Source organism: Chlorocebus sabaeus, chromosome 15 (genome assembly GCF_047675955.1).
Source record: "Chlorocebus sabaeus isolate Y175 chromosome 15, mChlSab1.0.hap1, whole genome shotgun sequence".
NCBI lineage: Eukaryota > Metazoa > Chordata > Mammalia > Primates > Cercopithecidae > Chlorocebus > Chlorocebus sabaeus.
In genome coordinates this window covers 50382426-51535858 of record NC_132918.1, presented here as the reverse complement: position 1 = coordinate 51535858, position 1153433 = coordinate 50382426, and the positions used below count along the sequence as shown (strand labels likewise).

General features: G+C 42.3%; 3 protein-coding genes, 1 long non-coding RNA gene and 1 pseudogene across 11 annotated transcripts; 3 read left to right on the top strand and 2 right to left on the bottom strand.

Moving 5' to 3' along the window:
• The first annotated feature begins 133 nt into the window (after nt 1–133).
• LOC103241584 (actin, cytoplasmic 2-like) lies at nt 134–1259 on the top strand (annotated as a pseudogene).
• Nucleotides 1260–27598: 26339 nt separating this feature from the next.
• On the bottom strand, nt 27599–49790 carry RBP1 (retinol binding protein 1). The gene is given in 5 exon segments (XM_008008923.3): nt 27599–27849; nt 28594–28695; nt 48839–49017; nt 49515–49641; nt 49644–49790. Coding segments are annotated over 5 exon segments (594 nt in total). The 5' UTR covers nt 49776–49790; the 3' UTR covers nt 27599–27795.
• A 23475-nt stretch (nt 49791–73265) lies between these two features.
• Nucleotides 73266–189374, bottom strand: NMNAT3 (nicotinamide nucleotide adenylyltransferase 3). 8 transcript variants are annotated; one of them, XM_008008920.3, is made up of 5 exons: nt 189089–189374; nt 138582–138730; nt 86000–86183; nt 80476–80558; nt 73266–74463 (listed from the first exon to the last, which is right to left on the bottom strand). In XM_008008920.3, exons 2-5 carry the CDS (start codon nt 138688–138690, stop codon nt 74081–74083), a joined length of 759 nt encoding a protein of 252 aa, XP_008007111.2. In that variant the 5' UTR covers nt 138691–138730; nt 189089–189374; the 3' UTR covers nt 73266–74080. The 8 variants fall into 8 exon arrangements, with proteins under 8 accessions (XP_008007111.2, XP_008007112.2, XP_072879658.1 ...); XM_008008921.3 differs by having other exon boundaries at nt 138582–138727; XM_073023557.1 differs by lacking the exon at nt 189089–189374 and adding an exon at nt 148933–149192.
• On the top strand, nt 74471–85993 carry LOC140713482 (uncharacterized). The gene is made up of 3 exons (XR_012095575.1): nt 74471–74825; nt 84895–84953; nt 85860–85993. It is a non-coding gene; the product is annotated as an uncharacterized lncRNA (long non-coding RNA).
• A 263207-nt stretch (nt 189375–452581) lies between the features above and the next one.
• Nucleotides 452582–1099040, top strand: CLSTN2 (calsyntenin 2). The gene is made up of 17 exons (XM_008008915.3): nt 452582–452919; nt 688491–688613; nt 943542–943737; nt 944473–944681; nt 960701–960850; nt 985952–986137; nt 997014–997262; nt 1004122–1004243; nt 1065540–1065702; nt 1078960–1079126; nt 1087583–1087731; nt 1089696–1089913; nt 1093213–1093383; nt 1093880–1094025; nt 1094152–1094275; nt 1095026–1095210; nt 1097131–1099040. The coding sequence occupies exons 1-17, from the start codon at nt 452811–452813 to the stop codon at nt 1097329–1097331; spliced, it is 2868 nt and encodes a 955-aa protein (XP_008007106.3). The 5' UTR covers nt 452582–452810; the 3' UTR covers nt 1097332–1099040.
• The last annotated feature ends 54393 nt before the right edge of the window (nt 1099041–1153433 follow it).

The window sequence follows — 1153433 nt, the reverse complement described above, 5'->3', positions numbered from 1 at the left end:
ACTAATACAATTAAGGAAATTCATCTTATTGTATAACTGTTAGAAATATTTCCGTCAGGGTCTCAGTCACAGCCGCCAGCCCACACACTCTGCTCTCCCACCACTCCACCACCCGCCTCCTCTGCCAGTCACAATGGAAGAAGAAATTGCCGTGCTCTTCATTGACAATGGCTCTGACATGTGCAAAACTGGCTTTCCTGGGGCGATGCTTCCTGAGCCATGTTCCCCTCCATTGTTGGGTGCCCCTGGCACCATGGTGTGATGGTGGGCATGGGCCAGAAGGATTCCTATGTGGGTGATAAGGCCCAGACTAAGCATGGCATCCTGACCCGAAGTACCCCATCAAACTTGACATCGTCACCAATGGGGTGGGACAACATGGAGAAGATCTGGCACCACACCTTCTACAACAAGTTGCATGTGGCCCCGGAGGAGTACCTGGTGCTGCTGACCAAGGCACCCCCAAACCCCAAGGCCAACTGAGAGAAGATGACTAAGATCACATTTGAGATCTGCAGCACCCTGGCCATGTACATGGCCATCCAGGCTGTGCTGTCCCTTTACACCTCTGGGCGCACCAATGGCATTGCCATGGACTCTGGAAATGGGGTCACCCACATGGTACCCATCTATGAGGGCTACGCCCTCCCCCACACCATCCTGCATCTGGACCTGGCTGGCTGGGACCTGACTGATTACCTCATGAAGATCCTCACCAAGTGCACCTACAGTTTCACTACCATGACTGAGCAGGAGATCATGCGTGACATCAAGAAGAAGCAGTGCAATGTCTCCCTGGACTTTGAGCACAAGATGGCCACTGGCGCATCCTCCTCCTCCCTGGAGAAGAACTATGAGGTGCCTGATGGCCAAGTCATCACCATTGGCAACGAGTGGTTCTCGTATCCAGAGGTGCTGTTTCAGCTTTCCTGGGCATGGAATCTTGCGGCATCCACGAGACCACCTTCAACTCCATCATGAAATATGACGTGGACATCCGCAAAGACCTGTATGCCAAAACGGTGCGGTCCAGTGGCACCACTACATATCTGGGCATTGCCACCAGGATGCAGAAGGAGATCACTGCCCTGTCACCCAGGACTATGAAGATCAAGATCATCACGCCCCCAGAGTGCAAGTACTTAGTGTGGATCAGTAGCTCCATCCTGGCCTTACTGTCCACCTTCCAGCAGATGTGGATTAGCAAGCAGGAGTATGATGAGTTGGACCCCTCCATCGTCCACCACAAATGCTTCTAAATGGACTGCAAGTAGATGTGTAGCATTTGCTGCATGGGTTAATTCAGAAGTATAAATTTGCCCTTGGTAAATGCATACACCTCATGCTAGCCTCACAAAACTGGAATAGCCTTCGCAAAGAAATTGTCCTTGAAACTTGTATCTGATATCAGCACTGGATTGTAGAACTTGCTGATTTTTTTTGACCTTGTATTCAAGTTAACTGTTCCCCTTGGTATTTGTTTAATACTCTGTACATCTCTTTCATTTCAACTCTTAGTATATACATGTGGTTTGGTCACTTCATGGCTGAGATAAGAATGTGCTTGTGGAAGACAAATCTGTAGCTTGGTGAGTCTGCACGGCCAGCAGTCTCCAATCTGTGCAGGGTATTAATGTGTCAGGGCTGAGTGTTTTCAGATTTCTCTAGAGGCTCGCATGGGCTCCTGAACCAATTGTTTCTGTCCTGCTGGTCTGTCAGGGTTGGAAAAGTCTAAACCATAGGACGCAGTTTCCTTCTTAGCTGATGTTTTCCTGCCAGAACACCATGGACTGTTACTTGCCTTGAGTTGGAAGTAGTTTGCATTTACACCTGTAAATGTATTTATCCTTTTAATTTATGTAAGGTTTTTTTTTTTTTTTTTTTTTTTTTTTTTGGTATGCAATTCTGGATTCTTTAAAGAGATGACAACAAATTTTGGTTTTCTACTGTTATGTGAGAACATCAGGCCCCAGCAACACGTCATTGTGTAAGTAGAAATAAAAGTGCTGCTGTTAAAAAAAAAGGAAAAAAGAAAAAAAATGAAATATTTCCCTCAGTTTCCTGTTTGCTTTTTAGCTTTCTGTATTATACTTTAAAAATATTTTTATTTTCCTCCAAACAATGCATACAGTTATTAGAAAAGTCAAAGTATATAAGGCTTATAATAAAGTAGAAGTCCTTCATTGCACTTCTACTCACTGAGTTCATGCTTTCCAGAAACAACTGTTTTCGCTTCTCTTAGCTGTTTCTCTGGCATTTATCTCCAACTTCTAAATAGTATGCTTATATTACTTTTCTTTATTATATCAATTTTAGATATTTTCTATTGACTTCTGTCAATGGATGTTGAAGATTTATCTCTTTTATAGTAGTTCCTCCTTCCTCTCACATATATATACTTATGCCTTCTATTGGCTCTCTATATGTATTATTTAATTTTTGGGTTGGTCAACATTCAGTGTTTATATTATTTTGACTATTTAAATGTTATTTGTAGTTGAGCTGAATAATTTACTGTGATTAGATTTCCATTCCTGTCAACTCTTTGTTTTTCCTGGAGTTAACAATAGCCTCAGGTTTTTGTTTGCTTGAAACTGGTAGATTGGTAGTTTTAGTAGGCCCAAAATAGTTGAATATTTTCAATTTTATGTGTTTCAACTTAATACACCTCTTTGACTAGAATCAAGCACATTGAATAAGACTTTTTTTTTTCTTTTGAAGATATCATCCTGGAGCCCTTCATCCTCTTACACTAGTCCTTCTATTTAGGTTGCATCTCAACTCAAGGAGGCTGTGCTATGCTTGGTGTCTTAGACTGTAGAAGTCCACTGGAATAATTTCCTAGAAAGTAAATCTGTAGTTTTGATAGAGTTAAGCAGGCCTAGTCAATTTTTTTGATGGGACAGAGGTAAAAATCTGGAATTTTATTTTATTTATTTATCTATTTATTTATTTATTTATTTATTTATTTAAGACAGAGTCTTGCTCTGTACTTAGGCTGGAGTGCCGTGGCACAATCTCAGCTCACTGCAACCTCTGCCTCCCAGATTCAAGCGAATTTTGTGTCTCAGCCTCCTGAGTAGCTGGGATTACAGGCATGCACTACTGTGCCTGGCTAATTTTTACTTTTTTAGTAGATGTGGGGTTTTGCCATGTTTGCCAGGCTGGGCTTGAACTCCTGGTCTCAAGCAGTCCACCTGCCTTGGCTTCCCAACGTGCTGGGATTTACAGGTGAATACTGTGCTTGGCCTTTGTTTCTTTTATAAATATTTTATTCACTCTCCTGCTTTTAGTTTTAATCCCTGCCTTCTGGGGCATTTGGTGCTTCTAACTTCTGGGCCCCTCAGGGGTTCTGTGAGGAAACTGAATTGCTTCTCATTGCCATAATCCTTTCTGACACTTGCATTTCCATTTACTTACTCTACTCAGTCAGTTACTACTCATCCAACCACTTTTCCAAGTTTTCCCATCACTTATTTTCTGTTTCTTCTTTTTTACTTTATTTCATTTTGTGGATTTATGCCATCTGTATTATTTTGTGAATAGCTCTGAAACATTTTTCAGTGGGTAAAAAAAATATTAGTGAGTGTTCTGTCTAGCTCATTCATTCAGGTTCTCTCTGCCTCTGGCTGTCTTTGAGTAAGCTATTCCCCAACTCTGCTTGTGGAACGGAGCATAATGTACATATTTTCAGTCTGTAGGTATTTTATTTAAATCCTGACCACAATGCAAAGAAATTTTCTCCAGTAGGGAATGTAAATCTCTTCAAGTCAAATTCTCATTTGAATCAGTTGTAACATCTTACTGGTCCCCTCATTAATTAATGAGTTAATTAAAAACATTTGCCAAGTATTCATTTTATATTTATATGAGAGTTATGACTGTACCTTTGGAAAAAAATTTCTTTTAACAATTTTGAAGTTCCTGCTGAGATGCACAATAAGTTCTCCTGATCAGCGCCAAGTTTTCCTATCACTTATCTGCTGCTTCTTGTTTTTTTTTTTTTTTTCCACTTTCTTTGCTTTTGTGGATTTATACTATCTTTATTTTTGTGCCCACAGAAGTATACTTTATGAACAGCCTATGTCAAGACACAATTTTTCTTGGCTCCTTAAGGTGAATCCCAAGTAACAATAGAACTTTAACTTTGCCAGCTCTATATTCTCAGGAATTTTTTTTCCTATCAGTTAATTTTGTTTTCATTTTTGTTTTTGTTTCTTTTATAGCCAGTAGGTTATACTTCATTGGTGACAGCAATGACTGGGAGTTTGGCCTTATGATCTGGCTATTTGGTGATCTGTGTAGATAGACAATAGATACCTATTCTTTGTTGGGTAAGAGATGACAGAGAATCTGGTTTGTTAGTCTTTTTAATTTGTTTTCTGTTTGTTTAAATGTTTGTCTATTTTGAAACAAATCAATTAGAAATTGCATGGCCACTAGAAAAGAGAATATGTCTTCGATATCTGGATTGGTGATGGTTTTTAAATTTGCTTTTTGTTTTTAAATTTCTGTGTCTCTTATGTTACTTGACCTGTGGCTAAAATTGTAGAATTGAAGCTATGAGCTCTCTGTCTGTAATTTGGAAAGGCATTTACCTCTCAATGTGTGTATATATTTTCCTGTTTCTGGAGGGTGTAAATAAATAAGATTACAAAGTCTTTTAAATTAAAGGATATTTGTTCTGATTGGTTAATAGAATAAATAAATGCCTATATAAAATCCCTAAAATATAAGCAATTAGCTTTCTAATACTTCAATGTGCTATAAAAATGCACTACAATTGGTTCTTCCTGAAGCTAACTCAGAAACTTTTTAAGAATCTGAATTTACATAATTAAGCAAATATTTGGCAAATGATTAGTTTACCAATGTGAGTTTAATAAAAACAGCTTTGTCTTTTCTGATGTATCACTATTAAGTATAATATAAACAAACAGCTTATTTTACCTGGGTATGTTTTTCTTAATATTTTTTAACTGATCAAATAAGCTAACATTACTTTTATGTAATATTTAAAATTGTGAAAAATGTAAGTTTATGTCCAAGTGAAGTGAATCCTTATTCTGATACACTTTTTATTTCAACAGTAATATGTCATGTTGAAGATAATTTCTAAGATCTCTAGGTAACTTAAGCCTTAAATTGATATTAAATAAGTTAATATGTAATCAATAGATATCTAATTACTTTCTAAGTAGGATAGAATACTGACACATATATTATTAAGAATAGTTTTACTTATTTGTGTATATTACAGAAGCTATAACAATGAGTCATGTTAATAAATATGCTCACTTTTGCCACACAGGGATGCATGTAACTACAAAAAACTGTATTATGAATTTTGTTAATCTGTTTAAATGCTTTGAGATGACAGAAAGATGTTAATTATCTACTTTCTTGTCTTTTCTGTGACATAGAAGTTAATTACTTCAGTTAAAAGTTATAATTAATATGAGTGGTTACAATTGCACTGGGAACAATAGTGACAGAAAAATGCCACTGAGAATATGCTTTTGTTTTTTCATAAGCAGAAATTCTTGGAATTTTTGTTCTTCAGATTACTTCACACTTATTGAGGACTTCAGAGAGCTTTTGTATATGTGATTACAACTATTTGTATTTACTATATTAAAAATCAAAACTGAGAAATATTTAAAATATCTATTTATTCATTTATTTAAAGATGGCAATGATGAATGTATAGCATGTAATCATAAATAAGAGCTTCATACTATGATAAAATTAGTTTTAAAATTGTAGACCCCCTGATATCTGCATTAGAATAAAAGTGTCACCAGAGTATGAAAGAGCATCATAAAGGCTAAAACTTCAAAGTGAAAGCTTAATATTTAAGCTACTAAATGTGTTAAAACTTAGACAAAATTCGCTCTGTCTTGATGGGCTTGGTTGCTTGATTTACCGATTGTCTTTACCTACAATGTGAATGGTTATTCTTTCTATGGTAACCAACCTTCCTGATTTGCCTGGAACCATAGGGTTTCCTGGATGTGAAATTTTCGGCACTAAAACCAACACAGTCCTAGAGAAACCAGGATAGTTGGTTGCCCTGTTTACTTTCTGTGTCATCTACCTAGAAAGCAAAGATTCTGTGACTCACCGGAATAACTGTACATTCTGTATGTTAACTTTATGCTCTTATCTATGAAAAAGCAGAAAAAGGGGAAGAAGAAGAAGAAAAAAAAGAGGAGGGGGAGGCCGAGGAGTGGGGGTGTGCAGGGGAGAAGAAGGAGGAAGAGGAAGAGGAAGAGGAAAAAATTAAGAAAAAAATGTTCCTTATTTATGAAAGTAAGGTTTTTCTTTCATGTGGGGTTCTTTACAACCATGTTACCTTGTATATTCATTTTTAAATGTCTTATCGTCACTTTAATTTAATAAGAAACCAAGTACTATTTCTCAGGCACTCATGAACCTATCTTAATCAAGTGTCCAAATCTTTGACAGCTCTTTTGATTTTTGCCTTCCAAAAATCAGATCTAAAATATAGAAGAAAATAAAATAAAACTTGCAGGACATCTTTTATACCTAAAACAGTTTTTGAGATTTCCCAGAGGATTCCTAGAAAATCAAAAAGATTTGTTCTTTTACCTTATAAAAAGAGATACTGGCAATGATTCGCTTTCGTGGGTTGCATGGGTTGTCACATCAGAAGATCCGTCCTGTGTTCCCTAGATTAAATTTGCATAGGTCAGATGCTATTAATATAAATATTTTAGAAACTTTATGCCTTATGAGGTATTCATCAATGCCTTGCTTTCTGTATATGTTTCAATTTTAAGGAAAACACCGATCAAAAGTCTTATAAAGTAGTTCTGTTGAATTTTCCTATATCTGAGTCTTAGTAGTGTTTTACCTGGTAATATTGAGCAATAGTGTATTTCGATTGTTATTTAAAGCGTTAGTTGGCCACAGCCTTTTTTCATTTTTAAAAAAGCTTGAATCAAATAATTTTAGGCCAGTGATTCTCAATGCACAGATATACTCTCAAAGTTTTATAGAAATAGAGAAGTCTAAGCCGTACTCCAGGCTTACTGAATCTCTTTTCTTGATATTCTTGGTATGCTATTTACCTGCTAAATCTAAGGATTATTATATGTTGTAGCTCAAGAATTTTTCCTCTATAAAATATACTCATCTAATTTTATAAAGTGGATATGACATTCACTAATTTCTTAAAAAGTAGACTTAATTATTACCCTAGGAGATATTCATTTACATTTTTTCAAGTGAATGGCTTTATTATCTTTGTTTTGTAGGCCACCAACCAAACAACCAACTTTCCTTGTCAGTTGCATTATTCTTGCATTATTTTTATTATACATTCTCATCAGTCTTTTTACACTTGAAAATTAATCAAATAACTCTAGCTCTGTCATTCATGAGTGGTTTTTGTTACTCTAATGCTTGTTGAAGTTTGTCCTATTAGCTACAGGCTGGGGTTGGTGTCCTCAACAAAGAAGGACAGGCTCAGAGTCTTATGGAAAAAGTTACTTCAAATACTTACCCTTCAAAGCATTGATTCATAGGCAGAGGTATCTGAGTTGGAAACACTTAAGCAACTTTCAGATCATATCAGTATATTGAGTGAGGATTTCCAGAACTCTTTTTAGTTGAGGAACAGATGGCCTCATGAGACTACTATCTATGTATGCATTTGCATCATCTATAGATATTGATAGTTTTTTCTTCTTATTTCCAGTTTTTATACTTTTATTGTTTTTGATTGTCTAAATACAATGGCTAAACCTTCCAAAAAAAGTAGTTAATAATACTGATGATAGTGGACATTTTTGTTTGCTTCTTCTTTTTTTTTTGAGATGGAATCTTGCTCTGTCACCCAGACTGGTGTGCATTGGCGCCGTCTTGGCTCACTGCAAACTCCACCTCCCGAGTTCAAGCAATTCTTCTGCCTCAGCCCCACAAGTAGCTGGAATTATAGTTGTGAGCCACCATGCCTGACTAAATTTTGTATTTTTAGTAGAGATAGGGTTTCGCCATATTGTCCAGGCTGGTCTCGAACTGCTGACCTCAGGTGATCTGCCTACCTCGGCTTCCCAAAGTGCTGGGATTACAGGTGTGAGCCACTGCGCCTAGCCAGTTTTTCCTTCATTTTAGTGGAAATACTTTTAATAGTGTTTTTATGATAAGACTGATTTGCTAGTTTTTAGTCTAATGTATCTTGTTAAGAAGTCAGCCATCCATATCTATTTTACTCAGCATTCATTTTTAAGTTAGTATCAATAATAGATGTTCAGCATTATGTGATTTTTCTCCTTTAACATATTAATATAATAAATCATATTGAATCTTCTTTACATTCTAGGAATTAACACCGTTGTTTATGGCATATTTTTTAATGTGCTTCCTGATTATATTTGGTTATATTTATTTAGAATATTTATATGTATATTTACAAATAAGGCTAATATATCATTTAATATATCTGTTTAGGGTATGAATACTGTACTGGTTTGTAAAATAAATTTGGAAGCTTTTCTTTTTCCTCTCTCTGTCTTAGATTCTTTTACATAAGAGGTGGTTAGGGTTGGAAGTGAATACTTAAAACTGTCATTATTTGAGGTGGTATAATCATTTACCTAGGAAAAGTCGCAATCAACACCCAATCTATTAGAACTGATAAGATAATTCCGAAAGTTTGCCAGATATAAGAGCAATCTACCAAAATCAATAGCATTGCCCTATGCAAGCCGTAACTTACTAGAAAAAAAAAATAAAAGAGGAAGAAATTATTCACAAGGGCAAGAAACCTACAAAGAGTCTAGGAATTAATAGAAGCAAAAACACACAAGATCTCTAAGGAGAAATCTTACAACTGCCCATTAAAAGACACAGAAGATGATTGAATAAAAGGAGAGGCAGTCTATACCTTTGGATTGGATAACTTAACATTGCAAAGATTTATATTGCCCACAGATTCATCTATAAACTCAATGTACTCCCAAATGAAATTCCATGTAGATGTTTTTGGGAATACGATAAATTCACTCTAAAATTTATACGGAAGAATAAAAGTCCAGGTATAGCTAAGTCTTTATAAAGAACAATGAAGGATGGGGATTTATCTTACCAAATATTAAGATATACTACAAAGCCAAAGTAATAAATACACAATGATATTGACACAAGTTCAGATAAACAGACCAGTGGCACAGAATAGAGAGCTCAGAGACAGACCACTGTGTATGTGGGGAGTTAGTGTACAGTGAAAGTGCCACTACGATTCAGTGGGAGAGCGACAGAGAGTGAGCAAACTGGTTCATTATACAGAGAGAAATAAGACCAGATATCTTGCCAACACTGCATACAAAGGTGCATTCTATGTGAATTAAAGACCTAACTGTGAATGGTAAAACTACAACATTTTAAGAAGATGTAGGAGACTATTTCTGTACCTAAGAAGGAAAGACTTCTTAAACAAAACTTCAGAAGCACAAACTATCAAGCAAAAAATTATATTTATTATATATAAATTAAGGGTTTCTGGGAAAAAAAAGAAAAATTTCTAACATTCCAACAATAATAGTAAAGAAATGTCTAACATTCTAAAAGAAAATTAAGGATTTCTGTTCAACAAAGGATACTACTGACAAGGCTGATTTAAAACAGAATGAGAGAAAACAGTTGCAATATCCAAACAAACAAATGAATAATAATATCTAGTACAAGCACAGAAGGTAAAACTCAAAATTCTAACAAATATGTGAAAGGGTATGCAAACTGATTAGGAGTCAGGGAAATGTGAATTAGACAATAATGAAGTATCACTTTATAGTTGTTAAACCAGCCAAAGGTAGAAGGTGGATAATTCCAAGTGTGGTGGAGATACACAGGACAGAGGGATATGGGAGCTTGAGGATGCGTAGATGGTACAGCCACCTCAAACATAGTCTGGCACTATTCAGTCAAACACATTGTCTATGCATTCCCTAGACCCTTCCACTTCCGGAGTACATGTCTCGAGGCAATTCTTACATAGATCAATGAGTGGCCTGTATAGGGACATTGTAGGAGCTTGCGTATCCCTTACTGGAATGGTGAAGAGGTAAAATGTGGTAGATGTACATCATGAAATATTATATAACTATTAGAAGCAATTAATTAAATGTGTACAGAGCAACATGAATGAACCTCCCTCCCAAATGAATGGAGCAAAAAAAATGTAGGAAACACAATAAGATATATAACGCAATCTCATTTACATAAGTTAAAAATATAGTACCACAGAACAATGCACATCTTGTAAAAATATGCTAACACTAAAGTGGAGAGAATGACAGAACAAAGACAAAAAGGGACAAAGTTATTCACACACACACACACACACACACACACACACACGAAACCTTGAAAGAAAAAATGCAGTAGTATCATTTGCCCCTTGAAGATTTAATTAAAAATTGCCTATGAAACCATCTGGGCATGGTGCTTCTGTGAGAAAGGATACATCCTTGATAACTTTCTTGATTTCATCTAAGGCAATTGGTCTCTTTAGATTTTCTGCCTATTCTAAGACCAGCTTTGGTGTTTCTTATTTTACTTGAAAATTTTCCATTTCTTGAGGAAATAATTGTATTTACTTTTATTTCCTCTGTATCAGTGGCTATTTCCCCATTCCATTTTTAGTTTTATGTATTTATGATTTCTTTTTTTTCTTAGTTTGGTTATTAGGTAGTAGTGTCTTTATTTCTAAATATCCAGCTCTTAGATTTGTTTTATTTTTGTTTTCAATGTCATTAATTTCTGCTTGTTGCTTTAGCAATTTATTTCTCCTATTGTCCTTATGCTTATTTTCTTATTCTTTTTCTAATTTTTAAATTCTTTCTTTCTTTCTTTTTTTTTTTTTGAGACAGAGTCTCACTCTGTCACCCAGCCTGGGGTGCAGTAGTACTATCTCGGCTCATATGCAACCTCTGCCTCACAGGCCTGAGCAATCCTCCTATCTCAGTCTCCGTGTAGCTGGGACAACAAGTGCACGCCACCATGCTCAGCTAACTTCTGTATTTTCTTGTAGAGATGGGGTTCTGCCATGTTGCCCACACTGGTCTGGAACTCTCAAGTTCAAGTAATCGGCCTGCCTCCACCTCCCAAAGTGTTGAGGTTACAGGCATGAGTCACTGTGTCCGGCCTCTAATTTTTAAATTCTTATATCAATTATTTATATACTTTCTTTGTTGAGTAGTATTGAGTATTTAAGGGTATAAATATTTCCTTCAGCCCCTGTTTTAACCATACCCCTTCGGACTTTATATGCAGCATAATTTTAACAAACCTTTTATTTAAAAATAATTTTAGACTCACAAGAAGTTGTGAAAATAGTTCAGAGAAGTCCCTGTATGCACCAGCTAGCTTCCCTGAATGGTAACATCTTATATAGATATAGAGCATGATCAAAACCAGAAAATTGATTGGTGTAATTAATACCATTAACTAGATTACAGATCTTACTCCTAGTTTGCCAGTTTTTTTTTGCATGGCTTCATTTTTGTATGTCTTTCAGTACAATTTTATGATACTTAGTCTCATGTATAGATTCGTATAACCACCACCATAATCATGATACAGAAATGTTCTGTCCCCACAGAAGAATGCTCTTGTGCTGTCCCTTTACTGCCCCTTATAGTCATACCCTTCCTTCCCTTCCCTAGCCCCTGGCAACCACTGATGTATCCTTCATCTTTATAATTTTATAATGTCATCTAGATAATGTCATGGAAATGGAATCATATAGTATGTAACTTTTGAGATTGGCTTTTTTCACTTTTCCATTATGCCCTAAGATCTATCCAAATTGTTGTTAAGAATCAATAGTTTGCTCCTTTTTTATCACTAATATTCCACTGATGGATGTAACACAGTTTTTTTTTTTTTTTTAACCTTTCACTTATTGGAGGATATTTGGATTGTCTTTAGTTTTTGGCTGTCACAAGTAAAATGGCTGTCAACATTCATGCACAGGTTTTTGTGTGAACATAACATTTTATTTCTCTGGGAAAAATATCCAGGCGTGTGATTGCTGGATTGCATGGTAAGTGTATGTTTAATTTTTAGGTAACTGATGACTCATTTCTAGAGTTGTGCTTCTATTTTATATTTTCACCAGCAATGTATGAGTGATCCATTACCTCTGCATTTTTGCTAGCATTTAGTGTTTTTTAAAAAACTTCACTAAAATAATTATTTTCTTATTTGTAACTTTATCCACATGATCATATTTTCTACAGTGAAAATGTATGTTTTATTTTCATTTTCCATGGTTTTGCATTTATTGATTTATTTAAATGTTAGTTTTGGGGGTACATGTGCAGGTTTGTTACATGGGTATAAAATGTGATGCTGAGTTTGGGCCTCTATTGATTCCATTATTCAAATAGTGAACATAGTACTGAGAGGAGTTTTTCAACACTTGTCTCTCTCACTTTCTCCCCACTTCTGGAGTCCCCAGTGTTTATTGTTGCCATCTTTGTGTCCATGTGTACCCAATACTTATAAGTGAGAACATGCAATATTTGGTGTTTTGTTTCTGCATTAATTAACTTGGGCTAATGGCCTCTAGCTGTATCCATGCTGCTGCAAAGGACATTACTTCATTCCTTTTTATTGGCTGCATAGTATTTCATGGTGTATATGTATCACATTTCCTGTAACCCCAATCCACCACTGATGGGCATCTCGGTTGATTCCACTCCTTTGCTATCGTGAGTAGTACTACAATAAACATACAAGTGCTGGTGTCTTTTTAGCAGAATGATTTATTTTCTTTTGGGTATATACCCAGTAATGGGATTGCTGGGTCAGATAGTAATTCCAATTTTAGTTCTTGGAGACGTCTCTAAACTGCTTTCCATAGGGACTAAATTGGTTTACATTCCCACGAACAGTGTATCAGTGTTCTCTTTTCTCCACAACCTTACCAACATCTGTTATTTTTTGACTTTTTAATAGTGACTATTATGACTGGTGTGAGATGATATCTCATTGTTATTTTAGCTTGCATCTCTAGGATGATTAGTGTAGTTAAGCATTTTTTCATATGTTTGTTGACTACTTGTATGTCTTCTTTTGAGAAGTATCTGATCATGTCCTTTGCCTACTTTTTAATGGGATTATTTGACTTTTTTCTTGTTGATTTCTTCAAGTTTTCTATAGATTCTTTGTCAGATGCACAGTTTGCAAATATTTTTTCCCATTCTGTAGGTTGTGTTTTCTCGGTTGATTGTTTTGGTTTGTTTTGCTGTGCAGAAGCTCTTTAGTTTAATTAGGTCCCAATTGTCAGTTTTTGTTTTTGTTGCATTTGCTTTTGAAAATTCAGTCATAAATTATTTGCCTGGACCAATGTCCAGAAGTGTATTTCTATGTTTTATTCTCAGATTTTTATAGTTTGGAGTCTTACATTTAAATCTTTAATCCATCTTGTGTTAATTTTTGTATATGATTAGAGATACGGATACAGTTTCATTCTTCTGCATATGGTTAGCCAGTTTTCACAGCACCATTTATTAAATAGCGTGTCCTTTCCCCATTGTTTATTTTTGTTGACTTTGTCAAAGATCAGTGGGTTGTAGGTGTGCAGCTTTATTTCAGGGTTCTGTATTCTGTTCCATTGGTTTATGTATCTATTTTTGCACTAGTACCAGCTAGCATTTAGTATTACCAGTATTTAAAATTTTTGCCATTCTAACAAGTATTTAGTGGTATGTCACTGTGGTTTTAATGTGGATTTTCTTAATGTCTAATGGTGTTAAACATCTTTTAATGTGTTTGTTTACTATCTTTGTTTCTTCACTGGTAGAATGTCCACTCAAGTCTTTTGCCCATTTTCTTACTGGAGTTTTTTTTTTTTATTTAACTGGTGAGTTTAGAGAGTTCCATATTGTTTTAGATATGAGTCCTTTGTCAAATATGTAATTTGCAAATATTTTTCCCATGTAGTTTTAATATTATCACCAATTTCTAACCATTTTGCTATTTAAGTTTTGATTTACAGTTTAATTCAAAGGTTTTTAAGGGAGTAAGTAGAACACAAAAAGAATAAAATTTATTAATGATATAATGTTAGCCAGCAGTGGTTATCTAGGGCAAAGGGAAAGGCATCTTGCTTAGGTAGGATTTTAGCTGAGTCTTGAAGAATAGGTAGGGCTTGGGGGGGAAAAATCTGTAGTTGATTACAACAACCTTGAGGGTTTATTAATCAGGGGTTATAAAATGATGAGAGTCCCAAAGTGCAAAAGAGCAGAGATTTTCTGAAGACATATTCAAGCATTATCTTCATACCCCAGATTAGGTGACGCAATGCCCACCTCATCTGAAGAACAGCACCCTCTCAGAGGTGGCCTCTTTTGTGGGCCAAAGGTCCCCGCCTATGGCTGCGTGGCAGGAAGATTTCTTAACACGGTCTGGAGGTCTTCATAGAAGGGCCATAAATGTAAGCATGGTCAAGGTTGGGCTGATAAACACAGTGTGTGAAGTTCAGGCTATTAATTAACTTATTGAACAGTTTTGTACCCAGTAACTGAGAGAACTCAGGGATGGGCAGAGAGGGAGAGGTGAACAGCATGAGACTAGGTCCTGCCTGGCTAGAGAAAGTCTAATGGAAGCCCTGTGGTCATCAAATGGGTCAGTAAGAAAGAGTTCCTCGATATGCAACCTGACTTGGCCCCTATCTGCCAAGATTTCAGCAGAACCAAACCAACTGAAATGGAGTAAACTTAGTTAGAAAAGAGTGACTCAAGAAGGGCTTCTTGGAGGAAGCACTTTTTGAGCAAGTTCATAAGAATTGTTAGAAAGGGAAGGATCAGGCATTTTTCAGGAGAAAATGGGAAGGAAAATAATGTTGTGCAGGAGACATCACATTCACTTCAGGAGACAAGCCTAGCTCAAACAGAAAGAGAGCGTTCAGATGTTCAGAAAAGGGACTTCAGGGGGCTTTAAACACCAAAATGAGCAGATGCTACATGACAGGAATTAAGGTGCTACTGTGGGCACTGCAAGTTCCCTGAGACTCTCTCCCCTGCCACTTGTCACAGTGTCTGAGACATCACAGAAGGTCTAAGAGCACTTTTTTGGATTAAGGCCTTGCTCCCTTCAGGTTCTTCTTTTAGAAGCAGAACTCTCTGGTAATGGTCCCATAAAATGCACCAGCCTACAGTACTACACCTGGGGTTGCGTATCTGTGCTTCCTAGAAATATCCCCTCTTAGCTTTGGAAGTATTTAGCCCATTTGCAGGGAGTCTTTCTAGATTCCTGCATCTCACACTGCCCTATAGATGCCAGCAAGCTCCTGGAGCACTGGCCCTCTGGAGTACTCATTCAGTCCCTTGTCCTGATGTGACATTTCCTGAGTGAATGGCCAGTCATGGTTTCAGCACTGAGCCAGTGGTCAACACACATTTACCGAGGAATAAAAGACTTCAGGGAGATACCTCAATCCCCCAAGGCCATTTTGAAATTGTTATCTGATATTGAATTGGAAAAAACTACTTTAAAGTTCATATGGAACCAAAAAAGAGCCTGCATTGCCAAGTCAATCCTAAGCCAAAAGAACAAAGCTGGAGGCATCATGCTACCTGACTTCAAACTATACTACAAGGCTACAGTAACCAAAACAGCATGGTACTGGTACCAAAACAGAGATATAGACCAATGGAACAGAACAGAGCCCTCAGAAATAATACCACACATCTACAACCATCTGATCTTTGACAAACATGACAAAAACAAGAAATGGGGAAAGGATTCCCTATTCAATAAATGGTGCTGGGAAAACTGGCTAGCCATATGTAGAAAGCTGAAACTGGATCCCTTCCTTACACCTTATACAAAAATTAATTCAAGATGGGTTGAAGACTTAAATGCTAGACCTAAAACCATAAAAACCCTAGGAGAAAACCTAGGCAATAGCATTCAGAACATAGGCATGGGCAAGGACTTCATGACTAAAACACCAAAAGCAATGGCAACAAAAGCCAAAATTGACAAATGGGATCTAATTAAACTAAAGAGCTTCTGCATAGCAAAAGAAACTACCATCAGAGTGAACAGGCACCCTACAGAATGGGAAAACATTTTTGCAATCTACTCATCTGACAAAGGACTCATATCCAGAATCTACAAAGAACTCAAACAAATTTACAAGAAAAAAAACAAACAACCCCATCAAAAAGTGGGCAAAGGATATGAACAGACAGTTCTCAAAAGAAGACATTTATGTAGCCAACAGACACATGAAAAAATGCTCATCATCACTGGCCATCAGAAAAATGCAAATCAAAACCACAATGAGATACCATCTCACACCAGTTAGAATGGTGATCATTAAAAAGTCAGGAAACAACAGATGCTGGAGAGGATGTGGAGAAATAGGAACACTTTTACACTGTTGGTGAGACTGTAAACTAGTTCAACCATTGTGGAAGACAGTGTGGCGATTTCTCAAGGATCTAGAACTAGAAATACCATTTGGCCCAGCCATCCCATTACTGGGTATATACCCAAACGATTATAAATCATGCTGCTATAAAGACACACGCACACATATGTTTATTGCGGCACTATTCACAATAGCAAAGACTTGGAACCAACCCAAATGATCAAGAATAGACTGGATTAAGAAAATGTGGCACATATACACCATGGAATACTATGCAGTCATAAAAATGGATGAGTTCATATCCTTTGTAGGGACATAGATGAAGCTGGAAACCATCATTCTTAGCAAACTATCACAAGGACAAAAAACCAAACACTGCATGTTCTCACTCATAGGTGGGAATTGAACAATGAGAACACTTGTATACAGGAAGGGGAACATCATACTCCGGGGCCTGTTGTGGGGTGGGGGGAGGGGGGAGGGATAGCATTAGGAGATATACCTAATGTAAATGACAAGTTAATGGGTGCAGCACACCAACGTGGGACATGTATACATATGTAACAAACCTGCATGTTGTGCACATGTACCCTAGAACTTAAAGTACAATTAAAAAAAAAAGAAATTGTTATTTGATATTGCTCCCATTTATTTATTTTATTTCATTGGGTTTATTGCTATTGTTGTAGTTGTTCTTGTTCTTGTTTGTCTTGACATTTTTGTTTCGTGGCTTATAACAACAGAAATTTATTCTCTCAGTTCAGGAGGCCAGAAGTAAAAAAAAAAAATCCAGATGTTGGCAGGGTTGGTTCCTTCTGCAGGTTCTAAGGGGAGAATCTGTTCAGTGCCCCCTCCTGTCTTCTAGTGGTTGCCAGCAATCCTTGACATTCTTTGTCTTGTAAATACATCACTCCAGTTTTTGCCTCCATATTCAAATTGCCTCCTTCTCTGTGTGTGTCTCTATCTCTTATAAAGAGAGTCTCATTGGATTTAGGGCCCACCATAATCCAGTATGATCTCATCTCAGTCTCTACCTTAATCACATTTCCACTGAGTTAGTTAAGTAATTAAGTTGATAAGAGAACTGGCATCTTATTCTATCCTTTAGTTTTGGACTCCTTAGGATTCAGAACAAGTTGAGGTTTGTTAGCTCTTTCCCCCACCTGCTACAGGGTCCCCTTTTTATAGCTTCTTGGCACCCAGACTGGGCAATCTGGCCTCATGAGAAGGGAAGAGTCTTTGGCATCACAAAGACCCAGGTGTCAATCCCAGTGCTGCCTCTTAGTTCTGCCTATAAAACCTTGCAGAGTGGAAAGAAAGTCTTGCTGTGAACTGGTATGCCAGACACATGGGGTTCAGAAGACAGGGCACAGCAGTCTTTCCTGGTTCCAGAAACCAACCTGATTGTGTATTTGAGAGTTTCTTTCTCAGTTATTGATTGCTTTGTAACAAATTACCCCAAGACTTAGTAGTTTGAAATAACACAAACATTTATTATTTCACAGTCCTCTGGGTTCAGAATTTAAGAGTAGCTTAGCTGGGCTGGAGAATCTTCTCTTAATGGTGGCTCACAGGCTGTGGGTGAGAAGTCTCACTTGCTCTCCTTTCCACAGGGCTGCTCGAATGTTCTCATGACCTAGTGGCTGGCTTCCTTCAGAGCAAGTGGTCCAGAAGAGAGAGCAAGGTGAAAGCTGTATCTTTTGTGACCTAGCCTTGCAAGTCACGCACCATTACTTCTGCTGCCAACCCACATTTGAGTGGAAGGAAATTAGTCTGCACCATTTGAAGTAGTTGTGTCGAAGAATTTGCCAAAATATTTTAAAACCACCTCAGCTCCTTTCTCCACTAGGTCTCCATCCTCCTTCTCCACTGTCTTTATCTACTTAGTCTTATTACCACTCTGCTCCCCTCACCTCCTAGCTCCCACCCCCAGGGTCTAGGATCTGTTAGAATGGTGTGTTTGTGGTAGTGGGATGGTGGGTGCCAGATTAGATCTTAGAAGTCCTAGGCAGCACTGGAGGGGCTTTAGGTCCTTCTTGTTTTAAAACTTAAGTACATTTAAGTTTTAAAACTTAAGGGTGTGGTGACTCATGCCTGTAATCCCAGCACTTTGGGAGGCCAAGGTGGGTGGATCACCCAAGGTCAGGAGTTTGAGACCAGCCTGACCAACATAGTGAAACCCCATCTCTACCAAAAATACAAGTGTGGTGGTGCGGGCCTATAATCTCAGCTACTTGGGAGGCTGAGGCAGGAGAATTGCTTGAACCAGAGAGACAGAGGTTGCAGTAAACTGAGATCGTGCCATTGCACTCCAGCCTGGGCAACAAGAATGAAACTCTGTATCAAAAACAAACAAACTTAAATGTCTACAGGAAAACTCTCTGGTTAACATTGAGACTGCCTCCTGTTGTATAACCTCAATACTCACTAAAATCTCTTATTCTGTAGTTCAAACAAAAGATGAATGAGGAAAGAAAAAAAATGGGTTAGGAAGAAAGAATACCTTATTTTGACATATATATGTGTATACTTTTAACCAATTTTATTAACTTCCCAGAGATTCAATTTATTTATGAAGAAGATGGGGATAATAATATTTGTCTCACAAGACTGTTATGTTAGGACTACTTTAGTTGCAAATAATAGAACCTCAACTTATACTAGTTAAGGGTCGGGGTTGCTTATTGACTTATAAGTAAAAAGTACAGGGTTAGGAATGACTTCAGGAAGGACTGGCTCCTGCTGCTTAAATAAGGAAGCACCTCTTCATCTCTGGGGCCCTGCTGTCCTCCATATTGGCTTCAGGAATAGAGGTGAAACAAGCAAATTGGCAGTGGTCCACTACACTCATGGTGAAGACCAAAGGATATAAAGGAAATAAACTGCCCTGCACTTTTGATGGGAATTTTTGTTTTCTGGATTCTTCTGCTTTCCCATCTCTCTCTCTCTCTCTCTGATCATTTAATAAGTCCTTTGGATTCTCCCTTAGCATTGCTGCTTGAAAACACCCCTCCTCTCCATTCCACTGCCTTGATGTGGCCTCCTACTGCCACTCCTGGACTACTGGGGCACCTGAACCTGAATCTGGCTCCAGATGATCCGTCATTCCCACACACCTCTGAACGGCCCCTTGGCCACAGAGGTCTATGTGGATGGTTTATGCCAGAGAAAGCTGGCTGCAGATGAGTGGTAGAGCAAGCTAGCTGAGATGGAGTGGAGATGCAAGGTAGCCATGGTGTTGGCACCACGTTTCCCAGTGCAGCCCTAGAAACCAGAGCATCTGTGAGCTGAGGGAGACCAGATGGCCAGAGTGCACTGCAGCTTCTCAGCTTCCATTCACAAGCAGCTTCACCCTCCATCTTCCCTCCCAGGAGAAGTGACTGCTTTCTGTGCTTTGATCTACAGTGGAAAGTGCCTGGCTAACCCTGCCAACCAGCTCTGCAAGGGGATTCACAGTGAAGCCAGATGGAGTTTGATTTTGTTCAGGCTTATTTATTTTAAATTTTATTTATTTTAATTTGCTTTTAAAAAAGTTTTTAATCATGAAATATTTCAAACATCTCTAGAAGCAGCCAAGATAGTTGAATGAATTCCATATACCCATCACGCAGCTTCAAAATTTATCCACTAGTGGCAAGTCTCGTTTCAACTCCATTCCTGCTATTATTCTTCTCCTCAGTTATCTTGAAACAAATCCCAGACATTATGCCCTTTTACCCATAAATATTTTAGCATATATTTCTAAAAGATAAGAACTTTTAACATACATGACCTTAATGCCATTGTCACACCTAAAAATTTAGCAGTACAGTATTTTTGGTAATATCAAATATCCAATCAGTTTACAAATTTTCCTAATTATCTTTATAATATTTGTTTTGTTTTGTTGTTTTTTTTTTTTTACAGTTTATTTGTTCAAATTAACCTTCACATACAGGCCATATAGTACAATGGATTGATATGTCTCCTGAGTATCTTGTAGTCTGTGGGTTCCTTCTCCATTTCTTTTTTGTTCCCTGCAATTTATTTTGAGAAGAAACCAAACTATTTCTTCTGCAGAATTTCTCTTAGTCTACATTTTACTGATTGCATCCCTATAATGTCCTTTAACTTGTCCCTCTATCCCTGCATTTTCTGTAAAGTCGTATCTAGATCCAAAGACTTGATCAGGTTCAGAGTTGACCTCTTGGCAGACCACGTCATAGGTGCTGTTTTGTAGGAGGCACAAGCACCTCCTGGTTGCCTATTTTATGACATCACTGCCTTGATTCATTTATTCATTAGGAGCTATTAACTTTTCTTAATTATAAAGAGAATATATTCTCATTTTAAAATGACTTAAATCATATAACGTGATATAAAATGAAAAGTAAAAGTCAAGTGTCATGCTTTTCCTCCTGGCCCTCTAAGTTCCACACTTTAGAGCTAACCATGTTTACAAGTGATCATGTATTCGCAGTAATTTAAAAACTTGGGTCGGGCTCGGTTGTTCACTTCTGTAATCCCAGCACTTTGGGAGGCTGAGGTGGGCAGGTCACTATGCCAGGAGTTCAAGACCAGCCTGGCCAATATGGTAAAACCCTGTCTCTACTAAAAATACAAAAATTAGCCAGGTGTGGTTGTAGGCACCTCTAGTTCTAGCTACTTCAGAGCCTGAGGCACCAGAATCACTTGAACCTGGGAGGCGGAGATTGCAGTGAGCCAAGATAGCACCATTGCACTCCAGCCTGGGTGACAGAGCGAGACTCTATCTCAAAAAAAAAAAATTAAAAAATTAATATAATCACTTCGAGAAGGTGAGAGGGTATATATGGCAGAGATATGCTAAGTGTAGCCTCTCCACCCCACAAACTCACATAATTATGTATAAAACAAAGCTATTATATGCATAAGACTCATACAATAAAAAGTATAAGTGTATATTATATAATATTATATTCATATAAACATTATAGAAAAAAATTGCAATACAAGACAACCATCTTGGGAAATCTCAAGAGGTATGTGATAATTACCAAATGAGTGGCTATTTTAGAAAATATTTTTGTAGTTGAAAGTAACAAAATTCCACTGGCTTAAGCCTGAAAGAGAATTGTGATATGAAGCTACAGGAATAAATCTTAAGGTCTTCCAGTGGGAAGTGTCACTTGGCCTGACAAAAGATTATTGTGTTCACAATCTAAAAAGCCACCAGGAACATGGAAAGTGCCATCCCAGGCTTCTCTCTGCATATTTGCTTTATTTTTCTCTCTGCAGACCAGCCTTCTCTGCCTTGGTATACAGGTCAACAGAACACTCCTTTCCCCTCCTACCCCACCAAAACTCAGGCTCTGGATCCTCAATTTGAGCAACAACAGAGGCTCACCAGCATCTCTGAGTCCTGATTCCAGATTTCCAGGGGAGATCTGTTTGGCTGCCATGAGTCAGGTGTCTACTAACCTGGTCCAATCAGCTATGGCTGTGGGCCAGGTTGGAAAGAACAGACATGACAGCAGCTTCCTCTCCTGCCTGGCACCATGGGTATGAGGGGCTGGTCTCAGGAAAGACGAGAGGGCTATGAGATAAGCAGATACCCATCAAAAGGTGTGGCAGTCAGTGTGCTTTATTGCAAACAGAACCCACTCTAGCTCAAGTGGAAAAGGAATTACCGAATTTTAGGTTTCCCACAAATCTCTAGGATCAAGCCTAAAGGCTATGCATCAGGGAGCCATATACAATCTACACTGCAGTACTACTCCGTGTCCACCGCCAGCATAGATAATGCCCATGACACTGGACAGCAGGAACCAGAAGCTCCACCACTGGTGCCATCCCAAAGCCATTCCTCTGCTGCCACCATTTCCAAAGGATCAAATCCACATAATCCACCTTCCTCGCATGGCTCCCTTTCCAAACCTTGTCACTGGGGTGCATCTAATTAGGGGAACCTCGGCCTTATGCCTGAAGCGTGGTTGCAAGATCAGCTGAAAAAGTGAGTTCAGCCTGCTGTTAATACCTAGGAGAGATGGAATTCCTAACTGGATGGAAGGAAATTCCCCAAACATGGGAGAGAGTTGTTCACAAGGTGGCGGGCAGCCACAAACAGGACCGATGACTACTGGAGGTGTCTAAGATGGTAAGACTGAGTTAAACATTAGGAGCTCAAACAGGGCCTCCAATGGGGAACACAGTGTTGAAGGCAGGGACTATTTGGCCCAGACATCACATTCATCAAAGACTTTGCAACCTTTGATATTATCTCCAAATGAAATTACACACAAAGGTTGAAGAGAGACAGCGATGGGACAGAATGAAGTTGTTCTTCGCCTGTAAACTGTGCACCATGATTGGACCAGACTGCCCCAGATACACTATGAATTCATAAATTTTTAAAGTCCCATACTTATCTTGGAACTAGCACCACCTAATTATGTTACATTGTATTTGATTTGTTATATGTAATCACTTAAAATAATCTGCAACTTTTGTCATTCTGATCTAGTATTTCTTTATTGGGGGCACCTGTTTCAGAAAGTAGACGTGGCCAGGATCACCTTTGAGAGGCTCAGAGCTCAAACAAGGGGGATCTTGTGGGCTGTTGGTGGTTGGAGGGAGGAGGATCCCTAACTTGTCTCTGAAGGACTGGTAGGGTTTATTTTGATAATTGGAGGGGGGATAGGAAATGTCATTGTTAAGTGTCCCTCTCAGAGTGAATCAAATATATATATGTATATTTAAACAAAGGAACAACCATCCCTATCTTTGTCCCAAATTCCTTGGAGAGGGAGGTCTATTCCTGTGAAGTGGATGATTAGCAAGTCCCTGCTACCTAAGTTGACTCAGTCCTGTAGGTCCTCAGCTCAGAGTGGGATGTGGGGCCAGGCTGAGGAAGAGGAGAAGCCCCTGGGGACTCAGGGTTGAGAGAGATGCAGATCTGCAGGTGGGGGTGAGGTGGCATGGGAAATTGCTCCTGGCAGTGTTGGCATGGATAGGTAACATCTAGGAGAGTTACACAGGTGTAATTGCAGTGCTGAGCTGTTTAATTTGCTCCTGAAAGGAACAATAGTCGTGCCCTAGTTAATTGAGACAGAGGTCATACATTAGGGCTTCCAGAGAGGCCCTTGGGGTTCAATTTGTCATGTTTTTCTTGTGGGAAGATTTTGGGGGTTGCCCAGGGAATATTTTAGGAGACTTGGGAGTTTAGGGTCCGAAGTCTGTCCTCCCACCCGCTCTGTGATTTCGGGTCATGGTATCTGGGCATCAGAAGCTCCAGTGTCCGGACTAGTATCTTGTGTGTGTGTGTGTGTATAGAGGGGTGGCAGAGAACCTGCAGTTGGGTTTGCATCCCCAGGAGGTAAAAAAAGGCCCTGTCCTAGCCCCTCTCCTTGCTACTGAGATAGTGTCTGGGGGCTTCCTGCCCTAGCCAGGCTACCCGCTGATCTCCCTCCTCAATTTCTGTTAAATGCTTCCCTGGCTCTCCCTGGGTTTCAGTTTCTATCCATGCCCTGTGGGCAAAAGTCATGTGGATTCCACCCCTGAGATGCCTCTCAGGCCCATTAAAAAAACAAAACAAAACAAAACAAAACAAAACAAAACAAAACAAAACAAACAAACAAAAAAACCCACATGTAAATTGGCTTGTTATGTGCCAGACACTGTTCAAATCTCTTTGCAAATAAAATATATCTACTCTAAGTTGCTTACATGTATTAGCTTCATTTAATCCTCAAAACATCTATGAGGAGTAGTTAGCCTCAATTTACAGATGAATAAACTGAGGCACAGAGAGTTTGCACGACTTGCCTTAACTTTACAGAACTAGGAAGCGGCAGAGCTGGGATTTTAACCCAGGCTCTGTGCCTCTGGAGCTTGGACACTCAACCACTTCATGCTCTGCCTTTCCTAATTGAGGGCCTGCTATTGCACTGGGCTCAGCTTCAGTGCATTCTGCCGGAGTTACTTCACATGACAGTCCTATTTTTTAAAAACTTGAAGTTATATAACGTACATATATTAACAAAGATTCAGAGGCCGGGCGCGGTGGCTTCTGCCTGTAATCCCCGCACTTTGGGAGGCCGAGGCAGGCGGATCACTTCACGCCAGGAATCTGAGACCAGCCTGGTCAACACAGCAAAACCCCGTCTCTACAAAAAATACAAAAATTAGCTGCGCATGGTGGCACACGCCTGTAATCCCAGCTACTCGGGAGGCTGAGGCAGGAAAATCGCTTGAACCTGGGAGGCGGGGGTTGCAGTGAGCCAAGATCACCGCTGCACTCCAGGCTGGGCGTCACAGCGAGACTCTGTCTCAAAATAAATAAATAAATAAATAAATACTCAGAGTATGTTTTGAAATATGGTAACTTTCAGTTCAAAAGTGTCAAAAATCCTGTACTTTTCAGGGTGGCAGGCCCAGGGAATTGTCAGATATGGTTAACTCTACTTCCACAGCCTAGAGGTACCAGGTAAGCTGATAAATACACAACCTCCATCCTTTGTCAGTCCTTGTGGGCATCACAGCCATGCTTTGGAAATTCACAGAGTGATTTTTTTATTAATGCCCGGTTATGTTATCAGGTGCTGTTAGAATTGAAAATCTTTTTTTATACCCTATAACAATGGCATCCAAGTGCTGGTTAAACGGTGGAACTTGCAGTAGTGTTCCAAAACTGAAGCGAATACCAGTAGATTTGGACCAGAGGTGAGAGGTGCTAATACGCCACCAAGAAGCCTGAACAACCCCCGTGATGCAGGCTGCTGCCAACTTAGGAGCAAGCCCTCTGCAAATTTTGGATAGTGCTGAGAAAATGAAAAGCAGTATTAAAGCCAAAAGCCTGTTTCTGTGGTTATAGATTTATGTAAAATAGGAAACAATCCTCTCACTTTATGTGTATTTCTTTGGGAAGATTAATCTCATATGAAGTGAATTTTGAATTAAATGTGACTGTCCTGTGTTAACTGGTATTCCTCACTCTTTTTTTTTTCTTACTACTGAGAGAATGGCTGCCAGATTAATTCTGCTCAGAGGATGATCATGTCACTCTCCTGCTCAAAAACCTCCTGTGGCTCCCCACTGTCCACTAAGATCAGCCCCAGTATTCAAGCTGTTCAATCGGAGTGGGATGGAATCTTCCCATGGGACCAGAGGTTCCTGAGGGTGGGGCCACAACTCCTACATTCCGTGCGCACTTACGCTAACAAGGCCATACTTTTGAGTCCTCCATCAGAACTTAACTGTTGGGTGAGGTTTTTATGCACTGGGGGTGGAGGTGTGATGGAAGTTGCAATACCTGGGATGGGATGGGAACTTGTGGTGTTTCAAACATTTCTGCCTGCCCAAGAAGATCAGTGCTTGGCACACAATAGATCTTCATTAAATATGTGTGTGATGAATGAATGGTCTTTATAAGACTCTTTACCTTTGAGTTTTCCAACCTCAGGGACAGAGACCAGGGCCACAACGGTGCAGGGGTCTACAGAATATTATGCAATTTTGGATTTTCATTTCCTTGTCTAGGCTAGAGAAATGATCCTTATAATAAAAAAAAAGCATTTCTTACATTTGTGTGAGGCAGGGTTTCTCAACATCATGACATTTTGGGTGGGATAATTATTTGTTGTGAGAACTTTCCTGTGCATAGTAGGATGTTTAGCAGTGTCCTTAGCCACTAACCAATAGATGCTAATAGTGCCCTGCACCCAAGTTGTGAGATAAAATATGTCTCCAGATATCACTAAATATCTCTAGAGCTGGGGGTGGAATGAGCACAGAATGACCCCCCAGTTGAGAACCCTGAAACTGGTCTAGGGCACCAGTTTTCAACTCCAGTTGCATATTAAAATCACCTGGGGGAGCCTTAAAAACATAAGTAATGGCCGGTGCAAAGGCTTCATGTCTATAATCCCAGTATCCTGGAAGGCTGAGGCAGGAGGATTGCTTGAGCCCAGGAGTTCAAGACTAGCCTGGCCAACATGGTGAAACCCCATCTATACAAAAAAATACAAAAATTAGCCGGGCATTGTGGCACACACCTGTAGTCCCAGCTACTTGGGAGGCTGAGGCAGGAAGATTGCTTGAGCCTGGGGGGTGGAAGTTGCAGCGAGTCAAGATCGTGCCACTGCGTTCCAGCCTGGGCAGTGGAACAAGACACTGTCTCAAAAAACAAGTGAACATAGTAATGCCTGGTATTTTGAAACGTTTAGATGTAATTGATTGTAGGGAGTGGCCTGTGCATATGGAATTTTGAAAACTCTCCAAGTGGTTCTAACCTTTAGCCAGGTCTGAGAACTACTGGTCCAGTGCTTTGCGGGTTACAAGTTTCACAACCCATCTGTGCAGGAGGTGAGGCAGGTTCTTTTTGTGGTTTTCTGACTGGAGAAGTGAAGTCCAGAGGAGTGTGCTGTTGCCCTGTGAGTGCTGAAGTTGGGATTTTTACTCAGCTGGTCTGACTCCTAACTCTTGTCAAGGAGTAGGGCACAGTCTGGGTGGATTGTCAGATTCTCTAAAGGGGTGTTCCATGTGTCTTCCCTTTTCCAGTTGTTTTCCCTATTCACGATCTTGCACATCCTCACTCCTTCTGTTTCTTTGTTTTTCTTCATGAAAAGGTGCAGCTAGCATTCCTCTACACTTTAGTGGGAACATGAGGCTGCTCTCTCTCTTTCAGGGGAATTGTAAGTTCTGCTTTATCTACAACAGTGAAAAGAAAGGGCTTATACCAGCCCAGCCCATAGATGGGGTGGATGGTCTGGGGGTGGTGACATCTCATGACATCTCTGAAATTAAATCCAATAGGTAATTACTTATGTTTAAGTAATTTTATGCTTTGGACTTAAAATTATGTCCAGTTCCATTTTGTTCACAAATAATGATGAAGCATCTCCCTGGTGTATAGACATTCTCTGTTGGTTGGATCTTTAGGGTGGAAGATATCTTCTCCTGCTTTTGTGGCACTCACTATACTTTGGCCTCAATTAGATACATAATGTACTTGATACACAAATGATTGAATATCAGACCACCCTCCCACCTCCCATTCTAGACCCAAGCCTGTGCCTCTGGAGAGAAACAAAGGTGAAACTTTGGGACTAAATATGAAGACATGTGGCCGAATTTATCCACTCTGCCCATGGGTGGCACCAGGAGAAGCTGGCCTCGGAAGCCCTGGAGGAAAATTGAGCACATTGGGCAGTGAAACTTTTCCCCCAAACAGACGTTTTGAACACAGATCACTTTATTGGCATGGCTTTGTTTTAAGAAAAGGAAAAGAGACAAAGCCAAGAGACAGACTCTGCTAACAGATGCCTGGGGGTGGCTGGACATTTTTGCCTCATGCTGTGCAAAGAGGGGGATCCTGGCCCACACATCCACACCGCTCATTCCTTGGGACAAGGTTGTCTGCCTGGGCCTCACTGCACCTTCTTGAATACTTGCTTGCAGACCACACCTTCCACTCTCATCTCCTGAAACAAAAGCAGATGTTGGTCATTGGCCAGAGCAGAGTCACACTTACGGCAGGAACTCTAAAAATACTCATTGGCTTTTATTTTTCCCCAAGAGTTGGTTTAAGTAACCAATTGTTTGGAAAGACAGTTAAACTGTATGGTGGAGTGCTCTGCAGCACCCTACAGACAGAGCTGGCTGAGAGGAAGAGTTGTGGCTCAGAGCTGACCAACAGGACCCCTTGACGCTTCCCCTCCCTAATCACCTCCCGCTGACCCAGACTGAGATCATATCTTAGAGAAGCTTAGAGAATCCTTCTTGGCTTTGGCCTATACAATTTGGCATGGTGAATCTATACATCATTTGAGAGCAAATGTTGGTTCTGTCACTTTCTAGATGTGCAATTTGGACATGTAATCTAATCTTTCAGAGTCCCCATGTCCTCATCTCTAAAATAAGGGCCATATTCCTATTCTGAGAGAAGAGAAAGAGCTAGAGAATGCAAAAGGGCTTAGCTCATTGCTGATGCTGCAGGGATATAACTCCTCACCTCTTCCCTCTGATTAGACGATTGGGTCAGCCTAGACCTTGAAAATATATTGCTTGGTTTTTAAAGTCACTCAGGCATCTTTTCCAGGCCCTTGGAAGAGAAGCTTCAGAACAGAACCAAGGCCCAGCCATGGTGCCTTCTTCCAAGGTCCATCTGGCCCTCAACAATGACCAGGGCCTCTGGGGACCCAGCCTGACCCAGCCCAGGAACCTACCAGGTGCAGCTCGTCACCCTCGATCCACTGGGTCCAGCCACGCCCCTCCTTCTCGCCCTTCTGCACACACTGGAGCTTGTCTCCGTCCCAGCTCACTGTTGTCTGCCAAGCAAGTGACACATTTGTCAATCCCGGGCAAGCTGGGAGCTCCTGGGGGCTGGGGGAGGGGCAGCTCCCAAACTTGATAATCCAGGATGTGCTCATGTCAATTTCATTGTAGAAAATTTGCAGCCTCATACTCCCTGTCCACCACATGCTGTTATTAAAGTGTGTAAATCAGTTTTAAAATTTATGACAACCTCCATAAATTTTATTTAAAAGGGTAATTAGGAGGGAAAAAGTCATTGGAGTGGTGCTGTCATTGCAAGCACTGAGAATGGGGCTAAGGTGGGGAGGAGGGCCTGAGGGCTGAGCACAGCCAGGTGTGGGGGCTGAAGGATATTTTCCAGAATCTTATGGTGAAGGGCAGACTTCTCAGAGTACCCTGACCATCCCCAGACACTTCATTCACCCATTCATTGTTTCAACCTATGCTAAGTCCTGGGACACCAAATAGACCCCACCCCTGCCTTCAAAGTGCTCTTCATCTTACAGGGAGAATGACCTTAGATATCAATAACCCAGTGAAGGTACAAATGGCAGCTGATAGCTGCCTGCCTGCTCTGCCAGGCAGTCTCTGTGCTGTCTCTGAAGCCTCATGCCTGTCCACGTGAGCATGGATTAGCATCTCCTTTTCACAGATCAGGTTCACGGACTTGCCAAGTTCACCCATGTTGTTCAGTGGAAGAGCCAGGTCTGAACACAGATCTGTGGGGCTCTGAAGGCCCCCACCCCAATGGACTAAATTGTTTCTTGAAGGGTTACCGACCAGAGGCTGTGGGAGCCCAGGTGAGAGTCCAGGAAGTGGGATTCCCTAGGGCTGGGCCCTAAGGGGAGAAGAATGGAGCTGAAGGAGAGGAAAGGAGGCACTGTGGAGAAAAGTTCCCAGTGGCCCATCACGGGGTGAAGGCCCGAGGTGGGACAGCAGGGAGTACGCTCGGGAGCTCATCAGGAGGGCACCAGGGAACTGAGGCGGAAGGGGAGGAAGATCCCACAGCCCAGCCTGGGCTTGGCAGAGCACAGATGAGCACTGTGACACCCTCTACACCCCACATTTGGGCCCCCACATCTTCCCTGAGCACTGCGAGCCTTGCCATGTGCTGGGCATGCTGAAGGGAAGACAGGCAGGAGGAGGAGGCCCAGCCTGTGTCCTGGGGAGATTTCAGTCTTAGTAGAGCAGGAAACATCCACCCAGCAACACGGGGCTGAAAAAAGTGTAGGAGTTCAGAGGCAAGGTGATCCTGTCACCCCAGCATAGCCATGAGTGTGCCCTAGACTGAGACACATGTCACAGACATGGGCACAGAGAAAGCGCACTGGGCATCGCTCATATTTGGGGCTGCCCACCTTCTTTTGAATAGCCATCCCATATGGGGCAGTTCTGTTATGAGCCCGGCCTCCCCACAGTCGTGCTCAGCACTCTGTTTGCCCCTCGCTCACTGTGTGGCTCTCAGCAAATCCATCCCTTCTCAGCACCCCTGTGCTCGCATCTGTCACACGGGGACATTAACTCAGGCCTTGGATGTAGAGAGCTAAGGTTCTAGGATCCTTGTGTTCCCTGCCGTGCTCAGCTGAGTCAGGACAGTCAGTAACAGCCTGATAAAGGATTTGGGAGAGGAGACTTATGGGAGATGGGTGTGGCAGTAGTGGGGCCACTCCCTGCAGGAGGACCTCCCCATCCCAGGCCTCCGTCCTGGGCCTGCTGATCACTACTGCCCCCTGCTGTTGGGATGAAGCCTGCAATGCGACACATGCACGAGGGAGGCAGGTGGAGCCACATGTGCTCCCCCAGCTTTGCATAGGAATAAGTCTGGCCTCTGCTCCAGAGAGAAATGGGGCATAAAAGGACTTGGGGGGCAGATCCTCTCCTGATCCAGAAATTCACTCAGGGCACAGTCTAGTCCCAGGCCAGAGAGAAGGCAAAACATAGTGTGGTTAACGTGGAGTGAGACATGTCATGGGTAAGGACTACTCACGACCTCATGCCATAAATAAGACAGGACGCCCATTCACTTATCTGTGCTCCTTCCATGCCAGGCCTGTAGAGGGAAGTGGGGACCCAGAAATCAGTCCTCAGCTTCAAGAAGCTCATAAGAACACTTGGTTTCCTCATCAACTGATCTTCTCTTTGTGTGTTGAATCCAGGAGGCTACTGTGCATAAGAAGGGCTCCAGATTCACTCAGAGGCACAAGAGACAATTGCTTGTTTTCAGCTATGACATACATTTTTGTCTCTTCTGGAAATATTAGTCAGGAAATATAGTCATAGTCTTTGTATTGGAAAATTAAAAAAACGCCAAAGAAGAAAATAGTAATAAAAATGATACATGTAGTTTTGTTTATTTAGAGATGATTGTTCTAGGCCAGGCGTGGTGGCTCATACCTGTAATCCTAGCACTTTGGGAGGCCAAGGCGTGTGGATCACCTGAGGTCAGGAGTTCGAGACCAGCCTGACCAACAGGGTAAAACCCCATCTCTACTTCTCTACTGGAAATACAAAATTAGCTGGGCATGGTGATGCATGCCTGTAATTCCAGCTACTTGGGAAGCTAAGGCAGGAGAATTGCTTGAACCCGGGAGGTGGAGGTTGCAGTGAGCCAAGATCATGTCATTGCACTCCAGCCTGGGCAATAAGAGCAAAGTTCTGTCTTAAAAAAAAAGACAATTGCTCTAACATTGTGTATATTACAATATATGGTAAATTTCCATCCACTCTTTTTTTTTCTATCTATCTACATGTTTCTGTTTTATACAAAATTAGAATTGCATCATTTATGGTTTCGTATCCTCATTTCTTCATTTAATTGAAGCAATTTCCTATCTCAACAAATATTCTCCATAAGCATTATTTTAATTGCTACATAATATTCTAGGAAGTAGCTACACAGTGTGTGTGTGGCCCACCACAAAATGAAAATGAGGGGTCATTTGCTCAAAATCATTAAGAATTTTAAGCTGGTGACAGCAGAGCATTAAACCAAGTGAGGGGCCTTCTGAGCCCAGGCCCGATGGACTGACTGCCTTGGTCACAGGCCCATGAAACAGTCCCTGATGTATTTGATTATGCATACATACTGTTACTTAGCCAATTACCTATTTTGGACATTTAAGTTATTTATTTATAATTCTGTGCTACTATAACTAAGACTTCTTTGTATACACAGTTTTGAACACATTGTTCCCTTGGAAGAAATTTCCAGAGGAGGAATTGTTGCATCAAAGAGTGTGCATATTTGAAAAGCTTTTGATGAGTATTGCCAGCTTTATCTCCAGAAAGCTCACACCTATTTACCTTCCAACACCAGGGACAGAGAATGACCATGAGAGAGATGTTTATTAATGGTAAAGCCGGCTTTTGCTCCTGGGGCTACTGTGTCACCATTTCCAGATCGCTGGCATCTTTTAACAGGGGCCATCTGGATATAAACAATAACAATACCTTAGCCCAAAAGAATGACAGATGGCAGAATTTCAGGCAGCTTGACAGCTTGAGGGATAGAGAGAATAGAAGCCTGTTGGGGTGCAGAGGAGCCTTTCTGAGAGCCCTACAAACCAGGCCTCTTAAAGGGAAGGATCCCTATCACATGCATGCTACATCAGTCTCCAAGGAAGCCTTTCTTAACCCCAAACTTCTGTTGACTCTGACACTGGGTGAGTTGGACAAAGCAGAGATTATTCTTGTTTGTATTGGATGTAGAGGGGTGGCTGAGCTCAGAGAGGTTCCATGACTTTCTCTGGCCACCTAGTAAATGAGAGAAAGAATCTGGCCTGGAACATGGGCTTTGCATGACTTGGTGCCCACTTGTTTCCCAGTCTAGGACAGGGCACCTGCCAGGTGCCCAGGAGATGGTGGCTAAAATCGTTGGGGGCTGCAGAAAAACACAAGGACATTGTGCTAAGACTCTGAGCAGTCTCCTGGAGGAACACCGTTAAGTTCATTCCAGCCATTGTGGGGGTATGGGTGCTGGGAGTCAGAAAGAGGTCTTAAAGGTTTCTGCCTATAAAGAGGTCCCCACAGAGAAGTGCCCAGGCTGTCATGGCCTCAAAGGAGTTTCTAGAAATGGGAGGGGCATTCTAGGCAGAGTGAATAAGGATGCAAGGGTAGGAGATGATGAGGGAGAAATGACAACAGTCGGTGCTGTAGATGACTATCCTGGAGTTAAGGAGAGGAGGAACTAGGTTGTTGGGGGCGGTGGGGAGATGGGGTCAGAATATCAGACTGAAAAACCCAGACTGTGGCCTGGAGCATGTGTTCAGTGCCTGTCTTTGCTGCCTGTACTGTTGGTTAAACCATCCAGGAGGGCACGTGGGCCAGGGAATTGGTCAGGCTGTCCTCTGGGTTAAAGAATCCTCGAAGCTCACTTCCCATTTATACTTGGCTCCTGGTCCCTGCCCACCTCCTACTATACCACCTCAACCTACATCAGCTTGACCTAGTACCGGCAGCAAAGAACAGGGTATCAGATAGAGCTGGGTCCTCTGTTCCTGACTATGTTGGATGACATTGGGCAACTGGATTAACCTTTCTGAGTCTCAGTGCCCTCAATTGCAAAAGGCTAAATGATACCTACTGTGGTAGATTCTTCCACTGGTGACTCCCGAGTCACATGATATTCAAACCCCTGTGAAGTCTCCTACATCACCTTGGTTTGGCCACGTGACTTGCTCTGGCTAGTGGGACATGAACAAGTATGATGGAAACAGTGCCTTTATAAACACTTGCATGCTGGGGGCTTGTCCTCTTGGAACCCTCCCCTCTTGAAACCCAGCTGCTATATTTTAAGGCAGTCCAGGCTACTCTGCCAAAGACGAAGGCCATAAGGGGAAGCCCTGGAGGATGGGAGAGAAGCCACTTGGAGAAGAGTTGAGGTGCTCCAACTGAGCTTTCAGCTGAACAAAGCCACAGGCAGCTGAACTGTGCAATTAACCAACAGAATCATGAGAATTATATGGTTGTTGTTTTAAACTATTAAGTTTTGGGGTGGTTTGCTACATGGTATTAGATAAACAAAGCACCTACTTTACCAGGTTGTTCTGAGGATTTGAGAAAATATACAGAAAATGCATAGGGCTGGCATGTAGGAGGCACTAGGTAATGGTAACCATGAAGCCCAGAGCTTAGATAAAGATGCGTTTGCTTGTCAATGTTGAACAACAATGAAAGCCTTTTTTTTTTTTTTTTTTTTTTTTTTTAATAGTTGGAGATTTGTGAAGCAGTGATTGACATGCTATTCATCATGGCCAAAGTTTTGGAAGCTCCTTCTCTTTCCAGGATACTCAGATCCATGAGGAGACCTGCAGAGGCTGCCTGCTGAGCACCAGGATGCCTGCTTCCTTTATATGTTAACTGGTCTTTGTTTAAGCAGAAGATCTGTTTGAAGACTCCCCACTGATAGCTGGGATGGCTCAGCAATGTGATTTAATTCTCCCCTCTCCCCATGTTCACTTTTGGTGGGACTGGATTTTTCATTTTAAGCTTTTTATCTTGTGGGAATAAACTAGTTATTTCAAAGAGAATCTGATTTGTCATAAGAACAGAAAAAGGAGGTGTGGAGCCAAGGAGGGGGACTATCACTTAAAAACCAATGACAGGGAAAAGGAAATAAGTAATGTTGGAAGATGAAAGCCTAACAAACCATGAGAATTCATTTTCTTGTGACACAAAGTGGAACTTATGAAAACAACTTTCCCAGGACACAATAACTTATTCCACGACCTCCCTCTGAAGTCAGCAGCCAGCCATCTTTACCAGATCAGGAGCAGTGAACGTTTGGGGACAAGGATTCAGCCAGATCTGAAAGGGTCATTAAATGGTCATTTAATCTGGTTTCCTAGACTAATCCAATTACTCAGGGTCTAATGGAAGAATTTCAGGTAGGAAGATATTCCTGATGCTTTTCAAGTTCCACAGAAAAGGCAGGTGGCTGTGGGGATGGGGTGAACATGGGTATAAACCAAGGGAGCTAGACAATGCTGCTTCTCCCAACCCCCATATGGGCTTTGGGACCACCTCAGAAATGAAGCCCAGATAATCCAAGAGCAAGGAGGAGGGATGGCCATCTTCAGCTCACCTCCTCACCAGAAATTTTCATCCTATACATCACCCAAAAGTCTGCAAATGGGCTGGAACCAGGGACGCCGGTTGGAAAGTGAAGTCAATCTAACTTTTCTATTAAAAACTAATGATAACCCCCATCACCTTGGCCTTGCCAGCAGTTTACCCAGAGAGACATGTGCCAACCAATGAATGAAGACAGCTTTGTACCACTATGACAAGGGACTTTTACTTCAGAAGCCATTTTCCAGCTCCTCTGACCACTTAGAAACCCCAGCTGTCACTGCTGCATGGGACAGTGACACAAAAAGCCCAGCTCCCACAGGCAGCCTGAGTGGGTGTCACCCAGGGATGTTTCAAGGCCCACTTGCCCCACTCAGGTGACTTACACTGGGAGTGCCAGACAATTCCCGCTAAATGGAACCATCTCTTGGCAGTGACCTGGTATGACCTGCAAATGGTGGGAACTCTATTTGGTATCAAGAAACTTGTGACATTCATTAACACTCCCATGCCAGAACACCACTCTCAAGAGCAGGGGATGATGGATCACTCACAGCCCTCCACCCGGCCCTAGTAGTCCCTCTGTTTACGGATCCTCCTCTGGAGGGCTGGGACTGAATTCTGTTGTCTCTGTGGTTCCAGAGCCAGGTTATAAGAGGTGAAGCTTTGCCCGTGATGATACTGCCTGCAAAGGCCAGAGCCAGGACTGACGCAGGTCTGACTCCAAAACCCATGCTCTTTAGATTTGGGGTAAAATTTCAAAACCAGATAGTGAATAGATACTTTCTCTGCATAACGTAAATTGATAAAAGATGCAAATCCTGGAGTTTGATTTGAAAGTGTGCTTCACCTTTTGAGGCTATGTGTGTTCCTGGGACAATTAGAGGGTTTTCAGGATCTAGTGCTTGTGTTAAATAAGTGATCAGGAGGGAAAAGTAGGGGAGACAACAGAGAACCTGCCAGGTGCCAGGTACTGTGCTGGGAGCTTTCCACAATGTTTCACTAAATCTTCAACCTTTACAGCTGATAAAAATTAGGCTTCTATAAGTAACCAGCCCATCACCAAGGGATTAGGGCTTGAGCCATAACTTGAACCCAGTTCTCTCTGGCTAAAAAGTCCATGAGCTGCCCCTGAGGCCAGGCTGGTGAACGGGTGGGTAGTGGCTCCTCTTCTCTGGTCCATTCCTGGGGGCTGGAATAATCTAAACTCAGCACATTCAAGAGGAAAAGCCAGTTTCACTCTAAAAGCAGACTAAAACTAAATTAATAAGGCCTTAAAATGTGAACAAGTAATTAGAGACATAATAGATGTTCAAAGCAACCACTATAAATAGTATAGCCACAAGGCTTTTGTGAGCATGAAAGAATGCAATTCTAATACCATGAAAAAGCTAACAGCAAATAATACAATTCTTAAGACAAACAAAATGATAAAATGTTAAGACTAATAATCTTGACATGTTATAGTTATTTTTCTTTAAACAATTCAGAAAGTTCCTAGAGTCAATATAAACCACTGGAGTGCTCAAGGCCAAGGTTCTGGATAAGGAGGTGGGAACAGGACTGGAGAAGGTCACAGGACCCTGTGGAACTATACTCATTCATCCCAGGGACCTAGCACTTAGGGTGGCCCTAAGGCTGGGATGGACAGAAGCTCTGCCATGGGGTAGCTCAGCCTGGAGAGAAGGCAACGACACCGCTGTGCTATACGCTGGGATGGGTGATGGCCCCCGACCCAGCCTGGGGGGTCAGGGAAGGCTCCCTGGTGGGAGTCATAGCATTGCTGTCATTATCAGTCACCATCATCAACATCATAACAACATGTGTTGAGTGCTCATTATGTGCTGGGCAGGGTACTAGGCAAAGTATGTGTCATATCAGTTGACTCCTGACAACCTCCTACAACAGGTATACTACTCATCATTTTACAAATGTGGAGGCTGAGGCCTGAATTTCACCCAACCATGAAGTGGGGAGATGAGATTCGACTCTGGAGCTCATGCTCTTGATGACTGTGCTCTGTAGTTCCCTGATTTAAACTGACCCTTGACTGAGCCATAGAAATTCGCCATGTGGTTCTGTGCAAGGGAACAACATTCAGCAATCATGAGTTTCATGCCTCCAATGCACCTGCTGTGGGTGCTGGAGAGAGGGAAGTAAGGTGAATGGCCTGCTCTTGAGGGCTCACAGATTATCTGAGAAGAAGGTAGGAAGACAGAGAGAATTCCAGCAGAATGGTAAGTGCTGGTAGACAAGTGCTGGAGGTTATGGAAGTCAGAAGGCACCTCGAAAGCCTCTAAAAGGTAGAGACAGAGGCCCATCAGAGAAGGCTTCCTGGAAGAGGTAAGGCTAGAAGTAATGCTGGAAGTGATGCTAGAAAACACCACGGAAGTTAGCAAAGAGTGGAAAGAGGAGCCAGGCGCAGTGGCTCACATCTGTAATCCCAGCACTTTGGGAGGCTGAGGTGGATGGATCACCTGAGGTCAGGAGTTTGAGACCAGCCAGACCAACATGGTGAAACCCTGTCTCTACCAAAAATACAAAATTAGCTGGGCGTGGTGGCACGTCCCTGTAATCCCAGCTACTTGGGATGCTGAGGCAGGAGAATTGCTTGAACCTGGGAGGCAGAGGTTGCAGTGAGCTGAGATCACGCAATTGCACTCCAGCCTGGAAAACAAGAGTGAAACTCTGTCTCACAAAAAAAAAAAAAAAAAAAAAAAAAAGAAGAGTGGAAAGAGGAAGAAGAGGAACAAGGGAGTCCCAGGCAAAGGGAACAAGCACAGGCAGTTGCAGGAAAATCAGGGACAGCAGGGGCTGCATGAGGGAAGCTTCTACATAGGTTTTGCCCAGCGTAACTTGTGGGTGACCCTCTCTATGAAGGCTGACCCTGTACCTCCAACCCAGAATTTACTGGGAAGATTGCTCACAGCCTCTCTTCTTCCTCACAGTATGTCTTCATGCTCCAGCTGGCCAAACCTGGTGCCATGGAAAATCCAGCGCAGCCACTGCTGGATCTGCTACCTGGGGCCAGTACAAGGAATTGGTGTGTTATCAGTTCCATCAGCACAGGCAGGGGGGTGGAAATGGGGAGTAGGGTGGGAGAATAAGAATTAGAGAGGGGACATCCTGTCAGAGAGTGCTTAGGAGGGGCACTGAAGGCCTCATCCCTTCCATGGGAATCTCTGGCCTTTATTTTATATATATATATATATTTCAAGGCAAATAGAAATAAATGGCTCCCAGAAGATAAGAGGTGCTAGATCAGTAACCAGGTAACCAGGGAAGACTGAGCATGTCAGGATCTCTTGACAAAGAACTCCTTGGGGTCTGGGATCCTCTTATTCACTGCAGGACACCAGCCCCCATGTTAGAATCCGTGGCAGAGAAAATGTGCATTCCCATTTGTTGAATGAATGAATAGCAGAAAACATTCTGGTGGCACTCTTGCATTGAATACCACGCTTTCTCCAGGCAATGTGGCTGTTTCTTCCTCACAGGTAAGCCTTATAGAAGGGGCTAGCCATCCGAGTGATTTGACCCTGAGTCTCTAGGGCTCAGAGTGCTTAGGCTCTATACTCAAAGGCGCGCAACTAGGAATAGTATAAGACGTGGTTTAAATCCCCTCTGCCCAGCTCTGAGCCCATGGTCTGCCTACTGTTCCCATGTGAACATTTTGCTGGCATGAATATTATGGTCATTGAATATCACTTGGTAGGCTGCGGGCCTGGTCTGGCCCAGCCATGGGACAGCTGCCTACCTTGCCAAGCTGGGCATTCAGGAGGGACCCAGTGATAGCCTTGGGTAGAGGAAGACCTGAACTGCAGGTTCCCACCTCTTTCTTGCTGGGTGACCAAAGCAATTTACTCCACCTCTCTGAGCCTTCACTTCCTCATCTGCAAAATGGGGCTAGTGAGCCCAGCCACAGGGCAGAGCCATCTGGATGAAATGAAACAAGGGGTTTCAAGGACCTATTTCAGTGCAGCACACACAAAACGCTCAGTAAGCAATAATTCCTCTCCACTCTTGGCCTAGTCCAGTTTGTTCCCTATTCTCTGTGGGCGTGGAGAGGCAGGTGCCTTTTTAGGCCAGCCTCCACTCTCATAATCCTGCTAGCTCTTCTCTGGTTTGCCAGGTATCCCTTCATACATGTGACCACCCCCAGAATTGGTCTTCTGGAGGTCACAGATCAGTGTGAGAGGATGAATAATAACAGCTCATACTGATGGGGCAGTGGCACGATGGGTTTTCTCACACACTGTTCACCTAATCCTCACCACAAAGCAGGTATCCCCTATTTCATAATTATCCCCACTTCACAGACAAGTAAAGGCCCAGAGAAGTGAAGTAACTTGCATAAGGCCACCCACTTTGTAAGGGGCAGAAACGAGATCCCAAAGATGACTGTCTGGGCTGGTCCAGCTGGTCTAGCTCTGGAGTCGAACCAGTTACAGCTCTGTCAGACTGAGTCATTTCCTTCATGTATAATATAGGAAGAATTTTGGCATCTTTATCATAGAATTATTGTGAGGATTAAAAGAATTAATGCATGGAAAATGCTTAGAAGAATTTTTGGCACATGGAATACCTAACAAACATTAGTTATTATTAAATGGCAATTGCATCTTGCAATGATACGGTCAATGACTACATTTAGATTTCTGAAGTTCTGCTATTTTCACTTAACATTCATTTAATGAACACATTGGAGCCCACTGAGCCCATGACGGTGTGGCTGCTGCTGTGTAGAATCTCAGACACATTAACTAGCATCACAGGTGCCCTAAAAGCAGCACCTGAAGAGAGAGGCTGCAAGGCAAAGGAAGGGCACGGTAGTGGGATGGGGAATCAGGATGGGATGAACAGAGCAGATAAGCCTGGGCTGGGTCTTGACCAGTGGGTAATTCTCCTCCCAGAGGAAGAGGCAAAGAAATACCTCAGGGAAGTGAGTAGAGGGATGCAAAGAGGATGGCAAGTGAAGGCTCCGACAAATGGCGGAATGGGGCCAAGCATAAGGAGTGAGGGAGGGAATAGGGCTGGAGAGACAGGCAGGGCCATGATCTGAAGAGCCTGAGTGCCATCTGGCTTTTACCCGTCAGCACTGGGAAGCCCTTGGGAATTTTGAGCTGGGGAGCAGCATGATCAGATTCCCTTTTTAAAAAGGGAGGGATGGGCTGAAGTGTTGAGCATGGTAAAATGGAGATCAACGTGAAGATACTGCAGTAATTAAATGAAATAATCCATGGAAAGTGCTGAGCCTGGCACATAGTAAGCATGAGAGATGTTAATTGTTATTATTATTACTGGCATGAGATATTCAGAGCAGTGGGAATGAAGACAAACAGGAAGAGACGTTAAGAAGCAGAATCTATGAAACTTGGTGACTGAATGCCTATAAAGACTTTTCATTTATCTTCATAGTGACCATTTACATGGCTACATAGTGGTCTATGGAATTAAAAAGCCACAGTCTTTCTAGCCACCTATAGGTATTTGATATTTAGGTATACCAGCAGGAGATAGCCTGTTCTATAAACCACACAAAGTAGGGAATCAGAGACATCTGAAGTCAGATCACAGGTCTGGGGTTAACCAGTAATGTGAATCTGGGCAGGACCTTTGGCTCCATGTCTGTAAAATGGGAGAGTAGCACCTCCTATCCAGGATTGTTAGGAGATTAAATAAACATAAAGGGACAGGACAGGGCCTACTGCATAGTAGGCCCTGAGATAGTGGTTATGCTTATGTGGGTTGTTGAGAATTACTATCACAGAGTGACTAACAGATACTTTTGTACAAATAGAATGATTTTCCTGGAACATAATCCCATAAGTGGGATCCCTGAGTCAAAGAGTAAGATGATTTTCTGATTTATTGCACATTATGAGAAGATTACTATTATTATTATTTTCATTTTCTGAGTGCAGGGCCAGTTCCACTGTAAGGCTGGCAAAGGTAGGTTTTGGAGCCTGGGTTCCATGCCATCCCCACCTTCACACCCATCTTGTTTATACCATTCTTTCCCAGAGTACTCCTATGCTATCCTTGGACCCTCAGTTGAGGAATGACAGAGAGAAGAAAGAGGGAAAGGGTGGCAAGAGGAAGGAAGAAAGGAAGAACTCGTTAATCCCTGTATTAAAGGTTGCTGGCACCCTATGGTGCTTGCGTTCTTGGAAACTACCTGCCACGTTGTGAGGAAACCCAGGCAGCCAGCAGAGAGTGAGTGTGGGCTAGCCATCTGTAAAGTGGATCCTCCACCTCCCCACTGGCACGGCAGGCAGCAGGGACAAGGCATCCCCACTGAGCCCTGCCCAAACTGCAGATTTGTGAGCAAAATAAATATTGTTGCGTTAGGGCACTAAGTTTCAGAGTGGTTTGTTACACAGCAACAGGAAATGGAAATAATTCATTACCACATTTAATTATCATGTAACTCCATTAGGTGGGTATTACCCTTAGCTCCTTTTACAAATGAGCACATTGAAGCTCAGAGGGATAAAGTACGCTTGCCAAGGAAACAGCTGGACGGCGGAACCAGGATTCAAATCCAGGTCCATCTCAAAGTCAAAGCTCCTAATTGCTCTGTTGCACCTCACACGTGTCCAGCTGCAAACACTATTGGTATCACTTACTTGGACCCTCAGTTGCAAACCACTGTCCCCAGGCAGTCTTCATCCCCCACTACCCTGATCCTGGAACGGAGCTACACCTGCCTATTCTCATTCATCCCCTAGAACTAGGCACCTTTTACCCCAGCACAGGTTTATTACATTGAATCATGATGAGAAAAATCACAGGAAACTAGGCACAGGCCAGCCGGCTTCCTTGTTTTTCTTCATTAGTAGTTACCAAAAGCATGGTCCTTGAACCAACAGCATCAGCATCATCTGGGAACCTGTTAGAAAAACAAGTTCTCAAGCCTCAACCCAGACTTTCAGAATGAGAAACTCTAGGGGTAAGGCATGCTCAAATTTGAGAACTACTACTCTAACATGTGGGCCTTAATGCTTGATCTCTGGAGTTTGAATGTCTTAGGATGTTTGCAGATGCAAGTGACAGGAAACCAATTCACATAGCTTAAGGGGTAAGAAAAAAATGTATTGGTTAAAGTACATGGAAAATCTAGGAATGGTGTGTCAGGAACTCTAGTAACCCTCTAATGTTGCATTCTCTCTGTCTCTATTGGCCTTATAGTTTATTTTCCTTCAATTGGATTTTTCCATGCAGCCAAAGAAGGTGGGGTAAGGGGACTGGCCTCAGAGAACTCGAGCTTACATCGTAACAGCTCATCAACCTTTAAGGGAATAGAACTCACCTGTCTCTCAGGGTTCCTAAATTAACTCCCAGGAAATGGTGACTGGCCCAGCTTGGGTCACATACACAAGTATGTGACAGGCCATGGGACACTGTGATCACTCTGGCAGAAAGTGCTCGTCCCAGAAGAGACAGTGTACTATGATTTACAGTCCCACCAGGACCCAAAAGGTTGAGAAGGAGTAATTCCCACCATAAAGAAAACGGTGCTTCTCTTGGGTGGAAGGTGGAGAAGCAATGTTGGTCAGAAAAACAAACAGCTGTAATTCATTCAGTAAACACCTGGCCATCATAAGTGATTATGCCATGCCCCTCCGTCTCGGGTATCACAGGCCCTGGACCTGTTCTGCACATAGTATTGTGGCTTCCTAAGCCCCTGTGCCCAGTACTATCCCTATGGTCCTCAGCTTTGCTTTGTGAGACACGCTGAGCAGCGATTATGATGCCCATTTTGCAGATATGAAAACAAAGGCAGTGTGTCTAATCATTTAAGGTTGCATATGAAAACAAAGGCAGTGTGTCTAATCATTTAAGGTCGCTGTCAGATAATTGAGAAGAATTCAAATAGATATTCTGATTCTAATACCAGTGCTCCTTTCACTCATTCTAGGCCTCGTCAAAACTGCCCGGGTTTACCTTCAGACTGTGAGAAGGCTCAAAATAAGGAACTGAGGTGCTGGCCTTCAGCAAAGCTCTGTGGGAGACCTTGGGGTAGAGAGCTTTATAAACAGACTAATTAGAATTTTTCCTCTGCCACCAGCTAGCCCAAGGGTGACCTTGGGCTAAAAAGGCACTTCACTTCTTTGAGTCTCAGATTCGCATCTGTGAAATGAGTATAATGGTACTTACTGAACAGCATTTGTTGTGGGGACCAAAGGAGAAAAAGTACAAAAAGCAATTGGGGCAGGCATGGCACTTAGTAAAGATTTGGTACATGTTATTTTCCTTTGTTCCTGCCTAACAAAACCCAAAACCCAAAAAAGCAGTGTGATTTTTGAAAGCTACTTTGTGAATTTTATTTGGGTTGCTTTAATTCTTCTTTTTGTAATCCTCAAAAGCACGCTGCTGACACCGATTTCAAAGGTCGGAGAACTTTAGCTAAGACATGAAAGAGATCCTGTGTTTCTAGCCTGGAAAGGGCCCAGCTGAATGCCAGGTGCCTGATCTGGGCAGGGGCAGCTCTCAGAGGCTCCCAAATCCAATGGCATTCTCTGTGCTGCAGCCCAGGGAGTGAATTTAGCCAGTGGCAGTGTGTGTGTGTGTGTGTGTGTGTGTGTGTGTTTTCCTTTTAACAAATCAAAAAATATCTTTAATGGGTCAAGAATAGGATCAGAAAGCAGGCAAGAGTTTAAACCAAAGTGTCAACAGTGCTTTGGAGGGTTTCATGTATTACCATATATAATTAGATGGACGGATGGATGGAGAAATAGAAGGATGTAAGTAAGGAAGTCCAGGGAGGGAAGGGAAGGAAACATAGCTGGTTAAAAAAGAACTTAGAAAATCTGTAAGTGCTGATATGGAAAAATGCGTAAGAAATATCATTGAGTTAAAAAAATATGTAGAGAAGTGGATTCCTTTTTTCTCTTCCTTTCTTTCTTTTGGTTTTAGATAGACACATTGACCAACTGCCCAATCAATAGATAGATCCCTTATAAGTCTGAGGAAGATTTCCGGACAGATCTACCAAGTGGGAATCAGGCTAAGCGGGGGAAGGGGCCCTTTTCAACCCATACTTTCTTGTGCTATTTGAATATTTTCCTTTTATAATAGAAACAAAGAAAGCGACAGAGGGGCGGAGGGCTGGGAGCAGAAGGCAGGCCCTGTGGAGGGGTCATCCTAAGTTCAACGCTGGATATGAAGTTAAGGCTTCAGCCATGGGGGGAGGCGCCAGTTCCCGGAGTGAACAAAGCCATCTCCTCCAGCAAAAACCTGACCTGGACACGGGGATGACACATGGCCCCTCTGCCATCCCCGCAGAGCCAGGCTCACGGCTGTGATTCCTGGCTGGGGCTCAGTCTTCTCCCACAAAACCTGCTCAGGCTGGGGGGACTTCGAGACAAAGAACCAAATCATTCTGAGGGACTCCCTTGCTCAGGAGTGGGAAAACGCTATCTGAAGTCAGAGCACCTTTCCTTTCTCAAGAGCTCCCACCCTGCCAAAGCACATATGTGCTATATTCAACAGACGCTGCTGGTTCCTCGCTGGGCCTGATCGCACATTTTTATGGACAAAGGCATGCAAGGAAGCAATGGAGAAAAGCCCTGTGTCTGCTCAGCTGAGCCCAGACTTTATATATCTCTACCAAAATAGCGCCTGCTGTTTGTGGTCCCATAACATCTGATTAGATCAGACTGGAAATGTGAGCCTAGTGAGGCAGAGCCGCCCAGAACTGAGTCCCTCCACCCTCCACCTGGGGAGACAGCACAGAGCTATTTCAGGTGGTTCTGGGCATGGACTGCAATGTCCATAGGACTCGGGTGATGGGCCAAACTGGCCCTCTACATGCCCATGACCCTCTACACCTAATTTTACAGTTTTTCCATTTTTTTTTTTATAGAGATACAGGAACACAGTGTGTTTCTTTACTCCAGAGCAGTGATTCTTAAGCTTTAGTTGCATCAGAACCACCTGGAAGGCTTATTGAAACACAGATAGCTGGCCCCACTCCCGGAGTGTCTGATTCAGTAGGCCAGGGGTGTGGCCAGAGAATTTGTATTTCTAAGAGGTTCCCTATGATGCTGCTGCTGCTGCTGTCTCTGCTTTGGGACCCACAGCTCTAAAGGAACCCACAGTGCAAACAGGGACAAATGGCCATTTGATCCTTGACTTCAGGTAACAGGACGGGCTGAAGACTGGGGTAAACTAGGAAATGTAACATCTAGAGGGAGCAGCTGCAGCATATTCCAGGGATCCACGCAGTGCAGGAATAAACGGGTGCCCAGTGTTTCCAGGGCCCTTCCTTTTCTTGTTGTTTTTGTTAAGAACAGCCAGAAAAATGGATTTTTCTGTGAAATCTTATAATCTTTGGCAGTTATTGGCAACCGACTCTGAAGTTTTTCAAACATTGTACAGGCCAAACAAAACACATCTGCAGGCTGGGTTTCACCCTCTGGCTGCAGTTCTAGAATACAGATAAGGTTCCCATGGAAAAGAGGCAGGATCAGAGATCTCTGAGCCAGTGAGAGCCTCTGCTCTTTGGGGAGGGATGTCAGCCTGGTCACACCTCTCCCAGCAAGGACTCACAGACGCCTGTCAGGGTCACATCAAGTCTCCCTGCCGGGTTCTCCTGGCTCTCTTCTCTCCCAGCCGCATCTCACACTCCAGCCATGCTGAAGTCTTTGAGGACAGCCCCTCTCTCACCTCAGAAACTCCCTCCCAGCCAGGCTTTTCTGACCCTGGGCCTTTGTACATGTGGCTCCTGTTTACCGAAAAGCTCTTATCCTTTTCTCCACATCTGCCCTAATTAGTCCTTTAAGGCCCCTCTCAGCTGTCACCTCCTCTGGGACTTTCCCTGACCACTGCTTTCCTACTCCCAGCTGTGTGCTCCCCAGCCCACCATGCTCCCATCATGCATTGGGCTGTAATGGCCTGAAGATGTGCCTGTCTCCTCCACTGGCCTGGGTGTCCAGAAGGGCTTGTTGCCTCTGCGACCCCAGGGCCAAGCCCAGGGTCTGGTGTGGGACAGCTCTTGGCCTTGGCCTTTCTTTCAACCCCTTTCTGTTTGCCTGGCTACTTCCTGTCTATCCTTTAAGCCACAGTTCAGACTCCACTTCCTGTGGGAACCTTCCCTGACCTCTCAGACCAAGCAGGGAGTGCTTCTCTGCCTGTATCAGCACAGTGTCCACTACATCGTGATTGGCTGCTTCAAGTCGCCTCCCCCTTACACTGAACTCCATGAAGGCAGGAATCGTGTGTGATTTGACTCATTGACACAGGGGTTGCAAAGATAGTGGAAGCACCATGAGATGCTTGTGGCGTCCAGAGAGGAATGGAAAAAAGAGATGAATGACCGATCCCAAGTGAGAATGGAACTCCTCTAATATGCTGGGAACAAACTCCTGTGGGCCACTGCTCCTGGCTTGTGGGTACCCAGTGTGTGAGGCAGAGGGGGGTAGCAGTGAAAGTTATCTTTGGCAACCACCTTGTCTAGGACCCCTGGCAGCCCTCAGAGAGCTCAGCTGGTGGCCTCTGGGCACCCAGCTCCCCTCCATTAACAAGTCTCAGGCCTGACAGCCGCTCTAATTCTATCATCCTACCCCCATCCAGCCATGTCCTTCCGGCAGTCCAAAGCAGCACACCACCCAGCAGGCAGCCCAGAGAGAAGGGCTTTTCTGCACTGCATGGGACTAGAGGAAGGCTTGAGCAGAGCAGAGGGGCTGTTCCATCTCCCAACAGGCTACAACAGGTGAGTGAATGGCTGTCTACTTGAGAGTGGGCATCCCTGAGTCCTGAGGCAGTGACAGTAACCATGCATCCCAGACCAGTTTCACTGGATTCATCCAGTGGCTGAATCTCCACAGTCTGCTCAACTACTGCTTGATGCTTGATGGACGCTGATGCCGTATTGAGAAGAAAAGGTGGCCCTTGTCCTTTCCTTTGTATCCAAAACCCTTCCTTCCACCTCCCTGCTTTATTTAAAATGAAGCACAGAAGTCACGTCTTCCAGAAATCCTTCTGGGATCCGCTTCTCTGGGTAGTCCCAATCCCCTCACTCCCACCCTGTGCTTTTCTTTGCCACACTGTGTTGAGTGTTGATGTGCCTGCCTCCACTGCAAAGACTGCGTTCCTGGACATCAGGGCCTGTGACATGCTCTGTTGTCCTGTGCCTGCCATGGTGACCAGCCTGTGAGGGAAGCAGTATGTTCAGTGCAGTGGTTAACTCAAATCCTCCCTCTGCACTTCCCCAAGGTCACATAGCAAGAAATCCTGCCGTGGTTTTCTTATCTGTAAAATGAGACTGGAAAGGGTGTTGTGAAGATTAAGTCAGCTAATGTAATGTTTGAATAGCATCTGGCACGACAGTAAGCACTTGATGAGTACTATATTTGCTAGTATTACTAGGTGATCAATAAATGTTTCATGCGTTAAAGGATGAGGAAAGGAAGGAAAGAGCGAAGATAATTAGTACAAGCCAGCACATGCCAGATTTGTGGTGACCCAAAATAAAGGTTCGATGTGATCTGTGAGTCCCACAATAGTGAGTGGGGTAAGGATTATTCTTAAGCAGCAAAGTTCTATGAGGTGTGCCAGGGAGCAGGTCTTGGGCAGTCATGAGAAAGGCAGATCCCATCTGAAGGTCTCCTTTCCTGTTGTGAGTCTTTCCTTTCTCAAGAGTCCTTGAGATTTTTAAAGGCACAACCTGACATTTCCCTACAACAATGGTGCTTTCTCCCATTAGTGGTCCTTCCAAGGCCACTCCCTGCTGACTACCCCCTCTTTCCTATCATTCCAAACAGCAGACTCAGATACCAGTCCTGACTGCCTTCAGATGAATAGACAAGCTGGGGGAATGAGTCATCCAGGCTCCAGACGCCTATTCCCAGACATGGGCATCCCTTCAACTACAATCCTAACAGACCTCAGCTATCTTGTTTCTGCACAGACTACCAGCAGAGAAGCTGGCCGAAAGCAGGAGTGTGGGCTTCAACATCAGAAGGCCCAGGGCTCAAGTCTCATCTCTTACAAGTCTCTTCCTCTCTCTGAACCTCAGTCACTGCATAACATGGGGTTACTTATCCCTCCCTCACTGTGCTGTGCTGTAAGATGACTAGCACAGTGCTGGACACACAGCAGACCAGCGGTAAAGACCCTTGAAAATGGTGGGAGGGGATGGGTGAAGACCCCATCAATAAGCAAGGCAGCTCCTGGGATGAACATAAGCCAGTTCTGAACCCAAGACTATAAAAAGGAGAACAAGAGTACCTTGACCTCCCAGCAACCAGATAATGCTGATGGAGGCCTGGGGCTGGCTTTCCAGAGTCTGCTGTGGCAGTACTAATTGTGATGTCCTGGGTCAGAAGCTTCTCACCCTTGTGGGAGGGAGGTCTTGGCCCTCCCCCTTCCCCCACTGCTGTTTCCTCTGGCCTGGGCTGGAGGGGCACTGACTTACTGACTAAGTGTCAGCTGTAAAGTTCAAAGAATGGTCAGCAGGCATTGGATGACAGGGTGGGGAAGGGGATGGCCAGGAGCCAAATTCCAGCTCTGGGGCAAGGATGGGCAGATCAGAGGGCTTCCAGCAGAGATCAAGGTGCCCCCAGCTTCCTGGAGTGACTTCACACTAGGTCATATTGAAAGTTTATACTTCAAAGGGGTTACTTGTGTTTCTTTTTTCTTCCCTCCTTTCTTTCCTTTTACCCTTCACCAGCCCATAGCCAGCCAGAGAACAGCATCAACAGACCTGCTTTGAACTCCAGCCCCTCCCTAGCTGTGCTACTCTGGACATGTTACTTCATCTCTTTGAGACTGTTTCTTCATCTAGAAAACGGGCATATTCATATCTCCCTCAAAGGCTGTGTGAGGCTTAGGTGAAGTCATGTGCATAAAGCACCGGGCAGAGTGCCTGAACGCAGTGGAGACACAGCACATGGCAGCCTTCATAACCATTACCTTCCAGTGTAGATAGAGCAGGATGCTTCATGAGTTGGTGCTGCCCCCCATGGGGGCTGAGAGGGGGAAGTGTTTTCAGTCCCTCAGGCCCTTGTCCCCTCTCGGATGAGCTAGCCCAGCCCTTGGTCAGGCCCCCTGGGCAGGAGACACTGGGTGCACGCGAATCCTCACCATGCACTTGCGGTCATCTATGCCCGTCAGATCCTCCTCAAACTCCTTCCCAACCTGGAAGTCCATGATGTAGTTCCTAAAAGTGCTCAGCGTGCGGATGATCATATGGTCACCGTCCTGCACGATCTCTTTGTCTGGCTTCAGCAAGTTGGCGATTTTGCGCAAGGCCACATTGACGTCTGCGGGTGGGGAGCGGGGAGAGCGAGCGGCAGAGAGTTGGCAGGAAAACTCAAGAGAACCGTTCCCAAGGTAGCGGGGCCCCAGGAGCCCTCTCCGCCCGCAAACACTGCTAGGGTTCCCGCTGGCTTTGCGCTGTCTCTGCGCACAGCCTGCCTGTGCCTCCCTGCGCCGCCCCCAACAAAGTTTTCTGCTCTTATGTCAGCCGTTTAAAAACAAAAACTAGCAAAGCAAGCCACAGATTTACTAATGAAATTACCCACGTCCAGGGCCAAAGAGCAGACATTTGCCACCGGTTAACCTAACAACCCCAAATTCTCCAATCCGCAGCCTGGGGGCCGCCATGGGAGCAGTGGCCGAAGACGCCCTTTATAGCGTCCGGGGGTACCGGACCGCGGCTCGCCGGGGCGGAGGCAGGCAGGCGGCGGCTCCGTAGGGCTCTAGGGAGCGGCCCGGAGCTGCTCGGCGGGGCACCCAGGGCGCAGCGGGCAGCGCTTACCCAGCGCGCGCAGGTACTCCTCGAAATTCTCGTTGGCTAACATCTTCCAGTACCCAGTGAAGTCGACGGGCATTTCGCGGAGTGACTGGAGCCAGTTGGCCACGAGCGGGCGGGACGGCTGGAGACTCTGCCGGGACAGCGGCTGCCGGTGCTACGCGGGTGGTGGGCGGCCCGGAAATGAGCGCCCTTCGGGGACAGGGGGCTCTGCGGGGCGGCGACAGCTGGATTCCGAGCGCGCACAAAGCCTGCGGGAGGATCCATTGTAGCGGTCGCCCCTCCCCGCTTAGCGAGGGCGGGCGCAGGGGCGGGGGATGTAGAAGGGTCAGGTTTGTCCAGGCCGCGCCACTTTCGTTTCTGACGTTCAGTTCGTTTCCCCTGCAAAGAAAGAGGAGAGGATGGGAGACGGGACGTTTGCTTTGCTGGCCGAACTTTTCGGCTCCTGGGGATTTCCTTCAAACGCCATGAACTTCTCACACTCAGCAGCCACTCGAGGGTTGGGAAACAGTCTCCTGGGGTTTGTACTGGCGTGATTAGGGAAGGAGGCCACTTACAGGCCTTTGTCTAAAGCCTCGCACCGGTGGTGGCTGGGGTCAGGAAAGCTGCGCGGTTCAACTATGGGCGAGAAAAGTGGGGCACTTTCTACGTCTTTCCCGAAAATAAAAGAAAGGATGCTGGGCGCCATGGCTCACGCCTGTAATCCCAGCACTTTGGGAGGCCGAGGCGGGCGGATCACTTGAGGTCAGGAATTCGACACCAGCCTGGGCAACATGACAAAACCTCGTCTCTACTAAAAATACAAAAAATTAGCCGGGCGTGGTGGCGGGCGCCTGTAGTCCCAGCTACTCGGGAGGCTGAGGCAGGAAAATAGCTTGAACCTGGGAGGCGGAGGTTGTAGTGAGCCGAGATCGTGTCACTGCACTCCAGCCTGGGTGACAGAGTGAGACTCTGGCTCAATACATACATACATACATACACACACACATACATACATACATAAAATGGTTGATGTTATTTGAAGTGCATGTGGCTAAAAAAGCCTTCTGGGTGATTCTGATGCACAATCAACCTTGAGATCTACTGCTGCTTTATGCAAATGTAAGCAATATACTGTTTATTAATGTTTCCTCCCATTTCACCTAATGGCAGCACTGTACTCCACGGTGTTCTGGACTTTGCTTTATTCACTTAACATATTCTGGAGACCTTTCCATAATTGTACATAGAAAGTATTCCCATTATTTTGCGGAGTATTCCATTGCTTATCCAGCTTGTCCCCTCATGGACAAACTATATTGTTTCTGATCTTTCACTATTAAAAGCAGTACTGCAATGAAAATCTTTGATCACATCCCTTTGTCACCTGTGTGGGTATGTCATAGTGGTTTAACATGGCTGTATTTGCCACCAAGGAGATGACATAATCACATGGGCTGACTTTTTGACCCTTTTTCACTACCTTTTAAATTGCTTTTTGCACAAATCACAGCCTAAGTGACAGCAGATAACATTTTCTTCCCCTCTAGCAACACCTTCCCCAGGCTGCCTCCCTGGGGCTCACATGTATTCTCACAGTGCAGGCTGAATTAGGAGAAGACGTCTCTTCCTCGGGGTAGAGGCAGCTTCCTCCCAGGCAGCGACTTGGATTTCAGCCTTTCTCACCCTGTTTCCCTAGACTAGGGTTTGTTTCTTAACCTCTGTGCTACTGGCATTCTGGGTCACATAAGTCTTTGTTGTGGGGGGCTGTCCTATGTATTGTAGGATGTTTACTGGCATCCCTGGCTTCTACCCACTAGATCCCAGTGGTACCCAGACACAAAGATGTTGCTAGATACTGTCAAAGGCCCTGGGATGTGGGTGCTGGGTAAACCAGCCCTGGTTGAGAGCCATTGCTCCAGGCCCCTGTTTCTTGCTGCTTCTTTGTCTGGCTCTGGGAATGTCAGGTCATCAGTTGTTCACACGAGCACTGGCTCTGTGTCCCTCCCTAGCCAGCCCAGGGCTCATCTTGGCTGGGCACTCAGGGCAAGCTGTCCCAGTCCTTCCAATCTGAAGGTGCAATAAGACACCTCTGCAAGGATGGATGGGGTCTGACCTGGGTTCTGCAAGGCATCTCACCAGGGCCAGCCATGCTTTGGGCTTCCTTGTCCTGACTTACCAGAATGGAGCATTGGTCAAAGGCTTAAGCAATGAACTGGCCATTCCTTGGTCACTTCCAACTAGTCTGAAGTCTTCTCCCTGCTCTCTGATGCCATCCAGCCCAAATAACTGGATTTCTCATCCCCCCTAAACTTCTCCCTTTATGCTGAATCTCTTGAGATGGTTTATGCCAAATGCCCAGCACAGTGCCTGGCACACGGCACAGGCCAGTCTGTTCTGGCTCCCTGCCATGCTTGGAATGGCCCCTTCATGTTCGAGGCAGAGGCCTGCCCACCTCTCCAGTCCTTCTTGTCCATCCCAAAGAACCACAAGCCTGCCACTCCTCCCTCCTCTGACCACTCTGGATAACTCCTGCTCACCTGACCTCACTTTTCTGACCTGGTCAGCTGAGCATCTAGCACTTAATTCAGCTGGTTTCACTCAGTTTCTGTCTGCCTCTTTGTCTAGTCTTCCAACTGGGTCAGTACGCTCCTGCCCTTCTGGGTCTGCTCCCAGGAGTGCTCTCTCAGTCACAGCCCCTGGTGGCTGTGCTATTTCTTGCAGCAAGGGGTAGGCTGCATGTGTAGGCTTTAGAGGCAGAATGCCTGTTCCACTGCTGGCTGGGTCACTGTCTACCAGAGTGATTTGGGGTAAGATACTTGGTCTCTTTGTGCCTCAGTTACCACATCTGTGAAATGGGGACACTCTGACTACCTCTCAGGGTGCTGAGAAGCAAAGGATGAGGAATCTACAGGGCGTGGCCCTGAGTACTGTTCCGGATCCACTGCTGTTTGAGCCAGAGGAGCCCTAGAAGGGAGGGAAAGGCAAGGGAGAGAGAAGGGTGCTGGTTTGTGCTCCTCCTCTGGGGCTTTAAGATCAGTCTAATGAACTGAAATGGGAAATGCTCTTCAGAAGCATCAGGTACCATCAAAGTTATCCTTCCTCAGCCCATGCTGTTATGCTTGATTTAATCCATTTGGTTTTCGATTTAGAAATGAAAAGTATTTTTTGGAGCTCCTTTCTGTCTGGGCTAATCTTACTTGGGATGTGTGAAGCAAAGAAAGAGCAACTGAACACAATATGTAAAGAAGAAGGAGAGTGTCTGTGTGGGCTTTCAATCAGTGAGGGCTCCCTGGACAGGGTGAGGCTCTAGCTGGAGCTTGAGGACAGCCAGGATCAGAGAGATGAGGAGGAGGAAGGATAGTCCAGGGGACCAAGGAGATAGGTGAGCAATGGAGTGCCAGAGTGCCAAAGCAGCGGCCGACTTGTAAATGACTGAGAGAAAGAGATGTCAGTATACTCAGGCACCTCTAACGGGGGTCGCTTTATTCACTAGCTTTAAAGAAGAGCAGCAGAGATCTACATCAATTCTTTGAGGCTCAAATAGCTCCCAAGGCCACAAAGAGGAGCCAGGCCAGAAAAACCACCCTGGCCTGTGTATAGAGTGAGTTAGACAGGCACAAAAGACAATTTTGTGTTGGGGAGGAGAGGAGAGAGCCAAGGATCTCCAGCATGAGCTCCTGAGTGAGGGAAGCTCAGGGATACTGCAGGCCCTCCCTGTGAGGATAGGAAAGAAATGTACCTTTTCATTTTTTAACTGATCAGTCAATTCCACAGGAATAAGCCAGAGCTCAGAAAAATATGTCCATGTGCCCGGCATGGTGGCTTACCCCTGTAATCCCAGCACTTTGGGAGGCTGAGGTGGGCAGATCACTTGAGGTCAGGAGTTTGAGACCAGCCTGGTCAATATGGTGAAACCCTATCTCTACTAAAAGTACAAAAATTAGGCAGGTGTGGTGGTGCGCACCTGTAGTCCCAGCTACTCGGGAGGCTGAGACAGGAGAATTGCTTGAACCCAGGAAGCTGAGGTTGCAGTGAGCTGAGATTGTGCCATTGCACTCCAACCTGGGTATCACAGTGAGACTCCGTCTCAAAAAAGAAAAAGAAAAAAGAAAAATATGTCCATGAAATGATGCCTCAATCGTCTGCCTTGTGAGGTGGGCAGTACTATGCCTATATCACTACAGATCAAGCAGCTTGCCAGGGTCCCCAGTTGTTGGGGTGGCAGAGCTTCCCAAAGGCAATGGGGTTGGAGCAGAGTGCCCTGAAACAGACCCTGAGGTTCTGTCTCCAACCCCCAGAATATATTTCTCTCAAGATCCTGGGGTAGGGGGTGACTTGCAGTCTCCTCCTACCCTCTCGCCAGGTCTGCCCCACGCCAAGAGATTCACTCCTAGCAGGGGAAAGGTGGCCTGGTACTTCTCCCTCATCTTATAAGAAAATATTTCTCATCTGGCTTCCGTGGTTCTGAGCCCATGTCCCTGCTTTTCTTCTCAAGGGCTCATTGTTATCTTGGAGACTTCTAAAATCTTCCTTTTTCCCATGTTCAAATATGTCTCCGGAGTTATGCGACGGAGAATGACCCTGCTCCAATCTCCGATCCGTCACCATGCCATCAGTGAGGTTAATGTCTGAAAGGATGAGAGTGGTCCAACAAAGCTGCCTTCCTGTGTAGGGGAGGGAGAGAGCTTGTCAAGAGGCCACAGAGGCTGAGGGGTATTGAGGTCTACTGAGGACATGCCTCTTTGATGAGTTCATGAATATTCAAACATGCAAATGACATACCATGTCTACAGGCCCCAGAATCTTCAACCCACTTTCGAAGGTGGCCCATGGATTTATTTCTGCATAGAAAATGGTTCTGCAGAATCGGTTAGCTACTATCTATCTGACCCTCTTCATTCAATCACATATTTGTTTCTCAGATTATGACCTACAGTACAAGAGATGGGTTTCTTTCTCTCCTTGTTGTTTTCTCTCTCTTAAGTATTTTGTTACAGAAAAATTTGAACCTATGTAAACTTAAAGAGAACAGTATATAGAGCCACCACGGATTCATTCCCTGGCTTCACCAATTATTACCCCATAGCCAATCTCGTTTCATCTATATCACCACCTACTCCCCAATTTTCAGAATTATTTTGAGGCAAATACCAGATATCATATCATCTGGGGACATTTCAGAAAGTATCTCTCAAAGATGAGAACTCATTTTTTAAAAGCTTAAAACAACATGAACTTTTACAGTTCTGAAGGTCAGAAGTCTGAAATGGGTCTCATGGACTGAAATCAAGGTGTTGGCAGAATTGCATTCCCTCTGGAGGCTCTCGGGGAATAATCTCTTCCTTGCCTTTTCCAGCTTCTAGATGCTGCCTGCATTTCCTGGCTCATGGTCACTTCATTCTGACTGTTGCTTCCTACATTTTCTTCTCTGACTCCCTTGCCTTTTGTATAGGTACCCATGTGATTGCATTATGCCCACCCAGATAATCCAGGATAACCTCTCCATCTTAGATCTTTAATCACATCTCCAGAGTCCCTTTTGCCATTAAAAAGGTAGCCTATTTGAGATTAAGATATGGACACTTTGGGAGAGCCATTATTCTGCCTACCATATCAAGGAACAAAAAAAATCTCATTCCAGTAATAAAACTGTCAGTTAATATAATAAGCAAGACCTTAATGTGATCTCAACATTCTTTCTGTCCCAATTTATGACTTTGGACTAGAAAGCTATAGGAAATTATTTTTCTGCATTTTGCTTCTCCTATGTTACCCAGATAGCTGGGCTTTTTAAATTTAAGTTTTTATTTTTTATTCCTCATGTACTGAACAAGGAAAGGGAGTAGTGATATTGAACTGGGAAGTTCTTACTTCTACTGTAATGATCTGCTTCTGTCTGTCTGGGTTGGTGGGTATTCAAAGGTAGTTCCTTCTGAAGGCACACTTTTGTGGGTCCCTGTGAGATTATCTTGCTGAGAACACATAATTGCACAGCAGTGCATGGGCAATGCAACTTCTTTGGATGACTGCTTCTAAGGAGGAGTCATTTTTTAGAAATATAACCACAACACCATCACAACTAGAAAAAAATATTAATTCCTAATGTCATCAAATATTCAGGAGGTATTCAATTATCTCATCTTTTTTTCAGTGTATTTGTTTGAATTGGGATCCAAAAAAGTTTTATACAATACCATTGGTTATCTATTTTATTTTATGGTTTATTCTTTCATTTTAAGATAAAAATTTAAATATATATCTACAGCTCTGCTTTTTTGGATAAATGGTAGCATAACATATACTTTTCTTTAGTAAAACATCGAGCTTACTCCTCTTTTTTTTTTTTTTTGAGATGGAGTCTGGCTCTGTCGCCCAGGCTGGAGGGCAGTGGTGCGATCTCGGCTCACTGCTAGCTCCGCCTCCCAGGTTCACACCATTCTCCTGCCTCAGCCTCCCAAGTAGCTGGGACCACAGGCGACTGCCACCATGGCTGGCTAATTTTTTTTTGTATTTTCAGTAGAGATGGGGTTTCATCGTGTTAGCCAAGATGGTCTCGATCTCCTGACCTCGTGATCCACCTGCCTCGGCCTCCCAAAGTGCTGGGATTACAGGTGGTGTGAGCCACCGCGCCTGGCCTCTTCCTTCTCTTTTACAGCTGCATGGCGCTCCTTTATGTGGATGTACTATAGGTTCTGGAACCAGTATCCTACTCATGGATACATAGGTAGTTTCCAGTCTTTTCCTGTAAAAAACAGTGCTGCAGTGAGTGGGTTAAATCTTTTTATATTTTTGCCAGTGTATTTTTGGAATAGATTCCTGGAAATGGAATTGCTATGTCAAGGGGCAAATACCTAATGCACTTTTGCTAGATATTGCTGAATTTCCTTCCATAGGATTGTATTATTTTGCCTTTCCACCAGAAATGTATGAAAACATCTGTTTCCTCACAGCCTTCCCATCAGATGATGATTTCAAACTCTTGGATTTTTGCAAGTGAAAAAGGGTATCTTGGGGTAATTTGCATTTGCACTGGGGAAGGCTTTTGATACCAAGAAGTGAGTAGTCATTTTCTTATTTAGCCAGCATTATAAAAGCCTCAATTAATCCCCTCTGTACATGTGAATAATTATCAGAGTGGGATGCAACTTCTGAACACAAATATGACTTCTGGGTTTATTTATTAAATTGTATTTATAAATTCTACTTGCAGTTCTTATTCCTGGATTTTATGTCATGTGAATGGTTGCTCAGTGTAACATGCTACCAGAAACGCCATACGTATCAGGCTCTGAGTGGAGCAGGGTTTCCAAGGATCTGGGAAGATGGGAGCTGGCCCCATGAGCAGCTATATGTATCCACCATCTTTGTAGGCTCCCCACTAACTCATGTCAGGGTCCAGTTTTAGGGAAGGAGGGTCATCTTTCACATGCCTTCTGGTTATTCAACCACAGGCTCATGTGGTAGACTCTTCTGTGTTGCCACTAGGTGGCTAGGGCACTTTGGAAAGGGTGGTTTAGCAGGTGGAACTTGGCAAGGATCCTGCCTACAGTGATGACAACATGGTTCAGTGGGCAGATCCAGGCACTCAGTGAGGCAACTGTTATTAATTGTGACAGTTTTGTGAAAAACAGAGCACCTTCTACTTTTTCTATCCCAGCCTACTCGCCCAGCCTAACATTCCTCTGCAAATATACCTGGGTCTCCACCCTCCAGTCCTGCAGCCCTGTAGACGTTGATCCATTTGCAAGGGAAGTGCCTCCTGGAGGATGAAGCATGGGTCCTGTGGAATCCTGTGGTTTCAGTGGGGCAAGCATAGATGTGGCCTGGGGATAGGGGTTACCTATCGGCTCGTAGAAGCCCACCCATGAATTCCAAGGTTGTGCCAGGGAGAACTTGCCTTGGGTCCTGACAGCCCTATCTTGGGGGTGAAGACCTTATGCGTCTCAAAGGCCCATCTACCCAGATAGTGGGACTACGGGGACTTTGGTGGAGTTATGGATGCCTAACAGGATGGTTGCTCACGTCTTGGATCAGCTGAGAAACAGCATCTCAGGTGGTGGCAGAGCTGATAGGAAATCAGAAACAGTCAGTCTTTGAATTTCAGCTTGATTTTAGTCTTTAAGTGGCCATTTCAACCTATGAGAGACATGGTAGATGAAATGACTGAGAATGTCATGATTCTGTCCCTTATGATGCCATGACAGTGATCTAGGAATGTTTTTTAGTCAGAAGCAATTACTAAAGGAATTTTCAAGTGAGATGTCAATGACAATTTGGTTATATTAGAGTCACTGAAAGTTGGGGCAAGGGTCAATATAATTTATCTGCCTACTGGTGGCCAGTCAGCCTCTCTACCCCATGACATGCCCATAAAAGGACTGAAGTGGGAGGTAGAGCAGGCTATTTGAGAAGCTTGGCAACTAGGAGTGGCCATTGCAAAGTTAGTTTTAGACAGAAGAGAGGTGTAAGCAGATTATTCATCCACATAGGTGCTTGTTTTGCTTTCCATAGGGCCATTGAGCCAGTGGTGAGGTGTGGGGGAGGTTTTGTTTTTTTTTTTTTAATCTCTTACCTTGACCAGGTTTTTTCAAGTACTTGGTGTACTTGGGCTTTGAGGGCTGAAGACTTATCAGAAAATTTATTCAATTTGGTGTTTTCTTTTTGGTTTAACTCTTAAATTAAAAGTATTTTTGGCCAGTAGTAAATTTGAAAAAGATATGAATTATATACATTTACAGCCTTCCCCACCTCTTGCCTTTTAAGGAAGATCATAGTTTTGTGTATTTCACCCTGCACCCTCTTACTGAGCTAACTGGGGCAATGGGTGATGGTGAGAATTGCAGGTGGTCCTATAAGGTGAATAGAGGAAAAGCATGTAGCTAGCCTTGGAAGAAAAGGGGAGATGGGAAAGGGTGAGGGATGGGAGGATAAGATGAGATGGGAGTTCTTGCATGGAGTTAGACTTGGCAAAAATAATTGTTATGACTATTTATGGATTTTGTGCTGGTTATAGAATCCTGGGTAAGATAAAATTCCATTGGGTCTTCATTGTCAGAAGACATGAGGTTTAGAGAGGTTTTATAACTTGCTCAAGGACACATGGGTAGAGTGGCAGGGCTGGGGACTCAGTTTGTGTCTGGCTCTGTCTGATCCTAAAGCCCAAGGTCTTAACTACCTATTGTTTCTGGAATGAAGCAGAGATCCATGGGATCCTGGCCTGCTGGACCTGATAAATGAGCCTGCAGAAGGAAATCCCAGAGAGAAAATAAGTCTCCCAAGTCATCATCAATATGGGAGTAGAACTTGAATCCCCAAGTGAAATGAAAGCACAGGGCATACATTCTAAACAGAAAAATCTATTAACAGTTAAAGATTAATGCACCTTAGTGAGGCTCTGGCCAGATTTAAAAAGAACAAATCTTGCCATAGCAATGTTTTTACGTTCTTGGGGCAGAATTATACAAAGAAGAGATGAAAGGGGAGCAGCTGGTCAAACATGCATTGATTTCCAGGAAGCATGGGACCGAGTCCTCTAAGGCCTTCCCTGTGAGTGAATCCAGATCAGGGCTCATGCTGACCCATGACTAAGGGTGGTGGCCTCGAGCAGTGTGCCAAGGTCACCTCTTCAGGGTTAGCCTCAAGGCCTCAGTATCTGTCCTGTCTCCTCAGAAGCAGCAGAGGATAAACACGATGTTTAGGCAGCTTGTGGAGAGTCTATCCTTCCAAAAAGATAAGAAATAGGCCAGGAGCACATTGATTCAAGAACAGAGAACACATTCCCAGTAGCATTATAATAATATTTATGAAGCCCCAGTGCCTCTGGAGAGATAGAGTCCAGTGCAATGAACAGAGCTGGGTTTTAGAGTCAGCCTGGTGTTGAGTCCCAGGCCCACCATTCTCTAGTTGTGTGGTCTGGGATCAGTCAGTCACCTAATGTCTCTGAGCCATCACCCTCACAGGGTCGTTTTGAGGAGTCAGTTTCCTTCTCTTCCTTGTCCCTGGAGGTCCTCCACTGTCCAGCCCCAACATCTTTTCCCAGCCCTATGCCCACTTCCCTTTTCTTTTCATTACCATCTTGTGCTGGTGGCTTTGTCTTCTGTGTCCTCTCAGTCCAGTCTTAGATCCCTTCCTGTAGATCCCCTGGCCCAAATATTCTCTATCCTCTCTTTATCCTCCACTCACCAAGTCCTTGTGCTCCAACTCCACCATGATCTTCACTCTGAATCCAGAGAGCCCTGGGCTCTCCCAGTGGTGCTGCTTATACTGCATTGGGTGGACAGAGATTTTTCTCAGGCGTGAGTGCTTGTCCACACCTGCTTCAGCTCCTTCACCCAGACTGTCAATGCTTTGTGGCTAGTTACTGTCTTAAATTCCTTCTGTATTCTTTGAAGCACCTGGTCAAGAGCTGGACACACAGTAACATGAGCTGAAAATGGACACTTATTGAGAGAACTAGAGGAAGGTGCTAAAGCTGCAGGCTTATGAATCCTTTCAGCAAACACTTCTGGGCACCTTCTGGGTGCCTGGAACTGGGCTAGATGCTGAGGGCAGTGCCATGAGTGAGACATAATCCTGAGGAAGTCAAAGTCCAGTGGAAGACAGAGATGTAACAAGTAGAGGATTGTAAAATGTGCTTCAAGGTTAAGATGATGGTTGATGGCATAAGAAAGCTGGAATCTTCAGGGAAAGTGAAATAACCAAATGTGACTCAGCATGGCAAATGGTGAACAGTGGGAGGCAGGAGGGATGAGATGGTCCAACACACTGGGAGAAAATGTTGGAGAGACAGGCGGGGCCAGGCCATGGAGAGCTTTACAAGTGGTATCAAGCTACTTGGGTTCCATCCTATAGAAAATAGGGAGCCCCAGAAGAAAAGAGAGAAGAATCAAATCGACGCAATTAAAAATGATAAAGGGGATATCACCACCGACCCCACAGAAATACAAACTACCATCAGAGAATACTATAAACACCTCTACGCAAATAAACTGGAAAATCTAGAAGAAATGGATAATTTCCTGGACACTTACACTCTTCCAAGACTAAACCAGGAAGAAGTTGAATCCCTGAATAGACCAATAGTAGGCTCTGAAATTGAGGCAATAATTAATAGCCTACCAACCAAAAAAAGTCCAGGACCAGATGGATTCACAGCTGAATTCTACCAGAGGTACAAGGAGGAGCTGGTACCATTCCTTCTGAAACTATTCCAATCAATAGAAAAAGAGGGAATCCTCCCTAACTCATTTTATGAGGCCAACATCATCCTGATACCAAAGCCTGGCAGAGACACAACAAAAAAAGAGAATTTTAGACCAATATCCCTGATGAACATCGATGCAAAAATCCTCAATAAAATACTGGCAAACCGGATTCAGCAACACATCAAAAAGCTTATCCACCATGATCAAGTGGGCTTCATCCCTGGGATGCAAGGCTGGTTCAACATTCGCAAATCAATAAACATAATCCAGCATATAAACAGAACCAAAGACAAGAACCACATCATTATCTCAATAGATGCAGAAAAGGCTTTTGACAAAATTCAACAGCCCTTCATGCTAAAAACGCTCAATAAATTCGGTATTGATGGAACGTACCTCAAAATAATAAGAGCTATTTATGACAAACCCACAGCCAATATCATACTGAATGGGCAAAAACTGGAAAAATTCCCTTTGAAAACTGGCACAAGACAGGGATGCCCTCTCTCACCACTCCTATTCAACATAGTGTTGGAAGTTCTGGCTAGGGCAATCAGGCAAGAGAAAGAAATCAAGGGGATTCAGTTAGGAAAAGAAGAAGTCAAATTGTCCCTGTTTGCAGACGACATGATTGTATATTTAGAAAACCCCATTGTCTCAGCCCAAAATCTCCTTAAGCTGATCAGCAACTTCAGCAAAGTCTCAGGATACAAAATTAATGTGCAAAAATCACAAGCATTCTTATACACCAGTGACAGTCAAACAGAGAGCCAAATCAGGAATGAACTTCCATTCACAATTGCTTCAAAGAGAATAAAATACCTAGGAATCCAACTTACAAGGGATGTAAAGGACCTCTTCAAGGAGAACTACAAACCACTGCTCAGTGAAATCAAAGAGGACACAAACAAATGGAAGAACATACCATGCTCATGGATAGGAAGAATCAATATCGTGAAAATGGCCATACTGCCCAAGGTAATTTATAGATTCAATGCCATCCCCATCAAGCTACCAATGAGCTTCTTCACAGAATTGGAAAAAACTGCTTTAAAGTTCATATGGAACCAAAAAAGAGCCCGCATCTCCAAGACAATCCTAAGTCAAAAGAACAAAGCTGGAGGCATCACGCTACCTGACTTCAAACTATACTACAAGGCTACAGTAACCAAAACAGCATGGTACTGGTACCAAAACAGAGATATAGACCAATGGAACAGAACAGAGTCCTCAGAAATAATACCACACATCTACAGCCATCTGATCTTTGACAAACCTGAGAGAAACAAGAAATGGGGAAAGGATTCCCTATTTAATAAATGGTGCTGGGAAAACTGGCTAGCCATAAGTAGAAAGCTGAAACTGGATCCTTTCCTTACTCCTTATACGAAAATTAATTCAAGATGGATTAGAGACTTAAATGTTAGACCTAATACCATAAAAATCCTAGAGGAAAACCTAGGTAGTACCATTCAGGACATAGGCATGGGCAAAGACTTCATGTCTAAAACACCAAAAGCAACGGCAACAAAAGCCAAAATTGACAAATGGGATCTCATCAAACTAAAGAGCTTCTGCACAGCAAAAGAAACTACCATCAGAGTGAGCAGGCAACCTACAGAATGGGAGAAAATTTTTGCAATCTACTCATCTGACAAAGGGCTAATATCCAGAACCTACAAAGAACTCAAACAAATTTACAAGAAAAAAACAAACAACCCCATCCAAAAGTGGGCAAAGGATATGAACAGACATTTCTCAAAAGAAGACATTCATACAGCCAACAGACACATGAAAAAATGCTCGTCATCACTGGCCATCAGAGAAATGCAAATCAAAACCACAATGAGATACCATCTCACACCAGTTAGAATGGCGATCATTCAAAAGTCAGGAAACAACAGGTGCTGGAGAGGATGTGGAGAAATAGGAACACTTTTACACTGTTGGTGGGATTGTAAACTAGTTCAACCATTATGGAAGACAGTATGGCGATTCCTCAAGGATCTAGAACTAGATGTACCATATGACCCAGCCATCCCATTACTGGGTATATACCCAAAGGATTATAAATTATGCTGCTATAAGGACACATGCACACGTATGTTTATTGCAGCACTATTCACAATAGCAAAGACTTGGAATCAACCCAAATGTCCATCAGTGACAGATTGGATTAAGAAAATGTGGCACATATACACCATGGAATACTATGCAGCCATAAAAAAGGATGAGTTTGTGTCCTTTGTAGGGACATGGATGCAGCTGGAAACCATCATTCTTAGCAAACTATCACAAGAACAGAAAACCAAACACCGCATGTTCTCACTCGTAGGTGGGAACTGAACAATGAGATCACTTGGACTCGGGAAGGGGAACATCACACACCGGGGCCTATCATGGGGAGGGGGGAGGGGGGAGGGATTGCATTGGGAGTTATACCTGATGTAAATGACGAGTTGATGGGTGCAGCACACCAACATGGCACAAGTATACATATGTAGCAAACCTGCACGTTGTGCACATGTACCCTACAACTTGAAGTTTAATAATAATAAATAAATTAAAAAAAAAAAAAAAAAAAGGAAAATAGGGAGCCCCTGAAAAGGTTTAAGCACAGGAGTGTCACTACAAGGGAAAGGAGAAGAGGAGAGAAATATGGTTACAGAAACAAAGTTATGTAAGTGAGCTTCTGTGGCAAGCCAGCCAGCACAGCAGGAATGGAGCATACCATGGGGGTGCAGTGGGTGGGGAGGGGAGGGTTCTGCCTGCCAGGAAACAGCCAGGACTAATACAATGATAGGCACAGCTGTCTTCTTCTTGTGTCACCATGCTCCAGGGCTACAGGGATGAGAGTGGGGTGTGAAGATTACCTTCCCACCCAGCCACAAATTCACCATCTATCACAACCTCCTATTATCTACCCACATAATACACCTCCACAGAAATTGTCCCACCGCCTACCCATTCACCTATCTACACACTCATTCCTTCATATAGAGCATTGCACATATAACTCTCCTTCTGTCCTTCCTTCCAACCGTCCATCCATCTTTATTTTAAAACAGAGATTTTCACTCCAGTGCATGATTAAGAATCATAAGGGATGCAGAGAAATGCTCGAGGCCTGCGTAGATTACAGAAGTGGCCACAAATCACAATGCTTTGCAGCTCCTCTCATCAAGAGATGGGGTATATTTTCCCACCCCTTGAATTTGGGCTGGCCTCATGACTTGCTTTGACCAGTAGAATTTGTGGTGGAAGCAATTAGTTGTATCGGTTCTGGGCATAGCCTCCAGAGGCCTTGCAGCTTCTGTTCTCAGACACTTGGGACACTATTACCTGCTTCCAGGTGAACACATCTGGCTGGTCTGATGGGTGATAGACACATGGCCTAGCCACCTACATTATCCCAGACAACCACTGGTCACCACTGTACATGTAAGTGAGCCTAGGCAAGATCAGCCGATCTTGGCCCAGAGGTACCAGCTAACTGTTAGACTCATGAAAAATAATAAATGGTCCTGATTTTAGATCACTTAATTTTGGAGTGGTTCATTATACAGCAAAAGCTAACTGACTCAAGGGAGTAGCATATTCAAAATCCTGCCTATCTTAAAAGAATTATATCTGCACATAGGCTCCCAGGGTCCTTGCCAAAGTACTTGCCTTTATTTTCCTTGGCAGACCAGATAGTGGATGTGGAGGGGCCCTAGGCAAGACACAGGAGCACTGGGATAGATTGTGATGAGCGTAAAAGAAAGGTTCAGAAGTTTTTTTCATAAAGCCTGATGAAGACCATGACGAGGATGATCCCAGTCACTGTTTGAGTGGTCACCATGTAGCAAATATGTTGCATATGTTATCTAATTTAATCCTTGAACCACAGCATGGGATAGGTGTTCTTATCACTCTTTAGCAGATGTAAATAATGAAATTTGGAGAGAGTAAGTAATTGGCTGAAGGCCACATACATAGTTCCAAGTCAAAAAATCTTAATTCTAACCCAGTTCTGTGTGATTCCAAAGCCCACACTCTTTTCTGTTATTGCCACACTGTGGAGTCATTTATTTGGGTTGCCTTCTCGGAGGTGTGGGATAGGGTGTGATCTTTGCTGAATTCACACCTTTCAGTTGGTTATTTCTCAGTCTAGGGTCCACCCAAGGAACTAAGAAAACCATTTTGTTTGGGCCTCTGTATGCCTGGGCAAGCACAGTGCACCTGAGGGTGGGAGGAGCACAGAAAGGGCTCAGGGAGGACTGGGGTGATGAAGCAAGAACACAGTTGGTCAACTTAGAGCTTAGGGTTGGGTCGGGATGCCTGGTGTGCTACTGAGAATTGATGCAGTGGTCTGGAGACCTGAGAGTCCAAGTCAGGCTTGCTCCGGAAATCTCCCTGGACCCCATTTCATTCCAATCTTTCCAGGTCAGGCAGTGTAAATGGATTTCTCCTCATGGATTCTCTGACATACCCTGATTCAGAGGCGGAGAACCCCCATGTCAGCCTCAGTTGTCTAATGCAGAGTGAAACCAACATGAGCTGCGAGGTCAGAGGAGGGGGATCAGGGTTGGGAGGGGGAGCTTTCTGGAAGACACGAGGCTCAGGGGGGTCCCAAGGACTGAACAGTACTAAGAGAGGATAAGAGGAGAGGGGAGTGCATTCCAGATCACCGAAATGGTATGGGCAAAAATTGCGAGGTGGGAAACCAGTGATTTATTACAGTGACAGAGAAGACCTCAAGATGTTCAGGGGAGAGGGTTCATGGATAAACAACTAGAGAACAGACAGGAGCAAAAGGAGGTGATGAGATTCAGAGGCTCAAAGGTCGATCAAGAAACCAGGCGTTTTTCTCGAGGTGATGAGAAGCTATTGAATGCTTTTGACACCAGAGTGACAGCAGCACAATTTGAAGATATTTTGGGAGGAATTATCTTGGGAGGGGGTGAAGGGCAGATGCGCTCCATCCCCTAGGAGCTCTGCAGAGGTTCATCAGAGGTCAAGCTGTCTGCTGCCGCCAGGGAATGCCTACCTGCATTTCTTCCTTCTCTCAATTCTCAGTGTCTCCTAAAGAGAAACCATTTGCCTCAGAGTGGAGTGTTGTTAAAGCCCAGATTCCTGGGCCTACTCCAGGTTACTGAATCACAGTCTGGATGGGCGCAGCAGATGGCATCTTTACTAAGCTCTGTAGGTGAGTCTTATGCTCTCTGCATGCTGGGAACCGGAGCCCAGATATCTTTATAGCTCAGTTGCTCTGGCCACTTCCCTGTGCTCTGACCCTGGCAATCTGGGGCAATCTGAGGCCCAGGGCCTTGGCCTTCCTGTCTCTTATTAGCAGGAGCTCAGTAGATGTCCACTAGTCATAACGTAGATGGCAGAGGACACCATGGGCCTGATAACATTTGTGAAGGTTGGGGAGAATTTTCTGAAATCATCTTCATGGCTGGCCCAGTGCGGCTGGCCCAGTGCTGACATAGATGTGAATGTCTGGGCTTGGTATGGCTGTTCCAGCAAGACAGTATTGCTCACCACAGCAACCATCACCATTGTCCACTTCTGGCCGGCTGATGGCAGGCTTTCCAGCCAAGCTGTGGTCTTATCTCACCCATTCACTCACTCAGGGTTTGAGTTAGTTTCCCTCCTTCCCTCTTTCCCTCCCTCCTTCCCTCCCTCCCTTCCTTTCTTCCTTCATACCCCTACCCTTCTTCCTATTTAAGACACAAGGAACAGAAACAGATGCTGGAGAATTTAAGAAATAAGAAAATTTATTAGATGGATTAGCAAGCACTAAACAACATTTTTGGGAGGGAAATAAGAAAAACAAGTGTGACCTCATGCTGGGTTCTGGTTAGAACACAGCCACAAGAACAAACTCCAGCCCTTTTCAGTCTGTTGCTGTACTTCAGATTTAAAATCTGGAAATGAGCATGCAGCAATGCTCCACCAGATGAGGAAGAACAGCTCTTAAAAGGAACTCAGGATATTGTTAGGAAGGGGGAGTGGATGCCAGGCCTTCACCAGACTATCCAGAAGCCATTCCATGGGGTATTTGGCCTGTATACTGTGAGACACTGAGCTGGTTCCAACACAGCCCCTGCCCTCAACAGGTGCACAGTCAGGCCAAGGAGACAGCCACAGAAGCAGGACAACCAGGATGAGTGAGGATGTGACTGGGGATGTACAGAGGCACAGGAGCACAGAGGAGAGGCTCTCCTCCAGGTTCGATGAGAATGAGGTGCATGGTACTCGTTAGGAAAGACAGGTAGGTCTCTGGAAGAGATGACACCTTGAGATGAGATGAAAATCCATACAATCGTCACAAGCATCCATTTGTACAAATTTGCCATCTTTTTTTCCAAGAAGCCATTTGAATTTTGGAGACAAGGTTCTGGGGCTGCTGCAGAGGATTGGGCCCTCATGCCTGGCTCAGTGCTCCCAGTTCTGAGCTCAGTGTGCCTCTTGGGCAGGAGTTTCCTGGCTCCTCTGCAGAATTGGGCTGAAGGTGGTGTCTCACAGCCAGCTTCAGTTCCTTTCCTCTGCCCTCCCCTGTGGAAGGCAGGCTCATCCAGGACCAGCTTCTGCCCAATCGGCCAGGCTCAGGTCCTGGATGCCCACAGTGGAAGGAGAACAGTGAATAGTGACTGACATGCAGGTGCCATCCCTGCCAGCTTTCCTTTCTCCCTCCAATGTGTGGCTTGGCCACTAGCATGCCATCCTAGTCCACTGCCTCTAGCAAAACAGGAGTAAGGGGATATATGCACAAAATGTCAGGTTACTTGGGTTACTTTGTGATTTAAGGGGCACTTACTCAAGTGTTTGGGATGCCTATCATTTCCATTCTTCCTACTTACTCTTCCCCCTTAAAGAAATGTCATTGCCACAGTTTGAAGAAGAAACATATGGCCCCGACCTGCCAGTCATGGCCATGTGGGCAAGGATCAACAAGTCCTTTCAGGGACAGTGCATATCTCTGGGAATTTGGAATCATGACACTGAGATGAGGGGCGAAGGGGGAGGGTCATCTGGGCACAGGTGTTAAGGCTGCTGGATAGGGAGAGAGAAGGAGAGAGAAGAGAAAGAGAGAAGATGGGAAAGAGAGAAAAGGAGGGAGACAGAGAGGGAGAGAAAAGGAGAGAGAAAGAAGAGAGAGGAGGAAGGAGAGAGAGAGAGGAAGAAAGAGATGGACAGAGGGAAGAAGAGGGAGAAAGAGGGGAAGAGGAGGGAGAGAGGGAAGGACAGGCAGAGAGAAGGGAGAGAGAAAGGAAGAGGAGGAGGGAGACAGGGAAGGACAGGCAGAGAGAAGGGAGAGAGAAAGGAATAGGAGGAGGAGGGAGAGAGAGAGGGGAGAGAGGAGGGAACTTCAATTTCTTCTTCTTTTTTCCAGTTTTCCTGAAACCTATTATATGTCCTGTCATTGGGTCCTTCCATTCTTGACAGTCTTATGACACCTCCTTTATTTAGGCAGTTTGAAGAGATCCTTTTGGCCAATAATTAAAAATAATCCTTGACTTAGGAACCCAGCAAATGCTAGGAACAATATTTGCCCATGAATTGCTGTCTCTCTGTGGCAAATGAATTCCTGAAATTCTTCTTCATAGATTATCTGTCGAAATAAAGAAATGGATTTTGCTTAGGCTTGTATCAAAGATAATGAAGGAAAGGAATAAGGAAATGAGAATTTTAGCAGCTCTATGGGATTCTGCTTTTTATTTTATTTTTAAAAAAATCAACTTACTTAAAATCTACTGTCTACAATCTGGTAACATCTATTAGAATAAAATGTACACATACCATTTAACATAGCAATAAGAACTGCTGGGAATCTATCCCACAAAAGCACTGGCTTTTAAGGGTTTATGCGTAAGAGTGTTTATTGCAGCATTGTTTGTAGCAGGAAAAAAAACTAGAAAAAACCTTTGGACAATAACTTCCTAAACTGTTCTTCTAAACATCGTGTTGCACATACCATCAAGTATATGTGTATAAAAAGGGGTTCTTCGCAGGAGGCAGAGGTTGCAGTGAGCCAAGATCGTGCCACTGCACGCCAACCTGGGTGACAGAGTGAGACTCCATTTAAAAAAACAAAAAACAAAAAAAGCTGGGGGTTCTTTGTGAAAACATGCCTCAAAAACACTGGTTTACACAAAGTTAAACAGGTTTGTTTATCATGGGCTTCTCAGAACTATTCAAATGATTATTCAGACATTATTTTATAAAATATTGAGCACCCACTTTGAGCCAGAAGCTGTACTTAGGAGAAGAGTCAATAGTTTCAGGAGTGACGAGTGTCCTCAAGGAGAAGGACAGGGAGCTAGCAGTGCAGTGGGCAGAGCCAGAGAGGCTTCCTGAGAAATGTGACTTGAGGTAGAGAGTTGAAGAAGACTCTGAGTTACCCCAAGGAAGTGGAGAAGTGAGAAGGCGTGCCAGGCAGAGGGAACAGCACCTGCTGGAGCACTCATGGGAAAGAGGGTGGGATGAGAAGCTGGAGAAAGCCCCATGGGTGAAGCAGAGAGAGAAAGAACTGCAGCGGGGAGGCGGCCACCCCATGAGGAGCTGGGCTTTCACCTCAAATGCAAGCAGGAGAAACTCAGGGGGATTTTTCTTTTAAACACCTTAATTAAGGTATCATTTAAATAACACAATATCTACCCATTTTACGTGCACAGTGTGATGAGCCCTAGTAAATGTACACAGTTGTGCAACTATCTTCACAATCTAGTTTTAGAAGACTTTTATCACCCCCAAAATTTCCTTGTACCCACTTGCTGTCAATCCCATTTCCAGGCTCTGACCTGCTTTTGCTTCTTTAGTTTTGCCTTTTCTAGAAATTTCATGTGAATGGAATCATTTAATATGTATCTTCTGTGTCTGGTTTCTTTCGCTTAGCTCATTTTGAGGTTCATCCACGTTGTTGCAGGCATCACCAGTCCTTTGTAAAATTGCTGAACAGTGTCCTATTGCATGGATATAACACATTTGTTTACACATTTGTCAGTTGAGGGACACCTGAATTGTTTCCTGTGTTTACTATAGTGAATTATGCTGCTGCAGATGTTTGCCTACAAGTCTGAGTGGACATATGTTTTTATCTCCTTTTAATAGACATCTAAGAGTGGATTGCTAGATGGATTTGAACTATTTTAGTGGGCATAAAATGGTATCTCATGGTGGTTCTGGTTTGTATTTCTCTAATGACTAATGGTGTTGAGCACCTTTTCATGTGCTTATTATATTCATCTATGTATCTTCTTTGGTGAAATATCTTGTTTGGGGACTTGCTTGAAGGACTCACAGACCTCAGAGGCAGTTGCATCCACACAACGGTTATCATAGTGAAACACCACGCAACAGGAGGAAAGGCACATAAGGTAGAGTCTGGAGGTGTCCAGGTGCAGGCTTTTAAAGTTCTCTCTTCAGGGGTGGGGTTTCCACTGAACATGCTTCTCTCCCCAGTGGTGAAATGCAGCAACAGTGCATGTTGTTTCTGCCTGGGGGCCTTGCTTGAGACTCGACATCCAGAGTTTTTTGTGGGCTAGTGATGTAGGCACTCTTCTGCCACACGACCAAGGGTGATTACTGAAATTCCAAACTCCTAGAAGAAAAGCACGTGTGCACCATAAATCATACTGTTTGTACAAACAGTTTAGGCAAGCTGGTACTGTAGGATTCAGTGCCCTGGGAAGACAAAACAGCCTTATCAGTTAGAAACAGAGGTGACATTCCAAAAGCCAGGTTCTCAGATGCCAGGCAAGGGCCAGCTGCACAGGCAGACCCTTCTACAGAGCAACATCAGGCCTCCTGTGTTCTCCTCTCCCACACATGTCTAGTCAAATCTTTTGGTCATTTTTCAGTTGGGTTGTTAGTCTTCTTGTCATCAGAATTCTTTATATATCCTGAGTTTAAACTGTTTATTAGATATCCATTTTGCAATTTTCCCCCCCAGTCTGTGGCTTATCTTTTCATTTTCTTAATGTCCCTTGGAAGGAGTTTGGGAAGGGAAGTAATATGACCAGATTTGCACACACATACAGCTGCCCTACCTGCTATGTGGAGAATGGACTGCAGGGGTCAGGACTGGATTGGGGCATCCTGTTAGGAGGCTGTTGCGTGATCCAAGTGAGAAATGATGGTGTTTTGGATGGGGAGGTGACAGAAGGGATGGATAAAAGCAGCTCCATACAGGGGGTGTATAGAAGGTAGGACTGAGATGGCATGCATTCCACACATTATAGATTTTCAACAGGGGAACAGAAAGGAGGCCTCCCCAAACTCATCCACAGAACACATTATTATTATTCTTTCTAGTAGTGAAACTCCATTCATTTGTGGGATTTACATATTTGATAATTTGGAAATGTGGGACAAGATGAATTTGAAGGTTCCCTCTAGTCCTCACAGTCTGTGGTGCCATGAACAATCCTTTATGAGGTTATTTTAACAATACTAAAATATTCTGAGGCGTGTGCCTAGGTGCATGATTACAGATTGTTTATTAGTCACGCATGTATATATATAATGCCAATTTTTGATCCAAGAAAACAACTTCATGACTGAAATTGAACACAATCTATGCATGAAGATCCTTGCGGAAACAGAGGGCAGAAACATTGTTAGCATAGAAAGTGTGAGGATGGGGATAAGGAAATTCATATTCATGTATTAACCCAATTACCAAATGTACCTTGCAAATCTGGAGCGCTGTTGGTTTAACATGGGATTTCACATCATTCTGTCCCAAGTGACATAGACAGTATTATAAATGAAAAATCCTTTCCTCAGGCTAGGATACAGAGCTCCTCTCACTTGGGCAGTACATGCGATCACAGGAGAACCTTTATTTAAGGCTGGAAATTCTATTTACTCAGGAGCCCAAACCACTGTTTTTCTGTTCTTGCAAAATAAACAAAACACCCTGGCATAGTAGATGCAGAAAAGACCTGAGGGAATGGAAAGGAATGTGGAATCAGGTATGCAGGTCAGTGTCAACACAATAAATCAGGAGCACAGCAGTGATACATATATTTCTCTTCTGATGCTAAAAAAAGGCTACATGAATCAATGAGATAACGTGAGAGTACAGAAATTAAGATATATAATGTTTTATTTATAGATGTATTTAATGAAGTAGGTTTTGTGGTTCTGTTGTTTTATTTTAGAAAGAGGCAACATAAAGGCTCAGAAGTGGATGTTATGCCTGGTAGGAGCTGCATGATGCACACATGGATCAGGGAGATGATGACATCACCTCCAAACCTGGCTGGACCTGGTGCCCTGAGCCTATGGAGAGGCTGGACAGGGGGAAGGGGGCTTCAGACACCTGCTGTCAGGTGCATGATGCAATAAGGTACCCCTTCTCCAGGAAGTGATGATGAATCCAGCTCAGCATGCTGCACATTTTGGCCTCTTCTGCCTCAAGGCCTTTGCATGTGATGTTCCCTTTTCCTGAAAGCCAGCTGCCTCCACCTATCCCCAGATCTTGTGAACTCCCCCTTCAGGTCTCAAATACATTGTCACTTCCCTTCTGTCTACACTGTCATCAGGGCAAATGGCGAACACATTTTAGAGAGTCAAAACCTTGTACAGTTTTGAAGGCCCTTTTCCAGAAATAAGAATAAAAATTATTGATTTGAAATTAGAGATCCATATAATTAGGGCCCTTTCTAGGACCCTGGACACAAAGATCCTCTGTCCCTGGGGAGCTTCCAGTCTGGCTAGATGTGTACTGGATCCAAAGAAGGCTGGGTAGGCTGAGGTCAGAAGCACTCAGAGTCTTAGAAAACCAGAACTAGAAGATACTTTGGAGGTGTCTGATTAAATCTCCCATTTTAGAGGCAGGGAAACGGAGGCTCACAGTGGGGGAAGGGAGTTAGTCAAAGTCACACAGCTTGCTGTGGCAGATTTTGGACTAGGCTGTCTGATTCTCAGGGTCCTTAGGGACCTCTTGGAGTGCAGAGTTCATTTAGGGTGAGGAATGGCTGGCAGCTTCAGTGGTTCCAGGGATCAAAATCTGCTCCCCACCCTGACCTTGCTGGATCCAGAAAATCCTGATTTCCTACTTCACTTCATGACACATATGCGAACACTGAGATGTTTTGCGGGAGGGGGGAGAAAATAGATTCTTCCTAACAGGCTCTTTGTTTTTCTGCATGACTAAACCTGTAGCAAGGATGAACCAGAGTAAAACTATGGAGATGTAAATTCTGAATGCATTCAGTCATGTGGTCAGCAAGTATAATGAGTAAACCCAAACAGAATTAGGCCAATCAAAACCTTTCCCTAATTTGGAGCAGAATGACAAATCCTACATGCACATAAGGCCCCTATTCTAATATTTCAGAGACCTACCTGAAAAGAGCTATCGGCCCAGTGCTTTCTTTTAGAAGGCCATTTGTGTGGCACCAAAAAGCAATTGCTTCCTCCATTCCTACTACCTGGAAACACAAACTTTTAAATTCATGCCAGTTCGATCGCAACAGTAGCAAATTTCATGGAGCAGCTAAAAAGAAGAGCAACAGCTGGTACATCAGGCATTAATAATATAACAAAGGAAGAAAAAAGAGAAACTTTTCATTAGTACTTTTTGATGTCAATTTATTATTTATCCCTTTGCCAGTATTGAAACAGACAGGTAGTCATAAAACATTAAAAAAAGATCCTTTAAAACAGTCAGGCATCTGTTTTACCTCAGTTCCTTTTTAGAAACCTGGAAACCAGGAGCCCCGGCTTTTATACTATAGCAAGTTTGACACTTGCTATATCAAAAATACTGCTTGAGGATCACTACGTAGAAAGAGTTTTGTTTAAATTTTATGAAAGGCTGGTGAGGCAGGCAGACAATGGTTTGTAAGGCAAGATCCAATGTAAATCAGCAATGTGTGGTTTCCAACTGTTTGACTCCTCAGTTCATATTCTGAAACCAGGGCGTTGACAAAAACCCACTGTTCAGTAATTAGCATCCTGTCAAATCTTTCCAATCAAGACTAGCATGCTGCACCTGGTCCTAGTTAAAAAACGCACTGTGGGCAATTCTGATCTGACCCTCAGGGGCCCCTGCCACGCTCAGAACTGCAGTGTGCACGCCATAATTACCATCCACACAAAATAAGTAGGCCTCCTTGTCCAGCAGCTCTGAGAGATTCTGCCTAATCCTAATGGCCTGCCACACCATTTTAACTTCTTTGATAAATGTCTATCCTTGTGATTTAGACCTTTCCTCTCCTGCAAAGAAGGTATCTCTTTCTGGGACAGAAGACTCCTCGGAAGTAGAAACATTGTAGAAATAAAGCAAATGAAAAATGGAGAAGCAAAAACCAAAGTAAAACAGAAACCTTAACAGCCCTATCCTCAGCAGGAGCTTGCTGGAGGGGGTGTGGGTCGAGTCCCCCCTCCCTAGCTTGTCTTGCCCTCAGCGCTCTGGGTGCTTTTGCCTTTCCAGGCACTGTCCTTGGTGTAGAGGCCATGGTCCTTGATGTAGGTGATGACAGCATCGGGGATCAGGTACTTTACACTCTGCCCTTGGCCCAAAGCTCGCCTGATGTACGTGGCACTGATCTCATTCTGCACGGGCTCCTTGGCCAGGTGAATGTTGTGCTGGTGCATCCGTAGGATGGAAGATTCTGAGATGTACCCTTTTGGGTCGTGACCTGCCCGGCCCACACACACCAAGCCAAACTTCTCCACTATTTCCTGGATGTGCGCATCCTTCCAGAGGTTGGGGGTCTGGAAGGTCTTCAAGACGTCTGCCCCGCAGAGAAGCTTCAGCTCAGGCACAGCTGCAAAAACAAGGATGGACCCAGTAAAGTTACAGAAGGGTCACTGCCAGGAAAGACAACATCATATTCTGTTGGAGAGTCTCACAAAATGCTTTTCTTGGAATGTATCGAGAACTCTGTCTCCATGTTCATGACTTGAAAAGAAAAAGCATGTAAATGAATCTGCAGCTATTTCAGGGAATACAGTTGTAAGTAATGATTTAATCAATACACCTTTTGTTTAATATTGGAAAAGTGCCAACTAATACCAATTTTTTTTTTTCCAGTGTTCTAACAGAAGTCTGTCTGTGGTTGCTTTGGACCAAGGCAGAGTGCTCTAAAGGTGGCTGTGTTGTACCCAGTACTGTGTCTTCTGATGGAAGGTAAGGTTCTGAAAGCCCTGAGACCAACAAGCTGTGGGCCTTGGACAAGTCACTGCCCTATTTGAAATCCATTTCAGCCCTTGTGTCACTAGGAACTAGTACCTGGCACTTTAATATAAAAATCTCACTATAAAGATGAATTATAAAGGCTCTTTGGATAACCAAAAGGTCTCTAAGACTCCAGCTGGTGGCCTTTTCATTGCAGTTTCCAATAAAACAAAGCTCTAGAACAATGCTTAATGTGGATAATCCTTTGGAATGTGTTCTAACAGAATGCTAATTGTGATAATAAAATAATACATAACATTTATTGGGAGATTACTATGGGCACTACTACTAAGCTGTTTATGTGGATAATACCATATGCACCCCAGAACAATTTATGAGGTGAGTATTGTTGTGCCCATTTTATGGAGGGGGCAACTGAGGCAGAGACAGATAAGTGACTTGCTTGAGGTCACTCAGCTAGGCAGAGAAGTCAGGAGTCAAACCCAGGCAGCCATCCTCCAGGTGGGCAACTGCTGGGTTCTGCTGCTGCCTGCTGGTGGGAATCTGTACTTGCATTATACTGGAGAAGTCCTTCCTAGAGACCCAGACTGATTTTCCTGGCACTATCTATGTCCCTCTTGGTGAGCTAATCAGCAAAGGAAATCCACGTCTGTGCTAGAAACAAGCTGCAGGGTCTCTGATTCTTCCAGAAGCTGATCCCAGCTTCAGCAGATGGCAAAGACTGGGGTCCCAGAGCACTAGCACCTGTCAGTCACACAAAGTCTCAGTAAGTAGAGGCTCCAGGGCTACCATACTGGGGAAAAACTTGGTGTAAATGTTCAGTTTGGGATCCTCTAAGGTGGAACCTTTGAAGGAATCCAAATGTGGACCAGAGAGATGAGTTCACACAAAAGCACTGGAGTGACTGTGGATTGGAAAGGGAGAGACTGGAGGTGTCATGGAGAGGTCTGAGTCCTGGCCTCAATTGGGCACAGGCTGCTGTGCGGCCAGAGCCAAGCCCTTTCTTCCTCTGGGTCTCAGTTTCCATGAGATGATGAGCTCTGGACTCATTTAAAGCAACATATGCAATCACAGAAACACACTTTTCAGATGCTCTAGTGGCATAATACTGGTCTAGTAAGTGATATTCAAACATTCCTTCATTCACGCATGTAGGAACTCTTAGTGGTTACAAACTAAGACTCTAGATCCAGACACCTTAGATCCAAATTCTGGTTCTGCCATTCAATACCCCTCATGCGATCTCAACTTTAAAATCAGGATATTACGCTTCATTTATTCATTCACTTATCCATTTACTCATTTATCTACCACTCTATTCATAGAAACACCCACTCAACATTTATGAATTATCTCCCATTGTCTGGCCTTTTTAAACCAATAAAATTGCATTTAACAATTATTTGGTAACACACTTTTCACTAATTTGGGCTGGTCCCATTGCTCACAACATAATGTGTATTTGAACTGCTCTGCATCTGTGAAGTTTTACTCCAATTTCTTATCTATCCAACCAGTATAGTACAAAGAACTATGTTTGGTCTTTCAAACAATTAGGTAGTTTTATGTGATCTTCCTATGGGGAAGGTACTATGATGTGCATTTCATTCCAAGTTCTGCTGGGGCCTGGGACACATCCCCTCTCTTCCTACAGGTCAGAGAACAGAGAAGATACCACCTTCTTTTTGCAATAGATTTTTTTTTGTGGGGAAAATTTCTGCATGTCAGGTTCAAGATTTGGTACTGTTTGATTCATTAACAATGACAGTAAGGAATACTATTCACTTTGAGCCTTGCCTAGAAGGAACAAGTGCCCACACCTCCCCTGCCCCCCAAATCAAAGGCGGATCTGTGAGGCTGGCGGTGCCTGTTATTCCACGATGACAATGCCATGTGATAGATCACTTCTCAGGCAACATGGGCCGCAGACCTCCAACTCCTGGCAGTCCTGTCTTCAGGGCTCACAAAGGCATTCACACATCTCTTCTAAATCCATTTATAACAAGGTTACAAAAGTTTTAGACTGAGTGATTCTATCCAAGTCCAAAGTATGTAACTCCAGGGTGTAGTATAAAGAAAATCAATATGATTTCTCCTAACAGTGATACAGATACATAAACAAACAGGATGTCTGTGGGCATTTTGGGGGCAGTGTGCTCTACCTTTGAGTAGCTAAGGGCTTTGAAAGGCAGATAAAGCTGAAATTTACATAGACTGTGAGGGAAGTGCCACTAGGATCTTTGAAAGTTTGGTTGTCCTAAGTCTGTGAGATCAAAGAACACCAATCTTGAGGTCAGTCAGCTCTGGGTTCAAGTTTAAATCTGCTGGTACCCTCAGGAAAATTACTTAGCCTATGTGCCTATTTCTTCAGCCATAAAATGGGGATAGTAAAGCTTTCTTTGGAAGTTATGGGAATTGAGCGATGGAGAGAATGCAATGTAAATTTCCTGTCTGGCGCAGCATGTGAACACTGCCACCAACAGCGATGTCTGTCATGGTACCTCACAGACACACTCAGAAATGTGGGACTTCTGGGTCTAAACAGGACAAGAGAGATGAAGCATCTGACAGGCAGCACCTAAATTTACCATACAAGGCCACCTTGGAACATTCAGTATAAAACGGAAACAGATAAAGGGCCTGCTCTGTTGGGAGAGGGAATCCTCTGAATGTGGCTGAGCTGTGCTCAGTTCCATCAGCCATGGGCGGGGGCCACCTTCACAAAAGACAGACAGAGTCAGCTGTGAAAGAACTGGAGGCATCATCCATCCCAAAGTGTCACACCCAAGCAGCCCAGAATGTAGCAATCCATATGACTCTGGGTGAGCCCAAGGAGGCCTGCAAATCACAGGAGTGATGGGCAAAGCAAGGCTCTGGCAGCCAGAAATTGCTGAGCTCATCATGTAATTTGCAACCCCAGAGTATAACAGCACACCAATAGAATACGCAACACACAAAATGGTCCTTTAGAAATATGTCACTAGTAACACACATGCCATCTCATCAAAAGCCAAACTTATGCTGAGAAAAATTCCACCTTCCTGTTTTTAATTGCTCTACATTTTACCCCAATTACAAACATCAAACTGTGTTCATTATGGAACATATGGAAAATATGTAAGTACTTAAAGCAGAAATAATAACAACAATAATTCTGCTTTCAATAAAACACCATCAGTTTTTAGTGTATTTCCTTAGTCTTTTCTAGTTAGACATGCAAACAGATGTGAAAGTATACTCATATTTTTATATACTTGAGATTATATGCAGTATTGTATCCTGATTTTTTCCACTTCCTTCATAAGCGTTTCTCCACACCATCAAAACCTTTTATGTAGTTTCTTTATCCTAGGTATACAGTAAAACTTACGTATACTTTACATTTAAACATTGAGATTGCTTTCACTTCTTGCCATTGTAAAAACTGTTGTGATAAACATCTTTCTGCATAAATAATTGTCCCAATCTCTAATTATTTCCTTAGCCAGATTCCTAGAATGGGAATTTATCAAGCAGAGTGCAAAGATTTTTAAACAGTTTTCACTTCATGTAAACTTCCTTTTTAAAAAAATAGTTACTTTAGAATAGAACAAGATGAGTGGGATTTATGGTCTGAAAAGAGAGAAAGAGGCCCTCAACAATATAGGGCCAAGCAGAGTAAGTTGGTAGCCCCTAGAAAACTGAATCTGGAAAGAACCTGGAGTGGGCTTTGGCAGAGGGAGAGAGCTCATATTAATGAGAGCAGCGAGGGCTGGTTCCACAGGGAAGGTGAATTCTGAACTGGGCCTCACAGACAGGTTTTCAATAGGGCAACAAAGAATTAAGAGGAAGGAGGGACAGGCCAGGCAAAAAGCTGAGACAGGGATTCTGGAAGCATACGCAGAGAAGCGAAGTGTGAGAGGATGGGATCCTCAGTGTGTTGTCCCTCCTGAGTCACTCTGGCTGCCCCTGCCTCTCACTGGAGGCTCTAGTCTGCCCCAGTGGCATGGAGTGCCTCACACTTACACCATCTCCCACCCTTGTGCTTTCCTTAGCCTGCCCCTTGGCCCAGAAATGTCTCCAACCTCAATAATCCAGCCATCCTGCAAGTCTCAGTGCAGGTGCCCCCTCTTCCAAGCAGCCTTCCTAATTCACGCCTGGACTCACCTCCATTCATACCCTGCCTCCAGCTTGGGATGGGGGCTGGGGCTGGCTGTCTCTGTTCTCAGCCTGAGCCCAGACTCTCTTCCAGTGAGGTGCTCAGAAAGTGTCTGTAGAATCCTTTAAAGAATGCCCACTGAGTCAGAGATGATGCAGAAAGAGGGAGAGGCTGATAATGAATACTGGGCACTGTGCTTATGGGGGATGGGTGGGAAGGAGCCCATGCAGGTAACGGAGAGGACAGGCAGACAGAGAGACCAGAGGAATGCAATAAACATTATATGAGACGATTATATAGGAGGTACTGTAACTCCTTCTTAGATTCTTACTCTCATGCACAGTCCCCCAGACTGGCTGTAAAGCAAATCCTCAGAGTGCTTATTAAATATCCAGATTCCTGGGCCCTACTCCCACTCAGACGGTCTGGGAAGACACCTGGGAATTAGTGCTTTTAACAAGCTGTGCAGGGGATACTGCTGTGAGTGATCCTTTGGCCAGAATTTGGGGACTGTTGCATGGCACCTTTAGGGCCTGGTGGCATTTCCAAGTCTTTTTAGAAGAGTGTTTCCCAATCTTGCTCTAGGAAGTGCTAGTTCTGAAAAATACTAACAGATATTGAACAAAGAGTTCCATACTTAAAAAAGTGGTAAGAATGACTGCAAGGTATTTCTCTTTCTTGTAGAATCACAATGCCCATGGACATAGTAAAGGCTCTAAAAAGTCCTGCAGTAAAGAAACCATATTAGGTGTGCTAAACCTTGGCATTCCTAAACTCTTCTAATCTGGAGGCAGTGTTCCACCAACCAAAGTCTGGAGACCCTGCCATAGGAAATTCTGCAGATGACCTGCTGGAATCTGCACGCCCACCGCTGCATGGTGCTCCTGCTTATCTGCATGAAAGCGTTACGCATTTTGCCCCTGACACCAGGGCAACTCACACGGTGAAATCACAGCCAACAAGGTTTTATCAAACACCAGGAAATGACAACACTTCCTGGCTTACACATCTAGGCTTACAAATTAAGAGGATAATCCAAACCAACTTTAAATTCCCTTAAAAATAGGTTTCCTCTTTTGAGTGAACCATTGAGTAATTCTGCTATAAATAAAGTCTTAGTCTCTTTGTTCAAGTTTTATAATGGCATATTTTACATTCAAAAAGGCTAAGGCTTTTAAAAGAAACCCAGCAGCACTCATCAGTTTATCCCTGTGTGACCCTGACTATAATCCATGTCATTAGAACAAGTCACAAGGGTAGGTAAACTTCTTTGGGGCAAAAAATCCCAAATTAGCAGAGCAATTTACAGGGGGTGGTGGCAGATTGTCTAATCTGAACTTCAACCTCGGAAGTGTCATCCCAACCAGGCAGGCCTTCAATTCCTTATCTGTGCCCAGAGGGTTGGACTCAAGTTCTCTGCAGCTGTGACCACCCCTATCCGCTTCAGTTCTCACAGAATCCCTGACATCTCATTCTCCTACAGACAAGAGGGTTGGCACCCACCTGCAGGGGTTGGGGAGAGTGTTTTGCCATGGTCTGGGCCTTCCATCTGGGGTGGAGATCTGAGCAGTTCGCTGTGATGATGCCTGCGTTGTAAACACATGGGCTCAGGGTATGTCTGTCCTCCAGCCCTCAAAACCACCCAGGGATTTTCAGATTTTGTCTCAACCTGCTTTTATATACTTTAGTTCACTCATTCCACAAATAACTGTCGAGGGCCTACTCTGTGGCAGGCATTGCCAGGTGCTGGGACAGAAAGCCATGTGGGTCTTCACGGAGAGTCCTGTCCAAGACAGTCCACTACTTTCCATGTGACATGGGTGAAGGCAGGGAAATTAGTACATTTCTACTCTTTTAACATTTTCTTCAATATTTCTCAAAAAAAAAAAAAAAAAGGAGTCACTGTTGAGTAGGGGTTAAGGACATGGCTATTAGAATCAGACAGACTTGAATTCAAGACACATTTTCATTTGAGAAGCAGGGATAACAACACCTGCTTTTAGGCTCTTGTGAAGGTGAAGGAGACACACACATTTTGAAGCACTGGCACAGTGCATGGCCCACAGCTAGCTCCCAGAAAAGCTGCCTGCTCTCATTAGGAACTAGTACTTTAGAAGGCAATAGGGTGACGGCCAAGAGCCAGGGCTTGCAGCCAGATGGCCTGGGTTGAATCTCAGCTCCTCCACCAGCTGGCTGTGTGACCCTGGGTGGGTGATTTCAAGTCTCTACGTGGATGGTGCTGCATCTGCCAGTGAGGAATTATGACAGTGCCCACCTCTGATGGGTGGTTATGAAGATTAAAGGGGTTAATGCACACGAAGTGTACTGGGCATTTCAAATATGATTAGACTTTCACAAATTTGGCATGCCTGCCTTCTTTAGCAATCAATCTTCTGCAAATCATGAGATACCTATATATGCTTTTGTCAAACACAGGCAATCATTATACACCCCTTCTTGCATCAATTTGATCTGCCAACTTCCACTTCCTGTATTATGCATTTACTAGAGCTGTATTTAGGGGGCAGTAGTGCCTGGTGAGAAAAGCATATGCTTTTCAGCCAAAGTGGGTGGGTTTAAGTTCAGGCTTTTTTGCTTGAATGACCCTGACACCCTGTAGTGTTGATACTCTCAGAGCCACGTGGACCTCATCTGTAAACTGGTCATGAAAGTTAATGCTGGCCTTATCTACACTGAGTATCACAAGATCATGAATGAAAAAGTGCTTCTACCTTGCCAAACACTGGGGAAGTGGCCTGTAGCTGAATATCATTGGGAGGGGGCACAGTGTTAAGTTCTAGAATTAGACTGGGTTGGAATTCTGGCTCTAACTAGTAGCTCTGGAGTTTCAATGTCTCTAGTTTCTTTATCTAGAGAATGAGGGATAATGACAGAACCTACCCCAGAGAGCTTTTGTGAGGATTAATTGAAATGCTTAGCACGAGCCCATACAGAAAAAGAGCCCAATAAATGTTAACTGTTATTATCATTACTCTTAGTCTATCTTCCCACCAGATTGTGAACAGGGACACCACTGATTCATCTTTATATTCCTAGCACCCATGAAAATGCTCCTTAGGTCTGCTGAATTCAGGAATGATGGAAGGAGTGGACGAATGAATACATTTAACCTGATTCAAAGCCCTTCCAGATAATCTCAGCAGAGTCTTCTTAGAGCCTGGCGGGACTCAGTGTTTTTATTATTGTTTTACTGCTTTGATTTTGGTAAACTTTATTTCTGAGGATTCACCCTTGGATTGGTATGGGCTCTCACATCAGATTGAAGTAGATCGAGTCTCACCTCCACTTTCTAACTGTAGGACTTGAAGTATTTTACAACCCTTTCTGAATCTCCATGTCCTCATGTATAAAATAGGGCTAAACCCACCTACCTCTTGGAGTTGCCGAGCTTATTAGATATACATGAAAGAGCCTGGCACACACAGAGGGTGATCAGTAAAAGGTGGTGGTGTTTCTCATTTTACTTACCTTGAAGGTGCTAGTTCAGGTTGACCCTACTTTGAATATTAGCTGGATCTCTGAACTTTGTTGTGGAAATAATTACTTTCAATACAACATGCATTTGCCAGGGACTTCCACTGTGCCTCCATGGGGCATGACCATTACTGCTTCTTGCTGCCTGCCTGAGTGGTACCTTGGGCCTGTGGACTGACCCTGGGGGCATGTTCTTGGTGTCCTCAGCAGCCCCACTGGTCTTCAGGAAAGATTGGAGGGTAGCTGTGGCAGGTGTGAAGCCAGCCACATCATGCTCCCAGCCTGTAGATCCCTGTTTTTGAAGATGGCCATAAACATGACTTCAGAGCTCCACAGATGGGAGCTCCACGTCCTGTTTATTTGAGTGTGACTGTGATTAACGTAGCCTCTCTGAGCCTCAGTTTCTTTATCTGTAAAATGAGGACAACACAAGATCACGTTTGCAAAGGGATGCATGAAAGGGTGATGACGATGATGGATTACATCAAGTGGCATGTGACTAAGGCCTTGCCCACATCACAAGGAAAAGGTGAGTGACATATGTTATCAAGTGTCCTAAAGGCATGGAAGTTGACCTAGATTTAAAAAATTAGAATAAAAAGAAACAATCTTATAGGGAAAGAAGGAATCCTTAATACGCTCCACAGTGAATTTCCATTAGAGCGATGTTTGTTACTGTGCCACTATGATGTAGATTCACTACGGACATTATCAAGAGGAAACTAAATGGAGCAAAGGATGGGGTGGATTTCTACCATGCTTCTAAAACCACCTGACTTTACAATTATAACTGGATTTTCAGTCTTACAAATCCTCAATTTTGAAACTTTTCAGAAATGCAGTTGGTACATTTTGGAGATGAAACTCACTCCAAATAATAATTTTAAAAATCTTAATCAGCATTTTATAAAACTGTGTTGACTGTAACAGTGATTCTCAATTTTGGTTGCATAAAATACATATGGGAACTTTTATGAAAATAGCAATGTTTAGAGCCCATCCCTGACAAATCAAAATCTTTGGGGTGGGTGGGAGGAGGTGAGCATTTGGAAAAGCTTATTAAGTGATTCCTGCAGCCAGAGTTGAGACCACTGGTTTGGATGCATCTTGGTACTGATCATCAACTTAATTCATATGCTTGGTAGCTGAAGCTGTTGGCTAGCCATATATTAGAACAACCCCATAGCTTTTAAAAATCCTGATGCCCCAACCCAGACCAAAGACATGCTAGTCTCTGGGGTAAGACCCAGACATGGGTACTTTTAAAAGCTGCCTGGGTGATTCCAGTATGCAGGCCAACACCAAGAAACACAGGAATAAAGGAGATATAAAACAAAAAAAATTAAAAACAGGCCGGGTGTGGTGGCTCATGCCTGTAATCCCAGCACTTTGGGAGGCTGAGGTGGGTGGATCGCCTGAGGTTGGAGTTGGAGACCAACCTGGCCAACATGGTGAACCCCCACCTCTACTAAAAATACAAAAAATTAGCTGGGCGTGGTGGTGTGTGCCTGTAATCCCAGCTACTTGGGAGGCTGAGGCGGGAGAATTGCTAGAACCCGGGAGGCGGAGGTTGCAGTGAGCCGAGATCGTGCCACTACACTCCAGCCTGAGCAACAGAGCTTAATTCATAAACTTGGCAGCTGAAGTGGTGGGCTAGCCTGTATTGGAATCACCATGGAGCTTTTTTTTGAGACCCTATCTCAAAAAAAAAAAAAAAAAAATTAAAAAGAAAACGAATGCGTTCAGTACAATCTTAGCTCACTCCTGTATTTTGCAGCCAAAGCACAAGTAATCATAAATAGTACTATGGTCAACTCCTATTTATCCATGAATGGCTTCTCTGTTTTGAGGACAAATTATGGGCCAGCATTAGGGATTCAGGGAAGGTAGCTAACATTATTAAGTACCTACCATAAACCAGGTGTTTTGCCTACATCATCTCATTTAATTCACACAGAATCCTAGTGAAGTGGGTGATGTCATTTCCATTTTATTAGGTGAGAAACAGAATCCTAGTGAAGTGGGTGATGTCATTTCCATTTTATTAGGTGAGAAATTGAGACTCAGGGAGGCTAAATCACGTAAGTCATTCAGCTAGTAAATTTGGCTCTAAAACCTGTGTCCTAGGCTACAGTGCTTCTCACTGGGTGGAGGAGAAAGCGTCTGTTTCTGCCTACATATTCAAGCTAAATTACTTGTTGGATGATCTATCTATTCTCTTGCTTCTATTCCCCCTCTCTTAGCCTAGATAAATGAGAAGTGACTGCATGACTCATTCTAAAAGGATGATCTAGGTGTCAATTTATTCCTTATATAATTTGCAATATATGGGTCTTTGTTTATACTAATGGGTAGTTTAAAAAAATAAAGAAGAGCACGTGTCATAACAATTATTTTATAATGGCTCTCCTTTTAATTTGGCAACAGGTTCTGAAGCAACACTGTAACTGCTGAATGCTTCCGGCTGCTTCTTTCCCCAGTAAAAGGTAAGTAATAAGAACCAGGATATAAAAACTAAATGATGACCTCTACTAAAAAGGTAAACCTTTTTCTCCCAAGTGATTTTGAAGACAAGTAAAAAGTGAAAACTAAAACACATTATGAACAGGCCTGTCAATCATTCCACCTTGTCCCTCGTGCCTCCCATTTCCTGCCGATCCTAGTGGTTCTAAATAGACAAAAGACACAGCAATTTGCAATCCCTTCCAGCAGAGCTGGTTGCCATTAGTGATGAGGCAGACCATCCTCACAATCCCAACAGCCAGGAGAGGTGGGACTTCCTGCTTCTCTGGCAATTCCCCTTAAAGTTTGCAGACACAAACTAGTGACCCACTGCCCTAACATTCAGGGCTGGCTTGGGGTTTTAAACAGTTTGATTACTTATGCTGAATACAAATAGAAATTCCAGAAGAAAAAATAATCCAGAGTAACTGTTTCTAGATTTATAGTCTTTTTTTCTATTTCACATAAAAGTCTGGGTTTACATAACCCAGGAATTGTACAATTAAAAAGACAATTTTTAATTTTAATGAAAATTAAAAATCTTTATTCTAAAGATGTAGTTTTCAGCCTAGACTATGATAAAAATAACAAAAGTCCCACCTACTGAATATTATTATGTAGTTCTGGGTCAGGAAAGTTATTTACATTTAAAAAATCTTCATTAGGTTTTGCTGTCTCCATTTTGCAAGTGAGAAATACATCTCAGAGACGTCAAATCACTTGCTCAAAGTCACACAGCTACTAAGTGGTGGCGCTAGACCCCAGTGCTACAGTCATCTGACATAAGGTTGGGTGTTTCTACAAAGTGCTTTTGAAAGGATAGTGTTTTGTAATTTTTCTGCTCAGGGACCCCTCTGAGAATGTGAATCTGTTGGTCTCTCTCCTGCTAGGTAGAAACTGCTTCTTGGATATTTGCTGAGAAGGCCTGGCAGAAACCCAGCCCCACAATCTGCCCTACCTTTCACCCCGCAGGCTCTGCAGACATCTCCCGTGACCCCTGGTCATCACACAGGAGAGTGACTACCATTACCTCAGCACCTTCACTGTCTCCATCCACTGTGTCTGCTCACTCTCCCAGGGGTCCACCCGGATCCAGTCGGATGTCTGCAGGGCCAGCCGGGCCATTGCCACTCGGTGATGAGAAGCTGCGAGGTCTTTCTTCCCATAGTTGTCGTTGACAGGAGAGATGATACCCTGGATGACCTGGTACATTCCTAGGTGAGAGAGAGAGCAGTGGTGTTGCACATACAGACAGACGCTCGCCACCTGGCAGCCTGAATTCAGGCAGGTGCTAAATATCTCCAGTGCCTCATCCTGAGTGGGAGGGAGTAGACTCTGGCATTCTCTCATGGGGGAGAAAGGGTAGCTCCTTTAGGCAAGGGTAAAGGCACTACCTTAGTGAACATGTGCTTCTCCTCTAGAGTCTTCTACAACCCAGGGAGCACTGAGAGAAAGGTTTCTCTGCTGAGACAAAGGCTGTGAGGGTGGAGCTCAGGCAAGGGTCCCATACAGCAGTGTGGACAGTTAGGGTCAGGATATAGCTGAGGAACAGCATGACTTCCCCTCCTCTAGGAATGAACAGGGGCACTATTTTTGCCCTCTATGTGAGGATGAAAATTATATGTAGTTTCTTAGCCCAAATGGGGATTTTGAGGATAAAGGACAAAAGGATGAGATTTTAGCGTGAACCAGAGTTGGTGGGTATTGGCTGTCGATGGACTACACAGGCCATCACTGACCTGGGAGGAATGTGCTCTTTCTCCCAGGAATGGGAGAGTGTACTTTGAAATAGACATGGACTGTGCTCACTATGATAACTGCCCTGTAGATCTTCTAAACCCACATGGGATTCATTTGGTGAGAGATATATTTTCATGTGTTAAGCTCCTAAAACTAGAGGATTTATTATTGCAGCTAGCCTAGCCTATCTTGACAAATATGTTGTTATGAGACATTTCCTGTTATTCCTAGTTTAAGAGTGCCTGCCATAAATGAATGTTGAATTTTATTAAATGTTTTTTCTGCAACTCTTGATTGTGCGATGTTTTTTCTCCTTCACTCAGTTAATATAGTAAATTGCATTGATGAATTTTCTAATCCTAAACTAACACTGCATTCCTGAGATAAGCCCTATTTGGCCAAGATATATTACCTTTCTTGTGTATTGGTGGGTTCACTTTGCTAATTTGTTTTTTAGGTAGTAAGACAGGTCTATAATTTTCCTTTCTCTCACTGTCCTAATCAGGTGTTGGTATCAAGGTTATGCTAGCCTCATAAAAAGTGTTGGAGAGTTCTTTTTCAATCCTGTAACAGATCTTGTGTTAGGATTGAAATAACTTTATTTTTGAGACAGAGTCTTGCTCTGTCACCCAGGCTGGAGTGCAGTGGTGCGATCTCAGCTCACTGCAACCTCCGCCTCCTGGGTTCAAGCAATTCTCCTGCCTCAGCCTCCCGAGTAGCTGTGACTACAGGCATGTGCTACCATGCCCAACCAATTTTTTAATTTTTAGTAGAGACAGGGTTTTGCCATGGTGGCCAGGCTGGTCTCCAACCCCTGACCTCAAGTGACCCACCCATCTCGGCCTCCCAAAGTGCTGGGATTACAGGCATGAGCCATTGTGCCCAGCCTGAAACAACATTTTTTTTTTTTCTTTTGCTGAGTGTTTTGTAGAACTCGCCAGTGAAGTTTTGTGAGGCCAGAGTTTAATTTGTGCTGTCACTGACAGGAGAGATGATACCCTGGACGACCTGGTACATTCCTAGATAAGAGAGAGCAGTGGTGTTGCACATACAGACAGACGCTCACCACCTGGCAGCCTGGATTCAGGCAGGTGCTAAATATCTCCAGTGCCTCATCCTGAGTGCGAGCAGACTCAGTAGTCAAATTTTTGACTACTAATTTAATTTCTTTAACGATTATAATTCAGATTTTCACTTCTTCATTATGATTTTGGCCACTTACATTTTCCAGGATTCTGCTTATCATATCTAAAATTTGAAATTTACAGGCATAAAGTTCTTTATGATATTCTTTTATCTGTTTAATGTCTTTTATCTGAACCATCTGCAGTGATGCCCATTTTCGTTCCTAATGTTCGTTGTGACTTCTTTCTTTATCCTTGGGCAATATTGCTAGAGGCTTGTCATTTTATTAGTTGGTTCTTTGCAAAGAACCAACTTCTGGCATATTGGTTTCCTCTACTGAAGGTCTGCTTTCTGTTTCACTAATTTCTGGTCTTATTTTAAATAATTCTATCCTTCTACTCTACTGGTGTTATTTTGCTATTCTTTTTCTAACTTCGTGTGGTGTACGCCTAAACTTAATTTGCAGTCTGCTTATTTCCTTGAGAACTTGTTTGAAGGTTCTAACACAGGAGTGCAGCTACTCGTATACCCTTGACTGAAGGTCCTCCTCTATCGGGGATAGTCATCCTCTTCAACCCAGCGCGCAGCTTCGGGAGGGACACACATGGAGCGGTGAGGGAGGAAGGGGAACCTGCCTAGCCAGCCAGATCAACCGAATCAACTCTGGCGATCAGTGTGGTGACAGATGTCACAGCCAGATCGCCCTCACATCCTTATTTCCTACTATATACAGTTCAGGCTATAAAATTGCCCTCTAAGTAATCCCACAAATTTTGATATGTAGTGTTTTCATGATCATTCAGTTCAAAGCATTTTCTAATTTCCATTATTACCCGTCTGTTTTTATCTATGAATTATTTAGAAGTATTTTTCTTAATTACCAAACTGTGATTTTTGGTTATCTTTTTGTTATTGATTTCTAGCTTAGTTACACCACAGTCAGAGAATATACTCCATATTGATTCAATCTTGTGAAACGTGTTGATATTTGATTTATGTCCTAGTATGCGGTGAGTTTTGGTAAATGTCCTACATGTGCTTAAAAAGAATGCATATTCTATGGTTGTCAAATGTAATGTTCTGTCCATTCAGTCAAGATTACTAATTGTTTTGCTTAAATCTAAGTTCTGATTTTTTTTGTAAACAGAGGCATGTTAAAATCTCTCACTATGACTGTGGATTTTCTGTTTTTCTTTTTAGTACTTTCATCTTTCGTTTCATACATTTTCAGGATTGTTTTATGGTTCAGAATATGACCTATCTTAGTGAATATTCCATAGGTGCTTAAAAATATATATTCTGCTGTTGCTGGATGGAGAGTTCTATTACACGTCAATTTGATGCTGTTGTTGAGTGTCTTTAGTTCTATATCCTTGCTGATTTTCTGTCCAGTAGTTCTGTCCAGCAGCAGTAATTGGCAATTGTGGGATGTTGAAGTCTCTACCTATAATTGCGAATTTGTATATTTTGCCTTTCAGCTCTATCAGTTTCCGCTCCATGTATTTTGGGATCCTGTTTTTGGTGTGCACACATTTAATGGGCTTTCAATAAAATTTTGTTTATTTTGGTCATAATTTCTATAAATTCTGATGAGTTTTTCATCAAATCTGGTAAGTGACTTTCTATAGTCTTTTTTCTTTAGATATAAATGCTACTTTTAAAATCTGTATCATACAATGCCAATTTCAAAGTCTGTACAGGTTATTTCTGTTGTCTGTTTTTTCTGATAGTTCTTAGTTATATTGTTTTCTTTTGTGCCTAGTTATTTTTGAATGTTTTCTGGTGAATGCCCCTGAGCAGTTATTTGTGAAGGATCTCCAGATCTAAGATAGATATTCCAGAGACACTTCATATTTGCTTTTGTCAGGCACCTAGAGTTATTAAAGCTCATGAATAACCTGAAATCAAATTCCTGGCTTGAGTTTTTTTGGCTAATCCAGGATGGGAGTTTCAAATCTGAGGAAGGACTCATGTGTGGCTACTTCTTCCTAGGGATATTTTATCCTTTCACTTTTCTTCTTTTGCTTGTCTCAGCACTAAGGCACTAAGGCTTCTCAGAAGTTCTCTAGGATTAGGGAGAAAAGGTGAATTAAGATCTAGTTCACCTTACCCCTGAGGGTATAGCTCCCTGTGGGAAGTCAACTCTGAGGCCTCTCAGCTTGGAAGGGATTCAGTCTCTGAATTCTATTCTTCCCCACTTGCACGGCTGCTGATTCAAAGCTTAAGTGAGCAGTTCTGGCAAGTGCTCACAGGGCACCAGTGGCTCTGGTGCTCCCATAGCCTGCTAACCTCTATGGTTACAGGTGTTTAACTCTCAGTTTTTTAGTTTTAAAAGTGAAGTTTGCTAAAGAGAAGGAGAACAGAAAACCAATACTGCATGTTCTCACTTACAAGTGGAAGCTAATGATGAGAACTCATGATCACAAAGAAGCGACCAACACATACTGGGGTCTACTTGAGGGTGGATGGTGAAGAGTGAGAGGAGCGGAGAAAACAACTAATGGGCACTAAACTTAATACCTGGGTGAGGAAATAATCTGTGCAAGAAACCCCCTGTGACATGAGTTTATCTACGATACAAACCTTCACATGTACCCTCGAACCCAACATAAAAGTTAAAAAAAGGTGAGGTGTGGAAAACGTTCTACCCACCACTTTTTGTTGTTTTAATGGGAAAGTTGATCCTAAGAGTGTGGCCTGCCCCTCTGGAAACTGGAAGCATTTTCCATGCATGGTAATCCTGGCAGGCCCAGGCTCTCCTTCCTGAGGGCTGAGGTACTCCCTCCTTCAAGGGGATGGCAGAACCCAGCTGAGAGCAAGGAGGTCATATTCAGTTTTTGACTCCCACAACTGGCTCTTGAAACTCATTTCAGAGGTAATGCTTGTGAAGGTTAAAGCTTTCATTTAAAAGAGCCAGGCTATATTGAGAGAGAAAAGGTTTATTTAAGTTCCAAAAGTTACTCTTAAAATAATCAAGAACCAGAAAACCCAGGGAATCAGAACGCACAGTTTCACTAAAGCTCACAGAGCAGTAAAAAGAAAAGAATGTGAAAATGAAAACAAAAGGCCCTTCTTGACCTGAGGATGAGGTGAGGTGGAAGGATGGGCAGAAGGGCAGAGAAGAACCTGATAGACAATGTCTGTGGTGAGTTTAGACAGGCATTAGGCCTGCTCCCTATATTCTCATAACCTGCAGAGATAAACCTAATTTGTATTGGGGTTTGGGAGGGCATAGTTAAGAGGCCCAGTTAAATCTGGCAATGGTAGAGCAGTGGAGTTTATATTTTGCTTCCCACCTGGAATTCTGGAAGACCACCTTGCATTGCTCTGTGCCAATATGGAACGGCACTGACAGGGTAGAAATGGCATGTGGCATATATAGCAGAGAGGGCTTCAGAACACTCTCCTTCAGCTTTGGCAGGGCATGGCACAGATCCGCAGCAATTCTAAGTCTCCTTAAGAGGAATAGTGAAGGAGGCTGAGAATTAGCAGTCAGCAGGTACTCGGGCTACTAGCGGGTAGATACAGGGTATAGGGAGTTCAGTCCAAGGCCAGGGACTATGGCATTGGCAGTACCAGGGGGCGCCTAGGCACAGATCCAGACAGCAGGGATATAATGCCTGAGACAAGAAAAGCTGAGGAGGCTTCAATAGTGGAGTGACAGTGGATAGATGCCAGTGCCTAAGATTAAGGACAGATCCCTTGGCTAGAAAGTAGTGAGGGCAGCTGCCCTGTTTTGGAAGCCAGGATGCTAAGCCATCCAGGATGCTTAATGCACTCTTGGGGAGGTAGGCAGGAAAAAATGCACTCGATTAATAACTAACCTGTAAAAGACTAAGCTGAACATTAAAAAGTTCACAACTTCAAGAACCCCTTGAAGTGGCACATTTTTTCACAATTCATGGAATGGTGGCTTAAGATCAAGCTGAATGTTACAGAAAGCAAAGTTAGTGATCTTTCTGTATATCTGAGCTCCATGTTATACATGGGACATACATGCTACTTCTTTTTCTCTTCCTGTTTAAAAGAAATGGGGGCTAGGAGGACTAACTCCTGTTGGGTGCTGATTTTCTTGAGCAATTTCCATTTAGCCTTCACATTAATTTCTGTTTTATAGAAGAAAATGGTGGAAGGACAGGGCTCTCCCCAGGCAGCTCTGCTGGGCATGTTGGATACCCAGGTGTCACCTGTGATGCTTTAGCTCATCTTGATAGGGCAGGCCCTGCCTTGAGAAATCAATGCTTTTTATAGCACCCAGGAGAGAAGAGTCAATAAAAATAACAATTTGATCTAAAACTCCTTCTTGCCCTCCAAATGGTCATAAGTCTGAGCCCTTTCCCTTCCCCACTGCTCTTGGCCACAATCCCAGTGACCCTCCCAGACCCTCCCCCACTAGATGCAGATACTTCTCCTGTGACCCTCTGCTGCTCAGACACATCTCCATTACAGCACCTGTATGAACATGATTCATCTGCCTGTGCCTTTCCCATGACACTGAGCGCTCCTTAAGGACATGAACTTGTCTTTTTGTTCTGGATAACACGACGAGCACATCAGTTAGAACAAAGATATACCATCCTCACAGATAGAATTCCTTGTTTATCTCCACCCTCTCTGAAAACTAATAAAATGATAAAGGAATAAACAAAGTATGAAATCACAAGAGCAAAGAGAGTGCAAAAGGAGACAATAGTTGGGAAAATGCAAAACATTTTGGACACTGGAGAGCTGATAAAAACAATAACAAACCAAGCAAAGTCTTCTGCATGCAGGGAAGGCATAAGAGGCAAGCTGCGCAGTAGCAGAGGCCCAGAGTGGCTGAGGAACCAGAGGAGCCAAGAACCTCTCCAGGTGGGGGTGCCAGAGGGCCTGAAAACAGGAGGGCCAGTTGAGAGTTTGTCTGAAGAGTCCTTAGATCCACCCCAGCCTCCAATCGCCTACCTTATCCTCCCATTGTGGCAGAAGGGCAGATATCTGCTTTCTGCCTGGGTTGGACCAGAGAGAACCTTCATTCTCAAATATAGGCACAGTTGAGTGGGGGGAAGTAACATCTTTAAGACAGAAAGATTAAGTATATTTCCCAGAATGTCTCTCTGGGGAACAGACCTACCTAGGAGAAGACACCAACATCTATAGACATTTGGGGGTCTTGAACCTAGGACCTGACCATATAACCGTGAGGTCTACCAGCTTTACACTCACATCAAGAACTTCTAGCCTGCATCTGGGGCCTGATCTGCAAACATAAGTGGACAGTCTAGGAAGAGACAAATTTTGGAAAGGTGCTTACCATGAAAGACAGAGACTAAAACAGCTACCAGGAGCAAAGGAACTTGGAGGATACAAAGGCAATGCAGAAATTGTATGCAGGATTTTCAGAAATTGTATGCAGGAATTATATACTACAAAGAAGAAAAGACTAGAGGTTTTATCTATGAGGTACACATGGAACTAATAGAAATTTCTGAAAGAGAACAGGAGAACAGAAGAAATCATCAAATAAATAAGACATTCTACTTTCCCAGACTAGAAGGACATACATTTTCAGAATTAATGGTCCTCTGAGAATCAGCATTTGGCATAAAAGATTCACACAATGTCAAAACCTTATAAAATTTTAGACCAGTAGGTTTAAACAGAAGGTCCCAAAAGTTTCAAAAGTTTCAAAAGAGATACTAGAGGTTTAATATACAGAACTTGGAAAGCAGGATAGCATTGGATTTCTCAACAGCAAGTCTTGAATCCAGGAGACAGTGGAGGGAAGTCTTCAAAATGTTAAAGGAAAATAATTTCCAACCTTAATTCTACATTTGGCCAAGCTACCAATCAATTGGAACAGGCGTCAGCAGGCTTTTTCTATTACGGGACAGACAGTAAATAGTTTAGGCTTTGCAGGCCACATACAGTTTTTATGGACTACATACAAACTTTGTTGCATAATTTTTGAAGCCATTTAAAAAATGTAAGCAAACCATTCGTAGCTCACAACATAAATGAAAATAGGATATGGGTCAGATTTGGCTTGTGGGCTGTAGTTTATTGCCCTTTGAAGTATGGCATGAAGTTGTGTTCATACATGCTAGGTTTCAGAAAATTTACCTCCTCTACTTACTCTTTTTTCACAAAGATGCTGGAGGACGCATTCCACCACCCAAATAAGAGAGTAAACCCAAAAGCAGAAGAGAAGACATGGGATCCAAGAAACAAGGGTTTTGAATCAGGAAACAGGCAAAGAGAATCCCCAGGGAGACAGTGAAAGGCAATCCCAGGATGACAGTATAGTGGGTACACAGAGCTGGATGTCCAGATAGGACCTGGAGGGCTTTAGGAGGGATATGGGCAGACAAAAAAGGAACAGATAGATCATCTGATTAATTTGTCTGTACTAAGAAGAGTTTTAGAGATCTTTTGGTAAAATTGAGACTGAATTAATGATAGGCATAAGGAACTAAGGCAACAAATAAATGAACAATTATTAACTCTAGGAAAAAACCCAAAGTTTATATGAGAGGCAATGGAATCATAGTGCACTGCATGGTTTTGCTGACACTATTTACATAGACATAAATATGAACAGTAATATGAATTGAACCCAAAGTTATGAGCTAATCAATTTGGGAGCATGTGGTGGAGGCGAGGTGTGAATGGGAGGGTGAAGGTGTGAGAGAGTGAAATCTTCATTTTTCCTGAAGGAAGCCAAGATATATTATCTAAATCTGAAAAAAACAAGATATAACAGTATAAGCTTATTATTTAGAAATGGGGAGTCAAGTACCAGAGAAAACATCTGAAAGAGGCATAAGTGATTGTTCTGGGAACCAGGAATTAGAAATGAGGATGGAACAAATAACACTATAAGCCTTAGAGTAACAACTTTTATTATCTAATAAATTTATAAATATGATATATAAAATAAGCTTAAAAATTAATGCACACTGTAGAAATATTACAGTCTACTGAAAAGTGTGAAGGATAAAAAGTAAAACATATCTAAGAGGTTAATATGGTTTATATTACCGGTCGAGCTGAGCTTTCGCTTGCTGTCCACCACTGCTGTTTGCTGCTGTTGCAGATCCGTTGCTGACTTCCATCCCTCCAGATCCGGCAGAGTGTCTGCTGTGCTCCTGATCCAGTGAGGCGCCCACTGTGGCTCTTGATTGGGCTAAAGGCTTGCCATTGTTTCCGCATGGCTAAGTGCCCGGGTTTGTCCTAATTGAGCTGAACACTAATCGAGCTGAGTCACTGGGTTCCATGGTTCTCTTCTGTGACCCATGGCTTCTAATAGAGCTATAACACTCACTGCATGGCCCAAGATTCCATTCCTTGGAATCTGTGAGGCCAAGAACCCCAGGTCAGAGACCACAAGGCTTGCAACAATCTTGGAAGTGGCCCGCTGCCATTTTGGAAGCGGCCCGCCACCATCTTGGGAGCTCGGGGAGCAAGGACCCCCTGGTAACATTTTGGCAACCCAGATGGGACCTCCAAAGCGGTGAGTAATATGGGACCACTTTTGCTTGCTATTCTGTCCTATCCTTCCTCAGAATTGGAGGAAAATACCGGGCATCTGTCGGCCAGTTAAAAACGATTTGCGTGGCTGCAGGACTTAAGACTCAGGTGTGAGGCTATCTGGGGAAGGGCTTTCTAACAACCCTCAACCCTTCTGGGCTGGGGACGTTGGTCTGCCTGGCGCCAGCTTCCACTTTCAATTTTCTTGGGGAAGCTGAGGGCCGACAAGAGGCAGAAAGCTGTTGTCCCGAACTCCTGGCAGTAGCTGGTAGAGATCATGGTGCAGCCAGAAGTCTCTACTCAACAGTCACCCGTGCATGCACCCCTACCTTTCCTTCTGACCCATACCTCCTGGGTCCTGACTGTGACTTTCTAGCCCCAAAATTCTCCTTACCTCTGAATCTGCTTCCTCTGATCCCTGCCTCCTAGGTACTAAAGGTTCAGACTTTCATTTCCTCTAGCAAGTTGTATCTCCAAAGGGATCTAAGGAAGCTCTACGCTGAGTCATTAGGCATCTAGGCTATAAACCCAGGGAGTCTTGTCCCTGATGTCCCTCCCAATTTAGACACACAACTCTCGACATGGGCAGTTATGTGGGACCCATTCCCCACCACCCTTGCCAGGGCCCTAAGTTTGTGGCTAAGAGGAGGAGAGAGAGAGAGACATGGAAGAGAGAGACAGAGAGAGAGAGAGAGAGAGAGAGAGACATGGAAGAGAGAGACACAGAGGAAAGAGAGAGAGAGATGGAGGGGAGAGAGAGAGAGAGAGGAGAGGCAGAGAGAGATGGAGGAGAGGGACAGAGGAGAGAGAGAGAGACGGAGGAGACAGAGGGAGTCAAAGAGTAAAAGAAAGAGAAAGATAAAAATAGTAAAAAAAACAAAAAACAAAAAAACAAAAACACAAAAAAACCCGTGTGCCCTATTCCTCTAAAAGCAAGGGTAAATTTAAAACCTATAATTGATAATTGAAGGTCTTCTCCATGATCCTATAATACTCCAATACTACCTTGTTGTCACCGTAAACAAGGGCATAGCCCGAAAACACTGAGACCACTGACAACCCATAGCTTTCCTATCAAAAATCCTTAACCCAGTAGCCCATTCAATCTGTAGCAGCATTCAATCTGTAGCGGCAACTGCTTTGCTAACAGAAGAAAGTAGAAAAGTAACTTTTGGAGAAAACCTCATTGTTAGCACACCTCACCAGTTCAGAATTATTCTAAGTCAAAAAAGCAAAAAGGTAGCTTACTAACTCAAAAATCTTAAAATATGGGGCTATTCTGTTAAAAAAAAAAGATAATTTAACACCAACCACTGGTAATTCCCTTAACCCAACAGATTTCCTAACAGGGGATTTAAATCTTAATTACCATATCAGGGTCCGACCAGACCTAAGAGGAACTCCCTTCAGGACAGGAGATAGATGGTTCCTCCCAGGTGATTGAGGAAAAAAACCACAATGGGTATTCAGTAATCGATATAGACTTTTGTGGAAGCAGACTTAGAAAAATTGCCTGATGATTGATCTCCTCAAACGTGCGAGCCGTTTGCACTCAACCAAGCCTTAATGTACTTACAGAATCAAAAGACTATCTCAATCCTGACTCAAAAGGTTACCTACACCCTCTCTGAAATGAATTTGCATAAGAACTGCTTTTATGGGAATGCATCTTGATGCGGCAGCTGGGTTGTTATGAAATACTCAGGAACCCAGCCCAGCTCTAGGACTCACCCCTGAGCACAAAGGCAATATTGGGAACACTGGTAGAGGACCACTAGAATCCAGCAGTCTGGACCCCTTTCTTTGTGGTCAAGAAAGGCGGGAAAACAGGTGCAGGACTGCTACATCGGTGAGCGTAACTAACCTGATAAGCAAGCAGAGGTCCATGGGTGGTTATGCACCCTCGAAAAGAACTCACTTCTGAGCACAAAGGCAATGTTGGGCACTCTGGTAAAGGACCACAAGAACCCAGCAGCCCAGGCCCCTTTCTTTGTGGTCAAGAAAAGGCGGGAAAAGGGGTGCAGGACTGCTACATCGGTGAGAGTAACTAATCCAATAAGCAGAGGTCCATGGGTGGTTACACACCCTGGAAAGGAATAAGCATTAGGACCATAGAGGATGCTCTAGGACTAATGCTCATTGGAAAATGACTAGGGGTGCTGGCATCCCTGTGTTCTTTTTTCAGATGGGAAATTTCCCCCCAAGGCAAAAACACCCTTAAGATGTATTCTGGAGAACTGGGACCAATTTGACCCTCAGACGCTAAGAAAAAAATGACTTATATTCTTCTGCAGTATCACCTGGCCGTGATATCCTCTTCAAGGGGGAGAAACCTGGCCTTCTGAGGGAAGTATAAATTATAACACCATCTTGCAACTAGACCTCCTTTGTAGAAAAGAAGGCAAATGGAGTGAAGTGGCATATGTACAAACTTTCTTTTCATTAAGAAACAACTCGCAATTACGTAAAAAGTGTGATTTATGCCCTACAGGAAGCCCTCAGAGTCTACCTCCCTACCCCAGCATCCCACCGACTCCTTCCCCAACTAATAAGGACCCCCCTTCAACCCAAATGGTCCAAAAGGAGAGAGACAAAGGGGTAAACAATGAACCAAAGAGTGCCAATATTCCCCGATTATGCCCCCTCCAAGCAGTGAGAGGAGGAGAATTCGGCCCAGCTAGAGTGCATGTACCTTTTTCCCCCTCAGACTTCAAGCAAATTAAAATAGACCTAGGTAAATTCTCAGATAACCCTGACGGCTATATTGATGTTTTACAAGGGTTAGGACAATCCTTTGATCTGACATGGAGAGATATAATGTTACTGCTAGATGAGACACTAACCCCAAATGAGAGAAGTGCTACCAAAACTGCAGCCCAAGAGTTTGGCGATCTCTGGTAGCTGTCAGGTCAATGATAGGATGACAACAGAGGAAAGAGAAAGATTCCCCACAGGCCAGCAGGCAGTGTAGACCCTCACTGGGACACAGAATCAGAACATGGAGATTGGTGCCACAGACACTTGCTAACCTGCGTGCTAGAGGACTAAGGAAAACTAAGAAGAAGCCTATGAATTATTCAATGATGTCCACTATAACACAGGGAAAGGAAGAAAATCCTACTGCCTTTTTAGAGAGACTTAGGGAGGCACTGAGGTAGCATACCTCCCTGTCACCTGACTCTATTGAAGGCCAACTAATCTTAAAGGATAAGTTTATCACTCAGTCAGCTGCAGACATTAGGAAAAAACTTCAAGAGTCCACCTTAGGCCCAGAGCAAAACTTAGAAACCCTATTGAACTTGGCAGTCTCAGTTTTTTATAATAGAGATCAGGAGGAGCGGGCGGAACGGGACAAACAGGATTAAAAAAAGGCCACCGCTTTAGTCATGGCCCTCAGCCAAGCAGAATTTGGAGGCTCTGGAAAAGGGAAAAGCTGGGCAAATCAAATGCCTAATAGGCCTTGCTTCCAGTGTGGTCTACAAGGACACTCTAAAAAGATTGTCCAAGTAGAAGTAAGCCACCCCCTGTCCTTGCCCCTTATGTCAAGGGAATCACTGGAAGGCCCACTGCCCCAGGGGACGAAGGTCCTCTGAGTCAGAAGCCACTATCCAGATAATCCAGCAGCAGGACTGAGGGTGCCCAGGGCAAGCGCCAGCCCATGCCATCACCCTCACAGAGCCCTGGGTATGCTTGACCATTGAAGGCCAGGAAGTTAACTGTCTCCTGGACACTGGCGTGGCCTTCTGAGTCTTACTCTCCTGTCCCGGACAACTGTCCTCCAGATCTGTCACTATCCAAGGGGTCCTAGGACAGCCAGTCACTAGATACTTCTCCCAGTCACTAAGCTGTGACTGGGGAACTTTACTCTTTTCACATGCTTTTCTAATTATGCCTGAAAGCCCCACTCCCTTGTTAGGGAGAGACATTCCAGCAAAAGCAGGGGCCACTGTACACCTGAACATAGGGGAAGGAACACCCGTTTGTTGTCCCCTGCTTGAGGAAGGAATTAATCCTGAAGTCTGGGCAACAGAAGGACAATATGGACGAGCAAAGAATGCCCGTCCTGTTCAAGTTAAACTAAAGGTTTCTGCCTCCTTTCCCTACCAAAGGCAGTACTCCCTTAGGCCCAACAAGGACTCCAAAAGAGTGTTAAGGACCTAAAAGCCCAAGACCTAGTAAAACCATGCAATAGCCCCTGCAATACTCCAATTTTAGGAGTACAGAAACCTGACAGACAGTGGAGGTTAGTGCAAGATCTCAGGATTATCAGTGAGGCCGTTGTCCCTCTATACCCAGTTGTACCTAACCCTTATACTCTGCTTTCCCAAATACCAGAGGAAGCAGAGTGGTTTACAGTCCTGGACCTTAAGGATGCCTTTTTCTACATCCCTCTATATCCTGACTCTCAATTCTTGTTTGCCTTTGAAGATCCTTCAAACCCAACATCTCAACTCACCTGGATTGTTTTATCCCAAGGGTTCAGGGATAGCCCCCATCTATTTGGCCAGGCATTAGCCCAAGTATGAGACTCAAGCCAATTCTCATACCTGGACACTCTTGTCCTTTGGTACGTGGATGATTTACTTTTAGCCACCCGTTCAGAAACCTTGTGCCATCAAGCCATCCAAGTGCTCTTAAATTTCCTCGCTACCTATGGCTACAAGGTTTCCAAACCGAAGGCTCAGCTCTGCTCACAGCAGGTTAAACATTTAGGGCTAAAATTATCCAAAGGCACCAGGGCCCTCAGTGAGGAACGTATCCAGCCTATACTGGTTTATCCTCATCGCCAAACCCTGAAGCAACTAAGAGCGTTCCTTAGCATAACAGGCTTCTGCCGAATATGGATTTCCACGTACAGCGAAATAGTCAGACCATTATATACACTAATTAAGGAAACTCAGAAAGCCAATACCCATTTACTAAGATGGACACCTGAAGCAGAAGCGGCTTTCCAGGCCCTAAAGAAGGCCCTAACTCAAGCCCCAGTGTTAAACTTGCCAACGGGGCAAGACTTTTCTTTATATGTCACAGAAAAAACAAGAATAGCTCTAGGAGTCCTTATACAGGTCCGAGGGATGAGCTTGCAACCCGTGGCATACCTGAGTAAGTAAACTGATGTAGTGGCAAAGGGTTGGCCTCATTGTTTACAGGTAGTAGTGGCAGTAGCAGTCTTGGTATCTGAAGCAGCTAAAATAATACAAGGAAGAGATCTTACTGTGTGGACATCTCATGATGTGAATGGCATACTCACTGCTAAAGGAGACCTGTGGCTGTCAGACAACCATTTACTTAAATATCAGGCTGTATTACTTGAAGGGCCAGTGCTGCGACTGTGCACTTGTGCAACTCTTAACCCAGCCACATTTCTTCCAGACAATGAAGAAAAGACAGAACGTAACTGTCAACAAGTCATTGCTCAAACCTACGCCACTCGAGGGGACCTTCTAGAGGTTCCCTTGACTGATCCCGACCTCAACTTGTATACTGATGGAAGTTCCTTTGTAGAAAAACGACTTCAAAAAGTGGGGTATGCAATGGTCAGTGATAATGGAAAACTTGAAAGTAATCCCATCACTCCAGGACCTAGTGCTCAGCTGGCAGAACTAACAGCCCTCACCTGGACACTAGAATTAGGAGAAGGAAAAAGGGTAAATATATATGGACTCTAAGTCTGCTTACCTAGTCCTCCATGCCCACGCAGCAATATGGAGAGAAAGGGAATTCCTAACTTCCGAGGGAACACCTATCAAACATGAGGAAGCCATTAGGAGATTATTATTGGCTGTACAGAAACCTAAAGAGGTGACAGTCTTCCACTGCTGGGGTCATCAAAAAGAAAAAAAAAAAGAAAAATAAAAGAGAACCGTGAAGTGAATATTAAAGCCAAAAGAGCCGCAAGGTGGGACCCTCCATTAGAAATGCTTATAGAAGGACCCCCAGTATGGGGTAATCCCCTCCAGGAAACCAAGCCCCAGTACTCAACAGAAAAAGTAGAATGGAAAACCTCACAAGGACATAGTTTCCTCTCCTCAGGATGGCTAACCACTGAAAAAGGGAAAATACTTTTGCCTACAGCTAACCAATGGAAATTACTTAAAACCCTTCACCAAACCTTTCACTTATGCACTGATAGCACCCATCAGACGGCCAAGTCATTATTTACAGGACCAGGCCTTTTCAAAACTATCAAGCAGATAGTCAGGGCCTGTGAAGTATGCCAAAGAAATAATCCCCTGCACTGCAGGCCATACCTTTCAATCCCTGTATCTTTAACCTCCTTGTTAAGTTTGTCTCTTCCAGAATCGAAGCTATAAAACTACAAATGCTTCTCCAAATGGAGCCCCAAATGCAGTCCATGACTAAGATCTACTGCAGACCCCTGGACTGGCCTGCTAACCCATGCTCCCAAGTTAATGACATCGAAGGCACCCCTCCTGAGGAAGTCTCAACTGCACAACCCCTACTACGCCCCAATTCAGCAGGAAGCAGTTAGAGCGGTCATTGGCCAACCTCCCCAACAGCACTTAGGTTTTCCTGTTGAGAGGGGGCACTGAGAGACAGGACTAGCTGGATTTCCTAGGCTGTCTAAGAATCTGTAAGCCTAGCTGGGAAGGTGACTGCATCCACCTTTAAACATGGGGCTTGCAACTTAGCTCACACACGACCAAACAGAGAGCTCACTAAAATGCTAATTAGGCAAAAACAGGAGGTAAAGAAATAGCCAATCATCTATCTCCTGAGAGCACAGCAGGAGGGACAATGATCGGGATATAAACCCAGGCATTTGAGCCAGCAACAGCAACTCCCTTTGGGTCCCCTCCCTTTGGATGGGAGCTCTGTTTTCACTCTATTAAATCTTGCAACTGAAACAAAACAAAACAAAACAAAACAAAAACCCATCACTTTTAATAGGTACATAATGATACAGACTAAAAATATATTTTAAAAATTTGCGTTAGAATCCAAATATGACTATCTTTGTAGATCTCGGTTCCAGGTCTTGGATACTTTTTAAAGATAAATTATCAGAAAGAAAATTATTGACTTGAAAATTTTGGGGGTGTTTTGCTATATCTTGCTAAACTGCTTTTCAGAAATTCTGAACAAGAAGAGAAAGTCACCAGCAGGTATGAAAGATGCCATCTCATTGCATCAGGCCATACTGGGACTGTTCATTTAAAAACACCTTTGCCAGTCTGTAGGAATATTTTGTGGTTTACGATTTGCATTTAAAATTACTGACATGATTTTAAATTTCTTATTAGACATTTCTATTTCTCTTTTTATGAACTGCCTGCTCACATTCATTGATCATCTATCTATTGACACATATGAACTATTTTAATAAGTATAGTCATCCCTTGGTATCCATGGGGGATTAGTTCTAGGATCTCCCATGGATACCAAAATTCACAGATGCTTAATGCCTTTATATAAAATGGTGTAATATTTGCATATAACCTATACACATCCTTCTGTATACTTCATCTCTAGATTACTTATAATATCTTTAATACAATGTAAATGCTATGTGAATAGTTGTTATACTGTATTGTTTAGAGAATAATGACAGTATTTTTCCCCCTCATTTTCTTTTATCTGTGGTTGGCTGAATCTGGGGATGCAGAACCCATGAATATGGAGGGTTGACTATATATTAAATATTTGCCTGTTGGGTCTTTTGGCAATCATATAGAGAGGACTCTTCCAAATCATGATTTCCCTTTCACTCAACTCAAGTCTGGCTGCTGGGAATTAGGCCCTGGTCTTAGAATGACTATGTTTCCCCACTCCCTGTGAAGTAAGGCCTCAGGTCTTCAACTCAGGGATCATTTCTTCTGTCATTTTCTGGGTTGTTATTGCACCTCTGCTCTATTGTCTCGCATCAATTCTGTATGTCTCATCTCATAATTATCATCCTTTATCTTTTTCTTGAGTTCTGGGACTGGTGTTCTAATTTTCTATTTAGTGCCAGAAATAGCCTTCCTGATGCCCTCCCTGAGCACTCATTGGGCAATGGGGTTTTCATTCCCGAAGCATTTCATTGTCCACAGACTACACCTTTTTCGTGACAGGCTGTTCTTTTGCATTATCACATTTTTCTGTTGAGTCTCATAGAGAACCAGAAATTTAAACATTTTATATTCTTAAATGGACAGCCACTTGCCCTGAATCTGCCGCCTGGTCCCTACTTTAGAACTGCAGTCCCTTCTCATATGACCTATGGTTTTTCTCTGATGCGTCGGCCTTTTCCAGAAAGGTCTATCTGTCCCTGATGGGCTGCTGGGTGGCCCTGTCAGAGCCTAGGTAGGTCCTGTTTAATTATTTTGCTCACAGTAAAAGGATAAAGGCAACATTTAGGCCTACCGTAATTTTTTTCTCTGCCCCCGGAAATATACTGCCTGTGTAGTTCCAGGAGGTAGCTGCAGGTCAAAGGAAACAGCCATTGACAGGGAATTCTCCACATTTAGGTTTTATGTTTAGTATTTCACTGAGTGAAATATATGCGGTAGGAAATCAAACTGCCTTTTTTTTCCCTTCCAAGTACTTAATTGTTTTCTGTTACTAAATAATCTCCCCCTGACTCCCACTTATTTTTTGTTTTTACCTTATGTTACCTTTTTATATAGAGTCATGTTCCATTATGCTGTCTGGAGTCAGTATCACACTCATTTAATCACTTTCAAAAACAATTACCTTTTGATATCTCTGAAAGCTTTCTGAGCACTTGCTTAGTTTTCTGGGAGAACCTCTGGATACTTTCTCAGGTTAACAAATAAAGAAAAATATCCACCTATTGCCATTTTCACCGGAAAGCCAATCAATAAATGGCTGTTTTCGTGAGGAGCTGGCCATGTTTCCATTTAGACCAGCCTCAGAGCAGGCCGAGCTGCTGCCTGCTGCCCTTGGTGCCCTTCATGTATGTGGTTCAGGTTAGTCCTGGTGACAAATGTCCTTGGCTTTTCATCTTGTGAATGGGATCTTTGTTCCATTATATTTTTGTCATGTATATAGATATATATTTTCATTACATTGCATTACAACCATTATATAGGAAATTCCCATACTTTGATTGGTTTATTTTGAATCTGGGCTATCTTACTGAACTTTTTAGTTCTAACAGTTTTTCAAATGCTTCTCCTGGACTTTCTAAGGACACAGTAACACCACCTGCAAATAATGAAAACTGAATCTCCTTTCTACAACTATATTTCTTAGTTTTGATACCATTGGAAAATAATGGTGGTGAGTAGGCATTCTTTTCTATTTCCTTGTTTCTGTGGGGATGCTTTTGAAGTGTTATGCCATTATGCATCATGCCAGGGAAGGATCCTTACAGTTCTAATTTACTAAGAGCATTAAAAAAATCCCCAAGTAGGTGTTGGATTTTATTGAATGACTTAAGTGTGCATTGAGATGATGATTTAAGTTTCATAAAAATATATTGTCTTAGTAATGTGGTATATTAATAGATATCTTTATGGTATATTGTCCTTGAATACCTAGGATAAATGCTACCTGGTCTTGTTGAATTATTCTTTTATTAGCAATTTGATAACCCTACTACTTTATATGGGTATTTTGCACCTAAGATTATATTGTTAAACACTAGCTGTAATGCCACAATATCCTTATCCAATTTTCTTTGTGCTGGAAAATGGCTATGGTAGATTGAATTATTGCTCCCAATTCCTCACTCTGCCATTATAGTATTATACACCCACATTTCTGCCACAGCCTCACAAAGGCCAGAATGTATTTCCCTGCCCCTTGACTTTGGAATTGGCTATGAGACTTGCTTTGACCAATGGGATAGTAGCAGATGGGACATAAATAGAAACTTAAAACTTGCTTGCTTGGTGGGGCTTGCAATCCTTTGCCTGTGCCATCTACATGAGAAGAATATATAAGGCAGCCACTGCCCCTCCTAACTCTCCTAAACCTCAGAATAGGAGAGGAGGAACACATCTGTTTCAGCTGACTCAAGATCTGTGGTCAATAAATAAACTGCTTATTCTTGTATGCCATTGATAATTTATAGTTTTTATGCAGCGGAAGCTGACCAATATAATGTCTTATCTGAAAACAAACAAAAAAGTGTGTGGATACTATTTTAAGACTTAAATAGAGTTAGATAACAGACAAACAGCTCATGGCACTTAGCTTGTGACTGGCAATCATCACTCCCTCCATTCTCTGGTCTGTTAGGCTCGCTAGAGGAGAGAATTGTGACAGACAGTCTTTTCAAAACATGGCCACAGGAACATCTCCTGGTTTATATGCTCTTCTAGAACCTGGCCACGCTTCCATTGAGAGGTGAAGTCTGTGTCCCTCCTGGGGGACTGGGGTAGGCGTTTGTGACTGCTTTACTCAGTGGCAGAAGTGATACTGTGTGACTTCTAAGGCTAGGTCATCAAAATGCCATGCACTTACATCTTATGGTCTTGGGACACTTGGTTTTAGAACCCAGCTGCCATGAATGGGTTCTAAAAAACGCCCAAACTATCCTACTCAGAAAGACCCCACAGAGTGGTCACATGCATGTGTTGTGGTCAATGTCCAACACCCAGCACCAACTGCCAGACACATGAGTGAAGAGTCCCTGATGACTGTAGTCTCCAGCATCCACTCAGTCACAGTCTTCAAGTCTTCTCAGCTGAGACCCCAGGTATCATGGAGCAGGGACAAGCCACCCAATTGTGCTCTGGTCAAATTCCTGACCCACTGAATCTATGAGCATAACAGAATGGTCAGTTTACACCAGTAAGTTTGGGGTGGTTTGTTATATTTGATAACTGGAACAGGAATGGAGATTCAAAAAGGTTATATGATTTTTCCCACGGTTATACTACCTGAAAATGGTAGGATTGAGATTCAAACCCAGGTTTGCCCGTATTTTTTTTTCTGTTGCACTGTACTGATGATGGACAGTGAATCATCAGTTGCAGAGGCAGTGGCTAAGCCAGGCAGGGCTAAGAAGGGTACCACTAATTAGCTCCACCTCCATCTATGTGTAGCCCCAAACCAGGTCACTCTGAGTGTGATGGAAAAACTGCCCCCTCTAGAGCTGACCATCCCCCTCAGCAAGACTGGGCCTCAGTAAAATGTTATTGCTGCTTAAAATGCTAGCAGCCTCACAAAGCGTGAAGCAAAGACTTAATAGCATTCCAAACTGTAAAGACTTCATTATTTCCACAGAGAACGGCTTCGCACATTTATCAGCATTTTATTAAGAATTACCATACATATTTAAAACAAAACTACATGTGTCAAAACAATTGAGAAAAGCATTAGGTAATGCTCAGCCGTGGCTGCCCGGTGGCACAGACTGGTTACTAATTTGCCTTTCCCTTTTGCAGACTTCAGCTCTGGGGCTTTTGCTGGGAGAAGCTTGGTGTTTCTATGGGCACAAGCACAGTCTGGCCCCTACCACCTCATGCACACTTTTCCCCATTTTCTTCTTCCCTTGGTTGTGTTGGCTGAAGTGCACCCTGGGAAGCAAAAGCCTTGAAAGACAAAAATCTAAGAGATCAGGAGCAACTGTCCCAAGTAGTGTTAAGAATCAAGTAACAAAGAGCTGAGGGTAATTTAGCGTGTTAAGAAAACACATAAAAAAGAAAAGAATCTCAACTAAAAGGTTATGCATGCTTTTACAAACAGACTACTATGATTAAACCTCACCTCTAAGTGAAGCTTGGAAAATATGATCTGTGGCCACTGAAACTTTGAGGCCATTTTAGCACCATTTTCTTTATTTTCCTCATCAGTCTTCAAGTTTATGTAATGTTTCGCATCTTTTTTGTTTCTCCAGAGAGCTCTTCACCCGTGTGATCCAAATGAATTTGAGACCACCTATTTACTGCTCCACCCTGTGTCCTGCTGGCCAGAAGTGCCCATCAATTTCAAAGGCCTCTGTGTGGCTGGATTGAGGAAGCCAGGAGCAGGGACAAGAATAGATCGAGGTCTTCCCATTACTCCAAAATGGAGCCTGGCCCTCTAGCACCACAGTCAGCCAGCTGGGACCATGGTGGCCATTACTGGAAGAGTGATCATCCGCCATGGTGGCCATTACTGGAAGAGTGATCATCCGCCGTCCCTCCTCAGTGGCCTTGGAGTATACGCTCTTCTGTCTGCTTTCAACTTCTCTTACTTCTTTCTGTGAGCAGAGTCTTCCTTTCAATCAGCAAACTCTTCCTGCACACTATAAAGCCCACTTTGGTCTTCAGAATCTTTCAGTGCCTGAGCTTGTCAGTATGAGGTTTCTCTTTCTTTATTTCCAAATGTCCTGCTTTCTTTGTGTGCAACTTCTTAAGAATTTGGCAAAGTAAACAACAAAGCAGCAATATTTCATAGGGTTTAAACTTCCCTTTGGTGCTGGATAGAAAGGATTTTTTTTTTTTTTTTTTTTTTTTTTGAGGCAGAGTTTCACCCTTGTAGCCCAGGCTAGAGTGTAATGGCGTGATCTCGGCTCACTGCAACCTCTGCCTCCCGGGTTCAAGCAATTCTCCTGCCTCGGCCTCCCAAGTAGCTGGGATTACAGGCACCTGCCACCACGCCGGCTAATTTTTTTGTATTTTTTAGGAGAGATGGAGTTTCACCATGTTGGTCAGGCTGGTCTTGAACTCCTGACCTTAGGTGATCCACCTGTCTTGGGTGGATCACAGGCCTGCCTTGGATTACAGGCCTGCCACCTGGATCTATTCTTCTCCCTGCTTTTGTCTTCCTCAATCCTGTCACACAGAGGCCTTTGAAACTGATGCCTGCCACAGCACCTGGCAGAAAGGATGTTTTTGTTTCTTCTTTCTCCTGCTCCTTTCTCTGCAATTATCTCTCTAAGTCTCAGACATGTGGCACTGGTTGGCTGGCAGCACATTCTGTGCGTCTGAGCCCTTACACAGTTTCCAGAGGAGGGGGTGCTCCGCTGGGGTCCTGCCTGCTTTTGGGGTATTAGAATCTCTTTTTTTGCATGCCTCTGTCTCTGATCGTTTAACACCCAGCTGTGTCTTTCTGCCCACTGACCAGAATCTTTTCACAGCAGGTGGGTTTTAAAAAGCACTTACCGGAACTCCCAAATGCTAGGGTCTCAGAGCCCCTCAAAACCATATTACCTTCTCTTTGGGGTCCTCAGACCTGGCAGGAACCTCATATAGGAAGAAAGGCAGCCAGAGAGCAGGCAGTGAGGACAGGTCGTAATCAGGCAGTTCTGGCTGGGCATAAAGTCCGCTCCTGCTGAAGGGAAGCTGCTCAACACTGCACTGGACATCCTCCACATGTGGAATCTAGGCAAAGCAGCTCTATTCTCTATTAACAAATAACTGAGCCTGGGCAATCTGTCACTTCAACTCTCCTCTCAAGCCAGGCTTTGCAGTAGCAGGAATCTGAGGTCCAGCATGCAGAGACAGACCTAAGTGGGAGCCTCTGCTGCTTATGAGCTGGGTGACCTGGGGCAAATTACTTAACCTCTCTATACCCTATTCCCTTCACCTGTGCAATGAGAATAACTAATACCACACACTTCGGAGGCATGGCATAAGACTCAAATGACTAATATAGGGATAGTTCAGGGGCAGACATGGTTGGAGAGCATACTAGAAATATCAGTAGAATCTGAATTTTCCCCTACCTGCCTCCTTGTTTTCACTACAAATAGCATTTCCTTTCCTGCTTTTTAAGGCAAGAGGGGAACACATTGATTCTTTAGCAGACAGTTTAGCATGCACTTCAAACCAGAGAGTGTACCAGCACTGTGGATTCACAAGTAAATATGATGGGAGCCCTGCCCTCACAGGATGGGGTTGGGGATGGGGGATAAAGTCCCAAGGGAGATGGACAGTCACCACATGGGTAGTCACTGCTGGGCAGAGACACATGAGGGAAGCTTGGGGAGCTGAAAGAAGCTCTGAACAGGTTGGAGCACGTTTTCTGGAGGATGGGACATTGAAACTGAATCACCTACAAAGTTGAAGGCAGATGGTAACCTAAGAAAGGTAAAGTCTTGTTAATCAAATCAGTTCTTTTCACTTTAACTGTATTGAAAAGATACTTTAAAAAATCTTCATAACAACTGAAGCTCGATGACGCCTTGATTCTACACTAATATCCTTGCCCATTTCTTGATACATTTTCAATTTGCCTTCATGGTAATTTACACTCAAGGAAACTGTCCAAGATATGCAGGGGATTCAATAAAATAGGTCATGGAGTTAAATGCTGTGGTGAAACACAGGGCTTAGTTTTATGGATAAAATTTAAACTGCTTAGCTGCCTTTTTTGCATTATTCGTGTTAAGACTAATGATTACTCACTAAATGGGAAGGAATCACTGTAGAAATGAGGAAGCCATTTTCTTAATTCTTTAAGCACAACTGGTGGGGTTGTGGACTCTGCCCTTGAGGTTAACAGGCTTTGTATTAGGGAAGAGACCTGCTTGGCCTACCAGTCAACCTCTCTTGCCTGGGCTGCTCCTGAAACTGCTGCAGGAGCAGGAAACTTGAAATGAGACTTTTTCCTAAGATTGACATTGGGTAGAATGAGCAGGATAGAAGACAATAGATTAATGTCAGTTCCTTCTGGTATTTTTCAAAGTGAGGTCTGCACTGATGTCATAGACAAAAATGCAAATTCCAGATTGTAACCAAATCTGCTTACTGGCAGTGAGGTTTAGGCACTTCAATTTTTCACAAGCATCCCAGGCGATTCTCATGTGCTACTGGAGAACCACAGACTGGCACTGACTATAGAGAGACCACTTCCTTTCGGTCACCCAAGGTTATTTTATTTTATTTTATTTTATTTATTTATTTATTTATTTATTTATTATTATTAAACTTCAAGTTGTAGGGTACATGTGCACAACGTGCAGGTTTGCTACATATGTATACTTGTGCCATGTTGGTGTGCTGCACCCATCAACTCGTCATTTACATCAGGTATAACTCCCAATGCAATCCCTCCCCCTTCCCCCCTCCCCATGATAGGCCCCGGTGTGTGATGTTCCCCTTCCTGAGTCCAAGTGATCTCATTGTTCAGTTCCCACCTACGAGTGAGAACATGCGGTGTTTGGTTTTCTGTTCTTGTGATAGTTTGCTAAGAATGATGGTTTCCAGCTGCATCCATGTCCCTACAAAGGACACAAACTCATCCTTTTTTATGGCTGCATAGTATTCCATGGTGTATATGTGCCACATTTTCTTAATCCAATCTGTCACTGATGGACATTTGGGTTGATTCCAAGTCTTTGCTATTGTGAATAGTGCTGCAATAAACATACATGTGCATGTGTCCCTATAGCAGCATAATTTATAATCCTTTGGGTATATACCCAGTAATGGGATGGCTGGGTCATATGGTACATCTAGTTCTAGATCCTTGAGGAATCGCCATACTGTTTTCCATAATGGTTGAACTAGTTTACAATCCCACCAACAGTGTAAGAGTGTTCCTATTTCTCCACATCCTCTCCAGCACCTGTTGTTTCCTGACTTTTGAATGATCGCCATTCTAACTGGTGTGAGATGGTATCTCATTGTGGTTTTGATTTGCATTTCTCTGATGGCCAGTGATGATGAGCATTTTTTCATGTGTCTGTTGGCTGTATGAATGTCCTCTTTTGAGAAATGTCTGTTCATATCCTTTGCCCACTTTTGGATGGGGTTGTTTGTTTTTTTCTTGTAAATTTGTTTGAGTTCTTTGTAGGTTCTGGATATTAGCCCTTTGTCAGATGAGTAGATTGCAAAAATTTTCTCCCATTCTGTAGGTTGCCTGCTCACTCTGATGGTAGTTTCTTTTGCTGTGCAGAAGCTCTTTAGTTTGATGAGATCCCATTTGTCAATTTTGGCTTTTGCTGCCGTTGCTTTTGGTGTTTTAGACATGAAGTCTTTGCCCATGCCTATGTCCTGAATGGTACTACCTAGGTTTTCCTCTAGGATTTTTATGGTATTAGGTCTAACATTTAAGTCTCTAATCCATCTTGAATTAATTTTCGTATAAGGAGTAAGGAAAGGATCCAGTTTCAGCTTTCTACTTATGGCTAGCCAGTTTTCCCAGCACCATTTATTAAATAGGGAATCCTTTCCCCATTTCTTGTTTCTCTCAGGTTTGTCAAAGATCAGATGGCTGTAGATGTGTGGTATTATTTCTGAGGACTCTGTTCTGTTCCATTGGTCTATATCTCTGTTTTGGTACCAGTACCATGCTGTTTTGGTTACTGTAGCCTTGTAGTATAGTTTGAAGTCAGGTAGCGTGATGCCTCCAGCTTTGTTCTTTTGACTTAGGATTGTCTTGGAGATGCGGGCTCTTTTTTGGTTCCATATGAACTTTAAAGCAGTTTTTTCCAATTCTGTGAAGAAGCTCATTGGTAGCTTGATGGGGATGGCATTGAATCTATAAATTACCTTGGGCAGTATGGCCATTTTCACGATATTGATTCTTCCTATCCATGAGCATGGTATGTTCTTCCATTTGTTTGTGTCCTCTTTGATTTCACTGAGCAGTGGTTTGTAGTTCTCCTTGAAGAGGTCCTTTACATCCCTTGTAAGTTGGATTCCTAGGTATTTTATTCTCTTTGAAGCAATTGTGAATGGAAGTTCATTCCTGATTTGGCTCTCTGTTTGACTGTCACTGGTGTATAAGAATGCTTGTGATTTTTGCACATTAATTTTGTATCCTGAGACTTTGCTGAAGTTGCTGATCAGCTTAAGGAGATTTTGGGCTGAGACAATGGGGTTTTCTAAATATACAATCATGTCGTCTGCAAACAGGGACAATTTGACTTCTTCTTTTCCTAACTGAATCCCCTTGATTTCTTTCTCTTGCCTGATTACCCTAGCCAGAACTTCCAACACTATGTTGAATAGGAGTGGTGAGAGAGGGCATCCCTGTCTTGTGCCAGTTTTCAAAGGGAATTTTTCCAGTTTTTGCCCATTCAGTATGATATTGGCTGTGGGTTTGTCATAAATAGCTCTTATGATTTTGAGGTACGTTCCCTCAATACCGAATTTATTGAGCGTTTTTAGCATGAAGGGCTGTTGAATTTTGTCAAAAGCCTTTTCTGCATCTATTGAGATAATGATGTGGTTCTTGTCTTTGGTTCTGTTTATATGCTGGATTACGTTTATTGATTTGCGAATGTTGAACCAGCCTTGCATCCCAGGGATGAAGCCCACTTGATCATGGTGGATAAGCTTTTTGATGTGCTGCTGAATCCGATTTGCCAGTATTTTATTGAGGATTTTTGCATCGATGTTCATCAGGGATATTGGTCTAAAATTCTCTTTTTTTGTTGTGTCTCTGCCAGGCTTTGGTATCAGGATGATGTTGGCCTCATAAAATGAGTTAGGGAGGATTCCCTCTTTTTCTATTGATTGGAATAGTTTCAGAAGGAATGGTACCAGCTCCTCCTTGTACCTCTGGTAGAATTCAGCTGTGAATCCATCTGGTCCTGGACTTTTTTTGGTTGGTAGGCTATTAATTATTGCCTCAATTTCAGAGCCAACTATTGGTCTATTCAGGGATTCAACTTCTTCCTGGTTTAGTCTTGGAAGAGTGTAAGTGTCCAGGAAATTATCCATTTCTTCTAGATTTTCCAGTTTATTTGCATAGAGGTGTTTATAGTATTCTCTGATGGTAGTTTGTATTTCTGTGGGGTCGGTGGTGATATCCCCTTTATCATTTTTAATTGCGTCGATTTGATTCTTCTCTCTTTTCTTCTTTATTAGTCTTGCTAGTGGTCTGTCAATTTTGTTGATCTTTTCAAAAAACCAACTCCTGGATTCATTGATTTTTTGGAGGGTTTTTTGTGTCTCTATCTCCTTCAGTTCTGCTCTGATCTTAGTTATTTCTTGCCTTCTGCTAGCTTTCGAATGTGTTTGCTCTTGCTTCTCTAGTTCTTTTAATTGCGATGTTAGAGTGTCAATTTTAGATCTTTCCTGCTTTCTCTTGTGGGCATTTAGTGCTATAAATTTCCCTCTACACACTGCTTTAAATGTGTCCCAGAGATTCTGGTATGTTGTATCTTTGTTCTCATTGGTTTCAAAGAACATCTTTATTTCTGCCTTCATTTCGTTATGTACCCAGTAGTCATTCAGGAGCAGGTTGTTCAGTTTCCATGTAGTTGAGCGGTTTTGATTGAGTTTCTTAGTCCTGAGTTCTAATTTGATTGCACTGTGGTCTGAGAGACAGTTTGTTATAATTTCTGTTCTTGTACATTTGCTGAGGAGTGCTTTACTTCCAATTACGTTGTCAATTTTGGAGTAAGTACGATGTGGTGCTGAGAAGAATGTATATTCTGTTGATTTGGGGTGGAGAGTTCTATAGATGTCTATTAGGTCTGCTTGCTGCAGAGATGAGTTCAATTCCTGGATATCCTTGTTAACTTTCTGTCTCGTTGATCTGTCTAATGTTGACAGTGGAGTGTTGAAGTCTCCCATTATTATTGTATGGGAGTCTAAGTCTCTTTGTAAGTCTCTAAGGACTTGCTTTATGAATCTGGGTGCTCCTGTATTGGGTGCATATATATTTAGGATAGTTAGCTCTTCCTGTTGAATTGATCCCTTTACCATTATGTAATGGCCTTCTTTGTCTCTTTTGATCTTTGATGGTTTAAAGTCTGTTTTATCAGAGACTAGTATTGCAACCCCCGCTTTTTTGTGTTCTCCATTTGCTTGGTAAATCTTCCTCCATCCCTTTATTTTGAGCCTATGTATGTCTCTGCGTGTGAGATGGGTCTCCTGAATACAGCAGACTGATGGGTCTTGACTCTTTATCAGTTTGCCAGTCTGTGTCTTTTAATTGGAGCATTTAGTCCATTTACATTTAAGGTTAAGATTGTTATGTGTGAACTTGATCCTGCCATTATGATATTAACTGGTTATTTTGCTCGTTAGTTGATGCAGTTTCTTCCTAGCCTTGATGGTCTTTACATTTTGGCATGTTTTTGCAATGGCTGGTACCGGTTGTTCCTTTCCATGTTTAGTGCTTCCTTCAGGGTCTCTTGTAAGGCAGGCCTAGTGGTGACAAAATCTCTAAGCATTTGCTTATCTGTAAAGGATTTTATTTCTCCTTCACTTATGAAACTTAGTTTGGCTGGATATAAAATTCTGGGTTTAAAATTCTTTTCTTTAAGAATGTTGAATATTGGCCCCCACTCTCTTCTGGCTTGGAGAGTTTCTGCCGAGAGATCTGCTGTTAGTCTGATGGGCTTCCCTTTGTGGGTAACCCGACCTTTCTCTCTGGCTGCCCTTAAGATTTTTTCCTTCATTTCAACTTTGGTGAATCTGGCAATTATGTGTCTTGGAGTTGCTCTTCTCGAGGAGTATCTTTGTGGCGTTCTCTGTATTTCCTGGATTTGAATGTTGGCCTGCCCTACTAGGTTGGGGAAGTTCTCCTGGATGATATCCTGAAGAGTGTTTTCCAACTTGGTTCCATTTTCCCCCTCACTTTCAGGCACCCCAATCAGACGTAGATTTGGTCTTTTTACATAATCCCATACTTCTTGCAGGCTTTGTTCATTTCTTTTTCTTCTTTTTTCTTTTGGTTTCTCTTCTCGCTTCATTTCATTCATTTGATCCTCCATCGCTGACATTCTTTCTTCCAGTTGATCGAGACGGTTACTGAAGCTTGTGCATTTGTCACGTATTTCTCGTGCCATGGTTTTCATCTCTTTCATTTCGTTTGTGAGCTTCTCTGCATTAATTACTCTAGCCATCAATTCTTCCACTTTTTTTTCAAGATTTTTAGTTTCTTTGCGCTGGGTACGTAATTCCTCCTTTAGCTCTGAGAAATTTGATGGACTGAAGCCTTCTTCTCTCATCTCGTCGAAGTCATTCTCCGTCCAGCTTTGATCCGTTGCTGGCGATGAGCTGCGCTCCTTTGCCGGGGGAGATGCGCTCTTATTTTTTGAATTTCCAGCTTTTCTGCCCTGCTTTTTCCCCATCTTTGTGGTTTTATCTGCCTCTGGTCTTTGATGATGGTGATGTACTGATGGGGTTTTGGTGTAGGTGTCCTTCCTGTTTGATAGCTTTCCTTCTAACAGTCAGGATCCTCAGCTGTAGGTTGTAGCTGTAGGAGATTGCTTGAGGTCCACTCCAGACCCTGTTTGCCTGGGTATCAGCAGCAGAGGCTCAGTTGAAAATGCAGAAATCGCCGGTCTTCTGTGTCGCTCGCGCTGGGAGTTGGAGACTGGAGCTGTTCCTATTCGGCCATCTTGCTCCGCCCCGGTTATTTTATTAACCTAGCACTGGACTCCAATGTAAACAAGGGCCACTTTTCTATACTGATCAAATTACTAATTTTATAAGTATAGAATAAAAGGATATGGGTTTCTTAGATTATAAATGTTTTATGTAGTTAATGCAATTTCATTTTTGAGGTTTGTTTCTAATAATACTCTTAATTTACATGTCTAATGAATTCCTTGTACACAATTCTGATTATGTAAATTTAAGATGATCTTTTCCACTTTGCAATACAAGACATTTAAAATAACCTAAAGTTGCCCATTCTCACTAAGCACCTGAAAATTAGTCCCTGTGGGGAAACTTTTTAAAAGTTTTTTTTTTTTTTTTTTATTTCAAGTGTTGTTTATATTGTTTCTCTAACTGTTCTGCGTAATGGTTGATAGGCATCTACCTTCCCCAAAGAAAAAGGGTTAAGTGATCAAATATGTTTGGGAAACATGAGGGCAGACAAAGTGAAACAGACTTTTACTTCAGTTTGCAGATCCTTTGAGAGCCCTTAATGTGCACAGTAATTCTCCAAGAAGGGGACAGAAGTCCCTGGGCTTCCCATGCCTGTTTAGTTTTTATGGATCCCTCTGCTAGATGAGTGTTCATAGGACCATGCTTTGTGAAATACTCAGTCAGCTCTATCAGCAAATTATATCAGGGGGATTGGGTTGCCTTCATTTGGATGCATTGCCCATGTTACCCAGACCTAGGAAGATATTTTACAATTTGGGGTGTATATGAGATATCTGGGTGTGTTTCCTCCAATATCAACTTCCTACTTCTGAAATTCAGATTGAAACACTGACCTAAATTACGGAAATCACAATCTACTTCCCATCACCAACAGTGCCACCATCATCAAATCATGATCAGCATCAACCGACACGATGATTCCCACTACCACTATCACATTAATAGCACGACTACCATCCTACCATGCCCAGCAAGACAACTGCCATCACGGTCACTATGACCAACACCATATTACCACCACTGCCACTAATATGCCCCATTGCTATGCCAATAACCACTAACACCATTACCACCACAGTCCAACTAACCAATGCTGCTGCCATCATCACTGCCATCTGTACTACCACCACTGCCACTAGTGCAAACATCACCACTACTGCTGTTAAAGCAGCCACCACCACTGCACCCACTGTCGCCACTGTCCTTTCCACATCCAGATAAAGAAAGAAGAGGAGACAGAAAGCATAGTTTCATTGTTCTAGGTTGTACTCAAAGGTTGGTCACTAGATATAATTGCACATATGTTCCCCTAGTTACTGTGGCATCCCAATAGTCATCAAGTGGAACCAGACATGGTATCACAGCAGAATCCTGGGGTCTAAGGTCTAGTTTAAACAAGACGTCTGATCCAAGGCAGGGGTCCCTTAATTACCTCTATGACAGGAGGCAAAGATGTCACACAGGGCTTCATGTCAGCTAAACTCATTGGAAGGTTCACTTCTGCCTTCAGAAATGTGGATGCTGGGCTTCAGTTAGTTGTAAGGGAGCAGCCACTGGTGCGAGCCATGTGGCAACTAGAGGGGCTTTAAAATCAGCACAAAATTAAGTTTTATTGCTGCTTTGAGGAAGGTTCAAGGTTGCGGGGAGGGGATTACAGCAGACAACTGTTTAATTTACTCAGCTATATGCTCAGGTTTATGTAATTGAGCTATTTTAAAGTTATATTTTATGTATGCATTGCTGTACATATTGCACATACATAAATGTACAATAATAAAGAGTGGCATATATGAATCTCGGGAATTGTGCCAAAGGCTTTACATATACTCTCTTTAATCCTTTCAACTCCTGTATGAAAGGAGTGTGACTGTCATTTTCATTTTCCTAATGAACAAACTGTGGCACGAAGAGGTTAAATAACTAGCCTAACGTTACAAAGCTAATTAATTGTAAGACTAAGATCTAAACCCAGGTAGTCTGGTTCCAGGGCCCACGATCTTAACCAACACTCTACATTGTTAACACACTGTCTACACATTGTCTACACACAGATGCAGTGTGTATACATCAGTTGTATATACATCATCTTGCATGAGGTGATTTAAGGGATGTTCAAGGATATTGTTGATTATATGCAATTTATCTCATGTGCTGATTTTTAAGCCTAGTCCCAGAGGAAATGCAAGTTCACTGAAATCTAAGGAGGAAAAAAGAGACATGAAAAACCAAGTGCAAAGTAATGTGGTGCAAAATGTGGTGGCAGAGCAACAACCACTCTCAGCAGAATCCTCATTAATTCATGCCAGTAGGCATGCAATGAGGACCCGCAGTATGCAGGACACTGGGTGGGGTGTGCCAGCCCTCCTGAGCCTTATCCCATAACTTATCAGGTGTGTTCAAGTTCTTAGTGCATCTCAAGAAAAAGTATCTCAGGTTCGAATTGCTGCAAAGTTTTTCAAGCACATCCACAGATAGCAAGAGCCACTGGAGGTAGGTCAGGGATGAGTCTGAGGGCAGTGCGGAGGGTGCTACCAGGTGATCACCAATCCTTCCTGCTCATCTGTATTCATTCCTTAGACATCTTGATATTAGAAATTATTGGTTTGTGAATGCACCTATTGTTAACTCTTTCAATATACAAATACATGCAAACATATGTATATTCTACATATATGGACAGGCACAGATATTTTTAAGTTGGGCTCCTTCAAACAGAATTAATCTGTGAGGGTATAAACCCACCGCACAACGCCCACAGTGTGGCCAAAACCACTTGTGAGGTGATCAACTCTATGCTGGGAGCACGGGAGTTCTGGGCTGAACTCAAAGATGCTTCTCAGCCCTAGAGTACCATCATCATCTTCACCATCATCTTCCTTTCCTTTTCTCTTAAGTGCCCAGAATGTGCCAGGCTTTGTGCTGTTTACAGGGTTTATATTCTCACAAAAATCTCAAAAGCCAGTTGCCAGAATTTCTGTAAAGTTTCTTAATTGGTTTGGCCAAGGTTGCACAGGCTGGAAATGGTAGTGCTTTGATTTGAAAGCAGGCTCATTTGCCTGGATTTGAAGGTTTTTTTTTGTTTATATCTTTGGTGCTTGTTTTTACCATACTATGGACCTCTTAAATTCTTCATCCCTAAAATGGTGGAGGGGGGCAGTAATGCCAACCTCATGGGATTGTTTTGGCAATTAAAAAACAGTATAAAATTCTTTTTGTAAAATTTAAAGAGTCATGCACATACACCATTACTATTATTTTGGTTTCACGTGTTTTTTTTTTTGTTTGTTTTTTGTTTTTTTTACTGTAACAAATTTACTTAAATATCTAGATAATGACTTCAACATAATTGCCTTCCTTTGTAATTATACATATTTTATTTTTTAAATAATTTTAGACTTACGAATGTTGCAAAGACAGTACAAAGAGTTCCCATATATCCTTTATTCAGCTTCTACTAATGTTAATAACTTAAATAACCATGGTACAGTGATCTGAAGCAGGAAACTAACATTAATTCAACACTGATCTAGAGACATCATTTCTATTTCCCTATTGTTCCAGAGTTCAACCTAGGATCTCACATTGCACATAGTTGTCCTGTATCTACAGTCTCTGTTAATTAAGGACAGCTCCTCAGTCTTCAGCACCTGGACTCTTACAAAGAGCACTGGCCAGTATGGTTGGTGTTTTCTCATCATTAGATTAAGCTTATTCACCTTAGGCAAGAATACCTCAGAACTGATGCTCTGATCTTCTCAATACCTCTTACGTCAGACGGTACATGATGTTGATTTGTCTTGATTTTGGTCATATTAACTTTGATACTTGGTTGAGTGGTATATTCTGATTTCTCCACATAAGTTACTATATCCCCCTGCGTATCTGTAAATAATATGTGTCCTGTAAGAAAACACTTTGTTGAGAATATGTAAATATCCTGATTCCCATCATACTTTGCCTACTAATTTTAGCATGCATTGATGATTCTGGTCTGTAACAATTATTACTGTTATATTAGTTTGTAAAATAGTGATTTTCTATTTCTGACATTCTTTCTACAATATTAATTAGTATTCTACTGTAAGGAAGGACTGACCTTTCTCCTGCATTTCTATATTCATCTAATCATTTATTTTTGTCAATATGGACTCATGGGTACTTATTTTATTCTGTGGGGTGTAATCCATTATCATTATTTATTTTGTTCCTCAAATTATCCCAGATTTGCCCAATGGAAGCTCCTTTAGGTTGACTCCTGTGGCTTTCTGACATTCTCCCATCATTTAAGCATTTCCTCACTTTCAGAACTGCAAGATGTTCAGGCTTATCTTGTAAGCTCCCTGCCCCAGCCCTGGAATCAACCGTTTCTCCAAGGAGCCCTCGTTTCTTTTATTGAAGAATGGCATTTAGAAACCAAGGGGACTAGCTGTACTCACTGCTACTAGGGTTTCATGGTTTCTAGGCCCTCTTAGAGGGCAAAGCTAGAAAATTTTATATAATTATATTAATTATATCTGCAACTATCTGTATCTGTCTATCCTCAAATGTGTACACATACCACTCTGCATTTATTTCTAAAACTATCTATCTGTATATATATTGAAAACTGTTCATACTGAAACCTCCAATACCAATACAACACCAAAGAGTTTATTGCAGCCTCCTCTCCTTTATTCATAATTCCTTTCTTCAATGTTAAGAAACCTGGCTCGATCATCTACAATCATTTACTCATTTGCTCAATCCTAGTACTTACGTAAAATAGTTTTAAAATTGCTCATCCACACCCCTGTGGAAAACAAATTACTAACTAGTGAACAGGACTTATGTACATCTTTTCTTGTCCTTAGCCTTGCAGTATCCAATCACAATGCTGCTTTCCATATTACTGAGGTTATTTTCTTTCCTACTGCCCTCAGTGTGGCTATGCATTCATTTGTAATAGAACCAGCTCACTTGTTACTGTTTGTATTTCATCTTGGGTTCCCCTTGCATCCTGATTGACTTTCATTATATATTTAGTTTTTCTGGCATGTGATCCCATTGTTCTAATAGTAAGAGCTATATAAAGAGGAACACTATGAGAAGGGTCTCTCTGCCCTCATCGTATCTTCTACCCCTTTGCCATTTCCCCATTCTTTATATTCTGTTCCCATCTATCCCTTGTAAGCCACCAATTTCCTTAGTTTACAAAATCTATTCTTATTTTGTCCTTTTGTGATTTATTTTCCCTATAATTATCAGTAACTCATAAATTTCCCCAACGCCTAACTTTGTCTTGACAACCTCATCTTTAGGAATATTTATACAGACACATCTATTCAATTCATTTTAATTAATGTCTTTGTGCTGTTGGGAATTTTACTTCACTCTGTTTTATCTGATGCCATCCTGGGTTTTCTGAATGCTCTTTGCCTGGTTTCTCTTTATGGTCTGTTTAGCAAAGAAGCTGGTGCTCCACTCTGAATGATCTTCGCTTCCCATTTGGAAGACGAAGATGGTTACTGGCCTTGGCATATTAATCCTGGAGCTGCCTCCTCAGGAAGTGAAGAGTTGGGCTTGGCTGGCTGGCATAGCAATAGTGACAGCAACAGAGACAGCATGGCCTGCTCAGAAGGGGTGCCCCAGGTGCCAAGGACAAGGGCACTGGCTTTGCATTCTTTGAGACTGGGGCTTTACCTAACACTTGCAAAACTTATTACCCCTTCAGTCCTCAAGTTTCCTTGTACCTATAGAATAGGAATGTTAAAACTTACTTCACAGGACTGTTTTGAGGATGAAGTGGCTATTTGAAAACTCAGGCATGGAAGAGGTCCAGTGAAGGACAGTGTCACTTCTTCACTTTACCCTTTCATGCTTGATTAACATTTAATTAATATGTTGTTTCTATTTTTTTTTTGTATTTTTTTAAACGGTTTGAGATAAATGTAGATTTACATGTAGTTGCGAAATAATACAGAATGATCCCGTGTACCCCTTACCTAGCTACCCCCAATGGTAACATCTTGCAATATTATACCACAATGTCACAACCAGGATATTCAGATAGCTCTCATCCACTGATCTTACTCAAAATTCACTCATTTTCCATATACTCCTTTGATTGTGTGGTAGTTCTGTGAAATTTCGTCCCATCTGTAGTTTTCATGTAGCCATCGCCACAGTCAAGGCACAAAACGCTTCACTTCCATCACCACAAGGAACCCTTGGGTTGCCTTTTATAACCACACCCACTTCTCTCCTGTCTCCCAAACTCCATCCCTAATCCCTGGCTACCACTAATATGTTCCTTACTTATATAATTTTGTCATTACAAGAAAGTTAGAGATGTTGAATCACATGGTATGTAAACTTTTAGGATTGGTGTTTTTCACTCAGCATTATTCCCTGGAGATCATCCAAGTTGTTGCATGAATAATTTGTTTCTTTTATTGCTGAGGAGTGGTCTATGGTATGGATGTATCACAGTTTAGTTATTCACCTCTTGAAAGACATTTGGTTGGTTTCTAGTTTCTGGCTATTATAAATGAAATTGTGATGAACATTTGTGTACAGGTTTCTATGTGAACATAAGTTTTCATTTCTCTAGGATAAATGCCCGTGAGTGCAACTGCTGGGTCATATGGCAACTGCATGTTTAGTTTTACAAGAAACTGCCAAACTGCTTTCCAGAGTGGCTGTGCCATTTTAAATTCCCTCCAGCAATTATAAGTGGTGTAGTTTCTCGACATTCTTTCCAGAATTCGATGGTGTTGCTATTTTTTATCTTAGCCATTTTGGCAGGTGTGTAGTAATATCTTATTGTGGGTTTAAAGTTGCATTTCCCTAATGGTTAATGTTGTTAAATATTTTATCATGTGCTTATCTGCTGTCTGTGTATCCTCTTCGTGAAATGGTTCTTCATGTATTTTGCTCATTTTCTGATTGTGTTTTAATTGTTAAATTTTGAAAGTTCTTTAGATATTCTTGACATTAGTCCCTTTTCGGTCGGATATGTGGTTTGCAACTCATTTTTTTTTTTTAAGAGACAAAGTCTTGCTATGTTGCCCAGGCTGAAGTGCAGTGGCTATTCGCAAGTGCTATCCCACTATTAATCAGCCCAGGAGCTTTCACCTGCTCTTTTTCTGACCAGGACCTGTTCGCCCCTCCTTAGGCAACCTGGTGGTCCCCTACTCCCAGGAGGTCGATATACTGATGCAGAATTTAGTGGGTCAGCATAGCGCACTACAGCCCAGAACTCCTGGGCTCAAGTGATCCTCCTGCCTTAACCTCCTGAGTAGCTGAGACTATAGGTGCGCACATTAAGGGATAAGACAGTAAAACTAAATAAGCAAAAAATAAAACAAATACATGTATTTGGTTTAGTTTTTTACTTGGTTGGGGGAAAAGAGAAGAGGATGGGAAAAGAGGGGAAGAGGTGAGAGGTATAATTTGCAAAGATATGAGTAATGGTTCCCCATTTTTCATAGCATTGTGTATATTGGCAGTAGTGAGGCAGTGAATTCAAGAATACAGGGATCTCATGAAGTGTCTGAGGGCCTCAAAATAAAGCACACTCATCTGCGAAGTGCTATTTATCCCCTGACCTGGTGCAGTCAAGTCTGGTGCTAGAGCACATGCCATGGAAATTTCCTTCTCTGAGACCCTTTCAAGATCTGTTTCATTTAAACCACATCTCAAGAATCTCAAGATAGACATATTAAAAAGAAGGAAAATGGTGATTTGTTATTAAATCAGGAAAGCATTTAATTTAAAAAAAATTTGGAATCTAACATGTGTAGCCTCAAATCCTTGAAGCCTCATATGATATGAAAAAAATTATCTTGGTTCAAAACAATTGTTGGAATAATTAAATATTCTTAAATCTATCTTCTTCAGAAAAATCTTTTAAGTTAGAAATGTGAAAATGAACAGTTTTTCAGACCAGGCTAGAGAACTGTCTGTGAATATATATTAAAATCACTATATTTGATTAATACACATCTGTGTGAGCCCAAGAGTAAAGCAACATGCTGAGCTTATATAATATTTACTCATGCTCTTGTGTTATCTCCTAAAGCCCAGAAGACCCAGAACTGGGGCTGTCACTGCCTTCAATAGAATTATCATAGCTTAATTTCCCCCTTATCTCAGATTGTTCTGAACCACCTTATCATATGCATTTAATTCTCTCCATATTCACTGTGTAATAGAGAATTCAAATTAAAATCACCAAGGTAGCAAAAGTGATATACATCACATTAGACACTGATCAGACATTTTTCTTTAACACAGAAAATTGCTGGTGTAAATGATATTACAATAAATATACTTCAATTTAAAATGCAAGTCACTGAGAGGAAAAACTGGGAGCCATAAAATACCTTTCCTCTCCTCAAGGTTGTCCAAAGTTGGTGAGGATGGAGGGTGGGAGGGGGGTGGTGTTAAGAAAAGGACAAGGCTTTGGACTGGGTTGTTATCTTTATGATGCAATTTAATCTGGGATGCCACAAGCACATGGAGCAGGATCGTTAGGAAATAACATCATAAAGAATCAAGAAAGGTCTAAAAGAAAACAGGAGAAACTGTCTTCAGGCTTTCTCTCTTCCATGCATACTTATGAGAGTATTATGTTAACCTGTCTGGTCATGGCCACAGGAATAGGAGACGCTTTAAGGAAGTGTTGAGTTGGGGTCCACTCAGGATGCAAGAAAAGAGACCAAACATATATTGGATATATTGCATGGGCTAGATAGTTTATGTATATGATCATATTTAATCCTTAAATAACACTGTATGATGAGGAGATATTATTCCTAATTCACAACTGAGGAAACACAAGCTAGAGAGATGGGGTAAATTGTTCAAACTCATGCAGCAAGTGAGTTTGACACCAAAATTTGACTCCAAAGCTAGTGATCTCTTTCTGTGACACCATGGTCACAAGGAGGGGAGCATGCCCCCTCCGAAGTCCACTAAAATTCTGCAGTTCTTTTGTGGGTTGTGGCATCTAAGGGAAAGCAGAAATAGAGAAGAGAATCCCAAGACCCAGGACAACCAAGTGAGAACTAAGCTTAGCTGGGCAGTGAGCCAGGCAGGGCTGGGTGGGGTCTTTGTGTTGGTGGGCTGCCAGGCATGGCCTCCTGCATCCCGCCCATGACAGGACAGAGATTTGGCTGATAGCACATCTGTGCCCATTTCTGCTCCACAAGTACTCTTCTTTCTAGGGGTATCTGTTGAGTATCGATCATAGAAAAACAATAGAGGAGGGCTGGGTGTGGTGGCTCATGCCTATAATCCAGCACTTTGGGATGCTGAGGCTGGCGGATCACCTGAGATCAGGAGTTCGAGACCAGCCTGACCAACATGGAGAAACCCAGTCTCTACTAAAAATACAAAATTAGCTGGGCGTGGTGGTGCATGCTTGTAATCCCATCTACTTGGGAGGCTGAGGTAGGAGGATTGCTTGAACCCAGGAGGCAGAGGTTGCAGTGAGCTGAGACTGTGCCATTACACTACAGCCTGGGCAACAAGAGCAAAACTCCATCTCAAAAAAAAAAAAAAAGCAAAGCATAGAGGATACACTCTGAACACCATAGTTTGGGACTCTGAACATGAACTAGAGCAAAATCAGGGAACCAAGTCTAAAAATGATAGTTTCTGATTGCTTTGAAAAAGTGAGGACTGCCCACAGCTAGCAAGAGTTCACTCAGAGTAAGTCATTTTCCTACTCGGTGGAGTTTCCAGATGAGCAGGCAAGCAACAGCCACAAATGCAGAACCTTATCTGGGCATTTGACAAGGTGTCACAAGATCACCTTGGCAATGAGGTGGGAAATGCATGCTGGACCAGGCTGCAGGCAGGTGGAGTTGTATTCTCCCTGTATTCTGCATGCATTCCAGTATAGATTTGGACCAGGTTGCAGGCAGGTGTTCCGAATGCATGCATCCCTCTTCTGGTGAAGTGGGCCTGAATGCTCAGAGTCAGCAAGTCCTAGCACTAGATGAGGATTTGGGCTGAGAATCAGGTTGCTGAGAGATTCTAGCAGTTGCTTTCCACAGGGTGTCTGAAGATTCCTTGCTGAGTCTCCTCCCATGGCCTAGTAGGCATGTGGTGGGGGAGTTGGTTAAAGACTTTCAATGGGTCCCTTTCACCTAAAGTCCCCATTCCTTATCAGGCATTTCAGACCCCACGATCAAGCCCTGACTGCTTCCCTACTTTCTGTTAGTCTACCAGACTCTCTGCTCTCACCAAATCTGTGTTTTGGACTTGCACATTGAGGAGGCCTCATAGAAACCTGCTGTTGCCTCTCGGAGCACAAGGCAGTAAGAGAAACACTGGCCTTGGGCCCAGAGACCTGGGTTCTCTTTAGCTTTCTTTCTTCTGAAATAACTCTTTAGTTTGTCTTTCGTGACACTGACGTTTCGTATAGGCCGATTATTTTGCAGAATGTCTCTCACTTTAGGCTTGTCTGATGTTTCCTCAGGAGAAGGTACAGGGTGTGCCCTTCTGGCAGAACCAGCACAGAAGTGGGGGTGGACCCTCCTCAGTGCATCATATCAGGACATGCATGAGGTCATTATGTCCCATATTGGTGGTATTAGCTTTGATCACTTGGTTAAGGTTGTGTCTGCTACATTTCTCAGCTATAAAGATATTTTTTCCTATGGAATTAATCAGCCTATTGTCAGGAGTTACTTTGTGACCACATACATATCTTGTTATTTCAACCCACTAGTATTAACATTCATTAGTGATTCTTGTGTAAATCAATTATTTGGATGGTTGCTAAATGGTGGTTTTCTGATTCCACTATTCCTCCTGCACTGGCATTCTACTGTAAGAAAGAGCCTTCCCCTTTCTTGCATTTGTTTGTTCATTTAATTAACCAATATATTTATTGGTTTTAAATCAGTTTAGACTCATAGACTATAAATGTATGAAATTAGTTATAATCCCTTATTTGTTTTTATGTTCAAGTTGTCCTCAGCTTTTATTGGTGGGAGACCTTACATTGGCTGTGCTGTCCCTTTGACATGTGCCATTCTTTGAACACTTCCTTACTTTTTGGTACCACAAAATGTTCCAAGTTTATCTTGTGTTTTCTATCCCCAGCCCCAGATTCAACCATTTTTCTAAGGAGCTCTTTTAGTACAAAATGGTGCTTAGAAGCCAAACTTAGGATGCTAGTTTATATTATGGCTACTGGGGTATAACTAGTTCTAGGCCCTCTCAGCAGACAGGGCTAAGATAGAGTTGTATGTGTATCTATATAAATATCCACTCTATCTATCTATCTATCTATCTATCTATCTATCTATCTATCTATCTATCTATCCATCCACCCACCTACCTACTTACCCACCCATCCATCCATTTATCCATCTATCCACCCATCCACCCACTGTATCTATCCTTTTTATCTTATCTATTCATGAGTTCACCCTGATACCTTTAATTCCAATCCCATATCACAGGACATTTGTAATTTCTCTCTGTCCGCATTTGTAGCTTCTTTCTCCAACAGTGAAATGCTTGACTTCCATTATCTATAAGATATTTACTTATTGCTCAATGCTAGTATACACAGAAAGTAGTTTCAGAATTGCTACCCTGTATATCAGGAAAAAGAAATCTACTTACTAGAGTAGAATATTTGTTTAGAGTTTAATATTTTGTTTTCCATATTTTGCAGTTGCAAGCAATGCAGCCATCAACAATCTCTCAAACATGAAAATTCCTATTTCTAGCTTCTTGTGAGGAATTAGAAGGTGTGGCTACTCTCCCCTTTGGACAGGGCATGTATGCTTCCCCAGGGCTGCTTGCCTCAAATGGCTCCCCTTGTCATTATGACAAATAATCTCTCCTTGTTCTTGTACATTTGACCTCACTTTACCTGGGTCCTTGCCATTCACAAGAGGACTGTTGCTACTAGCCACCTCTATCTCCTCTTCTCCTAGTCTCTCCTGAATGCATAGCCAATCCAGTTGTCAATACCACTGCTTCAACACAGCCATTCTCCCAGATATCACCAACAAAGCCATTCTCCCAGATATCACCAACAAAGCCATTCTCCCAGACATCACATTGCTGAACTGCACAGATGTGATTTTTCAGTCTTCATCTAACTCCAATACTAAACTCTTAATACTTAATGCTGGGGACCCTTCATCTTTCCTGTCTTCTGTGGCAGAAACTACTCTGGTTCCTCCTATTTCTTGGGTCTTCTTGAACTTCTGTGTAAGCTGATTCTCCTTTGTAAGGCTGTCAAAGCCTGGGGCTCCTCAGGGCTCATCTCTCCTTACAACTCTCTCTCACTGTCTCTGTGATCTCATTTACCCCATGGATACCTTCATTTATTACCTACAGGTCACTCGCAAATGTCTCTCTCCAGTCCTGTATTCTCATAGGTCTCTCAAACTCGGCATGTGTGAAGGTAAACTTGTCTATTCCCCAGGTCTGGTCCTCCTTCAGAACTCTCTCTTTCTAGTGGGTAGCACTCTCTCTTCCTCACATTCAATCCATTACCAGGTCAATTTTACCTTCTAATTACACCTTCCACTGTCAACATGTCTTTATTGCCATCGTCACCCTCGCATCAAAAATATTGCTTCAACTCCCTCTGAACTGGTTTTTCTTCACCCACTCTTCTCTCTCTGTGTGTGTATGTGTTGCAGGGTGGGCGCATATATTCTCATCTTTTCACAGCTCTAGGATTAAAAAGCACATTTTTCACAAATGGCCTGCAAGGCTCTCATGGTTTGCCTCTTTCTGTGTCTCTTGCTTCACCTACTGCAACATGTTCCTTTGCTCCCTGCCTGCTGGTCATTCCTCAGTGGCCACGTTCTCTTCCACTACAGAGTCTTTGCATATGCACTTTCTTAAGCCAAGAATATTCTTTTTCTGAATCCTCTGATGCCAGCGAACTTCATCTTTAACTTAAGAAATACCTCATCATTCTCCTCCAGCTCAGTCCTTAACATTCTCAGAGAAATCTTCTCTGGACCCTCTGTCTCCATTAGAATGTCATACTGTTCACACTGATGGCACTGGGAGCGTCCCCTGAGTGGTATATGTCACCTTGGTAATTTTTGTCTCTGTGGGATTCAATTAGTGTTTGTCTCTTCCAGAACCACAGGGGCTACTTCTGCTCCCATGTATCCTTGCATCGAGTACAACACCCAGCACAGATGGACACGCGATAAGAGATAAGGTGAATGAATGGAGGCTGCATGGCCTGGTGGTTATGAGCACGGACTCTGAGGCAAACTGGCTCTACCACTTCCTGGCTGTGTGATCTCAGGCAAGTTATTCAATGTCTCTGAGCCTTAGCCTCAGCTTCCTCATCTGTAAAATAGGGAGAATAGCAGTACCCACCTGGTAGGGCTGTTATGAAAATTAAATCAGTTCATGTAATGCACTTAGAGCATTACCTGGTAAACAGTAAGGATGACATAAGTGTTTGTTAAACACAGAAAATAAACAAGTGCTAAGTAGTTGTTAACTAAATATTAACTGACAAAGTTCAATTTAAAATAAACACAAGTGGATTATTGCTGAAATATAGGCCAATAATTAAATTATATTGATTAGAAGTAACAAACTAAAGTAAACAGAATGTAAGTGTAATTCAATCTCTATTAGTAAGTTTGTTGGGGAACAAACTTACATGTTGGGAAAACAAGCATTTACAACTGGGAATACATCCAACATCTTAAGAGAAATGTAGGCTCAAATTCTTTACATATTCAATGAATGCTTTAGGTATGTCCAAAGCTACTGACTAGTCATATGTTGTGCTGAATCATTTTCTGTCAAAAATAAGCAAAATAGGAATAAAAATTCCAAATGAACTTTTTAAAACCACCTACATCCACTACACAAATTCATCCATCAAGCCTTTGAGAATCTTCTCTGTGAGAACTTGCATAGCACGTGACACAAGCCAAAGATGTGCCCATTAAAGAACCACAGTATAAAGTACAGAAAATCCACAGATAACACACAATTGTACCAGCCCATATCTAATTCCCAAACGTTCTTTCAAGTAAAGGAGTGTGAGAAAAACAGCTGAGTTCAACATTTTATCTCTTGAGCACTGATGACTTTGGTAGTGTATTATTAACAATGATATCTACAGATGTAAGTTCCTTTTTATATAATGTACACTTTTTTCATCATAAAGGGGTCTGTTATCACAGGACTAAAGATGGTTAAAAGTTTCGATATATTATAGTGCCTCTGTCAGCTTTTAAGGTTATGTTTTTATTTCAGGAGGAAAAGGAAGACATCAACGAAGGGAGGACAATTGTAGTTTGAAGAAGGAATGTTTTGAAAGGGGGAAAGAGTGCAAGGCCAATAAGGAGTTAGTGCTACTGCAGCAAACCAGGAAGACACTATTAATTTCTATTTAAAGTTACTAAACAAATTGCTTCAGCGTGCTTAATTTGATTTATATGCATGTAATATTGAATGGAAATTGTGAATTGTTTTAGTGAAAATACACCCACAGCAGAGAGATTTAGTTTTCTTAATGAAGAAAAGAAAGCAAGCTTGGGACCAAATTTTCATTCAGCCTTAATCATGAGTTGATTCAGATGGAGAATAAAGGCACTGTTTAAATTATCTGTCCCTGGAAAGAAGATGGGTCGGGTTATGGCTCGGTGCACAGATCAGCTGGCTGTGGGTAGCAGTGGGTGATGTCTGGCTGTGCAGAGAAGGAAAATTCACTCCACATACTCTCATGGTGGCAAGGGGGTCCACTCTGCTTTATCAGCCTCATCTCTAGGCCTGAGTCCTCCCCATCTTGTCAGCCTTGTTTCTCCTATGCACTGGAACGTGATTCTCCTCCATTGCCGGCTTACCCATGCTGCTTTCTCTGTATATATGCTGCCTAAACTATGCCTGGCTAAACCTCCTCCCGGGCATTTTCCCCAACTGCAGGTGGAAGATGCCCTTCCTTTGCACCGAGTGCCACAATCACCTGCTACCGTGTGGTAGGTCTCTCACCACCTATGCTGTGCAATCCTTTTGGGTAGGAGGTGCAATTTAACCAACTCTATTTTCAGCAATAGAGACTGGAAGATGCAGTAAATATCTGTGGAATGTTGAAAGGTGGCAACCCAATGTATAACACCAACATAGGCAGAAGAGTCCATTCTGAACTTTCAAAAATGACCAAGTACTTTCCATGGAGGGAGGACTGAAAATAAAGGCAAGAGGGTGATTGAGGTCATATGTGACGAAAACCCCTCTACCTACTAATATTCCAAATGATAGAAATTATATATAATATAAACATATAATGTATCCAATGTGATCAATTATCTATGCATGCCATGGTTATCATGGCGTTTGGGGACCAGGAGTACCCTGTGAAACCTCACTGGGCCATGCTGAAGCTTCTCCTGAGGCTAAAGGAGAGCCTGCATGTGCATCAAGTGTTTTAATAACACTGTGTAGGTAGACCTGTCTGAGAGGCAGCATATTCTACAAAGTAGAGTACAAGCCCTGCTCTCTGGTAAATCTCACAACAAAGACAACACTTTGTGTAAATAGAAATAGAATGGCTGAATCATATAGTAATATAGTAAATGCATATTTAACTTCCTTTTTTTTTTTTTTTTTTTTTTTTTTTTTTTTTTTTTTTTTGAGACGGGATATCAGTCTGTCGTCCTGATATCACCGTCTTATACCTCCACATCTTGTCCCACTAGAAGGTCTGTAGGGGCAGAAATATGCATGAAGCTGTCATCTATGACACTGTGCAGTGGTGCAATCATAACTCACTGCAGTTCTGAACTCTTAGGCTTACATAATCCTCTTGCCTCAGCATCCTGAGTAGCTAGGACCACAGGCATGTACCACAAAGCTTGGCTATTTTTTTTTCAATTTTTGTAGAGATAGGATCTTTCTATGTTGCCCAGGTTGGCCTCAAAGCCATCCTCTCACCTCAGCCTCCCAAAGTGTTGAGATTACAGGCATGAGTCATGCAATTGGCCATATTTAACTTTTAAGAAACTGCAAAGTTATTTTCCACAGTCATTCCACTATTTGTATCCCCACCAACAGTGTATGAAAATTCCAATTGCTTCAGGTCCTCAGCCATACTTGGTATAATCAGTTTTTAATTTTAGTCATTCTAATAGGGGTGCAGTGGTATCTCACTGTGATCTTCATCTGTATTTCCCTAATGCTATGAGAAGTCATTTCCATATGTCGTCTTCGGTGAAGTATCTGTTCAAATATTTGGCCCAGTTTTTCATTGAGTTGTTATTTTGTTTCATTTTGTTTTTTGAGACAGGGCTTTGCTTTGTTGCCTGGACTGAAGTGCAGTGACATGATCTGGGCTCACTGCAAGCCTCCCAGGTTCAAGTGATTCTCATGCCTCTGCCTCCCGAGTAGCTGGGATTACAGGTGTGCACCACCATGTCCAGCTATTTTTTGTATTTTTAGTAGAGACAGGATTTTGCCATGTTGGCCAGGCTGGTCTTGAACTCCTGGCCTCAAATGATCCACCCACCTTGGCCTCCCAAAGTGCTGGGATTACAGGCATGAGTAATCACGCCTGGCCAGAATTTATTCCTTTTATCTTACTGCATGTTTGTACCTTTTAACCTAGTTCTCTTCATCCTTCCACTTCCTCCCCAATTCACCCTTCTCAGTCTCTGTTAACTATCTTTCCACTCTCTACCTCCAAGTGTTCAAATTTTTTAGCTCCCACATAGAAGTGAGAACATGTAATATTCATCTTTTTGTGTACGGCTTATTTCACTTAAGATAATGATCTCCAGTTCCATCTATGTTGCTGTAAATGACATGATTTCATTCTTTTTTATGGCAGAATAGTACTCCATTATGTATATATACACCACATTTTCATTATCTATTCATCCATTGATGGACACTTAGGTTGATTCCATATCTTTGCTATTGTGACTAGTGCTGCAATAAACATGTGATTGCTAGTATCCCTTTGATATATTGATTTCTTTTCCTTTGGGTAGATACCTTGTAGTGGGATTGCTGAATTAAATAGTAATTATAATTTTAGTTTTTTGAGATATCTCCATACTGTTTTTCATAATGGCTGTTCCAGTTTACGTTCTCACCAATAGTTTACAAGAGTTCCCTTTTCTCTGCATCATCACCAACATTGGTTATTTTTTGTTATTTTAATAATAGCCATTCTGAATGGGTAAGATGATATTTCATGTTGGTTTTGATTTGCATTTCTCTGACGTTAGTAATGTTTAGCAGTTTTTCATATACCTGATGGCTGTTTGTATATGTTGTTTTTTTTTTTGAGAAATGTTCTAAACATATCTAAACACAGAAAAGGTACAGTAAAAAACATGGTATAAAAGATAAACACGCCAGGCACGGTGACTCACGCCTGTAATCCCAGCACTTTGGGAGGCCGAGACAGGCTGACCACAAGGTCAGGAGTTCAAGACCAGCCTGACCAATATGATGAAACCCCGTCTCTACTAAAAATACAAAAAATCAGCCAGGCATGGTGGTGCATGCCTGTAGTCTCAGCTACTTGGGAGGCTGAGACAGGAGAATCGCTTGAACCCGGGAGGTGGAGGTTGCTGTAAGCTGAGGTCACGCCACTGCACTCCAGCCTGGGTGACAGAGCGAGACTCTGTCTCAAAATATGTATAAAAACACTATACTTTTATAGGACACTTACTATGAATGGAGCCTGCAGGACTGGAAGTTGTTCTAGGTAAGTCAAGGCGTGAGTCAATGTGAAAGACTACAATATTACTGTAGACTCCTATAACATTATTTAAACTACACTAAATTTTAAAAAATATTTTTCTTCAATAATAAATTAACTTTAGGTTACTATAACTTTTTTACTTTATAAACTTGTCAACTTTTTAAACTTTTGGATTCTTTTGTAATTATACTTAGCTTAAAACACAAACATATTGTACAGATATACAAAAATATTTGTCTTCATATCCTTATCCTATAAGTTTTATTTTTAAATTTTTACTCTGTAAATTTTGTTAAAAATTGAGATACAAACACACATATTAGCCTAGGTCTACACATGATCAGGATCATCAATATCACCATCTTCTACCTCCACATCTTGTCCCACTGGAGGGTCTGCAGGGGCAGAAACATGCACGGAGCTCTCATCTATGATAACAATCCCTTCTTCTGGAATTCTTCCTGAAGGAGCTGCCTGAGGCTCTTTTACAGTTAACTTTTTTTTTCTTTTTTCTTTTTGAGACGGAGTCTTGCTCAGTCGCCCAGGCTGGAGTGCGGTGGCGTGATCTCGGCTCACTGCAAGCTCCGCCTCCCGGGTTCACGCCATTCTCCTACCTCAGCCTTCCGAGTAGTTGGGACTACAGGCGCCCGCCACTACGCCTGGCTAGTTTTTTTGTATTTTTAGTAGAGATGGGGTTTCGCCGTGTTAGCGAGGATGGTCTTGATCTCCTGACCTTGTGATCCGCCCGTCTCGGCCTCCCAAAGTGCTGGGATTACAGGTGTGAGTTTTTTTTTTTTTTTTTTTAAACGAACAGAATAGACTCTAAGGATAAAAGTATAGTAAATACATAAATCAGTAACTTAGTCATTTATTACCATTATCAAGTATTATGTACTGTATATAATTGTATATGCTAGACTTATTGATTGATTGATTGATTGAGACAGAGTCTCGCTCTGTCACCCAAGCTGGAGTGCAGTGGCTCGATCTTGGCTCACTGCAACCTCCACCTCCCAGGTTCAAGCAATTCCCTGCCTCAGCCTCCTGAGTAGCTGGGATTACAGGCGTGTGCCACCAGGACTGGCTAATTTTTGTATTTTTAGTAGAGATGGGGTTTCACCATCTTGGCCAGGCTGGTCTTGATCTCTTGACCTCATGATCCACCCGCCTTGGCCTCCCAAAGTGCTGGGATTACAGGTGTGAGCCAACATGCCTGGCCTATGGTAGACTTTTTAGATTTTTATATGATTAGTCATGCAGTAGGTTTATTTACACTAGCATCACCACAAACACGAGTAATGCCTTGAGCCATGATGCTATAACGTCACTGGTCAATAGGAACTTTTCAACTCCATTACAGCCTTATGAGACCATTGTCGTACATATGGTCTGTTATTTGCTGAAATGTCATAGTGTGGCACATTATTGTATTTCCTTTCTTCTGCTTATTTTGTTTTTCATCTGTTCCTTTGTTTATTAAGGTGGAAGTTCAAATCATTGATTTGAGACCATTTTTTTCCTAATATAATATTTCGTGCTATAAAACTCTCCTTAAGTACTACTTCAGTGGCATCCTAAATTTTTTATATATTGTTTTCACTTTCATGGAGTTCAAAATGTTTTCTAATTTCCATTTTGATTTCTTCTGTGACCCATGAGTTTTTAGAAGTATGTTATTTTATTTCCATATTTGGAGATCTTCCAGCGATCTTTCTGTTATTGATTTCTAATGTAATTCCACTGTGGTCAGAGAATACACTTTGTATTACTTCAGTCCTTTTACATTTATTGAGACTTTTTTTTTAATTGAGATGGAGTCTCGTTCCATTCCCTAGGCTGGAGTGCAGTGGCATGATCTCGGCTCACTGCAAACTGTGCCTCTCAGGTTCAAGCCAATTCTCCTGCCTCAGCCTCCTGAGTAGCTGGGATTATAGGTGCGTGCCACCATACCTGGTTGATTTTTGTATTCTTAGTAGAGATGGGGTTTCACCATGTTGGCCAGGCTAGTCTCGAACTCCTGACCTCAGGTGATCCACCCACATTGGCCTCCCAAAGTGTTGGGATTACAGGCGTGAGCCACCGCACCAGGCCGAGACTTGTTTTATGGTTCAGAATATGGCTTATTTTGGTAAATGTTCTGTGTGCCCTTGGGAAGGATGTGTATTCTGTGATGTAGGATGCAGTGGTCTATAAATGTCAATTAGGTCAAATTGTTTAATAGTGTTGTTCAAGTCTTCTATTAATTTTCTGTGTGCTTATTCTATTAATTACTGAGAAGAGCATTAAAATAGCTGACTCTAAATGTGGGTTTGTCTATTTCTCCTTGCAATTCTATAAGTTTTGCTTCTTATATATTTAGAAGTTATATTACTAAGTGCAAAAAGCGTATTACTTCTGCTTAAAGCATTAACCCCTTTATGATTATTAAATGACCTTATTTATCCCTCGTAATATTCACTCCTCTGAAATCTACTTTCTCTGATACTACTATAGCCACTCCAGCTTTCTTTTAATTAGTGTTAGCATAGGACAGTTTTCTGTTCTCTTACTTTTAACCTATTTGGGTTTCTAATTAAAGTATGCTTCTTGTTTATAGTTGGGTCTTGCTTATTTTATTGAATCTGGCAGTCTGCCTTTTTGCAGAAGTCGTTAGGCTACTTATATTTAATGTGATTATTGATATAGTTAGGTTTAAATCTCTTATGTTGTTTTCTTTTTGTCTCATCTGTTTTTTGTTCCCTGTTTCTTCTTTTTCTTCTTTTGAATTAACTGAGTATATTCCAATTCTATTTTACTTCCTCTGTATGCTTATTAACCATAACTGCTTCATTTTAACAGTTGCATTAGAGTTTAAAACATATCTTTAACTTCTTACGGTCTATCTTTAAGTGATGTTATACCACTTTATGTATATTCCCTTTTACCCCCTCAGCCTTTATTCTACTGTTATCATATATTTTACTTCTACATAGGTTATAAATCCCACAGTGTATTGTTACTTTTGTTTAAACTGTTAATTACCTTTTAAAGAAAATTAATCAATAAGAAATATTACATAATTGCCCCATGTGGTTACCATTTCCAATGCTCTGTATTCCTCTGTGTTGGTCCATGCTTCTGTTTGGTATTGTTTTCCTTCTGCCTGAAGAATTTAGTATTTCTTGTAATGCAAGTTTGCTGGTGGTGAGTTCTTTCAGCTTTTGCGTATCTGAAAATGCCTTTACTTTGCTTTCATTTTTGAAAGATACTTTTGCTGGATATGGAATGGATATAGAATTCTAGGTCAACGGTATTTTCTTTCAGTTCTTTAACAATGTTATTACACTAAATTCTTTTTTGGTAAATTCAGTAACAAGATATCTGCTGTCATCTTTATTTTTGTTCTGTGGTTGCTTTTGACTATTACCAGTTTTGAGAAATTTGATTATTATATATTTCAGTGTTGTTTTCTTAATGTTTCTTGTGTTTGGAGTTTGTTCAGATAGTTGGATCTGTGGGTTTTCATAAAATTTGGAGAAATTTCAGTCATTATTTCTTCAAATATTTTTTCTAGTTCTTCCTTTGTTTTCTCCTTCTGGGATTCCAATTCCAAGTATATTAAGCTGCTTCAAGTTCTCCCATATCTCATTGTTATTCTTTCTTTTTTAAAATTTTTTCTTCCTGTATTTTTAGATAGTTCCTATTATTATATCTTCAAGTTCACTAACCTTTTCTTCTGTAATGTCTAATCTGTTTTTTATTGTTTACAGTGTATTTTTCATCTCACAGGTTGTAGTATTTAATTCTAGATGTTTGATTTGGGTCCTTTTATATTTTCCATATCTCTGCTTAACTTGAACATATAGCACGTAATTATAATAACTGTTTTCAAGTCTTTGTCTGCTAATTCTAACATCTGCATCAAATCTGATTTGGTTTCCATTGGTTCCTTTTTCTCTTCATTATGAGTATGGGTAGAGACTTTAAATCTTTTGTCACAGAACACCAAATTGTCCTCAAAATTTATCCTATTACTACCAGTACAGTCCTACTACTACCAGTGCTTCTTTATTCTGCCAGCACTGAATTTTGTCCATCTTTAATCTTTGCCAGTCTCATAGGCTAAAACTATTTACTCCTGCAACAGATATTTTTTGAGCACTAACTATAAGCCCAGTGGCAGATGGTGGCAATTCTGTGGTGTTCCAGCAGTCACAGCAGATGCCCTCATGGTGGTGCTTATCACTTTGTGTAGTTTATCACATTTTTATTTGCACTTTCTTTGATTATTAGTGATTTTAAGCATCTTTCCCTACATTTGTTGGCCATTTATACTTTCTCTTTGGTATACTGTCTAATAATGCCCACCAACTAGTTTTAATGAATTGTTTGAATATTTTTTATTCCTATTATTTACTAAGCTATTTATTTATCAAGGATAGACACTTGCACTTTTTAAATAAGAATATGTTTTTAAAATAAAGATATTCCCTTTAAAATAAACTAATACTTATGCATTATTTCTTTGAAGAAATGATTTCCACATTACTCAAATACTATTTGCTATATTAAAAGTAAATAGGAATTGATTCTGGTATAAAAACAATGTCCTTAAAGGCAAACTTTTACAAACAATATAGAAACACAAAATACATATATGAATACATAATACATTCATAAATATACAAGTAAATAATTTCATATATACTTGATAGCAACAGATACGTTACTTACATTCTTTAGAAACAATCATGCAGATTATAAATGTCACTTTACTCCTTTAATAATGAAATAGAAAGTCAAGGAGATGAAATATTCTCAGATTATATATTTTCAGCTGATTAAATATTTCTGTCAAAGTCATGCCATCTGTATTGGAAATGCCCTATATACAAGATTATTAATTTGTAATTATCTAAGATATATTCTTTAAAATGAGAAAATGTCAAAATGCCCGTTGTCAAGCATTTGCTTACCCTCTGAAGAGTATCAGGAGCTTTCTAAGGCACATGCTACCTATTCATCTGGCTGTGTAGGTAGATATTGGGAGTACCAGAAAGGATGCCCTGATTGTGGCACAGGTTCTATAGAGGGCCTGTTGTCATTCATTGCCAATGTGAGGTGGGCAGGGAGGGCAGACCTTGAGATGTGTTCAGCTCTATGGCAAGGGGTATGACTTGTATACATGTCACAAGACTATAAGCATCAACCCTTTGAATATGATGGAAAAAAAATGCCTCTAGTTATGCTGTGAATAAATAAACTGAGCTGTTTTAATAGTGATGTCAGCAGTCAGAAAAGCCCCATGAAGCCTAACCCACCAGTTCTTCTGTTGGACTCAGGGCCCCCTGACTGACCTGTTTGGTGTAGGTGATCTCTGGCCACCTCAAACAAGCGCAGGTGCATGTTGGTGATGGGGTTAAAGGAGCCACAGGCCAGGAGAACCACAGGGATTCGGCTCTTCATCTTGTCCGGCACATCCACACCCGTTGCAGTGGCCACCCTGCTTTTATGGGGACAAAAGCTCATGTCAGGGAGTTAGCACTGAGACAATTATCCAGATCAGTCTCTCTAAACCACACACAGACCATTACTTCTCAGCTTGTAAGATGACTGAGGAGGCCATTAAAACAACATTTAAGGAGGGTTTGCCATGGGCCATGAAGTACGCCAAGTGCTATGCCAAGGTATATCCTTCTCTTGCCAAGTCCTTTTTAACAACCCTGAGTGGTTACTCATAAAGCTCAGGGACCTTAGAAGCTACTGGGCCAGGAATGGAACCCCGGCAGCCTGATCCCAGAACCCATGTTCTGTTCTGAACTTCTATATCCTCCTTGGGCTCTGACAGATCACCCTGGGATCAGAAGGAGGGCTAGAAGATCCCCACAGTGTCATTTCTGGTAGTCCTAATAGATCTCACAAGGTCCTAGAGTAGATTAGCACTTTTAAAATACTTTTTACTTTTAAACAATTTTAGACTTATTGAAAAAAAGTTACAAAATTTATACAAAATTTTTTATACTCTTTATCCAGATTCCCCAGTGTTAACATTTTACCACACTTGCTTTATCATTCACTCTCTTTCCACACACGTACATACCTGTTTATAAATATTTTTCCTGAAATGTTTGAGAGTAAGTCATAGACATAAAATCTCTTTACCTCTAAATACTTCAGTATGTGTTTTCTCAGAATGAAGACACTTTGTTACATAACTGCAGAACAATGATTAAAATCAGGAAACCAACATTGTTACTGGACTATTATCTAATGTGCAGACTGTATTCTGATCTCACATATTGTCCTTTATCTGGGACCCAAGCATTTTGAGAAGGTGCAGCCTACCCTCTGACCTCACTCTGTTGAGGTTAAAGGTGAGAAGGAAACAGCCCAGGCTCCAGGACTGGCTGGCAGACACGGTTCTCTTGCCTCTGAGATGCTGCCTCCTCGAGGTGGGCCTTGGGTGACCCCTAGTTCTGCCTCTCACTGGCTGTGAGGCCTAGGGCAAACCACAGACCCTCTCTGAGCCTCAGTTTTCTAACCTGCAAGATGGGGATAAGTTACTTACTCTTACAAGGTTATAGTGAGGATAGTTACATATGGAAAATGCCTGATACAGAAGAAGCGTTTAATAAACAATCACTGTGGTTGTGATGATGACAACAATGGTGAGAAAGGTGCTGCTACTGCTGACCCTGGTGGAGCAGGAGGAGAAAGGAGATGGTGGTGTTTCTGTGGTAGGCAGTGTTTAAGATGGCTCCCAGTGATCCTTCTAGAATTCACTAGTAATCTCATCCCTTAAGTATAGGCTGAAACTTGCTTACAACAAACAGAATACAGCAGTAGTGGTTACCACTTCTGAACTAAGGTTACCAAAGGCCTCTGGCTTCCTTTTTGCTCACCTCTTTTGCTTTCTCACTTGCTCACCCTGCTGCAGCCAGGAGGCAGGCTGTGAGCTGCCCCATGGAGACGCTCATGGGCCCAGAGAGTGAGAGAGACCTCTGGCGGCCAACATCCAGTGAGGAACTGGATCTCCAACAACTATGTGCATGAGTGTGGGCATGATCTTTCCCCAGTCAAGTTTTCAGATGTGACTGCAATCCTGCGAACACTGACTGAAGCTTTATAAGACAGGTTTTATAAGTTAAATTATATCTGGATTCAAGACCCACAGAAACTGTGAGATAATAAATAAATGTGTTGTCTTAAGCTGCTACATTTTGGTGTAATTGGTTATGCAGTAATAGATAATACAGCAACCAACAGGAAGAATGCATTTACTGCCTTTATTGTTCATCTTGCTCTGATGGTCTTAGCTGTAATCCTGCAGTTCTGGGGGCAACATGTAGAGTGCTTAGTCATAGGAACCTGGGACCCTGCTTGTATCAAAGGAAACTGTTTCAATTTGGCCCATGTTATCTCCTTCTCCAGGCTTTCATCCAGCTTCCTACTTTATATTCTAGCAACAATGAACTACCTGTTAGGACTTCTTTGTGACATCTTCATGGCTTCCTGCTTCAACCTTCTGTACAGGCTATTTTGGTTTCCTCCAACCAGAAAACCCCCCAGCACATCCCAATATGTTAAGACCCAATTCATATGATCACATTATTTATTACTTCAATCACTATTTATCAATTACCTACTAGGTACCTATATCAGTTAGGGATATATTAGCTGCAAATACCAGAAGCCTAACCTCAGTGGTCTAAACAAAGAGAGGTTCATTTGTTTCTAACGTGACAAAAAGTCTGGAAGTAGGCACCTAACATTAGATCATGGGTTCAACAATGACCTGCAATTCTTTCAGTTTCTCTCTCATGGTCACAAGATTGCTGTTGCAGCTACAGCCATCATAACCTCAATAAAGGCAAGAAGGAGGAGCAAGAAGCTGTACCAGATTAGCTATTCCTCTTAATCAAGAACACAAGAGCTTTTTTAGAACCTCCTGTAGATTTTGCTTCTGTCTCATTGGCCAGAACTAGGTTACATGGCCACTCTAGCTGCAACAAAGGCTAGAAAGGCATCTATTTAGCTTGACAGCCTCTCAAGTGAGAACAGTAAGGGAAAGGGGATTGGAAACTGGATTAACTAATCCATCGTGGCTGCCACAGAGTTGGGGATACAAGTGTCTGGGTGCTGGGAGGGTAGAAGGCTGCTGAGACAGCTTCTTTGACATCTAGCTTAGGTTAACTCATCTCTGACTTACCTTTAATAAATCACATGCCACATTTTATTGAAAAAGCCTGCTTATATGTCTTTCCTATCCACTGGACAGTAAACCCTTTAGGAAGGGAAGTGGTGTTTTCTCCATCCTGGGATTTCAGCTCGAAGCACAGAGCCTGGCCCAGAGTAGGGATCAGTGAAGACTGAAACAGGGCACTGGCTGGCTGGAGGGTGTGTACTCTGAGCTACAGTGTGAAGATGAAAAACTCTCAGCCTAGGTGGGCCGTGGTGTCTTCATACTTCCTTTGAGGTAGCAGGAATCCCCCCTACTGTGTGGGAAGAAAGCAGTCAACAAGCTGCTGCTAGCTTTTTCCCAGGGAGTTTGGATGGTTTAATGAGATATTTGCAAAGTGTGCCAAGCTATTCACAAGAGCAGCCTCATGATGACTGTAACTGAAAAGGTGGCTGTTTTTTACAACTATTATGAAGTCTTTCAAAATTCTATTTCATTTTGACAAAATATACATTGTTAGAACCATTAAAACATGTAACTGTAGCATCTCAGGTAACCTGGGGCTCTCATCCATTTTTCCAAAAGTTCCCAGAAACTGTAAATTAGAACATTTGTTTGAATGGTGGCATCAACAGCAATGAAATGTGATGCTGAGACGGAGAATAAATGACCTTTATTAAGTGCCTCTCTTGCTTTTTCTTTTTTTGCTGTGGGCATACTGAGCCACACTGTTCTAATGGAGACTGTGCTCTGTCTGGGCCACATCGCAGGCTGAAGGACACAGTGAGTGTACATTCCCAGGATCAGTAACAGGGTCAGTGCACCTGTACCATTTGTACACTGCAATTTGCTTCAACTAAGTACCCTCTCAAGCCAAACCCAGAGAAATACAGTGATAGGGCTAAAATGGACTCACTCCAGAGACCCACCAGGACAATAAACTGGCTCTGATTTGAGTGCCAGTCTCATCAGACACAAGGCAAGATGCATGCCATAAAAGTGTCCCATCTGCCCTTATCATCTAATAATATCTAGTGAGACGGAGCAAGTGAGGGAGACTTTTGCTACTGGGAAAGGCTTCTCGTCAATAAGCATTTAATGGAGGCCACAGAGTAATAATTGCTGCTAAAGGATTTAACAAGTTGAGAATGTGGTGTACAGGCTTATTGGAATTTATCATTAAACTGGAGACAAGGCAAACAGGTTCTACCTTGGGCTCCCGCCCCCTCTCCAGCTTACTGCCTCCCACTCCATAGTCATCAGACAGCATCTCGTCCCACTCCTCAAGCACAACATGCTGCTTCTGCAAATGCAGTCATGACCACCTGAAATGCCATCCTCATCCTTGCCACCCTGGTAATCTGCCTTCAAGGTTTTGTCCCTGGAATATTTACCTTGTATCTCCCCCAATAGCCCCGCACTGTCATGCTAACTCTGTACTTGTTTTTCACATTTTATCACCTTTTTCTTTCTTCACCAGAGAATTGTCATTGCTTTTTATGCATGTTGCTCTTCTCCAAATGGAAGATAATCTCTTAGAGGTTTTTATTTTTTAATTTTTTTTTAAGAGACAGAGTCTCACTTTTTTTTCCAGTTTGGAGTGTAGTGGCATAATCACAGCTCACTGCAGCCTCAAACTCCTGGGCTCAAGTGATTAGAGAGTGGTTTTTAAATTCATCTTGGTCCTTTCAACTCCTAGCACTGTGCCTGGTACCAATAAGTACTCAGGAAATGTGTGTGGAATGAACAAGAGAGTCAGTGTCTATCTCTAACCGAGTATTTTTGTCAGATGGCTACCTCCTCTCTTTGGTTCTGTCCCAGTCAGTGGAATGAGTCTTCTAGAGATATAAAGTGAACTTTCTGGCTCCCTGAAGGTACACAAGATCTCTCCCCAAAGCCCCACTTCACCCAACTCTATCTGAAATTTAAAAAAGACATCCTTGCCTGTTGGGCCCTCTTTAACACCATGATCCTGTTAACAGGGATATGCTGGCCTCCTGCACATTGACACCGAGGTTATCCCTCTGCCCTAGAGAACTGGAGGTTGATGGCTGTCCATTTGCCAAGACGGTCCAGACAATTCCTTCCAGATTTTACTGCCTAGACATTGCTCATTGCCCTGTTTTTCAGAGTCTATCCAGTTTCTCCACAACAGCCAGGTCTCTGGCACTGCCCTGCCTGCCAACTACTCAGTGAACAACTGCTTATTAAGCATCTACTAGTGGCCAGGCCCTCGACTGGACAGTAGGATGCAATAGGAGGAAATGCAGATGTAGCCCTCACCCTCAAAGAGCTTCCAGTCATCTATGGGAAGGACAATTCAACAGACAATAACCCCAGGGAAAGGGCTCAGGGCTTAACACCTCACTGTGAGAGGGTGAATAACTGGCCCCTGAAAGTGACCGTGTCCTAATCCTTGGAACCTGTGAATATGTTATGTTACATGGTAAAAGGGATTTTACAGATGTGATTACATAAAGATGTTTGAAATGAGGAGGGTAGTCTGGATTACCCAGTTTTATCGTGAAGGCCCCCATAAAGAGGGCAGCAACGGGGCTACATAAACAGAGAAAGAGATGTATGAAAGAAGCAGTTGTCAGAGAAGAGAGAGGTGCTAGGAAGGGGCCATGAACCAAGCAATGCAAGCGGCTCCTAGCTGCTGGAGAAGGCAAGGAAATGACTGTCCCCAGGGTCTCTAGAAGGAATGCAGACCCCTTCATTTTAAACTTCTGACCTACAAATCTTGAAGGCAATACATTTGTGGGTTTTTTTTTTTTTTTTTTTTTTTTTGACAGTATTTTGCTCTTGTTGCCCAGGCTGGAGTGCAATGGCATGATCTCGGCTCACTGCAGCCTCCGCCTCCCAGGCTCAAGTGATTCTGTCTCCTAAGTAGCTGGGATTACAGGTGTGTCCCACCGTGTCCTGCTAATTTTGTATTTTTAGCAGAGATGGGGTTTCTCCATGTTGGTCAGGCTGGTCTTGAACTCCCAACCTCAGCTGATCTGCCTGCCTTGGCGTCCCAAAGTGCTGGGATTACAGGCATGAGCCACCGCGCCTGGCCAAATTTGTGTTGTTTTAAGCCACACATGAGTTTCCTATGGCTGCAGTGATTTGTTACAGCAGCCATAGGAAGTTAATACACTTTTTAGTGGCAGGCTGTCAGAAAGGACTTTCCAGCTACAGCAGGAATGGAGAGGGAATTGAGATGCTGGGGAAGACAGCGAACACTGTGTCAGGCACAAGGCATAGTGCTGCAAAGGCCTAGACACAGCAGCTGAAGGTGGGGGGTGAGCTGAAAGATGTTAGTATGGCTCACGTGTGGGCAGGAGCTGATGTGTGAGTGGCTCAAGATGAAGCTGCAGAGTGTGGAAGGATCACGAGGGACCCTGGGTGCCTATGGAGTTTAGATTTTATCCTATGGGCAAGGAGGAAGCCTCTGAAGGATTTTAAACAGCGATGTGACTTGCTCAGTCTGTGTTTCAGAAAGAGTACTCAAGTGCATCAGGAAGTTTCAGGGACAGTGGGTATATCAGAAAGTCTCAGGACGGTCCCAGCTGCCCTCAGGTCTTTCTGGCTGGAGAAGGCCAGGCAGCCTCCATCTCCTGGAATATGGTCTCTTCCACTGCTCACATCTCACCTGGCTCACCATGTAATGTGATGCTGGCCAATACTCCATGTGTACTAAGTTCTAACCTAGTGTGCACCCCTTAGCCCATTTGTCACAGGCCGTCACAGAGGCACAGTAAGGAAGGCGACCCGGGAAGGTTAAGTGCCGTCACTGCAGATGTAATGTGCTAATGCTCATGGTTTGGGAGGCAGTTAATTTACCTTTCCCTGCGGTGAGCATTTCTAACGGGCCAGGCCTGGGAAAGTGGCTGAAAACATCCCTGTTTATTATAGACATAAAGCAGATGGCTTCAGGCAGAATGGAAATGGATTCTACAAACATCTTTCATTACACAGACCTCTTGACCAGCCTCCTCATCTTAAAGAAAACACAAGTCATGGTTTGTACGTGGGGCTGACGACCACATTTTTCAGGACTCGGTGAAACCATTTCCATCTGTGTGTGTGTCGACTTCTCCAGGGCAATCAACCTTCATGCGAACTCCAGTACTTTTCCCTTTTAACTTTGTTGGATTCACCTGCTGTCGCTACGGGCACACAATGCTGCTAAAAACAAAAGCAAAGCATGCCTTCCTTGTCAGTGTGAGGATCCTCTGCCAGCCACCCCTTGGAGGACACAAACATGTCAATTAAGCATTCATCCTCATTATGAGACTCCCAGGAAAGCAGGCAGCCCACTCTTCAGTTTCGAGAAATTTCAAAAGATTTGAAGGAGCACAAGGAGTGGAATGAGATCTCTTGCAATGCCATACTCATGAGTTTGGAACTAGTTTCAATTGCTGCAATAAAGTACATCTGAGTAACTGCTACTGGGTTTATTGAGTAATAGGCTAGGCACTGTGCTAAAAACTTCACACACATCAATGCTAATTCTTTCAACATGCCTGGAAGGGAAGGGTTTGTGCTTGCTTTCTGGTAAAGAGTCCAATCAACCTCCCAAGGCTCAGTGAGCCACACAGAAAATGGAGATAATTATATCTACCTCTTAGAACTCTCATGAGGGTTACTGGAGGTGACCCAACTAGCACAGTGCCTGGCCCATAGAGGGTTCTCCAGAAATATTAGCTCCTTTGTCTTTCATTGTCTTTAAAACATAATTTGCCACTCCATATACCAGCTTCCAGGCGGTTCTTTACCTTGTTTGAAAAAGACCTCCCATTTTTCTAGTTACCCATGATCAAGACCTGCCAGCCCTTGGACATTCGGCACATTTGGCATCCTTCTACCCATTAGTCAGCTCACTCAGACCAGCTCAGCCTGGGAGATGTCACCACTGAAGGGTGCTGATGAGGAAGGTCAAGCCCAAGTACCAATGCTGTAGTCGTTTGTCTAGCTCCAATAAAACAATCCTCCTCTAAGTATCTCTTGTCTCTGGAATTTAGAGTCAATATTGAAAAACACAGGAACAGGCAGTCTAATATCATTCTGGTAGAAGTAACATTTTCTAATGATGAAAAATAAATATGCCTCAAATCATAGCTGACCTGTCAACTTGGACAAAGAAGGCAGAAAAGGGGGTTAGAAGGTGAGGAGTGTTTTGGGTCTGCTGTTAGGAATGCAAATAGCAGAAAATTAAAAACACAACCTACCAGCTACTGTGCTAGTGCCTTGGAGATAGAGGAGTAAATAAAATCTGTTCCTGTCCTCAAGAAGGTTATACTCTAGCAGGAAGAACAAGCATCAAGGACCTCTGGTAGGATAGAGTTTGCTGGTGACTCCTTAATATCCATTCTCCCATTCTCTTTAGTCACAGAATGCCTGCCTTCAGCTAGGCATATTGCTACTTTTCCCAATGTCTTTGGCAGTAGGCTGAGGCCACATGCCTCTGGCCAGTGATCTTAGGTCAGGCACTGTCCTTAAAAGGGAAAGGCATGCCTTTCTCCTCTTCTCTACTCTTGCTACCAGGAATGTGATAGCTGGAGTATGGCAGCTATCTTAGACCCTGAGGACAAGAACCAACTCCAGGTTTGACAAAGAATAGGTCAAGAGAAAACCAGGACTCGATGACCCTGAAGCTCTCATACCAGCCCCAGGCTGCCTACCTCCAGGTTTCTTTTACCTGGGGGAGAAACGATCTTCAAAGCCACCATTATTTTCCATTTTTCTATTATACACAGCTAAACCTAATTCTAACTGCTATGCCAATATTTAATGAATGTTTCTTGGGCTAGTATATAAAAATGGAAAAGTATGTAAACTTTTAGAACTTTCTGTTGCCCCCATTAAGTCAATTTTATACGCAGAAACTCAAATGGACATTGTTTGAAAGGGAAAAAATTCACCTAAGGAAAAAACAAAAACTACCATAACTTAATTTGCTACAGGAATTTTTCATGGGAGGAAAAATCCTTACTCAGGACTCTGGATGGCTGAAATGTACAGCAGTGAATCTTTTCTGTAGATCACAAAAACCAGACGCTGTCCCATCTACTTCTCCCCCAAAACAGATTCATTATGGCTCGTTGTTGCACTCTGCTTCTAGTGGGCATTTGCCATATGGCTTGGCAGTTTAATGGTTTTCTGATACTTGACAAAAATGAAGCACAATTATTTTGCAAGGAGCTTGCGTTCCTAGATGGGTCTTTTCCAAATAACAGCTGTGCCTCAAAATTGAGTTACTCAATTTGCAATTTGTGGACACAATACTCAAACATTTACAAGTGAGCAAAACCTCAAATCACTTGGGCTATTTCCAGACATCAGAGTTTATGAAGTTTTTAGCAATGTTATGAGTGTGCAGCTGTCAACAAACTCAAGCCAGCATCTCTGAACCACCAGACCCTGCAGGCAGCAGTGATGTCCTACTTATCAATAGGCCACGTGGAATTGACTACAAACCTGTGGGACAGAAAGAACATGAGGGCAAGAAGCCTCACCCCCAAAGCCCACAGACTACATCTCTATTACTTTCTTTCCATTTCCTTCCACGTTTGTGTAGGTGATGTCCAAATCTACAGCTCCAGACTTGACCCTGCTTATGGGCCCCTAAAGGTCCATGGGCATCTGCCTGACACTGGCTTGATGACAAGACAGACATGGAATCAAAGCCAACAAGTACTTCCTAACCGAGTTACCTTGACTAAGTGTATCAATCAGGAGAGGCCAGGTAAGCTGCACTAACAAGCAACACTTAATCTTAGTGGCTTAAAACAATAAAGGTTTATTTCATGTTCATAATATATACCCATTCCACACGGGTTGAAGGCTCTGCTCTGTGTCATCGACAAAATTGTCCCTCAATCCATGACTCAGGATGATAGACCAGACACTACATGGAATGCAGTTAGTCACAATAGTAGAGAAAAAGAAGGCTCTGGAAAGTCCCTCACCAGCAACTTTACGCTTGGCCCCAAATTGCCACATGTCACCTCTATAGATCCCATGCAACTACAGTGAGCTAGAAAGTACAATTGGTCTCTATGTGCTGAAGGTAGAAAGCCAGAAATATCTGGCAAATAGCCTTGTGCTTACTATATGACTTAATTGGTCAGTCTCAGCCTTAGTGACCCATATGGAAAATGGAGATTTTGGCCTCACTCTACCTCTCCTACTTGTCTCTCACCCACCTTCTCTACTCCTTACAAGTACTCCGTATCATCGGCAAGCTGGGATCACCTACCATTCTCTAACATGTCTTCTGCATGTTCCTGCTTCTTGGGCCATTTCTTAGTGCTAGAATGTTAACTCTCCTGTGGAGCTTCCTGCAAGGCCCACCTGGAAGTCAGAGCTCCCTCCTCTAACCTTGTAAAGGTGACATACTATATGTCTAGATACAGACAAATATTTTTAGTCTATATTTTTGAGCCCCTACTCTTTCCTTGCCTAGCACACTGTAAACCCCTGAGAGCAGGGCTCCCACTGGGTCTAACGCAGAGTGGAAGATGACTATAAGAGATATTTACCTTATTCATTGGGAGACAAGGTAAGAGTGAAAAGTGGATCAGAGTGGGAGCCAGGGAGCGGCAGCCCACTTCATGGCAGGATCTAGGCTGAAGCAGGTAGCTGTGGAAGAAATATTCCCCAAGTCAAAACAGCAGAGCCCCAGGTTTGTCCACCCTCCCATCCCCATTACTGCCTTCAGCATCTGGCACTTCTTTACCCAGTTTGCTTTCCCTTTTGAGAATTTCTGCCTCCTAATCTGGGGTGTCAGTTCCCTTCCAAACTTAAATTTTGTTTTAACCCCATAAACTTCTCTGCTGCCTTAGCTGAGTCCTATCCAAGGACCCTGATTCCTGATTCCCACCTTAGAGGTAATATTTGATTCCTCTATTCTCTCCCTGCCTCTGCCCATACCCAACCTGGGGTCCATCCCAAGGCCCCCACTGCAGTCTAACAGTGGGCAATATGCCACATTTAGTGTTGGGAAAGCATCCTGTGCCATCTACAGCCCTGGGGGCTTCCCTGTGTAGCAGCAAAATGCAGAAGCAATTATTCATAATGACATCAGGGGACGGCACCATGGCCCTTCTAGTGCTCAAATCACAAAACTGGCAGCCATGTGGCTCTTCTCCCTCCCTTGCCTTGATAGTTCCACCTCTGTAATATCTTTATTGCTCATCCCTCTCTCAAACTGCACAGTCCCTGCCTTAGATTGGGACTCATTATTTCTCAGTTGGATCTGAATGTACTCCTAGCCCATCTCTTTTTTCCAGTCTCACCTCTGATCCATCCTCTGCATAGCTGCCCAAGGGATCTTTCAACACAAACATTAACATGCTGATTCCCTGCTTAATCCCTTCCCCATCAGTTCCACTCTGGATAATGTTGAAATTCTTTAGGGTGTCATCCAGAGCCCCTTACCTGGTCATGACCTTTTCCCCCAAGGCTTGCTACTTACCCTCCAAACCCCTCCCTATGGCTGCTCTGTCAAACTGCCTTTCATCCTGTCCTGAGTGCTCACTCATTCTCAACCATCTGTGCCAGGCTAATGACTACATCACTTAGACTTTACCTCTTCTACAAAGCTCTCAATGCCTATTCCTTCTAAGCCAAGTTGGGTCTTCTCCTCTGCCTTCCACATCCCCTTAGACCTTTCTCTCTTACATCTCATCCCATCCTACTTTACTCTCTATTCATTGCCTATCTATCTTACTGGAGAGTGAGCTTCTTAAGGGCAAAGAATGTGTTTTATTTTTGTATCCCAAGCTCCAAGGATAGGGTCTTGCTCAGAGTAGGTGTAAAACGTGTGTGGAATAATCAAATTGAATGTATAGATGAGGTCAAGACAAAAACAATGTTGGGAGGCAATTCTCCATGGGTTGCTCATGTTTCTGCATGTCTTTCAAGTAAGGCATTGGCTGCTGATTGTTCTGGACTTTCTTTCATGGATATTTGAATAGCCAACAGCAGCCGTGGAAGACCGATATTGTCTCCTGCTGGGGCAAAGGCAGGCAGAGTTACTGTCTAGTATAATGAGATGATGTCCCTCTTTGGAGCAAAAGACAGACATGTTTATTGTCCCTGATAAAATAACTGGGTTTCCGAAGCCCAGGGATCTTCTCCCATTACACAATCCACTGCAAGTATGGGTATTGTGTGGCCATCGTCATGTCCTCCTGTGGGAACTGTAGCTCAGAAAATGGCACAAGAAAATGCTGACATTTGGCTACTGCTGTTGCCATGAGTAATAAAGTATTTTGTCTCTGAGGGAAGAGTCTTATGTCTTCTGCCAGCATCCATGAAACAGCGGCAGGTTAACTTGTTAGTTTGTAAGTACGGTAAAATTTCAGACCTTTTATGGTTCTTTACAGACAGCAGAGTCAATTCTGGACTTCCTCTAGTAAACCAGGAAATCCACAGATGGATGGACAATTGAGAAGAGAAAGATGTTGAGGAGATACTAGAGTTCATGAGGCCCTAACCACACTCCTTCCATACATAATACAATTTATTTCCATCAGAAAGAAACTCAGATAAAAGTGACTGTCTACACAGTCACAGTCCAGCTGTCTTCACATGGAAACAGAATCAGGAGAACCCCTTTCCCAGTGAGGACAGTGCACGGTGGGACTCTGTAGTCCCATGCACCAGCAGGACAGGTTTTCTCAGACTATGCATGCATAAGGGTCCTAGGAACATGCTAGTAGAAATCATCCCATGACCATCAGTATGGGTGGTGGATTCCAGTCAACAGAAGGAGGTCAGACAGAAGGGGCTAGTGTTCCTCCTGAGTGGGCAAAAAGCAGCCTGATCAGGGGAAAACTCAGATCATCCAGGTTGCTTTCTGGTTTTAAGAAATGAAGATTCTGATAAAGGAGAAAGAAAAATTGCTGAGGAATATAGGGTGACAGCTATCTCCCCTATGCTACTGTCAGCCTTGTCCCTAAGTTCTCATATCCTCTTAGGACCAGCCCTAAAATGTAATCTAAAAATCCTAACAAAAAAGGCCACTTTGTTTTAGCTTGTTTGTTCATTCATTTACTCAAAGAGAAAACAAGCTGCCACTACTACTGAGTTCCTTAAGCTAACAGGATAACAATAGGATCCTGAAATATCTGGGAAGGGTGGAAACTCAGCCAGGCTCTCCATGAAGGTTGAACAGGCCAGTGGAGGCTCCATGAATAACAGTGGGGAGGTGCAGGCAAGAGACATGGTGACCAAGGAGAGCTGTTCACCTGATACGTTCACTGGGTACAACATAACCAAGTCCAGAGCCATTCTCTCCAATCTCATGTAACATAATTTCCTCCTAGAAATTATATGCCAAGCAGCCCAGCTTCTCTTCTTCACTGAGCTATGCGTAGACTGCCATGGTGATAAGCAGATAACTGCAAATCTAGGCAGTGATCTGTGAAGTCAGAGCAGGCCTGAGTCAGATTTGAGGCTGTGATTAATTAAAAATTTTAACTGAGTTCATCCAACATATATTTAATGGTATGCATAATCGCTATTGTGTTGGCTAGAAATTAGGCCAGAATGGTGGGCAGTGCATAAGTAACAACTGTAGTCTCTATGATTCTTAAGCAGACAAACTTAATTTTGTTTCTTCCTGCAGTTATTGCTTCAGAATCCACAACTGCAACTGGCAGAACATGTCCTGTCCATGTTCCCACCAAAGCCTATGCATAGGTTAACAAGTGTCAAGAAGCTTGACACATTTGCCAGTAAGTTATACACAATCCTCCAGCTAACCCCATACCAGTCTCCCTCCCACGAGATGAGGACTTGTTGACTTCCCTTGCTGTGTATGAATTTAAAAATCAGCAAAAGCTTAATTTGCTTCTGTGATTTCCAAAGAACTAATGTATTGAACTGCTATGCTACATCTTAGCTGATGGCTCTTTTCCTAGGCCATTGTGATACATGTTGATCTATGAGTGTGCATGCCACAAGCACAGCATTTTCTATAGTTGGAACAGAGAGGCCGTCCAGAGGATAGGAAAGAAAGGGCCTGGCCCCAGGGGACCAGTCATATCCCTGGGCCTCAAGGTCAACAGGCAGAGCTAGGTTATACTTAGGCCAGAGGAACTAAAGAACACTCCACTCTTGGAGGTTGGGATAAAGCCCAGGGAAGACATATGAAGGTATCAGCACCAAAATTAAGACAGTGAAGCTTCAGCCCACAGACATCCAACTCATGAGAATTCACCTGTATGTGCTGGACTCGATAAATAAAATAACAATTTACATATAAAATAAAATGTAGGCTGACATGAAATGATTTACGCTGTCTTCCATGAGCAGATGTTCCAGAGTAAGTGTGATACAGCCCAGGAGAATCTGCTGGTCCTTCTTGCAGCACAACAATTCCCTTTTCTTCTGGCTGACAAACACCAATTTTGTTTTGCTTCAGGGATAAGGGGCGTAAGAACCACAGCACCACACCTACCATGGAAGTCTCATGCTCTTTGTTAGTGATTGGTTAGGCATGGGCATGTGACCTAGTTCTGGTCAATGAGATGCAAAAGAAAGTACCTGGAAACCAGGAAATATTCTCCTAGACGATAAAGAGCACTGATGAGAAATCCCCCTTTCTGTCTCTTCTTTTACCTGCCTCCCCTGGAACTGTGGCGTAGAGATATGATGCTTGGGGCTGCTACAGCCCTCCTATGACCACAAAGGGAAGGCCTAGAGAACTATATTAACCTTGTACAGTATTACCTTTCTCCAGACTTATTATTACATAAACACTAAAATACCTTTATTGGTAAAGCTCCTGCTGGTCAGGTGTTCGGTGGTGTGTGGCCCAAAGCATCCAAAGAGATACACCTCAAGAGGCCTCGGATCTTGCCTTTCTCTAATGGTGTGTACACTTCCATGGGCCAAATGTGATCCTAGTGTGCAAAGATAAGTATCTTCTGCATAATTTGGTCCCTAACATCAAGGGAGCAACTTCATGTGGGTTGCAGTTGAAGAGAGACTGCACCTGTGCCTGAGGAGGCCTTGGTGTATGGGGCCTAGGAAAGGATGGTATGTTGAGCCCCACAGTGGCGCTGCCCTGGGAACTTTTCAGAAACCATTTTGAATGAACATTACTTTTGGTTGGCACTGTGACTTACTTTGAATGAACATTATTTTTGGTTGGCACTGAGAACTAAACCTCAGGGAAAGCTGCCTCCAGAACCTCTTAACAGACCCCTCTGGACTACATCCAGTGTCCCATGGGCACTATGGGGACATTGATGAGGGCAGCCCTGCATCTGGTAGAATGATCTCCACATTCTTGATGGCTCCATAGGGTGGCTTCCTTCACTGCAGTGTCCTCACTCCCCCTCTTCACAGGGTGAGGCAGCCCTGCTTTTCCTGCCTTAGTGCTGGCTGCTTCCCTCCTGTAACTTATGATCTGACACAGCTTGGCGACTTGAAAAAACCTGAATGTACACTGCACTCTGACACCTCCATGCCTTTGATCTTGCTGGACCCTCTGCCTAGAATGTTCTTTCCATCCATCTCTCTCTGTTAAATTTTGCCCCCCAACACTCAGCACATATGAGGCTGTCCATAAAAGGTCTCCGTTACTCAACAACAAAAACAAACAACCCAATTAAAAAGTGGGCAAAGGACTTAAGTAGACATTTCTTTAAAGAAAATGTATGAATGGCCAACAAGCACATGAAAAAATTCTCGACATCCCTAATAGCTAGGGAAATAAAATCAAAACCACAATGTGAAACCACCTCCTATCTGTTAGAATGACTGTTAACTAAAAAATAGAAAATACCAAGTGTTGCAAGAATGTAGAGAAATGGGAACTCCCATGCATTGTTGGTGGGAATGTAAAATGGTGCAGCTGCTATAGACAACAGTATGGAGGTTCCTTAAAAGATTAAAAATAGAATTGCCATATGATCCAGGAATTCCACTTCTAAGTATATACTCAAAAGAGTTAAAAGCAGTGATACAAACAGATATTTGTATACTCTTATTCACAGCAGCATTATTCACAGTAGCCAGAAGGTGGAAGGAACCCAAGTGTCCATTAACAGAAGAATGGATCAACAAAATGAATGGAAAAACAAAATGCACGTTGCATGTATATAACAAAATATTATTCAGCATTAACAAGGAATGCAATTCTGACGTATGCTACCATATAGATGAATCTTAAGGACATCATGCTAAGTAAAAATAAGCCAGTCATAAAAGAATAACTATTGTATAATTCCACTTATATGAGGTACATACAACAGCTAAATTAATAAGATAAAGTAGAATGGTGGTGCCAGGGGGTGGGAGGACAGGGGGAAGGAACACTTATTGTTTAAAAGGTATAGACTTTTAGTTTTGTGAGGTAAGTTTTGAAGATTGCTTACACAACAATATCAATGCACTTAACACTACCAAATTATACACTTAAAAATGGCAAAGATGGTAAATTTTATATTATGTGTATTTTATCACAATCAAACATTTAAAATTAAAGGTCTCCTTGTTAAGCCTTCTCTGATGCCAGGCTTCGATACCATTGCATTGCTTGTCAACCTCTGCCTTGATTCCTTGTTTTCTGTTCTATCACGGTTGTCTTATGATTTACCCAGTTGCCTATACCAAGAGAATCAGAGAAATAGTACCAGATATCTGATAGAACTATTCCTAAAGTCAATCCCATCTCATCCCATCTAGGGCATTTCAATTATGTAAGCCAATAAATACCCTTTTTATCACGAAGTCGTTTAGTTGGTGTGACAGCTGCAACCAACATCAACCTAATTGATGACACATTTGGCCTGAAATAAAAGAACGCTAACAATAAGGAAAACAGCTCTGAGATTTCTAGGGAATAGGAAAAAATTCGCAAAAGAATGCAAATAAGACTGGCATGCACCTGACCTCTTATTTGCAATGCTGCATGCAAAAATACAATGAGCAATACCAGCATACTGAGAGAAAGCAACTTGAAACCTAGACCATCAATTAAGTACAGGAATAGAATAAATACAGTTTAAAATATGAAAGGACTCAAAGTTTACCTCTCAGTCACTCTAAGAAGTTCTTTGAGGATGTGTTCCAGCAAAACAAGGAAGAAAAACAACATAAGTAGAGGTAATTTAACTCTGGGGAAAGGTGAAGCTAGAATGAAAGTTGTATAGGCTGAGAAGTTAAGAGCTGAGGGCAGAGTGTGAAAATGTGGAGCTCTAAGAAAAAAGGTGAATGCTGGAGAGTTTTGGCAAACTGGGAATATAGTGAAAGCATCTCTCTCTCAACAATAACAACAAAAAATCCAAGTAAGACAAACAGCTATTTAAATAACATGGTCCAAATATAATGTAAATTAAAATGTGACATAATTTTAACTCCTTGATGGAATATGAGAAAAAAGTTCATTTGACTCCCATATTAGGAATTTCTCTTTGAGTGATCCAGGGACACTTGACCCAGGAGTGAACACCCATGTGGTCATAATAATCTAAATCCTATTTAATGGTGTTCAACTTTTAGAGTCATTCTAGTGAAAAGGCACAGGTGGCTTGTAATCACAGAATAGAAAGGTAATGTTACCATTATTGGCAATATAAGAATACAGCTCACGGCCAGGCGTGGTGGCTCACAGCTGTAATCCCAGCACTTTGGGAGGCCGAGGTGGGTGGATCATGAGGTCAGGAGTTCGAGACCAGCCTGAACAACATGGTGAGACCTCGTCTCTACTAAAAATACAAAAATTAGCTGGGCGTGGTGGCACGTGCCTGTAATCCTAGCTACTCAGGAGGTTGTGGCAGGAGAATCACTTGAACCTGGGAGGCGGAGGTTGCAGTGAGCTGAGATCATGCCACTGCACTTCAGCCCGGGCGACAGAGTGAGACTCCATCTCAAAAAAAATAAAAAATAATAATAAAAAAAATATAGCTACCAGAAGCAGTAGCTTGAGAATGATGGGAAGGAGGGCAAAAACACCAATAGTTTCCTCTCACCTCATGAGGAGTCTAGATACTGATTAAAGTTGATGAACGAGAGGCACAGATTTATTGTGAACAACAAACGTGGGGGAAAATAATGCCTTAGACAAAACAGGGCCTACACTTGTCTCCCATAAAATGAAGTTGAGGAAGATAGGCAGTTTAGGGTTAGGGCAGCAGCTCTGATGTCACTAATTTGCCAGGATCTACTCTAGATGTTTTTTCTCTGTTATTCTTAGAATATGACTTCCAGCTGCCCTCAAGATTATCTCATGGTCACATGAATGCTGTTGCAGCTCCAGCCATCATACCTGTGCTCCAGGTAAGAAGAAGAAAGACAGGAGAAGGGTAAAAGGAACCTACTTGCCGAGTCAGTCCCCTTTAGAAGGAGTTTTCCTGAAGCCCTACCCAACAATTTCTACTTACATCTCACTGGCCAGAACACTGTAACAAGGCAAACTATCACAAGGAAAACTGAGAAGTATAGTTTTTTTTTTTGATGGCACATTGTTGCTCTCAACAAAATTGGGTTTTAGTAAGGAAGAAGCGGGAAACAGATATTGGATAGGCAAACTGGCCATTTGTGACTCAAGCAATAGAAGTGTATTATTCAAGTAAAAATGTATCCAATTAAAGAATAAACATAATAGAATCATCAAAAGTGAGAGAAAGGAGGAAGGGTAGGGTGCAGAGAGTATAAATGAGTTAAATCTTTATTTTTCATAATGGGACTCAGTGGCATACAATTTAAAGTTGCTTTTAACTTCCAAAATAAAGACTCAAAAGGCTAAAGCAACTTGTCTTTGGGATGTAGGTGGGGTGGGGGACAGTAGGGACAGAGCTGCAACTTTTCATTAAAAACCCTTCTGTATTACTTGAGTTTTTAAAAAACCATGTGCAGATATGGTTGTGATTTAAAAGTATCGGTGTTTAGTATTATGTTGAGAAGCCAAGCACCACTATGTTTCCTTTACAGTCTGGTTCTTGGCAATCTGCTTCTGGAGTGGACATTGTGGCATGTTTTTAAACCCCCATCACTGGCTTAGAAAGTGACAAAACTTAGCCATAGTCTGGGCTTTCTTTTACTTCTTTCAATTGATTTGTTATCTTTTAAACTTTAGCTATTCACATTCAGTAGTTTTTTTATAAGAGTCTCTGTCAGATGCATTCCCCCTGTTTCAGGGTGGGGCAGTCCACGTAGGCCCCATCCTAAAATGAGGCAGCCAACATCTCCCTACAATCATTCCCCTGAGCTACTCCCATTTGCCGACAGACCTCTCTGCAGGGAAGTATGTTCTCTACCTGCCTGATCTGCACTCTCAAATCACTGTCCTAATGTCTCTATAATGTATTAACAGGCAATGGCCAAAGGGAGTTCTGCTGAAATAGGCAGCAGTTTGGGCCATTTTGGACTGAATCCTAGAGTGCACATGATAATGCTGAGCGATGCAGTTTAATTTATGAGCATGCAGGTCTGCTGTGAAATTGGGAAATGGAGGTATTAGACATTAGCATTCACATGGCAAGGGGAGGGCCAAGTCCAAAACTGTAATAGGCTTTTTACAGGGCAGACTGAAGAGTTTGAAGCAGCAGACATAATGCCAGTTAAATGTATACTCATGAAACTTATCCTTGTATTTGAATGCTGCTAAATGCCTAAGCGGTGTGCACTTCTGCTGGCCTTATGCCCTTAATATTGCCTAGCACCATCCATTGCTTTTAACAAGAGTAGAACACCTGTATGCACATCTAGGAAGGTTTAAAAAATTTGTGGCATGGATGTGGTTTGATCTGCAGGAAAGAAGGTATAATAGACAGCTTCTCAACTGCTTTCTAGCTAGGGCATATAAACTTTCATACAGCTAAATATTTCTAAACTGAAAAGTGAAGACAGGCACGTTTGTAATTTAACTCATTACAGTTGTGCATGCAATTCATGCCACACAGTCTCCAATTTAAGAAGCTTGTAAGCCAGAGATTTTCTGTCTGACCTTGACTCTGGCACTTCACCTTTCTAGCTCAGTTTTCAATGTACAGAGCAAAATAACATCTATTTCTGCCTCCCTTATGAATAAAAATACATTCTTCCAAATGGTTCAAAGGAAATCTCAAATGTGCCCCAGCAGTAAAATATATCGGAAAGGAGGTCAACAACTCCATCAAACTAGGTTGAATCATGTCCCCCAAAGATGTCAGGTCCTAATCCCTAGAACCTGTAAATGTTGCTTTACTTGGAAAAAGGGTTGCTGCAGATGTGATTAAGAATCTTGAGAAGGGGGAGTGCTAAATGCAATCACATGTATCCTTATAAAAGAACAGTGAAGGGAGTTTTGACACACAGAGAGGCCATTTGAAGATGGAAGAGGGAAATTTGAAGATGCTGGCCTTGAAGGTTGGAGGGGTGCAGTCACAAGACAAGGAATGCTGGCAGCCACCAGAAGCTGGAATCAGCAAGGAACAAATTTATCTCTCCAGCCTCTGAACTGAATGCAGCCCTGCTGATGCCTTGATTTTGGCTTAGGGATACTGATTTTGACCTTTTGGCCTCCAAAATTGTGAGAAAATAAATTTCCTTTGTTTTAAACCACCAAGTTTATGGTAATTTGTTACAGCAACCACAGAAAACTAATACACTCACAGACATGTTGGAGGGAAGAGTTTCAGTTTGTACAAAAGCTATCTCCCAAACTCTATGGGTCTTTGACGATATTTGGCTGGATTTAACTTCCTGCCTGCAGCAAGTGGAAAGGGAGAGGGTTGAATGCAAGTGTAGTGATATGGTTTGGCTATGGTCCCCACCCACATCTTATCTTGAAGTATAATCACCACGTGTCAAGGGAGGGATCTGGTGGGAGGTAAGTGGATCCTGGGGGAGTTTTCCCTGTGTTGCTCTTGTGATAGCGGGAGAGTTCTCACAAGATCTGATGGTTTAAAAGTGTCCGTTTCCTCTGTGTTCTCACCTGCTGCCACATAAGATGCGCCTTGCTTCTCCTTTGCCTTCTGCCATGATTATAAGTTTCCTGAGGCCTCCTCAGCTATGTGGAACTGTGAGTCAATTAAACCTCTTTTCTTTATAAATTACCCAGACTCAGGTATTCTTTATAGCAGTGTGAAAATGGACTGATACATGTAGGTTAAGAAAAGCAGGCAGCCAACTCCCAGTTTTGGGCAGCGTCCCCTCCTGAAGCAGAAGGCGGCTAAGGGAGTGAGAAAAAAAATGTTTAGTTCTTAAAGCGAACTTGGGAACAAATTAAGCATGAAGGGGCAGGTAATTGGGGGGAACCAAGGATTTAAGAAACTTTCTATAAATTAACCTCATACTTTGGATAGGGCTATGTAGGCATGTACATGTGTCGGGGAAGGATATCTTTAAACTAATAGTTTAATTATTAATAAACATGGCCAGATACCTGCAAACATATGTCATCAGACTGTCCTCTGAAGGTTTATCTGCAAGAGTGAAAAGTTAGAGACCCTACTGTCTACCAACAAGGGAATGGTTACATTCCATGTAATACTATGCAGCTGTTAAAAAGAGTGACACACTTCTACATATACTGATGTGGGAGATTATTAATGAGTAAATATTGATAAAACATGTAAGTTGCAGACAATATTATTTTCTCACTTTGTTTAAACAAAGCAATCTGTGCTATAATATATAGAAACTATATATATGTACACCTAGATGTGTTTGTGAATTTGTTGGATGAGTACACATCAAATAAGAAGTCATTACTTTCAAAGGAAGGAGTGGGGTTGTTGAGGGTGTGACAAGAAGAGTGGACAGACTTGGGCTTTATTAGTATTGCTTTATACTAATACACTTTTTCCCTAAGCATGTACTCTTTTTGTAACTTTAAGAATCAAAAAAGATGAAAATGCAATAAAGATACACCATGAGAACCTTGTTTTGAATGATGTCGGGCAAACAGTGAAGACCCTCAGTAATTGTGTGCTCAGTGAAGGGCTGTTCAGCAGATGGTCTTTAAAGATTGCCTGTGGCTTCTGGAGGTTTCCTGTAACCCAGCTAATGTTGCAGGATGGGAAGCAAAGAAAAAAAAAAAAAAAACCCAAACAACAACAACAACAAAAACCCCAGGCTTTTACACCAAACTCCCTGGTGGTCTTCCACGTTTTTATCTAAAAAAAAAAAAAAAAAGCCGGGCGCAGTGGCTCAAGCCTATAATCCCAGCACTTGGGAGGCTGAGACGGGTGGATCACGAGGTCAGGAGATCGAGACCATCCTGGCTAACACGGTGAAACCCCGTCTGTACTAAAAAATACAAAAAAAAAAAAACTAGCCGGGCGAGGTGGCGGACGCCTGTAGTCCCAGCTACTCGGGAGGCTGAGGCAGGAGAATGGCGTGAACCCGGGAGGCGGAGCTTGCAGTGAGCTGAGATCAGGCCACTGCACTCCAGCCTGGGCGACAGAGCGAGACTCCATCTCCAAAAAAAAAAAAAAAAAAAAAGACACACAGTAAGTAGCCAAAGTCTGAGGCAAGTGTGTCTTTTGTCTCTTCTACAAGAGTGGGGCAAAGTCACCATTCGTTAACTCAGTTTCACACAAAAGCCAAGGGAATCTGTCTTTTGAACACTTTCCTTCTGAAAAACTCTATATGACGATGTTTCCGAAGGCTGTTTTACCTCCTGGAAGGGCAGCTTCTCACCAGTGAGCAGTCAGTTCCTGCAGGGTTAGCTCTTGTACACAACCCTCCTAGTGTTTGTGAGCTGCACACCAGGGAGGGGGGCACTATACCTTTGAAAAGGACACCCCTAGCCTCACTCCTCTGAGTACACCCCAAAACACACCCAAACCATGCCTCATCACATACAAAAGGAGAGCTCTTGGATCAAAGAGTCCCACCTTACTTGCCAATCTGAAACACTGTTTTGGATGAATGCAGTCAGGCTGACAAACTACACACCCCAAAGGCATTAATACAGCTAGGAGAAATAAGCATTGACTTCACAACATTCAATTTAGGGGCACTGAAGAGATGAATGGGAGTGTGTCTCAAGACCCCAAAGCAAAGATGTGATTTCTGGACAACAAGAAACCAGGAGCGCAACTGCCTTTTGGACAAACAAAAGCAGAGGGATGGGTAACTTCTATCTCAAACACAGACTGCACAGGGGCAGTGCTTTAAGGGTGACAGGTCTCTACAATACTTCTTAAGCGATGGCTCTTACTGCAATTACTGCTTTTTGCTGAATGAAAGGAACCAATCCCTCTCTCTTCTCCATATAATATGAAATGTTTATTTTTTCAAGACATATTTCTCCAAGATTTGCCACAAATCATAAGAAGTCTTGACATTTGATGGCTCCTTATTACAAATTTCAGGAAAGATTTTCATCTTCTGTATTTTAAAGATACTGTTACAAAAATACACAGATTGGGAGGTGGATTTTTCCTTAGGCAGAGGGAATGCTGTATCTGGAAGGCTTATGCTTAACCAAAATATTTAACCCTGTTGGTTTTGTGCTCCTGTTTGCAGAATGTTAACATGTGGTCCAAACCCCCTGTGTTATAACTGAAGAAACTCACTAGTAGTTGAGTACAGGAGAGGTGATGTTGCTTATCCAAGGTTACACAGTAAGTTAATAGCAGAGCTAGAGTCAGAGCTCTGGGCTCAGGGCTGAGATTTCTATCACACTGTGACAGTGCTTTATAAACCAAGCTCTTTGGCTGTGGAGACTTTCAGGTTTTACCTGAGGAATGCATCCTGACATATAACCCTCATCACTAGGCCTAATGAGATCGACACTCTGGGACAAATGTGGAAGATGTGGGAGCTCCCTTCTGTAAACGTGATGAATTCAGAGAAATCTAAGGCTGAAAAGGACCTGGAGCGATTCTCTACTCCATTTCCCTTCCTCGAGGCAGAAGTTGCTGACATCATGCCAAGGGAGAAGTATTTGTTTTTCTAAAACTCTTCAGGGAAGGTTCATAACTTCACTTACAAAAAGGAATATCTGATTTTTTCTGAACAGCAGGATCCAAGAAGTAATCAAAGAAAACCACCACATTGTTTTTAAAATTAAAAAAAAAAAAATCTTCCTCACTTTGATACCTCAGAAGTGATTATTTAAAATAACTTCCTAATTTAATCCAATATGAACATTTCTATTGTAAAAGGAAAATATGTTGGAAAATAAGAAGAGCATGGAGTTGGCATGACACGTTAACTATAATTTTTGTAAGAATTGGTAAGAAGGCCTGTTTGTGTGAAGAACTTTGGTAGAAAGTATAATATATGAATACCTGCACAGCATAAAAACTCATGATTAGAGACTAAAGAATGGCTTCCATTATATAGTTTTCATTTTAAGTTTCCCAAGTCTCCATTTTTCTGCAAAGTAGTTTCTGTATTAGGCCTTAGCTCAAGAAGGTACATTTCTAACTAATCTGAATGGAAAACTAACAGACTAAAAACTCCACCAATGATTCCATATATATTCATGTCAAATGATTCAAAAGCTAGAGGTTACTCTGAGAGGAGAAGGCTGCCTAACATCTGTGATATTAAGAGAAGAGAAGCTATGCTTTATCTGCAGACAATACTGCTGACCCACTGCCAACGACTTTGAACTGCTTCTCCATCAGACATGATGAGATTCCAGACTCTTGAAAACCAAGGGGTGCATCTCAAAGGCAGCTGCTGGAATGAAGGTGGCCCACATCTGTGGTACAGCTCAGGCTGTGTGGAGAGCTGGCAGGTCTCAGGGCAGAAGGAATCCCTAGACTCTTGGCCTCAGGGTCCCAGGTTCTGGGCAATGGTGCAAAATGACCTCCTTACTTACTTCCCCTACCCTATCCCACCCCCTAATGGCCTATTAAAGCTTCTCCCAGCCATAACTCAGTGCTCCTGCTCCAGCAATTTCCTGCCTTCTCTGCTATTCCAAAGTCAGTGTTCCTCTGAATGCTCCACGCTCCCTGCCCTGGAGGAGGGAAACTGACAGCCTGGGGACCTAAGTCCTCCCGTCCCCGCTGAGCAGCATATCTGGAGCCCACTCCTTGATCTGTGTCCAGCCCTCACTGTTCCACCCAGCTTCAGGCCTGCCAGAGAAAATTCTAGGCCCTCGCCTAGAGGACCCCAAAGCCTAGGCTGGAGGTGATGCTGGGAGGAAGCCATGCCTGGGGAAGACCCTCGTGCCCTGAGGTCTACCCTCAGCCAGCCAGTGCCCAGGCCGGGCATGGCATTCCAGAAGACTCACAGCATCACTGCCCTGCAGCAGCCCAGGGCTGTAATGTCCCCGTACATTTTGTGGGTACCCAGATGATCAACCTCACTGCGTGTAAGAGGACTCAGAAGTGAGGCTAAATGGCTCTGGATGAACAATCCAAGGAAAGCTAAAGAACAAGCATTTGCACTGACTAATACTTCCAACCATTTAAGGGGCACATGTATTTCAATTAGATGTTATTACTCCACCTTTGCAGATGAGGAAACTGGGACTTAGAGAACTGAACTTGTTTGCCCAAGGTTGCATAGCAAGGAGGAGGGAGCTGAGATTCAACCCCTCCCTGCCAGGTGCTCCAGGTATCTCTGCTGAGCTGTGTGGTGTGGCCCCTCAGGACCTGGGTAGGAGCAAGAGCAGCCTATGGGGGGCAACAGCACTTCTCAGTGGGCCCAAGAGAGGCCCTTGCGAGGACTTCACTGCTTTGACGCCCCGGTTCCCAACAGCAATGTTTTTAAGTGAAATTGCAAAATTTTCAAAACCAAATTAAATCCACTTTAATTTTGAAAGCAAAAGCAAACAGATGTCCTGCAGCCTCTTCCCCTGGGAGAGGGTATTGAGATCCAATAAACCACGCATCTTCTCTTCCTCGAGAGAGACTGGGAATCACCACAGAACCAAATGCAGCTCTGCCTCTGTGAGAGCAAACAGTTTTGGCTGTACTTCTAGAAGTCCAGAAGCAAAAGCGACCAGAGAAAAGCTGGAACTCCATGTGCCTCACCAGTGAGAGGCACACTCACTTAAGAGGATTAAAAAGATTCAAAGTATAAAATGGGTTTCACGGTAAGTATTTTACTCTCATTTTATTGAAGTAATGGAGTTAAAATGTTAAAGGAAAGGATAGATTGGCGGCGGGGGCAGGGGGGTGGTGCCATAAGTTGCCATTTAAGGAGTCATTGCTTCATAAATGTCACTCTATTGGTGTTATTCTGTCATTTCCTGTGCCTACTCCATTTTATAAAAATACTTATGTTTGGATTAAATGGCTCCTAAGAGGTCATCCTGTAAATAACATGGGACTCAGAGGGGGGTGTGTGTGTGTGTGTGTGTGTGTGTTTTAATTCAAATGCAAAATATCTTACACCTCTCAATGTGTCATGGAATAATGCAAAAGGCGATATTGTTAAAACCCCCATAATTAAAAAAAAAACTGTTCTACTTAAAAATAATGGAAATCAGAAGTTATAAAATGCTTATGTGAGTTGAAGCCATTATTTGCTGAGCAAACAAATCATTTATCAGCAAAACCTACTCTTTCCTTTTATACTCATAGTTCATTAGTTTATATAACATTTAATAAAGTTATTTGACTATATTAGCAAATACAGCCAGCACTGACACTTTTGGAAACAAACAACTGACTGCTAAGTGTAGTAGCCACATGGTGGGGTCAGGAGGATGCCTGAGAAGGTTCAGTTTGTTGCCTTCAAGGTCTCTGCCTAGCTCCGTCCCACCTGGGGCATAAGCCAGGTTTAGGAAATGCTGGCTGAATGGATAAATGAGCTTCCCCACTGTCCAACCCTATTCCGGCCCCAGAAACTCCTCAAGCAAATCCTGGCTGCCTAGACATTCTTCCCCTACTTCCCTTCACTCACTGCTTGAGTCACAGCAACACATTGTAACTCAAACCTAGGGCGTGGCAGCATTTCAGAGCAAGGTGGAAGGGACCAGAGACATTTCCTAGTTTAGCCTCATCAATCCATAGGTCAGCAGGTTGGAGACAAGCTATGAGATCTGGTCAAGGGCAAGTAGTGCCCTCTGACCAGTGCTTCTGCTATTCCCTCTTGTCCCTCTGTCCAGGAGCTAGTAGAGTACAGGGCACACGCAGAGTCTTACACTGGGACAGCTCCCAAAACCATCATGCTCACTATGTCTTATGAATGAGATCCTTCAGGCAGGATTTGCACTTGGCTCCCCTTTACTACCCTGTGGATAGGAGCATGAGAGGTACCTGATTAGCTGAAAAGCTAAGCATTTGGCAATTAACCTGCAGATAAAAATAAAGTCAACTTCAAACCAGGGGACTGGTTTAAATGTAAACAGTGTGTCCCTACTGACCCATGAGGCTGGAACTGACTCAGAATAAGGATAGTGATGAAAAACGAAGCCACTGGCAGACATGCCCATTCACCAGCAGGCCTGTGGGCCCACCAGGGAGAGAGAGCCCGACGCTGGGTTACAGAGCAAAGGCAAAAGTGAGAAAACTTGCTTTCTGGGCTCACAATTGATTCATTAATAAAACTGACCTCCTTTAGATGCCGAAAGCATTTGTGTGCCCTTCAATACTTCTAACAATATCACAAAAATAAGATGCAAAGCAGCAAACACATTGCTGTCCTGATTATGGTACAGAGGCAAAACTATTATGTTTCTAGGGCCAATTTTGCCTTTGATGTGATAACTGGACAGGCCTAACTCATGATCCACCCTAAGTCTATCACAAAAATGAACACAGACACAGAGGACCCAACCAGCCCAATTGGCTGTGGAATGCATTATAGGATTTATGTTATCAATGACTCTATGTCATAACTGTGCTTTTCAAAGACAAACTTTAAAATGGTTTCAAAGTCCTTGACTGCCATTAATAATCCCTTCATTCAGCAAACATCAAACTGCAGCTACTATAAGTCAGGCAGTATGCCAGAACAAGGGAGACAGAAAGACACACCACAGTCATGCCTAGAGGCTCACCTGTCTGTGCTGGTGGGAGGTAGGAAGGCTAAGAATGGTCACAGCCCAGGGTGGTAAGAGCTGGCATGAATGGAAACAGAGGGAGCCCAGGTGGGCAGAGGCCCAGTCAGGTTAAGAGGGGAATGCTAGGAAGAAGTAACAGATGTTTTGAGTTTTGAAGGATGACTAGGAGTTAGGCAGGTTAATGAGTTTGGAAGAGAAAACAGCATTTGCAAAGGCCTGGGAATGTGAGAGGCTATGGAGCATGGTGAGGCAGTAGCAGGGTCAACAGAGTGGCTAAGGTGCATGGGAGGCCTGTGCCAGCTTGCCAAGGGCCTTATGCTCTATGTTGACAAGGTCAAACTTGATCCTGATGGTGGTGGCTGGTAAGCCTCTGCATGGTTTTATGCAGGAGAGTGATCAATCTATAAGTGATTACCTGAGGGTCCCCTGAACAAGCTGAGAAGCTCTCAGGGATGCTTTCCTTTATTCACTGCTCCTGAGGCAACAGCAACTTAAAAGCCTCATTAGCAGGCAGGTCTCCAACTAACAAGTAAGCCTGCCTTCCCTTCCCTAATGCCCTCTCTTTGAGGTCACAGCTATTTTCAATTGCATTCTAATTTCAAGAAGTGATAAACATATGCTCATGTTTCCATTTACAAGTTTTTGATTATCAGCCTGGCATTGTAGCTGCAAATTACCCATTTTCTATTATAATTATTTTTACTTCTCTAGATGAAGAAGAAGCAGCATTTCTAAATTACTAAAGTGCCCGAGCCACAGAGGGAGGGAAGTAGTAAGCACTGCTGCATCTTTTGCCAATGGCAATACAATAGCAAGAGTTTGAAAACTAAAATGTAAGCTTGTGGGATGTGTTAGACCAGGCCTTCCAGATGCGCACATTTGCTCAATGTGATTATTTACCTAAAACCTGGCTGGACTGCAGCAAACCAGAGGTGAGCTGAGCTGGTAGCAGAATTGCTGCTTTTGAGGGTTTTCCAAGAGTAGCTCCTTGAAAACTGGGTTGCTTTATGTGACTGGCCATCCCCTCACGTCCTTGGGCTCTAAATCTTGCTTTTTCTGCTTCTAGCAGGAATTTTAAAAGATTAGAATGTCACTAACTCAGATGCAGCCAAGCAACTACAATGTTTGGTAATATGATTGAAATCCAGCCATGCTAACTTGCATCACCACCTCTCCTAAACAAGACCCATGGCAGGGCCATGTCTGGCTGCCTTTCTGCCCTGCTCAGGGGTGACTGGGGATGGGGTTGAGGACAAACCTTGGTAATTAACGAGTAGGACGCAATGAATTCAGGTCACTGGCTGAAGTGAAAAGGATTCTATCATGCAGAGTTGCAGACCTATTGGCAGCTTAATGTCGCATTTAATTGGCATGTAACATTAATTGACAGAGTAGCATGTAAATGAGATCACCACCATGGTTTTGAAGGTCCTATTGGTGGCTTTGTTCTAAAGTGCAGCTCAAATGAGCTAAACAGTTTTGTTATTGTGATGACCATCCAAATTCCTAACATCTTCCATGTGTGACTGTGCTCAGTCTTGGGGAAAGAGGCATGGAGGATATACTCTCCGCTCTCACGGAACTCATTTTAGTGGGGCAGATATGGAAAAACAACAAACAGTTACTTAAATACTCAAAATGCCAGCACTTTGGGAGGCTGAGTCAGGCAGATCACTTGAGGTTAGGAGTTTGAGACCAGCCTGGGCAACATAGTAAGACCCCCATATCTACAAAATGTTTTTTAAAAAACAGCTGGATGTAGTGGTGCATGCTTGTAGTCCCAGCTAGTTGGGAGGCTGAAGTGGGAGGATCTCTTGAGCCCAGGAGGTTGAGGCTGCAGTGAGTCATGGTTGTGCCACTACACTCCAGCCTGGGTGACAAAGTGAGACCCTGTCTCTCAAACCAAACAAAGACCAAAATGCTATTTGTGGTAGAAAACCAACAGTCATAACATTGTAGCTATAGGAATCCCAAATCTTATTATTTTTACATTTTAAACCTTCATGGATGACAATAATAAATCAAGCATGACAAATCAATAATAACTAAACGTTAATATACTATTTACTAGGTGCTTCTTAGGTCTACTAACTCATATTTTGGCAATACCTATACTGTGCCTGTAACTACACTTTTATCTTTAATATTTGCAAACACTGCAGACATTTGCAGAGAAGTACTATCATCTTGTTTCTGATGGGGACGCAGAAGCTCCGGGCTCCATCCCAAGATGTGGTACTAAGAAATAACAGGCAAGTTCAAGCTCCTGTAGTGAAGGGCCAGCCAGGCCATTTCACTCCCCACTGCTTTTAGATGGGCAGAAACTAACAGGAGCCCTGACTGAGCCCAGTCGGTCCCTCCATCCAAGCCACAAGATCTTTGGTATTCAAGATGGGCTCATTCATTTTTGTAGGAAATAAATGTAATCAGCATATTAACTATCCTTTAGACATCAATGATAACTTCTTCCCTCAAGAATAAATTGTTCTCCTTCCTGGGTATCTCAAGATCTTTGCCCAAGCAAAGGAAGGAAAAACAGGTTAGTGCAGCAGGTGTCAGAAATTACTCTTTCTTCAGTAGCAAAGGCAATGGGGCCTCCACTCCAGGTTCAACAGGGGTGTGTCTTAGGAGGTGTGCAGTGGGGTGTGTGCTGTGGCTGTTGCCGGTGTGTGTTGCAGTGGTTGTCATACAGAAGCACACGCCGTGGTGGGGTGCTGTGGGGGCTTCTGTGGTGGGGAGTCTGCCATGGAGGGGTTGGATGGAGGACAGGCCTACAGGTGTCTCATGGGGAAGTGTGCCATGAAGGCGGGGTGAGGGTGGGTGACAGGACAGCCATGCTGCATGATGTGTTGTGGAAGTCATGTTGTGGGGGATAGATCATAGGGGTATTGTATGGAGGATATAGCATGGGAATGTGCCATGAGGGTACACTGTCGGGGGTTTTGCTGTGGGGGGGTATCACGGTGGGTGTGGTGTAGTGGTGCTGTGGGAGTGAGTGTGTCATGGGGTGCAATGGGCATGCTGTGGGATTGTGCTGTGGAGATATGTCATGAGTGTGCTGTGGGGCTCCCTAGAGAGCTCCCTCCTACCAGGCCTGAGAATGCCATTCTTGCCTACTGGACCTGCCCAATCCCCAAAATGGTAAGTGCATGCCCCAGGAACCCCACCCACACTCTACCCCCAGCCTTCACATTCTCTGGTCTCCAGGTAGCCAGTGGACATCAGGGGTGGCATGTTTTGGGGTTCTGCTGGTTGAAGGAGCTCGGGAAGCACCCCTCTCTGTGGTAAGGCTCAGGTAGTATTTGCAGGCCACATCTAACATAGCTTCTGCAGGGCTCCTTTCCCAGAGCTCACTGCCCAGCTGATCTACCCTGGGACTCCCCAAGATACAACATAAGTGAAAGGAAGGAAGTACCCTTGGCACTCTCCCCCTGCAGTGGGGCCCAGCACTGAGGAGTCTAGGCTCAGAGTCCTCTCTCCCAGTGCAGCAGCTTCTCTTAACGACCCTGCCCTCACACTCCCAGCTCATCGCTCCAAGCCTCTGGCCCATTTGACTTCTGCGAGGAGCCATCTCCTAGCAAGACCCTCTGGGGTGGCAAAAACTCAAGAACACAGACGTGCAGATGAAGTACTTGTTTGTTTTGAATGTATGCAATTTCCTCCCAAACTTTATTATGAAAGATTTTCAAACGTGCAGCAAAGTCAAAATAATTTAAAAGTGAACATCTGGATATCCACCACCTAGATTCTACCATTAATATTTTACTGTTTGTTTTATCATATATCTACCCCTCTATGTATTTGGCAATCCCGCTTATTGTTTTTGATGCCTTTCAAAGTAAGTCACAGAAAGCAGCATACTTATTTCTAAACACTTGGGCATACATGTTATTAACCAGAATTCAGTATTTGTTTAGCATTTTTTCCTTTCTTTGAACATACAATGAAATGCACAATCTTGAGGGCATCATTCAATAAATTTTAACAAATGCATGCACCATGTAACTCCAACCCCTCTCAACATACAGAACATCTCCCTCACCCTGAACGTCCCCTTGGGTCCCTTCTCATTCAATCCCCCTGTACCCCTCCCTCAAGCAGCCACTATTCTAAGTTTTTCCACCATAGACACATTTTTGCCTCTTTTAGATATAAATAGAATCACACTGTTTGGTCTTCTGTGTCTGTTTTACTCAGCACAATGTTTCTGAGGTTCACTCACGTTGTTCTGTGTGTCAGCAGCCTATTCCTTTTCATTGCTGAATGGTGTTTCATTATTTGGCTATACCACAGTTTATCTGTTCTCCTATTGATGAATTACCTTTTTTGTAATTAAAGATTATCACTGATTCGAGGCTATTCTGTAACACAGTTGCACTCACTAGCATTCGGACCCGTTTGTCTTGCTGAGGAGATCAGAGGTGCTCAAAGTTAGCACAGCCCTCTGGCCCACGAGAGTGTATAAAGAACATAAATAGTGCATTTTATCACCTTTGTGATAGAAGATCAGAAAGCACAGTTCTAGAGTAGAGACTCCCCAAGTGTGATGGAATGCAAGACAATTTCAGGTAAGAACTTAAAAATGTCAAATGATAATATATTTGTTTTTACAACTATGCCCCATTTATGGCCTGTGAAACTAGTTTTCCTACATGCAAGGGATACATGGTTTGCTTTTTAAATATATATGTTTACATAACAGAAAAGCTGATTTAAAGAAAAATATTAAACAAATATATGGGGGGAGCAAAGATAAGAAAAACCTCATGAGGCTTGCATGCAGGCATTTGAGGTGTGGCAAACATTCTTGAGCAATGGTTGTGAATCCTGGATGCACATTAGAACCAGCTGGGGAGCTTTAAACACCCCCCCACCGGCCTGGGTCGCACAACCCAAGCCTTTCATGTAATTGGTCAAGGTACATCCAGTCATCGATAGGCTTTAAAAGCTCCCCAGGTGATTCTAGTATGCAACGTAGGATGAGAAACGTTTTGGAAAGTAGTAATTTTCAAAGACCAGCAGTATCAGCATCACCTGGGCGCTTCTAGCAATGCACGTTTTTAGATCCCACTCCAGATCTTTGCAATCAGAAATCAGGTCTAGGGCCCAGCAACTTGGGTCTTAACAAGCCCTGTGGGTGGTTCTATTTCTTGAAGTTTGAGACCCCTTGCTTTAGAGGTGGATGGGACAAGTCCAAAACGCCACTGCTGCCTCCCAAGACTAAGGTCTCCACCACTGTGGTACTTCTCCAGCCAGTGTCAACTAGGTCTGCCTGGTCTAGCTTCTGGGAAGCGCCTCTCCTCCTGAGTACAGAGAGGATGGGCGTGCCAAGTGGTGAGCAGTTGCTGGCCAGCGACCATAAAGGATGACAACCTATGGTCCATCGGGAATTAACCTCAATCCACAAACCAGTTAATCAGCCCTCAGAAAATCGAGTGTCGACTACAATTTTATTTTCACTATGATTTTTGTTTATCAGTGACCTCCTTCCACTCCATTACCCTTGTTAATTGAGAATTGACTACACAGTTAAAACGAATGTTTCCTCCACTAACAGAGCTGTACCAGATTCATCTCAAAGTCCCTCACGACTCAAGAAAATGTGATGAGTCTGCAGATATATTGATCTTATACAATTCATTTCACCAAGAATTTATGAAATTACCACTAAGGTCACCTGTTATGTGTTCATATGTCCAAAGGCTTATAGGAAAGAAATGGAGTTTTATCTGAGGGATAACATTGTATTTAGAGAGCTAAACCAGAACTCGGGCAAAACCTGGCCTCCTGATTAGCAGCGATGTCTCTATTAAAAGGTACTCAATATAGTTCTTCAGATTTGGTAAAGTCTTTGGAAATACTGTTACCTCACAGTGAGAGAGAAGATAAGGTAACAACAAACACTCCAAGGGCTGCTCCTCTTCACCGGCTGGCTATTTTGATAAGAAAAAATACAAAGTAAGAGGAGGCTAAGGGGAGATCAAAAAATCTGATTATTCCAATGCTAAGTTTGAAAAATGAACTTTCAGGTAAAACCAAAAAGATTAGAATTTGCTAAAGAAAACGTGCTGGGAAATCTGAAGTGACATATGCAATGTCTATTAAATAGTATGTACCATGAGATATTTCACAAAACACCATGGTCCTTTTTTTGTATCATAATACAGTAAAGGAATACCACCACCATGAAGGAAAAACCCGCCCACCTGTTTGTGGAAGGACAGTCGCACACCATAAGGAATCTTTCAATGGTCAGGTAGCATTAAAGACTCAGCCAACTGTTTCTTATTTGCTTGATTGCAGATTGACTATAAAGAGCTCAACGAAAGCACCTGTGCAATGGGGCGAACTAAGAATCAAGTCTGGTGATAAAGCTTTCTTGAGCCTTTTCCCAAGATTTGCCCTACCATGGGCAAGGCACCTAGTGTAGGGCTGTGTCTACTTCAGCCTAAGACTAAGTACATCCTAGTACTCAGTGAATGACTTAAAAAAAAATTATTATGGAAAATTACAAACATATAGAAAAGTAGAGGGCTGGGTGTGGTGGCTCATACCTGTAATCCCAGCACTTTGGGAGGCTGAAGTGCAAGGATCACTTGTAGCCAGGAGTTTGAGATCAGTCTGTATAACACAGCAAGACCTATCTCTACAGGAAATTTTAAAAAACGTAGCCAGGTGTGTTGGTGTGTGCCTGTAGTTTTAGCTACTTGGAGATCTAGGTGGGAGGATCGGTTGATCCCAGGAGTTCAAGGTGATAGTGAGCTATGACTGTGTCACTGTATTCAGCTGGGCAATAGAGTGAGACCCTGTCTCTAAAAATAAAAAGAAAAATTGGAAACAATAATAGTATAATAAACTGCCATATAGAGGTCCCCCCCAAAATTGCTGACATACTTCTATATTTACTTCACCTTTTCCCCCCTTAAGTATATGAAGGCACATTACAAACACCATATTTTACCTTTCAATGCTTCAAAAATAAAGTGCACTTTCTAAAATAAGGCCACCGTCTTACTCTTCCACAATATGATCACAGCTGAAATTAACAATTAACAAAAATTCCTCAGTATCATCTAATCCAACATCAGTGTATTTTTTTTTTTTTTTTTTGGAAGAATAAAACACAGATACAGTTGTGGTGACTCAGAATGGTAGATGTGAATGTCCCCGCAAAGTCCCCAAGAAGCAATTGTGTACCATCTGAGGGCTCCATTATTCCCACAAGTGCACCAGGATAGGAGGGAGCACTTCCTCTAGTGGGGGCCTCCTCTTGGAGATATGCGGGCTCTCATTCTCACAGGTCCACGTACTCAGACACAACTCTCCCAGGCCGCCTTCCAGGAGCCAGTGAATGCCAGCTGTCTCTCTTCTCCTACCTGGTAACCAGCTTTGTCTAAGAGGCTGGATCTGGAGTCAGATGAACCTAATTTGTAATCCTGGCTCTGCCATGATGGGCTGTTTGACCTTGAGCAAGCTGCCTGACCTCTTAGAGCTTCTATCTGCTCATCTGTAATATGGGGGAGAAAGACCTGCCTCAGAGGGTTGTCATGAAGATATGACAGTGACATAGGCTATCCCAGAGTGCCTGGCCCATAGTAAGCTCATTAAAGTTCAGTTGCTAACACTGGGGGTAGCAGTAATAATCTTTAAGGCCATGAGAGTAGGCAATAGCATTAGGGTGATGGCCAGGCAGAAGCTCAGGGATCAAATAGAGGCCCACATCCTACCAAATCCTCAAGGTGGGCTCCTAGCTCCTGCTGCCTCTGATGTACAGTGGTGCTGCTGGAGATGGAAGTGCTGAAGAATTGGAGGAGGAAGGCCTTGCTGACTCTAGGAGCAGAGAGATTCTCCAAGGGTGCCTTTGGCCACCCATTGGGCCATCTGGTGTCTCCTATTGGCCTCTTAGTAGTCCTGTGCCTTACCACAGAGGCACAGGCTTTGGTTCTTCAGACACCCGCCCATCAGCTACTCTCCCTTTGCTCTCTTTTAATGACCCCCAATCAATATTACTATTTATGAAGCATCTACTATGTTCCAGGATCTTTACTGGGTAATTTTCAGACATGATTTTCCTGACTGTAAATGCCAGGCTTTTGAGGGAGGCACGGCTATGCCCCTTTACAGGTGTATTCATTTCCTATTGCTTTTGTAACTACCCCAAGCTTAGTGGCTTAAAACAACACACATTTAGTATAGTTCTGGAAGTCAGAAGTCCAAAAGGGACTAAAGTTAAGGTGTTGGCAGGGCTGTGTTCCTTTCTGCAGGCTCTGGGGGAGAATCTATTCTTGTCTTTCCCAGCTTCCAGAGGCTGCCACATTCTATGGCTCCTGCCTCCCTTCCATCTTCCAAGCCAGCAATGGGCAGTCCAGTTTTTCTCATGCTGCGTCTCTCTGACTCTCCTGCCTCCATCTTTCACTGACAAGGACATTTGTGATTAGATTGGGTCCACCTGGATGGTCCAGGATATTCTCCTTATTTTAGGGTCAGATAATTGGTAACCTTAACTTTATCTGCATCCTTAATGCCCCCATGCCACAGAACCTAACACACTCACAGATTCTGGGAATTAGGATGTAGACATTTCGAGGGCCATTATTCTGCCTATCTCACGGTGCTCAGAGAAGCAATGGTGCTTACTCAAAGTCACACAGCTATTAAGTAGTACTAGACTCCAAAGTTAGATTCCAGGATCTCAAACCTAGCTGTACTCCTGCTACTTCACTGTGTGAATCTGGGCCACTTAACTCCTCTGGCCTCAGCGTCCTTACCTGTAAAATAAAAAGGCAGTCGAAACACTCTCTAAGAGTCCCTCCAGCAGCTAGTTCATGACCCTCTGAGCATCTGGGCCTCCCTCAAACTATACACATGACCCGAAGTCAGGACCCTACTGAGCCCTCACCTGATCTGTCCACACTGACCCCAGCTCAAGTACTGCCCATGAAAGGAGGAGATGTAGACTTATGGTCACAGCAAAGACTTCCTTCTCTCCCTAGCTGGAATTTTCTGAGGCTTTTGTTCTGGGAAGCTTGGAAACATGGATTTAAGAGCACCTGACTGTCTTCACCCCAACACCCTCCAAGCATACCACACAAATCTAAAGTCAACTACTGTGTTTTTTCCCCTGAATTATCAGCTTAGAGGGAAGTAAGGATTAAGGTCTCTTTGTGCAATGAAAAGAAAAACAGAAGGTGAGAACATCAGACAGTAAACATATAGAAATGTGAAGACTTGTTTGTTGAGAGTTCCCAAACTAAGGCATTAAACATTTTTTAATGCAATTTTTAAAAGCACTTTATATTACAGAAAATACCAAACATAAATGAAAGTAGAGAGATTAACATAGGAACCCTTTCTTAACTCAGGTCTAGCATCCCCAAGTTAGATACTCTTTACAGTCTGAAATTCAAATTTTGAATCACCATCCATGGTAGGCAGCTCCATTGTGTGGTCCTGCAACACCTTCACTTTCAAAACTGCTAGACTATGATTCCTCATGAGTCTGAAAAGTCTGTCAATCAAGATGGCTAGAAAACTTCAACTTTCTGTGAAAAATGAGTGGTACAGGAGCCATGATTCCTGAAGAACAAATCAGTTCCTCTTTCAATAGTGATACTGGAAAAAAAGAGTGTCTCCTGAGATAAGGGGCTATAAACTCCATGTAAGCCTGGAACTGCTATCTTCCCTACCTTAAAGAATGAAGCCAACTCAGCGGTAACAAGAGCTGAAAGATGGAGAAGGTGAGATTCCCAGCACCATCATCTAGCTGATAACCTGGACCCAGCTGTGCCTGATTCCCCAAAATGCTTCTATTATGTTAGCCATACTCCTAATTTTGCTTAATCTAGCTTCAGTGAAGTTTCTCTTCCTTGCAATAGAAAGAATCTTGAGTATAAGCCACCCCAGAAAGCCTTCTTTAAAGCAGTGAGCACAACTGTCAATCTTTCTTGTGAAAATTAGAATTTTGACTCCTTAATTTAACAAAACAATTTATATTCCTTAAAGAATACATTTCCTAGCAAAAATAACAAAAGATTGAGATTTAAGAATACTTCCTTGACAAAGGAGAATTCTATTTTGCTGGATTTTTATCAGGACAGCAATTTTTCAATGATATCTTAGTACTACTAATGTGATGACCACCACCCGCACCCTCCTGCACAATAAACTCCTGCTGGTGCTATTTTTGAACAGGACAAGCTGTCAGGGAGTAGTTCTGGGCTGACCTGGGAGACTCTACAGAAACTAGGCTTCGGGCTGCAGTCTTCTGGGATACACCCTGTAAACGAAGCCAGGCCAAACAGGGTAGAACCAGATTCCAGTTTCAGTGAGATTGAGGAAGAAACCACACAGGCCTTAAGTGGTACCTGCCACTGAGAAATGCAGTTACAGGTGCAATAAAAGGAGGTGAAACACAGGCCTGGAGATACCTGTACTCATTCACTTCCCTCCCTCCTTCTTCCCTCCTTGGCACAGACCTCCTCAGCAAAGTGTGGACACAGAGCGCCCTATGCTAGGCAGTATGGAAGTAAACAGTAGCCACAGTCCATAATCTCTAGGAGCCATGGTCTGGTGAAAGGAGACATGGTAAGTGCCATGACAGAATGAGGTATAAGGCAGTGTGGGAAGAGGATGACCATGTTGGCTTGAGCTCTTGAGGAAGGCGTCCTAATTCTCTCCTATGAAAGATGGCATGTTATTCACTGCAGTGTTGTCTGTAACGGTAAAAAAATTGGAAACTGCTCAGTGCCTACCCACAGAAAACTAATTTAGTGATCTCAGGTAAAGCCCACAATAGAATACTATTCATTTGTAACAGGAGAGAGAGAGAGAGAGAGAGAGAGAGAGAGAGAGATCTTTTTGTACTGATAAGTCATCTCCAGAATTATTTTAAGTGGAAAAAAAAAAGCAAAATGTGGAACAGTGAGTATGAAATATTGTTTTGTATAAAAACAGTGAAATATCAAAACATCTATAAACTCTTAAATCATATAAAAATATAGCAGTGATTGTCTATGGGGAGGCAAATGTAGAAGCTATGAGATGAGAGGGAATATTTTCATTGAATATATTCATATTTATTTTTCTTAACTTTTGAATCATGTAAAAATGTTACCTATCAAAAAATTTAATAAATAAAATGGAAAGCTTCTGTGGCATTCCAGGTGGTTCTCAGAGGAGTAGTCAGACATGTTGGAGACCTGTGGCAGGATGTATTTTCCAACCCACGCACAACAGCATGTGCTGTCCATAAGCTCTTCTTACAATGGGACGGTGACATGCCTCCCACAGTCAGGAGGGTCTATTCTGTCTCCCTGAAGATAGGCAGGCCAGAAAATATGGCAAAAGTGATACTATGAGACTTTTGAGGGTAGACCGTAAGAGGTGACCCAGCTTCTACCTGGTCCTCCAGGGATACCTGTTCTTAGGACCCAGCTGCCATGCTGTGCAGAAATCTAGACCACCTGATGTGCCATTCCAGCATCCCAGTGGAGGCCCCAGCTGCCAGCCACCATCAGTTGTCAGTCACTGAATAAGAAAGCCTTTTAAACATTGTTTTGAGTTGTGTTAATACATAATAATTGTACATATTTATAGGGTAACGTGATATTTTGCTACATGCATACAATGTGTAATGATGAGGAAATCCATAACCTCAAACATTTATCATTTCTTTATGTTGAGAACATTCCAAATCTTCTCTTCCTGCAATTTAAAAATCTACAATAAATTACTGTTAACTATTGTCACCCTATTGTGCTATCAGACACTAGAACTTACTCCTTCTAACTGTACATTTGTACCCAATAACCCACCTCCCTTTACTGTACCCACCTCACCCCTCCCCAACACTTGCTACCCTCTGGTTACTATCAGTCTACTCTACCTTCATGAGATCAACTCTTTTGGCTCCCACATGATTGAGAACATGCAATAATTTTCTTTCTGTGCCTGGTTATTTCACTTAACATAATGTCCTCCAGTTCCATCCATGTTGCTGCAAATGACAGGATTTCATTCTTTTTATGGCCAAATAATGTATCATTATGCATATAACACCATGTTTTCTTTATTGATTGATAGAATGGTTGGCATCCTGATGGACATTTAGGTTGATTCCAAGTCTTGGCTATTATGAATAGTGCTACAATAAACATGGGAGTGCAGACATCTCCTCAATATGCTGATTTCCTTTCTTTTGGGTATATACCCAGCAGTGGGGTTGATCATTTGGTTGGTCTACTTTTAGTTTTCTGAGGAACTCCCATACTGCTCTTTATAATGGTTGTACTAAGTTATTTAATACATTCTCATTAATGATATAGTAGCATTCCTCTTTTTCTTCATCCTTGCTAGCATTTATTTTTTGTCTTTTTGATAATAGCCATTTTAAATAGGGTGAGATGACCTCTCATTGTGGTTTTGATTTGCATTTCCCTGATGTTAGTGATGTTGGGGATGTTTCATATGTCTGTTGGCCATTCATATGTCTTCTTTTGTGAAATCTCTTTTGGATCATTTGCACATTTTAAAACATCAAAATATTTGGGCTTTTTTTTTTGCTATTGAGTTGAGTTCTTTACATAGGCTTGTTATTAATTCCTTGTCAGATGGACAGCTTGCAAATATTTGCTCCCATTCTCTAGGTTTCTCTTGAATGAGGAAGCCTTTGGAGTGGGTCCAGCCTCAGACCCCCTCTAACTGCCTCTGAATGAGACCCAGAGTGAGAACTGCCTAGTTGAGCCCAGTCAACCCCTAGAATTGCAAGAGACAATAAAATTACAGTTTTAAGTTCCTAAATCTTAAGCCAGTTCTTGGTTTGTGCGCTTGTCTTACACTTGCTTTTCCAAGACAGAAGCTTTCTGACAAGCCCATAATGGTGTATGTATGACTTCAAGGAGGTAGCAGAAACAATCTGAGAGGAACAAGTATTTAGTCAGCCTTGTGCAAGAGGAAATAGTCTAGAACAAACAAAACACGCTGACTCTGGATGCCTACAGGAGCCACATGAGAAAGCATTCAACAGGTGGCTGGACACAGATGTCTGGATTATAGGGAGAGGATGTGATAGAGATAAGGATATGGCAGGTATCTATATAAAGGTGATGGTTAAAAACCAGGTGTGTGAATGAAATTATCCAGGTGTAGTGTATAGGCAAGAGGAACCCAAGGGAAGAATCTTGGGGATGCCCCACTAAAAATGCCAGCAGAGGAAAGGGAGCAGGTAGAGAAGTCAAAGAAGAAACAATGAGGGAAGAGAGAAGAAAGTCCAAGAAAGAACAGTTCAAAAGGTGGGGTACGGTCTGAGATATCACATGTTGCACTGAAAATACGGACAGAGAAAGCCTGTAAGATTTGGTAATGTGAAGGCCGCTGGTGACCTATAGCAGAGCAGTCTTCCTGAGGGTAGGAAAAGAAAATCAAAATCTCAATGCATTTCCATTAATACAAATGACTTCAAACAAACTTTATGAGAGAACAGCAAATAATTTGGGGCTTCCTGTTTTATCTTCTTAGCAACATTAGAGGAAATGAAGAAAGAAAATCAAAATGCACATGATAGAAGGAAAAAAGGAAGGGAGACAGTCAGTCATTGACAAATAGAATACCTACCATCTGTATAACAGAGAGGTGGCTCAAAAGGCACTAGGTGGTCAAACCAGCTGCCTCTTGAATTCATCTTTTAAAAAGTTTTTTTGGAAGGGAGACTATGAAAACTTCCTTTGTTGACCATTCCCAGAAATGGCAGGGACAAGTACAAAGGTATGTAAGAGCATGGAGAGTCCACAGACTTCATCTAGTGAAATAATTCTGATTAACTGTAGCAGCTGGCTGCACAGAGAACTTTATTGAGGAGAAATAAGGCTTGGGTATCAGTCAATGATGTCTGCCATCTACACAGGATATGGAAAAATACATAAACACCAGGTATTTGTCATCTCAGGCTTTATGGAATGCATCTTGGACTAAAACTTAAAGGGAAATGACTTCATTTATCTAAAACACTAAGATCTTGAATTCTTTCTACACAAACCTAAAATGCCCAGAACTCAAAGCACTAAACCCTATTGAACTTGCTACATAATTTACAATTTTAAATCATTTCTTGGAGTATGGCCTTCATTTGTAGTGACAAATATTCCAATGGACTTAATAAATAGAGAGTTTCTAGAATCTGCATTATGCCCCAAATTTCTGCTGCTAGTCCTCTTCTATGCATGACAAAGAAAAGCATATAAAATGGACTGGGGCACTGGGCACAGTGGTCCATGCCTATAATCCCAGCACTTTGGGAGGCCAAGGCAGGCAGATCACTTGAGCCTTGGAGTTCAAAACCAGCCTGAGCAAATGGTGAAACCCCATCTCTACAAGATACAAAAAAAATTAGCCAGGTGTGGTGGTGCATGCCTGTAGTCCCAGCTACTCATGAGGCTGAGATGAGAGGACTGCTTGAACCTGGGAGGCGGAGGTTGAAGTAAGTGCCAAGATCGTGCCATTGCACTCCAGCCGGGGCAACAGAGTGAGACCCTGTCTCAGAAGAAAAAAAAAAAAAGAATTGGGATCCACAAAACTGTAGAGTGAATTAAGTTGAAATGTCAGCACAACCATATAGTATGCCTTGTTTGTGAACAGATATTTTAATGAAGAGCTACTAAATCTTTAATTGGAGATGAAGTGTTTCTACATAAAAGCAATGACTACAGAATATTTATCATAGCACCTAAAGCCATAACTACATAAATTTTCTGCCATCCTCTTGTATTAGTGAGTACAGCGAGCAAATCCAATATTAATATTAAAACATGGCACTAGAGATATAATTATGGATTGATACAAATAAGGTTGAATATTTTCTCCCATTGAAGTTTTCTTTTAAAATCATCTCAATCTACTAGAAAAATAACAGGAGTCATCAAGCTACAAGAGAGGAGAAAACATTGCCACAACAGATAAACCTTACACACTCACGCCTTCCTTTAAAGTGTTGGGTCTTAAACTGTACAGCTGCAGAAAACTAGCATTCTGCCACTAAAATCAAAAGTTGGTAGTCTATTCTAATTTACTAGGAAGAAATATGGTTATGTTTTTTCTTATTTAAAGTTTTCCATCCATGATTTTTTTCTCAAACTTTTGGGGTTGGTTATACTTAAGCAGTCTTCAATGCAGTGTAACTGGGTCTGATTTAGCAGGGAATTGTGGACTTGGTTATCTTCAGTTTAGTACGCTGCTAATGTTCATGGTGGTAAAGGGAAGAACGGTACAGCAGATACTGTCAGTGCCATGCCCTGAGCCCCAGGCGTCTTCGTCTTAGAGCAAGCCAGCTTGACTTCCACTGACAGTATCTCCATCTCTTTGCCTGAGTGTTTCACCTGGTGACTGGAACCTGCCAGAAGAACCTGAGAATTAACTTCCCCTAAGGAACAAAGCTAAAGCAATGACTGACAGAAATGGCAATGTGTACATCCAGCCCCCCGCCCCATGACGGCATAACTCTAAGATGGTTCTACGCTGGCTCTGGAGATCTCCATCAGGATTAAAGCCCAGCTGCGCCTGCTGGTCATCTGCTTGATGGTACACTTCCCTAGCTCATTTCCCACCTTTTTGCTAGTGCTTCCTGGGGTCCACTCTCAAATGAACTACTCAGACTCAAGTCCTTGTCTTGTGTCATGATTTCCTAATACTTAGCCAATTGAATGAGTTTAATTTAGAACATACCATTGGCCATGCACTAGGCTTTGGCCAGGGTTAGGTAGCAAATAATACACAGATACAAGGCCGTCACAGTGAGAGTTGGCAGTACACACATAATATCCAGTTCCTGAGATACTAGAATACAATGCCTGCAAGACAAGAAGCCAGAATGAGACAGGGCTACCCTAGGCAATTGCTAACTGTGTGTGTTGGGTTGCGGGGAGAGTTTGCTGAAATGTCACCAATAAGGCCTCTGAAGGCTGCAATTCCAAATTCCTCCTTCCTCCCACACTACTGGAGACCAGGAGAGGCAGTGGCCTTCTGTAACTTAAAAACCCTGAGAATTCAAGTCTACAGGGCCAGGGTGAGCACATCTGCAGGCCGTTCAGCCAGGAACCCAGATTGTATACCTGGACTGGAAACCTGGAAACAGGGAGCCAAACCTGGCTTTAACATTCTTTTTGATTGGATGATTTAATTCAGGATAAGGCCACAAAGGTAGTGCCCTAAAATTACAAACTGAAGAAAGATCATTGTTTAATTTGGCTGATTTTAAGATTTTAAAATAGTTATAGGAATAATAAAACAATATAGAAAGCTTGATATAGGAAAAAGGTTATCCATAATTCCCCTGTTCGTATATAACTCTTGTCCCCTTAGAGGGTTCCCTTGAAGGCTGTTTTCCTAAATATATCTGTTATGTAATGGCATTCTGTTTCCAGAGCATGTTAAGGTTTCCCATGTGACTAATCTTCATATTTTTAAGTACTACATAATATTCCATCAGCCTGTCGTTCTGTAATTTGTTCTCCTCCTATACTGTATATTCAGATCACTTCTAAGTTTTCACCATTACAAATAATGATGCAGAGAGCATTTTTATACAGTGGCTCTTTCTACTTTTCAGATTATTTTCTTAAAGCAGAATCTCAGAAGCAGCCAAAAGGTAGCAGCATTTCAGTGACACCTGAAACAGGCAGCTCCTATACTTTTATCATTGATGGTCCTTTGATTATTTACAAAACACAGCATGAGTAACAGACAGTGGTATCCTTTCTCTCACACACAAAAAAATTAAGACAAGAATGATCAAGAGCATCATACAAGTTACATAGAAGAAGGCCAGATGGGAAATTAAAAGCAAAGCAGTCTTTGTTACTAAGTATAAGGTTTGTGCAATAAACCTATTACTGATCTTTAAAACGAAGATTTGAAAGTGAGTAATAATTCCAAGTTAGACTCCTACACACTAATTCATATAACAGGCATTCTGTCCTAATGATCACTGGCTCACAGAGAAGCTTCCAGCCTTCTAAAGGTTTCTCTTGACCTGACCTGGTGTGATTCCCTCACTCACACTGACACTCATTCACTCCCATCTGCCACTTATTGAGCCCAGATTCGGGTTGGTTTGCATCACATGTTTTCCTCATTCTTTTCCTTTATGATTGTAAACCTCTCAGCGAGAAGCCTGGCTGATAGCAGGGCCACTGATGACAGTGGTTAGGATGCAGTCAGGCTGAGCCATGCTTGTCAGCCTTGCTCCATACTCTCCTCTTTCCAGAACACTGTGACAAGTGGGAAGGAGCAGTCAAGGCTCTAACCCCTACACATCTGCCTTTAATATGTTAACTCTGCTTCTGCAAGGCAGTTACAACCTCCACCCTGGGCTGTGTACTGCCTTGACACTTCATTTTTATAAGAGAAAGCAAAGAAAGGGGGTGTGCTGATGGAAGGGGGAAGGCAGGAAGAAGATTGGCTCTAATTTAAAATCATCTTAGGAGCTCTAAAAAGTTCCAGGTTGACTGATGGACACATTTACTCCTCAAAACCCTTTTCATAAATATCCACCACTTAACATGTACTTTCAAGAGGCATAAATACTGTCAACGTGTCAGCCTTTATGAAAGGGAGATTTCCAGAACCACTTCTTTTCTCCATGGCTAAGAGCCACACGATTACAGTCCTATTATAGCTGTACCTTGAGAATACAGCCCTTCCCCACCAGTCTGGGCAAGGCAGGCAAACTCACCCCACTAAGAGTAGCATGGAGGCCTTTTCAATTTCTGTGCAGTGATGCATCCTTCCTTTGCGGCAGAGAAGATGGCAGCTCATCTCTGGTGATAAGGTCTACATCTGAGACTGGTAGGGATTGGAGATGTATTTTGTTAACAGCTCTGGCTAAAGTAACCCTCTAATAATATTCAAGTATGGACAGAGAATGTTTCCTGAGACTGGATCACATCTTATTTTGAAGAGGCCTTTAGTGTGATTTTCTCCCTGTTCTCAGTGGAAATGAATGGGTTTTGAAGGCAAGCATGGTGCCCCTCTGGAGAACTGCTGGTTCCTCACAAAGGACTGTGCTGGCATGGCATGGCTCTGCATGGGTAGGATCACTGCCAGCTCACCCTGCCACAGCTGTACACAGATGGGTGGGCCCACCTTTCTGGACAACAGTAGTCAGCAGTGCCCTTCTTTCCTCTCAGCAGACCACTAGCCACAACATGATCAAATCTATGCCGGAGCCTCAGCCTGGTGTGCCCAGGAGTATTAGAGAAGGAAGAAACAAATAGGCTCTCAGATGGACTCTGTCACTCAGAAGGGAAAAGGCTCCAGTGCCCATGCCACCAGATTTACCCTCAGATGAGCTGGATCCCTGTTTGCTGCTGCTACCCAAGATGAGATGTATGACACTGAGAACTGCAGTACCCCACCAGACAACACCTGAGGAGGAGCTCTGGAAACTATAAAGGGGTAAGTGAATTGGATCACAGCATTATTCTCCCATTTGGAAGCTGAAGCACAGTTGTTTTTAAAAGTACACATTCTCAGTAGGATGACCTTGGCAGCATACACCATTGCTTACCAGGATTTATAGAAAAATATCATCCAGTGGTCTTCAAGGGTGTATGAAAAAATGAACATAAGCCTCCATCCAACACTTTGGGCCCCTCTCTCTCTAGTGATACTGACTATATTTCTCTATCTTTCTCCCTTCCACATGTGGCCCTGACACACCAGGCTCCTCCTTCAGGAGAGTTAACCCAGTTTAAAATGTGTTGCTGTGTGTGTGTTTATGTGCTTAATCCTATTGTTAAATCTGTCTCATGATGTGTGCGGACTCCATGAGGGTCAGGACTACGTCATTTTGACTCACTGTTAGAATCCCCAGGACACTGCTTGAAGTATTTGTAGAAGAAAGAAAGGGAGGAAGGAATAAAGGGAGAGAGAGAGAAAGAGGGCAAAGTGCCAGGCATGCTGCTGAGTACAGGCAACACTTGGTCCAAAGCTGCGGAAGTGCTCACAGCCCAGCAGAGGAGGTAATTTAGCATAGCCAGAGAAGGGCAGGCCGACAGGCACCCACTGGTACTATGGGAAGGCTGAGGAGGGATTCAGGAAGGCTTCCCAGGCATTCTGGATTTAGGGGCAGCTCTGGCCAGAGGCAGGGACAGCAGAGAGGCACAGGGATGCAGACCAGGCCTTCCCCCGGCAGGAAGGCAGCCCAGACACAGCACTCCTGGGTGGAAAGAGCAGACGGTGCTGACTTCCAGATGCATGGTCACCCTCATTCCAGGCATTTCCACCCAAAACCTATTACAAAGAATCTTAGATTTCCCTGGAGCTGATTTCTCAGATTCTCTCTAGCAATAGAATGCCCTTCTATTCCTAATTCCTAGAGTAGCACAAGGGTCTACGTGTATGTGGGAGAAACAATGATGAAGGAATCATGAATCCACTGCGGTTTGCTAAATACCATCATGCAGAACTGCACAGCTAAACCAATGGGGCAGGAGCTGCCATCCTGAGGCCTGCCCCGCAAAGTGGGATCTGTCCATCTTTACTGGGGAACCATGAAAAACGAGCAAAGACAGATACTGGTGAGGACAAGCCACTTTATTTAAGAGCTTCGACAGCCCAAAGTGGTTTAACATAGACGCATGGAAGATTTATTGAGATGATAAAATACCTGAACTTGAAAGGCACATAAATTATAATTTTGCAGGTTTTTTTCTTTTTAAAATTTCATAGTCAAGTGCTTTAAGTAATGAATGAAATGCACATAAAGTTGATTTCATTTCACACAAGCTGTCTGGTTAGTGTCTGCAGAGTGCCTTTGCTTCCAGGTGGGACTGAGTTCAGAATCCATGCCACCCATCTGTGCCTACGGCCTTCAGTTTCCTTATCACAGTGGAGATCACTGGGAAGATGAATAAATATAATAATAAGGCAGCCATTATTGACAGGGCACTTATCATACTACACGTTGTACACTGAGGTCAGTGCCTCATATGCTTATCTTGCTTAATGCTCCTAACATCCCTATGAATTAGCTACAATGATTCTCATTTTACAGATGTAAAAACAGGTTTAGAGCACTTTGGTGATACATGGGAAAGTCACACAAGCAATTTTATCTTCTTACAAGACTATGGTGTTCACCACGAAGCTGCGACATACATGAAACTATTTGGCCCTCAGCAAATGCTTAAATACATTAGTTATCTTTCCTTACCTTCCAATTCCTTTTACACACACACACACACACACACGTGCACAGATACAGTGAAAAATCTGCCTCGGGTTTTTGTTCACTTTATTTGTTCATTACCGATTCATGCCTTTTTGGCCTGGTACTCTACTGGGTGCAAAGTTTGCAAAATTAGACTTCATAGCTCCCAGGTCAAAGAGCCAGACCAGTCTCAGGCAGTTACCATGCTCAAATGGATGGCAAGGGTCTGCAAGGAGCAGTGGCAGCCCCCTGCAGGAAACCCCCACTCAGCCATCGGTTAGAGACACATCATCAAAAAGACCATTTTAGACCTTTTTCAACCCTAGTTTTACCCAACTTTTGCTATGCTTTCTTTGGCCTGAGTCTAGGAAGACACTCAAACTTTGGGACTTCCTGACAGTGCAGCTGCCCAGGATGCCCTTTATCATGCAGAACACCCCTCTCTGCTGCCAGGCTCTTGCTTTATGGCAAAACCACTGCAACAGATAATCTAACTTCCAACTAATCACCCTGCACAGTTCCTCATACCGCCTCCACTCCTATCCATCTCCTGCCACTGCCCTGTTTTGTTTCAATTTTTGTCCAGCCTAAGGAACGATATCGATAGTTATAGTAGTAGTATCCGCCTACATGTCAGGCACTGCTCTATGTATTTTAGGTCCTCATTAAATCCCCATAATAACCTTCTGAGGTAGACACTACAACTATGCATATTTTAGTTCATTCAGGAGAAGTAAAGGGTGGGAGGTAATATTTCTTCAGGGCCAACTATATGCCAAGCACCTGTTAAGCCTGCACAATCCTCATGACTCACATGGTGAGTGAGCTGCCCAGGGTCAGTCACAGAGCTGGGAAGTGCCAGGTCTGTGACCACCAAGCCTGGAGCTTCCCTTCTTATGGGTTGGCACACTGCTGTGGTCTGAGAGGGGAAAAGAGAGGCTGCACAACGGCTGCCCTCTCTCCTCCTCCCTCCAACACCCTCTGTTAACATCTTACCTGTTCTTTTTTACCACTCTCCACAAATGGTGCCAGACTCCTGCCTCATCTGGGTGCCCCCACTCTCTGGGCCTCTCAGTTAGTTTTCATAGAGCACTTCCTTTGTCTACACCAATGGTGTGAACAGAGCCAAATAAGAAATTAGGATCATTTGAGCCAATAAAATACAGTGAGTAGCTGACAGGTGTCTCCTGAAACCTAAAATGCTTTCCCAAATCCGTGGGGTCTCAAGGTCTGACACGTCCTCAGCAAGGTACCAGCATAGTTGCTGCTTCTGGGAAGTCTTCTGTCCAGTTTTAGGGGTGACACCAAAAGCTGAGAACCACCAATGAAATTCAGGAAGTAACTGATGCTCAGTGGAGCTGTGTGAACCATACCTTCAGGGGCTCCTGGGTGGCTTTATGAGAAATGCGCACCTGGCCAAAAATAGAGACGCTTTCCCCTGCAAGGCCAGAGGGTCACACCCCTTCCTCTGGGTTCTGCCAGAGTGGAACAGTCACTTTATTTCACCTGGCCCACCGGACATGGGCTCCAGAAGGGCAGGGCCCCTGACTGATTTCTCTCTGAATCCTCAAAGCCAGGGTAAAGTGGGTGCCAGTTAAATGTTTCAAGAATGAACAACTAAACCAGTTATCCTTTTAGAGAACAGGCTGTTTGAGAGATTCTACTCAGAACTACTTATTTGATAGAGGAAGAAACAGGACTCAAGGAGAGGGGAAGTGACTTTGCTGAGAGGCAGGCACACTGTGTTCAGTCCAGAACAACATCCAGCCTTAGATATTTAGTGCTGAGTAACATCCAGCACCCATCATGCGGTGTTAAGTCATTTACGTTCACCATTTCCATCCTCAATGGGTAGAACAGTCCCATTTTACAGAGGAGGAAGTTAAGGTGAAGGAACTTGCTTTCTCCTCAGCTCTCTGCAGGCCAGCCCCACCGACCCTCCTTTCCTCAAGTCACATTCTCTCCCAGCAAAATGAGTGTGCTCTGTTGTTCCCCGCCCGGGAATTCTCTAAAGTTTTAGTTCCAGCAGCCTTTGTAACTGGGGACCCTGATAAAAGTTCTCCAGCACCCTAGACTTTCAGTCTTCATAGCTCTGACTACAGTATTAACGTTCACACTTGTTTGCATAGATATCCGGTTGCTGTCGGTCTCCCCCCACTGGACTGGGAGTTGCACGGGGAACGGCACCACGTTTGTGGACCTGCCACTGTAACCCTAGCACTTAGCTCAGCAGCGGGCACTGAGTGGCACACGTTATCTGTTAGACATCGTGCTTATATTTTTAACCTTTGAGTGCACGAGTGCTAAAGGTGGGATCCGAACCCACGTCTCCGGGGCTCTGGTCATAGCCAAAGGAGTGCTGGGGGTTAGGTTGATACGCTGCAGTGAGAACCAACGGCGCGCAGAGGCAGCGCGGAGCTGTGCCCCGGTTCGCGCGACCCCGGATGGCTCCGCACTCCGCCGCCACCTGTCGTCCCAGCGGGGACTCCCAGGACTCCGTTGGGGGCTGGGAGTCAAGAGGGTCCTGACGTTCAGCCGCGATCCAGGTCCTAGCGGGCTGACGAGGGGCCCGGGCTGCGCTTACCTGCTATTCGCAGGGCTCAGCAACGGCGCTCGGCGAGTCTCGGGGGACTGCGGGACACTGCGGGGGACTAGGGGACCTGCTGGGCCTAGCGGGGGCTGTCGGTCAGCGCGCGGCCCGGCGCCCGAGGTCCGGGAGGGAACAACGTTTGGTCTCGGTACTCAAGCCTGCCTCCGGCCCGGGTAGCCTCGGGTCTAGACCGCCTAGTACCCGAGCTGGAGGCGGAGCCTAAGGCTAACGTGACCTTGCGCTCCCTTGGCGGCCCAGGGCGGAAGGTGTCTGAGGCAAACAGATCTGCGCCCCGCCCCCTCGCTGGGACGGGCCCTAAGGAGACCCGGCCCCGGCCCTGCCCCGGGTCCCTAAGCCCCGCCCTCTCCCCGCCCCCGTCACCGCTCGTTGGCTCCCCACTGCCAAAGCCCTTTTGTGTCGCGTGCGTGTTTGCTTTTTATTTTCCTGTTTTGTATTCTGTTTTGTATTTTTATTTAATTTTCTTTTTAAAAAAATACACGAAAGTAACGCCCACTTACTTATTACGAAATAAAATTAGATTTGCTTATAATGAAAGCAACAGGCCACCTCTCCCTCCCATCATAGCTCTTTTTAACAATTCCTCTGTTAATTTCTTCTGGTAGTCACCCGCTTGTCGCAAAAAATAAATAAATAAAATAAAATAAAATAAAAGAAGCTTACATGGCGATTTTTTGATTTATCCATTGACTTTCTGCCATGTTATATGAGGATTTACTCTCTTACTGCGCGGCCCGTTTCCTTCTGACAAATTTACACCTCTGTTCTCAATCCCTGCCCTGGTAAACGCCAGACCTCAAATCAGGGAAGGATTTCTGGGGCCTGAAGCATACACAGTTGTGTGGGGAGAGGGGAAGAGAGGGCTGCTTAAGAAAGCGAAGACAGAATTAGGGCTTGCCAGTGGACATTTATTTAGAATGAGAAAATAAATCATAACAGAATCTTGGGGCCTTGGAGATTGGGGTCCCTATCCCCTGAGACCTTCTGAGGAAATTTACGTTCCAAATTTGCTTCCCTAATGCAGTCTGGCTTCCTCTGCCTACCCAGAACTCTCCATAAGCCCCCAGGGCTCATGGGAGCCTTGCAGGGAGAGGCCTTGAAGGACAAGATTCACTAGATTCTGCCAATATGGTTTTCTAATGGAGTGAATTGGAGTGTGCGAAAAAGAGAGCCATCAAGGATGATGTCAAGGTTTTTTGATTGCTGTACACTTAATTTCCAGCGTTTCCTAGACACAGGGACACGTCCTCATCTTAGTATGGAGAGTGTTTTATAAGCCTGTCCCCATCATCAGAGCCTCACAGTGCACCCATGAAGTTGGCTGGACGGGTGCACTGTCCACACTTTTAGGAAGCCCATAAACTTGTCCCTTGTGTATTAGCACAGGGGGCATGCAACTTGCACCCAATAAGTACCCAGGTAAAGAGTACTTTCCCACTCAGTCTGAAGACACAGTGTCCATGCCCTCTCGGATCCCTTTTCTCTTACCTGTGGTGTAAAATGTGGCTCCAGAAGGTGATCTTGGACAAGTCTCTTTACCTTCCCAAGCCTCAGTTTCCTTTCCTGTAATGGGAAGTAACAATCCCTACCACACTGAGTTTTGGGAAGGATTAAGTGGCTTAACATCTTTGGATATTCTCTAATTGACAAGTCGGCTTGTTTCCCAGCAGGGTGGGAGGCTCCTGAGAAAGCTTAGGGATTTCTAAGAATCTTGTGTAGCATGTAGTACCACAGGTTGATTAGAGGCCTTTGATTAAAATCATGGGCTGAAGAGTCATTCTGAGTTAGGGCCCTAGGCCAGGGAGGGAGAAGCTGCACACAGAGAGCAGAGAAGAGGCTGGGCAATGACTTGCTCATGCAAGGGAAGCTTTCTTTGCCTGAGGTAGTGAAGACTAAAGCTTGGTCTAGGAGGAAGCCTGGGTTTCCTAGGCAAGAAAAAAGGAATGAATTAATGGCATTCGCAGCAACTGGATGAGATTGGAGAGTATTATTCTAAGTGAAGTAACTCGGGAAAGGAAAACCAAACATCGTATATTTTCATAAGTGGGAGCTATCCTATGAGGATGCAAAGACATAAGAACGACACAGTGGACTTTGGGGACTCAGAGGGAAGAATGGAAAGGGGGTGAGGGATAAAAGACTACAAATTGGGTGCAGTGTATACTGCTCGGGTGATGGGTGCACCAAAATCTTACAAATCACCACTAAGGTACTTACTCATGTAACCAAATACCACCTGTTCCCCAATAACCTATGGAAATAAAAATATGTTTTAAAAAAAGTAGCATCCCCTTGTGCTGGAAGGTAAAACCTCATATAATAGCCAAGCTTTACCTAACCTAAGTGGGGAAGAAGATGCAGTGGCTGAGAAATCCATTTTGGAGAGGCAACTACCTCCTAATTTTTTAGAAGGAGGAATACGTAAATGCAAGTCATGTACTTGCTTAAGCTCACAAAAAGACTACTGGATTATGGGTATAATGGTAATAATATTTTCAGATCTCTCCTTTATTGGTAAGTTTCATTTTTCCTGGATCTTATCTGCCATTATGGCTCAAGGGAGGTGGCCACCTAATGCCACCTCAGGAAGGAGGAAGATTTTACGTAGAGGATGGTTCAGCTTGAGTGCCTCAGAACCAGATCCTGAGGTAAGAATTAATGCAAGTAGTTATTTGAGAGGCACATGGAACACCAGCAGAGTAGTGAAGAAGCAATACAGGGAAGAAAAGGGGAGCTCAATAAAATATTAAGCCAGCTACTATAATAGATGATTAGGGCTTAATCCTAGGGGAAAACCCTAGAAAACAGTGTGAAGAGAATGCCTTGGAATCATCCCACCCAAGGCTGCAGGAGACAGGTCTCTACAGGGAAAAAAGCTGGAACTGACCACTTAGCTCCTATTTTTGAACATTTAAAACATTATTTCTAGGCATAAAATATCATTACTAAACTGAGATCTGGCTATAATATAATACTCTTCTGCAGTTTCCTTCTATCACCTAACGGTGTGCTGATGAAGTTTCAGGAGGAACTCTTTGGGCAGTAAGCAGTGTGCAGATGGCTGAGAGTCACAGTCCTGGGCTGGACCTGAGGACATTCTGGAAAGCTTGCTTGTGGATGGATTGTGATGAGGCCGTAGACTGGGGCAGCCTCTGCTTTTGGATGAACCCATTCTAACCTTGACTTCTGACCTGTCGCTGAGGAAAAGCAAGCTTTGCGTGGGTAAAAATAAAATGTAAAAGGGAGACTGGTGGACTTTTCAAATGACCAAAGAGGGCCAACTTTTTAGTCACTGCCACGACTTCAGCAGATTGGCGTTTTCTTTTCTTTTCTGAGATGAAATTTCACTTTTGTCACCCATGCTGGAGTGCAGTGGCATGATCTTGGCTCACTGCAACCTCCGCCTCCCGGGTTCAAGTGATTTTCCCGCCTCAGCTTCCCAAGTAGCTGGGATTATAAGCGCTCGCCACGACGCCCAGCTAATTTTTGTATTTTTAGTAGAGACAAGGTTTCACCATGTTGACCAGGCTGGTGCTGACCTCAGGTGATCCACCCGCTTCAGCCTCCCAAAGTGCTGGGATTACAGGCAGGAGCGACCGTGCCAGGCCAGGTGTTTTCTTACAAACAGTGAACAGATAATGCTCATGCCAGATCTTCCTTATACAGGCATCAAAGCAGGTCCTCACTAGAAAACCTCCACTTTGTCAATTTGGCTTCATGGCTATACTTACTATTGAGCTAAAATTATGCTTTTAAAACGTGAATCAGTTTATAACACTCCTCTGCTCAAAAGTTTCCAGTGGCTTCTACCACAATTAGGGTAAAATCTCAAGTCCTCCCACTAGTGTGCAAGGCCTTCAAGGATCTGCCCTGACAAGTGCTCCAGCTGTCAGCTGTTCTCATCTCTGGTTTCCTTGACTCTGTTGCTGTTCCTTGTATACAGGGCCTATTTGGACCCAGAACAACTTGTTGTTGTCCTCATTGACCTAAATGGCACACTGCCCACTCTTAGGGTAACTTTCCCAATTCATTAGCTTTCTAATAGACTGCTCCACTTAATAAACAAAAACACTCCCATACAACCCCTTTTGTAGTACTTATTACCTATCATTGGAGGATATTTTACTCATTATCTGTCTCCCTCGCTGAAATGTAGGGCCCAAGAGGGACTGAATCTTTGTACATTTTGTTCTCTGATAGTCCTCACACCCACAACAGTGCCTAGCACCCGATATTCAATAAATATCTGTTCAATGAATGAATGCATTGAATTAAGCAAATGAAATATATATTCAGTACACATACAGATAAAAATATTCTAGAATGCAGACTTTCAACTAATCTAGGTTAGGTTCCTCTCAAACTGAAAAAAATTGTTGGAACACAGAGAAAAAAATAAAATGAAATGTCTGAGCCATATTACATAATCTGATTTATAATTACAGATTGAGTATTAGACTGAGAACTTTTGCTTTTTTATATTTGACCCAATGTCTACCTTAAACATTTAAGCAAAGGTTAGTTTGAAAGGCTACATACTCATTTAAAAGCAGTAAAAAGAAACAAGGTTCTCCTAGTCACTTTAATAATTCAGAATGGTATTCTGTGGCTTCTGTTGGCATTTGAGACCCCAAGGTGGTAATTGGTTACCTGAAAATAAAGGCCTTGATCAAATATTTAACATCTCACTTATTTTCATTTTCTGTATATTTTGTTTTCCTGATTCTCACTTTTTTTTACCCATTCTGCAGTCACACAATTCACACACTGAAGTTAATAGAAATGTTTCATGGATTATTAAATGCAGCTAAGTAATGAGTTTTTGCTAGAAAAAAGGCCAAACTGGGGCCACTTTGCTATTCTAACAAAGTAATTTTTCCTTGAGGGTACAGACTATGAATTTACAGAGGCCTCTACCCTTTATTCTGAAGTTTTGTAAGGCAAATACATTGCTGCAGGAGAGGCTTTAAAGTGGAAAACAGATTCCCCTTGAAAACATGTTTTATGGTGGCACAATTAAGAAGTCTTATAATGAAGAACAGTTGAAAGCACAGAATTATAAGTGGACCCTTATAATTATGGCAAGAAAGACACTAAATAGTGCCTGTTTGCTAATGAAAACATTGCATTCTGGTGCCAAAAGCAGTGGAGTGGGTTTTGGTTGGTGCTTACCTGGGTTAATTGTCCAAGGAGTGCTCCAGTAGCAGCATCCCAATGTTGTCAGCTGCCGTTCCTAATGGAGCTTTTATATTTTACCCCTATTGCTAAAACCCTAATCCAGGCTTTGATGTCCATTTGGGCCTACTTGGTACAAAGAGGGCCTTCTGGAGGTGGTCAAAGTCATAATGGAAAACACTTTAGGAATAGCCTATTCTTTTGTGATCAGGAGAGAGTACCCAGAGAGGTTAGGTGATTTTCTTAAGATCACACCTGACCAGTGGTGGGTTTGGAGTATCAGGACTTTTTTGTTAGAAGCAATTGAAACAGTCTCTGTGATCCAGTAGAAGGGAGTTTATTGGCAGGATTGGGCCTTCAGAACTTATAGTAAGTTTGGAGATCCAGGCTTAGAATGGGATAGAGACAGCAACTCTGAAAAGCTAGAAAGTGAAAACCCTGGGAATAATCTCTTAGTAGAAATGGTCTGGTCAGGAAGCTGCAGAGATAGATGATTAAACTCCAGACACTTCCTATGCCCTTGTTTCACTCATACACTAGTCAAAGTCTTGGGAGAGGCCCTCAGATTGGCCAAGATTAGTATACACTCTCCTGCTTGTCCTGGGAAAGGTGTTGGCAAACTCCTTCAACTGCAGATGTTGAAAGGAAAGCATCTGAATTTCCTCCCTACTAAGACTCTCATAGTGGAGAGGGACAATTTCCCAAAAGGAAACCCAAAGGATGCTGTTAGGAGGAAGGCAGGGATGCAGACAAGCCAGAGTACAATGAAGCCCCAATTCAGTTTAGAGTGGTAGACTTCTGTGCAGCTAGAGATGACCATGAGAAGCAAACAGAAGTCTACCTGGGATTAGCAGGAAGATTTTGCTTTGCAAGCACAGGAGCTTTCTGTCCCTCTCCTCCTGTTTCCTTTTGGCTTAGAATGTAGGTATAAGCCCAGAGGTCAAGGAGCCATTATGAGTCTCAGAAATGAACTACAAGCGTGAACTCCAAAGCCACCTACTAAGGATGACTGAGTGAGTGAATAGGAGTCTGACATATTAAATACATGTCAAATATACGTTAAATACATGTTAAATACATACATCTGGTATGTTAAATACATGTTAAATCGTGGAGCTGCTGTACCAGCTCTGAACTGCCTACTTCCAGGCTTCTTATTTTATAAGAAAATTTAAAAATGGACCAAGCCACTGTAGTTATCAGTAACATTCAGCCTAGCACAATCTGATAATACAAATTAGTCCTAGGATTCTGGTCTCTCAGTCTCATGCAGCACCATTCCTATTCTGCTTACAAAGATATGGTTCCTGCCTTCAAGGAGCTTATGGTTGAATTGAGGTTATATTAGTCAGGGTTCTTCAGGGAAACAGAATCAATAGGATGGATGGATGGATAGATAAATAGATAGATAGATAGATAGATAGATAGATAGATAGATAGACGAAGACATCTATTAAGGGAATTGACTCACATAATTATGGAGGCTAAGAAATCCCACATCTGCCATCTGCAAGCTGGAGAGCCAGGAAAGCCCATGGTGTAATTCAGTCTGAGTCCAAAGACCTGAAAACCAGGGCAGCTGATGGTGTAACTTCAGGTTTGAAGCTGAAGGCCTGAAAACTGGGGCAGGCAGGAGAGATGCTAGTGTAAGTTTCTAAAGGTCCAAGGATCAGAAACTCTGATGTCTGAGGGCAGGAGAAGATGGAAGTCCCAGCTCAAGAAGAGAGATAATTTGCCCTTCCTCTGGATTTTTGGTCAGTTCCAGCTCTCAATAGATGAGAGGATACTCATCCACATTCTTGAGGGTGACTTCTTTACTCGGTCTACTGATTCAAATGATAGTCTTTTCCAGAAACACCCTCATATATGCACCCAGAAATAATGTTTTACCAGCTATCTTGGCATCCCTTATCCCAGTCAAGTTGACACATAAAATTAATTGTCATAGAGATTAAAATCATATTCAAGCAACAAGAGAGCAAGAAAGTGTGAGGTATAATATATTCTGAACTGCAAGGAGCACACTACATCAAAGACAGAGTGCAAAGGAGGTCCTTGCCTGGGCCCTAATCCCTTCCTCTGGCCCCTGTGATTTGTCTGTTGTTGCCATTCTCTTCTGTATCTTTACTTTCTCCTCTTCTCTGCTCTCTTCTCTTAGCTTATACAGAAGGACACATCTCCCCTATCCTTAAAGACTCTTCCCTTTATCTAACGACGTCTCTAATAACAAATCTCTTGCCTTCTCTTCTTATTCAGATTTCTCAAAGGAATGGTCTGCCCACACCTTCCCTCGTCATTTAATCTTCAACCCAGAGCATCTAGTTTCTGTTTCTACCTCCACACTGAAACCACTTTTTCTGATTGCTAATTCCAATGGGTAAATATCTGTCCTCATTTTACTGGACCTGTTGGTTGCATTGGATGATATTGGCTATTGCCTTCATAGAAACCTCTCCTCCCTTATCTCTGTGACCTCACATTCTCCTGGTTCTCTTCTTACCTCTTCGAGTGTGCATACTTTCTTGTCAGGACTGTCAATCAAAACATCAGACCCTACCAAGCTAATGGGAGAACACTGTATCTCTCCTTAGAAATTGAGTCATGAACAAATAAACTATGACACTAAAAATGGTGGTATTCATCCATTTTCACAGTGGTGCCCTGGTAGAATTGTTGAAAAAGAGCTCCTGCCATACAGGGCCCCAGAGCTTCCAGGCTTCTCTCTGCTCCCCTGCCTGGTTCTTCAGCTCCCCAGTGGCCTTCCTGCAAATCTTCTCTTCTTTTACACTAGCCAGAGTCAGTTTCTGTTGCTGTGTCCAAAGAAGTCTTCGTGATACCTTGATGCATGCTCAGCTTTCTAAATACACATATACTGAGCAGGCTGTGAGCCCTGGTTTGTAACTGTGTCCCCTGGGAGCTTGCCCATCAAAGCTCACATCAAATATCACCTGCTCCTCCTTGCAGCCTTCCCTACTCCATGTTCCTGTGGCAAAACCATGTTGATCTTGACTGCCTCAGCAAGGCCCTGATCTGCAATGATCCTCTAGGGTCTCACTGGCCCTTTCATATTTGTCTCTAATGCTCACAGCCAGAATAGTGTGGTCACATTCAGCCTGCCCAGCTGGTCTAGTAGGGCCACAGGGCCATATCCTGATCTTTCCTACTAACCTAGTGTCTCCTAACTGGTGCTGTCCTGCCTCAGATGGTAACTTTACAAAGAGATGACAGGACTTCTTAGGCAAAGTTAGCTCCCGTAACTTTGATCTGTCTTTTGAGAAGGAGCTGGCAAGAAACATTACCCACTCTCGAACTTCAGAGCCTCTGGCATGACAGGAGCCCATTCCTTCTTTCCTCCTTTCCACTTCTACTGTGTTCTGTGCCTGTTTGATTCTTCAGGAAGGAGTTGCTGAGATGGAGTTAAAGGTGCAAAGGGTTTATAAGGACTAACACCTGTAAAAGAAAAAGGCCAGAAGCAGGATTGGACAGAAGAGATGTCAGACTCTGATGCAGAAGCATGAGAGAAGTTCTGTATTGAGCAGAAATGGCCAGGCTTCTGTGCCTTCACTTCGCTTAGTCACTGGCTGGCCAAAGAACAGAATAGCCTTGGCTTGAAAACTTGAGGCAGACCCTGGGGAAGCTAACAGCTGGAGACTGTCAGAAAACCGCACTCCTCCCACCCGGGAAGCAAGTCCTTTCTAAAGGCAGATTTGAGCAGTACATCTCCCTGTCAGCCACACCTTCTACCAACCAGTAGTTGTTGACAGGAGCCCATGGGGTGGCCTAGGTGCCCTGCACATGTCTCACAGTTCTGTGCCAAACTTTCTAACAAAGTGGGGAAGGTTAGCGTGATATCTGTAGTGAGGAACAGGTTTTGTCCATATTCCAGAACCTAAAATAATAGCCAGACATGAAGACTTCACCACTGAGTTCTTGTACCTAGTAACAGAGACTGAGCTGTGAACCCTGGCTCTGTCTCCTTCCTCCGCCCACCGGGCCCTGCCCTGTACACTTGCCTGCACTGTGTGTGCTACGATGTCTGGACCAGTGCTCTGCTTAGGGTACTCACTGGCTGGACGAGTGAGGGAATGGGTGAATTATAGAATGAGTGAAGGAAAGAATGAAATAATGCAAGAATCATGAGAAAAGAACAAATTGAATAAAGACACTTCAGCAACAGAGCTACCAGTTGAGTCATTTAGGGACTGGATGATCATGTCCACCCCCCAGGGATTCCTTGAAAAATCACTTGACAGCTTCATTCAGTGGCAAAAGCACTGCTTTCTTTTCTGCCTGTTCCTTAGCGATGACAGCTACTCTGTTAGTCTCAGCCTGAAGTTTTTTGGTTAAGTTGCCATTCTTCTCTTGAAGGCAGCTTTGGTAATGGCATGGAAAGCCCAGATTGTCTGCGAAGGCTGTGTGTCAATCTGGATCTCAGACCAAAAGGTGGTAATTGGCTGCATTCCCCCCAAGCATTCCTTCTGTCAGTCTTTGTTGCTTCGTGCTTTGCCCAGATGGCACCTGAGCCTCAAGCCTACAGTTGTGGCTGCGGTTGGTTAGAACTCAGTGGCCCTTGAGAGGAGGAGAGCAGGCTGAATGCTTCCTTCCATGTGGTCCTGTAATGGCTTCGATCCATGCATTAATTGGCCTGCCTTTCCTTGGGCAGTTTCAGAGCCCATGACTGGGACTGATTCTGACAGCCTGCCCCGTCAGAGAGCATGCTGCTGAAATACACCCTAGAGGGGGAGATAACTTTCCCAAGATCATTTTCAGAAAGGACAAGAGAAATTTCACATGAATGCTTGGTCAACACTTTCCTATTTTTTTTTTCTTCCAAGAAGAGGAAGTATGAAGTGTATTAGTAACTGCTTATACATTTGAATTTTTACATATATTGAGTCAGTCACCTTAGGTTAAGTTACACTGTGGTAACAAGCAACCTCCACATCTCAATGGCTTAGAATAATGAAGGTCTATATCTTGCCCAGGCCACATTTCTATCATGAGCCAACTGTGACTTTGCTCACTCCGTTTGATCTTCTTGGAGACATTGCCTTATGGCAGAGGGAAGAAAGGGACGTGGAAAACTGTAGCTTGCTCCTATCACTTTTGTGCAGAAGTGACAAGTCGTTTTCCTCTACGTTTTATAAGCAAGTCATACGCCACTTTTAGGTTCAATAGGCTAAGCATGTATAGTCCCCCTGCCAACACAGGTCACAGGGCCAAGTCTGATGTCAATGGGGTGAGAAAGTAGTATCCCTGCCCAGGGAAAGCTAATGTTTTGAGTCATAATGTACTGAAGCACTTACATTTACAATGAGGAGTCAGGCGAGGAAATTCAGATGATCTAGTGAGCTTTCAGATATGTGCACGGCTCTGCATCTGCAGATGCAGTAGAGGACGGGCATCTCCACAAGCAGCGTTATTTAATGGCTCAGGGTCTAAGGTCTAGTTTGATTTCCACCCCTGCTTGTGTAACCTTGAGTAAATGGCCTAATCTTTCTGAACCTCTAAACGGGCATATTAATATCTCCCTATTAGGGCTATTGTGAAGATTAAGTCAGAGATCTAGCAGGAGTATAATACATTGGAGATTTTATTATGATAAAGTAGTTCATGCTTGCTATGGACAATTTGGAAAATTCAGAAAAAGAGGAAGAAATAAATAACACTAAACAATTTCTTGCCACCCAAAGACAACCAGTGCTAAAACTTTGGCATATTTCCTTCAAAAGATAAAAGCATGCTATTTTTAAAGCTGCAGCTGTTTCTGCATTTGGGCAGAAGGACAAGGAAAACATTTGTTTGGGAAGACACCTTAATGGGCTTATTAGCTCCCCTCCCTTGCTCTCCTTGGCTAGTCTGGATGGGAAACTTTGAAACAAAAGTTTTCTAAATTGTCTGTATCAAATCACACAGAAGTTTTTTAGTGCTTTGTTGACAGCAGAGAAGAAGGAAGATTCCATTGTTGGGATCCTAGAAATTGGAAAAGAAAAGATGTGAACATGGTGGGAAGCCTAAGAGATTGTCTAAAATAGAGTTACATATACGGAGAAAGTGAGGGATATAGAGAGGGGGGGACTGGCAGAGAGAAAGACAGAGAGGGATGGAGAGGAAGGGACACAGAGAGGACACTCCAATGGCAGAGAGAACCAGGAATGTGCGTATGTGCTCATGTGCACGCATGCACACACACACAGACACACACATGCACACAACACACACACGTACAACACACACACACACGCACGGCAGAATAAGAAACTCTGAACACCAGACCTAACCTGCTTCCTCAGTAACGATGCGCTAGGCAAATCTTGCCTGGGCCCATCATGTCCAATCAACTTCAGAGACAGAAGCTGGATTTTTGGTTCCCAGTGTTTTCTTGCCACGTGCTGCAGTCTCCACTTTATTGTCCTCAACATTTTAGGACAAAGGCTGTTTCACAAAACAGCCTCATGTTGTTGCTGCCATGGGGAATGCAGGAGACGGTCCTTGTCCTGAGAGGGACTAAGTGGCTTAGAGAGAAGAGCAGGGCACAAAAGGTCGGTGCTGAGATCTCTTAAGGGGATTGACAGCTGAGCCAAGAGGAGGGGCTGGAATAAGAGGTGAGAGGCTGCCCCTGGAAAAAGGAAATCTCCTTTTCTCAGGGTGTCCTTTAAATATCAAGGAGATGCTTTGGATTTCTGCCTTTCTGTGAGGTTAGGGGTTGAGTGATTATATTGAGATATTAAAGACATCTGTTAATTGATATATATATATATGTAAAACATAAAACACCATAATATATGTGTGTGTATGTATGTACGTTTAACACAGGTGAAATCATACTGTCCACACATTGTATATCTTGCTTTTTCTTCTAAGTATTATATTTCAGACATTCTCCCATGTCATTAAAGACTCTCCATAAACATCAGTTTAGGGCTTTAATCTTTTAACAGCCCTTGAATTGCCCTCCCTCTGCCTCCGCATCCCCAGACCTCCCCGTTCCTGCCGCCCACCTGCATTGCTTTATAAATTTCTCTCGGCTGAGCTGAAGGAGGGGCCTCTGACAAAGTCTTCAGTGGGCTCAATTCTGGAAAACATGGACTGAGTCATGTGACAGTGATTGCTGTGTCCCTCCCGTCTGTTATGGCAGCCATCACGAAGACACGTCCAGAGTGCAGGCACAATTTAGTTATTTGCCATTGTAGTTAATGAAAAGATGAAATTGGAGCCTATGAGCACAACATGTAGGCAGTACCATAATTAGCCCTTTGGAAGGTGAAGGATCCACTTTAAAATAAAAGAAAATAGCTTTACTCCCACAATGAAATGGCAGCAATTTTTCAGCTAATGCAGAACCTGCAGTATTTCTGTAATTATGTCCCCTAGGTCTGTTATTCACTGTAATTTCCTCCTTTCTTTTTCTTTTTTCTCTTTCTTTTTCACTCCTAAGTACATTCCCTTTAGTACAAAGAAGGCTAAATAATATTATTTGCAAACAGATGGAAAAAACTCTTACCTACATGATGAATGCATTGTATTCTGGTGAAAAGTAAAAAATAAAAGGCCAAATAATTAAGTTATTTACCTAGTAGAGCCATGCTGTCTAAAATTCACCAAACTTGTACAGGTGAGACTTGGCCTTGCTTCCTGATGAAAGAGCAGGTTCTCCGAATAAGGAAGGGCTATTTTCTGGGAGGTGACTGACTGCTATGGAAAATCACCAGTGGGATGGGCAGCAAAGAATTTGGGACCAAACAACTGGGCTCTGCCCCAGACCAGACCTGAGACCATCACCTCACCTCTCTGTGCCTCAGTTCCTGACCTGCAAAATGCATAAAAATCCCAACTTTGTAGGCCAGTGTCAAGCACGTGAAGGTGCTTAGTGCAGTGCCTGAAATGTGGTCAGGGCTCAGCAACAGTAATTATTTCTTTTACCCTGTGACCTTTGAATGAACGAACATTTAACATAGGGAGAACCTGGGCCAACAATGACTCATTGGCTTCTAAAGACTGATGGCTCCAGAAATCTAGAAGACAGTCAACGTAAGAATATTTTGATTTTTTCGAGGCAGCATGTTGAGAGGCTTTGCAGCAAACAATCTTGCAAGACAGGTGCTGTTATCCCTGTTTTACACTTGAAGAAACAGAGGCTCAGCGGGTTGCCCAAGGCCACATATCTTCTAAGTGGCTGAGCCAAGACTTCTATTTCATTCTATCTCATTTCAGAGGCTACACTCATTTCTTTGCACCTTTGCTCAAATTCTGTCTTGAATTTACTGTATACTAATTTTTCATCTGTGAAATGGGCATATTGCTTGTCAGCCTGGTCAAATGCATGGCCTTTGTTAGCAGGTAGACCTGAATCTATGCTCCAGAACTTTCATCACACATCTCATGTGACTTTAGGCAAGGAACTTAACATACCATCTGTAAAATAAGAGAAACTATCTCTTAAATTCCGGGGACATAAAAGAGATAGCGTTTGTAAAGCAACTGTGTAAAGTACGTGGCATGTTATAAGCATTCACTAAAAAAAAAAAGCAAACAAAAAAACTTTTATGATATCACCTTCTGTGTGTCTGTTGTGAGGATTTATTGAGGTCACAAACAGGGAAGTCTTTATAACTTGAGAATTCCTAGGTCCATCTTGGTCCCCAACCAGATTTTGTATCACCAGCTTCCATGCCTTTCCTAGTAGTAGTGGCCATGAGGCCCCTGTAACCCGGTGTGGGCAAATTATCCCTACACCTCTTAACACTTTCAACTCTGAACTCTCCCCCGCACTGAGGGGACAGTTACTATATGAAAGTGTTTGCATGAGGCTTCAGCAGCCAGTGCAGAGGCTTAAGCAGCAATCCTCTCTTCCTGATTAGTTCCACTGCAGACCTTAGTCAAACAGAGTCTGTGTTCCCTCAGCACACAGCACCAAGACTTGCCAGGGACAAGGGGATGGGGAGTAGCTGATGTGTGATTAAAAATTCACTGCAGATCACCAGCCAACAAATCGTGCCCTTCGGGAAGACTAAAAATTGACTGCAGTGTCAATTTACTGCCCCAGCCTGGGAATCTGTGCCCTGATCTGGAGATAGAGAAGTCACTGTCTTTGTCAGATATAAGGGTCAGGTGGTGGTGGTTGGGGAAAGTCAGACTAGCTGGGATAGGAAGGGGAGTGTATCATGGTCCTTGGGGGTCAGATCTGCCCCTTTCTTTCCTCCTCCTCCCCCTCCCTAACTTCCTCTCTTTCTTTTCTCTTTTCATCCCTCCTTTATTTCATTTCTACAAATAGTTATTGAGTCCCTGTTGAGCTAGGTCCTAGTCTAGGCTCTGAGCTAGAGAATGAATCTCACCTAGCTTAGTCTCAAGGGGGTACAGAAAAGTAAAGGACGATGACACTCATTGATTATCCATGATAAAGGGAATCACAGGCAGTATGGCAGCTCAGCCTTGGGGGTGGTGGGGGGTGTCCAGGAAAGTGTTTTAGAAGAAATGACACCTCAGCTGAGCTTTGAGGAGTGTTGGCAGGGGGACTTAGAAGAGCCTCAGCAATGGCCCAGTGATACGTGGGGGATGCATGTCTTCGGCATGAGTGGAGGTGGGGTGGCAGTACAGAAGGAGAGCAAGCATGGGAAGGGTGTGGCTGGAGGGCAGCATTCTAGCCAGGCTGTAGGAGAAGAATGAGTCAGACAGGCCCATCACGTGTCTGGTGGCTTCAAATCCCAATCCTTCCATTTAACAGCTGGGTCACTGTGAGCAAGTTTCTCATGTGGAAAGACTCGGTTTCCTTATCTATGTGAAATGGTCATTCTAACACCCACCTCATAGGGTTTCATTACACCATCATGCTACCTAGAACGTAAGAAGGGGTACCTCTAAAGAGACAGAATATGCCCCAGCACATCTGGCCAAGCTTACCAACCATTTTCTCTGGGTAAAGATGGAAATAGGACATTTAGAGGGCAGTAGGCAGACTGGTTTCTACCATAACCTTCCCAGACCCCAAAATCTCCAAGACAGTGTCTGGCTCATTTGGGCACTCAGCAAATAGTACCTGATTCTCCCAGATGTGGGGACTGGAGAGCTGTGGGATAGTACACTAGGCAGGCTCATGACTAACTGGTAAGCCTTTCCTCTCTGGCAGAATTATCTATTGCCAAGCCCTTTGAAGTTCATAATGTAGCTGGAGCCATAGAACCCATAGTGTCCCTGGCCTCCAAGTTCTAACCTCTCTGTTGGTGCGTGAGGTTTAAGGAGAGCTCTCTGTGTTTGTGCAGCCTGAAGGTAGTCACTACCATCAGCCAATGTGGTGTGTGTGGCACATGGTTGAGGCCCTCGCCTCAGCCATGAGATGAGTAAGATTGCTTGAGTGTAGAAGTTCAAGACCAGTCTGGGCAACATGGCAAGACCCTGTCTCTCCAAAATTTTTTTTTAAAATTAGCAGGCGTGGTGCATGTACCTGTGTTCCCAGCTACTAGGAGGCTGAGGTGGGAGGACTGCGTGAGCTCAGGAGACTGAGGCTGTGGTGAGCTATGATTGTGCCACTATACTCCAGCCTGGGTGACGGAGGAAGACCCTATCTTAAAAAAAAGAAAAAAAAAAAAACCGAGAGAGAGATGGCAGAGAGATGGAAGGGGAAGTTACATCACATTTATTAAACTTTTCTAAATAACTCCTTAAAAAAATTCCCTCAGTAGCTGCCACTGTTTCTGCTTTCTGTACATCTTCCCTCCTCAGCCTTTCCAGGCATGCTTTTCTCTCCCATCCTAGGGTCACCATGTTGCACAACTCCAGGTAGTGCTATTCACATCACAGTCCATGTGTCTGGTGTCCCTTGTCCTCTGTGAAGCTACACTTGGTGACCCTGCTACACTTTCTTTAAAAACTTAACATTAACACAGTATCCCCAGCTGACCACCTATACCAGAACATGTTTGCTGCCCCAGACCTTCGCCTTCCATCATTCCAGCTCAAGCACTTTCTAATGGTGACCATTCAGTGTAGGCCTATGTGAACACAACCTTCCTGCAAGGGAGTGGAATGTCTCAAGCCAGTGCTTAATATCTCCATTTTACACATGGGCAAACTGAGGCTCTGAGAAGCAAGTTAAACTGCCAAGTTGACACAGTTGCCAAGAGGCACAGCTGGCAATCCCTCTGCCCCAAGCCCTTGCTCTTCACCATTGCATACTCCTTATCTTTCAATTTGGATTGTGGAAGGAAAGACTGTGCTCCGTCTTTACATTTCATTATTCCTTTAAGGTTTATCATAATGCCGTGTACACACTAGAGACTGAATGAGAGAATTTGTGGCAAATAAGGTCAAAACATTTTACATTATTGATGATTCAACAGCATGTTGCATTTTTACTCTATGCAAGAAAGTAGCATGGTGATTTAGTACATAGACTATGGCACCAGATAGCCTGTGTTCCAAATTCAGCTCTACCACTGACTGTGTAACTTTGAGCAAGGTACTTAACCTCTCTGTGCCTCAGCTTCCATATGTGTAATTTTGAGATAATTACTTTATAATATATAATTGTGAATAAATCAGTTAATACTTAGAATATACTTAGAACAAAGCCTATATTTTAGTAACTGCTATATAAGTTTCAGTTATTGTTATAGCTAAAACTATTGGATGTTAATTCTCCAGCTTGACTATTCTGAAGGATAATAAAGTCAAAAACAGCAGCTAGTTCCTATTCATTCAAGAGGTCTGGAGGCTTGGGCAGTGGCTTTGAGGGTATTTTAACAACTTTGCTGATTAGTGAAAAATAGAATTGATCAGCAGGCCAACCGCTCCAATCTTGGCCCAGGTGCAGATTCGATTATAACTGCAGCTTAAATCACACTCTCTAGCTGCCTCAGAAAGTACAGGCGATCCTCAGCCTCTGCCCCTTGGGCACATGCTTATTTGCATGTCTGCATTCAAGTCAACCAAATGAAACTAGTCAAAGCAATGATGATGGTAGAGAGAGTCAGGATTTTTTTTTTCTCTCCTGTGTCTAACAGAGGAGTAGAGTCCTTTAATGGAATACATGAATTTAGTCATTCATTGCTTTAGGACATCCACTAAATCAAAATAATAGATCCCACATCCCCAAGCAATGGAAATTCCACTGGCTAACTCAAGGTACAACAAGAAGGTGATCTAGACATCTAACTTTGTAGCTGGAATTTTGAAGTGTGTGGAAAATTTAATGAAACAATACACTAGCTGTCAAATCATATGCCCCAGCTTCTGTAAAAGACCAAAATAGATATTTCTCCTGTGACCTCAATACTCCCTCTTCTCCCATTCTGGAATACTACTATTTCATGGCTGGGCAGAGACCCAAGCAACCAGGCTTTCTGCTGGAGGGCCCTTCTCCTCCAGCCAGTACCTGGGATTCCCTGCCAAGGTCCACGCCAAGTCTTCCGTTTCTGATATAAAAATAGCCAAGATAATTGCAATGGATAAGAACAGCTTTGGAATAAGTTATTCCCCACTCCTTTTAGGGTCTGTGGTGCTCATATCACACCAACCCTGTTCAGCATCTAAGCTCGGGCACAGAGCTCATCCTTCCCAGGAGAGCACCCTGCAGGATGGTGTGCCCAGTTCATCACAAAATTATGCACTATTTGTGCTGTTTGGGGTGCTGCTCAAATCCATAAATCTAAACCCATAAAGGCAAGGTGAAAACTCTTCAGGAGGGAATAGGGGTTTTCCTTTTACTATGGAGAAGTCGAGACATATGCATTTGCTAATACCTGCTTCCCTTCAACACACCTCAGCCTGATTTCCAACTGGGTAGCTCCATGGTCTTAATAGACTGTAAGAGCATTCATTTTTGTTAATTTTGTAGCCTACAATTTCTTTGCTGGTTTAAGCGTTCTGCAGAGTGTGATTTGTTAGTTTTCATTAGAAAGGAAAAGGTGTAGTGTCGCACTCTCTGACTTTCATAAATCACATTTTCAGGTGGTTTTAGCATGCTGGAACATTTCTGAACCCAGGCCTGACATGAATAATCCCAAGGATGTGGATCTGTGTCAGGCAGCCAGCACTTGAAGCGCTTCTACGATCCTATCTGTGATTCACTGAACATTCATGCTGAGGCACAGACAAAGGTGAATTAGTTCCAGACAAAAATGCATCAATGCTCTATTGAATAGTCAATTATTAAACACATAATAGAATCTGTGGTTAGCAAGGCATGCTGAAGATGTGCCATGTTTGCACAATTTCTAACAGGAAACAAAGATTGGCTTACAATTTTTTTAAATGAAACAATTCAGTGGTATTTAAGGTAAACTTGGATACACACATCTTTTCTTATATGTGGGCATGAGATGTCTGTTCATTATTCAGATTCTCTTTCATTTCTTCCCTTAATTAGGCCTTGGGGCCATTAACTCTTAAAACGCAGTAGTCAGCAGTTATGGAAGGAATAAATCTAGGTGAATTGCCCAAAGTGGCAGACCATCCAACAATCTTTATATTTTTCATTTGTTTTGGCCTTTATTTAACTTATGTATACATATGCATGCATGTGTCCTGAAATCACAGGGCTCTAAGCAAAACAGTGCATCATGCAGCTTGTCTTCCTACCCTGTATTCTTGGTCTCAAAGTCTCAAATGTATGCAAACCACCAGCTAAGAGATAGTCTTCTTTTTAATACAGGCTTGCCTTCAGATTGCCTCAGACTATCTGGGAACAGAAAAAGCTGTTCAGTGGTTTGGATTTGAAGCACTACCCTTGCAGGCCCAGTGGGATGATTAAGGACAATGATAGGCACAGGTGCTTCCACTGACCCTGCAAAAGTCAATGGTTGTGAATTGCCCTAAGTTCTGCTACTAGCTATGTGTCTTTGGGTAAACTACCGCTACTCTGGTTATGCTAATCTATAAAATGGATGGTTGAATGAAAAATAAAATAATTATTTAAGAAAAATCTTTAGTGGCTCATAAACACATTGAAATCAGATGCCAAATTTTGGGTGCATATATGATTTATTGAATAGTCTTAAATCAGTTGGGATATAAGCATGAGATGATTTCATTTTCTCTAATCATGTCCTTTAACTATGTATGTTGTCTCTTTTCAATCTTTAGCAACATCTTGGGCAGAATCCATCACTTTTCTGTCACTTTCAGTTGTTAGAAATTGAGTCCAGTTCAAAGTTTCAATCTGAAGCTCAAGTTGAATCTCCTCCCCTCTCCTCCTCCAGTGAAGATTTTACCCATGACTCTAGGAACTTGTAGGTGGGAGGCAGGTATAATGTGTTCCTTTGCCTGGCACCACAGAGTTGGGGGTCTGGGATACGCCTTTCAGACACCTGCTCCCCTTTATCCCTTTGGTCTGGGTCCTTCAGGGTTGAGAGCAAGGAGAAGAAAAAGAGACAGCAGAAGTCTTTCCTCACACTTGAGAACTGGTCAGTGGGAGGGAGGCAGGGGCTACTGGCCTCCCTGAGGTTCAGGGCAGTCTTGACTCTGGCTGGTGGCTGATATGACAATCCTCACATCAATGGCGTACATGGGCTTTGGGGTCAGTGTTCAACTTTCCCTTAACTGGGGACTTACCCATAAAGAGACAGCCAAGACTCTTCATTCTATCCCATAGTCTACATTCATAACTCCTTTTTGGGGGCCATGAGATGGAAGAGGGTCCTTTCTTGCACATGTTAGTGTTAGTGGTGAGGGCTCTTTACACCATGTTTCTCATGACACTGCTGATATGGGCAGTTGCCAGTCTCCTATCTTCAGAAATTTCTGGGAGAGAAGCAGGCCTCAGCCTCCGTATAGACATACCCCAAACAGCAAGGAACACATATCAAACTTTCCCCAAAATGCATTACCAGCCTTCATCCATCCAGCATCCATATTAGAGGGCCTATGAGTGCTAAGTTTGCCAAACCACCAATGGGTATGTGATGCCAGCACTCTCCTCTTGTAGGCTCCCCCAGTCCCCGTACGTTCATCTGTTGGAGCCTCCTGCACCTGACTCTGGCAGGGGAGTGTGATCCTCTTCTCCACCAACATCCCTTCTCCTTGGGACAGTCCCCTTCACCCTTGTTAAACAGACTGGTAAAGGACCGTGTGGCCCATGGCTGGAGATGGCAGGCCTAGTTCTACCATTTCACTCAAGCCTTGGGGTGGGGTGTGAATGTCTGGCTCTCACTGCTTTGGGCTCACCATAGAATATGGGATACATGGTGACTCATTTCTTCCAAGGTTGGGGTTAATGATAGAAAAAAATCACATTTAATGTTTTGTTACAAGTGTGTATATTTGTGTTTTTCTGATTTCATTGGATCCTCACAGGGTTATGTGACTCAAAAAAGATTAAGATCTACTGAAATATGTGATGTCCAAGGGACTTCTGGTTTTCAAAGCTATGACTTTAGTCAGGACTGAGGGTCATTAGTGTTTCAACATAAATTAGGCAGGTTGGTAAGACAACGTAACCCTTTCTGCACCTGTCTCTGTGGCAGAAACTGAAGGCTGAGTGGCTGTGCAGTCTCCCAAAAAAAGCCTTGAAAGGAGGAACGATATGAAAGGGAGACCTCACACCTCTGGGCAGGGGCAGGGTCTTTTTGGTCAGGGAGGCCATGGCTAATGTTGGTTCCCCCTCCCCCGAGAAATGGAGGCAGAAAAATGCCTCCATGAAGATAGGTTCCATAGTAGGCCTGAGAGATGGCGCTGTGGGACCTGTCACAGGGGAGAGATCAGGAAACAGAAGATGGCACCCAGTGGCGGCACCCAGTGGCAGCCCCCTGAAGAAGTAATGTCCTGTGAGGTGAATGGCTTCTGATCTTGCCACTTCTTGTTTATTTACTCCAGAATTTTTAATGAAGCCTAATCTAGGGGGCCTGATATAGTTCGAGTATTTTTCCCCTTCAATTCTTATGTTGAAGTTTGATCTCCAGTGTCGAAGATAGGGCCTGGTAGCGGGTGTTTGGGTTGTGGGGACAGAATCCTCATGACCAACTTGGTGCTGTTCTCCTTGGTAATGTGTGAGTGCTAACTGTATTAGTTCCCACAAGATCTGATTGTTGAAAAGAGCCAGGCAGCTCTTCCCCACTTTCTTGTTTCCTCTCTTGCCATGTGACACACCTGGTCCCCTTCCCCTTCTGACATGAGTGAAAGTAGCTTTAGTCCATAGCCAGGAGCAGATGCTGGTGCCATACTTCTTGTGCAGTCTGCAGAACCATGAGTCAAATAAACCTCTTTTTAAACATGCATAAATTACCTAACCTCAGGTGTTCCTTTACAGAAACACAAACAGACTAAGACAGAGCTCTTTCTGGTTTCAGCTCCACCTCCAGGTATGAGGGAAGGGCCTTAGCATCCAAGTAGTCCTCTCCTTCCCTCATCACCATATACCTCACCCAGACACTGGTGTGTAGGCAGCAGCCCTTAGTTAGGGCAGGCTAGGCTATATTGTGGTAACAAAACAAGTCTTAAATCCCAGTAGCTTAGCTCAACAAGGGTTTTGTTTTCACTTAAATAAAGTCTGATATGGTTCAGCAAAGGCCTCTGCTGGTGGCTCAGGGACCCAGACTCCCTCCATTTTGAAATGCCAGTATCTTCATACATGTCCTCTGTGATCCCCATGGCAGAGGAAGAGAGGGATGGGGAAGATCTCTTCCTGAGTCAACCTTGGATGTCCTGGGCTTTAATTTCCTTAATGAATGTTACATTTCTTCATAGCCACTTCCAAGCATTTGTCATGTCCAGGGATATTTCTATCTCCACAATAGATTATTGTAATGTACTTGCCCAATAATGTTACAATGAGTTAGGGCTGGATTTGTCTGAGCTGCCCTAGGTCTGGTAATGACACTGTGCATTTATATAGCCCTTTTATTTTCCAAGAGCTTTCAGATTTATCATCTCATTTCACTCTTTCAAAATCTTTCTGAGGACAGATGGCCCACTTCCTCTCTGCATTGTCCAGTTAGAGAAGTGAGCACAGCAGGGCTCAGAGCCTCATTTTCACCCCCACAGGCAGAGGCCTGTGTGACCAATTTAATGATGTAGTAATAATGCAGTTGATTCCCATCGAATCCTTGTTGATTGAATCCTAAGTGGATTATCTGGGTTTCTGGTTTGATTGGGGAGGTGGGGGTTTGGAGATGGGAGGGACTTGAATGTATCCGTTCTTGAAATTCCCAGAAGAGAATTTTTAAGGCTCTGGAAAATGTGTTAGAACTGTCAAGAAAAAAATGGCATTCTAAATTGTTAAAATCTAATCACAGCTGTTTGGTATGAGACAGCATAAAATTGCATTTTTTTTTAAACAAAAGAAGAAATAAAAATAGAGACTTTGAGTTAAACAGGGTGATTTGCACACATGCATTTATTTCTACTCTCTCCTGATAGATCAATCAAATGGCAGAAAAAAACATAAAAATTGTGTAAATCTGCAAAGACAAAGAGAATAGGAGCAGAGATGACAGTGGGTAATAGATCCATACATTGGGGAAGGTAGGATGCAGGTTAAGGAGACAGCTGGAATGCATTATCTGAAGCAGGGGTATAGTGAGAACTTAATTGCTTCACACCCAGAGCCAAAATTCCAGGAGTAGGGAGGCAAGGGTAAGACTCAGACAGGCAGATAGAATGCAAGTCTGTACAAGGAGCAGGTAGACTCAAGACCTCCTCTTCTTTGGCTGGTCGTGGGAGATGACTCCAAAGAAACTCTATCAGTGAGGCCTGAACTGAGGATATTAACCCAGGATGGAGGGGGTTCTGGGGGATGGTGTTGAAGACACAGGGATCAACTCAAAGTCCACAATTGACTGGGGAGAGCCCAATGCCTCTCCTTTGCCCAGCCCCCACAAGAATGCTGACTACCTGGCTTATCACCCTCATGTAGAATCATTCCAGAACAGAGAATAAAAAAGCAGAAAAAAGACCAAAATGACAAAAAGGAAAGGAAGAAAATAAATTACAGATTGAATCTATGAGGTCTAAACTTAACTAATAGGAGCTTCAGAAAGAGAGAACAGAAGATTGGTGGGAGGAAATTATCAAAGAGATAATAAAAGTATATTTCCCAGAACTGAAGGACTTGAGTTTCAGATAGAAAGAGTCTGCCACATGCTTAGCACAGTGGATGAAAAATGACCCACACCAAGGCCAGAGCACCAGAGATAAAGCAAAGATCCAAAAAACTTTCAGAAGAGAGAGAAGAGGGAGAGAGAGAGAATTGATAAAAATTAGTGGGAATCAAGGCTTCTTAACAGCAACTCAGGATGCCTCTCTCATCTTGCTTCTGTCCCCAAGGTTCAGTCATGCAAGGCTCCCTGAAACAAAGAAAACTCACCTTAGCCCTAGCAGCCATCACAGCTATTGGGCCAGTGTCCCTGAGAAGTGGAAACTCTTTGTTTCAATTAGTACCTTGGATACCCAGTTTCAGATGGCAGAGCTCAGACCGGAACTTGTGGCCAATAATAGTGCTCTGGGAGAAGTTCTGTTCCATCAAAATTCATAGCCATCTGATGTTTCCTCACTGCCCTCTAACCTGAGTCCTGTTCCTTCTTTGTTCTCTCAAAGTCGTCTAAAAAGGCCATCATTCTGTCAGAATAGTTCAGTTGTTTTTCACTATTCAGAATGTTTCAACCACATTCAATAGACACGCATTGAACATTAACTGTCATGTGTGCACTGGGCGTTGTGCAAGGCTTTGTGCTTGAGGGACTCCAAAATGAGTATTGGAGGGTCCCCCAAATGAGAAACATCTGGCCCTACCCTTAAGGATTCCATGACCCAGGGCTCAGGCTTGCCCAGTTCAGCTCAGCCTTGGAGCTGCCCTCAACTTCCACTGTTGACTGGACCCTTTCTTTGTGCCAGACTCTTTTTTCAGAGTTGGAGATTTAAGCACAGATAGAAAAGACACACTTTCTGCCTTTTGGAATGTTACTGTCTTGCTAGGAGCTATGGAAGACAGAAGAGAAATCTAAGTTGTCTCTGCTTCTGAGAAAGTTACAGTCCATCTGTGAACTTAAGGCACACATCTTTAAATCTGGAGCTGGGTGGACTGGAATTCAGGGTAGGTGAAGGAAGTTATTACAATTGAGGAATTTCTTGTAGATAGAGGTTTGGACCTTTTTCTTTGCGTGAGATTTATTAAATTGAGAAACAAATAAAGGAAAAGTCAAGAGTATAGCTAGTCTCTTATTATAAATGCTGTGGATCAAAAAAACTTGAACTTAGAGTCACTGCAGTTTTTCTCCTTCCAGGGGTGTGTACATATGCTTTGTCTTGAGCCAAGGATTCTTAAATAACTTCCATTAAACTATTAAGGGCCAGCCTGGGGTCCCTCTTCCAGGAAGCCTTCTAGGACATCCAGGCTGGGTAAGGCCCTCCCTCTGTGCCCCAAACTCCCTTCATGTCCCTGTATCAAAGAATGTCACATGGGACAGAATCTGCCTATTTTCCCACTAGACCATGATTAACTAATGTTGTGGAATGATTTGCTGAATACCGTAGTGCCTGGTATAGAACCTGACACTTAGAGAAGTAGATGCTCGGAGGATGCTTCTTATAACGAATGAGGCACCTACTCTTACTTACATAGTTGAGCCTCGTCAGGCTGGCTGGGTTAGTGTATACACTGGGGGGTTGAGGGAACAAACAGGTGAGTGGATGGGAAACCAGGAGGAGGGCACAGAAGATCCCCCCAGGTATAAGTAATTCCCGAATCCATTGCCTCTAGGCCAGATGAGCCTCTGATTCCAGAGGTGGATGCTACTTTTCTTTGCACTCAGACTCTGAGTGCACTCCCACTCTGCTTGCAGAGTTGTAAGAAGGACAACCACCACTGATCGCCTTGCATGTCCAGTGTAGGCTTGTCTGGCAAGAACTCTGTTCAAGCTCTGTTCAAAACTCTGGTTTGAAAGATGGCATATCTAAACTTGTATTTCTAGCAGTTCATGTTTATACCTATGGCTGTCTGATGATCTGTTTTCTCCATCTAACTTGAGAGTAATGTGAAAAATGTGACACAATTTGAGCAGTGGAGCCAATAAACATTCTTAAATGAGTATTTTTAGATGTAAATGGTTTAAAATATCTATACATCCTAACTAACTGAAAGTCAATCTATTTCATAGACAAAGGGTTGAAATCCAAGCAGGTGAATAACACAATTTAAAAATGGGCAAAGAATCTGAATAGACAGCTTTCCCCTAAAAGATATACAAATGGCCAAAGGTACATGAAAAGATGCTCAATGTAATTAGCCATTAAGAAAATTAAAATCAAGCTTACAATGAGATACCATTTCACACCCCCTAGATGGTTGTAATCGAAAAGACAAATACATATTGGCAAGAATATGGAGACATTGGAGTCCTCATACACTGCTGGTGGGAATGTAAAATGGTACAGCCACGTTGGAAAATAGTCTGGCAGTTACTCAAAATGTTAAACATAGAGTTACATATGACCCAGAAATTCTACTTTTAGGTGTATACCCGAGAGAAATGAAAACATAGGATCACATAAAAACTTGCAATCACATTTTCATATCAGCATTATTCTTAGTAACCAAAAGGTGGCAACAACCCAAATGTTTATCAACTGATGAATGAGTAAATGAAATGTGATATACTCATGCAATGGGATAATATTTGGCCATGAAAAGAAATGAAGTACAGATGATGATGCAACATAAATGAACCTTGAAACATTGAGCCAAGTGAAAGGAACCAGTCACAAAGGATTGTATCATCATATTGTATGATTCTATTTGTGTGAAATGTTCAGTAGACAAAGTTGTAGAGACAGAGAGTAGATTAGTGGTTGCCTAGGGCTGAGGGAGGAAGAAGGAGGAATGACTGCTAATGGGTACAGTTTCCTTCTGAGATGATAAAAGTATTATAAAATGGATTGTGGTAATGGCTGCCTAACTCTGAGAGTATGCCTCCAAACCATTAAACTGTACACTATAAGTGGGTGAATTGTATGGTATATAAATTATATCTCAATAAAGATGTCATAAAAAATGTGAGCCGGAAATCTGCTAGTCTCTCCCACCCAAGTTGTGAGATCTTGAGGGTAAATATGACAACTTCTGCCTCTTTGATTCCCCCATGGAAGTAAGCACAGTGCTGAGTACAGGAAGTTTGCTTGTTGATTGGTTGAATAATGGATAAATATCTCTTAAAATGCAAAGGAGCAATAAAGAAACAATCCCCCTCACTACCTGCCATTATCAATAGGTGTGTGTGTTGTGGGGGAGTGAGAGGCAGAGAGTTTTGGTGGGGACAATTCATACCTCTCCAGTCCTTCTATTGCTGACAGGCAGGTGGGTGAGGTGGAAGAGGAGGGCAGTGAGGAATGGAGGGACTAGCACTTGAATGCCAGCTCAGCAGAGAGCTTGCCTGAAGCTTGGGTTCTGGGAATCAGCTGTCTGCCTATGAAAGAAGGGGCTAGAGGTTAAGTCTCAAAGGCACCTTGTTGACTGGACTCCACATGGTTGAGTCTAGGGGAAAGATCCTGATTGGAGTCTGTAATACTAGATCTCCCATGAGCTTGGAAGGATTTAAATCTCCTTTTGCCTCAGGGATATCATTTTCCTGCATGTACTAAGTTGGGTTGGGCTCTGGGGTGTCTCTGTTATCTTCCAGCTTTGTCTTGCAGATGGGAGCACACCCAGATTGGAATCTTGACCCTAGCTGTGCTGGTGGCCACATTGACTGGTATCAAGGATGTTCGGAGGTGGCTCCTTTCCCTTCTATTTCCAAGTCCCAGCTTGATTTTTCACTTTCTCTCTGGCCAAAAGAAGAAAACGCAGAGCAGTGCATTTAGAGCAGAAAGAGGAGAAAGAAGAGGATTATAGGAGAAGGAATAGAGGCAAATAAGGGAGAGTGAAGGCAGGGTGAAGGAGAAAGTTGGGAAAAGAGGGAGTATGGAGAGGAATCCTCAGTGGCCAGGATGAAGAAGGGTAAGGCAGGGGTTCCAGAATTGGCAGTAACCTCTGATGAAAGGTTTGAGGAGCGATGGGCCAGTGGCAGGCATACAGTTGTGAGCATCAGTTAGCTGCACTCGTAGCCACTCTGGGTGGGTGCCTTGACAGCAGCTACTTTGGGATTCTGGCTGGCAGCAGGTTCCTGTCTTCCTCTCTAGAATGAAGCATCTACCATCCTGCCTAAGGTAACCTTTGTGTGCAGACTTATCCTGACTCTACAGGGTATTTAGATGGTATAATAATAGTGATCATTCCCACATTTGCAATAGTAAGTATTGTAACTCCTTACCATATCCCTATAAAGCAATTATTGTTATCCTCACTTTACAGATGGGAACCCAGAGTGCACAGAGAGGAAGACACAAGCTCCACAGAGCCCAGGCATATCTACCTGTGAAGACCCAGATCCTTCCACCCCACAATGCTGCTCTTCAGTGACAGTCTGGCATTTCCCTCTCCACACAACCCCTCATTCCAGCTAAGCCCATCACTTATGTATGAAAGCACTCAGCCAATATTCACTGACATTTTAGGTTTGATCTTGACTTGATCTTGCAGAGACAAGGCTCTAAAAAAGACGCCTCCTGGGATATGTCCCTGAGAGGGGCTCATTTAATGCTCCCAACAGGGCAGTGAGGCATTGTGGGATGAACAACCCCTCAGTTGACTGATCCTACCTCACACGCCAGGGAATGAGTGTCAGCTGAAGGAAAGGAGACATTCAGAGCTTTAGCATCAAACCAATACCATATTCCAAAATGGTCATCTTGAGCCAGTGTCCCCACTGCCACTGGACATATCCCTCAGGAGAAGGCCACTGGCCATGTGTCTGGGGCCAGGTCAGATTTCACACATGCTGACTTCACAGCTACATTTCTCTGTATCCATAATGGAGTCTCTGTCAAAATGCTTGTTAAGACTATTTTTAAAAAGTCTTATTTAGCAGGGAATTGATGCCAGAAATGCAGTCTATAAAGAAAGACGACAAATGATCACTTCCTCTTCCAATTCTGTCCAAGGCCTGAAGCTGGAAGACTTACTGAGGAGTCTATTCTTGGACATTGAAGACAGAAGTTTTTTTAAAATATCATTTTAAAAAATGCCAATCAAAATGCAATGTTATCAGCACTCTTTGGGAGTCTATGTATAGTGTGTGAGCCAATGGGATAGAGTATTTCCAATAGAAGAATTGTCATTATGGAGATCAAGGCAGAGGGTTATGATGATACATATGTGTCTATATAGATGAAAGTCACTATTTTCTTGAATACCACCTTCCAGCAGTGTTTGTGGGGCAGCTCTAATGTGCTGGAAATGACCCGCAGGCATGATATACAAAGACCCCAGAAAATAATAGGAAACACTTCTGTAGCACCAACACTGTGCCGGACACATATTTATATCATTTAATTCTTGTAGTCACTCTAGTGGTCAGTACTATTATTATCTCCGTTTTACATGTTAGAAAACTGAGGCTCAGAGAGGTTAAGAAATTAACCCAAGGCCTCACAGCTAGTATGTGATAGAGCTGAGATTAAAAACTCAGGCAGCCGGGCCTCCAAATATGGACTCTTCAGCGCTGCACAGACTGCCTGCTCGAGGAGGCCATGCTGGCAGGGTCAGGGGAGGCTGCCTAGAGGTGGTGGAAAGAGGCTCCTACCCCTCCTCCGGCCATTCCCCGATGTGTGCCCCAATAGTGCCATGAATTCTCTCTTACTATTTTGATGACTACATCATGTTTCCAGTTCTTTTGCCTTTTCTCTCACCCTCACTAGCTCCATCAGAGCAGAAGCTCTGTCTTCATCATCTGACTCCCAACCCATGGTCTGGCCCAGAGAAGGAGGTCAGTAAACTTAGGGTGAATGAAGTTATTAATGAAAGGCAGGAAGGAATGGCAAGGGCATCTCAGGTTGGACAAACATAGGAACCAAAGTATGGCAGCGGGAACAAATGAGAGGTCTGCTGAGGTCCTGGCGGGTCCATGGGAAGTCCAGGTCAGAAAGGCAAAATTGTAAAGGACCTTGAATACAAGAGAGAAATAACATTCAAAAAAAGTAGAGTCACTCTCTGGCCAATAGGCTTTAGGTATGGACAGTTTTGGAAATTTAAATGGACTTTTAGACCACAGCGAGTGTAGGAGGTCTCTAAGCTCTGGGCCAACAAATGCAGACAAAAGTTTTGGGAAGATTTCTGATATCTGTGAGGGGAAGACTTAGAGGATGCAGACAGGAGGCTCACAGAAAAAAATCAGAGAATCAGCAAAATCAGAACAAACTAAATCAATTAAAAACAAAAACTGAGGGGAACTCACCACACTGTGAGACAGGTGGCAACTCCAAAGGGTGTTGGGGAATGCTTAGTCCTTCCTCCCTTCCCTAGGTTGCTCCCATGGAGAGATGTCCAGGGGTTCCATTCGAAGTCTCCAGCTGACAGTATCCTGTGGACGTGTTTCTCACTACAGTTACCATCTTTTACAACACCCAACACTAGGGCTGAACCTGGAAGCCTTCATTTTTCCCCCAAGACTGCAGTTTCAAACATATTATTCTCTCATTCAAGGAACCAAACTCTTTTATCCTGCCCCATCATGTTGGAGTAGGAAAAAGGAATTGCTCACCCTCAGCAAAATTGATGCAAATGCCAACTCTTATTTGGAAACAACCCTATCTTTGGGAAGCTGAGCTTCTTTCTTATAAGCTCCTTCTGAGTCCCCAAGGGAAGCAGAATCATCATTTATAGGAATTGTAAAATCATTTTATTGGTTTGACAGCATCTGCTTTCTAGCATGGTTGGCTATGAAGCAAGTGCTCGTACGTGGGGCTCTGTTTTGCTAACAGACACCTGTTACATGTGGCAAAATCACTGGGGTCTTTCAGCACTAGAAACCCACCGCACAATCCTAGCTAGTAGCTTACAGGCAGAAGCAGGGCAAGTCCGAAGTAGGGGCTCCGTGTGGACTTTACACACACTATTCTCTCATCTCTCTTTGCCAGAATGTTCTCACCCAACCAGAATGAACCCTCTCTTTCCTCAAATTCTCTTTCGTCTTCCAAGCTTTGATGGTTAATTTTATGTGCCAACTTGACTGGGCTAATGGATGCCCATATAGTTGATAAAGCATTATTTCTGGGTATGTCTGTGAGGATTTTTCTGAAAGAGACTAGCATTTGAATTGGTAGACTGAATAAAGAAAATCCACCCTCACTGTGGGTGGGTGTCATCCAACGTGTTGAGGGCTGGAATGGAACAAAAGGCAGAGGAAGGGCAAATTCTTTCCCTTCTTCTTGAGCTGGGACATCCATCTTCTCCTGCCCTTGGACATTGGAACACCTAGTTCTCAGGCCTTCAGGCTCTGGAACCTACCCCAGCAGCCCCTCTGGTTCTGGTTCTTAGGCAAACAGACTTGGATTAAATTACACCACTGACTTTCCTGGTTCTCTAGCTTGCAGATGGCAGACTGTGGGACTTCCCAGCCTCCATAATGACATAAGCCAATTTCCATAATCTCTTTCTATATATCTATATAAATATATATCTATATATATGTACATATACATATATATACACATACACGCACATACATATATATACACACACATATCCTATTGCTTCTGTTTCTCTGGAGAACCTTGATTAATATACAGGCCTAGAATAAGTGCCATCTATTTGGTGAGAATATCCCCAGATTTCTGTCTGCTGATGTTCTATATGAGCTACAGTCTGAACCACGTGAATTAGCCCTGGTGGAGTCTTCAATGCTGCCATTTGATTCAGATGTGTGTTTTCTTTCCTCCCACCCAGGTTGTGTCTGGGTATCCCAGGGCAGAAGAAGGCCATGCAGTGGGGTGTTAATAGCCAACTGGACTTGGCTCTACCATTTACTGCCTTATATAAGTCACTTACTCTCTCTGAGCCTTAGTTTCTATATCTGCAAATGGGAATTACAATGGCAACTTTATAGGGTTGCTCAGAGTATTAAAAAGCAACTTATATAAAGTCCTTGTCATAGTGTCTGTCACATACATAGCTCTCAATTAATGGCATAATGTGATCATCCTTTTCCTCCTCATTATCATCATTCTGTATATCCTCAAAGCGTCTAATGGTCTGGAGCATGTATCAGATGCTCAATACATGGCTGACTTAGCCACTAGGCCCAGTAGGCACCAAGCCTAGGGCCTATGATAATTTCAGGGGCCCATGAAATATCTTATTTTTTTAATCAGAAGAAAAACATGGATATAATAGTAAGTATATAATAATGAATCCAGCCTAGATTATTGTCATCTTTATACCAATGTGGTCACGAAAGATCATTTTTAACTTTTTTAATACAGGGAGTGGCCCATGAAGGCTGAAGTGCCTAAAGCTTGCCTGTGGATGTCATAATGAGATTCTGATTCAGTAGACTTTAGTTAGGATGCCCATCTTTGGGGTTGCTGGTAACAGAACAACTATCTCCAGGACAGAAACTTGCTAGAGCCTCACAGCCTAGTGCAGGGCTGGGCTTAGGAAATGTGGGCTACTCTTCAAAGACAGAGAAATCATTCTGTCTTCCCCAGAAATTGAAGGTTTGCCATGTGATGGAAAGTTTCCTAAAATCTTACCACCTCCAGAAACTTAAACTTCCATTAGAAATCTGGAAGAATAAAATCCAGCAAAAATGAAGAGTCACCACTTGGCAAATATGATTTAGGAAGAAAGAGTCTGGGAAGTTTAAAACATCGTTTCCTTGGGCAAGGGTGAATAGCTTTACTGCGGTCAGAGCTAGAATTTTCCAGAGCCTTTGGCACAGGGCTGCCTTACAAATACATGGCTGTTTAACTCCTGGAGTTCTTTCTGGCTATTTAATTTCATGAAGGGAGGCCACCTATCAACATTTCCCCTGAAATTGCCTTTCATTTCCACAGGGAGAGCATGGTGCAAGCTGTAGGGAGAAGATGTACGAACCTGTATCCATCCACTGAGCTCCTTCCCTGGTATGAAAACCCCAGAGATTCGGGAGTCCCGCCACTCTCATGGCTTCACAGAGGTGATGTCATGGATTTGGGGGTGGACTCACTGATGGGGCTATGCCTATGTTTTTTGGGAAGAATTTACCATCACACAAGGACTTTTTGGAAAGGGTTTTGATATGGAATCCTCTTTCCATTTGGAGATGCCTGGCTGGGATTTCCACCACCTCTGGCAATAATGTTAGTAACTAATATTTACAAAGTGCTTGCTATGTGATAAAGGCCTTCTGTACAGATTTAATCCTCATGAACACTTTGTGGGGATGCTATTTTTATCTGCAATAGAACTAAATGATCCACGTGATGGCCAATTAAAATACCCATGTCTGTTCTCATTGTCATGTCACTTTAGTTCTTTCAAAGTACACATTACTATAAAACACAGAATGGATATAGAAACAACCATGGCTAATGTTCACTGAGTGCCTACTACTCGTCAGGTGTTTTGCATGGATACTATGTAAGCTTCAAAAGATTCTTTGATGTAGGTACTGTTAACATTTCTGCTTTACAGCCGAGTAAACTGAAACCAAGTCCAGTGAAGTCACTTGCTCAAGGTCAGATCTATTAAGTGGTAGGGCCAGGATTAGAAAGAGGCCAAGCAGTTTGCTCCTAAGTCATGGCTGACTCTCTGGTTCTTTCGCTCAAGTGCCTTCCCTCCTTTGTTCTTTCCTCTCCTCTTCCTCTTTTAGCACCTCATCATTACCATCTATTTACACAGGGTCACTCTCTCCAGGTCTGTGTTTGTTTATTACTTATCTATTTATCCCCTCCCCATCTCTGATCACCATACCCGTTCCCCCACCCTTCATAGGCTCCTGCTCTAATGAGTTTTGTGTAAAAATTTAAATAGGTGTGCCTTCCTATAAAATTTGTGGAGTTGTTTTGTGCATGCTTGGGTTTTAATTTACATAAAAACCATTGTCCCATAAAATCTATTCTGGTTCTGACTTTTTCCATTTCAATCCATGCTTTTAAGTCTATCTTTGTTGAATTTATGTGTATCTAGTCCACAGCTTCTAACTGCTGCCTGGTGTTTTATTCTCCAGCATGTTTTGCTTAACTACCCCTCCAATGATGGACTCCCAAGCTTAACTTCCTGCTATTAAAACTTACAACACTGTTGATAAGCATCTCATACTGGTTCCCTTATTAGTCTGTGCAAAATCTCTGGGATGTAAATATGGGAGTGGAATTGCCAGATTATAGACACAAATTCCCATAGTTTTAACAAATCCTACTAAACTGCTTTCCAAGAAAGCTGTACTAACTTAAAATCTCAGCAAGCAATGCACAGTGTTTCCAAATCCTCACATCTTCACCTTAACTATAAATTACCCACTTTTCTAATTTCTGCTACCCAGATGGGTATAAAGCACTGTCTCATTTATAATTTAATTTGCATATATTGATTACTAGGGAGTAAGGATATTAACTCATTATTCATTTCACTTCCTATTTTTTGAGTTGCCTATTCATATTCCCACCACTTAAAAATATTGAGTTTCCCACCTTTTTCTTGATAATTTAAAGCTCCCAATAGAGTTTAGCATAGATATTAATCAACTATTAGTGTTACATATTGCAATATCTCCTTCCAGTCTGTCATGATTTGTTAACTTTGTCTTTGGTACACCTTGTTAAATCTCATGACTACCAAATTGTGATGTCTATCCATTTTCGTGTGTGTGTGTGTGTGTGTGTGTGTGTTTTTGCTTTATGATTTGTGCTTTTGAGTATTTGATTGTAGATAGTAAATTACATTTTCTTCTATTAGGTTTATAGTTTACTTTTCCTATTACACATTTATTCCATTTGGAATCTTTCAGCACAAAATAACTGTCCAGCTTATGGCAAGCCAATTTCCCCACACCACTCACTAAGCAATCTTCTTTCCCATTGCTCTGTGTACTACTCTGACTGCATGTAAGTACCCATATATAGATGGTACCATCGGTATATTGGGTGCCATCTGTCTATTTCATTCCTATGCCTGTCCTATACTGTTGTTATTACTACAGCTGAGTAGAAAGTTTTACAATCTTCTTGGACTTAGCTATTTATGACACTGTATTCTTCCTTTAAAATTTTGGAATGGGGTCTTAAAAAATTGAGCTGCATTTTGATTGGAATTGCATTGAGTTTTTTATATTTATTTGAAAGGATTAACATATGTACCATATTAAACTGTCACTGAACATGGTGTATCCCTCCAATTACTCGTATTTTATGTATATTTTCTTACAGAGAAAAAAAATATTCCATGCAGGTTTTGTTAAATTTGTTGATACTTTTTGTTTTTGTTTTTATTGTGTATGCTATCCGATTTTTGATTATGTTTTTAGGTGATTTTTGACAGTGTGATGAAATATTATTGATTTTTTGTGTAATTATCTTATTTATAACTGCCTATCCAAATTCTCTTAAAGTTGTAGTAGCTGGTTGTAAATCTTTTGTTACTTCTGTAAGGGGCACATTATGTTTTTTAAAATGATAGCTGTGTATTTTTTTATTTAGTTATTTTATCACCTTTTTTTTTTTTTTTTTTTTTTCTGGTCTTATAGCACAGACAAGGAACTTCTATGTCAGTTAAATGGTGCTGTAGACAGCAGAGCCTACATTCTTTGCCGCTGTGTAGTAAGTCTTAATGGCATTGACCTTCCTGCCTCTTTCAGAGTCTGCAGATGGAAGCTTACAGGACCACAAGTTGTTTCTTTCGCCCTTCATATTTATTTGTTTTTTTTTTTTTTCTTATGGAAGCTTACCATTTTCATTGGGAAAATGGATATCATTTAAATTTTATTTTTAAAACATTGACCTCTAAGCAGCACAGTATATTTGCCAAGAAGCCAAGAGGAGGAAAGTATGAAGGAGGTACAAGAAAGGGCAAAGGACAAGAGACAATTTTTTGTCTGTAGAGACCTATGTTTCCATATTCACTTGACCATAGACTTTGTCCAAGTTTCTGTTTTTTTCTTTTTAGGGGAAAGTGGAATTCTGAGATTAAAAATATCTTTGGGTGAATTTGAATGATTAAACATCATTCTTTCATTCAACATTTATGTATTGAGTGCTAAGTGGCCAACATTGTGCTAAGCAAGGGATTTGATTTATTTCAAGTTTTCATTACTCACTTGTTCCCATCAGAAAAATGGGCACCTACAACCTTGAAATCTTAAATGAGGCAAATATGGCTTTGTGAAAGTGAGCCGTGGGAAGCAGAAGAACTTTCAAAGAAGGCAGACCATACAGCAAATGTGCTGCCCAATGGCACCAATTTGATATGGGGTAGAAGTGATGAAAGTTTTTAATACTTTGGCTTTCTTTCTTCAGAGCTCACTCTAGTCGGGGTAGGGGAGACGCATAACAACACAGCATGGTCGATACCCAGCTAGAGAGATGAGCGAGACATGGTGGACACACAGAGGAGAAGAGGGTTAGCTCTGACAGAGAGAGGTAGGGATAGCCTTGCTGAGGAGTTGAGTCAAGTTAGGCTTTGAAGGGTGATAGGAGGCTTGGAGAACACTTGTGTGTATGGAATTATGGGATTACACTTTATCTTATTATTTTTGAGACAAGGTCTTACTCTGTCACCAAGTCTGGAGTGCAGCACTACGATCATGGCTCACTGCAGCCTCAACCTCCTGGGCTCAAGCAATCCTCCTGCCTCAGCCTCCAGAGCAGCTGGGATTACAGGCACATGCCACCATACTTGGCATATTTAAAATTTTTAAAAAATTTTTAAATTAAAACCTTTTTTTTTTTTTGTAGAGATGGAATCTCCCTGTGTCGCCCAGGCTGGTCTCAAACTTTTCAGTATATACCTATACACAAAAACACACACTCACACACCTACTCCCTCCCCACATATGCACATATGACATGTATACAGGCAATAGGGCCAACTTAGAGTTCAGATGGGTGACTTTGTGAACAAGTGACTGGAAGGTAGAGCTAGCACAACTTGTCAAGGTCCTAATTGTGTTTTGGAAAATGAAGGCTGGGAAACATGACCTTGGCACCAAAATCTCACATATCACCACAAAAGAACTTACTCGTATAACCAAATACTATCTGTTCCCCCAAAACCTATGGAAATGAAAAAATTAAAAAACAAACAAACAAACAAAACAGACTAGATGCTTGCCTCTTGACTCCCAACTTGAGGGTCGAGGAGCAGAGAGTGTGGTGGCGAGATTTGAGCTTAGGTCTTGTCCTACTTCTCACTTCTTCTGCTGTAGGAAGAATGACTGTCTTCTGGAGAAGTCGGGAGTCACTATAAGGTATCTGGGGGATTCTGAGAACTTCTGAGAAGCAGGAGCTGCCTTGTGGCAAAGGGAGCCCCTCCTGATGCAGACTGGCATTTCTGTGTCTGTTCAAGCAGTTCCAGAGAGATCCAGACATTGGTGGGTGCCTTGCTTGAAAAGAATTGCTTTCAGATGGGGTTGCTGACCTCCAGATTGCTATGAAACTTATCAGGATGCTGGTAGAAACTCCAAAGCGCCTCAGTCTCTGGTTCAAACCTAGCTTCAGAGGACCAATCTATATTAAGTATACGAGTATGCGTAGAGTCAGGCTTTGATCACAATGGTCTGAGTTTGAAGCCCAATTGTCCCACCTATAGATGGATGACCATGAGCAAATAACTTAACTTTTCTGAACCTCTTTTCTCATCTGTAAAAAGGGCTAAGAGTACCTATGTTGTAGAGCTGTCAAGAGGATCAAATGAAGCACCTTGCATATTTCCTGAAACATGGCAAATGCTTAATAAATGATGGCTAGCTGGATGTCAAAAGAAAAAGCTGCAGAGAAAAGGTGGTGCTTGAAAGATGAATAGATGTTTGCTAGGCAGCTATGCTGGCAGGGCTTCCGAGTGGGAGGGAGCAGTTGAACAAAGGCCCCGAGGCATGAAATAGCCTGACGTTTCAGGAAGCTATAAGTGGTTTGGTTTGGCTGGAGCATAATGTAGGGGAGAAGAGGGACATGCATTGTTTGTGGCATACACATAGATGGTTAATTATAGATAGACTTAAGTGGTTCTCTAATTGCCTCGCATATGTGTCTGGTCATCTGGAGAAGACAGCTATTTCTCTGTTGCTGGAGGTTCCTGTCTCATGGTCAGCTTGGTGGTTAGACCAGGCCGGGTGTCCTTGAGAAGGACTGTCTCTTCACATTCTGAGTTTAGCCATCAGCACAGTAAGCTGTGGCTGAAAGGAAGTTTAGTTTGGGGTATTCCACCTGTATGTCTGTTCCTGAGGCACTCCAGCCCACTCCCAGCCAGAGCCTTCTACTCCCTCTTTGCAAACTGGAGGCAGGTTGCAGTTTGGGGCATCGCTTGACCTCACTGCTTTTTCAGCCACTGCCCACCATCTAGTCCCAGGGCCAATATAACTAGTTTTGATTTTCTTTTGTAGCAACGTTCCAATGCTAGTACCACTTCTGTATTTGGGTTCAGTCAGATAGGTGGAGCCACTGTGCATGTCATGGGAAAAGGGATTTACTATAAGAATTAGACATTACACAATTGCGAAAAACATTTGGGAAGTGAAGATGCATGTTATGGACTGAATTGTGGTCCCTCCTCGAATTCATATGTTGAAGTCCTAACGCCAGTACCTCAGAATCTGACTGTATTTGGAGACGGGGTCTTTAAAGAGGTAATTAAGGTCAAATAAGTCACTAAGATGGGCCTTAATCTGACTGATGTCTTTATAAGAAGAAGATATCAGGACAGACACACGTAGAGGAGACTACAGCCACCTAGAACCAAGGTTAGAGGCCTCTGAAGAAACTAGTGCTACTGATACTTTGATCATGAACTTCTAGGCTCCAGATCATGAGAAAATCAATTTCTTCTGTTTATGCTAACCAATCTGTGGTACTTTGTGCTGTCAGCCCTAACAAACTAATGCAGTTTAAAGGGGAATTTGGAGAATCATAGAGTCACCATCCATCCTCCTCAAGCCCTGACAAGGATGGGCAAGTTGGAACTTGCAGAGAGAATTTGAGAAGTCAGGCAGGTCCAAATGTTGAAGTGGAAATGTGAGGTGGGATTCATGGAAAGGTATGTGGGAAGCTGTTGAATCTCTGCAGCTGCTATTTCTGTGGTAACCAGGCATCTGGTAGTGGGTGTGGAACCACTGTTGGTGATTAGAGCTAGAAAGGGGCTGAGAACAAGTTGAAACTCATCAGGCACCTCTCTGTCTTTCTGTTACATTTCCGACTTCAAAGACTTTTAGAGAGAAACAGTTACTGCTTCACTTCCACTTCCCAAGTCTTGTGAAAGTTCTACTTTTAGCCAACTTGAACTTGGAGCCGTAGAGAAAAGGAGATTCTGAGCTTTCAACTTGACCCAGTTGACAATAGAATGGTGAAGCTCATTAACCCTTTGCGATGCTCTGGAAAAGAGAGAGAGAGAGAGAGAGAGCGCCACTCTAACAGGTTGCATAAATACCCAAAACTATAATCCTCATCATTTACACATTAAAGGCTCTTAGAAATCTTGCTGAAAGAAGCCCATTTAATTTTGACCAAGCTTTTCCCAAACGTCTTTGACTACTCACCCTTCTTTCTCCTGAGCAGAGCAATATTAACAACCTGAAAGCTTCAGAATGGATGTTGGCGACTGCTCCATGATGGCAGCCCTGTCAATCAGTTATCCACTATGCTGTTCAACCCCCTTTATGTCCATGCCCCACCTCTTAGGTAGTAGTTCCTCCCTCAGAGGGATCTTCTACCCAAGAGTTCTCTTTTGCCTCCTCTTGCTAGCTAGCTTCTGTCCTACCTGAGGGCTGTACAGCCTCAACCCTAAACCTAAAGCCCACCCTATTCTCCCAGCAACCCACAGCATGTTGCATGAGACAGGGCAGAACAGTGATGGGCAGGTCAGGTGTGGTGGTATGTGTGGAGGTACTCTGGAAGAACATGGCCAGTGAGTTCCTGACTGCCTGCTCTTCAACACAATTTGTTTCTAAAAATTGTAATTTGTGTGATAGATTCACTTTCTGAACAAATTGGGTCAACTTTCTTGCTATCCCCATAATGGTGTCGTGCTTATCCCTTGCATGGAGAGATGGATGGTTCCTTGCAGTTTAGAGGGTTACGTAGAGTGGATACAGCCAGGGAATCTCGGATAGTTGGGAAAGGCCATTGGGAATGTGGCACACACGTGACTCTCATCCATCATGTGGGTCCAAATTTCATACAATATGAAACCTGATTGTTTTAGACAAATGATAGGGATTATTATTTGGATAACACTTTAAACAATAGGCCAGATGTTTCAAATCTGTTGTCTCAGGGTCCAGGCTATTGTGACGTTTACACTCTGTCCTACCAAGTCCTGCGGATCTGAACAAATACGTTCTCCACTACTGAAGATGCCAGAAATACTGCCTGTCAGCCCAGACAGCAAACGGAACAGAGGTGGGCTTTGCACTGTATATTGATGCTTATGTTTTCTTTGTCAATCCAAACATTTGTTGAGGAATTTAAAGCTAAATTTGACCCAAATCCAACCAGGTCTTGGAATTGTAAAGTAAAAACTAAAAGACAAACTATTTTTTTTGGGACAGAGTCTTGCTGTTGCTATTTCCCAGGCTGGAGTGCAGTGGTACAGCCTCAGCTCACTGTAACCTCCACCTCCTGTGTTCAAGCAATTCTCCCACCTCAACCTCCTGAGTAGTTTGGATGACAGACATGTGACACCATGCCTAGCTAATTTTTAGTAGGGATGGGGTTTCACCAGGTTGGCCAGGCTGGCCTCAATCTCCTGACCTCAAGTGATCTGCCCGCTTGGACTTCTCAAAGTGCTGGACTTATAGATGTGAGCCACCATGCTCAGCCAAAAGACAAACATATTTCTAACAAGATTGCAGCCATTGGTTAACTTGACAGGGCTTTAAATAGCTGTTATGGGGAAAGCACTGAGAAGTCTAAAAAGAGTGCATTCCGTTTCTTGCCTTCTGCACCCCCACTCCCAGGGGTCAGTGGGCAGAGGAGCTATAATTACACCTCAAGTGGTTTTAATGACATAGGAGAGAATTCTGACGCCTTAGGTTGGAATAAAAGCAGGCGCCTATCTTCAGTTGGGCATAGTTCACAAATCTCTCAGCTTTCTTCAGATAAAAACAGTCTTGAGAATTCCTGAGAGACAAGATTCCCTAGAGGGGGCCAAGAAACGGAAATAGATGCATTTATTTTAAGCAGCTCATAACTCTGGTCTTCAAGGCCACCTCTTCTCTACCATTTAACTCTGTGTAAATTAGGGCTTTGAAGAACCGGAGGTATTTTAGATCACTTTCCATAATCCTGGGGAAAACTGCTCTGTGGATGAACATTTTCAGTTTATTCCTGAGGAGCCAGTTTTCTCAGAAATGCTCTGTGTGTGTGTGTGTTTTCGCGGGGGAGGGTGTCTAAGTGGTCACCCTGGCTCAAAATCACACCTCCAGCTTTCTCATTTTCCTGGCTCTCCTGCTGTGGGGATGATCAGGAAAGTCAGTCACCTTAGGGACTCCAGTGAAGAGGTGGAAGAGGAGAACATTGTGAAGCTAGGTTTCCAGCCTCTGATTCCCTCCCTGAGGCCAGTTCCGTCTGGAGCACAAACACTGGCCAAGTGGATGCATTTTCCCAAGAACCAGCAGAGGGAGCTTGGAATGGAAGCCAAGAGCCTCCAAGGGCCTCAAATGGGAGCATAAGCAATTCTGATTTCCATCTGTTTCTCTCTGTTTATGACACCAAACAAATAACAAAGGACCCCTCCTTGAAGTTGTAGGTGGATTTATGCTCCTCAGTTGATCAGAGACACCTGTTCCCTGCTTTGGGCAGCCAGCTTCCTGCAGAGAACCACAGCCTTAATGAGGGGCAATCTGCTACCTTACCTCCTTGCTGTGAGACTCCCCTGTCCAGACCCCATGTGTAGAAAGCCTTGGGGGAGTGGGAGCAGCTGCTCCCACAGTGAGGACACCTAGTGTGCTGTCAAGACCAGACAACTGGGGAATAAGATGGCCTCTCAAGGAGTCTATTCTGGTAGAAATATTTTCCAGGACCAACTGAACAGGGCCAGGTGAGAAAGGCTCAGACCCTCATGGGAAGGGATGACAACTTAACTAACAGGATGGGCTTTCTGGCCTTTGAGAGTAGATCAACACACAGGGAGAAGTTCAGGAAAACTTTCGAGACAGAGCTTTATTGCTACTTATTTCATTTTTATATGAGGCGTAATGCATACCATAAAAGGTATACAATGAACAAATCTTGAGCTACAGCTTGATGACTATAGTCATGCGTCATTAATGACAGGAATATGTTCTGAGAAATGCATTGACAGGCAAATTTGTTGTTGCATGAACATCATACAGTGTTCTTATACAAACCTAGATGGTGGAGCCTACTATACACCTATGCTGTAAAATATAGCTTGTTGCTCCTAGGCTACAAACCTGTACAGCATGGTACTGTATTGAATACTGTAGGCAACTGTAACACAATGGTAAGTATCTGTGTATCTATGCATATCTAAACATAGAAAAGGTAATGTATTACACTATGACATTACAATGGTACTACATCAGTAGGTGATAGAAAATTATCAATTTCATTACAATCCTATGGGATCACTGTTGTATATGTGATCAGTTGTTGACCATAATGTAATTCTGTGATGTGTGTGTGTTTACCTATGTAAATACACATGTGACACCATACAGATCAAAATATTGGGCATTTCCAGCACTCTCGAAGTTTTCTTTGTGCCACTTCCCAGTGAGCACCAACTCTTCTAAGATAATCACCATTTTCACTTCTTTCACCATTGATAAGTTTTGCCAGTTGTTCAACTCGTATATTATGCTCATTTTTGTGCCTAATTTCTTTTACCCCAATATGATGTCTGTGTGGTTTTTCCATGTTGTGTTGGACACTAGTAGTTAATTCTGTCTTAATGGTGGGTAGTATTCTATTCCATGAATATACCACAATTTGTTTATCCATTCTCCTAATGACGGACATTTTGATTGTTAACAATTTTGGGCTATTATAAATGAAGCTCTATGAACATACATTCTTTTTTTTAAAAATTATACTTTACGTTCTGGGATACATGTGCAGAATGTGCAGGCTTGTTACATAGGTATATATGTGCCATGGTGATTCGCTGCATCCATCAACCTGTCATCTACATTAGGTACTTCTCTCAATGCTATTCCTCCCCCGCCCCCACCCCCTGAACATACATTCTTATACAAGTATTTGTGAGGACATATGCACTCATTTCTGTTGGGTATATATTGAGAAATGGAAATAGTGGTTACAGGGTACGTTTATGTTTAGCTTTAGTCAATACTGCCTAACAGTTTTGTAAAGTGTTGAGCCAATTTCCACTCCTGCCAGCAATGAGGGGAATCATACTGGAGAGCTTTTAAACCAAAATAGTTGCAGCCACACCTCTAGCCTGACGCCATACTGTTTTTCTGGTTCTTCTGTAGGATCCATTCGGGACAACACGCTGCTTTGGCTATGTCTAGAGTCATGAATAGGGGGCTATATGAGCAGGACTTAGAGTTTAGTCTGAGTTTAAGGCTGAGGTGAGTCCTTGGTCAGTGATAGGAATCCGTCTGTGGTTAAGGAAAGAACAAGACCACCTTCTGATCCTTTTTGCAATGGTTAGTGCTCTTCACTTGTGATGCTGATTATGATGGTGGCAGTGGATACCACTTACTGAGCTCTTAGCATGGGCCACTGTCTCCTTCAGTCCTCACAATAATCAGATGTGGTAGATAATATTATTATTATTTAGAAATGGAAAAAAACCAAGGCTCAGCAAGGTTAGATAGTACACTCCAGGCATGAAGCTGGAGGTGGAAGGGTTGAGATTCATATTCTCAGCTATAAAACTCTTACTTTTCTTTCCTTTAGTAATGTTACTTATTCTTTGAAAACAGATATTGGGCACAAATTCAAAAGGATACAAATAGGGAACACAAAGAAGAGCAAGTTATTCTTCCAGCTCCTCCTCTACCCATTTCTTCTTCCCAGAGTCAACCACCATTAACAGCCTCTTGTGTGTGCTTCCAGAGACGGTCTGTGCATTTACAAACATAGACAGAGATTTAGAATGGTATTTTTTCCCCGACTCACTGTCCTGAAACTTGCTGTCTTCCTTTAACAAAATATGTCAGATAGCTTTTCATTTTGATATACAAAATGACCTCTTTTTCACAGCTGCACTAATTTATTTAAGCGTTCCTCTTTTGATGAACATTTAGGTTGTTTCTGATTCTTTGTTATTGTGAACTTGCTGCCACAAGTATCTTTGTATGTATGCCACATTTCACATGTCAAGTATATTCGTTTGATAAGTATTTGGAAGTAGAATTGCTGAGGCAAAGAGTGTGTGTATCTCATCTTCTGTAAATATTGCCAACCTGCCCTCCAAATGGCAAAACCAGTGGATTAGGCTCAGAAAGTCCAGGAGATATCAGATCTCAGCGAATTTAAGTACTCATCATCACCCTGTTAAGAGGCTTGGCACCCATGTTTTCTGAATGTGTGAATGAAAGAACCCTTCCTCTCAGCAAACACTGCAGGCCTTCCTGCATGCTTCTCGCACCACCGCTATTCCTTAACTTCTCTCTGGTGGCTTTGCCCTTGTGATGTTTTCTCCCAGGTTAGACAGAATGATCTGAGGACAGGAACTTATTTTCCACCTTTGTCCATTACATTTCAGCTTGACAGTGTGAGGCTGAGGTTTCTAGGTGAGTGTGTGACTGTTATTGAATTATTACTATGTAAAAAGACAATTTTATCAGGCGTTTGGTGCTTTTTCTACTCACCACTCAAACTTCTTAAATTCTTCCAGACCAGGGGCAGGGTTAGTCTCAAAGGCAATGTTAGGAGTGAGCCCTGAGGGAGGAACCATCTGTGGATAAGAATAAATTGAGCCACTCATAGTAGGATTTCAGGCACTGTATTGAGTACATGTCAGAGGTACTTGGGGTGTGGGGGCTTCTCAAACCTCACCTGCAAATGGTTTTCTATATGTGTGGTTTCATTTCATCCCCTTTTCCATCATGAACCCCTAAATAAAGCAGGCTGCAGGTGGAAGAGATGCCTCCTTTTCCAGGACAAAAGGCTCCTGCCAACCGCAGTCCTCATTTACATTTTGTTGACTTATTAAAGTGAGATCCAAATGTTTCATTGCTCTCAATTACATTTATTAATGGAAGCTAAAAGCCTCTGAGGGTGAAGCTTATTGGAACATATGGCCAACCTTCCATCTCTGAGAGCCTGGGGCAGAAGAGCACAGGGAAGCAGTGCACTGGGATTTTAATAACCATTTGGTTTCCTCTCCCCCAAATAATTAAATAAAAAGAACTTTTCTTCTAACCTTATGAGGGAGAATTTGCCAGTAAATCCGAAAAAAAATCAAGGGAAATCTAGAAGATATATTCAAATCATAGTAAAAATGTCTGCAGACATAAACTTCAGAGATTTAACTTTGCTTTGTTCTCAAACTGTCTTCCTTCAACTTTGCTGTATTTCTCAGTAGTTTTGATAGTTGGTTAGCCAAGGGTTGTGGATATTGAGATCCATAAAAGGCCCCATCATTGCCTAGTTCACAGATGAGGAAACTGAGTGTAAGAAATGGAAGGAACATGCCCAGGGTCACTATGACAAGAAGGTAAAGTGAGAGTGAGGCTGATGGATTGGGGTAGCTAGGGCCTTTTTGGGAGGAGGTGAGTTTGGGCTTTGATTTGAAGATAGAATTTGGCTGTGTGAAGAGTAGGGGGAAGGTACTGAAGTAGGAGACACTGATGTAAAAAGGTTTGAAAAGATGTGAGCTTGTGTCGGGATATTTGTGTTGGGGATAGAAGAAAGAACATATAAGGATTTTGAATGAAGAAGCTAGAGGCCAAGAGAAATGATGGTATTCTGATGATGAGGTGGAGAAGAGCCAACATTCATTGACTCCTTCATAATAACCTCATGAGCAGAATTTCTCAACCTTGGCACTGTTGATGGTTGGGGCTGGATAATTCTTTGTTGTGGGAGTTGTCCTGTGCATGGTAGGATGTTAGCAGCATCCCCGGGCCTCTATCTGGTAGCCAATGCCATTATCTTCCTAATCTTGGCAACCAAAAATGTCTCCAGACAATGCCAAATGTCCCCAGCTGGGAACCATTACCCCATGAAGTAGGTGTATTACAATCCCCTCCCGACAAGTAAGGGAACTGAGTCTCAGGAACTTCCCCAGGGTCCCTCAGCTAAAAAATGTTGCAACTAGGTTTCGAACCAGAGCAGTCTGTAGAACCTACATTCTTCACCAGGGTGGGGCTGGATAAATAGGTAATAGAAAATTAATTACAGCTAGGAAGTGAGGAGTAAAGGCTGCTGAAGCCAGTTCCCCATCAGTGCTCATAGAATGGGCTGGGTAGCAGGACAGGCAGAGCCCAGCACAATAGGAAGTGGAAACTGGTTAACTACAATTCTCTGAGGCCAATGACTCTCTCAATATTAAAAAGTCAAAGATGGAAAACATTTATCTTGCCATAAAGCTAGGCTCCCAGGCTCCAGGGGATCAGTTATGGATATGTTGTGATATTTCAGAAGTGATTACCCAGCATGCTTTGGATTAAAATGCATTTTGTGGTTAAAAAGTTGATAGGCTAAAAAAAAAAAAAAAGAATTCTAAATCTAGAGATGGTGTTTGCTTCTCCTGAAATCTAATTCATGCCTCACACTGCCACCATAAAATCTATTGATCTGTCAGTTTGTCTCACATTGGAATAATGTAAAGTAAATTTATAAACTTGAACACCAGGTGAATCATCAGTTAAAAAACATGTTTCTTCCCAAGGCATCTTCCCTGCCTTTTCCATCTGGTTTCATGTTGCTGGTTACCATTCATTTATTTATTTAACAAATATGATCTTGTGAATTGAATGATATTAAATTTGGACCTGGGGATATATAGTTGAGATACAAACTCTGCCCTCTGAGAACTCAGTCTGCTAATCTGTCTAGGGTAAGCATAGACATCATAGGACACTCTCAAGAGGAGATGACAGGACTAGGGCATAGGAAGAGTGTGAGGCACTCTACATAGTGGACAGAGTATATGAAAAGGCCTGGAGGCATGGCAGCTTGGAGTTTTGGAGGAATTGCATGTCATTTAACATGGCTTCAAGGGAGAGTGTAGGTAAGGACACAGCTTGGATTGCAGCCAAGTTGCATCCCACAGGGCCCTCTTTTCTTTCCCTTCTGGCCTTTGTCTCTGTTTTGTGGATCCCCAGTTCACCACCTAGCACTTTGCCACTTTCAAGTGTCAATTTACCTCTCCAGAAAGCCTTTCTTAAGTACTGCCTGTTCCCTGCCCCCACTTTGACTTCTCATGACTCTCAGGGTTCATACCCTTATTTTGGTAGTCATCCATTTTTATCAATAGTTGAGGTGCTTTGAAGGCAGGAGTTGTGTCTTATAGTTCTCTGGTTTCCTAGCAGAACTTTAAGAAACGGCTGATACTCAACAAACATTTCATTGCTCATTTCTTTTGAAATATCAGATCATCACCTTGAAGACCTGGTGTCGTTCATTCTGGGCAAATTTGACTGAATTTCTACCTCTGCCTCTGCATGGCATCACTTACCACTCTTTCCTGGGTTTACTCCCACTTTGTTGGTTGGTGCTTCTTAGTATCTTGTGAGACTTTCTCTGCATCTGTAAGCTCTGGTGTTCCCTAGGTTCTGATTTGGTATCCGATATGTTTACAGTCTACACTGCCTGGCCAATGTTTTTGTTTAATGTTTTTAATTATCATAAACTTGCAGACAACTCTCAGTCTAGCCAAGAAATATTCCTGTATCCTAGACCTATTTCCACCAGGACTGCCCCTACTCTGGGGCTTCCAGTAGAATTCCTCATTCTTACTATCTCCTCTCTTAAGCCTACTCTTCCTCATTCTGTATTCTATGGCCTGGTGAATGGCACCAATGTTATTTCAGATGCCAATTCAGAAATCTAGGCAACGTTCAAGAGTTCTTTATTTCTGTCCAACCAGACATCAAGCCCAGTAGAGTCTCCCATTAAATTATTTCTAGAATCTGTGCCTTCTCCAACTGTCATTACTATTAGGTCAGAATTTAATTTATTTTTATTATTACTATTTTTGAGACCGAGTCTTCCTCTGTTGCCCAGGTTGGAGTGCAGTGGCATGATCTCGGGTCACTGCAACCTCCGCCTGCCAGGTTCCAGTGACTCTCTTGCCTCAGTCTCCTGATTAGCTGGGATTACAGGCATGCACTACCATGCCCGGCTAATTTTTGTATTTTTAGTAGAGATGGGGTTTCTTCATGTTGACGAGGCTAGTCTTGAACTCCTGATCTCAGGTGATCCACCCACCTTGGCCTCCCAAAGTATTGGGATTACCGGCGTGAGCCACTGCACCAGGCCAGAATTTATTATTTCTTGCTGAGGTTATCTGTCCTTAGCTGCTCTTCCTGTCTCAAAGAGAGTCCCATTACCTTTCTAAAAACCAAGATTGATCCTACCATTCGTTTATTTAAATTCTTTAGGCAAAATTTAGGGATAATATTTAAAATCCTCAGGTGAAATCTCAAGATGCTCCATAAACTCACTTCTACAACTTTTTCCAGAAAATTACTTTATGACAGAGACCATGGAATACAGGGACTCCACAGAGTTTGGTAAATGATTAAGTGTTTTGACTATCTGAATGTGGTGTGAGTGTGGTTTTAGTTTGGGATTGGATAACATGACCTCACACTCAATATAATCTCTGGGACCTGTTTTTCAGATTAACAGGGTCTGACCTGAGACCTCTCTGCATGTTCTGGCACCTCATTTTGTGGTCTAGAGAAGGTAAATTCCCTGTTCTGTCATTAGGCTCTTGCCAAATGTCCTGCCTTATCAATCAAGATATGCTAGAAATGAGCGTTCTTCAAAGGAGAGCTGGTATTTGTTTTACCGACAGGCTTTGCTAATTCCATAAAAAGAGGACTTCGAGCTCTAATCTAGTATATTTGTGAGGAAATCAGAACCTAAGATATTTTTATTTGGTAGGAGTAAATCTGTCCAATCTTTCTGCATTACTTGTTACTTTACTAGCAGTAACAATATCCTATGTATTAATGCTTTCCTGTTATAGACTGCTTTCTCGTGCAGTATCTCATTTTTATTTTTTGACCTGTACAAAGTTGGAGTGGCAGATATTGCTGTCTGAGAAGCAAAAGTGGGATTTGGACTAGAGTTCAGTGGACTCCCAGTTCAGTGCTCATTAGACAATGGCCACAGTGTTGTCTTTGGAAAACAACCCATCTTTGAAACACTGTCGTTTCCAAAGTGGTCTCATGTATTTTTTCTAGTTTATTTTATTTAAGGAAAATGTTTCCCATTCTGTTTTTATCTCTGATTTCTGTCTTACTTTCGACACTGGTGAGATAATTGCAGAAGATAGTAGTAAGATTTTCTCTCTGTTTTAGCATTTCCCGAGGACCAACCAGAGAAACTGCTACTCTGGGCACTGGTATTTTATTACCTTGGATAGTACCCTAATCCAAGGTACACCACTTGGGACTCAACTCTTTGTCTTTGAATTCTTAGCTGGGTTTCAGTCACACAAAATGAAAAGGTTTTAGAGATGTGCTGTACAACAATGTGCATATTGTTAACAATACCGTACTGTATACTTAAAAATTTGTTAAGAGGGTACACTTCATGTTACATATTTTTTACCAGACTAAAAAGATTCTTGCCTGAGTACTTAAAGGTATTTCTGCTGTGTTTTGGGGCCAAAAATTAATTGCAGCCCAGAGAACAAGAACAGGCAACTCCACTACTGTGGAAGACAGTCTTGCACTTTCCCATGACAGAAGCGAGTTCTCTTGGAGGGCTTACAAAGCAAGAGACGGACTGCCCTGATGGTGGACATATCTGGCCACATGGGATCTGAGTTCCTAGGGCTTTGATGGGCAGGCATCACCACACAACGGTGAGGAAAGCAGTGCTTGGTGTACATAGCCGTGGAGAACGCCAGTCATTGCTCCTTTACTCAGGGAACTCAGTCCACCTGGAATGCTTTCTCTTCAGCTCTGCTTACTGAACTTGTACTCTTCAGAACTCAGTTGTGACGTCACTTTCTCTAAGAAATCTTTTGTTTTTCAACTCAGACTGAATTGTTCATGTCTAGGGGATTCCATAGCACTCTGTACCCTTTTTGGTTATGCCTCTTAGAAAGAGGCAGTGTAGCGTAGGGTCAAAAACCCAGATGCCGCAACTATACGACTGGGTTTGAATCCTTACTCTACCACTCACTAGCTGTATGATCTTGGGTAAGTTTGTTCATCTCCCTACTTCTTTATGACATGAGAATGAGGATAATGGTGATAATGATGACACTGATAGCACCTATCACACAGTATTGTTGCAATGAACAACATATGGTGAGTGCCCTGTGATGGCCATTACTATGGTTAGCCCAGTTTGGCCATGGTTGGACTTACTTATTTGAATCCTACTGCACTGAGTGTTATTATCAGTTTTAGTAGGTATTTGTTGAGTTCCAGACTTTACATAATAGGTGCTCAATAGGCATTTGTTGAATTGCTTGTTGAATTAAAATTAATCAAGATGTACATAGGAAAAACAGCATTGAATCAGACAACCAACGAATGAGAATTTTGTTAAGTGCTGACCAAGAAACTAGCCTGTGCAAGGATTTAAAGGCCTTAGTATAGTACAAAACGTAGCAGTCTCCATTATATAATATTGTTGTTTGTTGTAATTATAACTACTAAATTCCTTTAAGCTAGTACCAAATTCAACAGTCCAGCACAGAGCAGGATACTTAGTGGACAATTCAACAAATGTCTAGCAAATCAAATTTTCTTCCTGAGTTTAAATGACAAGGATCAGTTTACAAAAAACATAAATCACCCAGACTCTTTCAGGAATTGGTTCCCTGTGGCAGGTGATGACAGCCCATCACATCATGTGCCATTCACTGAGCAGCCGAGGACACACTTCAAAACCCGGTGTCTCCCATTGAATTCATTTTGACTTTTTATTTTGAAATAATTATAGGTTCATAGGAATATGCAAAGGCAGGACAGAGAAGTCCTGTGTCCCCTTTCCTCAATTCCTTCAATGGTTACATCTTATGTAACTGTCGTAAAATGTAGAAACCAAAAGATTGACATGAGGACAATGTATGTGTGTAGTTTTCCCTTTGAATTTTCATTTTGCATTTCTATGAGAAAGCAGGGAAAATGGCTTCAATGAAGATAGTTCAAAGGCCACTTCCCGGAGAGACACTGACCTGAGATCCACTGGAGTGGGGGTACCACAGTCCCTCGCAGCCACAAGAGGCCCCTGCAGAGATGTGCGAGGGAGCTTGCAGATTGTCCAGGCCCTCCACCACCAAGCAGATGTAGAGGAAGAAGGGCATTTTGGACCTTCAGATTTATGTGTGGGTTTCACTAACCCCTACTCTGTTTACTTTTCTTCTTACTTGGAGATTACTCATGCTCCAGGACATCATTCTTCAGTGAATCACCAATCCAAGGCTGAGCTTGGTGCCTTCTGCTAGGCTCACATAACTGTATTCCAAGGGTCCAATCCACATTTATGAGAAGGAACAAAGGTAGAGACAAGTGCAGCTGAGACACCCACCACATAGCTCTGTTTATGAAGCTGCAAATAACCCGCTTACTGAGGTGTCAGCAACGGTATTTTATAGGGGTTTAGAACACCTCATAAAGGCCTTTTATTCAGCATGCTTAATTTTAAATAGGTCCTTAAATTGTAGGGCATCTAAATGCCAGTGTTCTTTGAATATTTATGTGCTTTCTTCAAGGAGAAAGATAGCAGAAATGGCCAAGACAGGGTGAAAGACTAGGCCACAATTTCCAGCTGCATCAAACAGAATGGTTTGGGAATAATGGGAGGGAGGTTTCTCTCTTATTAGCAGGGCTGGGAGAGGGATGTGGCAATTAAGAGCTCTCTGGCATCTGTGTGCTGAGATTTGGGTGGACAAACCTCATCTTGCACATAGCATGGTAGCTAGTGTGCCAGCAGGCCACCCCACAGAACAGGTATATGGGTTACCACCAAAGAGTGAGCATGTTTGAGGGCCTACTATGTGCCAGACTCCTTTCAGAACTTAATTTCATCCTCACTGCAACCAAATCAGACAAATTCTTTGTCACTCCAGAGAGGACAAAAGTGAAGATCAATAAGGTAATCAACGGGTTCAAAGACTTAGGGCTAGTAAGCAGTGGACCCAGAATTTAATTTCTGTTTGCCCTTGGGGATTTGCTCCCCAAGCTTCTCCATTGTAAAATGAAGATGAATAGTAAAGCAACAACCTGGGTGACAATCAAATGAGATCATCACCATAAATATATCCCAGTGCCAAATATATAGTGCTTGATCAATGCTAACATCCATCATTGTATTTTTATTAAAAAGCACTTGCAGAATACTTACTATATGCTAGACTCTCTTCCAACCACTTGACAAGTCTTGTTTGATCATCAGAACAACCTTAAGAGGTGAGATCTTTATCATCTTACAGATGGGAAGTGGAGGTACAGAGAGGTTAACTGAGTTGTCCAAGGTCACACAGCAAGGCAGTGACCCAGCTGGGGCTCAACTCCAGGCAATCTGGCTCCACAGCCTCCGCTCTGAAACACTATTCTGCGTTGCCTCTGTTAGGTTTCCTCTCTGTGGGATCACTGTGGGTATTGACGGTCTACAAACACTGCTGGGTCTAGACCAGGGGTTCTCACAGATGAGTATGCATTGGTATCATCTGGAGGGTTATTATCATATAGATTGCTGGGCCCTGCCCTAGAGGTTGTGGTTTGGTGTGTGTAGGGTGACCTAAGAATGTGAATTTCTAGCAAGTTTCCCAGTGCTGCTGGTGCTGCTTGTCTGGGACCACACTTGGAGAGCTACAGGTACAGAGCACAGGCCCGGCTGGCCCTCTCCTACATCCAGTCAGGATGAGCTGTCATAGTCTCTCTCAGCTCTCTGCCCATTCATGCCTTTCCAGGACTCATACTGAAGTTGGGTTCCACTTCCTCCTTAGTGTTTGATAACTTCTGTTTCCCATTTCTTCTTGATTCTATAGTCAGTGCTGTGGTTTGGATATGATTTGGCCCCACCAAAATTCATGAGAGATTTGATTGTCAATTTAATGGTATTGGGAGGTGGTGGTTTTAAGAGGTGATTAGATCATCAAAATGGATTAATCTCTTTCTCAGAGGCTGGGATAGTTCCCATGGGAATAGATTGGTTCTCGTGGGAGTGGGTTGTTATCAGCGAGTTTGCCTCTCGAGTTTGGTCTCTCTCCCCTGCACTCTCCTGGCCATCCCCTTTTCCACCATGTTGTGATATTGAACAAGGCTCTCACCAAAAGCACACCAGAGGCCGGGGCCATGCTGCTTAGACTTTTAGGCCTCCAGAATTGTGAGCCAAATAAACCTCTTTTTAAAATAAATTACCCAATCCAAGTATTCTGTTATAACAACACAAAACAGATCAAGATAGTCAATGACACTCTATTTAGCCCAGGGCCAGCTCTGTGGGCACAGAACCAGGCCCTGTGTTCTGAGGGATGGTTTACTGCTCCCAGATTTAGTCTTAAAATTTGTGAATAACTTATCTCTGAATTTGTGTTTTATAAGTGAAGCCTGGTAGGACAATGGAACATGCTCCCAAGGCTGAGCGTTGGCTCACACATGGTCCCACCTCCTGCTATCTTTAGGTTTCGCCAGAATGGGTTCTCAGCTGCCTGCTGCCACTCCCAAGCATCCTGGGCCTTGCCTGCCCTTCTTCTTCCCCTCCCTGCCCTATACTGCTAAGGGCAGTGACCAGGCTGCATTGCTTGGAGGAGGCCCATGGTCTTCTGTCACCCTCTTCCCCTAGCTGTGCCTAGGTGTGGGTACAGGGAGAGTCAGGATCCAGTGGGTGCCCCGTGGCATCTCAGGGTGGGACAATGCGGAAGCTACTCTCACTCTGGCCAGCAGTGCCACAGCACACTCAGTGGAGGCTTATAAAGACCTCTCATTCACCTTCACTCCTGGTGGGGAGGTGCAGCAGTTTGGAGCTGGCCTGACCACTGTGAGTTGAAGCAGCAGGTCTGTGGGAAGAGGTGATTGACTTCCTCATCCTTGGCATTTTCATTTTGTTCTGGACTCTGAAAACTATATAGCTTCCCCAATCCAACCCTTGGCTGGGCTGTCCTGCATTGTAGCCACGGGCCCTGTACTTCTGCAGTGTTCAGAAATGAGTGTGGCATCTTCCACCTTCTGGACTCTTTCACAAAAGTCAGTCCATAGGAGTTCATATTTAGATACGGTGTTTGATATAGTGAAGTGTGCTCAGCTTGGAAAGGTGCATGTCGCAGCCATATGACACTCAGTTACGTGGCCACCTCTGTTTAACTGCATCTCCAGTAGTGTGCTGGCACACAGTAGGTGATCTGTTTGTTGGTGCTTGGAGTTTGATCCTTTTAATCTGAGATACTTGAGGTGTAGTCGTGAAGGTGGGAGATGACTTATCTGGACTCTATGATTATTTCTCCTGTTATGTGCTTTTTATTTACAGTATAGGAATAAGAACATAAATAAGTCACAGTGAAGTTCCCAACTGTAGACCATCTGGGAAAGAATTCAGTGAGGGATCCTCGCTTTGGCACACGTCCTCATACATTCATTTATTTAGCACATTTTACTGAAGGGTGATGAGGTTTAAGAACAGGGCATATGGAGAAAATAGGGCAAAATCCCTCCTTCCAGAAGTTCATACAACAATGAGGAGGGGACCTGTAATCCCAGCACTTTGGGAGGCTGAAGCAGGTGGATCCCTTCAGGTCAGGAGTTCGAGATCAGCCTGGCCAACATGGTAAAACCCTGTCTCACTAAAAATACAAAACTTAGCAGGGTGTGGCAGTGGGCACCTGTAATCCCAGCTACTCAGGAGGCTGAGGCAGGAGAATAGCTGGAACCCGGGAGGCAGAGGTTGCAGTGAGCCAAGGATGTGCCATTGCACTCCAGCCTGGGCAACAAGAGTGAAACTCCGTCTCAAAACAAAACAAAAACAAAAACAAAACCAGTGGGGAGGGAGATGAGAACATAAACACAGACAACTAGAGCACAGTATTGCTAACTGCTCTAATAAGGACGAGGAGAGCAGGGAGATGGTGTGACTCATTCAGCCACGTGTCTGCCATCCTTCTCTTTTTCTCTCTGTAAAAATGACACATCTTACCAGGGGAATCCCTGTGTGCAAATTATCTTAAGAGAAAATGAGAAAGTGCTTCCCTGGATGAGGCACACTCAGTAACCAGGGTTTTCATAGCATCAGCGGTCTCATCCAACTCTTGAGTTATTCCATAGTTTCTCTCTTTCCCATGATAGATGAACAAGAAAGAACATCATTAGTAGCTTGTTTTCCCATATGTTAAGGAGAGTAACAAGCATGTCCTTTCCCTTGAATTAAAGACGATGGCACCAGTAGAAGACCATGAAGGGCATTTTGCCTCCAGGTAAAGGAGACAGAGAGAAGGGTTACAGATCTCCTCTTCATGAGAAGGTAAAGCCTCATTCAGGTAGGCATTTGTGAGGAAGCCAGGGAACTCCACCCTGGATTCTTTCATAAAAGTCACTTCCTATGAGTCAATATTTAAGTATGGTGTTTGTTATAGTAAAGTGTGCTCCATTTGGAAATGTGGATATCACAGCCACACGACACTCAGTCACATGGCTACCCCACACTGCAAAAGAGAGCAGGTTACATGGTCTAGTTGTGTGCCCAGAAGCAATCATCAGCCAGACTCTGCTGCAGGTGTCATATGTCATATGAGGTTAGCACACACGTTGTGCAGGAAAACTGTCCAAGAGAAAATTGATAGCCTCTTGAGTGTAAATCCTGGAAACTCAAAAAGCATATCAGGTATTGTGGTGATGAAAGAAGGATGTGTCACTCTGGGAAGAATGAGTTTTAGCTCTTGTCACCCTTTGCATTTACTAAGACTTAGGCTATCTTTGTCACCCATTAATTAGCTCATTTAAAAACATTGTACTGGATGCTTGCAGGTTTGTCAGAGCTTCCTATAAGTGCCACGAATGAGTCCTCCCCTAACTTGGGGCATGCCTGATCCAGTGGGGAGATAGAAAGTAAGTGCTAGAATGGTAAGTGCACCATTTCGGGTGCTCTGCTGGAAGTCGGCCTGGAGGAGGCGTGGGGAGAGACAGAGAGAGAGGCTTTTGGCAGAGCATAGAGGGATCAGGAGAGACCTTGGAGAAGAGGGGAAGTATGAACTGAATCCTGAGAAATGAGAATACAGCATAGAAGCACGAAGTGTTTAAGAGCATTGAGCTTGCCATGAAAGAGATCTCAGGTCAAAATCCCAGCTAGCCACTGACTAACTGCGTCACCATGGACGTTACTCAGCTTTTCTAAACTGCAGTTTCTTCATCTGTAGAATGGGTACAACAAACCAGTCTTTGCAGTAATATAATAACCTGGTATCAAATGTGATAATTCTTTGTGTGGGGCAGAGCAGGAAAGGCATTCCAGGTGCAGGGAGTGGCAAGAGCACAGGTGAGCAATGGTGAAATGGCTGGGGCATGGTAAACTGGTTGGAGAGTTGGGTGCAGAGACAAGCATGAGGGCAGGGGTAGAAGGCAGTGAAGCAGGAAGGAGGGTGCTCTTGACAGACCCTGCAGAACGAGGGGGTCTTTAAAAGGTTTTGAGCAAGGGAGTAGCAGAGCCACATGAAACAATGCCACCTGTGTGTGCTGAAAAGTCCCTAAAACCACCCCCGCTTTGGGACCCCATCTCCTGATAACTGGGGTTGCAGAGAGAGTCTGAGGTAAGGGGAAACGTTGACTCTTTTACTCTCTGCTGTTGACTTTTCATGTCCCATTCTCTGGGAGGCGCATGGCATTCCCATCTTCACATCCCTGGAAGGGCAAATGGCACCACAGCAATTACATATATGCCAGGGAAACCCTTCAGTGAAACCATCTAGTTAGAAATGTGCCAAGAGCTGGCACAGAGAGAGAAGTCAGGCCAAGTTCACTATACTAACTTCAAAACAAACAGAGGATACGGGCTCAGCAAATGGCACGGGGAAATATCAACATGCATAAACAGGAAGGCATAGGAGCCATATGTTGGCTGCTCTCCACCCACAGAGCTTCTCCACATACAACCCTTCATCCTGCACTGTCTGAGGATGACTGGCAGAGAAGTGAATGTACAGATTAGACATGAGCAGATACATCAGTTGCACAGTGATGGCCATCCGAGCGGCTTCATCTCTGCTGTCTTGGGTGACGATGCACAAGGCATCCTACTGACCCTCATGGACTCCTCTCTTGAGAATCTTAGGGCCTTGAGAGTACTGACCCAGAGATCAGAAGTTTTGTATTTAAGAGCTAGTTCTGCCCTTGCTTGCAGGGCAACCTTGGCGGTTAATTCTTTTGGCTGTAAAGTGGAGATGATGATAACTACTCCACAAGCAAATAGGAATCATTGATTCTTTCAGCATATATCTCCTAAGCCTTTACTCTGGTTCAGACTATGTGCTGGGCCCAGGAGACAGGGAGATAAATAAGACAGGGCCTCAAGGAACTCCCAGTCTAGCTGGAAAGTCATCTCCATAAACAGGTGTTCAGACCTAGGGCACATGGCAGCCAGCAGTGGTGTCTAACTTGAGAAGAAAGCTTCCTGGAGGGTCTCCGTTTCTATGTGAAGCAGGAGACAGGATCATGCACTGAGAGCAAGGGGCATGAGGAGGTGGTAGAAATGTCATGAACATGGTAAGGGTGTGAAATGGTTGACGAGGGGAATATGAGAAGCAATTGAACAGGGATTGCCAAGTGGTGGCTAAGAGGCTCCTTGTGACAACTGAAGGAAACTGTGTATAAAAGCAAGTGATAAATTGCTTAGGACAATAGTGTTGTCAGGTTTTGCTAATAGTTTTATTGGTACTTACTAATACTTCTCTGGATGGAACCTACACCTGGCACACTTGTTGGCTAATGTAGCCTCTCTACTGTGTTTCCTGACTCATCCACGTGTATTCCTGCCCTGTCCACTGCTCACATGCCCCTGCTCCTTCCTCTTCATTCAAATAAACCTGCCTTATTCTCCAAGGCTTCGCTCCAGGCCTGCTTGCTCGGGAAGCTCCCAGAATGCTACGGTCGGTGTATCTGCTGTGTGAGTGCTTTCCCTTTCATCACCCCTTGCTATCGGGGCCTCTCACTTGGCTGAGTCCATAGTCCCTCAGTTCTTTCTCAGGTGTGTACTCGATCTCCCACCAGCCTTCTGTCTCCAGAGGTGTGCTCAAAGCCCCCACTTGAGGAGAACTGATGGGAGGGCCTGCCTTCAGAAAGCCGAGTGCCGGGGTGGGAGGCAGACCATCTCAACGGCGGTCATGTCTGAACAGTGAGGATGCTCTAGGGCATGTGGGTCCCACGGGATCAGGGAGTGCTTCTTGTCCATCTCTAGATCCCAGGTCCTGTCACACAGCAGGGGCTCTATTACCTCTTTCCCTCCTTCCCCGTCTTTTCCTTTTGTTTTCCTAAGCCTTTGCTGAGAACAAACACTACGTAAGGACCAGGGGCTATAGAGTTGAAAAAATGAGATTCTCAAAAAACCCAGTCTTAGCTCTTTCAGTTCTTGGCCTATCTTAGCTACACCGCAAATATTTGTTAATCTGAACTGAAGTTTCTAGTGAAGGGAAACTTCTGACCCTCTGAGGATGACTTTCCCACCCTTCTTCACTTCAACCAGTTCTTGTTTCACAGGAACCATTGAGCTTCTACCCTGTGTTTGGCATCTCCTCCCCTCAGGACTGAGTGACCTGTGAGGGGACAGGGCCAGGACATCAGAACCTCAGAGTGTCAAGTTGTGTGAAGTTTCCCCCAAACACAGAATGTTGGAGTACCCTCCACCAGGACAACATTTTTCACTCCTCATTGAAGGAGGCATTAGCTTGCTCTAATCTGCAGGCTCTAAGACTACTGGTGAGTTGGAGGACCCTGTGGGGAGCTGAATGTCTTCATGCCATTCAAAGAGACAGAAGGGAGAAGGTTTAGAGTCACAGTGAGTGACAAAGAGCAGCAGAGACCCCAGTCCCTCTACAGCAGTGTGCACGAAAGGACCAGTCTTTCTATGAGAAGGGTAGACCAAAACTCCCTCAAAGGCAAGGGGACTTGTGTGGGAGGGGTATCTTGGCCAATAATGGTGCAATAGCCAGTGCTAAGGAGGCCCTGGCAGTAGGCCAGAAGTGCCCTTATTGATTAGTTTGCTGTTCTTTGATGGAGGTACCCATATTGCAGGAAAGAAGGTAAAGCTTGGAGAAGTGAGAGGACTAGGGAGTGATGGAGCTAGGATTTAAGTCTGTGTCTGCCTCGGTCTCTCTCCCATGTTCTTAAAAATTAATCCAACAAGGAACCAAATCCTGATTATTATATATTTGCTACCTATGTGTTCAGACCTGGGCATAGCTGGGGGACAGGTGGGGTGGGGAACAGGTCAGAAGGAGGGGAAGATACAGTCTCTACCCTCCATTTAAGTCAGCAACCCATCCAGAGCACCACTGCAAGGCCAGCCACATCGAAGGAGGCCTGTAGGCCATGCTGAGAAGTACAGACCCTATCCTGAAGGCAGTAAGGCTGCTGAAGGGCTTGCAGAAGGGGCAGGCAGCTAACCTGACAATTTTAAGGGGACCACTGAGACAGCAGTGTAGAGAATAGATGAGAGAGGCAGCAAAGTTAGAGGCTGTGAGATCAGTGAGGATGTGTCAGTGGACTCTAGTCTATGGAAAGTTCTGTGCCTGGGATAGTGGGGAAACAGAGATTTGGGATGTCTTAGACCTGCCCTCACGGAGCTGGGGACCAGATCTATGTGAATCTCTAGTAGATATTCTCATGTTGTATGTGAGATAGGCCGGGTGTCAGAAGAGACCTGAAGGATCAGAGGAGAAAGGGTATATGAGCAGAGAGGTTTCCTGAAAACAGGGGTGGGTGTTCACTCCGAGTGCTGAAGGCAGGAGAGGGCTTTGATAGCTCAATACAGGTAAGGTGAAGGAGGCCAGTACAAGGATACACGGATGGGCAAGGCCTAGGACATCAGATACGGAAAAATTGGTGAGGCTTCCTCTTCAGCTATAGGACAGCAGGCGGAAATGAAGCTGGAGAGGAGTTTGGGGTCTGCCAAGGAGACTAGGCATTGTGTGAGAACTGAGAACCTCAGAAGGGCTCTCAACTCTGGAAGATGTTGAGGGGGGATGGGCTGGCAGAGGAGGGCAGGGCATTAGATCAGACAAGGCCCAGCAGAGAAAAGAAAGCGCAGACCACCTAGCTCAGTGGAGCAAATTTAATCTGGAATTAGCAGCCCCAGGAATCCCTAGGCACTGGTGAAGTGGGGGCTGGGGAGACAAAGGGAAGTTTGCCAGAGCCTATGATGGGGGCCACAGCCATAAAGATCATCAGCTATGGCTGGAGATGCCATCTGAAGCAGAGAGAGCAGGGGATGAATATCCTGGCTTCTCTCTTTCTCCTGCCATCCTCGTTGGTTGAGCCAGTCAGAAGCCTGCTGACCTAGGAGCTTGGCAAATATAGACTTAAGAGGGTCAGCCCGTCTGTCCTGCAGGGTAGAGTAGGGGAAAAGTAAACAAATGGACATAAGGGAAAGCAGTCCTGGGACCAGAGGACCTGGCCATTCAACCCCCTCCTGCCCGGCCCACAGCTGTTCATATGATACGACAGAACTTTGTGGAAATGTGTCCGTTGACTGATGGATGGTCTGACTTTCATGCTCTGGTCTTTCTGTGCCCTCTTTGGAGACCATGGAGTCCTGGGTGCAGGCTCAGCAGCCTGTGGTAACAGAGGACATGGGGTATGACTTTTGGGGACAGGACTGTCAATGAGGGACTGCCTGTGGGCTCCAAGACTTGCCTCTCCATCACCTCTGGCTCTCTGCTGCCCGTACCTCTCACTGCCTTTTTGCCCAGTCGGCATTTCCCTGCCTCTTCACAGTAATCACCATTGACGGCTATTGACTCATGGTGACAGGACTGAGAGCTAAAAGTGAGGGAGTGAAGGATTTCTGCAAGTTCTGGCTGTGCTGCCCAACTGCAGCAAGGGGAGCTTGTGATAGTTAATACTGAGTGTCAACTTGTTTGGATTGAAGGATGCAAAGTATTGATCTTGGGTGTGTCTGTGAGGGTGTTGCCAAAAGAGATTAACATTTGAGTCAGTGGGCTGGGGAAGGCAGACCCACCCTTCATCTGGTGGGAACCATCTAATTAGCTGCCAGCAAATATAAAGGAGGCAGAGAAACGTAAAAAGGTGAGACTGGCCTAGCCTCCCAGTCTACATGTTTCTCCCATGCTGGATGCTTCATGCCCTCATTGAACTCCAAGTTCTTAAGTTTTGAGACTGGCTTTTCTTGCTCCTCAGGCTTGCAGACAGTCTATTGTGGGACCTCGTGATCATGTAAGTTAATACTTAATAAATATTATATTTATTATATGTATATAAATGTATTATATATGTGTATATATGTGTATGTGTGTGTGTGTGTGTGTGTATCCTATTCATGCTGTCCCTTTAGGGAACCCTGGCTTATACAGAGCTACTCATCTTTTGTTCAAATTCTTAAGCCTAGTACTCCCTTACTCTCATTTCTCCTCCTTCTAAAGAAGACCTCTTTGGGCTCAAGTTAAGAATCGTCTCCTCCAGAAAGGCTTCCCTGATTGCTCCAGTCCACAGTCTTACAGCAGGTATGATTGGTATCGAAGCCCTTTAAAGCAGAGATTCCCAAACTTAAGTGTGCATCAGCATCACCTGGAGGGCTTGTTGAATCACACATCGCTGGCTCCCACCCCAGCATTTCTAATTCAGTAGGTCCGGGATGGGGCTGGAAAATTTACATTTCTAACAAGTCCCAGATGTGGCTGATGCTACTGGTCTAAAGTGATTATTACTACTTAGTGGGCCTATGTCCTGTTTCCTTAATAACCCAACAAGATCTTTTGGGTCAGAGGGAAGGCATCCTCTTTATCAAGAGCCTTACCTAATGTTTTGGTCAGAGCTATTGCTTAATAAGTCATTGCTCATATGTTAACTAAAAAAGATTTTTTTTCCTTGTGAGCTTAGAGAAAAGAAAGGAAAGAGAGAAGAGTTTAAGGTTATTGGGCTAAATTTTATGATACTATAAAATTTTGAAATTTACCAATAAAGTAGCTTTTTCTCCAGCTGGTAAATAAGTTAGTATGCAAAGCATTTAGAATGATGCCTATAACATGTTAAATGCTGTATAAATGATGATGATGATGATTATTAGAGGGTACTAGAATTCTACTGAGTTCCTCAGTGTGCACAATCTCTGTATTAAGACATTTGAAGAAACAGAAAGGACCACTTGGGGTCTCAGACTATCCAAGATTTTCTATTTTCTAAGGTTAAATGCACCCAAATGTCAATAGCACCTACCTTTTGAAGAGTAGATTATGGATGAGTTTTATTTTCTTCTTTATACTTCTCTGCACTCTCCTCATTTTCCACTACAAACATGCATTATTACCATAATCAGCAGAAAAATGTTTTTGACAAAGCCCTGGACATCTCCAACACAGTAGTACACAAGGCATAAATTCAGTGCACTGGACTGAACAATCACTTTACCACCAGGAGATACTAATCATTCATTCTTTCTTCCATTGATTCATTTGTTTATTTGCTTAAAATATTGATTGGGTATTTACATCTGCTACCCCTGTGCTAGGATTTTATGATGCAAAGGCAACGTAGCCAGCAGTTACGGGAATGGTTGTGGCATCAGCAAGACCGGAAATCTAACTATCTCACTACCAGCAGGCTGGGTGATTGAACAATTTACTCTTCCTCTGTGTGTATCAGGGTCCTCATCTGCAAATGGAAATCATAATGCCACCTTTGTTCCATGGTCTCTGTGAGGATGAAATGTGGGAAAGCCCACGCCCAGCACATGCCCAGCATTTGCTGAATGCAGACAGTTACGACTGTGGTCATTGTTCTGAGAGCTGGTTCTTATCACAGTTCCTTAATAACACCAGTGATTTCAGGACTCCCACATGACGGCTTTCTCAGCTGTCACCACCTGAGGTTTGGTGGGGATTATCATCCTCATTTTTTAGAAGGGGACTGTGAAGTTTAGAGGATTAAGGGACTGACTCAGAGAACCACACAAGTGTCCAAGCTCCTGCCTTGCTGGGACCTCTGGTCACATCACTGGGCATATAGGGTGGCAGAGTGTGGCCAACCTTCTCAGCTAATGCTTTGCTTCCTGCTCTGCACCAAGAAACTGAGGTCAATTTTGTTGCCTTTGTTGCCAATTATCCAGCTTCAATATCTACTAAAGTTAGGGAGATGTTATTTTCTAAGAAGTAAAGGCCAAAACAGGAATCCTAACTTAGTTTACATGGGTGGCATCTCACACCTGCCATGGTAAAAATGAGGCTCCATGACACTGCATTAAATGAGTTGAGCTGCAAAAAGACCCTTTAGGAACTGAAAGCTGCTGCCTTAAAACAAATATTTTAAACCAAGGAGCACAATGAAGCCTAAAACACTAGTGAAAACATTTTCAACATCAATAATATGATTGAAATGAGAGAGTGATGGCACACTGAATGAAATGGCGGGTACCTTGGGAATGTGAGAATCAATGGATTGTGAGGGGTTTGCTTGCTTCATGCATGATGTGCCCTTTTGGAGATTGTAGTGCCACTTCTCCAAGGGAGAGACCCAACGCATTCACCGAAGGCCATGATGTCCTTCCCAAAGAGGAGCCAACATGGACAGGTAGAAACCCAGCCTCACTGGAGACAGGTGGGAAATCCAGCTTGTGGTCCCAGCGTCAGCATGTGTGGCCTTGACTAAGTCATTTCACATCTCTAGATTCAGAATTCTCATCTGTAAGATTAATAATGGCATCTCCACAGAGATGTTGGGAACATTAAATGGGAGGGTGTGTAAAGAAGTTTCTTGAGAGCTAGGGAATGCTATGTAAATGGCATTTTTACAATAAACATAAAAAATTAGTGAAGCTTTATTTATGGTGGTATTAGAGGCTAACGTCTTCCACAAATGGAGAATTTCAGATAAGTGGGGTGGGGCTCAGGTGAAAGTGTGTAATGTTTAAATCACAATGTCCATGGTGCTGTTTGTACTGTTATTCTTAGACTAATGCATGTGTATTGTTAGTGAAGTATATGTGGTTCTTCCTTTTTTTTTTCCCAAAAAGGAAGAACCTGCACATTCTATTGCACATGTCTGACTTCTTAGACACTGCTTATTGCTTGTTGCCTTTTGTTGCTGTTGTTGTTTGCTACTTTAGCCTGTATAAGGCTGTCAGCTGCATTTGTTCTTTGTTTTTTATAATGGAAAATTGCAAACATATACAAAAGTAGAGTGCATACGATAATGAACCCCCATTTATCCGTCATCCAGCTTCAATAATTATTAAATCATAGCTAGTCTTTTTCTATGTTCTCTTCCTACTTCCTTCCCACCCCATTCACAATTATTTCAGGAATAATTCCAGCTATTCTATCACTTCATTTCTAAATATTTCAGGTTATGCCTTTATGTGAGAAGAACTCTTCAAAAAGCATAGCCACAATACCATTTTCATATAGAGAAAATTAGCAATAATTCCTTAATTTCATCAAATAACAAATATGTGCTTAAATTTTCCTGAATGCTTCATACATTTCTTGAGTTTGTTTGAATAAGAATATATTTTATACATTTATACATAAGAATGTTTTGTACATTTTTTAGAGTTTGTTTGAATAAGAATATAAATAACATTTAAACATTGTGATAGATCAATATCTTTCTTAAGTCTGTTTTAATCTATAGGTTTGCTCTTTATTCTTTTCCTTTGAAATTTATTTGTTGGAGAATCTGGTCTCGGTCATTTGTCCTGGAAAGTTTGTCACACTTTGAATTCTGCTGATTGTATTTAATGGTTTAACAAGTTCCTCTGTTGCCTGTATTTTTAGTCATATTTAGAGGCTTGACTGTATTCAGGTTCACTTTGTGTGTGTGTGTGTGTGTGTGTGTGTGTGTGTGGCAAGCCTGCTTCACAGGTGATGCTGTGTGCTTGCATCAGGAGGCATGCAGTGTCTGGTTATCTCTTTGTCACGTTTGAACACACTGTTGCTCATTGGCTAGACCCATTAATTCACTGGGGTTGGCAAAATGTTGATAAGCTAATTCTCTCATGCCACCCTTGTTTATTAGCTAGAATACTAATTCTATAAATAGACACTTCTTTTCATCAACTCTGCAGTTACCCTGAGGGATAGTTCATTTAGGAAAAGCAAGATAAATGCTTGATTATGCCCCCTCTCTTGACCAATTTTAAAGATAGTTAGTTGGTTCATTTGCATCTTCCAATGATGACTAAATAGTTTATTTTTTATTTTTATAAACTCATGAATTTAGTTACATTTGATGTCTTTTAATCTATTATAGTTATCATTATTGAAGCTCAGGTGGCTTCCCTTTGGCCAGTGGGAGCATCTTCAAGTTTTCTCCTGAGTCCTTTGACATGACCCTAAAAGTCTTTCATAGTTCCTTTGCTTTTTAATGTCCCAGACTCATCTTGTGCAATTCCTGCCACAGACTAGTCATTAAACATTTCTCCAAGGATTCTTGCTTTCTTTTAGGAAAAGCAGACATCAGGGGTGCTTGTTGTCACTGGCTTAGCCTTTGTTTCTAGGCTTTTAAAATAAACAGAGATGGAAAAGAATGGATATATATTTAAGATGAAATATATTCTGAGTTAATACTGCTGCTACAATTTAGGTTAGGATTATGGAATTTTACTTAACTTTATTGATCATATGTCTATATGCCTTTTCTCCCTTACTGAAAATATCCTTTCTCAGTGTCACCAGATAATTACTCATGCGCTTCACTAACAATACATATGCAACAGTCTAAGAATAACAGTACAAATGGCACCATGGACATTATGATTTAAACATTACATATCGGTTTAAATTTTTTTTGCAGTTATTTTTATCCTTAGGATATAGGGATGGATGTAGAGTCAATGGATGGATGTGTTTTTAAATTGTTTGGAATAATTCTGCTCTGTGTGGTTATACTACTCACTGAATATATAGAGTGAGGTTCACTTATTTCATTTTGCTTTTCATTTTAAGGAATTACTTTTCTAAAATTTAATTTGTTTTTTGCTTATGTAGAACATTTATGGGGTTCCAAAATTAACTTTATAAAGCAAGGTATATTTAAAGAAGTCTAGCTCTGATCTACAGTACTTTTAATATAAGCAAATATGTTTTATATATTTATAATCCTTTTTGATGGATAATTGATAGCAAACTATGTATTTTTTCTACCTTGCCTTTTGCACTTCATATATCCCTGAATTCTTTCATAGTGGTATATAGACTTGTTCCTCCTTCATTTTTTATACCTGACATCATTTCTTGTCAGTATCTCGATGCCGTCTCTAGACATCTATTTTCTAACTTGAAGTGTTGAGTCTTTGTGTCTTGGAGAGTAGATCTCCCAGCTTATAAGGACTGTGTTAACACAGGCTCTGAGTGAAGACCCAAGGAGTTCTACGGTAAGGAGTGGGTCTGGTCTTCCTGGTGGGTATCCTGACTGCTGCATCTTGTTGCTCAATAAAAATTAGTTGAATCAAACTGCTTCAAGATATTTTAGACATCCCCACGATTATTAGAACAGTCACTGCAACAATAGGAACCACTACTTTCACACCAAATATATCTGTAACATTTCGTCCCTTTGGCTGACAAAGATAGTTGTGCCTGAAAATCACTTTGTTGTTGGAATTTCTTCTGGGAAACCTGTAATTTCTAGGGATCATGCAGGCTTAAGAATAAAAACATTATTGGCAGGATTCATTTTAATGGAAGGTTGTTCTGTAAGCCAGGAAGGGACTTACCATTTCTCTTCCATAGCATTATTTTATTGATTGATCAATTCATTTATTCATGTGTTCACTTAATTTATAAAATAGCAACTTTTTGAGCTTTGACCACATCTAGACACCATGCTGGAATGGAAACTGAGGGTATTTTCCTTTTTCCTTTGAGTCTATTGGCATCTTTTCTTATCTTCCGGGAACATTTCTATATGACCTGTGCATTCTCAGCCCCAGAATGCCAAATTCTCCTTCCAGAAAGTCATGTTTAAACCTGGGCAGGTGTTAAGAATTGGACCAATGTTTGCAAATGCTTGTTTGAATAGAAGGAGAACAGTGGATGCTTTTAATTGTATATCCTCAGTTCATTCTGCTGAAAGTGTGTCTTTATTTTTGATAGTTAAGTCTGGAATAGACTCAGGTCAAATATATTTAGGTCTTTATAAAGTACTTACACATTTCTTAAAACAAAAGTTTTTATTGGCTAAGCATTAATAAGATTATTGTTTGTGGAGTGGAAATAATTGGCCCCTTTTCTAAATATGAACTCTTCTCTGTTTTCTCACAGTTGACAGGCTCTTCAGTCCTGGGGCACAGTTTGCCTTCTCCTCTGCAGAACCTGCTCATTTTTCAAGGTAATATGAATGGGTTAGTACTGCTGTGTAATGCTGTAGTCTTCTGTTTAAAACAATTTGCTTTTAAAGGCTGTTACAAATTGATCTATATACACTTTCAGGCTGTGTTATTAAGGCTTGGGGTTACTTTGTGCAAAGGAGATAATATGAAGAGAGAGCTTCTGTAGGAGTGCACCAGCAGGGGGCAAAGCACACATACGAGGGGGCAAAAGGCAGGACACCTAAAAAATGATACACATATGCATGCACCTGTACACATATTCACTGATGCACACACATATACACATGCATATACTCTCACATGTATACATACATATGCACTTAACAAGCACATATACATACTTGTACAAACACATGCACACACCTTCACACAAACTTGTACATACACACACCTGTATGTTCATATATACATTCATAAACCTACTGATACATGTAGGTATATATACAGACATACACACTCTCACACATCCACCCACTCACATCCATACTGTCACACACTCAGGCACACTTAGGCATAAACACTCATAAAACACACACTCATAAACACATGCACACACTTGCACACAGGTTCCAATAAACACATACATTTATGCCTTCCTTTGTCATGGAGGTTTGAAATAGTCATTTAAGATGGAAGCTGTTCTATTCACCCAATGCTACTCTTTTCACTGTATTCAGAAACCAGACATCTGAAAGGAGATTCACTTATTGCCATTCATTTTTGTCCTGGGTGTCCTGCTAGGCAGCAGGATCTCTATGGTTCCGATGCAAAGGACTGGTTTTTGTAGTAAAATTTGGCCCCAGAACCAACATTTAAAAATCCAGGGGTCAAGTATAATCTCTGCTCCCTAACTGGGAGAAATAAGGCAGAAAGAGGGTCCGGGATGTGCCCAAGGACTTCCAGGGAGGTCACAAGTAGCTGAGCACAGCCCAGAAATCAGCCCCTCTGAAACTTTGGCACTTCAGGCTTTGAGATGAGGTGAGTTGGCTTGACACTCCCAGGTAAAGATGCTTGTTTTTTGTTTCTAAACATTTTCTACTGTTAATGAATTCTTTAATCAAACTCATTAGTTGTGTTTTTCATTATACAAAATGACCCCAAAGATAAGGCCCCCTTACATTGTCAGAGGAAGTAGCAGTATATTTTGCATTTCATTTATCAAACTTGTATGAAGTAGCAATTATGTGCATGCTTCATGAGCCAGGCATGCTCTGAAATTGCTGGGAATGTAATTTTTTGGAGCACTATTTCATCGCTGCCTGTCCAAGTGACAGAAAACAAAGCTGATCATATAACTAAGACTCTGCCTTCAGAGAAGAAATTAAATGACTGCTTGCCTAATGAAGGGCCTTTCCATAGAAGACCAGATTTACACTGAAGTTTTTCTCTGGACAAAATGGGGCCTACTATTTAGACTCTCACACTCAGTAAGCCCTACGTCAGAGTCACACCACGTAGGGCCATGAGTCATGGCCAAATCAGGCCTGCCCTGCCTTCTGACAATCCCTCACTCAGAGTTCTCACTCAGCCTCTTCTTGTGGGCTTTGAAGGAGCCAGAGATATGAGGCTTCTTTTTAGCAAGTGTCGTTTTGTGACTTCTGGTTTCCAGTCTGTCATGTAAAAAGCTAGGAAGTCACCATTCTATCCTAATGACAAGTAAAAAGCTATTGAATAAACTGAAAAATTCATAACTGTTTTAAAATCTGTAATATACTTAATTCATAAAACAGACGTCTGACCCCCAAACTGGAAAGACCAACAAGGGAATACAGAGAGTTACAACTTACTGGAGCAGAAGCTTCAGAGGGAGCAAGTGCCAGGAAAGGACACCCTGAACTATAGTTGATGAGTTAGTGGAGGCTCCATGTGAACAGATGTGAGAGAGAAAAACTCCAAGAGGACCCAGCCATAGAGGGACGGGACCCTCACAGTTTTGTGAGTTTTAGCTGCTGGAGTTTTACCAGGTTCTCACCGTGAATATTGGGGAAAAAAATCCGCTCATGTTTCCAGCAGAAGAAAAGGAAAAGAAGCATTTTGAAATATGCCAGAGCAATCTATTCTTCCTAAGAAGGCCTACCTTCAGGGGAAATTACTTAACCAGAGCCTACCCTGCTGGGATTTTATCAGAGCCTAACTGACATAGGGGATGGGAAATACTGAACCCAGGCTTCTCTAATCTTCCAAGTGGAAGAAGGTAAATACTCAATTATGGCCTATTCTAGCTATCATGTCCCACTAAAGGGGGTGGAGGGTGGTGGTACTGAGAAACATATGTGAAGCTCATAGTCCAGAGCCACAAACTAACTAAAAGATTGAGACCTAATTTAATTACAGGACTATAAAATACTTCCCTTCCCCCCACACCTTCCCACCACATTACTAAAGGCCCATTTACAGTAGTTCCTTTTACCTACCCCATTGGTCTGGCTATAGAGAAAAAATTACAAGACATACTACCACAGCTTAAAGAGAGAGGGCAAACACTAAAACCAGACTCAGACATGGCAGGGATATTGGAATTATCAGATAGGAATTTATAACAGCCATGATTAATATGCTAAGGGCTGTAACAGAAAAGTAGACACCATGCAGATGGGCAATGTAAACAGAGAGACAGAACATCTTGGAAGGAACCAAAAGGCAATGCTAGAGATGAAATAACTATAACGGGAATGGTGAATTCCTTTAATGGGCTTGTTAGTAGACTAAAGATGTCTGAGGAAAGAGCTCTGAGCTTGAGGATATCTCAAGAAAAACTTACAAAACTGAAAGGCAAAGAAAAAAAACATTTAAAAAAGAAACAGAATATCCAAGAACTGTGAGACATTTACAAAAGATATAGCATATGCATAATGAGAATACCAGAAGGAGAAGAGAAAGAAACAGAGTAAATATTGATACAATAATGACTGAGAATTTCCCCAGACACCAAATCACAGATCAAGGAAGCCTAGAGAACACCAAGCTAGCTAAATGGCAGAAAAACTATGCCTGGGCATACCACTTTCAAACTACAGAAAATCAAAGATAAAGAAAAATCTTGAAAGAATCCAGAGGAAAAAGCACCTTATTTATGGATCAGCAAAGATAAGAATTACATCTGACTCTGTCTTATCCTCAGAAACCATGTAACCTGAGTACATAGAAACAGACTAAAATGGTGATTATCAGGGAGAGGATGGGGAGATGTAGTCAAAGGGTAAAAGTTGCAGATATGTAGGATGAATAAATCTAGAGAATGTACAACATGAGGACTATAATAATAATGTTGTATTATATACTGGAAATTTGATGAGAGTAGATTTTTAGGACTCTTGCCACAAAAATGAATAAGCATTAATTCGCTTAACTATAGTAAACATTTCACTAAGTATGTGAAAAATCATGTTGTATAGCTTAAATACATTACAATAAAAAGAAAAAGAAAAAAGAAGCCATGTGAGCAAGAAGAGAGTGAAGTATTTAAAGTGTTTAGAGAAAAAATCCACCAACCTAGAATTCTGTACCCTGTGAAATTATCCTTCAAAAGTAAAGGAGAAAAAAAGATTTTCTCAGGCAAACAAAAATCGAGGGAATTTCCTTACACATCATTGATCTGTTCAGAGTTTTTTTTTTTTTTTTTTAAATTCAGTTTTTTTTTCAGTTAAATTCAGTTTTTTTTTGTTTTTTTTTTTTTAAATTCAGTTTTTATACGTTGTATGTTTCTAGGAATTTATCCAGTTTTTCTAGGTTATCCAGTTTGTTGTTATACAATTGCTCATAGCAGTTTTTATGATCTTGTTTATTTCTGTGGTATCAGTTATAATGTCTCTTCTTCAATTTCTGTTTTTATTTATTTGAGTCTTCTCTTTTTTTTTTCTAAGCTAGGTACAGCTGAAGGTTTGCCAATTTTATTTATCTTCTTAAAAAGCAAAGTTTTAGTTTCATTTCTTCTATTGTTTCTCTCATCTCTAGTTTACTTACTTCTGTTCTAATCATCGTTATTTCCTTCTTTCTGCTATTTTAGGTGTTAGTTTGTTCTTTTTCTAATTCATTAAGATCTGGACAGGGGTGTCCAATCTTTTGGCTTCCCTGGGCCACATTGTAAGAAAAAGAATTGTCTTGGGTCACACATAAAATACACTAACACTAATGATAGCTGCTGAGCTGAAAAAAAATCACAAAAATAATCTCATTAATGTTTTAAGAAAGTTTATGAATTTGTGTTGGGCCACATTCAAAGCCATCCTGGGCTGCATGTGACCCATGAGCCATGGATTGGACAAGCTTGGTAGAGTTAGGTTATTTGAGATTTTTTTTCTTTTTAAGTGTAGTTATTTATTGCTATAAACTTCCCTCTTAGTACTTCTTTTGCTGCATCCCGTAAGTTTTGGTATATTATATATTTTTGTGTTTATCTCAAGATATTTTATGATTTACCTTTTGATTTCTTCTTTGATCCATTGGTTATTTAGTAGCATGTTGTTTAATTTTCACATATTTTTGACTTTTTCCATTTTCCTTCATTTACTGATTTCTAGTTTTAGTCCACTGTGATTGAAAAATATATTTAGTATGACTTCAGTCTTTTTAAGTTGTTTAAGACTTGTTTTGTGACCTAACATGTATTATATCTTGGAGAATGTACATGTGCTCTTGAAAATAATACATATTCTCCTGCATTTGGGTAAAATGTTTTGTATGTTAGTTTGTCTATTTGGTCCATAATGTCATCCAAATCTGGATTTTCTGTCCATTACTCAAACTGGGATATTGAAGTTTCCTACTATTATTATATTACTCTCTTTATCGCCCTTCAGTTTTGTCAATATTTCCTGTATATATTTAGGTGCTCTGATGTTACATGCATAAGTATTTATAACTGCTATATCTTCATGATGAATTGATCCTTTTATAATTACATGATGCCCTTCTTTGTCTCTTGTGACAGTTTTGACTTGACATCTCTTTTGTCTACTATTAAATATAGCCACCCCTGCTATCTGTTGTTTACTATTTGCATGGAATATCTGTTTCCAACCCTTTACCTTCAATTTATGTGTGTCAAAGTTAAAGTGAGTCTCTTGTAGACAGCATACAGTTGGTTCTTCTTTTTCCTGTTATTTAGTCACTGTTTTGATTGGGGCGTTTAATCCATTTCCATTTAAAGATACTATTGATAAGGAAGAACTTGCTTTTGTTATTTAGTTAATTGTTTTCTGCTCATGTTATGATGCTTTTGTTTCTCTTTTTTTCCTCTTGTTACCTTCCTTTGTGTTTCATTGATTTTTTTGGTAATGATATGTTTGGGTTTTTTTCTTTTGTGTATTTTTTATGGATATTTTCTCTGTGCTGACCATAAGGCTTTCATTAAACACCCTATATTTATAATATTCTATTTTAAGCTGAGAACAATATAACTTCAATCAGATTTAAAAAAACTCATACTTAATGCTTCCCACATTTAATGTTATTTATATCACAATTTATATATCTTTTTATGTTATATACCCATTAACAAATTTTTGTAGTTAGAGTTATTTTTAGTTCTTTTGTCTTTTAGCTTTTATACCTTTGTTTTATGAAATTAAAATTGATTTACATATCACCATTACATTATATTATTATGTATATCTGTATATACATAATAAAAATCTGAATATCTGTATATAATATACAGAATATTATAGTATTCTGTATTTGTCTATATATTTACCTTTACCAGTGACTTTTATACTTTAATATGCTTTAATGTTGTTTTTTACTATCTTTTCTTTTCAATTTGGAGAACCCCTTCTTGTAAGGCAGGTCTAGTGGCAATGAATTCCCTCAACTTTTATTTGCCTAGGCAAGTATTTTTCTCTCCTTTATTTGTTTAAGGACACTTTTTCTGGGTATAATATTCTTGGTTGTGAGTTTTTTTTTTCCTTTCAGGACTTTGAATATATCATTCTACTTCCTTCTAACCTGCAAAGTTTCTGCTGAGAAATTTGCTTAGATTCCTATAGAGGCTCCTGTACACATGATGAGTTGCTTCTTTCTTGCTGATTTCAAAATTTTATCCATATGAAGTGCCAATGCTGCCAAACATTTAAAAAAGAATTAGCACCAATCTTTTTCAAACTATTCTAGAAAATTGAAGACAAAGAAACACTTTCAAACTCATTTTATGATGCCAACATTACACTGATGACAAAGCCAGAGAGAAACTACAAGAAAAGAGGAGCCAGGTACAGTACTCATGTCTGTAACTACAGCACTTTGGGAGGCCAAGGCAGGAGGATCATTTCAGGCCAGGAGTTTGAGACCAGCCCAAGCAACATAGCAAGATCCCATCTCTACATAAATTTTAAAATTTAGCCAGCCATGGTGGTATTCATGTATAGTCTCACATGTAGACTTATCATATATGGCCCTTATTATGTTGAGGTAAATTCCTTCTATGCCTGTTTGGTTGAGAGTTTTTATCATGAAAGAATGTTGAATTTTGTCAAATGCTTTCTCTACATCTATTGAGATGATCATGTGATTTGTAGCCTTCATTCTACTAATGCAGTATATCACATTAATTAATTTGTGAAGGTTGAGCCATCCTGACCTTCCAGGAAAAAATTCCCACTTGATTATGGTATATATTATATACACCGTACACTAAAATACCTATAAAAGATACATAAAAGAAGAAAACCCCCAAAATATATTACTACAAAAAAATCAATGAAACACAAAGAAAGATAATAAGAGAAAAAAGAGGAAGAAAAATCATTGTAATACAAACAGGAAAAAAAAAAAACCAAAAAACAAAACAACCTCAGGAGGTGGAGACAGGAGAATCAATTAAGCCCTGAAGTTTGAGGTTACTGTCAGTTTTATGATCATGTCACTGCACTCCAGCCTGGGTGACAGAGTGGTACCCTGTATTAAAAGGAAAAAAAAAAAAGGAAAGAAAGAAAACCACAGGCTAATATCCCTGATGAATATTGTTGAAAAAATCCTCAACAAAATATCATTAAGTTGGTGCAAAAGTAATTGTGTTTTTTGCCATTAAATGTAATAGCAAATGCAATAGCAACATAATAGCAAACATAGCAACATAATAGCAAACCAAATTCAATAGCACATACAAAATTTCACTGAATAATATAACATACAGTAAATCAAGTGGGACTTTTTCCTGGAAGGTCAGGATTGCTCAATATATACAAATCAATCAATATGATAATCAATTAGTAGAATGAAGGATACAAATCACATGATATCTCAATAGATACAGAGAAGGCATTTGACAAAGTTCAATACCCTTTTATAATAAAAACTCTCAACAAACAGGTATAGAAGGATTTTATCTCAACATAATAAGGGCCATATAGGGCAAGCCCACAGCCAACATGATATTCAATGATAAAACAAACAAAACAAAACTGAAAGGTTTTATTCTAAGATCAGAAGCAAGACAAGGGTGCTCACTCTTGCCACTTCTTTTTCTTTCTTTGTTTTTAACATGTGACAGTTTCAGTTACTCAAATCCTCACCAGCTCTTGGCATTTTAAACTCTGATAACATGTCTATTCTGGTGGGTGTAGGAGGGAGAAACTGTAGTGGTTTTGGCTTGCTGTATCATTGTTGTACATATATTTGGGGTATAGGTGATATTTTAATACCTATATACAATGTATAATAATGAAATCAGGGTAATTGGGATATTTATAGCCTCAAACATGTATCTTTTCTTTGTGGTGGAACCATTGCAATTCTCTTCTAGCTATTTTGAAATATACAATAAATTATTGTTAACTATAATTGTCACTTCTATTCAACATAGTACTGAAAATCCTGGCTAGAGCAATTAGGCAAGAAAAAGGAATAAGAATCATTCAAATTGGAAAGGAAAGATTAAATTATATCCTTTTACATAAGATAGCATAATTTTATATGAAGATTACATGATCTTATATGGAATCCCTAAAAACTTCACACACACAAAGCCATATTAGTACTAATAAATGAATTCAATAAAATACAAAATCAACATACAAAATAGGCTGCATTTTTACACACTAACTACAAACTATTTGAAAATGAAGTTAAGAAAATAATTCCATTTACAATAACATCAAAAAGAATAAAATATTCAAAAATAAATTTAGTCAAGGAGGTAAAAGACTTATACAGGGAAACCTATAAAACATCAATGAAAGAAATTGAAGGAGACATAAATAAATGGAAAAACATTCCATGTTTATGGGTTGAAAGACTTAAAATTGTAAAAATGCAGCTGGGCGCAGTGGCTCACACCTGTAATCCCAGCACTTTGGGAGGCCGAGGTGGGCGGATTGCCTGAGCTCAGGAGTTTGAAACCACCTTGGGCAACATGGTGAAACCCCGTCTCTATTAAAACACAAAAAAATTAACTGGATGTGGTGGCACACACCTGTAATCCCAGCTACTCGGGAGGCTGAGGTGGGAGAATCGCTTGAGCCCAGGAGGCGGAGGTTGCAGTGAGTCAAGAATGTGCCATTTCACTTCAGCCTGGGCAACAGAGTGAGACTCTGTCTCACAAAAACAAACAAACAAACAAACAAAACTGTAAAAATGCCCATACTACCCAAAGTGATATACAGATTAATAATATCCCACCAAAACTATAATAGCATGTTTTTTTTTAACCAAAATAGAAAAATAGAAAATAGGAAAGGCACTGAACCCTTCATTTCTTAATTAAAACATTTATATGAAACCATAAAAGGCCCCTTAATAGCCAAAGTAATATTGAGAATGAAGAACAAAGCTAGAGGCTTCATAATTCCTGATTTGAAAATATATTAAAAAGTGGCCAGGCATGGTGGCTAATGCCTGTAATCCCAGCACTTTGGGAGGCCGAGGCGGGCAGATCACTTGAGGTCAGGAGTTCAAGACCAGCCTGGCCAACATGACGAATCCCATCTCTACTAAAAATATTTTAAAAATTAGCCAGGCGTGGTGGCACATGCTTGTAGTTCCAGCTACTCGGTAGGCTGAGGCAGGAGAATTGCTTGAACCTGGGAGGCAGAGGTTGCAGTGAGCTGAAATTGCAACACTGCACTCCATCCTCGGCGACAGAGTAAGACTCTGTCTCAAAATAAATAAATAAATAAATAAGAAAAGTACAGAAAATATATTAAAAAGCGACATTAATTAAAATAGTGTGATACTGGCATTAGGACAGACATATAGATCCATGGAACAAAATAAAGAACCCAGTAATAAACCCACAAATATATGCTCAAATGATCTTAAACAAGGGTGCCAAGTTTATAGAATGGGGAAATAATAGTCTGTTCGGCATTTGGAGTTTATACACACAAAAGTATAAAACTGAACCCTTAGCTTACACCTACACGAAATCAACTCAAAATGAATTAGAGGCTTAAGACCTGAAAATTTAAAACTCCTAGAAGGAAACATAGGGGAAACCTTCCTGACATCAATCTTAGCAGATTTCTTGACTGTAACACCAAAAGCACAGGCGTTTATGCTGACACCCACACTGCTACTTCACTTCCCCGAGCTCCAGACCTCTCATTATAGATAAGAAGATAATAAAGCCCCCCTTATATGTCTGTAGTGAGGATGAGGATGAGGCTTGAGTATATCTATGGGGCACCTGGCACCCAGCTGCTTCCTGCACACCTATGTGCCATCCCGTTGCTCTCAGACTGTGCCTACCTGAGAAGCTAATCTTCATCAAGATATTGTTTTCACCCGACTGCACATTAGAATCACCTAGGGAGTTAAAAAATACTCAAGCCTGAGCCCTTGCCCCAGAGATTCTGATGTAACTGGTCTGGTGTGGCCTGGCTCCTGGATTTTTAATGAAGACCCTTGGAGCCTTAGCCCAAAGGAGGGTATAAAGGCAGTTTTGGGCTCTGATACAGGCCAGAGAGACAGGTGTTTGGTAAGAGGGAGCCTTCCCATTGCCCCTCCTCCTCCAATCCCAAAGGCAGTCACCTCCTCTTCTTTCCCAGAAGGCCAGCTTTTGCTGAGGCATCTGAGGGTAGTCTGATGCCCAAGCCCCTGCCCACTCTCATATTCCTCAGCTGCCATGGGTTTATCTTCCTGGCAGCCTCAGCAGCCAGCTTTTCACAGGGCACTGTTCCTGGTGGGTGGGAGGTACTCACATACCTATGTCCACCAGAGTTCCTGTAGTCTTTCCAAGTCTCCTCTTCCCAGGTTTCCACCCTAACCCCTTCTTGGGGAGAGGGGTACTGTACTCTTTGTTGCTTAATTTCATACTTAGCAAGGATGCTTCATTTATGGTTCTAGAAAAAAATGAGCTTACCTATATCAGGTGATCAAAAGCTATAAAGTGACATGAGAAAGGACAATGATTTAGACACTTCCTGATAGTAAAATTACTTGGATTGCACCAGTACTGTGTGATACCACAAGTGTCTTGTGGATGGTCATGGTCTAGGGCAGCTTAAAATTAAAAGAAGCCATTGTCAAGCAGGAAGAATTCTTAGAAATGTTTTTGTCACTTGCCATTTGATATGTCACAGGTGTTTAAGCAAGTTCTAGTCCAAGCCTGATGTAGAGAGACAGCATTTTACCAACCTATTAGGAGCCAAACTTGCTTGTTCTGTCCCTATTTTACCAACATCCTAGCACAACCACAGATCTGCCTAAACCACCCTTTTGTTATGACAAATGGAGTGGAGGAGAGAACATCCTTAGGGGGGTTCTAGATATATTACCTTGCCTTAGAATGAAAGTTCCTCCCCATTCCTACGTGAGAGTATATTTCAACCTTTGAAATTTCCAACAGGTCATGTTAAAAGGCCTTGGTGTCTACAGGCCAAATATCTACAGTCCGATACATGCTAGAAAGAGTATGGCAGATGTCTGATCCATCCTCATATACTCAGAACCTAGTCCCGGGCCTGGCACACACCAGAGTAGATACTCAATAAATATTGTAGGAATGGTATGCCACATACAAGAACAATGGCACAATGGCAAGACCACTTGGCCAAACAGTTATTATTGGGTGCCTGCCTGGTGCCAGGCACAGGGATAAAACTGTGAGTAAAAACAGACTGTCTGTACTTCCAGGCAGTTTACAGCTCAGAGGAGGCAGGCAGTAGGAAAATCATCATATATATCATCACACAAGTGTGTTTTTTCATGGTGGGGCCTAGTCTGGTATGGGGAGGGGGTATCATGGAAGGCCCCTGAAAGGAGATGTGAAGTAGGAATGAACTGGGTTGAGAGTGGGTCAGAGTTTTCCCTGCAGAGGAAACAGTTTCTGTGAGGACCCAGATGTGGAAGTCAGTGAAGCTCCCTTAAGTTCCTTGTGATGGGAGCACAGACAGTGAAGGAGAGAGTGGGGTAAAGACGTAGGTGGGTGGCCTTGAAGGTCATGGGTTAGGAGTTTGGCCTTGACCGTAGGAACCACTGGGAGCCAGTTCTGTTGTTGAGGCATTCCTTGGACCTAGACTGTTTTCACTATAGCCGCTCACTCTCCTTGTGCATGAGGCTTAATGGTCTATTTCTAAAAAAGCCTCCTTTCCCCCTAGGCTGTCTTATGCGCTCTTAAGTTTTAGAGCCATTGACTTAATAAATATGAAGTTGCAAAATTAACCTAATTGAGCCTAGTTAATTTTTCTTAGGCTCCATCCAGGGAACTTCTAAATGAATATTGCCCTCACACTCATCTCCCAGTGAGCAGGTGAGAGGATAAGGGTAACCTTCTGGGTAGGGATGAGGGCAACTTGCTGAAGAAAGGGGCAGCAGGAGCCACTTGCAACCAACATTCAGGCAGTTTTCGGATGGGAGCTCCTCCCACCTCCCAGAGCTAATTTGAACCCCATTTTACAGAGCCAGGCAGAGTTGTTTTACACTGGTGCCCTTCGTACTCAATATCCTGATCTCCTCAGAATGGAGGGACCCCTTCATCTCTGGGATCACACTCCCCACTCAGGGCAGTGCTGGGATGAGAACTGTCACCCCTCAAGAAGCCTCCTTCTTCAATCCTGAGAACTGCCCTGGGACTTCTCAGCATCTGGGTTTCTGTTAAGGAAGAATTCCAGCAGCCACACGAAAGATTCTCCAAGGGGGATCTGGGGTTTCCAACACATGATACACACTGGAGAGGCCCACTGCCTCTGCCCGGTATCAGAAAAAGCCTCAGAATTTGGAGGCAGGAACCTTGAGCTCTATCGTGGCTCGCTTGTTAACCTCCTGGGTGAGACTTTGGTTGCTCGAGTTGCTGTGCCTGTTTCTTCTATGGTTAAAGGCCTAGTGATAGCATTTTCACTTTGTGTAACATTTCTGATTGTTTGGCTCTGCCTTTTTGAAGCAGTGCATTTCTTGGCTTAGCTGAAAATAATTCCATGGCTTATTAATGGTGCCTACCATGACTAAGAAAGGAGGTTCATGTCTAACGATTACATTCTTGGCTGGATGGTCTTGAAAGTCTCTTCCAGCCAAGGCGTATGGAGAATTCTTCATGGAAATTTCCATGACTTTGCCAAAACTCATTCTTCTTCCCTTTCTTTCAGTTCATGAAGATTTTTCTCCTCTATTCAGGCCCATTGGTAGGTACAAAATACTGCCTAATGGTAGTTCCGCTTTTATTTTGATGTATAGGTATTATTGGACTTTTTCTATTATTGTGTAATTTTTAAATTTAACCACTTGACTTCTTAAGTAGGTCATAAGTTCTTCAAGGGCAAGTTGTCTGGCCACCCTGCATCCTCTGGAATGGCTTCCTGCACAGACTGTAGTTAATACATGCCGGTTTAAGAGGATGAGGAAAGGCCTCTGGTTTGATTTAGTTTTATCTGTCTATGGCTAATTGCGAAGTTCTTGGCAGTCAATTGGTTCTTGCCTGCAAACATTTTTATTATTATTAATAATAACTCTTATTAATAATAAACACTTTTAATGGATGCTCTTGGTGCTCTGCCAAGATCCCCCTGTCTACTCATATAAGGGCCTTTTCAACACATCTTATACCATAGTCTTTCTTGATTCTTGAGATGACCCAGGAAGTTCAATATTTCTGCATCTTCCAACTTGAACTTCCCAGGAAGCCTTCTCTATGTAGAGGTAGCTCCCAAATTGTTGGTCATACCTTAGGTTACCATAGTCATTTCCCTAAACATGGTCACTGTTGTACATTTTCTGAGTGACAGATTAGGACTCATGGCAAACCTAGGGCAGAATATTTTAATTAAGACTGTTCAGAGAAATCCAAGGTGTACGGTCATGATGAGATCTGCTCCAGGGCATGGATAAGCCAATGATCAGGCAGGTTCCGCTGGGGATTCCCCAAAGAAGTGATGGGTGTGGTGGCTCACGTCTGTAATCCCAGCACTATAGGAGGCCGAGGCGGGCAGATCACCTGAGGTCAGGAGTTGGAGACCAGCCTGGCAAACATGGTAAAACCCTGTCTCTACTAAAATTACAAAATAATAACCGGCTGTGGTGGCATGTACCTATAATCCCAGCTACTCAGGAGGCGGAGGCAGGAGAATTCCTTGAACTCAGGAGGCGGAGGTTGCAGTGAGCCAAGATCGGGCCCCTGCACTCCAGCCTGGGTGACAGAGTGATTCAATCTAAAAAAAAAATAAAAAAATAAAAAAAGTGGTGGGTGTCTAGCTGTGGGCAGGCACCTGGGATTAATTTCTGGATGAGGAGGGGATTTTTGAGTCTATCAGGTAGTTTTCCTAGCTGGCTTTGTCTACAGTCACACCCCTCTGTGCTTTCCCCATCACACTGCTGACAAAGCCCTTGATTCTGAGTAATGGCACTACATGGTTCACTCCATCACAGGTTGGAAGATAAGGCACAACTTACAGATAATGGCGCTTGTTTTGCTATTTCTGAAGCCTGTTCAGTCCACGTGGCCTGTGCTCTGGGGGTTACATTGCCGGCAGTCCTTGCATTCCCTGCATATTCCCCTACAGTGGACTCAGGAGTAAGAATGGCACATGGAATGCAGGCAGACACTTGGTGCTATTCTCCTGCCTGAGTTTGCAGCAGCTGCTCTCTAATTAAGCATCCTGGTTCAGACGAGGCCACTGACCCTCAGTTCACCTAAATAAATCCACTTCTTGAGGAATGCTGGGGATTTCACACAAGGCCTCATGTGGCTTCCCATTGGCCTTTCATGTTTTAGAAACTTTTTATGATCACACACTGGCAGCGTTGAGTATTGAAGGCAGCTACACCTGCTGAACCCCAAAGCAGGGAGGGAAAATGACTGTTTTCCCATCATTTTCACTGTGGCAGCCTTCAGGAAACACTTTCTTGTCCAAGGGTGGGTCTCTGAACCCCGCCTTGGGGGGTTGTCATGACTTCCCCTATCACAACTTACTTCTTCAGTTCCCAGGGGCCCTTCCTGCCCGGTCTGAGGTGCCCTACAACAAGGGTAGCAAACTATGGTCTCTGAGCCAAATGTGGCCCACAGTCCATTTTTTGTGGAGAAAGTTTTACTAGAACACAGCCATGCCCATTTGTTTGCATATTATCTATGGCTACTTTCAGGCTGTAATAGCAGAGGTGAATAGTTGCAACAGATACCATATGGCCTGCCAAACCTAAAATATTTGTTATTTGGCTCTTTACAAGACAAAGTTTGCTGACCTCGGCCCTGTATTATCTAAGCGGACTCAGTCCCAGAGCCTGTGCTAGGACTTGGATAGAAAGAGTATTGATTCAGGAAGAGACTGGGCCAGAGCTTTCTTTCCTACTAGAGGTTTATGATGTCTCCCCTGGTAACTATCATACACATATAGTGGAGGGAAATGTGGGACATAATGTAGGGTTCCCAAGTCATGCTCTCTTGAACCCTAGTTCTGTATGAGGCAACCAGCAAAGAGTTCAGAAGTCAAAGATGTTTGTGAAACACATGTCTCAAACTTTTCTTGAAGATTCATAACATATATTAGTATATTAAAGACTCTGAGAAGTCTTGTGGGTAACAAACCTATTAACTTTGTTTTACAAAATTCTTCTAATGGAAATTGACCACAAAGTTTTAATTTTACATGGGCATACCAATCATAGCCCACAAAATCTAGAAATAAATTTGAGAAACAATAGTCTAAGATAGAAAGTTAATTTCGTGGATTTTAGAAATTACTTATTTGTTAATTCCAGAGTACTCTCACTTAGTTCTAGAAGAGGGTGGCAAGACCACTGATGCGGCCTTTCCCTACACAAAGCCACTTTTGTGAGTGTTGCAGAACCTGGGGTGCCAAGAGTTCTCTTTCCTTTCTCTTAATGACTCCTGGACCAGCAAGTTAGGGAGAAACCCAAACATCAGCATTATGGGTGGTAAGGTTGGAGAGCAGAGAGAGGCCTGCATCTGAGGTCATTTGGGGCCTTTCTGCTCCTCATCCTCTCTGAACTGTGCTGACGTTAGCACAAGCTGTGGGAGAGAAGCCTGCCTTGGTAGTCTCAGGCATGGAGAAAGATGGGCATCTTGAGGGCAGGCAGTCTCACTTGACAGAGCCCCAGAGACTAGCTTGACTTGTGCACACGCCCAGCTCCTTCCTGCCAGTGTCTCCTATCTCACACACTGTCATGAGTGGCTGGGAAATGGAGGAAGGGATGTATGCTCCTCACTTGTACTTCTAGGGGGAGTTTGGGATTGAAGATTCCTATTGTGGGCCAAGGCTCATTAACCCAGGGAAAGGTAGGGAATAGTGTCTCCTACAGTGAGAGCTAATGGATACAGAGAGACTCTCAAGAAGCTTTCTGTTTAGTGGGTGGGAAGGCTCATAAGCCATTGCAATACACTGTCCTGGCTGTGTGATATGGCCCTGGAGGCCCTTGAAGATCCTGAGTCAGCGAGGAAAGAGCCAGGCACACCACAAGACAGACTGGGTGAGGTGAGAAAGTGATGGAACCCTACTGAGACATCTGAACTGGGGCCAGAGAAGGCATTTTGATGCAGTCCACAACTGTGGGTTCAGGTCTTGTCTCTCAGGAGATTAGATAGATGTATAGGTGGATGCAACGGAAGACACAAGCAGATCTGTGAAGCAGAATTAAGCCCATCATGGAAATGAGCATAATACCTAACAAGTAATTAAAAAAATCTGAATGAAGCAGCAGTCAGAATCTATTTTATCTGAATCAGAATAATAAGACTTTAAAAAAGGATAATAGTCAAATGATGGAAAGACCGTGGGAGGTTGGCTTAGCCCACATTGCTGATGGGAATGAACGTCGCTGTGACATTTCTGTATGCCACAAGACCCTTCGAAGTGCTGCTACCCTTTGACCAGATGGTTTCATTTCTAGAAATCTATCTAAGTGAATGACCAGAGATGGGGAGGAAAAAAGCTTTATGAAGAAAGATGTTTGTGAAATACAATTTATAATATCAAAATATTGAAAACCTTCCAAGTGTTCAACAATAGGGGAAGGATTAAACAGATTGGCACTTGGATACAATGGGATATTTTAAGACTAAAAATCATGCTTATAAACACATTTTAATGACCTTAAATTTTTTGATATAGCATTAAATAAAAAGAAAAATGCAAACCATAGAAAATTATCTTAACCACTTATATATGTATAATATGATAGATAACAAAATATGAAAAATATTTATGAATGAATAATTTATGTTGTTTTCTTTTACGTAGTTTCTAATTTTTCCACAATGATCATGTAGTATGTTTATAACCAGAATATTTGAGCAAATTCTTTAGAAGTTCAGAGATGGGACTGGGCGCGGTGGCTCACACCTGTAATCTCAACACTTTGGGAAGCGGATGCAGATGGATAACGAGGTCAAGAGATCAAGACTATCCTGGCCAACATGGTGAAATCCCATCTCTACTAAAAATACAAAAATTAGCTGGGAGTAGTGGCGTGCACCTGTCGTCCCAGCTACTTAGAAGTATGAGGCTAGAGAATCGCTTGAACCTGGGAGGCGGAGGTTGCAGTGAGCCAGGACCGCGCCACTGCACTCCAGCCTGGTGACAGAGTGAGACTCCATCTCAAAAAAAAAAAAAAGTTCAGAGATAAGAGAAAACACTGTTCTGGAATAATAATAAGATGCTTCTTGGAAGAGCTGAGAGTTGAGAAAGACCCTATTCGAAATGACCAGTGCTGCTGCATGAGGTAGACCTGGTAAGTCTTACTATTTCTACTTGACAGCCGGGGAGCCTGACACCTCTGGGTAAATGCCTTGCTCAAGGTTATACAGCCAGCATTAGTAGTCAGGAGGAGAACTCACCTTCCGATTCCAGGCACGTGGGCTTTCCATTAGGCCCAGCTGTCTGGTGACCAAAGGAGCTCCTGGGCATCTGCTCGTTATCTAAGTCCTCGTCCTCTAATTGTTTCTCTGGTGTGACTCGGCAAAGGCAGGCATGAGATGCCTGCCCCTGGCCAGGCTGTATTGCTCCCATCTGCTCGCTGTGTCTCAGCAGCAAATGCTCGAAATCACTGGGGCTGCTGCTTGGAGCTTGCAGCACTTGGGAGCCTAATACTTCCAAGTCACTGAGACTAAATCCTCACCAACGGAATGAGCATGGACACAAGTATCATTTGCTCCCAGTTGGCAGTGCCTTATACTGGGAGCAACTCTGCAGGTCATGAGGTGCCTTCCAAATGCTGCTACTAGTCTGAGCAACATTTGATCAGAGTGTGCATTCTGGGCTCTTTGCATGTTTCCTGGGGGGGAACAGGCCATAGAAAAAGAATGGGTTGCTTGGTGCGAAGAATAGGAACTTGGATGTCAGACAGATTTGAAATTGAGTCCTGCTACAGTCACCTCCCAGCCGAGGTTACTTAGTCAAGTCACTGGATTTTTCTGAGCCTTAATTTTCCTCATCTCTCATATGGGCATGATGACACCAACCTCACAGGGAGAAGTAAACAATATGATAAAGATGGTCCATAAATCCACTACTATTACTGATAAAACGATTATTTTTAAAAACTTCACTACTTATCATTAAATATAATTAGGTTATATTGTATTTAATCCTAAATGTGTTCTAACTGAATGGTGCAATATGGGACATGAAAGAGAACTTTGGAAGAACTGGAGCCGTTTGTCTGAGAGACTACAAGAAGGATGACCACATTATAGTGGCTTTTGGGAGGATGGCATTGCTAAGTGGAAGGCAGTTAAGTTTAAAGGCAGACTGTTGCAGGTTCCAAAACTTTCCCAACATTGAAAGAACCGCAAAGAAGTCAAAGCTTGGCTTGGATTGTGTCCTTGCTGTAAGAGGGAGGCAAACACCCTCACCCAGGCCATGGGCCATTCTCACTCCCATCCTTGTGCCTCTGCTCACTTCATTCCCCAGCCTGAAACGGCTTCTTGGTCTCTCTGAGTCCCATTGTCCTTCCAGATATGCTCAAGTCTTCCCTTTCCACTACCCCTCCTGCCCCTCCATCCAGGAATCACTCCCTTTCCACTACCCCTCCTGCCCCTCCATCCAGGAATCACCAAGTTGGTGAACACTGTTTCCTCCTCTTCTTTCACTCTCACCTGTACCTCTGCCCGAGAGGTTGTGCAGTCGTGGGAGGACAGTGGTACAGAGAGAACCAGCTGGTCTCTGCCACATAGCAGTTATGTGGCCAAGGATAAGTTATGCAACTGCTCTAAGCATCAGTTTCATTGTATGAAAATATGAAACATAATTATAGTTATTAACTTTTGAGCACATATGTGCCAGGAATTATGCAGAGAGCTATAAAGACATTATTTCCCTTAGTTTCTATGTGTATGAGGTAGACAGTAGTGTGCTGATAAATGTTTAACAACTACCTCTCTTTCTCTCTAAAAAAAGCAAGCCTTGATTTGTGGTTTGCCAATTTCTGTGATGTAAACATTTTCAACATGGCTAATTTCAACCTGCCACTTGACATCACTAAACACAGAGTTGGAAAGACAAGTGCACAATCAACTCCCACAAGCACAAGATGGGTATCTGGTGTACCTCTGGAGGGAGGAAAGTGCTATCATCCTTATTCTATGGGTGAAGAATCTGAGCCTTGGAGGTTTAAATGGCTGCCTATGCTCACCCAGGTAAAGGTGGAGCAGAACTCGGACTCAGCCTGTCTACCCCCACCGCCTGTGTCCTTCCTGCTTCACTCACCTGTGGGACTGTTAAAAAGGTCACGCATAACCAGGGTACTTTTGATGTGGCGTGATGCCTGGCATACAGTGGGTTCTCAAAAACAATGGCTCGTGCTGAAATTATTGTCAGTGATAATGTCCCCAGCTGGCTTTCCAGGCCCTCCTCCTCTCAGGCTGGGCATAAGCAATGCTGGAAAAACTGGGATGGAGGACTCCGAGGTTGCGCCTTCCATCTCTGTCTCCTTCCTGTGAGCACTCCAGATTTTAACCTACTTCCCTGGTGAGAAATTTGAAAAATGCCCTCTCTGTTTAATAGTGACCTCTGCAACTGCCAGGGGGCAGTTTGTTATTTTACTCTGTTTAGTACAAAGTTTCAGAAATATAATCAGATGGTCCATGTCCAAAAGACGAGGAATGGTCAGTAATCCTGAGCTGGCCACTGTGGGGGCAGAGAGTGAAGAACAGAGCTCATGCTTCCTTAGTGGTTGTCTGCTAGTGACAAACATTTCCAGCAAATATGTACCATCATCCCTTGGTCATTTAAAGAAAATCTCTCCTTCAACACAAGTACATGTGCACACACACACACATACACACACACACACTTAAACCCCAACTCCCAAACACTGCAGTGTTCAGAGTGCTGACTGTGGTATAAAGAAGAGGATTATGGATATAGACTGGGTTCCTCTGGGTGTCACCAAGGGAAATATTGAGAAAACCATACGCTTCTTCATATGGAGGCATAGATGAAGGGATAGAGCTTCCTTTAGGGTTCTGGGCTGGAGGTGGGAATCTCCTCCATGGGCAGGGCCAGCACTTCCTCTGACATCTGCCCAGTGGAATCAGCTTCATCATGGAGATCAATCTCAGGGCAAATGGACTGAGTCAGGGAGCCCAAGCCATGATGACAACAACAAAAACAAACACTCCTCACACTTACCCATGAATCATCTGCTTGAATCCTCCCAGCCACATTATGACAGAGTGGCTAAGTTATATCCCTTCTTCATGGTTGAGCAGACTAAGGCTCAAGGCCAGGCAATGTGCTAAGAGTTTCACAGGCACAATATCTCATTTGATTCACCCAGCACCTCCATGCAGTTGGTATTATTGGTTTTCCATTTACTAGAAATGGGGGCTCAGAGAGGTTAAGTAAACTATTCAGAATCACAGAACTAATAGTGGTGGAGTGAATGGAACTTAGATATCCTTGACATTGGAGTCTGTGCTCATAATGACTACCCCATAGGCCTCCCTGGAAAACCTGAGGTTACTGACCATGTCCAAGTCCAGTATGCCTTCAGGGAACTGCTCTGATGCTGCTGCCCAGCATTCAACCTATGGACACTGAGAGAAGTGTGTTCTTACTTCAACATTAAAAGCAATGAGGCTTCTCGTTGCTCACATGTGCTGCACGACTTCCTTCTTTCTCTCTTCCAAAGCGTGCCAGGTGGGCGAGAACAATCCTGTATTGAATGGGAGTGTTGTTCCAGCTGGCTACTGGAAGGCCATGCATTTCTTTGGCTTCTGGACCCTGTCACTCAGTCTACCATGATTTACTAAACCTACAACAATCAACTTTCTGAAACTGTTGCCCCTGTTTTTAACTGGCAGTTGCCTATGACTTTGGGGAGCTAGAAAAGTGGGTGATCCTTTCTCAATGAGTGGGTGGTCCCTCTGTCCTCATTGCTACTGCCCTGGTTCAAACCCTTATTATCTCTGGCCTGATTCAGGCCCTTGTATCTCTCATCCAGGAATGGCTGCGTGATTTTCAGGGCCCAGTGCAAAATGAAAATGTAGGGTCCCTTGCTCGAAAGTTATTAAGAATTTCAAGACAGTGACAGGACAGCATTAAACCAAGGGGAGGCCCTTCTGAGTGTGGGGCCTTGTGTGACTGCATGAGTCATATTACGCCCATGAACCAGCCCTGATCTCACCTGGAGTATTGCATTTGCTTCCTAAGTAGTCTCCCCTGCCCCTCCTCTCATGCCCCTTTGCAAGCCATTATCCACACTGCAGCCACGGTGACTTTCCTTGATTGTAATTGTGTATAAATTATAGGCTTCATTACACCTAAGGCCTGGGTGAACATAGCAGGTGCTCTAGAACAGTTCCCTCTAGACCTGGGTTTCTCAACCTCAGCACTATGGACGTGTTTGACCAGACTCTTCCTTGTCGTGGGAACTGTCCTGTGCACTTCAGGATATTTGGCAGCATCTTTGCTCTCTACCTTCCACGTGCCAGTAGCAGTCTCTACCTCTCACTTCTCCCTGCATCACAACAATCAAAAATGTCTCTAGAATTTGCTGAATGTCCCCTAGCAGCAAAATCATTCCTACCTGAGAAGCACTGCTCCAGGCCCGAAGGTGCTGAGCCTGGGAAGAACCCATGTAAGCAGGGAGCCAGTCACCACTTGGCTCTTGGAGTCAGACCATCCATGCTGGGTTTGGCTCTATGGGGGATTTGGGCAGGGGGCATGGTTGTACTTCCTGATGTCGCTCTACCTCTTTCCTGTAACCTCAATACACCTAGGTAAAACATCAGGTCTGAAAGACTAAAACATTTCTATCAATCTGTTTCAGTCTTCAGTTTATATAATTTTTTGGGTATTTCAAAGAATTTTAGAGTTTTCCCAGGGTAGACCCATCACTTGTGTTATAGACACACTTGTATTGTATGTGCTAAAACTGAGTCCCAGCGAGGTGCAGTGATTTGTCCAGTGTGGTGGGCATTTCTTGCTTTTGTTGATCTAGTTCCCATTCCTCTCTTTCTTATAAGGTGGCATTGCTGTGATTTTCCTCAAGGACACACTCCTATGAACTCTGCGCTGTGGTGGGCTGGAGCTGACCTGACCTTCCTGATTTGGGGGTTATCACATGACCTCACACTGGTCCATGAGAATTACTCCTGGGATTTGTGAGGGAGCTCTTGGAAACAAGGCCCCATTTTCCTTCTGGGTTTGCTGAGCTGATGGGTTGGAAGCTTAGACTCTTGGGGCCCACTTGTGCAGGGAACCCAGATGAGAGTGACAGCAGTATGGAGGTAGACAAAGCTGAGGGATCTGGAGCCTGGGTTCTCCAAGTCTATCTGAGCTCCTGATCTGCTCGGGTCTGCAGGCAAACATACCACTAGACCTGGCAGTTTTGTGAGCCTATAGGTCCTTTTTGTATTAGCCAGTCTGAGTTGGGTTCTTGACACTTGTATCCAAACGAATCCTGATACATCTGGGGTTGTGAGTGTACTGAAGCAACTGTGTCTAGGTCTCCCCAGCTCCAAGCTTGGGGCTTATTTATAGCAAGACGCTGCTTGCAAAGGCTTGTGCAAGAGCCTTGACGCAGCCAATTTTGTGAGTGATGGCCCCAGGAACCAGCCCCAGCCCCTGGCAAGGGTCACAACGAGACAGTGGTCTGGTGTCTGGTCGCACATACTTACCACACTGCTCTGAGGTTTCTTTCACACTCATTAATGCATTCACAGGCCACATCTACCCAGAGACACAGCAAGGAGTAGGCCTTATAAATCTTTTAACCTGACATGAAAGAAAGGCTTTGATTTTTCCAAATCCTGGGTAGAAAGGGTAGCTTCTCTGTTTCAAAAATATTTATCTTTTAAGCATCTTCAGGCCCAGAGTTCATCAAGTGAATCTTCCTTTTAGCCAATAAAGCGAACTGTCAAAAATGGCCAGAATGGAGATATATTTACATTTTGAGACCCCATGGCTCCAGCTTTTACAATGGGCTCCGTCCTTAGCAAGCCTAGACTCCTCAGCCTGGTGCTCTGGACTTTGTGAATCTTGCCTGGTCCTGGGGCAACTTCTATCCAGTGGGATAGACTGACAAGTAAATAGGAAACTATATTCTGGGGGCTAGGCCTGTGATATACGGATGCAGGGGAGCTGTGCAAGCCCAGAGGAGGGGTGTTTAGTCCAGCTTGGGGGTCAAGAAAGGCTTGCTATTGGCAGAAAGGCTTGCTACTTGCTATTGGCAGAGGTGACATTAGTCTTGGAGGGTAAGCAAGGATTAGGGAGCTGGAGAAGGAGAGAGGACATTTCAGGCAAAATAAGTAGTAGGGAAGCACAAGCCAATGTGAGGGCTGGTGGCACTTTGAGATGCTTGATGTGGTGGGTGCCCCATGTGTGGTCAGCCCACAGTTCCTCTTGTCAGAGGGGCCTTTCCTAACTGCCCATGTAATGAGTATCTCCCACCAGCCCCAATCCTTTGGAACTCTGTCATATCAGCCTGTACTTTCCTTATAGCATTTGTCAAATCTGCAATCATCTTGCTTTCTTGGATGGTTTATTTTTTAATTGTGCCTCTTGTCCTTTCAGAGAAGGCAGTTTTTCTGTTTTGTTCACTGCTGTGTCCCCAGAACTAAAAGCAGTGCCTGGCATAAAGCAGGCCCTCAATAATACTGTTGCATGAATGTGATGTGTGTACATGTGCATGAGTGTATATGTGTGTGTGAGCCACACATGAGGCTGCAGCGATGGAGGGAATCCCATCACAGAGTGCCTTGAAAGACAAATGAATCAGTTTACACAGTGTGATTTGGTTCGGATCTGTGTCCCTGCTTGAATCTCATGTTGAATTGTAATCCCCAGTGTTGGAGGCGGGGCCTGGTGGGAGCTGATTGGATCATGGGGGTGGTTTTTCATGAATGGTTTAACACCATCCCTCTTGGTACTGTCCTCTCAATAGTGAGTGAGTTCTCATGAAATCTGATTGTTTAAAAGTGTGTAGCGCTTCCCCTCTCACTCTCTTGCCCTTGCTCCCACTATGCGAGATGCCTGCTCCTGCTTTGCCTTCCATGATTGGAAGCTTCCTGAGGCCTCCCCAGATTCAGAAGCCACTATGCCTCCTGTACAGCCTGCAGAACCATGAGCCACTTAAACTTCTTTTCTTTATAAATTACCTTGTCTCAGGTGTTTATAGCAGTGCAGGAATAAACGAATACACTGTAGTTTAAAGAATATGGACACAGGGAGGGGAATATCAGACACCAGAACCTGTTGGGGGGTGGGGAGCAAGGGGAGGGAGAGCATTAGGACAAATACCTAATGCATGCGGGCTTAAAACCTAGATGATGGGTTGACAGGTGCAGCAAACCACCATGGCGCATGTGTACGTGTGTAAAAAACCTGCATGTTCTGCACATGTATCCCAGAACTTAAAGTAAAATTAAAAAAAATAATAACATGGGGAACCACTGAAAGAACTTATGCAGGGTGTTCAACTTAGTTAACTTTGAATCTTAGAAAACTCTCTCTGTCAGCAGTGTGGAGGGTGGCTTGAAAAAAAAGGAGGGCCTCAGAGGCAGGAAGAACTATTAAGAAGCTATTAGGGTGGTCCAGGTCAGAAAGCAGGAGGCAAGGGTTGGATTGGAGCTGACAGACATATTTGAGAACATGAGTGAGGTCAAAGCTGCAAGATTTGGTGCGGGATAGGACATGGGGCGTTAGAGGAAGGATGTGTCTAGTAGTGCTCGGTCTTTGATCTGGGCTCCCTGATCCATATTCTGCAGGTTTCAGGTTGGGAGAGGAGATTCTGTCAAGCAGATGTGTGAGGGTATCCAGGGATACACACTCTTAGAATTTTGCTTAGGAGAGAAGCCTAGGCTGGAGGTGGAGTACTGGGTGTATTCAGTGATGATGGACAGCTGGAGCCACGCAGGTGAAGGGGAGCCCCCGAAGTTAATGTATGAAATGAGAAAAGCAGAAGCGGTGGATGGAGCCCTGTGGAACATTAACATTTAAGGTTACAGCAGCATTGGGGACATTATCATTTGTGCCAAGGCAACTAACCCTGATTTCATGCTGCTTGCCTTTCCCACTAAACATCTTTATAACCAGTGGATGGCAACGACTCCTACCCCAGAGGAGAAAGCCTCAGCTAGAGAAGAGGCATCACGGCTTGGGTGAGCAGAATGGGACAAATATGTAAGCAAGAAACTGAGGAAGGAAGTGAGAGAAAAATTCTCCACCACCCCTGTCTCCCAGAGATATTTTATGCATGATATTATAAATGTGTGTGTATATATGTGTATCTACACTCACAAGCACACACATTTATATACATAGACATACATACATAAACTATATATCTGGATAACTTTTTTTTTTTTTTTGAGATGGAGTCTCGCTCACTGCAAGCTCCACCTGCCAGGTTCACACCACTCTCCTGCCTCAGCCTCCTGAGTAGCTGGGACTACAGTCGCCTGCCACCATGCCCGGCTAATTTTTTTTTTTTTTTTTTTGTATTTTTAGTAGAGACGGGGTTTCACCATGTTAGCCAGGATGGTCTCGATCTCCTGACCTCATGATCTGCCCGCCTTGGCCTCCCAAAGTTCTGGGATTACAGGTATGAGCCACCGCACCTGGCCTGGAGAAGTTTCAATATCGGTACATAAAGAGTTCATGAATCGTTTTCGCAGTTGCATACATTCCCTTGCATGTATATGTCATAATTTATTTAGCCCAATCTGCTATCGATGGACACAAAAGTTGTGCGACCTTCTGCTACCAAGACAATGCTGCAACAAACAATTTGGCTGCGTTATGTTGCTGTGTGAATGTATACAGGTAGGATAGATTTCTAGAAGAGGAAAAGCTGTCAGCATTTCCAGTTTTAATACATATGGTTGATCTGCTTTCCATTACTAGTGTGCCGATTTCTACTTCTCCCTGTAGTGCACAAGAGTGTCTGTTCCTCACACTCTCATCAGTACAATGTGTGGTCAAACTTTGTGATCTTTGTCAATTCAGTAGGTGATATATGGCATTATAATTTTCATTTTGCATTAAAAATATAAATGAGGCTGAACACCATTCTAAATGTTCAAGAGACATTTCCTCTAAAATGTTCCTAGACCTTACCCTTTTTGGGGCTTGTTTTGATCTTTTTTCTTCCTGATTTCTGGGGTATCATTTTATATTAGGAAATTAGCTTCTTGTCTGTGATAAAAATGCAAATAGTTTTACCCGTTTACACTTCGTTTTTTGACTTTATTCTTGCTAAGTTCCCTGCAGTACCCAGCAAGGAGCTGGACCATCAGCTATATTCAGCTGAGGTAGAGGAAGCCAGAGGAGTTTGGAGGTTCAGACTGAGCCAAAGAATAGAATAGGTGAATTCTTGTTAGTAGTAGCTTCCAAGTATTCTCTGGGAGCAAACTGTCACGTGAATGCTGCAGACAGGCAGCTACAGTGTGTGCCCTGGTGGGGGGCAGGAGAGTGAGCTGTGTTTATTTAACCTCTTACAGAACACTCTCCAGGCTCGCCATCCTCGGAGCCAAGTGAAATCAACATCTTTGAAATGGACTGAGACAAGTAGGGTCATATCCTCAAGTCCTGGGCCAGAAATAGCAGGGCAGAGTCTTAAGACAAATCTGATGGGGGTGGCGGTGCAGGCAAAATGGACAGGTGACAGCTGGAGGTGCAGGTGGGTGGCAGGTGATTTGTTTGTTACTATTGCCAGCCCACATTTGTCACTGTTCACCAAGAGCCAGGACCTGGGTACACAGGATCTTGCCTTCGAGGAATTCATAGATCAGATGGCAGAACTGTGTGATGAGAACTGGTAGAGATAGCACGGGGAGATGGAAACCCCGGAGAAGGCAGTACAATCTGCATGGAGAAGTCCAAGAAGGCTTCCTGGATGAGGTGGCATCTAAGCAGAGTCCTGACAGACAAGTATGAGTTAGTCAGTCAAAGAAAAGTGCATGAAGGGAGATGTACCAGGTTTAAAGAACATTTAGGGTAAAGTGCTAGATGGGAGAAGAAAAATGGTTCCTTCAGAAAATCGAAAGCGGTTCGGTGTAGCTGGAGGGCAGGGTTCCGGGGAGAAGGATGGGGGTGACAAAACATGCCACTGAGGAGGTAGATTAGGACAGCTCACGAAGGGTAGTGTGGAGCAGAGATGGGGAGAAGCACTGAGAAATATTCCACAGGCAGAATCAGCGGGACGAGGTGGAATATATGATGGTGGGGAGAGGAGAATTTCAGAGTGAGAAAGAGGCCAGGGAGTTCTGTTTGGTAACAGGGAAGAAGATGTAGAAGGAGCAGATTTGGGAAAAAGTCAATGAATTCAATTTCCCATGTTGAGTTGGGAAGCCTGTGGGATATCCCATATGGTGGCTGGATCTGTGGGCCTGAAGCTCTGTGGGGAGGCTGGGGGTGAAAGATAGGCCTCTGGGTCACTGGCAGGCAGTGAAGATTGAAGCCATAGGGTCAGCCATGTTCACAGTGGGTAGGAAGGAGGGTCTGGGAGTTGTGTAGGATAAGAGGACTGCTGGACTGGAAACAGATCTTTGAACAATAGCAAGAGTTAAGAACTGGCCAAAGGTGATCAACCAGAAAGGAGGGAGACAGACATGGAAGGAACTAGGATTAGGGGACAGAGAAGCAAGAAGGGAGTGGCCTGCAGTGTACACAACTGCAGAGAAAGGGGCCATAGGGCCTGGTTTGGGTAGTATACATCTGCTTAGCAAACAGGCCAGCACATGGAATTTAGAGAGTCTGTGTCATGTAGAAAGGACCTGGGGTCATGGCATGAGGCTTATTCACAGGACAAGAGCTGATTTGAAAACATTTGTGATTAGTTGATTTGAAGCTGAGACACCGTGACTGGTCAGGGAAGAGGGAATATTTTGATGAGGAGGGCAGCTGTTGCTTTTTCACTCCTTCTACTGCTTTCTCCCATGTCATGGTATCCAGATAGGAGATCCAGGTTCTCTCTCTACTTCCTTCATCAGTTTCTTTGTTTATTTACTTCATTCATTCATGAGATAATGCTTGCAGAGAGTTTAGAACAGAGCCTGGTATGTACGAGAGCTCAGTAAATGTTAGTTTTTTCTTTTTTGTTGTTTCTCATTTTGAGTTGCTGACTGTGGCAGACCACCCTAACGTGGCCCCAATGAGTCATGCCCTTGTATAATTCCCTTTCCTTGGGTACAGGCAGAACCCATGACTTACTCCTAACCAGTAGAATATGGCAATGAGATGTCTCCCCTTGATTAAATTACATTGTGTAGCAAAGGTGATGGGATATAACTCTCATGGTAATGTTATATTACATAAGACTCCTTCGTAGCAGACGAGAGAGAGGGACAGAGACTCTCCTGCTGGTCCTGAAGGAAGACCAGCTGCTGTAATGTTAATTCCCCAACATGGCAGGAAAATGGAGTGGCTTCTAGAAGGCCCTCAGTCCTACAACCACAAGGAATTGAATTCTGCACAACTACATGAGCGTGCTAGAGAACCCCAGGTCTGGAAAGGAACACTGCCTAGCTGATACCTTGATTGCAGTCTTGGGGAACCCTGAGCAGAGGAGCCATCGAAGCTGTGCCCAGGCACCTGAACCACAAAAACTGTGAGATAATAAGTGTGTGTTGTTTTAAGTTGCTCAAGTTGTAGTAATTTATTAACACAGCAATTGCAAACTAATACATTGATATTCATTCATTTAACAAGTGATGATTAAGCCAGCACCACCTGGTACAGTGTGACACCCTATGTAGGGGAGTAGATATGTGAGACATGGTGTTTGTCTTTAAGGGCACCCTGTAAGTTCCGGAAACATTGAGTTCCCAAAGCAGGAGTTGGCCCGTTAGCAGTGGGGTGTGAGGAGATAAGGCGAGACTTCCAGGCAGAGGGAACGACATGTGGTAAGTCCCACAGGCCCGTAAGGGCTGTAGCATCCTGGTTGTTGAGAACTGAGGTGGAAGAAAATGTGGTACCTAAAGTAGATGTGAATGGACCTCTGTCACCTATAGCTATGACAGCCACACAAGCAAAGTTGCAGAAGGATTCTGGGCAGAGGAATAACTGGGGAATAGATATTGGGCTGAGAGCATGTACACTGGTCTTTGCTGTGGTCCAAGGCCTGTGTGGCACTGATGTGCTTTTCCTGGGATGCGCGCCCTCGTCTCATTCATGCCCTTGGAGCCCACTGTGCAGGAGGTGGCTCCCACAGCTGTAGCTGCAGCTCAGGCATTCTGGGGTTCCTGACCATCCTCATTTGCTAGAGAATGCTCTTGCTCCATGCCACAGAGAGGAGGTGGTATGGGTCATCACTCCACCGCGGAGACACCAGGACACCTTCTGTTTCTCCCATCAGCCATTCAGAAATCCAGAAGAAAAGGCCTGGGTTTTCCACATAGGTGCACAGTTTAACTTCTGAACCCAGCCTTCCTTCTCTATTCAGAGCCTCCTGCTAAGAAGAAACGCTGACTTCTGTGTTTTTAATGCACCGTTTCTCCTGCAGGGAAACATTTTACCTCTTCTCGGGCCGAACAATATTTCTCAACAGCCTTTTTACTGGAAGGAGGTGAGTGTTTTCTCTGCTCGTGGATCAGATGTCTTTCTCCTGCCTTTCCTAACAGGCAGCTGTGCCTGGTGTCTGGAGGATCAGGCTGCCCTGGAATGCAAGCGGGAGTGCCTGGGCTAATGTCCATGGTCTTGCCAGCCCCAGAGACTGACAGGCAGTTGTCGTTTTTGTTTGGAGGTCTCGGCACCGGAAGACTGGCATCTCCTGCCGTCTCAGCATGAGCCTTGGGAATCACACGCTCAGTGGCAGCTGTGTTGCTGTAGATGTGACAGTAAATATCCAGAAAATTGAGTGTTTTTGGTCTTCAATTTAAGAAGTCATTTGCTGGATGGTGCTAACTAAGAACAGTCATTAAACTTGAGAAAGCACCCTTCTGCCTCATTCCTTAATTAAGTGGAATAGAGAAACAAAATCCTGGCTTTGCAAAGCCACAGGCTTCGAGTGGAAATGCCCTCACGGGAGGAGACACAGAAGGATGTGTGGTCTGGCTGTGGTCTCCAGCACACATGTGGCTGGGTGCCGGGAGCGAGTGGGCAGGTGCATTCAGAGCCTCAGACACCTGATTCCTGCATTATCTCCTGGCCAGAATTGAAAGGTTGGGGCATAGGGGGCAAGATGGGAATGGGGCAGTCAGGCAAGGCCTGGAGGAGTGACTCTCAGAGATTGAATTATGTCCCCCTGAAATTCATATGCTCAAACTCTAACCCCCAACAGACTACATTTGGAGATAGGGCCTTTATTTTTTCCTTATATATGTATTTTTAAGACAGAGTTTCGCTCCTGTTGCCGGACTGGAGTGTAATGGAGCGATCTCAGCTCACTGCAATCTCTACCTCCTGGGTTCAAACGATTCTCCTGCCTCAGCCTCCCAAGCAGCTGCGATTACAGGTGCCTGCCACTATGCCTGTCTAATTTTTGTATTTTATATTAAGTAGAGGTGAGGTTTCACGACATGGGTCAGGCTGATCTTGAACTCCTGACCTCAGGTGATCCACCTGCCTCGGCCTCTCAAAGTGCTGGGATTACAGGCGTGAGCCACTGCGCCCGGCCAATAGGGCCAGAGGTAATGAAGGTTAAGTCAAGTCATAAGGATGAGGCCCTAATCCAATATGACTAGTATCCCTGTAAGAGGAAGAAACACCTGGGATGTGTGTGCACAGAGAAAAGGCCATGTGGGGACACGGCAGGAAGGCAGCTATCTGCGAGCCACGGAGAGGGGCCTCAGGAGAAAATAACCTCACCAACATGTTGATCTTGGACTTCTAGCCTCCAGAACGGTGGGAAATACATTTCTGCTGTTTAAGCTGCTCTGTCTGTGGTATTTTGTCATACCAGCCCGAGTTGACAATGGGATGTCCTCCTTTGATGAAATTACATTATATAGCAAAGGTGATGGGATATAACTCCCATGGTAACATTATATTAGATAAGACTCCTTTGTAGCAGACGAGAGAGAAGGAGAGAGACGAGAGAGAGAAAGAGAGACTCTCCTGCTGGTCACTGGGGAAGATGGGAACCGCTACACAGTGACCATCCATTCCCTGAGACCAGAGCAGGCAGAGGGGCAGGTGGGAAGGCAAAATTCAAAGGGTCAGAGGCTGAGGCCAGCGAGGACCCTCACTCTACCACTCTACCCAGAGGAGGATGACAAAGGTATAGGTACCAGGAAGTGGAGCTTTTGTGATGGCACAGGCTTTCAGGGGTCTGGTTTGCACGAGGCATTGTTCTCTGGCTTTCCCTGACCTGCAGTGCCATCCTTTGAAACTACCTTCCTTGAACACTGTTTTATAGCTTGCCTAGTGGGGTAAGAGAAGCCCACAGTCCCTTCTGCCTGGGAAGACACATCTCCCCTTGCTTCCCTGTGGAAAGTCAGGGATAAACCAATTCAGGTGTCACCCATGCAGGGAGACCTGGAGCACCTGGCTTAGGCCATTGGCTGTGGGCTAATGGAAAAGTAAGAAGGCCCTCAAGGTCAACAATGGGTCAAGAGCTGAGGGAAGAAGGGCTGTGGAGCTGCTGGAGCTGAGCTCTGCTTAGGACTGTCTTTAGGCCCCAGGAAAGGAATCCTCCTGCTCCCTGGAGCTGGCCACATGGAGGCTTTGGACCCAAACCTTAGAGTGGTGCACAGCGTGAATTTGGCGAGAGCAGCTCCTCTGTCTCTCTTTCTCAGAAACCCTTGGAAGTGGTAGGCCACTGGAGGAGAACACAGGTTAGGGGTCCTAGCCACTTCTATATCTTTCTAACACAGAGCTAGATTTAGGGGTCTAGAGGGGTTTAAATACTCTCTTGGGCTTCCAAAAGGTTCACTGAGCCCCGCAGTGTTTGTCCCATGGCTGGAGCACTGGTCCAAGGGACTCTGCCCATCCCCTCAGCCAGTGGCTCCTAAAGGTGACCTGGGCCGGGTACCATGGCTCACGCCTATAATCCCAACAGTTTGGGAGGCTGAAACAGGAGAATCACGAGGTCAGGAGCTCGAGACCAGCCTGGCCAACATAGTGAATCCCCGTGTCTACTAAAAATACAAAAATTAGCCAGGCGTGGTGGTGGGTGCCTGTAATCCCAGATATTCGGCTGGCTGAGGCAGGAGAATTGCTTGAACCTGGGAGGCGGAGGTTGCAGTGAGCCAAGATTGTGCCACTGCACTCCAGCCTGGGCCACAGAGCAAGACTCTGTCTTGGAAAAAAAAATAAATAAATAAAAGTAAAAATAAATAAAGGTCACCTGTCCTCTGGCAGTAGCATATTTGTGGCTAGACTGTCTGGTCTGGATGCCCAATATTCCTGAGTTCTCTGTTCCTCCTTCCCTGATGCTCAGGCTTATCAGTCCTTCCTGAGATGGGCCTTCCGACCTCTGCCTACATCCATGGCAGAGGCTTCTCCACTGCTACAGGAGGCAGGAGAAAATAACACAAGATCAAACATTCTGGCTTTGTCCTGTGTGTGGTGTAGGGTGGTGTGGTGCAAACTCCTACTTGTTCCAGCTACGTGAGCCAAAATATTTGCTGTATGGGCCAAACTGATTTGAGAATAGTTTTTACCAGCATCCTGATGAATACTATGAAGCTAGACATTTTCTTAACCTTGTCCTACCCTCAAAATTAGGATAACACAGAGTCACATTTGTGTTTAGCCCTTGTCCCTCAACTTTCTCATCTCTCTGGTGTTTGTAATCAACCATAGCACTGGTTCTCTCTGAATCCACTTACCACATCCTTGTCTTTGCCTCACACACACAGAAGAGCCAAGCACGTTACTGGGGGTTCTGATCCTCTGCCCCGTCTTCCTGCCCTGACCATGCACTCCTACCTCCCCTAACCTCCCCAACCCCCTGCACCCCTCAGAGGAAGAGACACAATTCTTTCTTATGCCCCTTATATCCCTGAAGACTTGATAGCCTTGATATTTGGATAGATGGAGGTCCCCAACATGCTGTAGTTTGACTTAGGACTTTTTGACTTTACAACGGTATGAAAGCAATACACATTCAGTGGAAACCATACTTTGAGTACTCATACAACCATTGTGTTCTTCACTTTCAGAACAATATGCAGTAAATTACACGGGATATTAAACACTTCATTATAAGATAGGCTTTGTGTTGGATCACTTTTGCCCAATCGTAGGATAATGTAAGTGCTGTGTGCGTGTCTAAGGTAGGCTAGGTGAAGCTATGACGTTCAGTAGATTAGGTGTATTAAATGCATTTTTGGCTTAAGAAATTTTCAACTTACTATGGACTTATCAAACTGTAACCCCATCAAAAGCTGAGGGGCATTTGTATGCTTTTCAACAGAGAATCTAGTATTTCACCATGTCTAAAAAGATTCAGTGTTTATTTATTTAGCCCTTGTTTATTTTCTTCAGAATTAAAATTTTCTAAATAAAATATTAGGGTCTAAAAAAGAGCAAAGCCATCTGATGTGACACAAAGTATAAGTGGGTGATATTAATTGTCAATAAGCATTCTAAATCATATCTCTCTCTCTATATATATAATTTGAGACTCACACATTTTTTATTAGGCATTTCAGGCATTTTTGTTGAACCATATGGCATCTTTTTTCAGGTTCTCTGTGTTCACAGTTTTAGTTCTAAATGGTTTGCCCTGACCCATTTCTCACACCTTCTGTGTTCCGCCTCCTAATGCCTGTTTCCGCGACCTGGCAGTTCATTCTCCTCTCCACCCTTTCCTTCCCTTGCCCATTAAGGTGGGTCCATGGGAGAACAGATTTAGCTTTCCAAGCTGACCACACGCTGTCTCCGGTAGCCTTGGATAAACCCCTCTCCTGGTGGTAGAAATTCTCTTATTCCTTGGGGGCCTCCTGATGCTCAGACAGAAATTGAACCAGAATTTATATAAATGGAGCCAAGTTTCCCTGTGCTTATCTGTTCTTGCAAAACATAAAAAGTGGTTGGCTTGATTTTCACAAAGCTTAGATAGTCTGTTTGGGATGGATTGCCTCTAAGCACAGGCCACACGGCCTCTGTGAAATCCCTGCGAGTCCCGGGGGCACCTCAAAGCAGTATGCAGTCAGCTCTGCAGAAGCTGAAATGAGGTACAAGGAGAGATCCGGGGACTGTGAGCCAGAGGACACACACCTTGCATATTAACACATCATGGGCCCACAAAGCACACAGCTTTCCAGTGTGTACCCCCAAATTCAAATCCTAAGTGCAGATCCTCCCAGGTACACGGATTGATTTACAATTGAGCTACACCTCACATAGGCAACTTTATAGCAGGATCTTGGGTGAGTAGTAGTAGGGATTTCATTATTTAAAAATCATGGTCTGGGAGCAGTGACTCACGCCTGTAATCCCGGCACTTTGGGTGGCCGAGGCAGGCAGATCACGAGGTCAAGAGATTGAGACCATCCTGGCCAACATGGTGAAACCCCATCTCTATAAAAACACAAAAGAGAAATAGCCGGGTGTGATGGCATGCGCCTGTAGTCCCAGCTATTCGGGAAGCTGAGGCAGGGGAATCACTTGAACCTGGGAAGTGGAGGTTTCAGTAAGCGGAGATTGCACCACTGCACTCTAGCCTGGTGACAGAGTGAGACTCTGTCTCAAAAAAAAAAAAAAAAAAAAAAAAAAAAAAAAAAAAAAAATTGTAGATGACTTGTAAACAGCACTGGGTGAAACCTAGAGAGAAATAAGAGGGCTAACCCCAGCATCCTGCAGCACCTCTCTCAAATGGTACTGTTTTCAGGCCCAGCCCAGGTTCTCCTGTTCCCAAGAATCTTTCTCTGCCCTTTCAGCTGACCAGAAGCCATGCTCAGGGCTCCTTGCTTCTCTCACTCTTTGTGGCCCTTCCCTGCATCCTCTCCTGCATTAAGAGATCATTCTGTGGTTTCCATCAGCTCAGCAAGCTGCCTTGGCTGTCCTTGATATGTTGGCTTGTTCATGACAGACCCTTCACCTTGCACAACTTTAGGAGGTTCCACTCACAGAGAATATGATGTTGTGAGAAAAAGAAAATGGATAAAAGCCACATGTGACATAGCTTGTGCAATGTGGTGGTCCTGGTCCTTGAGGTGTAACATCTTACCTCCTGAGCATTATGCACAATCCTGAAATCTTCTACTCCATCAGTGTGGGGATCTCACATTGGTTGGCTTAAATACCTTTGTATCTATCCATCAGCAAAGCCCAAACTAAACTAGACAGATATAATCTTCAACTGGACTCCAGGGAGAGGGCCACCTCCCTTCAGGAGGTTGGAGCCTGACCTATAGTGCTCCATTCTCCTACCCAGCACTGGCCTGTGGTGTAGCCAGCTGCCCAGCCCCCACCCCATCTGAGCCAGCTGCCCTCCCAGAGGTAGGTAGTGTGACTTGGGATAACTTTGTGGGAGACTCACCTAGAGCTATACTGAAGACTATCTATCCACACAGAGGGGTATGGGCTTCCTCCGCCGGAGCTTCCATGACATAAAAAGACAGAGACTGGTGGCCATTTGGGCAAAGAGTATACATGGTGTCCAAGACAGACTCTTCTCTCAGTAGCAAGGACTGGGAGATGGTTATTTTTCCTCCAAAGTCTTGTGTTGTTATAGAAGATTAATCTGACCCACTAGGATTGGCCTTAAATTCCTCTACATCTACCTTCAGGAGGGACTTCTGGGTTCTTTCCCAGAAAGAGGCCTGAGAAGGAACTCCTGACCTTGTCCCCTGGCTGTCCTCAGAAAGGCCAACTGGAACATTTCCCTTATTAGTGTTGTATTAGTTTCCGCTGACTCCTATAATGAATTCCCACAGACTGGATGATTTAAAACAACAAAAGATCATCCTCTCACAGTTCTGGAGGCTGAATTAAGGTAATCAGCAGGGCAACACTTCCCTGAAGGTTCTAGGGGTGAATCGTACCTTGCCCCCTACAGCTTTTGGTGGCTCCAGATGTTCCTTGCCTTGTGGCACTTCACTCCAATTTCTGCCTCAGTAGCCACATTGCCTCCATCTCTTCTGTGTCTTCTCTGTGTGTCTCTCTTATAAGGATGCAGGTGATTACATGTAGGGCCAGCGTAGGTAATCCAAAATAAGTGCCCTCTCTTAAGATCCTTGACTTAATTTTGTATTTTGCCATATAAGATAATATCCAGGGGTCTGGGACTTATGACAGGTGAATCGTTTTTAGGACCCACCATTGACCCACTGCAGGTCATTAGTTGCTGGAGGGGTCTGCGTCTTATGAGTGAGCACAAGCCCTGGCACAGAGGGAATGCTTGCTTGGCATTTGTGGAATGGAGGGCCAGAAGCTTGGATGAAATGCACACACACAGTGGCCATGAATCTTAAGAGGCATCAGTGGCTGGGAAGAAGATGGTGTAAATTTTATCCCCCTCCCTGTTCCTGACAGAATATCCACCTCTCCTGGTAACAGGTTTTGAGACGAAACATGGCTCGAGTCTCTCAGAACTCTGCTTGAGCAGGGCAGTTGCATTATATTCCACAAGTCATAAATATTTGGGGAGCAAAATCGATTCCTGCAGCAGTGGTGGAAGGATGGTAAGTTGGACATTTAATTTTTTGGGGGGGTCAATCAAGAGGATTTGTATGTGTTTGAGTACCATGTTTCTGCTTCTCTTCCCAGCAGAGTGATTGCTGTACTTTGATACCAGCCATCTACCTCGTGGCCAGCTAAGGTGGATTAAAGACTTCCCAGGAGGTAGGGCTTAATTTGTGGCCCTAGGGCTCCTGGAATGGCCATAGACAGTAATCAGTGTGGGCTACCGTCCTTCTGGTCCCTGCCAGAGGCCAAGGCTGACAGGCACAGAAACAATTGCTTCAAAATCTGATGGCCCAGAAAATAAAGTTTGACTCCTTCATTTGGCCATGGGAGTCTCTTTGCGGCACACAGCAGCTGAGTTCAGTGGGGAATACTCATTCAGGCTCCCTGCCTGTGGTTTACCTGGAATCCATCCTGGTCTCTCCATGTTTGCTGTGTGACCTTTGAGCCCTGAACAGGAAGCAGGGCAGAAGCCCCCTGCCTTTAGTTTCCTCTTAGCCTATCTACAATTCTTCCCTGCCTGGAAAGGGTGTTCAGAACAGGCCTCTCACCATCTGCTTCTTTTACCTGTTTTACTCTCCCTTTCTCCTACTCATGGAGGGTGGAATTTCTACTTCCAGTTTCTATTTAAAAGGGATTTTCCCATATGCCACTTCTACTCCATCCTTTCCTCCCACCATGATGACTGGCTGGCTGCTGAGAAACATGATTTATGCAGGAGAGGGTGATAAACACATAGTTTAATGTTTTCTAAATATGAACCTTGTTTTTCTCATTTTATCTACAAGCATGTGTGACTGTGGTGTGCATAAAACTGTGTCAACAATGGTTTCTTTCCTTGAGGAGCTCACATTTACAAAGGAAGGAAGAAATTTCAACCAAAAAATAAAAAAACACCAAACCTGAAAGGAAAATCAACAGGAAGAGCCTGGACTTTCTAAACTAGGAGGAAGGCAGAGCTCCAGGAGACTCTTCTCATTTCTCTGGGAGCATGGAACCTCCAATGTGGGACAGAGCTTGGAGTTTAAAAAGATAGTCTCTTCTGTGTCCTGGATAGAGACCACACCAAATGTTTGCAATATAGAAGCACGACAATCAAAATCATGAATTGAGATGTCCTTGGCATTCCATTGTCAAGGGGAATTATTGCTTCCCTTGCATTAAAGACATTGTTGCCAATGCATATTCTGTAATGTGCCTTTCTTTCCTAACAAAGATTCCAGTTCAACCTGCATTTTCCTATAGCTCAAAGTTTGCGCTTTCATTTAACCTAATAAACATCTGACCTTTCAAGGGAAATATAAACAAAATCTTGGCTTTCAAGTATTGCGGTCATTCTTGGTGGAGACATGCACTGTGTCATCATATCAACCTTGATTATTATTTCCTGTGACACACCAGATTAGCTGGTTTACAGTTAATTCAGCCAGTTACAAATTCTTCATAGGTAAGAGTTTAGCTTTTAATCTGATGCCATCTTCATCTCAGGCAGTTTTAAGATGGTCCAGTGATTTCACTACCTTAAAGGTTGCACATAATTTGATTGATAACTCAGCTCAAATGTTTCCAAAAGTAAGAAAAAAAAGTTATTTCACAAATCAATTTTTCCAACTGTTCAATCTTTTTGTCATGAATTCTCAATTTAACCACTAGAACTGGACCATTAAAAAAAATCTATTCTCAGATCGTAACACCTGAGAGGCCAAGCGTGCTACTGAAAAATAAATGTCAAAATAGATTTTTATGTTTCTAATTATTTGCGTTTATTTCAATAGGCTTCTCTGATGAAAGAGCAATGCAAGCACGTTGAAGAACAATTTAATTATAAAAAAATCACAAATAGGTGAAAATCCTTTTGAAATCATTATGAATAGATAACCATAATTAGCATTTTGGTGTACACCCGTCAGGGTTTTTGTTTTTGTTTTTGTTTTTGTTTTGAGACAGGGTCAGGCTGGAGTACAGTGGTACAGTCTCAACTCACCGCAACTGCTGCCTCCTGGGCTCAAGCGATCCTTCTACCTCAGCTTCCCAAGTAGCTGGGACCACAGGTGTGCACCACCATGCCAGTCTAATTTTTATATTTTTTTGTGGAGATGGGGTTACACCATGTTTCCCAGGCTGGTCTCAAACTCCTAAGCTCAAGTGATCTGTCTGCCTTGGCCTCTCAAAATGCTGGGATTACAGGCATGAGTCATCACCATGCCCAGCCAGGTTTTTCTTCTCCTTCTTCTTCTTCTTCTCCTCCTCCTCCTCCATTATTATTATTTCTTCTTCTTCTTCTTCTTCTCCTCCTCCTCCTTCTTCTTCTTCTTCTTCTTCTTCTTCTTCTTCTTCTTCTTCTTCTTCTTCTTTTCTTCTTCTTCTATCTTCTTCTTCTTCTTCTTCCTCTTCTTCCTCTTCCTCTTCCTCTCCTCTTCTTCTTCCTCTTCCTCCTTCTCTTCTTCTTCTTCCTCCTCCTCCTCCTTCTCTTTCTTATTCTTCTTCTACTTCTTCCTCCTCCTCCTCCTCCTCCACTTCTTCCCCTCCTCCTCCTCTTCTTCTTCCTCCTCCTCTTCTTCTTCTTCCTCCTCCTCCTTCCTCCTCCTCCTCCTCCTCCTTCCTCCTCCTCCTCCTCCTCCTCCTCCTCCTCCTCCTCCTCTCCTCCTCCTCCTTCTTCTTCTTCTCTTCTTCTTCTTCTTCTTCTTCTTCTTCTTCTTCTTCTTCTTCTTCTTCTTCTTCTTCTTCTTCTTCTTCCTCCCTCCTCCTCCTCCTCCTCTTCTTCTTCCTCCTCCTCATTCTTTCTTCTTCTCTTCTTACTTCTTCTTCTCTTCTTCTTCTTCTTCTTCTTCTTCTTCTTCTTCTTCTTCTTCTTACTTCTTCTTCTTCTTCTTCTTCTTCTTCTTCCTTTTAGTTTGAGTCACATGAAATTGTGACATGCATATACCTGTACACACACAAGCAAGCAAAGTTTTATATTTACTTTACTTCAAAACTTGACTTGTTTTTGCCAAATATACAAATAGAACAATTCTGTATGTTTAAATATATCTTTTTATAAAAGTATCATGGATTTTATTAAATGAGTCTCACAATTTATTTAATTATTTTTCCATTCTTTAGACACTTGGGTTTATTCTCTCATTCCATTTTTCCAATATGTGCTGTAAATAAGACTACAATAAACATTCTTGTTTCTATCTGATTATTTTTAAGAGCAAATTTTTAGAAGTAGATTTCCTGGGTTAACTGGTTTTGAATATTTTAATAATATTGATGGTGAGAGCAAAAAAAGGGAGGGGTGGGGGTAATGGAAAGAAACACTAAACAGGGCTTTCCACACACTTAGGGTTGAATCCTTCCTCATTCAATAGCCTAACCCAACTTCATCCTTTGGGAAGTGATGTTGCATTGACTTTAAAGAATTGATATAAAGATTAAATAAGGTATCTCATAAAGTGCATACTGTATTCCTGGCCTCTAGTAGAAACTCAAAGGAGGTTAGCTCTACTTATACTAAGGGTACTTAACATAGACCACAACAGTGTTTGTCCAAACGTAAGTAATCCTTAATAATGGGACTTCAGGTATCACGGAGACCAGTAGGAAGCCTATTGCTTTTTTCTTCTCATTCTCAGCTTCCCTGTCTTTCCTCCCAATTCCCAATCCCAGAAACCAAAGTATTTGTCTTTCTCTGCTGTGACTCTTGGAAGATTAAGACTTTCTCCTAAATTCCCTACCTCTGATATGAGAAGCAGCAGCCAATAAGCTGTTGAGTGCAGGATTCATAGCACAACACTAGCTGGGACCAAATCCCCACGTGCCCACCCTGAAGCTCTGCCATATTGGGCAGGTTAATTTACTGTTCTATGCTCAGTTCCTCCCTCTTGTAAAAGAGGAATGAAAATAACAATCTGTAGATGACAAGAAGAAGTTAACATAGGTAAAGCACTCAGTACAGTGCCTGGCACACAGTTAGCACTCGGCAAAATGTCAGCTATTGCCATTCCACCACCCTCACTAAAGTAAGCTCTGTAAGAACATTTTGACTATCTTGTTCACTGCCAATTTCCTCATTGCCTAGACTAGTGCCTGCCATGCAGTGGGCACTCAGTATTTGTTAAGCAAATGAATAGCTCTCTGAACCCCTTCATTACCAAAGCATAACTGCAGATGCTGTTTGTGCCACTTATATGTTGTTGCTGTTGTTTTTCACTCATGACAGAGCCATTCTAGAGTTTGCTCCTAACTTCTTTCTCTGTGGGAGAAAATGCTACTGTTTCTTGGGCATAAATATTTAATGTGACATTAGCTGCAGAAGCACATTCCTTTAGTGCATTCGAAGTCCCTCCTGTGTTTGCACAATCTGGAAGCACTTGCTCTATGCAACAAGTACTTATGAATTTGAATCACATGGTGCAATGGCGCAGGCATCTTGCTGTGTAACATCATGTGGGAGGGCAATCTGCAGCCAACGGACACTTGGCTTCCAGAAAAGCAGATACACACATACACATACAGCCCAGATCCTATCCTTTCAGCTAGGCCCCAGTCTAGTGGGAGGTATTTTTTGCCCTGAATTGTGAGCAGTGCAAAAGATGATGCGAGCAGGAACACAGCAGCAGAAAGAATTTATTGGAAGGTGATGATGCTAAGCAACATCTCAGCTCACTTCAGCTCAACAAACTCTTTATTGAGTACGTGCCATATGCCCGGCATGGGGCTGGATATCAGGAAAAAGATGTGAACAAGACACAGGGAAAATAAATCGACCACAAGCCTCTCGGTGGAAGGACTGTGTGTCTTCTCCCAGAGCCATCACAGGGTCTGGAGTAAAGCAGTCAGTAAATGTTGAATCAGTGTACCATTGGAAAATGAGAGCTCGGCTGTAACTGCATTCTATGTGCTCCCCAAGGTGTTTGAGTAGAAGGAGCATCTGTTTTTAAGGGGGTGGGGATGGAGCATACCCACAGAGATTCCTACAGTACCAGGCTCTTAAAAATGACCATGGATTACAGAGAGTCGTTTTTCTGCACCAAAAATAATTGAGATAGATGGCTTACCCTGAGAATAGAAAACCCGAATTGAGGGCTGTATGGTAGGCAGAATGATACCCACTTCCCCCCAACCCTCCTAACAAATGTCCGTGTCTCAATTCCTGGAACCTGTGAATATTTAGCTTATATCTGTAAAAGGACCATTGCAGATATGATTAAATTAAGGGATTTGATGTGAGAGATTCTCCCAGATCATCAGGTGGACCCAATATCATGACAAGGGGCCTTATAAGAGGGAGGCAGAAAGGTCAGATTCAGAAAAAGGGATGTGGTGATGGAAGCAGAAAGAATGAGATTGAAAGATGTCATGCTGCTGGCTTAGAAGATGGAGGAAGGGGCCATGAGCCAAGCAATGCAGGTGGACTAGAATAGCTGGAAAAAGCCAGCAAACTGATTCCCCACTAAAGCCCCCAGAAAAAAAAAAAAAAAAAAAACAGCTCTGCCAATGCCTTGGTTTTAGGATTTCTGACCTCCAGAATAAGTAAGTGAATAAATTTTTGAAAATCTATTATGTTTTAATAATTTGTTAAAATAGTAATAGGAAACAAACACAGATTTTCCTGGAAAACATGGGAATCACACTGATTATTTCACATATGTGTCAAATTGTTTTACACAGGAAGGGGTCTGTTTAGGAAGGGCTCCTGGAAGGATGGGGCATCTAAGCTGAGCCAGAAAGGATGGACTGGGTTTCAAAGGGCAAAGACTGGAGTGAGGATGAGAGGATTTTATAATGGGATGAAAAGTAGAGAAGGAAATTTGCCAACAACAGAGAGGGAAATACACGTCTTTCTCATTGAACAGATGCAGGGATCTTGCTGAGGAGTGGGGTAGAAAGGAGGGGAGGGTAAAAGATGCACCTGGAAAGATGGGTTGGGAATAATTACTGAGGTCCCTAAGTGCCAGGTCAGTTTTGCAGTTTTAATAATAAGTTCCCTAATTCTCTATGGAACTCTCTCAGTCTCTTTCTCACTATTCCACCAAACTGCTCTTACCCAGGCTACCAGTGACTTCCTGTCACCAGATGTACTGGTTAATGCTCATGTAACTTCACCTCAAGGTCTGTCAGCAGCATTAGACACAGTGGATCACTCCTGTCTTGGAATGTTTTATGCCGTTAACATCTGGGACACCACACTCTCCTAAATTTCTTCCTGCTCCCAGGCAATACCTTTTCATTCCCCTTTGTTGGTTTCTTGTCACCCTGATGATGCCTCAGGGACCAGTTCCTGGTTCTCTCTTCTCTTCTGTCTACACTCATGGTCTGATCGAACTCATCTAGTTTCAGAATTTGACTACATCTTGATGAATTTCAAGAATTTATTTCCAGGAAAGACTTCTACCTGAAAGTCTGGTTCATGTACTCCATTACCCACTGGGTATCTTTACTTGAATATTTAAAAGGCTTTTCAAATTTAACATGCCTCCAACCAAATTCCTTATTTCCACCCAAACATTGCTCCTCCCACATGTTTCCCATCTCAGTGACATCCTACCCTAGTTTTCTACTGGCTCATGGCCAAAGCCCAGGAGCCACTGTTGGCCCCTCCCTCCCTCACCCCCTACGTCAATTCACCAGCACATTTTTTTCAGCTCTACCTTTAAAATATAGCCAGAATTCTGTAACTTTTTGTGATCTTTGTTCCTACATTTGTCGTCCAAGCCCCCATGAATTTTTGCCTGGGCTGTTGTCATAGCCTCTTAGTTTTTCTCCTGCTTTTCTCCATGAAGCAGTCAGAGTGATTCTCCTAGAATACTTCAGTGAGTGTTATGCTCACAGTTCTCTGATACATGTCATCCTTACTCAAATAAAACTCAAAGACCTTACACTGGCTTACAATGTCTTACGTAGATGTGCCCCTCTAATTGTCTGCTGTCATCACTTAACTCTCCACCTTGCTTAACCTGCTCCAACCACACAGTCCTGTGTGGCACACCAAGACTTCATGTTTCCTACAGAGTTCCCTGTGCCTGTAATGCTCTTCCTTCAGTCACCCACCTCACTTTCCCCTTCCTTCATTCAGACATCTTCTCATATGTCACCTTCCCTGACACCCTAAGTAAAGCATCACTCTCTGTCAATTTTTCCTTACTGTGTGTAATTTTTTTTCATAGCACTGTTATCACCTGATGTTTAGTTGTGATTTACTGTTTTCTCTTCTCACTGGAATGTAAACTCCCCGACAGCAAGGACTTTTGTTTATTACTTATCTCCAGGATCTAGGTACTTAGTACTGTTAGAATGAATGAATGACTGATAATAATAAAAAGTGACCATTCATTCACTATCTTCAGTGTGCCAGAGACAGGATTAGATGTTTTGGTGTACTTTCATTTTCTCATTTCATTCTTATATCAAACCTGAAAAATAGGTAATAACAGTCCTATTGTGTACATAAGCATACATTTCGTTGGATGTGGGAAGCCACCAAATGTTTCTGCACAAGGAAGTGATAAATTCACTTTAGGAAAAGGCAACCCAGGCTTCTGGACAGAGAGGGCAGGTCTGGAGACAAGGAACACGTGGTCACATCATCACCTTACTCTGGGAACAGAGGATGAGGTCCTAAACCAAATCATGTAAAAGGAAGAGAGAGTGGACACAGTCATATTAACAGGATACAGAAGTCCAGTGTTCAGAGACATGTTTCAATGAGGCAGGGGGTGAGGGGTAGATTGCCACAGAAACAGGAATCCCAGGGGGAAAATGAGATGGAGTTTCGCTCTTGTTGCCCAGGCTAGAGTGCAAGGGTGCGATCTCGGCTCACTGCAACTTCCACCTCCCAGGTTCAATTGATTCTCCTGCCTCAGCCTCCCGAGTAGCTGGAATTACAGGTGCCCACCAACACGCCCAGCTTTTTTTTTTTTTTTTTGTATTTTTAGTAGAGACGGGGTTTCACTATGTTGGCCAGGCTGGTCTTGAACTCCTGACCTCAGGTGATCCACCCGCCTCGGCCTCCCAAAGTGCTGGGATTACAGGCATGAGCCACTGTGCCCGGCCCCAGGGAGAAAATTTGATTTGAATTTGGTTTGAGGTAGGTTGAGTTTGCAGGCCCAGAGGGTCATCTGGGTAAGCGTCGGCAGAAAACAGAGGAACAGGCCCTGAAGCTCAAGGAAGGATTGGACGGTGGAGATGTAGATTTGAGGGTTATTTGGGTATTGGACAGAGGTACCTACTAAGGGGCAATTAGGAGTGAGAAGCAGGAGAGAAACCGTGGAGATCAGGCTAACCAGACTACGCTGGTCCTGTCCTCGTGATTAGGAATTTGGGCTTCATTGCTGGGCCACTGGAGGGTTTGAAACAACATCATGCTGGATGCTTACTGGAGGGGATGAGAGCACAGTCTAAGAGACCAACCAAGAGGTTGCTGCACAAACCCAGACTATGTGAGTGCAGAGCAGAAACCTCCTGAAGCAGCAGTAGAAGAGGTATTGTTTCAGGTTCATCCCCCAGGTGGATGCTCCTCTCAAGTGCCTGCTTTAAATATCCTCCCTCTGAGAATTGTAATTAACACATTTTCTTCAATGAAGCTGAGCAGGCTGCCTCCATTAGCCAGGAGAGGATCAGACAGCACCTGAGACTGTCTGGGGCCTCAGAACCCAAGGAGTGGCTGATATTTGGCTCTGCTCTGTGTGGAGGCCCCTGTGGGACACTTAGGCTCCACACCTGAGGATGGCTCTGTTCTGAGCCCAGCCATCTCATCATCTGCTTCTTTAAGCCTCAACACTGGAAGGTGAGCCAAAGGGTTGTTTTAGAGCCTAGCAGACGTGCAAGGTGTGAGAGTTGCTGTGCAAATACCCTTCTTGGCCCATCAGTGGAAGGTAAGGAAAGGAGGTGAGGACAAAAGGGAGGGAGGGAGACAGGATGCTTCTTCAGAAAATGGCTGGGTCACCAGGTAGGACTGTGCTCGGCAGGGCCCTCTAACTGGGTGAAGTAGAGTCTGAATGAGGGAGGTCAGATGCAATGTCTACAATTATAGGGAGAAGCACATTTTTCGAAAAGCTACTTCCTGCCTGGAAATGAGGAGTCTGCAAATCCTAGAGAGGCCACTGAGGGTACGGCAGAGAGCGCTGAGCTGGGAGTAATAGACCGTCACTCCTCCTGGCTCCTTCACTAATTGGGTTCCTCCTCCCCTTCATTCATCAGAGACAGATGAATTACTGCTGTGGGTTGGAAAATGAGGAGGGGGATAAAGGCAAGGCCTGGATGCTGCACTGAAGCTTTCCCAAATCTAATGGTGAAGAAAGAAAATTAAAGAGAAAAACTGAACTTTGGGACACGTCATCATGTCTTTTTGCTCTGAGGACAAAAGCAGATGGTATCTGAGGATGGCCAGAAACAGCTTCCTGCAGGAGCTTCTGGCTGACTGGAGTCGAAAGGATACATATGAGTCAGATAGGGCTGGTCACGGTGGCTCACGCTGGTAAACCCAGCACTTTGGGAGGCCGAGGTGGGCAGGTAACGAGGTCAGGAGATCAAGACCATCCTGCCTACCATGGTGACATCCCATCTCTACTAAAAATGCAAGAAATTAACTGGGCGTGGTGGCACATGCCTACAGTCCCAGCTACTCGGGAGGCTGATGCAGAATTGCTTGAACCCAGGAGGCAGAGGTTGCAGTGAGCTGAGATTGGGCTACTGTACTCCAACCTGGGTAACAGAGCAAGACTCCATCTCAAAAATAAAAATAAAATAAAATAAACAAAAAATAAAAATAAAGAGTCAGCTAAGAAGAGATAAGGAGAAAGCATGCATTCATTATCTATGACTATGTCACAGATTACTCCAAAACTCAGTGAATTAAAGCAACAGTGAACATTTATTGTCTCATACAGTTTCTATGGGTCAGAAATTTGGGAGCAGCTTAGTTAGTTCTGGCTTGGATCCTCTCATGAGTTGCAGTCATGCTGTCAGCTGGGACTGTAGTCATCTGAAGTCTTGACTGGGGCTGGAGGATTTGCTTTCGAGCTGGCTCACTCACATGGCTGTTGGCAGGAGGCCTCAGTTTCTTGTGTGCATCCCCATAGGGCTGCTTGAGAATCCTCGTAATACGGCAGCTGGTTCACCTAGAGCACATGATACAAAAGAGAGCAAGGCAGAATCTGTAATGTCTTTTATGACCTACTCTCAGAAATCACATACTGTTATTTCTGTGATAGTCTATTCATTGTACGAATCAGTTCTATTCAATATGGAAAGGGACTCTACAAGGGCTTGGAGATGAGAGGTGGGAATCACGGTATAGTATGGAGGGGAACCACAAGAAAAGCCATGAGGATGAGACAAACCATGGATTAGGTGAGGAGCTGGAAGTAGTTTGCTTTTGGGACAAAAGGTACAATTCAGATAAATGGAAAGACTGGTAAGGCCAGATCAGGGAAGGCATTGTGTACTCATTGAAAGAGCCTGGACTACATCTTGTGGGTGATGGGGAGGTCAACAGGAACTCATATGTCAGTTGGAAAGATCATGCTGGCTGTCACATGGAGGGAGTAAAGCTTGAGACAGGAAGACCTGCAAGGAGGCTGCCACCACCATCATCTGGGTTAGAGCCAAAGGCATTCTCCCCTGGGGATGGGAAGGACTGAGCATGGACACATGTCATATCTAGGAAGTGACAGGCCTTGAAAGCTAAATAATTATGAGATAGGAAGAATGGGGAAAGTTGAGGGAGATTTCCTTTGTTTCTAGCTGGATATCTGGGTAGATGGAAGTGCCATTAATTGAGACTGAGGTCCTAGAGAGGAGTAGGGTGGGGTAGACATGGTGAGTCTGTTTTGAATATATTTGAGGGGCTTCTAGAATATCTAAATGGATTAACCCAGCAGGCATTTTGAGGCCCAAGAGAAACTTATGAATTAAAGATAAGAACCAGCAAATTCTGGCTGAAGAATATGTAATTCTTACTTGGGGCTTAGTTAAAGTGACCATGGCTATTAATGGTTGGGTCTTGCCTGCTTGGAGGTATATCCTGTTTTAGGGTTGATTAGAAAGTAGCGAAGGGGAGAATAAGCAGCCTTTGCTGTGTACCAACTGTGTGTTCAGAACTGTCCTGGCTTCTTTCACAGTTATTATTTAAAGACTTCACAACAATATTGAGGGCTTGTTATTAGTCCGACACTCTTCTAAGAATTTTGTGGGTGTTAAACCATTTGATTCTCACAATGAAACTATAAAGCAGGTAGTATCATAGATAAAGAAACTGAGGCACAGGGAGATGAAGCAATCTACCCAAGGTCTTGGAAGTGGCAAAGTTGGAAGGCACTGTTAATCTATTTACAGATAATGAACTGTCTATGTGTTGTGTCCAAGGTTACACTGCAATAAATGATAGAGGCAGGATGTGAGCTCACTTCTTTACATCTACTTAGACAAAATAAGCTGGTTTGAGGAGGTGGCTTCCTGGGTTTTGCTCATGGAACCGAGGGGAAAAGAGAAGAAGAGTAAAGAAAGACCACGTAAGCACAAAAATCAGACACTTAAACAGCTTTGGGAATCGGGTCTCAGGTGAACCTTCCCAGCCTTCCTCAGAGAAACTGCCTTTGCCCTTGCAGGCAGGGCCACTGCACCTCTCCTGGGCATCCTTTGTTCCCAAGTCTTTGTTTACAAGTTTTACTGCACCCAGATCAGGTTGAGGAAGTGACTCTGCATGCAGTGAGGAGCAGGCGGAGAAGAAAGGAGGAGACAGGTCCCAGAGCAGTTCCAAAAATCCAGTGATATGATATGTATCAGCTAGCTTTTGTGTGTAACAAACCACCCCTAAGCTCAGTGACTTGGGACAACAGACATTTATTCTTGCTCATGTTATTGCAGGTCAGCGGGGTGGGGGATTAAGTAATCTAGCCTAGCTTGGACTGGGCTAGGCTTGGCCAGACTTGGCTCTAGGCTGCAGATGATCTGAATCGATGTCACTGTTTTTCATCCTCCTTGGACCAGTGGGCCAGCCAGAGTGTGTTTTTCCCATGGTAATGGCAAAAGCACAAGGAGTCAAAACCAACCATTAGTGCACATTGCCGGCCTGTGTTTGCACCAAGTCTGCTAATATCCCATTCACCAAAGCAAGTCACACAGCCCATCCCAGAGTCATGGTTACGGAAGTATTGTTTGCCCAACATAGGCCATAGTGACAGTAAGAATGCATGATACCATTACAGAAAAGTGAAGAATTGGGGTGTATATATGTAGTGTGGGGAGGAGCACTTGGCAAAGGACAGGGCTCTTCTAGTTAGTTACCCAGTTAACATCAGCTGGATTAACTAGCTCCTATCTGGTATTCACAAGCTGCAAATGGAGTATTGCAAGGAAACACTAGAGAGCCTGCCTAGGGAGCAAAGCCAGTCCTGTTCAGATGGAAAAGGAAGTCATTGCATAAGGAGGCTGAGAAGGCCATTGGCTGGAAAACAGCAATGCCACTGCTTGCCAGCCTACCATTAGTCCTTCATTCCTCTCAGAAGGTTTGGGTGACAGTAAGATGGGAACACAGATCAGGGTTTGCCAAAGCAGCATCACAAATGGGAGGTGAGAAACAGGGAGTAGGTATGGAGTGGGGCTGGGGCTTTATTGTCTTGTGAAGGAAGCAATCCTGCTTCTTACATGGAGAAACCGAGGCATGAAAGATTAAGGAGCAGCTCCTAGGCGGATCACTGCATTAAGGGCTGCAAGCCGCCTAGGTTAGTGATCACCCCATGAGAATGGAATCAGGAAGTTCAGTTTTGAGAGCAGGCCTCTCCCAGGCATCTGTATCCTGTATCTTCACTCATCAGTGATTCCTCAGTGTTTCCAGCTGCGAGAGCCCACAGGGTGAAAACTCAGATGCCTATGGGGGCTGGGGAGGCACATGAGGAGGTGAAACACAACAGGGGCAGTGGGATCTGGAGAGCATATACCTAGCTGATGTGGCAATTGACATTTCCAGGGGGTTACTGCCACATGGGAATGTGGCCTTGGTGTTGCTGGACCTCCCAGCTTCTTGAGACAATCTGGAAATCTGGTTATTAAAGTAAAACTTTTAAAAATTACTAACATGGCAGCCAAAATAAAACATGTCTATGGATCTAACTGGGCCTTTGGGCCACCAGTTTGTAACCTCTGCAAAGACTCCCTGGATCACATTATGTGCCAAGCAGCCCAATAATCAGCTTTAAAATTAGTTTTTTTTTTTCAAAAACCAACTCCACTCACTCAAGGGAGGTTTGGGGGATTCTTGCTGCAATGCTTGGAGCCTCAGCAGCTGCCTCTGCTTTCAGAGATCATGTTTGATTTTATTCATTCAACCAATATTTATTGAGCTGAGCTCAGCACTGGAGTTACAATGGTAAATAGGACAGATATGATCTATGCTTTTAAAAACTCAAGGTGTATTGGGAAGCATTTACAACAGACACATAATTGCACGAATAAATATAAAATAACTGACATGTGCCAAGAATGAAAGCAGAAGGTGTGAAGGACTGAAGTATAACAGAAGAATCAGATTCAACCTGGGAGAGTGGTCAGAGAAGGCCCAGGGATACCCAGATGAAAAGGCCAGGAGAGCCTCTGGGCCAGGGAAGCCATGTGCACAGGGCCACACAGCTGAGGAGTGGAGGAACTTAGCCAAGGGCAGGAAGTCTGGGAAAAAGGCAGGAGAGAGAACTACTAAACTGTGTACGAGGACCTGGTGACCACACCTTGGAGGGTGAGGGAGGAACCTGATCTTATTTAAGTGTCTTAAAGTTCACTCTGGTACTGCATGTGGAGGACCTGTGGAGGAAACATGAATGAATGAGAAGACAGAGATAATAGCCCAGATCAAAGAGGATGAAGGACGGGACCAGCGAGCGGGCTGTGCAGAAGCATAAAAGTGGTCAAAAGATCTATTTGGAGGTAGAGCCAAATGGACATATGATTACTCTATATTACTGCTTGGGATAAGCCAAGAATTACTTGCTTCTTCTGGCAGTTCGACTAGATCTGGGCTGAGGATGATAATTTGTTCTTCATGTCTTGACCACCGTGGATCACTCATCCTTTCTGAGCTAAGCCCTCTGGCCCTGGTACGCCCACAAGCCTCATCAAATATGGCTCAGTATCTGCAGGCTAACACTTGCCTTTCTGAATTTGGTTCTTTTAACTAAGTGGTTTCCAAGCACTTAACACCTCCTACGTTTGGTCGGAGTCCTGGGTGGGCAGAGGACACACCAGAGATTTTCCATGTATATTTCCTGAGAGAGTCATGATAGTGATTTTATTAAGTGCCTGGCACAGTTCTAAGTGTTTTGCATATAGTTAACAAATTTAATTGATTTAATCATTACTCCCATTTTGAATATTAGAAGATTGAGTCACAGAGAGGTTAAGTAACTTGCTCTAGGTTGTAGATGGAACAAGTATCAGTGCAGAGAAATAAACAGTCTATTCTAAAATCCATACACTTAAGCTCTACTCTATGTGTGTGAACACAATAGAGGGCTCTGAGACAGAAGGGTGTCATGTGTACGCTCCATTCTGCATTTCTGTGAAAGACTCATGCAGTGATTTTGCCAACATTATTTCTATCAGTCTACCCAGCAAATGCTACCAGAGGGGATTTGTCTTGAACATGTCTATCTTGGTGTCTGCATGGCCAGAAGCCTCTAGCCAGTGGTCTTCTGCCCTAACCCCTGGCTCAAAGAACCGGAGTGGCTGTTAACTGGATCAAAGATCAGCCCTTGATCCAGGAGAGATCTGTTTAAAGGGTGCCAAGAGCTCTGAGGTGGCCAGAAATTAAGGGCTACTACACAAAGAGGTATGGTCATGAGCTAAGCCCATAGATGCTTCACTGTAGGACTTTGCCTGGAGCATACAAATACAATTGGCCCATAAAGAGCAAGAGACCAGCAGGGTAGATGAATAGAGTCTAATGAGGAGAATGGACAACATGGCAGGCAATGAGAAATACAGGTATGCCATGGCCAGACTTCCACACCTGAGTTTCCCATCTCAAACATTGCCTCTGGACTGCAATGAATAATTTTAGGGATGCTTCTCAGGGTATTATACCTCAGGAGGCACTTTCCCGATGAGGAGGCTGTAGGGCAACTGGCCTTCCTGAGTAGCTGACAAAGACTGGCCAGCTGCTCTCAGTTTGCATTTCCAGGGGCACTGATGCAAGTGAAACACCAGACACATGGGCAGAAGAATCCCAGTTTTCTGATTGCAGCCTACTAGGACAGAAGGGCCTCTGTTTTGTCATTCTATCAGAGTAGGAATGGTTGGGATGTATTGCCCAATTCCTCAAGGCCCCAAATGTCATCTTTCCTTGGGACAGCATATTTCTGACAATGTTTGTGCCCTTTGTCATTGCTTTGCTTCCTCTTTCTGATTCTTAAATTGTAAGGTACAAACTTCTGCAAGCAAGTCTAGGACAGTGTTTTCTAAAATGTGTTACGACATTCGTATTATGACATTACCGCTTTCCATTCTTTGCCTCGCCTTTTCCCCAAAGTGTTACACCTTTAAATAAGTTGAAGACACTTGAGATGAGTCTCTAAGAACAAGGAGCATTATACCAGACAAAGGCCTGAGGCCTCCAGGAGACATACTTGGCATGTAGTGGGTGATGAATACAAATCTTTGCAGAATAGACTGAACCGATAGTCAATGTTGTAAACGCTTAACTATCAGTTTCTAGTTAAACGGGGAAAAGCCACAGATTTTGGTCTTCAGCAACAGCACATTTAATGATTAAGCTATAGATATTTTTTCAGGCTCATTTCCTTTGTAATTGAGTAACCTGCAATTTGGAAGGGCCGTCGATGACCCCTACACAAAACTTACTGACCTGTTTCTGACTTCACTGGAGCATGTGGAGCTGATGTTGCCAAAGGCCAGTTTAGATGAAACCAGGCTGAGGACCTGGCACAAACATGTCTGTCTACTTTTGTGGAAAGTGAGCAGGTGGAGAGAGAGGCTTATGCTTTCTGGGCAGTCATTAATAAGCCACTTAGAAACCATATCAATTCACTCTGCAAAGAATCAATTCCTTGCGAGAACACAGGACAGCATCTAATATTTATTGCTACTGACTATGCACCAGCACTGTGCTGGGTGTTTTTACACAACTTATCTCATTGAGCCCTTCAATGATTCTTTGGGGAAGGAGGATATTATCTTGACATTACTTATGAAAAAACTGCAGCTTAGAGAATTAAAGTGACTGGCCAGGGGTGTTACATTGAGAAGCGTTTGAGGGCAGATCCAAGCACCCTTCATACTATTGTACAGTGTCTCGCCCTGATCTGGGGAAATGAAGGTTGCCAAAGATAGTCCTCTGACCCACCCTTACTTCAAGATGGGCCAGGTGTACAGTGCCCCTGCCTCTGACCAATCATCCTGTGTCTTGGAAACCCAGGGTGAAGACCACAATTTTCCACTCACTCATGACTATCTCCTTATGACAATAAATAATTTATCATTTTCTATTTAGTGCAGTACTGTGGACTTTTACCTTGACCTGTGAGAACGTTCCCTCCCCCAGACTCCCCTCTTACCATCAAAAGATCAACTTCCTCAACTGCTGTTTATTGAATGATTTCTTTGCATTTAGTAAATAACATAGATTAGGACCCCTTTCTCAGCTCCCTTTCATCACGTCCTGAAGGTGAGTAGCGTACCTTTATATTTAGCATGCTTAAGGCTAATTATACCTCGGAATCAAAGGAGATGGCTCAAATTAAATGAGAAATGAGTAAGTGCAGCAGAGTCTGTTTTTCTAGCGATATTAGAACCAAAAGAAACCTAAGTGTAAAACCAGGATTCCTATACCTCAAGAGACACAGGACCAGGCTTTAAGGGGGTGAAGCTGGCTGCTTCTGTCAGGGCTGAGGCTGTGAGCGCTGTCCTTGGTGCTGACGCACCTTTTCCAGAGTTATGAGTGAGGGCTGAGAAAACCATGTTATGGCTTAGCATCTTGCTTATATTGGGTGGTTATTATTTCCCTTCCAAAGCCACAGGCTCCTCCTCAGATAAAGAAGAAGTTCAGTCAGTTTCTCCTGATCTCACTGCATTATGCCAGCACCCATCAGCATGACTGAATGGCAGAAACAAGGAGGCTCTAGTTGAGTCTGGGGCTCTATGGGACCTCTTCCCATCAGTAAATTACCTCCATACTTCCAATATGGAGTCATAATCTATCTCTGTCTCTACTAAAAAAAATACGAAAAAGTAGCCAGGCATGGTAGTGGCACCTGTAGTCCCAGCTACTCGGAGGCTGAGGCAGGAGAATGGAGTAAACCCAGGAGGTGGAGCTTGCAGTGAGCCGAGATCACACCCCTGCACTCCAGCCTGGGTGACAGAGTGAGACTCCATCTCAAAAAATAAAAAATTAAATATAAAAATAAAAGTTAAAAGCATAGCCAGGTTAGGAGACACAACCTCTGGGACATGGTTTACTGAATTAATATTTTTCTGATCTGTTTTAAAATGCAGACAACTTAATTGAAAATTTTAAGTGGAGTCCCAAGATATATAATAGATTAAAACTATCTGCTTTGGTTGAAGTATAGGAAATGTTTGAAACTCCAGCCACACACTCTTGCCCTTAGGAACCCCTCAAGTGTCCATGTGAATATCCTAGGTGTCTATGGTGCAAGCCTTAAAGCCACTACTTTTAGTCCAACTGTTTTCTGGCCCTTGACTCCTTGCTTGATTCCTTTTTATCATTGGAAGCCAAGCTCAGGAAACCTCCTGCAGGAAGCTTTACTTGACCCCCATGCTGAGTTAGGAGCTGTGCTCTCCCTGCCCTGTACACCTTTTTGGCACTACACTGATCACTCAGTTGGGTAATTTGGTGTCTGCTTCAGTATACCCAGATAGAGGAGCAGAATCATTTGCCTGGAACATAGTAAGTATACAATGAATACCAGGAGGTTTATGTTTAATAGACACCCTTTCAGAGCAAAATAGAAACTCATCTACAGCATGTTCAACACCTCCAGGAATGAAGAACTTACTCCAAATGGAGGTGGTTCATTCCATATTAAGGTTACTGTGATAGTAAGAGGTTTCCTCTTTATTTTGAGCCAAACTGTATCTCTACGTAGATCCCACTTTTTAGGGCTATATAGAACAAGCCTTATAACTTTCTACAATTGGACCTTCAGGTAATTGAGGAGTGATATCACATCCCTCATTCCTGAGTTTAATTCTACCCATTTCTTGTGTTATTTTGAGCTCTTTTTACCTGCTTGTTTGTTGTTTTCTTCTGAAGGCAAAAATGTTTGCTATATTCCTGTTAAAGTCTGAGTTGGATTTTGAAGGTTGTATAAACACTTCGCATTTATTCCTCTTAGCCTGCTTAGTGATTCTTTAGTTTCATCTCATTGCTCCAACTGGAATCTCTCCTAAGCTTTCTTGTCCATACTTTTAGGATCCTTCTCTACCCAACATTGGGGAGTTTCTAAACTCAAAGGTCAAGAGATGTCCCACAGATCTTCACCTCTTCTTTTAGCAGAGTGACTTTTGGTGTGAAGCTGATATATATATATATGTGTGTGTATATATATATATATATATATATATTCAAATGGATCACTTTGGGCTAGAATTAAAAAGCAGTATGCACAAGGAGATTTGTCTGTTTTGTTAATTGCTGTATCCCCAGCACATGAAAGAGTGTGTGAAATATCTTAAGTGCTTAATAAATATTCATTGAATAATTGAAACATGCTAGACTAATGATGGCATTTCCTGGACTTGAAACGATAGAGATGATGCCAGAACCCATGTCAGAAGAAAAAACTGACTACCACTTGATGGGCCTCATACTTCAGTATGCAATGTAAGACTCCCTCTGCCTCCTATGTATGTCTCTAGGTAAGGAGATAGCTTTAGATAAATATCTGACAGGGTTAATTTATTTCTAGGAAATGGTGCCTAACAAGACAGGAAAGCCAAGTGCAGCCTGATGATAGTAAATAAAATCAATAGAAATACTGATAAAAGTACCAAAAATAATTTATATTTGTTGAGGGCTCACTATGCACTCAGCACTTCACACATATTATCTCACTTGAATCTCACAACACCTCTATTATTTTAGATGACATAGTTCACAAGTTCATTGCCCATCTATGGCAGGGATCCTCTCACTGACCATTAAACTGTAAGCTTCCTGAGGGCAGTGTCTGACCCTGGCGTTGGCTGAGTCATTGCTGTATCTACGAACAAAGCAGAGCTTGGGAAACATTCACCTGCCTGAGACAAAGACAACTGATGACAGCAGGGGCAGCCATAGACAGGGGGCTCAGCTGAGAAATTGTTCTTACTCCTGGAAGTGGGGATGATGTGGTAACATGGCAGCATGAGGAGAAAAAAATAAACATCTACACATATGTGTGTGTACACACATATACATACACACTCATGTAAATATACACACGTAGGCATATATTTAATAATAAGTGCAATTGTGTTCTCCTAATGCCACTTTTAAGTAAATTAAAATTTAATGCTTTGAAAACTAGGGATTCCTTTTTATTTTTTTTGTGGATTTATTTCTTTTTAATTTCTTTTTTTATTTTTCTTTTTTTATTTTTATTATTTAATTTCTAGGGTACATGTGCACAACGTGCAGGTTTGTTACATATGTATACATGTGCCATGTTGGTGTGCTGCACCCATTAACTCGTCATTTACATTAGGTATATCTACTAATGCTATCACTCCCCCTTCCCTGCTCCCCACAATAGGACCCGGTATGTGATGTTCCCCTTCCTGTGTCCAAGTGATCTCATTGTTCAATTCCCCCTATGAGTAAGAACATGTGGTATTTGGTTTTCTGTTCTTGCGATAGTTTGCTGAGAATGATGGTTTCCAGCTGCATCCATGTCCCTACAAAGGACACAAACTCATCCTTTATTATGGCTGCATAGTATTCCATGGTGTATATGTGCCACATTTTCTTAATCCAGTCTGTCACTGATGGACATTTGGGTTGATGCCAAATCTTTGCTATTGTGAATAGTGCCGCAATAAACATACGTGTGCATGTGTCTTTATAGCAGCATGACTTATAATCCTTTGGGGATATCCCCAGTAATGGGATGGCTGGGTCAAATGGTATTTCTAGTTCTAGATCTAGGAATTGCCACACTGTTTTCCACAATGGTTGAACTAGTTTCCACATTGAGGAATTGCCACACTGTTTTCCACAATGGTTTAACTAGTTTACAGTCCCACCAACAGTGTAAAAGTGTTCCTATTTCTCCAAATCCTCTCCAGCACCTGTTGTTTCCTGATTTTTTAATGATTGCTATTCTGACTTGTGTGAGATGGTCCTTTTTTAATTTTTAAGTCAGCATTACTGAGGTATAATTTAATTATACAGTAAAATTTGCCTCATTAAAGTATATAGCTAAATAAATTTAGACAAAGGCATAAAATCATAGCCATCATTATGATCAATATATAGAACAGTTCCATCACCCAAAAGGGTCCCACATGCCCCTTTGCATCCAATCTCCTCCCCCTACCTCCAGTCTCTAGAAACGACTGATCTGATTTCTGTCTCTATAGTTCTTTTTCAAAATATCATATAAATGGAATAATAGGGCATAGACCCCTTTGTTCTGACTTCTTTCACTTAGCATAATGCTTTTGAGATTATCCATGTTGTTGCATGCAGTTTTTTCTTTTCTTAACTGCTGTCTCTTCTATTTTCTGGAACAGTTTATGTAATTGATATTATTTTTTCCCAAAGCGTTTGGTAGAATTCTCCAGTGAAGCCATCTGGGCCAGAAAAGTCTATTTTACAGAATAACAATTCACTGGATATTTTGAATTCTTTGATATTGGGTGCAGGAGTCACTCCCCCTTTCTTTCCTTACCAGAGGGACTGGGGCACCCACATATCCCTGGGGGACTCACTTGGCTGCTGCTGGGTGGGTTGTAGATCAGAGCATGCAAGGCAGGGCAGGGGAAGAGGGAAGTATCAGGATTCAGCAATGACTCTGGGAAGAAACTGGTGGGAGGAGTGAAATGTCAAAGAAATAGTATTTAGGGCTTCTAGAGCAGAGAGCAGTGAATATGAAAACAGCAGTGCCTGGATCCTCCTCACAGTCTGATTATTAAGGAGAAAATCACATCATCAAGGTTGCGTTGTTGTTTGTTTGCTATTTCCATCCTCCCTAGAAAGAGAGAAAAAGCAAGCTTCAGAAAGAGACTGCTTCTCAGGAGATTTTCTGCCTCATGTCCAGACAAAAGTGGTTTGGACAAGCTTTGGATAAATATCTGATTGCTTTTACAGCCTTGGTGAGACAAAACTTGGAGATGTTTTGAAGCTTTCCTAGTGCAACTGAAAATTCTCAGAATTTAACACCCCAGGATCTTCCCAATAGGAACAGCATCAATTTGATCATCCCCAGGCTTATGTCCATGGGAAAAATCTCCACAGCTGCTTTCAGGCAAGTGTGCTGAGATTCAGGGCCCTGTAAATCCTCTCTCCAGCTAAAGACCTAGTGCACGTGAGTTTTGAAGGGACTCCTTACTAGAGGGCTCTCACAATAATACACATTGTTAATATGAACTAAAGTATGGCCATCACTGGCATTCCCATTATAATGTACTACCTCAGAAGGCTGGGACTTTTAAACACATCTGTGAAGATGATTCTAGACGTAAAGAAAGGCAGACCACTAGGGAAAGTGAGGTAGGGGTGAATCCAGGTGCCAAGACCAAGTGTCCCTATAAGCTTTGCCAGGGAGCTTGGCCAGCCTTTGTCTTTATATTCATCCCTCATTTTAGTGTCCCACACCCCATCCCCACCATAAGCCTCACACTCACTTCACCTTCCCAGCTTTTCAGTTAAGTTTTTGGGTTTCTTTTTGGGGGGATTACTCACCTTAAATAAATTGTTCACTCACGCATTCATTTGACAAACATTTGTGGAGCAACCTTTATTTGTCTAATCCATGCTCAGTTAGGAGTCCCATCTTTGTGCTCCCAAACCATTGACTGGCTAATAAGTAAGGTGTAGCCCCCCACCCCAGGTCCCTTGCCAGGCTGGTGGGCAAACTATTAATAATAAAAAAATGCTTTACACCCATTAGGATGTCTGTTATAAACAAAACAAAGTAGAGCCCTCAAACCAGAAAATAATGTTGACAAATGTGTGGAGATACAGGAACTCTTGTGCATCAGTAAGAGGCATGTAGGATGGTGCAGTTGCTGCGGAAAATGGGATGGTAGCTCCTCAAAAAAGTAAAAATAGATTTACCATGTGATCTAACAATTCCACTTCTGGGCATATGCCTAAAAGTATCAAATGTAGGGACTTGAACAAATATTTGTACAACCACATTCATAGCAGCATTTTTCATAATAGCCCCAAAGTGGAAGCAACACAAGTGTTCATCAGTGGAGTAGCAAGTAAACAATAAGTGGTACACACATACACTGAAATATTATTCAGCCTTAAACAGGAAGGAAATTCTGACACACGCCACAATGTGGATGAACCTTGAAGACATTACGCTAAGTGAAATAAGTTTGCCACAAAAGGACAAATATTGTATGATTCCACTAGTAAAATATACCTAGAGTAACTGAATTTATAGAGACAGAAAATAGGATGGTGATGGTCAAGGACTGAGAGTGAGGAATGCAGAGTTTTATTTAATGGATACAGAATTCAGTTAAGAAAAATGAAAATATTCTGAAGATGGCTGGTGGTGATGGTTATGCAACAATGTTAATGTACTTACTGCCATTAAACTGCCCACTTAAAATGGTTAAAATGGTAAATTTCATTTTATATGTATCTCACCACAATAAAAAAGTAACATACCTAGCCATCATTTCCTCCTTAACACAAGATAAAATAAAGGCAGAATTGCCAAACTGCTTCTAAACTATTGGTGGCAGAACCCATGAGATAAAATCTGTATCAGTTCTTTGACTCTAAAGCTCTATCCAAATGTAAGGAAATACTATAATTTCCTGAAGAATTGGGAGTCTGTAGTAGTTAAGATTTTGGGGTTGCAATTAATGGAAAAGTGAACAAAACCTCATTTATACAATAAAGGGAATTTCCTGGATTACATAAGTAAAAATGTTTAGTGGTAAGTGTAGTTCACCAGGGCCCTGATTCAGTATTTTTGTAATGTTTTCTCTACTCTGCCATTTGTTGAGTGTCTTAACTCTGCTAAGTTATCCATGTTTAGCAAAATGACTGATACTGCAAACCTCACATCCACACATCATGTTGTCCAAAGAGAGAGTTTCTCATCCCCAGCAACCAGAGGTTTTTCCTCAGATTTTCTTTAATTGGGCCAACTTAGGACTCAACTGATTGACTCAAGTGAGTTGGGAACTAACATGCAGAAAGTATAAGGTCAAATTCACTCTCATGTGGCTAACCTCAAGTCGAATCTATGTCTGGAGGCTTACTTAGATGAACCTTTTTTTCTTTATTTAAGCCAGTGTGAATTGGGTTTTCTGTTGCTTGCAACCAAAAGATTCCTGAAAGTTCCACACCCTTCCCATGGAAGTAGGAAGGAAGGAGGGGGATGATGGATATGAATAGAGTTAAGTTTTAAGGTAAGTGGCAGAAAATGGAGGGATTGTAAACCTCTGGATTTTAGGTTGTTTGAGTAAAAGGGATTGTCAGGTCATCTGATAACAAAGGGAGATGTTGGTGGGAGACAAGGCACTGAGTTTTCGAGAGTGAAAAATTTTGAAATACATACCATGAAAACTGATAAAGAAAGCTGTCTAGGGAAACTAGGATTTCCAGGCTATGTTAGTGTTAGGATGAAATAATTTTGTAAACCATAGATGAGAACTCTTCTAAGAAGAAATGCATGTACTAGTTCCCAAATCATATTCAAATGATAAGTGTAGAACAGAGGTGTACCAGGCATCATTCTAAGCATGGCTAAAAAAAAATCCAATGTCCTGGACGTCAACAAGTAGATGATGTAGATGCCATAGTTAACCAAGAAAAAAAAAGTTGGATAAGAATAAAATATTTTAAAACCATATTTTCTAGTTTTCTTCCTGGAAAAGATCTAGAAACAATGACCAACCAAATAGCAGTAAGCACACCTAGAACTCAGATTGTGGTCTCCTTTTCATCACTTCCAACCAAAAGGAGTCAAAACTCTTTGGGGGAAACGTCTGACTCTATGTCTGGATCAAAGAATATACCAGGTGAGCCTGAAACATCTTGATACACGAGAAATCAAGGAGTCAGCCAGGGTGATGTTAAAAAGGATTCAGAAGGAAATTTAAGTAATCTCCCACTTGCCAAATAAGAGACAATTTGAGCATTAATAAAAGTAATAACTGCAAAGAATTAAAGCATATCAACTATATATGTAAATCTACTAGTTCACAATAGTATTAAAAATAAAAAGAAAGAATAAGACAATCCTAAATGGTCACTTTTGGAGGATGCTAGGTATAGTGACTCCAAGATGGTTGTAAACTTACCATTCCTCCAGAGAGCTAGAGTCTCTATCTCCTTTCCTTGGATCTGAGGCAGCCTGTATACTTGTGTTCACCAACGGGATTTTGTGAAAATGCTGTGTAATCTCTGAGACTGAGACTTCTGAGCACTGCATATTTCACAACATGCTCTTAGAACCTAGCTGTCATGTCAAAAGCCTTAATACCTGGAGGTTACAATGCTGTGAGGAAGGCTGAAATAGCCACACGGAGAGAAAACTTCCCAGCAAGCCCCCAGCTATTCCAGCCATTTCCACTGAGGTGCTAGACAAATGGGTAAAGAAGCCATCATGGACGCTCCGGCCCCAGCAGACACAGCATGCAGTAGAAGTGCCACCCAGCTGAGCCCAGCCAGACTGCAGAATTGGGAGGACTAATAAATGCTTGTTGTTTTTAACTACTAAGTTATAGGTTGTTCATTACCTAGCAAGAGATAACTAAAGCCCTTGGGAGCTACCTCATTATTTTGCCATTATTTTGAAAATAAGGGCCAGGCATAGTGGCTCATACCTGTAATCCCAGCACCTTGGAAGGCCAAGGGAAGAGGGTCACTTGCACCCAGGAGTTAGAGACCAGCCTGAGCAACATAGTGGGACCTCATCTCTACGAATGTTTTTTAAAACTTAGATGGGCATGGTGGTGTATGCCTGTGGTCCCATCTACTTGGGAGGGTGAGGCTGGAGAATCACTTAAGCCCAGGAGGTCAAGGATGCAGTAAGCCATGATTACATCATTGCACTCTAGCCTAGGTGACAGAGTGAAACCCCTTCTCAAAAAAAAAAAAAAAAAAAAAAAATCAAATCTGAATCTGATTAAGCCACTTGATATAATTACTAAGTTATAGGGCATAAACATAATAGAAAAATATTTTAAACTATACCACAAAGGTAAAATGAGCAAAATCTAGACCACAGCCAACTCTATGGAAAGATGACACAGTTTGTCTTTTTAAATGATTTCAGGAGGGAAAAAGAAAAGGAGAAGGACTCCGTAGATTAAAAAAGATTTTTAAGAACATATCGACCAGGCACGGTGGGTCATGTCTGTTATCTCAGCACTTTGGGAGGTCGAGGCGGGCGGATCATGAAGTCAGGAGATTGAGACCACCTTGGCTAACACAGTGAAGCCCTGTCTCTACTAAAAATACAAAAAAATTAGCCAGGCATGGTGCCGGGTGCCTGAAGTCCCAGCTACTCGCAAGGCTGAGGCAGGAGAATTGCTTGAACCTGGGAGGCAGAGCTTGCAGTGAGACGAGATCACGCCACTGCACTCCGGCCTGGGCGACAGAGTGAGAGTTCGTGTAAAAAAAAAAAGAACATATCCACCAATTGTAATGTATGTATCCTATTTGGACCCTGATTCAAATAAATAACATATTAAAATATTATAAAATTTATGAGATAATTGGTCTTTTAATCACAGATTATATATTTGACAATATTAAAGAATTATAGTTTTTTTCAGTCATAATACTGGGTTTGTTATAAAAATATCCTAATGTTTTAGAAATTAATATGAAAGTGTATATAGATGAAGTAATACAAGGTCTAGGACTTGCTTTCCAATAAGAAGGGAGAGGAAAGTGGTTGGAGCACAGGTGGGACAGGATTGGCCTTAGGTTGATGATTGTTGGGGTTGAGTGCTAGCTGTCTGGGAGGAAGAGTTACTATTCTGTCAACTTTAGTGCATGGTTTAAATTTTCTGTAATAAAAGTTTTAAAAAGTTATATGGGTAGGCCTAATCAGCCTTCACTGTTCTTCTAAAAACCCATTGTTCTCAAGCATCTCATATGCATCATACAGTGTTAATTATTTTATATGTACATATATAACATTTTTCTGAGGTCACACCAGCCTGAAGACAAGAATAACAATCAGCACTTTGGGAGGCCGAGACGGGCGGATCACGAGGTCAGGAGATCGAGACCATCCTGGCTAACACGGTGAAACCCCGTCTCTACTAAAAATACAAAAAAAAAAAAAAACTAGCCGGGCGAGGTGGCGGGCGCCTGTAGTCCCAGCTACTCCGGAGGCTGAGGCAGGAGAATGGCGTGAACCCGGGAGGCGGAGCTTGCAGTGAGCTGAGATCCGGCCACTGCACTCCAGCCCCGGCTACAGAGCAAGACTCCGTCTCAAAAAAAAAAAAAAAAAAAAAAAAAAAAAGGAATAACAATCACAAAAATGAATTTGTTTGTTCTGCTCCCACCTGCTCTGTAGGAACTTCAGTCCCTTCAGATTCCTCCCAATTTCTTCTCTTCTGCTGTAGCTGTGTTGTCATCTCTTGTGGTTGTCCCCACTGTGCCACCTGCTACTATGTATGCCCTTGAGATGGGAGCCTGGCTTCTGTACCCAGAAGACTTTCTCCACAGCCACAGAGGATAGCAGTGCCTTCTGCTGCTGCCAAAACCCTGTCATAACTGCATCTTTTTGATGCCTTGTGCTCATGGTGGGCTGGACAAGTTAATAAAAGTAATTAGCAGCCTTCTCAGCTCACTACAACTATCCTAATTGCACCACACAATCTGCCCCTGATAGGTCCCTGGCTGTCAGGCTGCTACAGTGTGACCCTTCCTTTTGGCTACAGAGAGTTGGACCAAGGTAGGGCCCTTAGCTAACATGAGCCAAATGCTTCCGTGAAAATGCAGGATTGAAAGAGTCTGCATAGCTAGAATTATACTCAATATAGGCAGCCGAGTATAATGCCATAGTTAACCAAGAAAAAAAGTTGGATGAGAATAAAATATTTTAAAACCATATTTTCTAGTTTTCTTCCTGGAAAAGATCTAGAAACAATGACCAACCAAATAGCAATGAGCACACCTGGAACTCAGATTGTGGTCTCCAAACATCACTTCCAACCAAAAGGAGTCAGAACTTTTTAGGGGAAATGTCTGACTCTATTTCTGGGTCAAAGAATATGCCAGGTAAGCCTGAAACATCTTGATATACCAGAAATCAAGGAGTCGGCCAGAGTGGTGTTAAAAGAATTCAGAAGGAAATTTAAATAATCTCCCACTGGCCAAATAAGAGACAATTTGAGCTCAGTTGTCTGAGAAACAGTGTCTCCCATGCACTGAGAGAGGCAGGGAAGAGAGATGGAGAGACAGTACTCTCATGCTCCTGATGCTTTCCATTCCTGGTTTAGACCTTTCTGGCCTCCAACTACATTCTTATCCTTGGGTACTGACAGCCAACTCACATCCTTAAAATAAATTCTCATTTCCTGTTTAATCCAACCTCAGTTAGTGTTGGTTACTTGCAACCAAAGAGTACAGATAAACAGTGTAGAACTCCTCCATTAATTTACATCTTGCTTTGTTTGTTTGTTTTTGAAGTCTCCTTTGCCTAGGCTTCTGAATGAGTTTTCTCATTCAGAAGTTTTCTCCACTAGACTATGGAACCAGGGCTAGGCTCGGAATTACCAACCCCCTCCTCCCCAGGTACAAAACTGTCACTCTGTCCTGAAACTAAACTTGTATGCTTTGAATTTCCCTTTTCTTTGGATGGATTGTTTCCTAGGAGACTTCCTAGGCCTCTCATGTAAACATGCCCTTGTTGGGCACAGCCCAACTGCACCCATGACAAATCTGAGGCGAGGACATTTTAGGATCAAGGTGTGGGCCTTTAGGAACCTTGTCTCCTAAATTCTGCAGTAAATCCAGAGAGTATACAGGCTGAGTCAGCCACCTCCTGCCCCCTCCCTGTTATTCTTTACCTAGCATGGAGTAAATGCTTAAACTGTGCTTAGAGGCTGATTGATTGGTTGATGGTTGAAGGGACAGCCTCACATTTCTGATTTTTTTTACCTCCAAGTGTCTTCCTTTACAAAACAGATACCTTGACATAATAAGAACTTATATTAGTTTAAAGTAATTGCTTATATTGTTCAAATTGCTCTGTTTGCTTTCTTCTAAAAGTGGCTAGAATGCAATAAGGGAAGAGCTGTAAAAGCTGTCTATTCTCCAGATATATTCTCTTATCTGCAGATATGAGTGACTTCTAGTTTACAAGAAGCCTAACAATAAACTAGAACCCACATCACTGGCCAAAGGTAATAGGAAAAGGGAGGTGTCTGCTCTCAACCAGAGATAAACTTTTGACTACTTAGGCTCTTGTTATGAAACCAAGTGGCAGAACATGCTGAGTACCTCTCTTCCCCAGAAAAATAGAACAAAAATTCCAGAATGTAGGCAAAACTCATCTTTGTGAATGTCTCTCTCTCTCTCATCTCTAATGTTTAACCTACTGAAGGGAAATGAGGCATGGGGCTCTCTGGAAGGGGATATGCATGCAAATTAGGAAAAGAATCTGATAAATTTTTTGTGTTGAGTCCAAGAACTCTTGATCTCAAGGTGTGATAGGGGAAAGATGCATGTAGGAATACATAAGGAAACAATTAATTGTCTTCCTTAAGTTGGAAGGTGAGAGCTGAGGCAGATGGAAGTCTCCACAGAAATCAGCATTTATGGGTCTTCAATGTAGTTACTTTGGAAGAATATTAAGAGAGTAGGCAGCAGTTGTGGAAGTGATCAGGAGAGTGTAGGGGGTGATGGGGAAAGTCATGTTTTAGAGAAGCATTAGGACAGAGAGGAGCAATTTGCAAGCTTTTCTGTGCAGTCTAAATAACACCTTGTGTTTTCTCTGCAAAATGATCAAAGACAAGATTCAGAATGGAAAAGGTTCAACCTCCCTAATGTTCAGCAAAGGTTCTGGCCTGGTGATAAAAGATTCTGTGATTGTGAAATGGCTGAGGTGGCCGCCCCTAGTTCTCTTCATCAAAACCACCACACAGACATTCAACAGAGGAAGACAGATGACCATCTGCAGGTCATGATTATGCTTTCCTGCTCAAAGAAGAACCAGTGAGGGGGGTCACCAGCCAGAACCAATGTGTTCACTTCAGCTGATGGAATCGCTAGGCAGTGCCTACAACCATATATAGAGGTTCTGTTACCAGAAAGGGGTCCCAATTTGGACTTCAAGGGAGGGTTCTTGGATCTCACACAAGAAAGAATTCAGGGTGAGTCCATAAAGCAAAAGCAAGTTTATTAAGAAAGTAAAGGAATAAAAGAATGGCTACTCCATAGGCAGAGCAGCCTTGAGGGCTGCTGGTTGCCCATTTTTATGGTTATTTCTTGATTATATGCTAAACAACAGGTGGGTTATTCATACCTCCCCTTTTTAGACCATATAGGGTGACTTTCTGACGTTGCCATGGCATTTGTAAAGTGTCATGGGGCTGGAGGGAGTGTAGCAGTGAGGATGACCAGAGGTCACTCTTCTGTTGCCATCTTGGTTTTGGTGGGATTTGGCTGGGTTCTTTACTGCATCCTATTTTATCAGCAAGGTCTTTATGACCTGTCTCTTGTGCCAACCTCTTATCTCATCCTGTGACTTAACTTAGAATGCCTAACCATCTGGCAATACAGCCCAGTAGGTCTCAGTCTTATTTTACCCAGCGCTTATTCAAGATGGAGTGGCTCTGGTTTAAACACCTTTGACAGTTTCAGTGGAGTTTTAGGGTACAGGGTTTTGAGTGTTGACTTAGTTTTCTCATCTTTCAGAATCAGCCTCCTCCCAAATAAAAGATATTTTCTGTGAAAGACAAGAGTTCAACTTTGAAAGTAAGCTTCAGTTTCTGTCATCCGTAATATCAGGGTAATAATATGCCTAACTCGTGAGGTTGATTAGATAAATAAAATGAAATGATCTAAAGCTCTTAGCACAATGCTTGGCACATATAGGTACCATATGTTAGCATTAATATTAGTATAAGTATTTAATGTTTTATTCAAGAGATGTCCTATCAATCAGGAAAACAGAAGTGATTCTAGATCTTTCAAGTAGAAAAAATTTAACATAGGGCATTTGTTATACAGATAATGGAAGAGCTGAGAAGCCAAACCTGAGACAGTGAGGAATTCCAGAGATTAGCAACAACAGGAAACTGCCATCATTTTAGTGCTTGAGGAACAACAGGAGGAGAGCTCAGAGGCCAGGGCCATTAAGCTGGCTTTAGGAACATGGTAGGGCCTGTCCAATGGGAGGTGGGGCAGTAAGGAAAGGATCTGTTTCACCAGAGCTAGAATCACAGGAGAGAAGTGACCATTGCTACTATTCCCTACTGAGATACCACTGAGGTAACACACGACAAGAAGAAATACCCCGCTTTCTTCATTCTTCCCATCCTTCAGCCTTCCACTTGTGTCTCCCTCTAGCTGAGTCCACCTGGGAGCACATTGGCAAGGGAGCCTGAGAAATACGGTTTTTTACCATACAGAGTAGAGCTGCAAAGAGCAGGGAGTGGATACGAGAGCCAACAAGCAAATGACCAGTATTCTTTACAAAGACTGAAGAGCTGACTGCTGTAATCCTTGGAAGATGGCAGCGGTGGTCTTTAGTTTTCCTAGATTTTTTGGCCTTAAGCTTGTCCTCTGATGAATATTTTATGCTCAGCTTGCTCATTCAAGCCTGTTCTCAGAGAATTTCTTCCCTCTCAGGGGTCACTGGCTGGCAATAGTTTAAAAAGCTGCCTCTCAGGGAATTTACAACATGGACTGAGACGATGAGGTTAAAAAAGATATTCTAATAGTGACATCTTAACAGTTCAGGCTTTAGACACATGAGAGACTTTTTTCTTTCTTTCTTTTTTAAACCCCAGGGTCTTCTTTTGTAGAGTCCTGGGAATTGCAGCACAAAAACTATGTTTTTTTATATTCAGATTGTTTCTTCTGTCATCACCATCCTGTGAGTAGATAAACAGGGACTGATGTTCCTCTTTTTTAAAAAAAGCATAGAGTTGAAGAAACTCAATATGACAGATAAAACTGATAGAGACGGAATTCGAGTCCACTTTTCCCTGACCTAAAGCCAAGCATCTTCCCACTCTGCATTATGCCCTTCCCAAGGGAAATAAAATCAGTTCAAGGACAATGTCATTTATTGAAGTAATCCATTCTTTCCCCCAGTGGAATGACTCCTTTTCACATATTAAATTCTCATACATATGGGGAACCTCTTTCTGGAGTGTTTTATCTATTTATCCCCAATCTAATTTGTCTAGTCCTGCATAAAAATCATGCTGTCTTAATTAGTTTGGCTTTAGAATATATTTTAATATGTGGTAAAGAATGTCCCTTCTCCCTTTTTTTTTTCCTTATCCTCACTCTTTTTCTCAACATTTTTCTTGTCTCTTCTTGTATATTATCTTTTCCAGGATCAACTTGGAATTTATTCATCAAATTTTAAAAATAAATTGATTAAACTTTTGATTAGAATTATATTGAATAGCAAATTAATGTTAGGAGAATTGTCATCTTTTCAATATTGAGTCTATATAACAACATGCAGTATCATTCCATTTATTCAATTCTTTTTTATGTCCTTTGGTAACATTTTATGGCCTTCTTCAAAAAAGTCTTGCATATATCTTGTTAGATGTATTCCTAGGCTTCCTATGGTTTTGGTTGCAGACACAAACAAGGTTTTCCTCGCATGACATTTTGTAATCGGCTATTGCTGATGTAGAGAAAATCTCCTGGTTGTTGTATGCTCTTGTACCCAATCACCTTCCTAAACTCACTTTTTGTTTTTAACGGCTCCTTAGTGCATTATCCTGGTTTCTTGGGTAGAGAGTCAGATTGTCTGTCTTTCCTACCATATTTAAGTTGTGTTTTGCTTTATGTCTATTTCCCCACAAACACTCTACAATTTATCTCATTGCCATTATATTCTGTCTTGAATTGTAGGAAAGTCTATGCATTGTATTACCTTTAGTAGATTTTCTGAGAGGAAATTGTTTTATTTATCTTTGTACTATCTTTTCCTATTCCTCCAAGATCCCAGCATATTACCTGGCATAAAGTATATAGTAGACATTCAATAAATGTTTCTGGAATAATTAGTTATGACTTATAGTGTAGTAAACTATGGATATTAAATCTGGATTAGATTGTGCAGACAAATAACATTTTGTTTTAACCTATGTGTCTCAACCTGACTTCTTTGTATCCTTCTTTAGATAAAAAGAAGTCAGGTTGAGACACATAGGTTAAAACAAAATGTTATTTGCCCACACCAGGCAAATAAATGGGAATCACATGGCCCTGAGATGGGAGGGCTTCAGAGTACAAAAGGGAACAAAGATGTCAAATTCCTGGCTTTGGAATTTAAAATTAGGGCCTAGACAAAAAGGCAAACTTTGCAGTCCAATGGAGTTTCATTCATTCTCCTTCCCATTTATCCCTGCACACACACACACACACACATGCACACACACATACACATACACACACATACACCCTAAGAGTAGACAAAGATTCCACAATGAGGAAAGGGGAGGTACTGTGAACTGCACCCAAATCAACAGGAAGAGTTTCATGCCTGGAGTTCTGTCTGAGTAGGCCCCATCAGTGACTCCATCAGTCTTTTAGTGAATGAACAGAATACATGGTCTCAGCTAAGGAAGAACATTAGTTACATTTTAAGATGCAGCCAAAGAGAATCACCCACCTGCATCAGTCAGCAGCTCAAGTTGATGTAACAGCAAGAGTGATGCCCACCTATGCTCTGAGGCCCTGCTAAGTCTCAATTCTCCCCACCCCAACACTGTGCTCTCCATGGGTCTAAGTCCCATGGAGAAATGCCTAAGTCCCCAGAGAAGAGAAAAGTCCTTGACACCTGCCTTGGTGGCAGTGGCCTAGAAAGAACAACTGTCCTCCCATGCACTCACCCAACATTTGGCATAGGGGGCTAGAAGGAACCTGCTCCAGGTTTCCCACTAGCGGAGGCAGAGGCAAGACAATCACCTGTTAGATCTTCCTCCATCCCTTTATTTTGGGCCTATGTGTGTCTCTGCATGTGAGATGGGTCTCCTGAATACAGCACACTGATGGGTCTTGACTCTTTGTCGAATTTGCCAGTCTGCATCTTTTAATTGGGCTAAATAATTAAAGGTTAATATTGTTATGTGTGAATTTGATCCTGTCATTATGATGTTAGCTGGTTATTTTGCTCGTTAGTTGATGCAGTTTCTTCCTAGCTTCGATGGTCTTTACAATTCGGCATGTTTTTGCAGTGATGGGTACCAGTTGTTCCTTTCCATGTTTAGTGCTTCCTTCAGGAGCTCTTGTATTGCAGGCCTGGTGGTGACAAAATCTCTCAGTATTTGCTTGTCTGTAACGGATTTTATTTCTCCTTCACTTATGAAGCTTAGTTTGGCTGGATATGAAATTCTGGGTTGAAAATTCTTTTCTTTAAGAATGTTGAATATTGGCCCCCACTCTCTTCTGTCTTGTAGAGTTTCTGCCAAGAGATCTGCTGTTAGTCTGGTGGGGTTCCCTTTGTGGGTAACCTGACCTTTCTCTCTGTTTGCCCTTAACATTTTTTCCCTCATTTCAACTTTGGTGAATCTGACAATTATGTGTCTTGGAGTTGTTCTTTCTCCAGGAGTATCTTTGTGGCGTTCTCTGTATTTCCTGAATTTGAATGTTGGCCTGCCTTGCTAGGTTGGGGAAGTTCTCCTGGACAATATCCTGAAGAGTGTTTTCCAACTTGGTTCCATTCTCCCTGTCACTTTCAGGTACACCAATCAGATGTAGATTTGGTCTTTTCACACAGTCCCATATTTCTTGGAGGCTTTGTTCATTTCTTTTTACTCTTTTTTCTCTAAATGTCTCTTCTTGCTTCATTTCATTCATTTGATCTTCAATCACTGATACCCTTTCTTCCACTATATCAAATCAGCTACTGAAGTTTGTGCATGCATCATGTAGTCCTCATGTCATGTTTTTCAGCTCCATCAGGTCATTTAAGGTCTTCTCTATGCTGTTTATTCTAGTTAGCCATTTGTCTAATTTTTTTTTCAAGGTGTTTAGCTTCTTTGCAATGGGTTTGAACATCCTCCTTTAGCTTGGAGAAGTTTGTTATTACCAATCATCTGAAGCCTTCTTTTCTCAACTCATCAAAGCCATTCTCCATCCAGCTTTGTTCCGTTGCTGATGAGAAGCTGCATTCCTTTGGAGGAGAAGAGGTGCTCTGATTTTTAGAATTTTCAGCTTTTCTGCTCTGGTTTCTCCCCATCTTTGTGGTTTTATCTACAATTGGTCTTTGATGATGGTGACGTACAGATGGGGATTTGGTGTGGATGTCCTTTCTGTTTGTTAGTTTTCCTTCTAACAGTCAGGACTCTCAGCTGCAGGTCTATTGGAGTTTGCTGGAGGTCCACTCCAGACCCTGCTTGCCTGGGTATCATTAGTGGAGGCTGCATAACAACAAATATTGCAGAACAGCAAATGTTGCTGCCTGATCCCTCCTCTGGAAGCTTTGTCTTAGAGGAGCACCCAGCTCTGTGAGGTGTTAGTCAGCCCCTACTGGGAGGTGCCTCCCAGTAAGGCTACTCGGGGGTCAGGGAACAACTTGAGGAGGCAGTCTGTCCGTTTTCAGATCTCAAACTACCAAGCAAATGGAAAACAAACAAACAAAAAAAAGCAGGGATTGCAACCATAGTCTCTGATAAAACAGACTTTAAACCAACAAAGATCAAAAGAGACAAAGAAGACCATTACATAATGGTAAAGGGATCAATTCAACAAGAAGAGCTAACTATCCTAAATAGATATGCACCCAATACAGGAGCACCCAGATTCATAAAGCAAGTCCTTAGACACCTAAAAAGAGGCTTAGACTCCCACACAATAATAATGGAAGATTTTAACATCCTACTGTCAACATTAGACAGATCAACGAGACAGAAAGTTAACAAGGATATCCAGGAATTGAATTCAGTTCTGCACTAAGCAGACCTAATAGACATTGGAACTCTCCACCCCAAATCAAGAGAATATGCATTCTTCTGAGCACCACATTGGACTTATTCCAAATTGACCACATAGTTGGAAGTAAAGCACTCCTCAGCAAATGTAAAAGAACAGAAATTATGACAAACTGTCTCTCAGACCACAGTGCAATCAAACTAGAATTGCGGATTAAGAGACTCATTCAAAACCACTCAAACTACATGGAAACTGAACAAACTGCTCCTGAATGACTACTGGGTATGTAACAAAATGAAGGCAGAAATAAAAATGTTATTTGAAACCAATGAGAACAAAGACACAACATACCAGAATCTCTGGGACACATTTAAAGCAGTTTGTAGAGGGAAATTTATAGCACTAAATGCCCACAAGAGAAAGCAGGAAAGATCTAAATCGACACCCTAACATCACAATTAAAAGAACTAGAGAAGCAAGAGCAAACACATTCAAAAGCTAGCAGAAGGCAAGAAATAACTAAGATCAGAGCAGAACTGAAGGAGATAGAGACACAAAAAACCCTTCAAAAAATCAATCAATCCAGGAGCTGGCTTCTTGAAAAGATCAACAAAATTGATGGATCACTAGCAAGACTAATAAAGAAGAAAAGAGAGAAGAATCAAATAGATGCAATAAAAAATGATAAACGGGATATCACCACCGATTCCACAGAAATACAAACTACCATCAGAGAATACTATAAACACCTCTATGCAAATAAACTGGAAAATCTAGAAGAAATGGATAAATTCCTGGACATATACACCCTCCCAAGACTAAACCAGGAAGAAGTTGAGTCCCTGAATAGACCAATAGCAGGCTCTGAAATTGAGGCAATAATTAATAGCCTACCAACCAAAAAAAAAAAGCCCAGGACCATATGGATTTACAGCTGAATTCTACCAGAGGTACAAATAGGAGCTGGTACCATTCCTTCTGACCTAATAGACCATTACATAATGGTAAAGGTATTTTCTTTACCAATAGAAAATAAAAGGTATTTTCTATTCTAATCAATAGAAAAAGAGGGAATCTTCCCTAACTCATTTTATGAGACCAGCATCATCCTGATAGCAAAGCCTGGCAGAGACACAGCAAGAAAGGAATTTTAGATCAGTATCCCTAGTGAACATCAGTGCAAAAATCCTCAATAAAATACTGGCTAACCGAATCAAGCAGCACATCAAAAAGCTTGTCCACCATTATCAAGTTGGCTTCATCCCTGGGATGCAAGGCTGGTTCAACATACACAAATCAATAAATGTAATCTGTCATATAAACAGAACCAAACACAAAAACAACATGAGTATCTCAATAGATGCAGAAAAGGCCTTTGACAAAACTCTACAGCCCTTCATGCTAAAAACTCTCAATAAACTAGATATTGATGGGATGTATCTCAAAATAGTAAGAGCTGTTTATGGCAAACCCACAGCCAATATCATACTGAATGGGCAAAAACTGGAAGCATTCCTTTTGAAAACTAGCACAAGACAGGAATGCCCTCTCTCACCACTCCTATTCAACATAGTGTTGGAAGTTCTGGCCAGGGCAATTAGGCAGGAGAAAGAAATAAAGGGTATTCAATTAGGAAAAGAGGACGTCAAATTGTCCCTGTTTGCAGATGACATGATTGTCTATTTAGAAAACCCCATCATCTCAGTCCAAAATCTCCTTAGGCTGATAAGCAACTTCAACAAAGTCTCAGGATACAAAATCAATGTGCAAAAATAACAGGAATTCCTATACACAAATAACAGACAAACAGAGAGCCAAATCATGAATGAATTCCCATTCACAATTGCTTCAAAGAGAATAAAATACCTAGGAATACAACTTACAAGGGATGTGAAGGACCTCTTCAAGGAGAACTACAAACCACTACTCAGTGAAATAAAAGAGGACACAAACAAATAGAAGAACATTCCACACTCATGGATAGGAAGAATCAGTATCATGAAAATTACCTTGGTCATACTGCCCAAGGTAATTTATAGATTCAATGCCATCCCCATCAAGCTACCAATGACTTTCTTCACAGAATTTGAAAAAACTACTTTAAAGTTCATATGGAACCCAAAAAGAGCCCACATTGCCAAGACAATCCTAAGCAAAAAGAACAAAGCTGGAGGCATCATGCTACCTGACTTCAAACTGTACTATAAGGCTACAGTAACCACAACAACATGGTACTGGTACAAAAACAGAAAGATAGACCAATGGAACAGAACAGAGCCCTCAGCAATAACACCACACATCTACAACCATCTGATCTTTGACAAACCCGACAAAAACAAGAAATTGGGAAAGGATTCCCTATTTAATAAATGGTGCTGGGAAAACTGGCTAGCCATATGTAGAAAGCTGAAACTGGATCCCTTCCTTACACTTTATACAAAAATTAATTCAAGATGGATTAAAGACTTAAATGTTAGACCTAAAACCATAACAACCCTAGAAGAAAACCTAGGTAATTCCATTCAGCACATAGCTATGGGCAAGGACTTCATGACCAAAACATCAAAAACAATGGCAATAAAAGCCAAAATAGACAAACGGGATCTAATTAAACTAAAGAGCTTCTGCACAGCAAAAGAAACTACCATCAGAATAAACAGGCAACCTACAGAATGGAAGAAAATTTTTGCAATCTACTCATCTGACAAAAGGCTAATATTCATAATCTACAAAGAACTTAAACAAATTTATAAGAACAAAAACAAACAACCCCATCAGACAGTGGGCAAAGGATATGAACAGCCACTTCTCAAAAGAAGACATTTATGCAGCCAACAAACACATGAAAAAATGCTCATCATCACTGGTCATCAGAGAAACGCAAATCAAAACCACAATGAGATACCATCTCACACCAGTTAGAATGGCGATCATTAAAAAGTCAGGAAACAACAGGTGCTGGAGAGGATGTGGAGAAATAGGAACACTTTCACACTGTTGGTGGGATTGTAAACTAGTTCAACCATTGTGGAAGACAGTGTGGCGATTCCTCAAGGATCTAGAACTAGATGTACCATATGACCCAGCCATCCCATTACTAGGTATATACCCAAAGGATTATAAATTATGCTGCTATAAAGACACATGCACACGTATGTTTATTGTGGCATTATTCACAATAGCAAAGACTTGGAACCAACCCAAATGTCCATCAATAATAGACTGGATTAAGAAAACGTGGCACGTATACACTGTGGAATACTATTCAGCCATAAAAAAGGATGAATTCATGTCCTTTGTACGGACATGGATGAAACTGGAAACCAACATTCTGAGCAAACTATTGCAAGAACAGAAAACCAAACACTGCATGGTCTCACTCATAGGTGGGAACTGAACAATGGAAACACTTGGACATGAGGTGGGGAACACACACACCGTGGCCTGTTGTGGGGTGGGGGGAGGGGGGAGGGATAGCATTAGGAGATATACGTAATGTAAATGACGAGTTAATGGGTGCAGCACACCAACATGGCACATGTATATATGTGTAACAAATCTGCACATTGTGCACATGTACCCTAGAACTTAAAGTACAATAAAAAAAATACAAGTACCAAAAACAAAACAACCCCCCCCCCGCAAAAAAAAAAAAAAAAAAAAAAAGACAATCACCGGTTTACGATGCATCTGTTAAAGGCAAAGATTGGCTAAGTCAATGGTGACTCTTCCTCTGTACCTACTCAGCACTGCCATGGCTTGGCAAAGGTGCTGGTACATGAAATTTGTTCAGTAGATACCTGGAGGTTGCTGCTCCAAAAATGCGGATGGAGGGATTGCTTAAATCATTAGGATTAGAGGAAGTCCCTTCCCCTCCTCCTTTTCTAACCAGCCAGCTGCCTCAGCACTCCCACCTAGTAGATACCAGCCAGGGATAAGGCTATTAACTCTGCTGCAAGGGCCTTCCTGGGGAGACTGCTGCAGTGATGGTTCCAGAACCTTAATCTAGTTAGCTCTTCCCCCATGGAGGAATTAACCACAGGGAACTGCTCCTGGGTTTCCAGGCAACGGAACTGCTTCAAATCTGGATTTTGATGGCCCTGTGAACCCCCTTCGGGTGCAGTGCCACACTGGGATTTAGAAACAGGAAAAATATAGCACAATGTAGTGTAGAGGAGTGAATTGGGCATCATTAGGGAGTTTCAAGCTGACCCACTACCCTGAGTATTGTAACTTTAGAAAATCAGAGAATGTCTAAACCGGACGAGCTCCAGAGATGCTAAATCCAACTTGATTTTAGTAATGCCGGGTCCCCAAGAGGGGCAGAGGCAGACCTGTGGTCTCATTCCCAGTCAGTTTCACCTACAGATGGCACCCCCCAGGCACTAAAGTCCTTCCCACCCCTCTGACCACAAAGCAGTTTTAATCGCCTTTCTTTTTACCCAAGCCAGTGCAGCCTTGTGTTTATACCTGCATCATTGCCTTCAGAGGGAGTGCTCATGAAAGTAGAGTTGTCTTCCTCACTTTCTTGGAACACCCATCCTGCAGGCTGGTGAACAGCAATCAGCCCACAAACATTTGTTGAGTGAATATAGGAACTTCACCCACTCACTGTTGAGTCAAATCAGGAAGCTAGAAAATGAAACAGAGCCACTCTCCCTCCTCCTCACCCCTGATCCTGACAGCTGTGTGCTCTGGAGTAAGCCAGGTAGCCTCATCTGAAAATTGGGAGGAATCATGGATGCAGCTAGAGCCCAGGAGGATTATGCAGTAAAAGTGGTCCAAGAGCTGTAAGGTCTTCACAATGTCAATGTGCTTTTCTTTTTGCAAATGTGCAATATATAATATAATATATAATAATATAATAATTTTATATTAGTTTCTTAGCACTACTATAGCAAATACCACAAACTGGGTGGCTTAAAACAACAGAAATGTATTTCCCCAAAGCTTGGGGGGACAAAAGCCTGAAATCAAGGGGTCAGCAGGGTTGGTTCCTTCTGGAGGTTGTGCAGGAGAATTCTTCCTTGCCTCTCATAGCTTTTGGTGGCTGTCAGCGACATTCAGTGTTCCTCATTCCAGTCTCTGCCTCCGTCATCACATCAGCTTTTCCCCCTTGTCTCTGCATGTACTTTTCTGTCTCTTATAAAAATACTCTCATTGGGTTCAGTACCCACCCTAATCCTGTATGATCTTATCTCGACCCTTACCTAAATTATACCTATTTTGTTGGTTATTTTTTGTTTATTTATTTAATTTTTGTAGATTTGGGATCTCACTATGTTGCCCAGAGGGAAAGCCCAGGCTGGTCTGGAACTACTGGTCTCAAGTGATCCTCTTACCTTGGCCTCCCAAAGCACTGGAATTATAGATGTGAGCCATTATGCTTGGGGCAAAGACTCTATTTCTAAGTAAGGTCACATTCTGAGGTTCCAGGTGGACATTAATTTTGGGGTAACACTCTCTGACCCACTACAGATCTGTAATTCCATTAACCAGGTGTGGTTTCTGCTCCCGTTTACTTAGGTACACACTTTTTAGTGATAATCAGGTGTGCAAGCAACAGCCCCCAAAACCTGCAAAGGAGCAGGGAAGAGAGGTGACTACTTGTTGAGGGTCTTCATGTGCTTAGGGCCCCGAGAGGCCCTGTACAGCTCTCAATTTCTTTAATCAATCTTGAAATATCACTGTCTTCAGCTTCCTAAAGGAAAAACGGAGGCCTGGAGGGATTAAAAGACTTTTCTAAGATTTTGGAGGGTATATTAGGGTTCAGGCCCAGGGCTATCTGACCCAAGGCCTATTTCTTTCTATTACATCCATGATGCATGAATGAGCACTGGGCATGAGGATACATCAGTGAAAGGGGCCCTGTAACATGGACCTTACCTTTTGGTCAGGGGAGACAGGAAATGAATACATAGGACCATGTTGGGAAGTGAAAAGTACTCTGATGATAACACAGCAGGGTGAGGTGACAGAGGTCTAAGGGAGAGTGGTGCTCAGCAAAAACTTCTCTGGGGAGAGACACCTAAACTGAGGCTCAGCTTCAAGAAGGAGCCAACTGCAAGTGGATACCAGGCAGGAAAAACAGGAAATGCGAAGGCCCTGAGTTGAAAATGATTTTTACCAAGTTAAAAGGAAAGAAAAAAATCCAGTGGAACTGTGGTGAAGTGGGGGTGAAGGATGGTCCGAGATCAGAGGTGGGTGGGCAGTGGCCAGATCCAGCATGGCCTTGTGAGTAGGAATTGATGTTAGTGGGAAGTCTTGGGAAGAACTGGATCAGGAGTGAATTGTGCTCTAATGTGGACCACCTGTGCTCCTTTGTGGTGCACTGATTGTACTAGGTCAAGGGGAAGGCAGGAGACTGGTTAGGAGACTGTCATGAGTTATCCAGTGAGAGAGGAGAGGTGCTGGGGCCTGGGCCTGGATGGAGGCCATGGACATAGAGGATGGGTGAGGGAATTTGGGGGATAGAGCTCGATCGGGTGATCAATTAGATAGAGGCTATGATTTGGAGGAGTAAGCAGGAGTGGTTCCTCTGTTTTGACTTGAACCATTGGGTGGAATGAGGTTCCCCTTACCAAGAAGGGGTGTCTGGTGAAGATGAGAGTTCCCATGTGTGGGAAGCCATTCTGCCACCTCACTTCCTTCTTCATCCTACCCTAGGTAACATTGTAAGATGTTAGCTGCCATCCAATTCCCTGTGTATATTAGACAAACACATTACTTTCCTTTTGTTAGTTACCTGGAAGTAGAGCACTGAGGGAAACTCAAGCTGTGTTCTATGGAGGGTGAAGAGAGAGGGGGTGGATTCTGGGGCCTGGGACACCCCTGCAGGGCAGGTTGAGGAGACGGGGACATGGCTGGGGCAGCTTGAGGACAGGAGGGCTGCAGGCATGGAAGAGCAGGGCCTGGCACAGGGAAACTGAGATGGGGAAGACAAATGTCACTGCTATGGCCTGAATGTTTGTCTCTTCCAAAACTCATCTTGAAATCTAATCCACAAAGTATCGAGAGGCGTGGCCTTTAAGAAGTGATTGAGTCATGAGGGCTGTGCCTCATGAATGGATTAATTCATTTGTGGATAATGAATTAATGGGTTATCACAGGAGTGGGACCGGTGGCTTTATAAGAAAAGAAACTGAGCTCTGAGCTAGCACACTCAGCCCCCTCACCATGTGATGCCCTGCACTGCTTTGGGACTCTGCAGAGGGTCCCCCCCCTCCCACCCAGCAAGAAGGCTCTTACCAGAGGTGGCCCCTTGACTTTGGACTTCTCAGGCTCTAGAACTATAAGAATAAATTATACTTCTTATAAATGACCCAATTTCAGGTACTCTGTTATAAACAACAGAAAATGAACTAAAACAATCACCAATTTGATAGTGTCAGGAATGGCAGCCTGAGGAATGGGGTCAGAAACTGGGAGGGGGCAAGAGCAGGCTGCAGGTTGTGGATGGAGCAATTGGGAGGATGAGTCAGGATGCCTCAGTTAACACCCTTTGGTGTGGTGCTGAAAGATGGCACAGTGCAGGCATGGGGCCTCAGTGAACCCCTCAGGGTGGCCCTGTTCTTGTAGACCATGACCCTAAGAAAAGTAGCTAAGAGGTCCACCAAGTTGGCCATGTCTGAAATCATCTTGCATGGGATACTTCCTCCTTTTCACCTCCCACGTTTCCTGAGGGATTTCAAGCTTAACAGGTAAGGAAAATCTTTAGCTGAAGGATGAAACTCTGAAGGTGGCATATCAGATGTCAGTCAGAAGTAGGGAGAACATCTCACACACATCAGGCTCCTACACACCCCTCAGATCACACCATGCAAGCTGCCACCCTCCCTCTCCACTTGCAAATACAGACTGTTTATATCTCTATCCATCAGAACATTCTATCAATCAGGGCATCTCACTCCCCAAACACACATCGTCTGTATCAGGGGCCCTTGTAGACGCTAAGTTTAAATGTAAACACTTAAAAATGGTTATCCATCCTATATATATTCCATAAAGAATCTAAAGAAACTTACTCATGAATGAGGAGAATTAAGACAAAGATTTTCTTAAGGGCTTTCTGAAAGTACATAAAAGAAGGGACGAGGAAATTATACCAAGAAATCAGTAAAGAGGGAGTGACCCTAAATTTAGCTCAAAGCTCAAGGCATCCTGAGACAACAGGAAAGTACACTTGTTTATTTTGTCCTCCGTGCCTGAAAATGGCAAGCCGTGCATAAGTAAACATCTGGGGGAAGCACTGTGCCATCTTGGAGGGAAAAAATTGCCTTGGAGATAGACAAAGATCTGAGATTCAGGTGTGACGTTGGGAAAGACATGAATTTCTTTGAGTACACGGTGTATCTTCTGTAAAATGAAAGCAATTATTCTAAGCAGGGTGCCTAGTATGCACTGCCCCCATTCCTGACTCATAATTCTAGGAGATGTGTCATGAGGACCTTATATAAGAACCTATTGGTAACAAGACACAATGCCATCTGGTCAAATCCACCTCCTCTCTGGCCTCATGACCAAACTGGCTCCTGGAAGAATATTCCTCCCCAAGGAAAGAAAAACACCCTTAGAGCTCTGGAAGTGGGAGCAGAGAAGCTCCCCTCTGCCTGGGACTGATGTTTCAGGCACCCAGCTGATGCTGAAGTGAAGGTAATTCTATCTGGGTCTGCAGTGTATCTTGGAACAAAAGGCTGGCAGCATTGGAAGCTGCTGAAGCCTCCTACATTCCTTAGAAAGCCCAAACACAGCCACACATTTCTGAAGCTGGCCAAGCTTCAGTCTGGATCATCCCACCATGTTCTGTAAAATCCTACTTCTTCTGGCACCTCTTTTATAGGACCAGTGTCCTCATGGAACCCCTCTCCCATCCCTGTCCTATGTCAGGCCTCCTGGGGGCAGGAAATCAGATTGCCAAATCATTCTTGCTGCTTGCTTCTTATTAAAACTGCCCCTCTCCTGCCCCCAGGAAGGCCTTGCTCTCTGCTAGGGACACTGAAAAAAGGAAGAGAAACAAACTCTTAATAAGATAACACCAATAATATTAATAATGACAACAGTCCGCATTTACTGAATTTCATGGTATATCAAGCGTATTACAAGGATTGTCTCATTTAATCCTCAAGATGACTCAATTCTATCTCTGTTTTACACAGAGGCTCAGAGAAATTCAGCAACTTATTCAGTCACACTGCTGTTACATAATGGGAAGGAAGTAAATTCATAAGTCTGGAGTGTTAACCACTTCTCTTATCCACATCATGATTACCCTAGATTTTTCCTAATAGGAACATTTAATCATAAAAAAGCTCTTTTATCCTATAAAGGTATGCACTAATTATAAAATTAGCTATTAGTGAAAGAGATATTTTGAGTTTAGGAGAACTGTCCTAGGACCCCTTAGATGACACCTTGGATATTTTTCTCTTTATGCCTCAGTTTCCTCATCTATAAAATAGAGACAGTAATACATACACACTTCAGGGGTCATTGTGAGATGTAAATGAGTTACTGTATATAAAGTGCTTAGAACAGTGCCTGGCACAGGGTAGGTGCTACATGAATGTGATTATTATCACAGTTGTTATTATCACGGTGGTGACTTCCATGTTCAGTCACATCTCAAAATTGTCCTCCTATGAGCAAACAGGTGGGTTTTCAGGAGAAGGAGAGCAGCAGGTACCACCTGTACTTCCCTGTTTTGGCTCTTCTGCCAAAGAAAAGAATAAAAAAGTCCAGCCAAGCATAGATGAGCTGAATCTTTCTAGCTAGGGGAAAGGAGAGGAATCCCAGGCAATCTGCAGTGTTTCCCAGCATCCCAGGATACAGCCCTCCTGTGGTGCTGATGCTGGACCAGGTTGAATGCCATTATTTTCTATAGAAAAGGGAGCAGTAGGTTCTCCAGCAATCCATGTGTCTGAGGGGAAGGACTGGATCACCCACAGAACTGGACTCAGTAGACTGTCAGGTGTATCACTTGTTATGTGTCAAGCTTAAAATGTTACCTGAATTCTGTCTCCTCTCGTTCTTCTATTCTTAGTGGGATTATTTGATGCCTTGTGGACAGGGTGTGTGACAAGGACACATGGGGAAAGAAAAATTTGCCCTTGGTTTAGTAGTATGCATGCACTCCTACCTCCTAACTGCTTGGGTCCACAGGCTTTTCTGGTTATAACTTTCTATTGCCTTGGGCTGGGCTCCCACACAGATCTAGCCCTTTGGGGACATTCTCTCAGTGACCCCTGAGTTCACATACATTTATAACCAGATCATCAGCTTCTACAGGGCAGCTGTTGTATGTTTGATTCCCACTCTGTGCACGGCTCTGTGTCAAACACTCAGTATCACAGGGCCACACAGGACCTCTAGGAGGTTTGGGTGACAATGACTGTCCGTGTCTTGCCTCCTTGGGAGGCTAGGTCCTTCTCAAAGAATCATAACATCACAGGAAACTAACATAATGTAAGCTCATTTGCTGAGTGCAGATTCAACACATCATGATTTTCAGATGCTGCTAATTAGCCCAATTAGTGAGGTCAATTTGGGCCAGCCAACCACTGTGCCATCTCTTCACCCATATTGTTCAATTCATGAAATGCTTACTGGGCACCCACTCCACGCCAAGCACTGCAGCTAGGGCCGAAGGCATGTAGAATTAAAGAGGCACAAACCTGACCCCAGAAGCTGACCTAAAGGAGTGACGTCTAACAGGGAAATGGCTGTGTTGCCAAATGAAGATGGAGCAGTAAAGTGCAAGAAGGTGGTATCATGTGTAAGGCACAGCGTAATGCTTTGTACATGAGCTTGGGGCTCAGGCACAAAGCATGGGGCATTGCATAAAGCTTGGGGCATTACAGAGCTAGTAATACTTCTGTAGCACTTTCATGAGGATTACATGCCAACAGATATATATATATATATGTATTATATATTATATAATATAATATATAATATATTATATAATATATAATATATATGTGTGTGTATATATATATATAAAAGCTGACTTAAACATCACAGCAACCTATGGCCAGGGTACTATTACACATTTTATTATACATTGTAAGTGCTTGGCAAATTTTAATTGCTGCTATTATTATTATTGAAGTAGCTCAGATTGAGCAAATTCTGTTGGCAGATGGGCGGGAAGATCACACCGAAGAGGTGAGGTCTTTGCAGGGTTTTGAAGGGTGAAAAGATGTTCGTCAGGCTATCAATAGGGAGAAGGATATTGCAGGTATTGAGATCAACATGTGGCAAAAGCATAGCGGTGAGACTAGCACGGTGTGTTCGAGGAGCTGGGCAGCACCATTTTAGCCTGGCATAGGAAACAGAGCACCTAACGGCCTGCTCCCTCGAGCATTTCCCACTTTCCCCTTAGGCTTGTAGGATGGGACTGCAGAAACAGCTTCCTTTCCCCTTCCTGTAGGAGATGCCAACACCCACCCAATCCCATGGCAGCTCCAGCACAGGCGGGCTGTTGGGTCACTGTGCTGGTGACCTTTCTATTCAATCCGCAGCTCCAGCTGGCCAGGCCTGGAGGCCCCACTCAGCCAGTGAGGGGAGAGCTAATTGGCAGATGCGGCATCGCAGGAGGCCTGACATCCTTGCCCCTGGCTGTCTCTGGTGCTGCAGCAGATGGCTTGCCTTCTCCGGCCCTTCAGAGACACCCCCTCGCAATCACGGCTCCACAGCTGCCATGCGCGAAGGTTAGCTTGGTGCTTCAAATGTGTGCCTGAAAGATTATGTAACTTGCTGGCAGGAGAAAGCCGCTACACTTGGCGAGTTTAGCAAGATTAAATGTGTCAACATTCGGTTTTGAATTTGAAATAATGCAAATGTCTCCTTAGTCCCATTTGAATAAAAAAGAAAAGTCAAGATTGGTCATATTCTTTCTAAAATGCTATAGATTGAAAGTGTATTTAACTCATTCGTTTATTTAACAAATGTACACTGAAGGCTTATTGTGTGCCAGACAAATGTGATACATTAGGAATCAAACACCTCTGAAGAATCCTTTCCTCAGGGAGTTTACATTCTAGTAGGGCAGGACAGACAACAAATACCTGACGCAATAGTGACATACGTTCCATGCTCTGACAGAAATTGAGAAATGTCATGGAGTAAATTTGAAAAACAAAGCAGGGAAAAGAAGATTGGGGTTCTGGGGGTGATGCGGCACATTAAATAAAGCAGTCAGCCAGGCTTTCACTGGGAAAGTGGAGTTGACATCGATTGTGTTTAGACACCTTTTCACTCTCCTTGTTGGCAAGTGCTTGGTAAGCAGGTCAGGGTGGAGCAGCTGGATCTGCTCTGGGGAGTCTGGAGAGAAGACTCATTCTCGTCACCTAGGGTGCCCAATTGTCCCAGTTTGTCTGGACCAAAGGGCTTCCTAGGACATGGGAGATTCAGAGCCAAAACCTAGTAAGTCCAGGAAAGTGGAGACAAATGGTCACCCTTATTGCCACACCAGCGGTTTAGTGGACTCTTACTTTAAATCCAGCCCCAGTGAGCCATCAGCCTTGCCACACAGAGTAGACTCTGGCCGACCAAAACTTGAGCCAGGTCTTACCTGTTTTAAAATTCCTCAATGCCTAGTTAATTGTTTTCTTTAACCATTAGGGATTTCATCAAGATCAAGCAGCAGAATAAGTTTTTCCTCTCCTCCTGGATTTGTAGCAAAACTTTGGGGCCCAGAAGGAAAGCAAAATGAACACCCATTTCTAATGAGCTATTGAAAGTCTCCAGAGAATTTTTGCTTAGAGACACTGTAGAAGTGTAGAACTGAAAACATTCATCTTAAATGAGGTTTGAACATTCCCCCAATGGTCTCTGTTGTCGAGGCTCCTCTGGCACCACAGACATTCAAGGGCTGATTGAATTCAGAACTCCTCCAAGGCAGGGCTTGCCTTATGCAGCTTACTGCTCCTGGCATTGAGCAGAGGACCTCGTCTCTGGTAGGACGTCACTACACACTTTATTGGTGTTATCACATTTTTCATCTCCCAGGCATGTCAAACTCGGCTTATGCAGAATCGAGCTCAGCAATCTCCATTTCTCTTACCCCCAAAACCTGTTCCTTCTCCCAAGCTCCAACTTCAGTGAATGGCCCCACCATTCTCTAATTACCCAAGCCAGAAGCCTAGCTGACTCCTCTCTCACTCCCACAAACTCATGAATCACTCAGCCTTACTTATGTCCTGTCTCCCAAACTTGCTCTCTCGTCCTCATTACCATGGCCACTGCTCAAGTCCAAGTCCTCATCACATGGCACCTAAGATGATGGGAAAATCATCTCATTCGTCTTCCTATTGCCTCTCCAAATGGTTTTCAACACCAATAGAGAGAGGGGTCTTTATAAACATACTCAACAGATTCCATTACTTTCTATTTTAAAAGGTCTTCAATAGTTTTGTATCATTTATTGGATAAAGTCCAAACTCTTTAGCATGGCATATCGGGTCCTCTGCAATCTTGTCCCTGCTAACCTACCTCACTTGAAACCAGCCCAATTCCCTACCACTTCATGTTCTGATTGAACTCAGTAAATTCACTTTCCTTAGGAGCCTTGTCACTGTTTTCACTCGCACACTCTTCTGGAGGGTCCTTCTTTTGAATCGTATTTCAAGCTCGGCTGATGTCACCCTTCAGAAGACTTTTCTGACTCTTCCCGTTAGAACTGGTGTTCTGTGTTAGCTGTTGTCTGTTGATACTCAGTGGTCCTCCTAACATTCTAAGCTTGTCCTTGTGTCACAGAGCCTGGAAGTCGGAAAGCACATTGCCCAGATTCCTTTGCCGAAAGAGCATGGAGTGATAGAAAACAGGGGCTGGGTTGAGGCAAGACAGGTAAAAGTTCCAGCTTAAATTCTTCGAATGACAGACTGGCACATGAGATTTGGAAGGCAAAAGCAAATAACAAACCGTTGTGTCTTCCAGGAATGGCAGATAGATGCATGGAGAGATGGCAGTTTTTGATGTTTTTCTTTTTCTCCCCACTTGCTGATTTCCTGAAAGCCAGCATCAGCTTTCCATTCCCATTGCTTCCCCAGCTCTCCCACCAGTTTTATGAGCTTTGAATTTCTTGAGATAAATTCCTCCCTCTTGAAATATGTAGAGTAGTTTGTATTTCCCTAACTGATATGTGTGCTTCCTACTTTCTCGCATAATTAGTGTTTGTATATCCAGCACTTCATCCAGGAGCTGGCAGTTAATAAATATTAAATACTGTTGTTACGAAGTTAAATTGAATTGAATTATACGAAGAAATAAAAATACCATGGGTCACTTGCCCATCAAGGCTAGCCCCTGAGGCGTGGTGTTTCACTCATTTTTCATTGCACCTGTTTCTTCATCCTCCTTTTCTGTATGTGTAATGTCAGATCATGTATGGAATGAAATGCAGCAAAAAGAGAAATCCTTTGAAGTATGGCAGTCATGGGTTCAAATCCCACACGTGTTACTTATTATCTGTGTGATCTTGAGCAAGTTACTGACTAAGCCTCAGTTTTCTAATCCATATAGTGAGAATTTTTATGCTTTACAGAGTAGTTATGAGGATACTCAATAAACATTAGTTTCCTATCCTTTCTAGGGTAGAAGAAACATAGAATTTTTGAAATTTAAGTGAGCTTAGAGATTATTTGTGACCTCATCCCCTCATTTTACAGAGGAAACAGAGGCCCAGGCAGGGAAAGTGATTGGTACAAAATTACATAGTTATTAAGTGGTGAAGCCAGGACTAAGGTAAAGTCTTTTGACTCAAAGTGTGGTTCATTTTTATATTATAGGTATAAACAATGATGCTGATGAAAATGAAAATCATTTATAATTGCAGAAGGACAGGGACCTTTCCTCAGTCGAGGTCCCAAATGAAGAAAACATAGAGCAAAGGACCATCTTTTCCCATAGATGTCCTGCGACTTAATATAGTGTGAGTGGGAAATAGGTACTTGCTTGGCTACTGGGATTTGAAGGCTTTTTGTTACTGCAACATAATGTAGCCTATCCTGATTGAAAGATGATGTGAGCTGATCGGGAATCCGTGGTGTTTGGCTGATGTGGGATATAGCAACTCACTCAAACCAAAGCCTGTATGAGATGCATGGTACTCAGAATTGCCAGAAATATCCGTGCTCCACATGGGAATTGAGAAAAAAGAGTATGGGAGACATAGGCTCACTTGTCTCATATACATTTTTTTTTTTGAAGTCTGCATCTAGGACCTAGGAAGATTCTTATGGATCAACCTGGGATCCTTGTGTCTGGTTCATGGGCTCCTTCCTTATTCTCTCAAACCAGCTTTGGATTGTTCCTTTCATATGATCTGAGCATCCTGGTCTATTCAGGGTCCTAAATGCGGGGTTGTTCTCAGAGAAGTGGCAGATTTTAATCCATGAGTGGACAAACAGGTATGAGAATTCTGGCTATATTATGTAAATACCATTTTCCCAGATCGATGTGTCAAAAGTAAGATGGAATTATTATGAATCCTATGACTAAGAAGAGAATTAAAAGCTTTAGCTAGAAAGAGTTCACGATAAAAGCATTTAGGGAAGCTCTCTTTGAAGACTGAGATGGCTATGCAAGGAGGTTAAAGACAGTCTGCACAGAGTTGAGAAGGGAAGATGAGAATAGCCCAACAGAATGATTCAAGCATATGAAGGCAAATTCAAGGTGCAGCACTTATGTGAGCGGGAAAGCAGTCCTGGCACAGGTTTTGAAGAAATGTGTTAGAAAAACATGTGAAGCTTGGACTCGAAAAGAAGTGGCAGAGCCAGGTAGGAAAACCATTATAACTGAGTGAAGTCCAGGTAAGATGTTGGACTGGTTTGCTGAGTATAAGCTCCAGGAAGGCAGGGACTTCGCTTTGATCACTGCTGTATGCCAGCATCCAGGGCAGTTCCTAGCCCATAGCAAGGCCTTTATAGACTGTTGGATGAATGGCTGTAGAGAAGATACCCCCTAGTGTTTTTCCTTTCTTCAGAGTGACAAAGGTAGGTAGGACATGTTTGGAAAATGGAAACTTTTGCCTCTGACTCTGGCTTTCTCTCTTGCTGTGGGAGACCATACCTGACAAATACAGGCGAAGGCTAGAAACACAAACATCTGGGTCTGAAACAAACAAACAAACAAAAAAATAGAAAAACAAAGAAAGTATCAGAATCTGGCAAAAAAAATACTAGCCCTGCCCATGGGCTAGAGAAGGGAAGAGGCTGACTGAAGAGGCAGGTTATTCATTTTAAAACTGAGCCTGAAAGGAGCCAGAGAATGACCGACAGAGGGAAATGGAACGCCAGAGGCCTGTCCCACTGCCCCAGGAAAGGAGGCGGCGGGAAGAACAATTCAGGAGATGAGAAGAGGTGAGGTTTCAGAAGAGATGCCAGGGCAGAAAGAGATGGTCTTCTCTGGAAACATGAACAGCAGCTTCAGTTCCCAGTGTTCATATAGCTGAGTCAAGAAAACTAAGGAGAAGAAAAATGCCCTAATGGATAGGATTCACAAGGCCTGGACTGGAGGCAGAGCAGCAGCCAACATGGCCAGACCAGGAAACACTCAAGGCTGCAGGTAACAACCTCAGAGAAGACAGTGTGAGAAGAGCCATATGTGTTTGGTTTGGGTAAATCCTGCTTGCAGGAGCAAAGGGCACGGGAGACCAAACACATGAAACAGCCCCAGGGGTGCCAGGAACATAGGTTCAGACGTGAAATGGGAATTAAGAGGTTTTACAAATATGAAGGAGATGGAACCTCAAGTAAAATCTGGAGGCTTGGCTGCACCTGGGCAAATGCCAGTCTTATTGGCAACTGTAGTGAGTCTGAAATTCAGAATCTTTTCTATGTCTCACATTTGTTTTCTCCTCTCCTCTTTCCCAGATGTCACCAAGCATCTGCTACATCCCGTGGCTGGCAACAGAAACATGGCTTCTGAGAACATAATGTTGCTCGGCTAAATTTGGTAGGTTTGGGGTTGGGGCTGGGATATTCTTGTGTACCCTATTGACTTTCATATTCCTTGCAAACCAGGACATATGAGGGCCTTGGGATTGGCTAAGTCCGACCTTCCTGTTGCTTCAGGAGTCACACCCATTCTGGGTAGACACCCGGCGAGCAGCTGCTCCTAGAGGAGATACTCTGACTCCAGCAGGGAAGCTCCCCTAGTTGAGACGTGGGGGGGACTCCAAGCCTCAGGGAGGAAAGGCCTTTCATTTCTTTGGATTTTGATTTGCAAAGGGAAGGGAGCTCTGGTTTTGAACTTTGATTTTCCTCCTAGAATTTAATAAGGGAGAGGGCTCCACAGGGCTGAAGTTCAGGGTATTTTTGAGTTGCTGGTATTGTGCTCAGTGGGGTATTTTTACACTGTCATGTGATGTTTGTGGCACAGCTTCCTCTACTGAGCTACACTGGACAGTGTGGCTTGAAATTTGAGATGGAAAATACAATCAGGATAAATTTTTGGCCCAGGTGCAGTGAGGACTTGGAGCCATTTTACTGAATGCCTTGTTCTGATCATTTCAGAGGCTTCTGAAGGTAACAGCTGAACTGCCGCTACCTCCAGCCCCTGGGTAGTGATGAGCGGCATGACTATATGTTGTGAGAGTAGAGCGCCTCTGCTGGCCTCCATCCTTGAAAGGATAGATGTACCCTGGCTGGTCAGGCTTGGCAAGTTGACCCAATGAGATAAATAGACAAAACCTGGGTGGAAGAACCCTAATCCCACCTGATTCCTGTTTTCACAGAGAGGAGGCTTCTCTTTCTCTGCTATCTGCTAACTTAATCCTTCTAAGAGCAGTGGAGTTGCTAACATTCAGGCCAGGTGTTGACCAGGAAGTGAAGTGGGATTGTTAAGAGTACACTTACACACAGCAAGCTGCACCACAAGCGCCTCAGAATGCTTGAAAATGAGGTCCCATCTGGCACAGCTGCCCAGGGGTTGGTGAGTAGATGTATTTGTTCAGGGACAATTGTGTACCTTTTGCCTTTATAGGATGCTTGGTAAGTGAAGCCGAGGCTAGCCTCTAGTTCCTGCTTGTCTCCTCAGGGGGTGCTGTAAGCCTTGAATACTCTTTCTTGCTCTCTGCTCAGCACTAGGTGAGGCCAAACTCTGCAAGGCCAAACTCTGGACCTGTATTCTCTGTTCAGCTTCTTGGGGCTATCGTCTTCAAGTTGGGAGAGGCAAATGAAGGAAAATCTCCTCTTTAGCCCAGCTCGTTCAGTGGCTCATGTGCATTAGGAGTTACTGTGTACCCATCTGGCCTGTAAGTAAAACATCATCAGGTCCCTTCTACCTAGCATCCCTTGTGATGTCCTCTGTCTGCTGGAGTCTTAAAAGGCAGGAGGAGTAAGAGAAATACTAAATCAAACTTCACCCCGATTTCTAATAACAATGATAATTAATAATGTTTATTTTTTATATAATAACATGAGGTATTGTGGTATTTAAAATCTTTTTTTTTAAGGTGATTTTCTATCATGGCTGAAGATTTTACACTGTGGCTTTTGACAGAAATGAATGATGTGTAAACCCACATTTTGATCCATCAGAGGCTTCACTTTTGCCCTCGTTGAACACTATTGCCCTACCTAGGGCTTACAAAACCATGTTTGTAAGAATTTAAGCAAGAGTATTACTCTAATAATCAGGCCAAGCCTGCTTCATCCAATATTCACCTATGACATGATCAAAAAGTGTTATTGAATTAAGTACTTTGTAAGGTGGACAAAAGAATGCATTGAACATGACTGAGCCTCGTGCACACATAGAGAGGAGAAAGGAATACTTGTTATAGTTCTATGCATAGACTTTAAGAGATACATAGCGGGTTCTGATCGCCATTTCCAAGTCTTGCACAGAACTTTGCAGAACCAGTGTAACAACCTGGCCTTGTCTTCCCTCAGCCTTACCTGTTCACATCTGTGGGGTCCCTGTGATCACGAACTGCCTGCCCTGGGAAGTCCATTTGTTTATCCTCCACTCAGTGCCAAACGCCTTCGCCTTTGTTTCTGCAAGCCCTCAACATTCACTGTAAGTGTTGCTTGTGAGGGGGCTTTCCAGTCTTTTCTTGAGCTTTGTGTAATTCTACCTACCTGCCTTTGCTTTAATTCAGGAATGACTGCTGAGGCTGCAGCTTCTGCTTTTTTCTGAACTGAGTGCCCTTGTGCTAGGGTTTGCCTGAGTCTGAGGGATTTCCTAGTACATAGACTTTCAGTGCTAAAACTGGGAACATTCTGGGCAAACCAGGATTTGTTGGTTTCCCTACCTAGTGCCCCGATTGTTCTGTCCTTCTAGTGGCTGTGTTCTCTGTAACTGATGAGAATTGCCTGCTTGCTTTAATGCCAGCCCTTTGACCTTCTGGACTTTCCACCAGCCAGCAGCATGCTGTGTAACTGAGCTTGCACAGGAATATTGGGTGTGAGTGTGAATTATAATAGATAATTAAATTGAGCCTTTTCCTCTTTTATGTATCCTGAGCCTATGAGGCTTTCTCTCCTCACAGACATAGGTGTTTCCTGTTGTCTGCAGGGTACTGGCCAAAAGGCAATTCAGAAAGTGGGTCTGTCTTTGGCATCCAGCGCCATCATGCTGAGAAGTATTGTTGTGTTTCTCTGGATTAAAATAGCATCTCTACCTCTTCTACACAAAGTTGGCATTCTCTCTTGTTTCAGATTCATTCCATGCCAAATATGCTGAGGTTGGTTTGGGAGTTGTGTCACTTTCCTCAGTTTCTCTTGTTTCCATGGTGCTGACATGGCCAACTACCAAATGCCTAGGATTTTTTTTTTTTTTTTTTTTTTTAGTTTGAAAAGTCTGGTTTGTTGCCACAGCACCTACAGCCATATGGAACTTTCCAGTGGTAACCATGTGACTCAACAAGGGAGCCAAAATGCAATTTATAAGATCTTCTGGAAATCCGTGCCTATGGGTTTGGCTACAGTGGGTAATGTGCTGATACCATCAACTCCAGGACAGAAGTAATCTGTTTGCAATTCCAAACTCATTATTTCTTTATTTGCATTCAGTATCACAAAGCCATTCATGAGGAACCCATTTTTAAAGCATCATTACTATAAAATTTGTTAAACTGAGTGTAAACATTTTATCAGCAATATGTTCTAAAGAGTCTTTTTTCTTTTTTAACCTGAAACATCATTTCACAGCTGCCTGGCTCCTAGGTTGGGTCACAAGTTAATAATGTCTCTACCTTGGAATAAAACTGGGCTGTTGCTGCCTGTCTTATAAATTAGGCCACAGTGAGATTTTCATTCCTTGTGGCTGCAGCAGTAAGCAGTGCATCATCATTATGAAGCTTTCTTTTTTACTTTATCTTGTTCTATCAAGTGTAATCAGAGGACCAGGAGGGCCTGTGTTCCTTGGAAGGAGATTTCAGCCACAAAAACATTTGGTTCATGGGCCTCAGGGGAGTCCTGGTGCTTCTCACACAAGAGAGGCAGGGATAACACAAATGTTATCCAGACAGCAGAGATGCTCTGGGATAGAAAAACCTTTCAAAGGGTAGAAACAGATTCCCCTTTGGCTGACAGCATACTAGAGCTGAAATAGCTTTGACCCTTTACCTTTTCTGATGTTACAATATTTTAAGTTTAGGTTTACAAGTTTATGATTCAAAAGTGTATTTGTCTCTTCCCAGGCACATTGGTTGCAAGTGGTGGAATCCCCACCAAATGAATAGGATAACTTGTGCTCAGAACAGCTAAGCAGAAAAGGGGAAAATTGAGAGGGAACAACCCATTGTCCATCAGGTTCACCTGAGTTTACGTTTTTTATTTTTTTCTTCTTCTACTTTTATTTTAGGTTCTGGGGTACGTGTGCAGGTTTCTTACACGGGTAAATTGTGTGTTGTTGAGGCTTGGTGTACAAATGAGCCTGTCACTCAGAAAGTGAGCATAGGTAGCCTTCCAACCCATACTGTCCTCCCTACCTTTCCTCTCAAGAAGTCCCTGGTGTCTATTGTTCCCATCTTTATGTCCATGTGTATTCAGTGTTTAGCTCCCACTTATACATGAGAACATGTGGTATTTGGTTTTCTGTTCCTGCATTAGTTCACCTGGGATAATATCTTCTAACTGCATCCATGTTGCCACAAAGGACATGATTTTGTTTCTTTTTGTGTGTGCCTTCATAGTATTCCATGGTGTATATGTACTTTCTTTATCCATGTTTATGTCTTTTCTTTATCCAGTCCATCATCGATGGGCACTTAGGTTGATTCCATGTCTTTGCTACTGTGAATAGCACTACTGTGAACATACAAGTACATTAGAGCAAGGAAAACCAAAACCAAAATGAGATACTACCTCATAGCAGGCAGAATAGCTATTATTAAAAAGTCAAAGAACAATAGATGCTGGTGAGGTTGCAGAGAAAAGGGAACATTTATACGCTGTTGGTGGGAGTATAAATTAATTCAACCATTGTGGAAAGCAATGTGGAGATTTCTCAAAGAACGTAAAACAGAACTCAAATTCAACCCAGCAATCCCACTACTGGGCATATACCCAAGGGGAAATAAACCATTTCACCTGAGTTTTAGTTTTGCCTGCGTCTAGTTATGTGACCTTAGAGAAGTTATTTAGTCTCTCAGCTTCATTTTCCTTATCTCCAAAATGAAGATGATAATGCTTACCTTGGAGAGTAATTATAAAGATTAAAAGATAAGCCATGGAAAATTTTCAGTAGTGGCTATTTGATAGTATAATTATGTCAACTGTTTCTAAAGCTGTAATCTCTGAGGAGACCCACCAAGTGTTTGTGCTACGCTGTGCTGTAGAGATAAGTGTGTGCTGGAGCTGTAAGTGCAGGAGTATGAAGACCATCTAAGATTCATTGTTGATGAGAGAACGATCCCATCTATTCTTGTCTGAGCAACAACTGTAAAAGAGTACTAGTGACTTCTTATGTTCGTATAATCATTCCAATTGAACTTTTATTATTATTATTATTATAGTTTAAGTTCTAGGGTACATGTGCATAACGTGCAGGTTTGTTACATATGTATACTTGTGCCATGTTGGTGTGCTGCACCCATCAACTCGTCAGCACCCATCAACTCATCATTTACATCAGGTAAAACTCAGAATGCAATCCATCCCCCCTCCCCACTCCCCATAATAGGCCCCGGTGTGTGATGTTCCACTTCCCAAGTCCAAGTGATCTCATTGTTCAGTTCCCACCTATGAGTGAGAACATGTGGTGTTCGGTTTTCTGTTCTTGCGATAGTTTGCCAAGAAAGATGGTTTCTAGCTACATCCATGTCCCTACAAAGGACACAAACTCATCCTTTTTTATGGCTGCATGGTATTCCATGGTGTATATGTGCCACATTTTCTTCAGTCTGTCACTGATGGACATTTGGGTTGATTCCAAGTCTTTGCTATTGTGAATAGTGCCGCAATGAACATACGTGTGCGTGTGTCTTTGTAGCAGCATGATTTATAATCCTTTGGGTATATACCCAGTAATGGGATGGTTGGGTCATATGGTACTTCTAGTTTTAGATCCTTGAGGAATCGCCATACTGTTTTCCATAACAGTTGAACTAGTTTACAATCCCAACAATGGTGTGAAAGTGTTCCTATTTCTCCACATCCTCTCCAGCACCTGTTGTTTCCTGACTTTTGAATGATCGCCATTCTAACTGGTGTGAGATGGTATCTCATTGTGGTTTTGATTTGCATTTCTCTGATGGCCAGTGATGATGAGCATTTTTTCATGTGTCTGTTGGCTGTCTGCATGTCTTCTTTTGAGAAATGTCTGTTCATATCCCCTGCCCACTTTTTGATGGGGTTGTTTGTTTTTTTCTTGTAAATTTGTTTGGGTTCCTTGTAGGCTCTGGATATTAGCCATTTGTCAGATGAGTAGATTGCAAAAATTTTCTCCCATTCTGTAGGTTGCCTGTTCACTCTGATGGTAGTTTCTTTTGCTGTGCAGAAGCTCTTTAGTTTAATTAGATCCCATTTGTCAATTTTGGCTTTTGTTGCCGTTGCTTTTGGTGTTTTGGACATGAAGTCCTTGCCCATGCCTATGTCCTGAATGGTATTACCTAGGTTTTCTTCTAGGGTTTTTATAGTATTAGGTCTAACATTTAAGTCTCTAATCCATCTTGAATTAATTTTCATATAAGGAGTAAGGAAAGGATCCAGTTTCAGCTTTCTACTTATGGCTAGCCAGTTTTCCCAGCACCATTTATTAAATAGGGAATCTTTTCCCCATTTCTTGTTTTTGTCAGGTTTGTCAAAGATCAGATGGCTGTGGATGTGTGGCATTATTTCTGAGGACTCTGTTCTGATCCATTGGTCTATATCTCTGTTTTGGTCCAACTGAACTTTTCTTTTTTTTTTTTTTTTTTTTGAGGCGGAGTGTAGCTCTGTCGCCCAGGCTGGAGTGCAGTGGCCGGATCTCAGCTCACTGCAAGCTCCGCCTCCCGGGTTCACACCATTCTCCGGCCTCAGCCTCCCGAGTAGCTGGGACTACAGGCGCCCGCCACCTCGCCCGGCTGGTTTTTTGTATTTTTTAGTAGGGACGCGGTTTCACCGTGTGAACCAGGAAAACACGTGTTCCTCACTCCAGGCCTGTGGGCAGCACATAACTGTTTATCCACGTTGGTATTAAGAGAAAAGCTCACTTTGGGGAAGAGTGTAGACTTAATAGATCATTTGGAAAGCAGTTGCAGCCAGATGACAACAGCTAGCATTGGCCTTTGCCTGCAGTTTTTAGAGGGGCCCTTGGGGAGCACATTCCTTACACTTGTGCCTTTCATGGAGTTTGGAAATAGAACGCTGGTGTTTATGCTGTTCCTAGGTTGATGTGAGGTGGTGAGGATCTCCAGAGGCTGAAGGGTTGGCTATAGTCACCAGCCCTCTATGGAGACTGGCCCCACCTCTGGGACCATGTGGGTGGAGACAAAGAACTGGAGTCCCAGAGTCAGTACTTGGGTTCAGGATGGGGTGAATCCTTTTGTTGTTGTTGTTGTTGTTTTTTAATGCTGAGCTTCTGTTCCCAGGACCCTGATTATAATGCCATCTCCTAGGCACAAATTCTGAGACCTTTATTATATTAGTTGTTCAAACTTCCAGGGGACCACAGTCTCTGCCATAAAATATGTTATAATGGGGAGACATGTATCCCTATATAAAATTACCAAAAACATGATAAATGCTCAGATAAAGGGTGTGTTATGTTTGGAGGAAACCTAATGAGGTCCTGAGAAATTAGAGAGCTTCTAGAAAGACAAGGTTCTGAAGAGTAGGTAGGAATTTGTTAAGTGAAGAGAGTGACAGTGTTGTAAAAGTAAAACGGTATAACTTTCAGGAGGCAGAGAAAGCACAGTGCATTTGAGAAACTGAAATTAATTTGCAATAGTTGAAGAACAAGTGTTTGCTGGAGTTTGGAGTGAAGATATATCAAGCAAGAGTAAGATCATGCTTGACCTTGTACAGTGCAGAAAGGAGCCTGGAGTTTGTACTTAAGACAATGGGGAATCCATTGAATAATTTTATAAAGAGGAGTGACATGATGGAATTTACAATAGAGAAAGTTCATTCTGTGGTGTGCGTGAAACATATAGGCGAACCATGATATTGGCTTTAATTAGAGAAGTGGCAGTAAGTAGTGGATAGTGAAGTTGAAGTGTGTTAATAGGCAGAAGATAAAAGAATAAAAAGTAAGACCTAGGTTCCTAGACTAAGCTACAAAAAGGTAGGTGGTAAAGGAATCCTATTAGATTTTTTGTTACAATTCTCTGGTAAAATGCTCTTTTTATCTATTTTCTTGATCATCATAATAATAGTTGTTTTAAAGTACATATCTGAAAACTCTATTTTCTGGGTCTATTTATACTGGCTCCTAGTTTTTTTCTTTATTTCTTCTAAAAAAATATGAAGGGATACATGTGCATAATGTGCAGGTTTGTTACATAGGTATAAGTGTGCCATGGTGGTTGGCTGCACCTATTGACCTGTCCTCTAAGTTCACTCTGCTAACTCCCCACCCTCAACAGGCCCTGGTGTGCGTTGTTCCCCTTTCTGTGTCCATGTGTTCTCAATGTTCATCTCCCACTTGTGAGTGAAAACATGCTGTGTTTCATTTGCTGTTCCGGTATTAGTTTGCTGAGGATGATGGCTTCCAGCTTCATCCATGTCCCTTCAAAGGGCATGATCTCTTTCCTTTTTACAGCTGCATAGTATTCCATGGTGTATGTGTACCACATTTTCTTTATCCAGTCTATCACTGATGGGCATTTGGGTTGGTTCCACATCTTTGCTATTGTAAATAGTACTGCAATAAACATACGTGTTCACATGTCTTTATAGTAGAATGATTTATATTCCTTTGGATATATACCCAGTAATGGGATTGCTGGGTCAAATGGTGTTTCTGGTTCTAGATCCTTGAGGAATCGCCGTACTGTCTTCCACAGTGGTTGAACTAATTTACATTCCCATCAACAGTGTAAAAGCATTCCTGTTTCTCCACAGCCTCACCAGCATCTATTGTTTCCTGAGTTTTTAATAATCACCATTCTGACTGGTGTGAGATGGTATCTCATTTTGCTTTTGATTTGCATTTCTCTGATGATCAGTGAGTTGAATTTTTTTTTTTCATGTTTCTTGGCCACATAAATGTCTTCTTTTGAGAAGTATCTGTTCATATCCTTTGCCCACTTTTTGATGAGATTGTTTGTTGTATGTTTAAGTTTCTTGTAAATTCTGGATATTAGATATTTGTCAGATGGGTAGACTGCAAACATTTTCTCCCATTCTGTAGGTTGCCTGTTCACTCTGATGATAGTTTCTTTTGCGCAGAAGCTCTTTAGTTTAATTAGATCTGATCTGTCAATTTTGGCTTCTGTTGCAATTGCTTTTGGTGTTTTTGTCAGGAAGTCTTTGCCCATGCCTATTTCCTGAATTGTATTGCCTATGTTTTCTTCTAGGGTTTTTATGGTTTTGGGTTTTATGTTTAAATCTTTAATACATCTTGAGTTAATTTTTGTATAAGGTTTAAGCAAGGGGTCCAGTTTCAGTTTTCTGCATGTGGCTAGCCAGTTTTTCCAGCACCATTTACTGGATAGGAGATCCTTTCGCCATTGCTTGTTTTTCTCAGGTTTGTCAAAGATTAGATGGTTGTAGATGTGTGGTATTATTTCTGAGGTCTCTGTTCTGTTTCATTCATCTATATGTCTGTTTTAGAACCAGTACCATGCTGTCTTGGTTACTGTAGCCTTGTAGTATAGTTTGAAGTCAGGTAGTGTGATGCCTCCAGCTTTGTTCTTTTTGCTTAGGATTGTCTTGGCTATACGGGGTCTTCTTTGATTCCCCCATCGAAATTTAAAATACTTTTTTCTAATTCTGTGAAGAATGCCAATGGTAGTATGATGGGAATAGCATTGAATCTATAAATAACTTTGAGCAGCATGGCCATTTTCTTGATATTGATTCTTCCTATCCATGAGAATGGAATGCTTTTCTATTTGTTTGTGTCCTGTCTTATTTCCTTGAGCAGTGGTTTGTAGTTCTCCTTGAAGAGGTTCTTCACATCCCTTGGTAGCTGTATTCCCAGGTATTTTATTTTCTTTGTAGTGATTGTGAATGGGAGTTCATTTGTGATTTGGCTTTCTGCTTGCCTATTGTGTTGTAAAGGAATGCTTGTGATGTTTGCATATTGATTTTGTATCCTGAGATTTTGCTGACATTGCTTATCAGTTCAAGGAGTTTTGGGGCTGAGATGATGGGGTTTTCTAAATATAAAATCATGTCATCTGCAAAGAAAGACAACTTGACTTCCTCTCTTCCTATTTGAACAACCTTTATTTCTTTCTTTTTACTGGCTCTCTGTTTCTCTTGGTCTCTTTTCATGGCATGTCTGGTAATTTTTGTTTGAAATTTTTATTGAATTATAAACACTGTATTTAAACATTTTAGAAACTTTGGATGATGTGTTCTGTTGTCTTATGCCCGAGAGAAGAATAAGTCCTCTGCCTCCACCTTTATCTCCCCCTCCTCTTCTCTTTTTTTCTTTTTCTTCTTCTAGTTTTGAATCTTTAATGAGAAAAAAATATATAATATTGATCTCAAGAACACTGTGTGTTTGGTGTGTCATTAGGTCAAGGGTTGAAGATGTACATGACAGAGACAGCAAACAAAATATACATAAAGAAAGATATATACACAATCACAGAATGAAAAATTGGTGTCTGAACTGGCTAAGTTTCAGTTTCCTCATCATTCAGCAGCATTTTGGGGGATCCTGAGGCTAATGAAGAACAGATTCCTGCAGCACATTGTACATCTTCCTCAGAAATTTCTCCTCATGCTCTTACCCTTGGATTGGTCTTTTAAACACCTCAACCAGAAGCAAGGTATTGGCCACCCTTAGAAGCACTGCCCACTTCATGTTGGGTACCATACATGCCACCAAGTCAGGATGACTGCTGTAGGGTTGATGTGAACCTCTGTGGCCTAGAGTCACCTGGGAAAGCCAGAGGGCCTCACCCCACACTCGTGGGGAGCTCAGCAGGTTGTGGGTGAGTAGCTAAAACTCTCTCTCTCTCTAGGTCAGACCAGAAAGGGAATAAGTCTTCTTGCAAGCAGACAGGATATGGGGAAATCACTTTGATTCAGTGTAGGCTTTCTATTTATGATTTGTTCTTACCCCTAAAACAGCCCTTCTGAAGTCTCAACTGAAAGTCTGGTGTTTACCAGGGCTTTACTCATGGAAGGCCCCAAACACTAGTTTTTGTCTTCCTAGCACCATGAGGCTGTATAATCCTATGCTGAGATTTTTACTGTCTTGGAAGTTTTTTTCCACTTGGTTTCTCTGTCTCATCCAACATGTGGCTTGGAAATAATAAAATATCTCAAGAAGGAATTGTATATCAGATTTATCTTTTTGTGGTTCCCTCTTCTCCAGCATTTCGGGCTTCAATTTTTGATTTCTTTGTATCCTGAACTCTAATTTTTGTCTGTCCAGCCCAATGAGACTTCTGTAAGCTCTAAGGCACTGCATTGCTTCTCCCCTTCACCCCATACCAGGAAATGATTAAAAAATTCAAATAGAAAACACATTACTGAATACAATGCTAATCACAAAATGTTTCTGTTTTTCAGAGGCATTTGGCCCCTCAGGTCTTAGATGCTTTGGTTATTATCTGATGTCACCAGACAGCTGTTTTGGGATTGTTATCCAGCTTTTATAGTTTTTCTTAGCCCGAGTTAGTCTGATACTATCCACTCTATTTTAATCGGAATTGTAAATCTGGTCTTAATGTATTTCTTAAATGTGCATAAACACAAAACTAGATTTAAATTCCTGTATTTATAGGCTAATGCAAAAATATAAAAACAAATTAAGAAATTTCAACCAATTATACAAATGTGATTAACCAATTTAACCAATTTTAAAAATTGGTTAAAAACAAAGCAGTAACATTAAAGTTTTTGTCAATTTACTTTGATGAATGATGGATTAAGATTTGTGACTATCTCTCAATTTCAGATTTTTAATTGTGCTGTGTGATTATTCAATTTTCATATCTCCTTTCTCTATTTCTGCAATGTAATAACTTTAACTACAATTCATACCATGTGCTGTGACATTATTTGGCCTTCAGTTTGCATAAGAATTTTATTTATACATAGGATTCAACTATGTTCTTTTCATTTTGGCTCTGAGCACTTAAAATAGTGTTTTTTGGCACCAACACTATGATAGAAATGAATACAAATGTAGGCACTGAAATGTCATTGCAGTCTTTGCATCTGGGTGGTCATCTTGATATTTCAGGATGTACTTATGTTAGTGTTCTTAGATGATCATTAAAATGAAAACACAAATTTTAAAAATTACCCATACTGAGGCTTTAAGACTCTGTGAATATGACAGTGGACCCTAGTTATTGAAACAGCTCAGCCATGAGACCCAGCAGGGCAGGGTAGATCTGCTTGGATCCCAACTCTCCTACTCTGTTCTTCATAACCTTTTAACACCCACATGTAACAAATATACCAAGCCCAGAAACCCTTCCCTGAAACCTCCAGGATCCCTTGGGAGCCCTCTTCACTAACAGAAACCTTCCCCCTTCCCAGCCCTTGGCTAGCACCTGTTGCTCTCTTTCTCATTAACAAGGAGCAGGTGGCTGCTGAGGCACTGAGTTTCTCTTCCTGAGAAAACCTGAGATATAGGAAATCTCAGGGAGACAGGTACAGTTTCAGCCTCAACCTAGCATTTGCCACCTTCTTTCAAAAGGTGAGAGTGTGTGTGAGTTAGGGGCTGAATTGTGTCTGCCAATATTTACATGTTAAAGTTCCAACCCCTAGTACTTCAGAATATCACTGTATTTGCAGATAGGGTCTTTAAAGAGATAATTAAGTTAAAATGAGGTTATTAGGGTAGGCTCTAAATCAATATTACTGGCACTATGACCTTACCAGAAGAGAAAATTTGGACACAGAGAGATAAGACCATGTGAAGACACAGGGACAAGACAGCAATCTATGATGAAAGGAGAGAGCCTCAGAAAACTAACTTTGCTTACACCTTATCTGGGACTTCTAGCCTCCAGATCTACAAGAAAATAGATTTCTGTTCTTCAACCTATCCCATCGGTGGTACATTGTTCTGGCAGCCCTAGCAACTAAGAGAGAGGGAGGGAGAAAAAGGGGGAGTAGTGGGAGAGAGAGGATGAGAATAGGGGAGGGGTAGAGAGGAGGTGAGAAATAAAATGAAAGAGGAGAGAGACAAGCTCAAGGTTTGTCAAGCATGCAAACATGGTCCTGGCTGCTGGTGAGTGCGGGAGTCAAGGGCAAGGCTGAAGGGAACGCCATTCTGGCTGCATCCCACTCACTAAGGGTCTGTGCTTTCAGAGAAAACAAGACACTGCCTGAAGACTCAGGCTTTTATTTTGGAATATTTTATACAACAGCAGCAAAAAGCAGCGGGCATCCTTGCTTTTCCTAAGTGCATGTTCTCCTTTCTGGGCCTGGCTGACCATGGGATTGAATAGATGGGATGATGAAGTGACCAACTCATAACCTAGAGCAGGAAGAAGCAGGGACAGATCTGGAGGCAGAAAGTAAGCAGAACTGATACATATCTAGGTGCTGTTTAAAAAATCTTAATATCTTAAAACACACACACATAGATAAAAGCCAACTTCCACAAGTTGGAATATTGGGGGAATATATTGGACTTGGAGTTAAAGAGACTCGAATGTAAATCCCCACTCCCCCACTTTGTTGTGAATAACCCTGGGTAAGACACTTAAAGTCCCTGAAACTGTTTTTGAATTCATAAAATGAAGATATTGACATCTGCATCACCCCATTATTAGAGAATTAAATGAGAAAAATGTGTGGAAAGGGAGTTTGGCTAGTGTCCGGCACACAGTAGGCGCTCAATAGATGTCACTTATCTCTTTCAAGAAGAAATAAATCCTTTCCTTCCACTACCCAAGTGTAGAGTCCTTAACATTCAACAGTCACTCTAAAGTGTAAATTTAAAATGCTTGATTATCTCTTGAGATCGGGTATGATGGGAGTGAGCGTGTGGAGTATTGGGTGAAATACCAAAGTGAATGGAAGTAGGAGCGAGTGGGTGGGGGAAGGGGATAGACTGAAGAGGGGACACCTGGGGACACAGGGAAGGTTGACTTCATTGTCAGAACAGCCCACCAAAGGGGGTGACAACCCTGTGGTTGCCACAAGGTGGGGTATCCTGCAAGTGGAGTGAGCTGAGGTGAGCCAGTTGTCTGGACCTGGGCAGCAGGAGGTGCAGCCTGGTTGAGGAACTAAGGTGGGCTCCAGGAGAAACAATCCAGCAGTGGGGGCAGGGCTGGTCTATGCTCCTCATCAGGTTTCTGAGACCTGGCTACAAACTGAAATGCTAAAACAAAGGAAGCCAGAGAAGTTATATAAGAAAGCCTGGGAGCAAAGGAGAGGCCAAGTTTCTCTCAGTCTTAGTTACTGTTTCTCACCAGAGAACAGCAACCGTAGCAATTAACCCAAGGGAAAAAGCTATGTCAGCAAACACACTCAAGGCTTGACTATCACACTAATGTTTTCAGTGCAAAGAAAATCTCAGTGCCTGTGGTATGGTAGACACTTACATGCATTCATAATCTTCTTTAGATACCTTGTTTTATGTTAGGGAGCTTGAAAAAAGATAAAGTCACCTGAACAAGGCCACAGGTTGTTGACTCGAAAGTTATGAATGTGAGAGAGCTAATCATGGGAAGGATGAGGGGGTCTCCTCCAAGGGTGGGCATAAGCTTCTGGATAAAACATACATCAGTGTGCTGTTCCTGTCCTGCAGTCAGAAAAGGGAAAACCTTGTACTGTGATTAGCTGGAATTGTTTCTAATATGGGCTGTATGGGTGCGGGTGTTGGGGTGGAGAGTGGGGACCCAACAGGAAAGAAGAGATACTTCTAATTTTATTATTTGTGTCTATTCCAGTATCTAGCCTAAAGTCAGGCACTTGGTAACTGTTCAATGTGTGCTTATTGAAGAATGGAAAGAGGAGAGGGAGAGCAAAAGGAGGCAAGGGGGAAAAGGAGTTATTACTAAAACAACTAACATTTACATAGTACTTACTATGTTCTGTATGTTCCCTAAGAGTAATTTAATTCTCCCATCATCCTTATGAGGTAGGTTTTTGTCACCATCATCATTTTATGTATTCATTTATTAATAATTTCAACTTTCATTTTAGATTCAGGGGTTGTATGTGCAGACTCGTTACATGGGTATATTGTATGATGCTGAGCTTTGGAGTATATGATTGATCCCATCACCCAGGTAGTCAGCATAGTACCCAGTAGTTTTTCAGCCTTTGCCCCACTCCCTTCCTTCCCTCTTTAGTAGTCACCAGTGACTATTGTTGCCATCTTTATGTCCATGTGCATCAATGTTTAGCTTCCATTTACAAGTGAGAACATGTGGTATTTGATTTTCTGTTCCTGTGTTAGTTCATTTAGGATAATGGCCTCCAGCTGCATCCATGTAGCTGCAAAGGATGTGATTTCACTGTATTTTTTGACTGTGAGTATTCCACGAGGTATATATACCACATTTTCCTTATCCAATCCACTGTTGATGGTTACCTAGATTGATTCCATGGCTTTGCTTTTGTGAGTAGTGCTGTGATGAACATGCAAGTTCATGTGTCTTTTTGGTAGAATGATTTATTTTCCTTTGGCTATATACCCAGTAAGGGCATTGCTGGGTCACATGGTAGTTTTGTCTTAAGTTCTTTGAGAAATACCGTAACTGCTTCCCATAGAGGATGAATTAATTTACATTCTCACCAATAGTGTATAAACATTCCCTTCTCTCTACAAGTTCGACAGTATCTCTTGTTTATTTATTTATTTTGAGATAGGGTCTCGCTCTGTCACCAAGGATAGTGTGCAGTGGTGTGATTATGGCTCACTGCAGCCTTGACCTCCTAGGCCCAAGTCATTCTTCTGCCTTGGTCTCCTAAATAAGCTCAGACTACAGGCATGTGCCACTATATTTTTTTGATTTTTATAAAAATAGGGACAAGGTCTCACTATGTTGCCCAGGATATTCTTGAACTCCTGATCTCGACTGATCCTCCCGCTTCAGCCACCCAAAGTGTTGGGATTACAGGTGTGTGCCACCATGCCCAGCCTATTTTTGACTGATGTGAGATGGTATCTCACTGTGATTTTGATTTGTATTTCTCCGATGATTAGTGATGATGAGCATTTTTTCATATGCTTGGCCACTTGCCTGTCTTCTTTTGAGAAGTGTCTGTTCATGTCTTTAGCCCACTTTTTAACGATTTTGGTTTTTTTTCTTGCTTGTCAAATTAAGTTCTTTAGTGATTTTGTCAGATGTATAGTTTGTGAATATTTTCTCCCATTTTGTAGGTTGTCTGATTACTTTGTTGATAGTTTATTTTGTTGCACAGAAGCTCTTTCATTTAATTAGATCCCACTTGTCCATTTTTGTTTTGTTGCAATTGCTTTTAAACACTTAGTCATAAATTCTTTCCCAAAGGTAATGTCCAGAGTGGTATTTCCTAGATTTTTTCTAGGATTCCTATAGTTTGAGGTCTTATATTTAAATCTTTAATATATTTTAAGTTAATTTTTGTATATGGTGAAAGGTAGGGGTCTAGTTTCATTCTTCTGCATATGGCTAGGCATTTACTCCAGCACCACTGATTGAATAGAGAGTACTTTCCCCATTGATTATTTTTATTGACTTTGTTGAAGATCAGATGGCTGTAGGTTGTATGGCTTTCTTTCAGAGTTCTCACTTTCATTGGTCTGTGTGTCTGTTTTTGTGCTAGTGCCATGCTGTTTTAGTTACTGTAGCCTTATAGTATAGTCTAAATTCAGGTAATGTAATGTCTCTGGCTTTGTTCTTTTTGCTTAGGATTGCTTTGGCTACTTGGGTTCTTTTCTTGATTCCATATGAATTTTAGACTTTTTTTTTCTTCTGTGAAAAATGACATTGGTAGTTTGACAACAATAGCATTGAATCTGTAGATTGCTTTGGGCAATATGGCCATTTTAACTATATTGATTCTTCCAATCCATGAGCATGGAATGTTTTTCCATTTGTTCATGTCATCTGTGATGTCTTTCATCAGTGTTTTGTAGTTCTCCTTGCAGAGATCTTTCTACATCGTTGGCTACATGTATTCCTGGGTGGGTGGGTGCATGCGTGTGTGTGTGTGTGTGTGTGTGTGTGTGTGTGTGTGTATTTATTATAAATGGAGTTATATTCTCAATCTGGTTCTAAGCTTGAATTATTGATGTATATAAATGCTACTGGTTTTTGTACATTGATTTTGTATCTTGAAATTTTATTGAAGTCATTTATCAGTTCTAGGATCCTTTCGGTAGAATCTTTATGGTTTTTGAGGTACAAAATCGTGTCATCAGCAAAGAGATATTTTGACTTCTTTTTTCTATTTGGATGTCATTCATTTTTTTCTCTTGTCTAACTGCTCTGGTTAGGACTTCCAGTACTATGTTGAATAGGAGTGGTGAGAGTGGGTAGTCTTGTCTTGTTCCAGTTCTTAAGAGGAATGCTTCTAGCTTTGCCTATTTGGTACGATGTTGGTTGCGGGTTTGTCATAGGTGTTTCTTATTATTTTGAGGTGTGTTCCTTTGATGCCCTGTTTGTTGTGTATTTTTATCATGAAGCAATACGGAATTTTATCCAAAGCTTTTTCCACATCTATTGAGATGGTCATATGGTTTTTGTTTTTAATTATATTTATGTGATGAATCACATTTATTGATTTGTGTATGTTGAACCAACCTTGCTTCTCAGGAAAGAACCCTACTTGATTGTGGTGAATTAACTGTTTGATGTGCTGCTGGATTTGGTTGGCTAGTATTTTGTTGAGGATTTTTGCATCTATGTTCTTCAGGGATATTGGCCTGTAGTTTTCTTTTTTCATTGTGTCTTTGTCAGGTTTTGGTATGAGAGTGATGCTGGCTTTAGAGAATAAGTTAGAGAATTCCCTCCTCCTCAATTTTTTTGAATAGTTTCAGTAGAATAGTTATGAACTCTTTGTATGTCTGGTAGAATTCAGCTGTGAATCTGTCTAGTCCAGTGCTTATTTTGGTTGGTAGGTTTTTTATTACTGATTCAATTTTGGAATTCAATATTGGCCTGTTCGAGGTTTTGATTTCTTCCTGATTCAATTTTGCAAGGTTGTGTGTTTCCAGGAATTTATCCATATCCTCTAGATTTTCTAGTTGGTGTGCATAGAGATGTTCATAATAGTCTCTGAGAATCTTTTGTATTTCTGTGGGATCAGTTGTCACCTTTGTCATTTCTGACGCTGCTTATTTGGATATTCTCTCTTTTGTCCTTGTTAATCTATCTACCAGTGTGTTGATCTTTCTTATCCTTTCAAAAAAACTAACTTTTGGTTTTGTTGATTATTTGAATGGATTTTGGGGTCTCAATTTTGTTTCATTCTGCTATGAATTTAGTTATTTTCCTCTACTTGCTTTGTAGTTCGTTCGTTCACATTTTTTAGTTCCTCTAGGTGTGATGTTAGATCATTAATTTGAGATATTTCTAACTTTTTAAAGTAGGTAGTGCCATTAAATTTTCCTCTCAACACTATTTTTGCTGCATCCCAGAGATTTTGGTATGTTCTATCTCTGTTTCCATTTTTTTCAAATAATTTCTTGATTGCTCTCTGAATTTTATTGCTTACTCAAAAGTCATTTTGGAGCAAGTTGTTGAATTTCCATCTAATTGTGTGGTTTTGAGAGATCGTCTTGGTATTGATTTCTGTTTTTATTCTATTTCTATTACATTGGCCTGAGAATATGGTTGGTATGATTTTGATTATTTTGAATTTATTGAGACTTGTTTTATGGTCAATTATGTGGTTGATCTTGGAGTATTTTCCACATACAGATGAGAAGAATATACATTCTTTGGTTGAGAGGTGGAATATTCTGTGAATTTCTATTAGGTCCAATTGGTCAAGTATTGAATTTTACTTCAGAATTTCTTTGTTAAGTTTTCTGCTTTGATGATCTGTCTAATGCTGTCAATGGGGTGTTGAAGTCCCCTACTATTATTGTTTGGCTGTCTATATCTTTTTGTATGTCTAGAAGCAGACATGCACGAATGTGGGTGCTCCAATGTTGGGTGCATATGTGTTCAGGATACTTAAGTCTTTTCTTAAACTGAACACTTTTTTATCACATAATGCCTTTCTTGGCCCTTTTTTACTGTTGTTGATCTAGAGTCTGTTTTATCTGATAAAGGAATACTGACCTCTACCCTTTTTTGTTTTCCATTTACATGATAGATCTTTCTCCAATCCTTCACTTCAAGCCCTTGGGTATTGTTATGTGTGAGATGGGTCTTGTTATTTTATCCGACTTACCACTCTTTGCCTTTTAAATGTGGCATTTAAATAATTAAAAGTTAATATTGATATGAGAGATTTTGATCCTATCATAAAATTGTTAGCTGATTGCTTTGTATTTTTTTCTTGTGTGGTTGCTTTATAGGGTCTGTGAGCCATGTACTTGAGTGTGTTTTTGTGGGAGCAGGTGTTGTTCTTTAGTTTCCATGTATAGTACTTCCTTAAGGGTGTCTTGTAAGGCTGATTTAGTGGCAATAAATAACCTTAGTGCTTGTTTGTCTGGAAAAGGTTTTATTTCTCCTTTACTTATGAAGCTTAGTTTGATGGGATATGAAATTCTTGGTTGGAAATCTTTTCTTTACAAATGCAAAAAAAAAAAAAAAAAAAAAAAAAAAGGGTAGCCCCCAGTCTCTCCTGGGTTGTAAGGTTTCTGCTGAGAATTCTGCTGTTACACTGATAGAGTTCTTTTTATATGTGATCTCTAGTTTCCTTTAAGAGTTTTTTTCTTTAGCATTGACCTTGGACAGTCTGCTGACTATATGTCTTGGTGACATTCATTAGGTATAGTATCTCACAGGTGTTCTCTGGATTTCTTGTATCTGAATGTTTGTATCTCTGGCAAGATTAGAGAAATTTTCTTGAATTATTCTCTCAAATATGTTTTCCAGGTTGTTTATGTATTCTCCTTTTATCTCAAGAGTGTCAATAATTTATCATAGATGTGTTTGCTTTACATAATTCTATATTCTCAAAAATTTTGTTTATCTTTTAAATTTATTTTTTTTAAATTTTTATCTGACTGTGTTAGTTGGAAAGACTGGTATTCAAGCTCTAAAATTATTTCTTCTGTTTGGTCCAGTCTATTGATAAAACTTTCAATTGTGTTTTTAAATTCCTTAAGTGAGTTTTTAATTCCAGAAGCTCCAGTTGATTTCTTTTTAAGATGTTTATCTATTCCTTCATTTCCTGCTTTAGATGTTACTTTGTATTGATTTTTGACCTTGTCTTGGATCTCACTATGCTTCCTTGCAATCCATGCTTTGAATTCTTTACCTGTCATTTCTGAGTTTCAATTTTGGGTAGGAACCATTGCCAGAGAACTGAAGTGATCCTCTGGTGGTGTCACTACATTCAGATTTTTAAATGATACTAAAATTCTCATGCTGGTTCATTCTTACCTGGATATATATGTGCTTCTTATTTCTATAATTATTTGTGTTTAGATAGCATTACTTTCTTTCTTTTTCTATAATATTATTGTTTCTTTTCTTTCCCTTTCTCTTTCTTCCTATCCTCAAGGTTTATGACTGTAGAGAATGTTGGGTAGAGCCTTTTGACTTTGCTTCTATAGCCTTATACAGTTCTTTTGGCTGGTTTATTGGGCTATTTAGTTTGACCTATAAGCCTGTAGATAGCACTTATAGGTAAGAGCCAGCTGTGGACAACATGGCTCAGCATATAGTTGATCCTTTTTTTACTGGGAGAAGCACTCTGTTGTCTTAAACAAGGGGCTGATCCATGAAGTGTACAGTGGTCTTAGCTCCCTGTTTATTCCTTTGAGGCAGGGGTGGAGGGGTAAGATGGGCAGGGCCAGACTGGTTAGGTCTGGCCAGAAATCCCCTGACAGCAGTCTCAACCACCAGCGCCAAGGGAAAATCCAATGGGCAGCCACCAAGCACCCAGAGGAATACCTACGTGTGGATCTGGGAAATCTCCTTGGCCTCAAGTTCTCTGAATGGGGAATGGAGTGGGCTGGGGCTAAACTTCCAATCCAGGAGCACATACTCCAGGTGACTGGAGATCTGCCTGGGAATGAAGTGTAGAAGATCCTGCTGCACCACAATCTCTGCATAGGAAGGGTGGGGAAACTCAAGCAGCTGAACCAGGCAAGCAAGTGTTCTGAATGCCTGGAGATTTTCCTGGACATGTAGCAGAGAGGGTCTCTTTTCACCAGGATTTCTGCAAAAGAAGGTTGGGCCAGCTCAGCTGCTAATCCAGGCAAACAGGTACTCTGACTGCCTGGAGGTATCCCTGGGCATAGGTTGGAGAGGGCTCCACTTCACCATGGTCTCCAAACAGGAAGGGCAGGCTGGCTCAGGCTGCTGATTAAGGCAAGTACTCAAAATGAGCAGAGATCTGCCTAGGTGTTGAGTGGAAAGGGCTCCCCTTCATCACAGTCTCTGCACAGGAAGAGTAGGGTGGCTTAGGCTGCTGGTCCTGGTGAGCTGGTCATCTGAATGTCTGGAGATCTGCCTGGGCATGAAGCACAGAGGGGCCCCTGCACCTAGATCTCTGCACTGGAAGGGCAGGGTAGCTCAGGCTGCCAATCCAGGTGAGCAAGTGCTTTGAATGCCTGGAGATCTGCCTGGGTGTGGAGCAGAGAGGGCTCTACTGCACCACAATCTATGCACAGGGAGGATGGAGCAGCTTAGGGTGCTAATCCAGATGAGTGGGTGCTGTGAATGCCTGGAGATCTGCTTGGGCATGAAGTAAAGAGGTACTTGTCTTCACCAGGATCTCTTATCACCATTTTAGAGATGAGGAAGCAGAGGCACAGGCACAGTAACTGCCTAAAGTCTTGGATTGCCAGTAAAATACAAAATGCCCAGTTAAATTTGAAATTCAGATCAACAGTGAATAAATTTTAGTATAACTATATCCTAAATATTGCATGGAAGTATTTATATTAAAAATTATTTGTTACTTATTTGAAATTCAAATTTAGCTGGGTATACTGTATCTTTATTCTCTAAATCTGGCAGCCATGTTAAAATGACAAGCACAGTAAGGATTAAAACTCAGAGTCTTCACTCTCAACTACTATGCTATATATTTTAAACGTGTCAAGTTTTTTTTTTTTTTTTTTTTTTTTTTTTTGTGATGTCTTTGACGACTTAACGTTTTCTCTGGCTCTTGATCTGTTCAAGTTTTCCACTTCTTTTTGAATCAGTTTTGGTAGTTAATATTGTCTTAGACAACCATTTATTGCATGTAGGTTTTCAAAGTAATTGGCATAGTGCATTGGCTTAAATTTTTAAATCTTCTTAGTGTTTGTAATTTTATCTTTGTGTCATACCTGTCTTTTTGTTCATCAAAGTCATAGCCTTTCCATTGTTTTCACCTTTTTCTGAAGAACAAACTTTTCATTTTATTTATGACCACAGAGTTTTCTTTTTGTTTTCTGTTTCAGTAATTTCTCTTTTTATTTTTTTCTATTTATTTTCATTTTATTCTGTACTTTTACCTTCTTGAGTTGGATGCTTAGTCTCTTATCTAAAATCTTCCTAGTTTCCTAATATATAACATTGAGGCTACACATTTTCTACTAAATATCACTATTTGACTTAGTCTTATAGTTTTTAGTATGTAATTTTCTCTTTTTTTTCTAATTAAAATTCCAATTTTGATTTATTCTTTAATCCACAAATTATTTAGAAGATACTTTATAAAATTTCTAAGTGGATTTTAAATATTTGTTTACATTTATGGACTAAGTTACTCTGGACTTTCTTCAGGTTTATTGTATGATTTTTATCTCATTTGGCAATAATAGACATTTTCCTTGAGCCATGGTCAAAGTTACATCTAGGGTGTGTGGTGTGTGTGTGGTGTGTGTGTGTGTGTGTGTGTGTGTGTCCATGGTATAAACTGTAATAAATTTGCCCAATAACTATAGTTCAAACCATGTAGATGTTTATATCTTGCTTACATAGCAACACATAGTCATTCAGGGATACAGGCTGACTGTCATCTTCAACACACGGCTTTCTTTGACAGTCTTCCTTGGAGTTGTTTCCATTTCAACCAGCTGGAGGAGAAAACAGGGAGAAGTGCATATGAGTGTTTTTTATGGGCAAAAGTGAATGTCATTTCTGTTTATGCTGAACTGGCTGGATCTCTCATAGCCACACCAAACTTCCAGGAAGGCTGGGAAATGCAGTCTAGCTGTGTGTCCTAGAATAAGAGGAAGAACGTGGATTTTAGTGAGTTGATAGGGGTCTCTGCTACACTATCTCCTTTTAATGACCAGGGTGTTTGAAAAGAATGTACATTCTCTTTTTTTTAGTATAAAGTTTTACCTGTGTATGTGTATCAAGTTTGTTAAATATTATTCAAGTTATCTAGTCTTTACTTTACACTTATCTACTAGATTTGACTAGCAGATAATTTAAGAGAAGTCTATTAAGGTTGTATTATAATTTCTTAATATGATTGTGACATTGCCTATCTGTTGTAGCTCTAACAATTATCATTTTAAATATTTTAAAGTTATGCTATGGGTACATTAAAGCTTATTGACTCAGAACATCTTTGTGGATTTTATCTTTTATTATTACAAAATATCTATATTGTTTTAAAATACTCTTAGCCTCAAAATCTACTTACGTAATATAAATATTGCCAACCCTGTTTTCTATTTGTTTGCACTTGCTGCCCTTCTTTTCAGGCTTTCTTTGTCCTTTTTAGGTACATGCATAGGGCATAAAACTGGAGTATGCTTTTTCTCAATCTTAGAATCTTTGTTGTTTTGTCTTTAAAGCAGCTTTATTAAGGTGGAATTGATGTTCAATAAACTGCAAATATTTTAAAGTGCACGATTGTACACCTATTAAAAGAATCATCACAGTGATTGTTTTTAATGATGGTTTAATACTTTTTTATCATTATTTATAATGGAGGTGTTAAATACAATTGTGATAATTAAAATAAAGGACATGTTTGGTCTTATTTTATCTTATTTTATGCTTTTTGTACTACTATGTATTATTTGTTCCTATTTTTTCCCTCACCAAGTTTTACTGTATTGAAAGAGTTTTTATTTTTAGCTACTATTTTGGCACTTGATAATTTGGAATCATTTAAATGTTTCTATTTTTTCACGAGTACATACATTTTGAAGAGTGTCTTCAAGTTTGTATTTTTATACCAAAATGGTAAACATCTTAATGTTTCAAGAGGAGACTTTTTAGTATAGTTTTTATTTAATTAAAATCAGCCATACACCCCATACTAAAATGAAGCTTTCAGGACACTTTTACTTCTCTAATTTCTCTGTATCTCCCCCACTAACTCCTGGGATTTTTTGGACTCCTTTGAAATTTTGGTTCCTAGCTTTTTAAATTATATAGTAGGCCCGATCTCTTTCAATCCTGTATGTTGTCGTTGGCAGTCCCTTTATAATTGTCTGTTCTGAGTTAACCATGACTTTCAGGTCCTCCTAATTGCTGTCTGGACCCCTTAGTCCTGCCTCTCACTAGTTGTTGCCCAGCACCTCTAGCACCAGACTCACCCCTTAGCCACTCCTTTCATTGTGGGGCTTTATCACCATGTTAGTGATACAACCAACATCTAAGTCCCAACCTCCTTTCCTCCAGTGGAGTTTTCTCAGGCCTCACCTCAGTAAACCACTTGGATGCCCATTCCCCAGACTTTGTTATCATCAATAACTGAACTCTCTCAGCCATTGTAACGCAACCCTATTTCTCCTCCCCAACTCCCAGCTCCCTTGCTCAGCCATTCTCCAATCTGATCTCACCACTTTCATGGCCTTCTTCCTTTCCTCATCCAGCGTGGATTCCACAATCTAGCCTTATAGCTTCCTTGGCAAATTTTTTTAACTCACTTGCCTTCTGTTGTAGTGGGTTGAATAGTGGCTCCCGAAAGATAAGCTTAGGAATCTGTAAATGACCTTATTTGGAAAAAGGAATCTTTGTAGATGTAATCAAATTAAGGATCCTGAAATGTGATTATCTGGATTCAGGCAGGCTCTAACCCAATGACGAGTCCTTAGAAGAGAAGAGAGAGAGAAACAGACACAGAAACACAGCAAGGAGAAGACAATGTGAAGACAGAGGCAGAGATTGGAGTGATGCATCTACAGGCCAAGGAATGCCAAGAATTGCCAGCAGCCATCAGAAGCCAGGAGATAACAGATTCTCTGTTCAAGCCTCCAGAAGCATCCAATGCAGCTGACACCTTGATTTCAGACTTCTGGCCTCCAGAACCATAAGAATAAATATCTAGCATTTTAAGCTACCAATTTGTTATGGCAGCCTTAGAAAACTAACACATTGCTGCTCATGTACTTGACTGGAAAAGCCCTGAACTATTTAACCAACTGTCTCCTTATTCCTCTTTCACATGTCCTGTTTCTCCAGAGTAGTTAATCTCAATTCCAAAGCTTCAGTCCAAGCCACAATCATCTCTCTCCAGGACTGTGACAATGGCCTCTTGATTGATTAGAAGCCCTGCCCTTAGAACCTAGAGTATTAATCTGATCATGTCACTTACTTTCTGAACTCCTCTACATCACCCAACACATACAAACATATACGGTCCTTTCTGTTATACCAGGAGAGCAATTCAGACTCTGCCCTATGGTTCTGCAAGACGCTGCCAACCTGTAATGGTCAGAGAGCATTAACTGCTGTAATACATTTGCCCAGTAACTAACTATGGCTCAAATGGTGTAGATGTTTATTTCTTGCTCACATAACAACATACAGTCATTCAGGGATGTAGGCTGACTGTCATCTCCTACACAAGTCTCTTTCAAAGTCACACTTGGGGTCATTTCCATTTCGACCAGCTGGAGGAGCAAACACACAGAGAGAAGTACATATGAGTGTTTTTTATGTGCAGAAACGAGTATCACTTCTGTTCATATTGCACTGGCTGGGTCTCTCATAGCCACATCCAATTTCTAGGAAGGCTGGGAAATGCAGTCTAGCTCTATATTATAGAAAGAGAGGAAGAACCTGGATTTCAGTGTGTTGATGGTGGTCTCTGCCACACTGCCTTCTTGATCTTATCTTCTCCCATGTCTGCCCAAATTCCTTATGCCCAGTCATTGTGGTTTTCTTTCTGAATGAGCTGAACACACTAAGTTTATTTCCTTCTGGAGGCTCATTTCTGGTCAGAATGCTCTTCTATTAAGTGTGCAGAGTTCCTTCTTACATTCAATTCTCAATTTGAATGTCATCTCCAGCTTTGCCAAAGCAGTCCTTCTCATTATTCCATTTAGTCTCCTTCACAACATTTAGTATCTGAATATACACTTTTAAATGGCAGGGGCTCTGTCTTGTTCACCACTGTATTTTAGAACAGAATAGGAAACTAATGAATATTTTTTGACTGAATCCTACTCTTGGAATAGTCTATCATATCTTGAGATTTTTGTTCTGATTTTATTTTATTTATTGTAGTACTCCCTTAAGCAATTTACTTAGAAGGTGTATCTGGGTGGCACACATTATGAATTCTCTTGTGGTGAAAAACTTTTTTCTCTTCCCACATAAACATTTTATTGAATAGTGTAAGATTCATGGATCACAAAGCTTTTCTCTAAATGCTAAGCATATTTTGTCCCATCTGAGTTTCTAGAGTTGCAGGTGAGAAATCTGTTTCTGATTTGTTTCTCTTGCCTTTGAAACTAGATTTTTCTCCTGTTTGAAAGCCCGTAAGTAAATTTTCTTATTCTCAGAGTTCGGAAATTTTACAAGGTGTAATTCCTATATGACACTATAAGTACACTTCCCATTTGAAAATGTGTATCTTTTTACAACTCAGTTTTTTCTTCTTCTTTTTGTATTTTTTGCTTCTCTTAAGTCTATTCATTTGTCTCCTGAAACTACTCCATTTTGCATATTACGTCTCCTGGATATATTCTCCATGTCTCTTATTCTTTTCACTTGTTTTGTTTCTTTGTATATTTTTGCTTTTGTGTAGTAAGATAATTCTTACTACACAAGAGTAAGATTACTTCTTCAGTTTTCAGTTGAATCAATTCTATGTTTTAGTTCTAAAACTAAATTTTTCAATTAAGAATTTAAAAAATTTACCTGAACTCCTATTGCATAACTTTACATATTTTCTATGGATTTTTATTTTCTTTTCCTTCTGTTTCTTTCATTAAAGCATCCCATTAGAAAGAGGTCTGGCTCTTTGCTTGGTCTCCCTTTATGCTACGAAGTCTCTTGACTGGTAGTTATTCATTCTATGCCTATGTTGGTAGGTCTAGTTTCCTGTAGCACATGTTCAGATCAGGCTGATGGGTCAAGCTAAGGTGAATTGGAGGGTAAGAAGGAGGGGGAAATGAAAGACTATGATTTTCTTCAGTACTGTGAGCAGTGATTGGGTGGCAGCTACAGCTCTTATCTGTGCCCTGGGAGTTAGCAGGTCCAGCACACGGAGCTATTTATGCTGATGGGTGGTCAGATGTCCTCACTCCATGCTTTTCCAGCAAAGACACCTCCCCTCCCTTACCATGGGGTCCTAGGTTCTCTGGGTAATAGAAGCAAGTTCCACAAAACAGACATTGCCCTCTGTCCAGATCTGCCCAGTCCCCTTGGAATCTGAAACCTCAGATGTGAGCTGACTTTCCATTAGGATTCAGCATCAGGTATACTCTTATCTTCAATGCCTTTTTTGCCTTCTTGTTGAGTTACTGCTGGAGGGAATTTGGTGATAGAGGGTATCAGAAATATGGGTTCAAGCTGCCTTCTTTTCAGAATTCCTACTAGATCCTGATTTAACTTACTTGTCCAATGTGTAACTGTGATCACTCTCCAACTGTTCACTTCATCCCCACTTCCATTCCATTCCCAGGGCTGACAAGCTCAGGTCTGGGTCAAGGACACGATAGGAACAAGGGCCCTATGAGACCATCATATTCTCCCCCGGGGAGGTGGAGTGAGAAAAAGGGGTTGGGGCCAGAAATGGAAGGGGGAAAGATGGGTAATATCTCTTAGGGCACTGCAATCAGTTAGGCCTGAGGATGCCTCCTGCACAATGGGCATTATCCCAGCAGAAACAGAAACAGAAGGAAATTAAGGCAGAAATAGTACAATTTGTTGAACCTCTGGTATAGTTCTCAAACAAGAGGGATAGGAGAGGTCCTGGATGATTCTCATTCTTCAACCCATTACCCAGGCAGGACAGAAGCTTGGAAGCTGCGTTTTCTGAAGTGAATTTCCCTGGAGTGGCCATTCTGCTCTTATACTTGGAGGACCTAGTAGGCACATGTGGGAAGTAGATTGGCCATGGATTTTGGATAAGTCTTGGCCATCTCTCTTCTCATGAAACACAACTAACATAGCTATTAGGTTGCTGCACAGGATTGGGAAATGTAATATGTTTGGATAAAGGGTTAAAGTTCATCTTGGAAAGAGATTCTTCTTCAGTGTTTACATGACTTTAAGACTTAGGCAGTCTCAGAAGTTTATCAGAGAAGAGGATTAATATTTCTTTCCAAACCACACTGCTAAAAATCAAAAGTTGAGGAGTCACATTTGTCATGGAAGCTGAAGCAAACACAGATGATCTTCAAGAACTATCCACTCAGGTCCTGCTAGTCTTCCTGTTTAAAATGAACCAACTATTTAAGTGTTTGTCTCCAATGTGCCTGGATCTGCACTATGTGCTGAGGATACTGAGATGTATGACAAGATTCCCATTCTACAGAGCCTCTCATATCGGGAAAGGGATATGGATTGAGGAAAGGTAAGAAAATACAAAGAAAATGAAATAAATGAATGATAAAGGGAAGCATAGGATACCAAGGGAGAGGAGGACACCCAACCTGCCTAGCCCAGTCTGAAGGGCAGGAGAGGTTAGGGAGCTTTCCCTACAGAGATGCTCCTAGCCAGCTGGCAACACTTGGGCTGAAAGAACAAGAGCTGAGTTGCTATCTGCATCTAGCCTATGATGTTATCCACAGGTCAGAACAGAGCCCTGATGAAGAGAATCTGAACCACCTCTGCCACTTGTACCCTCAGCCCCTAGGCACCAGGTGGGTCTGGTCAGTATTTGAAACCTGGACGACCCTGGCTAGGGATAAGGACCTACACAGGTGTATAGAAATGGAGCACTAGAGGACAAAGGATAGAGTATAAAATGCCAAATGCACTCGACGGGCTACAGGGAGAGAAACAGGCCAAAAATGGTCAGTAGAACCAATATTTCAAGGGGTAATGTTGGAACAGAGGCCAGAGAATCTGTTATGACACTGTCATGAAGCTGAGAAGCCACACGTGCCACGTCTGCAGCAAGAGGACTAGGAAAATGGCTGGAACTGGAAAAAGAGGGAGGACTGGGCTAATTGTTCCATTAAAAACTCCAAAAAATAGGGAGAGAACAGCTCCAGGTACCAAAAACTTTTCAAGCATCAATTTTCAAAAAATTCTATACTTATAAAAACTGCCTGAATACCCTACGTATTCTTGAATTTCCAATAAGATTTTCTGAATTGGAGAAAATATTTCCATACTTTGGTACTTCTGCTAGTGTCCTGGAGTGATTGGTCAATAGGAGAGAATCACTGAGCATAAGTCTTCTCCTCCTGTTCTTTCTCCTCTAATGGCCTTATTGAAGTTCACTTGGCATACAATAAACTGCACACATCTGAAGTGTAAAATCTGATGTCTTGCCACATGTATCCACCCAGGAAATAATCATTAGAATCGACCCCGTACGTTTCATCATGCTATTTTGTAATCCCTCCCTCCTGCCTACTCGTCTCCAGACAACTGTAGAGCTACTTTCTGTTACCACACATTAGTTTACATTTCCTTGAATTTTATATAAATGGAGTCATACATTACATACTCTATTTTTGTCTGGCTTCTTTCACTCAGCATAATTATTTTGAGATTCTTTCATGTCACGTATATTGATAATTCATCTTTTTATCACTGAGTAGTCTTATTGAGTAGTATTCCATTGTTTGGATATACCATGACTTATTATCCATTCACCTATTAATGAACATTTGGGTTGTTTGTAGCTCAGGAATATTACAAATAAAGCTATGAACGTTTAAGTATAAGTCTTTTTATATAAATGCATTCTTTCTTTTCTCTTGGGTAAATATCTAAGAGTGCAATGGCTTGATCACATGGTAAGTGTAAGTTTGAGTTTTTAAGAAACTTTGCCAAACTAGCTCAAAGCAGTTCTTCCATTTTACATGTCCGCAAGCAGTATATGGGGACTCTGACATCTCTGCAACACTTGCTATAGTGAGAATTTCTTATAATATTCATTTTAATAGGCATGTAGTGGAACTTCATTATGTTTTTAATGTACATTTTTCTAATGACAATGGATATTGAGTTCTTTAGGTATTGTAGATATATGTTCTTTATCAGATATATGATTTGCAAGTATTTTTCTCCCAGTCTTTGGCTTGTTTTAACAATATTAGCAGAAGCTTTTAATTTTAATTAAGTCCAATATATCAGTGTATCTCTTTTATGGACTGTATTTTTGGTGCCATATCTAAGAAATATTTGCCTAACCCAAAGCATAAATCTCATTTTAAGAAGGCTTTGGTGTTCCAGCCCTGTCCAAAAATTGGAACTCAAGTGCATTATTCAGGGAAAATCCCAAGTTCTGATTTAGTCTTATTTCCTTTGAAATAATTGCATTCTCCTGACTCTGTATCAGCCTATGGAGCTGTCACCCAGAATTATTGCCTCCCAGAGGGTCTGTACTATCCCAGGTTATCAAGGAAGAGTGTTCTCTTGTGAAGGCTAGAACAAAGGCCTTTATGGGCACCAGGGCTGCCTACCCTTGCTACCTGCTCCTTCCCACCCCCATGGCCCAGATCAGTAGGGAAATGTATCACATAGCAGGAGGTATGTCAAAGTCTGATGTACTGTGCCTTGGATTTTTTCTGGCAAGTGCTTCCTTCAGAGTCTAGAGACAGGAGGAGGCAAAATGTGCTTCCTGCAATACTGAGGCCCCTTGCAAAATCAACTGTGTCCACAGAAAGGGAAACAGAAATCATCATTACAAGGTATCTACTTTGTGCATTAGTGAGCTCACAGAATTCTTGATATGAGCTGTGACGATAAGCATTACTGTCCCTAGTTCACAGGTAAGGACACAGGCTGAGAGATGTGACATAATCTGTCCAAGTTACACCAAAAGTCAGTGGCAGAGTTGAGACATGAACCTGTGTCACTCTAATTTCAAAGCTTCCTCCTGGTCTCATCAAGCTGTGTCTTGGGAACAGTAACCAGCTGGCAGTTGATTCATTCATACAAAGGGGTATTTATTTAAAAATCACCCTCAGGAGAAGCTGTCAGTTTCCTTTGGCTATGGGTTTTGTTTCTGATTGGGATTGTAGGGACAGTGTAGAGAAGACCACTTGTGTCATCCCCCTTCAGAGCACTTGAGCACACTGGGAAGCACCTGGGTTTTGGAATCAGAGAAGTTTAAATCCTAGTCTCACAAGTTATTATAGTTGTGTGACCTCAAATAACCTTCTTAATGTTTCTGAGCCTCAGCCTTCTTGTTAGTTAGAAAAAAAATATGATATAGAAAGTTCTGCTGCTGGGGGCAATGGCGATGTAAAGCTGCCTTGCGATGGAGGTAAGGTGCATAGATGGAGACACAGGAGGACCCAGGCCAAGCTGCCATTGGTTACCTGATAGTTTGGAAATAGCAAAAATAACACAACTGGAGAGGGACTGTGAGTAACCAATATGAGCCCTGGATCTGGATAGAAGTTGAGTTCGGAGGCAGAGAGATTTTAAAAAATAAACCTTACTCAAGGTGATCCTGTAAATATAAATTCTAAAACCTAAGAGACAATCTAATGCTAAGAAAGATTGAAAATTGTAAGCTGAATCCACTCCAGATGACATAAAAATAACAGATAATGTGAAAATTATGTATGTAAAGATATATTTAGGATTCTCAAAGTGATAAAGACATCTAGGAACAAAATAGAAATTTATGAAATTAAACTGGCATAATGAAACAGGACAAGTGGATATGAAAATGAACAATTTGAAATCCTAGAAATGTAAACAAAAAATATTAAAATTAAAATATTAATGGGATCAACTTAACACTGGAATCTGTTGAAGAAGGAACTCATTAATTGGAGGGTAGTAGACTTGAATTCATTTGGAACACAGCACAAAAAGTTCATAATAGAAAAGGGCAATTAGTAGACACGGAGAGACTTTGAAGTGTGTTAAATGGATTTCCGGAAAAAGAAAATAATGGAAATAGTGGAGCAATTAAGTATACATATTAAAAATAAAAGACATAGGTATAAATGTTCATGACTTTAGATTGGGCGTAGTTTCTTAGAAATGGCACCAAAGGTGCAAGAAACAAAACTTGATAACTTGAAAATCAATAAACTAAAAATTCATGTGTGTCAAAAGACACACCAAGAGAAGGGGAAAAATTTTTGCCAATAATGTCGAATAAAAGACTTGCATCTAGTGAGAGTATATAAAGAAATACTATTAAATAATAAAAAGGCAAATAACACAATTTAAAAATGAAAAGACGTTTGTCCAAATAAGATATACAAATATCCAAAAAAAAAAGCTCAATGTTAGCCATCAGGGAAATGCAAATCAAAATCACAATGAGATATCAGTTCACACCCACTGAGATGGCAAGAATAAAGAAGACAGGTAATTACGAATGTTTGTGAGAATGTGGAGAAATTAGAGCTCTCATACACTGCTAGTGAAATGTAAAGTGATGCAGCCTCTTTGGAAAACAGTCCAGCAGTTCCTCAACAGATTAAAAGAAGAGCTGCCATATGATCTAGAAATTTTACTTTTAGGTATACACTTCACTCCAAGGTAAAATGGAGGCATATGTTCACACAAATATCTTGTATACGAATGTTTATAACAGCATTGCTCATAATAGCCAAAACGTGGGAGCAACCCAAATGTTTATCAACCAATAAATGAATAAATAAAATGTGGTACATCTGTACAGTGGAGTATTATGTGGCAATGGAAAACAATGAGGTACTGATATATGCTAGAGCATCAGTGAACCTTGAAAACATTATGCTAAGTGAAAGCAACCAGTCACAAAAAAATCGCATACCTTATGATTCCATTTATAAGAAGTGTCCAGAACAGGCAAATCCACAGAATGACAGAAAGTAGATATGGGTTGCTTAGGGATAGGATGGAGAAGTTGAGGAGAAATAAATTGGGGATGTTATTTTTGGGGGGATGACATGTTCTAAAATAAATTGGGATGATGGTTGTACCATTCTATGAATATATTAAAACTATTGAATTTTACCTTATGAATGGGTAGATTGTATTTGAATTATACCTTAGCATTTTAGGTTTTTAAACTTTTTAAAATTTAAACTTTTATTGATGGCTCAGGGGTGCACGTGCAGGTTTGTTACACGGGGAACTTGTGTGTCACAGGGATAGATCTTTGATCCTCACCCTCCTCTCACCCTCCACTGTCAAGTAGGCCTGATATCTGTTGTTCCCTTCTTTGTGTTCACGTGTCTTCAATGCTTAGCTTCCACTTATAACATGAGGACATGCGGTATTTGGTTTTATGTTACCATGTGATACTGGCCTCTAGCTTCATTCTAACTTCGTATTTTTTATTTTTAAAAAAGTGAACACAAATAATGTAAACAAACAAACAAAAACTAGTCTAAATATTGCAAACCAGCTAAGGAGAAAAAGGAAAGAATAAGGAAAACTCTATCAATTCAACAGAAGCCAAAAAGAATCAAGAAAGGAAATTAGAAGAATCAAATAAGGAAATGAACAAAAAACTACCTGGTAATAATTAAATCTAAATACATTCACATTCATAAGATTAAAATCATCTATCAAAATATGGCAACAACAATAATCAATATCATTGTTACAAATAGTAAAAATCAAACTTTTTGTTGTTCATTAAAAACATCCTTAATACAAAATCACAGAGAACACGGTATTTGCAAATAAAGAAACGGGCAAGCTATACCTATAAATGTAAATAAAAGGAAGTTGTGTAACATTTCTAATAGGAGAAAATTGAATTTAATAGTGTATTATTAGGAATAAAAAGGGACTCTATATATTGATTACATATTCCACCAAGAAAATATAACAATCATAAATATATAAGGCATAATATATTCAGACAATGAAATACATCACAGCATTAAAATGAATAAACTAGGTCTTCATAAATCTTAAAAATGCATTATTGAGTGGAAAAAACAAGATATATCTCAATACATAAAGAATGATACTTTATGTGTACTTTTATATAAGTTCTAGAACATAGAACAATGTAGCTCATATATGGATAAATATATAGTCCATAGTTTTTATAATTGTATGACATATTTTATGCTTAAATTAATGCTTAAATTCATTTTTCTGCTTCTTTAATCTAGGAATTGCAGGGAATAAAGGAAGTATTTTACTCCTTCGAAGTATCTCAATTTGTGTAGTTTTTACCAATGGAAGCTAAATCCACACTCGGGTTCAAATTCCAGAAAATATACAGGATGCCTACAATATTCCTGGTCTGTTGTTTTATATTGGGAATACGAAGATGAATGAGATACAGCCCCTGCCCTGAGGGACCTTCCAGAATCAGGGATGATAAAAGATAAACAACAATGTGATGTGACAGATGGAGGGATGAAAAAGTTCAGAGAGCGCATACCCATCTCTCTCTGGACTTTCTGGAGGAGGTGCCTCCTGCAGGAGTTTGAAAGGATGGGTGTTGCTCTTCAGATGAAAGTGATAGGTGAGTCTGGCGGGAACGAAAGCATGCAGCCAGATCAGCACAGTGTGTGTGGACACCCCACATGGTTTGTGCATGAAGTTCAGGGAATGGATGGCATAGGTGGAGAGTATGCCTGGCCAGAGAGATGGGAAGGGGAAGATCCTTGAGGACAATGTAGGCATGCCAAAGAAGTGGAACTTGAACATAGGGGAAAACAGGAGCCATCACAGGGTTTTTTGTTGTTGTTGTTGTTGTTTGTTTGTTTAAGCAGGGCAGGAACATGACCAGATTTGTGTTTTAGATACTTCATTCAGACAGCCAAGTGGAAGGGTCAGACTCAGAGCCAGGAAGTGACTCAGAGATGGGGAAGATCTAAGGCAGAACCTGGGGCTGGAGAAGTAGATACACCTAATGAGATTTAGTAAGATTGGCATGAGATGGTGAGGAATTTGGAAATATAGCCAGGTTGGGGCTTGGTTGATTAGGAGGGGTTGATCTACAGGGTTTGGGGTGGATGGATGTGTGAAGACAATCATGGGTTCATTTTCTGATGCTTCATGGCCCTGAAGGCCACCAAGGAGTTCAGTCAACCACCCTCATTCTCATGACTGTGGACTGTGCAATTTATCCAGGTCATTGACAAAAAGTGTGGGAAGAAATGATTCGTAAATTATTTCAGCTTGTGGCTTTTTGATATTTCCTTGTAATAATTATCTTGAATTCACATTATCTGCTTTATGACAAGGAACACTGACACAAGGATTGCACTGCAAAGTTAAGCATTGCTGAATTGTATTGAAATAAGAGGATTGCTAATGTGTATTCCTGACATTTTAGCAGTATCAAATCTGATTTCATCACATTTACAAGGTACTATGAGCTGGGACCCAGAGGCGGTGTGTTATCATCGCCTAACATAGTGTTCCTTAATTATCAGCACTCTCACACTTCCTGCATAGCAGATTGGAATTGCTAGAAATAGCACAAACTTGAAAATTAGCGTTTTTCTCTTAAATAATCAGGATGCTATATTTATAGTTTTTGTGGGATTGGTGTCTTAACGAAGGTAAACTAATTTCACACTCAAAGGTGAAGTATTTTTCTCCCTTCTTTTACTGTGTCAATACCCCATTTTCTAGAGTCTATTTTTTCAGTCTCTCAAAATTTCCATGGCATGAATAATCCTCTTCATTTCCCCCCTCCCCAAAAGGGTGTTTCTGCATTTGGCTTGCCCTTGTGATAATTCACTATGTTGGCAATGAGCCCATGAAGAAATGGAAGATTTTGCTCTTCTTTACAGTTACTCGTCAGCCTGTGATATTAGCAATACTTGATCACATGAATCGCACAATTTTTAAGCTTCAGTAAAAGTCCAAATGCCTTGTCTAGGTCACAGAGTTCTGAATCACATATATACTACTGCCCATCTACTGACAATTGAGTGGAAAAGGAAAGGAGAAGAGAGAGAAAATTAAACAAGGACTAATGAATGGGTAGAATTTTGAGTGGTCTTTGGTACAGAAGTGAAGTAGATGTATTCAATGTAATGAGGTTTCCTCCACATGTAGACCATTTTTCTTCCCCTGTACCCACCTTATCCTGCAGCACAGGCACATGATTCCCCGTGGGGAGCCTCATGCAGGCCCACTTCTCCAATATGGATCCCCACTGTAGAATCCCTCTCTTACCAGATTAAAACCGCCATCTTGCATTTAGATTGATACTGCCAATCTTAGAAAGTAAAATTTTGGAACCCATTAATCCTCCAATATAAATGCACAGTGTTCAGCATGCTAGTGATTCTCATTATGGGAATTTCAGGAAGTGTGAAGAGGTAAAGTGTGGAATCTGAAGTCCTGGGAAAAGCAAAGTATTCAAGGTTTTGGATGCCTTTCCAGAGTTCCAGAAGCTTTTAGCTATGCTGTCTGTGCATAAGGCCAGCCTTGGAAGAATGCACAGCCAATACTGTCAGCATCACTCATGTTGCACTCTGTTGTTATACTTCTGTGGTGAGCTTTGCATTGAATGATAGGTTCTTTCTGGCAAAGACATTGTAAACTTGAGGGAAAAAGTGTAGCTAATACATCTTTGTTTTTGCAATGTTGTAGCTGTGCACAGTGCCTGACTGTTGTGGGTGTTTGGTAAATTGATTCTGATAATAGACAAGGAGAGAGAAATAGAGTGAGAACAAGAGTGAGAGCAAGAGCAAGTCAGACAGACAGAGAGAGAGAGAGAGAGAGAGAGAGAGGGAGAGAGAGAGAGAGAACAGAGAGACGGAATGACAGAAACAGAACAGGGATGGGAAAGATATAAGAAATGTTAAACTAGGGGCTGGGCACAGTGGCTCACGCTGTAATATCAGCACTTTGAGAGGCCAAGGTGAGTGGATCACCTGAGGTCAGGAGTTCAAGACCAGCCTGGCCGAAAGTGGTGAAACCCCATCTCTATTAAAAATACAAAAAGTACCCAGGCATGGTGGTGTGCACCTGTAATCCCAGTTACTCAGGAGGCTGAGGCAGGAGAATTGCTTGAACTTTAGAGAAGGATGTTGCAGTGAGTAGGGAAAGTGAGACTCTGTCTAAAGAAAAAAAAAAGTGAAAATAATACTTAGCTGAAAAGAAGGAAGAAGAGGCTCAAAAGCACATAAAAACTAAAGTGTAAAATAAAAGAGAAATTTAGAATTCTAGGATTTTAGGCTTAGGGTCGAAAGAAATTTTAGAGGGCACTGAAGTCTGCTCCCATCTGAAGCCAGATTTCTGTGCCCTCGGATCATAGGAGGCTTTGTGTGTCTGGTATCATTAAGAAGTCAGCAAGACTGCATGGTCAGGCATGGTCTCCCTGAAGGTGATGAACAGTGTAGGTGTTGGGCACTGGCTTGTGATGTAAGGGCTCCACATAGGGAATCACAACCCTGGAGGGAACCTGTTGTGAATTTTGACTGGTTTTACCACTGGCGTCATGTCTTCTTTCAAGGAAAATGACTCCAATTTACTACTGGAAGACCACCCCTCTCAATTCTCAGGCTAGATGCTATAGGTAGTGGCAATTCCTTCTCAGACAAGGGATAGACATGGGAATCAGGCTTGGCTGGTCATACTAATGCATTCCCCTGGCTGCTGTGAGTGGTTCAAGGATGGGCACACAACCCAATCCCAATCCAAGAGAAGAAAACACAAAGCTGGCACTTTCTGGAGCTGTTAGGAAGGAAGACCACCAATTCCAAATTTTCATAAACATAAAAAGTGCTGTCTAGTTTCTTCTGGCAGGGTGGAGTAAAGAGACTCATGAATCCTCTGTTCAGAATACAGCTAACAAACTGAAAATCATCAAAAACAACCATTTCAGAGATCTGGAAATTGACCAGAGGCAAACAACATATTGAGAGGTGTTTATTCATGCAAAAACCGCTGAGCTTCAGATAAGAAAGGTAGAGTATGTGGCATTCCTGCCTGGGACTACTTTATTTCTTATATCCCTTCCCTTTAGCTTAGTATCCAAAGTAGTTCTACCAGGGTGGGGTGGCGCATGAACACCAGAAGCTTAGCCATAACTGGGAAAAAATATTTGCAAATCATGGTATGCAAAGGATTTGTATTCAAAATATATAAAGAATACTTACAACCAAATAATAAGAAAGCAAGCAACCCAATTTAAAAACAGGCAAAAATTTGAATTAGCTATTTTACCAAGGAGATATACAAATGTCTAATATGCACATGATAAGGTGCTCAGCATCATTAGTCATTAGGGAAATGAAGTTTTAAGCCACAGTAAGATATCATTACACACCTGCTAGGATGGCTATAATCAAAACGGCAAAAATCAAGGCAATCCTAAGCAAAAAGAACAAAGCTGGAGGCATCATGCTACCTGACTTCAAACTGTACTGCAGGGCTGCAGTAACTAAAACAGCATGGTACTGGTACAAGAACAGACACACAGACCAATGAAACAGAATAGAGAGCTCAGAAATTAGACTGCACACCTACAACTATCTGATATTTGACAAACCTGACAAAAACAAGCAATGGGGAAAGGATGTCCTATTCAATAAAAATGGTACTGGGATAACTGGCTAGCCATATGCAGAAAACTGAAACTGGATCCCTTCCTTACACCATATACTAAAATTAACTCAAGACAGATTAAAGATCTAAATGTAAAACCCCAAACTAAAAAATCCCTGAAAGACAACCTAGGCAATGCTATTCAGGACATAGGGACAGGCAAAGATTTCATGATGAAGATGCCAAAGCAATTGCAACAGAAACAAAAATTGACAAATGGGATCTAATTAAACTAAAGAGCTTCTGCACAGCAAAAGAAACTATCAACAGAGCAAACAGACAACCTACAGAATGGGAGAATATTTTTGTAAACTATTGCATCTGACAAAGGTCTGATATCCAGCATCTATAAGGAATTTAAATTGACAAGAAAAAGAACTAACAACTCCACTAAAAAGTGGGCAAAGGACATGAACAGACAAGTTTCAAAAGAAGACATACATGCAGCCAACAATCATATGAAAAAAAAGATCAGCATCACTTATCATTAGAGAAATGCAAATCAAAACTACAGTGATATACTATCTCACATCAGTCAGAATGGCTACTATTAAAAAGTCAAAAAATAACAGACCCTGGCCAGATTGCACAGAAAAAGGAACACTTATATACTGTTAGTGGGAGTGTAAATTAGTTCAACCATTGTGGACAACAGTGTGACGATTTCTCAAAGACCTAAAGACAGGAATACCATTTGACCCAACAATCCCACTACTGGATGTATACCCAAAAGAATATAAATCATTCAGGCAGGGCATGGTGGCTCATGCCTGTAATCCCAGCACTTCGGGAGGCCAAGGTGGGTGGATCACTTGAGGTCAAGAGTTCAAGACCAGCCTGGCTAACATGGCAAAACCCCGTCTCTACTAAAAATACAAAAATTAGCTGGGCGTGGTAGCACACGTCTGTAATCCCAGCTACTAAGGGGGCTGAGGCAGGAGAGTCGCTTGAACAAGGGAAGCAGAAGTTTCAGTGAGCCGAGATTGTGCCACTGGACTCCAGCCTGGGTGACAGAGTGAGACTCTATCTAAAAAAAACTGAATATAAATCATTCTATTATAAAGGCACACACATGAGCATATTTATTGCAGCACTGTTCACAATAGCAAAGACATGAAATCAACCTAAACGTATTCATATGCATAGTTTTCTATGGTGTATTCTTGATAGACTGGATAAAGAAAATTTGGTACAAATACACCATAGAATACTATGCAGTCATAAAGAAAACAATGAGGGCATGTACTTTGCAGAGACATGGATGGAGCTGGAGGCCATTATCCTTAGCAAACTAATACAGGAACAGAAAACCAAATAGAGCATGTTCTCATTTATAAGTGGGAGCTAAATGATGAGAACACGTGGACACATAGAGGGGAACAACACGCACTGGGGCCTATCAGAAGGTAAAAGGTGGCAGGAGGGAGAGGACCAGGAAAAATAATGATGGATATTAGGCTTTATTCCTGGGTGATGAAATAATCTATATAACAAACCTCCATAACACACATTTACCTATGTAACAAACCTGTATATTCTGCACATGTACCCCTGAACTTAAAATAAGTTTAAAACATGGCAGTCAAGTGCTGGAGAAGGTGTGGAGAAACAGAAATCCTTGTACATTGCTGGTGGAAAAGTAGGCAGACTTTGGAAAACAGTTTGGCACTTAAAAAAATTAAACATGAATTTACCATGTGACCCAACAATTTTATCCTTAGATATCTACCCAAGAGAAGTACAAATATATGTTCACACAAACACTTGTACACAAAATTTCATAGCAGCATTATGTGTAATAGCTCAAAGTAGAAACAATCCAAATGTATATCAACTGGTGAATGGATAAATGAAATGCAGTTTATCTATACAATGAAATATTGTTCAGCAACAAAAAATGATATTCTGATACATGCTACAACATGGATAAACCTTGAAAATGTTATGCTAAATGAAAGAAGCCAGATACAAAACACTTTATGTTATTTATTAGGTTGTTATTTATTACTTTTATTGAATGGTAAAAACCACAATTATATTTGCAGCAACCTAATATTTCTGTTTATATAAAATGTGCTAAAAGGGAAAATCGGTAGTGACAGAAAGTAGGTCAATGCTTGTCTGGATCTGGGGATGGGAGCAGAGATTGATTACAAACAGGCACCAGGAATGTTTTTAGATAGAGAAACAAGTTCTAAAATTAAATTATGGTAATGGTTGCATGGCTCTAAAAATTTACTAAAAATATTCAATTGTACTCTTATAGTAAGTGAATTTTATGGTATTAAATTATACCTCAAGAAAATTGTAAAAAAAGGAAGAGATGCCTAGCTTCACTAGTGGTAAGAGACACACAAAGTAAAGGACCTAATAAATAACATTTGTCACCTATCAGATTGGCAAAAATACTAAAGAGTTAAATCACGTATCACTAGTAAATATGCAGGAAAATTGGAAGTAATAATTGTTTTAGCTTTTAAATGCAGAAACATGGAAATAACTTTTAAATTTAAAAACATCTGGCAGGGTACCGTGGCTCACACCTGTAATCCTAGCACACTGAGAGGCCGACGTAGAAGGATTGCTTGAGCCCAGCAGTTGGGGCTCCAGTGAGCTATGATTGTGCTACTGCACTCCAGCCTATGCAACAGGATGACATCTTGTCTCTTAAAACCAAAGTAACCAAACAAAAAACCAAAAACAAACAACAACAACAACAACAAAAAATATACCTATGTTCTTTGGCTCTAGAATCGCACATCTTGAAATTTATCCCATAGGAATAAAGATAGCAGCAGTAAGTATACATTTTTTTTAACAGGCAAAGAAGACTTTATTCAAGACTATTTCAATAGAGTAGAGAGACGGAACTCAACTTCCCCAAAACAAAGGGCTGGAGAGTTTTTTTTTTAAAGTTGTGGGACACATGTGCTGAGCCTACAGTTTTGTTACATAGTCATACATATGCCGTGGTGGTTTGCTGCACCTATCAAGTCATCATTTACATTAGGTATTTCTCTAATGCTATCCCTCCCCCAGACCCTCACCCTATGATAGGCCCCAGTGTGTGATGTTCCCCCCCACCATGTCCAAGTGTTCTCATTGTTCAATTCCCTCCTATGATTGAGAACATGCAGTGTTTGGTTTTCTGTCCTTGTGATAGTTTGCTGAGAATGATGGTTTCCAGCTTCATTCATGTCCCTGCAAAGGACATGAACTCATCCTATTTATGGATGCATAGTATTCCATGGTGTTTATGTACCACATTTTCTTAATCCAGTCTATTGTTGACGGACACTTGGGTTGATTCCAAGTCTTTGCTATTGTGAGTAGTGTTGCAATAAACATACGTGTGCATGTGTTTTTATAGTAGCATGATTTATAATCCTTTGGGTATATACTGAGTAATGTGATCGCTGGGTCAAATGGTACATCTAGTTCTAGATCCTTGAGGAATTGCCACACTGTCTTCCACAATGTTTAAACTAGTTTACAGTCCCACCAACAGTGTAAAAGCATTCCTATTTCTCCACATCATCTCCAGCATTTGTTGTTTCCTGACTTCTTCCTCTTCTTCTTCTTTTTTTTTTTTTTTTTTTTTTTTGAGCAGCAGCAAGATTTATTGTGAAGAGCAAAAGAACAAAGCTTCCACAATGTGGAAGGGGACCCGAGCAGGTTGCCCTGTTCCCTGACTTTTTAATGATCGCCATTCTACCTGGTGTGAGATGGTATCTCATTGTGGCTTTGATTCGCATTTCTCTGATGACCAGTGATTATGAACGTTTTTTCATACGTCTGTTGACTGCATAAATGTCTTCTTTTGAGAAGTATCTGTTCATATTCTTTGCCCACTTTTTGATGGGGTTGTTTTTTTCTTGTAAATTTGTTTAAGTTGTTTGTAGGTTCTAGATATTAACCCTTTGTCAGAAGGCTAGATTGCAAAAATTTTCTTCCATTCTGTAGGTTGCCAGTTCACTCTGATGGTAGTTTCTTTTGTTGTGCAGAAGCTCGTTAGTATAATTAGATCCCATTTGTCGATTTTGGCTTTTGTTGCCATTGCTTTTGGTGTTTTAGTCATGAAGTCCTTGCCCATACCTATGTCCTGAATGATATTGCCTACATTTGCTTCTAGGGTTTTTATGGCTTTAGATCTGACATTTAAGCCTTTAATCCATCTTGAATTAATTTGTATAAGCTGTAAGGAAGAGATCCAGTTTCATCTTTCTACATATGGCTAGCCAGTTTTCCCAGCACCATTTATTAAATAGGGAATCCTTTCCGCATTTCTTGTTTTTGTCAGGTTTGTCAAAGATCAGATGGTTGTAGATGTGTGGTATTATTTCTGAGGGTTCTGTTCTGATCCATTGGTCTATATCTCTGTTTTGGTACCAGTACCATGCTGTTTTGGTTACTGTAACCTCATAGTATAGTTTGAAGTCAGGTAGCATGATGCCTCCAGCTTTGTTCTTTTTGCTTAGGATTGTCTTGGCAATGTGGGCTCTTTTTTTGTTCCACATGAACTTTAAAGTAGTTTTTTCCAATTCTGTGAAGAAAGTCATTGGTAGCTTGATGGGGATGGCATTGAATCTATAAATTACCTTGGGCAGTATGGCCATTTTCATGATGTTTATTCTTCCTATCCGTGAGAATGGAATGTTCTTCCATTTGTTTGTGTCCTCTTTTATTTCATTGAGCAGTGGTTTGTAGTTCTCCTTTAAGAGGTTCTTCACATCCCTTGTAAGTTGGATTCTTAGGTATTTTATTCTCTTTGAAGCAACTGTGATTGGGAGTTCACTCATGATTTGACTGTTTGTCTGTTTTTGGTATATAAGAATGCTTGTGATTTTTGCACGTTGATTTTGTATCCTGAGACTTTGCTGAAGTTGCTTATCAGCTTAAGGAGATTTGGGGCTGAGATGATGGGGTTTTCTAAATATGCAATCATGCCATCTGCAAACAGGGACAATTTGACTTCTTCTTTTCCTAATTGAATACCCTTTATTTCTTTCTCTTGCCTGATTGCCCTGGCCAGAACTCCCAACATTATGTTGAATAAGAGTGGTGAGAGAGGGCATCCCTGTCTTATGCCAGTTTTCAAAGGGAATGCTTCCAGTTTTTACCCATTCAGTATGATATTGGCTGTGGGTTTGTCATCAATAACTCTTATTATTTTGAGATACGTTCCATCACTACCTAGTTTCTTGAGAGTTTTTAGCATGAAGGGCTGTTGAATTTTGTTGAAGGTCTTTTCTGCATCTATTGAGATAATCACGTGGTTTTTGTCATTGGCTCTGTTTATGTGATGGATTATGTTTATTGATTTGCATATGTTGAACCAGCCTTGCATCCCAGGGATGAAGCCGACTTGATTGTAGTGGATAAGCTTTTTGATGTGCTGCTGGATTCAGTTTGCCAGTACTTTATTGAGGAGTTTCGCATCAATGTTCATCAGGGATATTGGTCTACAATTCTCTTTTTTGTTGTGTCTCTGCCAGGCGTTGGTATCAGGATGATGCTGGCCTCATAAAATGAGTTAGGGAGGATTCGCTCTTTTTCTATTGATTGGAATAGTTTCAGGAGGAATGGTACCAGCTCCTCTTTGTGTCTCTTGTAGAATTTGGCTGTGAATCCGTCTGTTCCTGTACTTTTTCTGGTTGGTAGGCTACTGGTTATTGCCTCAATTTCAGAGCCTGTTATTGGTCTATTCAGAGATTCCACTTCTTCCTGGTTTAGTCTTGGGAGGGTGTATGTGTCCAGGAATTTATCCATTTCTTCTGGATTTTCTAGTTTATTTGTGTAGAAGTGTTTGTGGTATTCTCTGATGGTAGTTTGTGTTTCTGTGGGATCAGTGGTGATATCCCTTTTATCATTTTTCATTGTGTCTATTTGATTCTTCTCTCTTTTCTTCTTTATTAGTCTTGCTAGTGATCTATCGATTTTGTTGATCTTTTCAAAAAACCAGCTCCTGGATTCATTGATTTTTTGAAGAGTTTTTTGTGTCTCCATCTCATTCAGTTCTGCTCTGATCTTAGTTATTTCTTGCCTTCTGAATGTGTTTGCTTTTGAATGTGTTTGCTCTTGCTTCTCTAGTTCTTTTAATTGTGATGTTAGGGTGTCGATTTTAGATCTTTCCTGCTTTCTCTTGTGGGCATTTAGTGCTATAAATTTCCCTCTACAAACTGCTTTAAATGTGTCCTAGAGATACTGATATGTTGTGTCTTTGTTCTCATTGGTTTCAAAGAACATCATTACTTCTACCCTCATTTTGTTATTTACCCAGTAGTCATTCTGGAGCAGGTTGTTCAGTTTCCATGTAGTTGAGTGGTTTTGAGTGAGTTTCTTAATCCTGAGTTCTAACTTGATTGCACTGTGGTCTGAGGGACAGTTTGTTTTGATTTCTGTTCTTTTACATTTGCTGAGGAGTGCTTTACTTCCACCTATGTGGTCAATTTTGGAATAAGTGTGATGTGGTGCTGAGAAGAATGTATATTCTGTTGATTTGGGTGAAAAGTTCTATAGATGTCTATTAGGTCCGCTTGGTGCAGAACTGAGTTCAAGTCCTGGATATACTTAACATTCTATCTCATTGATCTGTCTCATATTGACAGTGGGGTATTAAAGTCTCCTATTATTATTGTGTGGGAGTCTAAGTCTTTTTGTAGGTCTCTAAGGATTTGCTTTATCTGGGTGCTCCTGTATTGGGTGCATATATATTTAGGATAGTTAGCTCTTCTTGTTGAATTGATCCCTTTACCATTATGTAATGGCCTTTTTTGCCTCTTTTGATCTTTGTTGGTTTAAAGTCTGTTTTACCAGAGACTACGATTGCAACCCCTGCTTTTTTTTTTTTTTTTTTTTTTGCTTTCCATTTGCTTGGTAGATCTTCCTCCACTCCTTTATTTTGAGCCTGTGTGTGTCTCTGCATGTGAGATGGTCTCCTGACTACAGCACACTAATGGGTCTTGACTCTATCCAATTTGCCAATCTGCGTCTTTTAATTAGGGCAGTTAGTCCATTTACATTTAAGGTTAATTTTATGGTGTGAATTTGATCCTGACATTAGGATGTTAGCTGGTTATTTTACTCATTAGTTAACACAGTTTCTTCCTAGCATTGATGGTCTTTACAATTTGGCATGTTTTTGCAGTGGTGGGTACTGGTTGTTCCTTTCCATGCTTAATGCTTCCTTCAGGAGCTCTTTTAAGGCAGGCCTGGTGGTGACAAAATCTCTCAGTATTTGCTTGTCTGTAAAGGATTTTATTTCTCTTCTACTTATGAAGCTTAGTTTGGCTGGATATGAAATTCTTGGTTGAAAATTCTTTAAGAATGTTGAATATTGGCCCCCGCTCTCTTCTGGCTTGGAGAGTTTCTGCCAAGAGATCCACTGTTAGTCTGATGGGCTTCCCTTTGTGGATAACCCAACCTTTCTCTCTGGCTGCCCTTAACATTTTTTCCTTCATTTCAACCTTGGTGAATCTGACAATTATGTGTCTTGAGATTGCTCTTTTCAAGGAATATCTTTGTGGTGTTCTCTTTATTTCCTGAATTTGAATGTTGGCCTGCCTTGCTAGGTTGGGGAAGTTCTCCTGGACAATATCCTGAAGAGTGTTTTCCAACTTGGTTCCATTCTCCCTGTCACTTTCAGGTACATCAATCAGACATAGATTTGGTCTTTTCACATAGTCCCATATTTCTTGGAGGCTTTGTTCATTTCTTTTTACTCTTTTTTATCTAAACTTCTCTTCTCACTTTATTTCATTAATTTGATCTTCAATCACTGATACCCTTTCTTCCACTTGATCGAATTGGCTACTGAAGCTTGTGCATGCGTCACGTAGTTCTTGTGCCATGGTTTTCAGCTCCATCAGGTCATTTAAGGTCTTCTCTACACTGTTTATTCTAGTTAGCCATTTCAAGGTTTTTAGCTTCCTTGTGATGGGTTCGAACATCCTCCTCTAGCTCAGGGAAGTTTGTTATTACCAACCTTCTGAAGCCTACTCTGTCAACTCATCAAAATCATTCTCTGTCCAGCTTTGTTCTGTTGCTGGCAAGGAGCTGCCTCCTTTGGAAGAGAAGAGGTACTCCGGTTTTTAGAATTTTCAGCTTTTCTGCTCTGGTTTCTCCCCATTTTTGTAGTTTTATCTACCTTTGGTCTTTGATGTTGGTGACCTACAGATGGGGTTTTGGTGTGGATGTCCTTTTTGTAGATATTGATGCTATTCCTTTCTGCTTGTTAGTTTTCCTTCTAATAGTCAGGTCCCTCATCTGTAGGTCTGTTGGAGTTTTCTGGTGGTCCACTCCAGACCCTGTTTTCCTGGGTATCACCAGTGGAGGCTGCAGAACAGTAAATATTGCAGAACAGCAAATATTGCAGAACAGTAAATATTGCTGCCTAATCCTTCCTCTAGAAGCTTCGTCCCAGAAGGGCGCCCAGTTGTATGAGGTGTCAGTCAGCCCTTACTGGGAGGTGTCTCCTAGTTAGGCTACACTGGGGTCAGGGTCCCACTTAAGGAGGCAGTCTCTCTATTCTCAGAGCTCAGATGCTGTGCTGGGAGAACTACTGCTCTCTTCAGAGCTGTCAGACAGGGACGTTTAAAACTGCAGAAGTTTCTGTTGCCTTTTGTTCAGCTATGCCCTGCCCCCAGAGGTGGAGTCAATAGAGGCAGCAGGCCTTGCAGAGCTGTGGGAGGCTCCACCCAGTTCGAGCTTCCCTGGCTGCTTTGTTTACCTACTCAAGCCTCAGCAATGGTGGATGCCACTCCCCCTGCCAGGCTGCTGCCTCCCGGGTCAATCTCAGACTGCTGTGCTAGCAGTGAGCAAGGTTCCATGGGTGTGGGACCCACTGAGCCAGGTGCAGGATATAATATCCTGGTGTGCCATTTGCTCAGACTTTTGGAAAAGCTCAGTATTTAGGTGGGAATGTTCCATTTTTCCAGGTACAGCCTGTCACGGCTTCCCTTGGCTAGGAAAGGGAAATTCCCTGACCCCTTGCACTTCCCATGTGAGGCGATACCCCACCCTGGTTCGGCTCGCCCTCCATGGGATGCACCCACTATCCAACCACTCCCAATTTTGGGAGATGAACCAGGTACTTCAGTTGGAAATGCAGAAATTATCTGTCTTCTGCATCGATCATGCTAGGAGTTGCAGACCAGAGCTGTTCCTATTTGGCCATCTTGGAATGGACCTGTAAATTGCATGTATCTTTATAGTAGAATGATTGATAATCCTCTGGGTCTACACCCAGTAATGGGATTGCTGGGTCAAATGGTGTTTCTGGTTCTAGATTCTTGAGGAATCACCACACTGCCTTCCACAATGGTTGAACTAATTCACACTCCCACCAACAGCATAAAAGCATTCCTATTTCTCCGCATCCTCCAGCATCCATTGTTTCCAGACTTCTTAATGATTGCCATTCTAACTGGTGTGAGATGGTATCTTATTGTGGTTTTGATTTGCATTTTTGTAATGACCACTGATGATGAGCTTTTCTCATATGTTTGTTGGTCACGTAAATGTCTTCTTTTGAGAAGTGTCTGTTCATATCCTTGGCCCACTTTTTGATGGGGTTGTTTGTTTTTTCCTTGTAAATTTGTTTAAGTTCCTGTAGATTCTGGATATTAGACATTTGTCAGATGGATAGATTGAAAAACTTTTCTCCCATTCTGTAGGTTGCCTGTTCACTCTGATGATATTTTCTTTTGCTAAGCAGAAGCTCTTTAGTTTAATTAGATCCCATTTGTCAATTTTGGCTTTTGTTGCAATTGCTTTTGGTGTTTCAGTCATGAAGTCTTTGCCCATGCCTAAGTCCTGAATGGTATTGTCTAGGTTTTCTTCTAGGGTTTTTATAGTTTTAGGTTTTCTATTTAAGTCTTTAATCCATCTTGAGTTAATTTTTGTATAAGGTGTAAGGAAGGGGTCCAATTCCTGTTTTCTGCATATGGCTAGCCAGTTTTCCCAGAACCATGTATTAAATAGGGAATCCTTTGCCCATTGATTTTTTTTTTTTGTCCGGTTTGTCAAATATCAGACGGCTGTAGATGTGTGATGTTATTTCTGAGGCCTCTGTTCTGTTCCATTTGTCTCTATATCTGTTTTGACACTTTGAAAACCAGCACGAGATAAGGATGCCCTCTTTCACCATTCCTATTCAACATATTATTGGAAGTTCTGGCCAGAGTAACCAGGCAAGAGAAAGAAATAAAGCATATTCATATAGGAAGAGAGGAAGTCAAATTATCTCTATTTGTGGACAACATGATTGTATATTTAGAAAACCCCATCGTCTCAGCCCCAAAACTCCTGAAGCTGATAAACAACTTCAGCGAAGTTTCAGGATTCAAAATCAATATGCAAAAATCACAAGGATTCCTATACACCAATAATAGACAAGCAGAGAGCCAAATCATGAGTGAACTCCTGTTTACAATCACTATAAAGATAATGAAATACCTAGGAATACAGCTAACAATGGAAGTGAGGGACCTCTTCAAGGATAACTACAAACCACTGCTCAAGGAAATAAGAGATGACAAAAACAAATGGAAAAGCATTCCATGTTCATGGATAGGAAGAATCAGTATCATGAAAATAGTCATACTGCCCAAAGTAATTTATAGATTCAATACTATTCCCATCAAGCTACCATTGACTTTCTTCACAGAACTAGAAAAACCTACTTTAAATTTCATTTGGAACCAAAAAAGAGACTGTATAGCCAAGACAACCCTAAACAAAAAGAACAAAGCTGGAGGCATCATGCTACCTGACTTCAAACTATACAGTAAGTATACATTTTCGATAAATTTGTTGCAGCATTATATTTAGTAGCCAAATGAAAACAACAACCTGGAAACAAAGGAATGTGTATCAATGTGGAATGAATAAATGGTGATACATCCATATTATGGCTGTAGAGTTCAATTACAGTTAAGTTGAAGAGAAAGTGAGTTAATATGGGTGAATTGGGTAGGTATGCAGTCCTTGATAGGGCTAGATTGAGGGTACAGAGTGAATTTGTAGGATACCAGCAGAGAAGTGACCCACCAAGATTGCTCCTCTCTCTGGCATGATCAGATAACAATGATGGTAGATTGTTGTTGGTAGTTGATTGGTAGATAATGGTGGTATTATTGTTCTCAATTATTTGCTCCCCTTACTTGTTAGGGGATTATATTTTCCATCCCATTAACATAAAGTGTGGGCACATGATTTGCTTTGATGCAATGTCATTGGGGGTGATGTGTGCCAGCTTCAAATAAAAGTATTAAGTGCCTTTGCATGGTTCTGCTGTCTTTTCAATCTAGTGCAACTATGATATGTACTTGATATGGGCTGCTCCTTCACCCTGAATTCAAGAATAATGAAGACACAGGAGTAGAGATAAATCAAACCCATAGCCAAGGTGTATCCCTCAGAGAGAAATTACTCTTTGTCTTTAGCCAATAAGATATTTTTTAAGCAGCATGATCTAGCAAAAGCTGACTATTAAAGCTAGAGATTCAGGAAGCTGCAATTTCTGGACCCAAGATGCACTATGGTAGTCAGGATTTAAAGCAGCAAATAAGTGCCTTGCCCATGACTCTTGGTGTCCATGAAGCTAGGCACCAGTCACTGGGACTCATAGGACTGCTCCCATGTAGCAGCCTCCATGACTGCAGCTGAGATGCCAGAAACAGTCAAAGCAAAATTCCTCCACACTTTGACTTCTGAATCTCTCAGGTACCTATTTGGTAGAAACTAGATCAAATGAGCAATCACAGGTCTGGGAGAGGCTGGAGATGTAGTCCTTAAAGACATACTCCAACAAAATGAGATGGCAGGTGAGTAAGCTCAGCTTCAATATCTGCCACTCATATCACAAGCTATCATTTAAGCATTAAAAAGAATGAGTTAACCTCCATCACTTAAGCTGTGGTCTCCAAATAGAATTTTATACTAGAAGACTGTCAAAGACTAGCAGACATGCCAAAAGAATATAGCAGTCAATAATAGGAGTTTCTGTTGGCTAGGGTTGGGAAAACTTGAGTATTAAAATAATAATTGCAAAAAAATAAAATTTATCAAATATATGCAAATTAGCTTTAGTGATACCCAAACAATGTTTGAAAGAATGGATTTAGGCCATTTAGTCCCAGTATCATTGAGTGAAAGGCTGTGAGAAAACTATAACAGATGGATAGGTTGACAGCACCTGAACCACCAATCCGTCTTCATATTACTGAAGGTGAAACAACCTGATGCAATGCAACAGGAAGTCAAAAGAGTTTAATCAAAATATCTAAGTTGGGTATTAGATATTGGGCATAGTGGCTTACACTTGTAATCCCAGCATTTTGGGAGGCCAAGTTGGAAAGACTGATTGAAGCCAACAGTTTGACACCAGCTAGAGCAAAAAAGCTAGACTCCATCTCCACAAAATAAAAATGTAAAAAAAAAAAAAAAAAAAAAAAAAAAAAAAAACAAAAACAAAAAACTAGTGAAGGTGGCAGTAGTGTGCAGTTGTAGTCTCAGCTACTAGAGAGCCTGAAGTGGGAGGATCACTTACGCCCAGGTGTTCAAGGCTGCAGTGAGCTATGAATGTACCACTGCAATCCAGCTTGGGTGACACAGCAACACCCCTTCTCAAAATAAATAAATAGATGAAAGATAGATAGATGGATAGAATCAAGCCTATAGCTCTAACAGCTAGTTTACAGGAAATATAGGAAATAGGTTACATGTTAATTGACACCTTAAGAGTGTGGTTGGCTTACTTCAGACTGTAGTAAATTTTATTAAGCAAATGGACAGGTCTCTTTATGTGCGCACGCACACACACACACACACAGTGCCTGTTTAAAAGGGGAGAAAGGAAAATTTTTATGACTTAAGACAAATATCAGTGAACTATAATTTGAGGTCTTTAGAACCTGATCAAACATGCCAGGTATAAAAAGACACTTTTTCAGACAATAAGAAAATGTTAAACACACAGTATTGCATGATATTAAGCAATTGTTCATTCTGTAAAGGATGATAGGTATTGTGATTATTTTTAAGCTCTTCATCTGTTAAAATACATAGTGAAATATTATAATAAAATATAAAATATTTATGGGTAAAATGCTATCATGTCTGAAATTCTCTATAAAATACTTCAGCCCCTACTAGAAAGAAAGAAGGAAGGAAGGAAGGAAGGAAGGAAGGAAGGAAGGAAGGAAGGAAGGAGAGAGGGAGGGAGGGAGGGAGGGAGGGAGGGATGAAAGGAAGGAAGGAAGGAAGGAAGGAAGGAAGGAAGGAAGGAAGGAAATGAAGGTGTATTTGTTTTTCATCGTTGCTGTTGCAAATTATTACAAACTGAGAAGCCCAAAAAAACACACACTTATTATCTTGCAGTTGTATGATTTAGAAGTCTGATGTTGGTCTCACTAGGCTAAAATTAAAGTGTTGGTGGGACTGTGCTCTTTTCTGAGGACATAGGCGAGAATCCATGTCCTTACCTTTTCCAGTTTCTAGAGGCCATGGTTCATGGCCCTCTTTCTCCATCTTCAAAACCAGCAAGATGTTATTTCTCTAATTATTCTCCCATAGTTGCATGTTCTCTAGTTACAGTGAGAAAAGATACTCTTATTTTAAGGATTCATAAAATTAGGTTGAGCCCACATGGACAATCAAGGATAATTTCCTCATCTCAAGTTATTTAAATTTAAGCATATCTGCAAAGTCCCTTTGTTATGTAAGGTAACGTATTTGCAGAGAATTAGGATGTGGGCATCTTTGAGGGGACAATATTCTGCTTACTATAGGAAGGACTAATGAAACAAGGTTAGAAAAATGTAAATATTGATAATTGTTGAAATTGAGTGATGGATACGTGGGAGTTCATCATATGTTTCTCATTTCTTTGGTTTATGTATGAAACTTCCATAATGAAAACCCACAAAAAATCAGTTGGGTGTTTTCTTAGTCCACTTTGCATTGCTATAAAGGAATACCTGAGCCCAGATAATTTATAAAGAGAAGAGGTTTATTTTTCACAGTTCTGCAAGCTGTACAGGAAGTATGGTGCTGACATCTTCTGCTGGTAAGGCCTCAGGAAGCCTTAAATCATGGCAGGTGGCAAAGGTGGAGCAGGCATGTTACATAGTGAGAGCAGGAGCCAGAGAGAGAAAGGAGGAAGTGCTAGGCTCCTTTAAACAACTAGCTCTCCTGTAAACTTACAGAATGAGAACTCACTCATTACTATGGGGCGGGCAACAAACCATTTATGAAGGATCCACACCCATGACCAACACCTCCCACTAGGCTCCACCTCCAACTTTGGGGATCACATTTCAACATCAGATTTGGAAGGGATGCACACTCAAACCTTATCAAGTGCATTGCAGCTGACAATTTACACGATGAATTATAAAGTGGGAAAAGCAAACTCAAAGAAGTACAAGTAATATAATCCCAGTTTAATAACATAAGCAATGACTTAAATTATTTATATTTGTTTGCTTCCTCCCCTTCCTTCCCCTCCCTCCCTCCCTGCTTCCTTCCTTCCTCGCTTTCCTTACTTTCTTGTTTCTTTTCACTCTCTCTCTCTCTCTCCCTCCCTGCCTTCCTTCCTTTCCTTCCTTCTTCCTTTATCATTTATCTATGTATGATTAAATGAACCTGGAGAAAGGTAGGGCAGAATATTTAGGTAAGCTGTTAATATATTGGCTATATAAGATATGACTATTGGAATAGGGGAGAGGTAAACAAAAATCCAAACAGAGTTCAATAATTACTTGATTCTAAAAGTGAGTATATAAGCCAATGTATGTAAAGTTTATGTATGAAAATCTATATTTGAGTAAGTCATGCACTGTATAATGATATTTCAGTCAACAATGAAGATACATATATAATGGTATTTCCATAAGATTATAATAAAACTAAAAAGTGTTTATCGCCTAGTGCAACACATTACTCACATGTTTGTGGTAATGCTGGTGTAAACAAATCTACTTTGCTGCCAGACATAAAATTATAACATATATAATTATGAATAGTACATAGTACTTGATGGTAATAAACGACTATGTTACTGGTTTATGTACTTACTATACTATAATTTTATCGTTATTTTAGAGTACATTTCTTCTACATATATGCACACACACACATATAAACAGTGTGTATTTATCTATCTATCTATTGACCTTTCTACTCTCCCTGTATATACATATTGACTGTAGAACAGCCTCAGGCAAGTTCTTCAGGGGGAATTCCAGAAGAAGGCTTTGTTATAGATGATGACAGCTTCATGTATATTATTACCCCTGCAGACCTGCTAGTGGAACAAGATGTGTAGGTGGAACAAGATGTGGAGGTGGAAGACAACAATATGGCTAATGTGTGTGTTTGTGTCTTAGTTTTTAATAACATAGTCAAAAAGTAAAAAAAAAATAAAATAAAAAGGATATAAAATAAGAATATAAAACAATTTGTACAGCTGTACATTGTGTTTGTCTTTTAAGCTACACGTTAATATAAAAGAGTTTAAAAGTTTATAAAGTAAAAATGTTATAGTAAGCTAAGGTTAACTTATTGAAGAAAACATATTTTTATATAAATTTAGTATAGCCTAGTGTACTGTGTTTGTAAAGTGTACAGTAGTGTACAATACGAGGCCTTCACATTCACTCACCACTCACTCACTCACCCATGGCGACTTCCCATCCTGCAAGCTCCATTCATGGTATGGGCCCTATTCAGGTGTACCATTTTAAAAATCTTTTACACTGTATTTTTACTGTATCTTTTCCATGTTTAGATATGTACAGATACACAAATATTTACCCTTATGTTACAATTACCTATAATATTCAGTACAGTAACATGCTGTACAGTTTTGTAGCCTAGGAGCAATAGGCTTTACCGCATAGCTTAGGTGTGTAGTAGATTATACCATATAGGGCTGTGTAAGTACACTCTATAATGTTCACACAATGACAAAATTGCCTCATGACACATTTGATAGAATGCATTCCCATTGTTAAGCAATATGTGACTATATTTGTGTCATTTACATAGCGATACATGAATGGATACATGAATGGATGAAATCACCAGAATCTAGTTATCTCGGGGTAAAAAGTATTTGGGGTGATTTTTATTTTCCCCCTTGCCATTTTCTATATTGCTTGAATTTTTTCAATAAACATATAGTCTAAAAACTCATAAAACAGGCAATAAAGTGATTTTAATTGTGGAAAATGAAACATGAATGAATATTATGAATATTCCTTGTGGAGGAATTTCACTTCCACCCCCTGCTTCCTTCCTCTTTCACACCTCCTTAACAGAGGTAGAACTAAAATTCTACATACCATTAACACTGAAGATGATTCTGCATGGTTTAGAGGAAGAAAGGAGGATCTAATATCCCCAAACTTTACACGTTGTTAGAAAATATACAATAAAAATACATATTAAAAATTTTGAGAAACCATTAAAAGAACAGAAATCGTAACTATCAAACCAACAAAAGGGGGAAAATGTGTGTGGGTGTGTGGGTGTGTGTGTGTGTGGGTGTGTGTGTAAAGTAAAACCAGTGGAAAGAGGAAGTTTAGGAAAGAGAATAAATGATAGGTAAAACATGATAAATAAAGAATTAAAAAGTATGTATTGGTAATCACATGTGTAAACATATTCAACTAACCATATTAAAGTACAGAGACTGCCATGTTGACTAAAAATCAAAATGTTTTAAAATCCATTTCTTCACTGCTTATAAGAGTCACAACTAAAATTAATATAGAAAGGTTAAAAGTATGAGCAGGCTCTGTGGTGCAATGGATAGCACATTGGACTTCTAGCCTAAATTGAGAAAGTAAATGATGGAAATAGCATATAAGATAAATACTAGCCATAAGAAAGTTGTTCTATGAGATAAAATAGAATTTTAGGTGAAAAACACTAAGACCTTACATAAGTGGTATAATTCATTGAGATATAATAATTGTGACTTTATGCCACTAATAACATGACCTAGAAATAGGATACAAGTTAAAGTGATAATCCCCAGTCCCAGTGGGAGGGGTTAATATAGAACCGTCAGAAACCAATGAATGAGGAAGACAAAACTCAGTCAAGGATTCTAGGACCCATGAGTTCCATGCAAAGTGGCACAGAAACAGAGTTGGACAGGTAGAGGAAGGAGGAGAAAGGTTTTGGGAGATGCCCATTTCCAGTCATCCTCAGGCACACATCAGTGAAGATATAAACCTCAAATTTAATCTTTTCTCTGAGCTTATTCTCTTGGGTTTCAGAAAGAATCTGTTACCTTGCAGCCTAGAGAGATCAGCTAAGTCTTTAAGGTCAAATCAAAGCCAATTCGGACATTGAAATACAACTTGAAAAGAATTATTTGCTACTCAGATACATTTTTTCAAGTATATGTAAGTTTTGGGCCAGAGAGAGGTGAAGGAATGTTTTATTCTGAAAATAAAGGATTGAAAAGAAACAACATTAACAGGAATGACGTTTATAGTGTGCTGTTAACAATCCTTGTGAGTGAAACTCAAATGCTAGAGTGATCACTCAGTCTGAATTGCCCGGTTTGCGAAATGGTTTGCCACAGGGCACCCTCGAATAAGGAGTTCCTTGGTGCATTCTCTTCGGGGCACCTACTTCCAAGGTGCAGCTGACAGCAGTTCTGGGGCCAGGAGTCCTTCACAGGAAGGAATGCCTAGCTTGGTACACTTTGCTTCTTGTAGTTAGACTCCTGCAGCTGGGAATGGAACCACTGCCTTGGTGCAGTTGTACACCAGACTGCACATTCCAGGTGGCATTAGGGAGCCAGGGCCACTGGTGTTCCCAGTTCCCAGGGCCCACTGCTTAATTAAATGATGATGGGGTCATAAACCCACTGCTGGAGCATTCTTAGTAATGAAACTAGAAAGGATTATGGCTATGATACCAGCCCTGTCCAGAAGTGCCAGACCAAGGGGATGGGGGTCTGAGAGTCTATTTAGAGCGGGAAAAACAAAACACTTCTGGAAAAGTTGTGAGCTCAAATTCATCAGAATGGGGAAAGCTGCACAGCTGGACACATTTCAATAAAGTATAAATTAAGTGAATAACAACAGCTCACTGTAGAAAAATAAGAAAACATAGGCAAGCAAAAAGACAGAAAATATCCCGTTTGTCAGGTATGCCTGATGCCTGGCCCTGTTTTTATCCTGGAGGTGTTTTCCAATTTGAAATACCAAATAGAGGCTGAAAAGATAAATAGAGCTTTAATTATCCCATGAGGATGGATGTGGTAGACAAAAATATGAAGTGGAACCCAAGATCAGAGAGAGGCCTGGTAAACATCAAGCCTTTCAATTAGGACTTTTAAAAGTTTGCACCCTAGGAATACAGAAGCCTACTTGTGAATTATCTCAAATCTGTCTGAATTTAAGCAACCTGTGCCCTTCCTAAATGCCTGATACAAGAAAACAAAATTCTTTTTGGAGAAATATAGCATTATCCAGTACCTTAAATGATTTCTTCAGTTGTTCCATATGCAATATCTGGCATTCAACAATTGACAAGCGTAGAAAAAAGAAAAAAATTAAATGACTCATGATCAAGATTTTTAAAAATTGACAATATAAAAAGTCTGTAGGATATCCAGTTATTGGAGGCTTTAAACTATGATCAGGTTTTAGAAAATAAAAAAGAAGATAATTATAATTGAGAACTGAAAACTACATATAAACCATATATGAAATGCATCAAATAAAAAAATATATTGAAGTAATAACTCAATAATTGGTTTTAGTGTTAGATTAGATCAGGCAAAAAGAAAAAAACTGGTGAAGTAGAAGTTATGTCAGAAGAAGATAGCTAGACTGAAGCATGGAAAGACAAAAAAAAGAAAACCAACTAGCACATACACCCATACACAGATCAGAAAGGATATACAGAACACAGTGAAAACACAGAATGAGAAGAGACAGATGGAAGCTCAAATGACTGAGACATTCTGAAAGTGATGAAAAATACCAAGTCATAGATTCAAGAAATTCTACAAACCTTAAGCGAGATACACACAAAGAAAACCACACCTAGGCACATTATAATAAACCGTTGGAAACCAAGGAAAAATCCGGAAGATAATGGAATGGCATCTTTCAGGTGATTTTAAAAACGCAAATCTAGAATTCTATTCCTCTGGAAAATAGTCTTTAAAAATAAAGGTGACATGAGTGTTTTGTTTTGTTTTGCTTTTGAGGCAGGGTCTCGCTATGTCACTCAGGCTGGAGTGCAGTGGCACAATCACAGCTCACTGCAGCCTAGATCTCCTGGGCCCAAGTGATCCTCCCCACTCAGCCTCCAGAGTAGTCTGGACTACAGGTGTACACCACATCCAGGTCAGTTTTATATTTTTCTTAGAGACAGGGTTTCACCATGTTGCTTGGGCTGGTCTTGAACTCCTAGGCTCAAGTGATCCACCCAAACTCGGCCTCCCAAAATGCTGAGGTTACAAAAGTGAACCACCATGCTCAGCCTGAAATGAGAAATTTTAAGACAAACTACAACTAAAAAGAATAATCACTATCAGAAAGGCTATACTCCAGGGAAATTTCCAGGCAGAATAAAAATTTTCCCGGATAAAAACATGGGATAAAGAAAGAAATAAAGAGCAATGAAAAGAGTAACTATGTAGGTATGGACACTAAGTTCCTGTCAGACTCAATAAACTCACAGAGACAACTGTAAACTCTGGAAAAATACAACAAACAAACCCACATGGAGGTATTAAATAGTGAACAAAAATAGGAATAGTCTGGAAAGTGGAAACATGAAGAAAGAGGCCTGCGTGTAAGTCAAAGAAGGCCATATAAAAATGAAAGAATAAATGAGATTTGAGCTACCCAAGAGACAGAGATTTTAGTTTGAGTCTAAAGTTAATTATTTGTTAAAACAAAAACATGCATTCTTCAGAGGAATGTAACAAAATCCAGAGCTTTCACATTATATCATTCAAATGTTCATGATATTACCCCAAATTATTCAACATATGAAGAAAAGGAAATGTAACCCAATCTCAGGAGAAAAGACAATTAATCAGCCGAGACCAGCTCTGAGATGATCTAGATGTTTGAATTAGCAGACAAGAATTTTAAAGCGACTGTTAAAGCCACACACAATGAAATAAATGAAATTATGCTTTCAATAAATGAAAAGAGAAAAATCTTATCAGAGAAGTAGAAAGCATTAAAAAATGGAAAATTTAGAACTAAAAAATAAAATATCTAATATTAAGAACTCGTTTGATGAACTTAACAGAATGAAAATGACAGAGTAGAGTGATCTTGAATATATATGAATAAAAATCATTCAATCTGAAGAGCATATATATGGGTAAGTGTAAATGAATATTGACAGTATTAAATAATACTGATGACTTGTGAATTTAAAATATATAGAATTAAAATAGGCAATGATAGCACAAAAGCAGGCAAATATAAACAGAGTTAAAGTGTTCCAAATGTCCTTATCTTGGAGTGGCAGAAGTACAAATTGATATTAGACTAACTTGAGTTGGGGATGTATGTTGTAGTCTCTGAAGTAATAATAAAGAGAAGCAATTGAGCAGAAGTCCCAGATGCTACTCTCTGACTTAAACAATAGCTGAAACAGTAGCTGTGGCTGTTAGGAGAGGTGGGCTAAGGTCTTATTGGCTAGTCCTGAATTACAGGCACAGTTTAGGGAAGAAAGATGATTAGTCCTTCCTGAACCAACTGGGTGGCATAATAGATTGTAAAATATGCCCACTCTAACTTTGGACTAGGTACTGTGACTTGCTTTAACCAATAAGGCAGAAGTAATGATGTGCCATTTCTGAGCCTAGGTCTCAAGAGACTTTGTGTTTCTGCATGATCTCTTGAACCTCTATCATCAACACGAGAACATATCGAGGCATATGATAGACACATGAAACAGAGGCAAATCAAAACAGGCTGCCCTAGCACAGGCAAGCCCCTATTAGCAAACAGCCAAGTGGCTCCCAGAAATGTCAGCAAGCTCAGATGTGATAAGTGCACAGTTGAACCTATTCATATGAGCAATGAATGCTTGCTTTTATAAACACTAAGGTTTTGTGATTGTTATGCAGCATTATTATAACAAAGACTAATGGATATGACTGATGGTGGCTATATCAGCAAGAATAGCAGGATGTACGTTTGGGATGGGTGTAGTTACCAGTAGAGAGACAAATGAATTCATGCAGCAAAAGCAACAAATGCCCATTTCACTGGGACATTAAGGATTTGTATCTCCCATCTTCACTGTTGACCTTTTAGTTTCAGAACCTAGAATATCAATGCTTAACTCAAAGGAATGAATCCATGAGGATAGCATTTCAGGTGGTGCTCAGTCTCCTTTTACAAGACAGGGTGGGTTTTGTGGCCATGTCAGAGTTCTTCCAGGACTCCTACAACCATCATTTAGGGGAATGATAATGAATAGTAGTTGTGCTTTTAGCAGAAGGGCAATAAATTGTTTGATGAAACATTTACTCTCATTCCCACCAAGAAATCTCTTCTCTTAATGGTCCTGTCAACAGTATCTTTCAGGGAAGACATACATAAGTGGCACTTTTATGGAAGCTGATTGCAGAGCTCAGCCCTAAGAGCTAGATTCTGAGAGCTAGCTGGGATTAACAAGAGAGGCATTATTACAATCTCCTATGTGTAATAAAATCTCCTATGTGAGTTGTGTAAATGTGTTATATTTCTATAGCACTTTACCTCTTATTTATTTTTTGATAATCTGGTACATTTCTTAGAGAAAATGGGATAAAATTGCAGCAAGGTAAGTTTATGCCTATAATAAGGTTGAATTTCTTATTGTGATGGTCATTAGATTTAGGAAAGGGATTTTGAAAGTCAGTCGTGAAATCTCTGTCTCCTGAGGCCCATGAGAACAGGCTTAGACACAGTGGCTCATCTAGGGGTGGGTAAACTGGTCAGTTTGATTTTCATCTTTTCTGTAGCAAAAACAAAAAGGCTAGAGAGCATCAACCCTAAAATCTTAGTGCCTGCCCATTCTTCCTGCTGCTCCCAGGCCTGTTCAGCCCCATCAGGTTCTGGGATTTCCTCTCCCTGACCCACAACTGCTTTCTATTCAAGGGCTACATTTTATTTTCACTGTTGTCCCCATTTGCCCCATGCTCCCATCCCCATTTCTGTCTGGGAGCCATGGGTGATGTCATAGGGGAGAGAAATGGGTTTGGGCTCAGACATCCAAAAACTCATCCACATACACTGAAGGAGGGTTTGCCATGGGCTGGGCATTGTGTAGAGCACACAGGTTAGACCAATATCTTGCCTTCGTTGTACTATGAGAGACAAAAATAAACCAGCAAATAAAAATATGAATAACATGCTGTCAGGAAGGGATAAGTGGTAGAAACAAAGCAGAGTAAGGCACTAAAAAATGGCTGGGGCAGAAGATAGTGCATTAGAGGTAAGGCGGTCAGAAAGGCCTTTCTTATGAGATAATAGTGGAGCAGAGACCTGAGTGAAATAGTGCAGAAACCATGTGAAAATGGGGAGAAAGACTAGTGCCAAGGCCCTGAGACTGGAATGTTCTGAGAGTGTTTAAGAAACAGAAAGGAGGTCAATATGGCTGAGCTGAAGGAGCCAGATGGAACATGATCAGAGATGCGACTGGAAAGCTAGGCAGGGGCCAGGCCATATGGGGGCTTGTTGGACATGCAAGCATTTTGGATTTAATTCTCAGTGATGTGGGACTGAAACAGCTTTGAAGAATTTTGAGGTGGGAAGTGGCATAATCTGATTTCTATTTCTAAGGGGCTGCTCTGGTTGCTGTGTGGAATAGATTGGTGGGGCATGGTGGCAGACAGGGGCCAGGGACGAGGCTATGGCAACAGGCCAGGTGAGAGGTGATATTGGCTTGGGCCAGGGCAGCAGCAGTCAAGTGATGACTCATTTTGATACTAAGTCTGAATTCTGGCACTACCTCTTACAAACTGTGACCTTGGGCAAATTGTTTAGTTTCTCTGAACTTCAATTTCTTCTTTTTAAAAAATCAAAGATCAATATGTAATACTTTATGGCCATTTGGTGCACTGTGGGCCCTCACAGTGAGTCTTCACAGCATAACTTCTGTCTTCTAGATCATTGCCCTCCTTCCCCTGAGAAGGAGCTCCTACACCGGTTTTTAAGCCTTGGGCACAGAAGGTTGAGTTAGCCTCATCAGTTTGTGGCTCATAATCATCATTGGTCCATCCCTCTTTTGTTTTATTTACTCCCTTATTCTCCATTGTCTAATCCCATTTCCTTCTAGCTTCTACCCTCAAGTCGGTCATTCTAAAGTGTTTAATGTGTATCCTTCTGCAAATGACATACTGTTGTTCTGTATACTTGTATTTTAAATTTACCTAAATGGTATTGTGTCATATATTTCATTATTTTTCTTGTTTTACTGAGCTCTGTGTTTTCCGGATCCATCCTCATTGCCATGTACATAGTTGATTGGTTACTGCTGTTAACTAGTACATACATCAGGGTGAGCATCAACCACAATTTAACTAGCCACTCTTCCAACCTCCTGCAACCTGAAAGTTCAACATCTGCATACTCGTGCCCCTTGAACCTGTGTGAGAATTTCTTGGGGTATATGCCCCAGAAGCAGAGTAGCTGGGTCATAGGTGTGTATATACCTAATTTGATTAAGTACCACCAGACTGTTTTTCAGAATGGCCGTACCACATTCACCAGCAGCACAAGACAATTTCCATGCCCCCACATTCCCTCCAGCACTTGGCACTATCCAGTTTTCCAATTTTACCAGACTAATAAGTTCTAAGCTCTTTGTTATTTAATTAGCATTTCTCTGATTAAAAATGAGCTTCAGCATCTCTTCACATGTTTATTAGCCCTTTGAGTTTTTTTTCCATAAATTGCTAAGTCATATCCTTTGAACATTTTATATTCAGGGTTGCTATCTATTTTCCCTTTGACTTGCAGGAGTTTCTTGTATATTATAAATAATACATTTTTGTTGACATAAAATGCCACAAATATATTCTTCCATTCTGTCATCTATTAACTCTTTCCATATATCTTATATTGAACTGAAAAATAATTAATTTTGATATGATTGAATCCACCTGTTTTCCACTATGTATTTTGTGTTTTTGAAATAGCTTAGGTAGTGCTTTCCTACCTCTACATCACAGTCTTATTATTCTTTCTATATTTTATCCTAATCATTATAGACATTTATCTTACACATTTAGATCTTGTATCCATTTGGAATAAAAATTATATTAAGAATCATTGGATACCTAATATCAAATATTAGGATATTAGAATAAAATGATATTAGGATCTGGCTTTATTTTTCTTGTGTTCCAGTTTTGCCAGCCCTGTTATTAAACAGTATTTTATTTGATTTGTAGTGTCATTTTATCCTATAAGAAGCATGATAATGGGTCTGTGTTAGCTCTCTATTCTGTTCTTTTGGTTTGAATTTTGTTTGTAGACCAATATTAGACTGTTTTTATTACTGTGGCTTTATAGTATATTTTATTATCTGATAAAGCCTTCTTTATTTTTCTTTTTAAGGTTGACTTATTTAACTATACATTTTTATTCTTCCATATAAATTATTGAGGCACAACTTGCATATATCAAAGGTTATATATAATTTTCAGTGGGCGCAGTGGCTCATATCTGTAATCCCAACACTTAGGAAGCTGAGGTGGGAGGATTGCTTGAGCCCAAGAGTTTGAGGCCAACCTAGGCAATATAGCAAGACCCTGTCTCTGAAAAAATGGTATATATAATTTTCAAATTCTTAAACTGAATACTTACGATCTTTCCATGTTTGTTATGTATAAGAGTATATCTCAACTTATATGGAAGAACAAAATTTTTTACTAAATTTTAAATTTAAAATTTTTGTGGGTTCATAGTAGATGTATATATTTATGGGGTAAATGAGATATTTTGATACAGGCATATAATGTGTAGTAATCACAAGCACAGACAACCAAAGCAAAAATGGACAAATGGGATCACAACAAGTTAAAAAAGCTTTTGCATAGCAAAGGAAACAATCAATAAAAAGAATAAAAATTTTTAATTAGCTGAGACAGTCTTAGGATGTAGAATATTTTTATCACCCCAGGAAATTTCCACATGAACTTGTCAATCCCTCCCCCTATTGTGATCATTCTGTTTACTACTACCATCGATTAGTTTTTCCTGATTTAGAACCTCATGTAGATGGAATTAGACCGCCCATATTCTTTTAGATCTAGGTTGTTTTTTTTTAAGTTTCACCACTGTTATTGCAAGTATTTACATTTCATTACTTTTTAGTGCTAAGTAGATTTGTTTTCCCATTTACCTGTTGACAGACACTTGTAACTGCTCTCAATTTTTGATGTTATATAAATGAACATTACAAACATTATTGTTGAACTCTTTTTGTGGTCACATGTTTCATTTCTTTTTGGTAGATACTTAGGATAAATATTGCTAGGTCTTAGGGTATAGACTTACATTTAACTTTATAAAACAATGCCAAACTAATTTTCAAAATCACTGTAGGCTGGGCATGGTGGTTTACACCTGTAATCCTAGCACTTTGGGAGGCCAAAGTGGGTGGATCACCTGAGGTTGGGAGTTTGAGATAGCCTGGCCAGCATGGTGAGACCCTGTCTCTACTAAAAATACAAAAATTAGCCGGGTGTGGTGGTGGGCACCTGTAATTCCAGCTACTCGGGAGGCAGAGGCAGAAGAATCACTTAAACCCAGGAGACAGAGGTTGCAGTGAGTCAAGATCGTGCAATTGCCCTCCAGCCTGGGCAACAGAGTGAGACTCCGTCTCAAAAAACAAACAAGCAAAAAAAAAAAAAAAAAAAAATCACTGTAGCAGTTTATATTTTACCAGCAATATCTGAGAGTACCAGTTGCTCCACATTCTCATCAACATTTGGTATTGTCAGTCTTTTAGATAAAAGCTATTCTAGTGGGTATGAAATGTATTTCATTGTTGTTTTAATTTGCATTTCCCTGGTGACTAATGATGGTGAAAACTTTTACCTGTGCTTTATTGGGTAATCTTTCATTAAGTGACTATTCAGTCTCTTCCCTATTTGTTGTTGGATTACTTATCTTTTCATTATTGACTTACAGATGTTCTCAGCACTCGCTCCTCACTTCAACGTGTTGAACATGAGTCTTTTGTCAAATAAATATATTGTGAATTTTTTTTTCCAATATATTTATTGGAAATTTAAAATTCTCCAATTTTCCATATTTTCCAATTTGGCTTGCCTTTTCATTTTCTTAATGGTACCATTTTATCAGCAGAAAGTTTTAATTTTGTGGGAGCTTGATTTATCACTTTTATTTTATGGTTAGTTCTTTTTGAGTTATCATTAAGAAATCTTTACCTACCCATGGTCACAAAGACATTCTTGTATATTTTATTTAAGAAAGTTTATGGTTCTAATATTTAAAGTTAGGTCTATAATCCCTCTGAAATTATTATTTTTTGCATATGTTACTGAACTAGATTTTATTTTTTTTCCTCCGCAGAGATATCTAGTTGTTTCAGAACCTTCTGTTAAAAAGACTTCCCTTTCTTCACTGAATTACTTTGGTGCCTCGGTCAAAAATCTATATATGTGTAGGCATACTTTTAGATTTTCTATTCTGTTTCTTTGACCTACAGGTATTTGTTTTATGCTGATAACACATGGTCTTGATTACTGTAACTTGATAGTAGGTTTTGAAATCAGGTAATATAAGTCCTCCAACTTTGTTCTTATTTTTTCAAATTGTTTTGAATATTCTAGATTCTTGACATTTCCATATGCATTTTAGAATTAGACTTACCTTTTCAATTTATTTTTAAAATACTTCTAAAATTTCATCTGGGATCGTACTAAATCTTTTGGTTAATTTAGAGAAAATAGACAATTTTATCAGCCTTGAAGAGTATAACCCATGAATATGACACTATCTTTCCATTTTGTTCTTTAATTTCTCCCAGAAATATTTTATAATTTTCAGTGTAGAAGTCTTGCTTATCTTTTGTTAGATTCATCTCAGGTATGGTTTTTACTTTTAAAATTTCATTTTCTATTTATTCATACTAATATATAAATATATAATTAATTTTTCAATGTTGATCTCATATCCTTTAACCTTAGTAAAGTCAATTACCAATTTTTTTATTTTTTTATTTTTATTTATTTTTCTTTTTTTATTATTATACTTTAAGTTCTGGGGTACATGTGCACAATGTGCAGGTTTGTTACATATGTATACATGTGCCATGTTGGTGTGCTGAACCCATTAACTCGTCATTTACATTAGGTATATCTTCTAATGCTATCCCTCCCCCCTCCCTACAGTAGGACCCAGTGTGTGATGATCCCCTTCCTGTGTCCAAGTGATCTCATTGTTCAATTCCCACCTATAAGTGAGAACATGCGGTATTTGGTTTTCTGTTCTTGTGATAGTTTGCTGAGAATGATCATTTCCAGCTGCATCCATGTCCCCACAAAGGACATGAACTCATCCTTTTTTATGCCTGCATAGTATTCCATGGTGTATATGTGCCACACTTTCTTAATCCAGTCTGTCAATGATGGACATTTGGGTTGGTTCCAAGTCTTTGCTATTGTGAATAGTACCACAATAAACATACATGTGCATGTGTCTTTATAGCAGCATGACTTATAATCCTTTGGGTATATCCCCAGTAATGAGATGGCTGGGTCAAATGGTATTTCTAGTTCTAGATCCTTGAGGAATCGTCACACTGTTTTCCATAATGGTTCAACTAGTTTACAGTCCCACCAACAGTGTGATAGTGTTCCTATTTCTCCACATCCTCTCCAGCACTTGTTGTTTCCTGACTTTTTAATGATTGCCATTCTAACTGGTGTGAGATGGTATCTCATTGTGGTTTTGATTTGTATTTCTCTGATGGTGAGTGATGATGAGCATTTTTTTATGTATCTCTTGGCTGTATGAATGTCTTCTTTTGAGAAGTATCTGTTCATATCCTTTGCCCACTTTTTGATGGGGTCGTTTGTTTTTTTCTTGTAAATTTGTTTGAGTTTTTTATAGGTTCTGGATATTAGCCCTTTGTCAGATGAGTAGATTACAAAACTTTTCTCCCGTTCTGTAGGTTGCCTGTTCACTCTGATGGTAGTTTCCTTTGCTGTGCAGAAGCTCTTTAGTTTAATGAGATCCCATTTGCCAAGTTTGGCTTTTGTTGCCATTGCTTTTGGTGTTTTAGACATGAAGTCTTTACCCATGCCTATGTCCTGAATGGTATTACCTAGGTTTTCTTCTAGGGTTTTTATGGTTTTAGGTCTAACATTTAAGTCTCTAATCCACCTTGAATTAATTTTCGTATAAGGAGTAAGGAAAGGATCCAGTTTCAGCTTTCTACTTATGGCTAGCCAATTTTCCCAGCACCATTTATTAAATAGGGAATTCTTTCCCTATTTCTTGTTCTTGTCAAGTTTGTCAAAGATCAGATAGCTGTAGATGTGTGATATTATTTATGAGGGCTCTATTCTGTTCCATTGATCTATATCTCTGTTTTGGTACCAGTACCATGCTATTTTGGTTGCTGTAGCCTTGTAGTATAGTTTGAAGTCAGGTAGCATGATGCCTCCTGCTTTGTTCTTTTGGTTTAGGATTGTCTTGGCAATGCAGGGTCTTTTTTGTTTCCATATGAACTTTAAAGCAGTTTTTTCCAATTCTGTGAAGAAAGTCATTGGTAACTTAATGGGGGTGGCATTGAATCTATAAATTACCTTGGGCAGTATGGCCATTTTCACAATATTGATTCTTCCTATCCATGAGCATGGTATGTTCTTCCATTTGTTTGTGTCCTCTTTTATTTCACTGAGAAGTGGTTTATAGTTCTCCTTGAAGAGGTCCTTTATATCCCTTGTAAGTTGGATTCCTAGGTATTTTATTCTCTTTGAAGCTATTGTGAATGGGAGTTCATTCATGATTTGGCTCTCTGTTTGTCTGTTACTGGTGTATAAGAATGCTTGTGATTTTTGCACATTGATTTTGTATCCTGAGACTTTGCTGAAGTTGTTTTATCAGCTTAAGGAGATTTTGGGCTGAGACGATGGGGTTTTCTAAATATACAATCATGTCGTCTGCAAACAGGGACAATTTGACTTCTTCTTTTCCTAACTGAATACCCTTGATTTCTTTCTCTTGCCTGATTGCCCTGGCCAGAACTTCCAACACTATGTTGAATAGGAGTAGTGAGAGAGGGCATCCCTGTCTTGTGCCAGTTTTCAAAGGGAATGCTTCCAGTTTTTACCCATTCAGTATGATATTGGCTGTGGGTTTGTCATAAATAGCTCTTATTATTTTGAGATACATTCCATCAATACCAAATTTATTGAGAGTTTTTAGCATGAAGGGCTGTTGAATTTTGTCAAAGGCCATTTCTGCATCTATTGAGATAATCACGTGGTTTTTGTCTTTCGTTCTGTTTATATGCTCGATTACATGTATTGATTTGCGTATGTTGAACCAGCCTTGTATCCCAGGGATGAAGCCCACTTGATCATGGTGGATAAGCTTTTTGATGTGCTGCTGGATCCGGTTTGCCAGTATTTTATTGAGGAGTTTTGCATCAATGTTCATCAGGGATATTGGTCTAAAATTCTCTTTTTTTGTTGTATCTCTGTCAGGCTTTGGTATCAGGATGATGTTTGCCTCTTAAAATGAGTTAGGGAGGATTCCCTCTTTTTCTATTGATTGGAATAGTTTCAGAAGGAATGGTACCAACTCCTCCTTGTACCTCTGGTAGAATTTGGCTGTGAATCTGTCTGGTCCTGGACTTTTTTTGGTTGGTAGGCTATTAATTATTGCCTCAATTTCAGAGCCTGCTATTGGTCTATTCAGGGATTCAACTTCTTCCTGGTTTAGTCTTGGGAGAGTCTAAGTGTCCAGGAAATTATCCATTTCTTCTAGGGGTTTTCTAGTTTATTTGCATAGAAGTGTTCATAGTATTCTCTGATGGTAGTTTGTATTCCTGTGGGGTCGGTGGTGATATCCCCTTTCTCATCATTTTTTATTGCATCTATTTGATTCTTCTCTCTTTTCTTCTTTATTAGTCTTGCTAGTGGTCTATCAATTTTGTTGATCTTTTCAAAAAACCAATTCCTGGATTCATTGATTTTTTTGTGTCTCTATCTCCTTCAGTTCTGCTCTGATGTTAGTTATTTCTTGCCTTCTGAATGTATTTTCTTTTGAATGTGTTTGCTCTTGCTTCTCTAGTTCTTTTAATTGTGATGTTAGGGTGTCGATTTTAGATCTTTCCTGCTTTCTCTTGTGGGCATTTAGTGCTATGAATTTCCCTCTACACACTACTTTAAATGTGTCCCAGTGATTCTGGTATGCTGTATCTTTGTTCTCATTGGTTTCAAAGAACATCTTTATTTCTACCTTCATTTCGTTATGTACCCAGTAGTCATTCAGGAGCAGGTTGTTCAGTTTCCATGTAGTTGAGTGGTTTTGATTGAGTTTCTTAGTCCTGAGTTCTAGTTTGATTGCACTGTGGTCTGAGAGACAGTTTGTTATAATTTCTGTTTTTTTACATTTGCTGAGGAGTGCTTTACTTCCAACTATGTGGTCAATTTTGGAATAAGTGCGATGTGGAATTGAGAAGAATGTATATTCTGTTGATTTGGGGTGGAGAGTTCTGTAGATGTCTATTAGGTCCACTTGGTGCAAAGTTGAGTTCAGTTCCTGGATATCCTTGTTAACTGTCTCTCTCATTGATCTGTCTAATGTTGACAGTGGGGTGTTAAAGTCTCCCATTATTATTGTATGGGAGTCTACATCTCTTTGTAAGTTTATAAGGACTTGCTTTATGAATCTGGGTGCTCCTGTATTGGGTGCATATATATTTAGGATAGTTAGCTCTTCCTGATGAATTGATCCCTTTACCATTATGTAATGGCCGCCTTTGTCTCTTTTGATCTTTATTGGTTTAAAGTCTGTTTTATCAGAGACTGGGATTGCAACCCCTGCTTTTTTTGTTTTCCATTTGCTTGGTAGATCTTCCCCCATATCTTTATTTTGAGCCTATGTGTGTCTCTGCATGAGAGATGGGTCTCCTGAATACAGCAAACTGATGGGTCTCGACTCTTTATCCAATTTGCCAGGCTATGTCTTTTAATTGGACAATTTAGTCCATTTACATTTAAGGTTAATATTGTTATGTGTGAACTTGATCCTGTCATTATATTAGCTGGTTATTTTGCTCGCTAGTTGATGCAGTTTCTTCCTAGCATCAATGGACTTTACATTTTGACATGTTTTTGCAATGGCTGGTACCTGTTGTTCTTTTCCATATTTAGTGCCTTCTTCAGGATATCTTTTAGGGCAGGCCTGGTGGTGGCAAAATCTCTAAGCATTTGCTTGTCTGTAAAGGATTTTATTTCTCCTTCACTTATGAAACTTAGTTTGGCTGGATATAAAATTCTGGGTTGAAAATTCTTTTCTTTAAGAATGTTGAATATTGGCCCCCATTCTCTTCTGGGTTGGAGAGTTTCTGTCGAGAGATCTGCTGTTAGTCTGATGGGTTTCCCTTTGTGTGTAACCCGACCTTTCTGTCTGGCTGCCCTTAACATTTTTCCTTCATTTCAACTTTGGTGAATCTGACAAATATATGTCTTGGAGTTGCTCTTCTCGAGGAGTATCTTTGTGACGTTCTCTGTATTTCCTGAATTTGGATTTTGGCCTGCCTTACTAGGTTGGGAAAGTTCTCCTGGATGATATCCTGTGGAGTGTTTTCCAACTTGGTTCCATTTTCCCTGTCACTTTCAGGCACACCAATCAGGCATATGTTTGGTCTTTTCACATAATCCCAAATTTCTTGGAGGCTTTGTTCATTTATTTTTACTCTTTTTTTCTCTACACTTCTCTTCTCGCTTCATTTCATTCATTTGATCTTCGATCATTGATACTCTCTTCCAGTTGATTGAGTTGGTTACTGAAGCTTGTGCATTTGTCATGTAGTTCTCGTGTTATGGTTTTCATCTCTATCATTTCTTTGAAGGTCTTCTCTGCATTTATTATTCTAGTTATCCATTCATCCATTCTTTTTTCAAGGTTTTTAGTTTCTTTGCACTGGTTACGTAGTTCCTCCTTTAGCTCTGAGAAGTTTGATCAGCTGAAGCCTTCTTCTCTCAACTCGTCAAAGTCATTCTCCAACCAGCTTTGTTCCGTTGCTGGCAATGAGCTGCATTCCTTTGGAGGGGGAGATGCACTCTGATTTTTTGAATTTTCAGTTTTTCTGCACTGCTTTTTGCCCATCTTTGTGGTTTTATATGCCTTTGGTCTTTGATGATGGTGATGTACTGATGGGGTTTTGGTGTGGGTGTCCTTTCTGTTTGTTAGTTTTCCTTCTAACAGTCAGGACCCTCAGCTGTAGGTCTGTTGGAGTTTGCTTGATGTCCACTCCAGACCCTGTTTGCCTGGGCATCAGCAGCAGAGGCTGCAGAAGATAGAATATTGCTGAATAGAAAGTGTTGCTGTCTGATTCTTGCTCTGGAAGCTTCGTCTTAGGGGTGTACCCCACCATGGAGGTGTGAGGTGTCAGTCTGCACCTAGTAGGGGATGTCTCCCAGTTAGGCTACTCAGGGCTCAGGGACCACTTGAGCAGGCAATCTGTCCGTTCTCAGATCTCAGCCTCCATGCTGGGAGATCCACTGCTCTATTCAAAGCTATCAGACAGGGGCATTTACCTCTGCCAAGGTTTCTGCTGCTTTTTGTTTAGCTATGCCCTGTCCCCAGAAGAGGAGTCTACAGAGGCAGGCCAGCCTCCTTGAGCTGCGGTGAGCTCCACCCAATTCGAGCTTCCTGGTGGCTTTGTTTACCCACTTAAGGCTCAGCAATGGTGGGCGCCCCTCCCCCAGCCTCGCTGCTGCCTTGCAGTTAGATCTTAGACTGCTGTGCTAGCAATGAGGGAGGCTCCGTGGGCGTGGGACCCTCTGGGCCAGGTATGGGATATAATCTCCTGGTGTGTCATTTGCTAAGACCCTTGGGAAAGCACAGTATTAGGGTGGGAGTTACCCGATTTTCCAGGCGTTGTGTGTCTCAGTTTCCCTTGGCTAGGAAAAGGGATTCCCTTCCCCCTTGTGCTTCCCAGGTGAGGCGATGCCTCGCCCTGCTTCAGCTCTCGCTGGTTGGGCTGCACCAGCTGACCAGTACCAATTGTCTGGCACTCCCCAGTAAGATGAACTCAGTACCTCAGTTGAAAATGCAGAAATCACCTGTCTTCTGTGTCGCTCATGCTGGGAGCTGGAGGCTGGAGCTGTTCCTATTCGGCCATCTTGGGCATACCCCCGTCAGTTACCAAATTTAGGAGATTCTGTAGTATTTTCTACTTATAAAATTATGGTATTTTATAAATTATAAATTATAAGTTTTGTACATTTATAAATTATAAAATTATGGAATAAAGACTATTTTTCTTCTTCCTTTTCTATTTTTGTGCATTTTTTTCCTCGCCTTATTGCATGGAGTAAGAGTTCTCAGACAATGTTGTAGAGAAGTGGTGAGAGAAGAAATCTTTGGAAACAGTTGTTCCCAATCTTAAGGTATTCAATGTTTTACCATCAAATGTGAATTTTTTACTGCATGCTTTTCACTGTTGCCTTATATTAGATCAAGGAAGTTCCCTTCTGTGATAGGCAATATAATGGCTTCCAAAGATGTCTATGTCCTAATTTCAGAAGCCTAAAAATACGTTATGTTACTTGCCAAAGTGAATTAAGATTACTGATGGAATTAAAGTTGCCAATTGGCCTTAAAATAACAGATAATTCTAGATTACCTGGATAGGCCCAAAGTAATCACGAGGGTCCTTAAAAGTGGAAGAGGGAAGCAAAAGAAGAGAATCAGAAGGAGATGGAACTACTGGAAAAACAGTCAGAGAGATCCAGTGTTGGTGGTGTTGAAGGTGGAGAAAGAGGGCTATGAGCCAAAAATGTAGATGTCATGTAAAAACTGGAAAATGCAAGAGAGCACATTCTCCTATTGTGCCTGTGAAAAGGCACACAGCCCTGCCAATGTCTTGATTGAGTCCAGTGAAACCTTTTTAAGATTTCAAATCCTCAAAACTGTAAGATCATAAGTTTGTGTTGTTTATGCTGCTATATCTATGGTTGTTTGTTACAGCAGCAATAGGAAACTAATATACTTTCAAATTCTACTTTTCTTAGAGGTTGTTTTTTAAATAAATGAGTGCTTTGCTGTTTCCGCTTTTGACCATGCATCACACTGTCTTGATTGCTCCTGTGTCTCATAATTTTTAAAGTAAATTGCAGACATTGTGTTAAAAATGCAGTAGAGACTGAGGTAAATAATTTTGTCCTCCAGGAAAAGGCATGATTGATTCTTCTTTTCTCAGGCTGCTAGTGTAGGGGATGAGTTAATCTAAAGTCTGGTTCATCTGAAGTCTGGTTCATCTGGGCCCAGAGCTGTCTTTAACTTCTAATTGGATTCAATTAACCACTGGCTTCACATATTTTGAGGGTAGAATCAAGACTTCCCCTTCAGTAGGGTTGGGGATCCAGGGATCCAGGGCTCTGAGTATCTCTTTATGCTTTGCAGTTTAACTACCAGTTTTCTGAGCCATGTTAGCTCTTTTGCTATGAGGCGTTCACTCTGATTTCTGTCCCCACCCTGTCTTTCTACACGCCAGGAAATCTCTCTCTGCCTTGTTCCCCTGCTCCAGTTTTCAGAGAGCCACCTGAATGTACCTGTTGAGGTTCGTGATGTCTTTGAACTTTTCAAAAGGTTTTCAACTCTCCAGCCTGTCCTCAACTGATGGCTGCTACTTTTTATGAAGGCCCAGCATGCCCCGGAGGAAATATTTTTAGTTCTCCTGTTTCATGTAAATTATAAAGTATATTTATCAAGTCCCTTTAACACTCCAACTGGAAAATTAATTGGACTTACATTGAATTTATAAACTAATTTGGGGAGAATTCACATTCTTGCAATATTAATGGGCCCATTCATGACTTTGGAATGGGTCTCCATTGATTCAGATCATCATACATACAAATATTTTTATTTGTTATAACTTTAAATTGTACTCACTATAGGCATTTTTATTCTTACATATTTTATGGTTTTTGTAGCTGTTGTGAATGGCATCTTTTTAGAAATTATATTTGCCAGTTATTATACTCTAGATTATTACTAAAGAAATGCTACTGAGTTTTGAAATTGTTCTTCAATCCAATAACTTCAGCAAGTTCTTGTGTTTGATTCCCCTGTTGTTTCTTGGTAGATATTTATAACATTTCCAAATACTGAGTGTTTTATTTTCCAAGTGTTTTACCTCTTTTTTTTTCCACCACTGGCCTGGACCTGAGTGTTTTGTTGATCAGCGGCAGACAATCATTTTTATACCACCTGATACTTCCCAGCCCCACTTCGTGTCTTCCTGGCCACAGCTATATTGAACTAGAAATGAGCACCTGATGTAAGCTGGGCTAATCAGATCCTCTCCCCCAAAAATTTGGGATTGGAATTCATAATTGATGGTCAGCCTCTCTCCTGCAGGTGAATTGAAACGTATTGTAAATGTTGAATGGAAGCAGCCGTGTTTGGTCACTTGCACACAAAAACAGAGAGACAGCGGAGGAAGCAGGGTAAAAGAAGGCAGTTTAAGAGAGTGCAGAGAGAGAGAGAATGGACAGACAAAAGGCCACACAGAGACAGACACACAGATAATTATAAAGACATATGGAGAGATATACCATGAAGAGGCAAGGTCAGGGAGGCACACCCCACACATGTAGCCACACTTTTTAGAGAAAGAGATGGACACACAGAAAGAAAGGCAGACAGACATGGAGAAAAATTCAGAGACAGACACAGCAGACAGAGAGACAGACAGGCAGACTGGAGTCCCAGACTCAGAGAAGCCATATGAGACCATCAAAGATACAGAGGCACAAAGGCTGCTTCCGCTCCGGGGGTCTGCATGGCTTTTTGGCTGCAGCTCATTGGGAGGACTGTCTGTAATTTCTGCCCACAGGTTTGGTGAGATTCCTATGACTCCTCATAACAAATCTGATTTTACGTAAGCTTGCTTGAGGGGCTTCTTTTGACATTAAATGTACAATTCAGCCCAGAGCTCTTCTCTGTACTCCAATTTTGTACAAAACTTTACCTTAAACGTTCAAAGACATCACAAACCCAACCCTTCCAAATGAAACTCTTGTTTCCTCCCAAACAACGTCACACCCCTGCCCTACATTCTCAGAAATACAGGAGCCACTTTTGATTCCTCCCTTTCCCTCAGCCCCTATAGCCAATCCATCACTTCATCTGGTTAGTTGTGTCTGTAATCAGTCCAGATTTCTCCATTTGCACATCCCTATCCTGGTCTAGCCACCATTGTCCCTCACCTGTATCACCCCAGCAGCCTCCTAATTAGTCATCCTGCCTTTGCTTTTACCCACTCCTATGTATTCTTCATACAGTTTCCAGAGGATTCCTCTTAAAATGTATATTGTCTCATAACATGTCCCTGCTTACTTTTAGAAAGGCTTCCTATTCCACTTTGCACAAAATGTGGCACCTACTGCAGCTTAGCAGGCCTGCAGGACGTGCACCTACATCCTCCCTCAGTCACTAGGTGCTACGCCACACACCAAGCCCATATTGACCTCAGGGCAGTGGCACCTACTGGGGTCTCTGTCCTGACACTTTCTGTGGTCAGCTTCTTATCAGGAAGGTCTCACTTAAGTGTCATTATACCCCGTTAGATGCTGCTTAAGTTTTCTCCTTATCAATCTATCTTTGCCAGTGGGTGTTTTGCCTTCATTTAGGAAGTCCTCTCGCATGAAAGCCTAAACCCTGTGACTCTTGATGATGCAACTCAAAGTCCCTCCAGGGAAGGTTCCAGGAACTCAGTTGTGAGCAATTTTATCCTCCACTGAACTCTCAGATCACTTTGTCCTCTAAGCTCCTGTGACCACATTGGCAAGGAAGATATGTTTTGGGGTGTCTGTCCACCTCATAAACATCTCCTGTTTTGACGGACTGCCATCCCACAGCCACAGGAAGGGTCCCAGAGCTATTTGCATCACATGGCCCATCTCCATATATTCCCCCACAGTTGACTGGATGAAAAAGGGCCAGGTTGGGCTAGCTGGACTCTCTGTCCTGGGATGCTGTTTTAGGCCTCAGAGGCATTGATTTCAAGCTGTGTTTTGAGGCTAGAACTAAAGCATTGTGGGGCAATGTGACCTGTGCAGCAGAGAGTATTGGGATGAGGCAAAAGGCAAGGTGGAGGAGCTGCTTCTAGTCTCAGTTCAGCCCCTGGGAGCCCCAGGTATTCTTCCCTTTCCTGATGTAGTCATATCTATGTCTTTATAGTGGACACTTCCATGGCTTATGTCTGCAGTTTGTTTTAGCTGATTTGAATAGATTTCTGCTACATACAACCACAAGTCTTGACTGAATTGGATATTTATGGCAGTGTGTTGTGGTTACTACATCTTTCCTCTGAGCTTTCAGCTTCTGGAGGGCAGAAATCTGATTCCACACATTTTTGTATCCTCATAGTGCCTAGTGCAGTGTAATATGAACAGTAGGGATCCAACTACAAATTTGTCAAATAAATGAACTATTTATGCTAGAAAATATATCCAGATGACCTTATTTATATTGTCTATGAAATAGAACTAAATGCAGTAATAATATTTTCCAAGAAACAGTGATTAATCTTAAAAATGCTCAATATTCAAACAACAGATACTTAAGAAAGTTTTCATTTTAATGCAAACTCAAGCAATCATGTCTTGTAAGTAACAACTTTTTTTGATCCTTCTCTGCTTCTGAACTTTCAGTGATTCCCAGTGCCTACTGAATTATATCCACAGTCTTAGAGTGGGAATTCAAGATCCCCCAGAATATGGTCCTACGTTCTCTTCTCCATTTTATCTTCTATTTCATACTCTAGTCAAATTAGACCACTCCTGATTCTTCCTCTCAACCATTTTGCTTAGACTCCTACTATAATACTTATGATGCCCTCCTTTCATCTTTACTCTCAAAAATCTTAGCTTCTTCTTAGAGTTGGGAACTGCATTTCTTTTTTACTTTATACTAATTCAACCTGTTCCCTCTTCCTACAGATATTCTCAAAACAGCACACAAAGGACCATGGTAGGAAGGGAAGTACATATGCAGGGGCTTGAGCTCAAAGAACCAAGGCGCAAACTATCACAAGAACAGAAAACCAAACACTGCATGTTCTCACTTATAGGTGAGAACTGAACAATGAGATCACTTGGACTCGGGAAGGGGAACATCACACACCGGGGCCTATCGTGGGGAGGGGGGAGGGGGGAGGGATTGCATTGGGAGTTATACCTGATGTAAATGACGAGTTGATGGGTTCTGACGAGTTGATGGGTGCAGCACAGCAACATGGCACAAGTATACATACGTAACAAACCTGCACGTTATGCACATGTACCCTAGAACTTAAAGTATAATAAAAAAAAAAAAAAGAAAAAAAAAAAAAAGAAAGAAATGATTCAGATCACAAGTAAAATTAGTCCATCAATTAAATACTTTCAACAAATGCTTCCTGGGTACTTACAACATACAGGCACTGCACCAATTGTTAAAGTTTTTCTTAATTTTTCAATAGCCCCTTCTCCACAGTTGTTGACATGGACAAGTGGTATTTCCTCAATCCTTTTGAAAAGAATAGAAAACTACAGCTTTAGCTAGCCTTTACCCTCCAGCTTGAAGCCCATTAACCCATTTCTGTAGAAATATTCTTGAGCCTTCAATAAATAACAGCTTCAAGGGTTTAAGCCCTGGAGATTGTGAGAACATAAAGAAAAAGATACCCTCCCCCTTGTCTGGCTGAGCCTAGGGATGTCAAGGAGGACTTCCTGGAGGAGGTAAACTGAGTTATGTTTGAAAATTATGGTGAATTTGTTTTCCAGCAACCCATCTGAAGCTGCCTTGTGGTCTTCCCATACCACCACTCCTCTCCTTCCAGGTCTGGAGAGGTGGCTGAAGTATGAATGCTTCTCCCACAAACCCTTTAGATAGACCGAAAATACCCCAGTGACACTTACATTCATAATTAACCCTTAAGCACTTCATTTTATGAAGAGTAGCATTGTATTCTCAGTTATTTGTGGTGCTAATTCAGACTTTAAGAAATCAAGTTTGCTGAAGGTGAGGGGCCCCCAGACGCAGGGTGACAGTTGGTCAGGATCAGTACTTGCTGTTTTCTATATTCAGCATCTCAATGTGGCTGGCAAAAATCCATACTGCACGGCTCGCGCCTGCTGCACAAGTCTCTTTGGGTCATAGAAAACTCTATAATATTCATTTTTCAGAAATCGAAAGTTTCCCTTCAGGTAACACATCAAGATTTACAGCACCTTGGACAAAATTAGGCATTGGATTAGAAATTCAATGCATGACAATCTGTCTTCCTTCCAGAGAGATATTGTTGCACAAATCAGAAAATCATAGCCTGGTTGTATAATCAACAACATTTCATTCCAGAAAGCATATTATAGCTGGAGTGATAAGGCCTATTGAAACCGCGGATGGCAATTCTTGAGGTTTCTGAACAGCCACACTTTCTGGGAACCCTTGTGGCTTTTGCAAACGCATTTGAGCATTTGAGGATTTTCAAGTCAGCTCTGTTCCTTATAAGAGGAGCTGATACAGCCAAGGTCATGGGTTCATTCCAACAAGGGACGGTTTTCTTCACTTTTTACGGCTATATTTTCAATCTTTAAAGCTGCTCCAGTGAATATCTTCCATGTTAAAAAAAAAAATCCCGAAAATAAATCTACTAATCCCACATCTCATTCTTGTTACAGTCTTATTTTTCAAATCCTTCACAGCCAAGCAACAACATTAATACATGTCATGTTTCCCCTAATTACCATTTATGGCACACCTACTATTTGTCAAACACACAATGTTTTATCTAATTTCGTTGTATCACAGCAATCCTGTAAGATCAATATTAATATACCTATTTCTAGGTTGAAAAACAGAGGTTTAGAGAGGTCAAGAAAGTTGTGTGAGGTGCCACAGCTGAGACATGGCATAGTGGGGATAACTTTCTGGGCCTCTTTTCACTCCCACTTGTACCCAGGGCAGTCTGGCTTTCTCCTCCATGGGGCCGCTGTAATAACTCTCATTGAGGACATCGGTGACTACTGTTAAATCCAGTGGAAAGTTTTCACTCCTTACCTTAGCTGACCTCTCTGCAGCATTTGCCATGGTCCTCTTCCCTCAGCCTGCATGAAGCCATGCCTTCTGAGTCTCCTTCACTGCCACTGGATGCTCCTGCTGTCTCCTGTGTAGCTTTGCTTGTCTCTGTCATCTCTTGATGTTGGTGTTACTGGGAGTCCTGTGCACCTCACAGGGTGCCCATCCTCAGATGGTCTCATGGATCTCCATGGCTGCAGTAGCCATCTGTATGCTGCCAACTCCTAGGTCTGTATCTCAGCTTGGCCCTCTCTTCTCAGTCTCAGACCTGAAGGTCCCACTGCCCACTGGACCTCAATGTCCTGGATGCCCTGTAGGCACATCAAATCCACCCTGAATGGAACATATGACAAGCAGTCCTTAGGGACAATCAGGATTGACCCCATCAGGCCTCCCACCACTGTGGATCTCTTACCTCATTCACACACTCTACACAGCTCTGTGTGGCTCAAGCTTCCCACCGCCCAACCTGCTATCCACTTCTCGTGCTGTCTGGGATTTATATACCTCTTCTCTGAATGATCTTTCCACCTTCTTGCTCTCATTGACACCTGAGTTCCCCCTAGGAATATGACTGTCTTGGCAACCTTCTCAAGTAGAGGCTGTCTTTTCTCTTTCAGAGCCTAGGCTTGAGTGAGGTGTCCTCCTTGCTCCTTATTGCTATTTCCTGGTGGTCATGTCTTCCTTATTCCTAGACAGGTCTCCTTGACAGGCCTCCACGCCAGTTTGTTTGACTTGCACATCATTGGGTTATACACTGTCTAACACTGTTTGTTGCAATTATATACTCTCCTCTTAGTCACTCTTCTTCCGGTATCAGTCATCAAATATTTTAACACCTGGCTCACTGTATTTTTCTCCTCCACTAGCTCTGCCATCACTTTTTGTGACTTCAGCATTCCTGGAGATGAGTCATCTAACTTTCTGACCTCTCAGTTGCTTAACTGACTCATCTCCAATAATACCTTCCTTCACTCCATTTCAGTCACCCCCTCCCAGGGCCCACCAAAGACCTTGTCTTTAAAAGATCTTAACCCCAAAGTCTTAATGCTATGCATAGTAACTGACCACTGCCAGCTTTCCTGCTTGTTTCCTTTAGTGCCCTCCCTCTGGCAAGTCTTTGACTCACTGGGATCTCTAACATTGAGCCTGTCACATTTGCACTACCCCATGCCACGATTTCTCTTATTTTAAAACTTCTATTCCATCACTGTATTTACTTCTTGGATACACCCCTGCTTCTCTCTCTCTCTGGATGCTCTTCATTATACTTTCCTGGAAAAATCCTTATCCTGTCAGTTAAAGCCAACTTTCGAACTGTTCTACACCTGCATCTAAGAAGCTAACCCTGGCTGCAGAAAAATATCAGGTCTCATGTCTTAGTTCACTTTGAGCTGCTATAACAGAATGCCTGAGACTTGGCAATTTATACAGAATAGAGATTTGTTTCTTCCAGTTCTGGAGGCTGGGAAGTCCAAGGGTGAAGTTCCCACGTCTGATGAAGGCACTCTTGCTGCTCATCCCATGGCAGAAGGCATCAAATGCACGAGTGAGAGGGGAGAAGTGGGGACAAACTCATTTTTTTTTTTTTTGAGACAAGATCTTGGCTCACTGCAACCTCTACCTCCCAAGTTCAAGCAATTATCCTGCCTCAGCCTCCCAAGTAGCTGGGATTATAGGTGTGCTCCACCATGCCCAGCTAATTTTTTTATATTTTTTGGTAAAGACAGGGTTTTACCATGTTGGCCAGGCTGGTCTTGAACTCCTGACCTCAAGTGATCCACCCACCTCAGCCTCCCAAACTGCTGGGATTACAGGCGTGAGCCACCACGTCGGGCCACAAACTCATTTTTTATCAGGTGCCCACTCATGCATTAATGGCATCACTCCATTCATGATGGAAGAGCCTTTATGAGGTCCTACCTCTCAAAACTGTTGCATTAGGGACTGAGTTCCAGCACAGAAACTTTGGGGAGACACATTTCAACCATAATACCTCATTTAAAATGTATCCTCACAGATCTCAGAGGGTCTCTAGATCTAAACAACTATTTCACACTTCTTTTTTTTTTTCTTTTTTAACTTCCAACATCTTCTCACTCTCAGCTTGAATCTTGCTTCTTCTTTCATTGAGGAAAAATAAATAGGAAGAAAACTGCCTCAACCTCCCACTAGCACATTCACCAACCTGCCCTCATTTGTGTCCAAGTGCTCTGCCTTTCCCCTTATAACAATGGATCCATTGCTCCTGCTCCACTCTAAGGCCAATCATTCCACCTGTATACTGGCTTCCTCAAGCATCAGTCTCCTATAGTTTTTCACTCTTTTTTTTTCCTGTAACATCAGAATTCTCTTCTCTATTGGCTCATTCTTATCAGCTTACAAGCATGCTTTAACTCCCATCTTAAAGGCAGAACATTCCTTGACCCCATATTCCTCTCTACTGCCCTATTTCTTTGCTCTCCTTGATAGCAAAATTTGTTGAAAAATTTTATAGTCACTGTCTCCACTTCCTGAACTGTTGTTTTTTGAGCCCACCAAAAAATAGCATGTGTCTTGACCACTTGGCTGATTTCATTCTTGCTCCATGTTGCCAGATAAAAAAATCTATTCCCAATCTTTGTCTTAATTGTCAATCACTCTTTCTTTCTTGAAATCCTTTCTTTGCTTGACCTCTGGGATACCTGGATTGACTTCTCTCTTGAAATATAGACTTTGGCTATCTGTCCCATTTGTATGTTTAACCAACATTTCAAACTTAATAAACTTAGTATTGTTGGTTTCTACCCAAACCTATGTCTAAATCTTGGCTCAGCCACTTATTAGTTGTAAATCATTGGGAAAAAAATATATATATCTGTTCCTTAGTATCTTATTTGTAAATTGGGTATGATGATATTACCTAATGTATAATATTGTAGTGAGGATTAAATGAGGTAATAACATGAAAAGCACTGCTCTTAAAGCCTGGCATATAGCACATGCACAGTAAATGATGGTTCTTCCTGTATCCCTGCACACACTGGTGTCTCCTCTTGAGTGTTCTCCACTCAGTGAATGGCATCAAACAGTCACCCAAGTCAGAGCTGATATCACCCTTAACCCCTTCCTATTACTAACGTCCCACATCAGTCAATAACTAAGCGCTCTCAAGTCTACCTTCCTAATATTTCTCAAGCCGCTCTGCTTTGTTCTGTTTTGTTTCTGCCCCACTTCCCTTATCCTTACTGCAGTCCATCTCTCGCCTGGCTGCAGCTTCCTGTTGGTTCTCTAGTCCTGTCTCCACCCTGTAGCCAGTGATTAACTTAAAATCCATTATATTCTTGTAGAATTTCCCTTCAACTTATCCTGAATTATCTCAGGAAGTGATTCAAATTCCCTCACATTTCTGTGCATTACAATTACTCAACAGGACACTTTTGAATTTGGCCTCAGCTCCTTTTCCCCTCTCACTGCTTCCCACCCTATCTCCAAAGCCATGGTACAGAATTTAGGAGCCATTTGCCATTTCCAGAATTTGCCATGAGTTCTTACCTCAAGGCTTCTGTATGCATGGTTTCTTCTGTCTAGGACAGTATATTACCTACCCACCCCACCCTTTTTACCTGACTAACTCATATTAGTTAGTGTTGGTTCACATATTTCCATTTCTAAGAGGCTGGGGTAGATTCTTCCTGTCCGGGGTTAGCCACTGCCTCCTGCCAGCACTCATAGCTTCTTATACTTCCCTTATGATTGCCCTCAAATGATATGTTTTCCCACCAGCTCTGAGATCCTGGAGGGAAGAACCTCATGCTCAAAACTCCTGGGAGAACGCAATTTTAATCCCTTGGTCTTCTTGGAATGCTGTCCAGTTTCTTGATATCTTAGATGTGCACCTAATTGAGTACAGCACACATGTACTTATGTGTGCCTTGACATGCTTTTATTTGATAATTAAAATGAAGCTCTAGGGTTATATGGTCTCTAAGATTCTTTCTAATTCTAAAATATTAGAACTGTCTGGCGTATTGGGCTCTATGGGGTCAGGATGCCACTCACCAGAATTGAAGAACTGAAGATACTAGAGGATTCTGAGCCCACGCTTACCTAGCCTAAAATAGCTGGACAATTACTTTTTACTTTCCTATCTAGTTGTTTAGAAACCATGTAGACACTGTCTAAAAGCAAAGTTATTAAACCATTTTCTTTGGGGAATGACTTAACTGTTTTAAATTCATTTTCGACCCAAGCTTCTTAGAATAATGGAGACAACTAGATATAACAATTAAATGGTGCTACTCCCCAAAGGCCACTTGCTCCAGTTTATAATCCTGTTCCTGCCACACTATAGCAAACAATCCTTCCTACTGTGACTCCCCCTGGTGTGTTAATGAATTCGTCTACTTATAAACCGGTGCTATTGCAGACCTCGTTGACTCTGGAGGAGGCAAGCATTCAGCAGTTGTCTGGTATCTAGGTGAACCTGATGAAGAGAAACAAACTTTTTTATTTCTCTTCATAATAGATAAACTAATTTCTTTAATAGATAAATGATTGTCTATTAATAGATACACTATTAATTTCTTTAATAGATAACCTAATTTCTCCAAAAACCTAAACCCAGACCCAAGTTTTGGGTTTTTTGAGAAATTAGGTTATCCATTATGGAGTACCTATTTCATGCTGGGTCTCTGTGCTAACTAGTAGTGATGTAAAGATGAACAAAACGCAGTCCCTGGCCTTAAGAATCTCAACAACTAGAGAGGGGAAGCAAGAACCATAAAGTGTGAGATGTGATATGACAGAAAGAAGGAAGCCCAGGTGTGGGAGTGCAGAAGATAGATACCTAACCCAGACAAAGGCATTGGAGAAGGTTTCTGGAAGGTTCTGGATTTTTAAGATGAGGCCTAAGTAATAAGTAGTAATTCGTCTAGCAAAGAAAAAATGTATAAAAGGTAAAAGGGCATAAGGAAGAAGGGAAAAACAAGAAAATGCATGTTTAAAACTCTAGGGGAATGAGAAAGAATGGCACCAGGGATCTGCAGTTCATATGCATTTCTCTAAGGAATGGCTGTAGGGTATGAGAAGGGAGCATTAGAGAGAGGGGCACCTCAGGGGCTTTTCCCATGAAGAGCCGGGCAATTGTCTGATGTCTAAGAGCCTTTGCATTTCTGAATTTGTAGGACACTTTGGTGCTTGGCAATAAATGGGGCTAAGGTATCACCAAATAGGATGGATACTGAAGGGTAATGAAGACACTTAAGATTTCTGAGACCATCTCTATCCATTTAAAAATATCCAGTAGCTAACTGCACTTATTCCCCTTTCTGTTCAGTTGTTTGCAAAGCATGTAGACACTATAAGAGCAGAAAGTTATTAAACTGCCATATTGAAAAGATTTACCTGATTTCTGAAGGCAATAGGGAGCCATTGAAGATTCCTAAGCAAGGAAGTAACCTGATTTATGTAGTCCTTTAGAAACATCAATCTGCAGGAGCAGGAGAGAGGGAGAATGCATTTGAGGGCAGATATGAGAGGTAAGGGGACCAATAAAGAAGCTATTATGGTGCCAGTATCATCTACAAGGACTAGAAAAATCATTCTGCCTTCATGTCACTGCAGCAACCATAGCTGGGACCTATGCAGGCTGGCAGAGAGGGAGACATACTATGGGAGCCATGAGAGGACCCAGAGGAACCAGTCCTTTCTGCTTGGGCCCTCTGTCTGCCCAGCTACTCCCTTTAGCCCCCATTAACAAGGTCATCTCACCCTTCTTTTTGATACCCCACCTCTGGTCCTTTTATTATTATTATTTTACTTTAAGTTCTGGGATACGTGTGCAGAACATGCAGGTTTGTTATATAGATACACGTGTGCCATGGTGGTTTGCCTCACCTATCAACCTGTCATCTAGATTTCAAGCCCCACATGCACTAGGTATTTGTTGCTCTCCCTCCCCTTACTCCCCACTCCCTGACAGGCCCTGGTGTGTGATGTTCCCCTCCCTGTGTCCATGTGTTCTCATTGTTCAACTCCCACTTATAAGTGAGAACACGTGATGTTTGGTTTTCTGTTCCTGTGTTAGTTTGCTGAGAATTATGGCTTCCAGCTTCATCCATGTCCCTGCAAAGGAGATGAACTCATTTTTTTTTATGGCCGCATAGTATTCCATGGTGTATATGTGCCACATTTTCTTTATCCAGTCTATCATTGATGGACATTTGGGTTGGTTCTAAGTCTTTGCTATTGTAAATAGTGCTGCAATAAACATACATGTGCATGTGTCTTTATAGTAGAATGATTTATAATCCTTTGGCTCTATACCCAGTAATGGGATTGCTGGGTCAAATGGTATTTCCAGTTCTAGATCCTGAGGAATCACCATACAGTCTTCCACAATGGGTAAACTAATTTACCCTCCCACCAACAGTGTGAAAGCATTCCTATTTCTCCACATTCTCTCCAGCATCTGTTGTTTCCTGACTTTTTAATGATTGCCATTCTAACTGGCATGAGATGGTATCTCATTGTGGTTTTGATTTGCATTTCTCTAATGACCCCATCTCTGGTCCTTTAAGCTAGTCCAACCAAACTTGTTCCTGATCCAAAGTCCTCACCCTCCCTTCCCTAACCTGACTTCTTCCTGCTTTGTTTCAGAGACTAGCACCACCAACCACTCAGCTTCCCAAGCTAAAAGCCTGGCCTAGATTTTTCCTTCCACTATCTATATCCAACCTACCTCCTAGTTCTGCCACTTTTTGCTTTTGATTATTTCTGGACTCCACTACCCTCAGTCAGCCCCAGGTACATCTGGCCTGGACTGCCACTATGGATCACTCATCTCTGCCTCCACATGTTCTCTCCCTCAGCAGGGGCTTGTCACCAATGCCAGAGCAATCCTTCTGGAATGCAGAGCCCCCTCCTGACTCTCCATGACCCCTGGAGAGAGACCAAACCATCTGGTGCTCCCTAAAAGCTCTAGCCCCTGCCCAGCTCTCAGGCTCAGCCTCTCTCAGGCCCTGCTCCCTAAGTAGACTCTCAGCCCCAAGCTAATCATCTTTCTTCTCCAAGCACCATCTTGCTGCTTATCACCTTCCTACTTGTGCTCATGGTGCATCCCCTTTCTGACCTGCCCCCCTGATAGCCCGTCTTCCTCTTTACCAAGATAGTTTCTACTCCCTTTTCAAGGCAGACCAGGAGTGAAGCCCTCCAGAAGCCTTGCCTGGCCCCGCCTGGGCCCAGTGGCCTTCCTCCATGGTTCAGCAGCCTCTGGCTGCCTCTCCAAGCATCTTCACTCTGTGCTATAGCTGTTGTTTCTTCATTGGCCTCTTTCTCCCTGAATTATATGTTCCTGCGGTACAGTGATTCTGTTGGGTTTATTTCTGTGTGGCATAGACAGCAAGACTTGGCCAACTTAGTAGGCACTTGATATACATTTGTTGAAAAAATGAATGAAGTCATAGGTAACATGTACTGAAGGCTTCTTTTGTGCCAGGCCCTGTGCTTACTTAACTTAAACGATCTAATTGGATCCTTACATCATCCCAACAGGAATGTATTATTAAATGGAGATTCAGAAGTACAGTCACTGTAATGTAATGGGGAGTCGAGCAAGAAGACATGAGGCAGATGAGAACAGAGGCAGCCTTTATTGGGCTTGCGGGTGAGGTTCACCGGTCCTCTAGGAGGAGGGCTGAGGAAGTCGTGCTTGGGGCAGGTATCGGGGCCTTTTATAGGGCGAGGTAGGTGGGGTCTGTAGGTTTTGGATTCCTGAGTTAGGTTTCGATTTCTGAGGAATGACGTGTCCAGGAGTTTGTGCAGAGCAGGGGGTTTTTGGTGGGCGCGGGCTTTTTACCCGCGCTGAAAGTCTTAGCAGGAAGTGAAGGGTAGGAAGTCCTAAAAAAGGACCTGCCATATTGGGTGATACCGCCATGTTGGGTCTAGGTTCCTGCCTAACAGTCACCCCATGGTATCTGAGGGGCGTTGGTTCCAGGACTACAACAAGGCTCAAGTTCCTGATGTAAAATAGCATAGTACTTGCACATAATCTATATACATCCTCCCATGTACTTTAAATCATCTCTAGATTACTTATAATATCTAATATAAATGTATATGTTACCACATTAGTATAGGCTTAACATAGTACTTGGTGAATTTTTAAATTTTATTTTTGGGAACTTTGGGAATTTTTTCCCAAATATTTTCCAGATGCAGTTGGTTGAATGCATGAAGGTAGGACTCGTGGATACAAAGGGTGTGTATAAGTGTTATACCTAGAATTAATCCCATGGTCTATACTCTGGAACTTGAGCTCTTTATCAGAAATGAAATTGCCCACTATGACAGTGAAGAAAGCTGGGACCCCTGGGGCCATGATGATTATAAAGGAATTGCCCTCTGGAAATGAAAGACAGATGAGTTGAAGGGTTCAGGGTCTTTCTCTACTTGGCCTTCAACAGTCAGATAGAGGCATTGCATTTTTTAATTTAAAATTTTATTTTTAGTTGATTTAATGATTTATGGCACAGAATGGTGACTATAATAAATAATAATGAATTGTATATTTCAAAATTGCTAAAAGAGTACATTTTAAATGTTTTCACTACCAAAAAAAATGAGTGTGTGAGGCAATGGATTTGTTAACCCACTGCACTTTTAACTTCCTCTCTCTTATTCCAAGGCTACACGCCTGACTCCTACTCACATCAAATCCATCCAAGTCTCAACTTGCTGCTGCTTCTGCCTCTGGACTGGGCTTTTAAATTACCCTCTTTTTCCATGTTCCTTATTGCCTCCCATGAAGAACTTCTGACATAACTTGCCTCAGATTCTGGGTGAATACTGGACAGTTCTTATCCTGAAGGCTGACACAGCTTGAAGCTCAACCCTGCACTGAAGGTGGGGAGCATTTGCCCAAAGCCTGGCTCATAGCTCTCTAGCTGGAGCCAGCAGTTCAGCTTGACCTAGGGTGGGGGAGATGATAGCTCTTCTCCATCTTTTATTCTGTTTATGGCTTAGCCTAGCTCAGCCTTGGGGCACAGCAAGGAGCTCGATAAATACTTGCTGAATTCAATTGAGAACCATCCTGCAACCAGGGACTTGTGATTTTGCTGCCCGGCCTGCTGGGGGATATTCTAGCCATTTCCAAAAGGGGACTTTTGTGTAAAATGTCTGCTGGCTTTGCCTCCTAGAATCCAGGTAGAATAAACACTTCATGAGATCTAGAAGATTAACCTATAAGAACAAATTATTCTACTTTTTTGTTCCTCCTGAAGCCATTTTCACACATAGTACTCTGTTAAGAAGCAGGATTGAGTCATTTATTTCCACACTAGTGAATCAGATCTGTCTGTATAAGGCTTCTGTATCCCGAGAAAAAAAAAGGTTGTGTGTGTGTGTGTGTGTGTGTGTGTGTGTCTGTGTCCATGCATGCGTGTATTTTCAGGCTAAAGGGATTAACTTCTCTGGGAGCTGAAAATTCTTCAGGAGTGTTGTGCATATTAGCCTAAGACTCTGCAATATCTGAAATGCGATTCTTTCTTCAATAGCTAATCAATGGTCTTCCTATTACTTCCTATAGCAGACACTTGTAATCCAGTCTCCTTAACTTTAAATTTCATTTGAAAGGCAATAGCCTTTCAATACAAGGCAATATTTCCTATGTATGCCCTCTTTAGCCTCCTTTGGAGTGACCTGCATTAGCCTTACCCTCTTTGTTTGGTAGAGAAAGAGACCAGCTGCCCACATTGCTGATTTGTGAACTTCAATTTGTTTCCAAGCTGCCAAATGGCATGGGTAGAGCACTGGACATGAGGCCAGGCCAGGGCTCCACAGTTGGGAGGGCGGAGAGCTTAGTGCTTGGCAAAGTGCTTTCTACAGAACTCAGCCAGGCTAGCAAAGCACAGAGTACTCTTCCAGGACAGGACAGGCAACACTGGGCACATGGAAATATCCAGTGGCCTGAAAACACATCATAGTCTGAATACAGAAGCACAGAGTGGATTCCAAACTGCCTACCACCAAGGGCTTGGGTAGAAATGACCAAATAAGATACTCTTTCAAGCATGGCCAACATCTGACCATTTTAATTTGGAGATCTCTGTTCAGACCACAGGAGCACAGCTTGTCCATAATTCCCCTATTTTTTTTTTTTTTTTTTTTTTTTAGTTATCAGTTTTTATAGAATGTGGCTATGCACCATGTTCTATGAGAGCTATTTGGACCTCGTTCCATTGGTCAGAGCTACCAAATGTTTCCCTTTTCAAAAGTCCATTTTCATTTTCCTCAATGGCAGTTCAAACTTATTTTTATCAGAAGTGAAAAATTTTGTCCTTCTCTCAAGCCCATTTCTCATCCTTAGAAGCACATTTTCCTCTTTAATCTTTGGATGAGGCTCAGATTTGGAGTTTTCTCACCAGCTAGGGCCATGTGTGCTTGTTTAGAAGTAGAGGTGATCTGGAGGCAGGGGCCATGGCATAAATTGAATGAAGTCACCTCATGATTTTTCTCAGCACCTGCTCTGTTCCACTTCAGTCTCATCACCTCAACACTAACAGGAGAGACTTCCATCTTCCCCCCAATCAGCCTGGTCTTGCCTGTGCAAATATCCCAGGTGGAAGTAAACCTAGAGTTTAATTAGAACTGCAATGACAAGATTTATGAGACCATTTCATTTCCCTAAAACCCCACTGTAGCTTCATGAGATACATGCAAAGAGGCAGTGTTTGCAGGGATAATCTGAGACTGGAATCTCAATACCACATTGTTTATCTTGGATTGAAAACTGGCAGGATGTGATCTAGGACATATAGATGAGAATTCACTTTTGCTATACCTGTGTTTCTTCTGCAATGTAGCAACACATACCCAAAGAGCATGTAACTGCTCTCCTTGGTATTTTGAGAAGCTATGTGTTGGGCTCTAGTTAATAATTATTTCCCACAATTTAATTAAAACTGGAGGCCAAAGATAATCTCTTCCTTCACAACTTTACTTACATGTTGCATCTGATTCCGGGATATTAGCTCCTGGAGTCTGAAATCATGAAGTCTGGAAGCAAAGAGCTCTTTCTCTGAACCAGTTAAGGCTATCAAAGGTGAGAACCAGTTTCTCTAGCTGAGTTGGTGGGTTTTTTTGTTGCCTCTCAAACCTCATTTGGAGGCTCAGCTTGCTCTGTGTTCTTCAGGAAGTTCTGTCTAGGTTGGAAGTCCCTCTTCCATGAACTGGGTCACAGCAACAGAGCACATAGCTGTAAAAAACATAAGGGCAAGATCTGCCAGACTTGGGAATATCTCCCTTGGAAAGTGACAAGGCAGAGACTAAATCAGGAACATGCTCACACTTGCTCCCCAAACTGAAAGCCGCAGAGAGAGGTTGGCTTTCTGAAGGTTCTTACCTCGTGTCTCCACACCTGTGTCCTGTGGATCCACACACAGTTGTCTCAAATACACTTTGCGATATATTTGGAAAAGAGATTTTTACAAGCTCCATTTGTCTTATTTTGTGATTACCCACTTTACATCTCCAACTTCCTCCTGTATCCTAGGGAAATGCAGTCTTGCAATGGGGAACGGAGTCCCTCTGCCACCCTGTGTTGGTCACTGGTTGAGCAAAGTCAGCTACACAGGTGAACCAGAACCTGTGGACCCCCTTGATAAGACAAACCCGGCCTGTCAGGTTGACAGTGGAAGGAGACGCTTGGTGCCGGGAAAGGCAGCTGGGCTTGTCTTCTTATGTTTAACATGCCCTTGAAGACTCCTGGCAAGTCACCACTCTCCTCACCACAGTGGCTTCATGAAGTGACATTCCCCTTATAAATTCTAATGACTTGTAGCTTTTCACTTATTTCCCTATGGACAGCTGTTGGCAACAGGTGGGAATATTTAACTAAGACTCTATGACCAGCTCCTGGATAACACTAAGGAATAAACACACAGTAACTGGCAGCTCAATCGATCTGGCATCCCTCCTTGGGGCCTCCTGGACCACCTCCATCATCAGTGGCCATCCCCACTGATCACTCTCACCAGCCCACCCAAGTGCCCCAGGTCCAGGCTCTTCCCAAGATGCCAGCCCTCTTCAGTCCCAAGTCCTCCTTCCAAGGAACTATGTCTGGTCGGATGACCATCCTCTTCCATGGGTGATACCCCTCCCTCCCCTTCTCAGGATGCGTAGCCCCAACCATCATTATCAAAATCCAACTTCTGCTGTGTGCAGTGAGTAGGGGGACTGAGAGATAGAATGAAGAGCAGGTGAAAAGGCAGGGAACATTTTGTTCCAGAAGTAGCAAGTAGTAGTAAGTAGAAGTGGTGAGATTTGGAATGTCCAGTAAATCTCTCCTCCCTTCCCTCATCATTTGCCAAACTACATCACACAAACCTTCTTCTGTAAGCATCTAGCTAGAAGATTGAAGATCTCTGTTAAAAAGCATTCTTTTTCACAACAGATATAACGTATTTAATCATTAACAATAATTATTTAATGCCCTACACTCTTTTGTCATTGTCTCTTTTTCTTGCCTGCCTCCTCTTCATCATGCAACCTCATGGCGGAAGATCTGTGGGTCTTTTCTTCTTTTTGATGTCCATTGCCTAAAACACAGTGTGGCCTAAAAGAGCATGACAACGAATAAATCTTAGGCACTCTCAGCCAGCTCTGCATGAGGGAGTCCTGACCAGCAGGGGCTATTTTATGATTGTCCTGTCTGGAACCTGAAGCCTGGAATGAAAATAAATTTAAACTAGAGAGCATTCAATAATTAAACTTTAATAACTTATATTGTAGATAGCAAAACATCCAATTAAAAAATTTATGAGTGCCAACTGTGTGTCTGGCTTGTGTTAGCTGCTGAAAATAAAGATAATAAGACTTGGCCCCTGCCCTCAAGGGGCTTACACTTCAAAGGGAAATCTATCCTGATGTTTGTCATAATCATTTCTGTGTTTGTCATAATCATTTATAGTTTTACTATATATGTATGTATTCATAAGTAATACAACCTACTTCTGCCTCTGTTTGAAATCTTATATAAAAGGAATGACATCACAGATACATCCACGTTTTTAAGTGTGTAGCTATAGTTTGTTCATTTTCATTATTTTATTGTATTCCATTGAATGACAATGTCACAATTTATTTATCTCTTCTACTGAGAATTGACATTTGGGGCATTTTCAGTTTGAAACTATTTCGAACAATGCTTCCATAAACACTCTTGCACAAGTTTCCTGATCCATACCTGTAAGTTTCTCTTGGGTAAATATCTAGAAATAGTATTGTTGGGTCACTGGGTATACATCTTAAATTTTATTATGTAACAGTTTGTCAAAGAATTGTAACAATTTCCACTCCAACCAGTAAGATAAGATAACCTCCTTGCTCCAAATTCTCACTAACGTTTGATACAATCAGACTTTTAATTTTGGACAATTTAATGGTTATAATTTTTATTATTAATTAAAGAGACTACATATATTCAGGATACCAGACATTAGTCACTTAGATGTATTACAAATACATTCTGATGTGGCTCCTGTTTTCACTGTCTTTCTGGTACTGGAAGATACTTATTTTTAATTTAATGTGATCTTTTCCTTTATGGTTAGTATTTCTTATTTATTGTTCAAAAAATATTCCCCTATCCCAAGGTCTTGAAGTTATTCTCCTATATTATCTTCTGAAAACTTTATGGATTTGCCTTTGATGTAGGGTTTTTTTTTTTTTTTTTTTGTTTTGTTTTTTTTTTTTTCTGCACATGGAGTTGGTATAGGGTAAGGATTGAATTTCATTTGTTTTTCCTTATGGATATCCAATTATCCCAGCACAATTTATTGAAAGGCATTATGTCCTCATCTGTATCCAATACCTCTTTATCCGTATATGGGTACATTTCTTCTACTTCATTCTAGTCCACTGGGCTAGTTGTCAGTCTCTGAGCAAATAGCATTCTATCTCAATTACTATAACTTTATATAAGTTTTGATATAAGGTCAAATATGGTCTTATACCTTGTTCCAAAAGACTGTAATGGTTTTTCTTGTCCTCCTATATTTATAAAATACGTTTTACACCAGCTTATAAAGCTCCACAAAACAAACAGTAAGCAATGTTTTTTGGATTCTTACTGAGATTTCACTGAATTGATATGTTATTTTGGAGATAAATGACATCTTTACAATTAATAATACTTTTGATCCCATAACTTGGTATCTCTAGTCACTTTTTTAGGTCTTTTTAGTGTCTCTTGATAATGTTTCATAATAATGTCTATAAAGGCTGCTTATTCATTCCTAGTTATTTCATATTTTTTGATGCTTGTAGTTTTAAACTTTGTATTTTTAATTACTTGTACCTGGTACATAGAAATGCAAATGATTTTTGCATGCTGTTTCAGTATCTGATAATCTTGCTAAGGCTCTTATTAATTCTAATGATTTATATATAGACTTTTTTTTTTACTTTCTACATTCAGTCACATAACCTGAATCTGAAGAAAACAATAATTGTTTCCTTTTTTTCCCCAATCCTCAGACCTTCTTCTTTCTTTTTTTTTCAAATCATGCTTACTAAATCCTCCAGTGCAAAGCTGAACAAAAGTCATGAGAGCAGCATCCTTACCTAGTTCCCAGTCTCAGAAGAAAAGGCTTTCAAAGTTTCACAATTAAATGTGATATTAAATACATGACTTATGTATATTAATATGTAGTATACATAATATAAACTTAAATATAATACATATATACAGATGTAGATATATTCATTTTATAAGGGTGACGAACTTTCACAGTTTTCTGAGACTTTTTAAAAAATCGTGAATATACATATAATTTTAAAAACACCTTTCTGCATCTTTTAAATTTGCATTCCATTTATTTCTTTAAATATCTTAATGTGGTGAATTACATTACTCTGTTTTCTGAAATTAAATGAACCTTGTGTTTTTGCAATAAACCCTAATCTTCAATACCTTGTTAGGTCACCTTGATAATTTTTTTTTCTGGGGGAAGGAAATTCTTTTCATGTAAGTTCATTAGTGAGTTTGCTTTTTAATTTCCTCTCTTTCTGTGCAGTCCTTGTCAGATTTGGCCATCATGATTTTGTCAAGTCACAAAACGAATTTGAAGCCATTCTTACTTTTTCCATCTTTAGAAAATTTTATGTGAGAGTGAGACTACTGGTTTCTTGAAAGCTTAGTAAAATGTCCAGTGAAAACTGACTGACTCTGGTGGGGTAAGATAGAAATTATTGAATCTATCTATCTATCTATCTATCTATCTATCTATCTATCTATCTATCTATCTATCTATGTTGTTGTCAGTATGCTTGTATTTTTCCTATATTTGTGTTGTATATAATATTTATATTGTTAATTTGTATTTAAATTATTTTGAAACTTTTCAATCCTTCTGAAAGATTTCAAGAATAATTTAATGAGTACTCATACTCTTCAGGTAGATTCATCAATTTTTAACATTTGCCACATTTGTACTTGCCTGCTTGCTGGAACTATCTTTCTCTTTCACCTTCTCCATCTCTCTCCTCCTTGTCTTTCACACACAAATACAGACAACATCTTGACATGGATTTTTATAAAAGATTTACCTTGTTTTAAATTTGTTAGATTTTCCATACTTGAGACTCGATGAGGCTCAACAATTCTAAAACCTTCTCAGAAACAATTTTTCTATTATCTCTTCTTTTTCTTTCTTCTGGAATTTCAGTTATAGTATTCACCCTTTATCTTTTAGTTCCTTGAACTTTCTTTTATATTTTTAAACCTCTGGTCTGAATTTTAGATACTTATTTGGATCTATTTTACAATTCAAAATGCATCTCGTTAGCTACATCAAGTTTGTTGATTATGTTACTCATTTTGGTTTTTTAGTCAAATATATTTATTGTATATTTTTTATTTCTAAAGTTGTATTTTGTTTTTTTTTCCCCAAAATCTTCTTGTTTATATATGATCTCTCCTATTCTGTTTATCTTTCTAAGCCTGTCTTTTATTTCTTTAGATATATTCAACATAATTTAGATTTTTACGTCTGTAAATTCCAATATCTGGTGCTTTTGTGTATGTTTCTGTTGTCTCCTCTTTCTGCCTGTTTGTATTCATGTAAGTGCATATAGTATTTTGTGCTACTTGTTTTATCCCACCCTTTACCTGTGGCGATTCTTTGAGGCCTAGGTAAAGTTATATTCCTCAGTGCACACAGTTGCTTCTGCCACCTGTAGGTGCTACCACTTTGGGACCTTCATTTTCACTTTCTGCATAGTAGGGTGACCATAGTTAACATAGTTAACAACAATGTATTGTATATTTCAAAATAGGTAGAAGAGAGGATTTGAAATCTTCCCAACACAGAATTAATAAATGCTCATGGTGCTGGATATCTTAATATTCTAACTTGACTACTACATGTTCTATGCATGTAACAAAGTATCACATGTACCCCAGAAATATGTATAAACATTATGTGCCAATTAAAAAACCCCAAAGGGCAAAGCCAGCTTTGGTGCTCATACACTTCCCAGTGTTTCCAGTTTCACTTAATTTTAGATTTTGTGGAATCCTTATATTTGCATCAGCTCAGCAATGTGTTTAAAACTTCTCTATGTTGTCCATTATTTAAATATCTAATCTATCACTCTGTTGAAACAGAAAATTTCCAACTTTGATTTTATGTTTGTCATTATGTATTTTGGTCTCCCCATGTGATGTGAGAATTTGTATTTCATTAAATTTAATTTAGTTTTATTCTACTTGACTTAATTTAATATAATATTCCATTAAATATATATCATAATTTATAAACTTATCTTGTTAAAGGTTTATATTTTATAGTTTCATAATTATGAAAAATGCTGCAACAAACATTTACATACATGTTTTCATGTGCATGTGCATATTTTAAATATATGTAACTAATAGTTAAGGCTAGATGTTATGGATAAAATTTTGTCCTCCAAAAACTAGTACCTCAGAATATGACTTTATTTGGAAAGACAGTTGTCGCACAGGGTTCATGGGGCATTGGTTCCAGGACTCCTCATGGATGCCAGAAATCCATGGATGCTCAAGTCCCTTATATAAAATGGTATAGTGTTTGAGCCTATCCTACATAGGTCCTTCCATGTATCTTAAATCATCTCTAGATTACAGTGAAAGAAAATATTATGTAGTTCATTGTTATACTATATTGTTTAGAAAATGATGACAAGGGCCGGGCTCAGTGGCTCACGCCTGTAATCCCAGCACTTTGGGAGGCCGAGGTGGGCGGATCACCTGAGGTCAGGAGTTCAAGACCAGCCTGGCCAACATGGCGAAATCCCATTTCTACTAAAAATACAAAAATTAGCCAGGCATGGTGGCCTGTGCCTGTAATCCCAGCTACTTGGGAGGCTGAGACAGGAGAATTGCTTGAACCCAGGAGGCGGAGGTTGCAGTGAACCGATAACGTGCCATTGCCTGCCAGTCTGGGCAAGAACGGTGAAACTCCATCTCAAAGAAAAGAAAAGAAAAGAAAAGAAAAGAAAAGAAAAGAAAAAACATCTATCCATGTTTAGTACAGATGCTTTTTGTTTTTCTTTCAAATATTTTCAATTAGCTGTTCGTTGAATCCACAGATGTGGAACCCACAGCTCCCACAGCTGTCGAAGGCTGACTGCAGTCATCGCAGATGTATTTAGTTCAGTTAAGATAAGGCCACATTGAAGTAGGGTGGCTCCTACTGTCATATGACTGGTGTTTGTCTAAGAAGATGGCAGTGTAAAGACACAGAGACACAGGGAGAATGCAATGTGAAGATTGAGGTGGAGATTATGCTGCTTCCAGCCAGCAAATATCCAGGGCTACCAGAAGCCAGAAAAGGCAGGGAAGGGTCCTCCTCTAGAGGCTTTGGAAGGTACCACACAACTGACACCTTGATTTTGGACATCTAGCCTCCAGAATTGTGACAGAATAAATTTCTATTGTTTAAACCAGCTCGTTTGTGGTGCTTTGTTAAGGAAGCACTAGGAAATTAATACACTAGATTGCAGAGTATGTGCATATTCAGTTTTAGTAGATTCTATCTCATGCTTTCTAAAGTGGTTGTACCAATTATATTTCCATCAGCAGTGTATAAATAGTCCCATTGCTCCTTATTCTCACTAATATATAGTATTATTAGACTTTTAAAACTTTTCTAATTTGTTAAGTATGAAATAGTATTTTGCTGTTATTTTAAACTTTTATTTCCCCGATGACCTATAGTATTGCACATTTTTCTTGTGCATTTACCTATCAGATTTATTTTTTATGGATGGCCAGTTTATAAATTTCCCTTTTTTCTTAACTATTTAGTTTATTGTTACTGATTTGTAGAAATTCCTCGTATATGTGAGTCCAATCCTTTATTGGTTACAAGAGTCACAGATTTCAATCCTCACCTCACAGCTTTACATTTCACTTTATTTTTGATGTCTTTTGATGAACAAAATTTCTTAATTTTGATGTGCTGAATATATCAATAGTTTTCTTCCTGATTTGTGCCCTTTTTGTTTAGGAAATTCTTTCTTTTAAGTCATAAAAATATTCTACTAAAATTTTTTTTCTAAAATGTATAACTTTGTATTTTTTAGATTAAGCCATTGTTTCGTCTGAAATTATTTTATTACCATTGATTGAGTAGTCCATCTTTTCCTTCATTGACTTCTAAGCATACATTAAATATTTACACATATATGTTTCTATTTCCAAATGATCTATTCTGTTCCATTTCTCTGTTTTTTTCTATTGCTTTAGCAATATCACACAATCCTAAGAACTACTGTTGTTCATTTTATGACTTTTTGTCTGGGATACTCAACAGAAAAGTCCCCAGACTTTCTTCTTTTCTTAGATAAGCATTAAAGGCTATTATTTCTAAATTCTATTCAGCTTCATTCTGTAAGTGTTGATATGTAGTATTTTCACTGTTGTTCAGTTCTAAATGTTTTCTAATTTGTATTTTTATTTTCTTTTTTATCTGTTGGCCATTTAGAAGATTTTCCCCTCAATTTCCACATATGTGCGTATTAAAAATTATTATGTTTTAGTATAATAGTAATAAAAATATTGTCTACATGATAGAGATTCCTTAGTATTTGTTGAGACGTGCTTTATAAATAGCTATCTTGTGCCTGAAGATTGAATTGTTTCCTTTAATTGTTAATTGCTAGATTTAAATTTGTCCATTTGAGCAGAGTTAATAGTGTTGTTCAGATTGTCTCTATTGTTACTAGAGTTTATTGTTTTGATCCACAAATTGCAAAATGAAGTACATTAACATCTTTTATTATGACTGTGAATTTGTGAGTCTTTTATTCTGTAAATTTTTGCTTTTCTGTATATTTTGAGATTATGTTACTAAGTGCATGGAGGATTAGAACTGTTATGTCTTTCTGACAAATTGAAAATTTTGCCTTTATAATAGTGATCCTCATTAATTTTAGAACTTTTTGCCTTAAATTTTATTTTATGTGGAAATAAAAAGCAACACTTATGATCTATATATATGTATACACACACATATCTATGTGTATACACAATATAATACATATGTAAATATACATGCATACACACATATACATTGTACATTTCAACTTTTTTGTGTACTTATATTTTAGGTGTGCCAATTGCAAACATATGATAGCATTAAAATATATCTAACCTCAGAATCTCTATTATTAATATATAAGTGTAATCCTTCTCGTTTTAGTATGGTATATAGGGACTTATCATATCAATTTATTTTGGTCTAATACATCTACTTTTCAATGCTTCATGTTTTATTCCTTTACCGTCATTTATTGGTTTCCTTTCCTTCCCCTTTTCTTCTTGATTGTTTGAAAACTATTTTTTCTCTATCTAATCCTTAACTGTTCACCTTAAAATTTTGACAAGAACACTTGCATGAGAAAAGTCTAAAAGTATTCTATATCTTTACTCTCCTTTTGAACAATATATGGAACCTGGGATATTTTAATCTTGATCTCTCTATTTTAGTTTTCATGTTACTGTTGTCTAGTATTTTGTTCCTATTTTGCTTACATCCCATTCAGATTCCTCATTATTTAACTCTTATTTTAATTTTGTTTAAATCTTGTTTAGATCAATATATTTTTGTTGTTCACAATGCCTTCTTTCATCTTAAACTTTTCTTTCATGAAGGCCTGTTGGTTTTAAATGAGCACTGGGTATCTAAAAATGTCTGGATTTCATGTTCATTTTTGAGTGACAGCTTAACTATTTAAATAATTTATTAATTACAGACCTGTTTTAAGCACTTTGATGATATAGGCATCTAGTCAATTTCTATGAAGAGTTTAAAGGAACCTTAATCTTTGTTTGTGAAGTGCAAAGTTTCATATTCATGTATATGAATTATATTATATAAGTACTCAAAAATCCTTAATCATTGTTTGTGTAGCTCCTCTTTGAAGTTTCCCCTCTCTCTCTTCTTCTCACTCTCTCTCTTACTCCTCCTAGTTAGCTGCAGCATTAAATCAATCTCTAGACCAGTTTTAAGGAAATGTATTTACAATGGATTTTAGTAGTCTGCTTTAAGAGTATTCATCCCTGAACCCTAAAGTCAAAAAGTAGCTGGATATATTTTACCATAAAGTCAGCCTCTAATATTCAGTTACTAATAGACTAAAGCAGGAATGAAGCCACGCTGTGCCATTTAGGCATGGCATTGGGTTTTTAATGTCCTTCAATTCCCCCACTGGCAAATATATACCGTTTATCATGTGCCATCCACTCTACAACACTTTTTGACATTCCCAGGTGTTATAGAACATTGTATGAAGGTGATATAATATATCCTGTCCCCTTTGGACACATGATTCACGACACATAACCATGCCAACCTGGAAAAAAATGTCTTAAATACTGAGAAATAGAAAGACAGAAAACTTTAAAATTACTTAGGTGAAATGATTTCCTTGGAGCAGTCTAGCAAGTCAGCTTGTTGGTCTTAGACTAGAAGGCTCTGAAGAGCAGGCATAGGCTGCTTTTTGAGTTGGGAAAGCAAATGAACATTTAACACTTCTCTTCTCTTTCACAGGAATCTCTCCATTGAGGTGTTTGTGTGGAAAGCATTTCCTGACTCCTACATCAGTCAGCTCCAGGCATTTTAAGCACTGGTTTTGTGCACTGTACTTACTGACTCTGACTATGTACCAAGACACGATACAGAAAAAAGAGTTCTGGACCAGAACTCAAGAAAACTAGGATCTAGCCCAGGCTGTATGAGCTTAAGCCAGTGATGTAACCTCTCTTTGCATCCATTTCCTTATGCATAAAATGAAAACAGTATCTGTACTACTCACCTTTTAAAATGTTCTCTTACTCAACACCAACCCTTACTCATGAGTATGAATTTTTCAGTATCGTGCTCAAGCTACATGAAAATATAAGTTCTAGACTTTTATAAGAAGAATATACATTTAAGTGTTTTATCAATAAGATGTTTATGTCAACAGTCAAAAAAGAGGGATGCAGGACAAAAAGTGCTCTGTTCAGAGAAGGTAAACCATTCATTCGTGTATTCATTCATTCATTCACTCAATAAATAACTATCTAGCACCCATGTGTCAGACACATGAGTCTTGCCTCTCCTGCAGTTTAGATTCTATTGGGAGGAGGTTGGAAATAAATGAACAAGTAAACTTGCAAGAAAATATCAGCAAGGAGTGATCACAGAGAATTAAAAAAGAAATGCTATATAGAGTAATGGAATGACTTCCCTGGAGAAGTGACATTTAAGATGAAACCTCAATGCCACGTGATGTTAAGAGGGAAGCACAATCCCAGCAAGTCGTTCAAAGCAAAGTCAGGAAAGAGGTGGTTGTGTTCAAAGAACCAAAGGCCAGTAGACAAGGAGGGAGAAGTCAGAGAAACAGGCAGAAATAATCAAGTTGGGCTTTGTGAGTTAGACTAAAATGGTTTAATTTTTTTTTATTTTAAGAGTGATGAGAAGCCTCTTGAAGACTTTAAGGTAAGCAAGTGCTTGGGGAGGTAGAAAAATACTTACTTTGGAGGTAAGACTGAGAGAGTTATTCGGGGAGAAAGAGGAAGAGACTGTAGGTAGGTGTATTAGTGTGGAGGTGGCTCCACAGACCGGGTGGCTTAATAAATTATTTTCTGACAATTTTGAGTGGGAAGTTCAAGATCAATGTGTTGGCAGGGTTGGTTTCTCCTGAGGCCTCTCTTCTGGGCTGGGAGATGACTGTCTTTTCTCTGTCTTCACATGGTATTTCCAAATCTCCTTCTCTTAGAAGGAAAGGCACCAGTCATATTGAATTAAGGCCCACTTTAATGACTTCGCTTTAACTTAATTACCACTTTCAAGTCCATATCTTCAAATACAATCCTATTCTGAGTCATATTCTGAGGTACTAGGGGTTAGACCTTCAACATAAGATTTTTTGAGAAACACAATTCAGCCCCATTACAGTAGAGGGTCTAGTGTGAGCAGAGGTGTAGAAACAGGATTGGTGTGGTCCCCGTTGAAAAACAGTGGAGTCCCCAGACTGGCTGGAGCAGAGTTTACACAAAATGGAGTCACAGGAAGTCAGGTTATCAATGGAAGTTGAGGCCTGGCTGGTGAGGAACTTGAATTTTCGTTAAGCAGCTTCAGCCTTCTGCAATAAGTCATGATGAGTCTTGGAAAGTATCTGAGCACTATAGGAGAGCTAGGTATTGATAATCAAACCACTGGTTATGTGAAAGCCTTGCAGGAGAGGACAGAGTCAGGAGACAGCCTGGGGTGTGGAGTTTGAGTCAGGCCCTTAGGGACAGAAAGGAAATAAAAGAGGAAGGAACATCTCTAGGGAAGATCTCCAGTACCAACTGAGATAGTGGGGAAACAGGATTCCAACCTGAGAAGCTTCAGAGAAAACTGAAAGACAAGGACTTCTGTGTAAAACCTAGGATTATGGCCAGAATGACTCAGGGTAGTGCATTTGGTCTCTGTCCAAACCCCGCACCTACAGCTGTGGTAGAGGCTGGACACATTGTCTCACTTGGCTGGAAAAACATGGCTTCAGAGTCAGGCAGACCTCAGACAGCTCAAATTCCAGCTTCTTCATTTTTAGCAGTGCACCTTAATTTCTTGTGAGCAAGTTGCTGAATCTCTTTGAAACTTAATTTTCCTAGATGTTCACTGGAAATGATAAATCACCTTTCTAGACTTTTGGAGGGCTGAGGTAATATGTGCAGTGTCTGGCTCATAGTAGGTGCTCAATAAATGGTAGGTTCCTTCTCATCTCCCTTAGTGGAACAAAGCCCTGGAGTGACACAGAGCAGATAGATTTAGGTACTTGTGACACATCTGAATTGCTCTGGCAAGGCATGTGGGCTGGTTGCTTCCTGTGGCAGGATTGGCAAAGGTGCTGGTGGGGCTGGAGCTGCTGTGGTGCCATGTGTGTCCATATCTGTCCACACTTTACCTGCATCGAAAACACCAAATACTAGATCAAGTCAGGCAAAAGGCTATCCACAACCTGTGTGGCCCTGGGTGAGTGTCCATTATAACTATCAATGGCCCTATTTACTGTATCCCTACCATCTGGCATGGAAAGAATTCAGCAGTTTACAGTTCATTTAACTCTAAAAATAACCTTGCTTCATTATTCTAAGTTTATAGATGAGGAAACCGAGGTTCAGAGTAAGTAACTTTCTTGAGTCAGACATCGTTAGAAAACAGGAAAGCTGGGTTTGCAACTTAGGTCTGTCTGATTCTAGAAATCACTTTCTTTCCACTAAGCTCACTTATTCCTTGCCTTGGCCTCTACAAGTCTCAACATCTGAGCTACAAAATTACACATGACTTGCCTCGAAATATAATATTTATCTTTTCCTAGCCTTTGTTGTAGGGAACAAATGAAAATAAATATGTTCTATTTCCTCTAGATGTATTATAAATGACACCAAAACTTAGTGGTATAAACAACAATTTGATTACATTCATGGATTCTGTGGGTCAGGAATTTGGGCAGGGCATAGTGGGAATAATTATTTGGAACTTTCAGGATAACTCAAATATTGGACTCAGCTGGGGCTGTAAACTGTGCTTATATATTGCCTTTCCACATGGCCTGTGATCCTTACAACATGGCGGCCTTAGTGTAGTTAGAATTCTTACATGGAGGCTCCAGTCTCCACATGTGAGCATCCTAGCAAGCAAGGCAGATGCTGCATCACCATTATTGTCTAGTCTGGAAAGTCACATAGCATCACTGCTGCTGCAGTCTACTGATAGAAACAATGCTCAGATTCAAGGCTGCTTGGATTCAAGGAGAAGAGCTATAGATTCCATCTCAATGGAACAAGAGCCACAAAATTTTATGGCTGTTTAAAAAAACAAACAAGCAAAACACCACAGGGTATAAAATTCAAAGGAAAGTATACGTAAGTGTACTGGAATAATGCCTTGCTATAATTAATGACACCTTTGTTTTTAGCCAGGGCACTCCGCCTTGCCAAGCATAAAACACTCATGTCCAAACAGTGCTGAACTGGATTTGGTTGTGAACAAGCTTTTTTTTTTTTTTTTTTTTTTAAGAACTTTTTCCTGAAGAGAAATGCCTAAACTTTTTTTAAAAAGAAGCTCCTTTAGCAGCAACAGCATAAAAACTTCCAAGAACAATGTTAAAAATTCTGCACACTGTCCAGTTGTTCAAGGGTCATGAAGCCCCAGTCTTACCTGTCAAGATGGGAAAAGAGAACGACAAATGACTCTAGTTCTGTAAAGATCAGCTTTTCAGCCTTTCTTTTAAAGTTAAGTTACTTTTAGTTGAATTAAATCTGGGTCATGGAGAAAACCTCAGTTTAATTTTCTTTTTAAAAATAAGTTTCCATAAGTATATATAATTTATTTATTTTGTTCAATTACCCAGCTTAAATTATTTAGGGCCTGTGTTTTGGTGCTTAATTGGGCAAGGCATTAATGATCCTGGTGAAATGAGAGGAAATGGCTATGTTTATATGGGGCCTATGCCTGTTAGATTCTATTTTCTGGAATAGGGGAGTTATTTATTTATTAAGAACTATTGACCCAGATAAATTACCTGAGATTCATTATTGCACTGCCAGGTGGTGCCCCAGACTTGAGGCTTAGACTGACCAAGCTTTACATTGTCCTGTTCACCAATTTTTTTTTTTTTTTTTTTTGAGATGGAGTCTTGCTCTGTCACCCAGGCTGGAGTGCAGTGGCATGATCTCGGCTCACTGCAACCTCCGCCTGCCGGGTTCAAACGAGTCTCCTGCCTCAGCTTACCAAGTAGCTGGGACTACAGGCGTGCACCACCACACCCGGCTCATTTTTGTATTTTTAGTAGAGACAGGGTTTTACCATGTTGGCCAGGCTGGTCTTGAACTCCTGACCTCGTGATCTGCCCGCCTCAGCCTCCGAAAGTGCTGGGATTACAGGCGTGAGCCACCGCACCTGGCCCTGTTAACCATTTTTTGAACAAAGTCTTTAGAGGAATATGCCACAATGATAAGTCAGGAAAAAATAATGGAAATTCAGAGATTTGTGTCTCTACTTTGGTGACAATTGGCTATTTAAATGGTCCTTATTCAGAGGTGGTGATAGATAAAGGTTTTTAAAAAATCAAATCCCCAAAGCTATCTTTTCTGATTTGAAACTATTTTTTGTTGCTTACTTATCCTGCATGCCTCTCCCAAAGTCATGATGTGTGGGAGAAAGATGAAATTTGGAATTAAGCAGACATGAATTGATATTCTGCACAATTATGCAAATATGGATAAGTTGCTCAAACTTTGAGCCAGTAATCTGATTATGATTAAACAGTGAAAATAGCACATTGTCTTAGTCAATTTTCTGTTACTTATAACAGAACACCTGAAACTAGGTAATTTATAAAGAAAACAAATTTATTTCTTAAAATTATGGAGACCGAGAGGCCCACGGTTGAGAGTACAAATCTGGTGAGGTCCTTCTTGCTGGTGTGGATTCTGTAGAGGTGGCGTAGGGCATCGCATCATGTATTAGCTCAGATTTCTCTTCTTCTTGTTATAAAATTACCAGCCCCATTCCCAAGATAACCCATTAATCTATTGACACATTAATATATTAATCTATGCACAGATTAATCTATTCATGAGAGCAAAGCCATCATGAACCAGTCCCCTGCCAAACATCTCACCTCTCAATACTACCATATTGAGGATTAAGCTTCAACATGAGTTTTGGAGGGGACACATATTCAAATCACAGCACACCTGTTGTTGCAAAGATTAAAGAAGGTATGGAATGTATATCCTCCACTGTAAAGCCTGGCATGGAAAGAATGAGGACTCATTAACTTTAACCCCATCTTTTGCATATGCAATGGCCCAGCAGAAGCAGACAGCACAGTAGTGCTCCATACAAATGATGTGGACTTAAAAGCTCTTGTGGTCTGAATATTTCTAAGGCTGAACTTACTTACTTTTATCTCCTCTAAGGCAGGTCAGTGCTGCCTGTTACCCAAATGAATCAAATCAAATGTGTGACTGGCATACTTGTTTTCAGAGATACAGGAAGTAGGATAAGAAGAAGATATTTTTACATTTATTGAACATTGACTATGTGCACCATACTGTTTAACATATTTTTTAAATTTACTTCTTCTAATGATCTTATTAAGTAGGCATAATGCTGCTCAATCAATTGTTCCAGAACATAATGAATTAATGCAACAACTTACTGTATCTCATAAGTCAGCTGGATAGTTCTGATGTGAGCCAGGCTTGGCTGATCTTGGTTGAACTTACCTGGGCTTGCTCATGTGTCTGTGGTTAGCCAGCCTGTAGGTCAGTTGGTGCTGACCAGCCTAGTGTAACCTTGGCTGGCTGAAACAGCTCAGTTCTACTTCATGCAGTCTCCTACCCTTCTGCAGGTTAGCTTAGGCTTGTTCTCATGTCAGTAGCAGGGATTCAAGGCAGGAAGAGGCAACATGCATGCCACTGTCCCACTGATCAAAGCAAATCATATGGCCTAGCTCAGAGTTGGGGTGGGAGGGCACATCCAAAGGAAAAAGATTCAGAGACGCATGGACAAATGGCCATTAGTGCACTGGATCTACCACAATAGGCATTGTTATTACCCTCATTGGTAGAGGAGGAGATGGAGGCTAGCAATTTTGTGCCTGTTGGTCACTGGCCCACCCGCTAGTGTTTTTCTTTGCTGTGTTCTTTCCTGGTGATCTCTCCTTGGAGATGCTTTCTAATAAGCTACATTTCCCCCTCTTTCTCATTATTTGGTCTGAATTTGAAACTTCATGTAAAATTATTAGGACCAACCAAGTGATCTTAACAAAAGCCCAGTATAAGGACACCAAGGAGCAGCGCAGGTGAGTCAGGAAGATAGGTCTACTTGTTAGAGAAAATGAAGGGAGGAGGGTAGATATGTGGTTGGGTGGAGCATAAATGGAAGAAAATGAGACAAATTTACATTTCTCTTCCATTTTCTGGCTTGTCGATTTTGCCTGGGTCAGCTACCACCTTTCCATACCATCTTTTCTAGATTCTGAAACCAACATCTGAGAAAGGCAAGGTCCTGGTGTTGGCCTGGGGCATTTACTAGATTTTTGACCTTGAACAAGGAAGTTACCTAACTTCCCTGAGCCTCTATTTCATCATGTGTGAAATGAGAATAATAGTACACATGTTGATTTGTGGGCTACAGGAGACCTGAAGGTAAAGAGCCCCACATGGGTCTGAGCCCTGTGCAGCCACCATGATTTACTGCTGTCCCCAAGCACATCCTGGTGCCTGAAATGCTGAACAGTTGGCTTTCACCACTGCAGAGGCTCTGGGTGAGCTGCCAGGGCAGCACAGGAAGGCTTAGCTGCAGGAGTGCTGTTAATGGATTTTATGGCTTTGTTGAGTACTTCAAACTACAGTTATTAATTAGAGGATGCTGTTTAGGCACTCTTGCAATATATACATTTTGTTAATTGATTTGTATAGGCTCATAGCTAGCAACATAAAGAATGTGCAGGACCATAACACTTACAAGGGATTGTAATTGCCTTTGCTGCCCTCTCTGGCTCCCCAAGCAGGAAACACAAGCTTTGAGGATAGGACCCATTCTCTCCTCTGTCTTTGGATCTCCAACGACTAATCCAGTGCTCACTGTCAGGGTGATACAGCCTGTCTAGATGCTCAGCAAAGGTCTTGAATCAATGACTAAATAAATAATGTTGTTTGTTCCTGTATTTCCATATCTACTTTATTTCCAAACTATTCCTTATAAACTCTGCATTGTGTTTGACGTTGGCATTTCATTTAGGTAAATATGGTCAAAGATTTATTCTGAGTCCTTATTTATTTATTTATGTTTGCTTATTTGTTTATGAGTACCTTTGTAATCCTTTCACAGCCTAGAGATGGTTGAAGATGCAAAGATATGCACTGGCTCCTGCACTCAGGAAACTGACATGGCACGAGATTTTACAAGGCATGACGTCAAGTAGCCTGTTCTCAGAGATGTGGAGTGACAACATAAAGGTGGCAACTTCTTGCATGGCACCATACCGCAGGGAATTTTAAGTTTGCCCCCCCCCCCACCCTCCCCGCCACTGCAGCCTCAGCAGGCCCAGCACCCCAAGTTTTCGGATCTAGCTGTTCTACCAGCTTCTAAGAGCCGCAGCTGCCCCTGCTTCTCGCAGATGACGCGGAGCCCGGCCATTGCCATCCAGGTCCAAGGCTGTCTACTCTGCCCGACAACCCCTAGCACCACTAGGCGCTGCTCTAGTGTGCGCCTGGCGCCCTCCCCAGACCAGTCGACGTAGAGCGCCCAGAGACCCAGCCAAGGGCAAGACCCTTAGCGACGCCAGCCAGTCCTCTCCGCCCAGATATCAGTTCAAAGGGCATGGCAGGACAGTGTCCCCTGAACCACCCCCGACGACCCTCAGGCCTCGGGTGACCTCTTTCTGGGGGAGCCCTCCATTCCTTGCGGCAGCTTTTCGGAGAGCCGGAGTGGAGGCTCCGGGCTGGAGGGCTCCCCGCAGCCGCCCACCAGCGTCCTCTGGGGGCCCAGTCCCGACTGGGGCAGGAGGACCTGGACAGCACCCCGGAGCGTGGAGATGGCTGAGGAAAGTTGGGGGTCGGGGCCTTGGGGCTGGGAGCGCCGAACCCGGCGCCGGTGCCCGCGTTCATGAATATGCACGAGCCACCTCCCTCCCTCCGTGACGTCACGGGCCGTCCCGGGGTGAGCGCCGGAGCCGCTCCGGGTCCGCGCCAGTGAGCGCTGCTGCTGCCGGCGAGCTAGCGGCGCGGCGGCGGGAACCGGAGGCCGAGCGCGGCGGCGGCGGCGCTAGAAGCGCACCCATCGGGCACGGCGAGGCGGCCCACGGCGCGGCAGGCACCGGCAGGCGAGAGCCGGCGCGGACAGTAGGCGGCGGCTGCAGCTCGTTGGCGGCGACTGCGAAGATGCTGTCTGGGCTGCTGTACTGGGTGCCGCTCCTGCTGGCGCTGGGCGTGGGGAGCGGCAGCGGCGGTGGCGGGGACAGCCGGCAGCGCCGCCTCCTCGCGGCTAAAGGTGGGTGCTGGGGAAGTTTGCTCTTCTCCCAGGAGGGAGGCAGGGCAGGCTTGAGGGTGAAAGCGGCAAGGACTTGGGCTCACGCTGGATTTGCTCACCCTCCCTTGCCGCAGCTTTTGTGGCCTCTGTGCGCCCTGAATCCCCGAAGTCAGGTCCATGCGCCGCGGACCAGAGAGGTCCACCCGCGGACGCCGGCCCAACCCCTGGGCGGGGTCCGGGGGCCAAGCAGAAGGCGAGGTCTGGGGAGTACGGACAACTTTGAGGGCTGTCTGTGCCGGGATGGGAGCGCAGTGGGTGAGTTTCGAGCTCTGGTCCAGGGACAGCTCGAGCAGGGCGCTGGCGCGCCGCGGGGACAAGCAGGTGTCTGCTCCTGCCTGGCAGGGTGGGGGGTGGCGGGGAGGGAAGGATCAGCGGCGGTGCTTTCAAGTAGGGAGCCGATCTGTGACTTGTCTGCCACCTCCCAGCTCGGGAATGGAGTGGAAACTTGTAGGCTCCAAGGAAGGCCCCGCTGACACTCCTCAGGCTCCCCCAGGGCGGTTCTGGCTCCCCGGGGAACGCGTGCCCTCCGGGTGGGCGGCGGGGTCCGGAAGAAGCGCGGGATGTCAGGCTCCCCGCTACCGCTCCTACTTCGCTCTGGCTCCCGAGGACCGAGGAGCCTAACCTGGCACCACTCCCCTGCCCACCCTGTTCCTTTGAAGAGCTTGACCTCCCGCCCGGAAGGAAGCTAGATCCAAGCGAACGCCTGACTCGGTCAGGCGAGCCTGGAAGCCGGCGAACCCCGGACTTCGACAGCTGCCTGGGAGCGCCGGGAGCCCTGGGGTGGGGGCCGTGTCTGAAACAGGAGGTCACGTGCTTGCAGGGGGTGGGGAGGGGAGGAAAGAGCAGAGCTGATGGGGAACAGTGGTGTGCTCAGGAAAGGCTGTGGCAGATCCTAGCTGGGGCTCGCAGCTTAGGGATAACTTGTTGATTCTCTGCGCTGTTCATAAGTAGGGCGTGCGTTTGGTTTGTGGGCTGTGGCCAGATCCGCCAGGTGACAATGAGGGAGTACTTCGTCCCCAAATCCTGCCTGGCAATCGTCAGAGGGCGGAGGGGTTTGCGCCTGTCAGAAAGTAAATTCCCTGTTAGAGACAGCCTGATTCGGACGCTGGCTTTGAACTACAGTTGTCCACCAGCTTACGGGAGGGAATGCCTATCAGGCTGCAATACTCTTGGAGGTTGGGGAGAGCTGGAGGCAGGCAGTTCGCCTTGTCTGGCCTTAGGAACTGGCCCTCCAATAACTTAGGTGTGATACATTTGAGAAGAACATGGGAGATTATGTTTATCGGTAATTTTAAAATCTTTTGGTGTCATCTTTTGAAAATATTTTATAAGCAGCCATTCTATTTCTTTTCAGCATTTTTTTTTTTGTATATCCTTGACAGGCAGTTTCTATTTTTAGAAATGAGAAATTTCATGAGAGAAAAACTCGTTATGAAAATATCTCAGAGTGCGGTAAAGAAGTGGCTGATATGAAGGGATCAAGCTGAGAGACTGTTGTTTTGGTGAAGACAAGAATAAAACAACAATGAACTTCCAAACATTTCCCCCTCCTTTCCCAATATAGACACTTTGTTAAACAGACAAATTACTTTTTTGGGGTCTGGGGGGCGGAGATTTCCCATCACTTTGTAGCACAGTAACTGATATAAGCAGATGTCTGCAAACGGAAGTTTGAAGGAGGGTGAAGAGCACACAGCAAGTGCAGAACAGGGAAGAAATCATTTGGGAAGGGGATCTGGTGTAAGTAGTAATAATGCGCGGCTGAGTTCGCAGGTCAGACTGGGAAACTTCATAGAGGTAAGCGAGAAAGAGAAGGAGAGAGATAAAAAAGAAAAAAAAAAAAACAAACCCCAGACTTTCAATGATTCACCTTATGTGGATAATTATGTGCATTTTAACCAACATCCGACTTAGAACATATTCATGTCTTGGTTAAAACTAGGCATTTGTCAGGTCGGGCATGGTGGCTCGTGCCTGTAATCCCAGCACTTTGGGAGGCCGAGGCAGGCAGATCACCTGAGGTTAGGAGTTCGAGATCAGCCTGACCAACATGGAGAAACCCTATCTCTACTAAAAGAAAAAAAAAATTAGCTGGGTGTAGTGGCACACACCTGTAATCCCAGCTACTCAGGAGGCTGAAGCAGGAGAATCACTTAAACCTGGGAAGCAGAGGTTTCAGTGAGCCGAGATCGTGCCATTACACTCCAGCCTGGGCAACAAGAGTGATACTCCGTCTCAAAAACAAACAAACAAACAAACAACTAGACGTTTGTCTTTCCGGGGTAAAACATTTATTGGCCCTGCAGATTGAGAGTTAACTGTCTGAATTCCCCTTGTTCTCGCTTCTTTCCCCCTCCAACCACTGGGGGGCTGCAAAGAGCTCTATTTGCTGCTGCTTTTTTTTTTTTTTTTTCTTTTTTCTTTTTTTTTTCCAAGACGTGTAATATTTGATTACAACAGAGGCATTTATTATGACACTTTAGTTAGTATTTACAGGACTGACTTTCCTTATTACAATGCACTTGTATTTTATGTTTCCAAATCATATGATCTCTGAAGAATGCTTGAAATAACAAAGCTGTATGTTTTATGTATAATGCACCCTGCCTCTGACTTTGCCATTTTTAAGGTTCATACCATTGTTATTCCCATCATACACACAAAAAAAAAATCAGGAAGGCATGTGAAGATTGAACAAAAAAATAGATTCTTCTTTCATACAGTTCTGTATTCATATGTAGAAAAACATTGGGAGTCTGGAGTCAAGCTTTCTCACAGAGTTGAATGCACCCTCCAAACAACTGTCTGGAAGCATGTGCTCCCAGCTTCAGGCTGGTGTAAGATGTTGTGTCTGTGGTACACAGCTTGTTCTGCCTTTGTGCTTCTTGCTTCTTGCTTTCGGGACTCGAGCAGTTAATCCCTGACAACTACAGAATCACTGTACTTTCAGTGTAGATATATTTCCAGTTTCAGAACTCATACAGTGGCCAGCCAATTGTAACTCCTTCCCTTCACCTTTACATATTTTGGCTATTCAGAAAAGATAAATACTTCTTGGATTCCGTGAAGAGACCAGATCACATGTGCATGTTCTGTGAGTAAAGCTGGTAAGGTATTGTGGACCCAAAGAGTTTCTGGAGGCAGCGAAAGACATGTCTTATCCAAGGGAAAGAACACAGTGCAATCTAGACAATACCTCAGTGTTTGTGCTCAATTTGGCAAAATGTCAGTGGTCCTAAGACCTCAAGGACTTGGTACACAGTCCTTTTTAAGTTCCCAACATCTAGGCATAGAGGTCATTTGGAACAATACTCAAGTATAGACCATCAATTGTTATAGTGCCCGTCTTGTGTGCTGAGAGCCTGACTCAGTGCTCTGGAAGTTTCTGTGCTGGTAGCAGAGGGCCACCCCCCACCCCTCCCACCCCTACCTTTCTTTGAGGAGCTTCTGTTTTAGTTGGAGAGGGAAGATTTTTATGTGAAAATTTTAAGAGAGTGGCTGCAGAGAGAATTTGTCCAAAGTATAGTACTGACTGTGATAGAGACACAGGCAAAGGAGATGGGAGTGCAGAGACAAGGTTTACAAAAACAGCATGTGGTAATAGGTAAGGAGGAGGATGGAGCAGAATAACAACAGTGTGGTGTATCTGTAGTAATTTCAGTGTATGGAGTCCCTCTTTAGTATGTAACAGGCACTGTTGCTAATCCTGTTACATGGGCAATCTCTAACTCTTACAACACATGCAGAGCCAGTGTTAGCCCATTTCACAGATGCAGAAACAAATTCTATGACACGGTAAATGACTTGCCAAGACCTCCAGCTAGAGGGGGTGGCACTGGGATGAGAATAAAATGGTCACTATACCCAGTACCGCCTGTTTGTCAGACAGTCTTCCCAGTGGTTTTGAAAGCCGGTCTAGGGACCACAAGGAAGCTGAGCTGTTTGTATCTCAGAGTTACCCAGGAGCCCTTGTGGCCTCACCCACAGAAGAGCACAGTATGAGTGTCTAAGGCTGTTTAAAAGGGCATGCAGGTGAGGTGAGGGAAATGGACCTTGCTTTCACCATGGAGACAAGTGTTCTTGCTCAGAGCAGTCACCTCGTTCTGTCTCCCACAGATTCAAAAACCATCCTTGAATATTCCAGATTGCACACTGCATAACTTCCTACAGGGGCAAAGGTAGTATGGAATTTTTATGGTGGCTTGTTCTAAATCATCTCTGGGTAAGTAGCAGGTGTCTTGTAGTGGTATAACAGAGTCATTTTTCCAACTGAAGCACAAATGCTAAAAAGCCCTCAGCAATGCATCAGAAAGTGTACTCTGACCTGCTGCCATCCTGAAACGCCTGTGGTTCTTGGACCGAAATGTACCCTTTACCTCTCTTGCACTCTCTGGGCAGCAGGCTACTAAGTCACCTTCCTCAGCCCAATTTTCACTGTTACTCAAGACTTGGCCTTCCATAAGGAACCTTCCTAGGCTGGTTACTTTTGAGTGACTTGCCTCTCTTTCCTGCATGCCTGTGTTTCCTTGTCTGACTCTAGTCCTCAGGGCTCAGAGACCAGTGCTAGAGGCTCATCCTGACTCTCCTGATATCTCCAGAGCCTGGCCTCAAGATATGAGATGAGCAGTACACAGTGATTTGCTTGGTGAACACACCTGTTTGTAATCCCTAGTGCTGTCATTTCTTGACGTAGACATTTTACATGTTTTCCTCTCTCCTGTATAAAGTAAAATTTGGGCATATGGCCAGAAAAACTTGAGTCCCATACCTGGCCCACTACTTCCTAGTTAGATGATCTTGGACAACTTGAGCCTCAGTTTCCTCATCTCTAAAATGGGGAGACAGAGATCTACCTTGTAAAATGGTTGTCAGGATAGTGCTTAGAGAACACATAGCCCGGTTTGGGGCATGTAAAAGGCATAAATATACAATGACTAATTATTGATCACTTCTTCAGTTGTTTTAGTATCTGAGATTTGGTGAATTTTTTTTTCTGATCACTTAGAAATCCAATAGCTTTTTTCATATCTTTTCTCAGCTCAAACTGTTATCTCTGTTTCTCAATCTCTCTCTGCCTCTCTCTCCTTGTGCGGATATATACCTGTGTGTAAATATCATATATAAATGTAAATGCACATGCATACACATGCATTTGGCTTGACTTGTTTGTAAAAAGACACACTTTTTTTTTCACTAGTCTATGGATATCTTTGAAGCCAGGGCTCCATTTCATTCATCTCAAAAGCACTGGCACTTAGTGCAGGGCCAGCTCAGAGTAAAGGTCAGCAATATTTGCTATATAAGTAAATAAACAAGCATATCTCCATGTGTCAGTGCCAGAGGTGTGGGAGGTTCTGGTCTCTGGAGGGGAGCTTATGTGGTGTGATCTGGGTTGCAAGGAAAGATCCCCTGCCCAGTTCATACTTTCCTCCAAGCCCTGCTAGCCAAGAAAACAGAAAGGCATAGGTTTTAAAGGTATTGACAAGCTTTGTGATAATATTTGTTTATATGGAATGGGGTAACTGAAGCTATGATACTCAAATAACAGCTTGAAACAGATTATTGTTTTATTAGTTATTATCTAACCCACCACTAAGTGGACCCTGTGGAAATGGTTCCCTGGGAAAGACAGATTTCGAGGATAGACCATGGGGAGGCCTGAGCTGGGGAAGAGCACTGAGCTGAAGATCCTGGCACTGTGTAGGACAGAGGATCATACTCTGAGATTTGGGAAAGAAACAGGCAGGAGGGAGTACTGGTCAGAGGAGAATGGTTAGAATGAGAGTTAGCCCTTCCAGACATGCACTAGGTCCTGTTGTCTAGCTTTTCAGCCAATTACTATTTCTCAACCTCCTGTTATTCTCTGTGAGGGGAATAAAAGGATAAAAGCAAGTTCCAATTATCAAAGAGTTCACACTCTGTCTAGGGCAAACATTGCACATCACACATCACACAAACTATTGCAGAACTTGGTGACTTATGGGGAAATGGTAAATTGTGCATCACAGACGCCCAAAAACCTTGCAGGAAAGGAAGAAGTTGGCAAGAATAGAGGTCAGGAAAGATTTATGCAGAAAGTGAAAGGGATGTTGATGGGTGGGTAAGGCATTGGGAAGCATATGTCGGGGGGCAGGGGTTTGCACTGGGCAGGTAAATACAAGGTGGTAAGAGTGATTGGCACACAGGCATGAGTGAAGAGGGAGCTCAGCCAGGTCAAATATTATTTCTGCATACAGATTCCAGAGCTAATAAAACAGTGAATGTTTATTGAGTACGTGCTATGTGCCAAGCGCTACCTTGAAGCACTTCATATATGTCCATTGGTTTGATTCTCGTACCAACCCTATGAAGGAGGTAAACCTACAATCTCATTTTTACAGAGGAGTAAACTGAGTCACTGAGAAGTGAGGTAACTTGCCCAAAGTCTCACAGCTCAGAGGTGGTGAAACTGAGGTTACAAACTCAGAATAGACGGGTAGGCATGGGTTCCCCTCTTCACACAGACTTACCTATTCAGAATGATGTGATGTCTGCTTAAGGAAGGCTCTGAGTGAGGTCAGCGAGGCTCTGCTGCCCTGGAAGGCATTGCCTTGATGTCCAAGAATATTTGTTTGGATTTTACTTCAAAATTGCTGAAGGAGTTGGTTTCCCTGAAAACCTCACTCTCTGACTCACTTCTCCAAGTGAGCAATACCTGTTTCTTCTCATCCAGACAGCTTGAAGCCCTCCTCACCTCCTGTCATGCTTGGCCTCAAGCCGCGGAGGCAGCCATCTGCACTGTATAGTCCCAGATGTGTTTGCAGGGGTCTCCTGTACCAGAAAGACTATCCCAGCTGGCTGGCCTTTGTACTGACAGGTTTCCTGATACAGTCATTCATTTGGGTTAAATATTGCCCTCTTCTGACTCCATTTTAGGCCAGGATACACACTTTTAAACATATTAGATGGCTAGATACCAAAGTGGATAAGAAGGGGATGTTGAGAAGTGTGCATGGCAAGGGTGGGAGGACATCATATAGGAGTAGCAGATGCCAGACTGTTGATCGGGCTGCCTTTTCTTCTACTGTCATGGCAGGATTTTCTATATGGCCATTGTATTGTTCTCAGATACTCCTCTTACAGATTGGTAAATGTACATTACAGGGCATATAGCAGCAGATCCGGAATCAGGACAAGGGGTCAGACTGTGCAGTTGATTGCAATCCAGCACCAGGGAGCCAGTGTGGTGAGCTAGGTGACATTTTGGAACATGGCCACTTGAAGCCCATTTCTTTCACTACTGAGCAGTTTTCTAACTCTAAGGACAGGCAACTTATCTCCAATACTTTCTCAGGATCTTGCTTGTCCCCAGCTCAAGACCGTCTACTCACATCAGTCCTCCCCAGAGATTGGCCAGAGATGCCCCTGATCAATACTTTTTTCCCTAGCTCACTTTGAGCCTCCTACCCCACCCAAGGCTCAAACAGTATCTGTTTCCTTTAGGATGCTGCAGCCCCATATGTCCCAACCCAAGCTCTCATTTTTCCTCCAAGAATCTACTGCTTCTGCTGTGGCCTCTGTTTGGGTGAAAGGTACATCCTCCATACATTCACCCAAGCCAGAGCCCCCAGGAGTCCTCCAGCATGCTTGTCTCTCCACAAATATCACAGCCTATCCTTCCTCATGTCCAGTTGATTCTATCATCACCATCTAGAACTTCTCCTCAGTTCCCATTGCTTCTGCCTTGTTTAGCATGTTGTGCAAATGAAAGCACTAGACTCTAATTTTGACCCCCTCTCCAACTCTCCCATTACACTGCTATCAAGGTGGCAGCATGTATGCCACTCCCACCAGGCCTGCAAGAAACTCCATCTCAGTCATGAATTTTATCCTTCACCCTCCATGCTAAGGTCTGTAAGGTTTTTGAGAATAGCTTAACACTCTGGAATTGCCTCAGATTTCCCTCCCTCACAGGTTATTACTGCATGTGATGCCCCTTGTCTAAACAGCATGGTGCCTTGAGATCCTGGGGTGTCTGCTTCCACAGGCACCAGCCTACCACCAGCATCTAGAATCTAATATTCATGCCACATTCTGTAGCCACTTCCTCAGGAGTGCTACCACCATCTGGGGATGGGAGCTGTAACAGGCTACCAGTTCCCATCCCAGAGGAAATCAGCTCGTCTCAGTTTTAGGGTGGGTGCACCAAAGCCACCCACCACCAACCTCTCCCATCCCTACCATAACCTCAGTTAGGGGCTCAGGCATTCACAGAACAAAGGCCAGGACTGGAGGTATCTTCAGAGAACTTCTGCCTTCACCCTTGCTACCCAAACCTCCTTCTTAGAACAGGCAACCATACTCCTTCTGACAAACCTCTCCAGGGAAGCCCCAGACCTCCCAAAATAGATCCCAAACTCTCCAGCCTGGCATAAATGTCTACTGATTTTGCCCATCTGGCCTTCTCTCCTGTCAGTGAGCTTTCTAGAAATTTCCAAATAGTTGATGCTTTCATCTTTCAAGAACTTACTAGGCACCAAGCACTATTCTGAGTACTTTATAAATATTAACTCATTCAGCCCTCCTAACCACCAAGTGAGATGTGAACTCTTATTATCCTCATTTTACAGATGAGGAAACTGAGGCAAGGAAGGTTAAGCTACTTATCAGTTTACCCAAGTAGTAAAACAGTAGAACTGGGATTTAAATCTAGAAAGTTTAGTTTCAGAGTCCCCCCCTTTTATCCAGCCCTGGATGCACAGTGGAGCCACTTGAGAGAGATTTAAAATAACACCAATGCTCAGAACCCACCCAGAGATTTTGTTGTAGTTGCTCAGGGACAATACCCGGGAATCTATGTGAAGCTCTCCAGTATTTTTGTTGCCCAGCCAAGACTGAGAACCACTCCAGCAAACTCTACTGCCTATGCCAACTAAGTGCTACTTCCAGGTGGGAGCTATGCTCCTCTGTCTTTCACCCACCAGTCCTTTATTTCCCCTGTCAGGGCTCCCATCGCCACCTGTCTCCCAGGGTGCCTGTGAGCCCTTGGAGGGGGAAGTGCCCTGCTCACCTCTGTATGACTGTTGCCCAGCACTGTCCGAGGCCTAGAGCGAATGCTGAGTGTTGAGGGGGTGACTGGTGCTAGGGCGCTGCTGCCCGCACTGGCTGCAAATCCTGCAGGGCTCTGTGCCCAGGTACTTTCTCCCGTCAGCACTGCTTCCTTCCTTTGGTCATGGGGAGGAGCTGCCCATCAGGCCTTTCCCTTTTAGTTATTTGACTCTCTGCCCAAACCAACTTGCAGCATTTGCTCCTCAGCGGTTTAAAATACTTGGTTCTGCACACGAGTCAGGAGAACATTCACCACCTTGAAATGTATTCAACAGTCAGGCCGGCATATACCAGTGGAATTCTCACTCAGAAAGTCTGTCAGTGTTTTTCTCATTGCTTCTGAGAATGCTTAATTGGCTAACGTTTGACTTATTTCTACAGAATCACTGCATCAAATTGTCATGTGAAAATTGCCAGTTAAAAAAAAAGAGACATCATTTTTGTGACTTCAGCCACTTTGCATTTCTATGATATCTGCTGTATTATATAGTTAGGTAAAACTTTGGAGTCTCAATCAAGTCTGACTAGAAAATCATTGTGGAGTATCAAAGAAAGGTCATGGTCTCCAACTCATGTGACCTAGATCCACTGATGAGCTGTGAGGTTCAGGGCAGATCACTCAGCCCCTCTGGTATGTGTCTTTATCACATGCAGAAAGGACACAGTGGCACCACCTCTACCCAAGAAAGTTCTGAATATTCAAATGGAAGTGGCTCTGGATGCCTTTTGAAAGGATAAGGTGCTTACAAAACAAGGTGGTCACATTTAAGAAATCTTTGAGACTCAAACTCCAAAACAAAACTCTCTATCTTTCTTTCTTTATACTGTCTTATTAATTTAGTTAATTATATTTTCAGGAGAAGTTTGAATTTAGTGTGAATCTCTTCCCAGTTCTCTGATGTATAGCCTGCATGTGTCACACAACTGGTGGTCACCATGGTTACACAAAAAATGCAGCAGTTGCAGGCCCATCAATTTTCAGGAAGAACCAGTCAAAACTGTTAATATTATGTCAAGTTGATGTGTCGTTTTCCAATTTGCACGGATAGCTGCATTGCAGCAAATTAATTAAAACAGATAAATGTTAATCTAATGCATGTCTCCTTGTAATTAATGAAATATAACCATTACAGGAGTGTTTGATTTATTATTTTAATTTATAAAATGCTGAATTTTCCTATAAAGTTAGTTATAGTAATAGGAAAAGCTTACCCATATATAGCATTAAGAAAAATAATCACATTTCTATAAATTAATCACTCTCTAAAAGGATATAGTTCATTAACACTATGAACTGAAAGTGTTGGATGTAAATTAGATTAACCTTTTTAGTGACACTTCCATTTATATTGCACATTCTCTTCAAACTAAAAGCACTTTACATATATTAATTCAATTAACCCTCCCCAGACCCTTGTTAAGTAAGTACATATATCAAAGTTGGTAGGGAGGAGAAATGAAACCCTTCAAAAATACTGAAATCCTGGCCTTAGGATGTATGATTTATGATTTCCTCTGCAGCAGTACAGTTTATCCAGATTTATATGGCTTGAGAACATGGGTACATATCCGTGCTCTCTCTCTCATGCTGCCAAGAAACCCTTAGGATGTCACTTCATGCCGGAAGCTGGAGATGCTTCTGCCTGAAGCTTAGGCCAGATGCTGTAAGGAAAATTCTGTTTTATTTAATAAAATGCACCCCAGCAACTCTGGGTTTGGTGGTAGACAGGGCATGTCCAAGTGGGTATGGGTGGCTAGACCTTAGTGCCCCATTCAACAACCAGAGGGCCATCGTCCCTTGGTCTTGCTGCTACTCCACCTCTACCCTCTTCACTTGATCATCTGGAGGCTCAGGTCAGACTGCAGCTCTTGAACAAGACCTTGGGATGCTACTGGGAGGAGAAACAAGGATCTGCAGGGAGGTAGAGCTGGGCATTAATCTTCCTCAGCTGGGGTCCCTCCTCAGACTTGTCTTGGTGAGGGGCAGAGGCTGCCGCTCCCTCACCTGCTGAGATGGAAGGCAAGGATCAGCCAGAAGAAGACCGCACTCTTCATTCTGCCTAAAAGCCTGTTTCTGAAGGAAAGTTTCGTGAGTGAGGATCTGTGTCTTCTGCTGTGGTGTGTCACTAGTAGTGCCCCATCTTTTATGAGGCCATGCCTCTTTGGAGCACTTACCATTGTTGCTCAGGCTTCCTGGAAATAACTATGCACCTGGAGAGAGGAAAAGGATGGAAGCAGTCTTGCATTATAAGAGCTAGAAGACTCAGGGGAGAGACTACAAGCATTTCCTTAGTTTGATTGAATATGTGTTTGGTGACTTGAGGTTCTGAATGTTCATTTTTCCAACTCTTTCTGCTCCTTAAAGTTCTCAAATGCACAAGTACTCTTCTAGGGGCAGTGTCACATTATATTCCACAAACCAGTCTTCTTTGAAATAGAGTGCATCTCAGATAACAGCCTGCCTTGTAGCTGATGGTTACAAACCTACCAAGGGCAATGGCTAACCCAAAGGAATGAATCACTAATGATAAGACATGAAATCTAGTGTAGAAGAAACATTTTAGAGTGTTTGCATTCTTCTCCCTGACTCTGCAGTTAGAAAATTTCTTACTCTGGTCCTCCCAGCCAACATGCAAGGGCAGTTTAAGCCCGCATTCTTAGAATCTCACCACATTGTACTCTGCCAATACTTCTTGGTGCACATCTCTTTGCTGCATATTGCCCTAGCTTCTCTCCTTTCAGTACTGCCTTCCAGGGATTAATAATCGGGACTTAAAGCCAAGAACTAAAATGTTATCATTCAGGAAACTCACAAAGATGCTGGAGAGTGAGAAAAAATATTCACTTTTCGGTTCATGATATTTTAAGAGTTTTCTTTTTTCTATGATGCTTTTATTTGTGGGAGAGTGGACCATCATTTGGAGTAGGAAAGAAAGCTAAAATTACTCACAATGAGAGTAAAAGAATGTCATAGCTAAGACCCTGATTTCACCTTCCCAGATTTATTTCTGTTGCTGTTTTTTTCTCCCAAAGGAAAACCAATTATTTTGACTTTATTGTGCTATCATCAGAAACGTCAAGATGGCTGTATCTTGCTTAACTATTAATGTTAGGATTATATTTAAGCCTTTTTAATAATTTACTGTGATTTTGATTAGAAGTCATAAATAAAGCATTTGTATCACACTTGCATTTTTTCCGTTTTTTAACAATTCCTGCCTCCTTTCCATGCCAATCTTCCAGAAATTAAATTCCAGTCTGCCTAGGGAGAAGGAACTCAAGTCAGGGACCAGCCAAGAATCTTTGCTTGAAACTGTAGCTTTTCCTTGAGTTTGCTTTTGAAATATTCCACCACTACTTTGTCCCAATGGCCACTGCAACAGAAGAGGAGAACAAACAGAATCGTCACATTAGCCTTTAGCACTCCTCTTGTCCCTCTCTTCCCTTATCTTGCCCTCACCCTTCCAGGATCTTTCTCTTCTTGTCCTTGGTAGCATTAAGGACTGCTTTTGAAGGTAGGGTTTGGCTGCTCCCTGGGAGCCACTCCTTAAAATACTACCCATAATGGAGAGAATCATCATGATCCTAGCTTTACAATTTGTGTTTTCTCAATTCAATGGAAAATGTGAGTAAAAACATCTTTAGAAAATGTTGCTACATTTTGGGCATGGTGGTGGGCACCTGTAATCCCAGCTACTCAGGAGGGTGAGGCAGGAGAATCACTTGAATCTGGGAGGCAGAGGTTGCAGTGAGCCAAGATGGCACCATTGCACTCCAGCTTGGGTGACAGAGTGACTCCATCTCAAAAAAAAAAAAAAAAAAAAAAAAAAAAGAAAAAAAATATTGCTACTTTTATTGATCAGAACCAGTCAAACTTGCTAAAGACAGAGAGCTTGCTATGATCCACCACTTCAAAACAAGTCACCTGTTCTTATATAAGAGGCCATTTGATCGGAAGTGTGAATGTGGTGACTTGCTTTGAAGTGGTGGCTCATAGCAAGCCCTCTGTCTTTAGTAAAATGCTTTTACTCACATTTTCCACTAGCTTGTGGACTGATCTCTCTTTCGTCCAGTTCTACATAGCCCTTGGTGGATCTTCCAAATACACACACACAGTCACTCCTGCTCAAAATTCCTCATGTTACTTCTCCACTTTCATGATACAGTCCACATTCCTTGGCTTGTTTTAAAAGGCCCTTAGTTGGTGCCTAGCTGTTCCTGGGCTAGAATTGAAGCTCTGTGTGAGCAGAGCCCAGCACCTAGCCCACTGTCTGAGTGAACAAATGGGGGAACCCTCTCCGCACTTGCTCCTCTCACTTCAGCCCCGTCTGCAGGACGACCCAGTTCTCTGCTTGGAGAAGTTTTCCTGTGTTCTGTCTGCTGTGCACACTGCTGTGTCTCCTGCTGTGCTTTGTCCTGCCTGGCACCCTGGCAGGCCTCCCTCATGCTGTCAGCATTTCTGGGAATCCATCCCTGGGCATCCTCTGGGGCACTCCTTTCCCTTCATTACATGGCTCCCATATAGAACTCCACAGTGGCACTGCTCGATTGCATTGTCATTGCTCACCTGTCTGCGCCTCACTAGACTGTGTTTCTTCTTCCCAGGTTCTCAGACTCGGTCTAACACTATGGATCAAGTAGGTGGATGAATGATGGACGGAGCTCCCTGGAATCCAGCTCTTTGCCTTGTGGGGAAATGTAAGGCTGGTGTGTGGGGTTTTCATTGTCTAATCTTTCTCCTTCATTCCCTGGGATGCCCAGTGTTCAACTCCTCAGTACACACACATCAGGGCTGGCAGAGCAGGAGGATTAGGAGAGGTCAACATCCTAGGCAGGGCCCTACTGGTTATTGCTGGTATGACCTGATACATTCAAGATGGGGAGATAGAGCATAGCTGGGGTTAGGGGCCTGTTGGGTATAAGTTATGGCTGGGGAGCGGAAGCTAGATAGCCCAGGGTCGTGAACCTCTGCAGCAATTTCCAGAGTGTGCACCCTTCTTGGATAATGAATGTAAATTACCTTTGCCATCAGTGAAGTAGCATAGACATAAGCCCCCACTTTGCTCCGTAGCATTGGATACCAAACACTATGGGAGAATATCTTCTGTCACGCACTGATGAGAATTTGGTTGTAACCATCGGCTGCTGCAGGTGGATCTGATACTTTCCCATATCGTTCCTTGGGTCCTCCTTGCTCCCATCAGCACTCCGTTAAACCCTAGACTACAAGTTTTAAGTGGATAAAGCATGCTGCATTTTCCAAACAGGTCATTAAAAATGATTTGCAATTTACGGTATCAGATGTATGTGTGTGTAGAGGCAAGAAGGAAGTTTTTAATTGGAAAAGCTTTGTCTTCAATTAAAGTGGGATGCTGAATGTGATGAGGCCTGTGGAGTTCTGAGCCCACAGCTAGGGAGGCAGGGCAGCAGGAAGAGGGGCCAATTTTTGGCTGTGCTGAGATTTCCAGGTTGTGTATGTAGTCCACAAAATGAACAAATAGGAGTCTCTCTGAAGTCAGAACATTTACTTTTTGCTGGGATTCCCTTATGGTAATCCATAAGGATATGCTGGTTCAGTTCTGAGTGATAAAGCTTTGGCACTATACAAGGGGAAATACCGTCTTCCTCAACCAAACCAAAATCCCCAGCTCTGAGGCTGGTGTTGAGAGGGTCACCTTCTGAGGCACAGTCCCCAGGAACATGGGGGAGAGCTAGGTTGCTAATAGCCCTGATTCTGCCCTTGAAATTCCCTTTCTTTCTGCCACTCCCTACATGGGTTGAGATTGAACTGAGACAGAATAGACCTTTTTTTCTGTAACTCTGGCTCTAGTGGAAATAACATTTTCCTTTAGATATCAAGGCTTGAACTTGGACCAAACAGGATTTTTACCAAAGTTTCAGGGTGAATAATGGAAATAAACATAAAGAATCGTGAACTTTCAACCCTATCAGAACCAACGGCCCTGTTTTACAACACGTATTTTGTAGTGTCCCCATTATTATTTCTAAAATGAAATTTGCTGATACTGTTATGCACTTATATAATTTAACAAATCAATATAATGTCTTCACTGAATACAAAGAAATTAAAAGTTAAATAATGTATAATAAAATGATATGTATTTCAACAAATGCTTGGGCCAACCATATGAGAGGAAGTAGTGAATTAGATGTTTGTCGCCAGTTCAGCAGCAACACCATGTGAATCACTGTGAATTCAGCAGCTGCAGATGCAAACAGATCTGTGTGTGTTGTTTTGGTGATTCAGATATCATGGACATATTGTGTCAACGTGACTTTTTTAAATGCTGAAAGACTTCTGGCAATATTTTGAATAAGACAAAGCATTCTTTGGCCTCAATTCATAGGATGGTTGTATTCCTGGAAAGCTCAGGGTTTATCAAAGCTGCACAAAGAATATCCAGCTGACTCACTTTAATGCCACTGGTATAGGGAAGAGAACTGTGGAGCTCTAGATGGTGTGCTGGGGGCCATTCAGGCAGAGAGGCGCCTGGACCACCCCTCCACCACACATGCACTCATCACTTCCTGGTTCTACGAGGTACCCAAGAAGTATCTCATATGTGCTTACAGGCTGAAATTGCCTTAAAGGGTAGACAACTTCTGGGACAGTAAATAGGTCTTTCTAAAGACCTTTTTGGGGAAAAGAGGAAAATGTCACCAGCTGGTGGTCAACTGAAAGAGGCCAGGATTTCACAAGGAGATCTTTTGGAGAATAGGGTCTCCCTGGTGGGGGATGCTGGAAGATCTATGGGGGAGTCCATAGATCATGTGCTAGAATATCATTTAGACCAAGCAAAAGGAGGATCACTACTTTGCCAGTTAAGCATGGAGATGTCTCGGGGTCTTTCCCATCACCTGCTTCTCTACCTGACACAGAAGCACTGTAAGGGGGTATGAGGGGGAGACCACACTGGGCCCAGAGACAATGACCTTTGGATCAGATATAAGACTGAAGTTTAAAAGTGAACTAGACTAAGTATTCGTAAACAAAAAAGAAATGAAAAGCAATGGAATTGGGCTGGAATATCTTTAAGGCAGCTGCCACCCTTTGGGAAAGAGAAGCTTGACAAATCATGGTAGGGAACAAAAATAACATCATTTGATGTTTATAGTCCAGTGGATTAGACTCCAGCAAACTGGCTAGAATGTTTATTAAGGTCACTACTGATATTTCAGAGATAAAATGCTATTCTCTTGGATAAAAATTATTCCTTAATGTTCTCATGGATAATTTAAAGGGGTGAGGGTTTTTATTTTGTTTTTGTTTTTATTTTAATCCCTAGGTGGCTGTTTCTTTTCCCCCCTCCTCGTGTAAGCATGAAGTGCTTCTAAGAGAGAGGCTGGATTGCCTAAGAGAGTTTCAGCAACTTTGAGATGAAAATACATTTTAATATTTTGATTTAATGGGGAATGGTATAGCCCCTTAATAAGTAGTTCAGTGACATTTGGTAGTTCTGTAATATTTGACTTGGAGTTGAGTTTATAAAAATTTCAGCCCAACAGTAACTTCAGGGCACTAAGGGATGTATGTATTTCTGAAATGAGAAGACCTGGTTGACATTCTGATTCTAAAATCAACATCATCCCTTATGCGTCACCATATTTTCAATTATAATGGATGATGGGCCGTGAATTTTAAAAACAGCTTCCCTGCAAGCTCCTGCACAGACCCAGCTTGTATGCAATAAAAAGAAGAGCTTGGGAGGGAGAAGAATCTCCTCATGCCCACTCTTCTGACTTGACTTACTAAAATGCTTCCTTTTCAGAGACTGCTTTGGTTTTTTGCTCCCCACATTGGTTCCTTGGGAATTTTTTTAGAACGTGGAGTCTTTTCTAACTTTGCAGGGAATTTGTATCCTCATTGACCGAAATGGTCGAGCTTTGGAAGGGTAAAGTCCTGTCAATAAAAGCCTGAGATTTTATGAAATACCTATGACAGCCAGACAAAAGTATGTCTAACAAAAAATTGGGGGAGCAAAACAGATGCTTAGGGCACGGTGTTCTTGCATCTCTGCCATTTCAGGATAAATTCAGGCCTTTGCTACCAGTTCATTTCCCATTTCACTGTCATCTCACCTTCCAAGCAGAAAATACCCTAAATGGATTATATTAGTTCCCAACATGCAATTCCTAGGCAGTAATTAAGGTCAGGATTATTCTCAGGTAGTCCCAGGATGCAACGGTTTTGTGGGTACTGGGCTTATGTTTGTTTTTACCAGGAGGTTCAGAAGCAGACCTTCCTTCCCCAAGGGTGGTCACAAAATCAGGTCGGAAATGGCCCTATATTCTACCCATAGCCAGCTCAAATGGGGAAGAGACAGCCCTATCCCCCACCCCACTGTGCTGAACTGGAGGAGTAGAATGGTTATTGAGTTAGGTGGGACCTGCTAATAGTGGCTTAGAGTTTGGGACTTCCTCCCCAGAGGGAATGTGAGCTTTGAACTGGGCCTCATATCTGGCCTTGACACCTTCTAGGAAATGCCTTTCATCAGGCTTAGTAAGGTGCAGGTTGAATAGAGACTAGATAGTCTCTGTCATATGGGCAGGGCATATCTGTTACAACCACCCCCTATGCCCACACAGATCCTCTCCCCTAAAGGATCGAGAAACTACCTATTGGGCACTCTGTTTATTACCTGGGTGATGAAACAATCTGTACACCAAACCCCTGTGACATGCGATTTACTCATGTAACAAACCCAGCATATTCCCCCTGAACCTCTAGGGGAGAGGGTACGTGTGGACATAGAGGGTGCTTGTAACTGTCAGTGCCGTGCCTGTATCCCTTCTGCTCATGCCATTTTCATGCAGGTAGGCCTGACTTCCAGCAGCAGCGGCCCTTTGCCTGTGGTCTCTCCCTGGCCCCTAGACCCCTCCGTGCTTGCCAAGTGTGGCAGGTCAGGAGTCAGAGGGAATTAATGCCTTCAGGAACTGTCCTTACCAATGATTGACAGGTGCTGATGGAGCAGCATGTCAACTCCCCCGTCCCTCTTCCCTCAGGTGGGAGGATGACTGAGGTATTTTACCCAGTGCCCAGGCATCTCCAAGAGGATTAAGCTCCAGTTTTGCCCACGCTGGTAACTTGCTTCCAGCCTTTGCTAGCTTTCTTCCCTTCCTGAGTCACTTCTCCACTCCCCTACTGGTATTTCCTGAGACCACCTCCTACACACCTGTGCTCAAATCCTTGCCTCAGGGCCTGCTTTTGATGGAGCCCAAACTAAGAGGGAACAAACAAGAGAAGTGCTGTGTGTGTGTGTGTGTGTGTGTGTGTGTGTGTGCAGGCTTTTTTCCCCTTCTTTTATTTTGGGTTCACGGGGAACATGTTGGGTTTGTTATATGGGTAAATTGCATGTCACAGGGGTTTGGTGTATAAATTGTTTCATCTCCCAGGTAATAAGCAGAGTACCTGATAAGTAGTTTCTTGATCCTCATCCTCCTCCAACCCTCCATCCTCAAGTAGGCACCTGTTGTTTCCTAAGAGAAAGTATTTTGTAGAGTACTTGCTGTGTCTTTTCTGCATCTACCTATACAGTAAATCTATTTCAGGATAGCAATTCTTGGATGCCTTTGGGCATCCGGTCAGACTTACTTGCCAGCTGTGAGGTTTTGTGGGGCATTTGGAGAATACTGAATAGTCATTGAACTCTCAGTGCTTGTATGCAGCACTTAAACTTGTCTTCACATCCATCTGGGGCTAGGAGACTTTGCTAGAATAAGCTGTGCTGTGTTCTGCAGCTGGGGCAGGCACTGAGCCTGGCAGTGGTGGTGATTTCTCCTCTGGGCTCAGGACTCTGAAGGCTCCTTGAGGGCAGGGTTGCCCTAGCTCCTTTCCCAAGATCTGGGGTATCGCAGGCACCCACCCTTTGGAGGTGAAATGAGTTGAATTAAGTTGAGTGCCTGCAGCCTACATAATCTAAGTGTCTGGGGGAACATCTGGCACCTCTGATCATAGCCAGATTTCTCGAGTGTCTGTTTTCAGCGTTTTCCCAGAGCACCTATAAGTGAATTTGCAAAGCACTTACCTCTGTCTTCACCACTTCCTTTGATGGTGTGGAACAGCTGGCAGAACTAAAAATCCTTCCCCTATATCCACCATAGCTAGCACACAGGTCTAAATTACTATGGCAATTCAGGTACTTCAGGGAAGACAATGAAAAATCTGATTGATACGAATTCTGCTTTCTCTAAGAGACTTAGTGCACCAAGCCATTGTCAGCTGAGCAGTTTGATGTGAGTTAGTCCATTAGCTTAGACACATGGCCCAGCTTAAGTGGATGGGATTTAGTATCTTTTGCTTTTTTGACAGCCAAGTAACTTTATTTCAGTGAGGAGAGTGTTAGCATATATAATATATATTAAATATAGAATATATATTGCTATATATACACATATACACACATACATGTATATATGCAATATTGCTCTATATATGGCAATATTACTATATATAAATATATACACACATGTGTATATATACATACACACACACACACACACACACACACACATATATGGCAATTCCAGTCACTGAAGTACAACATCTGATTTATTTGAAAAGTTCTCTTAATTCTGGGTGGCTGACCCGTGCGTTGTGTGTGAGTAGTCTATGAATCCTCACAATACCACTTAGAAGCTACAGGATGCTGGATAAATTGCATAACTCCTCTGTGACTCAGATTTCTCATCTCTAAGATGGGTATATTAAACTCTAGCTCAAGAGGCTGTTGTAAAGCTACAGTAAGCCTGAGAATATAAAACCCTGGCATACAAGAGGCTGGTGTTTTGCTTATCCATTGCTGCCTAACAAACCCCTGCACAACTTAGTGAAACAGTGACCATTTGATTGTGCTCACGGGTCCTGTGGCTCAGGAATTTAGATGTGGGGTTATAGTTTATCCCTGCTCCATGATTTCTGTTGCCTTGAATAACTGGGGGTTGGGATCATCTGGAGGTTTCTTCAGGCCGGGCTCATGGGCTGCTATTGGCTACTAACAAGGTCCTGTACATGGTCTCCACATGGCATTCAGCTTCCTGACTGGATCATGGTAGGGACAAAAATAACATCATTTAATGTTTGTAGTCCAGTGGATTAGACTCCACCAAACTGACTAGAGTATTTATTACGGTCAATGCTGATGTGTCAGAGATAAAATGACTTCAGGATGGTTATACTTCTTACCTAGTGGATCAGGACTCCAGTGCACAGGGACTTCTTGTGGATTTAGCTGAGTCCCTCTCTGAAGTCATCCAGAGCTAGGCCCTTCTCATCTCAGATGTGCCTCTCACTAGCTGATGGCTTGCGTTTCTCCTGGATTCCTTTTGTTCCTGACCTTGACGTTCGCTACAGTGGTCTCTATGCTCCGAGAGAGAAAGCATGGATAGGGGACATTCATTTCCTGGGGAATCACAGCCTCTGAGGTGGGCAGCATGCATGGAGGGAGCTCTGGAGCAAAGATGGAGTCCCTGGAGAGGGTTAGACCCAAAGGCTGGAAGGATGTGCAGCGACAGGGGGTGGTAGGACCCTGAGGATAGTTACGCGGCTTCGTTAAGTTGCACTTAGCCTGCCCTATAGCTAACCCTTAAGGAGCACTCACCGGGAGGCATCCTGTTCTGGAGATTTCTCATGCATCAGACTACCTGAGATTTCGCTTGTCATGACTCTGTGAGGTGGGTCTCCTGACTTCCCTATTTTCCAGTTATGGAAACTGAGTCTCAGAGAGCTTCGGAAAGTCCATAAGTAGTGGTATTAGGATGTGAACCCAGAGTTCAGAGCCTATGCTGGTCATGTTGCTTTGGTATTCAGCATCCCACTTGGTAACATGTTCTCGTATTTTGTTCTGTATTTGTTGTGCATTATTCATTTTCTCTAACTCTACTTCATACTCATTGAAGGCAAGACTATGCCTTCTCTTATATTCTCCTCCTCTGCAGATGTGAGTACCTCAGAAGAGAAGACGGGCTTGACAGAGAGGCCACCATCCTTCTCAGTGGCCCAGCATGGTGACTGTCTTGTTAGTCACACCTGCTGGGCTTGGGTCGATGGAGAACAGAGAAGGCATTGTTGCTCACATCCTATTCTCCAAAGGAAATTTTGTTCTAGTTTATTGTGAAAGTATTGGTTTTGAAATTGAAACACAGAGGTCTACTAAAGTGATGTTCTGTTTGGAACAGACTCTCTTTTTTTCCTGTTTTCAGGTGAAAAGCAATAACCATGAAGAAAACAGAAAGAAAACCCTCTAAAGAATAGTGTCAATGGCTCTGACAGGTTAAAGCTGTAGGATAAATGCAGAATTTACATGACAAAAACTTTGAGTGCAACGCTGATTGTCATTCACCAGTAATAGGATTCCCTGAAAAGCAAAAATATCTTAATTAAAAAAATATATAATTTATTTTTGCTGGTATGCGTCCTTTTGCCTCACCCTCACAAACTAATTAGACTTGAATATCACTTTCCCCAAACTTCACTTTACCAAGGCTGTGTCTGTTTCATCCGTAACGTGCCCCCTCCCCCCGCTTCCTGGGCTTAGCAGGCTGCTTAGAGCAGAGAAAGCTGCAATGAGTGTTGCCAATTTGAAAGACAGGTTTTTTGCCCTCAGACAATTTAAGTTTTGATGCAGAAACTAGCAAGCTGACAGATTAAAATATTAAATGATGATGCTGTACAGGAGGGCAACACAGACATTGAATGAGGCTGGAGTCAGGATTGGCAGAGGTGATGACAGCAGGTGATGCCTGCTCTGAGCAGGGGCCATTCATGCCTCTGGGGCTGCCCAGAGATATGCTGTCCAGCCTCATCTCTGCCACACCTGACACTTCAAGCTGAGGAAGAAATCAGGTGTTTCATCCCTCCAGGCAGCACCACTTACTCTCCCTGCAGGATCTGGGATGTCCTCATCTTCTCCCTACCCACAGCCTACATCCAGATCCCAACTGGTGCAGAGAGATCAAGTATCCCCTCAACACTGACCTTCTCCTTGTTTTCTTAAAATGAAACTTCATCTTTCTCCTTCTATAATTTTGCCTCAACTCTAACCTGTATATGCCTCAAACAGAGTTTATGCAATCTTTACTTTTTTTTTCTTATCTGAGAAGCCTGATTGGTTTACTAGATAATGAGCTATGTGAAGGTGCAGGGCTGTCTTAATTCACACCTGCATCCCAGCATCTGGTAACTAATTGCTGACTGGCTGAATAGACAAAGGAATGAATGAAGTGATTTAATGAGATAGCCTTGGAGCATGGGGGACTTTACAGGGGTAATGAGGGTTTGAGGTTTGAGAAGGTTTCAGAGAGGGGAAATGATGTCAGCTCATGGCCCTAAGTCAGCAGAGGACATGTGCCAGTTTGGGCACAAGCTGAGTCCAGCCTGTTTGCCACAAGCTGCGCTCAGAAGACCTGGGAAGAATAGGAATCCCGTGGTCTTGAGCTGGAGGGGCTGGGCTAGCGCAGGAAACTTTCTCAGGTACTCACAGTTTCAGAAACACCGGGTGATCCCCTGTGTCAAACTCATCAAAGGCAAGCACTTGTCCTTGTGTTTCTGATTCTCATTTCCTGCTGAGTTACTGCCTGTGTGAAAGCAGCCGTGAGGTCCCCCCTGTTTGATATGGATCCACACTGCAGATGAAGTCAGAGCTGAACAACACAGGGCTTATCCAGGGTGCCCGGCTGCTTGCTCTCCTTCAAAAGGAGAAACTAGGGGCCAGCTCTCACACAGGAGGCCAGTCAGAGCAAATCCCGCTCCTGCTTGACTTGTGGTCTGGATACATTGTTGCCCCTTGGCAGGGGTACAGCCACTAGAACATTTGCCCCATTGTGATGTCTCCTATGTCTCCACAGTCATCAAACACCAAGAATATTGTTGGTCACTCTTGGGAGGGCTTATCAGCCACAAGGTGTATGTGTCCACCACTAGCCCTTGTCCAGGAGGTGTGAGGTGAGTTACATGTGCTCATTCATTTTTAGCTTTACCTTTCTCTTGCTGTATTTCTCCTTTCTCTGCCTCAGTGATTACCTTTCTTTTGAGGCACACCATGCATTTCTGTACAAAAGACTGAAATCCATTATAGAATGTGGTAGGACATCAAGGAATAAGATAAATTTGATTTCTGTCCAGGGTGGTATAATGAATGAGAAGATGTGGCTGGCCATGATGTACCAGGTGGGCTGGGGGAAGGGAGATTAACTGGGAACCTGCAGAGAAGCACACCTGGCAGCTCTGTGCTCTTTTTAAGTGGTCAGTGTGTGGTTCTGTAGACTTGGGATTCAATGACAGTCTCATGCAAAGAAAACCCGATATGCCTGGAACAATAGATAGGCTGTGAAGAATTGTACCATCTGATCCTGTCTCCACAGGTATACCGTATTTCATCAATTCTAAGATGGCTTTTGAAAAATAATAACATCTCTTAAATCAGGATGAGCCTTATAATTGATGGCATCCTAGATGTGATGAAATGTGTTAAATGATAGTGTCATTCATTTGCCTGTTTGGTGTCAGATCTATTTCTACCCTTCTGTTACTTAGCTCTATATGGTGGGAAACTACATCCTCCAGATGTCTTGCCAACTTACTTATGGTGAGAAAGAGGAGGCACTGGTGGAAGACAAGAGTGAGAGGAAGAGAGAAACCAAAGTATTTCCCCGTGTCTTTCTCTACCTTGGGCAAGCTCACTGTCAGCGACCACCTCTCCTCTTCTGTAGCTCTAGCTTCTGGCAGACATCTTCTGCCTCTGCTGAGTGCCCCTTGCGGAGGATGGCTGCCAAAGTTCCAGGTCTACCATGTGGTCCTTCTTTTGTCCCTCCAGCCCTGGGGTGATAGTGGCTTCCTGTCTTGCCATTTGTTGCTTAGCTTCCCATTCTCCATCACTTGGGTAACTGATTCTTCGTGTTACATTTCCTTTCTTTGAGGTACCTAGTGTAGTTAGTTTCTTCTTAGTTAAATCTTGACTGTTACAATGATACATCATCACCAGATTAAACAGATATTGAGGGGGCATTATTTCTCTTTCCCACATCTGCACATTCTGCAGAATCTATTCTAGTTAGGGTGAGCAGTGGTATCTTTGATGCCAGACTCAGAGGATTCTTTGGGGTCTGTAGCATTTGACAGTGATGCCATCTCCATTGGTTGAATTTTCCTCCTTCATTGTCTCCTGGGTGATCACCCCTTCTTTCCCTTTGCTCCTTGAATTTTCCCCACTCTCTTTGCCATTCATCTCTTCTGCAAGTCTCTAACCTATTGGGTTCTGTAGAGTTCTAAGCTCATTCTGTGCCCTCAGCCAACCCGCCCCCTTTTTTTCTTTACCTGCTCACACCCATGGCTTTAAATACAACTTCTCTCTGCAGCACAGAACTGTTTCCCAAGCTTCAGACACAGAATATCATTATCCGCAACCACATTCTTTGGGTTATCTTATCCCACAAACCAAAATGTCTTTGACCGAGCTGACCTTCTCCTCTCCCACCCCATACCACCTTATTCTCCTGTGTTTTCTATCTCAATGGATGGAACTGTATCCATTGTAAAATCCAGACTAGAAATATCCTGGGGTTATCCTGGACTCTTATCTCTACTTTACCTCCCAAATCCACCTGCTTTCCAAACCCTTTATTCAGTGGTGTGTTTAAATGCTTAAACACCAGCTTTTAGGGGGAGAGAGAAGGGAAAGCCCTCTGATTTGCAGCATTTGCCAGTTTCTTTAGTGTAAATGCTCCCATCATGACTGATTTCTGGTTACCAGTGTGATATCACTGAGCGTGGATTTGGAAAGTGTGCACGATTGGTTTCTGTGAGGTGAGCCAGCTCAACGTACTATGGTGCTGTATCCATCCTCTCATTTGCATCTTCTCTTTCTCACCCTGTTTCAAGCCCCACCATTTCCCTTTCGGAGTTTTGAGATGTCTCCTCACTATATTCTCAGTCTTGACCTCCTTTGAGGCATCACACATTAGATGTAAACATATCAGTCCTTAATTAAAAAAACACTTTAATGGCTTCCTATTACCTAGAAGAGTATCAAAGATGGAACCTTCTTGGCATTTTTATTCTGGAGGACATGAGCCATGCTTATCTCTCCTCCAAGGCCTAGTACTGAGTTTGGGCCGCTAGTATCCACCTACTGTCTCTCTTGACATTTTGCTTTCCTTTCCTTCTGTGCCTTCCATCTCTTCAGCTGTTTTAAGCATTCAGTCATTTTATGAGCTTGATGCACTGCCTGCTGCACCATAGAGATAGGTTCAACCATGTTAGAATATTTGCCCAGTGGGCTATGTGATGCTGACCATGATAGAAGCCGAGGGCTGACTGCGCTTCATACTTGGGGGTTGGGAGACTCTTGAGATAAGGGGGCAGGATCTCCTCAGTGTGTCAATAATTTAGAAGTGCTACAAAGACTCTCATGAAACACATTGTTGTTTAGAGGTTTACATTTTTGAGAAATTATTAAATAGGTCTTGAAAAACTGAAGAATATCCTGGATATATGTTATATTACAGAAAATGGAGTCAATTGAATAGCCATCCCTTTGCCAATTTGCTAACCCTTTCATCTAAAAATCGCTCACAAAAATTTACCAAATACCTGCCTAGAGATACAAAGCTGAGTAGGACAGGACGGAAGCTCACAGGCAAGTGAGTGACTCCAGAGTACCAGTACTTTTGTCTATTGTTCACATAGGGAAGTCAGCGAAAGGCTCCTGAAATTAGACTCAGCCAAAGTTAGTCCTTTTGTCTCATTTTCTTTATAAAAACGAGTCCAAAGTACCCTGTCTCCCCGCCCCTAGGACTATTGTTTTGCTGGAGTTTTGATTCAAAAAGGGAGGTGTTTTAAGAACGTGAAATAGCATTATTATGAATTTGTCATGATTGTGTACCTGTTTGTGTGTCCCCTTGTATCCTTAGCTTTTTCCTAGGTATTGTGGCAAGGTGGGATGGATGTGGCAGAGGAAGCATTAAGAAAAAGACCTCACCTCTGTCTTCAGGAAGCTCACACTCAAGGTGTAGATAGAAGCAGGGTTTGAACAAAATATGCAACAAAATTAGGTGAAAACGAGCGGTGTTGATTTGCTGGTTCTCTAGGTTGTCTAAAAGTAGAAAAAGGAACATGGGTTCACGTTATAGGGTGGCAGTTTGCAGAGAAGACATTTCTACATTTTCACAGTGCAAAGGTTGAACAAAGTCTATCTGTTTTTTTATGAGGGCTTGCCTTTTTAAGGGACAAGAAAGACTAGAGGAGTTCCTTAAATATTGTTTATTTATTTTATAATTAAAAATATGTTCTTTAACGAAATACTTAAAAATAGTAACAACATTTTAAAATTTGCATTAAAAGATTAAAAATGAATGATAACCCCTGTTACTCAGAGATAATCCTAAAGGTATTTCAGAGATTTTTCTATGCATATTTTTACATAATTTAGTTTATACCATATTTACAATTTATGTCTTAGTTTTTTTTCACTTAACACTAGCACATAAGTATTTTTCCAAGTTATTAAAAACTCCTCATAAATGTTACTTTTAATGGCTACATAATATTTCAATATGTGAGTGTACTACAATTTATTTGAGTAGAGTTTTTTTGTCAGATATATTAGTGGTTTCCAATTTTTTCATTATAAATAATTCTGCAGTAAAAATTTTGTAACTTATTTTATGTCCTTCAGATACAGTTCTTAAGGAAATATCAAAGAATAAGAACATTTTAAGGTTTCTGATACATATCACCAAACTGCTTTTCAAGAGGGATCCATCAATTTATATTCCTATTTATATTGTTGCAAAACATCCTTTACTGTCATTTTTAACAGGTTTAATTAGCATACAATAAAGTGCACATGTTGAAAGTGTATGATTTGATAACTTTTGACATATGTATATACCCATCAAGACATCATCACAACCAAGATAATGAACAAATATATGAACCCCCAAAGTTTTCTTATTTCCTTTTGTAATCCCTCCCTGCTACTCCCTTCCAATCTCGTTCTTCACCCCATAGGCAACTACTCTTCTGTTCTCTGTCACTATAGATTAGTATAAGTTTCCCAGAATTTTATTTAAACAGAACTACTTAGGAACAAGAAAGATTAGCAGATTTCCCTAAATTTGGCTTATTTATTTTGTAATTTAAAAAGTTCTTATTGTAGAAATACTGAAAAAATAGTGACAACATTTAAAAATTTGGATTAAGAATTTTCTTCTTTTTATTTGGCTTCTTTTACTCAGTATAATCATTTTGAGATTCATCTGTTGTTGAATGTATTAATAGTTCATTCCTTTCTATTGCTGAATAGTATTCCATCATCTGTGCACCACAAATCCATGCACCACAATTCGTTTCTCCATTCAGCTGATGGATATTTACAGCATCTTCAGTTTTTGGTTATTCTCAATAAAGCTGATATGAGCATTTGTGTACAAGTCTTTGGTGGACATATGCTTTAATTTCCCATGGGTAAATACCTAGGAATGGAATGGATGAGTTGTATGGTACCTGTATATTTAACTAACTAGCATATTTTGTGACTGGTGATTATCTGTTAGGATAACACATTGATTTAATATTATTTTTATTATAACACATTAAATTATTTTAATTGACTCAGTGAATAAAAGAAGAGCTGGACATTTCCAGGGCTGAGATACCTTCTGGAGGGAGTGAGACAGGTACATGAACACAAGGACTGAGTCCTGTGTCTTCTCCCAGGAACCTGGATGTTGTGCAATCTCAAACCATTTTTGCAATGATTTTTCCCTCTTTCTTCATTTTTATTTAAATGAGAAAGAAATGCATTTTGTTGGTTGTATGCAGTGCTATTTCCAGGAGGTTTGAATTTTACCTTCCGGCCACGCATCTCTGTCCCATTACGGCTGCCTCGCTTCTCTTCAATTGGGGAATGACCTGCTTTGTCCTTCAGAACAGTGAGTTGACAAATACCATCTGATGTTTCTCCCAGGCACCCCCATTCATCTTGATGGCAGGCTTCAGACAACACTGCTACGGTTGATATTGTATACTTTGGGAGTTTTCTTCAGTGATTTCATGTAATGTGCTTTTGATTTTCATGCCACCCTCTCTTGGCCCCACGAAGTTTACACGGTGTTATTTGGTGAAGAAAATGCTGTTCTGAAATTCTGTTCAAAGCTGTTTAAAAGAATTAATCAAAGGTTCTATCATTAGCTTAAGACTAGTTGTGGGCAGTCGTTCTGCAGGTGAAGGATTGGAATTGATTGATCCATTGACAAGAGAGCTGAACCAACCTCCCTACCTTGGTATACCAGGCAGTCTGTCTCATAATTTTGCAGTGTCTCAGAGGAAGCAAGGAGCAGGGACATTTTTAATTCTGAGAAAGTCATGGTTCCTGAGCAGCTCTGGAGGCAAAAGCCAAGCTGATGTGTCTCTGATGCCTCTCCAGGGGTAATGTGGGAGTGGTATTCTCCACACCTGGGACCCGGGCTCCTGGATCGTGGTCTCAGGGCCTCCCTTCTGGTGAGTACTGAGGGAAAAGGCAGAGAAGGGTAAATGGCAATGCTCTATCTAGATTCGAGACAGAGTGTCTAGCTCTGTCATATTGTATCAAAAGACCCACTTGCATTTTCTCAGAGGACAGCGGGGCAAACACAATCCTCTCTCAGGCTTCCAACCTCAAAGCTGGCTCAGCCCTTTTCAGAACCAGGTAAGGCAGGAGAGCCTAGCTTCCTCGCATTCTGGGACCTGTCCCTCCTTCTTGCAGGGGCCCGGAGCCCTCATGCAGCCTTCTCCTTTCTCTAGAAGCCTCTGGCATCCTCCTGAAGCCCCAGGATGACCCAGTGGTATTCTGAGGCATGCTCACTCATTTGTTTTCCCCAGCAAACCAATGACCTTCTTTCCCACTCCTCTCCTTCAAAATCAACTTGCCTTATCAACCCGTTGGATGGTGGTTTGATGTTAGCCTATTGAGATAGTGATCCTCTGGTTGCCGCAGAGTTTGCTAGCATTTTGACACTAGCCAATGGAACACAGCCAGGTACTGGAAGAGCTGGGCCAGGGTCAAGAGAACAGACAAGCTAGTGGAAGAGGTGTTCTAGGGTCTGACTTACTGTGACTAAATGACAGAGAAAGACCTGGGCTTCACAGGGCCAGTATTGTTATCCAAGTAGGTCTTAGCTGTGGGTAGAGGTAACTGCAGAAACCTCCTACCCAGTCCACAGCTCCTGCTCTGTCTCCACAATCTTCAGTGTGCTCTGCAGCCAGGGACATCATCCTTAAACCGAGTTTTCACTGGGCCACTGTCTCATTTCCTGTCAGTAATTCCAGTCATATTAAGGACATAGCTAGGACTCGCATTATATTCATCTGTGGTCCTTTATGATCTAGCCCCAGCCTAACTCTTGACTCCATGGTTGTCTGTACTTCTCCTATTATGCCAGGACGGTGGTGGTGGTTCTCTCCTGCTCTTGCTGATGCTGTTCCTCTGCCTGGGATCGTTGTTTGTTTCCTCCCTGCCTCCCACCCCATTTGCCTGACAATCCTTACTCATCTTTTCAGACTCAGCTTGGGCCTCACCCCTTTTAGAAAGTCCTCCTTGTGTGCTGCTGGTTGGGTTTGGAGCCTGGTCTCTGAGATTGCATAGCACCGTGATCTCCCGTAGAGCATGAATAATACTGCATTCTCATGACTTATTTCTTTTTGTGTCTCCTTCCCTAGAGCATGAGATAGTTGAAGTAAACTGTTGCAATCCTCAGAGGCTCATAAATGTTTGTTGATGGACTGAGTGAAGGGAAGGTGCTGAGTCAGGCCTATGGCTGAATTATTTTTTGGGTCTGTTTGTGCAAAGTGGGCAGGACCCAAGCTAGAGACTGAGGTCGTATGCTGATGACCCAAGAATGTGGCTGCAGTAACAGTATGAGTGAGGCAGGGGATCATCGCTCTATTGTGGTGCCAAGGTTCTAGGCTGTCTTCATGGGGACACTGGAGGGTAAATCAGAAGAGGAAAATGGCTAGGGGCACACATTAGGAAAGGTGTTGGAGGTGGAGGAAACTTGTAACTTATAAAGGGTATCTGATAAATTGCTGCCAACCCTGCCATAGGGCCTGGGCAGGGCTGGCTCCTGGGCCAGTGCTCCTAAACACCTGCCCCTGTCCATGGCAGAAGTCATGGACTGACTTGGAAGCTGAAGGGATGATGGATAAATAGGATGGATTTGGGGATCAGGAGAATAAGGACTACTTTGAAAGGAGATCTGTACGTGGGTGGGAGGCCTCCTGCCATCCTCTGCTTTCTTCCATGACTGGTCAAACAGCAGTCTGCAAAGTAGCCTTGTCTTCTAAAAGTTATACCCACTAGAGTGTGATTGATTGAACTGGCTGTGCTTCTATCATACTTCTGGGCATTGGGGTCTATAAGAAGCTGCCAACTAGTGGGCACCGTTGTCTGCCAGTTGCACCTCAGTAACACCCATGCTTTTGAGAAAGGACGGCCAGAGAATGACCATGGCTGTCACCCACGTTCATCCTTTAGTAACAAGCCAAGGGAGTTTGGCATGTGGGACTCAAGGCAGCTATGTGGAAATGTTGCATACATCTCTGGAAACCTCACTGTGTTTTCTCTGTATTATTTTGTTTCCAAGACTATAGTACCTTTCTGTTTCCCCTCCGTGTTTTAGAAAACTCTGTATTGTTATTAAAAGTAGTTGCCAATTTATTCTATTCTTGAAAACAAGAGTTCCCAGTTTCCCAGGAGTAAAGTATTCTGTTTGTGTGCTAGATGTTTTGAAGTCATAACAAATAGCTATTCAAAAATGATTAAACAGTTCCATGGTTTTACACATCTACACTAATACGTAAACATGATGTGCAGGCATAAACTACCTGTTTTTCAGGGATCCAGTTTGCCAAGTGGCTCTGCCAGTTCTGTTGGAATGAAGGGAACTACATGTTATGATTCACACCTCTGAGGTCTCATAGTCTCATACACACACACGTGTGTGTGTGTGTGTGTGTGTGTGTGTGTGTGTGTAGCAGCAAACAGTTAAATATTAGGTAAAATCAAAATATCTAATAATTGGTTATTTGGTTTAGAATAGGTAAGAAGCCCAAATAAGACTCACCTTTTGGATGGCCTCTATACCCTCTTGAACATATAAAGTGTCCTTCTAGAATTTATTACTCACCTTAGAGGCCACAGAATAAACTGGAAGCCAGAATTAACTAGAATTCCAGAGTTCCAAGGACTTGGTCCCCTTGGAACAATGCAATACTTGTTAACAGAATTCTGGGGATAATTGAGGATTCATCTTCAAATCTGTTCTCTTCTGCAAGTCCCTCTCCTGTGTCCCCAGTTTCAAGAAATATAATTGATTGAAGACCCTTGTCATAAACATGATGATCCTCATGGCTGCCATCTTTGAAGGTGAACCCCTCATGCATGCATTAATGCCACTATCAAAAGGGCTTATGAGAGTAGATTTACTCTCTTCTACTCTTTTGCCATGTGAGAATACAATGTTCCTCCCCATTTTGCCCTTCCACCTTTCACCATGTGAAGACAGTGAGAAGGCCCTCACCAGAAAGCAGATGTCAGCACCTTGATCTTGGACTTCCTAGTCTCCACAGATATGAGAAATAAACTATTCTTTATACATTACCAAGTTTGTGATATTCTGTTACAGAAGCACAAATGCAACGAGGCAATGACTTTGTGATTTGGTTAGTTTGGATTTTGAAGTATTCCAGAAACTCAATAAATAGAATATATTGCTGCATAAAATATGGAAAAAATGTAAAAAAGAAGTTAAATATATTTTAAGAAACTCAAATGAAAAATTATTGACATTTTAATTCAACTTCATGTTGCTAAGTCTGTTCTCCAGCAACGGTAAAAGACATAAACTCTTTTTATTTGTTCATAACTTTAAGCTATAAAAGACATCATTATTAACACTTTTTTCTCATATGATAGTGCAGCCTTGAAGTTTAAAAGCTTGGGAAAGTAAAGAGAACGTGCAGCGTATTAATAACATTATGGAGTTGTCTAGGACTTGGTATGTATAATGCTTTTTTATTCTTCTGATTGTATCTCCAGCCTTGAGCCCAGGGCCTGGCACCGAGGAACAGTCAATAATTGATTGATGGTTCACATGCATTATCTCATTTGAGACTCAGAGCCAGCCTGTGAGATGGATAGGAAAGTTCTTATTCCCATTCACCAGAGCTGTATACTAAGACACGGAGAGTTAAGTGACTTGCCCAAGGTCACCTAACTAGTAAATGTCAGGGCTGCTACCAAAAGTAAAGCCTCCCACGTTGCCAGTCACTGCTACGTTTTGTCCAATCTGCCATCCCAATTGCTCTTTGTCCTTTCAGTATCACTGCCCTACCCTGGGTGGGTACTTAATTCCTGGGGAGGTTGCATCCTTCTCCTAGTTCAGCTCCAATACCAGTTCATTTGATCTCTCAATCAGTTTCTTTCTACAGTGGACCTTGAGTGCCTTCCCTGTGCCACAGTTAGATGATTCTTCCTAGAGTTTATGCACAATCATGTCATTGCCAGTTGAGTCTTCAGGGGCTTCCTGTTACCAACTACATACATCACTATCTCCTCCCTCTGACTCTCAGGTCCTCCCATCACTACACCCACCTGTCTTTCTAGCCCTACCTCCACATTCTCCCTGCTAGTCCTCAAAACACCAACTCAATTGCTTGAGTGTCTTCACCTAGACCCTGTCCTCTCCCCTGCCTGTTGCTTTGTGCATGTTGTATGCTCCACCTATAACACCTCCCACCACCCTCTTGGAGGAAGACCTGTGCCTCCAGGCCCCTTTCAAATGAGACTCTCCAAAAGCAACCATCAGCCACTGGCTCCAAATTCAGGGATCTCTCCTCTCTTAAACTCTGTAGCCCTTTGGACCCATATCATGGGATTGATTCTCCCCTATGACCCCCTAGATTGTCCTGATTATTCTTATTAGAGTCTGTGAGTAACTTGAAGGTAGGCACCTACAGGTAGAGTGACATAAAAGGACAGGGCACCTGCTTTGGAGTCAGAAAACTGGGCTCAATTCACTCTGTTCTCCTACTTACCAGCCATAGGAACTTCAATTTGTCATTAGGCTATTTCTGGAATGACTGAGTATGTGTGTGGGGGCGGGGGGCGGGTAATACAAAGTAGTGTCTGTGTTCCACTCCAAGAGATTTGGATGTAATTTGGGCTGTGGTGTGGCTTGGACATCAGAATTTTTAAAAGTTGCTCAGATGACTCTGATGTGGAGCGAAGTTTAAGAGCCACTTAGCTAACCTGCCTGAGTAGGCAGGTTAAAACTTACTCTGAGACCACATCCCTGCCACCCAGGGTTCCGGGCACCATGTGAGCTGGCATGTGCGGAGCATCTGGTGGGGGATACTCTTCATATGCTGCCAATAGATAGTGGTCATTTTAGTTGATTCCATTTTGTAATCTCCCCAGTACTTGGCATCACGTCCTGGACAGAGGAGGTGCTCAAAGCCTAGTTCTAAAATACAAAACATAAGAAAGTATGTGACAGATATGTGATCTGTGTATAACCTCATGAGGGCTTGTGAGGCATGTGTGAAAGCCCTTAGTGGAAGACCATTTATTGCATGCTCCTCTGTGTCAGGCATCTGGACCATTTCGGTGATGATGCTTGTCACAAGTGACCTGTAAACAACTTTGTGTGCCTCATCCTGAACACAGCAGCAGTGGACCATAGTGGGCCCTCCGCCCCTGCAGATGCCTGCAGGATTTCCACCTGAGACTGCCTTCTGCCATCCCACTGAGATGGAGCTGAGCAGGTGCTGAAGTTGTTGTTTCCAAGGGTAACTGTAGCCTCCTCAAGTCGTAAGTCATGATGGGACAGTGGTCGGGGGAGGGTGCAAACTATAAAAATACCTCTTATATGTAATGATGAGATTCAGCTAAAGCTGAGGAAATGGTGACAAGATCCACTGTGCACCTGCCCTTTGCCCCATGTCAGTGCATTACAGAGTGTTACGGAGGGCTGATGGTCTTTGTAAAAACTTAGGTAGGCAACACTGCTTTTAATGGTGATTTTTTGCCTTGAGGAAATCAATCAAAGGGAAGATTATGGTTTAGAATTATCAAACTTTCTTCTTTGCACTCATTTGCTCTTTACAGTCTGAATAGCTATTAGTAGTCCTTTTTGATGCCAGAGAAAAGAAATGACCACTGAAGATCTGGGGTCTTGGTGTTGTTAAATGAAATGCCTACAGAATAAATAGTACCTCTGATTATGAGGGATATTGAGGAGCTTCAGTGCTTTGCAGGGCTAGAGAGAAATGAGATGAGAGGCATCATAAAAGAGCAGTCAATTATATTAAAGATGAGTTGGCATCTTTTAATTTCTCACCAGATAATGAAATATCTATTTGAGCCTGAGGCTGTTGTTTCATTTCTGGTGTATTCAACAAAATTTATTCAACAATCATTTATTGAGTGTTCCTCAATGCCAGGCCCTGGACTTGAGGCTGGAAATACACAGAGGAGTGGGCTACAGTTGCTGTCCTTGGGAAGATCCCTGTCTGCAAGGGAAAAGGTATAGAATACATAGTATTGCAGACTTCCTGGAGGAGGTATGACCTGAGTCAGATCTGAAGAAAGGGGAAGGATTCCCCAAGCAGGAACAGTTGTTAAGCATGGAAGGGGTCTATATCCAAGTGAGCCAAGGCTTATCCAGAAATGTAGCACTTCCTTCATAAGCAGGAAGGTACCTTGGATTCTGAACCCACACATGGTTGCAGAGTACAAACCAGACCCAAATTCCAGTCACAGAGAATGGGACAAGACAGATCTTTCTTTCTTTTCTTTTTTTTTTTTTTTTTTTGAGACAGAGTCTTGCTCTGTCGCCCAGGCTGGAGTGCAGTGGCCGGATCTCAGCTCACTGCAAGCTCCGCCTCCCGGGTTTACACCATTCTCCTGCCTCAGCCTCCCGAGTAGCTGGGACTACAGGTGCCCGCCACCTCACCCTTTAGTTTTTTGTATTTTTTTTTTTTTTTTTTTTTTTTTTAGTAGAGACGGGGTTTCACCGTGTTAGCCAGGATGGTGTCAATCTCCTGACCTTGTGATCTGCCTGTCTCGGCCTCCCAAAGTGCTGGGATTACAGGCTTGAGCCACCGTGCCCGGCCTCAAGACAGATCTTTCTTAATCAGCAGGTAGGGGAGTGGAGACTGAAGGATGGGAGAAATGGATTCTAGTCCAGCTGTGCCTCATGCCTGTGTATGACATCAGTCTTCCTGGTGTGCTGGGCTCCAGTGTTACCATCTGCAAAATGCAGCCTCTGGTAGGCTCTGAATCCCTGACCATAGGTGTTGAGGAGGGTCAGGGAGACTGTCTGCAGAGGCTTCTTAAAAGAACAAGTTTGAGCCAAGTGCAGTGGCTCACGCCTGTAATCCCAGTACTTTGGGAGGTGGGTGAACCACCTGAGGTCAGGAGTTCTAGACCAGCCTTGATAACACCGTGAAACCCCACCTCTACTAAAAATACAAAAATTAGCTGGGCGTGGTGGTGCATGCCTGTAATCCCAACTATGTGGGAGGCTGAGGCAGGAGAATTGCTTGAACCTGGGAGGCAGAGGTTGCAGTGAGCCAAGATCGTACCACTGAACTCCAGCCTGGGCCACAGAGTGAGACTCTGCCTCAAAAAAACAAAAGAAAAAAGTTTGATAGGACCCTGGGGGCTGTGGGTTTTACAATTTGGTGGGTCATCATTTATTCTTTCAGGCATCCTAAAAGTATTTCAGTCCTCTGTCCTACCTCCAGACTGCAGGCAGAGGCTGAGTGAAGGAAATAATGATGTTATTGTTAGCATCTCTCTGGGGATGTGAATACTAAGCTGAGTGGAGAGGAAAGAGTAGGCCACAGAGCCAGACAGTGGACTAAACACTCTGTTCCATCACTTGCTTACAACATTACCCCTATTCTCACAGTTTTGCTCTCCTTGTCAGTAACATGACTGCAACCCCAGTTATTCAATGGCTTACAAGGATCCCATGAGATCATACATGGAAGCCCTTAGCAGAAGGCCTAGTCTATTGCCAGCACTTCAGTGAATTGTGGTCAAGAACATGCATTAATGCTGTGAAGCTCCCACAGCGAAGGGGATCATGATGAGGAATGCAGGGAGCAATGCTGGAGGCACTTCCTGCTGCCTCCTGCCAGGAAGAAGAGTGTGAGGACTGTAGAACCACTGTTTCCTCCTGCCTGGCCACAGGTAGCTCTCAGTAGTAGTATTACATGACTGGATGGATGAATGAATGAATGAATGAATAGACAGAAATGGCCCTCCAGCATTTTTTGCTCAGAATTTTGTCTGCATATGTGCCTCTATTACATGTTAATTGCTCCTTTAGTCTACCTTAAAAAATTAAAAAGGATGTCTGCAGTTTCATATATGGATGACACATTGGATAATCAGGTTCTTGATCAGGCTGGTGGGAAAGGAAACTGATCCTTATTTGGTGCTCATGTGAGCAGGGTTCTGAGGGCTTTCATGGCAGATGTCTGAGGTGAGGCCTTGAAGCCAGGGACCCTTGATCCTATAGCCCTAGGTGGGCTCAGGCAGGAGCGTGATCTGCCATGAACCATCCCCACATTTCTGTGAGGTTTCCTTCATGACTGAGAAGCCACGTCTCCATGGCTGCCTTGGATTCAAGGGAAGCATAATGTGGCTGAGAAGCAAGGCAGGTGTCTCGTCTTCCTAAGCATCAAGTTCCACCCACAGGTTTGTTAGTGACTGGTTCAGGTCAGTGGCCAGAACATAGAAATGCAGCTAAAAATTAGAGGGCTTATCTCAGTAGACTTTCATAAGTGGATTTGTCTGATCTGAAGATAAGATGTTAGGAATTTGGGGGTTGGAGGAAAGGACTTGTCCTCAAAAACAAGGGCCATCAGCTGGTCTTCAACACTGGAGACAGGGCTGAGTGTGGGGTAGAGGGAGAATAGGAACTTGGGACTCTGACTCTGCCTGGCTGGGAGAAAATGGTACTCTTTTTCTTTCTCTTTGTCTCTTTTCTTTCTTTCTTTTTTTTTTTTTTTTTTTTTTTAATTGAGACAGGGTCTCTTTCTGTCACCCAGGCCAGAGTACAGTGGTACTATCATGGCTCACTGTAGCCTTGACTACCTGAGTTCAAGCAATCCTCCTGCCTCAGCCTCCCGAGTAGCTGCAACTATGGGCATGTGCCACCATGCCCAGCTAATTTTTAAAATACATTTGTAGAGACGGGGTCTCTGTTTTTTGCCTAGGCTGGTCCCAAACTCTTGGGATTTGATTGTTCTGCCTCAGCCTCCCAAAGTACTGGGATTCTCTGTGTTGCTCAGGCTGGTCCCAAACTCTTTGGATTCGATTTTCCCATCTCGACCTTCCAAAGTATTGGGATTACAGGCATGAGATAACCTTTCTGGCCAGAAAATGGTACTTTCAAGAAGCTGACATTGCCCACCCTGGCACAGTTCTAGGGAAGGATGGGTGGGGTCTGTGGTTTTATCAGAAAGAAGAATTTAGTTTAGCATTGTGAAGTCTGGCCCTGGAACTTAGGGTGGAAACTGCTGAGTTATTTAGAACAACTCAAATCTTTATTGCTCTTTTTCCAAGTTGTCAATTTTGCAGTTCTACCCAAGCCAAAAGTGCTTGTAAGCCTGAGACAAAGTGATTTTGATGGTAAACATTTGTGGGAAACTGCAATGACAGGGTGAAGATTCAGGCTTTGGGGCCTCAAGATGACACTGCTGTCCTGTGAGAATCAGTTTGGAAACTGGAGCCATAGGGCAAGGACTAAAGTCTTTGGTTTCCTGGACTCAACCAAGACATGTTCACACCTTCCTCCATAAGATTCTCTCTCTGTACTCCTGCCCACATCTAGAAGTGGTCCGAGATATGCTGTCAGTTGTCCTGCTCCAGGGGAGTGATATACCAGGGCTAATTTAGACCACCTTTCCCTGCTCCCCCAGAGGGCATCAGTGATCTCCCCAGGGCCCAGCAAAGAGGAGATGGGGTGTCTGGAAGAAAAGCAATGTTTCCGGGGAACTGCATTGACTGAACTTACACTCTTGCTAAATGTTTTACAGCACGTGTTGCATTGAGTAAATTGAAATTGGGCAGGAAGGTTTTTAACCAATTTATCAGTCCAAGTAAATCCCTGTTAAGAGGTAGAAATGAGCTCTTATGGGAATAATAGCCATAAGAAAACAAAGTACAATAATATTCTTCTTTTTCTAAATTGTATATAAAATCCATTGTTGGTTCTCTACTAAAGAGCCTAATGCCTTGCACAGTAATTTATTCTGGGAGATCAGGCCTGAGGGATATTGGCAGACTGGCCGCCCCCTGGCCCTGTACAGAGGTCTAGGATATTTATCTTAGAAAGGAGAGCAGAGGAGGAGAGTCAGGTGGGCTGGTAGTGGTGTAGCCAAGATTGCAGGGCTCTAAGGGGCAGGTGGGGTGAAGGTGCTATCTCATTCTGAGTGCCTCACTCTCATGTTTTAGCTCACATAGTCCCAGGATATCTCTATGGAGGAGGAGCTGTGTGTGCAGGCAGGAGGCTGAGACTCTGACTGGGAAAGTGCATTCTAAAATGCCTCCTGGCTAGTTAGAGACAAAGCTGGGAGTAACCTCCACCCTGGGCCTTGTATAAGAGCTGTAGCTTCCCAGAGCCCTAAGGAGGGGGAGTAGCAGGCACAGCCTCAAGAACTGGGGTGGGAGATGGGGCTGAGGAAGTCTGCCAAGATAGCACCTTGGGCAAAGTGAGGGGCACTAGGAAGAACGGAGTGAGTTCTTTAGGCCCTGGCATGGGAAGGGGAGGCTGCAGGACCTGGGCTTGATTGTGTTCTCTCTCCAGTCAGAAGCCACACTTCTCACAGACCCACCGTCTCCCTAGTGCCTGGCATGGAGTGAGTGCTTGTTGAGTATGAATGAATGAATACCATTATGTCTAATGTTAATTGCAAATGTGACATAGGATTATGAGAAGTCATTCAACTTAATCAGGACTGAGAGACTGATGGAGGCATTACAAAATAGCATTCAGGAGCTCTTGGTTGTAAGAAAGGAGCTGTGATGTCTGGCCCTTAGACACATGTGAAGATCAGAATGAAACAACTTGGGCTTCTGGAAACACAACTTCATGAAAACAGGGACTGTGTTCTGGTCATATGTATGTTCCAGCTTCCAGGCCAGGCTGACACATAGTGGGACACAGCGGGTGCTTGTCCAGTGAATGAGTGAGTGGACAATTTCCCCATCACCTTTCTGCAGTGAATGCATGCTCTCTGTCATGCCACAGCCATGGCAACAGCTGCCACAACACAGGAGCTGCCACAACAACAGCCTGCATTGAGTTCTTGCAGCCTGTCAGGCAGTGTGCTGAGGGCTTTTGACACTGTACTTCACGTAATTCTCATGACAGTTGTGAGGCAGGTACTAGTACAGAGAGACTGAGGTTTGTGGGTAGCATTAAGTTGACTTTTCCATGAAGTGATTTCAAATAAAAGGCTGAAAAATACAACTAATCAAGTTACCATAACCCCCATGGGCAGATGGTGGTTGTATGCAGATCATTGACATTTTAGAATCTGTCCAACACTCTGTCACCAAATGTTTTTGCAGAGAAGTCATAGCTGGCAGACTAGCCTGTAGATTATAGGAAGCACCTGCTCTACTACCCTGAGGATTGGGAGTCTCCTCATGTGACAGTGCCCTTATCTCCTTCGCTGATGCACCTTGATCCCTTTCTCTGGGCCCACCCAGGAATTAAAGCCCTTCCAGGATGGGCAGAGCCATCTAAATTTGCTACAAATCTGAATATTAAGAAGAGAATTACTAACATCTGCCACTTAAGGAAGCAGCATCTGTGTGCAAGGCAGTGAGCCAGGTGCTCTACATATGGGATTTCAGAGACTTCATCAAACAAAGTGGGAAGTAGGTACTGTTCTCCTCAGTGCACAGATGAGGGAAACTGAGGCTCAGGGACTTTAAATAACTTGCCCCAAGCCACTCAGCTAGTAAGTGGTAAAGCCAGAATCCAAATGGAATCTGCCTGAAGTCAAAGTCCCTCCCTTTCCCACTGTGCCCAGAGTACCAAGTTCTGGGATGAATTCACTCAGCAGGGGTAGCTGGGTCAGAGGAAAGAACAGTGCCCACTGTCCTGGCTCAGCACGCAGTTGGTACTGTGGCCTCGGAATGGTCATCTCACCTCTCCAAGCCTCCTCTCCCACACCTGTAATATGAGGGTGTGAAGCACACTAAGGAGTTGATTCCCTGGGGGTGTTTGTGCACTCCTGTGTGTGTGTGCATGCATGTGCACACATGTGTGTTGGCAAGTGAGAGACCTACAACCGTCCCAAGCAGTTATACTTCCTAGAAGGCAAATATTCAGTTTACTCCTTTAGAGCCCTCCAATAATGAAGCACCCGCCCGCTCCATCTGCCTCCTCTTCCTGCTCCAGCCAGTTGCCACCTGGACCTGAGGCCTGGGGAGGACCAGCAGACACTCCATTTGCAAATAGGCATCAGTGGGGGAGAAAAGACAAAACCTCAAACTCTCCATCCTGCCTGCTAGTGCTAGCATTTGCTTTGCAGGTGAGAATATGAGTCAGTGTTATTCCCGCTGTTTCCTCAAGTGTTCCTGGGTCCTTAGATGATCCCTCATCCCCATCACATCTCTTCTACCAAGGAGCTGGCTGGGAAATGCTTTGGAGACACACAGGCAAGCAGGCTGCAGGTTCATACAGGGATGGAACAAGGGATAAAGGAAGAATGGACAGGAGGAGGGAAGGAGAGGCCCCAGAGAAAAGCACCTCATGGTGGGAGAACACCATGAGCAGGAACCCTCTTTGGCTAGCACGCCTGGGCCCAGGCCTCCATGGCCTCCTGAGTCTCACTACACTGACCTCGGTTCTTCTCTTGTTCTTCCAGAAACCCAGATTAATCTTGAGTAAAATGAGGCCATTAGCCATAAACAGTACCAACTAGTATACCTGTGTTCCTTTTACCCCCTTACTCACGAATCTCTCAGGAACCTGCTAGATTAAGTGTTTTGGCATCAGGGTGGCTGAGTGTGTGTCAGCACCGTTCCAAATCACATGCTTTGCAGCATTTCTGGGATGCTCCTTGGTTTGTACTGACTTTTTTTTTTTTTTAAACTAAGTCTGTGTGACCTGGAGGTTGGTGGGTCTGGGGAGGGGATGCGGGGCAGTGGGCAATGCCCTGACCAGGCAGCCTGAGCATTGCAGAAAAGCCACTGCTTAGCACAGAACAGACCTGCAGGTGCTTCTGTATACTGGCCAGGGCAAAGGTCAAACACATTGTTTTTCATTCTTCACCTGCTGAGAAAAATATAGCTTTGGAAATGAGATTATTTTTCCGTGCTCTGCTCAGCGTGTTCCTAATGCTTCCCTTGCTGGCCTGTTTCTGTGATGCACGATGACATGAGAGAGAACTGACATTTCCCACTCTGACACTGGGAGGGGCTGGCTCTGAGGAAGTCCCCCAAGCAGGAACATTCACATCTGGGGAATGCTGTGCCAAACACAAGCACCAGAGAAAGGGCCTGTGCAGAGTCGAGAGAGGAGCAAAAGGCGCATTTTGCCTTCATGGAGCCAGGAGCAGAAAAAAGCAAGGGATCCTGAGCTCCTCTCTGCAATACTTCAAAAAAATCGAGTCTAACAAAACCAAGTATCTGTTATTGCCAGGCACCCTGTGAGGCCTTTCTCAAGCCTGCTGGTGATAAAACGCTTTTCTCATGGGATACCTATACAGTTGTTTTTGAACTGTTGCTCTGGGGATAATATCCTCGTCCTCATTAAAAACTCTCTGATATGTGAGAGTGTGGGGCAGAGGCTGTCAGAGAGAATGAGTGTTTGAAGGATTAGGTTTTGCTTAGTTATATTATTGTTGCATAGAGAGTACCCAGAAAAGAAGAATGATAGAATCGAGATGGTTATTAAGTTTGGAAAACACAAAATCTTGTGTGAAAAAAGGAAAAGTAACTATGGCATCTCTGTGACTTAACTGGGAATAGCATCTACAGTCGTCATTGTGTAAACACTGAATATTGAGCTCACCAAAGTACAATATAACTAACTCTACTGGGAGGATGGGGGATTGCGTGTGTGTGTGTGTGTGTGCACGCACGCACGTATGTGTTGTGTGGAAGGGAGAGGGAACCAGAACTAAATCCTCATCTTCCAAAGTAGAAATTCAATAGCTAATGCCAAGAGGTGAAAAATTAGGTAGCACTATAAGCATGTTGTTTAGTGATGGGGAGGCAAATAATGAAAGAGTCAGCTAAAATAGTTCAAAGCAGTTGCCTCAGACAAGTGGGACACGGGGCAGAGGGAAGATTCAGGATAAATGCTGTATTTTGGCAACAAGCCCTGTAGAATGATTTGACTCTTTTAAAACTATGTGCCTGTAGAACTTTGATGAAAAGTAATTATACATTTTTTAAGTAAAATATTCAAAAATAGTTCTGTAATACCCAGGGGATCCCCTTGTACACGCCTCAGAATGTGTGCCCCACTTTGGAGGTGGAAGGCCTAGAGAATTATGAGAGCTTGACCCTGGTTTCTGAGACCTACACACTGGTGCCTCTGATCTGCGGCGTCTTGGTGACCGTGGGCCTCCATGCCTTTCCACACTGGTACCCTGCATCTTTTGTGAGGGCTTCATTAGCAATGACCATTGCCCCAAATAGCAGAGTCCTTAAGGTTTTTCACCTGTTCACAGAGGGAATCCAGGGTGAATGTGAGGCAGTTCTGTTGTCATTCATTATTTATATTTCCTTGCTCATGGAGCTCAAAATAACTCTGGTCCATTTCTCACCAGGCAAGTTGCTAAAGCCCAGGTTCTGGGGACATGCCTGGATCTGTGGAAGTTAGGGCTGTCACATACCACAGCCCGCACATCCCTGCGAGATTGCTCGCCTACATGTCTCGGGCATAGAGGCATATTTCTAAAAAAAATTTTAAAAATTAAGTCCAAGTTCCTGTAGAGAGCTGCAGAGGGGAGCTTCTTGACTGGTTCCCTGAGGAATACTATTTAATTTTTGAAAATCAAGATGAGCTCTTTACTCCACTTTCTGCTGTATCACCATTGTTGTCATTATCATCAACATCAGCCAGTATTTATGTGCCAAAACTGGACTCTTGGCTCCTGCCTCTCAAACCCATGACCCTTCTTCCCCCTCCCCTAGTGTTCCCTATCTCAGCAAATGTCATTTCCATTCATCTGCTTGTTCAGGTCATCTTGCAGTCACCTTTGACTCTTGTCTGTTGCTCTCACTTCACGTCGCATCCACTAGGAAATCCTGTGAATTCAACTTTCAAAATGCATTTATAATCTATTAACTTCTACACTTGTTTAGTGACCACACCAGAGACCTGGTTAGTCCAGACCACCATCGTCTCTCACCTGAATGACTGCAGTAGTCTCCTGATAGTCTTCTTGTCCCCACCCTAGGTCCCTAGTCTGAAAATGCAAACCTTAAAACTCTATTGCCTTCCCCGGTATGTATGTTCTACATGAACTGGCCACCTCCCCAGCTTCATTTTCTATCATTCTGTCCCCACCTTTCTCTGCTTCATCCATGCTGTTCTTCTTGCACTTTCTTCACCACTTCAAGCTTCCTCCTGCCTCAGGGCCTTTGCACTTGCCGTTCCCTGATGGACTTTTACTCCAGATGTCCATGTCCCTCGCTCTTTCACTTCATTTAAGTCTAGGCTGAAATGCAGGCTCATCGGAAAGTCCATGTATGACCATATTATGGAAAATGGTACCCTCTTTCTTGCTCATCACTGTCTCTTTCCTTCTCCTGCTTTACATTTCTTCATAGTACTTACCGATTCTACACTATATTATCTGTTAGTTTATTTATCTTCTCCTCCAGACCATAATCTGTGTGAGAATATCTCACATGTTGGTCCCCTGATTTATCCACAGCCCCAGAACCATGCCATCACAAGTAGGCACTTGGTAGATATGTGTTGAAGGTCTCAGTGAAAGGACTGTGCACCCACTGTGGGCAGAGTACTTCCAAGCACTACAGGATATAAGAGACTTCAGACCTATGCCTACACCAGGTTTGTCATACATATGGAGGGCTATGTGTCCACAAAAGTGGTCCACACTGACTTCTAGCAGCCTTGGGGAGGTCATTTACTGGCTTCTTCGTTCTTTCTTGTAACTCATGCCTAGATATCTGAAATTAATGGTGTGTGCTATGGTGTGGGGAGGGGCGGAGAATTCCCTGCAGTTGGAATTTTATGTGTGGGTTTGATTGGGCAATCAAAGCTATCCTGCCTGTGGGTCATCTGCACATATTTGGGTTTTACTGTTATGTCTCAGTGGCCTCATCTCTTTTCTCTCACCTTTTTGGAAAATGTCATTCTCTCCACTGACTTCTTGAGAAGATATAGCTGTGTGCTTGGGGAATAATGCAGCCCCTCACCCCCGAATTCCCCTCTTTGTGAAAATGCAGTGATATTTTAAAATGCTTTTGAGCATCTGCTGTATTCTTAGCTCTGTTCTAGGCAATAGGGACACAGGTAGAACATCAACCCTAAAGTTTAAGTTTCTTCACGGGGACAAGAATGAACCACATAAAATAGGATGAGTATTCTTGTGGTATTAATGACCTTTGAAAGCACTGGCCTTGTGTAATTTTTATCATTGCCTATTCTTCCAGATGGCTATGCCAAGTTTCCATTACTTCAACTTTCTTCTTCAACAAATGGAATGCCAGACATTAATTAAATGTCAATGACTATTCCTGCCAATTCAATTTTCTGGCTCTATCTAATTAGAATTAAATGGTGAGAGAGGTTAGGCAGACTAAATCAAAGGAACAAAAAGAGTTCAGGCGTCCAAACTGTGTCCCTGCATTTGCTAAATCAATTTCAATTAGCTGCCTAAAGCTATGTGGCTGCTTTGCGAAGCAAGGTGGTTGCCTTTTTGGAGAGAATCTTTGCTCTTCCCAGTTATCCACTTTGACTTTGGGCCACCCTGTGGCCCTGAGAGCCTCTGTCTCCTTTGGGCTCATGCTACAAGGTAAGCAAGTGAAAAGGTGGATTTCCATGCTGGGAATCACAGGTGGAGAAGGAAATTCTGTCTGTTTCCAAGGCTGCCCCACCCTGACCCCTCCCTCTCTTGCTGATCAATATCTGTCTTCAGTATTCCAACGCAGCTGGGTTGGAGAGTTGCCATGATTTGTGTATTCCCTTCCCTCTATTGGCAAGCAAGGAAGAATAGACGTGAGACATGAGGAGCTTGCTAATTTAGCCAATAATAATTCATTTGCTACTCAGGAAAAGCCAGATTTACTGTGGGCAGGTTTTCCTAACTGAATTAAGTGTTCATCAGCAAATTAAAATATACAACTAATTTCTTGTCTCTGTGTGTGTTTGTTTTTGGTTGAATTTTTATATTTTCAGGTACTATTATTAATATAATTTTAGGTTGCAGTCAGCCAAATGAACTTACCATCTGCTCCAATTATACTTTAGAGGGGCTTTTTGGTATGAATTTTAAATCTATTTATACTTGTGAATGATAGTATATTATATTAATGTTAAAACATCTTAATTTTTTTTTAGTTACAAAATGCTCACAGGTTTCCTAGTGGATATAATACCCTTGGTATTCAGATGCTTCTGTGGGGGCTTAATTTCTGCTGTATGATAATTTTTTTAAAGCTGCAAATGCTAGAAAGTTTTTAAACAATGCTCAGAGAGCCTTCTTTATGTGGCATCTACAACTTGTAAACTTTCCTAGATCTGAGAAAGCCATGTATGGCAACTCTGACCCACCACCGGGTGGTAGTGTTCAGAACTGCAATCTGTGAGTAAAAGTTCGTCTGTAGTTTCACTGCATTGCTGCCAAAAATTCTCCTGTGGAGTAATGGCTAAAGTCTCAAATCAGCCTTTGTTGCAGCCTATGAAGAAGAAATGTGCATGTAACCTGAATAGAATAGAGAAAAATCATTATGGACACAATAAAACCAGACATGACTAGATAATATTGAGATAAATTGGAAATGTTGATAGTGGACCAATTCTAGACATTAGTTCACACTATATATATACACACACATATATGTATGTGTGTGACTGTATATGTATTATAGACTACAAAGGGCATTATATAGACTGTATACATATTACATATTAACTATATTATATATACACTATATATAACATATATAATATATAGTGTATATATAAAATATTTAATATATAATCCTATATATTATATATATAGTGTGTATATATATATAATCTGGCTGTGCATGAGAGTTTCATAATGATCAATACTTCAAAGCAGTCACTGATATTTTAGGAACAAAAGCAACAAATAAAAACGTCAGAGATCAGCTCTTTCCTATGCAAGGTCTGCCTCTAATCTGGTATTTTTTGTCTACTGTTACTGGAAGGATTTGGGGCTAGTCTTGGCATGTTATATTCATATATTTCAATTGGTGAAATTTGATTATACATGTATTGCTCACCTGTAACAAGTAGCCACTCTTGTGGAAATCTGTTTATAAAAAGAGTGAACTGAAAGAAAAAAAGATGGGAAGGATGGTTTTCAACTGATTTAACATAATCTAACTACATTAAAATCTTTTTTTAAATTTATTTATTATTATTATTATACTTTAAGTTCTAGGGTACATGTGCATAATGTGCAGGTTTGTTACATATGTATACTTGTGCCATGTTGCTGTGCTGCACCCATCAACTCGTCAGCACCCATCAACTCGTCATTTACATCAGGTATAACTCCCAATGCAATCCCTCCCCCCTCCCCCCTCCCCATGATAGGCCCCGGTGTGTGATGTTCCCCTTCCCAAGTCCAAGTGATCTCATTGTTCAGTTCCCACCTATGAGTGAGAACAAGCGGTGTTTGGTTTTCTGTTCTTGTGATAGTTTGCTAAGAATGATGGTTTCCAGCTGCATCCATGTCCCTACAAAGGACACAAACTCATCCTTTTTTATGGCTGCATAGTATTCCATGGTGTATATGTGCCACATTTTCTTAATCCAGTCTGTCACTGATGGAATCTTAATTAGAAAAGAAGTTTGAAGCTGTGGGTCTCACCTGGAGAAATATGCCTGAAAGCAATCCTAAGAGAGAAAAGAGCTTTTTCCTTAATTCACTATCATAAGGTTTACATATTCACTCCATGGCCTTGAAATCATCTTCTGTTTTAACCTTAAAGTCATGAGAATCCAAATGCTATTATGTTATGAACTTTGGAGATAGAAGGGATTGTTTCACGTTAATAACACTGCTGTCTACTAGAATTCTAAAAGTGTAAAATTATATGTAAATTCCATTTTTAATTAAATATTTAAATACATTTTATTTCTTGGGGAATCAAAATGCCTCTTTCTTTCAATATTGTAGTTAAACTATGTAATAATTTACTATGTAATGTTAACATTTAAAAAAATCAACCTCCAAATTATTTAGGAGATACTGTGTATCTTATTTTGTTTTATATAAAGTGCTATACATGTTAAATGAAGCTTACCCAATCAATAGTATATTATTAACTTTGCATGTTTGTAATAATATGAAATTAAAACCCAGTAGTCTAATGCTTCTAAAAATAAATATATAAAGGTATATTATTTTTTAATCATTTGTAATTTGATTCAACCTCCCCAAATGTTCTTCATTCGTTACCTTTCTTTCTTTCATTCTTTGTTCTCTCTTGGAACTGAAGATAAAACTTACTGACATCAGTCCACAAATTGATCTGCCTCTTTAATCAGCTAAGCAATGGGTTATTTGCAATAATGGCATGTTCGAAAATACTCATCATGAGACTCGAGAAGGAGAGTAAGAGAGAGCTTGTATTTGAGACAGCAGTGGAGACACCCACTGTGTGGTAGCTGAGGGAATAGGTATATTCTAATTTTAGCTGAAAGCCTGGGTTGTTACTCTAAAAACTATTCTCCAGGATGATCCATAGTAATGGAGGCTGCAGGTGGTCAGTGTCCCTCATAAACAAGGAATGTTATCAAAGATGATGCTTCAGGAGATGAAAGCACTACCAGAAATAAGTACATCTAGTCACTCTGTCTGCTCTTATTCTCCCTTCACCCTGTTCCTATTTGGTTTTGGTAGCCATGAGGCATTGACAGGGTCCTGTACTCACTACCTGCTCCAAGGGTTCTTCTTCATTCTTATATGACTGGATCTCTCAGCAGCCTTTAACATTGGTGACCACCCCTTCTCCCAAAACCACTGCCTTCTCTTAAATGCTGTGATATCAGCTGTGTTCTTCTTACCTCCCACACCACTCTGTCCTGATTGCCTATCTTCTTTCCAACTCCTCTGACCCTTGTGTTGGCCTTTTCTTGGGCTATCTCCAAGGTGCTCTTCTAAGCTGTGCTTACATGACTCCCTAGGTAATCCTATCCAGTGCTGTGATGAGATGTTTTAAATATCATCTATAAGATGAAAGTTTCCAAAAGTTATACCTCTAACTCCAGCCTTATATCTCAAATTCCTTGCTTGATATTTCCACTTGGATCCCGTTGACTATCTCAAAGGTCAAAACAGAATGCTTGTTCCCCTACTCCCCATTGCCAATCCTCAGCAAATCTGTTCTTTTTTGTATCTATACCACAGCTGCTCCAGCCAAAAAACTTTTCTTTACCTATTACTTGCAATCCAGTAACAATGCCATCAGCTTCATCTCCAAAATGTGCTTCAGATCTGCCCAGTTCTCTCCATCTCCACTGTCACAAGCAAGCGCACGCCACTGCTGCCTGTCAGGATCCCCTGTCACCTGTTATGTGGTCTCCTGCTCTGGTCTCCACAATTCACTCTCCATAGGCAATTCTCCACTCAACAGATTTTTTAAGGCAAATAAGATTAGCTCACATTCCTGCTTAAAATGTTCCAATGGCTGCCCATTGTCCTCTATCTAAAATCTAAACTCAGCCATGACGTGCAAGTCTCAGATTGGGGGTGGACCAAGTCTAGTACGAAGTAAAAAACTGGACAGTTGGCCATTTCTGTATAAGTAAGGAAAGACAACCCAAATAAAGTGGTGTGAAACAGAATTTGGAGAGCTTTTTGAGCTTCGTTCCCTCGCAAAAGCTCTTAGGTGATCCTCTCAGCTTGATATAAGTCAACTGTTTCATAAATGGTCCTTTGGGTTCTCTAGATTGTGTTTCCTAGCTGGGGGGTCTATGAGTGTGCATGTCCTGAAACTCTGACATTGTTTGCAGAATCCTGTGTGTGTGTGTGTGTGTGTGATTGTGTGTTTATGTTCCCATGTGCATTGTTTTCCCTAAAGATAGAATCCATTGCTTTCATCAGTTCTCAAAGAGGTCTGTAGCTGTGAGTAAAAATGACTTATTTGAATACAGAGACTTAGGCACAAAGCTGAGGGGAAGAAAGCAATTGAATCTTGGTTGCTCTGCCATGCCTTTGGAGTGTGTGGAGTGTGTATTCAGGGTCTGGTTGCCAGGAGGTTCAGTTTGTGTTATCCAGACTGAACTGTAGGGCTTCCTAGGATTATGGGAATGTTCTGTATCTGCCATTCGATATGGTAGTTACTAGCAATATGTGCATTAGAAATGTAGCTCGTGCGACTAAGAAACAGAATTTTGAAACTTCATTTAATTTTGATGAATTTAAATTGAAATAGTCACATGTGGCTAGTGGCTCCCACACTTGACATGACAGACTCAAGCCTTGTTGTCCAAGTGTATGTATAGCTGAATATCAATTATCTATTCCTGATTATCTAGCATTTCAGTTCTTTACAAGCTCTTTAGCATCTCTTTCTCAAATCATGCTAACCTTGGGAGGCAGATTGGGCATGTTTTCTTCTATGACATTATCGAGGAAACAGTCATATCTGCATGATTGGTCTGGGTTTTTGAGAGCACAACTGAATTTTTATAAAGCAAGTTTCAGAGTGTACTGGAAATTTTAAAGTAAACTATTACCTGCACATAAAGACTTTTGCTGTGAATCATTACCATAATTATTAATAATAACAGCTACCCTTTATGCCATGGCTTCTGAGGCATGGAATAATATTAGATATTAGGCTTTAGGATTTAGCCTAATAGATATTAGGCTTTGTTATCTCATCAATCTTCACCCTAGCCCTTTGAGGGAATATGGTCTCTGTCCCAGGGAGGCTCAGTATCTTGCCCAATGTAAGTGGCAGGGCTAAGTTCTAACATTTGGGCGTCTGTGCTCCTGCAGGGCCTGGAATATTATGGGGAGGGTGTTTGTTTAGTGCAACACTGCTGCCCTCTTCTTGTGGAGAACATTAAGCTTTCTATCATGTCTAGTAGTAGGGTCTCTGGTTTCCTGTCTCCTTCTGCCCAGATTATTCAGTACCTAGATTAAATTACTCTGTTGCTTTTGGTGAGGTCTCCTCCAGCCCTTTATGGACTTTTCTTTGTGGAATTGCACATTCCTATATTGTTTGATCATGCTCAGCAATGCCATTAGCTGGCAGTACAATGTACACTCTTCCCTGCCTGTAAGGACAGGGATGTCTCTCATGGACTAACTCTATGGTACCAGCACACAAAGTACCAGAGAGCTGCATTTGTCATCGCCATCCATTGTACACTTGGGGGTTGGCTATGGGCTATATTTGAAAGGTGGTGGAGATGCCTGAGAAACAGAGTTAGTATGAAGGCTGGGTTTCTATATGGAAAGATGCTTTTTAATCATCCTCAGTTACTGTTCTTATGTATTCTCCTTGACTTAAAACTATATCATACATCCCTATTATGTAGCTTGATGCTATTAAAAAAAATTCCCCTGGGCCTGTCAATCCTAAGAATACAAGTCACCCACAATGATTTAGTTCCTCTGTCTTTTGGAGAGTCAAGGTTTTTTTGTTTGTTTGTTTCTTTTTTTGTTTTTTTTTGTGTTTTTTTTGAGACGGAGTCTTGCTTTGTCACCCAGGCTGGAGTACAGTTGCGCAATTTCAGCTCACTACAAACTCCGCCTTCCGGGTTCATGCCATTCTCCTGCCTCAGCCTCCTGAGTAGCTGGGACTACAGGCACCCGCCACCATGTCTGGCTAATTTTTGTATTTTTAGTAGAGACAGGGTTTCAACGTGTTAGCCAGGGTGGTCTCGATCTCCTGACCTTGTGATCCGCCCACCTCATCTTCCCAAAGTGCTGGGATTACAGGTGTGAGCCACCGTGCCCAGCAGAGTCAAGTATTTTTTAAAAAAATAATCCAATTAATGCAAACAAAGTATAGCTGCTTTTTCCTTTCTGCTCATGTAATTTACAAAGATAGTAACGGCCATGTCCAATGCCAGGCCCTTACAAACTTCTGGTTGTGTGGTGCTTTTGCAGTGTGTGTCAAATGGTCTTAAAATGTTTATACCCCTGTATTCAGTAATTAAAGTCATAGAAATTTCCCTAAGGCGGAAATATTAGAAATGGACAAGAGCTTATGTATTTAAAAATGTTAATTGCAGCATTGTCTATGGCAGGGAAAACTAGATGGCAAACAGAGCCACTGAAAATAGACAACAAAGTAACTGGCTGAGCTCATTAGTCCCCCGTCTTTCAGCCTGACTCTCAAGTAGTCCCATCTTTCTCACTAACAGGGTCTCTTTCCAAAAGCTGCCTGCCATTATGCCATTGGCTTGGAGCTTATATTGCATAGGTAAGAGAGATATTAAGTAAAAAAGTAAAAGCGCTTCCTAAAAACTATTTTTCCACCAATCAACAAACAGTACAGGGACATCATTGTTGTCAGTGGAATTTAATCACCTCGGGTAGTAGGAGGTTGCCAGGTCTCCTGCCTCCATTGTCCTTGATCCTCCTCGAGATCTGCTGAGGTACCAGGCACACAACAAGTCAAACTGATCAAATTGTACACCTACAGGACGATAGATTAGTCGCTGAACCCCTGGGGAATTCAGTCTCTGAGATACAGGAACTGGAATGATTTTAATTTTCCAGAAGAAGACTTGTACTTCTTGTATAACAGCTCCCACAGTTATGCCAAACCACAGTGACAAGAGAAGAAAAGTAAAGTGGTTCTCACGGGGAATAAGGAGAGTGAATGTGAATTCTCAGAAACAGAGAGGGTCCGATCCCTTATTTAGTATTGGAAGACCAACACTAGATATCCTCCAGCTTTTAGCATTGTAAAACCCACATGTTTCTAAAGGCATCTTAATGGGAATGCTGCTTTTGGGACCTGGGGGCATTTGCTGAGTGCAGCTGGAGTTGGTGCAGCGCTTGTCCTTATAGCCTTGTGTTTCCCCTTTCAGGGAAGCTCTGACTTGGTGCTACTAGCCAGAGTTTCAAACATTTTTCTTTACTTCATTGGGCCCAATTAGACTTTCCCTTTAAATTTCGTACATTAAAAACAAGAAACAAGGGGGAAAATGGGCGCATTTTGCTATGTTCACAAGGATAGGCAAACTTCAGCAGGTTAAAATTTTAAAGTAGAGTATTGACAGCACAACACCAACATAATGAAGAGAACTTCCACATACAGCGACCGCTTGGTCCATATCCCATGGTGTTTGTGGAGCATCAGTCACAGAGTCAGTTTATTGAGTTGTGTTCAGTATGTACTGGCTGCTTTGCTAGGTAGTGACATATAAGGAGGAATAAGATGTAGTCCTTGCCCCAGAAACTTTCTTGTGATGGAGAGAATAAGAAGTAAACAGATGTCTGGAGAATACGGGTGCACTCAGGAGAAGCCCTTGCTGTGATCTGTGGGGTTCTGGATAGGCAAGGTGGTACTGTGGTGGGGAACAAGGAGTGGGAGGATGTCCAAGCAGAGAAAGTTGCAAGGATGCACCGAGAGCTTGGTAGGGCTTGAGTATTGGGGAGGTAAGTATTGCCTCCATGCAAGTAAAAGTTCACTGCTGGCTGGTGGGGTCCTGCCTGGATTTAGAAATTTTTATTTGAACAATTTCTATTAGGGGTTTGTGGCTGGCTTATAATGCAGATGGATTTGCATGATTACTTAGTCACTCCCAGTAAGCTCAAGGACAGAGTGTGATAGAAATGTGTCATCTCATATGTGTAATATGAACAGGAGTTCAGCCATACTCCCTCCTCAGCAGGGGCAGGGAGAGCCCACTAACCTGAGACAGCTCCTTTAATCTGTTTTACAATTTGGGGAGCACTTGGACTTGTGTTATTCAGTCAGTCCTTATAGCAGTGATAGCCAGCCTGGGTCTCATGGGTAAAAAATGGTCAAGTTGGGTCCAGGATTCTGCTGGGGTTTCCCCTCTGATGTTGCAAACCCTATCAGAGCCTCCTTCTCTTCCCATTTAGCCTCAGGCCTGGTACAAAGCCTTGAGGACACTTTGCAGCCACCTAGGACTCCACCATATTACTGCAGGGGCAGGGTACCGCTTTTCTGTAGCCATCACAGATCTATACTTCCTCTTCCACTCACCTTCCTCCCATGCTCCCCAGCTGTGGTTGTTTCCCTCCCCTGCATTTCTGAGGCCTTCCACTCCCTACTCCATGTTATTTATCTTTTCTGTTGCAGAATGTGCTGCCCTTCCCACGGCTTGTGCCCCTTACTTCCACGTGGCCTGTTACCAAGCTCCCCACACTCTATCCCTCTGGGTGTTGAAGGGCCCTTGCTCTGTCTGCCCTCACTCCCCCTTCCCCAAAGTAAAGGCTGCCTTCTCCTGGGCCCTGCAGAGGTCAGAAAATCCTGGAACCTCCCTGTGCCTCTGGATTTCTGAGCTCTAAAATAGGATGTAAGAATCAATTGAGATAATGTACTCAACAGTTCTGCACTGAGCCTTACTGTGTCTGTAGTGGTGTCAAATGGCAAGCACCTCTACTCCCCATCACCCTTGGCAAATTTCCCTACCTTTAAGTTCCACCAAGAGGCTTTTCCCACCACCCTGCCAGTCCGTGGTACTTCCTAGTTCTTCCCTTCTGAAAGACTCTTCACAGCAACAATGCAATCTATGTGAAATTGAACTAGCAGATTTGAAAAGTGTAATGTGAAAGTTTTAATTGTCACTTTATGCACAAATTCGGAAACAATTTGATCCTCCCATTATTTTTTCTTAGAAATTACAAGATTTCAAAGCCAGATGGCTGAACTATAAACTCTGCTCACCCTTGAACTGGTAAACCGAAATAGCCCATCCTTTGTCCAAATCCCGTGAATCTTTTGTTGCTTGTAGGCGTTGGAAGGCTGCGAGTCATTTTGGTAATCATTGTGCTGTTATTTTAAAATTCACTGTTATCATAATTGGAAATCCTTTTTTATACCCCATAACAATGTCATCCAAGTGTTCATTAAGGAACATTACTAGTCCTGAAAATTGTACCTGAATGTCAATAAGTTAGGTCCAGAAGGCAGAACTGCTAAAATACCATGAAGAAGGCCAGATGGCTGCCATGATATGCTGGATGGTGGTGTAGATGGGAGCACTCTGTGGAATATTCGGCCCAGTGTTGAGAAAATGAAAAGCAGCCTTAAAATCAAATATGCAAGAGTGTGTTTGCAGATTTAGGTGTTTGTAGGACCCACCCGCCTTACTTCATATTTGCTCTCAGGTTTTGAAATGTACTTATTTAAAATTGTCTTGACACCTTCAGAAATACATCCTTTGCTTAAAATGTAATCACCCTGCCAGATCAAAGAGGTCATTCATTATGTTAAAGATAATTTTAACTTTTTACTGACAGTCCCTAGTCTATCAATAAATGAGTAAATGCTTAATAAAGAGAAGGCTCTCTACAGGGAGGTCCAAGGTAGAGACCCCACCTCGGGGGTGAGAGCTGAACAGGTAGATGTCATGTGACACAGGTAGGCTCAGGAAGGTGCTAGACAAGATGCGCTTGGAGTTCTCACTGTAATGGTTTAATTCACATGTTTCCCCCAAATGTACCATAATACCATTGTTGGTATACAGAATGACTTCAGATTGGTGCAGAGATAAACCATTTTTATATTAATTGTTATGTCTTCATTTTAATATTGTCTTAAAGAGTAGTTAGCATATCAAACTCATGATATAAAATTTTCTTTTTAAAATAAAATTATTTAAATAAAATGAGTCTATTTAAAGAAATATTTAAAGTAAATAATAGTACAAGTGGCACATAGCTATAACAGAAATCATGAAAGTATCATGCAAATGATGATGGAATTATGGAAAATTTTGGTTTTATCTTATTTGGGTAAATACAGGCGCTGTGTTGATGGAAATCGTGGTGAGCACATATTGTTCTTTTGGGGCAATATATTGCACACTTGAATGCAGTGCTATTTTATGTGTGGCTAATTTCAGAAGCTAAAACAACCATATCTATTAAATGCTATTTTATTTGATTAATAAAAATGCTAGATTGTTTTAGGATTGAATAAATATAAAATGCTAATTGGATATAAAATGCTTATTTATGTGATCATGGGCATTGCCATAAAACTATAAGACAGTTATTACTGTTTAATATTGCTTTAATTAGAAGTGCTCTTCCAAAAGTTAGAAGACAATAAGCTTCTCCTCATAGCAGTTCCTGAGAAACCAAAGTGATGCTGCAATGAGATCAGCAGTCAAAATAGAATAGGAAGATTTTCTTTGTCCCAAGAAGCCATAGGGTGATGTTAAGTTGCACTTTTAAAGGCCAAGATTTCAATAGGCTGCTACCAAGTTGCTGAATTTAATTAAATATTTATTTAATGTACAGTATGTACCATGCTCTGTTAGATCCCTGGGGCTATGGTGACATTTATATTAGCCAAGGTTGTTTCAGATGCAAGTGATGGAAAACTTGACTCAAACTGGCTCAAACACACAAACAGAAAGAATTTGTAGGTTTACACAATGAAAAGTCTAGGTGTGGACTTCTGGCAGGGCTGAATCCAGGTCCTCAGGCAGCATTGTTGGTATACAGCTGATATCTCTCAGGTTTGCCTTCTTCTTTACCCTCCCATGTAGCCCCTGACAACTTGAGGTCATCCTATTGATTTTGGGTCTAATAAGGGGAGGGATTTACTCCACAGCAGCTTTGACATCAGTCTTATAATTGAGACCCATTGTCCAGGTCTGCTTGTTCTGTTACATGGGGTGGGGATGCAATCACTTGTGTGGAGTGAAGGTGGTTTCCAAAGAAAAATAGGGTACCTGCTACTAGATGAATGGAAATGGACAACAGGTGTTCTGTCTTCAAGGGGCTCACTAGCAACTGGGAAGAAGGTATCCCTGCACACGACTTTTAACAAATGGATGAGTGTGGAGAGGGCAATTTATGAGGGTGTCAGAATGCACAAAGGCATGGAAGTATGAATGAGGATGGGGCATTTGGTAAATGAAAAATTGAGGATTGCTCATGCAATGACTCTTAAAGAGGGAGAAGAGTAAAATATAGTCATATCTCAATCTTCTCAGAATTGAAAGAATGCCTCCTTCTCTTTGACAACCCTCTACTCTACCCTTACCTCCTAAGACATGGTGGGAGTAGGGAGTGGTGGACCAGGAAATATGACAGGAAGCTCAGAATCTGCCTGTGCAAAGCTCAGAAGAGAGGGCTTAGCAGAGTCAAAGCTCTCCTGCAGCAGTACCAGCCTTTAGTACTATTTTTCCTGTCAGCAAAACAGAGAGCTTCAGCCATTTGTTCAACAAGTATGTACTGAGCACCTATTATGTGTCAGGCACTGTGCCAGACTCATTAATCAAATCAGAGCTCCTGTGCCCAATATCTGCTGCAATACCATTTACAAAGTGCCTCCTGGTTACCAAGGATTCTAGGAGGAGCCATGGGAGACCCAACCAAGAGAAACATAATTTTCCCTCAAGGAGAAATAGAAGAATATGAAGCCAGGAGCTCTGGAGAGGGGACAGGAAGGTACAGAAAATTGAGGAGTAGAAGTGCTAGGGAGTTGAAGGCTGCTTTGCTCTAAACCTCCTTATCTCCTGTTGATCCTTTCCTCTCTTCCTCCACTTCCCTGGAGGAGACCAGACTACACTTAAGAGTGTACTCATGCACACTTTGAGGTCCTCTCTTCTGCATCCTATTGGGACAAATAGGAAGCTAATTTCATTTTCCCTTTTTGCAGTTCTGTCTTTCTTCTAAAGCCCATTTTCATTTCCCCTGTGAGGAAAGAGGGCTGATTGGTCAATGCATGAGATCTTAATTGTGCCTCAGTTTCTGTTGTGTGTGTGTATGGGAGGGGGCGGTCAGTCACTCTGGAATGCTGGACACAGGCCCTCTTTCTTCTCATGCTTTTATAGGGAGATCCAGCCTGGTATTTCCTCCTTCCCACCTATTCCAAGAGTACCTCTTGGTAGGCAATTTAGGCTAAACCCTTCTTTGGACTGATGGTCTCTCTCTTTCTCCTTCTACCTGCAGAGGTTCTAGCACTGGTTCCAAGATTTAGATTCATGTGTTTCTAGATCCATGTAGCCTGTACCTCATATCCTAACTCAGCTTGTGCCATAGACCCCTGTCCTGGGGACACTGGGTGGCCCTTTGTTTCCTAATACCTACTGCTTCCTCCCTGGAGTCTGTGCGGAAGAGAAGGGGTGAACAATGGCTAGTGTCCAGCTACTCTTGAGTCTGTGGCTAAAAGATGATCAAATGGACATCAGAACCTCACCTTGATCCCCAGTGTGCACTCTCTTGAAGGGCCTTTGGCTCAAAGAGTATATCCCACCCCCTTCACTCTATGCCCCACCCAGCCAAAAAAGAAACTCACAAACTGTGCCTGTACTTTCTGGATGTTGTTCTGATGAATTTATTAATGCTGAGGTCCCAAACAGTGGCTTTGTGACCAAGAATATATCAGTTTAAATCCTGACTTTGCCACAAACCACTTATATGACTTTGAGCCAATTTGAGTCTCAGTTTCCTCATCTGACAAACGGGTATAAAAATACTGACAGATGTGATGGGACTGGGAGAACTTAAAGAAAGCATATGACAAGTGAATCACAAATGGCAGGAAACTGCACAAATGAGAGTTGTGACTGACACAATGAATCTGTGGAAGTAGGGCCAGTCCTTGAGAGCTATTTTCTGGGGGCTGCCTGGGGGTGGTTCCATGGCTTGCTGTTGCCCAGACCCCAGGATAAGTGTGGTGGGATCTTCACAGAGACTCAGGGAAGGTCTCCCAGTAGAGCGCTGACTTAACCTCTCTCTCTTCCCAGGGATGATGGTTATTCTGCTCTTCACATGCACCTGCCACAGCAGGGGGCGCTGAGCAAATCTTATTCACAGGGGTCTTCAGGCAGACCTAGTGCTTTTCTGCTATGCCTAAATGAGTTCAGGTCTTAGGTTTGGGCACTGTATCTTCCCGCACTTTCGTTTCCAAGAATTTGCAACTTGCCTATACCTAGCCACATTTTTGAGTAGCACTTGTCAGTGACCTTTTCTTGTGTTTCTACAATGTTTCAAACTTTCTGTCATAATTCCGCATCCACATCCATATCACTTAATCCTTACACAACCTTGGTAGTCATCATACCCACTTAACAGATGAGGAAACTGAGAAATGATGCCTTACTTTAGACTTCTGAATTTCTGGTTTTGTGCTCACTCCATTGCCCTGGGCCACCACATATTCTGTCTTTATTATTCTTACATGGAGACAATTTTCTGTGAGGTGTTAAGCCTCCTATTACTCTGCCCTCACTGAGATCCTGGGCTGCAATCAAACCTTCCAGGATCCAAAGTTCCCTTGACAGGACTGCTCCCCTTTGTTTCTCCCTTGATACCCCTCCACTGCCAGCCTCTGATCCTGTTTAATGCTTGCATGACACATCCTTCCCCTGAATATTCCCTGTTGCTTAAATGAGCCTCATGGATTGGAGGAATTGAGTAAGAAATAGACAGCACTTATTAAGAATATAGTATGCCCCATATACTGCTAGGCAGTAAAGGTGCTGTAAAAAATTCACAGCTGTTTCCCTTGCCACTAAGGAGTTTACAAGAGAAAGATGGTCCCTTCCTTCTTATTTCTTTTCTTCCTTTCCTCCCTTAGATGTCCTTCCTAAATGACTCAAGTCTCAGGCCCAAAATACTTTGGCTTTAAACCAAAAGAAAGAACGATGCATCACGGGTGCCTCAGCCTTTATCTCTCTGACATTTGCTGGGGCACCTGTTCTGAGTTGTGGCTCTGGCTTGGAGTAGCTCAGGGGGCAATTGGAGCAAAGAGGCTGCTGATATCAGCCATGCCCGTGAGTCTTCTTTGGAATCATCTGTCTTGGCTAAGGTCATGCTTGCTGTGAGCATCCAGGGAGGCATTGAAAGAATCACATTTCCTTCCTGGGCTCTCAATATCCAGTCTTCCTCAGGGACCCCAAATGACCCCATCACCCATGAACAGAGATTTTTCTTCAGGAAATTGCTTTCTATTTCCAGCCTCCACGCCTCACAGCATAGCATATTTTCCACATGTCAAGTTAAATATGCTATTGTCTATCCTGATTTTCTCTTTCTCTCTGGGACCAAGGCAGGAAGTAGCTTGAGCTCAGGACTTTGTCAAGCTGGGAGCCACATGGCAGTCTCATGGACTTCTCATCCTTCTTCATTAGCAGATTTTTCTCCTCTCCCCTTGCCTTTGATCCCTTGAATTCTTCATCTCTGAATTGTCTGCAGTTCTGGACATCTTGGTGTGGCTTCTGTGTACAGAATTCACCCTCTGTTCCATACGCTTTGTCCCAGGTGACTATGTGGAGAGCTGTGTGGAGAAGGAATTTGAAGTCTTGGCGGGTCCATTGTTGAGGTCTGCCATGCCCATGACAAGGAAAAGTGGTTGCAGGATTAAGGGGCCACAGATCTATCTGCCATCTGTGCTCAGGGGTAAAGGGGGAGTGCAGAGCCACACGGCCACAAGTCTCTAATCTGCAGCTACACGGGTGGCAGACAGGTACTTTAATAGTTGGAAGTTTTGGAAATTGCCAATATTCAATTGCATCTGTATCCTACAATTTTAAAATTTGATCTCAAGTATATTGTTGGATTAATCATAATTCTTTTCATTATATACTATTATGATTGGCCCTCTTTTATTTATTAAAAAATGTAATAAACACTTGTGAACCTACAGCTCAAACTAAGCATCACGTGTTACCAATAACTTACATCTACCCATGTGCTCCTTCCACCGCCCATCTATCTTCCTGTTGTACACCACAGAGGTGATCATGTCTCTAAAGGCTGTGATTATATTATCTTGTTTATTTTTCAAAAGTTTTAATCATAGCTAATACCTTTACCCAAAATTGTTTAATTTTACTTGTATTGAACATAATGCAAACTATCTTACTGGATATTGTCTTCTGGGACTTTTTGTTCATGGGGTGCTTTAATATGTTACTTTGTGTATCTGTATAATATTCCAGTGTGTGAAATATCCACATTTTACTGGTTCATTCTGCTGCTGGGTCTTTGGGTAGGTGGCTGTCCACATTTACAAGATCGTGCCAAATTATCTTTCAAAGCATTTGTATCATTTTATACTCCTCCTGGATATCTGTAAAATATCTACATTAAACCATATTCTCTTGAACACTATTGTCAGACTTCTTATTTTTCCAGCTGAATGAATTCTCTTGATCTTTATTTTTCACTTTCCTGTTTGCTACCAAGGCTTAGCATATCTTCATATGTTACTAGCTATAAGTGTTTAATTATCTGTGAGAATACCTGATTGTGGCTGGGTGTGGTGGCTCACGCCTGTAATCCCAGCTCTTTGAGAGGCCGAGGTGGGCGGATCACCTGAGGTCAGGAGTTCAAGACCAGCCTGACCAACATGGAGAAACCCTGTATCTACTAAAAATACAAAATTAGCCGGGTGTGGTGGTGGGCACCTGTAATCCCAGCTACTCGGGAGGCTGAGGCAGGAGAATCACTTGAACCCAGGAGGCAGAAGTTGCGGTCAGCCGAGATCATGTCATTGCACTCCAGCCTGGGCAAGAAGAGCGAGACTCTGTCTCAAAAAAAAAAAAAAAAAAAAAGGAAATACTAGATTGTGACTGCTGCTAATTTTTCTATTGCATTGTTTGTATTAAAAAAAAAATATTTTTCATAGGTGCTGTTTATAGATTCTCGATATTAATATATTAATGTTTTGTTAGTCATTTATTTCTCAGGTATCTTCTCTGGGTTTTACCTTCTCCTTTTTCTTTGAGTCATCTTTTGATGAATAAAAGTTTTTAATTTTAATGAAGTCAAATGTATCAATCTTTTATTGTATTGCTATAATTTTCTGTTGCATTCTGTTTCATTTATCAGAAAGACACACACACACATGCAAACACACACAGAAGGTTGATTTTGTGAAAAATATGAGATAGAGATGCAATTGCAATTCAATTTTTGCACATGGAGAACCAAATTTTGCAGCTCTATGAAGTGAATTGTCCCTCCTTTCTCTTGTGTTGTTTCTTTTATACATTCGAGTTCCATATATATGAAGATCTCTTTCTGTGCTCTCTATTTTGGTTCATTGTTCATTTTTTTTCTTGTCCTGTTAGTAATACAGAATGGCATTCTAGTTAACACCATTCTGCCTTAATCATTACACATCTGTATTTAGTCTTTGTATCTGGAGGGCAAATTCCTCCACTTCATTCTTCTTCAGAAGTGATGTGGTCTATTTTCTTTCAAATATACATTTCAAATGTACATTTTCAAATATACGTTTCAAATGTACATTTAGAGTCAGTTTGTCGAGTCTCTTGAAAAAACTTTTTTTAATGGAGTTTCATCAAATTTATAGGTCACTTTTAGAAAACGTCAACGTTTTTCTAAGTATTAAAGTTTCCTTTCTATAAATGTGTTATGTCTCTCCATGAATGAGAGACTTGGAATTTGTAGTTTTCTTGGGATCCTGGAGTAAAAGGGCACATGTTCAGAAGCTAGTGCTGACTCCTCTCTTCTTCCTAGTCAGAGGCATATACAGCATAAGAAAAAAACCTGATGGACATTTAGTATGGTCAAAAAGTTTTCTTTTCTACTTGCAAGTGGGTTGTGAGAATTAAGGTAAAGTCATGTTTGTACAGGGTCTTCTAGTGCAGTGTGTGGTCCAGGACAGTGGGTCAATAATCAGAATAGAATGTTGTGTGGAGAAACAAGCCTTCCTGCGCTCAGGAATCAGACAGACCTGACTCTACATTCTTGCACCTGCCAATAGGAGACCTGGAGCAGAGACTTCACATCTCCCAACCTCAGTTTTCTTTATTTAAATTGGGATAATAGTTCCACAACATGCCACTTTTAGGAGAGTTCTGTAAAGTCTGCAGTCAGTGTTTGATGGTTGGCACAAGCTCAATAAAGAGTGGTTACCTTTCATAAATCAAGGCCAGGGCAGGCCATTGAAGATCTTACTTCTAGCTTCAGGAACTGCAGAGTCTCACCACCTGCTCTGGGCCAGAGTGGACTTAGAAGCTGACATCCTCATTTTCTCAGCAGATTTTCTGGCTTATATTCTAGTCACACACAGAGGCTACATAAGATCTAAACTTATGTTTCTGGAAACTCAAGGTTTCTGGAAACCTTGAGGCCAAATTTAAAATGAGATTACCTCTGATGGGAAGAGCAGGAGCTTCAGACTCAGTTTTCCTCTTCTGCCTGGACCTTGTGATTTTTTTTTCTTAATCCTTTAATGATCCCATTATGTTTGCCTGCCCCCATGACCTACACTGCCTGGGAGCAGACACATTTGCTGGTGCCAGCCCTTTGGAGAGGGGCTGCTTTCAGGCATGAGCCACTTGAGGTGGGCTGCGGTGATGGCCTCAGGGACCCTGAAATTTCCTTTCATTTTTAAAATTTCAACTTTTATTTTAGATACAGGGGGTACATGAGAAGTTTGTTACATGGGAATATTGTGTGATGTTGCTCCCTCCCTCCCTCCCTTTCCAGTAGTCTGCAGTGTCTGTTGTTTCCATGTTTATGTCCATGTGTGCTCGGTGTTTGACTCCCACTTATAAGCAAGAACATGCAGTACTCGGTTTTTAGTTTGAATGTAAACTTGCCCAGGGTGAAGTTTTCTAATCCTGACTTCGGGAGAACCTGGGAATGGGGAACTGATCCAGCATCCCATACCTGCCTGCTTCATACCTCAGAGCTCTTCCTTTACCTGTACAGCTCTTTAAAGATAAATCTGAGTCCTGAATGGGGACCCTGTGGGTTATCTGCTTGGTCAGAGAGGGGCTGCTATTCTGGGGGCCTCAGAGGGATCTCAGATTTTCCTGATAGACATGGGACCAATTAAAATAATGTTTCTGCTACATTCCAGTAAGCTCTGATATTTGAACTTACAACTGTAAGCCAAATTGGCGACAGACAATTTGGTCTGACACATCTGTTATTTAACTTTCATCAAGTACATTAAAAAGTACAAGAATAAAAGTAGGTGTTCCTAGGTTTCATTCTCTGTGTGAATTATATGTATGGTCTAGGAATGGTGGCATGTGCCTCTAGTCCCAGCTACTCAGGAGGTTGAGGTGGGAGGATCACTTGGGCCCAGGAGTTTGAGGCTGCAGAGAGCTATGATCGCACCACTGCATTCTAACCTGGGCAACGGCATGAAACCTTGTCTCAAAAAAAAAATATATATATATATATATACACACACACACACACATATATATGTGTGTGTGTATATATGTATAGAACAGTTTTGAACTTAAGATCCTCCCTTCCTTCCTTCCTTCCTTCCTTCCTTCCTTCCTTCCTTCCTTCCTTCCTTCCTTCCTTCCTTCCTTCCTTTCCATGTGATGATCACTGTAATAGGCACTTCATATAATCATCCCCTTTAAGATTTACAGTGGCACTGTGGGGCTAGCAATGGTTAACAACATAACTACATTTGTCGATGAGGGAACTGAGTCTCGGAGGCTACAGTTTAAATTCAATCAGACAAGTATAAAAGGTTCCTAACATATAGTGGGCACTCAGCAGGTATTACCCATTCCCGGGGTAGTACTTTAGGATTGACAGAGAGCCTTCTTAGCTGGGTGGCCCTGAGGAAGATATTTAGCTAGCACTTACAAATATTTTGGAAGGTTGTTATGATAAATGAGTTAATATGCATGTGAAATGTGAAGACCAGTGCCTGGCACATTGTTTGTGCCCATTAAAGATTAGCTACAGTTGACATAACATGTAATAAATCATAATGTATAGAATCATAATGTATAGAATATAATTAATACAATCATGATAATATAATGAATATTGGAATTATCAGTCAATTTTATTCATGTCTTGATCCATAAAACAGGGGTTGCCCACATGGAGATGGTTAGATGAGGACTTAACAAAGTGTTAGGACTCAGATGAGTATTACTCCTACTGCGGTCTGTAGATTGTCCCATTTCTGTGGTCGCTATTGGATAATGGCAGTGGGAAGCATCCCTAAGAGCTGAGCTGTTTTCATGTGATCCCTGGGTGCTGCCAGGGCATGTTGCCTGCGCTGGTAGAGCTGCTAGATTTCTCACCTTGCTCTTCTCTGGCCTATATTATCTTTCCTTTCTCTAGTTTTCTATCCTATGTCATCTCTATTGTTGTCCCAGGAGACAGGAAAAGCCATTCCATGAGACTTCATCCCTATACCAAAGGCCTGTAAGCCTGACAGTCCAGTATTAGGGGCCTTTATTTTAGGGTTCTATAGTTGTTGGCATGTGTCTTGATTCTGAGGCTCGTAAAATGAAGGCGCTTGTTGGACTGCAAGGATGGCTGTGAAAAGCACTCAGATAATGCTTCAAAATAACTTACCTCACTTTTAAAAAGCCTACAATGTTGACTTATTTGTTCCCGTTTTGTACATGTGGAAACTGAAGCTTGGAAGAGTTAGATCACTTACCAAGAATACTACTTACTCATCCCTTAAGTAAGGAGGCTGAAGTTCAACTCAGGTCTTTCTGAAGTCAAAACACAGTACAACTCTCATTACGTATACGTTAGATTATTTGGCTGTTTCCCGCATAGTTCTTGTGCTCTTCTCTTCTCCCATCCTTTTTTCTCTCTCCACTTTAGCATTGCTATCTACTAATCTCATCTTCTGCTTTGTCCAGTTTGCTATCAAATACACCTGATGTGTTCTTAATGTAATACAGCACATATTTAAGTTCCAAATGCCTTTTAAAACTCTTTTTGTAAGTTATAGTTTCTGTGTTAATTCTCCATCTTTTTCTTTATCTTTTATTTTCTTCAACTTTTTTTTTAATTTTAACTTCTGTGAGTACACAGTAGGTGTATGTATTATGGGGTTCATGAGATGTTTTGATACAGGCATGCAATGTGTAATAATCACATCTCATAAAGTGGGGTATCTACCCCCTCAACCATTTATCCTTTGTGTAACAAACAATCTAAAATACTTTTTTAGCTATTTTTAAATGTACAATTAAGTTATTGACTGTAGTCACCCTGCTATCAAATACTAGGTCTCATTCATGATTTCTGGGGTTTTTTTTGTATCCATTAACCATCCATACCTCCTTCTCCACCCTCTTACTATGCATCCCAGCCTCTGGTAAACATCCTTCTACTCTCTATCTTCATGAGTTCAATTGTTTTAATTTTTAGATCCCATAAATAAGTGGGAACATGCGATGTTTGTCTTTCTGTGCCTGACTTATTTCACTTACATAATGACCTCCAGTTCCATCCATTTTGTTGCAAATGACAGGATCTCACTCTTTTTTATGGCTGAATAGTGCTCCGTTGTGCATAAATACCACATTTTCTTGATCCATTTATCTGCTGATGGACGCTTAGGTTGCTTCCAAATTTTGGCTATTGCAAACAGTGCTGCAATAAACTTGGGAGTGCAGTAGGATTGCTGGATCATATGGTAGCTCTTTTAGTTTTTTGAGGAACCACCAAACTGTTCTCTGTAGTGGGATGTACTCATTTACATTCCCACCAACAGTGTACAAGTGTTTTCTTTTCTCCACATCCTCACCAGCATTTGCTATTGTGTGTCTTTTGGATATAAGTTATTTTAACTGGAGTGAGATGATATCTCATAGTTTTGATTTGCATTTCTCTGATGATCAGTGATGTTGAGCACCTTTTCATATGCCTGTTTACCATTTGTATGTCTTCTTTTGAGAAATATCTATTCAAATCTTTTGCCCATTTTAATTGGATTATTAGACTTTTACCTATAGAGTTGTTTGAGTTCCTTATATATTATGGTTATTAATCCCTTGTCAGACGAGTAATTTACAAATATTTTCTGCCATTATGTGGGTTGTCTCTTCATTTTGTTTATTGTTTCCTTTGCTGTGCAGAAGCTTTTTAATTTGGGGTGATCCCATTGGTTCACTTTTGCTGTGTTTGCCTGTGCTTGTGGGGTATTACTCTACAAATTTTTGCTCAGATCAATGTCCTGGAGAGTTTCCCTAACACTTTCTTGTAGTAGTTTCATAGTTTAAGGTCATAGATTTTTAAGTCTTTATTCCATTTTGATTTGATTTTTGTGTATGGCAAGAGATAGGAGTCTGGTTTCATTCTTCTGCATATGGATATCCAGTCTTCTTAGCACCATTTATTGAAGAGACTGTATTTCCTCCCCCCCGCCACAATGTATGTTCTGTCACTTTTATTGAAAATGAGTTCATTGTAGGTGTGTGGATTTGTTTTGGGTTCTCTTTTCTGTTCCATTGGTCTATGTGTTTGTTTTTATGCCAGTACCATGCTGTTTTGGTTACTATAGTTCTGTAGTATAATTTGAAGTCAAATAATATGATTCCTCCAGTTTTATTCATTTTGCTTAGGATAGCTTTGGCTACTCTGGGTCTTTTGTGTTCTATATTTTAGCATTTCTTTTTCTATTTCTGTGAAGAATGTCATTGGTGTTTTGATAGGAATTGCATTGAATGTGTACATTGCTTTGGGTAGTATAGACATTTTAACAATATTGATTCCTCATGGAAAGTCTGTCAATTTTTTTTGTCTTCTTCAATTTCTGTGTTTTACAGTTTTTATTATATAAATCTTTTACTTCTTAATTCCTAGGTATTTAAATTTATGTGTGGCTGTTGTAAATGGGATTACTTTTTAAATTTATTTTTCAGATTGTTCACTATTGACCTATAGAAATGCTACTGATTTTTGTATGTTGATTTTGTATCCTGAAACTTTACTGAATTTGTCTATCAGTTTTAATAGCTTTTTGTGGAATCTAAAGGTTTATAATTAGCAAACAAAGATAATTTGTCTTCTTCCTTTCCAATTTGGATGCCCGTTATATCTTTCTCTTTTCTGATTGCTCTAGCTAGCACTTCCAGTACTATGTTGAATAACAGTGATGAAAGTGGGCATCCTTGTCATCATGTTCCAGATCTTAGAGGAAAGGCTTATGGTTTTTTCCCATTCAGTGTGATACTAACTGTTGGTCTGTCATATATGCCTTTTATTATGTTGAGGTATGTTTCCTCTATACCAGGTTTTTTGAGAATTTTTTGATGAAGGGATGTTGAATTTTATCAAAACTTTTTTAACATCAATTGAAATAATCATATGGTTTTTGTTATTCATTCTGTTGATGCGATGTATCACATTATTGATCTGATTCTTTAACATGTTAATGACAATTACTGTAAAGCCCTTGTTGCCATCTCCAATGTATGGATTATCTATGAGTTCATTTCTATGATCTTTCTTTCCTTGATTATTGATCAAATTTTCTTTCCTCTTCATATGTCTGATAATTTTTTTTGTATGCTCGTCATTGCATATAAAATATTATGGAGGTGCTAATACTATTTTCCACAAGAGAGGGCTCTCCATTTCCTCTATTAGGCTGATAGAATGAGGAAATAATTACCTCAATTTGATAAAAAATATGCACTCATGTTTTGTACATCAAGCAATGCCCACTGTCTCTTTAAAGTTTCCATAGCCAGGTAGCCTTCACTGCAATTTCTCTTATACCAATTAATTAAATAAATACCTTCATTAGTATGCAGTTCCCTTGTTTACTTACAGAATTAAAACAAAGAGAGATAGCTAATAAATTGGAAGGTGACTTTCTTATATAAACAGATGACTAATCTGACCTTGGTTTCCGTTTATGACAGGTACCATCTGGAGAGCCCTCCAGGTGAGGTGCAGGAATTGATGGGGTGAGATGTGGGAGAAGTTAGTGCAAATCCACCTCTGGCCACCTGGGTCCCAACAGGGAAACCCCATACAGCAATCAGCACCAAGAACCGTTCACAGGAGCAGCAGGGAGGATGAACCTCTAAAAATATTTAGGCGGTTCTTCTTTAGAGAGCCTCTCTGATGCTGGGGCCCTCTTAGAAAGCTAGTTCCCTGCCATTCATGGACTTTCAGTAATTTACTAACATAATGGAGATTTTCATCAGGGAGCAAAGACTTGGAAAAGATATCTGAATTGGAAAAAGACACATATTTCCAGTCAAGAAGCTTTGATTTCTAGCTCCTTTAATCAATACAAGTAAAATCCAGTGGGAGAGGCTGCTTGTGCTAATTTGATTGTTATCTTTGGCCAGTTCACAATAAAACCCACTGGATTTGTTTGTGGGGGCTCCATGGTATTTCATACCTTGTTAAGCAATGTATAAAAATTGCAAATGAGCTTCTCTCTGTCCTGTAGCTGATACTGTTGTGCTGTTCTCCACTTATTGTCCATATAATATGCCCCTTCTACTGGTCCACTGGGACCATGGTTTATGATTCATAAACAAGTGATGTTGCATTAGGTAGTCTCTGTCTCCTATGGCCATTGTGGAAAGATAGGGAAGAAAGAGTGGTGGCCTGTGGCTAGCCCTGGGTCTTATCCCCACTAGAGAATGTGGAGCTGAAGCTGAGCTCCAAGAACCCAAGGGTAAAGGAGATAAGCACTGAAGACCTTGGCCCAGGAATGGAGGAAGGTCATGGCAGGGCAGCTCTGAGGAGGACAGTGTCCATGAACCCTTGGCCACTAGTGTCCTCCAACACTCTCATGTCAGGCATGGCCTCAGTCCTGAGCCACATACGTGGATGGATTTTTGCCGGTCTCCTCACTCCAGATCTTCCACGCTTGTGTTGTAATTATTGGTTTCCTTGTTCTCATTCTCTCTCCATTTGTACTTGTTTGTTGATGACCTTGGCTTTATTCCCTGCATTTGGTATTGATCCAGCCTCTTGTTAAATTTTCTTAGAGTACCCAATATAGTTCTACCAGGGCCCTAGAGCTTCGTTCACCCCCTGCCCACCAGGACTCACACACAGAGCCTCTCCTGCTTTTCTTTGTGTCTCCTTTTGGCCTCAGTAAGCCTTTTACCTGAAGCTTGATATGTGCTCATCCCTAAACTGAATGCATGAGATTAAGTAAAACAAAATTCCCACCATTGAGCAGCTAGTTAGACCTGAGGAGACAGAAGTTTCTCAATTTTTAACAAGATAGGACTGTATTTTAATTAAATACAGTGTTAAAAGGTGCGGTGCTAGAGAAGTCTGATGTGAGAAAAATTAATGCAATTTGAAGTGGGAAAAGCAGCAGATCTTGACTTAGGATATGTTTTCTGGTCCACTTTTGGACTTGGGCCAATGTCATCATCAGCTGGTAAGGTATGTGGCAAACAGCAATGGCAAAAGGTGAAATGATAACAAAATTGTAGAAAGGTGCCAACCCATGCATGCCAGAATGGTGCTAGCCAACACTCTCTAATGTTGGCAGCTTAGTCTGAACAATATTGTATACTTGATCTCATCTAACAGTTAATATCTAAGTTCATTCATACTACTGCTAATATTCAGGAACCAGAGTTGATATTGATATTCAATATAACATACATATTCTTGGAAAAAGGGCTTCTAGTTTAATCCACATTCAGGTTTTGTGGTTTCTCAGTGGAGTTTCCATGGATTCCATGGTGTTAATAAAAGTATGATATTTATGAGCAGATGAATAAACTGACCTATGGCTTTAAATCAAATTAGACATTTTTGCATGTGCGAGATACTTTGTTTTATTCTTTCTGAAAAAGAAATTGCAAGAAAAGTACTTGTGGCCACAGATTTTATAATAATCTTCCTCCCACAAATCTAAAATAATCTTATGAAATATTCAAAGCCTGGGTTCTAAAACACCTACCAGGCTTTCTTCAGGATGTGACTCCTCTAGCAGGGAAGCCTTTCCTTAGTCCGTATGCAAATGTTTAGGGAGGCAGTTGGTCTCCACAGCCTCCTTCATATCCCTTGGAACCTCTCCAGGCACCTTGGAATCCATGCTTAATCTCTCTGGCTGGCTGCATAGTGCTTTATCATGCTTTCCAATGTCACTACTCCCTAAGTAAGATCCACAGCACGTTGGTATTTCCTAGTCAAGCGTGGCTATCTTTCCTGTCTGCTGAATTTCTGTTCCACACCTGTTACCAGCTGTGTGATATTTGCTGTGCCATTTACTTTTGGTGCCTCAGTTTTCCCATTTGTCGAATTAAAACATTCCTCACTACGATTGAGAGTATTGCAAGGGTTTTATATGTAAGTGGTTTTATAAGTGCAGTGTCTGGTTTATTATTGGTACTCAGTAAATAGTAGCTCTATCAATAGTAGCCTAGTGATTAGGATGAAATCAGGGAGGCGCTTGCCTGCAAAATTTAAGGAGGCACCAAAAGAAACCACTGTAATATCAAAATAAATATTTAATGCAATATTTTAGAAAATAAAGATTAATGCAAAAGTCCATGATGAACAAATGTCAAGATTTCAAATAAATACGAGACTAGTGTTACTGATTTTTCCTTTTGCCTCAGACTCTAATAGACGGTAGCATGTCACTGAGGGTGATGAATAACTACACATTCATGCCTATTTCTGACCCACCAAGAGGTTCATTTTCCCTCTGTCACTTACTAGGGATATGAAAATGAGATGGAATGGGGTGGGAGACTGTCCATCTTGCAGAGATGGTTTCACTAAGCTGTTGGCCTTGCTGAGGAAACAGCACTCAGAAAGCCACGCATGTGTCCAGAAGCAGACAGATCTGAGTTGAGACTGAATAACTAACTGGTGTGAGCCCAGGCCAAGGCCTGATTAGATGGTGTGGAAACAGGGCCTGGGGGTCAGGAGAGGCAGGTGTGCTGGCAGCTGGTGTGGTTAGCACAGGCATGAGGGGTGCCAATGGAAGCTGCTAGCCAGGGCTGCATTTCTTTCTTTCTTTCTTTTTTTTTTTTTTAACTACAAAAATCCAGACAGTGTGAAACTGAAAGACATAGAGATCAATGAACATAACTGAAAATCTAGAAAGACACTCTTACATTTTTTTTGTCAATTGATTTTCTTTTATTTATTTATTTTTAAATTATACTTTATGTTCTAGGCTACATGTGCACAATGTGCAGGTTTGTTACATATGTATACATGTGCCATGTTGGTGTGCTGCACCCATTAACTCATCATTTATGTTAGGTATATCTCCTAATGCTATCCCTCCCCCCTCCCCCTACCCCATGACAGTGTGTGATGTTCCCCTTCCTGTGTCCAAGTGTTCTCGTTGTTCAATTCCCACCTATGAGTGAGAACATACCGTGTTTGTTTTTCTGTTCTTGTGATAGTTTGCTGAGAATGATGATTTCCCGCTGCATCCATGTCCCTACAAAGGACATGAACTCATCCTTTTTTGTGGCTGCATAGTATTCCATGTTGTATATGTGCCAAATTTTCTTAATCCAGTCTGTCACTGATGGACATTTGGGTTGGTTCCAAGTCTTTGCTATTGTGAATAGTGCCGCAATAAACATACGTGTGCATGTGTCTTTATAGCAGCATGATTTATAATCCTTTGGGTATATACCCAGTAATGGGATGGCTGGGTCAAATGGTATTTCTAGTTCTAGATCCTTGAGGAATCGCCACACTGTCTTCCACAATGGTTGAACTAGTTTACAGTCCCACCAACAGTGTAAAAGTGTTGGAAGGCTTCAGACGATGAAACTTCTCCGAGCTAAAGGAGGAAGTTCGAACCCATCGCAAAGAAGCTAAAAACCTTGAAAAAAGATTTGACGAATGGCTAACTAGAATAACCAATGTAGAGAAGTCCTTAAATGACCTGATAGAGCTGAAAACCATGACACGAGAACTACGTGACAGGGCTGCATTTCAATGGGGCAGCCTTTCCCCTTCCCCCATACTATCCCCTTTTTGTTTTGGGTTTATGGTAATCCAGTTACAGGAATGCATTTGAGTCCCATGAAATATGAATTTAATTCATTCATTTATCTGTACTTCCAGCAATTTTGAAAAGGAGAAAAGGAAGATGGTTTAAAGAATGCTGGGGATTCCATCTACCATCCCACTCAGAGTGAGCATGCGAGGGAGCGGTGGGAGGCTCGGTCTGGCTTTCCTCTCAGTGGGTCTCAGTTCCCATGTAGCTACTACAGTGTGAGAACCTTGCAAAGCTGAGTGCGTGCCTTGTGTGTTTGTTACTTGTGTGTGCATACTGAGACTGTGCATCATGTTAACCCTATGTGAGCCCCTCCCTCTGGCATTTAGCAGAGAACCACTGACCTAGTCCAGTGGTGGAGGAGAAGTGTTGGCTGATTCTCTATGTACCTTCTGGCCAATCTAAGGGATTTCCTGGACTATCTTGAACTATCCATGATTTTCACAGCACGTGCTGATCTAGAATTAGCCTTTAGATTTGCTGTTTTATGCATTCATCTACATATTTAACTGCCAACAGTTATTGAGTAAAGACTCTTAGTTCAATACCGTGCCAGCTGCAGTGATGCCAAGTCTAGTAAGATGTAGCCCTCGCTGCAGGAGTTCATATTCCAGGGGGAATAATCACATGTAAATGCCTGATTTCAGAGTGAAGAGTTTTGGGAGCATGGTTCTGGGGGTGATGACATCTCTTCTTTCCTAAGTCTTTGAATTTGTCCCATGAGTGTCCCATGCTTCCTCAAGGGAATAGCTGTGAGCTGCCTGATTGCCCTAGGCCATTGCACGGCCTATGTGACCATGCTCCTGGCATCATTGCCCCTGGCCTCATTGTCTCTGGCATCCTTTTCCTTTGCCCAGTATTCCAAGGCTCAGGTCACTTCTGTTCCTGTAGCCTGCATTTCTTGACTTCTTCAGTCTGCTGTGAACGCCTTCCATACTGGGCTGAGTAAGGAGGCTGTAGCCTGGTAGGTGAGACAAGCCCAAGAAAGCAGGAGCCATGCTGCTTGTGCAGGGCCTGGGAGGCTATATGGGAGACAGGCAGCTGTTCTTGCAATGTGTGGGGGTCCTCTGGGGCCCAGTTCCCACCATTTGGCCAGCTCTCTACAGCACCTGCTGTCTGCTTTATTCAGCTCTGTCTGGATCAGCGCCAATAGTTTGCCTTCATCAGGGCTTCCAGAGTTTCAAAGTTAACAGAATTTTCCTAATATGAACAATCAGAGGATTACAATTTGGCTCCAGAAGGCCATCAAAGAGTCAGTTATGTTACTTGCCCAGCACATGTTTCCAGTGATGGCAATGACGGAGCTGGCTATGTTTGTGCCCAGCTACTGGCTTGATTGTTGGAAGCTGTCTTCTCTATTATGCTAACACATCAGAGAAACATGGATGATACAATCAGTCCCCCCAGAAATTAATCCAAATAGCATTTGTTTTGCAGACTTTCTCAAATATTTAGATGTTTGGAATACAAAGACTTTTTAAATGTAATATTTTGGTCTCATACGCACAGAAGCCTTGTTGACTTTATTTTTGCATCAATGTAAATGTTTTCCTTTACTAATATTTAACTAATGTGCAGTGTTACAGATAGCTGAATAAATAATAAACATGGAATGGACTTGTGTTGGACAAACTTTGGCTGTGACATTGAAGAAAGATTTTTCTCCTTAATGTTTATAGGAGGAATATTTCCTATCTATTGTACTTATCTAGCCATGCTGTTTTCTGTTCTTTCCTGAAGTCCCATTTCCTGATTCCAAGTGTTAATCTTTAAAACTGACCTTGGTAAGTCATTGCCTGCTTTGAATAAATTTTCTTCTTTATTCCTTTTTATTGTGATAGTAATTCATGGCCATTTTACAAAAAAAATTAGATAGTTCAGATAAACAAATTCAGAAAAGAATTTAAAATCACCAATAATCCCTTCTCCCAGTAATAATGAATGTGAGCATTTTATTTGGTGTTGATCTGTTCAGATATATTTATTTGCTATTTATTCAATAAATATTTATTGAATTCCTATTTTGTACTCAATACATGGAATCATCCTATCCATATTCTTTGAGACCTGTTCATTTCTTCTAAATGTGTATATTTTTCCAAGTCAATAAATTTATGTTTACATTGTCTTTTAAAATGTTTTTCAGTTGTAAGTTTATATTGGCATACCTTGTTATTTTTAAGTTTCTGTTGTTATAAATTTTTGTTGTTATAAAAATTGCTGCAACAAAAAAGTTCTTGTAAATACTTCTTTGCATGCTTATCTGATCAGTTTGGAAATATTTTCTTATATATTGATTTCCAAACCACGAAAGGAGATGTAGCATCCACTTGTATTGCTCCCACAAAAGTGCATCAGTACTCATGAGTCACTAATAATGAAAATGCTGTCTCAGCAATGGATCTTCACCCACGCTGTTGCCCTTGTCCAGACGTTGCTTCACGAGGCTCACATTTGATTGTTCATCAGTTTCAATTTAAATGTGACATTCTGAAAATGTCTTTCCAGACCCTCCCTCAGACTAGGTTTGTATTATTACTGTTGCCACCCACAGTCATCCATAACACCTACACTTCTGTTCTATTAAGGTCACTGAACACAAGGATCCTGTATCTCTGGCTTACTACTGTCTTTCCAGCCAATTTGCATGGTACTTGGCCCATAAATACTTGTTGAATGAATAAAAGTAACTGTTCATGGTAGGAAACTTATGCTTGTCCTTTATTTTCATTTCTATATTTTGGGAGATTTCTGTATCCTGCCATGAACTAGGAGGTGTTGGTTTTATTCTTTGTGTTGGTGCGAAGACTCTTTCTGTCATAAATAAGATCAGAAAATATTGACTCATGTAACTGAAAATTCCAGAGGTACAACTGGCTTCAGACATGGCTGGATTTGTGTGTTCAATGTTCGCATAAATTCATCTTTGCATTTCTAGAGCTGGCCTGCCTTGTCTGGCAGGTGTTCCTCTCTGATCAGAGGGATGGCCCACCTGTTCCAGGTTTACATCTTGCTCTTTCCCGATAATTCCATCAAACATCCTAGGAAGGACGCTGAATGGCCTCATTAGGGTCACAGGCTCCTCCACGAACCTCTTATTGTGTCCAGGGTTATGATGTCCTCTGGACACTGCATCCCACAGGAGACCAGAAGGAAGGAGAGGAAGACTAAATTGATTACTCCCACCGTTCACTGCACTCCCCAACTGCCGTGAGGTCTTCAGCATGCCAGATTTCCTGGAGCTTTGCTTTGTTGTTGATGATGATGTTCATGTAGAAAATTTGAAAAGCAACACTGGCTTCATTGTTGTGAGGACCCAGTGGAATAATGGATATGAAACTACTTTGGCAATTATAAAACAACTTTAAACAAGAAGGTCCCTTTTATATACTAGATCTGGTAGTCCTTTTGTCTTTGTGCCTCAGATGCACCTGAATGGCCTGCGTGTTCTGGGGGTTACAGTGAGCATCAGTAGAGGGGTGGAATCTGAACTGGGACAGAGGGCAGTCCTCCCAACCACCTGCAAAGGGGCATGTCACCACGGTCAGAGGATAAACAGGTTGCTGGCCTCAGCAGGCAGGTTGCTTCCACAGGCCCTCCTGGAAAGACCCAGGAACCCACCCCAGAGGGCTCTGAGCTTGAGCCATGGTGCTGTTAACCTAGAGGCCTGTTTAGGGGGCAGTGTTTTCAGGAGTCTATAATCCTTGATTGGCATTTTGTCTACATAATGACAAGTATGGTGGTGTCAGAGTCAGGTCTGTCATAGCTCCTCTGCTGGGCTTTTGGTGGATGTCTTGCTTTAGGAAGTGGTCTCAGCAGAGCCAAGGAGCCAGCAGCAAAGGGTAGGGGGAGATGGCTATTCTCTTCTTCCAGGAAACGAAACCTTGACCTGCAGACCGCCAGCTCTTCCAACTTCATTTTTCTCTACCTCAGATGACCATCCTGCCCACTATGTGCTATGTGACTTCAGACCAGCTGCTGAATCTCTCTGAACCTCAGAATCCATTCTCTGTAAAACTATCCCAAATGTGATTTTAAAATGAGAGAATACATAGATGCCATCTGGCCTAGTGCTTAGTGGTATATAGCATATACATAATAGGGGGGTATCTCTCCCTGGCCTCATCCTTCTCACGACTCGCCTCAGGGCTGTTTGGCTCTTGTGTCCTAACATAAGCCTGGTTCCTCCTATGTGCTTTGACTGCTGGGCCCTTTTTCCTGGCTACTGAGACCTCGCATGAGAGTTTTGTTGAGTTCTGGCAGGATGGGTAAGTGTCTGGGGGGCGTGGAATTGAATTGCTGACACCAGGGTCCCAGTGACAGGCAGTGGGCATGGGGTGAGAGTGGGGCTGTGAGGGAGAGGACCCCAGATCTGGGGTGCAGAATGGTCCTAGTCAGGAAATTGAGGCCAAGGAACCCTCTGAGAGACCTGAAGGCCATTGCAATACTTCACTGGAGAAAACCTGAGATACTAATTGTGCTGGAGGTGTGCAGGAAACCCTGAAGAAGACAAAGCAGACTGTGGCTGGAGGCTGACGAGGCTGGGCACTGCCTGTGTAAGGTGCACAACGAAGATGGAGCGGAGAAACCTGGTCTGGGTGCTCTCCATGGTCCAGTGCATGGTTGGCTCCTGCTTTCTCTCTGTGAGGCAACATAGAGCAGGTCCAGAGTGAATGTTCTGTGTCCAGAGTGAATGGCAAGAGAAGGGAGGAAGGAAGGGAGAGGAAACAGGTGATAGCAACTGAGTAAGAAGCTGTGTGTATGAGAGAAAGGGGAGGGAGCAGGGAAAGATGAAATAAAGGATATTACTATGTGTATCAGTAAGGATGCTTTCGCTGCAAGCAACAGAAAATTCAATAAAAACATGTATTTATCTTCTAGGACAGGCTGTCCAGAACTTGGTGGTGATGCCATCAAAGTCCCCAGCATTGTCTTCCTGCCTTGGACTCTTAGCCTGTGTATTTGCTGTGCCCCAGGGAGTCAGGTCTGTTGTAACAGCTCCAGATAATGCATCGATGTTGCGGGGAAGAGGGGCAAAGGGGACCCAAGGAAGAGGGATGGCCAGCAAAAGCTTCCCCAGACTCCCCAGTGGACTTCTTTTTCTAACTCATGGTCAGAGCTGCAGCTCGTCAACTCTCCCAACTGCAAGGAAGGAGAGTCGTTAGTTTTTGCAGCCTCCACAGTGAGGCAGTCAAATAGGAAGGGTTGGAAACGAGCAGAAGGTGAGCTAGAGCAAGTTCCATAGATCCTGTTGGGTAAGCCTGGGTGCCTGAGGCATGGAAGGTTGAATTAACGCAGTGAGGAAGGTCAGAAAGCAGGAGGGACTTTAGAGGGAAACTGATGAGCCTGAAATTTCAAGATGTGTCTGAATAGAAACAGCAGTGGTGCTGGAAATGCAGCCTGGAGGTATGGCTGGCTGGACATAGAGACATGGGAGTGGCTGTTATAACCATGGATGAGAGCAGCTTTAGGGGGAAGAGGACTGTCTTAGCCAAGGCAGCAGGAGGGAGCCAGGGGAAGTATCAGCATCATGGAGGCCCAGGGATGAAGGCCTGCTCAATGGATGGATGAGCCAAGGAGCAGCCACAGGGAGAGAGCCACCTTAGGAGAGCATCATTCACCAGGAAGGATGTGACAGGGCCACAGAACCTGTAGGAAAACAGGTCTCTTCAGGCAAACAGTTATTATGTACTTTCTGTATGCCAGGAATTAAACCCAGAAACATGCCAGAGAGCCTTGTTGGGAATCCATGAATCTAATTGTGAGTGAGAGAAAGCCCAGAAGGGCCTGCAGCTCTGGAGCCTCGGACTGGGGGTGAAGTCTGCAGGCTGTGCTGCCCTGTCCCAGCCACATGTGGTGACAGCAGAGCTTGGCATTGAGAGAGGGCCTAGCTACTTGTTCCAGCTCTTTGTTTTGACTCACAAGGATCCGGAGTTTGTCGCTGGGAGTGTGGGAATAGAAAGCAGTGCGTGGAGACAGGGACACATGTGGGTGATATGGAAATAAGGCTGTTTGGGTGCCAAATATTGAAATATCTCTTTTCTGAGGCTTTTGCAATCCAAATATATAAACTGCATATATGAACACACAATGCTACATCACAGAAAATCCAATGCTTAGATCTCAAGTTTTAATTTAAGAAAATCAAATTGCAAAAAACTAAAAATAATCAGAAACATAAATAGCAAAGCAGGCCTGTCATAATCACCAAACTAAAAACCAAAACTAAAAAAAAAAAAAAGTAAGATGCTGTAGAAATGTACTAGTTGAATATATAAGCTGACTCTTCCAGATGTCACCAGCCAGCGTTAGAGGTGGGTGCAGCTTCCGCCTCTCGAATGCCCACATCACTGTAGTTTAAGCCTTCTTTTAACTGACTGGTCAGAGCTCAGCCCTGTGTCACATCTTCCTCGCCAGGGAATCTGGACATTATACCAACTATGTCAGTCATCACTTGTTCCCTTTGTTCTGGCTTCTTTCTGAACAGAAAGCTACTTCCTTCTGACTACTATTGTATTCCTTGATGCCATTTTCCAATTCCGTAGCCAAGAGGACCTCAGGTCTGCTGCTGACCTATTGGTCCGCCATTGTCAGGGGTGGAACTGAGACTAGGTCAGTGTTGCCCTTTGGGGATCCCCGGGTTAGAGAAGTAATGTTGAGAGCCTGTGATGGTAGGGAGGATGCAATTTTATTTTATTGTATTTATCTATTTATTTTTCAGACAGAGCCTCGCTCTGTCACCCAGGCTGGAGTGCAGTGGCGTTATCTTGCCTCACAGCAATCTCTACCTTCCGTATTCAAGTGTGCCTCAGATTCTCCAGTAGCTGGGATTACAGGCACGTGCTACCATGCCTGGCTAATTTTTATATTTTTAGTAGAGATGGAGTTTCACTATGCCGGCCAGGCTGGTCTCAAACTCCTGGCCTCAAATAATCCACCCACCTTGGCCTCCACAAGTGTTAAGGTTACAGGCATGGGCCAGTGTACCCAGCCAGGATGCAATTTTAAATAGGGGGTTCAAGCTCGGTAAGAAGGGGATGTTGAACAAAGACAGAAGAAGATGAGCAAGTGGGCCAAGTAGGTTTGAGGGAAGGAGCGTCCCACAAACAGAACAGCAAGTATAAAAGTCCACAGTAGGCCTGTGCCCAGCATGTCTGAGGAACTGTAGGGAGACCCGTATGGCTGGGGAAGAGTGAGGAATAGGGAGAGGAGCAGGAGATGGGGTCGGAAACAGAATGCAATGGCAGACTGTGCAAGAGGATGGGAGTGATCATTCAGGGTTTTGTGGCCATGGTAAGAACTTTGGCTTTTTCTCTGAGATGGGAGTGATTGTAGGATTTTGAGTAAAGGAGGGACTTGATCTGACTTAGATATGAAATGAGATCTTTGACTCCTCTGTGTCAAGAACTGTGAAAGTTCAAGCTGATAGCCTGCTGCAGTTTCACAGATGCTAGCAGAGACACGGGGCTCCTGGTCAGAAACAAATGACTTTGTTACCACAACACAGCAGACAGCGTGAGCCTCTTGTTCACATCCATCCCCCTTGCTCCGTGAGTCCCATAGGGGCGATTTGGAGCAGCCCGGTGGGTCTGTGTCATAGCTGAGGAACTCCAATCTTAGGAAACCCCTACTCTTATAAGGGACTACTAGCAAATCTGCTCTAACTTTGCCCTGGATTAAGTCAATATCTTTATTATCCTGCTCAGGAAACAATCAGCTCTCTGTCCAGGAACAGTACACAGAGTATACACCTCCCTTCTTAGGCATTTGTGTCTAAACATCCTTGACAAGACGGTCCAGGACAAATGCCATGGAGAACTGTCCCCCAACGCTATGATGATGACACAATAGGAGAAGGAGGGAAGTAGGAGGTTGTTGCTGTCACCTGAAGGAGAGATGACAGTGCTTGGATGAGGGTCACAGGAGTAGGGGTATTGCAAAACAAAAGCCAGAATCTGGGTGTACACTGGAGGTTGGTCAGCAGGATTTCCTGACAGATTGGATAAGGAGTGTGACAGAAGAAAAAAGCAAGAAGGACTCTAAGGTTTGGGGCCTGAGAAACAGAAGAATGGGATTTCTGTCAACCTAGTTGGAGGAATGTCATAGGAGGAACATATTTGGGTGGAAAGATCAATAGTTCTGGACATGATGAGTTTGATTTACCTGTTTATTTGAATGACTCAGAAGCAAGACTGTGGAAGCTGGGCATGGGGCCCGATGATCAGATCTGTCTGCCTAGAGCAGTTGCTCTTGTGATTATGGTAATGACTGTTCTGGTCAGGGAGGGAAGGACTCCAGGAAAAAGCAGGCTGTCAGCCTCTGCTCCACCTTTCTGGCCACTTTCCCTCCTATGCCATTGTAATTGACTTTCTCTTTAAGTTTCCCGTTGGTACCTGCTCAGCAACATTGGCCAGTATCTGCCCTGGGCTAGGCCGTTCTGGCACACAAAGCTGAGAAAGTCGTGTTACTGCCCTGAAGAGTGCAGCCTCAGCCTACAGGGGCAGTTAGATAAGCAGTCTGTAGTCACTTTATAGGGGGACTTAGACTGTTATACAGGTGCAGAAACAGACAGGCCTCCCTAGACAGGGTGGTGGCGTGTGCAGAGGCATGGCTATGGGGTGGGTAGGAGATGAAAGCTTGGACCTTTTAAGAGCTCTGGGAGCTGAAGCTTACTGTAGCAAAGGAGGTTGGCAGGAAATGAGGAGGGCTGAGACTGGCTTAGAATCCCTCAGTCTGCCAGGTCAAGAAATCTGGCAAACCAGTGATTTTCAAACTGTGACTTAAGACCTATGGTGTGGTCATACATTCAATTTAATAAGATGGAACTAAAATTTTAGAAAAGATCAGACATGCTAGGATAGGAATAGAATAGAATAGGAATCGACCCTTGAATAACATGGGTTTGAACTGTGAGCATCCATCCATTCATATGAAATTTTTTTCAATGAATATATTAGAAAATGTTTTGAAGATTTGTGACAATTTAAAAAAACTCACAGGCTGGGCACGGCGGCTCACACCTGTAATCCCAGCACTTTGGGAGGTCAAGGCGGGTGGATCACGAGGTCAGGAGATCGAGGCCATCCTGGCCAACATGGTGACACCCTGTCTCTACTAAAAATACAAAAATTAGCCGAGTGTGGTGGCATGTGCCTGTAGCCCCAGCTACTCAAGAGGCTGAGGCAGAAGAATCGCTTGAACCTCAGAGGCAGAGTTTGCAGTGAACTGAGATCATAGTACTGTACTCCAGCCTGACAACAGAGCGAGACTCTGAAAAAAAAAAAAAAAAAAAACTCACAGGTGAACCATGTAGCATGTGATGGATGCATAAAGTGTGTATATTAATCAACTGTTTATGTTATCAGTAAGCTTCCAGTCAAAGTAGGCTATTAGTAGTTAAGTTTTAGGGGAGTCAAAAGTTAGACACTGGTTTTTAACTGCACAGGGATGTCAGTGTCCGTACCTCTTGGGTTGTTCTAGAATCACTGTGGGCTGGAATAGAATATCAGGGAGCACCACATGCAGTTAGAGCATTCTTTCAGGAAAGCTGTCTTTCAGTTACATGCCTGTGGTGTGTCCTGGTCCCATGTAGTTGTGTGGCTTGCTGTGGATCTTGTTAAATGTCTGGAAGTCCTATTAGTGTGCTCTCAGCTGATGACATATGTGCTGGCTTGACCTCTCAGGTCTGGAGATGGCTTAAGCCTGGGCAGGTCATCTCCAGTCACAGCTTCCTGTTTAAGCTACTGTTCCACACAGAGGTCATTGTTTCCTATGCATACTGTGATACAGGAAGGTTGGGAAATGCCAGTCAGAGGGGTGGCCACTGAAGGGTTTTGAAAGCAAGGAGAATGGGTTGAATAGACATAGCTACAGAGAGGAAAGCCTGGAAAAGGCTGGACCTGGATATAGGGTTGCTGAGATAACACCTGCCACTGACCTTCCGTGAGCATTGACTATGTGGTTTCAACATTGGTCCCACCAGCCCCATGCAAAGTTCCTTGGGGGCCTGAGCTGAGCCGAGTGCCCCTCCATCTCCAGACACATGTGTAGGGCTGTGCATACAGTGGAACACAACTAGGCTCAAGGCACTGTGTGCAATTGAGGTGCGCAGTGGGGCCCATCAGCCTTTGGATCCTTGGGGTGGAGTGACTCCTTTCCAAAATGAGGGGAGGGAGATGACATTCTAGAGGCAACAAAGTGGAAGGAGACCTGGAGTATGAGTTTCTTCATTTTAGAGCCTCCTGCACAAGCAAAAGCTGGCCACAAGCCTGACGCAGGCCTTTGCTTCTACCTGCAAGTGTGTAGGCCAGTGTCCTGGGGTGGGGCCATGCCAGGTCCTGGAACCGGCTTGATTGTCTCATCCTGGAGTATTTATGAGCACTCAGCCTATGCTAGAGATTGTTTTTCCTAAATAACTCTGACAGTGGAGGAAGATATCATCTTGGTGCCTCTGCAGACCAGACCAGTACAGTCTATTTTTGTTTCTAAGGAAGGAAGGAATAGAGGGGTTTGTTCTTTTGAGTCTGAGAAATGGAACAAAAATTATAAGATACAACTTCAGGGCACCCCTTTTCTTCACATTTTAAAAGAAAAATATCTTTCTATCCTTACGTCTCATTGTAGTGGCTGAGCGATTGGCTGTGGTCGCTGTGTTTATGTGTCTGGAAAATGCTTTTAATGTGACATTATGCTTCTTCATATTTACCTAATCATCAGATGGAAACACACTCACAGTTATAATGTGATGCTTCTTTAAATGTGTCCTCAGGCCTGAGGGGAGGCATTTTGACGTATCTCCAGGAGCAGCAATATTATAGCAGGCTCTGCTGATGGAAGTCCCACTTGAGCATGGGGGTTGGCTGTCATAAGAAACTTGTGCAGAAGCTAGGAAGGCATTGGATCTGAATAAGCCCGAGGCATGCCCTCTTCTAGGACTGCAGCCTGCTGCTTAGGGCAGGGTGTATAGTCCTGTCTCCCTTGAGGGTCTCTGTGGGTAGTGGACTCATTGTGCTTTGGTGGCTCTCTGAGGAGAAACATGGGAGGAAAAGGGTGGAAGAAAGTGGGTACTCTGTAGGTTAGCTCAGTTTTGAGGCTGAGCTCCCGCTTACTGCAGTGTGACCTCCAGTGCCTCTGGTGTTCTTCATCTACAGAGTAAGACACAGTTTGTGTGTAAACAGCTGCATTTCCAAATCGGGGAGGGATCTTAGCGGCTAGTTCCCTTCATCATCCTCATTCATCTGTCCCAGGTCACTCCAGATAAGGAGATAAGCTAAGTAGACATTAAGTACTCCTTGGTAAATACTGCATTGTAGGGGATGTTCAACTTACATGTTCTCTAATGTTACTCATATTTTAAATACTTACTGACTTGATTCATAGCACATCTTGCCTTCCCAGTTAATGGATTTTTACACGTGTATGGGACCTTGACTCTGGGCCTTTCTTCTCATTGTTTCAAGAGAGGCCCTAATCAGATGATCCTGGGAGTCTCCTCAGCTCTGAAGGTCTGGCTTCCTCTGCTTCAAGCCACTCAGAGGAGTCTGCACTGGTCATGCAGGAGGAAGATAAACCCTCCTTGCTCCTCAAAGCCCCAGTCCTATTATTATTAAAAAAAAAGATGGTGTGATGGTTAATTTTATGTGTCCTCTTAACTGGGCCAAGGTGCTCACATATTGTGTCAAACATCATTTTGGATATTTTTGTGATGTGTCTTTTAGATGTTATTAACAGTTACATCAGTAGACTTTGAGTAAAGCAGATTACCTTTCCTAATGGAGGTGGGCCTCATCTAATCACTTGAAGGCCTGAATAGAATCAAGACTGATGTCCCCTGGGTAAGAAGGATTCCTGCCAGCCAGTGGCCCGTGAACTTCAACTGCAACCTGGGCTCTTCCCTGGGTCACCATAATCACAGGAGCCTATTTCCTAAAATTAAATCTCTCTCTCCCTTTCTCTCTCACTGTTTTTCTCCACACGCATTTTATTGGTTGTGTTTCTCTGGAAAACCCAGACTAATACAGATGGCATAGTTGGGTATATTTAAGAAATGTTTGTCAGACGTATTTCCAGGCAAAGCTGATTTTGGCAGGAGTCACTGAAGAGTTTAAAGCAGAAGAAGGACATGATTGGGTTTGCATTTTAGAAAGGTGCTCAGAGGGTCAGACTGTGGGTAGGGAGACTGGGGTGAGAGGACCAGTGTACTTATCTGGGTGGGATGTGGCACATTTGGTGGTGGCAGTGGGCATGGAAAGGAGAGGCCAGAGTGGAGAGATACTTAGGCAGAATAACCTAAAAGGAATCAGGACCCAGTTCATGAGAGTCACAGTGGATTCACTTTCTGGCTTGGGTACCTAGGGGATGCTGATGCCTGAGGGTGCAGACGAAGGCAGTAGGTCAGGGAAGTTGATGAATGTTCTGTGGGGCATGTCAAATTGGGTGGAACCTCTGGGACCTTCTGTGGGAGATGCCCAGGGAGCACAGATTTAGGAGATGGGAGCAACTAGTGTGATGGTGGTGAGGGCTGGTTGAAACCCTGGGGAGTGTGTGGAGCTCCTCTGTGTTTCCACAGAGCTTATCTCCGAGGAGACAGCCATCAGGAGTGCCTTGCCTGGCATGTTCCCCTGCTGAGGTCTGTTACCCAGGAGCCTGCAGACACAAAGAGCAGACTGGTAATGCTGAGAAGCGAACATTCAGTACCTGTCACCAGAACCCAGCATGGGTGTTAAACACTATCTAGTGACTCTGTGAGAAGACGCTATGCTAAAGGGATGAAATGTGTTGCTTATGCAAGAGGGATGGAGAGAGAGGGTTTTCCATGTATGTGTGTGTGTGCATGTGTGTGTACCCAGGTGGAACCCACCTGCATGCACACATAGGCATTTATGAATACTGGAATCTCTAAACCTACCATAATGCATCTCATCTTAGCTTCCTACCTCTCTCTTTCTACCCCTGCAACAGCCATGTTATCCCCACTAACAGATGAGGAGAGTGAGGGAGACCTGTCTGTAGACAAGCTCAGTGTGCTGCTAAGGAGGCAGGCAGCAGTTCTGTCCCATGCCTTCCCATTGTGCCCTGTCCTGGGATGGCAAATGCAAGGCCAGACAGGCTCAGGGCTCTCTGGTCTGACCACTAATAGCATCTCCTCCTCCTGCTAGGCTGACCAGCCTCCAACGCAGGACTCTGACACCAGGGTTATAAATGCATCTGTCTGGGTGCATTATCTAAATTGTTATGTATCACCCTGGGTAATGGCAAAAGTAAAAACCGCTGTTAGCTCAGTGAATAAATCCTTGGTGCTGATCAATCATTGCACGACATAGACTCTTTTAATAGGCACAATTTACACAGAGGCTTGGCAGACTTCTTCGTCTTCTAATTGCAGATGGAAAATGGATGCCGATCTCTGCTGTGCCGTAAAAATGTAAACTATAAATGACTCAAATGCTTGTGTGCTCCTTTCTCCACCCAGCACTCATTTTAACCTCGTATTTAGATACAAATCAAAGAAAAAAACTACTCTCTTGTGAGATAATAACTTTTACGATATGGAGCTTGAAGCTCCTCCCACCTGACGCTCCAAATGCTTCCTGGAGCCATGGTTTCCCCAGGTCTCTGTCTGTAGGGGAAGCATCATTGCTAGCTGCATAGACCATCCCCATCCTCCTAAGTGCTGTGATGTTATTACACACTCTTAAGTACTCTGAGTTACTGCCCCTTATACTCATTAATGTTTCTGTGGGCTGAAGAGATCTGGAGCTTCAAGAAGGGCTTAACTCCAGCACAGAGCCCTGGGAGAAATGGATTCTAATGGCAGTTATGTGCCAGTGATGGGCTGAAAGCTGAGCAGGGCTGTCAACATAGTCAACCCATGGCGTGGTTACCGGCAGCATTGCAGTGCACCAGGCATGCGTCATCCTAAGCTTAGCTCCCAGACACCAGCAAGCCCTGTCCTGTTAGAAACTTCCCCTGTCAGAGTTAGAACCACCGATGTGTACCTGATATTCTATGGTCTGGGTGGGTTGTGTGTGTTTATGAATGTGTCTCCATATGCTGGGGTTGGTTTGTAATTTATGCTCCAGGAACACCAAGGAAGTACATGTGACTACTCTGGGATGATGTGGGGAGCATCTGGAAGTGCTCTCTTCTCAGGTCCAGAATTTTTACTCACCCACATGCCACTGCACCTGATATTCTACCCATAAGAGATCCATTTCTTTGGAGTTTAAGGCAAAAATACCCCATTAAAATCCAGATGACAGGATTACCCTGTAAGCTATTCTCCATCGTTAATACATTGGTTCACACAAGAATGGAGCCATTGAATGTTAACAATGAGATGATACCATCCAACCACTTACTTTAGGGGTAAGAAGGACAAAGGCCAGAGTGGGTATATGACTTGCCAAGTCAGGCGGCAGACAGAACTGGGACCTGGGCACAACTCTTCTGACAGGAAGTCACCTGGAAAGATGCTGAAGGTCAGGCCATTTTGATGAAAAAATAAAACAAACCCAAAACCAAAACCAAAACAAAAAACAAAAAACAACAATGGAAGCTTATGCTAGGAACTCTGGGTCCTCCAGGGTGGAGGACTCACTGGGCAGCAGTGGGAATGGGGAGTGGCCTTGGTTGGGGGCAGCCTGGGTGCCCCGGGGGCTCTGGAGGAGATGAGAGAAGCACAGAGGTGCTGGGGGCCCCAGCTGCTCTCTCCATGGTCCCTCCCTTTCCCGTGACTCTAGCTGGAGCCTGGCAGCTGGCTGGCGTGAGGAGGGAAGAAGTACAGGCCACAGAGGGCCTGAGCCATCCCTGCGTACAGATGAGAGTCACTGAGAGAGAACACTCCTGTCACGAGGCAGGTGCTGTGACAAGTTCACATGTGATGTGCAAGTAAGGGTTTGCAGAAGAGCCATGAGCCTGGGTCTGGAGATGGAGGCAAACTGCCCAGGAGAGGGGTCCACTGAACCAAGGAATAGGGAGAGCTGCGTGTGAGAGGCCCAGACAGCACAAATACTATGAGGCTGAACCAGGCCCGAAGACTCAGCGCTGCAGGAGGGACGGCTGCACAATGAGCCGGCAAGGGCTGTTTGGTGAGGCTCCAGCCAGCCCTGCTGGAGGCAATGGGGAGGGCCAGGCAGGAGAGCAACCTCATTTCACCCATGGTGCTGCTATGTGGAGAATGGGATGGAGGTGGGGGTGGCGGGCAAGTGTTACATAACAGTGATAGACCCCCCTGCACAAGGAGACTGGTGTGACTTGTAGAATCTTAGGTAGTTTTATCCTTAATTCCTGCTTGGTGCCATGAAAGCTAGGGCATGAGCCTCTCCAGACAGGCCCAGAATCAGATGCTCTGAACAGGATATATAGAAAGGAGCAGATCCCCTGAGTCCCTGTGTGAGCCCCTCCCAGGGGTAATGTCCTCAAGGTCCCACCACTGTATCTCTAATATAGCAAAGGGGCTGACTGGGGGAAGAGAGTGAGGCAAAATTAGGGGGAAAGGGCTTCAGCATTCGTCTGCTCTTCTTTGGGAGCTGTGTGTTTTGGGAGCCCCTTACCTTCCTGGCCTCACTGATTATCCTACCTCGGCTCCTGGACACTGCCACTCCCCCAAAACCAGTGGGTTCGTTTCACTGATCTCACCCCCAGCGGAAGGGTAACCAGGCCCAGGACAGTGAGAGGAGAGGTTGTCTTGCAGGTGGAAGTCGCCTTCAGGGCGGGAGGCCATGTAGAGAGTGGCTGCTGCTGCATCCTGCCCTGTGACACTGGAGGCATAGATAGGGGAGGCTGAGATGAGGAGCAAGCAAACCTCACAAAAACAGCTTAACTCCCACCACGATGTGCACCTGGAAACCTTATGAGGCTTGTTATGTTTCTGCCTAAGTTATGGCCAAAACAGGGAGTCAGGGGGTGGAGTAGACAGAGGAGAACTCGCTCAACAGTTCAGAGTGAGGAGGACTAACAGGCACACACACTGAGAGCAGATGGGAACCTCCGAAACACAGGAATGCACTTTCCTTGAGTTGGGCCATGGACTGACCCTTGCTGCTCTGAGCCTGGTTCCCCATTTGTAAAACAAGAAAGCAGACTCCACTCAATGATCCTCCAAGGGTGGAGCTGCTCTGTGTCCCCAGCACACTAGGGCACCTCTACTGCCCCAGGAGGTGCTCAAGCTGAGCACCAGCCCCCTTTGTGTTGGCTGCAGGCCCAGGGGAGCTTCGAGCAGACTCCTTGTTTACCAAGAGGCTCTCCCTAGACATTGTGCCTCGCATTTTCACCTCCTGCTCCGCTCACTCAGGCGCTGCTGCTTCTTGGCAGGAGTCTGCCTCTCACGAAAAGTGCCGGGGCTGGAAGCACTAAACCTGGGTGTGTCCTCAGTCTGGCACCAGGCTACAGGGCCAAACCACTGCAGGCCTCACTGCCTCCCTCTGCCCTGTCTCACATTAGCAGGGAGGGCTCTGTGGGGGGACTACAGTTGCTTCTAAGCAGTCAACAAGGAGGTTAAAGTTTCAGCCTCTGAAGCCAAACTGCTTGGGTTTGAACCCCGGCTCTGCTAATCACATGGCATAGCCAATCTGGGTCTCAGTTACCTCTTCTGCAAAATGGGGGTGGATAATGTCACCAACTTTGTAGAATGGTGAGGACTCAATGCAAGAGTGTATGTAAAGCCCTTACCACGCTTCCTGAGGCATCTTTAGCCCTGATTAAATGCCAGCTGCTTCACGGTTATGACTAAAAAGATGTTATGAATCTGAGTATGGAGGTGGGAGTGTTCCGCAGTGTGGGTGTCCCGTGGCATGGGTGCCCGCTTTCTGCCTTTTCTTGTGTCTGTTCCTCACACTTGTGGGCAGCCTGGGAAGTGTGCTGCCTTCCCCAGGGAGCCCTGGACTGAGCCACAGGCAGGACCCATGTCAGCTGCATGGCTGTTCTTTTGTTTTTGTTTTTGTTTCCCCAAAGAAGCAAGGTTTTATTTTCCCTGGAGAGCACTAAGGGTGTTAAATGGGCTTTCTGCAGCCCCCTAGGTAGTCTCGGCCTGGCCTTGGTGTCAGCTAGTCACAAGCAATATCCTGCAGCTCAGGCTGCAGACAGGAGCTGGGCACTCCTGCACCACATGTAACTGGCTCTGACTGGCAGCTGGTTGTCAGAACAGGACTGTTAGTGTTGAGTCTCATGGTGGTTTGACTGATAGAGAACTCAGGAGAACTTAGGACTTACGTGAAGGCCCAAATCTTGGCTTATAGCCTCAAGACAGTCAGACCTTTCCAACCTCTGTCTTGTCATTTATAAAATGGAGTGGTAATCCTTGTGTTGTAGGATGGTTTTGAGACTCAAGTTACTGTAGATAAAGTACGTGGCATATATTTTATGCTCAATAAATGGTAGTTGTGGCTGCTTTTGTTAAATGAATGTATACAATACCAGGGATTTGACTTTTTAGTGATAAATCTTAATAGTTATGTACAAAGGTATTTGAACTGGACCAAGAATTTTGAGCTGGAAGAAACCATAGTCAACTCCTTCCGTTTTGCAGATGAGAAATTAAGCCCCATGGAGGGTTGATAACTTGTCTAGGGTCTCCCTGGCCAGGAACCTTGCCATTTTTCAGATCCTTTCTCTTCAGCTCCCTATTCTTTGTTTGTAAATGAGAACTTTGAAAGTGACCCCAGCTTTGTTACTCAAGCAATTTTGTTTCTGTTTACTCTCTTGGATACATTAGAAATGTACTCAGAAAAATTTTATTCCTGGGTGTGCTGACCCAAACTAAAGATGTGTACATGTAGTGGCAGGCCTTAAAAATACCCACAGAAATGATGGAAGTTCAGAAAACTGATTCACTTTGTTCCAGGTGCGGCTTTGCAGGAGCAGAGGTCTGGGGGCACTGGGCTCAGATCCTGACTCTGCTGTTTGATCAGCCTTGTGACCTTCCACAAGTTGCTCATCCTGCCTGAGCCTCAGCTTTCCATCTGTAGAGAGGAAATCAAACAAAAATTAGGCCAACCATATGAGGTTTTTGTTGTTGTTATTGTGGAGGTTATTTCAAATCTCCCCCTGCCTCCCAACCAATGCTCTTGTTGATGGGGTTGACAGATGATGAGGAGGGAGTTAAAATGTTCTTCACGAGCAAAGCAGGAAGAAAAGGAGAGAGAGATGAGACAGCTGCAGCCAAAGAGTTGTCCAAAGAAGATTTAAAAGAAGATTTCAGCATGACATATGATGCAGTCCTCTCCAAAATCTTCAGTGATATCTGTCTTGCTGAGTGTACTGCTCTACTGCATGAGGTTGGATTTGCTTTATGGGATGAGGATAGACTTGAGTCCTGTTTCAAGATGAGCATGTGATGGAGACAGAAGCAGCTCACTGGGGCCATATAATGAAGTGATGTGGGCACTGGGCTGCGTGATAGTGGGAACTGAGCAAGTACCGCGTATGTGGATCAAGGGCTTTGTGGTTGCTGCCACTGATAGTGAAGGTGATCCCTTGTTCCCTTCCCTCCTGACAGCCCAGTCCCTTCTAGTTCCTGGAGATGGGAGTGATGGGGAGCATTGGCAGGTCCATCTGCTCTCCAGGATCTTTCCTGGAGATTAAACTCCTAACCCCACTTTCAGCGTATTGATGAGTTCTGTTTGATGAATTCAAGCCTCTGCACTTTGGTATTCTTGACATGAGGATATATGGCTATGGAAAACATTGGAGTTTGGGACTATTAAAGTGTTTTCTGAAGTCAGGCCGTGGACTGTAGATTTATAGGGAAAGATTTTGTTAGGGGGAAAGTGCCGAGAGCATAAAAGCCAACCATACCCGATATCTTTCCCAGACAGAAATGATATTTCAGTAAGTAAAATAAATAGTATATGGAAGTACTTGCACATACATCACCAAGCCCTTTCTGTGCTGTGTGGGGTGCGTATGTGCTAAATGTGTCCCAAGGCTCAGGAAGCAGGAAAAAACCTAAATGGACAAAAAAATTTGCCTTCACATAAAGGGCCATCTTTTCTCTGCTTCCTCTGTCTGTCATGAAATGCTTTGCAGTTTGAGAAACTGGATTGCTACCTGTTTCTTATTGGATTGATCACAGGGATGGGAGGAGGAGGGGCTGGAGTCTACTTTTCAGAAGTTCCCACCCCTCAGGGATCTTGGCCTCAGATGGCAAGGTAACCCTCCAGGCTGGATGGATGACTGAGTGTGATACCTTCTCTGTCTTTTCATGGTCAGGAATGTCTTAGTCAAAGAACTGGCCCCTCATTTTACAAACAGGTAAAAGAGGCCCATGGAAGGGAGGTGACACCCCCTACTTCCTATCTCAGAGAACCCCCTTCCCATCTCAGAGGACTCCCTGGTCAGATTGACACTGCTGTTCCTGAGGTGGTCACTTTTCCTCCTGGCTGGATCGCAGGTCCCTGAACCAAGGTGGGAAAGTGACTGCAGGAATGGCATGCAGCCTCCTGTTAATAGCCTTAACCCATGGAATGGAGCTCTGGGAATTATCACCAATGGGAGCATAGATTAGATTTGGGGCTGGTGGTGAGATTTCTCTTTAAGCTGTGAATTTCAATAGAACTTTGAAAGACATTTGACCATATCAGCCCTTCTTCTGAAATTATCAGCCCCTTCACCTGAAAGTGTCAGCCCAGGGCGTTCATCAGAGCCAAACTGATCTGGCAGGCCAAGTGGAGGGGCAGGAGAAATGGCTTTGCTTTAGATACTGTAGTGGGTTGGATTGAGTCTTCCTCAAATGCATGTCCACCCAGAACCTCAGAATATAGCCTTGTTTGGAAAGAGAACGTTTGCAGATGCAAGTAGTTAAGATGAAGTCATACTGGATTAAGGTGCATCCCAAATTCAATAACTGGTGTCTTTATAAGAAGAGACGGCACACACAGACACAAGGGAGAGGACGGTGTGAAGGTGGAGGAAGCCCCAAACCAATGAATGCCAAGCGCTACCAGAAGCTGGAAGGGTCATCCCTTGGAACCTTCAGAGGGATCATAGCCTTGCTGACGTTTTGATTTTAGACTTTTGGCCTCCACAGCCATTGGAGAATACATTTCTGTTGTTTCAAGCCTTCCAGTTTGTCGTAATTTGTTACCGCAGCCCATGAAAACTAATATAGACTCCACGATTTTAATTCCCTGTCCTCCATCAGTGTGAAGGCATCATACTGAGAACTAGAGTTCGTCTGCTGTCGGCTCATGAGTTAGCTTTGTGACCATTTAAGCCTTCAGACCCCAGTGTCATCCACAGTAAAGGAAGCTGCCACAGCTGATGCTTCTACTAACAAAACCCTGGGCTATAAAAATTTTGTTTCCGCAAAGATCTTTTAACCAAGAGGGGACAAAAGAGAAGGGATAGAGCAGGTAGCAGCTCACCCAGTGGTTGAAAGCAGAAGCCGTGGCATCACACCTGATTGGGAATACTGGTTTGCCACTGACTTACTTGGTAACATTGAGGCCACTTACTTGCCCTCTCTAAGCTGTGGCTTCTTCGTGTGTAAAGTGAAGCAGTCCTATCACCTTCCCATGCATACTGTGCAGAAGGTAATGATGTGTTCAGGAAGCTGGGGTTGTGCTTGGGTCAGAGCAGGTCAGGGAAAGGGTAGTTGCTGTTGTTCAGGAGGACTTTCCATATCCATGGGCTCTGCTGTCAACCAGGATGATGATCTCTAGGACTTCCTGGATCCCTAGCATGTTGGGGGAATAGCAGCAACCTGGAGGGAAGTTCGTGTTTCTTAGGTAGAAGCTTGTCCTGGTCTCAAGGTTGTGTTATCCATTCCCAGCAAGCAGCAGGCATGCACAGGGGAAAAGGGGCACTCAGACACTCAGCCAGGCCCCAGAGCACTAGTTACTTCTCTTATCATTGTGCTGAATCCTTTTGCACATGAGAGAAGTTTTCTGTCCCTTTACGGATACTCCCAAACCCCAGGGTACCTCCCTTATGGTTCAGTGTGAACTCTTGACACCAGGGACTCTGGATGGAGGGTGAGGGATGCTGTGAGAGAAAGGAAGGGCTCCCATGTTAGGATACAGATACTCACCATATTTCATCCCAAGATTATCTTACATTTCAAATACAAGGATCAGAAAAGGAGTTTGGGGCAGAGAATGCATGTGACTACAAGTGTGGGTGAGAGAATTGCAAGAATGGGCTGCGTGCCAGCCACAGCAAATGAATGGGCAACTGCCTATGAAGCATGAACTGTGGGGTGAGAATCCCTGACCCCAAGGCCATAAGTGGTCCCTGAATGTCTTCTGTTAGTGTGTTGTCCAGGTTCCCTTAATATAGAGCAGACAATATTGGGAGAAATAGGTAAGGATTGGTATTCTGTTAACACATAGGTCAGAAGGACAGGGCCGGGGAAAGCCAGACTGATGTGTGACCGCTTCACTTTGACTGAAAATGGACCCTCTGGTCCCACACCTCCACTGTTGGTGCCATAGTGTTGCTAAGCAGAAGACCCATTGTGTGGTAGAAAAAGGCTGGATGACTCCTGCAAAGTGAATGGTGAAGGTTTCGTGTTCCATTTGGAGGCAGCACTGACTAGCGTGGAGTAGGTTATGCACAACACTGAGGCCTTCGTCTTGTCATTGCACAATGGGTTTGGTGGGGACACTTCCACATTCATGCTAATGTGCCATCTTAAAATTGAGTCTACTTCCTTTTTTTTCTTGCCTCCTCCAAAAACTATCAAATGATCCAGAACATTCTCATTCTGAGAATCTGATACATCTAAGTTTCTCTTAGGTTGTCTGGAGTGAAAGTGTGGGTTGGCTTGAATAAATGGAGGTTTTATGAAAAGAAATGAATTCTGTTCTTTGCCAATTCTTTTCCTACATTTTTACATTTTAAGGATAGCAAAAATAATGAGTTTTGTGACTAAAAGTGTAGTATACATATGGTATGTATATGTTCTTAATTTTTAAATTTAGATCTGTAAAGGAGGCTGGGGGAAAATAGAACAGCTGATATGGATGTCTGCCCAATGCCTGCAAGACCTGGGTCCCACATGCTGATTTTTAATGTTATTGTTTGAGATTTGAAGTCATTTCTTATAAAACCGTAATGTAGCCTTCAGGGCAATCTTCCCCAAACAGTTTGACTCAATGAATTAAGGACTTCACAGGGAGTGTGTGCTTGGGGAATATCTGTATATAAGAAATGCACAGAAACCAAATACATAGAGATGAGAAATGCTTATGCAGCAGGTGTCTAAAATTTTGTAAATTTTTAATTAAATTTTCCCAATATTTTAAAGTTTGAGGTATTTTCACCTCTTGTGTTGGGAGCATTATCTTCCCCTGAGATCCCTCTAGGATTACTTATTATTTTCACTCTCCAACTGCTGATACTTCTGTATCACTTGGTTCCTCAAACACTGAGATCTCCAAAGACCCAAATTGGAGGCAACTGAATTTCAAAGTTGCCAGAATGCAGAAGATGCCCCATAGAGACCCCAGAGTCTTACTTCAGAGCAGGTAAAGCTATTTTCAAGAGGTCATGGTTTCAGCTGATTCTCTTAGCATGTCGTCTTGGTCCTTTGCTTTTGTTCAGTGATAAAGCACCTTGCCAACTACTGCATTTGGCAGCACCAAGACTTGTCAGGAGCTGTGTGCTGGTAAGAGCAACAGACTCGGGGGACAGCAACAGGACCGCAGAGAAGAAATTACTGTTTCCTACCTGGAGGGCTTGCAAGGTACCAGGTGCTGTCCTGGGGACTTCACATATTCAACATGACAACATCCTTTGCAATCTGGTTGACAGACAGATGATATTTTTCCCCTTATGAACATGGATGTGAAGAGTTGGGTAGCTTCCCCAATGTTATACCTCTGATGTGAGGTAGAATATACTTCCCAGGATGGCTGACCTCAAAGCCCCTGCTTTTTCTTCTTTCCTGGATCCTGATTCTGATCAACTGTGTCATTGGAAGGCTAAGAAGTAGACAGAAGGAGAGTGGGTAGGGGTGGGGGTGGTTCACTCCCGCAGCCTCCATTTCCCCTTTTTAAAAATTAGTCCAGGAGGTCTATTCTAGGCCACTCATTAGGCAGGTGGTAGACTCAGAGAACACTGGGTGGGAAGAGAGTGTGGAGAATTTTACATTCCCTGCTTGTTACCACTGAGGAAATAGCACCAGGGTGGGGAAGACAGAGGGCTACTCAGGTACCCTGACTCTCAGCTCTCTTTCACACCCCTCTGTGGTTCCTTATCAAGAAAGATAGTTCCATTACTTCATCGGAGATAATTTAGCTGAAATCAAAATTCCTTCATATAGTTTTGGAATTGTTAATTAAAAAACACATGCCCAACATTTTCACTAAGTACCCAAAATGTCCAATAAATTGCAGCTTCCGCCTTGAATTCCCTTTGGTGGGACGCATTATTAAAGTCAGAGAAATGGTGTAATGACTCTGTGGCATAAATTAGACTGAGGGAAAGACGCACGTTTCCTTCACTTTTTTTATGTCAGTCCTTCTGTTGGGGAGGTGTGTTTGCTTTGACACTGCCTCTTCTTGCTTTTATTCCTCTTGGGAAATCTTGACAAAGCCATGGTGAAAGGCTAGGATGCCCTTCTGCTAAAGACATCAACATACACTTTTAATTTTTCTTAAAGGCTTTAAATAAATCCAATTAGAAAACTGGCAGCAGTTTTCCTAGGAAGGCGGTGTAGGTCATGCTTTGCTTCTCTTTGGTTATGTTATAAATCAAACTGGACTTCACATGCAGTATGTGGAGGGAAGACATCCTTGGACTATGAAGAGCATTGTTTGGTCATTTTTGGTTCTTTGTTAGTGACACATAGCATGAAATTCTGAATTAGTTGGGAGAAAATAATCACTACCTTCCTGGGATCGTTGAGGCATTGGCTGCCTAACCCCTGGTAGCCACTTGGAAGTGTCCCAGGGAGCCATCCTCCACTATTTGAAACTCTTGTCTTCCAAATTTAGGAGATTAATAGGTTTGGATAAATGTTTTGAAATAGGGCTGGTATCCTTTGCTAGCCAAATTCTCACTGCTTTGCTATCCAACTTTCAGGAACTAAATAGGTTCAGATAATTAGGTATCCTTCGGTATCTTGGATATGCATCCAAGTTCTCTCCTTTCAACTGTATTAGTTTGAATATGGAGGGATATTTGTAGTTTCCTGATTCCAGGTATTTCCTGACAACAAAGATAGTATATGTGAGTTTCAATTTGATGCAATGGAGAAGACACAGACTCAGAAGCTGTTTGTTAGAGCTGGGTCCCCAGCTGCTATAAATAGATGGGGTTGTGCTATCCAAAGTCTTTAAGTAATCTGTCAAAGTCATATGGTTATTAAGAGGCAAAGCTGGATTCAAAGCAGGCAGATCGGGCTCCACTGTCCTTCAGCCATTGCACAATTGATGGTGTGTTCTTGGGGAAGTCATTTGTCTTTCTGGACCTCAGGACCCTTCTGTAAAATGAAGAGGTTAGACTCCAGGGTTTCCAAACTGCTCACTAGTCCTAATACTCTGTAGCGATGGGATCACTGTTACATGTGCTCTATACCCAGAACAAGCACAAGTAGAGGTGGGAAGGACCCTTGACCTCCTTCCCCTACACACCAAAGGAAAGTGCTGCCTGTGAACTTATTGTATATACTTGTCATGAAAGTTATAACTGTGCAAAATGAACAGACTTACTGGGGAGAAAAGACCCATACATTTACTCATGATGAAAAATTAATTTGTTAAAAATGTATTTCACATGTAGCCTTTTTTTTGAGTCTGCTTAAAATATATTCTTATTCTTCTGCTTTCTCTTTGCTCCCACCAAGTCTAAGCTCAAGGGCTAACAAGTACTCTTTTTTTTTTTTGAGACACAGTCTCACTCTTGGTGCCCAGGCTGGAGTGCAGTGGCGTGATCTTGGCTCACTGCAACCTCTGCCTCCCGGGTTCAAGTGTGATTCTCCTGCCTCAGCCTCCTGAGTAGCTGGGATTACAGGTGACTGGCACCACGTCCAGCTAAGTTTTATATTTTTAGTAGAGATGGGGTTTTGCCATGTTGGCCAGGCTGGTCTCGAACTTCTGACCTCAGGTGATCTGCCCACCTCGGGCTCCCAAAGTGCTCAGATTATGGGCATATACCACCACACCCAGCCACAAGTACATTTTTCTGGGTGGTCCAAAGCTGGTACAGGGTCGCAGAGGTATGTGCATGCCTTCCTGCATATGGACATCAGGTGTGGGGTAGGATCTACAGTGGCTCCCAGCCCTGCGGCCACTGTCGGTTAGCCATCTGTGTGACCTTGGGCAAATTCCTTGGTCTCATGTCTCTCAAGTTCTCCAATTACAAAATGGCAATTGAGGTTAACAAAATGCTCCTCTGGGTTTGTCTGTGAGAAAAGAGTTGGTCTGTAAGGAAACTGAAAAGTGCTATAGATGTGGGAGAGGCAGACTGACCCTTAGGGTAGAGCAAGGACATTAGAGTAAGACAGTACCCATTGAGTCTGACTGTACCTATGGAAAGCCAGAAAGCCAACATGAGCCCCTTCCCCTTTCAGAGCTTACTTATTTCTGTGGTTTACTTATTTTTAAAACTGGAATAATGATACTTGCTTCATAGAGTTGTTGCAATATTTAAAAAGAAATAGGAAGACTGGCACATAGTAGATAACACATAAAAACTATAGTGTGCTCTGAGACATCTTAAGAGAACAGTAATACTGCGCAGACTTTCTGTGTAGACGGATGGGGACTAGTAGGATGGCAGGATCAACCTGCTTCATTAGGGATCCAGGCAGGAATTAGTATCTGTGCCCCCAAACACAATAGCTTCACAGCGATAGTCAAATAATTTTTATTGAGTGCCTTCCTTGTGGCAGGTGCTGGCTTTGGATAAGAAAGAGCCTTTCTCTTCTGCTATACCTTGCTTTGAGTGCCAGGCATTTTTTTTTTTTTTCCATTCCAATGGTACATTTAGCCAGATGTCCCCCCCAGAGTCCATTAGCACATATTAAGCGTGTGTGCAAAATACCTAATAATTGAACTTAAGAGCAGAGAAATGAACACGGACACCAGTATCATTCTGTACCTTCACTGCTTCATTCTGTACTAACCCCATAAAAAACAGGCAGCCATTAGCTTAGTAACCAAATTAATAGACTGAAAAAAGAAGAGAGACAGAATACTCTTCAGGGTTCCTGTCTCTCAGGGAGGCTAGGAAACATCTGAAATTGTGTTTTATGTACATGCAAAATTATCTTTTTTCTGTGCAGGTAGGCATAGGTGGGTGAAATTATGCATTTTTATGGGGAGAGGGTCTATATCACCTTTTGTATCCTTAAAGGGATGAAGATCTAAGAATTGTAGCCCACTAATCTACTGAGTTGTTATTTCTTTTTAGACAGGAGGAGGTTGAAATAATTAGCTTCACCTTAATATGCGGGAGAGAAAATGTCTCTCATTAGCCTTTAACAGCTTGAAAGGGTACAAACTTTCAAGACTGCACCAATGTACATTTTCAATTAATGTTGAGTAAATTTGCATTTTGTAAATGTGATCAAATGTGTATGACTCTATATTAAAAACATTTCTATGCTCTGGTGGAAAGCACAAAGCCAGTGCATGGGGTTAACACTGACAATCCTGAGTCAACTCTCTATTTGTTTTAGAGATAGCTCTGCAGTGCATAGAAATTAATAAGTAATTTTCTTGGTGACAGCCTGAGGCAACTGAATGAATGCTTAAATCAAAGTCATATGCAGCATGGAAAAGAGCAAATGATTTTCAGAGAGCGAGTCTATGGTAGTGGAGGAGGGAGTAGTGCTATGGGGAAGCATCTAATGGGAATTCTCATATTTTAGTCATTAACCTAGAACTGGGATGTCATCATTTTGTCAGAAAGAGGGAATAAAAATCCCAGAGGCCACAGGAGTCTTGAATGCCAAATTGGAATCAAAGTTTAAAATGGGGCTTGTCCTCCCCATAGAGGTACCCTGTGTTCTTTTCTTGGGAATAATCCCCACTTGCCATTAAGCATTCCACATGGACAGCACACTTGCAAATGCTGGGCCTGGCCTTACATGGCTTGTAGGCTTAGGGGAGCCCACCCTGCCTTCCTCTCTTTTGCCAGAGCATCTCCTTCAGCTGGAACTCCAGCCTCTGAAGCTCTGGGAGAGTGAGAAGCAGGGAGGGCGGGGAGGAGAAATTATTTGAAGTTTTGTATCTGTTGATAGTAGTCAATTTTTTTCCTCCAACCTGCTCACTCTGTAGTGTGAGATAGAGACTGTAAGTCAAATAGACCTAGACACAAATGCAAATTTCTCATCCATAAAGTGGGGCTAGTAATGACTACCTCACAGGGTGGCAGAAAGGCGTACTACTTATGCAAACCCCAGATTGCACAGGAGGTACACAACAAAAGTTAGGATCTAAGCATTGTTTTCCTTGTGTGGGCAAGAAGCAGTCTATCCACACACAAATCTTTTCTTGGGCTCTGGAGTTCCATTCTTGATGGCTCTCTTATGCCCCTAGTGGACCTTATAGAAATTCCTGGGAACCTCCCTTTACCTGGTTTGGGGATTATTGACACACTAAGGACGTTGTTTTCTGCCTAATTATACATATTGGAGCTTTTTTGAAGTAAACATTTACCTTTTGGAGTTTTAAATCCTGGCAAGTCAGATTTCCATCCTAATGACCATTAGCCAAGAAACTTTTATGGACTCTCATCTGTGGGAATTCTGATCAGTCCCAAGACCAAAAAGAGGGCTTGGAGATCCCAGTGGTACCTTGTCAAGGGAATCACTAAGTAAGTAGGAATGGTCTCTGGATGGGAATGTCATAGTGCAGTAAGCTTTCTGTAAAGCATATAGGACAGTAGGAAGTGGATGACTGCAGTAGCCTGCCTGTGATTTTCCTTCACATCCTGTCCCTTTGCAGCCCGTTTCCTACATAGCAGCCAATGTGAGCACAGAAGGCAAAAGAGCATCAGGGACTGTTGGAGAGTGAACTGTAGAGTCAGTTGGAATCCAAGTTCTAAATCTTACTAGCTGTGAAAACTTGTGTATATGTTATTTAACTTCCTTCTGCCTCCATCATTCCATGTAGGTTAATAATGGTACTTGCCTCATAGGGTTGTTTTGTGGATTAAGTGAGGGATCCTATGTAAGCCCCAGAATGGTACTTGATTCACAGAAAAGTTTGTTGATATTAGCAATTATTATTATTTTGCCAGTCATTTGTTTAAGCTACTTCATTAACTGAAGACCAAAAGTTCTAGTATGGCTGTTAAGTCCCTGCAAGACCTGCCCTCTGCCTGCCTCTCCAGCTTCATCCTGAGCTCCTTGCCTGTGGTCTTGTTGTATTGTTTTCTTTTTGTCCTTGGAAAGTGCTACCTTTGGAGCTCTTTTCTCCCTGTCCATTTTCTTCCCAACTCACCTCCCCAGTTGCTCGGGTAACATATGCCACTTCTCAGCTTGGACTCCAGCAGGGAGCCAGGGCTCCCTGTCATGAGCTCACAAAGTAGCCTCTTCTTTTTCTTCATGGCATTTATCACCACTTGTAATTACATATTGTGTCTTTATCTGATTAGAACCTGTCTCTTCCAGTAATCTGTGAGCTCTGCAGGGGCAGGGGCAGCATTCATTTGCTTGCCCTTTTTTCCTGGTGCCTGGCCTAGGATTCAGCACCATCTGTAATCTAGATAGTATGTGAGGAGTGAGTGGTTGAGCATTTACTTTCTGAAGCACTAACAATCACATACATTCTATTTACATTCTGTACCATTTTTTAGAACTGTTTCCATGTCATTAACTAAAACAATTATAGTCCAGGCCCAAATCCATAGAGTGATTTATGCTGCTTTTAATTAGGGATCAACACTGAGACAGCTTGGCTCAAGCCTAGAATAACCCCCTCGGCCTTGTGAAGTGTTTTCCCTGAAGAATCAGAGGGCATTGTTCATCTCTACCTTTTCTAGTTGGTACTTTTGTTTGAAGTAAGTGGGAAATAATGACATCCAGGGGCATTGTCTCAAAATACAGACATATAGGGGAAAAGCCCAAAAATCTGTGCACAACTCAGGAAATCTAGAAACATTTGGATTTCCACTTTAAGATTCTGCTCTCCTTCCCAATTGTGTATGAAGTGAACATATGGTTAATATCCAAATCACAGCATTATGTCAAATGTCCCACCCATTCCCGTTGTTCTGATCACATCAGTGGGCATGCTAGATCTATCTTTACAGAGGGTTGAGCATCAGATAGAATGCAAGGCATCTGTTACTCATCAGAATATTTCCAGTATTTAGCATGTTGTCATTAATTTCTGATCTACATTTTAGATTGTATTTATTTAGGATGAGGATACTTTTACTCTAATTCTTGAATATTGTATATACAAAATACTAGATGTGAAAAACAATACTTTTTCAATTAAAACACATGCTATAAAGTATAAAAGATAGAAATACATAAAGAAAATTGAAATTTACATAATTTCTGTACCCTGAGATAACTAAAGTTTGAATTTGAAGTATAATTTTTAATTTTAGTCTTTTCTCTTGTGTTATATGTACAACTGCATTTATGCACCAAGTTGGAATTATATAGTACATATTTTCTTTGAAAATAAATACATCAAGGACACTTTTTAACCTTCTTAATTATTGTTTTCAAACTTGTAAAAAAAACTTTTGAGCCTGGAAACTTTCAAACATGTATAAAAACACAGAACATGATAACAACCCTTTATGTACCTATTACCCAGGCCCACCACCTGCCACAGAGCAATTTTGAAGCAACTTTCAGGTATCACATTACTTCCTCCATAAATATGTAGCCTGGATTGATAAAAGATAAGGACCTTTTTTTTCCCCCCATAATCAATTGGTAATTTTGAAATTAAATTGTAAATAATCAAGAGGCTGTATGATAAGAGTGATAAAATTATTAATGGAGATTAAGCACAAACTAGATGGAATTTATAAAATCTCATATTAAAAAAATAATCTGGATGATGTTATGTCGTTTCTTTCTTTCTTTCTTTCTTTCTTTCTTTCTTTCTTTCTTTCTTTCTCTCTTTCTTTCTTTCTTTCTTCTTATGCATTCATCTTTTTTTGTTTCCTTCAACTTTTATTTTAAGTTCTGAGGTACAAGTGCAGGATATGCAGGCTTGTTACACAGGTAAACATGTGCCATGGTGGTTTGCTGCACAGATCAACTCATCACCCCAGTATTAAGCCCAGCATCCATTAGCTTTTCTTCCTTTTCTTCCTGACGCTCTCCCTGCCCCCACCCCACTGGCAGGCCTCAATGTGTGTTGTTCCCCCCATGTGTTCATGAGTTCTCATCATTCAGTTCCCACTTGTGAGTGAGAACATGTGGTATTTGGTTTTTTGTTCCTGTGTTAGTTTACTGAGGATGATGGCTTCCAAATCTATCCATGTCCCTGCAAAAAACATGATCTTGCTCCTTTATATGGCTGCATAGTATTCCATGGTATATATGTACCACATTTTCTTTATGCAGTCTATCACTGATGGGCATTTGGGTTGATTCCATGTCTTTGGTATTGTGAATAGTGCTGCAATGAACATACACGTGCATGTATCTTTATAACAGAATGATTTATATTCCTTTAGGTATATACCCAGTAATGGGATTGCTGGGTCAGATGGTATTTTTGCCTCTAGGTCTTTGAGGAATCACCACACTGTCCTCCACAATGGTTGAACTAATTTACACTCCCACCAACAGTGTAAAAGTGTTCCTTTTTCACTGCAACCTTACCAGCATCTGTTGTTTCCTGACTTTTTAATAATCACCATTCTGACTGGCGTGAGATAATATCTCATTCTGATTTTGATTTGCATTTCTCTAATAATCAGTGATACTGAGTTTTTTTAATGTTTGTTGCCCACATGAGTGTCTTTTTTTTTTTTTTGGTAAGTGTCTGTTCATGTATTTTGCATACTTTTTAATAGGGTTGTTTTTTTCTTGTAAATTTGTTTAAGTTACTTGTAGACTCCGGATATTAGACCCTTGTCAGATGGACAGATTGTAAAAATGTTCTTCCATTCTGTAGGTTGTCTGTTCACTCTGATGACATTTTTTCTCGGTGTGCAGAAGCTCTTTAGTTTAACTAGACCCCATTTATCAATTATTGCTTTTGTTGCAATTGCTTTTGGCGTTTTGGTCATGAAATTTTTGAGATAAGGGTTTCTTTTATTAAATACATACCCACAATGTCATTATCGCTCCTAAAAAAGTAATTCCTCAATAACATGAAATATTTAGTCATGGTTAAATTTTACAAAATTGACTTATAATCTTTGTTTCTTGTATTAGAAAATGTTTTATAGATACTAGGGGTGTTCTTTGCTAGTAAGATTTTTCATTGTTCCTAGTCTTCTCATTAGATAGAGCAACCGTCAATGTATTAGGTCAAACTATAAGAAATTGTCTTGTTATTTTAAAGTGATCTGATATTGGCAATTTCACTTAGTTTAACCTATTTTTAGGACAAAACACATTATGAGTTGCAACTGACACATCCCAATGAGTTTGCTTGACTTCATTGGTCTTGGCAGTCTGACACCACTTTCCCCTAGATATCTGGTAAGGTTAGTTTTTACTCATTGCCTTTCTTCTCTTAAGGGACATTCTTGGTTTGGAACCTCATTCATTCATCCAGTGGTTGCATAGTAGTCCATCACTTACCTGTACCATAACTTATTTAATCCATTTCTTTTACCTGGATATTTTTATGCCAATATTTCTGTATCGTAAATGTGGTAGTGGTGGATATACTCACATTTGAATCTCTGTTTTAAATCTGATTATTTCTTTAAAATAAATTTCTAAAATGTGAAATTTCTGGGTCCAGGGAGTAGAACCCCTTTGAAGGCTTTTAGTATTACTTTTAATGGCAAAAAAACAGCAATTACTTTTGTACCAGTGTAATACATTTTGCCAAATTTCTTTCCCCCCTTACTCCCATTGCTGTCCCACTGTTAGCTTTTCCATTTAATTCTCTATTCCTAGCTACTTGAATATTTCTAGTTTGTACTTTTAAAATTTGCATATTAATACTTGTGCTATTTATACTAACAGTGTTTCAAAGCATGAACTATTTGTAAATAAATTAGAGTTTATTTTCTTTCATAACCATGCATGACATTCCTACAGCTAATTCAGATTAAGGGCCTGTCTTAAAAATACTATTGATTTTCTTCTCCACAACAATGCCCTGATGTCTCTCCACTGCCGCCAAGTAATTTGTGGGGCTGAAAACAACTTGAAGGCTAGGATTCTAGGCTCTGAGGGAATGTCTTGTTTTGTGTGTATAGATTTGTGTATGTGTATATTTATGTGTGTTTGTGCATGCATATGTGTATACATAGACATAGATATATTACCAAGTATTTAACTTATTAAATAAGTATAAACAAATGAATTAAACAATACCAACTAGATTAAAAGATGACAGTAACAACAACTTCTAAGTATCAAGTATGTTGAGCTATGTGTAAGTTATTTTGAGTTAAAGAAATCTGACCTTTCCTTATCTTTTTTCTTTTTTTTTTTTTTTGAGACGGAGTCTGGCTCTGTCGTCCAGGCTGGAGTGCAGTGGCGCGATCTCACCTCACTGCAAGCTCCGCCTCCTGGGTTCACTGAGGAGGCCATTCTCCTGCCTCAGCCTCCCGAGTAGCTGGGACTACAGGCGCCCGCCACCGGGCCCGGCTAATTTTTTGTATTTTTAGTAGAGACGGGATTTCACCGTGGTCTCGATCTCCTGACCTTGTGATCTGCCCGCCTCGGCCTCCCAAAGCGCTGGGATTACAGGCGTGAGCCACCGCTCCCGGCTCGACCTTTCCTTATTTTAAGATGATTTAAGAAATCAAGGCTCTCATATTAATTACAATTCTGTACAGTAAAATTCATTGTTTATCTTCTGTAAGCCAAGCAATGTACTAGGTGAGTTTACATAGTTTATGGCATTGCTTACTAAGTTGCTAAAGCTATAGTGTTTTGAATTCACCTAGTCTGATTCTCCCATGTTTTGCACATCAGCCATTTTCAGTAGCTGTACCTTTCTTTTCTCATCTTTTTTGGCGTCTTTCAGTGACCCCCTACATATGGCTGAGGCAATTCTCACCCTGAAACAGATGGCCCTGCTCAATCCGTGTGCTCTCTAGCTCCTCTTTGCCATTTATCATAGAAACACAGCACTAAAGTTTTAGTCAACACTCCTGGGGTGCTAATGTGCAAAGAAGGAATAGTCTGAATCTGTTCAGGCCAGACAATGCATTGCATAGGTTAGATATAGTCAAATTACTTAACAGAACAGTTACAAGGTGTGTTTATGGAGAGGAGCAGATCCCTCACCCCCCGCAAGCATTCTCATATGCTCTTTCTTTGCTTGGGAGGTGGAGAGAAGAAGGTCAGTGACTAATGTCCCGCAGGTGCACATGTTAGTATTCCTCACAAGGCAACTTAATCCTACCTCATCTGAATTCTGCCAGGGGTCTGAATATTTTATTCAGTGCTGATGGCTTTTCCCATTGGTGAAAGGAAAGTCAAGTTGCCAAGCAATTTGAGGAGATTATAGAAAATAGAACATTTCTTTAGAAATGTGCCTTTACTTCTTACTTAGTTTGAACCCAGTGGCAAGAGAAAAAGAATAAAGTCTTGGCTTGGAGGCTGTTGATAATGCAGCACGAGTGACAGCCCCATTGAAGGGGAGAGGGTATTTTTCACAATTACAAGGTGGAGTGTGTGGATCTGGCTGTTAGGAGGGCCTCATGGTGAATCCGTCATTTCTGGCATGATGGGAGGATGAGGAAAGAAAATGGGTCTTTGACATCCAACTCATGCTGCCGATGGCAGTGATAAATGAAGGAAATAAGTGCCCTCCAAATCAGACAGCCCGAGTGGAGAAAAGGCACAGTAATAAAGATTGGAGATATCTTTCACTGGAGCTTCTGTGAGCTCTCCCTGCAGTATATTACCCCTTCCATTCATCACGTTAAATCCAGAGAGCAGTGGGAACACATAACTGTTCATTTTTATCATCTTGAGATATAAAGGCTGTGATCTTGACTTTAATTAACTGACTCAAAGTAAGTTTATTTAGAGTTGCTTCTCAAGGCCAAATAAAGGAAGGTCACTTGGCCACATACAGCCAGCTCATGGCTGAGATGACCAACTGCTCTGCACCAGTGACCATTTGGTGCATGTGCATACGTTTTTATTTTCTAGATAACAGAGGGGTCAGCAGAAGAGGCCTCTGGGCAGACCCTGGTCTCTCCACGTCCAGGAAGTTGGGAGTAAGAGAACTCAGCTTCACCTTACCAAAGACCTTCACAGAGGACAGTCCCAGAAGAAACGCAGATTCTTCCCTTTATAAATTATGGAGAGGGGTAGGTGGTGCAGGAAGAGAAATGCAGAGCCGGGCCTCTCCATGCCCCCACCTGTCATTTTGGACTCATCTCCTTTCAGCCTTTGTATTCTGTACAAACTCCTTGTAGCTTTGAAAGCCTCCATCTCTCCAGCTTCCATGCTTTGCACATGTCGCTCTTTCTGCCTAAAAGGTGTTTGTCTGCGTTCTGGGCCTCACCAACTCCTATGAAGCTTTAGAGGCATATCTGTGTCATTGTGGACCATCAGTGTCATTGCTTCTCTCAACTCACCAGGCAAGAACCTGCACAGAGGAAGGAAATTGTCTGCTTGGGTCTCTACTGTGTCTGCAGCAGCCCCTGCAACAGCTTATACAGAGTGGGTGAGGCATACCTTTGTGAGGAGGGAAGAAGGGGCTGCGTTGTCATCGGCTATGATCCCTCTCCTCTGCTCCACCCACATGCCAGCCCTAGTCTTCGTTTGTTTAGTTTCATAAATAATAGCTGTTTAATATATGTCTCAGGTTTATTGACATAGAATTTATCTGCCATACAATTCACCTATTTTAAGAGCATGATTCAATGGTTTTTAGTATATTCACGGAGTTGTATAGCCATCACCACGATTTTAGAACATTTGCATCAATGAAACTCCAAACACATTAGCAGTTAATACACATTTAGGTTCATTTGATTCAGTATTCAGTTTGAAACCAATAAGAAATCCCTGTACCCACCAGCAACATTCCTTTTTCTCCTCCAGGCCCCAGCAGCCACTAATCTACTTTCTGTTTCTGCTGCACAGTTGTCCGTATTGAGTATTGCACATAAATGGAATTAGAAAAAATGTGGCCTTTTGCATCTGACTTTTTTTACTTAGCACCATGTTGTCAAGCTTCACCATGTTGTAGCGTCTATTAGTACTTTACCCCTTTTTATTTCCAAGTAGTATTTCATTGTATGGATGTACCCCATTTTATTTTTCCATTCATCAGTTGATGGGCCCTGGCCCAGATGCTTAATGACAGCTCTAGTTTCATCTCCTCCAGGAGGCATCCCTGGCTCACCTCTATAATAGAATTGTGGAAATTCTCTTTCTTTGTTCCACACTTGAGTGAAATGCCTGACATTTCTGCATCCCTGCCACTTTGTAGCATCCTGGATTGGTGTTGCCTGCTTCCAACTGTCCCTCTAGGGGATTTCTGAACATTTGCATACCACCTATATTATCATTGATATTGAGCAATTAATAAAATGAAGAAAAAGTCAAGAATATTTAGTAAACATCCATGTTGCTTCCATCAAGATTGGCAGCATTGTGTCATATATTCTTCAAGTTACTTCCTCTTTCTTTAAAAATAAAAAAGAAATTAAAACCTTTAGTAATTTATGTGCCCTACAAAGGGGCCACACATCAGTCTTAGCTATATTCCTTTCTCTTCTCTTTCTGCTTCACTTTCCATGGGAAACACCACCTTGTAGTCAATTTTGTGTATCTTTACAGAATAAATACATGTAGTAATAAGAAATCCTAATAGTAATTAGTGAGTACATTTTAGTTTCCCACAAATGATACACAACATATATATGGCTTTACAACTTTCTTTTTCATTCATCCGTGTGTCTTAACTATCTATGTTGGTATATAAATATAGTTTATTATTTTTAACTGACCTATAATATTCTATCTGTGCTTTTTATTTATATATTTTAACTTCTAATGTAAATTAATTTAGGAAGGAAACTGTATGTGTCTTAGTTCATTTTCTGTTGCTTATAATAGAATTCCTGAAACTGGATAATTTATAAAGCAGGGAATTTATTTCTTACAGTTATAGAAGCTGAGAAGTCCAAGGTTGAGGGGTCACATCTGGTAAGGATCTTCTCACTGGTGGGGACTCTCTGTGGAGTCCCCAGGTGGTACAGGGCATCCCGTGGTGACGGGGCTGAGTGTGCTAGCTCAGTTCTCTCTTCCTCTTCTTGTAAAGCCACCACTCCTGTTCCCACCATAACCCATTAGTTTGTTAACACATTAATCCATTACTCTATGAATTTGGCTCTGCCCTCATGACCCAGTCACCTCTTAAAGGCCTCATCTCTCAATACTGCCACAATGGAGATTACGTTTCAACATGAGTTTTGAAGTGGCCAAGTATTCAAACCATAGCAATATGTCAACACTATCAATGGGAAATGATCATCACTTGCCTTAAATAATGACACAAGGAAATAAATGCATGGCTATTAAAGTTAAAATATGAAATATTAAAAAATGACCAGAAGAATATTGTGCCCATATGACTGGGGGGAGAAAGGAGGAGGAAGGAATATGGCTGAAAATTGTGATCAAAAGGGGCATAAATTTATCTAAAATGTTGTCATTATTTAAATGGAAGCTGATATTTCTTGCCTTAAATATTGATATGAGAAAAAATTTTAATGCGTGGCTACTAAAATTAAAACAACAATCTCTAGTGTAAACACTACCTTCAAATTATATATCACAGTTGTACATGGACCATATCTTGGGAAATACAGCCTAGGTCGTAGTTAATTGAGTGGATGAATATAGGATGTCCAATGAGATTTCAGGCACCAGCCAACAACTGGTGGTGGGCTGTACTGAGATTCAGATTTCCTTAAGTCCTGCCTGCGTACTGGATGACTCTCACAGTTGACCACCTTCTTGCTAACAGCAATGGTAGCTGACCCAAAGTAGTGCTTGCTCCTTGGGGGCCAGGCATTGTCCACATTCTTTATACATATTAATTTAGTCCTCACAACAGCCCTATTGGGTAGATAGTCTTACTATCATCACCATTTTACAAATAAAGAAACTGAGGTAAAAAGAGATTAGATAGATTGCCTAGGGTCATACTAGAGAGTAGAAGAGCTGGGTGTGACCTGGGGCAGGTAATGTCGGCTCCCTTATTGTAGGGAGTAGGGGGCAGTGGTCCTGTGTTAAAGGCCTCAGGGCAACCTGGAGAGCGACCCTGCAAATTCCAGGTGCACTTGTACTGAGGCCACAGCCCTCCAGCTGCCACAGTTGATCCCGCCAGGTCTACCACACCCAGAGGGAAAGACCAAACTCAAATCCTGCCCATACCTCCAGCTCTCCCGGACTCTCACTTCCTGTTCTCCAGTCCCTGCTGCTTCACTACCTCTATTCCCTCCTGATTTGACCAGCAGCACTGCTCTAAGTGGCCCCAGTGAGCACCTATTTGTGCTGGTCTTTGCACACCCCCTCCCCTGATCTCTTGGAGGAGGCCCATGCAGGCAGCACTGGCTGGAACTTGAGTTTGGGCCAGAGAAACAACTGAAGGGACTGGGCAAGCATGGGGAGTTAATTCTACCCAAGGCACCGAAGGCATCTCCACTGAGGATGCACTGACCAACCTCCCTGCAGAGAGCCAGCTCTGGAGTGGAGTAAATCAAATTCACATCTCATCCCCTTTGGGTGGCCTCTGCCTGACTTCTTTGTCTTCCTGAAGGCCGTTGCCAAGGAAATCCTGAAATTTAACAGTAAAATCAAGAAAACCATCTTTTAAGGAGAGTTTTTCTAACCCCAGTTGCAGAAAATCAATGTGTGATAAACAGTATTAGTCTCCCTTCTTAAACCACCAATTATAATCTTTAGATTAGAAATATTATTTCCAGAATGAGGGAACAGAACCAGCCATTTATTACATGCTTATTAGGGACTACACATTTTACCCAGGCCATCTTTATTTTCTCTTCTCAGCCTCCCTGAGGGGGGACTATTACCTCCGGTACTGGGGATGACACAGATGAGCAACAAGGCCAGGTGGGGGTGTCCATAGACACCTTCTACTGCATAGAGAGTGCCTAAGCTGGGCCATGATCTGTCTGGCTCAAAAGTTTCCTTTTGACCACATTGCTTCAAGAGACACACATCAGGGTCCCAGTGGCTGAACGTGAACTTAACAGGGTCATGGGAAGGAAAGGCGAGCTCTGCCCCAGCACAATGCCTCAAGACAGTGGTGATCCCGGTGACCTCTCAAAAGGTGATCACAGTGTGGAGCTCTTAGCTAGCTTATCTCCTTTTATCTTAATCAAAAGCATGGAAGCTTGTTTTATCCTGTCTTGTCCCTCCAGATCTCATCTCTACTTTCTCTATTCTGTTCTGGGCCCCAGGATCCTGACCTCTACAGACTTGCTTCATCTGAGTTCACCTTCTCTCTTGCTTCTGACTGGGTTTAACCAAAGGAAGGTACCTGGATTAGGTCCCAGGGTCTTGATTTCTTCATTGATAAAATCTGTGTAACAGCAGTCACTCGGAGTATCAACGATTACATGAGTTAATCTGCAGAAACTGCTTACACAGCGCCTGGCACACAGTAGATTCTCAGCTTGTTATTGCCATTACTTTTTCAACCATAAATTAGATAATCTTGAACAAATCCACAGAGCTTTTTGAGTCTCTGTTTCTCACCTGGGAACAGGGGTCAACGCCCTCCCTCCAAGCCTGCTGTGTGAGTTGAGCAGGAAACAAAAGCCCACTCAGAGCAGGTGATGAGAGACCACTGGAGAAAGGATGTTTACTATGTTGAGCCATATGCAATCACTACTATTTGACCTACACACATGGCAATTTCACATGGTTCAGAGGTGTAGCAATGTTAAGGGATACCAGTAAGGGATGGTGAAATATTCAGGCCTAGCATCATGGAAGCCATGACCATCCCCAGGCTGAAGGAGAAGTGGAAAGAGAATTACCAGGAGCAGTTTAGTGGGCCTGCCCGAGAGCTCCAGCTGTAGGAGTGAGGCCAGCCCACAGGAATTGTGACCCTCTGTTGAAGAACAGGGGACCAAACTGGGACCCAACAGAGAGGAAGTCGGAGGAACAAATACTCTAACTTCTTGTTCTTCCTGCCTTTCAGTTTTTTGCTGTTTTCTCCCCTTTGTCAAACCCAGCCAGACAAGGAGCAGGAGCTTGGATGAAGCAGTCCATAGAGGTCGGCCTCCCAGGGCATAGAAGAGAGAAGGGTAGTGGAGGATGGATCTGAAAGGGCAAGATGGGAAAATACCAAGTTCACATGCTTTTGGTTTAGATAAAAGGAGATATTCTACAGGGTGCAGTGCTAGTCCTGGTGCTGAGTGCCTCCTTGCTATTTTTATTGTTACTGTTGGGGTTTTGAAGGCTGAACAGGGGTAAACAAGGATGGAAGGTTTCAATACAAAGAAAGAAACACAGCTTTTGAACAACAAAAGAACACACAGGGCGCATTTGGGGGCTGTCCTGGATTGAACACAGCCTCTAACATTTTCTGGCTGGGCCCTGGGACTGGCCTGCCCACTCCCTCTCCCCTGCCCGTCCTTGGGCCCTCCCTCAGCTCCAAGGAACAGGAAACAGGGCTTCCAATGCCCATTCAAAGCTCAGGCTTGGCTGATGGTGTGAACAGCTTCAAGGTCTTTGGTAGAACTGGGGTTTAAACAGCAAATTGCATCAGAGAGAGGCTGTCTGGAGAAGCTATCAATCTTGTGGCATGTGTAATTTGCACAAGTTTGCAGACCTTCAGGACTGTTTCTGATAAATGAGAAACAATCAGACTTGGGTGAAATATTACAGACTTTTATGGAGCCCATTAAAATCACTGCTGAAACCCTTCCTGCCTTCAGTCCGTTCCCGTTCCATCCTCAGCATGGTCGCTGCACGTCTTCCTAAACATCTCTCTCTTTATTCATACCCCGCCTGCACCCTTTTTAGGCTCCGCTGAACAGGCAAAAGGATAGGGAGGAGCAATAGTTCCGTCTGCTGGCTGCAAGGGGCCAGGAGGAGGGATTATTCACACGCGTGTTTGTCCATCTGTGCTCTCATTCTACTCCTTGTGAGGACTGTGTTGTTACTTCCAGAGAACAGTGGTTCTTAACCGTACATCTAGAATCACCTGGGAAGCCTCAAAAGAGTATTGAGGCCGGGTTCCACATCATTCCTATCAGAGATGGTGATGTCATTGGTCTGGAATGTGGCTTGGATTCTGGGATTGTTGTAAAATCCCTCCAGGTGATTTCAATATGCAGCCACAAAGCACCACACCTTAGAGCAGGGACATGGAAACCACCTGGAGGGGCTGGGAAACCATCACGTGGCCCCCACCCCACAGTTGCTGATGCAGGTGATCTGGGGCACAGCCTGAGAATCTTACATTTTAAGAAGTTTGCAGGGCAGGCTGAGCTGCTGGTCTGGGAATTCCACTTTGAGAACCATGGCCTTAGTGAAAGCGAAGACTCAGATGCTTTAAGTGACTTGTTTGAGATCAGTTGGCCCAGAGTGGGTGGAGGATTGAAATCTGTTTATCTCTCTCCAGGCCTGGCTGACTGAGTCTGTGCAGTGGGCTATTTTCTTCAAATATTTCTCTTTTTATTTATTTATTTATTTTTTGAGACGGAGTCTCGCTCTGTCTCCCAGGCTGGAGTGTAATGGCATGATCTTGGCTCACTGCAACCTCTGCCTCCTGGGTTCAAGCGATTCTTCCACCTCAGCCTCCCGAGTAGCTGGGACTACGGGCGCCCGTCACCATGCCCAGCTAATTTTTGTATTTCTAGTAGAGATGGGGTTTCACCATATTGGCCAGGCTGGTCTCTAACTCCTGACCTTGTGATCCGCCTACCTCGGCCTCCCCAAGTGCTGGGATTACAGGCACGAGCCACTGCACCTGGCCAATATTTCTGTTATTAAATGATCCCGGGGTCCACACCTGCTCCTGACTCCCATTCTAGGTTTATTCTCATAGGCCTTTGTTTACCAGACTTGCTGGATCATAACCCTGGGGAAGGCAGGAAGAGGAGCACTTGCTTAAAATATTTATTTCTAGCCAGCTGTGTCTCCCACCACCACAAAGTCAGTTTGGAAATGCCCTCTGAGGTAAGAGTTGGCCTCTCTGAGCTTCTCTTTTGAAGTGTAGCCCTTTCCTTCTCCTCCTCAGAAAACCAACTCTGCCCAGCTGATAGGTGAAAAGACTTCTTTTTGACATGGGCTCTGGAGCCAAACAAACCCGGGTTCCAAGCAAGCTTGCCTATTCACAGGCTGTGTGGTCTTGGGCACATTACCTAGCCTCCCTGAGCCTTCCTTCTCTGGCAGCCCCACATCTTCATAGTGAGGATTTAATAGCAAACCTTGGGTGTTTCTCTACCATGCAGGGCAGAAGCAGACTGTGTGTAGGGACAGACACAGCTGTCATCAAGACAGCACAACCAACCACGAGCCTACAGGGGTGAGCACAGAGCCCCTCTCTGGATGGGACTGGCAGTCAGGCCTCCCGTGCATCCCTTTGGGCTCCCTGTCACTCTCGGGTGAGGGAGGACATGGAGTCTGAACACAAGCATCCTCCTGCCTGAGGGCCACTCCTCACAGTCAGCAGCCTCTGCTGAGCTCCTGCCATCCTCTGGACTCTGGATAGGAGGTAATTTCACGCTCCTGGCTCTTCACACCCTGGTGATGAATGTGTGTAAGTGACCTTGGCCCCTTCAGCCACCATCAGCACACAGGATGATGTAATTGAATTTGTATACACCGTAAATTTTATTAGAGGAAAGCAATCTAGTTCCAATTCTGGTTCTCCAGAGTTACTGGATTGTGTCTGAGGATAAACTCACTGGTCAGCTGGGTGGGGACAGAGGTCAGAGTCACAGCTACTGTCTTGCTAGCTTTCATTGGGCATGATAAACAAAAGTGTACAGCAGCTCAAAGGCACCAGATGCAGCGTGGTGGTGAGTGTTAAGAGAAGGGATGTGTGTGGAGGACGGCCCAGGAGCCAACTCACAACAGGAGCTCAGCTGACAGGAGTTTACTTTTGCCTTTCACGTTTGACTGTCTGCTGTTTGTCTTCCCCACTCCCTCATCTCCCTCCTCTCTTATTTCTGTCTTCTCTTCCTTCTCCAAAGATCTGCCTTCAATCCTGCCCCTTGAGCTGTGAGGCTTTGCTGAAGCTACTAGCTCACCTTCATAAGCCTCAGTTTCATTATGTATGAACTGGAATCAATAACACCTATCTCAGAGGGTTATTGTGGAGATGGAGTGAGGTGGGTGATATGAAGTGATTGGCACATAGTCAGGTGTCAACCCATGTAAGGAACCTTTTTCACTGAAGCCCCTTTTGGCGTTTGAATGACTTGTCTGTAGGCACATGTTTGCCAATTGCCATCTCTGAGTTAGACTTGGGCCCAACACAAGAGGGTCGTCAGAGCCGGTCCTCAGGCAGCTACCATCTGGCTGGGAAATTCTGGCATGCACAGACGTATAAGTCTCACAGGGCAAGCAGTGAGTGACCAAAGACAAGGGGCTGGTGGTGACCAAAGGTACTATGGAGCTCATGGGAGGGAGAGGTTCTTGGTCAGGGAAGGCTTTCTGGAGGAGGTGAGCTTGAACTAGGACTTCAAGAATAGGTCAGATTTGGGGAGGGTGGAGCATAGCAAGGAGGCAGGGCATTTATCGAGTACCTTCCTGATGCCCAGAATTTTATACTGACATTTTTAAGACACATTTGCTTAACCCTAAGTAATAGGCACTTTTTTCTTCCTTTGATAGTTGCTGAAACCTCAATGATAGTGCCATTCCAGCAGCACTAGGTTGAAAAGAAATGCTCAAAGCTGTCCATATGCAGATATCTGTAAAAAAAATAGGAACTCTTTTGTAGCATTGAAGGTAAATAATTTGTCCAAGACCATGCTGTCAGTAAGGGGTGGGGATGACTTGTAAACCTAGATCTATCTGGCCACAGGCTTATTGCTCATAGCCACCCACACACCCACCGACTTATACACTCTCCTGCTTCCCATTTCTGCCAGAGACCCTTACCTGGTAGCCAGGTGAGGAGACAAAATCCTCACCTTTTGACTAATAAAATGCAGTGGGCCAACTGTAGGACAAGCCACTGCACATGAGTTTGTAGGGGTTGTATGTGATCATAGACAAATTCGTTAGAGGAGGTCAACCACTGTCTGTTGACTACTGTTAACTGTTTATCAAAGGTAGGCTTTTTGGGGGTAGGAAAAAGGAGAAGGGAGTTTAGGAGAAAAACTTAAAGCTGATGTCATAAGAGGCACTATGCCTATTGGATTCTGTAGCAACAAAGGTCCCTCTCCCTCATTTCGATAACAGGGACAAGTTCACCCAAATTTGATTTCCACCCAACTTCCCAGGAACATGACTATTTAGGGAATACACCTGGGATATGCCTGCAGGCTTATATATTGTTGTTTCTGAACTTGACAGAAAAATTGGCTTTGATTTTGTTGAAGGTTTTCTGTTTTATTAATGTTGGATTTTCCTTCCAGATAGGAAAGCAGCTCAGTGATGTGTAAAACTTTCATTTTCATCGCTCTTTTTTTCCTCAGAATTTCATTCCATTTCATCACCTGCTGCTTCCTATCTAAGACTTCCCAGAGATGGATGCCTGTGTCCAGAAACCATTTTCTTATTCTACTTAACTTGTTTGCTTAAACTGTGGGCCTGGAGGGGCCCACCTTTCCCTTGAGGAAGCCCACCTTTCCCTTGAGGAAGTCCAGGATTTTCACCTGATTTTGAGCCACCACCAGAGAGCAAACACCTTTTGTTGATCTTTCCAGATTGCAGTATTTAAGCAGATCTTTGGAGGTAGAAAAGAACATGTGTTCTTGGGAGAAAGCTTGTTGGAGGAAGTGCTTAGATTTCAAAACCACGTGGCTGTTTTTACATTCAAGTTTTGCCACTCGTTAGCTGTGAGACCAAGGACAGGTTAACCAACCTCCTTAAGCCTTGGTTTCTGTACATGCAACAAGGAAATAGCCATGCTTGCCTTGCAGGGTTGTGATGGGGATTAAAACACAATAAAACTAAAGCATTCAGCATAGTACCTACTGTGAAGTAGGTGCTCAGTAAATGTTTCCTTTTTCCTTCTGTCTCCTTGAACAACAACAACAACAAAAAACCAAGTGTGCTCTCATTTAGCTCTAATCTTAGAAAGGTGGTAACAGGGACGAGGAAACATCTCATTTTCAGAGCCTGGTTAATCAGTCTCCCAGTCCCAGTCTGGCACAACAATGTATAAAAGAAGAAAGGAGCAGAGTCTTAGATCAAAGGAGAGTAGAGTCTGAGTGGGAATATAAGATGCATCTACATGAAAGAGCTGGATGCCCATCAGGCTGGCCCATCATGAGTGATGTGCACAATGGCACTCATCATTGATATAAAGAGAAGGTCTGGGAGGAGGCTGGATTGGAGAGGCCAGGCTTCCCACTTTGTGGTACTTGGTACCACAAAAGGATGGGAGAGGGGGCCTACTCTGGATGGGGCATTTGGGGAAGAAAGATGGTTTGTTCGCTGGGGAGGCCAGGCCACATTGGAGAAGTCACGTCAGGGAGGCAGCAGAGTATGGAAGGGACACTGAAGTGAGTCGCTAGAGGGAGCTCTTGTGGATGGCTGATTAAGGAAATGATATATCATTCAATAATGTAGCCTCAGCACCTAGCACAGTGCCTGGTACACAGTAGGTATACAATAAATAGTTACTGGCTAGATGAATATCTGTTTGGATGTCAAGGACTCAATCAAGTATCACCCTCCTGCTAACCCCCAGTCTGGGTTAGGTGACCTCCCCTCTGTACCTGCAGGCCTCCGGGTGTACTTCTCTGTCATAAACCATGCTGCACTGGGAGGGCCTTGTCTGTTTCTAGCCTGTGACCTCCATTTGACTTCAGTCTTTCTGAGGACAGGACTGAACTCTGTATCCTTAGTCTAGGTGGGGAGCCTGGCTTATGGAACACTTGGGTTAGGTTAATGGCCAAAACATGAGCTGAAGAATAGGGAGCAGCTCCCAGATAGGAACTGAGAAAGAGAGGAAGTTTGCAAAATTCAGAGGCCCTTCAGGGCTACAATTTACACTCGAATTACAGTGCAATTATGGACACCTATAGTTGTGGACCTGAACTCAACTAAGTTAACAGTAGGTCATATTTGGAGAAATTCAGGCTACTTAGTAACAAGATATTTGTGAAAAAAATATGAACTATTTTATAGCATTGAACAAGGCTAAGTTCCTTGAATAGTACCTTGAAAATCATTTACTTAAATGCTATCATTTTATGGACGCTGAAAGCGTGACACCAGTGCCCACAATTACATGGCTTAAACTTAGAGGGTAGGGTGGGACCCAGAATCCTGACTTGTGAATCTCCCTTGCTAATTTCCTGCCTCATGCCAGAGCCTCCTCCTGCACAGGGATTTCTCATGCCCTCCCCACCCTGCAGCTTCAATAGGGATTTCCTCGGGACATACTGGCTGCTCTTCTCCATAGTAGGCATTTTTCCATGAAGCAAGTGTCATTATGCCCATGCACAGATGAAGAAACTGAGGCCATGCATATGGAGGAAGCAAACCAATACACATCCAAAGCAATGCACATCCAATGACATGGATGATCCAAAGCCACTCAGCTGTAACTGCTGGAGCTGAGACTTGAGCCCAGTGCTCCTCACCCCTGCGTTAGTGCCATTCTACTGATGCCAGGTTGAAAAGAAGCTGTACACATGCAGAAGATACTTTTGAGAGCCTTTGCAATAGCAAATGTTTCATAGCTGAGCAGATCAAGCTGGGAAGAAATGGGTGCTTTTCATAACCATCTCTCTGCGCTTGTTGGCTTTCCCTGACAGTAGCAAGGTTCTTCATTCTTAGATCCCTTTCATCACTAAGGGGATGCCACTAAACTGAATTTCTTAGCATGGAAATGTTACATTCCAGGGATTGATTTTCCTGCATAATATTTCTAGAAAAGTTAATTGCCTCATTAGTCATATTTACATTCTATTTTAATTGCATCCTCGAGAGCAAATGTATTCATTTTTTTCCTATGTTATAGTTGTCTCTTTAACAACCCCTTAATAAAGCAGAGACAAGATCAGAGCACCTAAAGAGTACTTTGCTTTCTTAAAATATGCCACCTCCCAAAAATGTAGGGCCCAATTATCACTGCGGCTATAAGCTAATTATCAGATACAAAATATGGATCACAACTCATTATCAGGATCTGACCTTATTTCCAAGTCATAGATTCCTATAAACTAGGTTAACATTACTGGGGAAATAGAGATTTAAGTAGGAACTCAAGAACTGCAGTAACCCATGGAAATGAATGTTTATATTTCTAACAAATGGCTAAGGCAAGAGATGATTTTCTGAGGCTTATGTCTGGTGAAATTTTCCAGAAGTTCACGCTCTGCAAGGCCTTATTAGTAGAACATGGATGATGAAAAGTTCATTTCATTAGTAACCTGAATCCTTCTATTTGGAGATAAAGATGACTGCTTACATTTTAAAAAAAATTCAAAAACTAAACATTCAGGCATACTGTCTACAGAGTTCTATGCTAGGTGAAATGAAAGGTTGTGAGATGACTAAGCCAGTATCCTATCCCTGCCCTCAAGGGGTCAAATCAGGTAGGTAGAAATAAGATGTGTTCCTAAATCCCAGGCAGTAGAGCACTGAAATTCTGTGTGGGTAGTTGTGGGTAAAAGTCTCAAGGGAAAGCCCTCGTCTGGCCTAGTAATATTGGAACTGGGCTTTGATAGGTCACTAGGATCTCATTAGGATTTTGTCAATGATGGAGGAAGCATCATGGATGGAAGACATGGCTTGAGATGTTGAGAGGGAGGTGGACAGATGCATTCTATGTTAAAGGAATTTAGGAACAGTATGTGCATGTCTATAGCGGAGATCTTCATGGTGAAAGCTTGAGCTGGTTAAGTCTAGGAATAGGGTGATATCTTTGGGCAGAGCTGTTAATTGTTTATTTTCTGGAAAGGAAAGGTCTATAACTTTTGTCAGCTATTCAAAAGGGCCCATGATTACCCTGAGAATTTAGACCTACTGTCCTGGTAAACAGTTTTTGTGAACTAAGCATTGGGGAACAGAGGGAGATATGCAAAATTATGTGCTGGACTGACTCTGGCGGGCCTTGAAGGCCAGGGTTAAATGTCTAGACACTATCTGGGACCCACTGACAAAAAAAAGGTCAGGTGGCTCCAAGACAGAACGAAGGTGAGAGGGGCTAGGTGGGAATTGGGTGGTGTCTTGTGAAAGGCAGGAAAGACAGAGGGAGGCTGCTGTGTTTCCAGGAGGAGGGGGGAGGGCCCTGATCAGTGGGGAGCAGAGACAGAGAAGACCCATGAAGCCATGGAGGAAAAGGTGAAAAGGTTTGGCACCTGACTAGCAGAAGTTAGGATGTCAAGACACATGGCAGTAGGATGTGATGTTGGGGTGTGGGCTCTAGCATCAGATTCCCTGGGTTCAAACCCCAGTTTCACTGTGTCCTGCCTGTGCAATCTGGGGAAATGTACCTAACCTCACTGTGCCTTGGTTTCCTTAGCTAACATACTAGCTTTTGCCTCAAAGTGTTGTGGGAAAGGATTAAGTGGGCAAATACACACAGACTACTTGGACCCACCCATGATAAGTGTCCTAAGAGTGTTAGCTCTGATTCCCAGATGCCTGACAGCTCCAGAGGGGTGGGGCTTTGTGTTGTGTGCACTGCTGCCTCCCAGGGCCTGAACTGTGCTGGGAACACAAGAGGAACTCCATAAATGTGTGTTCAATGTGGAATGGGTAGCTAAGGGTAATGTGCCAGGGAATTAAGACACAGGTGCGTTCTTGATGGAGCTAAAAGTGCTCATGAGCAGGAGACCAAGGAAAGCTACATGGAGAGGGTTCTGGGGAACCATCAGACCCTGCTCAGTCTTCCCCTCAAGCCTTCCTGTCAAGCCCTCACTCAACCATCACCTCAAGTCTTCCTGTCAAGCCCTCACTCAACCATGACCTTGCTCAGTCCTTTTGGTGGCCTCCTCTGAGGATGGCAGCATGGATATAATTATCCTTACTTTTCAGATAAGAGGGTGAGGTCAAGGCAGTGGAGAAGCTTGCCCTGTTGAGACACTCACTTGGAAGCAGCTGAAGTGAGCCTACTCCCGGTCACTGATGTTCTCTTCCCCATTCAGGCTGAACCTGCAACCTCTCTGCTTTCCACAATTGCAATGGGAGGTATTTGTCTATTAAGAAGAAATGTCCAGGGAAAGTATTTTAAATAACAAAACATAAGGACTCTTAGTTATAAAGAAAGACCTCATTCGATACATTAATGGTTTTGCTTAATGATGGAGTTAAGGATAACATCCTAATACACCGACTTGGGGAGGAACTGGCATAACACCCTAGCCCTTCCACTGACCATGTCTGTGGCAATTGATGAATTGCTTAATCTCTCTGGACCTCAGTTTCCTCATCTGTAAAGTGACATAATAAATCTTCTTCAGGTGCTGTTAGTGGAATTAAATAACATGTTTGTAAAATAACTCAGTGAGGTTCCTGGTATATAGGAAGAGTTCAATACAAGTTTGCCGGCAGGGTACAGTGGCTCACGCCTGTAATCCCAGCACTTTGGGAGGCCAAGGCAGGTGGATCACAAAGTCAGGAGATCGAGACCATCCTATCCTGGCTAACACAGTGAAACCCCATCTATACTAAAAATACAAAAAAATTAGCTGGGCGTGGTGGCAGGCACCTGTAGTCCCAGCTACTCAGGAGGCTGAGGCAGGAGAAGGGTAGGAACCCGGGAGGCGGAGCTTTCAGTAAGCCGAGATGGCACCACTGCACTGCAGCCTGGGCAAAAGAGGGAGACTCTGTCTCAAAAAAAAAAAAAAAAAAAAAAAAAAAAAAAAGTTTGCCATCATTTTCTTGCATTGTTATGCCTTTGTTCTTATAGCCTGGCCCTGAGAGAATATGTACTGTTGTGAAAGCTGAAAGACCGGTTCTCCAGATGGTAGTAGAGTAAACTTGGTGGTGAGTGTTGGTGTGACATCAGTAGGGAAGAAAGCTCATGAAGTAGGGGCTGGGGGTCATGGGAGGAAGACTGCCTATGACTCTTCCAATAGCTGCCTCACTGCCACTTGATGGCTTGACAAGGAGCTGCTTTAATATGATCCCCAAAGTCCTCTTGGAAATGAACTCCACAAGGGTAAGGGCAGGCTTGACTTTCCCAGGTAAGTGAAATGTGTAGATTCCAGGAAATCCCTGGTCCTCAGGGGTAGCCCCAGCTCTGACACTTCCTGGCTGTCTGAGTGTCCTGGCCCTTGGCAATGGGAGGGCCGACGGATGACTGTCATCAGAGCCCAGTGGATACCTGGTTCAGGGGAGGTGCTTCACTTCTGACTGTTAGAGCCAGTCCTGCAATGACTGGGCCCATCACCAATAGGGCTGCCTGATGTGGCATCCAGAGTAACAAGGCCTGCGGTTGACCTGATGGGTAACTGGTGTTAACCACAGTGGTGGGCAACACAGGGACACTTTTGGGTTTTGTACACATAGATACTGAGTTCAGGATCTGATTTTCATGGGTGTGCTATTTCTTTTATTCATTCATCATTTCCTGAGCATCTCTTAGGGTCAGATCTTGTGCCAAGCCAAGCAAATCCAGAGAAGGATGAATTTCTGCCTTCAATGAGATAGCAACCTGGAGAGGGAGACAGAGGAATTAACGATCAGGACCAGACACAGGATCAGAGCACTGGCAGAGGGAAGCCCTGAGCAGAGGGACATAAGAGAAGATACTACTTACTCAGCCTGGGGGCCAGAAGGCAAGATTCCTTGAGGCTTTTCTGATTTCTCCTAATCTGCAAATATTTCAGTTTTCTCAATTCACATGGAAATACTAATGTTGGACATTTTCTCAAAGTGAGCTTTTCTGAATCAACTTCTATTTTGCAACCAATGTGGTAGGTAAACCCTCAGGGGAGAGGAATTAAAGGGCAGGCAGATAAATGAATGTGAATGGACACATTTCCTTCATCTGGAACATTAGTTCGTTGCTAACATAAGTCCATTTAGACCCCATGCTCTATAACATTGTGTAAATGAGAAGAAAAGCTAAATCAAACAGCCCAGTACTGCAGTCTCAATTTGCCCACCCCTTTCCTACATCCCTGACTTTCTAGGAAGAGGATCTCTCCAGGTTGCCCTAGGAGACCTCACGGCTGTGGGTTGCACACGGGAAGCTGGCTTATACTTCACCCTACCAGCCCTGCTTCTTTCCAGGTTTAGGGCAGTTGCTCTCCTATAGTTGGAGGTGGAAGTCCCCCGCACCACTCTCCTCTGGGCTGCAGCCCCCTCTAAGAATATGATAGGAGTTACTTTCCTATCATAACTCCTTCCAGGCTCTAAACCAAAGATAACTTTGCCTTTCTGAGAAATTCCACCTACATTGTTGCAACTTACCCAGGGCAGGACACAGTTGCATTCTGTGCCAAGGCAGATGGAAAGTCTTGCCATGGCCTGAAAGGATCATGCTGTTTCTTGTCATCATGCCTTTGCTGTGCTGTTTTCTATGCTTGGAACTCTTTTTACTTCCACACTTCTTCAAGAGTTAGCTAAAAGGTCAATTCTTCTAGGCGCTACAGAAACCTGTGCTCGCTTCTCCTGACACTGGTCACACGGTATTTAAAATGGCTGTTTTTGGAGAAGCTTCCTCTTATAGACTGAAAGCTCCTGTCTGCCAACAGTCTGCACGCTGTAGGAGTTGCTAACCAATTATTATTATAGTTATTATTAATATTAATAGTGGTAGTGGTGAACCACTGTAGAGAAGAAATTTCAGGTGAAAGCGCAGCATGAATGAAATGCATCAGGTATGCAGGGAAGGCCAGGAGAGTGGTGGGTGCATGCTGTGGAGTCCCAGGCACTCAGTTTGCAAACTACTGGTCATAATGATGTCAGTCCTCCCTAAACATGTGAACATGCTCCTCTGAGGAGCACCTCTTTCTCGTTCCAAGTTTTTGATCTCAGCAAGTCTCAGATAGCAGGAAAACCATACTCCTCATTGAGGGGTCCCTATTCTACGGGCAGGCATGCCCACCCTCATGAGATACTATATTGAGGTATTCTATTATCTCTCTGAGCTGCTCAAATACAATTATGAAGAACACACGTGCGTGATGTGGGTTTTAAGTGCAAAGAGAAATCAAGCCTCCCCACCCTTTCATGTGGCTACTGAAGAATCATTTAATCTATTACCCAGTTCCATGTGAGGAGACTTCAGCAAAACAAGTAATAAATATTTGTAACCAGCTCCCTGGCTGAGCAAGCAGGGCTGCAGACTGCACAGACAGCTTTTTATTTTCCTTTTCCTTGCCCTGCCCTGGCTGAGCCAAAGCCCTGCTCCCAGAGCTGCCATGACTCATTATGTGACTAGTATACCCGTGTGTTTCCCAACTTTTTGTAAGCTCATGGGATGCTAGTAGGTTGGGAAAACTTGGGTTCTTGTCCCAACTCTGCTGGGTGACCTTGAGTGAATCACATCCCTTCTCTAGGCCCATTTCCTTGACTGAACCAGGGTTCTTAAACACCCTGGTTTTTATGTGAGGGGTCTCTGTAGCAGTCTGAGGAAGCCCCTGTACACCTTATCTCAGAATAAAGATTCTTATCAGCAAAATATAATACATTTGATTATAAAATAAGCTAATTATATTGAAGTAGAGTTATCAAAATATTACAAATCATGATCTTGAGATACATATGCTTACTTCATACATTAAGCAACAAGATCTAGTTGTGGGTTTAATACCTGATCTAATTCTGAAGTAGTGATTAATGTAAATGACATTTTGAGACATCTGGGGCAACTATGTCACATAAACACCAATGATTTCTGTTGGTCACAATGTCCTAGATCCACAGCTAGGACAGCTGTGGTCTGTTACCTACATGTATAACGAAGGACATTCTATACTGCTATGAGATTAGTGAGGATAAAGTGTTTCCCACCTAAATGGTGGAAATTCTACCCAGGAACTCCAGTAGTGAACCCTGGACTAGATGGTATTGCTGGGCTTTTTTCCAGCCCTGGCACTTGAGTGGTGTCTGCTTTTGCAAGAGGTAGGCTGCCATCTCCCAGCTAGAACCAAAATGATAAAAGGGAAGAGGAGTAAAGCTCCTGCCTTCTTCACCCCACATCCATGCTAACTGAGCACCCGCCACATGCAAAGCTTTCATATGCATCGCAGTCTCCAGGGCTCACAGTCACACTGTGAGGCAGATAAAGTCACCCTTATCTTGGGGGAATACAAGAAGTGCATGTGGACAGAGTGTGGAAAATAAATATTTTAAAAGTTAAATATGTAAGTGATAGTTTAAAACCCTGGCAGAACCTCACCAGTCCCTCATTAAACAACCTCTTACAATACCTCCTCTGAAATAGGAATGCCTAAATCCCTACTTTATCCTCCTCCAGTATCTTGTCACCCTTTTGTAGGAGGGGTCATCTTGCACCTTGAGCCCTGACCTGGAGGAGGTTTCTTCATCTTTCTGAGCCTCAGTTGATTTATCTGTGAAGGGGACTAATAAACTACTTCATAGGATTAAACAACTCAGTTATGGAGTATCACACCCAGAACAGCATGGCCATTTGACCCTCTCTGGACAAGTCTAACAGTGACCCCTGGGTGCTGTTCTTGCAGCTGGAGTGCTTGCGTTCAATTCCAGAAGCCCCTGCCAGGGCCTTTGCTTCTGCTGCTCTGGATCTGGTCTGAAAGATGGAGCAGTAACCATTGACTACCTTATACCTGCCCAGTGAGCGAGTGTGAACAGGTAGCAGAGCACTCTGGGGAGCTGCCTCTCAGTCTGACTGAAGGAGGGCCTGCCCACTCCATTATAAGCATGGCTTCCAGATGCTAAAAACACTTCTAAAACATCCAAATCACTTCCCTCCTCAGACCTAAGACAGGCCACCAACAGTTAGGCAATCCCTTTTGCTGAAGAAGGATCGTAGCGAGCGTCTATTTATGCAAAAGATTTTGACCTCATTTTCCTTTTTCTGGTTTCATTGCTAATTATCACTAAAGTTTTAGGCTAGCCGCTTAACTTCATCGTGCTTCAGGTTCTTAAAAAAGTGGAGTAGAATGTCTTTCCTGCCTATGGAGAATCATGTTTTAGCACTTGTAATTGAAATCAAAGCAAAATAAAACCCAATCACATGGAAAGAAAGAAGCATAGCTTTCTTAAATAACTTTTGGGTACAAATGAAAATCAAAACCACAATGATCAACTATTACTGGAACAACCAAAACTTATGGGATGTGACCAAAGCTGTACTTAGAAGCAAACCCATAGCCTTAAATACCGCCTTAATCAACAGGAGAGAATGAAAGCATCCAACACAAGAAAAAGATACATCTGAGGAAATTAAGAAGCAATAAGCCATAAGTATAAGTAGAAATTAATGTATTAGAAAAGAGAATAACATTAGAATTGATAAGTGAATCTAAAAGCTTATTCTTTAAAGAAACCAGGAAACTAGACATTCTTTTCATAGATATAATTGAGAAAATAAGAAATAAAGCACAAAGACTAAAGATGAAAAAGGGAATATAACCATGGATATGGAATAGATTAAGTCAAATTACAAGAAGATAATACATATGGTTTTCAGCTAAGATATTGGAAAATCTCTGAAACGTATGGCATTCTGAGAAAGTATGCATTATCAGATTTGGCTCAAAAAGTGAACTTGGCTAACAACCATGGAAGCAATTTAAAATGATGTTTAATGAATTGTCCAAAAGAAGAGAAATGAGTTTCAGAGAAGAATAAAAACAGACTTAGTGTTTTACAGGAGCAGGCAAAGGGATGGGGCCAGACAATGAGCAGGTGGTCTTCACCTGACTTCCCCTGCAAGGGCAGGTGTGTGGGAGGTGAGGCCAGGTGAGCCGAAGGTCTGGAATGATTGGGTTTGGAGACCAATCCACAGTGTCCTATCTTCAAGGCTCAGGCCCAGCCTTCTGGGCCCTGTGTTTCACCTTCACAATCATCTAGGGAGATAGCCCCTTATCACTTACCGCCGAGTTTGACTGTCAGTGGGAAAGGGTTTTAGAAGTTTTGAGCACTTGTACAAATACAATTTTAACAGTAACTTGAGGAGAAGAACTATCCTTATCTTGGTCAGGAAGTTGACTTATACAAAGCTATTGTGTTGAAAACTTCACAACTTCAGGTACCTCCTATGGACTTGAATGTGTTATCCTGAGAGGAGAAGCCAGGAGCACTGGGGGCAGAGAGAGCTGCCCTGGAAAGCAAATTCACCTTTCTCTCTAGGTCAACACATAGCCTTAACTGGTCTCTAAGACACTGTAAAGTCTCTCTGGACCAGAAGGTCAGAAGATGTGGGGATTTTAAAGGCCCACTTCCCTGGAACTATTAAATGCATTGTATGCTTTACTTCATTTGTTTAAAGGATGCTGTTGGTGAATACAGCCTTGGGAGTGAAGGGCACCTGATCCAGTAAGTAATGCAATTCTAGATGGAAATATTAAGCCTCAGTGGGCTACTTTTACAATCCCATGGAAGGATTAATTTAATATGATCTGCCCAACCATGGTAGAGAGAGAAGGGAACTAATGGTTGTCATGTTTTCATGATTTGCCACCCATTTTGCATTCACTACCCCATATCACATTCACCACCACTGACTGATGGGCAGATATTATTATCCCATTCAGCAGAATTGGTAACTGAAGCTTTATGCAATCAAATAATTTGCCAGTGGTTTTTCAGCTAGTAAGTGACAGAGATGAGCTTTGCACCTTGATTCTAAGACCTTTGATACTTCTACTCCACCATCCTACTATAATTCAGACAGGCATAAATGCAGACAGAATATTCTGTGCATGTCTCATTCTGTGCTTCTCAGTGTCTGTGGAGCCCCCAGCAGCCTGTCTGTCTGCAGGCCCACTGTGAGCTGCCGAGCAGCCTCCCACTTCCTACCTCTTATAGGGAAGCACATAGCCTCCACTATGGTGTTTCTTCAAGGCTTTCTCCAATCTCTACCTGGTGCCTGAAATTCTATTTATCGGTGCCAAACCCTTTGCTCCAGAATTAGAGGAGAGGCTTAGGTAGCCAATGACCCTGTGAGAGAAGACAAGTGGTTTGATACTAACATTAAAGTGTGACTGATTTTTAGGAGATAGTCGCCTGAGAGAAGCTCTAGAAAGGAAGAGGATTAGGGCTGAAAGTACCAAACCTTTTTTACAGGAGTGTTTCTGTGAGAAAGGAATATGCCCAAACAGGAGAGGCTGGGGCATGTCAAGACACTCTATACATTTTACAGTTCTGCTACCTTGGGTGGGGGGACTCTACTTAGGCTCCTGATATATTAAACGAAAGCAATAGGTTGTTGGTTTACATACATCTTTGACCGCTATGACCTCCAGATCCCCTTCTAATTCATCAGATGCATTGCCCTTCCCTCACAGACACTTAGGAGTCAGAAAATTATGGCAAAGAGGTAGCTGTGCATCACTATTCTTGTTCTTGTTCTTTGCTGTAATCTCCCTGGACCACTTGTCTGTGGCACTTCTGTCACTCACATCTCCATGTTAAGGAGTTTAGTAATTTATCATTAGTGTATTTTAATCAGAGCAAGAGATGACATAAGTGGATTTCATCAATCTCAAGAGGTTTGATCCCTGACCCTTTCCCCAACATCCAGTGTGTGTGATCTCATGATGGATTATACGAGGTGACGTGGGGTACCAAGGAAGAAGTCTTATTCACTCAAAGGGGAATGTGGTGATAGTATACAAGCTCTCTGGGCCTCAGTGTCCTCCTCACTAGACTGGCAACCCTGGGACCTACTTGGCAGGGCCATGCTAAAGATCATGAGTGTAGAGCTCCAAGCAGAGTAGCACATACTTGGGGCTGAACAGCATTTGGTTTCTTATCTTTCTCAATTTAAAAACAAAAATAACAGTTATTGCTATCATTCTCTGAAACTGTAAAATTCATGTTCAGCTCTCCAGTTCCATTGATGGGGTGATTTACAGCTTTCATCTGTTTCCCCAGATGAAATTTCCCCATGGTCTCTGCCATTCTATGCCAGTATTGCCCCTGCAGCTCTGAGGAGGGAACCATCATACCAGGAACCTACTTGGCACAAAGGCTGTTACATTGTTACATAAATGCTCTTATTTATATCTTGAGAAGGTCCATTCAAGTGGGCATTATGCCCATTTTAGAGAGGAGAAGGTGGAGTCTCAGAAAGGTTCCACGATTTCCCAGAGATCCCACATTCGAAGAGATGATGTCAGGATATAAATCTGTATGTTGCTGAAGATTAAGTGCCTGGATCACAGATGCTGTCACCCTTTCTGATCACAAGGGCTCCCCTGTGAGTGGTCATTTTAGGAAGGGATGTTTCCTGGGACAGTCAGGGCTGCTTCTATCATTTTGATGCTGATATTTTTGCCTCATTGACTTTCAGTAATGGGATTCTTAAAATAAGCAGTCTTCTTACCTCATCCTGCTGCCTTCCTAAAAAGGACTAAAAAAAAAAGTAGTAATGTGCATTAGGTTACTGTCTCTCTGGTTGACAGGAAAATGCTGTCTATTGTCAGAAGTGCTGGTAGAATCTTGGCACTGCTTGTGTGAGACTTCTGTGTCTCCATTCCAGGCTGTACATTGGGCACTATGGACACAACTCTGTTCTTTTAGGACTCCCAAGCCCGGGGGCAGTGGCAGACAGTTAAATCCAAATACTCCTTGGAAAATGGTTTAAAAGGCAGCAAAAGGGCTGCTCCCGGGCAGAGCCAGATTTGGTTCAGTTTTGAAGGAGGCAGAGTTTTCCCTGGGCATAGGCCACTCTTTCTCTGGGGATACATTGCAGCCAGGTTGGAGATGACACTGAAATTTGATAGAAAGGGCCTGGAGCCACTGTTTCATAATCCCAGGTCTACCACTTATAAGCTCCATAAATCTAGACAATTTATTTAATCCTCTTTGAGCCTTAGAATCTTTATCTACAAGTAGACTCAATGAACCCTTTTAGAGTTCTTATAAGACCCAGAGAAACTGATACCTGGAGGTTCTTGGCACTTGGTAGATTACCCTCGTACTCCAGATGGACTCAAACCCATGCCTTTGCTTCTTCTTTCCATGCCAATGGACTTGAAAGAATCCCTGGGTACTTGGATTTGAGATGCATTCAGTAGTAATGTGTTTTCTTTTTCCACTAAAGAACAATGTCTGTTGAATTCAAGCCCACCTTGTGACAGTTTGATTCCTGGGCAGGCATCAGCTGGAACATTGCCTTTTAGAATCATCCTGACAAGATGACCAATTCCTGATAGAATGTTCAGTTTCTGATGGAGTGGCCAGCGTCTGAAAATATGGCCAATTCCTGATGTGATGGCCAGTTGGCGGGAGGCCAATTCCTAATAAAAAGACCAATTTCTACTTCAAGAATGGGCAACTATCATTCATTAAACATCTACCATGGACACAGTGGTGGAAATTTATGAATTGTATATTATTTAAAGCACTGCATGGGACAGATATGTAAGTGATAGTGATTAAGAGCCTAGGTTCTAACATCACACTGTCTGGTTCAGATTTCATTTTTGTCACTTCAATCATATGACTTAACCACTCTGTGCTCTTTGATAATAATAGAATCTCTCTCATAGGATTTTGGGGATAAATTTTTTCCTGCCACATAGTAGGTATTCAGTAACATTTTGCGGACAAGAAAGCTAAGGCTTGGGAAATGTCAGTGAGAGTCTTCCTCTTCCAAGAGGAAAATTAAATTTAAGTCTTGCCTGAGATCTAATTCTGGATTTCAGAATTATCCTATCCTCATCCTCAGTTCAGACCAGCTCTTTGTAATGTGAGGACATAACCTTCCCTCTCTGCAGCAAAACAAGCCTCTCACCTTTGGTGGGTTTGGTCTGGGGTCAGTGGCTGCCAGAAATTATACTAAGTACCCCATGTTAACTTGGCTATCAGGGGCATCCTGGGTACAGCATGACACCAAGACACCAGATCAATGGCAGGGCCTGGATAGACCTCTCCTATTGAGATGCTGAGACCCCTGCAGAAAGCAGACTGCAACTAGTGGGAAGGGAGAGTACACAGTATTCCATGGACTTCATGGGCAGTGATGGAGGCTGGTTGGTGCTAGATGATTGTATAAGAAGTAAGTTATGACCCTTCCATGCCTGAATGGCAAGCTCCATATCCTAAGAGTGGATTTCAGCTTTTATGCTTTGTCTCCGTTAATCCCTATAGTCATGGTATTCATGTTGCCCTTTTACTATGAGAAAGTTGAGGTCAGAGAAGTTCACATCTTCCCTTATAGCACATGTCGGCAAAGGCAAGATTTAAACTTGATTTAGCTAGACTCTGAAGTCTGTGTTCTTCCTCCATCCCATGCTGCTTCTCTCCATGAGGGTAGGACTACGGGGTTGATAGAAGGTCAGCAGGGGGCCCTGGCAGGAGATTAGGGTGCAGTTGGGAATGCTGGAATCAGACAATCCATGATCTCAGTAAGCAGTTAGAACAAGGCTATGTGGGAAGGAAGTGAGAAGGCACTTCAGCCTGAAAGTCAGGGAAAGTTGTTTGAGAGGAAGATTGATGGCCTCAGACCTTCTGGAATGCTTTAGCCTTCAGGTAGCACTGCCTGCATGGAAGTCAGTGGGAAAGTGCTCCATAAACCTGACCATCACACCTACTCTCGGATAGCCTGAGCAGGACAGTGGCTCTCGCTGTCTTTGGCCCTGCTGTCAGCATATTTCTGGTCACCTATCTTTGGATTCCGTTTAGGTGCCAGATTCCATTTACGTAACAGCGTCCTTGCCTTTACGTATCTTAAGTCAGGGATCTCATATTTGGTGCAGAAGAATGAATGATGATCTTGAAATTCTGGTGAAAGATGTAGACTCTCTTCCTAGAAAAATATACTTTTTCACAAATGTTGCATACAATTTCAGGAGGTATATAACTCCCATAGGATTTCTCCATCAACCTCATGGAGGTCTATGGACCTCATTATAAGCCTTGCATTAAACTAGTAGGTTATGCATCTTGAACAAAAATCAATGGGAACAAACAATTTCATATGCAATAATAAACAAATATAAAAACACAAAATACACTAAGCTTAACAAGAACTGTTCAGGAGCTATAGGAGAAAACTTCAAAATCTTATTGAGGAACAAAATCAAAGCTATGACTAAGTAGAAAGAGTGTATTTTTTGGATGGTAAGATTTGATACTTAAAAATGTTAATTTCCCAGCTATTAACTATTACATTGTAAGCAATCCCAAACAATAGCCCAAAATGGTTTGGTTTTTTTGGTGAGAAGAGTTTCCAAAATGATACTATGGCTCATTCAGAAGAGGGGTTGGCAGTCTGTGGCTTGCCCAAATCCAGCCCACTGCTGTTTTTGTAAATAAAGTTTTATTAGAACACAGCCACTATCATTTGGTTATGAATGGTCTGTGGCTGTTTTCCAGCTACAAAGGCAGAGTTGAGTAGTTACTACAGAGACTGAATGGGTCACTAAAGTCTAAATTATTTACTATCTATCCCTTTAAGAAAAGTTTGCAGATTTCTGATCCAGAAAATTAAGCCCATGAGAAGACATGTGAAAACATTAAAAAAGAAGATTGACATGACAAGACTAGCCTTATCGAATGTCAAATGTTTTATAAATACACACTACTTACTGGCACAGGAATAGACAAATAGTTCAATGCAACAGAAAAGTGCAGAAATAGGTACAAATATTGGGAGAACTTACATCTAGTATATGTTAACTTGACATTTCAAATGAGCAGAAAAAGATGGATTATTCAATACTAAACTATGTTGAGATTTGGGAAAAGGAAAAGACATTACAATACCTTCCTCATGCTTTCTAGAAAAGAAATTCTAGATAGGTACAATAGTTAATAATAGTAAAATCATAAAAAGGCTACAGAAAAGGAGGGTTGATGTATTTTATTTAAAAAAAATTAATCCTATTCAATAATTTTACTTTAGGGAAGCCAACAGAGACATGAAAAACAAGACCGAGTGTTCCCCACATGAAAGATAAAGAAATGGTATGCAAAGATGACTAACAAATGAGAAAATCAAGAAACAATCCAATAGAAAATTAGTAAAGAGCATCAATAGGTAATCCATATACACAATAAAAAATGAAAAAATCAAACATGAAAAAATACTCAACCTTCTTTTGATTAGAGAAATGTAAGTGAAAACAACTATGATGTATCTTTACCTGTCAGATTAGCAGATTGGCAAAGATTCAAAAAATGTCAAGGGTATGTTGAAATAGACATTTCCCATGCATAGTTTGAAAGAATAATTGCGATCTTGTTAGAGGGTAATTTAACAGCATTTATGAGTATCATACTTTCTTCTACAGTTTGACCCAGCATTGCCGTATTTAGAAATTTATCCTATAGGTTTGCTCAAACACAACAAAGATACTTGGAAAAAAGATTAATTGCACATTTTTTATATTTCTAAAAAAAAAAAAAAAAACCAGATAGCAACCTAAATATCCAACAGTAGGGTTTCATTATGTCAATGTTGCTGAAACCGGAGTAATGAATCAATTCCATTTGAAAGAAAAAGGAATTCTCAGAAATCCTTATGTTGAATCTAATGATTTTTATTCTGTCATTTCTCTAATATGTGCAACTATTAAACTAAGTATAAATCTCATAGCCTTATAGTTCTTATATTCTATAAATCAAAACCACATGTATTAGTTATATGTAAATAAATTCAAATATAATTCAAATTAACAATATTAATTTTATCAGATGTGTGTTGTGTTCTGTTTAAAGTGTTGATGCTGTGTTAACAGTGCAGTTGTGTAGTCACAGATTCAATTTATATGTAACATCTATCCTTTTAGTCTAATAATACTAATGAAGGGAATGCCTGTTTACAAAAATAAGCTTCAAAATTGTATTAATACATCGAGGCTTTCTTTGTTAGTTCAAGATATTCAGATCCATGATTAATCAAAATCTCCAAAGCTGGTTTTAATGAGCTGTCACTGATAATTCCATGAAGCTACTCAGTTTATTTGAAGATAAGGGTAGCATTGTGGCTTATTGAAATGTGTGTTAAATAGTATTTAATCTAATTATCCCTGGAATTGAGAACAGAAACATTTTTCCTGGAGTACTTACTGCCATCCTTACTGCCGATGAACTGAGGCGTGTTACCAAGGCACAGACTGCTATGGAGGTTGTTTGAGTTCCGCTTCTTGCTTATTCTACCCGGAGGACTCAATTTATCTCCTCACTTTTCTCTTTTCAAATTACTCTGAAATCTTTATCTCCACAGATGGCCATGATGTCATTCAATCTTAATTTGCAGCAACTCTCCTGGTAAACACAAACATGAATGGTGGCATTGGAACTTTGGGCTGTTCTTCATAAAAGATGGCCACCCAGATGATCCAAAACATTGCTTTTCAGTCATTTTTTTATGAGATATCATCAAAGTGAAAATGCAGTATCGACAAGTCTGAGTTCCTGACTACAAGACTATTCTGTAACGTGAAATTGTAAAAGTATGGAGGAGTGGGAAGAAAGAAGGAGAGAGAGGGATCATCCCAACTCCAAAAACACAGCCACATTTACCGCCCCGCTTCCCAGATGTATTTTCTGGTTATGTTGTGTGGATACCCACTGAAAATATGCCAGAGCTTTGGAACTAAGACAATGTAGGTTTGGATTTGGGTTCAGCCGCTGCATCACCAGCTTACTGATTTGGGACTTGAAGAATGGTGAGAGCCAAGCTGGCACTGCGGACAACGGGGCCCTTGGCACAGGCCACACATATTCCTCTGCCAGGCCCAATTGACCCCCTGATGCTCATTCATGGTGCCATGCAGACATCCATTCCTGCAAAACCTCTCCCAGTGGACCAAGGATGTGCTCAGCCTCCTAGAGCACTGGCGAGGGTGGGGCAGGCACACCAGAGCTCTTCTTAAAGCACTGGACACTTAGCTCTGGGTGTTAAATGGATGTTGGCAGAGAGCATTTAAAATCCTTATATCAGATGTTTTCACACACTTCCCTGCTGAGAAGTGCAAAGGGTACTTGGCTTAACTGTGGTTATTTACAGCCAAAAGAATGTGGCTGGCAGTTCTTGAGAAGCCAGGGGTTTTATTTCTTGTTCCTGTTTTCCATTTCTGTGATTTATGGTCCTGTGAACTTGCCTGAAAAGCTCTGAACTCAGTCCGCTCTGCCCCGCCCCTGTGAAAAACAGACTTGGCTCTCTGGTGGTCAAGGAAGGTCAAAGAGCATGATGCCCTGTGCTCCAGGAGACCCAGACATGGGTGCTGCTGCCCCGTGGTGGTCAGCCCGGCTACCCTCCTCCACTTCTGGCTCCTGTGCACACCAGCACCCTAGCTCTTGGCATGAACGTTGAGATCAAAGCTATAGCTTGCTGTTTTGCTTTTTTTTTTTCCCCACCTGCCATGTGACCTCTGATTTTCCTTAGATAAAATGTCTATTTTTTAAAAAATCACCCACTTCCACTCAGGGCTATTATCATCAACTTTTGTCTTGATTCTTGAGCACTTGAGTATCTGAGAGATGACTCCTCACCTTGCCTACCCCCACCCCCCGAATAGGGATGGACAGACGGCCCCATTTGGCATGTGCATTTGGCCTGGGTGTTGACTGGAAATGCCCCTCCGTTCTGGGCAGCATGTTGACAACCTAGGTAGGGGGAGTAGCTGTTCTAGCTGTTCTTAGCACAAAGGAGGTGCTTAATAAATGACTGCTGAGCAGATGGAGAGACGAAGGATGCCCTATTGTCTGGGCCTATCCACAGAAGTGCAGTTCTGGCTTCTTGCCCAAATTGGTACATTACACTACGTTAATAGAGGTGTAAAAATAATAACAGTAATACTCAATGCAACTGAGTAGCAACTCTTTAAATGCTCATGACAACCTTTAAGGAGAGATGCTATCATTACTCTCATTTTACAGATGAGGAAACAGAGGCACAGAGATTTGTACAATGTCATAAAGCTGGTAGTTGCAGAGATGGGACGCAAATTCAGTTCCTTTGACTCTGGAGCCCGAGCTTGAGAAGATTATGAGACACAGTCTTCTTTCATATCACCTGTGTTCCCTCAATCATTAAAGGTTCTCCTTGTGGGATCCAACAGAGACCCACCCCCACTGCAATGCCTTCCCTGGCTTCCCTAGTCAGGGGTTCACTCTCCACCGAACCACTGGCCCAGAGTACTTACTTTCCCAAATCACTTCCTGGTATTTTCATGGTCACAGTTTGTCTCTCCCCTGCATTGAAGTAGACCAAGGCTTTACCTCTGGAAGCACCAATAATACCCAGCTAAATGCCCTCACTAGTCATCCCTGATACTGGTTATTTGCTCCTTTCTTTTTTATGAGCCTCACCAGAAGTATATCAATTTTATTAGCTTTTTCAAAGAACCTACTATTGGCTGTCTTGGCCCTCTCTAAAGTACATTTATTATTAGCAGCTGCTTTAATATTGATTATTTTCTTTCTTCTACTTTCTTTGGGTTCCTTTTCTCTTTTTCTAGTTTAGGTGGATGTTTGAGTGCACTAATATTTGTCTTTCCTTAAGTCTCTGCATTTTCCTCCACTGCTTCAGCCAAATCCTGCATGTATGTGTGTGTATGTGTGTGTGTGTGTGTATATATATATGTATACATACACACACATATATATAACTGAATTCAAAATAGTTTCCTGTTTGTATTATAATTTCTTTTTTGACTCATGGGTTATTTCGAGGTATGTTTCTTAATTTCCAAGTATATAGGAGAGTTTTCTGTTTCAACTTTTGATTATTGATTTTTCCTTAAGTCCTAATACTCTTACATCAAAACAGAAACACCTTCCCGCTTCTCCCTCCTAACCTTGTGGCAGGAATTCCTCATTATCTCTGCTCCTTACGCCATCCCTGCTCAGGTGGTGTCAATTTCTCCATTTCACAGATAAGGATATTAAGGTTAGAGACTTCACCTGGTGTCAAGAAGCGATTATGCGTGAGTTGTTGGGATGCAAAAGGAACGTGGTCCAGTCAAACTCAGCTTTTTTGGTTCTAGTGCTCAACTTTTGCCTCTCCCTTCTCTGCATGGTACAGTCACTGGGGATGTGAACAAGCTGGTGTTCGTGTTGGCGGAGGGACAGGAGTGTCATCATCTCTCAGGTGGGCACCAACTTCTCTTGCCCTGTGGGTATCTCTGTAGTTCCTATCTTGTGCTCCTTAAAAAAGAATTGTGGTAAGAACACTTCACATGAGGTCTACCCTCTTAAAAATATTTCATGTGTGCAATACAGTGTTGTTAACTATAAACACAATGTTATACAGCAGATCTCTAATGGAAACTTTACACCTCTTACAGCCTCTTCCCATTTCCCCCTCTCCCCAGCTTCTGGCAGCCACCATCCAGCCCTCTGTATGTATTTGATTATTTAGATACCTCATGTAAGTGGAATCCTACAGTATTTGTCCTCTGTGATGGGCTTGTTTCACTTAACGTAATGTTCTTCGAGTTCATCCTTGTTGTTGCCTATGGCAGGATTTTCACCTTTTTAAAGGCTAGATAATATTCTATTAGGTGTATATGACACAGTTGCTTTATCCATTCATCTGTTGATGGACTCTTAGGCTGTTTCCACACCTGCTTTGTACTCATTTTTACTAATTCAGAGCCTCCCCTCCAGACTTCCTGGGTGACTTTTGACAAACTCCAGGCTCTGCTCATTTTAGTCACCCACAAGAAGCAACAATGCTCCTATAGTTAAAGCAGGAAAAATCTCCTATAGCTTGGTGGGCAGGACCTGCCTTGGGATGTGAATTTCATGTCACTTGAGTGGCTGATGGATGTCAATGCTGGCCTCCCACACTGGCTGACAGGCAGACTTGCCTGCCCAACTTTGTGGTCAATGACTCCCCTCTCACCAGCAGTGTTTTTTTTTTTTCAGCCTTCAAGGCTCAACTTCTCTCTGAAGTCTTCCCTGGCCACCCTGGGTCACACTGTGCTGCCTAGGAGCTCTACAGCGGTGAATGCCTGCATGATTTATTTGGTGCTTAGCCTGTGCAGCGTGAATTATTCTATATATTTTTATAGCTCTCTCTGGCCTCCCCACCTTGACCAAGGACACCATGAAGGGTGAGAACACCATGAAAATGGAGACCACAGTTCCTGCATCTGTGTGTTCACAGTTTTAAACACTGCCTTGTATGGTGGGATGCTCTGCACACACAACGGGCCCGCCCAGGCACTGTGCTTTGGAGCTGGTGGTTATCTTTCTTTTCTACTATGGCTCCCAAGCATTTAATGCCTGAATTACATTTTTCAACTCTGAATTTACAAGGACGACTAGCTCAGATGAATGAAGAGGGCCAGATTCTCTCAATGAAATAGAAAGCATGTAGAACTTATTAGAAACAAACAAGCAAAAAAAGCGTTCTGATTTATCTGCAGGTAATGCCTAAGAGAGCCTCATTGTGAACCTGAAGTTCTCTTAGACATCCGTATGTGAATTTGGATTCCCAGTCCTAGCTCTCTTCTGGGCCTCTTGTGTCCTAGTCATTCTCTGCCAGTGGCTACCTCTTCCTTTGTTCTTTGCCAGGTTACCCCTCTGTGCTCCTTCCTGGCCCATGGTCAATCAGTTCCAGGCCACAGCAGGCTGATTGGCTTTTCATAGGGTTCTCAGTCTTTCTGTCCAGCACCTGCTCAAAACTCCTTCATTGAACCAAGGTTCTTAATCTAAGAGCTCTACTGGTGGTTTGGTTGCTCAGTTATTTCTCTGCTGGTACCACACAGATGTCTGCAAATGTGCAAGATGTGGGGGAGACTCTCTTTAGTGAGAAGGGGCTCTGCTAATGCCCTATCAGGAAGGCCTGCCCTGTACGCTGGTGAGGCTTGCCTACAAAACCCCATTGTGCCTGTGGTGAAAGAGGTCTTCTCAGTTTCCCTCTCATGTAGAGGGGATGAAAAAATCCCCCTCAAACCTTATAGTCTGAAAATACTCAAACCTAGAATGCTTTTGCTCACTGCCCACAAAGCTCTTTCCTCTGTTGTCCTTTCATCCAGCATCAAATGCTCACTTTGCTGTAGCTGCTTATGTTTGGAATGGCTGGTTTGCTCCCCGACTAGCGTTTAACTGTTTGATAATTTATATGTGAACTCTCCCGGAATCCAAACCAGATTTGAGTGTGATGATTAAGGCTTGCAGTTCCTTCTCAAGGGAAGTTGTAGGAACTGGAGAGAAATGTTGCTGGGATTGGTAGAGAATTTTCCCTGCAAAGGGTCAACTGTGAAGCTGAATTTTGGGTAACAGGGTGGATGAGGGGAAGATGAAAGGGGAAGCAGAGGTTACCATGTGTGCTGGTGGCATTTGGAGGCTTCCTCTAGACCACTTGAGTTTTATCCTGTGGACCCACAGGACACTCTCCACCCTCTTTTGGTTCAATGTCAGGAGATGCTTGCAGTAGTTGATCAGCTCTAATCCTTAACCTTTCATTGGTGCTTGACTTACCTACTCAATGGGTAAAACATTGAAGTACTAAACTAGCTCCTTCTGGTTAATTGGTTGATTGGACTGGAAATTAGAACCTGGAGCTGCTCAAGGCACGGTATCTGGTAATTGTGGATGGGGAGATGACTGGGGCAGAACTGAGCCCTATTTTTGCCAACATAGTACCAATGTGTGATATAATATATTACTGAGAGCACTACAAAATTAAAGGTGACTTTTAATCTGGGATTGCAAACTGACAGCAGCCTGTCTGGGGAGCTCCATGTAATGAGTGTATTGTCTCCAACAGGCCTCAATGACTGGTAGGTGAAAAGCTGTGCCACAGCCTGCAATTATTATGCTCACACACAAAAGAGGGTGGGAGTGACAGCGTGGTGATCTGCCAGTGCTGCCTGTAGGGTTAATGGTAAGCTTTCCCACTGCTAGTGGTCTATAAAGAGAACAAAGAAAAGGAAAACAGTGCAGGGGAAAATCAATAGTATTAATAGAGTCATGGTAATGAATGCAATCGTTTATTTCTGGGGTGGCTTTTATTGAACTGGTTTTGAACTTGAAACCTTTTATTTTAAGTTTATGAGTTAGAGAATAAGAAATTTAGGAAAAAAAATGAACCTTCTGCTAGACACGGCAACCATGTTGGGTTGATCAAAGCTAAAGTTTTCAGTTTTTGTAAAAGGGAATTGAGATAGGAATATATAAATGTGTATCCATAAGGAGGATACCATGGAAATGCTGGGGAATAGAGTGTGGTTTTTGATGTCAGAAATACATATTTTTGAGTCCTACTTCTGTCTGTTAGCTGTGTGACCATTGATCAATTTCTTTTTGCGTAAAACAGGATCTCCCTAGCTAGGGTTGTTATGAGACTCAGATGACATCACGTCTATTTATAAAGGCTTCTAACATGGTGCCTGGTAGGTTTCCTACTTAACTAAACCACAGCTATGGTTTGCTGATGCCGTCATTATCTTGGTATTTTATACTTCATTATAGTCTCCCAATTCAATGACCTCTGAGCTGAAGGCCAAGAAAGAGTTGTATGGTGTATGTGACCTTTTCAATCTGTTGATTAATGATAATCATATTAATATCAATTTTCAGGAGAGAGCATAAATTTCCAAGAGATACAGAAAATCCTTCCAAAAGATGACAAACTCTAGAAATACTCAAGCAAATGTAGTAGGATCATGTACTATGGACACTGTAGAAAAGATACTAGGGTAGGCTGGGTACAGTGGCTCACACGTGTAACCCCAGCACTCTGGAAGGCCAACGCAGGGGCAGATCATGAGATCAGGAGGTCAAGACCATCCTGGCTAACACAGTGAAACCCCGTCTCTACTAAAAATATAAAAAATTAGCCAGGCATGGTGGCACATGCCTGAAATCCCAGCTACTTGGGAGGCTAAGGCAGGAGAATCGCTTGAACTTGGGAGGCGGAGGTTGCAGTGAGCCAAGATCGCGCCACTGCCCTCCAGCCTGGGCAACAGAGTGAGACCATGTCTCAAGAAAACAAACAAACAAACAAAAAACAAAGGTGGATGGGAAGGAGAAATAAGAGTTTACATTTATTTACTTTTTACCCAAAATAACTTTCAAATTGATATTTTTAAAATTAGAAACAATTTTGATGAATAATGGTTTTTATGTTTTCATGTTTAGGTCCAGTGCATATGTTTATTCTTGATTAATGGCAGGGAGGAATTAACATATACCAACTTTGAGGAAGATGTGTTCATACACATTATTTTTATAATTCAGTCATATGAGGCATTTTATTCACATTCTACATATAAGGAGATTGAGAACAAAATATGTAACGTAGATTCAAGTTGCGCAGCTAGAGTGAGGCCAGAGTTCATACCCCAGTCTTGTGGTCTTTCTGCAGCCTCAGAGTAGAGCAAGGACACTGGCACTTGAGAAACCAACCTTGAACCACCTCCTCTGAAGCCCAGTGAGTGCCCTTCCTCTAGGCTCTGACCACAGTTGGGCCTCCCTCCCTCAGCCCACATAACTCATTGCATTGTGCTTATCTGTTCACTAGTCTTTAAAGTAAACTCCAGAATTGTAATACCTGTATCCTCTTCATCTCTGAACCTCCAGGACTTCAGAAGAAGTGACTGGACATAGTAGGTGCCTGGGGAAGGTTTTGGAATGAATGTTTGAAGACAGCATCTAGGTGTCCAGCTCCTAGACCTTTTCTTTGAGCGACAGTGGGTCTCAGTCTCATCTATTCAAGCTCCTGTTTGGGTTCATATTTATCCCAACCCAACCTTCTTTCCCTGGCCATGGGTCTCTTCATTAAGACTGATGTTCCCCCAGCCCACCAAACCTGCAGTCTCCTAGGATTCTCTGCTTCTCCCTATTATTTTCCACTAGTTTATCTAAGGTGCTGCTTCATAGGCTTTCATGGTCCCATCTGCAGTTCAAGCTGTTTGGCTATATCTGCTCATCAGCCATCAATGAGGACTCCAGGAAACCACCACCCTAAACACCATCCAGTCAGTCCCCCTACTCCTGGGGGCTGGAGCTCTGTTAGCCCACAATGGCTATGTAGCACCCAAGGTTTGCCGCAAGGATGGGATGAGTTCATGGTGTGTTACACGGATAAGTACAAGGCTGTAAGGGTGGAAACTTCAATCCCACTTCTGCTGCTTGCCAGCTGTGGGACACTGCACCGTGAGAAGGCTGTGTGTGAAAGTGAGTCAGTAAAGTGGAGACAGGGATGAGCTGACCTCTGACTATCCTCCACTCCACAGCACACTTAGCTATGTCAGTGACGTGACACCGACACTATGTCTTTGTGGAAAATGGGCCTCCAAAAGAAGGAAAGATGCTTATGTTGATGACAGAATGGAGCAAAAGGTGAAGATGTGTGAGCAAGTGATGGCCCTCTGCAAGAAAACAGATATGCATGGGGGAAATTCTGAACAATAGTGGAATTTTTCAATTTGTTTTTTCCCCCCTTAGGGCAAATCCCTCACAAATGTCAAGACACTACTAAAAATGAACAATGAAGAAAAGATAATACGAAAGTATTGACAGCATTGGAAAGTTTAATTTCTTCCTTTGTATTGAAAGATTAATTTTCTTAGTGCCAAGGTTGATGTTTCTCCTCTTTTGCATGTTTGTCATTAGTATTCTGCATGAAAAGTTAAACACTTGAAACAGATAAAGATTACCTGCCAATGCTTTCCCCATGAATCAGATTCAAAATGCAAACTGTGACATGAGGCAGAGACGTTTATTTTATTTAGTAGGGAATCAGGAGAGGAAATTGCTCAGTTTCTGCGCTGCAGCCCCAGGCACTGCGAGGTCACACTGGTGTATCCCTCCCCCTCCTCCTACCCCTATCCCCACCTCCAGAATCCTCCCTTTCCTGCTCACTTCTCTCCTTCCCCTTCCCTTTTCCAAGCTGTGCCTGATACCATGATATCATACCACCCCTTCTGCATGCCCCAAAGCCTCTGTCTAGAACGGGGGTTAGAGCCTTGCTCATTCCAATCAACTGGATTTAGCATCACTCTACTCTGAAGACTGGAGAGAGGTTGGGGTTCAGCTATACAGCTCTGTAACTCAAAAGCTGTTTGACCTTCAGCGAGTTGCTAAACCCTTCTGGATCTAGCTTACTTATTTATTATTGTATATAAAACGCAGCTCTAACTACCTATTGGCTGATTCATTTAGCTAACTGTAACTTGTTCATGGCTCACCACTCTCCACCTACCTAGAGTTAATGTCAGGCAGGGCATTTCTCTCCAGCTTTTTGAAGGCAACAAGCCTATTGGGGTGCTAAAACACCTTAAATGGAGGAGCAGGAGTGGACCAAGGACAGCTTCTGACTCACAGCAGGTGGATGCCCAGTGGGAGGCAGGACTACTGTCATAAATATTGTTCTGTCCCCTAGACCAGGAGAATTTTGAGCAATGTAATCCTTTCTGCTTCACACTGTAGCCTTTCTCCTGAAGTTATTTGACTACTGGGGGCTCTTCTCCTATGGCTGGCCTTCTTTCCCTTCTCTCCTATTCTTTGAATATAGAGGGCTGTGTGCTGCATCTGGAGGGCTGACAGAGGGAATGATGGGAATGTGCATTGCTTTTTGGCTTGGGGTTCATCTACTAAGCAATTGTGGGATGGGCCATCCTTTCAGGCTTTGCATTGCAGGGGATAGGCCAACAAGGTTGGCAAATGCATCTTTGAAATGAACATGTCTCCATTGTGCCTCATTTCTGGGATCAGAATGAATTAAGTCCACCCTGGATTTTGAGAGCCTCACCACTGTGGCCCCTGTTTACTTCTACAAGCCTCTGACTATAGTCTAATGCTCCCCCACACACCCCTCCAAGCAGAGGAGTTGCTTCCTACTCCCTCTCATCCCCCAGTTGTTGTGTTGCTGCTTTCAAGCCTTGCCCTGTCACCATCCCCTTTCTGGAGTGGTGTTGCCACTCTTCTGTACAACTTCCAGTCTTTTAGCTCAATCCATTAAATTCCCCGTGATCCACGATAGTTTCCTATGGGACTGTGTTAGGTTCTGGAGATATGAGGAAGAACTAGACATGGTCCCTCTCTTCAGTGGACTCACACCTCAGGCTATATCTTTTATATATTCTCCATCTTTGCCTTAGTAGCAAGCACAGGTCTTGACATCAAGGAGCATGTAGAAAATGTGTATACCTTCTATTTGGGTGCCACCATGGACAGCATCATTTCAACCCGAGGGCCTTTACACATGCTGTTTCTGCTGCTGGAGAAAATCTATCTTATCCCTTCAATAATTAAGCTTTATTAGGTCTTAGCTGACGTGTTACTTCCTTGTGGAAGCCTTTTGCTGGACACTATATGGCTCATTTTTATAAGAACTCATGGCTTCTTGTATTCTTCTGTTACAGCATTTATTATGTTTTTTGCTGATTTGCTTGTATGATTTGAATATTTGATGCCTTCCTCTGAAGATTGCAAGCTCTGTGATCTAATTTTTTCACCACTCTCTGTCCAGTGCCTGACACAGTGGCAAGTCTACTATGTTGCTATCTAATTAATTTGTATTAAATAAATAACTGGTAACTTGATAGCCCAAATTTTATAATGGTAGCAAAGAGGGATGAATTTTCAAGATAAATGTCTAAAAAGCTGGAAAAAAAACCTTAAATGGCTGGCTAGTTGGATGAATGGATGAATCAATTAATGGATGGTTGGATGAATTAATAGTTCAGAAAATAAAACCAGGTCTTCCCAAGCAGCAACTTCTGGCAACTGAGAGCCATTCAGAGATTTACCATATGTCTGTCTTTTCCTCTCCAACCTCTAGCTCATGTTTTGCCCCACCAGTATTCTATTATCCCTGAATCCCACATTCTTACGTGTCTGCACATCCAGAGGCAGAACCTGGTGCTTGTGCTACGTGGTACATGATGTGTTCAAGTTTTTAGTGTAGGATTTTCCATCCACTGGCTTTTATCCCACCTGTGCTGGGGAGTCTTCCCTGAGCACAGCAAAACTACACAGTTCTGGTGGTAGCACGGCCCATGGGACATCTGTGGGCAGGACACCACCAAGGGAATACAAAGGAGTGAAGATATTAGCATCCATGTGTCTTAAGGTCAGCATTTTTTTTCAAGTTTTTTTTTTCATTTCTTTTTTAAAAAAACAGTAAACTTTGATCTTCTGCCTCCATTCAGTAAGTATCAAAAGTGGACCCTCGATACTTCCATTTTTGATGTAACACATAAACTAGAGATCAGTAGGAGATATTCTTTATTGCCTTTAAAAGGCTTTTACCAAAGAAAAGTAATAGGTTCTCTTAATCTGGGAATGTAGACTTTTCATGATGCTGTATATAACCCCAGAGGAATGGGAGGTCACATCCTGATGAATCAGCATGTTGGTGTTCTCCTTGCCTTTCTTGTTTCAAATGGGATGCATGTACATTTCTGACATACCCTCCTGAGAGGCACCACCACATGCTTGCAGCATCACTATCCAAGTCCTGGTGGCCAAAGGCAGAGAGGTACAGACATGAGGCCAGGATTCGGGATGTGACCATATTAAATAAGTATAGCCTCCTCCTACAGCCCAAGTAAGTGAATGAAGTACTGTGCAGGGAATGGGAACATGAGGTCCTTGTTCAGCAAAGACCTTAACCACCTGTATGAGCTCTGGAAAGTCCTTTAATATCTGTGTGGTTTCACTAAGGTTAGGAATAAGAGCGTATGTAGATATGTATGCATTCAAATGTATGATAGCTGACTGACAAAATCTAATTTCCTTCAGTAATCTGCTGAAATCTATCAGAAACCAAGTCTACAGACAACTGAAACAGAATGTGCTGCTGTTTTATGGTTATTTTACCAAATTCCCAGGTTGAAGGAGACTATCTGGGGATTCTCTAATATACTTCATGGTGCAGGACACATTGATATGGGATATAACCTATTGCTGAACTTGAGCAAATTTTGAAATCACAAATTCTAAGGGCTTCAGGTAAGCCTAAAGGCATTCCTCCCAGCAGATACCTGAATCTCCTTTCTAGCATCTGCAACAAGCATTTTCTACTCCTGCTTACCTAATTCCTAGCAACAGAGAATACAGTACCCTCCTGAGGAAGTCTACTTGCTTTTTGAATTGGGACTCAACCTGTGTATAAGTTTGTGTGAACTGAATGTGTGTGCATACACACAAGCATGTGTGTGAGTGTAAATGTTGTGTACACACAGCATGTGCAATCCATGAGTTTGTTTCTAGTGTTTGTGTGGCTGAATCTTCTACTATTTACCTCTCCAACATTTTCAAGGAGAAATAAAACTTTTCTAGGATTGTCAGATATTTTCGATTCTTGCAGCCTCTCTCCACCAGTACAGTTAATTGAGGGTTGATTTTGTTTGCAGATGTTATGCATTATTCATCCAGGGTCTCTATGGACACCTCATTTCCTGCCTTAGAAAAGAAATCAACAAACAGATGGATGTCATTGCTGTTGCATTGCTGCACTGAAAGATAGATGGTGGGCTAGAGAACTTGTTCCCTTGTTTGCACAAGGTGCTTTTCTTGCCAGCAATAAAAGAGCCTCATTTTCTTGCAGTGACACTTTTTGACCAGCCTTTAGACCCGCTTACTTTCCTCATTACATATATGTAAGCAGGGCTGTGGTATAAGCTGATATTTAACCACACTAGGGATGTTGCTCCAAGTCTTCTGCTCACAGTCTTACCCCGCTGGGACCTAGAAGCAGGGAGGGGCCAGTTGGGCTGTGGACACCTTCTCACCTTTAATGAGAATCCACATCCTCTGGGAGCAATTTACTATGGCTAGAGAGCTGACACAACTCATTGTCTATGGCTGGGTACTGGAGTCCACCTGGTGAGACCCAGGTGTCATTTTTTATATATCTGCTCTGAACATCCTGGCCTGCTCTGCCTCTTCTTGTGCACCTCACTCCATTGCTAGCCCCAGGATCTCCCACAAGCCTGAGTAAAGACAGGTGCGATAAGACAATGTCTAGAGGGACAACTTGGCCTCTGCAGACTTCTGTGGATATAGAGCCTCAGAGAATGTTTTGAACTATGATCTCAAAACTATGGTGTGACGTAGTTGTGTATTCACCAGATCCTATGCTTTAGCTCTTCATGAAAGTCTGTGATGACTAGGTTGCAGAAAACCAGCTAAAGTACAGATCACTTAGGGCAACTCCTGGAGACTCCCTTCGGATGCACATTGGCCTGTTGGTGAGAAGTATGATGTTTTTAAGATATATATGTTCAGCCAACTGTAAATCTCTCACGGGATCTCTTTTCTACCAATTCCATAATAATAATTGCTTCCTTCTTTATGAATATTTGGACATATTATGCCAATGACAGGAATGACAAATGAATTTCCTCTGGTGTGACAATACTAACAGATTAGGTAGGTGTAGTCCCTCTTAACTATTTTGAGAAAAATGTTGAACCTGTTCAGTGATAATGAATGCTGGGGTTGATTAGCAATGTCTACTATGGGAATGGGATAACAGAGCTGTAGTGTGCATGCTATAGTGCTTAGAACAGGCTGTGGAGCTGGACTTCATCAATTTAAATCGTAGCTCTAATATTTCCTATAATTGTGTGATATTAGACAAATGACTTAAACCCTTTGTGCCTCAATATCTTCATATGTCATTGAGAATATTAATAGTACTTCCCTTTAGGGCTTTTGTATGGATTGAATCATCTAATATGTGCAGGGTACCTGGAATGGTGCCTGGCACATAAGTGTAACCTAAGTATTTGCTGTTATTGTAATTACAAATACATACCCTTGAGCTTCAATCCAACAGGAGTTAAAGTTCACCTGGTTCTTTATCATGTATGCACTCATTTTGGGTCCCCAGGCTTACCACTTTCTTTTCTAAGTGCTCATAAACCATCTCTTTAAGATGTTTTCTGTGGTTCCCCTGGATATCACTGTGCATCACAGGCATGTATTTCAGATCCATACTCTCTCAATCCTTGAAAATTAGGACTTTTGTCATTGCTTAATCTTCAGGCATTGCTCTAATTCTGTTTCACAGCTGTCTTTGACAGATCCTGGTGACATATTTAACTAGTCATTGTGTATCACATACAGTTCTAAGAGCTTTCCATTTTCCTCATTATTCCTCACAACAACCTTTTTAGATTGGCACTATGATAGTCCCCCTTTTACCAATAAGATTTTTCACATTTAGAGAACTTAAATATCTTGCCTGAGATTTCTCAGCTGGCAAATGGTAGATCCCAAATTTGGATTCAGATCATTGCTTACCTAAAAGGTGGTTTTAAGACTTTTTGTTTGGTGGAGAAGTTTTTTTTTTAATGGAGGGAAGAGGATCATAGCTGAGGTAAGACAAGATTTGGGAGTTTGGGTGAAGTACAGGCTCAGAAACCAGTGTCTTGAGACCAACCAGATTGTAGTTGTGGTGTGTCCATTTTACCTTTGCTGAATTTCAGGAAGGAGGGAGAAAGAAGACTGAATTTTTTCCCTTAATTCAAGGGACAGTTTTTGGAGATTAGGACAGAGCCCAGGGAGAGGTATAGGTCGAGGATCAGGCAAATGAGCTGATTAAAGGTTAAACATATGAATTGTAGCCATTCTTCTTATTTATATTTTTAAGATCCTAGGTAAATTTGTAATACCTCTGCCTTGTTGTTAATAGCTGTTTCTCAGCATTCTGCATTGGAAGGGCTCAGCTTCTACCTCCTAGCATCTTTCTCTTGTAAGTAGTTCATTCTTCTATTCATCTGTCCACTGATCCATCCCATCATCGATTTAATCATCCTTGAGCTAGATTGTTGTGCTGTGGACAACAAAGTAAAAAAGATAGACTGATGTTTTTGAGGGTTGTGCTTTTAGAGTCAAATGGGGAAAACAAAAAGTAAACATACCCAAACAGTAAGATTTTGACTGATATAAACAAAATATTTAGGTTCTATGGGGCTCCCCAAATGGACACCTAACCCAACCTGAGAGAGGAGAGTAGTATCACTGAGAGCTTCTCAGAGGAGATGAATTTTGAGTTAAGTGGATAAGTTGTTTGTAGCATGGAAAGAAATTGAGGTGAGGAGTTTGGGGCAGAGAGAGATAGTAGTATCTGGAACATTTGGGAAACTTCAAAATGTTGGCATGCTTAGAGCGTAAATTGTGCAGGTGGCAGTGGCATGGGAGCTTGTTCCTATGCATCTCATAGTCCAGGTTAAGGAGTCTGGATTTTAAGGAGGTTGGAGTCATTGATCTCTGGGGGCTCAACAGGAAGCTAAAGGCAGGAGTGTTTGGTATCTTATCAGCCGTTCATTATGCCATGACATCTCTAACACACTGGATGATTTTGTGGCCCATTATTCATTTCCCTCCTAAGAAAACCAGATGCAAACATAATCACTTGGTTAAAATAAGATTTAGAGCACTTTTATCACAGAAGAGATGGTACTATCATAAAAGCCACTGTCCCACAGGCAACATTTTCTATTAACAGTAGAAGATTTAACAGATGTCCATTATCTGAGAATAGGATTTGTTCTGATAATGGCCAGACAATGAGTTCCAGACAGTTTGTAATCCAGGATCTCCTTCATTCTTGTGCAGAGCACATAAATCAAGGTTGACTTTTATGTGACACCTGGACACACCATAACTTGTTGGGGGAGGAATTTCTCTGAAAGTCTTGTATTTTTAATCTAGAATCCAGCTGAGCCACAATTTCCCATCCTGACCCCATTTCACATTTATGGCCAGCAAGACTACACTGACATTTAAGGTCATTTGAGCTGCCCTTCACAGGGTTACAACTGCAGAAAAACAAAGGAAGCCATCTCTCCATGGCAGCTGTCAGTACCACCCCTGCCCCCTCCTATGACTCTCCCCACCCAAAGTCCTTCCACCCCCATGTCACTGAGGTTCCTCGGAAACTGTCAATACTGGGCTGACCTGACTTGATCTGTACAATGGATATGGTGATGTCATGCCTCTTCCCTGGGTTTCTCCCTGGACCCTGCAAGGGAGGCCTTCACAGCTTGCAGTGGAATATCTGAGGCAAAACCTTCCAACAGAATTTTATAGTATCCATCACATTCTCATATTGTCTCTTTCTTTAAAAATTCAGTTGAATAATTTCAACTTATTTCACTGAATAAAGTAAATAAATATTTTACATTTGCTAAAACTTTGTACTTTGTTCCAAGTTATTTAAGTGGAAAAAAATGTATGTAATAAAATTTAAAATAAATCACCTGAGACAAAACAAAAAAAGCACAAATATTAAAATGTAACTAAAAAAGTAAGTATGCAAAACACATTGAGTCTTTGGGTCCCTGTCCCTGCTTCCTGAAGACCTGCCAGCTTAGAGGCCGCTCATGTAACTGGAGCTCAATTAAGCAAGCTGACTGAGCCCTGCTCTAGGGCTCACTCCTTTTACCTCATGTCTCACTTGTTCATATCTCTTGGGATTCTGATTTGGGCCTTATTTTTCTCTGTGTGGCCTTGTGTGGCCTTCAAAATGAAGCTTAATTCTTCTAGTCTCTTGGAGTTAACCTCTGGCTTCCCTTCTTGGCCCAGATTCAGATTCTCCCTTGGATTATGTGGCTTCTGAGTGCCCTGATTCAACACCTGAGATGGCTCCCTCAGGGCAGCCTTCAAATCTGTGCCTCAACCCAGCTTCTCTGGCAGGGAACTGGTTCTAGGGAAGCCCTTTTGTTCTGCCCAGTGGAAAAGGGGACCTATTAGTTCAGCAGGCTCTAAACTCCCAAAGCAGTGAAGAAGTAAAGCCCTGTGTTTTTAAGGGTGGTCTATTTTGGTATTCCTTTTCAGCTTGTTTTACTTGAGACTGGGTCTCGCTACCATTGTCCAGGCTAGAGTGCAGTGTTGCAACCTTGGCTTACTGCAGCATCAACTTCCCAGTCTTAAGTGATCCTCCCACCTCAGTCTCTGGAGTAGCTGGGACTCTAGGCATGCACCACCATACCTAGCCTATTGTATTTTTAGTAGAGATGGGGTTTTGCCATGCTGCCCAGGCTGGTCTCAAACTCCTGGGCTCAAGTGATCTGTGTATGAGTTAGAGAAGAAAGAAACAAAAAGTCCGGCTTAACAGTTAAAGGCAGGTTTATTTTAGAGAAAAAGCATGAGAGGGGCTTCTGGCTGATACCAGTTAGGAGCACCTTTTTTTTTTTTTTTTTTTTTTTTTTTTAAACAGACTAAGAATATATATTGGTTTTAGGGTGAGGGGGATTATTAGAAGCTTGGAATGTTTGTGTGTGAGGGAGAAATTTATGGTGGAGTTGGAATGTCTCTGGGTGGAACGGAGGTTGTCTTGCGGCTGGTATCTGTCTGGTAGAAGGCGGGTTATCTCAGGGCTGGCATCTTCCCCACTGAAGGGGTTATCTTGGGGCTGGCATGTCTCTGGTTGGGGAGGAATTTGGAATGTTTCTGGTGGGAGATGTTATTTGTGGTTTATGGTCATGCTGACCTTAGCCATTAGGCTGATGCCCTTTGGATTTAGGTGGTTTTTGATTAAGTTGAATTTTAAAATAACAACACTTGTCCAAGATGGCGATAATCCTGCTCTGTCAATTTTCCCACCTTGACATCCAAAGCACTGGGATTACAAGCATAAACCACCATGCCTGGCCTTTTTCTGGTCTTTTATATTGATCAATCTGCTCCATCCAAGATCAATGAGGAAAAACAAAGGCACTATCAATAATGGATGGCCAAATGCAGGTCAATTGCTTACTGCTGTCTAGTGTATGTTGGGTGATGTGGGCAGAAACAAGATGAAGCATGACACCTTGTTCTGGGAGCGTGAGTCCTGTTGGAGACACAACACTAACACAGAAAATAAGGAATAGTGAATCTCATGGGAAGAGTGGGCTACACCAGCCGGGTTAGGCTTCCTGGAGGAGGTGAGGATGAATGTGATCCTTGAAGGGTAGGGAAAACGTAGGGTGAAGTTTCTGACTCAGAAGCAGGCTGGACATAACAATGGCAAGACAGTTAAAGGAGGTGTATGGGGGCAGGAAAGGGTACTTACTGGTCAGGGGGTCAAAACAGAGCTTTGTAGTAGGAAGTTAGTGGCCTTCAAATGCCAGATTTGGAACTGGGAATCTGATCCTAAGAGTAGGTGCATTGCATGTGGGTGGGCTGGTGATGGGTAGAGGAGTTCTGAGTAACACTGGGCTGCACGTACATGATGTGGTGGGGTGGCCGGGCCTGACTCTGTCACCAACTGTGTCCCCTGGGGAGGTTGGTGGCGTCCTAGAGCCAGTCACCATTTCTTGATCTTAAACGTGGGATAATGACTCCAACCTCATGAAGCTGTTGTGAGGATTGTTGTGCACAAACCTGGAGCCTGGTGCCTGATGGATAATCAGTGCTTGACAAACACAAGGTGCCCAACAGCATGAGGTAGACCACATAGAGCAGCTGCAGGCAGGGAGAGATGACTCAGCTGGAAGAGCATACCCTTGGTAACATGTCCTGAACAGACTCTTGAGCCTTAACAAAGCAGTGCAGAATCCAGACACACAGGCAACCCTCATCCTGGACACCCATTCCTCGGCTGTACCTAACAGACCACTGCTTTCAGGGAGCCGTGCCAGTGAGTAGCTGCCTTTCTTAGGGGAAGGAATTCCTAGAAAACACCAGAGCCTGCCTGGGCGGTATGTGGCAGTCACAGAAGCCCAGAACATTTCATTACCTAAATCTGTACAGTTTGAAGGCATTTAAAAAATGTTTATGCTGACTTGTTGCACTTCTCTATGAAATCATGTTTTGAAATTACTCAGGAAATGAAAACATTTCCTCACTTTTTGATGCTGAAATGCAGAAGGCGTGGGCCATCCACGACTCCACTCTGGGCCTTCTGTGGTTCCTCAGGGTCAAACACAAAGCCTCAGGAACAAACACAAAAGGAACAATATCCCATTAGGGATTCTGTTGACGATGTACTTAAAAGTTATATTGTGTTTTAAAGTCCCATTATGAATGGGAATAATAGCCTCTGTGTTTGCTTTTATTGCCTCACCATACAACAAAGCAATTTCCATTCACTTATGTCTAATTTTCTCCATTCTTTGTGGTATTCCTAGTCCCCAGTCAATGCCCAGCACATAGTAGGTGCTCTGTAAATGATTGTTGAATAAGCAAGGATGCTCTAATTCAAGTCTGGCTGTGCCTCAATCATCCAGGAAGCTTTACAGAGAGCAGGTCCTGGGATTCCCTACCAGCCTATTGGACAGCCCCACCCTCCAAGTCTGTCTGCAAAGGCTGCTGTGAGAATGCTTCAGCATCTGGATCCTTGATGAGACTTTGAGGCTCCTGAGAGTGCAGTGTGTGCCCCCTCAAACCTCCTGGCCCTGTTTGGAAGTGTTTAGGAATTGGGATGCTGTCTCACTGCTCAATTCACTGAAGAATCCTCCCACAGTCATCCCTCGGGAACACATTTGTGGATATGCTGGATAATTCTGCCAGGAAAAAAGTGAGCCTCTTGATAAAAGTGTAAGGATGGGAGACATGCCCCTGTTTTGCTCTCAGTCCTGGGCACAGAGAACTGAACATGTCATGGCAAGAAGCTGGTGTTCACTAAAATGTACTCAGTATTGACAAACATTATCTGTTTCTCCTGGAAGGAGGCTTAGAGCAGGGTGTGTTTATTTTATTCATGGGCAATTAAGCGTTAGAGAGGCTTAGGGTCTTGCTAAGGTTGCAGAGCTGGGAGGCTCACTGAAGAGGTCTTTCTCCCAGGACTATGCTCCCAGCCACTGCAGGGTGTGCCGGGCTGGCATGTGAGCCTTGGGAAACCATCAGGTGAAGTCAACTTGCAGAGAGCAGCAGTAGGCTAGAAGTCAGAAGACTTCTGTCTGATCCCTGCTCTCAAATCTGATTCCTGTGGACTCAAGTTAATTACAACACGAGGGAGTTCCACTAACAATGAAAGCTCATCCAGTGCTCACCACCTTGAGAAGGGACTCAGGAATCCTCCTGCAAGCTCTTCCACTCCTTCCCTCCATGGTGTATTTCAGTCTCCAGGGACGGTGACTTGGGTGCTGCCTGGCCCCTCCTACCTCGGGGGTTCTCGCTAAGCATGCTGGCCAGGTGGCCAAGAACAAGGATGGGGCTGAGTGGATGGTGGGTGCTGATCAGCTTTTTGGAAGCCACTAGATTCGTCTTTCCCCAGAGTGTGGTTATACCATCTGGGCTCCTGTGAGGATGTAAGCCCTTTGTTATGCACGGTATTCAAATGGGAGCTACAGAGCTGGAGAGAGAGAGAAGGTGGAGAGAGAGAAGCTTTAGGCCCATTTTGTAATTGACTCCCTCAACTGCAGCACAGCCCAGGCTTCCTTGGGTGGGGTGGGGCAGGGGTGTTGCCTGCTATGGTTGCTCCCTAAACCATTATTTCGCATATATCAATTAAGGCATAAAAGGAGTGTATTTAAAGTCCAGTAAATGACAGTTGAAGTAATAAACAATGGCACCAGGTCATCGAGCCAGGAGATGGCCCAGCAATGATCTGTACCCACCATGGCCTGAAGGTGTCCTCACTGCCTTCCTGTTTCACCCTATCCCCCAGTTAGCTGCCGCTTCCTTTAGCCTCTTTCCTTCTCACTTGTACCCCCGTTCCTTCCCCTCCCCTTCCCGCTGACCTTCAGTATTGGAGTTTAGGTCCCCTCTAATTCCCTCTGCACGTTTCATATTCTTTGCTGAATCTCAATGTCCTCTAATGCCAGTGACTGAGGGCTAGCAGAGGGTGGGGTGAGCTCTGCCTCAGCATTCACTGTTCTTCGCTGTGGCAGGGTTGGGGACATAGATCTCAAAATTTTAAGATGCGGTGGGGAAAAACCATGGTGATCTTCCACTCTAACTCTCCCCTAGAGAAGGATTTTCCAATGAGCAGTGCAAAATTTCCAATTATGCCATGCAAAATTATTTTGAATGGCATAAGGTGAACATGGCTATTTATAGGTATGTATTTAGCCATATGTTAAAATATGTACAACTAGTATGGCAAACCTATTTCTAAGTTACAAGTGGTAATATCTTAAGACAAGGATAAGTCATTAAAATGAGTTTATTCAAAGTCTAGTAAAAAGAACAGTAGTAAATACAAGTAGAGTCCAGATATGGCAAGAACCCTCAGAGGTAATACAGGAATGACTAACAAGTTGGAACACTGCCCGGGGGAATGTGAAATAGGAGAGCTCATGCCTGAGAGGATGCAGTTCCTACTGAAAGCAGCCCATGTGTTCCACTGAGAGATTCAAATTCTTATTAACAGAACTTGGACTCATTTTTCTATCACTAATACCCTTTTGATTTTAACAGGCATCAACCCTCAACCCCAATGCCAAGGTAAAACAGAAACACATCCTACACGCATTTGACAGTCAGACCTTCCCTGCTAAAAACATCTTTTTTCTAATCCAGTTGGGTGGGGAGTGGGGTAATTGTCTTTATTTAAGGTTAAAGACTCAGCAAGCAGCAGAGCCAAGCATCAGACCTGAGTCTGTCTGGCTTTAGAGACTATGCCCTTTCTCTTACATTGTTAGAGGAGCTGTAAAGTCTCTTCAAATTCTACAAAATCTATGACTTGAATTAAGGGTATTTTTAATTTTTTTCCATGCCCTTTGAAAAATAAAATTGACCTTATATTTTCCTGGGGCTGGCCGATTCCATTAACTCTTGCAGCCATTTTAATTAGCATCAATTCCATGTATTCGAGGAAATGAATTTTTATTTCAAATGGTACAGGAGCCTCTAGAGGGAAGAAAGGGAAAAAAATTAGCAAGTGAAATGTTCAGTGCTTTAAACTCTTACTAATTTAAAAATGCAACATCTTAAGTACCTAAATTAAGCAGCTAGGGTGCTGTGCAATATTAATACTATATCATTTAGTCTGTAGCAGCAGTGGCAGACAAAGGCTGGAAAAAAAAGCAGACAAAAGCCCTCCCCAGTGTCTGTGCCCCCAAGTTATACTGTCAGGCTCTCCTGGAATATGGAAGTTGGCAATTTTCTGAAGCCTGTTGAGCACACTATCTTCTCCTTTGTCAGACGTTTCACTCATAGCAAACTGACTTTCCGTGAATGACGTTATGTCAAGGATCACACTGCAGCCAGGACTTTGTAGTCATTGTTGGAATCAGCAGGAATTAGTGGGATTTCAGGGTCTCAAAATGACTTAAATTAAGACCAAGAGTGATTATAGAACTTTAAGCAGATTTTATTGATGGCCTGATGCTCTCACCTTATGAGAGTCTTGTATTCTTAACCCTTCAAGAGTCTTTCACAAAGATTCTACTAACTAAATTTCTCTACCCCTTTCTGATTAGTTCTGTCTCTCCCTCAACATCATACCAGAGCTGCTCATATATTAAGGATGTCTGGGGGTTAGAAGCAATAATGGTAGTGAGAATATTAATAGAGTGGTAGAAAAAATAATAACTCATAACATTGACTTTTGTTCTGAAAGTTCTTCATGGGCTGTTGTGGGCAGGACAGTTTCTGAAAAGCTGCCTTGTCAAGTGGATATGGCCCTCCTTTATTTTGATACTCCAGATTGCTTAACCATGTTCTTTGATACCCTCCGGCCAAATATCCAAAATTAAAAATTACTTAGCTCTTACATACCTGTAGTTAACAGGGACATTGTATATGAATGTTTAACCCAGGAAAGCTCTGTGCCATTAGTGGAGAACTGGAGGAAGCACTTGGCTATCTACAATTACTCCACTTCTGATCACATCATGCATTTTGTACCCTACATAATAACTTGGATCAGGCTTTGGCGTAACAATGAATATTATTTCATTCTAACTACAAACATCCCCAGTTCTCATAAAGTGTATGGAGACTTTGCCTGCATGCGGATCATGAGTATTGGTCACACCACACTAAATTTTCTGCACAAAATGAGAGAGGAAGAGCACTTGGAAGCAAACACCTGGGGTCTTGGGACCATGTCAGTGACCAGTGATGAACATCTGTGTCTCTTTAGTGCTATGTTGTCAAGGACAGTGACAGCCATTCCAAACCCTGTAAATTAGTGTTAGGACGTGGAAGTAATTGAGTTACAAGCTGGCACCCACACTGTTGGTGAGTGGTAGCTGTTTATTTGTCTATGATGGACTCTTGTTTCCAATGATTGTGCAGTTGTGTCAAGTTGCTCTCCTAGGAGATAAAGCACAATGGGTGGAAGAGGAGATTTAAGGACACTGGATGACGATTTACTCAGCTTCTTGGAAAAACAAAAGCGCCTTTCTCAGAAAAGATTCTAAGGGAAAGTAATTTGATTTTACCAAATGACTGCAAAGCCCAGTTTTAGAGTTCTCTGATTCATCATCCTCATGCCTTCCTGATCCTGAAATCTCATTTTCTCTTCAGTGTCCAGTGGTTTCATGCTGTCCCCAGCTCCCCAAACAGCTGAGGGCATAACTAATACTGCTTCCAACTCCTTCCCCTTTCCCTCTCTGGCCAATTCTATCTAATGCAAATCAGGTTCTGCTTAGAAGTTCCCAGCTCTTGCAGTGGAAGGTTTCTGATAATTCAACTGGCATTAATGGCTTATAATATGTTACATCTCTCAAGAGCATCTGTGGCGTGCCAGAGGATAAATGTCATCCTTGGAAGGGATGAAGCTCTGATGGCAGATTTTGCGGCACTAGAAGTGAGGTGCTGGGAGAGAATATCTTGGCAGGAGTGCTTTTCTGCTATTGTGTTTTGTTAAATGATTTGTCCCCATTCTCATGACTACTCCTGGAGATAGTTATGGAGAATTCTTCTAGGTCATGAACTAGGTCCATATCAGCTAAGAACATTAGCTGGTCCTGTGCGTCAGTGCAGACAGAGATCCATCAAAGCCTCTTTTGAAAACACCCAAAGCTACATGTGGCCCATATGGGAAGCCTGGCAGTGGCCCCAGGCTCCTGATTCAGAGTTGATCTTATTTTATCTCACAAGGGCTCTGTGATCTTTTCATCTGGAATAGGAGGCTGTGCTGTGGGGAAGACAAGAGAAAAAGGAGGAGTTCATATCCCCTTGGAATTGGGGTTCTGTGTGAAGAGACATGAAAGAGGCAGTAGGCAGGGTAGCTATAGCCATAACCTTGGTGTAGCAGGCTGGATTCTAGTTCTTGCTCTGCCATTAACTCTGAGTGGGCAAATTCCTGGTTAAACTTGGGTGCAGACCAACTCCTTTCTCTAAGCCTTGATTTCTTCACTATAAGAACAGGGGTTGTACCAGCTTAGCTCTCAGACCTCTCCCAACCCCAGTATTGGGTACAATATTATAGAATTATTTCATCAAATGAGTGGACACTTTTTGAGATGATGTGCCAGGGGCTTTACATACATTTTTCTAATATAATAACAACTATATTATTACCTTCACTTTATACATGAAGATGCTGAACCTCAGAGGGTTTGGGTGAGTTATGCAAGATCACAGAATGGAAGTGCTGGGACTAGGGACTGCCTGTCTCCAAGCACAGTGGTCCTTTCCTCTCTCTACCCTACCTTTAAACTAGAGAGATTTAGCAGCCATTTGATTTGGATTTTCTGTTGGCTTGCTGTAGCATCCCCTGCTTTACTTTCAGCCTACCATTTTTCTGGTGATCACCTTGATAATAATAATGTTCACAGCAGCTAATATACTTCAGCTCTTACTATGTGCCTTTGAACAGCTTACAATCAAGTTGAGGAGATAAGACATACTAATGTGAAACAGTTAGGTAAAAATCACACAAATCATTCAAATGCATAAATAGTTGTGTATTAAACCATGTTGATCCCACTCCATGTGCTTTCAAATTCTAGAAAAGAAATTGATGGGGTGGGCCAGGGAGCCCACACATAACCTCCTCCTCTCAACTATCCTCAATTGTAGTGCAGTTACTAGGCTGGAAGGTGCAGATATTAAAAGCTACAGATGGGATCCATTGAATAATTTGTGTAGTTGTACATTTTTATTGTCACAGGTGTTTGGAGTTTTCAGGAAGTGATTTAAGATCAGGAGATAAAGAATGTAATTATTTCCCCCAAATGCAAATGGGCAGCTTTGATTACATTGGATGTGAGTTCTCATTTTTGTTCTCCATCTAAAATACAAATGAAACTTTATTTCCTGCTATTCCTCCCAGAGAAATGAATTTCCTAAATGCTTACACAATGCTGTGATATAAGACATTGGACAGAATATTCCTGAAAACAACATTGGGAAGATAATACAAGCTGAATAATTTTGTCTGTTCAGCATACCAGCCAATAATGGTGAGAGTGTAGAGTGAAGAAGCAGAGGAAAACAAACAAACAAACTTTATTTTGTGCAAGTGGGAGAGTTAATTGGAGGTTTCAAGAATGCCACAAAGCAAACCACAGTAAGTATCACGACTCAGGTGGATACTTCTATAACCTGTTAGGCACCTATTTCTGCAAATTCCTGTCATTTTTGCAACTACACGAGGCCTTCCACAATCCAAGTTGTTATTTTCTACCAACTTCTGCAAAGATGGTACAATCTGCAAAGTTAGAATAAGCCTTTTCCACACCATTAAATTTTAACATTTCACATTTCCAAGTATTTGGCTACTAACACAGCATTACTTTTAATGAGAAATCTCAAAGCTGATTTCTCGCCAGCTGTCACTGTTGAATTGTTTGACGTTAAATCCTTCAGCAAGACTGAGGGAGAGAGAGAAAGAGCTATAAAGTGACATTAATTGCTTAATCAAAATATGTTAGTTTGGAAATGTATAGACATTGCATATTTACTATTCTGAAGGCAGTAAATTTTTTTTGGCTGGAGATTTTATTCATTCCTCTGGCTTTAGAGGCAATTACTTAAATACTCAAACTTGTAGTCCTCCCTGAATGCAGTTCACTGTTTTATGGTAGACATGACGTCCCTTGTCTGCCTCCCATCTGGTTTCCAAATATCTTATTCCATGGGTTCTGGGTCACTGAGCTGGACTTTGTGCTTCTGAAAGTTTGTTATTTTATGTGAAAGCATTAGGAGTTTGAATGCTTCCCTAGGAGCCAGGAGTGAGAGCTAAAATTGACTGGACAGCCATGTCAAAAAGAAAAGTGAAGATACTGTCCAGGCCAGATCACAAATCCAGGCCTCTCCCACAGGCCCAAGGCATACTTAAAGGTGAGATCACACACGGACACAGTAAGTGGTGAGAGGCATGGACGGCGGTGGAGAGCCTCGTGATGGGCATGCCAGATGCCACAGTCCAGAGAGGGACATGAGAATCTGCTGGTCCATGTGTGGCTCAGACAGTTTCACCCAATTTCAGTTTTCTCTCTTAGGGCAGATTTTAGTAGAAGAGTGAAAGAGTGGTTGTCAGCTTTTAAGGAGCTCTCCTGGAAGTCCTACTACATTAGCTTTCTAGGGCTGCTGTTTAACGAATTACCAGGTACTGCATGGCTTAAAACAACAAAAATTGATTCTGCGTTCTCAGCTCTGGGGAGCAGAATTGGGTCCCCGGAAGGCTCTAGGGGACAGTTTTTCTTTGCCTCTGGTAGCTTTTGGTGACTCCAGGCATTCCTTGGCTTGTGGCTGCATTGCTCTAATCTTTGCCTCCATCTTCACATGGCCTTCTCTTCTCCATGCATCTCTGCTTGGTATCTTATAGGGACTCTTGTCATTGAATTTAAGGCCCGCCTGGATAATCCAGGATGATCTTGTTTCAAGATTCTAGGCTGAAATACGTCTGCAAAGACCCTTTCCCCAAATAAGAACACATTCACAGGGGCCTGGCTGTGGACATATGTTTTCAGGGAGCCACTATTCAACTCACTACAACTACCAAACTGCTGCTACTTTCATCTCATTGGCAAGAACTAGGTCCAATAGTCACCTCTGTCTGCAAGAGAGAGTGAGAAGGTATATTTATAGTTGGATGCATTTCTGCTACAGAATTCTTCTCAGTGTAATGCTTCAGGTTCAGTTAGAGTTGGCACAGCAGATAAAATCTATTTGCAACCCTGAAGAAAATGGCAGTCACAGGTTAAGGGGTAAATTGAACATAGGAGTCAAAGATGGATTTAGGAGACTGGATCAGCTTCTGTTGGCCAGGCCCTGGGTCACCTGTAAGATGTTCCTGAGGCAGCAGCACATGCCCTCATGACCTACTTTCTCTGGAAGTGGATAATCAGGTGTTGCAGGGCAATGGCTGGCAATGCTGGATGTTGGCCATCCTCTTTCTCCTTACTTTTCCCTCCTCCTGGGAGGTCACATAGAGTTTTTTCCCTTCTATTTATCGTAGAAACTCTTGCCTACATACACATGCTGGATTACCCTTTTTAAAATCCAACATTATCCTCTGTAAGTTGCATTTCTCTCTCTCTCTCTCTTTTTTTTTTTTTTAACCATGCAACTTTTGTAAATTCTTTTTTTCTGGAAGTTCTAACCCTCTATTTATCCTGATGACTCCCCTCATCATTTGCTGTGAACTGATTTCCTTCTTGAATTGACACAGGACATTCTTTTATTATTTCCCTCCTCCTCCCTCTCCTCCACCATACAATGTGGAGTGTGCTCCAATCCCAATCCCCTTGGCTGTGGACTGTATCAAGGTATTACAATTACCATCTGCATTCCTATGGCAATGCTACCTTATCTTCCACTTATTAACATAAGGCAGTGATCAAGGTGGACACCTGTTTTTCTTGAGCAAAATAAAATGATTTAAAATGTTGCTTTCAGCATTCACTTTTAAACTCAAAAGATACAAGAGAAGGACTGAACACTGTGGGATTCCCTTAAGTTCTCTTCAAAATATGACTTGGTGATAGAAAAATATAAATTTGCAGTCACTAGAAGGCTTTACTTTCTTTTGCTTTCCTAAATGTACTGATTACCCAGCCTCCCACACAGCCCACTGAGGATCCAGGCTGAGTGTGGGCCACATGCATAATTCTGTCTGTGGGTGGAGAATAATTTCACGCATGTGTACAGCAGAGGTGGGCTGTGAGGCTCACATTCTAACATGCTGGTAGAGGCATCATCAACCAGGAGGTTGCTGTAGAGTGTTGCAAGATTCCGTAAATCCTGCAGGGATGGTTCAAGATGGCTCCAGTGCCCATGTGTGATTACAATCACCCTTCTATGCTCCTGTTGTGCCCTGATGCTCCTGGAGAGGAAGTCAAGCCCGCCTTTATTGGTAGCACTGATGCTGTCTCTTATAATTAGGATATATCACTACAGGCCCATGCGCAAAGCAGAGGGAAGGGCAAGGCTGTACAGATCCTGTTAGGAAAGAAGCACCTGGTACACTGGGGTCACACTGGGTGGGCTTCACTCATAATGTTGGGAACTATTGGTTACATGTCCTTTAACTATTCCTTTATTTGTAAAATGTGGTTGATAATGTCTACTTTATTAGGATTTGTATAAGAATAAATGAAGCTGTTTTCCTGGTACCCAATAGGCACTCACTCAGTGAATTTGAGTTTTGTCCTCTACTCCTTTTCCCTACCCTCTAGTGGACTGCATAGTTTCATGCTGGCCATAGACTTACCCATTATTATTTTATCAGCTAGTCACCAAGCAGTAATAGTAATATTCATATTGTTTATTACTGCATATTCCAGTGTACATGTACATTAAAATTTTTATATGCATCTCATAGGAATTCAGGAAAAGCTGAATCACTACTAGACATCAAGTTGGACAGACACTGAAGTCGCTCCCAGGTTGGGCAACTCTTATATGCCTCTTTCTCATGGTTCTTAAATTTCCTTGGTGCATGTGTGTCTTTTGTTTTTTCTCCCCGCTAGCTTCCTTGTGTGAGCTTCATAATGGCTTTGGCTCTGTATACTAGTCAGAATAGGCCAAGTTACACTTTATAACAAACGACCTTCCAAGTCTCAATGGCATAATAAAATAAGAGTTTATTTGTCATGCTTGCAAAGCTTGGTGTGGGTCGTTGGTTTTCCAGAACAGCTCTCTCCTAAGGAATGGTTCAGAGCTTCAGCTGCTTCCATCTTGTAACTATGTCATCCAGAACATATGGCCAAAGGGAAGGGGTGGAAACGATGCAAAAGGCACAACTGCTTTTAACTGCGCTGGCCCAGAAGTGAAACAACTCAGTGCTGCTCATGGTCCACAACTCAGTTACAAGGGAGACAGGGGCATGTAGGAGAGTACAGGGATGTTTGGGGAACATGAACTCTCTCTGCCATACTCTGGGTCTACAAAGTCTTAAATATCTAGTGTCTATAGCTAACTTCTAACTTCTCTGAGGATTTCTTAGTTCAAATTCTTGAAGAAAGAGGCTATTTTCTAGGTCCTAATTTCAAATCAGACCACACATGTCATACAGAGGTTGCCGGCCAGCAAATGGGCTTCCTTTAAACAGCTTTCCACACTTGGGCCAATCATTCGTGATAAGGAAGGACACCATCACATGGCCTGCTGCCTCCTTGGCAGAGGCTGTGTTAGGGACACGTTCTCGAAGAAGGAGTTGTAGATGGAGTTGACATCCCCAAAGAGAAGTTGTACCAAGGGACTTGGTCTGGTCTCCCATGGACAATCTAGAACCAATAGTCCATGATTTGGGGGCAAGAAGCCTGTTGTGCTCAGGCATTATTTCAGGCAGCCAAAAGCTCGTGGTCATTGCCTTGGGTCTTCATAGAGACTGAGCAGGTGACTTCAGGCCCTTGGAAAGCAGGGCAGGGGGCAGATCATGAGACATATTGCAAAGAATCTTGCCTCTGATTTCAAGTTGAAACTTTGAAGGCCCTACTGTGGGTTGCCTGGCAAGATTTCCCACAAGCAGGAGGTAATTTGCTCATGTAGACAACTAAAACTCAACGGAAAGCCATTGTCTTCTGTGACCTAAATGACTCCATTGTTTCTTCACATTGTTAATGATACTGGTATGAGAGGCTGGGGAACAGAAATCTCAGATCCACCCAAGTGATGATGGAAGAGCCTTGGAAAGAGAACTCTAGTTGTGGTAGTCAGAATGACATATAAAACACATGATGACCAGTAGTTGAAAGAGCATTGAAATCTGACACATCAAGAGGTCCAATACTCCAGGCCCAAAACTTTCTGTGTGATAAGCAATACCCAACCCTTCTGACCCTCAGTTTTCTTACCTTTCAAATAGGGATATTAACATCTATTTTGAGAATTTGAAATCAAGTATGAAAATCACATAACTTATTGCCTAGAAGAGAATAGCTTATTAATTAAAGGTAGCAACTAGCATTATTATTTAATAGTGTGCTTAAGGCATATTTCTGAGACTGACCATGTTCCAAGTACCTGGGCATTGCTTATAGCTTAGTCTGTAAGGTTGCAGCAGCTGGACAGAACAATTGGAGATAATCTTGTTTTGATGAGAGGCTTGTCTGTACCTTTAACCAAGCCAGGATTGCTAACTTCCACATTGCCTTCTCACTGTCTTCATCATTTTCTGCTGCAGAGCTGAATGAGTGATGCACAGTTGACTTAGAAGAGGCAGCTACCCCCTCCATAGTGTGCTTTCAGAGGAGACAGGAAGCATTTTTACTCTCAGCCACACTTTTCTATCAACCTCCCATGATTGCCATAGTGCCTCCAATTCCATCATCTTAGGCTCTTTGTGGCTTCATTTAGAGAGTATACATTTAACTTCCCATCAGCATCATTGAAAAGTGAGTTCTGCATTCATGTATTTTTCAGGGTCCTTTTGAAGAAAATATTTTAGCTATGATCTCAATTCTAGTCTCACTGTATCAAATTGAGTCTACACTGGGTAGTATGCTCAGCCATGTCTGATTGTCAAAGATAAAATACAGAGTAGTTCCCAGGAGTAATACATCATTTCCCCTTGTTTTCTGTTTCTTGTTGAAGTCTGGGAGAATCACAGCCAATGCAACAGGCATTTATAGAGAACCTACTATGTACTTTATCCCAGTTGGGCTCTCAAAGAGTTTATGGACTAGTTGGGGAGAGAAGATAAACACATAAAAAATGGATTTGCAAGACAAGAGTTGTGCAACAATAGAGAATAATATCTGTCAGTAATTGAAAAACTTTGGTATTCTGATCTCCAGAGAACTAGGACATGATTGATGGAGAAGGTAGAGGGAAATGTGAAAGCTGATTAGAACTTTATCTCCACCTTGTTCTTATCAGGGAACAAGGAGATACTTGTTCACATTAAAGACTGGTAAATTTAGCTGGAATGGAAGGAATTTTATAGCTTTAATCAGAATATTGCCAACTTATACAATTCACTATCATGCAGCTAGTAAGCATATCTTTCCCCTCTGCTGACTCCAATGGTAATAAAGATTGAGTTGCACCCTTCAAAGGATGACCTGGATTTTTCCAAAGACAGTCCCTCCCACCTGCCCTCTCCTTCATAGAGCAGCAGGCTGGGGGCACAAGAGAAAGGGATAAACTCTCTGAAGTGTACCACCCACACTTGGAAGATCATTGTTCTTCTTCAAGCAAGAGCTGGCAGCAGAAGTTTCTATTCTGTTCTTCGCACAAATGTCAGAAAAGACCTGGGGTTCTTTCTCTGGTGCCAACTAAACAATGCTTGACTGAGAGGAGGTCCTACTTTTCTTGTGTTCCTCACCCTAATGCCATCAACTAAGACTATAGTAGTGTTAGTTCTTGGCTGACCGTACAACTATGGCAAGTGTGCAAATAGGATAATTCTAGCTTATACAAAATGCCCACTGATTTACCCAGAAAGTGTAGCTGTTCAGAATTAAAGGAAAACCCAAGTCCAAAAGAGAACGTGTCTAAAAAGAGAAAGTGTTACTGGCAAATAAAAAAATAAAATAAAATTTAAAAAAGACAAGATTAGGTGTGGTGGCTCACATCTGTTATCCCAGCACTTTGGGAGGCCAAGGCAGGCAGATCACTTGAGGCCAGGAGTTTGAGAACAGCCTGGCCAACATGATGAAACTTCATCTCTACTAAAAATACAAAAATTAGCCAGGCATGGTGACGCATAACTGTAGTCCCAGCTACCCCAGAGGCTGAAGCACGAGAATTGCTTGAGCTTGAGAGGTGGAGGTTGCAGTGAGCAGAGATCATGCCCTCCAGCCTGGGTGGCAGAACTAAGACTTTGTCTCAAAAATAAAAAAGAAAAGGTAAAACCTGAATTTATGGTGGTAATATAGAAATCTTATTCCAGGACAAGGGCTCTGGTGTTCTGTTCAAGTCTTGTGATATTTCTAGCTTTTGGTTAGGCAGTGACTAACAGCAGGTAAGAATTATGAGAGAGTAACATGTTTATCAAGAGACCTACTTCTTTAAATTCATCCTTTTATGATATATCATCTTTAAGTAATCTTTTCGGACTTTAGCTGCTTTATTAAAGTTATTGACAAAGTGGATTCATATACCTGTTTATAACTATGCTTAGGACAGACTCTTGGTTGAACATCAAGGCCTTCAGCAAGGCTCATGCCGAAGTGAGCACCATTCCTGGAAAGAAGGCATCTTATCTTAAAACGGCCATAAACTCTCACTCCAAACATTTAAAGGGCCAGCATATGACACACGTTTTGGTAGTTTTTGTAATAATGAGTGATTGGATAGTAGCCTGTTCCCTCTCTCCCAAGCTTCTCTGTATCTTCTCCCCTCCTCAGAGCATGGTGAAAGATTTGACTGCCTACTTCTAAGACCTGGGCATCTATAGTAGATGAATTTCTTAGAGTCATTCACTGGGCAAACATTTACTGAGCATCTAATCTATGCAAGGCTCCTTCCATGATGCAGATGTATTACTGGGGAATGTGAGGCACGGTGGGATGCTGTTTCAGCAGACCCAGACACCATGGGCTCCAGCTTTCCAATGACTGTGAGATGCGGAAGGCCTCATGGACACTTAGCATCCTATCTCCTGTGTACGGGACAAGCACCTCAGTCTCAGGGACCTGTTTTCCTTTTGTTTCTCGGCATACGTTCTAGCTCTGAGACAGGGCTGCTGTGGGTTGGTTTGCTGCTGTGCAGCACATAGGACCCTCTCTGAGCAGAAGTCACACTTGGTGACCTGAGAGGTGATGGGGCCTAGTAAAGCCTCCTTCAGTGTGGAAATCATCCCCTATTTAGTCTGCAGAGGCTGGCATGGTGGGCCCGGTTTTATCTGCAGAACATGGTGACTTCCCTAGGAAAGATGGGTGGAGGCCTTTTCCTTTTCAAATAGCCATGTGTATGGTAGGCACCTAAAGCTGCCTTATATAGTCAGATCCGGTCTTCAAAGACCTGGTCTTTGTTGTTCTGCTTCCTTTTTACCAACAGTCCAGCCCTGAGCAGCATACCTTCCCAGGGAGTAACAGATTCCCTGAGTAACAGGCGACCAGGGCCTATTTCTGTTCTGGAGAGAAGCCTCCTCTTAAGTAACTTGCATTGTCCTTAACATGTGGTTTCCCCTGACTGCTGATCCTAGGAACCTCCCCAGAGCCTTCCAGAATTCTCCCAGGAATGGACAGATTTGATCAAGAGAGGCTTCTTCCCATTGGCAAGGTGAGCACAGCCTCATTCCTGGGTCTTGAACCTGAACCATGCAGGCCAGATGTCCACTGCCTCTGTCTTCTCAGAGTGAGGCCTCCCTGACACACAGGGTGGAGCAGGAGGTGGGGTCTCTGTCATTTCCAGGATCCTATGGTCTTTTCTCTGCCGCTGTGGGTGAGCACTGCTCACAGCTTCAGTGCCTGCTTTTGCCTAGAATTCTAGGCAGTGGCCCTTTCCAGAAGACAAGGTCCCTCTCCAGGATGGCCTACAGGAAAATGGGAGGATCAGTTAGATCTCCCCCAAAACCACCATTCCAGGCTGGACACTATGCAAGAACCCTGCTATTTAAACATAATTTATACAGACCGAAAGGCTGTCTACAAAATGAATCTTCATAAAAGCAAAATAGCAAAATTCCTTGGTAGACTTTTAGAATACTGTTAAGAAAAATATAATTATGAAAGCATGCTAATTATGTCTTATATTTAACAAAATTATAATTGTGCCTGTGTGCTATTTTGCCTAAGTCAAGTGCTAAATATTTCTTTTCAACACTAGTGTTAAGCAGCAGGGGGATATCTGAGTTGAAATTCACTTTATAAGTGATCATTCAATTAGTGACATGACAATTTGTCCTTTTTTAATGCAATTTCACTACTGTCTGGCATGAAAGATTTTAAGAGGACTAACAGTCTCTATGAATTCTTTTGCTGAATGCTGGTACAGCTGAAAAAAGGCAGACATGAATGGACTAGAGGGCTCCCAACATCAGAATTTCTACAGAGCCCACAGGGAACGTCTATAATAATATGATCCTCTATGTTGACATCTGCTTGGAAGCTTCCACATCCTGTCCTGGCTCCCCTGCCCTCTTTCCCTAAAGCAGCCTGTCTGTTGTGGTCTTTAAATCTTCACCCACTTATCAGATTCCTCTCTACCCTTTCTCCTAATATGAAAGGGTGTCTCTTTTCCTGGATCCACTCCCCCTCCCTAGCCTTTCCCAAGTTGGCATCATTCCAACAGGAACAGTTCCTGATGTCACCGTTGCTCTTTGACACTCAAGAACAACTCCAGAAAAGAGTCTTGCAGGGTGGATTTTCAGGGAAGGGGTTTCCTGTCATTTCACCCTCAGTGTGAGTACAGACTCACCTGGTCCTTTAAGCACAGGTCCTACTGAATCAGAAATCTGCGTATTTGTCTCTTGAGGGGAATATTAATACTATTCTGAGTACTACTGTGTCTAAACCCTGCTAGCCGAAGAAAATTTTCCTGTTCCTCTCATCAGCCAGTAGCTTGCCCTTCATGCGCAGTCCATAAAGTCCACAGGCAAAGTAGAATTTGGTTCCTCACCTCTCCGCCCTGGGGCTGGACCGAGGTTGCGAGAGTCACATCACTCTCTAAAGCTGTTTCCCTTGTTATCCCAAGAGAAATGGATTATCATTTCACTTGGTATTCATGAAACTATTTTGTCCTCCTCAATCTTTTAATTCTCACAAGACTGCAGAGACATAGGTGTCCATCTCTCAATTTGATGGCTAAGAAGAGGAGACTTAAAAAAAAGTGAGAGACTTTTCTGAGGCAGTGACTCCAGCAGTAGGCAATTTGGGAGCTTGATCTGAGCCGAGTCCATTGTTCTCATGCCATTGTGCCAGAGCAATGAGTGGTTGATAAGGGACACCCTGAAGAAAGAGTGGCCTGTTGTGTTCTAGGAATGACGTGTTCCTCTTCAGTGTGTACAGAATATAGAAATCACTTTTTCAGACAGCATCTTCTGAAATGTTATCTACTCATCCAGTGGTTCTGCAAATACAAATAGAACTACCATGTCATCAAGTTCCGGAGCTGACACTGACCATTTCCAACCTTCAGTCATCACTTGCGTGGGTGAAATTGAAGTGTGTTTGGCATAAAATATGCTTATTCTTTTGAGTATTAAGCCTCAATACTTAATACTATATCACATGCAATTACTTTGAAGTCAAAGTCTCCATTATACTTGTCCCAGCCATAAGGAGAAAGTTCTTTAGGGATTCCTGGAGCCCACGGAACCTGGGAAGCCTACCACAGCGGCAATGGGGCTGAATCCACCCCTCCCTGTCTCTCTCCATTCCCTTTCCAGGCATGTTCCTCCCCTGTAAACCTGATACTTTCCCTGCAGCTAGAAGTCCCATTTAATTTTTTTTTAAATAAAAAGAACCGTGATGGAGTCATTCTTAGGTTTCAAAATACTCCAGTCTCAAATTCACAGTCAAGGCGGTTAAGGGCAAGATAAGACTGGGATTGGGTTTTGGAATTTGCTGAGATGCAGCTTGTTTCATCTCATGGTATTTATTTTGTTTTGTTTTTGTATTTTAGAAGCCCCGTTTCCTCTAGTAAGAAGCATGCATTTAAATATGCTATGTTCCCTCTTTGGACATGGCCACTTTAGAAAATGAGCCCAGAGAAGGACATTGTTCAACCAAAGGAAAAGGATGGAGTCAGCATTTGTTGTATTCCTGCTAGGTAACAGGCATGGGAGAGCTCTATGCCCTCTCATAGAGTTGCAGAGAGCACCATAGGAACTGGGTATTATGGTCCTATTTTAAAGATAGGAAGGTGTGCTTCAGAAGGGTGAAGTATCTTGCTCAAGTCAGGCAGCTATGAAGTGGAAGAGCTTGGATTTGAACAAAAGAGACTGGGATGGATGGAAACTTAGGCACTGTGGTTCATGGCTTAGGGAGTTAATTCCAGGCATGTGAGTCTTTATGGGGTCTCAGCATGTTACACATGGAAACGTCTTATTTTTTTTTTCCTTGCCCCAATATAACAGGACAAGATTACCTGCATTATTGCCCTTTACCTAATCTCAGGCTACCAGAAAGATTACCTGCACTATTGCCCCTTACCTAATCTTAGGCTGCTGGCTCCAGGATAGTTCTCCCTACTCTCCCAGAAATCCGGGTATTACTGTGGAGCATCATAGTCACCTCCTGGCAGAGCCAGGAATCTCAGCACAGGCTGCTCCCAGTGTCTCTGCATAGCTTCCCGGGAGAGACTGTGACTCAATCAAACCGTGCCCTTAGGAGCCTTGATGTGCTCTAATTGGGAGAGGTGCTCTTGCCTGGCTGAGGTGATAATTGGCCCAGGCTTAGGTAAAAGTAGCTGGTGAATCTCCCTTCCTGTTGGCTCTGGAGGTCAGGAATGGATAGAGTGGGGTCATGGGCTTTTTATGAAAGACTCTCCTTGGTCTTTTTCAAGGCTATTTTGAGCTTTGGAAGTTCCCATAATGTCTGTGCTCTATGAAAGCACTGAGCCCTGTAGAGATCTTTAGAAAAGCTAGGAGAATTCTTAGGGGACTAAGGAAGTTCCCAGGTTGGTGGAGAGGGCAACTCTTCCCAGCAGAAGAATTTGCTGGTGGCACAGAGACAGGACCAAAGAATTAGCCCAGAGAAAAAGTGACCATGCCTGAGGACTTGAATTTTGTATGATCTAGTCAGCAGGCCATGCTCCAGTTCCAGCTTTGCCATTAACATCCAAGTGACTTCGTACAAGTTATGCTCCTCTCTGTGGCTTGTTTTCTCCCAGTCATCAGTGAAAAGAAATGTGTTAAAAGCGCCCCGGGTTTCCTTGATCACAGTCAACCCTCCCACTCTGCCATGTGCTAGCCCTCATCAGCCTTCCCAGGACCATAAATCTCAGAATCATTTATGCCAATTTATGCCAGGTTTTGCTAAAATATGTCTTTATTCTAAAGGACTGGCAATTTCAAGTTACTATCATGATTCCTCTTAAAATCTGCAAATATTGGAACAATTCCACTTTAATCACATTTTGCCTTTCTCAATCCTTTTATTTTGAGGCACATACTATTTAGATGGCGTCCATGGGCTTTTTAATTAGGATGAAGTTCTTGATTCCCAAGTGGATGTTAAGACGACCAACATCTTCCTTACAGAGCTACCTACTCCCTGATTATTAACAAAGGAAATTTCAAAGATCATCGCATGAACTACTCCATAAGAGAAACCTCAGAGCATATTTTCACAGTAATATTTTGGCAGTAAGCAAAGAGGGAAATGTAAACATTAAACACCATGGGGCATCATGGTTTTGAATTAGGAAATTAATTTCTACACCTCTGTAGAGGATATAGAACTTTGATTCTAGGATCAAGACTTTTCACTTTGCTATTCCTTCAAAAGCTCTTATTTACTCTTTGTTATTAGAGAAAAAATACAAAAGCTAGCTATGGATGTTCTAAAGTAATTCCCTCGGAGGACAGATACATTGCTGCAAACACTGGGATCATTCCTCATTATTTCTATTGTAGATCTAGAGAAGCTAAGGTTCCTTGAAGTTTGATGCCTCACAGTCTCACAGGTAGGGAAGGGCTTGCTTTTCTAACTCAGCCCTGGCTTCTCTGTGTTGCACCTCAGCTTCTGGGTGCCCACCTGGAAGCCCTGCCTCCAGTAAGGTGGCAAACCTCCCTGGAGGAAGGCTGTTGGCTTCTCTTCTTTCTTTCCTCATAGCCCCTAGACCAAGATGGGACTTGCAATTGGCTCCCAGGAAGAAAATCAGGCCACTTTGGTTCCAGAACCGTTGTCTAGTTTCCAGGTTGTGGAAGCACAATCCGGATCGTAGCTTGTCCAGGTTGTACTCCTAGAAGGATCCTGGGCTCTTCAACCCCATTCTCCTATTGTTCACAGGGGAAGAAGCTACACATCCAAGGTTTAACGTGTATCACTCTATGCTTCCTATCTCACGGCTATTCATTCATGAGGTCACTGCTATTCGGGGGCCAGTGATTCTATTAGACAGTCAGCAGTAGTCCTGTGCTCAGTGTAACATCTCTATTTTATGCTTTGTATTTGCCCCCTGTCCCTACAGACACAACTCCTTTCTCCCTCCATGCATCCATTCTTCTTGCCCTCTGTTCTCTATCTGAATTGTGTGTCATTGCTCATCTCCTCTGGTCAAATCTCTGAGTCCATACTGAAGAGTTCACAGATGCAGACTTAGTGATTCTTCTTATCCAAGTCAGACAGGTGAATTCTCCAATAGAAACATGAGCCACTGGGGCAGGCTACCTGGAGAGACCTCGCTAACAGGGGCCACCTTGAGACAACCCCTGAAGCCAAAGTGGTCTCAGGTTCAGGCCTGAGCCCCAGTGCAGCAAAGTGCCCCCACCTGCACAGAGGAACACCCTCTCTACAAGGGTTCCCTTCTTATGTTGGGTGCAGATCTCTTTCTTCCTGCCCCAAGCTCCTGATCGACATGTCAGTCTATGAGAGCTTGCTTTATAGCTATACCCCATGTGTTCCTGGGGCCTACAAGAGGAGTAAAAATGGCCCGTCTCCAAGCAGTCAAGGTATAGTTGGAAAGACAAGGTAAATATCCTTGAAACAGCTAGAGAATATTATCATCATCATTTATTGGGTGCCCCCTCTGCACCAGAAGCCACTGTGATAAGGACTTCATATGCATGATCTCATTTAAATTTTAGAACATCCCTGGAAGGTGAACTCACTCTACAGATGATGAAACAGGTTTACAAGAGTGCAAGTGACTTACCCATGACCACACAGCCAGTGGTCTGCAAAAATGGGCTTCAAATCCACAGTCCAACCCTGGGACCTGTGCTCTACTCATTTCACAACACAAAAGTATATGCAGTTTGCAGGTACCAAGCATCATTGCTATGCCTTGGCTCAAAACCCAGTGAAAGAATTGGAAGGAATTCTTCATTCTGTTGAAACCAACATTTTCTTTAAAATAGAACACATTCATTTCCTGCTTAAGAAGACAAGAAAGGGCCATCTTGATGAAATTTTCACCTATGTTCTGTGAGGGGGTGGCATTGAAAAGAGGAACCATCCATTAACTACTTGTCTTCTAAGCGATTTCAGGAACACCATTATTAGTGGAGCTTATTTGCTTTTGAAATTGTAAATGAAGTGAGGTTATAGGGAAGAGGAGCAAATATTAAAAGTGTATGTGTTTTTTTTTTTTACTACACTCCAAATAATGACTTTTTTTCTAAATTTTCTGCAATAGAATATGAATCTTTAAAGCCCATACTAATAAGGTAGCTTATAATTCACAGGAGTGTATCTTCATGGGGAAATCTCAGTGAGCGCGTGGTGCAGATGCAGACAGCCATGCACCTGGACGTTATACACGATGCCATGATCTCCTTCATAAGTCAGTAAATGGGAAAGTCATTTATCCCTCTGTAAAATATGGGTGAATCTGAAGGCTGGAGTCGCTCTAACCTCTGGCTTCTTATGGGTGGATGCAGTCCAGGGGAAATGCTAGGTTGCAAGCAGAGGCAGGATGGACCCATGCTGAGACTGACCTAGCAAGCACCGTGGTGAGAGAAAGAGCAGACAGTCTGCCCTTTGGAGCTCTAGGCAAATCCTGCTTGTTGATACTATGAAAAGGTAAATTTGAAAACCTCTTTCTGCTTTGCAAACATGCCTTTAGAGACAGAGCATGAAAAAAACACACCATAAAAATCCCTTTGCGGCTGATTTTCATTTAACCAAACTGAAGTGCAAATGCTCATTACAGAAAATGGTTCATAATCTGTTGGTAGTAATTTTCCAGGAGAGGCCCTAACATGCCAGAACCATCCTTCTGGTGGCTGCCTTAGTCTTCTGCTAGAGCCAGTGCCTTCCAGCTTGTGGGAACCAATTGTTAAATATTCTGATGTGGGTTTTTTTTTTGTTGTTTTGTTTTGTTTTGTTTTTTTGACCCAGTTGTTAAACTGTTAGTGGCTTAAAATTAGCCCTGGATGGAATTTTGCACCATGGAAATCAGCGAACACTACAAATTGTGGTTTCTTTCTCCCACTCCCCACTCCTGCCCTTGCAAGAGAGCCAGTTTACTAGCATACCACTGTGCCTAATTGATATCAAATTCAGAACATCCAGCAGCAACCCAGGCTGTGCTCCCCAAAGGTCTGCAGAGACCCTTTGAAGCCTAGGGCCTGACCACAGTGCCTGCAGACTGGGTGCAGACCCCACCTCGCTCTCTCAGTGGCTGCGGCACTCTTGGTCTTCAGTACAGTTTCAAAATGGGAGGTGCTGCTCCCAAGTCATCTCAACCCGGGATTCTCACAGAGCACTTGTCTGAGCCATCTCAGGCCTGCGCCCTTTCCCAATCTCCTGTCCTACTCTTGGCACCAGCTACATTCCTTTCTGCCCCTTTCTAACCATGTGTCAACACCATTTACAACAGTGAGAAATTGGACTGTGGGATTTAGGGTTTCAGTCATGTAATTCCATTTGTCTTGGGTTAAAATTTTAAAAGACTCCTGGGAAGCATCTTATTTACTTTCATATTTAACCCTCCAAGTTAAGTTGGGCATAATCATTCCTATTTCAGACAAGAAAATTGAGGCAGGGAGTGCTTGGATACTTTGGGCAAAATTCTGAAACTAATTGATAGTAAAGCACGACTATCAGGTTGAGCAAAAGGATCCATTTTAAACAATGAAGTGAATGGAGCAATTGTGTGTGTGTATATATGTGTATACGTGTGTGTGATATACTACACATATGAATAAGTGATATGAAGTGTGGGAAGTTATTCACAATTGTGGGAAAGCCACCAGCTTTGTGGGATAACTGTTGGATCAGGCCAGTGAACACAGAACTGGCAGGCTCTGGGGATCTGGTGATCTGCAGCAATTTACAAACTGCCTCTGAGCAGACATGGATCCTTACCATCTTCTCGCTGGCGTTCAGAATGAGACTCAGATCCTTGCCTTGCCCATAAGGCTCAAAACACCCCATCTCCAGCCATAGCTCATGTCACTCTCACCTGCTTTGTGTGTTCCCATCTCCAGGGCTATGCTCACAGTCCTTTCCACCCCCTTTCCAGCTCTACTAAATTACTCATCATTCCCAGAATTTGTTGCTCCTCCCACTTTTTGTGCTTTGCATATGTTGTTTCTTTGCCAAGAATGTTCCCTGTATTCCTGTCCTCTCCTGCAAACTGGATTAGGTCTGCCCTATGGTGCTCCCGCTGGCCCTGCATCTGGCATGACCCTCCTCACCTGGCATCCTGTCCTGTCCTCTGTCTTCTATTTGTAACCCTCACTGGTCTGTAAGTTCTTGGGTAACAGGTTTCTGTGAGACTTTCTGAAGCTGAATCACCTAGCCCAAGCTTCTCAATAAATTTATGTTGGAAGAACAAAGGAATGGTCTTAGACAAAGGGATAATAGCTCTTATCGTAAGAGCCAGCTGATTGCCATGACTGAATATATGCATTCAAATTAGTGTTTTTCTTCAAATGGCTACTGCACACTGAATCCAGATATGCTGGCTACTAGATTCTAAGGATCTTAGAGGCAGGATGTCATATTTACATCATTTCTATTTCTGGTGTCTGACACACAGGGTTGTCACCTAAATATTTGTAGGAAGAGCAAAGATAATGAATAACAAATGGAATGATATTGTTTTCATCATCCCAGCTGCACAGCGACCTTCACCTCTGCCCTGCTTTTCTTCATTGTTAACATGGTTAATATTCTCTGATATGGCTTTTCTAGGAGCCGTTGCTGGGACAGTCTCAGTGACAGCCACTGCAATCTCCCTTCTGCTTTCATGTGACTGACACCTCGACTTTTGCCAGTCCTCTTCAGTACCTGTGTAGTATCTTCTCCTGCATTATAACAAGGGCTTTTGCCTAACCAACACTCTTGTTTCTAGGTGATTATATGTGTAGTTCCCTGAAAGGAAGAAACAATAGCCCAGTTTATAGTTGAGGAAACTGAAGCTCCAAGAGTTGCAAGACTGAATCTAAATCACATACTGTGAGCGAGTGAGGGGCAGATATGGAAACTGTATTTTATTCTTCAGCCCCTAAGCCTATCTATTCTCTTCCCACGAGGCTGTCTTTTCCTTCCTGGTTACAAGACACCATAGTGGGGTACATGACATTCCACTTAAAAGTTACATGGATTTTTCTCTCTGTGTATGTTCACAGTGTTCAAAGATATAAAATCATGAAATGCAAGACAGCCTATTCCTTGCTTGGAGTGTCTGTGGGTGGGTGGGTAGGTGGCGGGGGGGGGCACATATTTCCTGGCCTCTCACCCCCACCTCTGGCTCATCAGGGCTAAGAAGACGCCTCACTCCCTGCTCTGCACTGACACAAGGGCTGAGCAGGGAAATGTGAATAGCAAGTTCTCTGCAAAGGGCAGGCAGGAAAAGGCCCTGCTTCTGATTAGATTTTTCTCCCCAAACCAGCTTGTCACCTCTGATCTCTGCCCCTCAGCAGGCAGGGCAGCCTGAGCCAAAAGCCTTTGTGTTTGAGATTCTTTTCATGTGAAGGCACCAAAGCCATGTCCTCATCAGTCTCCAAAATGTCATGCCCCAAGAGATGGGTTGAAACTTTAAGGAAGTCTTCACTGAGAAAACGTTCCCCATCCTATTGTTCTTGAAAAGCAGCTGCTCAGAAGCTTTCATTCTTCAGGAAATAAAAAGTAGCTTCCTAGGCTTGATCAGAAATCCTCCTCATAGAAGAGCTTCCGAGGTGATCCCAGAGTGGGCTCTGTTGTTAGGTTTAGAAATCAGATCAGTTGATGAGAATGTAGACACAGTGTTTTTGCTGGAAATGTAGCGTAGGTTTGCTGTCCTGGAGCAGGAGTGGCGTCTGGGTTCAGTGGACAGAATGTCTGATGCATTGGTGCTTAATGTCAGGGGAGGGGCTGTTTTTGGCCCCTCCCGGACTAACCTCTTTCTATTCCTGCAACAGCTGAAGTGGGAATATCAGGTGTTTCCCAACCTTACACCATACACATCCACCTTCACAGTTTTCATCTCATCTACAAATCTCCTGGTCTACTATTGACTTAGTATTTTTCTTTAGAGAAACTTATTCTTTAAACTCAGTAAAATTCATTTTAAAAGGAAACTTTATATTTCAACCACAAATGGAAAACAAATATCACTTACTCTAAATCTGTAAAAGTAAATATGGTGAAATCAAAGTAATATTAAATTCTAGCTAGACACAGTTGCCTGCAGGAGGCTGTGAGCAGGAGGCTTGCTCAAAGCAGGATCTAGAATAAGTGCAGCCAGGTTTAAAAACACATTTGCTGCCTTCTTACAGGAATCAGGAATTGACCTGGAATTGAAAATGGACTGGTTTTCTCCTTTTGAACAGGGCCAGGACTAGGGTGGGGTCAGTGAGGCTCCTGTGTGCAAAATTTAAGGAAGCACTCACCTGCAGGGCTGATCCTGTACTTTTGTACCATTCTGAGAGTGAGAGCCTCCTTAACTTTTGCCTCCCTAGGTGTCTTTCTGGCATTGCCTCAATCCCAGCCCTCTGTGATTGAGTGTCATTTATCACCACATCCCTGTATTAGCCAAGTAAGTCACCTGAGCACCAGCCATGGGAAATACCGACCTTCTGCTCAGTGTTCAATCAGAAGAGAGCCTGAGTTGTTATGCTTCTGCTGAGACAGCCTTTAATGATGGCTAGATCCTGTCTAAGCACTCATATGCCTCTCAGTTAATTATCCCACTAGCAAAGTACACTGAGTGCTTTATCAAGCTTTTCAGGCGCTAGTTTCCAGAATGTACCATTTTACCTTTTTTGACATCAGTGTACTATTGGCTTTTGGTCAGTCTTCTGACATTGCTCCCATATTCTGGAGACCTCCTTTCCCCTGCTCTACTGTTCCAGGCTGGGAGGGGGACAGTTTGCTAGGATGGCCCTGAGTGCACTGTGGTGGTTCCTGTGTCTGAAATGCCCTTCTCAGCCTGCTGCTTTCTCATCCCTCAGAGTCCTGCTCAGGCATCCTTATTCCCTCAGGGCAGTGAGCATTCCTCTGCCTTCCCCATGATGAAGAATGACCTCTACCCTGCCTGCCATGGTTGCCTCTCTACAGCCTCTGACCTTCTCAGAGCCAAGAATGTGTCCTACACAGCTCAGTGTCCTCAGTGCATATAACAAGGGCTTGGTCCAGCACACGGGGTGAGGGACAGTTTCCAGAATCAGATAGCCCTTAGTTCTGCATGCCTGCTCCACCACAGAACTTCCCGGAGCTTGCATTTCCTTGCCTATAAAACAGAGCTAACAGTACCTCCCACCAGGCTAGTGGTGAAGATTTTATGAGGTGAAGTGGGCAGGTCCCTTGACTCAGAGCCAGCCTATGACATGTTCCCATGACTGCTAGCCCTCATGGAAGGGAGCTAATTAAAAAGGTAGGTCGCCTCTTGGGGTAGGAGAGGGGAAGCAGAGATCAATTTTCTATAAACAATACTTAGGTTGTCTGCCCCTTTTCCTTTTAATGGAAATTTTAATAACCACATAAGTCCAGTGCTTTTAGCCCCTCCAGGAACTTTCATAGCCACAGACTTGTAGGATTAGCAGAGCAATGGAGGGACAGCAGGGGCAGATGCAGCTGTGCTCATCTTACAGATGGGAAAACCAGGGAGGCAAAGTGACTTGACCGAGGTTACAAAGAGAGTTCAGGGCAGGCAGGCCTGAGACTCTTGCTGGACTTCATATTCTTTATATTCAGTGCTTTGTCTCTAGGTAAGCCTTTCATTGGGATGCTCTGCTGCTAAATGCCTCCTTCTTAGGCCAGCAATGGGCTGAATTTTGTCTTCCCCAAATTCATATGTTGAAGCCCTAAGCCCCAGTACCTCAGGATGTGATTGTATTTTGAGACAGCACCTTTGAAGAAGTAATTAAGGTAAAATGAAGTCATCAGAATGGGCTCAAATCTAATATTGGTGTCTTATAAAAAGAGAAGATTAGGACAGACACACACAGGAAGACCATGGAGGGTCACGGTGGTCTGCAAACAGCCATCTGCAAGCCAAAGAGAGAGGCTCCAAAAGAAACCAACCCTGATGACACCCTGCTCTTGGACATGTAGCTTCAGGAGCTATGAGAAAATAAATATTGGTGTTTGAACCACCCAGTCTGTGGTACTTTGTTATGGCTGCCTGAGCAGATTAATATGGGCCATGTGTTGGAATTGAAAGACAAAAGAAAAGTGGGATGTCTGGGCAAGGAGATATGTGGAAAAACTTCCCATTTCCAGAGACAATTAGTGCTTCATGATTTGGTCTCATTGCTGCTGGGACCATCTGAGGCATGTCAAAGAGGAATGCTCCAGAGGACCTCAGCAGTGATGAGGCTAGGGGAAGAAAACAACTTTTCTTTCACTGTCAACAGTGGTTAGAAGGGGCAACAATGGGCATATGTCAGTGGGTGCAATCTGGAACCTAACCTCTCTTTGAAGACAGAATCAGGTAGAAAGACTGGGGGATAGAAGGCCTTAGAATGAGTTCTGTTGGGGAGTTCACACTGGATAGGTGGGGGGTACAGTCCAATTTCAGTTACTCCTGGGTTTGAATTACAGACACTGGACAAGTTATTTAACCTCTTCAAGACCCAGTTTCTACATCTTTGGAATGTAGAAATGGATGACATGTTCTCTACTAAGGCAGAAATGCATGTTATGTCAGGAATAGAAAGGGGCTCCCCAGGTGGTGGTTGCAATCATTACTATCACTTCATTTACTAACAGTTCCTTTGGTGGTGGTCTTATATTCCCAGGACACAGTAGGAGCGTGGGGCTGAAGGTGGGTAGGAAGCCCCAGATATTGGGAAAAAATAAAATAAACCCAACAACACAGCAGAGCAGGCAGGTGGGATCCAAGGAGAACACAGGGAAAGGGGGAGAGAGAGGAATTAGCTCCCCACTAACTTGGGCCCCAGGAGGGGCAAAATGCTTGCTTCAGAAGTGGGGGTTGGGATGTCATAGCTTGAAATTGTAACAGGTCATGATCACGTTTCTTCCTCTCTCAACTGCCGACTTCCAAACTGCTTTCTCCTAGATTAGAAGCAGAAAAGATAAACTATAGTCATGTCCCCACTCAGTGGAATCCCAGAATCAAGTCAACAGTCAACCAGTAATTAGTAATGAGCTCTAGTTGTCTATGGCTCTGTACTTAGATGCTGAGGCTTGGGAGGAAAGAGAAGCTTTGGTTCCTCCCTTTACTTAGGCTAGGCTGCTAAGATATACAGACAAGACACAAGTCAAGTAATGAATCTAAAACATGCAGCACATAGTACATGTTTGCTTAGTGTAAGCCATTAATTATGTCACAGTTAATTGTTAGAATGTGTGGGAGGCAGCAGGGCATCTATTTTTGTTTTGTTTCATTTTGAGACAGGGTCTTGCTCTGTTGCCCAGGCTAGAGTACATGATGCAATCATGGCTTACTGCAGCCTTGACCTCTCAAGCTCAATCAATCCTCCCACCTCCCAAGGAGCTGGGGCTATGGGTGCATATCACCACATCTGGCTAATTTTTGTATTTTCTGTGGAGACAGGGTTTTGCCATGTTGCCCAGGCCAGTCTCAAATTCAAGTGATCCTCCCGTTTCAGCCTCCCCAGGTGCTGGGATTACAGGTATGAACCATTGTGCCTAGTCAGCAGTAAGGCATCTTATTGTCCCAGAACACTGATTTGGGAATTGAGGTAGAGTCTTCAGCCGCCACTTAGATGCCCAGTGAAGACTCCATGAGCCTCAGTTTTGTCTCACATGAATGGGTATTGTATAGGAAAAACTCTCTCCAGCCACATTATTCCTCTACTCTTATACCACCACCACAACAATCAACACAGAAGAAGCCTTCTGGGACCAAATGCATAGAGGTTTTTCCCTACACTGCAAGCACTGGATGCCAGCTAGGTGTCTTCCAATTCAATGTCGACACTACCCGGAGATAGTATCAGATCCCACAGGTTGGGGTCGTAGTCATCAAGAATGCCCACCACTCCCCAGATACTAGCCTGGGCCTGTGGAACTTCTGAGCCAACCCACTTCAATTTGGAGTTTCCACAAACCCCTCTTTGGATGCCATTAATATGTTGGAATGGCTCACAGAACTCAGGGAAACATGTTTACTGGTTTCTTATAAAGGCTATTCCCAAGGATACAGACAAAGAAACATGTAGGGTGAGGTATGGGGAAAGGCACAGAGCTTCTATGCCCTCCCTGGGCACAGCACTTTCTAGGAACCTCAATGAGTTCAGCTGTCTGGAAGCTCTCTGAATTCTGTCCTCTTGGGTTTTTATGAAGGCTTCATTACATACGCACGATTGATTAACCCATTGGCCATTGGTGATCAACTTTTCAGCTCCTCTCCCTTCCCCAGAGATTAGGGAATGGGGCTGAAAGTTCTAACCCTCTGATCCTGCCTTGGCCTTTCTGGTAACTAGCCCCACTCTGAATTTATCAGACAAAAGACACACAAAACATCGCACTTTGGAGATCCCGGAGATGTTAGGAATTAAGAGCCAGGAACTGTGGATGGAATATCTTTGTCTGTCTGTCTGTCTGTCTGTATATTGTAAGACCACAGCTATCTTCAGGGCTTCCTCACTGGGCTGTGAAGTGTTCCCAGTGGGAGTTCTGTTCAACCACCTAGGCTGGAGAATTTCTCCCTGTAGAGGATTTTCCCATGCATTGCAGGTCATTAGGCATCCCTGTGCCCTGGCCACAAAACACCCTGGCGGCCAGGTACACACACATTTTCAATGTCCCTTAAGTATTTTGGAATCATCTACTAGTGTGAAATCAAGATAAAGCATTGTAAGAGTCAGAGCCTCAGGTAAATAGGTAACACAGTCAATTGAGTTTGTTTGAGAATTATTTAATAAAGAATATTTTTGAATGTGTGGGCGGGGCAAGGGAAACCACAAGAAGTAGTGCAGTATCTCAGGGCAAGAAACAGTGAGATATTACCACCCCTGGGCTAGAAATGACAACAGGATGATGAAAAGGTTACAGGAAACTCAAGATAGACATGGCTTTTGAGAGCACTGTGGCCTTCAGTGTAGGGATGCAACCAGCCCAGAGTGCACCACGGAAAGAGAGCTGGGGCCATAACACCCCAATTTCCTCTCACGTGAAATGGGTATTATGTAGGGAAAAAACTTTCTGGGATTTCTAGATGGCCGAATTCAACCAGAAGCAAGAGACAAGGAAGTTTTCTGTTGCTGGCTGGACAGGTCAGCTTCCCAGGCCCAGAGTGGTGGAGCTGGGCATAGAGTAGATCTAGAGGTACAAAGTGAAAATTCCCACACATAGTATGGACTCAACATATAGTAAGCTTCCTCTCCCTCTAGGCAGAACTCCTTGCAGAGATGCAGAGAAAAGGGAAACCACAAGAACAGGAGTTTTAAGAATAAGCTAAAGTGGACCTCAGGTCCCAGAAACAAGGACCAGGAGGTGCTGGGGTCTCACCACCTCCTCCAAGTCCTCAGTCCCCTTCTTACTTCACCTGACTGTAAAAAGAAGGTTACTGCAAGGGAAGTTCTGTGGTCTGGAAGAAAAAGCATGAGGCTTGGCTTAGATGCTGTTTGGTGGACTTGGTGAGAGGGAGCACACTGGGATTGTCCATAGCAGGGCAACGCCCAGCTCTGAAGACAACCCCTGTCTTCCATAGGCTGGACATGCATGAGGCCAACACAAGAATAGGCAAACATAGGCAGGGTCTGGCTTGATCTTACCTTCCCTTCTGAGAAAACCAATTCTCATTAAGTCTGAATTGGAGGAAAAAACACAACCCTGCTATTTGAAGTTGACACCAGTAATAGCTTTAAGGGGAGTGAAAAAGTAACTGTCATGGGGAGGATTGTTAATTATAGTTTTGATCCAATCAGGAGCAGCATGAAGCCAAGCCGGCTGTATCTCCCCGTGGTTCTCTCTCCTGTTGTTCTGCAGCTCGACATTTCTCTCACTGCCCTTAGAAAACACTTAGGTTTGACTACAATTATGGCTTCCATGGGTGCACACCAGCTTTCAGCATGCTTTTTGCAGTCAGAAGACACCTCTCCCCACTACAGGAGCTTGTCGATGCATCTTTAACAGTATGAATCTATTAGCTGTGTGGGTTTGGTATTTATGAGGAGGCAAGCCTGGGTGGCCCCTCTTCAAAGCCGGCAAAATGCAGTGGATAGATGTGAGGGGAAGAACATTTGGTACACAACAGAGGCTAAATGACGAGGAGTGGCGATAACCGCTAATGGAATGACGTTAGCTAAATCATGGACTCCCGTTTCACAGTGTAACTATTTTATTAGATAATAAAGAATGCCTTTACTCCCAAGAAATGGATTCTTAGAAAATTTCCATGAAGAAACCTCTTGAGTGCTCTGCTGTGTACCACATTAGCTCCCCTAATGGGCTGGAAATGCAATATTAATGGCACAGGGAGCGAGTGCACCAATCAGACACGTGCAGAGAGTGTCTGTCTGAGGGTGGCAAAGCAGTTGGTATTGCAGCCTCTCCAGAGGTCCCCAAGTGATGGCCCTGCCTCCTGTTACCTTGGTTTCCTAGAGCAGGGGTCTGCAAACTTGATCTGTAAAGGGTCAGATGTTTTAGGCTTTGTGGACTATATGGTTGCTGTCACATACTTCATGGTGGTTGTTCTTCCTTTACTTCTTTTATAACACTTTAAAAATGTAAAGTACAGTTTTAGCTAGTGAGATCTACAAAACTATGCCATGAGCTGGGTGTGGCCATTGGGCCAAAGTCTGGCAACCTTGTCTTGGAGCTTTGGAGAGGTAGTTAGTTCATGAGTGTCTTAGTCCATTTATGCTGCTATTACAAAATTTCTAAGACTGTATAACTTGGAAATAATAGGAATTTATTTCTCACAGTTCTGGAGGCTGTGAAGTCCAAGGTGAAGGTACTGGGAGATTGGTGTCTAGTAAGGGCTGACTTTCTTGCTTTCAAAATGACACCTTGTTACTGTGTCCTCTGGGGGGCATGAATGCAGTGTCCTCACATGGTGGAAGAGTGGAAGGGCAAGAGGGCCCAGCTGATTCACTCTAGTGCTTTTATAAGGCATTAATCTCATTCATGAAGGCAGAGCCCTCATGGCCTAATCACTTCCTGGAGGCCCCATCATGAACACGGTTGCATTTGAGATTAAGTTTCAACATGAATTTGGGGGAATGCAAACATTTAGACCATAGCAATGTGCTTCCCAGAGAGGACGGCACAGCACTGAATGAGCCCTATTTGGAAGTCAATCAAGCAGTAAACCTCCCTGAGTGCCTCTGCATGCCAAGCACTATTCTAGAGCATGCAGGATATCTCAGAGGTCAAAAGAAACAGGGATGCTTGCCTTTGTGGTTCTCACATTCTAATGGGGTGTCTTAGCTCAGGCTGCCATAACTAAATGCCATAAACTGTGTGGCTTAAATTAATGAAATTTATTTTCTCACAGTTTTGGAGGCTGAAAGTCCAACATCAAGGGCCAGCATGGTTGGCTTCTGGTGAGGCCTCTCCTCCTGGCCTGTGGATGTTTGCCTTCTTGCTGTGTCCTCATGTGGCCTTTCCTCAGTTCATTCACATGAGGAGAGAGAGATGGAGAGAGATAAATATTATGTATCTTCTTCTCTTTATAAAGCCACTAATCCTATGAGACTAGAACTCTACCCTTATAATTTCATTTAACCTTAATTACCTCCTAAAACCCCTGTCTGCAAAAACAACTGGGGATTAGGGCTTCAACACAGAAATTTGGGGCTGGCAGAACTCAGTCTATAGCATGAAGAGAGAGATAAATTTAAAAACGTAAGTATAAAAGGGGTGGTGATAAGTGCTAAGAGTCATGTAAGAAACAGTATGAACTGCTGGAGGAAGACATAATGGGGAAGAGAGAACAGCATCCTAGGGAGAGGAAGAGCACATGCAAAGACTCTGGGTGGAAACTAATTGAGTGTATTGAAAAACAGAACCCTAGTATGGTTGTTCAGTGACTGGGGATGGGGTAGGCAATGAGCTGGAGAGGAAAGCAGGGTCAAGATCAAAGAAAGCCTCCTAACTGCTGAATTTTATTTAGTATTACCATGTGAAGCCATGGGGTTGTTAGTGGACTGCTGCAGAGGGGCTGAGCTATAATGGGTACTGGTGAAAGCAAGGAGAGCAGCTGTCTAATGAGGTAAAATAGGCAAGGGATGATGCCAACTTGCCCCAGGGTAAAAGTGGTGGGAGGTGGTGATAAGTGGATGAATTTGTGAAAAATTTTGAAAGAGCCGTAGGCCTTGCTGATGAATGAGATTTGCAGGCAATGTTAAGGGTTAAAGATAAGTCCCCTGTATTAGGCCTGATGAACTGAATGGATAGCATTGACGATAACTGGAATGGGGAAGATTGGGTCAGGAGGAGGTATGGGGGCAGCCATCAGGGGCCCTGTTCTGAGCTGTTGAGATGTCCATGAGACAGCCAGGTGGAGATGTCAGTTTGGCAGTTAAATAGTTGGAGCTCAATCTCAGGGGAAAATTCAGGCCTGGGAATGAAATGGTGGCAGCATCAGCAGATAGAAGACAGGTGAAGTTTTAGTGCAGGATGAGAACATGCAGGAAGTAAGTGCAGATAGTGAACGGGGACAAGGACCAATCTTTGGTCAACAGTGAGTCCAGGGAAGGGGGACCAACTAAGGAGACAGGGGCCAGGGCCATAGGAGAAGGGAACCAAGTGACTGTGGTGACATAGAAACCTGGAGAAGACAATGTTTCAAGAGAGCCAGAGTGATCCTTGAAGCAGTTGAGTAAGATGAGGCCTGAGAACTGACCGCTGGATGTAGTGGGATGTGGGTGATTCATGACCGTGGGGGTCTCAGTGGAATGGTAGGAACAGGGCCCAACTTTAGTGGGCTGAGGGAGGATGGGGGGAGAGGAAGTGATAACCATGGGTCTTGTCAACTCTTTTGAGAAAGGTTGCAGTGAATAGGAGCAAGAGAATGGGGTAATTGCTGAAGAGGGGAGTGAAACTGTAGGGTGGGGAGTGTCAGAGTCCATTTTAAGGCATGATAATATGTGAAAAAAAATGTTGACCATTCAGGAGAGAGAGGGCAGTTACAGAAGCAAAGTCCACAAATGGGCAATTCTGGGGGACAAGGGACACATCTGCGACACAAGTAGCCAGGTTGGCATGGGGAGGAGGGAGGTTTCTACCAAGATAAAGTGGGAAGGCAGAGTACATGAGAGAAGATGCCAGTGAGTTGGAGATGGGAATATGAGGTGGCTCCTTGATTTCCTCTCTTTTTTAAAAGGAAGGATGAGGTGAAGGTACCAGCTGAGAGGAGTGGGAAGGGAGTGCAGCTGTTTTAAATAGAGAGGAAGGTGTGAACTAATCGCATGGGGAGTGAGACAGCAAATTTACTGGGGAAATATAATAGGGCTATCTGCAGTGCTGAGTACCCACTTGAGATTTGGGTTCAACCATATAGATTGAGCCTCATCAGCACTGTTTACTTGTTCTCCAGACACATTTATGTGAGTGCAGAATCTGGCTGAAAAGGGGACTAGAATTGCAATAATGGTTGGAGAGAAGGAAGGAGAAAGAGCACAAGCCAAGGGGGTGAAGCAGTTTTGGAAAGGAGCACTACATGCTGGACTAAGCTGAAAAAGGATGAAATGAGGACGCAGCAACATGATTGACAGGAAGGAAGTGAAAGTGTCCTCAGGGCAGGGGGCTGGAGGACCCTGGAGGGGGTCAAGGGATTGTCAGTGCATTTATACTAGAGTGAATGAGAGGAGGCAATAGGAGGTGATGGTCAGGAATGGATGATTGCAAGATAAATATGGGGTTGGTTCAGTGGTTGGTGATGATGTATGGCCTTAGGAGTGGGGCCCCAAGGTGGGAGGAGAAGAGAGATCATTGAGTTGAGAAGCACAAGGAACTGAGATGCTATGGGTATGGAGAGTCCATTCTCATGGATGTTTAAGTCTGCAAAAATGAAGACAGGAGAGGTGATGGAGAAGAAGGTGAAGTGCTTGGTGAATGGCAGGGTGGGGGTGACTGGGAAGTAGGCAGATGGCAGCAGTGCGATGATATGCTTCAAAAGAGCTGGAGTTTGAGGATGAAAAAGGCATGAAAAGGTATGGAAGTGGCAGTGGGGATCCAGAAGGATACTTCCACACCTCCAGACGCTGACAGGTAATAAAGTAGCCTCTACTCCTAGAAGAGTTTTGCACATACTTGTACAAAAAAAAAAAAAACAAAAAACAAAACAAAACAAAAAGCCCTAAGGGACCTCTAGGTTTCCCTTAGAATACGATTGTGAAGGAACTATCCAGAGCTGAGACTGAGGCTAGAGGTGAATTTGATTTGATATTCTCCAAGTTCCAGAGGGTCTAGCATATGGGTTTGGAGATCAGGGAAGGATACTGGGTGGCATAAAGGGAGACACAGTGGGTAGTATGGTCTCCATCACTTGCTTCTCCCTTTTTTGCCAACATTTTTCTAATGACCTGTATCTTGAAGACTTGAAGGCCATCTTTTTCAGCTTTATTCTTTCAAGCACCTTTGTATGCATTCATTTAAATGTTCACTGAGAGCCTGAGTTGTGCCGGGGTCTAGGCTGGGTGCTGCAGACACAGGGATGGTCACATCTGAACCATGCCCATCATAGTGGGCCCAGTCACTGTGTAAAGGCACACCAGTTGGCTGTAACCTGTCATGGGGTGGTTTGCAAGTACTGTGTTCCTGACAATAGTTAAAATAATGTAATTAGCAAAATATTGACTTCAAAAAAATTTAAAGCAAGTTCAAGGTTATCACTATATGTCATTATATATGCGTCTCATATGTAATATGTCTCTCATATATATATCATATGTCTCATATATATATATATGTGTGTGTGTCATTTCTCCTCACTTGCATACTAGAATGCTTTCTAAAGTCTGGGAGAAATGGGTGATTTTAGGGCCAACAAGCTGAAATTTGAGGGAGTGCCCCCCATCATCCACATAGATAGTAACAATCTGTGTTACTGCCAGGCTGCAGATCCCAGGTCCACTATTTATTAGACATTTGACCTGGTGCAAATTGCTTAACCTCCCTGAGCCTCTACTTTCTCACCTGTTAGATAGCAATAACAACACTCCATGACAATGGTAGAACTGTCATGAGGCTTAGCTGATAAATAATGGCTATAAAATTCTGAGAACAGGCCTAACACAGTACATAAGAAAGTCTTAAAAAGTTTAGGTTTAATTATGATTATTAATATGCTGCAGCCTACCTTCTGGATCATGCATGTGACAGTGGAGAGATGTTGAAAACCACTGGTCTGATGACAGGGGTGGTGCACAAAAGGTGACTGGAGTACTGATAGCTGAGCCAAATGACAATGCTGAGAAAAAGGTTATGGAAGTTGGGATGAGGGGTCTGTCAGGAATCACAGCTCTTGGGCTCTTCCTGAGTCAAGCTTCCTAGTCAAAAAGTGTCTTCCTGACCCTTATGGACAGAGGCAGCCAGGCTAATCTCAAAGGCTTCAGGAGTATAGGCTGGAATAAGAATAGGACTGGCCTCATGGGGTTGTTGTGGGCATTAAAGCAGTTAATATCTGTAAAGCAGGTAGAACAGGGCTGGGAACAGAATAAGGGCTAGATGTGATCCTGTTATTATTTTTCTCCTATGTTATTTATGAGCTTCTAGAATTCTTGTGTTTCATACCAAACCCTGGCAATACCACACTGACTTGTAAATCTAAGTGCCATCCTTATTTAAATAATTATAGTAATAATAAAGCCTTTAAAATTGACTGTATCTTAGCATTAGGAAGCAAATACTCACACCATGATAGGATTCTTTGTTTTAATAAATAATGGATTCATTGTAGGGGTTCTTAACCTGTGCTTTATTAGGAACTGCCTGAAAATGTATGTAAATGTTTATGAAAACATGCATTTGTATATTTTTCTAAGTTGAGCTTTCATCAGATTTCCTAAGAGACCCATGTCCCCAAAATAGGTTAAGAAATGTTGAGCTCTCCCAATTAAAATAGAATTCCAGGGCCCGGCGCGGTGGCTCAAGCCTGTAATCCCAGCACTTTGGGAGGCCGAGACGGGCGGATCATGAGGTCAGGAGATCAAGACCATCCTGGCTAACCCGGTGAAACCCCGTCTCTACTAAAAAATACAGAAAACTAGCCGGGCGAGGTGGTGGGCGCCTGTAGTCCCAGCTACTCGGGAGGCTGAGGCAGGAGAATGGCGTGAACCTGGGAGGCGGAGCTTGCAGTGAGCTGAGATCCGGCCACTGCACTTCAGCCCGGGCGACAGAGCGAGACTCCGTCTCAAAAAAAAAAAAAAAAAAAAAAAAATAGAATTCCATTTGCAAAAAAAAAAAAGGAAAAGAAAGAAAAGAAAAAATCAAGACCAACTCTTGGGCAAGGGAGGAGATATCCAGTCAGGCAATTTCCACCCACTGTGGGCCTGACTGCTTTGTAGTTGATTCCACAGATAATGAAACAAAGCATTACATATGGTTTCTGCTCTCAAAGATGGTATCAGACAGCATCCTGGCAGGAAACAGATGACACATTCAAATTAGGCAGTGTGAGGGAGGTTAATAAAAGGATTATTTACAAAATGTGGGCAGGATATCATAAACTACAACAAGTAGTGTGATGGTCTGGGGCTAGACATAGTGGGATGAAGGGATCACTCCTAGGCCTAAAGGGGAGGGAATCATTAGGAAACCTGAAAATAAACTGGGCGTGGAGGCTTCCCTGACGGAAGTGTGACCTTCCTTTTGATGGAGGGGATCAGCCTCATTACAGTGATCCTACTGGGAGAGATCTGGGCGAGTAAATACCCCAACTCCTCTCCTCTTCCTTCCGTGGCTGCAGTGTTCTCTGTTGCTGAACCCAGCCAGGAGAGGGCAGGCAAGAGAGCTCATTGATGGGATCCATGTGGCCTCCAGGGCTCAGAACTGGGTGAAGAAGGGAAGGTGGATCTGGAGAGGCTGGTGGGTGCTGTGTGGTTTAGAGACCTTGGCAGCAGAAGGGGACAGAGCTGAGTGGATAATGTGAGATTAACATATGAGGTCATCAGAGATGCAGGCATGGTGCATAGTTACATTCTCAGTGGGGGAGAGTCAATAGTGTTTAGACAGTTAGGAGATCAGGAGTGTGAACATCTTAGGGGATGCCAAACTTAGTAAATACAAACAATTGTAATCCTCAGTTCCTGGAAACTGAGTGGTCATCTCAGTTTCCCCTAACGTCAGCATAGAGCTTAGCCCAGTTTAGTATTTATCAAATTGATTTGATTCCTACCACTTACTTTTTAAACTTTTATTTCAAACTAATTATGGGCTCATAGGAAGCTGCAAAAGTAGCACAGAAAGTTCTGATGTACCCATACTTTTTCGTGAAAATACAGATAAGACAAAGCAGGAATAACGTCTGACACATAGTAGGTACTCTTTGTCAGTAGCTTCTATTGTCCGCATAGCCGCAGAAAATTTACTAGCAAGGACTCTAAGGTCAAGTGGACCTACGTTCAAACCTAGCTTCTTTTTGTTAATTAGCTGTGATGATTTGGGAATGGCTAATCAATCCTTCTTGGTCTTAGGCTTCCCATTCTTTGAATGAGGATTATACCTACCCCACAGGGAAGTGGTGTAGAGTCAACAAAACATTGCATGCGAAGTGTCTAGTACACAGTATGTGCTCAATAATTGATGTTCTCATTATTAGATGGTAGGTTAAAGATAAGGACTGTATCTTCCTTCTGTCTCTGCAGCATCTAGCAACCCCTTGGTTCACCCAGGATGCTCAGTAAATTGTTGACAAATGAATGCATGTATTGGGGACTGGAACTTGAGGGAGCTGGTGTTCTTGAACTACTAATCAGGCACCAGATCATCTGGGCCTGGTGTGTTGAAGCTTGGAGCTGCCAGGGGCCCTTTCTCTTGGAGTCTCATACATCACCCCTGACTTCTGCATGCCGACACAGCGAGTGATGCATCGTGGAGCCCCTTATCACACATAGGAAGACCACTCTCCAATCCCACTCTCATGTAAATGCAACTGGGACCCCATTCATCAAGGGGACACAGCGTTGTCCTGGTAAACTAAACTGCCTAATGTACAGTGAATGCAAATTCTTTCTGCAGCATACTGAACAGCTTTAGCAAGGTGCTAGTGGGATGGATACCCAGTTTGTCCTGCTGACATTCAGGAGATAAAACTCCTGCATGTCACGATGTGACGGTCTCTAACACTGGTTTCTAAACTTGGAGGAGGGCTGGGGGCGGAGTGGGAGCTTCATGGTCATAGAGATCCAGTGAGGCTCTAGCTTCATTCTGCACCGTGTGAATTTGGAAAGTTCCATGATCTCTGTGAGTTGCCTCCTTTGCCTTGGGGGAAAGGCAGTAGCAAACTCAGTGGTGGCAAAAACTACAGTGCTCGGGGGGCCCACTGCAACCACATTGGAATAAAGCTGTTGTAACATGCAAGAGCTGTTTGCTTAAGGAGATGTTATGGGAACCTTCACTGATGCTCAGAGCAGGTATTAAATGCACATTCCAGGAAACCCTCCTGGAAGTTTTGCCTGAGGCATCAGAGGTCATTCCTTTAGGGAAGTTTGACTGGGGGACAGTGAAGGAACATTCATGCTTTTCCTAATTCATTCTCTCAATGATCATTTACAGTTACAAACTGTATGGCAGGGAAAGATGCAAACACAAGAGCCCCTGCTCCTTAGAGGCTCATATTCTTCTAATGGCAAAGAAAACATGAAACGAATTTAATGTGCAGCATTAAGATGAGTACTTTATGGGGAGAAGCACAGGGGTCTTGTAGGAAGGATGAGGCTCCTGACCAAGCTGGAGGTGTCCTGGAGGCCTTCTCAGGGGAAGAAGGAGGTGGCTATGTTTTTCTATGTGTATATTCCTGCCATATATTTTTGCATCTTTGTTTTCTAGCAATCTTGACATTTGCAATTTTGTAACCCAACTCAAAGCAATGCTTGGACCCCGTGTTTAACTGGCTTCAGCACTGACAACCCTTTACACCATAGTTTCCTTTTCCTGAGCTCTTAATTTTGCTTCTCTTTGATTTCATTGGACTGAGTTTATCCCCCTGGACCCCTTTCAATACCAGCACCAGGAAGAACATACCAGGGCCATGTTTTCTGAGTGTTTAAAGATGGAAGATGATCTTTCAGTGGCCTTCAGAAATGAAGAACAACTTTCTTGTCATACTTCATTGAATCTTAACCACTTCGCCCCTCAAAACCTGATAGATCTGTGTCATGATGGCATTTAGTATATCCAAAAAACCCCAAAAATCAGACTATTTCTTTGGCAGCAAACCCATTTTATAATTTCTGCTTGGGTTCTTATGATACCATTTTTAAAATTCTTTCATATCCAAAATTTTGAAGAAGGTTACAAAGTACGAGTTTCTTTATGGTTTTTTTTTTTAAAATACCATGATTCTCTGAGGTCATTTTTTGGCTCAGCAAATTTCTGTTTATGTCTTTGTTGCTTCTACAGAACATGCTCTATATTTTTGCTTTCTTCTGGAATACAAATTATGCATATGTTGAATATTTGCAATCTTCTGTGTTTATCATTTTCTCTATCATGAATTTTATATTTCTGTCCCTTTCTATTGTATTCTGAAAGAGGTTGTCAAGTTTGTAGTTCACATTTAGAATGAATATCCACAGTCCCTTGGTGGCAACAGGCAGACCTACTTCGGCTGATTTCTAGCCTGATTTTAACTACTTCCAGAGTGGTCTATAATTCTGCTCCTACTTGAAAATGGTAGTTGTGTGAGAGGAGGTGGGACAGTCAGGTGGCTGAATCATGAGAGGCCTCATGTCCTGATAGTGATGGGGAGCCTCCCACGACTTTTCAGCAAAGCGTGGCACCGACAGCTTTGTGCTTTAGGGAGCTCACTCTGGCAGCTGTGTAGAGGAGAATGGATTGGAAGAAAAGATACAGAGAGGGGAATGCTAGCTCTGAGAGAGGGCTAAAACTGCCCCACAATTGACCAGTATCTTGTCTGAACTGGCTGGCAGATGGGGAATTAATGTAGACACAAGGAGCGACGTTTAAAACGTTGAAGACTAAATAGATCATTGCAGCTATACTTGTGTGTGATTTAAAAGCAGGTGATACAACAACCCCCAAAGTAATAAGCTTCTCTCAGAGATGAATTAGGATTCAGTCTGGCAATTACATTAAGGTTTCTGATAGATAGCTCACATGGAGAGCTGCAATTATGATACATATCGCTATTCTGCATGGCAAGCTCACATAACTCATGTTGGTTTGAAGTTTAACAGGAGGAAAGAGTGTAAAAGACTCCTGACTTTAAGGGGAAATGCCCTCCTCTGATTTCTGTGATTTTACTGATAGCACTTTAATATATTTTGTGTGTTTGAAGGTGAATGATAAATAGATCCATATGCACCTTCCTTCTTATTTTTTCAAGCTAATACGACTAACCTCACTTAGAATGCATAAATCTTCCAAAAATATTTTGTAAAACAACTTAGTTTCCCCATTCAGATAAGAAGATAAGACAATTTTCCTGCCCTACAAGATGCAGAGGAAAGAAGGGGTGAGGCAGGAGAAAGTACATGGACCAAGGGCTTTAGTGGACCCGATGTTTTGTCCAGGCTCTGCCACTTTCTAGAAATGAGGAGTTTTTTAATATGTCTTAGCGTCAGTTTTCTGCCTGAGAGTTGAATGTAGTAGGGGTGTCATGAGGATTAAATGAGATGACATGTGAAAGTCTAGCACAAAATAGGTGCTCTAGGGAAGTGGATTCTTTTAAAACAGTTTGATATTTCTGGAAGTTGAAATACGTCATTAATAGCAAAGGGAATTCAAAACAGTTCTTGAAAGAGCAACTCACCTGATATTCACAGCTAGTGAATAATCACTTCCTTATAATTACATCTGTGTTCTTTTGAAAATAGCAGAATTTACCCCTCACTCCATCCCAGGGATTTGTTGTGTCTAAGATATTGTATTGAAATATGTTTTCAATGTCTTTGGATAATGTCTTCATATTAAAGGATTTTTAAATGGAGATGGGGGTATGCTCATAGAATGTTTGCTAGATGGAGCAGGCATCTGTGTTAGTCTGTTTTACATTGCTATAAAGCAATACCCAAGACTAGGAAATTTATTTATTTTTTTTTAAAAAAAGAAGTTTATTTGCCTCGTGGTTCAGCAGGCTGTACGAGCATGGCACCAGCATCTGTTCAACTTCTGCAGAGGCCTCAGGAAGCTTTTGCTCATAGCAGAAGTCGAAGCGGGTATAGACATGTCACATGGTGGGAAAGGGACCAAGAGAGGGAGGGGTGCCAGGCTCCTTTAAACAACCAGCTTTCATGTGAACTAACAGAGCTAGAACTCACTCATTACCATGCAGAGGGGACCAAGCCATTCATGAGGGATCCACCTCCATGACCCAAACACCTCCCTTCAGGCCCCCACCTCCAACACTGGGGATCACATTTCAACATGAGATTTGGAGAGGATAAATATCCAAACCTTATCAGCCTCTATTTATTGACTTTGAAACTACACAGAGGCCTGATTTTGCAGTAGAATGACAGCAAGGTTCTCCATGCTCAGGCTACTTGTGTTTATACCTAAGTTGTCTCCAGAGAAACCTGAAAGCAGTTGGCACTGCTTCCATAACCTGGGACTGAGTTAAATCCATAACCTGGGACTGGGTGGAAGCATGCAATATTGTTTTGGGAAGGCCCAGGTTCCTCTGACAACATCTGAAGGTCAACTCCTGGATAATTGCAGAGTTGGGGGAGCCAGGAGGCTGCCCTCATTGCCAGTATTAAGAGCATTCACAGTAGGGTTGTTGGGAGGTCAACCATATTACATAGTATTGGAATAGCTCGGGAGGCAGGAATAAACATACTTCATGCAAGGTACTCAATGCAGGGCAGCAAAACCAAAAATATTTTGTAAACCAACTTAGTCTCCCCATGCAGGTTAAGAAGATAAAACAATTATCCTGCCCTGAGCAGTAGCCGGAGCATGAAGAAACTTGCTGTAATTCTACTGCAGAATCAGGCCTCTGTGTAGTTTCAGAGTTACTATTCTCTATGGAAATAAGAGTAGTAACTGTCTTCCTTACTTGAATAGCCACAGCCCACCTTGTTGGTAATAGTCACATCTGGCTGCAGTTTGGACCTTGAGGAAGTAAGAGCTTGGATGGACTATCTCCTCCCTCCCATCCATGATCCTTGGGAAACTGGCTGTACTTAGAGTCCAGTGAGCGACTGACCTGAAATTAGAGTTAATTCTCACCTGACTTTGAGTCCCAATTCCATCGTTTACTTGTGGGATCTCCTCTAAATCTGTTTCCTCATTTATTAATTTATCATATAATGGTAAGCACTGAAGATGCCCTTATCCCTCCTCTTCCCCCTTATGTGCTCATTCTCTAAGCTGGATATTTTCGTTCTAGACATAGAAGAAATCTTTCCACTGTAGTTAGAGCTCTCTGCTGCCAGAGTCTGTCCATCCCTTGCTTGTCTGATTCTCTGCTCTCCAGGTGATATCAGACAGAGCAACTCCTCTCTACACGTTAGGACTAATCTCCAACCCCCACCCCACCCAGCTGGCCTCCTTGGAAGCACAACCATGTGTGGGGCTCATAAGGCCATCCAAGCAATCTACAAAACTAAATTAAGATGTTACCCATAAAATAATGTTTCCATAGAAACTCCACCTGTACCAAAGCTGAAAAATTTTGGGTTTTAACCTAGCTTCTTTGGACATAGGGAGTTACCACATGGGTATCAGCTTAGGAGAAGATAACTTGATATTTTCTGAGTGTCCACTTTACAGATTCCTCTCAACACAGCATAGAGGCCACCAGACAATATACTGTGCAGTGCCATTCATCGATGTGAAGCTGGACTGGGGGAAGGAGGAGAGGGTAGAGGGAGCAGCTGTCACTTAGTGCCTAAGATGCATGAGCTGTCATTCCACTAATCCATCAGGGAACATCATATTCATCAAGAGCTTCAAAATACATGCAGCGATCCCCTAAATGATGGCTTGTGAAGAATTACCTAAGCTGGCTTCTTAAAAGAAGGTTAGAAAGGTGACTAAATGAACATTTTGGAGTATAGAGCACATGGCTCAGCATATTGTTCACTTTGCAAACAAAAATATCTTTGAACAAGATTAACCTAGTATTTTCAAGAGGATGTTTCACATAACAGTCCAGGGTGATGCCTCTCAAAAAAAAAAAAAAAATATATATATATATATATATAAAATATGCTGGGTGTTACAGTCATCCCATGGAATTATACAATACACATTTGCATATCAAAGGCTTTCATATCTTAGTAAAGATACCTGTTTAATTTTGTTTCCTTCTGTGTATCCCAAACTTATTGATTCTGGAATTCTTTTGATGTCCCAAATAGCACCCTCTCCCTCTGTTGTGGTTGACACTTTGGGAAGCCCTGGCAAGTTTCTATCACACTTTTTCTCAGTTTAATCCATGTGATTATCTCCACAGGTAGAATCTGGAGCTAAATGGAGAATAAAGTTGACTCAATATGTCATTTCTGTTGTATTTATATTCTCATAGTCTCTACAAACAAACTAGTTTGGATAGAAAAAATCCACGAGCACCTAAACTTCTAGGAACATCAAGGAAAAGCCGCTGAAGGAGGAAAATGACAGCGGATATTGCAGAGCCATTTGGACAGCTCATGGCACTCTGCCTTTCATATGCTGAGAGAGGGTCCACAGTGGAGCACATGATAACACAAGGAATAATAGCATTGGCTCTTTGAGAAATAGGGATACTAATCTGGTGGAAACATTTTATAAACTGAGGTCGGAGTATATGGTTCAACTATAAATTTTTTGCAGGGTACCTTTGTTATGAGAGTCTTTTCCTGTCCAGACCCCCTCCATTTTAGGAATCTGGCTTAAACTCTAATCTCTAAAATCTTGTAACCCCAACCTAAGTTATATTTCTGCTGTTCGTCATCTGAATGCAGATATATGCTTAGGAGATTTAGATCTCTATCTTGGAGCATTAATATGAGTAAGTCATTATTTATCTTGGACTTAAGAAGATTTGAAGGTTTCAGATCCAGAAAGGCAGAGTGAGGGTCACTTTCATTCTTAATGAGCAGTTCCTTCAGAGCTCGTTAAATAGAGTGAGGCTGATTATGCCTATCAGCCACAGCTGCCCTGAAATGATTTGGATGGATAACAGTGCTCTAATAATTGAAAATATATATCACCTTTAGTCATTGTTCCCCTAGAGGATCTTGGATTCCTATTGATGAGCATAGGCAGATCTCCCCCTTCATTCTTGCCATATTTGTAGTTGGCACTAATGTGGTTTTGTGGTTAGAGGACAGGCTGTGAAATCAGGCAAACTTAACTCCACCTCTTAATAGCTATGTCCTAGAGAAAGTTACTTAACCTTTCTGAACTTCAAGAGCCATGTCTATAAAATGGACACAATGGTATTTCTTTTGTAGGAATTGGCCTACGGATTAAGATGAAAATTAATACTGTGCTTTGTCAATGAGAGCTGTAACATTCAATATACAGTCGCTATTTTTGTTGCTACTATTTTTATTATGCAGTCTGTGGTCATGTTCCCTGATTTTAATCCAGGTGGAAACTTGACCGAAAGTGTTTCAAAGAACACAGGTTTTGGGGTCAAAGGTATTTGTGCTGGATTCTTGATGCTGTTTTCATTAACCATCCATATGACTTCAGAAGAATCACTGGCCTCTCTAAGCTTTAGCTTCTTCACCTGTAAAAGATAGTGACTTGCCATTGCCTTGCAGAGTTGTTGTGAGAACTGGATGGGAAAACACAATGAACCCTGAGCGTTGTCCTGGCAGGGAGCAGGAGATGGATAAATGGCATCTCCTCTTGGCTGTGAGGAGGGGGTGGTGTGGATGGATGGAGAAAGAACAGCTGAGTTTAACTTCAGGTGTGACTGTGGAGAATTTGGTGGCAGAGAACATAGCAAATCACTGAAGAGATGACTGAAGTCAGTTATAAATGAAATGGCTATAACATGAGGGACTATTTGATACTGTATGGTTATTTTATCACAATTGTAGCCTGCTGCTTCTAGATTGTATTGGAGGTTGAAGATACATTTATTCAACAAGTATTTATTAACTACTAACCATATGCTAGGACCTGGGCTTGGTACTGGAGTTGCCAGTTGATTTATTATGAAGAGAGAACCATTGATGAGGGATACTCCTGTTATCAGGAACAAAGAGAATTCTATCTTTCTCATGTCCGAGCCCCAGAAGGGCTCAGGATCCCAGTGATATAAAATTGCTGAAGCTGGGGGCTGGGGACTTTTGCAAATATCAAATTACTGGAGTTACAAATATAGGATTTTTTTTTGATATACATTCCTCATACATGCTGTTTCTTGCCTGGAAAGTTCTTGCCAACCCCAGCTTTCCAACCTGCATAATTCTTGTATATCCGAGCATAGTTCAAGGATCACCTCCTCTATGAAGCTTTCTTGGACCACAGACTAGATTAGGTGCTTCTCCTCTGGAACCTATAGTTCTCACTCTGTACTTATTTCCCACTAGATTAGCACATATCACTTCGTGTCCTCTTGTCATGAATGTCTTCATCCTAGACACCAAGCTCTTGATGGCAAAGACTGTGTCTAGCCCAGGAATTGTCATGTGTTAGGGGTAGTAATGACGTGATTTGAATGTGCTTGGCATTGCATACTTACAAATCACAAAGAAACGTAATAGTAACTGTTATTATGACTGTGCTAATATTTATGTAATGCTTTGCAGTTTACAAAGCACTCTCTCAGACTTTCCTCAGTTAATTCTCACCCAGCCCCATGAGGCAGACAACATCAGTAGAGCAGACACTGCTTCCCTATTCCTCTGCCTTTCAGATGAGGAAGCAATGTCGGAATGATTGTGTGAGTTGTGCAGGGTTAAGCAGCGTCAGGGTTTGAATTTAAATCCAGGTCCATGTGATTCCAAATCCTTTTGCCTTCCCTATTACGATAGGACTTTTGTGGGCTTGCTTTCTTGTCTAACAGAAGTCCTAAGGAAAGAATAACATGCACAGAACCATATGGCATACACGTATTCACACACAGAACCACAGTGGTCAGTGCAGCACGGGAAGGTCTTTAGTAAGGAGTCTCCATTCCCTAAATTATATTTACCCTTGCTTAAAGGTAAATGTCATTTGAGACATGACTTCTCTCCACAAGACCAAAAAGCTAACAATACAATAGAGTTTGGGCTGTGAATATTGAAAATACCCCAAATGACAGCCAATTTCTCCTGTGGCTCATGTGCTCGAAAGAAGGACAAAGTACCTTGCAGAAAGAGACAGGGACAGCTTGAAAAGAGAAAAAAAAAAAAGCTTCGCTGCCCTCACAGCACTACTATCCATGGGTCTCTTTCTGTGTCTGTTCACCTGCTTTTTACCTGCTGAACCAGGGCCAGCAAAGTAGGAGCTCCATCCAGCCACCAGGCCAGTGCTTAGGAAAAAGCTTCTTTCCTGGGTTGGAGTCCACGTGAGGTAGGTGCACAGTCCAGGGTTCCGCAAGTAGCACAGTTGGCAAGGAGTTTAATAATGGGGCTGTGGGAATCCAGGTAGATGTGAGAACTGCAGTCTGACCTCAAATCTGAAGGACAAGCTCACCAAGAATTAGAAGACATGTCAACATCTTATCTTGGAATTTTGTGGCCCTGGAAAGCACATGGACACTCCCTTAATGGCTTTTGCTTTGAGCTATTTTTCATGCCTGAGTTACCCCCTACTCTAAACAAAGTCATTATGACCTCTGAGGTTCTCCTCTGCTCCTCGTTGAGCCAGGCCTTCTAGAAAAGAGGCAGAAATGTGCAAAGTGAGTGGAAGAAGATGAGCCCCTTTCTCGTGTTGAGCTACTTTGTTGTGATGTCTCCAAATCAAACTCCATTTTTAAGAGGTAGTGTCAGCATTTTCTCACATTCTTTCTCCAAGAAAGGCAGTGAAGTGCAGTGGAAAGAATATGGTATTTAGAACAGAGGAAGATCCAGGTCCAACTCCAGCTTCATAATTTACTATCAATGTGATATTGAGCAAATTATTTCTGTCCCCTGGACTTTGTTTTTTATAAAAATGTGAGTAATTGAACCTCTCTGGCAGCATGGTTGCTAAAAATCACGGATGATGTCAGGTGCCTAGCACATGGTAGGTGCACAGTATTTGGCAGCATTCTAGGCAGAAGGGAGACAGAGCATGTTGCAGTAGAGTGAACTTGCATTGCAGAGAACCAGGGCCAGGGGTCCAGTCTCAGCTCAGTTCCGGCCTCCTAAGCTACTAAGCATCTCTTGGCATCTCAGATGGCAATCTTATCTTTTTAATTCACAAAATTGAAATCATAATATTTGCCCTTCCTTTCTCTGAAGGTTTTGATGAAGTCTAAGTGACTGAGCTAATGAGCCAGATTCACACCTCTGCAATGAGAATGGCTGGGACTGGGCTGTCCTCCTGCCTGCCTGAGGGTCCACTGCATTGCAGGTGAATCCACATGGTTCAATAGTTCACAGCCTTGGGCTGCACACTGGAATCACCTGAGGAGTTTTAAAAACTCTTCATGCCTGCATCTCACCTTCTCTGCAGAGGTGCTGACGTCATCTGTCTGAGGTGCAACCTAGGCATCTGGATTTTTCAAAGCTCCCTAACTGGTTCCAGTGTGCAGCCAGGATGAAAACCGCCGCTTCAGGGGTATGAAGAGCTAAAGAAATATACGCAGCAGCCCGTATTTAATTCAGTCCGACTCTACCAGTGTATATTGAGTACCTGCTTTTAAGGTGAGTTCATTACTCTGTGTAACAGCAACCACTCACATTCTTACTGGACTAGATTGAATCAGATGTGTTTTTGGCTTATATTTAAGTCAGTGAACTACACTCCTTTGTGCAGTGACTTGTCCCAAATGATCTTGGTTATATCATGACTTGTCTGGACACTGGACACGTCTTTACTTCAGTTGTATATCTGAAACCTAGTGCAGATGAAGGTCATTTCTTTGTCTCTGAATTTGGAAAGAGGGAACAGTGACATGTACTTAGAGCCTACAGAGGGGTCTCTAACTTTAGACACATCAACATCATTCAGAGGCCTTGTTAAAATGCAGGTTTTCTGGGGCACCATCCTCAGGGTTTTTGACTCAGTGTGTTTGAAGAAAGACAGATAATGCGCATTTGTAGCAATTTTCCAGGTGATGCTGATGCTGACGGTCCAGGGGCCACCCTTTAAGAACCCCTGTCTAGGCAGCATAGATTCTTTTGTTTTTGTGTTAGCTTATTTGCATTGCTATAAAGGAATACTTGAGGTTGGGTAGTTTGTAAAGAAAGGGATTTATTTTGGCTCACAGTTCTGCGAGCTGACAGGAAGCGTGGCACCTGACTTTTGCTTCTGATGAGGCCTCAGGAAGCTTACTACCATGGTGGAAGGCAAAGGAAGAACAAGTGGAATCACATGATGAGAGAGAGAGAGAGAGAGAGAGAGTGAGTAAGGAGGAAGTACCAACCAGCTCTCCTGTGGACTAACAGTGAGAACTCACTTGTTAACAAGGGGAGGGCACCAACCCATGCATGAGAGATCCACTCCCATGACCCGAACACCTACTACTAGGCCCCACCTCCAACACTGGGAATCACATTTCAACATGAGATCCAGAGGGGACAAATATCCAAACCATTTCAATTATTTACCTCTAATCTCCAAAAACTACTTGAGTAGGTGCAACTGTCCCCATCTCAGGAAGATCAGATAGATACATAGTTTGTTTTCTTTTCCTCTTCTGCAAAGTAACTTGATGAGGGGCACACCTTTTAAGTGGCAAGGTCAAGATTGAACTCAGGACCACCTAACTCCAAAATCTGCCCCTTTCTACATAACACTCTGCCTCCAGGTTGGATTGGATTGAATTCCTGCTGTATTCCCAGCTATGTTCCAGGCAGACTGAGTGACAAGCGACCCCTCCTTAACTTGAATAAAGCATTTCTTGTGGCCTCCGTCAAGGAACACAAAGAAATGCTCTAGGCATGTACCACAGCAATAGCAATAAGGGCTGATCAAGGGCCCAAAGGCTCCTGACATAAGACACCTTCTGTGGAGTCAGTCAGGGTGGAGATAGCTGTGGGCTGCAGAGGTTAGGAAAGGCTTCTTAGATGAAGTTGGTCTTGAAGGACATAATAAAAGCAGAGAAAGAGGTGCTCTAGGTTCTACCCCTGCCTCAGTCATGGTTTTTGTCACAGGATGAGTCTGAGAGGAGATGGGAGTCTCTGCTTCTGTTTAATGCCCAGTCCCTGGACCTGGACTTTGTCCTAAATCCTGCCCCATGACAACTGGGCTGGATACGCTGATTCTGAAGGTCACACCTGGCCTCATACAGTCCTGCTCTGCCTTTTGCTTTGACCAGATGGACACCGCTTGCCATCAGCAGAAGTGGGTGGTGTCAGGACCATGCTGGCACTACTTGGAGGAAGGCACAGGCGGGAGTGACAGAGATAGACAGGGGCTGTTTTAGAGGAAGCATGGCCATGGCTGTGTATTCTAGGAAGTTATTATTGTTGAATTTTTGGAAAGCCAGCCTGTCTTAGGAGAATATTGGTAATAATAGCAAGCCAGACAACCCCCTGGCCTGACCAGTACAGGGAACAGCTGCTAACAAAATCTGCTACTGATCTCCTAAGGGTGGTCACCTGGTTAGAGTCCATGCCTAGCACCAGCAGCCAAGCCAGTCAGTTCCAGCATCTTATGCTGCCCAGGGTCCCAGTCTCTAGTCATGCTCAGACCTGGCACATGCACACCGCATAGCATAACTCTGTGCATACAGTGGATGCAAAGCACTTTTGCTTGACTCCCTGGAAGGAGTTCCATTGTTTGAAAAGCTGTGCTTACCTCACAAGGGGTCTTGTCCTGAGTAGTTTCCCAACCTTGTCTGCTCCAATTAATATAGAAAACAAAAAATAAGCGAAAAAACAGAACTGTTCAACTGGGATAAAATGAAGCAGCGACTCCAGGATCTCCAGCTGGAGATCTACTGGGCTGGATACACTGATTCCGAAAGTCTCTGAGATTTGAGCAACCTCACAGCATTCTTCTAGCTCACGCACAGCATTCTTCTTGGCCTCAGTTGCCTCATTTGTCAGACTAATATATTCATTTGTGATTTGTATAGGGAGGTAAGTGGGCTAGGAGGTACACATTCTTCATTAAACTTTGGTGTTCAGATGTGTGTTTGCAATGTCCCAACTTGGCTCATGTTGCTTCCTTCGTATTGATGTTGAGGGCAGGGCTCGTGGTTTCACTGTTAATTTCATCAGGACTAATGGAGGTAGCTGCTTGAAACAAGGGATATCCAAGGGAGGAAGCATCTGAGTGCAGAAAGGCCACTCATAGAGGGACCCTTACCCTGAGATGAGGCTCAGAGGACTGTGGGGACTGTTCAGGATGCCCAGTCTGGGGCAGGCCTCTCAGTGAGAAGGCTTCCCACCAGAAGTGTAACGGAGTAGATTGTCCAATGCAAATGCTGAGAAGTTAGGCAAAGCTGGGCCGCCCTCTCTAAACCCACACCAGGTGCCAGGACACTCTTGGGTTGCATCTCCATAAATTATAGCAAAAGTCATTTGTGACCAAGTTCTGCACCTGGATTTCTGTGATACTTTTTCTTCTTATTTTCACATTTCTTTTCATGTGACAAGAATTATTGTCATTCTGCCTTTATCTGGAAATTCCTGCTCAAATAATGATGAATCTAGTGCTGCTGGGCCCTTTCATGACCTAGAGAGAAATCCAGAGAGGAAGGAGGTGGCATTTTGACCTTGATTTAGCCTGTTGGGATCTAAAGTGATAAGCACCTGATTTCCTTGGACTTCAGTTTGCTGTAAAATTAGAATAACAGCACCTGTCCTGTCCACCCTACAGGAAGTCAGAGGCGATGACCCATTTGAAAGTGCACTGGGATGTTGTAGACAATTTTAAACTCTACAAACCTGAGTAGCAGATCAACTTGGATTTGAAGCACCTCCACTACTTACTAACATTATGTCCACTGAGTTCTCAGAGCCATATTTTTTCATCTGTTTGATGGGGATAATAATACCCTCATCACAACAGGGTTGTGTCTGCAGCATCTAACACAGTGCCTGGCATATAGAATGCAAACCTGAGATGGCAGCTGCTGTTATAATGATGATAATCATAATGGCAGTCATCATCATGTATCTGAGTGTAAGTATTTCTGCCAGACAGACCTGTTCTTTTGTGTGCGTGTGTGTGTGGCGTGGAGAGAGAGGTTCCACAATGTCACAACGTGCCATCTGCAAGCTGGAGAACCAGGAAAGCTAGTGGTGTAATTCATTTGAGTCCGAAGGCCTGAGAATGAGGAGCCCAGGGTCTAAGGGCAGGAGAAGATGGATATCCCACCTCAGACAGACAGCAAATTCACCCTCCTTCTGCCTTTTTTGTTCTTTTCAGGCTCTCAATGGATGGATGACGCCTGTCCACATTGTTGAGAGCAGATTTTCTTTACTCAGTATACTGATTCAAATTGCTAATTTCCTCCAGAAACACCCTCACAGACATGCCCAGAAATAATGGTTTACGAGCTATCTGTACATCCCTGAGCCCAGCAAAGCTGACACATAAAATTAACCACCACCAGATTCTCTCTGTTGTGGAGGGATGTTTCTTTTGGCTGGGTGTGCCCAGTCCCACCTACATGTGCCAGTCAGGAAGCCTGCCTAATCAGTTGTGTAGGAACTTAGGATGCTCTGATAGCAAACTTCCAACTCTCCTTTGCCTGAAGTCTTTGAAAGAAGTGTGAAGAAAGACATGTTATGATTCTCGCTTTCCTAACCAGGGAAGGCGCGTGGAGGGTGCTGTGCTAATTAGCATGCTGTCTCACTCACAAAGTGCCTTTGTGCTGTCTGTCAGCTTCCGCTCTGTAGATACTAAACACTGTTAAGGCAAATGATATCATGACTGACAACTTAATAGATGTCTTTTTGAGTTGAATGTGCTCCCCGGTGCTCTAGCCAGATAAAATTAACAGAAGCCTTCAAGATCATCCTTTCCGGGCTGAGGTTTGTGAGAGAGATGTGCTAGCAAGAGCCTCCCAAATCACATGAAAAGCATCAAACTCAGTCACGTTGAAGATTAGGGAATTGGATGTTTGTCTACAGAAATTGCTAAAGAACTGACTTCCACAGTTATTTCTGATGACAGGTAAAAATTATGAGGGGTGGAGAGAAATATGACTCCTGTTAATGTAAATGGACCTCCAAATGAGGGTTGATGTTAAAAATAGTCCCCCTAGAAGATTGCAGACTTATTCTGATTACATTAGAAGTATTTAAAATGGGCCAGGTGCGGTGGCTTATGCCTGTAATCCCAGCACTTTGGGAGGCCAAGGCGGGCGGATCACCTGAGGTCAGGAGTTCAAGACCAGCCTGACCAACATGCCAAAACCCCATCTCTACTAAAAAATACAAATACAAAAATTAGCCGGGTGTGCTGGTAGGTGCCTATAATCCCAGCTACTCAGAGGCTGAGGCAGAGAGAGTTGCTTGAACCCAGGAGGCGTAGGTTGCAGTGAGCCAAGATTGCGCCACTACACTCCAGCCTGGGTGTCAGAGCGAGACGCCATCTCCAAAAAGAAAAAAAAAAAGTACTTAAAATGCCTCCACCCCTCTCTTTTTTCCTAAATATTGCTTTCATATTTAGCAATATGAAAGGGCCCATAAAACCAAAAGAGCAGACTAGGCTCAAAGTGCTATTTATACTGGAAGTTAGTGATACTGGGCTCCTCTCACACCCCAGCCCATGCCACCTGGCATCTGGAATCCAGGTCACACTGAAATACTTCTATTCACCCAACAGGCTGCACATTCTTCATCTCTGGGTCTTTGCATGTGACTTTTCTTCTGTCTGAAACAACTTCCCTTTCTCTGGGGCCTTGATGCCTCCTTATGAAGGGTTATTTCAACTCATGTCTTTTGTGAAAGAGGCTGTCACCTCTGATTTCCTCCAGAGGACCATTTCCTATCCTCATGCCCCTGCGGCCTCTTTTCTACTTGTTGGTAGTTTTACCACCTTGGAATAGTTTGATTAAGGGATTATTCCCCATACTGTGATTTCCTTTAGATCAAAGGACATGTCTTAACTAAACCCTTTGTAAATGGGCTTTTAGCACAACACCTGACACATGGTGTCACTGCGGTAAATATTTATCCAATGACTACAGATAGCTGTAAGTAGGAAATGTGGGTGAGTGGCTAGAGCTCAGGCTATGTCATCAGAGAGCTCTGATTTCAAACTCCATCTCTGTCCCATAGGAGTGAAGGAGGCCCGGGGAAATCCACATCTTTGAGCCTGATACAGCCTAATCTGTATAAAGACGAACATGATTCCTAAAGGGATAAAGTTTCTGGGGGCAATGAATGACACAGGTCAAGCACTCTGCCCGGCACACGTGGGCACTGTAGAGCAGTTGCTGAAAGGTCCATAGCTTCTGAAGGAAGTTGTTAAGAGAAGCTCTCCAAATGGTTTCAGCAAGGCTGAATCATTGGAATAAGAAGATTCCCACGGGATTACTTAGAAGAAATTTCTCAGCAGACACTGGTGTGTGGTGGGAAATTAAGCTTTGCTTTCTACTAGCCAAGGCTTGTTGTGCTCAAGCAGCACCTCTGCCCAGGGCTGTTCCTGCACCCTGACCGAGACCCCTGGTGGCAAACTGTAACACATTTCCAGTTTTTTCTGCATGCTTTCCTCAGCCTTCTGCAATTTAACAAGTTCCAGGCAAGATTCCAATGCCTCTTCCAAGCACAGGAGGGTTTCTTGGGTTCAAAAAATATTCTTGGAGCCAGCAGAACGATCTTTCCAACACATCCCACCCATGTGGGACAGATGGCATTGTAGAACATGGTGTCTGATGAAAATCATTGCCCACGAGTGAGACTGCCCGGCCTCTGTGATAGCCTTCCATTTCAAAAACACTTTTCCCCAAGAAGCCTACCTTGTTTCTGGGAGTTAGCTGGATGGGCTTGGACATGGGTCATAAAGTGCTTGGAGCCACAGTGAAGACTCTGGGAAAACCTTTCCCCAGACATCCTGAGCCCACTTGTCACCCCCTGGTGAGGTATAATTTCCTGTGGCCCCGGCTCCTTTAGAAAGCCTGTTGTAAAAATGTGTAGGAAGGAGCGCAGCATTCACTACAGTAGTGAAAATAAACAAAACTGGGGAAAACGTGGAATTTAATAAGTTCAACTAAACATATAATAACTTATAATAGCTGGGAGGCCCAAAAGTTGCTGAACACACAATAAGGGAGGAGGAATTTAGCTGTGGTTAAAATGCAGTGTGCAACACAGGTTATTTTTCTTAGGAAAAGGATATTGTAGAAATAGCAAAAGCTCAGCAAAGCATTGTTGGGTGGTTGCTGAAAAGCAGGCTAGGTAGCTCAGACAAAGCAAAAGAGAGAATGGGAAGTGAGATGAAAGGGTTTTGTGGAGGAGTCTGTACTGTAGAGACAAATGGGAAGTCCTTCCATCCTCAAAGCCTACTTGAGGATTTGCTAAATAAAGCAGGTAGGTAATTCAGAGGAAGCTCATCTTGGGGGCAAGAAAAATTTGAAAGAAGTTGTGTTGCACTTAAAAAGTGACAAAAATGATTTAGTAAATACTAGCAACACAAAGAAGAAAAGGTCTTCGTCCAAAAGAGTAATGGTGCTGGGAATAAAAGCTTTCATGTGCTAGGATGGACAAGTGCAGGGGACATTTCTGATCATTTGGGATATTGATGTTAGTCCAGAACCAGAGACTATAGTCACCATGCCACCATCCCCTCCTTCTTCCTGCACCACTTCCTCCAATCCCTCCAGCAATAGGGTTGCCAAGGAACACAGCCCTGTTTACAGGACAAGTTTCCAGTCATCCATGCATTTATTCTTCAACTCTTATTTAGTATCTATTTAGCACTAAGCTCTGTTTCAAACACTGGATATACAGAGACAATCCAACCACCTGGTACTATGAAAGGAACATGTTGACTGTCAATCTGTTGAGCAAATTAATGATTCAGTGAGTGAATGGATAAATGAATGGATGAATGGATGAGTGAGTGGAGGTAGACACTCCCCTTCCCTAGCAGAGGTCACAGTCCAATAGATAGAAACAAGGAAATACAAGACTACTTTCATGTATTGAGGTAAATGTCTGAGCAGGACCCAGTGGGTCCTCTGAGGTGTGGACTACTCACCCTAGGAAATGAGGAAGAGCATCCCAGTGGAGACTAGAAGAACCCCTGAGGCTGAGGCTGCAAAGATGCCCTTCCTGCTTTATGCCTGCCTTGTTTCTTGTCTCTAGTCTCAAATGCAGGCCCCATCCTTGAAGGAACCCTTGCTTTCGGGAATGTCAGCTTCTCTGTTGGATCCTTAGCTCAACTGCTTGCACAGTTTTCCATGGTGCCAGCCCTGGCATCTGTCCCCTATGATTGGCCCACACTCCTATGGACATGACAGGGTTCCCTACAACATGACAATAGGTATCTTGATTAAACTACCTATTAGTAGCATGGGGCAGAGAGGAGTGTAAGGATTGCTCAGTGGTTTTCAGAGCAGCTGAAAAAAGTGATTTTCATTGAACGATGACTATTAATTGAGAATTAGGGTGGTGGGGTAGATCTAAGAGTATAGGCATGCTTCCAACACATGTATTGAGTGCTTTCTCTGTACCAGACTAGATCCCGGGATTACAGAAATGATTTGCACAGTATTCTGCCCTCAAGGTGCTCTAGTTTTTCATCCCTCCCTCCTGGCAACCCCTAACACAAAATATTGAGTGTGTGCTGGCCATTGCTATAGTGCATTGCAGACTTTAGTCCATTTAATCTGCATGGGGGCCCTATGAGGAGGTACTGCTACTATTGCCATTTTTTAGAGAATGTCACCGAGGTCAGATAACTTGCCTAAATTCATCTTGTGTGAGTAGCTACCTATTTGCCCTTGAAGGTAAAACCAGGCGGAATGTGGATGTAGCTCATTTCTGAGAGTCTGCAACTCATCAAGAGGATCACAGTAAAAATGAAATGGCTGAGATGGAAAGGGCAGGATTAAAGCAGGGATGGAGGGCTCGCCACACTGTTCACGCAATTATTCCCACCACCTGCTGCAGCCCCTTAGCTACCTCTGTATGGGACCTCAAGGCTGCCTGGAACTTTGTAGGGACCTTAGAGGATCCTCTTACTCTCCAGCTGGAGGCTGGGTGAGGAAAGTAAAAACATTGAGTGCTATCATCAGGCACCAAGGAGAGCTCAAAGAACTCTCACTTAGCTGGAGAGATGGGGGTGCACCTCTCCTTTCTCCCTAAAGCCCTTAATTGCTAATGACATTGAGTGGGATTTGTTAAAGCAGTTATTTGTGTTCAACCTTTTTCTTTTGTTCAAAGTCATTACTCACTGTGGTTAGTTTGGATGTTTGAGACAGCCCAGCCTGGCATATTCCCTATCATGGCACTTTATAAATGTTCATGCTGATTAGAACTTTTATTTTTCGTAATGACCCACTAATGTAATGATAATGCAAGTAATAGTCCATATCTAATGGCTTCTTGTCCAAGGGCTGAGAAAATTCACTTAATGTATTTAGTGCCAAACTCCTAAAAGAAACCTATTTAGGCTACTGCATTCACTTATGCATTTTTATGAATCTCTGGGTAATAAACGGGAATGGCTCCTCTGGAAAGTCGGGAGAAAAGGAAGAAGTGCAGGTCATTTGTGGTAACATTTTTATTGTTGATATGCCATTAGAGCTCTAAGAAGCCTCAAGTTCTAGGTCAGCTTCAGGGTGAGGAGTCCCTGAGCAGGAACCTGAAACTATTGCAAAACTTGGTACTGTTTCAGATGCAATGGCACTGGGCCTCCAGACTTCTTGGTGGCTTACAAACAGGCCATTAGTGCAGCTGGTTGTTAGTAGGCAGTGGTTTACTGTAGGGGAGAGGCCAGAGTATTATCCTTCAAGCCAGAGAGCGGAGAGTTCTTGTGCCTGCTGGGCAATCCTAAAAGACCAGAACTTCCTCTTCAGGGAGCTGTATTGAGCAACATGGAGAAGCTCACCTGCCTTGTACACCACAGACCTCTTTTCATTCTGAGAACTTCACCCCCTTAGAAATGTCCATTCCTGGCTGTCCTTTTTCCCCATCTGTGCTCTCTTGTGTGTGTTTTTCAAAAACCTGCTCTCAGTAACTCCTTGAGAGAGAACAAGTATATCTCATGTGTCTACTCCCCCAGGGGTGCCAGCATGGTAAGCAGAAACTTTAACTGTGGAATGTTAAAACTTGGGTGCAGGTAAATGGATTTCAGATAACAGATTGGGCAACCATTTGGTCCAAAAAACTTCTGTGTCACTGAAATCACCTTGTAGATAGAGATGGAAGCCTTCCTCTTCACCCATGAGTAGAGTTACCAGATAAAATATAGAGCATCCAGTTAACTTGAATGTCAGACAAGTAGGTTTTTTTTGTTTTGTTTTGTTTTGTTTTTGGCAGAGTCTCACTCTGTCGCCCAGGCTGGAGTGCAGTGGCGCAGTCTTGGCTCACTGCAACCTCCACCTCCTGGGTTCAAGCGATTCTCCTGCCTCAGCCTCCCGAGTAGCTGGGACTACTGGCATGCACCACCACGCCCAGCTAATTTTTGTATTTTTACTAGAGACAGAGTTTCACCATGTTGACCAGGATGGTCTCAATCTCTTGACCTCATGATCCACCCACCTTGGCCTCCCAAAGTGCTGGGATTACAGGCGTAAGCCACCATGCCCAGCTGATAAATAGCATTTTTTTAGTAGAAGCATGTCCAGACTATTGTATAAACATACTTATGCTAAAAATAAATTGTTTATCTGAAATTCAAATTTAACTGGGTGTCCTGTATTTTTATGTGCTAAATTAGACAACGCCATTCACAAATCCTAGCTCTGGTATCATGTCTTGGGTTCATGACAAGTAGGTATCTTCATTAATCTACCTACTTGTATCATGGGGCAAAGAGAGGAGAGTGAGGATTGCTCATGGTTTTTAGGACAGCTGGAAAAAATGAATGTGGCCTAGGATGAGGCATCACCCTTCAGTGAAGATAGAGGTGAATATACATATTGGTGGCATATTCTATGCACGCCCCATATTAACCTGAGAATGCACTACTACTTCCTTTTGTCATCCTAGTTACTTTAAGTAAGCATAGGCACTTGTGGTCTATTGTGTGCCCAGGCATTGCTAGGTGAAGGGACACAGTGTGAGTCCCAATCTACCTGCTTGGAAGGAATGAACATTGCACAGTGATAGAAGCATATGCTGTGGAATCAGAAATGAGTTCAAATCCAGCTTTAGGGCTTTGGTCAACGCAACTCTCACCAAGCCTCAGTTTCTCATTTTTAAAATGGAGATGACATCTACATCATTGGATTGTTGTGAGTTTTCAAAGTATATGGTAAACCCAGCAACGTGCCACCCAGCTCTCCCTTCACTAAAGTATTAGTTGTCCCAGATACTTGGAGAACTGTTGGCAGAAACAGTTTTTAGCTGTCAACCCTTGCAGGCATTTCATCAGCTCAGAGAAGTACTTCACTCCAAGTTAAACTTCCTAGGGTGGCCCCTATTCAGTGACTAATAAATGCAATAGTATAAAGGCCCATCCATCTCAGCCCAACTCAAGACAACTGGGAAGGGCTATTCAAACTCTAGAGTATCCTGAGGTTTGTTGCAGCTGCCACTGGGCTATATCACAGCTCCAGTTTTTCTCTGCCCTTCCTGCTTTTCTTCCTTCTCTTTCACAGATATTGATCCCAAGGGCACACCTAAATAAAGATCCTGCACACTAAACTCTGTTTTAGAGTCTGCTTCCCAGGGAACCCACCCTGCCATAACGTGGTACAATTCCCAGTACATAAAATAGGTGCTCAGCCCATATAAAATATTAATAATAAAAAGCAACAGGAAAGTCAAAATTGATCTAATTTTACATGGCACCTCCTGCGCCTTGTTCTTAGAAGGACTCCTTATGGTTATATTACTGACATTAGATTGTGATCTTCACAATGGAAGGCCTGTATGTGCCTTATACCTCTCTTGGTGGCTGACATGGGTCTGAAAACAGCAGGTGCTTGATAAATGGTTGGGCAATGCTTAGCTACTTGGCCTCAGAAGAACAGATGGAGTAATAGATCCTTTTGGACAAGTAGTTTGCAAATATAAACAGCTTCAGGAAGGTTTGCTTTTGAGCTTCTACATAAGAGATAAGTGAGTGGCTGTCATAGGGAAATTAGTGGTTTGGGTATACCTTTGACCTATGGAGGAAGGTCACTTAGGAAGAACGTAATCCCTTAAGACCTCTGGGAATGGTGGGAGAGAGGCTCTGAGCTAAAGGAAGGGGTGAAGACAGAGCAGGGAATACCCAGAACACCTCACGTAGCTCAAGGCGTCAGGAAAGATTAGGCAATAAGTGGGAATTACAGACAAGCAGAGATTGCAAAATGAACAGCCTGTGAACCAGGCTAAGAAGTGGGATCTTTATACACAGGGTGACGGGAGTTGCTGGAAGGGTGTAATCAGAGAGGTGGCTTGCTCAGGTCTGTGTTTCAAAGGGGCTGTGCTTCCTACTATTGGGAGGATGTTTTGGAGGGTACAACATGGGAGACAATCAAAGGCACTCACCTATCTCTTGTGTATAAGCTTGTAAGCAAATCCTCCTGAAGCTATTTATGTCTATAAATGACTCCAAAAAGGGGCATATTGCTCTGTCTGATCTAAAGCCAAATAGCTAAGTGTGCCTAAGCATTTATCAGATACCTACTGTGCTGCCAGCCCCACTGGTCCCAACACAATCATGGGGACTTGGCCTAAGCAGCGGGGGTAGAAAGCTGATTCAAAGAAGATGCATTCTTATAAGGAGCAATATAGAGATACGCTGAGAGATGAGCTGACTGCTGAAAGAAGGGAAGAGTCTAGGGGGATATCCAGGCTTTTCACCTTCCTTTGCTTCTCTGCCCACCCAGATTATAATGCAAGAGCCAGCTGTGGCCCAGCCCCTGGCTCCTGGAAGCCTGTAAAGATGAATTCATCCTTGACCTCCCCTTCCTCTGAAGTTTCTACAAAATTACATCTGTTAGATTAACTATTAATTGATGTATTATTACTAAAAATTAATGCATTTTATTAATTCATATACTAATAAATTACATAGAGCCCTGAATCATGCTCTAGTGTCCTTGGGAGCTTTTCCAGGCCAAGCCACCCCTTGTCTCTCTTGTCTGACATACTAGATCATGTCGTTATACGATTCTTTCTCAGATGGACCAGTGACTTTTTCTCTCCTCTCTCATTTCCCATGCTGTTCTCTCTTCCCAGAACATTCTTCAATCCTTCTCAGTTCACCTGTCATTTTTGAAGGGTGGTCCCTCTAATATTCCCAATTAGGTCACTTCCCCTTGACATATATTCTTACGGGATCCTGTACTTCTCCTTAGCAATTATCCCAATTATAATTATTAATGTAATTAGTATAATGGGCAATTATTAGTATAACTATTAGTGCTGACCCTCCAATACCTGGCATAGTCCTACCCAACCCAGTAGTTAGTGAATAAATATTTGTTGTATGAAATTGCTGCTGTGGACTACACTGTGCACATGGGCAATGGGTGCTCACATTCTATTAGTGCAGTCTCATCTGTGGGTAGGATCTAGTTTGGAAGTGATTTCCAGTGGGAATAAAGCTACTGCTTTCCTTAACCCCTATCTCAGGATTAAGTATAAAGTTTACAATTTATCTTTTACAGGTACTCCCCTTTCCTTGCACTGTAGGAAATAACCATTTTTCCTGCTCCATGCTCAGTGGAGTTGGAGACAATCTACGTACCCAAGACAAATGCTTCATAATCCAAGAAATCCTTAACCTGCTGTGTGCAAGCCCTGAGGACAGGCCCTGGAGCCAAAGTCTTTTCTTACATGCACTAAATTTAACTCAAACATTCCTAATGGAATCCCGACTGTAGCCTCATTGGCTGTGGAACTTGGGTGCCTTCCTTGTTTTTGTGGTGTCACAGCTTGGTTTGTGAACATTTTGGAACAGTGTACCGGGGCACAATGTGGGCCTTGTTAAACTCCAGTGGAGAAAAGGGGTTGAGGTTTTGACTTCCACTGTTGAGAAGGGGGTCCTGGCACATGTCCCCTGCACAGCTTCTCTCAGCTCTCTTATGAGTTCTGTAGCCTGTGTAGCCAGGGCCTGCTTTATAAAGACGTAGGGGTGGAGCAACGAGTACACCCATTGGCACTAGTAATATAAGGGGCTGCCAGGCAATTAAAAAAACAAATTGTGCTACACAAAAACATGAGCATGCTCTCCTGTTGAGTCTGTAACTCTTCAAGGCTGGAGCCACCTCCTTGTGGTGAGAATTTGGCGAGAGCTCTGGCTTGGGCATTCTGCCCAGCCGCAGTGCAGAGCAGGGCTTCCCCTCCAGTTCTGGGGCAGGCCCTGCTCACTGTTCTCTACCAGCTAGGACAGCCAATGATGCTGAAAGAGCCATGAAGGCTGGGTGCACCCGTGTGTATGTTGCGGCGGTGGGGGGGATTGGGGGACAGGGTGAAGGGTTGTTAAAAATGAAATCAAGGCACAAGGGGCCATTCTCAAAATTCTTACCTCACCTCTGAATTCCTTCTTTGAAAGCCTCATTCCTTTTGAGGGTAAAGGGCCTTGGGACTTCTCAATTTCTCTTTGCACAATAATGAGAGCCTTGACATGGAGAATGTCTGTTCTTGCTCCACCTGTGGCCTTGGGGTAATGGGAAGAGGAAACAGAGGGCTGTGAAGTTAGCCATGGGAGGTGAGAGACAATGCTGTGGTGGGAGTGGAGCTTCCAGAGAGAGCACAGCTGAGTCAGGAAGCTGCTCTACAAGAAGAGGGCTCCTGTCAGAAGCTTTTTTGATCTCACTGACAGCCGTGATGGATGCTAGCTCATTCACTGACTCAGCATCTATTTATTGGTAGCTGCAATTTCCGGGCACTGTCTAAGCTCCAGAGAAATAGTGGTGCACAGAAGGCACAAGGTGTTTGCTCTCAGGACTTGGATTCCCAAGGGGCAAGGGCCAGATGATAAAATAGTCAAGACTTACAAAGTTTAATTTTAGGTGTGATCATTGTGATGAAAATAATAAAATTTTGAGAGGATCAGTTGTGGGGCAGATGGAGGATCCTTCAGACGGGATCTTCAGGAAGGGGTGATCAGAGGTCTGAGTGGAGGGTCCTGTGATGGGGAAAAGCATTTCTGGCCTTCTGGCTCGGGGAACATCTAGTGCAGATACTCCAAGGAAGGCCTGAGCTTGGTGAATTTGAGGAATAAAGAAACCAGTGTGACTGGGGGTGACGGAAGGTGGTAGGAGATGAGTTAGGAGTGGGTATGATAAACCATGAGAAATGCTTTGGATTTTATTTTAAGTGTAGTGGGCAGCTGGATTAGTCCATTTTCACACTGCTATATAGGACTACCTGAGACCAGGTAATTTATGAAGAAAATTGACACAGTTGACTGCGGAGGCCTCTGGAAACTTACCATCATGGCGAAAGGTGAAAAGGAAGCGAAACATGTCTTAAATTGTAGGAGGACAGAGAGAGGGGAAGTACCACTCTTTTAAACCATCATATCTCATAAGAACTCAGTATGATGAGAACAGCATGGGGGAAACTGCCTCATGACCCAATTACTTCCTGTCAGGTCCCTCCCTTGACATGTGGGAATTACAATTCAAGATGAGATTTGGGTGGGGACACAGAGCCACACCACATCCACAGCCTTGAGAGGGTCTAAGCAGAAATTGCCAGGACCTGCTTCCTTTCTGAAGCTATTACTCTGGCATCTCTGTGGAAAGAGATTGCTGATGATTACAGTGAATAGATGGAGGTAAACTAAGGGGTTCTTGCAGAGCCTAAGGTGGTATCAACTGGGAATGGAATGTTGACAGGTAGAGACAGAGAAGTTCTATGTTTTACTGTTGGTGTAGGAATGGCAAAACTTGCTGATAAGTTATGTATGGTGATGTAAGAACTGCTGGTTAGGGTAAAGCAGAAATCAAGGTACATCCTAGGGTATTGGCTTGAGCAGCACTGTGCCATTTTCTGAGATGGTGCCCATGAGCTGAGGAGCAGATCTGGGGAGGAAAGTTGGCTCTTGTTCCAAAGTGGCAGTCAGAGGTGAGGAGTTTCCTAAATATTTGAAGGGGAACAATAAATTATATCTGGTCAGAGGCTCATATTTAAGAAAAGAGCAGGTCACTCAGATTCTAAGGTAGAACATCTTGTCTTGCCTTTACCCCAAAGCAAGTGACTGGGTCTAGGTTATTCTGAGTATGCCCATGATCCTGTTTGCTTGGTGCCTTGGGAAATCCTAGATAATACCCAAGTTGCCATGATGCAAATATGTCTTCAATCTGGTTCATCACACACTTGCTGAGTGCCCACTCTTAGCCAGCTTCCCTCATCAATGACCTCTAATGTCATGGAACAACCAGTAAGTCAAGGGCTTCCAAAATTTCAAAACAGTCATGGAAATTCAGTGCAATGAGATCACCATCTGCTTTGAAAACCATTTCCAAGTTAGTTAGGCCCAAGATACAAGAGTGAGAAGCTGACATTAATATCCTTAGCCATGCTTTCTCTCATTTTTTCCCCCCTTCAGGCAGATTTATTTCCGGCCCTCCTCGGGGTAATCTTATTGATCTTACTTTTGTCCTCCTCCTTCAGCGTTGTTACTTATTTTTGGTGTATAACATTCTTTGCCTTTCTTTCCTCCATCATCCCACTGTCCACTACTTCTCCTAGTGCAGAGATGGCAAATAAGTTTTATCTTAAGTGCTATCTTAAGTGCTCTTATTAAAAAGAGGCGCCACAAACATTGTGTTGAGAAAGAGTCTAAGGTTATGTTCAGGGTCAGTGGGATTGATTACCCATGCTTGCCATGGGTCTGAAAGGAAGACAGGCTCTGTTCACTTGTTCTACAATGTTTCAATTATAGTTTACTCTAAATCAACCACTGCTAGATATTTCCAGGAATATACTTCTTTTCCGTTTTATTGCTCATGCCTGGAATAGGGCCTGCTGTATCATAGGTTCTCAAAAGATAGTTATTGAACTGATGAGTGGTATTTGCCAATTTTTTCTTTTTAGTTAACTTTAAGGGAACTGAGGACATGACCAGGCATTCTATATGGCAGCTCTGAGAAAGTATCTCACAGACTGCAACTGCAGGGAGTGTAATGAGGCCCCACTGCTGGGCAGTGAAAGATCTTGGCACTAATGCCATGCCATCCATGGGTTGTCCCAGCCAGTGACTATGTGTGGGGATACTGAGGCATACTAAAGCAGACCTTCTCCTCGAATTGGTGAGACGACTCTGACTGTTGACTTTGACTTGAGGACACTGTAGGTGTTGGTTTCATCACCTCCTACTTAGACTGCATGGCAGTCTAGGACACTTTTCTCACAACTTATTTCTTCCTCTTCCCTCCACTGGGGTTATGTCGGCATCAAGGTCTGACCCCTTTGTCAGATGTTTCTGCCTCCCTCTTTGCCTTCCCTCACACAAGAATTTTTCTTAATAAAATCCTTGCATGTTTAATCCTGTCTTGGTGTTTGCCTCTCGGAGGACCCAGACAAACACACCCTGCTAACATCAGAGAGAAAAAAGGCTCTTTTTAATCTGATTAATCCCATCAGATATGATCCAGGTCACAGGGGAGGTCTTGCCTCTGCCCTTTGTAGAGGATACAGTGTGAAGTAGATTGACTTCTTAGAAATGTGCAATGAGGGGAAGCATCACTGCTTAGAACTATTCAATCTTTATTTTTTTAAAGAAAAAGATTGCTAGCATTTTGTTGAGAATTTTTGTGTCTATGTTTAGCGGGGATATTGGCCTTAAGGTTTTTTCCCCCCCCATTGTGTCTCTTCCAGATTTTCCTATCAGTCTGCAAAGAATTGGTTAGGGAGGAGCTCCTCCTACTCAAAGTTTTGGAAGAGTTTCAGTAGGATTGGTACTAGTTCTTCTTCATATGTCTGGTGGAATTCAGCTGTGAATCCATCTGGTCTGGGACTTTTTTTGGTTGGTAGGTGTTTTTAATTACTGATCCAATTTTGGAACTTGTTATTGATCTGTTCAGGTTTCCATGTTCCTCCTGGTTCAGTTTTGGGAGGCTGTGTGTTTCTAGGAATTTATCCATTTCCTCTAAATTTTCTAATTTATGTACATAGAGTCATTCATAAAAATCTCTGAGGATCTTTTTATTTCTGTGGGATCACTTGTAACGTCATCTGTCATTTCTGATTGTACTTATTTGGATATTCTTTTATTTCTTTGTTAATCTGGTTAGCAATCTATCAATGTTGTTTAATCTTTTAGAAAATCAAGTCTTGGTTTCATTGATTCTTTGTATGGATTTCTGCATCTCAGTTTCATTCTGTTCTGCTCTAATTTTAGTTATTTATTTTCTTCTACTTGCTTAGGGGTTAATCCAGTAGAACATCAAAGCTAATACACCATGATCAAGTAAGCTTTATTCCTGGGATGCAAGGCTGGTTCAATATACACAAATCAATAAATGTGATTCACCGCATAAGCAGAATTAAAAGCAAAATCCATATTATCTCAATAGATGCAGAAAAAGCTTTCAATAAAATCCAATGTCCCTTCATAACAAAAACCCTCAACAGACTAGGAATCAAAGGAACATAGCTCAAAACAATAATCTATGTTCTATGACATAGATTATCTATGACAAACCCACTGCTAACATCACACTAAATGGGCAAAAGCTGGGAGCATTCCCCTTGAGAATTGGAACAAGCTAAGGATGCCCACCCTTTCCACTCCTATTCAACATAGTACTGGAAGTCCTAGCCAGAACAATCAGGCAAGAGAAAGAAATAAAAAGCACCCTAATAGGAAAAGAAGTCAAACTATCTCTCTTCACTGATGGTATGATTATATACCAGGAAAAACCTAAGAACTCTGTCAAAAGTCTCCTAGAACTGGTAAATGACTTTTTTCCATGATACAAAATCACTGTACAAAAAGGCAGTAGAATTTCTATATACCAATAACATTCAAGCTGAAAGTCAAATGAAGAACACCATTTTATTTACAGTAGCTATGAAAAAATTGAAATACCTAAAAATACAGCTCATCAAGGAGATGAAAGATCTCTAGAAGGAGAACTACAAAACACTGCTGAAAGAAATCATAGATGACACAAATGCAAAAACATTTCATGCTCATGGATTGGGAGAATAAATATTGTTAAAATGGCCATATTGCTGAAAGCAATTTATAACACTATATCAAACTACCAATGTCATTTTTCATAGAATCAGAAAAAACTACTCTAAAATTTATATGGAACCAAAAAAAAAGCCTGAATAACCAAAGCAATCCTAAGGGGAAAAAATAAAAGGCATCACACTACCTGATTTCAAACTATACCGTAAGGCTGCAGTAACCAAAACAGCATGATACTGGCACAGAAACAGACACATGGACGAATGGAACAGAATCAAGAACCTGGATATAAAGCCGTACAGGTACAGCCATCTGATCTTCAGCAAAATAGTTAAAAATAAGCAATGGGGGAAAGAACCTGCTATTCAATAAATGATGCTGGGATAATTGGCTAGTAATATACAGAAGAATGAAACTGGACCCCTACATTTTACCATGTGCAAAAATTAACTCGAAGTGGATTAAGATTTAAATGTGAAGCCTCAAACTATAAAAATCCTAGAAGAAAACCTAGGCGCCTGTAATCCCAGCACTTTGGAAGGCCAAGGCGGGTGGGGTCACGAAGTCAGGAGATCGAGACCATCCTGGCTAACACGGTGAAACCCCGTCTCTACTAAAAATACAAAAAGTTAGCTGGGCGTGGTGGCGGGCGCCTGTAGTCCCAGCTACTCGGGAGACTGAGGCAGGAGAATGGTGTGAACCCGGGAGGCGTAGCTTGCAGTGAGCCGAGATCGTGCCACTGCACTCCAGCCTGGGTGACAGAGCGAGATTCCGTCTCAATAAAAAAAGAAAAGAAAAGAAAAGAAAACCTAGGAAATATTCTTCTTGATATTAGCCTTGGTGAAGAATTTTTGGCTAAGTTCCCAAAAGCAATTGCAATAAAAATAAAAATTGACAGATGGGACCTAACTAAGGAGCTTCTGCACAGCAAAAGAAACAATCAACAGAATAAGCAGATATCCTACAGAATGTAAGAAAATATTTTCAAACTATGCATCTGACAAAGGCCTAATATCCAGAGTCTATAAGGAACTTAATAATTTAACAAGCAGAAAACATCCCCCTTAAAAATAGACCAAGAACATGAACAGACACTTCTCAAAAGAAGATATGCAACCAACCAACCATCATATGAAAAAATGCTCATCACTAATCATCAGAGAAATGCAAATCAAAATACCAATTTCTTTTATCTACACTGTATATTCATCCTATTTTTTTCTCCTTTTCCTTGTTTCTGCCTTGTCTGATTATCCCCAAAAGTACTGGTGTATGAGAAAACCAAGATTCTCTTGATCAACTAAAAGTTGTTCAGAAATAAGTGGGTCCCAATCTCTACCACATGGTGGGGAAAGATGCTGGGTCTTTTATGATTATATCCCTAACCTACCACAATAGCTTTCAAAATATACCCAGGAATGCTTGGTGGGGAGTCCCTGAGTCCCTTTCAAGGGTCCATCCACAAGATCAAAATTATTTTCATAAAAGTACTAAGATACTATTTGCTTTCTTTGTTTAAGATAATTTATAATTGAGGAGGAATCACTGTGTGTCAGTCTTTGCTCAGATAATTAACACAAGCAGTTAAAGCTTATTCATTCATTGGTGATCTTTTAACACACAGTTTAACACACACAGAGCATCTATGTCCCAGGCCTCAGATTACTAGTAATCTGAGTAAGAACAAAGGTCTCAGTTAGCAATTTTGGGAAGTATGCCTTAGGCATTGAGAGACTTCTCCAGCTGGCAAATACTTGTTCTATTTACTGCTAGGAGACATTGACACCTTCAACAGTGGAATTACCCTTTAAAATCTCCAAGATCATGATTACTCTTTTGAGACACAATAGTTGCCTCCTAAACACTCTGAAAATTCAGAGTCCAAATCTATTTCAGAAATTCATCACACTGCTTTTAACCTTTGATGCCTTTTACAGAGATGATTTATGAAGTTTGTTTATTTTTATGGCAGTTTCTCCAACCAGGTTGCAAAAGATATAAAGACTGTGATTTCAGACAATTATTCTCCTGACAGCGTGCACTCAAGTTCATACAAGAGAAGATGTTCCCCTTCCTTTTTCCAAAAGAATCAGAGGCTCTATTACCTACGCAGAATCACAGCAACTCATGTGCTAGTGATCCAGTCAACAAGTTACTTTTCCTTCACAACCAGAACCAGAAAAAGAACTGATCTTGTCACTACATTGATCAACCTTCCCTAACTGAGTTAAATCTAAGAAATGATTATGTAAGTCTTGTCTGGATGACTTTGGTTATCCTTTCTTTCTCTCCCCTCCTACTGTCCCTTTCTTCTCTCCCCACTCTCTTCCTCCACTGAAACTCACACTCTTTCCTACCTGAGCAGCACGTGCTGTGTTTCAAGTCCTTTGATAAGCCACATATTAAACTTTTGGTTTCTTAACAAGTTAGCATTCTTAAATGTTAATAAACCCAAAGAGCTTTGGTTTTGTAGGTTATACCTGTTACTATTTATTGCATTAGCAATTTAAACTGACAAAATTTAAAAATGTATATTTATTAATTTAGTTATGATTAACAATAAACTCATCACATATTGACCAAAATAACATACTTTTTGTTTAAAGTAACTGTTAACAAGAATTTTAAAAAGCAGTGGGAAGAGTCTCATTGTTTTATATTTTTGCCAATATCTTTAATGTCTGGCTTAATAAGAGACAGCTGGATTTTTATATCTGCTTATAACCTCTGGAAAACTGCTCTAGAGAGAATAAAAGCAAAGAAAGCAAATACTATGTTAGCACTTTTATAAACATAATTTTGACCTTGTGAACCCCTGAAAGGGTCTCAGAGATTCCCCCCAAGGGCTCCTGGCCATATTTTGAGAACTTTCCTGCTGGGTTAGGGATCTAGACATAAAACACACAGCATCTTTCCCCACCATTTGGTAGAGGAAAGGCACAAAATGATATTTACATTCCAATATAGTACTTGCTGTGCTAGAGATAAGTAGGGAGCTCTGGGAACACAAAGAGAGGGACTTAATTTAGTATCGGTTGTGTATCTAGGGGTGGAAGAGTAGAGGAGTGTCAGAGTCCCTGTCAGTGGTGCCTGAGCTGAGCTGAACTGAGCAGGCAGGAGTACAGACATGTGGATACAAACAAAACCATATTCTCTGATAGACTGACAATCAGATCTGATTATGGGGATGACCTAGGGTATTTGGCTTGCAACTTTGTTATAATTATGTATTTGGCCAGTTGTGGGGGGGGGGTGGGGGGGCAGGGCCTTTTTGCTTGTCCTCTACCTCTTATACTCTGTACCTTTTCAGAGTCAGAGCTGGGGAAATGCAGATAACAGTTCACATAAATAAGGAGTGAAATTGGCCTGCCAGTGCTTTCTTTCTGAAGCATGGAGAAGCAGGCAAGCTTTCTGCAGTGAATATACTGTAAACCAGATAATTGTCATCCATCGTTCTGGACATCTTAGAATCTAAGGCATGAGATGAAATTCTCAATAAAAATGTATCACCCATTTGCTACCTTCTGGAACAAGGTTGATAGCATGAGCCACAAGGGTTTTATTTATTAGTTTGCCAGTAGAGAAACAAAAGTATAGCATTTCTTTTTGAGCTTAAGAGAAATTTGTACTATCCCATCAAATCTTCTCACTCAGTTTCAATACAACAGTCTAAAAACTTCTTCAATGCGTGTGATGATTAGTTTGTGATATGTCAAATTGTCTGGGCTATAGTACCCCGTTATTTAATCAAACACTAGTCTAGATATTGCCATGAAGATACTTCGTAGATGTGCTGAAGATCTACAATCAGTTGACTTTACATAAAGGACATTACTCTCACTAATATGGGTGAGCCTCATCCAATCAGTTGAAGAGCATCGACAGCAAAAACTGTGGTTTCCCGGAAAAGAAGAAATTTGCCTCAAGATTGCAGCATCACCTTCTGTCTGGGTTTTCAGCCTGCAGGCCTGCCCTGCAGTTCTCAAATTTGCTAACCCCCACAAATGCATGAATCAAATCTTTAAAATTCTCTGTCTCTACACACACACACACACACACACATACTCACAGAGAGAGATGTAGAGGTATATAGATTTAGAGAGATTGTGACGTACTATTGGTTCTGTTTCTCTGGTGGACCCTGACTGTTCATTCCTCAGTCTGCTTTAGTCTTGGCTATATTGTCTCCTTGTACTCTACCAAGCACTTGGTCCACAGTTTTGACCCACAGGAGATGGAACTGAACGTGTGCCATTGCACTGACTTCTTGTGGGGAGAAGGATGACCATCCAAGGGAGGAAATTTCACTTCTTCTCTCCGGGGACCATGGCCTTGCTTGTATGAGTTCCTTAAGCTCTCTGAACATGTTCCCTCATCCATGAAGTTGAGCCAATTCTGCCATCCTGCAGGGGTGCTTGTGAGAATGTAATGAGAACATAGTAGGTTGGCACATAGTAGGCCCTCAGGAGTGGTGGCTTCTGCTTAGCTATGTTAATGATTCTGGTTTATCAATGGCAATTACAGAAAGTTTTAGACAATTACATTTATTAGCATGAATTCCAAAGTAAGTTAAGGACTGTCTTAGGGGTTAAAGATGTTTAAAATGCAATGAAGTATGAGATATTGAAGTAATAACAATCTTGGAGAATTAGAAATATAACAATTTAATGCACACTTCAGTCCAATAATGTTCAGTAGGTAAAATATTTTGTGTAAAAAATGAGCTGGCTCTAGCAAGTGAATGTGAGCATTAAACAATCACAGTCCTTTTTTCCTTGCCCCTTTTTATTCTAAATGATCTTTTTTTGCATGGCTCCTGATCTTCTTCATAGACTTAGTCTAATTTTTCCAGCCCTTGGGAGTTAAGCCTAGGGTTCTGTTAGGTCTTCATCCTACCAATGGATTAGTTGGGTTGTGGACATGCTGGATCCTGTGTCAGTCCTGATCCCAGCCTGTAGATACTGAGGTGCAGAACTGAAAGCCTTTGCTGGCAACCTATAAAGTGCTAGTCACCAATGAGTCAGCTCTAACTCAGAGTCTCCTTTTATCTTCCTCTCAGAAACCTTGCAGAATTGGTATTACCTCCATTTTATAAAAGAGGGTGGAGGCCTGGGAAGTTTGAAAGACTTAACTAAGATATCCTGTTGGTATGTAACAGCAGCACTTTGACATTAAGTGCAATACCCTTTACATTTAGCCTCAGGGTCTGTCTTAGGGTGAACTTTGGCCAATTGGCTTGATCTGGATGACTTGTGTACTTATAATTTCAGTTTCATAAATCTCACATGGTACCTCAGTGCACAATTTTTCCTAGCCTTGCTCCTGGTTCACATGTCACTACCCAATGGGATATTGGCATATAGTTTATTCCCAGGCTGGAGAAATTAGGTAAGGTCTTTGAGAGTGTCCACACTCTAAATAGATGAGTATTTATGGGTAGAAAATGATAGTTGGAAGGAAAGAAGAAAATAGATATGGTGAGTGGACAAATGGCTAGGTAGATGGGTGGTTAGGTAGATGGGTGGGTGGATGGATGGATGGAAAGAAAATAGTAAAGAAGTGAGGAAGGAAGGAAAGCAATGTCCTGCCCCTACTGAAAGCACCTATCAAGCAGTTAAGGATTAATGACTCAGCCATCTTTCCTTCAAATACTTTTTCACCCCAATTAAAATAGTGAAATGTAATCTCATCTTATGTGGATATTTTTCATGTGTGAGTCACACACATGGGATTTGTATTTAAAACTCTCTAATTGGTACCGCTAGCAAGTGATATAGGTTGTCTCTAATTAAGTGATGGCAAATGTCACCCTAAGATTTGGGAGGCATGCCCTTTCTATTTGCATGATACAGGAATACCTACTCATTGGAATCAAAGTGCTGCTGATAGATTCAGGTATTGGAGATGCTGGCAAGTAAAAGGTGTGCTCACTTTGTTTACCAGTGACTCACTATATGCTGGGCACTGTGTTACGAACTGTAGACATTGTCGTGATTAGAATGGTGCCTCCCCGTCAAGGGGCCTCAGGGTTCTTCAGGAAAGAGGAACAAGGAAAGATCCAATGGTGACACAGTAGACCTGTGGCATGACAGCAGACATTACAGGGTGACGGGAGAACAGAAGGGCAACCGGGGGAGGGGAGTGAGCTGAACCTGGAAGGATGAATAGACAGGAGTAAGGAGTGTGGGCACAGGGGTAGACAGCACAATGACGGCAAAAGCGTGGGTAACCTAGAGAGCTTAGGGCCTTGGGTAGCCTCATCTAATCTCCTAGTGGAGGGCAGGACAGCTTCCTAGCCTAGTATCCTAGCTGGGGAAGGGCGGAATCAGATTTGCCTAGACAAGGATCCTATCCCAGCCTGACTGAAGCAAAGAATAAAAATACTTTTCAAAATGCTATTATAATAATTGTAGTTAGGAATCATTTTATTACAAGAACAGATAAACTAGTACAATTTTTCTTTTAAAAGTTGGAGGAGAAGAACTATTGAAAGGCTTCACTTGGTAACCTCAGATACCCCATAGAAGGCTGATGAGTCTGTGAAAGGTGAGCAGGGAATGGGCTAGAAAACAGGAGCGGAGAGGTGCCTCCGTGTTGCCTAAAGCCACCCGGGGTCCATTTCTTCTCTCTGCCTATCTACTCTCAAACCTTGTGCCTCCTGGCAGATGGCTGTCTCTGATTTAAATGGATTTTCAGCTCCCCCTAAACTTTGAGTGCAGATTGCATGAATGCTAGCCCCAACTCCCTATTACCTTCTCTCTGGAGATTTCAAGTGCCCATTGCCAGACGAGCTCTAGTTTCTGGCCTGTGAAATGAAAGTTTCAAGGTCTAATAAATTGGCCTACCCCACCCATCAGTTTCCCCAAGGGTCCAGAAAGGTCAACTTTAGGTAAAAGCATAAAGATTCAAAAGGTAAATCATCAGCCACTTGGCCCTGCTGCTTGCATGGAGCATTAATACACTTTTTTTTGGGCAGTGGAAGCAAAGAGAAGAGAGCTGAGGAGCTCTCCTGAGGAATGCATCTGTGCTCTAGTTAAAGGCACATTGGGTGGCAAGACCTAATTTCTGTGTAAATGGAGCAGAAATATCACACTGGTATTTCCTCTGCATGAGTGCAAAGACACGGGCATTTTCCACATGCTGAAACATCATGGAAAAGAGATAAGAAAGGGGCAAGAAGTAGTCCTAAAGGGGCATGATATGACACAGCTCAGCCTCCAGATGGGATGTGCAGAAAATGGGGATATTATCTTGTCAAGAACTGATAAAAACTTAGTTCTTCTGAAGTTACATTCAAATGAAGCGAAACATGAGCTGACTAACCTCACTCTATTGGAACAAAAAGACAAAGCATTTTGTTCAGGGAGGGAACATCAGGCTATGGAACAGATTAAATAGGGAATAACAGCCAAGCCACGGCATCAATAGCCACTACTTCTTTCTGGAAAGGAGATGGTTCCCCAGCATCCCATGAAGCCAGAGTTTGGAAGTAACTCCTGGATAATTTCTGTACATGCCAAAAAGCACTGGGTAATGGGAATGCCATCTCAGTCCAGCACTGTGTCTGGCCTTGTTCCCTCAAACTTTGTTCTACAGCTAAACCAAACTATTTACATTTCCCCCAAGATATATTAAATGCTTTTATCATTGGGCCTTTGCCCATCCACATTCTTCTGCCTGGAGCCCTCCACATCCTTTATGCCTGCTTAATTCCTGCTGCTCATGACTTAGAGTTTACTTTCTCCAGGAAGTAATCCTTGGTTACCTTGACTGAGTCAGCACTTCTCTTTTTCCATAGCACTCAGCTCTTCCTCTTCTTACCTACCTCTTACCATACTGTTTACCCCTCTAGTCTGAGAGTCCTTTGAGGACTAGAACTTTGTTCTTGCCCCACATGTATTGAGGCATAATTTACACAGAATAAGATTCACCTTTTTAAGTGTGAAGTTGGATATGTTTTGACAAACGCACACACGCAGAAGTGTAACCACCACCACAATCAACATACAGAATGGTTTCATCTTCTCAGAACGTTCCCTTTTTCCCCTTTACGATCAAATCCCACCCCACCCCAAGCCCTAGCCACTACTGATCTGTTGCTATCTGTCCCTATAGTTTTGTGTTTTCTAAAATGTCATATGAATGGCATCAAATAGCATGCAGTCTTCTTTGTCTGACTTCTTTCACTTCATTTCACCAGTGAAATGCTTTGGTGATTCATCTGTTTTGTTATATGGATCAGTAGTTGTTCTTTTATTGCTGAGTGGGTGTCCATTCTCTGGCTATACTGCAATTTGTTTATCTATTCACTAGTTGATGGCCATTTTAGTTACCAGTTTGGCACTAAGTATTCTGAATAAAGATTCTGTGATCATTTCTATACAAGTCTTTTGTGTAATTTATGTTTTCATTTCTCTTGGGTAAATCCTAGGAATAGAATTGCTGAGTCATTTTATAAGAAACTGCTAAACTATTTTGCAAAGTGACTGTATTATTTTTACATTCTTACCAACAATGTCTAAAAGTTCCAATTACTTTACATCTTTATCAGAACTTGATATTGTCAGTTTTATTTTAGCCATTCAAGTGGTGGTGTGGTGATATCCCATTGTGGCTTTAATTTACATGCCTCTAATGACTGTTGATGTTTAACAAATTTTTATGCTCTAATTTGCTGTTTATATATTTATTTTGGTGACAGGTATATTCAATTTTTGCTTTTTGAAAATCAAATTGTTTGTCTTATTTAATTGAAATAATTATTTATATATTTTGGATACAAGACCTTTATGAAATGTTTTGCAAGTATTTCCTCCTAGTCTGTGGCTTACAAATTTTTTTTAATGTTTTTCAAGAAAGTAAGAGCGTATCATTTTTATAAAGTTTGATGTTATCAGTTTTATCATTTATGGGGCATGCTTTTTTTTGGTTCCTTCTAATCTAACTCAAGGATACTAAGATTTTCTCATATCCTTTATTTATTTATTTATTTATTTATTTATTTATTTATTTATGGAGACAGAGTCTTGCTCTATTCTCCAGGCTGGAGTGCAGTGGCACGATCTCTGCTCACTGCAAGCTCTGCCTCCCAGGTTCATGCCATTCTCCTGCCTCAGCCCTCAGCCTCCTGAGAAGCTGGGACTACAGGCACCCGCCACTACACCTGGCTAGTTTTTTGTATTTTTAGTAGAGACGGGATCTCACTGTGTTAGCCAGGATGGTCTCGATCTCCTGACTTTGTGATCTGCCTGCCTCGGCCTCCCAAAGTGCTGGGATTACAGGCGTGAGCCACGGTGCCCGGCCTCATATGCTTTATTTTAAAGGTTTTATAATTTTGACTTCTACATTCAGAACTATGACTCCTGTAGAGATAGTTTTTGTTTATGGAGCGCAGTAGGACTGGAGGTTTTTTTTTGTGTGTGTATAGATCCTCATTTTTTTTCTAGCAGCATTTAATAAAAAAACTATTCTCTTCCCCATTTAATTATCTTAGAACCTTTGTCAGAAATGAATTGACCATATATATGTGTCTATTTCTGGACTGTTTCTTCTTTCTGTGGATGTGTATGTCTATCTTTATATTAATACCACACTATCTTGATTAGGGTAGGTTTGCAGTAAGTTTCAAAATTAGGTAGTATAAGTCCTTCAACTTTGTTCTTTTTTCCTAAAATTATTTTGGCTATGTCAGGTCTTTTTTATTTATATGTACATCTTAGAATTAGCTGATTCTTTCAAAAAATCCTGCTGGTAATTTTGGTTGGAGTTACATTAAATCTATATATCAATTTTGGGGAAAATTTACATCTTAAGTATATTGAGTCTGCCACATAATGAACACTGTGTATTTCTCCATTAAAATCTCTTCAGATCTTTAAATTCTTTCAGCAGTGTCAGGGTTTTTGGTGTACCAACTTTTGCATATATTTTCTGAAAGTTATTGCTAAGTGTTTCATGTTTTTAATGCTATTGTAACAGTATTTTTTTAATTGAAATTTCCAATTGTTTGTTTCTGCATAGAAATACCATTGCCTTTTTAATATTGACTTTCTATCTTCTGACCTTCCTAAACTCTTATTAGTTCTAATAGCATTTTTTTATTCTGTAGAATGTTTACATTGATGATTGTGTTCCCTGTGAATAATGACAATTTTACCTTTTCATTTCCAATTTAATATTTTTTCTTGCCTTATTGCACTGGTTAGAACCTACAGTACAATGTGAATAGAAGTGGTGAGAGTGGATGTCCTTGTATTCTTCCTGCTCTTGGAAGGAAAGCATTTATTCTTTCACCATTAAGTATGATATTAGCTATAGGTTTTTGTAAAAGTTCTTTATCCGGTTAAGAAAGTTGTCTTCTATTTCTCATTTGGTAATAGTTTTAATTATAGATAGATGTTGGATTTTGTCAGATGCTTTTTAAAGGATGTTTTTCTCGTTTTATCTCAGTACTTAGTGTGTTTTCTGTACATTTTGGATACTCCATTAATATTTATTGAATGGATGAAGTTGGGCTGAATATTTCTGAGAGTGCAAGGGTACACCTTAGCCACCCAGGATCATGAGATGGGGTAGGGGGAGTTCTAAGTATTTGAATGTCTGCTCTGTTCCTGGGTACTATGTTTGCTTACATAATTTCGTGCAATCTTCACAACATTCCTGAGAAATAAGTATCTTTGTTTTACAAATGAAGAATGAGTAATAGATGGGATGATTTAAAAGCTATAACATAATTGAGCTCAGAGAAGAATTTTTATGTTTCATTACTCAATAGATACAAAAAGGCAATCATTAAATTCAGGAAACAAAAGTATACAAAGGAGGCTGCTTCCAAATGTGATGCAAGCTACGATGGAACATGATTCAACCATTTGATGGAGTAAAAAATAAAGAATCCAGTTTATCTGGATGCAAATAATGTTGTCCTCAAAATGATCATTTGACCACTAAGAAGAATAAGTAATTATTGTACAATACTTGGCTCAGCCATGAATGATATCTTTGTAGTCGAATTAATGTAAATTAAGTTATTGGTGTGCAACCCTGATGACTTGATCTATAGAGAAAGGATAGAAGGCGATTTTGTTTATGAATCAATCTTGACAAAGCAAAAGTTCTGATGTAAGGGAAGTTAGAATGTGGGAGAGAAGGGAGAAATTTGGGGGATGTTAGCATTCTTACTTTCCAAAATGAGAATATTTAAATCCCTCGAAGCCTCAGTTACTCACCTGCAAAATGAGAAATAAAGTATTACCCAATGGGGTTGTTGTGAGGATTAATGAATGTATGTATGTCAAATGCCTAATATGTGATAGGTACCCAGCTAACTGAAGTAGTGACAGAGAGGAGTAAAGGAAGGCAGACCTGTGCATAGAAGGAAGTCAGCCCATTTCCTAATGAGGGAAAAACCTCAACTTTAAAGTTGGTCTGTAAATCACCTCTCCTTCCGACATTGTCACTGCCCAGCAAGCAGGGTGGTGAGTTTGAGTAATGAAAAAGCAGCAGCTGTGTGTCTAGCACAGGACGTATGAATGACAGAACAACACCGTAAGTAGCATCACCGTCAGCATTTTACAGTCATGGGAACTGAAACTCAGAGAGGCCACCGGCTTCACATAGGACCAGCCAGAAGTGACTAAGTCAGGGCTAAAACCAGGAACTGCAACTTTAGATTTCATTGCCTGCCACTGAGACTATCTAATTTAGACCATTTAGATAGGCACAATGAATCTGAAACACTGGATGAGCTCCTGGCGTATGCTCTGTACACAGTTCTAATGAACAGGCCCCTAGGTTTAATTAAGGGGAAAAGATTTAATTGTTTCTCCCAACAGCTGCAAATTATTTACATTGTATTTGTGTTGATGACTAATAAAAGAGCAAAGGAGTGTGGGGACAGCCCCGGGTGGTTGTAATTCTTCCAGGGTCCATAATGAAGCATCAGTCTGAATGCCAAAATGTGAGAATGGATGTGCCTACTGTCCAGTTCACACCTGCAGTGGCTAGAGCTTCTCTCTGCCCTGGGCATGGTCCAATCTGTAAAAATGAGCTACAGGGGCCAAGACCTGAGAATAGCAAGGCACATGTCCCTACCTCATTAGACTGCTTTCCAGTTAGTTTGTGATTGCTGTGGAATGGGTGAGAAGGAGCAAAATGGTGGCCCTGGTTTAGTCTGCCACTGCTCCTGGAACAGCTCTGAACTGACCTTTTGAAGGACGATGAGGTGGGAAGGGGACAGGAGACACTGCCTCAGAGCTGCTCGCAATTCTATAAGCTCTCACTTTGCTGTGGCTACTGAAAAATATGTAATGTAATATATAAAATATATACTGTATAATGTGCATTACATATATATTATAATATGTATGTGTTCACTTCTCAGATATCACAAAGTATGAGTTTCTGATTTTCCTACTTATTAATTTTTAACCATATAATCGCCTTGGGAAAGTAGTTTATTCATCTTTATAATGTGGAGGTAGTTTATTCATCTTTATAATGATCATGCCTACCTCACAGGATGCTGTGATAAGCATTGCATATGTGACCACACCTTTTAAACTATGAAATAGGGTGTGAAGTTTGGCATCGGAACAATTTTGATTATTCTAGACCCCCCTCTCTAACCTGTTATTTTGATTCTAATGTACCTACTCTGTATCCTGACTTCTGTGAGGGTATTGGGGGTGGGCAGAGGGGACTAAAAAAGAGAAACCAAGCAACTCACAGTTGAGTAATCAGATTAATGTTTTAGAAAGATCACTCTTGATACCAGTGTGCAGAGTAGATTAGAGTAGGGCAAGATTTCCAATGGAGAGACCAGTCAGGAGGCCCCTGCAGCCATTCAGATAGGAGTGGGTTGGGCTAGAACCTATCAAACAAAGACATACAAGGGGAAGGAATTGGCAAGAACTGGGTTTTCACCAGATGAGGTTCTCACATTGGAGTATTACACCAAATCCTGGCACAGTCTTATTTTAGTTCATTAGTACCTGCTGATAGAAGTATACTGTATTCATTTGCTAGGGCTGCTGTAACAAAGTACCACAAACTGTGTCTATTAGTCCATTTTCTTGCTACTGATAAAGACATACTCAAGACTGGACAATTTACAAAAGAAAGAGGTTTAATTGAACTTACAGTTCCACCTGGTTGGGGAAGCCTCACAATAATGGCAGAAGGCGAGGAAGATCAAGTCCCGTCTTACATGGATGGCAGCAGGCAAGAGAATGAGGAAGATGCAAAAGCAGAAACCCCTGATAAAACTATCAGATCTTGTGAGACTTATTTACTACCTCAAGAACAGTATGGGGGAAACTGCCCCCATGATTCAATTATCTCCCACTGGGTCCCTCCCACAACAGGTGGGAATTGTGGGAGTAAAATTCAAGATGAGATTTGGCTGGGGACACAGAACCAAACCATATCATTCTGCCCCTAGCCCCTGCCAAATCTCATGTCCTGACATTTCAAAAACAATCATGCCTTCCCAGTAGTCCCCCAAAGTCTTAACTCATTTTAGCGTTAATCAAAAGTTCACAGTCTAAAGTGTCGTCTGAGACAAGGCAAGTCCCCTCTGCCTATGAGCTTGTAAAATCAAAAGCAAGCTAGTTACTTCCTAGATACAATGGGGATACATACAGACATTGGGTAAATACAGCCATTCTAAATGGGAGACATTGGCCAAAACAAAAGGGCTACAGGGCCATTCAAGTCCAAAATCCAGTGTGGCTGTCAAATTTTGAAGCTCCAAAATGATCTCTTTTGACTCCATGTCTCACATCCAGGTCACCCTAATGCAAGAGGTAGGTTCCCATGGTCTCAGAAAGCTCCGCCCCTATTGCTTTGCAGGGTACAGCCTCCCTCCCAGCTGCTTTCATGGGCTAGTGTTGAGTACCTGCAGCTTTTCCAGGCACAGGTGCAAGCGTCGGTGGATCTAGCATTCTGGGGTCTGGAGATAGTGGCTCTCTTCTCACGGCTCCACTAGGCAGTGCCCCAGTAGGGACTCCGTGTGGGGGCTCCGACCCCACATTTACCTTCCGCACTGCCCTAGCAGAGATTCTCCATGAGAGCCCCTCCCCTGCAGCAAACTTCTGCCTGGGCATCCAGGCATTTCCATACATGTTCTGAAATTCAGGTGGAGGTTCCCAAACCTCAATTCTTTACTTCTGTGCAACCACAGGATCAATACCACATGGAAGCCACCAAGGCTTGGGGCTTGCATCATCTGAAGCCATAGCCTGAGCTGTATGTTGGCCCCTTTTAGCCATGGCTGGAGCAGCTGGGATGCAGGGCACCAAGTCCCTAGGCTGCATATAGCTCAGAGGCCCAGCCCATGAAACCACGTTTTTTTCTTTTAGGCCTCAGGGCCTGTGATGGGAGGGGCTGCCATGAAGACCTCTGAACATGCCCTGGAGTCATTTTCCCCATTGTCTTGGGGATTAACATTGGGCTGCTCCTTAACTTATGAAAATTTCTATAATTGACTGGAATTTCTCCTCAGAAAATGGGATTTTCTTTCCTATCACATTGTCACGCTGCAAATGTTTCAAACTTACCTGTTCTGTTTCCCTTTTAAAACTGAGTGCTTTTAACAGCACCAAAGTCACCTCTCAAATGCTTTGCTGCTTAGAAATTTCTTCCACCAGATACCCTAAATCATCTCTCTCAATTCACAATCCCACAAGTATCTACGGCAGAGTCCAAATGCTGCCAGTCTCTGCTAAAATATAACAAGAGTCACCTTTGTTCCAGTTCCCAACGAGTTCCTTATCTCCATCTAAGACCACCTCAGCCTGGACCTCATTGCCCATGTCGCTATCAGCATTTTGGGCAAAGCCATTCAACAAGTCTCTAGGAAGTTTCAAACTTTCCCACATTTTCCTCTCTTCTGAGTCCTCCAAACTGTTCCATCCTCTGCCTGTTACCCAGTTCCAAAGTCACTTCCACATTTTTGGGTATCTTTTCAGCAACGCCCCACTCTACTGGTACCAGTTTACCGTATTAGTCTATTTTCATGCTGCTGATAAAGACATACCCCAGACTGGGCAGTTCACAAAAGGAAGAGGTTTAATTGGACCTCTTACCATCCCATCTTACATGGATGGCAGCAGGCAAAGAGAGAATGAAAAAGCCACAAAAGCAGAGACCCCTGAGAAAACCATCAGATCTCGTGAGACTTACTCACAACCAGGAGAACAGTATAGGGGAAACCAACCCCATGATTCAATTGTCTCCTATTGGTTCCCTCCCACAACATGTGGGAATTATGGGAGTACAATTCAAGATGGGATTTGGATGGGGACACAGAGCCAAACCGTATCACTGGGTATCTGGGAACAAAAACTTATTGTCTCACATTTATGGATGCCAGAAATATGAAATCAAGGTGTTGGCAGGTCCAGTTTCCCTCTGAAGGCTCTAGGAAAGGCTCCATTCCAAGATTCTCTCCTAGCTTCCTATAGTTCCTTGGCTTGGGGCTGCACAACTCTATTTTCACATGAGATTTTCTCAGTGTGCATATATCTGTGCCACAATTTTCCCTTTATATAAGTACACTAATCATATTGGACGCGGAACCACCCTAATGACATTTTAAAACTTGATTACCTCTGTAAAGATTTTATCTCCTAATACATTCACATTCTGAGGTTCTAAGTGTTAGGATATCAATGTATTTTTTTAATGTAGAGGACACGATTCAACCCGTAAAATATAGTTGATATGTATTTTCAGTGTATTAATTGTTCATTGGTTAATATTTAATTCAGCTAGTGAAATTATTGAAGAACAACTTAAGTTGCTAGATAATTTAGACCACTGAGATACACAATTTTTAAATGATCAGAAAATATTCAAATATCTGTTGTATCTTTGCATATATAATAATATTTATACATATGTGTGTGTATACATGTATATAAAATGCAGTAACTTCCAATGATGGATCAGATTTGGTTGAGGTCAGAAACCTGAGCATACATGGTAGTAACTGCTAGTTTATTGATTGATAAATGACTTTAACTCTGAAACATCTATTAATAGATGGTAGCATTACAGAATTAAAGCTTTCAATCAGTTCTCAATAATATCTATCTGTACTGGGGTATCCAGAAATACAAATAATGGGACTTTGATGAGGTGAAGAACCCATGGTCTTAGAGGCAAAACAAACAGTGTTTGATAGTCAGTGCTGTCTGTCACCTTCTGAGTGCCTTGGGTGAGGTGTCGAACCTCTCCCTGCACTTCTCTGAAGCTTTTCTGGGTTTAAAATGGGATTAACATGCTCCATGTCTCTCACGGGATTGTTGGATGACAGCCTATGATTGGGCAAATATACAATCTTAATAATACATTAGTATGGGTTTGTTATTTAAATAATGATCCTTTTTGTTTTTTCTTTCCCCTATTTTCTAGTCAATAAGCACAAGCCATGGATCGAGACTTCATATCATGGAGTCATAACCGAGAACAATGACACAGTCATTTTGGATCCACCACTGGTAGCCCTGGATAAAGATGCACCGGTTCCTTTTGCAGGTGAGATTATGGCTTAGTACGGCTGGGCCTGGCTCACTTTGAAGATGTGCTGTGAAACCTCCACAAAGCCCAGAATATGGCTTTATAGCTACTGTCACCACCCTGTGCATCTCTAGATCAGCCTGTGATGTTAAAGCTGTATGCCGCTTCTTATTTCTGGGTTGGATTCTGGCTCTCCTTGTGTTTTTGTTTGTTTTTTCCTTCATGTTGCCTCCAGTGCAAGACCCTTGTTTCTTCTTCTAACGAGTGGTAAATTGCTGAAGCGGCCTGCAGAGTTGGAGAAGTTGGGCTAGTAAGGTTCTTAGGGGAATTTTACCCATAAAGAGATAACCCGTTGTCCCCACTATCCACATATAATCGATAAATGGAGACTTGTTGCTTGGTAAATGGGCAAGAGAAAGGAGAGAGAGAGAAAGACCAGGAAATATCTGCTAAGAGTGGCACAGGGTCTTGTTCTTGAGCTTCCAAGTGGGTGTGTCTTTGGAGGAGGAATCCCAAGGCAGTGCCATATTTCCCTCTTGTGGCTAGAGAGCCTCTCACTATCATCAAGGCTACGTCTGCTTCCTCCTTGGACCCTCTTCAAATGGTAGGCCCCAGGAGGGCTGAGTGAGGAACTCGGCTATGCCTCATGCTTCCATGGATTTTGGCAAAGAGAAGGGACTGGTCATGGCAGTGGGAGGAGGGATTAGACAAACGATTTCTGAAGATGCCTGCATCTGTAATCTTGTTAACATTTTATAACTGTCAGGAGAAGGACAGGAAATTTAATGAAGGTTTTCCAGCTTTCTAGAAGATTGCTTTCTGATAGATGGGTGCTGGGCTGAGGTTTCACCACGATGAAGTCTGTTTTTTTTCTGACAGTTTGCCTGCTACATTATGAGCTACTTAGGCAGAGAAAACGGGGTTCTTTTGCACTTCTAAGAGATAAGCTCTGTGAAGATATCTTTCATTATGGAATATTATAAAGTATGGAGTGAGAAGGTAGTTTTATTAAATTGGGAAATTCAATATTATGTGAAGATAAACCCGTAAGCATTCTTGCAAAGAGTGAGGGAGATACTCTACTCTCAGAAGAAAGCTTTATTTTATGTAGAATGAAAACCACCGAGGGTACCTGTGACTTCCATGATGTTTAGAATTGAGGCATTTTCATACATTTCCCAATCACCCTCAGAAGTCCCAGTTTTACCAAATGCCAGTTGGAAGTATAAACTCCTTGCAGTCTTTACCACAAAAGATGAAGTATCTTCCCTAAACCTTCTTTGCCAGTCTAGGAAGACTCCAACACATCTCTTTCTTGGACATAGCTAATAATGCTATTGGGCTTAGTCAGCAATTATTAGCAACCCCTGGAAATGAGATTTTTAAACAAATATTAGTAAAAATGTTTGGGTCATGGAAATGTTTGGTTTATTATGCACTTAAAAAAATGGATGCCAGATATAGTGGCTCATGCCTGTAACCCTAGCACTTTGGGAGGCTGAGGCAGGAGAATCATTTGAGGCCAGAAGTTCAAGATGAACCTGGGCAACATAATCAGAACCCATCTCTACAAAATAATAATAATGATAATTATCTGGGCATGGTGGTGCTTGCCTGGTCCTAGTTTCTCAGGAAGCTGAGGCAGGAGAATCACTTGACTCAAGGAATTTTAGATGGCTGCTGTGAACTATGTACAAAATGCACTCTATCCTGTGTGACAGAGCAAAAAATAAATAGAAACAACATTTAGAAATTGGGAGATTTAGCACAAAAATGCAGGATTATGGTTTATCTTGATAAGTCTGAAATACAGAGCTGAGTAGTGGCTTTCATTTTTCCACTGAGCATGAGCCCCTCACTGCCCTCAGCCCCTTTCCTCACAGCCTATATGCAGAGGCCCTTCCACTAAGAAGATCCTCTTGTTCACCTTTCCGTCTGAACATGTGACCCCTCTTTCAAATATGACAGAGAAAATAAATGACAAACAGGAAGTAATCAGATGACATGAAGTCATTGCAGTGTGCTGAGGCTGGCACTATAAAAGATGAGCAATGTGTCTGATTGTATGTCTGCTTTTAATGTCCTGTTCTCATCTCATGGTGAAAGGGAAACCAAAGTCGTTGAATAAGCTGTTCTACAGTAAAGTTATAAGCTCTCTCATGTACAGACCACAATAGAAAAAAAACAAAATACCTCAAGCAAATCTGATATTTGAAAGTTTGGATTTACAAAAGGTTATTAAAGTTTGTTGGTTATAGGGCTGAAGAAGAATTAAGGTTTCATCTGAAGACTCACAAAAGGATTTCCTTAAATCAGAAACAAATGCCTTTAAACTTGAATTTGTATTCTGACCATTAGATGCACCCACAGCTGTTCAGGCACTTCTTGAAACCTTCTAAGCCAAGCTCTGACTAGTTATTTCCATTTGAAGACAACTTCTGTACTTCTATTATTTGCAGCTGCCTTAAAAGAGTCTAGCTTAATGCATCAAAATATAATCCTCCAAGCTCTTAGGAGTAAAAAATAAAGGTGGTTTTTAGAATGGCCGAAGCTATTTTTCTCAGTGTTATTTATGATCAGCTCTAAGACAGGACACAGGCACTAGCCATCCATCCATGCTGCAGGCATTTATTTTAAAACATTTATCTTAAAAAGAAAATACCGAAGATTTATTTCAGATCCCTATCATTCTCATAAAATTGAAAAATTCATATCTGCCAACTCCATCACTCCTCGAAGTCAACTGAAGCTTTTAGTCCTCCCTTATCAGCTGCTTTTGTATTGTGTGTCAGTTTTCCCACCCATTTCCCAGTGGTCTTTATTTCTCATTTAGCCCAGGAGATAGGCTCTAAGCTTTGTGGAAGACAGTTCCATCCATACCATTTGTGCTGTTATTTCTCTTATGTGTCTCTCCCTTTAATTTTTTTTTAAGAAAAATGTTTTACATATAGATTCTGCCAATATATCATTTAGAATCATACATGATCTCACATGATTTTCATTTAAATATTACGATTGCATTTTCTAAGTAATTGCAAAATTCAAAGATTTAACATAGCTTTTATGGTATATCTCCTGATTATGACAATAACAAGTGAGATATATAAGTATTTATTGTAGAAACTGTGGAAAATACAGTTAAACACACAGTAAAAGCATGAGGTATAACATTTTAGACTATTTCCTTCTTGTCATTTTTCTACTTTTTTTTTTTCATTCAAAAATTGCGATCACTCTGGGTGCTCATGCTTATAGTCCCAGCACTTTGGGAGGCTGGGGAGGAAAGGATTGCTTGAGCCTAGGAGTTTGATACCAGCCTGGGAAACATGGTAAGATCTTGTCTCTACAAAATAATAATAATTACTAATAATTAGCTGGGTGTGTTGGCAGGTACCTGTAGTTCCAGCTACTCAGGAGGCTCAGGTAGGAGGATCAATTGAGCCTAGGAAGCTGAGGCTGCAGTGAGCCAAGGTTGTGCCACTGCACCCCAGAGCAAGACCCTATCTCAAAATAAAACTTGTTATTATACCTCATTTTGAATACTATAACTTATTTTTTCACAGTAATGAAAATTTGCCATTTATTACATATTTTTCTGCAACTTTTTAAATGATTACATGATTTCCTACTTAATGAATGTTCTGGAGTTCACCTTTCTCTGATTGGCACTTTGCCTATTTCCAATTCTCTTTTATTATAACATGTGTTCACATTTCAGATTCTGTTGTTTGGATGGATTTCCAGAATTTTAGTTAATTGGCCAAACATTTTAAAGGTTGTGAAACCTGTTAAATTGCTTTCCAGAAAAGTTATATGAGTTTGCAATTTCATTCACACCACCCAAGTCCCTCAGTCCCTGGCCCTCATAAGGTGCATTCTGATGGTGGGATTTAGTAGTAGCCCTACTTTCATCATCTGTAAAATAATACAAGCTTTCTAGAGCTGTTTGTTGTTTTGATGAAATTTAAAGAGTGTCTATGACACATCTTGCAATGATTCAAGATACAGAAGTTTAATAAATTTGAGTTTCCTATTCCATACCCTCCTCCCTGCCAGTTTGGCAGGGGAGATAACTAACTCAGAGAGGCTAAGCAACTTGCCCAACATCCCAGAGCAGGCTAGCCTGGGGCTGAATCTAGAGCCAGGGCTTCTCAGCACTTACTCTGAGTTCTCTTTCCCTACGATATTTTCTTCTGATCTCTGTCCCACCTGATTAGTAAAGTGCTGATGCTTAGTGAATGAAACCTCCCTCAGACTTCAGTCAAGTCCACTAGACTTGACTCAATTCTCAACCCAGTGTCTGAGCTCTGTAGATTTGACCTTCTTAGAATCAGATACAGAAAAAAAATCCTTGAGTAATAATGAAAATTCTGCCTGCTGCATGGAAAAAAATGATAATGAAAGCAAGCTGGGCACATCATGAACTTATTAATTTCTACCTGTGCCCCACCGAGGCCTGTTAGGAAACTGTAGAGACTTTTAAATTTGAAGGGAATTAGATTGTCTTTCAGAGATGATAGAACTGCTCATTTGTCTACATTGGGCCAGTCTGGACTTGTTTTTTATAAGGACAGGGCTGCAGAGAATGATCAGGCATAATTGGCTGACTTTTCAGGCTGGGTGACTCTCTGAGGGCTGCCCAGAAAATTGCCTGGGACGTAATTTGGCCTGGTTTTGATTAGCTGGTTACAGTGCTGGTTGCAGCTGGGAATCCTCTTTCATACATGGTTAACTCTGTTTGTCCTTTTGTTCAGGGCCTGCCAGTCTATCTGCTTCCTTATCTTTGGACCTGCCTCAGGGTCTTGTTCATGCCTCAGGCCCTATAGGTGCCTGATGGCAAAGACCCTCCCACAGGGATTGGGATAGACCCTTGGCAAAGCCTCTCCCACATGCTTGGGATGGCCACGTGTATTATGGTGAGAAGGGAAGGTAGATGTTGTGAATGGTCACAGGCTTTGGCCCAAACTAACATAGACTCTGCCACTTACTAGCTGTATGATCCCAGATAGGTCACTGAACTACTCTGAGGGACAGTTTCCTTATATTTAAAATGGGGGTAATCATAGTACCCATTCCTGGTGTTAATATGTAGATTAAGTAAGATACTAATGCAAAGTGCCTAGAGCTCTCTCTGGTAGCCAGTAGACACCCAATAAATCATAGTTGTGATAATCATAGCAATGATAATGAGAGTAATCAGAGTAATTGAAATTTGTATTATTATCAGTAAGCCACAAGTGTTTGATTCATTTGGGTTGATTACAATAGTGCAGTTATAATCTGTGATTTGTTTTAAAAGAGAAAATTTTGAGTTTGTTGTAAGGCTTGATCACCCATTTGTACTATCAAGCTATGTTGCCTAGATTGCTGGGTAGTATAATGGTGTGGGACAGTCAGTTAAATAATGTGTAAGGGTAAATAGTTTGAAAATTGTACAGAATTCTACGAATAAATATCAGTTAGTTGAGCATAAATTTTCTTAAATTCTACCTATAATGCATCCCTATGGAGTAATCTATTAGTTGCAAGATATAGTTTCAGACTCTTGCAAACCATGTGTCCTTTTATTACACACACACACACACACACACACACACACTCTCACACTTATGTCCAAACCTTACCAACCTTGTAGAACAGGTAAGTCAGCTATCAGGATTCTGTTTTGCCCAGGATGGATCAGCCCTGCCACTCAGTTCCATACTTTTAGACTCCAAGTCCTGCCTTCTTTCTCCTCTGCCAATTTTCCAGTGTGTAGGACTTATCTCATTGGAAGTACAAGATTTACAAGATACCCAGACATGGCATTAAAGAGTGCTGAATCCCATGCTGAGTGAGTCATTCCCCTTTAAATTCTCTTTCTGGTTATGTCCAGGAGAAAGGTGCAGCTTGGGAGGTTCAAGACATCTTCAACACCACTCAAATATTGCTAGTCTCTCTTTTGGACAAAGAGGGAGCAAGTCCTATCACAAAGCCTTCAGTAAGCAAAAACATCAAGCTAGACTTTTAATAATATTCAGTTGTATTTTATTTAGGTTATTCTCTATTCAAGGCAAGGATTGCTGGCTTTTCATTTTAGTCATTCCCTTTTAGAATAAATGCACTCGAGTTTTTAAAAACACCAAATTAAAACAAATTGTAAGTAAACTAATATTTAGGCAGTTTATGGAAGCAGCAAAAATCATGAAAGAGGTCTGTGAGTGAGAACCACGTGGGATATTGTGGAATAACCACATCAGGACCTCACTTCCCTGTCCAGCGCCTTCAGGATCATGAGCACAGTACCCAGCCTTCTTCACTCTGTCTTGCCTCACAGCTCTTTGAGCTTGGACCTCACGGCAGAGATGCCATCCACATCAGTCTCACAGTAGATGTGCCTTTGCATTTCAAGCTGGTTTGTTTGGGGCCATTACTGAGGACCGGAAGGCAGGGTGTCCCCTGGCATCCCACTCTGCTTCACAAGCAGTCATGTGGCTTCATCACCCTCCCGGCAGAAAATCAGCTTCAGACCTATCGGGAATCCACCATCTGGGCTACTGCCTCTCACCTACAAGATTCTGTTGTGTACTTTTCCATCATATTCTGTGCTCAACTTGATGCCCCAGTTCTGTCCACAGCGTCCTGGTTGGAGGGAGTTTACTGGCAGTAGCTGGGGACCTGTGAGGATGGGCACACACAGCTCCTCCTGTGCTGAGTGGTCAGAGGCAGGCTCTGAGGGCACAAAGCCCATGGAGCAAAGCTGAAGAGGATGCCCCAAGGAGATAGCTGGAGGAGGGACTAAGAGCCAGAGTACAGAGGAAGGACAGGTGCAGGCTTCAGTCAGCTAAGAAGAGGAGGGTAAAAGGTCACAGGTAAATACCTATAGCAGGGACCATGGGTTTCATGATCTGATTGATAGTAGAAGGTGAGGGATAGGGATGGGGTCAGCAAGGCCTATCACACCCATACACCAGTGAGCCTTACCCAGAGCTGTTGGACTTTCTTAATAAGAAGGCTATTGCTAGGTTCTGCTTTCGGCCAAACTAATGTTTAGGGGACAATCAGTGGAAACTTTTGGGCCATTTTCCCCACTAAGGTTGAAAGGGGACACCCAAGGAGGTGGACTATCCTGGTTTGCTTGGAAAGGAAGGATTTTCTGGGATGTGCGACTTCTAGTGCCCAAACCAGGAAGGTCCTTGTAAACCAGAGTGAGTTGGTCACCCTAATAGGAGACGTGGAGTTTCAGGTTAGAACCCTTGAGGCACTGGCCCTAGGACATAGCTTGAGAGAAACAGTTGGACATAGGAATTTCAAGTTTTCTGGGACTCTGAGTTAATGACAATACTATACTAAAACAAGATGAAAAGTGAATAATGAAATCAATAATAATAGCAGATCTGGTGCCAACCCATATACTAACTGTGCAAATTAGAAACAGGCGCCCCTTCTTACAGATGGACACTGTCTCACTCCAGAGCACATGGCTTGGTGAGTAGAGAAAGAGGTGGATTTCTGCCCCTACTTGTCCCCTGGGCCATACATCGTTGTACAGAAAACAACTTGTACCCAATGGCACTGAAAATTAGCTAATGTTTATACACACCAGGCGTTATTTTACACAGACTTTATCATAATTTAATTTTCACAACAATCTTCTGTAATAGGCATTGTTATGATTTTATAGGAGAGACTGATGTTAAGTCAGATCATATAATTTGCCAAGAACACAGTAGTAACGGTGAAGTTGTAATTTCAGCCCAGATGTCTCCAAGTATTGCTGTGCAACAACCACCCCAAAACTTAGGAGCATCAAACAACAACCATTTCTTCTTTCTTCTGAGTCTACCTGCTTATTGGGCAGCTCTGCTCATCTGAGCCAGGCTCAACTGATCTCAGCTGGGCTTGTTTATGTCTCCACTGGCTGTTAATGAGTAGGCCATAGGCTGGCTGTTCTGTACAGTGACTTTGGCTGGGATGACACCGTTCTGCATGTGTTCTTCCAGCAGGCTACCCTGAGCTCATTCCTTAAAGTACAGAAATGTAAAAGCACGTTGGCAAGCAGCTACTTATGACAAGTTTGTTACTGTCTGTATTAGTCCATTTTCACACTGCTATGTAAAGAACTTCCCTGAGACTGGGTAACTTATAAAGAAAGAGGTTTAGTTGACTTACAGTTCTGCCTGGATGGGGAGTCCTCAGGAAACTTACAATCATGGCAGAAAGGGAAGCAGATATGTGGTGGCAGGTGAAAGAGAGAGTGAAGGAGGAAGAGCCCCTTATGAAACCACCAGATCTCATGAGAACTCACTATCCTGAGAATAGCATGCGGGAAACCACCCCCATGAGCCAGTCAGCTCCCATTAGGTCCCTTCCTTGACACTTGGGGATTACAATTGGAGATGAGATTCCGGTACAGACACAGAGCCAACTGTATCACTGTCCCACTGACTAAAGCAAGTCCCATAGCCAAGCCCAGAGTCAGTGCAGGAGTGGACTACTACAGGGCATGGGCGGGGGGTAGGGTTATCAGTGCAATCATTCTATCACAGCTCAACCGTAGGTCACAATTATTCACACCCTTATTTCATGTAAAATATGCTCATCCCTATCCTGGGGACCCCCAAAATGTATCCAATCATGGCATCTGGCTTAAAGATCAATATTTGTGATCCTTATCAGAACTAGATGCAACTCCTCTTGATCCAGAGGCTGATAAATGACAAATTTTCTTCTCACACACATATATCAGGGGAAGGAAAACTCAATAAGACTCCCACTCCAAGAGGAGAAGAATGGGAGACACAGAGCTACCACTGGTGTGGCCCATAGCAATTCTGATATCCTGCTGGAAAAATGTTGCCAGGTACCCCCTGACACATTTTGAGAGTGATTCTGCTCCTTAAAAGGGGCTCCCCTGTTTATTGTCCTCTACTGCTCCCCGTTGACCACTCTTCTCTTTCATCATCATTCGGTTTTGCTACATCCCAAGTCCGGTGGACTTGGTAAGAGTCTGCAGAATCCTCCTAAGTTCAGGATCCTGGGCTCAGTCCCTAAGAAAACTCTTAGTTTCATTCGTCTTCACATCAGTGGCTGATTCTGTCCAGCCTCAGTGCAAGACAGTGGTTCAAACCTGAAACTGCAAAGTCAGGGCTCTTTATACAATGAATCAGGAAAAATAAAAAATAAAGAACAAAACCCCCAACCACTTTTCTTTTTTTTCTGTTAGAAAAAAAGACTTTAAGACCCAACAAGCTGCAAGCTTAAAGACATTCTGGGATATCAGAGACTTTAAATCAATGGCATGCTTCATCGACAAGTAATGATGCAAACACATTATGGTATTTTCCCTGCTTACTGCCCTGGTGGTCAAATTCCAAGCCCCATGACCCAGCCCACCTGACCAGCTGTGATTGGACTCGGGGTGGGCACCTGACCCAAGCTGCAACCTAACTTGCTTGCTGGATTGAAAAGATCAAATAGTACAATTGGCTTCCTGTTTGAATGCTGAGAAGTTAAAAGAATGGGAGTGCAGGGCAAAGGGGGATGGTGGGGGGCATGTGGGGAAGGAGGCAACTGTTGGAGATGAAGCTTCCATAACATGCTCAAACTGCAGTTAGGAGTAGCCTGTTAGCAGAGTGAGGGGAGGACGGTGGTCTCAGAGAGAAGCAGATGTGCCCAGAGAGGAGGGAGTGTGTGGTCCCTGAAGGGAATGATAGCCTCAGTTCCTGAGTGGTCCTGGTGTCATACTGATCCTGAATTTCCACTAAATCATCTTTGTTGTTGCATTTTTATCCACTCTATCTCTTGGAGATGGGTAAGAATGGCTCTGTCCTTGGAAACCAAGAGGCCTAGTGAAAACCACCTGTTATATAGTTTACTGTGTTAAGGGTACATGGAGCATCACTAAAGCTGCAGAAGAATGAAGGACCCAAGACAGCTCAGATAAGATGGCAGCATAGAGAAGAATGAACTGGGAATTTGAAAACAATGAGGAAATCATCTTTTAAAAAGATATAACTGGCAATCATCACAGCAAAATCAATGATATTGAGAACCAGCTCCTACTGCCAGTAATTGGACTGTTTAATAACCACATTTAGACAAGTTAATACCAGTTCAAATTTCTCCTCCAGAAGCCATTTCTGTGGCTTACTACAGTAGCCATATTGAATAGTCCTGGAATTGGAGCCCACCACAAGTATTAATTATGAACATGAATTTTTAAGGTTAATGGTTTTACTTTAATGGGAATTTGGGGCCTCTGAAAGTCCTAAATGTCTCAGTGAACTTGTTTCAGATCACAGACCAAAGAACAAGAGTGCAACCAGCCATTTATAGTTTATTCTGCTTGGCAGAGTGTCCGGAGTGAGATCACTGAATACCTTGGCATGAATTCAGAGCTTGATTTTATTATCTTGTAGCCGCCTGTAATCACAGACGAGGCATCAAAGGCCAGCTGTCCCCCATGAACCTTGACAGTCTATATAAACTAATTACTTCTTTATGAGCCATCCTTTCAGAGGTTTGAAGAAAGGGCCTATTAAGCCAAGTTCAACATGATCTACAAACTTTAAAAATTCTTACTATTTATCTAATTTACAGTGCTGTGCCGTGGTAAGTGACATCATTTGCAGTGGTTGGCTTGGATGGCTGTGACTTCATTCAAATACAGTTGGTGTATTTTTTTAAATGGAAAGGTGAATCCAAGTGTGTTAGGGATTCTTTCTGCACATTAATGATACCAACAGCAAATTTTGAAGAGCAAGGAATTTAAAAAAAAAAACACACACACAAATTTGGGAAGTGAGGGGACATAAGCAAACATCATTTTTTCTGATTCTACCAGGCTGTGGATTGCAAGGGGAAAATCTTTATTCTCTTTGTCCCCAAATCCACTGCATGGCCCTTGGCCCTTTCCTTTTTTTGTGCCTCTCCCTTGAAGTCGCTAAAGAGGTGAGACACTCACTGCAGCCTGCCCCTCTGCCACTCCTTGGACCATTTCTCTTGGCTGCTATTCCCTGTTGCCTGTCATATCTGCACTGAGGCTGCCTGTGCTGCTCTGTCTCCCTGAGATGAGCCTCCACACCAGCCTCACAAGTGGCAGGCTGGCCATATCACTGGGGTGTGTGCTCTCAGCCTCTGCCTCTTGGTGATCACTGCCTGCTTCTGGATGCTTGTTACTCTAATACTGTCCTCACCGGCCCACGGTGATGCTGACCTACCCCTGGATCATGCTGACCTCCCTTAATCGCCCCTCTCCCCAGCAAGGAGGAAAAGGCCTTTCTCTTCTGGCCTACTTGCTCAGGAGCTCCATCAGAGATGTTGTTTGAACTCTTAGTGATACTGTTCTTTCTGTAATTTCATAGTCTTTCCTTTTCAGAGGAGGCTTGATGCTCCCAGGTTTTAGGTCTGAGTGATGTATTCAAATACAAGCTGGAACTATACTATGGTAGGTAAACTCCCACTGAAGTCTGTGCTGCTGATTCTGACATCTGCCTTCTCAATTGTTTCTCATGAGTAGTGCTTTTCTTTTCTCTCAAGAGCTGATATTCCTGACTTTCATCTGGTTTCCACTGTGTCCACTCACTTCTCCTTCCATGCCCACATTCAGTTCATCAGACATGACTATAAATGTATCGACTTGATTTATGAGAGGGCACTGAGCCACATGCAACTCAATATGGTGTAGTCAGACAGCAGGGGAGTGCTGAGAGGGGCCGTATAATTCCACCTGCTCCATATCAAAGTCTCACTTCCACCCCACCCAGGACTTGATGTCAGCACTGATCTCATGTGAAGTGGAGTCTTCTTTCTTGAGTAGCATTCCTTTGGCATCCATCCTCATGGCCACAGGTCCTGCAGTGCTCTTCTCAGCCCCAGCACTTGCCACAGTGGAGTGTGCTTGTCTTATTTGTGAGCCTGCCTTCTCACTAATCTTAAGTGGAAGTGTCTGAATCCATTTTTTGTTTCTAGCACTGAGCACTGAGTAGGTGCTCAAAGTTTGTTGGATGAATGAATGATAGATTATGTTACATGCTTAAGCTGACCTTTCACCTTCTATGCTTTGGCATGTTTGCTCCTGGGCTCAGTCCCGAATTCGGCAGCACTTTCAATGCAATCTACTTCAATGTCTGCTCCCCATACCAAAGCAGGCTTGTTTATCCTTACGTCCTAGCACACCAGCTAGCTTAGAAGTTCTCAGTAAATATTTGTTGATTTGAATTGAAAAGGACTGAGTGGCTTACAACCTACCACTAAGAAGCATGGTGGTAGGGAGAGAGGGGCATGCCTCATCCTGATGCTTACATTGCACCCTGCAGGAGTTAATCCAAACTCCTCGTGGCCCTCTGGTTACTTGGGAGCAATGCCACCCCAGCTGGTGTGCTTCCCAGTCACCACACACATGCTTAAGGTAGCCAGTGAAGGAAGAGGCCTGGCTAGGGGAAGTCTGGGCTAGAGGGGACTGTGGTGATTCAAGGAAACAACAAGGAAAGGGACTGATGCTACCCAGAATTGGTTGATTATTGTTTAAGAAGGTTGTTTTATAAAAAATTAAACTCTTTATTTTGAGGTAATTATAGATTCATATGCAGTTGTAAGACATCATACAGAGAGATTATGTGTATACTTTACTCCATTTCCCCCAAAGCTATGGCAAAATATCACAACCAAAATATCGATATTAGTACGGACAAGATGCAGAGCATTTCTATCACCACAAGGATCCCACATTGCCCTTTTATGGCCGTACCTACTCCCCTCCCACCTCTCCTTAACCCTTGGCAACCACTTATCTGTTCTCATTCAGTAATTTAGTCCTTTTAAATATATGACATGAATGGAATCATACAGTAAGCAACCTTTTAGAATTGGGTTTTTTTTCTCTTAGCATCATTTTCTGGAAGTTCATCTAAGTTGTTGCCTATATGAATAGTCTGTCCTTTTTATTGTGGAGTAGTAGTCCATGGTATGCATAGACCACACTCTTTTTAACCATTCCTTATTATCCATTTAGGGCCATTTTGAATAAAGCTGCTGTAAACATTTATGCTTTTGTGTGAATGTAAGTCTTCATTTTTCTGGGATACATGTCAGGAGTACAGTTGCCGGGTCATACAGTAGTCGCATGTTAAGTTTTATAAGAAACTGCTGAAGTGTATTCTAGCTACACCATTTTACTTTCCCACCGGCAGTGTATAAGTGATACAGTTTCTCTACATCCACACCAGCATTTGATCTTGTCACTGTTTTTTATTATAGTCATTTAGGTGTGTATGTATTATCTCATTATGGTTTTAATTTGCATTTCTCTAATGGCTGATAATATCAAATGTTTCTACGTGTGCTTATTTTCCACATGTATATCCTCTTCCATGACATGTCTTTTGTTCGTTTTATAATTGGATTAGGATTTTTGTTATTTATATTCTTAAGGTTGAGTTTTGAGAATTATTCACATATTCTAAGTACTAATTCTTTGTCAGATATGTGGTTTGTAAATATTTTAATTTTTGTATAAAGCAAAACATTTTTGTATAAAGTAAAACCTGTACAGTTAGGTTGAGACTCCTTTATTTGTATTTTTTGCCTGTGGATATCTAATTCCTCCCTCATCCATTTGTTTAAAAGTTTGTCTTTCCTCCATTAAATTGCACCTTGGACAAAAATCAGCAGGGCATCATCTGAGTCCATTGAAGCTGCCATAACAAAACACTATAGCCTGAGTAAGCTTACAAGCAACAAATTTATTTCTCACCGCTCTGGAGCCTGGGAAACTCAACATCAGAATACCGGCATTGTTGATTTCTGCTGAGGGCCTTCTTTCTCCTTCATGAATGTCACTTTTAGCTAAGTCCTCACAGGATAGAAAGGGGAAGGCAGCTCTCTAGGGCCTGTTTTATAAGGGACCTAATTTTACTTATGAGGACTCAGCCCTCATGACTTAATGACCTCCCAAAGGCTCCACTTCCTAATACTATCACCTGGGTGATTAGGTTTCAACATATGTATTTGCTGGGAGGACACACACATTCAGAGCATAGCAGGCATAGTCGTATAGGTCTATTTCTGGATTATCTTCTCTCATCCATTAATCTTTGTGTCAATGGCTCCGCCAAAATTATGTAGTCTTGATTACTGTGGCTATATAAGTCTTGAAATTGTATAAATGGATTACTCTCAATTTTTTTTTCAAAACTGTTTTAACTATGCTATTTCCTTTATCTTACCAAAAATTTTTAGGATAACTTCATCTACAACTATCAAAAAAAAAAAAAAAAAAATCCTGCAAGGATTCCGATAGGTACTGAGTTAAGCATGTATAGCAACTTTAGGACAGTTGACATCTTACCTTGTTGTGTCTTCCAGTGCATGGGCATGTTATATCTCTACATGTGTTTATGTTTCTTCTCTTTCATTAGTGTTGTGTAGCTTTAAATATATATTCCTGCACATATTTTCTAATATTTATACCTAAGTATTTCATTTTTTGAATGACTGTAAATAGTATTGTATTTTTAATTGTGTTGTATTTGCTATTACTGCCAACATATAGACATAGAATTGTTTTATGTGTATGGCATTATGTTTTATGTTATGCAACCTTGCTGAATTTACATAATAGTTCTAGAATTTTTCTTTGTGGTAGATTTCTTGGGACTTTCCATTTGGGACAATCAAATCATGTGCAATTTGGGAGTTTTATGTCTTCCTTTCTGATCCTTTGGGTTTTATTTCCTTTTTATTGTCTTATACTGACTAGAACTTCCAGCATGATACTGAACAAAGGTGATGAGAGAAGATATCCTTGTCTTGTTCCCAGTCTCAGGGGAAAGCATATTCAGTCTTTCACCAGTAAATATAATATAATTACCTGTAGAGGTTTTGTAAATGCCTTTTTCAAGTTGAGGCAGTTCTTTATTTTGGGGTTTCTGGGAGGTTTTTTTAAAAATTATAAATGTGTGTTGATTTTGTCAAATACTTATTTCCTGCATCCATCAATATGAATGTGTAATTTTTTAGTTGTTAATATTATAATAACACTGATTGATTTTCAAATGTTGAATCAACCTTATATCCTTAGACTAGATTCTACTTAATTGTGGTATAAAATTCTGTTATAGGTTGCTGAATTCTATGTGCTAATGTTTTAGTGAGAATTTTTTTATCCATATTCATGAGGAATATTAGTCTGTAGTTTTCTTTGTATTGTTATTGCTTAGTTTTATGTCAGGGTAATACTACTTCACAAAATGAATTGGGAAGCATCCCCTCCTGTTTTCTGGAAGAGGCTGTGTAGAATTGATGTTAATTTTTCATTAAATGTTTGTTAAAATTCCCCAGGGAAATTCTCCATGACAGTGCTTTTAGGGGAGTTTTTAAGTTATGAATTCAATTTCGTTCATAGTTACAGAGCTCTTCAATTGTCTATTTTATATTGGATGGGTTGTAGTAGGTTCTGTTTTTCAAAGAATTGGTCCATTTTGTCTAAGTTGACAAATGTATGTGTTGACAAATTTATGTAGTTGTTTGTAGTAGCCTTTTGATATCTGCAGGATCTGTAATATCTGCTGGTTTGCTCCTGATATTGATAACTTATATTTTCACTATTTCATATTTATTGCAGGTTTATCAATTTTATAAACCTTTTCAAAGAAACAGCTGCTTCTTTTATTAATTTTCTTTATTGCTTTTCTGTATTATTTCCTTCATCCTACTTGTATGGGCTTATTTTGCCCTTCTTTACCTAGATGTTTAAGGTGGGAGCTTTGATTATTGATTTGAGATGTTTCCTCTTTTAATGTTATAAATTTTCTTCTCATCACTGCTTTAGCTGTATCCCACAAATTTTGATGTGTTATGTTTTTATTCAGTTCAATGTACTAGCTTATTTCCACTGAGACTTCCCTTTTGGCCCATGCGTTTAGAAGTGTGTTGCAAAGTTGCTAAATGTTTGGAGATTTTCCTGTTATCTCTCTATTATTGATTTCTAGTTTAATTCCATTGTGGTTCAGAGAGCACATTTTGTATGATTTCAATTTTTTTGAGGTTTACTTTATGTTCCAGTATAGTATATAGTCTATCTCAGTAGACATTCTGTGGGCATTTCCTACAAATGCATATTCTGCTTTCGTTCGGGTCTATAAATGTCAATTACATCCTGTTATTTGATGTTGAACTTTTCTGTATCCTAGCTGATTCTCTGACTAGTTCTATGAATTATTGTGGAATGGATGTTGAAGTTTTAAATTACAATTATGGACTTGTTTATTTCTCTTTTTAGTTCTACCGATTTTCCCCATATTTTGCAGCTCTGTTGTTTAGTACATACACATTTAGAATTGCTGTATCATATTTGTGAAGCGGCCCTTTAATCATTATGCAATGTCACTCTCTGTCTCCACTATTTTTTTTTTACTCTGAAGTTTGCTTTATCTGTTATTAATGTAGCCACTCGGCTTTCCTCTGATTATTGTTTGCATGATATATTCTTTTTTTTCAATTTTTTTTGGTTTGTTGTTTTACTTTCAAACTGCCTCTGTCATACTTGAAGTAAATTTTTTGTTAGCAGCATGTTGGGTCATGTTTTTCAATCTCCTCTGCTAAGATCTGCCTTTTCATTGTTGTATTTAGATCATTTATATTTATATGGTAGGGTTTAGATCTGCCATTTTACTGTTTTTGTTCTATGTTTTGGCGGGCGAGGGGGAGGCTCTGTTTTCCTGCTTTCTTGTCAGTTGAACACGTTTTAGAACTCTATGTTGACATAACTGTGGCTTTTTGAGTGTATCTTTTTGTATGGCTTTTTTTTTTTTTTTTTAGTGGTTGATCTAGGTATTCTACATAACTTATTATAGTCTATTGGTATTGTCATTTTCTCAGTTCAAAAGATATTTGGGAATCTTTCCTTTCCATTGCTGCTTCCTCCTCTGTGTATAATTGTCTTAAATGTCTCTTCTATATATGCTTAGAGCCATATCAGTGTTATAATTTTTGCTTAAAATGTAAAATGTAATTAAAAGAACTCAGGAGAAGCAAGGGCTTTTGTATTTACCATTGTTTTTGCTTATCTTGTTCTTTCTTCTTTTCTGATGCTCCAAGATTTCTTTTTTATAGTTTTTTTGGTTTTGAACACTTTCTTTAACCTTTCTTTCAGAATAGGCCTGCTGGTGACAAATTCCTTTTGTTTTTTCTATATTCGAGAATGTCTTGATTTTCTTTTCATTTTTGAAGGATACTTTTGCTGGATATAGGATTCTGGGTTGAAAATTCTTTTCTTTCAGCACCTGAAAAATATTGTGCCCTTCCTTCTAGCCTTTTTGATTTCTGCTGAGAAATCCATTGTCATTCTGTTTGTTTGTTTGTTTGTTTGTTTGTTTTACTATAGGTAAGGTACCATTCTGACTGATTTTAACTTTGTCTTTTATTTTCAGTTTAATTGTGATGTATTTTCATGAACTTCTTTGAGCATATCCTGTCTGGTGTTTGTTCAACTTCTTGAATCTATAGGTTTGTATCTTTCACCAAATATGGAAAGTTTTAGCCATTTTTGCTTTGAGGATTTTTTTAGCACTGCTTTCTTTTTCCTATTTAGGACTCCAATGACATGAATGTTGAATATTTTGTTATAGTTCCATAGGTTCCTGAGGCTCTGCATTTTGTAAGTCTATTTTCTCTCTATTGCTCAGATTAGGTATTCCTATTTTTCTCTTTTCCTGTGCATTGATTCTTTCCTCCATTCTGCTGATGAGCCCATGCACTGAGGTTTCTAATTAGGTTATTTTATTTTGTAGTTCCAAAGTGTCAATTTGGTTCTTTATATTTTCTATTTCTTTGCTGAGACCTTCTACTTCTTTGCTTGAGCTTTCTACTTTTTCTTTTGATTTGTGTGTGTTTAGAATTGACCATACTTGTGTTTTTTTCATGGCTACTTTAATATCTTTGTCAATGTCTTATTCCATTTAGGGTGGTAGAATAGAATACCGTACCCTAGGTGGCTAATAAACAACAGAAATTTATTTTTTGTAGCTCTGGAGGCTGAGAAGTCCAAGATGAAGATGCTGTTGGTGTCTGGTGAGGGCCCACCTCCTGGTTTATTGAAGGTCGTCTTTTCACTGTGTCCTTACATGGTGGAAGGGATGAGGAAGCTCTCTGGAGTTCTTTATATAAAGGCACTAATTCCATTCATAAGGGCTCTTACCTCATAACCTAAGCACCTCTCAAACACCCCACCTTAAAATATATCACATTGGGGGTTAGGTTTCAACATATAAATGAGGAAGCTGGGGAACGTAAGCATTCAGTCTGTAGCAGTTTGATGATTGTAATATCTCTGTTTTCTCAGTAGTGGCATCTATTGATTTAAAAAAATCAGTTGACTTATTTCTGGTTTGGAGGTAATGAGTAATTTTTCTATTGAAACCTGGGCAATTTTGTGTTATGCTCTGAGACTCTGGGTCTTATTTAAATTTTCTGTGTTGATTAGCTTTTTCTGACATTGCTTCAGCAATGGGGACATCACCTCCTTATTGCTAACTGGAGGTAGAATTCCAGGTTCTCTCCTTGGCCCTCATTGACACCTAAGGGGGTATCACCTCATTACTGCTGGGTAAGAGTGGAAGTTCCAGCTTCTCATATGGTCTCCAGTAATACTGCAGTGGAAGGGGCTTTATTAAAACTGAGCAATGGTGAAAGTCCTGACTCCTCAACTAGCCTTTTCTGATACAACCCTAGTGGGGAGAGGATAGAACTCGTCATTATTGCCAGTGAGGGTGGACATACAGGCCTCTCATGTAGTCTATAGGAGGTTCCTCATTGTACTGTAAAAGGGTGCTTATTGCTAGCCATTGGGGATGAAAGTTCTAGCTTTCTTCCTCACTTCTCTGATATTCCTCCAGCTGGGTGTGGGAGCACCTCATTACAGCCCCATGAGTGTGGACATCCAGGCTTTCTACTCACTCTTTGCTGACCTGGTAGGAGTGAGGCCACAATTCTTTATGCAGTGTTTGTCTGAGTAGAGCGACTGTTGTCTGAAGGTTTTCTCTCTGCTATGTTGCCATTTTCCCAGCTCTTTGGCTAGAGAGGGCAGCCTTTTCTTGGGGATTTTTTTGTTTCTCTCTGTACCAGCTGTCATTTCTGAGTTGCTTTCTCCTTCAGCTCCAAGTTTTGGATATACGAGGTAAAAAGAAAAGCTAAAGAACTCACCACTGTGTCATTTCTTAGGTCTCAAGGCCCCTAGGTGGTCTGCCTTTTTCTCCCCAGCTTTCAGAATCTTCTTGTGTTTGTTTTATATATTATGTCCAGGGTTTGAGTTTTACTTGGTGGGAAGAATAGTTAAGAAAAATAAAGCTAATTTATTATAATAAAATAATGGTTATGAGAAAAAAATAGCTAGTTTTAAAAAAAAATCTGGAAAGGCAAGCCCAAGGCTGCCAGGTCTTGTCATTTTCCAGAAGAAGCCAGAATCCAGAGTTTTGTGTTGAATTTCCAAATGTATATTAAAAAGGAATTTAGTTTTCTCTGTAAAGCATCATGTAGACAAAGCGTTTACAGATTAAACAGTACTGCTGACTGTATTTGACCCCAGGCAACCAGCTTTTGTGAATTTTACTTGAAGTTACCTAGGCAATACAGAATAAAGGACTGTGAGTTTGGTACACTTGACGGTTTTTATACCTCAAAGATGAGCGCTTTTCCTATCCCACATTCATTCATTCATAAGAAACTATTACCTATTGCATGTAAACTATAAAGGGAATGAATGAGACAGATAAGGACTTCTCACTATGAAGCTTATATGAATAAACAAATGAAACATGCCCTTCTATAGTGGATGCTGATGGAGAAGAGGTTTCAGAAACAGATGCGATGATGGGCAGCTCCCTAGCTGGGGCATCTTTCTGATGGTTATTCCTAGGTGGATTTTCTCAAGAATCCAAAGGCATCTTTCATGTTGCCCAAGAAGAATGCCTGGGGACAGCCACACTAGCTCCAGTGACAGCTGAAAGAGAAAAAACAGGCCCCTTTTAGCTACATCAGGTTCTGACTTTGAAGGCATCCTGTCCTGGCAGCTGGTCATTGTCAGAGATGGCGGAGCTTTCCCAAATCTCATGATAGAGGAAGGCAGGGGAAAAATCCAAGTCACACTGATGAAAGTCCAGGAAACAGGAGGGCTGAGATGCAGATGCAGGATTTGTTCATGAGTTATCATTCCTGGGCAGGTTCTGGAAATGGGAGTGAAGGTAGAGGCAGTTGTCTCAGCATGTACTTGCCTGATCAAACCAGGGTTGCTGGGAGGGACCAGAATGGAATGGGTATTACTTGCCATTTCCAGGGGAGAAAGAAGTCAGGGATAGACCCATGAAGTCTCCAGCACACATTCCTTTGACCCTTGCTGGTCATCAGGGTGGATATGAGATAATCAGTGCTGGCTCCAAAGATGCATATATGCCTTTTAGTCCCCTGTAATTACAACCAGCATAAACATCCACGGTGGGGGGTGGAAACAGAAAGAAGCAGCCAGAACAGACAAAGCTGTCCCACTGTCATCTATTGTACAGTATTAGACTTCTTCACACACAAGTTTCATGGGAAAGCCAAAGTTTGAAAACCCCAGAATTGAAGATTCTGTTCATATTCATATAGCACCGTGATCACAATAGCAACATGGTTATTTTGTTATGAAAAGCATTACTTCTCTCCTGCTCTTGCACCTAGGCCTTTTCTGTCCCCGAATCTTGAAATTTTCAGAGGTCATTGGCAATTCCACATTTTTTATGAGTTTCAGCAATGAAAGCAGTTGACTTACTCAGCTAGGAAAAGGATGATAAATACTAATTGAATTTTACTTTGCAGAATCCTGCAACTGGAGATAAGGAAGCTTAAAGACATGACAGAAACAAACAAATAGCGTGTAGTTTGTTTTCCAGTATGGGCAAAGACAACCCTGCCTGGCTTGCAAGCACTCCTTCTTTCCTCCAAATGTGAGAAGGCCACAGTCTCAGCTCACTGCTGCCAAAGTAGCTGTCCTCACTATGAAATGATTGTTCAGTGGCATTTACAGAAGATTGCAGAGAGGAGAAAGAGCTTGCTGGATATCAATAGCCTGGACCCTAATGTCAGGCCAACACATCTTCTAAAAATAATAAAAATCATAGGCATTTCCTGTCAACTCTGAGCCTGGTGCTGTACTGGGGGACTATACATATATACATATATGTGAATATAAATAAAATCATTAAATATATATATAATTTCTATTTTCATTTTCACCAATCACATGAGTTTGTACAGATGGCATTACTTTTTGTTTTAAAGATAAGGAAACTCAGGCTCAGAGAGGTTAGTAACTTGCTGAAATCACACAGTGAGGTAAATGTTAGAGTGCAGTTCACACAGATGGGCATTATTCCTTGTTCTGATCGCTGGTTCTCAACTGAGGGTGATCTTACCCCTCTTACCCTTCAGAAGCTTGTCAACAATGTCCAGAGACAGTTTTTGGTTGTCTTAATGGGAGATTATAGGTTGCTGTGACATCTAGTGCGTAGAGGCAAAGGATGCAGCCAAACGTCCTACAATATACAGGATAGCCCCACACCAAAGAATTATCTGACTCAAAATGTCGATAATGTTGAGGTTGAGAAATCCTAGTTCAAAAGGCAGGAGGCCTCAGTTTTAGTTTCTCTTCTGCATCTAGTTCAGAATGTATTCTTAGAAAAATTATTTCCTCTCTGTGATGCTCAGTTTTTTCATGTGTAAAACAAAGGGCCAGACTATTTTACTGGATGATCTCTAAGGTGTTTCTAGCTTTGTTATCCTGTGGATCCTGGACAATTTTAGAATTTTATTTGTGGCTCTTGAAGTGGTCTTGAAAGTCCTTATGAATTATACCAATGCTTCAGGCAAAAGTAATGGAAAGGGTTTAGAAGGCGTCAATAAATACATATAGATACTTCACATATTCTGCAATAGGAAAAATGTCTTTATATCATACTGTATCTGGGTTGTAGTGGATGGTGCTGTTAAATTTTAACTTCTTACTGTAATTAAGTTGCCCATTCTGAACCAGACAATGACTGTGTCTCCACGGTCCAGCTGCATACTTCATGGTGTGTTGGTGCCTTTGGGGAACCTGTGTGAGTTTTGTCTTGCAGTGTAACAAAGCATCACACATTTAGTGACTTAAAATAATACCCATTTATTATCTTACAATTTTTGTGCATAGGAGACTGGGCACAGCGTGATTGGGCCCTCTGTTCACAGTCTCACCCAGTTGAAAGAAAGGCATTGGCTGGGCTGCACTCTCCTCTGGAGCTCAGGGTCCTCCACCAGGCTCACCAGCTGTTGACAGAATTCAGTTCTTTATTTTCCTAGGGTAAGGTCCTGGCTTTGTTGCTGGCTGTCAGCTGGGCGATGTTCTCAGCTCCTAAAAGGTTTTGGAAAGGTAATAGCAGGTAGTACACATATGCCAAGCACTTTATATAGATTATTTTATTTAATCCTGTAAACAAGGGATCAGCAAACTTTTTCGTAGTGGATCTAATAGTAAGTATTTTAGGCTTTGCAGGTCAACAGGTGACATTTAGGCTATTATGTAGGTACTTAATCTAACCATTTAAAATGTAACTATTTAAAAATGTAAAAACTGCCGGGCACGGTGGCTCACGCCTGTAATCCCAGCACTTTGGGAGGCTGAGGCGGGCGGATCACGAGATCAGGAGATGGAGACCATCCTGGCTAACACGGTGAAACTCCGTCTCTACTAAAAATACAAAAATTAACCAGGCGTGGTGGCGGGCACCTGTAATCCCAGTTACACAGGAGGCTGAGGAAGGAGAATGACATGAACCCAGGAGGCGTAGCTTGTAGTGAGCTGAGATTGCGCCACTGCACTCTAGCCTGGGCAACAGGGCAAGACTCCATCTCAAAAAAAAAAAAAAAAAAAACTAAAAACTGTTCTTAGTCTGCAGGCTCTGAAAAAGTGGCTGAATTTAGCCTATGGTTGTGGCCTGCAATTCCCTGTTCTGAACAATCCCAGGAGGCTAACGTAGGTGTGAATGAAATTATAACCCACTTTAGAATGAAATCATATCCCACTTTAGAATGAAATCAACTGAGAGACAGGGCCTCTTGTTTACCTGCCTGGCTCTCAGCATCTAGGGAGGTCTGATTCTAATTCCCAGGTAGGATTCTCCAAGGCCCGGATGGGAGCCCCCGTGTGGGGAAATTATTTTCTCATATTCCATGGAGATTCTAACTCTGAGCCTTTCTCTCAAGTCCTCACAAGAGTGACAGGGCCAGAAGGTGGAAAATCAGTCTAGTCTCGGGCCAATCCTTCCATGTGTAAGTTTCCTCATCTCGTAAGTAGGCAGAATATTGCATCAGACTTTTTCTCCTTTCTTGGGCAAAGAACACTGGCTGATGGTGGTGGCCAGGGGTGGTCAGGGCTCTTTTGAAGAGGAAATGAGAGGAAAGCATGGTGAATATGTAGGCTTTCTTCATCAGAATAACCCTTTATCTAATCATTGTTTTCCTTTCCTGACCATCAGAATCACCTAAGGAGCTTTCTAAACACATTCTTGGGCTTCACCCCTTAAAAAAAAATTAGTATGTCTGGAGTGGACCTGGTCAGAATTGGTGTGAAACCTTGTAGGCATTTCTGACGCAGGGCCAAATTTGGAAGCCACTAAAGAGGTGGGTGTTTCCCAGAAAAATCCTTTCTGATGATAAGAATCATCAGGGGTGCTTATCAAACTAGGAGCCGCCCAGGTCCCTGCCCACCTGGTTATTGTCATCGAGGGTGGTTGGGATACACTGCACATTTTTTTCTTTCAGTCTCTTTCTACCCCAGATTTTCCACACTTGACTGATAGAGCTGACCTTCCCAGAAATGAGGCCAGTGGGCCTGGGGTGAGTTCTGGATAGCTATACAGCTAGTAAGCACCCCAGTTGAATCTGATGTTCTCCAAAGTGTGGGAACCACTGGGAGGAACAAACTGAGGAAGTGCACCTGGCCATCAGGTGGACTCAGAGTTGGCTGCTAGTAATCACTTAATTAGACTTTAATGACATTTAATCCAAACCAAATAGTGTATGTTTGAAATTGCAAAGGTCTTTTAAATTTAGTGGCACTGAACCCAAACAGTGCACAAACAGAGTTCAGATTCTGACTAGAAGACATTATTTATGCCAGGATTGAAGCAACTGGTGGCTCTCTGGGTACCTCCTACAAGGCCTTTAGTCCAGGCATGAAGGCAGTTCAGATTTTGGAGTCTGTATTCTACATCTCCCCTTATTTTTCTTTCCCCAGGAACTTTGTTCTAGGCAGGCACTGTATGAACTAGTCCCAAGTTTGATCTTGATCAAGGTTATCATGAAAGCCAAGATTTCTTTTCTTCTCAGGGGCCTTGGTTATGGTATGATGCAGTGGTTTGTACATATTTTAAAATAATAATTTTTTGGAAATATAATGAAAGATACAGAACTTAGTGCCCTAAAAAATTCTTGGAGAATTTTGCATAAGGTTCATGGGATTTATGGAGCCCCTAAGTCATTTCAGGAACCCCATCTTTAGTCTCCATGTAATGACGCCCCAAAAAAGCCTGTGTTTGAAAACAGAGTTAGTATGCCTGTCAGTCAGCGGTCAACAAGCCATACATTTCCAAGTTTATTTCTAAGTCTGTGAAATGGCAATGCTAATAGCATGCTCTTTATATCCCCAGGATAGTTGTGAGAAAAATACGTCGTGGATGTGAAAGCATCAGGAAGTGTTAATAAGGCTATATTGACAGGCAAAATCCTGTTATTAAGTTAAAACTTCTTTTTTTTCTGGTCCTAAGGCACCAGAGTTTTTCCTCAATCTCATTAAGGCATTGTGTGTATATAATCAAACATTTGAAAGAGCATCAAAGAACATTTCTCACTGATTGAATTGAATTTAACACAAATTATTGAGTCCCTTGCTGGTCTTTACTCTTGGACGCCTCTCCTCCCCCACCTGCCTCTTCTTTTAAACACCTGTTCTTTCTTTGGGTCTTGGCTCAGCTGTCACCTCCTGTGCTAAGCTTTCCCCAGTACACCCCCTCCCTATCCAAGTTGACACGTCACTCAAAGGACCTTGATAGCATAATCTTGAAACTGCTTGTTCCTCTAGGAATCTCCTCTCCCAACTGGGCATCTTGAAGTCAAGGAGGTTGACCTCAATCCTAGCACAGAACAGAACTGCCTGTTAAATAAAAATCTACATAAATGAGCAGAAAGCCCTATACTTGTTGCTTGAGATGAACATGACAAAGGCCCTGCCTTCAAAAGTTTTATTCAGAGGAGGAAGCTGACATGAGAGAGATACACGAGAGCACTGCTGTTTAGAGACGGGTTTGGCGTCCATTCAATTGGGGACATCAGGATAGGCTTTCTTGTGGCAGGTGATTCTCGAAATAGCCATTGGGAGATGACTAGGTCCCAGGGGCTGCATTAAAAAGAGCAGGAAGGCCTGGAGCAGAGACACAGAGGGGAGAAAAATGGGGCCTTGTCAAGGTAGCAGCTGTGCAGTCACTTTGCCTGGCACACAGGTCTCATGTGTAGGGGAAGTAGGAGCAACAGTGAGGGAAGAGCATTGGGACAAAAATGCAGAGGATGTTCACTGGTGGCTGGGATCTGTACTTAGTGGGGAGCCAGAAAGGGTTTAGAATGACGTGATTGGAATAGAGGCCTGGGGAATCAAAGTGGAATATCTTAGCCACTGAGAGACTAACTCTGAATGTTCTATAACTTCTATAACTTCTGGTGCTGCAAAATACTAATTATTTGTTTTAAAAATATTTATTAAGCACCTACTGTGTGCTAAGCTCTGTTCTAGAAACTTAGAATATATCAGTAAGCCAAAAAGTGTTCTCTGCCCTGGTGAAGCTTATATCACAGCAGGGGCAGGAGTGGAACATGGACAAGAAATAACAGACATAGCAAATTTTATGCATGCACACACACATGTATATGCGTATGTGTGTATATATATAATATATAATAAGTTAGATACAAAATGAAAAGAGGAAAAAAAACCCTGAAAACATAGAAGAGGAAAGGGCAGATTGAGCGTCAGGGTTTGCTTGACTGTGAAGATGATACTAAGCAAAGTTTTGAAGGAAGTGAGGAGATGCACCCTGTGCTACCTGGCTCTGATGTTTTCAGCAGAGGCAACTGCCAGTGCAAAGGTCTGGCTATTTAGGGAAAGACTGGAGGTCAGAGAGGTATTAGAGGTGGGTGGGTCAAGCAGGGCTGTGGGCTATGGTCAGAACATAGGCTTTTCCTTTGTGAAATGGGAGACACAGCAGGGGTTTGAGCAGAAGAGTAATGTGATCTGACTTACGTTGTGATAGGGCCTCTCTGCTCACATGTTGAGAATAGGTTATAGGGCTTAAGAGCAGTGTCAGGGAGACCACTACAGTAACACAGCTGAGAGTGCCAGTGGCTTATATCAGCAGGTGAGAAATAGTGGAATTGTGGGTAGGTATGTTTGGAAGGCTGAACTAACAGGATTTCCTGATGTGTTCCATCTGAGGTGTGAGAGAAACAAAGAAGTCTAAGATGCCTACAAGATTTGGAACCTAAACAACTGGAAGGATGGAGGTGTCATTGCTGGGTTAGAGGAAGGATGACCAGGCATTCACATTAGAGCATTCTGTCTGCTGTGCCTTCTAGCTTCCAAGTGGAGAGGTGATGTAGGCAGTTGGATGCCAAAGCCTGGAGGCTGAGAGAAAAGTCTAACTGCAGAAATAAATTTAGGACAATTGGTAAACAGCTAGTCTTTTAGGTCACGGGACATTCATATGTTCAAGAAAAGAGATAGAATGAGAAAAGGAGATAGAATAAATGGCCAGTGTGTTAGGAGGAAACCAAGAGAGTCAAGTGTCCAGAAGCGAAGTAAAGACAGTGTAGAAGGAGCGTGGAAGAGACTAGTGAGATGCCCACCCAACAGGTCCTTTTTTTCCTGAGCACATAACTAGACTACATTTCAGTCTCCCTTGAATTTGGGTCCATCCATGTGACTGAGTTCTGGATGGTGCAATGTGGGTGGAAGTGATCTATGCCCCCTCCCGGTCTAGCCAGTAAGATCTCCTGCACTCTTTGAGCAGTAGAGGACCCCATAGCCCTCAGTAATAGTGGAAACCCAAGGTGGGAGGATCTGGCCCCTGAACGTCTGCATGGAGTAGTACCCTCCCCTCCCAAATTGGAATGTGTCATAGGTGAGAAACCTTTACTATTTTAAGCCACTGAGATTTGGGAGTTGGTTATTACAGCCTTAAGTGTACTCTGACAAAGACAGGGAGTGATCAAGTGCTGTTGCTAAGTCAAGTAAGATTAGGACTGAGAAAGGATCATTGCATGTAGCAACCTGGAGGTCATGGGTGACCTTGAAAAGTATAGTTTTGGAGAAGGGTGAACAAAAATCTGATTGGACTTGCTCAATAGAAAATGGGAGGACAAAAAACGGTGACAGTGAGTCAGGACCCACTCCATTTTTAGGAACATGAGTGCAAAGGAGAACAAAGAAATAGGATGTTGGCTGATGAGGGAAGAGGGGTCAAGAGAAAGTGTGGGGTTTTTTTGTTTTGTTTTGGTTTTGGTTTTTAAGATGGGAGAAATATGCACATCCTATGCCATTTGTTGGTAGAAAATGTTAGCTCTTTCCCTGAGACGACGGTGCAATTTGGCGCATGGCCCATGCCTCCACCAGTCACCTGGGATAGTTATTTGTTTCTGCCTGAATGGCAAATGATATCATTTTGAAAGGCCTCCTGGTGCCTGATTGATTTGTTAGGGAGCCTGACAGTTTTAATGGACTTTGCTGACAAGACAATGGCTTCTCCTGGCAGTGCTTGTTTTGGAAAGATTCCAGGGATGGTAATGAGCGGTGGTAGGAACAATAACAGAGGAGGAGGAAGAGGAAGAGGAGGAAGAGGCTGCAAAGATTTTACTTAAGGTAGAACCTGGAGCGTGGTAATAAAATAACCCGCAAGTTTCTGTCTAATTGGCAGATGCTAGAAGAGGAAACAAAGTTGCCGGAGAAATGTGTCTGTCCAGGGTCTTGGTGAGGAGGAGGCAGCTAGGACCACTCCTTGAGAAGACATCCTCTTGCAGTTAATCTCCCTAGATCTCTTTCTTTCTGTCCCCCATTTTCAAAGGAGAAGTATCTTTTGGGATACAGTGTGGCATGTTAGACTCCGCTTTGAATTCCTGCTTCACCATTTTCCACCTGGGTGATCTTGAATAAATCATTAACTTTTCAAATCTTTAATCTCTCTTTCTGGAAGATGGAAATAATATCTGAAATAGCATATGGCATGTGGAAGGTGTTCATAAGTGGTAGCTGTTTTTATCTGGGGCCATCCAAAAACACGTTTTGGCTGAGAGAAGCAGGGCAGGGCACAACCCAGAAGCTGAGACTGATGCCAGACCTCACGGCTTATCATCTGTCCCTTTCTCTCCAAACTTGCACGAGTTACTCACCCTTTCTCTGTGCCTTGGCTCATCATCTGTAAAGTGACATTCATCACAGTACCTACCCCACATCCTTGAGGGGAGGATTAACAAATGAATACATGTAAAATACCTAGTATCTGCCACATAATCACTTCTCAGTAGATTAGCTATTGGAATTATTGGCATGTATATGTGTTTGTTTTTGTGTTAATTTGGGAAAAGGCAAATCCCTAGATTAGTTGATTGTAAAAGAAAGGCTTTACTGTCAAGGACAAAACTTGGGAGTGGGGGGTGAGCTCTGGAACTAAAGGTAACAGTGTGATGATCAGCCTGTCACTCCAGTATGCCCAAATGTCCCTGCCTGGGGAAACTGGATGTGCAGAGGGTAACCTTCTCACATGTGAAGGGCAGCGTGAGCCTTCTTGAGGTCCTTGCCATTGCCTAGGGTCTTATTTCCCTGGTTACTGCCCCTACAGGCAGCCGAACTGCAATGGAGGTTGTAATTGCCAGGTCTGTCTGTCCCCCATTCTAGCTATATGAGGCCATTGGGAAGAGATAGTAAATCCCTAAGGACATAATTGATGGGCCTCATGACACAATTGACTTGCTAATGATTCTTGAGAAGCTCAAATATGAAAGGGAGTGGGGGAGTCAGGAGGGGCATGGGGAAGTGGGTCAGGGTGGAAGAGGGAGGCTTATGAAAAGAGGGTAGGCATTTTCTGTAAGTTGTGGCCCTTGTTCCATCCAGGAAGAGGGAAGACCTATTATTTGAACCTTCAAATTGAGGAAATCAAAAGTCAGATAGGTTAAGTAGTTTGCCGAAGATCACACAGCATCCAAAGGTGTTTGCTAGGATTTAACAACCAAATCCTATGGGTTTTGTTTCTTTATCATTATACCTATGTGTGGTTCAACTGAATTCAAATGCATATTGAGCTCTCATAGAGTTCTTAGTGATAGAAGGGAGACATACATGCAACAGAGGCAGAAGGTGTGATGTCTGCCTATGAGGCATGCACAGTGTAGATAAGAAGGCAAAACAGATGTGCCTGAAGCACCTGAACATGGGATAAATGTTCAAGCATTAAGTTAGTCACACCTTGAAGTAGGAGTTTAGAGAAAGACAATTTCCAGTTGCTGTGTGGGTCACAAAAGGTAATAAATTGGGAAAGCCACAAAGGAGATAAGGAGGATTGAGGATTGGGTACAGTTGCTGTTTGGACCTGACCCCCACACACAGCGACCTGCTGTGCATGTTCACAATTACAGGTCTTGCATAGTTAATGAGCTCATCAGTCAAAATACCGCCTTCCACCACTCTATGATGATTGAGCCCCTACTGTGTGCAGGCATCATGTCGCCAAAGGGCGATAAGGCAGGGTTGCTGCCCTAAGGAGTTTTTACTCCCTGATCAAGGCAGAGAGCCATGGTTCATGAAGCTCCAGACCAGCAGTCCCCACCAGTAAGTCCCGGCCTGCTACACAGGGTGGATGGAGCTGCCGGGTGCACCCACAGGACCATGCACTGTGCCCCTGAGGTCTGGGAGCTCCATCTTCTCTGTCCCCCAAAAGCACAGGAGCTCTCTACACCAGAAAGCACAGGAGTGAGGGATTTTATTAAAGATATAACCTTGAATCCACTCATATTAAAAAAAAGAAAGGAAAATCATTCACAAACTTTGGAACATTTGCTTTAATAAGTAATAAATTGCTGCCTGTAGAAATACTGCTGCTGAGATCTAGAGCTGTAAACAACTCCCAATTAGTCTGTTCATGAAGTTGGGAGGGTGCATTATCTGGCACTGGAGTCAAGGGAGTTAAGAGAGGCAGGATGCATCCCAGAGGGAGAGCTTCTCCTTCTCCAGAGGGCAGACCTGGTCTCAGCAGGAGGCAGAGGCATGGAGAGAAGGACATATCTCCTATAGATTGGGCTGGCCCTGCAGAGCTCCTCAGCTCGACCTCCCCTAGCTTGAGGGCAGAGGCCAAGCCAGAGGCTAAGGAAAAGTGGCAGGGCAGGGATTTGGCAAAGTGGCCCTAAAGGAACCGATCAAGGAATCACAGCCCCAGCCAGCAGGAAATGAGCTTGAAGTGTTCCAGGTGGGCTCTGGCTTCATTAATACCCGTCTGCTCTTATCAAATATGAGGACACCTGACACGCGAAAACCAAACACTGGCTGTTATCTTCCGGACCTAAATTAGCTCCCCAAACCAACTCTTCAGGGCCTCCTCTTTTAAATAATCAAGTATCTGATAAATGTGCTGCCAAATGGATTCGAAGCAGCTGAGGACAGAGGCTGAGACCAGGTTTAAAATCTCCCAGCAAAACTTCCCACAAATTCTCCCGGGAGACATTTGTACTTGCCGTGTTAGAATCTGTGGGTAGAGAGAGTCTGATGGGCCTTTTTCTCTGAGTGTGCTTGAAGTGCTGTCCAGGGTCCTTACAGAAAATGCCCAGAAGCCAATAGACATCTGGTGGGCAGATGCAGAACCCACAGCACAGCTCTGGCCACCTGCCTGAGCTGGGAATTCCTATTCCCGTGAGGGATCAGAACTTGCCCTGGCCTGAGTGGTACATTCAGCATGTGGCGTTGGTTCCCTCTTTTTTCTGTAGTCCTCCTTTTGACCCATCCAGGTGCTTACTGTATACCCAGAGCCTATGGGGCTGCCAGGGAGATTCTGACACCTTTCTTCACATCTTCCTTAACTTCCTACTTCTCCATCAGAGCGAACCCATCATATGTCCCATTTCCAGCTTCTGAGGTGTATGCATTTTACCTAATAAGCTAACAACAAAGAGAAGCACTTTGAGGGTAGGCCCACAAAGTTGTTCTGAGAATGTTTGTACGTTACAGTGAGTTAGCCCAAGCGAAGTGTCCCGGAATCACTATGTATGCCTTAGTAAGAAACTTCGCCTCTCTAAATGCCAATTCATTAATTTTTAAGAGAAAGGAGTTGGTCTAAAGATTCACCATTCCCATTCTACCATTATATTTTCTATCTTAATGGCATAATTTCAGACATCAGAGAAAACTTTGTGACCTTTAATTCAGGCTATACTCGACTTACCCTTTTTGTCTTTCACTGTCTTTAAATGGGGATAGACATAATAATGCTTTCCTCAGGAAGTTGTTTTAAAAATTAAATAAGATGACATTTGTGAGCATGCTTCACAAATTCAAAAGTTCAAAACACTTGGAGGATTTATGTTCATGGTGGTTTTTAAAATAATCATGACCAGCTGAGAACAGGGTAAATAGAACATCCTGTGCCTATTGAAAATCCTCCTGTGTACATCTCGATGCACTTGTTTGATTGTTGCATAGGGTAAATACCTAGGATTCGAATTTCTGGGTCAAATGTATACATCGTTAGTGCTATTGCTACCCAGTGCAGAACTGGGTATGAAAAAAAAAAACTGGCTTACCAGCAGTTAAGAAAGCACCTGCTTCTCTCTTCTGTTTTGCCAGTTTGACAAGCCATGCTGATGCCACATTTTATTTTGCATTTTGTTGGTTATGGGGTGTATGAGTTTCTTGTTTTGTAAGCTTAATATTCATATATATTTAGAATTATAGTAATTATTGCTTCCCTATTAAAATGTAAAAATGTCTCTAACTTCTTTTTAATAGTAACCCATTGTCTGCCAGATTTTTTGCAAAAATATTTCTATTTTATGCTTTTAAATTTTGATTGGGTTGTTTGGGATATAAATTTTAAACTGTATTAGTCTAATCCATTCATGTTTTGTAATTTTTTTCATTACCTTTTCTTCTAAGCAAAATCAAAGGTTCTCCAACCAAAAATCCAAACAATGCTAACATAGTTGTTTCCAAGGTTATACATTGCTCATTTTCAAGATAACTCTTTATTGAAATTTGTTTTGATGTAGGATTGGAGGCTCAAACTTAATTTCTTTTTAATAGAAACAGTTTACTGCTTCAGAAATATTTATTAATCCTCAATTTAATAAATTTAGCTGACTGTATTTAGGAGAAAAGACTTCACTAACTTTCTCTCTCTTATGAAATACAATGAGATCTTTTAATCTTACAATTATGATTAATTTTTTGTTTATTTTAGGCAAAGGGAATTTACTGTATCTTTGTTTACTGATTTCATTCTTTACAAATCCAGATAATGCTTAGGATCTCTGTTCTCTGTGCATGGTATGTTCTGACATTATTGTTCATTACTTTGATATTTTCCTGCCTTCTTAGACATCTTCTCATTTTATTTTTTTGCATCCCTGACTCAGTTTTCCAGTGTTCATTCTGCACCTGTGTGCCACCAATACCAATTTTAGTTTTAACATTGCATTATGGGATTCTGTCCCAATCCTTTTTATTTCACTCATCTTTTTTTAGTTCATTCTCTGGGTTTTTCGTGTTATTTGTTGTTTTTAATGCAGTTCTGCCACATAAAGGCCGTGTGACTTGTTCTCTGTACTCAGGGGGTAGTTGGGAGAATAAAGGGAGTCAGTACTTATGTGCTGCTGTAACCATGCCTGACACATAGGAAGAGCTCAGTAAATGTTATTCATGCCTCCACCCCACCGCCACCTTCACTGTCTGAAAAGATACAGTGTAGATAGAAAGTGGCAATTCCCAGTGTGTAGTGGCCCCAAGTGTCTTCACATCTTTGCTACCATTGCAGCACCTTTCTATAAGAACAATTTATTTATATATATATATATATAAAAAAAATCATGAACATTCTGTCTGCTCCACTCATCTTGCTCTCAGACTTTTTAAACCTGGGAACTCCAAGAATCAAAATCTATGATGTATGCATTGTGATTGTCAGCAGGAGTTGGGGGGAGAACTGGAGATGATGCAGGGATCAGCACTCTGGCCACTCAAACAAGGCTCCCTTCAATAGAAAAGAGAGCTCAGTATTTGGGTAGGCATTGACTTTCCATCTCTGTATCCAGGGAAGACAAGGAATGAATGGTCTCTGATCCCTCATGCTTTCAGGACAGTGGGTTCTCTTTCTTTTAGCTATGTAGCTTTGGTGGCCAAAGAGAGATTTTTATTTTTTTAAAAATTTCCATTTCATTGGTGCGAGATAGCACTCTCCTCTCAATTCTGGAAGTAGGTTAACTGCCGGGGACAGACTTTGGTGCTTTGGGGAGTGAAGGTTTATCCTATAGCTTTATACATACTTGCATGGGATGCTGAGGAAAGCTGTGTCAGCTGCTGCTAGTCAGGAGATTTTTAAGACTCTATTGAAGCCCAGCACTGTCTGTCCTGCTGCCTGAACCTACAATTCCTTGGGTTAAGGATGCAGAGCACACTGATACTCAGTGTCTAGAAGGTACGCCCCCCTGTACACCACTCACTGCCTTGGGCTAGAAGCTGGAGAGGAGAAGTAACATAAAGAGGGTGACATGATGAAAGGGAGTGAATTCAGTTCAGGTGGTGACAGAAGAGGGCTTTTCAGTGGCTCAACTCTGAAGTGAGTTGGAGCCTCAATCTAGTTCTCACTGCAAGCTTACATTTCAAGGACTCTTCTTCTTCTTCTTCTTCTTCTTCTTCTCCTTCTCCTTCTCCTTCTCCTTCTCCTTCTTCTCCTTCTCCTTCTCCTTCTCCTTCTCCTTCTCCTCCTCCTCCTCCTCCTCCTCCTCCTCCTCCTCCTCCTCCTCCTCCCCCCCCTCCTCCCCCCTCCTCCTCCTCCCCCCTCCTCCTCCTCTCCCCTCCTCCTCCTCCCCCCTCCTCCTCCTCCCCCCTTCTCCTCCCCCCTCCTCCTCCCCCCTCCTCCTCCCCCCCCTCCTCCTCCTCCCCCCCTCCTCCTCCTCCCCCCCTCCTCCTCCCCCCCTCCTCCTCCCCCCTCCTCCTCCTCCCCCCCCTCCTCCTCCCCCCTCCTCCTTCCTCCTCCTTCTTCTTCTTCTTCTTTACATGTGCACAACGTGCAGGTTTGTTACATATGTATACATGTGCCATGCTGGTGTGCTGCACCCATTACCTCATCATTTACATTAGGTATATCTCCTAATGCTATTCCTTCCCCCTCCCCGCCTCCCCACAATAGGACCCAGTGTGTGATGATCCCCTTCCTGTGTCCAAGTGATCTCATTGTTCAATTCCCACCTATGAGTGAGAACATGTGGTATTTGGTTTTCTGTTCTTGCAATAGTTTGCTGAGAGTGATGGTTTCCAGCTGCATCCATGTCCCTACAAAGGACACAAACTCATCCTTTTTAATGGCTGCATAGTATTCCATGGTGTATATGTGCCACATTTTCTTAATGCAGTCTGTCACCAATGGATATTTGGGTTGATTCCAAGTCTTTGCTATTGTGAATAGTGCCGCAATAAACATATGCGTGCATGTGTCTTTATAGCGGCATGACTTATAATCCTTTGGATATATCCCCAGTAATGGGATGGCTGGGTCAAATGGTATTTCTAGTTCTAGATCTTTGAGGAATCACCACACTGTTTTCCACAATGGTTGAACTAGTTTACAGTCCCACTAACAGTGTGAAAGTGTTCGTATTTCTCCACATCCTCTCCAGCACCTGTTGTTTCCTGATTTTTTAATGATTGCCATTCTAACTGATGTGAGATGGTATCTCATTGTGGTTTTGATTTGCATTTCTCTGATGGCGAGTGATGATGAGCATTCTTTCATGTGTCTGTTGGCTATATGAATGTCTTCTTTTGAGAAGTGTCTCTTCATATCCTTTGCCCACTTTTTGATGGGGTTGTTTGTTTTTTTCTTGTAAATTTGATTGAGTTCTTTGTAGGTTCTGGATATTAGCCCTTTGTCAGATGAGTAGATTGCAAAAATTTTCTCCCATTCTGTAGGTTGCCTGTTCATTCTGATCAGATTCACAGCCAAATTCTACCAGAGATTCAAGGAGGAGTTGGTACCATTCCTTCTGAAACTATTCCAATCAATAGAAAAAGAGGGAATCCTCCCTAACTCATTTTTACGAGGCCAGCATCATCCTGATACCAAGGCCTGACAGAGATTTCAAGGACTTTTCTAAGCAGTTACAGGGCTGCAAATCAGAGGCCATTCAGGTGCTCAGACATTCACTCCCTTACTCATATTTATTGAGCTCCTGCCATGTACTAAGTGCTGAGGTTACAGTCTTGGACCAGACAGAAGCTTCCTTGTCTCCTCTGAGAAAATCTACTCTTCATTCTATCATTCCATGACCTACCTTGTCATCCATATTTATTAAGAGCCTTCCGTGCATCATTTCATCTGTGTGATGACTCTGGGAAGTTGCTGCTATTGTCTTTACTTCACAAATAAGGAATTGACTGATGCACAAACAACTTGCTGTTTGTGTTAGGGAAGGGCCAGAATTTTACCTTCGGTTTGCCTGACTCTAAAACTCTTAGTTTATGCTTACTAAAACCACCAATCCTAACATTCCATGAATGATCATATTATGTTTTCAAGGATGTAACACATGAAGCAGAGACACAGTGTTCATCTTGATAGAAGCAGCAGTAGCTGAGGCAGGCTGTACATCTGGATGCTAAGAAACATCTGGAAGCATTACACACTTTTAGGCAGATGTTTGTCACCAATGAGCCACTCAACCCACATGATACACACCCTGCAGGAGAACGATATTCCCAGCTGAGGTACAGACTTCTCAAATTTGAGAGCAATTTTTCGTTTTCTCTTGTTATACTGAGGGAAAGTATATACCTTCCTGAGCTAAGGTCACAGATGCTTAAGGAAACATCAAGCTGCTTCTCTCTTGGTTGGATATTTTATCTCAGTGAATCCATCCTGTGTCTAGACCAGTCTTTGCACCATCCCTGAGAGAGAATGCTACTTTCCTGGACATTTCATCTTGGGTAGATCTTGGTGGACCCTGTTCATGCAGTGGGTTTGAAGGAGGAGGAGGGCCATTGTAGAAATCTACAGAATGAACCTAATTATAACTCTTGAGGTGGGATTTGGATCAGGGAGAGGGTAGTAACAAGCACCTAAATAGCCATGAATCTGAGGATAACTCAGCATTTCCTCAGCATCCTAGGAAGCTTTGGGTCTTCGATTCATAGTTCCCCCTCTTCTCCCCCAAGTATTCCGTCAACAGTGCACAGAGAATTCTGCTTACTATATAATTGTGAACATGATTTTAAAGAAAGATTTTGTAGGCTTGGGGTTGATATGTGTGGTAGGAGAAGGTATCTCATCCCTTAGACAGACAGAGCCCAGCTCCTTTGGAGGGTCAATATGGTGAAATGGAAGGACCTCTGGACTGGCTGTCAGGAGAGAGGAGACCATCCCACCTCTGTGCTCAGTAGCAGAGTGGCCCTGACAGATCATTCCCCTTCCTGGCCTCAGTTTCCTCCTTATAAAATAAGGTCTTCAGATTGTATAATTTTAAAGGAACTTCCAAGCTCTATTATTTACGATTCATTCCAGGGTGAATGGTTGGCAGGGATGAGTAATCAGTTCTCAGTTCTACATGACCAGTAGACATAAGGAGAGGCCTAAACCACCTGATATATGCTTGGTAATTCACACAGACATACACACACACACACACACACACACACAATATACATTTATATGTGTGTGTGTCTGTGTGTGTGTGTGTATATATATATTATATAAAAAAGTCACTACCATTCTGTCTACTCCACACTCATCTTGCTCTCAGATTTTTTAAACCTGGGGACTCCAAGAATCAAAATCTGTGTGTGTGTGTGTGTGTGTGTGTGTGTGTATTATATATATATAGTGTGTGTATATATAAAAATATATGTGTATATACATAAATATATTCATTTAATCCTCTGCAATAAAAGACTCTAGGTAGTTGTAATGCTTTCAGTACTAAAGTGAAATTGAATAGTAATACACATTTAACTTACTTGAACGAAACCATATTTGAATAGGAAGGGACCTAAATAACCCACCCCTTACCCTATTTGACCATTTCTTCCCGAGCCCCTCAAACTAGAATTTAACCTCTAGTGAATCAGTAAAAGATGGGAAAAGAAAAAGAAGGAAAGAAAGAAACAGATGCTTTTGGGCTTCCAAGAGCCTAATGCTCACAATTTAAAGAGGAGTTAAGGGTTTTTTTTTTAAAGTGTAATTTTGACTGTGTTTAATTTTCAATTCTCAGCATGCCTACTGACTTTTAACTCTAAACCTGCATAGATTTTCCCTGCACCATCCGTATTTTACATCAGATGAAGGAATGGATGCACAGGGATTAAGTAATCTCCCAAACACCATGGATCTCATGAGGGGCCAAAATTCAGACACATTTGTACCAAATGGTGGCTCCACTGAATCCAAGGCATGATAGTTCAGTTCCTCGGGAACACAACAGGTGCTTGCTGTGAGCGTTTCCTGAATGAGCAGTCATTTACACTTGACTCTCTGGTGCATTATGTTTATCATTTTTAACAAAGATTTACCTTCTGGATTCATGCTGGATCTGTCCAGTGTTAAAATGAGTTTACAGTCCTAGGGGAGCTGGTGACTGATGACAGAAAGGCAGCCGTCAGTGTCCTGTGCAAGAATGGAAAATCAGTTTGGGGTAACATTTTTCATTTGCCACTGGTAATTCACAAGGTAATTAATCTGCATATAGATAATTACCAGTTGATTCTGTTGTACCTCTTTGAAATCAAGACTGGGTATTTGTAAGTAGAATGCTTATAGGCCGTGTTCTGAGAACCGCCCAAAGCCTCTCAGCCTTTAGCTAGCCTGAGATTGCTTAGTCTCATTTGCTTATAATTCTTTAATGGCTCCCCTCTGCTTTTAGGCTAAAGTCTAAAGTCTGTAACCTAGCCCATAAGGCCCTTTTATTGTCTGTATCCTCCTGTATCTCTTGCTTCACCTTTCACAGGTCCTCCTATCTCCCACTAGCTCTAACAAACTCATTTGATTTTCTCAAATAGGCCATATTTCTGTTCACTCTAGATCTTGCCACATACTGTCACTTATGCCTGAAATTCTAATCACCCACAATAAGACCCACCAGGCCTCAGCCCTCAGGCTCTGGACACCCACCCCAGTGCTCCATGCCTGAGCTGTGTGCCCCCTCACAGTGCCTTTCATTCCACGTTGTGATTGCTGGCCCTCTACCATAAGCTCCTTGAGGGAAGGTGCAGTCTGTCTTCCCACCACACCCTGTCTCTTTACAAAGTGTCTGACTCCCAGGAGGAGCCTGATGGATATTGGTGAATAAATGAACCAATCATCAAGCAATTAAACTTCAAATGACTTCATAGCCATTAGCACTTTTCCTTTCACTTTTAATACCAGAAGTAATATATGAACATGTTCTCCTTGTTTAAACAAAAAAGGAAGAAAAGAAACAGCAGAAGAAGTTAAACTCCTCTCTGACTACCACCTTCAGTCCCAGGATCCTTCCCTAGATTTAGTATTATTTTCTGTAACATGTGTGTGTGTCCTGTGTGGTATGTTTGCACATTTGTTTTCATGTACCCACATATTACCCAAAGAAAATATGCGATATAATATGGAAATAATATGCAACTTGCTTTTCCAAATTTATGAAACATTGTAAACTTGGCCCTGTGGCTCTAATTCTTTTTTTTTTAGGGGCCATCAAGATTTCAGAACATGGATGGAACAGTTTATTTAGTTACTCCCATACTGTCCATCAACATTTAAGTGTAATGTAGTCCTGGACTCTTGAAGAGAGAGAGACTTTGAGAATCATATGATCTGATCATCCCCCTAGAGCCTGGAGTTTCTCCAACAGTGTTCCTGTGTGGATGTCACCTACTACTACTTAGAAATTTAAAGGAACAGATACTCAGTACCAGAGAAGGAAGCCCTAATTAGGACATTTGTTTCTACGTCAATCCAAGCTCTTCTCCTTCTTAACTCCCACTCTTCTCTCTTAGCACTGTCCTTTGGAACCTCAACTACTACATGTCCATCCTCCCCCTCTCCTGCTGGCCCTCCAAATGTGTGAAGGAAACTGATGTGTCTCCCCTCCCACTAACTATTCTTCTTAATCCTGTGCCAAGTCCTTCATGATTTGTTTTGTAGACCCCATTGGTATCAGGGCACCTTCCTGCATGTGCTTCAGTATGGTAAACTCCGTCTTAAAGTCTCAGTCTTAGGATGGAATAATGGAATGCAGCATACCATATATGGCCCAACCAGCCCCAGGTACTTTGGGATTATCATCTCCTTCAGTCTAGCAACTCTACATCTATTAATGTCACCTATTACCTACATAGTATCAGGCCCTAAGAAAAGAAAATGCAGCACAAGTGGTTTGAATCAGGCTGGAAATGGGCAGTGGGATGACCTGTGGTGAAGACTGTTTTCCCGGGATGCAGGACTAGGCAGGGGTAGGGAAGCAACAAAAGGATCCTGAGAGCCCCTGGACAATACCAGTGAGCATAGGTCTCGTAGGGCATAATCCTTCCACCTGCTTATTGCTTGGCATGAGGTGTGGGGGGATCTAGTCCTAAGGAAGCCGAGAACCCAGGCCTTTCTGCTGATTCTTAGCAGCGTAAAGCACATGGCCCACAGGCCTGGGAAGAGATACAGGCCCAGAGCTGCCCAAGAAGCAGAGCTGAATGCTGTGCTGAGGAGTAGCAATTGGTGGCCAAGGTCCCCCTCCTCTGTGCTGCATTTAGGAGGATGCCTGGTTTTAGCCTCATTCATCTATTCTAGGTTTGACCTTGTGATGGGGAGAATACAGGGCCCCTTGGTTAGCAGGGGGGTTAGCAAGATGGTGGAGTCTCACTTTTCTTTGCAGAAGGTCAACATGGCCTTGTGTATTGGCTTCAGTAAGATTGGGGCTCGAATCTAGCCCTGCTCTGTATCAGTCAGATACAGAGTTGTAAGAAACAGAAAAAGACACAAGTTGACTGAAGTAGAAGAGGATTTGCTGGAGGGATATGAGAGAAGAGGGAGCTTACAGATCTTGTAGGAGGTTGAACACTCAGGTTTAATTTCTATCCTTGAGCTAATCCATTCAAGATTCAGTGATCAGAACAGTTTAATCGGTCCAGCAGCTTATAGTTCTAATGTAAAATAAAGAGCAATGAGTACAAGGTATCCCCAAGTCAACTCTACTAGATCTGTCTTAGATAGGGTTACCCAAGCCTCAACTTCCGTATCTATAAAAAAAAGAAAGAAAGAAAGAAAGAAAGAAAATAGGCCGGGCACAGTGGTTCATGCCTGTAATCCCAGCACTTTGGGAGGCCAAGGCGGGCAGATCACTTGAGGTCAGGAATTTGAAGCCAGCCTGACCAATATGGTGAAAGCCCATCTCTACCGAAAATACAAAAAGATTAGCTGGGTGTGGTGGTGTGTGCTTGTAGTACCAGCTACTCGGGAGGCTGGGGCAGGAAAATCACTTAAACCTGGGAAGCAGAGGTTGTAGTGAGCCAAAATCGTGCCATTGCACTCCAGCCTGGGCCTTGCAGCGAGACTCTGTCTAAAAAAAAAAAAAAGAATAGGTTCACTTTGAAAGGGTTTTTAAAGTACCTAGCATGAGTAAATGATCAGTATTCTTCAGCTTCAAAATGTCCCAGGGACCAGAGCCAGAGTGTGCATCATCTCCAAGTAACCTGGTCACAACACTAACTCGCTTTCCCAACATCTTTCTAACACATTTTCACTACTTGCAGACCTTCAGTAAAGAATCCTCAGTATCTTCAAGGATTGTTTCCAGAGATCTAGGGGAAATTCCCACACCAAGTCATTGCTCATGCGGCAGACAGCTTTGAGAACAGGGAAAATACAGCATAGGGGAAGAAATTCAATAACGGCATAATTTAATGAAAGCAATCTTTCTTTGACTGTCTGAAACCTTATCTGTTTTCTTACACTTTGGAAAAGCGTAGGCGCCATATATTTTTGAAGTCTTTATACAACATAATAAAATTAGACTATTATATGCACGTTAATCATAATGCATCAAACTTTTATCAAGCAACCAAAATAACTAACACTTATGGATTGTGCATTATAATGTAAATCTAGGGCAAGGGGATGAATATTTTAGTAACTGCACTTCTTGCAATGAGAGAACTTGATCCCCTGGTAGAAATAGGAGGTGGGAAAATTCTCTTTTCTGCCTTTACTGTGATGTATGACTGCTAGGTTTGATGACAGAAAAAGCCTGTGGCTTTGCCTTCTTTCTGTCCTCTTCATCTTCTTGCCTTGTCCTTTTTTCTTACTCTTCTCTTGGCCCCTCTTCCACCACATGCTTTCTCCCCCTCTTCCTCTTCAATCCTTCTCTCCTCCCATTTCCCCTTACTTGTGTTTTATATGGCAATACCCAACTGTCCCTGGGCCTAATGGGATATGGCAGGCTCATTCTTTGGAATAAAACAGTTTCTTTGGTAAAATGTAAAGAGCACATAGAACAAAAGGCAGATAACTTGTTCACAAACACACTTTAACTGTAGCAATTTATCTGTCCTTTTTCCCCATGATAGTTGTTTCTGTGCAGAAGTTTTGGAGGAAGGAGCATTGGACGGGGAGTTGGAAACGAATAAGAATTCCTGATTGGCTTTTGACTAGCTATGTAATCTTGGAAAAACTTGAGACTCCTTGCTTATTTAAGAATTTAGCATAATGCCAGGCATATAGTAAACATTCAGTAGGTGGGGAGAGTCAATAGAGTATAGCAATAATCATGCACAAGTAACTTACCCTCCCTGTGTTTCAGCTTCCTTATCTTTTTTTTTTTTTTTTTTTTTTTTTTTTTTGAGACGGAGTCTCGCTCTGTCGCCCAGGCTGGAGTGCAGTGGCTGGATCTCAGCTCACTGCAAGCTCTGCCTCCCGGGTTTACGCCATTCTCCTGCCTCAGCCTCCCGAGTAGCTGGGACTACAGGCGCCCGCCACCTCGCCCGGCTAGTTTTTTGTATTTTTTTAGTAGAGACGGGGTTTCACCGGGTTAGCCAGGATGGTCTCGATCTCCTGACCTCGTGATCCGCCCGACTCGGCCTCCCAAAGTGCTAGGATTACAGGCTTGAGCCACCGCGCCCGGCCTCAGCTTCCTTATCTTTAAAAATCACAGTAATAGTGCCACCTTTCAAACTGCACTGTTATAAGGATTAAATGTGTTAATTCATATAAAATGCTTAAAACAGTGCCTGACATATAGTGAGTACTCAATATGTATTATCTAATATAAAGTAGGTGTATTAGTTTGGGTCTTGTTAAGAAAGTGGAAACACTAGGTATTTCAAACAAAAAGGGGTCTCATAGATTGAATTAGGGCAGGGGTCCCCAACCCCTGGGGCCTCAGGCCATTACTGGTCCATAGCCTGTTAGGAACTGGGCCATACAGCAGGAGGTGAGCAGGGGGTGGGTGAGATTATCACCTGAGCTCCACCTCCTGCCAGATCAGCATTAGATTCTCATAGGTGCATGAACCCTATTGTGAACTGTGCATGTGCGGGATCTAGGTTGTACGTTCCTTATGAGAATCTAATGCCTGATGATCTGAGGTGGAACAGTTTCTTCCCGAAACAACCTCGCCTCCCACCCCTATCCATGGAAAAATTGTCTTCCATGAAACCAGTTCCTAGTGCCCAAAACATGGGGAACCACTGAATTAGAGGATACAAGATCTTTAGAGAAGCAGAAGGGATGAAGGAAAGGAAAAGCCACCACTAGTTCAGGAGGTGAGGAAGTACAGCAGTAATGTGGGGCTTCTCAGGAGGATGCCCAAACGCCGCTGGCATCACTCCACTGTCTACCCTCTGCTGGAGGGCAGAGGAATTGCTTCCCACCACTGCTTCTGGAGCAGTGAGGGCTCTGCCTCTCCTCCCCTTTAAGCTTTTCCACATGTGCCTCTTTGCTGTGACTCTTACAAAAATTAAAAAACAAAACCTCTCAGTTGCTGGTTAGAATGCTAGGAAATCTGGTTCTTGGATGTTGAGACCTTGTGATTTAAGGGAAAGCATAGAGAAGAGAAAATGGTACCTGGTTGTCCAAAATCAGACAGAATGGAAATAATACTAGGAGCTGATGTGAAGATTATATGAGATGTAAAGTGCAAAAGCATTTTTGTAAACTTCCAAGTTTTGTACAGATATTAGATTTTGGTAGTAATCGATGTGAAATAGGAAGAATATGCTCAGACAAGACCAAGTAGGAAAACCTGGGAAACTACAGTGGAAGGAGGGCCCACAGATAATCTGACATATTTAATTGACTATATGCCAGGCTGTGTTATAAATGCCTTACATATACTAACTCATTTAATCCTTATAAAAACCCATGCAGTAGATACGGTTATTACACCCATTTTACAGATGAAAGAACAGTGGTCCAGAGAAGTGAAGTAACTTGACCAAAATCACATTGCTGAAATGATCAAGGTAGAATCTGAATCCCAGTGATGTGACTCCAAGGTGCAGTTTTTTTTAACTCTGACATTCTCGTGAAAGGAGATGATGCTCAAGCCCAAATCTTCTGATTTCACAGTTTCCCTAGCAGCTTGCTCTGGCTGTAGCTGAGGGTCGGTTACATCTCCCAGTGTAGTTTTCGCATCCTTAGAGAACAGTTTATTTTTAAAAGCACCATTATTATTTCACTCTTCTAGAACAATTCTGTGCCAAGGTTGGGGATGTTTTCCCCTACCAAGAAGAATTTGACAAGGTAACTAAGCACCTAGGGTCCTGAATGACTGCCCAAGGAGCTGTAACCTGCCCCCAAGAACTAGTTTTCTTGTAGAATTTATCTTCATTCAACCCACAGTGAACCTGCTCCATGGTTTTCTGAGATCCAGGAAAAACTGGTTATCATTAAACAGTCACCATATAAAAAAGTTTTGTTAATTACTGTGTACATGACAAAAATAGGAAAATGTATTAAGCAAAATAATCCTTGTCTTGTCTTATACGATGATGACGATAGTCTCTGTACCTTTTCAAGATCTGGAGGAAATAGAAATGGTTGCTGTCTTGAGAAAGGGTTGACGTCCTAGGATTTGTGGCATATATGACACATTTCTTCTAATATCCTTCCCTTCCCTTTGGTTTTCTCCCAGTCAGCTGCCTCTAGAGCAAAGGAGGGACATATTTGCCTTAGAAAACCAGAACACTATTGTTGGGCAAGAAAATGAAACTATTCAAAAAATGTCAAGTGCAGAGGAAGCATGGAAGTTACGACTTTAAATTTTAAAGGTTCTCTACAGCAGAAAAGAAGGAAGAAACCAAACCTAATTTCCTTCAGCTCAGAAGCACATTAGCAATTCATGTGGCCCTGAAATGAACTGCATCCCCCCTCAAAACGTTAATTTGATGACTCAATACACATGAACTGATCCATTTATGAGCAGCAGGATGACCAGGCATAGGACCCTGTGGTCCTTTTCCAAGAATTTATCAAAAGGATGGAACTCAGGAAGTAAAACAAAACTAAATGTTGATGAGAAAATGTAATGGCTATCATTTTTTAAACATAATGTTTTATATTATTAAGCTCCTGTCCGCAGAAATTTCCCAGTTCTTGTAAGAAAATGATCAGCTTGGTTAGCTGAGAGATTCTAGTGTTTAGAAATAAAACTCTCCCGAGCCACTGCATTTGCTTTTGTTTTGCTTGTATTAATCTCTCTGCTATGCAAGTAAAGATGCAACCTTACCTACTCCTTAGTTGCAAAGCTGTTTGGGATCTTGGGTGGTGTTCCTGCCATAATCCAGAGACTAAAAAGCTTTTGCTCACTTATTTTATCCTTACCTCTTGAGCTGAAAAGATCCATCCCAGGACAAAGCAGGAAGTGAAAGAAAGTGGAGATAGCGGGTTGTCATTAAAAGCAGCACCCAGTCAATCCTGGCATTGTTGGAATGTTGACTCCCTGTTACTAGATAGTCTAACTTCCAAGAGGAACCTAAGTAGATACATTTTAAAAACTTACTGATTTCTACATATCAGCAACTAGTTCAAATTTTTAAAAATACCGAGTAGGTCAAGCAAGCATAGCTTTGGACCAATTAAACTCTTAGGAACTTTCTCCTCAAGAAGCTTTCAAGATAGATGCAGCTTTATAACTAAAGCCCCATGAAACCTGGAGCAAAGTTAGTGTTTGGGACAGAATTTGTTGAGGGAAATGATGCCTTGGATTTGTTTCTAACGACAGAGTATGTGGAATCCCCCAGGGGGACAAGAATAGAGAAGCAGCTTTCACAAATGTGGTCATGTGAGGCAGGATTAAAAGGTGGTAGAGAGAGAGAGAGCAGAGGAGAACTTAACGTGAATGGAGAGGAAACTCCAAATGGTGGTATCTGAGATTGTTATAGGTGTCACATGAAGCTGTTTTGTTTTGTTTTTAATAATTGGAAATTTAATGCAACTAGGGCATCAATTCCATCCACACCCTGGTCAATTTGGGAGCATTCCTCCAAACAAAAGGCTTGAACTGCAGGAATACACGATACATGAACTGCAGGAATGTTGGAGATGTGTGTGCTGGCTGCGTTTGTTTCTAAAGAGTAGGGTGCATAGACTTCCATAAAGAGTAGGGAAGGAGGGTGCAGACAGCCTCACATGTGCAGCCGAGGACTTTAAAGTTTCTCATCTTATCAAAGACCTTCTCTGACCTGCCTTCCCTGAGAGCAGTCAGGGGACCTCTGGGCTCACACATTAGTTGCGAGTGAGTGAGTTTTAATTAAAGCCCAGGGCTTTAAAAGCTCCAGATTTCCCGCAGGTAACCTTTCAAACCACAGTTCCTTAATTTGGAGAATTCAAAGCTCCTTAAGAAAACAAGGTGGCATTTTATCTGGGAGCGATCTTGTTTCCAGAGTTCTTTTCTTCTTGATGTATTTTTAATGTTTTGTGGTTGCTGCTTATCGTTCAGAGTGAGCCTATCTTGCTGTCCTAGAGATTGGTAAATACAGTGGGCAGCCTCCCCTCCACTGCCACCCTCCCTCAGTGATTATGCCCAGCCCTTCCAGGCAGTGCTATGTGGCACTGGAGACAGCAGGGCCTCCTGCATACCCACTTAGCAAGGTAAGTCCCCAAGAAGGCACTTCCTTAGAGGCTTCACTTCTTCCAAGCCTTTTGTTTGGTGTTGGCACCTCTCTGTGGATGTGCTAGGTCAAATAGTGGGCACAGCATCATCGCTATCATACCTACCTCTTACTTAGGACTCTGTCTTTTCTGTACTGTTTGAAGAGCTTTGGCCATATTTTCTCCTTCCATATCGCTTCAACCCCAGGAGGAGTACCTCCATTTTATAGATGGAGAAATGAAAAAGAACTGGCTTAGGTTATATTGTCAACAACCATAAATGGCAGAGCCTGGATTCAAATCCAGACAGTCAGGCTCTGGATGCTGTACTCTGAACTGCTATGCTATACTGCCTCTAATGCTTTTCCTGTAGTCAGCAAAATAATGCCTCAACGAAAACAATCAAATACTTTCAGTGTCAGCAATAGTGCAAATCGGGCTGTCGCAGATTGGTGGACTTCTCAAGGTCTGCAGTTTCTTCTGCTCACAGTGCCCCCTGGTGGAGATCACCCACCTCCCAGTGCTATGGCACAATGATCTCAGTCCTATATATGTCAGTATTGTGATGTATTTGGTCACTAGTCTGTAATGCTGGTGGGGGCAGAGAGTGCAAGTTCCAAGGATAATAGAATTGTGGGCATTAGCAGGACCATGATTTGAAATTTGGCCTGTTGTCTTCCTTCTTGAGCCCCATGGTTAGTTTACAGTTTCCACTTTCAGTCTTAAGTTGGTCTAGATGCCTTTAGTTTCAGAACCAGGCATCCTTGCCTGGGCAGCATAGCTAGCACATCCACCATGTCTATTATTATTACCTGAATAACTCACGAAGGAGATTCTGGATGCATTCAGAGGCACATTTGCCAAGAGACATTTCCATTCAAGTATTAGAAATGTCTTCAAATTCTGAAGATACATGAGTGGATTGGCACCTGCTTCCATGATGCTTTCTATCTAGTTAAAAGTTCAAAAGCAAACATCCATGAACTTAGTGAAGAGAAAGAACACAACAAGACTGAATATCATTTTGTGCTGATTTGTGATGGGGACAGGGCAGTTTCCATGCAGAGAAGGAAAGGAGAGTGAAACTCATAGATGCCTCTGTATGCCCAGGACTGTGTTCCCAGTGCCTTTGCCTACATGGTGTCCTTGGCTCCTCAGGTAGGTGGTGAGTTAAACACTGTTATCTGCATTAATATATATTGCAACTGGGGCCCTGACTTCCGTGGAACACCCACCATTCTCAGGCTCAGCCGAGAGGCTTTCTGGAGACTCATAGACAAGGTCTAGGCAGAAATGTTCTGCTACTGGAATAGCAGAATAATATTCTGGTTATTATTTTTTAGTCATTGTACAGTCAGCCAGGAGCAAAGCTCAGGGGACCCAGGTAGAGAGGACATCTTCCCCAGTATAGAAACAGCAACCCATTGCAGGGGTATCAGTGAGACAGGTCAACAATCTCTTATCCAAACTTCATAAAACTCTGAAAACAGAAAGTGTTTTTCTAAGTTTAATGCCAAAACTCATTTGGTAAAAAAAATCTGTATCTCACTTAATGTGAATGTTTCTATGTTTAGAGGTAGAAATAATATTTTTGATTATGCGGTGTTGCCCTCAACTCTGCAGGGGGTGCTACATAATATAAACTACACACACCATATTACCCTTTTAAATTCTAAAAAAAAAAAGTTACTTGTGGAACATACCTGGCTGCAATGACTTTGAATAATGAAATGTAGACCAGGAATAGCAATAGTGGCAGTTAACACTTCTACACCAGGAGACAAACAACAAAGTGAAGAGACAGCCCACAGAATGGGAGAAAATTATTTGCAAACTACTACCTATCTGACAAGGGGATTAATAACCAGAATATAGGAGGGGCTCAAATGACTCTATGGAAACAAATCTAGTAATCTGACTTAAAAATGGGCAAAAGATATGAATAGACATTTCTCAAAAGAAGGCATACACGTGGCAAACAGGTATATGAAAAGGTGCTCAACATCATTGATCATCAGAGAAATGGAAATCAAAACTACAGTGAGATAGCATCTCACTCCAGTTAAGGTGACTTATATCCAAAAGACAGGCAAGGATATGGAGAAAAGGGAATCCTTGTACACTATTGGTGGGAATGTAAATTAGTACAACTACTATGGAGAACAGTTTGGAGGTTCCTCAAAAAATTAAAAATAGAGCTACCGTATGATGCAACAATCCAACTACTTATTTGGGGATATATTCCCCCAAAAAAGGAAATCAGCATATCAAAGAGATACCTGCTTTGCCATGTTTATTGTGGTGCTATTCATAACAGCCAAGATTTGGAAGCAACCTAAATGTCCACCGAGAGATGAATGGATAAAGAAAATGTGGCACATATACAAAATGGAGTACTAGTCAGCCATAAAATGAATGAGATCCTGCCATTTGCAATAACATGGACAGAACTGGAGGTCATTATGTTAAATGAAACAAGTCAGGCACAAAAAGACAAATATTGCATGTTCTCATTTATCATTAAGAGCTAAGAATTAAAAGAACTTATGGAGATCGAGAGTAGAAGAATGGTTACAGGTGGCTAGGAAGGGTAGTGAGGGGTGGGAGTGGAAGGGAGGTGGGGATAGTTAATTGGTACAAAAAAATTCTTAGAAAGAATCAATAAGATCTAGTATTTGGTAGCAAAACCAGGCAAGTATAGTCAATAATTTAATTGTATATTTTTAAATAACTGAAAAAATATCACTGGATTGTTTGTTACACAAAAGATAAATGCTTGAGGAGTGGACATCCCATTTTCCATGATATGATTATTATGCATTGCATACTTAAACATCTCATGAAACCTGTAAATATACATACCTACTATGTACCCACAAAAATTAAAAATAAAAAACCTTTAAAAAGAATGAATAGGGCCGGGTGCGGTGATTCACACCTGTAATCCCAGCACTTTGGGAGACCGAGGTGGGCGAATCATGAGGTCAGGAGATCGAGACCATACTGGCTAACACGGTGAAAGTCCATCTCTGCTAAAAATACAAAAAAATAACCGAGCGTGGTGGCGGTCGCCTGTAGTCCCAGCTACTTGGGAAGCTGAGGCAGGAGAATGGCGTGAACCCGGGAGGCAGAGGTTGCAGTGAGCTGAGATCATGCCACTGCACTCCAGCCTGGGGGACAGAGCGAGACTCTATCTCAAAAAAAAAAAAAAAAAAAAAAAAAAAGGAATGAATATTTGCTAGCACAGCAGGGTGACTATGTCCAAAATCATTATTTAATTGTACATCCTAAAATAACTAAAACTACAATTGGATTGTTTGTAACGTAAAGGATACCCCACTACCCTAATGTGATTATTACACATTATATTCCTGTATCAAAATATGTCATGTGACCTGTAAATATATACACCTACTACATACCCATAGAAATTGAAAATTCATATTTTAGGAAAAAACAAAAAACACTGCTATGTCAGGCCTTACACCTAAATGCCTTATATCTTTCTATCTTTTCATCCTTGCCATAATCTTAAATAAATATCCTCATTTTTATCCCAGTAGTAGATATGGGGAAACTGAAACGCAGAGACGCAACATACTCAAAGAAAACACACTTCGTGGTAGCATTAAGAATCGAACCCGGGCAGTCTGGCTTGAAAGCTTGTCTTCTTAACCATGCCCCATGCTGAATTGAGATAATGTTGATTAAGAAATGTCTTTCTCACTCACCCAGATGGCCCTGTTCACTTGGGCCATAAGTGACATCTTACCTGGAGCTAGCAACAAGTCTTCATCTTTGGCTCAAACCAAATTATAGGAGAAATCATCAACTGGAGAAAGGAAAAGTTTGTTATGATTGTGGTACAACCCTAATAAGAGCAACAGTTTATTCATGCTGCACAGGCATCTTAACACCAGAAGTGACTGCTTTTCCTCAAGGCAGGGCAATGCCTAGCTAAGTCTTTGTTGAGAGAGCTTGCAAAGCAAAGCAGCCACCTCCCAGCACCTGAACCAGCCCCTCATGAGGCCTGGAGCTTGTTGCCAGCCCTTGGAGGGAGCTGAAGGAGGTTCTTGAGTACTGGGGCACTCATTCTGCACACTCCGAGAGATGCACTTCCAGTTTCCAAAGAAGGATCCTAGAATGTTTTTTTGCACCTGGCTTTTTACCCTATCATCATTCAGTTTCCTAGGCATTATGTTGTTTTCTTTCTTCTGCAATGCCGGGTAGATGTCTCTCGCAGACACGCTAGGAATGCTGAGAGCTTGTGATGCTCTGTTTCCTGTGCCTCCATCTACTGTGCTAAAATAAATACTTCTAACTTCCTTTTTGGAAACCGTAGCAATTACTTCACTGCTTGGAAAGACCTTCATACTCCTGGTCCCCACCCTGCAACATGTGTTCCTGTGGCTGCTTTCTTCCAAATGCTACAGTGCTCAGTGTCGACTTTTTCAAGATGACTCACATGTAACTAAATGAGTATCAAGTCAGGTATTTCAGGTGACTCATGTTCTTGGTGATGCTGCAGTTCCCACAGGAGTGTGTGCCATCCTCTGTAGTGAAGAAGGTTCTAGACATGTGTTTTCTCTCCGGAGAACTCTGGAAGGCTGCATCCAGGGGTGAATTAGCTCTGGGAAATGGGGTATTTTGGTGAGGCCACTTAGACTAATTCCCTTACAGTATAGTGAATGGTCCCTGGGTGAGTTTTGAATTCATACATTTATTTATTCATTACTTCCTAGAAGCAATAAAGTGGAACAGTTACCAGCGTTGGCTTTGCAGTCATATCCATCTACATTCAAGCCCCAGCCTGGCCCCCTCCTATTTGTGTGACCAATGGCAAATCATTTAACCATTGTAATCTTCACTTTCTCATCTACAGAAGAGAGTAACGACAGAACTGAGTTCTCAGGATCATTTTGAAAGTCAAATGAGGTAATAACAGAAAAAGTTTACAATAATTTCTGGAACTCAATAAATATTCTGGTTATTATTTTTTAGTCATTTAGCTAGTGTTTATTGAGTAGTTACTATGAGCAGGGACTGTCCTAGACAGTGAAGACACATCAGGGAACATAATGGGAAGCCCTGCCAGTATGGAGTTTATATTGTACGTTCATGTGGATGCAGGCTTTATAGACATGAAGCAAGCAGATCAAAGTCCTCAAAGTGTGACCCACAGAACTGTAGTCTGGTTGAAGCATCACAAAAAATCAAGTTCCTTGGTCAAATAGGTTATAAAAATTTTATTATAATCATGTAATCAGTCATTATAACCATATAGTCTTATAATAATATAGACCTTGCACAGTCCTATGTCAAAGGCTCTGAGCCGTCCATAAAGACACTTATTTAGCATTGATTAATCCACCATTCTCCAAACTTATATAACCACAAAACTCTTGTTTGCTAATTCCTATTAGACTCCCATTGACCTATGTTCTGAGAAACACATAAAGGAAAATACTAAGCTAGAGATTAGAGAGATTAGTGGAAAAGCAAGTCCACAATATAAGGAGAAATACCAGGTGGTCTCTACCTAAGCCTAGCAGCCCAAGGAAGGGCAGCCATAGAAAGAGGCTTTCCCTGCTCCACCAGCAAGTGCGCCAGCCAGCCGTCCAGGCTGTCTGTGCTGGGCCCATCCAGGGTGCACTATGTGTGAATTCAGTAACAACTCATAAAGGAGCATCAGTCCCAGCCATCTGGGTCAGCTGCCTCCCAGCTCTGGAGCATAGGCTCACACCAATCCCAGAGCTATCTGGCCAGACTCTCCACCCTTCACCCACCTGCTGCTTTATGGGAAGGGCCCTGCTATCCCTGCAAAGAAGGACTCCTGTCCTTGTGGCTGGGCTGCCTTTCCAGGTAATGGTGAGAGAGACACCAGTCCCACCGGGCTTCTGCCACATTCCTATTCCCCGGAAGTCTTTCCTGTGGAGATGCAGAGTGATAAACGCTAAACTTCCATCCTTGTGCAGAGAATTTCATAAATCTCTGACTGGTGTTTGCCCTGTTTGAAATAAACTCTTAATTGATTTATGAAGACTGCTGTTTGCAAATTAAATTCAACTTCCTTTATATGTTATAAAAGGAAGTATCAACCAGTCACCTTTCCTGGGCACACATCCCATCCTCTGGCTCCTGGAGTGTGATTACATTACTTCAATTGCACTGCTTCCATCTGACTTGAGCTACATGAATTGTTTCTCTCACTTGTTTAATTGCCCATGTCTTATTACAAAGATAATTTATTGTTTTAGTGCAGCATAAAGTTTGAATATTTTATGCAAGATGAATATGAACACTGACATTTTTGTTTGTTTGTTTGTTTGTTTTGAGATGGAGTTTTGCTCTTGTCACCCAGGCTGGAATACAGTGGCACGATATTGGCTCACTGCAACCTTTGCCTCCTGGGTTCAAGCGATTCTCCTGCCTCAGCCTCCAGAGTAGCTGGGATTACAGGTGTGTGCCGCCACGCCCAGCTAATTTTTGTATTCTTAGTAGAGATGGGGTTTCACCATGTTGACCAGGATGTACTCAATCTCCTGACCTCATGATCTGCCCGCTTCGACCTCCCAAAGTGCTGGGATTACAGACATGAGCTACTGTGCCTGGCCTCGACACTGACATTTTTATGCCCTTCTCAAACTTACACAAACAAAAATCATGCTAGAAACTTTTCAAATTGTTTTTGGTCAATAACGACCAAGTGTCAAAATCTCCATAAGTTGATTTTTTTTTTTTTAAAAGGAAAGACTCTAAAAGAATATGTTTTCTTCTATAATATTGCTGGGGATTTTATTGGGTGATATTGACACAGGCTTATGAATAACTTTCTAGGGTGTGAGAATGCCTTGGAGAACACCTTGGGAATTAACTGTTGATATATACAACAACCTGTCTCCAGAGAATTATATTGAGAGAAAAAAGCTAATCCCAAAAGCCTACATATATGCTGCATGATTTCATTTATACAACATTCTTAAAATAACCACAGAAATGGAGAATATTTAATGGTGCCAGAGGTTAAAGACAGGGTGGGGATGGGAGGGAAGTAGATGTGGCTATAAAAGGGTAACGTGAGAGGTCCTGGTGGTGATGAAATGTTCTGCATCTTAACTCTATCGATGTCAATGTCCTGGTTGTAATATTGTGCTATAGCTTTGCAAGATGTTATCACTGGGAAAAGCTGAGTAAAAGATACACAGGATTTCTCTGTATTATTTTATACAACTGTGTGTAAATCTATAATTATATTCAAAATAAAAGCTTAATTTGAAAATGTAGGAAAATAAGGTGGATCGACAGCTAGATAGATAGACAGATATGCAATAAAGTGGTATATGGGCATTCATTATAGAATTCTTTTAATTTTTCTCCATATTTGAAAATTTTATAATAAAATGTTGGAAAGAATATGTTAGAAATGTAAATAATTGCCTATAAGAGACTACATAATGGAACAGGACCTAGACTACACAGTGCTGGTGTATTAGTCTGTTTTCATGCTGCTGATAAAGACAGACCCAAGGCTGGGCAACTTACTAAAGAAAGACAGGACTTACAGTTCCATGTGGCTGGGGAAGCCCTACAATCATGGTGGAAGGCAAGGAGGAGCAAGTCATGTCTTACATGGATGGCAGCAAAGAGAGAGTTTGTGCAAAAAATCCTCCTGTTTTTAAAACCATCAGATCTTCTGAGACTCATTCACTATCACGAGAACGGCGTAGGAAAGACCTGCCCCCATAATTCAATCACCTCCCACCAGGTCCCTCTCATGACACCTGGGAATTCAAGATGAGATTTGGGTGAAGACACAGCCAAACCATATTATCCTACTCCTGGCCCCTCCCAAATCTCATGTCCTCACATTTCAAAATCAATCATGCCCTTTTAACAGTCCCCCAAATTCTTATTTCAGCATTAACTCAAAAGTCCACAGTCCAAAGTCTCATTCAAGACAAGGCAAGTCCCTTCCACCTATGAACCTGTAAAATCAAAAGCACGTTGGTTATTCCTAGATACAACAGTAGTACTGGCATTGGGTAAATACAGCCAATCCAAATGGGAGAAACTGGCCCAAACAAAGGGGCTACAGGCTCCATGCAAGTCTGAAATTCAGCAGGGCAGTCAAATCTTAAAACTCGAAAACAATCTCCTTGGACTTCATATCTCACATCCAGGTCATGCTGATGCAAGAAGTCAGTTTCCATGGTCTTGGGCAGCTCCATTACTGTGGCTCTGCAGGGTACAGCTTCACTCCTGGCTGTCCTCATGGGCTGGCATTGAGTGTCTGTGGCTTTTCCAGGTGCACAGTGCAAGCTCTCAGTGGATCTACCATTGTGGGGTTGGGAGGACGGTGGCCCTCTTCTCACAGCTCCACTAGGGAGTGCCCCAGGAGGAACTCTGTATGGGGGTTTTGACCCCACATTTCCCTTCTGCACTGTCCTAGCAAAGGTTCTCAACAGGGACCTCACTCCTGCAGCAAACTTATGCCTGGGCATCCAAGTATTTCCGTACATCTTCTAAAGTCCAGGCGAAGGTTACCAAACCCTCATCCTTGACTTCTATGTTGAGCACTTGCAGGCTCAACATCTCATGGAAGCTGCCAAGGCTCGGGGCTTCCACCCTCTGAGGTAACAGCCTGAGCTGTACCTTGGCCCCTTTTAGTCACAGATGGAGTGGCTGGGACACAGGACACCAAGTCCCTAGACTGTGCACAGCATAGGTACCCTGGCCCTGGCCCACAAAACCATTTTTTCTTGCTAAACTTCCAGGCCAGCGATGGGAGGGGCTGCCACAAATGTCTCTGACATGCCCTGGAGACATTTCCCCTATTGTCTTGGGGATTAACATTTGGCACCTCATTGCTTATGCAAATTTCTGCAGCTGGCTTGAATTTCTTCTCAAAAAATGGAATTTTCTTCTCTATCACATTGTCAGGCTGCAAATTTTCTGAACTTTTAGGCTCTCCTTCCTTTATAAAACGGAATGCCTTTAACAGCACCCATGTCACATCTTGAATGCTTTGCTGCTTAGAAATTTCTTCTACCAGATACCCTAAAACATTTCTCTCCAGTTCAAAGTTCCATAAGTCTCTAGGGCAGGGGCAAAATGCCACCAGTCTCTTTGCTAAAATATAACAAGTCACCTTTGTTCCAGTTCCCAAAAAGTTCCTCATCTCCATCTAAGACCACCTTAGCCTGTACTTTATAGTCCATATCACTATCAGCACTTTGGGCAAAGCCATTCAACAAGTCTCTAGGAAGTTCCAAACTTTCCCACATTTTCCTATCTTCTTCTGAGCCCTCCAAACTGTTTCAACCTCTGCATGTTACCCAGTTCCAAAGTTGTTTGCACATTTTTGGCTATCTTTTCAGCAGCACCCCACTCTTGTACCAACTTACTGTATTAGTTCATTTTCATGCTGCTAATAAAGACATACCAGAGATTGGGCAATTTACAAAAGAAAGAGCTTTAATTGGACTTACAGTTCCACATGGCTAGGGGCCTCACAATCATAGCAGAAGGCAAGGAGGAGCCAGTAATGTCCTACATGGATGGCTGTAGGCAGAGAGAGTTTCCAGGGAAACTCTTGTTTTTAAAACCATCAGATCTCGTGAGACTCATTCACAATCATGAGAACAGAGCAGGAAAGACCCACCCCCATAATTCAGTCACCTCCCACTGGGTCCCTCCCATAACACATGGGAAGTCAAGATGAGATTTGGGTAGGGACACAGCCAAACCGTATCTGGTGATTAAAGTTGACCACTTGGTCCTTGGCATGGAGAAGAGAAAGATTATGTGTTCATTCTGTATGAGTCCCTTGAGGTGAGGAACTAGAGATTCTCCTGGTCTTCCCAAGAGCCAGAGAGAGGAACCTGAGCCCCACCATAGAACTAGGCTGGGTGACTTCTGCAGAGCAGATCCATGAGCATAAGCACAAGCATGAGTTCCAGGACTGCAGGAGCCTAGATAGCCCCAGGAAGGAGAACTAGCCACTCATCCCTATCCAGGATTCCCTGGAGCAAAAGCTAAAAAGAAGAAACCAGGAGCTCATGATGTGTTCTTGAAAATATATGCATAAGGCATTCAGCCAAATTGAGTTCCAAGTATTTCTCAACAGTGGTTATACCACTGCTTCATTAGCAAAGTAATAAAATCCAGTAAGAGTCCACTGTTCCACTCACTGTCTCTGTTCCAAACTGGTCACTGAGATGCTGGAGCTGCTGTGGGGTCTGAGACGTCACATCCCCACATTTCCAGGGGCACCACATGACCCAGTTCTCCTGCCTCCCACCCTCCTTTTCCTTTTTCTCCATCCCAGGTCTCTGGGCCTCAGATCTCTATGTTGTCTTCCATTTGACAAAGCACAAACTGAACTGATGCTCCTCCTGTGATTATTCAGGAGAGCTAAAAGCTATTCAGGCAGGCAAGGAAATAGGCACCTGAGTGAGTGGGGGAGGAAGGGGAAAGCTGCCCTGCTCACTCCTATAGGCTTAAAACCCTGCTCCCGCTCTCACTTTCTCCACACATTCCTCTGGGGCTGCTTCAGACCCAGTTTTCCAGTCTTTTTCCTGTCAAGATCTTCTCTTACAAAGGCAAATGAAGTTCCTGCTCTCTGAAATGTTAAGTACTAACCATGAAGGGTTACTTCCTGCCCTAAGGAGATGTTGAGCTTTCAGTCGACTAGCTTTTCTTATATTCACAGTGTCTCCTGACTGTCCCTCTGAGCAGGATGCGATGTGGTAGCCCAGTTTATTTTTTTGGTTTTGAAGTACAACCATTATAGAATCTCTCATGGTATATTGGAATTATTATATTCCCATCTGTCTTCTCTAGTAGTCTGTGAGTGGCTTGAGGGATCTATCTGATTCATCCCCTCATTCCCAGGGTAATGCTTGTAAAGTAAATGCACAGCCAGCGGATGATTGGAATGGATGGATAGAAGGGATCTTGATGGAGTATCAGGCCATAGCAAGCAGGTGAAGGAGGTCATTCTGGCATGGTTGCTGATGTATGGGACATTACATACTGATTGCAGTGTTGTGAGGCAAGTGTCCTTGTTGGGAAGGTTTTCTATGGTAGTGTTGTGTGGTCAAACGGATAGCATCATAAGAGCAAAGGTATATGTCAAATCAGTGGATATTTTAGACCTACCTCTAATTTACTCAATAAAGCTAGTCTAGTGCTTGAAGCAAGCTTCAAATAGTAAATATAGCCTGTATGTTCTGAATATTTGTTTTTCCAAAATTTATATGTTGAAATTGTAAAACACAAATACCCCAGTATTAGGAGGTGGGGCTTTTGGGAGGTAATTAAGCCCTAAGGGCAGAGCCCTCATAGATGGGATTAGTGCCTTTATAAAAGAGACCCCAGAGAGATTCTCATCTTTTCCACCTTGTCAGATGCAATGAAAAGAGACCATCCATAAACCAGAAAGCTAGCTCTCTCCAGAAAAAATCTGCCGGTGCTTTAATCTTAGGCTTCCCAGACTCTGCTACCGTGAGAGATAAATTGATGCTGTTTATAAGCCACCCAGCTTATGGTATTTTGTTATACCAGCCTGAACCGACTAGCATAGCCATTTAAGAAACCACCTTTGGACATCATGTGAACCCTACAGATGATGCTAAGCTGGTATCCATGCAAGGAATCCCTCCCAAACCACTCCTTCATTAAATTTTGGCTTCTCTGGAGTCTTGGATAACACCGTAAGGACAAAGAACCTTGTAGGCTCTCAGGAGGCTTCACTGGCAGTGTGAGGTCAACCTGGCAGTTCCTGGAGGCAATGAGAGGTCTCAAACTTGGTTTTTAAACAAGAAAATAATTATCTGATTATAAGTCAACTATTTCTTCACAACAAAACATCTTTTATAGACCCTTCCCCAGTTCTAACCTTTCTCATCACCATAACAGTCAAAGTCCATGGTGAGAATAGTATTATCCAGAGGTAGAAGGAACCATTTTTAAGAAGTAAGGGAAGTCTCTCAGCTTCTTTTAGGGAGCTCCCACTATCTCATCATGTCACCCAAGAGCTCTTTCTAATTGAAGCAGACACGCCCTTCCCTCTCCCTGGCTCCAGAGCTGTCAATATTCTCCCTCATCATCTACTGTAGAAGCTCCATGACTCCATAAATCCCAACCCCCTAAGTTATAAATGTCTAGCTCTATTCCCATCACAAAAAGGAGATTGAAAAAACCTTTAAGATGAAAAAAAATGCAGACTGTTTCATGAGTGGTGAATTAACCATCACAAAAATACCTTCTACAGGAAAACACACAAGGGGAGACAAATTCAGGTCAAGGCAAGTCTAAAATATACAGTGACTGTTCCCTTAAACTGGGTTGCCCATTATAGCTCATCTCAGGTGTGGAAAAGTACTCCACACTGAGGTACTCGATAGAGGCCTGTATTCCTCCCAGCTGGTTCCTGGTTCAAGTCTTCTCTACGATGTCACGTTGCTCCATTTCCTCTTCATTGTTTGTCTTTCCTAGACAAGATTGGGAATCAATTATAGAAGGCACTGGACTGTAAGATCCATTTGAGTAGGAACTGTGATGTTTTAGATTGTTTTTGAATTGCAACACCTTACATAATGCCTGGTATATGATAATCACTTGACTAGCCTTTGCTGAATGAAAGATTTCAGGTCAATTCAAGCTGTGTAGTGTAGTAGTTAGGAGCACAGACTTGGCAGCCAGACCTTCTCTGTTTAAATCCCGTATCTGTCACTTTCTAGCTTTGTGCCCTTGGGCAAGTTTGTTTTACCTCAATTTCCTTGTTTGAAAAATGAGGAAATAATGGTACTGGATAATGGGTACTATATATCTTTGGGTCAGTGTGAGGATTCAGTGAGCAAAAGTACTTAAAATGTCTATAACAGTGTCTACAGCACAGTACATACTAAATAAATGTTAGGTATCAATTTTGTTCTAGAAACCTGTGATATAACTTGTGAGATGGAAGTACATAGGCTTCAAAGAAAAAAGCAAATACATGGTTCAGTCCCACCTTCAAAACTTACTGATGCTACAAACCTGGTCAGATGTCAGATTGCTGTGTCCCAATGAGCTCCTGTTCCCTTATCTGTAAAATTAGGATAATTGGATTTAGCCATAGAGCTATTGAATGCATCACATGAGATTATCCATGAGCCATGCTTGACAATAAATGTTATTCCACTGTCTCTTGATCCTCCTTCCCTCCTCATGGGTGCCCTTTTCCTTTCTTCTCATGGTTTCCCTACTCTGCCTATCTCTCCCGAGAGATCCCTTTGGACCCTCTGCTCTTCTTTCCCTATGCATTCTCTTTGTATGATCTTATCCCTGTGATCCCACGACTTTAATCACAGTTCCTATGGGCTAATGTTCCAAATCCCAACCTCCTGCCCAGATCTCCCTGCTAAGGTTCTAGTCCAATGTACCTACCCTCTCAGCATGTTTACTGGTCTCTTCTGTTCCACAGACACTCAGAGTCAGCATGTCCAAAAATGAACTCATTACTTGTCCTCCAAATATTACCCCCTTATTGTATTCAGTATTGCAACGAATGGTGCCAATATCCACCCAGTTACTCAGCCAGAAACTTGAGTGTCTTCTTTAATTATCTTCACCATTGACATCTCAATATTGATCAGTCCTACTTCCATAATTCTTTGTTATACTACCCTCTCTCTCTGATCTGTGTCACTAGCTTAGTTCAGAACACCAGCTCTTTCCGGGGTGACTGCCAGAATTCCTGACTGACCTCCCCTCCGTCGTGCCCTGCCTCCCCTCACTTCGTCCATTTTCCATAGAGAAAACCTTAGTACCAAGATTTCTAGGTTTAAAAAGAGAAATGCGGATGTAATTTCTTGATGGTTTAGAAAGCTTCAGTGTGCCCTATTACCCTAAGAATTGGGCCCCACTCCTTCAGAGAGTGTAAATGCCTTTTGTCTTTGATACTCTGACCCTCGATTCTTCCTCGCCCCAGCACCCCACTTTTCCTTCTCAGACTCAAGTCTCTGGTTCTGCATTTGCATTGCTTTAACTGCATGTGTTTCCTCCTGCCTCTGCCTTTATGTATTGCTCACCCTGCTCCACCGACACTTGGTTGACTCCACATTCGCTAAATCCTCAGGCCTCAACAGAGGCTGACCTTCTTTTTATGAGCTGCTCCTGACTCCCAGATTCTGGTCTGTATAGGTGTTCTCCTCCAAGCTCATGCTTCACCCCATGGCTAGTTCTATTCCATGAAGCACTACCCTGGTTTGGCTGTATCTTCCTTCCTCCTCGAGCTATGGACTCTCTGAGAAATGGAATACTTCATTATTTATCCTGTATTTATCTTATCTGCCATATAGTAGTCATTCAGTAAAGCTGAATATACAAAAATTAATTGCATATGTTAGATTACATTTCCTTCTATTCCAAAGAGCCCATCTAACACGAATTTGATATGAATGGGCAAAGTCTTCCCTGCCATAAATGGTCTGATACTCTTCTTGACTTTGTTAAAGCTTGTGGTGTTAATCTCAGATACCCAGGATCCAAAACTTCCTTGCCCTCCACTGACATATCCTGCATCCAGGTGGTTTTTTAATATGTCTGTTTAGTTTGAAGCATACTTTCTCCTTCCATAACCCCTCTTCCAGAGGGGAATAGCTGGTGCTCTAGAATAGGGTGCTGCAAGCTGTAGCCTGAGGGCCAAATGCATCTCACCACCTGTTTTCATAAAGTTTTATTGGAACACAACCACACTCATAGATTTATGTATTGTTTATGACTTTTTTCATGCCACAGTGGCAGAGTTAAGTAGTCATGACAGAGACCATATGGACTGCAAAGCCTAAAATATTTATTCTTTGTCCTTTAACAAAAAACAGTGTGCTGACACCTGCTCTAGAGCTTTTGTTCATGAGCATCTGGGCCCACTCAGCCCCGTGCTGCTGAGATTCAAAGAGATTCAAATATGCAAGGCATAACCCTAGAAAGGGTCATGGTCACAAATCCAATTTCCATGGCTGAAAGGCATTTCTAATACCTTTTCTTTGATAATGCTTTATGTTTTTGTACGTACTTTCATATTCATTAAGGAAAAGATCTTCAAATACAAATACCGCTGCTTGCAGGTGATGCTGCTACTGCCACTGCTGCTGCTGTCTAGACCACACTCTAGTTGCCAGGCCATGGAGGATAGGCTCTGGAATCTCAGGGCCTGTGCCTAAATTTGGTCCACTGCTTACCAATGGTGTAAACTGGAACAAGATAAAAACTTATCTCAGGGTCTCGGTTTTTGCCTCTGTAAAATGTGGTCAATGAAGGTAACGTCTAACTACCAAGGTCATAATGGAGAGTAGATGAGTCATGTCAAGCTCTTATCACAGTGTTTGGTTTATTTTAAAATGCTTAATATGTGTCAGCTGTTGTGGTCTTATTTGCCTGTGTGCTGGCACCATGACAAGAAATTCCCTATCACAGCCAGATTCCTAATGCTTGCTTTCCTTCATGCTATCCCTCTTCGTGAAAACTTTGGTATATCCCAATGCCTACATGAGAAGATCAGAACTGTGGCTCTACCTGTTTCACTTGCTCTGATGTCACTCAGCCTTCTGTCTACATTGGCAGGTCTCCTTACTGCCCTGTGTGCTGCCCTGGTTGTTCTTGCACCATTACTTTATCCATGCCGCTCTCCCAAGCTTGCATTCTCTTGCTCTTCCTCTCTGCCTGTCTCTTAATATTCTGCAGCAGCTCTATCTTCTGCAGAAGCCACCCAGCCACTATGGCTACCACCCACAAATTTCCTTTCTTTCCCAGAGCTCACACAACTCCAGAAGAAGTGGTTTCACTGGACATGAGACTTATCTCCTTGGGCGTTTATTTAGCTGTGTCATTCCACCTCTCTGAGCCTCTATGTCCTCAACTACAAAATAGGAATAATATTAATTTTTCAAAGTGCTTTTGAGGATTAACTATAATATAACAAATGTTTCTATCACATTGAAGTTTCAAAATATATTCATTGTGTCCTCCATGCTTTTAGTACATGGCTTTTTGCACATAGCTGGGCACAATGGACTGATTAATGTACATTGCCTCAGATAGTAGATTTTCTCCCCATGATTGGCCCCTGAAGGCCAGATGGGGGCCCCAACAGTTCAAGCCACCCTTATTACCCTTTCCTTTCCATGAAGACTTTCCAGTCAGCCATGTAACCCTCCAAGAAAAAGGATGGCAGTACCTTGAGTGCTGCTGGGTATGGAAGCAGAGTGTTCTGTATTGAGAGAAATTTAAGCACATGCTTCATGACAATGGTGTTAACTGATAGACCAGGACCTAAGCTGTGTCCAGTTGTGTGCAGCTCTGGGGATCCTCCCGTGGGTCTGAGTGGTTCTAATTAGTCTTCTGGTTTGCTATGACTGATAGAGTCTGGTCTTCTTCTGGCTTACCTTACCACTATTCTCTGGTGAGAACCCTTTGCTCTCTACCTTATCTATACCAGCAGATTCCAGAGCTATTCAACCAGTGAAGCTAGGAGAGGTAGGGGTTAAGGGGGAAGCCCTAGAACACCCCCAGGGTTCATAAACATTCTCCTACTGAGTAGATGAATGCCTTATGATTGTAGGAGTAGGTGGTGGTGGGGGAGCTGATTAGAGAAGGTGAGGACAGTTTATTTGTTGGAAGGAAGAAAATGAAGATAAACATGTTGCTTAACAAAAGCAAGAGATTTGGAAAGGAGGTAGTAGTGAAGAACAGCAGTGGGAATAAAGCTGGAGAAAATAGGATGGTTGGTCACGGATGGTGACTGTAGCACACGGTGTCAAGAGGACCCATGAGTTCCTGCCTGCAATTCATTGTGTGTTCCTGAGCAAGTGTTAGCCACATTCTGAGCCTCAAGTAACAACCCTGTAAAAGCACAGATTTGGAATTGGTGATTTCTATGGGTCTCTCCACACACCTAAATTTCTTGTATCCCTTGGAAACTCTATGACTTTATTTTTAAAAATTTACCAAATACTTAAATATCAACTTTTTTGTGCCATTGTAAGAATTTTTAAACAATAATTGCCTCTTTTAAACCTTAACATAGCCGCAAGAGTTAATTTCTATTTTTTTTAACTGTTCTTTAAAGACGTTGTTCCACTGTCTTCTGACTTGTATTGTTATATTGTTTCTGATGGAAAGTCTGAGAGATCTGCTGTCAATCTTAGTTTATGTATAATTTGCCTTTTTGTGGCTAATTCAAAGCTGTCACTCTCTAATTTTGGTTTTCAGCAAGTTGATTGTGATGTACTTTGTGTTTTTGTCATTTCTTCCACTTCAGGCTCATTGAGCTTCTTCTTGGCTCATGGTTTTCATCAAATTTGCTAAATTTCAAATAATTATTTATTCAAGTGCTTCTCCCACCTCCACTCCCATTTTCTAAGGATCCAGTTATATGTATGTTAGGCTGCTTGTCTTCCTATCCCATAGCTCACTGATGCTCTATCCATTTAATTTTTCAGTTGTATTTTTCTCTGTTTCATTTTGGATAGTTTCTATTGCTATGTCTTCAAGTTCACCACTCTTTCTCCTATGGTGTCTAATCCTTTTTTAATCTCATCCAATGTATTTTTAATCTCAATGTTGTTTTTATTCATTTCAGAAGTTCTGTTGCATGTCATATATAGAGAGTGTATGTGTGTGTGTGTGTGTGTGTGTGTGTGTGTATAAATATCACTGTCTTTCCTTCTCATGCTTTCTTTTTTCTCTTACTTCTGGAATATATGGAATATATTTATAGTATTTTAATGTTCTTATCTATTAATTACATTATCTGTGTCACTTCTGGGTCTATTTCTATGAGCTATTTCTTCTCCTTATTATGAGTCATGTTTTCTGGCCTCTTTGCATACCAAATAATTTTTATTGGATTCTGGACATAGTGAACTTTATGTTGTTTAGTTGGTAGATTTTTATGCATTCCTGGAAATAATTTGGTAATTTGTTCTGGCATGCACTTAAATTATTTGGAATCAGTTTGAGCTTTTCAAGACCTGTTTTTAAGCATTTTTAGGTGGGAACAGATCAGCTGTTTTCTAGGGAGAATTTGTTCCCACTACTGAGGCAATACTCCATGTCTCATATATTACAAGGCTTTTCCTCACTGACTGGTGGGAAGACAAACTATCTCTAGCACTGTAAGAGCTCCAGGGATTATTCTGCCAGCTCCTTTTTAGTAGTTTTTCCTCAGCCTTGGTAGTTTTCTCATGTGCATCTTCTGATCAGTGCTCAAGGACTTGAGGAAAACCTTCTGAAGATCTCCATGATTGTTTTTCTATGCATCTCCTTCCTCTCTTATACTCTTCCCCATACATAATAACTGCCTTAACTTTCCTGAACTTCTGATTCTGACTTCTTAATGCAGGGAAACTGCTAAGCTCTGTCTGTGTAATCTCTCCTTGTACTGCAGCCTGGAAAATCTTGCCAGGCAGTAAGCTGGGACATAACATTTACGTCATTTATTTCTGTTTTTTTCAGAGATCATTATTTTTTGCTACCTGTTGTACAATACCTGACAGCCAGTTTAATACATTTTTCCAGTGTTCTGTTTAAGGCAGAAAGCTTCTATTATTTCATCATAGTGTGAAGTTGAAGTCCCATTAGATACTGTTTTTATATTTATTTTACAGATGGTGAAACTGAGGCACAGAGAGATTGAATAATTTGCCCAGGCTTGCACAGTTAACCATTACTCAGGAATTTGAAATCGTAATGTTCTACTTTAGGCTGTGCTGTCTCAAAAGCATTTCTGTAAATCAAGTCAAAATCTTAATAATTTGGTAGTTCCCAATTACAGAGCAAGGACCTCAGCATGTGTTTGCATATCAACCTGTTCAGTATTCAAAGGGACTGGTCCATTCTGCTTATCTTTGTGTTCAGAGATAATCATGGATGCTTTTTAAGGCATTAACTCTAATGCTATATTTGCATCCTATCTTACATCTGAGGACAGAAGACATTTCTTCTGACCCTTTGGGGCCACAGGATAGATTTCCAGAGCCTCTACTTTTGACAGATATTTGTGTTGAATAGAAATATAATCTGACTTTTCAGTGCTCCCTGGAAAATTCCTGTTTTTGGGGCACAAACCATTTACCCAAACAGTGTAAAGAGATTATGGCTCACTCTCTACACTGAATTATGCATGGTTTTCAGCTAGGTAAAGTTCTCAATTTTCTATTTTAGGAACATTCCTGCACAGAACAGAAAAAAAAATCTATACTTTCCAGAAGCAACCATTCTTGATTTATTTTAGTTCTAGGAAAAAGAAATAAGTCTGAACCCTAACCATTTTTTCTGCATCTCATTTTATAATTGGTAATCAGAGATTTCTCTTCATTTTCAGAAGTAGAACTTTCTTTTTATGTTTCATGACATTAGAATAAAAAAAGAAGAAAATTTGGCCCGACTTTTAAAATATCCATTGCAGCACACTCATTATGAGATCTTTTTAGAATTAGAATGACTAATCCTGCTTAATACATGAGGAGTGTTTGCTATTAAGCACTGGGCCTTCTCAGAACACCATGTCAAAACCATTTTAATTTGAGTTAGTGGTGATTAAAAAATGTCAGCTTTAAAAAGACTATTTCAAGAATGCCTCAGAGCCTTGGATTTGACTACAAAGAAATTTGTGATGCATTGAAATAATAGAACGATTAAGGCAAGAAGAGATTTGAATTCCAGAGTTTTAGTTCAGCATTGATGGTGTAACATACAATGGATATGGTTCTAAAAGGAAAGTTAGATTGCTCAGCTGAATTGAAGGCATTCATTTGGAGAAAAATACAAGTGACACACGGAAATAATATTGCTGTACTTTTCTCAAATGTACTTTTTATCTCATCTTCTATCCCAGCAATCTTTTGCCACATCTGGGTTGCAAGAAGACTTCAGTAACCCTAGTTTTTGCTGCCAGTATCCCCAGATACTGGCTATGAGAATAGGACAGAGTGCTTGGTAATATGAAAAGCAAAATGAGTTAGCTCCACAATTTTGATTCAGTCCAGACCTGCAGCTTGTTTTTGTTAGAGTTGCAGGATAGATACACACATACAAATACATACACATATGAATACATACCCATACTACATATGTGAGCTCAATTTATCAAACCTATGATATCAATTGTCATTGTACGTACCACTAGGAAAGAAAAAACATTGCCGGCTAAACTATGACACAATGCTTTCTTAATGCTTAGAATTTTTACTTCATACTTGTTAAAGGAGTTTTAAAAATGAATAAATGAATATCATCACTCTTATGCATACTTAAAAAATGATAATATAATATAGACAAAATTAAATGGTTGAAATGTTCCCAAATCAGCTCTATATTCAAAGACTCAATTTTGTAATCATTTGCAATTCAGAATTGTCCAGGTTTTTCCACACAACATCATCCTCTGTGTCAGTAAGAGCATTGCTAATGCAGTATTTTCTAAAAAGTGCTCCATTTTTGTGTCCAGGACTTTCTCCAAGTGCTAAAAGCCCTTCTGCAAATTTTGATGTGTACACATTATCAATTACAACTACATCATGACTATAGCCAGGCCAGAGATTGTGAGATGCCATTGATTGTAAAATACAACATGATTTCAATGATGATAAAATATGAAAAAATATACATTATGTGTATATGTATATATATCTGTGTTTATACATATATATGTGTGTATACATACACACACACTCATATATATGTATATATGTGTGTATATATATGTGTATATATAAAAATAAAATAGACATTTTAAGACAGAAGCAAATTTCATCTTGTAGGATATTATTGCATAGGGCAGGATATGCCTTTCTACCTTTCCCGAGCGCAGGAATTCCATCTGTGAATTCACCTCTGCTCTTGGCATTTCCCCAAGCTCCAGCCTAGCTCTGGCCATAAAGCTATACCTTAATTGCACCTGGTTTCTCTCTCTCTCGCTATATATATATATGTGTGTGTGTGTGTGTGTGTGTGTGTGTGTGTGTGTGTATATATGGATGGATGGTTATATATACATATGTATATATGTGTGTGTATATATCCATCCATCCATATATATACACACATATGTGTGTATATATCCATCCATCCATATATATATGTATATACACACACATATGCATATACACATACACATACATATAAAATACTACCATATAGTACTGAGCTAGTTATACGAACAAAAAAATAGTCATGGGATTGCAGGGCAATGTGAAAGGAGAACGATATTTGGAAACAAGATATGAGCCCCTTACCTAGCTGTAATATTTACCAACTGTGTGACCTTTGGCAAGTTATAAACCTTCCCTGAGGCTCATTTACCCATCGGATGATGACCATGTGATAATACCATCTTAAAAGGTTTGTTGAAAGGGCAGATGAGATAACATTTATACAGGCGTAAAGTGATACACACATGGATAGCACTCTTACTGCCAGGATGCTAACACACTTCCCACAAGCCAAGGGGTGAGGACTTTGCTGAAGGTAGGTGATTCTTGACCTTACTCTTGCCAAAGCAGCAGAATAGGGAGTTAAAGAGGAAGAGAGACCGGAACAAGCTAACTTTTGAGAGATTGAAGCAATGAAGACTGATCATGGGGTAAAAAGTGTTCTGCAAGTGGGGTAAAAAAAGCAACCAAATTTTTGTGTGGCATTACTAGGATCCCTGCTTCTATATCCCCTCTCCATGAAAGAACCGTTCTCTTCCTGGCTGGCATGCTGGCCACCAACTAGGAGGCTGAGGTGGGGAGTGGCATGTATCTACAATGATCGGATTGTAATGTACCAGGATCTCAGGAGATCAGGGATTGTAACTGTTGACAAGGTGACAGACATGGAAAATGATAATGCATGAAATCAGCTTAGAAATCGTGACTTGTAGTTACGGTTCTATGTGTTCCGTTCTTAATATATTCAGAAAAAATAGTAAAATTTCAAAGAAAACAAGAAAAGAATACTAAGAGTGCCATCTCATGGTATGACTTATACCCGTTTTGTCAAATTGTGCCTACCCATCCCTGCTGCCCACGGTCAGGATGGTAAATAGGTTTCGTATCTCCTGACATCTCTAATCAATTAGCAATGATTGCTAGGAATGTTCTCTTGTCCAATATTCTAAGGGTAAGTCTGTGTTCAGTGAGAAAGTGTTGTGTGGGGGCTTAAATCTTAGTATCCATGTTGGACGAGGGAGAGGAGAGTGGACTCAGTGTCCCGTGAGTCCACTGACCTTGATCTGTGGTCCAGGCCCCTTTTGAAGATCTGGTCATGGAGAATAAACATGTGAGAACTGACCGAGAAGGAGCTGATTCTGCACTTAACTCCAATCTTGACTGGTGTCCTGTAACTGTTCCTAGACCTCTTACCCCTGATTCTAGTTTCCCAGACTCCTCTGCACAAGTGATTTGACTGTGTATTCATTTATTCATTCATTTAACACATTTTGCTTAGGCACCAAGGATTGTGCTGGTGGCTGGGGATATACTAGAGAACAAAACAAATGGAGTCCTTGGAGCATTCCTGTGAGGAAGGAAAATTGGCCTTTGACAGGCACACAGTCTATTTAATCCAATTGCCTTGTGTGCTACAGAGGATGTATGCAGTATTTATTTATTTATTTATTTATTTATTTATTTGACATGGACCCTCACTTTGTCGCCAAGGCTGGAGTGCGATAGCACGATCTTGGCTTACTGCAACCTCCGTCTCCTGGCTTCAAACAGTTCTCCTGCCTCAGCCTCCTGAGTAGCTGGGATTACAGGCATCTGCCACCACACCTGGCTAATTTTTGTATTTTTGGTAGAGATGGGGTTTCGCCATGTTGGCCAGGTTGGTCTCGAACTCCTGACCTCAGGTAATCCGCCCACCTTGGCCTCCCCAAGTACTGGGATTACAGGTGTGAGCCACTGCACCCAGCCACGGTATTTTATAAATACATAAAAATAGAAGAAACCTGGCCATTTCAGGAATTAGTGAGAGTTTACTTGAGAAAGACTAACAGAAACCATGTCACTATTGTTAAATGCATCTCCAGTACTTTCCATGAAAACCTGTCTTTGAGACATGAGCAGAAATGTGAAGAAAGTACATTTGAAATATAATATTGGAAAAGGTGGCCCTAAGTCTTCCATGGGCCAACTTCTGAGGGTATTCTTTACTTAAAGAGTCATATTGGAGGCTTGGTGTGCCTCATCTCGAGCCTCTGTTCTCTGAGTTCAACCTCCCAGAGCCCAAGGAAGTTAACATTTTCCAAAATAAGACAAAGGCATGGCCTGCACCCCTGCTTTTTCAACTTGATTGGGAACTACAGGGTTTTATGGACCTCAAGAATTTTGACACTCAGCCATCGCCTTCCCTTGCGGGCTGTTAACCAAAGTGAGGGCTCATGGGACTCTGTGCTTTATGAGAGGACATGATTCCCGTTCTCCAGGATGCCTGTGTCTGGCATTCACAGAGGCAATGGGGCCTGACGGAGTCCTCACTGCCCAATGGCCTATGGGGGAAAAGTGCTCACTCCTCGAGAGGTTGCATCCCCTAGGAACACTGCACCGTTATGGCCTTGCCCTGGAGGAAGGGCCTGAGCTGCCCCATGCTGCCCCCATTTGGGACTCACATACGGGAGCCACACATGCGCTCATGGCTACTGAACTTCCTATGTGTTCACGTTTATCAACACCGGCTGCTGTTCCTTGTTCCTGATTCACTGTTAAGCTGGAAATCTTGCCAAGCTACTGCAACCACACCCTGGGAATAAAGGCCTTCTCAAGTTTCACAGCTCACCCTCTCCCATCACGGCAGAATGGAGCACGAGGCCAGTGACACGGGAGGGGCACACAGTAAAGCCTGCTGTTAACAGAAAGGGGCAGAAATAGACTTTGGTCTTCCCTTCCCAAGTTAGGATGTGATTACTCACTCTCCAAGGGCTAATTTGAGACTCAGTATTTTTATCCAGACTTCAGAAAGGAAACCATTGATGGGTAAATGACAAGTCAGTAGTGGGCCTTCCCATAAGTACGTCTTTATAAAGGGGTCTTGGTGTCCTGAGACATCTGGGTTATGTTGCTGTCTTTTGCCTGTGGTTTAGTAAATGAATGGAAGTTTGGGGGAACATGGGAAAGAAGAGGGAGGGCCCATGCTTGTGCACCTGTGTGTACACAACTACAGAGAGTGCGTGTCGTATGGGTGTCCCTGTGGCTGTCCACACATAGTGGAAGTGCCACACTTGGGCTTGATGGCTGAGGCACACAGTTAAAGATCTCCACTGTACTAGGCTGAAAACCTGGACACTCTAGACTGAGAGAGGGAGGAGAGCTTAGAGTCTTGCTTCTCAAAGTGAAGTCCATGGGCTAGCAGCATCAGCATCACTTGGAAGCCGACTAGAAATGCAGATCAGGTCCCCAGATCTACTGCATCAGATGTTGTATAATCTCCAGGTGATTTATAAACACACGAATATCTGAGAAGCACACTCCTAGAGTTTATCTCCCTGAATGGCGCAGGTGAGAAAACAGGCCAAGAGAGATGCTCCACAGTCAGTGCATGTCAGGCTACAGCCAGGCCTGAAAAAACACAGAGTATACCTAGCCCCTCTTTGTACAATCAAGACCTATAGCCACACACCTTCTGCCCATTCCGTAGTCCCTCTCCTGTCAGGAGTGTGTCTGTTTGACAGAAGTGCCAGAGGGAAAGTAGAGAGGAAGCCTGACTGTGCTGAGTGCTAAGGGAAGAAGCGCTTGCATCTGAATTTGGTTGTGGCTAACAGGAGCGGAGTTGTCAAGCCAGGGTTGTGTGGCAACATGCCAGAGGTCTTCTTGTACTGCCTGCACCTGGATGTGGCACTCCAGGACTACACCACTTGACTGATGTGGCAAGGAATGGAATGGGTGCAGAGAGGGGTTACCTGATTGCATGAGGGTGGGTTTTGTGATGTGGTAGTTAGCTAGAAGGGAATTATTGTAGTGTGAAGCCAAACTGACATCACTGCCATTCAGGACATTGTATAGTATGGAACTCACCCCACAACCTTCAAGAAATGCTGTGTCCCCTTTCTCTCCTCCACTCTACATCCAATTATGTGGCTATGATGTTTGTGGGAAGGGTCCCTGTCTTAGCGTGTGCACATACACACACCACACTCATGCACTCAGAGCACCAGGTTCAGCCTTTATACTTGATTCGGTGTCTGGTTCATCTTTGTAACCCTAGCCCCTAAGTTCATGCCTGGCACATACGTAATAGCTGCTTAATTACAGTCTATTGATGCAAACTTAACTGCAGTAAGAAAATGGCCTTTCTCCAAGACCAAGGCCTCACTTAACCAAAGGAGAGGTCATCCTATTGAACCCCTTTCTAAACAGATTCCCTTTTTATTTGTGTGAATACCCTATTTGTGTTATACTGCATTTGTATTAATATCTTATTAAGTTTGTAGTTCTAGTTCAATGTTTATTACAGTCTGTTCTCTGTAATACTCCAGCAAAATGTTAATTTTACGTTATATATATTTTTAAAGTTCTATAGCTTATTAAAGTTTGAAATGTCAAGGTTTGAAAGTGCCATAGCATATCATGCCGTGGACTCTTCAGACCTTAACTGTGCTAACATGCAGGTGCCCCTGTGGGAAGTGGAGGTGTGCATAGTACCCCAAGCTTCCCTCCCTCATACCACAGAGCCTCTTCTGCAGAGAGTCTTGGTTTCTCAGAAGGTACTTTGGAAGACCCTGATCTAGTTGTTCCGGTATGTGTGGCATCTGTCTCCTAACTTGACAACTACGTGTTCCAGGGCTGGCAATGTGTTTTACACTTGGCTGTTATTCCTCGGGGCTTAGCAGGTATTGAAGGAATGCCTACTGAATGAATAAATCAAAGTCGATCTGTGAAAAAGACAAATAGATGTAAGTTCCAGGGTGGAACAAATTTTATTTAATTCTAATTTAACTCAGTGAGTATATTCAGGTGACTGCTTCTGTGCTAGGCTCTGTGCTGAGCATGGTGAATACAGAAATGAAGGAGACAGAGCACCATCCCCAAGAAATACAAGGACTTGAAAGAGACAGATAAAGATACTTCCCAACTGTGGACAAATGGAACAGGTGATGAATTTACAAGGTTTGGAAGGTGCAAAGAAAAAGGAGTGTGCAATGCTTAACCTAGATGATGACTAAAACAAATTGTGGAAGGATAACTGAATTCACCATGCTGACAAGAGTGGGGGAGGGTGCAGTATGGTCAACAGCTTAGAGGTATAAAGACATTGCCATGCCCCAGAGACCGTTACCTCCCCACCGCCACCAAAAACAAAAAAATGTAACAACTGACAAATGTTGGCGTTGAGTAGATCACAATGAGTAGATCTTTCCCTTCTCTAAAGTCAGTATATTTCTGTTGGGACAGTGCCCTGCTCTGATTCAGAAAGGTAGCAGTCTTCCTGAATTCAGGGACTTGTTGTGGCTCTGGACAGTGACTTTGCACTTGGTGAGCTCACACTTACTGAAGGAGAATGCCTTAGAGCGTGGCCCATGCTCTAGCCTGCAAGGCTGGTGGCACTGAGTTAGGACATGTGTATCATTGATGTTCGTATTTTCTTAAAGTCTTATTAAGCTGTACAGATATGTATGGGTTTTTTTAAAGCTTGCACTCAATAAACTGTGAATCTGTGACTGTAAATAAGACAACTTGTAAAAACGCATTTACGTTGATCCTTCCAACTTAAAATTTATTTTGCTTTTACTTTAGCTTATTTATGAACCAGGAATGAAACTGATGGAGAATCTGTTTCCATACTAATAACACTAAAATAGATTTAGATGCATATCAGATGAAAGTGGAGTATCATTTTTAATTATGATTAAGGTGACGTTTTATTATTTTCCCCAGGAGAGTCATGAATTTTGACTCTGCATGAAATGTTAATTGAATGCATGTCCTGCCCCTTCAATCAGAGAGTATTTCTGGTAAATAATTGTGGTTCTTAGTGGGCAGTTGCTTCTGGGGGATGTTTTACTACCACGAGTCCAAAGAAACATTCTAGAGGCCTTTCTGTTTCCCTTCCTGTTTGAGCCAGGTGAAGGAATTGGACATATGTGAATCAGAAACCTTGCAGTACCGCTTAGAAGCTATACACACTTGATCAGCTATTTCATGTTCCTAGGCCTGCGTTTTCTTGCCTGCACAATGGGCATGATACTGACTTCAGAGGATGAGGATTTCCTGAAACAATGTACCATATATAGCAAAATGCCCAGCACATAGTAAGTGCACTTAACACTGGTGATATTTTATTAAAGTTTCAACGAAAATGGAAAATTTCAAACTAATCAGTCTAAGGGCTGGGAAGAGAGCAACAGGGGCGTATGTGGGCGAGTAGGAAGGCGGGGGTGTGTCTGAAGGAATTCCAGAAGTGTTGGGCTTTTTAGCAGCTCCCTGTGGGGCTGCTTACACGTCAGGGCTTCCTCATTTGCTCCTGAGAGGCAGCACAGTGCAGTAGGAAGGATATGGGCTATGAATTCAGTTGGACTTGAGACCGAATCTAGGGTTATAATGCTCTTATTAGTCATTGTGAGGATTCTGAATCAGGATTCCTGGTGCTCAATACCTGGGGGCCATAGTTATGGACTGATTCCAGAAAACAGAATGCAGAACACATCCACCCTGATGGGTTTATGAGGTCTCCTCTTCTAATTAAGGATGAACACCATTGAGAGATGGGCTTTGGTTTTCAGAAAAGTGAGCTGCAGATCATGACAGGGCCTTGGCGTAGACTTTGGGGTCTTGACTTGGTTATCAGTACTGTCTGTACCACAGGCCTCCAGTTTCTAACTCTGTGTCTCTTCGTGGTCATACTGAGAGCCCAACTAACTACTAGCAGCAATTATGACCTAATTCTTGGTAAAATGACAAGCTCATCAAGGTTTTCTTGGGACTTTCTTAGTGTTCTGAAAATCCTGCATCATGGGAAACCCTTTAGTCCCAGGCAAACAGGAGAGCTGGTCCTCTCTTGCCCCACTACGGGTGAGGACACCTTTGGAAAGCTCTGGCTTCCTTAGAGTGCCCAGAACTACATTTACATGAAGCCACTTTGATGCCTAAAATTATGAACGTCAAACTGGCACACTAGGTAGATTGCTTTCATTTAAAAAACAAGCGTGAGAGCAGGGAACATCTGGATCTCTAAAGTAAAACAAAATGAGATGATTTATTTACTTTGCTGCAGTTCTGTCCCCTGATGGCTTTGGGTGTGCTTGTTTATACTTCGGAAGGGGGTCGCATTTGAGTGAGAAAGGCAGTTCTGAGAGAGTGTGAGGGCAGCGTGGGGGCTCATCAACAGTAAAGACGCCTCCACCCCTCACAGTCCCCCCTAGAGAAAGCTTTTGTCTCCTTATGTGGCAAGAGATGAAGACATGGAACATCTCTAGTACTCTGGAAGGCTCCCCCATCCCTCACCCCAGTTAATGAATACTTCCACAGGTAAACACTTTCCCTGCCTTCCAGAGCTTTTCAAATATTTGGATCCCCAGGCCACACCCATAGACACTGATTTAATTGGTTTGTGATTGGGCCAGGCGCAAGGATTTCTTTTTTTTTTTTTTTGGAGACGGAGTCTCGCTCTGTCGCCCAGGCCAGAGTGCAGTGGCCAGATCTCAGCTCACTGCAAGCTCCGCCTCCCGGGTTCACGCCATTCTCCTGCCTCAGCCTCCCGAGTAGCTGGGACTACAGGCGCCGGCCAACTCGCCCGGCTAGTTTTTTGTATTTTTTAGTAGAGACGGGGTTTCACAGTGTTAGCTAGGATGGTCTCGATCTCCTGACCTTGTGATCCGCCTGTCTTGGCCTCCCAAAGTGCTGGGATTACGGGCTTGAACCACCGCGCCCGGCCAAGGATTTTTTAAAAGCTCCCTGAGGGGATGCTGCCAGGGTTAAGGTACTTCTCTAATCTAGCAGGATGTATGAGTACTAGGTGGTTCCAAATGCCAACACATTTCAGACCTGCTGCCTACCAGGCATCTAAGGGCAGGAATTAATGGGTGTGTGGGATGGGATCTTCAAAGACCTGTCTGTGTGTATCTGATGGAGGAGCAGGGCAATGTGAAATATTTTGATGTGTCCATTTCCTGGGCAGAGCAAAGCATTAGCTTTGAACACCCCCAGAATAATAGGGTATAGGAAAAGGCAAAGGGGCCATTTTGAAGTGTAGACACAAACCACACTGCTTAGGGGCCTCATGAGGAAGTACCACCATCAGGAACAAGGAGCTTTCTCCTGATTCCCATAGGTAGTAAATGCCTGGGTCTGCAGAGAGGCAGCAGCTTCAAGTCCAAAGGAGAAAGTGGCAGCAGTTTTGGGCAGCACTAGAGGAGGCTAAGGCTTCTTCTCCATTGGCCTGCGGGCAGGAGGCTCTAGCAGGGATGTGGGGACCAGAATGTATTCAATGGACTTGCTTGTGTGAGATTCACTCTGGGAGCTTCCAACAATGTGCACCTGGGAAGACATCTGTTGGCAGTCGGAAGAGGGGCAGCTGACATCCTGCAGGTATGAAGATGGGGCTGAAGGACTCATTAGTTAGTAACAGAGCCACAGGGGTGGAGGCCTGGTAACAACAACTTTACCAGTTCACTCTGGTGCAGGATCACTGCATGAATGAAGGGTCCTTATAGAATTCCTCCTACTGAGTGCTTTCACAATATGTTTGAAATTATTTCTTTATAACATTTTCATCTACGCATGAGAGATAGAAGGAATACAGTCTATAGATTTTCAAGTCAAGTTTCAAACTCAATTCTCCCACTAAGTAGCTATATGACCTTGGATAAATCACCTTCTCTCATTGGGCTTCCATTTATCTAATTTTAAAGGGAGAAATGTGGAGTGGATTAAATGATCTCTAGGGGACCCGTTAGCCTGGACACATTGGAAATTCACAGGAATTCAGTTATCTATTTAAAAAGAGATGCAGCATGGAGGGAGGAGATGCCTGTAGGGTCTTTGTTTTCTTGCTCCCAGTCACAATTCCTGCTCCTTCCCTGCTGCTTCTGAGCACATCCCTATGACTCCTGGAGCCATGGAGAGTCTGATACACCAGCCAGCTTGGTACAAGTTAGGGCCTACCTCTGTAAGCTGTTACCTAACAAACAGGGCCCAGAGAGAGGCTACCCTGTCCCTAAAGTTATTTCTCTGTTCAAACAACTCCAGTTGAAAATCTCAGCCTAGATGAAGATAAATGGACACCTGCAGATGTTCTGGCTGGCGTGATCGCCTTGCAAATCACATCAGCATGCCCAACTGAGAGTATGAGCAGTCTGACAACGTTGTGGTTTGGACCAGCTCTCTGCAGAGGGCTAATCTGGTACCATGTTGCTTTGGGGGATGGAGCTCTCAGGAGGAAATGACAAGGTGGGGGCAGGTCATGGTTATAGATTCTGGTCTAACTAGCAGATATGACCTAAGCTAGGGGCATAGCAGCAAATGGCTTCCATATTGGGCACCTACACTATTCCAGGTACAAGATAGCTGGTTTGCCCATTTTATCCTTTTTACCAACTCTATGGCATTATTATCTCCATTTTACAGATGAGAAAATGGAGGATTGGGAGACTGATAAGGAAAGAGTTACTTTGTACTTTAGACTGTTTAATATATGCAAGGCTATTTTCTTTCCTCTGTTATGTGATGAATTTTAGCTATTGGCATTTCACCTACCATTCTTGGAAACTACTGAAACTCACGGGTCCCAACCAAGAGAACTTGATAGTGCAGGAGGTTAGAGATGTCAAGAAAGGGTTTAGAAAGGCATGAGTTTAGAATGCTCACCAAAGACCCCCACCCCGCAGGCAACAGCTGGGAGGCAGCATCAACATTAATGCAGCTCTACATCCTGGCTTATGGCTTACAGCTGGCAGGGAAAGCTCAGAAAGACAAGTATTGTGACCTCGGATGCCAGTCAAGTCATTTCAATTTAAGAAATCACAAATATTCCCTTTCAAGAGATATTTGCCTAATTTTTTATTAGGCAAAAACCTTGAAGAATAACTTGTTCTTTGGAGGGATAGAGCCAAACAAGACTATAACACAATGTCCTAGGAAGATAGACATTGTTCAGCAATGAAACTTTTTGTGCAGCAAATGTGCCCTGAGGGATTATGGGTGAGTTATGAGTCACTCAGCAGAGGTCCACTGGTACCCACCCTGTGCTGAGCAGTGTACTTGGATCTGGGAGAAGAGTAAACCAGATATGGTCCTGTCTTTGGGAATCCATACTACTTAAAGGTCTTCCAAAGAATGTGCTGTACCTTCATGGTGAAATAGGGGTAGATGGCTTGAGAATAAACTGGGAGAAAATTTCCATGTCCTGTGGCTACAGCTGAGATTCACAACTGTTTGGTTCTGCCTCTTTTTGGGGTTGGGACTAATGTCTCATGAAGTTTTCATAGGGAAAAATGTGAACAATCTATTTCAATTACTTGTTAGAAGTCAAATTTACATAATCATTTGATGTAATGCTGTTCCTCTGGGGCTTCCCTGGAGTGGTGTCAGAGCTGCTGTCCCTGCAAGTGCCTCAGCCCCTGGAGGAGCAGACAGACATTTCTCCACACTGGGAGAGTCAAGCTGCAATTGGATGAGCCTTCAGCCAGGGATAATTAGGCCAAATGGGTGCAAAAATCTACCCAAGGGGAGAAAAGCATTCTCTTTAATCACTTTTTTTCCCCCAAACTCGAGAATAACACAGTAAAATTAAAATCCATTTTAATAATACAGTCCTCATTAATGTGAAATGTAGTTTTAGGCAGACCTTAATTCAAAGGTTGCTTTTTTTTGGTGGAAAAGATATTGCTTTTTGTATGACCTTTAATAAATCCAGAAGTGACAACATGGAATTGTAAAGCATTTCTTAAGCAGCAGAATTCTGAGAAGAGTCTTTTCGTCTCTGACTGGTTTCCTTGTGGCGGATGTGTCCATACCATGACATTTATGCCAAGCATATGTTGGCTGCCCACATGTGGGACATGTGAGTGAGTAGTCACCTCTGTGAACGCTTTGAAGGCCAGAGCCACATCTTTTCTGACTGGCTTTCTCTATGTCTAGCCTTGTAGACATCTCTATTGCTTTGTGGAGAGAAGGGAGGGAGGAATGAGTGACATAGACAGATAGTGACTTCATAGTTCTCAGCACTGAAATTTGGCATCTCTTCTGTGGCAAAGCAATCACTGAGTTTGCCATTTGTAAAAATGTATTCAAAATAATAATCATAAGTGTCTCCTTCTATTGCAAAAGTGCTATGGCCTGTATGACTTATTCAGCATCTGTTTCTATACTTTGGTAATTTGCCTAGGTATTAAATGCATATTTTGTGACTAAGAGTCTGAAGTGCTAATTTCCTTTTCTTGAATCTTTGGCAGAAAGAGCTAAAAATGTTTCAGAAACTTTGAAGATATTATCTTTAGTCTGGCAATTGACACCTGATTGTTTGATGGAGTGGCAGGAGAAAAAGAAAGTCAATAAAGGCAACTCTTGTCTTTCTTTCCTTTCCTTTTCCTTTTCCTTCCCCTCCTTCCCTTTTTCCTTCTCAGCTTTCTTCCTTGTTTAGCACTTCTTTGAGTCAAGCCTATGCTTCATGCTGCCAATGGTACATTATGTATGTGACAGTAAGGACATGTTTCTGCCTTCTTGGGGCTCTGTCAGTGATGGGAACAAAGAAGTAAACAGACAACACAAAAGAATGGGTTGAGTACTCTGAGGAAGTGGAATCTTTGTGGAGCCTGAAAGAAAGGGACAGGCTGGAAAGAGGAGATTTCAAAAAACAGAGCAATGTGCTTAAAGCCTGGAGGCAACAGCTGTGACACACGTAGGAATTGCAGGGTTTGATGTGGTAGCTGCAGTGGGGAGATGGGGCATAGAGTATAACAAGCCATAAACGCCATATTAAGAAGTTTGTTTTCTAAGCATGATGGAGAGGTATTGGAGAATTTTAAACAAGAGAGTGACACGATGAGGCATGAACTTTGTTTATAAAGGAATGTTTGGAAACAAAAGTGAGGGGAGCAGCAAGACAGTGACACAACGAGGCATGAACTTTATTTATAAAGAAATATTTGGAAACAAAAGTGAGGGGAGCAGTGAAGGAAGACATTAGACTAGTGATATGAGGCCAGGAAGGTTGGGGTAGGGAGCAAAGTCCACAGTGAAACTCAAGGCTTATGTTCAAATCCTACATAAAGATTTTGAGCAGCCCTCCCTCGCTGTGGGTCCTGAACTAGCACTCAGAGATGCTTAGTACTCAAAGTGTGGTCCACAGACTAGCAGCATGGGCCTTATCTGGTGCTTGCTGGAAATGCAGAATCTCAGCCCTATCTAAGCCTACTGAATCAGAACCTGCATGTTAACAAGCTCTCTGCCTTTCCTGACACAGAAGGGTATATTGATAAAAAAAAGAAAACACAGCCAGAAAGGTAACATGAAAGAACCATTTCTTTATTTGCAAAAGCAGGCTCAGCTCCCTTCTCTGGAACATATATGGGCTTAATTCCCTTAATTACAAAATGTTATGCATGTTGACAGGCTCTCTGGGTCATTTGGACACATGTGAAAGTTGAGAAGCACAGTTATGCAGATGATCATAGGAAAAAGGAGCACAACCCGGTAAGGGCAGGTGCCTAAGGTACAAGCAAGTTAGCTGTGTGGCACATGATGCATCTTACTGAGTGGATCATGGTCTTCAAGGAAAGTAGCTCAGAGGCTTGAAAGAATAGGCAGGGCAGCTGAGACAGCCTGTGGGCCCTTCTACCATGACCCAGCTCATCTGATGAAAGCCAGTGATGGCTAAATCTGTATCACCAGTGTGTCTCTGTGGAAGCCAGGGTGACCAGGTCAACAGCTAAGTTAATGCCAATCTCTGGATATCCCCACCCCTCCCCACCACGCTACCTCACAGTCAGCCAAATGTGCATGTGTACCTAAGAAGACTGTTGAAATATGTGTGAGTTTGATCACTGGGATCAATCTGGCTGCCTGTGTAGACCAGGTATACCAGGCAAAAGACAGTGGGAACCCTACCTAAGGTCAATGCAGAGGGATAGTGTGGGAGACAGATTTTAGGCTACAAAGTTACAGCTGCAAAGACTGAGTCAGCTAGTTGTGGTCACAGGAAGGAGTAGGAGGAAGGTAGGGGCCAGTCAAGGTCGGGCTGGGTCCTGCTGCGGTCACTGCCAGGTTCTTCCATGGCTCCAAGGATGGACCACAGGAGCTTTCTCCATCCCCAGAAAATCTGTTGTCAACTTCTCTGAACTCTGTCTACTGTGCATGTGGCACTGGAGGAGTCTGGTGTTCCTTAATTAGTGTTAGCAACTACAATTGTTTGTTATATTATGTAATCAAATTTGTATAATTGCTCTTTTATAATCCACTTTAAAAATCCAGAAACAGCACAGTGCAGGCAGAGAAGGTGTGAGCACAGGCCCCTGACATGTCAGCATTCCAGCCTTTCCTGACACGGAAGGGTGTACTAATAGAAAACACAGCCAGAAAGGTAAAGTGGAAGACCTGTTTCTTTATTTGCCAAAAACAGGTCTGGCTACCTTCTCTGGGACATACCTGGGCTTAATTCTGTTAATTATAAAGAGATAGAAAATTCAGGATACCAGGAGACAGGAACCCACCAAAGGGTTTGGGTCTTTTTTTTTTTTTTTTCTCTTGCAGTTACAATGCCATCCAGCTATGGTTCTTGCCATTTAGTCCCTTTAAGACTTGTGAGATTCCTTGACTGAGTGACACTTCTGGAGCTCCCAAGGGCTGCTTAGTGATGTGGGTGAACTGTTAGGGCTCTGCTCAAAGCCCTGAGAAGGCCTTTGTTGGGGTCAGTTGGGTGACTTTTCACAGGGGTCAGGGCGTCATGTTTTGCCTCCTTTGGAATTTCCCTTGGGGTAAAAATTGCAGGTCTCTTACCTAATTTGGTCACATTTCTCCCTGTTCTTTTGTAGAAATAATAATATAGGAAAGGAGAGACTCTTTACAAAATACTTGCAGACTTCTCATGTTCTCGACTCTCATCGCACATACACGACATAATCTGAGAAGAGATGCAGATCCTTGCAAACTTTAAGAGTTATAAGAAATAGTCAAATTACTAATCTTTGAGAAGAAAAAATCATTACATATATGAGTGAGGGGATCCTGTGCCCCAGAGAAAGGACTTTTAGGAGAGTTTCCCAAACAAATTTGTAAGACTGGCTATCAATCTAGGCTTCATCGTGACTTCAGGGTTCTATGAACTCTCCAAAATAATTGTGTGTATATTTGCGTATGTGCATTTGTACATTTTTAGGGGAAGCAGAACTGTGTCATTTATAAAATTTCAAAGGCTATGATTAAAAATAGCTGAAGAAACTTAGAGATATTTAACAATTTTAAATTTATGAAGAGCCTGTGTATACATCCCATGTGGCCCTCATCTCTGTCTTCTCTGTCAATGGGGAAAGACAGAGACCATTATCTACAGTTTACAGTGAGAAAATCTAGGCATACATATGCAGAAGATTAAAACTGGACTCCTTCCTTTTACTATATATAAAAATCAACTCAAGATGGATTAAAGACTTAAATGTAAAATCTAAAACTGTACAAACCCTAGAAGAAAACCTAGGAAATGCCATTCAGGACATCAGTCCATCAGTCTTGGAAAAATTTTTATATGAAGACTCCAAAAGAAATTGCAGCAAAAAGAAAAAAAAAAAAATTGACAAGAGGGACTTAAACTAAAGAGCTTAGAGCTTCTGCACAGCACAAGTAAACAGACAACCTACAAAGTGGGAGAAAATATTTACAAACTATGCCTCCAACCAAGTTGTAATATCTGGAATCTGTAAGGAACTTAAACAAATCAACAAGCAAAAAATAACCCCATTAAAAAATGGGCAAAGTATATGAACAGACACTTCTCAAAAGAAGACATACATGTGACTGATAAGCACATGAAAATGCTTCATGTCAGTAATCATTCAGGAAATATAAATCAAAACCAGGGTGAGATACCATCTCACACCAGTCAGAATGGCTATTATTAGAAAGTCAAAAAAATAACAGATGCTAGTGAGATTGTAGAGAGAAGGGAATGCTTATACACTGATGGTGGGAATGTAAATTAGTTCAGCCACTGTGGAAAGCAGTTTGGAGATTTCTCAGAAAACTTAAAACAACTAACATTTGGCCTAGCAATCTCATTACTGGGTATATACCCAAAAGAAAAGAAATCATTTTACCATAAAGACACATGCATGTGTATGTTTATCGCAGTACTGTTCACTATAGCAAAGACATGGAATCAACCTAGACGCCCATCAACAGTGGCTGGATAAAGAAAATGTGGTATATATATGCAGAGGAATGCTACACAGCCATTAAGAAACAACAAATCATGTCCTTAACAGAGAAACAGAAAACCAAATACTGCATGTTCTCACTTATAAGTGGGAGCTAAGTATTGAGTACACATAGACACAAAGAAGGCAACAATAGACACTGGGATCTACTTGAGGTTGGAGGGTGGGAGGAGAGAGAGGAATGAAAACTACGTTTTGGGTATTAGGCTATTATCTGTGTAACAAAATTACCTGTACACCAAACCCCCATGACATGCAATTTACCCATGTAACAAACCTGCACATACATCCCTTGAACCTAAAATAAAAATTGGAAAAAAAAAGAATCTTACTAAAAAGGAATGTTTTAAAATTTAGGCATAGAAATGTCTAGGGCTTGTTGATCACGTGCCTATTGATCCTTAGAAATTGGATATATAACCTGGGTGATGACACTTTTTTCAACTCCAGCACAAGCTTTGAGGACAGAAATTATTGGCTCCATCTACATAACCAGGACATTTTGGAATACTATGATCCTCAAATGCTGAACCTAACAAATTGATTTCTGTGTGTACAAGCCATGCCTCTGCCAATCCCAATGTTCCCTTTCCCCACATTTTTCTGATGTGAGGGTCATGGATAGTGTGAGATAACAAAGCTATTTCTAGGTCAAGATTAGTCCTAGGTATGGCAGCTGAAGAACAAGAGAGGTCTTTCTTTAAAGCATCTATGCAGCCTCCTCTCCCATTCTTTACCCCACTCCTTTCCTAGAGATTGGGGCCCCTCCTTTCAAAATGTAGATGCTTGTCTCTCTTTGATGTTTGCCTAACATTTAGACGTTAAACTACCTTTTCAGTCACACTGCTGCAAAAAGCAACCTATGGAATTCTGTGCTTTTTAATTCATGATCAAACTAGTCCCCTGTGGAAAATATGTCTTTGAATGGTTGCAGACTGTTCCAACCTATGGTTTAAGTCTGACATTTCACTTCACTGAGGTTTATAAAAGGAATATCAGCACATCCACCTCGCTGGGTTATTTGTGCAGATTTAATGAGATAAAACGAGAAAGTGCCATTGCTATGCCTGGCCCGGAGTTGGGCCTCAGAAATAGTTGTTTACCTTGGCAACCTTCAGAATTATTTTCAGATTGATATTTCCATTCTCTGTCATCCCCATTTTACATCCCGGAAGAACATATTTTGGACCTGACATTCCAGGAAAGGAGTGTTCCTCCAGGTTTTATGGTGCTTCTTTTTTGAACTGGGCTGTCCCCAGGATAAAAAATTTCTGATTGAGACTTCTATTTGATTCAATTCAGCAGAAAGACAGCCTAATAAATATCATTAACTAAAATATCATCAGGACCATTGCACAACGTTTATAATGCATTGAGGTTTTTTGGTTTTTTGTTTTTTAAATTTGCATTCTGATTCAAGAAGTAGCAGGCTTTCCAAGCCAGTGCACACTAGGCACTTGTTTGCTCTATGCTAACTCCGTGCTGGGAAGTCTGGCTGGGAAGACAAACTTAAAACACAGGAGAGCAATGCGTGTATAGAAAGGCGTACATAGGCCGGGCGCCATGTCTCACACTTGTAATCCCAACACTTTGAATGGGCACTTAATATTTTTTAAAAAACAAATTTATTCATGAAACTGAATCAGTGCTCACCAGAGTGACTGAAAAGGGGTATTAAGGATCACTTTCAAACTTGTAAAGCAAATTTGCTTTATGCTAATGAAGGCCCTACAATAATTAAATATATGCTCTGTAAATAGCCCTTGGTGCATGCTACGTGTGGAAAAGTCTCTGGAGATCATTTAGGAGATTAAATTGATTTAATAAGTAAAAGTATTTAGGTAAAAAGTGGAAAATCATGATGCAGTGGACAAGAGATAAGCAACAGTCACACAGCCTTCCCATGTAATGAAAAAATTCTTGTATTTGGAGAAAGTGATAGAGAAAAATTTGCTGTGGATCACATGTGTCATGACAATATCTTCTTCTATCTATTGTTCAGTTGGTTATAGAGAAGAAAATTTAAATAACCAGTATTTTCACTGGGAAAAAGCAGTAAGCACGGTTAGTATACCCTGCCTATTTCTTTCCGTGTGTGTGCGCGCGCGCGCACTATGAGATCACATTCTATGTACACAATTATTTTTCTGTATAATATTAAAGAATTTCCCTGTCATTAAAAATGTCTTGAAAATGTGTTTTTAATGGTTGCAAACTGTTCTGACACATAGATGTGTCATAATTTAATTAACAATTCTGCTGCTGGGCATGTAGGTTGTTTCTAAATGTGCTGATATAAACGTAAATGTTAAAAATGGCATTGTCATGGTTTTTTGTGCTCAAAGATCAATCTCTAGTTCAGATTCTTTCCTTAAGATAAAGTCCCAATAGACAAATAACTGGGTCAAAGGATATAAACATAGTTAAGGCTCTTCACATATGTTCTTTTCGGATTTGTCATTTTGTATTTCTACTAACTGTGTTCAGGTATCTTTCCTTTCACAAAATCCTGCCAATACTAAATGTTATTATGTATTTTTTTCTATCTTGGTGGCAAAATTATCTCATTTCTGTGTTAATTTGTTATTCTTTAATGATTGAGCATTTTTCCTAAGGCTTAATGGCATTTTAAATTTTCTTTTTTACACATTCTCTCTTCATAGTTTTTTCAGCCCCCTTTTATTGTGCTAAACTCCCTTTAGTAAAGTTATTTAAACAGACCTTACGATTAAGAAAAGGAGGCCCTTTGTGGAAACTTTCATCTTCCAATTTGCTAATTCCAGATGGGCATTTCTTGTAGACATATGTAGCTGAAATTACTTTAATACTTTGTGCTTGGGTCAAATATTTATACACAAGTTTTTAATTTGACAGCTAATCCATGGCCGGGCTTTGGGAAGGCATTATTTCCTCCATGTGGCCATAGATAATGGAAAAGGTCATTTCCAGTTCATTTGTCTTTTTCTCTTTCATCTTCTGGCTCTCCTTAGTCAAATCCTTGGAAACGCTATAAATGTGTCACAACGAGAATGAGAAGTCATGTTTTTGCTAGGAAGTTTGTCATTTCCCATTTGCTGCTGTGATATGTATTTGCTCAAAGCTGAAGGAAGGATAAATTTTCTACTTGCAGTTCAATTCTATAACATCCTTCTTATTCATCTTTTCCCCCCTCTTTTAATGTATTTTGTGGAAACTTCATCTTAATATCTTTGAACCATTTTTTTGTGGGGCACAAGACCTCTTTGGGTTTTAACAATATGTTGGAAATTTCCATCACTCTGACACTGGCCATATGATTATCAGACACTTGCCATATGATTGTAAAACTCTCCGTTGACAAGGTGTACTTAAGAAGAGACATCTGTGGAATTATCTTTATTTTCAAAACCTGTTTACAATATCTACTTTCTCAGTGTTGAAAATCATGGCTATATGTAAATCATGTATATGTAGGTAATATCATGACTGCTTATGTGGAGCAGACACAGCAATACATGGACATGTTTTTGGCAGTGAAACATACCATGCTGTTGACTCACACATTTGGTTCAATCCTTTTTATACTTTTAGCCTCCATGTATTTCTTTTCTTTAAAAGATAAAACTTTAATTTTTGTCTTTAAACCTTTTTCAAAAATAATTGTTTGGAAAAAAAAAAAAAAAAGAAAGGCTGCACATGGGCCGGGTGCAGTGGCTCATGCTTGTAATTCTAGCACTCTGAAAGGCCAAGGCAGGTGGATCACCTGAGGTCAGGAGTTTGAGACCAGACTGGCCAACACAGTGAAACCCCATCTCTACTAAAAATACAAAAATTAGCCAGGTATAGTAGCAGGCATCTGTAATCCCAGCTACTCAGGAGGCTGAGTGGGAGAATTGCTTGAACCTGGGAGGCAGAGGTTGCAATGAGCTGACATCGCACCATTGCCCTCCAACCTGGGCAACAGAGTTAGACTCCATCTCCAAAAAACAAAAAAACAAAGAAAAAAAGCTGCACATATTTAAAGTATGCAATTTGATAAGTTTTGACATTCCTGTACAAATCCATAAAACTATCACCACAATCAAGATGGCACACCTATATTACGATGTTTCCTCCTGCCTCTTTCTATGCCTTTCCTCCCACCTTTTCAAACCCCATCTACCCCACAGGCAACTAATGATCTGATTTCTGACCCTATAGATTATTTTCTATTTTCCAAAATCTTATGTAAATGCAATTATGCACTATATATTCTGGCATCTTTCACTCAGCATCATAATTTGGGGGTTCCAGATGATAGTTTTACTCCATAGTTTTCTTTAAAAATCTTTAAAAGGTAATTGCAGTCATGGTTTAAAAGAACAAAGTAGAGTGAATTTCTCCAAGGCAGATTTTATTCTATTCTTAGGTTTTAGAGAGCAGGGATGATGATTGGCTGGTTTCTTAGTTCAGTCCCCTTTGAAGAGAAGCTACTCATTAAATGTTTGTGAATTTTAAATAAAAAATAATAATAATAATTTGTGGGTTCATCCATGTTGCAGGATAGGTCAGTTCATTTTTTAATTGATAAGTAATATTCCATTGTATGGATATGCCTGAATTATTTATTCATAGATGAGATTGTCTATGAATAAAGACAGATTCATGTATTTTGTTCTAATATAAATATCTTTTACACGAAGAGGAGAACAATAGACACCAGGAGCCTACTTGAGGGTGGAGGGTGGGAGGAGGATGAGGGTTGAAAAATTTTCTGGTACTATGCTCACTACCTGGGTGACAGAAATCATTCATACACCAAATCCCAGCGACATGCAATTTACCCATGTTACAAACCTGCCCATGTACCCCTTGCACCTAAAATAAAAGTTGAAAAAGAAATATTTATATATATAAAAAAATACTGTGCACCATAAAAAATAAAAATAAATGTCTTTTATTTGTTTTCTTGCTGTATTACCCTATCTTCAGAACCTTGAGAATAGAGTTAAATGGAATGGTGACGGCAGACATTCTTACCTTTTTCCTGATCTTAGGAAACATCACTGTGTCTTACACCATTAAGTATGATATTAGAAGTAAGGTTTTCCTAGATGCTCTTTATCAGGTTGAGGAATCTTTTTTCTATTTCTACTTTCCTAAGAGTTTTCTAACAGCCCAAGTGCTCCTAAAGGAGAGTACTGGATTTTGTCAAATTATTTTTCAACATCTAATATAAAAAGTTATATGGTTTTTATTTTTTAGTCTGTTAATATGGTAGATTACATTGATTTAGACCTTAGAACAATTTCAGAGTTATAGAAAAATTGAGAAGGTAGTACAGTTTTCATATACCCCATATCCAGTTTTTTATTCATAACTTACTATATTACAACTGATAATGACATGCTATTATCAACTAACGTGTATAGTTTATTTAGATTTTATTAATGTTTACCTAATGTCCTTTTTCTGTTCCAGAGTCTCACTTAGGCTACCATATCACATGTAGTTGCCATATCTCTTTAGGCTTCTTTTGGCTGTAGCAGTTTCTCAGACTGTCCTTCTTTTGGTGACCCTGACACTTTTGAGAGGTATTGCTCAGTCAGGTGTTTTGTGGGATGTCCCTTATTGGAATTTATCTGATAGTTTTTCTCATGCTAAAAACTGGTTTATGGGCTATTGAGAGTAAAAACACAGGGGTAAAGTACCCCTTTTCATCATGTTAAATAAAGGATCTGTAATATCATCATAACTTACTACTGTTGCTGTTACAACTTGGTCATCTGGCTCAGGAAGTGTTTTTTAGGTTTCCTCACTATAAAGTTACTCATTTCTCCCTGCCTTCTTTTCTTAACACAGTTTTTGGAAATGACTATATATAGCCCACAACTTCTTGGGGGTTATGTGTTACCTTCTTGAGGGAAGAATATTTACATAAATTATTTGTAATGTTTCTGCACAAGAGATTTGTCTGTTCTTCATTTCCTTCTATATTTAATAATTTATTTTTGTGAGTATTGATTCATGGATATTTATTTAATAGTTTGGGTTATACTTCAGTACTACTTTATTTACATTGTTGCTTAGATGGTTAACAGCTGTGACCGTGGGAGACACTTTTATTTGGCTCCTGTTTCCCTTTGATATATCCCCATAACTGTCTTTTGGTTTTTGGGTTTTATTGAACACTTCTTTATTTTTTGTCACCGCAAGATACTCCAGGCTCATCTTCTGTATTCCCTACCCAAGTCTTAGAATAAACGGTTTCTCCAAGGAGCCCTGGTTCTTTTTATTGGAGACTGGTATTAGAAAGGAAGAGCTGGGTGCTAGGTGTACTTGTTGCTACTGCAGAATCATTGCTTCTGTTCTCTCTCAATTTACAAGGTGAGAAATGTTTACTATGTGTACTAACCTGTTATATACATATCTACATATTGTGCATGCATGTGTATGTTTTACTATATGATAAGCTAAACATGAGTTTGTACTGATGTCTTCTACTCTAATGCACTACCACATGGATCATTCTAGCCACCTTCTCTTGCTTCTCTGTAAGCTCTCCAATGTTAGGATACCTGGTTCCCACCATCCACCATTCATTTACTTAATGCCCACTTCTATTTTTTTATGGCTTATCTTAGCTAACCAAAATGTTTCTGGAGCTTAATCTACCAGTTATCATTGATACTGAGAGTTATTTCAAGGTCAGTCTTACCCCATCATAATTAGTATGATGCCATAAAAAGTACAGATTTTAGAGTTGTCCTGTTCTGCTCGATTAGCTATGTGACCTTAGTAAATTTCTTTACTTTCCTGAAGCTTAGTTTTTTGATTTGGAAAATGAGATTACAATAGAACCTTGGCAGGATTTTGTGTTTATATATACTGTGTTTATAAGCATGTTTATTTCTGCTGGAAATGATCCAGTAGAGTATGAAAAAAAGTATAAACTGGAAGCAAGAGTGGCTGGTGGTTGGCAGTCAGGCTCAGCGTGCGAGTGGTGAAGCTGGCCTTCCAGAGGAATGAAGACATTGTTCCACACATAGGATGCCAGTCAGCATGGCTTCCAATGGCTTCCCCAGCATGTTCAACTGCCCAGGGGCAGGCATGGTGCAAGAGAGGGCTTATCCATGGGTGCTATTTGGCCTGAGGTAAAAGAGAAAGGGGTGTAAGAAAGTTAAAGATGTTGGAAATGAAATTATTTTTTATGATGAATTATGAGCTCTCACTGGTTGAAAGTGAATGTGAAGAAGTAACATTGTTGATGGGGAGTGAACAAGTGGCAAGATGAATGCATTATATGTTTCTTGGGCCCCATAGATTAGTGGGAATTGTTTTACTAAAGAAAGTGAAGTGGAAGTTCAGGTGATGGTGTGGTAAGAGAAGACTAATTGGTATCTGCATTATGAAGGTAGTGGAGTTATCAGGGAAGATAGGACCTTTGGTATGGCCATGAGAATGAGTGGCTGGAAAATGGTGAAAGTAAAGGTTTTTGGTCTGGAAGCAGTCAACAAAGAGCCCAGGATGTAGGACGGATTCTCCAGTAGAATGTTGACATTATGAAAAATGAAGACAGTAAGAAATATGGCAAAGAAAATGGTAAGCCAGGACCGGACCTCTTCAGAGAAGGATAGGGATCACTGGGAGGTCAATGGAGGAAACACAAGGAGGACAGTGAGTTACACAGCTTTGCAGGATGGACTTGAAATGAGCCAGGATTTTTGAAGAAGGAAGGAGAACAAATGGTTTGGAGTGTTCCTGAAGTACTTGACCCTCTCCCACATCCCCCTCCCAAAAAAAACCCCAAGAGCAAGCAAACAGAAAAACATTCTCCAATGAGAAGACTGCAAGGGAAGTAGTGTACTCAGAGGATAGCCTGGCTTAGAGGAAGAAAAAGAAGAGGCTGTTCAGAGAAGTGAAGGATATATGATGGTCAAGTACTGACAAAACCTCCAGCTGCAGAAACAACAGTGGAAAGATTTGGGAGAATGGGAACTTGGTTCATGTTAGGAAATGTAGGGAACCCATATATGGAGATTAGTGAGGGTGATAAGAGATGAGGCGGGACACTTGGGGTGAAGTAATCAGGGCCATGTGGAATAGTTAGATTGGTCCTAATGCGTTACAGGCACCCAGCTAGAAGATGTGGAAGAGGTTGGCTGCTGGCTCACCGCCATGGGGTTCAGTGGTTGCTCGCTCATGCGGGTTGTGGGGTGTATTGCTCTAGAAGGAGGGCCCTAAGCTTTGGGCAATGAAGTCTTTGTAGCTTCATCTGTGAAAAACAGGGAGCCTAATTACCAATTAACCAGATTTAATGAGACAGATGCATAATACCGATTATTACTTGTACCACAGAGTAGCTGCTCCCCAAAAAACTTACATCTCTTCCCTTTTTCTTGTTCAGCTGCAAGTAAACAAATGTCTTTGTGTCCAGTAACTTAGAACAACTAGCTCAATCTAGGTATTCAATTTCTATAAAACTGGCTCCTTATTAAAACAACAAAATATTCATATTAATTACTTATTAATAATTCCAGGAGGGAGAAACATCCCTGAAAGAAAGTTTACAATTGATCTCTGATAGTCTAAAAACAACTGGAGCTGAAGTCCTCCAGGCATTTGTTTAAGTACCATACTTAATATTTTCATTCCCTATTGTATAATCATACACAGTGTTCATTATTTACAAATATTTGTGAATTAGTCTACTTACTAGAAATTATCTGTACTCTCACTATCAAACTTGGGTGTTTTCACAGTTATTTGTAGACATGTGCAGAGTGGTGAAAAATGTGAGGTACCGGACATTGTGCTTGTTCCCAGCTGAGGTCAAACAAGGTGATGCTCTGGCTTTTTGTTTCCATCTCTCATACTGTAAATAAATGTCCTTTTCATGGTCTATTTAGTGCCACATGTTTTTCACTTTTATACTTTTTGTTGACGATTTTGCTGTTTAAAATGGCCTCCCAAGCATAGTACTGAAACGCTGTCTTGTGTTTCTAAGTACAAGAAGGCTGTGATTTGCCTTCTTGAGAAAAGTGTGTGTCAGATAAGCTTAGTTCAGGCATGAGTTACGGTGCTGTTGCTGTGAGTTCAATGTTAACGAAGCAACTATATATATATGTATATATGAAATAAGGCATCTTTAAACAGGAACACACATAATGCAACAGTGACACAAAACAAGGTATATAATGATCAGTTGACAAAAATATCATAACCAGGGACTTCAAGATGCTTGACCCTGTATTTATCTTCAAGCAATAGTTCAATATTTGCTAATTCAGTATTTGCAGCACCTTTATAGACCATAACTGCTGCAAATAGCAAGAATTGGCTATAGTTGATAATGATTTCCTTTGAAGAGGATTCGCTTACTTTGCCTTTCATTGTCAGCAAGAGATAATCTCAAGCCTCTTTGGTAAGTGGCCCAGGAGCATGGGACAAAGAGAGTAGAGTGAGAATTGCTCAGGGGTTTTTAGGACAGCTGAAAAAAAATGAGGATTTTCATTGAACAATGACTATTAATTGAGAATTAGGCCAGTGGGGTAGATCTAAGGGTACAAGTGTGCTTCCAACACATTTATTGAGTGCTTTCTCTGTGCCAGACTAGATCTTGGGATTGCAGAAATGATATGCAAAGGTCTCTGCCTTCAAGGAGCTCATAGTTTTTCATCCCTCCCTCCTTCACAACCCCCAACACATAAAGTATTGAGTGTGTGCTGGCCATTGTTGTAGAGTGCATTATACGCATTAGTCCATTTAATCTGCAAGATGACCCCACGAGGAGGTACTATTACTGTTGTTATTTTTTAGAGGAAGTCAGTGAGGTCAGATAACTTGTCTGAATTCATTTGGTATGTGGAAGAACCAGGAATCAGGCCCAAACAGTGAAGCCAAGGATACTGAGCCCCTCAACCACGCATTACACTGCCCTTTTTGGCTGGGGAGACAGATGTGGAAACACCCAAGAACAAATCCAAGTTGCAGGTGTTCTCTACTGGCGATGCACAGGCGGGCTGAGAAAGCCCAGAGGAGGAGCCCCAAAGCCAGTCACACCTCTGGAGGCTTCAACAGTAGTAAGAGAAGGCATGACCTAACGACTTCTCAGCAGAGGAGAGAAAGCTCAGAGACTCCGAGACTGCCCAGACTCCCTGGAGTCAGAGTTCTAAACCACGGCTGTACAGGGGCTGTCAGAGTCCCCGTGAGGCCAGCCTTCAAGAAAACAAGCTTTTGTCAAAAAAGATAATCACTCTGGTTGGCCTATCCCCACTGAGTGTGATTAAGCACAGTTTCAATGTACTTTCCATCAGCATTGACTTTTAACAGTGATTCTCCTGCTGCTGATATGAAATAAAAGCCAGTTTTATCTGGAAAAAAGTAAAACCATCAGTGCTTTGAGTTTTCTTAGGTAAGGGCCAGATTTTCATCATTATTCCCACTCCCACACAGAGCTCCTGAAGAGGGAGGTTTGTAAGTCAGCAAGAATATTACATATCAAAGGGACACTCAGGGCTGGCAGCCCAGAAAAATTAGTCAGATAGAGGCATTTGTGTCAGTGTGAGTCTTCCTCTCGTGATGTGATCTGATAAATTCAGAAAGCATCGCTGCGCTGGGAAAATGAGGGTCTAGGCCTCTTGGGTCCCTCACTGCGTAGTCATAGCTGGTGCAGACATCATCACTACATGGCCTCAGCTCAGCCAGCTAAGGACAGACCCACTGTGATTCATGGGTGCCCTAACAAACCTTCCAGTACTTCACCTGACAGCCTTCAATAGCTCAACATCTGAAACAGAGGCGCTGGATTGCTGAGGGTGGATTCCCATATGCTGTGTCTGATCTCTCTTTGCACTCAGTATTGGCACACCCCTCGTTATCCTGTGATTACCCTGACAGCTGGAGGGAATGCAGAGAAGATACTACACCTTGGGTGGAAGCTCCAAAGTTCTTACCTATATAGATGAATGAAACCAATAAACAGCATAAATGAGCAGAAAATGAAATAAAGTAAAACAACATTGGAAATCCCACAGGAACAGTGAGATCAAAAACAACAAAAGAAAACTTGAAAAAGTGTTGAATTCATATTTTAAGGGAGTAGTGGTTTTCTTGGTGTTCTTATAAAATTAGGATGGGATCTTCCAATTTCCCTTTCTTTAAGGAATGCCTTGGTTTGCAACCACATTATGTGAAGGCTTAAAGGACATTTCCAGTTCTCAGCAACTGGAGAGCTATTCAAAGATGCATCATCAGTATTCTGTTTACCGATCTATTCCTAAAGCTCATCATTAGCTTAAAGTAGGTTGTTCTGCCTTGAGTTGAAACTGAATAAATGGAAATGTGCCTGAATTTCCACTGGTATGTTTTGGTTTCATCCATCTTGTTTATGCCACACATTAAACCTCAGACAAACTGTTGTTGGACTAATAGTCAAAACACAGGATCTTGATTAGTCTAAGTGATCATTATCACAGTAAGTTTAAATAGAGACCTAAGCCACGGACCCATTGGTTGTTCCACCTGGCCGTGGTGTTAATCAGCAATTTGTCCTTAGCTGCATGGCAAGTAAGAAAGGAGCTATGGCATTTTATGTGCCAACTCTGGTTGTTAGTTGTTGTCTGGAATACTTTGTTAGAAAGAATGCTAAGGCTGAAATTGGCTCAGTAGGAGAACAGTATCATGATCTATTAGCAATGTCTGCCATGAGTGCTGGCAGAGAGAAATGGAACAAGTGAGACCTGTGCTTTTTATTCCTGGATTAAAGCTGCAAGATTTGGAAACCAGATCTACCCGGGAATCCTTACGTGGGTGAAGAATGGACCATGTTCCTCCCAGGTTCCCAGGCGGAGTATGTAGTTGGGAGAAAGTGTGTATCTTTCTGTTTGTTGTACTATGTTGGTCCCTCCTCTTAACCCACCAAGGTTTTCTGAGTTCCTGTTATCCATTTGAAGCCTCATATCTTTCCTTAAAAAGCACAATGAGGATAATGCAGCTTGAGGAACAAATACAGAAAAATGAGATTTTGAAGCAAGCCCAGCTCTCTAAAACTACTCTGTGAGGTATCTCTGATATAGAATGCCTCTGTCCTAGTCTGAAAATCTCAGTCCACAAACTAATTCTGTGGTCTGCTGCAAATCCCCAGGTTTCAGGGCAAGATGGAAGTCTATGGATATTAGGCCGGGTGCAGTGGCTCACGCCTGTAATCCTAGCACTTTGGGAGGCCGAGATGGGCGGATCAGGAGGTCAGGAGATCGAGACCATCCTGGCTAACACGGTGAAAGCCCATCTCTACTAAAAATACAAAAAAATTAGCCGAGCATAGTGGCGGGCGCCTGTAGTCCCAGCTACTCGGAAGGCTGAGGTAGGAGAATGGCCTAAGTAAAGCCGGAGGTGGAGCTTGCCGAGACTAGATCGCACCACTGCACCCCAGCCTGGGGGCGACAGAGCGAGACTCCGTCTCAAAAAAAAAAAAAAAGAAAGAAAGAAAGAAAGAAAGTCTATGGATATTGAAGGAACATTGAAGGATTGAAGGTTGGAGAGAAAAGCCAAACTTCGCCAAAGCAGAGAGAGAGATACAGGCAATAGCAATTACTGAAAGGATCTGAAAATAGGTGAACGCATCTTTAGCCAAACAGGAATATAGTTATATTCTCAGAGGCCGGGCTGTTTAAAACCACTATGTTGCCTCTTTCAGGCACAAGCCCAATTTTGCTGTGCCCCAGGCCACGAGACAGGGAAATCTTTGAAAATACAAGGGGAAAAGCTCAGTGATTTCTAGTTTGGTTGGCCTGAGGGAGAGCTGTACCATCTTTTTGCTACGTCAACATTACATTTACACTGAGCCTTGGAAAGGTGAGAACAGTGGTATGGCTCAGAACTCCAGCTTAGGAAGGATACAACTGAGAGCAGAAAAGCCTGGAGAGAATTCCTGGAAGACTGAATTCCTAGAACGCACAGCTATTCTTGGACTCTGATTTTGTGAAATGAAATTATACCCACAGTGACATCCATTAGCTCCTGTTATATAAGCTTATCATTTGTCCTTAAACACAGACTACATAAAACGGGGAATGAATTGGAGGCAGAGGGAAGAGGGAGGGAAATACATTTAGTGCCAAGCTCCAAGCTTGGAGGCAAAAAGAGTTATCGTGCGAACCACTGGCTGCCCTCACATAGCCTACTGCCTGGTAATAGTAGTCTCGTAAGTGCACAGATGACTCCAAGACCCAATAAGAAGGTTCTAAGAAGGACTCGGGGCCTTCAGAAGTGGGAGGAATCATCCAGCAGAGGGCTGGGCCAGGAGTACGTAGAGACAGGAGCAGTGAATGTGTGTACATGCATTCGTTCACTCAGCCCTTTTACCAATCATTCATCCAGCATTACAAACCCCCTGTTGGGCTGGGGACATAGAAGTGACTGAAGCTCAGTCTTTCCCCTGAGGAAGTTCAGGAAATAGCAGGAGCTTGCCTATGGAGAAACATATAAACTTTGTAGTGTTATGGGTGCTATAATAGATCTGATGGGCAAGGGGGTGGGCAGGCAGGACTGGGTGCTGTGAGTTTTCATGTGGCACTCTGGGGCACATTAGAAAATGATACCTCTCCCAGGCAAACATCACTCACAAAAATTTGGCTTGACAAACAGAGGTGTCATTGTGCAAATTAGGAGAAGAGGTTCCATTCTCCTTCCTGGCTAACTCAGTATCCAGCCACAGTGTTGACTTAGCCAGTGAAGCACAGGAGTGTCCAGTGTCCTTGCAGGGTGCAGTCTGCACAACTGTACATGGTATAGTTGGCAGGCAGTGGCAGTATATAGTGGGCAGTGGCAGTATATAGTCTGTGTCCTGGCTTTGATGCTGTACAACATTACGCAACCCACTTGCCCTCTCAGACTCTCATTTCTTCTATGTACAAGATAGAAACTATAAAGTGCACCTACCTTGATTTCTGTGAGAGGCAATCAAATGAGATAATGTAGGTAGTGGTGTTCTGGGCCCTGGAAGGCTCTACGCAGAAGTTAAATATTGTTATTCAATAGAGATTTGTCTATTAATTGATCAGGGAAGTCTTGAATAAATCTCCTAGTGAGTTAACATTCCATAGTGCCTCTTGTCTTCTTGCTTCTCTCACACCTACCTTTTACCATCAGTCACACCAATTCATAGGCTTACTCATTATTTACTGAAAGACCTCTTATTTTCAGAATTTTAGTTAAGGGGAAGATTTTCTATGGATACAAGTTAAAACTTAATAGTATCCTTTGGGTGATACCTTGCTTAGTTTCTTGCAAAAAAGTATTTAAGAGGACATAGAAAATAAACAGTCAAGAAGTGTTTGTCCCCAATAGCTTTATTGGAAAACATTATTGGGCCAAATGAACCGAGCTGAACATTTGCATTAATTAAATTGACCATAAACCCAGCTTAATGTTTCATTTCACCTTTCTCCTGGCACGATGGTTCCTGAGTGTTTTGGAACTCAGATACGTACCCGCTGGCAGGGATGGCTGAGAGTTCAGCGACAATCAATGTTTGTAATCAAAGAAGATTAAACTAGGTATTAATTTACAGAAATCTAATGGTCAACACATATGTGGGACAGAGAGGGCCAACCCTGTGGCAGATTGGTAGAACTGGAGGTAATTAAACAGCCCCTTCTGGAAAGAAAAGCTTTTGTGATTATTGATTTAACTCTATGTGCATAGCCCCAATTCTTGAACTGATGGGGGACCACATTATTTATAGGAAGTTATAAGAAGTTGGGACTGTGTGAGATGTAGCTCCCAAACTGCACCTACAGGGTACTTCTGACCCCAGAGGAGTTTGAAGGAGTATTGAGAGAGGGATTACTACAAGGTTTAAATCCCAGCTCCATTATTCACTAGCTGTCTGATCCCACCGAAGTTGTATAACCTCTCTGAAGCTTTCTCATTTGTAAAATGACAATCATAACTATACTTACCTCAGAAGAGGTTTTGTGAGGATTTGATGAGGTCTGATATGGTAGAGAAAGAAAGCAAGAAAGAGGAAAAGCAGGCCAGTTTCTTGAGCAAATGTTTGTTGTGCTCCCATCTTTAAAGACAGGGCTACATTTAAGCCTCAAAGCCAATATATGTAGTGCATACTATTAAGCCCATTTTGATGAATGAACATGCTGGGAAAATTTCCTAGTGAATGAGGATGTGATGACTGCCATTAATTGGAGGACTAACTGTGTGGCCACTAAGTGCTGCTCATTCATTGCCTCTTACCTGTGATACTTAGAACCTCCTAACACAGGTGAGGAGATGTACACTCAGAGAAGTCAAGTGATATGTGAGAACCCAGACTGGAGGTGGACTCACACCCATATGTACCAGGCCCCAGAGCCTGGGTTCCACCCTACTCTGCCATGGATTCAGTTGCCTGGGCATGTCTGTGGGAGAGAGGATGCTTTGTCAACCACTTTGTCAACTACTATTTTGACAAATGAGACAGGGTCCCTGGTTGGGAGGTGTCTGCTGTCTGGTTGTTAGGGCAGAATTTACAAATCTGAAACAAGCTAAGAATGGAAGACCACGTGTTACCTGCCAACAACTCTAGTGCCTCCCCCAGATGACTCACACATTGGACCAGTGAGAACATGAATCCTTTTTATGAGGCCTGGTTGTACGTACACAGGAGGATGGGGGAGAGGGGCTGTGGGTGCTAGGGTGGTGGCAGGTTCACCTTGTAGGTCTGTGGATCTACAACTGGAAAGTGTGGTCCAGGAAGTGGCAAGTGTCACAGGGACACTCAGCATTTCTGGAGAATTTCCTCACACCCATGTAATTATTGGAGCTTTATTCTCTCTTGAAAAGCACACGAATTTTACCTAGTTGCTGGTAGCAGAACTCTGGCACCTGTAGTCCAGAGCAGTCTGCAGCCCCAAGAAAAGACTTGCAGCTCCCTCCCCAGCATCATGCTTCTCCAACAGACCTAGGAAGATGTCTGCATTTGGCCTCTCATTCTAGCACAGAGACAATTTAGCACCATTGGATAGTCTTGCAACAAAGTAATTTAAGAGGAATTACTCCCAAACATCCTCCTGCTAGATAATTCTGTATCGGTGTCTCTGGATGATTTCCTTCTCGGGGAGCCACACAATCACTTTGCACTGGCTCACCAAACAGCCGATGGCTCGGTGCATCATTGCCCCCCAATCAAATGGAGTTAGAGCACCATTGCATTCTGTGATCATTCATCTCCAAATCTCTCTGAGGTCACCTCTGCTCACCAGGGTCCCAGACACATGAGATGGCAGAAGCCCAAATGCCAGCTCATGTTCAAGCACGAAAGGGCAAGTGGCAGGTTATTTGGTGTGTCTCTGGTTGCCGACCTCTCCTCCAGGCTAATTACTTATGCCACTGAAAGGCATCTCAGTCTGGCTGTTATAACAATGGTACCGTACACTGGGATTACCCCAGTGTGTTATATACACAGCACATTTTCTGTTTGTAACAACAGAAATTTATTTCTCAGAGTTCTGGAGGCTAGAAAGTCCAAGATCAAGGTGCCAGCCTTTCAGTGTCTGGTGAGGGCCCATTTCTTATAGGTGGCACCTGCTGTGTGTCCTCATATGGTGGAAGAAAAAGAGGGACTAACAACCTACCTCAGGCCTCTTTTATAAGGGCACTAATCCCATTCAGAAGGGCCCCCCTCTTATGACATAATCACTTCCCAATGGCCCCCTTTCTAATGTCATAACCTTGGTGATTAGCTTTCAACACATGAATTTTAGAGGGACACAAACATCCAAACCATAGCAAAAAAGCTGTGTTCATTAGCAGGTAAAGCTGCTTCTGGACCCGACTAGTTTTAAAAATAAGGAAAGCTCGTGAAAGTCACACACTACATGTGCTTGTATAATGCAGACACCGGATGTGTAGGTTCTCAGCTAATATGCAAAATGTGTTTGCTTAAACCGAAGAACACTGAGCTTCTATAATAGAAGTACAAACAGATGCAGTGAGCCGAGATTGCGCCACTGCACTCCAGCCTGGGCGACAGAGTGAGACTCCATCTCAAAAAAAAAAAAAAAAAAGAAGTACAAACAGAACCCAATTCTGAATTCTTTACCTTCCTGTCCTATTCTTTCTCAGTTATGATAATAGCAGTGTTTAGAGCAGCTACCAGGGCAGTTTCTCAAAGTGAATGCTGTTAACTTTATGCCATTCTGGAATCGGTGTGGGTGTGTGTCAAGAAGGAGTGATACAAGAAAGAAGCTGGATAAAGGACAACCTTCTCTATTTTTATTTTGCTCATATCTAGATTCCTGGAAGATCATGTAGGGATATTGGGGAAAAAAAAACAGTGTTTGAACAAGCTAGATCTAGGCTCACAGCCTCTCTCCTCCAAAACTGGCTGAATGGCCTTGGGCAAGTTACCTATGATCGCTGGCTGCAGTTTCTTCCTCTTTTATACCAGACACAGAGTAACCACGCAGTCTATAGCCATATGCTGTGAATATAGTCAGCAATTGATATCTCACAGTGTAAATATGAAGACAAATAGATTATATGGGAAAGAGTGTGCCTAGAATACAGTAGCTGATCAGTAAGGTTATAATAATTAGAATGACTGGCCAGGCGTTGTGGCTCATGCCTGTAATCCCAGCACTTTGGGAGGCCAAGGTGGGTGGATCACCTGAGGTCAGGAGTTCGAGACCAGCCTGGCCAACATGCCGAAATCCCGTCTCTACTAAAAAAATGCAAAAATTAGCTGGGTGTGGTGGTGCACACCTGTAATCCCTGCTATTTGGGAGACTGAGGCAGGAGAATCACTTGAACCCAGGAGGTAGAGGTTGCAGTGAGCCTAGTTTGTGCCACTGCACTCCAGCCTGGGTGACAGAGCAAGACCCTGTCTTCAAAATAATAATAATAATAATAGTAATTAGAATGACTATTTGAATTTTAATATTCAGTATTTTACATCTCATTGTATTGACTGCTAGATGGGAAAATCATGGAATCTTTAAGGAAGGTTGTGATTGGCAATGTTCCTTTCAGTCCTGGCTCAGTTTTGAAATATGCAAAGGAGGTAGCTCTTGCAGACAGTGATTGTTATTTTGGGTTTCAGATTCCCCATCCCCATGGCCTCTTTGCCACTTTTATTCAGTGATCATTTAATATATTCAGAGTCAGACAAAGAAGCACCCAAGACGAGGGAAGCACCTTCTTCACGTTTTTAGGGCAAACTTACTAAAGAGTGACTTTGCCTTTGAAGTCAGACTCACCCCAGGAATAAAAAACTTTTATTCCTGTGGGTTGGAAAATATACTCATTTCCCTCTTCTTGAAAATATTCATTATCACAGCACATACTGGAACCTGTCGGGGGTTGGGGGGCAATGGCAGGGAGAGCATTAGGACAATACCTAACGCATGCGGGAATTAAACCTAGATAATGGGTTGATAGGTGCAGCAGACCACCATGGCACATGTATACATAACAAACTTGCATACTCTGCACATGTATCTGGAACTTAAAGTAAAATAAGAATATATATATTTATCATCCACCATGCTGCAAGACACTTTTCCCATGTTCAGTTGATTGTCACAACAATGTTAGAGCTGAAGAAATGAAAGCTTCACAGCTACATGTGGCCTCAGGATGACTTCATAAATTATATTTTTCTATATCTCATATGAATAGAGATAATAATAATCAGGTGCAGAGGAACATCTGTGTAAGCTATTGTGTGGTTCAGTGAACCACCCCAAGGCCTGGTATAGAGTTGGTGCCTAAATGGATGCTAGTTTTTGATTGTCATCTCCTAAAACCCAGCAAGGGCCTCCTCCTCAGCCCACAGGGAATTCCTCAAGGTAGCCTCCTAATAGCTCAGGAAGCAATTCCTCAGGGTAACTCGCCCACTCTACTGACTCATAGTGGTGGATGTCAGAGCATTGGGAAAGCCTTCAAAAAGTTGCATCCTAAGAATTTAATCATAGGAAGGCACTTTGTAGTTGATCAGTTCATATCACTATGAGGAATGCCCTTACTTACTATGACTCTTCGGGGACCTGGCTCAATTCCAAAGGGGACAGGACTGGAGCAGCTCACAAAACAACAGGGGATGTTTGATAGTTGAACTCACAGAGCCACAGGAGTGTCACCATCATCCTCCTCAAGTGACATATGTTGAGCAAAGGTGACAGCTCAGCCTCCTCCCAGCCCCAAGGAAAGAGCCAGGAAGAGCCTGCTGCTTCACTGTTATAACCTCTGAGACAGTGTCCTGGGAGACTTGGCATGGTAACATTGATCTTACCACACAGGGCTTGGGGCCTTTGGCTCCTCCCATGTGCCCCTCATGGGAGGGTATGAACCATACATCTACTAAGGAAAGGCCACATGGGTTAACACTCTGCTTCCTAGATAAGAAAGTGTGATGGAGTGACAGAGGGCTATGGCATTGTGTATCCTGAGTGCCCGCGAAGAGCTCTGACTGAGGACAGCCTTGACAACAGACCCCTGCTGCTTGTGAGGGAGGCTTGACCAGCTCCCAAAGTCTGATTGAAGCAACCCCAACTCTGTCCATTCAGCTAATCTTGATGTTAACTATTTGTTTAAATTGGCCCCATTTTATTTTGTAAAGCTGCCAACCATGAGCCAGTATCTTCAGACAATAATAGAACAAAAGGGCAGGAAGAGTTACATTCACCTGCTCTGAAAATCCTGGATGTCCAGGGCACTGAGAGAATTGAGACAAGGCAAGTCATCAGACATGTTGTCCACCAGGTCCTGGGATGGGGTGCAGAGTGGGCAGTTTCCCAGCATTAGTATAAGTAGCATCTTGAGAGAGGGAAGCGTATCTCTCTACAAGGAGGTAAGTCGGAGCTCTGAGCTCAAGAGGCAGTGGTCTTATCAGATGTGAAGAAAGAGGAAAGGCGAGGAGGGGCGGAGCAAGATGGCCGAATAGGAACAGCTTCAGTCTCCAACTCCCAGCGCGAGCGACACAGAAGACCGGTGATTTCTGCATTTTCAACTGAGGTACTGGGTTCATCTCACTGGGGAGTGCCAGATGATCGGTGCTGGTCAGCTGCTGCAGCCCGACCAGCGAGAGCTGAAGCAGGGTGAGGCATTGCCTCACCTGGAAAGCGCAAGGGGGAAGGGAATCCCTTTTCCTAGCCAGGGGAACTGAGACACACAACACCTGGAAAATCGGGTAACTCCCACCCCAAAACTGCACTTTAAGCAAACAGGCACACCAGGAGATCATATCCCACACCTGGCTGGGAGGGTCCCACACCCACGGAGCCTCCCTCATTGCTAGCACAGCAGTCTGTGATCTACCGGCAAGGCAGCAGCGAGGCTGGGGGAGGGGTGCCCGCCATTGCTGAGGCTTAAGTAGGTAAACAAAGCTGCTGGGAAGCTCGAACTGGGTGGAGCTCACAGCAGCTCAAGGAAACCTGCCTGTCTCTGTAGACTCCACCTCTGGGGACAGGGCACAGCAAACAATAACAAACGCAGCAGCTCTACAGACGCAAACGACTCTGTGTGACAGCTTTGAAGAGAGCAGTGGATCTCCCAACACGGAGGTTGAGATCTGAGAAGGGACAGATTCCCTGCTCAAGTGGGTCCCTGACCCCTGAGTAGCCTAACTGGGAGACATCCCCCACTAGGGGCAGTCTGACACCCCACACCTCACAGGGTGGAGTACACCCCTGAGAGGAAGCTTTCAAAGCAAGAATCAGACAGGTACACTCGCTGTTCAGAAATATTCTATCTTCTGCAGCCTCTGCTGCTGATACCCAGGCAAACAGGGTCTGGAGTGGACCTCAAGCAATCTCCTACAGCTACAACCTACAGCTGAGGATCCTGACTGTTAGAAGGAAAGCTATCAAACAGGAAGGACACCTACACCAAAACCCCATCAGTACATCACCATCATCAAAGACCAGAGGCAGATAAAACCACAAAGATGGGGAAAAAGCAGGGCAGAAAAGCTGGAAATTCAAAAAATAAGAGCGCATCTCCCCCGGCAAAGGAGCGCAGCTCATCGCCAGCAACGGATCAAAGCTGGACGGAGAATGACTTTGCCGACATGAGAGAAGAAGGCTTCAGTCCATCAAATTTCTCAGAGCTAAAGGAGGAATTACGTACCCAGTGCAAAGAAACTAAAAATCTTGAAAAAAAAGTGGAAGAATTGATGGCTAGAGTAATTAATGCAGAGAAGCTCACAAATGAAATGAAAGAGACGAAAACCATGGCACGAGAAATACGTGACAAATGCACAAGCTTCAGTAACCGACTCGATCAACTGGAAGAAAGAATGTCAGCGATGGAGGATCAAATGAATGAAATGAAGCGAGAAGAGAAACCAAAAGAAAAAAGAAGAAAAAGAAATGAACAAAGCCTGCAAGAAGTATGGGATTATGTAAAAAGACCAAATCTACGTCTGATTGGGGTGCCTGAAAGTGAGGGGGAAAATGGAACCAAGTTGGAAAACACTCTTCAGGATATCATCCAGGAGAACTTCCCCAACCTAGTAGGGCAGGCCAACATTCAAATCCAGGAAATACAGAGAACGCCACAAAGATACTCCTCGAGAAGAGCAACTCCAAGACACATAATTGCCAGATTCACCAAAGTTGAAATGAAGGAAAAAATCTTAAGGGCAGCCAGAGAGAAAGGTCGGGTTACCCACAAAGGGAAGCCCATCAGACTAACAGCAGATCTCTCGGCAGAAACTCTTCAAGCTAGAAGAGAGTGGGGGCCAATATTCAACATTCTTAAAGAAAAGAATTTTAAACCCAGAATTTTATATCCAGCCAAACTAAGTTTCATAAGTGAAGGAGAAATAAAATCCTTTACAGATAAGCAAATGCTTAGAGATTTTGTCACCACTAGGCCTGCCTTACAAGAGACCCTGAAGCAAGCACTAAACATGGAAAGGAACAACCGGTACCAGCCATTGCAAAAACATGCCAAAATGTAAAGACCATCAAGGCTAGGAAGAAACTGCATCAACTAATGAGCAAAATAACCAGTTAATATCATAATGGCAGGATCAAGTTCACACATAACAATCTTAACCTTAAATGTAAATGGACTAAATGCTCCAATTAAAAGACACAGACTGGCAAACTGGATAAAGAGTCAAGATCCATCAGTCTGCTGTGTTCAGGAGACCCATCTCACACGCAGAGACATACATAGGCTCAAAATAAAGGGATGGAGGAAGATTTACCAAGCAAATGGAGAACACAAAAAAGCGGGGGTTGCAATACTAGTCTCTGATAAAACAGACTTTAAACCATCAAAGATCAAAAGAGACAAAGAAGGCCATTACATAATGGTAAAGGGATCAATTCAACAGGAGGAGCTAACTATCCTAAATATATATGCACCCAATACAGGAGCACCCAGATTCATAAAGCAAGTCCTTAGAGACTTACAAAGAGACTTAGACTCCCATACAATAATAATGGGAGACTTCAACACTCCACTGTCAACATTAGACAGATCAACGAGACAGAAAGTTAACAAGGATATCCAGGAATTGAACTCATCTCTGCAGCAAGCAGACCTAATAGACATCTATAGAACTCTCCACCCCAAATCAACAGAATATACATTCTTCTCAGCACCACATCGTACTTACTCCAAAATTGACCACGTAATTGGAAGTAAAGCACTCCTCAGCAAATGTACAAGAACAGAAATTATAACAAACTGTCTCTCAGACCACAGTGCAATCAAATTAGAACTCAGGACTAAGAAACTCAATCAAAACCGCTCAACTACATGGAAACTGAACAACCTGCTCCTGAATGACTACTGGGTACATAACGAAATGAAGGCAGAAATAAAGATGTTCTTTGAAACCAATGAGAACAAAGATACAACATACCAGAATCTCTGGGACACATTTAAAGCAGTGTGTAGAGGGAAATTTATAGCACTAAATGCCCACAAGAGAAAGCAGGAAAGATCTAAAATTGACACTCTAACATCGCAATTAAAAGAACTAGAGAAGCAAGAGCAAACACATTTGAAAGCTAGCAGAAGGCAAGAAATAACTAAGATCAGAGCAGAACTGAAGGAGATAGAGACACAAAAAACCCTCCAAAAAATCAATGAATCCAGGAGTTGGTTTTTTGAAAAGATCAACAAAATTGACAGACCACTAGCAAGACTAATAAAGAAGAAAAGAGAGAAGAATCAAATCGACGCAATTAAAAATGATAAAGGGGATATCACCACCGACCCCAGAGAAATACAAACTACCATCAGAGAATACTATAAACACCTCTACGCAAATAAACTGGAAAATCTAGAAGAAATGGATAATTTCCTGGACACTTACACTCTTCCAAGACTAAACCAGGAAGAAGTTGAATCCCTGAATAGACCAATAGTAGGCTTTGAAATTGAGGCAATAATTAATAGCCTACCAACCAAAAAAAGTCCAGGACCAGATGGATTCACAGCTGAATTCTACCAGAGGTACAAGGAGGAGCTGGTACCATTCCTTCTGAAACTATTCCAATCAATAGAAAAAGAGGGAATCCTCCCTAACTCATTTTATGAGGCCAACATCATCCTGATACCAAAGCCTGGCAGAGACACAACAAAAAAAGAGAATTTTAGACCAATATCCCTGATGAACATCGATGCAAAAATCCTCAATAAAATACTGGCAAACCGGATTCAGCAGCACATCAAAAAGCTTATCCACCATGATCAAGTGGGCTTCATCCCTGGGATGCAAGGCTGGTTCAACATTCGCAAATCAATAAACATAATCCAGCATATAAACAGAACCAAAGACAAGAACCACATCATTATCTCAATAGATGCAGAAAAGGCTTTTGACAAAATTCAACAGCCCTTCATGCTAAAAACGCTCAATAAATTCGGTATTGATGGAACGTACCTCAAAATAATAAGAGCTATTTATGACAAACCCACAGCCAATATCATACTGAATGGGCAAAAACTGGAAAAATTCCCTTTGAAAACTGGCACAAGACAGGGATGCCCTCTCTCACCACTCCTATTCAACATAGTGTTGGAAGTTCTGGCTAGGGCAATCAGGCAAGAGAAAGAAATCAAGGGGATTCAGTTAGGAAAAGAAGTCAAATTGTCCCTGTTTGCAGATGACATGATTGTATATTTAGAAAACCCCATTGTCTCAGCCCAAAATCTCCTTAAGCTGATAAGCAACTTCAGCAAAGTCTCAGGATACAAAATTAATGTGCAAAAATCACAAGCATTCTTATACACCAGTGACAGTCAAACAGAGAGCCAAATCAGGAATGAACTTCCATTCACAATTGCTTCAAAGAGAATAAAATACCTAGGAATCCAACTTACAAGGGATGTAAAGGACCTCTTCAAGGAGAACTACAAACCACTGCTCAGTGAAATAAAAGAGGACACAAACAAATGGAAGAACATACCATGCTCATGGATAGGAAGAATCAATATCGTGAAAATGGCCATACTGCCCAAGGTAATTTATAGATTCAATGCCATCCCCATCAAGCTACCAATGAGCTTCTTCACAGAATTGGAAAAAACTGCTTTAAAGTTCATATGGAACCAAAAAAGAGCCCGCATCTCCAAGACAATCCTAAGTCAAAAGAACAAAGCTGGAGGCATCACGCTACCTGACTTCAAACTATACTACAAGGCTACAGTAACCAAAACAGCATGGTACTGGTACCAAAACAGAGATATAGACCAATGGAACAGAACAGAGTCCTCAGAAATAATACCACACATCTACAGCCATCTGATCTTTGACAAACCTGAGAGAAACAAGAAATGGGGAAAGGATTCCCTATTTAATAAATGGTGCTGGGAAAATTGGCTAGCCATAAGTAGAAAGCTGAAACTGGATCCTTTCCTTACTCCTTATACGAAAATTAATTCAAGATGGATTAGAGACTTAAATGTTAGACCTAATACCATAAAAATCCTAGAGGAAAACCTAGGTAGTACCATTCAGGACATAGGCATGGGCAAAGACTTCATGTCTAAAACACCAAAAGCAACGGCAGCAAAAGCCAAAATTGACAAATGGGATCTCATTAAACTAAAGAGCTTCTGCACAGCAAAAGAAACCACCATCAGAGTGAACAGGCAACCTACAGAATGGGAGAAAATTTTTGCAATCTACTCATCTGACAAAGGGCTAATATCCAGAACCTACAAAGAACTCAAACAAATTTACAAGAAAAAAACAAACAACCCTATCAAAAAGTGGGCAAAGGATATGAACAGACATTTCTCAAAAGAAGACATTCATACAGCCAACAGACACATGAAAAAATGCTCATCATCACTGGCCATCAGAGAAATGCAAATCAAAACCACAATGAGATACCATCTCACACCAGTTAGAATGGCGATCATTCAAAAGTCAGGAAACAACAGGTGCTGGAGAGGATGTGGAGAAATAGGAACACTTTTACACTGTTGGTGGGATTGTAAACTAGTTCAACCATTATGGAAAACAGTATGGCGATTCCTCAAGGATCTAGAACTAGATCTACCATATGACCCAGCCATCCCATTACTAGGTATATACCCAAAGGATTATAAATTATGCTGCTATAAAGACACATGCACACGTATGTTTATTGCAGCACTATTCACAATAGCAAAGACTTGGAATCAACCCAAATGTCCATCAGTGACAGATTGGATTAAGAAAATGTGGCACATATACACCATGGAATACTATGCAGCCATAAAAAAGGATGAGTTTGTGTCCTTTGTAGGGACATGGATGCAGCTGGAAACCATCATTCTTAGCAAACTATCACAAGAACAGAAAACCAAACACCGCATGTTCTCACTCATAGGCGGGAACTGAACAATGAGATCACTTGGACTCGGGAAGGGGAACATCACACACCGGGGGCTATCATGGGGAGGGGGGAGGGGGGAGGGATTGCATTGGGAGTTATACCTGATGTAAATGACGAGTTGATGGGTGCAGCACACCAACATGGCACAAGTATACATATGTAGCAAACCTGCACGTTGTGCACATGTACCCTACAACTTGAAGTTTAATAATAATAATAAATAATAATAATAATAATAATAATAATAAAAAAGAAAGAGGAAAGGCTATCGAGGGTAAAGGCATCACAGGACCAGAGAGACAAATAATAGGCATAGATCAGAAAGCAGAGAGCAAGATGGGTCAGAATTTAAGCTGGGAAATCGGGAAATGTTCCAGACACTTTGCTTCTGTGCAACAGCCACTTCTGGCAAGCATGGAGGCAGAGAACAGGGTGGGCTCCTGTGGCTTTTGTCCTCAATGTTCAGCACTTAGTCTCTTCTTTGGAAGACAGCTTTTGGGATCTTGGAATTGCTTTGTCTGTAGTTGAAGAGATAGAAGTATCTGGATATCTATGCACCCAACCCTGGGGTAGCCCTTAACCAATGACTGTCCAGTGAAGAAGCATGTAAGTCCAGCTTCCTTGCCTCAGATTGGGGCAACTCTGAGATTTAACTTACATGCCAGATTTCCCCTGCAGGACCAGGCTGAAGCCACCTTCCACAGAACTCCACCTGAAATCACATCCTTGCTTGACTTCCTCCTTTCCCTGTCCCAAAAACCCTTCCTTACAGGTATCCCTTGGGAGGAGTTTTTTGTTTTTCTTTTTTTTTTTTTTTTTTTTCTTTAAAGTGATGAGGTCTCACTCTGGCATCCAGGCTGGAGTGCAGTGGCATACTCAGAGCTCACTGCAGACTTCAACTCCTGGGATGAAGCGATCCTTCTGCCTTCCTGCCTCAGCCTCTTGAGTAGCTGAAACTACAGGCACCCAGCTTTTAAAATTATTATTATTATTTGTTGGGATGGGGTCTTGCTATGTTGCCCGGGCTGGTCCTGAACTCCTGGCTTCAAGCAATCCTCCCACCTTGGCCTCCCAAAATGCTGGGATTATAGGCATGAGTCACCCACTAGCCAGGATTTCTTAAATAATCACATTTACAAGAACCTGCATCTCAGTGTCTTCTGCTAGGAAGCCCCACATAAGAGGCCACCTGACTCTACCCATGCTGGTTCATCACTGCAAGAGCGGGTTCTGAGCTTCTGCTGTGTGCTCTGGGCAGCGTCACCACGGTGCTCAGGTCTCACTCCCTTGACACTCACCTCCAGCTAGGAAAGCGACAGAGTAACTATACAAGCCATAGAGAGTAAGTACAAAAGGGTACAGACAATTAATGGAAAGACTGAGGTCCATGTGGACTGTGATGGTTGGCAAGGGCTTCCTGGATATTACAGGCTTATGTTTGGTCTTGAAGATATGGGAGTTAGGCCAAGGGAGGATTGTAAGCAGGGGCACAGCATGAACACAGCTACAAAAGCAGTGACCAGGTGAACAGCGCTGGGGCACTACTGACCAGCAAGGAGGGAAATCTGGCTGCCTGGGCTTTAACATGGGTTGAATAGAGAATCTGGATACAAGCTGGAGAGACCTGTAAAAGGTGGCCTTTCACTTTCCACCCAGAGAGCAAAGAATGCACCTTTCTCCTCCCCATGAGGTGTAGCTCCATGGGCGTGGGAACAGTGGAAGATGTGAAAGGTAGAGGCTGACCCTAGTGTCTGGAGAACCAGCCAACTGACAACAACCTGCCCATTCACAGGTAACTGAGAATGCATTTGTGTCCCCTTGGCATGCGCAATTTGAAGGCCCTGAGAGTCCATTTAACTTCCAGAAGGCAGTCTTTCCTTTGCTGTTTTCATTTCCATACCCTCTTGGCTCACCTTAGAGCCCACCCCCTTCACAGCCCAGTTATGAGTAAGGGTCTAGAATAAAGGGAAGGAGTAGAGGAAAGGCAGCCACATGTGACCAAGTACTATCTAAGTATCTAAGTATGGCTTTCTCCTGAGACCAGGAATTGAGTGTAGGTGTTTTATTTAGGAGGTAACCCCAGGAAGCTCCCACACAGGAGAACACAGGACAGGGAAAAGAGAAAAGCCAACCGATGGTGCAGTCACGAACAGGTTACTGCTGTGGGTATCTGGGCTCCATTTCACTGGGGACCCTGTGAGGTATAATTAGGGTGACTATCCTGCTTTGCCTAGACTGACTATTTAGCATCAAAAGTCCCACATCCTGGGAATCCCTTCAGTCCTTCAAAAACTAGGATGTTTGGTCTACAGTATCACATAGAATGTGTACCAAAGGATGGGGGAAGTCAGAGTATTTGTGGACTTCTATTCCTCATTAGTTGAGTGTGGCCTAGAGGTCAGCACTCTGGGCTGCCTCTCACAAGCTATCATGGCACCTAAGAAAGCCCTGTGGGCAGAGAAGCAGGGAGAGGCAGGCCCTTGAGGTAAGAAGCCATCAGCATACACAGGAACAGTCCATACAGTTGCAGATGCGGACTGAGGGCATATGGTTATGTCTGTTATGAGTACCCGTGATTCTTGAGGTGCTTTGTAGTTGTTAAACCATTTCATTGTCTCTGGAACTCTTCAAGGAGGGGATGATGAGACAAATTGCAGGTCTCAGGAGTTGAGTTGCTTCCCCCAAGGTCCCTGGCTTTGTTTCTGCTGGGGAGGTCTGTCCCACCTCAAAGCCTATGCTCCTTGCTTTTCACATGCTGCTTCCAGTTGTCTGTTTATCCTCTAGCTATCTCCAGTTGCACTGGGCCTGAGACAGATTCCTTCTGAATAGCTCTGCAGATGACTGCTACAAAGAGAGGCTATTGAAAGCCATCCTAGAATTTACTTAGCAATAGCTCACCTTGAAAAATAACAAGGTTAAGGCTGAAGAATGTTCTATTCAATTCTGTTGTAATTAAGAGAACTTTTCTGCATTGCGTGCTGCATAATTGAATTATACCAACGATCAATTTTTTTAAATAATTATTTGTAGATTTGTTTCCCCTACCAGTGCACTTAAAAAAATAATATACTTTGCCACTTAATAAAGCTGATAGATGCTGTGGGAGAGACAGTGGAGGAGATATTGTTTGCTCTGGGTGGTTCCATCATTACTATTGATTACACAGTCTTATTCACCTCAAAGACACTACAATTAATAGAAATGGAAATGAAGGAATATCCATGTTCTGTGATGCTTTATTGCAAGAGGAAATAAACAATACTTGTAGACAAGTAATAATTCTTTGTTGGCTGTGACAGCAGTGCTTTCAGAGGAAGGATTCACCTGCATCTTAAACAGGCAGCCCAGGTTCTTTCTGCCAATGCCGAGAGATATTCTCCTTAAAGGCCAGCTGGCAGTCAGAGGCTCACCCCACTGAAGACCTAGCTGCCCCCCGACCTGTCGCAGGCCCACAGAATCAGTGTGCAAGCAGGATTAGAGTAGTCTGAGGGGGCTCATGCCTAAACTCCTCCATGTACTTCGTATTCAAGACTGAGCACTCTAAATTGGATTACAGTAAGTCATAGATGCCTGGACAATTGTGGCCTGAATTTATGAGGAAAAAGAAGTAGGGCCAGACCCAGCTGGTCCTCAGGGTGTTATTCTGAGGTATGCATGGTCCTTACATGGGGCCCCACCTCTTCTCTGCCCTTCTTTCCCAGTGCTTTTTGCTGTTATTCTCCAGGGCACCACACTGAGTGAGCAGGTCCCCAGTACTCTTTACAGTTTCTCTCTGCCCCTTTGCCCATGAAGCATTTTCTTTCCTTTTCCCAGGCTCATGGCTGCTCACCCTTCAGAATTTAGTCTTCCACTAACTCCAGCCCTCCTCCTGCTGGCCTCCTTTCATGGTTCAGCTTACAAGGTTGTGTCACCAGCAGACCATGAATTCTGCAAGGATGAGCACTGGGCTTCGTTACATCCCCTGGGCCAGTCCTGGAGAGGAAGATGGCACAGATTAGTGCCAGGAACTGTATTTTGACTGGAATAAACTAAAGCAAGCTTGTCCAACCCACGCATCACAGTGACCTCTTTGCTTGTTCCCTTGTAGGTGTTTTGTTTTGTTTTGTTTTGTTTTTTAGAGACAGGGTCTCACTCTGCTGCCCAGACTGGAGTGCAGTGGTGCTCACTGCAGCCTCACTGCAGCCTCTACCTCCTGGGTGGAAGTGATCTTCCCACCTCATCCTCCTGAGTAGCTGGAACTACAGGTGCTTGCCACCATGCCTGGCTAATTATTTTTTTCTAGAGACAGGGTCTCCCTGTGTTTCCCAGACTGGTCTTGACTCCTGAGCTTGAGGAATCCTTCTGCCTTCGCCTCCCCAAATTCTGGGAATACAGGCATGAACCACCATGCCTGCCCTCCATTCTTCTGATTTGTATCACCATTGACCAGTTTGCCTACTCTAGTACTATATATAAATAGAATCATGCAGCAGGTGCATTTGTGTCTGGCTTCTTTCCCTCCATATGAGATCCATCCCCATTGGCTTCTATGTATTCTGTACTCATCCTATGCAGGGTTTCCCTATTCAGATATCTACTGAGAGAGTCTTTCCTTGTGAAGATAGAGAAAAGTTCAGGGCTACAGGCAGAGCTCCCACTGGCTGTTGAGGGCTCTGTGGCTCAGCACCAGAATTCAGGACATCTGGACAGTGGTCAAGTCGGTGCTGGGTGACCAAGGATCCTTCTGGGGACATGGTTCAGGCCCACAAGCTGAAGTTGCTGCAGGCCTTGATTCATTGAACAAAGACAGCCTGAGGTATGCTGCCAGAAGGTGTTGCACTTAGCTAGGAGATAAATGGAGGAGGAAGAAATTGTCAGTGGTGGCTGTGAGCAGATGCCTATGTTCTTGAAACCCCTGATTTGCTCTGCCAAGTGACCACTCTGATGTAATCTGCCTTTCTGATCACTGCAGTAATGCAGCACTGACTCTGCTCAGGCCCTAACAGGGAGAAATCTGGAAAGCAGGTGACATCTGCTTAACTGTGGTGGATGAGCCCCTCAAGGTCAGCAGCCCGCTTTATACATCTCTGTGTCCCTGGCACCTATCAGTAAAGTTACTGCCAAATGAAAAAAAAAAAAAGAAAGAAAGAAATGGGCCAATAGCTCCTATTGTTCATCCTTTGCTCCTTCAAACTAGCCTTGTCCGAGATGATGATCATGGAGAATTAGACCTCCTTCTCATGCTGTCCTGGGGTTTCTACACTCACTGGCATCCACTTGATCTGTCCCAGAGTCTAGCACAACCTTGCAGGTGCACAATAAGCCATCACCTGGCGGCTAACGCAGTCCCTTGGTGGCTCACTCCACTCTCTTGTCAGTCCCCAGCCAGTCCATTTCGCCCCTGAGCCAGGGACCCTGCTTTGTTCAACTCCGTGCCTACAGCCCTGGTATGGGGCCTGGGCCAGACAAGAGAAGCTCAGTGAAGAGTGAGAGTATCAAACTGAAATACTCATGTTCCCTCTGAAATAAAGGGAGTTTTAGGGAAGGAAGAAGGAAGGTGCAAAGTAGACTCTACATTCTGAGATTCTGGAATCTTACACTATAATGTGTGTACAAAAAGAAGTAAATATTACCATTTGAATATCCACGTTCTCTCCCATACCCCTGACCCATTAGTAGGATGCTGACTCTGTCATTTCGGGTCCTAGGTCTTTTTTGTGCAGAATCATGGTAATGAGTAAGTGGGAAAATGGAAGGGAAGAAAGTCTGGCTAGATTTATTTGCATTGAAATAGGCATAAAATTACTGGTAGAAGAGAGTAAGAGATATCCAGAGGGTAGAAGGAGAAAGGGCAGCAAGAGGCAGCTAGGACTAGTTTGACGAGAATTATTCACAGTTTGGACAGTGAGGAAAGTAATTGGGAAGTAGCTCCCATGCCTATGAGGAACTGAGAAAGATAAAGAATGATAAGGACATTTTGCTGTGCATTAAGAATGAACTCCCCCTTGAAGTTTGAATTTCTGCTCAGTTGCGTGGCTGTAGAACTAGAGCTTCTTGCAGTGTGCCGTGATGCAAGATGGGGCCATGGAGCAGGCTGGCTTTACGTACGCTTCACGTGCAATGATGCACCAGCCAAGTGGTAGATGCACAGGGATAGGTGCACAGGGATAGGTGCACAGGGCAGTGGAGAAGGTGGGAGAAGGAGGGCTGCTTCGGAGAAACTTGAAGAACTTGTCTGGGGTCAGCCTGGGACTTTGTAAAATAAGGACTTTTGTACACTAAATTGGACCTGGGATGGCAAATAACCTTTATCTAAAAGTCAATTCAGATTAGTTGGTTGAATCTTCCCAGGGTGCTGTATTGAGAAGGATTTGGGGTAGGATCAAGGATCAGTAAGAGAAAAATAGCATGATTCACATAATTAGCAATATCTGTCCCAGATGTCTTAAAGAGAAGAGTGGCCATGGTTGAGTTTCTCAAAGTTTCCTTTCAAATCTACAGGTCTAAGTGTAAGTGTGAGTCCATGTGTGTGACAGCCTCCCAGTGGGCGAGATAGCACATCATTACCTATTAAAATCTCATTCAAAGTGAGATGGCACATCATTACCTATTAATATCTCATTCAATCAGCCCTAGAACACAATATAAATGAATTATTTTCATTTTAACAGATATTTACTTAGTGTCTAAGATGTGGCAGGTATGGTGGGAGGTAACAAGAAGGAATGTTTCTGCCCTCAGTGAGCTCATGGACTTTGAGGCTCTTTCAGAAATGAAAGCAAAAGCAAAAACAAAAAAATATTAGCTCACCCTTATCTCATCACCTGTGGGGCAGCTGGTACCTGGGAAAGTGTATCCAGAAGGCTTCTCACTTACCGTGGAGCAGGACTGAGTTCCGTGGTCACTGCTATTTTGCCTGTGTCTCTTAATCCAGAAACACGTGGAGCAAGGGAAAAAAGCCCTTCCAGTTACCTAATTACCTAACTCTGGGAGATATTTCTGGGATCTCATTCATAGTCCACTCATTGAGATTTTATGGATTTAAAAATCTTTGTGTCTATTCTTCAACCCACAGCTGATTAGAAGCATCAAGTTTTGAGATTGGATGTGGGGAGTGGGTAATTTTAGAGGGAGTCCTCTGATTGAAATTAGAAATAAAACTGTTAGAGAGAGAGAGAGAGAGAGAGAGAGAAGCCTGCAAACCATATGAAACCAATGAAAGTCCAGCCTTAAGGGTGCTGTCCACCTGGCTCGACTATCTTCCCTCCAGGCACAAGCTACTTTAGCTGCTCTATCAGATTAGCTAACTGGTCCAAGGAGGACCAGGACACAGGGTCAGAGACATTTCCTGAGGGAGTCAGGCAATTGGCCACACTAATCCCAATGAAATAAAAAATCAATAGTGACATTATTTGGGGCACTAGACATACCAACCCAAAACTGTGTGTGTATGTGTGTGTGTAGGGTAGATATGTACCTCGAACCTATGAGGTACACTTACATGATGTTCTGTTTACATAATGTTCTGCTTACTTACACTATGTCTCTGCTTACACTACTTACATGATGTTCTGCTCAGTCCATGAGCCTGCTCTGAATGGTTTATTATTACAAAATAGCTTAGCTTTGATGCTTCCTGGAATTCCACTCTCAACTTCTCAGGGAGGCACAATTTGATGGAGGATGAACTGCTAAACTAGGTTCTTAACCCACATTCCCTTTAAGCCTCACAAAAGGAGGCTCAATCCCCAGTGGTATAGTTGCAGAGAGGTGACACCATGTTTGAGTGGACCTGGAGGGTCTGGAGTGTGCCCGAGAGCATGAGGTGCCCAGAAAACAACCGCCACCTTTCCCTGCAGTTTACTGCTGCATATGGAACACGGACCTGGTGAGGCAGAGCTTCAGATTCTCCAATAAGCTGAAAACAAGAGCTTTCTGTGAAATCTCTCAAGTTGAAAATATTGGCAGCTAATTCAGTATTTTTAAAACACTCTATAAACCAAAGAAACTTATCTGTGACTTTCTTTTTTTGGTCCAAGGGTTCCTCCCATATTTGTTGCATCATGTGTGATCTTCTTGGAGGGTACTATTATCCTATGTACACCAAGAAAACCAACTTATAGAGTGGCCTGGTGATTTACCAAAGGTGCCAGAGCTTGTGACCAGAGAAACTGAGTTTTGAAACTAGGTCTCAATTCAAAAATGCCTGAGATTTCTCTCACGGTGCTGCTGTACAGTATGTGTATTACTTTTAAAGTTATGAGAGTATCTGGACTTTTCCCACTTGCAACCCATTCTGGCTAAGCAGAGCAAGAGACTGTTCCATTGCAAAAGATCCCTTCAACTGCTATTTCCAGAGGAAAAGTGGGTCCTCAGGATGGCTTTCTCCACTAAAATTGAGCTATTGTCTCTCACCCATGATATGCAAGGGCTGCTCAGTGGATCTGGGGATGAGGTACAATCCTTAAATCATGTTGTTCAGAGTTCCTATTTTCCTCTTGCAAGCAGAAATTTATCCCTTTGGAATTTGTCTTTTAAAAAATAATAAAAAGAAATACTTTATAATATAACAAGGTTCTAGAGACTAATATGGCAAACCTTGTTTTCCTGTCACTCAGCTTAGTAAATAAAGCATCACTAATTCAGGTAAAACCCTATGTGCTCATCTAACCAAATTTTCCATAGTTATTAATTAGATGAAATTGGTATTTATTATTTCCATATATACCTTCATCTTTCTGAGGGCCAAAGTCATATTTTTTCCGGTTGCACACACACCTGCACACACTAGCACACCTGTGCAATCAATCACGTTTGTGCACCAGAATATATGGACCAGAACAGGTGATTCGTGCTTCCCTTTTATCCTGTGAAGTGAACCTGTGGGGTCAGTAAAGCTGATTGCATTACCCTTGTTTTATGGAGGGGGAATATGGACTTCATGAGGGGTTAGGGGATAGGCACAAGGTCACCCAGATGGTGGCAGAGCCAGATGGGTACCCTGGACTCCTCCTCCTGCCTCTAGGTCATATTCTCCTTCCCAGGTCTCAGGGTCTTGGCTATTATTTCCTAAGTGTTGTTCAGTTACAGAGAAAGATGGATGAGTGCAAACAGAAAGCCTTTCCTCCTCAGACTGAAAATATCAAGCCTCAGTTGGAATTTGTTTTTCCAATTTATTTAATGCACTCTTTTTTCCTCTTCTCTCGTTAATTGATAATGTTCTCTGCTCAATCAGTTTCTTTGATTGCTTATCCCTTTAAAGCTTGGGCCCAAGAACTGGGTGTGTGGCATTTAAGTTATGACTTGTTTAGGAAATTGATATTGGCATTTTCTGCATGACTTGCCTTTCTTCAGTGAGTTACTTTGCTCTAATTCTCTGTTAGACGCTCCAACTGTAAAGGAGAAACAGGCTAATTAAAAATTGAAAGCTGGTAAATTTCACCTTGAGCAGCTAGTATGTGCTTTTGGCAGGAATTGATGCAATTATTGATCAAATAAAATTGTCATCCAAAAGAACAGTTTTTATTTTAAGAGAAGGCAGCAAGATATTCACTGTTGAAATAAACCTTTATTCCAAAGATACAGCAATGACATGTGAAATTCAGGTAGGATTTTATCAAAATAAGAATTTCCTGTATTTTAAGATTTAAATTCTATTGTTTTCTTTTAAAAAATAAAAGAACAAAGTGGGTTTCTAATTTATTTCTGGACTGAAAAGCACTGTGCTGAGACTGCCATAATTACTTGTTAAATTGAACTGCATTGAAAAGATGTCAAAACACCATCATCCTTAGCCAGTCTTTAAGGTAAAACAGCCAATTGTAGAGATGTTCCACATATATAATGTTCATGGAGTCCCAAAGAAAATGTAAGAGTGACTTTTTTCCTCAGAAAATCACCTTATTCACAAACTGCAGGGGGTTGCGGGGATAAAGTCCTTGAATCAGGCTTGTGTTGCATTATGGATTCCCTAGCTCAACAGCCACTCCGTCAGGATGTGCTCAGCCTCAGGTGCCTGTTTTCTGAGGAAAGAAAAGCTCCAGCAGCACAAATCCCCTCTCAAAGTCCGCGCAAACTTCTGAGTGAAACAGCTCCTTCCAAAGGCTTTGTTCCCCATTCATCTTCAGGTTACATTTGTCAATGTGAAGACTCCCTCTGTCAAAAGCCTGCATTTGCAGGGTTGGCAGAACCTCTGCATGTCCCATCTGCTTGTTCTGACCCTAGAGACCAGGGAGGTGGACGGAGTTAAGACCAGTGTCAGATGATAGGAGTCAGTAGGGGCTTTGTCTTTCTCTAGCCTTTCCTGATAACTCCCTGACCTAGCCTGCCAACCCCCACCTCTCACCCCTACTCCAAGAAAACCAAGCCTGAGACAAAGGCTTGTATGCAGGTTTATTGCAAGAGATAGGATTGGGTGACTGAGTAGAGTAAAACAGGGAAAGAGGAAAAGCCAGTACAAAAGGGCATCCTGGAGTTGGTCACTGCTGTGGGCAAGTGGAGCTCAGTTTCCCTGGGCTTTTCTGAGGAGCCATGTGGAACAATTCTGTCCAATAGAACTTTCTGCAATGTTGGGAATGTTCTCGGTGCTGTTCAATAGTCTATCTACTAGCTACATGTGACTAGTAGATACTTGAAATGTGGGTCCTTTATTATATGAGTTGTAATTATTTAAATAATATTTAAAATTATGATTATTTAAATATTTAAATTATTTAAATATGTATATGGACCACTGAAACAGACAGCACATGTGTAGGCTGGGCTTTCAACTTGTCTACCGGGGAGGTGGAAGAGGGTATCAGTTATCTACTGGCACCAGGTCCCTCACGCTTCAGGTCGGCCTGCATGGGTGCAGGTTGATCCTACAGTCACCCCCCAGTGCTGCATTCGAGAAGCAGTTGCAAAGTGGGAGTTCTGGGGTGCAGCAGAAGCAGGAGCTGATGGGATACTCCTGTGTAAAGCTGGCGGCAACAGGTGCCGCTAGAATGGTGATTTTGAAGCATGAGCCAGCACTGGGATCTCCCAGAAGGCTTGTTAAACACAGATTGCCAATTGCCATCCCTAGGGTTTCTAATTCACTGGGCCTGTTGTGGAGCCTGAATATTTGCATTTCTAACAAGTTCTCTTGATGCCAATGCTACTGGTCAGGTGACCATATCTCCAGCATTTCTGGGCTAAAATAAAGTGGGGGGCCAGAGGATATAAGTTGGAACTAGAACAATGAATCACCCTGATTTGCCCAGGACTGGAGGGGTTTCCAGGACATGAGGTCAAAACGAACAATTCTGGACAAACGGTGACAAGTAGAACACTCTACTTGGAGGGCAAGAGTCATCCAATACCATGACCTGGGGCTTAGCACTTTTCAAAATGGAAAGTTCAGGCACAGCCCTGCTGGCCTCCAGGGTGTTTGTGACAATGCAGAGGTGTTATAATAACTGTGAAACTTCAGTGTTAGGCTCTAAGATGAGCTACTTCACCAATAGCAGAGGGTCAAGGCGGCCCCTGGATCATGAGCTTTGACTTTATCCCCTATTTCTGAGCAGCTGTGGTCCACAACTGCCACCCAGTAAAGGAAGCAACCTCTCTGTCCAGGTCCTCATTCAAATGGAGGCCACCCCAACAGCCTGTGGAATAGACCGTGGATCAGAGTGTGCACCAAGACTTTTATTCATACCTGCCTGTGGTTTTCTGTCATTGATAGGTGTGGTGTTTTCAAGGAGATCTGGGGAAACTCTTTGGACTATTTCTTCCCCACAAATCAAGTATTTATTGATTGTCCTTTCTGTTCAGTCCTGTGTGGATGTTTGGCAGGGAGGGGGCAGACAGGAGGTGCAGAAAGCTTACTCCCCACCGCAAGGATGTCCCTGACAAATTAAGGAGAAAGAATGGTTTGATGACGTCCATTTTCAACTCTCATGTGGCAGACAGACAGTTGTATATGTACATTCTTTCTCCGCCCTCTACTCAGTGTCTACCAATAGATATGATGTACGCCAGTCTGCCTCCCTCCTCAGCCTTGGAGTATAAGCACCTTGAGGGCAGGGACCATGTTTCTCATCTCTCTCATTCCTGGCAACCAGCTCAGAGTGTGGCAGGGAGCTGGCAGTCAGAGACTTATCCTTGAAGAAAGGAGGAGCCTGCTCCACTTCACATGCTGTGTTGTGAGACATATATTCTGGGAAGACAGCCCTGGATAGGAGCTGCAGGAGTAGTGGGGTCCTGGAGGAGGTAGTGTAGGCAGTGGACCAGAGGGATGGGCGGGCTTTGTAGGAGTGGGAGGTAAGCGATGATGTTTCAGGACATGAACAGAAGCACAGAAGCTGGAGGTCCTGGAAATCTAGGTGACAGGCTGAAGCGAGGAATCAGGCTGGTCAGCAGAGGGGAAACAGATTGGCTCAATCCACAGAGCAGATAATGAAGGGCCTTAAGAGCCCAACTCAGGGGTCAGCATCATGCATCAAAGTAGACTATAAGAGTGGCAAAGATTTCTCAGGATTGAAACAATAAGATCTGTCTAGCTTCCTGATTTTTAAGAATGTTGTCTGATTTCTTAAGGGATGCCTGAATAACTTGAAAAAAATCCAGGTATGAAAATATGAATCAGCAATATAAAGCAGGAAACTACTGATACACACAACACGGATGAGTCTCAAAATCAGTATGCTGAGTGAAAGAAGCCAGGCCAAAAAAAAAAAATAGAGTGCACATTCCATATGATTCCATGTATATGAAATTGTAGAAAATGCAAACTCATCTCTCAAGACGGAAAGCAGATGAGTGTTTGGGCATGGTAGTACAGGGAAGGGTGGATTGTACAGGGACAGGAGGAAGCCTTTGCGGGAAAGAAGAATTCTTGTTATCTTGATTGTGGTGGTGATTTCACTGTGTATACACTTGCCAAAATTGGTCAAAAATGTATACTTTAAGTATGTGCAGTTTCTTCTACTTCAATTATACCTCACTAAAGTTGTAAAAAAAAGTTTTAAAGGTTGGCCAGTTAATGTAATGGAATACCATAAGAATAGGGAAGTTGAGAAAAAACGTAGTTTATTTTTCTAAGGAAGATGGAATACTTTGTCTATGTCAATTCACGTAATTCTCTCAAACAGCCTAGTGATGTAGGTGTTGAATTGCCATGTTACAAATTCTGAACTGAGGCTCAGACATATTCAGTGACTTACCCAGGGTCACACAGCTTCTAAGTGATGATGGGCAGAGCCAGTGTTCTAACATAGGTCTATCTGATCCCCAAATCATTGAGCCATTTACTTTGTGTCTCTCAAAAATCAGTGCTCTGTCTGAAAGCATGCCCCAGTGCTCAGGAGAGAGAGATAAACTGATGAACCATATAACACTTCAAAATCTCAGAGGACTAAGTTGCTCATCTTTCAAAATGGGTTTGGGTTGGGAAAGGATTCTACCATATGCTTATCATGATAACTTTAGCTCAACATTTTTAACTCAACCAACTGACGTCAAATGATTTCCTTTTTGATAGATGACACACGGCCTTCATTTCTAAAGCGGCCTGAGCAGAACAGGAAACGGTGGTCAGAAATGAGTGTGGACAACTGACCTTCCAGATGTATACCTATTGTTATCTTTGAATGTCTGATTATTAACATGTTTTATATATCATAAATATAAGTAAAAAATTTATGAAGGAAAGTAGGGTGGGAAGAAAAGTGGAAGGAAGGAAGAACAGATAGAAGGAAGAAAGACATGAAGGGAATAAGTGTCTGCTCTGGGTTATATGCTGGGATGAGTGTGCTGCCAACTCCCCTCCCAGACATTCCTTTCATACCGATGCCCTGGGATCCCCTCAGATACACAGCTGTTGCAAGAGGATTCTATTGCAATCACTAAACACCATTTCCCAGATGTTTTAGAAAGAGTCTTCAGCAGTGCTGCCTGAGAAAAAGTGCAGCTAATGGAGACACTTTGATTCCCCCAGTATTTTAGCAGAATTCAGATTCCCAAGTCCAAGACATCATTTCTGAGGTTTGTATATTGGCTTGAGGAAGTGCTGATCAATTGTTTTGATTTTCCTTCTTCTCAGTATGCCTAGTTAGCATCTCCTGCTTCCCACCAACACCACCGACTAATTATCTCTTATGATACTATCTGATGCTATCATCATGGCTATGGAATGTTCCATTAACACTCTCTGAGGGATTTACCTGAAAATGACTGTGAGCCAGACTGGGAAACTAACGAATTAATCTATAAGTGGAGAAAATCCAACTGATTCATAGTAGCCTGTGGCATTCTCCACAGCCTCCTGAGGGAGCTGGACTCTTTTTACCCATCCTTCATACCCATCTCCCAGTCTCCTCTTCTGGGCAGCCTCCCTAGACACTCTCCTCCCTGACCCCCTGTGCCCTTTTCCTCTTCACCTGGGTCAGCTGCTGCTGCTCCATTGCTGCACTGATTATGCTGTGTTGAAATCCCCTGGAATCTTCAGTGGCTGCTCCTTGAGGATGGTACATGTTATTTACACAGAATCAAGTAGTGCCAATATAGCTAATGTGACTGCTTACAGTGTGCCAGGCATGGTTCTAAGGGCTTTACCTGTATCCAGTCTTTTAATCATCAGAATTCTATGAGATAAGCTGTGTTATTACCCCTATTATATAGAGGAAACTGAGGAAGAGGTTCTGTTACTTGTCCAAGGTCACACAGCTAAAAAGTGGAGGTGCTGGGATTCAAACCCAGCCAGTCTGGATCCAAGCCCAATTTCATGGTTTTTTGTTTGGTTTTTTGTTTGGTTTTTTGTTTTTGCAGGGGGTTGGGGGGAGGAGCTGGATTCCCTGCAAAAAATCCACTGAGTTGTAATTTTAAAAATTGGAGCCTTTCTTTTTGGTACCTAGTTAATCTCCCTTTGAAACTGGTAAAAAACTGAAGCTACAAGAACAGGAACAGGACCATAGCCTAATTCCATATCACGGTCCCATCTGTGACACAGCATTCACTGGGTCTCTGATCCTTTCATGGCCTCTCATTGCCTCCAGATTCAAGGCCAAACACTTTAACAAACCTTCACATCTTTTCATTGTTAACAGACAATGGGTGACTTAATGTTTGCTGAATGAATGAAGAAATAAATGAATGCATGCACACAAAAAAAGATATATCTGTATGAGGGCTCGGAGTTCAGTAATTGCTACCTTTCTAAAATCACATTTCTGCCAACTTGATCATGAAATAAAAATATAGCCCTGCCAATAATCTCAGATATATATTTCCTAAATATCAGACAAGATTTAAAAACCCAAAATGTAAGATTTTATAAGGATTCTCATGTATGTTAAATGATGACAAATTTTCATATTTAGTCAGGTGAAATTCTGTTTTCAGATAAGAAACAGGACTTATGTGGCATGTAAAAGAGTCTCAGAAGTCTCTTTGACCAACCTACTAGATGCTGAGCAGCCATTTTTAAGGCTTTTTAAAACTAGACTTTATGTAAAAGGTAGAGAAATAAGGATAGAAAGTCCCTTAGCGCTCTGATTTTGCTAATAGGCATCAGAAAAGATTGTCATTATCTTTCTGCATTTTTAAGATGATGGATTCTAGAGTTGTCTCAGAACACCCATTTTGATGAAGTGTTTGAGCCTGTTTTGGAATGTGATCAAGTTCATCTCACAGTTAGTTTAGTGAATAGTTTCCCTGAGTCAGGCACAGCACTGAGCCCTGGGGTGAGGGGCTGAGGGACTGGAAATACAGGGAGTTTAAAAGGTGACTACGAGGACAGAGCTCTGCCTCCAGGGAGCTTCCCATCCACTGGGGCATTAATATAGAAGGAGGGGCCCACAATATACCCGAACATTAGGAAGGGGTTCATTGACGTGGACTCTGGAAGACCAATGCATGCCTCTTAGATGGGGTGCCCTTTGAGGTGGGATTGAGGGACAGGAGGAGAGATTTCTACAAATGAAGAAAAGGAGGAGGTTGAGGGAAATGAAACACTCTCTTGTCTTCTGTGAAGTTCAGTCTGTGGGGTGAATCACACACAAATACTCCAATTATAATACAACCTACAAGCAACTGACAAGGAAAGGCTTTTCCCTGGTTGCGATCCTCCAGAGTCCTGGTTGATGGTAACTTTGGAGCATAGAATGGATAATTCAATGTGTAAGCCTAAGTATCCTGATTCACGCTTCCTCCATGGTCCTCAAGCCACCTTTAGCTGCTACTCCTCTATCTGATGACCCAACCCCATGCTTCTTTGTGAAAATAGAAGCTACCAGACAACAGCTCCTTTACCATCCTTCCTTTAGTGGAAGCAATGTCCTCATGCCTTTCAGGGCTAATCTTTCACCTGATCTGCAATGATGCCCTCATTTCACACCCCTTTTCATCAGCATACAAACAGGGCCAACTACCTGATATTAAAAACAGCAACAAAAAGTTTAAATCCCTCTTTCTTCTTCACATCACCTTCAACTACATCCAAAAGTCCCTACCATCCTTCTCAGCAAAACATCACTCATCTCTCTAAACACCAGGGTATTTTTTTCTTTAAAAGGGAGCTAATATTAATAGTTGTCCCATGTGGTTATTAAAAAGTGTACATGGATCCATGAGTTCATGTAAAACATATAGAAAGGGCCTGGCCTGAGATGAGCTTTCACTATATGTTAGTGGTTATTACTCTTCAAAGCCTTGTGTACTCGTGGCCCGTCTTCTCACTTTATTACTGTCTCTCCCCTCCAGGCCGTCCTCCCTTTCTAGTGTGTATCTGAAACTGCCTTTGTCAAGGTCACAAGTAAATGACTTGATACTGAATCAGATAAGTGCTTCCCTACCCACTTTCTGCTGGGCCTGTCCCATCACTCAGCAATGCCTACTGCCCCTCCCCTTTGAAACGCCTTTCTCTCCTGCATTCTGTGATTCCATTGTCTCTCAAACTTCCTTCTCAGTTGTCTTCGCTGCCTCCTTTTCTTCCACCAGACAGCCAAATAATGGAGTCTTTTATTCATTGTTTCTGCCCCTTCCTCCAAAATTATCCTCTGGCCCATGCATATGCTGGCAACTTCCCGCATCTCAAAATGAGACCTCTCATGAACTCCAGTCCTGCCTGTTCCCCTGTCTGCTTGGCATCTCCCCTCCACCATCTCCAGCACCTTAATCCAATGCCAAAAGGAGAACTTTGACACCTCCTTACACCTCAAATGATTGTCCCTCAGTCATCTGTGTCTGAAAAGATGAGCTTCCAACCACTCCAACTCAGAATCAGCCTTGATTCCTCTGCCCATTCACACCACAGTACAAGTCTCACCAGCTGCAGGTTGAAAACTTGTCTCAAATTGGTGTGTCCTCTCTATCTCCATCCCACCTGGAGGACCACACGAGCCTCCTAACTGGTCTCCCTACTCCACCTCACCCTTCCTCAATGTATTCTCCACTAAAAGCTGGAGGATCTTTTTAAAGCAAAATCTAGATCATCTTTCTCCCCTCCTTAATTCAATTCAAAGACTTTTCAATGTCTTTACAGTAAAAATAATGCCTCCTTCCATGGCCTATAAAACCCCCATGACCTATCTAAGTTGTGCCTCCCAAGCACTCCTCTTGCCACTCCTTTCCTTGCTCAGGACACCCAGACCCTCTCACCTCTCTCCATTCCTCCAACAGGCTGGGTCCTTGCCCGTGCTCCTCCTCCTTCTGGGAGCTGTTGCCTCGTTCTTTCCATGGCTGTCAGCCGCTTCCTTCCTGTTACGAATATCCTGCCCAAAATAGCTCCTCCTCAATTAGGCCTTCTCTGATTCACCCAGTTAACTATGTTGTCAATATATATTTTTTCTATCTTCCCTACTAAAATAGAGCCCCCAACACTAAAATAGAGCCCCCAACGTACAGGAACATTATCTGCCTTGAGCATTACTGTGTCCTGAGTGACTCACACAGTGATGGACTCATTCCTCAGCAAATCTTTGTCCAAGAATAAACAAATTGATACATTTACCCATAAGCTGCAACATTAATCTCTAATTACCCCTGCACTTCCGAGTGCCTATTAGAACTACTGCATAGAGAAGAGAATCATGCAAGTTGCACAGCCAGAAGACTTGGGTGTAAATTCACCTTGCAACCTTTATTAGTCAAGTGACATTAAGCAAGTTACTTAACCTCTCTCAGGCTCAATTTTACCATTTGCCAAATGAGGGTGGGCATAGCAATATAGCCCTCACAGGGCTGCTGGGAGAACCACACAAGATAATGTGTGTGTGTGTGCTTTAAAAATCACAAGGAACTTTGTGAATAGTTAATGACTAAATAAACCACAGTTTTCCACTTTGGAAGACTGCAAGAAAGTTTAGTCATTTATGAAGACAATGAGGGTGAGTCTCTGGTTGGTGGTTTGCCTTGAGTCACCCTGGCCTGCTGCCCAGGCAGTTAGTAAACTGTCCCTATGGACTTAGAATAGATGTGAGATAAACACTATTAGAGCTCAGAACCAGAATGGCACATTGATGGAGAAGCCTAGTAAAGAGGACTGGAACCAAGCTTGATTTGTCTTCCCTCTTTAACAACAGCATTCCCAGCCCATCTGTACAAGCTGAATCTTCAGGGTGATCAAATAATTAGGGATTCTTGGGAGAAGTGCATTTGGAAGAAGTATTGAAGGTGGTTCATTGGGTTGATAAGCAAGTGAACTCTTAGTGTAGACCGAGGGATGTAGAGTGACAGGGAAGGGGAGAGCACTCAGTGGGCAGCACGGAGGGACAGATGGCACTTTCCTTAGTAGGCCTACCTTGAGCACACTCTGGTCATTCCTACTTCCTGTCCAGGCAAGTCTGTGAATTGTCTTCACAGCTACAGAGCTCCTCCCCTTCTTCATGGGTGGGCCATGGACAAGCCAGTCAGTGGCAGGGGCCTGTCTTCCACATACATGTATTGCAAAGCTTAACACTGGATATGTCAGAGAAAAAGCACTTGGGCTAAGCTGAGCTGAATGTCCTATGATGATCATGGCCTGAGTGAGCAGTGGAAAGGATGAAATTAAGATATATTTAGGCAGAAAGGTACCTAGAACTTATATAATGGAGTGGATGAGGGAAAGGATGAGTTGAGAGAGTCCCAGGGATGTTATCCTGAGAGATGAAGAAGACGTTGATACCATTTACTACATGAGAGGAACCTCAGGAGGAATGATGCTGAGGCACCCTGACAATTTGATTCTGGGCTTGTTGGGTTCAAGCATTGATGGGCACCTCTGATGTCTTGAGCCAGTCCCTGACTGGCTCTTTTCTCGCTGAGAGTGAAATTGTCCCTTTCCTTTGTCTATACTATATTCTCTCTATTCCATCCTCCTTCCACCTTTCCTCAGTTTTGTGAAGGCTCTAGAGTTTTCAGAACCAAAGACAGAGATGCAAACCATGGGAAGAATGTAAGACTGAAACCCAGATTTATTCTGTGCTCCAGGGAAAGCACTGACTCTGAGCCTCCATTTGCTCATCTTCCAAAGGGACAATTGAACTGAGGGATCTCAAAGATACCTTTTAACATAGGAGTCTTGGGTTACAGCATGTTATAGCAAATGGCGTATGGTTTCTATCAAATCAAAAGTCTTGATTTGGTCATTCACTGTGATGTGACCATGAAGTTACCCAGCTTCTGTGAGCTTCAGCTTGTCAGGCTGGCAAATAGGGGAAATAATCTAATCTAACAGGGTAATGACGAAGTTTAGAAATTGTAACAGTCATGATGGGCTAAACTGTATATCTCGGTAGATTAAAATACAAAGGTTTATTTCTCCGTGAATTAAAATAACAAAGGTTTATTTCTCACTCATGCTACGTGCCTACACTGACTTTTGCTCTAAGTCTTTTTCACTGGAGGCCCCAGGCAGATGTCACCTCCACCATTAAGAACATCACTAATCAACATCATCATGAAGGGTGACAAATTGTTCCCCAGCTCCTAAAGGTTTCTGCTCCCATTTCATTGGACAAGGCAAGTTATATGGCCTCCCCAATGTCATTTTTTTTTTTTTAATGTCATTTGGGAAACAGAAACTCCATGAACCTAGGAGACCAATTTCCCTCCCTGCCCACAATATGTGAGTGTATCAAACCCCTGCCATCAATGAACACTCATTTTCTTTCTTTTCCCCTCTCTCCTTCTTAGTCAGGTGAGGCTGCTATAACAAAGTACCATAGACTGGGTGAATTATACACAACAGAAATTCATTTCTCACAGCTCTGGAGGCTGGAAGTCCAAGGTCAGAATGCCAGCATGGTTGGGTCTTGATGATGGCACTTCCATGTTGCAGACTGCTGACTGCTTGTATTCTTTCATGGGGAAAAGGGGGTGGTAGAGCTCACTTGGGTCTCTTCTAATAGGGCACAAATTCCATTCACAACGGTTTTATCCTAATGACTTCATTACCTCCCAAAGGCCCCGCCTCCTAATTACCCTTCGAAGGCCACACCTCCTAAATGCTGTCACATTGGGGGTTAAGGTTTCAACAGACAAATTTGGGGTATTGGGGTTACAAACATTCAGTCCATAATACCTTCCTTCCCTCTCTAAAATTGTGTAGAAATAACCTAGTTTTATACAAGTTGTTTTGCCAGTTTTCTAGGAAAAAGCAGTATCTTGCTTTTTATATTCATTTTATTATCAGCGAGTATGATCATATGACCATATTTTCATATGTTTATTGGCTGTTCATATTTTTTCTATAAATTACATATTTTCTTTGCCCATTTCTTTGTGGAAATATTGAACTTTTCCTTACGGCTTTGAAATCAGCTTGTATAGTGGGTATTTCAGCCTTTTATCCATCACATAAACTATTTCACCTAGTTCTAAAATTTACCTTTCAATCTGTTTGTCATAGTTTTTCCTTTACAGAAAGGCTTCTGCCTTTCTTACCTCAAAATTATAAAAATATTTGCCCACATTTTTGTTGAGTATTTATGGACTTGTGTTATTTACATATAAATTTTTGATCCATCTGAAATTTATTTTGGTTTAAAGTGATATAAAGTTCTAGCTTTATTTTTTCCCTGAAGTATTACACAACTGCCCCAAGTTATTTTTATTTTTAAAGTATGATGTCAGTTATTTAAAATAGGCAGATATGTAAAACAATGTATATCACTTAGAGATAAGTACAAATAGAAGTATAAAGAAATGCTCAGAGATAATAAACACCAAACTCAGGATGACCATTGCCTTTGGAGGTACTGGAGAAGGAGTCATATGATCAGAAATGAGGGACAAAGGAATCTTCAAATGTGTCAGTAAAGTCCTATTTCTTAAGGTGACTGGAGGGTTCATAAGCTCCTTACATTACTCTTTAGAGCCTTTTTTATGCCTGTAATACTTTAAATTCCGGTTTTAAGCAGCTAAAAGACCTTTGAGAAATAACCGAGACTAACTCAAGAATTGAGGCTATTTTAACTGAAATGTTACTAATCCAATCCTTATATGTTGAATAGCCCTCTCAAACCCCTCCTGCTCTGATTTACAATGTGGCCTTTATATCTGGATTTATTTATGAGCTCTTCATGCTATTCTCCTGACCAATGTGTCTTTTCTTGCATCTACCACCCACAACTTCATAGCTTTAACTGTCTTAGAATCTAGAAGGGGGAACCACCTTCCTCGTTGCTCTTTCTGTTCTGAAGTTGTCTGGATGTCCTCACATATTTCTTCTTGAAGATTATCTTTAGAATCGCTATGTCAATTCCCTGAAAACCATCCTGCTGGAAGGTTAATTGAGATGTGCTGTGTAGATCTAAACTGTTGATAGATACTGGTAAAGGGCCCTCTGGGAAATTTGAACTAATTTGAATTCTCAAAATTTCCTCACATTTCTGCTCACATCAGACATTATCACACTTTACCTGTATTGCCCTAACAGAAAATGATATGCCATTGTCATTTCAATTTCGTATTTCTTTGATTACTAGTAAGGCGGAGCAACTTTTCAAGCGGTCTCAGCTTATTTGTTGTATTTTTCATGGATTGCCTAATTCACGCTCTCTCCTATTTTAATGGGGGTACTCATCATTTTCTTACTGATTTGTAAGAATTCTTTATAAATTAATGATTCCACCTCTTTGTTTATTATATGCAATGCAAGTATTTGTTAGGTATATTTGCCTAAGTTAGTTTTCTCTATAGAGGTTTTTAAGGTTTCTGGCTCCAACCATCTGTCCCTTTAGGGCTGGGTTTTACTATTTCTAATCATACCAAAGGCTATACTGTCACATTCATTTTTCTGTTGGTTCCTCATAACCTCCCTGTTAGGAAGACAGGAAAGGAAGAACAAGTTAATTTACAGATTGAGAACCTGAGCTCCAGGAGGATAAACAAGAACGAGCTGGGGCTAAGCCAACAGGAGCGGCCAGGCCCACCCTACAGGCAGCCTCTGCACCGCTGTGCTGGGTGGATGGTCAGACAGACAGAGGAGCACTGAACAACAGGAGCTATTCCACAGTGTGCCTAGCTTCCTTCAGGTGAAATTCAGACCCTCCAGCTCCTCCACTCTGAGGAGCTCTTTGGACATTACTCAGAATAATTAACTTCTGGCTACTTTTTGACTAAGAAACATTTGGACCCAATTTGCTGTGTTTGTTTGCCAAGTATTTTAAGCCAGTTTGATGTTTATTCAGTCAGCCTCCGTCCTTGAACTGCTCTCTGCATCAACTTTGAGAATCAATTTTGCACAGATCTCACACAGCCACTCTGGGGGCTGGAGGACATAGAATCTCATGCCCACTGCTTGGGGACAGGGGCAAAGGATTGTGGGAAAGATGGCCATCTCTGGCACCAAAATTGTAACTAATATTAATACTTATTAATGTAAATGCCTTTATTACTACATCTTCCTTTTCACAAAATTTCCACCAATAACATTTACTTGATTCTTATGATGAGCTGGTGAATTAGTCACTACAGACAGCAGGAATTGGCAAATGCTTTTTTACTGAAAAGGACCAGGTGAACATTTCGGGCTTTGTAGGCCAAGAGGTAAAATTGAGTAACGAGTCTCCTGAAAAGCTAGAGTCCTTTTCTAAATTAACAGTTTAAAATGCCATTCTAGCTCACAGGCCATGTAAAAATGGGTATAGGACTGGATTTGACCTGTGGGCTGCATGTGGTCTGCTGACCCTCAGCATACAGCATTGTGATCAGTTAACAGATTAGGAAACCAAGGCTCAGGGAAGCTATGTGACTCTACAGAAATGACATTTTCCTTAGCCTACGTGGGCGATATGTGGGCTTCCAACTTCCATCACGATGGCTCAACCTAATACAGGTGCTTCTCAGCTTACCATGGGGTTTCATCCTGATAAATCCATTGAAAGTAGAAAATGCATTTTCAACTTACAATATTGTCATCTGATATAACCCCATCATAAGTCGAATATACTAAATGTGTACTGCTTTTATACAATTGTAAAGTCAAATAATTACTAGGCAAGCTATGGTAAGTTAGGGATTGTAATTCATTCACTCAAATCAACAATTGACTAAGCTTCTGCTATGTGCTAGGCATTGTGCTCTAGAGGTGGGATATTGTTTAAAAAAAAAAAAAATACACAGTGAGTTTAAGCCCTGGCCCTGATTTAGACAGGCCTGCACGCAATTTCTGGCTATATACAAGCTGTGTGATTTTGGCCAAATCACTTAATATGTGTAAACCTCAGTTTCCTTATCTGTAAAATGGGCCTAATATAGTTTATTTGTAAAATACATGTAATAGTTCATTAACTATTATAAATATTTAAGGCCATAATCTATGTAAAGTCCTTAAAACACACCTAGAATATAGTGTCCATTAGACCAGAAGGATATAACAATAGTAATGATGACAATCATAATTTACGTTGGCCTATAAACTTTCAAAGTGCTCACCATCTAGAGAAAAAGATGAGCACTGAAATACATAGCTGCAGTTGTCTATGATAAAAAATGTTGAGGACACAGAGGGAAGGTGTTTGTAGTATGTCTGGCAGCCTCAGCAGGGTTTGTCCCCCAAGAACACTGGGGAAGCTGTGAAGCCCAGGATGGGAGAAGAAGACTTGCCCAGGATCGCAGAAGAAGACTCATTCAGTTGTTCATTCATTCACAAAGCAAAGCCTTTGTTTGTCAGGCAAAGGGCAGTAAACTTCCTCAAAAAGCCCATTGTCCAGTGGGGCAGCAACTGCTGATGCAGTGGGGGTGATTAACATACAAGGAATGAGAATATAATGCATGGTGTAAAAAGAAATGCAAATAAACTACAAAATTGGAGTGAAGAGGCAGAATGGTAGGAACCTACCTGGAGAGAATGGGGAGTGGGGAGGTATTGGAGCTGGACCAAAGGATGAGAAGGATTTAAAGAGGCAAGGAAGGCCCTTCAACCAGAATAAAAGCTGGGGGACTTGGGAATCTGAGATGTGGGAATGGGCTGCAGCTGCAAATGAAGAGACTGAATAGTGGTGGACCTGTGGGGAGCACGGTCCCTGACCCTCTTCCTCCTGTACCTTGGTCTCTGAGCCTCACTGTCACCTGGGCTCTCCAATGCTCACTTTCTCCCTCCACTCAGCTAAGTGCTACTGGCTCCTAACAGCCCAGTGTCAAGTGCTCCCTCCTGCAGGAATCCCTTCCAAACTACTCCAGGACACAACTTTCAATTATTATAGTGTGTGGCCCAAATGAATGGGAACAGGCCCTGTCTTGGGAGGAAGGAGCTGTAACCTGGGACAGCCATTCACTCATCAGATCTCAATTTCAGTGATTATGTGGGCACCCCTAGTTCCCAGTCCTTGTCCTTAACCAAACCTATAGGAGTCCTTAGCCAAAAAAAGATATTTTAAGGTTCATTTATTATTGAAACTCCATTATATATAGTCAGTTCTGTTCAATTTCGAAAACTAGTGTTCTTAATCATAACACGCATATACTGTACATATGTATCTACATGCATATGCATAGAGAGAAGTCATATTGAAATCCAACTGTAATGTTGCATTTGTGTTAACTGCAGTCCTTGCTAATCAGGGAAGTGGCAGAGACTTCAGCCAGGTGTAGGGGAGTGTGTATCAGTCCTCATCCTGTCTAGAAGCCCTTAATTGTCTTCTCTTACTGTGTCTTTGTGTTGATCACCGATCTTTGCCTGTTGACTTACATCCTGCTTCGCTCTGCATCATGAAGGATGCTGCTTGTATAAGACTGAAAAGTGATTTTTATAGACATCTTAGCCTCCATAGACCATTGCCTGAAGTTCATAATAAATACGGTTTCTTTGTTAGCTATATTCTATCACTCTAGCAAGTTTCTTCCTAATTTAGTTTGCACAGACATGTACACTTCTAGAGCTTGGTGTGAGTTACACAGACTTGCATGTTGGAGCTCTCAGTGAAGGTTTTCTTTTTCCTCTTCTGTAATATTAGTGATTTTATTGAGTGGTTGGGAGAATGCCACATGTGATGATGGTTTTGTGTACAGCCTTCCCTTTTGATGAAAAGAATAACTTCCGAATTGTGAACAAGTTGAAAATGTTTCCTCTTGTTGCTCAGAAGCTACAGCTCTTGACACCCTCACTGGGAGCTATTGCCCAGAATGCAGTCTCTTTCCCAATCTCCACCTGTATAGGACTTACTATTTAATTATCTCTGGGGATAAGATGCCAAAATCTGCAGTTTAATAAATACCTCAAGGGATTTTATGCATAATAATGCATAAGAATCAAGTTCTTGGTGGAGGGCTGGGCAGAGATTAGGCCCTCAGCGAATAACTGTGATTGGGAATTTTATAGGCCTTGCTGGTTCTTTGATGCTGATTAATGCCCTTCAACCAAAAATCCTACAGGGTCTGCTCTCCTACCTGTCTTGCTTCCTTCCTTCTTGCCTTTCTTCTTCCTTCAGCATGTACTAAATTATTTTTGGGTGCCAAGCCCTTTCTTTGGTATTGAGAATTGAGGAATGAAAACCACCCAGCCCTGCCTCAGACAGTTGGCATTGGGAAATTCAAGGAAAATCTATAAACATATTACTAGGTAGTTGGTGCTATTACAGAGCCCAGCACAGGGTTCTTGTGGGGTCAGGGGCTCTGAGGTAGGTTCCCAGATGTGTCTTGAATGTAGATCTGAAGAATAATAAGTAGGAGCTGGGTGGGCCCATGAAAGGCTGAGTAATGTCCCAGGACAGTGGTTTTCATACTCTTTCAACTCAAGATATCCTTACACTCTTAAAAATTATTACTGAGGGCCACAAAGAACTTACTTATAGTAGATACGGATTAGTCAGGGTTCTCCAGAGAAGCAGTACCAGTAGGAGATATATATGCGTACATGAAGAGATTTACTAGGAAGAACTGGCTTACACGATTATGGAGGTTGAGAAGTCCCATTATCTGCTGTCTGCAAGCTGGAGACCCAGGAAAGCCAGTGGTGTAATTGCAATCCAAGTCCAAAGGCCCGCAAACCAGAGGTGCTGGATGATGTAAATCCCAGTCCAAAGGTAGGAGAAGACCTATGTCCCAGCTCAAGCAGGAAGGCAGGAAGCAAAAGGGCAATTTCCTCCTTTCTCTGCCCTTTTGCTCTATTCAAGCCCCCAAAAGGTTGAATGACGCCCATCCACACTGGGGAGGACACTCTACTTTAGTGAATCCACTAATGCTATCCAGAAACATCCCACAGATATACCCAGAAATAATGTTTAGTCTGGGTACCCCTTGTCAGCTTGACACATATACTTAACCATCACAGTGTTGTAGCTTTCAATACTTAACCATATTGGAAGTTAAAGTTGATATTTTAAAAGTATTTACTTAATGTATTTTTAAAAATTAACATATCTATTACATGTTAACATAAATACATCTTTTATGAAAAAATATATTTTCTAAAACAAGGTGAATCCAGTGAGAAGAGTGGCCTTACTTTACATGATTACAAATCTCTTTAATGTCTATCTTCATAGAAAACAGCAGGATTCTTATTTCTGCTTTTACATTTGCCCTGTTGCGAGATTATATTTCATGTAGCTTTTATGAAGCTTCACTGTTCATCAATGAGCAAAAAAAGGTGAAAACAGCAAATAACATCTTCCTATAATTTTGAAAATAGTTTTGATTTCATGGATTCTTGCCCCAAAAGGGTCACATGGAACCCTAGGATTTCCTGGACTATACTTTCAGAATTTCTGTTTTAGAGAAAATAATCTCAAGGACTTACAGTTGGCTAACTAGCCAGGCTTCGGACTTCTGCTGTGTAGGCAGGGAGACCAGGTGCTCCTCCTAGAGGCTGTGTGACTGTCAAGCAGCAACTGCCCATCCCTGCCTCCTGCCCAGCTAGTTACACGTCAAGCAGATGGGAAATGTGTCACAGCAATCTCAGGATGGAGGTAGAATTTCCTCAAACCATTACGGTATTTTTTTCGGAAGAGAGTCTTTGCTTTTAGGGTACACAGAATGGTGCAAAAACCTCAGGCCTCTGTTTAAAGCAAATATATTTTTAAGAAGGCAGATATAAAAATATTCTGTGCATGGATTGGACTTTGTTTTTTGTTACTAATATGGCTTCTATGCTGTTATGTAGAACAAAATTGACATTTAGTTGATTAAAAAGTCACTAGACCCGCATCTTAATATTTGGAACATTGTGATCATTTGAGGCTTGGTTGGGTTTTGCTAGTTTTTGTTTGTTGTGGTGGCTCTTTTTCCATTTAAAAAAACAAAAAGAATTCCAGAACCAGAACTGTGACTTTATTATTGCAAGGCCAGGTGAGCTGTCAAAAGGGCTCTAATGTTGGAGACCACTTGTTAACTGTGCTGACATACAGGGACCGTATTTATGAACTACGTAATTGAATAAAGATGGGTTTATGGACAGAAAAAAAGAATGAGAGAGAAAATGGTGAATAACTGTGTTCATTTGGTTCCCTTGGGATTGGGCTTGTTTTCTGCTTCTTTGCTATTAATGAAAAGAAATCCAATTTTTTCTACATGGTGAGATTTGTAATTTAGATGCTTATTAATTCTAGGTTTGTGTAGGAGCGCTTTGAAAAATATGGTCTTCAAAGCATTTACTCTCAAAGGCTAGTAAACCTTGGCTGAAAACAAGCAAAACATGTGCAGCTAAAATGTTTTCTGTGTTTAACACAAGTTTATTGAGTACCTGCCATGTGCAAAACTCGCATCTAAAGTTGGAATGGTTGGGGGTGTAGAAAAGATGCCCCCCTCCACAGTGGCCTACTGTCCAGCTGGGGGAGTGAGGCAAGTGTACACAACAGGTAGAAGAATGCTCCACTTTGTTAGGCCAGGTGGGAGGGTTAGGGACAGAGAAAGGTGGCTTGTAGGAAGGGATGATGTGGGCCCAGTGTGGAATCAGGTGGGCTCAGATTTCCAAATGAAGACTGACATCCTGGTGTGAGCTAAGAGTATGTCAGCCCCAGAGATGGGGCAGGACTGTGATCCCTTAGCCATTGCTGAGTTCTCCATCTCTGTCCAGCCCCGCAATGCACACAGCATAGCAGGCAAGAGCAAGATCAAGGTCCCTGCCCTTGAAGTGAATACTATCTTGTTGGGGATGCATATGAATACAGGGGAAATGATGACAGGAAAACCTAAGGCATTCTGGGATGAATTGAGATCTCAGTTTAGGTTCTAACTGTTCACAAGAGGAAACAAGAGCATGGACAGGGGTGGGCGGAGCAAGATGGCCGAATAGGAACAGCTCCAGTCTCCAAATCCCAGCGCGAGCGACACAGAAGACCGGCGATTTCTGCATTTTCAACTGAGGTACTGGGTTCATCTCACTGGGGAGTGCCAGACGATCGGTGCTGGTCAGCTGCTGCAGCCCGACCAGCGAGAGCTGAAGCAGGGCGAGGCATTGCCTCACCTGGAAAGCGCAAGGGGGAAGGGAATCCCTTTTCCTAGCCAGGGGAACTGAGACACACAACACCTGGAAAATCGGGTAACTCCCACCCCAATACTGCGCTTTAAGCAGACAGGCACACCAGGAGATCATATCCCACACCTGGCCGGGAGTGTCCCACACCCACGGAGCCTCCCTCATTGCTAGCACAGCAGTCTGTGATCTACCGGCAAGGCAGCAGCGAGGCTGGGGGAGGGGCGCCCGCCATTGCTGAGGCTTAAGTAGGTAAACAAAGCTGCTGGGAAGCTCGAACTGGGTGGAGCTCACAGCAGCTCAAGGAAACCTGCCTGTCTCTGTAGACTCCACCTCTGGGGACAGGGCACAGTAAATAATAACAAACGCAGCAGCTCTGCAGACGCAAACGACTCTGTCTGACAGCTTTGAAGAGAGCAGTGGATCTCCCAACACGGAGGTTGAGATCTGAGAAGGGACAGACTCCCTGCTCAAGTGGGTCCCTGACCCCTGAGTAGCCTAACTGGGAGACATCCCCCACTAGGGGCAGTCTGACACCCCACACCTCACAGGGTGGAGTACACCCCTGAGAGGAAGATTCCAAAGCAAGAATCAGACAGGTACACTCGCTGTTCAGAAATATTCTATCTTCTGCAGCCTCTGCTGCTGATACCCAGGCAAACAGGGTCTGGAGTGGACCTCAAGCAATCTCCTACAGCTACAACCTACAGCTGAGGATCCTGACTGTTAGAAGGAAAGCTATCAAACAGGAAGGACACCTACACCAAAACCCCATCAGTACATCACCATCATCAAAGACCAGAGGCAGATAAAACCACAAAGATGGGGAAAAAGCAGGGCAGAAAAGCTGGAAATTCAAAAAATAAGAGCGCATCTCCCCCGGCAAAGGAGCGCAGCTCATCGCCAGCGACGGATCAAAGCTGGACGGAGAATGACTTCGACGAGATGAGAGAAGAAGGCTTCAGTCCATCAAATTTCTCAGAGCTAAAGGAGGAATTACGTACCCAGCGCAAAGAAACTAAAAATCTTGAAAAAAAAGTGGAAGAATTGATGGCTAGAGTAATTAATGCAGAGAAGCTCACAAATGAAATGAAAGAGACGAAAACCATGGCACGAGAAATACGTGACAAATGCACAAGCTTCAGTAACCGTCTCGATCAACTGGAAGAAAGAATGTCAGCGATGGAGGATCAAATGAATGAAATGAAGCGAGAAGAGAAACCAAAAGAAAAAAGAAGAAAAAGAAATGAACAAAGCCTGCAAGAAGTATGGGATTATGTAAAAAGACCAAATCTACGTCTGATTGGGGTGCCTGAAAGTGAGGGGGAAAATGGAACCAAGTTGGAAAACACTCTTCAGGATATCATCCAGGAGAACTTCCCCAACCTAGTAGGGCAGGCCAACATTCAAATCCAGGAAATACAGAGAACGCCACAAAGATACTCCTCGAGAAGAGCAACTCCAAGACACATAATTGCCAGATTCACCAAAGTTGAAATGAAGGAAAAAATCTTAAGGGCAGCCAGAGAGAAAGGTCGGGTTACCCACAAAGGGAAGCCCATCAGACTAACAGCAGATCTCTCGGCAGAAACTCTTCAAGCCAGAAGAGAGTGGGGGCCAATATTCAACATTCTTAAAGAAAAGAATTTTAAACCCAGAATTTTATATCCAGCCAAACTAAGTTTCATAAGTGAAGGAGAAATAAAATCCTTTACAGATAAGCAAATGCTTAGAGATTTTGTCACCACTAGGCCTGCCTTACAAGAGACCCTGAAGGAAGCACTAAACATGGAAAGGAACAACCGGTACCAGCCACTGCAAAAACATGCCAAAATGTAAAGACCATCAAGGCTAGGAAGAAACTGCATCAACTAACGAGCAAAATAACCAGTTAATATCATAATGGCAGGATCAAGTTCACACATAACAATCTTAACCTTAAATGTAAATGGACTAAATGCTCCAATTAAAAGACACAGACTGGCAAACTGGATAAAGAGTCAAGACCCATCAGTCTGCTGTATTCAGGAGACCCATCTCACACGCAGAGACATACATAGGCTCAAAATAAAGGGATGGAGGAAGATTTACTAAGCAAATGGAGAACAAAAAAAAGTGGGGGTTGCAATACTAGTCTCTGATAAAACAGACTTTAAACCATCAAAGATCAAAAGAGACAAAGAAGGCCATTACATAATGGTAAAGGGATCAATTCAACAGGAAGAGCTAAATATCCTAAATATATATGCACCCAATACAGGAGCACCCAGATTCATAAAGCAAGTCCTTAGAGACTTACAAAGAGACTTAGACTCCCATACAATAATAATGGGAGACTTCAACACTCCACTGTCAACATTAGACAGATCAACGAGACAGAAAGTTAACAAGGATATCCAGGAATTGAACTCATCTCTGCAGCAAGCAGACCTAATAGACATCTATAGAACTCTCCACCCCAAATCAACAGAATATACATTCTTCTCAGCACCACATCGTACTTACTCCAAAATTGACCACGTAATTGGAAGTAAAGCACTCCTCAGCAAATGTACAAGAACAGAAATTATAACAAACTGTCTCTCAGACCACAGTGCAATCAAATTAGAACTCAGGACTAAGAAACTCAATCAAAACCGCTCAACTACATGGAAACTGAACAACCTGCTCCTGAATGACTACTGGGTACATAACGAAATGAAGGCAGAAATAAAGATGTTCTTTGAAACCAATGAGAACAAAGATACAACATACCAGAATCTCTGGGACACATTTAAAGCAGTGTGTAGAGGGAAATTTATAGCACTAAATGCCCACAAGAGAAAGCAGGAAAGATCTAAAATTGACACTCTAACATCGCAATTAAAAGAACTAGAGAAGCAAGAGCAAACACATTCGAAAGCTAGCAGAAGGCAAGAAATAACTAAGATCAGAGCAGAACTGAAGGAGATAGAGACACAAAAAACCCTCCAAAAAATCAATGAATCCAGGAGTTGGTTTTTTGAAAAGATCAACAAAATTGACAGACCACTAGCAAGACTAATAAAGAAGAAAAGAGAGAAGAATCAAATCGACGCAATTAAAAATGATAAAGGGGATATCACCACCGACCCCAGAGAAATACAAACTACCATCAGAGAATACTATAAACACCTCTACGCAAATAAACTGGAAAATCTAGAAGAAATGGATAATTTCCTGGACACTTACACTCTTCCAAGACTAAACCAGGAAGAAGTTGAATCCCTGAATAGACCAATAGTAGGCTCTGAAATTGAGGCAATAATTAATAGCCTACCAACCAAAAAAAGTCCAGGACCAGATGGATTCACAGCTGAATTCTACCAGAGGTACAAGGAGGAGCTGGTACCATTCCTTCTGAAACTATTCCAATCAATAGAAAAAGAGGGAATCCTCCCTAACTCATTTTATGAGGCCAACATCACCCTGATACCAAAGCCTGGCAGAGACACAACAAAAAAAGAGAATTTTAGACCAATATCCCTGATGAACATCGATGCAAAAATCCTCAATAAAATACTGGCAAACCGGATTCAGCAGCACATCAAAAAGCTTATCCACCATGATCAAGTGGGCTTCATCCCTGGGATGCAAGGCTGGTTCAACATTCGCAAATCAATAAACATAATCCAGCATATAAACAGAACCAAAGACAAGAACCACATCATTATCTCAATAGATGCAGAAAAGGCTTTTGACAAAATTCAACAGCCCTTCATGCTAAAAACGCTCAATAAATTCGGTATTGATGGAACGTACCTCAAAATAATAAGAGCTATTTATGACAGACCCACAGCCAATATCATACTGAATGGGCAAAAACTGGAAAAATTCCCTTTGAAAACTGGCACAAGACAGGGATGCCCTCTCTCACCACTCCTATTCAACATAGTGTTGGAAGTTCTGGCTAGGGCAATCAGGCAAGAGAAAGAAATCAAGGGGATTCAGTTAGGAAAAGAAGAAGTCAAATTGTCCCTGTTTGCAGATGACATGATTGTATATTTAGAAAACCCCATTGTCTCAGCCCAAAATCTCCTTAAGCTGATCAGCAACTTCAGCAAAGTCTCAGGATACAAAATTAATGTGCAAAAATCACAAGCATTCTTATACACCAGTGACAGTCAAACAGAGAGCCAAATCAGGAATGAACTTCCATTCACAATTGCTTCAAAGAGAATAAAATACCTAGGAATCCAACTTACAAGGGATGTAAAGGACCTCTTCAAGGAGAACTACAAACCACTGCTCAGTGAAATCAAAGAGGACACAAACAAATGGAAGAACATACCATGCTCATGGATAGGAAGAATCAATATCGTGAAAATGGCCATACTGCCCAAGGTAATTTATAGATTCAATGCCATCCCCATCAAGCTACCAATGAGCTTCTTCACAGAATTGGAAAAAACTGCTTTAAAGTTCATATGGAACCAAAAAAGAGCCCGCATCTCCAAGACAATCCTAAGTCAAAAGAACAAAGCTGGAGGCATCACGCTACCTGACTTCAAACTATACTACAAGGCTACAGTAACCAAAACAGCATGGTACTGGTACCAAAACAGAGATATAGACCAATGGAACAGAACAGAGTCCTCAGAAATAATACCACACATCTACAGCCATCTGATCTTTGACAAACCTGAGAGAAACAAGAAATGGGGAAAGGATTCCCTATTTAATAAATGGTGCTGGGAAAACTGGCTAGCCATAAGTAGAAAGCTGAAACTGGATCCTTTCCTTACTCCTTATACGAAAATTAATTCAAGATGGATTAGAGACTTAAATGTTAGACCTAATACCATGAAAATCCTAGAGGAAAACCTAGGTAGTACCATTCAGGACATAGGCATGGGCAAAGACTTCATGTCTAAAACACCAAAAGCAACGGCAACAAAAGCCAAAATTGACAAATGGGATCTCATCAAACTAAAGAGCTTCTGCACAGCAAAAGAAACTACCATCAGAGTGAGCAGGCAACCTACAGAATGGGAGAAAATTTTTGCAATCTACTCATCTGACAAAGGGCTAATATCCAGAACCTACAAAGAACTCAAACAAATTTACAAGAAAAAAACAAACAACCCCATCAAAAAGTGGGCAAAGGATATGAACAGACATTTCTCAAAAGAAGACATTCATACAGCCAACAGACACATGAAAAAATGCTCATCATCACTGGCCATCAGAGAAATGCAAATCAAAACCACAATGAGATACCATCTCACACCAGTTAGAATGGCGATCATTCAAAAGTCAGGAAACAACAGGTGCTGGAGAGGATGTGGAGAAATAGGAACACTTTTACACTGTTGGTGGGATTGTAAACTAGTTCAACCATTATGGAAAACAGTATGGCGATTCCTCAAGGATCTAGAACTAGATGTACCATATGACCCAGCCATCCCATTACTGGGTATATACCCAAAGGATTATAAATTATGCTGCTATAAGGACACATGCACACGTATGTTTATTGCAGCACTATTCACAATAGCAAAGACTTGGAATCAACCCAAATGTCCATCAGTGACAGATTGGATTAAGAAAATGTGGCACATATACACCATGGAATACTATGCAGCCATAAAAAAGGATGAGTTTGTGTCCTTTGTAGGGACATGGATGCAGCTGGAAACCATCATTCTTAGCAAACTATCACAAGAACAGAAAACCAAACACCGCATGTTCTCACTCGTAGGTGGGAACTGAACAATGAGATCACTTGGACTCGGGAAGGGGAACATCACACACCGGGGCCTATCATGGGGAAGGGGGAGGGGGGAGGGATTGCATTGAGAGTTATACCTGATGTAAATGACGAGTTGATGGGTGCAGCACACCAACATGGCACAAGTATACATATGTAGCAAACCTGCACGTTGTGCACATGTACCCTACAACTTGAAGTTTAATAATAATAAATAAATTTAAAAAAAAAAAAAAAAAAAAAAAAAAAGAGCATGAACATCTTTGAGTTCAGCCATTTGATTCATTCAGCAGATATTTCTTAAGTACTTATTTTGTGCCAAGCATACCACAAGGCTTGAGGAGCCAGAGGAGGCCAAGACGTGGTCTCTCTCACTCAGGGGCATGCGTCATCTTTTTCTCCTGTGTACCTGGCACAATGCTGGAATGCACAGTAGATGCTCATTTAGCCTTTCTTTAACTTGAATCCAACGGAAAGGTCAGACTCTAGTCCCAGTTCTGCGTCTGCCAAAGCTTGTGAACCTTGACAGGGTCAGTTAGCTTCTCTCACAGTTTTTTACTTGTAGAAGAGAAATAATATCTAAATAATCATTCCAGGTTTCTTTCCAAGCGTAATTACAATAACGTCCTTCAAACATAGAGGTATCTACAGTTTACAAAATTATTTTACTTCCAAAATTTAAAATATATCCAACTGAAGGTCTCTTGGGGAAAAGGAGATTTTGGTGGTTTCTAAAGATGTCTGTAAAACATTCCAGAGCGAATTTGTGCCTGAATGGATCATTTGGTGTCACAACTTCACCCTCAGTTATTGTGACCTGGCTCCAGTAACACAGGGGCTCTAGAGGATGTAGGCAGTGCTCCTATATCCTAAAAGGCATCAACTTGCTCTGGCCAGATGTGTAAGGAGACCAGCCATGACCAGGAATCTCACTTTGGACTTCCATGGGGTCAATATTCACTGGGAGGGCCTGCCGCTTTGGCACTTTAAAAATCTAGGACTCTGGGGGAAATGAAATCCACAGAAGTGCCACTTCTCTGATTTTAAGCAAGTTGCTTCTTTCTGTAAGTCTCCTTTCCTGTCTTTGAAATGGCAACCAGAAAACCTACTCATTTGGGTGGTGGTATGGATTAAATGAGACAATATATGTAATACTCAGAAAAAGCTGTGTGTGAGCTATGTGGTTATCTCTGAAACTCACAGTGGGAAGATGAAATCACTCCTGGCTGTAACTACATGAAACTTCATTTCTTTGAATTTTCCGATAACTGTGACTAACCTAAAAGTCCTTCATATTTCTTTTTCCATCACTGATAATCTAAAATGCTGGGTTCAGTTCCAACTGAAGTCTTTTGCTGATGGTGAAGCTCTGAATCTTTGCGTCTTAGTCAGTTGGACAGCCATAACAAAATACGATAGACAGCCATAACCAAATATGATAGACCCGGTGGTTAAAACAATAGGAATTTATTTCTCACAGTTCTAGCTGTTGGGAAGCACAACATCAAGATGCCAACTGATTCAGCTCCTGGTGAGGGCTCTCTTCCTGGCTTGCAGATGGCCGTCTTCTTGTTGTATGTTCATACTGGCAGAGAGCAAGCTCTGATCTATCTTCCTCCTCTCATAAGGACACTAATCCCATCATGAGGGCCCCACCTTCATGATCTTTTCTAAGCCTAACTAACTCCCAAAGGCCCCACTTCCAAATACCCTCATATTGGGAGCGAGGGCTTCAACATATGAATGTGGGGGACACAAGCCTTTAATTCGTAACACCATGTTTGGGTTTTGAAGATGAGTCTCCAGAGCTATGGTGGGATGGAGACAGGGAGGAGGCATCTTCTCTCATTGAATCAGCAGTAAGAATTAGAGGTGTGTAGTGGAAAGCAAGCTGGCTTTGGGTCCAGTCTGATTTGAGTCCCCACCCCAACCCCACCACTTACTAGGTGTGTCATCTTGGGCAAAATGCTCAACCTCTTCTCCTCAGGTAGGAAATTATTTTTTACTTACCTATTGTTGTAAGTCCTAAGTAAAATAACCGACAGCAATTGTCCAATGCCTTGAATGTTGTGTTAGAGGTTATGCATGAGAGTTTGCTTCTCCCTGGAGGACATAGCTATCACACGCACACACACACACACACACACACACTCTCTCTCTCTCTCTCTCTCTCTCTCTCTCTCATGATACTCTCTCCCTTCCTCCTGTTCCTACTTTAGTACTAATCACTGGGTAGCCTCCACTCTGTGCTGAGGATCCTGTATGTGGATTCAAGCTGTCACCACACGAGACAGGGACAGAAAGGGCTCCATTTGTATATTATTATATATGTAAAATATGTATTATATAATATTAGCCTGTTCATGCTCATTTCCAACAAGGAGCTAAATTAGAAATCACATCTCTTAATACTTTCAGAAACTGAAGACAGGTCCCTTTAAACTGCATTCCCACTAGATAATGTCTTCTAAACACCTTAAGTTGCTGTGTGTGTAGTGTGGTGGGGGTAAAGGCATTTCAAATCCCTTACCTCCAAAAGCAAAGCAAACTCTTCCTTCTGTTCCCTTTACATCACCTCAGCAAGGTCAGACACATCGTGAGAAGAAGCAGAACATGCTCAGGCAGAAATGAGAAGCTCACCAGGGACTTTGGTACCAAGAAGAACCCAGGGATGCCTTTTGAGCTCACCTTTCCATCCTGGACAGTCATAGTCCTTACCTTCCAGCACAGAATGGCACATTTCCAGGACAAAGAAGAACTTGGGGGGCCCTTAACAGAGCAATGTGCAGCCATGAAAATTCAGACTCTTGAAAAATATTTTAAGAAAACAAAACCCTTCCAATATTTTGTTAAATAAAAAAAGTGAAGCATGGGTTTGTATGTATAGTCTGATCATGAATATGTTTGTTTTTTTTCCCCAAAGTGCACAAAATGAAGCCTGGTAGGACTAACACTAAAAACTGATAGATAACTTTTTAATTATTTCATTATTCTTCCCTGTCTTTCCAAGTATTTTTGCAATGAACATGTGTTACTTTTATAATCGGGTAAGGAATGGCATTTTGAAATCTCCATCTCTTTACTCTAAGAACAGACCATGGATACTATAGTCATCCCCACCACTAGTTAGTTACTCACACCGTGCCCCCTACACCCTCATAGAAATGTATCTCCCTTTCTATACATATCCAGATCCTATACATCCTTCAAGGTCCAGTGTCTTCCAGACTGCACTTGCCTAATATACTCACAGTTGCACATTCTGTGTATCCCCTTTATTCCCACAGGGCTTCCACTGTGTAAACACAAAATGCTGGGAGTTCTGTTCACACAGGGTCCTCATCAATAGTTGGCCACCCAATGAATCACATGCCATGAAGAATCTTTCCTTGTTGTTTCCCTTAGTTATAAACATCCAGCATCACCTCCTTCATTAGAAGATGTCATTCCTTCCCACAGCATCATAATTCTAAGAGGACAGAAACATATTTAGAAAAAAAGCCTCAGGTTTTATGGCCAACTGATCCCAGCTATACTATGCTGTGGTCTTGGGTAAGTTATTAAAACTCTGAGGCCCAGGTTGAACTTTTGTAAAGTGGAAGTCAATGGCAGTCTGATCTCCTGATCTGCAGGGCTTGATAATTAAAGGAAATGAATATAATCAGAACAATGCCTGCCATCAAGTAGCTGCTTCACAGCCTTGCTCTTTGTCTTACTCTTCATGCCCTTAAAGAGTTAGTTTTGCCTGGTGGTTCACGCTGTGTGTTCTGGACACAGAACCCTATTACTGTTTGAGTCTCTGGTTTCAACACCCACATCAGGTGGTTTTTCCAGAAAAATTCATGACTCCATCACTGAAGTGGTTTTCTACTTATTCAAGGCAGTTCGTTTCATCCCCATCAGAGTTCTGGTGTTCTGGGATCAAATTTTGTCTTTTTATTATTATTATTTTTTCTTTATTTTTTCTTCTCTGTTGTTTCTACATGAGTGACATGGTTTGGCTGTCGCCACAGCCAAAATCTCATCTTGAATTCCCACATGTTGTGGAAGGGATCTGGTGGGAGGTAATTGAATTATGGGGGCAGGTTTTTCCAATGCTGTTCTCATGATAGTGAATAAGTCTCATGAGATCTGATGGCTTTCTAAGGGGGAATTGCACTGCACAAGCTCTCTCTCTTTGCCTGCTGCCATCCACTTAAAATATGACTTGCCATCCCCCATGATTGTGAGGCTTCCCCAGCCACATGGAACTGTAAGCTCATTAAACCTCTTTCTTTTGTAAATTGCCCACTCTTGGGTGTGTCTTTATCAGCAGCGTGAGAAGGAACTAATACAACTCAGAGTCCCAAACCATGTGGGACATTTCCAAACCCTCTCTAGCTTCCTGCTACATATCTTGCAGGCTAGTGCCGGCCCCCTCCTGCTCTCCTTGCCCTTCCTCCTGGGCACTCCTGCCCCCGTGTTTTTCTGAGCTCTTTGGCAGAGCAGGGGCATCGACTATGCTGCTGTCAATTCTCATGTCCACGTCTCACTTCCTCATTCTACACAAACAAAAAAAAAAACTTGATCTAATAACCTCTAAGTATTCCTCTCAGGATTCAGCATAAAGTATGTGGCATGTAGTAAATGCTGAAAAATCTTAATGACTTTGGAGGCGGTACTTAGTCACGTCCATGGGACTATGCCTTTTTCAGGACATGGCACATAGAGGGTACCCATTAAATGTTCATTGAATTTTTCAATTGGTTCGTTGTTTCTTCCTCTTTATCTTTTCCCAGTAGTCCCTGTATCTTCTTGAAATCAGCTTCCCTAAAATGTCTGTACCCTAGCTTGTGAATTTTCTGCTTTCTTCCACTATTCATATGAGCAGAGGAGTCTGAGTCATTTCTACTGTTTAAGGCTTTTGGTTTTTTAAAAATAGAGCAATGCCAAACCAATTAACAACACATTTCATTTAAATGTTTACATTTAACAATTAGGGTTTTATGGTGAAGGCTTCCTCAGAAATCTGTCAGAGTATCCTTTTAACAGGGTCTGTAGATATAATCCTTACAGGCAGAACAGTCAGCCTCGATAATGCGAAGTTCGGCTCATCAATGTGAAGGATGAACCACAGCACCTCCTCACGACCCCATGATAGACCCCACCTCCATTTGCTGAATGTTGAACCTTAGGGGAAAGTGTACTAGGGTGTCCAGTCACCTTAGAATTGGCTCTTGACATCTATGGAAGACTACAGATCCTTCAACTCTGGAACACTGACAGTACCAATATCCACTTAGGATCCAGGCAAAATGGAACCAGAGAAAGAGTACAGGCTTCAGGGCCAGAGGGCCTCAGTTTCCCAGGCCAACTCTACTTCATGTTAGATATTGATGTCCAGGCAAGTTGCTTCAACACAGTGTAGGTGTAAGGGGCACCATTTTGGAAGGTGGCATTCAATACCAAGGAAGGTAGCATTGGTAAGAAACCTGCTTAGTAGGCTCTCCATGAATGACTTCGATTGTTATACAACCTTTGCAATCCCTCCTGGAATGCACTCTGTGTCCTGATAAATAAATGTGTGGTGTTTATGGAGGAGTCTGCATCTCCTTTGGGAGCATCTACCTAGTTAATTCTAGCAAGCACATTTTGAAGTGAATGACTACAGTTCTGAAGCATTGTGTGAGGCATTAAAATCAGATTAGTTGGCCTTCCCCAAGAGAACTGGTGAATTTTTCAAAACCACCCCTGCTCATTTCTCAGCCAGCTGGAGTCTGCATGTTCAGTGTTGACAGAAACCTCTCATCGTACAGTGCCAAATTATTAAACAATGTTTAACATTTCAGAAGCACAATCTTCGGTTTTATGCTAAGTCATCCAGTATTCTGAGAAAACTGCTGTTTGTTGACATGTTAGAATCCCTTCCCATCCTCCCCCATTCTGCCGCCTCCCTAAGGGCAGCTCTAATGGAAATCCAAGGGCAAATTCTCCATTAAGAATCATTTCCTATCTGGACTGTCATGAAGCCTACACAGAACAGGTGATTTGAGTCCTGATTCAACATTTTACAGCTGTGTAATCTTTAAGCCATAGTTTCATCAGTTATTTATTCATTCATTTATTTAACAAATATTTATTGAGAACATGCTGTGTGCTTGACTCTGTCTTCTCTGGTCTCTGCTCTCATAGAACTTACATTCAGGTAGGAGAGTCAGACATTAAGCACATCATTAAACACCTAATTATTTAAGTTATGATCTTGACAAGTAAGACGAAGTAGAAGTGTAGGGTCCTGGGAACATGTTGCTGGGTTCTGGCCTACCTGGCATCCAAGGGAAGGTTTTTCTGAGGAAGGCCAAATAGGACATGCAGATGGAAGGACAATGAAGGACCAGAGGTCGCAAGGTGCTTGGGGCATGTAAGTGACAGGAAGATGCCTGGCCTACCTGCTGAGTCCCCCCAGGAGATGGTCCCAGGTAAGACTGGTGAGAGGTGGAGCCAGATTTTGCAGGCTGAACACTGGGTATCTGAAGAGGAAAAGGAGGCAGGTACCCCAGAGGCTTCTGGGAGGGAAGGAGTGGAGCTAGTCTTACCAACGACGTCACAGTATTATGGAGGGCAAGTGTTATCACAAGCAGGGCATAGGTGATGGCAAGGCAGGCAGGCCAGAGAAGGTAGCACCTGTGGATACCAGCAGACCTGCTGGGCATAGCACTGTCCCTCAGTGATCAAGACAGCTAGGCAGGGGCTTCAGGTCACAGCTAAAAGAACCAGACAGCCACAAGAGTCACCCCCATGTGCCCTTCCTGAAATTATTCCCCCATGACTAAGTCTTTCCTTCGTGCTTCTCCTTCCGTATTCTGTGGGGCCTTAATGTCCTTATGTCTGTGTCTTGGTTTAGTGTTTAGCCCTGAACTCCCGATCTCTCAGGCTTGGGCTCTGCACTCTCCTTTCCACTCTACTCAGCACATAAAAATACATATACCAAATTCTTCTAGGACCGAAGCCTCATAGTTTCGTCAGGACTGACATTTCTCACCGTGGCCACTTGCTCCCTAGTCATCCTGCTAGGGCCCCTTCTGCCCTGTCCTCCCTATATCAACCCCAGGGAGATCTGGTCGTGGGGTGCTAGCCTTCCCTGGTTTCCCTTTCCTGCTCTTCCTCCTCCATCTCCTCCTTTTAATTTGCCCTTTCTCCTCTAAGGCTGCAGGAGCTCAGGTCTAAACACATCCCCTGGGCTGCTAGAGCAGTCTCCCAACTTTTCTCCCCAATAAGTGCTACAGCCAGAGTTACTTTCATAAACCACAAACTTGACTGTCACTTTAAATACTTCAGTGAGCACGCAAACTGGCCCATAGGTGCTCCCCAACCCCTGACATTTGGCTGGCCTCACCCATCTCCCCAGCCTCTGTCGCACGTCTACCCAGCATGCTCCCTGTGGCCCAGGCTCAGACACTCGTTTGGTTTCCCAAGCTCTCCCAGGCCTTGGTGCTTTTGACTGCTGCTCCTTCTGGAAAGGCACCACCCACTTCTCACAGACGACCCTTTAGCTCTCATGTCAGTAATGGTGACCTCTATGGGACTGTCATCAATGTCTGCAAGCACAGTCAGGGTGGCTTTTCTGGGCTGCATAGTGCCCTCCGCTCTCCTCAGTCAGGGTGCTTAACTCACTGATTATAGTGGTTTGTTTACAGGTCTCCCTCCCTCATAGACCTAAGCTAGGATCATCTATCCTATTCTATTCTATTTTTTTTTTTCTAATTCACTCCACTCTCCTCTCCTCCACTTCATTGCATTCTATTCTATTTCATTCCATTCAAGATGGAATTATTATGAAATAATACATGAAAAGTGCTTAGAACAGTATCTGGCACAGAGCAAGCACTAAATATTGTCTATTATCCACTGTCTTATATATTAATTTAAAAATTTTATGTATTCATTATTCAATGAATATTAATTGTGTACCTAGTACAAACCAGCCTCTGTGTTAGGTGCGGCAGGTTCAAGAATAAATAAAAGCAGATGTTAACTCTGCCATTCCAGAGCATCCCAGGCTGAAGGAAGAGCCTGTGTAAAGGGCCTGTGGAGGAAGGGTGAAGCATGGCTAGTCAGAGAGGCTGAGGAAAGCCAGTGCCACTACAGCAGAGAGAGAACTATTTTAAAAATATTAAGAGGCTATTGGATTCAGGCTAATATCACCAGATTTGCCTAGCCCAGGATTGGGAATGTTGAAAATATCTAGTAAAAGCTGTTTGAATGAATAGAAGATGCATGAGTGTGTGAATTAATAATAATAACAACAACAAAGGTTTATTATCTTTTTTTTTTTTTTTTTTTTTTTTTTTTTTTTTTTTTTTTTTGAGACAGAGTCTCTCTTTGTTGCCCAGGCTCTAGTTCAGTGGCCTGATCTTGGCTCACGGCAACCTCTGCCTCCTGGGTTCACGCTATTCTCCTGCCTCAGCCTCCCTAGTAGCTGGGATTACAGATGTGTGCCACCAGGCCTAATTTTTTGTTGGTTTGTTTTTTTTAAGTAGAGATGGGGTTTCACCATGTTGGCCAGGCTGTTCTTGAACTCCTGACCTCAAGTGATCCGCCTGCCTCCCAAAATGCTGTGATGACAGGCGTGAACCACCTCACCCGGCCAGATTTATGATACTTACTATGTTTAAGGCACTATTCTGAGAGTTTTATATGTGATAACTCATGTAATCATCATGCCAGCCCCATGAGATAAGTGCTATTTTCATCATCTCCATTTTCCTGAGAGGAAAGTGAGACACGAGACATGGGGAGTTGACCAAATTGCCGCAGCCCCACAGTAAGTGTGGCCAGGATTTCTACCCAGGCACTTGACTCCAGATCCTGGGCTCCAGGTGGATGGGTAGATGCAGGAACAAACTTTTGCTAACAAAGCACCCAGGGAATGAGAAGCCTTATCTTGAGTTGCATCTCTAATTATGAAGATTGTTCCAGTTACTTCTCTACATATGTGTCGTCAGTGTTCTTACATTCTCATTAGAGTCACTTAATTAGAGGTAATCCAATTAAGCCTGGTTCTGTTTTCTGCAGTTCAGCCAGACTCAGACTGCTTTCTCTTTCTCCCCTGCAGTATAGGGATATCTTCCCCAAATGCTTGGAAGCCATGCGGATGTTTATTTTTAATGAGAGGGCCAAGATATGCATCTAAGATCTTCTCCCAGTAGCTGTTTGCTCTGTGCTAGTTTTTCTAACAAGTAATTATTTTGAGATCCTAGGTGGGCTTTACTTTACAAATCAGAATCCCAGTTACATGAAACTAAGCGACTTCTTCCCTTTTGGCGTGTGTGGATTCTGCACAGTGTGGCCTTCCTTGTTGATGGCTGGTTTGAAGAGCAGGCGTTTGGCCATTCACTTGCTAGCACTGGGCCCTTGACCTGCTCTATCATTATCACATCTGAAGAATCTTTTTCCTCTTCCTTTTTCTTTCAAGTCGTTTTTCCCCAAGGAAATATACAAACAGCTTTGACAGCCATGGTTATCACCTTTAGTCTGCAACTCCTTCTGTAGAATTTGAGCTGTGAACATGTGTGAAGTAACTGCTCTGCATCAGAAGCATGCAAGAAAGTCTATGCCTTCTTTTAAAATAATGAGAAATACAGAAGCTGGACCCCTCTGGGCCTCTTCTTCTGTCATGTTGTTAGCATTGTCAGGAGCCAGGATAAGCCAGTGTGTTGCAATCGGCAGCAAAGTGAACTCTGTAAAACCACAATGAAATTGTAATTAATTGGAGTCAAGGAAAAAATTGGAGGTTTTCAGAGAAACATAATTTAGTTTGCCTTGGTTTTTGAGTCTGACAATTGTTACATGGGAGAAAGAGAGATGGAAATTTGCATTTGTTTTGAAAATTGAGAGCAAAACCTTTAAAGGGTTGACATTTTCAGCAATTGGAGTATTTGTTAGCTTGTCTGCAAAGGTCTTTGACCTAATCCTGAACAATTTCTATTTTGTGTTATTGGTACATTTGTTAATTTCTTTTTGAACATAAGACAACATTTTAAAGAAGCAATGCAAGGATTCTGGTGGAACAAAAGTTTAGGCAATTACATTCACTGAATCAAATAATGTGCCATTCATGGTGCTATGTACTGGGGATATAAAGATGGCTGAATCCGACACTGCCTCTGCTATTTGGAAACTCCTACTTTGTCAGAAAAGCCAAAAAAAAAAAAAAAAAAAAAAAAAAAAAAAAAAAAAAATCAGTGGAACAGCTCTTTATTGAACCTCACCCCATGTCAGATGTCCTATATTTCATGTTGCTTAATCTTCATAATAACACTGAAAATTAGATAGTATTAGTTCCTTTTGCAGAAAAGGAAACTGAGACTCAGAGCTTTCTGACTCCAAGGTCCATAGCTTCTGCAAATTCCCACACGTCCTGGTACCCTGACAGGAGGCCAAAAGGGGAAGAATTTTTTTCCACCTAGGGAGGGCCTTCACGAAAGACTTCATAGAAGAGATGGCAGTTCAGTGGAGTGCAGTGTCATTTTGAATTATATGACAAATTACTGCTGAGAGAGGCCAAGAGCAGAATAGAGCTGAGAGTGCCTAGAGGAGGTAGCAGTTGCGGTCACTGCTTTGGAAGACTCACGATTGGGTTATAAAGTTGTAGCAAAGGGGCAAAATGATTCCAAGAGTGAAACGACGCAGAGCTTGACAGTGAAGCTTTTACAGCTTCCCAGTGCATCTATACCAGCTACTCAGAGGCTATTTCTATACTCACAAAGTGAAGTGTGTCATGGGTAAAAAGTCCACACATCATAATGACTTTGTGACACAAAGCGCAGTGCACTGATCTCCAAATCATAGCAAATGCACAGACAAATTTTTCTGCCATTGCCTCAGGCCTTTGGGAAGGTGACATCTGCCAGTTTGGGAATATTGAGGGCAGGTCAAAGTGGAACAAACAGGAACAGGCCCCAATTTTTGGGGTTGTCCCCTTTGACCTGCTCCAATAGTATTTCCTCTGGTGGCCACAAGGCCAAGGGACTAGAGTGGGTACTATAGAGTGGTTCAAGGAAATGATGTGCTTTGGGTGACTGGGAGTTTTGACAGCAGTGAACTCTACCATTTGTAGAGCAAACATTAATTCCTGACAGACCCTGAACATTTCCCTGTCTCATGCAATCATCACAATAATCCCATAGGTGTTTTCTTCTTATTTCTGTCTTACATTTGAGAAACTAAATAACTATCCTCAAATCCAAGCTCCTAGGAAAAAAGTTGGGTAAAGATAAAATATCATGGGTTTAATTCAAAGCCAAGCACTCTTTCACATGAAAGACCCCAGGCCTCCTAGCATGTCACCTCCTTGCTACCTTGGACTTGTTTCTATTATCATGGTTTAAATGCCAAGACCCCTGGGACAGGAAAGATATTAGGTTATCCCTTTGAACCCATGACTCTGCATGCGTTGTTTCTTGTGCCTCCTACCTGTCCTGCTCCCTTATTCTGGATGAGAACTGCTAACTCTCAAGATCCCACCCATGTGCCACTCCCCTGGAGGCCTCATGAGACTTCTGGAGTGGTAGAGTTTGATGCGCTCCTCTGCCCCCATGATACCCTGAAGTATCAGCTAGTGGTTTTTGTTTTGTTTTGTTTTCTTTAAGCCACTTTTAAAACATAAAACAAACAATAACAAAAATAGAGGCTTCTGCATACGAATCTGGATTTCTAATCTTTGAGTAAACCTAGAATATCTGGGAACTGGGACCCAACCATCATTTTGAGTCTAATAGTGGACACTCCCTTAAGAAGGAGCTTGTGCTCTTCACCACGGTTCCCACCCCTCCCTGTTTTACTTTCATCAGGCCCAATTATTGGTTTAGTGGTGGCCTGGCTCCTGGGGACAATGGAGTAACTATTTATGTAAATGTCTGTTTCCCTAAAGGAAGGAAACCTCCATCTCTCAGGGAAGGGCCCCATGGTTTCATTCATGAACAGCCTCTGGCACAAAGCAAGCACCAGAGAAATATCCTTGAGGGACCCCATGGTTGCATTAAGTTTCTGTGATCTCATTTAAATGAAAGAGTTAGATCACTTTCCAGCCTGTGCCAAGGCAGTTATTAGACTGTCCCGAAAGTTGTGGGTGCTTGCTGGCAAGGGGTAAAAACAAAGCACTGCCGATGAGGGAAGGGGTGAAGGTTGGGAAGGATGGCCTTCACCCACATACCTGGATCCTGCTGAGAGCTCAGAATCTTCACACACACCAACTAGATTCGGAAGCTGGGGAAGTGATCTATGACCTAAATAAATGAAAGCATGTGTAAAATGATGGGAAACCCTTGAAAAAGACCCTTCCAAAAGTCTAGTTATACACAACACCTGCAATCTCCCAGCCAGTCACGAATCCCGTAATTGGGAAAGGTATATGCCAAGAGGATTTACTTAAAAGAAACTGTGTCAGTCCTAATTAATGACTCCAGAGCAATCAGCCAGGCTTCTCTGATTTAAAGCCCCACAGACCAATCCATGTTAATTGAATTTGATTGTATTTGCTATTTTAATCAGTAGGCAAATTATGAAAATGTTTATTTGTTCCTTTGGATGCTATTATCCTCTTACTACTGTGGCTTTTCTGCCTTCCACGTGGGCCAAATGTGAAACCTTCCATTGTGTCCTTGCTCAATCCTTTAGTTGAAAACTGGTTTTCAACTAGTAAAGGAAGATTAAAAGGTTCAAGTGTGCTAGGGATGCTCCACAGAGTGGCTGTTACTTGAATGCGGGGTTCCCTCTAGCCATTTGCCTTCCAGGAGGACCCAATGCCTTTTCTGTCTGAGCAAAAGTCCTAATCAAAGCTGGTGTCTTTTAACAAGATCACATCCCTCCTGTTATAATCAGTTTCCAAATCAGGAGCTATTGGCTTAGCATGGCACAGTGTCAGGATAGAGGGTAGGCAGGATAAAAGGTGGAGAGTATGTGGCCTTTGCCTCCAGATGGTTTCTGTCTCTCCAAGGCAGTTGATCAGAGAGAGGGGAGCTCAGTGGAAGGAGAAGCAGTCAGGATGGGCTTTCAGAAGATAGTGCATTTACCCTTGTTCTAATTCTGAGGGAACTGGGAGTTTTAAAAATCATTCACTCATTTGGTAGGCATCTGCTGAGTGCCGGCTGGGCATTGGGCTCTGTGCTAGGTGCCAGATGTACTGTGATGAATGAAACCCAGCCATGCTCTTTACAGCCCAGTTGGGGATAGACAGATTAGCATATGATTACCATTCAGTGCAAGCAGTGAGGTGAGGGAGGGAAACTAGCACAGGAGGGTGGCATGAGGAATGGGACCTCACCCTGCATGAGAAGTAGGAACTCCTAATCTCAAGTCCTAGAGCAGGGAACCAAGATCATGCCAGTGCCAACAATGACAGCTGTTTGACTTAGGTGAGCCTTGGATGTATCTCATAGAATCGTGATCAAGTCCAAATTCAACAGCATATATCAAGTACCTACCATGATGCTAGTACAAGTAGGCACCTGCTAAATAGTGCCCACACTCTTGCAATTATTTTATTTCTTTTCCATGAAGCTCCTCCTTCTGCCACCCTGTCTTCTTTTCTCGATACCTCTTGGTGTCTGTGTCATTGTTTTGCCTCTCGGTGGCATGTCATTTTAATCATCAGTTCATTCTGCTGGTATGTCAGTTTCTTAAGGCCAGGGATTGTGTCTCAGATCTCTCAGCGTAGTGTGGGATACAACTAGTAAAGGTGCTTGGTGAATACCTGCTGGGGTGATTGAGAGAGGGGCTCACACATTTCCCACGGTGGGTAGTAATGTGTGACCAGAAGCTGTAATTGCCTTGGAGGCAAGTGATATTCTAAACTGTCACTGTGTTTGTGGAGTTAATATTTCATTTCACATAGTGGAGGCATTGCTGAATTGTTATACCACTCAGCTTTTGAAGAGACACCTCATATTAATCTTATCAAACTACTCCAAGTTTTAAACTTACTGCGAATGCAAATAAAGCCTGCCATGAAATAACGCAGGGTAGGCTGTCAATATGCTGATGGGGAAATTGTCTCACTTTAGAGACAATTCCAGAACATTAAGAAAATTCATTCGTGGTGTTAGGCAGAGTCATAATAAAGTGAATTATTAGAGGTATTTCCAGTTGAGAGTTTCAGTGGTTTCCCAGATTAGTGGATCCTCTGGGAACAATGCTTCTTTATAATGATGCTGAGCCCTTAAAAAACAAACAAAAAAACAGTCCGCATGAATTATACCAAAGAAGTGTTAAGTGGACCAGATGGCTCAGTTATAAACAGGGTTGTTGCTCCTTGCATCATCCTTTGAATGTGCAGGTGGGAAAAGTTGAGGTAATCTTCTTGGAGAGCTCATTTAATAAGTTTCCTCAAGTGGTTGGAAACCGTAGCTTCCTGATGCAACCTCAGCTGCAAAGACCAAAGAAGTAGGGAGTGAGGCTTCAGCGGCCATAGACCTGCTGGCAGCCTCCCAACCAGGCCTGTCTTCTCCTGAGAGCGCCCCTCCCTTAGTTGCCGTCCACTGGAGGAGTCTGCCTTCTGTAAAAGTTCCTACAGCCTGTTGGCCATACGACCCCAATTCCAGTGTGAGACCCACAAGTGACCACTGTCCAGACTTTGTTTCTCACCTGCAAAACAGAAATTCTGTCTTTACTTGTTCAGGAGTACTGAGACACAAATGGGAACTTAACTTACTCTCTGAATACTATGAAGGTTTTTGACTGTTACCTGACTCAGTATACAATTGTTAGAGAAATGAATAAATGTTGGAATTCATATTAAAGATGTAACTGTTTTCCTCTCCCTCACATGTAATACCAGATTTGTTAGCTCCTTAGGAAGCCTCTCTGAGCCTCCTACAGTTTTATAATTTTTATAATCAAGGCTTTTAGAGACTGCATCCCATCATTACAATAAGATCATGCGTTAATTGCTTGCTATGTGAAAGTCAGGACCGCCTTGTGCTGCTGTACAGGCAGTACATCATATCAATAGTGCCCATTGGTGTCATGCACCTCAGTCATTACATTGTGACCCAGTGCACATTACCGCTGTACAGGGTAGGAACTATTACTTTTTCCATCTTAGACGAGGACAGTTAGATACAAAGAAATTAGGTGACATGTCCAAAATAGCTCACATTGTAAGTGATGGAGCCATAGTGTCTGGCTCCAGAGGTAATAGTCTTAACACCTGCACCATATCACCTCTCAGCCAGTCTTCTGGGAATGGTTTTACCCGGGTAAGCTAAGGTGCGTTGGGCAAAGACAGACATGTGGTCCAGTGACAAACCAAGGCCATGAGATGCATGGAAGGGAACGTGAGCCATGATGAAGTGGCAAGGAGGGGCTTGGAAATATAAGTAGTGAGATAAATCCCAATGGTTGTGGGGAGAGCAGAGGGTCGGGTCAGGTTTAGTAAAGACAGAGCGGGTAGATCAGGAATTTGGGTTTTCAAACAAAGGGCGATGTCAGGATGCTGGGTTTGTGCAGAAGCTCCTGGTACCTAGCAGAGTAGAGCAGCTATCTCGTATGTCTATGCCTAGAAGATTATCAAGGGCCCCCTCAGGTATCAGGCTGTAACCTAAACATTAGTGATTAACTGTGCAAAGTTTGCTACTGCTAAAAGGTGATGATTTTCTTCATGCTATTGACTAAACAGACTTTGGCATAAATGTTGCCACATGCTAAAGTTCTAGGTACTTACCGTGATGCAGAAAAGGGTCTGGAAACCTGAGGGTCCTTATTGGAGCCACCAGTCTGTGCTGAGAGATCTTAGGCATCATTTGGAAAGCATACATTTAGTGCCTACTTTGTACCTAAGCTTGTGCTAAATGTTGAGGAGGAGTCCGGAGAAAGAGTAAAGTGGAGAATTTAAACTTTAAAATAATTATTGTAAGTAATCCATCCTGCAAAACTATCTATCCTCTGAGTTATTGGAGGACAATCTTGATTTATTTTTCTTCCCTTCAATAAAGGTGAATTGTAAAATTTCCGCATATTACTGTGAAAACCTATAAATAAGAATAATTCAGAGTATGGACTTTGGAGTTAAATTATCCTTGAATTTTATACTGTTTACTAACTATATAACTTTGGACAAATTAACTAGTCTCTTAATCCTCAGTTTCTTTATTAGTAAAATGGGAACGATAATAGTCCTAGATTGATTAGGATTTTTCCAAGTGTAAGAGTAATTCTAGCTTACCCTGAATTTGGAATTAAGAAAATGTCTTGTTTCATACTACAAGACACCTAGAGGCAGGGTGGGCAAATCCAGCAGCTCAGTGATAGCATCAGGGACCTGAGTCTCCCTTTCCCTCTGCTCAGGCATCTTCAGCATGGGTGCCATGCTGAGGGTGATTTCCCTGAGATCCTAAAGTTGCTGCCAGTGGCACTTGGGTCTGCGTGCCTCTTTGTTCTCGCCCAGCATGATAGAACAGGAGAATCAATTCCTCCAGCCCTGGCACAAGTGTTCTTAACCTGAGTCTGTCTGAGCCATGGTCATGAAAATCTTTCAATTGAGTGACAGTGGGCAAGAGAATGCCGTGCACCAGTTTGCTTCATAAGTAATCAGGCTGCCCCTGTAGGGTTAGGGAAGGGCTAGTTGCAGAACAAATCAGGATCTAATTAGGAAGTGGGAGAGGAAATGGATGCTGGGAAGGCAGCCAGCAACAGCATCCACAGGTACCATGAAAAGAGGTTTGTCAGGAATAGAGAGATGACACGTGGAAAGTTCAGAGCATGTGCCGTAGATCACTCTAATAATAAGCAAAGGTGCAAACCCTTCTAGGAATTTCTTTCTGTCTCTGCTCCAAATAATAATCGTTTTGCTCTTTTGAAACATGCCCCAGGCACAGCACTCTGCTGATGCTCTGGAGAAGTGGCAACTCAGTCACCTCCCCTCAGAGAAAAGGCTGCTCTTGCTACAGACACTTCACTGCTGCTTTATGGCTTTTCCATTTTATTGCAAGTGGATTCCCAGCAGTCTCTGAACACTGTATTCCAGTGTCCTAAACAAACATCCTTGTCATGCCATGAGAGGTATTCGCATCTGAAGTGTCATCTGGGATCATAAAGTATGACCAGGTCTGACTGCTGACAACCATGCATTGCGGCTTCTAGAAGCTCAGCTTCTCTGACAGCCTTTGTGCTCAGGTTACCTTCAGGAGCTCTGCATGGTGCAAGCCAGCCGTGAAACCTCAAGAATCTAAGAACTCCATGCACGGAGGAATAGGGTTGCCAGGACAACTGCCCACCTGGAGAACATCACAGACTCTGGGCACTGGGGGGCCTTGTCAGAGTTCATTTCCATTTTTAGTTTTCAGGTAGAGATTGGGGCACTGGGTCAAGGAAAAGTTAGGAAAGGAGTCTCAGACATGGGTTTAAAAAGGAAAGTAACAACCTGATCACCTCCCCCTAGAAGGAGGAGAAGAGTGAGTGATAGGACTAATAAGGAAAATGATAAAGTGATGACAGACACACTCCTGACATAGTGACTGTCAGATGCTACTGGGCATACTTTTTTTTTTTTTTTTTTTGAGACGGAGTCTCACTCTGTCGCCCAGGCTGGAGTGCAGTGGCACGATCTTGGTTCACTGCAATCTCCGCTTCCCGGGTTCACGCCATTCTCCTGCCTCAGCTTCCCGAGTAGCTGGGACTACAGGCGCCCGCCACCTCGCCCGGCTAATGTTTTTGTATTTTTAGTAGAACGGGGTTTCACTGTGTTAGCCAGGATGGTCTCAGTCTCCTAACCTCGTGATCCACCCGCCTCGGCCTCCCAAAGTGCTGGGATTACAGGCGTGAGCCACTGCGCCTGGCCCATACTTTTTACCTATCGGCATTGAGCAGACAGCGCAGGCCAGTGGGGCTGCTGACAGTGGGGTGACACCAAGCATGCCTGACCTGCAGCCATGTAATGCCTATGCTTCCATTGCATTTGTGTTTTTTGGGGGGGTCAATACACATATTATTATTGTATTATATGTATTTATATGCATAATGTATGTATTGACTATTGACTCCCCCTTCCAAAAAAAAAAAGATACAGGAACAAGTTAGTTGTTAGCTGGAACTCTGAACCATGTCAAAAGCAGGAAAAGACCATTTTGAGGGAGGCAACTACACCCTCAAGCAGTTTCAGAAATGCAAAAATAGACAGCGGCAGTGAGGGAAGGCAGGAACAGAAGACAAGGGAAGTTCCTGAGAGCCTGAGATGGTTATGTTGGCTTGTTCATTTCATAAGAGGTGAACAGAGGGGACAGCAAATAAGACCTGGAGTAACTTCACTGGGTGCTGGAAGCAACCCTTCACCAATGGTACCATACAAAGACTGTGCTGGGAGTATCAAGGGCTCTCTCATCTTTTGGGGGGTGTGGGCTGAAATTGATGGGCCTGGTTACAAAAGGTAAAGAGCAAGGGTGCCTAGTTGACTGCTTGTGAGGGGTTGTGGGAAAAGATGGCTTCCCTTGGCTGTATGATTCTATTCTGGGCAGAGTGCAGCTTGTTCCAGGAACACGGGCTTTGGAGCCTTGAGGAAGAGTTAGAAAGGGTCTGGTCCTGGACTGTCCATATCCATAGGCGCAGAGTAAATCTAACCCTACGCTCAAGCCTCCTGAGCCTGCCTCTGTCCTCACTGACACACCTTCAGCACCACCTTTGAGCAGACCCGTCAGTCTCCTGTGTGATTTCCTGCCAGGTGAGCATATGTCCCTCAGCCCCTTGGACCTTTGAAGCTCCCAGGAGTGGCCTGTGTTGTCCAGTGTTGGCACTGCCTTCTTCTCCCCTTGCTACCTACACCCTCAGGTATGGACTCATGCTCAGGTCCCCTGCCCTAAGCTGGAGAGAGACCACTGGGGACCCTCCAAGCTAGTTATGTAACACCCCTGTAAGCTGATAGTCCTGACATTTTTGCCGCACATTTTAACAGTGAGGATAAGGGCAGGGAGAGGGAGGACCTGAGGAGGTACATACCCCACCAAAACCCGGGAGCCCTCAGATAACCCGAGTTCCCCTTCCAAGAAGGCAGTTAGGAGGCACCCATGGTTCCTCAGCCCCACAACATCCCCCAGAGTTTATCAGATTGTCCTCTCTGAAAAAAGTTCTTGGGTATATGATTTTCCCCTATTTCTACTATTTTAATGTCTAGTACAGACTGGCACTCAAAGTACCATCCCTGTTCCAGCTTCCTTGAGAATCCAGGCTCATAGGAAAGGAGGGCTAAAGTCTGCAGCTTTGTGTAGTACAGGATGAGCACTTGGAGCAGAGCATCCTCAACGGGTGTCTGGCTGCAGGGCAGATGCCAAGGCCCTCACTGTCACTCTCCACCACCCTCTGTAGCCCCATCTCTTCAGACCCCAGACTCCCAGGGGTAAGGCAGCCCTGGGGCAGGCACCATGCTCAGGGGCAGAGCGTTAGTCATAGCTCAGTTCCAGAACAAGGACTTTGTCAGTGAAATGAAAGAAACAGAACTACAGAGTTGGGAAGAGGCAGGTCTTCCCTGGTCTGGGTCATGCATTGCTGGTCTCCATCAGGAGGCCTGATCAAGCATCTGGCAGCAACAGACCTACCTGAACACTGAGATGGAAACCAACACAGAGTTATTTTCTTGTGCATCATTTGGGAGTCATTGAATAAACATGTATTGAGCACCTAGTCCCATGGCAAGCTCCATGCTGAGCACTAGGGATAGAAACGCAAATATATTGTTTCTGCTTAAAGGACCTCAGACACTTGTGGGGGAGATGGAGGACAAGATAGCCAAATGTGATGCAGAGCAAGAGGTGCTGAGTAGGAATCATTTCAAGGGATTGTAGACAGAGGAGGAACCCCAAACCGTCCCCAAGGGTAAGTGGTGGTCAGGGAAATTTCTACAGCAGATGTCAATGTACTGAGTCTTTTAGAATAAGCCATTTGCTTTTATTTCTTGTTGAACCTTAAAAACACATTAACAGAAAGATTTCCCCTAATGTATGTTGTGAAAGAGATAGAGTGTTTGAAAGAGAAGGCACTGTGTATTTTAGACTCACGCATCAACTGGAATGCTGTCACTCCTAGAATCTCAGAGTCCTGGTTGTAAAGCCCCTGAGGGATTTCTGGGCTACAAAGCTCTGAGATAATCAGTGAATCAAGAAATAAATCTCCTATTTGCAAACCAGCTTCCTTGCCATGTGAAATCCTGTTTCTCTAAGCAGAAGTTTCTCACCCCCAGAAAATCATGAACATTATCTGAATTAAAATCTAAGGGAGAGCTAAAAAACATACCTCATGCTGGGTTGATTTTCTCTAATGATCTGATCCATGCCCCCTTTTTTGGGTGGGAAGTTATTACAACCATAAATATTTGTAATTCTTTGTCTGATGTATTATATTTGTTAACAGCGCCACAGAGTAGATGCTGCGCTTGAGAAAATAAGCACATTGAATGGTGGGGACTAAAGAGAGAAAATGAGGAAAGGGAGGGGTTCTCTCCTTGAGCAGGCCTCCCCAGCAGTGGCTTCCCAGCAGTGGGTTCCCACAGCAGTGGGCTTCCGGGGTTCTTCCTGAACACTGCAGTAGGAGGCCTTATGGAGGGGGTTCTGGACCACTGGTCAGGGAACCTTGGATTCCAGTTCAGCTTCTGATGCCAGCTAGCATTGTGCTTTTGGACAGAACAGTTAGAACTCTGCACCTGTCTCCTCTTCCACAGGTTATACGAGGGTAGATAAAATAAGTTAGTAGATGCAGAGATTTTATAAAGCAGTAAGCTCCACACATGCACGTCTCAACAAAGGGTTTGGAAGCTAAGCAAGCTACCCATTTCCTCTTCAGCCTCATAGATAAAATGATTGGCATTCTTCACTTCTCTAATCCAAAAGGCTTTAGACTCACACAAATATGGATTAAATCCCAGTTCCATGTTCTGGGGCAAGTTAAATAGCTCCTCTGATATTTAGTTTCTTCATCTGTTTAGTGAGGGGAATTACTATTCTACTAAAGTATGTAATATATTTTATAAATGGTAGCCATTATTATGATATGTGTTGGTTTCACTTTATCAGTTCGGTTGCTTTCATCTGCAATTAACAAAGTCTGACTCAACTAGAAGAAACAATGAGGAAAATTTATTTTCTCATTTAATAAGAAGTCGGCTGTAGGACAGATAAGCAGCTTGATAACATCACTGAGGATCCATTTTCCAGCATGGGCTTCTGTCCTGAGACTAAGCTCTTGCTTTTCTTCACAACATGGCTGCAACAGTTGCGAATGTCATATCCTCACCCAATAATGTTCAAAGGCTGCACCCTGAGGCAGATCCCTCCTGATGTCAATTGACTAAGAAATCCTCTACTAAAGAAGAATAGATCTCTGAGGGGCAGCTAGATAAAACCATCTGTCACACCTCTTCAAATAAGGCTCAAGGGTAGGGACATGGTATTTTGTTGCCAAATCTCTTCTATACCACCTTGAAAAATACTATGGTCACATTAAACCTTCACTGAAGTGTTGCTAGTAATTAAAAACAGTTGATGGAGGGCTCAGTTATTTAAAAATTGTCATGCTTAGCAATCTTAATCCTTTGTGTAGAAAGCTGTCCACTGTGGTCGAATTTCTAAAAGCAAGAAAGAATAGGAAACAATCTAATAATAGAGAAATAATTAAACAATCCATGTTGTACCCCTCTAGTTCTAGAACATTACAAATAATTTTTAAGTGACATGTAAAAATGCTAATATATAATGTTAAGTGGGTAATATAAAGGATGCATATACACCACATTATTTCCACTAAGGAAAGCAAATATATGTAGAAAATAAAATTATGTATAGGGAAAAAGAATCTGCTATGAGAAAGTAGACCAAAATGTTGACAGCAATATTCTAGGATTGTGGAAACCTGATAAATTGGTTTTCCTTTTTCTTTCCCTATACTTTTCCAAAATTTGTATAATTCACATGTTTACTCTTTTAACAGGGAGAAAAATAATTTTTTAAAGCAATGGTGCTTAGCCTGATTGCAGAGAATGCCCTCTTGACATGAGTCTGCATGTATATTTATATCTTTCTATTCCATCCAAATCAATGTGAAGAAGCAGCCCAGACTGTATGTGAAAATCCTTTGCATCTCATGCATTTTTAACAGATTTGTTGAAACAAGTGAGAGATGAGGGAGAGGACTTCTTTGCACGGAGAACAGGTTATATAAACTAAAAGTGATACTGCCATGATGGTGACCACAGAAATGTGGGTTAGGGGACTCTTCAGGGACTGCAAATGTAACACAAAATTGTGGAAGATTTGGGAAACCACAGTTAATATCTATGACAAATTAAAGAGGATTGGCATGCATCCTTATTAAGAGAAGATTTGTTTTGGTTACAAAGACAGTAAAGTTCTTTTTAAATTTTTATTTAAATTTTTGGTAGAGACAGGTCTCACTATATTACTGAGACTGGCCTTGAAGTCCTGGGTTCAAGAGATCCTCCCACATCAGCCTCCCAAAGGGTTGGGATTACAGGCATGAGCCACCGCACCTGGACAGAGATTAAAGTTCTAAGGATGCCTCCAAATCAAGAAGTTTGATGAGCTAGATCAGAAAGCATAAAATGGAGTTGCAAGTTGCCAGAGGGCCAGTATGATGTGAAGGCGAACGATACAGTTTACCTCACCATGGGTAGGTTGCTCATGAAGACCCCCTCCTTCCCCAACACCTTGACCATAAAGTGAGGATCAAAGCTTTTAAGAAGCCAAATGCATTGTAAAAAGTAAAAATAGAGGTTCCTCTTCAACGACTTTCCTCCCCATCTAATTAGGAATAAACAGTAACTTCTCTTAGAAGCAAAATTTATTCAAAGACCTGTGCTCCTAAATATTTGCCATGGTATGCTTATACTGGTCCAAGCAAGCATGAGGTCATAGCCTGTTTCTATTCCTTATTTAAAAGTGTTTTTACCTTTCTCAGCATTCTATAAGTTACTGCCTCCTTCTTTTGTTCTCCTCTACCTTTGCCTCTTTTAAAAAGTTCTAAGTTGATAGCCAATCGGGACAAACGCAGAATGTGAAGTCCCATTCCAGCCAATGGAAACTGGACACAGCAGTAGGGTGGATGCATCAGGTTATAAATGACCCTGTCTCCTTTGTTCAGTGTACTCTTGTGGCAAAACTGCTGGCGAGTCTACCCTTTCTGCGGGAAGTAAAAATGGCCTTACTACATAAATGTATATTCAAGTGCTATTTCTCTACAGCACTGAAGAACAAGCGTTTCAAACACGTACTTTTCCTTTTCACACTCCTACTCCACAACAAAATGTTAGAAACAAGACTATTGGGGGAACCCACCCCCAATATTTCAACGTAGGTTCTTTCTATTTTTCATAAGTGTAGGCCAGCTGAGAAATAAAGAGAGAAAATACAAAGAGAATTTTACAGCTGGGCTGCCAGGGGTGACACCACATATTGGTAGGACCATGATGTCCACCTGAGCCTCAAACCAGCAAGTTTTTATTAAGGGTCTCAAAAGGGGAAGGGGTGTAAGAACACAGAGTAGCTACAAAGATCACATGCTTCAAAGGGCAAAAAGCAGAACTACTAATAAGGGTCTAACAAAGATCACATGCTTCTGAGGGAACAGGACAAAGGGCAAAAGCAGAACTACTGATAAGGGTCCAACAAAGATCACAAGGCAAAGGGCAAAAGCAGAACCACTGATAAGGGTCTATGTTCAGCGATGCACATATTGTCTTGGTAAACATCTTAAATAACAGAAAACAGGGTTCAAGAGCAGAGAACTGGTCTGACCACACATTTACCAGGGCAGAGTTTTTCCCCCACCCTGTTAAGCCTGAGGGTTCTGCTGGAGACCAGGGCATATCTCAGTCCTTATCTCAACCACATAAGACAGACATTCCCAGAGTGGCCGTTTATAGACCTCCCCGCAGGAACACATTCCTCTCCCAGGGTATTAATATTAATACTCCTTGCTAGGAAAAGAATTTAGTGATACTTTTCCTACTTGCACGTCCATTTATAGGCTCTCTGCAAGAAGAAAAATATGGCTCTTTTTGCCCAACCCCTCAGGCAGTCAGACCTTATGGTTGTCTTCCCTCGTTCCATAAAAATCACTGTTATTTTGTTCTTTTTCAAGGTATGCTGATTTCATATTGTTCAAACACACATGTTTTACAATCAATTTGTACAGTTAACACAATTACCACAGTGGTCCTGAGGTGACCCACATCCTCAGCCTACGAAGATAACAGGATTAAGAGATTAAAGACAGGCATAGGGAATTATAAAAGTATTATTTGGGAACTGAAAAATTTCCATACTAAGGTGAAATCTTCACAATTTATGTTCCTCTGCCTTGGCTCCAGTCGGTCCCTCCATTCGGGGTCCCTGACTTCCCGTAACACAAGACATACCATTTTAATGCATTATAATAAGTACTGGGTGTGTCAGAATTCCACACTCTCCTTTGCTGCCAGGTACTGTGTCTGAAATGCCACCATCATGGCTTTACTCTTTTGAGCCTTGAATAGTCTCTAGTTTCTTAAGGTTCCCCAAACCATACTTTCCTGTTGGGGGATAAATCTTCATGTCCTTGTCAGCAGCATCTCATAAGTAATAGCTGACTACCAATAGGGAATACTTCTGAATGTAGAGTTGGGGAGGCAAGACAGAAGGAAGAAGGGGCCCCAAAGGCAAGTTCTTCAAAGCTTTTATCTGTCGTGTGCCTAAGACTTCCAGAGATGATTGTTCCCATTAGTTGTTGCAGTCATCTGAAGTTGTACACTACCTAAGTCTTTCATAGAACCAAGGGGGAAAGAACCTAGAATGGACTGGGAATTTCCCATCCATAATACTGTTTCATCCTCACTTTTCCAAACTGAATTTGGAGGTTTTCACATTAACACATGGTGTATATAAGATTCAAGGCTATGGTTTATTTCTCCAATTCAGATTCCTCCCAAAGACCCAAGAACCTGAGAGAGAACATTCTCCAAAAGCTACCACCCTTTTTGTCCTGCTATCTCCTGAAAGCCATGACATTATGCTGATGATGAAGGATCCAAGGAATAAAAGCCTAGGGTCAGACTAGAATCTACAGCTTTCTTTTTGCTCCCACATTTTCAGACAAAACTCTCTCACTGACCTGTGTAATTTGGTGTGACATTTTCCAAAAGTGCCCTCTATAACTTTACTTCCTTTAGACATCTCTTTTAAGAGTGAAAGGTCGACTTTTTGGATGTGAAATATTTTATATCTGACCTTTTATCCATCATTGCTAAGATTAATACAAACTGTTTGCCCTGAAGAATAACTGAAAAAAAGCAATCAAATAAGATTATCTATTACATAGAAAAAATAAAACCTTGTTAAAGTGATTGTGTATGTAGCTCTTGGCAAACAGGTCAGTATCATTAAAACAATGCTAGAAAGAAGACAGAATACAAAGAGACAAGACTAATCCACAGAAACACACACACGAATGCACATATACACATGCACCAAATAAGTCAGGGTTAATTCTTACAGGAAAAACAGAATCATTAGAATTGAAGCCAGGCTTACTGGTACCCAATCAAAATCTGATGTTCAACTGTGCACTATGGCAACAAATGCACTTATTGCTCTTCACAACATAGTCATTATCCTGTACTCCAGAAGGACAATAACAGGTAGAATGAGCCCAAACACTCACAACCTGCCCCTGTTGCCCTAGCAACATGCATGGTTTATGAAGCATTTTCAAGCATGAGAAGGACCCCAAAGGTGGCTTGTACCATGATAGGATTAGTGTTCTGCTGGGCTCAGGTTAGGAATGCAGGTCTCTTGAGGACCACTAGCCAGACCTTCCTCATATCTCTCCTCAAACTTTAGAAAGGGAATTGGGGAAAAGCTCTCAACAAGCTACCTAGTATTCTCAAAAGAATGTGCACTTTGGAGTCACACAGCACTCCTTTCAAGTGTTGGCTCCACTAACAAATAGTTGTGTGATCTGAGCAAGTCAACCATCATGAACCTCAGATTCCTCATCTGTCAAGTGAGTGTAACTGCAAAGCCTACTGTTTTTGTGAGGATTAATTGAAATGAGAACCATATACTTGATAAATGTCAGTTTCCTTGCCACTCATCTCTGGAATACTGTAGGATCTGAATAATTCAGTGTAGCATGATAATTTCTAACTAATTGTCAGACATACATAGTGATAGGTACATTTGTTTAATGAAAATGTACTTAGAAACCTAACATTAAATTAGCCAAAAGCTGAGCTGTGAGGTTGGGAAACCTGAAGTCCTAGTGCCTCAGCCGTTGTCCTTCAATCCCAGCCCTCTGAGGGCATCCCAGAAGCCCATGGGAATCACAAGAAGATGGTTTATTAGTTGTTCTGGATTATCCTGGTGCTTCCTTTCATTTGCACTGGGGCTTAGTACTGATTTAACTTCTTCCAAAGGGAACTATGTATCTTTAGCCACAGGCTAGCAAGTTATGGGAGCTAGACTCTGCTCCCAACCAAACCAGGGCAGACAGACACTTTCAGCCATCTCATAAAGTAAATAAGTGTGTCTTTTTTTTAAATCTTTCCCACAGTTCCTCAGAGAAGGACTATACACCACGATAATCAGCAGAGAGACCATTTCCTTAAACTGTCTTGTTCATTTTTCAAAACCCAGGGCAGACTCTCCCTCCACACAGAATGATACTAAGCTTTCTGGGTCCACACAGACTTCTTCCTTTAGTGTTCACCTCATTGAATTGTAGAACACTTGGGATTTTGGGGATCATATGTGTTAGCTATCTTTCTATGGTTCCCACTCCTTTTTACCCTCAAATTTTCTTAAGCTAGAAGCCCTAGGGGAGCTCAGTACAAACATGATGGAAAGAAGAAAGCTGGGGCCTTCCCTCACAATACAATTCTTTATACTGTTTGTAGGCAAGGCTGCTCTGTTGAAACATGAGATATGGAGAATCCTGATGAGAACCAGTCTAGTAGAATGGTAAAGACAGTGGATGCTGGGGACAGTCTACTTGTGAACCCTGGCTCTGTCACTGAGTAACTCTGGTCCAGTTACTTAACTTCCCCCTGCCTCAGTTTCCTCACATTTAAAATAAAAATGATAGTAGCAGTACTTTTTTCAGACAGTCATTGTGAGCATTAATATGATGGAAAGGCTTTAAACAGTACCTGGCATGCAGTATGCATTCACTAAACTTCTCATTGACACTTTACTCAGCATTTTCTAATGATGTGAGTTAATATGAGATTGTCAAAAATAAAAATAAAAGCACTGAACTCAGAGTTAGTATCTAAATTGTAGTTTTGGTTTCTCTATCGATTTGATGTATGACTTTAAGCAAGTTACTTTCTGTTTTGGGACTCAGTTTTCCCCCATTCAGTTCATCATTTGGTTGGAATAGATGATCTAAAAGACCTCCTGTTGGCCGGGCATGGTGGTTCATGCCTGTAATCCCAGCACTTTGGGAGGCTGAGGTGGGTGGATCACCTGAGGTCAGGAGTTCAAGACCAGCCTGGCCAACGTGGCAAAACCCCATCTCTACTGAAAATACAAAAAAGTTAGCCAGGTGTGGTAGCACATGCCTGTAATCCTGCCTACTCAAGAGGCTGAGGCAGGAGAATCAATTGCCTGAATCCTGGAGGCGGAGGTTGTAGTGAGGCAAGATCACGTCACTTCACACCAGCCTGGGTGACAGATGGAGACTGTCTCCTAAATAAATAAATACAGATGTCTTCTATGTCTTTTGACTTTATGACTTTGTGTGTGATGGGGCAGAAATGGCTGTTTCTAGTGTCAGCTGCCTGGCCTTCTCCCCATGTCTGCTTCCTGTACTGTGTATCAGGCAGTCACAGAACAAACTCCAACTCTCTAGTGAAAGGATTGAGATCTGCCTTATAAATGCATGTGACACACCTTGAATTAAAAAAAAATTCATCCTAACCTTATAAACAATCAAACTCTTTTCTTTGATTTTATAGCCATAAGCCCTGTAGGTCTATTTATGGGGTAAAGATCCAAGCTCTGATCAGGCCTCTCATCTGGCTTCCTGTATTCATGGCATGGCCCCAGCAAAACAGGCATGGGGATCTATGGCCAGGTGCCACTAAAATATAAATGTCCCTTCAATTCTAATGGATGCTGAATAATGCAGCTTATATCATTAGGCCAGTCATAAAATATTAAATGTTAAGTAATTCAATGTTACTCAAGAGCCAGGGCCAAGTTGGCGCCTTTTTCTTCCCCTGTTCAGGGAGGAATGGCCCTGAGTGTCCAACCTGCCCCTGAGAACTGGCAGGATGTGATGCCAGCACCTTTATTGTTTATGGCTGGAAGTTGTCCTTGCTAGGGTTCTATGATGTTGGCTGCTTCAGGGGAATGAATGGCAGAGTGCCAAGTCTTCAAGCAACAGCTTTGGCTTCTCCTGGGAGAGACGTGCTGAGGGACTGCTCCTCTTCCCTAACTCTTCAGTAAGGGAATCTTCAGAGGAGATTCCCAGTGTCTGATTCAGCATGTAGATAGGCTGTGGCAGATACTTTTTGTGCCCCATATTGTGACTCCTCAAGCCACCTGATTTCAGTGCCGTGATGATAGGTAAATGCACACTGTTAGCATCTCCACATCTTTTTGAGTTCACTCAGCTCACACTCAGGTACTGCCCAGAGGTGTGGGAAAGTTAATGCTTCTATTGGTGGTTCCCAGCTAATAAGGGGTGGTCAATAAGTGTCCCAGCCACTTTTCTTTTAAAGGTATAATGTTGATATATGCATAGTATGTGTTTATTCAAAGGGTCTCTGGCAGTATTGAACCCCAGTTTGCCCATCGCAATAATTAGCCCATTTCTGCACCTTTCAATGGTTCCCTGTCTTGTTTTTCTTGCCCTCTCACTCTGGCTTCCTGAGGTCACCTCCCAAGTAAATTACCTTATCCAAGTACTTGTCTCAGGCTCTGCTTACAGGGGAACCCACACCAAGAGAAAGGTTCACCATACGGGAGGATTTCTGGAAGGAGAAGTGAACTTTGGAAGCTCGAGGCCTGACAAAAAAGCCAAATAGCTCCAAAATTCAGATTCTATGAAAATAGCTGGGCTTGAGTTGTGCCACTTGTTGTCTGCACATCTAACCTCGACTTGCAAGGTGAGAGCATTGTACCCAGTTGTGTAAGTTGGGCATTGTTCATAGGCATCTAACCCTAGGGTTTAAAATCAGACACTTGCTCTGCTCACCAGGTGTATTAATCAGCGTTCTTCAGAGGGACAGAATCAATAGGTTATATCTATATATAAAAGGGAATTTATTAGGGAGAATTGACTCACATGAGTACAAGACAAAGTCCCATGATAGGCCATCTGCAAGCTGGGGAAAGAGAGATGTTGGTAGCATGTCTCAGTCCATCTCCAAAAGCCTCACAACCAGGGAAGCCAACAGTGCAGCCCTCAGTCTGAGGCTGGAGTCCTGAGAGCCCCCAGGAAGTTGCTGGTGCAAGTCCCAGAGTCCAAATTCTGAAGAATCTGGAGTCTGAGTCTAAGGGCAGGAGGAGAGGAAGCAAGCATCTGGCATGGGAAGAGAGCAAGAGGACTCGGCACACAGCCCATCTCTCCTCTTCCACCTGTTTCTGCCTGGGCTGGTAGCTGATCACATGTGCCCACCCACATTGATGGTGGGGCTTCCTTGCCCCGTCCACTGACTCACATGTCTGTGTCCTCTGAAAATACCCTCATAGTCATACCCAGAAACACCACCAGCCATCTAGGCATCCCCTCAATCTAGTCAAATTGACATCTGATATTAACCATCACACCAGGCCACACCCTGAAGTGCCAGACTGCATCTACCAAAACAAAAGACTCCTTCTCCTTAACACAAAAGTAGTGATCATTCCCTAGGCTATATGGCTTCAGATTGACATCTTCACCAACGGTATCTGGACATCATTTTCCAGATCACACAAAGGCATTTTATAGGCTTGCTGTGGTTCTCAGTCACCTGGGCTTCTGCCCTATGTCTGACTGCTTCTATTTATAAACCTAACCCAGTAATCAAGGCAGTTAGTCTCTCTCCCACATTCCCTGTGACATTTTCATTTTGGCATCTGCCTTTGGCTAATGCGGACTCCTTTACTCATTCTTCTTCCTGTAAGGTACATGTTCACCAGCGCTTGTTCATTAAGTCTCCACTATTTTTAGTAAGCTTCCAAGCTCACTATGTCTCTTCCCTCCAAGCCACTACTGTGCTTATTAGATTCCATCCATTCGTTCATTTGTATGTTTATTCTTCAATAATATTTTCAGTGTTTTCCAATAATGTGCTTGGCTCTGGGTTTACAGACATGAATCAATTCAATCCCTGTTCTAGTGGAAGAATAAAACAAGCAGAGAGATAAAGCACAGTGATAGAGGGGAGCACAGGGGCTCTGGGAGCCAGTGCGGGGTCCCTCTCTCAGCCCACGGGGCCAGTGTCAACATTGTGGAGGCAGTGACAAATGATTACCTGAGCTGTCTTAACACTGGGTAAAGAGAGAGGGGAGGAGATGTGGAGGACAAACCAAGAGAGAACAGCAGGTTCAAATATATGGGGACAAGAAATGGACACAGAAGACTCTCAGCTGTTTAATGTTGTAGGGTTATCAAATTGGAGGCAGGAAAAAGGAGATGAAGCTGGGGGAGGGGTGAGCAAGGTCCAATCCTGGAGGAAAAGCTTATTAAGACACTTATACTCAATGCTGCAAGGAGCAGGAAGACATGCCAGCTGTTCAGCAAGTGCTTTGCCCTTGCTCATCATTTGCAAATAGTAGAAATTTCAATAATTTTTTTTAACATTTACCTGGTGTTTTTTTTATATGGATTGCTGTATGTTTTATTGGGCTTGGATGTACACTTGTCTGTAATGAGTGGACAAGAAATATTGTGAATATATACTTAGTCTTCTAAACCTAGAAGACTAAATGAGGAAGTTCAGAGCCTGTGAATAACTCTTCTACCCCCTTCCTATCACACTGTGGATGCTTGGTTTTTCTTTTCTTTTCTGGCAAAAAAAAAAAAAAAAAAAAAAAATTATAGGAAGGATCCCTTTGCCCTTCCTACAGAGATAGGCAGGAGACAGGGAGGAGTAAGAACAGGAGAGTCAGTTAATGACTTGGCAGTGGGCTGGGTGGAGGACCTCAGTCCCTGTTCATTTCCTCTAGATCTTAGCAGAACCTTTGAAAATTAAAGAAGGCTCAGCTGAGCAGAAAGAGGTTGGGTCTTGGTGTCTTACTGACCTGTATTCAAAGCCAGGTTTAGGCTTAGGCAAGTTATCAAATTACTCTGAATCTCAAATCTCCTTTGCAGGGGAGTCCATGATCCCTCACTGGGCTGTTAAGGCCATTAAAGGAGACAATATAACTGTAAGTACCTGGCCCAGAGCTTGACTGAGTGGGACCCCAGGTGGAGCTCAGTGAATGTTGCATTGCTTCTCTTCTGCCTCTCCTTTAGGGGTCACTTCTCTCTGCCTCTCTTTCTGTAAGTGCACGAGCTTGTTGCCAAGGCATGTCAGCATCATCCACCTCCTTCATCTCTCTGCAGATTAATCCACTTCCATGCTACCACCACTGAGGACTTAACTGAGCCAGAGCTGTGATTATGCACTTCTTTTTCCAATAATTTGCACTGTGACTTTTGGCAGGTCCCATGTGCTCTCTGGATCTTACTGTGTCTCTCCATAAAAGGGATGAGTAGACCAGATTATCTCTGAGAGTCCCAAATCTAACATGATATGCTTCTATGATTCCATGGCTCTCCACTCTAGAAAATAAAGCCCAAGGCCTTAACACATCATGTAAGCTCTCCCAAGACCCCTGTGCCCATGGTTTGACTACAGTTTTACCCCTTGTTTCCTCTTTTCCACTATTTAGTCCCTTCCTTCCTCCCCACAGTAGAATTCTCTGCTACTACCTTGGTTTCTTGCTATATTAGGTATCTCATCCTCATTATGCCAAATTTCATCATGGAAACTAACTATAGTAGAGAGGAGATTGTGTGTGTATGTGTGTTTGCGTGTGTGTGTATCTGAATTAATTTAAAATTATTGTGAGTAGGCATTACTGAGGGAAACACAAAGAAAGCCTTAACTTATTGTCATAAAATAGGTTGGTGAGTTAATTTGAACAGATTATATAGAAAGTTGTTAGGGCTGAAATACTGACCCCAAAAATACTTGCAGCTCCATATTCAGTCTGCTGTTGATACTTTTATGAGCAGATCAGATAAGGGCTGGAGAAACGTGAAAAAAAATTGCACATGGATTTGATGTCTGGATGATATGTCACTTTGACCAAGGAGAGGCAGACTGTGGTTATGGAAAGAGCAAGAGAAGAAGGTAGGTGGTAGAAGCTTCATTTTGACTTAGCCCTCTACGTGACCTTGGATATAGCTGCTTAACTTCTTGGACCTCAGTTTCCTCATCTACAAAATGAAAATGCTCTTATTTCCAGAGGGGTGTCACAACTTTATGGAGATAGTACATATAAAGGTACATCAAGAAAAGCATCCAAATGCTGCCCTAGAGGGAGGAAGTGTTATCATGAAGTCATTGCTTATCATCCATTACAGAAAAGCTTTCTAGAAGAAAAAACAGTCACCACTCCAGCCACTGAGAAATGACGCATTCCCGTGGCTGTGACCTGAATAAATGGAGGACTTGTGGCAGCTCTCAAGAATAAAAATGAAAGAACAGTGTTAGTGGTCTCATTCGTCACTGCCCAGCTGAAAGTTTCTGCTCTGTATTACTAGTACATTTGCTTTTCTGCGAATAGTGAGCACACAATATTTGCTAAAGAACTGCTCTGTGCCAGGCCCTGGACTGGACTGTGGAGTCACAAATGGAGGGACATGGTCCCCACCTTACAGCACCTTATGAGGAGACACATGGGGAGGTCCGTGAACAAAAATAATTTCAATATGTTCTGCTAAATGACAGAATAAAGGGACATTCCTCCATGTGAAGCTGAGAGAAGGATCACTAATTTATCCAAGAGCAATCAAGAAAGCTTCACAGAAGAGGGGGCAACAGAAGTGGAGTGGAAACAGAAGGTGGCAGGTAAGATGAGCCTTAGAGTTTGAGCTGAATGTCAACAGGCCGAAGTTGGAAGGAAGGTGTGGGAATCAATGGGCAATCAGGCTTGAAGCCAGTCCAGCAATCTGGGAAGCTGACCCTGGAAATCAACGTTGTATTTACCCCAGAACCTCAGGAATGTGCAGTCATTGTTATCATTTGTTGCTACCTCTTGGACAGGCAAATACAGGGCCTTGTCTCCAGGGGAGCTGGCTAAGTCCAGGAAGGTATAAATCTCCATAGAGGAATGGCAAAGGGGGGCTCTCAAAAGAGCAACTGGATCCTTGCCCTAGTTGGACATTTATTTGGCTGAAGGTTGCCTTGGTGGGGCCTCACAAGCTGGAGAATCTTCACCCTTTTCCTGATAAAGGCTGCTACATCTCCGACTCTGTGAGTAGTAAGTTGCGCCCTGGTCTTGATTAAAATCCAAGCGTGGGATGGGCAGTCTGCCTTGGCCATCCAGGCCCTTTGGACCTGGTGACTCATTTGGTGGCAGGAAGTGGAGTCAAGGCACGAAATTACCCATTCAAGGATCATGTACTATATGGTGGTAGTAGTTAAAGAAATATAAATTTCAGTACCACCTTCTATTCTTAAAAATAGTTGAATATGGCAGGCAGCAGATAGGGAAACTCAGAGATGTGTGCATTTGCTCAGAAGATGTGAAAGGCAAAAATGATAATAATAATAATAAAATAAAAAAGCCCCAGTGAGCCTGGAAGTGGCTGTTATCTGACCTGAGCCAAAAGGCACGGTGCAACCCCCAGTTCTGGGACCCTCCCCTCCTCCACAGGACCTGGGTCTGCAATATCCTAAGACATAAAAGACAGCTATGGTTTCAAAGAGAGTTGAAGACAGAAGTCAGATTGCAAGCCTTGGAGACTGCATTTCTCACTGATTACTATTATTTGTAATGAAGACAAGGGAGAATACAATTACTTATAAAGATCTTTCCAAGTGTCTGCTGGTTCCTGCAATGCTAAAATTAATTCAATCATACACCTGTAATTTTGGAGTCATGGGTTTAGGGAAGTCAGTCCTTCAGAGAGGAGAGGAAGAAATGAACTAGCAAAAGCCTTGAGTGTGGCTGCGTGCTTGTGTATGGCGGTGGAGAAACGGAGTGTCCCTGATGGCCTTCTTTCATCTGATCTGCACTGCTGTTAGGACCCCTCCCGTCCCATAGAACTGGGCTCTAAGCCACACCAAGTCTAAGTTAAACTAGACACCAGAAAATTGCTCTTTAGTCTTTTGCCGTGTCAGGGTTGGGGCTTTGGAATCAATTGAAAATCTAGGATGAAGGAGCCGATGACTGCTCTGTTGATTATTGGTAAATCTGTTGTCAACTGGCAGTTATTTGTGGGCCACATACTGATGAATCAGGTTATTGATGAATGAGTTATTGATGATCAGTACTAGCTACCATGGAATGCTGACTGTGTGCTGGGCACTGTGAAGGCATTTTAAACATTTTATTTCATGTCATCCTTATAGTAGCCATATAGAATTGATATTCATTTCTTCATTTCACACAGGTGGAAACCAAGCTCACAAAGCAGCCATGTGGTAGAGACAGGATTTAAACTCAGGTGGAACAAACAATTACTCAGTATTTCTGGAGCCCAGGGCAACAGAGAAGGAGATGAGGCTGGACTGTGGTTAAGGAGGAATCATAAAGGATCTTAAGCACCCTTCTAGGGGTCTCAGAGTTTCTCATTCCTGGTTTTTCAGGCTCAGAGAATCTCCTGAGGTGTGCAAGCCCTAGGGCATGGCAGAACTCTCTCACTGTTTAGCACTCAGATTCTGGGACTCCATCTGTCGTAGAACCCCTGCCTAGCCAGGGTGGGGTTGGGAACTTACCTTCTGCCAAGCACGCAGACACCCCAGCTTTCATCAGCCTGTCAGAGCTGGCATAGACTTGCCGAGACTTTGTTGAAAACCAACTGCTTTCAATGTAATAAAAGTCAAAGTCCTGGAGGGGAGAGCTTTTGTATCTTTTTTCATGGAACCATTTGCTGCTGCTCTGTGTGGACTGTGCTGCAGAGAACTGGTTGCCAAAGGCTGTTCGGCATTCACTGGACAATGGGCTAACAGGGCTGCTGAGTACCCTTCAGTTATCGGGAACCAAACGGCACAGCTTCATAGGTAAGGGAGGGGCTAATGGTTCTTTGTCCTTATACTCCCATCCCCCGCCCACCTTCCCCACCCAGCCAATAGCTCAAGAAGATGAACAGGTGAGGGGAGAACTGAGCAGCTGTTTCGTCCCCATCAGTAGCAATTCTGCAGTCTCTGGAGGGCCGCTGCCTCACTTGATGCTCAGCAGGCTGGATTACAGGATCCAGATTTCAGGAATGTGAGGCTTACTTCTTGGGAGCTGTCACTCAGCCTTTCTAATTCTAGAGCCTCAGTTACTGCCCATTCTAGGTTGTTGTATATATTTATTTCTTGGATCTGTTGAAACAAACACAAACTGGTTAGTTTCAACTACAGAAATTCATTGGCTCTTGAGCCTGGAACTCCAAGATCAAAGTGTTGTCACGTTTAGTTCCTTCTGAGGGCTGTGCAGAAGGATCTGTTCCAGGCCTCTCTCTTAGCTTCTCATAGCCCCAGGCATTCCTTGGCTTGTCAATGGTATTCTCTCTGTGTCTTTATATTGTCTTCTTTACATTCTGTCCCTTTGTGTCCAAATCTCCTCTTCTGTTACGGACACCAATTATATTGGAATAGGGCCCACCCCAATGACTGTATTTCTACTTAATCACCTGCAAAGATCCTATATTTTCAAATAAGGTTGCATTCACAGGTACCAGGGAGTTAGGATTTCTTTTAGGGGACACAATGCAACACACAACAGTTCAGATGCTGCCTTCATGCCTGAATCCGCATGGGAGGAAGTAGGTATTGGTAGGTGTCACAGCTAATGGAGATACGACCAGGTCATAGGGCTGGCCTCGCCTTCAGTAGGATTTCTTGAGCCCCCGATTAGGTCCACAACTAAAGCATCTCTGCAGGGGTGTCATGGAAATTGAGACTCCACCAGCTGATTATTTAATCAGCAATGGCCCCTTCAGAAGTCTTTGGATACTAATTGAGCTCTTACTCATGGCCTAGAATTAGTTTATAGGGTTTGTGTGTATTAACTGATTTAATACTTATAACTTCCACACGGGGCAGAGACTAGCATGATGCCCAGCTTACCAAGAGAGCAACTCTCTTGTCTGGAGTCATGGAGCTAAGGAGTGATGGAGCTGGGGGGAAACAAAGGCACTCTAGATCCAGGGCCCAAGCTCTTGATCTTAAATCATTGAACATGCCGATTTCCAGGCTTTCTCCCTTGGAGTGTGTCTGAGTTGGGCTCAGGAATCTGAATTTTAAGAGCATCTTCTGATGCAGAAGGTCATTGACCTTCAGGCCCTGGGACAGCACCAGCACTCTGGTTTTCTTTCTCTGACTGATCTCTCTCTCTCTCTCTCTCTGTCTCTTTCTCTCTCTCTCTATCTCTCTCTCTCTCCTCCCCTATCCTTTAAGAAACAGTGATAGATCTCCATCTGCATTCACTCCACTTTCTTCTCTTTACTGCAGCCAGTGAAATCTATTTGAAATGCAAGTCTAGGGTCATAAGTCTGTCTGTGATGCCATAGCTCTTGGAATAAAATCTGAATCTATAACATCACCTCAGGGTCGCTTCTGTAAGTTGACGCTGCTCATGCCTGTGTTCAAGTCTCAGCTCTATCAATGCTCTACAGCCAGTGTTATTAGCCCTTGGAGCCTCATCTATAAAGGAAGAGTAATGCCATCTTTCTCACAAGGGTGGCAGAAAGAATGAAACTGGGAAATACACAGAAAATGTCCAGGTCCCCCACGGCCTAGTGGCACTCAGGGAATGGTGCACTCAGAATTGTCAGGTGTTGTGTGGCACTGAGCTTTTCAGAGAGCTCTTATTTGTGGGGCCCCTATGAGATTGTCTGGTAACTTTACCGCATAGGCCTGGTCACTAGTTCGCACAAGGCTTTTCCTTTCTGAGGTCCACATCTTGGAGACCAGAAGGGGAAGTGTTGGTGGTCCTTTGTCCAGATCTGAAGATGCTCAGTGTGCAGATGCAGCACCCTCCTTTCTCCCTTATAGCCTGGCCAGCTGCTATCTTAATCCAACATGCACTGAAGGAGCTTATCTGTGCTTTCTAGACACTGGGGTGGGCTTTATGGGCTGTCATCTAATGAGGTGGGGAGCACAGATGAGTGTTCCTGCCGCCTGACACAGACCCACCTAGGCTGCTCTACTAGGAGGGAGTAGGAATGTGTCACACTGTGCAGTGGCACATCTGGGTGAGGCTGCCCTGTGCTAGCAGATGTGACCCACAGCCACACCATCTGCTCCTTGGAAGCTGGCTCATGTGTGGGCTCAAGGTGGACAGTCCAGATTTAAGCACAGTTCTCATAACTTTGGTACCTTGTCTGTACCTTAAAGGGTTAGGTCAAAAGTTCTCAGGGAAATTTTTCCCATTTGGACTATTTGTGTCTTTTTGAAATTTCAAGAATCCTTCCCCCATGACCAGTGTTCTGTGTGGAGGATAGAAGAATGCTAGCACACTGTGGTTCTTTCTCTCTTTCTCTCTTCCCCACCCTCTTTCTCCAAGGAAATGGTATTAAGACCAGAAGAGGCCCTTTGGAATTATAGTAAGATTTGTGAAGAATCATTACAGGGATTTAATTTGCTAATCACTTACTCTTAGAATCTCAAATCTAGAAGGGCCCATCCATCCCATTGGTTTTCAAATCTGACTATGCATCAGTGTCACCTGGGTAGCTTAAAAAACTACCAATTCCCCCAGGCCATAAACTAGACCTACTAAATGAGATCCCTGGGGCTGAGAACCAGGAATCTTTGTATCCAGCCTGGTGTTGTGCTACCTCAGAACTATGGGGGCCTTGAAACACAGGCTTAGATGTTCTGTCCTTAGCTAAATTACATTTGCCCTGTGGTTTCCCAAGGTACACATAGAGCCACATATACCACTCAAATACTCAAACTATGCAAAAACAATTACACATGACATGGTTAATGAACATTGTTATAGTGGCTGAACTGTACTAAGTCATATACTCATTTGTTATTAGTGTTCTTATCTCTAGAAGGTTGACTTAGTCCAAGCAACGACACTGCCTTATGCAGGAAAAAGAGCCCAGGTTTTAGAATTGGATGTGGGTCCACACACTGGCTCCAGCACACTCTAAGTGTTATTTGGATGTATGACTTTGGGCAAGTCACAGATATCCCTCAGAGCCCCAGTTTTCTTTCCTGAAAATGAGCACATGATCTTGCAGGATTTCCATGAGATTTGAAAGAAATGTACTTGTTAAGGGAGTGCCATATAATATAATCGTACAAGTCTGGGCTCCTTTCCCTCCCCTTCTCCTATAGGCTGCATGTATCCTTTATAATATCATTTAAACTAGTCCTTGCCTAGCAGATGTCCTCCTAAAATATGCATTTTATCTTAGCCTAGGCTAAGTATGCCTGAGTTTAAGATATTCTAATGCACTTCTTACATATACATCACCTTCCCCTGGTTATGGAATGTGATAGTAATGTAGCCGGCCAGCTTTGCAAATGAGGGCCAGAGTGGAATGAAAAGGATTAGAAAACATAAGTATAGAATAACCTTTATCTGGGTTAAAAAATGCAAATAATCTGTATATGCATAGAATGATTGTATATGCAAAGAGAAGGCTATAAACCATGTTGTTAACAGGAGTTATGCCTGGAAGACACAATTATGGATGATTTTTCCTTTCCTTTTGTTGTTTAATAGACTTTATTTTTTTAGAGCAGTTTCAGATTTACATAAAAATTTCAAATGATGGTACAGAGAGTTCTCATAAACCCACTCCCAGTGCACCCTATTGTTAACATCTTATACTGGTGTGGTACATTCGATATAATTCATGATTTGATATTTATATGTTATTGATAGCTGTAGTCAGCACCTCATTCAGATTTCCTAACTTTTTACCTAATGTCCTTTTTCTTATCCAGGGCCTCATTCCAGGGCCTCATTCAGGACAGCACATTCCATTTAGCTGTCATGTCTCCTTAGACACTTCTTGGCAGTGATAATCTTTCAGACCTCCCTTGTTTTTGATGGCTTTGATAGTTTTGAAGTATACTGGTCAGGTATTTCGAAGAATGCCCCTCAACTGGGACTTGCCTCATGATTTTTTCATGATTAGACTGAGGTTATGGGTTTTGAAGAGGAAGACAACAGTGGTAAGTGCCATTTTCATCACATTATATCAAGGTACCTAACTTATCACTGTCGACGTTGACCTTGACCACCTGGTTGAGGTAGTGTTTGTTAGGTTTCCGCAGCATAAAATTACTCTCCCTGACCCTTTTTTTCCATATGATGCTTTTATTTCCTTTTTATTGCTCCATATTATCTAAAGTCCTTTTTTTCCCCCAATGAGCACAATAGCTTGCATAATCAGAGAGAAAGGAGCTCTTTTTATTTTGGAAAACATTGACAGTCTCATAAGACTTTTATCCTTTCCTTATATTTTGTCTTGGCATGGTTTCCAACACTATTGCACAGTCCTCCTCTAGAAGTCTCAGCTGGGAATTTGGCCACTGGCCTTGATTCCTGCTGAGTGTGCCTCTGACCTCGGCCCCACGTTGCCTGCCTTGCAGAGGGTGTATCCTGCAGAGCAACTTCCGATAGTGTCGATGGTGTCGGAATGAGCAGGCCCATAAATCAGCCAGGGAGGCTGCACCCTCACTGTAAAAGTGAAGGGGACTTTCAGCCGCACTTTCTCCTTGCTGTTGAAAGTAAACAGGGCGTAAATCTTGCTGAAGAAGAAGGTTTGTATCCAGCCACCTGAAAACACCCCAGCAGTTTGGAGGACAGTCTGCTTACACCTTCTTCCACTCAAAACACATTACCCAGCTCAGGCCCTTGCACACTGTGTTCAATTATTGGTGGTAGTGGACCCCCGGGGGCCCCACACCTCCAGTGGCTTTTTGTCAAAGGAGTTAGTCTGTGATACATTGAAATTAGATAGCTTTTACTACAGTAAAAATGTCCTGGCCACATGCAGCAGACACTGTCCTAAAATTTACTATCCTTAGTGAATATATATTTTATATGTATATATAAAATATTTTTTCAAGAGAAGCAGTCCTCCAGAGTGAGTCTGAGAGCAGGTGGTTAATTGCTCTGTTTTCAAGGGAGCCTGGTGTGGAAGGCAGGGTTGAGTGAGGACATTGTGGGAGCTGGGCACCCTGGGGTAGACAGCCTGCCTCACTTATTGAACATCTGAAAGAGAAGAAAAAGAGTCTTCAGTTATACCTTGTCATACATAGCCTTGTCTTCCTGGCCCAGGTAGCATTCCTTTGTGAAAATGGAAGATTCTTAGCAAATTGCCCAGCTATGAGTGGTTACTGTCTTCTAAAGCAGAATCTCTCAACCTGGACACTATTGACATTATGGACTGGATAATTCTTTGTTATCCAGGGACTGTCCTGTGTATTGCAAGATGTTTAGCAGCACCCCGGCCCCTGCCCACTAGATGACAATAGCACCACCCCCTTAAGTTGTGACACTCAAAAATGTGTCCAGATTGCCAAATGTCTCTTGGGGGGCAAAATCACTCTCAGTTGAGAACCACTTTTCTAAAGGGATGAGTATCTTTCTAGGTCCTGTACAGTGAAACATATTTGTGCTTCTTTCATATGCTTTTGTTTCTGCTTGGGGTCTGGAAGATACACTTCCAGCTTGTGTAGGGCCGATGACTTGCTCACCTTTCACTGCAGAGAGCACAAAGGAAGACTACGGAGGCAGCCCCCGTCATGTTCCTATTCCAGTTATGCCATGTAACAATGCATAGTGAGAGAAAGCAATGATCATTTCTGGGTTTTGTGGACTTTAGAAGAAACATAGCAGGGATGATTTGCCCCTGCTCCTGATGTCTAGGGTCCTCACTAGGAAGACACAAAGGCTAGGGGTAACCTGAACCCAGGGCCTGCAATTGTCCAAAGCTGTCTCCATACACAGGCCCAGCAGCTGATGCTGGCTGTCATCTGGAACAAAGCTGGGACTGTGGCCAGAACATCTTGCGGCCTCTGCATGTGGTTTGGGCTTCCACAGAACATGGCAGTCTCAGGGCACTCAGATGTTCACATGGTGTCTCAGGGCCCCAAAGGCCAGTATCACAAGAGAACCAGGTTGAAACTATGTTGCCTTTTATGGCGAAGGCTTAGAATTCATGTGGCATCATTTCCAATGTGGTCACAAGCCCTCCCACATGGGAGGAGTAGTCAAAGTCACATTGTATAAAGAGCACATAGGCAGGGTATGTTTTTGTGGCCATCTTCCTCAGTTTCTTCCCTGACTTTATCTTTCTGTAGAATTTGTTTCCCATACCTCATCCCATGGGCCCTGGCTCTTGGCTCTCATCTCCCAGGCTCACTGCTCTCCTTTCATTCACCACAGAGGCTGCCCCAGAGAGCCCTGAAAAAGTAAAATGAAAACTACCCCCCAGCTCTGCTAGAAGAGGATGCTGCTGGAGTTTTGTTAGGTGCATTCCTTCTGAATATCATCAGTGGCTCTGAGAACCTTTTGATTCTCAATTCTAGTGATCCTAAGAATAGCTAACTCTACTACGCCTTAAGAAAGCTCATTTCAAGGCAAACCACAACACTGGTTACTATGAGGTTAGCTCAACAAAAAATTGTGGTGCTGGTGTACTTGAAGTAAGATTGCACATATATCTGTACTTTTTAAAAGACCGTCTTAAAGAGTCAGCTCGTGTCTTCCAGGGACTATCAATGCAGTGCGTATACAGAGTGCTTAATAAATGTTTACTGAAGAGGTATTTCTGAAATCCGTGACTGCGCATTTTATTGTATCCAATATTATCTATATTAGAGGCTTGGGAGATTTTTCTTAAGCCTGAAAATTCCAGACAAAATATAATTATAATATGAGTTTGCCTTTTCTTTCATGTTCATCCAAGTTCTAGTTACACTGAGTAAGTTTATATGGTTATTCTAACTTGAAAGAGTTTCTAGGCTGTGACCATAGCAAAAATTTTGCCTATGAATGTTTTGATCCAGGCTGCAAGCAGTCTTTGTTGCTGATGTATGTGTAACTCACTGGCCCTGACTGAGGACTGGTTGGTTTGATAATTCACCGGTCTTGACCAAGGAGCTGCTCTGTGCTCAGAACTGTATTAGGTGCCAGGCACGGGTGACTACCCAAAAGAAGGCAGTCCCCGCCCCAAGCCTCAGAGTCATTTTTGCTTCCTTTGGCTCTTTTCTGTTTGTTCCAGTTGGCTATAATTGGCAGCTTTTTTCTTCTCCAGAGTCCTCTCTTCCTGTACTTCACCTTACCTGCTATAGTTTCAGCAATGCTACATAACAAGCTACCCCAGAGTTCACTGACATACAACAGTAAGCATTTATTTACCACCCCCATGTGTGTCATCGTCTGGAGGTTAGGCTGAGCTCAGCTGAGATTAGATTCAAGTCTGCTCTACACACACCTCCTTGTGCTGGGCCTGGAGGTTTCCAAGACATGATGCTGTCATGGCAAAAGGGAGGAGCACAGAGGACAGGGCCTGACTGCACAAGCACACATTAAGCCTGTGCTCATGTCATGTCCGTGAACATGCCAATGGCCAAAACAAGTCATATTCGCAGTCCAATGTCACGTTGCATGCCAGAGACAACCCCAGAAGGCAGGAGGAGAGGGTGTCAATATTTCCTGAAGAGTAATCTAATCTATCACACCCAGTCCCTTTTCTACAAGTGCCATGGTCTTGCTGGCCTGTAGAGTTTTTGTGTGCCATCCCTTTGACCCGAAATACCCTCCTACTGGGGTCCAACTACCCCACTCTCTAACTAATTTCTACTCGTCTTTTGAGATTCCAGCTAGTGGCCACCTCCCCTGGGGTACCTTCCCGGATGACACACTTAGGTTCCTTGCCTCTCCTCTGGGTCACATAACAGCTTGCACATATAAACCTCATCACAGTGCATAAATTGAATTGACCTGTCTTTACCCCACCACTCCATGAATGTTGACCTACATCTTATTCACCATTATTTCCCCAGCATGCAGCACAGTGCTTAGAGGTTTTGAAAAGCAAATGCATGCTGGGTTAGTGGTGCTGGGTGAGGGGGTTGCAACTTCTCAACACTGATGACTCTGGAGAAGCACAGAAAGAAATGGGGCTCTGGCATTTCCAAGTGGGCAGGCCATTTGGAATGAACCATATGAGCCATCTGGGCACATCTGACTGTATCCAGAATATGCCATCTGCTTTCAGGGCATGTCAAGACTAGGAAATCAGTATAGACCACGTGGCTTATGTTCTGTTCTTTATGGTGTCATATCCTCATTTGCCTTTTTGCCTTTTGTTTTCCTCTTTTTTCCTTACATGAGGAGTAGGTTTGGTTCTTGCCAGTTTGTTCCCAAAAAGTAGTTTTGGGGGATCCAAGACAGGGTGGCATTGAGTGGATATAACCTTTTTTTTTCGAGCCGGAGTTTCGCTCTTGTTGCCCAGGCTAGAGTGCAATGGCACGATCTTGGCTCACAGCAACCTACGCCTCCCCCGTTCAAGTGATTCTCCTGCTTCGGCCTCCCAAGTAGCTGGGATTACAGGCGCCTGCCACCATGCCCAGCTAATTTTTTGTAGAGACGGGGTCTCACTATGTTGGCCAGGCTGGTCTCAAACTCCAGACCTCAGGTGATCCACCTGCCTCGGCCTCCCAAAGTGTTGGGATTAAAGCCATGAGTCACTGCCCCCAGGTGGATATAGCCTTTTTTAATACAGGATTTGTTATTGGTGATTATGTGTGGATTTTTTTTTTTATTATTATTTTTGGCACAAGGCATGGAGCCAGAAGCATGGAGCAGAAGGCCGTGCATGTGTGTAAAGGCAGTAGCATGTGTGGCTGCCACTCAGCTTTGTTTGGATTTTTCCAGAGACAAATGGGTAGGTAGAGGGAACGGACTTGCTAGCTGCTTTTAATCCACTTTAGACTTCAGTTTCTTCAGAATGGAGCTGGAGATGGGAATGTATGTTTGCCGGATGGCACTTTAAAGTCCCAGCTGCTCCTAATTTAAAGGAATTCAAAGCCTTTCACTGTGAATGATCATTCTGAAGGTAACTCAATTATCTGTGTTTGCTGGTTCAATATGGTAGTCTTGGATATAATAGCCCATCATCTCAGCTTACTGCAACCACGCATGGCTTCCCACGCTGGTGGGAAGTGAGTGGAGAGATTCAAAAGTCTCTTCCAAATCAATACACAGAATATGGGATATGGCAGGGGGTGGCACAGCCCCAAACCCTGCTGTCTCTTTTTGTGCCATTTCTAATTCCCCTAGGCTTGCAAATATTCAGATGATTCTCTTTATCTGAAAGGTGTTTATTCTATGCCAGTTGAGTGAATGATAAAATTCATCAGATACCACACTGTTTAATAACATTTATAATTTCATATTTGCCAAGTCCACTCAGCCACCTCGCATATAATAGCCCAAACAAGTTCTTTTGGGTATTCTCATTTAGGAAAGAGCTACAGAGGGCTAGAATGAGAATGTATGAAGTAGGTACAGCGTGTATCTGGCACCCTCATCTTGTTTCTGGTGACCCATACTCTGGTTGTTGCTCCCTTTCAACCCACTCCATGTATCTATACCCTATTCTGAGCTCTGACTTCCCATGTTTCCAGCTCTTCACATTCAGATATTCCAGGCAATGTTCCCAGCAGTGGACAAATGCTTTAAACAGAGGAGTTGTTCAATGAACTTGTGGGAGGAAATTATGAGGGTTAAATAAACAAGTTTAGGAACAAGAGTCAAATATACAGAAACTCTGGACAAAGCCATTATTGATCCTTACCCAAAATTGGAACTGAAAACTTACTTTTCAGTCTCTTTTCACAGTCAGCCTCCCGCTCTCCATAGTGACTCTTGGCCAGTGACTCATGCATCTCATGATGCACCCCTGCAAAAATGAGATAATAACCTTGAAGGTGATCTGGAGGACTGTGGGAATGGATAAAGAGGGAAGTATATGTGGTTCTTGGTAGATGCTCCAGAATCTGGAATAATGGTTAATATTGGGAACTTGCATCTCCCAATCCACTTACCTTACCTAAACTAGTAGCACAGATTTCCTTGTAGTAGTGCCTTAGCCTATTGTGCTGTTCTTTACTTCTAATAAACAGATAGTAAACACTGAGAAAACATCTTTTTTAACTTTTATTTTTCACAACTTTTCTCTCTGAGGAGGGATTTCGTGGCTGAACTAAAGCTTTGTTTTATTTAAAGGGGCCCAGTTTCTGTTTTCTCCTGAGAGTCATACACACATTTTGAACAGAATTATTTTTCTTGATGGTTTTCTCAATAAACACCATTGACTGAAACATGGAGTAAAAATTTGTTATTTGGCGTCTCCTACTACTAGACCAACGACAAGAAGAAAATACATTTTACTATTGAACTTTTCCTTGTTAAACAAGAGAGGTTAGGTCATTTCCAGTGACATGGAATCTAAGAGAAGGTTTTGGAATCTGAACAGGTTTGGCAGGACTGCTGAAACCTGAGCCCACTGTGGTTTTGTTTAATGACTATTTACAAGGAGGTGCTCCAGAGCCCACCATACTGATGAGCTCCAGGCATTTCCTAAAGGCCTAAACCTGGTATGAACATATTCACTCATCATGATTCTGCTGTTTTCCGATCAGGCAAATTCAATAAAACACAAACTACAACGTGTTCTTCTTGTTGAACATGGCGGGAGCTCTGCATAGGTAAGGCCTCAGTGGATTATTTCTCTTCTAGAGTCAACGGGGAATGAGCAATCCTAGCAAATACACCTTCACAATCTCCAGGTCATACTTGCTTTCACCTCACTCTCAGGAATTATTGTTCATGGGTCGATTGTGTGTTCTTTTCACAGGAATGTTCATCAAATGGTCATAGACCTACTACACATATACTACAGTACCCTATCCTAATTTGCCTCTTCAGGGAAAAATGCATAGAGATAGAATTGTTGAAGTATTTATATGTGGAGTCTCTACGTTGCTTTTAACCAAGAAAGGAAAATAAATTTTTACCCAATAGACAAGTCCAGTCAACTAATTCTGGCAGCCTGGAGAGCTAGGTTGAGAAGGATTCTGAGGCTAAAAATTGGCTAAGTGGGAAGGATGCTCTGAGGAGTTAGCATTGCCTATCACTTGGAATGTTATTGATTATCACTTGGAAAGTTAGCATTGTCTGTCATTGGAAAGGAAGAGTTATGGCACAGGTGCTGAGTATTGGCTCTACCTACTAGACATACAAAGTTTACCAATTGTGGTCAAGTATAGAGCTTTGATCTTGGAAATGTTCTTTCCCCACTCTTGAAATGGTAGAGTTACCAACATGGAAGTAGTGGCTCTACTTCTTTGGTTTCAAACTCTCAGAGAGAAACCACATTTTGCAGTGTAGTTCCATGAGCTTGGATGAGCTGAATTCTAGAGCCTCATTTCTTTGTGCATTGAATCCCAAAACCAAGTTTTCCAACTTTTAAAAAGTGTGTTTCAGTTTAAAGGGGCTTTCTCTTGCTCTGATCGCCCTTATATTCATGCCCTGATTTAGAGTCAATCAGCAAAGACCATTTTCAATTGCCTTATGTTCTTCTTTCTTCATCCTTGTGTCCAGGTCAGGGTATTACTCCCCACCCCAGCCACTGACCACCACTAGGCATCAGCATCAGTCTGTTCTCCCAAAGGGATCTGCTATTAGTCACATACATCTCAAAATGAGTTTCACTATTTTTCTTTCTCTTAGAGAATTATTTTAAAATTTATCCAATGACTGAAAAATTTTCCCCAATTACAGGAAGGTAGGCCTCAGTAGTGGGTGAAGGATATAATTTCAAACAGGAAGACCTTCATATTATGCTCCAAATCACACCACATATATAACAGCCCAATCTGCCTAATATGTGAGGCCAGCCCTGCTTCTATTTCCCATACTGGAGGAAATTCCTTCCCCAAAGGTTCCACTGTGTCTAAGACACACATCCATAAGCACATGCACAGGGATGTTCCCTGTAGCTCAGGCAGTCTCTCCCCTCTTCTCCCAGTCCCCTCCTTCTGGCACAAATAGAATCCCCATGACTTTGCCAAGACTGACTGTCATTACTGTGTGATATGGTTTGCCTGTGTCCCCACCCAAATTCTCATCTTGAATTATAATCCAAATTGTAACCCCCACATGTTGCGAGAGGGATCCCATGGGAGGTGATTAGATTGTGGGGGTGGTTCCCCCATTCTGCTCTTGTGATAGTGTGTGAGTTCTTACGAGGTGATTTTACAGGGGGCTTCTCCCCAGTTCCCTCTGCACTTCTCTTTCCTGCCATCATGTAAAGAAGGACGTGTTTACTTCTGCTTCCTCCATGATTGCAAGTTTCCTGAGGCCTCTTCAGCCATGCAGAACTGTGAGTCAATGAAACCTTTTTCGTTTATAAATTACCCAATCTCAGGCAGTTTTTATAGCAGCGTGAGAATAGACTAATGCACTATGATTGACCGTTTTCTTCATTTTATACCATAAATGAGCGTCTGCTTTGTCACTGGGTCAGAACCTAATTACTTTTAAAATGTGGTAAGGGAAGTTAGTATAGGAATAAAAGCTCATGTTCCCTTTTGTAAAATGAAAATCCTTTTGCAATAGGGATAATCCATTTATTTATTCAAGAAGCATTTGTTTGTTCCTTTTAATAAAATCCTGTAGGTTATTAAGAAGACAGTAGATGGCATTCCAGTGGAGATCCAATCTATGGCTGCAGTATTGGGTGTGGCATGAGGGGGTGGGAATCACCAGATCTAAAATCTGAATCTGTGAAATCTTTGAAATGGTTACTCAGACATTTGAGAGTTCAGGTGCTTGAATCAAATTATAAGGCAACAGGACCCAGAACTGAAACAACAAATCTCCATTTGTAACCTTTGCTTGCTACCTTCTCACCTTGGCTCCATGGACAGTTTCCTCTTCTAACAAGACTCTAAAAATGCATGCTGCTAGCATGGAGTGGGCACCCACCCACCTGTTTCCCCATCACTCTGTGCTGATGGCAGGCTTCATAACAGAGGACAACATCTTACATCATGGTATCTCTATCCAAGACCACCTTTGACATCCTCCCCTCCACCACCTTGTTGACATCTCTCATAGATTGAAGGAGTCATCTGGATGACAGTTTTTGAAACTTTGTCTGAAGTCCAGAAAAAAGGAGTGAGGAGTTAGACAAAGACTGAGCATTAATGAACCTCTTTTTACTACACGCACACCTTGCAATCTCTGGCTTTGACAGCCCGCATGATTCTGCCTCTTGCCTTGTGGCAGATTAGAGTGTGGTGGTGGACAGGAAGAATGATAACTTTGGAAGGCTGAATGGAGCACATTTCAGAAAACCAAATCTTTCTTTAATGGTGCCAAGAACACTACCTGCCAGAAATCCACACTAATCTCAGAAGATAATGGCTAGAGGAGTTTCACTCATGCAAAATGAACTTGCAAATGCAGATATTACATGGAAACTAAAAAGCCAGTTACAGAATTCTGCCTCCAACACAAAGCTTTGCCATGGCCATTGGGTTCCTAAAAGTCTAGTGTGAGGAATTAGATCTAATGAATAAGATGGGATATGGGGTAGGGAGTGGGCATGAATTGTGAAAGCACCTATACATGGTTTGTCTCCAAAGTAAAACATTGAAGAACATACTAAATAATGAGCATACCAATGACATCTTAAAATGGCAATAGTGGGTACTTTGCCTGATTGAGTTTCATTTACTCATTTATTCATTGCTTGCTAGAAACTTCTTGAACTCTCCCTTCTCAGATGTTTTGATAAAATGCTTTTAAGTTCATATATATCTTTTGCAGATGGCATGCATGTAATGAGGCACTTACTTATTTTACTACATTTAAGTAATCAATGATTTTCTGCCTTTGACTCTAGGTTACTGAAGCCTGGGGCTCCTAATAGTTCTGAAGAGTATGAGATTGAGATGGAGAAAGTCATGAGTAAAGTTACCAAAAATCTGGTTAGGTGTTTCACAAAACCCTGGACTCAACAGCAATCCCTGCCCAAACCTGTCCTGTACACACCTAAGCTCTTCTCTCAGACCCTGCAGTAGATTTATTCCTTGTTTGCTCAGCATCCTTTGCTTTGCTCATAAACTGAGAGAATTAGTGCTGAGGAAAAGGTACTCAGGATACTTCAGGTGCAGAGAGAAAGGCCAGTAAGAAGAACCAGTAACAGGATGGAGAGACACCATCAGGGAAGACTACCCAGAGTGGGAGACAACCACTGAGTATTGAAGTGTGATTTAAAGTGGATGCAAGAGCTTGTCAAAATAAAATTCTCAAAAGTGTTTGTGTGTGAGAGAGAAAAAAAAAGAGTTTAACCTTTTAATGAAAGAACCAGCAAGATAACAAAATCAGTACAAAAGGGAACATGAGAACTGAGATTTTATATTCTGTGAAATAAAAAGCTGAGAAGAGATAGCTAAGTGAGATACAAAGCTGGTTTATCCTGCAGGGCAATAAAACTGTAACTTTTAAGATTCTTTACTACTAGCATTTCCCCTTGTCAGTTTTCTATAAGTTCACCTCTAATCTTTAAAGAGTACAGAATATCTGCGCCCTAATCAATAGTAAATAATAAATCAAACACAGTCAAGTCTTTCTAGAGCAGAGTTCAGCAAACGAGTTCTGTTAGGGCCCATGTAGTAAATGTTTTAAACTCTATGGGCCAAAAGGTCTCTATGGTAACTTCTCAGTCAGACCATTGTAGCACGAAGCAGCATAGGCAGTATTTAAATGAACGGATGTGAAAAACAGTGGTTGGCTGCATTTGTCCTGCAGGCTCTAGAGGCCCGACTTCTGCTGGTGGAGTAAAGGTATATAGCCTTAAAGGGTCATAGAATCATCTTTCAAAATTTATATTCAGGTTTTGGGTTTTTCTTTTTTTTTCTCAATAGGCTTAAAGCAAATGAAACAGCAAGTGCAAAGGCATTGATGCATAAACTCACACGTTTTATTTGAGGAGCTATAAACAAGTAAAAATTCCAAGAGTACTGATATGTGTATATTAGTGATACAGAGAAAGATAAAACTGGAAAGTTAGAAAGGAAATTTACCATCTTTTTTTTCCTGTAGAGAATAAATGTGCCTGAGCAATATACCTTGGCAAGAAAATGAGACAGACCTGGTTCTAATCCCAATGAGTAGGCTGAGAAGATTGAGCTAATCTTCCTAAACCTGGTTTTTCTGCTTTAAAACTAAAGATAATAGTTGGATCTTCCAGAGGGTTGCTGTGACATTTAAAAGACATGATGTATTCACCAGTATTCAATTATAAAATTATCATTATTCTTTATCAATCAAAGCCAAAGGGAGGTCCTAGGGCTACAGATGAATCCACAAACATTTGTTGGAAAAGCACAGGTGTTAGGACCAAAAAGGCAGGATGGAAAGCCCTGTTGCTCAGTTTCTTCCCATTACAGTACAGTCTTTGGTCCTTGAGGCTTTGTCCTAAGACAACCAATCTTTCCCTCCAATATCAAGCTGGGCTCAGAAACCAGGGCTTTCCTGGAATTTCTATTAAGAATCTCTCACCCCCACTGTAGCAGCAGTTTATTAGCAAGGATTCTGGAACAATTACCTTGTAAACAAGGACACAGTAAATGTACATTTACTGTACAGTACTGTACAGTAGAGCTGCTTGGGTTAGCAACCACATTTGCATTTTGACAATGGATGTGCTAATTAACAATGATTCTTGCCTATTCATTAAAGCCTCTAAGACTGTAAGGAATACAGCAGTCTCTTCACTTATGCCCCTGTCAGCGGGTCCTGTGCTTCCTCAGAGCTGCTCTTTAAAATGATATCTATTACTGGAACTTTTCCTTTTCTAACTGTTGGGACCTGTTATCTTCTTCAGAGCAGGGAAATTCATCTCTTTCTACCCAACCTCCTGGTATCTCCAGTCAGGCTACATCTTTTCAGAAATTCAATCTCTACCTTACTCAAGTTGCTAGTAATACAGTTGGCCCTCCATATCCATAACTTCCTCAACTGTGGATTTAACCAAACTTGCATGGCAAATATTTGGAAAAAAAATTTTATCTGTGTAAACTATTTTTCTTGTCATTATTCCCTAAACAATACAGGATAACAGCTATTTACATGGGATTTATATTGTGTCAGATATTATAACTTATTATAAGCAATCTAGAGATTACTGAAAGCATACAGGAGGATGTGCATAGGTTATATGCAAATACTATGCTATTTTTATCAGGAACTTGAGCAACTGTGAATTTTGGTGTCCAAGTGTATTAGTGTTCTCTAGAGGGACAGAACTAATGGAATATATATATGTTTATTAAGTATTAACTCACATGATCACAAGTTCCCACAGTAAAGCCATCTGCAGGCTGAGAAGCAAGGTGAGCCAGTCTGAGTTCCAAAACTGAAGAAACTGGAGTCTGATGTTCGAGGGCATGAAGCATCCAGCATGGGAGAAAGATGTAGATTGGGAGTCCAGGCCAGTCTCGCTTTTGACGTTTTTCTGCCTGCTTTATATTCACTGGCAGCTGGTGAGATTGTGCCCACCAGATTAAGGGTGGGTCTGCCTTCCCCAGCCCACTGACTCAAACATTAATCTCCTTTGACAACACCCTCACAGACACACCCAGGATCAATACTTTATATCCTTCAATCCAATCAAGTTGATACTCAGAATTAACCATCACACCAAGGAGGTCCTAGAACCAATTCCCATGGATATCAAGGGATGATTGTATCTACCCCTCATAGCAGCTCTAATGCTTACTCAGATGGCCAAAATAAAATATTAATAATTAATGACAATATCTATTCTGGGCCATTTATGTATTTTTCAGTTCTAAATAGTAATGCTCAAAGATTAATGATACGAAGGCTATGTGGTGTTGTCCATCTTTTCCTGGGTTCAACTAAACAGGCTGCTTTGCGACAGAGGTACAATGATTGTAGACAGAGGTACAGCGCCTCTGTCTTGTGATTGTAGACAGAGGTACAACGCCAAAATGCTGAGGTCACGTCAGACCATAGAGGTGCTGAGCTCCAGGAGTGGGCCTAAGGCAGCTCTAAGGCTGAGCCTACTGGAAAATGTTTAGCTTGGGAAATCAGCTCAATATTCACCCATTACACATTAAGCACTCAAGAATGTGCTGGCTTGTTCTGTAATGACTCCTTCCGTCTGGAGAATAACTAGGCACAGAACCTTGATTTTCAGAAGGAAAGGGATGGAGGAGGTAAGGCCAGACAAGGTATGAAAGACCCTTCTGAAAATGGCAAATGGAACTTCTCACATCTGACAACATCCTGCTTCCAGAGGATATTACCCAGAGTTGCATGGATTGGGGTGGAACTTGGGGCTACTCAAGACACTCTAACTCCCTCTGGGAGTGTACCTCCTGTTTGTTTATCAAGCTTTGTTAGAATCCATACATATAATGGTTAAAGACATCTCATGCCCTTTAATTGTAAAGAAATTCTGCATTCATTGTCAGTTAGTGGTACCTTTCTACTATTCACACTGCCGTCTTCTCATGACAACCATGTATGCTTTATTTCTGTGTCACTCCATTCATGATTCCACCCACAATGATGAATTTCTAGAGCTCTGAGTGGCACTGTTGGTGGAAAAGGATCTTTGTCTTTTACAAAATCCTCCCCAACTCCCCTCCGTAGGCATCTCCTAAGACATGGCAGGAGACCATTTCCAAATAGTGCCACCCTAGCCTGCATTGTAGCTACAGGCATGTCTGGACTTTAATGGGGGAGGGGTGGATCTGGAGTGAGCCTGGCTGAATTAGGCTTGGTCCATGGTTAGTGGAAATCAAGCATGAAAAAAGTAACTCCTTTTAACTACCATTTTGTATAAGAGAGACTCCAAAATAGACTTTGTTTTCTCACTGCTTCCCCACCGTGTTTCCCTCACTGTCTTCAAAGCTGCCAGGTCATTTGCCTTTCTAAGGCAGCACTCCTGGAGAATGGTGTCCCTGCTCCTGCACCTACTGTTCTGCTAGTTGTCAGACACTCTTCAGGGTGTGAAGTGGCTCTTCGAACACCTTTATTTGCTCCACCCTATGTGACACTCTAGGAGGCATCTGAAGAAGCTCAAGACCTGGTCCCATCCTTATGAGATCTAGACTTAGTTGGTAGGTGGAGGAGCTGCACCCAGCTCTCACTGTGTTATCGGAAGACCAGATGAGCAATTGTATAAATCCAGGGTGTTTTACAGAAAGAAAGTGGCATTGCTTTTAAATTGTGCATGGATAAAAAAGTAATGACACTTCTTAAAATGTCATTTTTTACTTAACAAAGACATTTCTTATTCAATTTTTTGAACCTAAATATAAAACTTCATGCCACTGATAGTTGAAGTTGGACTATAGTTGGACTCAGGAAATTTGTCTATAATTTTCTGTACATTTTAGTCGTTTGAGTCTTGGAGTCTTGTTTTCTTTATCTGTTAAATGAGAATATTAATATCAATTTCATGGGATGGTTATGAGGCTTAATGAGAAAATGCCCTTAGCATATAGCGTAGTTCCTGAGATGATACCTGGAATAAGGAAGACGCTCAGTAAACATGTCAGTAGGTGGAGGGCTGTCAACAATATGGGCTTATCAGACACAATGTTGGGACAGCAAGCATTTGCTGCTAAATTTCAGGGATGAAGGGTCAGTGTGGATTGGAGCATCCCAGGAAGTTCCTGGGGAAGGAAAGTTGTGCTGTACAGCATGGGTTAGAAAATTTGCAAGGCAATTTGGCTGGTGCCAAGCATGGGGAAGTGACTAAGAAGGCAGGCTCACAGCACCTATTCCCAGGAGCAATGGGGATGCCATGGCTATATCAGCGGCTGCTCACAGGATTAGTCCTGGAGGCCACAGCCTGCCAAGGGACTGTAATGTTCAGGATGTCACAAAGAGAGGTTTTTATTTCACTCAAGGGCTGCATTGATTTTCCAGTAGGTGAGCATGTGTTTTTTTGCCTTCTGAAAATGTAAATTAATATAAGCTTTTGTGTTTGAATAAAAAAATGAGTGAAAAGTTGACGATAAATATTTCTGAGTATTTTGCAAAACTCACCTTAGTGAAGACACAGCTCAGGCATCACCACTTCCTTCCAGAAGTCTTCCAGGGTCCTTCAGGCTGGGATAGGGTGCCTTCCATTCTGTGGTATCTCCACCATCCAGACTTGTCACACGGAATTCTGATTGCCTGTTTTTCCCATTGACTGTGAGCTTTTAGAGGGAAGTGGTATCTCCACCATCCAGACTTGTCACACGGAATTCTGATTGCCTGTTTTTCCCATTGACTGTGAGCTTTTAGAGGGAAGAGATTGGCCAGCAGTTTGCAGAGCCTTGGACCTACAGCTCAATAAACATGGGAACTTAAAGAGCAGATGAGCATAGAAGCAAATCATCATCAGAGGGAGCAGAAAGCAGAAAGTGTGCTGGGAGTCAGCAGAGCAGAGATCACCCCCATTGGACAGATCAGGGTGGATTTCACGAAGCAGGCTGCATTTGTACTTTTCCCTGGAGATATCCTTGCACCACACCTTCTATGACTGAAAAACTCTCTGTGAGGCAAGCCGTACATGGACCTGAGCTGGGTGACATGTAAGAAAACAATTATCCTTAATTAAAAAGAAAAATTCTGGGACTGGGCGTGGTGGCTCATGCCTGTAATTCCAGCACTTAGGGAGGCCAAGGTGGGTGGATCACAAGGTCAGGAGTTTGAGAACAGCCTGACCAACATGGTGAAACCCTGTCTCTGCTGAAAATACAAAAATTAGCTGAGTGTGGTGGTGCACACCTGTCATCCCAGCTGCTCAGGAGGCTGAGGCAGGAGAATTGCTTGAACCCAGGAAGCGGATGTTGCAGTGAGCCAAGATCATGCCACTGCACTCCAGCCTGGCAACAGAGTTGGACTCTGTCAAAGAAAGAAAGAAAAATTCCAAACATACAGAACATACAGTACTAACTTTTATATTACCTTTTCAGACAGTAAAAAGGGGAAAGATAATTGGAAATTAAAATGCACTGGGTACCAGTTACTCTGTGGCAACCACATTCTGCATTGTGTCTCAGTCTGATAGCATGCCAGTGATATAGTTGGCATGACCCTCCATTTTACAGGTGAGGAAACCGAGGCAGACAGAAGAAAGCGGCCCTGGCCACAGGGTTAGTATAAAGCAAAGCAAAGGCACAGAAGACTGGTCCAGTCTAGAAACTCAACTCAACCATGTAATCACTGTGAGTCTTGAGCAAGTCCCCTCTCTTGAACCTCAATCTGGAAAATGGAGATGAAATGAGATAGTTTATGCTAAAGCTCCTAGTGAAGGATCAGGAATGTAGTAAGTGACTAACAGATCTTCTTTTTTCTTAAATTGCCTGAAATATTACCAATTATATTCATTATAGTCCACGAATCTTCTAAAGTTGCAACAATGGTTACCTTCCAAGGGATATATGCATCAGATGGTTAAAGAATGTCTTGCCAGGAAGAAGCCAGAAAGATGAACTGACCCTGCATTTCTGAATGCAGCCCGTGGGCCAACAACATCAGAGCCACATCCACAGACACCCCCTCCAGATGTCTTTCCAATGGACACATGCCCATGCATTCATACCTTTATTCCTCCATATCCAGATGCACAGATGTGGGGACAGACCCACGGAGGTCCTATGGGAGAGGTCGCCATGACCTGGAGTGCTCTGTCCTCCTCCCACTGCAGCAGAACAACTCTCCAGAAGTCCAGCTGTAGACAGAAAGCTGGACAAATCATCTTTGAAGCATAGTGGACTGGTGTCTTAGTCACCACGTGTCCAGCCTCCTGGAAGAACCAGGTGTGGTGCCAGGCACAGCCACCTGCTCCTCACAATCAGTACTGACCTTGGCCAAGAATGAATGTGGCCTCCAACACACTCAGGTATATATTCTCAGTGCACAGCAGACCCTGGCCAAAGACCTGAAGAGCATAAAGGAGAGCAGGATATGGTTAAGCACAGAGCCCCAGAGTCTCCTGAGGCCTAGTCCCGGGGCTGAAAACAGAAGACTTCATGCACACTATCACTCTACCTCCCTCAAGTATGAGAATCCAGGTATCCCTGCCCCAGTCCATGGCTGTGGGGTGAGAGGACGCCACCTTCAATTCCCAAGGACAGAATGAAAGCTCACCAGTCACTTCATGTAACTGGACAGGGGGCAAGGGAGGGCTCAGCCAGGAGGGTACTGTCCAGTTGTGCAACTCTTCCCTCTCCCAGCATTCATGGAGCACCTGCTGTGCATTCCTCCTGCTGCTCTGCTCAGACATCTTCTCTTCCAGTAAGCCCTTCCTTGCCTTAGGCTGGATTGGATGTCCCAGGTATGACCCCTCTCATCCACAGCACATGATTTTTTATTATTGTTATCACTTTAGCACTTGCCCTGTTGACCCAAGATGGTCCCTTATGTGAGGGAGGCAAGCAGAGGCAGGAATACTAAGCCCAGGCAGAAAAGAGGCCGCCAGGAGAGAGCTGGGCAGAGACTCCACTATCTGTCTCATTTTGTATCTTTCTCAACATGCCTTTAGCATGAGATTCAGAGACAGGGATAGTCCTATGCAGAGCATAGAGTATAGTTTGGATGCTATCATCTTCAGCATGGCCCAGGGTCACCAGTATTTTCTGGTCAGCTCTAATGCTGAGTTGACCAGCCTCGATGACTTTATGCTTAGGAAAAGTAATAAGTTTCTGGATTACATGTCAGTAATGCAGATGCTTTTATGGATTCTGACAGCCCATAGCGAGGGGTTAACGTAAAATGCCCTGGCAAGAGCATCTCTCCCTGTTATAGCATGAGCCAAGCTGACACTGAGGGAGGCTACTCATGCCACATGGGGGTTAAGCTGTCTTTGATCCTCCATCAGAGCTGATGGCTGGTGAGTGCTTGCTGGGCAGGGTAGGACTCCCCAGCCTCTGTGTTAGAAAGTGGCCAACCAATGGGTCTCCTCAGCTTAGAATGCTGTGAATCCTGCCTCTCCAGTCTCTCAGAGTGTTAGGGAGACATGACCAGGCACCCCCTCCATCTGTCCTTGGAAAAATTTTCTGGAAGCTTCCTGGCTTTAGGAAGCATTTAAAGCTCCCAGAGGTGGCTCTGGGCTGGGGTCAGCAGCTTGACAGGGCTCTGGTCCCGGTATGTGGCTAAACAGCTGGTGACCTTGGGAAGGACTCTGAACTGTCCTTTTGGGGGAATTTTTAATCTATAAAATTTTTCATCCATAAAATGCCTGAAAGACCCACCACACTGTAGTATTAGTAATTTAAAGATCATTCCCTTAATGAATACTAAAGCACTTAGAAAAACATAAGGCATTATCAAAGGCAAGGTATCAGAAATGCCTTTCAGCCATAGAAATGCGATTAGAGACCATGACCCTTTCTTGGGTCATGTCTTGCATATTTGAATCTCTGCGCAGACTTAGAAGGGACCCAAGAGATTATTTTAGATTAATATTATTCTAGTTCTCAATGCTGGCAACTTATTAGCTGGTAGCTTTTTCAGAAGTATCAGTCCTTTGCCAGCGCCCCCATATCATCGCTCCAATCCCCCAACTCCTGTATTTTGATCCCATTAGTCTGGGGGTGAGATAACAACGTTTGTGGTTTTTTTAATGCCCCAATGACGACCTCTGGGAAGAGAGAGGCTGATTTGTAGGTAACAATGCAACGGAGATCAGGGAATGGCAGGAATTCCTGCATGGGTACACACCATGGATGTCACAGGTGGTGGGACAAATGGGAGAGCAGAGGCCACAGCTAAATCGCCTCCGAGGCAGGACTGGCATCCAAACCCTCTTCCAACATTCAGACATCTATATCGAGAGCAAAGAGCCTATCGTTCAAAGTGTCATCTCTCATCTGCCATCACCCAATGTCCCACCCATAACATCAGCCCCATGAACTATTGCCAGAAGCAGGAGATGGCAGTTTCTTTGCTGGCATTTGTAGAAAAAAAAAAAAAAAAAAAGCCTTTGGTTCTGCCTCTCACTTGAGACTCTGAATTCTTCAGAATAGGGGCTGCATCTCCTCATTTCTGCATCCATTGATAGAGGAAATCAAACAGAAAACATGTTCGGTGGGCGAGTGAGTGAGTGAATGAACAAAAACGTTGGAACTACTCAAGTGCAAGGCTTAAATTTAAACCATGTATGTCACATAATGAAGCCATTTCTATGCTTAACTGGCTCTTCTGCTCTAAATTTTAATTGAGTCAGCATAAAAATAATTTTGATAGTTAGCCAGGGCTGCACCGATGCTAAACATTATGTGTACACACATTAAGAAAGGAGAAGGAAAAAGGAATGGGGCTTTTGATTCTCTGCCTAACTCACAATAAGCCATCTATGGTTGTAATTGTTTATAATAACTTAATGGCATAATTACTCCTGTGTAGGCTGTCCAGAGCAGCAGCAACACAGAATGATCTCAAATACATTGAACATGATTTAAAATGAAGGCGGACCTCACCTCTTGTCAGTTGGGTAAGCTTAGTCGCAATATTTTACCACTGACACTCACCAACCTCATCTTTAAGGGAAGATAATATTATCTACATTGCTGAATTATGAAGAGAGAAACTTAATGTAGTCATTTCCAATTATATCTTCTTGGCCAGAACTAGTCACTTGACGGCAACCTAAGTGCAAGGGAGGTTTGGAAATGTGCAGTGAAGGTCTACTAGCTCTTTATGGATAGTAGAAGCTCAGCAGATATAGATATAAATATAGATAGATATAGATATATATATATATATGTAATACACACACACGTGTGTGTGTGTGTGTGTGTGTATATATAGCTTCCTCATACAATTTCTCCCACTCCCACGCTGGGAACACATTTATAATTTAGGAATATGTACTGGTAAAACTACTACCCTGGAAGGCAAGTTACCCAAGTTTGAGAACTCATCTCTCCCTATAATTGTTCCTTTTTTCTCTCCTTTATTCCTTTATTCACTCATTAATCAATGGATATTTTTCAGGCTCTCCCATGTGTCAAGTAGCTGTAGATGTGATTAAGGGTGGCCTCTGTTTTCATGGTGCTGATATCCTGGCAGGGAGGCTTAGGTGAGCATGGAGTAATAGACAATAAATAGGTGAGAAAGTGACTTAATACACAGAAAAAATCCATACGGTGAAAAGTGCTATACTAAAATAAAACTAGCTGATGTGACAGCCAGTACCTGAAGAAAAGGAGAAGCATTTGAGTGATCAAGAAAGGTCCCTTAAAGGATTTGTCATTTGAATAGAAACTCAGATGACTGAAAGAGTCATTCTTCCCTGACCTTTCGGGTGCTGATGCGTTGATGGGTGCAGCACACCAACATGGCACAAGTATACATATGTAACAAACCTGCACGTTATGCACATGTACCCTAGAACTCAAAGTATAATAATTAAAAAAAAAAAGAGTCATTCTTACACAGTCTTCATTACTGAGTAATGAGAACGTGCTGTGAAAACCAGAAGACGTCACTGCTGAGAAAGTGGGGCAGGGAGGTCAGCAAATCCTCTCCCTAAAGAAGAACAATACATGTGAAAAAGCTCATCCAAACAACCATCTCAGGACTCTGGGAATTTATCAAAAGCCAATAATATACTGGGGGAATATTAGGAACAATTTTATGCCAATAAATTCAACAATTTTGAGGAAATGGAAAAAAGTCTAAGGGAAAAAAACCCAAATAATTAAAACTAACTCAAAAAGAAATAGAAAATCAGAATAGATCTCAATAAGCAGACAAATGGAATTACTAATCATTAAAAATGTTCCCACAAAGAAAAACTCAGGCCCAGGTGACTTCACTGGCGAATTTTGTTACATGCTTAGAGAAGAAGCAACGCCAATCTTTTACCAAGTCTTTCAGGAAATAGAGGAGGAAGAAACACTTGTCAGTTTTTTCTGCGTGGTCAATACTATTCTGTTATCAAAGTCAAACAAAAACATCACAAGAAAACTACAGAACAGTGTCTCTCATGAACGGGAATTCAGAATTTCTCAGTAAAATATCGACAAATCATACCCAGTAGCATAGAAAAAGTATTATACAACATGACCAAGCTGGATTCAGCCTAGAAACCAAATATTGGGTTAACATCCAATAATCAATGTAATACATCGTCTTCTTAGATTGAAAAAAATTAGACCGAAACCACATGGTCATCTCAATTGCCGTAGAAAAAGGATGAGAAGAAATTTAAGACCTACTCAAACTAATAGAGAAACTTCTTCAGCCTCACAAAGAGCATCAACAAAAAAATGTACAGTTAATATCAGGCTTAATGGTAGGTGATGGAAATCTCTCTCCATAAGATGGAGACAAGGTAAGGATATTCACTCTCCATACTTCTATTCAACACTAAACTACTGATTCTAGACATTGAAATAAAACAAACAAAAAGATATTAAAGACATTTGGATTGGAAAGGAAGAAGTAAAAATGATCTTTATGCACAGAGAATATGAACCTGGATGTAGAAAATTCTACAGAGTCAACAGAATTCTCTTAGAATGAATAAACAAGTTCAGCAAGATTGCAGTTACAAGATCAATGTTAAAAAGCAGTTATATTAATATTTTTATATTAGCAATGAACAATCTGAAAGTGAAATTTTAAAACTGACATTCAAAATAGCAACAAAAATAATAAATACTTGGGAATAAATTTAAGAAAAGAAGTACGACTCGTATACTGAAAACTACAAAAACATAGCTCAGAAAAAAATAAGAAAGATCTAATAAGTGGATAGATAGTTCTGGTTCATAGTTTAAAAGCTTCAATATTATTATAATGGCAGTTCTCCACAAATTCATTGGCAGATTAAACGTAATTCTACCAAAATTCCAGTAGGCTTTTTTGCAAAAATTGATAAAATGATTTTGGAAATGCAAAGGATCCAGAATCTCCAGAACAAGTTTGAAAAGGAAAAACAAAGTTGAAAGGCTTTGTGATTTCAAAACTTGCTATAAATTGACAGTAATCAGCACAGTGAGGTCTACTGGTATAAAACAGGAGTATAGATCAATGGAACAAAAATAAGAGTCTACAAATAAACCCTTAAACTTATGATCAAGTGACTTTCAACAGAGCTGCCAAGTTAATGAAGAAAGGGCAGTCATTGCAGTAAATAGTGCTAGCATAATATATCCACAGCCAAAATGATGAATTTAGAACCTTACCTCACAACAGACACAAAGACTAAAAATGGATCATTAATTAACTTACATGTAAAACATAAAGCAATAAAACCTGTAGACTAAAACACAGGAGAAAATCTTCATGACCTTGCATTAGGCAATTAATTCTTAGATATGACATGAAAAGCATGACTCATAAAAACATTTATATAATGGAGTTAATCAAAATTTAAAACTTTTGTGCTTCAAAAGACATTAAGACCATTAAGAATGTAAAAAGCAATAGACTTGGAGAAAGAAACTTACAAATCATGTATCTATTAAGGACTTGAATGCAAAATACATAAATAACTCTTACAATGTAATAATAAGACAAAATCAACCCAATTTTTAAAATGGGAAAAATATTTGAGTAGACATTTCATTAAAGAAGATATAAGAATGATCAATAAGCACATGAAATGGTACTCAATCAATATCATTAGTCATTAGGGAAATGCAATTTAAAACCACAGTAAGCTGCCATTTCAGGCTTCCAAGAATGGATATATCATAATGATTTTAAGAAGACAATAACAAGTATTAACAAATGTGAAGAAACTATAACCTTTATACATTTCTTGGTGGGGGTGGAAGAGTAAAATCATGCAACCACTTTAGGAAAACAGTTTGGCAATTTCCTAAAAAGTTAAATATAAACTCACCATATGACCCAGAAATTTCATTCCTGGGTATCATCTAAGGATATGAAAAATACATGTCTACATACAGATTTGCACATGAATATTAATGGAAGTATTATTTATAATAGCCCAAAAGTTAAGTCAACCAAAATGTCCATCAACTCTGGTGAGTGTATAAACAAAATATAGTATATCTGTACAATGGAATATTATTCAACAATAAAAAGGAATAAATTACTGATAAACAGTATAACATAAATGAATCTCAAAAACACTGTGCTAAATAAAAGAAGTTAATCACAGTAGACTACATATTGTATGATTCCATTGGCATGAAATGTCCAGAAAGGGCAAACCTATATAGACAGAAAGCAAATCTGTCTCAGGCAGCTGCCTGGAACTAGGGGTGAGAGCCCCCCAACTGACTACAAATAGGCACAAGGGATCTTTTGGATGTAATAGAAATGTTCTAAAATTGGATTGCGGTAACAGTTACAGAGCTCTGTAAATTTATATAATTGATTTATGCACTTACAATGGGTTAATTTTAAGGTATGTAAGTACTTCAATGAAATTGCTTTAAAAAATAGATTCTGATTCTCCAACGTCACTGATAGAATAGCAGAGTCTTGGGTCCTATGGCAGCTGAGAGTGGAAATGCTGGGCAGTCAGAGGGATCCAGGAGGCACTTAGGGGGTTCTGTCTTCATTTGCATTTCTCCCTGCCTCACATTCCACCCAAGCAGAGTTCCTTCCCAAAGAGGTGGGATGGTGGTGAAAATGTGAAGGACCTTATCCTAAGGACAATGGGCAACCATCCAAGAGTTTAAGATTGAGGGCAACAAGATCCTAGTTGGGTTTCACAAAGACCCTCTAGTTGCTTGGTGAGGGATGAATTGAGGAGGGGGAACCTGGGGGCTAGGAGACCAAGTGGGTCACTCTGGCAATGACCAACTTAGAGAAATGAGGAGCAGCAGGAGGCAGGAAACCCCAACTGGGAGGCCTCCCTTGTTTCTCTCATTTGCAAACCAAGAGGTGATAAGCTACAGGATGCAGCACCATTCACAGTGCCTGGCATGTGGCCAGCACACACTCCCTGTGCGTTTAATCATCAGTAGGTGTTACTCTAAGGTCCTTCATTGCTGTACTTTTTTCTAAGTCCTAATTCTAGACCTCAGTGAGCACATTTTCAAAGAGTCTTCCATCTTATCCACCCCCTTCCCAGAAGTCACTTCCAAGAAGTGGACAGAGTTATTTTTCGTGGGAAGCAGACAGTCATGGGTATCGGACACTCACCCAGAGTTCCCTGGGAGGGCCTTCTGGAGGGGACCCTGGAGGTCTCAATGGTGCTGACCCTTCTTCTTGCCTTTAGTGCCCTCAAGCTGAGGGCCTGGGGCTTGATGGGTTCTGTCCTAGGGTATCAAAGGGCCCATCTCCATCCCCTTCTAAGAACAGGAGTTTGAGAGAAGCCAACAATTACCACAGAAATTGCATGAGGTCCCTAGAATCTTACCTTTCTCTTTGCCTGCCATTTGGTCTCTGGTCTGACTCTCTGGTGACCACCTTGAAACTTGTATGTGTGAGAACACTGCATATTTGAAGTTCTGTTCAAATGCAGCAGTGAGGAACAAGGGTACCTATGTCCAGGGCGCCAGGAGCAGGAGCTAAGGGTGGGGTAGGGAGTGAGCAGCTTACAATAGTAATTGGGGAAAAAAGAGCAAGAGAGTCTAGTCCCTGGGTTCTGGGAAAGGGCTTGGATAATGAGGCAGGGGGAGGGCCAGTATAGAAGCAGAGGCCCATCTTGGGAAGATTCTTTTTTTTTTTTTTTTTTGTGGGGAATATTGCAAGTACATTGCCTATTATTTTATTTTTTATTTTATTTATTATTATACTTTAAGTTGTAGGGTACATGTGCACAACATGCAGGTTTGTTACATATGTATACATGTGCCATGTTGGTGTGCTGCACCCATTAACTCATCATTTACATTAGGTATATCTCCTAATGCTATCCCTCCCCACTTCCCCCTCCCCACAATAGGACCCGGTGTGTGATGTTCCCCTTCCTGTGTCCAAGTGATCTCATTGTTCAATCCCCACCTATGAGAGAGAACATGCGGTGTTTGGTTTTTTGTTCTTATGATACTTTGCTGAGAATGATGGTTTCTAGCTTCATCCATGTCCCTACAAAGGACATGAACTCATCCTTCTTTATGGCTGCATAGTATTCCATGATGTATATGTGCCACATTTTCTTAATCCAGTCTGTCACCAATGGACATTTGGGTTGATTCCAAGTCTTTGCTATTGTGAATAGTGCCGCAATAAACATATGTGTGCATGTGTCTGTATAGCAGCATGATTTATAATCCTTTGGGTATATCCCCAGTAATGGGATGGCTGGGTCAAATGGTATTTCTAGTTGTAGATCCTTGAGGAATCGCCACACTGTTTTCCACAATGGTTGAACTAGTTTACAGTCCCACCAACAGTGTAAAAGTGTTCTATTTCTCCACATCCCTTGGGAAGATTCTTAATTCAAATTTCATATCATCACTTTCCTTTGAGGAAAATGCGAATTACATCCAAAGGGAAATTTATTCATTTGTTCATTCAGGAAATATTGATTGAGTGCCCACTGTTGTCCAGTCCTTGCAGTGGGCACTGGGCACACATTAGAATCACAGTGGTGAATGAGAGAGACAAGTTCCTGTTCTTACAGGACGTAATGGTCCAATGCTGGGAGGCAGATAGAAAACCAGTAGTTTTAACATGATGCAATGCTGGGGGAGCCCAGGCACTGAGGGATAACTGGAAGGAGATCTTAATCCAACGTGAAGATGCCTAGCGGCTGCCCCCTGAAGGAGGTGATGTGCCAGCAGAGACCTGAACAATGAGTGTGAGTTAGCAGGAAAACAGGGAAGAAAAGGGAGCATCCCAGAGAACTGACCCTCAGCAAGGACTGGGCTAGGTAAAGCAAGGAAATTCCTGCTGGACTAATATTTCATGGAAGGAACTAATAAACTCATGTACAAATGCATGAATAAATGCTGCCTCCAAAAATTGGTGGAAGCCTCAGAGTGTTTGGTGTTGATACAGAGGTGGGGGTGCTTGAGTTGCTGAGCCAGGGCAGCTTTGAGCCAGGCAGAGGTGGCATGCTAGGGGAAGATATTCCCATTTCAAAGGGATTTTTCAAGGAGACCCCCTACAGGGCTCAAAGCAAAGAATTCTTAGTATCTTCAAAATGCAATGTGACTTATGCAGAGTTTTAGAAATCGATCAACAAATAAATGGTCTTATTTGCACAGCCCTGTACCATTGAATAGTCCTTCCCACAGCCCAGGGAGGACAGCAAGGCTATTGTGATCATCAGGGAAACCAAGGCCCAGAGAGGTGAGGGGACTTAAGGCCACACAGATGGTAAATGGTGGTGCCAGAACCAAGACTTCAAAATCTGACCCCTGGGGTTAAGCGTCCTCCCACCATTTCTTCATTTGCTCACTCAACACTAACCGAGGCCTACATATGTCAATCTGTATTTGGGGCTGGTGCTTTGGACATAGATGGGGCAGAGGGAGCTGCACATTTGAAACAAAAACATTTTCCTTTGCTTATGATTCACAAAGCTGCTGGGAAACATCTAGAGAGAAATCGAGGTACAACCCCACACTCTGAGCCTGCATAGAGGGCCTCCCAAGGAGCTTGTATTCTTCCTCCTGGGGGACCATGCTCCAGGGCATCTCCTCACTGGCATTCTTAGAAAGGAGGCTGGCACTTGCTGGACCAGAAACCCTCTCCACGCACAGCTGCTTACCTACTAGCTTTCCAAGGACAAGCTGACACAAGAGGGAAACAAGCCACAGTGCCCTTGCCGTGACAGTCAGCCGTGCTCATCTGCTGGGTGTCAGAGAGGCACACGTGCACACTTTCCCTGATCGTACTGATCCCTAGGATGGATGGACAGTGTCCTTACCACCCCTTCCCTCCCAGCATCTGCTGGCTAGGATTCGTGCTGGAAAAACCTTGCTGTGTAAATGGAGACACTGTCTGGGGGTAGGGAGAAGGTGACACTTAAGAGTATGGGCAGAAGCCCCAGCCTAGAGCAATCAGTCTGATTATTTGTCTCTCCTGGAACCAGTCATGAGACAGGAGACAGGATCTGTTCTGCCTTGAGAGAGCATTTAAGAAAGCAGGCATCAAATATTTAGAAACAAAAATATGTCAGTCTAAACCAAGACACTTAAAATGCATGGCAGCAGGTCAAACCCCCAGGGTGATTTCAGACAGAGGTGCCTGAGGAGGACCCCCTCATAGAGGGCCCTTGCATTGTCATTAGCTCATGCTTGCCTTCCCTCTCTCTTCCACCCCGGTGAGTTCCTGCCTTTCCTGGGTCTTCACCTCACTTCATTTGCTCTGCAATTCCCTCCACTCTCTGCGCCAGCTCAGACACTGCCTCTTCCAAGCAAGAGCCCACAGAACCCCTCAGCTGAGAGTGATTGTTTATGTCTCTCTCAAAACTCCAGCCAAGGTTGTTCCTATTCGAAATTTGTCCTTGTGCTCAGGACCTTTCTTATGTATTTGGATTTTTCTCTTGTAGCCTCAGGGACCAGCTGGTGACTGGGAAAGCTTGAAGAGCCAATGCCCTGGGCGTTGTGAATGACAAGGCTGCTCTTAGCAGCCAACTCAGGGTAGAACTAGCACCAAGCAGGGGCTCGGCAGCATCTGCAGGAAGGAAGGCCAAACCAAACTCAGGTGGACTTAGAAGGTGGGCTTGGTGTGGTGGTTAGTGTGGGCATGGTGATTAAGCACTTGGTGCTGGGCCCACCACCAGATTCCAGCCTTCCCACCCTATGCTGGATGATCCACAGGTACATGGAAGGGGTGCTTTAGACACCAGCAGAATAGGAGGATGCATAAAAAGGAGAAGAATTCAGCTACAGGGAAATGTATTTGGAACTTTAAAATTACAGAACTTAGAAGCTACACTTATCTTAGCCAAAAGACCGAGCAGTGTGGTGGCTCATGCCTGTAATCTCAGCACTTTGGGAGGCCGAGGTGGGCAGATCATGAGGTCAAGAGATCAACATCATCCTGGCCAATATGGTGTAACCCCATCTCTACTAAAAGTACAAAAATTAGCTGGGTGTGGTGGCGCATGCCTGTAGTCTCAGCTACTTGGGAGGCTGAGGCGGGAGAATTGCTTGAACTTGGGAGGCAGAGGTTGCAGTGAGCTGAGATTGTACCACTGCACTCCATCCTGGTGACAGAGTGACACTTTGTCTCAAAAAAAAAAAAAAGAATTCAGCTACAGGGAAATGTATTTGGAACTTGACTATTATGGAACTTAGAAGCTATTTTATTTCCAGCACCTACCTGGGTTTTGTGTTCATGTCTTGAATTATTTGTTTCTATTTTGAACTGTGAGGGTTGTGGGGCTCCACAGCATTTTTAATACACGAGGTCCCTAATGTTCTTATTCCAGCCCTAGCTGTACCTCTTATTAAATCTGTAGCATTGGGCATGGTTGGGAACCTCTCTGAGCCTCAACTTCTTCATTTGTAAACTATATGGTAGTAGTTACCACACAGGGATGTTTGATTAAAGTAGGGAAGCCCAGTTTCAGTTCTTAGCTCAAGGCCTGGAGCAAAGTGAGGGCTTGGTTAACACAGTTGTCACTGGAGCTATCCTGGCCCAGGAGGAAGCAGGAGTGGTCATGTTACATCACTGGAGAGAAGGAGGGAAGCAAACTTGTCTTCCAGACCCCAAAATCTAAACCAGGGAGAGCACTGGAAACTCCTAGGTGATTATTTTTTATTTATTACAGTGCATCTTTACTGAGCACCTAAAATGAGCCAGTCACTGGGCACTGGGAGTACAGAGCAGGGATGCCTAAGTTAGTCTGAGGATGGCCATGGTCAAGAAGGTCTCCCAGATGAGGTGGCCTAGCTGTATTTTAAAGGACTAGTGGCAAGTTGTATGAATCTGTGTGTCCCCCCAGAGCACTCCACATGCTTTCCTCCATTGCTTGTGCCCTAAGCAGTTAGCACCATCAACAAGCTCCAAGTCCCGTTAGATGGCCTCATCATCACAGCCTCTGGCTTCAGGTCTCCAAAACCACTTCCTCATCCCCCACCCCAGGCCAAGGAGTGGATCCCCTGTGGTTTCTCTACACTCAAACCTCACCGTCATGAATAGGCCACTTATGCATCCTCCCTGTTTCCTCCTAGGACTCTGACTAGCACAGGTAGGGAATTACACAAAGACAGAGGTAAAGAGGAGCCCACCACCTGTGCAAAGACTGGTCAGGACTTGAACCCTGAAAGGCCCTCTGCATGGGTGGACCTTCAGGCTAGAGAAGTAAGCAAGGACTCTATGACTTTTTGTGTGAAGCCCTTTCCTTCCAGAGCACCCACAGCATACTATTCATTTTATGTGAACATTTGAGAAACATTTATATAGCATTATCATTCATGGATTTTCTTACAGTGTTCTGGGTAACCTTTAAAATGAAAGCAGTCTGGAAAGCAGTTAGAAAGGCAAGCAAAGGCTTCCTGTACTCTCCTGGTTAGCTTGCCTCCCTCACAGTGCATCATTTAGACATTTTAACTGACCATTTTCTGGAACAGTGTGAGCTCTTTTAGGATGAGACTTGCCATCTTTTCTGGGTCACAGTGCCCACCTCAAGTAGAGGTTCGGTAGCTTGTTTTTAAATAAACAAATGAGTCTCTGGCTAGATTGTTGCTTTTCTGTTACCCAGCAACATCTAAGACCGATTGTTTAAATGAGGAAGAATAATTAGTAAATTCATCAGTTGGATTCCAGACACTTCAATTGGTATAGCTTACAATTTAATTGTCTTGTGTAAAATTCATTAACAGTCATTATAAGTCAACAATGAGAAAAGAAGAGATAGTTTTATGTCACAGGTTTTTATGAACTTCATACTTGCATTTCATTGCAGGCAACAGAGGAAGGCCAGCCACAGAGCGTTCTTGCCCCTAACATCACATATTAAACCTGGGATCAGCATAAACTAACTGTGATGATTTATCACAGAAGGTCTTGCATGGATGGATCCCTGTTTGGGCAATACATTTGCTATCCTCTGGACACAGAAACAGAATCTGATCAGTTGACATGTCTGATAATAATTTTTTTAAAAAAGAAAAAAAATGAAAATATGCCAAAATGGTCCTTTCAACTTCGGCTTGGCCACATGAGTTGGAGCTAAATATTAGCCGAGCCACTTTGGACCAAACATACTGCTCCTGTGGCCACAGCACACCCCTCTTCCACCCCCAGCTTGTTGCCTTTCACTCAGACCTGCCTCACTCATTTGTTACCTAGCCTTGTATTACTCACCAGGAATTAAAACCTCTAATTGTAGACTGTGGAGAATCATGTCTACAGATGGACACACATGGCCCCACTATGGGTAGCACCACCCAAAGCAGCCAGTGGGCTCCCTGTAAGTTATTTCTGGGGATCATTTTATGTTATAGATGTGTACTGTGTATCAAAATATAAAAGCACACATTTATAATGAGGACTAATTAGGATTCCTTCCATTGGGTTGGGGGGGGGGTCATGTCTTTAGAGTCGCCCCTTTAGGGCAAGTTACCTTTCATAGAAACACACTCCATTAGTCATGAGTGACAGGTGAGAGGATGTGTGAACAGGTTGTCTGACGGGGACTGGGTGGTCCAGAGCAAGGCCTCTCAACTCTGGGTTAGGATGCACAGCCTGGACCTTCCCTAGAGTCTGCTTCAATTACTCACCATTGAGGCCTGCTGTCAGCATATGTCAAAGCACCTCCCATGCCCACGCCTTGATTCTCATGTCAGCCAAAGTGCAGAATCACTGGTCCCAAGGAAGTCTTGTTAAGGTCAGTAGTCATGGGATTGAAGTACAGTCCAGGATGGAAAGCTTGGGGTCTCTGCGTATACCACCAGACCAGAAACCCAAGTTGGCTTTGTGGTGTTCACCCTGGATTTTTCACACAACACAGTGTCTGGCATATGGTAGGTGCTCAGTATATATGTAGGAGAGGAAGGGAGGGAAGAAGGGAGGGAATTGTCATGGAAAGCCTATGACCTGGTTAATAATAATCTGGCAGTTCTAGAATATGGTTGTTGTATCAGGTTTCAAGGAGGAAGAAGAGGACCCCAGCACAACTCCACTGGTCTGAGAGAACTTTATTTACTCTGCATGCCCTCACCCCAGGCAGTCTGGATTAGAGCTTAAGTGGGAAGTACACACAGCTGAAAAAAGAGAGCCTTCGGGCCTGCAGAAGAACAAATACACATTTCAAGGATGAGTTGCCTTCTGGGAGCTGAATAGCTTTTTCTGATGTGAAGCTCCCAGCAGTTGGGGGCATGCTGGATGTATAAGCACACTTTATTTCTTCCATCATAATCTAAGCACACACACATGCCCTGCCCCAGCACCGGCCCCACCGACCCCTACCCTGGACAAGTCAGACATACGACACATACCTCCAGCAACTTGGCTGGGAGGGCATGGTGACTGCCGACATCAAACACCCATCTGAAGGTCTGTGATTTCTACAGTTTGGGTCTCATAAAAATTTAAACACCTGCTAAGTGAAAACAACACCTTTTGCTGTCTTTCTGGCAAACACCTTCTGTATAAATTTTTTCACTTCTCAGAGGTGACATATTTCACAGGCAATTCCCATGGTACTGAAGCTGCTAACGGATAAAGGGAGCCAGGTGAGGCATGCCTTCCAGGAGTCCCAGCAGGTACCTCTGGAGGCAGGGATCTGAGAGGCCTTTTGAAGTGAGGGGTTCAGGGCTGCATTTAGGCTGACCTTTGAAGATAAGGGGTAGAGGCTGGATCTGGAAGACATGGACCTGCAAGTTCGTTGGAAAAAATCTACAGAAGATAGAGAAAACCTACTCACTGGAACACAAGAATTTTGGGGGTGGGCAGGGGGTGGGAAACAAGGAGCTGTCATAACCAAGGCCTGACCATGTTGTTACAGCAGCCCTCAGAGACTAATGCACACCCAACCCTGATCTTCATCAGGGCTGGCAGGTGGCTGCCCCAGAACCTTCCTGTAAATCAGCCCCTGAGGCCCTGCCCTCCAGTTGGCCACCTGTGCCTGGGCATGTTGGGTCTCAGCCCACACTCAGACCAGAGCCTCAATATCCATCGTCCCATGGAATCCTTCGTCACAGAAAGACATAGACGGAAACTAGATCCTTACTTTCAGCTGAGAGACTACAAGTCAGGGAGGTTGTAGGACTTGCCAAGGACCACACATGCATTAATTTCATGGCATCTTTACCAAACCAGTTATGGTCCGATAACAGGCAGCACACGTTCAGAACATATGTGGTCTGGAAGCTTCACATTAGACTGTGGCACTTCTGATAAGTGGGCATGCTGTCTGAAACTAGCCCTAACCCTAGGAACATACCTACATTTCCCTTCCCAGGCAGAGTTGTTGTAATACGTTGATGTTTCATGATGGGCTGTGGGAGGCCAGAGAGACCAAGCCAGTTAATTACTGCGTGGCAACTGGGTTTGTACCTGGGGATAACTTCAAGGACCTAAGATGAAAGTGGAGGACCTTGGGTGGGGATATGCCAAACCTGAAAGATCCTAGAGCTGGGAGGGAGGAGCAGGAGCTTAGTCTACTGTTGTCCTGCCTGGAATCCCACACTTGAACACTCATGCCTTTCTCCCTGGCCACCATGCTCCTCATAGTATCTGGGATGAAATTCTCACTCCTCAGTCTGCTTCCTCAGAGCATCTTGAGGTGGCCTCCTGATCCCTGTTGCTGGTCTCATCTATAGACACTTGTTTGAAGTTCCCCTTCTCTTTAATTGACTGAGCTGCCTACAATTCTCCCAAGCATAGCATGCTGTGCTCCCTGGCCTTTGCTCATGTTGTTTATTTTGCTAGAGCATCTTTTCCCACCTTCCTGGTTAGGTATTTCCTCTTTCTGGAGGCCATTCCTGAATGCAGATGATGACTTGGGATGCGCAAAGTATCCCTTCTCTATTTCCAAAGCACTTTATTTGCTGACAATGACATGATGCAATTTGGTGTTGCCAGCTGTGATGCACAAAATTTCCCTGAATCCTTGAGATTCTGGTCTCAAGGCAAGTAATGGTGAGGTGAGTCTGAAGACAACCCTCAGAACACAGGCAATTCCATTAACATGGAGATGGCAAAATGGTGAGATGGCCATTTGACCAGCTGTCTTAAGTGTACCCTGTGAAGCACTAGTCCCATGTAATGCTCTATAAAAATGCAGTTTCAAGAAAGCATAGTAATGGGAACACTGGTTCTCTTGGAAATTCACAGTGCAAATGAGTATTTGCACTCATTTGTGAGTTCTGGCTCACACCTGTAATGTCAGCTTTTCAGGAGGCCAAAGTGGAAGGATGGTTTGAGGGCAGGAACTGGACAACATAGAGAAACCCCTTCTCTACAAAACATTTAAAAATTAGGCATGATGGCATGTGCCTGTAGTCCTAGCTACTCAGCAGGCTGAAGCAGGAGAAATCACTAGAGCCTGGGATTTAGAGACTGCAGTGAGCTGTGATTGAGCCATTGCACCAGCCTGGTGGACAGATTGAGACCCTGCCTCTAAAGTTAATAAATAAATAATTTTTAAAAACTAAAAAAGGCTCTGAAAAGTCTTGCAGTTAAGAAACCTGTTTTTAACTCGGTATTTTCTAAAGATATGCAGCTATGAAAGGAACTGTGACTGTGTATAACATTAAGAGAAAGCAGCCATGCCCTGGCAAATTCTGTCACAATTCTATTCCAACACTGATAATAGGAGAGATCATCACATTAAAACCCTGAGGACCATTGTTCTTATTCTTAGGAGAAGCTGAGCTCAGCCATTAGAGAAAGATGGCCTCTTCCCCCTACTGCCCCTTGAGTGACCACCAAGCATAAAAACATGCCCAATGTTAACAACTACATTTTCAACTGGAAAATGATCAGATTTCTGCCTGGCTGCACTCTCACAAAAGGTGCATTCTGAGTGCTGCTCTGTGATGTGCTGTCTATTATATTGAGCAGGAAAATCAGAGACCAAAAGCCCAGAACAAATCTCTGTCCTCCCTTAATTCAGGCTGTGGGGCTGTCCGTCCAGAGTACAGAGACCGTCTTTAAGACAAAGAACCCTCTAAGTGCAAAAGGGCACTGACAATAAGTACTATTAGCTTGGGAGGGAGAGAGCTCTATTTTAGGGCAAAGGAATGATCACTCTAGCATACATACCATCATGTGTAAGGCTCTGACTGTTGGTAAGTCAGGAAATGCAATTGTCTCTTTGGAGAGCAAGGTGAAGTCTATCTTCCCAATCATCAGGAGGGGACAGGGTCAGATCAAGGAGACAGGGAGCTCTCTGCCATCACTGGAGGACTAAAATGGGCCATTAACACCTGCCAGGACTTTCTGATAGACTGGACATCTTGAGCGCTCTCAGCACTCTTCCCTTCCTGACCATTCAGGCTCTAGACCTCTTCATCTTCTCTTCAGGCCCCAGTTACAGACCCTTGTCACTGAGCCTGGATGGCTTCATCACCCCCGACAGTCTTCCTGTCCCGTGTTGTTCGTTCTTTGTTCCCCTGCAGAAAGGGCCTCCTACAGCATGGCATCCTTCCTACACTTTCAATGGCTGCCCTAACTTCAGCATATTCCGCGAACTCCATCCCACTGGTGTTGACATCACAGACATTTAGGATCTGGTCCTGATTTACTGTTTAATTCTGTGACCTTAAATTCTGTGACAGAAGCCAGGTTGATCAGTCATCTGTTCTATGTCTCTGCTTAGGCCCTCTTCCCATCTCCTCCTCCTTTTTTTCTTCTTCCTTCTCCTCCTCCTCCTCCTTTCCCCGCTCCTGTCAGTCTGTCTAAACACTGTTATCCTTTATAATCCAACTCAAGTTCCACATCCTGCCTGGTGTGTCTTCACAGAGTGACCTTTGATGGGACCCACTACTAATGACTCTTGTGGTGTGTAGCCTTCCTCTTATGTTCTATTAGTTAGTTTATTTAGGCTTTGTGTTTGGGTTTTTTTTTTTCCCCCTAATGGCCCTCTGTACTGTAGGTCTGTTTACTATTTCATTAATCTCTATTCTTTGGGTGTGTTTATTGAAAACACTAATAAAATTGTTAAACCCCTACTGAAGTTACAAAGAAAATAATAAATTTCCTGTATAATTCATAACCGGAATGAAAAATGAAGACATCAGATATTAGATAATATGGTATTACAAATGACTTAGGACAATAGATTTGAAATTTTAATTTTTAGGAACAAATTTTAAAAATGGAACTTATCAAATTAATGCAAGAAGAAATAGAAAACCTAAATGATCCTGTAGCTCTTAAATAAATGAAATTAACAATTTTCATGAATAGATACCTGTTCTTTCTGAGCATTCTGAGAGCTTCCTGATGGCTTTCACGTTAGTCTTACATAAATAATATATACCTCAATTTTGCCTGATTGCTATTATCAGCCGACCCTTTTTAGCACCCTGGTAAGGTTTGAGAGAAGGAAGGCAGCTGGTCACAGACAACTTTATCACTCCAATTATTTCCTCTGACTACACCAGCCAAGCTCAAAGCCTTTGCATTTTGCAGAATTTAAGACTGACACGTTTCTTGGCCTTCTCCCTTCCTGTGCCCACCTAGGAGCCAATGTAGTAGCTCTGAGTCTTGATGCCTGGACTCTATAATGGTATGTATGGATGGGCACTGCTCTTTGTTGCTCACAAAATGTAGCTGAGGGGAGATGTAGTTGAGGGGAGATATAGCTGAGGGGAGATGTAGCTGAAGGGAAATGTAGCTGGACTCTATAATGGTATGTATGTATGGGCACTGCTCTCTGTTGCTCACAAAATGTAGCTTAGGGGAAACATAGCTGAGAGGACCAGATGATCTGATTCAGTTTTCACTGGAAATGTGAGTCATGTTTTCATTCTGGTACATTAAAGAAACTGGAATGAGGAAGAGACACACATTCAAAGAGAGTTCAGAGGGAAAGGATAAATGTCGTGCTTTGTGATCCCTGGAGATCTCCATTCAGAGGATGTTTGCTTGAGGAAGGGGACCCCTTACCATGGGATGACAACTGTGGGAAGCCTGTGCACCTGTGGTGACTGACATGCCTGGGAAGGCCATGACAGTTTTTATTCATGGGGACCCAGTCTTAAGCATATGCCTCATGACCAAATGAGTTCTGTCTTCTTTTCCATTTTGCTTTATTGCCCGATTACCCTAGTTTTATAGTTTGTAGATTATATTCTTTTAGTATTCACTTTGCTCTTTTTTTTCTTGCATTTTAATTGTTCTCATCTGACTTGTGCCTTAATGTCTCTCTTTTATCTCACTGTTACATTTACCCATGACTTATATTTTATCTAGTCCTCTCATCACATTCAACTTTTATTTTGGGCCTTATTTTTATCTTGCTCATTTTTATTTTAGCCCTCTTATTTGCCTTATATATTGTTTTAAATGATTTTGGCCTTGATTCATCATTTTGTTGATAGCTTACTATTCCTTTATTGTCTTTTTTTTTTTTTTGCTCTTTAATTACAAAACAGAAAGTCTGGGGCAGAATCATAAGGAAACCAGTTGTGAGGGTTTTAGAAACATCTTGGATGCCCAGAAACAGTAAACTACTTATGCTAACTCCATACAATAAAGACTCACTAGAAGAATGCAGAAAAATATCAAAGAATAAGTGCAGTTTAGGATGTTTGAGCCTCATTAGAAATGAAAAATTATCAACAACTATGACCTCCCTGTGTCACTCACTCTGGGGTCCCTCTCTGCTCTTCTGCTCCATGTGCTCTCTCCAAACAATTGAGGTCTGCTTTTTCGAGCCAACCTAACCACTGAACTCAAGTTTGCATGCCTTATAGTCCAGAATTCCCTACTATCTGTCTCTGTCACTGATAGTCAATTCCAAATGCAAAGGAGAGGGGATCAGAGTGAGCAGTTCAGCTTGGCTCAGTTTTAAACTTCTAACCTTCACCTCACCTCCATCAGCTGTAGATGACGGAGGGCAGTGAGAGGTACTCAAGGCTGCCCCTTCTAGGCTGCTGCAGGTAGGCTCCTAACCAAAGGTGATGACGGAGAGGGATGGAATGGAGGCCTGATGCTTTCTTCCTTCCAGATGATCTTGTGGCAGCATCACAGCCTCCTGCCAAAGATTCCCCTCCTTTCTGCATTTTTCCTCTATTTCTTCTCAGTTTACAAATATTTAGTGGAATAATGCAGTAGACAAATGGCCAAAATTCTAACTCTTCCTTCTGATGGGTAAACCCTACATGGATTTAGCTTTTAAATGCTATTACAAAGTTGTTGCTGTTGTTTTTCACATCATGTTGCATAGAGTTCCCATGAGGAGTTATATCCTAAGTCCTATGTCTTGTCTGATTGTACAATCACATTTGGCGAGATTTGCCAACAGGAGAGCAGTATCAACATTTAATAGAAATAAACTACCATGTTATTTGTAGTATTCTCTTAACAATTCTTGGAAGGAAGCATAAGGAAAGGTCCACAGGATGTGTTTATATTGTTCTTCTATCAGTTTGTCTTGATGAGGTCTTAAAGCGAGCAAAAGCCATGTTCCTGCCCTCTAAAGTTAAGGAAAGGAACATACTTTTGCTATGGGTACTCCCTTATTTTTTTCCCTGGTAGCAGATGCATACTGGAATTGGCCAGAGATTAGAGGATTTCAGGTTAGTGTTTTACACATACACACACACACACACACACACACACACACACACAGAGCGAGAGAAAGAGTGTGTGTTATATGACATAAAATGATGTTTTGGTCAATAACAGACCACATATATGACAGTGGTCCCAAAAGATTATAATGGAGCTAAAAAATTCCTATTGCCTACTGATGTCATAGCCATTGTAGCTCATATCATTGCACATTACTCATGTGTTTGTGGTGATGCTGGTGTAAACAAACCTACTGCACTGCTAGTCATATAAAAGTATAACACATGCAGAAGGTATAGGACATAATACTCAATAATGATAATAAATGGCTATAATACTGATTTATGTATTTACTTTTTATTGCTATTTCAGAGCACAGTCATTCTACTTACAAAATATGTTAACTGTAAAACAGATCAGACAAGTCCTTCAGGAAGTATTTCAGAAGAAGGCATTGTTATCATAGGAGATGAGAGCTCCATGCATGTTATTGACCTTGAAGAACTTTCAGTGGGACAAAGTGGAAGACAGTGATATGGATGATTCTGACCCTGTGTAGGCCTAAGCTAATGTGTGTGTTTGTGTCTTAGTTTTTAACAAAAAGTTTAATAAATAAAAATAAATTGCAAAAATAGTAAAAAGCTTGTAGAATAAAAATACTAATATAAAGAAAGAAAATATTTTTTACAGCTATACAATGTGTTTTAAGCTCAGTGTTACAAAACTCAAAAGGTTAAAAAATATTTAAAAGCTTATAAAGTCCAAAAGTTATTCAACTAAGGTGAATTTATTATTCAAGAAAGAAAAATATTTTTAGAACATTTAGTGTAGCCTAAATGTGTAGGGTTTACATAAAGTCCACAGTAGTGGGCAGCAGTGTCCCGGGGTGTCATATTCACTCACTACTCACCCAGAGTCACTTTCAGTCTTGCAGGCTCCATTCATGGTAAGTGCCCTGTACAGATTTACCACTTAAAAAAAAATATTTTACACCATATTTTTATGGAGGCTTTTCTATGTTTAGATATGTTTAGATATACACATAGTTACCATTTTGTTATGATTTCTTTCCTACAGTATTCAATACAGTAATTTACTGTACAGGTTTGTTGCCTATGAACAACAGGCTACAACACATAGCCTAGGAGTATAGTAGGCTGTACCACCTAGATTTGTGTAAAAGTCCACTTTATGATATTTGCTCAACAATGAAATTATCTAATGACAAGTTTCTTAGAATGTATCCCTATCCGTTAAGTGATGCATGACTCTCTTAATGTATATAAACGACCAGATACTTCATCTAGCTCCTACTCTGGATGACATAGAGTAGATGCTCAGTAAATATTTGATGAATAAACTGCAAAGCCATCTGGCTCTAATAGAGTAAGGGGACTAATATCTGAATATGTTTAATTATATTCCAGGCCCTTTACAAGCTTAAGCTGTATGAGGCCAAGGACCACAACTTTCTTAAATGAATAGAATTTTTCCATAGATCAATAGTGTTCTACTCACAGGAGGAAAAGTGTAACTCAAAATGCAGTTAATTTAATGTGTTTATTTATAGTTGGTGCTATGATAATCTGCCTGCCAGGGACCTGAGACCTAGGCTTAGTTGTTGGCACTATGATCCTACTGTTCATCTGAACCTGGCTGTGGAGAAAGCAGCAGGGAGGTTGTGAGTCCAACTGGAAGAGCTTCTTTGGATCCTCGTACTCAGAAAGAGCATGGGCACAGGAATCAGAAATACTGGGTGACTTACTGGCTCTGCGGCCTTGAGTGAGTCACATAGCCTCTCTGAGCTCCAATTTACTTTTCTCTAAAATGTGGTAAAAATAGCTAGCTCTCAGGAGCATTACCCAGCATTAAGCGTGCTGATATGTGTGAAACACCACATCTAGTGCTTGATGTGTAGTAGATGCTCAGTTATATGTGGCTTTACCCTTCCCTCCCACCTTTCCTCCTTCCTACAGCAATCAGTGCAGCTTAGATCATAGCCTCAGCCTGCTGCTACTCACTAAAATGAGCTTGAGGTCTGAAGTCTTCATCTGTTGTGGTGGACTGTCCACATTAGCTTAGCAGCTGGGCTTCCCCTGCAATAGCACATTCTGCTCCATTCCAATCTTGCTGTCTGGCAAGAAAGGTGCGAATTCAAAGCCCCAAAGAGCTCCCACATTCTGGAGGCATAAAGAGGCACAGTTGAGTCACTTCCCCCTTTAGTTGCTGCTGGGTGTTTGCCAGCAGGAGCTGAGACCATCTCACTTAGCAGGCCTGTTGTTTCTCTGCTGACAGTGTTGGGTGCCAGCATGGCCAAGAAATGAGGACACGATCTATGGACCATATTGAGAGGGATGTACACCCAGAGTACCCTAGGAGATTGACCCAGGAGAGGTCACAGTCACTGTGGAGGTTGCCAAGAAGGGGAAGGAGGTAACAGTGACTCTTCAGAGTAGCTCAGTGGCTGAGACATTCTGTGGATCATAGGGAAATCATTCAGCCAGGGTCTTCGACCCCTATGGTGGCATCCACCCCATGAATTGGAAGGCTTGCTTCATTTCCTGGGAGGTTGACATCAGAGTAGTAGAGTGCTGAAGATGCAATGCCTTTCCTCCTGGGGAAGGGAACATGGGAGGCTTCATTTTAAAGTAAAATAGCAAAACACAGCATCAACTTTAAAATGTGCATGCCCAGTATATCCACTTTTAGGAATTCATCATCATTTTGTCAGTGATATTTTAAAAATATATGGAACTGTTCATCTCAGTGCTATTTATGGTTGTATAAAATTGAAAACAACACACATTTCAACAATTTGGGTACAGGTTAAATACATTTGCCATATCCATAGGATGGAATATTATGTAGCCATCAAAATAAAGCTTGTAGGGAGTCTTTAATAAGCTAGGAAAATGATCTTATAATATAAAATAAAGATGCAGGGTACAGAATTATACATAATGCATGATCTCTACTATTTAATGAAAGTTCACTGAAAGAAGACTGGAAGTAAATGTGCCTAAAAGTTACTACCAAGTGCCTCTAAAAAATAGGATAACCATTCCTTTTTTGCCTTTTTATATTGTAAATTTTATCTACTGAGCATAAAAATTGACAATGAAACAAAACCCACCAAGAGATACTACTGTAAGTGATACTGAATCCAAAGACATTGACTTTCTGGTGGAATTTCAGGCAACACTGGGGGAAATTGTTGGAATAAGAGCCATCTCGTGCCTGTTGAATGACCCCACCCAGACGGTGGTCTCTAGAACAGACCATTGAGCCAGCTCTGACAACACTGGGCTTGAGGAATGGCCAAAAATATGTGAGGGGCAGTTGGGAGTGTATGCCTGTCACAGTCAGGAGACCCCATCATAATCAGACCGTTGTGGGGCCCTGGTGGAAGAGGAGGCAGGGCTTCTACTGTGGGTTAGCCCTGTTCCCTGAGCAAAGCAAATGGTGCACTAGTGTGTGATCTAAGACTGTCCAGCCAGGTGTCAACTGGAATGCTTCTCAGATTGGCTCCCTGAGGGGATGGCACTAACAGTGAGATAATAAGTTTATTTATAGCTCTTTTACTGAAGTACTTGAGAATTTCCTTTTTAATTCTGCAATTCCTCCAAGTTTTGGAAACATTGACAATTATTTTCATTTCTTCTTGAGAAAATATGGTCAGTGGTATGAAGCCTATTTAAGCACCTTCAGCAAACTCCAAAACACCTTTCTTACTGATCCTATTTCCTACAAAGTACCACCTTCTCTGCCTCACTAACTGTGCATCTGTGGCCAACGCTGAGGCATAACTCCTCATTCATTTAGTAAGCATGCTGTGAGCCCCACCGTCTGCTGGAACCAATCTTTTCTCACAGAGACCGTGATACAGGGGAACACAGACAGGCAACCCATGGCTGAACTGTGCATTCCTTCTGGGGTCCTGTCTTCTTCTTCCGTTGTGGCTTATGCATAGGATCAAGGTGGATCTTGAAGGGCAATTGAGGAAGTGTAGTTGTGGGCCTGGTAGCTCAGAAAGGAGAGCATGTTCACCTTGGGTTTGGAGTCTGTATTCGTTTTCTATGCTGCCATAACAAAGTGCCGAACACTGGGTGGCGTAACCCAGCAGAAATGTTTTGTCTCAGAGCCTTCAAGGCCAGAAGTCTGAAATCAAGCTATCGGCAGGGTCATGCTGCCTCTGGCTCCAGGGGAGGATCTTTCCTTGTCTGTTCTAACTTCTGGTGGTTGGCAGCAGTCGTTGGCATTCCTTGGCTTGCAGATATGTCACTCCAGCCACATGGCCATTATCTCCCTGTGTGTTTTCACATCATCTTCCTAATGGGCATGTCTGTCTCTGTGTCCATATTTCCCCTTTTGATAAGGACCTAAGTCATATTGGATTGGAGCCCACCCTAGTGACTTCATTTTAACTTGGTAACACCCATACTGACCCTATACCAGAGAAGGTCACATTCTGAAGTTAGGACTTCACAGCTTTTTGTGGGGGAAACACACAATATAACCCATAACAGTTCCTAAGGCTGACTCTGCCAACTCTGTAGCCTTGGAAACATACAGTGTCTTTGAACCTCAGCCAACTGTAAATTGGGAGTAAAAAGAATACCTAAGTCCTGTAGTCATTGTGAGGTCTAAATCGTGTAAAGCTCATAGCATGATACCTGACTTACCATAAATGTGAGTTCTCATCGTTCCACTTACTGGCCACGCTGTTCCCCCATTCAGGTGAGATTGTCTAGCTTTAGCCAACTAGGGCTGACACCATGGCATTGACTCCACAGAGCAGAGGGTCTGAGTGTACCACACCAGCAGGGACCTCCCAGGTGAATCAGCTGGATGTTTCCAGCAAAAGCATAGTGCCAGAAACAGGCTGGTGATAAATCAGTTTGCTGAACTGAACAATTGGAGCTTTCCATTTTTACACAATGTCACAGAGGCCATGTTTGCCACGAAGTCTGCCAAGTATCAGAAAACAAGATGTCTTCAAAGAATAAATCTGGGTTCAGACTAGTAAGCATTGAATTGAAAAATATGATGTGTCCATGCCTACTCTTTTATGCAACCAACTTCTCCTTCTCTATGTTCAGATTCCCTTTCTGTTCCATAAGAAGATGCTTGTACCCTCCTGCCTCAAGGCCTTTGACTTGTTGTTTTTCTACCCAAAATGCAGTGTATAAGTACCCCCACCCTCCGAACTCTCCAATTTGTCTGCCTAATTGCTTATTATTTTTTGCTTACCCATTATATCCTCCCAGTTGTTTTCCTGTTTATTTCCATCCTAACATTTAACACAGTTTGCAATCACATCTTCAACCTTGTGCTTCTTCATTTGATACTTACATGTACTATTAGGCCTGGTCCCAGACTACATGGATCATGTTAGCTTGAGTCTCCATGGGCCACTCACACCTAGCTCGGATCCTGCACAGAGTGGGTGCTGGACTGTTTTGTGAATATCCAATGAATGGAAACAGTCACTATTCCCCAACAATGTGTGGGCCATTATGCTGAAGAAGGCTGATCATCCAGGGAAAATGAATGGTTTATAGTCTGTACTTTCGGTTAATTTATATTTAAGCAAATCTGTCAGGGAAGTCAGTTCAATTTCATGGAAGTTGATAATCACTCCTACAGCCAGTGCCATCTTTGTTTGGGTCTGTGGGCTGTGCTCTACCTCATTCCTTTCGGGGCCCAGGTTAACAGGATAATTGTCTTAGTTCACTGGAGCTGCTGTAACAAAACACCATACACTGGGTAGCTTATAGAAAACAGAAAATCTTTTCCCACAGCTCTGGAGGCTAAGAAACCAGCAGCCTGCCAGACTGGCATGGTCAGGCTCTGCTGAGGGCCCTCTCCTGGTTTACAGACTGCTGACTTCTCACTGTGTCCTCACATGGCAGAAGGGGGAAACAAGCTCCCTTAGACCTCATTTACAAGGGCACTGATCCCATTCTTCAGAACTCTGCCCTATGTCCCAGTCACCTCCCAAAGGCCTCACCTCTTAATACCATTACATTGGGGATTAGGTTTAAACATATGACTTTGGTGGGAGTGGGGGTGGTCACAAACATTCAAACCATAGCAATAACCCTGCTCAAAACCTCCTTCCCACAAAGAAGTAAAGTCAAACAAAGAGGAAACACCAGAAGATGCTATTTTTGCATAAACTCTAAGCATTCAAGCGTATTTCACACACGCTCTATGAGGATAGTAAAATGACTTTATTACCTAAGGAGGAGAAATGAAGAAAATCTAACTAAAAGGTTTGGATATTTTCTACTGTATGACACTCAGTTGACCAGAAAATAGATTCTTCATCTCAGAGAGGCTATGTGAACCCAGCTTCTCTTCATAAGGGGATGTCACCTTGAAGGACAGAGATGTGGTCATATTTCTTTACCTTCTTTGAACTGCCTGTTATATAACAGATGCCCATTAATTATTTCTAATATTCCATGCTTGAGTTTGATTGGCTGAGAGAAGGGCAAGTGACAAAAGATTTAAGTGATTGAATTCTAAGCGTATCATGGAAGTTCTGGACCAAATACTATTTGCCAAACAGCTGATAAATTTGTGCAAAAACGTGCCATGCAGACTCCCCAATCAATGAAAGCATAGGTAGTTCTGAGCAGCTACAAAAATGACTTCTGTCAATTTTATTTTTCTGAAGTATGCAGAATTTCAGATCTCACTGGGGATAGTATAAACATGTAACCTTTGCTGCTGGGGGCAGGGAATTAAATTATCCTGGGCCTTCTATAAATATCTACTATATATAGAGAGGAGGAAATCTCTCTTCCCAATTCTAGGCAACTTGAAAAGTGAACTGCATCCACATATATTTTGCATGGAAAGTAAGAGGTAGCATAAGGGTATTTACCATACAGTGAGATGGATCGTGTGGCTATAATTTATCTTGCATTGGCCCGGTGGGGAAATGAAGCATCCTATTAGCATTGCTGGTCTGTGGAAATCACAATAGGCAAATTAGGGACAGAGCAAAGCACCTATAATATCAATATTCACGTACTGTGAAGGAAAATGTCAAAGCAGAGTTTGGCTCCGCTGGAAATGGGTTACATTTAGAACGCATTAGCTCCTGACACCCAGGGCCTAGGTAATCTACAGCTGTTTCACGTTATTTACTGTAAACTTGGAAGCAGCCAACCTTTCACATTGACATTGGCTTTTTGTTGCCAACAGAAAAAAAAAATAAAAGGTACATGAAAAGAAAATGAAAATTGATGCGAGGCAGTTTGCTGATAGACTGGCTCACTGGAGTGCATGACAATGAACTGGGAATGCCTTGGTCATCATGGCTCACAGCCCAGGTAGCACGTTCCACTCCACCATTTCATTCCTGCTCCAGCTGATTTCCTAGCAAATAGTTGTTTTATTTTGCTCCAGAATTAGAAAATGAAAATGAAGCTGAGAGTTACGAGTCTTAATGATCCTCCCTGGTCTTTTCTGCGGGAACCTAAAATTGATTTTCAAACTTCTCTTCTGACTTTGATTTAACATTTTAATCAGCATGCCTTCTGTGGGGGGTTGTCAGCAGTACTGATGACAATGCAATGAAGAATTAGCCAGTCGTATCGAAGATGCTTGTTATCAGCTGAGCAGTCCCAGTCTTGATGAGAGGTGCCCAGGGGTCGCCTGGTGCATGTTTAAGGAAGTCCCTTCATTTTCCACTCACTTGGATGAGAATGAATGCTGGAGTCACACCTGACAGGAAGCAGGCCTCTGAACTTTTGTTTTAAAGTATGAAACTGTGCCGTGTGATGCTGACTTATTAGCTCCAAGAATTGACAGAACAGTAAAAGAGTCCATATACTCCTGTAGTATTGATTGGGCTGTCATTCATCTTTGTTCTTCAGCTCAAAATATGGATTTTCCTGACACTTTCTTTAACTTGAATTAAACATTTAAAATATTCCTGTTCCCCTTTGGGGTTCCCCACATGAACATTTGGGAACTTTACTACAATTTTGGGGTTATGGGTGAGACTTATCAAGGAGTGGAAATATGAGGTCTTGTGCACCTGCCGTTGTTCATCAATTTCACTGGCAGCTTGGTTTTGAGTGTGGGCACCAGAGCCAGAAAAGAAGTGGGCAGATCCTAGTGTGACCTTGAACAAGTCATCCAGTTGCTCTGTGCCTCTTTTGGCTCATCTGTCAAATTATTTGAAAACCCTGAGCAGCAGGGTTGGTGGTAGGGTGAGAAATCATGTAGACAGTGTGCTCAGTGACTGGAAGTGAATTTGGGGAGGACTAAGCAGTGTATTCAGCTGTGTTACTAAGGCAGAAGTAAGCCAGGGGAAACCCCTTGGCTTAGATAAGGTCTCATACCTGATAAGCATCTTGGTTCATAGTATGGGATCCATGAGATGGCTCACTCTCATGATGGCTCATGAGATTAGAAATTTGGCTCATTCATTGCCAGTTGGGTCCCTGATGTTCTAACCTTAAACCAGCAATTTCAGAGCAGGGCTTCTCTCTGCCCGAAGAGGCCCTTGTCAAGCAGGTATGGGGTTACAGAAAAACATCACACATTTACTTAGAATTTTAATTACTCACTGCACAAGGCCTGAAAAGCAAGCTGAAGTCTGGGGCAGTGACCAGACAGACCTTGAAATGAGGCTGGTTAAAGGAGCTGAAACTTGACAACTGGCAAAGAGAAGCACAGAGGCTGGAGTTCAAAAATGGCCCTATTTGGATCTGACACTGGACAGTGATCTGCTCTGAGGGTCATTCCCTCCTATGAAGTCAAAACCGTAAGAACATGAGTTTCAGCTTCAGCATAAAGGTGCCACCATTCATATTAGCAATCGCCAACCTTTGCTATGTACTTTCTTCATGCCAGCATTATGCAAAGTGCTTTAGGTATTTTGCCTTCTTGACTTTAAACTTCACAATAGCCCAATACAGTATAATCTGTTATTATTCTCATCCTGTGCCTGAGAAGATTGAGACAGGAGAAGTTAATGTACTTTGGCCAAGGTCGCAAACATAGAAATGCTGCCGCTGCTACTTGAAACCAAGTCATTCCAATTAAAATTCCAAAGACTCTGGTCTTAACCAGTATAACATTGTTAGACCCAAATGCCAGGGTTCAGTGTTAGGGCCCAGTCCATGCTGAGGTCCAACGGGAGTGGATGGATAGGCGATGGATGAAAGAACACTTGGGGGGTGGTAAGCAGATGAAATGTAGCTGTATTCGGCAGCTCTCTGATTAACAGTTCTCTCACACTATCTCATCAGCAGCTTTCTCACACTGTCTACCCTGTCTCAGCTGCTTGAGCCGGTTGCTCCCACACACAGCTGTGCAGCCAGCTCTCTCCTGTCTTCAGGGTCAGCAGCTTAACTCTTTCTCTCTCTGAGCGTGAGAACAAGCCGTGCCATGCTGTGTCGTGCTGTGCCGAGCCATGATCTTGCTCCCCTCTGTCCATCTACAAGAGAAACAGCTCTGGTTGTCTCTCTCTCTCTCCCTTTCTCTGGGCACCAGCACCTGCACAAGAGCCATGTTGAGCCATGCCCAAGAGCCAAGGCTTGTGCACAGTGTCAGCAGGGCAGCTATACCTTTTACAGACAATAGTAGCTCCAAGCCAAGTATGAACTTACACAAGCAGGTTATATAACATGTGGAGTATGTGCCTGCACCCTAAACTTGCTGAGTCGTGCAGACCTGGATGTCTGCCTTGGCCTAACCTTGACCAAAGCACATCTATGCACCTTACAACAGTGCTTTTCGTGAACTTACTAAAATTTAGTCTTTTCTACACCCAACCAACTTTACTGCCTAGCTTAAGGCATTACTTAACATAGGTGTGGACTGTAAAGTCAGGGAGATGAGATGAGGAAGTACAGATTCTTGCCTCATGGAGCTCTAAGGAGAAAAAAGATGGATGAACAAAATTGAAAATGCAGGAAGAAAAGCATGGGTCGGAGGGGAGCAGGAGGCACAGTGGAGCATCAAGGAGATCTCCACTGAGACCTCGGCTTGAGAAGCCAGAGCAGGCTTCTTAGAAGTGACTGTGCTTATGCTGGATTTTGAAGCTTGTCTAGGAGTTCTCCTGGTAGCTATAAGAGGGAAGTCTCTGTTAGTTGATGAAGAGCATGTAGAATGGCTCATTTTCTTGGCAACAAAGGCTACTGGTTTCCATAACAGCTGTTTACTAACCTCTCCACTGGGCAACCTGTGAGCCTTTCTGCTTCCACAGGTTCCTATTTGCAGATAAATTGCAAAAGCCTGCTTGTTAATAGTATTTGTTGTTCCTCCTTAATTTCCAGATTAAAAATTTGGCTCATTCGTTGCCAATTGGGTCCCTGATGTTCTAACCTTAAACCAGCAATTTCAAAGCAGGACTTCTCTCTGCCTGAAGTGACCCTTGTCAAGCAGGTATGGGGTTACAGAAAAACATCACACATTTACTTAGAATTCTAATTATACTCGAGGGGGCGGAGCAAGATGGCCGAATAGGAACAGCTCCAGTCTCCAACTCCCAGCGCGAGCGACACAGAAGACCGGCAATTTCTGCATTTTCAACTGAGGTACTGGGTTCATCTCACTGTGGAGTGCCAGACGATCGGTGCTGGTCAGCTGCTGCAGCCCGACCAGCGAGAGCTGAAGCAGGGCGAGGCATTGCCTCACCTGGAAAGCGCAAGGGGGAAGGGAATCCCTTTTCCTAGCCAGGGGAGCTGAGACACACAACACCTGGAAAATCGGGTAACTCCCACCCCAATACTGCGCTTTAAGCAGACAGGCACACCAGGAGATCATATCCCACACCTGGCCGGGAGTGTCCCACACCCACGGAGCCTCCCTCATTGCTAGCACAGCAGTCTGTGATCTACCGGCAAGGCAGCAGCGAGGCTGGGGGAGGGGCGCCCGCCATTGCTGAGGCTTAAGTAGGTAAACAAAGCTGCTGGGAAGCTCGAACTGGGTGGAGCTCACAGCAGCTCAAGGAAACCTGCCTGTCTCTGTAGACTCCACCTCTGGGGACAGGGCACAGTAAATAATAACAAACGCAGCAGCTCTGCAGACGCAAACGACTCTGTCTGACAGCTTTGAAGAGAGCAGTGGATCTCCCAACACGGAGGTTGAGATCTGAGAAGGGACAGACTCCCTGCTCAAGTGGGTCCCTGACCCCTGAGTAGCCTAACTGGGAGACATCCCCCACTAGGGGCAGTCTGACACCCCACACCTCACAGGGTGGAGTACACCCCTGAGAGGAAGCTTCCAAAGCAAGAATCAGACAGGTACACTCACTGTTCAGAAATATTCTATCTTCTGCAGCCTCTGCTGCTGATACCCAGGCAAACAGGGTCTGGAGTGGACCTCAAGCAATCTCCTACAGCTACAACCTACAGCTGAGGATCCTGACTGTTAGAAGGAAAGCTATCAAACAGGAAGGACACCTACACCAAAACCCCATCAGTACATCACCATCATCAAAGACCAGAGGCAGATAAAACCACAAAGAAGGGGAAAAAGCAGGGCAGAAAAGCTGGAAATTCAAAAAATAAGAGCGCATCTCCCCCGGCAAAGGAGCGCAGCTCATCGCCAGCAACGGATCAAAGCTGGACGGAGAATGACTTCGACGAGATGAGAGAAGAAGGCTTCAGTCCATCAAATTTCTCAGAGCTAAAGGAGGAATTACGTACCCAGCGCAAAGAAACTAAAAATCTTGAAAAAAAAGTGGAAGAATTGATGGCTAGAGTAATTAATGCAGAGAAGCTCACAAACGAAATGAAAGAGACGAAAACCATGGCACGAGAAATACGTGACAAATGCACAAGCTTCAGTAACCGTCTCGATCAACTGGAAGAAAGAATGTCAGCGATGGAGGATCAAATGAATGAAATGAAGCGAGAAGAGAAACCAAAAGAAAAAAGAAGAAAAAGAAATGAACAAAGCCTGCAAGAAGTATGGGATTATGTAAAAAGACCAAATCTACGTCTGATTGGGGTGCCTGAAAGTGAGGGGGAAAATGGAACCAAGTTGGAAAACACTCTTCAGGATATCATCCAGGAGAACTTCCCCAACCTAGTAGGGCAGGCCAACATTCAAATCCAGGAAATACAGAGAACGCCACAAAGATACTCCTCGAGAAGAGCAACTCCAAGACACATAATTGCCAGATTCACCAAAGTTGAAATGAAGGAAAAAATCTTAAGGGCAGCCAGAGAGAAAGGTCGGGTTACTCACAAAGGGAAGCCCATCAGACTAACAGCAGATCTCTCGGCAGAAACTCTTCAAGCCAGAAGAGAGTGGGGGCCAATATTCAACATTCTTAAAGAAAAGAATTTTAAACCCAGAATTTTATATCCAGCCAAACTAAGTTTCATAAGTGAAGGAGAAATAAAATCCTTTACAGATAAGCAAATGCTTAGAGATTTTGTCACCACTAGGCCTGCCTTACAAGAGACCCTGAAGGAAGCACTAAACATGGAAAGGAACAACCGGTACCAGCCATTGCAAAAACATGCCAAAATGTAAAGACCATCAAGGCTAGGAAGAAACTGCATCAACTAACGAGCAAAATAACCAGTTAATATCATAATGGCAGGATCAAGTTCACACATAACAATCTTAACCTTAAATGTAAATGGACTAAATGCTCCAATTAAAAGACACAGACTGGCAAACTGGATAAAGAGTCAAGACCCATCAGTCTGCTGTATTCAGGAGACCCATCTCACACGCAGAGACATACATAGGCTCAAAATAAAGGGATGGAGGAAGATTTACCAAGCAAATGGAGAACACAAAAAAGCGGGGGTTGCAATACTAGTCTCTGATAAAACAGACTTTAAACCATCAAAGATCAAAAGAGACAAAGAAGGCCATTACATAATGGTAAAGGGATCAATTCAACAGGAAGAGCTAACTATCCTAAATATATATGCACCCAATACAGGAGCACCCAGATTCATAAAGCAAGTCCTTAGAGACTTACAAAGAGACTTAGACTCCCATACAATAATAATGGGAGACTTCAACACTCCACTGTCAACATTAGACAGATCAACGAGACAGAAAGTTAACAAGGATATCCAGGAATTGAACTCATCTCTGCAGCAAGCAGACCTAATAGACATCTATAGAACTCTCCACCCCAAATCAACAGAATATACATTCTTCTCAGCACCACATCGTACTTACTCCAAAATTGACCACGTAATTGGAAGTAAAGCACTCCTCAGCAAATGTACAAGAACAGAAATTATAACAAACTGTCTCTCAGACCACAGTGCAATCAAATTAGAACTCAGGACTAAGAAACTCAATCAAAACCGCTCAACTACATGGAAACTGAACAACCTGCTCCTGAATGACTACTGGGTACATAACGAAATGAAGGCAGAAATAAAGATGTTCTTTGAAACCAATGAGAACAAAGATACAACATACCAGAATCTCTGGGACACATTTAAAGCAGTGTGTAGAGGGAAATTTATAGCACTAAATGCCCACAAGAGAAAGCAGGAAAGATCTAAAATTGACACTCTAACATCGCAATTAAAAGAACTAGAGAAGCAAGAGCAAACACATTCGAAAGCTAGCAGAAGGCAAGAAATAACTAAGATCAGAGCAGAACTGAAGGAGATAGAGACACAAAAAACCCTCCAAAAAATCAATGAATCCAGGAGTTGGTTTTTTGAAAAGATCAACAAAATTGACAGACCACTAGCAAGACTAATAAAGAAGAAAAGAGAGAAGAATCAAATCGACGCAATTAAAAATGATAAAGGGGATATCACCACCGACCCCACAGAAAGACAAACTACCATCAGAGAATACTATAAACACCTCTACGCAAATAAACTGGAAAATCTAGAAGAAATGGATAATTTCCTGGACACTTACACTCTTCCAAGACTAAACCAGGAAGAAGTTGAATCCCTGAATAGACCAATAGTAGGCTCTGAAATTGAGACAATAATTAATAGCCTACCAACCAAAAAAAGTCCAGGACCAGATGGATTCACAGCTGAATTCTACCAGAGGTACAAGGAGGAGCTGGTACCATTCCTTCTGAAACTATTCCAATCAATAGAAAAAGAGGGAATCCTCCCTAACTCATTTTATGAGGCCAACATCATCCTGATACCAAAGCCTGGCAGAGACACAACAAAAAAAGAGAATTTTAGACCAATATCCCTGATGAACATCGATGCAAAAATCCTCAATAAAATACTGGCAAACCGGATTCAGCAGCACATCAAAAAGCTTATCCACCATGATCAAGTGGGCTTCATCCCTGGGATGCAAGGCTGGTTCAACATTCGCAAATCAATAAACATAATCCAGCATATAAACAGAACCAAAGACAAGAACCACATCATTATCTCAATAGATGCAGAAAAGGCTTTTGACAAAATTCAACAGCCCTTCATGCTAAAAACGCTCAATAAATTCGGTATTGATGGAACGTAGCTCAAAATAATAAGAGCTATTTATGACAAACCCACAGCCAATATCATACTGAATGGGCAAAAACTGGAAAAATTCCCTTTGAAAACTGGCACAAGACAGGGATGCCCTCTCTCACCACTCCTATTCAACATAGTGTTGGAAGTTCTGGCTAGGGCAATCAGGCAAGAGAAAGAAATCAAGGGGATTCAGTTAGGAAAAGAAGAAGTCAAATTGTCCCTGTTTGCAGACGACATGATTGTATATTTAGAAAACCCCATTGTCTCAGCCCAAAATCTCCTTAAGCTGATCAGCAACTTCAGCAAAGTCTCAGGATACAAAATTAATGTGCAAAAATCACAAGCATTCTTATACACCAGTGACAGTCAAACAGAGAGCCAAATCAGGAATGAACTTCCATTCACAATTGCTTCAAAGAGAATAAAATACCTAGGCATCCAACTTACAAGGGATGTAAAGGACCTCTTCAAGGAGAACTACAAACCACTGCTCAGTGAAATCAAAGAGGACACAAACAAATGGAAGAACATACCATGCTCATGGATAGGAAGAATCAATATCGTGAAAATGGCCATACTGCCCAAGGTAATTTATAGATTCAATGCCATCCCCATCAAGCTACCAATGAGCTTCTTCACAGAATTGGAAAAAACTGCTTTAAAGTTCATATGGAACCAAGAAAGAGCCCGCATCTCCAAGACAATCCTAAGTCAAAAGAACAAAGCTGGAGGCATCACGCTACCTGACTTCAAACTATACTACAAGGCTACAGTAACCAAAACAGCATGGTACTGGTACCAAAACAGAGATATAGACCAATGGAACAGAACAGAGTCCTCAGAAATAATACCACACATCTACAGCCATCTGATCTTTGACAAACCTGAGAGAAACAAGAAATGGGGAAAGGATTCCCTATTTAATAAATGGTGCTGGGAAAACTGGCTAGCCATAAGTAGAAAGCTGAAACTGGATCCTTTCCTTACTCCTTATACGAAAATTAATTCAAGATGGATTAGAGACTTAAATGTTAGACCTAATACCATGAAAATCCTAGAGGAAAACCTAGGTAGTACCATTCAGGACATAGGCATGGGCAAAGACTTCATGTCTAAAACACCAAAAGCAACGGCAGCAAAAGCCAAAATTGACAAATGGGATCTCATCAAACTAAAGAGCTTCTGCACAGCAAAAGAAACTACCATCAGAGTGAGCAGGCAACGTACAGAATGGGAGAAAATTTTTGCAATCTACTCATCTGACAAAGGGCTAATATCCAGAACCTACAAAGAACTCAAACAAATTTACAAGAAAAAAACAAACAACCCCATCAAAAAGTGGGCAAAGGATATGAACAGACATTTCTCAAAAGAAGACATTCATACAGCCAACAGACACATGAAAAAATGCTCATCATCACTGGCCATCAGAGAAATGCAAATCAAAACCACAATGAGATACCATCTCACACCAGTTAGAATGGCGATCATTCAAAAGTCAGGAAACAACAGGTGCTGGAGAGGATGTGGAGAAATAGGAACACTTTTACACTGTTGGTGGGATTGTAAACTAGTTCAACCATTATGGAAAACAGTATGGCGATTCCTCAAGGATCTAGAACTAGATGTACCATATGACCCAGCCATCCCATTACTGGGTATATACCCAAAGGATTATAAATTATGCTGCTATAAGGACACATGCACACGTATGTTTATTGCAGCACTATTCACAATAGCAAAGACTTGGAATCAACCCAAATGTCCATCAGTGACAGATTGGATTAAGAAAATGTGGCACATATACACCATGGAATACTATGCAGCCATAAAAAAGGATGAGTTTGTGTCCTTTGTAGGGACATGGATGCAGCTGGAAACCATCATTCTTAGCAAACTATCACAAGAACAGAAAACCAAACACCGCATGTTCTCACTCGTAGGTGGGAACTGAACAATGAGATCACTTGGACTCGGGAAGGGGAACATCACACACCGGGGCCTATCATGGGGAGGGGGGAGGAGGGAGGGATTGCATTGGGAGTTATACCTGATGTAAATGACGAGTTGATGGGTGCAGCACACCAACATGGCACAAGTATACATATGTAGCAAACCTGCACGTTGTGCACATGTACCCTACAACTTGAAGTTTAATAATAATAAATAAATTAAAAAATAATAAAATAAAATAAAATAAAATGTTATATTAAAAAAAAGAATTCTAATTATACTCAAAGATACAAGGGTAAAATAGAATTTGTTTCAAATTAAAAGATATTTAGAACTTTATGGAGTGAATTTCAAAATTTATATGATTTAAAAATAAAAGCTTTGCTTTTTTAGAAATGTCATAGCTACGTTTTGGTATAGCAATTCCTTCTCCATAACTAGGAGATAATGGAATAGTTGAATGGGTCTAGGATTCACATTTTTTGTTTCTGGCCAGTATAACACTTGGGATCATTCATTCACCAGTCCAAGAGCCAACCACTCATTCTCCCTATTGAAGGAACTGGTTTCTATTCCCTGCTGTATAATTTGGTGGTGTCTACTCTTTCATAACAATGAGCACCACGATTGCTTCTCACGCTTCACCAGCAGTAGTTGAAATCTTGCAGTGGTTTAATGTCTTGCCTGAAATTAAAGTAATGGAGATACAACCATAAGAAACCCACTACAGGCTGTGTTGAGTCATAAAACTGTAATGCTGTGGAAGTGCGGCAGCAAGAAATCACTGGTGATGTGAAAGGAGCAAAATAAATATCTGCTGGGTTTTTAATTAACTGCCTGTAAATAATGAAAATGAGCAAATTAGACTCACTTTTCGGAGCAAAATACCATTGTAATTTGAATATCGCTATTGATGGAGAGCTTGGCACCTTTGATGGAGATGTATAAATCACGCAGCAACTCTCTAGCATCTCCTAGAAACTGTGTGTTATTTAGCCTGCCTGCTTTGTCTGCAGTGGGCAAACATCAGCAGTTATTTTTGCCTCTGAGCTTGTGGAGGGTAAAGTGTAAAGAAAAAGCCAGGCACAGAAGCTTCTACTCTGCCTCTAGATTCCTATAATAGTACTTATTATTACACTACTGAGAAGACAGTTGTGGTTAAGAGGTGGACTCTAAAGTCAGGGAGACCTGAATTCAAATTTTGGCTTATGATTATTTGATGACATTGGACAAGTTTCTTAAACTCTCTGTGCTTCAGTCTCCTTCTCTGTATAATGGAAGAGAACTTGGCACTTGCACAAAGGTTGCTGTAAAGCCATTGGCATAGTACTTGGCACATGTTAGGTACTCAAGGGCTATTAAGTGGAGAGAGCTGGCATCCTGACTTGTTCCTGATCTTAGGAAGGAAGTATCTAATATTTCACCATTAATGTTAGCTGTAGGTTTCTCTCATATACCCTTGATTAGCTTGAACAAGTTGCCAGTTTACTAAGAGATGTTATTATACATGAATGTTAACTTTTGGCAAACTGTTTTTTGCATCTGTTGAAATGATCATAGAGTTTTTCTCCTTTATCCTGTTAATGTGATTAATTAGATGGAATCTTGTGTTTCTGTGATAAATCCTACTTACTCATAATCCCTTTTATAGAGTTGAATTAAATTTGCTAACATGTATTATTAAGGATTTTTATATCTATGTTCATGACAAATAGAGCTCTTTAATTTTCTTCCTACTTTATTTTAAGTTCTGGGATACACGTGCAGGAAGTGCAAGTTTGTTACATAGGTAAACACGTGCCATGGTGGTTTGCTGCATCTATCAACCTATCACCCAGGTATTAAGCCCCACATGCATTAGCTATTTATTCTGATGCACTCCCTCCTCCCACAGCCCTGACAGGCCCCAGTGTGTGTTGTTCCCCTCCCCGTGTCCACGTGTTCTCATTGTTCAGCTCCCACTTATAAGTGAGAACATATGGTGTTTGGTTTTGTGTTCCTGTGTTAGTTTGCTGAAGATAATAGCTTCCAGCTCCATCCATGTCCCTGCAAAGGACATGATCTTTTCCCTCTTTTTGGCTGCATAGTATTCCATGGTGTATATGTATTTTCTTTATCCAGTATACCATTGATGGACATTTGAGTTGATTCCATGTCTTTGTTATTGTGAATAGTGCTGCAGTGAATATACACATGCATGTGTCTTTATAACAGAATGATTTATATTCCTTTGGGTATATACCCAGTAATGGGAGTGCTGGGTCAAATGGTGTTTCTGGTTCTAGGTCTTTGAGGAATCACCACACTGTCTTCCACAGTGGTTGAACTGATTTATATTTCACCAACAGTGTAAAAGTGTTCCTGTTTCTTCACAACCTCATCAGCATCTGTTGTTTCTTGACCTTTTAATATCCATTTAGACTTGCATGAGATGGTATCACATTGTGGTTTTGGTTTGCATTTCTCTAATGATCGATGATGCTGTAGCTAATTTTCTTTACTTGTGATAACTGTGACAGATTTTGGTATTAGGGTAATGCTAGCCTCTTAAAAAGAGTTAAAAACCATTCTTTCCTCTATTTTCTAAAAACAAATTATGTATGATTGATGTTATTTTGTTTTTGAATGTGATAGAATTCACCAATGAAGCCATCTGGGCCTGGACTTTTCTTTGAGGAAAGGTTTCTTTAAAAATATATATATATAACATATTGAAATTCCTTAGTATATTACTTAAATATGATAATAAGTTTTTTCGTCTAGTCACTTTGAGTTTACTTTGCTTTTCTCTTTCTAGCTTCTTAATTTTATATTCTCTTTCCTTTATAATACATGCTTTTAAAGCTATGAATTTCTCTCTAAGTGCAGAATTGACTGCATCCCACAAATTTTGAGATGTAGTGTTTGTATTATCTTCAGTTCCAAATATATTTTCATTTTTCTTTTAATTTTTCCTCTGACCCATGATTCTTTTAAATGTGTACTATTTAATTTACAAATATCTAAAGTTTTTCTAGATCTCTTTATTGATTTCTGATTTATTTCCATTGTGGTCAGAGAATATATTCTGCATATTTTAAGCCTTTTAAATTGATTGAGATTTGTTTTATGGCCCAGCATATGGTCTTTATGAACATAACACGTGAGATAGAAATAAATGTGAAATCTGCAGTTGGATGTAGTATTCTATACATACCAGTTGGGACAAAATGGTTGATAGTGTTATTTATATTATCCATTACTTTATTGATCACTTCATGCCTTATTCTTTATGGTCGTGGAGTGTCTATTTCTCCCTTTAACTTTATCCATTTCTCCTTCAAGTGTTTTGAACATACCAATGAGAACTTATTTAATGTACTCATTTGAGAATCCAAACATCTGAGTTATCTCAGGGGTGGCCTCTTAGGAAAAGGTCCTATTTCTTGGCTCTTCACATGTCAAGTAAGTTTGAATTGTATCCTGGATATTTTGAATGTTATAATGAAAACACTCTAAATTGTCGTAGTCCTCCAAAAATTATTAATGTTTTGTTTTAACAGACCATTAACTTGGTTCAACTCAAACTGCAAATTGTCTTTTTACCTGCTGCGGGCAGCAGTTCTGGTCTCGGTTCAAAGGGCTGGTGGTCTGTCCCCACATGCAGGGGACTGGGGCCAGCCAGAGACTTGGAAACGGTTTAAACACAGAGTTTGGGCCTCCCCTTCCCTGGCGATCTTCTCTCCAGGATTCCCCTCTCACACTCAGGCAATCCTGTTTACCTGCCAGAAAGACAACAGGCTTTCTATCAAAGTTTTAGCCTCCATGCTGTACCACAGAGTTGCAGCTGCCCTCAGGGCAAAGGATCAAAACAGCAACTCATCCATCCCTAGTAGCTTCCTCCAGGTTTCAGCTCCCCCATACAACATCTGCCTATTTTTAATCACTCTCTAGAGTCCTTCAGTATTTGGTGGGGGGTGGAGAAGGTGGTATTTTTCCAGGTTTGTGATGTTATTGTGAGAGGGTCAGTGTGCTTACTCATCCACAGCAGAGGCTGAACTCCCCAGGTCTTTGCTTGCTCTCTGTCCCCAGATTTCATTTAAACATGTGCAGTACACGACATTTTATATGAATTTAATTATTCTACTTAGAACTAGTGCAATAAGAATGTTAACATATGATTTGATATACTATATATAATTTATTAAGTGATTTTATTAAAATAATACTAATATAATATGAAATGTATTTTCGAATACTAAGATTTTCTTTTTAAAGAATCATAATGTAATGACTAAGCAAATTAGGAACTAGAACCCTATTGCCAAAAGACTTCTACCTTAACTGATAGTCAGTCAGTGAAAGTCATTTCTCAGTACCTACATCTGGATTTCTGAAAGTGACCAAGATGCTATTATTTTAAAATGTAATATTTTTAAAATTTTAAAATATGTTCATATACTATAACAATACCACCTAAGCAATTATTAAGAGGCAGTGATAATTTAAGACCTGATAACCAGAAGTTTGGGAACTGAAGCTAAATGTGAATGAACGATCTAAAGAAGGTCAAATCCACTGTTGTTTTAAGAGGGAGCAGTATCCTAAATATTAGAAATAATGCCAAAAAAACAAAAGTGAGCATAAAATAGAATAATTTTGTGGTTATTGTAGAATGTATCCTCTCTGCTTTATATTTATTTCTATGAGCTTTTAATGATATGTGCTGTTGATTAGGTAGAGCAGCAGTATCCAACAGAAACATCACTCAAACTATACAAATAATTGTATAATATATTATCTAGCAGCAGCATTTAAAAAAATAGGTAAAATTAATTTTAGTAATATAAGTTGTTTAACCCCAAAATATCCAATATTATTTCAACATGTTATCAAATAAAAAATTATTAATGAGAAATTTTCTATTCTAATTTTAGTTTAAAAAGTCTTTCAAATCCTGTGTATATTTTACAGTCTAACACATCTCAAATAGGACTCTAGGTTTTTATCAGAAATATTTGATCTATATTTAGAGTTTATGTAATTTATATTTGAAAAATTGATTCACATAACCAAATATACTTGAAAGTTTTCCAGTAACTGAATAGTCTGTTATTAAATTTAAATTAAAAAAGTAAAATTTTAATAAAGTTTAAACTCTAGTTTCTTGGTCACACTAGCCACATTTCAAGCATTCCAACGCCACATTCTGGCTAGTGGCTTCTGCACTAAAGCGTGCAGACAGAGTATTCAAAAAGTTGTTTTTTAAGGAAGAGCTTTCAATTCATGCCTATCTAAGTTCCTAAAGACACAAATGATGAGAAATACTCAGAAGGAACCAGAGGAAAAAAAATAAATTTAAAAGATAGATGGTGTCTTAGTCTGATTTCCTGGTGTTTACAATAGTTGAAACTGGGTAACATTTTTAAAAAAGAACTTTTTTCTAGATCCTTGAGGAATCGCCATACTGTTTTCCATAATGGTTGAACTAGTTTACAATCCCACCAACAGTGTAAAAGTGTTCCTATTTCTCCACATCCTCTCCAGCACCTGTTGTTTCCTGACTTTTGAATGATCGCCATTCTAACTGGTGTGAGATGGTATCTCATTGTGGTTTTGATTTGCATTTCTCTGATGGCCAGTGATGATGAGCATTTTTTCATGTGTCTGTTGGCTGTATGAATGTCTTCTTTTGAGAAATGTCTGTTCATATCCTTTGCCCACTTTTTGATGGGGTTGTTTGTTTTTTTCTTGTAAATTTGTTTGAGTTCTTTGTAGGTTCTAGATATTAGCCCTTTGTCAGATGAGTAGATTGCAAAAATTTTCTCCCATTCTGTAGGTTGCCTGTTCACTCTGATGGTAGTTTCTTTTGCTGTGCAGAAGCTCTTTAGTTTAATGAGATCCCATTTGTCAATTTTGGCTTTTGCTGCCGTTGCTTTTGGTGTTTTAGACATGAAGTCTTTGCCCATGCCTATGTCCTGAATGGTACTACCTAGGTTTTCCTCTAGGATTTTTATGGTATTAGGTCTAACATTTAAGTCTCTGATCCATCTTGAATTAATTTTCGTATAAGGAGTAAGGAAAGGATCCAGTTTCAGCTTTCTACTTATGGCTAGCCAATTTTCCCAGCACCATTTATTAAATAGGGAATCCTTTCCCCATTTCTTGTTTCTCTCAGGTTTGTCAAAGATCAGATGGCTGTAGATGTGTGGTATTATTTCTGAGGACTCTGTTCTGTTCCATTGGTCTATATCTCTGTTTTGGTACCAGTACCATGCTGTTTTGGTTACTGTAGCCTTGTAGTATAGTTTGAAGTCAGGTAGCGTGATGCCTCCAGCTTTGTTCTTTTGACTTAGGATTGTCTTGGAGATGCGGGCTCTTTTTTGGTTCCATATGAACTTTAAAGCAGTTTTTTCCAATTCTGTGAAGAAGCTCATTGGTAGCTTGATGGGGATGGCATTGAATCTATAAATTACCTTGGGCAGTATGGCCATTTTCATGATATTGATTCTTCCTATCCATGAGCATGGTATGTTCTTCCATTTTTTTGTGTCCTCTTTGATTTCACTGAGCAGTGGTTTGTAGTTCTCCTTGAAGAGGTCCTTTACATCCCTTGTAAGTTGGATTCCTAGGTATTTTATTCTCTTTGAAGCAATTGTGAATGGAAGTTCATTCCTGATTTGGCTCTCTGTTTGTCTGTTACTGGTGTATAAGAATGCTTGTGATTTTTGCACATTAATTTTGTATCCTGAGACTTTGCTGAAGTTGCTTATCAGCTTAAGGAGATTTTGGGCTGAGACAATGGGGTTTTCTAAATATACAATCATGTCATCTGCAAACAGGGACAATTTGACTTCTTCTTTTCCTAACTGAATCCCCTTGATTTCTTTCTCTTGCCTGATTGCCCTAGCCAGAACTTCCAACACTATGTTGAATAGGAGTGGTGAGAGAAGGCATCCCTGTCTTGTGCCAGTTTTCCATATGACCCAGCCATCCCATTACTGGGTATATACCCAAAGGATTATAAATTATGCTGCTATAAAGACACATGCACACATATGTTTATTGCAGCACCATTCACAATAGCAAAGACTTGGAATCAACCCAAATGTCCATCAGTGACAGATTGGATTAAGAAAATGTGGCACATATACACCATGGAATACTATGCAGCCATAAAAAAGGATGAGTTTGTGTCCTTTATAGGGACATGGATGCAGCTGGAAACCATCATTCTTAGCAAACTATCACAAGAACAGAAAACCAAACACCGCATGTTCTCACTCATAGGTGGGAACTGAACAATGAGATCACTTGGACTCGGGAAGGGGAACGTCACACACTGGGGCCTATCATGGGGAGGGGGAATGGGGGGAGATTGCATTGGGAGTTATACCTGATGTAAATGACGAGTTGATGGGTGCAGCACACCAACATGGCACAAGTATACATATGTAACAAACCTGCACGTTGTGCACATGTACCCTACAACTTAAAGTATAATAATAATAAATAAATTTAAAAAAAAAAAAAAAAAAAAGAACTTTTTTTTTTACAGTTATGGAGGGTGAGAAGTCCATGGTCGAGGGGCCACAACTGGTGAGGCCCTTCTTGCTGGTGGGGACTCTGCAGAGTCCTGAGACAGCACAGGCATCAGTATGACAAGAGGGCTGAGTATTGTCATTCAAGTCTCTTTTCTTCTTTTTATCAATCCACCAGTCCCACGCCCATGATAACCTACTAACTCATTAATCCATGAATTAGCAGACCTCTCCCAACCCAGTCACCTCTTAAAGGCCTCACCTCTCAACACTGCCACACTGGAGATTAAATTTCAGCATGAATTTGGAGGGAACAAACATTCAAACCATAGCAGATGAGAACAAAGACTTTGGGTAAATTTCTGACTGGTTCAACTTTGGGGCCTCATCTCAGCCCCACGTTTGGACATTGAGAAAAAGAGGGGAGAGAGATTCCAAAGATTTTACCCATCAGCATATTCTATTTGAATATTGTCTCCTCTGGTTAATTGAGGAGGCTGCAATATTCAACCCCTATATCTGGAGAGCTCATTGACACTCAAAAAACCTCAAATACGTTTAATTGTTTGGGTCTATGTGTAGCTTTTGTTTCTGAAACTTAACTGTAAGTCCCTGAATGGAGTCTTAGGCTTCTGGGAACCTCCATGCCTGCTAAGATTCCCTCCTTACAGGAGGTGGCTGCTTACAGAGATGTCATTGACAGAGATAATTGAACATGGTAAAGGGTCATTATATTTGTATGGGACTTTTTTAACTCTCCAAGGTGTTTCAATGTCTATTATTTTCCTAAAGGACAAGTAGGAGTTAACCAAGGTAGGATCCAAGTATTGATCATGGAGGGGTTTGACTAATGTATCACCTGAAAGCTGTGGGCAAACGAGATCCCTTCCTTGTTTAATAAGATTCACTACTCCTGCTTGACAGTGGGAAAGCGATTTATCCACATCTTGTAACTGGGTCCAGGGCAGTATTTCTTGAGACACTGGGTTTAAAATGCTCTCTTGGCAAATATTAAAAATTTAGATATTACAAAGTCGTCATCATCCTTTTCCAAGTGTTTTCATTGCTCTCTTCCTCCTCTTTGCATCTGCCAACACCTGACTAGAATTGTAGGCACCTCAGAATCAACCAGTGCATCAGCAGGAGGGCTGAGAGTCTATAACAAGGGAAAGGGAACAACAGCTGAACCCGGGAAGTGCCTGTCTGGGCTTGTGTGCCATCCCTTTGTGCTGGCTTGCTCATAGAACTGTCTGACAATTAAACTAGCTTTTTATAAAGCTAGTTTATAAAAAGTTCATTCAACCCACTCCCTGACTTACTACATTCTCAGTTTTTTAGAAAAAGAAAGTTCTATTTTGATTGTCGTATGATGACCATAGGAGGATGATGGTTTTATTCCCATTTTACAGATGGGAATATGGAGGTATGGTTCATTTTCAAAGTTATGAAGATGACAAATGAAGAGTTGGGGTTTGAATGTAGGTTTACCTGACTTTTAGACACTGACCTATACTACCTGCAATATCTTAAAATATAAGCACTGAAATGCCATTGTAAAGAGAGGGACATGACGGTGTCCAGAGGACAACACTTTGTCTCAGCAGAATCAGTTTCAGGAGCTGAAACTCCTTCCTTCTTGCAGCTATAGCACGTCTCTGTGGTGGGTACATGAAGCAAGCAATTAATTCTGGAAGTGTTTAGGAGGCAATATTAAGCCATCATTGTTTGTGTTCTCACAACACCCAGAAACAACACCTATTGCAGCCTTGGCAGTACTTCATTACACTTCACTTTTTGTCCATCTGCCTCCTTCTCCTGTCTGCAAACACAGGGCTGGTTTCTGATTCATCCAAATCTCCAGCCCCAGGCAGGTCAGGGCACATAGAGATGTAGGCTGTTTTCACTGTTGCCCTAAATAAGTGCCTGACCCATGGTAAACCCTGAATAAGTGTGAACTACAGTGATTTTTGTAAATTGTTATGATTATTCATTTTGTTCTTACTATATTATTTATGTCCAGGGATGGTTTGCTGAGTGAATGAGTACAGTATGTTTTTGTACTTGGACGCCTTTAATTCCAGAAACACTGGGCACCAGGCAGACCATTATTTCAAGTTCCACTTGACCAAATTATGACTAGCTAAGTCACAGGGGCCTCTCCAAGTCTCTCAGCATATAAATAAGTTTTTACATCATGTATTCACCCAACAAATATTGCCAAAGAAGAAAAAAATGAATCACCTTTATTTGCTTTTCAGAAACATAATAACTGCTATGTTAATCTTCCAAAAGAGGGAGATTTTGATCTTGGCATAAAGCTTTAGAAAAATGACTTTTAAAATAAAAGAGTATGTTTTATTTTGCTCAATTCTAAGTAAAAAGAAAGCTATAAATGGTGAAAACTGCCCTATCCCTCTGGGGTTTAACGGGAACCAAGGTAAGTGATCACCATGCACCTAGCTGCTTGTAGGCCAGAAGGCAGGATTCATTATAATTGTAATAATAAAAAGTAGATAGGCCTTTATACTTCCCACATCTCTTCCACATTTTGTGTGTCATTGTAGCCTCATGGAACTTTCAGGATTAGGCATCCAGCTGTATGCAGCTGTAATAAAGAGAAACTTGAGAACCACCCAGGGTCACACAGCTGAGAAGGGCAGAGATGGAGCTCAGCAGGGCCTGTCCGAGTATCCCCAACCTAGACATGTGAAGAAGCACCCTACATAACATCCTGCAAATGTTTCCCTTTAGCTTTCTACTTTTGATGGTTTTAAGTGTTTAATCTGAAGTGGGAGGGTTTAAAGTTCTACATTCAGCCCTAAAGTGAAATTCTGGACTTGATTACCACTTGATGTGATTAGCACTTATCCTTCCCCATCTTATTATACTTAAAGTGGCTACAGATGATCCCATGTAGAGAGGGACTTTAAAAACTTCATCCACCCGGCCCTCTGGCAGTGTGGTCAGTGTTGACTGTCTGCCACCTGTGTACTAGAGAGGACAGTGTGCAGCTGAGAGCAGATGATACCGTAATCTGTCTGGAGGGACCTCACCAATCTGAAGGAGAAGGCTTTATAAGAACCAACTATTTCCTCAAACCTGGAGGCAGAGACTTGGCCAGGTGTTTGCTCCAGAAAGACTACCTTCATGTTTTGAGTTCAGTGTTTCTCAAAAGAACCCTATAACCATCTGGAGTGAGATGCTTCTTGGTAGTATATGACTGATCTACTTAGGGCAAGATATTTAGCACCTTGACTCTTGCCCAGTGACTGCCATTAGCAATCCCCCATCACCGCGATGAGCAAAAACAGTCAAACAAAACATCCCCCTCACTAAACTCTCCCCCGGGGAGCAGTGCTGGCCCTGGATGAGATTACAAAAATGCACAGGATGTTGTCATTCAGGGAAAAAAATGTGTGTAATAAACTGTGGCTGACAGGTGCAAGGTGCTTCAAGGAGTCAGATTGTTTGAATGTCACACATATGGCATTCAAAATATTTCTGATGTTGAAATGATCTCTACCTTCAGCCTTTTCAGTTCTTAAACAGGAACAGGGAGTTTGCCAGAGGTGTGTGACTTTTCTTCAATATAGTAACAGCGAAAAGAGCTAACAATTACGCAGTGCTTACTCCATGCAAGACACTATTAAGTGCTTAGCATATGTTAACTCATTTAATCCTCCCCGTAACCAATAACCCTATGAGTTAACGGCTATTAATACCATCCCACTTACACATGAGGAAACAGGCACAGAAAGGTAAGTGACTTCCCTACAGTCCCATGGTAGTTAACTGCGTAACTAAGATTTCAATCCGGCCCATCTGGGCCAGACTTGGATAGAGATGTGGAAATAATTTCCCCAACCCCCTAACAATGTATTATGTGGACATATAATTCTTACTCTTACTACAAAGGCCTAGCTGTAGAATACAAAGCAAACTGAGCTGCTCTGAGGTTGGGAACACTCTGCAAGGTGATGGGTCATGTTTTTAGCATCAGGAGCAGGGTATGGAATTATGAGCTGGGGGGACACCATTATTGGTAAATTGTAAAAACAGCAGTTCTCATGTTTTTGGTCTTATGACCGCTTTACATTCTTAAATATTATGAAAGATTCTCAAGAGTTTTTCTTTATGTTGGTTATATCTGCATGTCCAATATTTACTATATCAAAAATTAAAACTGAGAAACTTTCAAACGTTTATTCATTCATTTAAAAAATAACAGTAATAAACTCAATACATATTAACATAAGTAACATAATTTGACAAAAAAGATATATTTTTGAAAAAAAACAAATTAGTGAGAAAAGTGGCATTGTTTACAATTTTGCAGTCCCTAGTATTGAGCTTAATAGAAAACCACTAAGTCCTCATGTCTTCTTCTGCCCTCAACCTGTTGTGATATGTTATTTAGGTGGAAGTATATGAAGAAAATATGACCTCACCCAGGTAGGTAGTTGGAAAGGAAGTGGTATTTTAATAATATTGTAGATTTCTTAAAGATTAGGTAAAAATGAATCTGAAATTGCATTAAACTTATACACTGTCTCCAACCATTAAAGCTACTATAACAAAATACCTTAAAGTGGTGTCTTATAAAGAACAACAGTTTACTTCTCACAGTTCTGGAGGCTGAGAAGTCCAAGATCAAGGCACTGACACATTCAATGTCTGTTGAGAGCCCATTTCCTCATAGATAGCACCTTCTCACTGTAACCTCACATGGCAAAAGAGGTGACAGATCTGTCGGGAGCCTTTTATAAGAGCACAAATCATGACCTAATTAACTCCCAAAGGCTCCATCTCCTAATACCTTCACTTTGGTGATTTGGTTTCAATGTATGAACCTGGGAGAACATAAACATTCAGTTCATTGTACATTGTTACATTAAAATCCATGAAAGTTTCTTGTACTTTGAATCTTTTACTTGTACATGACTGTGTGACATTATCCATTGGTTGTTTGAAAGATATTGGTTCATTGTTAAGTGGATCCTTCAAAAGTTGGTATATTTCATTATACAACATCAAGAGTCACATGCATTAACATCACTACCCATCTTAGCAGACAAGTATTGAAATATTGGTAAATTGTTAAAATCCCTGTGGCAGACACAGGCTTCCCCAAACTGAAAGCTTCAATTTTATCATTGACAGCAAATACTCTCAGTTCTTTTTCTTGATGGGACAGGCTTACTTCAAAAAACGTCTGCCACGCATTCAAGTTTGAATAAACATAGTTCGTCTATCAATCATTCTTTCAAGTAAAAAATGTCATTTTATGAAAAAAGGTCCTAGTTCAGTTCACAATTTAGATCACACAAGTGCTTTTCCTAGACACAAACCAGCATACTTTGCCATGCCAAGGTGTTTAAAGTGCACTTTCCATTTCATCACACAGAATATTAAAAAGACATGAACTCATTGTGATTTAATAAAAATTGATAATATTTACTGCATCATTAAAGTCATTCTTAAGTGAAATTGCTTTTTTCCCCTACATGTATGCTGTGATAAAGAATGCAGTTAGACACTCACTAAGCCGCCAGCACTTTTACTCCCCATTGCTTTTATGCCATCAGTGCTAATGTCAACACAGTGAAAAGTCAGATAACATCTTAGTATTAATATGATGATCACTTTGACTTTTTGAACCCTTACAAAGTGTCTTGGGGATGTCAGAGGTTGACAGAGCACACTCAGAACCACTGTCCTAGAAGGTCACACTCACCCAATAAGTGATAGGCTGCATGAAAGAACAACAAGTGTACTGACCGTAGATGCCAAGATTTTAGTCCTTAGTTGGCTTTATGCTGTCAAAGTGACCTTGGATGAACACTTACTCTCTCTGAGGCTCAGTTTCCTCATCTAAAAAATTGAATTAACTTACTTTGTTGTTCAAAGGTATTCAAAGGAAGGAGCAAAATGTGCTCTAAAAATTAAGTTAAAGACCTTTCCCTCAGAATCCTATGTGAGGTATTAGAAGACAACTACACCAACTTCTGCCAGTGTCTTAGGAGGTGTATTTCTGCTGAGAAGCAGGTAACTGTGAGATACCTGCTCACAGGACTGACGGTCTGGAGTGGTCATGTCTCACTCAGGCACAGCAGGGGCTCATCTTCTGGTGTGGCCCTGAAGGGGACTCTTGGTGAAGCCCCAGTTCAGCCACCTTGGCCCACAGCCCATGTGAGATGGCAGCCAAGGCCCGGTGGCCTGGTGCTGCTGGCCTCCTTTTCCACGCAGCCCATGGCTAGCCTCACACCCATGCTCGTCTGTGTGTTGTCCACACACAATTCCCAGCACAGTAGTAGTTCTCCCACCCAAAAGCATATTGGAGGGCAAGATTTTGAAAGTGATATCTTTATATGAAAACCATTAGGTCTGATCTTTTACTTTTAAATATATCGTCCTCCCACTGCAGTGCTCTATTAGTATAATAACAAATTCTAGTGACAGGCCTCACAAAAAAAGTTCTTATATAAGACACAAGACAGCCTAATGTGTCTTACACTGACACTGAGAACTGTTTTTTTAAATATCTTTCTATCTAGAATTTCATCCTGGGACCTTTCTTCCAGAAGTCTGTTTCAACTTGACATGATATTTTAAATCTTCTGTTTAGTATAGTTCTAAGTAAAGATATATTTAAAACTTGAAATTATTAGCTTGAATTTTACCTTTTCTATTATGCAATGCCCATTTTAAAATACAAATATAGGAGCATTTAGCTGGCATGCAGAATACCAAAATTACAGAATTTGTATTTTATAGTTCATGTATACATATGTATTTAATTCTTATCACAACAGTATAAATACTACACAAAACAAACTCAACTGTTTTAATTTCACTTCCTTTTTTTCTTTTTCAACTTTTATTTTAGATTCCGTGGGTACATATTCAGGTTTGTTACAAAGGTATATTGCTTGGTACTAGAGTTTGGAGTATGATTGATCCCGTCACCAAGAAAGTGAGCGTAGTACCCAATAGGTAGTTTTCCTGCCCCTGCCTCCCTGCCTGCCTCCACCTGTTTGTATTCTCCAGTGTCTATTCCCCATCTTTATGTTCATGTGAATATTACTCTATACCTTTCGGTTACTGATAGCAAGGGCAGCCTGAAAAAAAAAAAAAGCAGTGGGTCGTCTGATCTTCCCTTTTCCTCTCCACCATCATTTTCAGTGTAAGTGATTGGCTAATACAGGATGTAATATGAATAAGGAAGGCTACAACAGGGTTTCTTGGTTGTTCACATTTCTTAGTTTTCCATTCTCTCTTTTTGCATTTGAAACAAGTTCTGGATCAAAGGGAAAGTGTGGCCTCTTGGGGAGGTCAGTTTCCTACTTACTCAGTTGAAGACATAACATGATTACCTTGTCCTCACTCTGAGTCCCACTGACGTCCCACACGTTGTGGGTCCATGGGAATTCTGAATGCTGTATGCAAATGGAGCAGCAAGACGTGGTGGACATGCATATTGCAGCCTTCTCCTCCGCTCATAACATGCTCCATTGTCCCATCACACTTTATTCACAAAACAGAGGTTAAGATAAAATTATTAAGAACTTCAAGGCTGAGCACATTGGCTCACACCTGTAATCCCAGAACTTTGTGAGGCCAAGACAGGAAAATGGCTTGAGGCCAGGAGTTCAAGACCAGCTTGGGCAACATAATGAGACCCCCATCTCTGCAAAATAAAAAACTTAGCTGATTGTCGGTAGCACACACCTGTAGCCCCAGCCGCTCAGGAGGTTAAGTTGAAAGGATTGCTTGAGCTCAGGAGTTTGAGGCTGCAGTCAGCTATGATCACACCACTGCATTCCAGCCTGGGTGACAAAGCAAGACCGTCTTTAAAAAAAAAAAAAAAAAAAAATCGGGCCGGGCGCGGTGGCTCACGCCTGTAATCCCAGCATTTTGGGAGGCTGAGGCGCGCGGATCACAAGGTCATGAGATCGAGACCACGGTGAAACCCCATCGCTACTAAAAAAATAAAATAAAAAAATACAAAAAATTAGCCGGGCGCAGTGGTGGGTGCCTGTGGTCCCAGCTACTCGGGAGGCTGAGGCAGGAGAATGACGTGAACCCGGGAGGTGGAGCTTGCAGTGAGCCAAGATAGCGCCACTGCACTCCAGCCTGGGCGACAGAACGAGACTCCGTCTCAAGAAAAAAAAGAAAAAAAAAATCACGACAGAGACAGCAGAGATTAAAACCAAGTTTAGGATGCTTCTGAGCACAGGACGCTGGGTGGCTCTTAGGTCACATGCCTGTGAAGCTGGCCCCGCCCCATGGCCTCCACTCCTGCCACACTGGACCTGCAGTCGCTTGGACTCACCATGTTCCTTTCTGCTGAAGCGTCCTAAGCCACCACATTCTTAGGGAGACCCTCCCTGCCTTGACTGACCAGGTCAGAATGCTTTTAGTACCACGTAACTCTCCTTCAATGTATTCATCACAACCACCATCCTTCTTTCAGGAACTGATTATTTGACTGCTTATTTCCCTTCCTACCAGACTGCAAGCAGCTTACAGGCCAGGGCTGGGTCTATTTTTGTTTGTTATTGCTTTACCAGTGCTTGGCACATAATGCCTAAAAATATTTATGAGAAGAATCAATATTTATGAGGTGGATGAATAAATGAATGAATGTTTTTGCAACCAGAACACAAGTGTCAGGTGAAGAGGTGGGATAAATGAGAGGGGCATGAATGTTAGGTTCTGTTCTAGGTTTTGATGAAAACGAAGTGGGTCTTGATTGTCCTTTTTACTTGTCTGTCATTTCTACTAGGTAAGAAGTACTTTAGGATAAAGCAGCCTTATATTTTAAGGTATGTTAGTCTTTGTGTCCCCAGGCCTAGCACAGTGCCTAAGACTTAGCTCTCAGAAAAATTAGTTCTATTGAATTGAATTGTTCCGTAGATGGAAATATGTCACCTAAACTTTATCTTGTCTTCCCTTTGTATCTCCTCTTTCCTCTCCTCTGTCTTCTTTCCCTCTCTCCTCTCCTTTTCTGTTGTTAAGGATTTCTGCATCTTGAAAACTACTTTAGTTGTGATCAGATCTTTCCAAGAGAAGATTACACTCATCTATTCTAGGTTTAACTTGTGTCTTCAAAGATAAATGGTCTGATTAGCTTATAACCATGGCAGTGGTTGGGCACTCCAGAGAATGCCCCAGAAACAGTCTAGACACATTTGTTGATAATATTCTCATATTGGCATTGATCTTGGGAGAGAATCACAAGACGAGTACTTTAGAGGTTCATCTCTTCAGCCTGCTAATTTAGAGAAGAAATTAAACTTGAGAATTTGAGAAACCCTATTCTCCTGCCCCAGAGGCTGCAGAACGTGTCAGAATGCGCAGTACAGAAATGCCAAGTGATCCCAAAAAACAGAAGTGAATGGGAACTAGCCGTCTTAATGGAACTGGGTCCATAACCTGTTTTGTCCATTTATTCCACAAGTACATTGAGAAATGGCTAGGAAGGGTGGTGGCAGGGGGATGGGAGATGGAGGTAGTAGTGAAAAGGGAATGTTAATAATTAAATTGAGGATCAATGAAATTTTTTTTGAAAAGCATAAAGGTAAGATTAGTATTGATTGAACATCTTGGAAAACATTGTTAGTAAGAGATCATGGCATGATTCCTATATGTAAATCAGAGGATTTCTTTCCTGAATGAGACTTGAACTGGAATATAGACAGTTTCTTCAGGCAATCCATGGGGTGGTTCCTTAGAAGTTATGGGGCTGTTTGGAGATGGTGTGGTGGGGTAGAGTACATGGACTTAGGAATCAGCCATACCTAGGTTTCATACTTAACTTTAGCTCTATGACACTGAGCAAATATTTAACCTTTCTGATTTTTCTCTTCCTTTTTAAAAATTTTGAATAAATTGATATAAAATACTTGCAGGTTTCTTATGAAGGTCAAATGAGGTTCTCTGGGAAGGGGTACAAAGCTTGGTGCCTGGTGCAGAGCAAACATGCAATCATCTCGTCCCTTCTCTTCATTGGGTCAGCTCTTATGAATAGTTGGGCAGGACCTGGACTAGGGTAAGGCAAGAAGGTGCCTGAGTTACCCTGAGAGCAAAGCCTCATTAAATGATGCACCCTAGGTACCCTGCTTGCCCCTCCCTGGCCTCAGCAGTGCAGCTGAGGCAGTGTCAGACCAGGGCTGGAGCATCTTAGGGTAGATGCCCCCCACCCCGCCACCATCTCTAGGACCATCTAACAGATGACACAGTAGAGGCCCAGACAGTCAGTATCATTTGATTTAAGCCAATCAGCTAGTAAGTGGCAATCCTGGAATGTGAATCTAGGCCTCTGGGCTCTTGGCCTCTGTTTTGCTGCCTTGAAGTGTATAGCTGAACTCTTCTCTAATAAGTCTGTACATTTTCTCAATAGGGAAAGAGGACATGTCTCAAATTTTCAGCACTTCTCAAGACATTTACTACAGGTCTTGCATGCAGTTGGGGTTTAATAAATAAACATGCATTGATTGAGAAAAAAGAGATATTCTCATGGCATTATAATTTTAATGCATAGAAATAGTTACAATAAACATTAACCCAGCTGAAGGAGAGAAATGCATTAATTTCACAACATGTTCAGCTCTATAAGATGTTAGCTTTTCAGGCTCCACAGGGGCTCTGGAACTCACATAGACTCACTCCCACTGTTTCAAAAGAGAAAACTGTAGCTTGGAAGGGGAAATGGTAGCTGGAGATAGAAAATGGAGAAGTTGGGGAGGTAGAGGGAATTTCGCTGCAGTAATGTAGGCAGTGTTTAAACCAGGAGTAAAGGAAAGAGAAAAGCAGTACTGCTCACGCATTAGTGAGCAAACCCATCACTTGAGGATCCTGTTAAAATGCAGATCCAGTTCAGGAGGTCTGGGTGGGGCCTGGGATTCTGTATTTTTGAGAAGATCCCAGGCGATGCTGATGGTGCTAGCTCAGGGACCATAGTATGTACATGGAAGAAATTGCATGGAGGGTTTGAGTTTGTGAATCTGGTCCAATGGAAGCACTGTCTTCAATCTGGCTGTTCTCAGTATTCCCACTCACTGTTTTCCATTCTTCTGCAGGGGAAATCTGTGCATTCAAGATCCATGGCCAGGAGCTGCCCTTTGAGGCTGTGGTGCTCAACAAGACATCAGGAGAGGGCCGGCTCCGTGCCAGGAGCCCCATTGACTGTGAGTTGCAGAAGGAGTACACATTCATCATCCAGGCTTATGACTGTGGTGCTGGGCCCCGCGAGACGGCCTGGAAAAAGTCACACAAGTGAGTGGCCTGACAGAGCCCTCTGGACGCCCCTCCTTCCCCTCCCCACCCCACTTCATTCACATACTGCTCTTCAGATATGTTTACCCCCTTGTCACACCATGGTGCTCCAACTTTGCTCAACTGTTTCCCAGTTTCCTGGTCCCATGGAGGCATCTTCACAGTCTGCTTTCTACACCTGGAATATTCTACTCCCTCTTCTTCACTGGAAGATATTCCTGTTTCACTCTCAGGTCTGAGTTTAGGTGTCACTTCTTCCAGAAAGCCTTCCCTAAGCCGGCCCACCCCCGCAGACCTGGTCAGGACCTTTCCCTGGGCCTCTGCAGTGCCAGAAGCTGCTCTCTGTCACAGCACTTTTCACTGTGGTTGTCACTGCTTTCTCCCTTATGAAGTTCATCTCAGAGCCTAACAGAGTAAGAGGGTTTAAATTCTTACTGAATGAAGGAGTGGATGAATAGAGGGAGGAATGAACAGTAAACCTGTTGCCTAAAGCTGGGGCAGAAGGAAGGGCATAAAAGTCTCTCTGGGATGGATTCATCTCACAGCATCAGAGCAAGGGCAAGTAGAGAGTCTCCAGTGAGAGGGAGAATGGGACACTCAGACAACTGCCTCAACCAGCTGGTGGTTTCTCCTTTCACTTGGCCTTGGGACCTCAGTCAGTGCCCCCAGGAGGTGCAGGAGGTTGGTATGACTCTTTCTTTACCACCATCTCTTCCTTTCTGTGTGTGGTCCCAGGGCCGTGGTCCATATCCAGGTGAAGGATGTCAATGAGTTTGCTCCCACCTTCAAAGAGCCAGCCTACAAGGCTGTTGTGACGGAGGGCAAGATCTATGACAGCATTCTGCAGGTGGAGGCTGTTGATGAGGACTGCTCCCCCCAGTACAGCCAGATCTGCAACTATGAAATCGTCACCACAGATGTGCCTTTTGCCATCGACAGAAATGGTGAGTGTCGGCAGAGGACCCCCGTGGGATCAGGAAAACAAATCCACCACCTCCACTCTGAAGGCCCAAAAAGGGCTCTGAATGTGCTTGGCAAATTATGCCTCCCTTGCCATGTTTGGTCTAAGCTCCATAACCCAGAACTCAGTCCCGTGCTTGAGGGAATGGCCTTATCTGATTAGCAGCCCTGCCATATCTAAAACACCCTCAGGAAACCTCAGAAACCTGTTCACTCAATGTAGTCTGTACAACTCACAGTGCCACACATCTGGATACTGGAGATGGTTGGTTTCCTGGTCAAATTTTCCAGTTGTCATCCAGAAGTGAGTCACGCCATCAGTTTGGCCATATCTGGGTCTCTTTCCTATGTAATAAGTCGTAATACCAGCCCTATTGCCCCCAGATGAAGAGATGCTAACAGAGGACGTGGGACTTTTGAAGTACCTTCTAAACCATAGATTCATTCAGGATTTTTTTTTTTTTTTTTTTTTTTGAGATGCAGTTTGGCTCTTGTCGCCCAAGCGACAGTGTCACTTCAAGTAAAATGTCATGATCTTGTTGCCCAAGTACAATGTTGTGATCTTCACTCACTGCAACCTCCACCTCCTGGGTTCAAGTGATTCTGCTGCCTCAGCCTCCTGAGGAGCTGGGATTACAAGCGTGCACCACCATGCTCAACTAATTTTGTATTTTTAGTAGAGATGGGGTTTCACCATGTTGGTCAGCCAGTTTCGAACTCCTGACCTCACGTGATCCACCCACCTTGGCCTCCCAAAGTGCTGGGATTACAGATGTGAGCCACCATGCCCAGCCTCATTTAGGATTTTATAAAGCTCTTGCCAATGTCCTTTTTGAGAATTTCAACCCCATTGAGAATGAAGAATGAAAGAACCCTCCCACGATAATGCAAGTCCAGACTGAGCAAGACTGAAAGCATTCCTATAAAGCCATTTGGACATTTCCCCATCACCATGAATAGAAAACTCATTGTAGTATAAACACCACAACCAGAGGCCCAACAAACTCAGCCCACTTTAACTGTAAATTCCAACACCTTCAATACCTAAAATCAAGTATAATTATTTGCCAAGTACATTGTTTAATTATTAGTGTGAGTTTATGGGTGTTTGTATGTTCTTCCTACTTGGTTTCCAATAAGATTTAAGTAGCACACAAAGATGCAAAAGTTGCCAAATTCAAACTCCATTTACTCTGTAATTATTTATTGAGTGCCAGGCATAGTGCTGAACACTGGAAAGGAGATAGAGTGGAACTCAAAATAGACATGGGCCTGTCCACATACAGCTCATCATCTAGTGGGAAAAAATAGAAAATCCAGTGGCAGCAAGAGTGAAGTTGATGCACAAAGCATGCCATGAACCAGGGTTGGTCAACAAATTAGCTCTGTACCTCCTGATAGCCAATGTCTGGAGGAAAATAGCCTCAGCCACCTGCTTGTACACCTTCAGGAGAAACCCAACACTTCTTGATGTTGAGACCAGGTAGAAACTTACTCTATGGCACTGTCTTCTGCACCCTGCGACTGTAGCAGATGCCATAGGGGCTAGAAGCCAAGGAGACCCTCTCATCCTTGTCTTTAAGTAGCTTAGGATCAGTCTGGGAAGACAGAACTAATATTCATAAGACAGAAAAAATAAGATAATTTCCCTCTAAAATGCTAAAACATGGGGAAAAGACAGTTACATACCTGGACACCATGAGATAATTGTACAGGCCACAATGTCAATGCACAAGCAAGTAAAGAAGGAAATATAGACTTTAATTAAAGTTTGGCTCAAAACTAAGAAAAAGGTAATTTTAATTAGTAGAGCCTGTCAGAACCATTCCCTGATAGTTTCTCCCACAGGCTCTGTGAAATGGCTAGCCTGTCCCCACCACAGAGGCACACATGTGCACACACCACTCCATAAAATATAGAACAACTTCTTTGTATTTGTCTCCTCTGGGTTTCTTTTTCTATATAATCAGTTGTACAGCGTATCCCATAAAAGCTTTGGAATTTGGGGAGTGACAAGTCGATGGTGAATAGCAAGACTAGACAAGTGGAGGTGTCTGTGCTCAGTGGTCAAACTCTACTTGGCCTCCTGCCCTAGTTCTGAAGAGCCATGGCTCAGTGAGAGATGAGATGCAAATTCTTTCTTTGGAGGGTAAACTGCCCCAGTCATGAAGATAATTACTCACCTTGATGAGCCATTTTGCTAACATATGCCAATTTATTTCCCTGGCTGTCTCATTAAAAGTGAGTAATGGGCCTTTGCCAGGTTTGTGCCTCTGATGCTGGTTTACAATCTAAGATGAAGAGGAGAATGGGCACTTTCAGGGAGTGTGGGCCCCTGATAGCAAGGTATACAGAAGCAGTCCTCCAGGTAATGAAGCAGGACCAAGGGGCAGACACAGAGACGGCTCCCATTCTAATGAGCTTCCCAATTGGCCCTTATCCATCAGTTTCTCTGAGCGACCTTTCTGGCTCCTTGAAGAAGCATTTTGCATGCTCATAAGGAAAGTGCTGCTGAATTTAGAGCCTGCTCATCGAGGCCTAGGTTTCCCCTACCCCATGGCTTCAGATAGATGTCTCCTGTCCCCTCCAACCTTCCAGGCTGTTTGCCTGTGGGGTAAAGAATAGCAGCAGGGAGAATAGAAGACACAGTGTGGGGTCAGCCTGACCTGGCTTTAACCAGAGACTCACCCTCTTCCTGCCAGAGGCCTTCAGACTCCCTCCCTTTGAATTCCTCCCCATGAAATTATGGCATTATCAGTCCTTACCTCATTGTGGGGTTGTGAGTACTCAAGGAGAAGAAGTGTGTGGGGATAATGTTTGCTGCAGGGTATCTGACATACAGAGAGCACTCAATTAATGGTGCCACAATTATTAAATATTTACCTGGGTGATTGGGACATGAGATTTCTTTACTAGGCTTAAATTATGAGCAGGTAACTATGAGTTCATCACATCACCTTCCTCTTGGAAAGTTCTGGATCTATTTGAGATGGCCTCATCTGCTAGCTAGTTTTTCTGAGATAAGCAGAGCTTGGGTCCTCAAAATTGAATCCTAAAACATAAAGAAATAGCCTAATAACACTGTCACAGTGGTGATAGAGCTAGGACTCAACCCAGGTCTCCTAAGTGTGAGCCCCAAGGCCTTTCCATCAGATCACACCTCCTTGATGATAACTTACAGGGTGCGTGGCAGTGGTGTTTAAGTTTGCAAACACAAAGTATGGGACAATGTCAGCAAAAAGGCAGAGAAGGAGATCCCAACCTTCATTCCCCCACAAAGTACAATCGGACAGCTATCTATCAAAGAAAATAGCTGTAGGAGAGCTCAGGAGTCCAGCTGAGAAGATACAGCAACACAGTCTAAGAAAAACGATGAGAATAATTGCGCAAAAAGAGTAGGAAGAACAGTTTCATCTTGCATGCATCAGCTCATCCCCCAGACCAGTATTGCTTAGCACAGAGAGAGAACTCCTTAGCTCAAAAGTTACCCTTGAAGAGAAAACATAATGGGATGAACAACCAGTTTCCTGAGATTTCGGGACACTCCCCCAAATGACCTCTTTCAGTTTCACCCCACCCCAAATAGCTGGGGAGATCAGCGTGACTGAGACATTTGGAGACATCTGGGAACAAAGAAGCATGACGCTATCAGTATCAGCCATGTCGCAGGAGCCACCAGGGTACCCAGTGGCTGCTCTGCTTAGGACCCCAGCTGTCTTCTACCCTCAGGATCTTGACAGCCTCACAGCCACCACACACCCCTGACTGGTTTTCACTGGCAAGGAGCCCATAATGTTTACTATTATGGAACTCAGCAGCTTCTGCCACTAAGGAAACCAACAACCAGTACAGTCACAGGGGCCCCTCACAATTTTTGCTGAGGACCCCACAGTTTTTCACTTTTGCAGTTTCTACGCGCTTGAGTTACCACCTCTCTTCTTCCCCTCTCCCCAGAGCTTCCCTAGCACTGCCATTATAGACACCCCAACCCAGGAACCCAGGGAAGCCACTACACATATGCCCCAAAATGGCCTGGGCTCCAGCCAAATATCCATCTGTCACAACCACGTGTGTACCTGTGACTAACCCCTTGGCTGTGTGTACCTGAGCAGCTGGCCCCAACTCCCATCATCAAGTCTAACAGCTGAAAATATGTCTGTATCTGGCTTCTGTGCCTACATGCATTCTTACCACCAGCCCTGGCTCCTACAGCTGTACATGTGCAAACCCCAACTTTTGTCCCTGGCTCCCACCACTGTGCTTGTACCTGCAGCTCACTGCTGCAGCTGCATACATGTACACTTCCAGCTTGATCCCCATAGCTGCAAATGCATATGTAGCTGGCCTAACTCCTATTGGTGACCCCCACCACCACATGCGTGCCTGCAGCTGGTCCTTACAGTTGCACACATGTATACCATGAGCCTTGACTGCTATAGTCATATATGTACATGCCATCAGCCACCATATAACCACAGGTGGCTCTGCCCCAGCCCTAACCATTATGTGCATGTCCACAACTGAGTATGAACACACCAATGGCCCTGACTCCCCCTGCTGGGTGCACCAGTCCTTTGTCACTGGACCCAGGGCACCACTGAATATACCTACAGTCCTGTCAGACACTGTGGACCTCCCACAGCCTTTGCCACACCAAGGTACACACAGTTGCAAATGTTACAGACCTCAGCTCCTGAACTGATAAAACATTGCATCCCTCTCCAAGACATGGAGCCACCATACACTAGGCACTAAGCATGGTGCCACAGTGCTGTCCAGCATTACCCTTCCCCACCCTCACCTACCCATAGGTGAAGGATTTTCCTTAATGAATCCAGTTCATAAAGTCTGGAAAAGGTGATTGATTGTTTCTTCAAATACTCACACACTTACACAAGACTACAAGTATCATGAAGGATCAGGGACATGCGGTAGCACCAAAGAAACACGATATACTGTCAGTAAGTAACCAACTCCAAAGAATAGCTATTGAATTCCTGATAAGAATTTGAACTAAATTGTTCTAAAAAACTCAATGATCTACAAGAGAACACAGATAAACAATTAACTAAATCAGGAAAACGATAGAAGAACAATACCAGAAGTTCAACAAAGCAATAGAAAATATAAAAAGAACCAAACAAATTTTGGAGCTTAAGAATACAATGACTGTATTTTAAAAATGCAATAGCTTCAGTAGCTGACTCAATCAAGCAGAATAAAGAATAAGCAAACTTAAAGACAGGTCATTTGAAGTTGTCCAGTAAGAGGAGAAAAAAGATGAAAAGAATTAAAAAAAATCAAGAAAGCCTACATAATGTAAGCAACACTATCAAGAGAGCTTATATTCATGTTATGGGATATTTATACGGCTAAGAAAGAAAGAAAGGGGTAGAAAGCTTATTTAAAGACATAATGGTGGATATGTTCTCAAATATGGGGAGAGATATGGACATCTAGATACTTCAAGCTTAAAGTTCTCTTATTACGTTCAACCCCAAAAGACTTTGCCATGACACATTATAATAAAACTGTCAATAAATCGAAGACACAGAGAATTTTGAAAGCAGAGAAAGAAAAAAAAGCATATATCATATACATGGGAACTTCACTGAAGCTATCAATGGATTTCTCAACAGAAACCTTGCAGGCCAGAAAAGAATAGAATTATATATTTATGATGCTGAAAGAAAAAGAAAGAAAAAAAAAACTACTAACCAAGGGTACTTTACCTGGCAAAGCTATTTTTCAGAAATTAAGGAGAAACAAACACTTTCTCAGACAAACAAAAGCTTAGGGAATTCATCACCACTAGATCTGCCTTACAATAAATGATAAGGGGAGTTTTTCAAGCTGAAACAAAAGGATGCTTTTTATTAATACAAAATCATATGAAGGTATGAAACTCACAGGTAAAGATCAGTATATATTCAAATTCAAAATATTCAAATACTGCTAAGGTGATATGTAAATCACTTGTAACTCTAAAGGCTAAAAGACAAAAGTATTAAAATCATTATAGCTAAAATGACTTGTTAATGAATACACAATATAAAAACGTAAATTGTGGCACAAAAATATAAAATGGGGGGAATTAAAGTGCAAAGCTTGGATGTGCATTTCATGTTAAGTTTTTATCAGCTTACAATAGACTGGTACAAGCATAATATGTTTTATAATATGTAAGCCTCAGTAACCACAAAGTAAAAGCCTATAGTAGATATACAAAAAAATAAAGAGAAAGGAATCAAAGCATACTGCTACAGACAGTTATCAAGTCACAAAGGAAGACAGCAAGAGAGAAAGAAAGGAACAAAAGATCAACAAAACAAACAGCAAAGGTTGATAAAATAACAATATTAAGTCTTGACCTATCAAAAATTACTTTAAATGTAAATGGACTAAATGCACCTATCAAAAGGCATAGAGTGGATAAAACAAGACCCAACTATATGATGCCTACAAGAGATTCATTTCACTTTTAAGGACATGCAAATAATAAAAGTGAAGATAGGATAAAATATTTTGTGCAAATGGAAACCAAAAGAGATCAGTGGTAGCTATACTTATATCAAACAAAATAGCCTTTAAGTCAAAAACTGCAAAAAGAGACAAAGAAGGTCATTATATGATAATAAAAAAGTAAAATCATTAAGAAGATATAGCAATTGTAAGTATATGTGTACCCAACACTAGAGCACATAAACATATAAAGTAAATACTAACAGATTTGAAGGGAGAAATAGACAGCAATACAAAAATAGTAAGAAACTGCTTTCAACAATGGATAGAGCATCAAGACATAAAATCAGTAAGGAAACACTGGATTTGAACTGTTATACTTTAGACCAAATGGACCTAACAGACATATACAAAACACTTTATCAAACAGCAGCAGAATATATAATACACATAGAACAGTCTCCAGGAAGATCACATGTTAGGTCATTGTTTTCAATGAAACTCTTCAAGTTTTTCTACCAAGTTAGCTGGTAGCTACTGTGCTCAGCAACCACCAGAAGCTCAGACAAAAGAACATCAGCAGGGGAATTCACCCACAAGGATCCCTTCAAGGCAGCTTTGCCATTAGAAATTAAGCTGTGGGCACAGCTTCAATGATACAACCACAATGTGAAAGTTTGAAAGGTTTTAGTACCTACAGATTCTGGGAATACATGGCATGCCTACAGGTCACACAGAGATCAGGAAATGCAGGCTGGTAGAGAAAGAGACCCATGGGCCAATGTTTTTACTGAGTTCAAAGCATTAATTAAACACATTACCCATGGGGAGATTTGTTTTTGTTTTTTGAGACGGAGTTTCACTCTTGTTGCCCAGGCTGGAGTTGCAATGCTGCAATCTTGGCTCACCACAACCTCTGCCTCCCGGGTTCAAGTGATTCTCCTGCCTCAGCCTGCCAAGTAGCTGGGATTAATGGCATGTACCACAACATCTGATTACTTTTGTATTTTTAGTAGAGATGGAGTTTCTCCATGTTGGTCAGGCTGGTCTTAAACTCCTGACCTTAGGTAATCCACCTACCTCAGCCTCCCAAAGCGCTGGGATTACAGGTGCGAGCCACCACAACCAACCCCATGAGAAGTTTTAATTGTTGGCTTTAAAGCAAACAGGCATGAGTTCTAGGAGGTCACATGTTCACTGAAAGGTAGTCACTGTGGCATATCTGCACAGTCCATGCAGAGTATGGTGGGCAGCAGGACCAGGGAAGTAGGCTGTATCTAGCTGTCCCATGGGGAACTGGTCACCCGGAGGCTATTGTATAAGGCAGTTGTTTGAATTAGCCACACAGAGAAACTTGGAGATGTAGAAATGGAAACTGTGTTAAGAGTGACTGAATCCTGCTTCTGGTATGGGGAAGTCTAACTAATATTCAAAATGAATGCCAAGGTAACATGAAATTGTAAGTATTCACTATAGCCATAAAGTCTTAAATTTAAAATTTAAATCATATAACATATTTTCCTCAACCATGATGGTATGAAACTAGAAATCAATAGCAGGACAAAAAACTAGAAAATTCACAAATATGTGAAATTAAATAATGTGGTCCTGAACAACAAATGGGTCAAAGAAGAAATCAAAAGGAAAATTTAAAAAATATCTTGAGGCAAATGAAAATGAAATCACAATATGTCAAAATTTTTCGGATGTAGGAAAGGCCATTTTAAAAGGGAATGTTATAGAAATAAACGCCTAAATTTTAAAAGAAGAAAGATCTCAAATAACCTAATGTTATACATCAAGGAACTAGAACAAGAACAAACTAAACCCTAAATTAGTAAAAGGAAGGAAATAACAAAAGTTAGAACAGAAATAACTGAAACAGTAGAAGACAGTATAAAAGATCAATGACATCAAATTTTTTTAAACAGATAAACTAACTGATAAACCTTTAGATAGGCTAAGAAAAAAACAGAGACAAGACTCAAATAGATGAAATCAGAAATGAAAGAGAAGACATTACAACTGACACCACTAAAATAATTTTCAAAGGATGATAAGAGACTGCTAAGAACACTTTTATACCAACAAATTGCATAACCTAGAAGAAATAGATAAGTTCCTAAAGACATGCAACCTACCAAGACAGAATAATAAGGAAATGAGAATCTGAACAGACCAATAATGAGTAAGAAGACTGAATTCATAATAATAGTTTTTAAAAATACCCCATCAAAGAAACCCCCAGGATCTGATGGATTCACAGCTGCATTCTACCAAACATTGAAAGAACTAATACCAATCCTTTCAAACTTCCAAAACATTGAAGAGAAGGGAACACTTTCAAACTCATCTTATTAGACTGGCATTACCCTGACATCAAAGTCAGACAAAGACAGTACAAGAAAAGAAAATTATAGGCCAATATTTCTGATGAGCTTAGATGCAAAAATAGTCCTCAACAAAATACTAGCAAACCAAATTCAACAGCATATTAAAAGGATCATACACCATGATTAAGTGGGACTTAGCCCTGGGATGCAAAGAAGTTCAATATACACAAATCAATAAATGTGATACACTACATTAACAGAATGAAGAACAAAGATCATATGATATCTTAATAGATGCAGAAAAAGCATTTCACAAAATTCAGCATCGTTTCATGATAAAAATTCTCAACAAATAATGTATAGAAGGAACGTCTTCAACACAATAAAGACTGTATATTACGAGGCCACAGCAAACATCATACTCCACGGTGAAAAGTTTAAAGCTTTTTTCTTGAAGGTAAGGAATAAGACAAGGATGCTCACTCTTGCCACTTTTTTTCAACATAGTACTGAAAGTTCTATCCAGACCAATTAAGGAAGAAAAAGAAATAAAAGGTACTCAAATCAGAGAGGAATAAATAAAATTATCTGTTTGCAGATTACATGATTTTACATGGAGAAAACCCCAAAGACCCCACCAAAGACTGCTGTAACTAATAAATAAATTCAGAAAAGTTGCAGGATACAAAAGCAACATACAAAAATTATTTTCATTTTTTTACACTAGCAACTATCCAAAAAAGAAATTTTTAAAAATGCATTTACGATAGCATCAAAAGAAATAAAATACTTAGAAATAATTTAAGGAGGTGAAATGTATGTACACAGAAAACTATAAAACATTGATGAAAGAAAATGTAGGAGACACAAATAAATTAGAAGATATTCCATGTTTATGGATTGAAAGAATCAATATTGTTAAAGTGTTCTACTCAGGAATCGAAAACCAAATACTGCACATTCTCACTTATAAACGGGACCTAAGCTATGGGTGTGCAAAGGCATACAGAGTGGTATAATGGACATTGGAGACTCAGAAGGAAAAGGATGAGAAGTGGGGAGGGGTAAAAAAAACTACCCATTGGGAACAATGTACACTACTTGGGTGATAGGTGCACTCATATCCAAGACTTCACCACTATACAATTCATGTAATGAAAAAAACCACTTGTACCCCTAAAACTATTAAAATAAAAAAATTTAAAAATAAAATGTCTGTACTACCCAAAGCAAGATACAGACTCAATGCAATCTCTATCAAAATTACAATGATAGTTTTCATAGTAACAGAAGATAAATCCTAAAATTCATATAGAATCACAAAAGACCTCAAATAGCTAAAGCAACCTTGAACAAGAAGAACAAACCTGGAAGTATTATACTTCCTGATTTCAAACTATAAAACTATATTGCAAAGCTATAGTAATCAAATCAGTATGTAGCTGTCATAAAAACAGACACTTAGACCAATGGAGCAGAATAGAGAACCCAGAAATAAATTTACACGTATGTAGTTAGCTAATTTTCAACAATGACACCAAGAATACACAATGGAAAAGAACAGACTTGTAAATAAATAGTACTGAAAAAAACTGGATATCCACAAGCAAAACAAAGCAAAATTGGATGCTTCTGTTACACCATATACAAAAATAAATTCAAAATGGATTACAGACTTACACATAAGACCTGAAACTATAAAAACCCCAGAAGAAAATATAAGGAGAAGGCTCCTTGATGTTGGTAGTGGCAATGATTTTTTAATTTGATAGCAAAAGCATAGGCAACAAAAGCAAAATTAAACAAGTGGCACAACATCAAACTAAAAAGCTCTGCATAGCAAAGAAAACATTCAACAAAATGCAGAGGCAACCTACAGAATGGGAAAATTATTTGTAGACCATATATGCAATAAAGAGTTATCCAAAATATATAAGGAACTCATATAACACATAATAGCAAAAAAAAAAAAAAAAAAAAAAAAAAACCTGATTTTAAAATGTGCAAAGGACTTGAATGGACATTTTTCCAAAGAAGGTATACAAAGAAGGTCAACGTGCATACAGAAAGATGTTCAATGTCACTAACTACCAGTAAAATGCAAATCAAACCCTCAATGAGCTATCACCTCACAACTATTAGGATGATTACCATCAAAAAGTCCATGAGGAGAAGCATTGGTGAAGATGTGAAGAAAAGGGATTCCTTGAAGACTGTTGGTGAAAATGTAAATTGGTACAGCTATTACAGAAAAGAGCATGAATGTACCTCAAAAAATTACAAATAGAACTACCATAGGTTCAGCAATTCCACTTTTGGGTATGTATCCACAGGGGGAAAAAAATAGATATCTTGAAGAGTTAGTTGCACTCCCATATTTATTGCAGCATTATTCACAATAGCAAAGATGCAGAAACAACCTAAGTGACTGTTGACAGATGAATGGATAAAAAATATGTGGGAGATACACACATACAATGGAATATTATTCAACCTTAAAAAAGAAGGAAATCCTGCCATTTGCAACAACTTGGATGAACCTGAAGGACATTATGCTCAGTGAAATATCCCAGACACAGAAATACAAATGCCTCATGATATCACTTATATGTGAAATCTTAAAAGGTTGAACTCATAGAAATAGAGAGTAGAATTGTGGTTGCCAGTGTTTAGGGAGGGAGTGGGGGAAAAGAGAAGATATTGATCATAGGATATAAACTTTAGTTATTAATATAAGATGAATAAATACTGGAGAATGTACAGCAGGGTGACTACAGCTAATGGTAATGTATTATATACTTGAAATTTGCTGAGAATAGATCTCAACTGAGCTCACCACACACACACACAGACACACACAAAAAGGTAACAATGTGATGCAATGCATATGTTAAATAGCTTGATCATGGTAGTCATTTAATAATGTATACATATATTAAAACATCACATCATATATCCTAAATATATACAATTTTTATTTGTCAATCATACCTCCATAAAGCCAGAAAAGAAATCCTGCAAATTGGTGGACACCACACTTGCATCCATCACTCGTGTGTGTGTGTCTGTGTGTGTGTGGTCTTTGACAAGTTACTTGAACTTTTTCTCAGACCCTCACCGGTAAAATGGGAATTAAATATTGTACCTGTGCAATGTGATTGTTACCTAAACTGATGCCAACAAAATATTAGAGCCTCTGGCACAAGGCAGCCACTCAGCCATGTTAGAGAATGACAGAGGAGGGAGCGGTAGGCTCTCGACAAAACCCAGTTACCACTTGGCAGATTTTTTACCTTGAAGCAATTGTTTGGTCTTCAAGCAGCCTCAGCTGGGCTCTCTCTTTGTCAGAAAGCTGCGCTAGTGAATAACAGGACTCATGCTTCTGAGCCAAATGTATTCTAAAGCCTGCTCATTCTTAAAGTGAATGAAAATGTTTATTTCCCATATGAATGAAAAAGTGTTATATGCCTTGTGTGGGAAATTCAGAAAGCACAGAAAAGTATGAAGTCACCCATAATCCTGCCAAAGTAACCAGTATTAACAGTTAACCATTAAACCATTGTTTGCCAAATTACCAATAGTTTTTCTGTGAAGTTTTTAAACAAAATTAGGACCACAATATCCTTGCATTTGTCTGTCCTCCCTTTTTTCACTTAACATTTAATTGCATGTATTTTCCCCATCTTTAAACATTCTTTATAATCACCACTTTTACTGCTGAGCAACAATCCATCTTATGCGTAGATGTTATACTTAGCTCTTCCCTTATAGTGTCAGGCTATTTTTCAGTGAAATAAATACTAGATGAACATATTTGCACATATATCTGCAATTGTATCATTTCTCTAGAATCAATTTTTGGAGAAGGAATTGCACTCCCAAAAGGTATGAGCAATTTCAAACTGACTGGCATATATTGCCAAGTAGCTTTCCAGATAGGTTGTTCCAATTCAAATTCTACTAGAAGAGTGTTGGTCAGTACGTCTGTTTCATCCCCTCAGCCCCTACTCTCCCAGAGTTTTTTTTAAAAAATACCTAAACTAATACGCAAGGTAGGGACTGGTTGTTCTTTAAAGGTAAATTTCTCAAGTTCATTTGGAGAAATAGCTCCAGGGACTTATGTTCACCATGGTTAACTGTGGGATTAGGTCTCCTGAGAAGACAGTGGTAGAAAAATCATTCAAATATGGGAGAAAAAGATACAATTGCAACAGAAGCAAAACAGGTGACTTTTCTGAGCTTTCAAAAAATTTTAAATGTGTATCTTATTGAAATATGACCTTCTCCCATGCAACAGTTGGTCACAATACTGTACCCTCAGTTTTGACCTAATGCTTGAAATTCTCTGCTTTGAAACTCATTTTCACATGCACGAAATTGGTGGTGGTGGAGAAGGTAAATTAGTTTCTCAGACAGTTTTGTTAAGACTTGTTATGGAAGTAGAGCTGCAACAAATTGAGCCAAGGATTCAGCTTGTGTGTTGATTTTTCTACCATAATCAATGGTGTTTGGTCTGCTTAATGTTGTACACATTGTAAACTCTGAGTCTTCCTTTTGTAAGAGGAGTACCTTTTGAGAGCCATTTAATTTTAAAGGAAGTCATTTTTTTTTCCAAAATTCAATGTGATGTTGTGAAAATATACTTCTCATGGTTATACTATAGTGCTTCCACCTGACAGAATTCCTCCCCTGTAATAACTATAACCACATGTAAGTTTGTTAACAGAATCCATGGGGAGTGTTACCAACCAATACTGGGCCACTCCAGACCTGTGCCAGGCCCTCAGAACTGAGAGGGAAACAGTAACTGAGGAAAACGAAAGGGATTCTGAACACTAGTCACTAAGCTAGAAACACATCAAACGTGTTTTTATTCAGATATTTTTTACTGACTTTGTTAACTAAATTCTATCTCATATTGGTGGATGAAGCTGTATTTTTAGAAATAAATTTTTAGAAATAGTCCAGAGAAGATAGCAGAATAGATTATTCTAATTCTTTTTTTTTTTTTTTTTTTTTTTTTTTTTTTTTTTTTTTGATGGAGTCTCACTCTGTCGCCCAGGCTAGAGTGCAGTGGCATGATCTCGGCTTGCTGCAACCTCTGCCCGCCTCCCGGGTTCAAGTGGTTCTCTTGTCTCAGCCTCCCAAGCAGCTGGGATTGCAGGTGCCTGCCACCACATCCAGCTAATTTTTGTAGTTTTAGTAGAGACAGGGTTTCACCTTGTTGGCCACACTGGTCTTGAACTCCTGACTTCGTTATCCGCCCACCTCAGCCTCCCAAAGTGCTGGGATTAGAGGCATGAGTCACTGCGCCCGGCTGATTATTCTAACTCTTGATCCAGTGTCTTGGGCAACTTCGTATTCCCTCCTAGACATCAGTCAGCGTCTGCTCCTCCCACTTCCCATTTCCTGCTCCTTCCAGCCTCACATAGATTCACATGTGCAGGACCTGCTCATGGCCTGGTGCCAATACTGTTTCACTAATATTGCGTAATTGGTGGACCTTTTTTTTTTAATCTTTAAAGCATTACTTGAATTTTCTAACTTTCCAAGCTTTCTTGTTTCATTCCATGTTCTCTCAATATGCATAAACAATACACAGCAGTTAGAATAGAAGAAAGCTCATTTAGGTAATTTTTCTTTAGTTTTGATGAAATATAAAAATATACCTGAGTCAGGCCGGGTGTGTTGGCTGACGCCTGTAACCCTAGCACTTTGGGAGGATGAGGCAGGTGGATCACCTGAGATCAGGAGTTCGAGACCAGCCTGGCCAACATGGCAAAACCCCATCTCTACAAAAAACTGAAAAATTAGCCAGGCGTGTCCCAGCACTTGGGAGGCTGAGGCAGGGCAATCACTTGAACCCAGGAGGTGGAAGGTTGCAGTGAGCCGAGATCATACCACTGAACTCCAGCCTGGGTGACAGAGCCAGACTCTATCTCAAAAAATACACATATATATGAGTCAGCCGTTCCCTCTTTGTTTATTTTATTTTATTTTTTTTCAGACAGTCTTGCTCTGTCACCCAGGCTGGAGTACAGTGCTGCGATCTCTGCTCACTACAACCTCCACCTCCCAGGTTCAAACAATTCTTGTGCCTCAACCTCCTGAGTAGCTGGGACTACAGATGTGTACCACCACGCCTGGCTAATTTTTGTTTTTTTTAAATAGAGATGGGGTTTTACCACATTGGCCAGGCTGGTCTCAAACTCCTGTCCTCAAGCTATCTACCCACCTCGGACTTCCAAAGTGCTGGGATCACAGACGTGAGCCACTGCCCCCGGCCTGTTTTGTTGATTTGTTTTTGAATTTCAATGTTTAAAATTTAGTTTCTGGTAAAAGATGATAACATTTGAGTTCTAATTTGCTGTCAACTCTGCCACCAAAAAAAAAGTAGTAGGAATGAAATTATTCTCAGCAAAATACTTTAATCTCTTAGAATTAAAAGCTTAAAAGTATTAAATGCATTTTAGGTCTTTATTAGTTCTCTGGAACTAAAATTGTATTTCAGCAAAAATAATGAATTACAATTTTGCTCATTAATTACCAAATATTTATTTCAGAACCATAATATGAAACCCACAGAAACAAAAGCACACAAACAACTCTGAAAAAAATTACTTGGTATCTCTTCGAGAAGAAAAATGTCTTCTTCGGGGCAAGAAGTGTGTTATTCTGTGTCACTTTCAGAAGGAGGTCACACGTTTTCTTATTGATTTTACTTCCTGTTTGGTAGCAAAATAATGTGAGATGAGGCAATGAATATTCCTGGCGACAAGCCCAGATGTGAAAAAATATGTGTCAGGACATTTTCTGAATTCCATCTTTTTCCCAGAGATATCCTTGCTGATGAATGGTCTTTGCCCTATGTCAGGGACACAATCACATGGCTGTACTTTAGGAGGATCTTCTGGCAGCCCATTACTTATAAACACAAGCCAGTTGGATTCCAGGTGTGCACTCGAAATTCCCTGGCAGTCCTATTGCACAGCTAGGTGGCTTCAGCCAGTGGGTTCCCAGGAATTTGCTACCAAAGCATAAGCAGGCTACAAGTGGAGCCATGCTCCTGTTTGCCCTTGTTTTTACAAAGAGATAAGGAAAAGGGTCACTTTCTTTCTGTGAAGGTGGGTGGAGTGGAGAAGAGATTTGGGAGAAGTACAGTGTCATTAAATTGACCTGAAATGCTTTTGAACATCTCTGTTCCTCAGGCAACATCAGGAACACTGAGAAGCTGAGCTATGACAAACAACACCAGTATGAGATCCTGGTGACCGCCTACGACTGTGGACAGAAGCCCGCTGCTCAGGACACCCTGGTGCAGGTGGATGTGAAGCCAGTTTGCAAGCCTGGCTGGCAAGGTGGGCCTGTTTTATCAGTCTTGTGCAAAGGCAGCATGGTCTGGTGTATAGAAAGTGGTGTACTTGTTCTCAAATCATCACAACACACAACTTTTTAAAGTATAGTCACTTTGCTGTGAGAAATAAAGTAGCTTGCTTATTCCCACAACTCTTAGGTAATATATTATCCCCATTTTTCAGCTGAGAATGTCAGAGACATCTCCTCTAACCTCATGCACCCTGTTTGTCCAGTGCTCCCTTTCTCAAATCTCATGACATCTTTGATCAATAGAAATTATCTCACAGCATGTAGGAGAAATTGCCAGCAAGCCTATTCACTTTACCCTAGGGTGCTGAGTCTACCTAATGCATTTCAAGTTTTGCATCACGGATCAACACCTAAAGTCATCGTGTTCTTTGTGCTCACACAGAGTGCACACAGGCAGAGGCGGGAGACCCAGAATCCAGCCTCTGGATTAGGGAGTATATAAAATGTTGACTCTGGGAATGAAGAAGCAATGGCTTTTGATGGAGGTGAATTTTTTTTTTGTCAGTTTAGCTCTTTTAAAATGCAAGGAAAACTAAATGCTTAGGTCGCCCTTAGATAATAGAGTTTATCACTGAACTGAGGGCAAGTAAGGAAGGTGAGGACAGCTGCATAGATGGACCTTACAGAGATTTGAGTAATTTGTGGAATAATAATAGCTTTAGTGGTAATGCTAATAGATCTGGTGGCTGAGCAGGGATTCTAGAATTATCTCTGCACCATTATTTTGGTGGCCCGATGACTCCCTGTCTCTACTTCATGTGTTGAAGATGCTGCAGGCTATTGCTTACTCATAACTCATAAAGTGCTTCATTTCTGGGTACTGCCTTCTTTTGGTGTGTCTTTAGGCTTCTGCCTCCCTCTTATATTCTCATATTTTCCCTCTGTCTCTCTGTCTCTCTGCCTCTCTCTCTCTCTCTCTCTGTCTGTCTGTCTGTCTCTCTCTCTCTGTCTCTCTCTGCTATCTTTAATTCTTAAATTCCCTAGAAAGAGTTGATGTTAGTCACTCACATCCATGTAGGGAAGACTGATGCCAGACCACCCTATAAATCTCTCATCAGTCTTTGAATGACTGCCTTTTATTCAGTTATTCATTCCTAATCCAATTTATCAGGGTCAGATTGGCAGGACATCATGGTACAAAGTAAGGACACCTGTGTCTGAGAAGCTGCCTGACATCATTCCCCTCAGAAGGCAGTTCTCAAAGCGCTCCTCCCTTGAACAACTTGATCTCCCTTAAACTTAAAACTGAAAAGATCGGAAGGGGTAATTTAACCCACCTCTGGAGAGAGCCAGAGTTGTTTGCCTTTGAACAAAGTAGAAAAGATGAAATGCTCAGTAGAGGAACCACAGGTAAGGCACATGAGAGATAAAGAACAAAGCAGAGTCATCTTTATGTCAGTCTGTTAGGATCAAGGAAGAGACATACAAAGAAGGACAAGCCAGAGTGGGAAACTTTGTTTTCCCAACCTCGGGGAGCCTGAGCTCTGATTGGGTATAATTCACCAGACCCAAGGACCCTGCAGACAGACTTCTGTCTTGTTCACCACTGAATTTCTCAAGCTTGGTGCGGTGTCTAGTGCCAGTGGTGGGTGCTCAAGAAAATAGTCATTGAATGAATGAATGGATGGACGAATGAAAGAAAAGGTATCTGAGTTAAGAAGAACTCGCCTTGTTTTATTTTTAACTCATGGGGATTAGCTCCAGTGAAGGTGTGGCCTTTGAAGAGAAAACCTGGAAAAAATATATAAACTCTCTATGCATGAAATATGTTCACAATGAGAATTTAAGTGGGAAAAGCAAAACACACAGCTCTATCAGGAGAATAGTCCCAATGTTTCTTTGGCTTTGACAAATGAGGCACCTACAGATTTGTGATTACATTTTTATTCCTATATTTAAATGTAATTTCCTAACAGAATTGGTACTTATTAAATGTATGCAAGGAAAAACCTGGTCACAATGTTTAACTCTACATGCGAAGAATGTATTGAGCACCACCCTGTAGTGCACACTGCTGTTTGCAGTCGGGATAAACCTTGTTGGGCAAGGCTGATGCCCATTTGCTGTTGTGTCTCCAGTGCCCAGCACAGAATCAGACATGATGCAGGCACTTAGCAAGTGTTTAACGATGGAGGAATGGTCAGCAAAACTTTGGTTTAAAAAATGTACCTTTCTGTGGAATAAAGAAAGCAGGGAAGAGGCAATTCCCTGCATCCATTGATAGTGTTAGGCAAAATGATTTAAACACATGTAACATCAGAATCAGCTACTTCATGGTGGCTTCCCTGCCTTAGCTGTGTGGGCTATGATGAGGTTTCTCTTCAAATAGCCTGATCAATACTTTATTCTTTAATTCATAGTACTCCCCCACCCCTTTTTCCTTTTTCTGTTTTTTCTCCTTTCTGCCTTTGCTACGTGCCCAGACACGCCATAATACCAGGCTTATCAGTACCAGCTCACATTCCTTTCCTTATTTGGAAAGAAGACTAGCTCTCTAGCTCATTGCAGACACCCCTTCCCCTTTTCCCCTCTCTCCCTTATGTGCCCACCGTATCTAAAGAAAGTTGAAATGTTTACCCATCCAGGATTAGTTCAAATTGTGCGACCCGACCCCAGCCAATGGGGAGAGGGTACAGGGGCAGGACATGCGTCAGGAATAAAGGCTTTCCTGCCCCTTTGTTCAGGTGTGGTCTCATGGTGACTGGCCAAGGAGAAGCACCCCTCTGCACAGAAGTCAAATTGCTTTGCTAAGGATCCTTTGTTTGAGTGATCAACTTCCTTAGGATTTTGAGCATGATTCCCAACAGCTGTGGTGGCAGAAGCTGACAATGAATTCTTCATCCTTAATCTTCTCCCTCCAGCTTACCCCTTGTAATTCCTTCCTGCCTAAAGGGAAATGACTTAGGTACAAGAATTCAAACTGCCAAACTGTGTTTGGCATCCAGAGCCAGAATCTGGGATGTCCTCTCTCTCAGTCACTGCTCCAGTAGGCTTCCAGATCATAGACAGGCCCTCCAGGCTCTCTGATATGTAGAGCAGGCCATAGGACCTTTCTACCATTCCTGTCCCAGCTCCTAGACCTAGAGAGGAACCTCCTCTCCTTCTCCCAGACTATGAATTCACTTCATTCCTCCACTTGGACGATGCTGAACTCTTCTTACTCGCTCATCTTGGGGCCTATTCTGTCTTATATCCAGGGTTGCAGCCTCTTAACTGGAAGTTCACCTTTCTCCAGGGAAGAACTGACCACAACTGGTCTGAGTTGTGTGTCTCTTGTCCTGCCCCTTCTCCCAGCTGTGCAGAGCAAACTGGAATGAACCGTGTTTTACTGGCTTGCTTGCTACTTGCAGATGATGCAGACTGCCCCTTACTGTGAGTGGGCATCAGATGCCTTGGGGGAAAGGTTTGGCTTTTCATGGAGCCAGTATGGGGTGAATCCTGCACTTTGTAAATGGATTAGGTTTTAACATGATTTGGAAATGACACAAACATTTAGTTATAGCACTGACTGTCTGTCTTAAGGGAGTAAGAAGGAGATGACTTACAAAAGCTATCTTTGAAGTCTTCAAGGGCAGGGTCTTAGTAGAGTAGTTAGGATGGGAAGGAGAGGTTTTGAGTGTTGTCCTCATAGTAAGGACCTATGGTTACCTGATGTTATATGGGGCCCAGCAAGAAAGAATAAGTAAGGAGTCATTGTGGAACTAGATAGCCTGTTTGAGTTCCAAGAGTACTGTTTTTATTTTTACTATTTATTGTCTTATATGGTATTTTCCACAGTTAGCGGATGAGCTATTGTCTACAAAGCATCATTTAAAGAGGGAACAGGCCCGGGCGCCGTGGCTCACACCTTTAATCCTAGCACTTTGGGAGGCTGAGGCAGGTGGATCACTTGAGGCCAGGAGTTTGAAACCAGCCTGGCCAACATGGTGCATCCCTGTCTCTACTAAAAATACAAAATATTAGCCAAGCATAGTGTTGCATGCCTGCAATCCAAGCTATTTGGGAGGCTGAGGCAGGATAATCACTTGAACGTGGGAAGTGGAGGTTGCAGTGAGCCCGTGTTGTGCCACTGCACTCCTGCCTGGGTGACACAGTGAGACTCTGTCTCAAAAAAAAAAAAAATACATATATATATATATATATATATATATATATATATATAGAGAGAGAGAGAGAGAGAGAGAGAGAGAGAGAGAGAGAGAACAGGTTTGAGAAATAGTAGATAGACTCAGCGGACCCTGGTAGACAAACTGGATAAGGAAGAGAAGGATAGGTCTGCCTCTCCCATTGGGCACATGGGCCCCCAGATGGATTATGGTGCCAGTCGCTGAGGTGGCGACATGGAAGGAGGAGGAGTTATCTGCAGCAGCTAAAGAGTCCATTTTAAAGAAAAGATCAATGCAAGGTGCCAGAGATGTCTAGTGGGCAGTGGGATTTTCACATCTGATGCTTAGGAGAAAGGTATGTGCTAGAGATGGAGATTTGAGTCTCCTAGATATATGTGCTTGATAGTGGAGGGCTTGGGCGTGGATCTCATTACACATAGAGTAAGAAGAGGGCTACAGATACTCCCAGAGATAAAGAATCCTCTAAACAGGCTGCTAGATAGCCTTGTGGGGATCCCAGGTTGCACATGTCTCAAGTTGAGTGTTTCTAAACTTTCTCTAATTTCTTCTATACTATTTACTTCCATAGGTTTTTGGGGAATGGGTGGTATTTGGTTACATGAGTAAGTTCTTTAGTGGTGGTTTTTGAGGTTTTGGTGTACCCATCACCCGAGCACTATACATTGGACCCAGTTTGGTCTTCTTAGTGTTTCCCTCTTGTCAACTGAGTGAAATTACCCAAGCCTGGGCCTGTGCATGCTATGATGACTTGGAGAAGGACCTGCATCCCTTTGTGGACCAGAGCACTGCAGAGGATGTAGTACCTTTGGAGGTTGTCAAGGTGAGGGTGGCAGTAACAGCACTGGGCCCAGCCAGAGACTGAGCTTAGCCACATGTCCCTGCTGAACCCTCCTCATAGGGGCACTGACCTGTCCTTTAGAGGATCGTTTATAATTCAGTTGGTAGTTTGGGGGTTTTTTGTTTGTTTAGTTTTTATTTTATTTTACATTATTCTGTTTGGAGAAATGCATCCCATGTTTATGCTTTCCTTTATTCTTTTTAATCCCTTGGCCCATCTTTTTCAGTGTTTCAAGCTGAAAGATTGTCTTCAACACTTATTTGGTACATTTTCCCTTTTACTGTTGCAAGTCAGATATTGTATTCATTATTTGTTCCTGCCAGAATGAACCCAAAGTTCAGTATTTCACTATCCCTTTATGCAAAATTATTCCCCTTTGAAGAGAGCCACCGGAGACTTCCTCGTGGGCTTTCACTATTTTCCCCCAGATGTGTTGCTGACGGGACTTCCAGCTTTTCTGTGTCTGAGGCTCCCCAGACTGAAGAATCAGCTCTCTAACCCCCAAGGAACCCTTCTTTGTCTGCCCACCTCTTCCATGAGTGTGATCCCATGGCAGCTAATTACACCTTGCTCAGCAGCAATTCACACACCACCACCAGTTGGAAGAGTTTCTCCCACAGGCCAACCGATTTCGGTTCCTTTTACCTTCCCAATAAGATGTCCTATTTAAAAGAAAAAGAAAGAGAGATGCAGCCACATAATTGAACCATTTCTTCTCTGTTCTTTGGGTTTTGAATAATCTCCAGGTGCGTCAAATTGTCTGCACTGTGTCTTCCACCATCCCACAAACAGGTCCTTCATTAGGAAGGAAGGGTGGTGGCTTTCGGAGAAGCGCTTCTCAAACTTGAACATGCACTTGAGTCAGTGGGGGTGGGGGGGTCTTGGCAAAATGCAGATCCTGATTTAATAAGTCTGGGGTAGGTCTGGCTGCTTCCGTCAACTTCACTTTGACTAAGACCATGCAGAAAATAGTTACCAGACACCTGAGTATGTCTAACACTTTTGTGCTGAAAAGACAGCAGCAGAAAGACAGCATCTAATCAGCATTAGATTAGCAGCAACTAATCTAATGCTGGCTAGATTCATTGCTCTTAGTTATTGGCATTGTAAGAGACACTGAAATTGGATGCATATTACATGGTGGAAAATATTTTTTTTGGAGTGAAGTAGTTAACCCTTTAGTGAAGGCCTACCGTGTGCTAAAGGCTAGGAATATGGGTAGATCTACCAGGACTCCAAGTATAGAAGGAGATGATAGAAATGCTGAGGATAAAAGCTGCACTGGAGGGACTGTGGGAAGACAAAGGAGGTACTTAACCTTGAACCAGGCAGGAGCCCCTGGGAGATGTTCCTGGAGCAAATCTAGAAAAATACTGGGCTTTAGCACAGAGAGGGGATATTCCAGACTAGAAAACAGGTATTAGGTGAGAGAACACAATGCGGCTGGAGCAGGGGGAAGAAGACCAGACTGGCCAACTGAGGACCAGGTCATGGAGGGAGGGCCTCCTCCTGTATCACCCTGAGGACAGGGGAGCTGCAGAGGCTTTTCTGCCTCCGTGTGGTTACAAGTATCTTAGGGAAGAAGGACTCCTCGGCAAACCACGTAGATGGTGGCTGGAATGCAGAGACTCAGGGGAGGGAGGCCAGCAGAAAAGAATGATTATTTCTGAGTGCACTTTCAAGTGGAGCACTCCCCCAAAAGTACTAAAAGTCACGTATTTATTGCAAACTCAAGTTAAAGTGGGCATCAAGGTTAGATTTCAGGCAAATCTCATGAGATTCCATAGGCAAAGGGACAAAGGTGGCAGTTGGGCGGGTCTGGGGCTGAAGAAGACCCTGCTACACCTTGTCAAGTGTATCTCCCAGTTCTCTCTGCAGCTGTCACCTGCCGCCACCCTCCTGAGGAGATAAACACCCAGGAGCCCAGGGGTCAGCTAGTCCCCTTGCCCCTTCCAAAAGTCAGATGGGTTATTAAATAAACTGAGGATCTGGCTTACATTTTACTACGTGAAAGGCATTGATTTCAAATCAGAGGGTGATAAGCCCAAGAAGGTATCCAGATTTGCTTGGGAAAGTGGGCTCAGGGCATTACCAGAAAGACAGAGTAAAGAAGGATTCTTGCCCTCAGTTCTCTCTTTGACTGTCCTGCCAGGGTGTCTGAGGTTCCAACATTGCAGTGCCAACCTTTTATTTTAATAGATAATCCCCCCTGAAAATGAAAATACCTCCTGCAGGAGTCCCATGTTAGGAGTCAGCAAAGTGTAGCCTACAGGACAAATCTGGTTGACTGTTTTTGTACAACTGTGAACTAAGAGATGGCTTTTACATTTTAAATCGTTGAAAAAAAGAAAAATAAGATTTCATAGCACATTAAAACTATGTGGAGTTTTATTCTTAGTGCATTTAGATAAAGATTTATTGGAACACGACCACACTTATTAGTTCACATAGTGCCTATGGTTACCCTACAACAGGAGAGCCGAGTCGTTTCAATAGAGATTATGTGGCCCTCAAGGCCTAAATATTTACTATTTGGTTCTTTACAGAAAAAGTTTTCTGAGCCCTGCATGAAGCTCTTGTTGTCCATTGACGCCTTAGCAGGGAGTGGGTGATTAGATGCATAGCAAAGGCTTGAAAGAATGAGAGATCAAATGGACCTATTTAGACAGAGGCAAAGAACTGTAAAAGTCCAAAGCAAAGTTCACTGCACAAAGGGCAGGAACATCCTGTGAGATAAGCAATTCTAGCCCATTTAATAGATAAGGAAAACTTAGATTGACTGTCTTGCCCAAAATCTCACAGCGGTAAATGGTAAACATGGAATTCAAATTCATATCAGCCTATTCCAGAGGGCATCTTACTGTGTCAGAAGTAAGAAAGAGGATAGAAAAAGGGGGTTGAGAATTTCCAAAGCGGGCTGTTATGAGCTTTGCAAAAGGGTGTCTCAGAAAACAGTTTAGAAGAGAGGCACAGCCTATATGTCCTTAAGCAGCGTGATTAACTTTTCAGTTACCTTAGCTGTAAGATGGTGATGAGACTTACCTGGAAAAGGTAGCTGGAGTTCAATGGGACAATGTCTACATAGCACCTAAGAGGCACCACAACTCTCATTTCCTTGATTGAACAAGGTCTAGGGAACCATTTCCTTGATTGAACAAGGTCTAGGGAACCATTGCCTTGAAATTATAATTTGTTCAGAAATAAACCCAGGCTTGAAGACTGTCCATCTTTCAGATACTATTTGCTGGAAACTAAAGTTACCTCTGATTATCTCATGACCCAGAGAAACACAAAGTGGGCCCGAGACTTAGGTGTTAAGCTTCAAACCCAAAGATGCCGGGCCCAAGTGTGGCTCCTCACACCACGGCAGGAAGACTCTACCTTCTCCTTAAAGAGAATTCAGCATGAATAATTACCCCTATACCCTTCCATTCAATAGGACAGCACTGACTTTTTGAGCTTCAAACCAGAGGGCTCCGCTTCTTCCTTCACCCTCACAGTCTCTTTCCTATCCTTTTGAATCTCTACTATTTATCAATAACCTCTCTTCTCCCTGTCCCCATTTTTGACTTACCTCTCCTTCCCCTTCATTTCTTCTACATTCTTCTGGTTCCTTCTGCTCCTCTTCCCTTTTCTAAGCATATGCCCTGAACCCCACACAGGGGTAGGTGATGGGGGAATGGGGTCAGGTCAAACCAGTGGAGATGGAGCTAGGTATGGAGTGAGAAGGGCTGAACCCAACCCTTAGCTGGATCATAATCTAGCCACAGGCTTTGCTTCAGCTATTTCTCTGGCTGAGCTTTGGTTCCGTAACTGTAAATTAAGAATCATAATCCTTGGCCAAGCTATTTTGTAAGATTGTTAAGACCAAAAGAGATTGTAGCATAGAAGTACTTCACAAAATTTAAATCCCTATGCAAATGAATGCTATGATTAAATTGGGAAAATAGACACCGTCATGCAAATGAACACGCACACACACACGCGAGTACACACATTTAAATCCATAGAATTGAGTAAGGCTGTGTGGCTTAAGCATCATGTTCTGGATTTTTGTACTTAAGATTGGGATCAAAGGGAGACAATGGGGTGGGGTAGAAAGTGTACAGTCCTAGGGGTCAGCCCAGGAACCCAGATTTCAGTCCCAGCTAGGCCCTAGCTCACTCTGCAACCTTGGAAAAGTCACTGCTGTTCAGCTTTGGCTTGCCTAAATGTAAGTGCCTTCTTGTGAGGACCAGATGAAAGGCTGCCAGCGGAGAGCCTTTCACAGAACCCCACACGGTGGGGCTCAGAGAACAGCAGTGCTTTTTAGTTCCCTTTATCTCAATTTTTAAAAATCACAATGGAGTATTTTTTCCTCAAATAATTGGAAAAACCATTATTGAGGCCTGAATTCCACTGACTGCAGCAGCGTGACCCCAGGGCAGGTGCTCCGGGGGTTTACAGCTGCTAAGGGGATTGCTCAGATCTGCCTGGCAAGCAGCTGAGCTCCTGGCGGAGGGCCTCGTGGGGGCACTTCTCCGTGAATAATGACCTGTTTTGACATCACTGACATAGCCGATCATTAAGGTGCAACAAATGGCTCTGTACAGGATGCTGATTTACTTACTCAATGGTATCTTAATGTGCTTAAAGAGCTGCCAGATAAAAGTGCCCATGCTCAAGTCTGCTTTGACCTGACTCTCCTGTGGATCCGCCTGGAGGGTAATGAGCCTTAGAGGTTTTCAAGGTCCAATAATATCAGCCCTGAGGGGAAGAGGGTGTGGGTAGACTTCACTCATCCCAAAGAGTATTCAATAATGATAGTAATCATCATTACCACTGACTGAGCACCTACTATTTGCCAAGCCTTATCTAAGAGCATTCATTGCATGCATGTGGTCATTTATTCTTCACTGCTCCCTGAAAACTGTTATTTTCCCATTTTACAGATGAGAACACTGAGGTTAATACACTTGCCACACAGCTAGTAATATTGAGGCCAGCTCAATCTGTCTGCAGACGTAGAGATCCTCCCCCAATTTCCTACAATGCATCTCAAAGAAAAGGAGAACACTGCCATCTTTTGAGACAGTTGAAGGAAAGCTATTTGGGGGAAAGTTCTGAAATTAGAACTCTTTCCCCATGTTAAAAAGAAAATATGTCATTGGATAGTAAGGCAGCCTTGAGAGGGGACCATGGCTTGTGAATGGTGGAGGTGGGAGGGGTATCACTCTTGTCACCCAGGCCCACCACTGGGACCTGTCTTCATTCAGGATAACAAGGTCATTCATCACTCAACTTTAGATGATCTCTCAGGGACCACAAGGGGAAAAGCCTTGCCCAAAGTCATGCGTAGAGGTGGAACCACAGCTAGACTCAGGCCTCCTGACTCAGAGCCCCACACATGCTACCTTATCTCCCCATGGACCTGGGTCTGCCCCTGAGCTGCACAGTCTGCCTACTCCCTCTTCCACTGACAGTTCTTTGAAATTTTGCAGTGGGCTAGAATGTCTCCCTGCAGGGAGTCAACAGAGGATACAGCTTCAGAGTGCAGGCTTCGAAGCCAGAAAGACCCAGGTTCAAATCCAGTTCCATTTGACTCAAGGACATTGGATAAGTCAATTAACCTCTCAGAACCCTCAGATGTGGTATCTGCAAAATGAGGTTAATAGCAGTACCTATTGCAGAGGATTGTCACAAGGCAGAACTGTGCCTGGCAGGTAGGAATGCCTGAATTAATTCTAGCAATGAGGAAAGTGAAGGCAGGGGAGAGCAAGTAGAAGTGGCTAAAGTGCTTTTGGGAGTCTGGCCAGTCTCTCAGCATTATTTGCTGACTGTGTGACCTTAGGCAGGTCATTTGATATCTCAGCCTCAATTGTCTCCATGGTAAAATTACCCTCCTGCTAATCCCTTCCTCAGATGGATGCTGTGCAGGTTGATAACATGTGTAAGAGGCCCAGCAAAGTGCCTGTTAAATGGTGGCTTCCTTCCTGCTCTCTGCACAACCCAGTGGAGGGCAGCCCCAGCCAGCCTGGGTACCTATGCTGCCACCTGCACACAAGCCATACTTGGATTCTCATAATGTGTGTGACCACAGAAAGTGCCCCTCCTCTTCCTGCCACAGTTGTCCTCATCTCTAAAGTGGGCAGAACAGTGCCCCCTTCTCCCGACGTCTACCTCCCAGAGATCCTGGTGGAGGGAGGAACTGGATGGAGAGCCAGGAGCTGGCCGAGGTTGACCTCAGGAGCTCTGGATTCACACTGTTAAGTGTGGTGTGACCCATGAGGTACCAACTCACGGACTTGGAGCATTGACCCCACCCTAACCATGCAGAGGGACAGTGTGGGCCGGGCCCAACTGCGCTTCCACTCAACTCAGGAAACTTCCCCCAGGGCCGCCTCTGCACCCGGCCATCCCCTGGGAACCATGAGCTGGAGCGGTGGTGAGGTGAGGGAAGGCAGGTGAGCAGTCCATTCCAATACAGGACAGTCAGGGCACTGACAAGCAAAGGCCAGGGTCTGTGAGAACAGAGGTGAGGTATAGTGGCCAGGCTTGAGAAAGCTTCCCCAAGAAGGTGGCACCTAGGCTGAGGTCTGAAGGATGAGTACATTAGCCGGGTGCCTAAGGGGCTAGGGAAGGGGCCAGTGATGGGAAGAAGCAGGGAACAGCATCCGCAGGAGAGCTTGCTGCCTAACTGCTGCACCTCCGGGCATTTCTGTCCACTCTTCTATCAACATTATGGCTACATGACTGACAGGAGACAGGCATTTGGGTTGCAGAGAGGGGTTTTGGAGAAAGGTAAGTGATGGAGTAGATGGACTAGTGTGTTTTGTTTTCCTGTTTGTTTCCTTTTCCTTTTTTTATCTTGAATATATTTTTGTATCTTAAAAAATTATTTAATTATTTTTAACACTTTTGTGGGTACATAGTAGGTGTATATATTTATGGGGTTCATGAGATGTTTTGATACACGGATGCAAACTGAAATGAGCATATCATGAAGAATGGAGTATCCATCCCCTCATAAGCATTTATCCTTTGAGTTTCAGTCAATCAAATTACATTCTTTAAGTCATTTTAAAATCTACATTAAGTTATTGACTATAGTCACCTTCTCGTGCTGTCAGATAGTAGGTCTTACTCATTCTTTCCATTTTTTATATCCGTTAACCATCCCCACCTCCCCCTACGAACCCCCTACCACCCTTCACAGCCTTTAGTAACCATCCTTCTACTTTCTATATTTATGAGCTCAATTGATTTGATTTTTAGATCCCACAAATAAGTGAGAATACGCAATTTTTGTCTTTCTGTATTTGACTTATTTCACTTAACATAATGATCTCCAGTTCCATCCATGCTGTTGCAAATAACTGGATCTCATTCTCTTTTATGACTGAATTCCATCATGTTATGTACCACATTTGCTGTATCCATTTATCTGTTAGTGGACACTTAGGTTACTTCCAAATCTTAGTTATTGTAGACAGTGCTGCAACAAACATAGGTGTGCAGATATCTTTTTAATACACTTGATTTCCTTTCTTTGGGGTATATACTTAGCAATGGGATTGCTGGATTAAATGGTAGCTAATTTTTTAGTTTTTTTGAGGAATCTCAAAACTGTTCTCCATAGTAGTTGTATTAATTTACATTCCCACCAACAGTGTTCAAGGGTTCCCTTTTCTCCACATCCTCGCCAGCATTTGTTACTGCCTGTCTTTTGACTATGGGCCATTTTAACTGGGGTGACATGATACCTCATTGCAGTTCTGAATTGCATTTCTCTGATGATCAGTGATGTTGAGCGCCTTTTCATATGCCTGTTTGCCATTTGTAGGTCTTCTTTTAAGAAATGTCTATTCAAATATTTTGCCCATTCTTTGATCGAATTCCTAGAATTTTTTTCCTGTAGAGTTGTTTGAGCTCCTCATAGAATCTGGTCATTAATCCCGTGTCAGAGGGGTAGTTCGCATAGATCTTCTTCCATTCTGTGGGTTATCTCTTCACTTTGTTGATTGTTTCCTTTGCTGTGCAGAAGCTTTTTAACTTGATGTGATCCCATTTGTCCATGTTCACCTTGGTTGCCTGTGCTTGTAGGGTGTTGCTCAAGAAATCTTTGCACAGACTAATCAGTGACCTAGAGATTTTCCCCAATGTTTTCTTTTAGCCGTTTTCATAGTTTGAGGTCTTATATTTAAGTCTTTAATTCATTTTGATTTGATTTTGGTATGTGGTGAGAGATGGGGTCTAGTTTCACTCTTCTGCATATGCATATCCAGTTTTCCCAGCACCACTTAACGAAGAGACTGTCTTTTCTGCAGTGTATGTTTTTGAAACACTTGTCAAAAATAAGATCACTGTGGATGTGTTACTGTTGGTTTTTATCAGAGATGTGGTGAGGTTTCCAATGCAGACCGTGAAGTAAGTAGATCGAACTGTCTAGAGAGATTCTGTGAGGCAGTGGACATAATAACCAGAGTTCACCTGGCAAAGGCACAAGGTAGGTCTCCTTGGGGAGGGCCCCTTCTCCCCACCTTCCATGGAGCCCAGCCAGTCTGGACCCCTGTGGCCTGGGTGTTCCCTGGGCAGGTGAAGAGGGCCAGTCCTGGCCACATGAGCAGCAGGCACGGACAGTGGGGCCCCGGTAGGAGTGGAAGCCCAGGGAGACCTGTGTGGGGAATGTGGAGAACCTGTCTGGGGCCTCTGAAAACTAAGGCATTCAGAGGAGGACTCACTTCTGATGAGTTCTTGGTTGGTGAAGGTTGGTATTTAGAGTAAAATGTGACCTCACTTTCAGCCACAGTTCAAGACAAGTATTATTATTTGGTTACTCTCATTTTAGTAACAAGGCTCTGCTGGTGGACAGTGCTTCAGAAAGCTGTGTTCCTCCTCTGCATTCCCCAGTGCCAGTGTCTGTCTCTGGCCTGAGACTCTGCATCCCTGGTTGCAGCAGCCACCCTCACACAGGCGAAACCAGGCAGGCAAGGAGCAGGGACCTTCTACCTGCTGGGAGGTTTGGTTAATGACAGTTTCACAGATGCTGAATCTTCCATCCTTGGTGAGCTTCTAGGGAAATTCAGCCCTTTTCTCAGACTTTAGATCCAGAAGAAAATATTATAATAACAGTATGTCATCCCTTGTCAAATTCCAAGGCTTTTGTTCCTCAGGCTCTCAGCCTCCTTGGGTTTCTAACAACCTCATCACCAAATGCCAACAAAGCAGTCCATGTCTAATTCATGGGTGGGGCTCACACTGGCCAACAGGAGCCCTTTGTGACAACAGAAAGAGGCTGGCTGGCTGGCTGCCCAGGTGGGCACCCCTAGGCAAGGAAGAAGGATGTTTCTCAGGCAAGATTTATGAGCTCTGCATTCTGTTAAGAGAACCTGAGTTAGTAAGTGGCAATTGGGCTGCCACGATATTTTTAACGTAATTTTTTAAAATTATAATTTTTTATCCTCATTTGAAAATAATTTTAAAAAATAAGCTCAATAAAAATGTCCTGTAGTTCAATTAATGCAGTATTGTCAATATTACATTGTTTTTTCCTTTCAATGCATAGTCATTTGAACATTATGTTCTTTTTCCACTAAACCTTATGTCATATTTATTCCCCCACAACATAAAACCTCACTGACCCCCTCAGTGGCTGCATAACGTCCCCTTCTATAGGTGTATCCAAATGTGCTTGACTGTGTCCTCGTAGTTAAATAGGGCCATGTGATTCTCATATGTCAGCATGCTTCTGTTGTTCTTTTTAATGCAATGGCAATTAGTACACAAGTCTTTGAATTTTGGTTACCTTTCTCTGGAGTCTATTTACTGGGCCAAAGTCTATGGTCATTTTGAAAACTGAGATACATTTTGCCAAGCATCTTGCTAAGCATTCGTGACAGTGTACTCTCCTAGCCCTGTCAGAGAGCCACCTCTCCCACCTTCTCACATGGGAAATCGGGGGTCTCAGTGTATTCAACAGACTCTGGAGATTTAGACTGTATTTCCTGTAGAAGTGAGAACCTGATTTCAGCTTGAGACTCTTGTTCAGTGAAATGGAAAATCCTGTACTCTAGTACCACCTAGGAAAATGGTCCTTTCATTTAAAAAAAAAAAAAAGTTTTGAAGCTGTGTGCAATTGATAGCTTAAAAAGAGATTTGCATAACTAGAATAGGAAAAAGTATACATAAGCCATCTTCTCAAAAAAATTGAAAAATATGGGCATGAAAAGTTGTACCCTTCAATTGTGAATTTTTTCAAAGCCATAAAAGTAAAGATTCTTAAAGAACCACTGCTCCATCTTTACACTAATAATACATTTGTCGAGAGATTTAAAAGATTGCCTGGCAGATGCTCATGTTTATTGTACATAAGAGAGAAGCATTTCTGTACATCCAAGAGAAGGTACCCTGGTTGGCTGAGTTCATCGATCTTGGAAGGATTGTCTTTCAGAAGGGCTGCTTTGAAGTGCCTGGTTTCTGTACCTTTCCAGCATCGGTTCTGCTGGATGTGTTTCTGTTTGGGAACTGAGAAGGATGTGAGCTGAGGGTCTCTAGGGTTGAAGGGACTGGGAGAAAGCTGCAGCCGAGCCTGGGGTGGGTCCAGGCGTCTGAACACCACATAGTTCACTTCAACTTTGGCTGCTGACCCACGGCCCCCGCCAGAGAGCCAGGGTAAAAGGAAAGGAGGGCTTGGCATAGGCTCTAAAGAGGTGGTGCCCAACACTAGCAAGATTGGAGACTTGGTGGGTAATGGAGGCTCTCCTGCCGGCATGAGGGAACCACACAGGATAGAATGGTTTCCTCTCACAGCATGGGGAAGGCCGAAGGCTGCCAGGAATGGAATGTGGTGTCTCAGAGGCCTGAGCCAGCCATCTCTCCAATGCAGTCTGCTCAGCAAGCTGTCTTTACACATTGCCCTTAACTAGTGGCACCAGTTCTCCTGGCTGGCAGGTGAGAGGCCGGGGAGGGGGGCCTGACATAAGCCTGGGCTTCAGCGAGGAGCTGCCTGCAGTTTCCCAGTTGCTACCAGAATAAGGCCCCAAAGTCTCTGCCAATGTACATGACTTTGAGGTCTGCCAGATAGATGAGAAGCTTTTCTTAGGTCAGAGTCAGTCATGACAGTGTTGATTTGGGGCCAAATTGTATCCCCTCTGTCATCAGGAAACTGGAAAGAACTTCATGAGCAAGACAAAATTTGAGAACAGATTTCTAGTTCTTTCATTTGACATTTATTGAGAATGTCTAGGGGACTAAAAAGGTTAAAAATGTATGGAACAATTGAAGCCAGTTTTAAGTGCAGTTTTAGCATTCACATTTGTCCACAGACATTTCAATTCAGGTGGGTGGGGGGTGTGCACACATACACAGCACACGCGTGCACATGCAAACACACATGCATGCATGCACACACACATGCACACACACACACACAGCAGCCATGTCTCGAATCCTTTCCATTTTAATGCCTAGCAGCCTGTCCTTTGGCAGCTGGTTGGGCTAAGCAGATGATTGACAAGTAAGGTGTACCATCCTATGTGGCAACTGGAGTGTGCATGTCTATATGTCTGGGTGTGTATCTGTGTGTATGTGTGTCCTGATTTTCATACATCTGATTGCTCACTCATTTCATAGATATTTGTTGGGCACCTTTTATGTGCCAGGCATTGAATAGTGATGTACAAGTCATGCTCCTGAGTGGGAACGGGACATAAAGGAATAAGTAAATTCTCAGGGAGAGGCTGGGGTGGAGATTGGGGAGACTCATCAAGGTGAGGCCAGTACCAATAAGGGCTCCTTTACAAAGTTACCTGTGAGGTGGGACCTGGATGAAGAGAAGGACCAGCCCTAAGAAGGGCAGGGACCGAGTACACAGGCAGAGGAACAGCAACAGTCACAGCCTTGAGGCTTCACTGAGGATATAGCACAGAGATATGGATCCTTGCCCCGCTTTCCTTTTGTAGTTAATTATCTCTTCTTAGTAGGAATTAAAAAGTAATAAAATACTCTTGTGAAAATAAAACATAGTAAATGGAAAAGGGTCAGTAATAAAGGAAAAGAAAGGATTCCTTATATTTGTAATTGAGTGCAGAGAATTCCTGTTTTGTTTCTTTTTAAATGGTGCCTGTGTGTAAGCATTTTTAACTGGAGAAGAAAAGCCACATAATTTAATGCTCAAAAATGTGTGTGCTTATTATGTGTCAGACACAGGGATAAGTGGTTTGCATTTATTATCTCATAGAAACCCTATATACAACTCTAAAATTGGTCATGATATCATGAATGTTTGCATGAGTAAACATAGAGGGAAAATATGGCTTGCTCACAGTACACGATACCAAGTGGCAGAGCTGAAATTCACAGCCGGGTCTGACTCCAAAACCTTGATTCCTAGCAGTTATGCTCTGTGGACTCCTTTGGGGGCAATTAATTAATGTCCCCATTCGATAGAAGAAGAAAGTGAGGCTCAGAAAGGTTAAAGAATATGCCCAAGGTTGCTCAGCTGGTAAGGCAGGACCAGCTGCATAATTTGTGGGTCCCAGTATAAAATGGAAACAAGGGGCCCCTTGTTTAAAAATTATTAAGACAGTTAAGACAGCCACACCAGAGCGTTCAACCAAGATGGGGCCCTTCTGAGCATGAAACTGGTTGTAGAGCCAGGGTTGAAGTTCCGGTCTCCCTGACTCCTCACCACCCCCGCCTCCTTCCAGCTGAATTTCCAACCTGATAGTTGTAGACCTGTAATAGCAATTGATGAGATGTAAAAAGAATATGAATTCCTAAAAGCAAGAAGCAAGACATTCTTTTCTGGTTTTGACTTAGAAGTTGTCCAGCCTGGCACAAGTGCTGGCTCTGCACCAACTGGCTGTGGAAACTTCAGAATGTGACTCTCTCTCTCCCCAGTCCGGTTTCCTCTCCTGTAAAGGAGGATAACATTCTCTCGCGGAAGTTTTAGTACCTGCCCTAGGAGATCCAGGAATAGTCCTTTCCTTGTCTCTCCTGAGAACAGGATTTGTGACAAGGAACCAAAATTTGGAAGCCTAATAAAATAGCCCATGTTTCTTAACCACTCCTTGTATGTCAGGTACTCTGCTAAGCATTTCACATTTATCATCTTACTTAGTCATCTCAACATCCCCACGAGATGTAGTTGTGCTGTTTTCCCACTTTGCAGATGAGAAAATTGAGGCATGAGAGGTTAAGTAATTTGCCCAAGGTGCAGGATCTGGTAAGCAGAGAAGGCAGGGCCTGGAGCTAGACATCTGACCCCTCACTTTCAGTCTCTGCACTCTGTTGTCTAAGTGACACCTTGGCCCTACCCACTGTTGGGTCCTGAGGAACTCATCCCTAGAGGCCATGCGGAGAGCAGAGAGAAGGCGAATCTCAGAAGTCAGCTTCTGTCTCTTCTTTCCACAAAGGCCTTGAAGAGTCTGTTTCTGATGCTCTAAATAACCCACTCCCTGGCCCAGCATCCAAGGTCCTTGTCATCTGGCCCCAAAGTGCCTCACCCCACACCAGGGCCCCATGAAGCCCTCCTGAGCCTCACATACGTCTGCACCTTCTGAGGCATGGCAGCTGCTGGGTTGTACACTCAGAAATGGAAGTACTGTTCACATCATTTCCATCTGAATGGCACCACTTGAACCTGGAGCTGTACATACACGAGGCCCTGAAGAGGACACCCTGGAGTTCTCTTCTAGTCTAGCATTCCCCTCATCTGCAATGCTGTATTAACTATGTCTGTTATTGTCTAGTATATATTCTGATGTTTTGACATCTGGGGGCCTTACTGACCCTGGAGGGACTGCTCCTCTTGGGATTGGCTGATTCTCAGAGATCCTAAACATCTCACCCTCTCACTTTTTATATGCACTCCAGCCAATCTGGAGCCCACACCCCCAAACATCCCTTTTTGGGGCTTTCATACTCTGGGACACCATTCATCTGCCCTAATCACCCCAGGGTCAGGTACCAGACAACTATGCCCAAGAACTGGCTGGAATTATTCAAACCAGCGAGTATTAAAATGCTTGCCCTGCCTTACTTGTTTCTTCCCATGGAAGCCACAGTAAAGCCTCGTGCCCACAGTTTCTCACCCTCCTCCTGCCTCCTGGCTGACACAGGTACTCGTCTGCCCCTCCCCTGCCTGTGGTGTGGCGTGCTCCCCGAATCTGAATCTGTCCAGTGGCAGGGTTAACACTCTTAAATTTTACTAAGCAGAATTGAACTAAACTTCCATGAATTGAAGTTAGTTCCCTCTGGTGTGGCCCTGTCAGCAGTGACACCTGCATGGATTGATCGAGGGGTGGCTATCAGGAGTATTCTGCTGTTCTGGAAATGAACACCAGGACTAGCCCAGCTGCTGAATGGCAACTCTGAAGCAGTCTGGATACTTCACACCCACACTAAACATCCTATGTATGGCTCCTTACTGGTCCTACAATTAAATCCAAACCTCTTCCCCAGCATTCATCATCTGACCTTCATTTACTATGCAGCCCATCTCTGCTTCCTGACCTGCCCCCAATTCAGATGCACCGGATGGTCAGTGGAGATGATGGCACTCACTGCTGAGCAAAGGTACCCTCCTAGCTTCTTCCAGTAGGAGAGGAAGACCCTTGGTGCCCAAATCAAAGCCACCTATCCCTTAGAGAAAGTCCTAAAAGATGGCAGATAGTGATTGCTTGCAGATCTGGCTGCAGTGTCAGCTGCCTGAACAGTTCCTGTTCTGGGGTACCCCATTCCCATCCCTCTCACTCCCCAGAATCTCAATATCCAGCCACTCACTTTGTGTGAATCCAGCAGTTTCCTAGAAATCCTGATGCATCTCCAGCCATTGGAAGCTGAGACCAGGAAGAACCGGAGGCTCCTGTGTGTGCACATTTAAGGAAGCAAGCATGTCTTTGCCACACCTGCCTCTTTCCCTTTTATTCTTCTGCATCATTTTTGACCACAGAATTGGGACAATGGACTGAATGTCTTAGATTACAAGAGCCCCAAAGCCTATGCTTTCCAGAAATCTCTTAGATTAGCTTTATTCCCTCTCTAGGCATCTAATATAAAACTTCTAAGTGGTTAATGTTCTCCTGATAAGAAAACATAAGATACCCACATTTAGAGGTAGTTATAATAAAATCATCATCTTTCTAAATTCTTAATCCACAAAGAAGGAGTTTAAATCCCAATAGCTTTTTCAGGAATACTTACAGGGTAATTTAGGCCCAATTATTAAAACAGTGGGCAGGCTGCTCCCTTTCTCTTCACTTAAGAAAAAAATTGAACCACAATTCATAAAGTAGTCTCGAGGCCCTTTATAAACTAAAAAGATTTTGTGTCCAAGCAGGACAGTTCAGAGAAGTTTGAGACACTCATGAACCAATGGGTGGGATATTTCCATACCGAGCCTTCGTGGGAAGGTCTCTGTGTTAGGCCCTTAGCCTGGCATATCTCGTGCTACCATAAACCCAGGAGGGAATATAATTTTCCCCAATCTGCAGATGAATCAACGGAGGCTATAAGATGACGGCAGCTTTGTTAGATTCACATGACTCGCGTTTGGCAGAGCTGAGATTCAAGCCTGGATTTCTGCAGCCTTCAGTGTCAAAGCAAACCTCCAGCCCCATAAGCTGCCCTCAAGGTCAGACACTGATAAAACTGACAATACTTCTTGATCTTTTGCCAACATTGGGATTATCACTATTTTATTTTTAAATATCAGCATAAATTGAATGTCAAACATGAATCTGTAAAAATGATAGTTGTCTCAGTTCTGGCCTCAGAATAATGGAGGAGCTTTTGTAAAAACAGCCATGTGGCCTGTAATCCCAGCACTCTGGAAGGCCGATGTGGGTGGATCACCTAAGGTCAGAAGTTCGAGACCAGCCTAGCCAACATGGTGAAATTCCGTCTCTCCTAAAAATACAAAAATTGGCTGGGTGTGGTGGCGGGTGCCTGTAATCCCAGGTACTAGGGAGGCTGAGGCAGAATTGCTGGAACCCAGGAGGCGGAGGTTGCAGTGGGCTGAGATAGCACCATTGCACTCCAGCCTGGGTGACAAGAGCAAAATTCCATCTCAAAAAAAAAAAAAAGCTATGTGGCCTTGGGTAAGTCACACCAACTCTTAGCCACGGTTTTATGGTTTATGCAATTAAGGTAACACTCCCCCACTGGGTCCCTGAAAGGATTAAGTGAAAGGATAGATGTAAAAGTGCTTGGCACCTTGTCGATGCTTAGTCATTGATTTCCTCTTATTTCTTGCAATAAGTGTTACTGAATAAACGATAATTTACCAATAATATATCTATTGGACATAGTCTTTATGTTTGGTGCTGAAATGACTCTGCATGTAATCCCCCCAAAATCCGAGGTGGTAGATACAAACTTTATAGAAGATGAAACTGAGGCTCACAGAGCATAAGTGATTTGCCCAAAGTTACACAGTAAGTGGTAAGCGTGGGATTTAAACTCAGGTGTGCGGAATTAAACATTCACACTTTTAAGAACCATGCTATCCTACCCTCCAGGAGATGAGGAGGGACAGACACATCAAGCGGTAAAGGCTGAACTTGATGACTTGCCTTTTGCTTTCTTAACCCCACCCCAACTCCTCCTTGGAAAATGGAAGATGTTTGTATGAGCGTCTCACTCTCTCAAGGACACTGTGCTCAGAAAGCTCCACTGATTTCTTTTACTATGTGGTTGCAATTTTGCCTGCTCCTCATAAACCCTCAAAAACAAGCCTCTTGAGGCCACCAAAGCAACTGGCAATTGTGATGTTCCTAAAACTCTTTTATACCTGATTTCTCCCTGGTGGTCAGAGAGGGCCCTGCCCTCCCAGCTAGGGGGTGAGCGAGAGGATGAAGACCCTACAGGATTGTGCTTCCTGGCTTTTCCCTTCACGATTTACTTGCTTGTTTATTTGAACTCCTTTTCAAAAGATTTGAGGTGGAATTTCTCATCATAGATAACCACCAAAATATCTAGATGAGAAAGAGATGCCTGCAGCCTCTGCCGAATAATGGAAATCAATGAGTTGGGTGTCTTGGGTTTCTCCAGAGAAGAGGCTTCCAGAGACCATGACCAGAGGGGAGGTATTGTGAGAGGGCTCTCCTGAACTAGCAGAAACAGGAGAACCTCAAGACTGGTGCTGCAGGGTGCACAGCAAGCTCCTGCTTCCAGCACAAAACTGCTTTCTCCATTTTCAATTTACAGAAAGGGAGTTTATGGAGGGTTTGGGGGGAGAGGAGAGAGAGATGGTTCTATACAGAGAAGGGATAGATGGTTCAGCAGGAGTGGAGATACAGGCAGGTGGGGTCAGTACCAGAGAAGCTGCAAACAAGCCATGGATTCTGTCTGCAGCTCAAGAAGTGCTACCAAGGCAGCAATCAAGGTTAGATGTCTGGGGCTACCCAGATCCGCCCAGCAAATATTTCCTATCAAAAGATAGCCTTTAGGATTCTGTCACAATTTCTACCACTAGTGAGCACCTACTCTGTGCCAGGCACTGACTAGCACGATGGGGCCTCAGAGGCACCATGAAGCTTGGAGTCTAATGCTACAGTCTAATGTTGAAAATACTGCAGAAGCATGGAGGAGAGAGGGCATCGACCTAGACTGGAGAAATCCCAGAAGGCCACATGGAGGAGGTGGCAAGAGGGATGGTGATAGAAAGGGAACCTCAAGTAGAAGAAACAGCACAATCAAATACACAGTGGCACGAAACATTTTGTACCTAGGACACTACACGGTTGGCCATGTGTGTGGAGGGCTTCCTATAGCACTATGACATGACTTTCGATCCACCAGACAAAAAGCCACCTTTTGCTCCAGTGGTTTGTCCTTAAGATTGCACTTGAGGCTTTTGGAGCATGGGCTGCAGCAACTTCATGATCTCATCCTCTGGGAGGGGATGGACTAATCCAGATACAGCTCCTAAAGACTATGAGGAAAATAACATAGAATTGGGGATATTCTCCTTTACAATTAGTCACTCTCATCCAAACATCCTCTTATTGTAAGTACCCTAGGGATGAATCTCACAACCGTAATGTGCACTCTCTTCTTGTGAGACACTCTGAGAAAACCCCGTAAAGGGCAGCTGGTGACCGTGGGGGCTCAGAGCTAAAGTCAGATTGCAAAGGTACCTGAAATTTGTCAAAGTTGTGATGCACGGGGGCAGATTGTCTTCTTCCTTGCCAGGGAACAACATTGATCAGTCTCTACTGCCCGCAATGCACACATTTTCACACTCAGTCCCTACCTCAATACTGTAAGCTCAGTGCTATGGTTCCCATTTTCTTGATGAGATCCCTGAGGCTTGGAGACCTTCAGTAACCTGCGCGAGAACTTCCTGACCTTACAAAGACAAGCCAAGATTGTTGCTGCATCTGCTTCACACGTGCTTCCCTGAGGCTTCCCCCAATGCATTTGTCCTTGATATTCAGGCCTCAGCTCAGAGGTTAACTCTCAAGCTAAAGGAGCCCCTCACTATCACTGGCTTTTCCTTTCATAGCACTTACTCCTCTCTGTTAGAGCGGTACAGGCTTATTCATCACCTGCCTCTCTCCCTAGGCTCCTGACTTGTTCACTGCTATACCCTTTGTACTCCAAGCAGAGCCTGGCACATAGAAACAAACCCTGAACAAATGGTTGCTCAGTGAACAAAGCCATCTGGCTAGCCCCAAAGCCCAGCCTCTTCCAAGATACTGGTATCACATGGTGGTGCCAGTGGCCCACTGGGAACTGAGGAGTCTTCTGGTAACTGCAGCCTGATACCCAGTCCCACAATGAAGGACTTTCTGAGTTTCTCATGGGTGAGGTCAGGCAACTTTATAGATTTTTATTTCTATTTCAGCAAAGGGATATCATCTAGCAATGTTGTATGTGACAAACATTTGGGATTAGTAAATTAATAGCACCCATAACTCACATTGCTTGATGACTCAGAATCACTCTTCTGCACATAAATCTGGCTGAGGATGGCTGCACAGCCATCTCAGACATGTGTCCTCGCAGAGCATGGGATGCCCGCTGTGGCAGGCAAACACACGTCATCAGTCACTGGGAGCCTGCCTTGAGTCCACTCTGACTTTCAGGTGCTACTGTTATTATATCAGTCAATTCCTGTGTACACTCAATTGTAGAGTTTGTATGTGTTTGTATTGCTCTGTTCTTGCATGGTGTCATTTTAATTGTGATTTTGTTCCTCTCTAATGCTTTATCATCTCCACATTATTTTTTCACTAAAAAGCAGTGACAAGACCATGAGACCTACTTCAATGACTCACAGTTCTGAGTGTCTGAGAATCCTTTCAACGTACCTTGTGACCTCTTGAGATGCCTGAACAACCATGCTTTCTTTTGTTTTATGACAAGGCACGTGAGGCAAAGTTGAAAAATGGGGCGAGAGGCACAACACTCAAAAATATCATCAGTGGCACATTAAAAAAAAGGAGAAAGAGAAAACATTAGCACAATATTACACAAATACTACAATAATGATGGCACCTTACCTCGAGGAGATCTGACGTTTGCCTGTGAAATGAATGTAAGAAGGGTTGCCTCCCCCAGGTACTGAAATAATCTGTACCACAAGCCCCCGTGACACAAATTTACATATAACAAACCCGCACTTATACACCTAAACCTAAAATAAAAGTTCAAAAATACACTTTGAGATACTAAAGCAAAGGTTGGGGATAGTGGGGGTTGCCTCTGGTGTGTTGTTGTGAAGTCCTTGAAGGAGTATCTGGGAAATGAATGAAAAGTTGTGACTGCAGCCATGGACAGGTGTGGCTCACAACACTGGTGAACTGAGGAGCTGGTATATGTTTGAAGGTGTGACTGTGTGTGTGTGTGCTCATGTGAGTGTGCGTGTGCCTGCGCATGTTTTGTGTGTTCCTACGTGGCTCAGTGCAGCTGGGTGCAGTTTTCCGCATTTGCCTAGTATTTCTCAGGGAAGAAACCTTGTATAAGCAAATGTAAAACTGCCATTATTCTCAGACTGTTCCCTAATATCTAATATATGTGTTGGGGCAAATAATTCATTGGAACAAATTCACACTTCTAAAAGAAATGTTCCAGCAGAACTGACTGCACCTGATTCACTTTTCATCCTTTCCTTGTTTGTTTAGACTGGACCAAAAGGATTGAGTACCAGCCTGGCTCCGGGAGCATGGCCCTGTTCCCCAGCATCCACCTGGAGATGTGCGATGGAGCCGTGTCTTCCCTCCAGATCGTCGCAGAGCTGCAGACTAATTACATTGGGAAGGGTTGTGACCGGGAGACCTACTCTGAGAAATCCCTTCAGAAGTTATGTGGTAGGTTTTTCCCTTTGGGGATTTTTTTAAATTAATTGCTTTTAAATGATGTATACCAAAAAAAAGCATATCTTATTATCTCAGGGAAGAATCAGCCATCCCTTCCTGCACCGATATGTGTAACTCCTGGATGGATTTTAAGTTTACTTATGGCAGACGGGTTGGAAGGCCCAGCTTTTGGCACTAGACTCCTGACTCAGACTCCGTTTATTAGTTATGTGACTTTGGGCAAGTGACATGGAAAGGCAAAGCCTTTGCTCTTCTTTGGTAAAACAGGGATTAAATGGCACAATACTTTCAAGAGTACCTAGGGCAGGGCCCAAAGAAACACGAGTTCCTTTCTCCCCCACTGGTTTAGAAGAAGCTACCAGACCAGACCCAGTACGAAGAGTTAGTAGTGTCAGTCACCTGGAAAGAGATTGGTCTCCTCCCCAAAGCACCAGCTATATAATTTGTGGGGCCCAATGCAAATGAAAATTTGGGGCTCTTTTTCAAAAATTAACAAGAGTTTTAAAACAGACACAGCAACGCATTAAACCAAGGATACACAACTAAGCATTGGACCGTATGTGACTACTCAGGTTGTTATTGACAAAGCTGGTCTTGCCAAGGACGGAGTCTTTCCCTACTCAGTATCACAAAACCAATACACAAAACCAAAAGTGAGTGTCAAGCAGTGCAGGCTTTATTCAGTGGCCGTGGAATTGAGAAGCAGGAGCATGGCTCACCATCAACTTCTCAACAAGTGAAGGTGAGGGGCTTAAGAGACAGGATTTCTCTAATGAAGGACTTGACATGAAAAGCAAAGGAAAGAATATTCATGTCTTTTCCAGAAATGGGTGGTGAACCTCCTGGAACCAGTAGTACTGCCTCCCTTTTAGTCTTTTTTTTTTTTTTTTTTTTTTTGAGCCGGAGTTTCGCTCTGTCGCCCAGGCTGGAGTGCAGTGGCCGGATCTCAGTCTTTTTAAGGCTTCTTCCAGTCATTGTCGTGGCAATTGTCATCTGTCATGGTGCTGGAGGGAGTATCATTTAGCATGGAAATAAGATTATCATGAAGCCTGAGGTCTTTCTGAAGTCCTTTGGTCAACTATCTTGGTTCTATGTACCAGTCTCAGCTGTTCTGGTTGCAAAGGGAACTTTTTATCACAGGCATTCTGTGTGTTAAAGATAAGCAAAGTTAGGACAGGGTAGAAATTCAGCTCTGTCACGTAGTCATTGCCCTGGGTAACAAGATCACACGCCCACGAAGCTGAGTCTGGCTGCCCACAGCAGAGAAGAGCTTGGGGTGAGGGTGAAGGTGGACAAAGATACTCACTTGTGAGGGACAGAGAGGACTTGTTGTCATTTGGCTGTGAGATGGCACCCCAAGAAAGGAGGCAGGCCAGGAGTTAGGAAGCAAAACTGATGGAGGGGTGCTCTGAAAGGTGGATATGGAGGAAAGCCAGCTTCACTGGGCACCTACTGTGCGTGCCCTGCCAGCCTCTTCACATGCATTACTTTATTTAGTTCTCCTGTCTTCACCATGAGGAGGTCACCCATCCCATTTTAGAGATGAAAAATTTGAGGCCCAGAGAGTGAAAATGACCTGTCTAAGGTCACACAGATAGAAAGCAACAGAGCCAGGAATTGAAAGTAAGTCTGTCTGAATGATGGGTGTTTTAGCTCAGTTTCCACTAAGGCTAGCCATCCAGGCCTCTGGAGCTAGAATGTCAATCTCTCAAGTGAGTCTGTGGAATGAGAAAATGAGCATCTCATAAGGCAAGAAGCACCTCATGTGCTTTGTAACTCAGACTGTTGACGTGTTGATGGGCCTCCTTCGCTCCTACTCCTGCACGTAGTTCATTTCTTCCTTGTTCTCTCCCAAAATACTCAGGAACTCACACTGGACTCTCCAGCCATGTTTGGGAGCTTAGGAAAGGGCTTACTCTTACGCTGGGCTTGTATTTGGAGGTAACTGCATCTCCTCCAAAAGAAAGGGAGGCTGCGAATGCACAGTCTAGCCTGCCTTCCCCCAAGGTGGGCCTCTCCACTACTACCTTTGGGGCAGTTTTTCTCCCTCAACTTTCACACACACACACACACACACACACACGCACATATACACACATACACACAAGCACACACACCCCTTCACCCACACTGTTCTAACCCAAGGAACCAAGTAAAAATATTTAGAACTGAATGTGAAATAAACCCAGGTTGATATTGTCATGTTCCATTTTTCATGTCACCTGGCTGGCAGGGAAGGCCTATGGGACTGCACACCTCTCCAGAATGATGCAGTAGATCGGAAAAATCACCACAACTTCAATATTCCATACAGCTCTTGCAAAAATGGTTGTAAGGCAGAAAACTGCCTCCAGTCCTCTCCTCCATTCTGTGGCAGAGAAGCCATCTAAGATGACATCTGAGTTTGAAGGAATACCCCATTTTCCTCCCCATGCACCTGAATTACAAGTCAACTCAACCCCAGGCCACTGTGGGTTAGCATCATTTCCTAAACTCCTCCAGGTTAGAAGAGATGATGGGATCAGCTTGTTAAAGATCAGATGAGCCCAAGGGCATGCACTTGTGATTTGATTTTGAATGTTGCTGGGGAGAGATGGGGAGATAGGGAGTGTGATAAGGATTTCCTGAAGGAACAAATTTTCGAACAAAATTGCATCTCATATGTTAACACAGTTCATTCTATCTGTGCTGCCAACATCGCCTGGCAGGACAGGTTAATTCATCCAGCAAGGCAGTTTCCCCCAAGATGCGGCCTTATTTGGTGCTGGGAGCTGCCCTTTGAAGGACGGAAGTCTGTGCTTCTCTCCATAGCACTGCCCCCCACACCTATGAGAATCCTGTCCCAATAACCCTGCTAAGCAGGCTCAGTCCTGCCTCTACATTAGAAGCCTGGCTTTTGAACTGCACTGGAGGAGAGCTCAGATAAAAAGGGTAAAAGCAAATGAGTGAGGCCCAGATGCAAATCTTATCCTGGGGTCAGCTTCCGTGTAGGGACTCATGTTCTCTCCACCCATAAGGGAAATGTAGGCTGGATCACTTCTACAATGGAAACTGGGTTGTAATGCCTGACTCCTGTAGGGTACTTTCGGTTCCAGAGACAAGTTTCTGTGTGTCTTCAGTGGATGGTAGACAAGCTTCTTGCTGGGATTCCCAACTGGGGAGCTGCCATGACCATTTAAGCCTCAGTATTCATGCATTTTTCATCCTACAAATCTTTATTGACTTTGGATGGAAACAGGGAGACCAATTAGGGTATTGGAGCCATGGTCTAAGCAAGAGATAATGAGTTCTGAACCAGGGGAGTGGCAGGAAGGAGGAATTTAAGACAGACTTTGGAGACAAAATCAGCAAGATTCAATGATTGATTAGCTGTCAGGAGTAAGAGAGGAGTCTAAAAAGGTTCTTGTGTGAGTGTCTAACTGAATGAGGGTGCTGCCAACCAGAGCTAGGTATCCAGGATCAAGGGCAGATCTAAGGGACAACGGTGGCAGTTGCCTGTGGTATACCCAGGTGTGGGCACCACATTCTAGCCTGATTCTTGACCCTCCCAAAGATCAGCCTCCACCTGCTGATCCATTACTGCAGCACATTTTGCCCTGATGTTCTGCCTCTGCTTGGTCAGGGCACCTATTTTGGTCCCTCTGCCTGGTTCCTTCTCATTCGTAAGCCTTCACTCACTTTCTCCTCCCCCTAGGATGGTCTCTCTCCCCTTCACCTCTCCAAACCCTTCCCTCCAGTCAGCACTTGCCTGCCCTCTGTGCACACCAGGAGTCAGTCTATGGAGCTACCTTGGTAGTTTGAGTTCTGGAGTCTCCTCTGTGAAGCTGTAGTCATGCAGTAACCTAGCCATGGATATCTCCTCAGAGGGTCATCATGGAAATCTGGACATTGCCCACCTGCTTCCTCCTCCTGCAATGTAGGCCCCATCAGGAGCAGCGAGGGAATCTGGTTTAAGTGGGAGTTGGACAATAGCTGGTGTCAAGCCTGCTGTCAGGAGGTACCTGAGTAGATGCAGAAACACTTGAAATGCCTCTTTGGGCCTAGGGAAGCATTGGATGTCAGGCATATTGCTTCATGGATTTATGCATGGAGACATTGCCGTTCTGCTTTGGACAAAAAAAATGGAGGTCCCCTGAACCTCTGTGTCCCCTTTAGCTTGTGGGGTCAGATGTATCTCAAGTGGCCCCCACCTTCCTTTGCTCTACCTGAAGCCAGGCTTCTTAGAGAAGTGGGGCCAACTGCTTATCACTTCCTCTGAATTCATAGATCCCCATGAAGGACCCTGCCATCTAGGCACCAGACTTTCCAGAGGTGCATGTCATGGAACTCTCTTGAGTATGAGATGACAGAGAAGCCCTCAGTGAGACCTCTTAGCCAAATTAAATTTGACGTTAACAACAGCCCAAGAAAAGGTCCACTTTGATGGCCCTACATCACTACGTATTACAGAAACTAGAAAAGTAGTCAGTGGTGCATATGCCTTGGTGGCACCGAGGCCAGGAACCTTGGTGGTTCCTCATAGGGACCAAAGGACTCCTGGCTGCTGGCCAGTACCTCCTGTACATGATGTCTGGGTCAGCTGTGTTGTGTGGAGTGAAGAACACTGAGGGCAGGTCCTGTTGAACAAAAGACCATAGAGTGAGAACGTGCTGCAAAAATCACATGGTTCATGTGTCAGAGAAGTGCACATGACCAGACCCTAAGTTGTTCTCAGGATTTATATACTTGTGAACCCAGGAGACTTGTAGAGGGCTCGTTCATTCATTCATTCCTGCACACATTTATTAATTCAACAAATATCTGTTGAGTATTCAGATGCTGTGCCAACTCTTAAAATAATGTAGAGATTAAAAGACCATGTAGTTCTAATGTTGTATTTCACAGTAGAGCAACTATTGTTAATAATACTGTATTGTATATTTCAAAATAGCTAGAATAAAGGAGTTTGAATATTCTCACCCCCAAAGAAGTGATAAATATTTGAGTGGTAGATTTGCTAATTATCCTGAATTGATTATTACCCAAGGTATACATGCATCTAAATATTGCATTGTACCCCATAAATATGTACAATTGTTATGTGTCTTTTTAAATGTTTTTAACATATAAAAACAATTCAGCCTTCTGGAGAAGACAGACATGTTAAGAAAATTACAATGCAATTTTTTAGTAGCTATAAAAGTCCATGGTTTTCTAGTGCACCTTGCAGCTCAGCAGAACTTGTTCTCACTAATAACCACCATCAGAGGTTTTCATACCCTCATAATAGCCCAACTACAGGAAGCCATGATGGATTTCTCTAAGACACTGCTGAAGAGCTGGAGCTTCCCAGCATGACAGTGTCAGTCTCCTAGTCATAGCCAGTGCCTCCATTCTGAGAGGTGAAGTGGGCCTTTTGCTTTAAGCAAAATAGGTGAACACCTGTTGGAAGTCTGATTAGATCCCCACTCATACAACAGCGAAGGGCTGCACACACTGACTCATGGATGCTGACAGTGAGCAGTGGGCTTCTTTCTTATGCTTATTTCTTGGAGGTCATTTAAGCAACTACAATACAACACGGCCCACTATGTTGGTGAGGAGGATTTTGCCTGCAGTGGCAAATACATACCAAGCTGGAAAGCAACCAGGTATCCATGGCTCTCACTCAGGATCCTGGCCAACCACCCAGATGAAGCAAAACCTAGTTTGCTTCACCTAGCAATCCAAGTTTCTGATTCCAGGGCCTTGGAGGAACTCCTCTTTTCTAGGATTCTAGAAGTGAAATGATAGTTTCATTGTGGGATCAATAGCATGTAAACTCCTGAAAGGACATCAGAAAGTCCTCCGTGCCTATGCTTAAGGTATAGGGATAGAGAAATGGGAATTTTAACTGCTGATGACAATCACTGATGTGGATTATCAGTCAGGGTAAGACAGGTTAACAACTGACTGCCAAGTTTCACTGTCTTAAAATAACAAAGGTTTATTTAACATTTTTACCATGTGTTCTTGGATTGGCTGTGGCTCTGCACCATGTTAGCTCCCCACTAGGATCTAGGAAAATGGAACAGCTTTGATCTAAAACATTGTTGATTTCCTGGTAGATGGAAAAGATGCATGGTGAACCACAGACGGGCTCTTAAGGCTTCTGCTCTGATATGACACGTCACTGCACACGTATTTCATCCATCGGAGCAAGTCTCACGGCCAAGCTGATATCAGTGGGTCAGAGATTTGTGTTGTGAATAGAATACATTCTACCACCACAAAGTCCCGGCAGTCGATACAGCACTTGTCAAGAGGGCCTCCCTCGCTCTTCCCCTGAGATTCTGCATCACTGAACTCCTCCACCCACTGAGCTTCTTCCTTCAGAAAATAAAAGACTTTCATTGCATCCCTCAAGGTAGAACTACTTCTGTTGTGTTCATGGCTGCATTCTCATGGCAGTGCCTGGCATAACTTAGACATTACATAAACATCTATTGGCATAATATGGAGTTGATATTGCCAATTGTGAGAATATCTTACAGAGTGAGGCCTGTGTCCTTGATTATACTGGATCCTCTCCCTGAGATTCCCCACTTATCCCTGCCCTTTCTCATGCCTAGGGGTGGATCCTGAGGAGGCACAACTGGTGGCCCCATGTCAGTCACTCTTGCCACAGGCTCCTTGAAGTGCTAAGGACCCTCTGGCCTCACCAAGGCCATCCAGAGAAGAATGCAAATTCATCAGTTAAGAAGGTCAGACAGTGACTGCCATCCCTAGGCCCCATTTGGGCTTTTGTACCACAGTATGCCCTGAAATCTGCCTCATTCGTTGAGTGTATTTTCTATTTTCTGGCTCTGAGTGGCTTCACCATCCTGCTAGGGCCCAGGGACGTCAAATTGGACCTCATCCCTGGTTTCAATCCCCAGTACTCAAGCTGCAGCTGCTGTATACAAGACCAGTGTGAATCCTCAGCAGCCTGGGGGCACCAGGGACCTTCGCGGAGGATTCCAAAGGAGCATCTTAAATACACCCTGATGTGTAGACAGTGCTGCATCATCACTGCAAGTGGTGCATTCTGTTTACCCACTGCCTTCCCAAGGGATCCCTGGGGAGAAGAGAGACAGAAAAACCGTGGAGAAAGTAAATCTTCTCTGTTTGTTTAAGTGTACCAAAAAATGAAATACAATCTGTTAAGTTTGGAAGTCTGCACCATCTGGTTAAATGCAGCTCGATGGTTTCTGGCAGGCAACATCTGCGGGTTAAGGAAAGTGGCCTGCCGCTCCCACTCAGCGGGGAAGACAAAAAGCCCCACATTATGGCTTTGCCAGGGCATATGTCCTCAATGTGCCCCTCTGTCAGAGCAGTGGCCTGTGTAGGGAGGTGGAGTCCCGTGTGACTAGGCTGTGCTTGGCAGGTCATATGATTGGCCCCCTAAACACTACTGTGTGGCAGAAAGAACACTAACTGGGTGTCTGAGAGCTGGGCCTGCTTCTAGCTAGCTATGACTTTGATTTTGGTCCAGTCATTTCCCCTCTCTGGGCCTCAGTTTCTATGGTTGCAAAATGAGTAGAAGGTTACAAGATCTCCTTCCAGGCCCACTGAGGAGGTGCAATGGGGAGCATGGGCTTTGAAGCTGGGAAGTCCTGGTGATGGGTCCACTTGCTAGCTGGTTGCCATCCTGGGCTCGGTCTGCCTAGGGCTCTTTATCTGTAACCTGGAATCTTAACAATATTCACTGCACAGAAGAGTAACTAAAAAAACACAAGTAAGGCTCTTAATTCAGGCCTGCTACTCATTTTGTGCCTAGTAAGACTTCATAGAAAAACAATAAAGTTCCATAACTATAAAAAATAAGGTTATGTAGGCCGGGTGCAGTGGCTCACGCCTGTAATCCCAGTATTTTGGAAGGCCGAGGCGGGCAGATCACCTGAGGTCAGGAGTTCGAGACCAACCTGGCCAATATGGTGAAACCCCATCTCTTCTTAAAATACAAAAATTAGGCATAGTGGTGCATGCCTGTAATCCCAGCTATTCAGGAGGCTGAGGCAGGAGAATCATTTGAACCCGGGAGACAGAGGTTGCAGTGAGCCAAGATCGCGCCACTGCACTCCAGCCTGGGTAAGAGAGTGAGACTCTGTCTCAAAAATAAAATAAATGAAATGAAATAAAATAGTTACGTAAATATTGGATATATCTATAGAATAACCCTGACCAGCACTGGGTTATTTTATAACCAATTTTGTCTCCTAACCTTCCCTTGATGTCATCCCCCATCACCCCATGCATGGTCCTCTCTGCTGTGTACATCTCTCTATATATCCAAACCTGTTTGGAAGGAAATTCACCATCGATTTCTTCACTAGTCTAAGGTATTAACTGAAGTGTGAATACTATAGGAACAGCAATGTCCTTAGCCAAAAAAAGGACCCTCTGGTGGTGGAGTTTCAAGCCCTGCTAGACCCCACCCTGCTTCCCCTGTGTGGAGGCCCGGCTGCTCCACATGGTGGCAAAGCTGGCCTCTGCAGCCACCACACACACATCTCTGCACCGGGCCCTGCTAGATCATGTTGGTCCCATTGGCTTGAGCTAGAAGTCAGAAGCCGTGAGTGCTCAGCCTGCATCTCTCTGGCCACCCCAGGTTTCAGGAACCAACACACTCTGTGTGTACCCCTGTCACCAGCTGTCTTCACACTGGACAAGTTTTGGTATCAGACTCAATAGGTCAAAGAAGCTATTGCCATGTTGTGTTATTACAGGGGTACTAGGAAAATGTACTTTCCCCAAAAAAACCATGTATCTCCTACTTCCAAACCACTCACAAATCTCTCTCTGCTACCACCTTGATAGATGTCTTTCTTAGAAATATCTGTGGAGGGTGGTATTAAAGGACAGCAAAATTTTATTGGCCATTAAAACATTTGTATAAATTAGTTTATCACATAAGTAACATGGATATCAATTAAGGAATTAGCAACAGGGAATGAGAACAGGTAAGTGTGATGAGAGGCGTGGGGCGTGGACAAGGGGCTGGATGGGCCCACCTCAGCATTGGGTGAATTTCCAGGAGCATCTTGTGAGAGCACTGAGTGGGAGAAAAGGCAATTATAAATATTAACTGAGGGCCTACTATATGTCAGGTGCAGTAACAGGCAAAATATCAAGGAAATACTCATATAAATAATGCTGTCAACTCTGCCCACACTTCCCTTTGATAAATACAAGCTACAGCATGAGCATGAATTGGGAGATTTTAATCTCCACCTTCACAGACACCACAGTTCCAGAAGCCTCTCCCAGAGTGAACCTGTCATGGTGATAAGCAGAGCATCTGGGCTCTAAGGATACATGCTCTTCACATAGCATAACCTTCTGTTGCTAGCCAATGGATATAGACTTGATGATCTCCTCCACAGACTGAGGGAAAACTGGCTGAGTTGAACATTTTCAAACAAGTAGACTGATTTCCAACATGGCACCTTCCTTGAGGAATCTTCAAAGGGTCATTTTAATGGTAGGAGATTTTTTTTTTTTTTTTTTGGTAATGGCTGTCTTTGGAACCCATACCCTAGGTAAGATGAGGCTCTGATATACAAAAGTCAAAAATCCAAAGCCTGGGCAATTGGCAGGTAATACACACAACCACTGTCCATTAAACTCGTCAGAGTTTATGACTGACTGGTCAGTGCCATACCAGGAAAGAGCCCTCATGCCCCTACCCATCCAACACAGGTCACACTTTAGACTCCCTGACTCTTATTATTTGAAAATGACTGCAAGCTCCTGGCCCTCCTTCCCCTAGCGCCTGAGCCGTGTTGGTGTATGGAACAGAAGGATGGAAAGAATTCTGTATTTGAGCCTATGTGGAGAGTCAGCAGAAGCCCCAGACCCACCCAGCAGGACAATCCAGTCTTCTCTGGCAGGCCAGTTGTCACCTCTCACCTCAGCCCCGCCCTCCACAAAGTTGGTGATTCTTCTAAAATAAACCTGCTCCACTCCTGCTGCCTCAGACGAAGTCTTCGTGCCTTAACCTGAGTACTATTATAGTAGCAGCAGAAATAATAATGACAATGATAACGTGATAGCTAACACTAAGTGAACCTTCGTCATGCAGTGAGCATGCTACTGCCTAATGCATTATCTCATTCAACCCTTACAACTCACTGGGAAGAGGAAACAGAGTCACAAAGGTCAACTGATTTGCTCATAGTCACGAAGCTAGCAAATTTTGCTGCCAGGTGTCAAATTCAAGTTCTGCTGACTTCAAAACTTGTGTTCTCAACCACTGCATCATTTGGCCTCAATAAATATTTGTAAAAAAGTGTAATGAGTGGCTCGTGCTCCTTCTCTTGGGATCAGGATATAGAATTTTTCCCAATCACAGCCCTGATCACATTTTGTCAACTTGCTGGCTCTGAGCTCCTCTATGTCAGGGACTGTGTCTGACTGACCTTCGTAGAGCCAGCACCTAGCAGGGGTCTTGGCACATGGTTAGTGCTCAGTAGATGACTGGCAGGTTAACAGATGGATAGGTGTGTGAGCGAATCCATCCACCCAAATCAAATCCTGGCTTTCTCCAGGAACCTTCCCTGCTAGTAAGAGTCCCCAGGGTTTTTCCAACTTTCTAAATTCCTCCAACACTTTTTTCTTGCATCCTATCTTGCCACGTGCAGCACTTTGTCTGTAAGTTACTGATGCCTCCCCAAGAAAATCATAAGTAACTCAGGGGCTGGAATAGCATTTGGCACTTCTTTTCCTAAGTCACATAGCTCAGGGTTAGGCACAGACATCTCTGAGTAAGTACACTGAGTAGTTCATCTTGACCCAGGAGCAGAAAACAGATGAGGACACCACCCCATTAGGAATGACCCGTTGTCCTTTCTTTCCCGACCCTCTGCAGGAGCCTCCTCTGGCATCATTGACCTCTTGCCATCCCCTAGTGCTGCCACCAACTGGACTGCAGGACTGCTGGTGGACAGCAGTGAGATGATCTTCAAGTTCGATGGCAGGCAGGGCGCCAAAATCCCTGATGGGATTGTGCCCAAGAACCTGACCGACCAGTTCACCATCACCATGTGGATGAAACACGGCCCCAGCCCTGGTGTGAGAGCCGAGAAGGAAACCATCCTCTGCAACTCAGACAAAACCGGTGAGTCTCTAGCCCAGCCCTTCCACCCCTACCCCAGCGGCTGCCCATTTTGTCCCAGATGGTTGGACATGGACACAGCCAAGGAGGATGTGGAAGAAAAGCAGGAGCCTGAGAGGAACCCTGCCAAGATATACTCTGGTCTCTGGTTTTCTGGCTGCTAATTTTCCAGGCTTGGCTTGAGGTAGAGCAGGAGCAGAAAAGTAGGGAAAGTAGGGGTACAGACACAAAGAATGTAACAGCTGGAATCAGCGGTTTTCAAACTGGATTCCTCAGAACCCCAGCATTCCCAGAAGTGCTTTAGGTCTGCTATAAGTGAGATGCGGGTGAGAGAGGCATCTTTATTCCTACTTCAAACAAAGAAGCTCCACGTTGACTGTATTATATACAGTAAGATTTCCAAAAGCTATCTTCTGAATAAAGTGCTGCTAATTGAGAATAGCAGTTTGAAAACCTCTGCCATATATAGTAATGATAGCTACCATTCATTAGGCTTTTCAGCATGCTGGGCCTGTGCAAGAAGTTCACAGCTTGGTAGTTAAAGTCCCCTAACACTTATTAGCTAGATAACCTTGGCAAGTTGTTTAGCCTTTCCGTGTCTCACTTTACCTGTCTGTAAAAGGGGTGTTTCAGTAGTATCTACCTCATAGGGTTCTTATGAGGATTAAATGACTTCATGAAGTGTTCAGAACAGTGCCTGGCACAAAGGAAGTGTGATAATCTGTGTGAGCTATTACTATTCTAAACACAGGTCTCTATTAGTTATTTTATAAAAGCCTTATTGTTTTTGCAGTTTTAAGGTTAAAACATTCCTTAGAGGTTAAATAACTTGTCACAAGTAGTTATACAGTCAGTATCAGAACTAGAATGTCAGCTTAGATCCAATTAAATCCAAACCTATGCTCTTATCACTACACCCACCCATCCCCACACACATACACAAACATCCCGAGATCTTATGCAAATTGTACAACTCTGCATTTAGTTACAATTCTACAATTTCCCATTTCAAATACAACTTTTGCTAAAACACCCAAAATAAATAACAACCACAGCAGATGTAACAGTAAAAATATAATATAGAAGAAGAGCTGAAGCTCGCCCTCTGCTGTTGGACAGCTAAATTTTCCATCTCAGCTTGACCACTTCTTAAGGTGTGACCTTTGAGGAGCTGCTAATCTCTCTGAACCTCAGTTTCCCCATAGGTAGAATAGGGGAAATACACTTGAAATAAAGTATGAAATTACTTAGTAGCATCACATGCATAAATCAGAGTTCCATTAATTTAGCTGATGTTGTTACTATAATTATCATTATTATTTCCAGTTTTATTCCTCATTACACTGCTACAAGAACAGCATGTTCTCTGTTTCAATTGATCTTTATAATAAATGTTAATGTATTTTCTGGATACAGAAACCGAGAGGTGCCTGGCTTTCCCTATTTATATGGCAAGTCTATGTAGGAGTCAGTGCCAAGGACAGGTTTTTCTCTGGGACCTTCATGCAGGAAGGTAGAGGTTTGGGACGCAGTTCAGTAGCCTGTGCAGTGCCCTGTGAGGTGCTCCCATCATAATCCAGGAGCCAGCATCCCAATGAGACAACAGCTTAAGAATATGCAGACAAATACAAAGCAGTGTGAGCTGGGGTCAGTGGCCATGCACATATAGTCCTTTCTGAGCTATATCGAGTCCCTGGGGAGGCAAGTCAGACAGATATAAATGTTCCTGTTTACAAAGGAGGAAACTGGAATATGGAAGGTTGAGTGATTGGCCCAGGATAACACAGATGATTACCAAGAAAGACAGGATTGGACCTAGATCCTCTGACCCTGAGTCCCAGGCCCATGCTATTGCACCAGTGGTCTTCATTCGAATAAAGTAGTGCACTTGTAAAAACGTGTAGATGCTAGAGCCCCACCCCGCTCAATGAGAATCTTGGAGAAGCCTAATGGGCAGCCATGGCTGAACTCTGCCTCAACCATCATCACAGCAGTCCCCTGAGAAGGCATTCAGCACCCCCAAATTAACAGCACCTGGTGTTCAGCTTGGGCCCTTGTGTGAAACAACACTCAAGATTGGCACAGAGAAAGTGCGAAGATTTTTCTCTAACTTTTCTGACAGCAAGAAAAAAAATCTCTAAATACCCCATCCTAAATTTTAAAAAAAATCTGGAATAAATGAAAGCTTGTTTATGGCTTTTTTACATCTAAATTTTTTTCAAGTTATAAATCTATGTATGTCTATAGTGGAAACATGAAAAACACAGAAAAGTGTAAAAGAGAACACACAAATTACCTAAAATTCTAACCACTGGGGAGATATTTTCTGATAACATTTAGTACATTTCATTACAAGGTTATTTTTGCTTCTGTGTATATGTAGAATGTCCTTACATTTTTATAATATCTGATATTATTTTGTCATCAGTTACCTTTATATAACATTATCTCCACATCATTTCTCCAGGTGATAAAATATGTTTTAAAATATGGATTATTTGGGAGCTTAAAACTCTGCCATGTAGATTTATCATACTTCATGTCACTGGCCCCCTTTCATTAGATATTTACATTGTCTTCTTTTAAATGCAAACACAGCGATGTTGTAAAGAGTATTCTGGTATATACCTTTTGCACATTTCTTATTATTTCAACCAGAAGTTGAATTACTGATTCAAATAATAGAAATGTTAGGAAAGGAAGCTTTTGCTGTAAATTGTCAAATTGCTCTTCATGAAGATTGCACTAAGTTCTGTCTGGTGTACTAAGTAAAACTTACTAATGCTGTTCCATTATAAATTATTTTCTAAATAGCTGGATAACAGAATTGACTAGTCGGCAAAGGCTAACTGCAAAAAAAGGGAGAGGACCACTGACAACACTACCACCACCAAGAAAAACATCTCAGTAGCTAACATTCTTTCCCCACAGTTTTACCTCCTGTCATTGTCTAGTAGCTTCAGGTGGGTCTGGAGGGTAGGGGAACTCTACTTTGCCTGGAACACTCAGAAGCCAAGGATTCTTGCATCATCTGCTGCTGACATTTTCAACCATAGAACAGAAAGTAAGGCTAGAGCTGAACACAGAAGGATTTTATTGACCAGAACAGAAAGTATCATGTTTGACTTCTAATACACATTCCATTTGCCAGAACTTAGTCACATTGCCCCACCTACCCATGAGGGAGGCTGTGAAATGAGTTTAGCTGTGAACCTAGGAGCAAAGAAAATAGGTTAGGTGAACACATAGCCGTGTGTCTACCTTGAGGTCACTGTGTGGGCCTGTGCCCCTCTAAGCCCACCTCTGTTGGGGTTTACCTCTCCATTCCTCACGTGAACAGTGCACTTTCCAGTCACCTTCCATGATTCCTCAGCCCCTGCCTTATCACAGTAATCAATCCCCTCCGACACACACATCTGCTCCTCTTGCTGGAATCTTCTTCCCCTGGCATGCAGCCCTTTTCTGTCTCTGAGTTTGAACTGAGAACAGTGAATGATCAGTGGCTATGTACAGTGCTAGCCACTTCCCTACAGGGTTTTCTAAGAGAGAGGGGCCAACCTTGTTCAGTAATCACCAGGTGAGAGAGACGGAGGTGTCAGCCTGGTAGAGAGTGCTAGGATGGTCCCCCTGCCTGCTAGGAAAGGGATGGGGGTATTTTCACACTTACAGAGGTGCCCAGGAAACCACTCAGAAGGATTGAGGTTGTCGTCTGTAGAAAGGAAGTGAGAACTTTACTTTTGCTGCCAGTTGGCTGAGCTGCAAACACTCTTAAGTCTGCTCCAGGCTGGTGTCAGAGCAGAGCCCAGGAGAGTCCTGGAAATGCCTGACTTATGTCAAGTTTAGGGTACATGAAGGCTTAGCCCTGATTCTTACCCAGGGTGTCTGAAGGCAAGCAACTGATGGGGCTGTCACAATTATAGGGTAAGGAGAGAGGGTCCGGAGGGAGAGAGGTTTCCCTGGTACAAGTTGGCAGAACACAGGTGTTTTTGTTCTTGTGGGCCAAATGGACATCCAGAAATGTGCAAGGCTAGCAACCAGAGGGCTGCATGCCAGGAAGGGGGGTCGCAGCAGCAGGAGCTGATGTGTGTGCTGGAGGGGATTCCTGCGAGAAGGGAGAAGCTGAGGAGGAATTATGGAAGATCGATTGGAAAGAAAATCTTTCACATGAGGAATGGAGAGGTGAGGGCTAATAAAGTGGAATTGCAGCAAGCACAAATGTCCCAGCAACCCAGAAAAGGAGTGTGTCACTTACCATATCAATTCCTATGTAAAGATTTATGGCAGGGCCATCCTTACAGAGGGTGGGGAGGTGAAGATGGCAATGTGGAGACCTCTGCAGAGCCTTTGGAAATGAAAAACTCTACTGGCTTTTTAAAGAGACTTTATACTTCTTTTCCTCTCATCCATATTCCCCTATGTCTGACCATGGTTAGAACTAGGAGGAGGTTGGGGGATGAGGATGTGGAACAAGAAGAATGAAAGATCTTACCCCATCCTTTCCCTATTGTGGGCCACCAAGCCATGGGTAAAGACTGAGTGGAGAAGAGGAACACCTGTTTTAACTGGATGAGAGACTGATGTTTGATTTGGATTAAACCCTTCAAGACTATTCTAATTCATGAAAGTGAGCGGAAGGCTTTAGGATCTACCTGAGACGTGGACAGAGAGAAGGGAAGAAAGATTCAACAAAGAATTCCTAAGGACAGGAAAAGGAATAAAATGGATTCCTGAGCAAATCACATCACCAACACAGTGAATGAACCAGGTACCCTGGCATATGAGTTGACTCTGTGAATTCAGAGAAAGGGAGTAGAAGGAGGAAGAAACCTCCCAGACTAGAAGCTGCTGTAGTAGAGTGAGGTTTGCCCATCCATTCTTCTTGTTCCACCTCCTTAGCCCCAGCTTCTCCTAACTCCGAATAAAACTAAAGGCAAAAATTCTTCCTTTCTATGTTTCCTAAGAGTTATCAACAGAAACCACAGAAAAGTCAGTTATACAGTGATGAGGGGGACCAGAAATCTTTAGTAAAATCCCCATAAGCAGTCCAGGGTGTTTTGCCCGTCCAAAGGCTAAAAATGGTCCCCCAGATAACGGCCGAGGCCAGCCCTGCCACAGTCAGACCCTGACCATTCTCCTTCCTGTCATCCTCTGGTTGTGTTCTCAAGAATGGTGATACTTCCCTGGGAGCACTACTTTGTTATGTTGCCCTGGTCATGAGGCAGTTTGATAGTTCTTCTAATAAGTAACAGTTACGGAGTATTTGTTCTGGGCAGATGCATTCCACACATTTCCTCATTGTGTCAATTGAGAGGCTTTCAGCTGTAAGGGATGGAAAGTCCAGACCAAACTGATATCAGATAGCCAAAAAATCAAATAATACAGAGAATGTGGGTATCTTGTAACTGAAAACATCCAGAGCTATGAAGGTTCATGAAGTCATCATCAAGGTAAAGTGCATCTAAGGCCGGGCTCCTTTTCTCTGCAATTTCTCAGATCTGTGCCTGTAAGTGTATCCATTTTACATGAGCAAATATGGCTGCACAGCTCCAAGCCTCCCGGTGGTATAATACAACTTCCAGTGGGAAGGAAAGTATCTCTTCTGTTTGCTTTCTGCTAAAAGAGCAGTTCTCTCCCAGAACTGCTGAGAAAAGTGCTCATATCACTGGCTTGAACTGAGCCACTTGCCAACTCCTGACAGAAGCTTTGAAGCCAGGGGAATGGCCTGTGCTAGGAACATGGTCATGGATCCTGAACCAGTAATGTGCTAGGGGATTCTCATGAACCTGTTTGGTCAAGAGCAATCAGGGCCCATCCTAGAAATGTAATTGGTGTTGATTCCTCACACCCAAACTTTATAGGCAAGGTTTATACCGGATGTACAGGAATTGATTGCAATATTCCATTCTTGGGATACATTATGATAATCTGGCATCAATGTCATGATATAGTTAAGGAAACTGAAGCTCTGAGAGGTGAGATGATTCTCTCAACATCACCCAAGATACAACTCCACCCAAAGTCTACCGAATCGAGGGCCCATGCTCTTTCCACTACACATGGGCACCTGCTCACCCAACCAACATGGAGCACGCTCCTCCTGGTAGATTTCTGGTGTGTTCGATAATGTAGTAAGGTTTAAGGTCGCTAAGAATTGGTCAAAGAACGTTTCCTCTTCTGCCAGGATCCATGACACGAGATTTTCTAAGCATGAAAGGAAGTTTCTACATTAGGAGAGGAAAACTTCCCGTTAATTGCCTGTGTATGGGGAGGGGGTGTTGGAGTCACAAAACTATTTCTAATGCTGGAAAATCAACCTATCCCCTCCTTCCAGCAGCTAAAAGTGAGGCAGCTCTACTTCATATAGATTAGGTAGACAGAGAAGATGTACTCCGTGGTCACTGCTGTCACTGCTATCTGATGAAATAAAATAAAAACCCAGAACTCTAGAAGAAACCAGTATGTTAAAGGAGCACAGGGTGACTGATGTGATTGGCACAGAGCTCCCTAAACCCTCCAGAAGCATCTGTAACCAACAAACAAGAAGTTTGTTAACCTAAGTAATTTGTACCCTGGGTCTGATGCAGTATCTGAGTACAAGTTAGGTGGGTATTTAAAGTTCAGATGGCTTCTCAGCAAGAGGTTGGCTGTGGGTTTTCCTGAGTCTTCCTCTTCCTCTTCCACTTTGGAAGAGCTCTGTCATGTGCATTATAGAACTATCATCAGAGCCAGTTGTAAATGCGAAGACTGGAGTGCCCATGCCTTTGTCCGCTGGGCTGTGCTAAGTGAGGGAGCAGGAAGACTCCTCTGGTGGAGGCTGACACAGGGGTTCTCTCACTCCTCAAACCTTCTTTCTGCTTTTCAGAAATGAACCGGCATCACTATGCCCTGTATGTGCACAACTGCCGCCTCGTCTTTCTCTTGCGGAAGGACTTCGACCAGGCTGACACCTTTCGCCCCGCGGAGTTCCACTGGAAGCTGGATCAGGTATGGTGCTCATCTCACACCTGCTGCTACTCATGCCTCTGCAGGGGTGGCCGGTCCAATCCAGTGGTGATGGCAATGGGGAGGCACTGCAAGGTCCTGACCACTTGCTGAATTTTGGAAAAAATCAGCTTAGGGAGACACACAGCATCTTAAAGTCAGGAAGGAAACTGCCTCCTTACAGCCAGATGAAGGTGGGGAGGGACACGCTTCCCAGCCGGGATGCTGCGGGTCACTGGACCTGTCATGTGTGGTTTGTCCATTTGCTCCACATCGAGCTTGTGGAAGCCAGTTCTCCTGATCCCCAGGCCCAGTTATGATCTCTGTTAGCACATCTTTAAATCACAAATGCTCCATGTCTTCCCTTGGTGTTGTACTACCTCCTTTGGGTGACACAGGTTGAGGACAGGGATTTGAGGACTTTGAAGTAAGCAGTGACACAGAGCACCTTGGGCAGTGCATGCTCTTTTCTGAAGTGGAAAATTTTGTGACTCACTCCAGGGCCTCATGACTTTTGATCACAAGAGCCACTGCATCATACTTTCAATGACAAAGCAAGTGTCTGGTGTGACTCCAAAGCTTTGAAGTATGTTTCTGAGGACTGACTGTGAAGATTAACGGTGGAAGTAGTACTCACTTTTCTGGTTGGCTGTGCCATCAGGGAGCATCTATGTAGCAAGATTAGAGTTGGCCTTTGCTTAAATTTGAAAGTGACCAGGGGCTAATTTTTAAAAAGTGTTTTAAATTATCAAGAGAAAGAATGCCAGCAGTCAGAAAATGGGATTAAGAAATAGATGCTGCTTAATGAGGCAGAAGAAATGATGCCCTTTCTCTGATCCTTCCTCCCTGGGGCCACAGGACCTCATTTTGTTTTGATTCTGCCCCTTCCATATGCTGGGCTAAGCGCTTCTGGGATCTCCAGTCTTCTTTACTTCATCCAAAGCCCACTGTGTGTACTACACTACCTGCCTCACCTTGCTGAGGGCTGACTGATTCATAATCCTTTCCCTTCTCCCTCCTTGTTACTATGTCTCCACCCCCACCCTCTCTCTGTTCCATCCAAGTCTCCAGTCCTCCAGTGAGCTGATCTTAGAGTGTTACTGGGAAGTATTCCAGGAGGAACTCATTCACACTGAGATGGAAATGATTGCTGCCACCTTTCATCCTCATAGAAGTACACATGTATGTTCTCTAAAACAAAGATTCATTAACTCTAAGGAATCTCTCAATGGTGGAATTCCAGGCAATGTGACAAGATTAAGGATGCCAAGCTGACGGGAAAGTTGCTAGGGGAGCCCAGTGGCAACTGCCTAATCCACTCCCAGTAAATCCCATCCTGCTGTATGCTAATTCTAAAAATATGGCATCTTGATTAGTATATGCTCCTCTGAATTAGGAATTCTGAATCTGGCAGGAATTGTGAAATCTTGACATTGTTTATTTTATTTCTCAGCAACCTCTCAGCTATGTCCTAAAGTGCCATATGGCTTTTATGGGATGTTTTAAAATATATAATACAAATTGACATGAATTAAAATAAATTCCATATTGTGAGGGTTTTTAAAATAGGAACATTGCTATACTGGTTGAGATAATTATAGATATCCTGAGGCATTTTCTAAGATGGGATTGAGAAGCACTGATGCAGGCAAATGAAGTCATAGGCTTGGAAATTAAAAATAGGTGAGGAAGGAATTCTGGTTCTAAAGATAAAGATATAGTGAATCTAGCAGTTCTAACATCTGTTCCCAAAGTGGTAAATTTAAGGAGGAGCTGAGATTCACCAAACACCTTCCAAACTACCCTGATCTCATTGACTACCATTTGTCAATGCCTGCTCTGTGCAAGGCAGGCTGCATGTGGGAAATTATTTTCATCTCTGCTACAGCCCTTCCTGGTGGCTAATGTGTGGCTATAGACTGAGGTCCAGTAGCTTGCACAAGGTCACACAGCAAACCATGGGTAGGACCTGCCCTTTCCATTGTGCCCAGCTACTGCTTTGGTGTGCTGCCTAATTTCAAGTTTTAAAAATTTGCATTTCTAAATTTACAAAAATTTTAGATATCAGAATTATCACTGAAATACAAAATGTTCATAGTCTTGATGAAATCCTCTAAAATGGTCACATCTTCATTTTGCTCAAGCTGTCCTATTCTTTGTCTACTCAGGCTACCATGACAAAATACCACAGGCTGAGTGGCTTAAACAATAGGAAGTTATTTTCCCACAGTTAAAGATGTTAGGAAGTACAAGATCAAGGAGCCAATTTGGTTCGTGTTAAGAGATCTCTTCCTGGCTTGTAGAGGGCCTCCTCCTCATCATGTCCTCACATGGCAGAGAGGGATGGCAGAGTGCGTTGTCTTCTTATGAGGAACCAGCCCTATTGAAATAGTGCTCCACCGTTTGACCTCATTTAACCTTAATTACCACCTAAAGGTCCTAGCTCCAAATATATTGGGGGTTAGGGTTTCAAAATATGAATTTGGGAGAGACACAATTCAGTCCATAGCATTCCTCTACTAAAGAAATTAACATTTAAAAAGTTTAAAGACTGCCGGTTGATGATCAGGGCCCCAGCTCACCTGCACAGCTACCCTCCCTCTGAAGGGAACCACAGTGAGTAGGGTGCAGGAAACCTCAACAGTTCCCATGCTAGCAATCCAGTGATATATATTGACCAACCCAGAGACCCCTCTTTCTCTTTCCTCAGCTTCCTGTGTAGACAGAACCTTGCCAGAAGTTTCTTGGGTGTAAATCACTTGATGCCCAGAATGTGCATACCTAGTAAGGTCACCTCCCCCAGGAAGCCATCCTGGGTCCCCCCCATGGGTGATTTGCCTCTCTTCTCTGCTCCCCAGTCTCCAGGCAGAACTGCATCCCCATTCCTACTGTTCTGTAGTTACGCGTTTATCCTGCCTGTCTGCTCACTTTGCACTGAGCTCCCGGAGGGCAGGGTAATGTCTTACTCATCTCCAGCTCTTGTGTGCATGTTATAGGCATGAGCACATGGTTGGTGCCTAGTAAATGTTTGCATAACAGTGAATGGATGTCAAGATTAAAAGAAGGGAGAGATCAGGTGAGGCAGCGGAAGAGGGAGGGAGAGAGGAAGGAAGAAAAATCCAGATATCTTTGAAAACCTGCCAGTGATTAATTGATCTTTTGACTCATTTTATTGAGCATTTTAAAATTCTTAAATGTTGCCATTTTTTAATTCCCTGGATTTCAAACATTGTTCATCTTTGATCTTGATATCTTATTTCAAGATCTTACTAGATGTACCACCAGTGGATTTGTAACTGTTACAGAACTTTCTGGCCTTGGCCAGAAAGGACTCAAGCCAGTCTAATGTATTGTCTATATTTTAACTCCTGGCCAACCTTGGAAATTTCAGCAGCATTTTATCTGTTCTAGTGCCTGATGGGGACTCATTTATTTCTTTATTTAGCAGTTTATTCTGAGCACAAACTGTACTCTAGGCTCTGTGCGGGATACCTGGGATTAGTAGCTAATATAAGAGTCTCTGTTCTCTAGAAGTTTCCACAATAATGGGTCAAACAAACCCATCAACAGACAGTTTACAATCCCATGTGATAGGCACTGTGGGCTGGGGCCAGATGGGGGGAGTCTGTGGGAGCCCATGCAGGGCACTTGGGGCTGAGAGCCTGGGAAGTCCTCTGTGGGAGGGAACATCTGAAAGGAATGTGGAGTTCTCTGTGGTGCAGGGCAGGGCAGCCTAATGGCAGAGCAGTGAGCAGGAGGGCTGGGGTCAGGGCATGTGAGCTCTCAGTGTGGCGAGGCATAGGCACAGGCATGGGGCAGAAGGAGAAAGCTTTGACAGGTATTGGGACCCCTTGTGGGGGAGCAGGTGGATGTTAAATCCCAAGTGGCTTTTTATATCATATGATTGAGTTGACGCTTTATCCCCAAAGGAATGGGCCATAACTGAAACATCTACTATTCAAGAGAAGACTGAGAATTTTAGAGATGGGCAAATATAAGGAATTATAGTATGACATTCATCAGATTTATCAAGTTTAAGCAAATGTAACTCACACCAGGCCATTGAATGGAGCCAGTGGCAGGGGCTATGTTGGAGGCCCCCAGGAACCCCAGCCCTGAACAGACATGTTTGAACAGTGGCTCTTCATGGCACTGAAACCAGGCATGGAGAATGGTTTTCACATAGCCCTTCAGGAGTGCTGCTGAGAGAGGCAGTTCCACAGAGCCACTGTGTGCTTTAGTCAGCCCAGCCCCTCTGCCCCACACCTCAGCAGGCTCTGGCCAAGGTGGATGGACAGCTAAGTAAATCTATTACCAGGTGGCTGCAGGAGATGCCTGTGACAATCCAGGGCATCTCACTAAAACCATCATAATGATGAGGAGAATGTCATTTTAATGGGATTTTTACTTATGATCCACTAATGCAAATCCCTCAAGCCTGCAGTGAGTCACATGCAAACCCAGACAAAAGCCGAGGAAAGCGCCCAGCTGCCAGCACGTATAGGAAAGGTTAACTAATTTGCAGCCCCTCCTGGCTTTAATATCATTTGGATATGGTTGACTCAGTGTCACAATCTAATAACCTTCCCTTTGGACCTGGTGTGGTGATTGGAGGGAGATCTGCTGATGTTTTGCAGTCTGTTCCACTTATGGGAAGACACAGCTTGAGGGACAGCCTCAGTTGACCAGCAAGAGCACAGGTACCCCCAGCTCACATAAGGAAAAAAGTGCATCTCTGAAAAATTGCAACAAGCATAAGATGCAAACGTCAGATTCATTCAGTTGGCCATTGCCCTCTTTGTGCCAGAAATTGTAATAGGCATCAGGGATCGAGAGAAGAACACCACAACTCCACCCTGGGGAAACTCAGCCCTGCTCAGTTTATACCCAGTTTACATATCCTTTGGAGCATCTTTTGCAAGAATCCCAAACTCTAATAATTGTGAGTGAGAAGAAGCATCAAGATGAGTGACAATACCTGGCTGGGTGAATGCAAGATTCAGTGGAAATAAAAGAAAGTAATAAAGGTTTAGCCACCACACAGCTATAAACTATACAAGAATCTAGGCCTCGTGCTGCACTTCCAGTTGCTCAGAAGTTAGAAATCAGATTTCTATGTAAAATCTCTCAACTTTAATATGTTCTTATTTACAAAAACAGATCATCTGGCCAAACAAAATATTCTGCAGTCCACCTTTACTCTCTGGTCTCTGGTGTGAGATTACTGATTTAAAAAGCTACTGTTTTGATACAAGAGAGCCATACAATAACACATCTGAGACGTCTGGATCCTCTTAAGAAGATGACCTTTGTGAATGCTTCCAATTTTCCCTGCCCCTGCCCTACCTCCCATAGAGAATGCTAAACTCCCTGTATGCGGGGAGCTTCTCAGGTCCCCAGCAGCCCCTCACCATACCCAGAGGGTCCCTTCAACCCAGACCCATGGTTTGGTGGTGCTATTCCTCCTTCTCATATAAATGAGCATAAGTCACAGCCCGAGTTCCCCAGAGCCAGGATTTGAGCACATTTGTCTTGGGCCAGAGCCTTTGCTTATCAAGTCCATTCTACTTGCATAGAATTCTAAAGCTCCTAGAAAGATCTAAAAGTGAATACATCCTTTTTTGTTGGTGACGAAAGTGTGTTAGAATGATGCAGAGTCAGTTTACTTACATCTGCTCATTCAGCTTCATGGGGGAGTCAAATAGGTTAGTTCAATCATTATTATAGCCAAGTGCCAAGGAGTTAATTGGAGAATGGTCAGTGCAGTTCAGACCGGTCATCTGAATGAGCAAAATAATTGGGCATAGTCAGCACTCTAATTCTGCTGTTAAAGACTAGCTCTGGGCTTCGCTGGGCATGTTTTTTGCAACGCAGCAGTCACTCTGTTCGGCATCCCTGCCTGTGCCCTGCCCTCATTAAGACCAGGTGTCCCTTAGGAACCAATGTCCTGAACAGAGGGAGAAGGATGTCCAGAACCTCTTTTCTTCTCTCTCTTTCAGGCAGAATTCTGAATGACTTTTTCTATGACATCAACTTGCAGGGTTGTTCTGAGTGAATAATATATGTGTGTGTGTTTTGGGGGTAGGGGGACAGCCACAAATAGTGACTCACTTTGGATGTGCCAAGTGGACCTAGTCTCTTTGTTTCCCTATGACATATATGGCTTCCTGACAAGCCCCAGTCATATTCTAGTCCCTCTCCCTGACTGTTTCCATTTCAAAGAGAGCCTCAAGACATTTGGAAAGACGTGGCTTCTGTGGCTTCATGGTGTTGGCAGAGAAGGGTCCTCAGATCCATATGGGACATCCTGGGCTTCTCAGGTCAGAGTTGTGCAGTGGTTGGATTGTCCACTCTCTGGAAAAGGTAGCTGCTGGCATGCGTATCCCATTTGTTCTGCTTTCTTTTTGAGAGAGTGCCAGTGTGCTGGCACCCAGCACTGCACCTACTGCCTGAGCCATGCTTGTTCCATCTTAAAGCCCCTTTCCTGCAGCTTTTCATCATGCCCCAGATTCCTGCTTCATGGCTTCTCCTCATTACTCTCATGCCATGTCACCTTACCTGGCACCTCTGGGCTCTGTTAGGTGCCTGTGGCAGACCGAATAATGGTCCCCAAAGACGTCTACCTCTGAATCCCAGAAAGCTGTGAATATGAGGCATTACATGGCAAAATGGTGTTTGCGTATGTGACTAAGTTAAGGGTCTTGAGATGGAGAGATGATTTTGGATTATTCTTATGGGCCCAATATAATAGTAAGGGTTCTTATACGAGGGGAGGCAAGAGGGTAAGAGTCAGAAACAGAGACGCGAAGGTGGAAGCAGAGGTCAGAATGATGTGAGGCCATGAGCCAAGGAATGCAGCAGCCTCTAGAAACTGGATAGGGAAGGAAATAGATCCTCCAGCACAGCCTTCAGAAGGGATGTGGCCCTGCTGACCCCTCCATTTTAGTCCAGTGAAATTCATTTCAGACTTCTGACCTCCAAAACTATAAGATAATAAATCTGTGTTGTTTTAAGCCACAAAGTTTGTGGTAATTTGTTACAGCAGCAATAGGAAACTAATACCTCACTCGTGAGCCTTTGGGAGCCCTGGAGCTGCCTCAGGCTCATAAATCAAGCCACCTCCCGGCTCCCCACACCTTGCTGAGGTGACCCTGGGTCATTATTTCTGAAGAGGTGTGTAGGTTCTTCTGTTCCTCAGTGTATGATGTCTCTACCACAGGTTTCCACAGCCCTCCTCCTTCCAGCTTGGGTACTAGGGAGGAAGGAGGAAGAGGCACTTCTTTGTAAAACCACCATTCACTGCTTGCTTCTGGCTTTTCACCAGGCCTGCTTCCTTATAAGCCTCAGGACTAGGATCTCCATGGAGCAGATTTGGGGTTTTTCTTTTTCTCTAAGTCATATTTTTCTAATAGATGAAGGTGCCAAATCGCCTTACCTGCTATGAGAAGTGGAAAAGAAACCTTTTGTCTCGTCCTCTGTGCTTGGTTCTGTAAGTAGTAAAGCAAATTCATGAAATCCTCTTTCTCTTGACAGAAAGAGAAAGCTTGAAGTTGATGAAGTTGATATGAGAATTAGATTCTGTAGACAATGTTTGCCGTTCCCCTAAAGAAGCACAGAAACCCACTTTACCCAACCAATCCGCTCTGCAGTGCACACCCTGCACCACTGAACCTTTCTGTTTTTCTCCTCAGGGCCTTTTCCAAGGCAGCAGGAGTCTGCTGGGCTCCAGTGAGCACAGTTCTGAGCCACGGCAGTGTTATCACCCCTAGGAGCATTTGTCACCCAAAGGGGTGCAGCAGCAGTCAGTCCTGGAAGTTTGCAGCAATTCTGGGCAGCACCCTGCACTTTCTCAGGGGCCTCAGTGGAAAGAAGCCCCCACTACATGCAATGACAACCTTAACAACACCCTCTTGGATTGACTTTTCCTCCTTTCGTAACTCATTCTCCTCACTTAATCTGTCCTCCTAACTTAGAATCACCTTCTAAATAAACTCTGCTCTAGCTCACCCGCGTAGTGCAGGTAGTTTCAGATCTATAGCAGGTAGTAACAAGTAGTGACTGCTATGATTATTAGCAAGAGATAGACTTCTGCTATGTTGCAGAGGCTGTACCATGACTAAAAGGAGGGAGTCACCAAGAGACCACAATGAAGTGAATAAAGGGGAGGAAGTGAAGTTTAACAAAGTGCAGATCAGTGTTGCCGAATGTTGATGGAGCATATTGCATACCTAACTAATAGTAAAATCTGATAAGCAGATAATTCCATATGTGCCATATTGTAGACATAGTCTCTACAAACCCACTGATGGTTTCCATAGCTTATTTAACATTATATCCTGAGCCATTTCCTTGAAGAACTGATTTCTCGAAATTTTCTTGGGTTTTCGTTATTACTTGGATTTTCTTTATTTTTCTTCTGAAGAACCTATTCTAAAGGAGAATCCACGCTCTCAGTGAAGAGAGCTACAGGGATGCCGTTCTTTTCCCTGCTGCCATCTCACCCACTTCCCCTGCTTTCTCATCCTGACTTGGAGTCTAAGGTTTTATCATTGTTAAATCTCAATAAATCAAAGATGCTAATGATTCTACAATTTTCCCCTTTTGCTGGCAAGCCTGGCTCCTTTCTGGTCTCTTTTCCCTTGACGAACACCTGCTCAGCAATTCCGTTTGCTCCTGTAAAATCATTATTTGTGTTCTAGCCTGTACATCTGCCCAGAGGCAATGAATGCATGTTTTCAGTAGATATCCCCTAATACATATTTAAAATCAGTGTTAAAAAGAAGGGAATAATACAAACATTAAAAAGAATATTGTTTTACAGTTAAAAAGGATGAAGTAATGTCAACACAATTATAAATGCTTAGTAAATCAAATAATCTATTCAATAATAAATGAAGATACTCAAACCATGGAGGGACCCTGATGGAAGCAGCAGGAGCTCAGTCACTGCACTGGCTGTGTCATGCTTCTACCTTTCTCGTTTCCTTTGGGAATTGGTGCCAGTGGGAGGGAAGGGGGCTTCTCCTTGGCTTGGAACCCAAATGTTTGCTTTTATAATAAGAACAATATTTTCTCTGTCACTTCCATGATATGAAAAGGCAAAAAATTGGTAAAATTGAATCCTAATGTGTAATGGCCAATTCAATGCTAATCCCGCTTACTTGGGAGACATGATGCAAAGGCACTGGCCACTGTCAAGTCCGTGTGCAGTGAGAAGGGAACTTGAACCAGCATTTTTTCACTTCTTATTTTATATCAAGCACTTTCTTTTAGTTCTAACAAAAATCATGCCATTTAGGCAAAATGCCCAGATTATGGATGAAGAGTGGCAGACATAGCAAGGTGCTTTCCACATCTCTCATCTGAGAAGTGGAAAAACTTTGTATACGACCTCAAAACATACATACTCCCAGAGGGTAAAAGGCACCAGTCTTAACTTGGGTGAATGTACAATCTTAGTGAATATGCATGAGGACAAGAATATACTCATATCCCTAAATGTTTAGAACCAGGCATGGAAGTCCATCCAGAAACAGATTTCAAGTTCAGCTCATCAGGAATCATGTTTTAGCATCTGTTTTTTGTTTGTTTGTTTGTTTGTTTTGTTTGTTTTTTTCTTTCTTTTTTTTGAGACAGAATCTTGCTCTGTCGCCCAGGCTGGAGTGTAGTGGTGCGATCTCGGCTCACTGCAAGCTCCATCTCCCAGGTTCACACCATTCTCCTGCCTCAGCCTCCCCAGTAGCTGGGATTACAGGCTCCTGCCACCACACCCAGCTAATTTTTTTGTATTTTTAGTAGAGACAGGGTTTCACCATGTTAGCCAGGATGGTCTCGATCTCCTGACCTCATGATCCACCTGCCTCAGCCTCCCAAAGTGCTGGGATTACAAGCATGAGCCCCTGTGCCCGGCCTGTTTTAGCATCTTTTGAAGCAAAGATCACCTCGCTCCTGAGGCAAGGTAATGAGAAGGCTGTTCATCCCATAAGACAAAAGAAGGCTGGAGCCGACTTCCCAGGGAAGACTACCCCTTTGAGGAAATCTTAAAAAGCAATAACCCTGGAGGTCCAGCAGCGAGATTAATTTGCCCTACCATCCCTGCTTACTCCCAATCTCCAATGAGTCATTTGTTTCCATCCTTAATGTCTAAACATGCAACTATTGCTGCACTTACTACTCATTAGTTTAGCTAAAGGAAGTGCCCTTTAATTATACCTCTAAATAATGAACCTCCTTCATCACCTTGACAATCAGTGCACACTTAGAAGGAAGCAAGGTCTCATTATGAAGCAGCTACTGCATCCCTTGGTTACTTAGAAGACAGTAGCTTTGAGGCAATAGAAATGGAGTCGAAAGACAAGCCTTGTAATTGCACTAACTCCTTGTGGTTTTAGGTGCAAGAATAGTAAATGTGAGCCAGAAACATATTACATGTGAGGGAAAAAAGGGAAACTAGCATTTCTGAGAGACCATTGTGTTCCAATCCCTAAACTCTTGATTTACATACATTAGGTCTAAACTACACAGTTACTTTTGAGGTTAAAACTTAACTCCATGTTATAAACACTGAAATTGAGGCTGTGAAAAATTAAGTCATTTGGCAAAGGTGTTGGACCAAGCACCATGCTCCAAAGTTCCATGTTGTTTTCCATTAGGTTCTTGTCTTGTTGAGAAGATTTACATAGCTTGGAGGAAATAGGTATCCACCAAGTCTTCACTGTATTTCTTCATTTGTCAATCTCAGCAGAAACTCACAGAAATAGTTTGCTACAGTGCAATCCCCAATGACACTAGCAGACTGGAAAATACTATCTGTGAACATGTCTGCATGGTTCAGAAGAATAAAACACACTGTGTTATAGGCAGGGAAGTCATTCCCACTATCTGACTAGCCAATTACCTATTCATCTTTCAAGACCATACTCAGGGGTCACATCCTTCATGAATACTTTCCTGTAACTTCCTCCCAAATAGAAAGTTGACCTTACCTTCATGGTGAGAAGGTAAGAAAAGACTGTTACCACAGCATTTTTACACCTTATGATACTTATTTGTTCACTGGTTTATTTCTTTCACTGCATTGGACTATCACGTCTTGTTCACCTTTTTAATTTTTAGGAGTTTCTAACACAAACATGTGTTTAATGAATGCTTCTTAATTTAAAAAAACATTATCTAAGTGGCATATTCTGATGTAGGGACCCAAACACTGGTCCCTACATCTACAAGCACTATTTCAGCTATACAAGTACCATCTGAGGATGAAAGCATCCAGAAAAAAAAAAAAAAATCTGTCCTTTAACAGGTAAATAGTCTCTATGTGTCCATATATGGAATGCTATTCAGCAATAAGAAGAAATGAACTATTGACTCATACAACATGAACGAATCTCAAAAACATTATGCTAAGTGAGAGAACCTAGAAAACAAAGACTACATATTATATGACTTAATTTACATTAAATTCCCATAAAAGGTGATTTGTAGAGACAGAAAGCAGACTAGTGGTGCCTAAGGCATGGGGTTGAAGTGGAAATCAACTGCAAATGAGCATAGACTTTTTTTGGATAATGGAAATGTTCTAAAACTGGATTGCAGTGATGGTTGCACAACTATATAAATTTACTTAACACCACTGGATTATACACTTACAATGAGTGAATCTTATGATGCATAAATCATACCTCAATAAAGATATTAAAAACAAGAACTGAAAAGGAGGGAGGGAGGGAGGGAGGAAGGAAGGAAAGAAGGCAGGCAGGCAGACAGGCATATTCTTTGAGCATAAGGTGTTAGAGGATGAAATTCATCAATGCCAGAGTTGCCAGAAATTGAGTTAATACCAATAAGAATGGAGATGCAAGAAAGGAGGTCAAAATCTGATCATACACTCCCCTCAAATCCCTGAGTGTTCCCAGAACTGTGTATATACACAAGAGACTTCAGGAACCCAGGGAAAGCAATGTCAGGAAAAGAAAATGAAAAGATCTGAGCAGGTATTTTAGCTACTGTTCACTGCAAAGGAGACAAATTTTGGAATTCCTCCAAGAAGGGCTAGGTAAACATCTAGAGTTTTCCAATGAAATGCAAGAGAGATACACCTTCAGAGCAAAGACTATGTGCCAGGATTTAAGGACTGACCTGGGACTAAGGGTAACTCTAAACAGACACACCTCTGTAAAGGATCAAACCAAACCTTCTACAAGTGCAAGGTGATAGTCCAGTAATTTAACACAAATCAACAATAACAGAATCCAAGTTTCTACTCTGTATTATCCATAATATCCAGTGTGCAATAAAAATTACTGGACATGTGAGGAAACAGGAAAATGTGATCTAAGGTCCAGAGTAAAATCATTCAAGAGAAACAGACCCTGATAAAACACAAATGTTGGAATTAGAAGAAAATAACTTTAAAACAATATTTTAAATGTTTACAAACTTAAAAGTAAGGATTATCATAATGAATGAACTGATAGGGAATCTCAGCAGAGAAATGAAACTGTATGGAAATGTAAAACGTAGAGTGGAAAAATACAATATCTAAAATGAAAATATGGATTTAGCACATAAGATAATAGAAAATGAAAGAAAGATAGTCTTAAAAGTACCAAAGGATAGGAGAAAGTGAACAAGGCATTAAATAAATAATTGAAGAAGTGGTGGAAAATTTATTAAGTTTGATTCAAAACACCATCTTAAAGATCGAATAAGATCAGCAAGCTCCAAGCCAAATAAATACAAAGAAAACAGCACCTAATCATACTATCCTCAACCTGTTGATGACCGAAAATAAAGATAAACTCTTAAGAGCACCCAGAGAAAAAGACACATTATGTATGGGAAAATACCAATGTGTATGACAACCAACATTTTACCGAAAACTTTGGAAACCAAAAGACAATGGAATGACAAAAGAAGTCCTTCAAGTGGAAAGGAAAGGATGTCAGAATGAAAAACAGATTCATAGGAAAGAAAGAAGAGCATTGGAAATGGTAATTATGTACATAAATATAAAAGACTGCCCTTCCTTCCTTTATTTCTTTAAATGACCATGACTATTAAATCCAATGATTATAACCGTGTATTGTGGGGAATAAAATGTATTTAAGGGCAAAGGAACAATAGAACAACAACGAAAAAAGGATGGAGGTGTTAAATGAGTTCTACTGATGCAGAGTTCTTAAACTTTATGTGAAGTGTTACAATGTTAACTCCAAGAATACTGTGATAAGACAAAGATGCATATTAAGAAAGGCCTGCTTGAGGTCAGAGTCTTTGAGTACTCAGGCAAAGGGAGGAGTACTCCCACGCAAAAACTTGGAGCTCCGTATGTCGTAGGTTTCTTCAAATAAACAAAAGGGCAAAGGTAGTATCATTGGCCAGAACTGTTCATTACGTATGGGCCACGGGTAGGAAAGGAGAAATTGGACCTGGAATGTCTAGAGAATGCTGAAGGAAAATGCTGTAGAGGTGGCATGAATAATGAAGGAGGGCCCAATCTCACCTTCAAACCCTGAACTGGAAGTTGGGCACACGTCTAGAGTGGCTTATTTGGCGTGAAACAGGATTCTAGAAAGCCTAGAGAGAAAATTCTGAGGTTTGGACCTGGGAAAGTAAGAGAGCACCAACAGATGCAAGTTTCAGGTATTTGGAGAATGTCTTAGGATTGTGGGATTTGCTGCTTCCAGGATGCACACAATAGTGTCAGCCTTGCCTCAGTATGGACCTGTGCTAAGGCTCCAAGAAGTCAAGAGGAATACCTGAAAGAGCAGGTGGCTTCTTTCCCTTTATAAACAGAAAGATCATTCTCTATTCAAATTGTTGATGATAGTCATGGAAGTGATTAGGGTGAAGGAGTCTGAAAAAGTGATGGTTTTAGCCATAAATTAGATGTTTGAAGGGGAAAAATTATAGGTAGTATTCATGAGTTGGGTGGGGGTATCCACAAAGATCTCAGAAATTATTGCTCATATGTACCAAGAGTCTCCCATATTTATCTGGAAAATACTTTGAATCATCATTGCTTATCTCCAGGTCTCTTGGCCATTTTTCCATCAAGAGCTAAACCGGTTTCTGAGAACAGCCCAATAGAGGCTTTCCAGCCAGTTTCCTTATAATCTTCTAAGCTAATTAAAGGTACAACCATAGTTTGACCTTCCCTTCTCTGTATCAGTGAGAATGAGTTGGCATTTGTTTCAACACTGTTCTGACTCCAGTGTCCAAAGTAGAAAACAGAACAGTGCTAGAACTATTCCTATGCTAGACCCCATGGCTCCACATGCCTGTCTTCTCTTCAGCAAGCAGTAACTTCTTATGTGTTCATAGGAAAGACAGAACTCTCCCTCTCCCAACAGGAAAGCCTAACATTTGCCTCCTTCGCATCACATGAAATGTGAGATACTAAGGACCCCTTGTCCCTCTGTTCAGGCTGCCCTGGAAATGGAGAGCTTAGTAATAGCCCTCTCACATGGTCTGCTTCTGTTTCCATCAAACACAACTATGTCAAAAGGTTTCATTAGTCACAAATACAGGGAACAATAAGGCTATAGCTATTTGGACACAAAGCAAAGACAGAGTCTTATATCTATTATCTAGACTCAAATAAAAAGTGAGCCCACAATTGGGCTATAAATATAAATTGGAACTTGAAGAATTATCTGATATCAGCCACTAATTTTTCTGCCTGTAAACATAGACATAAAATGAGTCTTATAAGCCAAGAGCAAAGATACACCTTCCGGTTTATTTCAAAACACTAAAAATATCCCTCTGCCACGTCTAGCAACAATATGTCACATTAGGAACCCAGAGAAGAAGAAACAAAGCATTCCTTAGGGAGATTGAGTGTAGAACAAGGCTGTGTCTCCACTGTGCCCCATGAAGTACATATTCATTCACTTATCCATTCATCAAGAAGTTTTGGTCAAGATCAAATTTAAAAATGAACAAGCATATTTCAGGGACAAATGTTCATTATGGAGCACTCAAAGGAATGCAGGCTTTGGAGTTTCTCAGATCTGTTTGCCACTCAACTCTGTCTCTTATTATCTGCGTGACCTTGGGTGAGTCACTTCACTTCTCTGAGCCTTAGTATCGTCATTTGTAAAATGAGGATAAATATGAACACCTCAGGAGTGGTTATGAGGATTTAATGATATAATGAATGTAAAGCAAGATTAATATAGTGACAGCAGAACACTTGACCCATGGAAGTGTTTTGTTGGCCACCACGGTCTCACACTCACATGCAGAGATAGACAATGACTGATTGAGATTTAGAAACTGTAGATGAAATGAGCACAGTCCTACTGCAGAATGCACGTAATACGTGCTTTTTCTTTTTTTTGACAACTACTTCATACCAGTCACTGGAGCAGAGAATACACTGGCAAACTGGCAAACAGAAGTATGGCAAACAGAAGTATGACAAACAGAACTGGCAAACAGAAAATCACATTTGCACTAAAAGATTCCAGGGTTTCTTAAAGAAACAGCTGATTCTGAGTTGGGGCACAAATGAACAAGATAAACCTAGATCTGATTGCCTACGTGCAGGAAATACTGGGACAGAGGAACACATGAGTGTGCAAATAACAAAATCTAGACTGGGAAAATCTATTATCCTGTGTTCTTCAACCGATAAATTGCAAGGAAAAGAAAATAATGAACGTGTAAGCTATAGATTTAAAAAGATTTGAAAAACATAAATTAGTTTTTTTCATGGGCAAAACTAAACTACAGTGTCTAGGGATACAGATTTAAGTGCTAAAACTAGAGACAGGTGAAAACTGTAAAAGTCAGGACAGTGGATACTTTTGGGAGGAAAGTAGTGGTTGACATTGGGGTGGGGTTCAGGGAAGGGGCTTCTGCACAGCTGGTAAGGTTTCAATTCTTGGCCTGGGTATGGCTATAAGAATGCTCACTCCATAATAGTTCATGAAGTTCTGCACTTGTTTTGTATAGCTTTATGCATCTTGCTTTAGGATAAAAAGTAACTTCAGTGGAAGAAGAAGTATGTGTTGAGAGCTGCTATGTGCTAGAGACTTTTCTGGGCCCTATGGCAATGGTGAGGCCCAATCCTGGCCCTGAAGCTTAGAATCTAGTGGGAGAGAAAGGTAATTTCAGTACCATGATCAGGGCTAGACCAGCGGTATATACAGAAGACCGTCTGGGAGGGATCACCTGACTGAGCCTGGGGGTGGTGGAAGGCTTACATGGAGCAGCAGGGAGAGGACCTAACTATGTTTAAAAACCCACCACATCCTGGCCCATTCTAAAGATACTGGAATGAAATCAACGCCGTGTTCGTTCTAAAAGACAACCAAAATGGGCTTTTGGGAGGGATGTAGGCAGATAAATTGTTCACAGGCCCTTGCTATGCATTTTACACATCTTCACCTCAGTGTCTCATTACCCCATTACTCAGATGTGAGGTAAATGTGGCTTGGAAAGATTACAAAACAACTGGCCCTATATCAACTGGCCAGGAAATAGAAAGTTGAATCAAGCATGCATTCTTTTGCCAGAGAAATAGTGGGTCTAGGGTCCCTGACAGGTACAGGTCATTAGTCTATAGGAGTGAGCAGCCCAGGTCACGAGATGAGGATGGCAACAGACAAGCACAGATCATAAAATATTTAAGTATTGTTTTTATCCAGTAAAATGGCAAGGTGGATTTTTATTTTGTTTTAATAAGAATACCAAGTATCAGTAAGGGTGCATTAAAAATTTACTGCTAGGGGCAAGTGTAAGTTGGCACAGGCTTGCCAGGGGAAACCCTGGGGCCTCCAGTCCCTTTCCCACGTGACAGATGAAGTTTCACATTCAAATGCCCCTGGAAAAGGAAGGACAGCTGTACATGTGATGTACCAGGAAAAAATACAAAGCCTCATAAAGACAGAAGAAAGCATGTCAAACCAAGAGCATGAGTTTTGAACAGAAAGCCTTCAAGTTCACATCTCATCATGGCTACCCTCTAGCAACAGATACTACTGAGGAATATTACGTAAACCCTCTGCCTCCATGTCCTCATCTATAAAATTGGTTATACAGGCACTAGATACATGCATAAAGCACCTGATTCATGCCAGGTGATCACTGAATTGCATTGTTTTATCAGTTTATGATTGCCATCATTTTTTACCCTGTTTTGCCCCACATTGGAGTTCAGAGATTTCTTTAACTACTTGCAATCTGTCCTGGAAAATTCTAGAATTCATGGAAATAAGAGGCATGCCCTCTGATGTACTTGGTTGTGAACGACAGGCTGGCTTAGAGGCTACACGCATAGAGTCTGGAATCTAATTTCATGGGTTTGAAGCCCAGCTGTGTCACTACTAGCTGCGTGGCCTTGGGAAAGTTAGCTAAGTTCATTGTACCTCTGTTTTCCCATCTGTAAAATGGCACTTATCCCATAGGATCTGGAGGATTAAATGTGTTAATATAGTACGTTACACCCAGCACAGTTTTCTGACTCCAGGTTTTCTGTATTAAGGAGCTGTTAGGGAGCCTCCTCCTAAGCATCTAGCAGAATGGGGCCTGCCAGTCTGCTGGAGCCTTCTCTGGACATCACCAGCTGCTCTCAACTCATAATGACTACTCAGGGGGCATCTCAGTTCCTGCTCTGAGATACTCGTTGCCATTGCATGGGTTCTGACCTTTGCTTAAGCATTGACTCAGTGAAGTCTAAAGATTGTAAAGGGTTTAATCTTTCTTCTAATACTTTGTTCCTTCTACTGCTCAGCTTAGCACACTGGGGGCATGGCAGCCTCTGCCTCTAACCAGATCCTCTGGGTCTCTGCTCTGTGGGCCATATAGAATCCACACCGGTCATTTCTCTGTATATTCTGTCACCTCCAAGGATATGGGAGGGGGGCTTTAAATCTCCTTATGAAGGAAGGATCCTTTCCTACTGGAGTCAGGGCTGTACATGAAGGCCCCCAGTTCCTCCATGCTAGACGCATCCCCAGAAGCAGCACCTCATGGGCAACACTGTGGAGTCATTTGCCCCCCAGACCAGGGGCATCCCATGGACACTTATTCCAGAAAACTGAAGCTGGGCCACAAAGAAGGCCCTCATCCTTGCTGCCATTTGCCCTGGACCACTTCAAAATGTGGCACATCGGGCTGCAGTGAGCTGAGATTGTGTCACTGTACTCCAGCCTGGGCGACAGAGCAAGACCTTGTCTCCGAAAAAAATAAAAAGAACGTGGCACATCTACTAGGACACTATGTTCTGGGCAGGCCCTTGGCTTCAATAGTGAAATTTTGTGACTTCTTACTTAACAGTTATGGGAAGTCTTTCACCAAGCAGTGTCGTAGGCTGAACATTGACAGTACGATCTGCTCAGTAATGAGGAGCAGATCCCACACCTCACAAAAGTCTCGCAGCCTAGCCTGCCCAGCTGTGATGTCTAGTACCTGCTCACATGTAGCCAGGAAGCATTCGTGTGAATGGCTGATAACAGGCCAACCCAGTGAGACTTTCTCACTGCGCTTGATCCCAAAGGGCTGTTCCATTTCTGCATTTCTTCTAATAGCAGTTTACCCAGATAGAGAGAGAGAGAGAACATTGGAAACCTGTTCATTAAGAAGATTTTAGCACAGTGTCAACCCTCTGTAAGTCATATGTCCCTAATAAACTTAAAGCTTTTTATCTGTGGAGTAAAGCACAAATGGTCACTTAAAATCCTGAAAAACATACTTTATGTCACAACCAAATCAAGTGTTAATTTGTCTTTCTCTGTCTCCTGGCCAGTCTGGTGCCCCTCCAGCCTTCTTTTTACTCCCTTCTGCTTTGCCTTCGTGATCTTTCTAAAAACCACCACTGCCTTGCTAAGACACATTTCCCAAATCCTCATTTCATCCTTGCCCTGGATTTGCTGGTGGTAAGGAAATCTAATCATAGCTAACATGTAATGAGCACTTAAGTGTTTCAGTGGTATCAATTCATTTAATTTGAGGGATATTGATATACCAGCAATGACATTAGAGAGAGAGAGATTAGAAATACTTGAACGGACTTTTAAAAATTTTAATAGTTACCCATTTATTTTAATGCATAGGAGAAAAGGTGTAACTTACACATTAAAACATGACTTCACAGTTATAAAATTAAATAAAATTATTTTAGGCTGGGTGTGGTAGCTCATGCCCATAATCCCAACACTTTGAGAGGCCAAGGTGGGCAGATTGTTTGAGTCTAGAAGTTCGAGATCAGCCTGGGCAACGTGGTGAAACCCCTCTCTAATAAGAATACAAAAAATTAGCCAATCATGGTGCTGCACAGCTACAGTCCCAGCTACTCGGGAGGCTGAGGTGGGAGAATCACCTGAGCCCAGGAGGTCAAGGATGCAGTGAGCCAAGATCGCACCACTGCACTCCAGCCTGGGCAACTGGAGTGAGACTCTGTCTCAAAAAATAATAATAAATAAATAAATATATTTACATATACATATATACATGCACAGTTTACTTAAGTTAAAGTGAGCTAGTTTAAATAAAAACATTAAGAAAGTGATAGAAGAGTTAAGTGAATTTGTCCATTTATTTAACAAATACTTCCTTTGAGAGCCTCCCACCTGGCAGGCATTTCTGTGGAGCCTGCAAATGCAACAGTGAACAAAGATGACGAAGACTCTGGACCTTCAAAAGACCCAAAAAAGCCCTTTAAGAAACAAGTTATCCGAATGGCCAGTAAACACATGAAAAGGTGCTCAACTTCATTATATGTTGGGGAAATGCAAAATTGAAATCCACAGTGAGCTATACCAAGCACCCACCAGAATGGCTTAAAAAAATTTTTTTTTAAAGAGATGATATCAGGATTTGGCAAGAATGCAGAGCAACTGGGAGTATTGTATATTGCTTGTGGTAGTATAAATTGGTACAGCCTCTTTAGAAAACTATTTGGCAATATCTGCTAAAGTAGACCCAGTAGTTCCATTCCTAGTCACCTACCCAGCCGAAAAATACATATGTTTACTAAAAGACATGTATAATCTTTGAGAAATAAACAGGTCTCAGAAAATGCTAATTGAAAGAACCAAAACCTATTCTGGAGCAAAGAAGTAGCAACAGCAATAAGACATTATCCATGTCCATGAGGATAGTAGATTACTGTCACTGAACACACTTTTTCTGAGCGTGTACTGTGTTCTGGATTTTATGCTGGACACTTGAAATACAAGACTAAATCCAAGGTGTCCCTTACCCTCTCAGGAATACACAGTCACTCACCTCAGCAACCAGGAAAGATAAGCCTTTTGAACTTTGCTCAAGGAAATTTGGATGAATGAACATCAATATGGGTAACCTTGGTTTACATTCTATATAAATATGTTTACATAAATATATAGTATCTCTTCATAAGAGTAGGAACTCTGCATTATTTCCTGCTATATCCCCCAGAACTAGAGGTGTGTCTGGCTCATAGTAGGGGCTCTGTAAGTGTATGCTGGCTGCCTGGATGGCTGGATGGAAACGAACAGGGATGAGAAGAGATCCAGAATCTGCGGACAAACTGCCCCTGCAGGAGACAGGGGACCCCCACCATACAAGGAATATTCCACAGAAGAGTCTGACAAACCCTACTTATCAGGGTTGTCTGCCAAGGACACTCAGCAGCAATTGGAATTGTTACAATCAACCATGGAGGTTTTTATTTTTTTCACTTCAGACATAGATTAATATTTCAGGAAAACAAGGTTCTAATTTACAACCAAGACCTTTGGTTTAATCAGCAAAGGAAGAAAAGTCTGGGAACATTATTGCCTCGCTCGTGTTTTCCCATTGCATTCCTGGCTGGGTTTACCTTTTTGGCCTTCAATTATTCCATTCTCTCACATGGCTTTATCTCAGACACTTTGGGATGAAAATGTGATTTGCCATTTAGAGGTTTCAGCAAAAATCACATTCAAGTCAGCAAATTGAGAGCCTGATAAAGCAACAGAAAGTTGGGGCAAGGCTTTGAAGGGATGTCTTTAAAGTGTTTTTAATTAAATCTGTGTCATGATTTAGGATGGTTAAGAATCATTTACATGCAATATAGGGTCTGTTTGGAATCTCAGTTGTGCTGTTTTTATAACTGTAGCATTAGTCATGCAACCTAAGGGCAATGTGACAAGTTTGCTTCTTCAGTCAAATATTTGTGAGTAGCACCTACTGTGTATACCTACCCTATACTAGGCACAAAGCTAGGTTCTGTGGGGAGTCACCAAGAAATACTTGGCAAAGCTCCTGTCCTATCATGTCAGGGGCTGGACAACATAACCAGGTCATAAAATAACAGAAAGGGGAAGGAGAGGGTCAAAGGCACAAACAACATTAAGCCTCTGTATGCCAAGATCTGCTCTATGAGCTTTGCCTGCGTTTACTCTTTTATTTGTCATAGCAGTCTGTGAAGAGGATTAATTATCCCATGTCATAGATGGGAGACCTGAGGCTCTGAGAACTGAAATGACTTATCTTAGCCATATATCTCCCTAACTGGTCTCTCTAAAAGCCTGCTCTTACTAGGGCATATCTTGATGTCAACCTTTTAGAACACATTGAAGGGTGTTATAAGAACCAATTCCCCAAACTCATTATTAGATTAATAAAGGGTGATGTTGAGGACGCAGCTGTCCACATCACAGAATGTCTTCTTTTGAAAACCCACAGAAGTATTTCTATCTGGACTCTATACAAGAAAAAATCTGTGTTTCTTTTACAACAGATGTCTTTTAATTTTATGGACATAATAAGACAATATTACATCAAGTTTCCTTTTGCATTGGCTGCTACAAAGCTTGGAACCAATTGTGTGACCTCTTGCTAAAGAATATAAACTCTGTCATCATACATTCAGGGCACGAAGCATATATACCTCCTCCAAGGGTTCATATTAATATTCCCTCTCAGTCTGTGTTCCCAAAAAGCAAAGCCCAGTGCAAAAGTTTATGACCTTCTTCACAAGAGTATAAGCCCAGGGAGAGGAATGTGAGAGGTAAGAGAGTGAGACAGAGAATGAGGGAGGTAAACAAAAGGGTAGTTTATCAAGGTGGATACCTCTTCTGATCAAGTTCAGCTGATTGCTCTTCCAAAGCAATTATTTTTTGTTTATTTGTTTTTGTTTTTGAACTTCAACTTTTAACTTCTGGGGTACATGTGCAGGATATGCAGGTTTGTTATATAGGTAAACGTGTGAAATGGTGCTTTGCTGCACATACCAACCCATCGCCTAGGTATTAAGCCCAGCATCCACTGGCTATTCTTCCTGATGCTCTCCCTTCCCCCACTTTACCCCCAACAGGCCCCAGTGTGTGTTATGCCCCCTAATGTGTTGATGTGTTCTTGTCATTCAGCTCTGACTTATAAGGGAGAAGACGCGTGTTTTGTTTCCAGTTCCTATGTTAGTTGCTAAGGATAATGGCTTTTAGCTGCATTCATATCCCTGCAAAGGATATGCTCTCATTCCTTTTAATGGCTATATAGTATTCCATGGTGTATGTGTACCACATTTTCTTTATCCAGTCTATCATTGATGGACATTTGGATTGATTCCATGTCTTTGCTATTGTGAATAGTGCTGCAATGAACATATGTGTGCATATATCTTTATAACAGAATAATTTATATTCCTTTGGGTATATGCCCAGTAATGAAATTGCTGGGTCAAATTGTATTTCTGTCTCTAGATTTTTGCAGAATCGCCACACTGTCTTCCACAATGGTTGAACTAATTTACACTCCCACCAACAGTATAAAAGCACTCCTTTTTTCTGTAAACTCACCAGCATCTGGTGTTTCTGGACTTTTTAATATTAGCCATTCTGACTGGCATGAGACGGTATCTCATTGTGGCTTTGACTTGCATATCTCTAATGATCAATCAGTGATGTTGAGCTTTTTGTAAATATGTTTGTTGGCTGCAAGAATGTCTTCTTTTGAGAAGTGTCTCTTGATGCCCTTTGCCCAATTTTTAATGATTTTTTTTCTTGTACATTTGCTTAAATTTCTTGTAGGCTCTGGGTATTAGATCCTTGTCAGATGCATAGATTACAAAAATGTTCTCCCATTCTACAGGTTGTCCGTTCACTCTGATAGTTTCTTTTGCTGTGCAGAAGTTCTTTAGTTTAATTAGATCTCATTTGTCAATTGTTGCTTTTGTTGCAATTGTTTTTGGTGTTTTCATCATGAAATCTTTGCCCATGAATATATCCTGAATGGTACTGCCTAGGTTTTCTTCTAGAGTTTTCATAGTTTTGGGTTTTACATTTAAGTATTTAATCTATCTTGAGTTAATTTTTGTATAAAGGTGTAAGGAAGGGGTCCAGTTTCAATTTTTTGCATATGGCTAGCCAGTTCTTCCAGCACCATTTATTAAATAGGGAATCCTTTCCCCATTGCTTATTTTTGCAAGGTTTGTCAAAGATCAGATGGTTGTAGGTGTGTGATTTCTGAGTTATTTATTCTGTTCCATTGGTCTATGTGTCTGTTTTTGTACCAGTACCATGCTGTTTTGGTTACTGTCCCCTTGTAATATAGTTTGAAGTCAGGTAGCATTATGCCTCCAGCTTTATTCTTTTTGCTTAGGATTGTCTTGGCTACTCAGGTTCTCTTTTGGTTCCATATGAATTTTAAAATACTTTCTTCAAATTCTGTGAAGAATGTCAATGGTAGTTTAATGGGAATAGCATTGAATCTATAAATTACTTTGGGCAGTATGACCATTTTCACAACATTGATTCTTCCTATCCATGATCATGGAATGTTTCTCTATTTGCTTGTGTCCTCTCTGACTTTCTTGAGCAGTGGTTTGTAGTTCTCCTTGAAGAGGTCTTTTACTTCCCTTGTTAGCTGTATTCTTAGGTATTGTATTCCCTTCGTAGCAATTGTGAATGGGAGTTCCTTAATGATTTGGCTCTCTGCTTGTCTGTTGTTGGTGTATAGGAATGCTAGTGATTTTTGCACATTGATTTTGTATCCTGAGACTTTGCCGAATTTGTTTATCAGCTTAAGAAGCTTTTGGGCTAAGACGATGGGATTTTCTAGATATAGGATCATGTCATCTGCAAGCAAAGATAACTTGACTTCCTCTCTATTTGAACACCTTTTATTTATTTCTCATGCCTGATTTCCTGGGCCAAACTTCCAATACTATGTTGAATAGAAGTAATGAGAGAGGGCATCCTTGTCTTATCCCAGTTTTCAAGGGGAATGTGTCCAGCTTTTACCCATTCAGTATGATACTGGCTGTGTGTTTGTCATAGATGGCTCTTAGTATTTTTAGATATGTTCCTTAAATATCTAGTTTATTGAGAGTTTTTAACATGAAGGGATGTTGAATTTTATCAAAGGCCCAGGGTGGGTATTGACCTGTTGTTGGCCTGGATGCTCCTGTAGGAGGTGTCTGGAGACCCCTGTTGGGAGGTCTCACCGACTCAAGAGGGACAGGATCATGGACCTACTTAAAGAAGCAGTCTAGCCGGGTGCGGTGGCTCATACCTGTAATCCCAGCACTTTGGGAGGCCGAGGCAGGTGGATCACCAGGAGAGGAGTTCAAGACTAGTCTGGCAAACATGGTGAAATCCTGTCTCTACTAAAAATACAAAAATTAGCCGGGCGTGGTGGCATGCACCTGTAATCCCATCTACTCGGGAGGCTGAGGCAGGAGAATCATATGAACCTGGGAGGCGGAGATTGCAGTAAGCTGAGATCGTGCTATTGCACGCTAGCTTGGGCGACAGAGCGAGACTCCATCTCAAAAAAAAAAAAAAAAAAAAAAAAAAAGGCAGCAGTCTGGGTGCTTTTTGGTAGAGTGGGTGTGCAGTGTTGGGGGTAAGTCTTCCTCGTCCAGATTGCTTGGACTCTCCAGAGCCAGCAGGCTGGAAAAGCTGAATTGACTGAACTGCAGAGATGTTGGCCACCCCTCCCACCAGGGACTCCATCCCAGGGAGGGATTAGAGTTCCATCATTATAACCATGGCTGGAGTTGCTGATATTCCTGCAGGGAGGCCCTGCCCAGTCAGGAGGGATGGATTGGGGTCCCACTTGAAAAAGCTATCTGGCCACGATCTGGCACAGCCTCTGTGCTGTGCCTGGGGGGATTCCTCCTTGACTGAACCACCTGGACTCCCCGGAGCCACCAGGCTAGAATGGCAGAGTCAACTTCACTGCAGAAATGGCGGCCACCCTCACCTCAGGAAGTCATTCGTCTCAGGCAATCTCCAGCCTGTTGCCCGTGCTGGCTGGAATTCCAAGCCAGTGGGTCCTAACTTGTGAGGTGGCACGGAAGTGGGGTCCACAGAACGACACTTCTTAGCTCCCTGGATTCAGCCCTCTTCCTAGGGGAAAGTACGGATGGATCTTCCACCTCGCAGGATTCCTGGGGCCAGAGTCTATAAAACTTCTGGGTCTCTGAGTGAGCCTGAGTGACTGCTCTGCTGAGACTCCACACAGCTCTGTGTATCAGACCCAAGACCCTGATGGCACGGACTCATGAGGGAATCTCCTGATCCGCAGGTTGCAAATATCTATGGAAGAAGCCTGTTTTTCCGGGAGGGGTCATACAATCACTCACAGCTTCCCTTGGCTGGCGTTGGGGGTTCCTTTGGCTCTGCACCACTCTGCCTTGCTTTTCTTCCTTCTCTGTTGGTCGAGTCTTCCGCCTATTCAGTCCCAATGCCAGAACCTGGATATTTCCGTTGAAGGTGCTGAATTCACTTGATGTTTTCATTCTCTATGCGACATGGACTGCAGCTGTTTCTAATTGGCCATCTTGGACTCTCCCCCAAGACATTTTCTAATAATCCAAAGCAATTACTAACTAAAAGTAATTATTGTGTCTTGTGTGAGAAGAGAAAGAGAGAAGAGTTTATCCACTGGCGCCTGTCTCCAATCAGCCCAAGACTTTTTCCTGGAGTGTTCATTCCCCTGCATACCTGAATTGGCAGGGGCATGCATTCGGCCACTCTTCAGGGACAATTAGGGAGCCCCCCTGATGGAGTGAGGTGCTGTTGGGTTGCACCTTTGGGAAGGCCATCCCTGGGCCGCAGCTGGGTGAACCACACAGAGTATTTGCCATGAAGGCAGCCAGTGCCAAGTGGCCATGCCCTCACCTGTCCTGCCCCAGATGGTGCCCAGCTCAGAGGGAGCCCAGAGACATGTATGACACCTCTATCCAGTTTCCCTTCCAGGACTACTATTTCCTTTTAAAAGAAGTCCTGTATTGATTTTGTTCTCACAGCCACATTCAGTTTTTGATGGGTCAAGGTACAAATAAAATGAAACAATTATTTGTTTTGTGCTAATTCACTCTCTTTAATCAAAGTTGTATCCTCAAGGCACCCCTTCTCTTTTATCCCCTGGAGTGACCCAGAGTAGCTAAAGTGGATTCTTGAGGATGTCTTGTCACAACCACTAGCTGTTGTCACCATCTCTTTACCACAAAAAGGTACCCTTGAATGGAATGTCTCAGGCCAAGTATAAAGATTTTGTTTCCTGAAGGATTTCCTCTCAGCCTTGGTTACTATTGTCATTGGAAATCCAAGATTGTACAAAGACAGTGTGCCTTTGGAATCCTCAACACTGAGCACTCTGTCTGGCATTGTGAGCACTCGAATTTTTTTTTTTTCACCAAACTAAATAATTAACAATCATTATATCAAAATTATAACCATTTATTGAACATTTACTATATGCCCAACAGTGCACTGGCTGGTTTGCCTTGTTTAATCTTCACACAACTCAACTATTACCAGCTGTGGCTCAGTTATATAATCTGATGAGAAAACCTACTTTCTGTGGTTATAAATTTTGCTAGAAATAATTCATATACCTGACTCTGAAAAGCAGGGAGCTTCCACTGACCCACTATGGAGCCCTTACAGAATTCGTCATCTGAAGACACTTATCTTTCTCTCGACTCCCTTGGACTCAAGGTTTGCCTTTACAACTGCATGAGTCACAGCCCCATCTACTGAGTATAATAAAAATAATCTACCTTTCTGGAATTCAGCAGCTAGGCAGACTTTAATTACCTTCTGTCTTCAAGGACCCCAATGTGTAATTACTTTGATTGGACCTTATAATTAAATGGTCAGCCAAGGACATGGGAGGATGCCTTTGGCTTGGGCATTCTTTTCTTTTTCTGGGCTGAGAACTGTAACCTAAGAAACAAAAGGCCACCTGGGTGCTGAGCTGCCCAATGGCCTGGGATGCGGAGGGAGCATTCGGAGATAGTGAGGCTGCTCTTTATGCAGGACAGCTCTGCTCACTGACAGAATTGCCTTTGGTGTAGGCAGGGTGTGGTAAAAATCACCCAATCCTCAAATGCTTCCCACTGAGTGTCTCTGATTGCCCTGCCCTGGTATCTGAAGTTCTGCCTCTTGTTATGCATGGGGTACAGGTACCTAATAACCCTATAAAAATGCAAAGGTTCTGGTGGGGTACGGTGGCTCACGCCTGTACTCTCAGCACCTTGGGAGGCTGAGGTGGACGGATCACGAGTTCAGGAGATCGAGATCATCCTGGCTAACACGATGAAACCCCGTCTCTACTAAAAAAAAAAAAAAAAAAAATTAGCCGGGTGTGTTGGCGGGCACCTGTAGTCCCAGCTACTCGGGAGGATGAGGCAGGAGAATGGCGTGAACCCAGGAGGTGGACGTTGCAGTGAACCAAGGTCGCACCACTGTGCTCCAGCCTGGGTGACAGAGCGAGACTCTGTCTTAAAAAAAGGTTCTCATTAAGAAGTAGGAAAGGTTGGAAATTAGGGAACTTCATGGGGAGCTCAGGGCTCCCAGGTAGGGGTTCCGAAATTCAGAGTTGGCTTGTAAGTCTTGAGGACTCTGAAAACAAGTATCTTTTCTTTTGTCCACTCGGTGTAACACTCAGGCATTTCCTCTACTTGACTGTCAGAGGCTGGTCCAAAAAACAGCCTTATTGGTAATTGTTTAAAGACCCAGAAAATATCTGGGTAACATATAGGACCCAGAAAGAAAGAAACACTTCAGAATTAGGAATGCATTCAGAATATCTGCGAGGGAAAGACAAACTTTCTGATATGAGCAATCCCATCATGGAACCAAAGCAAACCAAGCAGGATTCTACGGTCATGAATGTAAAACAAGGAGTATACTAAAGGACAAGAAATTGGGATGTTTCTGAATCAGAGTGTTGGGCCTGTCTATTCTTTGCCTGTGTTTGATTAGTGTTGTTTTTTATTGTTGGTTTGGTTTTCATGTTTGCTCCGTTGGCTGGAAAAGCCAGCCAAGGAAGAAATACCTCCTAGAGTTCAGGAAAGCTGGGCTCTGGTCCCAGTCCCCCAACTTCATCAGCTGCCTCTGATGAAATCATTGTACTTCCTCTGGCCTTACTTTTTTCATTTGCAGAATGCATATTATACCCACTCGTCCTCCCAGGGAGACTGAGGAGAAAATGGAATATTGTGGGAGTACTTTGAAAATAATAAAGTATTATTTTATTAATGGAAAATGATTAGTACTGTTGCCATCAACCGTGGCTATTAAGAATCTATTAATACAAATTAACCCTAAATCTGAGAAATGAAGTGAGTATAAATAAATAAATAATGCCTCAATTAACAGGTATAAAGAATTTAAATCATTATGATTGAGTACCAGTCTTCTTCCTCTCACTTCTAGTTGAGTGTTCAGGTGAAGGGAAGGAACCCCTGACACTGTTTAATGGTATGAATCTTGCTGCTGAGAGAGCCAGCCTTTCACTTAACACACATGGTGCCCAAAGTACCTCATTCCCAAATCAGTCACTCTCTCCCTCCACCCAGCTTGCTCTTGTTCTGCTTCTCTCTCTCCTGCATACTTTCTAGCTTGCCAATAATTAAGTTCCTGAAATTCCATTGCTTCCTCATTAGGCTAAGGGATAAAAACGATTCAGTTCAGATGTTTGCAAAAGCAGCCCTGGTCACTCTAATGCTCTTTGGAGGCTATTGGCTTCAATGGCCACCACACAAGGATAACCTCCTCATACAGTCCTCCTGCAAACCAACTTTCTCCTCCCCATACAGTCCTCCTGCAAATCAGCTTTCTCCTGCTCATACAGTCCTCCTGCAAACCAGCTTTCTCCTCCCCATACAGTCCTCCTGCAAACCAGCTTTCTCCTGCTCATACAGTCCTCCTGCAAACCAGCTTTCTCCTCCCCATACAGTCCTCCTGCAAACCAGCTTTCTCCTCCCCATACAGTCCTCCTGCAAACCAGCTTTCTCCTCCCCATACAGTCCTCCTGCAAACCAGCTTTCTCCTCCTCATACAGTCCTCCTGCAGACTAGCTTTCTCCTCCCCATACAGTCCTCCTGCAAACCAACTTTCTCCTCCCCATACAGTCCTCCTGCAAACCAACTTTCTCCTCCTCATACAGTCCTCCTGCAGACTAGCTTTCTCCTCCCCATACAGTCCTCCTGCAAACTAGCTTTCTCCTGCCTAGCCTGAAGGCTGGATGCAGGAAGGAGGGACACCCCTGCATCCTTAGGGGTTAAACGAAATCCTTCAGGAGGCCTCAGCTCCTCTCCCAGACAAACTCTGTAAGGGCTCCACAGTGGGTTAATGGGAGCTCCATGCTTTTCAGAGTCACTTATATGAATTTTTTCTAGCAAAATTTATAACCATAGAAAGCAGGTTTTCTCATCAGATTATATAATTGAGCCGCCGCTGGTAAGAGATGAGTTGTGTCTCCCAAGGCCCTCCCCCTCCCACAGTGTCTAGTTCCATCTGACTTATAAGAATCCTTACATGGACACACTATCCAAGTTCTCATCCAATAAATAATTGTTTTCTTTTTCTTTCTTTCTTGATAGTCCTGCTTAGTGGCTTAAAGCAGAACTTCTTAAACTTTAATGTGCATGTTAATTGCCTGGAGATCTTGTTAAGATTCAGATTCAGAAGGTCTGGGGTGAGGTCTATGATTCTACATTTCTTACCAGCTCCCAAGGGATGCCTGTGCTGATGGTTGATGGCCCACAGTTCAAACAGCAAGGCTGTAGACACAGACTCATTGTGTGACCTTGGACACGTTACTCCACCTCTCTGAATACTTGTCTATTTGTAAAATGGAGAAAATAATAGTTATACCTCCAAGAATTGTTGGGAGAATAAGCAATGCATTCAAAGATCTTAGCCCAGGGTATGGCACAAAATGTATAAAAGCGGGCGGTGCTTAAGTTGGTGGTGGGTGAAGGGTAAAACAAAAAAGAGGGAACCTTCTCCCAAGTGGTCCTTTCCCCAGGGAGATGTTTCAGAGAATCAGAAGAGCACATCTTTCAGGCCCAGCACTGTCTGACCTGAAAGTCAACTAATTCTACACCTCTAAATGGAGAGAACTGTAGCAAATGAACACAGCCTTGTGGGACTGAGCAGTGAGGGATGCAGGCCTGTTTGCATATAGGGTAGACAGAGGACAGCTGCTGACCCCTGTACCCCACAGTTGACTAGGAAGGCAATCAGGAATTGAGCCCTTGTTAAACAGCTTGGGGAGGCTTAGGCATGCAGGAGCCACTGAGCAGAGGTGGTCTTTGGTTATCCTGTGTGTGGTCAGCCCAGTGCTTTTAAACACCTTTTGGAAGATGAGTTTTTGTTTGTCTAAAGTATTCGTGAATTACATATATTGATCAACACTCTTCAAAATACCTTGAGAATCAGAAGTCAGAGCACAGTGTGCCTGGCATCTGTGAAGAATTTCAGGGCAGCGGGTGGGGCACAGTGGAGTGGCGTGTGGAACTGGCCTTGGAAAGCTGACTGCTAGGGAGAAGTGGAAGGAGATGAGACAGCAGAGCAGAAGTGGCATACACAAGGTCTAGCATAAAAGGGGAACATTGAGGAAATCAGTTTGCAAGGATTGTGTGTTGCAAGGATTATAGAAGCAAGGATTGTGTGTTGAGCAAGATGAGTGTGTTGTTTCCTATTGCAACCATACAAGGTACCACATGTGTAGTGACTTCAACACAAGTTTATTATCTTACAATTTTGGAAGTCAGGTGTCTGAAATGGGTCTCTGGGGCTAAAATCAAGGTATTGGGAAGGCTGTGCTCCTTCTGGAGGCTCTGGAGGAGCTTCTGTTTCCTTATACTTTTCTAGTTTACAGAGGCTACCCACATGCCTTGGCTCATAGCCCCTTTCATCTCTAAGGTCAGCCACTGCGTTATTCAACCTCTGCTTCCATCATCACATCACGTCTGACTCTCCTGCCTCCCTCTTTAATTGTGAGGACCTTTGTGTGGCACTGGACCCACCTGGATGGTCCAGGATACTCTCCCCATTTCAAGATTCTTCATTTAATCACTTCTGAAAAGTCCCTTTTGCTGCTTAAGTACAGTCATGTGCCACATAACTACGTTTCATTCAATGTGCACTGCATATACGAAGGCAATCCCATGAAATTATAATACTGTAGCACCATTTTACATTTTTGATATTTACTTTTGTCTAAATAAACACATACTTATCATGTTACAACTGCCTACAGTATTTGGTACAGTAACTTCCTGTATAGGTCCATAGCCTGGGAGCAATAGGCTGCATCCTAAAGCCTGGGTGTGTAGTGGGGCTATGCCATCTAGGTTTGTGTGAGTGCACTCTATGATGGTCCACAATCATGAAATAACTGAAGGACACATTTCTCAGAATGTGTCCTTGTTGCTAAGCTGCATGACTGTAACATCTTCACAGGTTTCAGAGATTAGGACATGAACCTGTATGGGAGCCATTATCCTGACAACACAATAGGAATGGCCTTCATGAGCCAGCTCTCCAGGATGTTGTTGGAAATTCAACTTTTTAAGAAAATTTCTTAAAAGGAACAAAATTGTGATCCAAGAGTTGAAGATAGAAGAAAAAAGAATTTTTCATGATTCAGCTATAGCCCCTAGTTTATACGTAGAAGTTTACCCTCACACGAGGACCTAGGACCCACAGTATGTGGCATAGTGGTGGGGTCTGCTTCCAAGGGGACCCCTCAGGAAGAGCTGCGGGAAAGACATTTACAGTGATGAGGAGCTTTGAGAGCCTGCCATCTTCAGCCTCCCCTTTCTCTTCTCAAAATTGCCCACCCCTTAGCAGATAAATCCACAAAATCCCTTAGAACCTCAGGCATAAGAATCAATGCCCTCTGAAATGGTCTTCAGTCTGAGCATCTCATCCACTTCTGCCAGATCACTAGAGAGGGAGCCTACAAGACCTTGCAGGCAGTTCTGAGGTTCCAGCTCTTCTTAGCTTTCTCTGTGTGGAGCAGGGCGCCTGACACATGGCAGACTCCGTGCATATTTAGTTAACAGATGAATGAATGAATGAGGTTTATGGACCCTTTCATGAGAGCCTTTACTGTCATTATTTAACAAGGGGTCCTCCTTGTAAAAATAGTACTTTCCGAACACATATAACATCTTTCAAATTATTAATATTATATAGGATTCAAGGAATATTTTTCTCATGCCAATTAAAAGGTGGTGCTCCACTATTCTGACCACTGCTTTTTCTGTCATAGCGAGTAATGGCATCAAATGCAGTGAACACTCTGAGCATTTTTATGCCCCTAGCCCTGTATTTGAGAGCCATAGGGTGGAACAAGAGAAGACCAAAACAGAGTCCTGGACTCAGGCCTTCCCAGTCTTGTTCTAAGACTGTATAAACTGGTTCCTGAACAGTGCAGGTTGGATGGAAGTCATGAGGAAGAATGAGCCACACTGATCTCAGTCAACATGGAAGGTCATTTATATTCACATTTTCTTACATCCACAATTACACCAAAGCTTGGAACCAGCACATGCTTTGCCTGTTATTGGCACTCACAAAGTCTATCCTGAGTGACTCATCAGAATCCAGCATGAAAGTGTGAGGACTATTCCACCTTCTCTCCAGAACCAGAGAAAGGTGGCAGGAGGGATGCTTTTGTGTTTGTGGCATTTGTTTTGATTTTGTTTGGGAGGGGAAACAGTATTACTGGATTTTAATCAATTAGTTTCCAGAGCTTTCTATAAGACCAAAACTCAAGTGAAAATTCCGCTTGGCAAATATCCATAACAGCCTGTGTTTAAGATCTTAGATATCCTAATGGATTTAAAACTGCAACTGTTCTTCAAGTATTTCTACAAATTTCCCCAAACTTAACAGACTAACCTGTAGTTCAAAGAGAGTATCCTTTTTTTTTTTTTTTTTTTGGCTGTGGAATTCCAAGCCTGTTGACAAGCCTTCTCTTGAGGCCCCTGTGAAATGCAAATTGGCCTTTCTGCAGAAATCATTCTGCGAGGGGAGCAGGTGATCCAGATGTGGCTGGAATGGGTTTGTCTTTTCTAGAACAATGATGTGATGTTCACGGCATGACCCCACTGATGGCCTTTAATTTCATTCAGTGGCTCTGAATTCCACCAGAACAAGATTGGTTTGGGAAGCCCATGTGGTGAAAGTTCTGTACTGGGGCTCCATTATCAATGCACATTGTTCTTCTCTACCACTCCCCCACAGAGCAATCAGATACACACACAGGCAGTCATGTGGTTGAAGGAGAGTCCCGTTACCATAGAGCTGCTGGTTTACACAGCCAGTAGCTGAGGCAGTCCCCTGTGAGCTCTGAGATGTGGGACATGCTTTCTCGCCAGCAAGTGCTGTTTTTCTGTAGGTGGAAACACCCAATTCCATTCAAGATCAGTTCACTTCTCCAAAGGAGCAGCATTTATTATTTGAATTATTTAGGGAAGGCTTATTTACCATCACTGAGATATAAGATATGTCAGCTAAATTATAATTATGCTTCTCTTAAGATATCCACTGAGATTACTATTTTATTTTTTTAAACTTGCAAGGAGGATTCCACCTCTGTTCTCCTAGAGACAGGCTGTATTTATGGATGACCAGCCTCAATATTCTGAAGCAGAATGAAAAATTAATTTTCTTCAAATACATTACTGAGTAGTTAACTGCATCTCAGCAACCTATTTGTTTAATACACTGGAGTCCTCTTCAAAGAGCCTACGATTTATTCTCACCTTCGCCAAGAACTTCTTTTGAACACACATTCCTGAGGACAGCACAACAGAATTTCTGGGCTCCATCCCTGCCACTAACAAGCTGTTTTATCTTGAGCAAGTCACTGGCACTCTCTGAGCCACGGAAAAACTGGCCTAATAATCTGGGAGATCCTCCCACCTACTCTTCTGCAGCTGCCCACAAATACCAGCATCCATGGTGGGAAGAGAGTTACGTGTAATCAGTCTCTGCTATTTATCTGCCTAGGAAAGAATGAAAGGAGAAATTAAGCATGGAAAGAAACATTTTGCATGAAAATATTCTCTCTCTCATTCCTCCCATTAATCTTTGCTTCCCCTGGCAAGTCCCTAAGAAGCGGGTAAAGCCATGTCAGGAGATGCCTCCCTCCTTCTGCTCTTTCTTCTCTTTGCCTGAGTGCTCTAGGACCATTTCTTTTTCTCCTTTACACAGCCTGAATCTTCCCCTGCCTCTCTTTATTCACACTCCCCTCCTTATGATGCTGCCCTAGACCCCCAGAGTCCTTCAAGCCCACCCCTCACCTTCTCTTTGGGATAGTAATTTAGCACTGGGTACCCAGGATTTGATCCCCTTGCGGCTAAAAGGCTCTGTGCCCAGTAACAGAGTAAGAGCCTGGGAGGACGGGTGAGGCTCTGCAGAACATGACCACCATTCATCCATCCACTCCCCCTCCACGTTCTTATTTGTGACCGACATTTCTTGTGCACCTACCTCATACCTGGAGGTGTGGAAGTGGATGTGGTTCTTATCCTTGTGGATTAAGGAGTCCAGAGCTGGGCTAACCAATGGAAGAGCCATTAGTCACGTGCGACTGTCAAGCACTTGAAATGTGCTAGTCCAAACTGAGGTGTGCTGCTAGGGTAAAATCCATGATGGAGTGCAAAGAGTACAAAAACAATGTAAAATGTAATAATTTTTAATTACATGTTGAAATGATAAATGGCTATATTGGACTGAGTATTAAATTCACCTGTTTCTTTTTTCTTTTCTAATATGGCTACTGGAAAATGTAAAATGACATGTGTGTCTTGAGTATGTGAGGGACCAGGATGGACAGGGAATGGCACAGTCTGGTGCAATCACACTGGTCCAGATGGGGTGATGAGGAACATTCGGGTTGAGCCTTTTCCTGGACTGGGCAGAGGGAGGGAAGAGGGCTCATGCCAGGAACCATGTACATATTATAACTTAGGGCCATGAGTTAAAGAAGGAATGCCAGGAGTAACACCTACTCCTTTTAGCACTTACAAGGTAAGCCAGTGTTCTAAGTGTTTTACATGTATTAACTCAATCATCACAGCCCCTCAAGGTAGTTACTATTGTTATCATTTCTGTTTTTGAAAGAACTGAGGCACAGGCAAGAAATGTAACTCTCTTGAGATTACGCAGTCAGGACATGATCAAATCAGAATTTGAACCTGAGGGGTTGGGCTCCACAGGCTCAGCATGGAACTGTGCTATGTATAGCCTCCCTCCAAGGTTGGAATGGGCATCCCCACGGTTTGGGGTGAGGTAGACCCTCTGGTGTGCTAATAGGAGCAGGGGTAGGAGAAAGCACCTGCCCTCTACCCCTGTAGCACAAACCCACCCTTTGCTTCTGTGCCACAGGGCACTGCCTCTGCTTGTCCTGTCTGCCTTGAATGCTCTGACATTTGTCCTCATCCTTTCCTTCACCATCACTTTCTGATCTCCAAAACCGGGTAAAATCTCTCTATTATGGACTCATACAACACCTTGTACCTCTACTTATAGGATGTCTTATAGACATAAAGTTACATTTATTTACATGAGTGTTTTTCTGTCACCTAAGGGAAAAAGCTATGTCTATTTTTGCTCACTTTCTATATTCAGCACCTAACATAATGTGTGACCTGGTACCAATAAATACCTATTGAGTAAATAATCAATTCTTCCTGCAAGATAGGTTTTCTACCTATTTTATCGATGAAGAAACTGCACTCAGCAAGTTTAAGAAACTTGCCCCAAGTTCTAATCCCAAGTAAGTGGATAGAGCTGAAATTTCCCCTGGGCCAACTCACTTCAAAGCCCCTACCTTTCAGTGGAAATCCAAAGAGGTGCTGCTATCCCCAGAATGTGCAGGGAAGCCAGAGGCTGGTGAGGAGACCTGTGCAACATGCATTGGCCCCTCCCTAGCTAGAGTCTTATCTCACTCATATCTGATGACTTATACCCTCCTTCCTTCTCCCTATGGGGCCCTCATCTTCTGTCCAAAACCCTCTGTGTCTGCCTGGGACTTCTCAACTCTTTTTCTTGGACAGATGGCACTGCTGAGTTTGCTCGAATTCCAAGGATTTGGCACAGACATGGCCTTATCCCCAGGAACACACTCCTGGTTTCCAAGCTGGACCCTCGTGTTCTCCTTTTCTACAAGAATCATTTCCAGGGTTGCTAGCTCTTAATGCAATCATTTGTTCATTCATGCAGTCAGTCAGTTGATCTGCCAATACTAATTGTTGAATGGCTATCATATCCCTTATACTTACTTTGAGAAGCTCAGAGGCTTTTGCAGGAGGGGTTAGAACCCATAGGATGAGACCTCAACCGCCTCAACCCCATCCTAAAATGACTCGCTTTGAAGACAATTCCTATTTGGAGGCAAGCGATCTGGTTAGTCTTTGTGCAGTTTATTGTGTTCAGAGAGGGAACACATGAGGAGAAATATTCCCTTTCCTAATTGCCAGATTTAAGACGTGCTTTCTGGCCTGCTCAAATATTAAACTCACTCTGTACATGGGCACTTACAGCCCACAACAGACAGGCTGTGGCTGTGCCTCTGCAGCTCTGAATCTGTGCCCAGGGCCCTGACAGATGTCAGCTGGTTCAGGAAATTCATGAGGAAAATATCCCCAGATGAATTCTGTGGCATGTCCTGCAAGCAAAAACCTGGGAGGAGGAAGAAAGCTTGGCAGGCTTAAGAGAGGGTTTTGCTTTTTTGCCCTTGTTTTTTTTTTTTTTTTTTTTTTTTTTTTTTTGATGAGGGGCTCACAGGTAAGAGGAGTCTTCATGCTCAAAACGAGAAGCAGGAACAAATACATCAGCAGAGGGAGGGAAGCTTTGAAATGGGGGTAGGAAGAATGGTGGGAGAGACTGGCATTTGCTAGAAAGTGGGAAGGGGCTGGCTAGAGTCTGTTTTGTTCACTGTCACATCCCCAGTGCCTGGGAAGTACCTGGAACATAGTGGGTACTCAATAAATACGTGTGAATGAATTGAGTGAATTTCACAGCATGTGTCGTCTAGGATTTTTTGTTCCCTGAGATAGTCATAGGTACCTAGCAGGAGGACAAATAGGGTCCAAACATTTGGTAAACAGTCTACTCTGTTCTCCACCTTAGCATATTATAGTCTCTGAGAGGTTCTCAAAGTTAACCACACCAAAACTACCTGGAGGGCTTATTGAAACACAAATGGCCAAGCCCTACTCCTAGAGTTTCTGATCCCATTGGTCTCAGATGAGGCTGGAGAGTTTGAATTTATAGCAAGTTCCCGGGTGATACTGATGCCCTGGTTCAGAGACCACACTTTGAGAACCACTGTTCTGAGGAATCCTGCTGAAAGAAGCCTGATGGACTGTTAAATGAAGCTTTTCCAAAGCATTTTTTACTCTGGACCCCTTTGTTCATGGTTTATCTTGCAAGACAATCAGCATCTCAGTGGGGAAAGGAAGCCTGAAAGGGTCTGAGGTGAACATTTCCCCAAGTAATAGTGAATGGGGGGCCTCATCTCTTCCTGGCATGTCCCATTCCTCCAGGCTCCTGCAGGAGCCAGCACAGGAAATGCACAACCCCCACTTCGTTGAGAGTGGATTTTCTGCCCTAACCTCTGGCTCTCCCATCAACACTGCCCTACCTCTGTGGGGGTTTGTGGAATTTGCAAATCAGCCCCAGGCTGGGTGAGAGGAGAAGCTTTGAATTAGATAAGAGACTAATGGAAGTGGACTTTTTAATATAGATCCTCCTCAACTTATAATGGAGTTGTTTTCCAATAAACCCATCATAAGTTGAAAATATCATAAATTGAAAATGTATTTAATATACTTAAGCTACTGAACATCAAAGCTTAGCCTAGTCTACCTTACACGTGCTCAGAACACTTACGTTAGCCTACAATTGGGCAAACCATCTAACACAAAGCTTCCATTTTATAATAAAGTGTTAAGTATCTCATGTAATTTATTGAATACCATGTTGAAAGTCAAAAACAGAATGTTTATGTTAGTACTGAAAGTACAGTTTCTACTGAATAGGTATTGTTTTTGCTCCATTGTAAAGTTGAACAATTATAAATCAGGGATCATCCATACATGAAAACAGTGACTTGAGACACTAACAGATCTGCCAAGGTATCATCTAGGGGTAGAAAGGGAGATCTGATTGACACTGCTTAAGGGCAGTGGTGAGAAAAAAAGAGAAAAAAAGAGGAAAAAAACCCCTGCTGATTATGTACGCAAAAAACACAGCATGGTGCTAGACTGCTAGGTACATCATCAGCGCATAATAAAGGTGTGCTTACTTTCCCCAGCGATGAAGTTAAATCCTGGGTGCAAAGCAAGTCTTGATTTACATGATCTAAACACAAATTACAACGATGGTCTTTCAGGATTGTTTTGGAGATTTGCCCAAATGTTGCTCAACCAAATTTCAAATGAGGGTGGTCTCTTTGACACAGGCTACCTTTCATGTTTCCTGCTCCCTAGCACTCCAGCACCCTGAATCAGCTGTCACTTTTTGACAGGAGGCCCAGCAGGTGCTTTCTGAGCTGTTATGATTACCTTCCAGTGAAAACACACTGCACTTCTTGCTGCCAGTTTGAAGTGCAGGCAACCTCCTGGGAAGATCTTGAATAGATTTGCAAATGAGAGTAACATCTTTGCCCTGGCATAAAGTTGATCTGGGTGCTAACCAAAGTCTCTTTTTTTTTTTTCTTCAACTTAAAATAAAAGTTCAGGGGTACATGTGCGGGATGTGCAGGTTTGTTACCTAGGTAAAAATGTGCCAAGGTGGTTTGCTGCACAGATCATCCCATCACCTAGGTATTAAGCTCAGTGTCTGTTAGCTATTCTTTCTGATGCTCTCCCTCCCCTGATCCCACCGCCTTCAACGGGCCCCAGTGTGTGCTGTTCCCCCCACCATGTGTGTCTATGTGTTCTCATCATTCAGCTCCCACTTATAAGTGAGAAGATACGGTGTTTCCTTTTTTGTTCCTGTGTTAGTTTCCTAAGGATAATGGCTTCCAACTTCATCCATGTCACTGCAAAGGACATGATCTCCTTCCTTTTATGGCTACATAGCATTCCATGGTATATATGTACATTTTCTTTATCCAGTCTATCATTGATGGAAATTTAGATTGATTCCATGTCTTTGCTATTGTGAATAGTGCTGCAGTGAACATACATGTGTATGTATCTTTATAATAAAATGATTCATATTCATTTGGGTATATATGCAGTAATGAAATTGCTGGGTCAAATGGTATTTCTGCCTCTAGATTGTTGAAGGAATCACCACACTGTCTTCCACAATGGTTGAACTGATTTACGCTTCCACCAACAGTGTAAAAGCATTCTTTTACTCTGCAACTGTGCCAGTAACTGTCGTTTCTGGAGTTTTTTTTTTTTTTTTTTTTTTTTTTTTTTGAGATGGAATCTCACTCTGTCACCCAGCATGGAGTGCGGTCGTGTGATCTCGGCTCATTGCAAGCTCCGCCTCCTGGGTTCACGCCATTCTCCTGCCTCAGGATCCCAAGTAGCTGGGACTACAGGTGCCCGCCACCATGCCCGGCTCTTTTCATTTTTATTTTATTTTTTATTTTTTTGTATTTTTAGTAGAGACAGGGTTTCACCATGTTAGCCAGGATGGTCTCTTTATCTCCTGACCTTGTGACCCGCCCACCTCTGGACTTTTTAATATTAGCCATTCTGACTGGTGTGAGATGGTATCTCGTTGTGGTTTTGATTTGCATTTCTCTAATGATCAGTGATGTTGAGCTTTTTTTTCATGTTTGTTGGCCACAAATATGCCTTCTTTTGAGAAGTGCCTGTTCATGTCCTTTGCCCACTTTTTAATGTGATTTTTTTTTCTTGTATGTTTGCTTAAGTTCCTTGTAGGCTCTGGATATTACACCTTTGTCAGATGGTTAGATTACAAAAATATTCTCCCATTCTGTAGGTTTTCTGTTCACTATGCTGATAGTTTCTTTTGCTCTGCAACTCTTTAATTAGATCTCATTTGCCAATTTTTGCTTTCATTGCAATTGCTTTTGGTGTTTTTGTCATGAAGTCTTTGCTCATGCCTATGTCCTGAATGGTATTGCCTGGGTTTTCCTCCAGGGTTTTTATAGTTTTGAGTTTTATATTTAAGTCTTGAATTCATACTGAGTTAAGTTTTGCATATGGTGTAAGGAAGGAGTCCAGTTTCAGTTTTCTGCATATGGCTAGCCAGTTCTCCCAGTATGATTTATTAAATAGGGAATGCTTTCCCCATTGCTTGTTTTTGTCAGGTTTGTTGAAGATCAGATGGTTGTAGGTGTGTGGTCTTATTTCTGAGTTTTCTATTCTGTTCCATTGGTCTATGTGTGTTTTGGTTACCAGCACCATTCTGTTTTGATTACTATAGTCTTGTAGTGTAGTTTGAAGTCAGAGAGTGTGATGCCTCCAGCTTTCTTCTTTTTCTTAGGATTGCCTTGGCTATTTGGGCTCTTTTTGCTTCCATATAAATTTTAAAATCGTTTTTCTAATTCCGTGAAGAACGTCAATGGTAGTTTCATGGGAATACCGTTGAATCTACAAATTACTTTGAGCAGTATGCCTATTTTTAAGATATTGAGTCTTCCTATTCATGATCATGGAATGTCTTTCCATTTGTTTGTGTCATCTCTAAATTCCTTGAGTAGTGGTTTGTAATTCTCCTTGAAGAGGTCCTTCACTTCCCTTGTTAGCTGTATTCCCAGGTATTTTATTATTTTTTGTGGCAGTTGTAAATGGGAATTCATTCATGATTTGGTTCTGTTTGCCTGTTGTTGGTGTATGGGAATGCTTGTGATTTTTGCACATTGATTTTGTATCCTGAGACTTTGCTGAAGTTGCTTATCAGCTTAAGATGCATTTGAGCTAAGATGGTGGGATTTTCTAGATATAGGATCATGTCATCTGCAAGCAAAGATAACTTGACTTCCTCTCTTTCTATCTAAATACCTTTCTTTCTTTCTCTTGCTTGATTTCCTGGGTCAAACTTCCAATATGATGTTGAATAGGAGTGGTGAGAGAAGGCATCCTTACCTTGTGCCAGTTTTCAAGGTGAATCTGTCCAGCTTTTACCCATTCAGTATGATATTGACTGTGTGTTTGTCATAGATGGCTCTTATTATTTTTAGGTATGTTCCTTCAATATCTAGTTTATTGAGAGTTTTTTTTGTTTTGTTTTTTTGAGATGGAGTCTCACTTTGTCGCCCAGGCTGGAGTGCAGTGGTGCGATCTCTGCTCACTGCAAGCTCCGCCTCCTGGGTTCACATCATTCTCCTGCCTCAGCCTCCCGAGTAGCTGGGACTATAGGCGCCCACACCATGCCTGGCTAATTTTTTGTATTTTTTAGTAGAGACAGGGTTTCACCGTGTTAACCGGGATGATCTCGGTCTCTATTGAGAGTTTTTAACATGAAGCGATGTTAAATTTTATCAAAGGCCTTTTCTGCCTCTATTGAGATAATCATGTAGTTTTTTTCTTTGGTTCTGTTTATGTGATGAATCACATTTTTAAATTTGCATATGTTGAACCAAACTTGCATCCTGGAGATGAAGCCAAGTTTATCATGGTGGATAAGCTTTTAGATGTGCTGTTGTATTCAGTCTGCCAGTATTTTGTTGAGAATTTTTGTATCAATGTTCATCAAGGATATTGACCTGAAGATTTTTTTTTTTTTTTTGTATCTCTACCAGATTTTGGTATCAGGATGATACCAGCCTCATAAAATGAATTAGGTAGGAATCCCTTCTTTTCAATTGTTTGGAATAGTTTCACTGGGAATGGTACCAGCTCTTCTTTGTACCTCTGGTAGAATTCAGATGTAAATCTGTCTGGGCCTGGGTTTTATTTTGGTTGGTAGGCTATTTATTACCACCTCAATTTCAGAAGTTGTTATTGGTCTATTCAGGGATTCAATTTCTTCCTGGTTCAGTGTTGGGATCTAGTTTATGTGCATACTGGAATTTATAGTATTCTCTGATGGTTGTTTGCATTTCTGTGGGGTCAGTGATGATATTCCACTTATCACTTCTGATTGTGTCTATTTGATTCTTCTCTCTTTTTTTCCTTATTAGTCAAGCTAGTAGTCTATTTTATTAATTTTTTCAAAAGGCAGTTCCTGGATTCATTTATTTTTTTGAAGGGTGTTTCATGTCACTATCTCCTTCAGTTTCACTCTGATCTTGGTTCTTTTTTATTTTGAATTTTTTATATGTTTATATATATTTTTCATTAGGTTTTTGGAGAACAGGTGGTGGTTGGTTACATGAATACGTTCTTTAGTGGTGATTTTTGTGATTTTGGTGCACACATCATCCAAGCAGTATACATTGTACCCAATATGTACTCTATTCCTCACACCCCTCACACCCCAAAGTCCATTGTGTCATTCTTATGCCTGTGCATCCTCATAGCTTAGCTCCCACTCATGAGTGAGAACATATGATGTTTGACTTTCCATTCCTGGGTTACTTCACTTAGAATAATGGTCTCCAATTCCATCAAGGTTGTTGTGAATGCCGTTATTTTGTTCCTTTTAATGGCTGAGGAGTATTCATACATACACTACACATACATATACATATACTACAATTTCTTTATCCACTCGTTGATTGATGGGCATTTGGGCTGGTTCCATATTTTTGCCACTGCAAATTGTGCTGCCATAAACATGTGTGTCAAGTATCTTTTTCTTTTTTTTTTTTTTTTTTTTTTTTTTTTTTTTGAGACGGAGTCTGGCTCTGTCGCCCAGGCTGGAGTGCAGTGGCCGGATCTCAGCTCACTGCAAGCTCCGCCTCCCGGGTTTACGCCATTCTCCTGCCTCAGCCTCCGGAGTAGCTGGGACTACAGGCACCCGCCACCTCGCCCGGCTAGTTTTTTGTATTTTTAGTAGAGACGGGGTTTCACCGTGTTCGCCAGGATGGTCTCGATCTCCTGACCTCGTGATCCGCCCGTCTCGGCCTCCCAAAGTGCTGGGATTACAGGCTTGAGCCACCGCGCCCGGCATCTTTTTCATATAATGACTTCTTTTCCTCTGGGTAGATTCCCAGTAGTGGGATTGCTGGAACAAATGGTAGTTCAACTTTTAGTTCTTTGAGGGATCTCTACACTGTTTTCCATAGTGGTTGTACTAGTTTGTATTCCCACCAGCAGTATAAAAGTGTTCTCTTTTCACCATATCCATCACCATGCCAACATCTAATTTTTAAAATATTTTTATTATGGCCATTCTTGCAGGAGTAAGGTGAAATTGTATGGTGGTTTAGATATCAGGGTGATACTAGCTTCATAGAATGATTTAGGGAGGACTCCCTCTTTCTCTATCTTTTGGAATAGTTTCAGGATGATTGGTATTAATTATTTGAAAGTACGGGCCGGGTGCGGTGGCTCAAGCCTGTAATCCCAGCACTTTGGGAGGCCGAGGTGGGCAGATCACGAGGTCAGGAAATTAAGACCATCCTGGCTAACACGGTGAAACCCTGTCTCTACTAAAAAAAAAAACACAAAAAATTAGCTGGATGTGGTGGCGGGCGCCAGTAGTCCCAGCTACTTGGGAGGCTGAGGCAGGAGAATGGCATGAACCTGGGAGGTAGAGCTTGCAGTGAGCCGAGATCCCACCACTGCACTCCAGCCTGGGCGACAGAGCAAGACTCCGTCTCAAAAAAAAAAAAAAAAAAAAAAAAAAGGAAAATCTGATAAAATTCAGCTATGAATCTATTTGGTCCTGGACTTTTTTTGTTGGCAATTATTTTTATGATCACTTAAATCTTGCTGCTTATTATTGGTCTGTTCAGAGTTTCTATTTCTTCCTGGCTTAATCTAGGAGTGTTGTATACTTCCAGGAATTTATTCATCTTCTCTAGGTTTCCTAGTTTATGCACATAAAGGTGTTCATAGTAGCCTTGAATCATCTTTTGTATTTCTGTAGTATTGGTTATAATATATCCTGTTTCATTTCTAATGGAGCTTCTCTCTTCTTTTCTTGGTCAATTTTGCTAATTGTCTATCGATTTTATTGTTTCCCCCAAAGAACCAGCTTTTGGTTTCATTAGTCATTTTATTTGTGTGTGTTTGTTTGTTTCAGTTTCATTTAGTCAACTCTAATCTTTGTTATTTCCTTTCTTCTGCTGGGTCTCGGTTTGGTTTGTTCTTGTTTCCCTAGTTCCTTGAGGTGTGACCTTAGATTGTCCATTTGTGCTCTTTCAGGCTTATTGATGTAGGCATTTAATGTGATGAAGTTTCCTTTAGCACTGCCTTTGCTGTATCCAAGAGGTTTCAATAGGTTGTATCACTATTCTTCAATTCAAACATTTTTAAAAATTTTTGTCTTGATTTCATTGTTTACCCAACAACCATTCAGGAGCAGGTTATTTAATTTGTATGTATTAGAATGGTTTTGAGGGTTCCTTTTGGAGTTGATTTCCAATTTCACAGTGGTCTGAGAGAGTATTTGATATGTCAATTTTTTAAATATATATTGAGACTTGTTTTGTGGCCTATCATATGGTCTATCTTGGAAAATGTTCCATGTGCTGATGAGTAGAATGTTCTGTAAATATCTATTAAGTCCATTCATTCTAAGGTATAGTTTAAGTACATTGTTTCTTTGTTGACTTTCTGCCTTGAGGACATGTCTACTGCTGCCAGAGTATTAAAGCCCCCACTATTATTGTATTACTGTCTATCTCATTTCTTAGGTCTAGTAGTAATTTTATAAATTTTGAAGCTGCAGTGTTAGGTGCATATATATTTATGATAGTGATATTTTCTTGTTGGACAAGTACTTTTATCATTATATAATGTTCCTCTTTGTCTTTTTTAACTGTTGCTGTAAAGTTTGTTTTGTCTGATATAAGAATAGCTACTTCTGCTCCCTGATTGTGACCATTTGCATGCAATATATTTTTCCACCACTTTACCTTAAGTTATATTGAGTCCTTATGTGTTATGTGAGTTCCTTAAAGACAGCAGCTACTTGGTTGGTGAGTTCTTATCCATTCTGCCATTCTGTATTTTTTGAGTGGAGCATTTAAGCTATTTACATTCAATGTCAGTATTGATATGTGAGATACTATTCTATTATTCTGTCATTTGTTGCCTGAATACCTTGCTTTTTTCATAGTTTTTTTGTTTTATAGATCCTGTGAGATTTATGCTTTAAGGACGTTCTATTTTAGTATATTTGGAAAATATGTTTCAAGATTTAGAGCTCTTTTTAGCAGTTCTTATAGTGCTGGATTGGTGGTAGTGAATTCTTTCAGCATTTTTTTGGGGGGGGGCATCTGAAAAAGGCTGTATCTTTCCTTCATTTATGAAGCTTAGTTTTGCTGGATATAGTATTCTTGGCTGATAATTATTTTGTTTAAGGAGGCTACAGATAGGGCCCCAATCCCTTCCAGCTTGTAGGGTTTCTGGTGAGAAATCTGTTAATTTGATAGGTTTTTCTTTATAGGCTACCTGATGCTTTTGCCTCACAGCTCTTAAGATTCTTTTCTTTGTCTTGGCTTTAGATAACCTGATAACTATGTGCCTAGGCAATGATCATTTTGTGACAAATTTCCAAGCTGTTCTTCGAGCTTTTTGTATTTGGATGTCTAGATCTCTAGCAAAGCCATGGAAATTTTCCTCAATTATTCCTTCAAATATATTTTCCAAACTTTTAGATTTCTCTTCTTCCTCGAGAACATCAATTAATCTTAGGTTTTGTCATTTAACATAACTTCTTGGATATTTTGTTCATTTAAAAAAAAATCTTTCTTCTTTGTTGCAGTGAGTTAATTCAAAAGCCTTGTCTTCAATCCCTGAAGTTCTTTCTTCCACTTGTTCCATTCTATTGCTGAGAGAGACTTTCCAGTGTATTTTGCATTTCTCTAAGTGTGCCCCTCCTTTCCAGAAATTGTGATTGTTTTTTACTTATGCTATCTATTTTACTGAAGATTTTTCCCTTCATATGTTGTATTCATTAAATTGGACTTCACTTTTCTCTGGTGCCTCCTTGATTAGCTTAATAATTGACTTTCTGAATTATTTTTCTGGCAATTCAGGTATTTATTCTTGGTTTGCATCCATTGCTGGTGAGCTGGTGTGATACTTTGGAGGTGGTAAAGAACCTTGTTTTATGTTACCAGAATTGTTTTTCTGGTTTATTCTCATTTGGATAGACTATGTCAGAAGGAGGATTTGGGACTCACGGGCTGCTGGTCAGATTTTTTTGTCCCAAGGGGTGCTCCCTTGATGTGGAACTGTCCCTCTTCCCCTAGGGATGTGGCTTCCTGTGAACCAAACTGCAGTGATTGTTACTTTTCTCCTGGATCTAGCCACCCAGTAGAACTACTGGGCTCCAGGCTGGTGGTACTGGGTACTGGGGAGTGTCTACAAAGAGTCCTGTGATGTGAACTATCTTCAGTTCTCTCAGCCATGGATACCAGTACCTGCTCTGATGGAGGTGGGAGGGGAATGAAGTAGACTCTGTTAGGGTCTTTGGTTGTGGTTTTGTTTATTGTACTAGTTTTGAGTTGGTTGACTTCTAGCCAGGAGGTGGCACTTTCAAGAGAGCATCAGCTGTGGTGATAGAATAGGGAGGATCAGGTGGTGGGTGAGGCCAGAGAGCTCCCAAGAGATTATGTCCTTTGTCTTTGGCTACCAGGGCAGGTAGAGAAAGACCATCAGGTGGTGGCAGGATTCGGTGTGTCTGAGTGCAGACTCTCCATGGGTGGGGCTTGCTGTGGCTGCTTTGAGGAATGGAGTTCTGGTTCTCAGGTTAATGGGGTTGTTCCCAGGGGAATTATGACTGTCTCTGCTGTGTCATGCAGGTCACCAGGGAAGTAGGGAAAAGCCAGCACTTACAGTCCTCACCCAGCTTCCATGTAGCCCAAAAGACCAGTCTCACTTCCGCCATACTTATCTAACAGCACCAAGTTTATTTCCAGGCAACGGGTAAGCTGGGCTGAGAACTGGCCCCAGGCTACTGACCTGCCAGCTGAGAAAGCAAGCAGGACTTTCAGGATTTATGCCTTCCCACTTGCAGCAGCTTCTGTGCTGTGTCTGCACTCCTGATTCACTCCTCCCACCCCCAGGTTCTGTCCAGGAAACTTTGCATTCCGTTGAAATTGTTACAAAGTTCAGCTGGAAGTTTCCTTCTTCATGTGGTCTATTCCCATTTCCTCTGGCAGCCCTCCCCAAGAACCCCTGTGAGACAGAGTCAGAAATGGCTTTCCTGGGAACTGAGAGAGCCCACAGGGCTCTTCACCCTACTCTTCCTACTCCTGTTTTTCACTTGGCTGTCTAAATTTGTCTCAGCTCCAGGTAAGTCCAAATCCTTCTCTGGTGATCTGGACCATCAGGTTCCCCAGTAAGGGTGTGAGTTCAGGGGCAGATGATTCCTTTTCACACTTTCACAATTTGGGTACTTACAGTTTTTCAGCTGTTTCCAGGGGCCTGCAGCAGCAATCCACTTCCTTCAAAGGGTCTATGGATTGTCTTGGCTTTCCTGGTATGTTCCTGTGGGTAGTTCTTGGAGCAGAAGTTCACGATGTGAGCCTCCACATGTTGCTCTGTCCATCCAAGTGGGAGCTGCAAGTTAGTCCTGCCTCCCATCTGTAATTTTTATTCTGAGTCCTGATCTTTATTTCTTGTCTTCTGCTAGCTTTGGAGTTTGTTTGCTGCTGGTTCTTCCAGTTGTGATGTTAGGTTAACTTGATATATTTCTAGCTTTTTGATGTGGGCATTTATTGCTATAAATTTCACTCTTAACACTGCTTTAGCTGCATCCCAGAGAGTCTGGCACATTGTCTCTTTGTTCTTGTTAGTTTCAAAAAACTTGTTGATTTCTGCCTTTACTTCATTATTTACCCAGGAGTCATTCAGGAGCAGTTTGTATAATTTCCATGTAGTTATGTGGTTTTGAGTGAATTTTTAAATCTTGTGTTCTAATTTAGTTGCACTGTGGTCTGAGAGACTGTTTGCTATGATTTCAGTTCTTTTGCATTTGCTGAGGAGTGTTTCACTTCGATCATGTGATCAATTTTAGAGAAAGTGCCATGTGGCAATGAGAAGAATGTATATTCTTGAGGTGGAGAGTTCTGTAGATAGCTATTAGGTCCACTTGATCTAGAGTGGAGTTCAGGTCCTGAATATCTTTGTTAAAGTTGCTCGCTATTATATTGTGGGAGTCTAAGAATTTGCTTTATGAATATGGTGCTCCTGTATTGAGTGCATATATATTTAGGATAAGTTAGCTCTTCTTGTTGAATTGAACCCTTTACCAGTATGTAATGCCCTTCTTTGTCTTCCTTATCTTTATTGGTTTCAACTAGGATTGTGACCCCTGCTTTTTTCTGTTTTCCATTTTCTTGGTAAATTTTACTCCATTCCTTTGTTTTGAGCCTATGTGTGTCTTTGCACGTGAGATGGGTCTCGGGAAGACAGCATACTGATGGGTCTTGGCTCTTTATCTAGCTTGCCATTCTATGTCTTTAAATTGAAACATTTAGCTCATTTACATTTAAGGTTAGTATTGTGTGTGAATTTTATCCTGTCCTCATGATGCTAGCTGGTTATTTTGCAGACTGGTTTATGTGGTTGCTTTATAGTGTCACTGGTTTGTATACTTCAGTATTTTTGTAGTGGCTGGTAATGGTTTTTTCTTTTGATATTTAGTGCTTCCTTCAGGAGCTCTTGCAAGGCTAGCCTGGTGATGACAAATTCCCTCAGCATTTGCTTGCCTGAAAAGGATCTTATTTCTCCTTCACTTACGAAGCTAACTTCTGCTGGTTCTGAAATTCTGGGTTGGAAATTCTTGAAGAATGTTGAATATTGTCCCCCAATCTCTTCTGGTTTGTAGGGTTTCTGCTGAGAGGACCACTGTTAGTCTGATGGGTTTCCCTTTGTAGGTGACCTGGCCTTTCTCTCTGACTGCTGTTAACATTTTTTTTTTCTTTCATTTGGACCTTGGGGAATTGTATTAGTCTTTTCTCATGCTACTATAATGAACTGCCCACAACTGGGTAATTTATAAAGGAAAGAGATTTAACTGACTTACAGTTCCACATTGCTGGGGAGCCCTCAGGAAACTTATAATCGTGGTAGAAGGCAAAGGAGAAACAGGCACCTTCTTCACAGGGCAGAGTCAGTGCAAGCAGGGGAAATGCCAGATGTTTCTAAAACTATCAGATCTCATGAGACTCACCCACTATCACAAGAAGAGCATAGGAGAAACAGCCCCGGATCCAATTACCTCCACCTGGTCTCACCCTTGACATGTGGGGATTATTGGGATTATAATACATGATGAGATTTTGGGTGGGGACACAGCCAAACCATATCAAGAGTCTGATGATTATGTGTCTTGGGTTGATCTTATGGAGTATCATACTGGGGTTCTCTGCAGTTCCTGAATTTGAATGTTGGCCTATCTTGCTAAGGTTTGGGAAGTTCTGGATGATATCCTCAAGTACGTTTTCCAACTTGATTCCATTCTCCCCACCCCTTCAGGTCCCCCAATCAATCATAGGTTCTGTCTCTTTAAATAATTTCATACTTTTTGGAGATTTCATTCATTCCTTTTCCTTCCTTTTTTTTTTTTTTTTTTTTTTTTCTTATTCTTGTCTGCCTGTCTTATTTCAGAAAAATAGTCTTCAAGGACTGAGATTCTTTCTTCCACTCGGTCTATTCTGTTATTGATACTCATGATTGCATTGTGAATGTCTCATGTTGTGTTCCTCTCTAAACTGGCTATCAGCTCCTGTATTATTTTATCATGATTTTTAGCTTCTTTGCATTGAGTTACAACATGCTCCTTTAGCTCAGCAAAGTTCATTATTACCCACCTTCTGAAGCCTACTTCTATCAGTTCAGCCAAGCCTCAACCCAGTTCTGTGCCCTTGCTGGGGAGAGGTGTTGCGGTCATTTGAAGGAGATGAGGCACTCTGACTTTTTGAGTTTTCAGCATTTTTGCATTTATTCTTTCTGAATCTTTGTGGGCTTTTCTACCTTCGATCTTTAAGGTTGTTGACCTTTGAATGGGGTTTTTGTTGATGTTGTTATTTTCTGTTTGTTTTTCTTTTAACAGTCAAGCTACTCTTCCATAGGGCTGCTGCAGTTTGCTGGGGTTCTGCTCCAGACCCTAGTTGCCTCAGTTTTTCCTGTACCTGTATGTATTACCAGTGAAGGCTGAGAAACAGCAGAGATGATGGCAGCCTGCTCCTGCCTCTGGAAGCTCTATCTGGGGGTTTAGTGACCTGTTGCCAGCCAGAATTGCACCTATAGGAGGTAGCTGGAGACCGTTGTTGGGGGGCCTCACCCAGTCAGGAGGAACAGGATTAGAGACCTGCTTAAATAAGAAATCTGGCTGATTTTTGGTAGTACAGCTGTGCTGCATTGTGGGGGACCCTTCCTTGTCCAGACCCTTGGACTCTCCAGAGCCAGCAGGTTATAACAGCTGAGTTGACTGAACCACAGAGATGACAGTCACCCCTCTCCCCAGGAACTTGGTCCTTCTCATGCAGATTCCAGCTGTCACTTTTGGCTGGCTGGAATTCCAAGCCAGTGGGTCTTAACTTGTGAGGTGTCGTTGAAGTGGGGCCCATAAAATGACACTGCTTGGTTCCCTGGATACAGCCCACCTCCTAGGGGTATGTAGGGATCGATATTCCACCACGCTGGGAATCCCAGGGCCAGAGTATGCAAAATTCCTGGGTCTCTGTGTGTGCCTGAGTGGCTGCTCTGCCGGGACTCCACACACCTCTGTGAGTCAGACCCGAGGCTCTAGTGGCATGGGCTAATGAAGGGATCTCTTGATCTGCAGCTTGCAAAAATCTGTGGGAGAAGCATGGTTTCCTGAGTGGAATCGCTCACTGCTTCCCTTGGCTTCATGTTGTTCCCAGGTGGCTGTCGCCCCAGCCTGCTTTTCTTCATTCTCTACAGGTCGGGCTGTTTGCCTAGTCAGTCCCAGTGTGAGAGTCTGGATATTTCAGTTGAAGGTGCTGAATTCAGGCATCACTTTCATTCCTCTCTCTGAGGGCCACAGACCGCAGCTGCTTTTAATTGGCCATGTTGGCCCTAGGTCCAGCCTCTTTTTTCTAATGTTTAAATTAGTGGCCTGAGGCCATATGGCCTTGCAAGTCTTAAGAGAATCTGGTTTGCATGGTTCCAATCCTCCTGGTAAACAGCTCTCCACTTTATGAAATGAAGTTGACCCTTCAAATATGTCCTTTGGAGCAGGGGCTTTTGTAGTTCTGTCCATTGTCATCTAAACTTAACACAATAAGGCCGTTGGAGTAAAGAATGGCTTTCTAGAATGCAAGGCGCTAAAATAAGGTAACACACTCCTTACTGTAGCATGCTAGTCCACTAGAGCCCAGTCTCACCTCCAGCCACACATCTTTCAAGGATATTTGTTGGAATTTATCATTTCATCATACAATCTTATCTATATTCAAATTCACTAATTTTGTTCTCAACTTTCTCATTTATATTTAACTTATTGATTTATTTCTATTGCCTTTCTGAAATTTTTATTCAGCTCTTTTTCAAACCTGCTTTCCCCGTTCCCTTTCAAACTGCTCCTGTGGTTCCTGTTATGTGAGTTTAATCATTTGTTGTGTTTGCTATTTCTCAGACAGGCAAAGAATTGTTTCTTCTTTGTTTTGTAATCTTTTACTCTGAGCTTATCTCTAGTAGGAATTGTCTAACACATGCCCTAAGCTGTAAATACATCTCTATTGTGAGGTTTTGAGTTTGTCTTTGCTCAGTGCCCTAAAGACTTCAAGGATGCATTTTTAAGTTTGTTTCTGAGTGGAGGATTTCCACAGCATGTGAACTGTGTGCATTTGGACTTGATGCCCGTGCACAGAGCAGACCTGGGCGTCTAACTTATCAGAGGCGACTTATTCCAAAGTGGTTGGCTGGCTTCCTCCCTGCATCCCTAGGGCAGTGGCAGTGTTTATTCTGGGACCCGAATTCAGACAGTCCTTTGAAGCTCCAGGCTTTATGCAGACATCTCAGCTCAAGTTTTTTTTTTGCATAGAGAACTTAGGTCCCCATTCTTGCTCCTCACAGACTTTAAAATTCCAGTTGAGGTGGTAGGCCACAGCTCCTCAGCAGCCACTCAGTTTCAACTCCCCGGTGCAGCTACGCTTTCCTTGTTTTTCATTCCTGAAGAGTTCTGTTTTCTTCTGTTGTTAATGTTATATTATATCCAGCATCTCAATTTATTTGGAAAAGGAAAGCAGTCCCCTATTCAATCAGGCTGAAAATATGTGCTAAAAATTGTATACGCCTTACTTAGCTCAGTTCACACAACAAACCTACACATAGATACTATTGTTATCCTCACTTCACAGATGAGGCTCCCAAGGATTAGAAGGGTTCTGTTATTTTCCCAAAGTCAGAACATGATTCCCTAGAAATGCATGAGGCAGCTGTGATACCTAACTCATTACCCAAAGACTTCGCCTGTAGCAACCCCTTTCACTATCCCATCTGTCTCATTCTGTGGTTCCTCAAACCCCAGGGCAGCTGGTCACTTAGCAGACTGCTCACTCTGTTCAACCACACTCACATCAAAGCCCTCTCACTATTCTCCTGCTACAAATGGTCCTCTTCCCCTGTTCAAGTCCTTTCTATCTTGCAGTAACTTGTCTCAGACTCACTTTCTCAATCAGTCACCCCTCCATCCATCTCTTTCCCCTCTCTAGTGAGTATTGTAAGCTCAGATCAGGAATGAGGGGAGAATAGGCAAGACAAAAGCATTATCAGAACTGTGCAGTAAAGGAAGTGGAGAAAGAGTGGGGGAATGCAAAAGCAATGGTAGTATTCTGGCTTGGATGACAGATTGCATGAGGGAGTGTTTACTGAAGCCAGGGATCACAGGAGAGGGAGCAGGCTAGGCTGTAGCATGGGAGACATTGAGCTCAAACTTGGACACAATGTGTTTGAAGTACCTGTGGAACATCCAAGTAGGGCCATTTGGAGGTACTCTGACATGCAAGTACACCATTTAGAAGATGATTCTCTGCTCAAGATCCTGATTTGGAAGTATTACATTGGTTATGTGTGAAGTGATAATACAAGAGGCCGCATGTGGAAGCCCACAGTGGTGTGTGTGTTAGTTCTAACTTAAAATAAAATAATGTGTTCCTTGAGTTAAGATATCATGTCATTTCAGCCACACAACAATAGTTAATAGTGAGGGACTTCAACAGCTCACTGACAGTGTTAGACAGATCACTGAAGCAGAAAACAAACAATAAAATTCGGGCATTAAACTAGACACTTGACCAACTGGACCTAAGAGACATCTACAGACTACTCCACCCAACAACCACAGAACATACATTCTTCTTATCTGCACATGGAACATATACTAAGATGGATCACATTCTCAGTCATAAAGCAAATCAAAACCATACTAAGCACACTCTCAAGACTGCAATGCAGCAAAAATAGAAATCAATACCAAGATCTCTCAAAACTGCATGAAAACATGTAAGTTAAACAACTTGCTCCTGAATAACCCTTGGGTGAACAACAAAATTAAGGCAGAAATCAAAAAATTCTTTGAAATTATTGAAAATGGAGACACAACTTACCAAAATCTTTGGGATGCAGCTAAGAGGAAAGTGTACAGCACTAAAATGCCTTCATTAAGAGGTTAGAAAGATTTCAATTTAACAATCTAACATAACACCTAGAGGAATAAGGGGAGAGAAAGAACAATCCAACCCCAAAGATAACAGAAGAAATAACTAACATCAGAGGAGAACTGAACAAAATCCATACAAAAGATCAGTAAAACGAAGAGTTGCTTTTTCAAAAGAATAAACAAGATTGATAGAGCACTAGCTAGATTAACAAATAAAAAGAGAAGATCTCAACAGACACAATTGGAAATGACAAAGGTGACATTACAATCAATCCCACAAAAAGCAAAAGATCCTCAGAGACCATTATGAAAAACTCTATGTATACAAACTAGGAAATCTAGAGAAAGTGGATAAATTCCTGCTAACACACAATCTCCCAAGATTGAACTAGGAAGCACATGAAAACCTGAACAAATAATGAATTCCAAAATTTTAAAAACCTACTAACCAAAAAGAGCCCTAGACCAGATGGATTCACAGCCCATTATCAGATCTGCAAAGAACTGATACCAATGCTACCGAAAGTATTCCAAAAAATTGAAGAGAAGGAGCTCCTCCCTAACTCATTCTATGAAACTAGCATCATTCTGATACAAAAATTTGGCAGAGACACAACATAAAAAGAAAACTTCAAGCCACTATCCATGATGAACATAGATGTAAAAATCCCCAATGAAATACTAGCAAACTGAATACAGCAGCACATCACAAAGTTAATTCACCACAGTCAAGGTTTTATTCCTGGGATGCAAGGTTGATTCAACACATGCAAATCTATAAATGTGATTCACCATGTGAACAGAATCAAAAACCACACAATTATCTTAATAGATGCAGAAAAAGCCTTTGGTAAAATCCAGCATCCCTTCATGATAAACACCCTCAACAGATGAGGCATCAAAGGAACATATCTCAAAATATTAAGGGCCGTCTATGACAAACCCACAGCCAACCTTATGCTAAATGGAGAAAAGCCCAAGAAGAACCATTCCCCTTGAGCACTAGAACAAGACAAGGACACCTATTCTCACCACTCCTTTTCAACATAGTACTGGAAGTCCTAGTCAGAGCAATTAGGCAAGAGAAAGAAATAAAATGCATCCAAACAGAAAAAGAATAAGTCAAACCATCTCTCTTTTCCAATGATATGATTCCTTACTTGGAAAACCCTAAAGACTGCCAAAAGGCTCCTGGAACTGATAAAGTTTCAGGATACAAAATTAATGTACAAAAATTAGTAACATTTCTATACACCAATAATGTTCTAGCTGAGAACCAAATCAGGAACATAATCCCATCTACAATAGCCACAAAATAAATGAAATTCCTGAGAATTCATCTAACCAAGGAGATAAAAGATCTCTGCAAAGAAAACTACAAAACACTGCCGAAACAAATCAGAGATGACACAAAGAAATGGGAAAACATTTCATGCTTAAGGATTGGAAGAATCAATATCATTAAAATGACCATACTGCCCAAAGCAATTTATACATTAAATGTTATCCCTATCAAAATACCGATGTCATTTTTCACAGAATTAGAAAAATCTACTCATAAATTTATGTGAAACAGACAAACAACAAAAACAAAGAACCACAGCAATACTGAGCATAAGAAAGAAAGAAAGAAAGAAAGAAAGAAAGAAAGAAAGAAAGAAAGAAAGAAAGAAAGAAAGAAAGAAAGAAAGAGGAAAGAAAGGAAAGAAAGAAAGAAAGAAAAGAAAGAAAGAGACCAAAAACCTGGGGGCATCACACTACTGGACTTCAAATTATACCGTAAGGCAACAGTAACAAAAACAGCATGATACTGGTACAAAAACAGACACATAGACCAATGGAACCAAATAGAGAACCCAGAAATAAATCTGCACATCTACAACCATCTGATCTTCAGCAAAATAGACAAAAATAAGCAATGGAATAAAGACAGTCTATTCAATGAATGGTGTTGGGATAATGGGCTAGCCATATGGAACAGAATGAAGCTGGACTCCTACCTCTCATCATATACAAAAATTAACTCAAAATGGATTAAAAATTTAAATGTAAAACCCCAATTATAAAAATCCTAGAAGAAAACCTAGGAACTACCCTTCTCAACATCAGCTTTGGCAAAGAATTTATGGCTAAGTCTCACAGAAATTGACAAGTGGGAGCCAAAGTAAAGGGCTTCTTCACAGCAAAGGAATTTATCAACAGAGTAAACAGCCTACAGGATGGGAGAAAATATTCATAAACTATGCATTTAACAAAATTCTAATATCCAAAATCTACAAGGAACATAAATCAACAAGCAAAAACAAATAATCTCATTTAAAAATGGGCAAAGGATATGAACAGATACTTCTCAAAGGCAGATGTAAAAGTGGCCAACAAAAATATGAAAAAAATGCACATCATTAATCGTCAGAAAAATTCAAATCAAAACCACAAAGAGATATTATCTCATACCAGTCAGAATGGCAATTATTAAAAAGTCACAAATAACAGATGCTGGCAAGGCTATGGAGAGAAAGGAATAAACTGTTGATGGGAATGCAAACTAGTTCAGCCACTATAGAAAGCAGTTTGGAAATTTCTCAAGGAACTTAGAACTACAATTTGACCAGCAATCCCATTACTGGGTATATATTCAGAAGAAAACAAATTGTTTTACCAAAAAGACACATGCATTTGTATGTTCATAGCAGCACTGTTCACAATAGCAAAGACACAGGACCAACCTAGGTGCCCATCAACAGTGGACTGAATAAAGAAAATGTGGTACATATACACCATGGAATACTATGCAGCCATAAGAAAGAATTAAATCATGTCCTTTGCAGCAACATAGATGGAGCCAAAGGCCATTATTCTAAGCAAATTAACACAAAAAAAGAAAACCAAATACCACATTTTTTCACTTATAAGTGGAAGCTAAACATTGAATACTCATAGACATAAATATAAGAATGATAGACACTGGGACTAATAGATGGGGGAGGGAAAGAGAGGGGAATGGTTTGAAAAACCACCTACTGGTTATTATGCTTGGGTATTACCTGTGTGATAGGATCATTTGTACCTCAAACCTCAGAGTCACACAATATACCCATGTAACAATCTGCATATGTACCCCTCAATCTAAAATAAAAGTTGAAATTATCTTGAAAAATGATGTCATTTCTTTCTCATTAATTTTCTAATACTGCCTAAGACAGAACTGGTCCTATTTTATAGGGTTGTGGTGAAGATTAAATAGTATAAGGAGGAATATGAAAAGCTGCTTCAATATTGAAAAGCGTGTTCCAAGATTGATTGATTGTTTTTATGACTGTCACCCCCTTCTCCCACCTGGAAACCTCCAGATCTCCCATTGCCTACAGAATAAAAGCAACCCAAGTGCTCAGTTTCAGATCTCTCCTTGCAGCCTTATTGCACACTCTTCACCTTTCCCAAATGCAGGCTGACACCCCCAAACTCTGTCATCCCCATCCACCTCAACAGAGTTAACATGGCACCTTGCACAAATCTGTGCTGGATATGAATCCCGATCTGTTATAAGCCTTTCTGTCAATTCTATGACCGGACTATAAGCTCCATAAAGGCGGGTGCTTTTTTTTTTGCAAAGTAGGATATGCATTTTAATAAACGTCTGTAGGAGTTAACAAATGAGTGAATGTGTGTATCTTTATATGCCCGCAAGCCTAGTACCTCTGACAATAAAAATAGACGAATGAATAGAGGAATAAGAGGTTTCTGCTTCACTGCCTTAGAATTTATTACTTGCCAACTATTCGTAATGAAATATTAACAGTTCTTGAATATCCACCCTAAATTCCACCTTCTCCACGCTGGAAAGAATCTCTCCATTCCCTGGGACCTCACAGTGCCTTGCACCTGGTCTACAACACTTACCTCAAGGTTCATTACATTTGAAGATTTTGTGTACTTGATACACCCCCTCCATTAGATTGTAAATCTTGAAAGCAAAGGACATATCTCATAACCTCTGTATCTCTTAACCTCTGTATCTCTTGCAGTACCTAGTAGACATAATAGTTGATAGATAGTAGTTGGTAGGTGAATGTATCTCATGTTGAGCTGCATTCAAAAACACCTGATTTCCTGGGGAAACCAAGTCAGAACTTCCGACCCGGCCACTCATATAACGCTTGGATCAACCAGCCAGCAACTACATGGAGAACCTCTCACCCAATTTTCTCCTCCTTATCTCATGGGAGGCTTCCCTGGCCCCCGACTCACACTGAAATTCGAGCATACTCCTAACTCAGACCTCCTTTGGCATCGTCCCCACTACTGTTCCTGAACGTGTATCCCTGGGTCTCTGGTCGCTGAGTCACTTACTAGGTAAGCTGCAGCTGCCTGCCTTGGGAGCATATCTGCAGGTGTCCAGAGATTCATGTGTCTTTGGTCTAGGCAAGGCCTTAGGCATCATTCCGGGGGATGGTGTCAGACATTCTTGGAGCTTGGACATGCTTGGTGTGGCTGGGTACACCAGTGATTGATGAACAGTCAGGAATTAAAGTTCTTCTCTCCCCCAAGGAAAGGTCACTTTGCTGAATTTTCTTCTTTCTTGGTTGAACTATGCATTGATACATTTATTTTAGCTGCCTCCTGGTTTGATCATTTTTCAATTACAGTTTGTCCCTGCAGTTCTAGCAGAGGGTCAATGTGGGTCTCTTCCTGATCATAGATCCACATTTATAAAACTCTAATTAGGCATTTCCTTTAGCTGCTGTCATGGATTACTTGGTGGAAAAACTCTGCAGGCATTAGCCTTGTGTGAGCTAAAAGATTGTTTAGACACCCAATTAGGAGCTCACTGGGGCAGCTCCCAAGCATTCCTACCTCTGACTCTTGGCTGAGGCTGTTCTTCACACCAACGATGCTCTCCCTGTTGATCCTGGAGAATATAAATCTTGCCATCTTTTGTTATCCATGTTAAAATGAGATAAAATGTGTCCCTTTTACATTAACAGGATTTTGATTTTTTTCTAATACTCAGTGTGGAAAGGGTACAATGCATATGCTCTCTTACCCTCTGCGAGTAGGAGTATAAATAGGCGTAATCTTTGCAGAAAAAAACATTGATAATATGTATCAAGAGTCTTAAAAATACCTCCAGCCTTTGATCCAGTAATTCCATTTCCAGGAATCTTTCCTAAGGATATAATCAGAAATGCAAACAAATATTTATACACAAGAAATTCATTACAGTACCATTTATAATAACTGTTACATATCTGGAAATAAGTATAGTATAGCCATATTACACAGCTACTTAAAATGAAATTTGTAAAGGCATCTTAGTGCTGATGCTAAATGAAACATGCAAACTCAAATTCTTATGCAGTGTGATCCAAATAGACCTTTCCCAGCTGTTGTTTCACAGGATGTTTATAGGAATGCTACAAGTAGAAAAGTTCTATTTTTCGGTAAGGTTGAAAAGTTCTTATAGTTTGAGAATCACTGTTTTTATGCTGGGCATCATGGGGGCTGTTGTTCAATGCAGCACGCTTTGGAAGAACTGGAGAAAAAACACCTAGGAAAAAAATTGTAATGTTGAGAGGGGATGCTGCCACTGTTGAGTTATATAATTACTTCTTTGCAATTTTTTGTGTTGTCCTACAAAAATGCTAAGTGTTATAAATGAAATAATGCCAGAGGATTAGTCTCCATCCAGCTTCGGCAGATGAGGATTGTTGTAGAGCCAGCTAAAGCACATGAATTCAACATGCCAGTCACACAGAGAGGATGGTCACTGTGAGGGCGGTGACAGAGGCCAGGATGGGGGAGCCCCCGAGTGCTGTCTGGTTGGTTCTCGACGCTCTGCCTACATTCCACAGGGCATGGGGTATGGTCAGGGTTACCTCCCTGTCACCCACTTCCTCCCTGCCCTGGGCCTGACTGGAGGTTTCCAGATACCTCTGGGAATATCCTCAGGATGTAAACCATATTCCAGGTTACCTCTGTTGCTTGGCTATCCTTGATTGCAATCCCCAAGCCCAGGGTGCTCCTACCTCTTTGGGTTGGGTGCTTGATTCAAATATGTAGTTCTCTACTACTCTATCAGCCCTGCCCTCTATGTTCAGGTCTGCCTGTGTGCCACCTGCATGTCTTGGGGTCACCCCAATAACAGGCCTAGCTTGAGAGCCCTGCACCCAGCCCAGAGTTTGGTCCAGGGCATGGAGCATGAAGGGAGTGGAAACTGGGTCGGGACCTCTCACTGAGTATAACAGAACTTCACAGAGATCTGCCTGGACCCCTCCTGCTTACCTTCCAAAGTCCCCTAAAATATTCATCAGACTTTATCAGACTAATGGGCTTCAAAAGGAGCAATTTTCTGAGACATGAGGCAGGACAATATAAAAAGAACATTAAGGAAAAAAACCTTATTTCAAAATGAAAGGAGAAAGATTATTTAGCATCCCCGTTGGTGTTATCTATTCATGAGAAACAGCACATTTAATCCAGCCTGGAATTGTAGGGAGGGCTTTGATACCCTCACCTTGGGGTCACCTTCATTCAGAACTCATCTGTCTCCTCTGCCACAGATGGCAGAGTTGATGGAGACAAGAGGATGCAGATGAGAGACATTTCAGAGGTGGCCTTCACAGGGTGTGGGAGGGATCAGAGGGAGTGTGAAGGAGAGTCCAGCATGACTCCCAAGGCACTTGCTTAGGGATGGGACAGACGGTGGCATTGTTCTCGAGTCTTGGCACCTTTCATGCCTCCTATCTCCCTTTCCAAGACATGCCCATCTTGGTTTCTATCTCGTCTCATGCTGTATGAGTTCAGTCCCTTGAGGTTAAGAATCTTGACTCTGTTCCAGCCCCCCAGCATCTTTACCAATCCACTAAGCTGCCTTCTGTAGCCTTGGGCACTTGTGGGTTCCCAGAACAGAGGGTTTGGGGTTAAACAACTTGTGTGGGTATAAAGTGAGATCCTTGGTTCCTGATCAGCCTAGCAATCATCAGAGCCACCTGGCAATTTTTACACAAGATTCCCAGCCCTGAGACCAGGAGTCTTGGGTTTAAAAAGCTGTGAAAGGGTGCCCTGCACTGAGTTCAGGCCAGTAGGACCCACTTGTTGTTCCTCTCTGCCTCCCCAGGTGCACCAAGGTAAGGCTGAAAAATCTCCCCATCATCCACTATCTGCCTGATGATCGAATTCTTGGGTGTTTCTCTTTCCTACAGTTTGCCCCATCATGTTTGATGATGAGCTTCTGTAACTTCAGTGTATGTCAACTGTTATATTCCTTGAGTGCTTTGCAATAGAAATTGTTGACCCAAAAATGTGGTGTTCTCCTTTCATAGAGTAAAAGCCTGTTTGTTTTATTACATATTCAATTTTAAATGTTGCTTCTCTTTCATTCTCTTAGATTTGTGACAAAGAGTGGCACTACTATGTCATCAATGTGGAGTTTCCTGTGGTAACCTTATACATGGATGGAGCAACATATGAACCATACCTGGTGACCAATGACTGGCCCATTCATCCATCTCACATAGCCATGCAACTCACAGTTGGCGCTTGCTGGCAAGGTAATCCTAAGTGAAACCCTTTTCTCTGACCTGTTTGTGAATAGTTCTTGGAAAATAACTGGTAGAGAAAAAGGAAAAGCAAGTGGTGTGAGAATAGGCTAGAAAAATTACTACCCGTTACAAAAAAAAATGCAAGACATATAAAAATGAGTATAAATCCACAAACTGAACATATTGTATAATAACAAGCTTAAGGCCAGATTTTCATTTTAGATCAACATGAGCAGTTTCATGGTTGTCTCTGAGTTGCTAATGTATTTTATTGTTTTGAAGTCTTATTCATTTCCAAACTGGGGCTATACAGAGAAAAAAACTGAGTGTAGAATCTTGTGTTCAAATTTCTGGTTGGCTCTGATGAGTGCTAGGCTGATCAGGAACCAAGGATCTCCCTTTATCCCCACACAAATTGTTTAAGCCCCAAACCCTCTGTTCTGGGAACTCACAAATGCCCAGGGCTTGCCCAGGGCTGTGGAACGCAGCTTGTCTACAAGCCATGAGGCCACAGAAAGCCACTCTCAAGGTCAGCTCAGCCCTCAGTGCCTTCCCTGGCATCTAAGGATAGAGGCTCTTTATGCCCTCCTGCTTGAAGGTGTCTGTCCCCTCCTCTCTTCCTGTGCACTCCTCTCTCCTAATCCCCAAACCCAAGCAAATCTCCTCCTTGGGATCAGGAAACCCAGCTCTCCAAGCATGCATGTGATCTTTCTGTCTCTCACTCAGGTCTGCTGGAGTCTTTGTTTCAGCTCCTTTAAGGGCTGGGTATGATCTGAAGTACCAGTAAGAGAGCAGAAGGAAATGAAAATGCTCCCCAAATAAGCAGATGAGTACTTTGAGATATGACACAACCTTGTATTGATGGATTCTGTGAAAATTACCAAGATTTGTGACTTTGACTCTTCACCACGAGGGGCTGGGGATAGAGGTGGGCTATAGTATAAGAATATGCTGGCCGGGCGCAGTGGCTCACACCTGTAATCCCAGCACTTTGGGAGGCCAAGGCGGGCGGATCACGAGGTCAGGAGATCGAGACCATCCTGGCTAACATGGTAAAACCCTGTCTCTATTAAAAAATACAAAAAAATAGCTGGGAGCGGTAGTCCCAGCTACTCGGGAGGCTGAGGCAGGAGAATGGCGTGAACCTGGGAGGCAGAGCTTGCAGTGAGCCGAGATAGCGCCACTGCACTCCAGCCTGGGAGACAGCGAGACTCTGTCTCAAAAAAAAAGAATATGCCTTCAGAAGACCAACTGACCCATGAGTGAACTAGGACAGACACATGCCCCTGTAGGTTGGATAAAGTAAGTTCTGGGCAGCTCCATGTAAAAGAAGATGGAAAGGAGTACATACAGTGCAGCCTGGAAGCACTAGAGATTCCAAACCCGGGAAGGAGATAATGTGTAAATGAGGCAAGAGGAAGTGTTTTTGAGCTGAGCCCACCTACTTGATGTCTCGCATGTGTCACATGATAGCAAAATGTTTATTAAATATTTCAGTAGAGCTTGGTAATGACAGTATCTCCAGTTGCAGGCTTCCCAGATTGCCAGGGAGACCATGTCACCTGGCAAGAGTTAATGGAACTATTTAGTATAACAGGGCAGTGACTCAGAGGTTGCACAGGAATCAGTAACACTGAACACAACTATGCTAGAGAAATGGCTCCCTGGTGTGGCTTAGTGCCCCGGCCAGATACTCCAACCAGCCTGTGGGTGTTATGGAACATAGCCTGGATAATGCCCCTAAGAAAACAATGCCCTAATCATGTCCCCTTCCATGTTACCATGCTTCTACTCAAGAGCCCCTCAGAAACCACATCTGAATCCCTGTCACCCCAGTGTGCAATTACCAAGATTTGTGACTTTGACTCTTCACCATGAGGGGCCGGGGATAGAGGTGGGCTATAGTATAAGAATATGCCGGCCGGGCGCAGTGGCTCACACCTGTAATCCCAGCACTTTGGGAGGCTGAGGCATGTCCCCAGAGTGGGGAAGTAGCCCCACAAAATAAAATGTGATTTTATAAGGTACTAAAATCAATAAGAATAAGCTAAGTTGCACTGCAATGACAAGCCCCAACTCTCAGTTCCTAAAATAATTCTCACTTCATATTTACGGAAAATCAGTGAGGGCTCTTTTCTGCCTTATCTGCAGTCAGTAGACAGAGCAGCCACATTGCATGGCTGGATACGTAGCAAGAGGAAAAGAAAGCATGGCAAATCATGCACAAACTCTTAAAGCTTCCACTTGCAAGTGATGCCAATCATTTTTATTCGTATTTTATTGGGCAAAGCAAGTCAGAAGGCCACATCTAACTACATCAGGGCAGGAAACTGAAATCTATACTGTATCTAGGAGAAAAATTGAAAATATTGCATTAACATTGATGAACGCCACAGTCTGTCCACCGGGCCAACAAGTATTTTGTTTGGCTCTCTTTCCCACATGGAAAATACTCCCATCCTTCCTTAAATGGGACATGCCCAAATTCTCACTTCTTACTGGTTCCAGGCTCAATGTCCAAGCTTTCCAAGTGATTCCTAGTGATCTCCTCATGAGGGTGAGATGCACAGAGGCTTATAGCAGGCCAAGATGTAGCTGCACTTGATGTGGAGACCTATATACTAATAGGACAAATTACTTTCCACCAATGCAACCACCATGCCCTCCCCACCAACACACACACATTCATGCATCTGCATATGTGCACATGCACACATACCATACAACAGTAGAATGAGGCAGACCAACCAGCAAACTCTTTCAGTAAGAGGGAGAAATACAGCAGTCTTTGGTCCATAGCAATTCTGAAATCCTTTGGGTCAGATGTTATAAGGACCCCTCTCTTAGGGTGGGAAATATTATTTGTGGCCCTTTATTCCATTCCCTGGAAGATGTTTCCTTCCTTAGTATCCTTCTAGGCCACATCTGAAGAGGACATTGTCACTCTATAAATAGCAGCTCTACTATTGTATCTCATTACAGTTTATTTAAAAGCCATTCCACAAAAATGATCTCAAACAGGAAACCCAAGTATACATTGACTTTCAAAGAATGTAGTAGAAAGAATGATGACAAGGGTGTTCACCAAGTATTTTTGGTCCTTTTTCTAGATACATGCTAGGACTGATCTTCCTTAGAGTTAGGTGTGGTCATGGGACTTGCTTTGGCCAATTAACTGTGAGCAGAAGTGCCTTCTGTTGTTTCCTTGTGGAAACTTTAAAAGCTGGTATTGCAAGGAGGCCCTTTATACACATGGGGTGTTTACAGTTCTGAAAGAAAATGTTATCTGTCACAATTTGTAGATAAGGAAACTGAGGCTCAGAGATGAAGGAGTTTACCCAAAGTCACTCAGTTGAATATGCCCAACCTCAAGCCTTCAATACCTATGCTCTTTTCACTGTGTCTCACTGCCCTCTATTGCTAATTGGTCATTTTGCTTATGTAATTATGTTTGGAAAAAGGCAGGAGCTAATGTGTACTGATACAAATGCTACAAACTTTCCAACTCCGGAGACATATGACAACCCTGTAATAAATTTTTAAAAACACACAAGAATGCTGCATTCTCCTTGCTAATCTTTTATTTTGTAAAACCTAAGTGACCCACCAAGGAACAATAAAAGAGTTTCAGTTTTGGGGTTAAAAAAAAAAGTGATCTCAAATCAAATCCCAGCCTTGCCATCTAATAGCTGTATGGACTCAGCAGTATCCTTAACTTCCTGGAGCTTGTATTTTATTTTTAATCTGAGAAATAAGAGTAAGACCCACCTCACAGAATTCCTGTAGGGACTAGATGCTAGGCACATCTAGTGTGCTTGCATGTTTTGCTTGAATGATTGTGTAAATTTTAGAACATCTCCCTGTCCTCCCCTCCACAACCTTCTCTGAGCCTCTCATCTAAGACCAATACTGCAGACAATCTGCAAGACCATAACATGCTCTAGCTTCTGTGGCCCTGGCTTTCCCATGGCTCCTTGCATGCACTGACTTTTTTCTCCTTCCTCAGGACCAACCCTCAAGTATAGACCCTGACCTCACAGGTTCACTGATGGTCAGGAAGGTAAATGAAGCTGGAAAATAGTCAGAAGACAGGTATTGGAAGGTGGGGCTTGAGATGTAGGTAGGAACCTGATCATGCAGTGGTTTGGGCCATAGGAAGATTTCAGCAGAAGAAAAATTCTTAAGATCTTTAAAATTGGGCTTTATAGAAAGTCTCATAGGTCACCAGGAAGGTAAGGGAGGCAACACCGTATGCTGCGGCAGGGAAGTTTGGCATACGTGTATTCAGGGTTCCTTATCACTGGAATGTACGTGAACCACAAGGAGTGGAATCTGGGAAAAGGAGATGAGACCAAATCCTGGGACAGCACACTGCTTTGTTAAAGACCTTGGGTTCCCACAAATACTCACATCCTCCTTGAAGCCACATTTTTGTCTTGGATGAAAATATCAAAAGATCTTTCAATAAGACATGATGCTGGGAAATTAATGGCCTATGATGCAGCCCTTATCTCTGCATGCTTCTAAACCTTCTGAAGTCCGCTTAGATACATAATATAAGCTCTCTGTCTGAACCTCTAATTGCCTTTGGGCTTGCAGTTGTGGGGAGTGTTTCAGGTGCTTTTGAGGTTGGCAAGGGAACTAGCTCCCATTTGTGAAATTTCCAATGAGGCTTTAACAATGGAAATAGAAAATGGTTTGATAGCAGCTGCTTGTTGGGATCTCCTGGGAACTAGCTCTAGCACTGTGGCTGGACAGTGTTCTGCAGCCCCAATTAGACAACTCGTCCTATTAGCCAATTTGAAAGCCAAAATAATCACTGAAACTTCATTTCCATTAGTATTTATTCTAGCAATGAAAAAAAGACACTTCCTTTACACTTAAGAAATGTTACCAGCAAGGCCTAGAGCATGTGGCATCTCTTGATTGTAGGGAAAGGCTTGTACAGTCGGGATGAACCTAGCATCACAAAAGAGGTCCCCTTCCTCTGTGTAGCTGTGGCTAATGCACATCCCCTTACTATGATTTCTGTGTCCGGGATGACACAGAACTCTCAGGATGGAGTCAGACCCTCTCCCATGGCTGAGCTCACCCAGTGCTGAGTCAGCTGCTCCTGGCTTTAGACAAATACCAGGTTCCTTATTTCTCTATGGGTCACAAGGGAAAAGATCATTTAAAAGACTAAATTAATTTGTCCTTTTCCTTAGATTTCCTAATTATCCCATTTCTAAGAACAAAAATTCAAGTTCTATTCATAAACAGTAAAAATTGTATACTCACATCTGCCTCAATCCTGGACCTCTAAACTGGGCCTGATTACCCGGGTACTATAACCCAGCTGTGCAAGGGAGTGAGTCAGGTAGGTTGCCGGTTGTGCCAGACCAGTGCCTTAAAGATGCTGCTGCATGGGGAGGTCCGGGGCATCTCTCCCCATGCCACGACCAGAGCAACTCTGTTTTACCTATTTTGTGTTAGCCGTTAATGAAATGGCTAAGCATGTTTGAAGAACTACAGTTCTAGGCACTTTCTCAAAAAGCTGCCACCCTGCTCCTTGCCTGATCCTCATCTATTCTTGGTGATCTCATCTCAGGGTAGGCTACCTGTGACTCCACTCTAGTGACCTCAGTCCCTGTCTCTGCCAGGGGACTCTCCTCCAGTGTCGTGGGCTGTGACCTTCCTAGAGTGTCCAGTCTTGCCTACTCCTACTATGATACCTCCCTCTAGTCTTAGATAAGGAAGGCTTTCTACTCTGGATCCTGGTCTTGCCGAATCCTACCCTCTACTTAACAAATAAGGCAGCAGGATGTAGAGAAGCTGTTTCTAAATATTAGAGCCTGTAAAGAGACAGATGCAGAATCCTCATCGTGGTTTTTGGGAGAAGCCGAAGCAAAGAATAGGAATGATCAAAAATTGATAAGAAGGCAGAAATAACCCGTGAGAGTTGCAGTAACGTATGATTCGTGGGTATAGGGAAATTGGAGCCTCATGTGGTCCTGAGATCATGTGGCTGCACATTTTCAGGTCATTTTTTTCTGCCAGACAATAGCATTAGTACAGATGCTTGGAGTGCATGCCTTCATTTAATAAGCTTGTTCTAATTTAGTACAAACTTCTCTTAATAAAGTCTGCATTGAAATTATACTGAATCCCTAGTGTGTCTGCCGCTGGAAGAAAGAGGCACATGCTAGCATAGCCTGCCTTACATTCAGGTCGCATTTTCCAAGGAGTTCTTCATGAAGCTCCAGTCCTACAGGATACCCTTTCACAAAGAGGCCAAGGTCAAGTTGGGGAAACAGGATAAGCCATTCCCAAACCACCATATTTGAGAGTCACAGTGCATGTTCACTTATTAAAGGCTCTCAAAAGCACTCCAGCAAAGCAATGTGTTTGACTTTGATTCAAGTTCCTCAATCTTATGCAGCCATAGAACTCACTCTGTGAAACATCTTATTGGAGCTACTAATGCAGTTCTTCCCTATTAGGTCAAGAGTTTTCAAGGGGCAAGGGCTAGCCACTCTGAGAGATCCTCTCCTCTGCTTTCCTTGACTTCAGGATCTATAGAAGGCTGATAATTAATGTTTGTTAAATTATAACCTATTCTTGAGGCTATCTTGACAAAGGTATGTGGCTCATGTTCTGGCACACACAGAGGTAACTAAAAAGATGTCTCCTAACATTGTCTATATTAAAAATTAAGAAAAAATTGTTTTAGGTCCTAGAGTCAATTTGACGTGGCGGCACATCTGGTTTGAAGATGATACAGATTAAAATCAAGTTTAAAGTTCAGTGAATCATATCTGGAAACAGTATCACTGTTTCCTACTGCTGCTTATTTGCTCTAGGTCTTTGAAGTTAGCATCTTCCTTTCTCAGGCCCTTAGTTCCTTCACGTGAAAAACAAAACAACATTCTGGATGATAAATGAAAGCCCTTCCAACTCCATGAATTTGGGTTCTCAACCCAGAGAGCTGACATTTGTAGTCATCGCTAAGTTGTATGTTTTGTTCACTGTAATGCTATATAAATATGTGCTGGAAAGCCTGCAGAGGTGGATTCATAAAAATGAAAGGGTTGAGAAAGCCTGCTGGGAGTGTGCCATGGCCAGCCATGATGACAGATCATCTGTCCCCACAAGCCACCTGCAGCCTACAGCTGTGCGAGCATTCCCCGGGATTGTGTGGACAGAGTTTTAAAGCTGTATTTATAGGGGTCTATTACACACTTCACTTAGTCTTTGCATTCCGTAGGTATCTACATCACTGAAGTGAGGAAATGAGAGAAAGCAAGATTTCAGATGGTCTCGTTATTTGCATTGCTTAAAATTGACACCCAAGCATCCATGAAATTGTGTTCATCAAGGGGCATCCCCAGGAACCAGCCAAACACAGAGCAGCATCCAACCCCAGCAAGAGGATACATGGCCCCCAGTCCTCTCCATGAGTTTCTCAGATTAAATAGCCATGGGAATGGCAACTGGAAAGACCAGCAGGATCCTGAACACACTTTGAACAGGAAGAGACTTAGCATGTTCACACTACATAGATGCGTGCATATTTTTACCTCAAAATATACTTAGAAGAGAGTGGACATACTGGTTCAAAAGCTGTATTATCATGTGTGAGCATGATAAAAGGAATCTGGGGGAATGAGTGTGTAGCTCTTCATTCCTGATGCAAACTCCGACTCAGAATAAGACAGGCTACATTAAATTGTGTTTGCTAAATACAACTGTTTTTCAAGACTACCATGTATTCCAGCAACCTTGACACCAGTTTCTGGGAGTTGCTGCTGAAGCCATTCTGTATCCACAGAGCCCAGTATAATCGAACATTTTCCCCCAGCACTGAGTCAGTCCCAACCCATCCCCCTCCAAGAAATTCCCCCTTGAGCCTTCCCAGCCACATCTCATTGTCTGGCATGTAGGCCAAAGGCTTGGGAGCAAGCAACACCTGAGTTTGAATCTTGGCTTCACTCATTTCTGGTTATGTGGCTTTGGTCAAATTATCTAACTTTGAAAACCTCATCTATAAAAGTTTTAAGTGTGGCAGATAAGAATCTCAATGCACAAATTTAAAAATTGTCTTCTTCACATCCAGCCTGGTTTCAGTTCAAGCCCCCAGTCCACCTGAGTGGGGGAGATTTAACCACTGCTAATTTACATTTCTTCAATTTCTGTAGGGTGCTGACTGATTGCAGGGAGATTTGTATAGTGCTAGAGTTTTCAGCAGGGCCTCCAGGAACCTTTCCACACATTGTGGAAATTGTGCCCACCTGTTTTGATTCTCAGTCACTAATGGTCTGTCAGAACTGGCAGCTGTCTTGGGATCGCCTTACTTAGGGGCACACAAATATTTCTGCTGCTTCTCATTCTTCCTCTGTAGGAACGTCCGTGGTCCATCTGCCCAGCTGTACCGGGCCAGCATTCCCTACTGGCATCACACACACCCCTGCCAGGGCTCAGTCCAGGAAGCAGGCTTCAGGTGTCTCCGCTCTGTACCTCGGATGTCTTCTCTGCTTCCCTGCCACAGCCACACCCACCCCCAAGTCTGGGGTTTCCTTTATGACTCTGGGGGGAGGCCAGATTCTCTTCTTCTGTTTCCCCAAAGGTTAATCTATACCCAGATCTCCTCCATCCTCCTCATGGTTTAGGCTTCTGAAAACCACACCAAGCAGAGACTCAGCTCCAGGCCCCTTCTACTCTTCTCTCTGCCATGACCCTCCCTGCGACAATGAGCTCAAAGCCAGGCTGTATTTAGATGGAAGGTAAGGTAGAAGAAACAACTAGGGAAAAAGTAAAAGAACAGAAGCTAAGACTTCAAACATACTATCCCTCTGCTTAAGGATTAAATAAAATAGCATGTGAAAGAACTTGTCGTGTTTCAAGGGCCTAACAAATGATGGTTATTTTTTTCCCTCTTACCTGTAGGACACATTGCCTATATCAATTGTTTGGAAATGAATCATATCCTACCTTAGAACATCTATCATACTGGCAATTTACTCATATTTTTATTTTATTTTTGGTGTCTATATGTTATTCTCTCAAATAAATGTAAGCTCCTGAAGACCATGGTTCGCATCTTAAATTAACTGAATCTAACAGAAGGCTAGTCATACAGAAAATGCTTTAAAAATGGGTGCAGATCTAGCATCAGAAATCCAAAATCATGTTTGCAAACATTTAAGGAAGATTCTTTATGGAAAAAATGAGGTTATTTTAAGATTATTCATAGGCATGTTTATGTCTAATTGTTAACCAACAGAGGAGTCACGTGGCCTATTCAGACACCCTAGATATTCAAAGGAAAGATTTTTTCAATGCATCTTTTATTTTTTTAAAATCCTGCGTCACAACCATCCGAGTGGAAATATATTTCAAATTTTATACTGGCCTCCTATTGAAAAATGCTCATTGAATCAATTTCCTGGAGCCTTGTCACTGATAAATAGAGTGCATCACACATCTGATATTCTTGAGTCAAAAATATAGAACATGAGTGTATTTTGCTGAGAGAAGATGGCTTGTAGGAAACTGTCTTAGCATTCAAGACAGTCACAAAGTTTGGCCTTTGAGGCTAAAGCTGCTGAGTGATCAGTTAAAGAGGGCTACAGGATAGATCCTAATGGGCTTTCTCTCAGTCTCATTCTAGGCCTGGTTGCCTGGCACCACCAGGAAACCTCGGTTGGTCCTGTGCATGGATGGATGTATTCACATTATAGGAACACACACTTTACCACTTCCTACTGGTGTGACTTTTGGTCACCTACTTCCCCTCTGTAAGCCTAAATTTGTTCATCTATCACTATAGAATGAGTATCTACCTCCCAGCAGTTTTATGAAGATTCCATGAGATGATGTATGCTGAGGATGTCACATGGTGTTGGGTACATATTGTATGCCCAGTAAATGATAGTAGTTGTTGTTGGATTTGCTGTTCCAAGGAGGAGGAGGCTAAGAGGAGATCACCAACTGGATGCCCTGGAGAGGGGCAGCTCCACTATTCACACACAGGCTCACACCCTCCGCCTACAGATCAACAGAGATGCACCTTTGCTGGGAAAGGAACATGCTAATGGCTTGAAGGAGCACTTTATGCATGGGGGCACTAAGGATTTAAATCAGAAGACCCCAGTTAGCGTCCCCATAGCCATGGGCCATGTCAACTAATTCCTCAAAGCCAAATCTGTTTAGAGCTTTTTGTAAACTGAGCACCTCAAAAGAAACTTATCCTTTATTTTCAAAGTGAAGATGCTTTGGGTGGCAAGTAACAACACTGTTGGTCAAAATGGCTCAAACCATAAAGATGGATAAGTGGCACTCCAGGCTGAGAACGTCCCAAGGCAGAGCAGGGAGCAGGGCAGCTCACGCTCTGCTCTTCCCTGCTGGGGCTCTCCTGGCACTGCCCTTCTCCATGCAGGGCCTTGGTCATCACCAGTCTGCTGTCAAGATAGCTGCAACAGCCGGCCTCCCATCTTCCCAGAATTGAGTCCAGGAAAGAGAGCAAGAGTTTGTTCCAGAAACTTTCAGAAGAGGAAAAATGGAAGCTTTTTATACAGAGGTTGACAATTAACTTATTTCATGATACTGGCCTCAATTTGTTCTCATGATTCTTCTGGATCAGTTCCTGTGGCTTATTGAATGCCAGGTGATGGCTTCATCCTGGGTCCCAGGTCCACCCCTCAATCAATAGCGGGTGCAGTAGGGATGGAATAATCTAATTAGCTTGAACTAAAAAGAGTCTGTCTCTGGAACTCAAGTCAATACCCTAAACTTTAGGGCTGCCTTTGCAAGAAGGAAGGAGTGAGATGGATATTGGAAAGACAACCAGTGCCCAGCACTCTGCTGATACTCAACCCACCATCTCCTTCAATTCAAGCAAACAATTACAAAACGTCTGCTATGTGCCAGGCATGGTGCAGGATGCCAGGAAATTGCAAGATGCCGGTGTTGTTGACAGGAATAAATGAGCCGACTTATGCAAAGTGCCTGTTGCAGCACTCAGCCCCTAACACTTGCTCAGTATTATCTTCATTAAAATGAATAATGTATGAGTGATCCCTGCCATCCAGGAGGGAAAGACTCAAACTAATAAATTATAACAGTGTGCACAGAGTGACAAGAGTAAGCCTGCAGGTGGCACAAAGGATAGAGATCACAAGAGGAGGGCGCAAGAGGCCCAACCCCACAAGAAGCTATAGCCCAGTGGTTCTTAACCTTGACTTCACATTCGATTCACCTGAGAAGCTTTTAAAACTCCCCATACCAATTAAGTCAGAATCCCTGGGGATGTGACCCAGCAGCAGGCATCAGTTTGTCTTTTTAAGGATCTCCAAATGATTAAAATGTGTAGCCAAGGCTAAAAACCACCACATTTTAGGCTACTGAGGACATAAACACCTACATGCAAACCATTGGCTAACAATGCCAGGTGGTGAGGGGTATGTTAAAATGAACGTTCCAAGGCTCAGGGTGGGGAGGGGGCAGTCCAGGCAGGGAGAGGGTATGCAGGGAAGGGGGCTTAGGGATAAAGGGAGACACATGGTGGGCAGAGGGGAATCATGTTCCATGAGCATCAGGAAGCAGGAGGCTTACGGGGCCTTGAAGAACTGTGAGATTTGCCTAATCTAAGCTATTTAGGGGTGGTGTCTCCGTGTAAAGAGGAATGGGTTTAAGCAAAGACATATGGGCAGACGTGGAAGGTTTATGGATCTGGATTCAAACAGGAGAGAGAGAACTGTAATTTCAACAGAAAAACCTTTTTAAAAATTATAAATATGGGGATTGGAGTAACATAGGATTAGTGGGTAAGAACTCTAAAGAGAACTCTAAAGAAAATAGGAATAGAATATGTAAGGACCATCATCCAACTACCCTCAGGGCTGACGTAGAGCACCCCAGAAAAAGCCAGCCCACCCCCAAGCTGAGGTCTAGACTTGGTTGGCACCGCGTAACTTGAAGAATAGCAGAGAAGTTGCAGGGGTGTCGTGTGTTGGAAATCTGGCCTGTAGGGAGCCAGAGAAGACTTTCACAGAAGGTGTCTCATGGCAGCACACACTGTTAGCAACTGCTGGCAGCAAAGAGGGCTGGGGAAGCTGCTGGCCAGGTGTTGCAAGAGCCAGGCATTGGGGAAGCTGAAGGAGCCACCAAGAGGGCCCACGAGAACCTGGAGGCAAAACCCAGAAGTGTGTCCTAGGAGCAAACGGAGGCCCAGAGAGCTTATGAAACCTTCCCAGGAAACTAGCAAAGCTAGAATTCAACCCAGGCCCATCTTGTCTATGTGTTGTTGTTCTTCTGTGAACAAACAGTAGTACAAGATCCAGGCTGGGAAGGTTGCTCAGAGATGGAAGGAGCCTGTGCTCAGTAAAGTCAGTGAGGAAGGTCTCCTAGGGGAGGCGAGGCTTCAAATGGACCTCAGAGATCCGATTTGGAAAAACAGGGAGAAAAGAGGAGGGAGTGGATTCCAAGCTGGCATTGCAACGCAAGCACTTGGAACACTTGCCCACGGGTAAAAGCGGACCTGAGCTCCCATAGGACTCAGCACAACCAGAGGGAGTATGACCGAAAACAGAAAGCAGGCAATAAGAGGAAAGCCAAAGATAGAAGCACAGGAATCAGGGAAGTCCTCTTATGTCAAAGGCCTTGAATTTAAGCACATGTGAAATCAACACATTGTGAGAAAGCCAGAGCTCATAAATGCAGCATTTCTAGTACTCCTCAGTCGCATGCCAAGCTCTCAGTGGAATGTAGGGAAGCAAATGCCAGCTTTGAGTTCAGAGCAGAACTAGAGCTCCAGCTCCAGTGTTTAGCTCTATGTCCTGGGGCAAGTACCTTAACATTTTTTAGTCTCAGGGCTCTGCACCCACCAGGTGAAAACAATGCCACCACATCCTTGCAGGCTTATTCAGATGAAGTCCCTGGCAGAGAGACTGGCACAAGGCAGACCTGGAGTTTAATCAATGACAGCTCCCTCCTCCCTATTTTCACTCACTAGAGCCCTCCAATCTCCTAAGACAGTGTGCCCTTGAAAATAACCTTTAAAATTCAGAAATGCCAGGATTCCTAAATCTGATGCTGCCAGGGAATGCCAGGGTATTAGCAGCATATAACTTCTTACTGAGATTCTGGCTACTGTGTTCATCACTCAGAAGGAAAAGCTCAGGATCAGGGGACAGTCAAGGTGTCTTCGGCTGCATGGCCAAGTGGTGCCTTGAGGTGCTATTTCCTGCCCAATCTCCACAGGGCAAATGACGCTGTTTGTTTTTTCAGGAGGAGAAGTCACCAAACCGCGATTTGCTCAGTTCTTTCATGGAAGCCTGGCCAGTCTCACTATCCGCCCTGGCAAAATGGAAAGCCAGAAGGTGATCTCCTGCCTGCAGGCCTGCAAGGAAGGGCTGGATATTAATTCCTTGGAAAGCCTTGGCCAAGGAATAAAGGTAAGGCAGGAGCTGGCATCACCCCCAATAAGACAGTGATTCACGATGCCCAGCCTGTGCAGTGCCAGCACGTGCTGGGAAATGGAACACGTGCTGGAACATTACACAGAAATGAGTCCATGGCAAAGGTGTGGCCACAAGATGGGGGTTCCGGGGGGGAGATTCGTAACCATGACTTCCACAATGGACTTCTGCTGCCATCTTCTGAAACTCCTAGATCAAGCCCTTGTGTATAGTCAGTCCACTACACAAAAGCAGGCACATGTTCAATATCCACCTGGAGGAAGTTGTTGTATTTCATTTGTGCATTAGTTGGCTGCTCTGTTGTTTATTTGGCTAAAGGAACTGAAGGATGCAAGGAAGCATTTCAATAGCCTAAAAAGTAAACAAAAACTTAGGACCTTGTAAAATACAAATTAAAAAGGAAAGTGAAAACCTGGGTGGGGTAGAATTAGAAAGCAGGTATGGAGGTCATTCTGTCTTACAATGTTGCTTCAAGGCCCAAGAAACATGGGCCGGCGTGGTGGCTCATGGCTCACACCTGTAGTCCCAGCACTTTGGGAGGCTGAGGCAGGTGGATCACAAAGTTGGGAGTTCGAGACCAGCCTGACCAACATGGTGAAACCTCATCTGTACTAAAAATACAAAGATTAGCCAGGCGTGGTGGCATGCACCTGTAATCCCAGGAGGCGGAGGTTGCAGTGAGCCAAGATTGCACCACTGCACTCGAGCCTGGACAATAGGGCGAGACTCTGTCATAAAAAAAAAAAGGAAGAAGGAAAAAAAAAAAACATGAACAGTTCATGATTTGTATTGTTTATACAAAACAATTTTTTTGCATGATTTGTATTGTTTATGCAAAATAGAAATATTCAAGTGATCTCAGAGAAGCAAAGCTTCTTCTGACTGAAGCTTCTCTCATTCTCTCATTTGAGAGAAGCTCCTCCTGACGGGGGCAGGGAGGGATGTGACTGACTATGGCCTCAGCAAGCACCCCGACAGCCAGGGTCACTTTCTAACCTCACCTGGACTTTCAGAGCGAGCACATGTTGGTGCCGGCCCACGAGGTCCTGAATAAAGAGCAGAGCCAGTATCACTGTAGCTCCCACTCAATCATAGTGGACCCCAGTGTGAAAAGACAGTCCCTTGGCCTCCTCTGGAAGTTGGAACAGACCAGCCCGTGCCTCCTGGAGCACAGGACAGCCCCATAAAGCACCAGCAGCTGTGAGGATTTCTGTCCTTGGTCATTTCCCCAGAGAATGTGACAAAAGCAGAGGTTTCTCAGCTGGCCTAACATCCCTGACCCAGTACTGCCCATGGGCAGCTCTGCCCTGCCCTGGGCCTGCCTCTCCCGGACAGAGAGTCACCACTCCAAGAGAAATTTCCAGATCAGTAGCCTACTGCTAGTCATACTCTGGTGCTGGGTACTCTTGGAAAAGCTGGTGGTCTGAGAATATTCTTTAAATTGCAGCCACTTCCATAATCATTCCATGGACATGCTAGTATTCTGTTATAGGCTGGGTTCTGAGATGTGAAAAGAAATGGCCTGAGGAACTCTGTGACCCAAGCAGACATTTGTAATCCAGTCGATGACTACCACAATGATTATGAACACTAACATTTACTGAGGGTCTCCCAAGTTCCAGACACTATTTGTTCTAAACGTTTTATGGGTATTGATCCCCAGAACACTCTCATGACAAAGGTACCATAAATACTCCCATTTTGTACATGAGGAACGAAAGACTGAAGGAGGTGGGAACTTGCGTAAGATCCCAGAGTTAGTGATGAGTAGATTCGGTCCCACTCCAGAGATCCAGAACCTTGGAGAATGGCAGTCTGGGAAGTCTCCTTGGATGAGGAAATGAGGCCTGAGTAGAATGTTTAAGAATAGGTAGGAACCAGCTAGGAAAAAGGCAGGGGTGGAGAGGGGATGGGAAAGAGGGAAGTCATTCCAGGCAGATCCAAAAGTGTGAGTGATGAGAGAGGGCTGAGGAATAGCACAGTATTCAATAGAACTTCAACAAAGCCAGTGTTATGAGTCCCAAACGGAAGGAGAAAAAAGTTGGAAGGTGCCAGACAGGTAGGCAGAGGCCACGTCAGAGGCCACCTATTAAACATGTTTAGGTGTTTACATGGTTTGTTTTTCTGTCAACAATAGGGAGCCACTGAACGCTCAGGCAAGGGAGCATGATCTCAGCATATGTGGGATTTAGGATGCTCACTCTGGAGACTGGGGAAGATGGGAGGAGTACAAAAGTCATAGCAAGGCAAGATGGACTTTCCAGAACAACATTTAGCATGGATTAGATACACATACTTGCTCTCAATAGCTAATCACTTGTCATTGGCGCAAGCTCAAAAGACCATCTCATATGGGAAAGGCCAGTCTTGACGTACTGTTTGTGTTGCTTCCTTAGAGTTTTGTCAACCCAGTGATGCAGAAATCTATCCTCCTAGTGTCTTCTCTTTTTCTGATTCTAAATTTACTCTTTGCATCTGTCTAGATCTTCTCTGCTCTGAACTGTTCCAGGCAGGCACAGTTTCAGGATACCGGGCACCATAGAGCAAAAACACAAAGATGCTGGGCTCAAAAGTCATGCCTTTTTAAAATTATAAATTTAAGAACCATAGCAATTTCTACAGAGTCGTCATAGCCTATGAAAAGAAGAGGTGCTAAAATAAGTGGCACAAAAAAAACTGTGGGGACTGAGGAGGCTAATCTGACTTTTCAGGACACTCCCTGTTTATAACCAAGTCACTGGAAATGATCCTTTTCCATTCCTAGGGCGTGGCTGGTAAGAACTAGAGCACCATTTGAGGAGTTAATAAGATGCCCAATTTACAGAGCACACACTGGGGGCTATTTTATGTTCATTATCCCTGCTTCTCACAACAAATTAAATACTATGACCCCATTTCAAAACTAAGGGGACTGGGGCTCAGGGATTTGTCCAAAATCAGTTCATGCTCTTTCCTCCATACCAGCAACTCAGATTAAAAGACATTCTTGCAAATCATTAAAACAAATGTCCTTCCTTTCCTGCCTCCCTTTACCCCTCATGTCATTTCTGAATAATGACTATTACTTTATTTGCCAGTTACTGCCCTCCTCCCACATCTCTGGCTGGCTGAGGGAAGTGAGGCCCTTTTGTGATTAAGGAAATTCTCTGTCTGCTCACAGGGACCAGCCCATGTTTCTTGCTTTACCTGTCTTCTGAATCATGCCTATTTATGAATATTTCTCCAGCATGTCTAGAGTCCTAAAATGGTTTAGTGGCTGCTGTATTGTATCCATACAAGATACTGTGGAATCACCACATTCCTTAGTAATACTCTGTTCTGATTTACATAGCACAACCCCTGCCAATTTGTCATCTCCATCATGTGGAAGAGTGAGAAAGAGCAAGAACTTTAGAACTAGACACTGGTAGGTTCAGATCACTGCAGGAGGAAAAAGGTTGAAGGTGCCAGAGAGTTAGGTAGAGGCCACATCAGAGGCCACCTAGTAATCATGTTTAGGTGTTTATGTATTTTTCTGTCAACTGATTATTTATTAGCTGGGTTACCTTGGGCAAGACATATTAATCCTTTAAGCCCAAATCTCTTGTGTATAAAATAATATTATTTATCTTGTAGTGATGTTGTAAGAATTTAATTATATATCTAAATATATATTTATCTATATATACTATATATTTTATATATTTAACTATATATTATATATTTTACTATATATATATAATATATCCTAGCAAACCTAATAGACTCTCAACAAATCACAGTTCCCTTTTGTGACAGAAGAACTTCTAAAGTGGCAAATCTTCATCTGGCCCCACTCACAGAAATGGTTCAGCTGAATCTGTAAGTCAGAAAAATCAGAGTCCAAATTTTGACTCTGTTATTTACTTAATATGGACTATGGGCAGGCAAGTGTCAGAGGTAGCAGCAGGGTTCCTGTCAGGTCATAGCCAGCCTGCTGTCAAGGATCAGGCCAGAGCTTTGATCAGGGACTTCCCTGATGGTCCAGCCTGCTGGGGTGCTAGAGATGCCAGTCAAACCTCTAAGAAAAGCCCCTAATAAGAAGACCATTCTGTAAGGGCTGTCTAGCATCTTCTTGGCTCAACGAAGGGCTATAGTCACTGCACAGATACCCAAGGGCGAGTGAGCAATGTCACCCTTTGCTGGGGCCCCTAGCATGCCACCATCTCCTGCCCTGGTACAGATGCAAGTACAAACAGGTCCCCTGTTTAATCAGACACCCACTCACAGAGCTGGGAATACTGCGGTAAAAAAACAAACAAACAAACAAAAAAAAAAAAAAAAAAAAAAAACACACCCAAAACCTGCTCTGGAGGTTTTATTGACCCTGCAAGAACTATGCTGCTGGCTAGGCCAGTGCCCACCTTCATGCTCTGTGGCAGACCTCCCAATGCTGTGGCACAGACCAGGGTATTAACTGGAGATCCAACACACTCTCTCTCCTGGTCTCTCTCCATGTGGCTGCAGCGGGATTGTGCCCTCTGCTGATTGCCACAGGATACTGCTTATCCGTCCCTCTAGAAGAACCTCTTGATTTTCCTATGCAGCCCTCATGTGAGGCTCAGAGACCAGCCTCCACTGCAGACCTGTCATCTACCTCATGCTTTTCATGTGCTAGACCCTGCAGTGATGCTGAGGAAGTCAGTAGCCCCTGCCCTTGAGGTGCTCACCATCTGCTGGAGGATGCAGACAGACGGACACACAGATAGTAACAGCACAAGACTGCTACAGGAGGATGGTGCAGGGGACAAGGCTGGAGAAGAGGGGCAGAAAAACCTTTTAAAACATAGATGGTATTTGTAGAACAAGGACCTTGAGTCTTCTCAAATCTGAAACTGATGACTTGCGAATACTTCAGAACTAATCATGACTCACTAGCGTGAGGCAGCTCCAGGGATAAGCACTCTAAGCTGGTGAGGCCTTCCAGGCAAGAGAGATGCCAACTCAGACACTGACTGTGGCATCAACCATGCCTATGCCTGGGGGCTCCAGGGTCTAGCACCAGAGAGTGGTGCTCATGGCCAGATGTCAGGCTCAGAGAGACAGCGCTCCTCAGGACTTGGAAGGACAGAAGAGAATTGTGTCACAAGGACACAAGTGCAGTGAAGGCTGGGGCACAAAGACTCAGTGCTGGCATAATTACAATGGTAAGAATGATCATCCAAACTATCATATATTTAATATCTTGTAAGTGCTAGAAACTTTATATATATATATATATAATTTCATTTAAGACCCACACAGGTAGATATTCATTTCACCATTATTTAAACGAGGAAATGAAGTCTCAGAGGGGAAAGGAAATACTCCAAAATGGTACTTTGTACTAGAACTGGAATATTACAGTCCACAAAGCCCACGCTCTTTGAAAGATGCCTTATGACCTTGGGGAAGTGAGAATCAGGCCTGGGAAGTGCTAAATTTTCCCAAACAGGCTAAGCTGTTACAGTAGCATATGATCCCCAAACCTCAAGCCTCACTGGCTTAACATGACAAGTTTAGTTTTCTCCTATACTCAGCCAGGGAGGTGGGGTGGGGTTTCTGCATAGAATGCTGCAAGCCACTGAAGTGGAGGAAAAAAAGAGGCTCGAGCATCTTACAGGGTTTTTCACTGCCTCAGCTCAGAAGTGCGACACCTCACTTCCTCTCCTGCCCATTGGCCAGAGGTAGTCATGTGACTCTGGCCACCTGTGGCACAAGGTGGCTGAGAAGTGTAGCCTCCACAATGCCCAGGAAGGAAAGGAGAACAGGGTTTGGTGAGTACTGATAATGACTCCCACAGAGCTTCACTAAAAAGACAAGTAAAAGAAAGAAGTCCCTTTGGGGAGTGACAGGAGATGACAGTGAGTACAATGTAGGCTGGAGACCCTTCACTCATTCATCTTACAGGGTCTTTTAGAACACTAAGGCTAAGTTCTGGGATTCAGGGATAAGAGGCTCATTCAGAGGTAAGAGGATACAATCTCTGTGCTCATGGGCTACTGTCCACTGTACTATATAGTGGTGTTACCATTTTGTAAGTGCTATAGGAGAAAGGCACCAAAGCCCAGTGGGAACCAAGATGAGAGAAGCTGGGAGGCCTTATGAGTAGGTAACAATGAAACACTCATGTGATGATTGAAGGTGACAAAGATTGAGCTATCAATCCTATTGGCTAGGGGACACCATGCAAGGGATTTAGGTGGTTCAGTGTCACCAATAGTGCTCAAGAGACATCCAACTCCTGTTTCAGTCCAGACACAGAACAGAACACCCTTATAAAGACATTCAAGTCAGATCAGGGAAAAGTTAATATACATTTTTCCTTAAACCTATGAAAAGATATACTCAGCTCCTCATACTAAGAAAAATACACATTAAAACTACACTAAGATGGCATTTATCATTTATCAGATTGGCAAAAGTCCTGATATCTGATGGCATACTGTGTTGCTGAGGAATTGCATTCATACCCTGGTGGAAGGAGTATGCATTGATATAATCTCTAGCAATGGAGAAGTTGGCAGCATTTCTCCAAGTTAAAAGTGCATATACTCTTTGACCTAGGAATTTCACTTGTAGTGATGTATCCTACAGATGTGTTTGCAGAAGATTATTTATTCTAACATTGTCAGTAAAAGTTTGGAAATAACCCAAATGTCCATATTAGGAAACTGGTTTTAAAGATTACAGTTTATCTATACAATGGAATACTTATACAGCTACTAAAAATGAATAAGGAAGCTTGTCATGTATTGATACAGAAAAAGCTCCAAGATATGAGCCAAGTAAAAAATAAAGTGTGATACATTATGTAATGAGATAGTTTTGATACAAGAAAGAAGAAAAATGGAAATCTATATTCACTGATTATATATTTATAAGAATGAGTATAACTGTCAGGATAAGCTAAGTTATGCTACAGTAACAAATTATTTAATATCTAAGTGGCTTATACAACAACATTTTATTTATTGCTCATGCTTCATGTCCATTATAGATTGGCTGCAGCTCTGATCCATACCTCCCTCACTGTGAGATGCAAGCTGATGGACCAGTCCCTAATGGAATGTTGCCAGTTTCATGGCAGAGAGAAAGGGATGTTGCAAACCATGAACTGGTTATTAAATCTTCCATAGGGTATGAATCAAACAATATTTCTGCCCACATTTAGCTGACCAAGCAAGTAACATGACCACTGCTGAGTGCAACAGGGCAAAAATGTATATCCTGCAGGGAAGGGTACCATAAGTCATATGATCAAGCTTATTAACAATAGGGCAGACATGTATAAGTCTCTCACGGGAGGGGAAGCAACTAATTGTGAACAATAATGCAATTTACCACTAAGAAACTAACATAATAATGAGTACTTGTGGGATGTGACTGTGGAAACTGAGTGGATGGGAGATAGAAATAAGATAGCTACTTTTCACCTAGCACATGTGTACATTTGAACCATGTGAATATATTAACTATTCAAAAGAGTAAATAATTTTAAGTTAGGTAGCTACTTAAAAAAGATCCATGTCTCCATTTCCTGTGCCATGAGCATTCAATATATAATCTGAATTCACAGATATGTTTCTGATATTTTACTGATAGCATTTCCTAATAATTCTTGCTCAGAAGTGTGTCAAAGTCAGTAATTCAGGGCAGTACAAAGGCAGTTTCCCCTGCCTCATTCCAAGAAGAGTAACTGCCGTGGGGACATGGAGAAGGCAAGAGTCTATGTCCAGCTTGAGTACCCAAGTGACTCAGTGGGGAGAATCGCCACTACATGGCCTTTAGCAAGTGTGGGATACCAGGGACTTGGGATGAAATGGATAGATAACAAACAGGGCTGCTGGCAGATGTGTAAGCAGCAGGTGAGTGCAACTCATGGGAAACCAGTGTGTAACACTTGAAAAGCAAGAAAAAAAATTAGATCTGAGAGAGAAAGAAAACCATTAACTGAAAAATGAACTTGAAGGTTGGAAGCTAAGAAGATAGGGCATGGGTCAGAAAATGGAGTGCAAGATGAATTTGGGGAGCAGTTCAAGGCCAAAGACAAAGACAGCAAAAGGAGTCAACACCCAAGTTCTGAATGGTCCAGACCACCCGGTAGCACAGAGCATGGGCTACTGTTCGCCAAGGGCTGGGCTGTGAGAGCACCGTGGCTGGGTTTTCAATATTCAATCCTGTGGCTCAGACCAATATTAGCAGGCACAGTTCCTGGAAAGACTTCATAGGAGAGGGCCACAAAGCCCACCAGAGAGTAGGAGGAACTGCTTGAGAGTTTAAACACTATCATTTGTACACACAAATGGGTCACTGGCAGATGCTCTAGAGGTGTTTATGGTGACCTTTGGTGCCCTGTATGGACAGGAAGTGCTCCCATAAAACCATGTACATCCTGACCATTCTCTTCCATGATGCTCACTTTTGTCTTCCAGTATCACTTCAACCCCTCGCAGTCCATCCTGGTGATGGAAGGTGATGACATTGGGAACATTAACCGTGCTCTCCAGAAAGTCTCCTACATCAACTCCAGGCAGTTCCCGACAGCGGGTGTGCGGCGCCTCAAAGTCTCCTCCAAAGTCCAGTGAGTGGACACTGATCAGCCTGGGGCCAACTGAGGCAGCAGGGTTGGTCCCTTGGGAATGTTCCATTGCAAAACAGGATTTGCCTTTCTTCAGCTGTCCCGAACTTCTGCTATTCCTATGAGGATGCTTCAATGGATCTGTGTTCTTGTTTTCTTCTTAAGCAAGATGTTCTGCTGTTTTACCACCTTGAATCCACCTTTCTCTATTTTACCGTTTCTTATCTAATGCCTTACTGCTTTCTATAAATTCTCAGAGAGCTGGGAATTTGAAGTGATCGGGGTATGGGTTTGAAGTGTTCTGATTTAAGGGCACAGTGCCTGGTACATAGGAAGTGCTTGACAAATGTTTATTAAATTGAATTAAGTTAACCAACCCAGCTATGTAGAGTTCCTAAATCCCGTAGGTATGCCAGAAAAACAGAAGGCATGGGTCTTGTTTCCAGAGATCAGAGTTAAATGAGAGGATTACTGAAGCCTTTGGATAACTCACTCACTGGCCTATCAAATCACTTCTCAGCCAAAGTGGCTACCTTGGAGGGCTGCTAGGAGGGGGATCCCAGAAAAATTCCTGGAAGGTGGAGGTGCAGTCATGCAGCACCTAGAGTTGGGAGAAGGACTCAGAAAGAGAGGAACAAGGATGGGAAGGATGGGTCTGCTGACTGCCACATTGTTGGAGCCTGAGACAGGTGCCAGAAAAAAGCCTGTAGATGGTGGTTACATTCAATAGTTCTGGAACAATGGAGGAGTGCTCCACCATTACAGGCTTAGGGGTAGGAAGCAGGTACCTCCAGGTCAGTGCCACATTAGAGTTAAGATGAGAGAACAAACTGGCCTATGTCCTGCCGAGACCAGCCTTCTGCAAACTGAAGAAAGGTGACGAGTGCTGTGGGGCTGGCCTGGCACAAGCGGGAGAAAACTGGGAAGAGGAGGAGGCCACCACAGTTCCCACATTTCACCCACCCACAGAAGAGGATAGAGTAGCTCAGCATGGCATCCATCCAGACTATCCTTTCCTCGGGAACTGTCCCAAGGCATGTAAGGTGATGGCTGTCACCAGCTGAACCCCACTCCCAGAGCATCTGCCTGGCTCTGGGGTCCCCCATTTTAACCTACATCTAGATGACCAGGGGAGAGGGCTAATGACATAATGCCCCCATGAGGTCTGACGAGAGGTTCAAATCAACCACTGTTTACTGAGCTCAAACCATGATGCAAGCTCTGGTCAGCTTCTTTTCTATACATGTCTGCATTTAATCCTTTACTGTAGGACAAAATTATTGTTATCCCCATTGTATAGATGAAGAAACTGAGGTTCACAGGAGTTGAGTGCCTTGTCCACATTTACCCAGCCCAGAAGTGTCAGAACCAGGCCATGGATCCTTGTCTGTCTCAGACCTCACTCTTGTGGTCACACCATTTCTGCCTCCCAGATAATTGTGTGGCAGTGTATCAGGAGAAAGGAGGGTGAATATGATAGCACTTTGCTCTTACACCTAGTAAAGGCACACGTGTGTGATATCCACATAGAGTCATATCATATAAGCTGAGGCAGGAGAGTTTAGCCCTGGGGTCTCAATTAGTAAGATGGTTGTAACCGACCAGGTAACAATTTGCTTACCAAATACTAAAGCATGTAACAAGCAGTTGCTATCTAATTAATGTTGCCATTGATTACTTTGTTAAAGGATGATGAAAGGTTTCATAGTTATGTGTTGCACGTATAGAAAATTCCCATTTCTCTCAGGAGCCAATTTTTCAAGTCCCTGGATCACTAGTGGTTTTGATTATAATGTTTGATTATAATGTTTTGATTATAATTTGAATGTCTGTTGACATCCTCAGAGACTCTTAGGCAGTCAGGATGCCTGGTTAAGAACTGGAGGTGGCAACCCCTTATTCCTGGCTGTATGACAGATGGTTTAATTGTTTGCTCATCAGTGCCATGACTGAGGCTGTTTTCCCAGGTGCTTTGGGGAAGACGTATGCATCAGTATCCCCGAGGTAGACGCCTATGTGATGGTCCTGCAGGCCATCGAGCCCCAGATCACCCTCCGGGGCACAGACCACTTCTGGAGACCTGCTGCTCAGTTTGAAAGTGCCAGGGGAGTGACCCTCTTTCCCGATATCAAGATTGTGAGCACCTTCGCCAAAACTGAGGCCCCCGGGGATGTGAAAACCACAGGTACAGGTGCATTTGAGTTTGTGGGGAGGGTGGACCTTAATTTTTTTACAACCATGAAAACATACTTCAGAACAACAGCATTGTTCATGTAATGTATACATGGCATAAATGTATACATGGCAGCATAATGTAATATAGCAAAACAGACAAAGAGCTATAAACAAACGAAAAGAATATGAGGGGAATGGATGGTTTAGCAATGAGGGATATGAGGTTGGAGGCAATGCATTTGTGCTAAATGGTAAGTGAAAAAAATGCAAGACACAAAGTTACATAGTACTTACAGATAGAATGATCTCAACCATTTAAGAAAAAAAAAAAATAGAAAAATGCCAAGGACACACACCCTATGCTAACAGGGTTATTCTATGCTAACGGTTATTCTTTGAGAAGCATAGTGAGAGCCAATTTGTTTCTGCTTCCCTTCCCTTTCTGCAATTGCAAAAATGTTCTATAGTGGGCATATATTATTCTGATAATCAGAAGAAAAGCTAAAGACATATAAAGAAAAAATATAGCTGCATCTTTATATATACACCATAAAAGTTAGGTCTCATTCAGTAATATTACTGTAAGCTCTCAGAAAACTTTTAAGTTGTTATTTCCAACAACTTCATTATTGGAAAAGTTTTTCAGTGAAAGAGGAGTAATTTGAATTATCTACCAAAGGGAAACAGTTACACTGAAAGCTATAGTATATGATGCGGGACGGGAGGAGAAGAGAAGGAAGGAAACTGGGAAAGGAGCAAGGGAGGGAGGGAGGGAAGAAAACCTCCCTTTTGTTACTCTGAGGGATGGGGGAAATATAAATTTAAGAAGTGTCCTTTGCTGCCTCTTCCAAGAGAATATTTTCAACTCTCCCCTCCCCCTCCAAAAGCCACTGCTAATGATGTGCTGGTGCCTCTGGTCCTGAGTCCCTGAAGAGTTGCTGTTCTAATAATCCTAACTACCTATTGACTTAAACCACCCTGGTCCCTAGTGAACGGGGTACTCAAGAGACAGCCCTTCTTAGCTCATAAAAAATAGATGGTGTTTTACCACCTGTCCGGGCAGGGCAGTTCCCTAGTCACAGACCAACGTTCATTAGGTTGTGTGATCGTCCCTCTTCCCCTGTTCTCATTTGTGGCTAAAATCAGACAGAAATAAAGAAGAGCCTCTGACTTCAGTGGTTGCGGGCCATGACCCAAGTGTCTGGATTTGCTACATCTGACACCAGCAAACAGGCAATGCAGGGAAGAGCAATTATCTGGGTTCACATTTCATCTTCTGTTTATGAGAGGTACAGGCAGAGCACATAGTCAAGTGTCCAAGGGCTATTATTAGTGCCTTTAAATTTTTACTCCTATTGTTGTTGGAATGGTCATTATTACAGATATCTTAAACAAGTAGGATAATGGCATTTGCCACCAGGCCTCAGTGACTGGCTTCAGCATCATCTGCTGCCCCCATTGACACTCTTTATGCTGTCAATACCAAAGACAGGAGGTTCCCCCAACATGCACACACACACACACACACACACACACACACACACACCCCACGCTCTGTTAGTTCACACCTCTGCTCTGCTATCTGGCTGGAAGGTCCCTTTCCTTCCCTATCCCTTGATTCCTGGCAAATAACTCTGCCTTCAGCACCTCCCCAAGTAGGCTCTCCCACCACCACCATTCTGACACTCCCAACTGCTGGTGCTTCCCTCAGCACACACTTTTTAGCCCTTGGTGGTGATTTCCTGTTTATTAAACCAGACCAGGAGACCCCGAGGGCTCATCCATGGCCGCTTTGCCTCTGGGTCCCTGAACCCAGCACACTCCCTTCTACACAGTGGGAATCCAGGAAACTGCAGATGGAAGATAATACCCATGGTGAGAGAGCCATGAGAAAATGGCAGCCGTGACACACTCCCTACCTCAGGGAGCTCTCAGTCAGCCACAGTGGGAGGTAGGAGCAAGGGCAATATGACCAGACCTGACAAGAAGCCAGCAAAAAGCCTGGAAACTGTGAGAAGGCCATTTGAAATAAAGATGCACATACAGCATTGCTAATTATAGACCCTGTCTTAAGCATATGTTATTGTGCTTTTAGATTTTGCTGATTATACATGAAACCATTATTATTGATAAGTATTTAAAAATTAAGATAAAGAAATTATGTATAATAATATATAATATATACCTAGTGAGAGCAAAAATATTTTTGGTATCATTTAAAAACTTAAAAGATAATTATTTAAAATAATCCATCTTTAGTGAATTTTTTAAATTTCTATTTTAATAAGTGTTTTATAACACACAAAGTATATTTAGTCCACTTTATGAATAAACAAATATACTTATTTAAATTATCTCTCTTCACAAGTTTTTCAGTAAAGGAGTGCAAGATCAAAACCACTTGAAGACAACTAGCCTATCATCAGTGAGATGGGGATAGTAATAGTACTCCCTTTAATGTCTATTAGGATTATATTTCCACATGCCTGGCACATAGCACATACTTCATAAATACCAATCACCTTTTTAAGATGGGATTTTAATTTAGGACTGCCAAACTCTGCCCGGCATTCAAATACTCACACATTTCTTTGGGAAATTTGGCATCATACAATTAGGCAAGGACAACTTGACTGACCAACATGCTAATGTGCTCCCCTTGGAGCACATTAATTATATTAATTTATCAAATATTGATAATTGGTTATATCATATTGACTTGATTATTAATTAATGATTCAGCTCCATTTGAGCAAGATTTAGTAATAACTACTCCATGCTAGTTCCTGGGTTAGACACTAAGGATTCAATCATAAAAAGATAGTGCTTCTGCCCTTCAGAATCTCAGGTGGTTGGGGAGACAGACACATTAGGACCACACAGAGAAAGCTATGAGAGCATGGTGGAAGGCCACTTATCTCTTCCCAAATGAGAGCTATTGCTTATTGAGCACCTACAATGTGCATTAGATACTGTTTTCAATCATCTCAAGACTCTTGCCTTCCTTACAGGTGAGGAAACTGAGTGGTACGTAGTTCCTCTAACACTATGCAGCTTCTCAGCGGCAGAGCTGGTATTCAAATCACATCTTTTGGCTACAGTATTTATGCTCTTCCCACTAATTCATGCTACGCAACCTCAGGGCCGCCTGGACATCTGAGCAGTCAATGTGGTATTTGGGATCACACAGACACTGTTCCTGACCCAGCCTTAACCTGGGGTGCAATAACAGAGGAGGGAGATGATTAGCAAGGACTGTTTTCTGAGCTGTCCTTCACGCCTGCATTTCCCGTGTCTGTCTTCCTACAGCCCCCAAATCAGAAGTCTTAGAGGAAATGCTTCATAACTTAGATTTCTGTGATATTTTGGTGATTGGAGGGGACTTGGACCCAAGGCAGGAGTGCTTAGAGCTCAACCACAGTGAGCTCCACCAACGACACCTGGACGCCACTAATTCTACTGCAGGCTACTCCATCTACGGTAAGGCCACACTCAACCCCCTTTGCCCCAAGGGTGTCCTCTTAGAATGTCCTTGTCCAGGGAGACATGAGTGAGACTGCACCTGTGAAGGAGCACTGTGAAGCCCCAGGGACCAGCTGGAGATCCTTGGCCTCAAGCATGGATTTCTAGACCCTCCTCTGGCAAGTTACTCAAGCATCTTGGGGACCAGTCCCACATTCCCACTCCTGGGGAATTCTTCTGTAGAAGCTGGGTGGATGCCTTCTCTTACAATGTTTGATTTCAGCAACTGTCACAGCAACATCTGGAAGATTGAGGCAGTCTGTATGGAAAGCTTGTACATCAGTGTAATTTTGGCCCCTTAGAGTTTCTGCACATTGTCTGCCCAACGTATCTTGAGCTCTTACCCTCAACAAATTTACAAGACCTGCGAGGTCTCGTACCACAAGCCCCAGCCTGTCTCTTCTCTTCCTCCTCCTCTTCTGCTTCTGATGACAGGTGTGGTCTCTTGGCACAGGTGTGGGCTCCATGAGCCGTTATGAGCAGGTGCTACATCACATCCGCTACCGCCACTGGCGTCCAGCTTCCCTTGAGGCCCGGCGTTTCCGGATTAAGTGCTCAGAACTCAATGGGCGCTACACTAGCAATGAATTCAACCTGGAGGTGAGTGGGTCCTGCCATTGTTAGGGAAGCCAAGGCTCACCCATTCCCTCATCATTCATTCAGAACTGCTGTAACTGGCTCACCTGCCACTCCTGGGTCAATAGCACCTCTACCCACTCTTCCCAGGTCAGCGTCCTCCATGAAGACAGAGTCTCAGATAAGGAGCATGTCAACCACCTGATTGTGCAGCCTCCCTTCCTCCAGTCTGTCCATCATCCTGAGTCCCGGAGTAGCATCCGGCGCAGTTCAGGTAGGGTGCCCAAGAGGAGGGACCCTCAGGACACAGGTGGTCATTGTGACTCAAGACTATCTACTCAACAGACAGTTATGTTGTAGCAAACATAGGTGCCCAGAACTGAGGGAGGGAACCCAGCAATGGAGAAAATGTGCCCTGGCTCTGAGACACTCACACCCTCAATAGGCAGTCAATAGGTAAACAAGAAGTTACACAACACACATAATAGCAGAGGTCACTACAAAGGGCTGGGACAAAATTTCAGGCCCAACTCAAAACTATGTCCAGGATGAAGCTTTCCATGAGCCCTTTACACACACACACACGTATGCACCATATTGCAAAGTCCTCTGCCTACATTTCTGTTTGAGCATTTGGCATATTGTGTTACCATCTGGTGGGCACTTGTATCTGTTTCTACTAAACTCTACCGTGCTTGGCTCTGTGGAAATTTCTTTATAATTTGAGGGGTAAAGCCAGGAATAAAAGAGAATTTGCATTTAATGAACACCTATACTGTGCCTATGTGGAAACTTACAGATTAATTTAATTTACACCTATTACTCATAGGATAGGAATTATTATGTCCATTATAGAGGTGATGAAAATGAAACCCAGACAGGGTAAGGTGCTGCTCTAGAGTTCTACAGCTGGAAAGTGGTAGGGCAGACTTTATCCTATGCATGGATGTTTCATTCATGCTCCCTCACAAGAATGAGCTAGGCCTTTGTTCGCCATGTCATGGGAGTTTCTTCCTTGTTCCAGTGGTCCCAAGCATTGCCACGGTGGTCATCATCATCTCCGTGTGCATGCTTGTGTTTGTCGTGGCCATGGGTGTGTACCGGGTCCGGATCGCCCACCAGCACTTCATCCAGGAAACTGAGGCTGCCAAGGAATCTGAGATGGACTGGGACGATTCTGCGCTGACTATCACAGTCAACCCCATGGAGGTGATCCCCATGCAGGGCTGGGAGTTCTGGGTGGGGCGCTTCTCCCTCCACCCAGCTCAACCCTTCCTATGCCTAAAGCTGCCCCATACCCCCGCCTTCTGGAAGCCCTGCCCCATCTAGTCCAGCTCCACTGGTTCTTCCTGCCTCTGAGCTCCTCTAGCCCTCTCAACCTGAACAGACCATACCTTCCCACCAACTACATTCTCTGATTTAAAATGTATTCATTGCTCTTACCCCACAAACAGAACCAGAAATTTTGTTAAGGCAAGCAAACACCACGAGGTGGCTATGCCTCGTTTCCCCCACAGTATTTAGCTCAGAGCCAACTAACCCTTAGGGACTCAGTACTGAAGTTTTGATTAACTAACAGTGCAAATTAGATGGCTTTGCTCCATACTGCCTGAAGAGTTCACTCAAAGGCTTGGAACAGATTAAAAGAAAAATATAGCAGCAATGCCTGCCATTTATTGAGCCTCCATTATGCCAGATACTGTATAGAGTGCTCTATATACACCACCTCATTGAATCTTCCAAAATCCTATAAAATAGGAGTTATCATCTTCATTTACCAAGGTGAAAACCAACTAAGAAAAAAAGTAACATACTCAAATTAACCCCGCCAATAGTCAAATTTAAGGATGTCTGATTCTAAAGTCCATATCTTTCCAATTAGCCAACAGCCCCCAGAATCTATCCATGAGTGTCAAGCGAAGCCCTCTACATCATGCCCTTTGCCCATGGGTTCTGGGTGATGGTAGACGCAGGCTTAGAAAAGGTAGGGGAAGATGATTATCCCAGCCTGGTCCCCAGTTTCCACCTCAGCTGGCCTCACACTCCAGTTTCAGAGGCAGTGTGCTGATGTGGCTCGGTTTCTCCAAGCATGTGCTGTAGGTAAAGTGCTGAGCTCAGTGCTATACAGACTCCAGGATTTCCACCTTCAAAGAGTTGAGACTGGAGTCTAGAAAACAAGACCAGTATACCTGGAGTGGTCTGAGGACAAGGCAAGAGTGTGCCTAACAAGGGCCAACCTTGTGATGTCAAAAGTCAATGAGCTTGAGGAGGAAAAGCCTTCAGGACTGCAACAATTAGGGAAGATTCCTTGGAGGAGGTTGGCCTGGGGGAGGCCTTGAAGAGTGGGTAGGATTTGGGTAGAAGGTAGGAGGTAAAAGACAATTCCCAAGAAGTGTCAGGGGAGGGGGTGGGTAGCCAAGCAAGGAGAAACAACTTTTATGACCTGGTTCATCAACACAGAACATAAATCCAGAAATAAAATTTTGCTGGAATTATCCAAAAGCTGGAGTGAGGGGGAATTGGACTGGAAAGGAAGGGGTACAGCCTGAGGACACAGTCAGGGGGTGAGCAGCAAGCATGGAAAGTGAGGACCAATAAATTTGTCCTTTCCAAAGGAATATTTTTGAGGGGAAGCATAACTGAGTCTTTGCTTAAAATGCCTTCTGCTCCCAGGGACATTGCATGCACACTTGGAAAAGAGACACAAGATCAAATGCCATCCTCTCACTGAGAAGCAAACACTAAGGCTTGCTTCTTAGAAGCAAACACTAAGCTCCATTTAAATAGGCTCCAGAAATGCCTGAAAATAAGCCTTGGCCTGAAAGGTTCAGTAAATGATGGATAGGATTGGCTTCAATGTCCAGCCCATCATTTATACCCAACAGTCTACCTTGAGTTCATGCTTTGGAATTTGCTGCTATTTCAGGCTTTTGCCTTGAACCTTCTAGCTTCCTTTTTATCAGAAGACTTCCCTTCCAGGAAGTCTGTGTCCAGGCTGAAGAGTTTGGCACTAAGAGAAGAAATTCCAAGGGGCCCTAAATGTTTCCTTAATGGATGGAGAAACATAAGCTCCAAAGTGGCCTCTGTTCAGCCCCTGACGAGCATTTCCTTTCTCTCCTTGATATCCAGAAGCATGAAGGACCAGGGCACGGGGAAGATGAGACTGAGGGAGAAGAGGAGGAAGAAGCAGAGGAAGACATGAGCTCCAGCAGTGGCTCTGATGACAGCGAAGAGGAGGAGGAGGAGGAAGGGACGGGCAGAGGCAGACATGGGCAGAATGGAGCCAGGCAAGCCCAGCTGGAGTGGGACGACTCCACCCTCCCCTACTAGCACCCAGGGATCTGCTGCCCGGCCCACATGTCCCTTTTGTAAACCCTAACCCAATGTATGCCTATGTCTATCATACCTCACCTCTGATGTCTGTGACACGTCTGGGAAGGCCTTCTCCAGCTTCCTGGAGCCCACCCTTTAAGCCTTGGGGACTCCCTGTGTCTCATCCATGGGGAAGTTCCAAGAAGCCCAGCATGGCCATCAGTGGGGACTTCAGGGTAGACTTTGTCCTGTAGCCCCCACTTCTGCCCTAAGCTCCCCAGCATCCTGTCTACCTGTCTGCGGAGTCTGCCTTTGCTTTTTCCTGCAGGGAAGAAGGTCCACCTTTGTGTCACTCACCTCCCCAGGCTCAGAGTCCCCAAGGCCCTGGGGTTCCAACTCACTGTGCGTCTCCTCCACACAGACCAGCAGGTCCTCCTATGCTGACTCCAGGTTGCTTCACACAGGGAAGGTGGTTGGAGCTTCACACACCTAAGGTCTTAGTGCTTAACAGTTTAAAGGAAAGTCCTTGTTGAGGCAGAACTAAGTTCACAGGGAAAGGTACACACATTCTCTCTCTCTCTCTCTCTCTCTCTCTAGTTCCCCAGCTTGGAGAGCCTTTCCCTTTGCTTCTTTCTGAGGCCACATAAGCTTAGAAGAAAAGTCCTAAACCAAGAATAGGTCCTTGGCCACAAACAGGGCCTGATCCCCCATCAGAGCTATCTGAGCCTGCCTGCCTGGGCACCTGCTGCAACCCTGCAGCTACCCTGCCAGGGGCACTCACCACACAGAACCACAGGGCCCGGGAGGCATTCCACACAGGCACTGCCCCAGGCGATAGCCACAAGCCTAGAGCCAGGAAGCAGAAGGAAATGCTAACGAGATCACACACAGGCTTCATGGTGGGTGCGGTGGGGGTGGCTGGGCTCTCCCAGGACAGAGGGGACCCTGAGGTTGGCAAGGCTCTCCCCACTCAGCCTCATGGTCCCTTATCTCCTATTTTACACTATTTTCCCTCTTGAGAAAATACGCGCTTTCCGGATGTATTAGAAATGCACGAGCTCCACCAAGTCTACAATGAAAGTTTGAAATTTAACTGCAAGGAATTAGAAGCATATTTGCAATCATTGCAGCTTCTTCTTTCTTCTGCTCATAAAAGGAGGAACACTTTAGATAGAGGGCAAATATATCTGAAAACCTAATTTCTTTCTTTTTTTGATAAGGAAATCTTTTCCATCTCCATCCTAACATGCACAACCCGTGAAGAGAATTGTTTCTATAGTAACTGGTCTGCAATCTTTTGTGGCCAAGAGAATAGCAGGCAAGAATTAGGGCCATGACAGAATTTCCACGAAGCTCTGAGAACATGTTTGTTTCGAATGTCTCAGGTTCCTCTTTGTCCTCAATGTGTACGATCTGTCCCCATCCTTCACTCCTCCCAAAGCTCACACCAATTGGTTTGGCACAGGCACGGAGCTGGTCCCTAGTTAAGTGGCATTTATGTTTACAAAAAAAATAGTTCAGAATATCAGCCTTTTTCATTGTGTCATCAAAACAGCTTAAGAAGGGGACTACTGCCAATGTCCTCTAGTCTGACCTCCACCCAGGGAGGACCCATGGCAGGCCTTTTCAACTTTCTGATTCATGAGAATGACCTTGTGCAGCTTTTCTCACCTCCTAAAATGTTTTCTGTATCTGTTCCTTCCTTTGGACCTCACAACAAATCCTGTGAAGTAACTGAGACATCTGTTGTTAGACACATTTTTGTGATGAGTAAACTGAGGCTTGGTGATTCTATGTCTTGTTCAGAGTCGTTAAAATGTATAGACAAGCCCAGACTCCCCAGTTCCACTCCTGGTCCAGGATTCTACTTAGGGGTCATAGGTATGCACCTAACAGACACTGCTGCAAACCTACTATGTGCTAAGCATTCTACCAACGGCTGTGAGAAAAAGAAAAGCTGAATAAGATGAGCTCCTCCCCAACAGAGGACTTTATATTTGCAGAGGGGAAATAAACAGGCCTAAAAATCACACAAGAGGCAAATGAAGGGAAAGAGGAGAAGTCACAGGAGAGGAAGGATGTGGTCACAAACTTAACCAGTGCTCTTGTTTTCCCCTCCTTAGGGAAAAACACCAGGAGAAGCTGGGGTTTTGTATTCATTGGATGGAAATAGATATTTCTCCTGGGAATTCTCCCAGCCAGATAGCCCTTTTCTATTAGGCTGTGTCTGTCCATCCACAAGAGGAAAGTCTGTAGGACTGATTAGTTTTCACGATCCCATTTAAATTAAAAAAAAAAAAATCTTTAGTTGGGCATTTAGGAGCTACTGAATTCTCCCAAAATTGTGGCAGCAAAAAGAACTCTTCATATGCTTAAAACCCATTCCTTTTGAATTCAATTTTGATTTTCAATATTTAAGTCTAGTTTTGTGAGAACGCTTTTCTCTTTGCTCAGTCTTTTCGGTCTGGTTGGGTAGGGAAGGTGCTCCTCATGCTCTCTGGGTGGCTGCCTTATTCATAGTTGAGAGAGCTGTTAGGTAAAATCTTTATATGTTTTGGGGTTTTTTGGTAGGGGGGTAGCAGGTAAAAGTGGCCCATGGCTAGGGCAGCAAAGATGAATAATTTGAGGAAGCATTTGGTTAGTGGACTCATTTGCAGAGAAACAGTGGTGACAACAAATCAGAGCCATTTCCCTCAACTCTGGCTATGTGAGGTCATTCTCTGCATGTCAGCTGCAAAGATCACGCACTTGAATGAATCCGCTGGGTCAGCAGGCATTGGTCATCTTCGCAACACCCTCTTCCTCACCATGGGTGAGAACAAGACGGGGGTGGTTATATCCCAGTAACAGAAGCTTTGGGAGGTATCCAGGTGAGCAGGGTAATGTGGCTTGCCCTCCCGCAGATATTCTGATCCCAAGGAAAAGGTGTCATTAATCAGTCTGGCATTTTCCACCCTCCATATGCTGGCATCCAGGAACCAAAACCCCTGAAGGCCTAGACACCCTGTGACCTCTCACTCAGATGTTGGCAGCCAGGCAGATACAGGCTCCTGTCCAGGAGGAACTGCTGACTGGTTTGGCCACAGCCCAGTTCATTGCCCGTCTTGCCAAGTGGACAACCAGATTCTGCCTTCCTGAGCTTGAAAATAGGCTACAACTCTCAGGTGATTCAGATGACATGGAGAAGTTGAAGGAGAAGATTGGAATGGTTAAATCCCAGTGTCGAATGAGTTGCTTCAGTGGAGTAAAGCAACCAGCTAGTTGGTAGCCTGCCTTAAAAAATACTAAACATATATCATACATTTGATCAAATGCTGTAAGCCTAGCCAAGGCCCAAATTCATCTAGATACCAAAAATGTGATTTCAGTGAAATCTCTTTTCATTACCACTTTCTTTTGTTATTGTTTGTTTGTTTGTTTGTTTTTTGAGCCGGAGTCTTGCTGCTCTGTCGCCAGGCTGGAGTACAGTGGTGCAATCTCGGCTCACTGCAACCTCCGCCTCCCAAGTTCAAGTGATTCTCCTGCCTCAGCCTCCCAAGTAGCTGGGATTACAGGCATCCACCATCATGCCCAGCTAATTTTTGTATTTTTAGCAGAGACAGGGCTTTGCCATGCTGGCTAGGCTGGTCTCAAACTCCTGATCTCAGGTGATCTTCCCACCTCAGCCTCCAAAGTAATGGGATTACAGGAGTGAGCCACTGCACCCACCCCTCATTACCACTTCCTTGAATTTACTCAATCATCCTATCAAGCAGGGTTTAGACCAACATCTTTGCATTTAATAAGGGGTATCCTTTGTACACATGGACCATCCAGTGAGAGGGCTGGGGGTGGTGGGAAGCAATGTCCCCCATTCTTATATGTCAGGTGTCAGCAAACTACCTGTAAAGAGGCAAATAGTAAATATTTTGGGCTTTGTGAGCCATTTGGTACCTGTCACAAGTATAGTCGGCCCTCCATATCTGAGGTTTCCAAATCCATGGATTCAACCAACCTTGAATCAAAACTATTTGAGAAAAAAATGTATAGTTGCAACTGACCTGAACATATTCTTTTTTTCATTATTATTCCTTGAACAATACAGTTTAACAGTATTTACATAGCATTTACACTGTATTCGGTATTAGAAGTAACCTAGAGATGATCTGAAGAACACAGGAAGATGTGCATAGGCTGTATGCAAATACTATGCATTTGATATAAAGGAATTGAGCATCTGTGGATTTTGGTATCTGAGGGGGTTCTGGAACCAATCTCCTACAGATACTGAGGGATGACTGTACTCAGCTCTGCTGTTGTAGCATGAAAGCCGACAATACATACACAAATGAAGGTTTCAATACAACTTTATCTAGGTTCCATAAAACAATTTAAAAACACTAAAAAAGCATGCAGTTTGAATTTATATAATTTTCATGTCATTTTTTTACCCTTTTGATTTACATTTTTAATAATTCAAAAATATAAAACCTTTCCTCAGCCCATGGGCCATATGAAAATCAGCAGCCAGTTAGATTTGGCCCAAGGTCAAATTTTGCCAGCCCCTACCATAGACGCATGGAAGTTAGCCTCCCACTTCAGGAGAAAGCAAGCTGCTCTCCTAAGCCTCTCACCAACTACCCAGTAGTCTTTGCCTCCAAGCTGAACAACAGGAAAAAGTGCCATCGTTTTTAATTAAGCTGTTTTACAAGTCCGTGTTCCGGGGGAAAACAAAAAAGAAACAAACCAAACACTTGTTATTTGCTGAACTGACAAACTCTGACAGATATTCCATGAGAGTTGAAAGCCTTGGATGGAGGTGACTGCCTGGTTACTGAGTGCTAATTCCACTGAGGCAAGTGTTAGTCCCCCAGGCTCAGTGCCTTCCCAGCACAGCTCAGCCCATAATGATCTCTGAGCAGGAGTGTTCATTATCTCAGACTGATTTTCATTTCAGCCCTGCTCTTGCCATTGCTCTAAAAATGATCCTAAAGACTTGTGACTGTTTGAATCAATAGCAACATCATCAGTAGAAAGCCCCACCGAGCACACTTCAAAATTAGCAATCTTCTTGGCTCTATGACTCAATATCAACAAGCAGAAAAAAAGAGGGCTTAATTTTTTTTTTTTTAAATCATACCCACATTTAAATTAACCAAATAGTTTTTACGAGAAAGTAGGGAAGTGGGTTTGATTCTTTGAAAGAATTTGCTAGTGAAAAGTAGATGATTTTTAGGTAAGATAAGGTTTAGGCCTCTGGGGGATCCCCAAAGCCTTCTGCAGTGTACTCTGGCAGGCTATGAATGATACAGGATTCTGTATATCAGACATTTATTGAGGCTGACAAGCAAAAGCCCTTGGCACCATTTAATTTTCACATAACCACTTTCCATTGTCCAGCTGCAGGCAAAGGAAATGAGCAATGAAAGTTTTGAAGTCTACCCCAATACCCTCATTTCCTGTCTTTACTTCCTTTACTTTATAGATGTATTCTATACCTGCTCTGTAGATCATGCTCTAGTTTTCCTTTTAATGCCAACTGGAAAAGGAGAGTTGGCTTTCCAGGGGCTGTGGATTAAGAGCCAGGCTTCACTCCATCCCAGGGAGACAAAAAGAGACGGAAGAAATTACCTCCAGCAGCACCCCAGAAAGCTGACAGACATTCCCTGTGTGCAGGCAGTAAACAGATGGGAGTCTGTGTTTACAGCTATGTTCAGTGTAATTCAGCAGACCTTCACTGGGCACCTGTGATGGGCCAGGCCCTGTGCCAGCAACAGGGGAAGGGAGGATGAACAAGGCACGTTTCCCTGACCATGAGGAGCTCTTGGCCTGTCCCTTTGCGGTGTTGGGAGGCTGTGCACAAGCAGTCAGGACTTTGGGGACAGAAGTTTAGTGTTAGGGAGGCAGGATAACTTGCTTTGACAGCTACCCACCGTAAGTCAGATGACAGGTGTAATTCTGGAGGCCCTGACAAGTATCACTGAGGCAGGCCGAGGAGCTCTCCAGGGAAGTGGGCAATGTTTCCCTGAATGTTCCTCAATTCGAATCAAGGCTGACTCAGTTCACTCATGGATGAAAGCCAGTCACCCTGCCCACTGGGGAATAACATGGGTGACAGTCGAGATTCAGAGAAAATAAGACAGAAGCAGTCCTTAAATACAATTTAATAGCAGCCAGGTGGACCTGGAAATTTAGGAAGGGTGATGCAGGTAGAGGGGCCAGCAGGAGCCAAGTCTCAAAAGGCACAAGCCAGACTGATGCAACGAACCCTCCTGAGGCCCAACATCAGAGCTGAAGATCTAAGGAGGGCCCACCTCCGTGAGACCTGCTGAGGGCTTACACTTGGTGCTGAGGAGCAGTGGTTCCCCAGGCCAGCTGCATCCCCTGGGAACATGTGAGAAATGCATATCTTGGGCCCCACCCCAGACCTACTGAATGAGAAGCTCTGAAAGCAGGCAGTCTGTGATTTAATGAGCCTTCTAACACACACTCAAGTTTGAGAACCACTGATGCAGAGGATAAGGAGATGACTTGAGCTGGCATTAGGAAGAAATGACTAAACAAGGCAAAATCAGTGACTAGTGTAGTGAGGGTGCCAAAGCAGACTACCCCAGGCCCCCTATCCTGGGCCTTTTCAGCTCCAGTTTATACTCACTGAAGCAGTGGTTTCAAGGAATGTTGGTCCTAGTCCCCATCCCTCACCTGCCCTTGGGCATGAGACAATTCCCGCCTGCCTGCCCCTTCTATCCTAGAGAGACAGACTGCCCAGGAGAGGCTGCCACGAGGTCACTCATCCCCGAGGCCACCTGCCAGGTTTCTGTAAGCTGAGCAGCCTCTTCAAGGGCCATATTTTGTGGAGAAACACTGAAACTGCAGCAGTGACCCTGGTCACTAGGAGAACTGCTTCCTACACAGCTCATATGCTGGTGGAAACACCCAGGGCCCAGCAGAGAGTGGAGGGAGTCATTTAAGGACGTTGCCAGGTTGCCACAGCACTGCTCTGTGTGTAATGAGACGGGGCCTGCAGCGTCACAATCAAACACTGAATTGCTTGGGGAATGGATGGCCTTCCTTGGAAGGGCAGTGACTCATTCTGGATGTTACTAAAAGCAGAAACCAAAAATCCAAAAACAAACCTACAGCCTCATTTATAATTAGAATCTGTCTGGGCCTTCTAATTTCTAAAGTCTGTGAGGCTGCCAGGATTCACCAATTCCCCTTCCCCCTGAGGCCCAGCAACTATTGATTTATAGCTTAAACTCTGTGAAGGTCCACAGACCTTTGAAAGGAACTCGCTGGTACTTTGTCAGTCATTTACACCTAACTGACTCCTCCTATGAGGTACAGTCTCCTCCTACAAGGGTTTTTGAGATGGGGAGTCAGAGGGCCAGGGCCCTGGGCTTTGGGGTGGAAGGACAGAAGAGGAACAGTCTAGGAAAGGGACTAGACATGTGGCCTAGGAAAACTATCACCATCTGTTGAGTTCTGAAGAACCCAGACTGTCTTCTGCTCACAGCCTCAGCAGTCTTTTCAGAGTCCTCCTGAACGGCCCAAAGATACCCCCGTTTCTGGGGAGCAGAAAGGACCTAGTACCTCTGGACCATGGAGGCAACACCTCCCCAGAGGCAGGACCCTGCCCCCATGAGAACATGCAGTTGAATGATGCGGTGTCTGACCAGGACCTTGGAAAACGTGTCTGTGCGAGACTAGTATAGATCCCCAACTATTGCTGTCTCTGCTGATATGGCCACCTCCTCAAGGCAAGCAGACTACCGACTTAGCAATTGTGGCACCACGGGGGCCTAGCTCCGCACCTGGCCCATGACGTGTGTACCACAAATGTTGAATTGAATTGAATCCCAGAGATCATTTGACCTCAGTGAAGGGACTAGGTTTGACGAATTAAGATCCCCCCAGTGGAGAAAGCCTCCTCCATCTTCCTTGGTTTGTGAGTCAAGGTCCTTTGTAACATCAGATTGACGAGGGGTGGAAATACAGCGAACAGAGGACAACATTTGTGATGCACATGGGAGAAAACAGGAGTGGGGTTGTTTGGGAACTACCCCTTCCTAGCTATAGTCAGTAAACAGAGCCCCTAAGCAAGGAGCAGGGGTAGATGTGCCTGGGTGAGGCCTGCTTGCTCCACTGTCGAGGTCATGGGCAGCATCCCCACTAAGGAGAGAAAGTCCTCATTTGTTAATGACCCATCCCTGTGCCGCTCTCCAGTTCCTTTTATCAGATTTCCTGCAGAGGAGATTCATCAACATGAAGCTCAATTCCCAGTAGACTAATGAAAAGAGGGCAACAGACTTGAGAAGAGCCAAAATGCAGACAGTGTGTATTAATCACAGACAACAGAAACGTGTTAGCTTTAATGTCTGTTTGCTTTTATCTTGAAATGAAAATGCATCTCTGTTACCTGGACCCTTTTTACTGCCCATTTCACAACAGAAATGGGACACCCACACACATATTGAGGGTCCTTTTCCCCAGCAGAAGGAGCAACCAGAGAAATGAGCCACAGTTTGGGTGCAGAAAGAGAGAAGCAACCCGCAGGTCTCAGCTTCAGACTCCAGAACCTCTGCAGAAAAGGCAGGCAAAGGGATGAGGAGGCAGCATCTGCCCTTCAGAAGGATTCATAAGGGCCTCTGTGAGGAGGGCCTTGCTTGTGCCTGTGGGTCACGGATGTTAATATAAAGGCTCATCCACCCTTGGTGGCAAAAGTGCATCCATCCTGGCCAACACAGAACACCCACATCTGGAGCCCACGCCCACCCACCTCCAGTTCCCCTACATGGCTGCAAGTGCACGGCTGATGTGTGGCATTCAGAATAGGTCTGCTCATGTTCACTAGCCAAACTTCAGGTGGTGTGATATGGCAAAAAGCTTTTTTTGTTTTTCTGTTTTTGTTTGTTTGTTTGGCATGGGGGAGAAAGTCAGACTTGAAAATCAGGGCTGATCACTCAAAAAGTAAGATAGGAGGTACTGAGGGAAAATGTGACTCCTAGTTGGAGAGGAAACAGGAGAGTTGGTACAAGTGACAGCATCAGGAACAATCCCCTTCCCCAGAAGCCAAAGCATTGCTCTGTATTTAAAGATGCATTCAAGTTTGCAAAAAAATTATGGTTAAATCTGGCCATGTGACCAAAGAGGCAGTCAAATCAATTGCTTCCAAAGTCAGAGCTGTTTGAAGGTGATCAGTTCTTAATTGAACTAGTCATGATGAATCAATCTGATTGCATCCAGTCTGACTTCGGTGGTTTCCATAAAGGGTTGTTGATGCCTTGAGCTGGACAGGGTGGGCAGGAGGTTGAAGAAAACCAGTTGGTGAGTTTAGAAAAGAAATTGCATGTAGAAGTTGTTTGTTCTCAAAGAAATCTGTAGGTGTTAGAGTGGGTTTGTTATGTTATTGTCAGGGACATTATAATGTTGGTAAGGAAGAGAATCAGAATGATTTGGTAGGGGTATTTGGGAAATTTGAGTACAAAATATACATTATCAGAGATGAGTAGGCTATGGACAGTTGATTATATATATGTGTGTATGTGTGCATATGTGTGTACATATACACACACCCCAAAGCCATATACATAACTATAATACAGAAGTAAGAATAAAGTCAAAAGTCTCAACATATTTTAAATCCTTAGAAGCACTGGTTGGGATGTTACATGTTTTTTCATTGTTGTTGTTTACTGTTAGCTCTCAAAGCAGTGGGAACAGTACTTGGCACATAGTAGGAGTTTGGTAAACATTTGGAAATTGAAGACCCAGCTTGTCACTACTTCATAGAGACTCAGTGGTATGACTATACCCCAAATTGAATGAGCCACGGAGAAATGCATCAGCCACACTCCCCCTTAGCTGAGGAGCGCCTCTGTGAATCCACAGATTCCATGCAAGATTCAGCCAGCCGCAGGCACAAGGTCTGGCTCCCTAGTAGTGACAGTGAAGGCATACTGTACACAGTGGCTTTGCATGCATCTAGACTGCATCTGCTGAACACCCAACAGCTGTTTCTACAAGCTAAAGTTGTAGCTTCTCTCTACCATTGTCTAAAGCTGTAGCTTGTCTCTACTATTGTCTCTCCACTGTTGCCCCAACACTTGGTATAATGTTATTGAATTTGTCACCTCCAGGCATGATTTTGTAACCAAATGTAAAGGTTCTAGGTTCAGCCGGTTTAAAAAGTCTAATAATTTCTTCTCTCAGTCCTTCCCTTCTGCCTTGTCCGGAGCTGCCATCACCATTTAGAAGGGTCTGACGCTGTTTATTCCCAGCTTCTCAACCTCAGTGTGTGTGGGAAAGGCCTGAGAGAGAGGGGTATGTTTTCTCTCTTCTGGAGTCTCTGGTGTTGACACAGCAGAGAGAGGAGGGGGAGCAGCCTCGTCTTGCAGAATCACCTTCAATCACTGCTACTGTCTGGGCCATTACTGCCAGTCTGGCCCGTGTCTCCCACAGTGGATGGCTTTGCCTCCAGCGGTGGACCAGAGTGTACCTGACATGTATCAGACTTCTGAGCTCTTCAAGCTGCCTCAAAGAATGAATCTTTTTAGTCTAGAAATATGTTTATTTGATAAATATACTATTGTGTATGACTGTGAAACAATGCAAACTTTGGAGTATCTCATTAGAAGGACTGTATGAATTTATAGAAAATTGAATCTAATTTCAGAAGAGCACATTGTCTTCTCAGTCAGCAAGGTTGCCCAGCAGCAGAGGGTCAGAGAAAATGCCCTTTTCCCTCCCCACTCCTTTTCTCAGAATCCTCTCAGGCCTAATTGAGCTGTCATATCCAATTCAGACTGACACAGAGTGAGGGGCTCTGAGAGTCTCTATGTATATAAAGATATAGGAAGAAAATAAGAACCATCACGGGAATCTGTTGGGCTTCTCCCCATGACTGTGATCTTACCCATGTTTGAAACACAAACTTTAAATTTATAACAATTATGATTCTTGCAGTTTTCAAGTAATTTGTTAAATGCCTATTCAACACAGACAGATTTTTATTTTCGGCCGTGGCTTGTAAATGCCTACAAACTGATTCATGTTGGTGGTCATTACGACACTTTCTGTGAATTGGTGAATAAATATGATTTTAGAATTTCACAGTAAATATGACCTCTGAGAGTTTTATTGTTCGGAGTGTTTGATAAGGTGAGACACCAAGAACTGCTCTGGCTGGGTCAATATTCTCTGGGGCTCTGTCCTAAATCCATGCCTGAGGAAGAGAGATGGGCGGGATGTGAGGCTAGTGGCATGGCAAGTTGGCCCCTATCAGGCTTCAGTCAGGGAACTTTGTTATACCCAGAGCCAAATTTGGCAGCGCAATTATTGGAGACCAATGCAAAGACGATCCTTATAACACTGGGCATTTATTCAGCACTTACAAAGTGCTGGAGCTCTACATGCATGATCTTAACCCCCAAGGTAGGTTGTTCTTACTATTAACTGTGGAAAAGATGAGACTCCGAGGAGTCAGGGGCCCTGCATGAGGGCAGCAGAATTGGACACCTCCCTGTCTCTCTCCTACTGCTTCTTCTGCTCCCTCTTGCTCCTCCAGTAGACCTTCATCCTGCTGACCTGCCCTAACATCCAGATGCTCCCCAGGGTCCCCTTTCCCCCAAAGCCCACTGAAGATGGGCTCCCTTTGCCATCCAGAGCTGGCAGAGATCCAGAGTGCTTCCCTAGGATTCTGCAAGTTGTGGTTACTGCAGCATCCATCCTGTTTTGTATTGGGCCAACCCAAGGGTTAAGCCCTATCTTTTGCTTGAGTTCCTCAGGGAAGCAGTGAAAATTCAAACAAAGTATTCTTGGAAGTGTTGGGGTCATGAAGATGAGTCACTTGCAAGGATATGGCAAACAGCTACATATCACAATTGACATTCTTGTTTTCAGACTCCTTTTGGCCAGCCTCCCCAGCCATGTGCCCTTCCTGCCCTCTCCCCACTCCCTTCTCTCCCTGCTCTCATCTTTCTTCATCCTTCTCAGATGTAAAAAATTTGTTTTTTTTTTTTTCCAAAGAGATGGAGTCTCGCTCTGTCACCTAGGCTAAAGTGTAGTGGCATGATCTCGGCTCACTGCCAATCTCTGCCACCTGGCTTCAAGCGATTATCTTGCATTAGCCTCCCGAGTAGCTAGGACTACAGGCACGCACCACCATGTCCAGCTAATTTTTTGAATTTTTAGTGGAGATGGGGTTTCGCCATGTTGGCCAGGCTGTTCTTGAACATCTGACCTCAGGTGATCCACCCGCCTCGGCCTCCCTAAGTGCTGGGATTACAGACATGAGCCACCACATATGGCCCCCCCTTTCTTTTTCCTCTTTTTCCTCTTTTTCCTTTTTCATCATCTTTTCTTCATTGCCTGGTCTCCCGCCAAAAGCCATACTCATCCTCCTACTCCAAGCAGTTAATCAAGATTTGTTCCCAAATATAGAACATTCACACCCTAATAGGATTTTTTTTCTTCTAAACGTTAAGATAGGATTTTTTTCTGCCCAAGGTTTGTCAACTGGAAATGTAATTTTTCTTTTACATCTCAGAGAGTCAACAAGGAACCTAAGAAGGCTTCATCTGTTTGGTAGTCCTTCCACACCATACCTTGGTAACTTCCATGCATGCGCGCGTGCACGCACACACACATGCACCTACACACACGCACCCACACACACACCCCTATTTTTGGGCTTCCCTGTTGCCCAATGTAGCAGCTCACTACCAATTCAGACAGTTCTAACCACTCTTACTCTCCAAACAATTCTGGCCTGTGTTCTTGCTGTCTGATAGATTCGTCATTGCCTTTCTGTGTCTATTCCTTCTCATCTCTTTTAAAAGCATCCCCTCATCCCTTAGCCACCATAGCAGCCTCCTCCCTGGCTTCCATCTTTCAGCCTGTGTGCGTGCCATGGGGCTGACATTGCTGAAGTTGCACTGGGAGGTGCCCCCCAGGCTGACCAGCCACAGAGACTTCCAGTAACTTATACTTTCCAAGTAAAGTCCCTGGTGCTCTAAGGATTCCCCGTCCCTAGGGGGCCAATAAACTATACTTTTTATCCTGAAAAAGTACTAGTTTATCTGGCTTGAATAAACTTGATAGAGGTTCACGGCAAAAACTTCAAAACAACAACAAAAACAAATGTGTAAACTATGGATAAAAGTCCTGGGAAGAGGTGTTATCACAATCATATCTGGGTTCGTGCCCTAGTGGAGAGCTTGGGATATAGCAAGGGCTCAGAAATAATTTATTATATGGAATTAAATTAAACCTAAAATCCAAGGTTCTCAATGACCTGGCCTCAACCTAAGTTTTCATCCTTTTATTACCCACTTGCCCAGCACAAATCCTAGGTCTCGGCATTCTCAAAGCACGAGGCAGTCCCAAAGCACAGGGAGACTCCCATCTGCATGCTTTTGTTCCTGCTACTCCTGATACCTGGAATGTTATCCCTCCTTACATGTCTTACACAATGAAAATCTTATCCCTAACTGGAGGTCTCACTCCAGAGTTACAGAGCTATTTATCAGTGAGGCCATGCTTGATTTCCCCAGTGGAATGTAATCCTACCATTCTATGCAACCCCGGACCATGTCCTGTCTTATTAAGTTCCTTCTAGTGGAAGGTGGGGAGAACAAGACATAGGATATGTTGCTTTAAACCAAACTCAAACACCTGCAGAAGTAAGGCAGGTAGCATAAGTGAATACAGCTGCCTGAGTGGGACTAGGGTGAAAAAAAAATGCATGGCAAGTGCAGAGGGCTTGCTGCACCTCAGCTTCTACCAACTGTCTCAGTACAAGGATGGTTGCCCATTATTGCCAGATCTTCTGATTTTATTCTTTTAAGAGAAGTCAGAAACACAGGTTTTCCATGTGAAATCTACCAGATTTTAAATTGGGGCAGAAAATTCACTTTTTAAACAAATGTTAAGGGGGCCAAGTAAAATAAGTTGTCAGGCTGAATTTAATACATGGGCAACTGAGTTTCAGCCTCTCTTCTAATTAGCGTGGGCCAGGTGAGTCAGATTAACCAGAAAAAAAATTGTCCCAACACCCTCAATTTAGGTGATTGGGTCTTGTAGGTGATGGGTACTCATAAATGCCACTGCAAGGGTGGCAGAAGCACAGAGATGGTAAAAGCAAAGATTAGCCATGTGAGCATCTGGGCAGTGGTGTGCCGGTAAATGGTTAACAACCACCTTTGGGGTTGGGGCAGGTCTAATTTGTAACGTGTTGATTCCCATGGTGCAAGTACCACCATGGCTAGTTTTAAGCCATCAACATGATGCCACTGAGCTCAGAGTGGGTAAGAGATGCTACTATTGGCTTTTGGGAGCCAGCTCTAGCTCACATCACTGTTTAAAGATCAGATATCAAGAAAAACCCAAGAGCACTTTTAACCATGAACAAATAAAGCTGCCACCTTCCTAATGACTCAATCTAATATTTGGAAGGCTCATGACCTACATGAAAACCTCCTTCACACAACCAGGGATAAAATGCTGCCACTTTCATTTATGACTATAATCCCTGTTAATGGCCAAATGACTTGAGTGGGGGCTGCTGGTTACATTACGTAAGGCTTAGTCATTGAATACTGAGTGTGTGGGGAGGAGGAACCAGAATGGAGAGACACGGTGCTGTAAACTGGCTGTGCTCCAGACAGAGGAGCCTGGAGGGCAGAAAGGACAAGTAACTTAGCTACCTTTCTTCCATCACAAACCACGTGGCCACCTCCTGACTTTTCATGACTGAGAAGTGAGACACAGCCAGGGTACAGGGAGCAGCAGAGCAACGCTGGTAGAGATGAAATGAGAGCTTGAATGGAGGAGAGTTGACAATATCATGTCCCCACCTAGGAGAACAGAGAATTTTCAAAAGAGGCCCAACCTCCAGTGCTTCTGTTTGCTCTCCTTTTGGAATTTTTAGTGAATTTTATGATCTTCTGTAAATTCAGTACTGCCCTATTTAAAGTCAAGCTAGAAATGTGGGCAGCTCAGTGAAGGGCGGGGCCCCTCTAGAAACTGCCTGTGTTCATCAGGATTCTTTTTGGTAGCAAATTGGACAAGTCTAAGCAAAAGGATGTGTATTTTTGGCTCTCATAACCCAAAAGTGAGAAGAGCTGAGGTGTGGCTGGACCTCACTGATGACAAGAAGCTTAGGACTTGCTAAGGTGATTAATATCTAAATCATTACATAAATCTAACTAATCATTGTATATAACTATATATAATTCCATTCTTACATATTATGTGCTTACATACAATTAGGGCTTGCTAAGGTTATTAAGATATATATATACACACACACACACACACCCCTATATTTTATGTAACTATAAAATTATATATGTTCAGTGTTGTATATATTGTAACAATACATTATAGAATTATATGCTTATAAATTATATATATTAACCTTAGCAAGACCTAATCATTCTGTATTATATAAACATATAATTATATGCTATATATTATATAATTGAATTACATATTATAGTATATAAATTACATAATTTATCTATTAATTACATAATTATATTATATGCTATTTATGTGTTAATATCAACATTTTATGCTATATCATTGATTAGGCCCTAACTAGGTGCCCCTTATGTCTGCCCTTTTTTCATATTGGCAGGTTTTTTCTAACCAATTTTTATTACTAGGTGGGTTCTGTAGTAGATGGCAGCTCTCAAGCTCACATTTTGTCTGCTATAACTTCAGAAAGGAAAGTGCTCATCTCATCGGTACTGACTCACAGTCTTGGTTAAGCACTGCTTTGACCCTCCCTGTGTCATGTGCAGCCCCTGGGACTAGGGTCCATGTCTGACAGCCTCCCTGTCTCCTCACCACCGAGACAAATGGTTCAGGGGAGAAGGGAGGAGCATTCCTCAAAGAAGACACAGAGAACCTTCACTGGAAGAAGGAACAGGGCTGGGAAGACACAAGAAATAACTCCCCATTGACTGCTTCAGACCAAGAAGTCCTTGAGCCTGATTTTCCTAATGTGCACTGTGTGGAGCACATAGAATATTCTTCAATTGATGCTATTTTTAAGGCTCCCTGAAAAGTTCTGTTCTTGAAAATAATGAACAGGTTTTGTTTATTGTAGGAATTTTCAGGATGTTTACTGCAAATCATCTAAATAAATGGACAAGTGTTTCTCAGACCAATTTGACTATGGAACCCTTCACCTCCTTAAACAATTTTGGGACCAGTATTCACTCCAACATGCTTCAGGAACTGTGGCCTTAAGCCTGAGATAAGGACCTGGAGCCAAGATGTAGGGGTCTTCCCCTTGTTAGTACCTCATTCCAGGGAACCATCCTGAATTAGACAATTAAGCATCCATTTAATATGACTTCTAGGATGAAGAACCGGCTCCATTTCCCTCAAGGCTTGTCTACTCTGACTACCCATTTAATATGCCTTACCTCCCAGTTTTATCCTCTTGACCTTGCACAGGAAGGTCTGATCTCAGGTTCAATCAGCCTACTTCAAAAGCTGAGAAAAGTTATGGAGCCCAAGTATGCAGACGCTTCAGCTAACTAGAGGATGCTGGTGCACAGGCATGATGGCAGCCATGACTGGTGCTGGCCACCTGAGTGTCAACACCACAGGCTGGAAGTGGCTGGTGTCTCCAACCCCACAATGCTCCGGCACCAAAGGGAAATGGCCAAAGACAAAGGACTCTACACTGTCCTCAAGGCCCAGTACCCTGAGTGGCACATGGCAGCCCTGGGAAACGCCTTCTCTCTTCCTCTTCACTAATTGGCCTCCACTGTGTTAACAGCCTGGCTTAAAGCTCACTCTGCATCAGTCCCACTAAACTACGACCAGAATATGTTAGCAAAATAAACCAAGGTACAAACCTTCCAAAGAGCCTCTGTGTCTTGTTAGTGATCCTAAAACCAAATGGACTAAGGCTTAGAGATGGTTTTTCCTGTAACAAATTTTTCATGGGAATCATTATAAATATACACACTTTATTAAACACTCACTAGGTGCCAGGAATTGTGCTGTGCCTTACATACATTACTTCATCTTCACCTCACAAAAATTGTATTAGATAAGCACATTTATGTCTCCATCTATGAATGAGGAAATAAAACACATAGAGATAAATAATCCAAGGCTATGTGAGGCCAGGGTTCAGGGCCATGCAGGACTATCCTCATCCAACTTAAACTAGTGCTTTCAATCTACATGTCCACTCAAGACAGTCTGCTTTATGTCACTCAAAAACTGGGTGTCAATATTCTGTGTGTTTCCAGTGTTATTGCAACTATAAAGCTACTTGGAAGCCCTTAAGAGGGAAAGCTGTGGATGCTGACATACATCACTTAAATCATTACATGCAAAGATATACACACGTGCCTGATGGTTTCATCTGTGCCCTAGGTGGCTACTGGCCCTGCAGTCTCGGACCCTGGGATCTGTGAACACAGCCTTCTTGCCTTACTCAGAGGCTCAGAAAACTCTCCCAGGTCTCTCTTCTCTAAAGAACAAGAAGGTAGCCCCAAAAGCCCTCTGCCAATTGCCTTTGTATTCCCCTTCCCAAGGCTACCTTGTCAAACTACCATTCCTGTTCTACCCTTCACTTTATCTGCCTTTTACTCTTCCAAGTGCCATCAATATTTATAGTCACTCAATAACTGTACAGTCATATCACGGATGACTACTATTTTGGGGAGACTAAGATAAATACTATATACGTATGTATGAGTGTGATACATACATACATATACCCACAAATACATCTATGTACACATATACATATCTGTGGCCTTCTATTTTCATGACACTTAGTAAAACCACTTACTAGTCATGGCACCACTGTTATGTGACAATTTCACTGAGGTTTTGCTTCCTCATTTGTAAAATGGTGACTATGGTAACCTTCTTAAAGGACTCTTACAATAATTAAATGAGATAATTTCTGTAAATTGCCTGCCACAATGTCCAGCCTTTGGGCACCCACTAAATAATTACTGTCACCAGTACTATCCCAGCATCCTTTAGTAATGGATCCTATGGCTCACATTATCATTCATTCAGATCTTCCTTTCTTCATTCACTGAGTTAATTCACTCATTCACTCAAAAGTTCTGGGGTCTAGCCTAGAAAAAATTCTCCATGGGTGACCTCCTCAGATTATCTTGAGAAAGAGGGGAAAGGGAAAGGGCACAGAGATGTATTATACAAAGATTTGCTGAGTTTTTACTTTGGATTAGGACTTCTCTAGTATTTTCTATTTAATCCTTCCAGCAACCACATGTAGAAAGTATCTTCTCATCCTCATTTTATGAATAGAGAAACTGAGTTCCAGAGATATTAGGTCTCCTGTCCAAGGTCATACAGGTAGTGAGAGGCAGAGCCCAGATTCCATCACAGATGTCACATTCTGAATACTGTGGTTGTATCCCTGAGCCAAATATCTACCCAAACCACTAGGGAATAATCAGCCTTGAAGAGTAAAATGTTGTTTTTAAGAAAGCAGAGTGTACAGTGCTACAACCCAGTGACAAATGCCATTTTCCTTTTTAGCACCTTGAGCGACAATCAGTCCCCAAACATACAACAGATAGGAACTGAAAAGCCCTGGTTATACAAGTACAGTTCCAAAAATTTTTTTAATAAAAAGCCAGAGAGAGACTAAAAAACAGCGGGAGTGCAAACTATGTGGAAATACAGAGTTAGAAATAAGGGCAAATGAGTCTCCTCTCCCAGAGCAGTAACACCATCCTCAAGGTCTCTGACCATTTCTATGCCCTGAAATCCACAAGGACCCTGGAAACGTCGAGCAACCTGAAGTCCTTATTCATTAACTATTCATTGCCAAAGGTGTTCCACAACTACTGTAACTCTGTTTCTCCTGTGAGTCATACCCTGTGCTAAGCACCAGAGACACCTACAGTACCAGGTTCTTGCCCTCACTGAATTTCTCCTCTAGTGGAAAGAAAGGATTATTAAATAATCCTATAAATAAGTATATAGTTGCACTTACAATAAGCACTATAAAGGAGAAACATCTGGAGCTGTGAGCCTCTATAATAGGGTGAACTGCCATAATCAGGAAAGCCTGATTACTTTAGATTTACATTACCCTAAAGAAGTGAGGAGTAAGTTGAGAGAGAGGGAGAAAGGGATGTGCATTGGTGAAAGTTCTTAGCTACAAACAAGAAAGTCATCTTTAGCTAGCTTAAGACAGCAGGCTTTTATGGAGGGATATTAGACAGCTCACAGGATCATGGAGAGAACAGAGAACCTGAGCTTCTAGAATCATCTTCTCCAGCAGAAATAAACTGAGGCATGGGTACTAATATGGGATGGTGATCTAGAAAGATCTCCAACTTGCTTCTCTCCATTTCTTCCCTTATGACTTTCACTTCAAACTCTCCCTGTGGTTTCACCTCTTGAAACACCATGTCTCAGCTTGGATGAGCCACCTGAAACACAACCAGTGAGTGTGTAGACTAGGCATGAGGATATTTCCAAATGGGCTCAGATTGTATCACTCAGGATATGCTGATCCCCTGCTCAAAATCTACTAAGAGTTTCATGACTTCAAGATAAAGTGAAACCCACTGCATGGCTCCCAACCCTGTTAATGAGCTGGCTATAACCTACATACAACAGATACATCCACAGCATTCCTTGCCTATGTGGAATTCTGCATTCCAGAGCTCGCCTATGCATCTAACAGACGTAGCTAAGCAGCGGGTAAGGCAGCTGGAAAGTGAGAAGTGACCACAATGAGCAGGCGGCCTTCTGAAAAATGTAGCTATTTATCTGCCTCACTAGTGACGAGCAGCCACAAGCTTCCTCTGACAAGACATTTAAGGAATGGGAAAACTGCATTGTATCCTTTCCTTCTGTTAATAAATGATAAAGTAATTTGCATCTTATAAAAATATGTTAACTCTGTCACTTGGTACGAGAGTACTTGGATTAAAAAGGCCCTCTGTGTACTCATCTCTCAACAGTAGCTAGAATTCTATGATTAAAGCCTGCTTCTAACAGATTTTGGCCCAATATTAGAAGCTGGTTCTTCCACTCTGAGGTGCCTCCAACAGAGAGACTGTTTGACAGAGAGGCCACGGGACAGATGACTTGCTACTAGGAAACCCTGATGAAGGTTTCCACAAATGTGCAATCTGTATGTGTGTCCAGCACGCCTGAACAGGTTTGGCTGCCAGATTCAGGCAAGAAAAAAGTAAATATTGTGTCTAGACTCAAGGATAAAGGTGTTGAGGAGTGTGTCTCCCCAGGTGCATTGAGGAATAGCCACTTCTCGTTGAAAACAGAAATTTAGGGTAACAGTTTCAGAACTGTGTGCTGGCTTAGGCGGAACCTCCAGATTTTTCTGGGGGTGAGGGTGCATGCTCAGCCTGCACTGTAAGCCCATCATGAAGGCAAGCTGGGCTTCTGAAATAAGGACCCCTGGAGGATCTCGTCTGTACACAGTGAAATCTTAATACAAGACAGATTGATTTGAATGTATTCTTCCCCTGACATAAACATCTCCTGGGAGAGCTAAGGCAGACCAGCCTGGGGGTGTTCTTCTCCTGGGTGAGAGGCTAAGTATGAAGGGAGAGTCCAAGGAAGCCCCCACCTCAACCAGGATAATGGTGCAGTTTGTATGGACATCCTATGGCTATGCCTTTATGTTCTCTGGGATAAAAGTATTTCCCTCAAATGGGACATTCTGCTTTAGGCAAAAGTGTACACCTTCAAAACATCCCCAAAATCATAGAGCTCCAAATTTCCAGGACTCTTATTTTGACTAATACACCAGAGAGTGACAGAGAGAGAAGGAAAGAGGGAAGGAGAAAGAGAGGAATGGATGGAGAGAGAGGGAGGGAGGGAGGCAGGTAGAAGAAAGAAAACTAGCCCTCCCACCTTCTTCAGTTTTTTTATAGGTTTAATTTACTATGAGAGTTCTAACCCAGAAACGGTAAAAAAAAAAAAAAAAAAAAAAAAAAAGTATGTTTTTGTACATTTAGATGTAAAAAGATTTATAGTAGGCATAAAGAAAACAGTGATAGTTTAAAACTAAATTAACTACTCCAAAGAAATCCTTAGTTAAAAACTAACTAGACAGATTGTTACATAATCAAAGTGATAATTTCTTCAAATTTACTTCATTATAAATAGCATTGTACATATGTGTGTGAGAGATAGAATAAGGAGAAATGGTTAGTTAACACTTGAAATATTTTGAACAGAAATCCACACTTCAGAGAGAGCTGCTTAAACTCTAATTATAAAAATCTATATATGAGACTTGTTTATCAGCTAAAAAGAGATCAGAAATGTTTTTTTCAGAACCCAATAGAAAAATGGACAAATAAAATGAACAAACAATTAACAGAAGGGAAAACTCAAGATGCTAAAAAGCATATAAAGATTTCTCAGACTCATTAATTTTAGAAATGCAAATTTAAACCAAAATCCGACATTATGGACCCATCAGATTAACAAAACTGGACAGCTGGATAGCATCAAAGTTGGTGGAACTTGGAACCTCTGTGCACCGTTGGTGCGAACACAGACAGGGGCGGCCATGCTGGAAACCAAACCAGCACCATTAACCAGGACCCAGGAATTCCCTTCTGAACAACCCCCAGGGAAGTTTTCTCAGATGCACGTGGTAAATGGGCATGTTTGCTACAGCAGCATTTGCAGTACAAGGAGTTGAGGAAATGGAGGATGACTGATGAGGTGGAAGGTATGTAGATCAACATGCAGCCTTGGAAGCCATGTGTCAAAGACGGCAGAGCCAGGAGATGGAACCAGTTGGAAAAGAGCTATGTGCCAATCAGGAACACTTGCTTTGGACTTTATAGGAGCAAGTTCATGCAAAGAAATTAAATTTAAAAAGGAATTAAAACATGTCATAGGACAAGACTAAGAGATGTAACATTTCATCATCTAGTAACCATTGTATACATTTGGGTTTGTGTGTTTAGGATTCTGCATTTCCTTAATTAGATCTGTTACATCTGTCTGCTTACCTCAGGAATTCACCAAAAGAGTACTCCTCATTTTATTTCTTAAATAATCAAACATCATTTTAAAAAATAAGAAGAAATACCCAGGTGAGAAATATTCAAATGTGGCTCTCTTGATAGGGGTGGAAGCTAAAATGAGGTCAATTATGAATAAAAATCCAATATTTCTCATGTGCTGGTCAAATATATGCAGTTATATTGTTTTTAATTATACAAATGGCTTTATTTTAACTCACTTAAGTTCATGAGATAACCCTAATTGCCTATTTAGTATCCATTTCCACTTTCTTACTAACAAAACAGTTAAAACTATTCCGCCTCCCTGCTGCCCTTGCTGCTAAGCATAGTGACTTAATTCAGTATGGCAATAAGATGTAGGTGGCCCTGAGGAAGAAGTTTTGTCTGAAATATAAAAGAAAGCTTTGTTGAGAGGTAACCTTTTGCTTTCCGCCTTCCTCCTTATTTCTGCCTGGACCATGGATGAGAGGTTTGAAGGGCAGCAGCCACCTCGTAACCACAAGGCACACCAAGACTGAGGCAGAAAGTCTGCACATTGAGGGTGACAACACAGAGGGATTTAAAGGAGCTGAGTTCTGGTGGCTTTGCCGAGCCACAGGAACAGCCTGGACTCCCTGCTACCAGCCAACCCTATCCTACTTCTTATCTGTTAGTCATTGTTAGTTGGTTTTCTATTATTTGCAGACAAATGGATTCCTGATACCATGTTAATCTTTCTGCACAATTTCAAATACAAGGACTTCTGTTTTCTTTAAAAAGTAGGGGTGGTGGAGAAAGTCATGAACTTAGTGTTCTATAATTTATATAAATGTCTTGCAAAGTAATTTAAGTTTATGGTTTTAAAATGATATTCAGAAATTAAGTTGAGGAGGGAAAAAGACTGTCTGATAAGAATTTCTCCTGAATATCCAATATAAAATACGAAATTGAAAATCTAAAACTCTATTTATAAAAGCGTATTTTTAAAAACTTCTTTTAAAAAGTCAGCTTGACAATGTGGTGATTCCTCAAAGAACTAAAAACAGAACTATCATTGACCCAGCAATTCCATTACTGGGTATGCACCCAAAGGAATAGAAATCATTCTAGCTTAAAGACACATGCACATGTATGTTCACTGCAACACTATTTACAATAGCAAAGGCATGGAATCACCTAAATGCCCATCAATGACAGATTGGATAAAGAAAGTGGATCACCTGAGGTTAGCAGTTCGAGACCAGCCTGGCCAACGTGGTAAGACTCCATCTCTACTAAAAATACAAAAATTAGCCAGGCCTGGTGGTGTGTGCCTGTAGTCCCACACTGTAGGCTGAGGCAAGAGAATCGCTTGAACCTGGGAGGTGGAGGTTGCAGTGAGCTGAGATCGTGCCACTGCACTCCAGCCTGGGCAGCAAGAGGGAAACTCTGCAAGAAAGAGAGAAAGAGAGAGAGAGAAAAAGAGAGAGAAAAACAGGGAGAGAAAGAGAGAGAAAGAGAAAGAGAGAGAGAAAGAGAAAGAGAGAGAAAGAGAGAGAGAGAGAGAGAGAGAGAGGGAGGGAGGGAGGGGGAGAGAGAGGGGGAGAGAGAGGGAGGGAGGGAGAGAGAGAGAGAGAGAGAGGGAGGGAGGGAGAGAGAGGGAGGGAGAGAGAGAGAGAGAGAGGGAGGGAGGGAGAGAGAGGGAGGGAGGGAGAGAAGGAGGGAGGGAGGGAGGGGAGGAGAGGGAGGGAGGGAGGGAGGGAGGGGAGGAGAGAGAGGGAGGGAGGGAGGGAGGGAGGGGAGGAGAGAGAGGGAGGGAGGGAGGGAGGGGAGGAGAGAGAGGGAGGGAGGAGAGAGAGGGAGGGAGGGAGGGAGGGAGGGAGAGCTTGGGACATATACACCATAGAATACTATGCAGTCATAAAAAAGGAAGAGATTGGGCTGGGTGTGGTGGCTCACACCTGTAATCCCAGCACTTTGGGAGGCTGAGGCAGGTGGATCACCTAAGGTCAGGTGTTCCAGATCAGCCTGGCCAACATGGCAAAACCCAGGCTCTACTGCAAATACAAAAAATTAGCCGGGTGTGGTGGAGGGCACCTGTAATTCCAGCTACTCAGGAGGGTGAGGCAGGAGAATCACTTGAACCTGGGAGGCAGAGGTTGCAGTGAGCTGAGATCACACCATTGCACTCCAGCCTGGGAGACAAGAGCAAGACTCTGTCTCAAAAAAAAAAAAAAAAAAAAAAAAAAAAAAAAAAAAAAGGAAGAGATTATGTCTTTTGCAGGAACATGGATAGAGCTAGAGGCCATTATTCTTAGCAAACTAACACAGGAACAGAAAACCACATACTGCATGTTCTCACTTATAAGTGGGAGTTAAATGATGAGAACGCATGGACACAAAGGGGGGCTTGGAAGGAGGGAGAAGATCAGAAAAAAGTACCTATTGGGCACTGGGCTTAGTACCTGGGTGGCAAAATAATCTGTACAACAAACCCCCATGACAGAAGTTTACCTATATAAGAAACCTGCACGTGTAACTCTGAACCTCAAATAAAAGTTTATTTTTTTAAAAAAAGATGAAAACATTTTTTAAAAGTCTGCTTGAGAAATAAATATGTCCTAACCAGGAAAAAGTGCAATATATACAAGTGTTTGTAAACAGCTACAAGCTATAATTTTTATCAATTTCATGATAAATTCAAAATCAGGAAATAGAATGCTATTATAATCGAACTGGGCTTTAATTACAAATTTTATTTTTAAATATAATTTTTTAAAAAGAAAGTAATTAATATGCTATGAAACTGGCAAAACTCTAAAATTATACTAAGGTATAAAAATAGAAATTTAAGATAAACGTAAAATGACATTAGAAGTTCTTTCAAGGATAAAATGTCCACCATGAAGTTGTAGAATCTGAGCCAAGAAATGAAAACAGAACGATTCCCTAACTTGTCTTTTAAGAAAACAAATCTTACACATGAGCTTTATTTTCTCTAAATGATTGGTAATTTCAAACTTGGGAACTTTTTATTGAATGCTTTAGTTCAAAAGAAATAAAAACATACTGTATAATAAAACTGGGAAATTTAACTTTTCATAGTCTAGCAATTTTCTTATAAATTGAAATGAGAAAAAAAATCTATTGGTAATCTTTTTGTTGAAATTCAATTCTTTGTAAGTGACTGTGTGATTTATCTCTCTAGCATTTGCGCAGTTTCTGCAGAAAGCAAAGATAGAAATATATCATGACATATTTTAATTATACCAAGATTAGGTTTTACAGAAGAGGCAAAGTAACTGAAACTTTTTATGACTGCAATTTTCTACATTTCTTATACTTATTTTCATATAAAAACAACAATAAAATATAGTCTAGTTACACTTAATTAAATTGATACTGGAAAATATATAAATGTAATGTTAATGTGGTATTACAATTAATATTACAAATAATATTTCAAACTCCAAATAACTGGGTTTTAAAAAATAAGTTGCTTCTAATGAAACTAGATATTATAAAATTATATAGATGCATACTTGGTTTAGACAATTTTTAAGAAAAGTATTTTGGTAACACTGTTAATACTAATTGCAAGGTATCATTGATCTCCTTGTATTTTGCTGCCTTCTATCTTCTGGGGTCCTGGATTTATACAATATCGAGTGTGGCAGAGAACTGTGCCACCTGCCATGGAGGAATTGTGCTCCTCCATGCAATTAGATGAGACTGCATGCTTAGTCCTGGCCAATGTGCTGTGGATCAAAGTGGTATGTGCCCCTTCCCAGACAAAGCACCGTAGAGCCAGGATGTAATACAGCATCTCTCTTTTTACCCTGCTGAGGATGGTGCAGTTTTAAGATGGTGGACCTGGCCAGGTGCAATGGCTCACGCCTGTAATCCCAGAACTTTGGGAGGCTGAGGCGAGTGGATCACCTGAGGTCAGGAGTTTGAGACCAGGCTGGCCAACTTGGTGAAATCCCGTCTCTACTAAAAATACTCCATCTCAAAAAAAAAAAAAAAAAAAAAAAAGGATGGTGGACCCATGTCAGAGTGGATCGCTGAGTGGATTCCTGAGTAACCATGTGGAGCATAACTCCAACTGACCCACAGTAAATATAAACCATGAATGGGAAAGAAATCTTTGATGTGTTAAACTATGTAGAATTATTTTGGCTAATTAACTGAGATAATTAGTATGTCTCTACTCATCTAAATAGAGTTCAACACAAAACTATCTAGAATAAGAGTTAAATAATGTCATTAATAAATACACAGGCATATGCAAAATCTAGGTTTACATTTTAGTCCACAGAGATAATTTCAAGCAAAACTCAATATCTTCAATTTGTCTATGTTCTGTACTAATCGTATGGAATGTCTGCATCACATACCGAAAGTCCTATGGTTTTGTATTTCTTCAAGTCTTTCTGAGAAAAAATAAAAAGCAAATGAAAGTAGTTTTTTTCTTCCAAATTATATACCATAACCAGATGATACCAAGAATGAAACTTACCTGGAACTCTAAAATGTAAAACACACTCGCCACTATTTGGTCTTCACCAACCACCAAGTGTTTCTTGAAAGCTCTGTCTGATCTATTCTGCACTAAAAATCATGCTCAAATTCAGGAACCCCCCACCCCTGGAGACCAATCTTCCTCCTACATTTTGACCACTTATTGTCTTCTCTGTATACTCCTCCTCTTCTTTGCCTTCAGTGGAGTGGGTCTCAGGGTTTGGTTCTATGTTCCTAACCCTTTCACTCCACACTTTCTTCTTTGAAAAGCTCATCCCCATCTGTGGCTTCATTGACTTCCAAATCTCCCCCACTATGGCAGATCTCTCATCAGCAGTGTGGGCGCATGTGGTGCCCACAGGGCATCTCCACTTAGGTGTCTGGTAACAACCTCAAGAAGTTCATCATTTCCCCCCAACAAGCCTGCTTCTCTTCCTCTGTCCCTTTCTCAACATTGTCATCAACCCACACATCTAGAATATTATCCTTGGAAATCCTCACTCATCAAGTTTCCTCCCACCCCCCACTCCTTAGTTTTCCCATTAAACTTGGACCTTCTCTTTTCGCACACAGCTATACTTACCCATATTTCTGCACCAGCTCCAGTCTTCCCCACTCCTATCCATTCAACACTGCTTCAAGTGAGCTTCCTAAATACCAGTCTCACCTCAATCCTTCAATGCCTCCCCATCGCCCAGGATTGAGTCCCCTTAGCATAGTACTCCAGGTTCCCTGTGATCTCATGCCCTGTGATTACATTTTTGTAATGGAGCCTCTTTTCTCCCTAATCCTCTCCCTGGCATCTGAGTTCCAGCTGTACTGAACTCCCTGTGCATCCCTGGAAGCTGCTTGCACCCTCATCTCTGGACCGTTGTTCATGCTATGCCCTGCGTCTGAAATGCCTTTCTCATCCAGTTCATCTGGCTAAGCACTAGTCATCATTCAGGTTTCAGTGTGGCCACTACTTCCCTGAAGAGGCCTTCTCTGCCCTCCAAGCTGACCCAGGCTTCTCCCCTCTGATGCTCCACTTCCCTGTGCTTCCCTAAAGTGGAACAATAGAATTACCCTGTCGTTGCCTGTCTACTAGCCTATCTATCCTCCTCACTCCCAACTCTATGAGATTTCTATGGGCAGGGACAGAGGTAGATTCTCCATGAATCTGAGGATGCTCGAGCTTCAGGCTCCTCACTCGCCCAGCTCCTTCCCAAGGCTCTTAGAGGGGCCATAACAATGTTCTCATTCAGTGAGAACACAATCCTCAACAATGTCTTCTCATGGTCATATGATTTGTCAAAAAGATTCAAACACAACCCATTAAAAATGTCATCTTTTTCTACCTGACTTCCCCTCTATGTCACTTCCTTTCATATGGGGGCACTGAAATGGTTGTGGGATAGGTTTAATTTGGGGTCAGTGGGGGTATTTTACAAAAGTGCTTCACAGTTAACTTCTGTGGAATATTCTTACTGTGTACTGCATAGACCCCTCCAGTATCATGTACAAAAGTACAGGGCCAGAGATTGTGTTGTGATATGAACATGCTCTATAGCACCTGGAGGTGGAAGATAAGCAAAGTTTAAAACGCTCAGAGCTGAAAGCTTATCTGTGTAATATTCTTAAAATCACAGGAAGAATAAAATTACTAGCAAAGACTTCTATGTTCCTCCACATCTAGATTGAAAATGCCTCTCTTTTCAGGAATATATTCAATAATGTCACATATGGAATTATAAATTTGGCACACATTTAAAAATTTTTTATGGGAATGCCACAAAATAAATTGTGTCATCATTCTTGTGCTATAGGGTACAAACCTGTAACAATGCTATGAACAGAGAACATGTTTATATGGCAAGTAGCATGTTTTAAACATCCCTATGGATCAGGACAGATCTTGGTGCATCTGAAACAATTTGTCTTCCCCAAACCTGAAAGATTCAGATAAAATAGCATACAAAATCATCACCAATGCAGGAAGATGATCTGAAGAAACCAGTCTGGCAAAATTGCTACACAATGTATGCAGTATAAAAGTAAGTTCACAGGGTACTATGTTAAACATGTATTAGAACTCTTTTGTGTATGCCTTAATTTCAGATTAATATTGTATATTTTTGAAATTAATTATCACCACAAAACTCAAATATAACAGAAAGGAAGCTTCCTAGTGGAAGCCAAAAATATCAACTGAGAGACTAGCAAAGGCTTCACAATGTCCAAATCTCCTATATCACATGGTTTAAAAAGCTGATGGCACAGAGGAAGATAAGGAAAGAATCATGATATCCAAAAAACAGAAATAGATAGATTAAAAAAAAACAGAAGGGATAAAAAGGTTGTAAGAATCAACACACTATCAAACAAGAAATAAAAGAGCAGAAGAGATGCAGTGCAGAATTCATATATCCAAGGTAGAGGTTTTCTCCAAATTCACAACAATCCTCGCTCTTACAAGACATTACCATAATGATGCCTGAGGATAAAAGAAACTTTCCCCAACTCTCAATAACATAAAGCAATTTTTGCTGATAAACTATACAAGAGAAAGGACTGAATTGTCTTTTGGTCCTCCTTAGAAAATAACATTACAAAATCATTGTCATATGAAGAGATGATCAAAGACTGTGCTATCAAAATATAATAGCAAATACAGATATGTGTCAGTTAATTCAAGCAGAGGATTGTTTTTCTGAACTTTTCAGCTTTTAAAAATGTAAAATTTGATGTAATTTCTTATGCTAAATAAATATTCACATTTTAGCTATATTCATGATCTTGTATTATTTTCACTAAAAGGATACATAGTAGCGAGATCTACTCCCAGGTGGGTGGGGACTCTGTTTTTCATATTTCTACCTCCTATCTCAGCCCTGTGCTGTCACCTTGGACTTGCTCAGTAAAGGAAAGGGATGAGTTAGTGAGCTGGCTGTGTTACTATCACCCTGCCTCTGTGACTCCCTAAGTCACTCCACCCTCTAGGCCTCTGATTATTCCTCTATGTACGGAGAGTCCTTTCTTTCCCAAGGGTTTGAACATCCCTAGGGCTGAGGGATCTGCCTCAGAGTCTGCCAGGTCAGTCAGCAAAACTGCAGAACAGCTTGTACTCCACAGATGAGCAAATGTCCTGGGAACTATATTTGGCTTTTTGTGTGTTCAAGGACTTCAACTTTTTAGAGCAGTTTGAGGTTCACAGAAAAATTGAATGGAAGGTAGAGAGATTTCCCACATACCCTCTCCCAGACACATCTAGAGCCTCCCCCATCATCAACATCCCCACCAGAGTGGTACGTTTGTTACATCAGCACATCATTTCCACCTATAGTTTATACCAAGGTGTCGTGCATCCTATGGGTTTTAACAAATGTACAGTAACATGTATCCATCATTATAGTGTCATAAGAGTAGTAGTTTCACTGCCCCCCAAAATCTTCTGTGCTTTGCTTATTCATCATTTTTTCTCCCAAACCATTTTTTTTACTGTCTTCATAGTTTTGCCATTTTTAGAATGTCATATAGTTAAAATTATACAGTATGTTGTCTTTTAAAATTGGCTTCACTTAGTAATATACATTTAAGTTTCTTCCATGTCTTTTCATGGCTTAACAGTACACTAATTTTTAGTGCTGAGTAATATTCCATCATCTGGATGTACCAGTTTATTTATCCACTCATCTACTGAAAGAAATCTTGGTTGCTTCCAAGTTTTGGCAATTATGAATAAAGCTACTATAAAGATCTATGTGCAGGTTTTTGTGTGGACATAAGTTTACAATTCCTTTGGGTAAATACCAAGGAGCATGATTGGGAGATAATACAGTACAAGTATGTTTAATTTTGTAAGAAATCATAGAAACTTTGTTTCTGATGCACATGGCCCAGCAAAGAGTCCCTCTGTAACTGGCCCATTGTAGTTAAGGCAACACAGAAGTGATGAATCACCTGAAATCGAATCCTATGTTGCACATCCCTGCCCTGTGGACAGTCTACAGGCTTGTTGAATTGCACATGAAATGGAAAGTGTCTCACCATTCTCTAAAGCAATGGAAAATTCTCTCATCCTCTGCCATGGCTGATTCTTTGCACAGGTCACAGGTAAGGGGCAGTGAGGATGCTCAGGCTCATATTGATTTAGCATAGCCAGGCCTTCACTGTGTGTATTCTCCTGTTGGCTACCCAAGTTCAAGGCAAGGTTGTTATTAATGCTCCTGCTTCAGGATGTTAGTAGATGGTTGAAGTTATTTTTTTTCCTGGGCACATTTAAATGGACCTAGAACATTGTAATTGCCACAAATGGACTCCCTTCCAAAGGCAAGCTGCCCAACTTGGTAATTTCTTTGAAGGCTCACATTCTGCTGCTGTCTCCTTTTACCCAAGTGCTGAGCAGAAGCCATGTGTGGAGCCAGGCCTCTACCATGTGGACCCACCCACAGACCAGTGCAGAAAAGGGCATTCATGCTTAATGTGCAACTGTCAGAATAAGCTACCGGCTGTGCACTGAAGGAGACTCAGTATTTCTTGCTGTAATAAATACTATAGAACACTCCTAGTAAAAATAACTATAGGGCACAAGCCCTGCCCAAGAGCTTTATTTTTATAGTTAATCCTCTCAACAAGGGCAAGCAGTTGGTAACATCCAAACAGACACAAGCCCCTGTGTTTAACACTGTTTTCTTAATTGTAAAATAGCAGTGATGACAGAAACCACAATTGATCGCACACCTACCTGGTGCCAGACCCTGTCCTAGGCAATGGGAGTGAAAGATGAGAAAAACACATTTTCTTCTCACAGCATTTAAGGAGCTCCTGGGGTCGGGGTGGAGATAAACATTTAAACAGGGGATTTACAACAAAGCAAATCACAAACAACACAATGTTTAAAGGGAAGTTTGAGCAAGTCAGGGACATTTTTGCTAATGCAGGTCTAAAAGAAAGCCATTTGGCTTCCCAAAATAATTTTCTATGAAAATCCTTCCAGATTGTATTTAAAATATAATTGGGTTTAGAGAAGGACGGGAAAACAGAGAGATGCAGATCCAACATCCAATCTTCATTGCTATGCATCTTTCCCCCATTCATCTTCACAATAACTCCCATTATGTTATCACCACTTATCTTTGTTTCTCAGATAAAAAAAACCTGAGGCTCAGAGAGGTTAAGAGACCAAAGCCAGGTCACAGAGCAGCACTAAATCTGAATGCAAGTGTGTACAATTGCCAAGCCCATGTGTTCTCCAGCACTCAGCAATCTTTTCCGGAATGCAGACATAGTATGAAAAAGGGACCCCCTTGTATTACAGAACCTGGAACTTGAGAAAACCCCAGGCTGAGTTGGAGGTTTTGAGTCCTGTTTCTTCATTCATTTTCCCCCTTTCGTCTCCTGCTAAACACAGCTGCTTCACCTTACCAGGCCCAAGATTCATTGCTGCTGGTATTCAGGCCTGAGCTCAGCTCTCTGGGGACCATGTTTGAGGAGCTTGGTGACTCAGACCCTCCACTCTAAATTCCTATTAAGCACTCTAGATTTAATAGCTGCTATTAATACAAATTATGCTTCATTAAGCATGAAGCTAAGGAGAATGCAGCTCAGGGGCTCTGGTTCAATACAGGACTGAAGGACAAACAGAACGGCTATTTTTAATCCTGGCAATGTCAGTGGGGAGAGAACAGCCCAACGCTGCATGTGCCTGTCCCTACTTCTGCAAATTGAATTTTCGTATTTTCAAATAAACATCCCTTGTTTTTAGCTTGTGGTGTGTGACAGAAGTAAACATTTCTAATCCTTGAGAGATGGTAGTACCAAGAACATTTTTCCCTTCACAAAACTTTTTTTCTACAAAACCTAAGAAGGTACAGGGAGGGAGAAGCTATCAGCAGGTCCCCTAGCAGGGGTTTCCATTAGAACTCTTCCTGCAGACTCTAACTCCACACCTCAGTGAAGGCTCATGGGCTGGGGGTTAGCAAACCTTGCCATGACACCCTATTAACCTCGCTGGTTTTATAGACTGTGTTCTATCCAGAGGCAGCTCAAAAGTAGGCAAAAATTACAACTGTGGAGTTCTTCTAGATTGGGGATCAGTAAGCATTTTCTGTAAAAGGCCAGAAAACCAACATTTTAGGCTTTGTAAGACCTATAATCTCTGCCATTGCAGCATAAAAACCACTACAGACTACACATAAAGGCATGTGCATGACCGTGTTCCAGTAAAACTTTATCTGCAAAAATCAGATGTAGGCCAGATTTGGACCACAGACCATAGCACCCTACATTCTATCTGCTTCAAACTGTCTCATCATAGATTTTGTTGTAATGGGTATAACCTTAGTTTCATAAGAATATGTCATGACAACTTTATCTGTTTACCTACAAAATTGTGACAGTTGACAGCCATTTAAAAAGAAATTCTCTGTGTGATACCAGTACAGGCTTATGGCATTACCATGTTTGGATGGCTCGAATTTAGTTGTTAGTTCCACTGTGTTCAACTAAGTCTGTAGTATCACATTGATGGGGGTGCAATTTGCAATCAGCACTTTAGCTGAGAAGTCAATTTGGATACTTTTGTATTTTATATAGTACATGATCATTTTTGTTATAAGAATCTGACAATGAGTACACTACCCTTTCTTCCAATGAAATGTTCTAGTTTATCCACTATAGTAGGTAAGAGATATGTTTTGGCTAATATTCATTCCTACCTTCTTTTGAGAAGTTCCTTGCCCTTCAATTTGATGTTATTGCTTTGGCCAATGAGATATTAGGGCACAAAAAGGGAGGAGAAGCTTGAAATGACAGGTCTGAGCATGCTTTCCACCATAAGTGATGCCAATAAGGTGACAGAGCTGCTTCCAAGAATTTATGAGGAACAGGGTAGCCCTTGAATAAGATTGCTAGGGGAAAAAGAAAACAAAATTTAAAAAAAAAAAAAAAAAAACAGATTGCTAGGCCAGATGCAAAACTAGTCACTGTCTTACAGGGCAGTAAAACCACAACTGAGAGGTGGCAGGGGAGGGGTTATTTTCTGTAAAACAGATTAAAAATTGGCATATAACTTTACAATGTCTGGACCAAATAGTGAATAGCAAGGTCAGACACAGGTACATTCTCATAGATATTAAAAAATCAATCTTCAGTTGAACCTGTTAACCATTAGAGGGATATCTGCCTACAATTCCGCCTTATTCTCAAGCTTTAAGCAATTCTTCTTCATAATGTTGAAGGCTACATAACGATCCCAAAGAATGATCTTTAAGTTGTAAAGGAAAGTCAGGGCCTAAGCAACAGCACTCAGGAATTTCCTAGGTGCAGCAGATCTGTTGACTCATGCAATGTGGCCATTCAGTGTAAGTAAACCATAGGCTTTGTGTACCCTGTTGCCTCAGCTGTTCTACCAGCTGAGGTGTCAGAGGCAGAATGGCTAGAAACCCTGTGATAAAGGAAGACACAGGTCATTCTTCCCATGCAGTGGCTTTTGTGGATTGGCTTAGACTGAGAACAATTGCAGCATCAGTAGCTTCACTTGAAGCTCCACTTCAATTTCTTTTACCTTTCCCTGACATTGAGGCCACCTTTAAGAAGGTTGGAACTCATCCAAAAGGGTTAAAATGAATAGTCATCTGATTTTATTGGCCTCACTGTATCTATGTAAAGCAAATATGTCAAGACTCCAAAACTGTCGTGGTAATAACAGCATGCCTGAAGCTGAGCGAGCTTCTGCAACTATTAAGGAAAGGGAGAAATGCTGACCTTGAGTCCTGACATTGTTGCACCACTCAGTGAACCCCAGAATACCCAGCCTTACTTATCCTAAAGTAAATCATAAATGTCCTTATGGTTTAGCCAATGTGGATTGGGTTTCCTCTTACATGAGGCCAAATGCACCCTAACTCAAACTCTGTGTGTGTGTGTGTGTGTGTGTGTGTGTGTGTGTGTGTGTGTGTATGAAGATAAGGAGGTGAGGCAAGATCTCTCTCTTGAAATAAGCCTATGACCCAAATTCAAAATACATGTGGAAATCAAATGCAATGGAGGACAAAATAAATAGTAAAATATGAATTCATTCCAGATGAGAGTAAAATTATAGACACTTCGATAACGACTTTAAATATGTCTAGCATCCTTAAGAATTATAAGTAAAAGTGACAGAAATTATGAGACAAAATAATGCATAAATTAAAATCACACTCAGCTATTGAAATATATTTAATTTTCAAGATTTCTGATTCTGTTCATGATCTTTTTATATTTTTTTCTATTTTAAGCATTTTAAAGATGCTTTGGCCAGTTCTCCTAAGGATGTATCAATTTGACTTGATTAAAAGTCCCAGAAATATTAAAGATGACAAGATAGAAAAAGATGCCTCAAAGAATGCAGAAATTACATAAAGAACTAAACTGTCTAATTTTATGTTTAACAGTTTCCCAAATGTGACAATTCTAAAAATTTACACGACATTTATGGAAATAGAGTGTACAACTGAAAAACAATTTCCAAAACTATTGATGACAAAAAGCAAATTTGGATGAACCACACCAGAGGAAAGATTGATTTACCATTTAACTCTCTCTATAAACAACGACATTACCAAATTATATGAAAAGGCAATCCAAAGAAGCAGCCAAAAATGTACCGAGATGAGCTAATCCAGGAAACTCTATTTATTAGATGACGCTGAAGGCCAATGTCATAACTCCACATCCCGGCACCTAAGGGATGCGTCTCCAGCCCCTCATCACAGGTGCTGTCTCTGATCTGGCAGAGCACCTGACTGCAGTACTCAGGGACACAGCACCGGTTCTGAGCACTAATGGTAGGATGCAAGCAAGCACTGTGACTTGCACCTCTTCACCCTCCGCCTCTCTAGACAGCCCATCTTCCCAACTGAACCCTGAACTAATAAATGAGGTTGAGGTTTCTCTAGCTTATGATATACAAATCAAGGCTTTCTGTCCTTTGACAAGCATTACCAAGAGACCTATAACCAGGTAAAATCTTCATTCACTGAATCAGAAACTTTAGCCTTCAATTTCTTTAGCTTTTTGACTTTGAGCCCTGAGGCCAGTATTCATTAATGAAGTTGTTGCAAGCAGTGGCAAATAACCCTACTGCTGTCTTTCCCTCAAAAGCTATTTTATTCAGGCTGCAGAGTCTGGAAGGCAGGCCACTGCCCCCATTTCCCAGTTCCCTGTGGGTTTTGTTGTGCTGTATTTTAGAGACAACTTACATGGAACACAATCTTCCAATGTGAGACAGCTGATCATAGCCCACATAACCACTGCTCTAGACCCCAAAAGCAGCCCTGCCCCATCTGTCATTACTTAATCTTATCCACATAACTGACCAAGATGGTTTAAAATAGCCTGTTACCTGAAAATGCAATACAATATGCCAGATCTTTGAATTTAGCCATGGCAATTTTTTTTCTGGTTCTTAGTCTTCCACCAAAAAAAATTACATAGACCAGATGTTGTAAACTAAACCCACAATGTGTTCAGTTAGGCCTACACAAAATTTTTACTAATATGAAACTATTTAACAACAAAAATCAGGATACTGCACTGTTAGATCCACTTTTAAATTCAAATTTCTGCTTCTCTGGGAATATTACAGGCAATAGCCACATGGAGCTGGTACTCCTGCTTGGCACCGCATGTGTGGCTGGAGAGGGAGCAGCTCACTTCTTCAAACAGGGCATGTTCCCTGCCCCTCAGTTCCCCCCAGTCTCTACTTGTCTAATGGTTGGCTCTGCAGCTCCCTCCCTCTTTTACATTACCTGCCTGGATTCTGCAGGAGTTTGTACTTGTGGTCCTTCATAACATCACAAGCCCAGCAAAACCAGCGTAAGTCTAACTAAGAGGGGGAAAAAAATGACCTGGAATCCTGCCTTTCTAACTGCCTTCCACTAAAGTCAGTCTTCACTGGCTGGGTGACTCTTGACACGTTCTATAACTTTTAGGAGTCTTGTTTTTCTCCAGGGTAAAATGAGGCTAATGGTACGGATCCTGCATGATGTTTATGAGGATTAAATAGTATAGTATTTGCACAGCACCTGGTAGCTATTATTATGATTAGTTTATTCAGTCATAAGCCATACTCCATTTCTTAAAGATGGGCCTAAAGCCAGCTACGGCCTCACAGAGATCTGAAACATGCTGTGAATGCTGTTTCATATGCAACTTATACAACATATAGCTTGAAAATGCATTTTTAAATATTTCATTAATTCCTCACAATGATCTTGGGAGGTTGCTATTGTTATTACCTATATTTAATATGTGAAGTTGTTGAGGCTTAACAGAGTCCCAGCCCCTGTAGTATCCTGAATACATCTTCGTATCACAGCACTTGCCAATTACATTATAATAGTTATCTATGCCTATGTCTGCTTTTCTTCCCAGGCTGTGAGATCTTTGAAATTAGGGACAAATTGAAGTCACCACTGCAACTCTGGTGGATCACAGAGGGTCAGGCCCAGGAAGAGTGTTCAGCCAGCTCTGGCTAAATCAATCAGTCTATGGCCAAAGGAAAAGCCCCGAGGTCAGAGAACCAGTGAGTAACTGTGAGTCAGGTGCAGCCCTAGATCTACTTCCAGTCCACTGTTCTCTCCTTTCCTCAGTAGTGCTGATATTTTTCCTTCACTTCCTCAAACTTCTGAACCTACAGCTTCTTCACCAGGCAGAAGTTGGGAATTTCACCTGTGCAGTCAAATGTGGAACCCAGGCTGCTGATGGGGGCTCCAGTAGAAAGAAACGTGACGTCACTCCTTAGGTACTAAAGGGAGTGGTTGTCTTCTGTAAAGCTGCCGACGCTTTGCAGCCCAGACTGCCCCACTTTCCTCACAGTACTCCACTATGCACCCTAAACCAGGTCTCAAGCACTCCAACACCTCACCCACTGTGCAATAACATAGAAACCTTGTAACCAGCAAAACAAAACACCTACAACAAGCTTTAAAATGAAAGTTATTGAAGCTTAACTTACATACCAAAAGTCAGCCATTTTAAGGGTACAATTTGATTAGTTTCAACAAACTGAATATAATCTTTTAACTACCACCACAGTCAAGATATCGAATATCTGCATTAGCCCCAAAACATTCCCTTTGGCTTCTATCCCAACTTTCTTTCTTCAGGCAACCACTGCTCTGCATCCCATCACTGCACTTAGGCTTTTTCTAGAATATCACACAATGGAAGAATAAAGTATATGGTCTTTTAGGTCTGGCTTTTTCACTCAACATGATGCTTTTAGGATTTATCTGTGTTGTTTCACATATCATTAGTTTTATCCTCTTTATTGCTTAAAATTCCATTGTATAAATGTATCAAAATTTACTTATCCATTCACCTGTTAGTGGACATGTAAGTTGTTTCTAGTTTTTGTCTATGTTGAATAAAGTTGCCATGAATGTTTGTATACAAATCTTTATGTGGAATATGATTTCATTTCCCTAAGATAAATACACAGTAGTAGAATGGCTGGGAGATAAGGTAAATATATGTTTAGCTTTATAAGACAACACCAAATTATTACCTAAAGAGCCTATCCTGCTTTACTCTTCCATCAGCAATTTACAAGAGTTCCAGTTGTTCCACATTCCGTTTGACATTTGTATGATTAGTCTTTTTATATCTGGCCATGTTAATGTGTATGTAGTAATATTTCATTGAGGTACCATTAATTTGGAGTTCCCCTGTGACAAATAATGTTAAGCATCTTTTTATATGCCTATTTGCCATTCATATATCTTCTGTGGTAAAGAGCCTGATCAAATCTTTTGCCTTTTAAAAATTTCAATGTTTTGATTCTTAATACTGAATTCTGAGAATTCTTTATATACTCTGGATATAAGTCCTTTATTCAATATACAGTTGGCAAAAATTTTGTCCCAGTCTGAGGCTTGTATTTTCATTTTCTTTTTTTTAACTGTTGTTTTAGATTCAGGAGTATATGCGAAAGGTTATATAGGTAAACTCACGTCACAAGAGTTTGGCATACAGATTATTTCATTACTCAGGTACTAAGCATGGTACCCAATAGTTATCTTTCCCGATCGTTCTTCAAGTAGGCCCCATTTTCTTAAGATAGTCTTTAAAAGGGCAAAAGATTTGATTTTCATGAAGTTCAATTTATCAAATATTTTCTTTTACAGTTTCTGCTTTCTGTGTTTTATCTAAGAAATCTTTACTTAAGCCAAGGTCACAAAGACTTTCCTCTATGTTTTCCTATAGAAATTTTATGGTTTTAGCTTTTATATGAAAGTATGATCTATTTAGGGTTAATTTTTATATGTATTATATAAGGTCAAGATCAAGGTTCAGGGCAGAGAAGAACCAGGCTGGGTGGATACATTCTGTTATAAGTTTCTGAAGTGGGAGCTGAAAGAGAGCTCTCCTGGGACACCATTGCTCCAGGTCCTGCCTTTACTGCTCTATGTCCACTGCTCTTGGAGTCCCAGGTGACTCTCCCACAGCCTCTGTGACTCTATGATCTGCAGGTATTGGGAGACACATAACTAAGATGCCAGGAACCCCAGAAGCCACAAAAACAGTGTTGCTCTCTCTCAGCCAGACCTGATCACCTGTCTTGAGCAAAGGAAAGATCCTGGAATGTGAAGAGATGCAAAACAGTAGCCAAACACCTAGATGTTAGAAGATTTCTTGCTTTTTTAAAACTGAAAAAGCCAAGATGGCAAACTAGACACACCCAGGAAGTGCTTCTGTCACTGACAGACCAGACCATTAAGAAGACCAGCACATTCCAATCAGATCTTCCAGAGGAAGGCATTGAGAGCAGACAGAGGGAGGACACGGACCCTGGGCTGAAGTGAGAGGAATCTGGGAACCCTGCACAGGGTTGCTGAGCACCAGGACTTGTTCCTGGCCCCAAGCAGCTCCTGGGGAAAGAGTTAAACAGGCATGGAGTGAGCCACACTTGCCATGGGCCTCTGGAAATCCTAGATGCAAGAGACCCCACAACCCACAATGACATTTGAATTGGCATAGAGAGCTATTTAAAAAGTTGGCAGGAGCAGGGATCCAGCCTGTGTAGAGCCCAAAGGGTTTAGTGCAGCAGTGGGGGCAGTGGAGCATGGGCAAGGATGCTTATCCACCAAGACTTGCCATATTCCTCTAGGTGGCTTTGTCCTTTGTTGACTGTCAGACCTGGACAGAACAGGGATATCTTGCCTATGGGAAGGGGGCAGTCTGATCTGAGCACTTCCCTGTATGCCAGCCTCTCCCAGGGCCCCTGCCTGGTCACACCTGCTTACAACACAGCCTTGGTTGCCCAATCAGGGCACTTCTCAGCAGCTACCATCATAACTCTCTCACTGGCAGATTCCGCCTAACCATCAGAAAGCTTTTGCAGATGGGCCTTGTCAGCTCATACCCACTCACAGCCTCCCCAACTGCATTGCTGGCAAAAGCAAGCAGTGTGGACCCTACTACCTCACCACCACTGGCATACATGTGCAAGCACAAATACCACTACCACTGCCCTGACAAAGTGCTTTTTCTGGTACCCCCATCAGAGTATTGTTGCCAGTGGACCAGGAACACCTCAGCCCCTCCAGCAGAGCAGATGCTTAACCTTCAGGGGCCAGAGAATAAAGCCACTGGCCTTGTCCCAGCCACTCAGGGTTAGAGCACTCAGCCAAGGAGTGCTGAACTGAGCCTTGGCACCTTTAAATCATCCAGAAGCAAAGCCAGTTGACTAAACCCAACCTATACCACAGTCAAATCCTCAAGGGCATCAAAGACTATAAAAGCAGGAAGCCCCATCTAAAGGACAACAACTTCAAAAATTAAAGGACTATTAGCCCACAGAGATGAGAACGAAACAATGCAAGAACTCTGACAATGCTAAAAGCAAGAGTGTCTCCCACCTCCAAATGACTGCACTAGCTCTCCAGCGATGGTGCTTAACCAGACTGAAATGGTTAAAATGACAGACACAGAATTCAAAATCTGGATGGCAATAAAGATCACCAAATTAAGAAGAAAGCTGAAACCCAATCCAAAGCTTCTAAGAAATCCAGTAAAATGATTAAAGGGCTGAAAGACAAAAGAGCCATTTTAAGAAAGAACCAAATTGATCTGATAGAGCTGAAAAACTCACAACAACAATTTCATAATATAATCAAAAATATTAACAGCAGAATAAATTACACTGAGTGAAGACTCTCAGAGCTCAAAGACTAATTCCTTGATCAACTCAGTTTGACAAAAATACAGAAAAAAGAATTTTAAACAATAAGCAGAACCTCCAAGAAATATGAGATTATGTAGAGATGAAACCTATGACTCACTGGCATCCCTGACAGGGAGAAAGAAAGAACAATCAACTTGGAAAACATATTCAAGGATACTGTCCATGAAAATTCCCCCAACTTCACTAAAGAGGTTGACATTCAAATTCAGGAAATTCAGAGAACCCCTGCAAGATACTATATAAGATGACCATCACTGAGACACACAGTCATCAGATTCTCCAAGGTAAACACAAAAGAGAAAATATTAAAGACAGTTAGAGAGAAGAGGCAGGTCACCTACAAAGAGAACCCCATAAGGCTACCAGTGGACCTTTCCACAGAAACCCCATAAGCCCAAGGAGATTGGGGGCCTATATTCAGCATTAAGAGAACCCCATAAGGCCACCAGTGGACCTTTCCACAGAAACCCCATAAGCCCAAGGAGACTGGGGGCCTATATTCAGCATTAAGGGAACCCCATAAGGCCACCAGTGGACTCTACAAGCCCAAGGAGATTGAGGGCCTATATTTGTCATCCTTAAAGAAAAGAAACTCCAAACAAGAATTTTATATCCAGCCAAACTAAGCTTCATAAGTGAAAGAAAAACAAAATCCTTTTAAGACAACCAAATGCTAAGGGAATTTGTTACCACCAAACCTGCATTACAAGAAGTCTTTATGGGAGCACTAAACATGGAAACAAAAGACCATTATAGGCCACCACAAAATGAATTTAAGTACCATATACACAAAACGAATTTGGACTATATAAACTATAAAGCAACTGCACTATCGAGTCTACATTAAAAACCAGCTAACAACATGACAGGACCAACCCACACATATGAATATTAACCTTGAACATACACAGGCTAAACATCCCACTTAAAAGGCACAGAGTGGCAAGTTGGATAACGAAGCAACACCCAACAATATGCTATCATCAAGACACCCACCTTATGTGTAATACGCACATAGGCTAAAAGTAAAAGCATGAAGAAATATCTGTCAAACAAACGGAAAACAAAAAAACAGCAGGGATTGCTATTATTATTTTGGACAAAATAGACTTTAAACCAACAACAATCCAAAAGGGCTTTCCATCATGATAAAGGGTTCAATTCAACAAGAAGGCTTAACTATTCTAAATACACACACACTCAACCTGGAGCACCCAGATTCATAAAATAAGTTCTTGGAAACCTACATAGAAACTTAAATCACCACTCGAAGACTTCAACACCCCACTGACAGTATTAAAAAAAACCACTGAGATAGAAAACTAACAAATATATTTGGGACCTAAACTCAACTCTTGACCAATTGGACTTTACAGATATCTACAGAACACTCCACCCAAAAACAACAGAATAAACATTCTTTTCATCAACATGTTGCACATATTCTAAAATCAATGACATGCTTGGCCATAAAACAATTCCCAAAATATTCAATAAAACCAAAATCACACTAATCACACTCTCAGACTACAGAACAAAAAAGAAATTAACACCAAGAAGATCTCTCAAAACCATACAATTACATGGACATTAAAATATCTGCTCATGGAGGACTTTTGGGTAAACAATGAAATTGAGGCAGAAATCAAGAAATTTTTGAAACTAATGAAAACAAAGAAACAACATTTCAGAATCTCTGGGACACTGCTAAAGCAGTATAAAGAGTCAAGTTTATAGTGCTTAACACCCACATCAAAGAGTTTGAATGGTCTCAAATTAACAACTTGACATCACACCTAGAGAAACTAGTAAAACAAGAGCAAACCAACCCCAAAGCTAGCAGAAGAAAATAAATAACCAAAATCAGAGCTTAACAAAACGAAACAGACACATGAAAAATTATACAAAAGATCAGCGAAACCAAAAGTTGGTCCCTTAAAAGAATAAATAAGATTGAGAGACAACTAGGTAGGCTAATAAAAAAAAAAGATAGAAATAAACACAGTCAGAAATGACAAAGGGAACATTACCACCAACCCCACAAAATTTTTTTAAAACCCTCAGAGACTATAATGAACACTTCTATGCACACAAACTAGAAAACCTAGAGTAAATGGATAAATTCCTGGAAACATACAACCTCCCAAGGTTGAACAAGGAAGAAGCTGAAAACCTGAACAGACCAATAACAAGTTCCAAAATTAAATCAGTAATAAAAAACGTACCAACTCCAAAGAGCCCTGGACCAGATGGGTCCACAACTGATTTCTACCAATGTGTAAAGAAGAGCTGATACTAATCCTACTGAAACTATTCAAAAAAATTGAGAAGGAAGGACTCCTCCCTAACTCATTCTATGAGGCTAGCATTATTCTGATGTCAAAATCTGACAGAAACACAATGAAAAAAGAAAACTTCAGGCCAATATCTGCCATGAATATAGATTTAAAAATCCTCAACAAAATATTAGCAAGCAAAATTCAGCAGCACATCAAAAAAGTCAACTCACCACAAATAAGTAGGTTTTATTCCTGGGATGCAAGATTGGTTCAACATATGCAAATCAATAAATGTGATTCATCACATAAACGGAACTAAAAACAAAAATCACGTGATCATCTCAAAAGACGAAAAAGACTTTCAATGAAATTCAACATCCTTTCATGTTAAAAATGCTCAACAAGCTAGGCATTGAAGAAACGTAAGTTAAAACAATAATACTTATCTATGACAAATCCATAGTCAACATCATATTGAACAGGCAAAAGCTAGAAGCATTCTCCTAAGAACCAGAACAAGACAAGATGCCCATTCTCACCACTCCTATTCAACATAGTTCTGGAAGTCATTCTCACCACTCCCATTCAACATAGTTCTGGAAGTTCTAACCAGAGCAATCAGGTAAGAGAAAAAAAATAAAAAGCATCTAAATAGGAAGAGAGGAAATCAAACTATCTCTCTTCACAGATGATATGACTGTACACCTAGAAAACCCCATAGTGTCTGCCCAAAGGCTCCTAGAACTGATAAACAACTTCAGCAAAGTTTCAGGATTAAAAAAAAGTACAAAAATCACTAACATTTCTATATATCAATAATGCCCAAGCTGAGAGCCATATCAAGAATCCAATCCCATTCACAATAGCCACAAAAAGAATAAAATACCTAGGAAGACGGCCATCCAGTGAGGTTAAAGATCTCTACAACAAGAATTATAAAACACTGCTGAAAAAAAATCAGACACAACACAAATGGAAAAACACTCTGTGTTCATGGATAAAAAGAATAAAAAGAATCAATTTTATTAAAATGATATTACCCGAAGTATTTTACAGATTCATTGTGGTTCCTATCAAACTATCAATGACATTTTTCATTGAATTAGGAAAAATTGTACAATTCATATGGAACCAAAAAAGAGCCCGAATAGCCACAGCAATCCTAAGCAAAAAGAACTAAGCCTGAGGCATCACATTATCTGACTTCAAACTATACCGCAAGGCTATGGTAACCAAAAAATCATGGTATTGGCACAAAAACAGACACACAGACCCATAGAATTTGCCTTATCTATCAATTTATCTGCCACCTACCCACCAGCCAGCTAGCTATCCATCCATCCATCTATACATCAATCTATCAACCTATTTCTTTGGCAAAGCTATGGAAATGTCATAGAGAAGATGACCCTCTAATCATTGCCTTTGCTCCCAATGGTATATTTTGGGTAAACAAGAAAAAATATTTCTGCTGCAATGCTATACCCATTCCAGGTATGGCCCCAGATCTGTATTATTGTAGTAAACATGTTTTTTTCCTCTTCCACATATTCACCATAGCATGGATACACTTGTCCATTGCTCTGATGACTCTGGAGAGGACATTGCTGGCTGCCCTCTCCCTCCAACATCTATCTCTTACCATCCATTGTGTAGGCACAGGGTCTGTGTGAGATTGATCTACCAACCCCATTCCTCGCATTGGCCCCAAAAGTCCTACAGCATATCCTCCTCCTCAACAGAGTAATTGGTTTAATTAAAATAAAATTCAGGACTTTTGATGGTTTGGAAAAGAGAATCTCTCTTTCTCTGAATGGAATGGTGTATGAATGTGAAGCCCAGGACTGCTTCAACCACTGAACTCCAAGGCAAGCCAGTCTGGGAATGCAACTGACTCAAAATGGCAAAGCAGAAAGAATACCAGAGAAATGGAGCCAGAGCCCTGGTCAGAATGTGCCTAAAGACTGCACTCTCTACCTTTAGACATTTTAGTCATGTGAGTCATTATTTGTTTTAACCAGTTTGCCGCCTTCTTTTCCATTACAGGTCTTGGGAACTAAATGCATCATTACCATGCCAACCCCAAAGAGTTAAGGGCAATCGAGGAGTGGGAGGTGGAGATAGTTTGTTTTGTGAAAATCCTTACTCATTTACTAATCCAGCATGTCGCCCAGCTTCCGGAGTTTTCTTTGCTTATTTGTGATTAGATCAGCTCATAAGGAACCACTTTTTCTTTCTAAACCTGCCTTCCTCTACTTCCAGAATCTCTCTCACACTTGTGACTCAATCTAAAGGCCTTAATCTGGCCAAAATTTAGCTGTGGGAACTCTGAGCCATCCACCAATATCCTTGGTACTCTTAACTTCTGCCAACTCACAGTGCTGAGTGAGGGGGACTGGGAGCTGCACCTCTTCGGTCATAGGCCCACAGGCCCCTGAGACAGAGGAAATGCCAACAGACTGAGGAATTGGATTAGAAATGCAATTCCAATGCAAAAATGGAATTGGAGCCGATGGATTGGTGTGTCTATGAAAGAGTTCAGGAAAATCAGTCACTGCTGACCACAGGAGCCACAAGGCTCCTGCCCCTAACAGTCTGCTGCCACCATGTCCATATCTGCTCAAACTCCCCAGACTACTCCATCCACCTTCCAAAGACAGGGTCCTTTCCTCATCTTGATTTCTCCACTATCACTTTTCCATTATCACTACATCTAGAGTCCCCATTTCCAGCACCAGAGGTCTCAATTACTCTACCATCACCACCACATTCCATCCTAAGTAACCCAGTGCTTTCTCGTCCTTATGCCTTTCGTTGTTCTTTTGCCCTCTCTTGGGTCCTCTTGCCCCACCCCTCTGTCTTTCTAAATTCTACCTGTCCTCCATGACACTGCTTCTGAGTAGAAAACGTTTCAAAGAAAAGGCACGAGATTTGAAATCAGATTGACCTAAGTTTAAATTCTACCTAGGATGACTGTGAGTGATAGAAACAGGCTAAATTTGTCTGGATCAAGGATACCAAAATTTAGAATCCACTTCTGCACAGTCACCTGTTCCATTTCCCTTTCCTCCTCTATAGTGTCATATATGCCAGGAACAACATCCTGAGGAGATCCCCTATGTGTTACCATGAAGAAAACTGTGGCCTCAATTCCACTATAGCCCCCAGTAACCTAGCATAAACCACGCAGAGGGCTTCTTTTACCTAAGAGGCAGCTATAACCAAAGTCATCTATAAATCTTCCTTTCTAAAGTTCACCTCTTCAAAGAGTAGGAAAGGTAATTCCAAGGAAAAGCATCCAAAACATAAAAGGAAAGGATTTTGAACACCAAAAACAGAGCTTCTCTTTTCTACCTACCACTCAGGCATTTTTTGGTTGAGGCAATTTTGGGGCAAAAGTTGTCTTGAACTTTGTGTATAAGCACATAGGACAGGAGAAAGGGGGAAAAGAAACACGAAACTCAATTGGTTCATTGGGCCTTACAGTTTGGATCGGAAAGACCACTAGCTTCTTCTGCTTCTTATTTCATCCTTGTCCATTTAAGTCCCTCCTCAAGCTTGTCCCTTAGGAGACCTCAGGACCATCAAAATAACCACCAGTCTTTTGGCATATAATCCTTCCAAAGAGTAATACATCATGTTAATTTAACTTATGTAAGCAAAATAAATAGCAAAAACCTTTCAGCCCAGTGATATTACCACCCAAATCTCCAAGGGACAAGCCATCTCAGAGTTTACAGGTCAATCTCTATCCTCTGGGAGCTTATCATGGTTTTATCCTTAATGAATTTACTCAAACACTTTTATTAGCAGTGAGACTCTGCATTCACTGGAATAGAAGTTTCCCTGGAAGCTCTTGAATTCTATGGCTTCTACTTATCTATAACCGTTTCTCCACTGCCTTGACTTCTAATCTATGCAGTATGGCTGTGTCTCCCAACACTATCAGACCACTGTCATGGCACAACTTTACTGTTCTGTATTTGCCATAAAATATGTCTACTATTAATAATGAATATTTCATGATTAATAATTTTGTTTGCTTTCCTGAAAATTTTAAGAGCTTCTTGAGGAATCATTTGGATAACCTAAGTCTGTTAGCAAACATTGCTCAAAGAAATTTGTGCTGAGGTCTCTTTTTCATTCTGTAAGTTTTGTTCTACAAGTGAAGGCACTCCAATGTCTTTGAAGCTATGGGTGTTTCCCACAGAGTTACGGTGATAAAGGTAGAATCTCTCCCTCTAAAACTATTAGGAAAGTGCTTACTCAGTATTTCATTCCTTCATTTCCTCTTACCTCCTTCTTCAGGTCAGCTGCTCAGATTCAGATGGAACATAAGCAATAATGTTTTTCTAAGGTTTCTCTTCCTTTCTGTCAGTGGACTGACTTAACATTTTGTTGGCAGCCTTCAGAGCACTTCATACGTCCCTGCAAGATGTTAAAAGCAATTTAGAAGTACTCAGCACATATAATAAATAAGTTTTCAAAACAATGTCTCTCAAAATTGTCAACAGTATCCAGACTGGGTAAAACACTTTTTTCTCTGTTGGTTTTTCCTGGGAGATGTTACCAAATAATTTTTAAAACTATCAAAACTGAGATAGCAGTTCTGTGACCATAAATCACTGACTTTCTGTGACAAACTTACATTGCCCAAAAAATATGTTCCAGAAATGACAATACACTGGCATTATATTACTTCTTCCAATCCGGCTTTATGTCCAGAAGTTCAAAAATTCTTGATCAGAGTAGGTGTGGTGGATATCTGTAGCTTTGGCCTCCCATCATCCCTTTGCCATTATGCTGGTGTCTTATCCCAGTCTTTCTCTGGGGAACCACTCCATCTCATATTCAATCCATGTAATCTGAATGAGTTAAACCCATGCCCAGCTGTAAGGGTAAACATGTAATTTGAGTCTAAGCCAATCAGCACACTGCATTTTTCTAGCCACAGTGATTGGCTTAAAGATGCTCACATGACTCAACCAACCAGAGCCAATAAGATATTGCTGAGACTTCTGGGAGAGAGACAGGTTCATCATTTCTGGATTTAAACCTTAAGGACAAAGTGTGAGTCTGTTGCCTCTATTATGTTACCACATAGAACCTGATACTGCAGACAAGATAGTAATGATGAGAACTGAGTCTTGAGACTATCTGAATCCTTAGAACCAGTTGAACCTGAAACCATCTATGCTCTTGGATTTTCAGGTAAATGAGCCAAAAACTCCTTTTTCCCCCCTGCTTAAGCAAGTCTTCATTAGGTATTCTTTTACTTCAAAACAAAAAATCAAAATCAGGAATGCCCACTGTATACCCTCATTTTGGTTTGAAAAATAAATTCAGCAAAGGCAAAAGTATAAACTGAATGATGTAATAAAGAACCTCTATTTTTACATTTCTTAAAGTAGCTAACACACCCTGGGCACACTCCAGATTTCCAAGATGGCATGTATGTGTTTGATTGAATAAATGAATACAGATGGAAAGTTAAGAATAATTCATGCCAAGTGTTAGGGAGTCCCTGAGTTTCAAAGCAATACTCATTAGAATTGGAATCTCTAAGGTGGATATGAAACTGCTGATCAATGTTGAATGAGCAGAGCTCACTAAATACTGAGCCACAGAATAAAATGCCTGTGAGCAAGATAGCTCTCACTGACCAGGCTCTTGGCAAGACCACCTATCTTCCTGAAACAGGGAATAGACAAAGCCTAAGGGAAAGCCCTTGCTTCCCAGCCCCAGCTGCAAATGTATTCCGGAAGACTGAACAATCAGATTCAGGGCCTCAGAGGGCTCCCACCACAAAGTGGTGTAAAGATGTAGGCTGAGAGGGCAGTGCAAATTCCAAAAAGAACACCCAGAGCCCAAGGTCCATCGCAGCCTCTTCCTGACACTAGTAAGTTAAGCATGCCCACAACTCTGACAATATTTTTAGACAGGGCTGGCCCAGAACCCCAAGAAAAAGGGTCCTCACAAGACCTAGAAATGACAGAGGAACCAGGACATAAGCAAGAGTGGCTTTAGAAAAGTGTAAATGGTGAAAAATTTTGTTCTCATCCACTGCAAGCACCTTCCTCCAAGAGGGCCAAGTCTTCCATCACTTCAGACATAAAGGAAATGGGTTGGAGATTCCTTCCTTGTACAAAGAATTTGGGAATTAGTGTGAGTAAAGGGACACCAAGAATATAAATCCAAAGAAAAACAGGGATGCTCAGAACAAGGCCAGATTTTAACTCAGACTCACAACTTTCAGCTCAAGTGGTGAAACTTACCAGACACTGACAAGGCAACTCTGAAATCTCCCTCTCTGAACAAAGAATGGAATTCCATTGCTGTCATTGTATTCTTTTAGCTTCTAACTTACATCATTAAAATACAAATCTCTTTGGAGAGAAAGTAGCTTAGACTATTGTCAGTCATTTGCTCCTCTGTATAAAAGCTTTGTCACTAGAGAAGAGTGTGATAGCTAGACATATAAATACATAAAGAGGGTGAAGAAATGGAATGGGACTGAAAGGAAAATGAATTTGGGCAAGTGACACACTAGACAGAAGAACACAGACTTTAGGTTTAGAAAGACCTGGATTCAAGTACGACCCCACCACCTATTAACTCTTATCTTGGGCTAAGTACATCACTTCTTTGAAACTCAACTACTTTCTCTGTGAAGAGTGAATATTAATACCAGTCTCCATGACTCTGATTATAATATCCTGTCTGTCTTGTATACCACATATTCCTTGTCATTTGCTTGGCTAACTCCTATTCAGGCCATAGGCCACCTCATGTTACCTCCTCAGGAAGACCGAATTGGGGAGGTGTTCCTTGTCTTAAGTCCCACAGCATCTATCTACATAGAGCAGAATTTGCATCACTTGTAACTCTTATTTTTCTGTACTATGACTTTATACTCTGATTGTCTCCAATAAAGCAAGAGGACTTTAAGACTCAGTGTCTGTATTTTGTTCATGAGTGCATCTCCAGTGCTTAGAAAACTTGAAAAGATAAAGAAGAGGGATCTCAAGGGCTCACCTAGGAGAGAGAGAAACATCGGGCGTAGGAGGGCCAGGAAGAAGCAAGTGAACCCTGCAGGAGGCTGTTCTTCCACTACAAGAGGAAATAATGCAGGCAGGGCTGAGAGAGCGATGGGCAGCTACATCACTTCTATTCTCCCCAAACCAACTTTCTAACCTGGAGCAGAAATCTGAATGGAGATAAGATAGGAGTTGTGACACTGTTATTAGACAAAGTTGAATTCAAGGTCAAAAGCACTGCATAGGGACAGAAGCAGTCACTTAGTAATGATGAAGTCTGCAGTCCATGGAGATTATACTGTCATGAACCATTAGGAATCAAATAACAAAGCATCAACATTTGTAAAGGAAAATCATAGGAAAATAAAAGAGAAACTGACAAAAATATAAAAGTAATAAAAAGGTTCAAGTGTACCTGTTTCAGTCTCTGACAGATAAAATATATGAATATAAATAAGGATATAAAATATGTGAATAATTAAATTATCTCTTTCTAGGTTGCTATAGTACATTTATAAAAATTAACATCTTTCAGGAATAAATTCCAAGAAGCTATTATAATACAAACCACATTCTAAGATGGCAATACAATAAAACAGCAAATGTAGAAACAGAAAAACCAAACACTGGAAAATCAGGAGAAAAATATTTCAGTTAACTATTGGGCCAAAGATAATAGATTTAACTGCAATTGTTAACTATCTTTTAAAAATAACATTACAAATTAGAACTAGAAAAACTTCAAAATTGAACCCAGAGGAAAGTTCATATCCTTGGACACATATCTCTAAACACACAAGAATGAAAATAAATAAATATTCATCATCACAGATTAAAAGAGAAAGAAAAAATAATTTTTAAAAAGTTCGAGAAAAATATAAACAAAAAAATAAATTGGTTGTAAACAAATAGTAGAATTAAATATTTTAAGAGCAGATTCTTCAGAGAAAAAATTCAATACAGCTAAAATATCATTTGTCAGTTTAGTCAAGAATAAAATGTAGAAAGTACAAAATTATAAAATAGGAATGAAAAAGGAGAAAACACAAATGCAAGGAAATCCAAAGATACACAAAAGAACACTTCATTCAACAATGTGTTAGTAACTTTGAAGATATGAATGAAATGTGTGATTTTCAAAGGAAAATAAAAATTACCCAAACCAAAAAAAAAAAAAAAAAATAGGAGAGGGAAAACCATGATAGAAACTAAGTAATATGTCAAAGAAGACCTGGGGAAAATGACAAACAGGAGGCAAGACTAACGGGGAGCTCCGACAGAGCAGCATGTGGAGACCCACATCATGAACTTTTGCTCCAAGACCTACCACAGGAATATACCAGGAAAGATGAGATAATCCACAGACCCTTTGAAGGAAGTGGATTGCCACTTCAGGCTCTGTGGGACAGCTGAGGAACTACAAAGGACGTAATCTCTCAAGAGTTCTATGGCCCTGCCCACCACCTGAGAAACCCTCAATACTTATCTCAAGGTGACCCTAGGGCAGGCTTGTATCCCACAGCTGAGGCCCTCTTGAAAGCACCACATCCTGGCTGAAGGCCAACCAACACAAAACCAGTGTACTCAACAAAAATAGAACTGAGGACCTTCACACAGTCTACTTTACTCCCCTGCTACCCTTGAGTCCCAGATCTTCCCTCTGACATAGTCTACCCAAACGAGAAGGAACCAGAAAAACAATTCTAGTAATACAACAAAACAAGGTTCTTTAGTACCACCAAAAGATCACACTAGCTCACCAGCAATGGATCCAAACCAAGAAGAAATCTCTGAATTGCCAGAAAAAGAATTCAGAAGGGCAATTATTAAGCTAATCAAGGAGGCAACAGAGAAAAGTGAAATCCAACTTAAAGAAATTAAAAAAAAAAAAAAAGATACAGGATAAATGGAAAAACTCCAGTGAAATATATAGCATTAATAAAAAACAATCACAACTTCTGGAAATGAAGAACACACTTAGAGAAATGCAAAATTTGCCAGAAAGTCTGAGCAATAGAATCAAACAAGTAGAAGAAAGAATGTCAGAGCTCAAAGACAAGGCTTTCAAATGAATCCAATCTGACAAAGACTAAGAAAAAAACATTTTCTTTTTTTTTTTTTTTCTTTCTTTTTTTTTTTTTAATGAACAAAGCCTCCAAGGAGTTTGGGATCATGTTAAATGACCAAACCTAAGAAGAGAAATCTAAGTTTGGAAAACATATTTGAGAGAATAATTGAGGAAAAGTTCCCCAGCCTTGCTAGAGATCTAGACATCCAAATACAAGATGCTCAAAGAACGCTTTAAAGCCATAGTTTTATAATTTATAAATATGGCTTTATAATACTATAAAACCATAGTTACCAAAACAGCATGGTACTGGTATAAAAACAGGCATATAGACCAATGAAACAGAATAGAGAATGTAGAAATAAAGCTAAATACTTACAGACAACTGATTTTCAACAAAGCAAACAAAAGCAAAGTGGGGAAAGGACACCCTAATCAACAAATGGTGCTGGGACAATTGGCAAGCCACATGTAGAAGAATGAAGGTGAATCCTCATCTCTCACTTTATATAAAAATCAACTCAAGATGGATCAAAGACTTAAATCTAAGACCTGAAGCCATAACAATTCTAGAAGATAGCATCAGAAAAACCCTTCTAGACACTGGCTTAGGCAAAGACTTCATGACCAAGAACCCAAAAACAAATGCAACAGAAATAAATATAAATAGATGGGACTTAATTAAACTAAAAAGTTTCTGCACAGCAAAAGAAATAATCAGCACAGTAAAGAGACAACCCATAGAGTGGGAGAAAATCTTCACAATCTATACTTCTGACAAAGAACTAATATCCAGAATCAATAAGGAATTCAAATCAGCAAGAAAAAAAATAAAGAATCCCATCAAAAAGTGGGCTAAGGACATGAATAGACAATACTCAAAAGAAGATATACAAATGGCCAACAAACAAATGAAGAAATGCTCAACATCAGTAATGATCAGAGAAATGCAAATCAAAACCACAATGCGACACCACTTTACTCTTGCAAGAATGGCCATAATCAAAAAATTTAAAAAATAGTATAGATGGTATGAATGTGGTGAAAAGGGGAATACTTTTACACTGTTGCTGGGAATGTAAACTATAATAGTACAACCACTATGGAAAACAGTGTGGAGATTCCTTAAAGAACTAAAAGTAGATCTACCATTTGATCTAGCAATCCTACTCCTGGATATCTACCCAGAGGAAAAGAAGGCATTATATGAAAGAGACACTTGCACATGCATGTTTATAGCAGCACAATTTGCAACTGCAAAAATATGGAACCAGCCCAAATGCCCATGTATCAACGAGTGGTTTTTAAAAAAATGTGTATATATACACCATGGAATACTACTCAGTCACGAAAAGGAATAAGACAATGGCATTTGCAACAATCTGGATGGAATTGGAGACCATTATTCTAAGTGAAGTAACTTGGGAATGGAAAACCAAACGTTGTATGTTCTCATTCATAAGTGGGAAACAAGCTATAGGACACAAAGGCATAAGAATGATACAATGGACTTCGGGACCTTGGGGAAAGGGTGTGAGGGGTATGAGAGAGAAAAGACTACGCATTGGGTATGATGTACACTGCTTGGGTGATGTGTGCACCAAAATCTCTGAAATCACCCTAAAGAACTTATTCATGTAACCAAACACCATCTGTTCCCCAAAAACTTACTGAAATAAAAAAAATTGTGAGGTCCAATAGCAAAGACTTGGAATCAACTCAAATGTCCATCAGTGACAGACTGGATTAAGAAAATGTGGCACATATACACCATGGAATACTATGCAGCCATAAAAAAGGATGAGTTTGTGTCCTTTGTAGGGACATGGATGCAGCTAGAAACCATCATTCTCAGCAAACTGTCGCAAGAACAGAAAACCAAACACCACATGTTCTCACTCATAGGTGGGAACTGAACAATGAGATCACTTGGACTCGGGAAGGGGAACATCATACACCGGGGCCTATCATGGGGAGGGGGGAGGGGGGAGGGATTGCATTGGGAGTTATACCTGATGTAAATGACTAGTTGATGGGTGTTGACGAGTTGATGGGTGCAGCACGCCAACATGGCACAAGTATACATATGTAACAAACCTGCACGTTATGCACATGTACCCTAGAACTTAAATTAAAAAAAAAAATATTGTGAGGTCAATCAATTAAATACACAGCCTTGAAAATAAATAACCTAACATGTACAAGCCTATGGATTACTTCTACAAATATAATATTGACTAAAATCTGCTTTTAATAGTGTTTGAAACATTTACATCTTACCATCTTTTCTTCATTATCTATAGAAAGCAGATTGGAATTTCTAGAAGCACAAGCCATCAGACTGACTTCCCAAGTTCTTTTTTTCTTACCAATGTAATAATAACTATTGGAATATGTAATCCACTCCTCTGGACAATGGCCACATTGATATGCTAAATAAGGATATGAATTCCTATCCAGAAAACAAATGTCAAACAGCTACCCTCTCAACATCTCCCATTCATCCAAACTTCTATAGACAGATGATTTCACAAATGAATTCTAGCAAATATTCAAAATGCAGGTAATCCTCATATTACCAAAAAGAAAAAAAAAAGCTGTCTCGAATTACTCAAAGTAGACCCAAAGGAAAGAGACAAACTCTCTACCACTACGATAAAAGAAGTCACAGGTTCACATCTTAAGAAGAACATATGGAATGGGAAATACCGTTGTGGCCATAACTGAAAAATACAATCTGTCTCATTCTCAAACTCCCAACTATGGTCTCCTTCTCTAACATGTGAGCTGTCATTCAAAGGGCTACAAAATAACTCTTGAATGTTAGGAGAACATCAGGAAAGACATACCTGACACTGTCTTGATATCTTGCTGCGTTTACTGTACTATACCTTTCTGCTGGAAGCTGAAGCCAAGTGTGGCCTCACTATTGTAGTTAGGTAATTACAGGTATAATTATCAGGTTGAGCCTAGGAGCATGACAATGAGCTTTGTACTTCACAAATGTCTTTAAGCTCTTGTTCTACTTTTGAAGAACTCCAAATTGGAAATTGTGAAAATACATAATCAGAAAGGTACATACTCAAAGAAAATGCCATGGCCCCACATCAAAAACTTGGTGAGTTGGTGTACAAGTATATATTTTATGTTTAAAAGTTTAGGGTAAGGGAGTTTCAGTAACAAAACAGTAACTTCTATCACAAACTCTCTCATAGATGACAATTATAAACTCTGGACAAAATGGGGAAAGGAGTAATCTAGTAGAAAACATTAAAGAGCAGTGAAAAGCAGGCAGAAATCAGAGGGGCATGATAAAGGGGACAACACTGGATATTGGTTTGTGCAGATTTCCTCCTGCAAGCATTCCCATATTCATACCATGGAGGTGTAAGTTAAGCAAATATTCACAGTCCTGCAGCCTGAGAACTCAGAGGCTGGAGTTCAGAGTTTCCAGGGTGGCTGAAAGGTAAGGAAGCTATAAAGGTAAAGTCCCACAATCTGCATGTAAAGCCAAATCCTCAGGTGATCAACGAAATACACATGCATGGGAGGAAACTTCAAAAACTGTGGCAAAAAGCAGTAAGTGGAGGACAGAAAAAGTTGAATTCAGTTGTTGTCTACCATAGGAGAGATAGAATTTGGAGTTGAGTCCGACGAAGAAACTGCCTCCTGATATAAACATCAGTACTTTCCAGAGGAAGATAAGAGAATTCAGCGTTTCAATCATGTGTCATGCACAATATGCAATATACAATTACATCTTACTAGACAATGCGAAGAAACAGGAAAATATGAGTTATAGTCATGAGAAAAAAATCAGTCAAAATCAACTGACTCTTAGATAAGTCAGACATTGGAATTATTAGGTAAGGACTTTAAAGCAGCTATCATTAATAGTTTCAAGCACTTAAAGAAGCACATGGATGTTTAAATAAAAAATGTAGGAGAAAAATGGATGAATAGAGGAGGATCCTCTGCAGAGAAGTGAAAACTATGTGAAAGAAACAAATAGAAAAATCAAAAACTAAAAAGTAC

Bases quoted from the DNA above. Each gene is read 5' to 3' on its own strand.
- NMNAT3 (XM_008008920.3), bottom strand. From the start codon at position 138,690: ATGAAGAGCCGAATCCCTGTGGTTCTCCTGGCCTGTGGCTCCTTTAAC. The intron at 86,184-138,581 runs GTCAGTCAGGGG...TCTCTCACCTAG, and splicing joins AGATCACCTACACCAAACAG to GAATGTACCAGGTCATCCAG. The intron at 74,464-80,475 runs GTGGGTGCCAAC...TTGTTTTTGCAG, and splicing joins ACTCTCCCCAACCCCTGCAG to CTGTGCCTGAGCTGAAGCTT.
- CLSTN2 (XM_008008915.3), top strand. From the start codon at position 452,811: ATGCTGTCTGGGCTGCTGTACTGGGTGCCGCTCCTGCTGGCGCTGGGC. The intron at 688,614-943,541 runs GTGAGATTATGG...ATTCTTCTGCAG, and splicing joins TGCACCGGTTCCTTTTGCAG to GGGAAATCTGTGCATTCAAG. The intron at 1,094,276-1,095,025 runs GTAGGGTGCCCA...TCCTTGTTCCAG, and splicing joins TAGCATCCGGCGCAGTTCAG to TGGTCCCAAGCATTGCCACG.